The sequence below is a fragment of the Xyrauchen texanus genome, chromosome 44 (assembly GCF_025860055.1).
Source record: "Xyrauchen texanus isolate HMW12.3.18 chromosome 44, RBS_HiC_50CHRs, whole genome shotgun sequence".
Taxonomy (NCBI): Eukaryota; Metazoa; Chordata; class Actinopteri; order Cypriniformes; family Catostomidae; genus Xyrauchen; species Xyrauchen texanus.
In genome coordinates, this window is record NC_068319.1 from 17,613,277 (window position 1) to 18,766,709 (window position 1,153,433).

Here is a 1,153,433-nt window from a genome sequence, read left to right on the forward strand (position 1 = left end):
GGACTACGCCCCTCAATATCTCGCCGAGCTTTTAAAGCCCTATATCCCAACACGTAATCTTCGCTCTGCTGATGCCGGTCTTTTGCAAGTTCCGGTAACGAAGCTAAAAACAATGGGTGATAGGGCATTCTCCTCAGTCAGCCCCAAAGTTATGGAACTCCTTGCCTTCCGAAATCAGATCTGCACCATCTTTGAAAAGTTTTAAAACATCCCTTAAAACTCATTATTTTACTGGAAGCATTTGGGTAAAGGTAATATTGGTGGTTGTCAATGAGATGTATCTTATGGTCTTAATCTGTCTTGATATTTATTTATAATTTGTTTTTAGGTTTGTAATCCTGTGTGAAATATTTTGTATTGTGTGATCATGCCTTTTTATGTGTTTTTTATATTTTTTTTTTTTATTTATTTATTTTTTTTTTTGCTTATGTAAAGCGCTCTGAGAATTAACTTTTAAAAGCGCTATACAAAATAAAGTTATTATTATTATTATTATTATTAAGTACAATATCAATACCAATAACAATACTGATACTTCTATTTGTTTTTTGTTTTTTTTTGCTATTTCTTGGGATACATTTTTTTATTTTAAAATGGAAAATGTACATAATTCAAGTCATTATTATTTTTATTTATTTTTTTTACATTTGAAAGCCCTAATCCTTTTTTTCACTTTGAAGCTCATGATTATTGTTCATGTTCAAGATAGCCAAATAATAATCTCCCTAGTTTAAAAAAACAAAATGTTAGGATCGATATTTGTGTGTGAGGATTGATATTTTTGACATCAGTATCGGAAGTATTGATACTTTAGGATCAATCCACCTGTCCCTAAACGCCACTTGAAGTCGTAATTCCAATTTGGCAATTCCTGACGAAATTTTTAAATTTGATTTCTCCGAGATGCAGGTGCATGATGTCACACAATAATGTCGGCTCCCAGGAAGATATGCAAAATAAGTGATAAACATTCACTTATATTAAATAATATAAATAAATTTCTCAAAGTTCCTACATTACATGATATTAAAGCATGTTTCACAAACGTTAGCAGAGTAGCAGGAGTTCAAAACATGGGAAATTATAATCGCTTTTTATAATTGTACCCCTATAGCACAAATGTTAGCGTTGCAAATTGTTTATGAATTGGGTTGCTAGGAGACATCTCTGGTGACAGTCAAACACCTGCTATGCTAACAGGAGCAATGCAGTTTTGTTTCCTTAAATGTCATCTTCCGAGCATTTGGCAATGGAATGCATTTATGGTTTGAGATTGGAGATATCAAGTAGGAATATCCCACATCCGATTTTAATGGAACACAGCATAATAATAAAAAATTGGCATTTAATTTAGTTTTGATCCACTTCCGGTTTAACACCCAGTACAAAGACAGATACAGATAATTTTGTCATATGAACAGAAACAGATACAAATACAGATAATGGCTCCGCTGCACACCCCTAATCCTTCACATATGTATATATTTTGTTGTATCTGTTATACAATTTAGGAAGACCATGTGTCTTTGAATTGTAATTTGTATTATGCATCTTTCAGACCACTTTCATCCAATTGCATTTTGGGGGAATGTTACCGGCTGGAGGCTTCCGTGGCTGAGCAGAGGGTGATATCAGTTCATATGAAAAGCTCTTATCTCCACTTATTGTGTTATGACACTCAGCTATTTGCTGTAGATGGAGAGGCTTATTGTGACCACGGACTATATGAAACTTGAACCCGGTCGCAGACGTACCTGCAAAATGTTCTGTGCTTTCTCCAAGTGAGTGCTTGAGTATTTATTATGTGTATGCCTTTGCTCAGTAATCAGTTTTACAAATTGCTTTCACTGAGTACATGAGAGTCTCGCCTTGTCGGTGAAGTCACAAACCTCAGAGCAGCAGAAGTAATCCCTATTTCTGAGGGAGCGAATGAGCTTTGTTTTCTGAACATCTGCCTCAGCATTTTGGTTTAAAACTCTTCTAGGGAGAACACTACTACCTTGATGTAGCAGACAAATAATTTAGATGTTTATATTAATGTATCACTAAAATGTATTGTTGGATTAATACACATCCATCCATCCATCCATCCATCCATCCATCCATCCATCCATCCATCCATCCATCTATCTATCTATCTATCTATCTATCTATCTATCTATCTATCTATCTATCTATCTATCTATCTATCTATCTATCTATCTATCTATCTATCTATCTATCTATCTATCTATCATATATACAGGGTTGGGAGGTTTACTTTTGAAATGTATTCCACTACAGATTACAGAATACATGCCATAAAATTTAATTTGTAACATATTTTGTTAGATTACTCAAGGTCAGTAATGTATTCTAAATACGTTGGATTACTTCTTCAGCACTGGTACATTTTTGTAACTTGTTTTGACTATAAAAACTGTCAGTACAGGAAGACAAATTACACATGTTAAAAATACATTCTCTGAAAAACCAAAATATCTTATGTAGTGTTGTTTCTAAAACAAGATTAATCAAATGTATCTTGTTTTAAAGATTTTTAGATATTTTTACAGGAAAACAATACAAAAATTATTATCAAGAATATAATTTTTTGCCCTAATATCAAATGTCTTAATAGAAAAAAATTAATTATGTATAAAAAATTAAATGAAACAAATGACAATAAAATGTAATGTAATCTCTTCAGTAATAAAAATACTTTTTGAATGTAACTTTATTCTAATTACCAATGATTTCAATTGTAACTGTAGTGGAATGCAGTCATTTTTATTTTGTATATTAAATACGTATTCCTGTTACATGTATTCCATTACTCCCCAACACTAGTATATATATATACACACAAGCGGTCATGCACGTGCACACATAGACATCAAATAGGGCTTGAGCACCTGCCCTTTTTCTTCCTCGAGAGAATGTGCCCTTTTTTCTGAGGTGCTTTTTTCTTAAATAAATGATATATATATATATATATATATATATATATATATATATATATATATATATATATATATATATATATATATATATATATAAATTAAATATAAATATTTAATTATGATTAATTGCATATTTGTTTGTAGTTAATTGTGATAAAATAGCAGATTTTTAAATTTGACACTATATATACTTATTTTCTTGTTAAAATTTCATTTTAGGAAAGGAAAAACAATATGTAGCTGATATAATGCTTTCTTAACGTTTTACAAACAAAGTCTTCCATACATACAGTATATATATATATATATATATATATATATATATATATATATATATATATATATATATATATATATTTAGGCCTATATTCTATCCATATATATAAATATACAAATGCACTAATATAGCACCAATTCAAGTAACATTAAACATGGGAGTTTGACTAATTGAATGAACTAGTCTCCACATATGCTGCATATTCATTGCAATGGACATTAAATCTCTTATTCTCCACAATATGAATCTGCCGGTAGACTGTGGCTAAATACTTTGTTACAGCAATCGTGAAGCTGCGTTCATGATTCACATTAGAGCGTCAACACTTGCATTGTGCGCAGCTTTGAACTAACCATGAAAAGTGCTTGCAAACAAACATGCTTACAAAGGCTGAAAAATTCTTGATTTCTATCAAAAGTCCCATCTGGGATTGTTTTGTACATCAATTAACATCAAGAGTAATTCTTAAGAGATTCTAAGCGCTGTCAGAGATTCTTTTATTTATCGAGAAAAGAACCTCTGCAGCTCAATCATAGGAGAGTGTGTGATGGTCAAGTAGCGTGTTACAACCAAGGAACTCTAAAATATGTTACGACAGTACAGCCCATAGTTTGTCTATGGGACCACCACATTATGCTGTTTTAATCTAAGATTGTAGTCTCTCATCTTGGTACAGCTGTGGCGTGTATGTCAGTGTAATGACTCCAGGTGGACACATTACAATGGTTCCGCCCTTCACAGCAGTGTTTATGCTGTATTGATAATTAATGGGTTAATCGCGATTAAGAAAAATTTACGTGTTAAACTTTTATCGCATGCATTAATGCGTTAATTGTGACAGTTCCAATATATACATATTCAAAATTCTTCTGAAACTCTAGAGGAGACACATGTGAGATTACTATATTATTTTTCCTCCATTGGCTGTCTATTCAATTACATTGATGTTTTGGGAAAACAATTGAACCATAAAAGATTCAGATCTCATTTGTGATTTTTTTTTTTATTCGATACAACCATTCACTGGAGGACAGGAGTGTTTTCTCACATAAGTCTAAAAATATAGTCAACTCTATTGCCAACATCTCTTCTGTGAAACCTACAGCAGACTAGTGATCACATCACTGAGTGCCCACTCACCACATCTGCTGGCATAAACCCAGCAGCACAGAGCTCAGTTGAAAAATAAAACTTATAAGCAAAATATCTTTTTCCTCAGCTTTCCCTTCATGTTATGTCTTCGGTAAACCCACAGAGTGTGGAGGCGTTTGCTGTGCTTAACCAAGAGCCTGAGACCAGAAATGAGATGAGATATGAAATTAAGAGCGTTGGTGTTCACAGGCTGTTTTAAAGTGTAATCTCAGTAGATGATGCAGACACAGAAAGGGAAAGAACTTCTGTCATATCTCACAGAGCTCTAATATGAGTCTCTAAAATGCTGGGTGCGATATCGTTGTAGTGGACTGTAAAAATTATTGAAATAATGAGGCTAAAGAGTACATCACATCAAACATATTTTCTTGTTCCCCTTCTGTCGCTCTCTCCACGTTGTGTCCTTAAAAGGACGTGTCTTTTTCAAGATGCCTTTCCGCCCCTGTGTCGTTCCTGGATGCGGTAGAGTGCTCTCCGCTTCAGACGGCCACAGGCGCTGTCTCTTGTGTTTGGGCCGCGATCACACCGATGCGGCGTTTGTGGATGGTTCATGTTCTCACTGCGAGAACATGACCATGACCACGTTGCGGTCGCGGCTTGCTTTCAACAGAAAGCAACAGAAAGCAAGCCACCCCAGCTGCACCCCGCATTGCTCCTTCTTCCCACGGGATTAAGGACGGTGCGGTTGGCGCTGGGGGCGATTTGGGGGCAGCAGCGGGTGCAGTTTCGCCGGGTAACCCCCCTCGAACCTCCCGTTCCCCGAAACGCTCGCTGGTCTCCGTCCACGCTCGCGGCGATAGCGGCTCGCCTCACGGCCCGGCTGTCTATCCTCCCGAGTCCGAAGCAGATGAGCTCGCCGCTGCATCGAAGAGTGCGGTGTCTGATGCCGAGGACTCCCCTGGACTGCCGACTTCGGGTCAGCAGGCCCAGGCTGAGGCCGACGCTCAGATGTCCGACATGCTTGCCCGGGCCGCCTTGAGCGTGGGGTTGGACTGGAACCCTCCATCCTCCCCACAGCCTTCTCGGTTGGATGATTAGTTCCTGGGGCAGCGCGCGTTCGCGGCCTCGCATCCCCCGGTCCCTTTCTTCCCGGAGGTGCATGATGAGCTGACGTCTACGTGGAGCGCCCCGCTCTCCGCTCGTCTAGGTGCCACCCGCTCCACTCTCTCCACCCTCGACGGCGGAGAGCGCCACGGGTACGACGCGATTCCCCAGGTTGATAGGGCAGTTGCGCACCATCTATGCCCCGGTAGCCCTACCTCCTGGCAGGGTCGCCCCGTACTCCCATCCAAGCCCTGTAGGACAACATCCTCGCTTAACGCAAAGGCCTACACTACGGCTGGACGTGCTGTGTTTGGGCCGCGTGTGCTTGGGCCGCGATCACACCGATGCGGCGTTTGTGGATGGTTCATGTTCTCAGTCAAGAACCCTCCTCCTCAGTCAAGAACCCGCCCCCTGCCGGGCGCGCGGAGCAAGGTAAGTGATTTGAGTCTATTCTCAGCACCTCAGCCTCAGGCCGCAACGAAGCCGCCCGACGCTGCATTACCTGTTCCACCCCGCTGCGAGGCCCCGCCGGGTACGTCCAAAATACTTGTCCCTTTGGTGCCCCTAGTGCAGAGCTGGGAAGCGTGGATTTCGCTTCCCAACGCATCACGCTGGCTGCACCGGACCATTCGACTCGGTTACGCAATTCAGTTTGCCCGGCTCCCGCCCCCCTTCAGGCGCGTCCACTTTTCCGCAGTACACGGCGAGCATGCCAGTTCCCTGCGCATGGAAATCGCGACCCTCTTAGCCAAGGGCGCGGTAGAGCCCGTCCCTCCAACCGAAATGAGGAAGGGTTTCTACAGCCCTTACTTCATTGTACCCAAGAAAGGCGGCGGCTTACGACCAATCCTGGACGTGCGAGTTTTCAATCGGGCCTTGTTAAAACTCCCGTTCAAAATGCTTATGCAGAGAAATATTCTGGCTGGCGTTCAGCATCTAGATTGGTTCGCAGCGGTGGACCTGAAGTACGCGTACTTCCACGTCTCAATTCTGCCACGACACCGACCCTTCTTACGGTTCGCGTTCGACGGCCAGGCGTTTCAGTACAAAGTCCTCCCCTTCGGCCTGTCTCTGTCCCCTCGCGTCTTCACGAAAGTCGCAGAGGCGGCCCTTGCCCCGCTACGAGTAGCCGGCATCCGCGATTCTCAACTACCTCGACGACTGGCTCATCCTAGCACACTCTCGAGAGTTACTATGCACACACAGAGACCAGGTGCTCCGGCACCTCAGCCGCTTGGGGCTTCAGGTCAACTGGGAAAAGAGCAAGCTCACTCCGATTCAGAGCATCTCTTTTCTCGGGTTGGAGTTAGACTCAGTCTCAATGACAGCACGTCTCAGGAGCGAGCGTGCTCAGTCGGTGCTGGACTGCCTTGCTTCCTTCAAGCCAGGCACAGTGGTCCCTCTAAAACTTTTCCAGAGGCTCCTGGGGCATATGGCGTCCTCCGCGGCGGCTGCGCCGCTGGGGTTGATGCATATGAGACCACTCCAGCACTGGCTCCAGACTCGAGTCCCGAGACAAGCATGGCACCGCGGCACGCATCAGGTAAGGATCACCCCCGCCTGCCTCAAAACACTCTGACCTTGGACAGACCTCTGCTTTTTACGGGCAGGAGCGCCCCTGCAGCAGGTGTCCCGACGCGTCCTGGTCACAACCGACGCCTCCCGGTCCGGGTGGGGTGCCGTGTGCAGTGGGCACGCAGCAGCGGGCCATTGGAAAGGGGCCCCGCTGCGTTGGCACATCAATTGCCTGGAGTTGCTGACCGTCCTTCTTGCTCTCAGGAAGTTCCTCCCATTAGTTCGGGACAAACATGTCCTCGTGAGATCGGACAGCACCACGGTGGTGGTGTACATAAATTGCCAAGGCGGCGTACGCTCCCGCCACATGTCACAACTCGCCCGCCGTCTCCTCCTATGGAGCCAGTCACATCCCCGGCAAGCTCAACGTTGTAGCGGACACGCTATCACGACAATGCCTGCCCGGCGGGGAGTGGAGGCTTCACCCCCAGTCGGTCCAGCTGATTTGGGAACGGTTTGGCAAGGCCCAGGTAGACCTGTTCGCCGCCCAGGAAACCTCCCACTGCCCGCTCTGGTACGCCCTAACAGAGGCTCCCCTCGGGACAGGCAGCTGGCACACAGCTGGCCCTCGGGCTGCACAAGTACGCATTTCCCCAGTGAGCCTTCTTGCACCGGTGCTGTGCAAGGTCAGGGAGGACGAGGAGCAAGTCACGTTGGTGGCCCCCTACTGGCCCACTCGGACTTGGTTCTCGAACTCAGGCTCCTCGCGACAGCTCCTCCCTGGCGAATTCCCCTGAGAAAGGACCTCCTCTCTCAGGGACGGGGCACGCTCTGGCACCCGCGCCCAGACCTCTGGAACCTCCATGTCTGGTCCCTGGACGGGACGCGGAAGAGCTAGCCGGCTTACCGGCGATCGCTGTGAATACCATCAACCAAGCCAGAGCCCCTCTACCAGGCACCTTTACGCCCTAAAGTGGCGCTTGTTCGCAGATTGGTGTTCTTCCCGAGCCGAAGACCCACAGAGATGCGCGATTAGGTCATTGCTTCTGTTCCTACAGGAGAGGCTGGACAGGAGGCTGTCCCCGTCCACCCTCAAGGTGTATGTTGCCGCTATCGCCGCCCACCACGATCCTGTAGACGGCAAGTCTTTGGGTAAGCATGACCTGATCCTCAGGTTCCTGAGAGGCGCCCGGAGGTTGAATCCCTCCCGGCCAGGCCTAGTTCACTCCTGGGATCTCTCGGTAGTCTTGGCAGGACTCCAGAGACCTCCCTTCGAGCTGCTCGAATCAGTTGGACTCAGGGCTCTCTCTCTTAAGATGGCCCTGCTGATCGCGCTCACCTCCATTAAGAGGGTCGGGGACCTGCAAGCGTTCTCTGTCAGCGACACTTGCCTGGAGTTCGGTCCGGCAGATACGTCTGTGATCCTAAGACCGCGACCGGGCTATGTGCCCAAGGTTCCTACCACACCATTTCGAGATCAGGTAGTGAACCTGCAAGCGCTGCCCCGGGAGGAGGCAGACCCAGCCTTTTCGTTGCTGTGTCCAGTGCGCGCCCTGTGCATTTACCTGGACCGCACACAGAGCACCAGACGCTCTGAGCAGCTCTTTGTCTGCTTTGGGGGACGGCAGAAAGAGAATGCCGTCTCCAGGCAGAGGCTCGCCCACTGGGTTGTCGACACCATCACACTGGCTTATCACACCCAGGCCGTGCCCCTACCCTTGCGGGTCCGAGCTCACTCAACAAGGGGTGTTGCGTCCTCGTGGGCACTGGCCAAGGGCATCTCCCTAGCAGACATCTGTAGAGCCGCGGGTTGGGCAACACCCAACACCTTCGCGAGGTTTTACAACCTCCGCGTTGAGTCGGTTGCGTCTCGTGTTTTCTCAGGTCCGAGCGCGTAGAACTCGGTAACACGTAGACCGACCAGCCGGGTGGATCGCTTGCGCCCAGCGCCCTTTTGCTGACTTCAAGGTAAAGTAGTGCGCCTTCTTCCCAGGGCGCCCCACTCCGAGCCGGGCCCCTGGTCGATTCCTCCCCAGCCCTCCGGGTCCAGCGGTTCAGCGGAGGAACTCGCCGACCTAAGCCACTGCAGGTACCCTAATGGCTACCCTGTACTGGTATAGGTGCTCCACAGGTAAGGCCTCCTGCTCGGACTCCCCCTGTGTGTAATTCCATGGTTCTGTCCCCTTACGAGCGGACCCCCGTGTCTCCCTTAGGCAGTTACAGCTGCCTCGGTCGCCGTGCTGTAGCAACTCCCCCTTTCGAGGCTGGATCTACCACCGCACCATACTTTCCACACGAGCCCTAAGACGGCTGTGTGACGTGTCTACCACTTTTCCTCCCCAAGAAAAAGGGCAGGTGTGGTCTCCGCAGGGTCTGGGTAAGACCCCTTTCCCTATATGCGTGTAAGGGCCCCGGCCGTGATTGCTCTATGCGAGAAACATAGAGAGAAAAGAGGCCCAGCCAGGCTGGCCCGTTCCCATGTTGGCAAACATCGCCTTGTTCCCCTCCCAGGGTAACTAGAAGGACTCCGATGTTCTTATGGGGCATTGGGGAAGGGTACGTGCAGGCAGGTATAGACGATGCGTGGCACTGGATGAAATCCCTGCCCGCCTCTGTATCGGCTGTCCACGTACAAGGTTCAGCGCATGGCAAGATTGGAATGGGTCCCCTAGTGTCATCTCCGAAGAAGAACGTTTGGTTACGTATGTAACCTCCGTTCCCCGAGGGAGGGAACAACACGTTGTGTCTTTCCTCCGCCATGCCGCTGAACCGAGCCACTGTTGTGGCCGGACCATTTCCGGCTCCTCAGAAAAATCCTGAATGAACTCCCGGTTTGCCCCGCTTAAATACCCGTATGTCCGGGGGCGGGGTATGCAAATACTGACTGCCAACTCCCATTGGCCCTTTTCAATAAGATCAGAGGTGAATATCGGCGCTCAAGAGAGACCCCTAGTGTCGCTTCTCCGACACAACGTGTCGTTCCCTCCCTCGGGGAACGGAGGTTACATACGTAACCAAACGTTTTTTTATAATCTTTTTTTTATTATTATTTCAAGACACTTTTTACGCCTGTTCTTATAGTTACTGTACCTACATTTCTGCTTGATAACGTTTGTCTCTTTCTTTTCATCCTGTTCTTCACACAATGCTTTAGTATCATGCTATTTTATGACACTAAACACTTTTACTATAGTGCCTGACTTTAATGCAATACAATTTAATGTTTGCATTACACAACCAAATACATTTATAAGCATGCTTAAGTGATGCAAAAGACCAGGGTACGAGTCCTGAAGAGCATGCAAGTTGACACATGAGCCGAAAGTGTAATTGAAGCACCACAATACATGGTTGCTTCAGAAATTATCTTTCTATTACTCCATTGATTAAGTTTGTGTTTAAGGTTTATGCTTAGGGTAGGGACGTTTTTTTATTTTTAACTTGATAGAGCATTAACCTTCAAAACCCCATCTGTTTGGGAGAGCATTTAACTCGTTTTTAGTGCAACTCAGTGGACATTTCACCATGGAGCTGCCTCGATAGCCAAGTAATATAATTTTGCAAAAATGTCACCACAGTCACATAATTTTCAGGACATCAGGCTGGAAATTGCAAGCTTCATCTTGTTGCAAACTGTGCCTGAAATATATATATATTTTTAAATCAGCTAGCTGAAGTCATATCATTGCTATACAGAATTGTGTCTCCAACAAGTGCCACCATGAAATTCACGAATAGAGCAAATGAAGGATTGATGAAATCTTTGTCTAAGACTAATGCTGAGAGAAAGGTTCGTAATCCTGCTGCCAGGGCTGGCGAGGACAGGCTCCATAAGGTGAAAGGTGGTGTTGAGGGCATGGAGAGGTTGAGAGTGAAAGGCAGAACAGGGTACTCTCACAGCCATATGGGCCCCGTAACTATCGGACCCGACCTGCGGCCCTCCTCGGGATGGATAGCCAGCCAAGGAAAGGAACCATCTGTGCTCAATGCCCTCCATGCCGGAGGGTCATCATCTCAGACCGAGTGCATTGAAATGCCAAGAATGTATCCCTCTTTCTGTCTTTATCTCTCTCTCTCTCTCTCTCTCTCTCTCTCGTCCCCCTGTTTACTCTGTATTGGGGCAATGACGCAAACTTTGACCTGAACTTTAAGTCCTTGAAATGAATGGGAAGTGGTGTCAGAATCAGATCACTATGTAGATAATCTGACAATACCATAAATGAATGCAGAAAGCTTGCTTTGGTACCCCAGACCCACCTCTCTTTGTAGGACGAATATGGCAATTAAAATATAAGAGCAACAAAGTCACAAGCCACAGGTTCATTCTCACAAAACTGCCCTGATCACTCTCACAGATGGTGTGATGCCGAACATTCCCATGGGCCGCTTATTGTGCCATATATCAATGCTGTACTGAACAAGTTGTGCCCTACAAAGGTCTCTGGGATGAAGCCACTGAGTAGAGTCAGCAAAATCAAAAACTGCTTTACATGCTGCGTGCAAGCAGACAGGTCAGCAAAGGTGTCACAGAGGAAAGGACAGAAGCCATCTAGAAACCAGATAAAATTAAACATCATGACTCATCAGAGAGGTGTATAACAACATGAATAGTCTGATGTGGTCCAGAGCTCTTTGATGAAATGTAAATTTGTTGTTCAAAACAATGTTTGTATGGCTACCAGCAAAAATTACACGCAGGAGTTTCTTGCTAAAAGAAAACAAACACTGATTCACAGACACAATTAAAACATCCAAACAGCTTTATAATGAAATCCGGCAAGGAAATACTCCTACTACTCCTGCTACTAACTTAAAGGGATAATTCACCCAAAAATGAAAATTCTCTCATCATTTACTCACCCTCATGCCATCCCAGATGTGTATGACTTTCTTTCTTCAGCAGAACACAAACAGAGATTTTATATATATATATATACTGTATATATATCAGCTCTGTTGGTCCTTATTATGCAAGTGAATGGTGCTGGTCATAGGTGTGTGATATTATAGGAGTGGTTGAGAAACAGATCAATATTTAATTCCTTTTTTTATCATAAAACTCCACTTTCACTTTCAAAATGTTGAAGAAAGTGAAAGTGGAGATTTAGAGCAAATAAGGACTTATTAATCTGTTTCTAATCTACACCTATCATATCGCTTCTGAATATATGGATTTAACCACTGGAGTCTTATGGATTACTTTTATGTAACCTTTAGGACATTTTTGGAGTTTCAAATACCTGATCACCATTCTCTTACATTGTATGGACCTGCAGATCTGAGATATTCTTCTAAAAATATTAATTTGTGTTCATCATAAGAAAGAAAGACATACACATCTGGGATGGCATGAGGGTGAGTAAATGATGAGAGAATTTTTAATTTTGGTGAACTATTCCTTTAAATACATACGTTTGTTTTGGTAGTGTGATAGTGGTTAAGATAACATTACTGTAGCTTTTCTAGTAAAAAAAATACATTTACAATTGAATTTGAGTGCTTGTGAAGTATTTGTGGAACCTGTCTGAAAACAATCATTATCAGTTACATTTGGTGCCAATAGTGGTTCAGAAATGACAACTTGCACCTTTGACATTTTAACAGATGATTGACAGATAAAGGTACTGATCCTGTCAACGAAAACATAATTGCCTGAATGTGCAGCAATAAAAGGCAGAATGAACCCAGAAGTGACCTCAAAGTGAGAACTTATTCAAGAGACAGAGAGGAGAAGAGATCCCGGGATTGCTTGTGTTCTTATTAAATCTGCCCATGGCAAGCACACACAAGGAAGAATAGAAGCAGGCAAAGTCTTTTTGTCATCAGATAGATTGCTAACTAATTGGGTCCCTGGCGGTCTTGAAGATGCCTGATAATGGCTGCTGATAACGGGTCCAACTATAGTACACACACATAAACCTAACACAGCTGCACAATCATAATGCAAACAATTCAGCAATTGGATAAGGGATGGGCCCTTTCAGTCAGTGTTGCTAAGGAACCCTATATTGTTTTTTATGAGCCCAATAACCCAACAGACATAAATCTTCGCTTTTGCTCAAATTTATTCCTGCACCATAAGATTTTTATAAACTCCAGCTGTGTAATCAATAGTGCTGGGAAGTAACGGATTGTATTTCATGTGGATATCCTAAACCTTTTTTTTAATGAAAAATATGAATAAATAAACAAATGTTGTCATTTTCTTTTTTTATCTTAAGTTACACTTTTATGCACATTACATTTTAAGCACATTTTTATTTTAATCAGCAACTGGCAAATATCAAGTTTCCATTTGATTTTATGTTTACCCGTGTATAATGAAAGGAGTTTTAGTTGGTTCTTGATACATTTAAAATGAATAGTTCTACTTTCAACAAAATATGAAATGGGTAATCCAAAAGTAATCAGATTAGACTACCTAAAAGTGTAATGAGAAAGACTATTTTTTACCATTTAAATTGTGTAATGTGTAATCAGTAACCAATAACATTTCAGAAGTAATATACCCAGCACTGAAACAATTTTAAGAAAGGCACAATAGATGGTAATAAAGGATTGAGATAAACTCTGTATTTGCAGTTTCCTACTCCATTTGCTTTAAATGTAAGTGTATTGTTTTGCACAGAGGAAATATGCACCGCACAGCTTTATATTACATCGCTAAAGAAAAACTAATAAAAGGCTTGTGTTTGTTATTCGGGAGACAGAAATAATTTTTTGATTAGGGCTTTTTTCATAGACAAGTCTGAGACAGTGTCTGGCACACTCGCGGGGATGAAGCATCCAAATGAGAGAATAAGATTAGATGCTAATAAATATGTAAATGTTCCTGCCTCCCCACTCTCAGTTGGCTTTATCCAGGTGTGTAATTCTGTTTGATAGTAATGCTGACTAGTGTAAATGTCCAGTGTTTTATGAAAATAAGACCGATAAGACAAGTCCAGAGACAGTATACACTTCTTTATGTCTATATTTTTGCTTCTGAAAACTTCCTCCCATTGATAAAAATGGACTGCACTTTTCAGAAATACTTCTTGACAATTTCATATGGTGGCGATTTCATAAAATTGTATATCTTATTGCTACCACAAAGAGATGTAGCAAATGTACCTTTTAATGACAAACGACACAACCATTTTAATCTGTATAGTTGAAAAGCTTAAGGATATTTCCAACAAAAGATACAGTTTATTGAACACACAAACTTTTTGTCACATTATTGTTTATTGGCTATATTGCCACAGTGGGACCTGCCATTAAAAAGCCCATTATAGACATTTCAGCAAATATTAAACAGCAAAATAATACAAAACACAAACTGGTCACCTCTATATACATGAAATTTGAAAAGACATAAAAGGAGAAAAGGATTTGGAGACTAGTGTATTAGAGTTGACATATCACAGAGTTTCTCGCTGAGTTCAATAGTCAGGACAAACGGGGCGAACGCAGAGGTCAAATCTTTATCTGCCACAAAGCTCAGCTGGCTCCAGAGGCTTAAACTGTGATATTTATCCTAGAGGTCTTGAGGGAAGGGGAGGAAGTATGTGTAATTTCACAGTATCTTCAGGGAAAATTTGATCCCTGCCGGCTGACAGGCTGATAAATAGCAAAGAAGAAAACAGTGTCCTCCCGAAATGGAAAATAAGCTCCGCTTTCTACGTGTATGAATCCTGAGGAGGACAGGAACTCACAGTGGTTACAAAGCACTGCCTCCATGAGCGGTGTCTATGCCTGTGTTGGAAATTGAATACTAGCTTACTTCTTGCTGAATACTGAGTAGTATACACTATGCGTATATAAAAAAAAAAATTTAAAAAAACATTAAGCAGTATGCATTATTCCACAGGAAAGCTTTCGAAGAGTATATGCTACATTGTAATCACGTGACCTTACTTGACCTTTCTGTTATTCAGTAAGTGGTGGCCATTTACCAACTGAGAAATAAAAACAATTAGAGGCCATTCAGACCAAAGGCATTCTTGCATTAAAAAGCTAGATGCAGTGCAATTAATGGAACATACTGTTAAGCTGGTGTCAGAGACATTTTTTCAAAGTTAAAGTTCTTTTAAATTGACACACTGTCTTAAAAATATGGAGAGAAAAAAAGGGTGATGTGGCGCCAAGAGGTTAAAGAGGTCCATATAGCATGTTTACATTGAAAAACTATTAAAAAAAAGTGCTGATGGACATAAAATGCATTAAAATTTAGCAGTCTGCTCAAATAATAAGTCAGACAGAGATGTAAAAAATCCCTATTTTAATGCATACAGAAAATGTGCATACTGTGCACAGTATACATACAGCAGGAAGAGTGGAAGTATGCTGTTCCTAACGCCGCCTTTTAATTTTGTCTTCTGCGCTGTTGCTATGTGAACATAGACTATGCAATGTATTCCCAATACTATGTAGACCTGATTTCATGCATAAAAGCTCCTCATCTTTGTTCTATTTTAAGTTTATGGGCCAAGGTGCCCTCTTGCCAGATACATTATATTGCATTATTACATCACAGCCCCTGGAATGTTAGCTCCGTCTATGTGAATCTATATGGTGTATGAATTTAATGTAGTGAAAATACCTCAGCCAACCTCATTTATTTCTCTGGCAAATAGAAGACAGACTCTCCTATTCATGACCAAAATTTAATGACCACTCCACAAAAATTCAATTATTTTAATATTTCACGCAGAAGATTTAAGTGTTAAAACCATTCTCTGGGCATGGCTCTTCACAATTCACACTTCTCTAATGCAGTCTCTTATTAGCTAAAATATATTTAAAATCAGCCCCAGCAAAGATGTCTTTGATTCAATGTAAAATCCAAACAATTAGACTTTCCTGTCCATCACTTTCAGAGAGCAGAAGGAGCCTCTTTAAGTGCAAAAATATGTCACCTTCAGTGTGAAAAGACAGTTGTTGGCTTCAATGTTACAATGAACAGAACTTGCTTAAGGAAATTGCATCCTTAAAAGTGAGGGGTAAATCTTTTATGCTCAAACTATTACAAAGATAGTCTCTAAGACGCCGTGCACAAGTCCTGTCTGTGTGTCCTGTCAAGTGCTGCTTTCTGAGGAATATAGGGGGTTTGGCTAGGCTGATATTTTTGATATAGGTTGATTTAATTTACTGGCATGTAAATAAACAATAAGGTACGAGAGGCTGTACTTCATTGTCAATATAGTCATGGCTGAAACCTGCAACCCCTTCAGCAGTGACTATATTAACATAAAGATATAAAGATAAAAATGTTAATTGACTTCCTGAGACCCGAGCTTTACTGCTGTGTACATTTTCCATTTCCCTTTTTGATTTGAAACTAGGAGCATCTAATAAACATGCTAAAAAAAATAAAATAAAAAATTTCTAAAAATGAGGGTAACATATGTGGGCAGAGGCACTATGTTGTGAAATTTTAAATAATAACAAGCTATTGCTATGCTCCCTTGCTCCCTATTTAGTGAATGACAACCTCCAGTTCGAAATGCACCTTATTTTCCATATAAAGCCTCAAAAAGCCAAATTCTTCAGCTTTTGGATGAACGTATTGATTCTCACAGTACAGTAATTTACTGCAGTATTTAAAAGGAAAAAATGCGCTAAAGTACTCATTAGTGTACATTGTGTTTAGCAGTGTGCCGTTTCACGATAAATCATTAAAATTTTCAAAATGGCATGTCGGATGAAACTAGAGACTCATCTTTTGACAGGTTTTAATGGAAAAACGTAATTAGGTTTCTTACTAGAAGTAGTTTTGTAGGCCTTTCTCCCAAAGACAAACTCTGCTGTGGTCGGTGCCATGTTGTTTTGTCACATGACTCCATTAGTTGAAAGTTTAACCCTTTACTGACAGCACAGAGTCTCCTTAACTGAGATCGGTCGGTTGAAATTAATTTGAATTATGCGTTGCAGTAAATCCAAAATACAATGTTCACATGTGTACGAGTTTAAAGGAATATTCCGGGTTCAATACTAGTTAAGTTCAGTCGACAGTATTTATGGCATGTTAATTGCCACACCAAAAACATTTTGACGCGTCCCTCCTTTTCTTAGAATTTTTTTTAATAATAAACAAAAAACACACAAATAGAGGTTACAGTGGAGCACTTACAATGGAAGTGAATGGTGACAATCTGTAAAACTTTAAAACACTCACTTTTTCAAAAGTATAGCCACAAGATGTAAACAATATGCAGTCCCTCTATTATTTTGCAATCTTGCGATTCTTCTGTAGACATTTCACTTGGAAACTGGAGGTCACACATGCCCATAAATTCAAAAATGCTTCCTGCTTCAGCCACTGGGTGCAGTGGTTTGAATTTCAGTAACACAGAATGATTTCAGCTGAAGAACATTTAACCTACTGTTGCCAAATGAACAGTGAAATCAGTCTGATCATAGATATCAGATAAACAGAGTACAGCTTCCAGGTGGATGTATTCCTGTCTTTTATAGTTAGTTTGCCTGTTTTTGTGTGGTGCGTATGTGTTGGTGTCTAGTTCCTGGCATGGGTCCCAGCACAGAAAAGCCCTGGCTGGCATCTGTTAGCTGTTTGGCATGGGGCCACACAGAATCGTGCATGTGAGAACTAGAAGCGTATGCTGACCCATTCAGACCCAGAAAGGAAAATGACAAAGCTGTGAAAAGCATGAAAGCAGGTGTCCTCTGTCAGAGCTCTGAAGAGCAATGCCATTTGTTTCTACGTGCCCTCTGTAGTCATACAGACAAGGTGCCCCTCATGTCCTTTATTAACTCTGTGTTAAATGTCTGGAAGTTTAATATAGTAGGATAAACTGAAACAGAAGCTTATTTGAGAAGCTTATCTGAGACAGTAATGATGTTAATCATCACGCAAACCACAGTCGGACAAGTCCCCCCCCCCCAACAATCAGATATGATCAGACCCCCCCCCCACCAATATCCTCTTTGCTGTTCTGCTGCAGTTCATTATGCACAGCTGTTTAATTGTCATTAAGTTGTTGCAGGAATATTATAATGATTTTAAAAATGTTTTTAGTGTGCATAGTAGTCTAACACTGCTCTTCTGTGTCATTTGAGATAGCCAATCAAATCGATTGATGCAGGACTCAAATTTAAGGAGCTGAGCTGGAACCTCATGGATTATTCCAGCGCCATGCAGCACACACGAATCGGTGTCAGCAGCTCAGGTTAAGAGGGTTTGTGTCAGGTAAGATGTCAGTATCAATATTTGCTCACTATTTTATAATTGTAATGTTGTACAGACCAACAGTAATTTCCAATGTTGCAAACTATTCACCATTTGGCGAAATTTGCCGTTTTGAATTAAAAATGTGTCATGTACAGTATGTGTGATTCATATAAGTCTGTGGCAGGGCTGGAGGACTGTATCTGATCCGCCCGAATAGGCGCGGCTGTCATCCGATAGAGGGTGGAGGAGTGGCCGAGGAACAAGCTGCGGCGTATCGGAGAACTGGCGAGTAAGAGTTTTTTTTTTTTTTCATCTCTCTCTCCTCTCTCTCTCTCACTGTTGCTCAGCGTTGGCCTTTACCCTCTTTTAAATTTTACTGTGTTTTGGGGGGGTAGTACTACACTGTTACAGGAAGTACCCCCCATTTTAATTATTTCTGTTTCCTTCCCCTTGTCCCCTCCCTCATCCAGGTAGATGGGGATGACCTGCCAGCAGACAGTGCAGAAGGCGCGCCCTCCCCCAGGGAAAGGGGAGGGGGGGTGTACGTCAGGTCGGGGGCTCCCCAGCCTGAGAGAATGAGGGAGGAATGTGGCAGGGCGGAGGGCGGGGCCGGGTCAGGATCATACACACCCGGTCCCGTATTAGGCTATTCAAGCCTCTGAGGTATAAAGGTTGACGCAGAGGATCGTGCGGGAGAGAGAGATCGTTAGCGGATATGTCCGTCATGTGTGTGTTTATGTTGTCTTTTAAGTTTACTATTAAAATATGATTTACATCGTCAAGCCAGTTCTCGCCTCCTCCTTTCCATTGATCCCTTTACAAAGTCATTCATAATTTTAAATGAGAAACCATTAACTGAGCCATTTTCAGTATATCAGGCTTAAGATAAAGAGCGAATGTGTGTATATTGTAATGGAATTTAATGAGTTTGACTATATGTTAAGTTTCTGAAGTAGCTTTTTAGAAAATTCATTTGATATTGTCTTAGAAAATGATCTGTAACACAAAGTAGAGCGTTAACACCCTCAGATTAAAACTAGAAAATGGTAAGACCTGTGACTTGAGGTTTCAATTGAGTTTTTAGGTTGTAGCAAGGACAGACTAGTTTCATGTATTTTTAATGCAAATGTAAATGTAAAAAAGGTAATAATTCTAAATCAGTTTGATAAGAAGTAAATAATTTATTTATGTATTTAGTTAATTCTGAATTTTGTACTTCTTGTAAAAGTCTTCTTTTAAAAGAGAAGCCACCAGCTGAAGTAGTTTACCTAAAAATGAAAATTGACTTTTTCTCACTCATTTACTCACACTTATATTGTTCAAAACCCATATGCTCTTACTTTTCCTTGGAACATAAAAATTGATATTTTTAGCTCTATTCCATAAAATAACATTTTATAATGAACAGGAGCTGTCAGGCTTAAAAAAGGACAAATACTATGAAGCACTATTAAAAATTCAATATAGAGACATCATAACAGCTGTCCATATAACTTGTGCATTATATTCCAAGCTTTCACGACTAGAGAACATGTTTGTGTTATATGGACTACTTTTATGGTATATTAATATTATTTCTTTCTTTGGACCTTGACAGTAGTGCTCAATAAAAACTGTTTTTGTATGTAAAAGATCTGCGAACAAAATTTTGTGTTAAGATTCTACAAAGGGGGACAACTTGATGGCAGTAAATTATTTTGTGTATTTTCTTTTCGTTAGCTGACAGTCATGTCATTTTACAGATACATCAATGATGAAAAGAAATTCAAATTGTATTTGTCTTTTCTTTGATACAGCACAACAAAGAAATAAAAGATTACTAAAACAGGCAGATTGCTAGCAATTTAGACACAGTGGTAGTCTTGTACTGTGTGAACTTCTGTGTGAAAAAAAAACATGTATATTTTAAATGCCAAAATGATACAATTTTGGGCCTTTATCACATTTAAAGCCTTTATTCAGAAAATGATTGCATTCAGAGCCTTTACTTTTTTAAAGGACCAAAGAGGACAATTATATTTGTGACCTCAAAACTCGTGAACCCCCACCCCCAAAATGTCAATACAATGTTCAATACATGGTTACGGCCTTGCATTTGAATCCACAAGTTATCATACAAACTTTGCCCCTGTTGTGTACAATTTTTCAAGTGTCTATGTGACAAAACCACAGGACATTTACTTTTTACAGGAATAGTTTATCTCACTGTGTTTCCTATTCTCCTCTTTGACATCATGCATAATAGATTTCCTGCTCTCTGGTTTCCTGGAGCATTATTAACCTAAAAATATGTTCTCCTCATCATGACTTATTAAATTCAATTTATTCTCTTTTGATGTGGGTTAAGCTTGTAATCAAGGCTTACCTCAGTCATCTTGTTTCCTTGATTAAATTTGTATGGTAGCATAAATTATGCATTCTCATGTATAATGCAGCATTTAAACGCATGTTTTTAAATCTTATTTTGATCACCCCTTTAAAACTATTTCTAACTTTGTAACTCTACATTTGTTTCTTGATCCTGGGAGTGTACACACCAGACTCCTTCCAAGGACAACTTGAGAAGTTAATTATTGAATATAAACAACAGTTTTTCAGCAAATAATCAAAATGTTATTCCTGGCATGTACAGTAATAGTAAAGTTGCTGCATCTTATATCTGTATTGATAAATGCTATAGAAAGATTCTGAGAATTAACTCAGAATGAACTTTCAAAATTCCACTTCTAGTGTTCTATTTACCACCTGTGTAAGTTGTGCTGTACGAGAGCCAGTTTGAATGGTGGCCTGTAATGTACCACAGAAGCCCTGAGAGCGGAACTGCATCCAAATGAGCGATGCCCCTCATAAACATTTTTGCATGCCTCACTGAGGTACATAAGCATTGAGTATAGTCATGATCAGTATCATTCCAGTTATAATGTATCACCCATGCTTTATCTATGTACAAATTAATAAAGTAGCAAAATCCCTCTTGAACTTTTCAAAATGAAATTCTATGTAGGTGAGTATTCTCAGCTGAATTTGTTCAGAGGGGAACATTAAAATAACTTAATGAGAATGAATTACCCTAGAAAACTATTACATTTTCACACCTATTCCTTGAAAATGCAGAAATCCTTAAAGCAGCTTTTTGGTACCTTTCCACACTATTAAAGGTCAAACACTTCATATAAGCTTTAACACATCGTGACATATCACAAAATTCATCATTTCACATTTGCCGTCTGAACTTTCATAAAACACTTTTATTTCATTACAAAGTGCATGCTTTCTCAAGCCATTTGTTGGAGGCTTGCATGCTGACAGACCCCATGCTGGCCGACAGTGCTGTTTGTATGGATGACAAGTAGGAGGGGAGTAGAAACATGGATGGGCAGCTTGACATTTGTTGCTTGCGAGGAAGCAGTGGTGTGCTGGCCACTCTATGGGCCAGGTCTGGTGGGAGACCAAGCCCTCATGCTGCTCCACTCACCCCCTACAGGGCATCCTCCACCAGTCTCTCCATCTGGAGGACCAGAGGGGCTCTGATGGGGCTCTGATGGGGCTCTGCTGTCTCCTCCCAATGTACAATCACGCTGGCCACCAGTTGGGTGTTTCATTGGGGATTAATTAGGCACAGGGAAGCTGGCTGAAATGGAGCCACAAAAAAATATTTTTGGTGCAATATTGTTGTGCATGTGCATGTTCTCGGTTGCCATTGAGAAATTGTCAGAGAAGCATGTGATTTTTGTTTGAGAAATTTCCTTAAATATGGTGTCAGTGAAGATGATAAATAAGCTCAAAATACTGTCCTACAAATGCAAAATGCAGTAACTACAGAAACACTAAAAACAACTTCAACGTTATTTGTGTTGCTTTTATGTTTACTGCTATTTTCACACTGATTTTCGGTGAATCTGAGAATAATAGTTGAGCCAAACCCATCTGTCATAGGTAAGAACATAGTTTAATCGACACAATTTTGATCCTAACTAGGGCCAACTTTTACCAGTCAAATACAGGACACCACCACCCCTATAATATGATGTGCTAAAATAGTCTGTTATAGTTACAGTAAATAGTTAAGCGTTTGAACAAAACTGTTATTTAATTTTGTATTAAAAGTGCAACAGTTTTTCTCCAAGTCATTTGTCTCTTTAACTTCCAGAACAAACACTGACCTTATGGTGGGAAACATTTATCATGTTTTGAACACTATGTTTTAGACTAAATTATCCACCTTTTGTTAGAAAACACAACAGAAAGACATGCGCTGATCATCAATGACCTTACATGATCTTCCCCCCTCAGTTTCTGTCAAGTGTATCGTCCATTTAAAGCAATAGCCAATATCTCACACAACTCACACAAAAGGTGTCTGTTTCAGTTCCATTTCTCTTGATCTGTGAAATGTACTCAGCAGTTTTGATGTGAGATGCTAAAATACGGCGTTCCATATTGTGGCAGCAGGGACGTGGTCAAGCACCCGTCCGGGGGAGAAAGCTGTAAGGGCGCTTGCACCTGAGCTAAATTATGTCTAACACCTGTCTCTAATTTCAGTGAGCATGGGGAGACGGGCATAAAAGCAGCCCCGGAGCCTCCAGTCGAGAGAGAGAGTTTTGACAAAGCCATCTGAAAGAACTTTTAATTGTTGTGTTGTATTTGTAAACTGGTGAGAGAACGATAATTAAAGCCTTACCTGCAAATTTGAAGCCCTGTTCCCTTTGTCCTCCTTCCCTCCTTGGAGACGAGTCTTACACATTTCAATTCAATACAGTTTTTTATAGCAATTTTGTTTCCTTAAATATGAGACGATTTCGTATTATAAGGGACAGTTGTCCTAACTCAGTTTTAACAAAATGTGTAGTTACTGTGTTTTGCCTCTCCACAACAGAATAGGTCAGATCAAATGTAAACAGTGGTTCCATCCTACAAATTGAAATCAATTTGAAATGCTGTTTGCAACCCATTACTTCGCAAATCTGACATATTTCAGAGTGAAACAAGGTATTCAATTTAGAAAAAATTTAATGCAGGACTTTATTTTGTCCAACTGGAAATTGATTGGATTTTCAAAAATGGGCTTTGCATATCAAAATGGGGCCAGGCGGATGGAGGAGAGGGGTTAAAAGTAAGAGGGATTTGTGACATTAGCCGAAAAGAACAGTTGTTTGGTAAATTACATTTTTACATTTTGGTTAAAGATTAAAACCTTTTCTTTCTTTCTTTTTCTTTCTTTCTTTCTTTCTTACTTTAATTCCAAAAAAGACCAGGAAAGTGCATTAAAATATTACAGTAAGTTGACTTTTGGCTAAATATTGGTGGAAAACCCTGTATAGTGACCTGATAGATCAAATGGACCCCTTGGTCATCACTTGGATTGCCTAATGCCTCAGTTCACCTTAAAGGGAGTGTGAGGTTTTGTACAACTAAGTTACATTTAAAATGTAATGGTGCATGTTCGAAAATACCTCAGAATCTGCACATCCATGTTTTTGGAAATATATTTTCTGTGGAATAAACACTATATAGAGACACCTCAATACTTTGCAGTAGATTAAGTTGATAAGCCCAACATTTCTTGTGTTATTCTGATATCCTATCCAAACGGAAAGCAGAGCAGAAAATTGACTAAATGTTAATGTGGGATATATTTGCAGTTCTTTCTGTAATTAGGATCTTTATCACTCTTAGGAGGAAGCGGAGGATGGGGAATTTCAAACCAAAAAACGGTAATATTTATTTGTACACTCAAACAATGTGCTTTTCAGCGGAACACTCTTGTCATCACAAACACAGCACTGTAGGGTATGCAGGTCAGGTTTGGGGAAATGTATAATTAATTTCAATGATCGTAATCAATGATTAATCAGACGATTTGACCCGGATACCCATACACATTGTAAAAACGCCCCAAAAATGGGCTTATATAGTCCAGGAGTCTGCTTCAAATATATATAGATAATTAAACACCACAAATTATAATTAATTAGGAATATACATTATATGCAGACAGGCTATATTAATTTAATTAGACCCTCAATGGAATTGACCCGTGAGGCTACCATGAACCAGTCAGTTCGTCCAGCTGAACAGCTTTGCTAAATATTTCTGATCAATTCCCTTGAAGGTTTATTCTTAGTTATAAGCTTACTCATCAAAGCACGTTAACTTACTTTGATAATATCAGCTCAGTAGCTTAAAATCGCACATTAAAGAGGCTTTGTTTTATGATCAACACACACAGACAATCAAGCATATAATTGGGTTTAATACAAGGAACTAGAATATATCACTACACTTGACAAACAGACACTTAACATGTAACATAAAATAAACATAAAATAAACAGAGTAGAAGCAATAAGGAAAATAAAGAGATTATTAAAGATAGCAACTTATTACAACAGTTAACCCTTAAGAGCCAGCAAATGGAATTACACACTTTAACGCATTTGGATTTCAGATGAAATGATACTTGCAAAATGGGCCTATGTGCGGCTGAGCAAGGCTGCATGGATGTCGCGTCCTCGGGGCTTTCTTGAGGCGGAGGATTTCGGTTCGGTGTTTCCAGAGCGTGGAGTTGAGACTCACTTGAAGAGAGAGTTGAGGGGTTGTTCCAAGCAGTTGCAAATGTTCAGCAGAAGAGGAGAGAGAGGGGTGCCGGGGGAAGTCCAAGGAGAGATGAAGTAAGTTGGGAGTTGAAAGCAAGAGAGAGAGGAAGAAGATAAGAGCTTTCGAAGATAAGAGGAGATAAGGGAAGTAAGAGGAATAAGAGAGATAAGAGATAAGAGAGCGAAGGTCCGTTGTTGGTGCAATTTATGCCCTTAGAAAACGTGTCCCACCTCTCACTGGCTCGACCAATAAGAAGAGTGGAAGTTTCAGGCGGGAATTTGGTTTATGGCCCTTTGTTCTGAGAGGGGTGGTAGCCGATGAAGAAACTAGAAAATCTTCTTGTAATACTAATATGTTGTTGTTATCGACATATCATGTACACAGTCATTTCAATCTTCGAAATACCAAGTTATAGAGACCAAATATGCCACACATATGATTTCGGGTAACCATGGTATGCAAAGTCTGAAACATTAACCCATGAGAGTTTGCAAGAAACATAGACCAAACAACATTTAGGAAAATTATGAGATGGAACATAAGATACATGTCAATATTTTTATCACATGGATTATATATATATATATATATATATATATATATATATATATATATATATATAGGATTAAAAGGGTCATTTCTCCTTCTCAGTACGAATTTGGTGAGAATCAGCTCTGTCTGAGCATTCCTTTGGGGGTCGTAAAATTCTCCTTCCATTGGGGCAGGAGAATGATTCCTTTGTCAAGGCTCATTTGCATGTTTATGACCGGGTTTATGACAGTAAGAGATTTTGGGCTGAATGACTCAAAGGATGGTAAAACATAGTGTAATATCATTCTACGGAGATCTTATATTCAAATTCAGCTAGGACAAATCGTAAGGTTTAATTTGATACCAAGAAAAGTATATTTGGTACACTTAGACGTGGATATACACTGTTCGGCTATTAAATATAAGGCCTCTTATTAACTATAACAGGTTTTACTACACAAATGAACTACTTTCAACTAGTTTTGATCTATCATCAGACAAATAAACACACAGGGATTAAAACATATTTCATTAGACATACATTTCTAAGTTTAAACTGAAAAACACACACACCCACATTTTTACGTTCAAGATCTCACATGGTAAAGCACGCGGTGTGAGGCGAGTCATATGGGAAAGGGGGGGGCTTAGCAGTCACGAGGATTTCCTGTCAATAGTTCCTTGTCTCTTTGTCAATACATTTATTGTGCTCGTGGAGACTAGTCGGCGCTATTGCAGTAATTAGGGGAGTTGGAACAGTAAGTTCTTGTTTTCATGGACCTGCTGAGTTAATGATTATCCTTCATTGATTCCTCCAGACGCTACAGCACTGAAGATCGGCTCTCCCGCTCCTCCTCTGGTGTGGTCCCTCCTTTTATAGCTCTCCCCAGTGCTTACTGCAAACAGAAACAGGTGTTAGATTTTATAGCGCTCTGGGGCATGTTGAACCAGCAATACGTAAGTTACAACTTAGCCAAGTTGTGGCGTATATGGGCACCAAGTCACAATTTACACACTACTAAATATTTGAGTGTTGCTCCATTAAACTTAGGAAGGACGTAAACCTACGTATAAACTAAATATTTACGGAAGACTCCGACCAGGAGTAACGGATGGAATAAAAGAAGCAGACTGACATTTTATAACATCAGTGAGCTTGTGTTTTGCCTGACAGGCTTCAATCCGTACGACATGGAGTATGATGTTGACATTTACACTCGTAGTCAATTACGAGAGAGAGAAAAAACTTTTAAGCTGCTCTTCAGCATGAAACCGTTCTAACGTTGCAGTTTCCAGGATGCGGTATCAAGTTTCAACACGTTCAAAATATATATAGGATATTAAAATGAACAAATGAACAAATGTCTGATATACTGTAAACGGAAAAACTATGAAACTCAAATAAAAAAAAAATGACCATGAGTTGTTTTAGTTACTAAAATACTCAAATAATCTAAATATAATCTACAAATAATTGTAGATTGAAAACAAATGAAAATGTAATAAAATTGAAACGACTAAGAAATAAAATAAAATACAAACCATAAAAACCCTGGTGTGTCTGTGTTGACATTGATGTACCCAGACTGAAGAGGAAGGCAGTGATTCTGGCAGAAGGAGGGAGCGACAGTCTCGTCTGGCAGAGGAGACGAGAGCATGGATAAAATGGCAGATGGCTTGATGTGTTAGGGAAACTCATCTGCAAGCGGTTCAGGGGAGGTCCAACAGAGCCACACACACACACAGACACACACACTCATAGGGGGCAGTGGGTGGGAACAAATGAAAAGAAAGCAAAATAACTATGGAGATAGAAAGAGGAGAATGAAAAGATGGCCTGGGAAGTGGACCAAGAAGAACTTGCCTCAGGATATTTCAGTCAGAACTGAATAACGAGGGTAACCACCGAGGGGCTGACAAGAAGCGAGCAAAAATGAAAAGGAGGGGCACATAGACTGGAGGGGAGCACATCACAAAATTCATTCATTTACAAACAGCTGGGGTATTTCTATATTCATCTCAAGGCAGATGTCACATATTTTTCTACATAGCATGGATTTTTTCCCTCATGTTCTGTTGAGATTGGCTTTACATTCTTTATGTTTGGACTCCCAGAGACTATACATTTATGTTTCCTGAAAATACTCCCTGAAAATAATAAATTTGAAATAAACCTTCATTTCCACTGATATATTTTATCATGAAGTAGACACACACTTCTCAGAAACGTGACCATGCAATATAGCAACGTTCATGGTTCCCTTTCAAACAGCTACACTTATGATGCTGCGCTGAATTAGTGCTTTGGGAACAACTTTAGGTGTGACCGGCTGTGAATATGTGTGCAACACGTCAATAAAAATTTACCGGAATTTATAGCCTCTGCCGGTGACATCATAGGATGATATAAATAGATGCGTCAGAGGTGCATCGTCAGATCTTTTGTCTTCAGATCATTCTGTGTGTGTTGTGCTTCATGAGCCTGTCAGAATCTTTCTACTTTCATCTGTTAGGAGTTAGAAGTGTTCTTAAAAAAAAAAAAAAAAGAAGGAAAAGAATGACTGATAAACAAAGCAAGTGGTATGTGTTCTCATGTTTACGCTCTATGGCTGAAACGGACACACACCAGTTTTTCTTTGTGTGTTTGGGGGAAGAGCATGCTGCGCTTGTGTTGCGGCAGGGCGAGTGCAGGCATTGCGATCTGTTTACAGTCAAAATGCTTCACACTCGTCTCGCTTACTTCCAAGAGCCAGTGCCCACACTTTCATTGTGGGGCTCTCGCATAGATCTGGCTGAGGAGCGAGAGACAGGTCCGTCCATATTGCTTGCTCTCTCCCCAGATCCAGCTGATCCTTCTCGTAAGCCTGAAGCGCCAATCGGTTCACGAGGGGGACGCTGAACATCTGTACATTCCACGCACAATAATAAAGCGGCTGAGGAATTACTCGAGGTGGTTACTCCGGCTATGGCCAAACTATAGTGAGACTGGCCACGCAAACAAGAGATCCCCCACAAACGCTCTAAACTAGAAGACAGATTTCTGTCTGGTGGCCAAAATTAAAAAATTAATAAATAAAAATAAAAGGGGAAGGGGAAGGGGAAGGGGAAGGGAACAATATATCAGTCCCTTCCTTTCTTCTATGACCTCCATAACAAGTGTTCTCATTCATGGAGGAATACTTATACTTCCCGTGTCTTCGTGCCCTCGACATATTCGACTATCATGGGTGCTGAGGCTCGGGGGTATTCAGTGATGCAGAAGAGACACTTGCGGGTTATCTCTCGCCTGGCTCGGCATCATCGCTAAGGAGACCCACTCTCCCCAAAAAGCTGTGCAGGACCACCTCCATGCCTGTGGGGAAGGCTTATCAGGCAGCAGGTCAGGCTGGTGCTGCCATGCACACTATGGCAGTCTTACAGGCGTACTAGACTAATCTGTTGAAGTATTCGGTGATGCCGCCGGTAGAGGAAACACTTGCGGGTTATCTCTAGCCTGGCTAGGCATCATCGCTAAAGAGACCCACTCTTCCCACAAAGCTGTGCAGCGCCACCTCCTTGCTTGTGGGGAAGGCTTATCAGGCAGCAGGTCAGGCTGGTGCTGCGCTGCACACTATGGCAGTGTTACAGGCATACTAGGCTAATCTGTTGAAGGACCTGAGTGTGGGCACCACGGTCGACGAAGAGGCTTTCTCTGAGCTTCGTCGAGCCATGGATCTGTCTCCCTGCACGACCAAGCAGATGGCCTGTGCCATTGGCCGGTCTATGTCTGCTTTAGTCAGCACGGAGAGACACTTAGGGCTTAACCTAGCGGGCATCAGAGACAAGGACAAAACTTTCCTTCTCGATGCCCCTGTTTCGCCTTCTGGCTTATTTGGTGATGCTATGAATATAGTTATCACCAGGTTTCAGGAGGCAAAAAGTCACGAGGAAGCCTTCGGGCAATTCCTTCCTCACCACACTCAGGGGGAGGGGCCGTCGGCCACCCAGCCCCACCCCGGTCCTTCTAGACGGGAGGCTCAAAAACAAAGCGTGGCGAATCATGCTCCCCCTCGTAAAAACTGGGGGCCGGTTCGTCTCCCTCAGCAGCCCCCAAAGCAAGACCTCAGGGCAGTTATTTCTAAAAAGTTATTTCCTGATGGTTTTGCACCCAGCTTTGTGGGGGTAGCCCCCCCTTGGGAAGGGTCACGTGAAACATCCACCTGTACCCTCCCGATACCCCCATGAAACCACTCCATTCCCGCCACCTCTGGTGTTTCGGGAGTTATCGGTTTCCAGCTAAATGTTCCGTAGTCCAGGACACGGGACACTTGACATCCCCTCAACAGGAAGTGTCAGAATCGATACCCATCTCAGAGAACCTGGCAGCATGGAAACTACTTCCAGGTGGTTCTATGTGGGTCCTAAGAACAGTAGAAAAAGACTACAGAATTTAATTTGTTCGCCATCCTCCGCGTTTCAACGGCGTGGTTCCCACTACTGTGAAACCGGAGCAAGCATGTTTACTGTGGAAAGAACTGCAAAATATCTTGGTTAAAGGGGCCATAGAACATGTTCCCTTTCCAGAGAGAGAGTCAGGTTACTACAGCAGATACTTCCTGGTTCCCAAGAAGGATGGGGGGTTGTGTCCGATCTTTGACCTTCGAGACTTGAATCGCTCCGAGGGCGTTCAAGATGCTAACCGTCAAGACAGCCGTGTCTCAAATCCAACATTGCGATTGGTTGGTCACGATCAATCTCATGGACGTGTACTTTCATATAGAAAGTCTGCTACAACTCAGGAACTTCCTGAGTTTCGCTTTTGGGGCGAACCTTTCCAATATGGGGTCTTCCATTCGGTCTAGCCTTATCAACCTGCACATTCATGGATGCAGCACTGGCTCCTTGGCGACTCCGGGGCATCCACATTCTGAATTACATAGATGACTGGCTGATACTAGCACAGTTACAAGAACTGGAATTACAACACAGGGATATCATCTTAGCTCTTCTGGTTTCTCTGGGGTTGAGCCTCAACGCCAAGAAAAGCGTCCTCTCTCCCACTCAGAAAACGACGTATCTGGGGATCGTATGAAATTCGATACAATGTGGGCACAATTGTCTCCTGCTCTAATCGAGTCCATTCAGAACACCCTGAGCAAAGTCAGGCTAGGCCAAGGTTGCACTGTTCGTCAGTAACAACGACTACTAGGTTTCATGGCAACTGCGTCCTCGGTGATCCCTTTGGGCCTTTTTGCACTAAAGACCATTTTAGTTGTGGCTCAAAGCCAGGGGATTTCATCCAAGGCCATATCCCCTAGGCTGAAAAGGTTTACGCGCCGCGTGCTACGTACACTTTCTATGTGGTTCAGACCCCGGTTCCTCACTTTGGGTCCCACTCTAGGTACCCTCCCTGACGGGCTGGGTAGTGGTCTTAAGTGGTCGTCCAACTCAAGGGGAATGGGAGGGTCGTCAGCTCGATTGTCACATTAACTGTCTCGAGTTGATGGCTGTATTTCTGGCCCTGAAATACTTCCTCCAGAGGCTGCCATGTCTTGGTGCGGGTGGTCAACACAGCAGTAGTCTCTTACATAAACCATCAAGGAGGACTACGTTCACTCCAGCTGAACAGACTGGCATGGCAGATTCTCCTTTGGGCCCTGGGCAAGCTCCTGTTGATCAGAGTAGCTTGTATCCCTGGATGCCTGAATGGGAGCACCAAGGGTACCAACTGAGGGACACTGGGTTTTTCACCTGAGGTTATCGAGACCAATTTAAGTGCTAGGGCTCCCTCTACCAGAAGAATATACGCCAATAAATGGGGTGTCTTTGAAAGATGGTGCAGTGCACATAATGCAGATCCAGTTAACTGCCAGATTGCTTCAGTTCTGGACTTTCTGCAGGGAAAAATTGTCAGCAAAATATGCCCCTCCACTCTCAGGGTCTATGTGGCTGCCATTTCGGCTTGCCACGACTTGATGGACAGGGTGCCATTGGGGATACATCCTCTACTCGCTCGCTTCATTCGTGGAGCTATGCGACTGAGGCCTCCTGCTTGGACCAGGACCTCTTCATGGGACTTGGCAATAGTCCTTGAGGGTCTGGTTGAGACCCCCTTCAAACATCTAGAGTCAGCTTTTGATAAACTTCTGACTTCCAAGATGGTTTTTCTTATGGCGAATACCTCTCTAAAGAGAATTGGGGATCTACAGGCTCTGTCTGTCGTGCCAGCCTGCTTAGATTTTGCCCCAGGAATGACTAAAGCAATTTTGCACCCTCATCCTGACTACCTGCCTAAGGTGCCTTTCTCGACCTTACATCCGGTCATTCTCGAAGCCTTCTGCTCCCCGCCGTTTACAATGCCGGAGCAGGAAATTCTTCACAGACTTCTTCCAGTCCATGCCCTTCAGACTTATGTCCACCGCACTAGCCAGTGGCGTAAGTCAGGGCAACTATTTGTTTGCCATGGGGGCCGCAACAGGGGGGCGGCCGCACTGAGCAGACTATGTCGCATTGGGTGAGGGACGCTATTGCCCTGGCCTACAAGGCACGTGGTCAAGCTTCGCCAGTAGGTATCAGGGCTCACTCTACCAGAGGGGTCGCCCCCTCTAAAGCCTTGGCTAGAGGTGTCCCTCTGCAGCATGTTTGTGATGCGGCAGGCTGATCCTCTCCACAAACATTCATTAGATTTTATAGTTTGGATGTTCATGCCACTTCAGGCTCTTATGTCCTTAAATCGACATCACAAGCTCATGTCTGAGACATCTCGTGCTCTTTTGAGCACACTACACAACCATAAGGGGTCCGGACATCCACAGTGCGACAGCGTGGGTATTCTCGTTCCCAAAGCGCTAATTCAGCGCAGCATCATAAGTGTAGCTTTTTGAAAGGGAACGTCTCTGGTTACTTGACTGTAATCCTTGTTCCCTGATAAAAGCGGAACGAGATGCTGCACTTCATTGATGCACTGGGATGCCCCAGGACTGCTCTTCAGACAAAATACCTGACGATGCACCTGTGACACATCTATTTATAACCCTGCTACAGGTGCAATCAATGATGTCACCAGTAGAGGCCATAAATTCTAGTCAATTTCATTGAGGTATTGTGCACATTTTAACAGCTGGTCACTCCTAAATACGTTCCCAAAGCGCTAAATTAGTGCAGCATCTCGTTCCACTTTTATCAGGGAACAGGGGTTACAGTTAAGTAACCCAATACGTTCTATTTAATAATTTGTGGAGTTGGGGAATGTATTTTTAAAGTCTACTTACGTTATTGATGTTTCTGTATGAGAGTGGTCGAGTACGTCTGGCGAATACATACAGCACGTGCACAGGCGAGAGAGAGAGAAAGTACTTTGAAAGAGTGTGCGCTCTCAGCCAGAATAATCATAGGTAAGGACATATGTGTGAAAACTGATGTGCATTATCAAATACACAGTATGTATGATAGTACTAACCGTACAGAGCACATCAATAGGAAGACAAACCCAAATCCTGGACATTTAGATGTTGTTTTGCAATCCCGGCCGGACTCTTTTTTCACTTCTGAAAAAGAGGACATGTCAAGAGAAAAAAGAACATATGGTCACCCTTAGTTACGTTATTTGTTTTGTTTGTTTGTTTGCCTATGCCAAGAGTTTTATATTCATCAAATAAATGTCATCTTACATTTCACTCAAGTGTGAAGATTATGATCAATTCATTTTTATGTGACTATCTAAGGAACAGCCACAAAGTCTGATTCCCTTTTCTGGCCATTTGACCAGCAGATCTGATTATCTCATTTCATCAGGGAATTTATTTGAGGTTTGTCGCCAGTCAATTCCTACTGTAAATTGTATAGTTTAATCACTTCATAAATGTAGGTAAAATATATCAGTATAGTCTCATCATTACAGTGTACATCTGTCACAATAAAAAACCCTTAAGGAGGGTCTGCCTTCAATATCATTTACTATTTACTAAAATGTATTATTTAAATAGTGGCTGAAACAACAGAAACAGGATGTGACAACACATAAAACTGGCTCGTTTGACACACTGTCTTAAAGTATTCGTCATAAAGTCAACACAATCTGAGGTTCCTAGTAATAAATAAGTGATTAATGTTCATGTAATACTAATAATCAGTCCCATTACGGAAACTGCATTTTACAGATTATTTTGTATTGCATTGTGTATTGACCATATTACCATGGCTATGAGATGAGAATGTTTAAGCTGTTTCTTCTCAAGAAGTCCCAATTCACAAGGAGTCATTAGATATGACATGTATGACACTAGAATTGTCCATTGGAGAACAATTTTCTTTAAATCAAAACTAAACTGAAACATGACATCACTTTTAATGGAAATGTTGTATTTGCATGTTCAATCAAAAATATAGAATTGGTGTTGTGGGTGAATGCCATGACATTGCTATGCAGTTGCTAAGGTTTTCAGAGTGATTTTAAGCATGTTTCTAAGCCGTTTCTAGGGAATTCTGGACGGTTGCTAAGGCAATGCTAGGGGGTTGCTAGGGGGTTTTGGGTGGTTTATCACTAGTCCAAGTCAAAAGAGCCCATCCCCAAGTCTCCAGAATATGTTAGCATTTAGACATGGCTGATGTCCCTCCTTCTCTGTAAGTCTAGCAGTTTTTGTTTAAATTTTATCATCTGTGGAAATAGTAGGCTAAGTTTGATCGCTTACAAAAGTAATAGCAGACTTCTCAATTAAAATTATCTCATTAGTTCCTCACCCTTATGCCATCCCAGATGTGAATGATTTTCTTTATTCTGCTGAACACAAACAACGATTTTTAGAAGAATATTTAAGCTCTGTAGGTCTCTGAGGGTGAGCAAATGATGAGAGAATTTTCATTTTTGGGTGAACTATCCCTTTAACAAGCTCCACAAACAATGCAAGTTTGCACTGGAACTTAATCCTTAGGGTAAGGTTTAAAAAAAACTCTAATGCTGTAAGTATGAACAATAATAATACTAATTCTTGCCTTACCAAGGACTGCTAATAAACAAAAAAAATCTATCTATATGCTCCCATTGAAGAGGTCATTGAAAAGCAAATTATGCTTTTCAATGACCTCAGTATTTAAATATTGAGGATTCAGTATTTTGTAATTCATTACGCTGATTATGTAAGAGCGCGCTAGATCATTTATGAGGTTGACAGCTCTTGTCGCTAATGTACTCAATCAGTGCCAGAACGTTTAAAAAAAAATGCTTGAGGAAAAACGATTACCTTAAGTCATCTGTGGTGTTAAGCTCAATTAGGCCAGAAGTAATTTGAGTTAACATGTCTAATCGTGTTTTACAGAACGAGTGCATTTGAATGAGAACAAAACTGTCTGCTCAGTCTCATTGCACCCCAGGAGGAGCCTTCAAAACTTTGTAAACGAATCATTCAAAGCATATCAAATGATTCAACCAAAAGAATCAAACATCGCTACTTCTCTCATGAACTCTCATGAATGCTAGGGGATGTCAAGATTTTAGGTATACATTTCTATCTTATTCTCACACAAAGCTATTGTATGACTTCAGAAGACTAAAGCACATAACTGGTAATCAGAAGGTCGCTGGTTTGATCCCCACAGCCACCACCATTGTGTCCCTGAGCAAGACACTTTATCCAGGTTGCTCCGGGGGGGGGATTGTCCCTGTAATAAGTGCACTGTAAGTCGTTTTGAATAAAAGTGTCTGCCAAATGCATAAATGTAAATTTAAAAATAAATGGAATAAAGCTATGAACTATCCCTTTGTCGGAGCACATTTATCACAATCAGAAGTGTCCTATGTGCACCATTATCATTAATGAACCAATGAACAATACATTGGGCCTTCACAACATAACATGACACAAAATATATATATATATATATGTTTTTCAAGACACTGTGGGATTTGTATTGATTTTTGGAGTCAGGGCAAGAGTGAAGCTGGCAATTTTAATAATTATTGAAGGATAAAACAAAAACAAAAAAAAGTATTAAGAGTGAGAGAAAGAGAGGGGCCAGCATTGATTTTCAGAGTGCCTCACTTTCCCCATGGCACGTTTCACACTCTCGCTGCTTTGGGTACAGAAAATATGCAGCCAGTGACCAAAGGATGATGATGAGGAAGATTTTTATGGTGAACAAAACACAGTGGAATGAAAAGGAACAGTGGCTATCCGACAGAGAAGGCCCATATATTTATACACTTTATAATTTACTACTGTATATTGACAAGTGTTGGGTTGGTTATCAATACGATTACAATGCATTGTTAAGTATCAAGACTATTTTAAGAAATGAAGGACAGATCATATGTGTACAAGCATAATTATCAGTAAAAAATATATGATTATAAAACCAAATACTTTGTTCCAATGGTTTGATCATTGTTGATTTATATATATCAGCCTCACTGGAAAGGAAAGAGAGAAATGAGTGAGCCATAGAGAGAACTGGAGCACCTGCTGGGCTCCGGCTTTCAATTACTCCTCATAAGATTTACATTTAATAAGGTTAATTAGCCACTATAATAAGTTAAACCACTTTTTAGTGACAACTCACAGCTGTTAACTTGTGAAAACATCCATATTCGAGGTGCTTTTTTGGTTTGTTTCCACTGCTGCTGGGAATATCTATGTAATTCCCAGACAAAAGATAAATGGTCTGCTGTGTTGTGGAAGGCATTATGTTCCTTCAATACAGGGAGTCGCCACAGACACGAGTGATTATAATTTATAAAATAATATTACAGCCCTAGATGCAAGTAAATTACCAGTTGTATTTTCGAGTAGAAATTTTACTGGGGGCACTCACTGACACATACATGCAAACGATAGTTTGTTTACCACCCATGAACTCAATGTGTAAACATTGTTGGATTAAGAATACAGTAAACTACATACTGTATTTTTTACTTGTTGGTGGGCTGTTTGAATGAATAGTCGGTCTTAAGAAAGCCCTACTGTACATAACTAGGTTAGGTTAGTCTGCATGTGTACAAGAAATGTAGAACAAATTTTATAAGAATAATTTGTGTGTACAAGACATCTTTTTGTCTAACTGATGTGTGCGTCTTGGTGGAAATTTTATTTTTGCTGCCTCTACATTAGCTGACAGCAAAAGCTTGAAAATGTGCACATTTACCTTGAGGTCAGAACACAGTGTATTTTATCTGACACTCAAAAGTGAGGAACATTGTGTCGGGCTTTGGCACTCTCCTTGTGTGGAAGAAAATCTTTTTTTATGCTTCAGGGACCCTTCTTTGAGTGGTCCAGAGTCATGCTGAGTGCTTTGGTGACACATGCAGCAGAAATAGTTCTTATACACAAATACAGTATTTTTAAATCTTCTTGTATTTTGCCTTTGTTGTTATTTTGTACTTAACACTTGTCATTTCTGTACCATATTAAACCTTTCATGTCTGAAAAGAAAACTTTTAAAACATTTTAATTATATAGATTATGATAAATTCTGAGATTCTCAAGAAAATGCTGAAAATAAATATGAAAAAAATGTACTTTGTTTCTTATTTTTCTGATTTGACATTATAAATAATAGTGTTTAAACAAGGTAGCTCCGCAAATCTGCTTTTGTTTTTATTCTGTGTCATTTTAGCCATCGAGTCTGTGTCATGTACTTGGCGCCATCTCCTGGTGGCCATATGAAAATAGAATGAACAATCCTCTTTTCCCATATTTGGATGACTTCCACATCTGTTTCTGAATCTGAATCATAATACGATTGGTTTAGCGTTCCATGACGCTGGACAACGTACTACATAATTTCCAATGAAGTCATCTGATCCAGAGAAGCGAATGTATTTTTAGCCAGATAGAACATTATGTGCTGCTTGCACATTGTGCTTTGTGTGGATAATCTAATGATCTATGCATCCGATTATGTTGTGTGTGGGCTTGTTTAAAGATAATCACCACCTCAAAGTAACGGTATGTGATATTTTATGTTCCGTTTATTTTTCATGAAGTTTAAGCAAAAATGCAGCATATAAGCAACACCTGTTTACATGTAACATATATATCAAAGACGTGTGCTATTACTCACTATGTTTTTGTCTGTGTAAAAGTATTTAAAAAAACATTGATGCAGTTCTGCAGATCTCTATACACAGATTACGCAGTCTACAGTAACAGTACTATTTTTCTTCAAATGTGTTCTGCTGAAGAAAGGAAGTGATATGCATCTGCAATGGCATGAGAGTGAGTAAATAATGAAATCATTAACATTTTTGGGGGGCTATCCCTTTGAGAATTTACATATTAACATTGTTCACACATAGTTATACATTTAATTGGGGCTTAATTGAAATGATGACACATTAAATGCGAGGTACAGTAAAGACCACAATCCCAAATACAGAGCCATTGAGTGTTGAGCTGACGCCACAGTTAATAACAGTTTTGCTATTCAAAGTAATCTTTATATTTCCAAGAAAAGGCCCAAATAATGTGCAATACAATGAACAAAATCTCCCAGACTGACAACATAATAAAGCACAAAGATATTTAAGGAAATGTGAAATTAACTCAGTTATTGTGTGGGAGAAATTTTATTGCTCTCAACTTAAACCATTATCCAACGGTGACTATTGAGCAGCCTTACTGTATATGATTACCGCAGTGCAGGCTGGTTTTCATCTTATGGGATTACAGTGACAAATGTTAGCCTGCAGAGAATTGCAAGTTGGCCACAATACCTTTGTGATATTCGAACATGCAACAAAAGGCCGGCCACTGAGAACAGTACAAATCAATGAGGTTTCACCCCTCCCATCAAATGGTATTGAGCTTAACAATTGCCGCTTCCAATCCTCCTTCCGACCGCCTTCCAACTCTTTTCCGTCTCTACGACGTCAGTTTCACCAATGTCAGTTTTCAGTCTTTCCTTTGTTGTGGCTTAGTTCTCTCTTTGTGACCATTATTATGTTTGTATTTCTGATATAATAGCAAGAAGCTTTGCTGTCTTGGGGGATTGATGCTTCAATTGTTACCCACAAGCCTGAATGTGTAAAATGAATTCCTGTCAAAAACAGAAAAGGAAGAAAGAAAGGAGAGGGCAAATTCCTGGTTTTAAAGTCTGTTAAGTTGATACCTGACATTCACAGTTGACAGGTATGTACTCTGATACATACATTTTTGCCTTCAACAAAACCTGACAAAGTAAAAAGTATGCATCAATGAGAAGAAATTTGCATACAGTGAAGCCTTCTATTGAAGTGTTTACTTTGTAAACACGTTTCTTGTTCTAGGTAACATGCTAATGTTTTAACTTATTAACTTATACTTAATTACTCTCATTAATGAGGTCATTAAAGTCAAAAGAGGGTAAGAAATAGACTAATGCATTTATGTATTTATTATATAAATGTATTATTAGTATATATAAATATTTGTATATTACATATTTATAATATATTATATAATAATTAATGTTTAATAATTACATTAACAGTGCCCATTTTTAAATATATGATGAAACTAATCTTTATTGAATTAATTAATTAATCAATCAATCAATCTAATCAATCGATGAGAATGGCAATAAAACACACTGATCACAAGATAATCTTTTCTGGAGTTGAGAACAACCTTTCAAGGTCATGGCATGAGATATGTAATAACTCTGCAGGATTCCTATTCCCAAGGTCAGCAGAATATCAGCATAATTTGTTTTTCATGGCAAAAACTGGCATAAAGAAAATAAATAAATATCTCCCTGAATTCCAAATGCCATCTCATATAATGTTCACAGGCATTGCTGTTAAATCCCATCTCCCTTGGTCAACATTGAGTGGCTCATTAATACGAATCAGGATCTTAGGGGACTGATTGCTTTTGAAGTTTTGGCAAGGAATGGCGGACAGCTGACAGCTCCGCGTCGGACGAGCACTCTTTGGTGCTTGATAAAATTCATGTAGTCACATTATCTGAATCAAACTCCTTTTGGAATGTAACATTTATCATGTGACTAGTGTGTGTATAAGTGTGTGTGCTACAGCACAAAGTGGTTCAAATATCTTTTATACGTGCCTGCGCTCAGCGGCTCAAAGGGACCAAATGGACTGCATTTGTGTGCATGACATTTTGTGCCTCTCCCATGTGTGCATATTAATGACACGTGGTATTTCTGAAGCCCAATAAAATATGCCCCTTGATGGTGTCGTGTGGATGGTGTGGGACATGGCAGGGGGTTCGGAGGGGAAATGGGTTTCAAAGGCGACCTGCCTCTTGTTTGGTCTGGGAGAACAAGCGCAGTGTGATGGGGTGTGTGCCCTGAATAGCAGCAGACATCGCTGTGAATTAAACTCACAGAACATACACAGCCTGTGAGAGTTTCAACAGAGATTTTTATTGTTATTATTCAGAATCACAATAATAATTTGGAAGCCACCTGGAGTCTTTTGTTTTTGCATGATTTGTGGTTTTCTAGGCAGAGTTTTCAGGCATACTGTGCTCTCAGCAGGTGGATGATACATTTTATGGTGGACTTTATCTGAATTTGTAATTTGTTTATCCGAAGAATGCACTTTTAGAAGATCATTGAGGTTTTGAAATATTTAGTTACATTTTCTTTTTTTTTAAAAAAGCTTTGTTGTCACGTAAACTTTGGTTTAGCTGGGATTGTTTTTGTGATGTTTTTTTATTATAATAATGTTAAATTATTCTGAGATAAGGAGAGAGAGAGAGAAAGACAGAGCGAAAAACAAAAGATAGATAGATTAATAAACAGACAGACAGATGGACGGATGGATGGATGGATAGATATGAAAGAGAGAGAGAGAGAGAGAGAGAGAGAACAATAGACAGAGAGATAGACAGATAGATAGACAGATAGATAGATAGATAGACAGACAGACAGACAGACAGACAGACAGACAGACGGATATGAAGGAGAGAGAGAGAGAGAGTTCTATGTTGTGTCTCTGGCACCTGTAAATGAAAGGATACTTATTAGCAGCTGTTCCTGAAGGATAGAAACACACACACACTGTGTAAACTAACACGCAGCGGGTCAAACCACTCGTCTCTCTAACACTTCTCTCCATTTACTGATGCTTTTGCTTTTGACACTCATCCTTCTCATCCTTCTGCCATTTCTCTCACATCATTAAGAATGAGCTTTCTTCACTGTATGAAAAAGTACACACTTATCTGTCTCACTTTGAGGAGGAACGAGAGTCTAGCTGTCTCCAGAGGTATAAAAACAAGAGGGCACAGATGCCTTGTGAGGTCTTGCGTTCTCTTGAAGCAGCTAACAGAGCTAATTTATCTTTTATGGAGCTCAGTTGGATAAGTTTTTGAACAGCTTGCTCTATCTACAAAGTGAACTGAGTGACATTTGCAGGTTGACACGTGAAATTAAGCTATCCTTAGAAAATAGAAGAAGAATGGTTTCACATTCACTCACATTCAAATGCATCTGAACGCAGGAGACTGGAAATGCAACGTCATGTGAAGAAATTTGTATGACGCTGCATACCAAAGTTCAAACTTGGTGAACTCAGAACCGTAAATTCGTACGACGAGAGAACACATATGCAATAGAATATTGAAACATCACTCCCTGACCTCTTGGCTCATTTTAAAGCTGCACGTTTTATTGTTGCAGGAAAGTCAGAAGACAATATATTGTAAAATTTTTAATTTAAAATTATTCGATTTTTATGATGTAGTATTTACCTACACCAGAAGACCTGCCACGTGACATCATATCCTGATCCATTGCGGAAAACATTTGCGTGCTCAAAGCCTAGTGTGAATGCCCCTTTTGGCAATGTTCACACAGAAATATTTGGGATTCATAACTGTATTTACAAATTGTCATATACATACAGCAGCTTGTTGGAGCGTCTGAAATACTGTTTGTACATACAAATATCTGAAGTCAAGCTCTTTTTCTCGCAATAGCCTTGAAAAACACCTATAACTATACTGAAATGGGGTAGTAAAGATGGCAACTTCTGTAACACTGGAAAGTCTTATCACAATTGACACAATATTATTAACCAAGTCCAATTGAGGCGTAAGTTATAACAACATGATCACACAGGAAATCTACATGTTGCTTCCGAAAGTTCAATCTGACATTACTGCATCAATTCAAACATGAACACATTGCCCAATGCACCTCCAAGATATGGGTTCTGGACCCATGGGAACCAGGAAGTAATAGTGTTCAAATAAACAATGGTGAGCACGTTTTGGAGGTTGCATTTTTGCTCTGAAATTACAATTTTACTCCACCAAGAGTTTAAGGTTGGTGTTTGGTTTGGGGCAAGAGTTAATTAAATATGCATCCCTGTTAACTGTTTAACATCATTTGCAATTAAAAATAAAGCTAGTTTTTGGCATCACCCAATGGATATTTCACCCAGAAACTGGAGCTCACATATGCCCATTCGTTCATATGCCCACAACACATCCAGCTTCAGCCTCTGGGTCAGTGATTATAATTTTGGTAAGCACAGGCCAATTTCAGCAGCAGAACCTTTGACCTAGTGTTGCCAAATTCACAGTGAGATCAGCCTAGTTATAACACACAGCATATTTGTTACACTGAAATAACGTGATTTTTTTTATTTATTTTTTATGTGTGGATTCGGTTTATTTAAAATGTTACATTTAGAAAAAATGTAAGTGCAAATTTATTGATGAATCATGATTTTTGTGTGAACACAAGTTTCATGTATACCCATGTATGCTGGTGAATGTGACTGTGTGAATGTAACTTTATTTAGCACTCTAAAACAGAATGGACAACCATATTCTGCAGTTTTGTGAACATATACTTCATTTCAGTCCACCACTCTTTTCAGATTCATCCACACGTCCCAGCAGACATGACATTAATTGCTTCAGTGTACAAAGTAATTATTTCAGGTAATTAAGAGCCTATATAGACTAAGAACAGGAAGACTGTTGTCATTCCCAGGAGTGAATGAGAGTAAAATTATGTTCTTCAATGTGTTTTGAAAAGGAAGGGACCTTCGTTCTGAAAAACTCATGGGCAATGAGACATGCAGGGACTTTGGGGTTTTAAAGTCATGGCCACTATAATTATGCATCTGAAGCTTTTCATGTTAAGCACTTTGTGTGGGGGGTTCATAACAATCTGTAATCACAGGAGAGTTTCGGGAATGTAATTGAAAGACTGTAAGGCAAGCCTCGCACCTATACAAAATTGATAAATCCAAGGCCTTGTTTCTGATCAATACCTTCATTTCTTTATTATCCATTTTTTTAATGGTATAGAACCGTTTATAATTGCAACAATCAAATACTGAAAAAGTAATTAACCTGTTCATTAACTATGTTCAATCCTGTTAGCAGTGCCCTTTCTTTTGTAAAGTCATTTTAAAAATGACCGAAAGACTATTCAGACAAAGTGAACACATCATAAACTGTTCACATGCTTTTAAGGAGCAATTCATTTACTGTTATGACACATTATCTATTATGCGTGCAATAGCTACAGCTTGGCAAGGTGGGTGCAATCTGTTGATCTCTCTTGAGCTTACAGCCTGAATGTAATACAATCACCCTACCAATGGCAGATCAAACAACAATCTAGCATTTTGCCAATAAACTGGTCATTCTGTATTAGAGTACACAAATATCTTAGGTTATTAAAAATTCATGCACACCTTTGTGAAGAGACAACAAGTATTTACCAGTAAAAGATTCCATGAACATGCAACATCAGAGAGATATTGATTGACTTGATTAATAGCTCTGGCTGAGAAGTTTAAGACCTTATAAAATGAACTTTTAGCCTACAATGAAGGTCATCACCTGTGTTGCCAGGTATGTGGGACATAGACAACCCAACGACCAATCAAAAATATCCCAAAACCACCCCAATGACCAATAAAATCAGCCCACTATCAAAACTCAAAATAAAGCACTGAATTCAGATTTCTTATTATGCATTTTCAGACTTTCTTTCAATGGTAGGCCTATTGTATAAGCAGCAACGTTAAACATAAAAAATAAATAAGCTAAAAAGTTCAAAACCAATCGAGCCTGAACAAGTCAATGTCATCATTTCAAGTTCTATTACATTTTTTTATCAGTTCTCATGAAAAAAAAAAAGTGTCTGTGGTGACATTTTTGCAAAATGATATAATTTGGCTCCTAACACATATAGCAGCAGTTCCAGAATTAAATGGGTTCTAAAAGTGAGTTATAGAGAGGGGGCATGGGTTGATCAGTGAGCAATGACGCTGACTACCACCCCTGGAGTCGTGAGTTCAAATCCAGGGTGTGCGGAGTGACTCAAACCAGGCCTCCTAAGCAACCAAATTGGCCCAGTTGTTAGGGTCACATGGGTTATCCTCCTCGTGGTTGCAGTATAGTGGTTCTCTTCTTGCTCTCGTGGAAAGTTGTGTGCGTAGATTGCGGGGAATAGCACAAGCCTCCACAATCGCTGTGTCTCTGTGGTAGCGCGCCCAGCAAGCCACGTGATAAGATGCACGGGCTGATTGTCTCAGAAGCGGAGGCAACTGAGATTTGTCCTCTGCCACCCGGAACTGCGCCACCTTAAGGACAAAGTGAGCAATGGGAATTGGGCAAGCCAAAATGGAGTAGAAAAGGGGGGATAAAAAAAGACAAGTTACATTTTCTCCCAAACAGATAAAGTTTGTTAAGGTAAATGCTTTATCAAGTTTTAAATCAACTGGCCTCCATACCTTAAACATAAGCCTAACCGGTATGGTCAGAAAAAGCAAAAGTGAGATGAAAACAAATGACGTTTTTAAGGTTAATGCTCTATTGAGGTTTAAATCAACAAAACCAGCCTCCTACCCCAAACCTTAGACCTAAACCTAACCGATGGTGTCAGCAAAAGTGAATGTGAGATAAAAAAAAACGCTGAAGTAACCAGGTAATTTGTGGCGCTTATGTAACATTTTCTACTCTTATGCTGTTCAGAACTTGGACTCTGGTCCTGTGAAAACTTACCATGCAACAATATGAAGGCAAACAGGCTTTATGGGGTTACTTGGATAATATTCAGTCAATGTATACAGTACTGTCCAGCTTTTACTTCCTATGTAGGTGTAACAAGGTTAAAATGGTTTTATTTCACAATATTTTTCTGTTATTATACAGTTAAGGCTGTTCTACAATTGTTTAAACAAGTATTTATAAAAATACATTAAAAAGGGTCTGTAAGGAGGTGATGGTTCAATCTTTCCCCACCCCTCCTTTTACAACAAAGTGGTTCGGGCCAGGCAGCTATATCTGCCGTATTGCTCTTTTAGCGGCCTCTTTTTCCTGCCTTTCTCCCGAACGAAGAGTGTTACTGATGTGTGAGTTGAAGCTGGCGTGACGGCATGTTTATATAAAAATACATTCTCTATGCAGACCCAATCTGGCACTCTCCTGTCGTTCTTCTCTGATATCCAACACAACGCAGACTACAGAAGCATACGGTTACATAGGCCTATTACTTGTAGTTTCATTATCTCTCCCGTCACGTTCTGTCACCTGTAAATACATTCTATTGTCACCACAGTTGGCATTTCTATTACCATCAAAAACAGTATACATTTTACCTGTTTGAAGATTGGCAGCAGGATAATAAACATTCAAATTTAATTTGTGTAATATGTTAAGGCCTGTAACAAAATAAACCCATGGCAACAGTTTAAAAGTAGCCCTTTCTGTGGAAAAAACAAGGACTTGGCAACCCTGGCCATTATGATCCATTTCTCCTTAAGTAAATGGGACAAAAGAAAACATTTACAAATCCACTGCGTAAGACGAAAAATACCTGAGTCACCTTTTTCCGTCATTGATAAACAAAAGTTTAAGCATGAATGACTATGCTACTTTTTTATTCATGGTAGAAGAGCAAAGACCTTTAGTTGAAACACTTTTGACTCCCTTGACAGGTCAATGAATTTGCCCAGAAAATTCACAATAGGGCTATCTTGCCACGCTGCAGCAGAACTAAAAGCACACACATTAGAGTGCAAATACCCTCAACTCATAGCTTGTCCCAACAAAAGCCCCAATGCCTCTGGGGAGACCACTGTGATGCAGTGTCTCCGGTATGACATTGACTTTTATAATAGCTGTTTATCCAATCAGTGATGTCTCAGGCCAAAACAAAAGCCTCATAAGCGCTTGAGCAACTGTAATTATTTTCTGTACCCCTGAGATATCTGGCGGACGAGGCCATCGCACGTGGAGTATGACCGTGGGGTATAGAGCTTGTTCAATGCAGGGCACTGCAATGATATTCAACTGACATTGTTAAGCCAGGTATGTTCAGTTACAGGAAAAGTTTGTTTAAAATGAAACTAATTATTTTCTCACTCTCATATCGTTCAAAACCTGTAGGCATTTTTGCTCTCCTTGAAACACAAAAGACATTTTTGAAGAATCGTTACATAGTTCTGACCATACAACCACCATTCACAGTGACAACATAACAAAAAACAAAGTGATGGGGGGAGAGGGGGGAGACACACACACACACACACACACACACACACACACACACATGTTGTGTTTCCATGTTTTATGGGGACTTTCCATAGACATAATGGTTTTTATACTGTATAAACTTTATATTCTATCCCCTAAACCTAACCCTACCCCTAAACCTAACCCTCACAGAAAACTTTCTGCATTTTTACATTTTCAAAAAACATAATTTAGTATGATTTATAAGCTGTTTTCCTCATGGGGACCGACAAAATGTCCCCACAAGGTCAAAAATTTCGGGTTTTACTATCCTTATGGGGACATTTGGTCCCCACAAAGTGATAAATACACGCTCACACATGTACACACACACACACACACACACACACACACACACACACACACAAAACACTGTAAAAGTATGTTAAAAGTCGTTATATTCCAAGTTCTGTAGCAGTGTAATTAGTTTGTGTGAGGAATAGAGTAATGTTTGTTTTTATTCATGGAGGATCTTGCTCTGGCGAAGCTCGAGTCTAGCCCGTGTTTGATCCAAGATTAAGAAAATATGAGTTCAGTCCCTACACATGTGGGAAACAATACCATTTCAATTCTTTAAGAATTATACTTTTGTAATTCCATAGACAAAAATAACAGCATAGAAGTTTAGAATGACCAGAGGGTAAATCATTTGTTTTGGGTAAACAATTCCAAGGCAAAGATGACTGCGCATATTAATTCTTTTTCACAGGAAAGATTACATTTTGATATTGTCAACATTCTGGATCATTCTATTACAAGTATATGTGGACGCAAACATCTAAATGAAGTCACTAGTAGCTGATAGTGAATTATAAATGGCCCTACGCCATTCCTTCATAATGCAATGAGTACTCCCATCAAACAAGAAGCAATCTAGTCATTAATGGGATAGTTCACCGAACAATTAAAACAATCTTATTATTTGCTCACCATAATGCCATCCAAGATGTGTGCTGAATACAAACAAACATTTTAGAAGAATATTTCAACTAGGTCCTCACAATTCAAGGAACCAAAATTTTGAAGCTCCAAAAAGACAGAATAAAAGTATTACATATGACCCCAGTGGTAAAATCAATATCTTCAGAAGTGATATAATAGGTGTGGGTGAGAAACAGATCAATATTTAAGTCTTGCATTGCTATCAAAATCCACATTTTCACTTCTCACTTTTACATACTTCAGTTGCGATTAGGACTTTCCGTAAATATCACCATCTATTGGGCATGGAGGAAAGTGTATGGTAAATCTAAAACTAAAATATTGATCTGTTTCTCTCCCACACTTATCATATCACTTCTGAAAATATAGATTTAACCACTGGAGTCATATGCATTACTTTTATACTGCAGTTATGTGATTTTTGGGGCTAGAAATTGTTGGTACCCATTCACTTGCATTGTATGGACCTACAGAGCTGAAATTTTCTTCTAAAAATCTTTGCTTGTGTTCAGCAAATATAAGAAAGTCATACACATCTGGGATGGCATGAGGGTGAGTACACCTTACAAACATAAAACTAAAATAGATGTTTAAGTATTCACACTTCTTTCTGATATAAGTTTTTCAGTTGAATCTGCAAAACTTGAATTAGTAACTTGCTTTGAATCCATTAACAGACACAATGCTTAAATTTCAGAACTCAAAACTTCCTCCCCAGTCTAAAAAGTGCATTTATAGTTGCCGCCCTGCTGAAATGTCTAGTTTTGAAATCTATCTGTTTGTAACATCATGAAACATGCTCATTTGTATTTACACATCCCACAACATGCATCATTGCACCCAAGACCCAGCCCCTGTTATAGAGAAAGGAGGACTTGTGTGGCTATCTATATAACATAACACCCAAGGGGAGCCATCTGGACTGTTTTTTATTATTTTGTATGTAAACATGAACTACGCAGACTCTTTGACCGCTGCCATGTGTCTTGCTGCTTTTAAGAGATGCAGTGTCAAGTTACAACTCTGAAATTCTGGCCTTGTTAGGAGATAATCAGCATTATCCTCTTCACCTGTGACTGGTTGTAATGTTTTGGATCATCAGTGTTTGTAAACGTACTAAGATGGACACCTTTGACCGTTTTGATTTGTTTCCAGCGATGTGCGCCTCAGTGCAGGATGATTTTATATGTATGTGCGTCTAGTTTCACCGCTCTGGACTCTGGACTATGTGTTTGCAGGTGTTTTTGGCTCATGTCGGTGTGGATATTTTGTGAACCGGACATAATACGATTCAAGCTTTGCAAAAGAACTGTTATTGAAGGACGGGACAGATCAAAACATAAGTAAATCATTTCATTCATGAATATTTCAAATGTCATGAATGCTTGATATTTGATGGTGCTGAGTGATAACAACTGAGTTTGAGATGAACAGTTTAATATATTCGGATGCAATGTGTTGGATGTGCATTATGTGTCAACCGGTAGTGTAGACCTACCAAAAAAAGTGGTTTACTATTGCCCAGTCTTTGTTTGTCTGACCAGGCAGGGGGGTAGAAGTTGGGGTTGGGGTCTGTTACTATAGACTGCACAATCTGTGTATAGAGATCTGCAGAACAGCAACTCTGTACATATCGTAAATGGGTCATTCCTACAATTCAGCGACATTCCAGCTTTGACAAGTTTCTTCATGTTTCATCATCACAGGGACATATTCCAGATTGTATAAATCATACTGGTCAAGCTAAATTACTAAAAAAATTTAGATGTCTGTCCAGTTAAATGAACAGCTTTAGGGTGGACAATAACAGGGTGGATATTCAGTGTATATATGAGCCACTACATGGTCTCTGACTGATATCTAGGAAACATATTTGTAAACTAATATTTATGATTTGATTACTGTTAACATATATACTGTATATTGAAAATGTAATCTTCCCATTATAGGATGGACATTTATGAATCAAGGGACACACAAAAAAAACTTCACTACCAGATTTAATTGACCACAAATGAATACATAACACCAAACACTTAACTGTATGTGGGGGAAAAAATAGAAATTCAATGATTTAGCATTTATTTTGTCAAAGATATTTGACATGCAGTTTTTGGGTTCATGAGGAAGTGATTTAAATGATTTACGATTTTACTTTTAATCCCACAGAAGTGTGTAACATAAAAAGTGTTTATTCTTTTTAAAAAGTCTATCAAAATTGTAATCAGGTGAAATTAAACAATATAAATACCACGCACACTTGTAATGGGGACTTAAATGTCAAAGTATTGTAGGAATGACCCATATTTATAGGTGTTACTGAGCGAAACGCTGCTTAACATTGAAAAACAGTACAGACAGATGCAAAAACACGTTCAGTGTGAATGTCCCCTACTAAATTGAAATTAAAAATGCTTTAATACAATGACCAGGAAGAAGAGAGAAAGGGAGAGAAAAGGCTTAATATGAAATTAATGTATTTCTCCTTGGATTAGTCTCTTTGTTTTGGCAGTAAATAGTGTTTATCATAAGGGAAATGTAAGAAAATCATGTTAAGTGTTTTAACTAAACCTGTACTACTGCATGTTTATTTTGAATTATTTCAGTAATGCAGTTTTTCTTAAAAAGACATATGCCATAAAAAGTAATGACATGTCATGAACAGGTGTGTTTACTGGTGTTTTAAATTCCCAATGGTGGAAAACAATTAACATGCACTCGAACGCTATATGATTTTGATCTTGCTTCTGACAGAAAACACGCTGATTGTCACTGATCTTTTCTCCAGCCGTTTCTGTCAAGTGTAGCGTCCGTGTAAAGACACATCCGATATCTAACACAACTCATACGAAAGGTGTGTGTGTGTTTCAGGTCAATTTCTCTCAATTTGTGAAACACTGTCAGCATTTTGGGTGTGTGGCACTAAAATACGGGACAAACAGCATTTTCCCCTTAATTACGAGATGATTCCTTATTTTACAGGATGTTTGGAATATTTAGTTAATTAATTTTAAGGGTGACTCTCTCTCTCTCACTGACTGTCATAAATTCCCTCAGTCGATGATGGCAGTGATATTTCAGGGATGGGGAATGGTAGAATTAAATTGATAATGTAATGTGACTGTTTTGGTGCAAAAAAAACTTTCATAACATTATCAGTGGACCAAAATAAAGCACTTCATGACCCCTTTAAAGATGTCATATTCCCACCCTTTTTCCACCCTTTTTCTGACCCTTAGAATTAAACTGGCCATTCCCTGCTGTAGCTTTAAGATTTCCTGTAAATGACCTTCGGATGTAAAATGAGTAAAAGCGCTTTAATGCATTTACTCAAGATGGCTTTTAATTGTCACATTAAGTAACAATATGTTTGCAAAGCCTGCATTACATTTGACAATTTCATTAAACAATAATCTAATATAATCTGGAAGAATATACAGAGTAGCAGGTGCTACAAATAGTAATGAGCAGCACAAGGTTTGACAGACTTTATGACTTTTCTCCAAGTGTTTTGGGGAAAAAATAGGGTAAAAATGTATTTTGATGGTCCCAAGTAGACATTTATCTGACTATAAATGACTATTTAACTGACTATAATTGACTTATCAACTGACTTGCTATAGCTAGTAAACTGTGTTTCAACAAACATTCAGTAGACTTTCAGTAGCATGTATATACATTTTATTAATGACCTTTTAATAAACTGATGTTCTCAACAATAATTTAAATAGGTCATTAATGGGGATCTATATACAGGCTACTGAAAATCAACTGAATGTTGAAAGTCTACTGATGAGTCCACATTTTTAACTGGGTCAAGGCGGCCATTCCACAACTAAGAGAAATATAGAGACAGGGAGAGATGATGGGGTAGAGTAGAAATTATGGTTTATTATTGATAGGAACACTGAAGAAGGATCCAGTTCTGATATTTAAAGAAAAAAAGAGAGACTGTGTTTTGGGGGTTACTTAGACTATAGTTTGAGGACACATTTTAACCAAATGTGAGTTAATCCTAACAAATTTTTCCTCCTGGGAACTTATATATATATATTCAGGTGTGAGTGTGTGTGCGCTTGAGTGAATGCGTGCATGCATGTTTCTTTATTATTATGGCACACTGTAACCCAGATATTTTTTTTTGTTTTTTTAAAGAAATGGAGGGAATAGTCAAAATAACTATTTGTGGTAATCAACATTATGCCAAACATGATGTTGATTGATCTCAACTTGTATTAAACACAGAATATTCCTTTACGTTGAGCAAAATGTGTTAATCACATTGGAAGCATGAAAACACAATGATTGAAACTACAATCTGCTTCCAGTTAGTTCATCAGAAGAATGAAAATCACATTTTGAAAACCTTATTTTGTTCCAAATACATTTGAGTTTTCAGTCTCAGTTACCATTCAATATAATTTCGAAAACAAAATTATGCAATGAAAGAGGTTAACTCCTTCACTAAAGATCACTTTGGCAAAGCATGGCACTCCTTTCCTGTTCACTGACATCAGATGGAGGAGATGAATATATAAACGATTAATAATAGCTGTTCTAATGTGGAAACTTCTGCTGAGAATTCCAAAGAGAACTTGAACTTGCAGCGTTGCTATGGCAATCCCCCACCCTGTGGTTAAACATAGCCTCACTAAAACATGCAGGAGAGAGAGAGAGAGAGAGAGAGAGAGAGAGAGAGAGAGAGAGAGAGAGTGAGAGAGAGAGAGAAGGTGGGGGGTTGGAGTGAATTTTTGGCCACCAGCTGGGGTAACAAGCTCTTCAGAAAATCAGTTAAAGATCATAAGGAGATACAAACTGACACTCTCCTCCACTGTAGGTCTTGAATTGAAGCCAACATTAAAGCGTAAACATCAGAGAGGAAGTAGAAAGCACTTTGATGCTGTTTAAAGTGGCAACACATATGTGTTTATATAACTCTATCCCTTGGTAATATAATGTGCACAACGACAATGAAAATAAATGATGTTCATATGCAATATTTACCTTTATGAAAAAAAAAATCAGTCAAGGCCAGCTAAGCTGGTTTAACTACTTACTAGTTTAAATGACCAATTAAATATCATCTTATTGACCAATCTACAGTATGGTATGTATAGTCCGCTTTCATACTGGATTTGGTTGATCTCCTATAATGGCTTTGGAGGTCATGCTAGTCTACTTGCGACTACAAACACTGCAAGAAAACAAAAACCTCAAATGAGAACTCGTTTATATCTCAATTGTTTCTGAATTAATAAGAATACATGGAAAACAAAGGGAGATTTTTGCTTTCCTACCTCTTCAGAAAAAAGAAGCTATAGTATGTATCTCAAAATGAAACAAAATGTACTCAGATTTGCCAAGTTTCCAAAGTCTGTAATCAAAAGACAGAGATATTGATATTACCTCATAAATTTCTCATTAAATTCTTCTAAGACCAAGTTATCTAAGGTGGGTTATATGTATTAATTGTGTTGCTATACGTATACAATCACTATATATCACATTTGTCTAATTTGTGTCTGTATTTACTTTTATTTCTCCAACTCAGAGAAAACGTTGCTATATCACTGAAACAAAATGAAATACTCCATTAAAGGGATAGTTCACCCAAAAATGAAACTTATCTATAATTGCGATCCAAGATGTGTATAACTTTCTATCTTTTGATCAGTGGCGGATTTAGGCATGGGCACGGACAAGTGTACGCCCAGAACTTCACCAGCCATCTCATTTACAATCACTCATTCATATTGAGGAAAGCTCTACTTAATTTGTTAGGGTTAGGTTTAGCAGTTGGGTAATAGTTTTTCTGATCAATCAGGTAGTACCTTCCTGGTGAATATTACTGAATTGTCCAGGGGAGTGGAATTTCTGACCCATCCGTAGTCATGCACCACTAATCCTGCAACCCCTAGTGCATAGTCTATTTTGGTTTAAATTCAAGTCTCAAGGAAGTTGAATGGGCATGAATGTGCAGTTTGTAATATCAGCCTTCAGGCTAACTCACCTCTGAACATCTTTCCGGGGGTTGGAAATGCAGCAAAGATTTATCTCATTTAACCTTCCCGAACCGAAAGGACACCAGTAGCATGTCCTAAATGTGCATGACAAGTAGCTGGCTCCCGTCTCCAATTGCACATGCATGTGATATTTTTCCCCCCATAATGGATCGTGTCATGTCAAGAGTAAATGATAAGTCTGACATCAGTAGTATTATGTGCCAAATGATCAGAATATGACTGTTCGCTGGGGATGACCTTCTAGCCTGCGGCTTTCCATAGCTTTTATTTGTCACTTAATTAGCTACAGGATATTCTGGTCCCGCAGGCCAGTCAAAACAGCAGCTCTAGTATCTGTCTACCCATTTTGATAGCCACGGGGAAGGCAGACATTAGGCCACAGGTATGCTACCCCAGTCAACAAGTTTGATTGTGTTGCCTGAAGCAACGAGAGAGCAGCAAACATAAGCCACAAGTCACGTGATTGCCAAGAGAAACATTGAAAATATTGTGCATGAATCCACACATGGCATTTAAGCTCAGTACAGCCATGTTAGACCTGTTATTTTGCTTGTGAGATATGTTTGTGGTTTGTTGTGTGTTAAGGTTTAGTGAGCTAAATGTAAACAGGTTTATAGGGCCATACCCAGGAGACAACATTTTGCATTATAGGAAGACACATATATGATATTTTACAGGAGAAAAGACCTGTGATGTGGTAAAACAACAATGTTCCTTTTTTGAGTACATTGCCAGGAAAAAAGACATATCTTTTCTATCAATATGATGATATTGCTGAAGCCGGTTCTCAGTCATTTAATCATCACCTCCAAAAAGGTATTGCTTGTTTCTGTACCACAATATTGACTTGCATAAATAAGGGCAGTAGAATTGACTAATGTTTGTCTAGAGTTTTCAAGGAAATTAGATTAAACTACTGGTTTCCTTGGTTAGAATCAGTGGGTTAGAATTGGCTGTTTAGCATAACCCCTTTTCCCCCTGCTGGTAGATTCCAGAGCTACATTTTGCGGACCTAAAAAGTTTTTCCTTATTGACAGGCATTCACAAATAACCATCTATTCTGAAGAAATACTTTTTTTTTTTTATTATATATTTTAATTTCAAGTAATTAATTTAATAATAGCTGATGTTTTACCAGTTGCCGCCTGTTTGGAGGTATCTTAAAAGCGTAAAATGGATCATTTTCCTGCCATTGTCACGTGACACCTGGTGCCGGAACTGATTCTGACTAAACGTGCTTTTGGAATTATCCTATTTCCCACTTCTGAAGACATAATTACTAGTGTGTCACATTCAAGTGCTTTGTTTTTGGAAACATTGGTGATGCCAGGTTCATTCTTCCATATTTCTTAGGGAACTATTATTTTGACACTGTAATGTTAGTCAGATGGCTAACAAATATGACATTTTATACATGCTATTTTACTCTAAGTAAAATGTTACTAAATGCTTTAAATGGTTACTAATATACAGAAATGTATACTTTATGAATGGCCTTTCCTGTGCTTAAGTACCATGGGGCCCCCAGCAGCAGAGGTCCCCGAACTCCCACAGTCGTGGCACCCGCCACCAGACGTTCAAGGAAGGACTCATATGTAAATGCATTCAGTGGGAGACGCTGATGTAAACATGAAGTGCGCAACAGCTAAATTAATCAGTGTAGTGCATGATCATAGAGTAACAACGTTCCACCTCCGGCACAAACTTTTTGATGGGTCCTGCTCCAGCCGAGCAACTGACATTGAGATGAATAGGGATAGATATGGATTGCTCTCTCCAGGTCTGTTATTACTTCTTGGTTTTAATATTATATAGGAACATCCACCCTATATGAGAGGTCAGTTGAATGTCCTAGAGACTCATTATGTGATTATTACCTCTTTAATTGAAGACATTAATCCACATGTACTCCTCAGATCATTCATAGGCTATCACACTTTACTGATCCGAAACCTTTCTGAGGAGAAATCTTTTTGTTCAGGACGCTGCAAGATTTTTGCTTTGAACAACTTAGTTGTACTCCAGTCTTAAAGGTCAGAGTCCTTGCTGGGATGTCAGAAGTGGCTATTTTAGGAGCCTTGTTTCAGTGTAGTGTATATAATGGAGTCCCGTGTAAAGGTGCTTTAAAGTACTGATTTGGTGGTGCAGAGCTGCAGTAACAACAGAGTGTCAGAGCTACAGTTTCACTGCAATAATCCAAGGATCTACCCCCTGCTGTTGTGCTTTCTCTCTCTCATGCACACTATTATTCACTCTCAATTTTATAGGATTTCAAGACGTACCACTGGGAACTCACAAAGTTGTTGAAAGTTTTTGAAAAACCCCATGAAATCGCTTGACGGACACAGTTCTCTTTCGTGTGTTGACGTATTTCCTGTAGATACAGGAAGTTCAGGCCTGTACAATTCTGATTTCATGTGGCCTTTAACATAAGGCATATGCATTATGAATTACATAGACGACTGGCTGATACTAGCACAGTCACAAGAACTGGCAGTTCAGCACAGGGATATTGTCTTAGCTCATCTGGTTTCTCTGGGTCTGAGACTCAACGTCAAAAAGTGTATTCTCTCTCCCACTCAGGGAATTACCTATCTGGATGTTGTATGGAATTTGATCACGATGCAGGCACAATTGTCTCCCGCTCGAATCGTGTCCATTCAGAAAACCCTGAGCAAAGTCAGGCTAGGCCAAGGTTGCACTGTCCGTCAGTATCAACGAAAAAGAGGTCTCATGGCATCTGGGTCCTCGGAGATCCCTTTGGGCCTTCTGCACATGAGACTGTTTCAGTTGTGGCTCAAAGCCAGGGGATTTCATCCAAGGGCCAGTCCACTAAAGCTAATAAGGGTTACGCGCCATCTGCTTTGTACCCTTTCTATGTGGTTCAGACCCCCTTTCCTTACTTTGGGTCCCACTCTAGGTGTGTCTTGCTGTCGCAAGCTGCTAAAGACAGACACTTCCCTGATGGGCTGGGGTGCGGTCTTAAGTGGTTGTCCAGCTCAAAGGGAATGGGAGGGTCATCAGCTCGACTGGCACATCAACTGCCTCGAGTTGATGGCTGTATTTCTGGCCCTGAAATACTTCCTCCAGCATTTGAGAGGCTGCCATGTCCTGGTGCGGGTGGGCAACACAGCAGCAGTCTCTTACATAAATCATCAAGGAGGTCTACGTTTACGCCATCTGAACACTCTGGCATGTCAGATTCTCCTTTGGGCTGAGGGTAAGCTCCTGTCAGTCAGGGCAGTTTATATCCCTGGATGCCTGAATGTGGGAGCAGATTTGCTTACCAGACAGAAAATACCGATGGAGGAGTGGAAACTCCACCCCGAGGTAGTGGAACAAATCTCAACAGACAGCGCAATGTCCTCTCTACTTCTCTCTGAGTCACCCAGCCCCCCCCGGGTCTGGACGCGATGGCGCATACATGGCCCAGAATGCATCTGTATGCGTTTCTCCTGGTTTCTCTGCTCCCAGGAGTCTTGGCCAGAGTTCGCCAGCAAGGATCTTGCCTCTTACTGATAGTGCTGCGCTGGCCGAACAGGGTATGGTTCTTGGACATAATGTCTCTCCTCGACGGCTCGCCTTGGGCGATTCCGGACAGGAGGGACCTTCTTTCTCAGGCACAGGGGACAATTTCATCCCCGGCCCAAGCTGTGGAACCTTCATGTTTGGCCCCTGAAGGGTACCAACTGAGGGACACTGGGCTTTCACCTGAAGTTATCGAGACCATTCTAAGTGCTAGGGCTCCCTCTACTAGAAGAAGTTACGCCAATAAATGGGGTGTCTTTGAAAGATGGCAGTGGCGTGGCAAGCCGATAGAGCGGCCACGTAAACCCTGAGAGTGGCACTGCAGTGCACATAATGCAGTTCCAGTTAACTGCCAGATTGCTTCAGTTCTGGACTTTCTGCAGGAAAAATTGTCAGCAGGCACATGCCCCGCCACTATCAGGGTTTACGTGGCTGCTCTATTGGCTTGCCACACCTTGATCGACGGGGTGCCGTTGGAGAGACATCCTCTGCTCGCTCGCTTTGTTCATGGAGCCATGCGACTGAGACCTCCTGCTAGGACCAGGATCCCTTCATGGGACTTAGCAATAGTCCTTGAGGGTCATGTTGACCCCCTTCAAACTCTTCCCAGACTACTGTCGGTATTAACTTAGAACTGCTGACTAGTAGCGCCCCACAAGCCTTGCCATTTCAGAGATCCATTGACCCAGTCGTCAGGCCATAACAATTTGCACCTTGTCAAAGTCGTTCAGTTCTTTACTACTGCCCATTTCTACTGTATTCAACACATTGACTACGAGAACTGATTGATCAATGTTATTTGCTTCACCTGTGAGTGGTCTTAATGTCAAAATCGGTGTATGTGTAGATTATGTGTAGCTCAATATGTGTTTGACAGACATTTCTCATGAGAAGTTTCTAGAATTTGTTGCATAATCTTTTGAATAAATTATTAAAATATAATGATATCAAAACAGAACATAATATATTCTATTCTATTATTTGTATTTATTTTTTATGTTTTATGGATGGATGTGTCAAAAAAATTTGAATAACATTTATCATGAATAAAATACTATGGCGCTTTTCTTATTTAACACTAAAATGTATATTTACACATAGAAATGCATAGTTGCATCTTGTAATGAGTAATTCAAGAATAGTTAATTAATTGTCAAAATCGGTGTATGTGTAGATTATGTGTAGCTCAATATGTGCTTGACAGACATTTCTCATGAGAAGTTTCTATAATTTGTTGCATAATCTTTTGAATAATTTATAAAAAAAATTATATCAAAACATAACATAATATATTGTATTCTAATATTTTTATTTATTTTTTATGTTTTAAAAATTATATACTTTAATTATACATCTGGATGGATGGATGGATGGATGGATTTTTTTTTTTTTTTTGTCTTGGTTCATGAATAAAATACTGTGGCGCTTTGCTTATTAAACACTAAAATGTATATTTACACATAGAAATGCATGGTTGCATCTTATAATGAGTAATTCAAGAATAGTTAATTAATTTAGTCCTACATCAAAGCTCTATAGACAGCATTACCCCTGAATAAGCATAGAATGTAATCCAATGTTCAGCATCCATAAAAAAACAGCCTTACAAGTGTTGGTTCACAGAGGGTTCAGAGAAACTTTAAATAAATAGTTTACCCAAAAAATGAAAATTCTGTCATTATTGGTTTTCTGTCATCCTCATGTAATCCAATATGCTGACATTTCTTTCCATAAACACAAAAGGAGAAATTACACATCTTTGCCATACAAAGAAAGTTTATATAAACTACATCTATCAAGCTCCAAAAAAGAACCATAAAAGTCTTCTGAAGCCATCTTTGTGTGAAAATCAGGCTGACATTTAATTTGTTATTCGCTGATAGTCTTCTCCTCCAGTGAGCTGTTAATGTCATTATATGGAAAAGAGCTGAGCGAAAATTCCTCAAAATTCTCCTTTTGTGTTCGTCTGATAAATGAACAGCATATGATATGAGAATAGAACTATTCCTTTAATACTGCATTACAGGAGAGGACTTTTTTGTTTTACTTCCTCAACTGTACCTGAGAAGGTTTTAAGACACTTTAGGGAGCAGAAGAGTTATAAAGGACAGAGCATTGGTCACCTCGGTATCGATATTTTTATAGAAATTCTCCACAGGTTTGCTCCAGACAGCCTGTGCTCTCACCCCTAAAGCCTGCCTGAAGGGAATGTGTGTCTCTCAGCACATCCACAGGGTCGATGGGGACACTAATGTACTAATAATTATTTAGATCCTAGGCTTCCACTAATGGTGATTATGTGTGCAGGTCCAGCAGAGAAGAGATAGCATTATGATTGTGACTCTTGCAGATGTGTTATGATGTGAGGTAACATGGGATTAATGTGGATGGCCATGTTTAGTCTCTGCTGTTATCAGATTAATGAGGATTACACATGCTGTGTTCCTGTTTATTACCTTTTTCAGGTAAAACTCATTTTAAACCTACTGATCTCTGTTCGGAGACTCTGTGCTGTCAGTAAATGATACAACTTTCAATATTTATGTATTTACTTATTTATTATTTATTACTGTATTTTTATAAGGTGCTACTAGTTAAAAATCTAAATGGTAAATGGAAACTGCAAACAGCAGTCATGCTCGGATCTCAGGAGGTTAAAACTGAAGTGTCATTTTTGTGCCAATCTTCCAGTGCTGTTACAGATAATATCGGTACTCTTGGATCACTGCTTGTCCAATCAAATTAGAGCACTGGTAATGTTGTATAATTAGAATATGATATAATCAAACTGATCTAAATGATATCATTTAAAAATATACTATCAATAGATCACTATGATATTTAATATTACATAAATTAATCACTATACTCCATCTAATTGTAGGCATATTTCACACCATGCAGCACAGATTGAGATCCTCTAGGTTTGAATGAAAACATTAGTCTTTGTTTCCATGATTTCACTCCAGGAGGCCTCAGCAGCACTTTATTTACCTCACACTGTATGAAAACTCTATCTATGATCACTTATATATCTCTCTCTCTCAGTTACTGCCTGCTGTTCTTTTAGCAGGAAGGCTTGCACTATGTTTTGTATTTAAGTCAGCTGTAGGCTCCTGCACATTCTGCAGAAACCAGCAGGGGATTTTCAAAGTTAACTATGGATAGGCTGTTGACGGCATGCACTTTCTTCAAATCTTGCTCAGGTTTTTAAGTATGAAATAATGAAAATGAGATTTCAGTACACATTAACCACAATTTATACTGGACTTGCCTCTTTTTGTAAGAGAGAGACTGTAGAAAGTGACTACTGTTGGTGGGGTGGGAGGACACATAGCACGTCAGACTTAAATCTTAATCACCCTCATGAGCACCACAACTCAATGTCTTGGTTTGCTTAATTACAGCTGATTTGAAATGGGCCTGCTCAATACTGAAAGGCTATTATTATTTCTATTCATTAAAAATTCTAAATTGTTAGACTATTTTCTATAAACTATTTTTATTTTGCATCACAGAGGCACCATCAGATTAAAAACACTGGTAAGTCTGAGCTAAATCTTAATTTCCTATTACTGTAAGTTATGTTTGCATTATACTACATAGACTCTCTCCATCTGTCCTTTAATATACTTGAAAACAGACATTAAATGTAAAAGTGTCCTAGTGGGACCTTGATCTGTTTCTTTATGCTAAGATAGCAAAGGGAAAAAGCTCTCAAAGCTGCAAAAGAACATTTATTCCACTCTTTTAACTGACAGACCAATGGATCTCCTCACTGGGCTAAAGGGAATGAACAGCCCTCCTGCGATTTCAGAATTGATTGCCATGCAGTGTTCAAAATAAAAAGAGCAAAAGAGAGAAAGAAAGAGAGAACAGAGGGCACACAGAATAAATGATGAAGGAAAAAATGTCAGAAGGAGGGACAAAAAAAGGGCGAGAGAAAGTAAAAGAAATCTCACTAGTCAGATTACCAAGTAATGGAGAGATAGTTAGGATAGATAGTGGAAATGCAATTCCTAATGCGATAAGATGGTGGTGGTTGCAGCGACAGAGACCTCTGGAGAGGTTCAGGGGTCAATGTTTTGCACAACCAACATAAAACGATGATTCATGATTGAGAAATGGCAACAAACAAACAAGCAAATGAACAAACAATACACGCATCTACTTTAATCTCGTGAGACACAAGCGTCACTGCTGTGTGCATTTTTCAATTCCCTTTTTGATTTGTTACTAGTAGCACCTAAAAATGTATGTCCACATACTGTATGTGGACAGCTGTGAAGTTTTAAACAATACCAAGCTATTGAAACAGCTGACATTCAGCTGACATTCTCTGTAAAGCTGCTTTGGAATAATGTGTTTTGGTAAAAGCACATATAAAAAAAAACTACAAAAATAACAATTATTTGACTTGATTTGACTTTTATGTAACAGTGTTTTTTGTACTTTGGCAACAAAATCTCAATGTTTTCTGCACTATCAAACAAACGAGTGATAGCGAGAGCTGAAGCATTTTACCAATCAGAAATTAGCATAATTCATTCTGATACAATTAAAGGCCAGCATCACCCAATCACTGCCAACCATGTTAAAATAACATAAAATGATACATTATAAATTCTGAATTTAAATACTGATTACCAATGTGCCATATCTGCCAAACATTGGTTTAAACATCATCTGCAGCCTGAAACTGAACTTTTGAAAGGAGGTTTGCATTGAATGCACTTGACTTTGTTGGAACGCTTATACGATGCTCCTTTGCTCCCTATTTAGAGAATCACTTAACCTCCAGGGTGCTGTCTGTCTGCACTGGTTTCAGAACAGTTTGAAATATTTATTTTCACCACAAATCTATATAAAAGACTCTGAAAGCCAAAAAATGTAAATAAATAATAAAAATCAGTGTGAAATTGCAATGTAAATTTAGGATTTCTAATGAAAACCTTGTGCTGTTGTACACTACATTGTACATTGTGTTTAGTAGCATGGCATTTTGCTAAACAAAAAAAAATGTGCTTCTGTGCATTTTGTGTTTATTATTGTCAAGCAAATGTCAGACATTTATATAATGGCAAGAGTGGAGACTGTGTAAAAGCATCATGACAGGTCTTCAAGACAAACTGATGGCCAAGATCCACCTTGTCTGTAGAAATCAGTGGTCAATGTTTTTGTGGGTAGCATGGGCAGTTTCATTATATTTCTTCAAGCCACATAAAAACAGCAAAAATGTTTTGATTTTATGGAAGCTGTTTTATTTGTGCCTAATTGTTTGGAGAGCTCGAAAAATCCTAAAATTGACATAATTTTTTTTCCTGATGAAACCACATAATTGTGTGGTGCTTCTATGACACTAACATGAAAAAAACTAGGCATAGTAATATGATTCTTTGAAACCAAGTTAGAAAAAAAAGTAGCAGCATGCAGATTGTGTATTTCCCCATGTGTAAGCACCAGCCAAACAACTGCCATTGAGAAAAATAGAAATGCTAATGGGTAGTATATATTATAGACCTCCGTGGTACATTCTACCAGAGTCCTCAAAAAGAAGACTAGCAGAGATTTCAAGCATAATACTACAGTCTTTCTCTTTGTAAAACCTGCATTGTGGATCTCGTAAACAGGTATAGGAGAGTCGTGCCCTGTAACATTAACTAACTGTATTGAAATGTACTTGGGATTCATCAAGGTCTCTCCAGTGCTTCAGATGCGTGTACTTCACACATCGTTCATGCATGCCTCAGCTTTAACTAGCTCCAGGAGACTCGATCAAGCATGAGTGGCATAAAGTTGAACTCTCAATTCAAACATCATGTCTTGAAGTACAATGAGTCAAAGCAGTATTGACGTATAATGCTGAGCAAGTGTTTTTTTAATGAGTATATTGCTAATTAATCCAACGTACACCCATAACATTTAAAGGTATTTTACCGTAAAAATGTTTTTTCATCATCATTTACTCACCTTCATACCTTCCAAGATATGTATAACTTTCTTTTTTTCTGCTGAGAAAAAGCGATTTTTAGAATAATGTATTAATTAAAGATGCACCGATACCACTTTTTCTCTACCGATCCGATTCCAATATTGGAAATCTCAGTATCGGCTGATGCGATTCCGATACCAGTGTTGTTTTTAGCATAATCAGTTTAGAATATCTTTACAATATTGTGTGGAACTAATTGGGTGTGCTCTTTAATATGTAAAGAAACACAAACCTCTAGCTACACATTATTTCAATATAAATGTTTAGCTTATTAACCTGTTAGTAAGCATTTGTTCACACTCAGGAGTGACGTCACTCATTTAATATATAATTTACTGTCTATATATGTAATTAATGTTAACAAATTATACATCTTTTGAAAGGTCTTTCACTTTCTCATTCTTCTTTTTTTTGGTGATTTGCGTTCTTCATTCTTCTCGAAGATTACTTTGTGCATCTGGTTTACTTTTATGTTGCCTTTATGTGCATTTTGGAGTTTCAAAATGTTGGTTCCCATTCACATTTTGAGAACCTATAGAGCTGAAATATTCTTCAAATTTTTTTGGTGTGTATTCAGGGATTGAAAGAAAGTCATACACTGTCACATCACATCTGGTATGGCATGAGGGTGAGTAAATTATTTGCGAATTTTCCTTTTTGGGTGAACTATCACTTTAAAGTAAATGGAGAACTAGAGAATTAAACATACTTTTAGTTTTTTTTGGAAATGAATGGTATAACAAATATATTTCAATCCTGTGTCTGTATATGCCTACTTCCCTACTTCTGTATACATTGTATATAGTACTTTATAGCATGACAAAAGTAGTATGTCACATGAGTTGGATGTCTGGACTGCTTATAACAGTAGGAACAGTAGGAGGAAACGTTTAAAGGAAAACGATTCAATGAAAATGAATGGTGACTAAGGCTGTCAGTTCCTTACATTCTGCCTAACATATCCTTTTGTGTTCCACCATGGTAGGAAAAAAGTCATACTGGTTTGAAACATGAGGGTCAGTAAATTTCATTTTTGTCTGAACTACACCTTTAAATATAACATCTATTTCAGTAGTGCCACCGGGAAGGTGGACATGTTCAGTCCAGAGAAGCATTCACATTTTATATCAGAAACCCACGATTACAAGGTCATTTAAAGTCCAACACATCTCTGCGGGTAGATGGAGCAGAGCCATGGAAAGAAGACCAATTTTGCCCACTGTCCAAATTCTGCTTTCAGGTAGACAGAAGCAGTAGACTAGAACTGCAGTGTCATTGGGGTACAGAAAGCTCATTTAGGGGACGACATGGTGGAGAGTCTGGCATTTCAGCGACAGATAAAATAGGACTGAGAAAAGGCCACAGTGGCGAAACTGGACGAAACTTGTCAGGAATGTTTAACCGAGTGTAACATCCATGGTATATGTTGGGGAAATGAACGGAAAGTACCAATTTCAGTGGTCTTTCGCCTGAGCCCCAGCTGTGGACCGTCACGCTCGTATTTCCACACATCCCAGAAGTGCAAGCAGAGGAGAGCTCATTGCAACGTGCTATAGACCACAACAGACTTCATCTCTTACATTGTGCTGTTAACCCCATGAATCTGTACCTGATAACAAGCAGAACAGCGATCTTTTGCCATTTATCTGGGTTTATACACTGTGTTTAACAACCTTTAGTGAATCTTCTATAAATGTTTGAGTTCGTATAGCCTAAATGAAAAATCTGTTTAGTAGTTTTCAGCTAATCCATGGCACATTGGTGCTATTTACATATTGAGGATGGTATAGAGCAGGCTCACGGTGTCAGGAGAATTCATTAGCTTTGCCATTTGGTAAGAGATAACTTTTGGAGGGTTCAGTCATTCTAGCTTTGTTCCATCTGCTTGGCAAGGCACTTCTGCGCTGGGAAACACTGCTGGCTCGTTAAATATGGAGGACGGCGGGCCTCCCTCACCACAAATGGGTCATTTATCGTTCAGGCATACAGATGCGCTGCATCAGTTTTGGAGTCTAAAATATGGAATAAAGGAACAGATTGATCGCTTTAATTTTGGATGCAGATTTTTATATTTAGGAGGAGGAGCAACTCTATTAAATGGTGAACGGTTTTGACTCTGCAACAAGAAGCCTTTAAAGGGACAGTTCATAAAAAAAAAAAAATGCATCATTTACTCATCCCTATGTGAATCCAAACCCATATTACTTTTTTTCAATGGAACAGAAAATATGATTTTTTTGAGGAATATCCTGTGTACTCTTTTCTATCTTTCCCATTCTTAGTGCGATCCAATCCCTGTACGTCCAAAGCGAGAGCTGTGTCCAGGTCCTCGGAACAAAGTCGTGTTCGTTCCATGTGGGAGTTGGTCTCCACCAGGGCTGCGCTTTGTCACCAATCTGTTTTTGATATTCATAGAGACATAGTCTGGGTGGGGAAGGGGTGCGGTTTGGTGGGCTGGGGATCTCATCGCTGCTTTTTGCAGATGATGTGGTCTTCATGTCATCATAGGTCCTGTGACCTATGTGACCTTCAGCTGGTATGAGGATTAGCACCTCTAAATCTGAGGCCATGGTTCTCAGCAGGAAACCGATGGAGTGCATACTCCGGGTAGGGAAGGAGGAATTGCCCCAAGTGATGGAGTTCAAGTACCTCGGGGTCTTGTTCACGAGTGAGGGGACAATGGAGCAGGAGGTTGGCCGGAGAATCGGGGCAGCGGGGGCGGTGTTGCATTTGCTCTATCGCACTGTTGTCACGAAAAGAGAGCTGAGCCGGAAGGCAAAGCTCTTGATCTACCAGTCAATTTTCATTCCTACCCTCACCTATGGTCATGAAGGCCAGGTCATGACCGAAAGAACTAGGTCGTGAGTACAAGCGGCCGAAATGTGTTTCCTCAGAAGGGTGGCGGGCTTCTCCATTAGAGATAGGGTGAAGAGCTCAGTCATCCGTGAGGAGCTCGGGGTAGAGCCGCTGCTCATTTGCGTCGAAGGAGCCAGTTGAGGTGGTTTGGGCATCTGGTAAGGATGCCGCCTGGGCGTCTCCCTAGGGAGGTGTTTCAGGCACATCCAGCTGAGAGGAGGCCTCAGGGAAGACTCAGGACTAGGTGGAGAGATTACATCTCCACACTGGCCTGGGAACATCTCAGGGTCCCCCAGTCAGAGCTGGTTAATATGGCTTGGGATAGGGAAGTTTGGAGCCCCCTGCTGGAGCTTCTGCCCACGCGACCCGACTTCGGATAAGTGGTTGAAGATGGATGGACTCTTTTCTATGCAATGTAAATTTTTGTCTATTCCTCTCAAAAAGCTATCGTTTGACTATATCGTATGGAGCACTTTTATAATACTTTTAATATGATGCCTTTTTTGTCATTTTGGGTCTTGACAACCCCAGTGCTTATTCACTTTCAGTTTATATTGTGTTCAGGATATTCAAAAAATTCACCTTTTGTTTTTTATATATAAAGAAAGTCATATAGTTTTGAAAAAAAAAAAAAAAAAAAAACATGATGGTGAGTAAATTCTGACAGAATTTGTAATTAAAAGCTTAAAAGGATAGTATCTCTCATCTATCTCTCATTCTCTCATCTACTCACCCGCATGCCATCCCAGATGTGTATGACTTTCTTTCTGCTGCTGAACACAAACAAAGATTTTAAGAAGTATATTTCAGCTCTGTAGGTCTGCACAATTTCAACTGAATGGTTGCCAGAACTTTGAAGGACCAAAAAGCATACAAAGTCAGCTTAAAAGTAATACATACAACTCCAATGGACTCCATATCTTCAGAAGATATATGATAGGTGTGGGTTAGAAACACATCAACATATAAGTCCTTCTTACTATAAAATCTACTCTCAGACTAGTAGGTGGTGGTATGCACAAATAATGGAAGACTGTGGAAGTGAAAGAGGATGTTTAAAAAAAACACTTAAATATTGATCTATTTCTCACCCAAACCTATCATATTGCTTCAGAAGACATGGTTTAAAATTATGGAGTTTTATGGATTTCTTTTTTGCTGCCTTTATATGCTTTTTGGACCTTCAAATTTCTAACCCTTCACTTGCATTGTATGGTCCTACAGAGCTGAGATATTCTTCTAAAAATCAGTTTTTAGACATGTATCCATACAGAATCTTTTGCAATCATGCAATCAGGATTCTTTCTAGTTTTGTGGCAAAGTGTGTTAGCTGAATGTTACTATTTAAGACTCATAATTAGAAATAATGTCCACCTACTATATTTATGACATTTATTTCACTTTAAAGGGTGTCAACTTTGTAATATAATTTTTTTTTATATTAGACCATTACATAACAGTTGGACTAAATCGACATGGTAAGAGCATAATGAAGCCCATTCCACTTGTGAATAGAGATGTGTGTTCCTCACTATGTTCTTGTGCCACTGAGTGGCCACTTATGTACGTGAGAGCTGCCCAGATCAACCCGTTCCCTATTATACCCTTCACTCACCCTGCCATTCAGCATCTTTCATTTCCTCCACTTGTTCATCAGCAGTTTTTTTTTTTTTTGTAAGACCAATAATTTCACCTTCATCCATGTCCAGCACCTTTCTGCCAAATTGCATTGCCGAATTACCTCATGGCATTTAGCAGCGCTTTAAAACACTGTTAGAATGGCACAGTGAAAGGGATTAAAAGGGTGTGATTTCTTCATTCTTCATTTATATAGCTATTTGAAGAAAACTGATTTGAAACAAAGAGCGCAGATTATTGTTGAGTAACGTGGGTGTTTTGTGCAGCCCAGAGGGGGTGGTATGTACGTAATAATGACTTTTTGAGAGAAGTGGTTTTTCAAAGTCAGATTTGCTTGATTTACACTAATAAAATGAAAGGAAACAAAGATTGTGTTGTTACAGTTTTTTGGTCTTGTATTTTTGTCTGTTTTCATTTATCTTGTCTTTTTTCTCCATGTTGGACTTTTATTCTGATATACCATTTCTCGTATTTTAAAAGTCTTTTCTGATTCCTGTTTTGGCATTTCCCTTTTCTCATGTTCCGGTTAAATTTTTTTCAATCAGTACTTCTGCCCAGCCCTCTCATTGTACATATATTGTGTGTTTACCTATTTATCTTGGTGAGTTTTCCCAGCATTGTCATGTTTTTTCAAGTTTTGCTTAATATTCCGACCATGCTGTGTTAAACACTTACTGGGTACCATCTGTGTTAATATGGTTTTAGTTGGATCTCTGCTATGTATTGCTTCTGTTGTCTGTTCAGTTTGTGTTTTGTCATTTTAATAATCTTTACAAATTAATTCCCAGCAAAAATCCCTTTTTTTTACAGAGGACTGTGCCATTACAGAATTTAAAGAATAAACTAGAATTCACACATAGCCTTAACTAGAAAATATGTTGCCTTTCCTGTCCACTGCATTGAGTGACTAGTGCTTTTCCACTAAACTTCAGTAGCTTGTAGGCTGTGGAACTGATGCGAGTATACACTCACCTAAAGGATTATTAGGAACACCTGTTCAATTTCTCATTAATGCAATTATCTAATCAACCAATCACATGGCAGTTGCTTCGATGCATTTAGGGGTGTGGTCCTGGTCAAGACAATCTCCTGAACTCCAAACTGAATGTCAGAATGGGAAAGAAAGGTGATTTAAGCAATTTTGAGCGTGGCATGGTTGTTGGTGCCAGACGGGCCAGTCTGAGTATTTCACAATCTGCTCAGTTACTGGGATTTTCATGCACAACCATTTCTAGGGTTTACAAAGAATGGTGTGAAAAGGGAAAAACATCCAATATGCGGCATTCCTGTGGGCGAAAATGCCTTGTTGATGCTAGAGGTCAGAGGAGAATGGGCCGACTGATTCAAGCTGATAGAAGAGCAACTTTGCCTGAAATAACCACTCGTTACAACCGAGGTATGCAGCAAAGCATTTGTGAAGCCACAACACGCACAACCTTGAGGCGGATGGGCTACAACAGCAGAAGACCCCACTGGGTACCACTCATCTCCACTACAAATAGGAAAAAAGAGGCTACGATTTGCAAGAGCTCACCAAAATTGAACAGTTGAAGACTGGAAAAATGTTGCCTGGTCTGATGAGTCTCGATTTCTGTTGAGACATTCAGATGGTAGAGTCAGAATTTGGCGTAAACAGAATGAGAACATGGATCCATCATGCCTTGTTACCACTGTGCAGGCTGGTGGTGGTGGTGTAATGGTGTGGGGGATGTTTTCTTGCCACACTTTAGGCCCCTTAGTGCCAATTGGGCATCGTTTAAATGCCACGGCCTACCTGAGCATTGTTTCTGACCATGTCCATCCCTTTATGGCCACCATGTACCCATCCTCTGATGGCTACTTCCAGCAGGATAATGCACCATGTCACAAAGCTCGAATCATTTCAAATTGGTTTCTTGAACATGACAATGAGTTCACTGTACTAAAATGGCCCCCACAGTCACCAGATCTCAACCCAATAGAGCATCTTTGGGATGTGGTGGAACGGGAGCTTCGTGCCCTGGATGTGCATCCCACAAATCTCCATCAACTGCAAGATGCTATCCTATCAATATGGGCCAACATTTCTAAAGAATGCTTTCAGCACCTTATTGAATCAATGCCACATATAATTAAGGCAGTTCTGAAGGCGAAAGGGGGTCAAAGACAGTATTAGTATGGTGTTCCTAATAATCCCTTAGGTGAGTGTATGTATATAGTGCATTCAGACCGCTAACATTTTGTTATGTTGCAGCCTTCTGCAAAAATGCTTTAAATTATTTATTTACTCACATCAATCTACACTCCATACCCCATAATGACAAAGCAAAAGCCGGATTTGTTATAACTTTGCAAATTTATTAAAAAGAAAAAACTGAAATATCACATTGACAGAAGTATTCAGAACCTTAACTCAGTACTCAGTTAAAGCACCTTTGGCAGTGATTTGGCAGTCTATTGGGGTATGATGCAACAAGCTTTGAACACCTGGATTTGGGCATTTTCTGCCATTCTTCTCTGCAAATCCTCTCAAGCTCTGGACAGCAATTTTCAGGTCTCTCCAGAGATGTTTGATTGAGTTCAAGTCCGGGCTCTGGCTGGGCCACTGAAGGAGATTCACAGAGTTGTCTCTAAGCCACTCTTGCATTGTCTTGGCTGGGTGCTTAGGGTCATTGTCCTGTTGGAAGGTGAAACTTCGGCCCAGTCTGAGGTCCTGAGTGCTCTGGACCAGGTTTTCATTAAGGATATCTCTGTATTTTGCTGTGTTCAGCTTTCCTTCAACCCTGACCTGTCCCAAAAGTCCCTGCCACTGAAAAATACCCCCTTAGCATGATGCTACACCCACCATGCTTGACCTTTGGGACCTTTTTGGTGCCTTTCTCCAGATACAATGCTTGGAATTGAGGCCAAACAGTTCAAACTTCATTTCATACCAGAGAATCTTGTTTCTCTCAGTTTGAAAGTCATTTAGATTCTTTTTTTGCTAATTACAAGCTGGCTTTCATGTGTTTTGCACTGAGGAGAGGCTTCTGTTTAGCTAGTCTGCAATAAAGCCCAGATAGGTGGAGTGCTGCAGTGATGGTTGTCCTTCTGCAAGTTTCTCCAATCTCCACATATAATCTCAGGGGCTCAACCAGGGTGACCATCGGTTCTCGGTCACCTCTCTTACCAAGGCCCATCTCCACAGATTGCTCAGTTTGGCTGGGTGGCCAGATCTAGGTAGAGTCCTGGTTGTTCCAAACGTCTTCTATTTATGAATTATGGAGGCCACTCTGCTCTTGGGAACCTTCAATGCAGCCAGAATGTTTGTGGTTGTCTTCAGTCTGAGCTCTGCAGGCAGTTCCTTTGACCTCATGGTTTGGTTTTTGCTCTGATATTCATTTTCAGATACAATACCTTATATAAACAGGTGCTTGCGTTTCCAAATCATGTCCAATCATTTGAATTTGCCACAGGTGGACTCCAATGAAAGTGTAGATTCATCTCATAGATGATCCAGAGAAATTAGATGCACTTGAGCTAAATTTGAAGTGTCATAGCAAAGGGTCTGAATACTTATATCAATGTGATATTTCATCTTTTACTCTTTAATACATTTGCAAAAATCAGGTTTTTGCTTTGTCATTATGGGGTATGAAGTGTCTGTGCTGATTTTGGAGAAAATCTGTGTAAATCTGTGCAAACAAAAATGTGGTAATCAGACTACTATGCTCTTATTAGCTAAAAACATGATTGTCCAAGAAATATTTGATGAATGAACATGCAAGTAATGGGGGATGATGTATAGAACTTTGTAAATGATGAGTGTTCAAATTCTGTGAATATTTGTGGAGGGAAATTATATATAAACTTTTTCCCTATTTTTGATAACCTTGGCTTCCCAATTCATTTTCTATGTTCCTACAGTGTTCTACACTGTAAAGATTAAATATATTGAAATATTTAATGTAGTTTCTCAATTAATGAGGACATAAAAACAGGATACAAAATAGTTATTTAAAATGTAGCAAAATGCTATTTATAACAGTTGTACAGCTGTCACACCACTGGACAAGTCAACTTCACAAAACCCTCTCTCTTTTCCAGGTATTTGAAAATAAATTATGCAAAGATATGCTAAAATGCGAAGTCATTATTTATATCAATGACATCCTTATTTTCTCTGCATCAAAGATATGTATCTAATATACTGGTTCTCGCTCGCCTCCTGAAGAACATCTTGTATTTTAAGGCTGAGTGGGAGTTTTACATGTCCCAAATTGTGAATTAAGTGAGGTCTCCTGCCTCCTCACATTTCTATATACATCAAGGATTGTTAAAAATGTGTTTTACTGTGGACAGAGCAGGATAAATAGGCATTTTTATAGATTTTGTTTGAAGTACATTTAGAGTAAATTTAAGAACAATTTCGTTGCACAACTTCAGAACATCTATTCCTTGCCTGACCGATCTTGATCATGTTGTCCTTGCGCTGATCAGTCGCAAGTATCTTGAGAATGTTATGTTAGCAAAGTGCTTAAATTGTGGGTGCAATTTCACACACTTTGACTTAACATTGAGTACGTTTACATGCACAGTATTGTTTAATAAACCCATTGTAATTCACAAGATACAAGGTAAAATTGCTCCTCAAAATTTGGCTATACATGTAAAGACCTTTGCATTCTGCCAGTTTATTCTTTGCATGCATGTTTCGTGTGTCTGATTATGTATTGACGTCATAATGCCAAGGTGGTTCTCTTGCATTGTCGGTTTGTTAATTTGACATTTTGGCATATACTGAGCAGATTTTTGATAGCTATATATGAACACATAAATGCATTCATTAATTTATCTATTTTATGTTACACAGTATATCAAGGGATGTGTTACTTGCGACCAGTAATCAGTAAGTTTACTATCTTTTTCTAACAGAACAAAAGAGTAATGGGCTTGGAGAAATAAGAAAAAAGAAAAGTGAAAGTGAAAGAGTTTATAGAAGTGCAGAGAACTTCTCACCAAGTGGCCTCATCTAATTACTTGTATAGATGATTTATATATACAGTACAAATTGTGAGAGAACTGGCAAGCAACATCATAACTACAGGCAGAGTGAGACTTTATTAGATTTGTTAAATTATATTTATTTTCATGTTAAAAATGATACACAAATATTAGCTGTTGTAAAAGTTATTATGTATTATGTATTATGAACATAATATGTAATAATCATATTGAAGCATAATGACCTAATTGTGTCTGCACCGATATGATATCCAATTTAATTTACACTAATGGACAAGAATGTTGTGCTTCAGGGATGTTATTTTGATTAAGTCACTTTCATAGTTTGTTTGATTAGTAGGAGGTGAAAGTCAAAGAGCAGAATTATCTATTTATCTTTACAAATTGACCTCCAGAACACGTGTAATATGTACAAGACACATTCAGAGAGTTGATACGTTTTAGGACGAATTCTGGGCTGTGATCAGAATGTGCAACTTTTAAAAATCAAACGTATCTTCGCCTGCAGGAAGAGGAGTTATATTTTGAAAGTGAAATGAAATTGGATTCTCCTCAGCAGTTTTTTTTTTTTTTTTAGCCAAAGGTGTCTTTTCTGAGTTATTGCATTGAAAACACTGAGAAAAAAAAAATCCCACTTCGTTTTAACAGTCTCTCTTTCATATGAATGGTTGGTTAAATCATTATTTTCCTCTTTTAAGTTTTCCTCGGCTCAGTGGATAAGATAAACCTGCTGCCTGCGTGTGATGTAAAATATATTATATAATGTTACAATGTTAAAATCTGACATTTAATTTCCACTCAAGGGAGCATGTCTTGACAAGACCTACAATTATGGGTGTGTGTGTGTGTGTGTATGGTGTGCATGTGTGTAATGTACAGCCTATATATTACAATATATAACGTGTAATATTAGGATTATGTGTGAGATATCAAAAAATAAAGTACATTCTAATTAAACGGAGGTTTACTGCCTTCGATGGCCAACTCTGGTCAAGAGTAAGATTTTTTTTCTTTCTTAATTGATAATGTAGCCAAGGTTGACGAGTCAAGATGATCCACCTAGTGGTTTGTACCAGAAGTAATGCTGTGAGCACAGCCCAGTTAATTTGATCCCGATAAGAAGGTGCGCGCGCCATTAGATCCCATGGTTGCTGTCCATTCAGGACTAGGTTATGTTTTTAAAGCGCGCTTCCATCGGTGTAATGAAATCCACAAGAAAACGCGTCCTCGTCCAAGTGTCTAAATCATCATAAGTATACTTATCAGGATATATCATTAAGCAGCGCATTAAAACAAGCTTAGGGGACAATCAAAGCTATTGTGCGGACTCGCAACCTTAAATCATACGGACTGTGGGGTCGGGAACCAGTTAGTGCAGAGAATAATTCCAGTCGCGCGCTATTGGTTCCCCGTCCTCATCTGTCAATGTGCGTAGGCGGGACTCTGCCCGCTCGCGCTCCCAGGAGGCGATAGATGCGCGAGCTGCACTTTTCTAATGTTGTATGGAGCGCTGTGCACTTCTCGAGCTTAGTCAGAGTGTCAAGTGAACGCCGTGCGGAAAACGCAGTGGGACTTGAACCGAGGAGAAGTTATCGAAGGAGCCTGTAGTACTGAATGCAGCAGCCTGCACCTGTATAAGCCCCATCATCAGCACGCGGAGAAGCGCACGAGAAGAAAGTGTGTTTACTGGAATCACGCAGCTGTTCTAGAAGGAAGGCAATATGATGGTTAAGCAGCATATGCTGTTTACCCTGTACAGCATTTGCGGGATCGTCCTTAAAGGTAAGAGCGCTTCAAACTTTAAGCTCTCTATATACAGTGGTTTCGCAACAGTGCAAAGCGTGCGCGCGTTGCTAATTGGGGGCATTATATCTGGACGCAACTGAAACTGTCTCATCATCATTACGCACCATGTAGGAAAAGCATTAATGTGTGATGTTTTGCATTTGCATAATATGTCGAAAGGGCCTCGAGTGATTGCGGGGACTTGTTTTTGTTTATCCGTTGCCCGTTAGTCATCATTGCACTGAAGGAATTGTATGGTGCACGTTTGTCCAACATATAACCCACTGATACAGAATCTTATCACGGATAAGCCTGCACAGACTGCTGAACTAGAGCCCCGCTTTTATGGATTACCAGCCAAAATGTGTTTGAGATAAACTCACTACCATAGAGGGGATGCAATTTAAAGGATACGGCTTAATACATTTGTCCCGATAGGATACTTTGACTGATAAATGCATGGATTTCAATGCATTTTTACAACATTTATAGATAGGCATACGTACATTGGAATTATTTTGGGTTGAGACAAATACGATTTATTTATCTTAGCACTGCAAGTCTATACCATTTAATCCTAATTCAGTATGTTGTTTGAGATGTACTGTATGTGTTTTCAGACAATTATATGGCATTTTTAGTCATTCATAGCATTCTATTTTGCCCCTTTAACGTGGTCTTTTATGGTATTTTACCGTTTGTTCTGGCGAGAACAGACCTAGATTCCCCACGCGGAGTTTTAAGCTAATTGTTTACATTATTTTTAGCATTCCTCGTTTGTTTGGGGATTTTTGGGACTGGTTCTATGATTCCAGTCTCTGGGTTGTATGGTATTTGCGGCAATCCACATCTTGGGGTCGTAGTAGCATCAGCTTCTTTTTTTTTTTCCTATCAGAGAAAACATTTGCGGAGCAAGTACACCTGTCAACACACTGCAAAGTTGCCAATGTAATGTATTATTCGCCTAAACGAAAGTCAAATGTTCAAATGCTAACATCGCGCAGAGTAAATCAGAAGAGAAATGTCTGTATTTCTACTTTCATTGTTTTCTGAACCTTTGGGATCGTATGGTTTTTGCTGGTACTCATAATTCTCGCGCAACACTGTAAACAGGATCAGCAGGGCAAGGTCGCGCGCAGTGTTGGCGCGGGCCACCTTTAGTGTGACAGGAATATTTGATGAATACGTCAGCTGAACGTGTCCTATTTGCCGCACTGGAAAGGTAATGTTTGCTTTAAGATAGGATGTACGGATTAGTTTAAGTCTCAGTAAGAAGGACTCGTTGTGTGACCACTCAAGTGTAAGTATTTATGAGTTTTGTGTCTGTTAGGAGTAAGGTTAGGCAGCGCGTGTGGCTGTCGCCTGTCACGCCAACATCTCGTGAGCAGCAGCCACCGCCCGCTTTTATGCTAGGACCATGAAAGATAAATGAATCCTTACTTTGACAAGGATAACGCCAGGTACCAGCATAAATCATGTTACAATTTATTAGCATCACACAAACCTGTGTGTTCACCTCTTAATTTGTTCATTATGATTTTTTAAAGTACTCAAAACCGGTCTGGATATCAGTGAATCATGACCCACCGACCAGAGATGTTTACATCTCAAACAGACTGGCTTGCATACCTGTCAGTTTATCAATGTGCTGAATGAATGCAAGAGAGACAAAGGAGAGAGTATTTGCACACGCCTTTCTGCATGTATGCGTATGGCTTTCCTCTTCTGCCACATCTTTTGACAAAACACCCCTGTGCTGCTGTTGATAATCAGTCTGAGAGGTGGGTCATTAATAATCAAAGATAATTAAGCACATTCCTCAAGGCTTCACTTTTAATGAGTCGGCAGCAAGCGTGAGACTGAAGCAATGTATTGATTTTCCCCAACCTTCTCTCTCTCCATCCGTAAATCACAGTGCCTCTGTCTCTCAGCACCCAACAGCCCCACTGGCTGCAAGTGTCGCTGCCTCCTTCGGTTCTTTAACACACCTCTCAGACACTGTCAGAGCCAGGCTGCACCTGCTTGCCATGTGTGAGGCTTAACAGAGTGTGGTTGCACAGTGTTTTTGTTTGAGGTCAGTAGGTTCCGGTAGCCCTGTCAGATACTCAGTTTGTAATCATTAGATCTGATTATTGTCATTTCAGTGGTACGATTATTGATTATGAAAAATAAAATAAAAATGAAGAGTCACAAAACGAAGGACATACAAATATATCAAAACATTGATTTTGACAACAAATATGGTAATTGATTAATTGTAGGAATTTATGATTTAAAACACATGACAACCTGCGCAATAGAAATAGGCCAAAATGCCCAGACCTGGCATACATGAAAAATAACTTTGTCCTTAGAACATATTTAAACCTTTCGGTAGAAATGCACTTTGGAGGGTAGAATTCACACAAAAAAAAAAAATCGAATTTAGTAAGGCTTTAAAGTAGGTGTTTGAAACCAATATTTCAAACAACTGCTAGAGAAAACACACATTTGTTTAATTGGACTACTTGTAGATGTAGCCTTTGTGACAACTAGCCCCTGTCTCCACAATGTATAATTATTCTGGGATGCAGTGTCTCACCTTTCTGCTAGTCACCTTTTCTGGTGCTAATTTGTCTAAATTGTTTTGTATAAGTTTCTACATTTTTCTTATTAAAATCATTTGAAAGGGTTACTTTAGGCTGAAACACTCAAAAAAAGCTTTAAATACAACAAACAAATCAACTGAAAATATACATCTGGAACACTTGCCTTTTTGAACTTTCATTAGTTTGCATCCCTGATTAGTATACCTGCAGTTGTAATTAAATCCTATCAACACTTTGATTCATGACATCCACATGCATATTTTAGCCTAAAATCTTGACGTTAAAAAAGTTCTTGTCATGTTACTTGTCGACTACCAATAGGCAGCTTTGAACCTTGACTGAACTTTGCATTATAGACTGTATTACCAGTCTGCTGTGAGCAAAGAGTCCCAGCTGCCTTTTATTTGCTGGTCATTGACTATCCTTAAAGCCATGCCAGTCTTCCTCTGTGAGGTTAAATGCCTGCAACACAAGTGTGGGCACATCCCTGGCACATCTGAATGGAGGGAACACTGCATGCTGCCAGCAGCTGGGGGAGCATGGCTGTTATGCAAAGTGTGTTGCAGACAATACCACTCCTCCCTGTGTTTGGAGTACAAGTCCCTACAAAGTGCTGTTATGTGGAGGTCTGCTGTGAGTAATAGCAAAGCTTGGCTCCATCCTCTGAGACACCAGAACTGATTTGGAGGACTATGTGGTCTTGGTTCATTGAGAATGTATGCCTTTATACTCATTTCTATTTGTGGGTACATTCCCTCTTCATAGTCTTGTGTAAACAGAATGTTTTTTCAACGTTCTGTCTTTCTTGGCTCTATGAGCAATCCGTGCAATCCTTCCTTTGGGATCCTGACCAAATCTTCTCCTCAGCTTCTCTCATGCAAAGCATACCCAAATTCTGCTGTCAGCTCAGCCAGCTTCTGAAAACAAAAAAATAACGATTGTAGGAATGGCTCAAGCTAGGGCTGCACGATTATGACAAAAATCACAATTGCATATTATTTTCCTTGATATACACTCACTGAGCAATTTATTAGCAACACATGTACACCTACTTATTCATGTGATAATCTAATCAGCCAATCATGTGGCAGCAGTGCATTGCATAAAATCATTCAGATATGGGTCAGGAGCAGTTAATGTTCACATCAACCATCAGAATGGGGAACAAATTGATCTCTGTGATTTCGACAGTGGCATGATTGTTGGTGCGAAATGGGCTGGTTTGAGTATTTCTCTAACTGCTGATCTCCTGGGATTTTCACACTCAACAGTCTCTAGAGTTTACTCAGAATGGTGCCAAAACCAAAAAACATCCAGTGTGTGGAAGTTCTGCAGACGGAAATGCCTTTTTGTAGTGAGCAGAATAGCATGTCAGAATGCACAACATGTTGAACCTTGAGGTGGATGGTCTACAACAGCCGAAGTCCACATCAGGAACTTCATAAGACCATAGTGTTCCTAATAAAGAGCTCAGTGAGGTTAGCTAATAATTGTGATTATTATGTCACGATTATTATGTCAATTAAATACTTATTTGTTCTTCTTCATGTCATATTCTTTCTATAGGTTACACATCCAAAACAAACTGTTAAGCTGTTATTTATAATATGCTGACAAAAAGTATGACAAAAATGTACTTATTAAATTAATTGAATACGTTGTACACAGAAATTGAGCTAATACTTCTGTTATAAATATAGCTCTCTGCACAGTACAATAAATACGTTATTTACACAGTGTCTATGCTTACAAATTATAACGGGAGCATTCTAGTTTTGTTGTGTTGCTCGCTTGCAGTGTATTTACAGTCTACATTGCAAGCGAGTGTAATGTAACTTACAGGATTCAGTGGAAAGGAGGAGGTGGGAACCGGATGAAGCATCAAAGTATTGTTTTTAATAAACTTAAACACAAAGACACACAAACATAAATGCATACAGGGCAGCTGCCTGTAGCACTTATCCCTCGCCTCGGTTGATTAGCCCGATTGCCGGCCCTGCCCTCCTCCTTGTCACAGTAACTAATCCTAAACAATTCTAAATTATGACTGCTTTTCACTTTTATTCTAAAGCTTCTTTTTGAGCACAGGTGATGTTTCTTCAGCACTAATTTTTGTGTGCCACCTCAAACCGATTTGAAACAAATATGTGGGCATCAGACTGTTCCGCATTAGGATTAGTTGTCATTACTGATTCTGTAATGTAGGCATCGTTGTTTCTCAATTGCCATTTCATTGCTCAAGGGACATGTCTGGGATTTGCTAGAATACTCAACTGCTGCAAAAACACCTTTGACGCAACAGGAGTAAACTTAATAGGAATGTTGTAATCATACATTTTTACAATTAACCGATCAATGTTACAAAATTAAAACTAACTGCCTTATATTGTGTAGGTCCCCCTCATGCTGCCCAAACTGCGCCAACAATAGCATTCTGATGTGCTATTCTTCTCACCACAATTTTACAGAGCAGTTATCCGAGTTACCATAGACTTTGTCAGTTTGAACCAGTCTGGCCATTCTCTGTTAACCTCTCTCATTCAACAAGGCATTTCCATCTGCAGAAATGCAGCTCACTGGATGTTTTTTTGTTTTTGGGATCATTCTGAGGAAATTCTAGAGACTTGTGTGTGAAAATAGCAGGAGATCAGCAGTTACAGAAATACTCAAGCAGCCCATCTGGCACCAACAGTCATCCATGTGATTATCTAATCAGCCAGTTGTGATGCAGTAATACAGTGTATAAATCATGCAGATATGGATCAGGAGCTTCTGTTAATGTTCACATCAACCATCAGAATGGGGAAAAATATTATCTCTGTGATTTGGAGCATGTTTTGATTGTTGTTGCTAGACGGTCTGGTTTGAGTATTTCTGTAACTGCTGATCTCCTGGGATTTTCATGCAAGATGTGGGTTGGCACTGTTTTGGCGGCACGACGGGGACCTACACAATATTAGGCAGGTGGTTTTAATGTTGTGGCTGATCGGTGTAAGTTAATTGCTGGTGTCGCATTTGCAATCATGATTGCTTTTTCCATTAATTTTGCAGCCATAGTGCAATGTCAAAAGACATTATTTATGTCTCAAAATGCTCCTTTTGTGAAGATAACACTGAGCGGGAGGTTTTCCTTACTGAGGAGGCCACTGTGCTTTGAAAGAAGCTTCTGGCCCACTGCCTCTCAGCCAGCTTATCCCAGCAGAGTGACTCCTAGCTGGGAAATGCCCTTTCTGGACCAGACCTTTTATGGAAGTAGCATGGGAAAGTGTTCCTTTAGGAGAGGGGTGGCGTGCAGATGTGTGTGTGCTGAAAGGGGGGTTAATAGCCTTTTCCTTGTCTCTCTGTCTGTTGTCTTTGTCAGTCGTAGAGCGTGAAAAGCATCTGTGCAGGTGAGCGGTAGCACATGCAAATATGCTCAGACAAGTGAGAAATGGAGTCAGGCATAAACTGCCATTTCTGCTGACTAGATTAAGCATTTGTTTGGCATTAATTTAGCAGGGAATAAAGGTTGCACTATAGACTCTGTCCAGGCTGCAATACCTGGCTCTTCCTATGGCACATCCTGTCATGTGCGTTTGGTATCATTTCAGTCCAAGTCTATATCTTTCGTTTCTTCAGAGTGAAAAGAGGCTGAGAATGCCCCTCTTTCTTACTATATATGTTTATAAGGGTGTTTGTTTGGCTGGCTGATTGAATCAGGATGGAGAACAGGATTAGAGGCAAAAATCCACTGCCTCTTTGTATTTGTCCTGTTGTTGGGTTGCTGAAAGCCTTCTAAAAAAGTACTGTTCCTCTGTCTGTCTCACTTTCTCTTGTCTGTCTGCCTACAAGTATCTAGGCCTTCGAGCATTTCCCCCAGACTTAGAGGAGTATGGGATGGAGCTGAGCTCCTGAAGCCCCGTTGTAATCGTGAGGGATTTTCCATGATCAAAGGGCCTCTTTTGTTCTTCCAGGTGTTTGAAAAAGTTAAAACAAAAAGTGGGTGGAACTGTCAACTGTTTCACAGTACAGCTAGTGCCTGACATAACACTTCCTCTCTCCCAAGAGCACTGCAAAAAAGATGCCCTTTTGCAGTGATTTTGGATCAGCTTTCAAAACACCAACTCCCCGAATCATTGACGGAAATGGCACAAAGTCTTGGATCAGATGTCTACTGAAAAAAAAACCTTCCTCCTCATGGCATGTTTTATTTATGCCATGTAGCAGTTGTTTGAAAGCTGTCAAATCGGTCATTTAAAAAATAAAAAATAAACCCACTTTGCTGACCTTTGTCTTAATGATTTCTCCAAGATGAATTTCATTGCTAAATGACTGACAGACTCTATAATGGCTTTTCTTAGGGTTCTTCTATCCGATTAGCCTTTGTGTTGGCTAATTTAAATGATTTGCTTAAGCTCACAGTATGTCTGATAATCTTATTGAAGCTTATGCAAAGAGACACACAGAAGGAAATTCTTTGTGTAATTAGCACAAGATTAAGAGATGACCTGAGGTATAAGAAAATAAAAAGAACAAGTACAGGTCAAACAAGTCAGGAAAATATGATGCAAATTCTATTGCAATGGTTGATATGCTTTGACGATTATTTTGATTATGAAAAGATGCCATACTTACAAATGAAAAACAACTGCAAACAAAATTGAAACCACAGAGCACCGGAACCAAAAGAGAACACGTTTTGTCCTTGACACATAACTCCTCCATTTTGTCATGGTTCACTCTCTTGTTTTCATTCAGATTTTATCTCAACTGTTAGAGCATGGCGTAAGCAACTCAAAGATCATGGATTTGATTTCCAGGGAACACATAAAACTGATAAAATGTATAAAATATTAATGTATAAAAGCATCTGCTAAATGCATAAATATAAATGTAATGTAAAATGATAATTAGCTACCCTCTCTTGCAAATAATATCTGATTTTGCCAGAGTGTAACATGATCTTTCACAAGAGACTGCACCTGCCCTGGGCTTGCTCAGTGATTAGGTAATCAATCACCTTTATTGACAACGGTGGATGAAAGCGTTAGTTCAGTAAAATTGAATATCTGCAAACGGTGAGCTGGAGGCATCAAGGGTCAGTAAATCAAATGCTTTAAAATAGCAGCCTGCAGACTCTCCTATGAGAAATATTTGGCTTCCACCAAATGTCGCCTATCAATTAATCTGTCCTTAACTGATAGATGTGGCTTTGAGTGTCTCATTAGTGAGTTTTCACAATTACATTGTCTGGCTTTTGCATTTGAGCATACTTGGCAAAAAATGGTGGCTTAGTAAGAGAGTACATTAATTTCAGAGCAGGATTGACGAGATTAGTAATCGACACAATGTTCAAGCAAATCTGAATTCTTCCTCACACACTTGCTTGTTGGGGAGTTTATGGGTAATGCCTGCACTAGGCAGTCACAAAGCTTCATTTTATGTTTTTAACAGCCTCTGTATATCTGTTTAGATCAGCTCAAGCCATTTTTTGATAAACCTTCCATCTTATTGATTCAGTTCCTGGAATCGTATGTGTTTGGAGCTTAACAGTGCCACTTTTTCAACCATCTTGCTTCCAGAAATATTTTTCCTATACATTTTTTCCATTGGAATTTCATAAGAGTTCTAAACTTTGAACAAAATCAACCAGCAAATCACATCATTACAAAATTTTATTTGAAGCAAGAAATTATCAGTCAAAATGACATGAACTTGACGTCATCAATAGCCTATTTACCATCCACCTTTTGCGCTATTTTGTTATCGACAAAGTGAAAATGCATAAAATGAATTGCAGTAAATTTGTACAGTGATAAAAATGGTGTGCGTGATGATGTCATGCCTAAAAAAACACTTTGTCACATAAGTTTTGGTTTATCGCAAAAAAAATCTGCCCTTAAGCCTTTTCCATACAGAAATGTGTGTTTATTGCAAATCGCGATGGCCCTGTTCAAGCTGTCAACCTGCAACAACTAACGGGAAACTTTAAATCTTAGAATAAGAACCATCCATCGATGTGTATATGCTGTGCGCACAGTTATTAAAGAAAAAATTATGCAGTGTAATATCAGGGTTTACACATGATACATTTCTGATATTCAACAGGCTATTTTGAACAATCATCTAATCTAAAGCATCGCCATCACAACTGCATTATTTGCATATTTGCCCAGCAAATTTTAACGACCAACTGAACTTGATTGTCGTCTCAACTGTAAAATATTTAAACATTTTAAAATGTTCAAAAGCTCATTTTCTGAAAGTGAACTCAGCATTGGACAAATAATTCTGATAGTTTATTGTCTTGAAGAAAGTGTAGAACATTCTGAGTGTCATTCAGCTGACTTTTTTTGTCTACAGAACAGGGTAAAGCTAATTTAAGTTTGTGGAAAGAAAAGGCTTATATAGGTCTGAGATTATAATCTTTTTTTTTTAATTTGGTAATTTATATAATTTCATACAGGGAATTTTGCCCTGCATTTTTTAATAAGTAAACTAAACAATAATATAATAGAATTGGGCTGTAATTGTTCCAAAAAAGCACACTGATGTTTTTCTCCTAGTATTGTGTATTTATTTTTTATTTAAAACATCTTTGTGCACAGAAATAAGTTTTTTGTATTGTGGTCTATACCGTACCTGCCATATATTATTATGAATGGTATGTAAAAGCAACTTTAATAAATAAACGGATGGTGGCCATTCATTTGTTCTCCGTGCACTTGTCGTATACGAGATATTTGTGTTGGCACTCCTTGAAGTGTCATGTTTTCAGCATCGGATCTATATGCCATTAAGATCAATCTATTATCATGTACAATGAGCTTTGCTCATTTGGCACGCTTTGTTTGCTAATTCTCTAATTAGGGATCGTTTCCCTTCAGGATCATAGGTATTGTAGTTCTTCACCAGAAGTTATGCTATCAAACTCTATTTAAAAAAAAATTAAAGATGATATAACATGAACTGAATGCTTCAACAGAAGCATATACCATCAATGAACACCCTCAGAGCTCATGGTACAATATGCACCTGCTAATAGTGCACACATTCAAACACCCGCACACACACACGCTCCTCCTCCTTTTCACAGTCAGTAGCAGGCCATCAGCCCTTCAGCAGCCAACTGCATCTCAGCGCATCTCCATATTGGAAAGTAGTTTTTTTATTGCAGCCTGGGCATTTATGTAAACACATCAGTTTGTTATTACTGCATTTATTTAACCATACATTGAATTTTATGCAGTTTCAGCTATACTTGCTATACTGCTTGTAGCTATATTTGAGTTATGTCAAAGTCTTTCATTCGAATAATTCATTCTAATTTAAAGTGCTGTGAAAAAGTATTTGCTCATTCCTGATTTCTTCTATTTTTGTGCATTTGTCATACTAAATTGTTTAGATCTTCAAATCAAAGGCAACCTGAGTAAATACAGTTTTCAAATATATATATTTTTTTATTTTATTTTTTTTATTTAAGCAAAAAAGTTATTCAACACCTATATCACCCATGTGAAATACTAACTACCGCCTTAATTTTAATAGCCGGCTGTTCTACCTTTAGCATAAACAACTGCAACCAAACATTTCCGATAACTGGAGATCAGTCTTTCACAACACTGTGGTGGAATTTTGTCCCACTCTTCTTTGCATAACTGATTTAGTTCAGCAATATTTGAGGGTTTTCTAGCATGATTATTTCAATTTGGTTCAAGTCAGGACTTTGACTAGGCTTCTCCAAAACGTAATTTATTTTGAGCCATTCAGAGGTGGACTTACTCCTATGCTTTGGATCATTGTCTTTCTGAATAATCCAGTTGCTCTTGAGCTTCTACTCACGAACTGATGATTAGATGTTCTCCTTTAGGATTTTCTGGTAGAGAGCAGAATTCATGTTTCCCTCAATTATTGGTAGTTGCCCTGGCCCTGAAGTAGCAAAACATCCCCACACCATCACCATGCTTGACCTCAGGTATTATGTTCTTTTTTTGGAATTCTGTGTTTGATTTACCCAGACGTAACAAGACTCATGTCTTCCAAACAAATTCACTTTTGACTCATCGGTCTACAGAACATTCACCCAAAAGTTTTGAGAATCATCAAGGTGTGTTTTGGCAAAATTCAGATGAGCCTTAATGTTCTTCTAGCTTAGCAGTGGTTTTTGCCTCTCTTCTCTTCCATGGATGGCATTTTTGGCCAGTATCTTTCTGATTATGGAGTCATGAACAGTGACATTTATTGATGCGAGAGACGCCTGCAGTTCCTTGGATGTTGCCAACTTCATGTGGCCAAAAAAGTTCTATTTAGGTTGATTTGATTGAACAGGGCTGGCAGTAATCAGGACAGGGTGTGTCTAGTCCAGCTGAACTCCATTATAGATTTGGGGATTTAGTAACTAAAGGGGAAATTACTTTTTTCACACAGGCCCAGCTGGTATTGGAACTTTTTTGCTTCAATAAATAACATTATCGTTTAAAAACTGTATTTTGTGTTTATTCAGATTGCCTTTGTTTTATGTTAGATTTTGTTTGAATTTTTGAAACAATTTAGTATGAGATATACACAAAAAAGCTGAAGAAATCAGGATGGGGCAAATAGTTTTTCACAGCACTGTACCTGTACAACAAACAGTTAGTGCAGCCGTTTTATTGCAGGTGCTACGCTTAGTATTACAGGTATGTTATGAAAAGTATTACAGAACGATTATCAAGCTTGTTAGTTAATAGCAAAAGTTGATTTGTATATTTGCTGAAAAGCAAAATGTTTGATTGTTGCTTGCCTGAGCAAAATTCAAGTTCCCTTTACAAAAAGCTTCACTACGATGTTGCGCTGCTAAGCGCTATGGGGAACAGCTTTAGCTGTGAGCCGAGCTGAATAATGTGTGGAACACGTCAATGAACATTGACCGGAATTTATAGCCTCGGCTGATGTAATCATTAGATGTACCTGAGGCCAGGCTATAAATGGATACGTCACCAGGTGTCGTCAGAAACTCTTTTTTCAGAGCGATTCTGTTTCTGTGTGTTTCACAAACCCTGTCAAATCTTTCTTTCCTCTGTTAGAAGTTAGAATCAGTTAGGCAGTGTGCAGTGAACGTTGTTCTCTTCTGTTTAGAAAAAGAGAGAATGACTGAAAGCCGCAAACGGTGCGTGTTCCCCTCTTCTCGCTCTATAGCTGAAGAGGACACACATCAGTTTTTGCTCTGTTTGTTTGGGGGTAGAGCACGCTGCTCTCGCGTTGCAGCAGGGTGGGTGCGAGCACTGCGATTTGCTTTAACAGGCAGAGTGCGTCGTGCTCGCCTCGCTTGCTTCCAGGAGTCAGCACTCACGAAAAAATAAATAAATAAATAGTTCGTGGGGCTCTTGCATGGATTTGGCTGAGGAGCAAGAGACGGGTTGATCCCTTTCTCTCACTCTCTCCCGAAACCCAGCTGGTCCTTCACACATGATCTCGTCGCTCCTTCGGATCATGAGGTGGATCGCGATTCTCTTCCCGCCTCCGAGCTTTCCGTCCGCGATAAAAAAATCTAGGAATTGCTCGATGTTGTTACTCGTGCGGTTGCCAGATTGGACTGGCCACGCGAAAAAGAGACCCCCAAACGCTCCAAATTAGTGGATATATTTTATCTTCCAGTCTAAGAAAGGGAACGCCTCATGGGTCCCTTCCCTTTTTTGATAACCTCCATGAAGAGCTTTTTCGCTCATGGAGAACCCCTAAAAAAAAATATATATATATATATATATATATATATATATATTTTCTTCCCATGTTCGCATACCCTCGACGTCATTATATTCGACTATCGTGGGTGTTGAGGCACGGCGGTTTTCAGTGATGCCGCCGGTCGAAGAGACGCTTATGGGCTATCTCTCGCCGGGCTCGGCATCGTCACTTAAAGCCCTCTCTCCCTCAAAGCCTTGTAGGACAACCTCCACTTTAGTGGGAAGGGCTAATCAAGCAGCAGGTCAGGCTGGTGCTGCTCTGCACACTATGCTGTTTTACAGGCGTACCAGGCTGACCCCCTGGACGACCTGAGTGTGGGTTCTGCGCTTGACGAGCAAGCCGCAGACCCGCCTCGGTCCTGACTGAAGGGAGGCTCAAAAGCAAAGCGTGGCGAGTCGTGCTCCTCCTCCCAGGGATTGGGGACAGTCTCGCCGCCCTCGCCAGCCCCCGAAGCAAGACCCAAGAGAAAACCCCGATGGTCTTGCACCTAAATTAGGGGGTAGCTCCCCTCGGGACGGGGCGCGTGCTTCACTTCACCCCTCCCGGTACCCCCTCAAAGCCCCTCCATTCCCGCCACCTCTTGGTGTTTCGGGTTGCAGAGGCTTCCTTCAAAATTGGGCGTTTTCGCTGTTCCTGCATTTTATTCAGGACGCGAAACACCCGACAACCCCTCAACAGGAAGTGTTAAAATATAATACCCATCTCAGAGATCCTGGCAGCGTGGAAACTCCTGCCGGATATATTCTTTTCTGTGGGTCTTATTAGGGCGTCAGGACTTAATTCACTCGCCGCTTTTCCGTGTTTCAATGGCGTGTTCTCACTACCGTAAACCGGATTTCTTTTTTGTAAAAACAAAAGACTCAATCTCCTGGTTAAAGGGGCCATGGTATGTGTTCCCCTTCCAGAGAGAGAGTTAGGTTATTACACTAAATACTTCCCGTTACCCATGGAGGGTGAGGGGTGGCGTCTGGCTTAGATCTTAAAGCTTGAACTACCCGTGGGTGTTCAAGTCCAAGATGATGCCTGTCAAGATGGTCGTGTCTCAAGCCCTACAACTCGTTTGGCTGGTCACCATCGATCTTATGACGCACTTCTATACTTCATTTAGAAGTTCTGCCACAACATGGAAAGTTCCTGAGGTTCACTTCCGGGGGTGAAGCCTTCCAGGGTCAGGTTCTTTCACCCAGCCTAGCCCTTTTTACCCACACATTCACAATGCATGATGTAGCGCTGGCTCCTTGCGACTCTGGGGCATCTGCATTCTGAATTATGTAGACGACTGGCTGATCCAAGCGCAGTTCCAGGAACTGGCAGTTCAGCACAGGGACATCGTCTAACCTCATCTGTTTCTCTGGGTTTGAGTTCAATCACAATGCGGGCACAACTGTCTCCCGCTAGTATTGAGTCCATTCAGATCACCCTGAGCAAAGTCAGGCTAGGTCAAGGTTGCACTGTTATCAGTATCAACAATTTCCAGGTCTAAGGGCGAACGCGTCCACTGTGATCCCTCTGGACCTTCTGCTCATGAGACCGTTTTTGTTGTGGCCAAAAGCCAGGGGATTTCTTCCAAGGGCCAAACCCCTAGGCTAAATAGGTTTACGCGCCTCAGGCTTCGTTCCCTTTCTATGTGGTTCAGACCCCGGTTTTCTGCCTTAGGTCCCACTCTAGGTGCGTCTTGTTGTCGCAGACTGCTAACGACAGATGCCTCCCTGACGGGCGGGGTAGCAGCCTTAAGTGGTCGTCCAGCTTAAGGGGATAGGAGAGTCGTCAGCTCGGTTGTCACAGTCACTGTCTCGGGTTGATGGCTGTATTTCTGGCCCTGAAATACCTCCTCCTGAGGCTGCCATGTCTTGGTGCGGGTGGACAATACAGCGGTAGCCTCTTACATAAATCATCAAGGAGACCCACGTTCTTGTCAGCTGTATTTCTGACACGTCGGATTCTCCTTAGGGCCCAGGGTAAGCTCCTGTCACACAGGTCAGTTATATCCCTGGATGCCCGTATACGGGACCAGATTTACGGTCCAGACAGAAAATACCAACGGGGGAGTTAAGAATTCCACCCTAAGGTAGTAGTTGCCCAGAGTTCGCCAGCAAGGGTTTTTGCCTCTTACTGATAGCACTGTGCTGGCCGAACAGGGCTTGGTTCTCGGAGCTAATCTCTTCCCTCGACGGCTCGCCTTGGGCGATTCCGAACAGGAAGGATCTTATATCTCAGGCACAGGGCAATATTTCATCCCTGCCCCGAATTGTGGAATCTTTCATGTTTGGCCCCTAAGGGTACCAACTGAGGGACAAAGGGCTTTCTCCTGAGGTTATCGAGACCTTTTTTAAATGCCGGGCTTTTTCCACTTGGAACAAGTTTGGGTGAGATCTTAGGGCAGAAGAGGTCCGCTATGAATAGCGCAATGTCTCCTCTACTTCTCCCTGAAATCACCCAGCCCCCTTGGGTCTGGACGTTAAGACACATACATGACCCAGAGTGCATCTGTATGCATTTCTTTCCCCGGTTTCTCTGCTCCCAGGAGTCTTGGCCAATGTTCACCAGCAAGGGTCTTGCCTCCTACTTATGGCGCTGCGCTGGCCGAACAGGATATGGTTCTCAGAGTTATTATCTGTCCTCTACGGTTCGCCTTGGTCGATTCCGAACAGGGGGGACCTTCTTTCGCAGGCTCAGGGGACATATTCATCCCCGGCCCGAATTGTGAAACCTTTCATGCTTGGCCCCTGTAGGGTACCAACTGAGGTTCGCAGGGCTTTCTCCTGAGGTTATCGAGACCATTTCAAGTGCTAGGGCTCCCTCCACTTGGAACTGATCTGGGTAGATTTTACAGGGCAGAAGAGGACTTCTTCGCCTATGTTGATAGCGCAATGTCTCCTCTACTTCTCCCTGAGTCAATAACCCCCCCCCCAATAAGTTTCTAATAAGTTCATATTACAGAACCAGCTAACTGCCAGTTTGCTTCAGTTTTGGAGTCTCTGTAGAAAGAACTGTCAGCGGGCACTTGCCTCACCACTGCCAGGTTCTATGTGGCCTCCACTTCGGTTTGCCACGCCTCGGTGGGCGGGTGGGCATCCTTGCTAGGACCTCTTCATAGGGTAAGACCCCCCCTTTTTTAAAAACCTCTAGAGTCAGCGTTTGGTAGACTTCTGACTCTCAAGATGGTTTTTCATATGACAATTACGTCTCTAAGGAGACTTGGGTACCTACAGGCTCTGTCTCTTTTGCCGGCCTGTTTTGCGTTGCCCCAGGTAGGACCAAAATAATTCTTTGCACCCTCACCCTGACTACCTGCCCAAGGTGCCTTTCTCGACCCTTGGCCAGTCATTTTCTAAGCCTTCTGCTCCCTGCTGTTTGTAATGCCGGAGCAGCTAAAGACTACTCAGACTTTGTCCAGTCTGTGCCCTTCAGAATTATGTCCACCGCATTTGCTAGTGGCGTAAAGTCAGGGCAGCAGTTCTTCACTTTGAAGCCGTGACCGGGTTGTCACTTTGGGTGAGGGACCTTACTGCCCGGGCCTACGAGGCACGCGGTCAAGCTTCGCCAGTAGGTTTTAGGGCGCACTCTACCAGAGGGCTCTCCTCCTCTAAAGCCTTGGCTAGAGGTCTCCCTCTGCAGAAAGTTTATGGTGCGGCAGGTTGGTTCTCTCCACGCACATTCATTAAACTTTTATAGTTTGGATGTTCTTGCCACGCTGGGCTCTTACGCCCTTGAGTTGACACCGAACAAGTTTGTGGTGCGGCAGGTTGGTACTCTCCGCACACATTAATCAAATTTTATGGTTTAGATGCTTTGCTACTCTGGACTCTTATGTCCTTGAGTCGACATCTCAGCCCATGCCTAAACAAGTTTGTGATGCGGCAGGCTGGTCCTCTCCGCTCACATTCATCAGTTTTTATGACAAGTTTGTGTTGCGATAGGGTTCTCTCCGCACACATTAATCAAATTTTATGGTTTAGATGCTTTGCTACTCTGAGCTCTTATGCCCTTGAGTCGACATCTCAGCTCATGCCTGAACAAGTTTGTGATGTGGCAGGCTGGTCCTCTCCGCACACATTCATCAAAATTGAATGGTTTAGATGTTTATGCTACTCCGGGCACTTATGCCCTTGAGTCGACATTTGAAGCTCATGTCTGAGACCTCTCGCGTTTTTGTGAGTACACTGCACAACCGTAGGGGTCCGGACAGCCCCAAGTGCGGCGGTGTGGGTATTACGTTCCCTGTAGTGCTTAGCAGCGCAACATCGTAGTGAAGCTTTTTGTAAAGGGAACGTCTCGGGTTACATGTGTAACCCTTGTTCCCTGAAAAAAGCGGAACGAGATGTTGCGCTGCTTTGCCGCACTGGGACGTCCCAGGACTGCTCTTCAAAAAGAAGTATCTGACGACACCTGGTGACGTATCCATTTATAGCCTGGCCTCAGGTGCATCTAATGATTACATCAGCCGAAGCTATAAATTCTGGTCAATGTTCATTGACGTGTTCCACACATTATTCAGCTCGGCTCACAGCTAAAGCTGTTCCTCGTAGCGCTTAGCAGCGCAACATCTCGTTCCGCTTTTTTCAGGTAACAAGGGTTACACATGTAACCCGAGACGTTTTACGTATTTAAGTATTTCACTGCATATTTCTTGGTGGTTATTGGCCTATTGATGTTGTGATCCCTTAAAATTGCCCCTCTTTCAGCATCTATTTGATTTTTTTCTTCTATTTTACTTTTTGCCAGGCAACAATTGTACGGGACAAATGATGTACCGAAGTATAAGACACGCTGATCTGAGGTGAGGGATAAAAAAAAAAAAGAAGAAACAAATACAAACATGCAGCAGCCATTGATACAGCATAGGGCTATTTGCATTTCAGTGCCCCGTCCGCCTGTTCGGAGAAGGTCAGCGATCCTCCTTGGTATATAAAACACACAGCCTTTGTGTCTTGGCATGTGTTGGAGGAAGCTTACCATGTTTCACCTTTCACAGTGTTACGGATACAACAGGAAGTAGAGTATCCTTGTTTTTTGGACTGTCTAAACTGAATATAAATATGTCACTAAATATGTATCTCTGTGCTCTTTCAGATGTGCTGTTTCAGAGGGTGGGACATAGTTTTTAATAGCTGGTTCCAGTAGCACTATTTTGTTTCACTGTGCATTCACATGTTAAACATCTTTACCATTGTAAGGTTTCAAGCCCAAGATTTGTCATATTACAACTTTGAGATCTTCCAGCTAATATGTGGGTATTTGTTTCACTCTTGGTTAGTCTGATTCAGTCACTCAAAATATAACCTTCCATATTATGCTATTCTGTTGAAACCGACCGTAGAATTATACATGCATTTAGATGATGAACATGAATAATCCGGCATAAACCATGTCCCATGTTTCCAATGCGTTTGCTGCTGTGTAATCTAATTAGAGTTCATTGTGTCCTTAGAGAAATGTATTCAATGATCATTTTGAGGAACACTTTGGAAGGAGATGGTTTGTTGGAGATTATACAGACTACAACAGACTGCATGTTGTGATTTCTGATTGGCTGGCTCACTTGCTATTTGTGCAGATACAATCTACACTTTCTGTTTTTCTCTTTGTACTAACAGGGTGTTAGTTTTGTCGTTCAAGCATCAGTGGGCAAAATCAGTGTCAGCGATATTATCAGGTCATTGATTTTAAAGACGTTCACTCTCTTATGCTTGGTAGGGTAAATGGAACTCCTTTACAGATTCAGCTAACAGATTTCGGCAGGCACATTATTGTTCTTGCAGATCAGGGACTGTTTACAAACTGTTGTATATTAAATTGGATGTTGTTTGGGTTTAACTGCATCATTTGCTCCTTTGATCTGCTGATTCAGCTACACACCCAACTGCAGCTGTGTTGAGAATTAAATACACAACTCTAGGTGTTAACCTTACCATAACTGTAAATCCAGTTCAAGATAGATAGTCCTACTTAATGCTTTTGTCATGTGCTAATAAAAATAGGGCCATGTGGCCAGATGCTTGCACACTCAAACCGGACCACATTCTACTATAAGCAGGGTTCGACATTAACACTTGTCCGGGACAAGTGGATTTTTGCATGGGGAAGTCAAAATGAATTGTACTTGCATGTTGCTTGACTAAACCTTAATATTGATAAATACATTTGTGATTTTGCATGTGCCTGTATCACTTATTAAAAAAATTCTATCCTGCTGTTGAATATAATCTACATTGCATGAAATCTACAGTGCCTGAAAAATATATTTTGCACATCCCTCTCTACCTCTCCCTCTCTTGTGTAGCTGCGCTTGCTGAATTTGGTGTGACCACTTGAAGTGGACAGTTTTTTTCGACATGTGAATGTCATTGTACTGCGCTTGTGTTATGAGAGCAATTCGATAAAACTATTGCATCTATTTCTAAACAACAAAGCTGTCAACATTGCAAGTGCGTAACATTGGAGCAATCCAGGTTTTGCTGCCTTTCATATGGTGGCACTTCGTCAATAACTGCAAAAAATGCTTTGTGTAATGTTGCCTGCTGGAAGCAGGATGAAGAGAAACGTTTAAACACCTGTTACATCTCTCATCTACATCTCTATCAAGCTCTTTCTGACCTATACAGATATTCTCTGTCATGAGAATCAGTCAATTTTAATATGTAATAATATACAAACATTGAAATAAAATGACAATATAAACACTGTAATATTAACTATATACATAAAATGCAAATATATTACCTGTCTTTAAAATACATGGGTCAGTCAAAAATAAGGATCTCCATAATGAAAATGGAAAATCTACATAATCAAAAAAAAAAAAAAGAATGTTAGAACTCTAAACTATACTATATTTATATCGGTTTCATGTGGTTTTGAACATACCAAACATTTTGAACACATCAAAATTTGATACATTTTATAAAATGTCAGGTCATACAACCATCAAGTAAAAAGTAGTTTACATTTTTTTTAAATATTTTATTATTTAAATATAAAAATAAATAAAAAATTGTTGAGGTAAAATATATTTTAACAAATACTGTTCATTTTTATGTCATGTACATTATATTAGTTTTGGTGGGTTGCTCCATCTGACGTTTGATATCCTGATTAGAGGGCACAAGATTTCTAAACACATCCAACAATTTCAATGCCTCCTCCCTCTAATGAGTAAAGATAAGACAAGCTGATGGATCCTGGGAGGATTGGGGCCGGCTGATCTGTGATGGCAGCGTGCTTCATTACGACCCTGCACCCCAGCCCGGCTGCTCTGCGCCAGCTCACACTCAGCCTGCCATCTCTTGCAGATGCTTTGAACTGAAATGCCAGACAAGTCAGCAATCAGGATTTTCAGCTCTCTTCACTTTCAGCTGCCTCAGAGATGTGAGAGGCCTGCCAGCCGGGTCTCAGACTGAGAATGGTGTGCAAGTCTGGTCTAATCCTTTAGATAATGAACATTTTAATGCAGTGTGATTTTATAACGTATCAGGATTTATACCTGATAGTTGCCTGTAAATGTCATTTCATGGTGTGGCTTAGGGGTTAGGAGTGTGGGTTGGTACACCAAAGTTGTAAACCCCATCAAGAGAAGTCCATAACCTATAAACATTTGTCCCTTGAAAAGTTACTTAACTCAAAATTGTCTTATCGGCATTGTCCCTGTAATAAAAAATGTACTTTATGTTGATTGGATAAGAAAGTTTGTGATAAATTGCATGTAATGGAATGCTGGATTTTAATATTTATAAGTTGTTTAATATAATAAGTTGTTTCTGCAATGCATGTCTGTCAGGAAGTTCTGTTTTGATATACAATCATATATCAGTGAGTGCGTTTCACATTCTTACACAGATTGTGCTTAATAAGCCAACAACATGTGTGTTCGTGTAAATCCTTAAACAGCTTTCTTTTATCGCAATAAGGTCATTTCTATCGGGAAGACATACTTAAGTGAAATTTAAGATGACATTTATTTGATGAATATAAAACAGATAAGTAATGCCTCTCTTTGGGGTAGGCCCCGTCTTGTGGTCAGAAGAAGTTGTACTTGGAACCGTCATATCCTGCCGGAGACAGGAGGCAGGGGCTAGGAGCCTACCCCTGTGCAGGACGGGACTCAAATGGTGGTGGTGAGGTGGTGGAGGTTACCATGTTAGCACACTGAAACAGCAATGTGATAGATTGTGAGCAGACTTATAAAGCAATGGCTTACATGTGATTGGCTGGAAATTACCCAGCTAATGGTGCGATGATGTACAGCTGATAGTCTTCCCGCTAGAACTACACTGTGCTTACATAAACGGCTTAAGAATAAACTGATAGACACGTGTAGATTTTTGCCCATTACCCAGATTTGACATTGCATGTATTTTTTTTGGTTTGTCAGATTTTTATCTAAAAAAATGGTAAATGGTCTGCACTTATATAGCGCTTTTTTTCTAACCTCAGAGGTTACCAAAGCGCTTTACACTGTGTCCCAATCACCCATTCACACACACATTCATACACCAATGGCGGCAGAGCTGCCATGCAATGCGCTAGCCTACCATTGGGAGCAACTTGGGGTTCAGTGTCTTGCCCAAGGACACTTCGGCATGTGGAGTCGTGTGGGCCGGGATTCAAACCGCCAACCCCGCGATTAGCAGCCGACCCGCTCTACCACCTGAGCCACAGCCGCCGCCAATTATGTTAAAAAAAATCAGCGTAATGGTGTGTACGTAACGGCTCATTTTATATCTTGATTCTTTGTTCTTTTTTTTTCATGATAATGCATTGATTCTTTAGATCCTTGTATTAATATATTTAATTATGTATCCATTCATATCACTACCTACAGTTCAGTTAATAAAAAATCAGGTATAAATAAGAGCAAACCATGAGGTTTTATGCATAAATGATCTTACCTCACTTAATAAACCAACAACGTGTAAGTTTATAAGCACTCCGATCGGCACACATATATTTTTGCCCATTACCTGCCCATTATTCTGCCAATTTCGCGTTGCGTAAAAAACAAATGTGTGAAATTGCTGTGCACAGTTCGGTGAGTGAGTTATTAACCCAAAAGTGCTGGGCAGTTCATTAACTATTACCATTATATAGTAATGTGTTTGGTATCATGAGGTAGTTGGCAAAATCCAGCCCTGCTGTGAGGGCATGCACATGCTTTTGCATGTGTTTGGTGTTTGTAATGACAAGTTCTTTTGCGGATTTAATGTGATTCAGGGCCTTATACTTACTGCAGAATAGTTATCATTATCTACAAGCGAAATTATGATTTTTAGCCAGTGGTTAAGATTTAATGGCGATGTCAGAGTGATCGTATGTAATGAAGGCCTTCAATTTTAGAAAGTGCCCAGTTCTTTAGTGAATGAAGAATTGGAACATCAAACTCTACCGCCAGATCATCATTGAATGTTTTTATTTCTTTTCAGATGTTAGGACAGTCCAAAATGCTAACATTGTTGAATTTAAAGGAGACTTCTCTGCTCATCTAACGGAAGAAAAGCACTTTTTGATAATAAAAAAACAACAAACAAAAAACAGTACTGCAATTCGAGCAAAGAGATTTACAGTGGTTTGCATTTTCAAAATGGAATTATACTCTGTAAATTTTTATTATTGTAATGGTAAAAGACTGTAAAAATGCAACAGTTAAAAATTGTTAATTGGTTAAATGGTAGTTACCTTAAAATATATGTTAATCATTTGAATATATTTAAAAAGACAACACAAGTACAGTAGTTTTACAGTAAAATGTTGTACAAATTATAATTTTTTAATGTAAAATGTATGAAGAGAGTACATGTACTTTTTACGGTAAATTATTGTTAAAATTAAGGTAAAAAACAATAATCTGGCGTTCCCATAATTCCCTGCCTGACCCAGTTCATTTCATTATATTTTATGGGAATAGTTATGTTTCTTGTTGCTTATTGGTCATTGCTCCTGGAAGGGCTTCTATTGATGAAGTTCATGTCATCATTTTTCCTTTTGTAATTACTATGGTGATTAACAATACGTTATAAAATGAAAAGGAGATTTTTACAGTTTCAGAAGGTTAATATATCAAGTGTATTATTTAATAATAAAAACGACAGTAATGCACGCTAAAATACACAGGCATAAATATTACATCCCGTAAAGCCTGAAACGTGGTTACCATGTTTTATAAATTGAATTTCTGGCAACCACAGCTGCCAGTTTTTACCGTAAATTTAACAGGATTTTTTTTTTACAGTGGGGGAAGGATGAGAGCAAGTAGCAGAAAGAGGGGGATAACAACAGGCTTTTGTAAGCTGATAATGTGGAGTACAGTTTTCTTGCATTCTCTCCCTCTGCTCTGCATGGATCTGAGCGACAGCAGCGGCTCACTAGCTGTTTGAAACAAATGAAACTCATCTCCCTCTTTGTTCTTTATTCCTCATGCCGGCAATTTTCCAATGCCTTTATGATCCTCATGTCTACTGGTGCAGAAGAAACCCACTCACTACCTCCAAAAACATCCGAGATCTGCCACTTTGTGGGTGTGTCTGTATAACGTGTAGTTTGGCTGTCTTCAGGATCATCTATGCTTGGTTTCAATACACGGTCAATAAAGTTTTCATATACGCATGATAACCGTTTAGGATATTTTAACAATAAAATGTTCTATTAAACTTCCAAATAATGTGTGAATACGGTGTAAATATAATCTGAACTCTGAGACTGATCTCTGAGTTTAAATTCTTTAATAGTAGGCATTAACAGTAAATTTCTTCTGCTGAAATCGGGCTATTCTTATGGAAATTCGAACCACTGCACCCAGGTGCAGAAGCAGGAAGTGTTCTTGAACGAATGAGCACATGAGACCTCTTGTTTCGAGGTGAAATGTCCACAGGGTGGCACCAAAAGTGAGTTGTTTTTAGTTATAAATTATGTACAACAGTCAACAGGAATGCATTTTTAATTAACTATACGCTCTAACCCAAACCTCAACCCTAAACATAATTGTCAGTGGAGTGAAAATTTTATCTTGGAGCCAAAATTAAACCTCCGAATGGCACTAATAATTAATAATGTGAACATGATTACTTCCTGGTTTCCATGGGACTAGAAACTTTGTCTCTTAACCTGCTCGTGCAACACTCTACTAGTATAAATAAAATTTTAGCAAATATTCTGGGTCAGGGAACTAAAAGCTAATTTTAGATTGTACCTGAAGTAAAAATGCTCCAAGGTCAGTTTGATTTCATTTAGTTTTGGCAACAGTGTTCTGTTTTGGCAATTGTGGCAGCGGGGGCGTGGTCAAGCGCCTGTCCGGGAGAGAAAAGCGGTAAGGGCGCTTACACCTGAGCTAAATTATGTCTAACACCTGTGTCTAATTTCAGTAAGCATGGGGAGAGCGGCATAAAAGAGCAGCAGCGACAGAGCCTCAGAAAGAGAGAGAATGACAAGGGAACCCAGTGTTCCCACGAAAGACATCATTGTATACCCTGTAAAAAGAATAAAAACCCTGTTACCTGAAGAAGTTTTCCTGTGTTTTCCCTCTCTCAGAGCGAGAGCGTTCCACAGCAATTTTAAGACTTTATGTAATGAAATATATGATGTTATCTGATTGACAAGCTCTTATACCTTACAACAGTCATAACATTTTCACAGGGTTCATCAAGCATGATTGATTGCCAGGGCGGCACGGTATTTAAATAATGAAGACAGCAACTTCTTCTTTTTATTTTATATGAGCTCTTTTCCAAAGCTCTTGCAGAACAGGAAATTACACATGTATATATCCCTGCACATATCCCTGCCCTTGTAACTTCAAATACAAAGCCTTTTAATTAACATCTTATCAAGTACAAATGAAATACAGAAATATGAATCATGATAAAAATGGATAGAAAAGGGAATGCCTTTAGCCAGGGCTGCACAAGGACCTGACAAAGGAGAACTACATTTCTCTGCACTTATTAACAAGATCCTTAATTAATCCAGACCAGATTTATGTGTCACCAGCTCCTACATTTTAATGAAACCCTGTATCAAAGCAAAACATATATTTTTATAAATTGAAGTCTGTGGTGCTCCTTTTGTAACCTCTTAGATGCTCATCATCATCTAAGCCTCTCAGATGCTGAAATTGACTGCAACAGGAAAAGAACCAGAGAGAAAAACTGACATTGGGAGTATTCAAGTAGCGATAGATAAGGAAATTGTTTGCTGGTCAGCTGGATGGATTATAAGGGTCAAATTATGTCTGTCTGTGTCCACCGGTACACAACGACCAACTTCCTTTCCATTAGTGGCGGAAATGCTCTCAATGAAAAATCAGCTGAGTGCAATTCTCTCCATCCTGCTTTCTCATAACACTCAATTCTTAGTACCATGCCCAGTGTCTGCCATGTCAGCTGCAGTAATACCGGTCTGCTGGGCTAACCCTAATCTAATGAGGGTCAGCGCTTGTGCATCTTCCAGAGGTGAATAGAATGAGATGGACAGAGAGCATATTTATCAAGCTCTCATCTTTCCTCTAAGCAGCAGACTACATGCCTGCAAGCCTACCACCACAGCAGGCCTTTTGAGATTTAGTTATGGAGGTTGAGGGAAAAAAAGGACACATGGGGACAGAGAGAGCTAGAGAGAAATAGAAAGATGGAGAGAAAGTGCCTTACTGCCTTAATGGTTTGAGACCTGTGTCCAAAAGTTACTTCACATTGTTTATCTTAAACAAATTCAAAAGTGAGCTTTATAAAATAAATGAAACTTATTGGCTCAAGTGACAACAGTGACATGCGGCACAACGGTCAAAAACATCTGGCTACCGCATGTTTACATAGAAAAACAGTGCAGATTGATGCAAAAATATGTTTATTATGAATGACCCCTGTGACAAGGAGGGGGCCATTGCTGTAACGTTGAATGCCTGGTGCTGAATCAGCCCAATCAGTGGGAGAGGGATTAAGAGGAGAGAGAGAGAGACACTCACACGGCCGCGCTGTTTGTGTTTGTTTAATTTAATTTAATTGATGTAATTAAAGTTTTGTTGACTGCTCAGCCAGTTCCTGACTCCTCCTTGACTATCCTTTACCCGTTACATTGGGGCTATAACCCAAGAAGGAGGAGGGATGCGCTGTCATGGAGTCCTCGTGCTCGTGGAGTGGCAGAGGATCAGACGATGGTGTTTCTCTCTCTCTCTCTCTCCTTTCTCTCTGTCTCTCCCCCTTGCTCTTTCCCTCTTCCCTCTCCCTCCCCTTGTCTCTCACATGGCTCCAGAGAGGCGGGGAAGACCTGCCGGCAGTTGGACAGCTTAAAGGGCAACACTTCCCCTCCAGGAAGGAAGGGCAGGCGAGTACCTGAATCAGGCGGCAGAGGAGTGTGACAAGGAGGGGTCAGTAACGATGGATGCCAGGCGTTGAATCAGCCAAATCAGTGGGAGAGGGATTAAGAGGAGCCAGAGACACCATTTCGAGAGAGAAAGATGCACACGGCCACGCTGTGTTTGTGTTAATGTTTGGTTAAGTTAATTTATGTAATTAAAGTTTTGCTGAATGCTCACCCGGTTCCTGCCTCCTCCTTGCCCATTCTTTAACCGTTATAGTCCCTAAGCAGGTTTGCTGGTCTTAGCTGGTTTAAGCTGGCCTCTCAGTCTGGCCTAGGTGGAGATCAGCTGGTTTAGCTGGGCAACCAGCTGGTCTCCTGGCCCAAAACCACTCTAAAACCAGCAAACCTCACCAAAAACGATCTGATTCCAAACAGCCCAACAGAGCTTTAATATATACCCACTTTAATTATGAGTCATATGTTGAATTTGGTTTTGCAACAGTTGTTTTTATATAACCACATTCCTGTCTGCGCTTGTACTTTTCAAATTACATTGATGTACTGTGGCTCTCAACTGAAGTTAAATTTACTTTAAAGGTCATGGCTGGCATTCTTAAAGTCACTGATGAGCAGTTTTGATCAATAAGTCATTTAATAAATAATGAACAACTTCCTCCATCATCACTAAAATGTTTCACCACTCTGCCGTGATGCTAATGGATTTTAGCAGCGCTCAAAGATCTCCCTCTAGTAGACCAGCAAGGGTGAAACATGCTGCGTAGCTTTCTGGCTTCTTCAAATAAACATGCACTGCTTCATTTAAGAGCAAGGGATGTGAAATTGGGTCTGCCTACCTATAAATCATTCCCTCCCTTTAATGTTTAATATATTCTCATTAAGATAAATGTGTCTTATTCACCTCTACAATCAATTTTAAAATTTCAGATAGATTTAAAGGTTTAAATTGCTCTCTGTTGAATTAGAGAGTCTCTGTGTCCCTAAATAATTGAAAACGTGAAATGAACCTGATAGACAGGAACAGATAGGAGGAGGGTGCATACATATTTGAAATTATTGAATTCCTATTTAGATGTCTTCATATTTATTTCTCATTGAAACTCTTTCTTTCTCTCTCAATTTCTTGGTTCCTCTGAGCAATTAATTGTATAAACTGTACATTTTGTCCATTGTTATGAATATGTTGTTCTGGTGCAGCAGAGAAGGATCAAAGTTTTTTTGATGATTCTTCTGCACGTCAAGATTTTGTCCTATGGGCGTGTAAAGGACTAGTTTGGCTCCATTGTCTTTAGTTGTGTTCAAGAGCAACTGTACCTTGGTCTCATTACACAGAATTCATCTGCATTTTAAGGTCCCATTTAGCAAAACTTTGCATTTATGAGCAGACTTAATGTGTGCCTGAAATTCATATAACAGGCACCTTTTACAAGAGAAGACAATTTTTCAGAATAAAATATGCATGTTTTCTAATGACACTTGGTATGCAAAGAGGAGCTCATAACAGCATCAGCATATTACATTTCCTTCCTAATCCTAAAAGTTCTTAAAAGTTTTAGATGTGGAAAGTTGTTCTAATATTTCTCAGATTTATTACATTGTGTCTTTGGTTGCATTTTATTGTTTAAGATTCTATTTAATACACTTGCTCATACACAATTCACTTGGTTGATTCAAATCCTCTGACACAGAAAACTGTCACTTGACCACACTGTAATCCAGTGTTTTAAGTTTAGTTTTATAATTTTAAGAACTAACATCTAGGATCAACTCAAAAATAGGTTATGTCTTTATTCTAATGTTCAATTTTTCAGTGTATACTTTTCCAAGCTCTTTCAAAAGCAGAGAAGTCTTCCATTGCTGGAGTCCCCTCAACCATTTATGAATTCCCACCAGAAATCCTGACGCTTTTGAGGTGGTTTCCAGGCCAACGGAGAGCGAGCGTGTTGCCCCGTATTATGATGCTTCCATGCGTGAGTAAGCAGAGGCCCTCACTGCATCTCCATGAACTGTAGACTAGCGCTTTGAACTCTTGCCCCCCATTTACAGCTCACTCAGCCATCTACCATCATCTACCTTACTCTTTGACATCCACTTGAGACATTGAAGACTATGTATAAATTACCATATTTACGGAAATGATCATTTGAATGGGGCTTAATTAATAACCGTAACATATATTTTGAGTTCCATTGTCGAGTTGTAATTTATGACTGGTGACTTGTGCTCAGTGGGTGGAGATAACATATTTGAGGGTCTAACCATGGCACACGTTCAAATCAGTAGTTCCCCCAGAACCCTCTATTTTCAACAGCCGTCTGCTTAAACAATTAGTGTCAGTTCTCTTTCAAGAGAGATGTAGGGAGGGAAGAGAGAAAGCCTATCATGGAGATGATCTGGAATGTTGGGTATTGTTGCTGCTCACACATGCATATGGTTTATTACTTTAAGGGCTTATCACACGGTGCGATATCATGCACAACTTAACAATGTAATTTAACCACTATCTAAAAAGTTGAATTAGTTACGACTAGTTATGACAAGTACTGTAATTACACATTTGGATTTAAAAGAGAGCGTGAGTCTGTGTATTCACGTGTAAAGATTTATGATTTACCAAATTTTAGCATTTGGCCAATAGCTACATGTGGTGAAACATTGAACCATATAAAAAACTCTTTAGGTTTAAGTCTGGATTATTGACAGAAATAAATCCAAAAAATTGTTTGTGTAATAGATTACATTCCATTGAATAGTCAGATATATGAATCCTCTTTATATTCATCAAATCTTTTTGTCTTTTGGAACGGAAGTGGCTTGTGTAGTATACAAAAACTAGGTTCTTTAAAGCAGGAACCAAAGCTTATTTAGGCTTCTCATTAGATCTCATTTTGTATGCTCATTAATGGGACCTCTACATCTCTGAGAGCCCCAGCAGCATACAAAGGCAAGCCAAGGTCAAATGCAGAGAAAGAATACAGAATGAACTTGATATAAGTTGATACGGTGTCACTGTCACCCACTTATATAAAAATAGCACAGTTTGTTATTATAGAATTTCAGTCTGAGTTCTTGAATAAATGGTACTGACTGAATGTGTAAATTTGTGTGCGTTATACATTGTTTTTCATGACAAGCAGCCGGATATGTCAGTTGATATAAGTGAGGAGACTGACAACTAACGTCGTTAGTTAGCGTTAGATTAACATTAATTATCAATAATAATTTCTGCAGTAACGTTATCTGTTTGCTGTCGTACATTGATAATGATAAAATTGTGTTAGGACTAGTGGATAACTGCAGTGGATACTGTAACGTTAGTTAAGGTTACTTCACTCAAACGATGTTGTTTACTAAAAAATTTTTTTTGGACTGACTGACTGGGAGTGAGAGATGCTTTGCCAGCACAAAACACAATGCTAGATATCTTTTAGTTTATTATGAGAAGTCTAAAAATATTTTCTAGGTAATAGCAGTCTAGGTAATTAATGGGAAACAGTGAGGCATTTCTAAGACATGCCGAGCAATTTGGCATTTTCTCCTTGTTTACAATAAAACTCATTCCATTTATCATCAGGACAAATATTTTCTGTTCGTTCAGTGTTCAATCACAAAACCATTGTAGCACATCTCTGATTATATGTACTTTCAACATTTCTTTCTTTTTTAAATTCCTTTTAACCCTTTTACTCAATTTTTTTTTACAAACTCCTCTTGCTTTAAGAAACATTTCTCCTGTGTGTTGGCATCTGACATCAGTGTCACATGAAATCAGGGATAATCAAATCTACTTAAAGACAACACAGAGATGCTTTCTATCAATAAATCTGATGGAAAATGCATCCGCAAGGGCTGTGGGTATCATAATGGGTAAATCCACATCCTTTCTGTGGTGAAGAGCAGATTCATGTTGATGACAGTAGTAATTGGATTATATTCCCTTTTCACATCTCTGCCAACGACTGTCTTCCTGCTGATCGGAAGAGCCTGCTGTCCCCGCTGTATGAGTCACTGGCTCAAATGTTCCTGGATCATTCTATATATGGGCAATTCCACAGAAATGTCAAACATAGGTGTAACAATTTAAATTGTTCATGTAAGTCTGTATTTCACTGTATTGAAGTGCTATAATGTATATTTAAAAAGTAAATTGGAATGTTTACCCATCTCACATGAGGTGTGCAACAACACTAAAACAGCATTTTCTGCCAGCCATATTTCATGATTCCAAAAGATGGATTAAAATGGTCTTTATTTTCAATTTATGTTATCTAAAAGCATTCTTTGGACAGTCAACTCTTCATGCAGTTCATTGAATCTTTAACAATCGCTCCAAAATACCACCAACACATAAAGTTCAACACACGAGGGGACCGGGTTTTAGATCATTGTTACTCTCCTTTCCGGGATGGCTACAAATCCCTCCCCCGCCCCCCATTTGGCAAATCGGACCACACTTCCGTTCTGCTTTTGCCCGCTTACAGGCAGAAACTGAAACGGGAAGCACCCACCCTCAGTACGATCCAGTGCTGGTCGGACCAATCAGACTCTGCGCTACAAGACTGTTTTGATCACGCGGACTGGGAGATGTTCCGGTCTGCCTCTGATGACGACATCGAGGTTTACGCTGACAGCGTAACGTGTTTCATCAGGAAGTGCGTAGAGGACGTTTTTCCGACCAAAACAATACGGATATACCCCAACCAGAAACCATGGGTTAACGGCGATGTTCGCGCGGCACTCATTGCGCGGACCTCCGCTTTTAATTCTTCTAACACGGAGGAGCGTAAACAAGCCAGTTATGCTCTCCGTAACACTATCAGTGCAGCCAAACGCCAGTAAAGGCACAAGCTTGAAAGTCAGTTCAACACCACTGACTCCAGAAGTATGTGGCAGGGAATTAACACCATCACGGACTACAAACGGAATAAAGACTCTGCCATGAACACCGCTGCATCTCTCCCGGAAAACTTTTTATGCTTGTTTCGAGGACAATAACACCGCCCTCGCGGAGAGAGCACTCGCGGCTGACGCTACAGAGGTTGGTTTACTCTCCGTCTCTGTTGTGGATGTAACCCGATCCTTCCGACGGGTGAACATCCGTAAAGCCGCGGGTCCAGACGGCATTCCGGGCCGCGTCATCAGAGTGTGCGCGAATCAACTGGCTGGTGTTTTTACGGACGTTTTCAATCCGTCCCTCTCCCTGTCTGTATTCCCCACATGCTTCAAAACATCAACCATTGTGCCTGTACCGAAGCAAGCTATAATCACTTGCTTAAATGACTGGTGTCCTGTTGCTCTGACCCCCATCATCAGCAAATGCTTCGAGAGGTTAATCAGAGATTACATCTGCTCTGTTCTGCCCACCTCTTTGGACCCATTGCAGTTTGCCTACCGCAACAACCGCTCCACTGATGATGCCATTGCATCTACAATACACACTGCTCTCTCCCATCTGGAAAAAAGGAACACATATGTGAGAATGCTGTCTGTAGACTACAGCTCAGAATTCAACAATATAGTGCCCTCCAAGCTTGATGAGAAACTCCGGGCTCTGGGCTTAAACAGCTCGCTGAGCAGCTGGATCCTGGATTTCCTGTCAGGCAGACGTCAGGTGGTTAGAATGGGCAGCAACATCTCCTCATCACTGACCCTCAACACTGGAGCCCCACAGGGCTGTGTTCTCAGCCCACTCCTGTATTCCCTATACACACATGACTGTGTGGCAACACATAGCTCCAATACCATCATTAAGTTTGCTGACGATACGACGGTGGTAGGTCTGATCACTCACAATGATGAAAGAGCCTACAGAGAGGAGGTGCACACTCTGACACGCTGGTGTCAGGAGCACAACCTCTCCCTCAACGTCAGTAAAACCAAGGAGCTTGTAGTGGACTTCAGGAAGATAGACGGAGAACACAGCCCCATCACCATTAACGGAGCACCGGTAGAGAGAGTCAGCAGTTTCAAGTTCCTCGGTGTCCACATTACTGAGGAACTCACATGGTCTGTCCACACTGAGGCCGTTGTGAAGAAGGCACACCAGCGCCTCTTCTTTCTGAGACGGCTGAGGAAGTTTGGAATGAACCACCACATCCTCACACGGTTCTACACTAGTACTGTAGAGAGCATCCTGACTGGCTGCATCACCGCCTGGTACGGCAATAGCACCGCCCACAACTGCAAACCCCTGCAAAGGGTGGTGCGAACTGCCAGAAAAATCATCGGAGGTAAGCTTCCCTCCCTCCAGGACATATATACAAGGCGGTGTGTGAAAAAAGCTCGGAGGATCATCAGAGACTCCAGCCACCCGAGTCATGGTCTGTTCTCACTGCTACCATCAGGCAGGCGGTATCGCAGCATCAGGACCCGCACTGGCCGACTACATGACAGCTTCTTCCCCCAAGCAGTCAGACAGTTGAACACTTGATCTATCAGGATCAATAATTAGCACTGCACTTTATTCATCTATAATCTCACACTGGACTGTCAACATATTCTCCTCAATACAACTACTTATATATATATTTATTTCATATACTCTTTACTTATTGTATATTGTGTATTCTATATTGTGTGTATTGTCTACTGTACATTGTATATAATTATTGTGTTGTGTAAATATGTGTACATTTGATATGTAAATTGTGTTGTGCAAGTATGTTGTTTACTGTAATTGGTATATGTCTCGTCACTGTCATGACTGCTATGTTGCTCGGAACTGCACACAAGAATTTCACCTACTGTTGCACTTGTGTACATGGTAGTGTGACAATAAAGTGATATGAATTCAAGTTGATACAAAGTAGTATATTTCCATTTTTTTAGGAAAATTGACATCATGCTAGGTTCGGACGTGTGGACGGCGATTCCAGCGCACTTTGCTATTTTTAATACTGTTAATGTCATAAACTAGTCAGATTAGATTCAGTTTGTTCCATAACTGTTCTAGGAGGACAATATGTTAAAGAATTCAAAATCCTCAGACTCTGGAGACATTAAAAGACACGTACGTGCTCAAGCTAACACCCCAGAGCAGCAGGCCTTGAGACAGGGAGCCAATTTGGTTGGGGAAGAGTGGGAAATTTGGCGAGAAATGTTAAACATGTCGGCAGTGCTGAAGAAGGTTGTTGCTGACTTGGAGGATCTTACTGTAATATGTCAATCGATCACTGCTTTGAGACTTAATTCACTGAAATGGTTACAAGAGTGGAGGATGGCGAGAAACAGATTGATGGTGGATTTAGAGCATGTCTGGGAAAAGTTGGAGGACTTGGAGAACCGTAGCCAGTGGAATAACATCCATATTGTTTGAATTCCTGAGGCCGAAGAAGGTCAGGATATGGTGAAATTCCTGGATGGGCTCTTTCCGAGTCTGCTCGACATAACAGGCCTTAAGCTGGAAATCGAGCAAGCTCACAGGGTTCTGTCTCGGTGATCTGCTGACCTGGCCAAATTTCTCGAGATCATCCGATAAATATCTTGTGTTACGTGAGGCAAAGAGTAAAGGAAGGCTTTCTTGGAAGAACTACAGCATTTTCTTGTTCCAAGACTTTGCGAATTCGACAAAAGAGAAACATGATCAATTCAAGGAATGCAAGAAACTCTAACATCAGCAGAAGGTCGCTTTTGCATTGATGTTCCTGGCCAAATTGTAAATAGATTCTAAGGATGGCTGTAAAATATTCACATGCCCACAGCAAGTGATGTCCTTCATAAAGTCAATGGAGTAAGTTATTTTGTGGTACTTCCATTGCAGCCTAGTGGACCGACTCACTGAACATTCACTTTACTGTCCGAGGAAACCGAGCACCTTTTTAGTTTCTTTTTTTGCTGGTTCCTCCAAGCGGTTAGAGTTTGTTTTGTGAAGTAACACTCCTTCGGGACAGTTGTGTGGATGAATCTGCACGTTCTTTTTGCTTATGCCTCCTATTGGCTGGAGTTTGTTTTGTGGAGTATTTCTTACAAGTCATTGGAGTGATTAGGTCATTTGTTGGAGTCACGTAGCAGCCGATTGGGCGGGCTCACTGAACATTCATTTGACTGTCCGAGGTAACTGAGATGCTTCTTTTTTGTGCTGGTTACGCCTAGCAGCTGGAGTTTGCTTTGTGGAGAAACACACCTTCAGTAAAGTTATGTGGATGAATCTACACATTCTTTGTGTTTATTCCGCCCATTGGCTGGAGTTTGTTTTATAGATTATCTTTTGTTGTGTAATTGTGTCTCACAAAATTTGTATAGAAACACCAGACTTGAGCAATCCAATGGCAAAGTTGTTGTGGGGGCTCTCAAAGGCATAAATGGACTGTTTAAGTTTAGAGGGATGGACTCCAGTTGGCGCTGTCGTGTGCTGGCTAATATGCACGTTTTTCTTTTTTCTGTTTGTTTGGTTTGGGGTTTGATTGTTGCACTAATGTTAGAATGTAGTCTTTATTATTTTGTTTTTGACTCATAATATTTTTTCTATTTTGTCAAAATTTCAAATGTTAAATATGAGTGTATTGTGAATGGGTTGGGGACCCCATAAAAAGAAGGAAGATTATTTCTCTTCTTAAGGGTAATAAATATGATATAGTGTTTCTTCAAGAAACACATCTTTCCCTGCAGGAAGCTGAAAAATTTGGGAAGATATGGGGTGGACATGTTTACTTTAGTGCTGGCTGGAGTAAGAGCAGGGGAATCTTTACACTGTTAAGTAAGCATCTACAATATTCAAATGTCTCAAATAGATTAAAGATAACTTAGGAAGAGTAATTATTGTTTTAGCAGAAATTCAGGGGAAAAGTCATATTTTGGCTAATATTTACACACATAACTTTGATGATCAGAGCTTTTTTTATAGATTTGAAGGGATGTTGCAACCCCTCATGATATAATATTGGGATGAGATTGTAATCTTTTGATGGACTCAGTCCTTGGTCATAGTGAAGCAAAAGTGTGTAAGCCCCCTAGATCAGCATTGATGCTTCACAGGATGTGTTTAAATCTTGGTCTTACAGATATTTGGAGACTTTTGAACCCATCTGGTAGGGACTATATTTTTTTTTTCATCAGTCCATAAGATTTATTCTAGAATAGTTTTATATAAATATCTAAGTCCCTCATTTCATGTGTTGTTGATTGCTCAATGGGAAACATTTTAGTCTTAGATAACGCCCTGGTGAGTTTAGAGGTGTTGTCGTATATGGAGAAAAGGAAATCATATAGTTGGCGCTTTAATGTAACCAATGTATCCCTTTTGCAATATCCTGTATTCCAACAAATGTTAATGGCTGAAATCAATGTTTATTTGGAGACCAACTGGTCCTCAGTATCCTCTGTGGGCGGAGGCACTTAAGGTGGTTCTTAGGGGCCAGATCATACAGTATGCCTCATTCACCAAAAAATCCAAAGCAAAAGAAATTGTGGAGTTGGAAGGGAATATTAAAAGTGCCGAGGCAGAGCTGAAGTGCTGATTGCCGTCTGGTGGCCTCAGAGAATTGACCCAATTGCAATACAGGTATAATACTATTTTGTTGTGGAAAGTGGAGTTTTGGCTATTCAGGGAAAGACAGTTATACTTTGAGTCAGGGGACAAGGCAGGGAAACCTCTTGGTAGATATATATAACAGAGAGAGAGTCTTATTCTACCATTCCCTTAGTGAAATCTGCTGGTGGTGGAATACTTTACTGATGAGGATATTAGAAACATTTTGGAACCATTAGAACTTCCTAAAGCTGTTCTCATGAGTCTGAGATAACCTTAGAGGAGCTTGGCGAGGTAATTAAGGCCTTGCTTACAGGCAAGGTTCTGGGGCCAGATGGCTTTGCCACTGGATTTATTAGATCTTATGCTACAGAATTGGCTCCACATTTGCCAGAACTTTATTCAAAATCATTAAAGAATGGAAAGCCTGGATCAGTCTGATTCTTAAAAAGGACAAAGATTCAAGTGAGTGAGAGTTACCATCCAATTTCCCTTTCCAGCTAGACATTAAAATATTGTAAAAAAATTTGGCTATCCGATTAAGTAAAGTTGTGACATCTCTTATATCTCCTATTCTGTTGCAGTGTATAATGGGGTGAAGTATACCATCTCTCACCTTTCTGTTAACTTCAATCCATCTTTAGCTAACTAATCATTATTTAACTCACTAAAAACAAGCTCCCTCTTATTAATAAAGATGCATATTATGATTCAATAAGTCGCGAGCCATCACGTTACAATCTAACAGCATTAAGCGTCCGTGCTCGAGGGATGAGCATCCCCGCGACAGAGTGTGTATCAGCTGGGTGCAGTTTCAATCTCTCTCCCTTAGACCGGGACATTCGCGAAACTCATAGAAGAGGGGCTGACCACAGAGAAATGCCAGTTTTGGAGTTTGAAGTTATTTACATTATCTGCTGCCATATTATTTGAACTTTAATAAAGCTATAACGTATTAAATATAACAGTATTTAAGATGTAAGGCCTTGTTGTTTCTTGTAAAGAGCTCTGGCTCTGTTTATTCAAAGCCCTGGCTTTGTTACTTCTATAAAAAGTCATTTTGAATTATTGAAAATGTAAATATTGTCTACATGTGAAGATGTCAAATGTACATAAACAAATGGAATGACATATGTTTATAAAATAATCAGGGTTCAAATTATTTATTTATTTTCTTTTACATTTGACTTCTGTGATGACTAATGATTATTTGTAGTGAGATTGGGATGGGAATGCCAATGGTGAATTAAACTAGTACGTTCTCTGAGAAGTTGCATTTCACAGGAAATGTCAGGTCCGCAACACTGGAATGTCTCTTTTTTTGGCTTCAAACTCATGCATGTTTGCATGCTTTTCCTCACTTTCTTTCTTTTTTCCACTTTCTGTATATTGGATAATACTTGGATAATTGCCTTTCTCTTCATAATTCCATAAATCTCTCCATCCACCCCTGCTGACTATCTTTTTCCTTCCTTTCCTTTCCACATTCTCTTTCTCTTTTCTGGCTGGATCCCTATTTACCTAATAATAGGTAAAGGAGAAGCAGATGATCTGGGTGTGACTGTGTCATCTCTTCCCCTGGGGCGAGGAGGTTATCCCTAATCTGGACCAAATGAGCACCTTGCCTGGCTGCTGTGATCTTCATTGCTGTATTTGCAGCTGAAGCATGCAGCAGATTAGATATAATCACCACCCTGTGCCTATTGTCCTCATGTGAGTCACGTATGGCTAAATTAAACCAAGCAAGGCACTGAGCTAGTTGTGCTCTCTCTTGCTTTGCCCCACCAGAGCCCATCACTCAGCCAACATATTCGTGACCGCACTGACAGAGCTCTCTGCTCTGTCTTTCTTTTTCTATGTATCGCTCTCTTAGTGGTCGGTTTTCTTAGCCTCAGCATTACTTTTCATAGAACGATTAATTGAAATACCCTAAAGCACACTGTTACATTTTTAAGGTGTTGTGATGATTTATGTACTAAGCCCCTATAAGGAACACAGCACACACACACACAGCAGATCTTTTTTTAATGGGACAATAGCTTTTTTATCCTTTGCGCTGGGGGTTAGAGCTAAGACAACTCATGCAACACTTGATCCTTGTGCTGTGTGATCGCTTCTGTTTGGTTTAAAGCTCTAGGGTTTCATTGGAGAGTGTGAGGTTAGCTAATTTTTTTACATTTTAAAATGTAATGTCAAAGGGAAATGTCTTTTTCTTTTCTTTTTTTTTGTTTGAATGAAAGGAACAACAGTCCTTTTTGATGACTCTTGATACCCTTTCACAGTCCAATCCCCTCTGATACAATTATTTGATCTGTGTGATTGTGTTGCTCTTTCTCGCTTTGTCTCTCTCAAGAATACTGTTAAACCCAAGGACATGGAGAAGTCCTGTGAAAAAGAGCAGTAATATATTAATGATTCTTTTTAAACTGTCTCATTTGTTTTTCTGCCTGCTGACTCCTGCACTTCTGAATGCAGCCTGCCGAGAGCGAGTGTGAGGTTGTTTTTTTTTTAAAACTTCGGCAGAGCGTTTTCTGGGATGTAAAAAACTAAGTGATTGAAAAGGTCAGTCTTGTTCATGATGATTCTGTGTGAGGCCAGGTTTGCTCTTAATAGCTTTGGTTGTGTTTTTTTCTTCTGCATTATTTTTTTAAGCCGAACCTTCCCAATGTGCTCTCCACTCATTCTTATTTCAAAAGAGGATTAGCTTTCCATTTATTTATTTATTCAAGCATTCATCTTTTACCCACACTATCAGATGTACGCTTCTTTCACTCGGCCCTCACCCTCGCATATCCCTGAATCCTGTCAAAAAATGACTGTTCTTTTAATATTTACCAAAATATGCAAAGTATGTGAACCTTATCTTTTTGTCTTAATTAGCTAATATATCTTATTTCATATATCTGTCTTGCTCAATTTTTTTCAGTCTCTACCTGTCTCTCTCCATCCCTCCTTCTCTTGCCTGAATGCTCACAGAGAACGTTTCGGCTTTATCGGAGGCTAGATCGCTCTAGAATCTCAAGGTGAAGAGCTAATACCATTTCCCCTGTGACCTTTAGCTTTCCCCACTCTGAGCAGACCAGACTGTGACAGCACATCGGCCCGTCTTCAATTAATTTCCCCTCTTCAGAATCAATCCACTGACTCTATCTGCTCTGACTGAAGGCTCTGATAAAGACTGAATCCCTTTTACAATCTGCACGCTTGACAGTTTTTACCGGATAGGACTTCCTGCCCACTTACTTGCCACCCTCCCACAGTTAGGAACTTTCTTTTGGATCCAGAATTAGGTTGTTCAGATTTAGGACTCTTAACAAGGGCTGGGTGGTTTATTGAATATTCATGGTGTATTAGCTTTGATTTTGCTGGCAATGTACAAGAAGTATTGTGTATAGCGTTGATTTAATGTGCTTTTTAATTGGCCTTTAAGTTTCCTAAAGATTATGTTAATAGACTACTTTCACGGTCCTTCAGTCTTTTGTGAATATTCAAGGGTTAATTAGCTGTATCTGATTTAAATGTCAGAGGCAAAAACAGTGTGAATGTTGGTAATTGTGATTAAATTCAATTAGTTAAAATGAATCAGCTTAAACATTAAAAAAAATCGATTGATATGTCATGGAAGTCTCTGTATGGCATTTTTCATATATTATAATGTATTGGGAGGTAGGTAAATATTGCTGTTTATTAATATATTTTGTTATATCGGTGCATATAAATAAAAATTATTATTATTATTATTCTTTTTTATATTTAACCCCTTTTCTCCCAGTTTGGAATGCCCAATTCCCACTACTTAGTCTCATTTGCCTCCATTTCTGAGACAGTCAATCCACGCATCTTATCATGTGGCTTGTTGTGCATTACACCACGAAGACTCACAGCATGTGGAGGCTCATGCTACTCTCCACGATCCATGCACAACTTACCACACGCCCCATTGAGAGCTAGAACCACTAATCGTGACCACAAGGAGGTCACCCCATGTGACTCTACCCTCCCTAGCAACCGGACCAATTTGCTTGCTTAGGAGTCCTGGCTGGAGTGTAGAAATGTATTTGGCAACATTAGCTATTTGGTATTGATGGTTCCTCTAATTGAGGGAAATAAAACTCCATCATAACAACATGATCACACGGGAAGTTGGCATGTTGTTTCTGAGAGTTCTGGTACCCTAGGATTGGCCACATTATGCCAACTCACAGAGAAGCGCCATCTCCTATCAGACATTTTTGCATCAGCTCCAGAGTGTTCACCTTCCCCTGTGGAGCGATCGGAAGCGTGTTGAGTCAGCAGTTTGGGAGACCCGTGTTCTAAATCCACGTTGATACCAGGAAGTAATTGCATTTGCATAATCATTGATGAGCGTGATTCTGAGGTTGTTTTTTTCCCTCTAACATTAAATTTTTACTCCACTGATGCTTAGTGTATTACAGCCTGTGCAGCTGAAAATAACTCTCTTCACAACTGTCTTTTGGCGCACCTCCGTGGACATCTCACACAGAAAATGGAGCTCACACGTTCCCATACTCCCAACAACAGTTACCGCTTTGGCCACTGGGGGCAGTGTTTTGCATTGCAGTAAGCAAAGACCAATTTAATCTAAAGAAAACTCAACCAACTGTTTCCGATTTCACAGTGAGATCAGTATGCTAATAAAACATTAAGATACAAATACATAAATGTTGAGATGTATATTACATCACTTACTCCTACTCCTAAATTCACAGTAAAATTATCAGATATATTTCTTTTTCTATGTTGCCAACAGATTCTTAAAATATCTTTCTCTCTTTTTAATCATACTTTGTCTATGCTACAGTCTAATTAATTATTTTTATTTACTTGTTTTCCTACACATACCTTTCATGGTCCTACTAGCTGCTGTGGGTTAGTTTTGTATGAAAAATAAGGACAAAATTTTACAGACTGTTTTAATTCATGGAATGCAATATGTTGGGTTTGACAAAAGACTGTTCTGTGAAATCAAGTATCTAAAAACAAAGTTACACCCATTTTTAGGACGTTATAAACCTGAGGATAATTACACACATTCTGCACGATTCACAAATAAAATTGAAGAGTGTCTGTTCTCTGTCTGGAGTGGCTCATACAAACATAAAACCAAGGTTAAAAACACAGACAGGAGAGCAATTCAGCCAGGGAAAGAAAAGACAAAAAAGACATCGGAACTGTGAAATGGAGAGAAAATTATTTTATAAGTTTCACAGCCTGTATTTTGTTGCACAAACACAAATACACACTCACAACCCAAACACGCATACACACTGCTCATTCATTACATTCACCCATCTGCCATGGTTGGCAGCAGAGACAGTGTGATCGCACGCACTGGGGCCCATTACAAAATTCTCCGGAAGCTTCTCTATAATATGTGTCGCCTATGAAGGCAGTGCAAAACAGCTCTGGTTTATGTATGCATCGCTGAATTTTAAGAGAGAGACATGTGGACAGATCTCACTCAAGTTAATTCCTACTGCTATCTATGGTCATGGTGGAGTTCTGGGATGTGACACACCCTGCACGTTGCATCACAAGTGAACCTGTAGAGTGGTTTGCATAAGGATAAAGGTGTGCTGTGACTGCAGAGATGATGACGAGAAGAACCCAAGTGCAATTTTATTTACAAACATGATATCTAAACATTCGACTACATATGTGAACAAAAGACTTGACTAGACACAAAACATGAACTTGACTAAAACTTCACTTGAACAAAACATGAACTTGACTTGACTTGATTAAACATGACTAGACTATGAACTTAACACAACACTACACCAACAATACTCGACCCAGGACAATGGCAAACATGACGGCTTAATTACATGACATGAGTAACAAGTTAACAAGACCACCAATGAAAATGCAAGACTGAAAACAATATAACAAGTCAATGAAACATGAACCAATGAAATAACAGAACTGATAACAAGTTAACGAAACAATAAACCAATGAAAACAGGACACATGAACATGGAAGGAAAACAGGACATCACATGACTAGGGAAACTGGAACTAAAATGTTCATAATAAAAAACAGGAACCAACAGATTAAACATGACAGTGGCCAACCAATATTCAGTACTGCAGTGTGACAACTCTCATACCCATTATTACTAAAAATCTTTGTTCCTAAAATAGGCTTAATTTGAAAATGTATATATATATATATATATATAAAAATTATATATTTGGGGTTGAAATATTACCTGGACAGTTCTCCATGAGATTCATCCATATAATTTTATCTAATCTCTCGTTCATATGAATCCTTTAACAGCATGCACAAGTTCTCTTGGTAGAATATTGGTAGAATATAATATAAAATTGCAATCATTTCTGAACCTTGCAAATATAAACAAAAGAGGAATATCACAAGTTAACCTTAAATCATGTATAGTCAAAGAGGAACACTTTAACTTTATTTCTGTTTACCTCCCAATTTGCACTCAGATGATTTCTAGGGAGAATTCCTTGTCTATTTATGTCTGAGTGTCTGTGGCAGGCTATTTTTCTGCCCCAGTTGTTCTGCTCTCATTCTGTTTGTGTATGTGTGTGTTTGTGTGTGTGTGCCTGACACTCTGTATATTCCTCAAGAGCTGGACTCAGAGTGAGTCTGATGACCGTCTGGCTGTTTGGGTCTGTGAGCATTTCCATGAATCATGAACGGTGACGTTTGCTGACGATGGTAGCCAACAGCCGTGTAATACAAGAAATTAGTTTTCACTGGGGTGGTAAAGACCTGTGACTGACCGTTTGATTATTATTAATGGCACGTCTATCATGCACTGTAAATCAAAGACATATTCATTTAGCTTTATTTAATTATGTTGTGTCTCCCGGCAACTTCACAAAGAGGAAAAAGTCCACTAAAATGGAGGGCAATAGAGCACAACAGTCTGGTTCCGGAAGTAAAAACTATTCCCATAGACAAACTGATTTTCAATGATACAATAACTTATAAACCTTTGAAGACAGACCTAACTTGTGCAACAAGGTTGTTCATCGATGGTATATGCTTCCGTTGAAGCCATTGGTCTGAGTTTTCTCAACTTTATTGTTTAAAATCTTGTTTGATATTGTAATTAATGGTAAACAACTACATTACCAATCAAAGAACCACGGCCAAGAAATCTGCAAAACATGCCTCTGAGCAACCGCGCGCTCCCATGATGCATTATAAAGGACGTAATCGAGTCAGTCTCCCTTACCCTTAAACTACTTATTTATTTGTATATATCAGGATATTTTGCAATAAACTTAAAGAATATTGTTTCTATAATTATAAACAACAACCTAAAACCAATAGTTGTATATATATATATATATCCATAGTTATATATTCATTGACATCATTCGCAATGTTTCATGGGATTGTAGTTTGTGCCTTCATGAAAGACGGTAAGTACACAGCCTTGTACCTTTGTATCTATGTCCAAAAAAAATGCTTTTTTACCTCAAAACAATGTTTGTGATGTTGTTATTCACCTCGGAGCTGGTTGGTTTGGTTCATGGCTCCGAACTCTTTTATGAAGGATTTGAAGAAAAGAATGAGGAAAGTGCTTCCAGAATCCAGAGGGCTGAAAAAGTGGGCGGCCACTGTTGCGCTCTCTAGGCCCTAGTCATGAGCCAGCATTGGGTAATTAAATGACATTTAAAGCTTTTTCCCCCCTTTTACAATACTTTCTCCTATTTCAGCTTAACATGAAAAGACAGATGTAAGTAGCTTAAGCCATTTGTAGATTACATCCTCTGAAAGTATAAACAATGTGGCTCTGTGGCAATATCAAAACATTGCTCTGTTTGTTTGAGAATGTTGACTAACCTGACACAGCAACATTAGCACAACCAACCTGGGCTGTGTTTCCCAAAAGCATTGTAAGCTTAAGTTGATTGTAGAAACTATTGGTGCCAATGATTTCTATGATCTACTAGGCTTACAATGCTTTTGGGAAACACAGCTAAGTTCTCTTTTACCAAGAACACTGCACACAGATACAGTATGTGGGAATCTCATAGTCTGTTACTAAGCTGGCATTGTTGGCAGTGTTAGAGATTATGTTATCTGAAGCTAATCAACAACACTTTCATCTGGAATTATACTGTTCTGCCGGGTGTAGTGAGTGCTCTTTATTGCTGTGGGGTCAGAGTGTGACATCTTGATGAACTCTTTCAGGAAACTTATGTTTGTATGTGGGTGTCTAGGAGTGCTTTAGGTTAAAGAGAGATTTGTGGAGCTTAGAATTTGATTTATGTTTAGGAGTGAATGGTTAGGAGAAATGATTGCCACAATAGTTCACACAGACCCATCATTGAGTCATCAAATTAAAACTGACCCTGTTTGCTTTCTTAATAAACGTTCCTGGTGTTATTGTGCACAAGTTATGTGCTTATCATTGCAAATAATATTTTTTTTTTTTTTGGTCTTTAATGAAAATATAAAAACTTCTGAAACGGCAGAGTTCACACAATTTTTCCCTCTTATTTTTTATCCCCTATCCTCCAATCACCTGGCTCCAATCTGGTATGAAATGGCCACTATTCATGATTTGATTAACTTCCGATGGATTAAACCAAGCCCCAATTTACATTTTGTTTCACTCTGAAATAGGCTGCATCAGCTTATTGAAGTTGTTTGAGAACACTGTTTCATTTTGATTTCAAAGATATATATATATATATATATATATATATATATATATATATATATATATATATATATATACACTCACCTAAAGGATTATTAGGAACACCTGTTCAATTTCTCATTAATGCAATTATCTAATCAACCAATCACATGGCAGTTGCTTCAATGCATTTAGGGGTGTGGTCCTGGTCAAGACAATCTCCTGAACTCCAAACTGAATGTCAGAATGGGAAAGAAAGGTGATTTAAGCAATTTTGAGCGTGGCATGGTTGTTGGTGCCAGACGGGCCGGTATGAGTATTTCACAATCTGCTCAGTTACTGGGATTTTCACGCACAACCATTTCTAGGGTTTACAAAGAATGGTGTGAAAAGGGAAAAACATTCAGTATGCGGCAGTCCTGTGGGCGAAAATGCCTTGTTGATGCTAGAGGTCAGAGGAGAATGGGCCGACTGATTCAAGCTGATAGAAGAGCAACTTTGCCTGAAATAACCACTCATTACAACCGAGGTATGCAGCAAAGCCAACCTTGAGGCGGATGGGCTACAACAGCAGAAGACCCCACCGGGTACCACTCATCTCCACTACAAATAGGAAAACGAGGCTACAATTTGCAAGAGCTCACCAAAATTGACAGTTGAAGACTGGAAAAATGTTGCCTGGTCTGATGAGTCTCGATTTCTGTTGAGACATTCAGATGGTAGAGTCAGAATTTGGCGTAAACAGAATGAGAACATGAATGGATCCATCATGCCTTGTTACCACTGTGCAGGCTGGTGGTGGTGGTGTAATGGTGTGGGGGATGTTTTCTTGGCACACTTCAGGCCCCTTAGTGCCAATTGGGCATCGTTTAAATGCCACGGCCTACCTGAGCATTGTTTCTGACCATGAATCATTTCAAATTGGTTTCTTGAACATGACAATGAGTTCACTGTACTAAAATGGCCCCCACAGTCACCAGATCTCAACCCAATAGAGCTTCTTCTGTGGTGGAACGGGAGCTTCGTGCCCTGGATGTGCATCCCACAAATCTCATCAACTGCAAGATGCTATCCTATCAATATGGGCCAACATTTCTAAAGAATGCTTTCAGCACCTTGTTGAATCAATGTCACGTAGATTTAAGGCAGTTCTGAAGGCGAAAGGGGGTCAAACACAGTATTAGTATGGTGTTCCTAATAATCCTTTAGGTGAGTGTATATATATATATATATATATATATATATATATCAAGGTAAGGATATGACCAAATGTCTTATTTTAGGAGGTGTTTAAAGGGATAGTTTACCCCAAAATTATCGTTCTTTCAATATTTACTCACCGTTATGCTTTCTTGAACTTGGAATACTTTGTTCTCTGCATCAAAACAAAAATATTTTTATGGATATATGAAGTTTTTTTGTCCATTCAATACAAATCACTTAAAAGGACATAAAGGCAGCATAAAAGCATGTACACTTGCTGTGCAGTGCTCTGTGCATCCGTTAAGTGCAAAGAAGTGTGCATGAGCTTCTCTCATGAACGGGCCTGCTGATGTCAAGATTTATAGTGGAAAAGGGGTTACATTTTGGGTTTTTCTCACCGAAAACTGATCGTATTTCTCCAGAAGACATGGATTAAATCACTCGAGTCATATGGATTACCTTTATGATGTCTTTATGTTCTTTTTGGAGTTTGGACCTCATTTACGTAGTGTTTTGTTCTGTAGAAGAAAGAAAGTCATACAAGTTTGAGATGGCATTAGGCTGAGTAAATGATGAGAGAATAATAATTTAACTACTCTTTAAAAAAAGTGTTTAAACTAGTGTTTAAGACTGAAGTCCTTAGAATGTGAAAGGTTTGCCTCCAAAAGCGCAGTCACCTTATTTGAAAGAGTGTGTGTGTGGAAGGGTTGGACTGAAAGGGCACTAGCATGGTGAATGTCATAGCCACAGAGCTGCAGATGGCAGAGCTACACCCAAAGAGAATGCCCAGTAAAAAGGCATCTGTAACTGCCTTTGTCCAGGCACACAATGGCTGCCATGAGGGAGTCATTACGGCTCAATAGTTGGAACGTCTCTAGTGTGTGTCTCAGTGTGTGTGTATCCTTACACCCCCTTTTGTTTCCCTGCGGTTCAATCGCTCAAACTTTTAGATAAAAGGTCAGATGATCCTCTCTCCATGTCTGTCTTTATTGCAGGAGAGACCCTGAAATATGTCAGTCTTTTATATCCCTTATTTTTTTAATTATTTTTGTGAAATGTTGCCCATCTTCCCTAAAAGTATAGGATGACATTTTGACTTTCGATTTGCCGCACAATTGGCCGAGGTGCCTTGGTAGCTTATCTTTATAAGCTGAAACATATTGGCTTGCTAAAAGCAGTTATAACCCTTTTGTTCTTTTAAAATTCACATTAAAGAGACCCCAGTGCTGTACATTTTAAAAAAAATGTATATATTAAAGAAACTCACAGAAATTTTACCAATTTCTCCATGCACTTTTCAGAAATGTGACTGCTATCCAGTATAGTAGAAAAAGAACTCTTCGACAGAGTCACGAAGTTTGAAACAAGACCTTTGGGTGAGACATATGATTTCTATGATGTGAAAAATGCAGACAGAATGTAATAATAATAAAACAATAATAATAGCAAATAACTTGAACAAACCTTCCAAAAGGAGGCTTTTGTGTGTGGTAATTGCACCAAATGCAGGCTCACTTACACATTTATTTGTTATTCAATACAATATGGCATTTATTAATACAAATACAGTAAATGTATTTATATGATTATATAATATCATAATATCGCTGATATTTATTATTATATAGCAATTTTAAGAGTAGTTGTAATATATGTACTAAAGTGAAATCTGAATTTCCAACTGCAAATATCTTTAAGCTCGAGAGAGAAATAGGAGGCTGCACATTCCTCCTCGTTTTGCTGGAGCAACACACCTGTTTGGCTTACTGGTGCATTCGAGCCGCCAACTTCAATTGAGCACTGGAAAGAACAGGCAATATTTTGTAAGTTAAAAACAATGTTTAAAACATTGAAATAGGACATAATTTGGGGATACATTTGTACTAGTCTATTTATATTTTAGAGCAGTAAGAATCCAAAATAGGATCATTAGTATGTTTTCAGTTATGATTTCCTGGTCTAAAATAACCGTATACATTTTTATTTCATGAGAAATAATTCTAAAAATTTAAATAAATAAAAATGCATGCATTAATGCATGTCATCATTGGGTATTCGATGTATTCTCTGTTCTTAAAGTTGCTGTTTTGCCAAAATGACTGCTTGATGCATTCATTCGAAATAATTTGCTCTTGCAGTTCCGTTTCTAAGATGACTTTCAGGCTTGATAAATCCCTTTGCGGGTGCAATTTAACTCATTTGCATCGACACTGCCCATAATTTTAAGCATTTGGGAGCACATCTCTAAATTGCATATTCATTTCATGGAAACAAGCAAAACATTGCGAAGACGTGCTAATTTGTGCATCTGAAAGACCCAATCCTACGGTGGCCCAGTAGTGCACAACACAACGAAATTCAAAAAGCAAACATAAGTTCACAACACAACGGAAACAAGCCACAACACAACGAAATAGCCACAACACAACGAAATAGCCACAACACAATGAAATAGCCACAACACAACGGAATAGCCACAACACAACGGAAATGATCCCGACCACTAGGGGGCAGCGTCGGCACTAAAAAAGCCGATATTTCCTCAGGAGATTTTATTTTAAAATTATTATATAGGCCTAAAGGCGCACACATTCATTTTGACTGTCTGATCAGCCTCACGTTCTGTTCCTGTCAATCATACACAAGGTGTCAACCAATTATACGGCATGAGGGAGGGGCCGAGCCATCACACACTCACACACACACACACACACACACACACACACACACACACACACACACACACACAGCGTCAAACTTGGAGGAGAGGAGAGGAAAAACACATGTGAAAACAAAGCAAAAGCAGGAAAATGAGTCGGAAGCACAGCAGCATTTGGAACCACTTTAATGATGTGGACAATGTTAAAGCACAGTGTAGAATTTGCCAAAAAAAAATATTGCATAAAGAAGGTTCTACGCACAACCTACACCGGCATATGCGAACTGTGCACCCAACTGTGAAGCTAGCGGAGCTTCGAGAAACAGCTTTTTCTTTAATATGGGTTCTATTATGTTCAGATTGTATTTGTTTTGAATGTTGTTTCTATACATTAAAAAGTTCTAATGCAAATGCTTAATAGTATTATTTTTTCATAACAAATCAATGCATTTTTAAAGAAATTGTGAGACATTATGAGTATGATTTCATTTAATAATTGAATTAGAATTGTTTTCACACCTATCATAGAGAAAACATTTTTTTTTAAAGAGCCGTTTGTGAGCCAAAAGAGCCGGCTCTTTTCAGTGAGCTGAGTCAAACGAGCCGACTCACGAAAAAGAGCCGGATTGCCCATCACTAATCCAGACCGCCAGCGATAACGCATGGGAGATTGAAAGCAATTTACCGTTTCCGGAGACCACCTGTCCCCCTAGTGGTCGGGAGCATTTCCGTTGTGTTGTGGCTATTCCGTTGTGTTGTGGCTATTCCGTTGTGTTGTGGCTTGTTTCCGTTGTGTTGCGGCTTGTTTGCGTTGTGTTGCGGCTTTTTTGCGTTGTGTTGTGGCTTGTTTCCGTTGTGTTGTGAACTTATGTTTGCTTTTTGAATTTCGTTGTGTTGTGCACTACTGGGCCACCGTACAATCCTCAGGGAAAAAAAAGTTAGTAGATCAGCTCTGACCATTTTTGAGTGTTCTATCAAATTTGCAAATTTTTATACACGCAAATCGTTAGTAAATCAGGGCACGTTTAGTCCTCCAACACGTTTTAGTTCTCTGAGCAATAATGAAATCCATTATTCAAAGCTATGTATCAAAGAAGTTCCGTGTCTTTAAATGCTTTAAATGTCTATTCATGTTTAAAAGGCATTCATTCATTTCACACAGAGAAAGATGGAGCAGTGTATAATCAACTCAGAATGAAAAGATTTTGAAGGACAGAGATGGAGTGGAAAAAGTGGTCCTGTCTCTGTAGTTGGAGGTGTTTTTGAGAGGGATGTAGAGTCAGATATGGGACACAGAAAGTGATTGTGGCAGGTGAGGAGAGGCTCTCTCAGCCCATATCACAGTTTGAAGAGCCTCTGCCACATTCACTCAGCCCACCTGTCTGCTGCCAAGACGAGAGGAAAACAATGGTGACATCTCACAAACACATACATGCACACACGTGTGGCAGTGATTGAGTAAACATGGTGTGACTTCCTGATCTCAAACATACACATTTGTGTATAGAAAAGATCAGATCATTAAGATGTATTGATATCATATAGAATCACACACATACTTGTTTTCACACATTTTAGTAGATATTTGTGCACTGAAACATATGCTTCCGGCTAATGCTTTTAAAGGAATAGTTCACCCACAAATTAAAATTCGGTCATTTAAACATTGTTTGGTTTGAGATCGATGAGAACCATTGAGGTTTGATGTTAACGACCTAACTTCCATATTTAATTTAAGCGCTTTGGTTTATTAATATGATTTGATTTGAGAATAAATAACTTGCTCTATACCAACAGAACTATGTCATGATATCATTGGTTGCTATTTGTCATCATTACACAGGCTTGTTGACAGAAAAGTTGTTTCAGAGACAACGATATTTTAGGGAACTACTGTATTATCCATATGTTTACTTTTTTTGTTTCACCATCAGAATAACATGCATTGATGCATTTTAATAATGCACAATTAGATGCACAATTTTCATTTCATGTTGTCTTTAGTTTTCATTGGTATTTACTGTATATTGTTATGAAAAATATATTTTCGAGCAAGAAATTTGAGCTCTTGCTGAATTTCTGTTTGTAAACTGTCATCCTCCCTCACACGACATGGTAAGTGGTGTCATAAAATTAAAATTGGCATGTTTTCCCTTTTGCTCTCTGAAGATGCATGTGGAAACCCAGAGCCATTAATCTCCTCTGCAAGCTCCTGAGCTGGAGCACGCCCGAAACTCTTGTGTATCTAGTAATATAGTCAACAGTTTTATTGATGGAGTCAGTGCAGAGTAGGGATGTGCAAAACTACATACTGGATTTTCATACTGACTAGTCGTGGGTTGCCTTAATAACTTGTTAACTAAGTGGTCTTAAGGAAGCCCGGTATTATTAGGCTGGTATTGGGTTCACCTAAACCAGATCAGATACATTTTCTAGGGTCATTTATATAAGCGAGACTCAGATAGATGACTCTGAATGCTTTAATCATTTGCAAATAATATTTGAAATTAACACGGAGTCGTTTAAAATTTCACAGCTTTAAAACTTCTCTTCTGATTTAAAAGTCTGCCGTTTTGCCTTTGTCAGCAGCTTTGTTCTAGACGTGCTCTCCTGCATTTCTTTTGAATACACCAAAATAATAGAGAGACAGACAGCTCCACATATCTCACATCTCAATGAAATCCTCAAGGTTAGTTAGCATTGTGCAAGCATAGAGCAGGTGGATTCTGTCTGATTTAATCTATACTTGTAAATTAATGCACAAATTGAACTGTTCCCACTGTTCCTTACCACTCACATATGCTTTTATGGAGAAATGCAAGATCTTTTACAGGAAAGAGGCTTGTTTTTTTGTACAAATAATGCACTTTAATTGAATGTCCCCGTTGAGCCATTTTAAGCATATGAGAGAAAATTCAGCTCATTGAACCAGGATTCACTTATTTTGAGTTAGTTTTGTGTTTTGATTTTCAATTTCTTTTTTGTTAGTTTTATTTGCACATAAATGGTTTTATTTTTTGAAAATTGCTATTTTTTAATATAGTTTTAGTTTTTTATATCCATCTGCCTGTGATGACACTTGATCAGAAACATGTTTAAAAATAATACAGGCTAATTTTTATTAGTCAAATTCACAATAATTCTGTAGCACTTATATAACAAGAATGACATATGCTATAAATGTGCCATAGCCTATAGTAACTACTCTGACATCTCCACAGCAATTTTAGCAGCATGGACGGGAATCACACGGGCCTTGTGTCATCCCGCCCGCACCAAAAAACAACTAGTCGCTTATTTGCCAAAGTTCATGAAATTCTATGTTTTCAGAAGTTTTGTTTGAGGTCAATTAAAGATGTGCTTTTGTGGGGATTTTTACGATCAGATACGGCAGTGACATTGTTTGCTGTCACTGGTTGCCGTCCACAGATTTACATGCTTATTAACATCACATGTGCAGATGAAATTTGGTTAGCTGTTTTTACATGTCAATCCGACAGCTGCTCGATGGTTCTTACTCTAAGAAATCAGGCTTGAGAAATCGTTTAAATAAGATTATCAAATATAGTTTGAATATACCGACTGTACACAGATATGCACAAATGGAGCAGGTGACAATATATAGAAGTTACAAAATCAAAGTGTTGTGTACATGCTTGAATAAGATGAAGATAAGCTAAAAAAGTTCTTGTTTATATAACAAATTTGACTCACAGTATTGAACAGTCGAAGTCAAAGACAAGGTATCACGATATCTGTAGGGTTCAAGGTATTTGAAACCGCAGGTGTAGCGCTTTTCAGAGAGAAAGCCATTTAAAGTCAAAATATAAAAAAAGAAGTGTTTAATGAATAGGTCACATGACTAAATGTGATGTAAAACCCTGGCATTAATGCAGCCAGTAGTGCTTTATGAGAAACTGTGAACAGCTTTTATTCAAGCATAAAATGAGTGATGTGTATTTATAATCTTTTTATGGAATTACAGCAATGGATTACATTTGGTAGTAATTTCCTCTTTCTTCTGGTTTTTAAGCAGTAAGACTTCCAAGAATGAGCATCACTAATAGGCCAGTTTGACACAAACATTGACCAATTCTATTAAAGCTGTTGAGTGCACCTTTAACATTAAAAAAATACATGCTTAACATTTACAGTTTCGTTCAGCTTTACAACTTTGTAAATTTGAAAACTTTACAGCTTATTTTCATAACAGATATGTAATGATCTGTAGTCTTGTTTGAAATGATGTTGAGCATTACACGTGTGGCCTTTGCCAATCCACATTAATGTGGTTTCACAGACCACATTAATCCATCAATACAAGTCTTCATTCCAGACACGATGAAACTCTGCCACTGAACACTAATGTTGATCTTTATCCTGACTTTGTGTGTATGTGTGTGTGTGTGTGTGTGTGTGTGTGTAAACCTAAACTCATGGTAATCCATTATTCAGTGAGGTGTATTGACTACATGCCACCTGCCAGAGCCGTCAGGCCACCATCACACACCTGACTTTAAATGCAACAGAGTGAGGTGTTTCTAGGCATATGTTTCCCCTTCAAGTGTAAGTTGACCTATGTGTATGTATTACATGGGGGGGTACAGTGCATTTTTATTGTATACAGTCTTCTTATTTTGTGTATACTGTATATTGTATATTATTAGGTGTGTTGAGTAACAAGATATGTAATATGTGGTGTGTAAATCAGAGGTTTATTGTAATTGTCAAACTGCTATGTTGCTTGGAACTGCACCTAAGACTTTCATCTATGTTGCAGGTGTGTATATGGTTGAGTGAAAATAAAGGAATTGGATTAGTATGTGTGTGTTGTTCTTTTGGCCTTGGACACACAATTTATGTTTTTGTATATTCTTTGTGGGTTGTTATGAAGTGGCAGTTCATTTAAATTCATAAAGGGTGTTTGGTCACTTTCCTTTCATTAATTTTTGTTTCCAAATGACGAGTTTTTCCAAATAAGTTTCATTCTTTTTTAATATAAAAGCATATGCTTGAAGAATATTAATGCCTGTGTCAGACTAATTTACAGCATGCACTTAGCATATTTGCGCCAAAAGTCTGTGGATTTTTCTAACCACATTATATATTCATAGGCTTTCAGATAAACTGATTTTGTAGCAAATAGAGCAGATAGATATGTACAGAAAGATTGTTTCTGATCAAAGGTACATTTTGGTTTATTTCACATTACAGTGTCAAAGATATGTCGCAGCTGTTTAATGAGTCCTTCCCAGTTAACATTGCTTTTGATCATGATGTGATTTTAGTGAATTTAATCTCAGCGAGTATGTGAGCTCTGTAGTGCTCTATTTCAGTTTAATGTCTCGGTGTGTGTGAATTAAAAATGAAGCTCAAATTGAACAAACTATTACTATTATATGCTTTGGGTTAAGGATTTGAACAAACCTTGCACCGTATGCGCAACATATATGAATGATATCTCAAATCTTGTGGCTTATTGTGCTATTACTTTTCTAACCAATTAGACCTTTTGGATGATAAATAGGTGAAACTAACTCCCATTGACTTGCATTGAAAGAGGAATTCTCAGAATATCATAAAGAATTTTTTTTTGGGTGGGGGGGGTTCTTTGATTCATTATTATTATTATGGTCAAATACAGTGCTGGACAGTACAGCATCACAGTATTAATGAAAGCAGTGATTCAACACTAAAGATATTGCTTTTATATTATTCAGGGTTTTTCCAGCATAGAGAATTACTAGGCGGTTTACTATTGCTACTCCATCACTTTCTACAAATCTACAAAACTCTGGTGGGTGTCTTCATGGAAAACACTAACAAACGTTGCACTCGGTGGACTACAAATCTCGGCAATAATAATAAAATAACTCCATTGTTGAATAGTCGCTTGATGTCATTTAACATAACTTGAGATCATATAAACTACACTGATGACACGCCAGACGAGAAGAGCGCTTCAGCTCGAGTGTCTGATAGAAACGCAGAGCACAGCTTGGCGATTATATCTTCATTTCATCCTTAATTAATGTTCAAATAATACGGGAGCGAGAAATGTAAATAAGCACAAACTCTAAAACTGTCAGAGCTACTTCAACCAGTCGCGGAAGAGACCCAATCTGAGCGGGAGTCGAGACCGGGAAAGATTTAGAGTTCCACCAGCTGATGCGCACTCTAACACGTCTAGATGCTCGTCTCTCAACCCCGCTGTCTGCAGCTCACAACGTGTTGCATCATAGATGAGATCATCATGATAAGATCAATCCTATCTGAAAAATAACACTAAAATGACAACAATAAAATGTGTGTATATGTGCCTTTTAACATGTGCATGTAAAATGGCTGGAAATAGCATTTTAGCTTAGCGTAAAGCTGACAATTTACACAAGGTTTTATATCTGTGCTCCAAACTTTCTTCAAACGTAATTCTCTGTCTGCTCGTATGAAGAACATTATAAGAAAGTGTTTCACCGCTGTTCAAATGCACTTTGGATCACATCATTTATATGTATAAATGTTTTTCATCTGAAAGGATTAAATATTAAATGAAAGAAATGACAATAAAATGCAAAGTAATCTCTTCAGTAATCAAAATACTTTTTTGAATGTAACTATATTCTAAATACCAATGATATAAATTGTAACTGTAGTGAAATACAGTTACATATATTTTGTATTTTAAATATGTAATCCCGTTACATGTTATTTGTTACTCCCCAACCCTGCCTAGCAACCACAAAGCAATAAGCTAAGCATAGAAACACCTTAGCAACATCATAGGTGTGCCCTGGCATTTTGGTGGCAAGTTTTGCATGGGAAGCACCACTGAATTTTTCTCGAAAATCTACTTTGCACTATAATGTGAATTGTGAGAATTAATTTAGTTTGAGTTTAGGATTTATTTACCTGCGAATACAAAAATACACTCTTAACATCTCTCATAACACAACAAAAATTTAATTTTACACCACTCAAATAATGATGTCTCTCATTTATTTATCAAGGCAAGTCAAGGCAAGTTTATTTATATAGCACATTTCATACACAATGGCAATTCAAAGTGCTTTACATATACATTTTAAAGAAAATACAAGATACATAAAACATATAATAAAAGCCAACTAAGAAAATGAAATAAATATAAAAAGAAAAGAAAAATCAGGAGAACAGGTATAAAGAGCACGATTTCAGCTAATTGAAAAAGTAGAGAACATGAAATGATCCAAATCATTATTGAATTTCTTTTCCTTTAATTTTAGTCTCAAAGGCAGATCTCGGTGTACCCCTGATCATCCAATGCCTACACTCTGTATATAAAATAAGAAAATAAAGAAAAATGAATATCTAATCTGAACTAAAATCTGCTATTTATCTTTTTTTAAACTCGGGGCGCCAAGCACATTACAAAACATGACTGCTTGGCACAGGAAGTATGTTCCTGTAGGTCCCATCTATTACTTCTTCTCCAGTCCATGTTGCTTCCTCTTCTAGGATAACATGGCCTCTTTTTATATCAGTCAAACACTGAGCTTATTACAACAAACAACTTACCTGTCTCTGTCTTGCCAGTTCCCAATTGAGCTTTCATCAGCACAGTGATATACTTAGAGGCACACGTTGTATACTTGTTGGTGGGTGTGTGAATAAAACCCTGCTGCTGAGGTTTCAACTCAGACAGGCAAGTCCTGGAGGCAATCACAATGCACAAGGCTGAAAGAACAGAATGTCTACAAAGGTGTATACCAGACTCATCCTCATTCTGTTCAAATGATCGATTCATTGTTCTGTTTTTAGGTCAGCAACATACGTTTTGCTAGTACGAAAATGCAGATGCGAATGCTTGGCTACACATTGTAAGCATGTGATCTTATTTTACGTCCAGTGTTCCCATGATTATGGAAAAACATGGAAATACCAGAAATATATATTTGTTAATTTTATTAACTTTATAACTTTATATGCTTAACGTGCATGTAATATGAAGTTCATCCAAATCATAATGCATACCAGCCTAGCATTATGAATTGCATTCTGCCACATTTTGCAATGACGCATGCAACTGAGCATTTACGAACTTGCTTAGAGTATGTTTCGAGCCTAGGTTTGTATACTGCTGTATGCTTTAGAAATTAATTACAATAATTCAGAATAATCACAGTGGCCTTATTGTTTGTATACTGTATAATGCTTCCATCTGGGATACCAGACGCATTTTGTCCTGTTAATACACAGCGTACAGAATAGTGCACAGAAAACCAAAAAGCCGCAGCTTAACTTGAAGTAAGGCAACTGTAGTTAATTTAAAACGTGTGACCGTGTTTTGTGCTGAGCTTTCTGAGGCTCTGCAGACCCACCGCTAGGCTATCCCCAGGTTGCCCGCCTAGGAGATTAGAGGGCCTTATTCTCCATTTAGCCCTTTAACACCTGCTTTCTCTGGTAGGCAGAAACTCGCTTGTGAGAGGACAGCTGGGCTGAGCACTTTATTGAAAAAAATATGCTGGATAAATTGTTTTGGGAACTGCAGCTAAGCAGAAGCCTTATAAAGACCTTTTCAATTCCCCAGTGTCTAGGCTGGTGGCATTTTAGGACAAACAATCCTCAAAACATCCAAAGAAAGAACATTTCCTTTTCTGAGTCAGGATAGCTTTTTATTTAAAAAAATTTTTTTATGGACTATAACTGGGGATTGTTCATAGTTGACTAGGCCTAGTCATCAATCTACTACATCTACAATCTACTAAGCAGATCTTGTTTATTAAATTTTTTTACATTATTCAACTTGCTCAACTCATTATTCTAACACAAACGCAATATGTGGTGTCCTTGCATTATTTCACCTGAAGGTGGCACCCTAAGAACCTAATGTTGATTCTAAAATTCTAAATAAGAATGCTTTAGCCTAAAACGTTGACTTGTTGTAGATCAAAATCTAAATCAAATGTTATTTTATAATGTTCAATGTTGAAGAAAAACCACATGGAGAGGGAGAGAAACAGTTGCACTTTATTTTACAGTACTGTTCTACATTTACGTACTGTATAATCACAACAATTCTAGTAATTTGATTCCTTTACTCTCATTGTAACATGTACAACGAAATTTGGTGTGGAAAATGTGCCATTCAGGTACTAAACATACAGTACTTTAAGTACAATAAATACACATGCACCTATGTACACATATTATTGTACATACTATATACACATACATCCATTTTATAGACATACACTCACAAACATACATTCACCCACATACATACTTTCACTCATGTATACATGTACATTTTCTTTATGCAATTGATTTGAGGGAGGCTATAGCTCTAATATATATATATATATATATATATATATATATATATATATATATATATATATATATATATACACTCACCTAAAGGATTATTAGGAACACCTGTTCAATTTCTCATTAATGCAATTATCTAATCAACCAATCACATGGCAGTTGCTTCAATGCATTTAGGGGTGTGGTCCTGGTCAAGACAATCTCCTGAACTCCAAACTGAATGTCAGAATGGGAAAGAAAGGTGATTTAAGCAATTTTGAGCGTGGCATGGTTGTTGGTGCCAGACGGGCCGGTCTGAGTATTTCACAATCTGCTCAGTTACTGGGATTTTCACGCACAACCATTTCTAGGGTTTACAAAGAATGGTGTGAAAAGGAAAAACATCCAGTATGCGGCAGTCCTGTGGGCGAAAATGCCTTGTTGATGCTAGAGGTCAGAGGAGAATGGGCCGACTGATTCAAGCTGATAGAAGAGCAACTTTGCCTGAAATAACCACTCGTTACAACCGAGGTATGCAGCAAAGCATTTGTGAAGCCACAACACGCACAACCTTGAGGTGGATGGGCTACAACAGCAGAAGACCCCACTGGGTACCACTCATCTCCACTACAAATAGGAAAAAGAGGCTACAATTTGCAAGAGCTCACCAAAATTGGACAGTTGAAGGCTGGAAAAATGTTGCCTGGTCTGATGAGTCTCGATTTCTGTTGACACATTCAGATGGTAGAGTCAGAATTTGGCGTAAACAGAATGAGAACATGGATCCATCATGCCTTGTTACCACTGTGCAGGCTGCTGGTGGTGGTGTAATGGTGTGGGGGATGTTTTCTTGGCACACTTTAGGCCCCTTAGTGCCAATTGGGCATCGTTTAAATGCTACGGCCTACCTGAGCATTGTTTCTGACCATGTCCATCCCTTTATGGCCACCATGTACCCATCCTCTGATGGCTACTTCCAGCAGGATAATGCACCATGTCACAAATCTCGAATCATTTCAAATTGGTTTCTTGAACATGACAATGAGTTCACTGTACTAAAATGGCCCCCACAGTCACCAGATCTCAACCCAATAGAGCATCTTTGGGATGTGGTGGAATGGGAGCTTCGTGCCCTGGATGTGCATCCCACAAATCTCCATCAACTGCAAGATGCTATCCTATCAATATGGGCCAACATTTCTAAAGAATGCTTTCAGCACCTTGTTGAATCAATGCCACATAGAATGAAGGCAGTTCTGAAGGCGAAAGGGGGTCAAACACAGTATTAGTATGGTGTTCCTAATAATCCTTTAGGTGAGTGTATATATACATATATATATATATATATATATATATATATATATATATATATATATATATATATAGGGCTGTCAATCGATTAATCGCATATACAAATATTTGCTGAGAAAGCCCCTTATATAACAATAATTCAATATATAATGATTATACATATTTATATCAATATATAATTATACATAGTTATCTTTATATATTGAAAAAGTATATATATATATATATATATATATATATATATATATATATATATATATATATATATATACTTTTCAATATATAAAATGTATGAGGGAGCATCAAGAGTGAGCAACAAGATTGCTGTGAGGAGAATGAGACTTGCAGGACATTGCCGAAGGCATCGCGAGCTGCCAGCCAGCAAGATGGTGCTATGGGAACCAACACATAGCCATCGGTCAAGAGGACGTCCCACGCTAACATACGTGGACATACTCAAGAGGGATACAGGTGCCCAGAGCACCAGCGAACTGGCTGGATGCATGGAGAATCGGGATGCCTGGAGGCAACGATGGAAGGTTCGTCTGAGGACGACTTAGAGTATATATATATACATATATATAATTTATATATGTATAAATTACACACTGTTACACACACGTTCATCGATAGTGCTCGCCATGATAAGATCATTAAGAACATTTGGTGAACAAATATAGTACTCACCAAGTAGTCGACTTTGAAAATATGTAATTTTGCACAACACTAACATTTGATGTGTTTTAGGCGACAGCATGAATTCCTAAAATGAGGAAAGTGGATACTGGGGGCTGCTGCTTTTATCTTTCATGGATGATACTGGGCAGTGCTGAGCATCCGTCAGCAAAGCAAGAGCCTCCATGCTGCCTCTCCACATGACTTTAACTTGGCTCTTCATCTCGATCAGCTATGAATCACTCTTGGCAGTCTTTGCTTCTGCGATACAGATGCTGCCACTGTAATTCACATATCTTGCTGAGTGTGTTTACACATTTACATCTCATACGTTTAGAGATATGGAGGCCCCGTCGGCAAAGTGCCTCTCGATATAAAGAGGTTTGTAGGTTTGCTGTAGACTTAACATCGAGTTGTAAATGCCTTACTTTATTATATTTACTTTAACATCTCTGTGAGTTTTACACACCGATTCCCTAATGAATGTTGATTGCTCAGTAGATTTATTTTAAACTTTGCATAATTGTGTCTGTTGTCAATGTTGCAAATTTGCATAACAGAAAGGCAAAGAAAAAAGATCGAGACATCAGATACGTTTATGTGTAAACAGCTGAGTGACGTTAAATGTCTTCACAGACATTGTCTGATTTTGACACTCCATAACACACCATCTAATTTAATCATTATTTTACATCTTTCACAAACCACCAGCATGACAGCTAATCCCAGTTTACCTCATGAGATCATCAAGATTGTTGCATTCAGAGAGGAAAAGGCAGAAAGTGTCTCAGAATATGGACTTTGTTGGATAACTGGATATAGGCCTGTACATATGTTTATACAAACACATGGACACACACACACACACACACACTTGCAGGTTGAAACCAACGGCTCAGGGTTTTTCTACACCATTCCAAAAAGCATCTTCTCCATTGGCAGCCATTCAAAAGTTACCATGTATTCTGAAAAAAATATTTGTATATCACAAATATTTCATTATGTTATATTAGATGTTTTTCTAGGTCCCAAATTATTTTTGAGGACTCTTAAAAGCATGAGATGGACTTGTGCCAGCTGAGCATTTGACATTAAGATAAATATGGATGCTAACAGATAGCTCTCTCCAGGTATTATCGACCTCGGTATAAACTGATGCGTATGAGCTTGCACATATAGTCACTAGGGCAGTGCACCCTTTCCCTGGGGCTGAAGTATTGGCCATCTGCCACAGTGTTTGCTGACAGTTTAGTCACTATGGCTACGTTTACTTTACGTGCCTTAATGCTTAGGTCTGATATTTTGAGCCGATCCAATCTGTTTATCTTGACTATCCACATTCTTATTTAAAAGTTACCTATTTCAGTCATAATGCATCACCACTGTGAAAGGACATGTGCATTAACCACAGGTGCTATTGGCAACTACAAAAATGTAAAATAAGAAAAAGGATGAACAAGAGCCCATTGCAATGCTCTTTTATTTTTGTCCAAATAAGGCACCTCTGGCACTGTGTAATGATGACAGTGAACCAGGGCTGGATTGGTAATCTGGCATACTGGGCATTTTCCCGGTGGGCCGACACACTTTGGGGCCGATCAGGGGTGGACTGGCCATCGGCAGAACTTTGCCGGCCACGAAACGGTCCGAATGGGCCATTATAAGCTGAAATGAGCCGGCACGTTATGCAGAATGGGCCACAAAACGGTGCCCCAATATGCGGTAGGGGCAGCGATATGCAGAAAAGGACAGCGTCACCAATGGACATATTTTTATTAAAGAAATATACAGTCTGCATTTACTGTGCACTGCATGTAAAGATGTGAAGGAGCTCATATGCTTAAAACACCACATTGTATGAGCATCTATTCTTATTTTAGTAGATGACAGAGCGCTCATTCAATGCAGTATTATATTATGCAAACTATATATTATATAATAAAATCGCAGTATTTTCCACTGCGGTAATCACACTGGGTCATATAACCAACGTCTTAAGCAGAAATGTGAAAATAAGTTAATAAACAAAGAAACCAGAAAAGCTGTCACGTCAAAATAACATTTTATTCAAAATAAAAGCTTGACCCGTGAAATGTAAGATATTGCGACAGAAATACATACTACATTTTAGTGAAATGTATTTTTATTATTATAATTTTTTTCAACCTATATCTCACAAGCAAGAGTGTTTTATGGATAAAATCACACTATATTTTTACTCAATTTCAGGTTTGGGTCAGGTTCAGGCTTAAAATCTGACGTATCGTCCGGGCCGGGTAGGGTCAGGTTCGGGTTTCATTTTAAGGCCCGTGCAGACCTCTAATCAGGATACAGATACTGTAGGTATCAGTATCTCTCCTCTCTCTCTCTCTCTCTCCTCTCTCTCTCTCTCTCTCTCTCTATTTCTCTTTCCATCCTTTGCACTCTGTTTGAACAGAATCTAACTTGTTTGTGTGTATTTAAAGGTCTATATCCAAATATGGCTGTCCTTTTCCTGCCTTTCCTATGCTCATTAGGATCTACCACGTTGCCTTGTTTATCTTCTTTTACTCCCCTCTGTTACTTGTGCAAAAAGAGCAGATAATTGTATTAATATGGTGCATGAACCAATGCATCCATGTGAGAAATCATGGCAGGGGCTGCGTGCGGCTGCTGCAGAGCGCTACAGTCTGACTGCTGTCTGTGGAACAGTGCAAGCAGTGTCTCTTTTACTGAGCCGCTAAATATAATTCATCACTTTAGTCTATTTTCATCACACATTGGCTAATTGTTCTTTTCTAACTGACCTAGCGCTCTGTGACCTGGCGCTTTTTTTTCTGTTGCTAATCGATCCGTGCCATCATTTAAAATGCTGTGAGACTCAATTAGTGTGCTTGATGTGTTTGAACTGGATTGAGGCTTGGATCCTTGATCCCTTTTACCAAATCTTCTGCTTTTGAGAAATTTGCTACAATTATGGATTATGTATTTGAAATTAGGCTTTTGTACAAATTTGTGCAACCAAACTAATCAGTATCGTCATCAGTTTTGATTTTCGCTGGAGTATGGGGACAGCTTATTTTGACATGGGGACAGCTTATTTTGACATGCTTGAAACCATTAGGACACATTCAGATGACCTGTGCAATTGACTGTTACAATCAGAATCGAATCAGAAGCTAGTGAATCGGAAAGTAATCAAATTTGGAAATCTGTATCAATACCCTGCTCTGATTCTGTTTCTGTATGTTTTTTTATTCCTCTGTAGATTTTCAGTGTTTTATGTCTGACAAACATTGCTAAAAAATGTGTGTTGGGAATGTTTAACTCACAACACTTCTTTTAGCTTTCATTCAGTTCAACCTCTACAGAACACTTTCCTAAACAGGTGACACGGTCGAGAAGTTTGAATTTGAAAATAAGCATGCTGTCTGTCCATCACAAATGCATGGGATATGATATAATACACAGTGCGTTTTCCTAACCAGTAGCTCACATTGCAGAGTTATATGACATACATTTTTTTGACCAGTGTGGTTACCGAATTTCTTCCAGAAAGTGTTGTCAAATTTCACCAAGAATTTACATGTGCAGCAGACAAAACTCAGCCTCAATGTCAGTATACAAAGACACTCAGATGGCGAGATGTGTGTTTTGGGGTTTCCGGAGACAGGTGGTAAGACAAATGTGTTCGATAATGATTAAGTGATTTGAGTTGGGGAAGATTAGACCTCAAATATTTTCCCTGGAACAACTTTTAGAAAGGGGTCAGGTGGGGTTAGCGTAGGAACCGTTTCTTTTGGTCGAGACATTATTTTATCTAATTTATTATACATCATCAGGTGTTTTTAAACCTGCCTCAATGCTAAACATACCGTATCTGAAGAAGCAATATTTATTTCCAAATGAAGGTTCATAATCCAGAACTCTCTCATAATCTGTGGCTGTAATTGTTTTGTTACACCCATTATAAAGTAGTAATTGAGGGGCACTGGGATGAAGAATTTGTTGCTGTTTATATTTGTGCCGACTGACGAGCCCCGGACCATCACTTTTTACGTAACCCTTTGTCCCAGAAGCACAAGTGGAGACACCTACAGTATGAGTATGTGCATGTACTGTATGTTGTGCACAGTCAAGAACATGTACTGGTCCTATTATACTCAGCTTAATAGAAACAAGTAATATATTATATTTATGACGTGATGCAACTGAGATGGTCCAAAAGCATCCGTCTGACGCAAGTGTACATTGATACGTCCTTAGACAAGCCCTTATAATAAATCATACTGATTGACAAACTCAGTTGCAAAATTGATTGCTGTGAACTGTTGGCCAATGATAGGCTTATGTTCAGTAATAAGAAAATAAACAATATATTGCATTCTAAAGCCAGTTTTTATTGTCTTTTTTAATACTTGCCAATACAATTTAATTAATTTGAATTATCTATATTATTTTTTAAAGTGTATATACATATGTATGGGTGGAATTTGCATAATTGTCCTGAAAATAATATCTCTATAAAGATATATTTATTTATTTTTTTGTTTTTTTTACTGATTTGGGATTAAATATGCATTTTCTTTAAAGTTTTCATGAGAGTACCCTAATGATCCCAATACATCTTGGCAATATGCATACATAACTAAAGCTGTAGGTTGGTTGTTTGCTCTTCTCGGATCCCACAGTGCATTTACGTAACTTGTTTTCCTGTAAGCAGAAATAGGGTTTTGTGTCCCTGGCATACTGCACTGTTTTCCCATTTGAGTTCCATTGTGAACGAGAGCTTTCCATCCTAGATGGGCAGCACTGCCATTCTTGCAGGCAGCCACGCAAATTACACTACGGCCCTGCCAGCAAACTCATCAGCCAGCATTAGACAGGGTATAGCTGGACGAGACACACATACATACATACATACAATGCTGTTGTAAACCTCTACACTCAACACTCCACCAATTCATTTTGTGCTTTATTGGCTGCTTTCTGTTGCTGTGCTGAGTGATTGGTATTGTTCTCTTTCTTTCTTTCTGTCTCTCTCTCTCTCTCTCTCTCTCTCTCTCTCTCTCTCTCTCTCTCTCTCCTCTCTCTCTCTCTCATTCTTTCTCTCCAGTGTGTTTGTCTCTTGCCCTCCCTTCTCTTTTTCTGACAATCTGTGAGCAGAATACCAATGGCAGAATTGTAAGATGTCAGGGTCATTCTTCCCATCTTTAATCACTCTATCCAGACATAGACACCTCTTGCTGAATGGATTCTTCGGTCATTGGGGTGGGGGGGGGGGGGTTGCTATTTGGTAAAATGTTGAGTACCCAAGTTTACCGTGCCTTCCTGACTTTCAGGTCTGCTTGGTATCAGTCATCCCCTTTAGTGATTTTTTTTATATATATTTTCCCTCACTGTATATTTGTTCTGCCTCTCAGTTTTAGACTCTGCAGGGCAAGCAATAGCTCTAGAAATATTGTTTTGTGGTACAATTTATTTGGATAATCTTGTAAATGCACACTCAGGAAGTGTCATTCTGAATTCTCTTTGTGGCTCAACCAATAAAAATAAATTTTGGAATTTCTGAAGGAAATGTGAGTAGTGGTTGCCTGTTCAGAACTGTTCAATGATGCTAAGGTTTCAAGGGAGGTTGCCAGGGCTTTCCTGTGTGGTTTCTATGGTGCTCTAGGTAGTTATTTGCTGACCCAAGGCAAAAGAGTTCATCCCCAAGTCTCTTTACAATTTTTTTCCTTAGATATGAAACTGGTCCGTCCCTGATACATAGTGCTGGGTATTGATACAGCTTTCCATATTCATTCATTCCAATTCACAAGCTCTCAATTTGATTCCATTTGATTAAATATTGATTTATTGTTTATGAGTGCACATCTTCTTTAGCGTATCCGTGCTATGTGTGATTAGAATTACATTTTTTCTGACTGTAAAAAACAGAAAGGATATTAAAAGACACATTTTTAATGGAAAAGTGTTTGTGTGGACCTCGCCTTTGGACACATTACACAGAAAAAGTCAAACCAAATGTCGTGAAAGGATCTCGTGCTAAACTTCTTCGACACTTTGCAACTCATTCACTGGTTCGTTTTGAAAATGTACATGCCAGTGTCTATAATCACAGACATTTTCAGTTGCATATTGCTGAATTTGGTGGCATATTCACGTGATTTACTCACATTGTAGAGTGTTGTTGCATAGAGTAAAAGATTGTGAATAAAGAAAAAGGCCATTTATACATTATTAATACTTATTAACGTACACATACTTGCATACAGAAATTCATAGATTAAATATATCAATAAATAAATAATAAATGTAGCTAGACCATTAAATATAGATGGATAAACAAGATTATCTAAATTTTTTGGCTCACACGAGCTTCCATTTTCAAGGAGGAAAGCTGTGTTTATGTACGGCAGTCTGTTGGGAAGCAGACCTGCTCACTCTTTTAAGAGGCCCTGAAGCGTAAAGTGCTGCTAAATTACATATCATTTGCTCGTCTTTTCATTGGGCCTAAATGGCGTTGTAATGAACCTTTGCCGCCATCTCTTGATCTTTCAGTACCTTCTGATAGTGAGAATAGTCAGTGATTGTATGTATCTGTGTGTGTGTGTGTTTGGCACTGAAAATGGCCTGATATTGGCCTAATTTTGTCAGTCTGAAAGCTCGGAATAAGACGACTAATTTGCGCAAAACGTTTATTTAACGATACCAGACAGGTGCAAGCCTCTTTCTTATGTCTGGGGCAAACTGTGAATTTTTTTTGTCTTTTACTATTGATCAGTACATTGTGACCCCAATAACAACCAAAATGATTATATTGGAAATCGACATATTGCTTCTGAAAGTTCTTATACCCTGACATCAACACCATTAAGCCGAATTACTGACAAGTGCCATCCCCTATGAGACATTTTCATATCAATTTAAGTGTGACCACATTTCCATCTTGTGCTAATTATAGCGCATTTTGCTAGCAACCTCTGAGACATGGGTTTTGGTACTGTGGAAACCAGGAAGCTATACAGGTGAAACTCGAAAAATTAGAATATCGTGCAAAAGTTCATTAATTTCAGTAATTCAACTTAAAAGGTGAAACTAATATATTATATAGACTCATTACAAGCAAAGTAAGATATTTCAAGCCTTTATTTGATATAATTTTGATGATTATGGCTTACAGCTTATGAAAACCCCAAATTCAGAATCTCAGAAAATTAGAATATTGTGAAAAGTTTCAGTATTGTAGGCTCAAAGTGTCACACTCTAATCAGCTAAACACCTGCAAAGGGTTCCTGAGCCTTTAAATGGTCTCTCAGTCTGGTTCAGTTGAATTCACAATCATGGGGAAGACTGCTGACCTGACAGTTGTGCAGAAAACCATCATTGACACCCTCCACAAGGAGGGAAAGCCTCAAAAGGTAATTGCAAAAGAAGTTGGATGTTCTCAAAGTGCTGTATCAAAGCACATTAATAGAAAGTTAAGTGGAAGGGAAAAGTGTGGAAGAAAAAGGTGCACAAGCAGCAGGGATGACCGTAGCCTGGAGAGGATTGTCAGGAAAAGGCCATTCAAATGTGTGGGGAGCTTCAAAAGGAGTGGACTGAGGCTGGAGTTACTGCATCAAGAGCCACCACACACAGACGGGTCCTGGACATGGGCTTCAAATGTCAAACGTCTTACCTGGGCTAAAGAAAAAAAGAACTGGTCTGTTGCTCAGTGGTCCAAAGTCCTCTTTTCTGATGAGAGCAAATTTTGCATCTCATTTGGAAACCAAGGTCCCAGAGTCTGGAGGAAGAATGGAGAGGCACACAATCCAAGATGCTTGAAGTCCAGTGTGAAGTTTCCACAGTCTGTGTTGGTTTGGGGAGCCATGTCATCGGCTGGTGTTGGTCCACTGTGCTTTATTAAGTCCAGAGTCAATGCAGCCGTCTACCGGGACATTTTAGAGCACTTCATGCTTCCTTCAGCAGACAAGCTTTATGGAGATGCTGACTTCATTTTCCAGCAGGACTTGGCACCTGCCCACACTGCCAAAAGTACCAAAACCTGGTTCAATGACCATGGTATTACTGTGCTTGATTGGCCAGCAAACTCGCCTGACCTGAACCCCATAGAGAATCTATGGGGCATTGCTAAGAGAAAGATGAGAGACATGAGACCAAACAATGCAGAAGAGCTGAAGGCCGCTATTGAAGCATCTTGGTCTTCCATAACACCTCAGCAGTGCCACAGGCTGATAGCATCCATGCCACGCCGCATTGAGGCAGTAATTAATGCAAAAGGGGCCCAAACCAATTACTGAGTACATATGCATGATTATACTTTTCAGAGGGCTGCCATTTCTGTATTTAATATCCTTTTTTTTTATTGATTTCATGTAATATTCTAATTTTCTGAGATTCTGAATTTGGGGTTTTCATAAGCTGTAAGCCATAATCATCAAAATTATATCAAGTAAAGGCTTGAAATATCTTACTTTGCTTGTAATGAGTCTATATAATATATTAGTTTCACCTTTTAAGTTGAATTACTGAAATTAATGAACTTTTGCACGATATTCTAATTTTTTGAGTTTCACCTGAAGCATTCACATTAAACAATGGTGAGTGCAAATCGGAGGTTTCATGTTTAGCCGAAACATTTTTTTTTTACTCCCCTGACATATAGGTTTAAGTTTGGGGTTTTAATTAGGTTGTATAGTTAATAAAATATGCATTTCTGTTGTCTGTATACATCATTTACTACTCACTTTTGACGCCACTTTGTGGAAATTTCACACAGAAACCCATTTGTGCCAATACGTTCAATAATAATAGCCACTGAGGAGGCAGTGATGTTTTTACAGACTGATTTCAGCAGCAAAACTTTTGGTCATTGGTAAGCATGTAATACTGTGTAGCTTATCAAAGGCTGCCAATTTTGCACTTTGGTGATGACATTTTAACGATTCTTGAAATTAATTTCAGACATCACATTCATGGCCAATGTCCTGCAGTATGCAAAATTTGACATGCCAAAAAGAGCTTGAGAATTTTGTTTGTCTCTTTTGCAGTGTTAAAGTGTCTGATTGCCTCACATGAAGAGGTTTTTGGTCTACACACCCCCGCATAAGCGATTAAGCTTGTCGAGGGAACGGACTTTGATGTGTTTGTTTTTGAAGTGTTTATAGTCCAATAGGAATAACACACATAGCCCAAAAGGGTGGGCTAGAAAACACAAACTCAACACATGCAACACTCAATTATTCTGTCTTTGAGCAAAGGAGCAAACGATGCCAAGGAGTACATAAATCCAAAATGCATCAGCCTTTCTTTGTCAAAGTGAAACAAAGATTTGGTTGGAGTATGTGTTTGTTGTCTAATGTGATGGAGAGATTCAGTAATGTGATGGGTACATTAGGAGGCTTGTGGTTTCTGTAAGTGACCGTGATTGTTTGTTGTGAATGCATTGACAGAGAAAACTCTGGTGGAATAGACTGTAATTTAGCTCTACACTGTATATTTTAAGAATTATGCTAAAGACTATGTCTAAGGGGCAGCCGGAGACGCCGGTTCAAGAGAGAGAGACGCACGTGGCCACGTTGCATGTGTGTCTATGTCCTTATTTTTTATGTTGTTTTAAGTTCATTTATATCAGTAAAGTTTATGTTTACTGTTCAGCCAGTTCCCGCCTCCTCCTTTCCCGTCCTTGAACTGTTACAGTGGTGCAGAAACCCGGGAGGGAGGAGGGATGTGCTGTCGCGGAGTCCTCGACGGTGCCATCCACCAGGGGATCAGCCACGGCTGTCTTCCAGGGGATAGAGGGGATGCTGCCGGCCTGCCGAGAAGGGGAGGAGTGGTTCCCTCTACCAGGTGCCGTAGGACCCGCTGCCTTCTACCGCGGGAGGAGAAAGCTGGCGTCCACCAGAGGGCAGAGGATTGGTTGAGAACCGGGCGACATTGCGTCCGGGAGCCGACGAGCAAGTTCTTCTCTCTGTCCTCTCTTTCTCTCTCTCTCTGTGTCCCCTCGTCTCTCCCCCAGATTCACATGAGGCGGGGTGGGCCGCCTGCTGACAGAACGGCCGGATGGACAGCGTCTCCCCCCCAGAGATGTGGGAGGGGAGTTAGTCAGACCGATGATGTCCTGGCCTGAATCGGGCAGGGGAGGAGTGTGACAAGGAGGAGGGTGTCGCCGGCCATGATGGAGCAGGGCTGGCGCTGAATCAGCTGGTCAGTGGGAGAGCGAGATAACGGGCGACTGGTGGTGCCGGTTTGAGAGAGAGAGAGAGAGAGAGACGCACGCAACTGTGTTGGATGTGTTTCTGTTTGTGGAATGGTTTATGTTTGTTTTATGTTTAGATTTGCCTTAAAACTGTAAGTTGACAGTTCAGCTGGTTCCCACCTCCTCTTTGCCCATCCTTTAACTGTTACAGTACAGTACAGTACTACCAAGGTGTATGTCCAAAAACAACTTGGCATTTCTAAGGTGTCGTGTCAAAAAGAAGAAACAAAAAAGATTACTACCATGGCACTTTTTTGTTGGTTTTATGTTTAGATATTGTTTATTTGTGCCTCTTGCACCTTTTTTATCTTATGTGATAATTTTGGAGGCTTTATTTTGTTTTATACAAATAAAAGATACTAATATTTATTAACAGTATATCCATCAGGCAGATCAATCAGTTGTTTTGAGAGTATCTTATTCAGATAGTTATTATAAGTGATAACTGTGCCTTCTTGACTGAGTATCAGAAGTCTGAAAATCAGAAAACATATAATTAGATATTTAATTAGATAATTTGATATTTCTGAGTAAATATTGTGGTCAGTAAATGTTCATTACATTTCAGCAGTTCCCTTCCGAGGGAACTCGCACTGCGTCGTTGAAAACGACTCTTTGGGGAACGCTCCTTAGCGTGCGCCTCTGAAGTATGAATGAAACTATTCCAATCTTGATTGGTGTTGCGTCATGACGTAACATGTGACGGCATAACCGGATGCATAAAAGTGACGCCGGCACACATACACATTAGCTTTCGCTCTTCAGCAAGCGCTCTATGTTGAAATTGTTTGTCTTATTTGGTGTTGTTTGTCTGATTTAAAAGTATTATGGCCACCGAACAGTTCAAGAAGTGCGTGCACCCCTGCCCTCGTTTCATTACGGGTAGGGACACGCACGCTTTATGTGTGAACTGTTTGGGAGCGCAGCATCGCACAGGCAGCTCTCGAGGGATCTGCCTGTGAAAGTTGTGAAGCACTACCCATGAGAGTGCTGCGCTCCGGTTGGCGTGCTTTGATGAGCACGGTCAGGCTCGCGTTCCCCACGGTTTTGGTCCAGCGTCTGTTGAGGCAGCGGCGATTGAGATCGCGGGGTTCGCAGCGGATTTTGCAGATGAGAATGAGACTGCTGCGGCACTTTCTCATTCTTCGTTTGAGGATCCCGAGCCTACTGTGTGTGGTGCAGAAGCCAGCGTCGCGGCTTCTTCTGCCCATGATCAGGTCCCGATGCTTGAGCTCACTGCTTCGAGGAAGTGGATATGCTCAGCATCGATCGCGGACGACCGTGAGCCAAGCACGCCGGTTTTTGGCCAAGCTTATGAGGAGCTGATTGAGGTTATGACGCGTGCCGTGGCCAGACTGAATATCAGCTGGCCACAAAATGAGCAGGGAACGCAAGTTGAAAGCAAATTAGGCGTGCGTTTCCTGCGGCACAGATCACAACCTCAGCGCCGGGGTTTGCCGTTTTCCCGATCTCCACAGAACGAGATCGTGGGGTAAACCGCATTCGTCCCGTATCTCCAGCCCCAGTGTTTGATTACAGAACGATGTTTTGGGGGCACGGGATATGGGCTAAAACCCGGCGCTGCCTAGTAAGCCCTGCAGAGATACATCTGCTTTAATAAGTAGGGCTTACATGGCGGCACACTAGCGGTGTAGGTTTCCGCCGTCTCTGACGCTTCGGGCCACATCAATTTCCACCGAACGCACACTGTATGTTCGTGTCAAAAAAAAAAAAAAAAAACAACAAGCATCAATTGTGGTCACAAGAACCATATCGACTAAATCCTGCCGGTCTCTCGCTTCAGGAAGTCGAGAACAGTGCTTGAAAAACACCGGGAGGCTGGTTCCCTTAGTTGAAGCTCGGGAAAGAGGTCCTACCGAGGTGGTAGAACCTCGGAGGCCCCCCCACTGCAGAGCAACCGAGGAGTCCTCAGGAAATCGGTGTCGGTTCCGCCGTCTTTGACGCCGGGCCACATCAATTTCCAGCGAGCGCACACCGTGCCGTTACGTGTCAAAAAAAAAAAAACAAGCATTAATGGTGGTCACAAGAACCATATCGACTAAATCCTGCCGGTCTTTCGCTTCAGGAAGTCGAGAACAGTGCTTGAAAAACACCGAGACCAGCCTCGAGAGGCTGGTTCCCTTAGTAAAGCTCGGGAAAGAGGTTCTACCGAGGTGGTAGAACCTCGGAGGGCTGTCCCCAGCTGCAGAGCAACCGAGGTTGCTCTGCTAGCGGAGTCCTCAGGAAATCGGTGTCGGTTCCGCCGTCTCTGGCGCTCGGGCCACATCAATTTCCAGCGAGCGCACACCGTGCCGTTAGCGTCAAAAAATAAAAAACACACATCAATTGTGGTCACAAGAACTGTATCGACTAAACCCTGCCGGTATCTCGCTTCAGGAAGTCGAGAACAGTGCTCGAAAAACACCGAGATCAGCCTCGAGAGGCTGGTTCCCTTAGTAGATTTTGTTGAGGCATGGAATCATCTTCCCAACATATCTGCATGGGTCCTGCATATAATAAAATCAGGGTACAGACTGCAGTTCGGGCACCACCCCCCAAATTCTCTGGGGTGGTGCAGACTACAGTGGTTCGGAGCAGGCTCAGGTGATGGAACAAGAAGTGCAATCTCTGCTGCTGAAGGAGGCCATAGAGCGTGTTCCTCATTCAGACAAGGAGTCCGGTCTTTACAGCCGGTACTTTATAGTTCCAAAAAGGATGGGGGTTGAGGCCGATTTTAGATCTCAGAGTTTTGAACCGGCCTTTGAGGAGGTTCAGGTTCAAAATGCTTACCATTCCTGTCATCGTGAGTCAGATCAGATCCGAGGACTGATTTGTCACGATAGATCTAAAATACGCCTATTTTCATGTACCCATCCTTCCATGTCACAGGAGGTTCCTGAGGTTAAGCTTTGGGTGAAGCTTACCAATATCGGGTTCTTCCGTTCGGCCTAGCACTCTCTCCCGCACATTCACCAAATGTATGGATGCAGCTCCTGCTCCTCTGAGACTTCAGGGCATCCGCATACTGAATTATATCGATGACTGGCTCATTCTGGCCCAGTCTCGAGAAATGGCGATTCGGCATCGAGATGTAGATCCTTGGCCATATTCGAAGTTTGGGGTTGAGACTCAACACAAAAAGAGTGTGTTACAACCATCCCAGTGCACAACATTTCTGGGTGTTGTGTGGGACTCGGTTACGATGCAGGCACGCATGTCTCCTGCACGTGTCGAGTCCCTTATGGCGATGGTGTCTGGGTTAGAGCTAGGCCAGGCCATCACTGTAAAGCAATTTCAAAGACTGCTGGGCCTCATGGCAGCGGCATCCAACATTGTACCGTTGGGCCTTCTACACATGAGGCCCCTCCAGTGGTGGCCGAAAGCCAGGGGTTTTCCCCAGCGGGAATCCATTTCAGTATAATCAGAGTAACGCGCAGGTGCCTTCGTTCTCTGCTAATATGGAAGAAACCTTGGTTCCTGTCCCAAGGGCCAGTGTTGGGAGCGTCATGTCGCGGAAAACCGTTTCGACAGGCGCCTCCCTCACTGGCTGGAGCGCTGATCATGGACGGCAGCTTTGCCAGGGGTCTGTGGCAGGACCATCATCATTCTTGGCACATAAACTGTCTAGAGATGTTGGCTGTGTTCAGGGCTCTGAGGAGCTTCCTTCCAGACATCAAGGGTTACCATGTCCTAGTACGTTCGGACAATACATCAGTGGTAGCTTATCTGAACCGACAAGGAGGACTCAGATCGCGCCCTCTGTGCAGACTGGCGCATCAGATAATTCTTTGGTCCCAAGGGAAAATACTGTCTATCAGAGCAATGTATATTCCGGGGTTCAGAATCAGGGAGCAGACATCCTGTCGAGGCAGGGGCTGAGGCCGGGGAATGGAGACTTCATCCAGAGGTGGTGAAGTTGATATGGGACAAATTTGGACCATCAGAAGTGGATCTGTTCAGCGTCTCGAGGCGTCCCACTGTCCACTTTGGTTCTCCCTCTCACATCCAGCCCCACTGGGGTTGGGCGCCATGGTACAGGCTTGGCCGAGGCTTCGCCTGTACGCATTTCCCCGATCGCTCTGCTCCGGGAGTCCTGGAAAGGGTCCGCCAAGAGGGCATCAGTCTACTTCTGGTTGCCCCCATGTGGCCGGCCGAGTATGGTTCTCAGACATAATTTCACTCCTGATAGCTCCGCCATGGCAGATTCCTCTGAGGAGGGATCTGTTGTCTCAGGCGGGGGCACAGTCTTCCACCCTCGGTCCAGAGCTGTGGAAACTGTGGGTCTGGCCCCTGAGGGGGTTCAGTACCTAAATGCTGGTCTATCAGTGGGGTGGTTGAAACCATACTTAGCTCTAGGGCTCCGTCTACTAGGAGATTATATGGCCTCAAGTGGAATGTGTTCTCCACTTGGTGTAGAGAACATGAAGTAGATCCAGTTAACTGCCCGGTGGCTTCAGTTCTGGAGTTTCTTCAAGATCGTTTCTCTCGTGGTCTCTCCCTTCCACACTCAAGGTGTGCGTGGCTGCCATTTCGACGTTCCATGCACCACTGAGTGATGGGCCTCTGGGGAGGCACCAGCTGGTCATTCGTTTTCTCCGTGGTACATGGAGGATGAGACCGACAACCAGGTCCAGGGTTCCTGCCTGGGACCTGGCGGTGGTTCTCGAAGGGTTATCCCTGGCCCCCTTGAACCCCTTCAGTCGGCTTAGCCCAAGGACCTGGCGTTCAAGATGGCTTTTCTCTTAGCTATTACCTCTCTAAAGAGGGTGGGTGATCTTCAAGCCCTGGCAGTGACGCCAGCTTGCTTGGAGTTTGCCCCTGGCGGAGTTAAAGCCATTTTACACCGAGACCTGGCTATGTGCCTAAGGTGCCGTCTAACACGACACGGTCTACTGATCCTGCAGGCTTTTCATCCTCCACCTTATGTGTCGGCAGAAGAAGAGAGGCTCCATTTGCTCTGCCCTGTCAGAGCTTTGGCGTTACCTCGAGAGGTCCTCTTCTTGGAGGAGGTCGGACCAACTGTTAGTGTGTTTTGGGTCACCTAAGAAGGGGCTCCCTGCCTCAAAACAAACCATTAGTAATTGGATTGTTCAGGCTATTATCTCGGCCTACAAGGTGCGCAATTTGCCTTCACCTTTGGCCGTGAGGGCTCATTCAACTAGAGGCATGGCGTCCTCTAGGGCTCTCTTATCGGGAGTACCCCTCCAGGAGATCTGTGAGGCAGCCGGTTGGGCTACCCGCACACTTTCATCAGGTTTTTACAGTCTGCACCTCCCTAGTACGCCTGGCGCACGTGTGCTCTCGTCCTAGCTGAGTGCCTGAGTTCAGTTTCACCCTAGGGCAGGCCTTTTTTCGGTGCGTGGCCTAGTGGGCATTCGTTCCCCAAAGAGTGGTTTTCAACGGCGCAGTCGCGAGTTCCCTCGGAGGGAGCGTCTCGGGTTATGACTATAACCCTTGTTCCCTGAGAGGGAGCGAGACACTGCGTCGTCCTGCCACGCCCCTCAAGGCCTGAGAGCGGCTTGCTTCATCGCTAGGCTAATGTGTATGTGTGCCGGCGTCACTTTTATGCATCGGTTATGCCGTCACATGTTACGTCATGACGCAACACCAATCAAGATTGGAATAGTTTCATTCATACTTCAGAGGCGCACGCTAAGGAGCGTTCCCCAAAGAGTCGTTTTCAACGACGCAGTGTCTCGTTCCCTTCTCAGGGAACAAGGGTTATAGTCATAACCCGAGACGTTTTGTAAACATTTAATTCTATCATTTAATTATATTTTATAAATATATTAGCATTTTTTATATGTACATGGTAGAACCAGTGGTGTAAATTAACTAAGTACAACTTCTTTACTGTACTTAAATAGCCTCAGCGCATGCGCTCATGGAGTCTGTGTCAGACCAGCTCGGCACGTTTTATGAAGGACTTTATTGAATGAAAATAAGCCTAAACGCACTTCCAAACACACATATAAGATGGAATTTTCCCTAGCTGTGTACAAACCTATGGTCTAATGTATTCTATGCTTTATATAAGCCACAGAATACGAGGGACACAGAAACAATGGAGGACTCTTCTAACTTGTCCCGGTTTTTGGCCATATGAGCACTTGTTGTTTATGTGCACAGTATTCAAGAAGACTGATCAAACGTGCTCTACTAAACCTCTCTCTCATATGAATCTTTAGAAAGACCGATTTTTTTTAGTGAGTCGGTTCGTTTGGAGGATTCATTTACATGAGCCATATTAAAGAGTGATTCATTTGAGCTGCCACTGAGCAAAACCATGGTATTATTTAAAGGATGGTGGCGCAAAACTACCAATTTGAATAATTGACTTGTCGTTCTGTTATTTGATATAATAACTAGTCGCTGTTAAGCATAATGTATAGTTAGGCACCGTTATGTTCATTTGACAGTCACCGTTATGTTCACTTGATCCTGATCAGACATGTTTCACAGGGATATACGAACTTCAACATGGTAACAAAAGGATTTTCAATAAATAAATCAGCTAAATAACTATGTAAGGATATTTGGTATGCTAAATTTAGAAGGGAATATGTGAGCTATGAACTGAATTAAACTGTCCTTATTGTACATTATTAGGTAATAAAATGTATAATGAATTAGTCACGTTCGACAACCTTTATAAATTACATAAATGACAAATAACTAGATTATTTGTCTGAATAAATTCTCCACCATTAAAATCATAATACAACATCTTGTTGTATCGACTCACAATTTCTACTGTAAGGAATTAGCTTTAATAAGTTAATTATGATTAATTCAATTATTGGAGTGATATTATTCTCATGGCTTATTTAAAATAATATCACATATTTAGGTACAGCTTTGAAGCTAAATATTTTAGAGGCAGTGATGAGATTATTTATCAAAATATACCACAGTCATTCATCTTTGGATATAGACAAACGTTATTGTTATTCTAAACATAAATCTAATCTAACACATATATACATAAGAAAGGTTGATGAAAAGAGTGACAGCATGTGAAATAAATTATCAGTACTGTGACTTTATGGTGTCTGTTAACATTTAAACTTATTTGAGTCTACATCAATTTAAATAGATTATCCAAATTATTTTAACAATTACACCAGCACTTTGAGCACAATATTGGAGATGTACTTGCGTCTAGTGGTTTTCTTGCGTTCTTTGTGTTGCTTGGTTCTGTTTTGGACCTCTGAAGAGCCAGATGTTATTGTCTGTATGAATGCTGAGGTTTGCTTTGAAGCGGGGCCTTCTCATGGGTGGGTTAACCATAGAGAGTGACAAGCTTTCTCGGGATGACGAGTCCCGAACTTCCTTGGACCTCACATAGCATGAACCTGGTTCTGACGAGATCCCGAGAAGACCATGAGGGAAGAGTCAGAGCGAAGTCTGAGAAGTCAGCGGAGCAGGAGAGATGATGAGAGAGATGACAGAAGAGTAGAAGAGGAAGCGAGCGTGTTCTTCCTGTTTGGAAACATTTGAACTGAAAGAAGTGACATGGTCAACTGGGCTGTCTTTTCCGACAGTTGATTTATGGTCCTTTGTTTCAGATTTGTACAAATCACCTGCTCAAAAATAGAGCATATTTAATCATGAAATTTTATATCTTGAGAATGGTACAAGATACATGATATTCGTTGTCATTTGCTTTCTCTGCATATGCCAGCGAACGCTTACATAAAACATGAAATTGTTTTCATGGATATTATATGTGTAGGTAACAAAACATGAATATCATTGGTTACAAATCATACTCGTTAATTCCTTGGTTATACCACATGGATAAACATTATACACATTTTAAAGAGGTACATCAGGCTATAATCATTAATTTGTCGGTTATACAAGTTACCACAGTTCAAAGCAATTGTCAGAATTACCTAGCAAGTATTGGTATTGTATGTGGGTCCATCCGGTCTTGAATATTTTATATCATTGATTCAGCAAAGATGTTTCTGGATTAAGGAATGTCCTTTTAAGATGCTGTTTGCTGAATAATGATCACAATGTCAAGCAATCTGATGAGCCTAAGTGTAGCAAACTGGTTTATATTGGAGGACAGAATCTTGTGTGTTCTGAGTCTCTTGGGAACTCCAAGAGTGTGTGTTCTGTCTTATATTGCTTCAACCTTTGAACTTAGTGCCTGAACCCAGAATGCACGCTTCAATGTAACCGAAGATGTTCAGGACGATCCTCGCTGCGCATTCAAAAGCGCAGATATGCTAGAAAATTTTGCGAGGACACATCTAATTCATGACATCAAGCAGTTGAAACCTTTTTATTTTACTGCAACTATTTATTTAAGCAGTGTCAGACAGAATCAGAAAAAAATACTTTAATCTCTCCAAAACACAAATAAGGGAGTATTACTCACTGCAGAGTACTTTATAAATACTTTAAAGTACTTTATAAATACCATGGTTGATGAATAAGTTAATGATTCAGTAGCATAGTATACATTAACCTTTGCGACCCTGCGACGTTGTATTTCACTAATAAATATGATTTGGTAATTTCACTTTATTTTAATATGCATTTTGTTATATATATATATATATATATATATATATATATATATATATATATATATATATATATATTATCATTGTACAATATGGTTGTATTAATTTACATTAGTAAATGCATTCCTATAATTACTGTGCATTTTCATATAAAAAATCAATGTGTTCATCCAAAAGCTGAAAATGTTGCTTTCAGAGGCTTTATATGGAGTTAGGATGAAAATAAGGTGCATTTCAAACTGTTCTGAGACCAGTGCATACAGACAACACACTGGAGGTTAATTCATTGTCTAAATAGGGAGCTAGGAAGCATCCTATAGCTCTCTAAGTGGAGTCAATCCAAACTTCCTATTTAAAGTTAATTTACAGATGATGTTTGAACCACTCAACATGTTTGGCAGACATGGGACAATGGTAATCAGTACATAGATTCAGAATTGATTATATATAATTGTATTTTAACATGGATGGCAGTGATTGGATAATGCTGGCCATTACTTTGAATCAGAACTAATTATGCTAATTTCTGATGTAATGTCTGTAACATCTCATAAACACGAATAACCAACACTCCTGGAAACAAAACAATGTGATGTAAACAATCTGACTTTCTATAGATTTACAGTAGCTATATTATTTAAAAGGTAACATCTTAATCCCACTCAATTTATTTTAGAAAAAAAAACTTGATTTCTAGTTTATTAGGTTCAACTAGTTACAAATCAAAAATAGAAATGGAAAATGCACACAGCAGTGACACATCGGGTCTCAGGAATAGGTTAAAATATCATGGTTTTACCATTACTGTACCATGGTAACCACAGCAGCACATATGTTTAGGGTCCAACCTAAATGGTAGTGATTTTAAAGTTGATGATGTTTTGAGATTAACACATTGAGTCATAGTAGAACCTTTCAGGCCAATTAATATAAAAGGCAGCAGGAAGTCAAACTCTTTTTTTATTCTCTCTGTCTCTTTGTCTTTCCCTCAGTCTCTCTCTGTCTCTCAGATGTTGATAGTGATAGGGTGGACATGATGTAGCCCAGTGACAGATGAAGTCCGCTTGGCATGTGTAAAGCTGTTTGATTGGTATGATTGCAGGCTGGGAAACAGACTGACATCTGCTTTTGCTAAAGACAGACCGCAGTTATTTTCTACACAAGAACTCCAGAAATAGGTTAATACTATCCTTTTCAGTCCTTTATTATTGTTGAAAAGTCCACTCAGTCCACATAGATATATACAGTAATTCAGCATTAGCATGTGTGCTGCTCTGTGTTACCACTGCTGATCAACATGCTTACTGGTACAATTTAGTAGTACATACTGTACGTGTCAGCATGCTAGAATTATTATTAATATATAAACATAGATAAACTACTTGACCTCACTAATTTGTCAATTAGTTGGTAAGTGGACAATTAGTAGGGATGGGCATGAGTACTCGGTTACTCGGATGTGAAAATGATGATCGATGGTGATCATGCATGATGTGACTTTTCACCTAATTCAAAATTCAGTGACAATTACCTGACAACTAAACAAAAAACGTGTCAAAAAGGGAGCATATTTAAAAATTTTAAATTGATTATGTTGTGATTTTGAGGGGTACATTGATTTTCAGAGAAGTTTCATAGCAACCAAACTGATAAGCGACGTTGCAATGCTATCGTTACGATAATCTAAAAAAAGAGAGTGTAATTAACAGTGTTTTGAACACCTGTCTCTGCAAAACGTTTGCTAAACACATTTTATTATAATTTAATGTTATAACTTTGACTTGTTTATGGATATTATTTAATAAAAGTGAATGTTTGTCTCTGACTGTAAACCTCCCTGCCCTCGGTGCCGAAATGTTTGCGTGACGTAACACAGACCTGCATCTTGACCAAATGGGAGTTGAGGATTTCCGCAAGTTTCCAAGTTAGAAGTCCGACATAATGTGTCATTCCGTTGCACTTTCCCCAGTTGAAACGTGGAAATTCCAACTCTCCGAGTTGAATGGAATGCTTCATGAATCATCACATCAACAAAAATATAGAGCATCGCAGCTTTCCCAACAGGAGCAAACACTTGGACACACACACACACACACACACACACACACACACACACACACACACACACCAGGTATGTGGCAGTGGACACTGAACACACTGAAGCAGCACATATACAGCAGGCGAGTGTTTCAAACAGCTAGACAGAGCACAGCAAAATGGAACAGAATGCAGCATCTTCAAAACTGAACTACAACTTAACACGCATATTAAAAAGAAAATAGACGGTTCAGACAGTCACTATAAAGCTGGTGCATGCTTACTAAGATTACTACGTAACCTGAAGGAAGAACAGACAGACGTGCGTTGTGCACATTTTTTTATTGAGTTGTGCAGCGAATCTTCATATAATGACAAAATATGATGCATTATATTTTGATTATGCAATCTTTTGTACATTTTGTAACAGATTATTTTATAACAGCCTATAATTATGAAAAGACGATACACTGGAACAACAAGATGCAATCCAGCAGCCAAAGACTTTTGTCAGGCATGTTATTATATATACAGTTACATGTAAATGTCATTGCTTGTCGAGTACTCGACAAGTACTAGAGTAAATAGTCTGAATACTCGAGTAGACAAAATGACCAAAATGCCCATCCCTAACGATTAGTCAACTATCCTGACCCATCCTTAATGTATATATTCTCAGATTAGAGTTGTTGTACGTATTTTAGGCTTTGTGACATGTTGTAAATGAACATTTTGTTTTCTGCAGTCTCTAAATCCCCCTATGGCACCTTGCCCCATATTCAAACACCTCTGAAACTTTCATGTTAATAGGATATTGTCCGTAAGTGATGGGAGCAGCTGTGGCATGTTTGTCAGTTGACCCACTTTTGCCTGATTATGAATTAATATTTAATGATGGAGTCATAGAATGCTAATTAAAAATGCAAAGCCATGGTCAAGGTCGAGAGGCCAACCGCAGTGTTGCCTCTGGCCTCTTACAGCAAACCATAGTTCTTTCATAGCTAGCTTTATTCGACTCAACATTAAATGTTAATGAAGTGTCCTACCTAGGGTTGCCACGGTCTATGGTGTTACCAGTTTTACTCTGTACAAGGGACAACACCGGTGTGAAATTTTATCAAATTTATAAAAAGGGGGAAACATTATGAATGGAACTTCCAATATCAATACAATAGCCTAACGAATATAATAGCCTCAAATAAAGAACAGTTGCCTAATGAACCTAAATAACACAATGAAAGCCAGATGTTCTTTACCAATGTATCAAATTACACAGGCAGCAAAGTATGCACACTGACAGACGATGTTTAATTGCAGGTAGCAAATATAATGTGCATGGTGGGTAACTGTAGGAGGTCTCAGATGACACAAGAAATGCTGTTAGACACAAACACACTTAAAGAAACACACTTTATTATATTTTTAAGAACAGATGACAGAAAAGCTGTCTATTTGCATGTGTGATGCGCTGTTTGTTTGGAGGTGTGCAGTCTTGTGGAACAGGCATATGTAAAGTGCTCTCACTCTTTCTTTGTTTCAATCTTCTGAACATTTTTTGCAAGAATAGTATCATTTATGAGAATGCTGCAAATGACCTCAGATAATCTCAGCTCACGTGGTGTTCTGAGTTTAGTTCATTTCATTTCCACAGAGCAGTTCGCTGGGAGCGCAACTCTGTAGGATCACTTTAAATATATCCTATGCATCTGTGAATAATTCATAAAATAATACAAAAACACATTCACAACGAACCATGGTTTATATTTCAGTGATTATTATCATAATTATAATTATTATTTTTACATATTTTAATTGTTTTAAAATCTTAATTTGTATTAGTAATTTTCCGCCTGTTGTCAGACGGATAATCATGATGATGAATAATGAAAGAATTCCCATTATTAATAATAATAATAATAATAATAATGTAATATATGTTAAATGTGTATTATGTAATGGAATATAGGAGAGTTAACGTCCATTTTGTAATTTGCGAAAGTAAGGAGTTACTCACTACTTGAGTACTCTTTTAATTGGATACTCTCTTACTAAAGTAATTATTTATGTAAGTGCTTTACTTCTACTTGAGTAATAAATTTTTTGAAGTAATTGTACTTTTAGTTGAGTACAGTTTTTGGCTACTCTACCCACCTCTGTTCAGGTCAGTTAAGGGTCACTACTTTATGTGAAATGTCAGAATAACAGCAGAGAGAATGATATATTTAAGCTTTTATTTCTTTCAACATTTTCCCAGTGGGTCAGAAGTTTACATACACTTTGTTAGTATTTGGTAGCATTGCCTTTAAATTGTTTAACTTGGGTCAAACGTTTTGGGTAGACTTCCACAAGCTTCACACATTAAGTTTCTATCAGATTGAGGTAAGGGCTTTGTGATGGCCACTCCAATACCTTGACTTTGTTGTCCTTAAGCAATTTTACCACAACTTTGGAGGTATGCTTGCATTGTCCATTTGCAACCAAGCTATAACTTCATGGCTGATGTCTTGAGATGTTGCTTCAATATATCTACATAATTTTCCATCCTCATGATGCCATCTATTTTGTGAAGTGTATGAATGGCCTTAAAATACATCCACAGGTACACCTCCAATTAGCCATTTTGTCAGAAGGTAATTGCCTAAAGGCTTGACATTATATTCAGGAATTTTCCAAGCTGCTTAAAGGCACAATTAACTTAGTGTACATAAACCTCTGACCCACTGGAATTGTGATATAGTCAATTAAAAGTGAAACAATCTCTCTGTAAACAATTGTTGGAAAAATTACTCATGTCATGCACAAAGTAGATGTCCTAAATGACTTACAAAAAGTATAGTTTGTTAATATGAAAAAAATTGTGTTAATTGCTTTACCCTAAGTTTCTGTAAATGTCTGACTTCATCTGTACTTATTCATGTGATTATCTCATCAGCCAATAGTGTGGCAAGAGTGCAATGTATGAAATCACGCAGACACAGGTCAGTAGCTTCAGTTAATGTTCACCCATCAGAATGGAGAAAAACATTTGATCTCAGTGATTTCGACCATGGCGTGATTGTTGGTTCCAGCCAGGCTGGTTTGAGTATTTCCGTAACTGCGGATCTCCTGGGATTTTCATGCACAACAGTCTCTAGAATTTACTCAGAATGGTCGCAAAATCAAAAAAATAAAAAAAACAGTGAGCAGCAGTTCTATGGATGGAAGCGCCTTGTTGGTGAGAGAGATCAACGTAGGCAGAAATGCTACGGTAACTCAAATAACCACTCTGTACAAACGTTGTGAGCAGAATCTCAGAATGCACATTATGTCGAAACTTGGGACAGATGGGCTACAACAGCAGAAGTCCACGTCAGGCTGTTTATCAGGACCATAGTGTTCCTAATAAAGTGTTCACTGAGTGTAAGTCAACTTTGTTCCTGTTTGAATTGTTTATTTTTCTTAAATCATTAGCAAATAGTTTTTTCCCTAACATCTTCTCAGATTATTCTTAAGACAAGATTTTATTTATTATTTATTTATTTTTGTCATTTTGCATATCAAGTAAGTGAATCTTCTTTAAACAATATTTATATGTTTTTATTGGAAAACAATACAGATATGTTGAGGAAGAAAATTACTTTTTGCAGCGTGAAAATGCATAATAAATAAAGAAAGAAAAAATGGTAGGTAAGAAATATTCATTGCTTTCACATTTTCTCCATTCACCCACCATTGGCAGGCAAATAGTTAATTTAGGATCTTGTCTGTGGCCATACTAAATGGCCAAATTTAGGCTCTACAGTACAGATGGGGCGCTGAGGTAGGAGTTTAACGGCATATGGAATCAGCATGCGTGAGAGGAGACGCCTCCTCAGCAGCATTACTGCAGCGAGACACCGGCCTCAACCGCACCAGAATAACAATGCGATTTACCCAAGTCTAGGAAAAGAGTTTGAGTCATGAAGAATCATATCCTGTTGACCTTGTTGTAGGAGTTCTGATATGTTCTATCTACCATTGATTTTTCTGTCTTTTTGTGATGCTTTTTTACTACCAATCCTCTCGGACTATGTCTCTCTCTCTCTCTTCCTCTGTGTCTTCCCGTTCACAAAATGAATTTCATTTCAGCTTAGAAACGAAACTATAAGAATTTGGATTACACTTCTTCCAAAAGCAAGAGAAAGAGAACGAATGGAAGAAAGAAAGACTGATAAGCCTGAGAAGATTGATTCACAAGCAGTCCAAAGTTTGAAATTGAGTGAGAAAAGTGAGCACCGATGTGAAATCTGTTCACATTTTCTGTTCTTCTTCTAGTTCAAAGACACAATCATCCACTGTTCCAAAACCTAGTGGGCTGCCATACTGTCTACTGCCTACATAGGCAGCTTACTTCTAAGGCAGCATCGTTACTAGAAAGGAACCGCAGTGACTGATTTTGAATGCTCTGCATAGGCAGCAAATCTGTGTCATAAAATGGACAATTCTCAAACAATCGATTGATTTGAAAATAGTTTGGTCTCAGCATGTTGCTAACTTAGCAGCGCAGTACTGTAATTAGCATAAACATACATAAATATTTGGTGAAATAGTCCATTTTTAATCAAACTTTTTAGTTTTAGGTCAATACGTATATCAGCATTTCTCTCACTTCTTGGATTTACTTTTTCATTACATTTGTGGCAGTTAGAGTTTCTAAACTGTCCTGTATTTTAGCTGCAAAACGCTTGAGAGGGACCCAACACCCTGTTGCACTGTAAATCAGCATGTTTTGTATAGGCATCTTTTCCCATATTTAAGCCATGAAATGCTTGAGGGGGACCGCTATGCCCCCTCTGACAGCAGAATGCCCCTTATTGAAGCACTCAAAATGCTTAAGCGTCCCATATTCATGTGATGGAAAGTTGGCAACCCTAGTGGCAATGCCGTAGGTTCTACATGAAGAAAGAAACATGTTTTGCTGTCATGTATTTGGATAAAAGGAGATAGGAGTGTGCCTGTGAAGCTTTAAAATGCTAGTTTTGGAATGTTGTGGTCATCTGTACATTACTATAGCACCCCTACATGCACAATTTCATAGCAATATGTATTTATCAGGATGATGATACCCCATCTCTCAAATTCTCTATCTCTAAATAGTTTGATATGTATGAGGATCATGTGATGAAGGTTTATTCCAGGATTATTGCAGAGTTTAGCTGAAGTCCCTGTCAGTCTGACAGTGGTCACGACCCTGTCACCTTAAGAAGCTCTTCATATGGATAGGGAGTGTGCAAGTCTACAGCAAAGCCCAAGAGATCCAATGTGTCAGTCAGACACAGGATGGCTCAATGGCCTGGGGCCAGTGTGAGAGCATTCCAGGCCAATTGACTGAGCTGTCACTGCATTGTCACTTTGTTGGTTTTTTATCATACATGTGCTATTATGCCTTAGAAACTTAAACGTCTTGCTAAGGCTGAATGATTCGGACAAAGAAAATATAATTGCGATAATTTTTTTTTTTTTAAATATTGTTTTTTGAAATGTGATAGAAATTGTGATTAAAGTGATTCCTTTTAACTAAAATAAAACCATGTCTTGCCCATGCTGTAGTGCCGACAGTAAATACTGTGTAAAAAAAATTGTCCAAATTGTGAAAGGGTCACCTCACTTTTTATTGTTTCTTTTTTTAAAGTCAACATGAATATTATTAACTTGCTTGTGCATTGCTATGCAATCAGGTAAAACCCCCAGGCCTTTATTTTGGCAGAAAACTAAAGAAACTGACATTTTTCTTTGTTTGTAGTTGAGTTGACAGGCCTTTTAATTGAGTGAAATGCTCTCATCCCCCATTCTGTCCACGATAACCTGGTTTCATGGGGTTATTTTAGATTTGTATAGTAAATTGTAGCAGCCAGACGTATGGGAAATTATGCAAATGTGCAATTTTAGTAAATCTAGAAGGCATTAAATATAACTGAACCAAACTCAGAGCACATCTGTTACTTAGGGAAACCAAATTTGTTTGTATTGAGCACAGAACTGCTCTGAAACAACTGAAAACACAGGTGTAATACAGTATACTGACCCCGTTTACATGTATTTAAGAAAGCGCTACACACTACAGATCAGATAAAACAGCTGCACACATAAGCACAGCACAGCAGGAAGCATGTTTGGATAATTTATATATTTTATTAAATCACAGCCCTCACGGTTTGATAAGCACACTGGGTCATATCACGATTTGAATTTTATATTGATTATGAAATAAATTACGTCTTGCGAAAAAACTACGAAATGCTATGCTGGTTAACACAGATGAGGTTTTGTCACAATTGTGATAATGATTTATGATAGTCTTAGAAGTGTCAGTTAAAATGGTTTGAATATAATAAACTAATCAACGTTGCTATATAAAGTTTTTCCCCTATCCACATTCAGCAGAAAGAATCGTTCTCACCTTCAAACACTGACGCATATGTCTCGTTCACTGACTTCTCTCCCTTTCGAAGCCATTGAGCACTAGTTTGAAGCACGGTACGGTACGGTTTTGATGGCTGACTATATAGCGCAAGGAAGTAGCGTTCAAGTGTAAGGTGTAAAGGAGTATAACATTGCTTTGACTCACTGAACAAATACTACCCTTCACCCTTCAGGATCTCTTTACCGACTGTATAGGAGGAGATATGTTTCTTGTTTACTTCTGTAATCTTGTTCAACAAGGAAAGAAAGTGGCTTGATATATTATGAGTAAAAGTAAATGATGACATTACAATGACATCAGGACATAATTTAATTACTTAAAATAATTTTTATGCTAATATTGTTGTCTTTTTGTATAGTAATGAACAGCAGTCCAAGAAAACGGCATTGCGGGCCTGTATTTAAAAACAATTAAATCCTAGCTGAAACATTGCACGTGCCATATTTTTCCTGCGAAAGTGTGTTAATGAATTCTTAGATGTTATCGAGCTACATTAAATCTTATAAATTAAATACAGATCTTTTACAGTCAGAACTACTGGGCTGACATGGCAAGAAGAAAAATTATCTTTGTTGTTGAGCTGTGTTGAGGTCTGGTGGTTGTATTGGGTCTATGTTGTTGAGACAGATAAAGAGAGAGATGACAGCTGAAATGTTGCAGCAGCCCTGAATTAATATTCAAATCTTGTACCAAGTAGACAGAGTGACAGTTTGGTCATATTAGTTGTAGTCGTGCAGTCTGTGATAACAGGATTCATGATGTCTGGAATGGACTCTTAAAACACAACCTTTAGCTTTTGTCTTGAAATCGAGTGATTTGTCACATAGTCTATGATAGATAAGCTTAGTAACAGTTCCTCAGGTATTTGCAAGCTGTCAAGGACAGACAAGCCCTGAGGGAAGAGAAAAACGTCTGTTTGTTGCATAAAGCATTCTCTCATTTCTAGACTCTCATTATGCCCTTAATTTAGCCATTAACACTTTGCTTTGCTCATGCAATCACATGAATGTATCTGCAACCGACAGACTAATTACCAGTGTTTGGTTTTGTTTTTTTTGCTTTCAGATCCAATATTTATTTATTTTTGTAGGTGTTTTTTTTATGTAGATAAAAGTTTATGCAACATTGTGGCCTTTGTGTTCAGCCGTATTTGTCATTACCTTTTTCTTTTCTTCTAGTTTTGCTATGCACTTGGTTTTATGTATTCAATTATTATTAATAATAATAATAATAATAATAATAATAATAATAATATTATTATTATTATTATTAATATTATTATTATTAATAATAATAATCTCACCTATTGTTGGAAAAAAATAGGAGGTTTTTTCCCAGCAATTTAAGCTATGTTGAAGTCACCACCACCCACATGACAGAATACAAACAACACTTGTAAATCCTGCTTTGACTTTTTCGGAAGACAGAAAAAGTATATGAAAATGTCTGCAAATTTTCACCCTCAATTGCATTTCTAATTGAAGCATTCAAATAGCATAATTTCCAGGGCTTGCTGAGTGCTGTCAATTTTTAATATGTTATGCAAATGAGCAAATTAGCATTTTACTTGATGAATGCTACAGGCCTGCATTCTAAATCGATGCTATACACTGTCATCCATTGCAAGTTTTTATTGATGGGTCTGCTCACGACTCCCGCTGAAACCTTGGCAATGGTTAATGGTTCCTTAAATTCTGGGTACTTGGCAGGTCGTTGGTTTGTGGCAGGATGGGGGTGAAGTTGGCCAGAGATGGGGAACCTGGATGGAGAGAACAGAAAGAAAGAAGCAGTTTTCAATGAATTAATTGAGAGTAGTTCATATAAAAGTTTAGATTCCCCTTTTGATTCTAGGAAGCAACTACCACAGGGATTGACTGACCGTAACGAGACAGTTCCCTTTGCCTCCTCACTGATAAATCATGTGATTCCTCTATGTCAGAACTGGTCAGTGCTTTGTTGTTTCTACAGTTGCTTCTGCTAATGCTCAAGGGATTAAGATATCCCTTCCTATAGAGTCTGTTTGTATACTTTTGGTGGAACAAATTGGACCAATTGACCAAAAAATTGATGACTCATCATACACAGGAGCATATACAGTTTTATGTCCAATGAAATGCTGTCTAGAATGAGAACATCCCCTGCCCCTAACCACCTGCTACTGACTAACAATAGCAAGTAGGAAATCAATCTTTTCAATATGTCCCACCCCAACTTATTTTTTCAATAAGAAATATGTCAAGACATGAAAGAAATTTACAAACCATTTCAAGGGATCAATATATTTGATTTCAAATTAAATACAACAGTGAATCAGTTCCAGGATTCTGAATAGTGATCCAGCTAGATTATATTAATGCATGATTGATGTATCAGTTACAGACTATACGTAAAGAATAAGACAGACAGTTTTATATGGAATTTGTTTTATAAAACGCTATTTGTTTTTAAGTTGAAGTTCTGTTTCTTAATCAAAGCCTGCCAAATATGAATCAATAAGGCAATGTCCATGTTTCCTTTTTTGTAATGTTGACTTGCTTTCAAACCTAATTTTTAAAGGCTGATTTTGAGTCATGTTAATCAGCTGGCTGCCTTTGCATCATACTTTAAATACATCCCTCGGGCCTCATCAGTGACGTTCCTAACGGTAACTTGAAAATTAAATGCATATTGATCTTTGCAAAAAAGGACGGTGCCAAAACTCCCCCCAACCATGCTCTTTCTTTCTACTGAAAACCGACAAAACAATTATCAGGCAGACGCAGCAGCTCAGCACAATCAACACTTTCTAAAAATGGAACAATTACAGCTTGGTTTAGCAAATATGTGTGTGCATTTTAATGTACGTCAGCATTTTTGTCCTCTGTAATATATTTCCAACTCGGACTCATTTGGTATTTGTACTCATTTGTTACTAGTTATGCAGCTATGATAAATTGTACACATTTTTTTTTAAAACCAATTAACCTCCCTACAGCAGGGGGACTTTCTTTCCTCCTAGAGAAGGCAAACACATTTAGCAATAGAGTTTTTTTATTTTATTTCTAATTTTAAACAAGTAAGGTGCCATTCACATTAATAAATCTTTGCATTTGTAACTTCACGTTGTGTCCCATTAATAGTGGTAAAATCCTTGTAAGGCACAGCCTTGAGTGGCATATTACACATTAAGGGCCCTATTTTAAAAGCGATGATGCTAGCAAAATGCAAAATGCGCAAAGTCATTGGGCATGGGTCATGAAGTTTTTGTATTTTCGCGCAAGCATGTTCTAAGTCAGGCACAAGTGGGTTTGGTGAAATTGCATGTGCAAAGTGCTGATCACTTGCAAGTGTCAAGTGCAATTTAATTTTGAGATTATTCTCTGTACCAAAGACAGCACATTCATAAGAAGTTTGAATAGAAATATGGACTTATGTTCTTGTGTGCATTAACTGTGTCCTTGTTGAATATCAGGTGTATTTCTTTGACAGTGACATGGTCCTTTTATACACATGGAAAATGTAGTTCCCATCTGGATTTGGATGTAGGCTCAGTTAAAATAAAGAGAATTTAAATATTATTAATCATATTGATCAACAAATTATGGCTAGTATGAACATGGATTGTATCGGCCTTCCAGGTTAGGCTGTCGAGGTTTGCATGCACCTCAATTCTACTGGTCGATTTTGCTTAAAAATGTTTAATCATTTATTGAAACACAATCACAATAAAATAAACCAAAATTGTTTTGCTATTCAATGTACATTTGAAATTAAACTAAAATAAAATAAAAATAACGAATTGGTCAAAAAATCCTTTATATTCACCTCCCGTAAAATCTAAACATTTTACCCTCTCCAACTTCTTCCACCAGCCTCTTTTGCATTTTCCATTTCCCTTTTGATTTGTAAGTAGCTCCTAATAAACATGCAAAAAATATGTTTTTCTGCAGCAAATAGTTTTCCTAAAAATGTATGGCAACATATGTGCACTAAGTTTTGAAAATGTCACATGAGGTTGAAAATCACTCTACAACAACAGATGGAAACAGATCAATACAAATTAGATCGTAAATACGATTGTAAATAACAAATAATAATAATTAAAATGGAAAAATAAACCATAATTTTTTTTGAGAGTTTAACACAAATCTCAAAAATCCCAACAATGATCATCAGGGAAATATTTTGATGTTCCACTATAGTTTCAGAGTTTGGACATTAACTGTATTACCCCCTGCTGGTGGTCTCTCCAAACTGCAAATTCAGGAACTGATTTTAGACTTTTAGATGTTGTTCAAAACTCGACTCTGACAAAACTGGATATGAGCAAATAGCACTTTACACCACTTCATTAACTTGTAAAATACCCACAGTTTGCGCACATACACCCACAGATAGTGCAAACACTCACATTTGCACTTTGCGGTGGCATGACAATTGCGCTTAGAAAAGAAGGTGCACACAGTAGTCGTGTGTTGCGCTGCACCTTGTGCAGTCATAAAAAATAGAGCCCTAAACTGCAATATTTTAGAAACTTGAACTCCAAATTCATTGTTATTTCTTTCATGTCAAAACCTCTGATCAAGAGGTCCGAGGTTATTGTATGTTTACGTACTACTATAGACTAAACTGGATAGTTGTTTATGGTATATACAGGGATAGAACACAAAAAAAGAAATAATTTATGTGTACTGAAGCCACCTTTAACAAGCTTAAAATCAACTTTTCTTATTTATATTGCTGTTTTGATTTTAGCAGCAGCTCTTGATCAATGGAAATTAAATCACTCATCTAGCCAGACAGTCAATAGTCTCCAAACACCCTGCACTAAATGTCAGGTCCCCCTTCATATTTTCTGTGAATCAATGGAGAGTGTAAAAGAATGATGGAGTCCAAAATGGCACATCAGTTTATCTACAGGCAATCAGAGTTGCCTCTTGCTTTTGTGTAGGAGTTATCCTTTTCCTCTGATTCAGGGTCAGGATCAGCCCACTCAAAGTGTGCCAGTGATATGATACAGTATACACTACAACACTGCTTTCAGGTTAGTATTATAATGCTATTGCTTTGTTAATTTTAAAGAGTTTTAGGCCTAAATCAGAGCGTACAGCTGGTGCAGGTTCAGATCTGACCCCTCTATAATATCCTGTCTCTTTTTGTATTGTGAGGAAAAGCAAAATACAAGTTGTATGCCCTGTACATGGACCAGAAATGCTTCACTGCAAAAATGAATTTTCCTAATCTGTTTTTCTGTTGTTTTCTAGTAAAATTATATAAACATAATTTAAACAAGACCAAATTATTTAATAAGCAGAATTACATGAGATATTAAGACTAGTTTTGAAGAATATATCTTGAGCTTTTTACGCTGTTGTCAAATATTATTCTTGTTTTAAGCATAAATAAAAAAAACAAAAAAACTTTGTGAGGTTTAGCTTGTGTATAAACCCTTTTTCATTTTTTAAAAAGTGTTTTCATGTTTGCATTGGTCTTGTTTTAAGAAAATTTTTATATTTTTACTGGAAAACAAGACAAAAATACTGATTAAATCTTTTTTGAAGTGTTCCAACCAGGGGTTATACTGGGGCAGAACGGACCAGGGGTGGCCGACGCTCTAGGTCAGAGGAGGGAAAAACAACCCATGTAATAAAAATAAAATGTGATTTGATGACTCATCTTTTGCTTAGTTTTACTTGCAGCCTAAACCAAATTTGCTGTCGCTGTCAATTTTAGCTTTTTTAGAGGGTGTCCCAGTCATTAGTCAATGACTTAAGGCACAAGAGGAAGCCATTGCTTCTACTAAATGTGTCTTCAGAACAGCTTATTACATTGCCAAAAACAGTAGGCCTTATATTTACCACCTAAATCTTGTAGATTTGCAAAAGTCAAAGGGCGCACCAATGGGGCGAGTACTACGTTCTAATGTTTCTTGTGAGGAAATAATCAACTTTATCTCAAAGGAAATGCTCAATTGTTTGACTAAAGCATTAAATCTACTAGGCCTAAGATTACCAATCTCATCGATAAGAGCACGTCTCTGAGCAAGACATGCAGTTAACAATTCTGAACCAACTACTTTATTTCTTTACCTGTTAGAACTGTTGTCTACCAATGCTTAAGGGATCACTAAAGCTTTATTTAGCTGTTTACTCAGACATGGCTTTGATGATGCTTTCCTGAAGTAAGGTTTGGTTGGATTTTGTGCAGATGGAGCTTCAGTAATGCTAGGGAGGAAGGCTGGAAAATTTAAAATGATGTACCCTTGTCTCATTGGATGGCAATGTTTGAGTCATAGGCTTGAGCTGTATTTTGGGGATGTTTTAAAGATTTGCTTTGAAATGTATCATTTCACTAGTTTCATGGACAAATTATATTCCCTTTATCACCAGTCCCCAGAACTCAAATATTACTGGATTCAGCAGCCTCACAATTAGGCTTTAAGTTGAAAAAAATTGGACAAGTCCTTGGTGTTAGATGGATGGCATCATCATATAGAACAGTTAAAGCTATATGGACAATGCATGGTGCCTTATACAGTCACTTCTCGAATGCAAGCAAAAATACAGCACGCATTTCAAAAGAGAGATGGATGTTTGAGTGACTTGCAGCAAAGCTGTCCTTGGGAGACCTTACAAAGAATATTGACATTATGCTGGATGCCGTGGAGGAACTGAAAGATTTGTCCAAGAGTTTACAGTTAAGGGATGGGACATTGTCTTATGCTGTACATCTAATAAGGAGGCAAATAGATGTGTTTTTGTCAAGGAAAGATCATGCTGGACCATATTACATACAGGCAAATGAAGCAGTTTCAAGTGGATTTTTCAAAGGAGTCACAGTGCAAAATGACTCCAGACAGGGGGAAATTAATCCCACTAAATTGCATAAAGCCCTGGCTGGCAGTATTGGTACAAGAATGGTGACCAATGAGGAAATAGCATTATTTGACAAGATAAATATCCTTCAGCCTAGTTCAAAGCCAACTCTCTTTCCTGAGTTTTATGGAGAGGAGAGCTACAGAGTTTTCAAAGAGAACCCCTTTTAAGAGTGGCCTACTAAAACTGCAACAAAAAGTTAAAACACTTTCACTCTGTAGTGCCGATTGTGAAAGTTTTTTTCTGAAATGAAAAATGCCATTGAATCTTTACACACACGGCTAAAAACTGAGAATGTGTCTGCCTTAATGTTTATATCTTTGGTTTGGGCCACCACTTGAAGCCTGGAATCCAAAAACATATGTAAGAAAATGGCTTCTGAAAAGACAGTCTGCTGATTATTTGGCATGTAAAGAAAGGAGTTACTCGGTCCAAAGCTCTTCCTATACACCACTCTTCACGCTTTATTAAGGTAAGCTGCCGACCCTCTGCCCCCGTTTTAGGTCAAGAGTTCCCTCACCTACCAAATTCCAATTTAACCCTTGGTTCCATCCTTGCAAGAACATTCCCTCTGCAAGAACAATCAAGTGTGATTTATGATTCAGTGAACCGAAGGACTTTTTAGTAGCGGATGAATCAAATTTAGTCATAATCTGTAATATCAGTCAGTATTCTCACAACATATGTTTGTATGAAAGGTCATATAGACAATATGTTTTTGCTTTTAGTGCCCATATAAAAGATTTATTGGTGATATGAATCTTATGTTCTTTGTCTCAAATATATAGGGCTGTATTACCTTCCACTGTGCCTTTAAAACAGGTGTGATTAATACATGTCACTGTGACTGGACTAAGACTGCAAACTCATTGGCTGTCAATGAGATCTGTGTCAATGGCTTTTCAACGTGTTGACAGCATACATCATGTGACACTGATTCCATTATCTGTGCTACTTCCTTTCCCATGCATCATCTTGCAACCCCCCGCTATATGTCGTCCATGCCACCAACACTGATTACGATGGCCATTCTCATGAAAAATGACTAATCAATATCACAGTGGTGTTGAAACATTCCGACAGTGCAATCAGTAAGTGTTTACAGGTGGGCGTGGTGCCAGTGTTGAGCGCTGGTTCAGTTCAGAGTGATTTATCTTGGTGTATATCTGATCTGATGCTGCTCTGTATTCAGTCCCGTGCTCTTTAATGTGGCTTGATTTGCTCTGCAGGTGATAGATAAACTCTACATTCTGGAGAATTTATCAGAACTTCTCGTGTTTGTTGTCTATGCCTGATGTGTCTCTTTTCACACTGATGAGGTCCCTTACCTTAAAATTAAGAAAATATTTGCCTCCGATCTCCTGTTTCCACTCTTAAATTGTCCTTTTTTTTAAGATTTAAAAAGGAATAGTATGTCAGAATTGTATTATTTATTTTATTTGAAGTATACATTTAAAGTTACTTATCTAAAAATGACTGAGGTATATTAACCACACATGTACCTTAAGACATATGACAATTTAAATGGCAATTAACTGTGAAAGCCCTACAATAGACAATTAATCATCATAGCCTTTAAACAGACAATTAATCGTCATAATCGCAATTATTTGTTTGACAATTAATCGTCTGCCAAATTTCCTAATCCTGACAGCCCTACCTGCAGAGGACTTGGAATATAATGCACGAGTCACATGGACTACTTTTTTGATACTTTTGGGTCATTTTTTAAGCTTAAAATGAGTCACAACTGTCATTATATAAACAAGGTGAACAACAATATTGATTAAAACATCTACTTTTGTGTTCCGCTTAAGAAAGAACAGCAAATGTTTTTTTTTAAATATGGGGGTGAGTAAATTATGACAGAATTTACATTTGTAGGTGAAATATAACTTTAAATTCGTCATGCCTTTAAATGGGTCATAAGTACTAGGTGCTCACTATTAATTCTATACCTAAGTGATTGCATGATATACAGTTAATATTGCATCATCATTGATCTAGTTTTATTTTCCCTGAGGCTGTTAATATAGACTGGAAATTAGCTTTTAATTTGTCAATACACTTCACAGCAGAGGCTCAATTTTCACACTCCATTCATCATAAACAAATACTTGTGCATGTTTCGTTTCTGAACAACAGGAATATTTCCCGAGATCATTAAGGGTCTAAGACTGTCTCCTCTTATTGAGCCTCTGTTAAGGCTTCAGACTCTTGTCTAGATAGATTCCTACCCCATGGATTTGAAAATATCTCTAACCTTGAGCAACAATCATACTCTAGAGACTTTTTAAAGGCTCTTTTCTCTCATGAATCTTCTGAGCCCCGGCAATTTGCTGATATGTGATTCCTACAGACACTTTAGCCTGTAAAAGAACACAGTGTTGCACCTGCAGAAATGTTCTGAGTAATTTTTGTTTATTCATTCATTCATGTTTTCATTGTTTAACATGATGAAAATGATTCAAACAAGAAAAAAAGAAAAGAAAAGAATAAGAGGATTTTAGAAATGTTCTTGGCATTTTTCTAGAAATCACTCTGTTTTTAGGTAACAAACCTGCTATCTGTAAGTGAACCTGCTTATTATGTGGCTACTTGTGAAATAAATAAATGGGCATAAAATATTGATTTAAGTTGAAATTAGCAATTTGAATGAATACAACATTATGGCAATCTGAGCCAATAGCTTGACTATTGAGTTTTTAATATGTTTTTCCTTCTGCTTTGTATTAATAAAATACTTATTGAGTCTTGTTGATCATTTGGTGCAATATTTGAAAATAAACTACATTTGCATTTATGCATTTGGCAGACTCTTTTATCCAAAGTAACTTACAGTGCACTTATTACAGGGACAATCACCCGAAGTCCTTGCTCAAGGACACAATGGTGGTGGCTGTGGGGATCGAACCAGCGACCTTCTGATTAACAGTTATGTGCTTTAGCCCACTACGCCACCACCACTCTATGTATAGTTCCAATTAAAGAATGATTGTGGCACATGTCACTTTGGAATATCAGTAACGCTTTTTACATTCAGTCCGACAGTGTGCTCCAACTCGCTCTTATAGTTCTCGTTCTCTCTTCCATTTTGCGGCATAAATCGCAAGGGTTGTACGCCGTAAAAGAGAGAGAGAAAAAAACTGCAAGGAGGGAGAGAACATCTGACTTCACAGTGCACTGAGTTTTATGCCTCTATTTTCTGCTCCGTTGCTTCTGAGTGACCTGTGGCCCAAGTCTAGGCAGAAGAAGTGTTCACATAGTCCAGACTCCTTTTCTCTGAGAATGCAAAAGGTCAGCACACCCTCTGCTTGAGGGACAGACTCCCTGCTGATATGGCAGCTTGCTCGGCTGTCTTTTGCAGGTTATATACCCACTGGATTACTGGGTTCTGTCTCGGGGGGTCAGGGGTATAGGAAGGAGTATAAAGTAGATTTTCTTCTGTAGTGGAGATGAGATGGTCTTTACCTATCTTGATAGAACATAACAGCACAGTCAGTCTGAAAGTCTAAGGAATTTGTAAGGTGGAATGTAGGCTACTAGAGATGTGCAAAACGACATATTTTTTCAAATGAACTGGTCGTGGGTTGCTTGAACAATTTGCAGACTAATTGGTTTTAAGTTTATGACATTTTCTGATATTAAAATATTCCTTGTATCTCATATCGTTTAATATGCTTAGTCAAATATAAGCTAGCCATTTGTTGGTTGATTTCACCTAAAAGTGCAACACAATGGGAAACAAACTAAACAAAAATATATATGGTCATGTAGATAAATTAGTCAAACTAACTAAAGACTAACCCTAATTTGTGAAGTAGTGGAGACATCTGTTCATGTTAGTATAAAATAGGGACTTATTATTGAACTGTAGCACACCGGCATAAAAGAAGAATGAACTGTAAACAGACAAGTTTATTTTTTGCTATTGCTCTCTAAGGATATCACACAGTATAATGTTGGCATTAAATAGCTTCTCTTTGATGCGATGGTAGTTATGGATGACAGAATGGTCTGTTCATTTGAGTAAATTTCTCTGTTTGGCTGAAAACATGAATTACAGACCCTGGCCGTGTTGATGGATGACCTCTTGTACACTGTGCTATGATGTTTTAGAAACACCTTGCTGCAGTATTATATAAAATAAAAAATATAAAAGGGTCGTAAATTCAATGTTATATGGTGTACATCTATAGCAATGTGTACTTAGCCATTGTGGAAATGTATTCTCTTTTTAAAGTTTGTATTGACCTCTGACTACATACTGACCTTCTCATACATAGAAAGGTTGATTGAATTTTTTTATATTGAATATTGCATTTTTTGGTTATTTTATTGTCAACATTAAGAGGTAAAAGTGTATATATATATATATATATATATATATATATATATATATATATATATATATATATATATATATATATATACACACACACAGTATATACACACACACACACACACACACACACATATATATATAGTGGCCCCAAGGACTATATGGACATTTGAACAACACATAAAAAGGAATACAGTATATGCATTTTCAGCATATAACCATATTCAAAATAACACTCAAAATGATTTGAAATAATAACACAAATATTTGGGTAAAAAATTTAGGCACAAGTTATTTGGAAATGTTTTTGATTGTACAACGTTAGTGGAACGTGTCTATATTTAACATGTTACTCTGCTAGGACATATTTGTGAACTTTAGGGGAACTGACTTCATACAAATATCTGAAAATGACAGTTGGTTTGAAAAAAATATATATTTTTGTTCATATTTACTAATGCTATACAATTCATACTTTTCAAGTTTGACATAAGTGTCCAAAAGGTTACTTTTCAGGGTCATTGTATAGAGGAAAGTATAAACTTTAGCTACTGTGACAGGGCACAATATATTTTTGCACTGTTTTTATTCAACTTCTGCCTCCAGTTATTCAAGTTAAAGGGTCCTGAGGTGTCAAAATATTCACATGCACACAGTATGCAGTCTCTCAATTAATACACTGCATACCAAATTATTAAGCAAGTTAGTATTCTGATCGTATCATTATTTCCATGCACATTTTCCAACTCAAAACCATATAAATTTAAATGCTTATTGGATTCAATCATTTTCAGGTGGTAGGCATTTATGTAATAAGGGAGGGTGTGGCGAAAGTGACTAACACCTTATGTATATCAAGGTGTGCATAATTATTAGGCAGCTTCATTACTTCAGTTAAAATGGGCCAAAAAAGAGATTTTACTAACACTGAAAAGTCAAATATTGGAAAACGCCTTTTAGACGGATGCAACACTCTTGAATTAGCTAAACTATTGAGCCATGACCACCAAACAATCAAACATTTTGTTGCAAATAGTCAACTGCGGCGCAAAAAAAATGCATGGAGAAGAAAAGGCTCAAATTAACTGCAAAAGACTTGAGAATAATTTAACTTGAAGTTACCAGGAACCCATAATCCTCCAGTGCTACCACATCCCAGAACTGCAGCCTACCTGGATTGTCCAGAAGTACAAGGTGACAAGTGCTCAGAGACATGGTCAAGGTCAAGAAGGCTGAAACATGACTTGTTGAAGCGTCAAGTTTGGGCAAAGAAATACATGAAGACAGATTATGGACAGATGAAATGAGAGTGAATCTTGATGGACCAGATGGATGGGCCCATGGCTGGATCACTAATGGACACAGGGCACCACTTTGAGTCAGGTGCCAGTAAGGTGGAGGAGGGGTACTAGTACGGGCTGCTATCATTAAGGATGAGGTAGTTGGACCTTTTTAAGTTGAAGATGGATTGAAACTCAACTCTCAAACCTACTCCCGGTTTCTGGAAAGTACTTTCTTCAAGAAGTGGTACAGGAAGAAGTCCTCAGCATTCAAGAAGGCCATGATCTTTATGCAGGACAATGCTCTATCACATGCATACAAGTACTCCACTGCTTGGCTAGCCAGCAAGAGCCTCAAAGATGCTAAATAATGACTTGGCCCCCTTCCTCACGTGACTTAAATCCTACTGAGGACTTGTGGGCCCATCTCAAATGTGAGATTTACACTGAGGGAAGACAATACACCTCTTTGAATAGCATTTGTCAGCAAAAGTTGATCGTGAACAGATCAAGAAACTGACAGACTCCATGGATGAAAGGATCATGGCAGTTATTGAAAAGAAGGGTGGCTATATTGGTCACTGAATATTTTTGAAAGGCCAAAAATGTTATTTAATTGTCATTTTATGTTATTATTTGTTGCACCTACTCTAAAAAGTTTGAATAAACAGTTGAGTTAGGAGAAATTATTTTTGTAATTTAGTTGCCTAATAATTGTGCACACTTTTTCTTTGTTAAACATTCAAGTTTGAGGTTCAATGACATATTGGATTGACTGAGAGTATTGTGTTTGTTCAACAATAAAATTAATCCTGAGGGATACAATTCGCCTAATAATTGTGCACACACTGTACAAGGTCATTATGGCTGTATACATAATAATGATAAAGTAATTAGCAAAATTATGTCACACCGCATGACATCAACTTCCCAAAATGATTTAATGTTAACCTATAAACACACATAAACCCTCTCATGTGTAAAACATGTTTTGGCTCTACTGGTACATCATCTCACCTCAACATTTCCTCTAATCCCAGGGGTGGCAATCAAATTTTTGGGGAGAGGAAATTGCTTTTACTTCACGCAGATGAAGGATTTGATAATACAGTGAATTCATTCTTCACAACTCGCCTTTGATCCCCATGACGTCCCCGTATCAGGCCAGAAACACAGGAAGCACAGCACGCAGTGATTACTGACACACTTGTTGATGCATGTGACATCTTGGCTGGAAATTAAAAAGTCACAAAGAAAGAAAGAAGGATGGCAAGAATATACGGGGTTTATTATGCTACTTTCTATAAATAACGAACAGCATCCACATATATAATGACAATTTCATGTATATGAATATTATGTACACATTTTGAAAGTGTACTCTTAATTTGCCCTTAATAAAAAAGTTTTTGCCCTAAAACAATGATTAGTACAAAACAAAAACATAAATAAACACCTTAGACTCACCAGTAGCCCTAACAAAGCGGTTTTATTTTACATGGAGCTGAGCTGCCTCATTGGGACCACCTGGTAGTGATCAAATTACCTGCCGAATACTACTGATTTTACTATTATTGTATATTTTCACTCATGAAATAAATGAATCATTGCTGACTGTGAACATTGCATTTCTACCGATGACATCGGTAACCACAAATCCTTGCTTTGTGCAATGGTCTATCATTAAAATAGTAATTGTGACTTTTCAACAACACTTAAAAAAAAAAAAAGTTATTTTTTCTTACTGTTTTATCATTCGTTTTATTAGCTGTGTAATTTTGAATGGTTACGATGGCATTCTGGAATGTAATTTCGTTTTTATGGCATTCAAAATGACCAAAATTCAGATATCTACCTGATATGTCCCATTTTCTCAATTCTCTGTAATGTGTACTCATCTTTTACACTGCCATTTCTGCTTTATATTTGGTCAGAATATCAGAATATTAGCTATTATCAGCCCTTCACTTCTTGTAATAGTTTCAGCAATATGATGAAAGAGCTTCAGTTCATCTGAAAAGTCGTGTTCCCTTATTTCATTTTACACCATTTTCTAACAAACAGGAACTGTGGTATCAAATTGGACTTACCGATAAGGTAACCTTGGACAACAATTGGACCTGAGGTTAATTTACTACCAGTAGCATTAGCAGAACACCTTTCAGAAAGTTTCAATGTGTCACATTTTATAATTCATCTTCACTGCAGGTTTAATAGTTTCACAGCTTTTGTTCCAGCTGGAAAATGCAGCTTAAGCTGCTAAGTGTGTTTTTGAACATGGCAGATACACAGCTACCAGCAGGGCTAGACTGGGAAGAGAATTTGGCCTGGGATATTACATAGCAACAGGCCCAAAAGTTGTTGAGCGAGGGGGTTTGGGGTGTTCGCTTTCCTTTTCTGCATATCGCGGCACTGTTTTGTGGTCCGTTCTGCATTACGTGGCGGCTCATTTTAGCTTATCGCGGCACATTCGGCACATTGCGCGGCTGACACACTGGCCCGCTCGGTTCTCCCAATGGCCATTCCGCCCCTGATCGGCCCCAAAGTGCGTCGGCCCACAGGGAAAATGCCCGATATGCCATATTACCAGTCCAGCCCTGGCTACCATTTGAAAATAGTAATACCACACTTTAATGAAAACTCAAAAATTATTCACCCTCATGATGTTCCAAAACATGACTTATTTCTTCAGTGAAACACAAAAGTAGACCTTTTTTTTCTTACATGAAATTAAATCACATCTCCTTTTGTGTTCCACTGAAAATAAATAAGATATGGGTTTTGAACCTTGTGCCGTTAGTGAATAAATAAGATTGTGCAGTTATATATATTTTTTTCTTTATATGGGTCAATTTCTGAAGGTGAGTAAATAATGTCAGAATTTTCATTTTGTGTGAACTACAGTATATATACTTTTAATTTGAGTTTTCCAGTAAGAGTTCTCCTTAGGATATTCTACTGTGACTGATTTCTCCTTGCTAGTGTCAAAGTCCAGTCAGTTGCTGTGGTCCTTTGTGGCTTGTCAATCCATAACAGGATGCAGTGTAAATACTCTTCTGACCATATCTCTCTTGGTTGACCACCTGTCTGCTCATTTTGATTTCAGAGCTTCAGATCCCCACAGAGACATCTCGATCTGTCAGGTTACAGCACACGGGCCTCTCAGCTGCACATATATGTCCTTCTGTTTACGCACACTTCCAGATACCTGTATGTCAAATGCAAACGCCATGACAGTGTGCATGACAGTTGAAGCTTGTTCTTGTCACAGCCTGGAATTGTCCAGGATGTCTTCACACAACAATGTCCTGCCTTACAAAAGATGTTCCGGAACATCTCATGAACTGCAAAAGTTAGCCATTAAAGACACAGTTTACCCAAAAACGCGTTGTCATGTCGTTCCAAACCCATATGACTTTTTTTCTTATGTGAAACACAAAAAGAGGATGTTAGGCAGAAGGACAGTCTCAGTCACCATTCACTATAATTGCTTCTTTTTTCCATGCAATGACAGGCTTGGAATGACATGGGGGTGAGTCAATAGTTTTTGAGTGAACTATACCTTTAATAACTCTCAGGGATGGTGTTGCAGTTTGCCATTGGCTAATGAAAGGTGTAAATGAGGTGAAAAAAAAGTGAGGTGAGGTAGACATACTGTCAGGGCATCCAAAATAACTTCTCACGAGAAAGAAAAGCGAGCATTTTCCCTTGTCCAGAATGGCAATGATTGTGCACAGTGCTCACGTTTTGACTTCCTCAGGTGTGAACGAGTGCCACATAACACTATTTGTGTTTTTATATGGTTTCACTTTTACCTGAGGCAGCACCCTTTAAATAGCTCCCATTCATCAGCACCCCTCTGTGTGCTGGTGTAATGTCAGAGGCTTGTTGTGAAATGACTTTACATGCTGCAACAGCAAATGGAAAGCCAGAGGGCAGAGCTGCAATATTTAACAAGAGAGCACAGAAAAGCCGACTATTTACTGAAGTGTGTTGCACGAAGGCATTCCGTGGGTCTGCAGACAGACTTTAATTGGGGTGCGACATGTTGTGCGTTTGATGGCAGTTATATCTAATATGTCTTTTACAATGCATTTGTTTAATCAAAACATTTGTTTGTTAGTATTTATTTGTGTAGTATCGCAATTAAGAAAAAAAACGAGTTAAGCAATTAATGTTTAACATTGATTTTTCTTAATCGCGAAAAACACATTTACAGATTTTCACATTATATTCTAAAATGTAATTCCGCTCCATGCGATTAATTGTGTTAAGTGTTATTTAAAAAAATAAATAATCGCACTGAATTAACGTGTTAAATCACAGCTCTAATATATATATATATACGTATATATATATGGAATTTGCATGCCACTCCCCCGGACATATGGGTATAAAAGGAGCTGGCTCACGACCACTCATTCAGATTTGTTCTTCGGAGCCGAGCTATTGTGTTTCAGCTAGCTCATTTCCTCTGCCGGTCCATTCACCTCTGCATGCTGTTGGACTTACGCCGCATTACAGCGGTTTCTCCCCATCGTACACTGGTTGAGTGCAGAGAACGGCCCTGGGTGCCTAAAAGAGTATATATTCTTTCAAATAAAAGAGAATATTTTCTCTAAAAGAGTTCCTCTGATATAGAGCATCTTTTTAAAGATGCCTTTATATCTGTGTGTAATTCCTGGTTGCTGTCGTTACCACTCTGCTTCCACGATCACTGTCTCATGTGCATGGGCGCTGCCCACACGGAGACAGCGTTTATGAGCTGGTCATGTTCTCGCATGGCAACGTTGCAGTCGCGGCTTTCCTTCCTCAGTGGCTCCCTGCCTCAGTCTTTCTACCTACGGGTATGAGGCCACATTGGTTGGCACTGGGGGTGATTTGGGGACCCCAATGGGAGCCACTCGACTTGGTAACCCCCCACGGACATCCCATTCCCAGTATTGATGTTGTGATAATGCTGCTCGAGTAATTTAATAATATGTGGAAATCGCATGTGCATTTTAAAGCCTCATACACTTTAAGGCCAATTCACATGGCACCAACAAACTCCAACAACATTTGTTTGTGTTTGTTGGGGCAGTTTGAAAATGACAATGCTTCTCAAAATTCTAAATCCAGCTGCTAACTTTTTTCAATGTTGGATTTTGGGGTCTGACACACAGTTCTCCAATGTTGTTTTTGGCTCTTCAACTCCGGTGACAAAAGATACACTTTTTCTTATACTTATTAGGTACATTTTAACTTAAAATCTTTGTTAATGTCCATGTTATTTGTCAACTACACTTTTACAAGTGTAATATCAACACTTCTACCCACAATTCTAACCAGTGCTGCAGAGAACTTTCAGTATGTGAACAGCATCACTCCTGCACCCAGTATTAAAATATATTTGTACAAAGGCAAAGAGAGAGTGAAAGGAAGGTGTATTAAATGATTTATTCACCATCATGTCCTTCATCTTCTCCAGGGGCACATACGTGGCATTACTCACACAGGGCAAGAGCAGTGAAGGCTTAAGGAGAAAAGAGTGCCAGGCTATTTTCCACCCTTTCTCCCTCTACCATAGGGGTTGGCAACCTATGGCACTCTTGCCAGCATTGGCACGCGGAGGGGTAATCACTGGCATGCCAGCAACGGCGAGAGAGGAGTAGACTATTTTATTTATATTAAATTCTGCACCTGCATTCCAACCTACATCTTGATGTAATCCTTCCTCATGATCATGCAGTGTGTTTTCATGAGCTATATAGGAGTCTAAACAAAGTTAAAATGTTACAAGACTGCAGTATACCAAATAGACTTGTGCAGTGTGTGAAAGCCATTCGTGCATCAAGAGCCGGCAGCGCTTCACGTCCGGTTAATCGCAACCGCTTTGCTTCAGTCAGTCTGCGTGGATGACAGCCTACATTCCGTGTTTCATTTGTTTCTTTTAAGTTTCAGAACAACATGTGATGTTATAAGGAAAACAACACTAATCCTTGAGATTTACAACCCAGTCACACTCAAAATTACATTAAGCGATTAAAAGAGAAAACATAAACCCACATCGTGGGGTTCAAATATCTTATAAATAAATTAAACCTGAAAATAAAACTTTAGGATTATGCAGGTGCGATTCAACGGAATAGTTGGTCGGCTTGTTATGCGCAAATGGCTTTCGTCACACTTTAATAGTGTTTAGTTTCCCATTCAGCTGATGAAAACACACTCCGTGATCATGAGAAAGGATCCATTGAACACGAAAATTTTTTTAAAAAGGCACTCCGTGTCAAAAAGGTTGCCGACCCCTGCTCTAGCAGAATGTGATTCATTTAAAGTATTGTGTTAGGAGGGATGTGTGCTGCAGGTGACCTTGCCACAAAGATGAGCCATTTTCTCTCTTTCATTCATTGATCTGCTCATCACCTCCCGCCACCTCAACCAGCCTCGCTTTCAGACGGCCATGCTTCTCTGCTCTCTCTCTCACTCTGCCTCCCTCTCAATCTGAATGATCGACCCAGTGGAACAGATTGAATACTTTCAGACAGATGTTGGCTATACACCTGTGTATTGGTTTCATTCATCCATTTCTTTTTCTACCCATTATTATTGGCACACTCTTGTTCACTGTGGCTCTTGGCCCGCGTCGTTGGTCAAGGTCAGTTTCTTGAAAGTGTGACCTCCATCCCCCTACTCTCTCTCCTTTCTGTGTCTCATTTTCTAAGAAGATATTGAAGTGATTTAATAAAGCTGATGTAATGGCAGTATGTTGCTTACATGCCATAGTGAGTGTAGTCTCAGCCTCAGACAGATCATCTGATGCATATTGCACTCTCAAAAGGGCAAAAGCTGGCTTTAATTCCAGGTCCAAATTTAATTACACAGTTTCAAAGAGTCAGGGTGCATAGCAGGCCCTTCATCAGCACATTCTGTTGCCACTTCCTGATTACTGTATATGGTTATTATTTTATTGCCTGAATGAAAACACAACCGCATATAGTAGATGGAAGATCAAGTGATCTTTAGTGCACAATAAAACCTTTGGATTGTGTTTGAAACATTTGAGGAACAGCAAGAGTTTTGTTTCTTCAGCCACTCAAGGTGCAACAGAACTGTCCAAACTGTCATCCACAATCTTCCCTGTGTGAAATTTGTCGGACTTCACTCTGTGTGCGCTCAAGTGTGTGTTCGTCACCGTGGTGAGTCAGGGGTAGTCGTTCAGTAAACAGCCGGGGCTGAAGGCATAATTAGGGAGAGAGCTGAGGTCTATCACGGCAGGCACAGATAGGCAGACAGAGTGAGAATTAATTTAAATGCCACGGCTTGGATAAAAGGAAATAATTACTGAGCTTTCCATGTACAACTGGCTCAGACTGCAAGAAGCATCACCTCACTTGCCACCATTTTCTGTAACATAGTGAAATAAAGCTGGAGTCTCCAGGCACATTCCATATAAAGAAGATGTGTGGAGGGCAACTAAGGAGACAACCTGGCCCTTCTGCGCTTTCAAATTCGTGTGTGTACTTGTACTTTTTTGCTCACATTTACCTTGCATGCTCCCTTCTCTCATCTCTCTTCCTGCTGGTTTAAAAGGGCCCCATAATCTACGCTTGTGTAATGTTTTATATTTTACCTCAAGTCAACTTATAATGTTATTCATTGTTTCCTGTACCAAAAATGTGTTGTTTTTGTTTTTACTTTTACTAGACCATTTCCACCTTCTCTTGTACCATTAATCAATTAAACAGGATAGTTTTGCTTAAGTTCCTTTTCTAGGGGATATTTAAAGGTGTGTATCTTTTATAGAAAAATACTTTATCCCATCCCTTCTTATTATTCAGACATGAATATACAGTAAGTAAGCCATTCTTAGGTTGATTAGGTTTATAGTGTATCGTAATGCAGTGTGTATCAAATATGATTTGACAGCTCGTGTTTCTCTGTTCAAGGTCACGGGCCCTATTTTAGGCACGCAATCATAAAGCGCAGCACAGTGCCTTAACTCATAAGCGCAAAGTCAATGGCCATGAAGTGTTGGTATTTTCATGCAAGCGCCAGCGATTTAAAAAAGACAGTACATTCATAAGACGTTGGTAGTGTAATAGACTGTATGCAATGCATTAAAATAATAAAAATATAGATTTACATTATATAGGCGGTCCTTGTTAAATGGGACATGTTCCTTTTATGCAAATGCAAAAATGTGGTTCAGAATATGGATTTAGGCTCTGTTAAATTACAGAGAATGTAAGTATTATTAATCATTTTCATCTACTGACACACAAGCTTATTTTAAGTATTTAAAGTAAAGTAAAAGTGACAGTAATGGTATCTGATATTTTAAAATAAGTATTTGCTGAATATAATCAACTTGTGTTTGGTTAAAATGTTAAATATATATATTTGTAAACCCCCCTTTGAAATCCATGTATCAATATGATACATCAGGCTTTTGAGACATCTCTCTCAATCCATTCCATTCATGCCCACCACAATAAATAAAAAAATCATAGAGCTTTAGAAAATACTGATATACACATTCTGTGTATTTTCATTTATATTACAAACTATTATGATGTCATCTTACCATAAGTTCCTGAGACCCAGTGAAGAAAGTTTTACAATTTCCCTTTTATAAATGTCAATAAAGTGTTCGGTGCATAAAAGACATATGATAAAAAATTGTTTATTAAAAGAAATCATATTTTATACATATTGCATGTGATGTGCTGAATTGAACTGTGATCAATTTCCATCCATTTAAAGAACAAGAAGAGGAAGTTGTCATGGCCAAACCCTCAAACATTTGGTATCTGTGGAAAGCCCAGGGAGTCCTCTGATAATACCTCAAGATTTACAACTGCGGCATGTATGTGCTAAGAAAAACTTAAATGACAAATGTCCTACACAAAAATGACTTGCTAGGCCTCAGGAGGATAATGACCTCTAAAGCCAAATGTATAAAATATGATCTGTGTAAAACATGTTTTTAATAGTTTGTGTAATGGAACTAAAAAAAAAAAACAGTTTAATGTAAAAAAAAAAAAAATAATAATTTTCTGACAATTCTTTCACATGTCAGGCTTTAAAGGTGAACAAAACAGACATCCTTACCCTAAACCAACACCTAAACCTAACCGATGGTGTCCTTAAAAAAATGTGACATAAAAAGCAAATTTTCTAAAGCAACCACGTCATAATATGACACTTCTACGACACTTCCGTCTCACGTGTCAGCTTCCATGCTTGATTAGTCTGAAACTGCGGTCTTCCAAGTCAAAGTCCAACATTCTAATAGCTGAGCTACTGCACATGCTAATCACTTTGGAATAAGTGTATTGTAACATTGGCACATCCAAAAATACATTTATGTCCCTGTTTGGCCACCACTTCTGTAACGGTGGCAACCCCCAAATAAATGTAATAATATAAATTTGAATTAATACATTTGGGAGTAAGCCTGTCAAAGAGAATGTTTTAATCCAGAAAATTCAAAAAACCTGCGGTTCCAAAATGTAATTTTTTTTTTTTAAAGTATTTTCAAAGATTTCATGACAAGTTTCAAAATATATATTGTTCAAATCCAAACCAAATATTTCAGTAAACAAACAAACAATTATCCAAAAGTCTCACAAATAAGAGAAAACACCAAATGAGCAGTAATAGCAAATCATTATTTAACATAAAAAAAACAGAGCAATGAATCTTGTAATGCGTGTGAATGCATGTATGTGTGTTGGTGTAAATCTGTGAGGGGTAATGTGAAAGAGTTCATGTGTGTTAGGGAGTAGATTAATAGTGAACGCTGGTCAGAAGAGTTTGCTTGTACCTTCTTGTGTGTGGGGTAGTGCTACAGGAGCGCAGAGGGAGAATTAGACATGAGAAATCGTCACTTGGGCTGTGGAGCTCTTTGACGGGTCAGCAGATTGCTTGAAACTCCTTTAAAACCCAAAGCTTTCGACGACTCTTTGATGCAGGCTACACTTCAAATCACGTTCCTTTTTCACAACAAATACACAAAAAACTAACTTTCTTCTTAATCCCAGCTCGACTCACGACTCCCAGACTTCACCCACACATGTGTCAACTCAAGTCACACCTCTTTGTGGCACTATTTATCTTAGCACCGTTTGTTGTAGCACTGTTTTTCTCTTTTTTCTTGTGATGAACGGCCATTTTATACTCCCTCTCTCTCTCTCTCTGCGTAATTTGGTGGCCGAGGATCCTTAAAGCAACAGTGTGTAGTTTCGTTGCACCACAGTGTAAATGTAGGTGTCTATAATACAAGTATTAAAATTTTTAAATGATGCGTTATCATAGCAGTGTGTATATAAGTATAAGAGTGATATATAAATGTCAATTAAGTCATAATAAACTGTTGTACTTGTAATTTATGTGAAAGTGAATGAAACACAGTTGTTGTAGCACCACTATTTCATCAGGAAACTGCAGCGAAATGTAGAATGAGGCACATTGTCACGATTCCCTTGTTGTCTGCCCCGTGTTTTCTGTTTCACTCGTCACTGATCACATTCCATGTCACGTTTTCCTTGTTGTCTGCCCCGTGTTTCACGTGTCTGTCTAAAAACTACACTTCCCACAATTCCCTGATCTCATCACTGCCATCTTTGCATCATTGTTCTCACCTGTGTCTCGTTTTGTCATCATCATGTCTCCTGTGTATTTAAACCCTGCTGTTTCTTCATTCCCCTGTCGACTGTTGATGTGTATGGATGCTTGTTCTTCTCCTTGTTCAACCTGTTCTCACCGTTCGTGGTCCCTTGATGTTTTTGTGCTTTTATTTTTATTTTCCCATTGTGGATGTTTCGTTTGTTCCTGTTTTGTCCGTTTTCACGTTCAATAAAAAAAACAACTGCATTTAGATCCTCACCCTCGTCTGCCTTTACCTACTCATCGTAACAGAACAGTTGACCAACAATGGATCTAGAAGGGTTCCTCACGGAGCTGACACAGGCCGACTTGTCTGTCCGGGTGTTCTCCCACTTCTTCACCAGCGTGGCCAGGTACACCGGCTGGGATGACCACACTCTGAAGGTGGCGTACCGGTTCGGTGTTCCCAAACACCGGTGGTGGGAACTGCCGGAGACCGGAGACTGCACCTGGCGGGAGTATGTGGGACTCATCGTGGAGGAGTTCGCTGCCAGGGAGCCACCTCTCCTGATCCCGGCTCCCGCCTCTGGGCTTTCCTCGCCAGCCACGGTGAGTGAGCCAACCCCCACGCCTGCCGTGGTCAACGAACCAGCGCTGCCAACTTCATCCGCCCGGAGGAGGAGAAGAAAGGCCTCTGTTCTCCAGCCTCCGCTAACCACGGCCAACCAGCCAATGCCTGCAGCCCCGAACGTCAATGAGCCAGCACCTGTAGCCTCGAACGTCAGTGAGCCAGTGCCTGTAGCCTCGATCGTCTCCGAGCCAGTGCCTGTAGCCTCGATCGTCTCTGAGCCAGCGCCTGTAGCCTCGACCGTCCCAGAGCCAGCGCCTGTAGCCTCGACCGTCCCAGAGCCAGCGCCTGTAGCCTCGACCGTCCCAGAGCCAGCGCCTGTAGCCTCGACCGTCCCAGAGCCAGCGCCTGTAGCCTCGACCGTCCCAGAGCCAGCGCCTGTAGCCTCGACCGTCCCAGAGCCAGCGCCTGTAGCCTCGACCGTCCCAGAGCCAGCGCCTGTAGCCTCGACCGTCCCAGAGCCAGCGCCTGTAGCCTCGACCGTCCCAGAGCCAGCGCCTGTAGCCTCGACCGTCCCAGAGCCAGCGCCTGTAGCCTCGACCGTCCCAGAGCCAGCGCCTGTAGCCTCGACCGTCCCAGAGCCAGCACTTGTAGCCATGACCGTCCTAGAGCCAGCGCATCTCGAGCCTTCCAGGGCTCCGCCTCCCGAGCCTTCCAGGGCTCCGCCTCCCGAGCCTTCCAGGGCTCCGCCTCCCGAGTCTTCCAGGGCTCTGCCGCTTGAGCCTCCCAGGGCTCCTCCTCTCGAGCCTCCCAGGGCTCCTCCTCTCGAGCCTCCCAGGGCTCCTCCTCTCGAGCCTCCCAGGGCTCCGCCTCTCAAGTCTCCGCCTCTCAAGTCTCCGCCTTCCTCAGCTCCGCCTCCTGAGCCTTCCAGGGCTCCGCCTCTAAAGCCTCCTACGGCGCCGCCTTCCTCGGCTCCGCCTCCTGAGCCTTCCTCAACCCAGCCTCCTGAGTCTCACTCAGCTCCGCCTCCTAGGCCTTCCTCGGCCCCGCCTCCTGAGCCTCCAGAACCTCTCTCAGCTCCGCCTCCTGAGCCTCCAGAGCCTCTCTCAGCTCCGCCTCCTGAGCCTCCAGAGCCTCTCTCAGCTCCGACTCCTAAGCCTCCAGAACCTTCCTTAGTTCCGCCTCCAGAGCCTCCCTCAGCTCCGCCTACGGAGCCTTCTACGATGTGGTCTCCTGAGCAGTTCACGGCTCCGCCTACCTCGGGTATTTTTGCAGTTTTGTTTTCATGTAAATTTTATACTTTCATAGTAGATGAATTTATTCAAAATTGCCCATTTAATGTCTCGCTTTTAATGTAATGTTCAACATTATTCCACAAATACATCTCTTGACATCACATTGATGTCATGAAATATGATGTTATAGAATTTGTTGTCTTGTCATTTGTCAATAAAAGAAAGTCTCCTCGAGGACAAAAGAAGCCGTGAACGTGCAAGCAAACAAACATAATCATCTGTCATCTCATGTGTCCATCACTTTTTCCCTGGAGGTGCTGTGCTTATGTGCAAGAGGACACATGTGCATTCAGCCATGTGGATGGCTTTGTATGTGATTATTTTTTTTTTCTAGATTGTGTTGACCATGGCCGCAAGCAAACGCAAGAGAGACGAGTCTTCTGTTTCTAAAGTGATCTCTCAGTAGATGAGAAATATTTTCCAGTCATCAGCAGACTACATACCAAATTGCTTTCTTCATGGATGCTCTGCTTTAAAAATATGCTTTAGGATTAATTTTGACAACTTTACCTATTGTAATTCCTGCTACTTTAACATGGCAGCTATGATAAGATATGTAACAATAGACATTCCTAATGCAATAAGCCACGACAGGCCATACTTTACAGTGTTATTTAATTGTTAGAGGATGATTAAAATTGACCCGTGTGATGGTTGTCTTAGTGACTGGTTGATTAATCAGTCTTAAGGAAGTGCTGCATATTCAGCCAGATTTTAGGTTCACTTGACAATGATCTTATGCATTTTCTAGGGGGCACTCATATTATTTGCATTCCTGTATTCAAATATGCTTTTTCATCTCTAAAGAGCAATATACATCATAATATAAGCTGACAATCCGTCCATCTGATCATTCTACTATAGACGTTACGAGAAGTGAGCCTACGTGTTTTCACTCCTTCCCACTGGCCATCCCCTTGCCATGCACTTATGTGAGGAGGGTTATGAAGCCTTTCCAATATGCTAACTAGACTTCAAACAGCTAGGCTTCCTTTTGAAGAAGCAAGGATAGATACATACACTCCATGTCATTATGTGTGGAATCTTAGAAGAGAAAATAACTCCTTAAATTGAAAGCAACAAATATAGCATTTTATATCACTGTTGTTGTGCTCTAGAAAACATCAAAAAATTGTTTCAGGGACGCAATTATTTTAGATATATTTTGGTCTTGGGAAATTGTTTTTGTATTGCTTGCTGAGGTTGACATGAGAAGGCAGAGAATAGGGCATAAGGCATTGCACACTGCACAAAAACAAGCGGCACACACTTACACACACGCACAAAATATAGCTGTCGGAACAGGGCCTAGAGGAAAAATTGCTTAAATCAGATCTCTTTACACATTTTCCAGTGAGAATCCCTTATACGCACAAAAATGAATGATGTTTGATATTTCTCCTAAATCCTATCTCATATTTATATCCGTAAATACTTGATCTTTGCAAAGAAATGGCTGCCTTTGTTTTTGGAGGTTTCGGCTTTTCTAAAGCCACAAGTCTGATACTGTTCTATATCAAATGTGAGGATTTAATTCTGAGTTCTATGGGACATTTTCTAAGACCATGTCATGTGATCAAGTCCTTGTATAGCATTAGCACCATAAATGTAGGATGGTAAACATAACATTTTACACTCGGTTATAGCAATCATGTTATTATAGCTTCCTTTACTGATTTCGTTTGGATCCATTAATATAATGAGGCAAAAAGCTGATTATTCATAGAATATCTAGCGTGCAGTTGATAAATATACCTAAGATCACTTTAAAAAATATAGACAAACCACATTAAAAATATATATATTTTATAAAGCAAACGTATGAGAATCCATCAATATTTCACTTACACCATTTAATATGTATGTGCGTATTTATAACTTTTCATAACTATCGTTTTTATGTTTTTAATTTTGCAGTGCCAGATAGAAGCAAAGTGATGGGTAATCAACTTCAACCTTGAGCGAGAAGTTAGTTAATACAAATGGTCATATTGGCCAATCGGTGGCCTGGTAACCTCATGACTATAAGAAATCAGGTATCCGTAGAAAGAGCCAGAGTTTAGTGGTAGACTGATATATATCGGTCAGGCCAACTAATTGTGCTCTGTCTTGTGTCAGTTACTTAATTCAAAGTCAAATCATCAAATTTATCTTATTTGCCATCATTAAATTGTATGCTTATACAGTTAGCCCTAAAAAGTATTTAGACACTTCAGCCAACACTTAAAAATGTATAAATGCATTTGAAATATATAACAAAAGATAAAACTAAGTGGCTTGAAAGTAATATAAATTAATATAGTATAGCACAAATACAATTTTGTTCATTATATAAAACAATAGATAGATTTTTCAGAATTACGACAACTAATTTGGAGAATTTCTGGTTGTCAAACTTGGAACATGTCAATAGTTCATGTGATGAACTGCAGCTGTGGGTACTCTGCATGAAAAGTGAACTGACTTCATACAAAAATAAATAAATAAATAAATAAATACCCTGGGACCATTGGTTAAAATAGCCACAAAATATATCTAAACTAATTAAAGGTCTATCATCATTTGTGTGGCATCAGCTGCCACTTGGTTAGATTTTATCTAATGCAATGAATTCCATTATGTTTTTAAGTATGACTTGAGTTTCAAAAAACGTATTGGGTGTCACATATTTATTGGCATTATATCTGCCATCGGCCACCTTGATATAAAGGTTTTGCTACCTTCGCCATTTTAAAAACCCATATTTTGTTAACTACTGTATGGCACCACAGTTACTTACTCTCCTTCTCTCTCTCTCTCTCTCTCTCTCTCTCTCTCTCTCTTTCTCTTTCACTCTCTCCCTCTTTTCCTTTATCTAGTTCACAGCATTAAGTTTGCCAGGTTTGCTCTTCCAGCCTTGTGCACATTAGAAAGTCTTTCAATTTTTCTTAAGTAAGCACATTAATACATGTGCTGAGCATTAACCTTGAGTCCTCTTTGACCTGGGCAAACACATTAATGTCTCCGTTGCTGGGCAGTTTGTTGACACAATCCCCTAATTGTGTACAGCCTTCCATCGAGTGGAGGTCTGGCACATCCATCAATCTGAGCATTCAGGTCTTATTAACAGATCTGAATAAATTGTTGGCTAATGGAGGGAGCCTTGCTGTTTACCCACGAGCCTCGGCAGTGCCTGATAGCGGTCGTCATCACAGATTCCAACGGCACAATAATTTGCCCTCTACAGCATTTGGGAGAGGCAATGATATTGGTTTACCTACTCAATATGGACATTGACCTGTCATTTACTCATAGACATTAATGCAATTTTAAAACCCTAAAGGTCTCTGGGATTATAGGATAGGTTGCTGTGCATTGTCAATAGGGATGTGCAAAGGGACATATTTTCAAAATCGACTAGTTGGTCTGTTGCTTGAACAACTTTTCAAATAAGATGTCTTCTTGTGTTCAAAAACAGCTAAAAGAGTGCAACAGAATGAAACAGAATGCAGGGTCCTCAAGACTAATTTTCAAACTTTTTTTTTTTAGGGGCAGGGTTATTGAAGACGGCTCATACATAACAAAAGACTGGCATGGGAAAATAAATAATGTATATAATGGCGTGCGAGTCTTTGTGAGCGATTGCACAGAAAACACAGAGGAAAATAGCGGAAAATGTGTAGCGAGAGTAAGTACAGCACAGAACCTTATTACAGAGTATTTCACTGATATAACGAAGTAAACAAAGTAGAATATACAGCTCTGCTCATGGATATCTGCTTTAATTTCTGCAACATGCCTCAGACCAAACGCTGATGTGACTGACCTGCCAAAAATGGCCAACTTCAAAACCTCAAAAGCGCTCATTGTATCAACACGCAACCTTGTGAACCCGGACCAGCACAAACTAAGCTCTCGTAAATCCTGTTGAAGTCGGCCAGTCAGATTTGGTCTGACTGGACTGAGACAGTGTTTCCAATTGTGTGTGCTATAAGCATCAGATGGTTAGTACACAGACTGTGGGCCTGCCGTATGAGGCTAGCGGGGGTCCTGCTACACCCGCTGGCTGTGTAATGTCCAAACAGCAGGAAGACTGATCCTCAGCTTCACTTCAGCAGCTGTTCTGCCACAACACAATTAAAGCCCTTTGTGTTTTCCAGGCAACCAGCTGTAATTACATTTACTTGCGGGTCCACATGGTGGATCTGAGACAGTGTACTCTCTTTGTAGTGTCAATTTGTGTGTTTCAAAAGAACATTGAAGTTTGGTTAGCTCTGGTGTCTCTCTTTTCTTTCCTCTCAAGAGTTGGGTTCACACAGCAGCATACAGTTGCCAGTCCTTTTATAGAATGCCACTTCCACAGAGTGGCGCCAAAAGTGAGTTGTATTTTTAGGTGGCTAAATGATAACACAATATCAGTAGCACTAGAGGGAAATCAGTAGTACTAGCCAGCAGCATATCACCCTGCAGCTCTCGTCAGGATATCCACTGAAGCTAAGCCGGGTTGAGTCTGGCAAGTACCTGGATGGAAGAATTCCTGGGAAAACTGTGGTTGCTACTGGGAGAGGTATTAGGGAGGTAAGCAGGGGGTGCTCACCCAGCAGTCTATGTGAGTCTAAAAACACCAGTATAGTGATTGGAGACACAATAATGTAAATCGCTTCTTCCTTTGGATAAGATGTTAAACTGAGGTCCTGACTCTTTGTGGTTATTACAAATCTCCCATAGTATGTTATATAAATAAAGCATGTTAGCTTACATGTTAGCATAGCAATGTTATTAACGACTGAATGAAAAATAACATCAGTGCAATGCTGATTTCAAGGTACATTAACTTTCAGAAGCAACATTTCGATTTGTTCGAAAATGTTATTTTTTGAAGGTGCTGGAAGCCGTTGCATGAACAGGACAATTCACAAGTCATACTTGTAATAACAGTGAAAACAGTTGTTAATGCCATACACTGACTGTGCGAACTCAGCCAAGATAGAATAACAGAAAGAGAAAAAAACAAGGCCATTGTGGCATGGCTGTCTGAAAACAAGGCTGTCTGAGGTGACAGCAGATCAATGGACTATCTAGAGAAACAGGAGAGTTTGAGCCAGCAGTAGAAGCAGTAGTAGCAGTAGCACCTTAATCATGGAGTCACAAGGCCAGACTCTGCAGACTCTAATTTGGGCACTGCAATGAACTGTAGTTAGTGTGATCAGGACAGGTAGAGAGGTGTGACTGTTTGGTTGGTTAGCACATCACTACCATGGATTTGTGAAGCACAACAAGGGCCTTCTGGGAAATCACTTAACCAACAAAAGCGTCTTAATGTTAATTTTGTAATAGCAAGAAGAGCAGCACTTAAATTGAGCCCAAGAGCTCAAGACCATGAATCATGTTCTTAGAAAAATAAAGCAAATTTATATCTTATAGCAACATGGTAAAAGCCATTCAGTACAACTTAGCGCTTGCACAGCAACTTTCTAAAAAACCCTCAGAAAACTTTATTGACTGAATAGCAACATGTTAAAAATACTAAGAACACCTTAGCAACTGCACAGCAACATGCTAAAAAGAACCACTCTGAACATATTTGCGACTACAGAGCAACATGCCTAAACAAACAATCGGACAACCTTAGCGACTGCATAACAACATGATAAAAAAACACTTGGAATGCCTTAACGACTGCATAGCAACATGCTAAAAAACAGTCAAAATACCTTAACAAATGTGTAGCACACCCTGGCAACCACCCAAAACGTCTCGGGTTACATGTGTAACCCTTGTTCCCTGAAAAAGGCGGAACGAGATGTTGCGCTGCTAAGCGCTACGGGGAACAGCTTTAGCTGTGAGCCGAGCTGAATAATGTGTGGAACACGTCAATGAACATTGACCGGAATTTATAGCCTCGGCTGATGTAATCATTAGATGCACCTGAGGCCAGGCTATAAATGGATACGTCACCAGGTGTCGTCAGATACTTCTTTTTGAAGAGCAGTCCTGGGACGTCCCAGTGCGGCAAAGCAGCGCAACATCTCGTTCCGCCTTTTTCAGGGAACGTTCCCTTTACAAAAGGCTTCACTACGATGTTGCGCTGCTAAGCGCTACGGGGAACGCAATACCCACGCCGCCGCACTTGGGGCTGTCCGGACCCCTACGTTTGTGCAGTGTACTCACAAAAACGCGAGAGGTCTCAGACATGAGCTTCAGATGTCGACTCAAGGGCATAAGAGCCCGGAGTAGCATAAACATCTAAACCATTCAATTTTGATGAATGTGTGCGGAGAGGACCAGCCTACCACATCACAAACTTGTTCAGGCATGAGCTGAGATGTCGACTCAAGGGCATAAGAGCCCGGAGTAGCAAAGCATCTAACCCATAAAGTTCGATGAATGTGTGCGAAGAGAACCCTGTCGCAACACAAACTTGTCATAAAAACTGATGAATGTGAGCGGAGAGGACCAGCCTGACGCATCACAAACTTGTTTAGGCATGGGCTGAGATGCCGACTCAAGGGCATAAGAGCCCGGAGTAGCAAAGCATCTAGCCCATAAAGTTCGATGAATGTGTGCGAAGAGAACCCTATCGCAACACACACTTGTCATAAAAACTGATGAATGTGAGCGGAGAGGACAAGCCTGCCGCATCACAAACTTGTTCAGGCATGAGCTGAGATGTCGACTCAAGGGCATAAGAGCCCGGAGTAGCAAAGCATCTAACCCATAAAGTTCGATGAATGTGTGCGAAGAGAACCCTATTGCACCACAAACTTGTCATAAAAACTGATGACTGTGAGCGGAGAGGACCAGCCTGCCGCATCACAAACTTGTTCAGGTATGAGCTGAGATGTCGACTCAAGGGCTTAAGAGCCCGGAGTGCAGAACATCCAAACTAAAAAGGTCCAATGAATGTGTGCGGAGAGGACAACCTGCCGCATCACAAACTTGCTGCAGAGGGAGAACTCTAGCCAAGGTTTTAGAGGAGGAGAGCCCTCTGGTAGAGTGCGCCCTGAAACCTACTGGCGAAGCTTGACCGCGTGCCTCGTAGGCCCGGGCAATAATGAGGATGCCTCTTTGAGGGCACCCCGCCCACCAAGCCGTGGCAAACCGCAGTGGCCACATAGAACCTGGCAGTGGCGAGGCAAGTGCCCGCTGACAGTTCTTTCTACAGAAAATCCAGATCTGAAACAAACTGGCAGTTAGCTGGTTCTGTAATAGGAACTTTAGTAGAAGGAAACGCATGCAGGCGCATTTGCGTTACTATGTTCAGCCCCTCCCAAGGGGGAGGGGGGGGGGACTGGGCGACTCGGGGAGAAGTAGAGGAGACATTGCTCTATCAACAGAGGCGAAGAGGTCCTCTTCTGCCCTGTAAAATCTACCCAGATCAGTTCCAAGTGGAGGGAGCCCTAGCACTTGAAATGGTCTCGATAATCTCAAGAGAAAACCCTGTGAACCTCATTTGGTACCCTTAGGGGCCAGACATGAAAGGTTTCACAATTCGGGCCAAGGACGAGAAGGTCTTCCTTGTTCGGAATCGCCCAAGGCGAGCCGTCGAGGAGAGGAATTAGCTCCGAGAAACATATCCTGTCCGGCCAGCACGGCGCCATTAATAGGAGGCAAGACCCTTGCTGGTGAACATCGCCAAGACTCCCGGGAGCAGAGAAACCGGGGAAAGAAATACATACAGACGCATTCCGGGTCATGTATGTGCCGTAACGTCCAGACCCAAGGGGGCTGGGTGATTTTAGGGAGAAGTAGAGGAGACATTGCGCTATCCATAGAGGCGAAGAGGTCCTCTTCTGCCCTAAGATCTCACCCAAACTTGTTCCAAGTGGAAAAAACCTGGCATTTAAAAAGGTCTCGATAACCTCAGGAGAAAGCCCTGTGTCCCTCAGTTGGTACCCTTAGGGGCCAAACATGAAAGATTCCACAATTCGGGGCAGGGATGAAATATTGCCCTGTGCCTGAGATAGAAGATCCTTCCTCTTCGGAATCGCCCAAGGCGAGTCGTCGAGAGAAGAGATTAGCTCCGAGAACCAAGCCCTGTTCAGCCAGCGCGGTGCTATCAGTAAGAGGCAGAAACCCTTGCTGGCGAACTCTGGGCAAATACTACCTTAGGGTGGAGTTCTTAACTCCCACGTTGGTATTTCCTGTCTGGACCGTAAATCTGCTCCCGTAAACGGGCATCCAGGGATATAACTGACCTGAGTGACAGGAGCTTACCCTGGGCCCTAAGGAGAATCCGACGTGTCAGAAATACAGCTGACAAGAACGTGGGTCTCCTTGAAGATTTATGTAAGAGGTTACCGCTGCATTGTCCACCCGCACCAAGACATGGCAGCCTCAGGAGGAGGTATTTCAGGGCCAGAAATACAGCCATCAACCCGAGACAGTGACTGTGACAACCGAGCTGATGACCCGCCTATCCCCTTAAGCTGGACGACCACTTAAGGCCGCTACCCCGCCCGTCAGGGAGGCGTCTGTCGTTAGCAGTCTGCGACAACAAGACGCACCTAGAGTGGGACCCAAGGCAGAAAACTGGGGTCTGAACCACATAGAAAGGAAACGAAGCCTGAGGCGCGTAACCCTATTTAGCCCAGGGGTTTTGGCCCTTGGAAGAAATCCCCTGGCTTTTGGCCACAACAAAAACGGTCTCATGAGCAGAAGGTCCAGAGGGATCACCGTGGACGCGTTCGCCCTGAGACCTGGAAATCGTTGATACTGATAACAGTGCAACCTTGACCTAGCCTGACTTTGCTCAGGGTGATCTGGACTCAATTCTAGCGGGAGACAGTTGTGCCCGCATTGTGATTGAACTCCATACGATGCCCCGATAGACAGTGTTCTGAGTGGGAGAGAGGACGCTTTTCTTGGCGTTGAGCCTCAACCCCAGAGAGCTAAGACAATGTCCCTGTGCTGAACTGCCAGTTCCTGGAACTGCGCTAGGATCAGCCAGTCATCTACGTAATTCAGAATGCAGATGCCCCGGAGTCGCAAGGAGCCAGCGCTACATCATGCATTGTGAATGTGCGGGTAAAAAGGGCTAGGCTGAGTGAAAGAACCTGACCCTGGAAGACTTCGCCCCCAGAAGTGAACCTCAGGAACTTTCCATGTTGTGGCAGAACTTCTAAATGAAGTATAGAAGTGCGTCATAAGATCGATGGTGACCAGCCAAACGAGTTGTAGGGCTTGAGACACGACCGTCTTGACAGGCATCATCTTGGACTTGAACACCCACGGGTAGTTCAAGCTTTAAGATCTAAGCCAGATGCCACCCCTCACCCTCCATGGGAAACGGGAAGTATTTAGTGTAATAACCTAACTCTCTCTCTGGAAGGGGAACACATACCATGGCCCCTTTAACCAGGAGATTGAGTTTTGTTTTGTTTTGTTTTTTTACAAAAAAAAAGAATTCCGGTTTACGGTAGTGAGAACACGCCGTTGAAACACGGAAAAGCGGCGAGAGAATTAAATCCTGACGCCCTTATAAGACCCACAGAACAGAATATATCCGGCAGAAGTTTCCACGCTGCCAGGATCTCTTTGAGATGGGTATTATATTTTAACACTTCCTGTTGAGGGGTTGTCGGGTGTTTCGCGTCCTGAATAAAATGCAGGAACAGCGAAAACACCCAATTTTGATGGAAGCCTCTGCAACCTGAAACACCAGAGGTGGCGGGAATGGAGGGGCATCGAGGGGGTACCGGGAGGGGTGAAGTGAAGCACGCGCCCGTCCCGAGGGGAGCTACCCCCTAATCTAGGCACAAGACCGTCAAGGTTTTCTCTTACTAGAATTTATAGTCCTGAGGTCTTGCTTCGGGGGCTGGCGAGGGCGGCGAGACTGTCCCCAATCCCTGGGAGGAGGAGCACGACTCGCCACGCTTTGCTTTTGAGCCTCCCTTCAGTCAGGACCGAGGTGGGTCTGAGGCTTGCTCGTCAAGCACAGAACCCACACTCAGGTCGTCCAGGAGGTCAGCCTGGTACGCCTGAAAAACAGCATAGTGTGCAGAGCAGCACCAGCCTGACCTGCTGCTTGATAAGCCCTTCCCACTAAAGTGGAGGTTGTCCTACAAGGCTTTGAGGGGAGAGAGGGCTTCTTAAGTGACGATGCCGAGCCCGGCGAGAGATAGCCCGCAAGCGTCTCTTCGACCGGCGGCATCACTGAATACCCCCGTGCCTCAGCACCCACGATAGTCGAATAAAATGACGTCGAGGGTATGTGAACACGGGAAGAAAATATATATATATTTATTTATTTTTTTGGGGGGGGTTCTCCATGAGCGAAAAAGCTCTTCATGGAGGTTATCAAAGAAAGGGAAGGGACCCATGAAGCGTTCCCTTTCTTAGACTGGAAGATAAAATCTATCCCGTAATTGGTGCGTTTGGGGGTCTCTTTTTCGCGTGGCCAGTCCAATCTGGTAACCGCACTAGTAACAACATCGAGCAATTCCTCCGTAGATTTTTTATCGCGGACGGAAAGCTCGGAGGCGGGAAGAGAATAGCGATCCACCTCATGATCAGAAGAAGCGTCGGAACGCGCTTCGAGATCATGTGAAGGACCAGCTGGGTTTGGGGAGAGAGTGAGAGAAAGGGATCCACCCGTCTCTTGCTCCTCAGCCAAATCCATGCACGAGCCCCACGAACGATCTTTTCGTGAGTGCTGACTCCCGGAAGCAAGCGAGGCGAGCACGACGCACTCTGCCTGTTAAAGCAAATCGCAGTGCTCCCACCCGCCCTGCTGCAACGCGAGAGCAGCGTGCTCTACCCCCAAACAAACAGCAAAAACTGATGTGTGCCGTCTTCAGCTATAGAGCGAGAAGAGGGAACACGCACCATTTGCTTTCAGTCATTCTCTCTCTTTTTTTTTTTTTTTTTAGAAATATATATATATATATATATATATATATATATATATATAATATTTTCTAAACAGAAGAGAAAAATAGAACAACATTCACTGCACACTGCCTAACAGAATCTATCTCCTAACAGAGGAAAGAAAGTTTTGACAGGGTGTGTGAAACACACAGAAACAGAATCGCTCTGAAAAAAGAGTTTCTGACGACACCTGGTGACGTATCCATTTATAGCCTGGCCTCAGGTGCATCTAATGATTACATCAGCCGAGGCTATAAATTCCGGTCAATGTTCATTGACGTGTTCCACACATTATTCAGCTCGGCTCACAGCTAAAGCTGTTCCCCGTAGCGCTTAGCAGCGCAACATCGTAGTGAAGCCTTTTGTAAAGGGAAACAAGTTTTGCACAGCCAAGCAACACTAACATTTTCCTCAATAAATGTAAATGTAAAAACATATTTGGTGGTGTTGTTTTTGCAGTGGTATCTGTATTGGAAAATCATTGTATATGCAGTTGCTAATATCAGGCTGAATGATTTAACAGAGCATGAAGTACACAATTACTGCATTAATGAAAATCTCTTATATAACAAACCCCTCAGGGAGAAGAAAAGTCTTCTTTAAAAAGGTATTAGCAGTTTGTCAGTGCGAAGAAAGCAGACATTCAAAACACTTGACAGGGCTTTAGCATCCTGATGATGATCATTATTATGATGTCATAATACTGTGGTTTATGACACTCTCTGTTTCTGTTTTTTTTTTTTGTGTGTGTGTTTGATTTGATTTGATTAACGGTGTTTACTCAGAAAGTAGTGCACACTTCTGCCCAAAGCACAAACATCAATTCCTAATGGAAAGTTCTCTCGGTGGGGCCTTATTAAAGCAAATTGTTTCCCCTCCACCTTTATTCCTTTGTTGTCTGGGATATAACATTATACTCAAAGATTATTTATTTTCCATGTAGCCTTGGAGCTGTAGTTGTTACAGTGTTTGCAAGGCAGCACTGTATTGATATTCCTCAAACATTTAATTTGTAACTTTCTTATTCTTCTTCATTGTCTTCACTGTTTTCTGCAATTATTCAGATTGACATGTACATACTCCATTCAAACTTTGTAAATAATTCCTGCCTTAGGTGTTTTTGAAAACGTAATGCTATTTATTTAAATTGTATTTAATTTAAGATTCTCGCTAATAAATGATGGTGATATCTACTGTATATATTGGATCACTAACCCTGATATCTTTTTTCTTTTTTTTCTAGGTGAGTAAAAACTGAATGAAACATCATAACGCACCGCATGGAACCCTTTAGTGAGTTTTTCTTTCTTTCTTTTTTGTTTCTTTCTTTCTTTCTTGTTTTTGGGCTGTTTGAACTGCAAGATATATCAGGAGAGGGAGTTATTCTGTGACGATAATCTGCCCTTTTCCTGCTTATCAGTTTGCGCCCTGCTTACAGGGATGTTTATGTCAATTACTATGCCAATACATCATGCTGAAGCACGTAGGCTGAATGGGGAGGGGGGAGTTGAATTTTATGGCCCCAGTAAGTGCTTCTTTGTGTTAACTTGGTTCAGTTATGGACTGAACCATATGCTTAGTGAATTGTGTATTTGTGTGTACATGATGTGTGTTTGTTTCTGTGTGTGTGTATGGCAGGGTTAGCTAAAAGATCCTTAGTGTGAAACTCCAGCTATAATAAATCTTTGACACAGATAATCCTTATCAGTCCTATTGCAATGGCCTCTCTTCTGACCCTCCCCTGTGTCTCTTTTAAAAACATAAATAAATAAAAAATACCCACAATATCCTCTTCCTCCGAGCCTTCCTCCACAAACACTCTGCAAACCGAAAAACTCAGAACCAGTGGCAGGAAAATGTATTTATTTGTATTTGTTTTCACTTATTGTATTGAGTGATATCAGTGATTGACTCAGAGATTGCCTATTTATAAATGACATGCTGTTACTTGTGAATGAACATATTATTGTGCCATGAAGAACGTTACAGTGATGTTCAGATGAAACTGCTTGTGTCTTTAAAAGTCATCTAACCCTCTTGCCCCTCAGGGAGTAGAAACAGAAAAGAAATGAGGAAAGCAAGAGTTACCAGTGTGAAATGACTGCTAATGAAGTCAGCATAAGAGGGAATAATGAATTAAATTAAAGAAAACAAAGAGTTGACCTGGCCAAACTCATGCACATTCAGGATCATGGCTATTTATGCATTGCAAATGCAACACAACACCTTTATATATTAGATCCTCATCATTTTGATTGAAAGACACAAAATCACAAAAAAAAAAGTTATTTAAAGGTGCACTCAGTCATTTTTCTCCTAAAGAATAAAAAATAACTCCAAAAGACATGAATTGCAATTTTGCAATATATGTAGGAAATCATGACCGCTCACATTAAAATGAAGACTCCAGTCATATCAGTAACCTTATAAAAGCAGTTTTACTTACATTAATACACCATGAACATTGTGTTTATCATATACTTAATTACATAACAAATTAAAAACAGAAAGAAAAAAAAAAACAACAACAACAACAATGTACATTGTTGTATTAGGCTAGTTGTATTGAATACAATAGTAAACACATATGGTAACTACGAGTAGTGATGCAAACTCTAACTATTTTTCATATCATGTATGCATTTTAGGATTAAGGGATTAGTTTACCCCAAAATGTTGTTCCAAACCCATTACTTTTTTTTCAGCGAGACACAGAGATGTTAGGCAGAATGTTAACGTCAGTCAATATTCACTGTCATTGTCACATGAGGGGTGAGTAAATTTTCAAATTTTTGGGTGAACTATCCTTTTAAACAAGATACTTAACCCTTAGGTTTATCCTTTCTCTTAGGTTTTGGTAAAAAAAGTGTCTGTTGAGTAAATGCATCTAATTGTGTGCACCTACAATTTGCAAAGCCATCTTAGTTAGCGTAACGTTTTGTGCCAGAGCTGTAATGCACTTTTTAGAAAAGATTTCTATAACATTCTGGAGACCAAATATACATTTCCAGCAAAGTCTTGGAGATTGAAGGCTGAGCTTTTCTATTTTTATATCTCAAAACAGTCTGACTTAGTATGCTTTGGTTTGGACTAGATTTCTTTTCCATGAATGCTCCTCGACCACAAAGAGCTAATTTGGGGTAGGGGCCTGCAATGACATGGCAGGCTGAATTCTGATTTCTCTCTCTCTTCTACTTCCATGACCATACTCTAAATGCAGGGCCCCAATGCTCCAGCGATTGGCTGGCAAGTAAGCTCACATTACCCAGAGCTGAAGCTCCCTCAAGGGATTTCTTGTGGGCTCTAGGGCTGTTAAGAACCCGCAATAAGCTTTCATTTTATCTGGAACAGATCAGCCGTGCCTCTGGACGGCCTCAATCACAGAGGAATAGAACAACTTGATCCCCATCGTCTGTATTTGGTGGTGGAGTTTTAGAAGGCTTGAGGTTGTTACGCGCCAGGGGGCAGGAAGGGAAGGTACAGTCCTGGAGGTCTGTACGTTGTGAGTATGTTCTGCCCTTGTGGCTTCATTATAGTGCATGACTGGGATGGGGGTGTTGATGGATGATCAGACGAATGGTGCAACAAGGCAAACTCAAATCCCCTCACACACACACACACACACACATACACCAACAAATAACTTGCGAATTTGAGACTGCTAACCCTGTACCATGACCATCATTTTTTTCCCATACTTTATTTGAGGGACCAATAAAAATAGTGTAATTTTAATGGGCATTGTGTTGGAATCCATTCATGGAGGTCACATGGAAAACATGGTTTTGTGTTAGTATTGGCCTTTCAGTCTCTGGTTATATTCTTTGACAGAGTGATTGCTGTGGTATTTTTTTTCCTTTTATGCTTCTAATCAGCCCAGATTTAGAATTGTGGTGCAGAATGTGTTCTTTGGCGTGTGTATTTATCATGACCTAGCAGTTGTTGCATGTGGTCCTGATTATCCAGCGTTACCATAAAGAACATGTTGGTCAATCAGCTTCACTAGCTAATCGTATCAACTCAAAGTGTTCCAGTCAATCATAAATGTGAGATTGTGCAATAACTCAAGAAAATTGAGTGTTCAATATGACAATTATGCCAAAAGTTATGCTTGCATCACAAAATGCTGACATTTGTTTAAAAACATCATTTGATATTATATTATAATTATACTAAAGTTGCCTTAATTTACCAGAATGATGTAAAAATACATTAGCTGCCACCATCTTGGTAATTGCATCAAATTGAACTTTTCATCGATGTTGGGGGTTGATTGTTTTGGAGAATTCAGAGTTCTGAGTTGTTTGGAATGAACCGTAAGTTTTGCTGATAGATGGCATTGCTATGGTGGTTGACCAGCTAGACCAACACCAAACCAGCACTAACTAACATAAACCACCTTGCATCATCCTGGAAATTCAGCTGGAGTCTGGTTATTTTTGCAGGTATTCACATCCCATTTTTGAATAATTTTAATTCTGAAAAGATAGACTTGCTGTCACGTTCACTCACCGTTAGCTTGTTAGCACGCTTAACATGCTTGGTTAAAGTGACATCACAATGGTTGCTGGGCACGGTTGCTACCATGTCAAAAATTTCAGAACTGACCTTTTAGAGCAGCTTATTGCATCGGCATTGACCTGTGTAATATCAGTTGATGAATGAGGTGATAAAGGTCCCTATCAATCTGCGATTTGACTTATGATCCATCTTCTGTTATTTCTGTCCGCCTTTGTATAATATGGCTGATGCCATTGTCTCATTGACCTTGTTGATGTATACAGGGGCTTGATTCACACATGTAATTGCTGTGTGTAATTGTTCGAGCCCTCTTCATTTTATTGTGCTGAATGACACCACTTTGACTCTGCTAGCGCTTGCTAATTAGCAATGAGCAAAGGGCATGAATCAGGCTGTTAATAAGAATTAAAGACATGATCAATGTTGTCCACAGGGCAGATGGCTTTCTTGTAAGTCTGCCTCCCTCTGTAACTTGTGTGCTGTTGTTTAATTTGTTAATGGCTGGTTTAAGGTCTGAAAACCATGTTGTTTGTTTTTTTTTCCAGAATCATCAGGCTTCGTTCGGAAAAGCACTGGAGTGGTGGTGGTGTAGTGGACTAAAGCACATAACTGTTAATCAGAAGGTCTCTGGTTAGATCCCCACAGCCACCACCATTGTGTCCTTGAGCAAGGCACTCAATCCTCAAGGGGGATTGTCCCTGTAATAAGTGCACTGTAAGTCGCTTTGGATAAAAGCATCTGCCAAATGCATAAATGTAAAATGTAAATGTAAAAGCATAGTAAAGTCCAATTTATTGCATAATTCAGTGAATATTGCCTTATATGTTAAAAAAAAAATTTGAAACTGTATTCTTTATACAACAAACATTTCAATCAAAAGTAAAGTTGCATATCAACAGTTCCCTGTAACTTTTAAATATCTAGTTTAACAATAAAAAAGAAAATATCAATAAAACGAATATCATATATACCATCTGCTAATATGCACATATCTCGTTTAAACAGATCACCAACTTTACAACTTGAGCAGATCCAGCATCCTGTAGAACACTATTCCATCTTCCTCTGAAGCACATATTCTAACAGCCTCTACTCAGTAGTTCCCTGTCACATTTAACTTTATTTTCTAATGATAAAAGGCAAATATCAATAAAACTTCTATTATAAACCATTTGCAAATATGCAGATATCTCGTTTAAACAGATATAATTCACAAACCTCACGAAAATCCTGCGTATTTGTACATTCGAGCGTTCATCTAATATCTTCCTCTGAAACGTGCATTCTAGAATAAATAAAAACATCAATGTCAGGTTCAAAAGTTCCTCCGATTCACAAATCATGATGGTCAGTGGTCACAATCCAAGCAGGCGATCCAGGCTTTTTAAAAAGTCAGGAGATTGCTGCTGCTCGCTGGATTTGCACGAGTAACCAAAGTCTTTCTAACAAGTCAGTCCACTGTCGGCCATGTTTTGAATGCTCTCGGGAGGCTGTTACCTGTTATGACAGTGCAGCTCCTATCTATTTGAATGGGGAAAGACCAAAATCTCTAAAACAGTTGGTCAAGATTATGATCAAAGAACATATTTCAAATCAGCAGTAAAATCTGGCAACACTGGAATCATAAATGGTGCTTCCTTACCTCAGATTACGTTAAAAGCAATTTTCCTATCTTTTATAGCTAATGCACATGCCCGTTCCCGAGTTTATTGACAGGCGATGTCTGTATCTAAAAGGCGATTGGCTCTTCTTCCTTTAAAGTAGGACTTCCTATCTACATCCATTGACCGTTGGCTCCAGTTGGGTGTTCTAATTTCTCCCATTCATTTTAATAGCTGTGACCCGTCTCTGCTAAATAGTCTCTGGTGCAACTTCAACGTAAAATCGCTTTACATATGTGTTACGTTCCACGTGTGTTTGTGTTTTGCTTTCTGTTTTCTTTTGTGCTCTTTTTCTATTTGCGCTCCTGGGACGTGACTCATTGGCTGCTTGTCAGGCGTGACGTCATCGCGTTATGCATCACCTGTGACGTCCACCAATCCCTGGACGCTTCCGCTGATTTAAAAGCCCCATTGAAGAGAAGCGTGGGAGAGCAGCGCCAGATCTCAGCACACATCCATGCGTTGATTGTTGGTAGAATTAATGTTGATACCTACTTGTTGGTTCAGAGATGGTTAAACTTGGTTATGCATTTGTGAGTATGACTAATGACTGAAATTGAGCGCAGTTTATCTTGTTCTAAAACAGCGTTGTACGCAGTAGTCCAACTGTAGACCAATTAGAGTGAAGTTGGTATTGTGAGTTGTCTAATCCTCATTCTGTCTCTGCAATTAAGAAAGACCAAGGTAGATAGCAATCTAATTGTTAGTTTAGTCGGAGAGCGGTTGTCATTCATTGTTGTTTTGTTTGTTTAGTTAGTTAGTATAGTTTAGGTAAGGCGTCGACTACGCCGAAGATTGCGGGTTGTTTTCTGCATTTTCTTTTTGGTAGTTAGTTCTAGAGGTTTTGGGTTAAATAGATATGGGTGTTATGTTTTGATTATTTCGTTAATTTGACGACCCTCTTGTTTTTTTTTTTGGTTATTCATGTTTTCTTTTCTTTTACATTTAATATATGTTTTGTAACGTCCTCACTCTTCAGTGACTGGATAAACGTTTTCAACGTTAAGGACCTAGTTTCTATGATTGTTTTTCCCACCTGCTCATCTAGCCGCAGTACCTCACTTAATTGTTACGCAATATCCCGCTAACATCTTTTAAAAACGTAACATATGCTATATGTAAATGCCTTATTCACTATGTACTGTATGTACAATTTTAGGATTCTGTATTTTTTGAGTAAATGCGATTGCTAACATGGACATGCCATCCATGGTTGCTGGACTACTGTATGTTAGAGCTACACGATTAATCTTTAAAAGATCTCTATCTCGATGTAGACACCCATGCAATCTCATTTCTAAATAAAAACGATTCTGCAATGTATATTAACATTCCAGTGGCATGCATTTGTAAGGTGGTCAAATTTCAATTTGAAATTCACTTCAAGATGCATTTTTAAATGTTGATAAAATTGATGTGGCAGCTACAAAACACAGCGCTCCTGCACGAGATGCTGAATAAACTGAAATGCAAGGGCCAAAGATGTTTGTCCAGCACAGTGGTTTACAAACTGCAGGGTGCAGCCACGATTAGCTAGGAGTGTGACAGAATCTCTGTTCAGTTCAATATTTTAATATCCACCGATGCTAAAAAAAAATATAGCATTTACAAGATCTGACTAAATGCATGTGCTGTGCGCGGTTTGATTACAGCCTGCTGCTCTCAAATGCTCACATGCGTGTCTGCCCGTGCGCTTGCATGTGTCTCGTGATGAATGCAGGGCTCCTGCAAAAGACTCTGTGCTGTTTTTTTTTGTATCAAAATAGCCCTCTTTAGGCAATATTAATGTCAACACAGCTGTTAATGAGTTACGAGAGTTTAAACAGACAGGATTAAATCTGTGATGTCTTAACGAGATATTAAAGCAAATAAAGCTGTTAATGTATAAGAAGGCAGGACAAATTCTTCAAAATGTTATATTTGTGTGATGTCTAAATGTATATAAGCTGCATGCTGTCTATTATATGCATTCAGGCATTCTTATTGAATCAAATGAATATATATATATATATATATTCATTTATATATATATATAATATATATATATATATATATATATATATCACAGAGTAAAAAGTGACAAGTACTTTTTTTTGCATTAAATTACCTTTTTTAATGTTTTATATAATTATTTTTAAAATGTTTAATTTCAACCGTTTACTCTGTTCTCTATTTAATTACTGGCTGTTGAATAATTCCTTACAAACTTGCCTATCGGCCACCCTGCTCTCAGGATATCGGCATCAACCATAAAAAAACCCATATCGGTCAGCCACTAATGTAAATTATTATTTTATGAGACTCCCCCCCCCCCTCAATTAACCAATCAGGGTTCGCCGTCATTATTCCATATCTCCACATGGCTCAGGCAAAATTCTACTTATATAACACATTACATATAACACAGTCCTACACACATACACACGCATATTTGTTTTCCTATCATGTTGGGGACCTTCGATTGTTTTTTTGTTCAAGATTTTTGAAAACATTATTAAACATTATTTGTTATGCTTATTAAGCCATTTTCCCTTTGGGTCCACACAATATAGGTGAATTTTATTGTTTTAGTCTGACTGAAATTGTACATTCAGAGTGACAGGATCATTTCCAAAGCAAGTCTGTATGGTATCCTCCATACTTTTTAGCTCTTACTACAGAAAGTATGAGTTCCTAAACAGATAATCTCTATTATGTGCTGCTGATCCTCTCAGGGAATTCTGGCTATTTTCTGACACTCTGATTCATGGCTCTAAATTCTGACTGCTTTGCAATGGACACTGTGGCTCTTTTTAAACAATAGGCTTGTCTCTCTCTTGCAGTGGAGGCTGATGAAATGGCTGGGGAAAAATAATGTTTTCTCTCCATTTGATGAGCAAAAGTATTTTGCGGCTTCAATAAAGCCTTCAGTCCTCTCAGAGGAGAGAAAAGGATATAACTGCATTTCTTAAGATTTTCCTGGAATTTTATACATTAGTCTCTCCTTTCATTTCTCTTTGTGTTTCTGAATCAATATCTTAGTATATCATCTTCTAGGTAAACAGTAAACAGGCTTGCATCCATGCTGTACAGGAAGAGCAGTGTGTTCAATCTGTAGGAGGTGTTATATACTGTAATGAAGTATGTTTGACAGAGCAGCTAGAAGCCACCTTCATCTTTTCCACACATACACACAGAAAATGTAAGCCATAGCCCACACCACAAGGAATCGTTTGAAGTACTCAGTCATAACACTATTGAAGACCATGCTGCTATTCTCATACTGGTTTAGATGTTCCAGCTTATCTCCCTCCTACAGTATACGAGGAAAGAGGGGAATGAACAAAGATAAGAATGAAGACGAGAATGACAAAAACAAGTTGACAATGCAGGTTTGATGGTGTTTAGATTATTTTTCTCTTCCCGATCAATTCCTGTTAAATTATTTCAATGAATTTTCTTACCATTGCAACCATTTAAAAAATGTCTAGTCTAGTAACATTGTTACTTTAGTCATTCAGGGATGGAATTGCACAGTGTGCAATAACCAAGGCTATGTATATACAGGGTTGAAAGAAAGTAGTTTTAGCTTGTCTTATGCCCCCCAATCAACCCATGAAGTAAACAGTTTGCATAATTACTCTACATATTAATTTGATAAACATTTTTGATTTTTATTGTTTGTAAGTTTGGTCTATCATGTTTTTCCCCCTCTCCTCAATCAGAGTTTTAATTAGTCTCTGTCTCGAGTACTTGATTCTGATTGGTCAATTATAGCATTCTTCTGTGAAGTATTTTTTGTATAACAACCACTAAACTGCATAACAGTCTGTTGTCCCAGACAGCCTGGGGTTTTCTACAAAGCTGTGCTAGTTTCGTGTCTCTTTCTTTGCATATGATAAAACAATTTCAATGCAATTTAGATACAGATTTTCCAAATGTATTCAATTCCAAGTCATAAAGTAAGTTTCTCAGCTAATGCTGTTAATTACACAGGGAACCTTTGAACTTGGTACACTGTTAAAATATACATTTTATAAATTAACAACAGGATCCAAACATGTTCAATCACAATTTATATATTGGATATAATAATCAACACAACCAAAACTGTAGTAAAGATTTAAGTACAAGTAAAAGATCAATCTTGCCATTTTAAGATTCAATACCAGGATTAATTAAATGAAGATCACAATTAATAAGAACATTTATTTATCTTATATTTAGCCATGTAATGAATTGGAAAATGTAATGTACATCCATTGAAGTCTGTAGAATGTGCCTCACACTAACAAAGACATCCAATGAAGTCCTATATGTACCACGTTCTACGTACTTTATTAGATGTCAAGTTTTTTTTGCCTCAAATTATTTCTGATCATAAACAATGGTTTACAGGCAAGCACCTGACATTCTCTACTTAAATTCACCTAAAAACAATGCATCTATCATTCTTCCTGAAAATCAGATATTGGATAGATTTATTATGACTTCAGAAAGACCCTACCCATACAGGGAGGGTCTTATACCACTTATGATGCCAGTCTGTTTGCCCCCAGGGCTGCAGCATGGACCCTCCAAAAGAGGTCAGCATGTCCCATAGTCTTTCCCATAATCCCATTTTAGAGACAAATAACCATGATTATGCTAGGGCACACACCCCCACACACACACTGTGTTCAGTTTCTCAGAAGGCCACTTTCTCCAGTGTCTCATGGCTGTTAACTAGTAGTTCAGATGAGATTCACATCCCTAGCTCAAAATGCCACATTGAATAAAGATAACCACAGTATGTGTGTATTTATAGCTTTTTTTAAACTCCATTTTACAAGAACAAATAAAGCCACAGTCTCAGAGAGCAGGAGTGAAAACATTCGGTGGCTAGAGTTGCCACGTTTATGTGCTTGTATATTGCATTAATTTGTCCTTCAATCCATCTTTAAAGAGAACCAGATGTGAAACAGATGGAATTATAATGAAGATCAAAGCGAGTGTGGTTGAAGGCGATGGCGTAGTTGGTGTGGGGAGTCATTTGTTTTGGAGAGAGGGTACTCGCTGGTTGAAATTGGGGGAAATTGACCACAACTTTTAAATTTAAACAGGACATTTTTAGCTGATGCTGTTTAGGGATGATTTTTCCATTCAAGTGAAGTTTCATTTCTATGTATCAGGTTTTTCTTTTTTATTTACTTTGAATAACAGATAATCATACAAATTGGTCAGCTGAAGTTATTTGAGAAGTTATTTCCTGTTTAAAAAAGTGCACAGTGCTTTTTTTTATCTGCTTTATCAATTGTAATTCTTAAAGCTAAGTAAGAGATAATGTAGTCAGCCGCAAAGCAGAGGGGTCTTGTATTGTATGAAACATTGATTTGATTTAAAATTATTTTATTAGCTTACTTGTAGAGATCGCAAAGTGATAGGAGAAGCAGGAAAGATGGCTCAGATACCAAGATGAGTGGTCAGATATGTCGATGTGAGAAATATCAGATGGTTAGATGGAGCCATTGACCAGGCAGCTGTGTAATAAAGAGTTTTATTTCTGCGACACTATTGTTACCAAACAGAATTTCAAGAATAACAACTATTTTCAAAGAGGTTTCATGGATACTCCCCCTTGTCTTCCATTGGTCAAAAATACAGATAGTGCTGCCCCAAACTCATGCCATTAGTTGAGTCACTGTCGCTGTGCCAGGTCAGAGCCGCAGTGTTTACACTTTACTGGGACAATTTACCAACGATTGGCTAATTTGAAGTTGTCTCTTTATATTAAATATTAGGATATACAAGTATTAATCTTTTGAAAATAAAACAAGTCAATGTTCATTTTCAATAATCTGACCAACTTGGTTGGCCCTGCGTATTGATCAGTAAGGTGTAGAGTTCTGTACAGACACAACATTCATTAGTTCTCTAAGCCTCTAATTGTGCTTGTTCTGGGAGATGGCCATTTGACTTGGCCGAATTGCATCGTGGGGGAGGCTGCCAGTGCCCTTTAGCGGATCGATAAACCGGAATCAAGTCAGGAGGAATAATCATCAGCAAGAGAGTGAAATGGTGAGACAGGGTGGAAAGTCACAGACTGAAGGGTTACAGCAGAAATGAGATTGAAGCGGTTTCGTATTGATGTTGTAAAATCCAGATGTGCGCTGACCATTGACTGCGACCCATTAAAGGTGCCAAAACTAATTTAGGTGTTGCAGATTTTACCATGTGCACATAAACAAGTGAGTCCACCAAGTCATCCATTTCCAATAAACCATTCTAGTAAACCAGCACGGTTGCTGCTGTTGTTTCGAATTGGGGCTGGCCGATGTATAAAATATTCATAATGCATTTGCGATATATTTACAATATAACATTAATCAACATTGAGACTATGTACTGTATATACATACGTACTGTATTAATATTTTTTATATATATAATACTTCCTTGTGATAATTTTGTGATTTTTGCTGCATTATATTTTAATACATTCAACATTTTGAATCTAATTTACAACAATTGCTGTTTGATTAAAAGGCGTTGAAATATTAAGATACGTCTATTTTTTTAGCTATTGCCCCAGCCCTATTTCATAGTTGCTTCTATCTACTGATTTATGAAAAGTTAATTTCATTAAATGAGGAGTTTAGTCATTTTCAACAGATTTTACTCATGTTGTGGTCATGGATAAATATTTTAGTATTAACTTGAGGCACACTTTTTACCAAGAACACTGCCTTTCTAGAAGAGTTGCCCACATTTCTTTTAGCTTGAGGGAAAGCTGGACCTCGTGCTAATTTTCTGCTCTGGATACGTTTTTGCTGGGTTGAGAGACTCAGCGTAGCACCTTCATGGCTCAATAGAGAGCACTGCGAATCCATCTGTAAGTGAACATTATATTCAGTAGCATCACTTGTCCCTCTTACCACACTAGGGACACAGACTCAAGGACTTCCTCACTAGGAAACTTTTCAGAAGATGTGACTTGGTGGACAAATGAATGGATGGAAAGATTGAAAAGCTAAATTATCAACTAATTTTTGGATTCAAGTCTCATCACATATATTGATTTTTGATTATACAACAGTTTGTTCCAGTCCTCTAATCTGATTGTACAAATGGTTTTCCAAGAGTGCTTCTTGTTTCTGGAATTGTTGTATTAACGCAATTACACTTTTGTATTGAATCACCACACTGCAATTACATAGATTTATAGTAATAATAATGATTTTATTGAGGTCAGCTAAATATTTTACTTTTTGTTGATGACCTGCCAATCTTTATTGCTTCTGAGACTGAAACATAATTGGGTATTTTTCCCATTCTGGGAAGCTGGGATGGAAGTGATGAATCTAATGAGTTAACGGGCAGACAGAGAGAGTTGTTAATGCTAATCAGATGGATGAAGGATTTGATTAGCCTTCATTAGATGGACTGAGATGGTGATAAACAGTGAGTCTCAGGAGGAAGCCAGCAGGGCTTTAGATGGAGTTTGTGGTTTTGTTTTGTTGATGGCATGGTTTTGTTTGTTTGTTGGCTCATGTTCTGGAAGTTTTAATTGTGTTTTTAAAGAAACATTGCTGACTCAAAAGGTGACCAAAAAACGAATGTGAATGTGAATTAATTCAATTGTGAGCCTAAGTCTTAAAGGGATAGGTCATAATTAGAATTTTTACTCCCCAACGCTGCTTGTGCTTACCATTCTGAAGAAAAAAGAAAATGTAAAACTTCACCTTCAGCAAAAATCAACCGGTGGTTTGATATGAAGAAACTTGCGTCCACTGTCCATTGTCACCTGCAGTCTTTTAAAACTGGCTGATCATCACTACACATGGCAGTAACACAACATTGTTTTGCCACTTCTTACACTTTATCAAATGACATCTTGAGGCTGGATGAGGGACAACGGAACTTGTGAGTCCATCTATGTTTATAAAGCCAGCCTCAAGATGAGCTCTTTCCACTGAGGGCTCCTGTTGGTTAATCAAATCACTCATCAAACAAAACTTACTTAGTGGTCAAATAAACTTGGATACCTTTAGTATGAAAATAAAATGAGAGAGAGAGAGAGAGAGAGAGAGAGAGAGAGAGAGAGAATTTTGGTGCAGACAAAACAGCTTCATATGATTATATAAATATGTGTTTAATGCGCTGGAGATTAGAGTTAAGGGAAAATGTTTTACTTTGTGCTAATGTATACAAATACAATTTGTCTCCTTACTCCAATATGACAAACAAGAATGAATGCTAATATACCGCTAGCGTATGCATTATGCTTGTCTCACTCCATGCATCATGATCAAATACCTCAACCACAATGATGGATGGACTCTGTGTTTGTGTGTGTGTTCATGTTTAGCAATTTCCTGCATATCCTTCTTGAGGGGCAAAGTACTGCTGGGCAATAAAATAATCTCAATATTTTTTGGGGGGAAAAAAATCCCCCCAAAAATAAAAATTTTGATATTTAAAAAATTTTGATATTTAGCCTATGTTTACATCTAGACGATCAGGTGTGTCGCTAAAACACAAGCAGTTCGGCAAAGTTACCCTAGTAGCACACATACATCCCCCAGACGTCTATTTGATGTGTGTTTACATCTGGAAGACATATTTTTTACATTATTTGCTCATCTTCAATATAAGACAAATGTCATTATGTATGTATCGGATGTCAATAAAACATCCAGCAGATGTTTTTGAGACATTTGTTATTTAGAGTGTTTATACATCTGATCTTTTTAAGAAGTCTAGCTGATGTTAATTAGATTTAAATGCTTTTCAGTTGGAAATATGTAAAACAGACATCTCAGAGATGTGTGTGGGATATCTGGGTATTACACAGCTGCTAGCAATCTGAATCACAGAAATAAGCCAGTTATGAAGTATTAACTGGCTAGCGGTTACCTAGCTGGGTGACTTGTTTACCAGTAATAAGGCTATCTAGCTATCTGGGTAATTTGGTATCGTTGTGTGCCGAACAAGAGAGTAATGACAATGCAATACAGCTATCAAAGAAAGTTTTACAGTGGATGTAATGATATTTAGGCTACAGCTTCAGTTCCAGCTAATTTCTTAGGTTATGTCAGGGTTAGCGCCATGATTCAATTCAACCTTATATATATTGTGATAATATTTTTGGCCATATTGCCCAGCCCAAGGGCAAACCTGTTTGTAGAAGTAAATGGTAAAGACAGTGGAACAGAACTTCATTCAGCCCTGTCCTCGCACGTCTAACATGTTGGCTGTCTGTGGCAGCTAACATGCATTTGTGCTCCTTGGTCTGGGTGACAATGCAGTTACAGGGGTGGAAGAGGGTTATTCACACTCTCCGCCCAGAACAGATTGTCTTTTTCTGCCCTGCTGCGTCCCACACTTCTACATTGTGCATGGACACACATGGTCTTATGTGTGTGCATCTTGGACGAAATTTTCATTACTTCCTGTATCAACACTTACTTCATTGTGTTGAGTCTGTGTCAATTTCATTTCATTTTCTTTTTTTTTTTACACAAAATTTGCAGTCTCTATTGCAAACTCTATAGTGCCACCACCAGTTCAAAAATATACTTTTTAACAGCTAATATCTTTTGATCCATATGGCCTACAGTTTGTCTGCTCATGAACTTTTTAATGGATCCAACCACTCAAGTTCACTGGGTCATACGGAATATGATGATACCATTTTTTTCTTGATTATTAATATGGCCTGTCCACTATTTAGTAATTTGCAAATATCATTGGATTTTACCAACAGTTTGGCATATCAAAGTGAAACTTAGTAAATATTATTAGCACCATGCCCTGAAGTGCCATCCATTGTGTGATATTGCATGTCTGTCTGTCTGTTTGCAACTTGCTGAGCACAATAAAGGCTGATGCCATTTATCTATCGTATGTCTGTCTGTCTGTCACTCTCTCTCTCTCTCTCTCTCATATATACATATATATTTTGTGAACAGTATTTTTTCATATAAATTGTATAATTATCATTATGATTTGTCTTTTTCGTCTCGTCATTGTTAGCATTGACGTAATAAAAAAAAAAAACATCGGCAACAGACATTTTCAAAGCCATTTTTTGTACTGTAACTTTGAAATTTCTACATATAAATTACCTCTGTTATGATATACTTTCCTGCGATGGACTGGCGACCTGTCCAGGGTGTCCCCCGCCTTTCGCCCAATGTTAGCTGGGATAGGCTCCAGCCCCCCGCGACCCTGTACACAGGATAAGCGGTTGACGATGGATGGATGGATGGATGGATGATATACTTTCCCCGCCTTTTGCCCAATGTTAGCTGGGATAGGCTCCAGCCCCCCGCGACCCTGTACACAGGATAAGCGGTTGATGATGGATGGATGGATGGATGATATACTTTCATGTTAATAAATTTCAATAAAAGTAAAATACTAAAAATATGTTTTTTGGGTAAGGGTGGAGAGTTTAGTGAGCTTACTTTAAAGAACAAGAAGATTCTGTTTTCCATTGTGTCACTTTTAAATCACAGGGTCTAGTGTGTTCATTTCAAAAGCTAAGCACTCTTTTAGTAGGATTTATCCTTACCTTCATTCCTGCACAGCACTGTCCTTAGTTCACTTCAGACGCATTTAACATCAGTTTGCTGACCTTGAAATACTTGAAAGATGTCGTACCCAAGGACAGCCGCACTGGTTTCGCTCTTGAGATCAGGGAAACATGGGGTAATCTTTTTTTTTTTTTTTTTTACAAACATCAGCACCATGGACTCTCATGGTTCAGTTATCCTGATTGAGTTCCAATAAAGGATGGATGCTCACTTTAGCGTGTGTGAATTCGTAGTGTGCATCATGTAAGTGGATGCTGTGTGACTGTGTGTGTCTGTGTGGGATGTCAATTCATGGTTGAACGTGTGCAATGTGAGATGGCTGGTGATTTGTCAGCATGTAGAGAAAGAGTTTATTACCCCTTCGCAGGGAATGAGGGTTGGGGTCCAAACAGAGAGAGAAAGAAGAAATTGATCTTCATTTGAGCCTGACGGGAACAAGTCTTGTTGAAATGTTGAGCTGTTTTCCTTCTTTACACTGCATATGGGCAGTTCTATCAGAAAAATTGCAGGCTTGGTAAAGCTGACATTTTTTTGATGAATGATATTGAACCACAGAATATATTTTCTCTTTTGGTGTAAGCCCTGTCTGGCGATCTGATGAGAGTGCTATTCGAACCATCAGATCCTGCCGGAGATAGGAGGCAGGGGTAAGGAGCCTACAGTGGTGCAGGACGGGACTCAACTGGTGGTGGTGGGTAGGTGGAGGTTGCTGTGTTGGCATACTGAAACAGCAAAGAGGTTGATTGAAAGCAGACTTTTAAAGCAATGGCTGATGTATGATTGGCTAAGAGCTAACTATATAATGGCATGAGCTGCGAGACTCCAACTAGCACGACACTTTCGCTTACATTTCTATGTTTGAAGGGTCAGATGCTAAATGTGAACTAGTTTGCAGATATATAAACATGGAGGTTTGGGGGCAGGAGAAGCTGGAGATTATAGATTTTGTTATATATATAATATATATATAAACCATGTTCCTATACATTAGCCTCCAAGACCTACGGAGGGCATGCATCTGTGAAAAAGTATATGCCGTCTGAGGTTTTGTTTCATTATGGAAAAGGGAAATTCCTTTCCAGCGATTTAGTAATGGGGATGCTGTTACCAATAGATATATTGTCGGAGAGTTATCAATGGAATGGGCTAACGTGAGGAGGCGAGAGATGGAACGGCCTTGATGAATGATGCACATGGCGACATAAGGTGACCAATGGGACAGGATGTTGCAAATGGAAACTGAAACTGGCAGGAGGAAGGAAGTGCAAACTAATGATCTGCCTAATTTAAAGAGAGGTGGGGAATCTTAAGTCTTGTGGGAAATCGAGCGTGATGCCAGAAAATTTGAGAGACGTAAAGGGGTTTATTTTTTTGTTTTAACTGGAGAGGGAGTGCCCAGCTTGTGAAACAATTTGTTTAAACGTCCAGAGTGGAGCTGTGAGTGGCACGGAAATAGAGGAACAGAAAATTGGAGAGCATGCATACTGACGTGAGCTTAAAATATTGGAAGGATCCAACATAAGCCTTCCGAGAGAGAATTAAATGTTCGGACTACTTCTACACCATTTGTGAGCTTTATTGTGCTCTTTGGGTGGATGGCAGTGGCAAGGACTCCATGACGAGCATTCCTCCTCCTTCCCGGGTTTCGGCACCAATGTAACAAGGTTACTAGCTTCATGGGAAAGGAGGCTGGAGCCGGCTGAACTGTCAAAATAATGGTATAATGAAAACGTAAACAAAAAGACACAGAACACAAGTGCACACACTGCAGCTGTGTGTGGCTCTATCTCTCCCGAACTGCCGCATTTCGCTGCACTTATCCCTCTCCTCGGCTGATTAGCCCGATAGGGGGGCCAGCCCTGCCCTCCTCCTTTTCACACTGTTGTAGTTGTAAAGGGAGGAAATATTCCCTATTAATGCCAATGGTTTTGAAATGAACTGTTCAACAAGCACATTTGGTTGTGGTGTTCGGATGTCCACATATATTTGAACATACAGTATAGTGAAATAAATTATTTATTTGAAATGGTCAGTGATCATAATTAGTCGCTAGTCCAAAAACACCTGATTCTGTGGCCCCTCAGACTTCCTCAGATCAAGTTCAATTCAGGCCAGTTTAGGCTTACATTTTCTACCCAGGAAGATGTCCTTTGCAGGGTTAACTTGGGTTGAAAATTGCAGCATGAAAATGTTCGTCTTTTCAACCCCTGGGTGGTTTCAGGCTGAGAAATCCAGTGTGAAAATGGCCAAAATGATGACAGGCAGATCGAGAGAGTTTGAGGGAGGCACAGAATTGGCTGGCCTCTCCACATTTCCACTGGTTGACTTGATGGATCTGGTGCCTCAGATGATATAACTAATACTAATCTGGCTTTGTCAGGATGGTGTCTGCCTGGCCCTTCAAAATTGGATTTGTCAGAGGGTTTATTTTAATTGTTTATTTTGTTCTCTCATACCTCCACTTCATCATTCAGTCTTTTGCCTTTTCGAGAAATAATCTCTCACTGGTTAAATCAATATAGTAGTTTAAATTTTTTTTGTTATTAATGTGCATCTTGCAACTGCAAACATGAAAAATAATCAACTAACACAATGTGTTTTTGTGACTACATAATGTAAAATTGCTACTGTGAATACATGTTGTTCTCAGTAGCTCAGAGCTGAATACTTTGAACACTCGGTACGAAGAATAAATGATTTTCACACAACAAGTTCCATATTTGACCCTATACTATCCTCGTTTATAAGCAGTGTGCGGATGTTACGATCACTTCTCTCTGCTTCTTATTTTCAAATTTACATTTAGGTTTCAGGCATAAACTTGGATGAGACAGACAGAAAGAGAGAAATAAATAGAGATGGGAGAAGTTATTTTTAACTGGGGCTCAGTCTTGCTCGCCCAGTCAGATGGGTCTGTCATTTTTTTATTATCTATCTCTAGTCGCACACACAAACGCACTAACTCTGTTCCAAAACCTAGAGAGCTGCCTCGCTGCCTACTGCCTATATATTGCGCCTTCTAGAAAGCAGTATTCTAGTAATTCTAGAACCTTCATAAGTGATTGATTTGGAGCGATCTACAAAGGCAGCAATTACATGCGTAATACAAATATTGCACACAAGAGAATTGACTATTTATTTCAATACAGTCAAGGGAAAGGATGCAATGCTCTAATAAGCATAAATAGGTGATACTCTCTAGACCTTTCTAGAAAACCTCCTGGTCATATTTAATCCTACTTCATCAAATAAATAAATAAAAAGATATCCAAATTTGCATAGATAAAATGAAGCATACATTTAGGACCAATAAGATTGTCTAAATTTTTTTTATTATATTTTATGGAATTTTAAGCACATTTTACCCCCCAATTCTCATTACTGTAACACGTCGGTAGGTTTTACTTTACTATTCCCATTGTTTTCAATGATTATTCTCATTACTGCAATACAATAATTTGTTCTCTATATTACAGTAAAAAAAAGATGTTGCTTTACAATTATTTCAAAAAATATTTTATCAGAAAAAAAAAGATGAAAGACCATACCAAAGGAGTACTACTATGATGTACTTTTATAATGTATAAATACAATTTAACTTTTTATTTTCATATCGCCGTAATAAGAATAGCAAAATTACCATCTTTTTTTAAATTGCTGTAATGAGAATAAAAGGGTGGAACTGCCGTCCAAATAATGTCAAAATGTAAAAAATTATAATTAATCTTCCTAATAATAGGCTTAATTTTTATATGAAAAGTATAATTTCCTATTATTTTCTTTGATGGAGTAAAATTTTCTTCACTGTTTTCTTGAGAATAACCCAAATATGTGCGGACACATTTTTGATACAATAGCCAGTTAATAACCGTTTTATACATACCGTCACACATATGTGTTGGTTAATAACTGGCCCCCGCAGGGTAGCATCACACACATGTGTTTCTGCGACAGCAAAGCTACAAGTTGCAAGATTCAAAACAGCTTTTGCACCGAAACACAGAAATGCGCTGAACAAGCACCTGCCATTCATATCCTCACAAACATTGAATCATACATTCATTTCGAGAAAATAATAAGTTTAATTTATACACATACATCCAAATGGTCACCAAAGTAACACGATAAAAGGTTTACACCTCATCTACGCTCAGTCAACACATCAAACGCGATCATCTGATATGTGCGGCCATCTTTGTTTACATTAGTGGTTATGTGATTGTCATTCATCAAAAACAGCTACTCAGACAGTCTTTTCAAGCACATGATAAGTACATTTTATGTAACAGACAGCCAGATTATCACTAAAGTACCGCAATATCAGTTTACTCCAAGTCAACACAGTGCGGTCATTCCGTGTGTCCAGCCGTCTCCTTATTAGTAGGGGAATTTAGACCCTTCTCATGAAAATTTTAATTATTTTAACATTTTTATATATTTTTTCAGTATGGAATTAATTAAATGCTTACATGTCTTTATAATTTATATAATTTCCACCATCATTGCCATGCAGTTTGGGATTGGTCAAAATTAGGTATCTTATAGCAGGCAACATATTTATTTACCTACGTTTTGGAATAGCCTCTGCAGAATGTGCCCATGTACCCTTAAAATTCAGCCTCCGTAGGAAGCTCAGTAGGACATTGAACAGTACAACTCTCTCATGAGCACTTACAGATATCTCTTTCTGCTGCCAGTTTTCATAAGTCTACTCAAAGTGTGGCTTATTGACGCCTTTTTCTCCTTTTCACCATTTGTCCTCCCGTACTGCTTGCTGGATATATTTTTGATGAGACTTGTCTATTGCCTGTGGCTGTCTTTCTTTTTTTACGTGTGTTTCTTAGAAATTAAAGGCAGGCCTCACCTTCACTTAGTGAGGCAGCACCCATTGTCTGATGCGCTGATTTCCATTGTTATATCTCTAACAAACACCATAGTGAGACATGCGGACTAACCTAACACTCATAAATAAATATTTCTAAGAATTTTGCCAACACAGAATGGATAGGCCTACTCAGACTATGGATGTCCAACTCAAAAAAACAAAAGCTATGTCCGGAATGGAATGCTAGCACACTGGTTTCAGCATATATTACAAACAGCATACAGCCCATTAAGTATGCAACAATAAATGTTTTAATACAGTATATTGCTGTATTGTTGCATGTTGCAACATTTCAGCAAGTGGAGTCCAATTATAATCTGTGGAATAAATACAGTTTGTTTTTGATGCAAATTTTAGTTAGGAAAAAATTGTTTGTTATTACAATCACAAAAAGAGTCAAGAAAATTTGTCAAAATGTATACTAAATAGTGTAATGGTCATCTGTGTATTCCATGCATACACACTGCAGAAATAATCAACATATTCTCATGAGAATTCGTCACAATATTATGAGGAGGTAAAAATTTACCAATTCGTATGACTTAATTTGTATGAAATGTAGGATATTTGGTACTGATGAATTTAGAAAGGAACCATTAAAGTGCTCTCATTCTCACACCATTATATGTAAGGGAATTTAGGGTTTTGAAATATGTGAGCTATGAACTAAATTAAACTGTCCTTGTTGTACATTATTAGGTAATGAAATGTATAATGGAATTAGTCGCTTTAAACAATTATAAATTAGATACAACCATTATAAATTAGATAAATGACAAATAACTAGATTATTTGTCTGAATAAATTCTCCACCATTAAAATTGTAAAACAACATCTCGGTGTATCGACTCACAATTTCTACTGTAAGGAATTAGCTTTAATAAGTGAATCATGATTAATTCACTTATTGGAGTGATATTATTCTCATGGCTTATTGAAAATAATGTCACACGAATTTATGTACAGCTTTGAAGTGAAATCTTTTAGAAACAGGGATGAGATTATTTATCAAAATATACCACAGTCATTCATCTTTGAATATAGACAAATTTATTTATAATTTTATTGCTATTCTAAAAATAAAATCTAATCTAACACATATATACATGAGAAACTTTGGTGAAAAGAGTGATAGAATGTGAAATAAATTATCAATACAGTGAAAATGAACATTTATGGAGTCTGTTGACAATGCCTTAAGAACAATTTAACCTTATTTGAGACTACATCAATTTGCTATCGGATTACCCAATGTATTTAACAAATACACCAGCACTTTGAGCATAATATTGGAGATGTACTTGCATGTAGTGGTGTTTCATTTCGTTCTTTGTGTTGTTTGGTTCTTGGCTCTTGGTCGAAAGTTCGTTCCTTCTATGTTTTGGACCTCTGTAAGATCAGTTATTGTCTGTATGAATGATGAGGTTGGCTTTGAAGCGAGGCCTTCTCATGGACCATAGAGTGTGAGAGGCTTCCTTTGGACTTTGAGTCCCGAGCTTCCTTGGCCGCATCACCAAAGGTGTCCTGTGACAATCAGAAGTGACTTTTCAGAGTCACATGGTCAACTGGGCTGTCTTTTCCGACAGTTGATTTATGGGCCTTTTTTCAAATTCTTTTAAATCTCCCACTCAAAAATAGTGCATGTTTTAATCATTAACTCTTATATCTAGAGAATGGTACAAGAGGCATAACATTTGTTGTCATTAGCTTTATCTATGTAACCAAGCAAACCTTTACATACTAAACATGACATTTTTTCATGGATATTATACGTGTTGGTAACAAAATATGAAAATATCTGGTTACAAATCATACTGGTTAATTACTTGGTTATACAACATGGATAAAACATTACACACATTTTAAAGAGGCACATCAGGCTATAATCATACATTTTTAAGTTATACAAGTTACCACAGTTCAAAGCAATTGTCAGAATTACCTAGCAAGTCTTGGTATTGTGTGTGGGTCCATGCAGTCTTGTATATTTTATAGGATTGATTCAGCAAAGTATTGTGACTTTGTGTGAGATGTTTCTGGATTAAGGAATGTCCTTTTTAAGATGCTGTTTGCTGATCAATGATCACAATGTCATATGATCTGATGAGTCGAAGTGTAGCAAACTGGTTTATATCGGAGGACAGAATCTTGTGTGTCCCGAGTCTTTCGGGAACTCCAAGAGTGTGTGTTCTGTATTTTATTGCTTTGACCTTTGAACCTAGGCCCTCTTTGCAGAGAAGTTTTCAAGTCATATGGGATCTAGACAAGTCTCTTTGTTAGTTTTATTGGCCAGATGTGAGATTCACTGGCACCGAAGTCTTTCAATTAATGACGTTGTGGAGTTCCAGGATTAAGATTGGGTAAATCCTAGATTCAAATCATATGGCTTCATTTCTTCTGCATGTATAATACTACAGAAAGCATACAACTTATACATCAACCATTCACATACACTTCCGTATTACACATCAGGCTTCAAGTTAACATTAATATCATGATTATGTTTACGCTCCGGGTAGGGTAAGGTGTTACACTTTATGGTAAGGTTTAGAGATAGAGTTTGGTGTAGGGGCTAAATTTATAAAAAACGTTTTGGATTAACAAAGAACAAATCTCATTGGTGGTTGTGTAACTCTTACTATTTTGTATGAAATAACTCATACTATTGTGACAAATTCTCATGAGATTGGGTTGGAAATAGCATGAGTAGCAAGGCAGTATGCTATTCCATACCATAATTATGTGTGCACCTCTAACTTGATGTACTATACAAATATGTCAATTTAAATATCTCACCACAATTTATGAGAGCTGTGAGTTTGCGCTGCATTGTCTAGGGCTCATTGAAGGAACCCCCCCACCCCCACCCCCACCCATCACATACTTTCAGTCCACCCTCACAATACAGATCTGCCATTATCAGCGATTAGTGCCACATGATTGAAACTTGTGTCAGTCTACCTTGACATGGGTCTGACTGGCAGAGTCCCATGGGGCTTGCTTGGAGGAGAACCTCAGAGATCCATACTGGAGAAAGATTTACCTGAGCAGACAGTCAGACCATGTTTTACTATTACTAACACACACACACACACACACACACACACACACACACACACACACACACACACACACACACACAGAGAGATAGTCTTTTTCAACAAGTTTTAAGTAGGACAGGTAGAGTTGCACTTGGCTGTGTGCTGTACCACCCACTTACTGCTCCTGTCCATGCTGATGAGAAGTTTGTGAAGAGGATTCTGGTGGAGCTTAGAGAGTTTTAGCTAATACACCCACCACTCACTCACTCACTCACTCACTCACTCACTCACTCACTCACTCACTCACTCTCTCTCTTTCACACACACACACACACACACACACACACACACACACACACACACACACACACACACACACACACACACACACACAAACTAGCATAAGAGCCTATACAATGGATGCATTGGCAAGTAATTGCACACTTTAAAATTGTATACTTTGCAGACAAAATTTTTTTTTTTTTTTGCTGTTACAGTAAAATGTCAAGAGCAATTATAATTTAGATCATGTAATTGTATTTATGATATTCATTTACTGTAGTCTGGTAGTGATGCAGTGTACAGCTGCTGCACTTAAGCCACACTTAAAAAAAAAATATATGAATGTCATTGCATTAGTTAACAATATATCAAACCTAGTGGAATACATACAAATCAATCAATAAATAAACACACACACACAAAATTATGAGAAGTTTGTGAAGAGGATTCTGGTGGAGCTTAGAGAGTTTTAGCTAATACACCCACCACTCACTCACTCACTCACTCACTCTCTTTCTTTCACACACACACACACACACACACAAACTAGCATAAGAGCCTATACAATGGATGCATTGGCAAGTAATTGCACACTTTAAAATTGTATACTTTGCAGACAATATATATATATTTTTTTTTTTTTGCTGTTACAGTAAAATGTCAAGAGCAATTATAATTTAGATCATGTAATTGTATTTATGATATTCATTTACTGTAGTCTGGTAGTGATCCAGTGTACAGCTGCTGCACTTAAGCCACACTTGTCACATGTCATTGCATTATTTAACAATATATCAAACCTAGTGGCATACATACAAATCAATAAATAAATAAACACACACACACACACACACACAAAATGATCAAGCAAATGAATTCAATACATAAAGTTTTAATTTAAATTTTAAATGATAAACAAATAGAAATTCTAATTAACACAAACATAATTTGTCATTTTATGTTTGTCGACGTTAGTGGATTATATCTACAGTATAGTTTATGTACTGAACTACACCTGTGGTTTCTTTGCTAGAACACCTGTGTTAACTTGAGGAGAACTGACTTCATACATCCACTAAAAATGGCCTTGGGACCAGCTGGTGAAATGTTACTGCCAAAATGAATCACTGAAGCAAACTTTGCTATGAGAAAATGTTTGCAGTTGCAACTTCATGATCCATGCAATTCCTTCATTCATTATGTATCCAAATACTATTGGGGCTATCATAATATACTCTGACATATTTCTTTCATTAGAATACCTTGCTTGGATATGCTGTATGTGCTTATCTTTGTCCTTGTCAGTAACAACTTTTGTATTTCTGCTGTTTAATTCTATTGAGACATGTTTGCAGGAAAGAAGTTGGCTGACACTGAAATGTTTAAGAAATCAAATCTGTAAAAGTGAATAAACCAATATAGATGTGCAGGTTCAGAGAATATACACTCCGAATGTAGAGTGTGCTTGTAACTGATCACAAGCTACTGTAATAAAAACTTTTGATATCCTTCACATGGCTCTCATTTCTTTTCTGCCTGGTGATGAAAACCCAATCTTGAACAATCCAACAGATTGTTACAGTATACTACTGTAAACTGAAATAATCCTACCACCACATACTCATGTTCCATATCTGTTCTGATACCTCTTCAAACACCATCTCTGCTTGAGTAGACCATGATCAATAAAGCCAGGCACCTGTGGAATTATGATAGATTAAATACATCTCCCTCTCCACTCACTCTTCATCTATCCATCCATTTATCCCTTTACCTTTCCATTCATCCCTTGCTCGCCTACAGCTCTGTGAATGTATTGACACTGATGATAAAATGAGACGTTTCGTTTCACCTGGTTTCTGAGAGATCATTGAGTTAGAAAGTTGATCCTGAGTGAGAAGATGAAAGAAAGAGTGAAAAGAGAGTGAGACGTGGGCTCTGTACCAAAACACCATAGTAATCTGCCTACTGCCAGCATAGGTAGCAGATTTCAAAGGCAGCATCCTCATTTAAATGAAAACTCTGATTTGGATTTTAGGTAAAATAATGAACTTGGCTACCTTTTGAAACAGCCTTTGTTTTAGGATATTTTGGCTCCTACAATATGATGCCTTAAAATAATGCTCACGGAGGCATTTCACTTGGTTTTAGAACAGAGCGGAAGAGCTGAAAAAATGTGTAATTTAAAGATCCCACACATCTTATGAGGTATTGCGACACCTCATATAAGTGTTCAACTCGCAGATCCATCAAGGGAATTTACAGCTCAACTCGGTGATGAGGTAATTAGTGTTTGATAAGGTTATCTATATTCATCTCATGAAGAAATAGTGGGAGGTATTGAAAGCGAAAGACAGGCAGACTTAAACATTTCTCTTGAATGTCTCAATCAACTAATTCCAGGACATTTCATGAAAGATCTATGAACTTTCTCCACCTGCCTGCTTGCATTAAGTAGGAGTCCAAGCCTGTATTCTCACAGACCTTAAATCTACCAATCCACTCGATCATCTTGCACACAACGCTCCTTCATGCATTTTTATAGCTTATTTCTGTATATGAGATGTTTAATTAAGACTGATGTTCTTGGCAAGCGAATATTTATATATGTGGCTCTGGGCCATTATGTTTTTTATGGGAAGCACTGAGTGAAGATGTCAGCCTTTTTTCTCAATTTGCATTTGCAATATGTGTCAGTAAATCACTCATTTAGAGACGTCGGCTTGTTGCTTATTGGGTGAGGTATTAGTTGCGTGCATCTCAGGTCCCACTTGAATGAGTTCAGCCTTCATGTCAAGGTAATTATTCTGTTCTTCTGTCAGAGAGGAAATGAAAGATTATTCTTTCTAGCTCTGCTCTCTTTCTCACTCTCTCGACCCCTTCCCAGCTTCACGGTGAGCATCAAGTTCATGTCCATGCCTGATCTCTGACCCCTGCCGTCTGAATGTTAATTACTTATCATTGTTACTCTAGTGTTCCGTTTGGCTTTGTTAAGCTAATTGGTTTCCTTGATCCTTTAATTGGGACTTTATTTTTCAATTCCCAGAGGTCACGATTCAGAAAAGTATTTCATTTTTTGATGCTATTTGAACAAGGCTGTAATTACCGATCTTTTCATGTGTCTCATAGCATTTGGCAGTATGACAGTGACACTGTTAAATAGACTTGGGAAGGTTGAGGTTTTTCACTTTTGTTCTTTACATCCATTTGTCTCTTTTTGCTCTTTTCTTTACATTGTAGGCTCTCTTAAGAAGTGTATTGATTATATTGTAATCTCTATTACTGTTAAAGACCTCTCACTTACAAATTGACAACTTATCTTGACTCATGACAATGCTACCCAATGCATTGAAGTCCATGAAGCAAAGAGTGACCCTGGCACAGTGTTGCAAGCAGACTCGTGGTCTTCAGTAGGAGGTCCGTGGTGGCACAGCAGAAGTACTTGTATTGTTGTTTTCCATTAATACATACACTCACCTAAAGGATTATTAGGAACACCTGTTCAATTTCTCATTAATGCAATTATCTAAACAACCAATCACATGGCAGTTGCTTCAATGCATTTAGGGGTGTGGTCCTGATCAAGACAAACTCCTGAACTCCAAACTGAATGTCAGAATGGGAAAGAAAGGTGATTTAAGCAATTTTGAGCGTGGCATGGTTGTTGGTGCCAGACGGGCCGGTCTGAGTATTTCACAATCTGCTCAGTTACTGGGATTTTCATGCACAACCATTTCTAGGGTTTACAAAGAATGGTGTGAAAAGTGAAAAACATCCAGTATGCGGCAGTCCTGTGGGCGAAAATGCCTTGTTGATGCTAGAGGTCAGAGGAGAATGGGCCGAGTGATTCAAGCTGATAGAAGAGCAATTTTGCCTGAAATAACCACTCGTTACAACCGAGGTATGCAGCAAAGCATTTGTGAAGCCACAACACGCACAACCTTGAGGCGGACGGGCTCCAACAGCAGAAGACCCCACCGGGTACCACTCATCTCCATTACAAATAGGAAAAAGAGGCTATAATTTGCAAGAGCTCACCAAAATTGGACAGTTGAAGACTGGAAAAATGTTGCCTGGTCTGATGAGTCTCGATTTCTGTTGAGACATTCAGATGGTAGAGTCAGAATTTGGCGTAAACAGAATGAGAACATGGATCCATCATGCCTTGTTACCACTGTGCAGGCTGGTGGTGGTGGTGTAATGGTGTGGGGGATGTTTTCTTGGCACACTTTAGGCCCCTTAGTGCCAATTGGGCATCGTTTAAATGCCACGGCCTACCTGAGCATTGTTTCTGACCATGTCCATCCCTTTATGGCCACCATGTACCCATCCTCTGATGGCTACTTCCAGCAGGATAATGCACCATGTCACAAAGCTCGAATCATTTCAAATTGGTTTCTTGAACATGACAATGAGTTCACTGTACTAAAATGGCCCCCACAGTCACCAGATCTCAACCCAATAGAGCATCTTTGGGATGTGGTGGAACGGGAGCTTCGTGCCCTGGATGTGCATCCCACAAATCTCCATCAACTGCAAGATGCTATCCTATCAATATGGGCCAACATTTGTAAAGAATGCTTTCAGCACCTTGTTGAATCAATGCCACATATAATTAAGGCAGTTCTGAAGGCGAAAGGGGGTCAAACGCAGTATTAGTATGGTGTTCCTAATAATCCTTTAGGTGAGTGTATATATATATATATATATATATATCCATCCATCCATCCATCGTCAACCGCTTATCCTGTGTACAGGGTCGCGGTATATATATATATATATATATATATATTAAGCAAAAATATAATATTAAGTTAACAAAAAGGTTGTATTCCTTAACATTTGTTACTTAAATAAGTTAACATAAACTGACAATGAACAATACTTTTTAGCACTTACCAAGACTGTAAACCCTAATGCTGAAAACAATTAATTGTTTAACTAAACTTTTAAGTAGCATGAATTGCTTTATTGTTTTGAGTTTAATACAATTTTTAATTTACAGCTCAAATTTAACTGAAACTGGGCAGAAGGATTATATTTCCCAGCATGCCTTGCAAGGCACTAAACAAGGAGAGTAAATGTGAAAATAAAGTGTTATATAATGTGTCTTTGTTCATGATGAATCTAAAGGGGGAGACGTGTTGTGTTAAATGCTATTTAGAAGACTTTCTGTTATTTTAAAGTTTTTGAGGCTTACCATTACGGTGTATAGGAGAGCTTAAGCTTAGGTTGATTACAGGTACAATTCAAGAATGTTCTACAGTACTTTTTACTCATTGAGGAATTACTGTGATAATCAAAGCATAATTTTTTCAATTAGCATGCACTCAGCCTGCTAGCATTCTATGTACTAGCTAATAGCTAGTTCTAGCTAGTACTAGCTAGTTAAGTTCCCTCTAATTTAAGTATTTAAATTTAGTTTACATGGTTATTTTATATTTAGCCAAAAAGTTATGTTAAAAGTTAAGAGTTTTTTTTTAATGTATGACTTAGCTTAGTCAATATTTCAGGTTAAGAGCAATTAACATACAGGTAAAAATAAAATATAAAAAAAACTTGATTAACTTTTTATTTTTATTTTTTTATATTTAACTGATTGTCTTGCATTTTTTAGTTCTGTTAACTTATTATAGTTTAGAAATGAATCTTGTTTGATGTACATTTTTACTGACTTGTATAATATTTTTAAATAAAAAGTTGTATGTTAACATTTGTTAATGCATTATGAACTAACATGAACTAACAATGAACAAATCTATTTTTATACATTTATATAAACCTAGATTAATATATTCTGTAAAAAAAATGTTCACTGTTAGTTCATGATACTAATACATTAACAAATGTTAACAAATAGAACCTTATTACTAAGTGTTAGCAAGTTAACTTCAACCAAAGCTAAAGCTACATATTTCTTTGCCCCTCACACTAATTTTAATTTTAAGTTTAAAATGTAATTTAAAAGTTTTTCTTTGTACGCTAACATTGATTGTTGTTAAGCCTTTGCAATGTAAATATCATAACACATTCTGTAAATATATTCATATTTTCACATACCTATGTTATTATAGACCAGGCTTAACGCAGCACTGAGCTTTTATATTTTATGTAATTGGGGGCAACCAAAGGGCTCTTCGCGCAAATGAAGCTATGTAGTTCTCATTCAGCATTACATTTTCATATCATTAAAATGTTGGTCCTATTTGCCACTGTCCTTTCGAAGCACTGATTATTCGGTAATTTGTATGACATGCCGTTCTGAGGACGAAAAACCAAAATAAAATACATGTTTTGAGCTCGAATACATGTTGCCTCCTAAAATCACTCTTCAATGATGCTATCAAAGTAGTCAAAGTGGGGCATGACTCTTGCGTTGAGAGCTGCGTTGAAACCCTGTTGTGACTCATGTGTATATTTTTCTGTTTTGCTGAAAGCCAGTGCCTTGTCTGTCCTTCATTGCTCTGAGTTTGACACTATGTTACCCTCTCGTCTCATGTCCCTGTTTCAGTGTTTTAAGTAGAGTGCCATGTCAAACAGAAGAGCCATTGGACTTTCCAGTGGGACTCATAAAAGCTCAGTCCTGGCCCACACAAACACAAAGCACAGTTAAAGTGTGTTTGCAGAGAAGGGCTGCTTTAAATATTTAGCACACCAACCATGCCCTGTCTCCAATTTAGAGGCAGAAAAGCCTCTTAGTCCCTTCTCTTCTCACTTGACAACAAATATATATATATATATATATATATATATATATATATATATATATATATATACAGGGTTGGGAGGTTTACTTTTGAAATGTATTCCACTACAGATTACAGAATACATGCTGTAGAATGTAATTTGTAACGTATTCCATTAGATTACTCAAGGTCAGTAACGTATTCTAAATACTTTGGATTACTTCTTCAGCACAGGTAGATTTTTTCACTTGTTTTGACTATAAAAACTGTCAGTACAGTAAGACAAAATACACATGTTAAAAATGTGTTCTCTGAAAAAACTAAATATCTTATGCAGTGTTGTTTCTAAAACGAGATACATTTAATTTATCTTCAATTGATAATTTCAAGGATTTTAGATATTTTTACAGGAAAACAATGCAATCATTATTATCAAGAATATGATTTTTTCCCTAATATCAAGGTCTTACTAGAAGAAAATAAATTATGATCTAACGTCAATTTTCTTGATAAGAAAATATGACTAGGAATAACATTTTAACTTACAGTGGTGTAAAGCTGACAATTTACACAAGGTTTATTTCTATTTCTTCTGCTCCAAACTTAATTCAAACTTACTTCTCTGTCTGCTAGTATGACTGTAACACATCATGAGAAAGTGTTTCATTGCTGTTCAAATGCACTTTGGATCACATCATTTATATGTATAAATGTTTTCCATCTGAAAGGATTAAATATTAAATTAAACAAATGAAAATAAAATGCAAAGTAATCTTTTCAGTAATCAAAATACTTTTTGAATGTAACTATTCTAATTACCAATGATTTAAATTGTAACTGTAGTGGAATACAGTTACTTATATTTTTATTATTATCTGCTCTATGAAAAAAGGCCAATGAGAAGTTGGCGGACAGAATTTGCATGTCCCGCCCCCGGACATATGGGTATAAAGGTGGAGAAATGCGTCTGTTTCATTCCGAAATATTCTTCGGAGCCAATGGTCGTGCATGCAGTGACCTACAAGTCACACACACCTGTTCCTCTTACCTCTGGTCGATCTGCTGTTGGATTTAAGAGGCACCCAGTGGTTAAATCCCTCCTGGCCATGCCTGTTCCCCTCCTGGGATCACTCAGTGGTCCTCTCAGGCCTTCAGAGATCCCCCTTCTAGCCGCTAGAATCAGTTGGACTCAGGATCCTCTCTCTAAAGACGGCCCTGCTGATCGCGCCCGCCTCCATCAAGACGGTCGGGATCTGCAGGCGTTCTCTATCAGCGACACCTGCCTGGAGTTCGGTTCGGCAGACACACATGTGATCCTGCAACCGGGCTACGTGCCCAAGGTTCCTACCATGCCCGGCAGACCCATCCCCGTCGTTGCTGTGTCCGGTACGTGCTTTACGTATGTACTTGGACCGCATGCAGAGGCTCTGAGCAGTGCTTTGTCTGCTTCGGTGGACAGCGAAGAGGGAATGCTGTCTCCAAACAGAGGCTCTCCCATTGGGTGGTGGACGCCATTTCATTGGCCTATCGCACCCAGGCCGTGACACCCCATTGCGGGTCCTAGCACACTCGTCAAGGAGTGTTGCGTCCACGTGGGCATCTCGTGGGCATCTCCCTGGAAGACATATGTCGAATACCTTTGCGAGATTCTACAATCTCGCAAAGATTGTAGCCAGTAGAACTCCGTAACATAATGACGGATTGAATAGCTTGCACCTAGCGCCCTTTCCCTCGGCTGAGGTAATACCGTGCGCTTTTTCTCCCAGGAGAGCCCACTCACTCGGCTCCCTGGTTGACTCCTTCCTAGCCCTGTGGGTCCGCAATTCGGAGGAGGAATTCGCCGACCCAATCCACTACTACCCTGTACTGGAATAGGTGCTCCACAGGTTAGGGCTCCTACATGGACTTTCCTCCTGTGTTTATTTTCCGCGGTACGGTCTACTTACGAGTGGACCCGTGTCTCCCTTGGGCAGTTCCCGCTGCCCCCTGGTCGCCATGTCTGTAGCAACTCCTCCCTCCAAAGAGGCGGGATCTACCACCGTGTCACTTCCCACATGTGACCTAAAAGCCATGTGGTGTATTTTGCCACTTTTACCTTCCCCTTTCTGGGCGGGTGTTGTCTCCGCAGGGTCTTTTCCCCCTGAAAGAAAAGGAAACTGGGTAAGACCCCCTTTCCACGATGCGTGTAAGGGCCCCAGCCATTTTGCTCTATGCGACAAACATAGAGAGAAAAGAGGCCCGGCTAGGCTCGGAGCAAGCATTGCATTGTTCCCCTGTCTAGGGTAACTATAAGGGTTCTGACGACTTTATGGGGCATTGGGGAAGGGTACGTGCAGCCTGATACAGCTGGTCGTTTTGGCACGTCAAGAACCTGCCCGCTCCTGTGTCAGTAGTACACGTACACGGTTCAGCGCATGGTGTAATTTAAATTGGACCCCTAGTGTCGCTTTTTCGACACAACATCGAAGTGAGCGACAGAAGAGGAACGTCTAGGTTACGTATGGAACGTGTCGGTTACGTATGTAACCTCCGTTCCCTGATGGAGGGAATGAAACGTTGTGTCCTCCCTGCCACGTCGCTGAGCCGAGCCACTGTTGTGGCTGGACCATTTCCAGCTCCTCAGAAAAATAATGGATGAAAGAGACGCATTTCCCCGCCTTTATACCCGTATGTCTGGGGGCGGGACATGCAAATTCTGTCCGACAACTTCTCATTGGCCTTTTTTCATAGATCAGAGGTATATTTGGCAGTCAAGAGAGACTGCTTCTTCAACACAACATCTCGTTCCCTCCATCAGGGAACGGAGATTACATACGTAACCTAGACGTTTACATACACCTTAGCCAAATACATTTAAACTCAGTTTTTCACAATTCCTGACATTTAATCGTAGAAAACATTCCCTGTCTTATGTCAGTTAGGATCACTACTTTATTTTAAGAAAGAGAAATGTCAGAATAATAGCAGAGAGAATGATTTATTTCAGCTTTTATTTCTTTCATCACATTCTCAGTTAGTCAGACGTTTACATACAATTTCTTAGTATTTGGTAGCATTGCCTTTAAATTGTTTAACATTGGTTAAACATTTTGGGTAGCCTTCCACAAACGTCTCACAATAAGTTGCTGGAATTTTGGCCCATCCCTCCAGACAAAACTGGTGTAATGTTTTTGAGTCAAGTTTGTTGGCCTCATTGCTCGCACACGCTTTTTCAGTTCTGCCCTCAAATATTCTATCGGATTGAGGTCAGGACTTTGTGATGGCCACTCCAATACCTTGACTTTGTTGTCCTTAAGCAATTTTGCCACAACTTTGGAGGTATGCTTGCTGTTATTGTCCATTTGGCAGACCCATTTGCGATGAGCTTTAACTTCATGGATGATGTCTTGAGATGTTGCTTCAATATATATATACATTATTTTCCTTCCTCATGATGCCATCTCTTTTGTGAAGTGAACCATATATATATATATATATATATATATATATATATATATATATATATATATATATATATATATATATATATACTGTATATATAATTTAAATATAATTTCTTTCAAATTGTGTGTATCTGTTGTATTTATCCTTTTTTAAATATTTATTCATCATTAAAATTATATTAATATATTGTAAATTTTATTAAGATTATTTCAATAAATAAAACATGTCATAATATTAATGATCCTAAAATGGGCTTTATTTTTTTAATGATGTTTTTTGTATATTTGTATCTTTTGATTATGGGATGAAATGTGACCTGGGTATGTTTTTGTGACAATCTGCCATTTTTCAGATATTTTACGGCTTTGAACACAGATCATCCTATCATCCACAAATATAGAGCTGTGGAGTATCCATTTTATCATTAAAATTATTCCCATCATCTGAAATGCAGAAAGTCACTTTTCACTTAGCAATTCACAAAGTAAAAGTGGACCTGAGCGAAGCATTGAATTCTCCTGGGATTCTTCTCCCCATCAGAAAGTTGATAAAAAGTTTTACTTGTGTCCTGATTTGAGGAGGATATATATTCATGTGTATGTGTGTGTGTGTGTGTGTGCGCGCACGCTGTCAGGCTCCTCTCATTTAAAGCCCAGTTCTGAGGCAGACATTCTCTCTGCTCTTCCGTTTTGTCAGTCGTGTCAGAAAGGCGAAGCACTAGGTGTCAGAAATATGCATTGTCTGCCGTGAAAATATTCATCTTCCATCCTCTCTCCAGGCATGTCTGTGAAAGCCACACTCATCTGCAGCAGAGAAGAGACAGAGGCAGAGGCAGTGGCTCCTACACGTCTCTGATAAGAAAGCGCTGAGCAGTGGCTCTCTGACACAGCTCAGACACCGGCCATGAAAAATATAAAACCTTGTGGTTCCTCCATCAGAATCAGAATCTGTGTGTGTGTGTGTGTGTGTGTGTGTGTGTGTGTGTGTGTGTGTGTGTGTGTGTGTGTGTGTGTGTGTGAGAGGTGATATGAGTGTGGTGGAGTGAACTCAAGCCGGTGTCTGTGTATGTCATATCTGAGAGATGAAGGTTTTACACCTCCAAGCAAATTCAATAGATTCCATGGGCAGCTACATTTCGTGACCCATTATCTGCCTCCTCTCAGTACTACAATGGGGACTGAGCTAAAAAAAAACTAATTGTTTGACATTAAAATCTGTAAAGGGTTAGTTCTCCCCAAAATAAGACTTATATTGTCAGTTACTTACCCTTCAATCTTCAAATCTCAAAAGGGGCAATCCGTCAATCCATGCACTAGAACTCTGCTTGAAGTCAAATTTCCAACTTGGAAGCTCTCTCTGACGGCACCCAGGGAAAGCATAGGGAAATGTGATTATTTGTGACACAAATAATGTGAAAATCTTAATAAACCTAACAATATTAATAATTATCTTTATGCTAAATATAATTGCTTATCTTTTTCCCTTTTATTTTGGGGGGAAATTTGACCATTTATTTTGTGGAACGGTTTCTATTTCTGCGACCGCGCTGGGCTGTTGCGTTCAGTTATCAGATGGTTCTGTTTGTGATTGTTCTGCATTCTATTGTCAATTATCCTCATTTTAGTGTATGAATATTGTAGTGTTGTGTCACATCACATCTTGTGTGTACCGACAGATTGCTTGTCGCTGGAGTCTTGTCACGTCTGGTTAGGACAAGGTGTTGTACACTCACTGAACGTTTTATTAGGAACACAATGGTCCTAATAAAGTGTCCAATGTGGTCTTCAGCAGTTGTAGCCCATCCGCCTCAAGGTTTGATATTTTGTGCTTTCTGAGATACTATTCTGCTCACTACAAATGTACCGAGTGGTTATCTGAGTTACTGTAGACTTTGTTAGCTCAAACCAGTCTGGCCATTCTCCGTTGACCTCTCTCATCAACAAGGCATTCATAGTGGATGTTTTGGGTTTTTGGCACCATTCTGCGTAAACTCTAGAAACTGTTGTGCGTGAAAATCCCAGGAGATCAGCAGTTACAGAAATACTCAAACCTGGGAAAGTATGTATGTCTATACTCACTGCTTTGATGTCTCTATAGTATTTATTTATTTTTTCATTTAGAAGTAATTATTTTAGGCTGTTGAAATCACTCTACCTGTTCCCACAAGTCTCCGCCACAGAAATGAACATCTTATAGGAATCTTCGTCACCTAGCAGCTTCTAATCACATGACAGCTGACTCCCCGAAGATGAATGGTACACTGCCGTTTTCAACATTTATTTACTCACTTTATTTGCATTCATCTTAATTTACAGTATGTTATTTATTCAAGGCTATGACATTGCACCCGCGTAAATAATTATCTGGGAAAATAATTTGTTTTCTTCTTAGCGAAACACCACGCTAAGAGTTATTTGTGTGTTTATTGCATTTTTTCTTCGCACCTTGTTCTTTTTTCTCTCTCTCTCTTTGCTTTTCTCTTTGTCAATTTGATTGGGCTGAAAGCTTAGTGAAACTATCCATGCTGGTAATGAAATGTGTTTCTGTAATTACCTGCGGAGGCCAAACGTCTTTTGTTAGTGGCGCGGCTAAATCTCATTAAATAAAAACAGGAGTCCAACGGTTCTTATTTTGGTTGGAGCACGTATGTCGCTTTTAAATTTACACTTTCAATAGGGGTCTTTAATTTAGTCCCCTCACACACAAAGTTGGATAAAAGAGTGCGGTGGGCTTTGTAACTGTGGCTCTGTCATGGTCCCCTAAACAGTCACACGTGTATTACATGGAGGGCAGATCTGCCAGTACTCCCTAGGTGACATGAAATGAATCACGACAATTATCATACCGCTGTGCTCAGCAAATGGAGAATTAATTTCCTTTCATTTTGTTGTTTATTTTTTTCTAGATTGCCCCGTGGTTCCTTCAAGGTGTTTAAACCTCAGGTAGTAATGAATTAATTCAGACCCCAAATGCACCACCTTAACAAGTCCCCAAAGAGATAGCTGTAGCCATTGAAATGGCTGTATTACATGCTTAAAATCATCATTTACTGTGCTATTCAAAGATTTTGAGGTCAGAGCCATGGTCTAGTGGTTACAGCATGTGCTCAGGGCCAGTGATTCTCAACTGGTTTTGCTTCTGGACCTAAATATAATATTTGACATTAAGTGGCAACCCAACACAATACTATACATTTTTATCATTTAAAAGTAAACAAAAACGTTCAAAAAATCAAACATTGAAATATATTTAATTTCATATTTTCATTCTGGACTTGAACAGAGAAAAACAAAATATCACTTAAGATGCTTTTGAAGTAATTTTGGATTGATTATAGTATATGGTTTGTAGCAAGTGTAAAGAGATTACTATATGGGGCAGACATAGAGGTGATGATCTAGGGCAGTGGTTCTCTTCCTTTTTGACTCCGAGGCCCCTGTTGTCAGAGAAAATATTAGAAATCCCCCTATGTAAGCTATTAGATATTTATATTATAAGGTTATAAGATATTTCCTTAAAACTTGTGATTCCAGAAATATCTAGAACTGTATATTCTTCATAAAAAGCAAGCTATTGAAGGGAGTTATTACATTTTTAGCATTTTCAAGAAGTTGAATTATAATAATTATATAACAATTATAATAATCTATCATATTTTAAATAGTTTAAAGAGATCTTGAAGTCCCCCTGGAAGTGTGCTGAGGCCCCCTAGTGGGTCCTGACCCCCTGGTTGAGAACCACTGAACTAGGGGACAAAGATTCAGTCTTAGCATGTCTATACTAATGACCACTTAAATGTGAGTGGAAAGGGATCAGTGGAAAGGAGGAGGCGAGAACCGGCTTGACGATGTAAATCATATTTTAATAGTAAACTTAAAAGACAACATAAACACACACATGACGGACATGTCCGTAAACGATCTCTCTCTCCCGCATGATACTCTGCAGTTGACCTTTAAACCTCAAAGGCTTGATTAGCCTAATACGGGACCGGAGAGGATCATGACCCGGCCCCGCCCTCCGCCCTGCCACAGTGAGTTTTCAGCCTTTTTTGCTGAGTTCCTTGTCTGTCACTCACTCGACATTGTGTCGATCTAGTGACACTAGGGGTTCGCTCTTGAGAGCCCCAATCAGAAAAGTAAGAAAAGAAGCGGATGCTTCCCGACCCGACCCGTCTTGGGTTGAAACTCGGACCGATCAGCGAGCACCATGGCCATTCTGGATGTGGATATGGGAGCGTTTCCGCTGGCTCAATCCCTGTGGTCCTCACACCCACCAGTAAGCTCGTTCTGCATGGTAGAGTTTACGAGCGATGCAGGTTGTCCGCCTTAGGATGGATTTAATGTTTTGTTCAGGACTCGCGATGAGGATGAGTTATCGGTCACAGCATTGGACGGTGGGCTTCTGCTTTCGGAAGCGGACACATTTTCTGAGCTACTGCCCTCAGGCGGTAGAGCTCAGGATGAGGCGGATGCTAAGCTGGCAGCTGTGCTTGCCCGGGCGGCTGCGAGGTGAGTACCCTTGTAACATTGCCGGGTGCCTTCTGGGCCCTGGCACTCAATTTGTCAATAAAAGAGTAGTTATTCTCCATCGAAAGAAATCCGGCAAACAAGTAAGTGCTGGCCACCGTTGCAGGCTGATCTTCCTGGGCGTCTGCTCTGCTGCACCGCGAACCACCCTCCCTGGGTCTGATAAAACCAATCGTCCCCATTTGCCATTAGCGCAGAGTTTGGTAGCCTGGTTAGCTCTTTTCAGGCCGTCGTGATGGCCCATAAGGACGATATGTCTCGGCTACGTGATCCTGTTTGCCAGACGGCCACCCAGTTTCAGTGGCATCCTCTCCACTATGGTGCAAGGTGAGGAAGCCTCTGTCCTATGGGCGGAGGTCACCCACCCTTCAATATAGCCCGTTCACTTAGCCGAGTCACACAAGGGCTTTTACAGCACCTATTTTATTGTGCCCAAGGGGGAGGGGGGGGGGGGTCTGTGCCTTGAACAAAGCCTTCCATTCAAGATGTTGATGCAGAAGTGCATCCTGGCATCAGTACGACATCAGGATCGGTTCGTGGCCATCGACTTGAAGGACGTGTACTTTCACGTATTGATCCTTCCTTGACACAGACGCTTTCTTCGATTTGCCTTAGAAAAATACTAGTACAAGGTACAAGTACAAGGTCATTCCTTTCGGTCTGTCCCTGTCTCCTCGTGTCTTTACCAAAGTTGCAGAGGCTGCCCTGGCCCTGCTGAGGGAGAAGGGCATTCACATCCTCAATTATCTCGACGACTGGCTGATCCTAGCTTACTCGCGAGATCTATTGTGTTTGCACAGGGACCTTTTGCTTGAGCATCTCGACTGACTGGGGCATCAGGTCAACTGGGAAAAGAGCAGGCTTTCCCCTGCGCAGAGCATCTCTTTTCTCGGTATGGCGTTGGACTCGTTCACAATGATGGCATGCCTTACGAACGAGTGTGCACAGTCGGTGCTGGCCTGCCTGAAAACCTTCAGGTGCCATTGAAAGAATTTCAGAGGCTCCTGGGGCATATGGCATCCTCGGCAGCGGTACTCCCCCTCGGGTTTATGCATATGAGACCACCCTAGCACTGGCTACAGACTCGAGTCCCAAGGTGGGCATGGGGCCACTGCACCCAGCGTGTGACTATCATGTCACGGTCAGGACAGGGTCCCGTCTGCAATATCACATCAACTGCCTAGAGTTTCTGGAAGTATCGTTGGCCCTGTGGAGGCTTCGGCCATTGATTCAGGGCAAGCACATGTTGGTCCAGATGAACAACACAGCGACCGGGGTGTACATAAACCACCAGGCGGTGTACACTCACGGTGCATGTCACAACTACCCGCTGCCTCCTCCTTTGGAGTCAGAAGACATTGAAGTCTCTGTGAGCCACTCACCTCACGGGCATCCTCATCTGTGCAGCGGATTGGCTCTCTCGACAGATAACGCTCCGTGGAGAGTGGAGACTCCAACCCCATACAGTCCAGCAGATTTGGGAGAGATTCGGCGTGGATGCCTTGGCACACAGCTGGCCTCTGGGGCTGCGCAAGTACACATTTCCCCCAGTGAGCCTTGTTGCACAGACATTGTGGAAAGTCAGGGAGGATGGTCAGCAAGTCCTGATGATTGCGCCATACTGGCCCAACCGGTCTTGGTTCTCAGACCTGATGCTCCTAGCAGTTGCCCCTCCCTGGCACATTCCCCTGAGGCAGGACCTTCTCACTCAGGGCATGCTCCGGCCCCCACTGCCGAACCTCTGTAAACTCCATGTATTGCTCGGGATCAGGTGGTGAACCTGCAAGCGTTCCCTTCAGAGGAGGGAGACCCGAACTTCTCATTGCTGTGTCCAGTTCGTGCCCTGTGCATCTATCAGGACCGCATGCAGAGCTTTAGACAATCGTAGCAGCTCTTTGTCTGTTTTGTAGGACAGCGGAAGGGGAAAGCTGTCTCCAAACAGACGCTGGCCATTTTGGACCTGCTGTGCCCCTCGGGAGTCCGGGCACATACCACTAGAGGTATTGCACCCTCCTGCCCATTGGTGAGGGGTTTCTCTCTTACAGACATATGCAGAGCAGCGGGTTGGGCTACACCCAATGTTCTACAACCTCTGCATAGAACCCGACTGTTACGGGGAAACCATAGGTATGCCAGGCAGTCGGTCAGGTGTATCGCTTGGATTTGTGCCTTTCCCCTTTCAATGTGATTACAATGTCTTGTCCACAATAGTTCACTGTAATTGGTGAACACTGGACACCTCTTTAATTTCTTAAGCACTATTCGGTTACAAAATCGGTGGATGAGTAACACCGCCAGGTCCAGTACTCATGGTATGCCCCTTTTCAGGTGAGCCTGCATACTTGGCGTCATTGCTCTATATGTGGTGATTCCCCCTCGGTAATCCTGTATGATACTTTTCCACTGTTTGGTTTCCCCTCAGGTGAACCCTGTGTTTCCCCTTGACAGAGCTTTGCTCTGTCTCGGCCAATTTTGCTGTGTACCCTCTCCGTATATAGGGTCCTCCCAGTGGCTTTATTCCAAATGAACTTTCCCGTCGATAAATCCATGTGAGGTATTCTCCATATGTTAACCTCCCTCCGGTAAGATGTGGTCTCCGTAGTCCTCTCCCTCCTAGAGAGGGAAGAGCACCTATTTTTATCGGGCTTTTCTGATTAAAGCAAAGGTGATTGGGGCTCTCAAGTGCGAATCCCTAGTGTCACAACATCTTCACAACATCTTATTCCCACCATCAGGGAACAGACGTTTCCCTCTAATCAACCTCAAATCCAAATGTAATTAATTTAATAACTATTACATTCATCTCTTGAAACCTGCTCATTCATTCTCTGTTCTTTGGGGACTCCTGTCAGTATTCTCACCTTTGGCTAGTACCACTGTACAGCTGTAGGGAATGTGAAACAAGGTCTTCTTGAGAATCCATGGCTTTCGTTTCACTTAGGATAGCTGTTGCAGGTCCAACTGAAATATTGATAACTGGAATAAATTCACCAGCTGGCAATGCATGTAAAGCAGACTCAAACGCGCATATATTAAAGGAGAAATGTTTATTGTCTGTTGACACTAGCATTATCAAATTGAATTGCAAAAATAATGACTGTATTTCAGCAGGTTTCTTGAACATGCCCTCATCTTCCATTGGTCAAACAAGCAGATAGCAGAGACTATTTAGCAGAGACAGGCCACTTCTATTAAAATGAATGGGATAAATTGGAATGCCAACAGTCAAATGATGTATAAAGGATGTCCCACCTTTTACAAAAGAGCCAGTTACCTTTTAGATAAAGACATCACCTGTCAATCAACTTGAGAACGGGCATGCGCATTAGCTGTAAATGGACAATTTAGGACAATTTAGGCGGGACAATTTAGTTTTTTTGTGGAATCTGAGGTAAAGAAGCACCATTTATGATATCAGAGTTGTCAGATTTTACTGCTGATTTAAAATATGTTCCTTGTAATCTTGACAAACCACTTTGGAGGTTTCGGGCTTTCCCCATTCAAGTACATAGGAGCTGGACTTGTGTGCCTCTTGTTTGCATAGAAAATAGCTGCCCTATAGTGTTCCAAAGATGGCCGCCAGTGGTCTGACTTGGTAGAAAGATTTTGCAGATAGTCCCACTACAACCTCAAGCCATTGGCAGAGCCAATTTTATTGTGTCGGGCCGGTCTGGATGCTTCAAAATATAATAACTTTTTACAATCCAGTCAATTCTCAATGGATAAATATAATTTGCTCATGTGCTACCTTTTTTCTCTCCATTTGAAAATTTGATTTCACTCTAAATAAGTCACATTATGGAGGTAAAACGGGTTGATATACCGTTTCATGTAGCCCCTAACAAATATATTGTTTTTGCCTTGCATTTGAATCAAGCATTTCAATGGGAGAACTTGATTCCATTCTCGGCCTGCATGAACAATAAACAGCAATCAACAACAAAGGAATCATTAGGTTGATGTTTTTATCCAACTCCAAACTTCATTTTTTCCTCTCTCAGTCTCAGAGATTTCATGGTATATTCTTGTATTTTGATTTAATATCTTTGTCCTCCCCAAGTCTGCCATGTTTACTCATTTTACCTGTGTTAGTTCACATGACTGGGCAGCTTCAAAGCAGCTAATCCTCTCAATGTCTGGAGGTATTTGAGAGCACCAAAACTGATCCACATTCCTTCTCACTGAAGCACAGGTCTGGATCATAATGACAGGTTATGGTAATAAGTGGGTTTCTGAAGTAATTCTAATGTAATTTAACTCCCTTTGGGTATAGCTGTACTAAATTCTGTCGAAAAGCATTTGTTCTGTGTGAAATGAATGAACTACTTCAGAATTAGCCTCACTCACTCTCTCTTTTTCTCCATCTCATTTCTTTTTATACAGTATATTCTTACAAAGCTTTCAGTTGTACATGCACAGGACTTATGTTTTGCCATTGACCCCCCCAGTTAGTCAACATATTGTTCAGTGTTTTCTACAAAATTCTGTTTTTGCAGCCCCTGTAATTGGTCCAAACCACATACCAAAGAAAGCAATACTACTTATTGTATAAAATACTTTTAGAAACCAACAAAACTCTTTTGTAAATGCACATCTTTAAGTAGACATAGTTGCAAATAAATATCCAGTCAGTAATTGAATCAGATATTAGTTCAATAAATGCTCTGACAGGTTCAGTGAATTTTGAGTGATTTGTTAAAAAGAACCAAATAAAGCTAAATAAAATGATTCATTTGAGAATCGGACTACACTGGTTGCGCAGTACAGAATTTGAATTAGCACTGAATGTTTGTTTTTGCAGGCAGCCAGCAAAAACTGTGCAATAGAAAGGCATATTGTCTATATATTGTCTTAGTATTATTGTGCGGCCTTTTTAACTCATCACATTCAATCCAAACTTACTTCATACTCACAATATATAAAATAGTATTTATTTTGCATAGACCCACCGCTGAATAGGAGTGCAGGAAACATTAATATTGATTTCAATCACAGTTCACAAATATCTGAAAGGCACTGACAATTCTGCCATTTTCATTTTGTTTAAGAAAATATTTAAGCAGAGAGAGCCAGAATAAGAGAGAAACTATGTAAAAGGAGGCAGCAAAACATTCAGTATTGTCTAGAGCAAGGTCAGTAGTTTGGAGTTTGAGTATCTTGCTCTCCATGGGAAAGTGGGTGTGTTCTTGGTTTATGCCAATTACTCAGCACACTGTGTGAATGTAATGAACCAGGAAGAGAGGTTATCTTGTGACGTTTGAATTGAGCTTCTGTTTGTGTGCTGAGCATTCAGACTTGATTTGATTAGGACTTCCTGTTGGCTAGCGTTCAATGTTTTTTTCCCATGGAGGATATATCAGTGCAGTCTGATTTTACGAGTCGAGAGAAAGTGCTTAGGTGGATTTTAAGTTTGGCTGACTAACTGCAACACACAAAGCCAAGGACAGATTGCTCTTAAACACAAAAACACATTGAGAAATGCAAAGAAACAGTGAAAATAATGAGTTTGTCTAAAATGCACACTCCCTTTCTCCTTGTCTCATACACACAAACTTGGCCAAGAGGTAATTATAGTTATTATATGTAATCAAATTTAGATTTTTGGTTTTATTATATATATTTTATTTGCAATTTTAAATACATTTTGTATACTGATATCACTTAAATGTGATTAGCAGCCTTACATTTCTCAGTGGTTTAAAGTTGCCTGGTGTTATCGCTCTCTAGTGGCATTTTCAGAGATTTTAAATGTTTTAAATTTGTTGATATAAAATATATACCATATGTAGATTATATATTATATAAAAATAAAGAAAAAACATAAATGTGAGATTGTCACATCATAGCAAATACAAAATAATCAATGCACCATAATTACTATGCAGAAAAGCCACAGCTTTTTCTAGGCTTGGGTTGGGGCATAGCTGTGTACCACTGGATAGAGAATGTGTTTATAATGTGTTTGAACAAAACCCTTACCCTAAGTATTACACTTTGAGGCATACCTTTTCTCACACCTTTGTGCTACAGACTTGTTGAAGAGAGGTGTACATTTCGTTTGTATATGATCAGACTTACACTTTTCACCTGGTACAAAAGAGGCGTACAAATCTCATTGGTCATCATAGGATCATTGGTCAGGTTGTGAATCTGAAGGAAAATAAAGACCAAAGAGCATTCCACAGAAGTGTCAACTATGACACTTTAAGCAAAATTTGTACTCATATATGTCATTTTTACAAGTTATTAAACCAGTATGTACAAATGTGTGGAATCCACCAAGATGGCTGACGAACATCTTCTGTCTGCTTCTCTATTCACGAGATCTCACAATAAATGTAGTTGAGAATGTGATGTCGTTATCGAAATTACTCAACAAATGTTTTTAAGTTGAGGTGGTAAATACTCTTGTTTAGTCAACTTACAAACTAGTCGAGACAGTGAAAACCTAACATATTCAGATGACTGAAAAAATTCCAAGACTGCAAGTTGTATCAACTTACCTAAATAGTTTTTAAAACAACTAAACCTCAAAATACAGTGTAGCCAGACTGCATTAATACCAACTGTAAATCATACTAGAGTCTAAAAGAACTTTACCACAGACCCCAGTTTTCAAGCGGGCAAGCAAACAAACCGGTTTTGGGTCTGCACCCCTAGTGAGAAAGTACCCTGCAGAGAAAAATGTAACAGCTTAAATTAGTTAAACCAGACTAAGGTGGTTTGATGTGGTCTTGCTGGTCTCCCAACCTGGCCAAGCATCTGTTTAGCTGGGTTCTACATGTTCTCTCACCCTGACCAGCTGACAAGTCTCCAGAACCCCTTCAAAACAGACCAGCCTAACCAGCTTGGACAGACTGAATGGCCATCTATTAAATTTAGCCTGGTTTTAAGCTGAAATTTTAGCTGAGGAGAAAGTCTATTCAATGTGTGTGTGTGTGTGTGTGTGTGTGTGTGTGTGTGTGTGTGTATACCTTATTGTGCATTCACAAAGAGCAACATTTCAATTTTGTTCTTAGATCTCTGTAAGCTTTGCTGAAAGTTTATTTGTCACTATTTGTGAAATACAAACCCCTAGTCACCATAAATCGCCTGATGGCAAATAAATTGCTCTGTTTTTTCTTTTTTTTTTCTTTTTTTCTTGTGTCATGCTGATTCAGCCAACCAAAGTGGCCACCATGAGCCACAGCCATTATATCTATATATTTTAATTAGTGTCTGTAAACATCAGCACAAGGCCAGAACACTAATGCAGTTGACATGGTAACAGTGTCCAGGGAAACAAAAATGGCTGATTTGAGAGCTGTCAGGATATGGCCACTTTTTATCTCAGAGAAAAGCTTTTTTTAGAAAAAAAAAAAAAAAAGAAAGAAAGTGCAGTGCTTTTTGTTCTCCACACATAATTCATCTTACAAGGCTTCTTTTCCTGCCCTGCAGTGTTGAAGATGCTCTGAGGATCAGAGGCTGATTATTTCCCACCAAAATGGTGGGGTGGAGCAGAAAAGCCTATGTTGAGAGACTGTATTTGTTCAGCAGGGCCTGAGAAGGGGTTGACTCTTGTTGACTCCGGGGGGTTGACACACACTCACCTGTGATGGACATCAAACTAAGAGTTGTGTTGTCTGCACCAGATACTGTGATGGCTGTGACTTGAGAAAAATCTGTGTTTGAAGGATGATAACAGGCTAGTGGTTAAAGATCTGAGTTCATAATACAAAGGTTGCAGGTTCAATCATCTGGAGGATCCCTGAATTGGAGTGTCAACAACATTTTGTATTACCATTGTACCCATGAACCAAGCATTTTCTGTTTGCTCTAGACTGACTGTTCTTTGTCAGTTTGTGTATTCAGATTCACTTAGGTTCAGTAGCAACTGATAAATAAAATAAATAGCCTCATTAAGACCACATGAAATGAAAATTAGAGTTTGGTTGCTTTTAATCTATATGTGTTTTAGGTTGTGGACCTAATTGTTGACAAAATGCAGATACATTTAATGCTTAAAGTCTTTCTCTTCTGGGAAAACGGAGTAAAAATTTGAATGACTCATGTTGTACTGCAATGAATGAGAATGCCCCCCCCCTAATGCCACCAAATAGCAGATCATGTTTCATGCCTGTGATGTAACCAAAGCGAATTGCTCAAACTTCCTGTTTTAATATGAAATACTTGAAAATGAAACTTTTATTGTCTAGTAAATTCATAGGGTCTTTAAATGAATAGAGAGACTGAATTTGTAAGATTGTTTGATATTAAAAGTTAATCTTGAACTTTTAATTCCTGTTGAATTGTTTGCTCTAATTAGACAAAAGCACAGTTCGATAATTTTCAGTGGTCATCTCTGATATGAATGGGCGAGTCTAAACAATATTTTCTTAATTGGCTTTTTAGTATGGTACCAAAAGTATAAACACATTTGGAAATGCGATTAGCAAGATCACAGACATGAATCTAGATTTATTCAAGAGCTCTCATCTGCCTGTTGCAATGGTTTGATCAACAACTCAAAGCATTTATACAATTCATACAATTTATATGTATGTAGAATGGGCGGGGCAACCTAGCGCAATGCTGCATAAATGGAAAACAAGCAATTGGCAAAATGTCCTATAATTTTTTGCGATTGCAGATAGTTAGGACCAAAACATAGATTGGCGTGAAAGTGCTAGCTTTTATTACTTGTCACTTGTAGAGTTAAGGTTAAATGCCTACAGATTTGTCAGAAAGACTTTTCAGTACACACACATACAGACATCTTAGAGAAAACCCTGAGGAGGCTTAATTTGGCCTTTGGAGGCTAAAAGAGGGCCCTACTTAAGGGTCTCAGCCTAGGAGATGAAGTGACTTTGAGCTGCTCTAAAGTACCTGTGCAGAAACAGATCTGAAATCCCCACTGACAGAAGCAGGGGGCAGATAAGGTGCTCAGGGCTTTATAGGCGACACCATCACTGAACCTGAGGCAGGACTACAGATTATTATCAGAGAAACAGAGGGAAAGAAAGAAAGAAAAGGGGTATAAAAAAAATGGAAACAGAGCAGGGAATGTGGGTGCAGCAGAGAGAAGGAGATGGTGGAGGGGGTTTGAGGCTGTCACAGACCATTAAAGCTCCTTATGTGCACTCTCCTTCTCTCTCATCTCCACAGCTCAACACAAAGACTCTTTCAGCCCACGTTGTATCACACTGTCATTAAAATACATTTAAATTGCTTTCTAACACTTGAGTCAGAAATACACAGACCACAAACACACATTGGCTATACAGTACATACACTGTCAGCTTGCATTTGCTATTCCCTTATAGAGAGGGCAGGGTGCAAATAATGGGGGGCTTGAACCTCTCCATAGGAACGCTGATGATGCACAGCTTTATCAGCCATTGAAAGCAGGTGATTCTGTTCAACCTCACTTGGACTGACATTGAAGACATAAAAAAGTGGTTATCGAGTAACTTTCTCCAGCTAAACAATGATAAGACTGAAATGATTATTTTTGGTTCTGCTGAATCCAGAAGCACTCTTGCTAATAAGCTTGGCAAATACTTCCCCAATGCTAACTCGCATGTAAGAAATCTTGGTGTCATTATAGATTCTGACTTGGGCTTAGTCAGACAGATGAATTCAGTAGTGAAAAATAGATTTGATCAGTTATGAATGATTGCTAAATTTTTATCAGCTTTATCTTTTCAAGACCTGGAGACTGTTATACATGCCTTTATCAACTCTCTTTATTATGGTCTTCCTCAATCCCCTCTTTTCCGTGTTCAATTGGTTAAAAATTCTTGGGCCAGATTTTTGACATCTAGAAAATGTGACCAAATTACCCCAATCCTGGCCTCTCTGCACTGGCTTCCTGTTTATTTCAGGATACAATTTTAAATACTGTTGTTTTATATATGACCCCATCATATATTAGGGATTTAATACAGTCATACTTAGCTACTAGGTCCTTAAGATCTGCTGCCAAGTTTTATACATAAGAGTGATAGGGCCTTTGCAGTTGCTGGCCCTAGGCTATGAAATCAGCTACCACGTGACATTAGACAAATTCATCACTGTGTATTTTTAAATGCAGGCTTAAAACGCACTTGTATTTTCTAGCATTTTGCAGTATCAATTGAGATTGTCTTGTCACGTTTTATTGTATGTATTTATGGCAGGGCTTAGGTTGGGGCAGGGTCGTGATTCTGCACACCCGGCCCCTAATCACGCTAATTATCCCTCGAGAAGGATAAAGGCCAACTGAAGACGGCAGTGTGAGAGAGAAATTGTCGGAGCTGTCCGTAAATCTCTCTCACTCTCTCTCGCTCTCTCTCTCTCTCTCTCAGAATATGTGTAATCCTTTTTCAAACACACACACGCACACACACATACACACACACACACACACACACACACACACACACACACACACATATATACATGTTGGTGTGGCTATCCTAATTAGGAATCTCCATAGACATAATCTGCTTTCTGCTTTTTTACATTTATAAAATGGGACACTAGAAATGTCCTCATAAACCACATTTATAGCACAATACCCTTGTAATTACCAGTTTGTAACCTAAAAAAAATGTCCCCATAAACCACCCAAACCCGCCCACACACACACACACACACACGCACACACATATATTAAACCACATGCCAAATATTGTGTAGGTCCCCCTCGTGCCGCCAAAACAGCGCCTCAGAATAGCATTCTGATATTCTTCTCACCACAATTGTACAGAGCGGTTATTATTCAGCTCGAACCAGTCTTACAATTCTCTGTTGACATCTCTCATTAAAAATATATGTAAAAATGCATACAGGATATGTGTGTGTGTGTGTGTGTTTATATTTTCATAGATATATTTTTTTAAATACACATATTCATATACAGTATATATAAATCAAAATAAAAGATTGTGTATTATACAATTGTGCAGAGAAAGAGTTTGGACCAGTGAGATTTCACAGTGGGCAGAGCTACGCAGAGCATCTCTGCAGAAACAGAAATCACGTGGTCAACAAACTGTTTTCTCACTCATTGCTCAGGACAAAAACACAGATTTGGATGGAAGATATGTTTTTTTTTCTCGCTAGGAACTGACCATGGCAACTGCTTGATTGGTTTCCTTTGCCATTAGTACTGGGTGGGATAGATTGTATTGTCATCACTTTAATATATAATTACATATCACATTTATCCAAATATAAATTATCACATTTATACACTTTTATCCAAAGCGACTTACAGTGCAATTATTACAGGGACAGTCCCCCCGGAGCAACCTGGAGTTAAGTGTCTTGCTCAAGGACACAATGGTGGTGGCTGTGGGGTTAGAACCAGCAACCTTCTGATTAACAGCCTTGTGCTTTAGCCACTACGCCACCACCACCATATACATAACCTCATTAAAATAAATAATCAGATTACTCTCTAAAATAGCTATTTCTAACTAGTTTACTAGCATAGCTAGAATATATATATATATATATATATATATATATATATATATATATATATATATATATATATATATATATATATATTCCATAAAAATAATTCAATTTCCATAGGAATTATTCCTCTAAATGTCACTGAATAATTCACTTACAGTTTATGGGCTCTCTTTTAAAGTTTATATGCGATATTGTGATTTGGTTACAATCAAAATTCGGTGATGATCTGGGGGGCTTTTGCAAGGCTGGAATCTTGCAGATTCATCTTTGTGAAGGACGCATGTATCAAGCCATGTACAAGATTATCCTGGAAAAATACTCACTCCCTTCTGCTCTGACAATGTTCCCCAACTCCGAGGACAATGCACCATGCCACACAGCCAGGTCAATCAAGGTGTGGATGGAGGACCACCGGATCAAGACCCTCTCATGTATATCCTAATCTCCAGACTTGAACCCCATTGAAAACCTCTGGAATGTGATCAAGAGGAAGATGGAAAAGCCATCAAACCAAGCCGAGCTGCTTGAATTTTTGTGCCAGGAGTGGCATAAAGTCACCTAACAGCAATGTGAAAGACTAGTAGAGAGCATGTCAAGAAGCATGAAAGCTGTCATTGAATATCAAGGTTATTCCACCAAATATTGATTTCTGAACTATTCCTCTGTTAAAACATTAGTATTGTGTTGTTTAAAAATGAATATGATCTTCTTTGCATTGTTCGAGGTCTGAAAACACGGCATCTTTTTGTTATTTTGACCAGTTGTCATTTTCTGCAAACAAAAATTACAATATTTTATTTGGAATTTGGGAGAAATGTTGTCAGTACTTTATAGAATAATTAACACATAACTATTAATAGTAAATCCAGAAAAACTGATAATTTTGCAGTGGTATCTGTATATATATATATATGGCATAATTGTCATCTTTAGGTGAACAAACCTTCAAAACAACACATTTACTTCTGATGCAAAATTATACTCTATTAGAGAATACAGTATATTAATTAGACTTAATTAGACTTCAGAGAATGTATCATAAATTATGTTTCTTTTTCCTACACCATTGGCATTTTTATTTTCTTTAAGCAAAAACTTAATAAAGACTTATATGCTTAAAAGAAGGGAAAATCTATTTCTAATTGAGGTAAGAAAATATATTAATTAGGAACAAATCTTCTTAAACTTCTTAAAAAATGTAATAACTTGTGCAATTTTGCTTCTCAAGTAAATTTTCTTAATTTAAAGATGTTTCGAAATTTTTATTGGAAAACAAAACATTAAAAAAAGCGATTGGGTCATATGTTTTTGCAGTGAATATTTAGACACATTTGGCATTTGATGAGTTTATATTCCTCAAAAATGTCTATTAGAAAGTTATTTGAGAGAGTGTTATATGTAAATCGATCTCAGAGAATCAGTATTTTTTAGTCTTTTACCATTTTTGGAGGGAATACGTAATTTGGATTAGCTTTATGAGAAATAGGCTGACATTGCCAAGATAAATATATCTGATGACATATGCAACATATGCAAGATAAAGTCTTTGCTTTAATATTTGACGAGCTACTACCTAAACTTCACTACCATTGCTGCCTTTCAGCTCTTGATGTTTACCTCTCTTGCAGTCAAGTTAAAGTTCTGACTGGACATTACCATCTTTTATCACTGCGCTACATTTGTCCGGTGATAACGTTTTAGGGTGCATAAAGGCAACATCTGTGGCCCTCTTTAGAAAAGTATCATTTTTCTATGTGACCCTACTGAGGCAAATGGACCAGATGACATCAGTCATCCCTCTTGGAGACTTAGAAGCGAGTGGTTTTACAGACAATTCAAGCAGTGGTCCATCTATAATCGTCTACCAGAATTCCTGCAATGAACACGCACCAATGATGTGAATAGGAGAATGAGCTGAGAGACAGTCTTACACCCTGGAGAGGTTAATCACTTTACTTGAGACCTGCTACCTAGGAAGATGAGAACAATGTTTCGCTATTAGATATAAAAGGGAAGGTGAGCTAAGGATGCTTCAGACTGCACAGGCAGATACTCTCTAGAAATAAAATAATGTAGCAATGTTTTTACCAAATCATTCATCACCTGAACAGATTAGGAGGGTTTTGAAAATTAAAGGTGTGTGGGTGTTTCTGAAACTTTGGGCACTTTTGTGGACTTTGTGAAAGTTAAACTTCCTTTAAACACATTTCTCAAACTCAGTAGTTTATTAAAGTTGCATCCTTACACTGTCCAACTATGCATCAACATGAATTACATGAGAATTGCCTTTTTTCCTCTCTCTCCTTAAATGGTCATGAACAAATGTAATTTACTGCATATCTTAAATCCCCATTTATTTTGTGGAAATAATATTTTTGTAGTAAAAATGGCAGACTCATTTTTATTGTGTCTCTTGTCTGAAAAAAAAAGAAAAGAAATAAAAACTGTATTATGGGCAATTATGTGATGGGATGGTATATGCTCCAAAAGGGGAGTGCCTCAACAGGTTAAAAATTTCCAAAAATACTTTTCAAAATATATATCGGTGTATGTCTGTTTCACTCTTTGATATTAATATACAGTAATAGTTTTAAAGCTGATGTATTTGTTCATGTATTCATTTCACCTAAATTTGTAAGAGTCTGTTCAGGGAGCCCGGGTATCTCAGCAAGTAAAGACTCTGACTACCACACCTGGAGTGCAAGTTAAAATCCAGTCAGGCTTCTTAAGAAACCAATTGGCCTGGTTGCTAGGGTGGCTAGAGTCATGTTGGGTTAACAAAAACATGTGCCGCCTCTGTGCAAAACCCTGACAAACAGCAAGATACTTCACAACAGTCAAAGATGTCTAGAGCATGGTTACATGTACAGAAAAACTATTGAAAAACAGTGACAATCTTACATTGGCTCTATCAAAACATTCCTCTGTTTGTTGGAGCAACATATCTTGACTGACATGGCAACATTTTCTCAACCAGTGGTGTGACCTTGAATGCGGGATGATCTCTTTTTACTAAAAATGGAAGACAGTAGGTGTTTTCTGAAATCTGTTTAAAACAGTGGTTATTTTTGCTTAGGCATTACACACCTCAGCTTTAAAAAATATATTTATTAATATTAATATTTTTTAATACTATTAATATTTTATGATTAACTTTTATATTTTAAGGGACTTTGACAAGGCTAAAACAATAAAATAATTGTATTAAGGCATAAAAGTAGCACAAATAAATTAAGAAGGCATGGTAAAAAGTTTCCATAGTAAAATAAAGAAACATAATCTGTTTATTTTAATATCTGAAGAATAGTTGAAACACCTATGTATGTTTGTGGAAGTACATAATTAAATGTATCGAAACCATCTCTACTCTTCCTTTAAAGAAAACTTGCTGAGACTCCAAGCTTCATGTTGCCATCGCAGTCGTGTGGTCTCTATCTATCACTGGCGTTCAGCAGACCCTTACACTTCTCACCTCCAACTTAATCATGTCCCACCGTGCCTCTGTCCCCAACCTGCTGCCCCAGTGCATTCTACTTCACAGCTAGCGGACAGCCAAATCTCTTAAATCAGTCTTACTCAGCAGACATCTGTTGCTTCCCTCCACGTCACCGGCCCACCTGAGCTAGTGCTGAGACGTGACGAATGAGTATGAAATGGAGGAGTGACCTCTCTCATTCAGAGTGACTCAGGGGCCACTGCCTCTCAGAAGTCCACATTTATTAACACACCGTCACACTCCCGGTCAGGGAAATGATCAACGACATGAATTCATCTTTAATCTCTTTTTTTCTGCTGCATGTCAAACTGGTCTTTGGGATGATGAACTCCTAATTAGGAAGAGACAAACCATTTACTGTCTTGTTGAGTCTGGTTTCATTCGCCTCCATTGTCTTTTCTGTATAGCTGGAGTCTGGTATCTGAATTTCATTGACTCATCCTTTTCTTTATGCTTTCTCTCTTCTAGGTAAGAACTCTCCTGTGCTGAAATGCCCAATGGTCACAGTATGTAGTCTTTCATGTATGCATTTGCTTTGTCTTTGTGCTTGTAAAATGGATTCTAGCAAAACAAAGTTCCAGAGCTCATTCATTCTGGACAGCTTTGATTTATTGTCAAAATTAAGTCATATCATTACCAAACAATGTAAATTGTTAACACAAACTCTAGTTTCCAAGGTTGTCCAAGTTTTACCAATTTAGAGGACAACGCTTAAATAAAAATAGAATGATTGTCCTTTCAGAGTTTTTTGGCATCAGGCTAATGTTGAACTCTTGAACACTTTTGGACTCTGTAAACATCCGTTGGATCAGTTATACGTCTAATGCATTTTGGTGTGGAGAGGTTAAATCTTGCCAAGCTGTTGAGCTGTCAAACAAACTCAAGATCTGATTAACAGTTTTGACGTTGGTCAGTTAGCTTACAATGTTTGACCCTTGTCGCAACGTGTACGGAAAATTGTATTTTATTTTATACAAATTTTTCTGATGGTTGTACCACTGGAAATTTGAGTCATTACATCAACAATAATAATAATTCCTTACATTTGTATAGTGCTTTTCTAGGCATTAAAAGCACTTTACAAAGTATAGGGGGAATCTCCTCAACCACCACCAGTGTGCAGCATCCACCTGGAGCTGAACACCCACCACACACTAGCTGTTGGTGGTGAGGAGAGTAGAGTGATGTAGAAATCAAGCCACCCCAGCGGCTCCCCACATCAGTCCTTCTACCTACGGGTATGAGGCCAGTGCGGCTAGCACTGGTGGTGATTTGGGGACCTCAATGGGACCACCTCCACCGGGCATTCCCCCACACACCTCCCATTCCACAGCACACTCGTTTGCCCCGATCGGGCTTCCGGATGAGTCCGCAGGTCTCAAGCAGAGTTTGACCTCTTGTTTAGAGCCCACGAAGGTGATGAGCTCTTGAGCGCTGACTCGTCCAGTTGGACACGGAGGCCTCAGCTGGGCTTCCCCCCTCGGGTACAGTCGTTCAGTCACAGGCGGACGGCGAAATGATGGACATGCTTTCCCGGGCAGCCGCGAGCGTTGAACTAGAGTGGATCCCTCCACGCTCCCCTTAACCCTCATAGCTTGATGATTGGTTCCTGGACCCGCGGCGCCACTCATAGCCACGCCCCGCAGCAGTTCCTTTCTTCCCGGAAGTGCACGAGGAGCTGACAAGTTCGTGAGAGGCACCTTTTACTGCCCAGTCCCAATCTGTCAGCTCCCCCACCCTCACTACCCTTGATGGTGGGGCGGCCAAGAGCTATTCGGTGATTCCCCTGGTGGATAAGGCGCTTGCGGTGCACCTATGCCCTAAGCCCCCATCCAGGAACTGTAGGTTTACGTCGTCCCTGACGGCCGAAGTATACATTCCTGCTAGACAAGCCATCTCTGCCCTCCACGCCATGGCTCTCCTGCAAGGAACTGCACTCGGTGACCGACCTCACTCTCCGGGCGACGAAGTTCACGGGCGGGCGATGTCCACCTTAGTTGTCCAGGAGCGCCACCTTTGGCTCAACCTGGTCGAGATGAGAGAGGCTGACAAGGCACAGTTCCTTGATGCCCCCATTTCCCAGGTTAGCCGTAAAGGACTTTGCCCAGCGGTTCTTGGCAGTGAAGCAGTAGACGGAGGCTATCCAACACATCCTGCCCCGTCACGGCTCAAGATCCCGCACCACTTCAGATCCTCGCCAAGGACGTCCCCCTGACCTGGCTGACCCAGACCGTCTCACTCGGCTATGCGATTCAGTTCGCCAGGCATCCGCCCAGGTTCAGCAGTGTCCACTTCACCTCAGTCAAGGGTGAGAACTCCACTTCCTTGCACTCAGAAATTGCTACCCTCCTACGGAAGTGTGCGATAGAGCCTGTCCCTCCGGCCGAGATGAAGAAGGAGTTTTACAGCCCCTACTTCATTGTACCGAAGAAAGGCGGTGGGTTGCGGCCAATCTTGGACCTGTGGGTGCTGATCCGGGCTTTACAGACTCTTTTCAAAATACTGATGCAAAAACTTTTCTCGGCTTGGAGTTGGACTCAGTCTCGATGTCAGCGCGCTCAGTCGGTACTGACCTGTTTGAAGGCATTCAGACAGAAAACTGTGGTTCCACTGAAACTGTTTCAGAGGATCCTGGGGCATATGGCATCCTCAGTGGTGGCCACACCGTTCAGGTTGATGCATATGAGACTGCTTCAGTACTGGCTCCAGTCTCGAGTCCTGAGATGGGCATGGCACTGCAGGACATATTGTGAGGCCATCACGCTATGTCTGTCGCAGCTTCTTCAGCCCTTGGACTGATCTCACATTTCTACGGCTGGTGTTTACCTAGAGCAGGTCTCCAGATGCGTTGTGGTTACGACCGACGCCTCCAAGACGGGCTGGGGCACTGTATGCAATGGACACATCAACTGCCGGCAATAATGCTCGCCCTGCGGAGGTTCCGGCCATTCATCCAGGGCAAGAACGTGTTGGTTCGGACAGACAACACGGCACGGGGGCATACAGCAACCGTTATGGCGGTTTACGCTCCTGTTGTGTGTCACAACTCGCCCACCATCTCAAGTCGCTGCAAGCCACTCACATCCCGGGCAACCTCAACACTGCAGCAGATGCATTGTCACGACATGTTACCTGCAAGGGAGAGTGGAGACTGCACCCCCAGGTTGTCCAGCTGATTTGGAGTGGATTCTGGCAGGCACAGGTAGACCTCTTCGCTTCCCCAGAATCCTCCCACTGGTATTCCTTGACAGAGGCACCCCTCGGTATAGACGCGCTGGCACACAGCTGGCCCTCTGGACTAAAAAAATATGCATTTCCCCCAGTGACCCAACATGCACAGACCCTGTGCAAGGTCAGGGAGGACGAGGAGCAGGTCATCCTAGTAGCACCCTGCTGGCCCACCCAGACTTGGTTCTCAGACCTCTCTTTAAAGACTGCCCTCCTGACTGCACTCACTTCCATCAAGAGGGTAGGATACCTGCAAGCGTTCTCTGTCAGCGAAACGTGCCTGGAATTCAGTCCGGGCTACTCTCAGGTGATCTTGAGACCCTGAACAGGCTATTTAGGGATCAGGTTGTGAACCTGCGTGCGCCGCCCCAGGAGGAGGCAGACCCATCTTTGATGTCGCTGTGTCCGGTGCGTGCTTTACGCATCTATTTGGATCGCACGCAGAGCTTTTGAGTCTCTGATAAGCTCTTTGACTGCTTTGGTGGACAGGGGAAGGGAAGCGCTGTCTCCAAGCAGAGGATCGCTAACTGGGTCATTGACGCCATAGCGATGGCATATCGTGCCCAGCACGTGCCGTCTCCCACAGGCCAAGAGCCCATTCTACCAGGAGTGTGGCGGCCTTCCGGGGCCTTGACCAGTGGCGCCTCTCTAACAGACATTTGCAGAGCAGCAGGCTGGGCAATACCCAACACCTTTGCGAGTTTCTACAATCTCTGGGTGGAGCCGTTTTTTTCCTGTGTCTTGGCAGGAACAAACAGGTAAGTCCAGGAAAGTTGGCCAGGTGTATCGCTTCCGCATAGCGCCTTTCACCTCCCCTGAGCTGAAGACATGCACTGTTGACTCCCAGTAGTGTTCACAAATTGTGTTCCCTGGATGACTTCCTCCTAGCCCTGTGGCAGACGAGTTTGTGGAGAAACTCACTGCCGCCTCAGTACATGTGCTATCTAAGCCCTGCACTGGTGCTCCGCATGTGATGGTTTTCCATAGGTGACTCCATGCGACATATTTCTTCCGCCAAATCATTTCCCTGTTGGTAAACTGCACCTTCCTTGGGCAAAGACCCCTCCCCCTTGGGAGAGAAAAAAGAGGCATGACGGGGCTAGCCTGACTCTATTTTTTGGGCAGTCTACTTGTCCCCGAAGGGACCTGAATGAGCAGTTTGCGCGCCAACTTCTTTATACCCATACGTTCAGGGGAGTGTCAAGCAAATACCACTTGCCAATTCCCATTGGCCTTTTATCAAAGATCAGAGGTGTCTCGGGCTCCCAAGAGTGACCCCCTAGTATCACTACAATGTCTCATTCCCTCCATCACGGAACATGAGGTTACGAAAGTAACCAAGATGTTTTCCCCAGGAGGTCTACCATCCAGTTACTACCAAGGCTCAAGCCTGCTTAACTTTAGTGGGCAACAAGGCGAGAGCTGCAGGGTGATAAAGCTGCTGATGCAAATCAAGACCTTTGATGAACATTGTATACAAGTTCTTTGTTTTAAAAAAAGAAGAATGAAGCCAACATGAATGCAAATTATTCTAATAACTTGAAACTTGAAAAGTGTTTTAAACTCGTTTTTTTTTTTTAGATTTGGGGATACTTATTTGTCATTGACCCTTAATGGGATGTGTATAATTTCTGCACCACTAGCATGAATACTAAAAAATTATATCTGTTTTCAGACACTCCATTATTCGGTTTAACAGATAGTCCCACCCCAAAACTTAAACCATTATTTGAGCCAGTAGCTGGGTTTACATTGGAATGTTTAGCATTTTTAAGGTCATTTCTAAAATTTGACTAAATTTAAAATAAATTGTTTTGTGTTTCCATTCACTATGTCATGCACTTTATTTTGAGGAAAACTGTCTTGTCATGATGGAGAGCTGAATGACCTTATTTCTGAGTTTTATGTGCAGGATTGAAGCAATGGTACCTCGTTTTAATAAACGCTGCCAGGAGAAGCCGCAGAATACACCGATCAGCCACAACATTAAAACCACCTACCTAGTATTGTGAAGGTCCCCCCGTTCAACCAAAACAGCACCAACCCGCATCTCAGAATAGCATTCTTTTATTCTTCTCACCACAATTGTAAAGAGTGGTTATCTGAGTTACTGTGGACTTTGACATTTCAAACCAGTCTGGCCATTCTCTGTTGACTTCTCTCCTCATCAAGGTATTTCCGTCCACAGAACTGCTTCTCACTGGATGTTTTTTGTTTTTGGAACAATTCGGAGTAAATTCTAGAGACTGTTGTTTGTGAAAATCCCTGGAGATCAGCAGTTACAGAAATACTCAAACCATACCGTCTAGCACCAACGATCATCCATTCGATTATCTAATCAGCCAATTGTGTGGCAGCAGTGCAGTGTATAATATAATTCAGATACGGGTCAGGAACTTCAGTTAATTTTCACATCAGAATGGGGAAAAATCTTTATCTCAGTGATTTGGACCATGGCATGATTGTTAGTGCCAGACAGTGTTTCTGTAACTGTTGATCTCCTGGGATTTTCACACACAACCATCTCTATAATTTACTCCGAATGGTGCCAAAAACAAACAAACAAAAAAAAGATCCAGTGAGCGCCATTTCTTTAGATGAAAATGCATTGTTGACGAGAGAGGTCAACAGAGAATGGCCAGACTTGTTCAAACAGAGAAAGTCTACGGTAACTCAGATGACAGCTCTGTACAATTGTGGTGAGAAGAATAGAATCTCAGAATGCTATTCTTAAATGCGGGTTGGTGCTGTTTTGGTGGCACAATGGGAACCGACACAATTAGGCAGTTGGTTTTAATGTTGTGACTGATCGGTGTAACTGTAATCTCTGATATAATGAGGGCTGAAATAGGTTGTGATGTCCACATGCCGCCAGCCTCCGCATACCTGGGAGCACCCGCGCTCAAAACTGTTCTGGTAGATTGTGAAGACCCACTTTAAAGACCAGCTGTGGGTTAAACACTTACAAATGTCATGGGCTATGTTCGAAGAATTGTGTTCCAAGGTCTGACCTTTTGTTGAGCCAGTCACATAAAGCTATCAAATACTCCTAACACGTACACGATTGGTCAGAACACATCATAATTTTTATTATAAACTGATTCCATCACCTTAATGCACATTATAAGTAACGCAAATCTCTGGAAATCCAACTCCTCCTAGCGCATAACATTTAGCTAATTTTGAGAGTTTATTTGCATGCCAAGCATTTCCATTCAGTATTTTTCATGCATCATTTAAAAATGTGCATACAAATATTTGGATGTAAATCCAGCTATGTTAATCCTCAATGCTGCTACATTATGTCTGGATTTCTACCATTCATTAGACAAAACTGATAATAACTGAAAAACCCCAAACTACTACTTCCTCTTTCTGTTACTCTTGTGAAACCAGCAGATGATTGTCAGATCGAGTCACTATGAAAAATGTGTCCTCTGTCTGACCTGCTAGAATAGAAACAATTCTGTATCTCAAATGCCCATAAAGTGGCATGTTTTTTTTCTCCAAAGATATAGCGAGCAGAGCTTGATAAGTCAGGAGGGCTTTTAGAATGATAAAAGCAGAAGTAAGTGAGTTTGGTCATATTCAGGCAATTAAACTTAACATGGGACTGAATCAATGCCATTTTCATGAGTAGCCAAGAAAGTGCATACTTCCTCACAGAGTCGAAAATGACCTGGAGGCATCATAAATGCAAATGGGTAACCGTTTGAGGCTTATAGTAAAAAATAGGCCCTAAACTGCTTACCTGAAGCATTGCCTATTTTCCTGTCACTTCATTGCTTACTGAATATGTGTGTGTGTGTGTGTCTGTGTGTGTGTGTTTGTGTGTTTTTTTCTTTGTAAGCTAAGAATTTAGGTCATTTTAGCACATATAAATAATGTAATTGGATGCCGATTCTACCCCCAATTTGAAATCACAAGCGTTTCCTTACAGTTTTCCTCACAGCGATCGCACAGCCATGAAATGCTAATTCAGCTGGGCAGAGGGCTTCAAACAGCACACATTTGACAGACAAATGAATAATAATAACTAATGTATTTTAGAGAATTTCTTAACGGATCAAAAGACAATTCTCGCCCGCACTGCGTAATGACTCAGAGGGAGTCTAGTGACATAAAGGGGTCTCCGATAGCTTAATGCATTATTCACTAAGATGGTAACCCACTTAAAATTTTCCCAGAGAAAAAAAAAATATGCTTTTGAAGAGGAAAACGTTTTCTTGCAGTAAAATATTTTTTTTTAAAATGTCTCTTTTGGTGTTTACATGTCTTTCATAGGCTGGTTGGTAGAGTGATTGAACAATCCCCTGATGTTATAAATCTATTCAGGTTTATGGCCTCTTTTTAACATTAGTGCACTCAAACCTTCATTCTGAATAAAACATGGTCATTATTGTTTAATTATAAAAGGAATTGTTCAACAAAAATCAGTTTTTCTTTCATTATTTACTTTAGAAACCAATTTGACTTTCTTTCTTCTATGGAACACTGTGGCAAGGCGGAGGGCGGGGCCGGGTTGTGATGCTACACACCCGGCCCCTTATCAGGCTAATTAAGCCTCCGAGAGGGATAAAGGCTGACCGGACAAGGCAGCTGCCCATAAATCTCTCTCTTTGTCACACTGCCATCTCCGGTCGACCTTTCTCCCTCTTGAGGGCTAATTAGTCTGATTAGGGGCCGGGTTTGTAGCATCATGTCCTGGCCCCACCCTCCGCTCTCCGTCCTGCCACAAACACAAAAAGAGTTATTTATAGTAAAATGTCAACGCTGCTCTTACCATTCAGCATAAGTGTATGGTGACCATAACTGTCAAGCAAGATTTTCAGTGAATTACCATTTAATTTCAGTCTGCTCCTCACATTAAGATATTAAATGTTCTCAGGAGATTTGGAAGATTTTTGTAAGTTGTATTGACTACTCTTGTTCTTTTTAAAGATTGACAGCAGATCGTTGCATGTAAAGGGCAGCTAAGAATTTCTGCTTAAGTTCTCCTGTAGTGTTCCAAAGAAGAAACATATAAAGTCTTACAGAATGACGTTCTGTAAGTAAAAAAGGTTTAATTTGGGTGATTAATCCCATTAATAATATATCACTGCATAATTAATTAGGTTAACCAAAAAGGTTTTATTGTGAGGGTTATCCTAATTATATTTTCAAAAGATGGATAAACAGTTCAAATCATGCTTTGACATCATGCATTTGTTGATTTAATGCATGTCATTGCCGCTTAGCCTGAAAGAACTCAATTCCTCACCTTTTACAACTCTTTTGACTTTCTCTGCTGCAATATCATTGAATCACTCTTTCTCTCCCCATCTATGATGTGTCTGTCTTCCTCCTTGTTTTATCTATCCATTTATTCATTTATTCTTTCATTTATTTATTGTCAACACAAGAAGCATTTGGTTTGACAGATGCTTGCTCTGGGGCGACTGCCAATGCATAGACAGATTTTCTGGAAATCGGCACGACGGCACAAACTGAACGCAGCGGGCCAGGAAAAACACACTCCGCGAAAGTCAGATTTGTTAACAATTATCTGTGCTCAGCCCTTTCACCGTTGCTGCTTTTGAACACAAGGATAATTTCATCCCCATGTGCCAAATTACATCTGAATTATGGAACGGTTAGAGGTTAGGGTGTTGAGAGGGAAAGGGTGAATCTGTTTGTGCTTTTTGGGTAAAGTTACTGCCAGAGGGTAGGGGCATTTTAACCTCTATCTAGCCTCACAAACTGACCTCCCACACTGGTCTGCTCTTTTGAGGATTTTGCATGGTAATTAAGATAAATTATGCTTAACCCGTCTGCCCCATTTAATGGTGTTGATATATGAAAACTAGCTTTGTGGCAATTTGAGTTGATGTGGAATAGTTATTTGCTGCCATCAAGATGCAAATAAATAGATTGTGATGCCTTTCTGAACACAATGTTGGGCTATGGAAATGCGAGGGATGATGTAAAGTGTAATCAGCAACTCTGACAAAACAAATGATTTATTCAGGAGATAATTTAAAGGAATAGTTCACCAAAAATTTGAATTATGTCATAATTCTCTCACATTCATTTCATACCATACTTATATGACTTTCTTTCCAACCTGGTTTCGTAGAATCACATTACTATACCTACTGTACATTTTTTTGCATAGCTCATTTTCATCACAGCAGCTGTGAAATAAACATTAGATGCGCAACAATAACAATGACTTTTTTCACACGTCAAGATTAAGATTATCAGTTCATAAACACTTACATTTCACACTTTTACTGTAGTGCATGACTTGTTAGGCAATGCATTTTAACATTTGCATTATATAACCAACTATATTTAGAAGCTTCAACAATGGTGTTTCTCATCTCAAATGTATTTTTATGTCATTATTGATTCGTTTTTGGGTTTAAAGGTATAGTTCAAGCAAAAATGTTCATTCCCTCATCATTTACTTTCCCACATGCCATGCCACATACTTTTTTTCTGCTGAACACAAATTAAGATTTTTCCAAAATATTTCAGCTCTGTAGGCTCTCACAATGCAAGTTAATTGGTAACAAATCTTTGAAGCTCCAAAAATCACATAAATGCTGCATAAAAGTAATCTGGCACAAAATTAAGAGACCACCGCAAAATTATCAGTTTTGCTGGATATACTATTAATAGGTATGTGTTTGAGTAAAATTAACATTTTTGTTTTGTTCTTTAAAGTACTGACTACATTTCTCCCAAATTCCAAATACAAATATTGTAATTTAGAGCATTTATTTTCAGAAAATGCAACTGGCCAAAATAACAAAAAAAGATGCCGTGACCTCGAACAATGCAAAGAAAACAAGTTCATATTAATTTTTAAACAACACAATACTAATGTTTTAACTTAGGAAGAGTTCAGAAATCAATATTTGGTGGAATAACCGTGATTTTTCACAGCTTTCATGCGTCTTGACATGTCAGTCTTTCACATTGCTGTTGGGTGACATTATGCCACTCCTGGCGCAAACATTCAAGCAGCTTGGATTTGTTTGATGACTTGTGGCCATTCATCTTCCTCCTGATCACATTCCAGAGGTTTTCAATGGGGTTCAGGTCTGGAGATTAGGCTGGCCATGACAGGATCTTGATCCAGTGGTCCTCCATCTACACCTTTCCACTGGCAAAACCAATCCTTAGAGTTGGGGAACATTGTAAGAGCAGAAAGAAGCAAGTTTTCTTCCAGGAGAACCTTGTACGTGGCTTGATTCATGCATCCTTCACAAAGACAAATCTGCACGATTGCAGCCTTGCTGAAGCACCCCCAGATCGTCACCGATCCTTCACCAAATTTGTCAGTGGGTGTGAGACACTGTGGCTTGAAGGCCTCTCCATGTCTCTGTCTAAACTTTAGACAACCAGGTGGAGGATCAGTGATGATCTGAGGGTATTCAGCAAGGAAATATGTGGTTAATAATTTAAGCTGTAAAGACGCATATTGTATGTCTGTATTTTATTACGCATATTGTATTTCATTTTCATATGCCACATTTATCAGGCTTTTGAAGTGTGATAAACATGTGAGGATGTGTTCATCAACCTGTTACATGACCAACATAATTATACATTCTTATTGAATTTTGAAATTATATTTTCCCGATAATTCAGAAAGAACCTTCATAATTTATTCACTGTAAACTATAGATATCCTTTATAATAACTTGCATTAACATCAACAAACATTATATATTTTAAGCATTATATAATGCTTAAAAGAGTAATAAAACAGCAGCACTGCCCATATCCACCATTGAAATCTGCTGCTCAAATAAAACCTGTAAGCATGGTTACATGTGCTGTGACATCAATTTAAAACAAGTAATTTTATCTATAATGTATCTATAACATTACGTCATTGTGCAAAAATCCACAGTCAAATCATTTTCATGAGATCAGGCTGTTTCTTTCTTATGTGGAAGATGAAAGATGTTTTAGTCAATACTGTGCACTGTCTTTTCAATACAATGGCATTGGATAGCGCTTCACTTTAACGTTTAATAAAAAGATCCAGAAGTATCATACAAGTAGTCCAATCATGAGTTATGTGAGAGAAGCTTGTTCACTGTGACTCACGTATTGACAAGCATTTGTTCTAAATACTAGGCCATGGCTCTGACATTTTGCCTTTTTTATTTGTAGTGTTGTAGAAATAGGACAGGAAATTATGGACAAAGTGGGGAGAAGGGATTAGGAAATGGCACAACTTCGATTCAAACTTACATTGCCCATATGAGAAACACTGTTCTGTGTGTATGTGCTAACTGCTAGGCTGCAACTTTTTGGATTCGTTTTTTCAATAGTATAGTAAAAAGAGAACATGAAATGATTGTGAGAACAGGGGAAAGGAAATGTTGCATAGGTTCAACAGCTAGGTTCAACTTGACTTACAAAATGTAGATGGTTATCAGCCTCTTGGTCTTGGGATGTGGTTTAGGACTAGTTCTTGTCCTAACTAATTCCCCTCCTATCTAACTTTAAACCACGTTAGGTCAAGAGGTTTGCATGTCCCTTTGTAAGACCTATGTTTGAATAATGTTTATGGTTTATGAGTGTGAGGCATATTAATGCAGTGTGGGAATGCCTGTTTTACACGCAACAGGTTAGTGGGGGGACCCAACCTAGAAATAGCGCAAGTTAGACCCTTCAACACAGCTCGCCATTTGTTATAATTAGCTTTTGTCTATTAGGAAGAGTCTTTGTGTTGTTAGAGTGCCTATGATGCCTTAAAATGCAGCCTCTGTAGGCAGCTAACTTGGTTTTAGAGACAAGCTATCAAATTGCCCCCTCACCCCCAGTAAGGCTGGATAGAACACATGAACTTGGTGCCTGATTGGGCTTCCTGAATGAATCTTTTAACTCTACTTTAGATTTATTTAATAACTTCTGACTGGAATGCATAAGAAAGGGATGCCTGCCCTCACAGACATTTGCGGCGATTGTCTGCATTAAGCGACATCTCCACAAACAGACATGTTAATGCAAACTCCACATGCAGATACTCTCTCATGTGATGGTCTGTTATCCATACTCTTACACAAACACATATACCTACGACCATAATCTCTGAATCAGTTGCTGCAATCGACACTAAAGATAAAAAATAAAATAGTAAATGTGAGCAGCAATATGGCTGAGAAATTCTCCACAGAAATGGTTGACATCATTGTGTAATTGCCTTAATGGGATTATTACACCGTAATTACCAACTTAAGATCATAAAGCAATCCTCAATGAAACCTCCAACCATAAACTTTTTTCTTGAGCGTCAGCGAATAACGCCAGAATTTTGCCATGCTGTTGTTTTGACACGCCTACATCTGATGACAGTAATTTCTTCCTCTCTCACTCTCCATCTTCTCTCTCTCTCTCTCTCTCTCTCTCTCTCTCTCTCTCTCTCTCTCTCTCTCTCTCTCTCTCTCCTACCTTGATAGATAAGCATCATGCTGGGCTCTCGGTAGGACAAGTGGCTAATTACCAGCTAAAAATTCCACCCCCTTTGTAATAATTACAGCACATCTTTGTATAATGACTCATATTTCAAGTGGTGTGATGAGTGTGTATGTTCAGCAATGTGACAAGACAAGCCGTGACCTTGTAGGCCTCTCAGAATTGGAGAAAAGAGAGAGAGAGAGAGAGAGAGAGAGAGAGATGGATAGATGGAGGGTAAAAGCAGGATAGAATGGCACAGATGTGGTAGTTACATGCCAGCTACGATTTCCAGGGGACTGCGCTACTGTCGAAAATGACAGTAGAAAAAGATGTAGAAACTGTTAAAAAGGAGATTGTTTTTAAAACACAATTTTAGGTTTGGATGATTAGATGCTCAACTTCCTGAATAACAAGTGTTTAGGTTGTTTTTCAAATTGTTAGCCTATGGTTTGCTAGATTTAAAATGTATATTACATTTTTCTTTTTTTTTTTATCGTTTGTGAGTATTTCAGTTAAATGTATCTGTCTAATGCATGTTTACATTGAAAAATAATACAATAAAATAGTGCAGATGATGTAACATTGATGGGAGAGACGAGACGGGAGAGTGTGGATCCAAATGCAGACTATTATAATAATGTAACTCAGAAGATGAAGTCCATGAATAAGGGGAAAACAAAGGGCAATTTGTGACAGATGGGCACACTTACCTTCCTGTGTCAACAGCCCTTTAGTCTGACGTTTGTTTGATTATAAATTGTTAGTCGCTCTTGTTTGTTGGACAATGTGAAAAAGTAAACATGAGTAATGCCATATTCTACGCAATGGTAAACTCAAATATTTGACCAACATGTTGCAAGAGCTTGGTCCTGTTTTACATCACAATCAGCCTCACTACTAAAGATTGAGTGCTCATTGCCTTGAAATGTTGGAGAATACAAGATGTGCTTAAGTTGCACAATTAATTATGTTCTGAAACACTTCGGAAATATGTAGCTAGAAACATTTTCTCTCACACGTACTTGCATAAATTATGTTCCGGGCCTAAAAGAAAGAACCATCGAGTAATCTTTATTGGACTACCTATTGATACTAATGAACCCTATTTCCTAAATATTTCTAATGTCCTTTTGAAGGCATTGTTTGTTTTGCTGATACAGATGCTTGAAAAATGCTGTTTGCACATATATTGACATTTACTGTTATGGAGCTATGGAGTGCTCTGTTAATGGTTAAGTGGTCTGGTTTGAGTGTAAACAGTATATGAAGACAAAAATATAGATCTGGTCTTGTTAAGTTGCTCCTCTCATAGAGTGCTGGCTTCACCTCCTCTGTGGAACTGAGTGCGTTGGTTTTCACGATCAGAGAATGAGAGTGGGTGGCCAAATAAGACATTGTGGCTACCGCACAGGAAGTACAGTGCATGCTGATTTCTCTTCTCATTTCACTTGTTATCTACAAAAGGTTCATTATTGCTTACTTATAATTAACTGTCTCTTTGTGTGTGTTTGTGTGTGTGTGCATGCGTGCGTGTGTGTGTGTGTGTGTGTGTGTGTGTGTGTGTGTGTGTGTGTGTGTGTGTGTGTGTGTGTGCGTCCACACGCGGGCGCAGATAGGCGTACCTTAGTGCAAACAGGCTGAGCTGTTATTCCCAGGCAGACACCTACATGAAAGTGAAGAGCTCTCAGAAGTGAAAATCAGAACAGATGGGCTTTCAGAGAACTCTTGCAGCCTCATTGTGTAAATCCAGACTCTGACATTTGTGCTTTATTGAAAAGATAGACAGACAAACAAACAGACCGGCAAACTTAGCACATGGCCCTGTTTGCATGCTGTTTGTGTTTTCTTTATGTGGGTCTTACCAGCATAAAGACGGTGTTGCGATAATAATGATAACAAGCAACAACCTTGTTGCTACGAATTATAAAGCTGTTTATACCAATACTGTGCTGTGCACAACTTCTGTATTTGCTATCAGCCCCTTAATTGTGACCCAAACTATACTGAAAGCTGCAAAATAGTATAAACTAAATTAAAAAAAAAAAAACAAAAGAAAAGAAAATGTGAGGTACTTGTCCATGCTAAACACGCCATCACAGTGCTAGGGTGTTCTGGGTGGTGTCCAGTGTTTTGCTATGTTTCGAGTGTTTTTAGCACATTGCTAAGTGGTTGGTTGGACAATGGTTGGTCGTTTTTGGGATGTCAAAAGGGATTGGTCCAGATCAATGGGATTTTTTTCACCTGGAAATCTTAAGTCCAGTTGCATAGAAGAGTAAAAGCACTGCTATCTTCAACAAGTGGGTTTCTGTTTGCAGGGCATAGCAGTTTTCAATAAAGTTTTGTCATACACATAGTAAACACACATACACACAGGCATCCAAATTAGTATGTTCATATTAAAAGTATGTACTGTAAGTGCCTCTCCGGGAACCAGCACCTTATCGTGGTGGAGAGGTTTGTGTGCCCTTTTGATCCTGAGGGTTGTGTTGTCTGGAGCCATGTGCTCCTGGTAGGGTCTCCCAAGGCAAAGTGGTCTCAGGTGAGGGGCCAGACTAAGAATGGTTCACAAATGACTCATGGATAAAACGGCAAGAGGAGGAGTTACCCTGCCCGGAGGAAGCCCGGGGCCCCCGTCTGGAGCCAGGCCCAGGTGGAGGGCTCGTCGGCGAGCGCCTGGTGGCCGGGCTTGTCACAGAGCCCGGCCGGGCACAGCCCGAAGAAGTGACGTGGAACCCCCCTCTACATCCCTTGGGCCCACCACCCATTGGAGGAACCGCAGGAGTCGGGTGCGCTGTCATATGGGCGGCAGTGAAGGCCGTGGGCCGCGACGGACCAGACCCGGGCAGCAAAGGCTTGCTCTGGGGACGTGGAATGTCACCTCACTGGGGGGAAGGAGCCGGAACTAGTGAGGGAGGTGGAGCGTTACCAGTTGGATCTGGTGGGGCTTACATCGACACACAGTTTTGGCTCTGGATCCGTACTCCTGGATAGGGGATGGACTCTATTCTTCTCTGGAGTTTCCCAGGGTGTGAGGCGACGGGCGGGTGTGGGGATACTCACGAGTCCCCGGCTGAGCGCCACTACGTTGGAGTTTACCCCGGTGGACGAGAGGGTCGCCTTCCTATGCCTACGGGTTGTGGGGGGGAAAACTCTGACCGTTGTCTGTGCATATGCACCGAACAGCAGTTCAGAGTATTCGGCCTTCTTGGAGACCCTGAATGGAGTCCTGAATAGGGCCCCAGTAGGGGACTCCATAGTGATGCTGGGTGACTTCGACGCACACGTGGGAAATGACAGGGACACTTGGAAAGGCGTGATTGGGAGGAACGGCCTCCCTGATCTGAACTCAAGTGGATGTTTGTTATTAGACTTCTGTGCTAGTCATGGATTATCTATAACAAACACCATGTTCGAACATAATGATGCTCATAAGTGTACGTGGTACCAGAGCACCCTAGGCCGAAGGTCGATGATCGATTTTGTAATCGTGTCGTCGGATCTGAGGCCATATGTTTTGGACACTCGGGTAAAGAGAGGGGCAGAGCTGTCAACCGATCACCATCTGGTGGTGAGTTGGGTCAGGGGTGGGGAAAGACTCTGGAGAGACCTGGGAAGCCCAAGCGTAGTAGTGCGGTGAACTGGGAATGTTTGGAGGAGGTCCCTGTCCGCGAGATCTTTAACTCACACCTCTGGCAGAGCTTTTCAGGCATCCCTGCGGAGGTTGGGGACATTGAACCGGAGTGGGCAATGTTCAAAGCTTCCATTGCCGAAGCCGCGGTGGAAAGCTGCGGCCTCAAGGTTTTAGGTGCCGCAAGGGGTGGTAACCCTCGAACACCGTGGTGGACACTGGTCAGGGAAGCCGTCCGACTGAAGAAAAAGGCCTTCCGGGATTTGTTGTCCCGGAGGTCTCCGGAGGCAGTTGCAAGGTACCGACAGGCCCGAAGGGCTGCGGCCTCGGCCGTGAGGGAGGCAAAGCAGTGGGTGTGGGAAAAGTTCGGAGAAGCCATGGAGAAGGACTTTCGGTCCACACCAAAGTGCTTCTGGAAAACCGTCCGCCACCTTAGGAGGGGGAAACGGGGAACCATTCAAGCTGTATACAGCAAAGATGGGACGCTGTTGACCTCAACTGAGGAGGTTATTGGGCGGTGGAAGGAACACTTTGAAGAACTCCTAAATCCCAACACGCCCTCTATGGTAGAGGCAGAGCCAGAGGATGATGGGGATCAGATTCTATTTCCCTGGGGAGGTCACTGAGGTAGTCAAACAACTCCGCGAGTGGCAAAGCCCCGGGATTGATGAGATCCGACCAGAAATGCTGAAAGCTCTGGATGTGGAGGGGTGTCATGGATGACACGCCTCTTCAACATTGGCGTGGAAATCTGGGACAGTGCCTAAGGAGTGGCAGAACGGGGTGGTGGTTCCCCTCTTCAAAAGGGGGATCAGAGAGTGTGTGCCAACTACAGGGTTATCACACTTCTCAGCCTCCCTGGTAAAGTTTACTCCAAGGTGCTGGAGAGGAGGGTTCGGCCGATTGTCGAACCTCGGATTGAAGAGGAACAATGCGGTTTTCGTCCTGGCCATGGAACGACGGACCAGATCTTTACTCTCGCAAGGATCCTGGAGGGGGCCTGGGAGTATGCCCATCCGGTCTACATGTGTTTTGTGGATCTGGAGAAGGCGTATGACCGGGTCCCCGGGAGATACTGTGGGAGGTGCTGCGGGAGTACGGGGTGGGGGATCCCTTCTTAGGGCTGATCCAATCCCTGTACGTCCAAAGCGAGAGCTGTGTCCGGGTCCTCGCACGAAGTCGAGTTCATTCCATGTGGGGTTGGTCTCCGCCAAGGCTGCGCTTTGTCACCAATCCTGTTTGTGATATTCATGGACAGGATATCGAGGCGTAGTCGGGGTGGGGAAGGTGTGCGGTTCGGTGGGCTGGGGATCTCATCGCTGCTTTTTGCAGATGATGTTGTCTTCATGTCATCATCGGTCCGTGACCTTCAGCTGTCACTGGATCGCTTGGCAGTCGAGTGTGAAGCAGCTGGGATGAGGATTAGCACCTCTAAATCTGAGGCCATGGTTCTCAGCAGGAAACCGATGGAGTGCATACTCCAGGTAGGGAATGAGGTTTTGCCCCAAGTGAAGGAGTTCAAGTACCTCGGGTCTTGTTCACGAGTGAGGGGACAGTGGAGCGGAGGTTGGCCGGAGAATCGGGCAGCGGGGCGGTATTGCACTCGCTCTATCGCACCGTTAGTCACGAAAAGAGAGCTGAGCCGAAAGGCAAAGCTCTCGATCTACCGGTCAATTTTTGTTCCTACCCTCACCTATGGTCATGAAGGTTGGGTCATGACCGAAAGAACTAGGTCGTGAGTACAAGCGGCCGAAATGGGCTTCCTCAGAAGGGTGGCGGGCTTCTCCCTTAGAGATAGGGTGAGGAGCTCAGTCATCCGTGAGGAGCTCGGAGTAGAGCCGCTGCTCCTTTGCGTTGAAAGGAGTCAGTTGAGGTGGTTTGGGCATCTGGTAAGGGTGCCCCCTGGCCGCCTCCCTAGGGAGGTGTTTCAGGCATGTCCAGCTGGGAGGAGGCCTCGGGGAAGACCCAGGACTAGGTGGAGAGATTACATCTCCACACTGGCCTGGGAATGCCTCGGGGTCCCCCAGTCAGAGTTGGTTAATGTGGCTCGGGATAGGGAAGTTTGGGGCCCCCTGCTGGAGCAGCTGCCCCCGTGACCCGACTTCGGATAAGCGGTTGAAGATGGATGGATGGATGGATGTACTGTAAGTGTATTCTGAACATAACACACTATCTGTAATGAAGACTCATCTGTAATGAAGATTATGGTTGGGATCCATAAGCAGTCTTTTATTCAGAGACAGGGTTCAGGTCAAAACAGGCAAGGTTCAGTTTTAGGGCAGACAGGAATGTAATGGGCAATCGAGTTTGTGGTCAGACAGGCAGTGGATCGAGGCAGGCAGCAGGTATCGTAGACAGGTAGACAGGCGTTAAGGTAACAAGGGCAGGCGGCAGGTAATCGTGATCGTAGAACAGGCTAGGTAAATACACAGGAGATCTAGTAGAAGGTTAATTCGAGAACGCTCAGAAATGCAGCCAGGGCAAACAAGACTTCGCAAAGATGGCACAGGCAAGCGTGATTAAATAGAGTGGAGGTAATGGGGAACAGCTGCGGGCAATCGGACCAGGTATGTGGGCTTATGGGAAGTGTGGTTCAAGGTTAGAACACGGGTGAGTTAGATCTCCGGTGGCCGGTTGAGGAGGTGCCTTCTCCGGCGTTCGTGACACTATCAATATAAATAAGGGGGAAAAGTTATTTACTGTATTTGTTTTCACAATGTTCTAACATTCCTAAAACAACAAAAGCACAGGAGAAGAAAATAAAAACATTTGTGCTAGAAAAAAAAGGAAAAAAAGAGAAAAAACTTGCCTTCTTTGTGGGTCTGGCCATACGACTGTGACCTATATATAGTGCTCAAGCTCTGATTTGTAAGTGAACTCATTATCTAAAAGTGTTTTCACATGTAGAGACCAATGTTTAAAATGTTGCTAGAAGTGTGTTATTAAATTGCAAACTGAGTGTAATCAGTGAGTTGTTTACAGTTTTGCAAAAAGTGTGTTATCAAATTATAAACTGAGTGTAAAACTGATAACGTGCATTCAGTTTGGCACACTGAGTAAATGGGCTACAAGTGCATGGGCTACAAGTGTTAATAGTTTCAGAGAGAGATAGTGCTTCAAGAATAACTGTTTGTGTTTAAGCATTCCCAAAAAAAACGTCTCGGGTTATGACTATAACCCTTGTTCCCTGAGAAGGGAACGAGACACTGCGTCGTTGAAAACGACTCTTTGGGGAACGCTCCTTAGCGTGCGCCTCTGAAGTATGAATGAAACTATTCCAATCTTGATTGGTGTTGCGTCATGACGTAACATGTGACGGCATAACCGGATGCATAAAAGTGACGCCGCACACATACACATTAGCCTAGCGATGAAGCAAGCCGCTCTCAGGCCTTGAGGGCGTGGCAGGACGACGCAGTGTCTCGTTCCCTTCTCAGGGAACAAGGGTTATAGTCATAACCCGAGACGTTCCCTTCCGAGGGAACTTGCACTGCGTCGTTGAAAACGACTCTTTGGGGAACGAATGCCCACTAGGCCACGCACCGAAAAAAGGCCTGCCCTAGGGTGAAACTGAACTCAGGCACTCAGCTAGGACGAGAGCACACGTGCGCCAGGCGTACTAGGGAGGTGCAGACTGTAAAAACCTGATGAAAGTGTGCGGGGTAGCCCAACCGGCTGCCTCACAGATCTCCTGGAGGGGTACTCCCGATAAGAGAGCCCTAGAGGACGCCATGCCTCTAGTTGAATGAGCCCTCACGCCCAAAGGTGAAGGTAAATTAGCACCTTGTAGGCCGAGATAATAGCCTGAACAATACAATTACTAATGGTTTGTTTTGAGGCAGGGAGCCCCTTCTTAGGTGACCCAAAACACACTAACAGTTGGTCCGACCTCCTCCAAGAAGAGGACCTCTCGAGGTAACGCTCAAAGCTCTGACAGGGCAGAGCAAATGGAGCCTCTCTTCTTCTGCCGACACATAAGGTGGAGGATGAAAAGCCTGCAGGACCGTGAGACCGTGCCGTGTTAGACGGCACCTTAGGCACATAGCCAGGTCTCGGTGTAAAATGGCTTTAACTCTGCCAGGGGCAAACTCCAAGCAAGCTGGCGTCACTGCCAGGGCTTGAAGATCACCCACCCTCTTTAGAGAGGTAATAGCTAAGAGAAAAGCCATCTTGAACGTCAGGTCCTTGGGCTGAAGCCGACTGAAGGGGTTCGAAGGGGGCCAGGGATAACCCTTCGAGAACCACCGCCAGGTCCCAGGCAGGAACCCTGGACCTGGTTGTCGGTCTCATCCTCCATGTACCACGGAGAAAACGAATGACCAGCTGGTGCCTCCCCAGAGGCCCATCACTCAGTGGTGCATGGAACGCCGAAATGGCAGCCACGTACACCTTGAGTGTGGAAGGGAGAGACCGCAGAGAAACGATCTTGAAGAAACTCCAGAACTGAAGCCACCGGGCAGTTAACTGGATCTACTTCATGTTCTCTACACCAAGTGGAGAACACATTCCACTTGAGGCCATATAATCTCCTAGTAGACGGAGCCCTAGAGCTAAGTATGGTTTCAACCACCCCCACTGATAGACCAGCATTTAGGTACTGAACCCCCTCAGGGGCCAGACCCACAGTTTCCACAGCTCTGGGCGAGGGTGGAAGACTGTGCCCCCGCCTGAGACAACAGATCCCTCCTCAGAGGAATCTGCCATGGCGGAGCTATCAGGAGTGAAATTATGTCTGAGAACCATACTCGGGCCGGCCACATGGGGGCAACCAGAAGTAGACTGATGCCCTCTTGGCGGACCCTTTCCAGGACTCCCGGAGCAGAGCGATCGGGAAATGCGTACAGGCGAAGCCTCGGCCAAGCCTGTACCATGGCGTCCAACCCCAGTGGGGCTGGATGTGAGAGGGAGAACCAAAGTGGACAGTGGGACGTCTCTCGAGACGCGAACAGATCCACTTCTGATGGTCCAAATTTGTCCCATATCAACTTCACCACCTCTGGATGAAGTCTCCATTCCCGGGCCTCAGCCCCTGCCTCGACAGGATGTCTGCTCCTGATTCTGAACCCCGGAATATACATTGCTCTGATAGACAGTATTTTCCCTTGGGACCAAAGAATCATCTGATGCGCCAGTCTGCACAGAGGCGCGATCTGAGTCCTCCTTGTCGGTTCAGATAAGCTACCACTGATGTATTGTCCGAACGTACTAGGACATGGTAACCCTTGATGTCTGGAAGGAAGCTCCTCAGAGCCCTGAACACAGCCAACATCTCTAGACAGTTTATGTGCCAAGAATGATGATGGTCCTGCCACAGACCCCTGGCAAAGCGGCCGTCCATGACCGCGCCCCAGCCAGTGAGGGAGGCGTCTGTCGAAACGGTTTTCGGCGACATGACGCTCCCAACACTGGCCCTTGGGACAGGAACCAAGGTTTCTTCCATATTAGCAGAGAACGAAGGCACCTGCGCGTTACTCTGATTATACTGAAATGGATTCCCGCTGGGGAAAACCCTTGGCTTTCGGCCACCACTGGAGGGGCCTCATGTGTAGAAGGCCCAACGGTACAATGTTGGATGCCGCTGCCATGAGGCCCAGCAGTCTTTGAAATTGCTTTACAGTGATGGCCTGGCCTAGCTCTAACCCGGACACCATCGCCATAAGGGACTCGACACGCGCAGGAGACATGCGTGCCTGCATCGTAACCGAGTCCCACACAACACCCAGAAATGTTGTGCACTGGGATGGTTGTAACACACTCTTTTTGTGTTGAGTCTCAACCCCAAACTTCGAATATGGCCAAGGATCGACATCTCGATGCCGAACCGCCATTTCTCGAGACTGGGCCAGAATGAGCCAGTCATCGATATAATTCAGTATCGCGGATGCCCTGAAGTCTCAGAGGAGCAGGAGCTGCATCCATACATTTGGTGAATGTGCGGGAGAGAGTGCTAGGCGAACGGAAGAACCCGATATTGGTAAGCTTCACCCAAGCTGAACCTCAGGAACCTCCTGTGACATGGAAGGATGGGTACATGAAAATAGGCGTATTTTAGATCTATCTTGACAAATCAGTCCTCGGATCTGATCTGACTCACGATGACAGGAATGGTAAGCATTTTGAACCTGAACCTCCTCAAAGGCCGGTTCAAAACTCTGAGATCTAAAATCGGCCTCAACCCCCATCCTTTTTGGAACTATAAAGTACCGGCTGTAAAGACCGGACTCCTTGTCTGAATGAGGAACACGTTCTATGGCCTCCTTCAGCAGCAGAGATTGCACTTCTTGTTCCATCACCTGAGCCTGCTCGGAACCACTGTAGTCTGCACCACCCCAGAGAATTTGGGGGGTGGTGCCCGAACTGCAGTCTGTACCCTGATTTTATTATATGCAGGACCCATGCAGATATGTTGGGAAGATGATTCCATGCCTCAACAAAATCTACTAAGGGAACCAGCCTCTCGAGGCTGATCTCGGTGTTTTTCGAGCACTGTTCTCGACTTCCTGAAGCGAGATACCGGCAGGGTTTAGTCGATACAGTTCTTGTGACCACAATTGATGTGTGTTTTTTATTTTTTGACGCGAACGGCACGGTGTGCGTTCAGCTGGAAATTGATGTGGCCCGAGCGTCAGAGACGGCGGGAACCGACACCGATTTCCTGAGGACTCGCTGCGAGAGCAACCTCGGTTGCTCTGCAGCGGGGACAGCCCTCCGAGGTTCTACCACCTCGGTAGAACCTCTTTCCGAAGCTTCTACTAAGGGAACCAGCCTCTCGAGGCTGGTCTCGGGTGTTTTTCAAGCACTGTTCTCGACTTCCTGAAGCGAAAGACCGGCAGGATTTAGTCGATATGGTTCTTGTGACCACCATTAATGCTTGTTTTTTTTTTTTGACACGAACGGCACGGTGTGCGTTCGCTGGAAATTGATGTGGCCCGGCGTCAAAGACGGCGGGAACCGACACCGATTTCCTGAGGACTCGCTGCGAGAGCAACCTCGGTTGCTCTGCAGTGGGGGCAGCCCTCCGAGGTTCTACCACCTCGGTAGGACCTCTTTCCGAAGCTTCAACTAAGGGAACCAGCCTCCCGGTGTTTTTCAAGCACTGTTCTCGACTTCCTGAAGCGAGAGACCGGCAGGATTTAGTCGATATGGTTCTTGTGACCACAATTGATGCTTGTTGTTTTTTTTTTTATATATATTTTTTTTTTTTTGACACGAACATACAGTGTGCGTTCGGTGGAAATTGATGTGGCCCGGCGTCAGAGACGGCGGAAACCTACACCGCTTGTGTGCCGCCATGTAAGCCCTACTTATTAAAGCAGATGTATCTCTGCAGGGCTTACTAGGCAGCGCCGAGGTTTTAGCCCATATCCCGTGCCCCCAAAACATCGTTCTGTAATCAAACACTGGGGCTGGAGATACGGGATCGAATGCGGTTTACCCCACGATCTCGTTCTGTGGAGATCGGGAAAACGGCAAACCCGGCGCTGAGGTTGTGATCTGTGCCGCAGGAAGCGCACGTCTAATTTGCTTTCAACTTGCGTTCCCTGCTCATTTTGTGGCCAGCTGATATTCAGTCTGGCCACGGCACGCGTCATAACCTCAATCAGCTCCTCATAAGCTTGGCCAAAAACCGGCGTGCTTGGCTCACGGTCAGATCGCATCGATGCTGAGCATATCCACTTCCTCGGAAGCAGTGAGCTCAAGCATCGGGACCTGATCATGGGCAGAAGAAGCGCGACGCGGGCTTCTGCACCACACACAGTAGGCTCGGGATCCTCAAACGAAGAATGAGAAAGTGCCGCAGCAGTCTCATTCTCATCTGCAAAATCCCGCTGCGAACCCCGCGATCTCAATCGCGCGCTGCCTCAACAGACGCGGGACCAAAACCGTGGGGAACGCGAGCCTGACCGTGCTCATCAAAGCACGCCAACCGGAGCGCAGCACTCTCATGGGTAGTGCTTCACAACTTTCACAGGCAGATCCCTCGAGAGCTGCCTATGGCGTGCTAGCGCTCCCAAACAGTTCACACATAAAGCGTGCGTGTCCCTACCCGTAATGAAACGAGGGCAGGGGTGCACGCACTTCTTGAACTGTTCGGTGGCCATAATATTTTTAAATCAGACAAACAACACCAAATAAGACAAACAATTTCAACATAGAGCGCTTGCTGAAGAGCGAAAGCTAATGTGTATGTGTGCCGGCGTCACTTTTATGCATCCGGTTATGCCGTCACATGTTACGTCATGACGCAACACCAATCAAGATTGGAATAGTTTCATTCATACTTCAGAGGCGCACGCTAAGGAGCGTTCCCCAAAGAGTCGTTTTCAACGACGCAGTGCGAGTTCCCTCGGAAGGGAACTGTAATTATCAACACACTTGTAAAAACATTTTGAATTCAAATGCACAATCCATAAATAATGATAGAACATGTCATATTTAATCTATAATCATTCTCATTCTCTCATTGAGGAAAAAGCATTGTTACGTGACAGTTGTGAAAGCAGTACTTACTTATACATGATGAGGTAAAACCATCCAAAATGCTTTGAAACCAGCATATTTTACTTCTGAGACATTGGTATGTATCCATTAAGGCAGCACAATTAATTGAGTTAAGATTGAAATCGAAATATGGTCTTGTATGATTAATAAAGCTTGAAAGGATGTGTTTAAAAATAGACTGCAGTCAGTGCTTCAGTTCAGTCAGCGTTGGGCAAGCAAGTGAAACCCCCTTGTGGTCTGGATGCTATTTTTCACTATCCATTATACCACAAAAGGCAATTTTGTTCCTTTGGTAGCTTTTTATTTTTTCATATTGTGGTTGACATTTCAGCGGAATTGTCCAACAAATGCATAATATGCATTGGTATGCATATTGGTGCATCACTATTTTAGTCCATGTGTCTTACCTTTAGCTCTAGTAATTTGCTGTGCATGTTAATGTACTCCTAAAAGTTGTAACATTTAACAGATATGCACATTAAAAATGTACAATCTTTCTCTTCTGAGAAAACCGATAAGAATGTCCCAGCCCCAATACCACCTTCAACCAGGGCCATTCTTAAGGCAGTACAACCTGTAAGGTTGCTCTGCGTTCGACATTGCCATGGGCCACAGCCTATGCTTGGGACAGCCCTGCCTGCAACTGATTACCAAGAAGCAAATCATGGTTTGTGGCGGTGACATAACAGATGGCTATTGGCTGTTTATAAAAACAAATGTGACCTGTCACGGAAACCAGTGACACAAGTCGGCAGCACAACTTGTGAGCAAAATGAGAAACAAGTGTTTTTTTCCAAAATTGGTGATTTCCGCTTTTTTGCAGAATCTGTTAGTTGAGATCATGAAGAAGCCTCTCCATGTTTGAGATAACAGTATTGGTATATTTAAAAGCGTACATTTTGAGGTTGAAATCGGCTTGTTTTTCGGAGATTCTAGCATGCAGTAGGGGCGTATCATTGTCTGTGTGTATTTCCGTACTGAATAGCCGCCGGCGCTTTTGCCCCCGCCCCCAACAGCGTGGCTACTTATAATGCAGCGCTCTAGCCGGCTCTATCTGATATCAAAATTCAATGAAGATGGACGCAGCAAAGAATGTCGCAGACGAGCTGAACCGTGGCCGTTACAACGAAAATGTTTTGAAGTACTTCTTCGACAAGCCGGATGCTTATGAACAAGCGTTCACTGATTCTGAAGACGATCTGAGCGACGATGAAAGTGGAATGTCACTTTATCAACCAACCACCTGAATTTAGTTTTACATTCTTGTATGAAAAGCACTCAGTGTACATAAGAGTTGCCTATACAGTTTTATCGGTAGATGCTAAGAGACATTTATTTATTACCTGTTTGCAAACTTTTTTTTTCTTTGATGGCACATTTTCCTGACCTTTTGCTCCCCTGTGCTTTACAGGGGGAACTTTACAGGGGTATGGCTTATCTAAATGAGATGTAAATGAGCCCTATTGTCACTCCCAGCAGCAGAGAGAGGTGAGAACTGCACAATCTTTTGAGGCCGTTTTCTACCCTTTTAGCTTTTTTGAGTGCCCACCTTCAAATGGCCACAACTTCTCCAAATATTGTCAGATTTCCATGTGTTACAAATCGTTGGAAAGCTTGGAGACTACACTTTCAGAATATGTGAATAACTCAAAATGCCCCAAAACCGACTTGTGTCCCTACTTTCCGTGATCGGTCACAAATGCCCAATATGCCCCACCCCAATTAACTTTGTTCCTGCTTTAAATTGGAAATACGTCAACACAGGAAAGAAAATTATGCTCTTCAAGTGATTTCATGGGGTATTTAAGATGCCCTAAACCATTAGTGCGATACACTTCAAAGTGACCTTTGCACACATTCACAATTTTGCAGATTGGCTGACAGATTGTTGTTTCCTGTTCATTTGACTGCATAGCATACTTTTAAGGAAATCTTGTTTATGCACGCAGTTTAATTAATGAGGGGGAAGATATTTGACGTCTGATATCATGTGGAACGCCGCACCTTCAGGGTATAGCTCCTTGAAATTTGTACTTGTCATTTTTAACGTGACATCTACCACAGCAGGAAATACTCATTTCCATTTGATTATACCCCTGCTGTTTATTACAGTCTATAAACAATGCTCCATATTAAGACTTAATGACATCTTATCATATCTGCCAGAAAGGATCCGCCTTTTTTAAAAGCTTGTTCTCAGACCCGTGTCACATTCTGTCAGAGGTGATGGCTGGTTGGAGCCCCAGAGATTTAGTTGCTCTGTCACACTATGGTTATGTTTATATCACATTGAAATATAGAGATTCTGGCTTAGTAGCATAGTGTTATGTGTGAGAAAAGTGGCAGGGAGAGATGATTTGAATGTGTGTAATGCAGTTGATTGTGAGTGAGTAACAGCAACAGATAGAAAGGAAGGGGTAAAAGATCAAGCGATAGGAGTTGAATTTAACATAAGAGGTGTTCTGGGCAGGACATGTAATTTGTCTTGATTGACAGCTCTGTGGCATGTCATAATAGGAAATTGATGATATTTGCTAGCAGACACAGTTGGCTGATAATTGATTCGAGATCTTCTTGTCTGAGCATGATAACATATGCCCCAATGAACACTGAAGCCTTTAATCAGGGTGTGTGTTTGTGTTTGGGTGAGGAACCCTGCACTGTTTGCCTTCAGAGACTAGTGAGCTGACAAATTTGCATGCAACAAATTGGGTTACAAGTGTTCATGGTGGGAGCCTCTTTACAGATGTATTTACTCAGGTTATTATCATTAGAAAAAACGGATGGTACATCCTGCATTCAGTTATTTTTTTCACATTAAATATGAAGGCTGAAGTGTAAATTCTACGAGACTAGCATCACCAAACGGAATTGCTAAAATAAACATTATTTTCATAGCAAGCACCGTTATTTAATGATCTTGTTCTCATAATGAAGACCATGTTGGGATAGAGCGTGTGATGTAAGTCCAGGTCACAGGCGGGACTGAGATTGCTTTTGTTGGATTAGGGCAGACTGTAGCATGCTGTCCTGGGGGCCTGTTTCTGTCTTTGATGTGAATCAGGACACAGGTACATCACTTGAGGTGCACAGCAGGATATATTCTGCTTTCCAAGGTCCACATGAAATAGAGTGAGGCAAGAGCTGATACTATGGGCTGCAGAGTTTCCAATTCTAATTTCATTTAAAGCTTTACAATGCTTTTTAGGGCATTTATTCATTACTAGTTAGGGTTATAAGATTTTCAAAAACCCCTAAGCTTAATTATTAATTTTCAGATTGTATCTTGATCCACACAAACTATCTAAGCACATGAATGAAACCTCAAATCTTACAGCTTCTTTAAAGAGGTGTGCCATTCATTTTCATAGACTTCTTTCGTCTTCTGCTATGTGGATATTAAAACTGGCCAAAAAATCCCATAGGCTTACATTAATAGAGTGACCCAAGTAATTTTGAGGAACTAGAATATTATAGAGTCCCTAGGGACCACCCAGGACACCCTAGAAACCACATAGAAATGCAGTTATAACACTGGTTTTAGAGCAGATGTGGGCAAAAGCCATTAAGACCCATGTATGTTATGTTGTACAATTCCTCACCTCTTTAATGAAAAGAATTGTTTCAACAAAAATGGAATATTCAAGTTATTCATCATTTAGTCACTTTTATCCAAAGCAATTTACAGTACAACTCTTACAAGCACAGTTCCCCAGGAGCAACTTGCTCAAGTTCAGGTTTCCTCAGCCCCTGAGATTTAACCGCTATGCCACGCAACTCTCGAAAATGGCGTAGATTTCTCTTCAAAACATTCAGTTCTGATGACTCAGGCCAATCTAATTTAGAGTAGCTCTATTTGAAATGTCTCATGGTGGGAAGAGCTGGCTAAAACCTTGCAATGAGTCTGTACATAATGTTCCTTCTGACTGGTGACATTATGTACTTTTTGTTTGAATTTCACTTCCAACTTTGCCCATAACCAGTATTTGTCAAACTGGAGTGGGGGGAAATATATGCATCGAGATTCTTTATTAACAATTTTTGATCAATCCACAAAAATTAGATCAATCTAATTATTAATATTTGGTTATTGATAAAGTTATTAAAAAGCATACACAAGACAAAATATTACTATCATATAAACCACTAAAAGGTGCACTTTCAAGCCAAGTCAAGATTTTATTTATGTTGTGGTTCAGAGCATATATTTTTTTTGGTACACCTTAAAACAGAATCTTTACTCAGAATGTGGTAGCAAGTCTGCCTTAAAGGGTCAGGTAACCCAACTAGTTAAGTCCCAATTTTCACACCTCAGACTGAGAAACGCCATTGTGACAGTGTGCAACCATTAAAGGCGTCCTTGTAGTACTTGTTCAATGCATAGCAATCTTATCATGTCTGTTATCCAACACATGGAGAATACACGAATCCCTCATATACAGCGTGTTTAGAGCATTTCCAAAGTCATTTTCACAACTGAAGCAAAGAAATTCTCACAGTGGTTATGAACTGCGGTGCTTTTTGTGGAGTGATTTCAATCTAACCACTGCGTTTAGTGTAAAAGTCTGCTCTCATTTCTGTTCCCCGAGTGCTGTTGAAGTCTCGCGCATGCGGAACAGTGGTTAATTAAAGTGGTTAACAGTGGTTTTATGTCATGAGTTTGAAATCTCCGCTGTGGCAGTAATGTGAGGTCATAAATGTGGCAGCGCTGTGATTGGATGGAAGTTGCTATCAGTAGTGCTAGTGGGAATGGTGCTCACATTTGAATATATGCAAAATCGTCTGATGGGGGTGGCACTTTCTACAGAATTCGAGTCGATTTCAAGGTATATGAACTGTCGGAAGCAACATTTGAATTCCCCATATGATCATGTGATAATCCTTTTGGAACTTGATCATGACTCCTTCAATCAAAACTTTAATTGTAGTGTGGTATGCCTAAAGATTTCCATCCCTATTGAGAAACCAATTATGCAAAATGGATAATACAAAGCAGATAATGAAAAACATTTTCAGTTCAAAATGTCAGTTCTGTGTAAATAGGAATTCACTAAGAATATAGGGCGGGACAGGGTCGTGATTATACACACCCGGTCCCGTATTAGACTAATCAAGCCTCCGAGAGGGATAAAGGTCGACTGCAGATGATCGTGCGGGAGAGAGAGATCGTTTACGGATATGTCCTTCATAAGTGTGTGTTTGTCTTTTGTTTAAGTTGTTAATTAAAATATTATTTAAATTGTCAAGCCGGTTCTCGCCTCCTCCTTTCCATTGTAACCCCTTACAAATATATTGTATATAATGTAACCATTTTCTTTTATTTCAGAAAATAAATTGACAAGGCTTCTTCTAATATGCTCTTCATTATCAATGCTCTCCGTTGCACCATATAAGACGTCTTGACCAAACAGTCTACATTATGGCTGCCTAGATTAGCACGAGTATAAATGAAGCCTCAGTCTCGGCAGCAGCTGCTACTATGTCAGAGCTTGTTATAAAGAGTGTCAGAGAGACAGTGGTGTAGAACCATTACAGAGATACGCTCTAATTATAGACTCTGTCTTCGGAATATTATATAATGCTGTGATGTCTGATTAGAGAATTTGTCAGTGATGCTGAAGGCATCACTCTGCATGACCCATTTTATAAAAAGAATAGAAAAGCAGAACCATTCTTACATTTGGCTCAGGTTACATACACACTCCCTCTCTCACACTCTGATTACCACTATGTATTTTTGGTTAGCGAGATTCCCCCCAAAAATTATTTGGCACTTTCCATGAACATGGTACATAATTTGCCTGAAACTCATAAATAAAATATATATTATCTCTTTCAATAAATAGTTGGTGAAAAGAGGTGCTTAACTTTCCAAAATGTTGATCGTTTCATTTATAAGGTCAGACTACATAATATATGTGCTGTTTTATTTTCTGGATAATGTTTTATGAGGTTTGAAAGGTTTGCAACCCCAAATTGAGTATGTGTAACTACAGTTTAAAACCCTGATGTGTGTGATTTTGTCATTTTCTAGCAATATACATAAGATAAACTTCTACAGTAAAGAGGGATTTATAAAAGTTATTAATAAAATATAAAAATATTATATTATAAAATTAAATAAAATACATTCCTGAATGTATGTGAGCCATAGCTACTTTTTACTTTTAAGCTTGACTAATATTTTGTTTAACGATAGTTCAGTTATGACAACTAGGAAAGATGAAGCATGTTAATGTGGGTATTGTTCTTGGTGGACTAGATATGCTTAAGTACACAGATTTGCTACTGCTCAAACATACACAAACAAACTGAGTTAATCATGTTGATATGCTGCTACACAATTAGAAAAACACAAGGCATGTTGCATCAAGCATGTATGACATGCTGCTGGACAATTAGACATAAATACAATCCCCCAACAAAGCAAGGAAGCTGCACAAACACATTACACAACCCCCCAAACAAGCAGATCTACCACCAAGACTTGTGTACAGAGTGCTTGCAAAGTGTGCCTTAGCTTGCTTGGCTGATTGGCATAAACGACAATGATCTTACTCATAATATGTACCTGGACCTGGAAATACCAGAGCTTATTTAACTAGTGACTTATGGATTTTTTAAAACGAATGATTTAAGAACGCGATGCGTGTCAGTTTCTAATTTTACTACGGCGTACTTTGATAAAGACACACTTCTGTGTGTCATAGCCAAAAGCAGACTTTACTGTGCAAGCTGTTGGAATAAAGAGCCCCAGCAACCACCTGAGCAAATCAACTCCAATCCCTTTATTGTCACTCAACCATATACACAAGTGCAACAGTGGGTGAAAGTCTTGGGTGCAGTTCCGAGCAACATAGCAGTTATGCCAGTAATGAAACATATACCAATTTACAATAAACATAAGTTTTACACAACACAATAAACAAATAATAATATACAATGTACAGTATACAATACAAACAATATTGAACACACATACACAATACAAATAGAATAGTATATACACAATAAAAATAGTATATATAAAATATACAGTAGGTTGTATTATGCAGTATTGACATTCAGGCTGTCGGTTGATAGTCAGTTGCCAATGTGTTGTTAAAAGAGAATATAATTTATAACAGTCCAGTGTAAGATTAATATAGTGCAGTGCTGATGTATGTTGATCGTGAGAGATCAAGAGTTAAAAATTCTGATTGCTTGGTAGAAGAAGCTGTCATGGAGTTGGCTGGTGCAGGTCCTGATGTTGCGATTCCGCCTGCCTGATGGTAGCAGTGGGAGCAACCCATGGCTCAGGTGGCTGGAGCCTCTGATGATCTTCCAAGCTTTTTTGACACACCGCCTGGTATATATGTCCTGGAAGAAGGTAAGCTCACCTCCGATGATGTGTCTGGCAGTTCCCACCACCTTTTGCAGGGCTTTGCGGTTGAGAGTGCTGTTACCGTACCTGCCAGTACTGCAGCCAGTCAGGATGCTCTCTACAGTGCTGGTGTAGAACCGTGTGAGGATGTGGTGTTTCATTCCAAACTTCCTCAGCCGTCTAAAAAAGAAGAGGCACTAGTGAGCCTTCTTCACAATGGCCTCAGTGTGGACGGACTATGTGAACTCCTCAGTGATGTGGACACAGAGGAACTTGAAACTGCTGACTCTCTCCACATGTGCTCCATTGATGGTGATGGGACTGTGTTCTCTGTCTTTTCTCCTGAAGTCCACCACAAGCTCCTTGGTCTTGCTGACGTTGAGGGAGAGGTTGTGCTCCTGACACCAGCATGTCAGAGTGTGCATCTCCTCTCTGTAGGCTTTTTCATCATTGTCAGTGATCAAACCTACCACCGTCGTATCATCAGCAAACTTAATGATGGTATTGGAGCTTTGTGTTGCCATACAGTCATGTGTGTACAGGGAATACAAGAGTGGGCTGAGAACACAGCCCTGCAGGGCTCCAGTGTTGAGGGTCAGAGATGAGGAGATGTTGCTGCCCATTCTAACTACTTGGTGTGTGCTTGACAGGAAGTCCAGGATCCAGCTGCAAAGTGAGCTTTTTTAGCCCAGAGCCCTGAGTTTCTCATCAAGCTTAGAGGGCACTATGGTGTTGAATAATGAGCTGTAGTACACAAACAGCATTCTCACATATGTGTTCCTTTTTTCCAGGTGGGAGAGAGTAGTGTGTAGTTTAGATGCAATGGCATCATCAGTGGAGCGGTTGTTGTGGTAAGCAAACTGCAATGGGTCCAATGAGGTAGGCAGCACCGAGCAGATGTAATCTCTGATTAGTCTATCAAAGCATTTGCTGATGATGGGGTTCAGAGCAAGACTTTGTATTGCTTTGGTTCAGACACAATGGTGGATGTGTTAAAGCATGTGGGGACTACAGATAAAGAGAAGGAAGGGTTGAAAATGTCCATAAAAACACCATCCAGTTGGTTCGTGCACGCTCTGATGACGCGGCCAGGAATGAGGTCTGGACCCGCAGCTTTACGGATATTCACCTGTCAGAAGGATCAGGTTACAGCCGCTAAAGAACGGAGAGTGAACTAACCTCTGTAGCTTCTGCCGCAAGAGCTCTCTCTGCAGGGTTAGTGTTATTTCCCTCGAAACTTGCATAAAAAGTATTTATCTCATCCGGGTGAGAGGCAGTGGTGTTCATGGCGGAGTTTTTATTCCCTTTGAAGTCTGTGATGATATTAATACCCTGCCTCATGCTTCTAGAGTTGGTGATGCTGTTGGACTGTCGTTCAATCTTGTCCCTGTACTGGCGTTTGGCTGCTCTGATAGTTTTGCGGAGGGCATAATTGGCTTGTTTATGCTCCATCGTATTCCCAGAATTAAGAGCAAATTGTATTTTCAGAGTAACTCTCGTAGGCTTACTTGCAAACTGAGCAAATTTAAATGTTAGGCAAAGAGAGAGTACATAAGTTAATTGGCTGCCCGATTACACATCAAAGGATAAGATTACATCATGTGAGCCAATTGGCTTGACATATCGCATGTGAGCGAGCTGGCTGGCGAAAAGTTCAAAGAACATATCAGCTTGCGCCATTCAGAGCTTTGTGCCTGAACTTAGTCATTATACCTAAAATATCTTGTAGTCATCACAACATCATAGTGCCATATAATTAAATATTATTTTGTTGAGTTGGAACCAGACGGTGCTCCCAAATGCTATCATAATCTCTGTGATGTTCTCATCCATAACAACTAGTGACAGCCTGTCTGCACAAGGCCATACTCTCTACTCTGTCATTCTCAATACAAGGCGACAATGTGTTATCTCTGAAATGTATTCCCCAGACTCTTTAGAGCGACATTCATCAGAATTTAGAATGCATTGATGTCGATAATGTAAAGCTGCGATGACGGGCCATTATGCTTAATGAAAACACAATCTTATGTAAAATGTTAAGATTATATTCCGAGATTCATTTTCTTCATCTACTGCGCATCAAACAGTGACTGCGTTCTCGTTCCAGGTTTGATTACCACCTTGAATGCATATTATGTGGCATTCCTTTGGCAGGATCAAAAATGATGAAAGAAATGGGATTCCATTTGCTGGATAATTGAAACTACCGAATTTGATTGATGTCTACAGGCTGTGATAGTGTAGGAGCAGAATATGCATTTCAGGGTACAGTCAAAAAGAAAAATGACAAAAATGTTTTATTTCCCAAAATACATGGCCTAACCACACATTCACATCAATTAAAATTGTATATATACTGTATAAATATATAATATACTATATATAGTCTACTGCAGTGTTTCCCAACCACTAGTTCCACTAGGCACTAGTGTGCCATGAAAGATTGTCTGGTGTGCCGTGGAAAATTATAAATTCTACAAAATAAATAAATGCATGAAAAAAAAATATATAATTTCAGGGATCCAAACTCCTCACCTTTCAGAGAAATTTTCCATTTTGAAACCATAATCGGCCACTTTTGTGATTGTGAAGAGCAATGATTAATGTGCAAATGTGACTGATATTTATATGTGTTAGGGGTCTTTTACATGACTCGTGTCAGCGCAGCAGAATACATTGAAGTCTATGAAGTGACTTTACACCAAAGTGTTTTTCACACACACGTTTCATGTCTTTGAGAGTACTAAGCAACAAGAAATATAAAAACTGTCCAAATTTGTGAAGAGACATTTAATGTCTCATAACTTAAATATTACCTTATCGTTTACAAATATCAGAGACCCCAGTTACTGAACTAATTGAAATTCACATAGAAAATGCTTAAACCTAAACATAAACGAGTCATTTTATTACTTTCTGCCATCAAAGCAACTGCAAGCTTTTTTCTCTCCTCCAAATACATGTTTTCAATTGTTATTTTGCACACCTGCTTTTTTACATGGCAAACGCATAAAATCGCCCCTCTGTAACGCTTTCTGCAAATGTTGTCATGTGGAGGGCAAAGCGGTGCTCAATGTCTCGACTCAATTCATGTTAAATGCACTTTACAATGACGAAAGAACATTACTGAAACTCAAAAACATTATTATTTGTCTATTATTGAGGTCTTTTCTGATAAAAGCCATGCGCATTAGTTTAAATAGTCTACAGTAGGAAAATGAAACCATAGATCGGCTTTGTGTGTATAATTCTTATACTGAAGTCAGCAGATTTGTAGCCATGCAAGTTTTAATTAAGGAGAAGGTAAAGACATTATTGAAACTCATTATTATTAGACTATTATTTTTATTTTTTTTGGATGAAAAATAATGCTCAGACTGAAGGAAGACTATAGATCTGTTTTGTTCTTTTAATGCTTAAACACTATAAAATCTCTTGGTAGATTTCGGTCATGAACGATTCAGAATGATTCACTGACTCACTTATAGCACATAAGATGCTCATTTGTCGCTTCCTAGTGACATTTCCAGAAGGGGTCAGTGAACTAATCAGTTAATAAAACTGAACAAATTTGTGAAACAAAAGCAAGCTTCACCAAAATACTCTTTATTTTGCAGCCAATTCTGCACAATTGTAAACTTGAATAAACTTGAATCACTGAAATAGCTTATTCTTTAAAAAAAATTAAAATATGACCAGAAAATATGTTCGTGGACTAGTGATTGTCTTAACTTTTTCATCCCTCATCTTGCATTGCAAGAACAAGTCTACAAATTAGAAAGCAAGCACATTTTTTGTTTTTCATTACCCATTTAGCGCTCTTGCCACCTGTGACCTCACACAGCGCAGCCTACCTATGTGATGTTTTTTTTTGCATAGCCGAATTTTTTACATTTCAAGAAAACACGCTACTAAGATGGACAGAAAACATGGAAAAGTTCTTGAAAAGGAAAAATATTGATGATGATTAGCCTATGTGGGATAGTGGTGTGCCGTATAATTTTTTTAGTTGTAAAAAGTGTGCTGTGGTAGAAAAAAGGTTGGGAAACACTATTCTACTGTATTGAATAATTACTACTGAAGTAATTTGATCTACAGTAGAACACAGATCAAACATGTCAAAAAGTGCAAGAACAAATCGACTAGCTAGAGCAATATATACACTAATCAGAATCAGCATTAAAACCACTTGCCTTATATTGTGTAGGTCCCCTTTTTACACACATTACATGCATATAATATTTAGAAAAAAAATTATTTGTGAATTGGTTCAAGGCCATCGTGTTGAATAGTGCTTTTGTAGAGGGATATATTGTAAGTGCAAAAGTACTGAAAGCCACACTAGTGCCCTGCTTTCTTCATGACCAGCTTATTATTGTGAAGAGGCTCATGGCTTGTCCTCCAGGAGTGCTTGGAGCCAGCCATACCCTCTAAGAATTTTAGTGTGCCATGGAGGGTGCTCAAATCTGGGCAGTCTGGATATCTGGCTGCTGTGGTTATTGCACTCAGAGCTGTCTCTGGTGGCTTGGCAGTGTACTGGATCCACTGCTGCAGACCAAGATGTTCTCTTATTGTGTGTTCTTATCCCCAGAGAGCATGGGATAGTGCCTGGCACCAGGCCATACTGAGGCTGGAAAAAGTGATACATTTATGTTTTATGCTTCTTGTGCTAGTCTGTGCATGGCTGGATCCAGAGGGCAGCTGTCTCAAATTTAATAATAGTAACTTGGTGCAACATCTGAGGTTGTTACCCATCCTAACAACCACCAGAGGGAGCCCTCTCCCGAATACTGATCTTCACCCATTTCTTCAATGCTAATCTCCTGTTTACCACATGTATGTTGCCATGCAGTTTCATTGGTCATTACGAAGTATTGCCAGTTTACCCTGCATTACCGAGCGTTTTTCCATTGCCATTGTTTCTTGATTCATGTTATGACTATTGTCTGATTTTCTGGATATACTGCTTTTTGGAATACCCTTTGTTTTGTTTGCCTGGTTAGACTGTCTATTTGGCTTATTGGATTTATCTGCCTGCTTTACGACTACATCTCTCTGTCTGCTGTTTTGGATTGTTTGCTTGTGTCTCTTTTACTATACTTCCTGCACATGGATAACACCGTCTCCATGGCCAGTTCATTACAGAATTCTTCACCTACCATGGATCCAGCAGATGTCTCACAGCTCCAGGCTGCATTTGTACACCAGCGCAAGGTTTTAAAGGGTTATCAAGACCAGCTGAACAATCTACAAGCTGCCAACAAGTATTTGACTCACTACATTCACTCACTGCCAGCTCCCCATACTAAACCTGTAAGCTTTGCTCTTCCTGACAAGTTTGATGGTCCTGCTGCAAAAGGCACAAAAAAAATGTATGACCGTGTAAAGTCTATTTCTCTAACCAACCTGAATCATTTTATCGAGACGCCAAGAAATTTACCTTCCTGATGTCTCTGCTTACCGGTAAAGCACTCGATTCGGCCGCTGATGTTTGGGACCATGCCAGACCTTGTTTGATTACTTCGTTCAACAGATCCACAAAGTCTTTGAGTATCCAGTGGGTGGTTAAGATATCTCTGTTCTGCTGCTTAATTTTTGCCAGGGTCATCGATCTGCAGCAGACTACGCAATTCTGTTCAGCATGCTAGCGGCTGAAAGTGGGTGGAACGATGTCACTCTGAACACTGTTTTCCGTGAGGTGGTTCAACAAGAACTCAAGGCGGAACTGACATGCAAGGGTGAGGGTTCTACTCTGTCAGAATTCATTACCATGGCTATCAAGATGGATAACCTGCTTCGTACTGCTCCATGGCCCCAGTTTAACTCCGCTTCTAAGTCTACAGTCTCAGTACAAGCCCAAGCATCCACTGAATCACCCAAACCTATGCAAGTTTTTTACACCCACTTCAATTAAGTTTTTTAGGCTAAGAGTTATACTAAGCTCGATCTAAGAAGTGCTTATAACCTCATCACCACCAGGGGCCACTATGAATATCTGGTCATGCCGAATGGTCTTGCTAATGCCCCCTCTGTTTTCCAGTCTTTTGTCAATGAGATTTTCAGAGACCTATTGAATCAGTGTGTGGTAACAAATCCAGCATGTCAGGACAGTCCTATCACGTCTCCAGGAACACCAGCTATTTGTCAAGGCAGAAAAATTTGAGTTTCATATCTCCCATATCACGTTCCTATGTTAGGAACGTGATACAATAATAGCCACCAAGGTGTAGAAATGAATGTCTCTAAAATCACAGCATTTACCGAATGGCCTCAACCTTCCACAATCAAAGAACTACAGTGGTTTCTGGGCTTTGCCAATTTCTAATGCTGCTTCATCAGAAACTACAATAACATGGCAGCACCACTCACATCATTGCTCAAGGGAAACCCAACAAGTTGCCATGGAACGACGCCAAATACCAAGCCTTCGTCTCCCTCAAGGCAAGCTTCATGATCGCTCCGAACCCCAGGCAAGCTTTACCCTTGTGCATTTTTCTCCAGAAAGTTACATTCTGCTGAACGAAACTATGATGTGGGGAACAAGGAATTACTTTTCATAAATGCAGCACTTGAAGAGTGGCGCCACTGGTTAGAGGGGGCAGTCCACCCGTTCCAAGTTATCACTGATCACAAGAACCTTGAATACATCAAGGCAGCCAAGAGACTGAATCCACGTCAAACCCGACTGTCATTGTTCTTCACCAGGTTCAATATTACCTTCACTTACTCTCCTGTCAGCAAGAATAGTAAAACATATGCACTTTCATGCAGGTCTGATCCACCCCACATCCAACCTCATCCTGGATCAATCCTACCACCATCTGTCATTATTGCACCAATTAGTTGGGATATCATGGAAGAAATACAACGAGCACAACAGCATGAACTGTCACCACCTGACTGGTGCACCCCCAACCAAGCACTTTGTACCACAAGCTCTACATCTGAGAACTATCCAATGGGTCCACATTTTATTGAGCAAAGGACACCCATCCAAAGAACAATCACTCTGGTACGTAATTCCTTCTGGTGGCCATCTGTAATTCATGATGTTACTAACTATGTGAAGTCTTGTCAAGTGTGTGCACAATTTAAGACCACCAGGGAACTTCCCACGGGATTACTCCAACCACTGCCAATACCCCAAAGACCATGGTCCCACCTGTCCATTGATTTCATCACCAACATGCCAACCTGCAATGGATATACCACCATACTGGTAATTATCGACCGATTTTCAAAATCATGTAGATTTGTCCACCTTAAAGTTTTACCCACGCTATGGAAACTGCTAATGCTCTGTTCCACCAAGTATTGAGAGTCTATGAATTACCAGAAAACTGAGTGTCCGATCGAGGTTCACAGATCATGTCCCGAGTTTGGCTGGCATTCTGTAAGCAACTGGACATCAATGTGAGTCTCACCTCTGGCTATCATCCCCAAGCCAATGGACAGGTGGAATGTTTAAACCAGGAGATTGGCAGATTTTTTTTTGGAGCTACTGTAGCCATGAACAAGAGAAGTGGAGCAACTTCTTGCCCTGAGCCGAATACACACATAATTCCCTCACTCATACCACAATGGGCTAACCTCCTTCCAATGTGTGCTGGGATACCAACCCCCGATGTTCCCTTGGTAAGGAGAACGATCTACAGTGCCAGCAGTTGACGATTGGATTAGGCGGAACGAGAGGGTATGGGAAAGTGAATATGTCTGGAAACAACAAACAGTCTGAGTGCAACGCTTTCAGGCTGACCAGCAGAGATGCCCTCACCCCAACTATCACCCCGGACAGAGGGTCTGCTTATCCACAAGGGATCTCAAGCTGCAGTTACATTGCAGGAAGCTCAGTCCAAGGTATGTGGGTCCATTCCGAATTATTCATCAAATAAACCCAGTTACTTAATGATTAGAGCTTCCTGATAACTACCGCATCTCTACTTCATTTCATGTGTCCTTGCTGAAACCAGTCCGCCCGTCGTCTGGCCCTGGAATCATGAATCCCGAGCCACAACATCCATTTGAGGTTGATGGAGCACCAGAGTATATGGTAAGAGAGATCATGGACTCAAGGCGATGAGGGAGCCAGATGCAATACTTGGTGGACTGGGAAGGCTATGGACTGGAGGAGAGATCATGGGTAGCCACCAAGGACATACTGGACCCTTCCCTGATCCAAGAGTTCCACCAAGCCCATCCTAATCATCCTGCACCACGACCAAGGGACGTCTCAGCAGAAGAACACCAGGAGTTGTTCTGGAGTTGTAGAGGGGGGTCTTTAACATCTGAGGTTGTTACCCATCCTACCAACCTCCAGAGTGAGCCCTCTCCAAAATACAGATCTTCACCCATTTCTTCACTGCTCATTTCCTGTTTACCACATGTATGTATATATATATATATATATATATATATATATATATATATATATATATATATATATATATATATATATATATATATAGCCATGCAGTTCCAGTGTTCATAGCGAAGTATTGCCAGTTTACCCTGCCTTACTGAGCATTTTTCCGTTGACATTGTTTCTTGATTCATGTTATGTGTAAATGTTATTTACTGATTTTTGGATTACACTTTGTTTTGTTTGATTTGTTAGACTGCCTGATTTATGACTACATCTCTCTGCCTGGTTTTGGATTGTTTGCTTGTGTCTCTTTTAATAAACTTCCTGCACATGTGTCCTAACACTGTCTCCATGGCCAGTTCATTACACTTGGGTTTTTGTTTTGTTTGAAGAATTAGGGAATCTAGAATTTACACTGTTTTTACATAACAAATCCATACAAGTGTGATGGTGTGTCGCAAGGTCACAGAGGGAAGAAAAACGTAAATGTTTGTAAAAGTGACCCTCTGTGTGACCAGAAGTTGAGAAATTTGACATAGGCATCCATTGACCATCACTTTGTATATTTGTTTTTTTTTCTGTTGAACACAAAATAAGACATTTTGAGGAATGCTTGTGCTATTCTATTTACTTTGCAATGGAAGCAAAAAGTGTCCAGGGGCTGTCAAGCTCAGAAAAGAAACCTCAAATAACCATAAAAGTAGTCCATATGACTTTTGTGCAATATTCAAAGTCTCTTGAAATCTTTTAATAACTTTGTGTAAGGGACAGGCCCAAATTACATTTTTCTCATCTGCCATAGCACTCACATCTCATTTGCGCTTGAACCAAGATTGAATATACTGAAGCGTGAATGAGATTTGAGAATTCTGGGTGGACTAAAATGTCTCATATGCACTAACACATGGGATCATTTGTGTCCAACATTTCAGCCTATGTTTTTCAAATTGGCATGCTTTGTCAGAATGTAAAATATACTCAGTTTAACTAGGACAGTACACAATATCTGTTATTTTGTTCATCTCGGCTATCCCTGCTTGATATATCATGCTTTTGAAAAGCCCTGATTTGAGATCAACATAAAAAAGATAGAAAAAAATGCATAAACACTCACCTGCCCCGTACTGCATGAATTAACCAAATCAAAAGAGAAGACTGGGGACAGCCCACATTTGATTTGCCTACATTTTGTGTTGCTTGATGCTTGCTGATATAATCAGATTGTGTTTTGTATTGTTTGTATTTGAGTGTCTGTTTTTGAGATTGTGAATGTGATATTTAGAGGGGTTTGTGTGTGTGTAAGGTGAATAGCTATGGGGCGTAAATTTCTAGGAGGTCTGCTGATCTTTAAACCAGGTCAGGAAAGAAGCTCAGCGGTAAACAAAGACTTGAGCTCTGTGAGCAGTTTCACTGCCTCAAGCAATACTGATGCCTGACCAGAAGGCAATTACTAGAAAACATCTGATTTCACCTGAGAACTCATTCTGAAATGTCCATGTGTAAACTTTAATTGACCAAAATAAATGGTTGGTAAAAAAAAAAAAAAAATTCTAATAAAAAGTGAAATATAAGAACAAAAATAAATTGTTCATATAAAAATTAAAAGTCTGTAATAATTTACTCACCCTTATGCTTTTTACAAACCTGTAATACTTTCAGTATTTAATGGAATACCAAAGGAGATGTTAAGTTCAATCTCCAACATGTTCTTTACTGTAAAATAAAAGTGAGTGGGAGCAAAAATGGTCAAGCTCCAAAAATTAAGTATCATAAAATGTGTTCCCTATAACTAATGCATGATATTCAGAGTTTTCTGAAGCAATAAGATAGCTTTGTGTGAGGAACAGAATGAAATTGAAATCATTAGTTCACCCAAAATTCTGTAATATTTTACTTAAAGGTGCAGTATGTAAGATTCAGAAACCCTTGTTATTAATGACACCTGTGGCCGTTAAGTGAACTGCAGCCAGCTACCTGTTGCTCGTGCACACACTCCATATGGACGCGAGCATCGGCCAAAAGAATGATGTAATGAACAAAGAGACATCGTGATTCACCAGAATCATGCTGACAGATGAGGTAGCAAATATCAAATATAAATCTAACTTTACAGCACTCACAAATATGTGCTGTTAAAAATATTCAAAAATAAAAAACAATGACAGCAACGGTAAGAAACCTGCACCGAGCAAGCACAAACCAGCAAGTCAGAATATGAGTGCACTGGACGAGATGAGGTAAATGCATGACTGACGTCACAGATCCGGGAGCTAATTTTGTATTTCTTTGTAATGGAATTAGATATATTGTTTCTTTCAACAGCACAAACCGGCACAATTCGAGCACAAACAAATTTCACCAGTTTGGATTGATTTGGACGACATGGGGTGGAAAGGGACGTCACAGCCCCGAATCATATTTGTTATTTCTAAGGAATGGAAATAGATTGAAATAAAAGTGCTAATTTTAACGGCACAATCAGGCACAAATCGAGCACAAACTAATGACACCAGTTTGGAGCGATTCGGACGACATGGGGTGGAGAATGACATCACCAATCACGAAAACATTTGTGCTATATCTAAGGAAGGGAAGTAGTTACAACATTTGTTTTAACAGCACAAATTGGCACAAACCAAGCACAAACGACCAGGACTGTTTTGGATCGATTTGAGCGACATTGGGTGGAGAGTGATGTCACATAGCCCAAAAAAGAATGCTTAATATCTCAAACACCAAACCAGCACAAACGTAAATTTTTGCAGCACAAATCAACACAAACACAGCACAAACTAATGAAATAGTTTTGGTGATTATTTAATTATATGGGGTGCCAACTCCAACACCTACCACTGTAAACGAATGTTACAATAGTAACCGTGACGTTTACCTGGCTAAATAATTACAGATTAACATTGTTCATATTTCACATGCTTTGCAGTTATATAAGCTTACCTGTCCAATAAAAAGAATGCCAATTCAGGGTCTGTTTTGATCCCCAAAACTAAACGAAGGTCCCTCCAGGAATAAAATGCCCAGCCGATGTTCACTCTAGTTTTCGCTCGACCACGATCATGTTCACACTTTGCCAGACAGGATTCAGTAGGATTTTTTGAGGGGTTAACTCAGAGTTTGTGTAGGAGTCGGTGCTGTGCTGGGAGCCGGCCGTTTGCTGGACCTAGTGTTGTAGATGGTCTGTTGACATGGAAGAATAGCTAATACAGAGGCAAGGCTCTCAAGAGCGCACATAAACGTCACATCCTTTGGATTTTCCCGGCAAAAGCGACCCGCTCCCTTCGCATGAAAATCAGTCTACAGGCTTCAATAGGCAACCTAAGAAGTCCGGGAAGTGCTCATTTTTTAAGTTGCGTTACAAGCCGTTCACACATTGGCAAAAAAAAAAAAAAAGTCAAATATGACATAAAAATGCACCTTTAATAATGTAGTATGTTTTTACAAACGTATAGACTTTATTCCTTGCATGCAACAAAAAAGAAGAAATTTTGAATAATGTAATGGTCGCACTTTTGCATGAAATTACAATGAATGGAGACCAGAGCCTTCAAGCTTAAAAAAGAATGCCAAAGCACCAACAAATCTTGCCCTTCTCCATAGCTCTACAGTGAAATATGACATCTTTAGATGTGTCGTATCAGGTTAGATTTCCATGACTTTTGGTTACGAAAAACCTGAGAACCAATGATGTTTGACATAATTGATTAAAATTGGCATATTTGATTGGAGAGCTACAGCAGAGGGTTTTTTAATGAATGATAACATAACAGTAAGGACTTGATGTGATTTAAATTATTTCTGACTCAAATGAGTTTACAGTGTGCAAAGCAACAGATTTTACACCAACATTATCATGTGAGGAGTCGTTTGAAACTAATGGGGTTTATAATTAAGAAACAGGATGCCTGCAGACAAATCTGCTCAAGCTGCAAGACATATGTTAAGTTTTGATAAAGCTTGTCATTTGTAATTGAATTAAAATGTAAAGATGTCTCTCAAAGGCAATGTTAAATCATTCACAGTGCATGCAGACAGTTCTTTTTTTTTTAACTTACAATCATTTACCAAGCTTAAACACACACTCTTCTTCTAAAGTCTTTTAAACGAGTATTATTATTATTGCTGTGCACATTACTCAGCTAAACAAGCTGATTCACTTTATGGAATCCTCACTCAAATGGCTGATACAAAATACAAATATATGAATTAGTTGAAAACAACACGTAACAAGAGATACAAGAGATGTAATTAAAATAAAGAGGCCTTATTAGTGGGTTTTTGCTAAGGCTAACATAACTTTGTCCATTGCTCATGCTTAAGGTTATGGATTTAAACTTATCCAGCACCAATTATGCCATAAACATGAATGACACCTATAATTATGCAGCTTATTAGAGAGAGGTGTTTGATTACTTTTGGAAGCATTCTTACTTCAAAAACAAAAATCCCATAGACTGACATTGAAGGAGTGTAGCGAACACACACACACAATATGAGACAGTCACAATGTCAGATGAAACTGCTTTATTAATCGAAAGCAGTGCAGGCAAAAGTACAAAGGGCAAATCCAGTGAAGAGTAGTCGAGGGAAGCGTAGGGTCGAAAGCCGGGGAATCAAAGTATCGTAAGGGGCTAATCCGGGAGAGAGTGGTAAACGAGAGCGGGAGGTCGAAGCCGGGAAAACAGTTAACAATTAGGGCGAAGAACTAGACGGGACTAGCGGGATCAAAGACAGGGGAACAAGGGGAGCTGGCAAGCTAAGGGGTAAACAAGAGGAGGTCAGAACTAGACGAGACTAGCGGGAGGGTCAGAACTAGACGAGACTAGCGGGGGGCAAAGATACGGGAAACTAAACACAATAGCCAACCCCCGTGAAACGGATGTGCTGTGGTATTTATAGGGGAAGGTGCAGGTGTAAACAATGAAAGGTGATGAGACGAGTGCAGGTGAAACTAATGTGCAGGAGGATTGGAAGCGCGTGAGAAACTCGAGGAAGGGAGATAACCTACGAGCATGTGAGCGCAGTAGGAGCAAAGTGGGCGTGAGGGCTCGAGCGAGCAAAATGAGCGTGAAAAGCCTCGAGGGGCGGAGCGAGGGAGTGAGGTCGAGGGAGTGAGTGTGTGTGCGACGAAGCGGGGATGGGGCAGAGGAGCGGGGTTTGTGACAGTACTCCCCCCTCTGAATAGGACGGCTCCTGACGGCCGCGGGAGGCGGTGCAGGATGATCGGGGGACAGACAAAGGGAAGTGAGACAGTCCATGGGCAGTTCAAGGTAAGGTCAGGGGGAACATAGTGGACAGGCGGGTGGTCGGGAGATCTAGGGGGCAGCCATAAGGCAGAGACTGGGTCAGGGGGTCTGGAAGGTGACTGGAGGACAGGGACTGGGTCTGGGGGTCTGGAAGGTGACCACCGGACAGGAACAGGGTCAGGAGGCCAGGGAAGAGGCCACAGGACAGGGAGAGTGTCAGGGGGCCACCGGACAGGGTCAGGGGGCCAGGGAAGAGCCGTGAAAGGCGGAGCCGTGGAGGACTTGGGAGACGGAGCCTTGGAAGACGGAGCCGTGAGAGACTCGGCAGGCGGGGTACTGAGAGGCTGAGGAGGCGGCGCCATGGGGAGCCCAAGAGACAGGGCAGAGGGAGGTGGTGCCGCAGGAGGCTCTAGAGGCGGAGGCCTGGAAGGCTCTGGAGGTGGAGCCGAAGGAGGCTTTAGGGGCGAAGGCCTGGAAGGCTCAGGAGACGGAGCCAATGACAGTGGCGCCGTGGGCGGCTCTAGCGAGGTAGGCCTGGAAGGCTCTGGAGGTGGAGCCGAAGGAGGCTTTAGGGGCGAAGGCCTGGAAGGCTCAGGAGGTGGAGCCGATGACGGTGGCGCCATGGGAGGCTCTAGCGAAGTAGGCCTGGAAGGCTCTGGAGGTGGAGCCAAGGGAGGTGGCGCCGTGGGAGGTTCCCGAGGCGACGACCTGGCAGGCTCTGAAGTCTCGGGGGTAGAGCCGTAGCAGGCTCGAGGGGCGGAGCTCTAGAAAGCTCTGGGGTCTTTGGGATCAGAGCCGTGAGATGCTCGGGAGGTGGAGCCGTGGGAGGCTCTGGAGGGGGAGCCGTAGGAGGCCCGAGAGGCGGAGCCGTAGAAAGCTCTGGAGTCTTTGGGAGCAGAGCCGTGAGATGCTCGGGATGTGGAGCCGTGGGAGGCTCTGGAGGGGGAGCCGTAGGAGGCCCGGGAGGTGGAGCCGTAGGAGGCTCGGGAGGCGGAGCCGTAGGAGGCTCGAGAGGCGGAGCCGTAGGAGGCTCGGGAGGCGGAGCCGTAGGATGCTCGGTAGTCTCTGGGAGTAGAGCCATGAGAGGCTCGGGGAAAAAGGTTGTGGAAGACTCGAGAGGCTCTAGAGGTGGGGCCCTGGAAGGCTCAAGGGGGGGCCATGAAAGACTCGAGAGACGAAGCCCTGAGAGGCTTGGAAGGGGTGGAGCCCTGAAAGACTCGAGAGGAGAAGCCCTGAGAGACTCGAGAGGGGAAGCCCTGAGAGGCTTGAGAGGGGGAGGAGGCCTGAGAGACTCGAGAGGCGAAGCCATGAGAGGCTTGAGGGGTGGAGCCATAAAAGACTCGAGGGACGGAGCCCTGAGAGGCTCGAGGGTAGGAGGAGCCCTGAGAGGCTCGAGGGGAGGAGGAGCCCTGAAAGACTCGAGAGGGGAAGCCCTGAGAGGCTTGAGAGGGGGAGGAGCCCTGAGAGACTCGAGAGTCAAAGCGTGAGAGGCTTGAGGGGTGGAGCCATGAAAGACTCGTGAGGAGACGCCCTGGGAGGCTTGAGGGGAGGAGGAGCCCTGAAAGACTCGAGAGGGGAAGCCCTGAGAGGCTTGAGAGGGGGAGGAGCCCTGAGAGACTCGAGAGGCGAAGCCATGAGAGGTTTGAGGGGTGGAGCCATGAAAGACTCGTGAGGAGAAGCCCTAGGAGGCTTGAGAGGGGGAGGAGCCCTGAGAGACTCGAGAGGCGAAGCCGTGAGAGGCTTGAGGGGTGGAGCCATGAAAGACTCAAGGGGTGGAGCCCTGAGAGGCTCGAGGGGAGGAGGAGCCCTGAAAGACCCGAGAGACGAAGCCGTGAGAGGCTTGAGGGATGGAGCCATGAAAGACTCTAGAGGAGAAGCCCTGAGAGGCTTGGAAGGAGGGGGAGGAGCCCTGAGAGACTCGAGAGGCAAAGCCGTGAGAGGCTTGAGGGGTGGAGCCATGAAAGACTCGTGAGGCGAAGCCGTGAGAGGCTTGAGGGGGTGGAGCCATGAAAGACTCGAGGGGAGAAGCCCTGAGAGGCGGCGCTCTGGGAGGCTTGGGAGGAGGAGCCTTGGGAGACTCGAGAGGTGGAGGCCGTGAGGGCTCTGAGGGGCGAGCAGAGGCTGGCAGAGCCGTGGAAGACTCTGGAGGCGGAGCAGAACCCAGCAGAGCCGTGGAAGACTCTGGGGGTGGAGCAGAACCCGGCAGAGCCGTGGAAGACTCTGGGGGCGGAGCAGAGGTCGGTAGAGCTGTGGAAGACTATGAGGGAACCTCTGCGGTCTTGAGCACAAGACGAGACTGGGGAGAAGGGGCCCTCTTCCTTCTCTTACGTCTTCGGCCAACAGGGGACGTGGCCATGGGGACGGTCGAGGCTACAGGCGCTGGCTCTGGGGCGGTTGAGGCTACAGGCGCTGGCTCGCTGACCGTGGCGGACATGGGCGCTGGCTCGTTGGCCGTGGCGGGCATGGGCGTTGGCCGTGGCGGGCATGGGCGCTGGCTCGTGGGCGCTGGCTCGTTGGCCGTGGCAGGCATGGGCGTTGACTCACTGGCCGTGCCAGGCTTCGAGGCTGGGGCCGTGACAGGCCTCGGGACTGGGGCCGTGTCTGGCTTCAAGATGGGGGCCGTGTCAGGGAACGCTGGTTCAGTGTCTGCCTCCCCTACAGTAAACGAGGAACCAGCGTACAGTAGGGCGAGGTCAATAAACTGAGCCAGGTTAAGGGAGCAGCGACCACCAGGCATGAATGATGAGGCTGGCTCATTCAGTCCATGTTGAAAAATGGTTTTCAGAGCCACCTCATTAAAATTCACCTGGTTGGCCAGGGCACAAAAATCCACAACATAAACCTCCAAGGGTTGACTCCCCTGACGCAACCCCACGAGTCGGGCCGCTGGCTCCATATGTCGAGGGTGGGGTTATAAAAAACCCTTGGTCAGCGTCCAAAGAGCCACAAAACCTCTCCGGGGGTGGAGAGTGCACGGCGCTCAGAAATGCACTGGAGGCATAAACGGGCTCAGGGGCAGACACAGGTGAAATAGGGTGAAACAAATCAGAAATAGCATACCTGCTGCCCCTGGGCCGTGAGCGCATGGTCATCTCTCCACACTGTAGCTCCTCGCGCCGAATGTGATGTGCTTCTCTGCTCTAGTGAGCTGCGCGAATCCTTAGCGCGGGGCATTGTGACTGTCAACGGTGAGGTTGGTTATTCTGTAGCGAACACACACACACAAGATGAGACAGTCACAATGTCGGATGAAACTGCTTTATTAATCGAAAGCAGTGCAGGCAAAAGGACAAAGGGCAAATCCAGTGAAGAGTAGTCGAGGGAAGCGTAGGGTCGAAAGCCGGGGAATCAAAGTATCGTAAGGGGCTAATCCGGGAGAGAGTGGTAAACGAGAGCGGGAGGTCGAAGCCGGGAAAACAGTTAACAATTAGGGCGAAGAACTAGACGGGACTAGCGGGATCAAAGACAGGGGAACAAGGGGAGCTGGCAAGCTAAGGGGTAAACAAGAGGAGGTCAGAACTAGACGAGACTAGCGGAGGGGTCAGAACTAGACAAGACTAGCGGGGGGCAAAGATACGGGAAACTAAACACAATAACCAACCCCCGTGAAACGGATGTGCTGTGGTATTTATAGGGGAAGGTGCAGGTGTAAACAATGAAAGGTGATGAGACGAGTGCAGGTGAAACTAATGTGCAGGAGGATTGGAAGCGCGTGAGAAACTCGAGGAAGGGAGATAACCTACGAGCATGTGAGCGAGTAGGAGCAAAGTGGGCATGAGGGCTCGAGCGAGCAAAAAGAGCGTGAAAAGCTTGAGGGGGCGAGCGAGGGAGTGAGGTCGAGGGAGTGAGTGTGTATGCGATGAAGCGGGGATGGGGCAGAGGAGCGGGGTTCGTGACAAGGAGCAACCCAAGACAAATCTAGACACCAGAATTTCAGAGACTTGGGGGTGAACACTTTGGACTTGGACCAGTAAGTTACCACCTAGCAACGTCTTAGCAACCACATAGCACAAAAAATAAAAAACACTCCAAGCAAACTAGCAACCACATACAACACCATAGTGCTTTGCATTTTCTTTTCTTCGGAAAGTGCAAATATCTAGTTTAACTTATTATTTGTACATGGTATGTTCATTATATGACATGGTACCACCTTGTACGACAGGTGCACCATGGGTAGCGGAGGATACTCTCTCCCCCAGTCACAGATTCAATGCTACTTACACAAGCTTATTTGCAAATGTAAATTAATGCTGTTCAGAGCGGCTAAAAGGAAAGAACAGAATGCATTTTCTATTCCAATAATACCCCAGTATCTAGGGGTGCCAATGATGTGTGTTTGTGCACAAGTACATGTGTGTGTACCTGTGTGTGTAGCATCTCCGACCTGTGTGTGTGTCTGGGCAGATGAGTTCTGTGTCTGTAATTAGAAAAGCAAATGACCCTGATTAACCTTTGACACCAGCAGAATGGGGTCATCAGATAAAAGCTAGAGAATAAAGCTGTACGCAGAGTTCACGGCATCAAGGCACACTGAGGTTCTTTTATTATTTGTGGAAAGGGAAAAAAAAGTTTTCTAAAGCTCTCCATCCTCCTTTTATCTGATTGGCCCTCACTGGACGAATACTTAAAAGCCTGCTTTGTGTCATTATAGAGCGCGACAGTGACTTCTTTGGTTCTAGAAGCATTTTTCCCAGACATTTTCTCCATAGGGATTTCAAGACATCTTCAATAAAGAGTTCTTAATCATAAGCAATTTATAAAAAATATATATATATATATATATATATATATATATATATATATATATATATATATATATATACTGTATATATACAGGGTTGGGAGGTTTACTTTTGAAATGTATTAGACTACAGATTACAGAATACATGTTACTCAAGGTCAGTAACGTATTCTAAATACTTTGGATTACTTCTTCAGCACTGGTAGATTTTTTTTCACTTGTTTTGACTATAAAAACTATCAGTACAGTAAGACAAATTACACATGTTAAAATTACATTCTCTGGAAAACCTGAATATCTTATGCAGTGCTGTTTCTAAAACAAGATAAATCAAACTGATCTTGTTTTAAGGATTTTTTGATATTTTTACAGGAAAACAATACAAAAATTATTATCAAGGATATGATTTTTGCCCTAATATCAAAGGTCTTACTAGAAAAAAAAATATTATCCAACGTGAATTTTCTTGATAAAAAAATATGATCATGCCTTGTAACGTGTGCATGTAAAATGGCTGGAAATAACATTTTAGCTAATCTTAATGCTGACAATTTACACAAGATTTATTTCTGTTTCTTACTTCAAACTTACTTTTCTGTCTGCTAGTATGATTGTTATACATCATAAGTGTTTCACCGCTGTTCATATGCACTTTGGATCACATCATTTATATGTATAAATGTTTTCCATCTGAAAGGATGGAAATTAAACAAATGACAATAAAATGCAAAGTAATCTCTTCAGTAATCAAACTACTTTTTGAATGTGACTTTATTCTAATTACCAATGATTTAAATTGTAACTGCTGTGGAATATAATTACTTATATTTTGTATTTTAAATATGTATTCCCGTTGTGTATTCATTACTCCCCAACACTGAGTATACATATATATATATATATATATATATATTTGCATATCGCGGCACCATTTTGTGGTCCATTCTGCATGACGTGGCGGCTCATTTTAGCTTATCGCGGCCCATACTGCAGGTTTTGCAGCCGACCCACCGGCCTGCTTGGTTCTCCCGATGGCCAATCTGCCCCTGATCGTCCCCAAAGTGCATCGGCCCACCGGGAAAATGCCCGGTATGCCAGATTACCAGTCCAGTCCTGCGTGTACTTTGAAGTATTTTATGATGGAATTAACTGTAATCCCATGAAGCAAAATTACAAAGAAATATATTTTAAGGCTATTGCAAAATATTTATTTACAAGTACAGTATATAAGCAGTGGTGAATGCAGTGGGTGGCCACTGCAGAACAGTTTCCATTTCCATGATAACATCAACTTTTGAATTAAGGATAGTGTAGTTGTTCACTTGGAATTTGACTATTAAACATTTAATGAAATTTAAATCATACTGACTTGTTACTTTTACAAAAGTATGCATCATCACCTTACTGTTGGAGCTCATGGTAGGTCTCTCTAAAAGCAATTATTATATATTTTTTTTAAGTTATCATTAAATATCTATTTCTCTATGGGGAAAATGGATGGGATTTTTACTGCTGGAACCCAACTTACATTCTCTCTTTTAAACTTTCTCTTTAGCAAGAAGCCCCATGACAGGTTCTCTGATGCACCATCTTGTCTAGTTCTTTTTTTCTTACCCTATAATGAATTGGATAGAGGCTTGTTGTTTTGCTTGTAAATAAGCCAGTTACAAGAGTGTTGTGGAGAGAGATGGTGGGGTGGCTGTGCCACATGGCTCTGTAACTTGATCTGGATAGAATAAATTGCAGCAGAACAGGACAGATGACCTTTATATCGATGGCAGGAGAGAAATAGCTGTGAGAAATCTATATAACACACAAGAAGCCCCACACAGTAACAGGGCTCCAGACTGCGATTAGAATGGTCGCAAATGCGACCAAAACTTATTTATTGTTACAATAATTTAGTCGCCATTGTCGACAGTCGGTTGTGTGTGTTCATATGCAGTTTTGTCAGATATCATCTTGCGAGTTATTGAATACATCTTTAGAACACCATTCTCACCCGTTCTGTTTCTGACAAGCTCGCTGCACCGCACACAACAACAAACCCAGCGCGAGAGAGTCGTGACCAAATCATTCCTTTGAACAGGATCTTTTTCATGAATCACCCAAAAAGACCTGAGGGTTTGAACTCAGGAGCTTAGATTAGCAGTTTGAATCAGATTCACTTTCTCAGTAAATCAGTCATCAGTGAGCTCACAACTGGGAGTGCAGACATTTCAAAATAAAAGTGCCACATGTATTTTCGGGCTTCTTAATAATTAAAAGTCACGTATTGTGTCACTTTTTTTCCTCCTGGTAATTATTGATTGGTATTGGAGTAGCACAATAAACTGCATCTGGAATTTCATTCAATTTGCCCTTTTGTAGTCTCTGTGTCTCGGCCATCTGGTAACAGTAAATGACAATTTAACATAAATAAGCCCATAGGAAAATAATCTATATTTGTGCAAGTGTGCACTACTAGTCAAAGGTTGGACACACCTACTCATATGCAGGGTTGGGGAGTAATGGAATACATGTAATGGGAATACATATTTAAAATACAAATAAAAGTAACTGAATTCCACTACAGTTACAATTTAAATCATTGGTAATTAGAATACAGTTACATTCAAAAAGTATTTTGATTACTGAAGAGATTACTGTACATTTTAAGTAAGACTGGAGCAGAAGAGATAGAAATAAACCTTGTATAAATTGTCAGCTTTAAACTAAGCTAAAATGCTATTTCTAGCCATTTTACATGCAAATGTTACCAGATACGATCATATTTATTTATCAAGAAAATTCACGTTGGATCATAATTCATTTTTTTCTAGTAAGACCTTTGATATTAGGGCAAAAATCATATTCTTGATAATAATGTTTGTATTTTTTTTCCTGTAAAAATATCTAAAAATCCTTAAAACAAGATCAGTTTTATTTATTTTGTTTTAGAAACAACACTGCATAAGATATTTCGTTTTTTCAGTGAATGTATTTTTAACATGTGTAATTTGTCTTCCTGTACTGACAGTTTTTATAGTCAAAACAAGTTACAAAAATCTACCAGTGCTGAAGAAGTAATCCAAAGTATTTAGAATACATTACTGACCTTGAGTAATCTAACAAAATATGTTACAAATGACCATTTTACAGCATGAATTCTGTAATCTGCACTGGAATACATTTCAAACGTAACCCTCCCAACCCTGCTCATATGTAATAACACAAATGGATGCACAGAAATTATGTAGTGGCCAAATAATTTAATACTTCCTCCTCCTATCCCATGTTAAAATCCAGAGACAACAGCAAGTAAGCCATTGGTAATGATCCCCATTCCTGCACAACAATACATCAGTGACGAGTGTCTTCCTGTGAAATAGCTGCTGTATTGTATTAATTTAATTGTTATCTGTTTCAATCCCTTAATAAAAATAATAATACAAATATAAAATAAATAAATAAAACATGGGGATAACAGGTATATTACTCTCAATGTAACCAAGCAACATAAGTGTGTGATATGTGTTTTGGCACAGGGACAGTGCACTATAGCACATTGATTCACTCATTTTCGGCTTTGCAGACTCTCTGATATGCCTCCACCTGCTCTTTCAACATTAGCTTGAATACTAATCTCTCAGTGGCTGCTCATTACCTCAAATGTGCACATAACTATGTTAAATCAGTGCTAACCATCTTAACAATTTCAGTAGCCCTATTATTATTTCAATAGCCTTTAAGGTGGTTGAAGGAAGGCAGTATTTTTAAGACTTTATGTTGGATATACTTCCATAACTTTCAACAGTTCACAAGGCTATGATGATAAATCAGTTCTGCCCTGTAGTTTACTGTACCACAGATGAATGTAGATTGTATTAAAGTTGATCTGATATCAGCTGTGCTCCTCAGTGTAGGATTTTGGGACTTATAATTCCATTAATGTTCTTTATGTCTTGTTGTTGACTATCCATGGCTTTTCTGTATTGTTGAGGCTTACCGTATCTATAAAGTTATGTTCTTACCCATTAGCCCTCATCATTAGTGCTGTGTTGATCTCAATGTATTTTCCCTTTTAGATGCGAAGTTGTTAATTGCATTGATTTTTCGCAGCCTACGTGCTTTTCCCTTAGAGAGAGGTCACATTAAAAGATGCATAATTCCATATCTGCGTCTAAGTGAGTGTGTTATACTCATCATCGTGCATGTTGTGCTTTGACAGCTAAACAAAGAAAACAAAATCTATACTAAGTTGCCTAACAAAGAAACGTTATCCTTTTCAGTGCACCATGGTCCTTAGCAACACCGATGATAAATCACATAAAAAACACACAGGACTTCATTTGCATTCAGATTTCATCAGCTGTACAAATCCACAGATGGAGAAGCTAATTTATTTCCTTCTATGCAATCTCCTTTATTTTTCTTTTCTTTGTCTAGCACTCTCACCCAAACAACCCCCTTAACAGTCCACATAGATATGCATATGTGCATGCATTTGATTCAACGTGGCATGTGTCACCCTTCTTTCTCTGTCTGTTAAAACCATTTACTGATGAATTTTATTCTACTGAATGGAAATTCTTCAGGACGCAGGTCCCTGTTGCATTCGCTCAGTGCAGGAAGACAGATGGGCGTCTTGGCCAGTGCGACAGTGTGTTGAATGCAACAGTGAGTGTGCAGGCATTCACGGGCTGGCATGTGGGCAGTTTGCTGGGTGCCGTGTTGCACAGACTCTATAAAACCTCTGTACTGTTGCATTGTCCAGTGAATGCCTGTAGCTGTCAGACAAGCTGCTGTTCAGAGATCTCTGTGTGTGTGTGTGTGTGTGTGTGTGTGTGTGTGTGTGTGTGTGTGTGTGTGTGTGTGTGTGTGTGTGTGTGTAGAGAGAGAAGTGCTTTGGGACACGGCTGTGTACATTGGCTTCTGGACAGCTTGGCACAAAACCATATCCATCTTCCTCAGAATCATCACCTTGGACAGCTGTTTAAAATTGAACATGCACACCAAGGAGAAGAGAGCATACACACACATACACACACAAATAAATCACAAATATATACACAAAAAATCATGCACTGCAAGATTCATCATACAAACACATACAAACAAGCAAACATTCCTCAAAAGCTTAAACCAACCTTAGATGGTTTGCTTATGTCAGCTGGTTAAAGATGTTCAAGCTTGTTTTTATCTGGTCTAGCTAGTTTCCCAGTCTGACCATGCTGGTCTTCCAGTCTGGCCAAGCTGGTCTTAAGCTGGTCTAGCTCATCTACCAATCTTGTCTAGCTGGTCTCCCAGTCTCGCCAAGCTAGTCTTCAGCAGGTCTATCTGGTCTTCCAGCCTAGCCAAGCTGATTTTCAGCTGGTCTAGCTTGTCTACCCGACTGAGCAATCTGGTCTTCTGCTGATCTTGCTGGTCTCCCATCATGGTCATGCTAGTCTTTGGCTGGTCTTTTTGCTAACCCTGCCTGGCCAAGCTGGTCTCCAGCTTGTCTCTCAACCTGGCACAGCTGGTTTTTAACTGGTCTATTTGGTCTCCCAGCCTGGCCAACCTGGTTTTTATCTGGTCTAGCTGGTTTGCTGATGTTAGCTGATTGAAGTTGATATGATCTCCCAGCCAGTTCAAGCTGGTTTTAGCTGGTCTCCCAGCTTGGCCAAGCTGGTCTTCTGCTGGTCTAGCTCATCTCCCAGTCTGACCAAGGCAGTTTCCAGTTTATGACTAGGCTATTTTGCAACTGATCTAGCTTGTCTCCCTGCCTGGCTATGCTAGTCTTCAGCAGGTCTAGCTGGTTTTCCAGCTTAGCCAAGATGATTTTCAGCTGGTCTATCTTGTCTCCCTGACTGTCCGATCTGAACTACAGCTGATCTAGCTGGCCTCCCAACCTGGCCACGCTGGTCTTCGGCTTGTTTTATTTCTCTTCCAGCCTGGCCAAGCTGGTGTCCAACTGGTCTCTCAACCTGACACAGCAGGTTTTTATCAGGTCTATTTGGTCTTCCAGCCTGTCAAAGCTGGTTTTCAGTTGGTACAGCTTGTTTCTCAGGCTGCTCATGCTGGTTTTACTCTGGTCTAACTGGTCTATCTGCCTGGCCTAGCTGGATTTCAGCTGGTATAGCTGGTCTCCCAGTTTGGCCAAGTTGGTTTTCAGCTGGTCTTCAGCTGGTCTAGATGTTTTCCAGGCCTTATAAAGATGGTCTTTCTGGTTTAGCTTATTGGCCAGCTGTATTTTTATGCCTGATTTGCTGGTAGACCGGCTAAAACTGAGAAACCACCATAAACTGATTAAAGGTTTTTTGTTTTTTCAGCAGGGCACTAAGGTACACACACATTATCCTTTCCAATTATTCTTTCTGTCACACACCCACATACATCAACCTCACATGTAAATACAGGGCCAAACGTCTGTCACTTGTGTGACTGTATGCAAATGTTTTGATTCTCTCAGAGGATATTTATGTGTGTGTGCAAATTAGTGTTGTCACTGTAAAACAATTTCCGCAGTCGGTACCTACCGATACAGTGAAATTTCTATTTTCTCCAAAAATATGCTAATATGATAATGTACTATTGAACACACTCCTTTAGCATATTTAAAATTACATTTCAATGTAAATAATAAATTAAAATGTATGCATGTTTCCTTCAAGTGTTTCTATCTTGAGATTTTTTTGCCAAATCCTTTTTACTTTTTTATTATTTTTCCAGATTCCCTTGTTTTAAAATTTTATTTGATTTAAATAAAAAAATGGTCTAAAAAAATTCTTAAACTTAAAGTAAAAAATAGAACAATTGCTTATCAACATATTGCTTTTTTTCACAAACTTTTATTCAGTACAAAAGCACTCTTGCTTGTGATATATTATTACAATCATTATTCATTAATTATTATTATTATTTCTACAGCGAGGATTACATTTTTCTATACATATACTTCTGTTGTAATATACTTCTGTTGCAATTTCTTCAATTTCAGGCATTTAGCTTTTATTATGAATTGTGCTTTTATTTTGAAGTGTATTTTTGACAGAAGTTTAACTTAAACTGTTAGGGTTAGATGTCCCAGTGAGATCGGAGTGGATTATCTCTCATACAATTTGAACGTTTATCATAGTCTATGGAGTTTCCAGTGTGTGAGCGGTCTGCTTCACACATTCATTTAAAGCTCATACAGCTCAAATAACGTGAGCATTTTAAAGCAGTCGTGTGACATTAAGACGGTGTGCGGTGTACCGAATTAAGTTGGTGCTCGGTACTATCAATACTGTAGAATCACTGGTATCATTAAATCTTTTTGATTTTATTACCAACTTGGTACCGAAGTACCAGTATTTGTGACAACACTAGTGTAAATGCATGCCAAGGTTTTTAATCTGCTGTGTGAAAGTGCTATCTCAGCCAGGATTTCCCCTGGCATAGGGATGTGTCTCAGATTAGCCACAGCAGATACATCAGAAATAAGATGTTTAGTTTCTTCTACTAGCAGACTCAGGGCTGTCTCTGAACCATTCAACTTTGGGTTATGAACTGCAAAAAAAAAATTGCAGATATCTAAATATACACTAATGGATTATTATGTTTTTTTTTAAGGTAATTTTAAAGTACACTTTATTCCCGTATACATGCGGATCGATCAGTAAACAGCTTTCTCCACCTCAACAAAGAGTTCACTATTTTATTCTCCGTTGCGCTGCTTTATTTCCAGATATTCCAGAGTTGTATTGTTTTTGTTTCCTTAAAGGAATTGTTCACCCAAAAATGAAAATTTGCTGACAATTTACTCACCCTCAAGCCATTCTTGAGTTTCTTCCTTCATCAAAAAATAATTTAGGATTTTTAGGATTTCATTTCAGGCTTGCTCCTTTAAACAATGCCTGACAATGTTTGATGGCAGGAAGGCAGGAAGCGTGTCATTGTTTACAAGAGAAAGTTGCACAGACCGCAGACCAATTGCTGTTCACAAACCAAAACAGTCCAAAACTATTTCTAAACAATATAAAATAAAAAAATGTAATACAAGTAAATAAGCGTCCCATATTTCGGAGCAATGCCATTGCGCTTGTGCTTTTTCGTTAGCAGAAATAAATAGGCTATATGACTGTCAGTAATTCAAGCCACACAAGTTGTTGTTAGTGAAACCAAGTGCAAGAGCATTTACTGAGATTCACAGGATTTACAGGGTTTACACAGTGAGATCAATGGTACAGGTGATATCACAAAGAAAAGAAGCTTCACAAAAGTATTTATGCAGGCAGTGATGAGCGAGTGAATTGAATGCAGGTGCGGTGAATTAGAAATCGGGTAATGAGGAGCAGAGTGCTGAGGGAGGTGCAGAGCCCGAGGGAGGCGTGACAATGACAAAGGTTTCACACATACCTGAGTTCGCTGAAAAAACAGCACGGGCACAGCCGATGAATTCAGATATCAACCCTTTGTTTCTTTCAATAGTCTGAAATCCTCAGGGGTAAAATATTCACCTCACACATTTACATTTACATTTATGCATTTGGCAGACGCTTTTATCCAAAGCGACTTACAGTGCACTTATTATAAGGACAATCCCCCCCGGAGCAACTTGGAGTTAAGTGTCTTGCTCAAGGACACAATGGTGGTGGCTTTGGGGATCGAACCAGTGACCTGTTATGTGCTTTAGTCCACTACGCCACCACCACTCACCACTCACTGCCACCACACCCTATAATAATTGAGAGAATGTAGTGGTGTGCTGATATCCAGGTTCAGTTCTATAAGCCAGAGCTTCAATCGCTCATGATCATATATAAGTAATCGATGAAAGGTTTATATTTTTCCTGGTGTGCATTGTCTTTAGGGTTTCTGAAGGTTGAAGCATCCAGAATACACACACCAAACAACCATTTTGAACTGTTCACTTATACAAATACAAATCTACAGCAAAGACAATTAAACTTGTGTACAGCGCTCCTTCTCTTGTAAACAATGACACGTTTCTTGCCTCCTCCTCCACGTGACGCGTGACCTTACCAACGAGCTTATGTCATCCAGGGCTGGACTGGGAAGAGAAATCGGCCTGGGAATTTACATGGCAACTGGCCCAAAAGTTGTTGAGCGGGGGGTGGGTGTTGAGTTTGCTGTCCTTTTCTGCATATAGCAATGCCATTTTGTGCTCCGTTCTGCATTATGCAGCAGCTCATTTTTGCTTATCATGGCCCATTCGGCACGTTTCGCGCCCGACCCACCGACCAACTTGGTTCTCCCGCTGGCCAGTCCGCCTCTGAGCAGCCCCAAAGTGCGTCGGCCCACCAGGAAAATGCCCTGACATCGTCCCTCTCATGAGCGTGCTTTAAAAAGATGTATGGAAGCGAACATTTGTAGTTAAAAAGTATATAAGTATTGTTTTATTTCTAAAAATAATCAAACGTTTGGGTTCAGAAAAACTTTATTCGTGTGGATTATTTTGATGCACCTTAGATATGCATTTTGGACCGTCAAAAAAATTGTAGTACATGCACTTGAATTGTTTAGGGCACCTGCAATGAAATTCTAAAAATCTTAAATTCTGTTTTGATGAAGAAACTAATTCAGATACATTTTGGATGGCCTGAGGTGTGTAAATTATCAGAACATTTTCATTTTTGGGTGAACTATTCCTTTAACTTAAGAACTGCAACTTGCAGTGGAATTGCACTACAGTAGCGAGGTTCCCCTTTCATGTAAAACTCCAGGATTCCCCCAATGTAGGAGCGCATACACAAAAACGTGAGGCACCGTCTATATTTTATATTGGTTTGTATACATGGGTATAGTTTACAGTGTTTGTGCTTTTCCCTTGGTTTTCCAAAATATGTTGAATTCTTTCTGCTGTGTTGACTTGTTGTTGTGCTCCATCCTGTGACGTTTGTTATTTGCTCTGTTCAAGCTTGTGCACACTCTTCAAACATCCTTCATCATGCATTTACATGGCCTCAATAAGCCACATTCTTGAAGAAAAATCCGGATGTGTTAAACTTCTTTTCTTAATCCCTTAAATCAGCGTTCTCGTTTGCATGGCGTTTCAGAACACCGCTTTCTGCAAAAATCCTGGAATAAACCATTTTCTTAAGTGCCTGTATACATGGTCACTGCTGCAAAAGTGTTTTCAGTATTTGCTAGTTCATTTATGAGTGGTTGCTTAGTGGTTACTAAGTGATTTTCTTAGCAAGCAGGCTTACCACTAATTACCAAACTACAGTCCTCTCATCTTTGTCAATGTAATTTCATCATTTAAAATTCGTCCAATCAAATTTTTGATTATTCATCATTAAATATTAGGACAGTAGCTTTAAACAATATCAGTTCCTAACTGCAGACAATGCACACTAATTCTGTTTTGGATTTCTGCATGCTGTGGCATTATGGTGATAAGAGAATTAACAGAGTAGGACTGTGCCAAATTTGGATTGTGTCTGTAAGATTATCTGGGATTATGAATCTCCCAGATTAAAGAGATTATGTTTCATGCATTTACCTCTTCCATCCTGTTATGCAGCCACATCTTGTATTTGTAGGATAAAGCATTTAGTTTGACGTTATCAGCTGATGCAAATATTTATGTCTAGTCCGATATGTTGTGATATGTCTCGTATGTTTACCATGCCCTTTATATATATATATATATATATATATATTTGTGAAAATCACTGGCCTGAATGCAGTTCTCAAGAGTGTCTGATTACAGTGATGTCAGCATAGGCAAAACTTGTGGGTATCACCTTCACCCTGCTGTTAGAGGAAGAGCGATTTTGCACTTATATGTGTTCTTTAGACACTGATTGCTCTCTGGGGATTCTGCTGAAATTAATAGTGTAGGGAAGTCTGGAGTACAAGACACACTCATTATCTCCCTCTCGCTCTCTCTCTCTCTCTCTCTCGCTCTCTGTCTGTGTGTGTATTTAGCTATCTCTTTCTTAAACACTATTTTTCTACCATCCCTCTCTTTCTCACTTTCTTTTTTATAGTTTAGTTGCATTCAACCATCTGTGCTGTGATGAGCCCATAAATGATGGCTCGGACTGATATATTGCATGTGCTCAGCGTTCAGGATAAAGAAACTTAACCAGGGCTTCTGGTAAAATTCCACTGAAAGTGACAAAAATGCACCCGATTTTAAAAGTGCGGAAGCAAAAAAAATGTCCCTGTAATGATTTATGGAATCTAACATTTGTTATAGTTCATAATATTCTATTTTAGGCCTGTCTAGTTAGGATTTTAGTGCCTCTGCAGATATTGTAGTGTCCTTTATCTGTCAGATAGCCACTCAGATGGAGTGTTGTTGAATGTGTTGCATATATGAAGTGTTTTTTGATGAAAAAACCCATGAAACAGCTATTATATTAAAATCTGCTGTGACAATAGACAGTAGAGAGCTATATGATCTACAGGCATTGGACAGATATGATTATTTCTAGCAGTGTGTCAATAAATCTTCTAAAATATCCATTCTAGTTGGCAAATATTGAGTTAATTTCAGACATATTATATATATATATATATATATATATATATATATATATATATATATATATATATATATATATATATATATATATGTCAGTGGCGGCTGCTGGTCTTTCAAAGAGGGAAGCTCATTTTCGGCCTACATTATAAACTTATTTACCCTATTTTTTGCACTAAATCAATCTTAGGTGTTGATCTGCCCTGCTGTTTAATTCTAATTTTTTCCTCGTAAGGAAGACTTTCAAATGGCTTCGCCAAAATCAGGTCGACAATATTAGCACCGTCTGCCATCGTGCGCAGTTTCACCCGTACTGACGCTTAGCCTAGCCTACTGTATGAATGAATGAATGAACGAACGAACGCTCTAAAACATAATATATTAAACTTGGTAAAACTGAAACAAGGAATGTGGTGTATAATTGTGTGAAATGTATTATGCAAATTGACTAGCAATTTCGCCAAACAAATATAAAGAAATAGGTTGCAGCAGTTTGTCTTTCGACTACACTTGAGAAATCCGTGATGGGACTGAGCTGAAATAGCTTCAGTGACTTCTTATAGTACAGATTCACTGTCAATCAAAAGGAGATGCAGTCTTTCGACAGATCCTCCAATCATCACGCTGAAGCCCGGAGTCCGGGCCAGCCCACTCCTCATTCACCCCCAGAGACGCTGAGCGTCCGTGGGCGGGACATAATCGCAGCATTTATCCAATGACCGTCTATTTTCGGAGCACTGAAAAAAAACTGTTCAGAGCAGCCCCATTGAAGTCAATGGACGCTCGGCTTCAACAGGGAAATGCACTGACGCTACGGGAATGTATGAGAAGTAAATCGAGTCAGCCGACCTGCTATATGTAATGTAGCTGATTCTGAACGAACTCGTCTTCGAGATGAACGTGTTCTAACGCATTTTTAGTCAATAAACTGTTTACACAATAGTACATATTTGACCATTATTTTTTTGACATTATAGGGGAAGCTGAGCTTCCCTTGCAGTCTTAAAGAAATCCCCACTGATATATATACAGTGAGGAAAATAAGTATTTGAACACCCTGCTATTTTGCAAGTTCTCCCACTTGGAAATCATGGAGGGGTCTGAAATTGTCATCGTAGGTGCATGTCCACTGTGAGAGACATAATGTTAAAAAAAAATCCAGAAATCACAATATATTATTTTTTAACTATTTATTTGTATGATACAGCTGCAAATAAGTATTTGAACACCTGTCAATCAGCTAGAATTCTGACCCTCAAAGACCTGTTAGTCTGCCTTTAAAATGTCCACCTCCACTCCATTTATTATCCTAAATTATATGCACTTGTTTGAGGTCGTTAGCTGCATAAAGACACCTGTCCACCCCATACAATCAGTAAGAATCCAACTACTAACATGGCCAAGACCAAAGAGCTGTCCAAAGACACTATAGACAAAATTGTACACCTCCACAAGGCTGGAAAGGGCTACGGGAAATTGCCAAGCAGCTTGGTGAAAAAAGGTCCACTGTTGGAGCAATCATTAGAAAATGGAAGAAGCTAAACATGACTGTCAATCTCCCTCGGACTGGGGCTCCATGCAAGATCTCACCTCGTGGGGTCTCAATGATCCTAAGAAAGGTGAGAAATCAGCCCGGAACTACACGGGAGGAGCTGGTCAATGACCTGAAAAGAGCTGGGATCACCGTTTCCAAGGTTACTGTTGGTAATACACTAAGACGTCATGGTTTGAAATCATGCATGGCACAGAAGGTTCCCCTGCTTAAACCAGCACATGTCAAGGCCCGTCTTAAGTTTGCCAATGACCATTTGGATGATCCAGAGGAGTCATGGGAGAAAGTCATGTGGTCAGATGAGACCAAAATAGAACTTTTTGGTCATAATTCCACTAACCGTGTTTGGAGGAAGAAGAATACCATTCCAAGAACACCATCCCTACTGTGAAGCATGGGGGTGGTAGCATCATGCTTTGGGGGTGTTTTTCTGCACATGGGACAGGGAGACTGCACTGTATTAAGGAGAGGATGACCGGGGCCATGTATTGCGAGATTTTGGGGAACAACCTCCTTCCCTCAGTTAGAGCATTGAAGATGGGTCGAGGCTGGGTCTTCCAACATGACAATGACCCGAAGCACACAGCCAGGATAACCAAGGAGTGGCTCTGTAAGAAGCATATCAAGGTTCTGGCGTGGCCTAGCCAGTCTCCAGACCTAAACCCAATAGAGAATCTTTGGAGGGAGCTCAAACTCCGTGTTTCTCAGTGACAGCCCAGAAACCTGACTGATCTAGAGAAGATCTGTGTGGTGGAGTGGGCCAAAATCCCTCCTGCAGTGTGTGCAAACCTGGTGAAAAACTACAGGAAACGTTTGACCTCTGTAATTGCAAACAAAGGCTACTGTACCAAATATTAACATTGATTTTCTCAGGTGTTCAAATACTTATTTGCAGCTGTATCATACAAATAAATAGTTAAAAAATCATACATTGTGATTTCTGGATTTTTTTTTTTAGATTATGTCTCTCACAGTGGACATGCACCTACGATGACAATTTCAGACCCCTCCATGATTTCTAAGTGGGAGAACTTGCAAAATAGCAGGGTGTTCAAATACTTATTTTCCTCACTGTATATAGGGTTGACGAGGAGTAATGGAGATTAGGTTCAGAGTTGTTTTTCATGAACAATCTTGACAAATATATATATATTTGTCAAGATTGTTCATGAAAAACAACTCTGAACCTAATCTCCATTACTCCTCGTCAACCCCCCTAAAAAAGTATTGTAAGTGTGTATTTGAGACCCAGGTGTAGAGGCCACAGGTGCAGTCAGGGTGCCAGGACAGCTCTCTCCAGTAGTTATGTCTTAATGCTGTGTGTACAGCACTGCAGTGATTGAGAACAGTTAGCTGTTTTGTGTCTCAGGTGGTGAGGTTAAATTCGGCTATTGGAGATGAGGAAAGAGAGACTCACTTTCCACAAACTCACATTTTAATTATAGGAAATAATTACGTAGGATTGATTCCCTGTGGTATGTGTAAAACACAGTGTAGTATTTTGTGACTGTTAGGTGATTATTTCAGTAAAACTGGTTTCAGTGACATCAATTTTTCCCCATGGCCCTCATATCTGTGAATATCAGCAGGAGAAAGCAGTGGTGGTGAATGGAAAAACACACAATAAACAATATCAAGGAAAACATAAAAAATTGCTATTTTTTTATCCATGCCAAAGAAAAGTGTATATATATCTTTTTACTACAATGTGTTACAATTATGACATCTTTATATAGTCTAGGTGTTATGAATTTAAAATCATCATATGTGAATTTGCAGTTTGATTGTATCCGACTTGATTATGTTAAAATATTATTAACATGTCTACAGATAACTGACATATCTGAATAAATGAGCAAAAACCAACAAGTGTTATACCTGCTCTCTCCCTTTATCCCTGTTTGAATTTGGCAAAATTAATCTTTGTGACTTGAAAGAGATACATTTATTGAAAGAAAAATAAAATTTTGGTTCTTGTAAGAAACCAAGGTTTTTTTTTATTTTTTATAGAAACTAAAAATTCACCAGCTTTTGTGGCATCCTACATCACATCACACCGAAGGTACATGGAATTTTGGTCACAAAAATGATGGTGCGGTCATAGAGTCACATAGGTCAATATGTGGAATTATTTGTATAAAGCATGATATTAACATTCACTACTCAGAGATAAGTTCAGATAATAGACAAAAATGAGTGTGTAAACAAAGTTGTGTGTGTGTGGCAGCTGGAGAGGCCAGTCTTTTGTTAGATGTGCAGCACAGAAACATCAGAGGAAATTGAGAGGCCTCAGCAGGTCACAGATGAAAGAGACTGTCTTTAAACATGGATGAGAGGAGACAGGAAGTATCTCAGCTTTTTCAGCCATGTCTCATTCTGCCACACATCAGACTTTGTGCTCAATGGTATGCTTGTGTAGGCCCTACATGTTAATAAAGGAGAGGCTATTTCACCAAGAACGCTTGTAATGGAAGAGTGATGTGTCTTGTACCAAATATTATACTCATTCTCAATTTTGTCTTTTTTAACATCTGTTGAGTGTCACCACATAACACAAATAGAGCTGCTACTGTGCAGTGTTGGGTGTGAACCATCACATTAATAAGAATAGTTTATGTTCTGTTGTTACTTGCATTACAAATATGGTTTTAACCCTCTGGGGTCTGAGGTTGTCTGGAGAATTTTTGACATGCCTTGACGTTTGTGCTTTTTTCAGTTGCTTAAAACATATTAATGGCTGAAGTCTGATAACACTGTATTCAGTACAAACTGAGCTACAATAATATGTTAGCAACATGTATGTACAGGTTTGTATTTTTGAGAAAATAAAGTTTATGTGTGGTTTTTGAAACAACTACAATTGTAAGTCATTGAAATAAGGCCATATAACACATACTAAATATTTGTCCACAAGCCTTTTGATTTTGAATGATGTGAAAACCATCCTGATCACTCATTCATACAAAACAATATAGTAATTTAACTTTTGTAAGACACTTTTAGTGTTAGAAAGGTAATATGCGAGGAGGCGTGAACTATCATGAACATTGAGGTGATTCATGGGGCGGCTGTGGCTCAGTTGGTAGAGTGGGTCGGCCACTAGTCGCAGGGTTGGTGGTTCAAATCCTGGCTCACACTACACAAGACACTGAACCCCAAGTTGCTCCCAATGGCAGGCTAGTACCTCGCATAGCAGCTGTCCCGCCATTGATGTATGAATGTGTGTGTGAATGAATGAGTCACAGTGTAAAGTGCTTTGAATACCGTTAAAGTTAAAAAGGCGCTATATAAGTGCAGACCATTTACCATTCACACCTGAGGAGACAAAAGACCCCTCCCCTGGGCCTATCAATGAGGAATGTGACAGAAAGAGAATGAATGTGAGGAGACTTAATGATCAAAATCAAGTTTTAAGTTAAAAGAAGTAATCTGACTATACATTTTCTTTACATAGACATTACTTAATTTTAGACCTACCTAAGTTTTAGAAGAAGTCTCTTCTGCTCACCAAGACTGCATTTATTTGATCCAAAATACAGTAAAAACATTGTTGTGAACTATTTTTACAATTGAAAAGAACAGTTTTCTATTTGAATATATTGTAAAATGCAATTTGTGATCAAAGCTGAATTTTCAGCATCATTACTGCAGTCTTCAGTGTCACATGATCCTTCAGAAATCATTATAAGATGGTGATTTTCTAATATGGGCATATTTAAAGTGCATTTTACACATTTACACCTGAACAGATATTTGCAAGCACAAAGCATTGATGATAATGAGGCAGCATAAACACTAGATCAAATATATTCTAAACATTCATATCATTTTATATCATATTACGTATCATATTTATATGATACAGCATACAATTTAAATACCTGCTTTAGCCAAAACAGCATTTAAATGTAACTAAAACTTGCTTATTAGGACATATTTCAAATGTCAATACTCTGAATCCTGGCTGGCAATTCTATAAACAGTCCCACTAGTAAAATATGTACGTTTATATAAAATAGCATGTCAACTGTAGCGAATCAGCTCTATATTCTTCCACCATTAGGTAGCGAATCAGCTCTATGAAATATTAATAATCAATCATAACTTGTTATAATCGATTATGAATATTTGGATCAGTTAATCGGGTTAACTTGATGTAGCTACATTAACATTACAACCAAATACTCGGTTCATCCCGTGAACACTCAATATTGGTTATTAATTAATTAATTAATTAATAGAAAGGTACATTTCCGGGCATGGGAAATGTCTTTCTTACTAAGTATTAAGAGCAAGTAGTCAAAATCTATGATTAGTGACTTTAGATATGAGCTTGAGACACAGACAACTTTACATGTGACATGAACAAGACTTTATTAACTAGACTAAACATTTAAACTACTCTAACATACATATACATACATTCATACAGTTTACCAAGGGAAAGAGGGCTGAAGCAGAATACAGGAAGGCAAGAAGTTATAGCATTGTTTGAAGTTCAGCAGATCAACAGCCTGAGCAAACCATCATATTAGTTCTGACACGCCCTTTTAGAAAGGGGTTAAGGATACTTAATGTATCAAATAATGAGACTAAGTTTGATACTTGCATGTCCCATTTGAATTAAACTGTCCTGATGCAATTTGTTGAGGCTCCAGTTGATCTTTGATGATGTTGTCTTGATGAGAGAGAACCAGTGAGAGTCAGAGGATCTTGGTGAATGGGCAGTCGAGGCCGTAGCCTGGCACATGCTTGGGAGTCCTTGGGGCCTTTAGTTTGGCATCATTCAGCGAGAGAGTGAGAGAGCACGAGGCTCAGAGAACCAGAAAGGCAGGAAGCCGGAGGAGCATAACAGAGCGAAGAGATAAGAGAGAGAGGATAGAGCTAAGAAGAGAATAAGAGGATGAGAGGAAGTGGGCGCAGCAATTTTATACCCTCGGGAAACAGGTCCCACCTCTCATTGGCTCGACCAATGAGAAGGGTTTGGGTTCCAGGCGGGAATTTGGTTTATTGCTCTTTGTTGTAAAATTGCCCATTGCATGTGCAAGAAAGAAAATAGGAAATATACTTTTAATACTAATATGTTGTTGTTATCGACATATCATGTACACAGTCATTTCGATCTTCAAAATACCAAGTTATAGAGACCAAATATGCCACACATATGATTTTGGTTAACCCTAGTATGCAAAGTCTGAAACATTAACCCATTAGTTTGCAAGAAAACATAGATCAAGCACATTTAAGGGAAAATGTGAGATGGCACACTAGATATATGTCAATATTTATCACATGGATATATAGAATATATATATAGGATTAACAGGGTTCATTTCTCTTTCTCAGTAAGAGAATGAAGGGAGGGTCAGCACTTCTCTGAACATTCCTTTGGAGGTCGTAAAGGCCTCCATTACTCTGGGCAGGAGAATGATTCCTTTGTTCCGATCACGGCTCATTTGCATGTTTCTGGCTGGGTTTATGACGGTAAGAGATTTTGGGCTGAATGACTCAAAAGATGGCAAAACATAACGTAATATCATTCTACTGAAGATCTTATATTCGAATTTAGCTAGGCCAAATCGTAAGGTTTAATTTGATACCAAGAAAAGTATATTTAGTACACTTAGAAAGGGAATATACACTGAGGCTATTAAATATGAGGCCTCAGAGTTTAAAACACACACTGAAACAGTTCTAACTGAGTTTGATATACCTCAGAAATACACAACATACAGGGATTACACGTATTTCATTAGCAATATGCAGTTCTGTGTTTAACTGGAAAACACACACACACACACATTTTTACGTTCAAAGTTTCCCCCTTCCTGTCCACATGATAAGCACGTGGTGAGCATGCGGATGTCACATGCGGTTCTCTGTCAATAGTTCATTGTCTCTTTGTCAATACATTTATTGTGCTTGTGGAGGCTGGTTGGCGCTATTTCAGTAATTAGGGGGGGGTTTTTAACAGTAAGTTCTTGTTTGTTCGGGAATCTGTTAAGGCACTGATCCTCCGCCATACCTTACACAACTAATGAAAACTAAATGATTTACTCGTCCGAATATGTATCCTCGGCTGGATCAAGTCTCTCTTCAAAATACAAATGTTCATCGGAGTCCCGCTCTAATTCTGAGGAAAATGTTAACTCTTCCTTACTATCCTGTGTATCGTTACGCGCTCTGCTGGTGGGTGTGATCACATTAGCTATAATGATCTGAGCCAGTAAAAACTGTACATTGCTATGTTTCATAAAGATTACATTGCAGGAGAATATTTGTTTTAAATTTGAATTATTTTATTTAAAAGTAGAAATGTTAAGCTTTCTTTAAACATATGTTTCATGTTTGTGTGATTAGTATTCGCAGAGATTCAGTTCATTTTTGTGACGTGTTTCAGAAATATGCTTGTGGAGACAGACGTCTGACAGCTCACCATTTTTATTTTCTTTATTTTACAAAAGCACAAGGTTTTGTTGTTTTTGTGAGTGTACACAAATAAAAGTAGACCCTTTATAGTCTCTAATGATGTCTTACACTTATCTGTATATGCAAAAATGACGGAGTATTTTAAGCTGTTTCCACTGTAATGACGAAAATATCCAGCAGTACGTGCTGGATATTTTGTGCTCCCTTTAAATTTGGTGACGCACATGTGTAACCTGAGCCTGCGCAGTGCAGGCACAGATTAGCAAGTGTATTGAGTGCTCTCTCCTATGTCCTCACTCTCAAGTGGCACTGGGAAGCTGTGAATCATTTTTATTGTTTCAGTGAAATGTCAGAACAAACCAATTTGTTACAATTAATTCAATTCCAGGTGCTACAGAGGACATTCTTGGAGTGTGCTCGGCTCGCTCTCGAGTGGTTCCTCTGCAGAAATATGGAGTATTCCAAACTCCTGTTGAACTCTGACAGTGGATGAAGCTGGTGGTGACTGCATAGATAACGTTCTAGTGGAGACTTTAGTCTTTTTGTGTCTTCTAGTCTGTCGTCTCTTCTTGTGTTATTTTGTCTTCTCTCATTTTGTTGCCTCCAGGCTCTCGTCTCGTCTCAATTTTGTCTCCTTTCCTTTTGTTTCCTCTAGTCACTTATCTCGTCTTGTCTCTTCTTTTTGTTTCCTCTAGTCTCTTGTCTCATCTCAATTTTGTCACCTGTCTTTTGTTTCTTCTAGTCTCTTGTCTCATATCAGTTTTCTCTCCTTTTGTTTTCTTGTATTTTCTTGCTTCATCTTGTCTCTTCTCCTTTTGTTTCCTGTAGTGTCGTCTCATCTTCTCTTATTGCCCTTTAGTCTCTTGTCTCTTCTTTGCTGAATTTCATCACCTCTCCTTTGGTTTCCTCTAATCTCTTGTCTCGTGCCATCTCCTCTCCTTTTTTCCCCTCTCCAATCTCTTGTCTCATTTCAATTTTGTCTCCTCTCGTTTTGCTTCTTCTAGTCTCTAGTTTTATCTTTTCTCCTTTTCTATTTTTATCTAGTCTCGTCTTCCGTCAATTTCATCTCATTTCCTTTTGTTCCCTCTAATATCTTGTCTCTTCTTGTCTCATCTTCTCTCCTTTTGTTTTGTCTTCTCTCTTGTCTCGTTTCCTCTCCTCTCCTTTTGTTTCCCCTTGTGTCTTGTCTCATCTTGTATCCTTTCCTTCGGTTTCTTCTAGTCTCATCTTGTCTCAATTTGGTCTCTTCTTATTTGTTTCCTTTAGTCACTCTGGAGTGTTGTCTCTTCTCAATTTCATCTTCTATCCTTCTTTTCCTCTCTTTTCTTGTCTTGTCTTGTCTCTTCTCCTTTTGTGTCCTCTAGTCTCTTTTCTCACCTTGCCCCCTCTTATTACCTCTAGTTTCTTGTCTCTTCTCTTCTTGTCTTAATTGTGTCTCCTCTCCTTTTGTTGCCTCTAATTTCTTGTTTTGTCTCCTCTCCTTTTGGTTTATCTAGTCTCAGCTTGTCTCAATTCCATCTCCTCTCCTTTGGTTGCCGCTAATCTCATGTCTAATCTTGTCTCATCTTCTCTCTTTTTGTGTTCTCTAGTCTCTTGTAGCATATAGTCTCCTCTCCATTTGTTTCATATAGTGTCTTGTCTCATTTTGTCTCTGTTCCATCTGATTCATCTTGTCTCATCTTATCTCAATTTGGTCTCCTCTCATTTTGTTTCCTTAAGTTTTTTGTCTTGTCTCCTCTCCTATTGTTTCGTCTAGTCTCTTGTCTCATCTGAAATTCATATTCTCTTCTTTTGTTTTCTGTATTTTCTTGTCTCGTTTTCTCTCTTCTCCTTTTATTTCCTCTATTCTCTTGTCTCGTCTCAATTTTGTCTCCTCTCCTTTTGTTTCTTCTAGTCTCTTGTCTCATCTCAAGTTTGTCTTATTTTCTTTCTTTCCTCTAGACTCTTGTCTTGTCTCCTCTTATTGCCTCTAGTCTCTTCTCTTTTTGTCTCAATTTTGTCTACCCTCCTTTGGTTTCCTCTAATCTCGTCTTGTCTCATCTCGTCTCCTATCCTTTTTTCCCCTCCAGTCTATTGTCTCATTTATATTTTGTCTTCTCTCTTTTTGTCACTTTTCTTAACTTGTCTACTTTCCTTTTGTTTCATCTAGTCTCATCTTGTCTCAATTTCTTCTCTTATCCTTTTGTTGCCTCTAATCTTTTGTCTCATCAATTAATCAATCACATTTATTTCTATTCTATATTAAAAAACTACACATGTTGACCAAAGTGCTTAACATTAATAAAAAAAAGAAAGATTTAATACAGTCACATTTAAAACACATGGATAATATAGAACATAAACCCAAGAATAAATACAGTGCATCTAGACACAGTTATAGGCATTAGAGAAAAGATGAGCATTCAAATGAGATTTAAAAGACTCAGTTGTACCACAGGATCTAATGTGAAGTGTCAAACTATTCCAAAGGCGAGGGGCTGCAAAAGAGAAGGCACGATCCCCTATAGATTTTATACAAGACTTTGGGACACTCAAAAGTAGGCTCATTGAAGATCTTAATGGTCTAGAGGTTTGATATTGATGTTAAAGATCTGAAATGTAATAAGGTGCAAGCCCATGCAGACCATTAAAAACAATCAAAAGCACCTTAAATTGAACTCTATATTTAACTGGAAGGCAGTGTATAGAAGCCATCACAGGAAAAATACTAGTGTGCTTCCTGGTGCCAGTCAGGAGACTAGCTGCTGCATTTTGCACTAACTAGGCTCCTGACTGGCACCAGAAAGCACATCTCCTGTCTCATCTCCTGTTCTTTTTTTTCTTCAGTGTGTTGTCACGTCTTTTCTCCTGCTCTCCTTTTGTTTGCTCTAGTATCTTGTCTCATATTGTCTCCTTTCCTTCTGTTTCATCTAGTCTCATCTCAATTTGGTCTCCTTTCATTTTGTTTTCTTTAGTCTCTAATCTCGTCTCCTCTCCTTTTTATTTCCTCTAGACTTTTGTCTCAGTTTAATCTCTTCTCCTTTTGTTTCCTTTAGTCTCTTGTCTTGTCTCATCACCTCTACCTTTTTTTTCTCTAGTGCCTTGTCTCATGACATATCCTCTCTTCCCGATTACAGTTTGAATCTTGTTAATGACATGAATAACAAAGCGATAATATATATAAGCAAGAGTGCGATATGGCACTAAATCAGCACTGCTGTGATTCGGCCGTAGGTAATCACAGCAGTGCTGAGTTAGGGCCATATAGCACGATTGCAAGTGTGATATTGCTTATATACAATAGTTAATTGAACAAGTACTGTACATTTAAAAAAATAAGGACAAACTGAGGACGGTCATAAAAACGCATTTGTGCATGGAATCTTGTATGGAACTTCTTTCTTAAGCAACTTATCAGAATCTGCCATTGCTGGTTCAAAACAAATGATGTGTCCAAGCCTCCATTAGTAATTAAAAAATGTCACTTCAGAAATAGTGTCACGGTTTGTGCTGTTTCTACCAAGTTATTGGTTAAACAAGGATGGATGTGTGTGTGTGTGTGTGTGTGTGTGTGTGTGTGTGTGTGTGTGTGTGTGTGTGCGTGTTTTTGTGATTTACGAGGACAATTTTGTAAGTTACAAACTGGTAATTACAAGGTTATTATGCTATAAATGTGATTTATGAGGACATTTCTAGTGTCCCCATAATTCAAATCACTTAAAAATCATACTAAACAATGTTTTATTGAAAATGTAAAAATGCAGAATGTTTTCTGTGAGGGTTAGGTTTAGGGGTTGTGTTAGGTTTAGAGGATAGAATCTATAGTTTGTACAGTATAAAAGTCATTATGTCTATGGAAAGTCCTCATAATGATAGGTAGACCAACATGTGTGTGTGTGTGTGTGTGTGTGTGAGAGGGAGAGTGTGTGTGTGAGAGAGAGAGAGAGAGAGCGAGACAGAGCATGTGTGATCACCTGTTGACACACCCAAGCAGAGATGCTGTCAGCTATCTGGAGCCATCCAAGCGGGGGTAATTCTCCCTATTTCACGGTAGCTGGTGCACAAGAGTCTTTCACTATAGCAACCGCAATGTCCTCCGCCATTTTGAACAGCACTTTTTCTCCAGTGTGGAAACTCCAGTAAGAGGTAGTTGTGTAATAAATCTGTCTGTTGTGTCTCTCAGCTGTGATGAGCTGTAATGCTGAAGTTGTTTGTTTAAAGCTATTTTGTAGCTGTAGTTGTGTAGTAGTAATACGGGTGATCACTGAGCACTGTTGTATGTAAACAATTATTGACGGATTCACTTCACATCACCAACTGCTCATATTACACACAAAAAGTATCTTTTGTCTACACCTGCTGGCTAATATATGTAATGTCAAAAATAAATTATACAAAAATACATGTAAGAGACACTTAACACATATGCACTCTCCTCTCCTTACACTTTAGTTTAGAATGACACGAACACAAGAATAGAAGCCTTTATTTTGGTCACACATTATACATACATGTTTGCATATATACAGTGAAATTTATTTGTTTACACATATCCCAGCTTGTATATATATAAAAGTCAAAACATTTGAAACACTTGAAATACTGAAATTTTTGTCACAATCTTAAAATCTTTTGATCTGAAGGTGTATGCTTAAATGTTTGAAATTAGTATTGTAGACAAAAATATAATTGTGCCACCATATAAATCTATTTAATTATAAAAGTAAAATTGTAATAAATATATATATATATATATATATATATATATATATATATATATATATATATATATATATTAAAAAAAATGTATATATATATACCTGTATATATATTATTAAAAAAAAAATTGAATTGATGACTTGGACAAATAATAAAGAAAAGGAGCCAACAAGTGCCCAACATAGATGGGAACTCCTTCAATACTGTTTAAAAAGCATCCCAGGGTGATACCACAAGAAGTTGTTGAAGAAAATGCCAAGTGTGCATGTCTGCAAATTCTAGGCAAAGGGTGACTACTTTGAAGATGCTAAAATATAACAAAGTTTTGATTTATTTTGGATTTTGTTTAGTCACAACATAATTCCCATATTTCCATTTCTGTTATTCCATAGTATTAATGTGTAACCCATACACACACGCACAAGACGAGACAGTCACAATGTCGGAGGAAAAACTGCTTTATTAAACACAAAAGCGTGCAATGTACAAAAAGGGCAAATCCAGTGAAGAGTAGTCGAGGGAAGCGTGAGGTCAAAAGCCGGGGAATCAAGATAACAATAACAAGAGGGTTGAGGACGGGAAAACAGTTAACAACTAGGGACAAGTGGGAACGGAGACAGGGGAACAAGTTGGCAAGCTAAGAGGTAAAACAGTAGGGAGGTCAAAACTAGACGAGACTAGCAGGGCAACGATACGGGAACTAAATACATACAATAACCAACCCGAAGTGAAACGAAAGGGTTGTGATATATATAGGGAAGGTGCAGGTGTGAACAATGAAGGTGACGAGACGAGTGCAGGTGAATCTAATCTGTGGGGATAGGATGCGCGTGAGTGTAGGTGGTCATAATGTAGGGGTGATTGAGAAAGTGCCGGTGGTCATAATGTTCTGGCCACCGGAGCGCATGCTGAACATGAGTCAGAGGGGAGAGAGTTACGAGCGAGAGCTCGTGAATTGCATAAAGAGCGTGAGTGCTCGAGGGAGGAAAAAAGAGCCGCACGAGCTCAAGGGGCGGAGCGAGGGAGCGGAAGTGAGCACGCCACGGAGTGGCAAGCGTGAGCGCCGAGGAAGTGGGGATGGGGCAGAGGAGAGGGGTTCGTGACAGTACTCCCTCTGAATAGGACGGCTCCTGACGGCCGCTGCCGGCTGCGAGGAGCGCGAGGGGAACAGAACGAGCGCAGTGAGCTCGTGGAGGACAGAACGAGCGTGAGAGCTCGTGGGGACAGAACGAGCGTGAGAGCTCGAGGGACAGAACGAGCCTGAGCTCATGGGGAGCAGAACGAAGCGCGTGAGCTCAAGGGGCAGAAGGCACAAAAGGGAGATGAAACAGTCCATGGGGGTCAATGGGCAGTTCAAGGCAAGGTCAAGGGGAACATAGTGGACAGGCGGGTTGTCGGGAGGTCTAGGGGCAGCCATAGGGCAGAGACTGGGTCAGGAGGTCTGGAAGGCGACTGGAGGTCAGGGACTGGGTCCGGGGTCTGGAAGGTGACCACCGGACAGGAATAGGGTCCGGAGGCCAGGGAAGAGGCCACAGGACAGGTAGAGGAACGGTAACAAGGGGAGCAGGCAAGACCCAGTGAGGAGAGGTTTCAGGGGCGGAGCCGTGAAAGGCGGAGTCGTGGAGGACTTGGGAGACTGAGCCTTGGAAGGCGGAGCCGTGAGAGACTCGGCAGGCGGGAATTGAGAGACAGAAGAGGCGGCGCCGAGGGAGGCTCGGGGGCTCCGGAGGCAGAGCCGAGGAAGGCTCAGGAGACGGAGCCGAGGGAGGTGGAGTCGCAGGAGGCCCCAGGGGCGCAGGCCCTGGTGGGCTCTGGAGGTGGAGCCGAAGGAGGCTTTAGGGGCTAAGGCCTGGAAGGCTCAGGAAGTGGAGCCCATGGAGGTGGCGCCGAGGAGGCTCCAGAGGTGAAGCCCTGGAAGGCTCTGGAGGCAGAGCCGAGGGAGGTGACGCCGTGGGAGGTGGCGCTGTAGAAGGCTCCAGGAGTGAAGCCCTGGTAGGCTCTGGAGGCAGAGCCGGGGAGGTGGCGCCAGAGGAGGCTCCAGAGGTGAAGCCCTGGAAGGCTCTGGAGGTGGAGCCAAGGGAGGCTTTAGAGGCGGAGCCAGCAGGAGGCTCCAGAGGCTAATCTCTAGAAGGCTCTGGAGTCTTAGGGAGCAGAGCCGTAGGAGGCTCGGGTGGTGGAGCCGTGGAAGGCTCGAGAGGCGGAGCCGTAGGAGGCCTCGAGAGGCTAATCTCTAGAAGGCTCTGGAGTCTTAGGGAGCAGAGCTGTAGGAGGCTCGGGTGGTGGAGCCGTGGAAGGCTCAAGAGGCGGAGCCCTAGGAAGCTCTGGAGTCTTTGGGAGCAGAGCCATGAGAGGCTCGGGAGGTGGAGCCGTAGGGAGGCTCTGGAGGGGGAGCCATAGGAGGCTCGGGAGGCAGAGCCATAGGAGCCTCTAGTGGCCGCAGCCCTGGGAGGCTCGGGAGGTGGAGCCGGAGGGAGGCTCTGGGAGGCAGAGCCAGGAGCTCTAGTGGCCGAGCCCTGGGAGGCTCGAGAGGCTTGAGGGGGAGCCTTGAAAGACTCGAGAGACGAAGCCCTGAGAGGCTTGAGAGGAGGAGGAGCCCTGAAAGACTCGAGAGGGGAGCCCTGAGAGGCTTGAGAGGGGAGGAGCCCTGAGAGACTCGGAGGGGTGGAGCCCTGAGAGGCGGAGGAGCCCTGAGAGACTCGGGAGAGGCTAAGCCGTGAGAGGCTTGAGGGGTGGAGCCATGAAAGACTCGAGAGGGGACGCCCTGAGAGGCGGAGGAGCCCTGAGAGACTCGAGAGGCTGGCCGTGAGAGGCTTGAGGGGTGGAGCCATGAAAGACTCGAGGGATGGAGCCCTGAAAGACTCGGGAGAGGCTGGCCGTGAGAGGCTTGAGGGGTGGAGCCATGAAAGACTCGAGGGATGGAGCCCTGAGAGACTCGAGAGGCTGAGCCGTGAGAGGCTTGAGGGATGGAGCCCTGAGAGACTCGGAGAGGCGAAGCCGTGAGAGGCTTGAGGGGTGGAGCCATGAAAGACTCGAGGGATGGAGCCCTGAGAGACTCGAGAGGCGAGCCGTGAGAGGCTTGAGGGGTGGAGCCATGAAAGACTCGAGGGATGGAGCCTTGAGAGACTCGAGAGGCTGGCCGTGAGAGGCTTGAGGGGTGGAGCCATGAAAGACTCGAGGGATGGAGCCCTGAGAGACTCGAGAGGCGAGCCGTGAGAGGCTTGAGGGGTGGAGCCCTGAGGGACTTGAGGGGTAGAGCTCTGGGAGGCTCGTGGAGGAGGAGCCCTAGGAGGCTCGTGGAGGGGCCCTTGGAGACTCGGGAGGCGGAGCCCGGGAGGGCTCAGAGGGGCGTAGCAGAACCCGGCAGAGCCGTGGGAGACTCTGAGGGCGGAGCAGAACCTCGCAGAGCCGTGGGAGACTCTGAGGGCGGAGCAGAACCCTGCAGAGCCGTGGGAGACTCTGAGGGCGGAGCAGAGGTCTGCAGAGCCGTGGGAGACTCTGAGGGCGGAGCAGAGGTCTGCAGAGCCGTGGGAGACTCTGAGGGCGGAGCAGAGGTCTGCAGAGCCGTGGGAGACTCTGAGGGCGGAGCAGAGGTCTTGAGCACCAGACGAGACTGGGGAGAAGGGGCCCTCTTCCTTCTCTACGCCTTCGGCCAACAGGGACGTGGCCATGGGGACGGTCGAGGCTACAGGCGCTGGCTCAGGGGGTCGAGGCTACAGGCGCTGGCTCGCTGACCGTGGCAGACATGGGCGCTGGCTCACCGGCCGTGGCAGGCTGGCTCGCTGGTCGTGGCGGGCATGGGCGCTGGCTCGCTGGTCGTGGCGGGCATGGGCGCTGGCTCGCTGGTCGTGGCGGGCATGGGCGCTGGCTCGCTGGTCGTGGCGGCATGGGCGCCGCTCGCTGGTCGTGGCGGCATGGGCACCGCTCGCTGGCTGTGCCAGGCTTCGAGGCTGGGGCCGTGACAGGCCTCGGACTGGGGCCGTGTCAGGCTTAGGGACTGGGGCCGTGACAGGCCTCGGACTGGGGCCGTGACAGGCCTCGGACTGGGGCCGTGGTAGGCTTCGAGACGGGGGCCGTGGTAGGCTTCGAGACGGGGTCTTGGTGTGGAGCGCTGGTTCAGTGTCTGCCTCCCCACAGTGAACGAGGAACCAGAGTACAGTAGGGCGAGGTCAATAAACTGAGCCAGGTTAAGGGGCAGCGACCACCAGGCATTAATGATGAGGTTGGCTCATTCAGACCACATTGAAAAATGGTCTTCAGAGCCACCTCATTAAAATTCACCTGGTACGCCAGGACACAAAAATCCATAATATAAGCCTCCACGGTTTGGCTCCCTGACGCAAACCCACGAAGTTGGGCCGCTGGGTCCATAATGCCGAGGGCGGTGTTATGGGTTACACAACCGCTGCCTCGCGATAAAAACCCCTTGGTCAGCGCCTGAAGAGCCGTAAAACCTCTCCGGGGTGGAGAGCTTACGGCGCCAAAAACGCATGGGAAGCATAAACGGGCTCAGGGGCAGACACAGGTGACGCAGGGTGACAAAAATCAAAAATCGCGACGCACCTGCTGGCCCTGGGCTGTGAGCGCCGATCATGCTTCCACACCGTAGCTCCTCGCGCTGAATGTGACGTGTTCCTCCGCTCTAGTGAGCCGCGCAATCCTCAGCGCGACGCATTGTGACTGTCTTCGTGAGGTTGGTTATTCTGTAATCCGCATACACACACACACAAGACGAGACAGTCACAATGTCGGAGGAAAAACTGCTTTATTAAACACAAAAGCGTGCAATGTACAAAAAGGGCAAATCCAGTGAAGAGTAGTCGAGGGAAGCGTGAGGTCAAAAGCCGGGAATCAAGATAACAATAACAAGAGGGTCGAGGACGGAAAACAGTTAACAACTAGGGACAAGTGGGAACGGAGACAGGGGAACAAGTTGGCAAGCTAAGAGGTAAAAACAGTAGGGAGGTCAAAACTAGACGAGACTAGCAGGGCAACGATACGGGAACTAAATACATACAATAACCAACCCGAGTGAAACGAAAGGGTTGTGATATATATAGGGGAAGGTGCAGGTGTGAACAATGAAGGTGACGAGACGAGTGCAGGTGAATCTAATGTGTGGGGATAGGATGCGCGTGAGTGTAGGTGGTCATAATGTAGGGGTGATTGAGAAAGTGCCGGTGGTCATAATGTTCTGGCCACCGGAGCGCGCATGCTAACATGAGTCAGAGGGGAGAGAGTTACGAGCGCAGAGCTCGTAATTGCATAAAGAGCGTGAGTGCTCGAGGGAGGAAAAAAGAGCGCACGAGCTCAAGGGGCGGAGCGAGGGAGCGGAAGTGAGCACGCCATGAGTGGCAAGCGTGAGCCTGAGGAAGCAGGGATGGGGCAGAGGAGAGGGGTTCCTGACATAATGACTTTCCTAATATCCAAAAATGTAAAACAAAAAAGAAAAAAAGATTATTAGGTGACATAGGTTTTATGTTGCGAAATATATATATATATATATATATATCCTCTTCCCAATCCTGTAAAATTAGCCTAAAACGCCTAATCAAGGCATACCCAAAGTAAATTTAAAGCTGTTCTTGAACCGTTTGGAGTACATGCATGGTTTTGGTCACATTTGAAAGGGGACACTCTGAAGTTTTTTCTCCAGCAGTCAGAATTACTGTAAGTGCTACTGATTTTGAGTAATAGAAGTTTGAACACAATGAAATAGAATTTTCTTTTTCCTCACCTGAAATTTTTTTTTTGCATACAGATGCCTGCAGATGACTATAACTTGTAGCTATTAGCTTGAGAACACAATGGGATCACAGCATGAATCCTTACCTAGTCCAGGTTCAAATGTTATAACAATATCATAAAAAAATGAATATTTTACACATGTTTTTCTAAGGGTACACCCAGGTGTTTTATAAAAGTGCCTTTTGGATACTCCAAAAGGTCACTTTGGAAACCTAGGACAAAAAGGCTGCAACTTTTGAACGCTTCAACGTACAGTCATAATTGTGGGCTCTAATGAAAGATGACACTTAGAGCTATCATATTCCATATCCAGATCCACTATTAGTTTTGCTGACACAGAGTAACTGATGCATAAACACATTAGAGTGCCTTTTCCTTCTTGAAACTAAATGTTGTGCATATAAAAGAGTCAAAACTAGTGCTATGGTGGACAATTTGTTTATATAAAAAATACACAACAAACTATTTACATTAATTTTTACATAAAGTATTTACAAACCATTATAAAATTGTACATGTTTCTAGCAACATGCCAGTCATTGTAGCAGTCACATTTGTGTACAAAGCACATAGGCACAACACAGGAGAGTACTTCACTGGTGTCTTTGCATGACACTGCCTGCACTTCAGACCCACCAGCGTGCAAGATTTGGTGATGTGCAACAGCCTGTGATGTGCTCTTCGTGGAGCAGGAGATACGGGTCTGGCTGTGGATTGAGACCCCAACTCTGCCATGCTCCTCAGCAAGGGTCTCTCTGAAAGCCCTCCTCTCTTGATGAGGTGCTGTCCTGCTGCTCCACTTTATGTGGCCGCTTGCTGAGTGGGGAGAATAAATAAATGTAATTTACAAAGCTAGACACAACTTCTCCATCTTTTCTGTATTCTATATATATATATATATATATATATATATATATATATATATATATATATATTAGTTTTTCTTTTCGAAGTGTGTAAAAATGTATTATTGTATGTATATTTACTGTAAATACTGTATACTTTGCCAATGTACTATGGAACAAAGAGATGGGCCTACACCTCCCCATGAATTCAGCACTGTAACAAATAGATGGCCCTACACCTCCCCCACCTCCCTCAAGATTGTAACAAATAGACTCTCAAACACAACATATATTCTTATTTTCAACTTATATTTATTGATTTATTTACTATATATATATATATATATATATATATATATATATATATATATATATATATATATATATATATATATTTTACAGTAAATATACAAAACATCTATATATCATGTCAATAGATCTGAAACAAACAATGAACTAAAAACACGCACAAACGGTTCAAACACTCACTGAGGAAACACAGGACAAAGGGTAATTACAAAATGTGTATTCATTATTCAAACTAAAGCTTATTTATGCGAATATACAGTAATATATGTTATAAACACAAGAAAACACTTACTTGTCCAGAGCCGTGTCTCATCTCTCCATCTGCCTCTGAATCATCTGTATTGTTTTCAGAAATTTCATCTCCAAACTCAGAATTTTGACAATGAATGCCTTCTTATATCACATCCTGGGGTGAAAATCCTGTTTTTCAAGGCCCTGCTTTCACCATATTTAAATCGCCAAATGTGTAAACAGTTCCAAAGCAGCTCTGCATGCATTTACGCATCGGAGGCTATTAGCAGGGGGTAAACTCGAGGAAACTTTATGCGACAGGAATAACAGAGCCGCCATCTAATAGTTCCACTAAAGCCGCGATATCACTGTTTTCAGAATTTCATTGGCTATACGATGCGCCAGTCATTTCCACTCTTCAATGTAATTGGTTTGATCAGTAAACAAAGGAAAGTGGGTATGCCCTTACACTCGACTACAGATGGTGGTTGGGTATTGAAGGCTGTGGACAGGACATGGAAGCTCCTATTGGGTCAAATGAGGTGTCAATCGAAAGGCCAGAGTGCGTGCTTCCATTTTGATACCGGATATAGGAAATGTTTACATCTGAACTGAAGTTATTACCGGTAATATGTGAAAGATTAGGCACAGCTGCCAGGTGCTTTGAAATGATGCAACAAGAGTCTGTGGATATTTATTGATGTAATACTGTGATTTGGACTAAACATTTTACTTGATTTGATCATTTGGACATTTGACAATGAAACAACACCGCTTTTGTCGGGAAGTTATGGCTCAGTGTACAACTATGAGGCATCATAGGTGAGTTGCCTAAATTTTGTTATTGGTTGTTTATATGTTGGTGGTCTGACAAAGATATAGATTGTACCTGCTGTTGTGATTGTATCTTAAAATGGTTTATATCAATAGAAAATCAAGAAATGTAGCTTTCCAAAGATATGTGGCATGTGTACCAATGTAACACACAGCTGTTTTGTTTATCGTGATACTTTTATTTTGTATATTTAAGGGCCCGGCCCATGGGCCTAGATTTCCATGGTGTTAAATATATATATATATATATATATATATATATATATATATATATATATATATATATATAAAACTGAAATATCTTGCTTGTATAAGTATTCAACCCCTGTGCTGTGGAAGCTGCCAGGTTACTTAGCGGTAGTTACTTTACCGTTGACATCCACCTGTCAATCATTACAGTTGCAATCACATTTTCTGGAGAAAAGACAAATTATAATTATTGAAGGATCATTGGTCAGGCTGTGAATATGAAGGAAAATAAAGACCAAAGAGCATTCCACTGAAGTTAGAGATAAAGTAATACAAATGTATAGATTAGGGAAAGGGTACAAAATAATTTCCAAATGTTTGGATATCCAAGTGGGCACAGTTAGATCAATAATCAGGATGTGGAAGCTGCACCACACCACCCAGGCACTGCCAAGAAAAGGCCATCCCTGAAAACTCAGCGCTCTAACAAAAAGGAAACTTGTGAGAGAAGCCACAGAGAGGCCAACAATCACTTTGAAGGAGCTACACAGTTCAGTGGCTGGGAGTGGAGTAATGGTGCACCAGTCAACCATATCAAGATCACTGCATAACACTGGCCTGTATAGGAGGGTGGCAAGAAAGAAGCTTTTACTTACAAACAACCATCTGAATGCACGTCTGGAGTTTGCCTGAAAGCATGTGAGTGACCCAGCTGAGATGTGGAAGAAGGTTTTGTGGTCAGATGAGACCAAGATAGAGCTTTTTGGCCAAAACACAAAGCGCTATGTGACGTGCAAACCTAACACTATGCCTCAAGACACACCATCCCTGCAGTGAAGTAAAGTGGTGGCAGCATCATGCTGTGGTATCTTGTTAGAATTGAAGGAAGAATGGATGGAGCCAAATATAGGGAAATTCTGCAAGGGAATCTGGTTCAGTCGGCTAAAAAACTGAAGCTTGTGAGGAAAATCTTTCAGCATAACAATGATCCCAAGCACAAGGCCAAAGCATCATTGGAGTGGCTCAAGAACAAAAAGATAAATGTCCTACAGTGGCCCAGTCAAATACCTGATCTCAATCCTATTGTGGCACTATTTGAAAATTGTCCACAAGCATCACCCAACCAATCTGAAGAACCTGGAGCAAATCTGCCGAGAAGAATGGGGCAAAATCACTTTGACTTTGTGTGAAAATACTTAAAGCAGTTATTGCAAAGGTGGCTTGACCAAATATTAATATGTGGGGGTTGAATAATTATGCAAGCAAGATATTTCAGTTTTTTTATTTTTCATATAAATACATAGAATTGATTTGGAGTTTCAGTGTTTTAAAATAAATTATACCACGGGATGTTTATATACTCGATTCTGATTGGCTGGAAGGTGCGCAGTAAAACCGTTTAATGCACAGGTATTACCAGTCAGTTTGATTACAGTTCGAAATTAATCCGCTACTATAATCATTGGTAACCATAGTAACACAGTTACACTTGCAAACAGAGTGAGAGAAACATATGAAAACGTTTATTTAGGTAGGCTAAATGGATGATTTTTGCATATCGTTTAATTTGTATGGTGAATATGGCAATTTTGAGAAATGGGCCCAGGCACAAGACGAAATAGAAGACTTGGAGAAGACGTTGAATGACAAAAAGCAGCACAAAGAATTAACACCGACAGAGCTAGACACACACACACACACTTTAAACTTTGTTCACTGTTGTTGTCTGAATGGATGGCAGTGAACTTATTTAAAACACAGTCTTTGTTCAGTGGCTTGATGATTTGCCACCAAGAACAAATCCAGTCTCCCCCGGCTAAGCTGATTGGTTAGTTGTGAAACCCGTGGAGTTTGGAAAAAGGTTTGGGAATACCTGGGGAGGTTGTGCCTCAGATTAAACTTTATTCCTGTAAAATGTATGCCAAAATGTGTGTGAGTGTGTGAGGAGTGGTGTGTCAGGACCATGCAAATGTGTTATCACTTAGAACAGGTGCAAAAATTAGCTACGTTCATAACACCTCTCCAATCTCACAAGCTCTCTTTTCAAACATCTCCCACTACACACACACACATTCTCCTTTACTCTTCATCTCCACCATTGCTATGGCAACCACATCTGCAGAAATCCACACACACAAAAAGAAAACTTGCAATGAAATATCTGAGCTCAAGAGACAGGCAAAACCATTTCACACCCTTATCTCCTCTGTATGAAAGGGATACAGTAGTCAAAACCATCTATTACTTTCCTCTCTTTATCTTTATCCCTCTCTCTAAGGATTGAGGTGAAAGAGAGGAGTTCATTAGGGTGTGGGGTTTGTGATAAGAGAGAATGATTATTTTTATCTTTACAGAAAAATCGCCTGGCCCTTGCCAGCAGATACACTGTGTATCTCTTGTTTGAGTTCGAGGTGCTTTCCTTGTTTTAGATAAACTTAAACATAAACTGTTGTAATGGTCTCCATTCAAAATCGTAGCTACCATTGATGTCATTGTAATAGTTGCATAATGAACTGCCATTGGCATTCTTTCTTGCATTTATGGGCATGCTGAATTGTAATTGGTCTTTATTACACAACATTTTGCAAGTAAATCTATTCTTGCAAATCTAGTTTTACTAAAGCTATAAAATCTAAACCTTAAAAAGTGTCTACATTAACAATTTTGATGGTAACAAACATATGAAGTAAGCATCATACATTAGCAAAATATCTCTTGGAGCCATATGTTCTAGCATTCGCATTAAACCTCATCATTCATCTGAATATCTACCTCATGGGACTTGCATGCATAAATACTGGACATGACAAATGGCACTGGTCACTGAGGTCAAATGGGTCGCAAATGCCAGATTGGTTGCTGAATCTGGGTCAGACCAGATAGTGATGTCATAAAAGTTACTTGGCTCACTTGTGTCTGTTACTGGATGACTTTGAACATGACTGAACTGCCTTCTCTGGGTTTCACTTAAACCTGGCCCATATATAAGATCCTTTTTTATCCAACCCAACCTGACATAACCTTAAAACTGAACCTGATGAGACCTAGCAATTGCTGGTCAACAGTTTGCAAAAATCTGTTCATGTGCATATAAAATTTGATTTATGAGAATTAAATCACAAAATATTTAGTTATAATATATATATATATAATATTATTATTATCATTATTATTATTATTAATTTTTTCATTAATTACAAATCTAAACCAGATGCAAACCAATTCAAGTTATACATTATAAACTGGCTTTGAAAGCATTTTATCAGATCCATTATAGCTCAGTTTGGGATTGGGGATAAAATTGGGCATAAAAGTACATAAATCTAATCCAGTCATAAAATAGAGGAGAGTTAAGATAACCTTTTTTTTGCTCTTTTATGGCTTTAGGGTTAAACACACACCCACACTTGTGGTGTTCTCTCCACTAGAAGTAGCATATTACCGTTGTTGATTTCTGGCCGGTTGGATCACCTCTGTGATTATAGCTGCGAGACTTCTTCACGTTGATGATAATTATTTTTCGAACTATTTTCTTTGAGTCCTCTCTTATAAGAGAGTGATTTCAGAATGTCCTTCACTCAAAACCTCATAGTCATATCTGTCTCTTAGGGATTCACTGATAAAGTGCGCTAATACCAAAGGCTTTTACACATCAGGGCAGGCACATAGCAAGTGATCTCCTTTGGCTCATCGCCTAGTGTACTTTGTCTGCATGTTAATTTTATGCAACACCCACGCTGAGCCGCAGGTGGCGATGTAGAGTGACAAGCACCCTAGTAGTTCACATGCTAGTGTTGTGATTATATAGGGCCCAAAATGGATTTGGACACTTAAACCAAAGGTACAAATGTGTATAACATCTTTTTGCATTGCAGATAACAAAATATCAAACATTTGACACTTTGTGGTTGTCAAACTACGTGGAACATGTCAATAGTTACTGTACTAAACTACTATTAGGACTGATAATCTGTACAAAATCCACATCATGTTCACAAAATCCATATTGATAGTGAGTGTGACAGCAAAGAAAGACTAAAAAGGATCTTAACCAAAAACACAGAAAGACATGCACACACACTTTTACACTTGCAGCACAGCTAGATTTGATTTAATGGCACATCTAGAAGTCACCCAAGTATCAAGTTATCAGCTGCACAGATCCTCGGCTTATTACTGTCACTGTCTTCATTCAGCCTTTCAGAACCTTTCACACTGGCAGAGAGAGAGAAAGGGTTTGAAAAGGCCACATCATCTATATAAGCTCAGAGCAAGAATGTCCTGCTGTGTCATTCTACCAGCATGCTGCACTGTGGGGCCCCTGGTGACAACTTAATTATCTGTCTCGACCAATCAGAGGGGAAGCCTATTCCAAGCCATTCTTCAGGGTACATTGTTGGGGGGTGGTGTAATCTTTAATGAGGGACTCTTTAACAAAGGTTGACTTTAGACCCACCCCCATTTGTCCTCATTTGCTCATAAACACTGATGAATTGGCCACTTTGGACTCAAGTAACTGTCCCTCCTGTGAGGTCTTATGGGGCTTTTCCATTGCACGGTACAACTTGGTTCGACTCAGCTTTTTTGGTGTTTTCCACTGTGGATAGTACCTGGTATCTGGTACTTTTTTTAGTACCACCTCGGTCGAGGTTCCAAGCAAGCCGAGCCGATACTAAATGGGATGATAAAACCCTGCAGATCACTGATTGGTCATAGAGAATCGTCACTACCAGCGGCACTGGATTTTCGACACGGGACGCGCTAGTTTTAAAGTTATCTACAGCGGTAGCAGTATCATTTGTTCATGCGACTTTCGAATTTTAAAAAGAAATGGCTGTACGCAAAACCACGCCATGGTCAATAAACAAGGTGCAGACGTTCCTCTCGTTAGCGACGAACGAAATGAAAATGTATTTCAGGAAGTGTCTCAGCGGTTGGCCGCACAGCAGAGACACGGCTACCACTGAGCCTACCAACAGTGTAGGGAAAAGTTAAAAATAAAATCAAAAGTGACTACAGGACCATCAAGGAAAAGTCGAAGTGGTTCGACCAAATGGACGTTATCTAAACCGGCGAGCAATGGGAGGGAGAGTGCCCTGGAATGGTATTGATCCACAATGGAGGATGGTATGTTTTGTTATGTTAACTCTATACTCTACTTGAAAGCTTCACTTTATTTAGTTGACCAGCTACTGGAAAGCTTGCTTCTAAAACAACCAGGCCAATATAACTGTTACACTTGTGTAAAATCATTATACAACAACTGCTTTATTAAGCACAATGAGCTAGTAGATAACAGCTAGCATTTGTGTTAATGTTTATTGTTTTGTGTCACGTTTTAAGATGACATCACGGCAGTAGAGGCAGTGCAACTATGACGATCAGCCTATAATCTCACCCACGTTGAGGTGGCACTAAACTGCAGTGGAAATGTAAGCTCACGAAAAGCAAAGCGAGTAGAGTTGAGGCAAGTTGAGTCGAACCATAATGTGCAGTGGAAAAGTGCCATTAGCAAGAGTCCAAACAGTGCATGGAGGCTGAGGATTAAAGTGGAATGTTTTTGAAAAAATATGTCATACAAAAAAGGTTGGCAGATATAGTACTTTTATTCATACACACCTTAACTCAAACCTGTACATAGCACAGTCTCTTTACAGAGGTGTGTACACTGTACATCTGTTTGTTGTTTTTAAAGGGAATGTTTTTCCAAAAAATAGAATTATGTCATAATTTACTCACCTTTGTGTCATTCCAAATCACAACTTTCTTCCTGCCATATAACACAAAAGTAGTAGTTCAGAAGAATGTTCACACTGCAATGAAAGTAAGTTGTAACTTGTTTTGCTGAGCTCAAGAAATGATAAAAATTGTTGTAAAAGAATCATAAAGGTGATCCATATGACTCATGAACTTCATTCCAAATCTTCTGAAGTCCAGTAGCTTTGTGTAAAAAAGCACCTTAAAATTCAAAGGAATGTTCCATGTTTAATACAAATTATGCTTAATCAACAGTTTTAATGAAAAGGTGGAACGAGTCGAAACTAATTTTTGTGGTAATCAAAATTATGCCATAAATGCTGTCGATTTAGCTTATCTTTTATTGAACCTGGAGCATTCCTTTAATTAAGATTAATGAGCTTAATCTTAATCTTGTTATCCCCTGAAAACCTTGCCCTCCATTGTAACTCTCGAATTCCATTTAAATATGTCATTTGAAGACGCACCACACAAGATTTTTTGATGTGTTTCTCACACAAAGCTATATTATGGCTTCAGAACACTTACATACCACAAATATTGTATATAGCACACAACAACACTTGTCCACATTTGAAAAGAACAGACAGAATGTTCTGCTACAAGTCAAATAGAGTTTGGAACAACATGTGTAAAGTAAATGAGGACATCAGTTGTGCTTATGGGTGATTTTTTTTTTCTTTTGTTTTGATACAAAAATTAGAACATGGCATCTCTGAGGTTTAGGCTTCTTGTCTGAATGTTTTCACTTGATTTTGCTGCAATACTTATGTAGCCTTTGAAAATAATTGCCAAAATTTGTATCATAACTTCATAAGTGCTATCATGTTTGTGCGCATGAACCTGTGCGCTAGGGTTGCGTTCTTTCTCCACTGCTCTTCTTCCTGTAAACGAATGACTGCACTGCAAAAGACAACTGTCAAGCTCCTAAAGTTTGCAGATGAAACCATGGTCATCTGCCTCATCTGCGATGGTGACGAGTCTGCATTCAGACAGGAGGTTGATCAGCTGACTGTCTTGTGCTGTCACAACAACCTTGAGCTGAAAATGCTCTGTGGAGATAATAGTGGACTTCAGGAGAAATCCCCCCACACTCCCCATCCTGAACAACACTGTGACAGCAGTGCAGTCATGGACATCCAGGTACAAGAACAGTTTTACCCTCAGGCCATTTTCCTCATGAACAATTAAACTGGCTCAGGACTCCCCCATAGTTCAATAATGTAAATACATTTATCATGTACATATGTAAATTCATATTTCATTCAATAACTGTACATACCCATACCTTGTACATAAATTACTACTTGCACATGTACATAGGTCATTCTGTTATATGTCCTATTATTTGTATGTCTATTTAAAACATTACCTTGTTATATATTCTGTGTCTCACTTTAATGTTCTGTGTGCATTTGTTTCTCCTATCACCAAAAAAAAAAAAAAACACAAATAAAGTTAGTTTTTAGCAGAAACCCCAATCCAGAGTGACTTAAAGATTGCTTTAGCATCACATATATGGCAAGCATGCAATTCCGAACGCTATCTGCTAGGAAAGAAGTGCTTTTTGTACTAATACAAACAAATGATACTAGTACAATCAAAAGTCCAAAAAAACTGTTGTACTTTACATTGTTGTATATCACGGCGAGCACATTTAATATGAGTGTTTAAAATGTGTTGAAATGTTATCTTGGCTGGTCATGTATTCAAACTTAAATTAATAATTTGGACTGGTGGAAGAGCTTTGCAATTGTTACAGTATGTCTTAAATAGTGCTTCAGACTCTTTCATTTCATATGAAAATGTTTTCTATATATTCCCATTAATGGTTTTCTGTTTGTGTAATTTACACATCATCACACATATTGCAGTCAATAAAGAAATAAATCATATTAACTGGCAAGTGCATAAGTAATGGCGTGCAGGCTACCTCTTTTCATATTTGGTGTTGCTTTATGGATTATTTTAAAACAGTTTTTCCAGCACAGGAATGGTAGGTAGGACTATAAATCAAGCCCCGACCCTCTCCGCGGCTTTGTGTGGCAGTTATGAGAGCATTAAAAATGCATGCCATATGTGTCCTAGCAATCCGGTGGTTCCCTGCAAGCTGGCATGTCAAATCCTGATAAGTGTCAGTAACATTTTCTTGTGAAGCTTTAATTTGATGTAACATACACATACTGTGTGTGTGTGTGTGTGTGTGTGTGTATATGCATATACTGTATATATGTATAATAGATTAGACAATGTGATCTCATCTTCATCACAAGTATAGGCAAACACAGTGTGCTTAAGCTAACAACACACAAACAACTATAATATTTCATGTCTTTATAGAACACATCCCATTAAACATTCACTGTGCTTTGGAAAAAGTAAGTGAACCCTTGGATTTAATAACTGGTCCATCTTCATTTGGCAGCAATAACCTCAACCAAGCCTTTCCGGTAGCTGCGGATTAGACCTCTGCAATGTTCAGAAATAATTTTGGACCATTCTTCCGTACAGAACTGCTTCAGTTCAGCCATATTCTTAGGATGTCTGGTGTGAACAGCTCTCTTGATGTCATTCCACAGCATCTCTATTGGGTTAAGGTCTGGGCTCTGACTGGGCCACTCTAAAAGGTGGATTTTCTTTTCTTTTTTTTTTCTTGAAACCAATTTGTAGTGGATGTTTAGGGTCATTGTCCTGCTGCATCACTCAACTTCTACTGAGCTTCAGCTAGCACACAGCCTTCCTTATATTATCCTGTAGGATATCTTGATAAACTTGGGAATTCTTTTTTCCCTCGATGATGGCAAGCAGTTCAGGCCCCAAAGCAGCAAATCAGCCCCAAATCATGATGCTCCCTCCACTGTACTTTTCTGTTGGGATGATGTTTTCATGTTGGTATGCAGTGCCCTTTTTATGACATAAGTAGTGCTATGTTGTTCCCAAACAATTTAATGTTATTTACATCAGTCCACAAAACATTTTCCCAGTAGAATTTTGAAATGTCAACGTGGTCTTTGGCAAACTTCAGGCTTGCATCAATGTTTTTTTTGGAAAGCAGCGGCTTCCTTGGTGGTGGACACCATGCCTGTTTAATATTTTCAGTACAGTAGACTCATGAACAGAGATTAACCAGTTCCAATGATTCCTTCAAGTGTTTAGCTGTCACTTATTCAAGTCTTTTGTTTTACCTCATTGAGCATTCTGTGTGCCCTTTGAGTCATCTTGGCTGGAGGGCCACTTCAAGGACGAGTAGCCAGAGTAATAAATCGTCTCCATTTATAGAAAATTTGTCTAACTGTGGACAGATGAATATACAAGATAATTACAAGATAATTTACTGTCTACAAGACATGGTGCAATGCCTCATAACTAAAATTCCTTACCTGTGTATCGCAGTGTACTTCCTAAAGCTGTGTCATTGTTATCACAGCAAAATTATGCTTGAACGATGATAATAATAAGACAGTAACTTAGTTATTGTTGTTAGAATGCCGGTGCTATCAAAACTGTGATGGTTTGTGTATTACAAAGTTTTTTTATTATTTATTTTTAATGTTGTACCATTATTCTTTATTTTGTTCTGTCAAATTCTTCAATTTCTTATCCTGCTTGAAAAAATAAAAGAGAAAAAGAAGCCTCATCTGGTTTGCTGGTCTTAGCTGGTTTCCCAGCCTGGTCAGGCTGGTCTGGTTTGCTGGTTTTAAAGGACACTTTTCAGCTGCTTAAGCACATAGACCAGCTAGACTAGTTGGGCCATGCTGAAATGCCTAGACCAGCTTTAACCATCTAAGACCATCAAATCAGCTTTGGCTGGTTTATGATGTTTTTTCTTCTTCTTTTTTTTAACAGGGCATACTGATTTGAACACCATTGCTATGATAAAAATGCCCTCTATATGTGTAATGCTGCATATTTTTGCTTATTATTATGTTGTTTTAATATTATTATAAATATGTTTATATGTTTTTGTTATTATGATGTTATAACATACTTATAAGTATGTTGCATATGTGTTATAACCATACATGCTTGCTTCTTGAGGTATTATGTCTCTGACTGTGAATCTGAATTTTCTTTTTTGTCGTTTCTCTTTTGTCTTGGCAGGTAAGAGCTCTTGTTATTGACCTGCCGGGGCTTATTTTTGAGCGCTGGAGAGCTGATTCAGAGGTCCTGGTTTAGCTTTAACAGCAGTGATACTCTGCTGGTGAGGATTCTTATACAGGGAACAGCTGCAGTTGAGGGTGAATCACTTCACCAGATAAGCACCATCTTCCTTTTGATCCAACATTGAAACTATGGCAAATGCACCAAAACATACACACATACATACACACATTAAAAAATAGATACATACTTCTAAAACATATCTCTCTTTCCCTCTGTCTCAATCTCTGTAAGTGTATCATTTATTAGCTTGTGGTGTATGGTGAGATGTAGTAAAAATTTTATTTTGCATCAATGTGATCTGTGGGCAGAACGCCAACTCTAAGATTCGCAATACATGATAATCATAAATTCAGAAGGGAAGCACCTAGATAACACCTAGAATTTCTTTTTCACACATTTTTAACTTTAAAATTAGTTGTTAATCATGATGTGCCATGTGATATGGTGTCGAAGAGGTGTGTGTTAATGGAAGGGACAGGGAAAGAGATTGAAAGATTGAAGATCTCACTCATGAATCCTTCAATGAGGCAGATGTTGCTCTTTCTCCTCGGGAAGTCATTTGCAAGGTGGGACATTCTGAATATGTGTTTGAATGAAAGAATGTAATGTTCAGAGTCTGATACACATTGTGTACAATAGTTACTACCTCTTGCTTTAATAGTGGTGCTTGTTAGTAGCCTACTGTTTGTCAAACTTTGTTCAAATCCTTAACTCTAAGTATTAAACTTCAGTATCATGTCCTTCAGCTTTCTGGTGAAATGTGTGCTAATAATTTTCTAAGCAATCAGATGTATTAATTTTGCCTGAAAGATAATAAAACGGATGGAAACAAAAACAATTTTCAGGAATGTATACAAAATATTGTCATCCTGTTGAAAATCAAGGCCTTTTTAGAGTCCTGTTTGATTTGTTTGCGAATTTGGTCATGGACATTCAATAGCATCGCATACAGTATACTTGCCACCTGTTTCTAGGCTTGAAACGGTATACAGTGTAACCAGTACTACTCGGTACATAGGATGACACCGGTGCAAAATGTTATACCGGTAAAATGGGTAAACATTATGAAAGAAACTTACTGAATGACAACAGTTCCTATATCAATTGCCAAACAAATATGTGTACCTAAATAAATTTGCCTAACTAGTTTGCAACTCATAAATAAACCTAAATGAACAGATTGAAATCCAGATGTTCTTTATCAACATTTAAAAATTACTGTGTCACGTACCACTTACAGAAGACGTTACTTTTAATTGACAGCAACAACTGTATGAGGCTGGAAGCAGTTTGCCCCATATTTTAGTGACTGGCACACACCCAAACTGCACCAGAACGTGTTGCATGTTTATCATAATGGCAAGTCTACCCGTTTCCAAAATAGTTTTGGAGGAACACATGACACTAAAAAAAGGCAGTTTTGACCTCAAAAACTAATGTCGAAAAGAAACATATCAGAGCAGCTAACTGCATAGAAACTTATGGTAATTCAGGTCTCTTTCTCTTAATTCTAAGGCTGAGCTCACAAAAGAAAGACAAATGCATATGTTGACTAAATATGAACCACTAGCAGCCTGTGCCAAATTTTCATACAGCCCATCTCTTCTCCATCGCCGAACTTAGGATGAATGGCATGCCTGTGGGTGTATTTGTTCATCATTTTGTCATTTATGTTTCTTATTTCTATTTATTTAGCCTCTTTATGTACATACTGTAGTTTCATACCTTGCAGATGTACTCTGCCTTCGTAACAGCTGAAATCAGTTGTAAATTTTGAGATTACCTCTCGTTCATTATGAAGACTGGTGGCCGTGTCATAATGGATGATTTGTCTGATTCATGCCACATGCTCTATTGTGCTATTGATTCTGAGCTTGCCTGTCTTCAATTACCCCCATTACAACACACATCACTCAAAGGAAAAGCTACTAAAATTACATTAGTTCTATCTTTTTTTCCTTCCTTCTATCTCTTCTTGTCACCTTTAATTCATCACTGCATCTAAACCCATTTGAAAACATTACCGCAGAGTTAAAGAAAATAGCAGACACTGAATTTTGTTTGTTTTTAAGTGCTGAAGCAGGCAACGCAGCCAATTATGAATCTGCTTTTTCCTGTTTACACTAACGATGTGTCACCGCACCCTCACTATATGTAACTTAATGTGTTATTTGTATACTGTAAAAAATGTTCTAAAAAAAAAAGATGGTTGCAGTGGTAACCAGAATTCAACAATTAACCCTTTAGGCTCTGAAGGTGTTTTTAAAGATTTCCTGTTTCAGTCATATACCTAAAATAAAAGGCCTATAACTCAACCAAAAAAAACAAAAACAAGTGTTTGTTATCATTGTAAAGAAGTCATTATTATATATAACTCATATTTCTTAATGATATAGATTATGTTAAATTTGGAAACTCTCTGCCTAAGAAACTGCTGAAAATCGTTAAAACATATTTATTTCTGATTTGACATTATATATGTATGGTGTAATTATGGTGGCTCCGGGTGCAAAAAAGTTTTTTTGGTTCCCAATCATGTCAACTGTAACAGAGTAAAATGTTGTGTTGATTCAACAACTCAATCAAAAGTTATAACATTACACAAATAATTTACCCTAAATTACATCTCCATGAGTCCAGAATCCTCTCCAAACAAATAAAACATAAAAATATACATAATAACTAATTGCACATGCAAACACAACAATGATTAAAGGTATGCCGACATGATTTTATTATTGAGATTTCACAGAATGTGTGCCATTTTTAAATGATTCTGCATTGAGTCTATGACATGTATTTGCGCCATCTCCTGGTGGCCATATGTAACAGTCACCAATCAAATGCTTTTCTGACCAAATATGGATGATTTTTGCACCGATCTGTTCACAATTCATTTGGTATAGCATTCCATGCTGCTACATAATTTCTGATGACGTCATCTGATACAGGAAAACTTCAGCTGTTTGGAAACTAGGGCTGCAACTAACGATTATTTTGATAATCGATAAATGTAACAATTATTAGAACTATTATTCGACTATTTTACGATTATTGCAACTATTTTTTAATTATTGTACTTTGCGATCTAGATCACCTGAAGCTGTTTGGAAATTTAGAGTGCATATTCTTTCTCTATTCAGTCAGGCACGAACTGCAGTGCTTAATGTGCTTAATGAGTTTAATGTGATCCCATGTTACGTTAAATGAGATCAAACGACTTTGACAATGACAATTTTTGGCAACGCGCAGTTTATACGGTGAACAAAACAACCCTTCAGCAGGCAGGACAAAACAAATATGCATTACGTTCTTCCGTTCAAAACACTTGATGGAGCGCAAATTCGAACTAAGGGATCTCAAGATGTATTCAAAGTATTAAACTATATTTAGCTTGACACAGTGAAAATATTATGTTTATGATACAACGCACCCAAGATGCTACACAAGCATGTCTGAGGCAGGTGTAAATTGACGTGTCCTTAAATAAGCCCTCATAATAAATCTCGAACTGATTGACAAATTCACTTGTGAAATGGATTGCTGTGAACTGTATGCCAATGACTGACTCATGTTCAATAATATGGTAATAAACAATACATTGGATTCTAAAGCCGCTTTTTGTATCATCTTATCAATGATTAGCTGTTCTGCCACAAGAATGTAATGCATTTTAATTATCTGAATCTATATATATATATATACACTCACCTAAAGGATTATTAGGAACACCATACTAATACAGTGTTTGACCCCTTTCAGCCTTCAGAACTGCCTTAATTCTACGTGGCATTGATTCAGCAAGGTGCTGAAAGCATTCTTTAGAAATGTTGGCCCATATTGATAGGATAGCATCTTGCAGTTGATGGAGATTTGTGGGATGCACATCCAGGGCACGAAGCTCCGTTCCACCACATCCCAATGATGCTCTATTGGGTTGAGATCTGGTGACTGTGGGGGCCATTTTAGTACAGTGAACTCATTGTCATGTTCAAGAAACCAATTTGAAATGATTCGAGCTTTGTGACATGGTGCATTATCCTGCTGGAAGTAGCCATCAGAGAATGGGTACATGGTGGCCATAAAGGGATGGACATGGTCAGAAACAATGCTCAGGTTGGCCGTGGCATTTAAACGATGCCCAATTGGCACTAAGGGGCCTAAAGTGTGCCAAGAAAACATCCCCCACACCATTAAACCACCACCACCAGCCTGCACAGTGGTAACAAGGCATGATGGATCCATGTTCTCATTCTGTTTACGCCAAATTCTGACTCTACCATCTGAATGTCTCAACAGAAATCGAGACTCATCAGACCAGGCAACATTTTTTCAGTCTTCAACTGTCCAATTTTGGTGAGCTCTTGCAAATTGTAGCCTCTTTTTCCTATTTGTAGTGGAGATGAGTGGTACCCGGTGGGGTCTTCTGCTGTTGTAGCCCATCCACCTCAAGGTTGTGCGTGTTGTGGCTTCACAAATGCTTTGCTGCATACCTCGGTTGTAACGAGTGGTTATTTCAGGCAAAGTTGCTCTTCTATCAGCTTGAATCAGTCGGCCCATTCTCCTCTGACCTCTAGCATCAACAAGGCATTTTTAGCCCACAGGACTGCCGCATACTGGATGTTTTTCCTTTTCACACCATTCTTTGTAAACCCTAGAAATGGTTGTGCGTGAAAATCCCAGTAACTGAGCAGATTGTGAAATACTCAGACCGTCCCGTCTGGCATCAACAACCATGCCACGCTCAAAATTGCTTAAATCACCTTTCTTTCCCATTCTGACATTCAGTTTGGAGTTCAGGAGATTGTCTTGACCAGGACCACACCCCTAAATGCATTGAAGCAACTGCCATGTGATTGGTTGATTAGATAATTGCATTAATGAGAAATTGAACAGGTGTTCCTAATAATCCTTTAGGTGAGTGTATATATATATATATATATATATATATATATATATATATATATATATATATATATATTTTTATATTTAACTCTTTCTTCGCCAAACACAGAATTTTCCGTGTTTTATGAAAAACGCTTCCCGCCAAACACAGAATTTTCCGGGTTTCCGTGTTTTAGGTGTTATCACGGTAAGGAAGACCCCTCCGCATGTTTTGAAAGAGTACGCAACTCTTTGATCAAAGAAACAGACTGCGATCGTCTCAAACATGAAGAAGTGGAGTATTGAGAAGCTCAAAATATCAGACATAAACATGCCTTTTTATCAGCTTTTTGTCTGAAATGTTGTTTTTTGACAAAACCGACCTCTGTTCAAGTTGCAATAAAAAAAGAACAAATGAAGATAAAATAAAATAGTTTTTCTTTGCCTAAAAGCAGAGGCTCAGATCTTTATTGTGATATATAGCATCTTCATATATTCATGGAACAAAATATTCTGCGGGCCATTAAAATTTAGCGAAAATCGTCAAAAACCCTGGCGGTGGCTGGCAACTTTTTTTTAAAAACGCTGGCGGGGAAAGAGTTAACGATAACTATGTATAATTATTTAATCATTATATATTGAATTATTGTTATATGAGGGGCTTTCTCAGCAAATATTTGTATGCAATTAATTGCAATTAATTAATCAGGACACCAAGTAATTAATTAAATACAATTTTTAATCGATTGACAGCCCTAATATATATATTCCAAATAACAAAAATCCTAGTTCTGACATTTTTTTACAGTAAATTTACACATATTACCTTCTGAAATTCTTAACTGTAAATTGTACAATGATTTCAAGAGTAAAAACTGTATTAATACAGCCACATTAATACGCCGCTGGCCAAATTAATGTCCAGTGTTCCAGGTGGTGTGGGGTGGGGGGGGGGACTGGTTCACGTAATATGAGCGTGAAGTGATTATCTGTGTTCCGCAACTGCTTTCGGGTACTTGAATAAAATATAACGTGCGAGTAAGGTTCGACAGCTGGTGGACTTTCTGGTGCCGTCCTAGGGTAAGATGGTGCCCCCTAGGGAGCTGGTGCCCTATGCAGTCAGCTTATAGGGAGCAGCAGTTCTGGATACAGCACCAACATATTTATCTAAATCATATATCTGCTCTTGTGCAGTTCAATAGTGAGAAAACCCATGTATTCTAAAACATACCCCACTTTATGTGGTGATGTTTCATTAATTACACACTATTACACAAAGTATGCTTAAAACTTATTACATGTAAATTGTACTGCAACCAGCTTTGTTCAAACAATGTTTAATTATCTTACTGTACTTATTTAATTATTTTCAAAGGGGAATGCTTCCATATCAGACATTGCCAGGGGGGAACTATGTGAAATGGGCACTTCAGCATCATTAATTGCTCCAGAATTCCATTCATCCGGTTTATTACGGATCAGTGTGATCTGAAGTGCCGGTTGTCATTAACTAATCTCTCAAATACTCCACTAAGCCCAGTCTCCTTATGAATTTTAATAGCCATTTAATGAGACTTCACCCAATCGTCTAAACATCGGCAGAGATCTGTTTCAATTTCCTTAACAAAGCTCAAATGCAATCATATCCACCATTACTGTATTAAAGCAATGTCAATGTTTGAGATCAGTCATAAAATAATGAATATAAAATATCTTGACATTTTCAGGCTAGCCGTATAGTGTATGTATTTTGCTCATCACTAGTGTTTTGATTGCGATTTTTGTATTTTAATTGTTGGGTCCACGCAGCACGACTTATGTTCTCCATTAGTCACACTACATCCCCTACAGCCATTATGCATTATTGCATTTTCAACTAATATGAAGGAAAGGAACAACTTGAATATTAATCATCATCTTTTTTTTTTCAATTGAGTGTTTGACCTATCACATCCTCATTTAACTCCTGTGGCTTTGTTTCTTTCTAATTATTTCATGATGATGCATTGATTTCCATTTCCATTAATTTATGTTGTCTTTAGAGACATGGCATATGGGAATAAGGAGATTTGTTATGTTAAATAAATAAAAATGGTATGGTTGAACATTTGATTTTACTCAAATACAGAGTACAAACACATTAGCTATGTTTACACAGTCAGTGTTTGGGATTAACAATCGATTCATAACCGTATATCTGACTTTAGGGAGTCAGTCCAGTTATAGAATTAACTTGCCACTGTCATTTTGTGAATTTAACTGTATTTAGCACTCTAAAATAATACCGAGAAACTAATCCTACTGTTGTGTGAGTAGCCATTGAGAAAAATGTATTTCTTATCCAACTTTTTAAGTCTCCTTTTTTCTTCCGCTCTGTATGTGTTAGCTATGCTTAGCGGTGTTACTGAAAGGTGTTGCGTCGGCTTATCAAAGTATTCATCTTTGGCCTTTGACTTTTATAAGCACCGTCCCCGACTCCAAAAGAGCAAACGTATTTGCTTTTTTTGTTTTCTCCTGAAGAAATCCTGAGGGACAATGCCAGTTTTTTCTCCTAAGCCTGAAGAAGAGGCACAGAGCCATGTTGAAACTGTAGCAACAGATGAGCTGTCTCTATGGAAATAAAGCCTCGGTTGCCTGACGAGTTCTTCTATCCAATTACAGAGAATCCTTGTCGCTGACCCTGGACTGACACATTTACATCGAGGAGCTTTCAGTCAGCTCCATTTTTGATTCAGTCAAAGACTGGTATTAGACAACAAAGGCTTTGATTGAGTTTTATCTCCCTGCAGTCCTCACCGGCAGTTGAAAGTGCCTCAGACAAACATGGATTTTTGACTAAATGTGTAACCCAGCATGCTATTCAACACAACACAAGCAGCTGTTTGTGCTTGTGTGTTATGGATGTCGGCCTGACCGTAGGTGTATGTGTGCATATACCTGACCTTTCTTTTTGACCATTTATTTTGGTTTGCGATGGAATTATCAGCGTGTTGTGAGAGATTTACAGTGGGTATCCATCCAGAGTAAGCTTTCTGCCGCCATGCTCACCGCGTTAATGAGTCATTAGCAGATTTTAACCACTAAGGGTGCTAAAACCATAGTATTTCAACAGACTAGAACTGAACGCCTCAAAGCTGTTTCTCGCAAACGTCACAACTATTCAGTTTGAGGCAGTAATGCTTGTTTTGCCAACCGACATAAAATAGAAAAAGAAGAAACCAGTAGAACAAAACCGATTTGCTGGAGGGACACAGTAAAGAAGACCATGATAAACACTTTCCTGCAACATTTAGCATTCATGACAACACCTACGAATCGGGACTTATTTGTTTCCATTTATTCATTCGCATTTCATTATTTGTGAGTATTTTTATACATATACACCGACTTCATGAGCGAGCATCATTAGGCAGCATATTCAAACAGTAACTTCCGAAAACTGTCAAGACGCTTAGCCTGTGCTTTAATTAATGTGCCGATAGGCTAGCCCATATTTTCTATTTTTAAACAGGATTATCAAATATTAATTAATGAATTTATATGTATATCATTGGATCATATGTTATATTATCCTGGCAATAAAAACATAAGGCAAGTGAACTGAATTATTCTTTATGGAAGCATCATGTGAAATAAAATTATTTTAATAAGAATTTCAATTTGCTATTACATGAAGAATGCTGGAAGTATTGCGACCATATCATTTTAATAATTTATCAATATGCCTTTTGAGTTTTATGCTACATGTAATAACCAGAAAAGTTATTTTCACAAAACACTAAACAAAAAACAAAAAAATCTGTTCTTTGTTATTATCTGTCTGTTATTTTATTAGTAGTTCATATTTGCTTTTGATGTTGCCCAAAAGCTCAATGTTATTTTTATGGAGTGACTAATTGCACCCCCGCCTAAATAATACCTGCAAACAGAGCATTGACAAAACAAACCGTGACTGGCCATTGACATGTCTCAGTCACTTCACATGCAAGCAGGCGATTCTCTGAGCCCTCAAGAAGCAAATCAGCCAAACAGGAATATGTATCGGCCAATGCCGATAAATAAAAAAAAACTACCAATTTATTGGCCTCTGTGATATATCGGTTGACCACTACTCATAACAAGTGCACGAATGGTCATTGTTTTGCGTTTCCATCACCTTAATGTACATTTTAACTAATGCAAAATCCACCTCCTCCTAGTGCATTACATTTTAAGCTAATTTTGAGAATTTATTTGCATATCAAGCATTTCCATTAAGGATTTCTTATGTGCAAATTCAAAATCAGCCACATTGCAAAATGTGTTTATATGAATCTCCTGGATATACTTTTTATATATTCATGAGATAACTAAGCTATAACTTTAATGCTGTAATTAATTTTGCCCTGTTAAATCACATTCTACACATCAAAATGTAAAAAAAAAACACACAATACAAATAATAATATTAACAATTTTAATCATAATTATTCGCACTTTCTTAACACTACTAAGCGATTGTGACAATTGTGTCCCTTTGTGTCTCCTGGGGTTGATTTTGTGAATGAGTCAAAGGTCAAAATTAAGCTTTATCAACAGCATTTGTGAATTATGTTGATTATAATTTATCAATTAATTATGACTAGTTTCAAAAATAATAATAATGAAACACATTGGGGTTAGAGTATGGGGCAGGGCAATATGTGATAAGATACACCCTGTTTCAAAAGTATAGCCTCACGACTAAAACATAATACTGTATAATAATACATAATCAATGTTGATAACCTTGAATTTGTAAAGTTATAGCATATATCTTTCAACTTAATGTCATGACCATGTAAAGCCAGTAAAGATCATAAACCCGGCAACTTTCACATAATACGTGCATGGACACCATCCAAAGTGCAACACTCCCTTAGTTAAGCTACAGTGCAATGTGATCACTCTCGAACAAGCTTGTACTGTAAATGTAGTTGGTTGTGTAATGCAAGCTTTAAAATGTATCACCTGCACTACAGTATAAGTCCTGCACTAGAGTAAAAGTGTTTTGATGTCATAAGATAACATTATGTAAGGAACAGGGAGAAAAGTAAGTGTTTATGAACTGGTAATCTGCCATTTTGCTCATGCTTTGTGCCAAAGGGAATAAAAGCAATGTTGTTGTAGTGACTCTTGTGTTCATTTCAGCAGGAAAGTATCATGATCAACCAGACACAAAAATGTAGGTATAGTAACGTGATTCTATGCAACCAGTTTTTTTTCTTAAAAAATTGATTAATCCAAATGTTTTTATGTGGTAATCAACGTTATGCCACAAATGTGCTCTAGAGCTTAACTTGTATTGAACCCGGCACAATCCTTTAAACATATATTTTATTAATTTCTTATATAGGGCCTTACATTTACTTTTACAAAGTTAACATATACTCGCGCTGGACTCTCTGTGTTCATAAAGCTCTTGTAATCTCCTTGCAAGAACATTACACACAAGTCTAAGGCTGATTGTGTGTCGCCTTCCTGGAACTACCATTTGGACACTAATAAGTTAGACTCCCAGTGGGACCCAGATATAAGAATAGGTTCATTTGAGGTCAGCGGAGACCTGCAGATTATCTGACAAGCATTGAGCAGCGCTCAAGAAGTAGATCAGCCTGGTCTCCATGCACCAGGTTTCAGCCAAGTGCCAGAATCACATGTTCATTAGGACAAAATAAGATCTACAGTGGAGTGTCTAGGGAGACAGCTATACCCAGTAAACCTTACAGCATGCCATCATCTCTTGGTTCACACCTTGGCTAATTTACTCATTAAAGGAACAGTTCACCCAAAAATTGCCATCAGTTACTCATTTTGTCATCATTTACTCAGCCTCATGTTACGACAAATGAAGACCGTAGGCAGAATGTCAGAGAGGCTATTTTCTAGACAACGAAAGTGGACAGTGATTTTAAAAACCAAGCTTCAAAAAGGCTCCAAAAAAGGACCCTGAAAGTATCAAAGTATAGGTTCCAAGTCTTTTGAAGCCATATGATAGGTGTGTGTAAGGAATGTATTATTCACTGATAATCTTCCTGTAACACAGTTCAATGGAAAGGAGGAGATGAGAACTGGCGGTCGGTTAGGAGCCCCTCCTCCCCTCGCGGTTGGCGGCCGCCCCTCTGTTCTATGGCGGCCAGGCTCCTCTGTCCCCCGGCGGATGGCCACGGCTGTTCCATTGGGGTTGATGGTAGTGGCGAGGACTCTACTGTGGTGCATCCCTCCTCCTTCCCGGGTTTCGGCACCAGTGTAACACAGTTCAATGGAAAGGAGGTGTCGAGAACCGGCTTGACAATATAAATGATAATTTCATGATAAACTTAACCAAAAATACACATACACACAGGTATCAGACAGCTGCCTGTAACTCTCTCTCTGTCGCACTGCCGTCTTCGGTCGCCTTTATTGCTCTCGGACTTCATCAGCCTAATTAGGCTAATATCAGCCTTATTACTCCCTCCGCCCTGTCACACTTCCCCTTTGTGATTGTTTTATAATTTCATTACGATTTGTATGTTCAATTAACAAATTGCTACTTTGGACACGCTGCTCCAGGTTTGACACCACTGGTTTTCACATGTCATTTGACTGATGTTTAAAAACATGAGGGGCACATTTTACATTTTGTCTTATTTCTCACACAAAGCTATTGCACAGCTTCAGGAGACTTACAATACAAAAAAGCAAAATATTTGTCATTGGAGACTTGAAATATTTGAATAATTTATATTTTTGTGGAGTTTGGCATGAAAAATAATTCTTCTGTTAAATTGAAAATTGCTGTTTAGACATTGTAAGATCTCCTTTTGTGCTTCACAGAAGAAAAGAAAATGATACTGGGACAAAATTGTCATTTTTGGGTGAACAATCCCTTTAACGCAGCTAGTGGAGATAATAAAAAGATGTAGATTAGAATTATTTTTTGTATCATTCTTCTCTTTTAGTTGGGATTTACCTCAGATTAGAATTTACAAATAGTTTGTCCCTGATGTTGTGATTGCACAGTGTTTATCTATTAAATGACCCACCATGAGAGGCAGCTTGTCCCTGGGAACAGGGCTGAAGGTGAGACGTGTGAAAGGAATATGAAAAGACAAATAAATGGCTGTATGATTCCTACAAAACAGGGCTCTGAATATTGCCAAACATTGGCTGTGCTCACCCCTTTGTCATTTTCCACTGTCTCGTCAAGTCAATAATGTAATTCAGCCAGTGGTACCTTTTTGACAGTGAGGGTGAAAAGAATCAGTGTAAAAATGTGTTGTATTCTCTATCACAGTAGACTGTAAGATGGAACTCAATCTAAAAGTGCCATTCTGAAAGTCTCCTGTACAATGTTTTTGCCTCTTTAAAAAAAATTAAGAAGCACATTTTAAGTATTAAATACTTAATATATTATTATTTTAATGTTAAATTGTTATTATTATATTGTTATACAATTTATAAGTTTTTTTACATTTAAAATGTATATTTGTATTTTATTTTTATGTTTGTTTTTACAATCGCACATGCCAGCTGAGGAGTTGTTACCTAGGTTACTGTTGTTAAAATTAGGGGTGCACCGATCCGATACATGGATCGTACCTTCATCGATACTGAATCTTTTAGACGGATCGGTTATCGGTCCGACGAGCCCGATCCAAATCTGATACTGTGTGTTAGTCATGTTTGTTACTGTCAAGCTCCAAAAATGACATAAAAGAACCATAAAAACACCATTAAAACAATTCCTATCACTCGTGCATTTTATTCAAAGCCACTTGAAGATGTGTGATAGCTCTGTGAATCACAAAAGGCTGTTTAATAAGTAAATATATAAAATGCATGCGCAGCTCCAGCACGTTATGGAATGATGCTGCTCTTTTTACACACACACTATTTTTAGCCTTCATGCGGTATGCAATATTTGAACTCTACTCAAGAACAACATCTCAGATATAGATGCTCAATAGCTCGGTTCACTTATAATATGCAATAAGAACGGTACTGGAGGTGCATTTTACCAGAATTTGAATAAGAATCTTAAGTGTGAACTACTGTGAACATGCCTACAAACAGACACTTACAGGACTTCCTGGAGAGTTCAGAATGTCAAAATAAAAGCATGAGGATTTAGAAGTTAAAGGTTCACAATTGACATATAATACTATAAATTACTATTATAATATATTATTATTTGTTTACAAATGATAATAATATTTAAGTTGAATGGGTTCCAAAAAATAACTGTGAATGAAAAGTGAGTGGATATCTTACAACTAAATTGAACAAAAAAGAGATCTGAATCCTTTAAAGTTCAGATACAAGTTGAATTTGTTTTTCCAAAAAAATGGCTTCTTTCCTACTGATGACTTATACTGGAATTACTGTTAATTTTGCTGCTACAGTATCTAGTATACTAGTTAATAATAAAGTGTTTCTTAAAAAGCTATACATTTATAGTGAAATAATGTGTATTTAGAGGTTTGTGTTTCTTTATATATTAAAGAGCACACACAATTAGTTCCACACAATAATGTAAAGATATTCTAAACTGATTATGCAAAAAAAAAAAACAACAACACTGGTATCGGATCGGGATCGGTATCGGCCAATACTGAGATTTCCGATATTGGAATTGGATTGGAAGAGAAAAGTGGTATCGGTGCATCACTAGTTAAAATGGATAACTTTGGAGCCCGTCTCTCAGAGATTGTGTGGAAGTATACTTTTTTTACATGATTTGCAACACAAACTCTACAAAGACAGCGCTACCATGACAAATTAATGGAGAGAGATTGGAGTTTTTAAAAGTGGGCTGTGACAATTTTAACTAAGCAAAGAAGCAAAACAGTACTAAAAGTGTTTGTCCACAGAGAGAAAAACCTGCATTATTGGCTTTATTTGTTGCTGGAATAGTAAGTTAAACACTGTGACATCACCCTAAACTAACTAATTGTAAAACGACTGGCACTTAAGTATAAATGCCAGCTTCGTCCACCAACGGTGCATTTGTTCGCTCAAGCGAATAAGTTTGGCTTCTTCCAATGTATAAACCAGGTTTAAGTGTATATAACAGAAAGAGAGTTAGAGAGTGGGCAATGTTATCTTGTTTCCTCCTGATGAATAGAGCTCAATATAGAGTTAAAAATGAAAAGGGCTGGAGAAGTGAGCTCTGACCTGTCTGCTCTCACAGCGTCTCAAGTGTTATGGCTGTGAGCTGTGTGAGAGAGAAAGATGTATTATTGATAAACATCAGAACTTTGTGAGTTTGGAAATAGAAAAGATTGTATATTTCATGAACATAAGTACACAGTCAATTTAGATTACGAAGAAGTGAACATATTTACATCATGATGGCATAAGTGTGCATTTGTGAGTCAGGTTTTGCCTACATTGTGAGAACCAAATGTACATATGTCCTCACAAAGGATAGTGAAACCTACAAAAAGCTACATTGTGGTGATCGATTTAGAAACATGCTAATTAAAGTCTTGATGAAAATGTAAAAATGCACAAAGGTTTGGGAGAGGGTTAGGTTTAGGGGTTGAGTTAGGGCATAGAACATTGTATTAGCTCAATATAAAAACAACAGAAGTCAAGGAAAAAAAGAGTAAAGTCTCAACCATCAAAACAAACCTTTGTGTGAGAAAGAACATTGTCTTATTTCATTTAAAATTTCTTCATCTTGTCTACAACATTTACCCATTTGGAATTTCAATATCATTATGAACTCATCTTACAGTATGCATTTTATTATCATTTTGACTTCGCATTAAGTTATATTTTCCAAATCTAAAAATGTCTTCACCTGGCTGATTCATTACAATATTATTATGACTTTGTGAGGGGACTATACATTAAAAATGTATAGTCCTCTCATGACGCAATAATAATAATCAAATGTAAAGCCCCCAATCAGGCCATAATGATGCCTTATTGAGGGCCAATATCAGTATGGCTTCATTGCATTGACTATGCATACTGTTATTATGACTTAAACCATGGTATTGCTTAATCCTTTAATATGATTTATTGACACGTTCCAAGGGTTCCAAGTGTTGATTACTTTTCTGCATGGCTATGAAGTAGTTCCAGGTTTTTTGACCATCAAGACACTGTAAGTGATTTTTGAATTTTTATGAAATGAAATGCAGAAAACACCCCTATTACCGTGTAGATATCACTGAAATAGATGCCATGAAATATATCTCACCTGTCTTTGTAACAGCCCTAGGCTCAGTAAACAGCGGGTGGAAAAGATGTCCGGGGGCCGAAGTCAGATTATTTTTAACCAATCAGAAGACATACTGCCTGTCAATCATTGTGCACATTCACAGGGCAGTCCATTTATGCTTGTCTAAATGCCAGTGTTGTTGTCCTGCTCCCGTGAAATGCTCGTGGTTGAACAATGAAACAAGGCCTCTAGTGTCTTTGTGCAGGGGCAGACTGACTGTCGGGAGCACCGGGATATTCCCCTGTCCTTGGCCGGGTATGCCCCATCCTTGACTGTTTCTCAATGTGCATTTTGTGTTCTTACGTTCTCGTAGACTCATTTGACGTCATCATCCAATACTGAAGTTTAATTCCAATACTCAAAATCGCAAGTACAGAGACTGTATAAATTACCACGAGATGTTCTTGATCAGGCCGAATATCGAGGATATCGAGGATATCACAGCAGTGCTGATGTAGGGCCATATCTCACTCTTGCTCGTGCGTATATATATATATATATATATATATATATATATATATATATATATTATTCAAACAGAACGTTGAGGAAGTACATCTGGAATTTACCAAAAAAGCATAATAGTGACCAAAATGTGGGAACATTAAGACATTCTCCATACCACATTCAAGTGTTAAAATTAAGCTTCAAAAAGAATATCACAGAAATAATTTCAGTGTGGGATATATAATTTAATAAAATCAGATACAGTAATTGGCTTAGGGAATGAATACTCCTGTTAAGCACTTCATATATCTATACCCATGGAGAGCTACTCGCGGACCACTCATCTGCATGTGTGAGTGTTATTATAGAGTAAGGATCCATGCATATGGGTGACAATGCTCCAGCCCAGTGCTTAATACTGTTAATGGAGATAATGGCACTCCATGCAGAGAGGCGTCAGCGAGGAGGAACCGAGAGGTTTGTCCTCTTCATGCCCTTGCTGAGCTGAAACACTTTAATCTCACATTAATTCCTGCAATTACACACCTATCATAACAACAGGCAGTTTAACCAGGCCTGGGGAAAGATGAAGCTTCATCACAATATTTCAAAGCACAATTGTATTTTTCTTCTGCTATAGCGCAACTAAAAAAAGTTTACTAAACAAAATGTTTATTTTCAGGACCGATTCGAAACTGCAGCTCAATGTGTGCTCAATTTTCTAAGTTTTGGCCTTTCATCCACACTGACACAGCATTATTCACAGAGAAAACTATGCTTTTTGAAAATGCTCTCCCAGTTAGATACATTTGAAAATGCTGTCTTTGGGTGAACAGAGAAAACAGAGATATCTGAAAACCGAAGTATTTGTTGTCATGTGATGCTGTCATGTGACCCTGTGACAGGGCAGGGCCGGGTCGTGATTCTACACACCCGGTCCCTTATCAGGCTAATCAAGCCTCTGAGAGAGATAAAGGTCGTCTCCGGATCGTGGTGCGAGAGAGAGAGAGAGAGAGAGAGAGAGAGAGCGCGTTTACGGGCGACTGCCCTTGGTGTGTTTGTGTTTGTGTGTGTGTGTGTGTGTGTGTGTCTTTTTGTTTCAGTTCTTCATTAAAATATTATTTATATTGTCAAGCCGGTTCTCGCCTCCTCCTTTCCATTGAACTGCTTTACAGACCCATTCAACCCAAACTATCAAGATGGCTGCCCATGTTGTAGCGGCGTTATTGTTCCTGCTATTCACTTTGATACCGTTTGTTAAAGATAAATGTTACATTGTACAACCTTCACATTGCATTCCTTCAATGGTGACATGAAGTTCCAGTGTGGACAAGAAACTTTTGTAAAACACTTGAAAAGGCAATGTGGACAGAGAGCATTTCGAAAACAAAAATGCTGTTTTCAAATGTATCTGGATTAATGTGGATGTAGCCTTAAAATCAGTTTTGTTTTAGTTTAGAAACTGAATATATATATATAGCAAAGAATCCTGCCAAGGACCTAAACATAAAGTAAAAACACATTTATGTCATACTATGTCAAACATTACATTTTATATTATCTCCTTTAATAATAATAGTTGTTAAATAACTGTATTTGTCAGCATATAGTTTAGTAAGCAAAAGACTTGAACATTTGTGGGCAGTTTTCATGAACTAAAATTAGCCCCAGTCCTAGACTGAATTGCATTTTCAACTGTGAGCCACTACTGGAACACTTTTGAGTCCAAAGCTAGTCCTGACATGTCCAGGAGAGAGTGGAAAATAAATAAATAAATAAATGAATAAATAAAAAGAAGTGAGAGTGCCTTTGCTAACTGACAATGGAATAAAAAGTAGTGCAAAAGTAACATTTGTGCTACTTTCCATAAAATACTAACAATGTAACATAATGATTTACTTGTATTGGGTAGCAACACAATAATGCAACATATTACTTTCAAAAGTAAAGTTTCCTAACACTGGAAGTGATGGAAGAAAAAACAATCCTTCACTGCTGTCTGATTTATCATGGTGTGTTTTTAAAAATGCTGGTCATCTTAGAGCTAATGACCAACAGCAGATGCTCGCTGCCTCATTATAAAGAAACATTCAGTAAGAGCACAAGCTGAACCCAGGCTCTTTTTTAAAAATAGATATGAAGAGATCTTAAGACACACTGACCTAAACTAATTAGCTGCCATATTACAACCCTCTTGTAGTGCCATTATTTTTTTGCCATTAAGTTACTCTAACAAGACAAGGGAAACTACATTGAGGTGTTAATGGGCTTGCATCGAACATATAATGTTAATGAACATGTAAAGTGCACTCCTGGAATGCTGCCATAGAACTGAAATTGAAATGATTTCTTGCTCTATAATTATACCCACAAGAGTTATATTGCTGCTTGTATTGTGATAATTTCATCTTGACAGTTTTTGAAAGGGGGTAAACTAGTTGAAAAAAAAATTATGGATATATATGTATATATATATATATATATATATATATATATATATATATATATATATATATATTATCATGTGCTTATATGCACCTAATACTATATTGTTGTTAAAAAAATTACATTGTAAAACTTTTTTGCTGGGTCTCAGGAGGTTATAGTAAGATGACATTATAATGGCTTGCAGTGTAAAACAAATAATCTTAATAATGACTGTTCAGGCTGCATATACTGTTTATAAATACACATAAATATCAGTTCCCACTTAAAATGCTTTATATCTAATACAAAAATATGTCATTATTTTCATTATTTAGTGGTGGGCATGACTGGAATTGAATGACAATTGAGAGAGGTACCTCAAAATCATGTTGTATCATATATGCATTTCAACGTGATTTGTTTTCTAAGTATCAGTAACAATTTAAATGTTTTTGAAACTTTAGTAAAATATGTATCAATTTACAAAAATAATAATTTTTTTAATTATATTTCAAGAGCTTCTACTTCCAGAAGAGCACTGAAACATTCACCAGGAGGTAGTATACATCTACAGTACTATATATACAGTACTGTAGATGTATACTGTACACCCCCCAGAGGGAGGTACAGAGAGGTTATCTGAGTTACCATAGACTTTGTTAGTTCGAACCAGTCTGACCATTCTCCATTGACGTCTCTCAACAAGGCATTTCTGTCCACAGAACTGCCACTCACTGGATGTTTTTTGTTTTTGGCAACATTCTGAGTAAATTCTAGAGACTGTTGTGTGTGAAAATCCCAGGAGATCAGCAGTTACAGAAATACTCAAACTTGGGGCCTAGGTAGCTCAGCGAGTATTGATGCTGACTACCCCCCCAGGAGTCATGAGTTTGAGCCCAGGGTGTGCTGAGTGACTCCAGCCAGGTCTCCTATGCAACCAAATTGACCCGGTTGCTAGGGAGGATAGAGTCACGTGGGGTAACCTCCTCGTGGTCACGATTAGTGGTTCTCGCCCTCAATGGGGCATGTGGCTATTTGTGATGGCCACTCCAATACCTTGACTTTGTTGTCCTTAATCCATTTTTCCACAACTTTGGAGGTATTCTTGGGGTCATTGTCCATTTGGAAGACCCATTTGCGACTGAGCTTTAACTTTCTGACTGATATCTTGAAATGTTGCTTTAATATATCAACATATTTTTCCTTCCTCATGATGCCATTTCTTTTGTGAAGTGCACCAGTCCCTTCAGCAGCAAACCACCCCCAAAACATGATGCTGCCACCCCCATGCTTCACAGATGGGATGGTGTTCTTCGGTTAGCAAGCCTCACCCTTTTTCCTGCAAACATATTGATGGTCATTATGGCCAACTAGTTAGTTTTTAGTTTAATCAGACCAGAGGACATATCTCCAAAAAGTATGATTTTTGTCCCCATGTGCACTTGTAAACTTTAGTCTGTTTATTTTATTTTTTATTATTATTATTTTTATGGCAGTTTTGGGGCAGTGGCTTCTACCTTGCTGAGCAGCCTTTTAGGTTATGTCAATATAAGAATCGTTTTACTGTGGATGCTTCTCCTTCCTGAGTGGTATGATGGCTGCTTGGCGCCATGGTGTTTATACTTGCGTACTATTGTTTGTACAGATGAATGTGGTACATTCAGGAATTTGGAAATTGCTCCGGAGGATAAACAAGACTTTTGGAGGTCCATAGTTATTTTTCTGAGGTCTTGGCTCATTTCTTTTGATTGTCTCATGATGTCAAGCAAAGAGGCACTGAGTTTGAAGGTAGGCCTTAAAATACATCCACAGGTACACATCCAATTGATTCCAATTAGCCTAATAAAAGCTAAATTAATCTAGACATAAGTTTCTGGAATTTTCCAAGCTGCTTAAAGGTACAGTAAACTTCTGACCAACTGGAATTGTGATATTGTCAATTAAAAGTGAAACAATCTGTCTGTAAACAATTGTTGGAAAAACAATTACAGTTGTTTTATAGTTTTTTAGTTTTAAAATTATAGTTTGCTAATATTAAGTGTTTGGATTGGTTAAAAAAATTAGATTTAATGTGTGTGTGTGTGTGTGTGTGTGTGTGTGTGTGTGTGTGTGTGTGTGTGTGTGTGTGTGTGTGTGTGTGTGTGTGTGTGTGTGTGTGTGTGTGCAAGAGAAAGAGTGTTTCGACAATTTCTCCAAAGACGGCGAGTATATACAGTGTTCAATTGTGAAATGATAATCTTTTGTTCCAAATTGTGGGTTCTTTCATTTTTTGTTAACCACAGATCTTTGAAGTCACATTCAGCATAAACCACAAAACTTAGTTTTGAAGCAAGAAAGTGAAGTAAAATGTGGTTTTGTGGAAAAAAGTGAAGAAAAAAAGGTTTTCTAATTTGGTTAATGTGGTTAGACTGTTCCTGTTTCCCTTCACTTTATCAACTACAGTGGTTAAGAAATAAAACACAGATATATTTTTTATATTGAATATTACACTTTATAATTTGCTTCCTATCTCTTTTTTTAATAAACGACACAAGGTTCCTCAGCTTCCAAAATCATGTTATGTTCTTCAAAGCAGAACTGGGTTGCTTCGGTCAAGGGGTGCTACTTTCACAATTGTTTATTTGTCTAGCTCAAACCCAGAGCTGTAACATATAGTAATATTGGCTGAGGAACTTTAGTGTATTCAAGTCAGCAGAGAGGGGACTGTAATTAGGGGCTCTGCAATTCAGCCCTGGTGTACCACAGATATAAATCACAACCCAAACCACATAGGGATGTACTTTTCTAGTAGTCCATACACTATAATGGTCAAAGTAGCATTGTGTGCTCACTGGGGTTTTAAATACAATTATTATTTAATTATAAATGTTTTATACAAAATTTACATTCGTATTTAATCAAACTACATAATGATCACTCTAAAGATATTACAGTTTCATTTTTTGTTAATGCATGGTTTTGGTTGTCCAAAAAAACACATAGTGACAAATGAAACTGAGTGGTCGATGGAATGGGAGGGAGATATTGTCACAAAAACTCTAATAGTGGTGGTGTAGCTGTTCTGTTCCGAAAAAATAATTTAACACCAAAAACACATGATGTAGAACATTTTTGTTGAAGGGCAACTCATGAATGTACAAGCAAAATGTAAAAATGTCTTTGTGGTTTATATAATGTATATGCTTCTGTTTTAGAGTGTTGTTTTTGGATAAAGTTTGTAATAATTTGTCAAATTATAATCCAGAGGAATATTTATTTGTTGGAGGGGGTATTAACTGCACTGACATCGAAAAGCTTTATAGAAATCATAGGGAGCCTCATGCAGCTTCACAACGTGTAGTGACACAGATTGTTGCAAAACATGAATTGTATGATGTATGGAGAATGTCATGGTTACTGTTGTTGTAAGTGACACAAGGGGTCTTCCTGGGATGCCAAACGTACCTGTCATGTTCACTGTTGTCTTTTGTTTTGTGCTTTTATGTTGAAGTTTAGTTAAGTTCCTGTTTCCTGTTTTGGTTTTTGTAGTCCTTTTGTAGTTTCTTTTATTCTGTCATGTTCACTGTTGTCTTTTGTTTTTGTGCTGTTATTTTGAAGTTTAGTTTAGTTCCTGTTTCCTGTTTGGTTTTTGTAGTCCTCTGTAGTTTCTTTTTATTATTGGTCCTTCCCTGATTGTTTCCTCCAGGTGTCCCTCATTCCCTTGTTTGTTCCTTCCTGTATTTAAACCTGGTTCTTTGTTCAGTCATTGTCGATCGTTGATGAATGTGGATGTTTGGATGTAGCTGTCTTTGTGTGTTTACCCAGTTTGTCTAGATTACCTTTGCCCACCGTGGATGTTTCTTCAGCCTGTGTTCCCTTTGGATGTTTTCGTGTTTTGTTTTGTATTCCCATCGTGGACGTTTCCTTTGTTCCAGTCTTGTTTGTTTTCACTTTGTTTTCAATAAAACCCGCACTTGGATCCTCACCCCTCGTCTGCCTCCTCCTGCCTTCATTACAGTACCTCTGAACCTGAGAAAAGGCCAATGTCAAGTTGGCAGACAGAATTTGCATGCCCTGCCCCGGACATACGGTATAAAGGGAAGTGGGGCAGCTAGTGCCAGTCAGGATTTTGCACAGAGGAGCCGAAAATAAGGTACGGACGTTTACTGTGGTAGGTCTAGTGCTGTGGCAGGAGGGACACAACTTCTCGTTCCTTCCCTCGGGGAATGGAGGTTACAACAGTAACCATGATGTTCCCCTTCTGTCACTCACTCGACGTTGTGTCAAATGAAGTGACACAAGGGGTCCCATATAAAAACGGCACAAACTGACCGTGTTATGTGAACTGCCGAGACGGGTGCAAGCAGTCTACATCGTGCTAGAGGCAACTGTGTCAGCTGCTCGTAGCCCTCCCCAGCGCCCCCAAAGAGGTGTCACATAGAGACCTTAGGTTCCCCACATCCCTGAGGGAGGGAACAGGCGCTGCTTGACTAGCCTGGGAGCAAGCCCAGGTCCGCTGACAGGGGGACCATACCACGGGAAATACATCATGGGAAGTTTGCCTGAAAAGGGAACTAAGCCCGACCCCAGTACAGAGCACTTGTGACTCGTAGTGGGTCTGGCCACGAATTGCTCTGCTGAATTCGCCGGCCAGAAGGCAAGGGAGGAGAACATCCAGGGAGCGACGCTTAGTGGCTAACCTGGGATAGAAGGCACACTGGATCAACTTGGTGAAGGGCGCTGTGTGCAAGTGGAGCAACCGGTCGGTTGTGCCACATTACCGAGTTCTACCGGCTCGGACCTAAAAAAAACACGGGACGAGACTGATTCAACCCTGAGATTGTAAAATCTGGCAAAGGTATTGGGTGTTGCAAGAACCACTTTAGGGTGTAAAGTTGCCTGGTTGAGGGAGCTCTGGTGTGGTTGATCATGTCTATGACTGCAGGTGATAGATCCACTAAATCTTCCAGGGGCCAGACATGGAGGTTCCAGAGGTCTTGGTGCGGGTGCCAGAGGGTGCCCCGTCCATGAGAAAGAAGGTCCTTCCTCAGGGAAATTTTCCAGGGAGGTGCTGTTGCGAGGAACGTAAAATCCCGTTGATCGTGCCCGTTGCACACAGCGCCCCATCCCTGTCAAGAGGTGTCTGTGGTCACCATGACACGTCTGATTCTCGTATTTGGCTTAGGCTACCTGTTCATTATTTTCAACAATGTACTGACTGTTATGTACTGGATGGTAAATAATGTCTACTTTTTGAATTTCATTTAGAACAGGCTGGGTTGCTGTATTGATCCTACACTATTCATTCAATTATTTTCAACAAATATGCCTGTTAAATATTCCTAATGTTTATTCAGTGAATGCGTGTCATGTTCTATATTTAATATACAATGATCATAATGCAAGGCGAGCAAGTTGCTGATACATGCCCCTTTTCAGTGGAATTTAGTGTCGGATTTGGAATAGTTTAAAACATTTTAATGGGTCACATAAACACATTATTTTTACTGTTTTCTGAAGTTTGGTGTCTTTTTAGGCTAATCGACTTCAAAATTTCCATTTAAATGTCAGTGAAGTTAATCGTTCTGCACTTCGCTGGTGTTATTCCGTCTGTTGGTTTTTCAGACCATTGTTTAGTTACTTGCAGCATTTATTTTGCTAATTTAAAGCCTAAAAGTGCATATTGTAATTTTAATACTGCTCTATTACCTGATGCTTTTATAAAGGAGGCATATTGTTTTTAAGAATTCAGGTCAAGAAAATCCCATTTTTGCTCTCTTTAGCAATTGTAGGAATGTGGAAAAATAGAAATACAACAATTGTATCTAGGGATATTGCCGGATCAGTTATAGATCTAGAGATTGAGATAGTGCAACTAGAGAATTTAAGTTGAGTCCACAGGATATCAAGGACGTATTAAGGTTTAAAAAAAAAAAAAAAAAAGGTTCTGGACGATTTGTTAGGCATTAAAGCACAAGGGCCGCTGGTCCGCTCATGTTTTCCGAATGCTTCACAGATGGATGTCCCGAATAAATTTTTCTTTCGCCTTGAAAGAAAAAAATTGTCAAAGCTGAAACATCCATTTTTTGTTTTTAGAATCAGGGCTAGAACCTATGGAGCCCAATGAATTAAGGAAGAGAGCTGTGATGTTTTGCTCAGAGCTATGCAGAATTGAAAACACTTATATTATAGAGTTTGCAAGTGATTTATTTATTTTTTTTACTTTGCCTTAAGTGTCTAAGTATTATAAGTATTATATTAGGCTGCAAAATAATTGCATATTGCTCTTCAGAGAATGGAATGTGGCAAGGCTCCAGGAATAGATGGAATTCCTGTGGAGTTTTATAAGGATTTTTGGGCAATAATTGGGATGACTTTCTTAAAGTACTTAATGATGGTTTGGCTGGAGGGTCTCAGAAGGACAGTCATTACCCTCTTACTAAAAAAAAAGGAGACCTCAAAGACATAAAAAACTTTTGACCTGTCTCTCTGTTGTGCTCTGATTTAAAACTCCTCTCTAAGGCTTTGGCAGGTGATTGGTTGGGCCATTCATATTTAACAGGTCCAATCTAGATAATATTTATTTAATTTGTGATATTTTGTACATCTCTAAATTACTGGATTTAGATACTGGTTTTATTTGAATAGACCAGAAAAAGGTATTTGACAGGGTTGATCACAGTTATCTCTGGCACACGCTAGGGAAATTTGGGTTCAGCTCTTGTTTTATTGCCATGATTAGGGTTCTGTACCTGGACATTAAAAGTGTACTAACAATTAACAGTTGGCTAAGTGCTCCCTTTAAAATCAAGAGGGATATTAGACAAGGTTGTGCTTTATTGGGAGTGCTGTATGCATTATCCATTGAACCTCTATTGGCTAAAATAAGAGCAAACATTAAGGGATGGTTCTAACCACAGTCTGGAGATCATTCTAAATGATCTGCCTATGCTGATGACATTATTGTCATGGTCAAAGGTCAAAAAGATATAGACTTTTTACAGTCAATTATTAGGAATTTTCTTCAGTTAAGGTCAAATGGATAAAGAGTGAAGTTCATATTTGTGATCAATAGAAAATGAAAGTGGTTGTTGCCAAAAATGTCATACAGAGGATGAGTCATACTCATCAAAAATGTTGTAGCATCAACTCTCTGGCTTGTGTTGATCCACCCATTTTAGTGGACTTTTTTCTGTAACAGATTCCATTGGGTGCCCCAGAGTATACTGTTTCTCCCAAGGGAAGAGGGTGGGTAAGGGCTGATAAATCTGACCAGGAGGGGAGCAACGATTCATCTTCAGTTTATCCAAAGATATCTAACAGGACCAGGATATCTTGTCTGGAGACAAGTTGCTAATTTTATTTTAAGGCAAGCTGGCTAGCAGGGGAGCAACGATTCATCTTCAGTTCATCCAACGATATCTAACAGGACCAGAAGAGCTTCTTTGGAGACAAGTTGTTAATTTTATTTTAAGGCAAGCTGGTGGGTTAGGTCTGGACTTTGCTCTATTTTTAATGGATTCAAACAAGCTGCAAGTGAATGGGACTAACACGATTCTATAAAGGAAAGTTCAGTCGAAAATTAAGTATGGGGTTTATTCAGAAAGAAAATAACTGAGTAAAATGTATCATTGCACTTGTTGTTAGAAGAGCCTCTAGTTCATGGGGCTCATTTTGATGTGAACTTTGAAGTCACACCTGGACTTACTAATGCTTTTTGTATCACAAGAAACGTGAAGTTAAATCAAATAGTGACTTTTAGTGGTCCTGATCTAAACAATCGTCAAGCAGTAGCTTTACATCTTGGAATCAAATCTGTACGAACAGTCAACAGAGTACAGGACCTTTTAAAACAAAGATTAACAACAGAGGAGAAACTTCTTCTTACAGATTATTTTAATAGAAACATTCTTCTAAATAACAGAGATTTATTTTCCCTAAAATGTGTGTTACTCCTGATTTTTAGGGATTGAATGGGCAATTACTGGATGTATAGGGTTTGGAAGTCCTAAATTTATGTGAAGTTTTGTATGAGTGTTTTGTAAAGGTTTTAAATAGAACAACATTAAAAAGTAAAGATGATAAAGTATGGAGAGAGAAATTGGGTTTGGATCATGAAATAAGACCTGTATGGAGAATTTGATATAAGCCAGCCACCTTTAGGAAAAAAGTAGGTAACCATCAGTGGAGGATTTTGCACGGCACAGTTGCTGTGAATGCATTTGTGAATGTTATTGATCCGAGTGTTCTGAATATATGTCCTTTTTGTGGAATGAGGGAAACAATCTTTCACTCTTTCTTAGAGTGCACAAGCTTATTTGATATCTCTGGTGCTCTAAAGAATCTTTTTGGATAGTTCAGAGAGGCTTTTACTTTTTTATTTTCTTGTTTGTATCTCAGTATAAGGCTGCTCATAGAAAAGTCAACTGTTACATTTTATCATAGGACAGGCTAAGCTCGCAATTTAAATAAGTCGAAAAATAAAGTTCTGGGGAAAGAAGGACAGGGGTTGGTATCTGTTTTTAAAACATTGGTCAAAAGATGAGTATTAAATTATTTATTATAAAACATTTTTTATTAAATTATTAAGTTTTATTTTTAAATAATTAGTGATCAGTGGGGATATAATGAAGTAATCTGCTCAGTGTCTGATGGGATTTTATGCTTCTTTAGTTAGAGTGAAATGTTAATTCTTTAAATTGACAATGGAATGATGTTGTATTTATAAAGATTTTTATAGATTTTTGTGTTATCCCAAGTGTTATGATTTAATAAAGGTATTCTAAAATAATAAAAACAAAATATATATATATATATCTTTCTCTCTCTCTTTTTTTTCTCTCTCTCTTAAACACATATGAGACATCAGCAGGTGGCCTGGAAGAGGATGCTGGGAAGTCATTTTCCACAGCGTGCTCTTGGTTTATCTCAGTGTGAAAGCAGATATAGCAGTTTGATTTCCAAACCCAAAGACTGCTTTCTTGCTTTCTTTCACTTTTTTCCAGTTTTAAATGTGACACAAAAGCAAGCCAGTTTTTTAAAAGATTATCTATTATATTTCTACAGTTATAGAAAAGGTATCAACAGTCATAGAACAAAAACATACAGTAATAATAACGATATTTTGTTAAAATCAATTAAAGAAATAAAACTAGATAAAAAAATGTAAGTGATGATGAGGCATTTAAAATGCAATGCAACACAAAAATAATACATTTTTGATAACAAGTTAAATTATGGACATCAACTTTTGAATGAAACATCAAATTGAACGTAAGATCCTTGCCATTTTTGGGGATTTCCGCCTGGATTTGGCCTACCCAAATTAAAAAGCTTCCCATTCCCACATACTTTGGCCTAAATACACAGTTTTGGTGTCATTTTACAGGAAACCCTTTGAAGTTGCATAAAACACTGCTAAAAATTAAATAAAAATTAAATATATGTTGTCTGAACAGTAATAACCCTCCTAAAAAAAGAGGCTTTTTGATTTTTTTTAATATAAATTCATTTTTGAAAGTGTATAACTCAAGCCCTGTAAACCCTAGCAGCAAGCAGACAGTTTTGGCTGTTTCCACTAGATGTCAGCAAATACCTGAAAAAGGAATTTTGTCTGTATCATGTTTTATTTAATATCTATTTCAATTTATTTGAAGGGAGGAATATTACCTTTTTTGGTGTACTTTCCACCTACCCAAATCTAAAGTCTCCCCATACCCATATACAGTGCTATAAATGCAAAATCCCAGTGTAATTTTACAGAAAACCCTTTGTCATTACATAAAACACTGTTGAAAGTGGTAAATATGCGCTCTGGTGTCTGGTGAGACGCGTCTGTGTGTTTTGGGCACGTAACCTACCCAGTGATCACTTCACAGTCTGGATGCAATATCACAGCCCCTGATTGGTCTATTTGATCTTGAGAGACATTGCCGGAAAGCGGAGGTTCTATGCTTTACGGCAATATATGCTTTATCCGGATCGGATGTTTACATATTTTCCTGGATTGTTGAATATCATATAACATTACTTTGTGGTGTTTCTGCACTCGAGGGATTACTTGGGCACACAACCACAGAAAACACTGAAAAACGGCTCATTTTGCAGAGAATAACCTAAGGTAAAGGATTATGTAGCATTTGTGGCTAACTGTGCTGTCTAGTCGCGAGTAGCACGGCAAATATTCAATAATTTCACTTGTATGTTTACAAATGTTGATTGTATACTTCATGATTCATTCGAAGTGTATTAGATATGTGATTATACCTCAATAAAAAGACTTATTGGAACATCTTACTGGCAATGAGAGCTTTCATTTGATACATGGTTTGTACATGTACGTCATATTTGAGCGATATGAGAAATATGCGTATTCAAAAACGCACATAATTATGACACGACTTTTGATGGGTGGAACTATGTAATTTATTGTAAATAAGTTACTTAGTGTAAAACAAATGCCAAAGTGATGCATATCTCAAGAAAGTAGACATTCTAAGCTTTCAAATGGTACCAGATATGAGTTCATAACTCCTCCGCATACATTTAAAATTGGAAGTACATTATTACTGACGTGATTTTAAATCCCGGAACCGGGATCGTGGATTTTAACTGGTTAACATAAATGTCAAACTTTCCTAGTATTTGGTATGTCCCTCTTTTGCTTTCATTTTTATCATGAACTTAAGCTGTATTTAATATTTAGAAAAATATTTTTTCTTAAATTCATTTCAGGTTTCAATTAGATTTTGAATTCCAGATTTCAAATGTGGATTTAAATCTTTAAAGCCACAGTACGATTTGTCTGATTCAAGATCTTTTTGTTGTTGTTGATGTAGAAAGCTGCAGATGTGATTATTTCTAATGTTTATTCAAGAGGCATGCAGATCCAAAATTACTCACTGTAAAAAATGCCTGTTTTATCACAAGAAAATTGAATGCAGCACTCTAGTGTTTGCAGACGCCTTAACAAATGGATAAAAGGCTTTTCATGAGTCAAACTGTGTGGCCTAATTACCATAGTTTGTGAATCATTCAGTGAAAGATGAGTAAAATGACAATCAAAACTCATGAATCATATAATGTTGGTGATTGGATGAGATTAGAGAGCATGTGATGACATGCTAGCTTTTTCTGCACTGTTCTCGTAACAGTGTTTATTGCTTCATAATGGAGTAGCTCAGTGCTGGGAATAAAATCACATTTGCAATAGACTCTCTTGTTCCAAACCACATTTTAAATCATGTTTAAATGTGGTTTTGGTTTGTGAGAAAAACACTCATCAAGGGAATATAAGAGAAACTCTAAGAAGCCTGTCAAAACAAAAACATTTAAAACGTGGAATTCTGTTCATAGCTTTCAAGTTGTTCTTTGTTTCATTTGCCACATAAATGTGTGTACAGTAATTTATAAAAAAGATAGTTCTGGTTCAACATTTTTCTAAGTGTTTAGACACTGTTGCATTGGTTTTCTCCAAAATATTGTGCATTATTCTTGGCAGATAGTCAATGTTCTCTCTGTGTATGCTTCTCATTATTTGAAAGAGAGCCAAGAGTCATCCACAACCATATTTCACTGTTATGAACTGTATATGGTCATGTATGTGGTGAGAAATGTACAGCCAGACATCTTCACAGGGCTTCCAAGAAGAATATAAATACAGCCTTGTGTTGACAAGCGGTTCTGGTTTTGCAGTGATCCCCTGCTTAACTGGGATTCCATAGAAAATCCCTTCATGCCTCTATTCATCATTTTGATTACTAACATGAGCTATTACCAACATTTCTCTACTGTGTGAGGCAACATAAACAAAGATTTTTCTTTATGTATCATACCTGGTCTGCTGATTTATAAGAAGTTACTAGCTTTATTTCAGTGTTATGACCCTATCAACGTATCTCATCCTACATCCCTGCCATTAGATCATCATGCTTTTGTTTCATAAGCTGAGTTCCGGATAATTCAGTCATCAGGAAAATTAGCTTGAAACAAAAGTTTGAACTGGGTATTTTTTTTATTATTATTATTATTTTTTATTATTGTATTTGTATTTATTTAATTTTTTTAAGATGTTCAAAGGAACATTTTAAGTCCCACAGAGCAAAGAAAGTCATACAGGTTTGGAACAACATGAGCATGTACATGATAATTTTGGGGTGAACTGTCCCTTTAAGAACTCATTTAAAAGAGCTCAGCATAGATGACTCCAGCTTGCAGTGGGAGAAGACCATCCTGCCCTGCCATTCTCTGGCTGAAGAATATGAAAGCGATGGAAGTTGTTGAGAGCATCAGGGGACTCAGGAGCCCAAGCTGTGAATTTATGATTAAAGCAAGGTAAATTAGTCCATTAGAGGTTGAATAGCCCTGGAGACATGACAGGAGTAAATCATTGTAGCTAATTTCCTTCCCTCAAGGACACACCAGAGAGAGAAAAATGAGACAGAAAGGGAGAGAAATAGCAGTTTGAGGAGGCGATGGAGCTGAAGGCCCTTTCTGAAAGGGAAAAGAAAGCCACAGCCATTCTGGCATTTGGTATTTCATAAACTCATTTAGATTCGGCAATTCCAAAGTTTAGATGTGTCTGGTCTGGGGCTTCTTTTGTCTCTCAGTGTCACTGTAATTAATCAGCATCAGGGCATAATGAAGACATTGGGTCTCATTCAATAACCGTGCATATGCCTGTGTTTGTGAATGAAAATGAATGTTTTAATGCAGAATTTGTATTTATCTTGTATTTATCATTGGTTGGTTGAATGGCTGGCTGGCTGGTTGGTTGGTTAGTTTGCTTGTATTTATCATTGGTTGGTTGAATGGCTGGCTGGTTGGTTGGTTAGTTTGCTTGTATTTTACATTGGTTCACTGGCTGGCTGGCTGGATGGTTGGTTGGTTGGTTGTTGTTGTTTTTTTTTTTGGTTAATTTGTTGGTTGGTTGTTGGCTGGTTTGTTCAATGGTTAGTTTTTTCGTTGGTTGGCTGGCTGGCTGGCTGGTTGGTTGGTTAGTTTGCTTGTATTTTTCGTTGGTTGGTTGGTTGAATGGCTGGCTGGTTAGTTTGCTTGTATTTTACGTTGGTTTGCTGGCTGGCTGGCTGGCTGGATGGTTGGTTGGTTGTTTGGATGGTTGTTTGGTTGGTTGGTAAGTTCTTTGTTTGGTTGGTTTGTATATTGGTTAATTGATTAGATGGTTTGTTCTTTAGTTGGTTGGTTCGTTGGTTTGTTCATTCCCCATATAATACTGAGCTATGAGAAGCTCAGCTTGAAGCAAACATCAGCATATCTGACAGTGCTGGCAAATTGGCACAGGTGTCCATTGACCCAACATCCACATTAATTTCATTTTGACATATGCAAAAGCCAGCACGTGAAAATTAACATGATCATATCAAAAGATGGATCCCCCATAAGTGTAAATGCTCCATGTGTCCCAGTGGTAGGTGGACCTGGCAGCATCCCCAGCAAATCTCTCTGGTCTCCTCTGCCATGTCCGTCTGTTCCCCTGGCACCCTCTCCTCGCCATTTTCAAACATGCACATATGTATTTACGCATACACACAGGTGTAGGCAGAGGCATACAATGGCAAAAGAAGGATATTTTAAGCTGGATTATTTGGTTAATATAATGAGGAGTTATTGCAACTTTAATTGTCTTACAGCACATTGGTCTGTTTAGTTTTTGTGAGCTGTGCCTAACATTTACATTAATTACTTTTATATTAATAGATAACAATTTGTACTGAAAAAAGTGCAAGGTGTTAAGCAGATTCAAATCTGATTCAGCCAGATCTGACCTTTAAAATAGATTTCATTGTTGTAGCTTAATGTAGTCAGGTTTATTTCAACCTAGTCTCATACAATGAATGTTAAAAATTTTTTTTAGCAATCTAACTTTTATTTGGTGCGTTCCACCTTTTCCTGTTTCAGTGCAGTTTCCTATTGAAGTTAACTCTAGAGACGCTACAACAACTGTTCATTTTATTCCCTTTCACACAAATCATGAGTAAAACGGCTGAATGTTATACATTTGCACTATTACACACTGCTATGTTGTGATATAAAGTTTTAAGGTAGGGAGGTATGTTTTAATCAGAAAACCTCCATATAATATTCACCTTAAAAACCGTGTCTGATTACGGCACCATTTAACATGATTTGTTTTGCGCCCCCCACTGGATATTTCACTGGCAAACTTCAGCCAATTTAGTTTTGCTAAAGTGTTAACCCAGTTTCATGTACCAGTCATTTTTACTTAATTTTTTTAATTTATTTTTTTATATATAACAAGCTAATATAGACTTTACAACATGAATTACGTTTTTTTGGAATATGATACAAAAATATTTTGTATATTTCACCGCATGTCCTGTGACCTTTGAATATACAGTAGAAATGTAACTACAGTATTTTCACTGAACACAATAGCTTGATACTTCAGTTAATAAATAGAAAAAAATAACTTCAATAATTATTGTTTGTTTATTTGTTTCTGGTTTGTTTGTTGTTTTATTTAATGTGTTTTTTACATTTATGCGATTGCACAGTGGAGAGCAAAAGGACTGTGACATATAGTGGAGCCTGCACATGTGTTAACTGCTTAGCCAAAATTTTTTTATGAAATAGTTTGAATAGCAATATTGCTTGTGTATGTGTTGAACAGACCTTTATGCACTGCTGTAACACCTGCTGAGTTGAGTACTGGAGTGCTGATCCAGGCTGACAGTGAGACTCTGAAGTTTAGACAACAGGTCCAATCTACTAAAGCAGGGGTGTACTAAGCTGTGCGAGGAAAAAAAAAAAAAACAACACCCAAAACAAGAACAGCATGAGTTTTTGTCCTGCTATTCTCCTGTTTCTCTCTGGCAACAGCCTGTCTAGTGTGATCTGTTGGTTTAAGATCTTCCTGGATCTCTGTTCATCTAATTTTTCATTATTGCTCTTACACAACTGCCGTGGATTTATCCAACAGAGGAAGACAAGTTTAAAGCATGGTCTCCAGACATCTTGCGGAAATGTTGTTTTGATCACCACTAATGTGCAATGTCGTGCTCGATGCGGCCCGAAAAGTAATATCCTCCACCTCGTCCCAGCCCAACCGCGCAGCACTAATAGAATACAGAGATTAGACACCCATGATGGAAAAGTAGCTCTTCAGTAAATACAATTAAAACGAGTATGTTTAAACACCAAATAACTATTTAATCTCAGGCCTCTAAAGTTGATTTTAAAGTATGTTTGTATTTAGTGCAATTTAGATTATCAGAACATAAATCTGAGCCCCCTCTTTGTCTTTTTTTAGTTCTTGTAATCTTTTAACAAATAGAGATTTGCTTTCTCATCTGCTTGCTAGTCTGTTTGTTGTTCAGTAACTTATCATGTAATTCCTCATTTGTGATGTAGTTCACAAAACCCATTAAATATCTGAAAGGTAGAGAGTCAATTATGCGACTCAACTCTTTGCTAAATCATTTTTTGCTGTGATAAGAAGAGGACATCGGTCTTCTTCTTTGAAGTGAACACAGATTTAGTTTTGGTTGGCAAACTAGACATTTTGATAGATCATTTGCACAGCTGTTGTAGGTCAGAAAAACAGTTAGGTCAATTAAGATTCTACAATAATAATTAATTATTATTATTATTATTATTATTGTGGAAAGTGTATTTATCAGGTTCAGGAAGTGTGCAGATAACCTAATGTGATTTATTTGTTTATTTAAAAACTAGGTTTTTGTGTTTTTAGTGCTTTGTAATAGTCTCTGCACATTAAACTAGGATAGGAGAAAGTATTTAACATTGAACAAATGACACAATTCACCTTTAAAGGACAAATCTTTCGCTTCCTGTAAAGTTGGGTCATTAAACTCATTAACATAAGTGGAAATGATAGTTCCAGTCATCTTGTTTGTGATTGTGTGTAACCTTAATTAGTGCTATTATGAATAATGTCAGGAATCTGCAGCTGTATGTTACTGTGTCCTTGGCCTTGTGAAATGTGAACAATGACATTGCGACTTAATTATCATAAAGCTGGGTCATTTAGAGCGATTACGTAACAACCCTCTATGGACACATTGGAGAAAGAATTGCCAGTGGCTAGTACATTTTTGTTGGCTTCTAGACTTTTGATGTAAGCATAATGCAACAAAAAATATATTAGACAAACTGGGAAAGGGGCATCTTCACATAAATGTAGTATTCATATTTTGCTTATCATAATTTTAATCACATTGTAGCTTTTTAAAAATGTACAAATGTAATATTCTATAAATGTATATGATGTCATGAAAGTGCATTTATAATAATGATACAAGCTGTTGTCACTGTTAGAAAGTTCATACACATTTTAACACAAAACATTCACAAGGCTGGAACCTAATAATGCAAATAGAATTCCTCATGACATGTAAGTGCTACTATATCAAAAGTATCATGTACAAAAAAATATATATATATATGTATATATATATATATTTGTTAAATTATTTAATATTTACATTGTTTGTTGAAGTTAACTTTTTCATTATATATAATTTCCCCTTTAAATATTTATATGTATTACACATGTATTACACTTACTGATCACTTCATTTTTGTTACATGTTTGCTTATATACATAATTGCAACTATTTACAAGTTTTCACATTAAGTTGACATTGATATGTATATCAAATGCAAAAATGGTACTGTCTCTTTAAGAGTACGGGCAGTTCAACAAGTAAGTGTTTACAGTTGGGCACACATTGAGAGAAGCTGCACAGTTGTTTTTACCTCATCTGTTCAATGTGTGATTAGAAATGTATATATATATATATATATATATATATATATATATATATATATATATATATATATATATATTACATTTTATAAACAACTGACTCTAAAGAACAGAAAGTATATTAAACAAGACATATGAAATTAAAATTTAGCGCATGGATCTCATCTTTGGACACACATAACCTGGAACAGGTCAAAGCAGACTTCTCGCATAATGTGTATTGATTTATGTGTACAAATATTTATTGGACAAGTTCTCAAATTTAAATCAAATCAAATCACAAATTTAAATAATAAATCTACAAGCTCTTGAGTTTTTCTGTAATCATGTTGTAAAAAGGAGAATATTGTGAAAACAGGCCATGGAAAACTTTATCGACATCATTGAATGCAATGTAAATGTAACAATGGCATTTTTTGGCTCAACTAAAGCAATGGTGGCACTGCAATAGACAACAACCCAGGAACTACTGTAGCCAAATAAGATACATTTTCTTGAGACACAACACACAGTAAAGAGATATCGGTGCTAAAATTCTTCTTCGCCACTACACAACTCAATCACTGGCGAGGGTACACTCTTAGAAAAAAATGATTAATTAGGGTTTTATATAGAACCTTAGGGTTATTTACTCAGCTCTGAAGAACTCTTTATCCCAAAAAGGTTCTATTTACAAAGATTTACAGGGAAAAAAAGCCTTTTTGCACAAATGGGTTGACAATTGCTTAATGTGAGTATGTATTTGAGTATATATGTATGCATAAATTACATACGTTTTGAACACTACACGACTACTTTTGCAATTGCATTTCATATTGCAGAAGAGTAAAACTTTACAATGTACTTCTAGCTTTTGGTTGGATTAAAAAAGGATAAATGACAGATGATCAGCTCCAATGTCCTTTCACTTATAGACGACAGGTTTATCTTAGTATTAATATACATTCTATGGTATAGTCTATTCTTGACTGATGATTCAACCAAAGATGCAAAAAATTGTTTATCATAAACAGCAAACAACTTGAGCATGTAGCTTGACAAGTTTTATTTTATTTGCATCTAGAAAACATGGGAAAAACTAAGCAAGTGTCCAGGAGCACATAACAGCACTGCATTAAGCCAACTGCACTGATAGAAAGAGATGAATTAAGCTCTATTAAGAGTGATATGTCAAATGTCCAAAGTCAAAGAGAGGAAGTGATAGAAATGTTTCATTTTCTCAACTTTTGAGCATTTGGTGTTTGAAGTTTTATTGTCATGTAGCCTTCAAAAGTATTATAATTAAGTATCTTTTTATTGAAGATGTCATATTAATTTCACATGGGTTTTAGCCAAGTTGTTCTGTCATTAACATCATCAGAGCCATGACAAGTGGAAGTCAAAGGGGATATTTGACTTCAAAACAATGACAAAAACAATGCCATTGTCACGTTCCCCTGTTGTCTGCCCTGTGTTCTGTGTCTCACCAGTCTATTGTTTAGAACTACATTTCCCACAATCCACCTGCCGTCATCACTGCCATTTTGTGTCATTGTTCACACCTGTTTATCATTTGTAATCATCCTGTCCTTGTGTATTTATACCCTGGTTCTTTGTTCTGTCTTTGTCAATCGTTGAAATGTTGTTAGCCTTGTGTGTTTCCCCTGCCCGTGCTTTTCTAGTTTTATGTTTGTTTCCCTATTGAGGGTTTTTCCTTTGTGTTTGTTTGTTTAGCTTATCAATGAAGTAAGCCTGCATTTGGATCCGCTCTCCTCGTCTGCCTTCGCTGCCTTCATTATGTAACAGAACGATTGACTGCAACATGGATCCAGCAGCTTTACGTGCAAGCTGCAAGCTGCTAAGCCTCAAGCAGGGAAACCGTTCGGTGGAGGACTACACCCGCGATTTCCTCTTGATTGCGGGTGCCACTGACTTCCCTGACTCTGACCTGGTGGCGTTTTTCCGGGCCAACCTGAGTTGTACGCTCCAGGAACGGTTGCCACCGACGACGTATGGTTGGAAGCTCCAGGACTTCGTTGAGGAGACTCTGCTGGTCTGCGCTTCACCATACACTGTGGATGTCATCGAGCCCTGCCACTCCTCCCACAGTGTTGGTACTCCATTCGCCCGTGGTTCGTCGCTTCATGTTGTAAAAAGGAGAATATTGTGAAAACAGGCCATGGAAAACTTTATTTAAAATCAGAGTCGACATCATCACTGCCACGGCCAGCGAGCCAGTACGGCTCACTTCGTCTGCCCGGAGCCGGAGGGGGAGGAGAAGACAGGCTTTCGCCTCCCGGCTCACGCCTGTCACGGTGAGCGAGCCAGAGCCCACGCATATCACTGTGAGCGAGCCAGTGCCCACGCATATCACTGTGAGCGAGCCAGTGCCCACGCATATCACTGTGAGCGAGCCAGTGCCCACGCATATCACTGTGAGCGAGCCAGTGCCCACGCATATCACTGTGAGCGAGCCAGTGCCCACGCATATCACTGTGAGCGAGCCAGTGCCCACGCATGTCACGGTGAGCGAGCCTGTCGTCCCAGAGGTCAGTGAGCCAGTGCCTGTAGCCTCGACCGCCCCTGAGCCAGCGCCTGTAGCCTCGACCGCCCCTGAGCCAGCGCCTGTAGCCTCGACCGCCCCTGAGCCAGCGCCTGTAGCCTCGACCGCCCCTGAGCCAGCGCCTGTAGCCTCGAGCCAGCCCCTGAGCCAGCGCCTGTAGCCTCGACCGCCCCTGAGCCAGCGCCTGTAGCCTCGACCGCCCCTGAGCCAGCGCCTGTAGCCTCGACCAGCCCCTGAGCCAGCCTGTAGCCTCGACCGCCCCTGAGCCAGCCTGTAGCCTCGACCGCCCCTGAGCCAGCGCCTGTAGCCTCGACCGCCCCTGAGCCAGCGCCTGTAGCCTCGACCGCCCCTGAGCCAGCGCCTGTAGCCTCGACCGCCCCTGAGCCAGCGCCTGTAGCCTCGACCGTCCCTGAGCCAGCACCTGTGGTCTTGTCCGTCCCAGTGCCAGTAGCCGTGTCCGTCCAAGAGCCAGTGCCAGTAGCCGTGTCCGTCCAAGAGCCAGTGCCAGTACCCGAGCTTTCCAGAGCTCCGCCTTCCGAGCTTCCCGAGCTTCCCAGAGCTCCGCCTTCCGAGCTTCCCAGAGCTCCGCCTTCCGAGCTTCCCAGAGCTCCGCCTTCCGAGCTTCCCAGAGCTCCGCCTCCCGAGCTTCCTAGAGCTCCGCCTCCCGAGCTTCCTAGAGCTCCGCTTTCCAGAGCTCCGCCTCCCGAGCTTTCCAGAGCTCCGCCTCCCGAGCTTTCCAGAGCTCCGCCTCCCGAGCTTTCCAGAGCTCCGCCTCCCAGGCTTCCTAGAGCTCGGCCTCTCGAGCCTTCCGGGGCTCCGCCTCTCAAGCCTCTCGAGCCTCCCAGGGCTCCGCCTCTCAAGCCTCTCGAGCCTTCCAGGGCTCCGCCTCTCAGGTCCCCCAAACCTATCTTCCTGCCTGCCCTCTGTGCCCCCTTGGACTTCCTGCCTGCCCTCTGTGCCCCCTTGGACTCCCTGTCTGCCCCTCGTTGCCCTCCGGACTGCCTATCTGCCCCTCGTTGCCCCCTGGACTGCCTGTCTGCCCTTTGTTGCCCCCTTGGTCTGTCTGCCCACTTCCAGCTTCCCCCTCTCTCCTTGGATGATTTTTTTTGCCTTTTTTCTGAGGAGCGTCTGGAAGCCGCTCCTTTGAGGGGGGGCTATGTCACATTCCCCTGTTGTCTGCCCTGTGTTCTGTGTCTCACCAGTCTATTGTTTAGAACTACATTTCCCACAATCCACCTGCCGTCATCACTGCCATTTTGAGTCATTGTTCGCACCTGTTTATCATTTGTAATCATCCTGTCCTTGTGTATTTATACCCTGCCCGTGCTTTTCTAGTTTTATGTTTGTTTCCCTATTGAGGGTTTTTCCTTTGTGTTAGTTTGTTTAGCTTATCAATAAAGTAAGCCTGCATTTGGATCCGCTCTCCTCGTCTGCCTTCGCTGCCTACATTTTGTAACAGCCATAAAAGGTACATAGTCTTTTTCTATTATTTCTCATTAACTTTCATAATTAACTTTTAGCTAATTACAAACCTGTGGATTTATCAAGTCAATACTCATAACTATTGCATTATGAATTGTGTTACTTGTTGCTTGTGTTGTTGTAAAACTATAAAAAATGATTTACTTAATTATACTTAAATGTATTTTATATGGTTATTTAATTTTCTTAGTGATATCGTACTGAATATGAACTATTCAATTTGCATATACATTAAACATTCTTCTGGTAATAAAACAAAACGGTAATTTAAAAACTAAACAAAAACCAAATTATACAATTGCATTTTGGGAACCCCTAAAAGGTTCTATATAGAACCTTTCCACCTGGCTCACAGAACCCTTTAGGGTTCTATATGGAACCTTTTCTTCTGAGAGTGTCATCTGAATATTTACTGAGCTAGTGACAGACATTTTTCAGTCATATAGCACATAATTTGGTCACACATGCGTGTAATTTCTTCACAATGTAGAAGGCTGCATTACTCTGTTCTTGAAGCAATCGCTCTGATGCCAATGTCTGCCAAAAGGCATACAGACCTAGAAATCTCAGTTTGTTTTTATTTTTAAAGCTGCAATTAAGTAATTATCACATGCTGGATAATGCCATTGCTTCTCGCAGCTTCAAGTGTAATTATTTATTTCTGAATAGCTAAATTATGGTTCATCCTTGTATGATTTAAAAACTGTGATTCATAGTCGAACAACAAAATTTTCAAACAACCCTTGAAAATGTATTTGAAAGTGTGCAATGGCTGTTTACACAATCTGTGAAGTTGTGGAAACAGTCAGCTTGAATATCAGTCTTTGTAATCATATGATGCACCAGTACATCAATGAGTCATGGTGTCAAGAGCTCGGGGAGAAACTGCAGATGGGCTGCTTTAATATTTCACAGGATCTTACAGGAGATATCAGTTAACCCTTCTATTAACACTCCCTGGTCTGGCACTCTGCCTCTTAAGCAGTTGTCTAATATATTTAAGTTATGAGGCTTCAGGTTACATGATTGCTCTGAGGCCTGTTGAGTTTCAGGGGATTGTATTATACAATGTTATGTAGTGCATTTAAAGAAAGTCTTGTTTAATAGATCTAGGGCTTGACATTAACATCCGCCCACCCGGCAAATACGGGTAGAAATAGGCAGAACTTCGTCACTCTTACTACCCTCTTTGGCAAGTGACATTTTCAGGGTTCTTACTGCATTGATGGCCTGCAATGAATGTCAGGCCATCGCTTCACGCATGTCACAGCGGAGACCACAAAACTTGTGTGACCCATTTTAATTCTACAGAGAATGTTCTACTTTAAATCGTTATATGGAGGAAAAGTCAAACCTATCAAACTGCTTGACAGCCTAGACATTATAAATAAAACTGACAAGTTAAATGGGAGATAAACATCAAATACAAGGCTTTTTAAAATATATTATCATCCTTTCTAAAGTGTACCATGTTTTTACTGCAGTAACACTAACTAGTAAATGGTATAGATTCATATTAAATCTATTTGGGCAAATCTAAAAGACTAGTAAAAAGTTCTAGTTAAAGATTTCTAAATATGTTTAACCAATTATTATTATCATTATTATTATTATCATCATAAATACATAAGTTTAGACTACAATAGTTTAGAAAGTCTATCTACATTTACCTAACCTGTGTAATGAGGAGCCATCTATGGCCTTACCTGTGGTTTTGGCCATATTGTTATAAATGCCACTGTCAAACAATGGAAGAATACTTGTAAACATTCATAAAGGAAAGTACAATTTAGTACTTAGAATGATGGGTTTAAAAACGTCTAGGTTACTGTTGTAACCTCCGTTCCCTGATGGAGGGAACGAGACATTGTGTCGAATGAAGCGACATTAGGGGAATTTCTTGAAGGCCTCAGTTACCTCTGAACTTGAGAATAGGCCAATGAGAAATTGGCAGACAGAATTTGCATGAAAAAAAATAACTGGCCGTTGTTCAAAAGCAAATCACACTCGCAATCGTTCTGCGTGGCACTAAATCATTCGAATCACAGGCGTGCTGATGTAGGGCCATACAGCACTTTTGCTCGTTTCATGTTTCTTTAATATACAATAAGAATTTTGTAAAAATTAAAATAAAAAATACTTTTTTCCCCATAGTTTTAGAATTCTTGATTTAAAGAATTACATATGCTGATTATCACTTATTATCGGAGTATACATATTCTTGCACACTGCTGTCTTCTTAGAAATGCATCAATGTATCTACTCAGCAGCTGTGATGGATCTCCAGCCTCAAAGGTCACCCCATGCCCTGCTGTGCCTTCATGCAGTGGCCAGCAAGTGCTGTGTTCTATGGGACTGAGCCTCGCTCCATTTTCCTCTGTAACCCTGGACTCCAGTGGACCCCATTTGGCGCCAGTTCGACACATTTTGCATTGCCGGTGGTGCCAGCTTGTGGTGGGAAATGGGCAGTTTAGCCTCGCCCTCTCAAAATCACTGCTGATCTTGATGAAAGGTTCGGTGCCAGCAAAAAACTACTGTTGCTACTGCCAATGCAATGTAATGGCTCTGTCAATTGGAATGATGGGGAGCCAGGGATGATTGGAAAGGAGAAAGAAAAAGTAAGAGAGATTCATGTGGTTTAATGGAGCGCCAATTGATATGGCTCGATTTCACCCATGTGGATCAACATTAGGTAGAGTTATGAAAACAGTCACACAGTGAACAGGTCAATTTTGAAATGCCCTTCCAGAGGTTCTTTTAATAAATCAAGAACCAGTTCTACAGACCATGTGGATGGAACACTGTTCTAAAAATAAACCACCTATGTAACTCCAATTAAAATGACTGTTCACACTGGAACTATGTACAGTATTGTATATGTATTTTTTCATATGTAAAGTAATCTTGGTTTATGCTAATAAATGTTGTAAACACACACACTTAAAACCACCTGCGAAATATTGTGTAGGTCCTCCTCGTGCCACCAAATAAGCACCGTTATATGAGTTACCATAGACTTTGTCAGTTCGTACCATCACATTATCTGTGTTTCGCAACTGCTTTCGGTCTTTGACTAACGTATAACGTGCGATTAAGGGCAGTGTGGCATGGGGGGGCGTGGTCGTGTGTCGGTCTGCGGGAGAGAGAGAGAGAGAGCTGTAAGGCTTGTCACCTGGTTTGTAATTATCTCTAACACCTGTGTCTTGTTGTAGTGATATGGAGAGAGACATAGATACAGCAACAATTAAATATTATTTTGTAGGTCTATATATTTATATGAGCACTCTCTCTTTCTGGACACTCTCTCTCTCTCCCTCTCGACACTTGGCGTCCCTATAAATGTCTCTCTCAGTATCACTACAACAAGACACAGGTGTTAGAGATAATTACAAACCAGGTGACAAGCCTTACCGCACTCTCTCTCTCTCTCTCTCTCTCTCTCTCTCTCCCGCAGACCGACACACGACCACGCCCCCCCATGCCACAGGCAGCTACTGGACTTTCTGGTGCCCCCCCTAGGGAGTTGGTGCACTACCCAGACTGTGTAGTCTGCTTATAGGGAGCACCGAAACTGTTTGCACTGGTTATAAGCCATTCACTAATTGGTTTCATCATTAGAAACAAGTGCTAACAATTATGAGTTGTTGTGTTTAAATGATGACATCTGTGTTGAAATTGTGTTTAACTTTTGCAGCCTGTGTTTATCATTTTGCATCACAAATGCATCTCCATGCAAAAATAGCTTTAAAGTATGAGAATGTGCTTAGAGTTTTGAAAAAAGTGTTTCTGAGTTCTGCAAATTGTGTCTAAGTAGGCCAACATGGTTTAATGTTTTCCTTGATTCAGCAAATGGGTTCAAGTTATTGACGGTTTGGTTCTGAGAATGGTTTCAGATCTGGATTCAGCTTGTCCAGGCACAAATGAAGCACTGGTGCTCACATGCACTTAAGTGCATTCAAATCACAAGATTAAGAAAAAGCACCTTGGCCGGATATTCATTTTTTTTGGTTCTTGTTTTCCTCTCTTTTTCTCTGTCCCAATATATTACCACTTTTCGATTTCCCTTTTTCCTAGTGAACATAATGTGTACCATCAGCATTGTGCAGAAAACAATCACTGTGCCAGAGAGCTCTGTAGTGTTTAGAAATGTGAAAAAGAGAGAGAGAGAGAGAGAGAGAGAGAGAGAGAGAGAGTAAATGTGTCTGTATTTGTGTGTGCGATGGTGTGTGGTGAGAGGTGCTCCATTGAAGGGCGTCTAATCCTTTGGAATCCATATTGATTCAGAACTGAGCCCTACTCAGATATTTTGTTATGAATCAGTGTAGACAGAGCTAACTATTCTACAATAGTTTGGGAGGGGTGGTATGGTTACTTTGGGAGCATGAGCGTAACTAATATTTCTCATTGTGATAATGGGGTTTGTAGATCGTCTTTGATTGTCAGTCTTTCAGTGAGCAGTGTACTGAAATGAGACTATATAAAACAGTTTATGCAAAATTTCTCTTTCATCAGCTCTACAACACTGACAAGGCAGCAAAGGATTTTGGGTAAAAATGAAAATAATTCTCACTGGGTTGCTGTGCAGATGCAAAATAATGCCAGATTGTCTGAATAATTGCAAAGTAGGGCTGAATTATATGTTGAATATTCACAATATATTTACAGTTAATTTGCTGGTGATAAAATTAAGGAACATGCATGCCACAAATCTATGTTTTTATTTATTTTTATTTTTTGGCCAAAGTTTCCTAAAGACTCTCAGTATAGTCTCATGATTTGTGAATTTGAGAGCGTATCTGATTTAAGCTTAATTTGAAAAACAAAAACAGCACTAGAGTTTGTAAGTTTGATTAATTTTCATGGATCACATTCAATACAGCTATCACTCATGTTCATGGAAGTCTCTGTATATTTGATATGTAGTAAAATGTTTTATTGAAAAACAAGTAGGGAAATATTTGTTTGTTACTATGCATTGTAAAATTGGTGCACATAAATGTTTTTTACTTAAAAACTACGGAGCCCCCGAAGTGACCTGTGCAAAAAAAAACATTTAAGAGACTTTCGCATGCGCACGAGAAACTGGTGTTTATTATTAATATAACAGATTCATTTATTCGTGGATTTTGATTCCAGTGAAAAAACTTGCTGTACACAAAGCGAGGCACGCACCTTCCGGGGCAGTCTAGCAGCTAATATATAATATATATAGGCCTATGTATTTGTATAGTCTAGCACTATTATATATTACAAAAAAAGATCGAATTATGTTTGGTGCTCCATTTGATCCATATTATTCTATTTTATTCAATACATTTTTAGGGTGATGACGATATAAAATATGACGACAGACATTAGAAGCTTCATTCTAAAACCTCAATAGAAGTTTCGAATGTAAATATGACATGACATTTGGTACAGTCTAGTATGAACGGTCAGAATGACCGCTATGGCCATTCTAGTAGTTCTAGAATTCCGGTAGTTCTAGTGTTAAATGCAAGTACAAGTCTATTGCTTGATTAGTGTCCTTTGGAAGATCAAAGCGTGTCTCAGCCATGACAGTATTACAAATGTCATAGACAGTAATGTCTTTGTATTGAAGGCCAAGTTTAAAATATATCTCTATAAATTCATGCGCATCCATGCTCTCAGTATCTTTGAGTAAATGAATGATGGCAATGACACAATCGGAAAAGAGCTATACACACACCGGAAACTGTAACGCGTGCGCACGCGATAGTTTCTCACCCGTGCGCACGCCAAAATCTCTTAGATTTTTTTTTTTTTTTTGCACAGGTCACTTCGGGAGCTCCGTAAAAAACAGTGTGAGTAATGCATCATTAATTATTTTAGACTAGAATATTACTTTGTTGTAATTATTAATTGGCAGTTGGCAACAATGGCTGTTTAATAGAGTTAGTAGTTTCTCTAATTCAACAACATCACCATTTAAGCCTGAATATGCAATAAATTAAATATAAAGTTGTAAATCCTGAATATATAGTTGTAAATTCAAATATATGGTTATAAATCCTGTTACATAGCTTTTAATCTGAATAGTTGTAATATAATAATAAAGTAGATGTTCAGATATGTTTGTGTTTAAAAATAAATATTGAGATTTACTACTAGCTATATATTCAGATTTACAATTATTTATTCAGACTTATAACAATATATATATATATATATATATATATATACACACCGGTCAGCCACAACATTAAAACCACCTGCCTAATATTGTGTTGGTCCCCCTCGTGCTGCCAAAACAGCGCCAACCCGCATCTCAGAATAACATTCTGAAATGATATTCTTCTCACCACAATTGTACAGAGTGGTTATCTGAGGTACTGTAGACTTTGTCAGTTTGAACCAGTCTGTTCAATCTCTGTTGATCTCTCTCTTCAACAAGGCATTTGCGTCCACAGAACTGTCGCTCACTGTATGTTTTTTGGTTTTGGCACCATTCTGAGTAAATTGTAGAGACTGTTGTGTGTGAAAATCCCTGTAGATCAGCAGTTACAGAAATACTCAAACCAGCCCATCTGGCACCAACAATCATGCCACAGTCCAAATCACTGAGATCACATTTTTTCCCCCATTCTGATGGTTGATATGAACATTAACTGAAGCTCCTGACCCATATCTGCATGATTTTATGCACTGCACGGCTGCCACACGATTGGCTGATTAGATAATTGCATGGATGTTTGTTGGTACCAGACGGGCTGATTTGAGTATTTCTGTAACTGCTGATCTCCTGGGATTTTCCCACACGACAGTCTCAAGAATTTACTCCAAATGGTGCCAAAAACAAAAAACCAGTGAGCGGCAGTTCTGGGGATGGAAACACCTCGCTGACGAGAGAGGTCAACAGAGAATGGCCAGACTGGTTCAAACTGACAAATTCTACAGTAACTCAGATAACCACTCTGTACAATTGTGGTGAGAAGAATAGAATCTCAGAATGCTATTCTGAGATGCTGGTTGGTGCTGTATTGGCGGCACGAGGGAGATATAAACAATATTAGGCAGGTGGATTTTATTATTGCAAATTCAATAAAGAGAGAATGTGGATAGCTACAATTCTTTAGATTCAATTTATTATGTATCATAATGCTTTTTCTAGTGAGTTCACTTCATGTCAGTTACACCATTCTCTGTCTCTCTCTATACTTTAGTGGTCGACCGATGTGTTTTTTTAATGGCCTATATTCATGCTGATATTCAGAGAGCAGGGTGGCAGATAGGCCGATATAATTCTATATACATTACATTCAAATAATAATAATAATTCACTTTTATTTATTCAAAATGTCACACATATCTTTATCTTTGAGAAAAGGAAAAAAAAAGAGAATGAAAATAAACTGCTTTTGGATTGGTTATGATCCATTTGTATCTTTGCCAATGTCCCTGGAAATTTTTGAGAGGTTTTGTCCGATTTCCCACACATCTGGGGACAATTGTATCCACAATAGAAAGTTCAGTTACTATGCACTCCCACAACCCATCTACCCCTTAAAACATCTTGCATTTTTTCAACATTTATGTAGAAATAAAAAAAGACTGCTCTCCAGGAAATAATGTATAATTTAAATAAATTAAGTATCCACCAAGACTGCTTGTCCACAGATGCATGGATAACTGGGAACAATCTTCCTGTTGTAGTTTGTTTCTTGGAAATAGAATGAAGCCCTATTTCTTGTCATCAGAGGATAATGAATGTATTTTTGTAATGTCACTGCAGTTGTTTTACAGTTCTCATCCCAGGAATGCTGACCACCTAGAAAAGGGTTTTTAATGGCTAGTTAATTACATTTAATGGTGATTAAATCTAATGGCAATAATCATTTGGGTTTGATTGATTCCACCAGTTATAATCAGTCTCTCTCTCTCTCTCTCTCTCTCTCTCTCGCTCTCTCTCTCTGCATGTGCTGTTTGGCTGATCAGATATTCTCGCCGTTTCAGGTAAGCACAATTAAAGATTCTCTCTTTTGACCTGAAATCGCTTGGATTAATGTATTGTATTTTGTTTGAACTGGTTCTAAATGTCCACAGAGTTTTTTGTTTTTATTTTATTATTATGTATTTTTTTACAAACACTATTATGCCACTGTGGAAGGCACAAGAAGTCAAGCACTAATCTGATAATGCCCTTTTCAAAGATGAGGAACATGGGATGCGAGCAATAAGTTTATATTCGTAATTGGAATTGCTAACAATGAGTGTAGGCTCCGGCAAGCTCACAGCTGTGTGACGGACGTTACAGCCTTGAGATGAGATGTGAACGGATCATTCGCTGTTCCGCTTAGACCTATCAGAGCGTCAGCTAATGAGCTCGCTCAGAATTCAGACTGATTATTTACAGGGTCTGAATTCTATCTTCTAGGAGATTATTGTGGGTATGCGTACAGGTTTGTGCAAGCTTGTGTAACTATGTTTTTGTGTGTGTGATTTGCTCCAATTATTAAAGGGGCTTGGAGACCACTGGGTCTCAAGGAGTCTTGAAACTTCTAAGGGCAGGTAATCCTCCACAAATATCAATTAAAGCTGCCAATGTAAAGTGCTCCATTTCTGTAGATCTATTCTAAATAGTTCTGTGTGACCTGAAACCAGTCAGCCAAATCCAAAATTTACATTAAAGGTGAAGTGTGTGATTTATGTGCCTCTAGTGACAGCAAATGGAATTGCAAAAATAATTACTATTTTCAAACAGGTTTCGCAACCCTGTCTTCCATTTGTGAGCAAATAGGTAGTCCCAACCTAAACTCGTGCCATTGTTCAAGTCATTATTGATTTATCTGGCTGGTCAGGATGTTCAAAGACACTTTTTGAGGAAATCAACCTCTAAAGGTGTGTTAATTGTAATTGTAATTCAACTGGAATGAGATTAGTTTAACGTTGAGAATAACACTACTTTACCTATATATATATATATATATATATATATATATATATAATGTTTTGAAACTATCAGAGTGAAAACTGATACTGATTATTTATAGATGTGTGCATTAACCATGTGATTTTAATTTGAGATTAATACCATTTTAATAATATTACAGGGAGTGATGCTCAGAAAAATATATTTTTAGTTCACAATTGTGTAATGTGCTGATGGTTGCATGCAGTTAGGGAAGGATATGCCTTGGTGAATGAGGCTCTGGGAGGAGTGGGAGCATTGGTGACTGGTTTCGAGGATGGGATTTTCTTAGAGGTTACAGTTGGCACTATTGATTGGTTTTGACATTTTTTATTTTTTGGGGGAGTTTGGCCACCAATGGATTTTGTATGCTATGTAACAGTATCCCTCAACAATGTGACCCTATTTTGATGAGTGAATGGCAAACTGTTGAAAACACTTTCCAGAAAGTTCGCTTGACCAAGGTCGTTGTCAAGTGAACAGCCAGGAACGTTGCGCTGCAATAAGGCCCAGTTAGGATCCGCCCTAAAATGTTGTCCAGGGCCATTGAAATTTAAGTGACAACCCTCAATCAAACATCACAGAGAGTACAAGAATTTCTTTATTTACTATCAGATCCCAAGACCTGCTGTCAGCCTAATTACAAACATTAATTGCTTTACACTCAGAGCAACAAATATAATCCTGTGTAACCTATTAATGTTTCTGATTTGATAATTTTCTGGATGACAAGTGGGCTGCAGGTTATCATAAATTGTGTTTTATCCATGCATACAAAGCTAATTGTATTTTTAAATATGTCTGAAAATACAATTAATGTAAACAAATGTATATGTGTTGCATATATGCACGTGCTTACACTGTAAGAGAATATTAAAGGGAGTGTCTCTAAAGGAAAATATAATCTTAAAGAATGTTCCAGGTTCACTACAAGTAAAGTTCAGTTGACAGCATTTGTGGCAAAATGTTGATTACCACAAAAATTAATTCAACTCATCCCTCCATTTCATAAAATAAATAAATAAAATAAAATCATTCATACAGTGGGGCACGTACAATCCAAGTGAATCGGTACAGTATTTAAAAGGTTTAAAAGAGAGTAGGCATGTCATAAAATATTTATCAATATATTATTGAGGCATCGATATAATAAAATTAGCCGACATTTCAATTCGAAGCCAAATCTGCGTGGTTTGCAATGCATTGTCAGTTGGCGTAATAGCATTGAGAGACGACAAGATGGTGATATAGTATTTACTGAATCAGGTCGCAAGGCACTGGTGTCACAAAACAGGACAGGTATTTTAGAGCTCTTAGTACAGGACACATACACACAAAAGTTAAGGAAGTTATTCTACTTTTTCAAGAATGAAAGTGACCGGGTTTGCAGATTAGTGTATTACACTTATTTAACTATGCAAACTGAATGATTTGAAATTATTACAACTGTTCTGTATGTATCTTTGTAGAGGTTTCATTCAAGCTGTCAAACCACAAAAAGACTCGGAACTGAAAATTAATTGTGTAGGCTATGTATATGAAATATACTTATATCATTACACAATACATCATCCAGTGATGGCTAAAGTAAATAATCGTTGTCCTTTTGATAATGATCTGGGTCGTGCTCCGTGGCGCTACTGATTTTTAAGCAGTCTCTGGAGATGATTCTACCTTCATAGAAAATAATTGTTTTGAATTTTAGAACGTGCCATGTCGTCCGCCAGTATACACTGCTAACTATTCATAGGATATCTGCAAAAACACCAATTATTAATCATCTGGAAAATCTTCCAATTAGCGATGTGTGAAAAAGTCATCGATCCCAAGCCTAAAAGGCAGACATTTGAAGCTTATCATTTTATAAAAGCACTTACATTAATTCTACTGTTAACACCTATGTATTATTTGAGTTGTAAGTTCTTTAAATTGTCATTTTATGGTCATTTTAGGGTTATTAATCGGCCAGTAGACTGTGGCTATCCGCTTTCCAACAGCAATCATAAAGACGTTTGGTTACGTATGTAACCTCCGTTCCCCGAGGGAGGGAACGACACGTTGTGTCGGAGAAGCGACACTAGGGGTCTCTCTTGAGCGCTGATATCCACCTCTGATCTATGAAAAAAGGCCAATGAGAGTTGGCAGCCAGTATTTGCATGTCCCGCCCCCGGTCATACGGGTATTTAAGCGGCGCAAATACGGGAGTTCATTCAGGATTTTTCTGAGGAGCCGGAAATGGTCCGGCCACAACAGTGGCTCGGTTCAGCGACATGGCGGAGGAAAGACACAACGTGTCGTTCCCTCCCTCGGGGAACGGAGGTTACATACGTAACCAAACGTTCCCCTTCTGTCGCTCTCTCCACGTTGTGTCGGAGAAGCAACACTAGGAGACCCATTCCAAACTTGCCATGCGCTGAACCGTGTACGTGAACCGCCGATACAGAGGTGGGCAGGGATTTCATCCAGTGCCGCGCATCGTCTGTACCTGGCAGCACGTACCCTTCCCCAATGCCCCATAAGAACATCGGAATCCTTCTAGTTACCCTGGGAGGGGAACAAGGCGATGTTTGCCAACATGGGAACGGGCCAGCCTGGCTGGGCCTCTTTTCTCTCTATGTTTCTCGCATAGAGCAATAACGGCCGGGGCCCTTACACGCATATAGGGAAGGGGTCTTACCCAGACCCTCGCGGAGACCACACCTGCCCTTTTTCTTGGGGAGGAAAAGTGGTAGACACGTCACGCGGCCGTCTTAGGGCTCGTGTGGAAAGTATGGTGCGGTGGTAGATCCAGCCTCGAAAGGGGAGTTGCTACAGCACGGCGACGGGGCAGCTGTAACTGCCTAAGGGAGACACGGGGTCCGCTCGTAAGGGGACAGAACCGTGGAATTACACACAGGGGAGTCCGTGCAGGAGGCCTTTCCTGTGGAGCACCTATACCAGTACAGGGTAGCCATCAGGGTACCCGCGGTGGCTGGGTCAGCGAGTTCCTCCGCTGAACCGCGGACCCGGAGGGCTGGGGAGGAATTGACCAGGGGCCCGACTTCGGAGTGGAGCGCCCTGGGAAGAAGGCGCACTACTTTACCTTGATGTCAGGAAAAGAGGCTGAGCACAGCGATCCACCCGGCCGGTCGGTCTACGTGTTACCGAGTTCTACGGGCTCGGACCTGAGAAAACACGAGACGCAACCAACTCAATGCGGAGGTTGTAAAACCTCGCGAAGGTGTTGGGTGTTGCCCAACCCGCGGCTCTACAGATGTCTGCTAGGGAGGTGGCCTTGGCCAGTGCCCACGAGGACGCAACACCCCTTGTTGAGTGAGCTCGGACCCGCAAGAGCTCGGACCCGCAAGGATAGGGGCACGGCATGGGTGTGAGAAGCCAATGTGATGGCGTCGACAACCCAGTGGGCGAGCCTCTGTTTGGAGACGACATTCCCTTTCTGCCGTCCACCAAAGCAGACAAAGAGCTGCTCAGAGCGTCTGGTGCTCTGTGTGCAGTCCAGGTAAATGCGCAGGGCGCGCACTGGACATAGCAACAAAAGGGCTGGGTCTGCCTCCTCCCGGGGCAGCGCTTGGAGGTTCACTACCTGATCTCGGAAGGGTGTGGTAGGAACCTTGGGCACATAGCCCGGTCGCGGTCTTAGGATCACAGACGTATCTGCCGGACCGAACTCCAGGCAAGTGTCAGCTGACAGAGAGCAGCTTGCAGGTCCCTGACCCTCTTGATAGAGGCGGCGCGATCAGCAGGGCCGTCTTGAGAGAGAGGGCCCTGAGTCCAATTGATTCAAGCGGCTCGAAGGGAGGTCTCTGGAGTCCTGCCAAGACTACCGAGAGATCCCAGGAGGGAACTAGGCCTGGCGGGGAGGGATTCAACCTCCGAGGCCTCTCAGGAACCTGAGGATCAGGTCGTGCTTACCCAAAGACTTGCCATCTACAGGATCATGGTGGGCGGCAATGGCGGCAACATACACCTTGAGGGTGGGCCGGGACAGCCTCCTGTCCAGCCTCTTCTGTAGGAACAGGAGCACTGACTTGATCGGCGCATCTCTGCGGGTCTTCAGTTCGGGAAGAACACCAATCTGCGAACAAAGCGCCACTTTAGAGCGTAAAGGTGCCTGGTAGAGGGGCTCTGGCTTGGTTGATTGCATTCTAGCGGTCGCCGGTAAGCCGGCTAGCTCTTCCGCATCCCATCCAGGGACCAGGCGTGGAGGTTCCAGAGGTCTGGGCGCGGGTGCCAGAGCGTGCCCGTCCCTGAGAGAGGAGGTCCTTTCTCAGGGGAATTTGCCAGGGAGGAGCTGTCGCGAGAAGTCTGAGTTCTGAGAACCAAGTCCGAGTGGGCCAGTAGGGGGCCACTGACATGACTTGCTCCTTGTCCTCCTGACCTTGCACAGCACCGGTGCAAGAAGGCTCACTGGGGAAATGCGTGCTTGCGCGGCCCGAGGGCCAGCTGTGTGCCAGCGCGTCTGTCCGAGGGAGCTTCTGTTAGAGGCGTACCAGAGCGGGCAGTGGAAGGTTTCCTGGGTGGCGAACAGGTCTACCTGGGCCTTGCCAAACCGTTCCCAAATCAGCTGGACCGACTGGGGGTGAAGCCTCCACTCCCGCCGGGCAGGCGTTGTCGTGATAAGCGGCGTCCGCTACTGACGTTGAGCTTGCCGGGGATGTGAGTGGCTGCTGGCTCCATAGGAGGAGACGGCGGGCGAGTTGTGACATGTGGCGGGAGCGTCGCCGCCTTGGCGATTATGTACGCCACCACCGTGGTGCTGTCCGATCTCACGAGGACATGTTTGTCCCGAACTAACGGGAGGAACTTCCTGAGAGCAAGAAGGACGTTCAGCAACTCCAGGCAATTGATGTGCCAACGCAGCGGGGCCCCTTTCCAATGGCTCGCTGCTGCGTGCCCGCTGTACACGGCACCCCACCCGGACCGGGAGGCGTCGGTTGTGACCAGAACGCGTCGGGACACCTGCTGCAGGGGCACTCCTGCCCGTAAAAAGCAGAGGTCTGTCCAGGGTCGGAGTGTTTTGAGGCAGGCTTGGGTGATCCTTACCCGATGCATGCCGTGGTGCCATGCTTCTCTCGGGACTCGAGTCTGGAGCCAGTGCTGGAGTGGTCTCATATGCATCAACCCCAGTGGCGCGACCGCCGCGGAGGACGCTATATGCCCCAGGAGCCTCTGGAAAAGTTTTAGAGGGACCACTGTGCCTGGCTTGAAGGAAGCGAGGCAGTCCAGCACCGACTGAGCACGCTCGCTCGTGAGACGTGCTGTCATTGAGACTGAGTCTAACTCCAACCCGAGAAAGAGATGCTCTGAACGGAGTGAGCTTGCTCTTTTCCCAGTTGACCTGAAGCCCCAAGCGGCTGAGGTGCCGGAGCACCTGGTCTCTGTGCGGATGCCGGCTACTGCGTAGTGGGGCAAGGGCGCGCCTCTGCGACCTTCGTGAAGACGCGAGGGACAGAGACAGGCCGAAGGGGAGGACTTTGTACTGAAACGCCTGGCCGTCAGCGAACCGTAAGAAGGGTCGGTGTCGTGGCAGAATTGAGGCGTGGAAGTACGCGTCCTTCAGGTCTACCGCTGCGAACCAATCTAGATGCTGAGCGCCAGCCAGAATATTTCTCTGCGTGAGCATTTTGAGCGGGAGTTTTAACAAGGCCCGATTGAAAACTTCGCAGGTCCAGGATTGGTAAGTAAGCCGCCGCCTTTCTTGGGTACAATGAAGTAAGGGCTGTAGAAACCCTTCCTCATTTCGGTTGGAGGGACGGGCTTTACCGCGCCCTTGGCTAAGAGGGTCGCGATTTCTGTGCGCAGGGAACTGGCATGCTCGCCGTGTACTGCGGAAGCGGGCGCCCTGAAAGGGGTGGGAGCGGGCAAACTGAATTGCGTAACCGAGTCGAATGGTCGGTGCAGCCAGCGTGATGCGTTGGGAAGCGAAAGCCACGCTTCCCAGCTCTGCGCTAGGGGCACCAAAGGGACGAGTAATTTGGACGTACCCGGCGGGGCCTCGCAGCGGGGCGGAACAGGTGGTGCAGCGTCGGGCAGCTTCGTTGCGGCCTGAGGCTGAGGTGCTGAGAATAGACTCAAAGCACTTACCTTGCTCCGCGCACCTGGCAGGGGGCGGGTTCGTGACTGAGGAGGAGGTCGTCCTCTGGACTCGTCTGAACCGGCCAGCCGGGGGACAGTCGTGGGCAGGCGGAAGGCGGGATCGCCGCGTCCAGTGTACCGGGACTGTCGTAATCTGAAAGCAGATTGCCGTGAGAACGGCATTTGCGGGCCAGGTGACCCAGAGGCAAAGGAAATAGCTCTTTTATTGAGAATGTGGGTACCACAGCCCCGTCAGGGGTGTGGCAAATGAAAAAACAAAGGATTCTCCTCCGGCCCTCCACCGGGGGCGGAGCGGTCTTACCACCTCCGGAGCTAGCGTCTTGGCTCTGGGTCGGCTGTCTCAGGAGCGGCTTGGGAGCCTTCCGGGTCCTAGAGGGGTTCGTGAGACAGGGGCATCTTGCCGCCTGCGGGTGCTCAGCGCTGGGGCTGAGAGCTGGGCCCGGGTTGAGGTGGAGCAGGAGCTGGTTTCTTCGCAGGGGGACGCCCTCGGCGGGCAGACGGGGCGGAGCCCATAGCGGCAGGTCTGCGGCAGGGCATGATGTGACTGATGGCCTCCGTCTGCTTCTTCACCGCGGAGAACTGTTGGCCGAAGTCCTCGACGGTGTCGCCGAAAAGGCCAATCTGGGAGACAGGTGCGTCCAGGAAGCGGTTCTTATCTCGACCAGATTGAGCCAGAGATGGCGTTCCTGGACCACTAGGGTGGCCATCGCCTTTCCTAGTGCCTGCGCTGTGGCCTTCGTCGCTCTCAGGGCGAGGTCGGTCGCTGAGCGCAGTTCCTGCAGCACATCAGGATCAGGTCCACCCCGTGTGTTTCTGAGTGCTTTGGCCTGGTGGACTTGCAGGAGGGCCATTGCATGCAGCAGCGGAGGCAGCGCGTCCAGCCGCACTGTAGGCCTTCGCGTTGAGCGAGGATGTTGTCCTACAGGGCTTGGATGGGAGTACGGGGCAGCCACGCCAGGAGGTAGGGCTACCGGGGCATAGATGGTACGCAACTGCCCTATCGACCTGGGGAATCGCCCCATATCCGTGGCGCTCTCCGCCGTCGAGGGTGGTGAGAGTGGAGCCGGTGGCACCTAGACGAGCGGAGAGCGGGGCTCTCCACGTAGACGTCAGCTAGCTCGTCATGCACCTCCGGGAAAAACGGAACGGGGGGATGCGTGGCGTGAGCGCACGCTGCCCCCAGGAACCAGTCATCCAACCGTGAAGGCTGTGGGGAGGATGGAGGGTTCCAATCCAACCCCACGCTCACGGCGGCCGGAAAGCATGTCAGACATCTGAGCTCGGCCTCAGCCTGGGCCTGCTGGCCCGAGGCGGCAGTCCAGGGAGTCCTCGGCATCAGACATCACACTCTCCGATGCAGCGGCGAGCTCATCTGCTCGGGCTCGGGAGGATAGACAGCCAGGCCGTGAGGCGAGCCGCTATCGCCCTGGCGTGGGCGGGGACCAGCGGCGTGTCGGGAGCAGGAGGTTCGCGGGGGCTACCGGCGAAACTGCATCGCTGCCGCCCCAGCGCCAACCACATCGTCCTCAATCCCGTGGGAAGAAGGAGCAATGCGAGGTGCAGCTGGGGTGGCTTGCTCTCTGTTGAAAGCAAGCCGCGACCGCTAGCGTGGTCATGGTCATGTTCTCGCAGTGAGAACATGAGCCATCCATAAACGCCGCCTCGGTGTGATCGCGGCCCAAACACACGAGACAGCGCCTGTGGCCGTCTGAAGCGGAGAGCACTCTACCGCATCCAGGAACAACACAGGGCGGAAGGGCATCTTGAAAAGAGCGGCGTCCTGAAAAGGGCGTTCAACGCCGCTGTGTTTTGCTCTTTTAGAGAAATTCACTCTTTTAAGGAAATAACTCTTTTAATACACAGTATGTGTGTGTGTCTGCGCTGTCGAGCGCTCAGGGACAACAATGCATGCCGTGCAAAGTAGGAGAAAGCAGCTGTTGTGCGCCATCAAATCCAACAGCATGCAGATCGTCAGAGGAACAGGAGCGTAATAGTGGTGTGTAAACTCGCAGCAAACTGCAGACAGACCATCGGCTCGAAGAAATTTTCTGAATGAACTCCCGTATTTGCGCCGCTTAAATACCCGTATGTCCGGGGCGGGACATGCAAATACTGGCTGCCAACTCTCATTGGCCTTTTTTCATAGATCAGAGGTGGATATCGGCGCTCAAGAGAGACCCCTAGTGTCGCTTCTCCGACACAACGTGGAGAGAGCGACAGAAGGGGAATTCATGATAAGAGCTCCTTTCTCCATCATTCTACATCACTGTCAGAGATTATTTTATTTAATGAAATAACGATCTCTGCAGATTTATCATACAGTCAGATAGCTTGTTCCGCCCATAGAATGTCTACAGAAATGTCACATTATGCTGTTTTATGCTAAGCTTGTAGGCTCACTTTGGTAGAAGGGCTCTGACGCTGTCGCTTGTGTGTTAGTGTAATGACTCCAGGCGGGCACATTACAAAGTTTCCGCCCTTCACAACAGTGTTTATGCTGTATTAACGTCAAATGCATTCATTGCGATTAAGAAAAATGTATGTGTTAAACTTTTTTAATTAATTGCATGCGTTAACGCGTTAATTTTGACAGCTCTAGATTTTATCACACCAAAATCTTGTTAACATGCAAATTGTTTACATCTTGTGGCTATACTTCTGAAATTGTGAGCATTTACATTTTTATGAACTGGCCCCATTCACTTCCATTTAATTAACTTCCTGTAACCCAGATTTTTGCCTCATTTTTTAAGAAAATGAGCAGCAAATCAAAATTAATTTTTGTGGTAATCAACCTAATGCTGCCAAAAGTGCTTTCGATTGAGCTTAACTTATATTGAACCTGAAATATTTATTTAGAGTTAACATGAAATTTAAATGTACCCTAGTTACAAAAAAGCAATGACCACAATTTGACATATGGGAATTGATTGTAAAATGTTTGACAGAGCATTGTTTGATAGTACAATTAAGTTTGTATATGTTTTGTGTACTTTTGATGAAGACTAGTCTTGTGACAAAACTACATATAATTTATCTGTGGCAGTATGAGAATAAAAAATCCATGTAGAAAGCATCAGTCAAACACCTAATGTGCATCATTTGCTCTGCATTTTGTTGTACTAGAGCTAAAACGCTTTCTGTCAATCTGCCATTATATATATATTATATGTTTAATCTGATCAAAATGGATTCAACACACATTGCATTGTTATCTCTCTCTCTCTCTCTCTCTCTCTCATACAATTTCCCTTGTGTATTTTTCATCTAAGAAAGCCACTTTTTACATTCTTAACATCTTCCTTATAAACTCATCATGTCTTGGACAGTTCTTTGTTTGGATAGAGAAAATGTAATGTAAAAAAGTAAAGAAAAAATGGCAGCACTGAGGGATGATCACAAATAAAGTTGCATTGGTGTAGCCTGGGGCGATTTAAGTGTATTCTTTACAAAGATTCATGGTAAAGGTCACCTGGGGCTAGCTGAGTGGCCACATCAATTAAATTAGGTAGAAGCAGAGGTCCTGCACCCCCTGACTGCATCCTGTTTACCGGCAGTCCCTGCAGAACCACTCTGCTCCGCTCTGCTGTGTACAGTAATTGCATTTAGGAGACTGACGCCTAGCAGAATATTCTAGAGAAAGCCGGCGAATGAGCAAAATATACACCTGAGAGGGAAGGCAAGACAGGCTCTTCAGTATTACAAGCATGGACTACATTTCTCGTGGGGCCATGCTACTAGGACATATTGGAGGGGAGTGAATGCTTGTTCAGTTGTTTACAGGAGCATCAAAAGTTCATGCCAAAAAGTTCAACAAAGAAGCTTCTAATTACATGGATGCTTTGATATTCATGTCTGTGGGGACATAAAAACGGGAGTGCAATTATATCTCAAAATTTGGATGAGATGTTTGATACGGTTTCTTATTCTTTTTAATATAGCCAATGAGGCTTTTTAGCACAAGGAACGTATCGAATTATTTGGATATAATATTACAGGAGTACAAATGCACATATCGACTGTGGGAAGGTTATTAATAGAAAGTGCCTGTGTTAGGTTACTTTACAATGAGCTACTCTTGACACAGACTGAGGGATATAACTAAAAATCTATATCTTTTTTTATCCTTTTGATATTCAATATTTTTTAATATTAATGTATTTAAATATAGTTTAAAACAATATATATATATATATATATATATATATATATATATATATATATATATATATAGTGACAAATTATACAGGCAGGTTCTCTGCCATTATTTATATATATATAATTAACACAAGGAAGAATTTGTCAATGAATGCAGAGGCAGGAACCAAAAGCAGAGTTAAAAATGTGCAGCTGTGTTCGCGAGAGACAGACATAAACTATTGACATGAGTGCATGCTGCCAAGATGACATAAGTGTGATGCACTCACGTCAATAATAGACAGACATGGGGCATGAGTGTCCGGATCCCTACACAGACTGAAACCGAACCAGACAGGAAGTCAGAACCCAGACACCTTACTCTACTTGAAACAAGACTGAAGAGCACACCGCAGGGAATACAACCGAAACAGACAACGAAACACAAGACAGACATGGGGCGATAATGCCACAGTCCTGCCAGACCAAAACCCAGAGTGACAGAGTGACAGGACCATGACCGAATTGCATTAATAATTTTCATTTATAATCACCAATGTATGAATCCATAGTAATAAACAACATTTACTTATTTGGCCTACATTTTTTTGCTTAAACATTTTATGTATGAAAAAGCAAAGCAGAGAGTTTTTAGTGATTACCTAAATTAAATATTAAATTAGAGTTTTGAATCAATTAACTGGAACAGTTTGAACCGAATCACAAAAATGTACCTAGTCACTATTAGAAAACTCTGTGGCCAAATAAAAAGTGCATTAAAACCATTGCTATATTAACAATGTTAATAAATTTTATATCACCAACAAAATTGTTGTGCATAGTCAATATATTGCCAAGTCCTACTGTTGACTGGACCAAATCATATCCTTTATTGACAGTATGCAAACTTTTTCCATGAATTGAATACTCCACTGTGAGACAGGTACTGTTCCTGTGACAAGCTGTTGGGGTTTGACGCGTCCAACAGTTTTGTCAGACATCCACAACATGGTGTTTGACATTCTTTGGAGACGGTGTGATTAAAGACCTCTTTTCTGTGATCAAAAAACCCTCTGCTTCTGTCAGGACAGAGCAGTCATTGCCAAGTTTCTTTTGGCCCATAAAGGACCACATAGACAGGTTAATTAAACTTAAATAATTAAAAAAGTGCTTGTAATGACCTGTGATTTGGAAGGGCAAAAACATATGGCAGTAGACAACTTCCTATCTTTTCGCTGCCAGTCTGGGGTGACGCCCTGCCTTTGCTTGCTTTGATGATGTCAGCCAATGGTTTGGCGAGCTGCCAGGGTGGCATTAGGTATGCTGGACAGGTGGCACAGAGAGAGAGGGACACTAGCATGACACCATAATGAGAGGCAGGCCAACTGTTTCTCCGTCTGCCGCTGGGAACAGCTTTCTGGACCGTTAAATCACTTGCATAAAGTGTGAGGCATTCTAACAATCTAGGTTACTGAATTAATTTATGTGTGGTAATTTCTTCCTCCAGTCACTAGAGGGTTTAAAAAGTGCTTAAAAGTCTGTTGAGAAGCACAGGGTAAGAGAAGAAATGAGAGGCAGCCATTTTAAATTTGAGCTGCATCCTAGGGTGTGTTCCATTCCGAAGTGCTCATTCTTATGCCACAATCCCTTCAGAGGGTTGAAGGGTTTAGGGCTCAGAAATATCAGTAATTCAGAACACACTTTAATGTCATCTATCCAAGCCAAAGGATCCGCTGCCGTCACATAAAGGCTCTCACTAATGAACATAATCAGACATATTTACACATGATTTTGCATCACTAACTGATTTCAAATATTTATCAAATATTATTTAAAAAAATGACTTTATGAAAACAATTATGTTTCAAAATGTGTGTTTTAATTATTTTAATACAAACAAAACTAATAAACAAATGTAGAGTTCATTTATTAAATAAATATTATGGCACTTTTGTATTATTATTTATTATTATTAATATTATGATTATTATTTAAACTCCTTTAGAATAACTTATTCAGCGAATTTGGATTGTAATAACTCAAGCATTAACCAGATTCAAACAAAAAGCCAGGGGAATAAAATCTTTATAATAATTAAAAGCTTTTATAGATTATGGAGATGAAGGAATGTCACGTGTTTTTGTTTATAGGAACAGATCGCAGTTGCAGCTGGGGTAATTATTTCTTCAATTCAAAAAGAAAAAGAGTGTAATGATAAACACACACATCCCTATTGCATTATTTGAGACACAGGTTGAGTTCTGAATGGCAAACTACCATACCTACTCTTACTGTTTCTGAAATAAAGTTATGGCAGAAATAGTAAGTGTAGTATAGTAGGATCATGCTCTGAACTCAGACTCAGTGTTGGTTTGTTATGTGTGCAGTAATAAAAGTGTTGAGCAGTAAACAGTGGCTTCAGAATCAAATAATACCATACTACTCATACTAGTTCTCCTGTGTATTGCTATGGCAGAAATAGTAAGATTAGTATGTCATTCTTTCTCAAAAATTACCCTGCATACCAGTCCGGACCCTCTCCACCCTAAACATTACCCAAGATTAGAATTAGGATGCCCCAAAACATGGTATGTGGAAATTAGTGTGCCAAAGTTGTCTGGATGGATTACTATTTCTGGTAAATTTCCGAAATGTGGATCCGTGAAAACTCTTTCGGCTAATATTGCCCACAATGGCTTGCTCTACGGAAAAGTAGTTTGACCATTCTCTTCAGAACTACAATTGTCATACTTGAGAAACCTTTTCTCTTCATCGTGTTTTTTTACAACATAAAACAACATTAAACAATACAGAAGTTTGGTTGAACGCTGTGAAGTGAAACTACTTTGTTCTCACTGTCAGACGAAGACGCTGATCGTCTCATTAAATTGAGAATGATTAAGTGGCTCCATTTAAATTGATTAGAAAGGGGTATAAATGATTAATAATCCTTAATATGTCATCATTCATTCTTTTATGTCCATCTACTGCATTTGTACTGCTTATGGTGGATGCTCTTTTGTGTTTTTAAGAGCTTCTTGAAAATAATATTTAAGGAAAAGTGTTAGCACATCATAATAATTATAAACGGGTATATCACAGAATTTAACACAAATTGGGCAGATTCACTAAACAGTTGTGCCACTTTGAGCATTGTATTTCAGCACAAATATCCTCATCTTATTCACTAACTGCCTCAATGAAGTTTAGCAAGTGCAATCAGTGCTGAAATTGTGCTACGTCTTCAATATTTAAATGAAGACATTGTCATTCTAAGTGAAACTGCACCAGTTGTCTGTTCTCATTTTATTTTTGTCATTTCATATATCACTAAAATATAGCAGAGGTCAGATTCTCTTTCAAGAGACTGTTGTAATGATGTTAACAGTTGTAATACTGCCAAAGAAATAACAATAAAAGTTGTATTCAGGTGTTCTGTCTGTCCGACCTGGTATAACATTAAAGTTTTTTTTACTAAAACAGTCACAATTTAGTAATATATGATCATTTTCCACTCTGTTTTTTGGCCCTCTGCCTGTCACTGTTATGATAGGCTAATATCATGCAGCCACTCAAATTCAGCAAAATCTATCGGAAGAGAATGAACCTCAACATTATAAAACAAATTGTATGGGTTACACACAATACACATCCAACACATTGCATCTGAATATATTAAATTGTTCATCTCTAGCACAACTGTTAACACAGGGCACCATCAACTATCAAACAGTCATGACATTTGAAATATTCATGAATGAAACTGTTTACTTAAGTTTTTCAATAACAATCCCATTCTTCAATAACAGTTCCTTTGCAAAGCTGGAATCGCATTTTGCCTGTTCAAAAAAAATCCATGCCGAATAAGTTGGACAAAAAAATTGACATGCTGTACATAGTGCAAATAACGGTGAAAACACACTGAGGCAGAAACACACCAAAACGGTCAAAGACGTCCATCATCCATCGTAAAAGACATCTATCATCAAAGACGTCCTACGTTAACATAGACCAACAATTAAAAATAGCACAGATGGGTGAAAGAACGCATCCATGACAGAGGCAGCAGCTGAATGAGAGAATTGCTTTTCCTTTAATAAGTTGTAACTTGACACTGCATCTTTTAAAAGCGGTGAGATATATGGAAGCGGTCAAAGAGTCTGTGTAGTTCATGTTTATATTCAAAATATTTAAAAATATTCCAGATGGGTCACCTTTGGTGTTAAACAAGGGCTGCCTTCTGGACTTGAATTGTGCTTCAGTGGGCGGGGCCAAGGGTACTATGACACATGTTGTGGGATGTGTAAATACAAATGATGTATGTGTTGTGATGCCAATAACACAGGTATTTCAAAACGATGCTAACGATAAATGCTCTTTTTAGACTGGTGAGGAATTTGTGAGTTCTGAAATTTGCAGTATGTTTTTATAGAGCAGTTATCTCTTATACTGTATGTCTAAATATCAAGGAAAATGCGATTCTCCATTCTATGATCCCTTTAAAGTCAAGTAAATATTCCAAGATTTTTACTTTAGTTTATTATGAATCATCAGATCATAAGAAATGTTATATTTTATCTGCAAAACATTGTAAACATCACACATTAAAAAGAATAAGAATAGGAAAAAAGATAAGTTTGATTTGTAATAACTGCACATTACTACATATATCATCAAAACATTAGCAGATCTCCACACAAAACACCCTTCATCCCTTGATCTTCAGCGGTGCTTTGGTTACTCTCCAATAAGGTAGGACACATTGTAGGGTATCGTAAATGAAATGCAATGAAGAATAATTAATGAATGACTGTAAAAATGAAATGAGGAGCGTGCGGGTCTTGATAACTGTATCAGGAAGATTGACAGCTCAGTGTACGGTGACAGGATGCGTACAACGATGTTACTGAAGTGTCTCTGGTTTCAAGACGCAATTTTATGACATGATAGTAAATCCTAATACTTGCACACTTTGTTGATACACCCTAAAAATAGACTTTAAGGGCATAGTATAAATAGGGGAATTGGGACGCAGCATCAATTTTCATGGCCACACCAAACTTTTCCATAGCCTTTACAAAATGGCTCCCATTAATTACTTCTCTTACCCTCCAATTCTCTACTGACAGCACTTATTAAACCCCTAGTGGTTAGAGTATAAAATTACCACCCAAAATGCACTCAGTAACCAAGGATGGTTAAAGCGTTTCCTCTTTCTTTTTGCTCAGCCTGCATCATGCTATCATTCTCACACCCTTATTTATATGAGTGCCTCTTTCTCTAATTTTTTCTATTGTCTCTTTCTCTCTTTCACTCTCTTTACCACCTTTACATTGAATACATTTATCTCTTGTCACACTGATAGTATCAGATTTTTTCTTTGAGTAGCATAGCTCCCCTTTCTTTTCTTCGTGTTTCTGTACCTCCATTTCTTCCTTAGCCATTCCCGTGCCTTCTCACTCTAAGCTTGACAGTTACTAAATGACACAAAGTGACCAGGCCCCTTTAAAATCATGAGGTGTTATGCGGAATGATTTGGTAAGAGGATTTCCTGTTGTCAGGCTGTGATTTAGTTGTCAGTAATTGTCAAAGAGTATTGTGAAGGATGATAGCAGAAAGCTGCTCTGACCATGAGGTCTTAATATGGAGGGACCAAAGGACCCAGGGCCGGTGTGAGAGACAGTTTTGTTGATCTTATTACTGTTTTTTTTTTTTTATAAATAAAGTTTTGAACATTGTGGATACAAACATAAACATTAAAAAACTGCATTACCAAAAACCCTTATTATCTGCAGTGGAAATGTTAGCAAGGCAAGAGGAAATTAGAGGTAATGACCTGACCGGTTCAGCTGAACAAAATCCTTACTGTTAAGCCATGCCTTCTCATGGAGTTACTTGGTCAGTGTATCCTTCTTTCCTCTGTCAAACTCGAGCTTACCTAAAAGGCATCTATATGTATCCATCTGTATCTTTATCTCACCATCTTCCTCTCTATCTTTCTTAATTCATTCTCTACAGTCCATCTCAAGTAGAAACAGTGTGACATCTTATCATAGCAGGTACATATTTAATCAGGATGCAAATACAGATAATTAGAGTGATTATGAGTCAGCCTGATCAGATCTAATTGTTTTTGATAAACAGCTTCCTCTCTGGACTGAATTGCAATTCATTACAGCTGCAAGCGAAAGTTATCTGACCCGCCTGACGGAATGTGGCCTTGTCAGCGTTAATAGTGGACGACGGCCATAATTAACCCAACACACTCTGTCACCATAGCTACAATCTCATACAAACAAAGCCACTGCGGTGCCTTCCAATGTGTGTTTGTATTTAACTCAGATTAGGTTGGAGAGTCATGCAATCACATTTGAATAAATGTCTCATTATCTCTAATAGTGTTGGCTTATGGTCGAATGTTATTGTCGGAAATGGTAACAGGTTAAGACGATTGCACAGACATGGAATGCAGGAGGATTGTATATCCTAATTGCAGCGACCTTGTGTTTCTTTCATTGATCATATTAATAGTGTGGGGAAGCAAAAAAAAAATTTACATTTAAAAAAATTAAAAATGATTAACATGTTGCCACCTGGCCACCATAACAGATCCCTTCTTTGGTCAGAATTAGATGACAACAATACGGAAGTGTTTACTTCATAATGTTAAGATGCTTGTTAAGTAGCACTTTGTAGAGATGATTGAGTATATTGTGAGCTATCTGAGTCTGACATGTTAATTTATTTTAAATCAGGAGATCACTGCACTATGAGGTGCTGAAGAATCAACTCCAAAGAATCCAAAACCTTCATTGGAGGAAAGGGAGTGTTTTGATGATACGTGTTCCACTAAAGGCATTTCAAAATTTGTTGTTGTGGAATTGTGAGCTTTTAAAAAATGTATTAAAGGTGAAGTGTGTTTTTTTCTGTACTATTAGAGGCACCAAATGGAATTACAAAAATAAAGTATGTTTTCAAACAACCTTCGCTAACACCCCTTAGACTCATCATGGCCTTTCGCACTCTCTGATTCCCTATGGAACAAATGGGTCATACTAAATAAAAGGTGGTAAACGTTTAATGTTACACGCAAGGCCACTATAACATAAACACACGTGGGAAAGCATGGCAGAGGAATTTGGTCATCCAATAACATTGCCAGATTGAACATCAGCTAGGTGTGCTGAGGAGACGGCACATGATGTAGGATGATTCTTCTGGTAATTAGCAGGAGTGGAAAAGTACTGAAAAATCATACTCATCAAGTAGAATTACTGTTAATTCCCAAAATATTTTGTGTGAGTATAGTAAATGTAGGTGTCCTAAAAACTACTCAAGTAAGTAAAAGAGTAACTCATTTAAAATTACTCATGAGTAGTGAGTATTGAGTACTGAGTTGCAAAATCTATGTCCCATTATAATGAACAATGTATGCTGCAATTTCAAAATGTAGCACACATACCGTAATTTTCCTTTTATGGATGTTTGCCAGAAAGTATAAAAAATGTGTTTGCTACAGGTGCCACATCAGGCTTTAAAAGAATAATTCACCCACAAATTAAAATGTTCTCATCATTTACTCACCCTCATGCCATCCCAGATGTGTATGACTTTCTTTCATCAGCAGAACACAAGTTTAGATTTTTAGAAGAATATTTCAGCTCTTTTGCTCCATAAAATGAAAGTGAATCGGTGCCAAAATTTTGGCCAAAAAAGTCAGCATAAATGTAGTCTAATCCATGTGTCTCCTGTGGTTTAATCGATGTCTTCAGAAGAGATCTGATAGGTCATGTGAGAAACAGATCAATATTGACTTCCTTTTTACTATTAATTCTCCTCCCTGCTCAGTCCTCCCTCTCCACATAAATTTTCATAGTGTTCTTCTTGTGTTTTTGGTGATTCACATTCTTCATGCATATCCCATCTACAGAGCAGAGAGAAGAATTTCTCGCAAAAATGGACATCAATTTATATATGTTTGTCACCCACACCTGTCATATTACTTTTAAACAATTTGAGTCTTATTAATTACTTTTATGCTGCATTTATATGCTTTTTTGGAGAATCAAAATTTAATCTTTGGGTGAATTTTTCCTTTAATTAGTACATGGGGTGCCACACTGAACTCCTTTTGAGATACAATATTCTACATTGATTTAGTTCTTGTATCTTGTAAGCCGAGAAATAGTTGTGTTCTCATTCTAATGCATTATGCACAATTTTCTGTTTGTGACTTGTGGAATATTCTGCCTGAATTATTGCTCTACAAGTGTTGATACTTTTTGTTTTTATAAAGGCTAAGCGTAATTATACATTATTTTATCATCTATACTTTCCTGGTAATTTCTTATACCAATTAACCCACTCTCTACATCAGGGCTTAGTACTGTAAAAAAACGAACAATATTTAAAAAATCAAACAATGCCATGGTTTAATTATATTACATGAATACTTTTAAATTTACTAAAGTTATTCAGCCAAAAACAGTGAGTGGTTCTCTCGTTATTGGTGTTTGATTATTAGCCTCTTAAACATGGACGCAGTAAAAGTACAGTTAAAGCACTTAAAATGTATTCACTTAAAAGTATGCCATTTTTAAACTACTTAAAAAAGTAAAATTCTTTGGAAAAACTACTTAATTACAGTAGTGTGAGTATTTGTATGTTGTTACTATATACCCCTGTTAATTAGTAAGCCGTTTTGGCACCCTAGGTCGGGATTGCTGTTTTAATGACTTGTGCGGTGATCTCGTTATTGCTGCTCTAGTTTGCCTGAGCGATCTCATCATTGGCCGAGGTATGTGTGTGGGTGTGTCCTTCACCTTGTAAATGTGACGCCAGTGTTCACTCTGGTTTTACTCTGTTCTTTGTATCTTTTAGCATGCCTTCGAATTTTGGAAAAGCTAATTTTCTTTTCCTGTGTACACATCTGCGATGGATGTTCATATTCCCCCATCCAAACAAATAGCCACACCCCAAACTCACGCTATAGGTTGAGCTAGAAAGGAATGGGTGGAGCTGAGTGGGCTGCTCAAAATATAAACATCATTATTTTTATAGTGCCTATAATAATAATTCAATCAGTCAATCAAAGTTTATTTCTATAGCACTCTTAAAAACAACAAATGTTGACCAAAGTGCTGTACAAAACTGACCAACATGTAATAAATAGTATAAATAAAATAAAATAACACTATAAGATGACAGTGCACAATATATTACAATGACTCATAAGCAAGGGAGAACAGGTGGGTCTTTAGATTAGACTTAAAAAGATCTAAGGTTGGACAAGATCAATATTGGCAAATCATTCCAGAAGCGAGGGCCCATGACAGCAAAAGAATGATCACCCATAGTTTTAAGACGAGTCCTTGGAACATACAACAGTAGACTTTGAGACGATCTTAAAGTCCTTGGAGTTTGATATTGATGGAGAAGTTTGGAAATATAAAGTTGTGCCAGCCTGTGGAGGCCCTTAAATACCAACAATAAAACCTTAAACTGAATCCTGTATGAGACAGGTAACCAGTGCAGAGAAGCCAGGACTGGAGAAACACTGTCATATTTCCTAGTTCCAGTCAGGAGCCTTGCAGCTGCATTTTGCAAAGTCTGAAGATTAGATAGTGATGCTTGAGATATACCTATATACAGTGCATTACAATAATCCAGTCTAGAATAAATAAAAGCATGGATTACAATCTCCATATACTTTTAAAGATAAAAATAAAAAAATAAAGTTTTAATTTTGATATTTGTCGGAGTTGGAAAAAACACCTCTAAACACAGCCTTTATTTGTTTATCAAATTTTAAATGAGAGTCAAAAATTACACCAAGGTTGCATTGCTCTGTATGAAGAATAGAGGCCAAAGGCCCTAAATGACTAGTCAAATTATTAAAAGGATCAGTTTTTCCAAAAAATAAAACTTCTGTCTTAGAATCATTTACTTGGAGGAAATTAGACGCCATCCATCTTTTAATATCTTTAAGACAACCCATCAAAGATTCTATTGCTGAATTATCAGTGGATAATGCTTTTCAAAGGCAGAAAGCACTGATTATCATCTGCATAACAATGATAATCTATTTTATAGTTACAAAAGATAGACTGTAATGGTAATATTTATAATGAGAATAAAAGTGGTCCCAAAATCGAGCCTTGAGGTACACCACAGGTGATAGAAGCAGTGGCAGAAGAATGATTCCCAATCTCAACTGAAAATGATCTCACTTTAAGATAAGATGTGATCCACTCAAGGGCAGTGTGTTGAAGGCCCACCCAATTTCTTAATCGGTCTAAAAGAATATTGTGATCAATGGTGTCAAAGGCTGCACTGAGATCCAGGAGAATTAGAATGACACTTTTACCTGAATCAACCGCCAGCAACAGATACATTTTTCACTTTGAGCTACAACGTCCAGAATCTCAGTGCATACAGAGTTGAACGAGGAGACCAATTTTTCAATGCCCATGCCTGGAGCTGGAGACTCAATGGTTCAAAAGAAAGGAGAAGAACGATGAGCAGTTGAAAATTGTCTAGATGAGGTAGATTTGATAGAACGAACACAGCAAACTGATGATTTATGATTAGAGGCAATACCAGAAACAGTAATATCGAACATAATAGGCTTGTGGTCTGAAGGACAAACGTCTTCATTAACCACATTTGAAACTGGAAAGCCTGATGACAAAATCAGATCCAATGTATGACCTTGCCTATGTGTGGATCTTAAAACAGACTGAATAAAATTAAATTACTCAATATACAAATTATTTAACCAGGGGCTTACTCGGGCAGCAAACATGAATATTTAAATCACCAAGGATTAAGAGACAGTCAGAATGAGGCACAATAAAAGATAAAAAATCTGAAAATTCAGCAATAAAATCCTTAGTGTACTTAGGAGGTGTATATATAAGAGCACAAAGAACTGGACTACACAGGTCCACTTTAAACAGCTGAACCTCAAAAGTAGAATATTGATTTGCCGATATCAAATGGAAATTTAAATAATTTCTAAAAATTGATGCTACACCTCCACCTCGACCTGTGTTCCTTGGATAGCTCATAAATTCACAGAGACCAGGGGATGCTTCTGCTAAAGGACTCAAATCACCAACACTTCACCAAGTCTCAGTCATAAAGAGAAAGTCAAGCTTATGGGCTGACATAAAGTCATTGATTAAGAAAGTCTTGTGAAGGAGAGATCTTACATTTAATAAAGCCATCTTCAGAGTGGTAGAATCGTTTGAAGGGAAACCACGAGTTTGAGATAACAACAGCGGGACATAACCCAGTGAATGGTGATTGGTGAAACTCACCCCTCTCCTACTACAACTGTAAAATCTCTCTGATTTGGACTTTAGTGTCTGTTCCAAAGCTCTGGATTAACAGGAACAAGACAAACGTTTCTCACAGCAAAAGCGAGGTGCGATCTCCTCAAACGAACCAAGACACCACCACATTTCCCTCGTCTGATTTTTCGTTTCCTTTTATGCAATGAGCAGTCTGGATTGCAGCAGATATCCGCCTGCAGCAATGTCAAAACCAGAGCATTTTGGCCTCCAGAATTCCAACTGCAGAGATCTGTCGTAGAGTGTTGAATATTGAGAAGGAACTCGCGATCATAAACTAAAAGCGAGGTCATTCCTTGTGCAAACAGACAAAGTAAAAGAGCAACTATAAACAATACATGAAACGTAAACACAGGACGGCTGCCTGCTGACAAGCACAATGGCGCCATCTTGGATTTGAATTAAGCTGGGATATAATGTATTTTGACATAAAAAAGTTACATACATACCTTTAAGCAATGACTGTTGTGAATGTTTGTGTTTTCTCAGGGAAAAGACCAATGGTGTAGCAACCATTACTTACCCAACCAATCACAGAGATAATTATTATATTTTAAGTGTTTCATTTTACTTGGCCTTAGTGAAAAGTAATATAAATTGAAGACCAAGCACAAGCCTTTGTGGTAATCCGATTATAGCTAGGGTATATATATATCAACATCTACCTTATCAGCAAATCAGTTAGGACCATAGACCAAACATCACATCCTTAAATTAATATTCTTTAGCAAAGCTGATAAGTGTTCTATTTTGTCCACCCAATTTTCAGATCATTCTTACAACCTTGTGAAAGATATTGCATTGGACAACTGACCCCAATGAACCAAACAAACCAATTTAGACAGTCCTGGTACAGTATCTGTAAGTTTAGCTAGAGAAGAAGCTGGATATTTTCTCCTCTAAGCATCCTTTAGAATCAAGGGATAAATGCCTTAATTCATTTCACCTCTATCTTTTACCAACCTTAGACACGACCCTGTTTTGCCCCAAAACCCCAAATCTGTGAACACCTCTCTTCTGAATGTCTCCTGGCTCAGGCCCAGGGTAAATACCCAATAATTGTAACAAAGTGGGAAATCAATGAAGGTTACTGAAGGGCTGGAAAAGGTTGTAAATTGATTAAGTGGTGAAGTGAGAGCCTCACAGGGCATTTACATGGTACAGAATACTCGGTGCCTTGCTCTTATCACCTTTCCACTTGATTGGCTTTTGACATTAGATGTGTGTGTGTCCACAGTATATTCCCCCAATGAGTTCACCTGATGAGTTTCAAATGAATTAAGAGCATGTTTTCCTTCATTTTCATACAGTACAGGGGTCCCAAGGAGCATTTGGATACTTTAACTAAACACTTAATATGTATGAATTTAATTGCAATAAATAATGCTAGAGCTTTTCTCAAAACTAACAACACTTTTCTGAGCTACAGTATTGGGCCAAATTTGTAGACACTTGTGAACATGTTGCATAGTGAGGAATTTTTCAAAAATAATGCCATAAATAGTTTTCATTTAACAATTAAAGTCATACTATTATATTTGGTATGACCACCTTTGCCTTCAAAACCACACCAATTCTCTAAGGTACACCTGGACAGATAGAATAGTCCAAGCTTTGTGGATAATTTTCCACAGTTTTTCTATCTATTTAGGCTGTCTCAATTGCTTCTGTCTCTTAATTTAATCCCAGACTGACTCGATATTCAGTGGAGGCTCTGTGTGGACCAAACCTTTGGGTCTCCAAAGGTTTGGGAGTCTCACATGTATGTTTTCTATTGACACACTAAAGCTGAAGATGTAAATTACCATCTTTAGGTAAAGGTTTTTTGTGAAACAACTTATGTGCCTATAACTTTTGCACAGTATATTTGCAAAGACTGTCTCAAGGTGATTTTTAGTGGATGCATAAAGTCTTCCTCTCAAGTTCATATTGGTGTCCTAGCAGAGTTACACTTATCTTTTAGTCATTTCAATCCTAACAAATATCTTCTGTGAAATGTTATGCTTGAAAATTGTGTTTATGGTGTCGTACTTAAAAAAAAAAAAATTTAATAATAAAATGTTGCACTTGGTTTGATTTTTGTTGTATAATGCATTAAAACATTTATACATTTCTCAACACACATGCACATACCCTCTTGTGCTGGCTGTTGATGCCAAACAAGGATATATTGCCATCAGGCTGGTCTCAAATGCCTCTTTATACTTCCATGCACAATGAAAGGTTTCTGTTCAAAATGTTCTGTTTATTGCTGAACTGTTGCACTTGTTGGTGGATAACACTTGGATGAGAACTGAATGGATCTCTTAGGAGATGAAATTTGAACGCCAAATTTGGTGTCAGGTGGTTGGGTTGTAGCACGTGTGTGAAGAGGCATATGGAGCATTAAACTGTCCAAAAGGATTTTGTCCCCAACCAGTCTACATTAGAATGTCCTCCATCCAAACAGAGGCATGGAAGAGACAGATAAGGTTCAGCAAGATGCTAGTGCCCAGTCATAATTTCCTTTCCATGGATTTTTCCATGCATGTGTGTATTAAAATGCTTGTATGCAGCCTGAATTCATTCTGATACACTTTATCATCACCTTATTTCCAGAGCTTAAAGTAATAACTTTTAATGTTGGAAACATAATATCACCTGCAGTTGCTATGAGACACAAGCCTTTTTGAGCTGGTTAAAGCAACTCCTTATTGCATGTTCTCTGCTCTAATGATCTTAAAATGTCAGATGTAATTTCTTGATCTGTCTCTGACTGCCCACCTCCAAAGAGAAGAGAACTGTGCTGAGTATCAGGTTTATGTTTTGTTTTTGTTTTTTCAGTTAAAATGAATACAGCGTTTGTACAGTATCTTCAGCGGAAACATGTTGCTTAAAGCTACTGTATTATTAGTTGATTTTATATTGCCATGACATTAATTTTGCATAATGCACAACAGATTTACTTCTGCTGTGCTCCAAATATGAATTTCTGCTTTGAGTGAGTGCTGAAGTCACAACTCACTATAAAGTGCCATTTTCAGTGCAAAAACCAGCATCTTAATCACAAACCATCCACAATACAACTCAACAAGATGCTCTGATAGCACAACTTTTTGAGTATATAACAGTCATTGACATTCTTTTCAGCACAGACACTCTCCCATTCTGTGTAAATTAGGCATATAATAGACTGCACCTAACGCAATGTATTACCTCCTATGGAAAGTAGACAATACATTTTTAATGGTGTAAAATTAAAAGGAATGCTTTACCCAAAAATAAAATATTATTTACTCCATCTTATGTTGTTCCAAATGCATATTACCACAGAAGAAGGAGTAAAATGTGACTAAGGGTAACATTCTGTCTAAAAGCGACAACTGTTATTAAACACTACAGGTTTGAGAAACTTTGAGAGACATCATGAGTTATACAGATACAGTATATTACTAAATGACAGCAGAGTTCCCCTCCGAACCTGAAACAACATCAGCATTAGATCTTAGATCAGGGCTCCAGACTAAATAAATAACTTAGGAGCCATTGGCTCCTTAACGCAAACATTAAGGAGTCAAATGTCTGTTTTTAGTCACCAAATCATTTATTTTAATTGCTCGATTTAGGTTATTTTTCAGCAGCCCGTTCTCATTCCCTAAGTGCCCAATTTTGACGCTTGGGCAGAAGCGTCAAAAGTCTGCATCTGCATGATGATGGCAAAGGTGTCCCCTGGCATCGTCTAACTGATGTGGTGAGAAACCCCATTGTTATACATAATTGTATATACATTACACTATAGATATTCTTAAGCACCCAACTGCACATTTATGCCTAAACCTAACCAATTCTCAACAATAGAAAAGACGTAACAAGCAGATGAAGTACAGTCATGATAATTTATTTCCAAAAATGCACTATAATAATATTCCAAATCATACAATGACATTGTTTGAGTAGCAGAGTGAAACTAAAGGTTATAATCGGTAAAAATATTCCCCCTCCTTGAAGGCATCCTGATCTTGTGTCATCCTGATTCTACCGGCAGGTCCATTAAAAAAATACATGTACATACAAACTTGAGGTCATTGTAATCGGTCACAGGACACACGAAGAACCAATGGTAAAATCCCTGAGTTGTTGACGTCAATCTGTGTCATTATGCTTAAGGCAGCAATTTTTTTATTTTTGAAATACACATGGGACACCTATTTTGAAATATCTGCACTCCCAGTTGTGAACTCACTGTAAGATGATTCGCTGGAAAGTGACTCATATTCAAACTGCTAACATGAGCTCCTGAGTTCACACCCTCAGTTCTTTTCGTGTGATTCATTCAAAAGAGTAATTTGGTCATGATTCTCTCGCTTTTTCGTTTGTTGTGGGCAGTGCAGCAAGCTCGTCAGAAACGGAACAGGTGAAACGTCGAGACTCACTGGTTGTGCGTGCTCTAAAGATGTACTCAATAGCTCACAAGAGCATACACACTGTCTTTCACTCACTTGTTCCTCTGTGTTGTTTATGATCATCAGATCTGCTCCTCTCTCTTTACAGTATCGTCTGCAATTCAGTAAAAACTGAATTGATAGTAAATCCATCCATCTGGAAACACAGCCAGTTCAGCTATTAGCTAAATTAATTTATTTATAACCAATAGTTCCCGTAAGTTATAGCCTATACTGTTTTTAAGATTACTTTTAGTACATTTCCACATTTCCTGTTTCTTCTAATTGAACTGTTCACTTTATTTAGTTAGGTTGTGATTCTCTTTTGTTAATCCATTCCTCTCTTTTGTAAAGTTGATGTTCTTGTTGTGTAGCTGGTCTTTCTCTTTTGTGAGGTTTTTCCACTCGATGAGACACTTGTGAATATTTGTATTGTGTTGGACACACTGCACTATGACTGTGGTTAGCTGAAGAACACACTGCAGCCCCAAGCTCTGCAGTTTCTGTTCCTCACACTCGTTAAATGTTAGATAATAAATGTTAATACTCATACTGCTGAAAATAGTTTGTGTGCGTGTGTGTGTGTGTGTGTGCGTGTGGGTGTGGGTGTGTGTGGTGTGTGTGGTGTTTGTTTGCGTTTGTACCTATGCATGATATTGGGACAGAGTTTGACACAAATAGAGAGCAAACTTTTTTGCTGTCAGCTATTTATTTATAAAAGACTCTACATGGAAAGATATTGTACATTGTATCTTACAATCAGACACGGTCTTACTTTTAATGCCAATGGAGAAACTTTTTATTTTTAAGTTCTGCATATAAAGTTTTATTTTATCTATACAATCACACTTTTCAATCATTCCCATCCTTGGAATCTCTCAGTTTTGTGATGTGTTTTTGAACTTTTTTAGCTGAAGCAGCCACCATAGCCTCCCAAATGTCATTCAAAGATGTGGATTGTTTTCTCTCACATTTTAGAATAGCACAAAAGTTCTCAATTGGGTTAAATTCAGGTAAGGAAGAAGCCCAGGTCATTATTCAGTCATCTTTCAAACATTTTCTTGCTTGCACTTGGACACATGTGATTGTGAAGGAGTCTTATCCTGCATGGAGAGCATAGTTGTCTTGAATACTATCGAATTCTTCATATATCAGAGTTCAAATAAAGGCTCCTCTGGAAACTGCTTGTAGTTTTTTTAGAGTGGATTTGCAACCCATCTGGAACCCGAAAAGATCCAACAAGCTCATTAATGAGCACATTTACATGCGTGTTCTTACACTGATTATGCTTAATAAGCCAACAATGTGTGTGGTCATCTAAACGCATTATGCAGATTTCCTTTATCAGTGTAATATCATTGCTGCTTAAGAATAAACCAATCAACACGGGTACATTTTTTAAAATGATCACGATTCCGCAGTTTCATGTAAACACTTTTTCCTGCATGCTTAACGCCCACGGGTACACAGAGTCCCCCAGGTGGACAGAGCGGTTGCGATCCACCTCTGCCTAGAGAACGCCGCCACCTAGTGGGATTGCCCAGTACACCCCTCCAAGGCCTGTAGGATGACGTCGTTGCTGACCCCTTACTCTGATGAGAACGGTGGCTCTTTTTCCCATATTCCTTCTGCGTTTCTAGTCAAAGGGCTCCGCTGGCGTGTTTATAAACAGCGGGTCGGCATTGAGGAATTTGAAGTCCGGTTTACAGTGTGTAGTTGTAGAACCAGTGTCCAAAAGCGTTTGTCTGTCATATACAATAAGTTACTGTCAGTCAGTCCACTCCTGATATTATCGTTGGTAATCTTTCTAACAAAGTCCTAAAATAATGAACAATAAAACATTTATAGTTTAATATGTTCTTTGCTAAAGAGATACTGTATACACACAGACATTTACAAATGTTCTCTGTCTCTCTCTTTCTTTTCACAACACTCTGTTGTTAATGATCATCAGATCTGCTCCTCTCTCTTTACAGTTATTTCTGCTCTCATTCCAGCTCTTTCTCTCGATGAAATGTAGTAAAAACCGAATTTATAGTAAAACCATCCACCTGTTAACACAACAAGTTTTCCCAATCAACTACATAATAAACTACATAATATACTGTATTTTTATAACAGTTTGTACCTACATTTACATTTATTAATTTGGCAGACACTTTTACCCAAAGCGACTTACCGCCAATGTATACTCTATATTCTCTATATTTTCTCTATATTTTCATATTGAATCTTTGTCTAGTGTTTTTATTTCTTTAGGACTGTAATTCAAGATTACCATTAAGAAGTTTATATATTCCAGTATTATCTCGACTGCACTGTTCACTTTGTTTAATCAGGTTGTTATTCTTGATTAATAGTTCATTTGTCTCGTTTTGTAGGACTGTGGTCTTGTTTTGTATCTGGTCTCTCTCTTTGTTAAACTGTTCTGTCTTTCTAAAGAGTTGGACACACAGCACTATGACTGCGGTCAGCAGAAGAACACACAGCAGCCCCAAACACACTGTAGCTGTTCTGAAGTTTCTGTTCCTCATGCACTCACTTCCTGGGAAAACATGAAGATAGATATTTCTTAACCATTATACAGCTGAAAATGTGTGCACGAGTGTGTTTATTACAATAATTAATTGAGTCTTAGTACCTGTACGTTGAGGTGTTTTGTGTCTTTTTGTGTCCTCTGTCTCTGTCCTGACATGATGACGGCTTATAATGTCTGCATTATCATAGACATACATCTCATCTCCATATTCTCTGTTTTTCTTAGCTATGTTACTATAATAAGAGGTACCCTGAGACATCTTTATCTCAGCAATATCATCATTATAAGAAATACCCCTGGTCATCTTTGGTCTTGTAGAGTCCATTGTATAAATGCTCTTGTTAGTTGCTTGTGTGTCTGTTCAGGTGGACTGAAGTGGTCTGAATTATTCAGATTTTTGATGTGCTGCCTATAGCCTCTGAGGTTAACAGTATGGCTTATCTTGTCTGCCAGTACAACATGATTTGCAAGCTGATAAGTAATTTCTTCTTTTTTCCTTCCTCATTTGATCTTTTGCTCTGAAGGCATCTAGAATAATCCTGACATGTAGTGAATCCACTGAGGTTAACAGTATGGCATATATTGTCTTCCAAGAAAACTTGTTTTGCCTGCTGATCAAAACTTTCTTCTTCTTTTTTTTTTACTTCCTCAAGTAGTCATTTGTTCCCCTTCTGTCGCTCTCTCCACGTTGTGTCAGAGAAGCGACACTAGGGGTCTCTCTTGAGCGCCGATATTCACCTCTGGACGATGAAAAAAGGCCAATGAGAGTTGGCAACCAGTATTTGCATGTCCCGCCCCCGGACATACGGGTATTTAAGCGGCGCAAATACGGGAGTTCATTCAGAAAATTTCTTCGGAGCCGATGGTCGTGTCTGCAACTGCTGCGTGTACACACTGAGTTCCTGTTATCCCTCTGCTGCATGCTGTTGGATTCTACGGCGCACCACCTGCGCCCCGACACGCTCGTTGATTCCCGTCCGTGCTCGAGGTAGCGGTGACTCGCCTCACAGCCAGTCGGCCGACCCTCTTGCGATGGAAGCCGATGAGCTCGCCGCGGCATCGGAGGGCGGGTTATCTGATGCTGAGGACTCCCCTGGGCTGCCGCTTTCGGGCCTGCACGCCCAGGCTGAGGCCGACGCACAGATGACAAACATGCTTTCCCGGGCAGCCGACAGCGTGGGCTTGGATTGGAACCCTCCATCCTCCCCACAACCATCACGGCTCGATGACTGGTTCCTGGGGTCTGGGCGCCGCTGACAGCCTCGCCCCGGTCCCGTTTTTCCCGGAAGTGCATGACGAGCTGACGTCTTCGTGGAGAGCACCCCTCTCCGCTCGTCACATCGCCACAGGCTCGTCCGCCCTCGCCACCCTTGATGGCGGAGCGCGCCAAGGGTACGAGGCGATTCCCCAGGTGGATAGGGCGGTTGCGATCCATCTATGCCCTGGTACCCCTACCACCTGGCGAGGTCGCCCCGTTCTCCCTTTCTGGACCTGTAGAGCAACCTCCTGGCTGACAGCAAGGCCTACAACGCCACCAGACGCGCCGCTTCCGCCCTGCATGCCATGGCTCTCCTGCAGGTCCACCAAGCCAAGGCACTTCATGACATGCACAGGGGTGGCCTTGATCCCGACACGCTGCAGGAACTGCGCTCAGCGACCGACCTCACCCTGAGAGTGACGAAGGTCACAGCGCAAGCACTCGGGCAGGCGATGGCCACGCTAGTGGTCCAGGAACGTCAACTGTGGCTGAACATGGTCGAGATGCGTGAAGCTGACAAGACTCGCTTCCTCAACGCCCCTGTCTCCCAGTTCGGCCTCTTCGGCAACACCGTCGAGGACTTTGCCCAGCAGTTCTCCATGGTGAAGAAGCAGACGGAGGCCATCTCTCACATCATGCCTCGCCGGCCCATGCCCCGTCTGCTCGCCGAGGGCGTCCTTCCGCGGCCAGAAGGCAAGCCCCTTCTCCGCCTCAACCCGAGCCAAGCTCTCAGCCCCAGCGTCGAGCAAACAAGTTTACACCCCCTGTCTCACGGACCCCCTCGAGGACCCGGAAGGCTCCCAGGCGCTCCTGAGACAACGCACCCAGAGCCCAAGACGTTACCTCCGGAGGTGGTAAGACCGCTCCGTCCCCCGGTGGAGGGCCGGGAGGAGAATCCTTTGTTTTTCTCATTTGCCGCACCCCCTAACACGGGCCGTGGTACCCAAATTGTCAATAAAAGAGCTATTTCCTTTGTCTCTGGGGCACATGGCCCGCAAATGCCGTTCTCACGGCACTCTGCTTTCAGGCCTCAACAGTCCCGGCTCCATGGACGCGGTGTCCCCGCCTTCAGCACCACGACTGTTCCCCGGCTGGTTCAGACGAGTCCAGAGGACGGCAACATCAGACCTCCTCAGTCATGAACCCGCCCCCTGCCGGGTGCGGAGCAAGGTAAGTGCTTTGAGTTCATTATCAGCACCAGAGCCTTGGGACGCCACGTTGCCTCCCGACGCCGCGTTACCTGTTCCGCACCGCTGCGAAGCCCCCGCCGGGTACGTCCAAAAAAACCCGTCCCCTTGGTGCCCCTAGCACGGAGTTTAGAGGCGTGGCTTTCACTGCCCAACCTGTCACGCTGGCTGCACCGGACCATTCGACTCGTTTACGCAATTCAGTTTGCCAGGTCTAAGCCCCCCTTCGTGGGCGTACATTTTTCAGCAGTACACGGCCACCATGCCCTCATCCTGCGCGAAGAAATTGCCTGCCTTCTATTAAAGGACGCGATAGAGCCTGTCCCTCCAACCGAAACGAAGAAGGGTTTCTACAGCCCTTACTTCGTTGTACCCAAGAAAGGCGGCGGCTTATGACTGATCTTAGACCTGCGAGTTCTCAATCGGACCTTGTCCAAACTCCCGTTCAAAATGCTCACCCAGAAACAAATTCTATCTGGCGTCCGGCATCTAGATTGGTTCGCAGCGATAGACCTGAAGGACGCGTACTTCCACGTCTCAATTCGCCCTCGACACCGCCCCTTCCTCCCCTTCGGCCTGTCTCTGTCCCCTCGCGTCTTCACGAAAGTCGCAGAGGCAGCTCTTGCTCCGCTCCGAGAAGCCGGCATACGCATACTCAATTACCTCGAGGACTGGCTCATACTGGCCCACTCCCGAGAGTTACTATGCGCACACAGAGACCAGGTGCTCAGCCACCTCAGCCGTTTGGGGTTTCAGGTCAACTGGGAAAAAAGCAAGCTCTCCCCGGTCCAGAGCATCTCTTTTCTCGGTCTGGAGTTAGACTCAGTCCCAATGACAGCACGTCTCTCCAACGAGCGTGCTCAGTCAGTGCTGAAATGCCTCGCTTCCTTCAAGCCAGGCACCATGGTCCCGCTAAAACATTTCCAACAGCTCCTGGGGCATATGGCATCCTCCGCGGCGGCCGCGCCACTGGGGTTGATGCATATGAGACCACTTTAGCACTGGCTCTGGACTCGAGTCGAGGCGAGCATGGCGCCGCAGCATTCACAACATAAAGTTACCTCTGCCTGCCGCCAAACCTTCAAACCCTGGACAGACCTCTGCTTCCTAAGGGCAGGAGTTCCCTTGCAGCAGGTGTCCCGGCGCATTCTGGTCACAACCGGCGCCTCAAATTGGGTTGGGCGCGTATGCAACGGCGCGCAGCTGCAGGCCGGTGGAACTGAGGCCGCTGCGCTGGCACATCAACTGCCTAGAGCTGCTGGCTGTTTTCTGGCCCTGCAGAAGTTTCTCGCGTTAATTGAACAAACACGTCCTAGTCAGGACAGACAGCACCACGGTCGTAGCCTACATAAACCGCCAAGGCGGATGCGCTCCCTCCACATGTCACAGCTCGCCCGTCGTCTCCTCCTTTGGAGTCAGCAGCGACTCAAGTCACTGCGCGCCACTCACATCCCCGGCAACCTCAATGTGACAGCGGACGCGCTGTCAAGACAAAGCTTGCCCGGCGGAGAGTGGAGGCTCCACCCCCAGTCGGTCTAGCTGATTTGGGACTGGTTCGGCAAGGCTCAGGTAGACCTGTTTGCCTCCCAAGAAACCTCCCACTGCCCGCTCTGGTATGCCCGGACAGAGGCTCCCCTCGGGGCAGATGCGTTGGCACACAGCTGGCCTGCGGGGCTGCGCAAGTACGCATTCCCCCCAGTGAGCCTTCTTGCACAGGTGCTATGCAAGGTCAGGGAGGATGAGGAGCAAGTCATTCTGGTAGCCCCTTACTGGCCTACCCGTACTTGGTTTTCGGACCTCACGCTCCTCACGACAGCCCCTCCCTGGCGGATTCCCCTGAGGAAGGACCTTCTTTCTCAGGGACGGAGCACGCTCTGGCACCCGCACCCCAACCTCTGGAACCTCCACGTCTGGCCCTTGGACGGGATGCGGAATATCTAGCCGGCCTACCACCGACCGTCATAGATACAATCAGTCAAGCCAGAGCCCCCTCTACCAGGCATCTCTACGCTCTAAAGTGGCGTCTGTTCGCGGACTGGTGTTCTTCCCGAGCCGAAGACCCGCAGAAGTGCGCAGTTAGGTCAGTGCTTGTGTTTCTTCAGGAGAGGCTGGAGAGGAGGCTGTCCCCCTCCACCCTCAAGGTGTATGTCGCCACTATCGCGGCCCACCACGACACGGTAGACGGCAAGTCTCTTGGTAAGCACGACTTAATCGTCAGGTTCCTAAAAGGTGCCCAGAGGATAACTCCCTCCCGGCCTAACCTGTTCCCCTCCTGGGATCTCTCGGTCGTCCTTATGGGCCTCCAGAGACCCCCCTTCGAGCCGCTTGACTCAGCTGGACTCAGGGCCCTCTCTCTCAAGACTGCCCTGCTGATCGCGCTCGCTTCCATCAAGAGGGTCGGGGACCTGCATGCGTTCTCTGTTAGCGACGCTTGCCTGGAGTTCGGTCCGGCAGATACTTTCGTGATCCTAAGACTGCGACCGGGCTATGTGCCCAAGGTTCCTACCACGCCCTTCAGGGATCAGGTAGTGAACCTGCAAGCACTACCCCGGGAGGAGGCAGACCCAGCCCTTTCACTGCTGTGTCCAGTACATGCTTTACGTATTTATCTGGACCGCACACAGAGCACCAGACGCTCTGAGCAGCTCTTCGTCTGCTTTGGGGGACAGCAGAAAGGGAATGCTGTCTCCAAGCAGAGACTCGCCCACTGGGTTGTCGATGCCATTTCTCTGGCTTATCACACCCAGGCCGTGCCCCCCCCCTTGCGGGTCCGAGCTCACTCCACCAGGAGTGTTGCGTCCTCATGGGCACTGGCTAGGGGCACTGCCCTAGCAGACATTTGTAGAGCAGCGGGCTGGGCAACACCTAACACTTTTGCGAGATTCTACAATCTCCGAGTTGAGTCAGTATCGTCCCGTGTTCTCTCAGGTACCGAGCCCGTAGAACTCGGTGGCACGCCCACGATCTGACCAGGTGCTTGCACCTAGCGCCCTTCCCCCTAACCAGGGGAAACAGTGCACCTTCATTCCCAGGAGATCTCAGGTTTGGGACACTGGTCGATTCCTCCCTAGCCCTCGTTGGTCGCCAGTTCAGCGGAGGAACTCGCTGACCCAAGCCACTGCGGGTACCGTAAGCTACCCTGTACTGGTATATGTGCTCCACAGGTAAGGCCTCCTTCGGACTCCCCCTGTGTGTAACACCACGGTTCTGTCCCCTTTGGCGAGCTGACTCCCGTGTTTCCCTTAGGCAGTCATGGCTGCCTCGGCTGCCGTGCTGTATGTTCCCCCCTCTATAGGCTGGATCCACCACCGCACCGACTTTTCCACATAGGCCCTAAGCAGGCCTCTGATGGTTTTGCCACTTAAACTTGCCTCCCCTCTCGGGTAGGCGTGGCCTCCGCAGGGTCTTCTCCGCCCTGAATAAGGGCTAAGACCCCCTTCCCTCAATGCGTGTAAGGGCCCGGCCTAAGTTGCTCTATGCAGGAAACTTAGAGAGAAAAGAGGCCCGGCCAGGCTTGGCCCGTTCCCAGGTTGGCAGCCAGCACCTTGTTCCCCTCCAGGGTAACGATAAGGAATCCTGATGGCTTAAATGGGGCATTGGGGAAGGGTACGTGCAGCCTGATACAGTTGGTCATCCTGCACGTAAGAATACCTGCTCACTCCTGTATCAGCAGTTCACGTACACGGCTCAGCGCATGGCGCTTTTATAAGTGGACCCCTAGTGTCGCTTCTCTGACACAACGTGGAGAGAGCGACAGAAGGGGAAGGTCTAGGTTACGTATGTAACCTCCGTTCCCTGATGGAGGGAACGAGACGTTGTGTCTCCCCTGCCACGTCGCTGAGCCGAGCCACTGTTGTGGCCGGACCATTTCGGCTCCTCAGAAAAATCCTGAATGAACTCCCGTATTTGCGCCGCTTAAATACCCGTATGTCCGAGGGCGGGACATGCAAATACTGGTTGCCAACTCTCATTGGCCTTTTTTCATAGTCCAGAGGTGAATATCGGCGCTCAAGAGAGACCCCTAGTGTCGCTTCTCTGACACAACGTCTCGTTCCCTCCATCAGGGAACGGAGGTTACATACATAACCTAGACGTTCTACTGTCACCTCACAGCAAGAAGGACCCAGGAATTTGTGACCAGATCCACTTTGAGCCACAAGTGTTCTGTACTGGGGTAGGGCTCCACAGGCCTAATTCCCTCTTAAGGCAGGACCCGCATCTCTCTTGGGCAGTCCCTCTGCTCCCGGTCATTGAGTTTGTACAGCTCCTCCCTCATCAGGTAGGACCTGCCACCACGCCACTTCCACATGTGGCTTGACAACCCATGTGGAGTATTGGCCACATATCGCCTCCCCCTAGTCTGGGCAGGATGTGGTCTCCACAGGGTCTTTTCCCCCTGAAAGAATAGGATCGGGAAAGATTGCCTTCCCTGATGCATTTCATAGCGTTAGGATAGCCCCAGCCGCTTTATGCTCTATGCCAGAAATATGGAGATAGAGAAGGCCACGGCTGGCTGAAGGCCATGAAGGCCACGAAGTTCTCAGGAAGGCCATGGCTGGCTGGCTTGATCCCATTATGGTCGTGTAGAGCCTGTTCCCCCCTTAGGGGTGCTGGGAACGTATGGTCTGTATATGACACCTTTTTCTGCGGGCACTTGGGAGGGTTAAGTGCGGCCGATACAGTTTCTTCTAGCACGCAGCATCCTGCTTGCACCTGTGTCAGCAGTTCACGTTACATGGTCTAGTGCATGGCGCTTTTAAATGGGACCCCTTGTGTCACTACATTAGACAAAACGTCGAGTGAGTGACTGAAGGGGAACATCATGGTTACTGTTGTAACCTCTGTTCCCTGATGGAGGGAATGAGACGTTGTGTTCCCCTTGCCACGACACTAGACCTATCCAAACAAACAAACCAGGAATACTTATTATAATATAGCAAGATTTATTATAATCAAACAGTAATGAACACTGCCAATACTAAATGAATATAACACAAAAACATAAGGTGGAAATCCTAACTAAATGGTGGAGTTATATGCTAGTGTATGTGTGTGTGTGTGTCTCGAGTCGGTAACCAAGACACAAAATGGCTGACTAAACTCCTCGTGAGGAACTAGTCAAAATGGAGGGCTAGGCCGTAAAGGGCGGAGCCAACGATTTTGTGAAGGTGTAGGGAAAGCAAGATGGCTGGATCAGATCCAGCACAACAGAGCTAATACCATGTGTTGGTGGTAATGAGCAGACACACAAAGGAACTGAACGAAACAGGCGGGAGAATTTGAAAAACACCGGCCTGATTCACACATAAACCGCGGTGCTGCTCGCTCCGTGAATTTCAATGTGTGTGTGTGAGAGAGGGAGAGAGAGAGAGCGAACAAACAGGGGTTCATGCAATTTAACAGAGACACGCTGGTAAAAGCGCGATTGAATCGTTGATTCAGATCACTTAATAAATTAACATTTCCCCAAAAATGACGATCTCATAACTCCAAACAGCAATCAGTGATCGTAGTTAAATGTACAGTTGTAAACAAAACATTAAACATTCAGCAATCAAATATATATGATTTAGGTTTATAATAAAAGTCACAGTTTCTAAACTAAATCTGCCCAGATATCAAGCCTTACTTGTGAAATCCTGTGTGATTTCAGCAGGGTTGTCTGTTGGATTCCTGTTGCATTGAGCGGTCAGGAGAAACAATCTGGATTCGGTCCTTGGTCTCACGCTCGTCAGCGAAAATATGCCTCTCTGCGTTGGTTCTCAGGTCCGGTGATCGCGAGATACGCAAGAGGTAGTCAACGTTGTGAGAAAACGATTGAGAAGGGAAGCTGGTCGCCTTTTCCATTTTCTATATAAATTCACTGTTGTTTCACAGTGAAGATTAAATGAACCAGTTGTACACTACACGACTGGAACAAAGCTAAGTTAATCTTACTCTACCATGGCCAAATGGTGAGGTTTAGAAAAACGTGGTCTTTCTTTGTCCAGAAGGAGGGAAATTCCTTGGTGTAGATGTCTCTTTAGAGCACAGCGAAGCGGTAGGTGTAACAGTCAAGCTGGATGCAGAGAGAGAGCGAGCTCAAATGTGCGCGCTGGTTTTGTTAAGATGACGTCATCGGCCACCGGCCGCTTTTGACCAATGACGTCTGAGATTGAGTCCATGGGCGGGACTTCCGTCCGGTTGCGATGCATTCTGGGAAATGGAGTTCAATGTCTCACCTTTGATCATAGAACAAAGGGCCATGCTGTCTCTGCATCAGACTCTCTCATCAACTCTCATCACTTCTGTTCATAAAACCTAAATCAGCCTTCTGGTATTTCCAGGCACAATCTTGATGCTTCAGCTTGTGACACATTTTAATTTGAGGACACGTTTCAGCCTTAATTTACTTTAGCAAATATTCTAAGAACCAGGCACCTTGCACTTCTGAATACTGGTGTATGTTACAGCTCTGGAAATTTGTGCTGCTCAAGGGTTACTGGTGTTTTCGCATTTATACCTTTTGTAGTTTTTGCTGCTCCCCTGACTATTATTAGAATTTTCTGGTAGTCACATCTCAATAGATTCAAACTCAATAGAGTTTGAAGAACTGTCAAAAAATGGTCACTGCTATATCTGCACAATGGAGCCACATGATTATTTGACAATTTACACGTTAAGAGTATATGTGGATGTGAGTGAAAACGTCTCGGGTCACATGTGTAACCCTTGTTCCCTGAAAAAAGCGGAACGAGATGCTGCGCTTTGCTAAGCGCTTTTGGGAACAATCCTGCATTGTGACCAGCTGTGAATATGTGTGTAACACGTCAATGAACATTGACCAGAATTTCAGCATCCCGTTCCGCTTTTTTCAGGGAACAAGGATTACACATGTAACCCGAGACGTTCCCTTTACAAAAAGCTTCACTATGATGCTGCACTTTGCTAAGCACTTTTGGGAACGCGATACCCATGCCGCCGCACTGGGGCTGTCCGGACCCCTACGGTTGTGAAATGTGCTCACAAGAACGCAAGTGGTCTCAGACATGAGCTTGAGATGTCGACTCTAGGACGTAAGAGTCTGGAGTAGCATGAACATCCAAACTATAAAATCTGATGAATGTGTGCGGAGAGGACCAGCCTGCCGCATCACAAACCTGCTGCAGAGGGACCCCTCTAGCCAAGGCTTTAGAGGAGGTGACCCCTCTGGTGGAGTGAGCACTGACACCTACTGGCGAAGCTTGACCGTGCGCCTCATAGGCCAGGGCAATAGCATCCCTCACCCAATGTTACAGTCTGCTTGGTAGCGGCCACCGCCCTGTTGCGGCCCCCATAGCAGACAAATAATTGACCTGACTTACGCCACTGGCTAGTGTGGTGGACATAAGTCTGAAGGGCACGGACTGGGCAGAGTCCGTGAAGTCTTTAAAAACGGCGGGGAGCAGAAGGCTTCCAGAGTGACAGGACGTAGTGTAGAAAAAGGCACCTTAGGAAGGTAGTCAGGATGAGGATGCAGAATAGCTTTGGCCATACCTGGGGCAAATTCTAAACAGGCCGTCAAAACAGACAGAGCCTGTAGATCCCCAATCCACTTAAGAGAGGTAATCGCCATAAGAAAGACCATCTTGAGAGTCAGAAGTCTGTCAGACGCTGACTCTAGAGGTTCAAAAGGGGGTCTCAACCAGACCCTCCAGGACTATTGCTAAGTCCCATGAAGGAGTTCTGGTCCTAACAGGAGGCCTCAGTCGCATGGCTCCACGAATGAAGCGAGCGAGTAGAGGATCCCTCCCCAAAGGCACCCTGTCCATCAAGGCATGGCAAGCCGAAATGGCGGCCACATAAACCCTGAGAGTAGTGGGGCATATGCCTGCTGACAGTTTTTCCTGCAGAAAGTCCAGAACTGAAACAATTTAACTGGATCTGCACCATGTGAACTGCAGCACTTTTCGAAGACACCCCATTTATTGGTTTAGATTCTTCTGGTAGAGGCAATTGTAATGTTGGATCTGAGACACGACCATCTTGACAGTTAGCATCTTGAACTTGAACACCCTGACCGAGCGGTTCAAGCCTCAAAGATCTCAAATTGTGAGGGTATCGGGAGGGCCGAAGTGGATGGTACATGTGCCCCGTCCCAAGAGGAACCACCCCCACAAGGCTGGGTACAAGACCGTCAGGGTTTCTTTCTTTTAGAAATCACGACACTGAGGTCCTGCTTCGGGGGCTGCTGAGGGTGACGAGCCTGTCCCCAGTCTTTACGAGGGGGAGCACGACTCGCCACGCTCTGCCTAGAAGAGTCGGGGCGGGACTGGGTGGCCGACGGGCCCGCCCCCCGAGTGCGGCGAGGAAAAAACTGCCCGAAGGCTTCCTCGTGGCTTTTCGCCTCCTGGAATCTGGAGATAACCGTATTCATGGCATCTCCGAAGAGAATGGAAGGCGAAACCGGGGCATCGAGTGGGATAACTCTGTCCTTATCCTTGATGCCCGAAAGGTTAAGCCATATATGCCTCTCTGTGCTGACTAAAGCGGACATAGACTGACCAATGGCACGGGCTGTCTGCTTGGTCGCACGGAGAGATAAATCTGTGGCCCGACGAAGTTCAGAAAAGGCTTCTTCATCGAGCGTTGCACCCGCACTCAGGTCTTTCAGTAGGTCAGCCTGGTATATCTGTAACATGGCCATGGTGTACAGCGCAGCACCAGCCTGACCTGCCGCTTGATAAGCCCTCACCACTAGCATGGAGGTAGTCCTGTATGGCTCAGTGGGGAGAGAGGGGTTTCTTGAGTGATGATGCCGAACCCGGTGAGAGATGGCCCGCAAGCGTCTCTTTGACCGGCGGCATCATTGAGTACCCCCATGTCTCAGCACCCACGATAGTCAAGTATAAAGACGTTGAGGGTACGTGAACACGGGAAGTATATGGGTCCCTCCATGAGTGAGAAAGCTCATCATGGTGGTCATCAAATAAAGGAAGGGACTAATATAGTGTTCCCTTTTTCTTTTCTTTTTTTATTATTATATTATTTATTTTTTTGGCCACCAGACAGAAATCTGTCTTAAAGTTTGGAGCATTTGGGGGGGGGGGGGGTCTCTTGTTCGCGTGGCCAGTCTAGCTGTAGTCTGGCCACAGCCCGAGTAACCACCTCGAGTAATTTCTCAGCCGCTTTATTATTATGCGTGAAATGTACAGAGGTTCAGCGCCCCCCTCGTGAAATGAAGAGGCGCCAAGGCGCACTTCAGATTACGAGAAGGATCAGCTGGATCTGGGGAGAGAGCGAGTGATAGGGACGGACCCGTCTCTCGCTCCTCAGCCAAATATATGCGAGAGCCCCACGATGAAAGAGTGGGTGCTGACTCCCGGAAGTAAGCGAGGCGAGCGCGAAGCATTTCGCCCGAAAGTAGGTCGCAATGCGCGCACTCGCCCTGCCCCAACGCGAGAGCAGCATGCTCTTCCCCCAAACAAACAAAACAAAATTGATGCATGTCCCTGACAGTCATAGAAAGTTTTCTTTGCTTCTCTGACATTTTTCCACCTTTTTCTTTTCTATTTATATATATATATATATATATATATATATATATATATATATATATAGAAAGAGGGAAAGGAAAAAAGGTTCACTGCGCACTGCCTAACAAATTCTAAATCATAGCAGAGGAAAGAAAGTTTCTGACAGGCTTGTGAGACACATAGCACAGTTTGCTCTGAAGAAAACGGATCTGACGACGCTCTGGTGACACGTCTATTTATAGCCTCGCCACAAGTGCATCTAATGATCTCACCAGCCGAGGCTATAAATTGACGTGTTACACACATATTCACAGCTGGTCACAATGCAGGATTGTTCCCAAAAGCGCTTAGCAAAGCGCAGCATAATAGTGAAACTTTTTGTAAAGGGAACACTAGAGAACGGAAACTGAAAATATGGAACACTTCGACGTTCAGTAAAAAGGTGGATTGAAACGGAAAGTCAGGGCAGGACATATTAAAAGGCTTGTCCTTTTTTCTTAAATAGCCAATAAACTTTAGTTTGTGTTACAACCATGAACTATGATTTGCTGCACAGCTGCTCTGAAGCTTCTATTATTCACAGTCCAGAAGACCATAGATATGAGGATACAGTAAATGTTTCTTTTTCCATTTCTTAATTTGTTTTTCCTTATTTCCTCATTTCTCATACTTCTGAAAATAGATTTGTGTTTATATTTGTACCTGTGTGTTGAGGTGTTTGGTATCTCTTTGAGTCCTCTGCCATGACATCTTGACTGTTTATCCTGTGGATGCTCATTGACCCCACCCATTGGTTTGACTTTACTTTGCTTAAATTAGTTCACATTTACTATATTGTGTGCTGTTCAAAATTGTTCATAATGCTGACAAATTATACATGCACGTGATCTTTTTTATTTATTTTTATTTATTTTATTTTCAGTGTCAGAGTCAGGACATATCGTTGGGCTTGCCAATCGTTTGTTTCATTGCATGAACCATGATTAGTTTCTTGCTATTGCTGGTCAGAAGCAGATTCCCATTATAGTGAGCATAACTGATCGATACAGTACAGTGCAATTAAACTTTATAAATCACCTCTCTGCATTTTGACTGGATAAAGATTTTGAAGTGCTGTATTATCACCAAAGTCATTCGGATTTCAAAACTGTATTCCCCAAAGAGAATGTTTATTTTGTGTATATCTGTTGAAGGTTTTGTCAACATTCAGGAATAACAGACATAAACTAAGAGCCTCAAAACTCAAAATGTTATTTACATTTACATTTACATTATTGTATGAGGTAAACAATATCTTGAGAATGTTAAAGAGTTAGTTCACCCAAAAATTTTTATTATACCATAATTTACTCACCCTTAAGCCATCATAGGTGTATATGACTTTCTTCTTTCAACCAAACACAATCAGAGTTATATAAAAAAATATCCTTGCTCTTCCAAGCTTTATAATGGGAGTGAATGGTACCTTAGATTTTGAAGGCCAAAAAAGTGCATCCATCCATCAAAAAAGTAATCCATACGCCTCCAGGTGGTTAATAAAGACCTTCTGAAGTGAAGCGATGCGTTTTTGTAAGAAAAATATCCATATTTATAACTTTATAAACTATAATCACTGGCTTCCGGTAATAGCCGTCCGTGCGTTCACAAGAGAGTTGTGTTCCGGCGTATGATGTAGGCTTAGCGTAAGCTTCAGTGAGAAGTGATGAACGCGGAAGCACAGAGGATAGAGCAAAACAAAATGTCAGTCACAAATTAGAAGACAACAATGAGGATTTCGATATAAGAGAAGAGGAGATTGAGTTTTTTGCCCAGCTCTATTTGTTTGAACCGGAGTACACTAATCAGGAACTTCAGGAAATGGAGGAGGCTGCAGCAGCGGCACAAACAAAAGAATCTGGTAGATGAAGAGTACGGGAGACGTAGTGGTGCTCATGCAGGAAATGTGAGGTAATGCCAACAAAGGCTGAGAGTGTTTGTTGCCATGAATGGACAATTGGAATGACTGGATAGATGCACAAACGCACCATTTAAGACTAATTTCAAAATCTAAGGTATCGTTCACATTATAAAGCTTGGAAGAGCAATGATATTGTTTAATATAACTCTGATTTTGTTTGGCTGAAAGAAAAATGTAATATACACCTAGGATGGCTTGAGGGTGAGTAAGTTATAGGATAATTTTCATTTTTGGGTGAACTAACCCTTTAACCTATAAAATGTATCCAGCACTAATATTGACACGTTTCAATGTAACACCTCTTGCGTGGAAGAAAAATGCACACAATACACACACACACACACACACACACACACACACACACACACACATGTTGGTCTACCTATCATTATGAGGACTTTCCATAGACATAATGGTTTTTATACTGTATAAACTATAGATTATATCCTCTAAACCTAACACAACCCCTAAACCTAACCCTCACAGAAAACATTCAGCATTTTTACATTTTCAATAAAACATTGTTTAGTATGATTTTTAAGCGATTTGAATTATGGGGACACTAGAAATGTCCTCATAAATCACATTTATAGCATAATAACCTTGTAATTACCAGTTTGTAACTTACAAAATTGTCCTCGTAAATCACAAAAACACGCACACACACACACACACAAATACACACACACATGAAAACATGAAAGCAAAAACTGAACTGTTTTAATGTTTTAATAATGATGTATTACAATGAATATGTATAGAAAAAAACAATTGTTAATACAACAGAAAATGAAACAGAAGTGTTAAGTGAAACAACCATCTATATATCGTAAGTATATCGTTTAAAGACACAAATATTTTGTCACACTACAAACATTGGTTTTTGTACAATGCTTTTCTCACACACCCATTTAAAAGCAGTACCACATGGATAATCATTCCACCCTGATGACATGGACAAAGCACAGTCCTCTTCACCTGCATAACTATTGGGCTGTCCAACCATCCAGAACCTGAAACAACAGATCAGCATTAGATCTTCAGTGCTGCTTTCTGTGTGATATGATACTGATTGTGAGAATCATTTATTGGATAAAAATCTGTTAATTCAGTGCTTTCTTACCCAGAGGTCAGTGTGCTGCCATCGACCCATATCCATGTGCCCTCTTTCTCACTGTCAGTCAGTCCAATCCAGATATTATCGTTGGTAATCTTTCTAACAAAGTCCTAAAATAATGAACCATAAAAAATTTATAGTTTAATATGTTCTTTGCTAAAGAGATACTGTATACACACAGACATTTACAAATGTTCTCTGTCTCTCTTTGTTTTCACACACTTGTTCCTCTCTGTTGTTAATGATCACCAGATCTGCTCCTCTCTCTTTACAGTTATTTCTGCTCTCATTCCAGCTCTTTATCTCAGATGAAATGTAGTAAAAACTGAATTTATAGCATATCCATCCATCTGCAAACACAACAAGTTCAGCTGTCAGCTATTTTTTTTTTCCCAATCAACACTCAACTACATAATAAACTACATAATATACTGTATTTTTATAACAGTTTGTACCTACATTTACATTTATACATTTAGCAGACACTTTTACCCAAAGCGACTTACCGCCAATGTATACTCTATATTCTCTATATTTTCATATTGAATCTTTGTCTAGTGTTTTTATTTCTTTAGGACTGTAATTCAAGATTACCATTAAGAAGTTTATATATTCCAGTATTATCTCGACTGCACTGTTCACTTTGTTTAATCAGGTTGTTATTCTTGATTAATAGTTCATTTGTCTCGTTTTGTAGGACTGTGGTCTTGTTTTGTATCTGGTCTCTCTCTTTGTTAAACTGGTCTGTCTTTCTAAAGAGTTGGACACACAGCACTATGACTGCGGTCAGGAGAAGAACACACAGCAGCCCCAAACACACTGTAGCTGTTCTGAAGTTTCTGTTCCTCACACACTCACTTCCTGGGAAAACATGAAGATAAATATTTCTTAACCATTATACAGCTGAAAATGTGTGCACGAGTGTGTTTATTACAATAATTAATTGAGTCTCAGTACCTGTACGTTGAGGTGTTTTGTGTCTTTTTGTGTCCTCTGTCTCTGTCCTGACATGATGACGGCTTATAATGTCTGCATTATTATAGACATACATCTCATCTCCATATTCTCTGTGGAGATGAGATGTATTCTCAGCAATATCATCATTATAAGAAATACCCCTGGTCATCTTTGGTCTTGTAGAGTCCATGGTATAAATGCTCTTGTTAGTTGCTTGTGTGTCTGTTCAGGTGGACTGAACTGGTCTGAATTATTCTGATTTTTGATGTGCTGCCTATAGCCTCTGAGGTTAACAGTACAACATGTTTTGCAAGCTGATAAATACTTTCTTTTTTTTTTTACTTCCTCATGTAGTCATTTTCTGTGTGGAGTTTGCATGTTCTTTCCTTGTTTGCAAGGGTTTCTTCCGGGTGATCCGATTTCCCCCACAAGTTCATAAACATGAAGGTTAAGTGAATTGGAGACTCTTAATTGCCCCCAGTCACTTGGCATTGCATCAGAAAGGGCTTCTGGCGTAAAACCTTTGCCATGGCAAATATGCGGATCATGAATGGTTTGAAAGCCAAAAGTAGAAGAAGAAGTAGTCATTTGTTTTGAAGGCAACTTTAATTTGAATGTAAATTATTTGACTAATTATTTAGAATTATTAAACTTACACATAAAAATGTTTTTATAATGCAATTATACTGGGGCAGTTACTCTATTTTAAAATGCCTGCTGTTAGCAATTCTGCTATTATAATTTGTTACTGTTTTATAACAGGATACAGGATTCTTTTTTTTTTTTTTTTAAATAACTGCTTCATGAATCATACAGCATTATAGTTCTGCATGATTCTGATTCTGAAACCAGTTAAAATAACAAAACCTTATATGTTCAATGTGTGAAATCTGATATCAGGAGTTTAAAACTGCTTATAGAGTTTTGCAAGTCTGTGATTATAACTGCATTGCATGTGTGAAGCTGCAGACCGTGATTCGCTAGTCTGGATATCTCGGCTGTCAAGCACCGTCGAAGGCTGTCAAGTACCCTTGGAAGGTAGCCTTGTTTCACAGCCTTCATTTGCCATATTTTGGAGGATGCATCTTTATGGCATTCAGTCACCCACAATCCATTGCACATGTACCAGATATTTTTTTTTAAATGACGGAAAACAAGGCCACAGATAATGAAACCTTTATGACGCAGCCATGCACACTTACTTTTTTTTCTCTCTTCAGGTTTTTATTTGCATTTACAGCAATGAGACAATGTAAAAAAAATAAGAAAGGGCAAGTAGTTTAGGCAATACAAAACATTTGATGATACAAAGCACAAAAAAAAGAAATAAATGAGACAATTCCATGAATTTGTCTAGGGTTTCACATTTTCATATTCTAAAAGGTTTCAACATACATTCTAAGCTCGGTGTTGAAAATTGTAGTATATAAAGGCTTTTTGAGTGACTATATCTTTGTGAATAAAGAAATATTGCAAAAATAATTTAGAGATTAATGACACAATTCTTGTTTTCTGAAGTAAATGGGTTTTATAAACAAAATAAAATATCACATGGTTCTAAGCATATGGTTTGCCATGCACATTTACTAGACCGTTCCATTCTAATGTTGAATGCTGAGGAGAAGCCTAGCCTAAAGTCTCAGAAGGACTTGTGTAAGAAGGACACATCCTAACTAGGCTGCTGCCTTCCAATTGAGAAGGAACTATGGGGAGACTAGTTCTTTCAATTAGTCAAACTCCCACTTAGACTTTGGGAAATGTTTAATGTTACGTGCATCAGTGCTAATTTAGTACTGTAACGGGTAAAGGATGGGCAAGGAAGAGGCAGGAAAGGACTGAGTAGTCAACAAACTTTCAATTATAGAAATAAACTTAAAACAGAGAGAGAGAGAGAGAGAGAGAGAGAGAGAGAGAGAGAGAGAGAGAGAGTGAGAGAGACACAGCGGCCACATGTGTCTCTCTCACTCTCGAACTGGCATCTCCGACTCCCCTGTATCTCTCTCTCCCACTGATTAGTTGACTTCGCACCAGCCTTGCACCCTCACAGTCCAGCCTTGCTCTCCTCCTCATTACAAGTTCATTCCTATCTTTACACTGTGGAAGGCTTTGTTTGTAAAATTTTAATAAAGTATTATATTCTTACATATTGTTTTTTTTTTATTATTTCCTAAGATGGAAATAAATGCATTTTGACTTTAAATAATTACACACACTGAGCACTTTATTTTGCAACACCTGTACACCTACTCATTTATGCGATTATCTAATTAGCCAATCGTTGGCAGCAGTGAAATGCATAAAATATCAGAATGGGTTAAAAGTGTGATCTCAGTGATTTCGACTATGGCATGATTTGTGGTGCTATACGGGCTGGTTTGAGTATTTCTGTAACTACTGATCTCCTAAGATATTCATGCACAACTGTTTCTAATTTATACTCAGAATAGTGCCAAAAAAAACATTCAGTGAGCGGCAGTTCTGCGGACGGAAACGCCTTGTTGATGAAAGCTGTCAATGGAGAATGGCCAGACTGGTTTGAGCTGACAGAATTGCTACAGTAACTCAGATAATCACTCAATTTGTACAATTTTAGTGAGCAGAATAGCATCTCAGAAAGCACAAAATATCGAATCTTGAGACGGATGGGCTACAACAGCAGAAGATCATGTTTAGAACTTTATTAGGACCAAAAAGTGCTTAGTGAGTGTATATATAAGGTCAAATAGCAGTACTTTCAAAATCTGTGATTAATCACTATGTGAATAATTGCGATTAAAAGTATGAATAAAAATAAAAAAGTTTAAGAGAAAATATATGTATATTTTTTAAAGTAGACACAATTACTTAACTTATTTTGACCTACCATCCATAATCTGTTAACATTACCAGTTCAGTAGTTAGCTCTTTATTCACATCCACATTCAACTACACAATATAAATGTAACACGTTTTACCTAAAATGTGTTGTCTATATTTTTGTAATGAATATTTGTTCAATTGAATTATTGTTTGACTGCATGTACTGTCAAACCTCTGCAACTAATCCAGATCACAGCTATACGGTTGGTCTTCAACAAGCCCAAGAAAGCGCACTTCACACCTCTTTTCATCAATCTGCACTGGTTGCCAATGGTTGCTCGCATAAAAATCAAGGCATTGATCTTCACTCACTACTTAAAGTCTATGTGCCTTGCAGAAGCTTAGGATCAGTGGGTGAGTGGTGCATCATGGCACCATCTCACAGAGGCACTTTCACTTTAGCTATTTCTTGCTGGTGGAATGACCTTCCAAACCCCAACCGAGCATCGGATTCTCTAGCCACCTTCAAGATACATCTAAAGCTGGATCTATTGATGCAATCCTTCTAATACAAAACTATTCATGGTTCACGCAATGAAACAAACAAAACCCTTCTTTTCTACAAAAAATTAAATAATAAACATTCGAAACGAATTGTTCTCCACTATCTCTAACTTTCCTATCTACTTGTGCCTTCCTAAGCAGTTTGCAACTTTGTATTACAGCACTTCTCTTATTACTGCCTCCTTAGGATGAATCGCTTCTTTTGTACTCATTTGTAAGGCGCTCTGGATAAAAGTGTCTGCTAAATGAATACATGTAAATGTGTAAATGTAAATATTCGTCTAGTGTTTTTAGTTCTGTTGGAATGTAATTCAAGATTAACATAAAACATTTTATGTAAAGGGGTTAAAGGGAAATGAGGAGGCGAGAACCGGCTTGATAATATAAATAATAGTTTAATATAAAACTGAACCAAAAAGATAAACACACACAGGTTTTGAACAGCTGCCCGTAAATCTCTCTCTCTCTCTCTCTCTCTCTCTCTCTCTCTCTCTCTCTGTTGCACTGCCGTCTCCTGTCGGCCCTTATCCGTCTTGGGCTAATCAGCACAAATAGGGGCCGGGTGTTCGGAATCATGATCAGGCCCCGCCCTCCGCTCTGCCACAGTGTATATATTGTATTTTTCTCTCGACTGCACTGTTCACTTTGTTTAATCGGGTTGTTCTTCTTGTTAATATTTCATTCCTCTCGTTTGCCAGATTTAGGTTTTTAATTATAAGTTGTCTCTCGTTTTGTTGGGCTGCGATCTTGGTTAATAGTCCATCCCTCTTATTTGCCAGATTTAGTTTTTTAATTATTAAGTTGTCTCTCTCGTTTTGCAGAGCTGTGGTCCTGGTTTATTAGTTCATCCCTCTCATTTGCCAAGTTAATGTTTTGAATTATTAAATAGTCTTTCTCATTTTCTAGGGCTACGGTTTTGGTTAGTACCTCGTCTCTCACGTCTGTGAGTTTGTATACCTAGTTTGTAACTGGTCTCGCTCTTCAAATATGTTTTTATTCTTGGTGTTAAACTGGTCTGTCTTTCTAAAGAGTTGGACACACAGCACTATGACTGCGGTCAGCAGAAGAACACACAGCAGCCCCAAACACACTGTAGCTGTTCTGAAGTTTCTGTTCCTCACACACTCACTTCCTGGGAAAACATGAAGGTAAATATTTCTTAATCATTATACAGCTGAAAAATATGTGTATGAGTGTGTTAATAATTATTATAATTAAATGAGTTTCAGTACCTGCACGTTGAGGTGTTTGGTGTTCTCTGTCTCCGTCCTGACTGCTTATAGTGTCTGGATCATCATAGACATACATCTCCTCTCCATATACTGTTTATCTCAGCAATATCATCATTATAAGAAATACCCCTGGAAATCTTTGGTCTTGTAGAGTCCATGGTATAAATGCTCTTGTTAGTTGCTTGTGTGTCTGTTCAGGTGGACTGAAGTGGTCTGAATTATTCAGATTTTTGATATAGCCTTTGAGGTTAACAGTATGGCTTATCTTGTCTGCCAGTACAACATGTTTTGCAAGCTGATAAATAATTTCTTCTTTTTTCCTTCCTCATGTGGTCATTTGTTCTAAAGGCAACTAGAATAATCCTGACATATAGTGAATCTTTTGACTAAAAATCATTTTTAAATTCATTAGAATTTTCTACTTTAACCTGTGTCTGTTCAGTAACTGTTTTTATTCATTAATACTTTTTTTCAGTTTTCTTCACTCATGTAGTTATTTTTTTCTAGTAGTTTAGGCACAATACACACGATTGAACTTCTTATCCGTATACATTCCTGTGAAGATCTCAGAACTATTTCTAAATGTTGTTTCTGTTAGTGATGGGTCAGGATGGTCGACTAGATGTCCAACAACCAACTAATCGATTAGTGAGTGTGCTGTGCTTTAGTATGCTGTTTGACTGTCTGCCCAATAAACTCGCTCCGAGATATTGCTCCTCTAAATGCACCCCCCCCCCCCCTTTTTAAGTGCCGCTTCTATCAGCTACTTTAGCAGCAATTGTGCAGCTTATACACTGCCTTCAACAGTAAATTTTGAGGCAATTATAGTGGGGCAATTACTGTGTTTCAAATCACCTGCACTGAGCAATGTTCCTATTATTATGTATTCCAGTTGTATAACATAATAATATTTTTGTGAGAACTATAGTTTTACAAAATAAAATTGTCTTAGATATTAAAATGTTTTTAGGTGTTAGTAGTTTATTTATTTATTTAAATTTTACTCTATACATACTGTTTACTGATGTTTTTGGCCAGGGCAGTCTGTCACGGAGGTGTCACTATGTATTTAGGATTGTTTTGTTTAGTTTTTCGTAAAGTGTTGCTGTTGATTTATATACCCAATAATGCTGTAGATTGGATAATGCTGCAGACAGGTCTCCTAAGCAATCAAATTGACCTGGTTGCTAGGGATGGTAGAGTCATGTTGGGTTAACCTCCTTGTGGTCGCTATAATGTGGTTTGCTCTCAGTTGGGCGTGTGGTGAGTTGTGCGTGGATGCGGCGGAGAATAGCATGAAGCCTCCATACACGCTATGACTCTGCAGTAACCCGCTCAACAAGCCACGTAATAAGATGTACGGATTGACGGTCTCAGACACGGAGGCAACTGAGATTCGTCCTACACCTCCCAGATTGAGGCGAGTCACTACGCCACCACTAGGACTTAGAGTGCATTGGGAATTCGGCATTCCAATTTGTGGAGAAAAAAATGAGGAGAAAAAACATTTGAAGATTACTTAAGCAAATTAAGATGGATTACTTCAATTTCCACAACCATAGTGGAATTTTCATGAAATGTATATTCAATTTTTTTCCATCCATTTAAAAATGCCCTCAGTATAATGTAAGCAAGAATACTTAAAGGTGCACTCAGTAAGTTTTTAGCTGGCCGTTATTATTGATCTAAATTAATTCATTCACTCCTCACTAGTTAAGAAGTTTTGACTTTGAAGTTTGGAATATTATCATAAACCAGACTTACACACGTGTTTATATGCCTAAAACAAATCAACCGGCTTTGAAATTAATTACTTTAAAATATTTAATGCCAATAAAAAAATTTTTTTAAATCAAAATAATAGCCAACAAAACTCTGCTTAACATCTTTAATGAGGGAATGATCTTTTTGCTTCTCATCATTGCGAATGATCAAAATCCAGACATTATAAAATAAAAAAATTCAACAGCCCTGCATAAAAATCTCAGCCTACATAACTACAGTATGATCACAACTTCTTCAGTTCTTCCTCCATAGTCAAGTTCATTGACAACATTAGATGCTGTCATGGAATCCAGTTCCACAATCCACCCCACGTCTTCCAGTTCCCACACTCGCTCTCAATCCCCTGAGTATTAGTTTCACCTGCGCTGTTTTTTGGACTCTTACCTTGCCAGTTCACCTTTAGTTTATAGTTTAAACTCTTGTAGTTTATCTGTCCATTCTTTCTCATGTTTGTTTTTCCCTGCCCTGTTCCGCCTGTTTGTTTATTCACCTGATCTCCTGGCTTTTGACCTGTATTCTGTGTTACGACGCTTCTCTGGATTTGCCCTCTGTGTTTTTGGAAGTTTGTTATTAAATATATTTCTGCATTTTAATCCATCTCATCCTGATTCATCAGATGCAAACATTCAAACACAGGACAGAATAATGAAAAAAAAAATATTGAGTGTATTTATCGAAAACTTTAATAAACCATCCATCCATCCATCGTCAACCGCTTATCCTGTGTACAGGGTCGCGGGGGCTGGAGCCTATCCCAGCTAACATTGGGCGAAAGGCGGGGGACACCCTGGACAGGTCGCCAGTACTTTAATAAACGTATTATTCAATTTAAAACTGAAGTTTTGATGTATAATTAAATAGCATTTAATAGATATGTTGCACATACAGTATATATATTTTTTTTTTTTTTTTGCCTTGTTACAGTTGTGGTTCCATGTTGTACTTTCGATTGTCTTGAATCACTTATCATAATGCCTGGTCCTCATGAATGACAATCAATTCTGGATATTCACAGTTTACAAAATAAACATGTATTTGATGTCATGACATTTCTAAATGTTCTTCTCACAAATCCATTTAAAGGCATCATTACATGGATAATCATGCCACTCTGACGATATAATTAAAGCACAGTTCTCTGTTCTTTGACCATTGGGCTGTCCAGCCATCCAGAACCTGAAACAAGAGATCAGCATTAGATCTTCATCGCTGCTTTTTGTGTGATATGATGCTGAATGTAAGAATCCTTCATTACATAATTATTACATTAATATAGTGGTTTCTCACCCAGAGTTCAGTGTTTTGCCATTCACCCATTTCCACGTGCCTTCATTCTCACTGTCAGTCAGACCAATCCAGATTTCTTCACCAGAATGTTTCTTAAGAAAATTCTGAGAAGAGGAAACAACAACACATTTATATCATAAACTTATTTACAAATGCCAAGTGACCCTTCCTCCTCTCAGCAAAACACACACACACATGTTGGTGCAGCTGTCATTATGAGGACTCTCCATAGACATAACAATTTTTATACTGTACAAACTATAGATTATATCCCCTAAACCTAACCCTCACAAAAACTGTTTTTACAATTTCAAAAAAACATTAGATAGTATGTTTTTTAAAGCAATTTCAATTATGAGGACGATAGAAATGTCCCCTTAAACCACATTTATATCAAATACTTTTTGTAACCTAAAAAAGTCCTTGCAAACCATTTAAACCTGCCCACAAACACACACACACACACACACACACACACACACACACACACACACACACAAACTACTGCCCCCCCACACACAAACACAAACAAACAAACACACATGCACACAAACAACCCCCCCGCACATAAACACACACACAAATACACACACTCACACACAAACACCCCACCCCCACAAACACACACACACAAAAACCCACACACAAAAAAACGACACACACACACAGACACACACTCACTTGTTCCTCTATGTTGTTAATGATCACCAGATCTGCTCCTCTCTCTGTACAGTATCTTCTGCTTTTACTCCAGCTCTTCTTCTCAGAGGAAATGTAGTAAAAACTCGATTGATAGTAAATCCATCCATCTGCAAACACAACCAGTTCAGCTATTAGCCATTATTCATAACCAAACTGAATTGATTATCGATAATGTTTAGATTACCCAGTTCACGAAGAGTCTTCTGCAGTTCATTCTTCTCCTGATTTAAGTTTTTATTGTTGTTGAGTAGCTCGTCTCTCTCTTCTGTGAGTTTGGTATTCCTGGTAAGAAGCTGGTCTCTCTCTGTAATGAGGTTGTTGTTATTGGTGAGTAGCTCGTCTCTCTCTTCTGTGAGATTGGAATTCCAGGTAAGATGCTGGTCTCTCTCTTCAAATATGTTTTTATTGTTGGTGTTAAACTGGTCTGTCTTTCTAAAGAGTTGGACACACAGCACTATGACTGCGGTCAGCAGAAGAACACACAGCAGCCCCAAACACACTGTAGCTGTTCTGAAGTTTCTGTTCCTCACACACTCACTTCCTGGGAAAACATGAAGATAAATATTTCTTAATCATTATACAGCTGAAAATGTGTGTATGAGTGTGTTTATTATTATAATTTAATGAGTCTCAGTACCTGTACATTGAGGTGTTTGGTGTCTCTTTGTGTCCTCTGTCTCTGTCCTGACATGATGATGGCTTATGTTGTCTGCATTGGCATATATATTCATCTCCTGACTATCTTGTCTCTTCATCTCCTCTGCCAAATCAATGTCTATATTGTCATAAACACTCTCTGCTGTATGTATCTGAGCTCTTTGGTTTGTGAAGTAGCCTGTATATGGTGTGGCTGGTGTGATGATTCTCATCTAGTTTCCTGTGAGGGCAGAGATATATCTGTCACCCTTTTGACGACAGGACATACAGAACTTGCACATCCCCAAAAAGCAGAAGTTATTTAAGCCTAATGCATGCAGGGTCGTCACTAAAATTCATCGGGCCCAGGAAATTATTTGGGGTGAGCCCTCTCTAACCCAAGGACAGTAAGTGGACTCTGTAAGTTTTGTATGGTGTATCAAGCTCCCGAAGACATACTGTTTAAGCCCACATCCCTAACTAATCTCTTTATTCAAAATAGCTTTTTTTCAACCTCCTATTTTAACAGGTCCTTTTCATTTGAGGCCACACAGATATCATCAGTTGCTGTATAAGTCACTTTCACGCATACAGCCTTTTCAAAAATAATTTACATAATTTTTTTATTTTAGAGGCCATGTATGAACCCTGCCCCTTTGAAAATACAGGTAAACTTAGCAATGGCTATTTCCCTGATTGAGAAGTTGTAACTACTTCAAAAATAAAGTTTTTATGTTATGGCGTAAGATTACTGTAACTATTTGAGCATGTACAAGTTCAGGACGCGGTGATATAAGACAGAGATGATTCAGTTTCTATGGAATCAAAAAATATCATCAAATAGAACTGATAGTGAAATTATACAATTTAGTTTGAGGATGTAAAAAATATTTAATATTTTAGAGCCAACTGTAGAGGAATACTTACATGATGCTCTACGTCTCAAATTAGGGCAATGAAACACGATGGCATTATATTTTTAAAGCATCCTTTATTAAAGTTCAAATAATAAGGAAGCAGATAATGAAAATAAACTCTGAAACAGTCATTTCTCTGTGTGGTCAGTGCCGCGTCTATGAGTTGTGTGAAGTGACTGGGGAAGAGATTGAATCTTCTACCGGCTGATGCACACTCTGGCACGGTGATGCTTGTCACTTGCGCGTGTTTGCTGCTGCTATATTATAACATAGTGAATCATATTTGTCATATTCACTGTGTGTATTTTATCATGTCTATTAAAAAGATCATTATTTTTTTGTTTTTGTGTTGAAGTTGGATCGAAGTGAACGTAAAGGTGAGAGTTTAGACTTGGCCCATTATACTCTAAAACAAAATGTGATTTTGATTAGTCTTTTTTGGCTTGTTTCCTAAAATAATATCTAAAACTCCTTTAAAACAACATACATTTTTTTTAGCTATACTGCAGCAGAAAAACATTTTATCTGAGAATGTTGAATACAATATTTAATCGGGCTCAACATTAACGCTTGTCTGCTTGTCTGGGACAAATAGATTTTTGAAGGGGCAAGTGAAAGAGTATTTTACGTGCAAGCAGACCGATTTAAACGTCAATAACGGATAAATAACAGCTATATTTTTGATAGCTTAGGCCTGTATCACTTATTAGAAAGTTCATATTCTTATTCTGCTATAGAAACTAACCTGTATAATGTAAGCAAGAATACTTAAAGGTGCACTTAGTAAGTTTTTAGCTGGCTGTTATTATTGATCTAAATTCATTCATTCACTCCTCACTAGTTAATAAGTTTTGACTTTGAAGTTTGGAGTATTATCATAACTTACACACGTGTTTATATGCCTAAAAACAAATCAACCAGCTTTGAAATTAATTTCTTTAAAATATTTAAATTTGAAAATTATTTGAAGGATAGGCCCTTGAGATGTACCATCTCGTTTTCGAGGGGGTCCTAGGAACAAACATGAATACAGACAACGGGTTACATTATATATCACATAATACTTCACATTCATACCAACATTTAGCTCTCCATAACTATCTCCTCACATGCAAGCCCTCTAAGTACATTGATACATTAAGTATACAATTATCACACATAACATAGCATGCAGGTTCAGTACCATAGAAAATAATGAAGTTCACATGATAATTGGAGATGGGTGTACTCAAAAGCAAGAGCATATATTCTGCAAATGATCATGTAGTAATGGCCTAAAGAAATTAAACAAGGTAATGGATCTAAGTACACTTGGTAAATTATTCCAATCTGAAGGAGCTTTAAATTTGAATGCCCGACGTACTTCTTTATTAATTTTAGGACCATAAAAATATAATTGATCGGTGTGCCTTAAATTATGTGAAGAGCGAAATGGAATTAGATATTGTTTTAAATACAAAGGATAATTTAAGTAATAACATTTAAAAATAAACTGAAACCAGTGAAAATGCCTTCTTGACTTTAAAGATAGCCAATTTAATAGTTCAAACATTTTGCAATGGTGCGTTTTGTATGGACACCTCAGTACAAATCTACAAAGATTATTATAAACAACATTAAGAGGACGAAGATTTGTAACGGAGGTGTTTTGGTAAATTATATCAGCATAGTCAAGGATTGGAAGTATTAACTGAGTAATAATTATTTTTCTAACCTGACGGGTAAAACAATTAATAGAGAAATAAAGTATTCTAGTTCGATATGATATTTTCTTAATAACTAAGTCAATATGTGATCTAAATGACAATTGAGAATCAAGCAGAAGACCTAAATATTTAAACTCATCAACTTTTAACACTGGAGTTCCGTCTGTAAAATTAATTAAGTAGTCAGTTTGTGGTGAGATTTGTTTTGTATTAAACAACATATAATAAGACTTCTTTTAATTTAGCAAAAGTTTGTTATAAGTAAACCAATTTTGAACTACGTCAAAGTCAGACTGAATTGATCGCTGAATATAAGAAATATCAGAGCTAGAAAAGTAAATAACAGTATCATCCGCATATAACTGAATTTGACAATTAGAACAAACTTGTGGAAGGTTATTTATAAAAATAGAAAACAATAGCGGTCCGAGAGATGAGCCCTGAGGTACTCCTCTATCAATAGTTTTAAAATCCGAACAACTTCCCTAATACAAAACGCATTGTTGTCTATAGTGTAAGTATGAATTAAACCAAAGTAAAGAAGATCTTGAAAGGCCAATATCATACAGTTTATCTAGAAGAAGATAATGGTCTACTAAATCAAAAGCTTTGGTTAAATCAATAAATAAGGCACCAGTTAAATTATTAGAATCAAAAGAAGATGTAATATCGTTAGTAATTTTTAGAAGAGCACTTGTTGTAGAGAAATTTGGTCGGAAGCCGGACTGAAAAGGTGATATAATATTGGAATCATTAAAATATTTTGATAATTGAAAGAAAATTATTTTTTCAATTATTTTCACCACGCTATTAATTATTGAAATTGGTCTATAATTATTAATGTCATGTTGATCACCGTTTTTATACAATGGAGTAACTCTAGTACGTTAATGGGGTAGTACATGTTGTCAATGATAGATTAAATAAATCAGACAAATGATAAGCCAGGACATGTGAGGCCATTTTCAGGAACTTCATTTCCAACCCATCTGGACCTGCACTGCTATCTGAGTCTAAACTGTCGATAACTTGATTTATTAAATCACCATTTATCCAAGGTAGATGTCTTCCCTTAACTTTCATTATTTTCCAAGGTGCGTGTTTATCAATAATTTTGGTAACTTCTGAATAAAAATAGTTCCATGCATCTTCAACAAATGGGATTAACTGAAATCTATCCCAGTTAATGTTAGTCATGTCTTGGATAAAGTGTTCAGAAATAATATTTTTTGATTGTCTGACCCTAATTAATTTTGGAGGTAGTCGAGGTATGTTTATTTTCCAGACACAGTAGATCATAGAATGATCTATGATTTAATTCCAATAAAAAAATATTTTTCAATCAAAATAATAGCCAACTAACATCTTTAATGAGGGAATGATCTTTGTGCTTCTCATCATTGCGAATGATCAAAATCCAGACATTATAAAATGTAAGAATTCAACAGCCCTGCATAAAAATCCCAGCCTGCTTAACTACATTATGATCACAACTTCTTCAGTTCTTCCTCCATTGTCAAGTTCATTGACAACATTAGATGCAAACATTCAAACACAGGACATATTGAGTGTATTTAATGAAAACTTTAATGAACGTATTATTCAATTTAAAACAGAAGTTTTTATGTATAGTTAAATAGCATTTGCTTTTTTACAGTTGTGGTTCCATGTTGTACTTTCGATTGTCTTGAATCACTTATCATAATGCCTGGTCCTCATGAATGACAATCAATTCTGGATATTCACAGTTTACAAAATAAACATGTATTTGATGTCATGACATTTCTAAATGTTCTTCTCACAAATCCATTTAAAGGCATCATTACATGGATAATCATGCCACTCTGACGATATAATTAAAGCACAGTTCTCTGTTCTTTGACCATTGGGCTGTCCAGCCATCCAGAACCTGAAACAAGAGATCAGCATTAGATCTTCATCGCTGCTTTTTGTGTGATATGATGCTGAATGTAAGAATCCTTCATTACATAATTATTACATTAATATAGTGGTTTCTCACCCAGAGTTCAGTGTTTTGCCATTCACCCATTTCCACGTGCCTTCATTCTCACTGTCAGTCAGACCAATCCAGATTTCTTCACCAGAATGTTTCTTAAGAAAATTCTGAGAAGAGGAAACAACAACACATTCCTCTCAGCAAAACACACACACACATGTTGGTGCAGCTGTCATTATGAGGACTCTCCATAGACATAACAATTTTTATACTGTACAAACTATAGATTATATCCCCTAAACCTAACCCTCACAAAAACTTTAGTTAGTATGTTTTTTAAAGCAATTTCAATTATGAGGACAATAGAAATGTCCCCTTAAACCACATTTATATCATAATACTTTTGTAATTACCATTTTTTAATCTAAAAAACATACACACAAACAGACCCCCCACACACAAACAAACAAACACACATGCACACAAACAACCCCCCACACACACATAAACATACACACAAATACACACAAACACCCCACCCCCACAAACACACACACAAAAAAACGACACACACACACAGACACACACTCACTTGTTCCTCTATGTTGTTAATGATCACCAGATCTGCTCCTCTCTCTGTACAGTATCTTCTGCTTTCACTCCAGCTCTTCTTCTCAGAGGAAATGTAGTAAAAACTCGATTGATAGTAAATCCATCCATCTGCAAACACAACCAGTTCAGCTATTAGCCATTATTCATAACCAAACTGAATTGATTATCGATAATGTTTAGATTACCCATTTCACGAAGAGTCTTCTGCAGTTCATTCTTCTCCTGATTTAAGTTTTTATTGTTGTTGAGTAGCTCGTCTCTCTCTTCTGTGAGTTTGGTATTCCTGGTAAGAAGCTGGTTTCTCTCTTCAAATATGTTTTTATTGTTGGTGTTAAACTGGTCTGTCTTTCTAAAGAGTTGGACACACAGCACTATGACTGCGGTCAGCAGAAGAACACACAGCAGCCCCAAACACACTGTAGCTGTTCTGAAGTTTCTGTTCCTCACACACTCACTTCCTGGGAAAACATGAAGTTAAATATTTCTTAATCATTATACAGCTGAAAATGTGTGTATGAGTGTGTTTATTATTATAATTTAATGAGTCTCAGTACCTGTACGTTGAGGTGTTTGGTGTCTCTTTGTGTCCTCTGTCTCTGTCCTGACATGATGATGGCTTATGTTGTCTGCATTGGCATAAATAGTCATCTCCTGACCATCTTGTCTCTTCATCTCCTCTGCCAAATCAATGTCTATAGTGTCATAAACACTCTCTGCTGTTTGTATCTGAGACATCTCCGTTGTATGTATCTGAGCTCTTTGGTTTGTGAGGTTTTAATAAAGTAGCTGGTAAATGGTGTGGCTGGTCTGAGGTTTCTCATCTAATTTCCTATGAGATCAGAGATATTTTTATCACCCCTTATAAGACATGACATGCAGAACTTGGACATCCCCAAAAGCAGAAGTAATTTAAAGGAGACCTGTTATGCCCCTTTTTACAAGATGTAATATAAGTCTCAGGTGTCCCCAGAATGTGTCTATGAAGTTTTGTTGTAAATGTATGTTGTAAATGTCTCTTTTTGGGTGGAATCAACGTCACATGGTTTTCGTGTGTGTGTCTCTTTAAATGCAAATGAGCTGCTGCTCCCCGCCCCCCTTTCAGGAAGAGGGCTTTTGTCTTTACAGCTCATCAACAGCATCAAAAAAATAAATAAATGTCTGCTCTCTACTTCACATTACTTGAGGCGGATTTTTCACGAGCGACAAAATAAGCGGGAAAAAAAAGTGCCAAAAAACATTTATATAAAACGAAGAGTCTTGCCAATGACGGTCACTACAGCATACTACATACACTGCAGCAACAACAAATCAGAACCAATTGACTGACAGCCATATATGTTTGAACCAGAGTCAGACACTGATGAAGTAGAGACTCCGGTAGAAGTCACAAGAGTTAGAAAGAACCAGAACATTTCTGAATGTTTAATTGACACTACACAGCTGTGGCGAGTCAGTCTGGCAATCAACATCAATCGTGGTACTGATATATTGTGCAGATGTGCTGGCCTTTGCAAGTAAAATTCCACTTTTACAACTCTCTTATGTTCACAGAATAGGTACATCATTTTCAAAAAGGCAATCACCTTACTGTATTGTTCATAATAAAAGTGTGGTTATGAATTATACAGACAGTAAGCTAAAAAATAAAGACATAGCTCTGGTCTCAGTGAATACAATTAGAGACAATGGTAACTCTAGCTGGAACATGAACAGTTGCTACTGATCCATGCTTGAGAATATTTTTTTATTGACACTTATTCACAAATCAGTCCGGTGTAAAATGATTTGAACAAACATACACAAATTTTAGTATGTTTTGGGGCACATTTCCTTCAAAAACAAAACTTGTCCACTGCGTCTTCAGTGGCTCTGATGCCGGGAGTACACGAAGACTCTTATGTTCACTTTTACAGCAAACAACAGAACACTTATGACACTTACAAAGCTGATCCATTATTCTTCTCACTGTATCTGCTCCATCGCAGAAAAAATGGAAGACTGTGTTTAGATCACTCAGGGGAGGATCTATGGTAATAGGGTGGAGTCCGTCACCATTCATTTTGACACACTGTTTTTGATTAATACACACACTGCCGACACACATTTATGCACAAACATCATGTTAAAGTGAATTTTGCATAATAGGTCCACTTAAAGCCTAATGCATGCAGGGTCGTCATTAAAATTCATAGGGCCCAGGAAATTATTTTGGGTGAGCCCCTTCTAACCCAAGGACAGTAAGTGGACTCTGTAAGTGTTGTATGGTGTATCAAGCTCCCGAAGACATACTGTTTAAGCCCACATCCCTAACTAATCTCTTTATTAAAGAGAATTTTACTTGCCCTCCCGGACAAGCAGACTGATGAAAATGTCAATAACGAAAAAATAATTTTGCTATTTTTTCAGTTGCAAGAATCAAAGTATCACTTACAAGAATTTTTTACAAAAAGTTCATTGTCATGAAAATGGCAAAGTTTATGATGGCTCCTCACGTAAGCTCCAGCGCACAACAAATCCACCACTGCAAATGATGAGTACAACTGGATTCCACCAAAGCGTACAGATTTACATTCCTTTACCAGAATGTTTAGCAGTTTTTAAAACATAAATCTCAGGGTGGGATAAAAGAAGACTTGTTGTGCTCTGCCAGTCACTGATAAGCATGGCTCAAACTCTCTAGAACTACAATACCCATCATGCACACACACACTTCAACTTCATTGTACATCGCTGATAAGCAAGCCTCCCACTCTCTTGAACTACAATGACTATCATGCACTACGCCCCCTTCCCAAAGTTTGCACACTTTCACTCCAATACAGGGACAGTAGAGGTGTACAAAAGCAATGCGTTTCTTATTTTAAAAAGTAACTTGGATATTATGGTCTAGAATAAAAAAAGTTTGTGTTACTTTACCTGTTACTCGAAAAGTAATCTGATTACGTAACAAGCGTTAATTTTAATGCGTTACCGGCAACACTGGTCACTTTGGAATATGTGTTTATAAGAATGTGGCATGTAGGAGACATATTAATTTGAATGATTTTTTTATATAACATTATTATGAGTTCAGATGAAGTTTAGTGTATTTATACATATAAGGGACTTTCTCAGATATAACATTTACTACATTGTTGCATTTCTTTCTTTTTTATTTTTTATTTTACACTGAATGTTTCAGTGATTTCAAAGGAACTAAAGGCATGACTTAAGCCTATGATTGATCAAAACAAGACTTTGTGACAATTATTTCAAATCATATTACTCTTAGCAACATACAACAAAACATCTGGACAAACACTACTTCTATCTATGCAAATTAGGCTTATTATACTGTAAATTGTCCTTTATTCACAAATTCACCATCGATACACCCCACGACACTGCAGCGACACTGGGGAGTGCAGTTTGTCTTCAATTTCTGTGTTTCTTCCAGATTATTGGAGTGCAAATAGCTGCACTGGGTGGCATGTGCTATTGATATCTAGTGCAACTATTCACACCAAAAACAGATTATTCATTATATGAGCTTTCAGGGATAAAACAAATCTAACAGCCAGATGAAGAGTAAGAGATATTCCAGAGATATTCTCAAACTAAAACAGCATGAAGCAAAGAATTCTCAGTGTCCATGGCAGAAAGCAAGCTCTTCTCAGTTAACTTTTAAAGATAGCTAAAGTCGTGGTCAAATGTGCTTTCGCATGGCAAAATATTAGACATAAGTTCAATGAATGTCTAAAAATGAATATATGAATATGAGTAAATGATTGTATATGGATTATGATTACACAAACAGTTTAATAATGAAAATATTTTTTCAGTGTGAAACATTGCTTTAACCCAGAGTTAAAAGTGGGTGGTATAAAGACGATAACCCAGGGGTAAGCGCAGTGTGAAAAGTCCCAATTTAAATTTTCTTCTCACAAACACCAACAAAAGTAAAATGGCACGGATAATCAGCCCATCCTGATAATCTTAACACAGTACAGTCCTCATCACCAACCATGCTGTTGGGTTCTCCATTGGACCAGGACCTAAAGCAACACATTAGCATTAAAATATTTGTCTTTTTTGTGTGTGATTTGATAACTAGCTGTGAAGATAACTTTTTTCTTATGAAAAGGTCAGTTTCCTTCCATTGACCCATTTCCATGTGCCCTCTTTCTCGCTGTCAGTCAGACCAATCCAGACTACGTTTCCACTGGTAATCTTGTTAATATAAATCTGAAAAGATAAAATATAAAATTATTATTTACAACACAAACAAAACCATAAAACAGCAATTTTGTGAAATCAAACTTGCACACACACATGCACGCACACACGCACTTTTTCCTCTGTGTTGTCTATGATCAGCAGATCTGCTCCTCTCTTCAAACAGTCTTGTCTGCTCTCCTTCCAGGTTTTCCACATAGAGAGAATTAAGTAGGAACTGATTCCATTATTTATACATTCATTTTGATCTGTGGGAGGTACAAATCTGATTAAATATTTATGATTTATTAACAATATATACATTTTTTATTGTTCAGCAAAAGCTACACACACGCGCACTCCCTCGACCTCACTCCCTCGCTCCGCCCCCTCAAGCTTTTCACGCTCTTTTCGCTCGCTCGAGCCCTCACGCCCACTTTGCTCCCACTCGCTCACACGCTCGTAGGCAATCTCCCTTCCTCGAGTTTCTCACGCGCTTCCAATCCCCCAGAACATTATGACCACTGCACTCGCGTCATCTGCACTCCTGCACATTAGTTTCACCTGCAATCGTCTCATCACCTGTCATTGTTTACACCTGCACTCGCCCCTATATATATCACTACCCTTTCGTCTCACGGTTGTTGGTTATTGTATTTAGATTCCCGTGTCTTTGCCCCCGCTAGTCTCATCTAGTTTTGCCCCCTGCTAGTCTCGTCTAGTTTTGACCTCCCTACTGTTTGAGTACCCCTTAGCTTGCCAGCTCTCTCGTTCCCCTGTTTTTGTTCCCGCTAGTCTCGTGTAGTTCATCGCCCTAATTGTTAACTGTTTTCCCGGCTTCGACCTCCCGCTATCGTTCACCACTCTCTTCCGGATTTGCCCCTTTTCAGTACTTTGTTTCCCCGGCTTTTGACCCTACGCTTCCCTCGACGACTCTCCTTCTGGATTTTCCCCACTGTACCTTTGCCTGCTCTTACCATTAAAAGCAGTTTTGATTGACATTGTGACTGTCTCATCTTGTGTGTGTGTGTACGGGTTACATTCAGCTCCATATTAAACCTATTAAGGGGAATCTATTTAGAAATTAGTTTAATATTAAAAATCTTTGATGTAATTATTTTTTATTTATTTATTTTTTTCAAAACAAATGCTATAGTTTCTTTTTTTTAGAAAGTCTAGCTACATTGACTTAACCAAAGTAATAAGGAGCCATCCATTGTGATTATGGTCATTTTATTTTATTACATGGCAGGCTCAACATTCATAGGCAAGAACAATGTAGAATGAAGTATGGACCTCTTTTGAATTTTGGGCGATTTGAGTTTTTCTCCTGTTCTAATGATGTATGATAAACAGATAAACTGATCATTTTTTTTACTAGAACCACTGTCCCAGCTCAGTAAGTGGTCTACTCATAGATATAGTCAGAATATTATAACTAGCTCAATAAAATAAGGTGTTATTTAAATTAAGTTAGTTTAGTTGATAGTAAATCCATCCAGCTGCAAACACAACCAGTTCAGCTATTAGCCATTATTCATAACCAAATGAATTGATTATTGATATTATATAGATTACCCATTTCACGAAGAGTCTTCTGCAGTTCATTCTTCTCCTGATTTAAGTTTTTATTGTTGTTGAGTAGCTCGTCTCTCTCTTCTGTGAGTTTGGTATTCTTGGTAAGAAGCTGGTCTCTCTCTGTAATGAGGTTGTTGTTATTGGTGAGTAACTGGTCTCTCTCTTCAAATATGTTTTTATTGTTGGAGTTAAACTGGTCTGTCTTTCTAAAGAGTTGGACACACAGCACTATGACTGCGGTCAGCAGAAGAACACACAGCAGCCCCAAACACACTGTAGCTGTTCTGAAGTTTCTGTTCCTCACACACTCACTTCCTGGGAAAACATGAAGATAAATATTTCTTAATCATTATACAGCTGAAAATGTGTGTATGAGTGTGTTTATTATTATAATTTAATGAGTCTCAGTACCTGTACGTTGAGGTGTTTTGTGTCTCTTTGTGTCCTCTGTCTCTGTCCTGACATTATGACGGCTTTTGTTGTCTGCATTGGCATAAATAGTCATCTGCTGACCATCTTGTCTCTTCATCTCCTCTGCCAAATCAATGTCTATAGTGTCATAAACACTCTCTGCTGTATGTATCTGAGACATCTCCGCTGTATGTATCTGAGCTCTTTGGTTTGTGAGGTTTTAATAAAGTAGCTGGTAAATGGTGTGGCTGGTCTGAGGTTTCTCATCTAATTTCCTATGAGATCAGAGATATTTTTATCACCCCTTATAAGACATGACATGCAGAACTTGGACATCCCCAAAAGCAGAAGTAATTTAAAGGAGACCTGTTATGCCCCTTTTTACAAGATGTAATATAAGTCTCAGGTGTCCCCAGAATGTGTCTATGAAGTTTTGTTGTAAATGTATGTTGTAAATGTCTCTTTTTGGGTGGAATCAACATCACGTGGTTTTCGTGTGTGTGTCTCTTTAAATGCAAATGAGCTGCTGCTCCCCGCCCCCCTTTCAGGAAGAGATCTTTTGTCTTTACAGCTCATCAGCAGCATCAAAAAAATAAATAAATGTCTGCTCTCTACCTCACATTACTTCAGGCGGATTTTTCACGAGCGACAAAATAAGCGGAAAAAAAGTGCCAAAAAACATTTATATAAAACGAAGAGGCTTGCCAATGACGGTCACTACAGCATACTACATACACTGCATCAACAACAAATCAGAACCAATTGACTGACAGCCATATATGTTTGAACCAGAGTCAGACACTGATGAAGTAGAGACTCCGGTAGAAGTCACAAGAGTTAGAAAGAACCAGAAAATTTCTGAATGTTTAATTGACACTACACAGCTGTGGCGAGTCAGTCTGGCAATCAACATCAATCGTGGTACTGATATATTGTGCAGATGTGCTGGCCTTTGCAAGTAAAATTCCACTTTTACAACTCTCTTATGTTCACAGAATAGGTACATCGTTTTCAAAAAGGCAATCACCTTACTGTATTGTTCATAATAAAAGTGTGGTTATGAATTATACAGACAGTAAGCTAAAAAATAAAGACATAGCTCTGGTCTCAGTGAATACAATTAGAGACAATGGTAACTCTAGCTGGAACATGAACAGTTGCTACTGATCCATGCTTGAGAATATTTTTTTATTGATACTTATTCACAAATCAGTCCGGTGTAAAATGATTTGAACAAACATACACAAATTTTTGTATGTTTTGGGGCACATTTCCTTCAAAAACAAAACTTGTCTATTGCGTCTTCAGTGGCTCTGATGCCGGGAGTACATGAAGACTCTTATGTTCACTTTTACAGCCAACAACAGAACACTTATGACACTTACAAAGCTGATCCATTATTCTTCTCACTGTATCTGCTCCATCGCAGAAAAAATGGCAGACTGTGTTTAGATCACTCAGTGGAGGATCTATGATAATAGGGTGGAGTCCGTCACCATTCATTTTGACACACTGTTTTTAATTAATAGAAATATGAGAAAGAGGAATGGGTGGACTTTTAACATTGTAGGGTGGTTGTGTACACACACTACCGACATACATTTATGCACAAACATCATGTTAAAGTGAATTAAGAGATATTCCAGAGATATTCTAAAACTAAAACAGCATGAAGCAAAGAATTCCGTGGCCATGGCAGAAAGCAAGCTCTTCTCAGTTAACTTTTAAAGATAGCTAAAGTCGTGGTCAAATGTGCTTTCGCATGGCAAAATGTTAGACATAAGTTCAATGAATGTCTAAAAATGAATATATGAATATGAGTAAATGTTTGTATATGGATTATAATTACACAAACAGTTTAATAATGAAAATAATTTTTCAGTGTGAAACATTGCTTTAACCCAGAGTTAAAAGTGGGTGGTATAAAGACGATAACCCAGGGGTAAGCGCAGTGTGAAAAGTCCCAATTTAATTATAGGTGTTTTGAAATTGAGAATGGCAGGTTAATTTGCACAAGTGAGCACAGAAAAAAGAGGATAAGTTAAAGTTTCTGTGAGCGATTTCACTGTTCAAAATTACTTGTTAAGTTTTTGCTCTTGAAGCGACAGTGCTGAATGTTTTTATTGAGTTGGACACACAGCACTATGACTGCAGTCAGCAGAAGAACACCCTGCAGCCCCAAACACACTGTAGCTGCTGTATGTATCTGAGCTCTTTGGTTTGTTAGGTTAATAAAGTCACTTGTAGTGTGGTCTGGTGGTTCTCTGCCACTCTCTTTCATTTCCTGTAAAAAGACAGTGACGTTTTATCAGCCATCAGTAAAATTGAGGCCGCCGTCTTTCTTGGGGACAAGAAAACACATAAGGCTGGTCGTGTGATAGAGCGGCCAGAGAATGGGCGCGCGCACGGATTCGTGGGTGCGTTTATTAACCCTAACACTCGAGCGGTTCGTAACCGCTTTATGTGAGTGTGCCGTGATAGGGCCACGGGATGTGTAATGCTTGTGTGTAGGGGTGAACACTGGATTGTGGGCACATTTTCTACACATAAGACATGTTTGCTCTCTGGTATGGACACGGGATGTGTAATGCTTGTGTGTAGAGGTGAACACTGGGTTGTGGGCACATTTTCTACACATATGGCATGCTTGCTCTTTACCAGATTTATTTGGGTCGCCGTGAAAACGGCGTTTGAGCGCAGGCAAGCGGGCGTTAACACCGGCTTGTTGGCTGCTGAATCTACCACTGTAGTAGCCTGAAGGAAGGGGACTGACAGGGCGCGAAGCTTTGACGGTGGTCCGGCCGCAGCGGGACTGATCCGTCGTTTTGTCAATAAAGCTAGGAGGACTTCGGTTGTTCAGGTTTCAGCGCAATTTTAGTCCGAGGCCCACGGGGGGGCGGCGGTCTGCGGCGGATGTCTGAGCGTGATCGAGGGCGGCCGCCCTGTCGAGGCTGAGAAGTCTGGCTTTGTTGAGCTGGGCGCTGTGAAGAGGCTCGTGCAGGAGGCTCACGTGGGCGGCCTGCAGAGGAGCTAGCGCGACGAGGCAGAAAGAGATTCATGGCTTGTGTGGCTTTTTGGACCTCTGAAAACCGGTCAATGATACCACTCACCGCAGAGCCGAAGAGACCGGATGGAGAGAGCGGTGCGTTGAGGAACGTAGAGCGCTCTGCTTCTCCCATGTCGGCTAGCGTTAGCCACAGATGTCTCTCGGTCACAGTCAGCGGCCATGCACTTCCCTATAGCTTGGGCTGCAGCTTTGGTAGTCGGAGGGCGAGGTCCGTAGCACTCCGTATGTCTGCAACCGCCTCTGGATGCCTGCTTTCCTCATCCCACTCCCGCAGAAGGTCCGCTTGGAGGATCTGTAGGACGGCCATAGAGTGCAGAGCAGATGCAGCTTGGCCGGCGGCGGAATAGGCGCGCCAACACAGGCGGAAGTTGTTCTGCAGGCCTTAGACGGGAGCACTGGTTTAGACCGCCATCTCGCGGAGGGCGGGCAAATGTGTGCTGCTACCGCATCCTCGACCGGAGGGAGGGAAGCGTAGCCCTTCTCAGTGGTGCCGTCCACCGAAGCAAGAGAGGTGGAGGCGTGGGATCGGACCCTGGCGAGAAAGGCGTTCCATGATTTGGAAAGCTCGGCGTGGAGTTCCGGCAGGAAGGGAGTGGCCGGGTAGCGGGTGCTGCGTGGCGGCGGCTCTGTAGAAAGCAGCCGTCAAGTCTGTTGGGTGCCTGCTCAAGGGCGGTGACCACTCGAGCCCGAGGTGGTCGGCGGCCTGTGTGAGGAGGCGTGTTAGTTCCCCTCGACTCGGCGCGGGTCCTGCTGGATTCCTGGGCCGAGGAGGAGGCGTGTGAGCCTGACCACTCCTCGCTGTCCGAAGCCATGATGGAACAGCCCTTATCCTCCGCTTCTTCGTCCGAGATGGCAGCAGAGCAGCCGCTCGGCGGCAACTGCTGGCGTCCGGGTGGGCGGGAGGGTGAAGGCGATGCTCGAGGGATGGGCTCCGGCGAGGCAATCGCTTCTACCACTGTTTCCGGCAGCCTTTGAGAGCGGCGCTTTTTCTGCGCTGCTGAACGGAAGGCGCGGCGGCTTCGGTCCTGAGCACTTCGAGTCGAGCCCGCAGGGTCGACATCGGCAGCTCCTCGCAGAGATCGCATCCGCCGGCGAGGGCGAGCTCTGCATGCCCCAGTCCCAGGCAGAGGCGCCAGATGATGTGGCGGTCTCCGGTGCTGAGAGGAGCGCAGCATGAGGCACAAGTGGAGCGAGGCATCTTAAAAAGACACTCGTACTCTTTTGTGAAGTTCTTTAAGAACTAGCTTGCTTTTAAAAGGATACGTCGCCGGATGGCGTGGGTCGCAGGACGGCTGAAGGTGGCGAAGACGGCCGGCTTCTTCGAGCGCTGTCCACGCTTGCTTGATGCCCCTCGAACGGCGACGCGGCTTCGGTTCAGTGATGCGAAGAGCTTCGCTGAAGAGATGAAAATCAGGGTTCCAGCCTACGAACTACGCTTATATGCACTCTGGTCACGCCCTTTTTGGCGGGCTTTGATGCAGTGAGCGCGCGGACGCCTCTCATTGGATGCGAGTTCGCCCAAGCTTGTCTATAGGCTTCAGCAGTTGCCGCAGAGCAACCAATGAGCTCGCTAGCTAGCCCGCTCAAGGTCTGCAGCTGCCGCACTGCGTTGACAATGGATACAAAATTAAGGATAATTTTTTTGGCTTCAATATCTCAGAAAAGATGAATCTTTCCCGTAGCGTAAGCTAGCTTACGCAATATGAGAGAACCTCTCGTAAGAGAACAAAGACTTTACAATGTCAGTGGTAGGGAGAAAGTCCTTATCAACTAACATTTGAACATCATATAGACACTCAAGGAATTGAAGATTGGATTTATATCCATTTGGCGAAGACACATTTATGAGGCCATGTGTAAATACCTCCTTATTTATTAATCTCCTCTGAGAAGCTTGTTGAGTAGTGGTAGTTCTGTCAGAAAGACTCGCAGTAGTAGTCATACACCATTCATTCAATTCTATATGCAAGTCAAAGATTTAATATAGAAACTTGCATTATCTATTAACTTTTAAAATAAATACTAAATGTAACAAGACAAATTGACTCTTTAAGCTATCCTGGTATTAAGAGAGAAAGCTATATATATATATATACAGGGCCGGCCCAAGCCTTTATGGGGCCCTAAGCAGAATTTGATTTGGGGGCCCCTCGGTGCCGCCAATATGATTGAATATTGTCAATGCTTGATTATTCGCACACTATAATTCTAACACACCCCTTATCAATTTTATTAGTTGTAGCTGTGTTGCTTACAACATACCAATGTCTGTCTGGCATGATTTTACCCTTCTACAGTTTTAATTGTAACAGTAGCACACCTATATTTACCCAATCTTGTTGTCCCTCTGTTACCAGTTTTGTGGACTTCCTAGAGAACAATTTGCAGCAGAAGCAGTAGACTGCATCATTTCTTTTTGAATAAGTGAGCAGCTCACGCTACATCATGCTTAAAAGGAATAATTCACCAAAAATGAAAATTCTCTCATCATTTACTCACCCTCATGTCATCCCAGATGTGTATGACTTTCTTTCTTCTGCAGAACACAAATTTAGATTTTTAGAAATATATTTCAGCTCTTTTGGTCCATACAATGAAAGTGAATCGGTGCTAAAATATTGAATATTTATATAATCACATAAATCAGCATAAAAGTATTCTAATTCATGTGCCAGTGATTTATTCCATGTCTTCAGAAGCGATATGATAGATGTAGTGAGAAACAGATCAATATTTTTAATACGGAGCGGTGGTGTTGGCGTAGTGGGCAAAAGCACATAACTGTTAATCAGAAGGTTGCTGGTTCGATCCCCACAGCCACCACCATTGTGTCCTTGAGCAAGACACTTAACTCCAGGATGCTCCGGGGTGATTGTTCCTGTAATAAGTGCACTGTAAGTCGCTTTGAATAAAAGCATCTTCCAAATGCATAAATGTAAATGTATTGTGTTTTTGGTGATTCACATTCTTCATGCATATTGCCTCCTGCTGGGCAGAGAGAAGAATTTCTAGCAAAGATTTACTTAAATATTTATCTGTTTCTCACCTGCACCTGTCATATAAATTCTGAAGTTATGGATTAAACCACTGGAGTTGTATGTATTACTTTTATACTGCTTTTATGTGCTTTTTTGCATCAAAAGTTTGGCTCCCCTTCACTTTCATTGAATGGACCTACAGAGCTGAAATATTCTTCTAAAAAAAATTATTTGTGTTCTGAAGAAAGAAAGTCATAGACAGATGGCATGAGAGTGAGTAAATGATGTGAGAATTTAAATTTTTGCGTGAATTGTGTCTTTAAGTAGCACATGGGGGGCCACATTGTCCTTCTTTTTGAGATACAATGTTCCACATTGATTTAGTCTAGATTTAGTCTGTGTTCTCATTCTCATGCATGATGCACAATGTTCTGAAGTTTGTGACTGGTGGAAAGTTCTGCCGAATTATTGCTCTACAAATGTTGATCTTTATAAAGGCTAAGCATAATTATAAATAATTTTATCATCTCTACTTTCCTGGTATTTATTATACCAATTAACTCACTCTCTACATCAGGGGTCAGTATTATTAAAATACTAACATTATTTTCAAAAAATATTATTATTAAAAATGTCACTTTTTTTTCTATTACATTAATACTTTTAAATCTGCTCAAGTTATTCAGCCAAATGTAGTGAGTGGTTATCTCATTTCCTTGTTATTTTTGTTTGATTAATAACCTTTATATGACATACAGTAGCCTACTAGACAGTGCTAAATTCAGTTACATGTACACTTCAAGTTCAACATTTTGATACAAATACGCTTTTTGTCCCACTGTTTAAATTCACTTTAGACATAAACAACTGCATTTACATTAAATCCTCACCAAGATGGGCATTGGTGGAATTATAAAGTGTATTTGATCATTTAGGCGCAAACGCAATAGCTCTCAAATATTAGCCGCTGTGACCCGCACAAGAAGAGACAGTCACAATGTCGAAGTCAAACAGCTTTATTAGAACAAAAGCGTGCAAAGTACACAAAAAGGGCAAATCCAGTGAAGAGTAGTCAAAGGGAGCGTGAGGTCGAAGCCGGGGAATCAGTAGATGAAAATGACGAGACTAGTGGGAGCAAAAGACAGGGGAACAAGGGGAGCTGGCAAGCTAAGAGGAAGACAAGAGGAGATCAAAACTAGACGAGACTAGCGGGGGGCAAAGACACGGGAAACTAAATACAATAACCAACAAGCGGGAGACGAATGTGCTGTGATATTTATAGAGACGAGTGCAGGTGTAAACAATGACAGGTGATAGGGACGAGTGCAGGTGTATGCAATGAACAGGAGTGCAGATGACGCGAGTGCAGGTGTACATAATGTTCTGGCGAATGGGAGCGGGCATGTGAGCCCGAGGGGGGAGATAGTGTACGAGCATGTGAGCTCGTAGGAGCAAAAACGAGCGTGCAAGCTCGAGCGAGCAAAACGGGCGTGGAAGCCCGAGGGAGCAAAACGAGTGAGGAAGCTCGAGGGGGCGGAGCGAGGGAGCGGGAAGCGAGCGAGTACGCTCGCGGAGTGCGTGTGTGTGCTCGGTGAAGCCGAGCGTGCGCGTGAGCTGGACGAAGGGGAGCGCGTGTGTGTGCTCGAGGAAGCGGGGATGGGGCAGAGGAGCGGGGTTCGTGACAGCCGCCTGTCAATCAAACAGTGCGCAGCTACAGACGTCAGGAAATAAAAAGTAAATCTTTTATATATCATCTAGATCAACCAAACAGTGGTGCTCTTGCTATCATGATTGATGTAATGAACACCCCTGTTCTAGATGTAGAATGTAGGCTAAATATAGAAAACTACTCAAAAGTTTGATCGAGGACATCTCTATTTTTTCAGATAAACATCTAGATATTTTTATTGCCCAGCCCTGTTGATAACATTGCATTAATCTCTCACAGCAGCCAAATAATCTCAGTGATAGATAGATAAATTACAGCTAGTATTATTAAGCAGAAATATGAAATTTACCTTGATATATTTATTCAAATTAGAGACTGGATTAATGCTGATATCTGACTTGAGGAAGTTTAACTCACATGACACAGTCAAGCAATTGGCCTTTTTCACAGTGAAAAACCCTTTCAGGTGTGGCCAGTTATGTTCAGCTGTAAACTGTGCTTGAGGAATTCTCCACAGTTGGCGCCGATCTGCAGCTGCCATTTTTTTTGTGATTCGGTTTGATTGAAGTCACGAGACTCTCCCAAGCCAATCATGTTAATAGATGAAAATAAAATCAGGACAGGAAAGTAGCGAACACAGATGGTGGGAAAATAGCTCAGTAAAATTACAGTTAAAGCACTTAAAATATACACAAGTAAAAGTATAAAAAATTTAAACTACTTAAAAAAGTATAATTCTTGGGGACAAGTAGTTAATTACAGTAACGTGAGTATTTGTAATTCGTTACTTTACACCCTTGCTCCTGAACTTATCTGTGTACATGGCCATATAGAACTTCTGACAGTTTGACTTACTCAAACCTTATATGTCATCTGAAACCAAATAAATCACAGTTTTGAGTTGATTTATCTAGACATTATGTAAGTAGAGTTTTTTTAAATGTACATTGCTTTTTTGATTATAGTATATAACTTTTTCAGTGTTAAAATGCATCCTTCTATCCCAACTTTTTTATCTTTTTTTCCCAACGTTTTATGCAGAGACAACTATTAGTAAGCCGTTCATATGTTAATTTTCTCAAAACTGTGTCTCTGTGGCACTATCCTGTGTTTATTTTGAGCGACCCGCAGCTACGAGCTGCTTTAAAAAGAAATAACTGTCCTATCGGAAAACTTGAAGAAAATGGCTAAATACACATACACAAGAACTGCACAGATCTTCTATAGTGTGTCTTATATCAACATGTAGTCAAACTGATGACAAGCACAGGCATGAGAGTACATTTTCTATCCATTCATAAAGAAAGATGTATTTTATGTAATGAGCTCTTTTGCAAAGCTCTTCTCACAGATCCATTTATCATACTCAGAATCACATGGATAGTCAGCCCACTTTGATGAATCAATAAGAGCACAGTTCTCTCCAGAATTGCCACCGGGCTCCGTATCCCTCCAGAACCTGAAACAACAGATCTGCATAAGATCTCCAGTGCTGCTTTCTGTGTGATATGAAACTGACTGTGAGAATAATTTATAGGATAATAATCAGATTAATGTAGTGGTTTCTCACACAGAGGTCGGTATGCTGCCATCGACCCATTTCCATGTGCCCTCTTCATCAATGTCAGTCAGACCAATCCAGATTTTGCTACCAACAGTAATGTTCACAACAAACTCCTTGAAGAATGAACCAGGAACAAATGAAAATTATCTTCAATGCTGAACAAACATACACTCACACATTACAGACTCTTCAGGCTTTCTCTGTCTCTCTTTTTTTCACTTACTTGTTCCTTTGTGTTGTTAATGATCACCAGATCTGCTCCTCTCTCTGTACAGTATCTTCTGCTTTCACTCCAATTCTTCTCCTCAGAGGAAATGTAGTAAAAACTGGATTGATAGTAAATCCATCCATCTGGAAACACAGCCAGTTCAGCTATTAGCCCTTTTTTACTATCCACACTGAATTAAACTTATTTGTATCACATTGTGCATATGTTTTAAAATTGAACATTTTTGTAGATCAAGAATAGCCTTTTCAAAAAGACATCCACTGCTATCTTTATTTAATAATTCATCCCTTAATTAATTTATTATTTTCAATTTGTGTTACTTGAGTTAAGAAACTTACCCACTTTACCAAGACTCTTCTGGAATTCATTTTTCTGTCGTTTAAGCTGGTCTCGCTCTTTAGTCAGATTGTCATTCTTGAGTGTATACATGACACACAGCACTATGATTGCAGTCAGCAGAAGAACACACAGCAGCCCCAAACACACTGTAGCTGCTTTGGAGCTCCTCTTCTTGACAGGGTCACTTCCTAAGGGTAACAAACCTTAATACAATGGCCCTGACCCAAATGGCACACTTGATGTGGACTTGCGGTCTAGTGGCCTTCATTTGCGCTTTATCGCAAAGTCCACAAGACTGTAGAGTGTCCCATTTGAAAATTTAGTTCGCATCTGTGCAGGCTCCACAGCAGTCTTTTACCCAACAGTCACCCCTACTGATCCTCTCAACCAATCACAGCGGACTGGAGTTTCCGAGCTGGAGGAAAAACATGGTGGACGAGGCGGTCAATCGCGGATTAATAGATGTTAATAATCTTTTTTTTTTTTTACTGGTTGTCCACGGCCAACTTGCTTATCGTGTGTATATAGTATCACTTAAGTCTGATGTGTAGAACTGGTTCAAAACTTTGTTTTATTTAATTTTCAAGAGATATGGATTTACTCCTGTTCAGTTTATTGAATAGTTTTACTTGGGGAAGTTTTAAATTCATAAAAGTAAGTAACCTAACATTAAAGGAATAGTTCACCCAAAAATGAAAATATGCTGATAATTTACTTATGCTCAGGCCATCCAAGATGTATCTTTTTTTCTTCATCAAAACAGAATTTAAGATTTTTAGGATTTCATTTCAGGCCTCCTCCTTTAAACAATTAAAGTGAATGTGCTCCATTTGTTTTTTGACGGTCCAAAATGCATATCTAAGGTGCATCAAAATAATCCATATGACTCCATATGATTATTTTTAGAAATAAAACAATACTTGTATACTTGTTCGCTTCCATACATCTCTATGAGGCACGCTCATGAGAGGGATGATGTAAGCTCATTGGTAAGGTTAAATTCTGCTTTGATGAAGAATGAAACGACTCGGTTACTAACGTAACCTCGGTTCCCTGAGAGGAGGGAACGACTATTGCGTAAGTAGCTTACGCTATGGGAAAACTCAGTTTCTCGAGAAATATTGAAGTCTTTATGTAAAACGCATTGCAGCTGCACAGCAGACAGTGATGAGCGAGGCAGCTCGGTCATTGGCTGTGCTGCGGCAACTGCTCGAACCAGTGACGGGCGACTTAGAACGCGCGACCAATGGGGGCGCGTCCGCATTCAGCGCCCAGAGCCTGCTGAAATTAGAATATGAGGGCTATATAATGAACGTCCCGTCATGCCAGTTCTTTTAGGTTCAATCGACTGAAGCGAACTGACCAAGCACAGACACGGCAGCTTACGCAATAGTCGTTCCCTCCTCTCAGGGAACCGAGGTTACGTTAGTAACCGAGTCGTTCCCTATCGAGAGGTCTCTCCTATTGCGTAAGTAGCTTACGCTTTGGGAACACCATGTAAAACGCCATGCGTGCTGACTTCGCTCTATAAAGCCAGAGGCAGGTGCCTGAGCCTTAAAGCAAAGTGATATTCCACGAGCCGGCCAGCGGCGAGCTATATAGTGGGGTATGACAGGGCGCCCTTGCCTTCAAGGTGGGGTGCTCCTTGTACAAACACAAGCACATATCTCATGTACTGAGCTTTTGTGTACTGGTACGCATAATAAACCCTCTAAGTCGGTCAGAGACGGACCTTATAAGGGAGGAGATGATGCCCAGCATATACATACTCCAGTTCATTCCACAGTCAGACTGATAGAATGTTGGAATGCAGTGAGGGGACCTGTAGGTTATAAAACCTGATAAATGTTGAAGGCGAGGCCCAGCCTGCCGCCGCACAAATATCTTCAATGGGTATCCCAATCGACCATGCCCACTATGAGGCCATGTTCCTCATAGAGTGAGCTCTGACGCCTAAGGGGCATTGAAGGCCCTTGGCTCCTTAAGCTAGCGCTATAGCATCCACTATCCAGTGCGATATTCGTTGCTTTGAGACAGCGAGACCCTTAGTTTGCATACGAATAATTGTTCCGTCTGTCTGAACAGGGCAGAACGTTCCAAATATACTCTGAGCGCCCTGACCGGGCAGAGTAAATTTGCATCACCTTTGTCTGCTGAGGACGATAGTGCTGCCAGAGATATCACCTGTGCTCTGAAGGGTGTAGAGAGCACCTTAGGAATATACCCGTGCTTTGGCCTAAGGACAACTCTGCAGTCGTTAGGTCCAAATTCCAGGCAAGCAGCGCTTGATGACAGCGTGTGCAGGTCGCTCACTCTTTTAACTGAAGTGAGTGCCAGCAAGAGCGTGGTTTTGAGCGAGACCTGCTTGAGGTGCACGGTTCGGAGAGGTTCGAACGGGGCACCTTTGAGTGCGTCCAGGACCGTGGCCAGGTCCCAGATCGGCACCGAAGGTGGGCGAGGAGGGTTCATCCTCCTAGCGCCTCTTAGGAAACGAACGATCAGATCGGTTTTTTTTAATGAATGTCCTTTATCAGGATTGTGTGACGCCGCTATGGCAGCCACATAGACTTTGAGCGTGGAGGGTGTGCGGCCCGCCTCCAGCAGCTCCTGCAAAAAGGCGAGTACACTTGGTATCTCGCGACGCTTTGGGGTTCAAGCTCTTGGTATCACACCAGTCACTGAACACTTTCCACTTTTGGGCATACAAGCGCTCGTAGAGGGGCTCGCGCCTCAGTAATGGTTTTCAGAACTCCACTGGGGAGGTTCTCGGAACCCGTTGAGGGGCCATGCATGGAGGGCCCACAGATCGGGCGGGGATGAAGAATCATCCCGCTGGCCTGTCCGAGGAGGTCTTGCCTCAGCGGAATCGGCCATGGGGCAGATTGCATCATCTGTACCAGCTCTGGAAACCACGTCTGGTTTTTCCAGAGTGGGGCTACCAGGAGCACTGCACATTTCACCTCCCTGATCCGACTGATGACCTGAGGCAGCATCGCGATCGGGGGAAAAGCATACAAGGGGCGGCTCGGCCAAACTTGGGCGAGCGCGTCCATGCTTTTTGAGAAGAAGAGAGGGCAGTGCGCGTTTTCCTTGGAGGCGAAGATGTCGACTTCTGCCTCGCCAAAGGTTCGCCATAACCACTGAACCGTCAGAGGGTGGAGAGACTATTCTCCTGGGAGAACTTTGTCTCTGGATAGCATGTCCGCTCCTTGGTTCAGGACGCCTGGCACGTGCGCTGCCCTTAGCGAGCGCAGGTGGTGTTGTGACCATAGGATGAGCTCCCTGGCCATAGAGTGCAGTCCATCTTGGCGATTTATATACGAAACTACCATCATGTTGTCCGTTCGGACCAGGACGTGTTCGTTTTGCAGGTACGGAAGCAGGGCTCTGAGAGCCAAGGCGACCGCTTTCATTTCCATACAATTTATGTGTAGGCGCTTTTCCGGGTTTGACCAAAAGCCGGAAACAGGCCTGCCCTCGTAAAGGGCCCCCCATCCTATTTTGGAGGCATCTGTCATGATCATTTTTCTCTGCGTATTCACGCCCAGACTCACGCCGGTTTGATACCAGTTTATGGCTTTCAAGGGCGTCAGGGCTTTTATACAGCCGTGATTCGCTCTGATCAAAAAGTGGCCCGAGCGTCACTGGAGAGGACGCATGTGCAACAATTCTAGCTGGAGTACAGCTGATGCCGAGGCCATGAGACAGAGCATTCTCTGAAATCGTTTGACGGGGGCGTGCGCGCCCGTTCTGAACGATGTTGCAAGGCGTCGAATAGAGAGCGCGCGCTCTGATGAGAGGCGTGCTGTCATCTGCACTGAGTCTAGCACTATTCCCAGAAAATAAATATTCTGGCTGGGGGATAGCACGCTCTTTGCAAAATTTATTCTCAGACCCAGGCATTGTAAATGGCTGATAGTCCAAGATCTGTGTGTCATTAACTGAACCTCTGATTGTGCTATGATTAGCCAATCGTCGAGGTAATTCAGTATCCGCACTCCCGCTGTCTCAGGGGAAAGTGCCGCGTCCATACATTTCGTGAATGTACGGGGGCCAATGATAGGCCGAATGGTAGTACTGTGTACTGGTATGACTGTCCCTCAAAGCGAATCTCAGAAAGGGCCTGTGGTGAGGCGCTATCGGGATGTGAAAGTAAGCGTCTTTCAAATCCACTGATAGAAACCAATCCCCGGGCGAACTTGCGCGAGGATATGTTTGGTTGTTAACATTTTGAACGAGCGAATCATTAACGCTTTGTTCAGATGTCTGAGATCCAGGATGGGGCGAAGGCCACCGTCCTTTTTCGGGACGAGAAAATAGTGGCTGTAAAAACCCGCCTCGCTCAAACAGGGAGGAACAGTTTCTATAGCGCCCTTCTCTATCAGTTTGAGCACCTCGGTGCGTAGAACATGTGACACATCTTTCCTCACTTTCGTCTCGACCACCGCTGAAAAGCGGGGTGGTCTGCGAGCGAATTGAAGTGAGTATCCGTGTTTTATTATGTTCAAAACCCATTTCGGCATGTCGGGGATTTTTTCCCAGGCTTCTGCTCGCACAGATATGGGCTGAATGCCGGCTGGGGGCATGTCGCAGTGACGTATGGGCCCCGCCGGCAAATCGCTTTGTGCTAACACAGAATCTACGGCTCTCAGAGGCGCAGGTGCGCGCTGAGCAGCCGTATTGAGTGCCGAGTGCAGAGGTGCGTGTGAGAGTACAGGCACATGCGCTATTTCGAAATGCTCACAGCATGAGTCGGAGAGGTGCTTGAAACTGTATGAACAGTGTTTTGAAGTGGGGTGCATTCATCATTATGGGCACGCCGCACCACATTCATCAAGCTTTCCGCGATTTAGCGGGGAGTTTCTTAGCTCGCGCATTGCATCTGTGATGTTTGCGGCATAGCTGTTTGAAACTGTGTGGGTAGCTGTGTGTAGGGGTGCGTGCAATACGGCAGGCACACACGCTACACTTATAGCACTTCCCGTTTTTACTGGGGAAGTGTTTATAACTGTGGGAACAGTGCTTGTGTGTAGTGGTGCATACATGACAATAGGCACACAATCTACATTTTTGAGACATCCAGCCTGAGCTGGGGAGGTGTTTGGCACTGTTTGGACAGTATTGATATGTGGGAATGCGCACTTTAGTGTGGACATGTGAACCCTTAGTGACACAGGCAGAAAATGACTCTTTTGGTGATTTCTGTGTGTCGCCGTGAAAACGGCGTTTGATTGCAGGTGAGCGAGTTTTATGACTGGCCCATTGACTGCTGTATAGACATTTCCAGCCGCCTGTAAGGGGACTGGGTAATGTTTTAAATGTTTGCGAGGGAGCGGTCCGGCATTTGCGAGATGCGTACTCCCTCTCTTTCTTCCTGCTGCTAGGAAGACTTACGAGGCTCTGTGTTCAGGGTGATTCTGGGTCGAGGGCCTCGTTGCTCCTGCGGCTTTCTTCGGCCAGCGGAACGCGAGCGGCGTCGAGCGTCCTTTTCAGGTCTGCTCTTCGGCTGGGAGACGGGCGGCTCTGCCCTGCCTCGCTGCTGCTGCTGGGGCGGTTTTTGTGATGCATAGCTTGCGAATCCTTCCGCGCCTCAGTGAAGCGCTCCGTGAAATCTCTCACCGTAGGTCCGAACAGGCCGCTCGGAGTGACAGGTGCGTCAAGGAAGGGTGCCTTATCCGCGTCCTTCATCTCCGTTAGCGTTAGCCACAGATGGCGCTCAAGGAAAATCAAATTAGCCATGGCCCGGCCAATGGATTGAGCAGTGGCCTTTGTGGCTCGCAGAGCTACGTCCGTCACGGCCGTCCACTGAGGAGAGCGAAGAAGAGAAAGAAGGCTTTAGGCGAGCCGAGTGCGGGGCTTTCCACGACTTTGTGAGCTCGTCGTGCACCTCAGGGAAGAAAGGAGAGGGTCTCTGTGGGGGCCTGCCGGCGCCCCTGCAGGAACCACTCATCCAGCCGGCTGCGGGCGGGTTCTTCAGGAGAAGACCAGTCGAGCCCGAGGTCTTCCACGGCCTTAGACAGGATACGGACAATCTCCGAGTCCATGCTGGTGCCCGCGCTCGTGTCCGCTGATGCCGATGGCGCGGGGTCGAACGAGCCCGACCAGTCGTCGGATGCAGCGTCAAGAGAGAGGCTGTCATCCTTTCCGTCGTCGTCCCCTGATGTGCCGAACGAGACGAGACCCACCGCTTTGTTGGAGGGGTGCAGGTCCGCTCGCGAAATGGACCGGGCGGCGGGAGACATCTGGTAGCGGTGATGCCCGCGGGGACTGAGCCGGCATGACATCACCGGAGTCGGGGGTGCTCTGGCAGCCTCTGTGAGCGGCGCTTTTTCTTGCGCGGCTCGAACAGAGGTGGCAGCACGGGGGCAGCCGGCTCGCTTGCGGTGAAAACGGCAAAGCGAGTGCGCAGCTCAGCATCCGCCCTGAATGAGTGCAGCTTCTGCGTGGTCCAGACCCAGGCAGCGAGTGCAGATGGTGTGCCGATCTCCGTCGGAAAGAGGGCCTCTGCACGAGGTGCAGGCTGAAGGCATTTGAAACAATGCCTGGAAAATAAATCTTTTACTCTTAAAAGCGTCGCAGGGCGAACGCTTGTTCAGTAAAGGATATGCGATGCGCGCCGGATGGCGTAGCAGAAGGCTTCGAAGGCGGCTGAAGATGCCGGCGTCCTCTCAGCATTCCCGCTTTAAGCTTGTCCACGGCGGCGAAAGACTCCAAAAATCCGGAGGATCCAGCGAAGAGAAGGTCTTCGCTGAAGGAGATTAAATCTAAAAGAACTGGCATGACGGGACGTTCATTATATAGCCCTCATATGCTAATTTCAGCAGGCTCTGAGCGCGCGAATGCGGACGCCGCCCCATTGGTCGCTGCGTTCTAAGTCGCCCGTCACTGGTTCGAGCAGTTGCCGCAGCACAGCCAATGACCGAGCTGCCTCGCTCATCACTGTCTGCTGTGCAGCTGCAATGCGTTTTACATAAAGACTTCAATATTTCTCGAGAAATGAAGTTGTCCCATAGCGTAAGCTACTTACGCAATAGGAGAGACCTCTCGATAGGGAACTCACAATTTTTGGATGAACTATTTCTTTAAACCTTTGCTATTGTTGTTTCAAACAGGATTTTATAATTATTGTCTTTAAAATACCAAGACAGGAGAGAATAATTTAATGCACATGGCTGTAGCTTGTAAGATTGCTTATATTTACTGATAAACAAGCAGTTAAATTTTTTACTCGCAGAAGTGTGGCTGTGTATATTTTAATACTATTTTTGCAATATATGGTGGTGTGTGCTTTCTATACATTTTACTGTGTTCTAAGCACCTGCCTGTAACCATCCATGTCTCCAAATAATGTTGTGTGTTCTCAAAAGATTTCAAACTATGGGGTTTTATTGCTGTAGTTCTATTTGCACTTTGTTTTTTAGAGGTTCTTGATTAAATGATCTAATGCTTTATTGTCAGTGTGCTGCTTGAAATTATTTAATAAAAACAAATATTGAATAGTGAGTTAAATATGTTCCTTACCCTATCTATCAATGCCATGACTTTTCCTCATTATAATTTGTAAACTATTTTTTTTAAAACAAAATGTAAAATATTTGTCCTCTGATTGAAGTCTTGAAGTTTATCCCAAATCCACACTTTCATCTCTCATGCACCCTCATGGACTTGCTGACTAGAGCCCCATAAGTCTGCACACACTTACGTCACCAAAGTCTGCACTCTGGACAAGAGCGGAGGGTGCCATTTGGGACAGGACCAATCACTTTCCTTCATCATTTAGGACACTCGATCAACCAAAAAAACCTTCCAAAATGTGGCAATTATGGTGCCTTCATATGCTCATTATTCTAATTGTTGCTATTATGTTTTATGAGGAACATTTTTAAATTAAACTCAGTACCTGTTTGTTGAGGTGATTGGATGGTTGTTGTTTTAGTGTCCTCCTTCTCTTTCTTGTGTTTTAAATCTCTTACAGTCTCAGCAGTGACATAGATATCAGCAATACTCTCGATTGTGTCTTCTGTGTCCATTGTACATTCATATATAGTATTATCCACATATCCAGACATGTCCAGCGCAGCCGAGATGGTAACAACCATGTAACTTTATAGTGTAAATGTAAAGTGTTCATAAAAGTTATAACTTACACCTAACTACCAAATACTGTAGCTCTCCTGTGGTGGACTTTGTTGTACTCTTGATGAGTGTCTATGCAGCAAGGTTTCAAGTATTTATGCAAAAAGGAACTTCTTTGTGGAACGTTATGAATAAAGGAACTTACTACATAAAGGAACTCAACATAGAATGTCAAAATGTCTTTGTTCTTTTTTTCTTTTTTTTTTATCCCTTTTCCTCCCAAGTTGGAATGCCCAATTCCCACTACTTAGTAGGTCCTCGTGATGGCGCGGTTACTCACCTCAGTCTTGGTGGCGGAGGACAAGTCTCAGTTGCCTCCGCTTCTTTAGCCCACTACGCCACCACCAATCTCAGAACATTTATAGTAATGTGATATGATGCTCATAGTCTGACTTAGCAGAATATAATATATAGTGATTTCAGTGGCACCAAATTACAAAAACCTTAAAAAAAATCACCAGAGGAAACTAACATCTATTGGACTGCATACAGGGTCTGAAATGGGTTAACGTGATTACCTAGAAGAACCCCATAATATACTCTCTGAAAACTGTCACTCCCTTAAAAAATAGTACTTTGCCAACTTCACAGCTTCTTTTTTCACTATCAAATGCAAATAATCTTGCAGAGAATACTGATTACCTCAGAAGATTATTTTGGGGAAGCAAATGCAGTTCATTCCTCTTTTATTTCTGTGCCCAATAGCATGTAAGCTTCATTGAAGTCAAACAGATATCAAATGTAGTTATTGTATTATAATACAGTGTATATTAAGATTGTTTAATATTAAAGGGATAGTTCACATTATTTGCTTATTTGCTTACACTTCCTCACGCTTTTAGGCACTCTGCGCATGTGCCATGTGCAATCGAGCGTCTCTCAGAAGCGTGTCAATGAGACTGCTGATGTCAAGATTAATAGAAGAAGTAAAGAAGGTTAGTCTGTTTCTCACCCAAAATGGATTGCATCCCTTTAGAAGACATGGATTAAACCACTTTGGTTGTGTGGATTACCTTTATGTTCTTTTTGGAGCTTGAACGTTTTAGACCCCATTGGCTTGCATTGTATGGATATATTCACATTATATCTCCATCAGAAAATCATTGTTTGTGTTCTGCAGAATTAAGCAAATAATACGAGTTTAAGACTGCATAAGAGTGAGTCATGAGAGAATTCTCATCTTTGGGTGAACTGTTTCTTTAAAGCTGTTAAATTACAAGGTATTACCAAAAATTATTAAAAAAATATCCATCCAAACTAAAACAGGCAAAATAACAAAACACTAAACTTGATGTTTATCAGGTCTATTAAGATGTTCATAATGTACTATGGTTAAGCAATAAGGAGAGGCTATGCTCTACTGTGAATATAGCCACAGCTAAAGGATGTTGTTAGGCACAATGCGCAGCTTTATTTGGCAAATTTAAAAAGTGCCATCATTCCACAAGAACAATTACTCCCATCCGGATGTAAGCAAGCAAGTTTCAGGGGGTACTTGATTTGCTATGTCAAACCTAACAAGAAATATGTCTGGATATGGGAAGGGTAAATATATTGATTTATCAATGAATCTGCGATCTTCATTTGAACAATCCCGATGTTGATCTTTCACTCTATGCAAAGTTAGTCATCGAGATATTTTAACTAATTTGTAATTGAATAATGTCTCTTTTAATACCCTTTCTGTTCTTCACACTCACTCTAAAACATTCATTCTAAACACATAACACGGATGCGCTAAAGAAACTGTGCACGTTATCTCTCATTAATATGCACTCACTGGCTGAACTGCCTGTAGTCTTAAAGAGACAGTAACGACTTAGCACTTGCTCTATCAGTGCAAATACCTGTAAACATGTAATAAAACATATAAATATGAAATAGGATATATGCAATTTCAAGACATCATTTTTAATGATGAAATACATTTGTACAGTTTTAGAGAGACAAAATGTAACCAATATGATGAATAATATAGTTTGTAGAATTAATATTTCATAATGCAAGATGTTAGAAGGTCCCCTGTATAATTAGCTGAAAGAGAATGTTTCATCTGTTAGAAGAATTGACATTATTACTGAAATACATTCATATTAATCCGAATTGAATCAAAATCAAATCTAATCGAGAGCTTACAATCAAGGTTAAATTATATTTAGTCTTTGGTACACATCTCTTTTTGTTTTTGTTTTTTTTTTGTTTGTTTTTTTATCCTGAGAAGATGAAACAATACCACATTTATATCATAACATATAATAGGACAATTCCAGCAAAATCTGTGCACACATGCATATGCGCGCACACACACACACACTCACACACACAATACATTTACCCAAAAAAATTAAGTTAAACCAATGAAAGGTTACATTAACTTTTCTCATTGAGGAAATGTAGCCTAGTACAAACTGAATTGATAATACATTCATCCATCTGTGAACACAAGTTCAGCTATTAGCTATTTTAACTAACAGATTATTTATAACAGCTAGTTATAACAAATAGGCCTACTGCTTTTTTTTCCAAGCATAAAAATATATGAATGCATAAAAAGCATGAATGTGTTAACTGTGACACTATCACTAATGATTACAAATGTGACACTAACACAAAGGCTTTTCAGTTTGTGTAGATCCAGGAAATGGAAGCCTAAGTGATAGTTCTAGCAGGAAGACTCGAAGTAAGCATTAAGTCATTACTGTTAAGTCATTCGAATGTTCAGTTTTTATACTTTAATGAGAACATTTTATGAGAACAATGAGTTATCATGTATTTAAAAACTTACAAGTTCTGTACAGAATGAGGGACCACAGGGCTCTTCTGTGTCACTGTATGTTATTAACACTGCATGATGCTAATGCTGCAATATCTGATACCTGTGACACTCTGATGTCTTGAGCACCTTTGTGTATAGCTCCCTGTTTATGCCATCTGTTTGTGCTCTTTCTTCCATCGGTTACTTTTTGTACCTATACTACTGCTTTATCTAGGCTCAGAATAGCCTGTTGAAGAAAGCTAGATTCACAGGACTCACCAGCTGTAAGCTAAGGGGTTCCATGGTGACACTCTCCTGTATGTTCATTCAGGGGTGGCAGAACCGCAAGTAACTTTGTTTCAAGAACTGCAATCTTTTGTAGAAGCAACTCAACCATGGCTGGAGTTCACGATGGAGGATGGTACATTTTGTTATGTTAACTCTATACTCTGCTTGAAAGCTTAACTTTATTTAGTTGACCAGCTACTGGAAAGCTTGCTTCTAAAACAACCAGGCCAATATAACTGCAACACATGTAACAGTTGTAAAATCACCATGCAACAACTGATTTATGCAGCACAATGAGCTAATAGCTAAAAGCTTGCGGTCATGTTATTGTTTATTGTTTTGTGTCGCATTTAAAATGATGTCATGGCAGTAGAGGAGGTGCAACTAAACTATAGACAATCAGCCTATAATTCCACCAACGTTGAGGTGGCACTAAACAAAATGCAAGCTCAGAAAAGTAAAGTGAGTAGAAAATTCCTAAAATAATGAACCATAAAAAATGAATAGTTTAATATGTTCTTTGCTAAACAGATACTGTAAACACACACAGACATTTACAAATGTTCTCTGTCTCTCTTTGTTTTCACACACTTGTTCCTCTCTGTTGTTAATGATCACCAGATCTGCTCCTCTCTCTTTACAGTTATTTCTGCTCTCATTCCAGCTCTTTATCTCAGATGAAAAGTAGTAAAAACTGAACTGATATTAAATCCATCCATCTGTTAACACAGCACAAGACTTCAGTATTTTATCAGACTGGCCTCTCTGCTTGTCAGGATCTGATGGTTCAAACGAGAATCTGAGTGCTGAATCATAGGACAGGGTTTATGCAAATGTAAACAATTCTATCCCCATTTCATGATTATTCTCATTATTCTGAGTCTTTATGGTAGAAAAGGAGTACTCAGATGCTTCACTATTTGAATCACTCTGCTTGTGTTTGCGGCATTCTAAACTAAAGTGTAAGAGCAGCACAGATGTGTGAAAGAGCTAGATATGTGTCTTTTCATTTTTCCCTGTGGCATTAAAGATTATAGCCAGCAGGATGTGACAAAAGAAAATGTTTATGTGTTATGAGCGAGTTGAACAGACGTTCATTTCAGTCAGCATTGCCAGTCAGCAAACAGTTTCTCTGAAGTCATCGACAATTGCCTCTCACTCCATGATCGCTCGGAATACTACAAGACTGCAGCTGGGAAATACTGCCTAAGAATTAAGGTTTATCACAGCTGAGAGACACAACAGATGAAGTTATCACACATTCTCAAGTTGCTTAACTACCAAAGTTTCTGCGTTGGGAGCAGAATTCAGATGTAAACATTCAACATGTCTAGGAGAGAAACGAGCTAGCTACAACAAAATACTCAAGGAAGATCCCACAAGGATGTCTGTTTTATATATAAAACATTGTATTCCATGTAATGTATTATTTTACACATCTATTCTCACAGATCCCTTTAAACTTATTATTGCATGGATAATCATATCATACTGATGAATAAGATACAGCACAGTTCTCTCTTGTGGGGCCATCAGGCTCCCCAGACCTCAAAACCTGAAAACCTGAAACCACAGATCAGCATTAGATCTTCAGTGCTGCTTTCTGTGTAATATTATAGTGATGAGATGATGATAATAATCAGTTAAATGTAGTGATTTGTCATCCAGAGGTCAGTGTGAAGCCATTGACCCATTAATATGTGCCCTCTCATCACTGTCAGTCATACCAATTCAGGCACTGTCCTTACCAGAAAGTTTTCCTCTGTCTGTACATTATCTTCTGCTCTCTCTCTCTGTATCTCTCTCTCTCTCCAGCTCTTCCAGTATCTTCTGCTCTCTCTCTCTCTCTCTCTCCATCTCTTCCAGTATCTTCTGCTCTCTCTCTCTCTCTCTCTCTCTCTCTCTCCAGCTCTTCCAATATCGTCTGCTCTCTGTCTCTCTCCATCTCTTCCAGTATCTTCTGCTCTTTCTCTCTCCAGCTCTTCCAGTATATTCTGCTCTCTCTCTCTCTCTCTCTCTCTCTCTCTCTCTCTCTCTCTCTCGCTCTCTCTCTCTCTCTCTCTCTCTCTCTCTCTCCAGCTCTTCCAATAACACTTATTTGATAGTAAATCCATCCATCTGTTAATACAACCAGTTCAGCTATTATAACATGATAATATAATCATGTTATAATACCATAACAGCTATTTATAACAGATTTCACACAGAAGATTATACAGAATATCTCTTTAAAATTGAATTTCTATGTAGTTTTAGGATCATTTAAGATTACCACGAAGAAGTTTCCACAGTTCATCGCTCTCCTGATTTAACTGCTCACTTTGTTTAGTTCGATTCTCATTCTCGATTAGTAGCTGGTCTCTCTCTTGTGTGAGGTTGGTATTCTTAGATAGCAACTGGTCTCTATCTTGTGTGAAGGTTTTGCTCTCGATGTAAAAGTAGATGATCTGGAGACACAGCACTATGAATGCAGCCAGCGGAACACACAGCTGCCCCAAACACACTGTAGCTGCTCTGGGGCTTCTGTTCCTCACACACTCACTTCTCTCTGCTCCTTCCTTATTTCTTCCAACATGGTTAAAAAATAAATGAGCATGCATTTCAACTTTATTTCATGTTAGCTAATAAAGTAATTAAGTTATCTGTGTATTGAAGTGGTTGTTGTGTTTGTATACTGGAGTCTGTCTCTGTCCTGAAATCATGATCTCTCAAAAAATCTCTGCTGTCATAGATATCCACCATCATCTCCACTCTTTCTTTGTCCATTCCCCGAGACTTATGCCTCATCATGGTGACATAAATGGCATTAGACATTCCTGGCATAATAACATGCCCTTCTTTGTTCTTTTGTTTTGTTTTTTTTGGATCTGATCATATAGGTAGCTCACTTTTTCTTTTTAACACCAGTAGGCGCAACAATATCATTTGTGGTCATTGTGTGAACACGAAGATTATGTGACATCAAAACCTAAAGAGTGCTAAGCTGCTTAGGTGTAAATGTTTATTATTATTATTATTATTATTATTAATGCTACTAATAATAATAATATGTCACACATAAAAGTTCCCGTTTACCCTGTTACAAATATCATGGATATAATCTGTTGAAATACATTACACATGTCACCGTCTTAGTCCAAAGCTTTTTTAAAAACAACAAAAATGTGATGTGTGAGGTGATTTTAACCAATCCATCATTTTGTGAATTTGCATGTAGAAAGCAGGAAGCTCAGTCTTGCATGTTTTTCTTTCTTTCTTCTTTACACTCAGCAAAAAAAGAAACATCCCTTTTTCAGGACACTGTATTTTAAAAGATAATTTTGTCAAAATGCAAATAACTTTAGAGATCTTTATTATAAAGGGTTTAAACAATTTTCCCATGGTTGTTCAATGAACCATAAACAATTATTGAATATGCACCTGTGGAACGGTCATTAAGTCACTAACAGCTTACAGATGGTAGGCAATTAAGGTCACAGTTATGAAAACTTATGCAATAAAGAGACCTTTCTACTGACTCTGAAAAACACCAAAAGAAAGATGTCCAGGGTCCCTCCTCATCTGCATGAACGTGCCTTAGGCATGCTGCATGGAGGCATGAGGACTGTGGATGTGGCCAGGTCAACAAATTGCATACTGTCTGTACTGTTGAACCCAAATAAATCACAGTTTTGAGTTGATTTATCTAGATATTATGTAAGTAGAGTTTTTTTAAGTACATTGCATTTTGGCTTAAAGTATATAACTTTTTCAATGTTAAAATGCATCCTTCTATCCCAACTTTTTTATCTTTTATCCCAACGTTTTACGCAGAGACAACTATTAGTAGGCCGTTCATAAGTTAATTTTCTCAAAACTGTGTCTCTGTGGCGCTATCCTGTGTTTATTTTGAGCGACCCGCAGCTACGAGCTGCTGTAAAAGGAAATAACCATCCTATTGGAAAACATCGGAAAATTGTTGGTAAATACACAAACACAAGAACTGCGCAAATTTTCTATAGTGTTTCTTATACCAACATGTAGTCAAACTGATGATAAGCACACACACAAGAGTAAATTATCTATCCATTCATAAATGTGAAGAAAGATGTATTTTATGTAATGGGCTCTTTTGCAAAGCTCTTCTCACAGATCCATTTAATCTCAGAATCACATGAATAGTCAGCCCACTTTGGTGAATCAATAAGAGCACAGTTCTCTCCAGAATTGCCACCGGGCTCCGTATCCCTCCAGAACCTGAAACAACAGATCTGCATAAGATCTCCAGTGCTGCTTTCTGTGTGATATGAAACTGACTGTGAGAATAATTTATAGGATAATAATCAGATTAATGTAGTGGTTTCTCACACAGAGGTCGGTATGCTGCCATCGACCCATTTCCATGTGCCCTCTTCATCACTGTCAGTCAGACCAATCCAGATAATGATACCAACAGTAATGTTCACAACAAACTCCTTGAAGAATGAACCAGGAACAAATGAAAATTATCTTCAATGCTGAACAAACATACACTCACACATTACAGACTCTTCAGGCTTTCTCTGTCTCTCTCATTGTTTTTTTCACTCACTTGTTCCTCTCTGTTGTTAATGATCACCAGATATGCTCCTCTCTCTATACAGTCTATTTTGCTTTCACTCCAACTTTTCTTCTCAGAGGAAATGTAGTAAAAACTGGATTGATAGTAAATCCATCCATCTGCAAACACAACCAGTTCCCTATCAAAAAGCTACACTTTGATGCTCTGCTGATTTAGCGCTTTGGGAACATCTTTAGGAGAAACCAGCTGTGAATATGTGTGCAACATGTCAATGAAATTGACTAGAATTTATAGCCTCTGCTGGTGACATCATTGGATGCACCTGTAGCAGGGCTATAAATAGATATGCCACAGGTGCATCGTCAGGTCTTTTGTCTTCAGACCACTCTGTGTGTGTTGTGCTTCTCAAGCTGTCATAACTTTCTTTTCCTCTCTTAGGAGAATTTGTTAGGCAGTGTGCAGAAAACCTTTTCTCCTTTCCAAGAATGAGAGTGAAGTAAAGCAAGCAGTGTGTGTTCCCGTGTTTACGCTCTATGGCTGAAACGGACACACACCAGTTTTGCTTTGTTTGTTCGGTGGAAGAGAATGCTGCATTAGGGCGGGGTGGGTGCCAGCATTGCAATCTGTTTCAGTATAAATGCTTCGCACTCGTCTCGTTTACTTCCAAGAGCCAGCGCCCACTCTTTCATCATGGGGCTCTTGCATGGATCTGGCTGAGGAGCGAGAGACGGGTCTGTCCCCATCGCTCGCTCTCTCCCCAGATCCAGCTGGTCCTTCTCGTGAGCCTGAAGCACACTTCGGTGCCTCTTCGGTTCATGAAGGGGACACTGAATCTCTTGAGTCTGCGGACTTTGAGCTACCCACCTCTGAACAATCCACGCACAAGTTCCCCCTCGATGTTCCGGGTTTCGCCTTTTGGCCTATTTGGTGATGCCATGAACACGGGTATCATCAGGTTCCAGGAGGCGAAAAGCCATGGGGAAGCCTTCGGGCAATTCCTCCCTTGCCGCACTCAGGGGGAGGGGTAGCCGGTCAAAGGGGCTATAGAACATGTTTGCCTTCCAGAGAGAGAGTCAGGTTACTACAGTGATACTTCCTGTTCCCCAAGAAGGATGGAGAGTTGTGTCCGATTTTAGACCTTTGAGGCTTGAATTGCCTTGAGGGCGTTCAAGTTCAAGATGCTAACCATTAAGACGGTCATGTCTCAAATCAAACATCGCGATTGGTGGGTCACGATCGGTCTCATGGACGCGCACATTCATATAGAAATTCTGCCACAACAGAGGAAGTTCCTGAGGTTTGCTTTTGGGGGCGAAGCTTTTCAATATCGGGTTCTTCCATTCGGTCTAGACTTATCACCCCGGACATTCACGGAATGCATGGATACGGCACTGGCTCCTTTGCGACTCCGGGGCATCCACATTCTGAATTACATAGACGACTGACTGATACCAGCACTGTCACAAGAACTGGCATTAAAGCACAGGGATATCGTCTTAGCTCATTTGGTTTCTCTGGGGTTGAGGCTCAATGCCAAGAAAAGCGTCCTCTCTCCCACTCAGAAAACTACCTATCTGGGGATCATATGGAATTCGATCACAATTCGGGCAAAATTGTCTCCCGCTCGAATCGTGTCATTTCAGAAAACCCTGAGCAAAGTCAGGCAAGGCCAAGGTTGCACTGTTCATAAGTATCAACAAATACTAATGGCATTTGTGTCCTCAGTGATCCCTTTGGGCCTCTCTCAGGTGTCCCTCTGCAACATGTTTGTAACGGCGGGCTGGATCCTCTCCGCAGATTCTATAGTTTGGATGTGTATGCCACTTCGGGCTCTCACGTCCTTGAGTCAACATCACAACTACACAACCGTAAGGGGTCCGGACACCCACAGTGCGGCTGCGTGGGTATTCTCGTTCCCAAAGCTTATAAATCAGCGCAGCATCAAAGTGTAGCTTTTCAATAGGGAACGTATTGGGTTACTTAACTGTAACCCCTGTTCCCTGATAAAAGTGGAACGAGATGCTGTGCTTCATTGCTGCACCGAGGATGCCCCAGGACTACTCTTCAGACAAAATACCTGACAATGAAAGCCCTGCTACAGGTGATTTCACCAGCAGAGGCTATAAATTCTAGTCAATTTCATTGATGTGTTGCGCACATATTCACAGCTGGTCACTCCTAAAGATGTTCCCAAAGCGCTAAATCAGCGCAGCATCTCGTTCCGCTTTTAACAGGGAACAGGGGTTAACCTAGGGGGTAACCCGAGACGTTCATCAATTAGCCCTTTTTTACCATCCACACTGAATTACATCACATTGTGCATATGTATTAAAATTTAACATTTTTGTAGATCAAGAATAGCCTTTTCAAAAAGACATCCACTGTTATCTTTATTTAATAATTCATCCCTTAATTAATTTATTATTTTCAAGTTTGTGTTACTGGGTAAGAAGCTTGTCTCTCTCTTCATATTGTTTTCATGTGAAACAATCTCTGTATTGAGTAAACTTACCCACTTTACCAAGAGTCATCTGGAATTCATTTGTCTCTCGTTTAAGCTGGTCTCGCTCTTTAGTCAGATTATCATTGTTAAATATGAACTGCTCTCTCTCTTGAGTGTGCTTGACACACAGCACTATGACTACAGTCAGCAGAAGAACACACAGCAGCCCCAAACACACTGTAGCTGTCCTGAAGCTTCTGTTCTTCACACACTCAGATCCTTAGGGCAACAAACATGATGTTATTCTCTATTTAGCACCATGGACATCAACTTGAATAATGCAAAATCTGCAAACATTTGTGCCTTTAAGCTATTGTTAATACAATTTGTGCCATTATGTTTTCTAAAGAAAAAGTACCTTTTTGTTTCGATGACTGGATTCTTGCTGTGTTAGAGTCTGCAATCTTGTTACTGAGTTGACTTCTTATTGCTTGAGCATTGGCATAGATGTCATAATTCCTGTTTTTGCTTTCTTCTCCATCCATTTTCAGAATCTTAACCTGATCTATGCTTTCATTCACACTTTAACACAAGTGGTCAAGATGGTAATACCTATGCAGTGAACTACTGGAATAGTAGCTCTCGTGAAGCTTCCTTATTTGCGTGGGAAGTAGTTAGACAAAAAGGAACTTCTTTGTGGAAGTGTGTTAGGAATTTATGCATAAAGGAACTTAAATTCACTGCAAATTTCCACAGGTTCAGTGCCGGTCCTCCCAATTGACCTGTTTCAGTGACGTCACTTTTTACTTGCATATACCATGTTTGTGACTATCAGTGGGAGAAAGCAATGAATCAAGAAACAATATCAAGAAAAACATAAAAAAGTTGCTTTTGATCCATCCCAATTACTAGTAAATGTGTATACATGTCTGAATCTTGTCCTATGTGCATTTCCAGTTTAATTGTATCTGACTTGATTATGTGCACAGATAACTGACATGTCTGAATTAATTAGCAAAAACCAAAAAGTGTTTTATCCCCCTTCATCACTGCTTAACTTTAGCGGAATTAAGCCTTGTCACTTGAAATATATAATTTCAATAAAAGAAAAATAGCATTTTGGCTATGGCAAGTAAACAGCAGTATCACGGTTTTACGGTGATATCACATGAAACAAGTCAATAATCAAGTTGCGTAGGGCCCCCGATCTTTCAGGGGGCCCCCACGCTGTCAAGAACATTATAAGTAGACTAGTACTATTATTTCTCATCAAGCAAACATAACCATAACAGTAAAAAATATTTTATATATTAAAAAATAAAATATTGTTGCACGAGATGTTTCTGGGAAGAAATTACCAGGTAGAGGATCAGCCAAAACAAGTCTTTATTCTACAAATAATAATTACCACACTCACAAACTGCACTAGCCATTAGTAGGAGAACTTGATCCTGACTTGAATGGGATTACAAGTTATTTAAAGGAACAATAATTTCACCAACAGTAACATAAAATACATTCTTGTCAAAACATAAAATTGCATCATTAACATTAAATGGAATTTGAAAGATACCTATGACCCCCAATTACTTTTAGATTTGTATTAATAGCAGTCCAAAAATCTGCAAATACGTATTTCATTATTTATGCAAATACAACAGCCAATAGCAAGTCCCCAAGCATAAGCAACAAAAGACATTATAATATTTAACATGCAATTATAAATGTAATGTCAACTGTAGATTAGTCAGGGGGGGACTACTACTTATAATTTATCAAATAATTCGTTTATTTCCATTTTGGATCAAGTATCAAGTAATTAGATATGTAACAAATTAAAGGGATATTGCTTTGGTTTTAGGTCCTTTCCCACTGCAGGGACTAAAAACCATTTTAGGTACTTTTCCGCAGAACTAGTACTTTTCGTCGTTTTCGCACCTAAGGAACTATAGTTCATCAGAAACATTTTAGGGGGATTTCAAGCTCATAGTTGGGGGCATATAGGGACTATGCCAGACTGTGGGAGTTGCTGCAGCCTGTGATTGTTCAAAAACCTATGACACACAAAGCATTGAGAAAGAAGAATAGTCCAGAACCACCATTTTTAAACAGCTAGCCGCTAACCTGCTACTCAGAGGATTGCACTAATTGTACAATTCCCTTACTAGAAATAAAATAATCACCTGTTTCGCATGTGTGTGTGTGCATGTGTGTGTGTTTGTGTGTGTGTGTGTGTGTGTGTGTGTGGGTGCGTGCGTGTGTGCGTGTGTGCGTGCGTGTGTGTGTGTGTGTGCGTGTGTGTGTGTGTGCGTGCGTGTGTGTGCGTGCGTGTGTGTGTGTGTGTGTGCGTGTATGTGTGTGTGTGTGTGTGTGTGTGTATGTGTGTGTGTGTGTGTGTGTGTGTATGTGTGTGTGTGTATGTGTGCGTGTGTGTGTGTGTATGTGTGTGTATGTGTGTGTGCGTGTATGTGTGTGTGTGTGTATGTGTGTGTGTGTGTGCGCGTGTGTGAGTGTGTATTTATCACTTTGTGGGGACCAAATGTCCCCATAAGGATAGTAAAACCCGAAATGTTTGACCTTGTGGGGACATTTTGTCGGTCCCCATGAGGAAAACAGCTTATAAATCATACAAAATTGTGTTTTTTGAAAATGTAAAAATGCAGAAAGTTGTCTGTGAGGGTTAGGTTTAGGGGTAGGGTTAGGTTTAGAGGATAGAATCTATAGTTTGTACAGTATAAAAACCATTATGTCTATGGAAAGTCCCCATAAAACATGGAAACACAACTGTGTGTGTGTGTGTGTGTATGTGTGTGTGTGTGTGTGTGTGTGTGTGTGCGGTAGACACACTGTAAAAAAACATTTACTGTAAAATGTACAGGAATTACCTGGAAAAATATGATAATAATGTACTGTAAGAATGTTGTTAAATGCTGTAAAACAAATTACAGCATAATACTGGAAAGCAAATTACAGCTAATTTTTGTTTGAGAAATGCAGTAGTTTATACATTTTTTTACAGTAATATTGAGTTAAACTTGTAATCTACTTTTCAGTTATTTTTCACAATTATACTGAATTACAGTAGTTACATGACAACTAGAGTTTCCAATGCAATCCTGTAAATACCCAAAAGGCCAAGATTTTGCTGTAAAATAGTTTTACAGTAAAATGTATGGAAAACATGATCAATTACAATGGATACTACTGTAATATATTACAACTGTAATATATTGTTTGCCACATTTTTTGGGGTAAATTCATTAACTTTTTTTAGAATAAACTGTATTTTAATTTCTTTTCAAATCAATAAAACCAAATTCAAAGCTGCTGCTGCAAGTAAAACATTTAGTAAAACCGTCAGCATATTTGATCATAACACAGTGACATCATTTCACCTTAATGCAAATTCCTATCCAAATCATATTTGGTTAGGTATTACAGAATACATGTGGATGTGTAAACAAACAACTCATAATTAACTCATAAACATGTTGAAAAAAGAGATTTAGTTATGTTGAAAAGTGCCTTTCGATAGAAGTGTCCTGGTTTAAACACATTTGAAACTACTGTGCTTGCTTAATTATTCAATCCATTAACCTTTTGAAAAGAGTACTCACATTTGGGTTGACTGTGTTGTTCCTCTTCTCTGAAACCTTTCAGATTCTTTTGCCATTTGTTTTGGTGCCAGTGGGTGGGTTGATTGAAAAAAAAAACCTCTACACAAAAATCAATCACAAAAACACAAGCAGAAGCTTTAGGATGCAATGTGCAGAATTGAATGAAACAAGTTCTATAAAAAAAATATCAGTAACACTTTAAAATAAGGTTGCATTTGTTAATACATCTTTTTTTTAACATACAGTAAGTATACTACTAGCACATTTTTTATCATTAAAAGGTGTATGTGATAACAGTCTTTTAATGCATTAGTGAACGTCTCAAACTCATAAGACATTCTTCTGCTGAACACAAATATATTTTGATGGAGATATAAAATCTGTTTGTCCAAACTGTGCAAGTCAGTGGGGTCCAACACTTCCAAGTTTTAAAGGATTAGTTCACCCAAAAATGAAAATCCTCTCATAATTTACTTACCTTTAAACCATCTCAGATGTGTATGACTTTCCTTCTTCAGCACAACCAAAGTGAATATTTTTAAGCACATTTCAGCTTTGTTTGTCCATTCAATGCAAGTATACAGATGCCATCAGTCTGCTGACTATTTGATGGTCCAAATGTCATATTTAGGCAGCATAAAAGTAATCCACATGACTCCAGTTCCTAGCAACATATCAGTCATGACAGTGATGAGACGTATACCAATTTACAATAAACATCAGATTTACACAACACAATTTACATATCTAATATACACATACTTACACACAACACAATATACAAATATAATAAACAATGTACAGTATACAATACACACAATATAGAACACACATACACAATCAAATATTCATTAGTATATATTCAATAAAAATAGTATATAAAATATACAGTAAGTTGTATTGTGCTGTATTGACATTCAGGCTGTCAGTGTGACTCCTAGATGATATCTCACCATGGGATGCAGGTTTCGGAGGAAGATGGTTTTGAAGTCAAATTCTTCTTCCATCTCAGGTTTGTTCCGAGACTGGAAGTAGTCTTGACGTAGTCTACGGTAGTAGGCATTTATGGTTTCTTTTCGTCCCTGTTTGGTGTTCAGGGCCAGACTCTGGGTCTGAAAATTCTTTAACCAGGGGCTCTCTCGGATGTTGGTATTCAGACTTTGTTCTGGTTTGACTGTCTGTCAAGAAAACTTTTTACCTCATGGCAGGATGTTATCCAGAGTAGGTATAAAGTGTCTCTGTTAGTCATCTGAGGCATTTAGGTGAAAGTCTATGTCAGGCAGGTAAGCATGGACCTTGTGACCCTCAGCAGGATCTGGTGTGAACTTGTTAATGTTCCTTGCCAGCTTGCTGAGGTCCTTAAGATCCATTCCACGTGCTTCAGTGTTCGTTGGGATGTTTACCATTTCACTGCGGTTGTAGAGGGGTTCTTGGAAGAGAGCCACTGAGGTTTTGTGCTGTGGGCCTTCGTGTCGCTCATCTTGTGGAAGCTGTTGGATGTAGGATGCTGCTTTGTAGACCAGGGGTGCTGCTGTGGGATGCCAGTCCATCTTAAACTCGTAAGAGTGTTTCAATTCACCTCTGACCATGTCGAGCTCATCTTGGGTGAGGTCAAGTTGCTGGGTCAGGGTTTCAATTTCAGTTCTGGACATGTCCCGATGGCTTTCCAAGGCCTTGTTTCGAGAGTTCATCTTTTCCAAATCAAACATGTCCTTTCTCAGTTGCGACTCGGTGTGCTAGAGTTTCTTTTCCATGTCCTCTTGGGCGGCTTTAGCCTGCTGCTTTCTGTGCTTGGCAGCTGTCAGGGCTTCCTGGAGCCATTCAATTTCTCTCGTTGACACTTGTTTGGACACCTTACGTTGTTCTTGGGCTTCAGCTTGTGTTAGCACCTTTTGGGTCTGTTTAGACTGCAGCTTTAGGTTGTTTACTTCCTTTGTCAGATGGGAGGCATCGATCTGATTAATCTGGTCAATGAGGTTTTGGGCCAGGTAGTGACTTTTCCCAGCATGTCACTCAATATCACCTTCAATCTTTCCAGTGGTCCATGAGGTCAGTTTTCAGCCATATGTTGACACACTGTAGTGGACGACTAGGGAGAGAGAACTGACACAGATCTACACAGGGTTAAAGGCCTAAGTGTGGTGTTACAGCTAGATGTTGGCTTCAATATGTTAGGACACAAATCCCCAAAAGTGTCCTGCGCCAATCAGAAGTGACTTTTCAGAGTCACATGGTCAAATGATCTTTTCCGACAGTTGATTTATGGTCCTTTGTTTCAGATTCTTACAAATCTAACGCTCAAAAATAGTGCATATTTAATCATGAACTTTTATATCTTGAGAATGGTAAAAGAGACATGATAATCGTTGTCATCAGCTTCCTCCATGTAACTAAGCGAGCATTTGTATACGTGTAGGTAACAAAACATGAAAATCCCTGGTTACGAATCATACTGGTTAATTCCTTGGTTATACAACATGGATAAAACTTTACACACATTTTAAAGAGGTACATCAGGCTTTGCATGATTCTGTACATTTTAGAAGGTTAAATCGGTAAAGTATTGTGACTTTGAGTAGATTGTTCCTGGATTAAGATGCAATGTGTTCGTATTCGAGTCATGCATATCTGAAGGTCTTTTGGAAACCTTTCAAACAGAAGTCTGCTTTAACTCTGTGTGGATGTTCAGAAGGTCGTGCAGAGACGAGCACGAGCAATGTTGATGCCTGGGCTGTCTAATTTATGACGTTGTGGAATTCCAGGACTAAGATTATGTAAATCCTAGATTCAAATCATGTCGCTTCTGCATGTGTAATCCAACAGTGTTGTTAAGAGAGAATATAATTTATGACAGTCCAGTGTAATATTAATAAAGTGCAGTGCTGATGTATTTTGATCGTGAGAGATCAAGTGTTCAAAAGTCTAATTGCTTGGAGGGAAAAGAAGGACATGATTGCCAGATCACTACTTCATAGCCTCAGACTAACCAGAAACAATGACATAGTACCAACATTTTTTTGTTAAACTAGATGTTTAAAAAAAATCTAGCCTGTCAAATAGCGTGACTGAAGGAAAGAGTAATCATTTTGGTAAGCATGCTTACCATGGCCATTTGTAGTAGCAGGCGTGATTAAATTTGAATGAACGTACAGTGTTGAATGAAAGGGCCGTAAACAATGCTTTGAATCAGAGAAAGCATAACATAAAGTGATTATACCTGAAGTTGGTGCTAAGCCAATAATGAATAACTGTCTGTGCTGCTCAACTGAGATGAAAGATGACAAATTTGAGCAAAATTTTCATTTATATTAACAATTATATTTAAATATTTCACATTTCTTCAGCTCATTATTCAAACACAAACCTGCTGACACAATATGTGGTGTCCTTGCATTATTCCAAGGCTGCACCCTTGAACATAATGTTGGTACTAATAATGCAATTAAGAAGGCTTTATCTAAAAATATTGACTTGTTATAGATCAAAATCTAAATCAAATGTTGTTAAAGAACCCCATGGAGGAGACGGAGTGAAACAAACCTATCTACATGCCAATTACACATTTTCAAAGTACTGTAAAAGTAAATGCTTTATAATGATAATACATTTTTAAATCACAGTAAATAAAAAAAGTATTTTTGACATACAATTTGTCATCATACAAAATACACAATGTCTCACCTACCATTATCTTTTGATTGCCAAACTATTTATGTCTGACCAAGGACCAAGATGTCTGATGGTCAGTTTATCTTCAATTTGCAATGGAAACGACATGCTGTTACACACACATTCATCGATAGTGAATGCTGGCATGCGCTGCTGCCATGCACTAATACTAAAGTTACCATTGGTTTGGCTCTATGTTTATGGGCAGATTAATTTCTGCCCCAGTAGGTCTCAATGAGGGATAGTTGCAGTATCATATTTGACCACAGATTTCCATTGGGAAAATTAAGGGGCGCTGTGGAGTTCAGGAGAGCAGCAGATTCTATGCCACACATGCTTGAATAACTATATCAAACACAGTGTAATGGAGATTTCAGATACTTCACGACTTAGAAATAGGATAAAAACTTATACTAGGCCTGCTTTTAAATACATATGTCAGCCTTTTGAATACATTTACAGGCAAACAAATTACATTTTTGGCAGTTTATAGCATGGATCTATGTTTGCAAGTGGATAAATATTTAGGTGGGGCTCTTTTCTACCAGCCCATAAAGACGAGCTTTGGCTGGTGCCATCCGAACAAAGCAAGATTTTTCAGATTCTTTTTGAATGTTCATAATATAGATATAGTATACACAAATATTTATTGCATGAGTCAATGTAAAATGGTCTTCTCACATATCCAGTTATAACTAGCGTTACATGGACAATCAGTCAACTCTGATTAAGAAAGCAGACTACAGTTTTCACTTGTGCTGCCACTGGACTCTCTATTCCTCCAGACCCTGAAACAACAGATCTGCATAAGAGCTTCAGTGCTGTTTTCTGTGTGATATGATACTGATTGTGAGAATCATTTATTGGATAAAAATCTGTTAAATTCAGTGCTTCCTTACCCAGAGGCCCGTGTACTGCCATCGACCCATTTCCATATGCCCTTTTTCTCAATGTCAGTCAAACCAATCCATATACAGTATTATTGCTGTAATCTTTCTAATAAAGTCCTAAAAAATGTACCATCTTTGCTTCGTTCTTTGCTAAACAGATACTTTATACACACAGATACATTTACAAACGTTCTCTGTCTCTCTCTCTTTCTTTTCACACACTTGTTCCTCTCTGTTGTTAATGATCACCAGATCTGCTCCTCTCTCTTTACAGTTATTTCTGCTCTCATTCCAGCTCTTTATCTCAGATGAAAAGTAGTAAAAACTGAACTGATATTAAATCCATCCATCTGTTAACACAGCACAAGACTTCAGTATTTTATCAGACTGGCCTCTCTGCTTGTCAGGATCTGATGGTTCAAACGAGAATCTGAGTGCTGAATCATAGGACAGGGTTTATGCAAATGTAAACAATTCTATCCCCATTTCATGATTATTCTCATTATTCTGAGTCTTTATGGTAGAAAAGGAGTACTCAGATGCTTCACTATTTGAATCACTCTGCTTGTGTTTGCGGCATTCTAAACTAAAGTGTAAGAGCAGCACAGATGTGTGAAAGAGCTAGATATGTGTCTTTTCATTTTTCCCTGTGGCATTAAAGATTATAGCCAGCGGGACGTGACAAAAGAAAATGTTTATGTGTTATGAGCGAGTTGAACAGACGTTCATTTCAGTCAGCATTGCCAGTCAGCAAACAGTTTCTCTTAAGTCATCGACAATTGCGCTCGGAATACTACAAGACTGCAGCTGGGAAATTATGAATTCAGAATTTTCTATATTTTCACAAACAAGATAATTGTGTTCATTAAGATTTCTCAGAAGAAAGAATCATTGATGCTGATGACCAACTTATTTTCCCTTTTAACTTCAGCAATGCAGCACAATAACACCAGAATAACTCTTTATACTCACTGTAGCTGTTCTGTGGCTTCAGAAGTCAACAGAGAATGGCCAGACTGGTTTGAACTGACAAAGTCTACGGTAACTCAAATGAACGCTCTGGACAATTGTAGTGAGAAGAATAGAATGGTTGGCATTGTTTTGGCGGCATGACGATGACTTACACAATATTAGGTGTGTGGTTTTAATGTTGTGGCTGATCGGTAAATACACCGTACAGTTGTGCTGCTGAAGACCTGCATAATGGATAAATGGGGGAAAATCCCACTTTCTAAACTTAGCAAACTTTTCTCCAGTGCCCAAATGTTTAACAAGTGTTATTAAAAGAAATGGGGATGTTTCACAGTGGTAAACACTCAACTGCCTTTCTGTGTGATATGAAACTAACTGTGAGAATAATCTATAGGATAATAATCAGATTAATGTAGTGGTTTCTCACACAGAGGTCGGTATGCTGCCATCGACCCATTTCCATGTGTCCTCTTCATCACTGTCAGTCAGACCAATCCAGATAATGCTACCAACAGTAATGTTCGCAACAAACTCCTTGAAGAATGAACCAGGAACAAATGAAAATGATCTTCAATGCTGAACAAACATACACTCACACATTACAGACTCTTCAGGCTTTCTCTGTCTCTCTCTCTCTCTTTTTTTCACTTACTTGTTCCTTTGTGTTATTAATGATAATCAGATCTGCTCCTCTCTCTGTACAGTTATTTCTGCTCTCATTCTAACTCTTTTTCATAGAGGAAATGTAGTAAAAACTGAATTTATAGTAACTCCATCCATCTGTTAACACAACAAGTTCAGCTATTTGTCCTTTACAAAGAAATAGATATCCTGTGAAAGTAAGCTTATATAGATACAGTGTGAACTTTTTTTTTTTTGCTTTTGCAATTTTGGCACCAAAAAAAAATTGTGGTAAAAAAAGATTGAGGAATACTATAGAGATATGGGCACAACTCAAAACAAAAATAGTACAAGGTGTGAAATGAGGTCCCAAGTCACTAAAGACCCTAGGTATCCGTTTTATGATTAAAACAACAATCACTGATATGGTTTGTCTGTGATATTCACTGGTGGCCATACGTTTGGAATAATGTACAGATTTTGCTTTTATTGAAAGAAACTGATCATTTTATTTAACAAGGTGACATTCAACTGATCACAATGTTTAGTCAGGACATTAATATCGTGAAAAGTTACTGTTACAATAAAAAAATAAAAAATAATTCACAACTTCTTAAACTTCAAAGAGTTCTCATCACAAAAATCCTCCACGTGCAGTAATAACAGCTTTGCGGATCCATGGCATTCTAGCTGTCAGTTTGACCAGATACTCAGGTGGCTGTCTTGTCGGGCATTGTGCGAAATCTTCAGTTTTTTGGCAATTTCAAGCATAGTTTAGCCTTTATTCATGATTGACTGACACGTTTAAAGAGAAAGCTGTTTATTTTTTTATTTATGTTTAAAATTTTTGCCCTAATATTGACCTTAAGACATGCCAGTCTATTGCATACAGTGGTACCTCAAAAACAAACACAAAGACAATGTTAAACTTCATTTAATGAACCAAATATCTTTCAACTGTGTTTGATATAATGGCAAGTGATTTTCTAGTTCACTCAAGGATAAGGTGTTGGAGTGATGGCTGCTGGAAATGGGGCCTGTTTAGATTCATTCAAAAATGACTTTTTTTTCAAATAGTGATGGTGCTGTTTTTACATCAGTAATGTCCTGACTATACTTTGTGATCAGTTGAATGCCACTTTGGTGAAGTACCAATTTCCTTCCGAAACAGCTAAATCTGTATATTATTCCAAACTTTTGGCCACCAATGGATATGCAGTATTTAATAAATGGGTATATATAATATTATTATTATTATTATTATTATTATCAGTTACTACTAGATACAAATCAAAAAGGTAATGGAAAATGGACACAGCAGTCACACTTGGGTCTCAGGGTGTTAATAAAATACTATTTAAGTCTTAGTCATAAGCATATTTCCATTTTTTTAATATAACTAATGAAAAGAAAACTAAAAAAAATAAAAACTTACATTTCACCCCCTCATTCAAATTATAGGTACAGTTGTATCAGCTCACTCATTTTGGGCATGTTCGAAAGACACAGTTCTCAGTTCAGTGTACTGTTACTTGAGAACTGTTGTGATCAAGTCTATTGACCTGAGAAAAACTGATGTGATGTGATCATCATACATTGATAAAACAGTAATACACTCAAGTCATAAACATTTTTTCAGTACATTTTATTTGTTGTAATTTTTTCTAGTTGTTAAAGACATAAGTTACAAACTTTTTGCCCCCCAGTCAAACCTTGGTACATGAATACTCATAGTATCAGCAGCTCACTCATCGCTTCTTGGCATTTCTAGCATGTCCAAGAGAGACGATTCTCAGTTCAGTGTACTGTTAACTTGAGTTATGCGAACTGATCATTCAGTTCTTTTTGCAAACTAGTCAGAGCAGTCTATTGCATACAAGAGAATGCAAAAGCAGACATCACTAGTTCTACCTTCACATTACTCCTGGTTTTGAAGTCTGAGTGTTGGACACATCGAAGAGACTGATGAAGAAGAAATAATTTGTTCACCTAACCCTAACTGCAAAATCACCAATAGTCCACACCAGTGTGAGCTTGGCAAAAAACATAGACGATGCATGCTTACCATACCACTCTGATTCATGATTTGTGAAACACAAAAGATGATGTTGAGCAGAATGCTAGACACCATTGACTAAGGCTAACAATCTGCTTAACATCTTGTTTAGTTTTCTATGCATGAAAGAAAGTTTTAAGGGTTTTGAACAACATGAGGGTGAATCAGTGATGTCTGAATTTTCATTCTTGAGTAAACATTTAATTTATAGCATGTTACTAAATAGACCAAAGAAACTTACACAATTTAGCAAGTCTCTTCTGAAATTCTTTCAACTGGTCTCTCTCTAAAGTCAAGATTATTAACTTTGATTATTAGCTTATCTCTCTCATTGGTCACATTTTTATTTTTAAAAATTAAACAGTCTCACTGTTCTGTGAGGTTGGTATTCTTGGTTAGTAACTGATCTCTCTCTTCTGTGAATTTTTTGCTCTTGATGTTAAACTCGTTAGTTTTGTATTGTGTTGGACACACTGCACTTTGATTGCAGTCAGCAGAAGAACACACAGCAGCCCCAAACACACTGTAGCTGCTCTGAAGCTGCTCTTCTTTACAGGGTCGCTTTCTGAGAACAACAAACATATACAGATTACTCAGATTTCCCTTTTAGAATCGTTAAACATGTAAACAGGTAATGGTGGTATTTTTACATTTTTATTAATATATATATATACTGTACATATTATTCCATTATGTTTTTAGATAGTTTTAGATAGAGATAGTCCTCTATCTCTTTATTGTGCTTAATATCGCTTACAGTCTCAGCAGTGACATAGATATCAAAAATCCTCTCGATTGTGTCTTCTGTGTCCATTGTACATTCATATATAGTATTATCCACATATTCAGTCATTTCAAGAGCCACCAAGATGTTAATAACTAACACCTAACTAACTATTACCTCTCCTGTGGTGGACTTAGTTGTACTTTAGATGAGTGTCTATGCAGCAAGGTATTAGCAATTTATGCAAAAAGGAACTTCTGTGTGGAATCATTATGCATAAAGGAACTTACTACATGCAGGATGTCAAAATGTCTTCGTTATTACAGAAACTGACGATGTCTGAAATGGTCTCTTTATCGTTACTCAAATGTTGCTATCACCAGCCTTTCCAAAAGTGCCATTATGTTTGTTTACAAGACCATAGGATAGGTCTTATATATACTTCACCTCAAAATCCCCTCCTTTGATCACTTTTAATGATTATTAAAGGTGATTAACTAGAACCATAACCATAAAAAAAAACATAAAATCCCTTAAAATATATTTACTTCGCAGACTATCTCAGATAATTGTTTTTGAGACGGAAATGCTATTAATTCCTCTTCCTTTGTACAATGGCATGTGACTCTAAGTTTTATTTAAATCAAACAAATATTGAATGCATGCAGGCTCAGGCATTATTCTACATTCTAGAACTATTAGCTGTCAAGGTGGTTCATCAAGGTTGCTTTGTTCTCTAGTTTTAGAAATTCCAATCGCAGCAGGCAAGCCAGCTAAAAATATTATGCTGCTAAATTGTCAGACAACTTTTCCTTTCCCTCTGTAGTTGCCTCTCCCTTCATTTCTCCATAGCAATTTCTCCCACCTGAGATTTTAATTGTTGGAGCAACTGAAGCGACGTGACAGAAGTCATTATGTGGTCCATTATGTTTGTATGCAAAAGACAGGCCCAACAATTAGCATGTCACTGAATGCATTGTTCCACACTTCCCAGTCTTTAAAGGTAATCTTCCTGAAAAAATACACTCTTTGCTTTAGTTATCTTCATATGAGAGACAGGGTTAAAAGACTTTTATAGAGCTACACTGGAAAAAAATCCATGTTCCTAGTCAGTATCTTTGTCTTGTTTCTCAACCCCACAAAGCAACAACAAATATATATATATATATATATATATATATATATATATATATATATATATATATATATATATACTGTATATACTATGCATAAACCTGACATTTTCTTATTTATTTTCAGTATATACAACATTTATTTTATAGTCCTGCTTTGTTCAACCTTTTTCTAGCAAATTCACAAAATGGTTGCGCCACATTTGCATGTGGTATTTCAGTGAAAATCTTGTTTTATTCACTTACTGCCAACATTATAATTCAAGAAGGCACAATCAGTGCTAAAATAGTGCTGCATCTTGAGTATTTAAATTAAGTATTTCCATTCCTTTCTGCACAAATGCACCTACTTTATATTAAAATAAGCCTCATTATAGATTGTGCTTTATTTACAAAGCTCTGTGCTACTGGCCCGCCACAATAAACATTGCACTATTACTGCCAGAGCAAAGCAGATGGAATACTGAGTTTTATTTAAAAGAGATGCTTATGGATGTATTCTGTTGATAATGTCAGAAGTATACTTTATAATACAAAGTGATCAGATGTGTAATTTTGTCTTTTGCCTAGTATGGTATGACTCTCATCTGGAGAATAGTCAGGTCACAGGTCTGTTCTGATGGGGTTGTGGGAAGGCGTAAAAATTATACTAAATGTGTTGTGTTCAGTCGTTATGTGTGCTGTTCTCCTTATGGCCACTTGGTGGTAATGTGGTGATGTAAGTTTATGTACACAAGCAAAGAAGAGATCAGAAGAAGAGGAATAATGGAAGCATGAGGTTCTCTGCGTTAAACTAATAAAACTTGTAAATTCGTACATTCTTAGTTGCTACACTTGCTAACTACAACACTACAAAATGCAAATAACCAAAGCCAACTAACCATATAATTATGTATATAGAATAGCTAAATAAGTAGACTTGACACCTGGGAGGAGAAAATGCTTCAAATATCTACTGTTGTTGATGTCAAAGGCCTTAATTCCAATCAAAATGGATAGTCTTTTGGTGCAAATTCATCTTGCACACGATAGAAACTAGTCAAATTAGGCAGACTGATATATGCCATCATCCTTGAAAACCATGAAAAACAATATGCAAGGCATTGTGTTGGGTCACCTTTTGATGACCAATGTAAAATCTGCGTCCTGATGCAAAGTCGGTTGAACTGCAGACTGTAGAAGAAGTTAGTGATTGAAAAAGTTTGTGATGTAAATATTATAGGTAATTCAGTACCAAGTCAATACTAAAATAAAAAAGATGTAACAATACCATTGTTTCTGAAGGTCAAATGATCTCACGCTCATTTAAGCATGACTCCTTAACACTGAAATGGACAATTAATCCAATTCAAATTGTGATATGTCTTAGTGTGATTATTAAACCATAAATGGATGAGATAAATAAGTATACAGTCTGCATGTGGTGCGTGGTGCAATGCGATGCCACTCATAAATTCAAAGCACCACATTTTGTGAGCATCTGTGGTTATTGTAGTAGAGGACCAAGCTCTCATTTATTGTGATGCATGAAGCGCCTGCAGACTATATATTTCATTAATTAAATTGCAGCATTTTGCGCTTCAATAATCACACTGGTTCATATAACCAATGCCTTGTTTGGCAGTGTGAATCTAACATCAAAACACAGAACCGTAAAGGCCTCATGTCAAAATAAAGTTTGAATCAAAATAAAAGCTTGGTGTGTGAAATTTCAGAAATTGTGCCAGAAATATATTATTAGTGTTTAGTAAAATTTATTTTATTATTATTATTATTATTATTATAATCAAGAGACATGTTGTACTGAATATAAGTTTACAGCAATGTTTTCATTTATAAAGTGATGATCTGTTGTGCAGCACATTATATGACAAAAATAATACCAATGTTGTGTTTTAGATTATGCTGTGAGTGTCTTTACAGGAAGCATTTTATTTTTTTTTTTGATAAAGAAAATAGCAATGTTATGTTGAAAAGTATTTTTTCAAATTTTTCTAAAGTTTTGATGATGAAACTGAATTTAACTTTAAAACATATAATGTTCACTTAATTGAGAAACACTCGAAGGAAATGTGCTATTGTTTTAATGTATTATTTATATTGACATTTGAATAGGCTGAAGGAGTGTGTTCAATTGCATAAGACCTATTTTTTCTGTGGTATTGAAATTGGAATCGAGAATGATGAAATTGTTCTGTATCATTACCAACTACAGAAATTTTTGTATCTTGACCACAATAGTCAAATTACTGTCTACCATAGACCAAATGTTTGAGTGTTGTGTCTCTCTGTTCTCAAAAAGTATATTATTCCATTGAAAAAATCCGCTTAAAGTTTCTGTTTACTGCAAAAGAGACGGTATAATGGCACAACCTACCATTCGTTTTATTTTCAGAATTATACATTCACTGTCCTTTGCCAACGATTCTCACTGTCAGTCAATCTCAAAAGCTGTCTATACAGGGAGGAAATTTAAAATGGCCCCTGCTTATTTTCTAACCATTTGATTGGCTTCTACTGCATAGCGTGCATCAGGTCTTTGTCTGGGTTGACAAGAAGTCAGGCATGAAGGATATGACATCGTAATGAGTCACCGTTATCGCAGCCGTTAGAAGGCCTGCACGCCAAAGTTTGAGTGACTGGTGTAAGGAGGAAGACACTAACAGTTCGCTCAGATCCATCAAGCGAATGCCATTGTTCGCTCGCATTAGAGGGGCAGCTTTCTAATGGTAATTGAGTTTGTTTCGTTTGGAGAAAGCAGGAAAAATGCCACCAGCTCCAATGATGAGGGTCCTTGATTAGGCCTTGGCTTTATTTTCCATTCTTTTTACAGAACTGAAGCGAATGCTCCACATAAATGATGAGACAGGCTCTCTTCAGCACGGCCCGTGAGAGGCTCTCGCAGTCCCGCGGGTCCCTTGTACGCACGCATATACGCTCTCAAACTGCCGTAATGTAGAAGCTTTATGCTGATGTGAAATGCCAAGGGTGCAAGCAGCCATCCATCATTGTTACAGCTGTGCTTTCTGTTTGCACTCTCTAACTGAATACAGGAGACAAATCTTATTCCCTTTATTAATTTTTTTCCAGCACACATTGCAACTTTTGTTTACTTTTGTCTCTCTCTCTCTCTCTCTCTCTCGCTCTCTCTCTCTCTCTCAATCAGTGTTTCTCAGATCTTTCTGGAATACATTTTATTTGTATTGTTTATTTTGCATCAATTAGTTCCAGCACTCTCATTTGATAGGCCGAGTGGTGTTACGAGCGTGCTGAAGATTCACTGTTTTACCACTCCACATTTGTGCATTTGTAGCTTCCAGTCCATAGTATGTGAGTGGTGCAGATTGAAAATGGAGTTGTGTGAATTTGCATGGGTTTTTTAAAAGTCAGACCATCAATGTTTTCTCTCTCGTGGAAAATGGAAAGCCCGATGTGGAGCTCGAGTGAAGTGATTACAGAAAACTTTGAAAATGATTCTTCTTAACTGCTAAAAAACAGCATTGCACTCACAATCCTTCTATTTTGCTGAACATCAGCATTGCTGTGATTAACTGACCGAATCACAGCTGTGTTGATATTCAGTACAACAACATAATTGCAGGTGTGATGTTGTTTAAATGGCCTCTTCAGGTCACATTCCTCTTATAAGTTCAGTGAAGCACGTTTTAGGGGGTAGCACTGTGTGTTTACTGTGTGTTTAAACAGATGGCATAACCCCTTCCCAAGATATTAGAGCCTAATTATCTGTGTCCAATCTGTGCCTCAATAAACCAATAATTACTAGAGGAGCAGCAACACAGGCATTATAGGAATGACAGATCATAAGGGAACGTGAAGAAAGGAGCGTAACAACGGTGGATGTGGCACAGGGCATGGTCTATTGGATTCAGATCTCATAGTAGTAAACATCAAGTCAGTGATGAGTAAACGCAGTGTTCCATGAGATTAAGAGGTCAAGAGGTCAAATCATCTGGTAAACAAAACCTGTCAAAGTGGACAGTAAACGGATAAGCATGGTGTTCTGTAGCACCAGCCAAAAGGTCACTGAATGATCATGCTGAAGAATAGATGAAGGTTGATTTGTACTATTCTTTCTGATTTGAAATATCTGAAGCAGTGAACTTTGTCTATGAATATAAATTAGTACTTGTTCATAAATGTCAGATCGGTAGTAATACACAAACCAATAACATTAATCTTTCAGGAAGACTCGCAGACTTGAGTGAAATTTAAGCTGACATTTATTTGATGAATATAAAACAGAAAAGTAATGTCTCTCTTTGGCGTAGGCCCCGTATGGCGGTCCAAAGAATTGCACTCAGAACCGTCATATAGGCAGGGGCGAGAAGCCTACCCTCGTTCAGGGCGGGACTCAACTGTTGGTGGTGGGGTGGTGGAGGTTGCCATCTTGTCAATCTTTGAAATTATTGACGAAAACGTTTGTTGGCGAAGGATTTTTTTCGGTAGCGATAGACAAAAAAAGATTAATTATGTACTTAAACTTCAAATATGTGAATAAATATTTTATAATTATAATTATATGATTTTAATTATATTATAAAAAATATTCTAATTTTTTTTTAAATTATATATTAATACAACTTTCTGTTCATGACAATACTATGATAAATTATTCTAGGAGCTCAGATTTTCAAAACAAGAATTTTTTTCACATGTTGACAAATCTGTCTTATGCTTGATTGACTTTTTAAATAAAAAAAATATAAAAATAAAAATTAATGTGTAAAATTTCATCCGTTAAAGTTTTGATACATTTTTGCCATTTTCAAAAATTGGCATTCACTAAAATTGTATTTCTATTGACTAAAATTATGTCATTTATGTGTAAAATTTACTAGATTTTATAAACTTAATGACAAAATATTGACTTGAAGGACAATTTGGTCAAAAGGTAAAAACAATGACTAAATCAAATTATAGTGCATAAATTAACATATATTACCATTAATGAGAGGATTAATGAAATTAAGTATGAAACCGTATATTAGCTACTTTGTTATGAGGTGTGTAATTATGGGGCACTTCACTTCCCCTTAAGTCTGATATAATCAAAGATTATATTTCACAAAGGTCCAATAATTTGCTCCAAGACTCAATATAATTTGTACTGTACATGCAGGGTTACTGCTCCAAAAGCTCAGAGGGGCAGGGGTAATTTAAATATATTGATTTTTATGTATTCGTTTTTTATTCCAATAATACCAGTGTTAGATATAAAGGAAGCTTGCAGGGTAACTCACACTGGGATAGCTTACTCAGTAGTGCTGTCCTAGCCAAATTTCATTAGAGGCACATAGTTGAAAGCAATATTAGATGCCAGCGAAATAGCGGTGCCCCATAGACCAGACTGATTACTGAAACTGCAGGCTCTAAAAGAGCAAATCAAGTCTGAGACTGAGTCTTATCTGCTTTCAACTATTAAAAGTCCCCCAGTACTGTTCGCAGATACCCACCTTTACACAAAAATACAGTACGTCAGCATTTCTAGACACCCTGCTCTATATGTAATTATAGATCATTTTTCTCTGATGATAGAATATTAGAAAACTGAAAATAGAAAACTTAGACAGAGCCCTACAGGAACCAATAAAAAAATATATGAACTTTCATTGTCATTCTGAGAAAGTGAGCCATGTGGTCTCTGCTCATTTGTTAAGTGTTTGGCAGGGTGCGTACAGTAAGTAATGGTCTCCAAACTCTCTGTGCGCCTTGATAAATATCTCATTCTTAACGGTTGAGTAAGTTCTGAATAATGCAGAATCAGAGGGGTCTGTTTTTGCTTGTAGCGTCCCTGCATGTGGTTACAGAACGACTAGAGATGTTTCTCCTGACCTGGATTCCAGGCTTGTGCCGAAATCCAAGGTGGCTTTGTGCTGTCAGATGCACTTGAAATTGCTTTATCGAGTGTTCCCTTAGGTATTTATGACTGCTTGGATTCCCCCTTGGATTTGTGTGGATTGCGTGCCGTGAAAGAGGGACAGTGCTTCTGTGAAGTAAATGAATAATAGACAGAGTGGAAGGAAAATATGGACAAGTTATACAAGCAGGCGTGGATAACTTCTCCTTTATCCCTCTTCTGACAAACTCCCCTAGTGAGTCACAAAGCATGTTGGTTTGTTCAACACAGATGGTTTCTTATGGAAAGAGACATATGGAAGAAAATATATAGAGGAGTTGAAAGCTAGAGAAATCTTCATGTGTCTTTATACTTACTATCTAAAAAACGCTGTCATGTTCTTAGGAATGCTTCTCTCCTAAGATGGACCTTCTTCTTTCTCTTTCTCTTTCCATCTCCATCTTTCCCTTTAAGGGTTTCTCATGCTTCTTATTACAGCAAAGCCGATACAGAGATGCACAGCTTCACTATCTGCATCGATTTCCCCGGTCATTGATGAAGAGTCTTCCCTGAGGAGTCGTCAAATTTCAAAACTCTGCTCAGAAGTCTTTGTTAGCGAGTTTCAACCATGTGACATAGTGAAAAAACATAAAAGTAGTTTGAAAAATAGAGGCCAGGTCTTGAAATATTGAAAGTCTGACATTTGCTCTGTATGGTCTATGTTTTCTTTCTATCTTCCATTCCTCTTTAGATCTGAAGTGGCAAATATGCCACACTTCCCCTTGTCTATTACTCACATCAGTATGTGCTAACACACCAACTTATGTATTTTTATATTTATAGAAACTATTTTGAGTCTTAAAGGGGTAGTTCAACCTAAAATGAAAAGTGACAAGACATAAAATAACTTTCTTTCGTGCAACACAAAAAGAGATGCTAGACAGGAGGGTCTTTTCGTTTGTTTTTTTAAATAATAGTAAATGATGCAAAAATGCTTTAATTGTTTTTTTTTTCCACATCAATCTACACTCCATACCCCATAATGACAAAGCAAAAATATATCGCATTGACAGAAGTATTTAGACCCTTGACTCAGTACTTAGTTGAAGTACCTTTGGCAGCAAATACTTTTACTTTTTGGGATATGATGCAACAAGCTTTGCACACCTGGATTTTGGGATTTTCTGCCATTCAAGCTCTGTCAGGTTGGATGGGGACCATCTGTGGACTGCCATTTTCAGGTCTATCCAGAGATGTTTGATTGGGTTCAAGTCCGGGCTCTGGCTGGGCCACTCATCAGACCAGAGAATCTTGTTTCTCACAGTCTGAGTGTCATTTATTTGCTTTTTGTGTGTGTCTTGCACTGAGGAGAGGCTTCCGTCTGGCCACTCTGCCATAAAGCTCAGTTAGGTGGAGTGTTGCAGTGATGGTTGTCATTCTGCAAGTTTCTTCCATCTCCACACATGATCAACCTCAACCATCAGTTCTTGGTCACCTCTCTTACCAAGGCCCATATCCCTTGATTGCTCAGTTTGGCTGGGCGGCCAGCTCTAGGAATTGTCCTGGTTGCTCCAAACTTCTTCCATTTAAGAATTATGGAGACCATTGTGCTCTTGGGAACCTTCAATGCAGCTGAAATTTTTTGCAGCCTTTCGCAGATCTGTGCCTCGACACAATTCTGTCTCTGAGCGCTGCAGACAGTTCCTGTGCAAACACATGCTTTGTGACCTCATGGCTTGATTTTTGCTCTGATATTCATTTTCAGCTTAAGGTCTTATATTGTTACGAATGCAGACAGCGAAGGCAGACGAGGAGAGCGGATCTAAGTGCAAGCTTTACTTTATTGAAACACAAAAACACAAAGGAAAACCCTCAATGGGGAAATAAACATAACACAGAAACCACAGGCAGGGAACACACACCGGGCTAACAACATTCAACGAAAGACAAGGACTGAACCAAAAACCAGGATATAAATACACAAGGACAGGATGAATACAAATGATACACAGGTGAGATCAATGAACAAAATGGCAGTGATGATGACAGGTGGATACTAGGAAGTGTAGTTCTTTTAAACAATAGACTAGTGAGACAGTGGAGCTAAACAAGGGACAAAAGTGAAAACTACGGAAAACAAAAGGGACAAAAATGGAAACCAAAGGGGCAACGGTAAAACAAGACAAGGTAACCCTAACATATATAGACATGTGTGTGCCTTTCCAAATCATGTCCAATTATTTGAATTTGCCACAGGTGGACTCCAATCAAAGTGTAGAAACTTTGAAAAACTCAGGAACTGTATCAAAGATGATTCAGAGAAATGGGATGCACCTGAGCTAAATGTCAAGTGTCAAGTCAATGTGATATTTCAGTTCTCTATTTTTAATTAATTTGCAAACTTGTCAAAAATATGTTCATTATGGGGTATGGAGTGCAGATTGATGTGAAAAATCCATAAATAATTAAAAGCATTTCAGCATAAAGCTGCAACATAACAAAATGTGAAGAAAAAAATTTATGGGGTTTGAATACTTTCCAAATTCTGTTTAATTTCTCAATTTCTGTTCCACAGAAGAAGAAAAAAATCATATGGGTTTTGGAATCTCTTGGTAGAATTCAGATTTTTGGGTGAACTGTTCCTTTAAGATAGATATTATTTAATCAGTGTTTAAGTTTGAACATTTGAACGATCATTCTTTGAGGCAAATAGTTTAAACCTTTTTTAATTTGTCACTATTTCATTACTCTGTGTTTGAAGATTTCTCCTCCATTCACCTCTTCTTTGATATGCAGAAAAATGATTTTTTTTTTTTGGGGCCTTTGTGTTGGCTGCGGCATGGAAACAATTGTTTCACCCTCCATCCATCGATCACAAGATACGATTTTTCTCTAAACTATTCATTTAAAGAAACAGTGTGAACTGCGAGAAGAAGAAAAAAATGTGTTTGAGTAATGGGCATGCCCGAGCTGTCTGTCATTCTTAGCAGTACCTGTTTGACTCCACTTGTTTGAAAGATTCATGATATCTATATCCTTCAGCTTACTGGAAATTGGAAAATGTAGCACAAGCACATAAGGGATTTTTTATTTTTTATGTCCAAATTGTCAGTGTTTTATAGAGCTGCAGACTGCACCAGTAGCTGCAGGGGTCCAGGGTTTTACTGAACACAAGGCCTCGGGTGACAGCCAGAACATTTAGGGATCAAAATTCTGTTCTTTTTACTCTGCCTTTTAAGAAAAATATGGCAGAATGTATGATTGAGGCATTTGTACATTGTGACAGGCTGAATTATTGTAGTTTTCTTATTATGGTGCAGTTGTAAATTTTATTTGTAGATTTTCAATTCAGAAAAAAATAACGTGTCATTTTTCAGGTGAGGATATGGCCCAGGATCTCCTTTTTTACATTTTGGCTTCATCACATAGATTCAGCGATTAATAACAATGTAATTACAATGTAATAACATTGCATTTCACTATATCTAGTCATCTGCAGTTTTTCTGCATGCATACAAGTTCATTACACAAGATATTGTTGCATACTGTAATATTCACTATGCACATGCACATGAATCAGAAAGAACACATTACAAACTTACTGTATCAAATTGGGGAAGGCAACAGTCTGTAAATTTAGTATTTAGTGGGAAGTGGGCCTTGTTGTACTACTTGTTTCTTATATATGCTTCAACCTGGCAATGATAATGATGTTATTATAAAACTATTTAAAAAAAGAAAATAATAATTAATATATACCCTTCTAAAATAAATGCGTAATCCAGCCTAAGGTGGCTGGTCTTAGCTTGTTTTAACTGGTCTAGCTGGTCCCTTAGTCTGGCCAATGTTATCTGGTTGGCTAGCTAGTCTAACAGCTTGACCAGCTAAAAAACTACAACCATCAAAACAGACCTGTCTAATCAGCTTGGCCACACTGGGTTGTTTTTGTTTTGTTTTGTCCAGCAGGGTAATTATTGGAAATAGAGTAGAAATGTTTCTTTCTTAGGTAGGAAAATAAATAACTGAATATCCTTATAGAGGCAAGAGCATCTGAAACACATCTCAAACACATCTGAAGTACATTGAATGGAATGAGAAGAAAGTTATAAATGTATTAACAGATGTAATAAGCAGACATGACCTTTCCCAAGTAGACAGCACTAATTTAAGAACATGCAGGTGGTCTTAACTGAAAAAGTCATCATTAGACTATTGTTGCAAGTAAGCCCCTTCATCCCCACTACCAGTTAACATTGTTTGATTTGATTATGGTCCCACCATTTACTTCACTGCCTGCTCTGAAGTAGCCATGTCTGTGTCTTTAGATATAGCTCATCTATTTTATTTGTAGGGTCATAGAAAACTTCCCGCATTCATCCAGGAGAATTTTTGTATAGCATCTCCCACAGTCATGTATTGTGTGTGGAGGTAATTGTGTTTACCACTCAGCTGGGCCTTTTTGTTTATTTAACTGATGAGCAGGTTGGTGCAGAGGAATACCAGTGTAATCATTTTAAGCAGCACAAATAAAATATTCCAGATTAAATGAAAACAAACACAAACAGTGCCTCTTTGTAAAATGAGAAAACAAAGGTACACTTAAATTAGTGCCCCTAATTAGAGGTAAGCATTTCATTTAAATAAAGTTTATGTTTAAAAAACAAAAGTAAAAACTAAACTTTATGTATTTAAATTTCACTACCACAATGTGAATGTAAGCAATCTAAGGATAATCTGATTAAAATACATAGGTTCTAGATTGCTGCACTAAACTTGAAAAGCGTTCAGTGCACATGCGCTACAGCAGAAAGTGAGTGACGCAAGCGAGCCATTTTGGACAGTTCAGCTTGAAAGTTTTCCAGGTAAGAAGCTTTATAATATAACAACTTTTGTATATTGTACAGAAAAAGATTTATGATATAACTAAGTTTAGTCATTGTGTTAGATTTGATGTGACTGCATGCTAACATTTTGATGTTCTTATTTTTGACATGATAAAGTGAATTAGCTTAGCTTAATCGTTTTACTACTATTTTCGCAAATATAAAAACTGCACAATGTTTGTACTTTACAATTAATAATGGAGCTAACTTAAGATATGGCTAGGTGTATATATATATATATATATATATATATATATATACAGGTGCAAATGTTTTTGCTAGTCTAATTAGTTAAAGAATCATATATTTGTCACGTGTCTGAATGCTTGCTGTTTTTAGCTAAAATGTTCAATGAAAAAAAAAATAGATCAACTGGAAATGAGTGGAAAATCCATATGTTGTATGTTGGTTTGTAATCATAAAAAAAAAACATAAAATCCAATTAATATGTCACCATTAATATTTCAGAGACGATACCAGTGTGACATTCTCCTAATTGATGACGTCAGTTGTACATTTGGGGCAATCTCCTTGTTACAGTAAGTATGTGCTTTATATTAATTATTAATACTATTTAACAAGAGGCATGCTGTCTTTGTACTTCTTAACAAACATGTGGATAATTCTATGTCCCCAGTAAAGCAGAAGTAAATCTCCTCCCTTGCCTTGAACAGAGAGAGACAACAGAAAGCCTGGAGAAGAAATTACATGCTGTCTTCTTGACTGAAGTGAAAATAAATGTAAAGAGGTAGTGGAAAAGTGGTAAAAGCACGTTACCTTATTATATAAGTGACACAAATTGATCCAGGACTCGTCAATGGTTTCACAATTTCAAAACAGGTGGCTTCCCTATTCATGGTAAGTAAAGTAAGTGTTGTTGATATGTAAAGCTGTATGAATACATACAAATGTATGTCATTATTAACTCACCAAAGATTTCAAAGCAAGAGCAGTTGATATCAATTTCCGTTAAAGCTTAAATTAAAATAAGCACACAAAAGTGTCAAATGTAGTCCATAGGACACATGTGCCAAATTCCAAGTCTTCTGCCAGCATATGATCACTTTGTGTGATGACCAAAACAAAATTAAAGTTATCCACAAAATTAATTGATCAACTCAGGACACAGATCTCAAATCAAATACGTCAGCATAAAACCTCACTGGTCCTCTGGCATCTCATGACCAAACATCATGACTTAATTAACAAAGAGGTTTGAAGTTATTGACTGATTGCTGTGTAAAAAGTTAAATGGGTTTGTAAAGACATGAGGTGGATCAAATAATGCTGTAAGTTTTGGGCGGGACTGTACGGTTGTTTGATGGCAGATCGGGGGAGTATTTGGGCAAGCCGTTTGAAAATAATGTTTATTTTTTTCAATTTCATTTTGTAGCACAGAAATTACACATACAAACATTTCTGTTTTAAGAACACCTGACAGAACAGTGTTGCATCTCTATCTCTAAAGCATCCTTTTCTTGTTCTTTCCTTCTCAGAATTCAAGTGGATAACGATGTTGCCCCTACAGTCTAAATTTCTAGCACATCTGAACAGACATATTGATAATCTAATAAAGGTTTCAGCAACAAAGGAGGTGCTGCTGGACAGAATAAATCATGCATAATGGCGCTTGTTGCCAAGGTGTGTGCTAATTTCTTCAGTATTGATTCTAATCTTTCTCTAAAATATAAGTGCTATAATCTAATATCATATTGAGAGGTAGATGATGACACAGACCACCTTGGGGTAATCCACAAGGAGCCGGAGGACATTAAAGGGATGACTGATAGTGTGGACTGCTTAGCAACCTGTCAAGCATTTCCTTTGGATGTGTACAGACTGATTTATACCCTCAACTCAAACTACCTTGTAGTCTCAACTTCAGATTTTTCCAGAAGGTACTGACGAACTCAAATGAGCAGGACATTCATTGTACACTGTAAAGGGATTAATGGAAAGGAGAAGGCGAAAACCGGCTTGACAATATAAATAATATTTTAATTATAAACTTAACCAAAAAGACAAACACACACACAGGTGTCGGAAAGCTGTCCGTAAATCTCTCTCTGTCACACTGCCGTCTTCGGTCGGCCTTTATCCCTCTCGAGGGCTAATTAGCCTGATTACGGGCCGGGTGTGCGTAATCACGACCCGGCCATGCCCTCTGCCCTACCACATTCTTCCCTCGTTCTCTCAGTCCGGGGAGCCCCCGGCATGACGTACATCCCCCCCCCTTTCCCTGGGGGGTGCCTTCCGCCCTGCCCTGTCTGCCAGCAGGTCATCCCCGTCTACCTGGATCCAGGCGGTCGGCTAGGAGCCCCTTCTCCCTTCACGGTCCGCAGCCATTCATCCGCTCTCAGGTGGCCGGGCTCCTCCGTCCCCCTGCAGATGGCCGTGGCTGCTCCGTTGGCACAATATTGAGAATAAGAAGTGTTTGTTGAATGGTAGTATGAGTGATGGCTAATTAGCCCATTATGTGAAAAATAAACTTTGTTTGATTCCTTGTTAACTGTGATTGTGAAAAATCTCTCTGTGTAATTCCATTTTAAGCATCTAGCGGTTTTCTTTCTTTCTATCTTTAAAACTATCTTAGGTTACAAGAAAAAAAATATTGGTGTTACAGTACAATGTATTGGATTGGATGTTACAGTTTGAAGAGGCACAAAATTTAGAATATTCATTTAACTCTAGTATTGCATTTGTGCAAAACAGCAATTTTGTTACTGTGTCATTTTTTGTCAGCTTACATGCTTGGTATGTCTCATCTGAAACAATTGGAACATAATAAATGTTTGTAAACCTGTGAAAAATGTGTGAAAGTCCAGTTATTTGATAGATTTGAATACAGCAGGTAGCAATTAGTAATTTGATGACATATAGATCTCAGTTTCCATCAATTATAGGATTTATTTAATTCATTAATGTAAAATGAATGTAAATTGAAAACATAATAGTAATGTTAACTCTTATGTGATTTATTTGAATGGAAAATGTACATACATAAGTAAAATACATTAATACATAAGTTTTATTTTTTGGGCTAAAATAATTTTCTGGAGTGTATATCTGAGGAGATGTAATAAAGATGACTTGTAAAAAGCTTGTTTAAGTGGCCGTGATTAGATTCATTTGCCCATTTTCATGACGGCCACAGTTCACTTCTCGAACATCAACTTGCATGGATTAGCAGACAGGAACGTAGAAATACCCAATTGAAATAATTTCCAGTCCAATGTATGTGCTATCACTAGATGTAATTATTTTTCCACAGCTGCCACGCATTTACCTTATATTTAGGTCTGTGCTAACATACCAGTGAAATTTGTGACCGGAAGTTGAGTGTAGATTAGGGCCACAGGAAAGACCAATTCCAGAATTCTCTTTCGTTCCCTAGAGTTGTAAATGAGGCTGACAGGGTGTTTTGGCTGGATAGTGCCCAGACTTCAATGACAAAATGACAAACTACGCATTAAGATTTTATGAGATTATGCATAAAGTGTGATTTGTGGTAGCCCATTGGCAAAATATACATAAAACCCCCTGCTAGGCATTTTCACACTTGGGTTCTCTTTAAAAGAACCAAACTCCGACCTCTTTAAATGGACAAAGAAGTGAACAGAGTGAAAAAGCACTAGCTTTGCATTCACACTATATTCATGACCATGAAAGTGGACTCAGATCTCTTTTTGGTCGACTTCATCTGTTACAGTATCTCAGTCCATTTTATATTCACACTGTTGTTTTTGTGGAACCCAGATCACCTTTTAAAAGACAAAAATTATGATAATTATTATTATTATGGCTATATTAATTGTAAGAGTATAATTATCTCTACATATTAACTTATGAGATTGTTTAACATGTTTAATACCTTTAAAATGAATAATTAGCAATATTACAGGTGTCTTTGTTCATTAAAACATTTTATTGACCTGCATCAAAAAAGAACCGTAAAACATAGTGTAAATATATAACATCATGTTTTTGTAAATTAAGAGCAAAAATCAGTGCATTAAACTGGATGCATTGTATTTTTATAGTAATAATACTGTATTTAGAAGCAAAATTCAAGAAATTAAATATTGGATTATGGTAGAGTAGTCTTATTGCCAGTAAAAAATGCGATTGATCATTGTTTTATCTATTAACAGAGTCAGGCATCATCCATCCACTGAAAACAATAGTAAAATATTTGTATGGTAATCTCTTATCTGTCACGTGCCATTCCAATTTGGTCCGGTTAAACCCTGGAGTCTTAATTTGCACAGAACACTGAAGAAAGATTTTTGAGTTTGTTGAGGAGTTTAAATAGTTTTCATCAGCAACTTACTCCGTCATCTCCATAGAAACAAAATAACCACCTCATCGCGTCTCTTCTCTGCTAGTCATCATTACTGGTGTACGGTAACCTGTCAGGGTCAAACATGTTTGGAATTTCATTAAAAGGGAAAATCAAGCGAGCCCATAGCGCTTTGTGTTCAAAATGCACGTTATTAGCAAACCAAACTGCTGGCTGCATTTGAACATACTCAGACCACCTCCCGAGATCGTTTGGATTGTTCATATATGGGCCAAAAATCCCACAAACCACACTGACACCTGAAACAGACCAAGTGTGAAAACACCCTAATATTGCTCTCTGCAGTAGCAACTGACACACACGCAAATACAGAGATTTTTTAAATGTGTGTATATTCTGTGAATTTATTACCTGTTAGTCTTTATAAATTCCATAAGAGGCCACACATGCATGAACTGTATCAACTTGATATTTTATGCATCTTGAAAAGGTTTAGAACAATTTAATTATTAAAAAACAATATATATATTTAAATATGTAAATCTGTGGAATTATTTGAGCAATTCAGTTCCTTTAGTAATAAATCAGGTGTCCCAGGTGGGTGGATGCCATGGATGGTGCCAAGAAATTGGCTAACAGTCGGGGGTGTTTGTAACAGAGTCAACCTGCTCAGACTCAGCTGTTAGTTTTATTTATGTCCAATTATGCTAATTGCTACTCCTCAAACTAAAGATTAAAAAAGATATGTGGCAGTTTTGAAAGGAATTAAACATTAATATGGTTGCAGTTAAACATTCTTTCACAACATAACACCACCAACATGCACTAAATTGCTAGATGTTATAAACAACTGATTGAACCTTTTCAGGAGTAGGGTCTAAATTCCCCTGCAGCGCCCCCTGGAGTGAGTTATTTTTGCATGCGACACTGCATACTGCATGTGCACTGAATACTGTATATAATATAGTAAACATGTGAACAAATTCTGTTATGTTATAATTCTGCTGTACTGTATTTATTTATTTGTAATTATTTTGTAATTTTTATATATGTAAAAAAACTAAATAACAAATAACACCAGCAGTCCGGTTTGCCTAAATTCACTGTGTGTGCATGTGCGGGGAGGGTTAAAACCGGCAAGTTTTAAACTGATATCGTGGTGCTTTTGTGAGAATTTTGGCTGAGAATGTGTGGCTGCTTGCATAGGAAGATCATGTTTAGATATGATGGCTGTGCTTATACAAGCTGTGAACTGTTATCGTGGTACTTTGGTGACAATTAGGCTGTTTGTTGCATAAAATAAACATTATGTGCTTGAAAAGACTCTTTGAGTAGTATGACAACTGCTACTAATGTAAACAAATGGCATCACGCATTGGAGGAAGATTGAATTTGATGTATTGACTGTGCATATAAGAGCTGTAAACTTTTTATCATGGTACTTTGGTGATGAGTTGGATGTATGTATAGAAAATAAACGTATTCTGTGGTTTAAAATACTGTATGAGTAACTGTTTGAGTGAATATAAATTACAGACGCTTAACCTTGGCCTGTGTCGGTGCCAAAGCCGATTTGTATAAGCTTGTAACGTAACTGGCTGTTGCAGAAACACATATGTTTGTCACTACTCTGCGTGGCCCAGTTATTAACTGTCACATATTTGTGATGGTATGTATGAAAGGGTTAAAGAGCCAACAGCATTTTACATTAAATCACTGATTATTTAGCTGGCCTTCATATATATAATCACATGAATAATTGTATGAATACACAGCCCCTTGCAAGGTGTTATTTACAAAGAATCACTCTGAAAATAATGGATGTGAACAGGCAGTCATAAATTAAATTAGACAAGAATTTTTATAATCCACAGTAAAGCTAAATAACAGCCTGTGCCTGCCTGTAATTTTAACATTTTCCATTGTTTTTTCAGGCGTGTTAAACCATTACAAAAACACAATAAAATCTAATTAGGAATGTTTAGTGGTTTGTGCAGCACATTTCTTTTTCTTTGGTGCTACTGTGGCTGACCCTTTGCTTGATTACAAAATTAATATAACATTTGATTTTACATCTGGCCTTTAAACAGTTGGTTGCTGCCTGGAAATTACAATCTTTTCTGGTAGAAAGCAGGAAAAATACATTTTGTGCTCTAGCTCACTTGTATAGTTCCTTGCTGTTTGTCAGCGCTGGAAATATTGTTGAATGAATGGGCTCTTGTGAGCTCCAGTTTCCACAAGGAGGTGTAGCTGTTTTGGGCTCCCAAAAAAGGGCGGGGTTACTCCAGAATGGGGCGGGCTTACTCCAATCTGTGGTTGCGCCAGTGTGCAAAATGGTAGTGTTGTGAGGCAGAAATAGCAGCAGTAAGCTTAACAGTCACCTCTCCCAGCCGACACTGAGCGTGACATGGACAGCAAGATGATCATAAGTATGAGTCATAACTATCAAAAAAAATCTTAAGAAACCGGTGATTATGCTTTTAACTTAGAAATGTAAACAGCTTTGAGAACAACACCTTAAAGTTTATGTATATCATAAAACTAGAGGTCAGGTTCCTCTCAGTTTCAGACAACAAAGCATGATTTTCTAGAAAGCTGCTTTGAAACAATATGTATTGTGAAAAGTGCTATACAACTATAAATGACTAGAGTGTAGACAAACTTATTTTCTCAAGAAAAACATGAAAATTGTGATGTCATATTAGTTTTTCTTAGCAATCAAACAAAATAAGTGCAGTGTTGCTGTTTAAGTTAATTGGAGCTCTTTCAGACACTTTTGTGGCATTTAATATTTAAAAGACATTTATGTCGAAACCTTGAATAAATTTGAGCGAAACATTTGTGGGTGCTCATATAATTTTGTATTGTATTGTGAGTCTGTGCATCATATCACAGTTTGAAAGTTGTGTATCGTTGCATGTCTATTGTAAATGATTTAAAAGTCAACAGGAATGTGGGTTTTGTTAACTCTGTCCTCTAACTCAAACCCCAACTCTAAACCTAACTGTCAGTGGAGTAAAAGTTTAATTTTAGAGTGAAAACAAAATTCCTGGATTCCATAGGGCAAGAACCTCCGTGGTGCTTGTAATTCAGTAGAATGGAGTGGATTTCAGGGTACATTAATATGTTAACCAATAGTCAAATAGCTATTTAGGCATTTTTTTTTAGCAAACTTACATTCAGGTCTGGCTCCATTCTGGTTTGTAAGAGCCACGTTTCACTTTTTAAAATGTTTTTCTGATTGAATATCAGTTGAATATACATCACATTATGAAATTAAAGTGGGCTGGACTTTAATGAAGATTTGTTAGCTTTAAGAAATTTGCAAGAGACCCTTGTGTGACATTTATAATGTGACTGGGATTAACCTGGCTTAGGTTTATTCACTGTATGTGAAAAACACTTCTCTCTTTTGATTAGGAGTGTGAACTATGGAACTAGGAACTGTGTGTGTGTGTGTGTGAGTGTGTGTGTGTGTGTGTGTGTGTGTGTGTGTGTGTGTGTGTGTGTGTGTGTGTGAGAGAGAGAGAGAGAGAGAGAAAATAGAGAGAGAGAGAGAGCTGGGTGATGGGTGAGATCAGACAATGTGCCACTAACATGAGCAGATAAAAAATAAATAAAGGCATCCAAAAATTACATTTTTTCCACAAGAATATAAAAATATTCATATTCAGTACCACTATTAATACTATTACAGACTTTATTATAATAGTACTATAACATATTTTATATTAAATCTATAATATAATATATTAGAAAAGGTTTATCTCTTTTTTAAAACAAGAACTCTACAACTTGAACTCTAAGAATGACCCTGTCAATTTCTGTGTGGAAAATCCAAGGATAAAAATCAATAGGCTTTAGGCTAAAGAGATTAAACACTGAATTCCACAAAAGCATCAAGGACATGGAGATAATAATTTTACAGGAGACATGGAGCAAGTTATACACCATCACCTACTGTCCCCCTAATTAAAAAGAAATAATTTAAAAATCACAGAATCTCAGCACAGTTTGGCAAGGCAGAGACTCAGCTGGACATATAGTTTGGTACAACTCTATTCTAACTTTATTGACTCTGTAAAAATTGGCAAATACCATATCTGGTTTAAACTCTGAAACAAACGTCTTCTGTCACAAAAATACACATTCCTGTGTGCCGTATACATCCCACAATCGGATGTTTTACTCATTAAAAAAAGAGACATGCCATTTCCAGGCCCAGGGAAATGTACTTATTTTTAGGGACCTTAATGCAAGAACAGGACAACAGACTGAATTCACAGACACACAGGAGAGTAAATATATTAACCAAAAATTGACCTGTATAAACACATTTTATCATCTTCACAGAAATAACCACGACCATATTGTCAATAAGAATGGGGAAGACCTCCTGCAGCTCTGTCGAAGTCTGAGTTGGTACATCGTCAACGGTAGGATACGAGGGGGCACTTTAGGGAGATTTTTATTTTGCTCACCTCTTGGGAAGAGCACAGTAGATTATATGATAACAGACTTGGATCCTTCATCTCTCAGAGCATTCACTGTAAGAGAACTAACCCCTCTGTCCAATCAAAGCCAATTGTGTATCTCAAAAGAACAAGGACTAACATTAATAACACACAGCCCAACAAGATGTACAATATCAGAAAACCATACAGATGGGCACAGAGGTGTACCAGTAAGCAATAAGCAGCCAAACAATACAACTGCTCTTAGATAACTGCTCTTAGATTCCACCTATATTCACACTAAAGGAGGTGTTAATCTGGCTGTGAAAGTAATAAATTATATAATTGAGAAATCAGCAAAACTGTCAAAATTGAATACAAAAAACTGAACAAAATTACATATCTAAAAATGACAAAAATTGGTTTGATCAAGATTGTCAGGAAATTCTTAAAAAACTCACAAAGCTGTCTAATCAAAAGCATATAGATCCAAATACACATAGATTTATGTGAAACATGAAAAAAATTCACACATACACCAAACCAAAAAAGCACAATACACCCAAAAGCAACTGACAATAATCGAGAAGTCACTCACAAACCATTTTTGGCACAATTGGAACAACCTGAAAAAACAAAATGACCAGGAAGAATTGGCCATCCAAAATGGAGAAATATGGGAATCTCATTTCCAAACATTATTTAATAAAGTAGAAACAGGCACAAATTGTAAGCAAAATCAAACAACTAAACAATTGGAAGTACTAGAATTAGCAACTAAGATAATAAAATCCAAGTAGACTTTCCTATTGCTGAAAAATAAATTAAAGACCAAATTAAAACTCTAAATCCCAAAAAAGCATCTAGACCTGATGGGATATTGCATGAAATGATCAAATATACCAGCACTAAATTCCAATCAGCTTTTCTAAAATTATTCAATTTGATTCTGACTGAAGGTTACTTACATGTCATCTGTAATCAAGAACTGGTAACACACATCTTTAAATATGGAGATAAATTTGACCTGAATAATTACAGGGGCATTTGTGTATGTAGCAACCTGGGGGAAATATTTAATAAATATTAAATTTTATATTCAAGACTTTTGAACTTCATCACAACACAGAATGGCTTGAGCAGAAGTCAAATTGGATTTTTACCAAATTACCGTACATTTGACCAAATATATACACTACCCACCTTAACTAAAAAATAAAAAAAAATGTTTTATTGACTATACAAAAGCTTTTGATTCGATCTGTCACAATGGATTATTTTACAAACTTATTGAAGGTGGCACAGGAGGTTGTGACGAGGAGGAGGGTGCTATGAGGGTGCATGGCCAGCAATAAGTCAAATGATCAGTAAGAGAACGAGATAGAGGGGAGACGGAGATGCCAGTTTGATAGAGATAGAGATAGAGACGTATGCGGCCGCTGAAAGTTTGGCATTAAAAATGTTGTTGACTGCCTGGCCGGTTCACGCCTCCTCCTTGCCCATCCTTCATCTGTTACACTCTCAATAATCATAAACTTCTCGAAATAATAAAGTTCTCGCAACTCAGAGACATGAAGCACACAGAAGACATGCCAGCACTGAACTCTCGTATCGATCTCGCTCTCTCGAACTGGTGTCTCCGGCTCCCCTTTATCTCGATCAGTTGAATCAGCGCTGACCGTGCATACTCACAGCCTGGCCACGACCTCCTCCTCGTCAGGAGTATAGAACGACTCAGAAATCAAATGCCTGCTGTATGTAGATGACCTGGTTCTGTTGTCTCCCACTGAACAGGGTCTACAGCAGAACCTGGACCTGCTAGAGTAATACTGTCAGACCTGAGCCCTGACAGTAAACCTCAATAAAACTAAAATCATGACCTTGCAGAAAAGATCCAGGTCCTAGGGAACGCAATGAATATTCACATTAGGAAATAACCAAATAACACACTCATCGCACTACAATTATCTAGGACTTAAAATCACTTCCACTGGAAACCTTAACCCTGCAGTGAATTAACTGAGAGATAAAGCTCACAGGGCCTTATATGCCATAAAAGGCCTGGACTAGAACAATACTGCTAAACTAATTAGATACAGCCAAATTACAGCACAAATAAGCATAATTATATCACTTATTGGGAAACTCACAACAGCAGAATAAAATGCAATGCTATCTGACCCTAAAAAGAGAACACACTCTGGCACATCTGTACACAGTGACAGACAAAAAACTGAGAGCCACCATGACAAGATACAGACTCAGTGGACACAACCTCACTATAGAAATGGGCAGACACAGGAAAACATGGCTGCCACAGGAAGAAAGGTTGTGTCCACGCTGTGATCAAATTGAAATCGAGACAACAGAATGCACACAACACGCAGCCATCCAGGAACATTTTTATCACAAAATTAAATAAACATAGTCACAGCACATTTTACAATTTAGCAAACAATAACATAACTGCCTCTTATTAGGTGACTATAAGGACTACTGTGCGATAGAAGCACAATATGTGTCTGTCTGCCACAGAATGAGGAACAGGGAGTGAACTGACCCGAGTCTGCATCCCCAACAACAGGAGTTACTACAAACAGAATGTAACCTAAGAACATCAGATATGTGTACAGTGAGTAAAAAAACATGTATCGTATCAAATGGTTTTCCTGCTACTTTACCAATGTATCCTATCAGAACTTGGAATGGGAAGCATGGATATTTTCTTGCTCCCTTTTAAATGTCTCAGTACTCAGCTCGCCTATTGCAGGAAGTGCAAAGGCTAAGTGTAGTAACTACATATTATGTCTTATATGATCGGTTTTCTTATATGATCTGTCCTTTGTGGTTATTGAGCCTGTTTTTGGCAAGAATCTTTGTTTTGTGTCTCTGTTTGATATTCTGCAAGACAGTACTTTGTTTTTCTCTCTCTCTCTCTCTCTCTCTCTCTCTCTCTCTCTCTCTCTCTCTCGCTCTCGTTTTATATATTGTACAGTAATATTAATGAAATTGCTATATCCTGGTCCTGTGAAGAATTGCTAGTAGGTAACATCACTCATGGCTGAAACAATAGCTTTGTGAGGGAGATAATGTATTAGCTCATAGTCTCACTCTGAGAAAAACAGCGGTTCTTTAAAGACAGTGTGTGTGTGTGACACTAGTGCTATTTTGCCTCATTTACGTTTCGCCAGAACCCTCGGCAGGAGTGGAAAAGTAATGAGCCCTAAACGCTGGCTCTTCATAATTTTATTTCATTTGATTTTATGCTATTTATTTCTCCCTCTCCACGGGGCGATACAGCACAGCGAGTTCTTGAGGCTACGCTAAATTGCCAAATTACAATTCTGAAACAGCACAAACAGGGTTTTAGCAATCAGGAGCTATTGCCACGCCGCCACCTCTCGAGCGCTTGAAAGGGTACTTCCGCTTGTGATTTGTACCACATGTGGCATGACTCTATGTAAAAGGACCTCAGTTTGAATATTTTAAGAGCCTGAAAAGAAACAAGAGGATGGTGGATCAAAGCAGATCTGCAGTCACCAAAGAGTGAAAGAAAGAGAGAGATTATGTCATCAAGAGCAGCATTTTCAATGGACCCTACTAATTAAACTCCTTCCAGAATTCAGAGAACACTCTGATATAAACCTGCATTTTATGTATGTATTAAGTTAATAAATAAGATTTTTAGAGACCCCATGAGATCATAATTGGGGTTTTGCTTTTAGTCCATGTCTATTAGCTTTGAGAGCATCAATAGTCAATGTGTGTTTATACTGTGTGGGTGCTACAGTGTTTACACCTTTTGGGGGAATAATCCTATGAATTACTCACTTATAGTTGTCCCTGCATACCAAGCTCGGCTAGGAAAAAGTATTTTAAAATAAAAAGTACACATCACATTTAAAGCATGAAGCACACGTGAGACTTAATTCACTATGTCTGAGTTTGGTGTTAGCATGTTGCTAAGCTAACAACAAATTTGGCATTGTCTTCTCCGCAAAGTATATATGCAGTTCTGTATTAGAATTTGGCCACGGTATCCTAAAGGAATATTGTTGCCTATCAAAGAAGCCTTTGCTTCAGAGCATACATTTGATGGCTTAAAATGGTGTCTTTGGCAGCTACCGAGCACTTCCTACCTATTGCAGCTTAAACTTTGCACAAACAGATAAATCATTTTGTACTCCCTGTTTCTGCTTTACTCTCCATGTTAAATCAGTGCTGTCACCCTAAAATGTATCTCAGATCAGCATTAATGGCTTCAAAATGGTACCAAAGTGTAGTTCTCCAAAATAACAGACCATTACGCATTAACTGATCCGTATTCCAAGACAGATGCCTGTAATTCCAGTGCAATCTGTACCACATTTAACTTCCTTTAAGGAAAGTTGTAGAGTGTCCTTTGAGGAATGAGTGTGCTGAAATGGCTCAGTTCCATTGTCCACCAACAGTGACTGATTTCTCCAATGTGGCTAAATAAAGTCTATTTGTTTCTCCACTTGTTTAGGTTGTTCAGTCACTGTAATGGTTTTACGGACAGAAGAATGTACTGCTTTGATTCAGCGGAGGTCTTTCCCACTAAAAACAATGTTTAGGGCTTACAACCAAGTCAATAAATAATTCCCACCCCAACCAGTCCAACAGGGGCATTCTTCATCATTTGTTTGTGTGTGTGTGTGTGTGTGTGTGTGTGTGTGTGTGTGTGTGTGTGTGTGTGTGTGTGTGTGTTGTTTATTGTGCAGGACTGATATTTTCTCAGCTACAAGTTCTCATCCGTGGTACCGAAGGTTTCGCCCTCTTGATCTAAGTATTCCCAGCATTAATAATGCAGGTCTGTTGAATTATTCAGTGAGACCCAGAAATTTTCAAATGGCATTGTGGGATTTTTGTCACCTCTCTGGCTGCAGGAGACTGGCGTACCAATCGTTCCCTCTCACCTCCCTTTCCTTTCCTCACAGTTTCTTCTCTTATATAGTTAGCTCCGCAGCCAGACTTGGGTAAAATATCCCTGGAGAATGATGTTTAGTCCCTGTCACTCAAAACCGAGGTCTAAAAAGACTGAAATATTCAACCAATGTTACGAGGAGGAAGATAGTCAGCAAATCTCCTAAATGGAGGGTCACATTCCCACTTTTTACCAGCTTCCTTTCTTTTTATGACAGTTTGGTTTGTAAATGTAAATATTTGGACCAGAACTAGACCAAATATTTATTTAACCCTAACCTAACCCTAACCCATGATGCAAAGCAATTGTATGACTTAAGAAGACTTGTAATATACAAGTCATAAGGACTACTTTTACTGTGCTTTTTCAAATTATTTGGATCTTGACAGACCCTGGACTAAGTATGCTTTTATTGTATGGGAAAGAGCAGCATCTACATTGTGCTAAACATTTTCTTTTTGCGTTCCACTGAAGAAAGAAAGTCATATGGGTTCGGGACAACATCAGATTGAATAAATAGTGATAGAGGTTTCATTTTAAAAATTCTATGACAAGACTTTTGAGGATATCTGTGATGATAATAGTGCATTATTTCACAAACCTTCTCTTTTATTCTACCTTCTGGTAAACAAGTAGAACCAATGAATGATTAATGGATGTATTTATATGCCTCTGAAGCACTGACAAATTATTCACAGTTCACTCTAAGTTGAATTTTATGAAAGTGCGCACACTTTGATTCTTCTCAGATAGTAAAACTGAAAGTTTTGTGATGTTTACTCTCCTCTTGAGTTTTTCCATCTTACACTTTTAACACACAGTTGTTAAAGTGTTATTATGTGTTACACGGCTTACCATGCCAATCCAATTTCAAAAAATTTTGGCATGATTATCAGGATACCCCCTAACCCCACCAGACACCATCGGTGTGTCAGACCTATAGGAACATGCATTACATTTATAGAAGCACAAATCACTGCCAGTTTCTTTGTCATTTTGCAATCGTTATCAGTGGAAAGTGTTATATAAAACATTTAAGAGCCACTTTCCACATCCACCTTTGCTTCAGTCTATAGTTTTGTCTGTTTTTATAGTTTGTATACAATAATTGGGCATTGTATGCCCTCAGCTTTAATGACATATAAATGGATAGCTTTGTTAGAATGGATGCTTCTGGTGCACAAACACACTAGAAGAGGGGCAGAATTAGGACTTTTTGTTTGTTCAGTCATTTATTGGGCATGGATGGGTTGTTGTGTCTAGCTAATTGGGAGTCTGTAGCAGAGTGCTCTTTGGTCTAATCAATAGCTATTCATGAAGCAATAACATAATAGAGAATTGAGGCTCGACTGAGACAGACCAACACGAATTCCGCAAACCCATCTAACCCAGGCCTTTTACTTGTGCGCAGAACAAAGTTTGTTATGTTTGGTAGGTTTGGCACTCAACTGCAAAAACTTTACATTAGATTAAAAAAAAACATTAAGCAAATGTAATTTAGTTAATGCTAATGTTTTAACTTCGAAATACCTGTAAATACATGTATTTATTTTTTCTTTCTAAAAATGTCACATAGACCCCCTAGCGCCTCCTTGTGGCCCCTAGTTTGAAAACCCCTGTCAGGGGACATAAATGTGTTATTAACATAGGCCTTGAGTCACATATGTAACAGGGTGTGAATATGCTCTTATGATACAATACTTACCAAAGCCATTTGTGTGGTATTATTAGAAAAGCAGTGTATGCCAGCATGGAGCCACTGGCCTGTCTGTGATGTAGAATTGTATCACTCTTATTGTGAACCTATCTAGTGGATCGTGTTTGCAAACAATGAGTACTCTTGAATGGTTTTTCAGTTTCAAGTGGCTCTTTGTTGGGAATTAGATAGATATGAATGAGATGTTCACAACAGGTGGATTAGTATGCTAGTGTGACACCCTCTTGAAACTGGTGTGTTCTAATCAAATGTTTTCTCCTCCTCTGTCCTTCTCTCTTCCCTCCCTCCAATCCTGTCTTTTCACCCCTCCCTATCTTCCGTCCCTCCATCCTCCTCATCCCTCCCTCCTCATTACGCTCCGCGATTCCAGTGGCGGCCACGAAAAACAAAGTGAGAGGTGAGTTGGATCCTCCATCTTCCCTGCTGCTTCATAAATGGGGAGACACCATTCCCAATAAGCTAAGCTGAGATAGGTGCCTTATCACTGCTACGAGGCAGGCAGACGGGGGTTCAGACCATTATTTTTGCTATTTACTGCCCTTCTCTATTTCTTTATCCCCAATCCTCCTCCAACCACTCCCTCCCTTTGCTTTACTTCCTATGCCATCTTTTCTACCTGTATTTCCTGTAAACTTTTTGAACTAACACCAAAGCTTCTGAGCAATGCTGCACCGAACTTAGTAGCATAGTGGACAAAATATTCTGACTATAGTATGAAAATCTAACACAAATCTAATGATATAACCTAAAAACTATTCAATAAAGCTGACATGTGTAATTTCTTGATGTTCAATTCATTTTTTGTAAAAGAGGCTGAAATGCTAAATTATCTATAAGTACACCATTTTTAGGTTGATTTCACATAAACGTGTAGCAATGTGGCTCTGTAAAACATCCCTCTGTTTGTTTGAGCATCTTGGCCTGCCTGACACAGCAACAATGGCTCGACCATTGGTGTGAGTTGGGGCGGGACTACCTGCTTGAACAGCCAATGGAAATTGCACAGTGATTGTTTTTGCTAATTAAATTATTACACAGTTCAACTTTAAGAAATGCCTCTGTAATGGTTTCTTTCGGTGTGTTTCAGGTCTGTTTACATTATGTAAGACTACTATGTGCCATAGAAGTCTTGCAAAAACAAGAGCTACTTATAACTAAACATGGAAGACAAAAAGTGTAACAGAGAAAATGTCAGAAAATCTTATATAGCAGTGCTTAAGACATTTTTTCAAAGCCTTAAGTAATAATGTGCATAATTTGTCCTGTACCATTTGTGCAAAGAACTGCAATTACACCTCAAATTGGGCAGCTTACTGAGGGAAGGTGTTCTAATATTTTAAGTGATTGGCCAATTACTGACTGTTTCCGATAAAATAAACAAAAATCCCAAAGATTTACTTTGAAAGAGGGACTTATCTAGGGACCAGAATATCATAGAAACTCAGGACTGGACATTTTTAAAGAGTTCACCCAAAAATGAAAATTCTCATTGTGTTCTTATTTCATCCCAAATGTGTATGAATTTCTTTCTTCTGCAAAACACAAACTAACATTTTAGAAGAATATCTCTGCTATTTAGGTCCATACAATGCAAGTGAATGGTGACCAAAATGTTTAAACTCCAAAAAGCACACAAAGGTAGCATAAAAGTAATCCATAAAACTCCAGTGGTTTAATCCATGTCTTCTGAAGTGATCCAGTCGGATTTGGGTGAGAACAGACCAAAATGTAACAAAATTTTCACTATAAACTTTGACATCTCCAGTCTCCTTGGCAATCATGATTTTAAGCTTGATTACAATTTCCAGCGCCATCAAGTCACCATTCTCTTGCATTGTTTAGACCCACAGAGTTGAGATATTCTTCTAAAAATCTTTGTTTGCGTTCTGCAGAAGAAAGAAAGTCATTCATATCCGAGATGGCATGAGGGTGATTAAATTTTCCCTTAAATTTGGAACAGTAAGCAACTACCTAAGAACACCCCATACCGAACCTTTTTGCACAGCAGAACATTTCAATATATATATTTAATTAGTAAAACTGCCACATAGATCAGAGAGTGGTAATTGTTATGAAAAATATATTATATTTACAGTACATTATGACCAAAATTAAGGATACTTCTTACAGTATAATTCTTATTAACGAAAAGTATGAACATTTATTTTTCAATGAATCTCATGGCATCAACAGGCAAGAATATTTGTGGCCTCACAAAAATATTTCATATTTTTGACATTTAAAAGCTTCATCATTAAATATATTACTATATAATCATTGATGTGGAGCCCAATCTTTCATGTATCATATATGATTCTAAACTACTTGTGTCAACATGCAATTGTTTAGTAATCAGAGGGCAACCGCAAAAATCGTGAGTAAACCATTTCATTCATGAATATTTCATATGCTTTGACTGTATGATTGTTTATGGTGCTGACATCCTGTTTACACCGGGCGCGTCTGTTGACGTGACTTAACACAATGGTTTGAGGATGTCTACACTGGGTGCGTCGACACAAACTTTCGAAACCGTTTATTTGTGCTGTTGGCAATAGTAGCGCCACTGTGTACAGAGCATTATCATTTATTACAAAATTCAGTTTTTATGCTAAAAACATAAAAAGTGTTAGTGAACATTATCAGTATGCCTTAAGGAAGATAATGAAACTATATAAAAAGAGCATTTCATGACCCCTTTAAACACTGTTAAAAAATATTTTTACCAGATTTCACTTGCATTATGTCAGAGCTCAAATCAGAGTGTTTACTGTTTGCAGAGCCGTATTCATTTCACTTTATTGTGACACTGCATCCTTCAGACCATAGCTGTATAATTTCATGGTTGCTGTTTGCCATGTAGTTAAATTTAAGAGATATTTCTGCTTAAGTGTTTCAGAGAGAGTCATTGAAATATTTACAAGCGGACATTCACAGAGGTCATGTATAACTTGGTTAGCCACAGGGAAGTGATCTTAGATTACCCACAAATAAAGAACAAAAACCCAGTAACTACACATTTTGTCAATTGAGTTATGACCAAAATCAGGCCTCTTAGACTGTGATCTGTCCTGTGACAGATGGATTTGGCTCAACTATGCTCAGATTCAGAGAAAATGTGAGTATAAAATCTGCATTTACTACAAAATTTGCACTTAAATCAAGTAACTTGAAGCCATTTTTCTTAGTTCATTATATGTTTGCCTTTGTAGGGGAACATGGATTGTCATTGTTGTTTGTTTGGGGGTGTGTATATATATATATATATATATATATATATATATATAGATATATTTATATATATATATAGATATATATGCGTGTACTAAAGTTTAATCCAAACCCTAGCTTAAAATACCATATCTATGTATATTTTATCAATCGTCTTTTCAATTGAGGATGTCCGGAGGTGTGTCAGATTTCGCTAACTTCTGGGAAAGTCCTCAAACTACATCTAAGTACACCAAAACACTTAGACACACACAGTCAAAAAGTTCCAACAAGTGTATTCAGCTCCATAGTAGCTAGTTGATTTATTCATTATTTTAAAAAGTGAAAATCTTTCCTATGCTGTAGCTCTGAATTTGACATTTGTTGATGAATTTGACATTTGTAGATGAAATAAGGCCTATGTGTACAGAATGAACGGTACACGCTATCAGTGACTGAGTTCTTCAAACCAGCTGCTCACCTCATGAATAATGCACAATTCGTACTATACACACACTCACCTCAGATGGCAATTTTACTGACTGCCATCTGCCTGCTGTGGGACCCTTCCCCGTTTCGTGCGTGGCCTTGTCTCGGTATGCGTATATGCACGCATAGCAAGTAACAGAGTTGTTTGCTTTTTGTTTGTTTTTTGTCAACAGTACTTTTATAGGAAAACTTGATCCACTCAGAGGCATAGTTTCCTTTTGTCACAGTAAATTACAGTATTAAAAAGCGAGAAAAAACATTCGCTACAATTAAGAAACTGTGATTGGGATGTTTGTTTACAATGGCAAGAGCAGCTGCACACTGGTCTAATTGTGCAAATGAAAGTGGAACCACTGAGGCCAGTTCATTTGTTGTCTGCTAATTGATTACATTTCTCTAAATCAGAAATTACACTGTCTTGAAAAATTCTTGTCCTGTGTCTGGAGGGATTGGTGTCCGTGTTTTCTGCATTTAATCACTTTTATTTAGAGGACGGTCACAGCCAACTCATTAGACACCTTGCAATTAGTGCTATGACAGATTAAGAAGAAGGTTTAGTAACGTGATTTTTAAGACCAGCTTAAGGAAAATCTGGTTTTATCCCCATTAAAATTCCATTCGATATAAAAAAATAAAATAAAAAATTGTAGGGATTTAATGTCTGGAATTAAATAAATTATGTTTAGAGTTTGTGTCCTTATCAAATCTTACCAATGTTTTTCTTTCCAAAATTCCAAAATAAAAAGACACGGAGGCATTTGTAAGAGCAGTAATCTGATGGCAGTTAACGAGAAAGGCGATATACACTGTGAGGGTGTATTAAAATCAGCTGGGCAATGCTTTAAATTTCTAATCACTATTATATATCTTTCATCCTCTTCAGCTCAGTACCAAACCTTTGTAGAGTGTCCCAAAGCTCTAATTAACCCTTCAAACATTATTCACAGCCCAAAGGAAGACTGAGTGCTGAATAAAAATATTATCGAGGATATACACCTCCATTTTCAACAGGGCCCCTACTGGTGTCCATTGGGAGTAAGCAGTAAAACCCCACCCACAGCAATGAGAAGACCAGCTATTAATCTCAAACTGACTCACAGACTGGTTGTAACCACAGATGTCTCATAAGAATGTGCAAAGTATGATCACTGGTATCACTAGTTTTCAGATCTGTGTTCAAATCCGAAAAAAAGAGTGATGATGGCACATTTGCGCTGAAAAGTGTGGTCCTCTTGTATTCTGTCAGCATGGTCATGGCTAAAGGTCAAGGGTATGACTACATCCAGGCTAGGCTCAGCATCTCAGAGAATGTGAACAGACCTTCTAAAGGTCATCTTGTTATAGTTCTCTGCCAAAAGGTTAGATAGATACAGTATGTGGGCTTAGAGTCAAGACAGATCACTCATGCATGTTTCATTTTGAGTATCATCTCAAGTGTTGTGAGAAGTCTTTAAACTGCAGCACACTATTAGTGAGAAAGTGTAAAAATGGACAACAGCTGGTAAGTATCAGTCGTGTGACTTAAATTATGTTTATATCGAAATATGAGCAACATGTATGGCAGTTGGATCTTAACACAAAAAAGGCAGATGTTGTCTGTTTTAATAGATGTTTTTTTTTTGTACTAATAAAATGACACTACTGTCTGCAAGTTTTCAGGGATAGTTCACCCAAAAAGGAAAATTCTGTCATCATTTACATGTCATTCCAAACCCCTATTATTTTCTTTCTTATATGGAGCACTACATTTGTTTTGTACAATTAAAGCATGCAGTGACCACCACCTTTTGAGCTCCTAAAAGGACAAATAATTGTTGGAGTTTTAAATTACATTAAATACAAATAAAATAAACACCATACAACTTTGTTTGTGGAACAGACTGAAATGTAAGTCTCTATTCACTGATAATATTCCCCTCCTTCTAAAATCTCATTCATATACATACAAATCTGCCATGTAAAAAGAAAAATGATGACAGGTTTGACGTCAATGTTGCTGAACTCCATTGGTTTTCAGGTGTTTGATTATACAGAAGTGCAAATTACATTTGAAAGCTATGGTGGAAGGAAAGATTATCACTGAATAATGACTTAAAATGTGGTCTGTTCCTCACACAAATCTATCGGATGGCTTCAGACAACTTGGAATATAGCACAAGAGTCCTATTGACTACTTTTATAGTGCTGTTTTTTGTCCTTTTAGGAGAGATAGTCACTGTAGCATTCTTTAAGATTTCTTCTTTTGTGTACAGATGATAGTAAGTCGTACAGGTTTGGGACAACGTGATGTTAAGTAAATGATGACAAGTATTTATATTTTGGGGTAAACTATTCCTTTAAGATTTCACTTTATAAACAAGTTTAATGATATTTAGACAAAGAAAATCTTCTAAATATGCCATATGTCACTATATCAGTTCCTTTGATACATGGGCTTCCTGTACCACTCCATTTTTCTCCCTCTTTGTTTTCACTGAGAGTGGGACAGTCCTTGAGGACATTTAGGAGAGAGCAGAGCTAATTTTATATTTGTTCGTTGATCTTAGCGAGAGGGAGGGCCTTACACAGAGGAAGGAGAAACAGAGGGTAAAAGGAGAGTAGAAGGGGGGAGGCAATGAGAGAGAGATCAGCCCAGATCAGACAGGGCGATCCCGGGAGAGATCCATTTGAATCAGACAGCTCTGACCAGAGGGAAAGGTGGCTGGACTTACCTCACTGCTCAATTAAGTTGACGCAGGAGCATGCCAGGGTTGATCAAATCATCACAACACACAAAGTGTCCCAAGAGCAGCATCACTGAACAAAAGGAAACAAAAGATGAATGCAAATCCCCTCCCTCTTAGACAAACCTTCTAGTAGACCAACATAAGCCCGCAGAAAAAAGGAAACTTTTGTATGTTTTTGAATTTTTGTATGTTTTTACATGTGCAGTTTCTATGATAAGATCAATGATTGGCTCATGTAAAAAATGACACAAAATCACAGACTCCAGACTGTGACTGTTTTGACAATTCGATAATAGCTCGATATGTAAGTGTGTAAAAGTTTTTGATGGTAAAAAAACTGGAGTGGTGGTGGTGGAGTGGTCTAAGCACATAACTGGTAATCTGGTAATCAGAAGGATGCTGGTTTGAGCCCCACAGCCACCACCATTGTGTCCTTGAGCAAGGCACTTAACTCCAGGTTGCTCCAGGGGGATTGTCCCTGTAATAAGTGCTCTGTAATTCACTTTGGATAAAAGTATCAGCCAAATGCATAAATGTGAATGTAAATAATTTCTCGTCGTATACCGTATTGTTACTGTATATGCAGTCAACTACTGTATAAGTAAGACATCTGTAGGTTGATTCCATCTAAAATTGTAACACTGAGTCTCTGTGGCACTAGCATAGCATTTATCTATTTGTTTGAGCGGCTCGTCTAGCCCGACAAAGCAGCATTGGCTCGACCAATGGTGTGAGTTTGGGGCAGGACTATCTGTTAAATGGATCAATGGCAGACTTCATGGTGCCAGAAACCAGGCCTTTAAGACTGTCAGTCAGCTAAATACAATTTTCATAAGCAGCATTTATATTAAAATGAGCATGTAAAATCTGGTCTAAACCAAATTAATTATACAATAATTAACATTGTATATGTGCAAATTTTATCCTCTTTTTATTTGTTTATTTTATTTGATGGTGGTTAAAATGGAATAATGAGTGTTTTTTTGTACTGTACAGTACTTTAGATTCCAGACTACATTAAATTAATGCAATGTGGTAAAAAGTTTCATTGTTTTTATGTCTGGAATAACTGGATATGACCACTGGATTTTTGCAGTGTAAAATTCTTCTTCATTATTGCAGGCTATGGCAGAATAGATTATCCTGAATGCTAAAAAGCCAGTTGAAACACCTTAATGATGAAACAGACAATTTATTATTAAATAGCCACACAAAACAGAATATTATTTCAATATTAAAAAACCTTCCTCCTTTAAAGGCTATACCACATACAAACTGAATTGGTTTTAAATCTTAGGACCAGAAAAAAAAAAAAAAGTTGGCTAGCGGTAAAATATTGTTTCCATTGATTAATTTTTATCATAATTAGTTAATTGTTTAATATGTTTAGTTCACTCAGGTGAGAGGAGAAGCCACAGGATGTGGGCAGAAGTATTTTTAATTGGATATCAGCTTCGTTTTCTGGCTTGACCTTTCAAATTCTTGTTGTCGTATTACCATACTGTCAGCATTTCCATTTAAGAAGTATTTCTCATTATGCCAGACACAGCTGAAGCCAATTGTTTTTTCTTAATTAATTAATTTATTAATTTCCTTTACTTTTTAACATTTTAGAGTTTCATAACTAACTCACCCTCAGATGTTCAGAGCATTTTTTGGTGGATTGACTCCATTTGGACCTTTATGAGGCCTTTATTCTAGAGGTAAAAAACATTGTGTTACCATTCAGTGCTGTTTATTTGGCATTGTGAGTATTTTTAGGTGTCTCTCAGCAGCTGTTTGTTTTTCATAAGTGCTCTTAGCAGGGAATATGCAAAATAAGATTAATTTCAGAATAACTGGAAGCAAAGGCTCGGAAGTCACCAGGTATTTCAAATTTACTCTCAGCTTTAATGTTACAAACTGTCCACATTCACAGTATGACTGTTGGAAACTATACAGGAAAAACTCTGAACAACCTCTTTAATGCCTTTATTTCAGATTCTCCTGTACAGCTGAATGTTTTTCAAAATGATTAACAAACAATTCATTTTCATATTTTATCATTATTATTTACCAAGCTTATATTAATTATTAATGGATAAAGTTTTTAATTTTTGAACCACTAGTGGCACCAATCAGAATTGTAAAAATAAGGATTTTTTCTAAATAGGATTGGACAAACAAGCAGCCCCACTCCCAAACTCACGTTATTGGTTCATCCAGAAATTGACATTAACAAGTGTTTACAGTCAGTTGTCATATTGCTTACTTATGGTTGCCTCTGTGCAGGGGTGGACTGGGAAGAGAAATCGTCCTGGAAATTTACATAGAAACTGGCCCAAAAATGGTGGGTGGGTGGTGGGTGTCGCTGTCCTTTTCTGCATATTGCTTCCCCCTTCTGCATATCGCAGAGCAATTTTGTGGCCCGTTCTGCATAACACAGTAGTTTATTGCAGCCCTTTCGGCCCATTTTGCGGCTGGCCCGGTTCTAACGATGACCAGCCCGCCCCTGATTGGGCAGAAAGTGTATCGGGCCACCGGGAAAATGCCTGGTATACCAGGCAACCAATCCAGCCCTGCCTCTGCGTACAGTATTTTCAGTAGGAGAAAGTATTTTATCATATAAAATAAGACTAGATTTACACCTACAGTTATGACTGATTTCCCATTCACAGACCATGACCCTTTTACCTGATTATAGAGTGAAGAGTAAGAAAGCAATGACAAAATGATGGAAGAAAGAGATGGGTTTGGAGATCAAGGAAGCACTGAAAGTCTGACATGCCATGTGTCATGCTAAACCCAGATGAATAATGTATTCTACCTACCTAGAGTATTATGAATCAATTTCTCATCTCTTTCTACCTCCACCTCTAAGGCAGTAGACGCAGTGGACCTTAATCAGGGTAGTAACTTCCTCTCGTCTCTTGTCTGACTCCTGAGCCGTAAAGAGGAGCAGCCATCAGCTCATCAGACTCAGACACTCAGGTGTTGTGAGCAGAAATCGGTTGCCATCCTGGGTTAACCAGTCTTTATGTAGTGTGGTCTGTCAAGGGATATGTCGCCAGAAGGTTTTGTCTCACCAACCTGTGGTATCTCTTTTTAGACTGGTGTCCAAAGAGCTGTATGTTGTCTGTTGTGTACTCAAAACTTCCACTGGCCATCTTGGTGAATTAATGTCTCCAGTCTAAAAAAAATATAGTAGCAAATGTTCGGCGAATATTGCATAAACTCAACCAGAAGCTCAAATTTGCACATGCAAATGAGCATTAACATATACAGTAGTGCAACTGCAAGTTTCTTTCAGATAAATAGCCAGAGTGGGATTAAGGTGCCATCTTTAGCATTATGGGACTAAGATAAATTTGTTACTGATTTTGTAAATCAGGATTATAGATGTGCAGGTGTCTCTGTCTCACTAAAACAAGAAAGGAACTTAAATAAATCCCAAATCGACACCTCTTCATTATGTTTGTGTGTGAGAGTGTGTGTGCTATGTGCCTGCCAGAGGCACGGAAAAGAAATAAGCACCACAGCTGGCCGATGTACTCTTCAGTCAGGCAGCCTGTGGAGAGGCCCTTAGCAAGTTCTCTCTCGCTGTCTCTCTCCTGCTTTCTCTCTTTCCCTTTTTTATCCTTTTAGTTTTCTTGTGAAAGCTACACCATGGCTGAGGACAGGCTCTCAAATCAGGCTAATTGTGATACACAGCAATTTGCTGTAAACAGAAAAAGACAAAAATGTTGCAGTTGCATCAAACCAAAGGTCTGTCTATCACTCTCTCTCATCAGCCACACAACTCTTTCATCCAAATCATGTAGATACCTTTGAAGGTATGCAATGTGTAGGTTGTACAAAGACCCTACCAAAGTGGGTAGCAGGCACAACAACCTTGGCCGCCATATTGATTGTTTTGGGTTGAATGGATCACATGGCTGCATCACATGTTAACAAATACATCATACTTTTCAGATATCTCAATTTACCTTGTCCACACTATAATGGATAGATGACATTTTCAAATTTGTCCACTTTGGAGAGCGTTTTGGAAAAGGAACTTAAATTAATATTTGCTAGACAAAAATGCTGTCTCAGTGTGGACGTAAGGCCGAAACGTAGTGAGAAAGTTGAGTTTTCAAACAATAATGTATTAGTGTGGATGTGGCCTTATTTGCATGATTTCCTTTTTTGTTGAATCGCAATGGGTAGTCCCAACCCAAACAAATGTATAATCAAGGTGCAAAAATTACACAGTTAACCTTTGACGAGCCCATCAAATCGCTTGACAAGCACAGATTTCTGTCCTCTGTTAAAATATACTTGTTGGGGCATATTGAAGGATCCTTCCCATTTTTAAATAGCCAATAGGCTTTTGTTAATGCATAGCCACCACCCATTATTTGCTACTTGCTGGTCGATTGCAGGGGGAGGGGATATTCTCATTCTTTAGAGTACTTGACTGGATACAAATTTGTGTTGTGCAAGATGAGTCATCAGAATTTTTGGTCCATTTCCCAGAAGAGAAAATCAAAAATTTCTCTACAAAAACACATACATCACCCAGACGTCTATTTGATGTGTGTGTTTACATCTGAAAGACGTATTTGTTACATTGTTTGCTCATCTGCAATACTTATGGCAATGTTTTGATGTCAATGAGATATTCAGCAGATGTCTTTGAGACTATTATAATTTAGAATGTTTGTAAATCTGATCTTTTTAAGATGTTCAGCAGACGTTAATTAGATTGTGATGTTCTCCAGATGAAAAGATAAAAAACGGATATCACAGATTAGCATAGAGATAGCCTCAAAGCTAACGCATATGGATTAAAAGGGTTCAAACTCAAATTGTTATATCACTGGGTCTTTAAACATCAAATATTCTCTGATTTTGTCCCTTCATGCAACATTTACAACATGGTCTCTTGACAAGTCACAATAATTAGTACGTCTGAAATCATACAAGTTGGCTCATAAAAATGTGTGCAGCTTTTACTCCCATAGATAAAAATAAAGGAACCAACAAACAATGTAATTATGATTTTTCTTAAGTTTAACCACAAACCCATCTCGAAACCTAACCATGATTTGAATAGGAGAATAACTTTTGTATACCACAGAACAAAGGAAACATTGGGGTTTGGACCAAGATGAGGGAATCGTATTGCAGGTAATTGACATTCTGTAAGTCAGTCATTTGTATTGCAAAAATAAATATGGAATAAGGAATGAAATTGTTTGCAAATGTTTCCTTTCTTAAAGTGTTTGATAGAAGGCTAGTTAAATTATGATGCCTGTATTGTATCAATTTGAAATTCTGTTAGTTGATTGGTTGGTCTCTATGAAAATAAAAGTTGTACCATTCTGTGCAAGTGAAGTCATATGGTATATTAAGATTTTGCCATCTCATACGACTTATTTCCACAAGTACCATGTCATCATGAGACTATGTTGGCATTTTGCTTTCAGTGAGGATTTTAAAATTACTTCCTTCGTCAAATTGTCCTTCTACTTTACCCATTACATCAAATCCTGACATTTTTCATCCATACTGATGTCCCATTGGCTGGCAGCTGTAGCACTGGAGACGTTGACCTCTGGTGTGAGGGCCATCACTTCTTCACTTTAAATAAATACAGATTATTCATCTATCATGTCCTCTCCAGGGCTGTCTTTATACCCTATATATACTGTACGTGTTTGTGTGTGTGTGTGTGTGTGTGCGCGCACGCACCATTTTCATTAGCTCCCCTATGAGTCCCTTCCCAGCACAAGGTGATCTGTTATTGCCTGTCTAACCCTGGGGTGCCATGATGGATGTCAGTTTGTGAGTTATTTCTCACTGTGCTAAACCTTTATTCAGTCTTCTGTTGAGATCCTGGTGAGCAAGGGCTCATGAGTGACCCTTATATGTTGTCTTTAGCTGCTTAGGGGACATCTTTAGTAGGTGGAGATGTTCACTGAATGTAAGCACAAGTCCCTTAAAAGTCTTGGTAATGCTTCTGGGCAGCTACTATTGATGTAGGTAACACGCAATGTAAGTTCAGTTCCTATCTACTTGTATGGGACCAAAAAAAAACAGCCTGATCTTGTGAAAATTCTGTATATGCAAAATTATGTTGCATGGTTCATTAGATGTATTGTGGCAGTTCAAAGTTAAAATGTCAACCCTGTGGGACTAACAGCGATTTAAAAGTTCTTTCAAACAGATTGAGTATTAACGTTTAATACAACAAACCAACCCTACCCTAAACATAAACTTAAACCTACCCCACATAAAAAGTGTCATAAAAAGCAAACACGATTTGATTTGCAATATGAATTTCACCATCAAAAACATTTACACACATATTGAGCTACTATGGAAGTGTCACAAATCACAGAGCCTGTGATTTGGTGTCATTTTTGACATGAGCCAATCATTGATCTTATCACGGAAACCACACATGTAAAAACATTTAAAAAAAAATTGTAAATCAAGTTGGTTATGTAACGCAAATGTTAAAATTAGGGCTGTCAATCAATTAAAAATTTACAATTTTTACATTAAAAATAGAAATGAATCCCATATATACTGTCAATATTTCTTGAGAAAGCTGCTCAAATAATAATAATTAAATAATTATAGTTCATTTAAATTATATTGGATTAAATATATATCATAAAACTAAATTATTCACATAATTAAAATGCATCATATCATTGTGGCAGACAAGTAAAGCATTGATTAGACAATACAAAAATTGGCTGTAGAATCCAATGTATTGTTTATTTTCATATTTTTGAACATAAGCCTATCATTGGCCAACAGTTCACAGCAATCCGTTTTTGTAACTGAATTTGTCAGTAGTCCGAGATTTATTTTAAGGGCTTGTCTAAAGGCACGTCAATATATACCTGCATCAGGTGGACACTTTTGGAGCATCTTATTTTGGTAATGCCACGTCATAAACATACCATTTTTAGGTTGCTGTGTCAAGTTAAACGTAGTTTAAAACTTAAAACACGTCTTGAGATCCAAGTGTTCGGATTTGCGCTCCATCAAGCTGTTTTTGAACACAAGAATGTGTTCTTATCGTGTGCTATCGCTAGTGTCAAGCAAGCCTGAGTGTGTTTTTTTCTCTAGGAGCTGCATGTTGCCTATACAGCTGGGATTACGCTTACTGCCCCCTGGAGAAAACAGATGGTACTTCAAGCTTGAATTGCTCCTGTGGTTGGAATTTTCCATATTACGGTCCGGAGACATGATCACTTGTGTTATTGTTTTTTTAACAGCCCAAGTTAAAATGTTCCGCACTTATACTTAGTCATGCATTATAGTAAAAGTTATTAGATGTCATTAAATAGCATTGTGTGAGTAACTGATAATCTGCCGTTTAACTTGTGATTTGTGTCAAAGGGAATAAAAGTCATTGTTGTTGTAACGCCTCTGGTGTTCATTTGTTTGTTTGTTTATTAGTTTATTTGACAGGGACAATGTACATTAATTAGCATTACTGCAAATGCACCAGAATTAGCCAAAAGGCTATTTTTCATCCGTTGTCCCTGGACAGATCGTAATATTGTCTACCTTAAAAAGAAAACAGCTTTAAAACATTACAAGGAAAATACAAAATATAAAAACTATAAAACAATATAACTCGTTAAATCCTTTAAATTAATACAGTGTACAAATTCACTATATTTTCAACATTAGGTTAAAATTAAATATAATAATGTTGAACACAGTTACCCAACAGGGACACAGATGACAGTACGATCGGGTAGAGGGAAATTGTAGCCTATATACTTATTAGTGTTGACATGACTGGTGTAATATGAACCAGTTTTTTAGTTGCTTTTTAAACAAAGTGTATGTAGTGAGTTCTCTAATATTCTGTGGAACAGAATTCCAATTCTGTGCTGCTGAGACTGAAAAAGCATGCTGGCTGAATGCAGTTTTCCGCAAAGGAACAACACAGTCTCCTCGGGCTGACCCCCGTGTTATTCGCTGTGAGGAGTTTCTGATGTTTACAAATTTACTGAGTGGGAGAGATGACAGACCATAAATTATTTTATATAACAGACATAAGTTAGAATACTTGATAGCATTTTCCCAGCTTAAGAGTTTATGCTTTTGTAATATGGTGAGATCTAAATGATTTTTTATCCAAAATTTTGATTGTTTGCTTATAAAGTGACTCTAATGGTTTTAACGTTGTTTTCTTTGTTTGTGACCATGTTGTAAGGCAATAAGTGATGTGGGGCAAAACCATACTATACATAAACATTTTGGCGGCCTCAGTTGATAGGTGTGATCTAATAAAACGGAAATTTGCGATATTAAATTTAACTTCGATTACAAACCAGTTTTATCTGTGATTTAAAGGTTAGTTTAGAGTCTATTACGATGCCTAGATATTAAAATTCTGACACAACTTTTATTTTTTCCCCTGACACATAAATATCATGCTGATTGTTTGTAGTGTTAGATTTCGAAAAGTACATTGAAACTGTTTTATTTACATTAAGTTTTAAACAAGATTGATTTAACCATTCAGAAACTTGAACCATTGACTGTGTAAGCTTTTCAGCAACTTGTCTCCTGTTTTTACCATGGGTATAAATAACTGTATCGTCAGCATACATTTGAATAAAGACGTCTGGACAACATGACGGTAGGTCGTTTATATAAAGCGAAAATAACAGTGGTCCCAAAATAGAACCCTGAGGAACCCCGTTGACGTAACAAGAGGCGGTGAGTGGCAGTCACTAATCCTGACTGACTGTGGGCGATTCGAAAGATATGATTTTATCCATTTTACTGCATCTGATGAAAAATTGTATTTATTTAATTTGTTTAATAATATTTTATGATTTACAGTATCGAAAGCCTTTTTTAGATCGAGAAACACAGCTCCAACCACACCACCTTTATCCATTAGATGTTTAATATTTTCCATAAAAAACAATTTGCAGTTTCCATGGAATATTGAGTTCTAAAACCAAATTGCATAGAGTGAAGGGAAAATGTAGAAGTATTTAGATGTGTTATTATTTGTTGGGAAATTCATTTCTCTGCAACTTTTGATACTGTAGGTAAGATGCTGATTGGTCTATAATTATCCACTAACAATGGATCTCCATTTTTAAAAACTGGTACAACACGCAGCGGACTTCCACACCCTAGGAAATACTGCCTCAATAAAGGAGAGATTAATAATTTTAGTTACCGGTGTTAACAATGTGGAACTGAGTTCTTTCAGCATGCACATATCTATACCAAATATGTCTCTAGTTCTGGAAGCTTTTAATGTTCTAATTGTCTGTAAGACTTCAGATTCTGTCACTGTCCTTAAATCGAAAATAGGCTCTGAATTATTTATCGGGCAAATTTTTTCATTATTAGATGAAAAACTTTGAGCAATAGTTGATACAGATTCAATAAAAAAATTATTGAAAGCATCTGCAACTTTGTTTGTGTTATTTATAATTTGTCCATCTATCTTAATTTCTACAAGTTTTTTCTTTTTTGTGTCCACCAGGAAACTGCTGCAATACTGCGAGCCATGTAAATATAATTGAGTGAAAGTTTAGGCATAGTACTGTGATTCTATGAGAACAGGTTTTGAAAAAATTGCTGGAAGATATATTTCAATGACACATTTCAAATCAGAAATAAAAGCTGGCAACAAATGTATTACTAATTTTCCTTCTTTAGCCAAAGTTACACAAAACAGGAATTTTTTGTTTGTTTGTCCATTTCTAGAGTAAAATAACAAAAATGTTATTGGCTCCTTTAACTGAAAGGTGGGATTTCCACTCCCACAGATGCAATATTGAAAGTTACAATTTGTTCAATCCATTTTTCTACGAGTGGCCCATCTCCTCCATTTAAACTGTTTTTGGATTAAGCTAGTGGCAGATCCATTTTTCTCTTTTGTGGTCAATTTTATCAGTTACAAGATTTCGGCACTAATATGGATGTTTTGTTTTTATTATTAAATTTTCTCTTTGAGGGCTTAGCATTTCCAGGTTTATATTGCAGTGCCTTTTTTACACATTTTACTTGTTACTATTATAATTTACAATAGTAAAAACAATAAATAAATATGTAAGTAACAGCACCTCAACATAATAATTACACAGTAATTACATGTAGCTCATTAGTATTACATAGTAATTTCCTGTAGAAGTACACAGTAACATGAACATTGTAAAATAAAGTGTGACCCACTTCCAAAAGGACTAGTTGCCTTTTAAAATATAGACATGGATCTTAAATCAGCGATCTTACAGTACATGTCTAAAATCAAGAGTTTAGCTGTAGCCTGCTCTCCTCATGTGTATGTGACTCAGTTATGATTTAGTTTTGAATGACGCAAGTAACTTTCATCAACTTCTGTACTTTTCACTCATGTTATCCGTGAATAGCGCTCTTCCTCTCTGTTGTACTGTAACATTTCTTCCGTGAAACAAACAAGATGATTTGAGCTTCAGCAGAACACATATTGAGCGCAAAGGCTGAAGGTTGAATGCAGCTCCATATGTTGCTGTTGTCGTAGCTGTCTTTCAACCCCTTTCTGTCTGTGTCTTGCAGGAGCTCAAGGTCAGTTCCCCATCGTCCATAACATGACCGTGACAGAAGGATGGATAGCTAACCTGACCTGTCGTGTGGAACACAATGACAACACCTCCCTCCAGTGGTCAAACCCGGCACAGCAGACACTCTTCTTTGGGGACAAGAAAGGTGAGTACACAAGTAAAACAACAAAACTCACATAGCTTCCAGTCTTGTGTGTTACTAAGTGGGCTAGAGAACTCTGAATACTAATTCATATTTAACAGATGAACTTTTAAGACAACATGAAATTTAAATTGACCCTGTATAACTTCTTAATACATGTTCTTGGCCTCTGAAATTACATTCTTTGTCAGCTGATGTCTTCAGTCCATCTTATTTATTAAACTACCTCATTCCAGTCGAGTATGTAAAAGCCACTTTTCATAATCCAATCAATTCTTAAAGGATAAAATCAAGTCCTCCCCAACATTATTCTCATTGAACGTCTTGTTTCACTTCGAAATATGTCAAATTACAGAGGTAAAATGGGTTGCAAATACCATTTCATGTTGACTTTAAGATTCATATGGAATGTCCTCAGCTCTTTTATTACCTTTTTGTTGACTTGTGATTGCAATTTCAGTAAGATCTAGTAAGAACTGCTATAAAGTCCCTTGGAGTTGCATTTGGATGTACAAACGCATGCAACTGTATCTCATTGACTGAGTCAAGGGTCTGGATTTTATCCCACACTGGGCTGGATGTAGTAAGATGGATTTGTGCTCACCTGTTGCATGATTGGTTTCCTATAAATTTTGAGAGAATCAATATTGGTCCGAGCAGGCTTTATAAGACACACTTTTACCCATGTATGCCTTTAATCAAGAGCCAATGCAAAATCAACAACTAGACAATCTCTTTCGCTCTTTTGCACTCCCGCACGCACAATCATGAATACATGCACACACATACTCAAGAAAGTGGGACAGCGGGTTGATTAATGTTGTGGAATACAAACAGATTACATTTGATAAATGAGGAATGGAAGGTGAGCCATTTAAAGGACTCACCAGTCAAAGAATGCAACGTTAAAGATATCTACTGTTTGCAGATCAGATCGATACAGAGCAGGAGCTTTATCACAGCCACTGCAAATGGCCCGTTCATTATGTCAGCAGAGCTTTTCATGTGGAAGTAATCATGGGACATATTCAATATACACTGGATTTTATTATGATATTGTGACGCTCAATATCTGAGAATGCCCAGGTTGTTATATATGGAGATAATAAATGTCCTTTGGTTTTTAAAAAGATCTATTTGTCAAAGACCTACCTTGGTGTATGCTTGCACATAGAGCTAACGTGTATTGCATGATCAAAGGAGAATACATTGAATCAGAATATCAATTAGCTTTGAATGGCTGATTATTGTTTCTGTGTGGCGTCTTTCAAGGGTAGCACTGGCTTCCATCTGTACATAAAGTTGCTTTATGTTACTAGAAATTGTCCTGGCAATCAGCAACAAGAAATAGAAACTAGAGAAAAAATTATTCTCAAAGCGTTGATGTTGGCTTGACATAACCTTGTCCAAAAGTTTAAAAAGCCTTGAAGTTGTAGGCCTTATGTACTTGATTGTTTGATGATTGATTTTGTCCTAGATGATTTAACATTTTTAAAGTGGTGATGTAGTGGTTACATATCAGGGTTGGTAACTGAAAGATTATAGGACGGGGTTGTGCACAGTGTTTGGAGATTTAAACTGTGTGTTCCATGAGCTGATGAGTCATTGAAAGATAAGGGTTTCCAAGGTGATACAAATTCAAAATCTATTGATAATGTTGTTGTAAAGCAGTCAATGGAAAGGAGGAGGTGAGAAATGGCTTTTCAACAAAAATAATAGTTTAATAATAAACTAAAACAGAAGACACAAACACACACACATGACGGACATGTCCGTAAACTATCTCTCTCTCCCGCACAGTCCTCCGCAGTCGGCCTTTATCCCTCTCGGAGGCTTGATTAGCCTGATAAGGGACCGGGTGTGTATGATCACGACCCGGCCCCGCCCTCCGCCCTGCCACAGTAGTTTAAAATACACGTCAAATTCATACAAATATATTTTTTTTTCCATGTGGGTTTCATAAAATCTATAAAATATGTATAGCATTTTTTACCTAAAAAAAAAAATACAAAATATCTATATATTAGTCCTAGTCTAGATTGGGAAAACCATTACAAGAAGGTTGTGATTCCCCTCTCCCATCCCAGCGTTCAGAAATATGTCAAGATTTTTTATTGCAAAGCAAGGTATTTATTTGATGAAACGAGAAAGGTAGGCGAAAGGCTTCAGGAGGGGGCAAAGGCCAATGTAACAAAAAGTTAACAAATTCCCAAAGGGGGGGGGCAATTACCTTACCTAGAATTTTTTTCTATATAAACGTAACATAAAGGTACCCTAACTCCCTCTCTGCCCAGAAACAAGAGAAAGCAGATATTAAGCAAAATGGCACCCAACTCCCTAAAAATGCTCCCAAAGTAATCCTTCCCAGGAATACTTGACTTTGGACCATACCTACTAACACCTTTTAACAATAGCTCGCTCGCTCGCTCGCTCACTATACAACAACTCTCAATAGAGTATAACAACGCATCTGAGCCAGGAAAGGGGAGACGGGGAATGAAGCTTTCGAGCAGCTTTTATCATCCTGCAGCTCACAGCCAGACCAATCAGGAGATCTCTTCGTTAGTGCTCTCACCTGGTAGTGATTAGAGTGAGAGGGAGAGAAAGAGAGAGGGGGGGGGTAACTCAGATAACTGCTCTGTTCAGTTGTTGTGAGAAGAATAGCAACTCAGAATATATATATATTATTTAAAAATATATATATTTTTAAAACAAAATGTTTCATCTTTTGCATTCACGGGTCAATCGTGACTCAGGCATCATTTGTGGCTTTACACATGACATTTACACATAAATCTATAATTTAAATTTTTACTTATTAACACTTCACTTACATTTTGCCTCTTTCCCATACTCTCTCACACATTTTTTTTCTCACTTGGACTGCATATTGTTTACAAACATGCACACACACATTCCTTGTACATTTTGTATAAAACAGACATAACAGATGTAATAGACAAAACAAATAAACTAAATTAAATTTACTACTGTCTAAAAGGGGTGTGGCGAGAGCAAAAGTTCATGCACACATCAGTCTAAATAGGGCTTGGAAAAGGAAACTGTCCACATTTTACTTTGCAGCCATCTGATGCCGAACCAGCTTGCAGCATACACACATATCAAGATTTGGCAGTTCATGCAAGTAAATAGATTTTAAACAGACAAACAGATTTTGCTGAAAAACATAGTATAGAAGTATTAATGGTGTATACTTGAATTTTACAGTTGTTTTGATGAAGTTTAGTTGTATTTAGTTGAAGTTAATTATGTTGATTTCATAATTTTTGACCACCAAGATATATTGAGCAGTTATGAGTGAGAGGAAAATTATTCACATTATTAGTAATTCTCATATTACAATTATATATTATATTACATTATGTAATATTTAGATAACGTTTCACAGAAATTTTGATTACAAAACATGTAATTACATGTATCACACTGGTTTTGCTGTATTTAATGTTTATTTTAAAATGTCAAAACATTTCTACATTATATAAATTAGATATTAATTAATAACTTTTATTTTTGTCATTTAACATGCCAAATCTTTTTACATGTATGAACAGTTAATAACTTATTAATTACTTACAATATAGTTTTGGATGAAAACCATTGGGTTATGATTTATTTCTAAGGCTGAATTCCACCACGTCAAAACTGACCAGCGAATGCAAAAGGTGAATGCAGATTATGAACGCAATAGGAGGGTTAAGTAAAAATGTATTAAAATACTTTCATTGCACCTTGAACACATGAGAACAATCACAAATGTATCATTCATTTCATAAAAGTTTTCAAACATATTTTTCAAATTATTATAATTTTTTTACCTACATCATAAAAAATTCAGTCAAGAATATCAAGAGGTTTTCTCAGTGTTACTCCATATGACCTGAACATAATGTGACTTTTCATGAAATTGTCAAAATATCTAAATTTCTTTAAACTTCACACACAGTAATGAGGGTCTAAAGGGGTACCTTGCATGAGCGCTTTGGGACAGTTTGGCATCAGTCTTGAGGATGGAAACCATAAAGCTGGCTCCTAGATATGATCATGTGTGTTTTTTTAATTAGTTGTTTGTAACAGTTAAAGGACGGGCAAGGAGGTGGCGGGAACCGGCTGAACAGTAAACGTAACTTTTAATGATATAAATGAACTTAAAACAACATAAAACATAAGGACACACAGATACGCGTGTCTCTCTCTCTCTCTCTCTCTCTCTCTCTCTCTCTCTCATGCTCTCCCACTGATCAAATGATTCAGCGCCAGCCGTGTGGCATCACAGCCTGGCCCAGGACTGGACTGGGAAGAGAAATCAGCCCGGGATGTTACATGTTCGCTGTACATTTCTGCATATCTTGGCGCCGTTTTGAGATCCGTTCTGCATAACGCATTATGTTGCGCATTATTTTGAATAAATGTTGCTTATCGCGGCCCATTCGGCACGCTTCATGGCCGAACTACTGGCCCGCTCGGTTCTCCCGATTGACATTCCGCCCCTGATCAGCCCAAAACTGCGTCGGCCCACCGGGAAAATGCCCAGTATGCCAGATTACCAGTCCAGCCCTGGCCTGGCCACGCCCTCCGCCTCGTCACATTGTTATAATTATTAAACGCTTGAATATTTTGTGTCATACATAATATAACAGCATGTTCCACGGCTCTGTAATTTAACCCAGCTTGGCTCACCACTCGCCTGCCTGTTTTTTAAACCGGTCGAAAGTAATTTCAGTCAGATCTGCTCTCACGCTGTGCTCACACAGCATTTCTCGCAATTACATCCTCCTAAAGCAAATTCAAAGGGAGCAAGATGTGATTGGTCAAGCAGCACCTGCTAAGACATTCATATGTGTTTTTCTGTGTTTGTAAGAGACAGGAAGATTGTCTGGATGTGCTGTGTTGACTGCAGTAAGATTTGCAGGCGTGTATAGACTGAATCACTCAACCATTTAAGCATCGAGACAGATCGCTCTTTATGCCAGAGCAATGGTTTAATTATTAACACTGCGAGCTTCAGATCCGACCGCAGAGTTTCACATTTGGTAAACAGCGAAATAAGAAGCATGTCAAGAGCGAAGAAGAGGAAGCGATAAAGTGAGGTTGTGAAATCTGCCTGCCAGGGATGGTGTCTGATTTGATTTAGAGTTCGGTGCAATCCAGCTGAACACAGAGGAAGTGTCTCTGCAAGCTCCAGTTTGTAGCAGGGAGCTGCTTGAATAGTTTATCCTCACAAGTTGTCTTGTCCTCACAATCTTATCTCAGACTTGACAGAAAACATCAATCACTTAGTTACTCACAAATTTAATTGCCTGTTACACCACATTGATCAACCACTGGTCCATTGTGTTTCAGTGTTGGTCCTTACCAGTGTCAGAAATTTTAGGAAATTGTTAGTTGCATAGGTTTAAGTATTTGACCCCTAATTCGAAATATTAATGGGATAGTTCACACAATAAACATTCTGTGACTTGACTATTTACTCACCCTATGTCGCTCTAAACATGTTGGACTTTCTTTCTACCGTGGAACACAAAAGATACATTTTTAAAATAAAATGTAAGGGTTTATTTGCCAAAATGACAAATTGATAGTGACTTTCATGCTTTAAAAAGGACACACAAAAAAAGAAGCATTAAACCACAGAGGTTATCTATACCACTCATGCACTATTTTCCAAGTCTTCTGAAGACATACAAAAACTTTGTGCAATGAACTGAATGAAATTTATGTTGGAATTCATTCTCAAATCGAATAATTATTTATGTGCATTAATCAAATATGGCTGCTATGTAAAAACCCTTATTGCTTCTCATTGCATCTTGTGACCAAACGTCATGACATCGTGTCACATGGTTGGTAACAAAACGCGATAAGAACCAGTGAGGTATCGATTTTTTATATGAGCTATGTTTGATGTTAAGAATGTTCGATGTTACTACCATAGCCAACATCACCCGAAACTGCAAATTATAAAAAGAAAAGTTGAATTTTTGAAAAATATCCTGGCCACTTTTTTCCAAACAATGTAAATACAAGAGCAATGTCTGTCAAACTCTAAATTTACTTATAAAGTACCATTAAAGTATCATAAAAGTAGTCCATTCAAATTGTGTAGTATATTCCAAGTCTTCTGAGGCGTTAGCGTTGTCTGAGGAACAGACAGAAATTTAAGCTATTATTCACTCCTGACATCTACCCTAGCTCTCCATGGCATGCTCATGAGAGAAGTGGCCAGTAATGAGTAAGTTACAAAATAAAATGTGTTCCTCCCTCATGTCACATGATGACAAGTATGTGATGTGTAAGTGTGATTGTGGGATAAGTGCTCCATTGTGCTGTTTTTAACAGGTTTTGGATCGTTTTTGCAGCCTACAGGAAAGTGAAAATGAGTCAAGGGAGAAAGGGAGATTGCAGACACGCGCTTGGCCAAAGGGGGGGTGTAGGAAATATTTACAGCTGTTATTTTATTTGTTTTTTATCATCTGTCATTGAAGTCCCTTAGAGCACACGCACAGGTGCAGATGTGCATTCTCACCGAATGGCACTCGTGCTAATCACTGTAGTACCTTAATTATGTGTATGTTCTGCACATGTGAGGTTGTGTGCCATTGCACTCCTCTCCTGCCAAAGACTCAAAACTGATGTTGAAGGACACAGTGCCCGTAGAAAGGAATGTAATTACTAGAGTAGAGACCACGAGCCTTCACTCCCTCCTCCTCCTCCTTATTCGATCCCTTGGCGCTGATTCTTGCCACACTCTCAAACAGACACAGCAGAGAGAAAATGATTAGGAAATGATTCCTCTCGACTTCTACAGGTGCTCCATTACTCTCACATTACTAAGTCACTTTATTATGCCTGCCATCCCCTCTTCGCTCTGTCTTTGTCTTTCTGCTCCAATTTTTAATTGATTGGTGTGTGTCTTTGTTTTTTTTTTTGTGTGTGTGTGTGTGTGTGTGTGTGTGTGTGTGTGTGTGTGTGTGCGTGTTTTTGTGATTTACGAGGACAATTTTGTAAGTTACAAACTGGTAATTACAAGGTTATTATGCTATAAATGTGATTTATGAGGACATTTCTAGTGTCCCCATAATTCAAATCGCTTAAAAATCATACTAAACAATGTTTTATTGAAAACGTAAAAATGCAGAAAGTTTTCTGTGAGGGTTAGGTTTAGGGGTTGTGTTAGGTTTAGAGGATAGAATCTATAGTTTATACAGTATAAAAGTCATTATGTCTATGGAAAGTCCTCATAATGATAGGTAGACCAACATGTGTGTGTGTGTGTGTGTGTGTGTGTGTGTGTGTGTGTGTGTGTGTGTGTGTGTGTGCGGCTCTTTGTGGCAAACCTTGTTTGCAATTGAATGCACAAAGGTGATGGCTACACTTAAGTTGTTTGTTGCATGTCTGCAGGCCTTGCTGGAAAAAACCAGATGATACCAATTTAAGGGGGAGAAAGCAAGAAGTTCAAGCTGTGTTTTGAAATATAGTTAACCAGCTCAAAAATGTCTAAGAGGTCTACAAGCTCTAACCAGGTTGACCAACTATCATCCAACTGATCAACCGCACAGTTAGCTTGAATCAGCTTGAAACCATGTAAAATCAGCTACCATTTAGTGGCATTTTTAGCAGGTATTTAGCTGTTTAGTGTTGAAGTTTGAAGTTGGATTAATTTATAACATTCTAACATTATAGTAATACAAATTTGAAATGTTTGCATTATGATTTTGAAAATTGGGGCGAAACTGTGCTTGATTGTCATGAAATGTCAAAAAATGTCACAATGCAAATAAATACAATTTAATAAATGTATTTATTTTTATTTTTTATGTACACTACACTTCACTGAAATGTTTCTCATGATCTTAAAAATCTTTTGTCTTTCTTCTCGTCCCAGCTCTCTCTCCCTCTCAATTACGCTCTTGCTCTCTCTCTCTCTCTCTCTCTCTCTCTACCATATCTTTTTTTTTTTGGCCCTATGAATAAAATTAGCCTTTCTATCAATATGAAATGCCTTCAGTTTCCACTCCACTAAAAGAGACCTATAGAAATTGAGAGTATGAAAGTGTGTGTGGAGAGCAAGTGTGCCATCTTTCTGTTAATCTATTTATCTGGCCCTTCCTGGCCTCGTCAGGCTACCACTGCTTAACACTGTGTGTAATGGTGCGTCATCAGCCAAATCCTTTTCTATTTAAAAAGACAATTTTATGGCTCTACAGCATCTGTTTATTACAAATATGGGTTTATTATGAGCCGAGACCCCATTTATTTTCAGCCTGACTCATGTCATTGCATACCACCATCCTTGCTCTATGTCTCTCGCTCTCTCTCTCTCTGTCTCTCACTTTTCTCCTCTCGTCTATACCCTGAAATTGATTGACTGTTTAATTTGACGTTTAACAGCTCACAGAGAGTGCAGCTCTTTATAGTTCTCTCAAGGGCTCCTGCAGTTTTCCGCTGCTCAATATTTCTTCGTGCTGAAAGCACGTCGATACCCACAATTCCTCCTGCTCTCCTCACCTTTGAGTCCGTGCAGTCTGACCACTCATGAATTACACCTTAACGGATTTGTGTGCTCACCAGACCAACAAATTAACTCATTTAGAATAACTGTTATGGCATATTACACAGAAATAATGCACAGAATTCCTATTACCCATGAGAGTGTCTGCTCTTATTTAAATGTGAATCTTATCCACCTTGTCCTTCCCATCAACCGCTGCAGAAGCATCAGGACCATTCAAACAGAAGGGACGCATTCTCCCTTAGATTTTTAAGGCAAGTGCATTTTCAATGAAAGAAAAGAAAAATAAATAAAGTTAGTTGTTGCATGATTATTTTAGGTGTTTGTCTAAAACTCTCTGGCAGAATTTACTTATTTAACATCTATCATACTTTTTGTCTTGTTTTCCAGTCAAATTATCTGAACATGATCTTAAAAAAGATACAGTTACTTCAGAAGCAAAGTGACATTTTTAGAGAAATGTATCAAACCTTAGTGAGGATTTAGCTTAAAACAAGGCAAAATGAATCACAATTTTGCTTGCTTTATACTAATGCAAGCTTAAAGTACATGTAACTTTGTGTTTTTTATTAGTCGCATCAGCAGGGGGCAGACAGTGCACCTCAACACACCCCACAAGCAGTGAAGCCACAGAATGAAATCTGGTCACACAGGACAAGTTCTTGACAGCTGGATGAAGCAAACAGAATGCAGGGATCTCGAGACGTGATTTTCAAAGTTTCAACTATACTTTGAACTTGACATAGTGTCCTAAAATGCTGCATTTATAACCTGAAAAATACTGAGGTGCTCCAAAAGCTCAATTATCGTCAGTTAAAAATAGTGCAGATGGAATGCAAGAACTTGTCAAAACAGGACACACATATATATATATATAGGGCTGTCGATTTAACGTGTTAATTCAGTGTGATTAATTTTATAAAAAATTAAAGCAATTAATCACAATGCCCCCTACCGTAATAAAAAAGATCCCTGAGAAATGCAAGCTTGTAGTACCACCTGTTTACTCCAGAGGGCAGTAAGTGAAACTTCAGCTGTATGGCAACGCGTAATTTATACTGTGAACAAAACAACCCTTCAGCACAGCACAAACATGCGTTATGTTCTTGCATCCTTAGCGCTCGATGGATCGCAAATTCAAACTAAGGGATATCAAGATGTGTTCTAATAAACTATATTTAACTTGACATAGTGACTTAAAAATTTTGTTTTTATGACGCAACGCACCCGAGATGCTACACAAGCATGTCTGACGCAGGTGTAAATTGACGGGCTCTTAAACAAGCCCTCATAATAAATCTCCAACTGATTGACAAATTCACTACTGAAATGGATTTCTGTGAACTGTATGCCAATGATTGACTAATGATCAATAATATGGTAGTAAACAATATACAGATATACAGAAATGTATATATTGGCTTACAGGACTCATGTTTTACTAATGGACTCACCTCTACTTGCCTATCAAGTGTCTGAGTTTGTGTATGTGATTGGTCTGCTGGTGTAGGAGCGATTCCTCTCCTGTTGGTGAGTTTTAGGTGTTTGTTGCAGTTATTCTTCACAGTTGGAAAAACAGATCGATGGGAGAAAAGTGGCTCCCTCATTTTATGCTGGGATGAACTGTGTTAGCCTAGTGATAACAGCAACACGATGATCTCCTCAAGCTTTTAGCATCAAAATGTGATGGGTTGAAAGCGAATGATATTATTTTATTATTCTTTGGCATTGCAGGAAGTGATTTAAAAGACTTTGATTTAAATGGGATGTATCATTAAAAATTATGATGCCGTATAGAAATCTTCATGGTTGTGCAATCAGAACCATCATGTCTATCCACATTTACATCAGATTCATTGTTCAGAAACTTCAACCGAGGAGGTAATTTACATACTGTATAATCAACTTAAAATCAAAAGTGACTCTATTTAAAAAAAAAAAATTTGAATGATTATTTGATGCACATTATTCCAATTAATTTTTTATTAAAATTTTTTTATCTTCTTACATTGAAATGTTACAACTTGCTCTGCCTCTGAAATGACCCATTTTACACAAATATAAAATAAATTTAAATACAATAAAGATAAAATAAAGTTCTGCTCGCCAGGATTTTTTTCATTATATATCCAGTTTCAGAAATATGTCACATCACAGAAGTCAAATGGATTTTGAATGCCGTTTCATGTTGACTTCAAAGGTACAGAGGAAAACACACAAAAAGAGGATGAGAAATTCTCATGTAAAACTAAATTATAGTTGTTTGTTCAATAAACCTTGGCTGATACTTTAAGTGGACTTCAGGGACAAAAATAAAAAAAAAACATGTTGAATATGGCCCCTTTGAGACTTTGAAGTACAGTTCTGGTTTATGAATCTTACAATATTGTGAGTACACATTGTTGACCTCAGAGCTTGAGTGTGGGGAAAGTTATTCCTTAAACGAGGGGCATAAAAACCTTGCTTCTCTCTTATTCACCAAGAAGACAATACGGCCTGAAAATGATTGAGAGGAATGTCTTGTTACACAAGCCTGAGTCACAGGTAGCTTATTAAAGAAGTGACCCGTCAGCTCACCATATCACTGTGAGACAGACTCAGGCAAACAGAGACAGGAATATTTGGAATTCATTATTTTCTTCCAGTGTGTGCCAAGCTATCACAACTGGTTCCTCAATTACCGGAGCCTAAACTAGCACACATCTCAGTTCAGAAATACTTTCCCATACGCAAACATATTCAGACAACATTATCTGCCTTCTTATTAAGTCATCATCACCCAGTGTTACTCATTGGTGTTGTCAGTAATGAAGTAAAGTGATGAGGGGAGAGCATTGTTTGGAAGAGTTTAGAGAATACATTATTTAAACAGATTCAGCAACAGTTGCTGCATGGATTCTGTTTCCTGTCACACTAAACTGACTTCCATTGTTAAAAATTCAGTAGTTCATCTGTAACGGCAGTCTGCTGCCCTGTCCTAAATGGTACACTTGATGTCTTACATAGAGTACTTGCAAAGACCGCCGCTTGCATGTGTCTATGAAGTCCTCCTTGATTAATATAATGGAATTTTATGTTGAAAATGAACTGTTCTATTTTCATTTGATTAAAGATTTAAGGAAATCATTTGTAGACACCCTTTTAATGATAAAATTGAATGAAACTATCGAATACGGAATTCAGAAAAAAATATAACTGAGGAGGCAGGCAAGGAATGAGGATCTGAATGCAGCTTTTAAATTAAACAAAAGCTAAACAAAGAACTCAGAATAAAACAAAACAAAAGGGAACCAGGCATAGTACATGACAACACATGTGAAGACTGACAAAAAAAAAAACAGGGCTTAAATACACAAGGGCAAACAAGGGAGGAGGAACACCTGATGAAAACAATCAGGGGAAACAAACATGAAAAAGAAAAACTACAAAGGACTACAAAAATAACAGGAACAGGGAACTAAACAAAAATTTCAAAATAAAAGTCTTGGTAAAAACAGGGCATATGTGACACAAGGCCCTTTAAGAAGACACAAAAAATGTCCATGGGATGTGAGGGGAAGGGGAAACAGGCAATTCAAGGGGGCAGAAGGGGAGCAGAGGAACAAGGCATAGTCAGGGAGGCTTGAGACCAAGGCTGAGCTGGTGGGATGGAGAGCGAGGTTGACACTGCAGGCATTGAGGACCAAGATGGAGCCAGATATTCAGAGGCGGCGCTGGATACAAAACAGGCCAGAGCAGGTCAGGTGGACGGCCAGGTCAGGTCAGGTCAGGTCAGGTCAGGTCAGGTCAGGTCAGGAACAAAAGATAAACAAAGGCCTCAGAATAAAACTAAACACAGGGAACCAGGCACAGAACACAACCAGGGAAACAAGGGCTTAAATACACAAGGGCAAACAAGGGACCGAGGAACACCTGAGGAAAACAATCAGGGGAAAACCAATCATGAAAGGAATCTACAATCAGGAAACAGGAACAGGGAACTAAACAAGAATTTCAAAATAAAAGTCTGGCAAAAACAGGGCGTATGTGACACTAACACTAACCGAATTTTTTAACAAATAAAAAAATCTAATTTTCATTTGTGTCAAATTAAATATGGCATCTACCCTAACTAATATCCACTGGACTGACATGATAAAATGAGCTTAAATGAATGGCTTTGCTTTGACATCTCAGAGTCTAGACTGTGTGGTTGTGATTTAAGTCAGTTCCAATCAGTTGAATAACTTATTTTCTCCTGACTCTTGTCAAAACATTTCCGTTACTCTCTTGCTCTTTTTCTCTGTATCGCTTGGTTAATTAATATTGCATTGTTATTGTTATCTTCAGTTTATACTTAACCAAAGTGTATGACTTCTGCAACACTAGTGTCACCAAACAGAATTGCAAAAATATTGACAAACGTGTTTCCTCCCATCTACCATTGGTCAGGCAAATATATATTATTCCAGCCTGAAAGCCATACCATTGTTTGAGGCAATGTTGCCCTGTCGGGCTGGTTGGGATGCTCAAACAAACAGAGCAATGTTTTGATTACTTTTCTGAAAAACCAACTTACAAATGGCTTTCTTATAGTGGAACACCTTTACTGAGGTGGAAGCCAAAGTCATTGTCACTATATGCCAAATTAGCCATTAGCCGTTCCTTATTCTAATATCTCCAAAGCCATTTCAGTGCTCTTAAATTCCCTCAAGTTAAGACAGTGGCCTGTGGAAAACATTTTTGGATAATGCTTAAAGTTCAATATAATACATTTTGACATGACGAAATTTATTGACTAAATAAATTTACTGACTATGCAGTATACTGTAAGTAAAGACAAATGATGTGGGGAAATAGTACTAATGAAGCATGAGTTGGTGTGTTCAGATTTTGATTAGTAGTGTTTATATACACTGATGAGACAAAACATTATGACCACTCACAGGTGAAGCAAATAACATTGATCATCTCCTAACAAGGCCACATGTCAAGGTCTGGGTAGATTAGATGGTAAGTGAACAATCAGTTCTCGTAGTCAAAGTGACTTTGACAAGGGCCAAATTGTTATGGCCAGATGACTGGGTCAGAGCATCTCTGAGCATCCACTGACAGTGGTCCGAGGAAGGACAAACCACAAACCGGTGACAGGGTGTTGGCCACCAAAGGCTCATCGATGTGCAGAGGCAACCAAGACTATCCCATCTTGTCCAAACCGACAGAAGGTCTACTGTGGCAAACGTCACAGAACATTTTAATTACAGTTATGGGTGGAAGGTGTCATAGCACACAGTGCATCGCACACTGCTGCATATGGGGCTGCATAGCCGCAGACCGGTCCATGATGACCCCTCACCACTGTCGAATACGCCTACAATGAGCATGCAAGCGTTGGAACTGGACCTTGGAGCAATGGAAGAAGGTCGCCTGGTCCAATGAGTCCCATTATCTTTTACATCATATGATGCTCTGGGCAATGTTCTTCTGGGAAACCCTTGGTCTGGCCATTGATGTGGACATCAATTTGACACGTGCCACCTACCTAAATATCGTTGCAGACCAGGTACACACCTTCATGGCAATGATATTCCCTGGTGGCAGTGGCCTCTTTCAGCAGGATAATGCGCCCTGCCACCGTGCACACATTGTTGGGGAATGGTTTGAGGAACATGATGAAGAGTTCAAGGTGTTGCTCTGGCCTCCAAATTCCCCAGATCTCAATCCGGTTGAGCATCTGAGGCATGTGCTTGAGCATCAAGTCCGATCCATGGCGGCTCCACCTTGCAACTTCCAAGATTTGAAGGATCTGCTGCTAATGTCTTGGTGCCAGATACCACAGGACACCTTCAGGGGCCTTGTAGAGGCCATGCCTCAGCAGGTCGCTGCTGTTTTGAGGCACACGGAGGACAAACAGCATATGGTCAAGTGGTCATAATATTTTGGCTCATCTGTGTATATTCTCCAGCTCCCAGTGAGAACTACATTTACATTTGTTCCTATAATTGAACAGTGGGTCATATAAAACAATAGTTTTGCTGTATGGCTTTGGCACTATAAAAAAAAAAGTTTATCCACCTCACCCACCCTCTCCCAGATGTATCTGTTTACCATGAAAAAACGAAAACATCTCCATGTTTGGCATACCCACCTTAAAATGTATCAGATAATAAGCCAGCTTGCATTGTATTAGTTTAATGTAAATTCTTATGAATCACCGTGGCCCATAACTGTCTGAATAAACAGCTCTGGGAATTTATTCATGTGAATTTTATTATGGTGTTGTGTTTGAAATGAGTTACAGCTGTTTGCCCAAGTCTTTCCATGGATGTTTTTAGTTTAATTGAAATGTGGTCATCTCCATTTAGGGGTGGATTGATTGTCCTGGTCATTCCAACACATAGAGCCAGAGCCAATCATAAGCTTATATTACTGAGGAGAGAAAGATTATCAGAGTAATTTGAATAACAACATGAATTGTGGTCTGTTTGTCATGCAAAGCTATTGTACATCTTCAGATGACTTGGAAAATAGCACACAAGTCGTATGGACTACTTTTGTGGTACTTTTTGTCCTTTTTGGATCTTTACAGATCATCATATCACCATGAACACTCATTGTAAGGAATAGAGCTAAACATTTTCACATGAGTTTTGTGAGCGACTTGTGTGTGAGTAAATATACATTTTCCTTTAAATACCCTTAGAGTAGAGTATCTTCTGAGCTGTTTAGTGTTTTCTCTCACTGATTGAGTCTCTTGGGATCAGTGAACTTGCAAATATTGAGTTGAGGGTGCGCAAAACAAAAAACCATATGCACCTTTTCAGGCATATTGTTCAGGAAAAGCGACTACAAAAAGAAAACCTTTTTCCTATGTTTTGCCTGAATGTCAATTACCAATGCTGAAGAAGAGACCAGAGGATTGTGTATATACCGTGCCTGACACACAGAGGAAGATAATGAAAAGTTTTCCGGTCTTTTCCATTACCCTAGCAAAGAGAGAGCGAAAATGAGATACGCACTTTCGTGACATCCAAATGTTATACTGAGTGAAATACGGACTGTAGCCAGGTGATGGAATTTATAATGTTTTTCTTTGTAAGAGTGTGTGTGTGTGTGTGTGTGTGTGTGTGTGTGTGTGTGTGTGTGTGTGTGTGTGTGTGCGCGTGTGTGTGTTGAGAGAGAGAGAGAGAGAGAGAGAGAGAGTATATCAGGTGGCAGATGATGTACTGAGATAACAGAGGTATGAAAATCTCTTTTGGCTTTGTTCAGATATGCTGTGAAGTTAGACTCTCTCTAGTCACTTGTAAGATACACCGAGGCCCCAAATGTCATCATATCGCTCTTCCCTCTGAGTCACATTCTGAAAGAACAGAGTGAAATACTGCAGCATTTAATGTCTGTCAGCTAAGTTAAAAAGTGTAAGTATGGGATTCCACAGTTGGTGACTGGGGAATGGCGCTGATGAAGAGTGTACAACAGAAGAGATTTGACAATAAAGCCCTATTCATGAAAAGTGACAGTCATAGGCTCCAACACACAAAGGGAAAGGAGGCTGTTCTACCCCCTGTCAATTATATTCAGTAATAACAGAGATGGCCCCAGTCAAGCCTGATTCCCTGGTAGAGTACGACGAGTGTTGAGACAATCAGAGGGGCGTCGACCTAATGTTTTTGAGCAATTACAAGGATACGGCTGTATTCTGCTCTAAGCACAGGAAAGTGCATTTGTTTATTTGTTTTGTTGTTGTGTGTGTAGGGATGGAGGGGTGTTACATGTCTGGGCTGCACTGACTATAGTCTCTCATGAGCACCACAGTTCAGTATGTTAAAGCACTGCTCTGACAAGCAAACTTGCAGGGAAAAAATTATGTCTGTAATATTTTACAGTTAGATTGTATTAGTTACCATTAGTTAATTATTTAGGTATCATGCAATTATTCATCTTCTAATTTAATGTTTTAAAAATACTGTTGTTCATTGTTTGTTCATGCTAGTATACACTGTTAACGTATACCATTTTTTTAGGTTTTTTTTGTTGCTATATTTAGAAACTAACATTATCCAAATTATTAAATTCTGTAAAGGTGTTGTATATGGTTAGTAGTATAGTGTGTTAACGAATGCATTCTTTTTGTAATGTGTTACCACAATCTATTTATGTAAAATAAAACAAAACCCTAACCCCAAAACAAACTAAACAAAACAGGACAGGACAGGATAAGTCAGGTCAGGACAACCAATACGGAAGAGGTTTTCTGTTCTAGTTGGTTTTACTGAATCATTAATGCTCAGAGTATCAGAACTTAATATGTACTGCTAAATGTAGCCGCAATGACAAATGTAAAGCTCATTACAATGGCAACGTTTACATGTACTCCAATACACTCATTATTGCAATAATCAGAGTATAAGGAATAATTAGATTAAGATATTTACATGATTTGGACCAACCACTTCAATCCCATTTACATGCTACTTGCTATTACTCTATTTGCTTTGAAATGTGATATTTTAATGCTTTTTAATGAATGAATATTTACTACAAAAAACAACTTGTAGCAAATATGTCTCTTTTAATACAGCTTGGCATAAGAAACATTTTTCAGTCAGTTTGTGAGTCATTTTGAATGATATAGTAAAAGAACCACTTCATAAGAGTCATTTTTGACTTCACTGGATGCGCTGTCTGTTTTGACTCACTAAAAAGAATTCATAAGAGTCATTTGTGTGTGAATTGGATGTTGTTGTGTTTCTCTGGCGAGCACAAAAGACGTGTTTCCTTCCCATTATGTTGCGGCATATGGTCTTTTTATCTGACCTACATTCAATTCAGACTGCAAACGGACATTCACAATTCGGGAAAATATGTTTTCTTTTGCCATGTGGCTGTAGATGAGGGAGAACCACTACTGGAAAAGGTGCATGGAACTGCCGTTTTACATGAAGCATAAAAGTAAGCACACCTGTGTTCAGGGGTGGATCTAGTGGATGGGCCACAGGGGCAATAGCCCCAGCTGATTGGCCCCTTCAGTGCCCCAGTCCTGAAAAAGACTTCGTAAAAAAAATAAAATCCTCATTTGCATACTGGTGTCACTAGCGCAAAGCCCGAATGTCCTAACAACATCATGTCTCCATGTACAGCATACTGTTTTGACCAAAACATTTGTGTGAATTACAGTAGATCTTGCGCCAGAAGTGCTATGTTAAAGGAAGTTCAACTTGTATGTCTCAAAATATGTATGTGTAAAGACCCCTGTGTATTGCTTCCTGTTTCTCGCCACAAGCAAAAGCATCAACATGCAGTGATACAGAAGAGAAGCACACATCTGAAGCACAGTTAAACAGGGACTGCACTAAAATGTTGTGTTTGTGCTTAGATTAAATATCAACTGTATATGAGAGAAACAGCATGCCTGTTTTCATCATGCTTTCTTTATTATGGTTTAATATTATGCAGTAACACACTGGCTTAGTGATTGATCGATCGATTGATCGATTGATCGATTGATTGATTGATTGATTGATTGATTTATTGATTGATTGATTGACGTATGTCCTCATGACAACTCCCCTTGATATCCAAACACAAGTGATAACAGGAGACACATTTGAGCAGCCAGGTTTCACAGACACGTCAGACACAGTGCAGTTAGTTGACTACGTGGGGTTGACTGCTTCTTTGACGCACGCAACACGCTGAACTCAACAAAAGCACTTTGAAATGCACTCGAAACCTATTTATCAACACAGCTATTTGCAAAATGGGTGTTAATAAAACAACGGAAAACATGTAGTTAAATGTGTTTCCATCAAAGTTTATGTGCGAACGATCGTAAAAGTTTTTGATGCTTATTTTGGAGATTTTATTGGCATCTTGGTGTTTCCATTCAGCCGTTTTCATGGAATATCCCAAAATGTGAATACAAATACGTTGATGGAAACCCAGCTAGTGACAGACACCCAAAACACTAATTTTGTTCTGTAAATCTGACTTAATCCAGACAATATAAGAAGTTTATATTCTGGAAATTGTGGTTTGGGTTCTGTTCTATGTTAATTATGCCTTTTGAATGTAAACGTGGGTTCCTCCTCATGCAAAATAGACTTAATGATGGTTAAGTTTGAAATAGTCTGCAATGCATCACTCCATTGTATAATGTATGGCTGTTATCACAGAAAAACTCAATGTAGTTTCTTTTACTGTACAGAACTGCAGCTCTGTTATGCTGTCAGTCTACGTGAGCCTGTTGGCTGCTCTCTCCCCACAGACACAGAATGATACAGGTTTTACTGATGGAGTAGTCAGTGTCTGTCAGCTGAAATTATATTTTACTTTTACAATATAGATATCTGCATTAAGTATCTAATAGCTTAAAAAGGAAAGTTCACCCAAAAATGAAAATTCTCTCATCATTACTCACCCTCATACCTTCCCAGATGTGTACGACTTTTTTTCGATGAATACATTTTTTAGAAGAATATCTCCGCTCTGTAGGGCCATACAATGCAATTGAATGGTGATCAGAACTTTGAATCTCCAAAAATCACATTAATGCAGCATGAAAGTAATCCATATGACTCCAGTGGTTACATCTATATCTTTAGAAGCAATATAATAGGTGAGAAAAAGTCATTTTATTTACCATAAATCTCCACTTTTACATCTGAAAGACACATGTGCTGCCTGTTTAGTTTCACTTCTGCATCTGAAAGTGAAAGTTAAGTGGAGATTTACAGTAAAATGGATTCAAATATGGAACTGTTTGTCACCCACATCTGTCATATCACTTCTGAAGACATGGATTTAACCACTGGAGTCTTATGGATTACTTTTATGTTGCCTTTATGTTGTTTTTTGAGCTAAAAATCTTTGTTCATGTTCTGCAGAAGAAAGAAAGTCATACACATCTGGGATGGCATGAAGGTGAGTAAATGATGAGATAATTTTTGGTTAAACTATCCCTTTAAGTCTAATGAACGCATTTAACCAAACGTGACTGGCACACAGGCTGCCAGTTTTAAATCTTACATAATACATGCAATACTAAACTATTTTTAGTTTATGTAAGATTTGTATATCTAGATTTATATTTAGTTTATATTTTGCAATCTGATGTTTGTGTTCTGTTCTGTGTAAATGTATTAAAAATTTGATGTAAGTGTGCTCCTTCTCATGAAAATTACATTTCATGATAACTATGTTTTCAATTGATATCAAAGAACCGCTCCAGATAACTTTAGTAGAATTTATGGTTATTAAATGTATTGATCAGAATATGTAAAAGTATGCAATTATTGATAGTTTTTTTGCATTCCTTGTGTATTAGGTCATGTGTTCAGATTTCAAGAGCATAGACTCATGTTGACGTGTTATTAATTTGATCCCTATCTGCATACTGTGCCCCCCCCCCCCCATTTCTAGATCTGCCCATGCCTGTGCTTGAGTGGAGCATGATCTTTTCTGCAGCTCTGGTGTGGGCACAATTGGGTCAGAAGAAATGTGATTAAAGTGTCTGCACACCAGCATAAAACATTAAAATAGGAGTACTCCACATATCTTATTTTCAAAGCTATGATAACCCTGTGCTTTAGGCAGGAAAGCACAGTCTTTCAGTCCGTCGATGCAGGCTGAAGATTCTTTTTCAGAATAAAAAATGACCCCAGTTGCCGTCATTGCGTGCTAATGTTATAGGATGAGTCTCTTTTATACTCTATTGTCCAAGACGGTATTGATTACAGCTTAGCTCTGCCTGCAGTCTGCTGATGTGCCTAATAGGGGTTGGTTTAAAAGATATATTTTTATGAGCAGGCTAAAGAGACAATTGTGTGTGACATCGTTTTTATAGCAGGTTATTTGAGAAATTTGCCTCCATTTTGTATGTTTGATGTTGGTAGTGAGGTTTGCGTTTGAAATGCTTGCTCAAGAGGAAAATTATTTTTTCTCACTAGTGCTGCTGTTACGGCACAAAGGTTGTATGAATTTCAAGTAAGGCTTCCCTACAGTATATGATGCTGTCCTTATTCTATCAATCAGAAATGTGGAAATTTAGTGTTCATACGAAATGCTAAAGTGCACTGGGCTCAAGAGATTTCTTTTTAAAAATCAAAGTCACCTTACAAATGTCCACATGTTATTCTTCTTACAGGGATATTTTATGTTATTTGTTGTCACTCTTATTCATATTTGATTGTTAAATGTTAAGGTCCATGTACATCTGGATGGAACAAGCAATGCACTCACTTTTCCCCAAATCCAAGCAACATGTTGCATTGTGATAAATCTAAATTTGTCGTGTTTATTGAATAATATGGGACCGATATTTTCTCCCATTAAAATAGTTTTCCATCCATGCTGTTGATGCCACTCTGAGATGAAACACTCTAAACTGAATTACCTTTTAATAGTGAAATACTGTGACATTGGCAGCCTGTGATTGGTACTTTTCTAGCCATTAGCTCACAGTAACGTCCTCAATCTCCTCTCATATTACCCTCTATCATGCCATCTAAATTACATATCTTGATCATTTTATGAGCAGCATGTAAACAGCGTTTTACAGGTAGCATAAAGGCCAGTTAGCACAGCCCCAACAAACACCAACATCCAACAGTTGTTGGGTTTTGTCGCTTCAGTGTGTTCACCATTCTTTGGCGTCTGTGTTCACAGATTCATCATGTTCAATAGGTGTTTGTCTGGTCTCTGAATGTTTGAGCAATGTGGTATGATTTTGCAACAATCCCAGCAGACTTTGACGTAATCTTACTTCAGTGCGAACCCTTGCCATGACAATGAGGTAAATGACCCTGTCAGCTCATAGAAAATGAATGCACGTGGCCACAACTGGAGGAACGGCGTCAGTCACGATGAATTTTGTAGCGAACTTGTTCGAGCTTTCCATCCCCTTCTAAATAAAAGAAAACAAAATTATATGGGTTCGGAAGTTTGTGTTGATGACACTCGTGAGGAAATAGGTACAAATAGGCAAGACACGTCTGCGTCTCAGACAAAGATTGATAGGTTTGCGTTGAAGCGTTCTTCTCACGCTCATGAAGTTTCTTTATTCCTCAAATACACCGATCTCACTGCTGATCTTCAATAATTAAAAATATCAACTTTCCGCACATTTTTTGGACATAATCTCATGTGTAAGATATTGTTTTCCTCAGACAGATCTTTCAGAATGAATAAGTTCCCAGCAAATACAAAAAGTTTTTACAACATAGGTGTGTTTACTTGGTTATTGCCTAAAGTAACTACATGATAAACGTGTTTAATCAATAATATTAATAGCGCATAATATGTATGTGTTAAATTGTGCATGTTTGGCTTCATCCGCAACCACTTCCTTGTCAATTATCTTCTTCAAAGGCAAACAATGACATGACAAATTTGTTGGTATTTTTAGGATTAGTGTGAACACAACAGATTTATTTCTCAACATTCTAAATACAACAGCCAACTTTAGAATATTGAAGTGTTGCCGTCTGGTGGAACCTGTGGGGCATTGTGAACTGGCCTTAATAAACACTAGTAAAATACAGATTTTATTTTTTTTTTTTTTATCTCTGTTCCCTACATTACTAATTTATTTATTTTATTATTTGTTATTGTTTATACTGTAAGCATTTTAATGTGTTGTTGTCTGTGTTAGCATCTGCCATTCACCTGCAATAGGGCAAGTTACCATCTACAGTTGTGCCATAATTAGCATTTTAAAAAGGAAAATGCCATCACACACCTAATTGCTTCTGTAATGTGTTAATTAAAAATGCTCAACAGAGCACGATATTGAAAAAATAATTGCATAGGTTAGCGTGAGCATTTGTTATCAGTAGTGTTAGCAGCATTGAATCATTTGCGTTATTTTCTCTTGAAATGTAGCCATCTAGATGCAATATGTGTGCCCCTCACCCATAAACAAGCGCAGGTAAACAAGCCAGTCTGTGGGAAATGTTGGCTCTCATGTAGTGTCCTGCTCTGCCTGAGATAATTAGTCATTAAATCATGGTACATTGGCCTGTGTTTGCTTTGTCTGTTCATCTGTTCCTTTATTGCGTTAAAATTGGACATTGTTACGTGGCCTTCATGTTGGAAAAGGTTTCGTAAATTTGTCTCTGATTATAGGCCTATGCATCAAACGTCTAGTGTAAAGTTGTTACATTTTGTTTTGTTTGGTTTTGAAAAAATATGTTGTAAACATAGGGATGAATAGGTTTAAGTGGTTTATGAGGACGTTTTTTAACTACAAGGTAATTACAAGGTATTATGATATAAATGGGGTTTATGAGGATATTTCTAGTGTCCTCATAATTGAAATTGCTTAAAAAACAGTAAACAGTGTGTGACCTTCTGCAACTTTGACCAAATCGAGGCTTAAAGGTTCTTGACTACGCCACCTGGTGCCTCTCACACCAAGATATACTTTCCTGCTAAATACCTAATCTAAGGCAAGCAGGTTCATAGAAATACACCCAAGATAGACTAGACAGAGACATGCTTCCAAAAAATAACAATACTTTATTAATCAAATATATAATTAAAAGAGCCACACAGTCATGATGGCGGCACGATAGGTGCAAACAAAAAGGCTTGGCCTAAAGGAAAAGACCAAGACTGGTATTGGCTGCTACCAGAGACAATATAATTGACAATACACAACAAGGCAATACTGACTCACTGTCAAGGTAGGCTACCGGTCCGGGATAAATGTGAAGTTCACCAACCGTGCTCTGAACTCTGGTGCCTACAAATCAAATACATATACACCCAGCACACACACACACATAGGCACCGCCACTACAAGCAAGTGATTCAATCAATACTGTGAGGTGCGGTTTTACCACTACAATACGCGGTGCAGTGCGTGAAGACGGACCCAGGAACCTCTCCTGTGAGCAGCTACCCTAGTACTCTAGAGGAGAGAGACAGGGACGAAAAAAGTTGTTATCTCGAGCAGGGTGGATAGAAGATACAGCTGGACAAAATCTTAACAGGACTATGTAAAATACTGGAACAGCCAATACCACTTCAGTCAGACGAGGCTCTAGGCGAAGGCCACGGCAACATAACCAAACAAAATATAAAAGAAAGGCAAAACTATTGATATTGATAGTTTAAGTGTATTTACACTTAACAAGAGGCAAGGCAAAGCAGCAGGAGCAATCTCAATGTGACATAAAATGACACAGTGGAGAAACAGCCCTTGCGCTGGTCTTCACAATCCTTTTAGATGTTGCGTCGTAATCGCGATACAGCTACCCGGCGGGTGCCTTGCCCAAGACCTTCGGTAGTACACAGCACGACTACCCGGAAGCGTCTGGCAATCGATCGGACACCTTGGTTGCACAACGGAACCACGTATCGAAACAGTACAAGATTGTAACTTTATCTGGACACCAGGGAATCTCTCTTAGCCCGTTGTAAAAACGGTTTTATAGAAACTGGCCTAGCTGCAAATGAATTGTTAGCCACTCAGCGGCTAGCTGAGCACAGTGACGTCAGGGGGCTACCGTAGCTGCAGAGGGACAAACTTCACCCAGACAGTGTCTACTCTGCCGGTTACAAGTGTTTTACTTCAAATTAAAAAATGCAGAAAGTTTTTGTGAGGGTTATTCCTTTGCCAAAATGTTTAAGCTCCAAAAAGCACATAAAGGCAGCATAAAATGAATACATACGATTCCAGTGTTTTAATCCATATTTTCAGAAGTTATATGATCGGTGAGGACAGAATCTATAGTTTGTACAGTATAAAAATTATTATGTCTATGGAGAATCCTCATAATGATAGATGCAACAACGCTGTGTGTGTGTGTGTGTGTGTGTGTGTGTGTGTGTGTGTGTGTGTGTGTGCGTGCATGCGTGTGTGCATGCATGTGTGTGTGTGTTAGTCCAGTCTCTGAGTATTGAGGAGTCTGATGGCTTGGGGGAAGAAACTGTTACACAGTCTGGCCGTGAGGGCCCGAATGCTTCTCTACCTTTTGCCAGATGGCAGGAGGGTAAAGAGTTTTGGGTCATCCACAATGCTGGTGGCTTTGCGGTTGCAGCGTGTGGTGGAAATGTCCATGATGGAGGGAAGAGAGACCCCGATGATCTTCTCAGCTGTCCTCATTATCCTCTGCAGGGTCTTGTGAATAAATATGGTAAACAGGTGTTTTGCATCATAGTTGTTATCATGAATTTTATACCATGGCTGAAACTTTGTATTGACCAATCAGTATCCATGACCAGAAATGTGCATTTTATAATTCATTTAAAGTTGTTCTTTTATCTTAATTCACAAGACTATTTGGATTTGTTCACTGAAGGTTATAGAAGATCAATGGGATCCTTCATTTTTGGTGGTGTGGTCAAAAGTGGCCTTTCGGTTAAAGAAGAAAAGATCTATTGACATTTATAATACTTTTATAATAAGTTTTATTGACTTCTAAAGACTTACAAGATCCTCTATGGCCCATGTTACAGTGACCTGATAAAAATACTTTTTTTCTGGTTCACAGGCATGTTTATGTTATATTTCTTACTCTGTGTCGCCAAGCATGACTGACCTTCAAAGCTATATTGGAGAGGTGTGAAAGAGAGAGATTGGAATGGAAAGAATGAAAGAGCAGAACACTGTTTACCTTCCTGCTTGAACTTCTATCCTTCCCTGTCAGGGGTAGCAGATCAGTGAGGCTTGAATCCTCCAGGGTATCCCCTATCTGGCTAATTACCCATAAGGCCTTTTGCTCAGGACTGTGATGTATTTCTGTGACCATGGCAACTGTGGTTGAAAAGTTGTGTTGGATGACGCAAAAGCAGAACTGTGTGTGTAGGTTTCTCTCAAAGACTTAAGTGCATGAAATATGAATTATCCAAATAATTGCATATACATGTTGCCAAACCTTCATGAGATTGTTTATTTTTTGTGCTTTTTGGGGGGTTCTTTTTTGTTATGTTGGTTTTTTCTTTATTTTCCTTGCATCCTATCTTTTATTTTTGTTCTTTGTTTTTCTGCAGTATACGTTTAAGTTGTTAGCAACATTATGAAACCATTTTTTTGTTTTTTGAACTGTCACAGTTTGAGCCAAGGATTTTATGACCGCAATAGCGACTCCCACCCCATTGAGACTTCTTCAAATCAGAACCTGCCTCTAGATAATATAGAATTTCCATTTGTGCACTATATACAGATGCATCAAATCTTCACACTACTCAAGCAATCTCTAGGATATAAAGCTGTAAACAGCAGACTGGCTGTGTAAGAGCTTGTCCTATTTATTTTATGCCCATGAATTTTTCGAACAAAAGGATTCATTGTTTTGATGAATATTTTTTTCATGAGTTCAATGTTTTTTATGAATAATGTATTGAACTTGAAATATGAGCCATTATAGTTCATGTTTAATACTAATGGTGTACGAGAGATATGTGCTATCAATGTGATTTGTTTACACAATTGCCTGTAAGCACTTCACAGGAAGGTTTGGAATTCATGAATTCTGAGTGATTCAGAGAGAGCGGATCACACTCTCCATCTCTTTTCCTCTGTATGCACACAACATTGTTTATTGAAAAACAATTGCTCGGTTGCTGTAAGTGTAGCCTCTTTGAGTGGCATGTAATTTCTCAGTTTTCTGCATGCATGAGCAGATGAAAATGCTCAGTTTTCCAAAAGAGTGGGCTGCGTTGCGGTACTCTTGTCTATATCTGGTTTACAGTACCTGTGAATGTTTATCTTAAAGAAATGTAGCAAGGTATAAACAATGTACCTCTGTGTCATAAAACATGCCTGACAGTGAGTGTATAGATATTTTCAGATTATTCAGATGCAGTTAAGATTAAAGATTAAACAACAAAATACATGCAATATACACAAACCTAGAAATGCTATTATTATATTACCAACTAATTATTCGTTGTTAACCGCAGTCTAAAGACTTGATCCACTCTCTTTTTTAAAGGAATATGCCGGGTTCAATACAAGTTAAGCTCAGTCAACAGCATTTGTGATGTTTTGTGGTTGATTACCACAAACAAATATTTAGACTCGTCCTTTCTTTTCTTTATAAAAATGCTTTTGATTGAGCTTAACTTGTATTGAACCCACAATATTCCTTTAAGGGATAGTTCACCCAAAAATTTAAATTAATGATAATTAATTTACTCACCCTCATGCCATCCCAGATGTGTACGACTTTCTGTCTTCTGCAGAACACAAATTAAGATTTTTAGAAGAATATCTCAGCTCTTTTAGGTCCATACAATGCAACTGAATGGGTGCCAAAATGTTTAAGCTCCAAAAAGCACATAAAGACAGCATAAAATTAATACATACGATTCCAGTGTTTTAATCCATATTTTCAGAAGTTATATGATGAGTTATATGTGTGGGTGAGAAACGGATCAATATTTAAGATTTTTTTTTTCTAGAAATTATTTTCCTTGCCCAGTAGATGGTGTATGCATGAAGAATATGAATAACTAAAAACATTAGAAGAAGAATGTGAAAGTTAGAGTGGAGATCGTCTGAGCAGGGAGGAAAATATATAGTAAAAATGACTGAAATATTAATCTATTTCTCACCCACACCTCAAATTGCTTCTGAATCCACTGGATTGCTTTTATGTTGTTTTATGTGATTTTAGGATTCACTTACATTGTATGGAGCAAAAGGGCTGAGATGTTCTTCAAAAAAATCGTCATTTGTGTTCTGCTGAAGAAAGTCATTCACATCCGGGATGGCATAAGGATGAGTAACTGATAAGAGAATTTTCATTTATGGGTGAACTATTACTTAAAGTCCCTAAAGTCTTTTGTGATTTCAAAAGTCTGCAGCTATTGTGCAAATTACTGGAACTACAGCTCCAGTCATACATCAATAAACTTCTGCAAGTTTTTTTATTCCAGTGCAGTAAAACAGATTTAACACTTCAGTGCTTGGTTCAGTTGTAAACTGGTTGCAGTTGGTGCAATTTACATGGTGTGGTTTTTAAATTGTGATGAGAACAATCACAATAAATGTAACTTTTTTTACAGAGTTTGTGATAAAAATATTTCTGCATTGTGCAGCTACATTCCTTTACTCTCATGTGATGAGGTTTTATTCAAAGATACATTTGGAGATAGAGCCTTGGCTGTCTTGAGCCTCTGCAAGTCTTTTAAGATTGAAGTATTGAAATATTTCATGGTATATTTCTCACAACTGGACCATCGAAATTTGAGTTATAGATGACCAGTGAGAGATGCAGTCAAGCCACTGCTCAAATGTAATCACAAAGCAGTCCTCTGAATATGAAACTCTTCAGAAAGCTAATATATTATTCAACTGTATCAATCTCCCTGTGCTGCAGCTCTCTGCTTTTTGAATCCTACTCAGAAATCTATTAGTCAAGCCGTTGATGCATTGAAAAAATTTGCTGTGCCTGAAAAGAGTTGGAGAGAAGCCCTTAAAAGTTTTGAAACTTTGGAAAATCTTTTTTCGGCAATTGCAATATTTTCTGCATTAAGCAACATTGTGTGTGCTGTGCAATCTCTGTACGAACTTACAGTAGCCCTAAAAAGTATTTGTACATTAAGCTACAAGCAAAATATCAACCCAAGTGACTTGTTTTATAGAAAAAATTACAAGCACACTTTTCAAGTAAAGCATATCACAAAAAAGATTTAAAGATTTATAAGATTTCAAATTAAAGTATAAAACAAAATATTTACTGTTCACTTTGTATTTGGAACTTTAACATGATGGACTATATTTGAGGTTTCTCTGCTAGGGTACCTGTGGGAATTTGAGGGATCTGACATTATACATCTATTGAATTTTCCTTGGGACCGCTGGAGTTTTGCAAGTCATTACAAAAATGTGAAGTGGAGTTAGTTCTGAGAAAATATTTAGCATCATTTGTTTGATGCCACTTAGTTTGATACTTTGTATCTAATGCAATGACATGCAGAAATATTTGAGTATTACTTTTTTTTATAGTATTTTTCAGTATGACTGAATACATTAGTTTTTTTTTTGGGGAGCCACTGTACATTTTTAACTTTCTTAATGGTGGTTTTAAAAAGACTTAGGCTATGTCTCAGACTCTGCTTGCTGGAATTTGCCTACATTAGTCTTGTTATAAACTCCTAGAATATCAAATAAGCCCTCCTCTCACCCAGAGTTGTAAAATAGTCAGATCCTGCTCTGCGGAAAGGGTGGAGGGAAAAGATAAATTAAAAGAATTAAAGGGCCATTTTATGGCAGTACCTCAACTGCTTTGCACCAATGTATGAAGGACATAAGACAAGGAGAAAAACTTTTTCTCTCCTCTTCACTATCTCTTTTTTTGTAAGAGTCAGCTAAATGGACAATATGGTTGTTACCGTACTGTAAGTCGAGCAGCTCAGCCCTATAGAGCTTCAAGTGTATCACAGGTTAGGGTAATAAGGATTTGTATTAGCATAATGTGACGGCAGTAAGAGCTTACTCTCTGTTCTCCTTGACTTTTTGTCAGTGTTGTATGGCTCTGCAATAGACACGGTTACAGACAGGGCCTCATTAACTCTCAGCACTGGCTGAACACCGCTCAGAAAAGAGGCCCTGGCTCCATATAGACACTGCATACTGCTGGGAAATCTCTCGCTTACTATCTCTCTCTTACTCCCCAAGGCAAATATAGACTTGGTAAGTTAGTTGGGGCATTTTTAGACTTTGAGAAAAGTTGCAATTCAGGGATGACTTTCCTCCGACCCGCATTGAATTTTTCCCCCATGCAGCTTTCACTTTATGGGCTCCTTACAGAATAGAATATGCAACTTGAGGAGCCTTTGCCAGAGTGTGTCCTCTCGTACGAAGCAGGGATTTAAGGACTGGGAAATAATAGTGTTTCTTTTAAAGGTCAACTCTGGGCCACAGGGCAACTGCTGGTTATGTGTAAGTTACAGCTTTCTGACTATGACCAATAAAAAAGGGTTTTCAGGTACAGTCAGGTCCATAAATATTGGGACATCGACACAATTCTAATCTTTTTTGGCTCTATACACCACCACAATGGATTTGTGCTTTAACTGCAGTCTTTAAGCTTTAATTTGAGGGTATTTACATCCAAATCAGGTGAACGGTATAGGAATTACAACAGTTTGTATATGTGCCTCCCACTTTCCTTAGTTGAAATTTTTTTTATGAGATTTGTGTTAAACTTGTGTTTGAGGTTATGGTTTATTATTTCAATTATTATTATTAATATTATTATAATTGTTATTTTTATGTGTTTATTATTTTTCTATATTTTTATTTGTATTTATGATTTAATTTTAACTAGACATTTTCCACCTGTCATTGTAGAGTGATTTTGAAGTTGGAGAGAGTAAAATGTTTGGATTTAGTATGATTTTTTGACCACTTCATTATTATTTATTATAATTTCATTTAGTTTGAAGTGTAATTTGAATTTATATATGTTTTTAGTTTTTTCATGTTTCAAAAAATGTATAAACAATTTTCAAAATTGACTTGTAGAAGTGAAGTGCAGGCCGATTCAATCACTGCTATGATTTATGTGTAAGTAGATGAAAATTATTGAAGTGTAATGGTTTTTCAAATATTACCTTTCATGTAGTGTGTTATATAGCTGTTTGTGAATGTAAAAAAGTCAAAAATCAAAGTGCATGACAAATGGAGTTATTAACTCCCAAAAGAAAGAACTGAATCTGAACACCTGAAATGACTCGTTAGTAATTCTAGACTTACTTCCTGTACTAACCTACGTAATTTGGTAACAAAAACCCACCTCTAGTCTGATTACATGTATAGCCAGTTAGCCTCTTCTAACTGGCTAACTCTCATTATTGTCAAACTACTTACAAACTTACCTCTGAGAAATGTCCTGTTCTCGTCATGCTTGCGATAGTGGACTCAGGCTCAAATTGATAAGGTAAAACAGAATTTTTTTCAGATGGAGCCGAAACTCGGTAGTGGGCATTTCCTTTCTGACACGTACTATAAGCGGTAGACCAATCACAACAGACTGGGACATCTGACCAATCAGAGCAGAGTAGGCTCTCTGAAAGGTGGAGTTTAGAATTAATCTGTGGTAGGGCGGTGGGCAGGGCCAATTCGTGATTCCGCACACCCGGCCCCTAATCAGGCTAATTAGCCCTTGAGAGGGATAAAGGCCGACCGAAGACGGCAGTGAGTTTGAGAGAGAGAGAGATTTACGGACAGCTGTCCGACACCTGTGTGTGTGTTTGTCTTTTAGGTAAAGTTTAGAATTAAACTATTATTTACATCATCAAGCCAGTTTTCGCCTCCTCCTTTCCCTGAACCCCCTTTACAGAATCCTTTAGAACGGATCATTGAACGAGTCGGTTTTGACATTGGGAAAAATAGGTAATGCTACAATTTAATTTACAGTATAAGCAAATTAAAGTGTTTTTTGGCCTTGGATGCATGTAAATCTATTGCATGAGACCTTTTAAACAAAATTAGGCATGTTTAAAAACCATAATAGGTACACTTTAATATTAAATACTTACTTTAACGGAGCATACATCCAAATTCTGATGAGAATAACATTTTCCATACATATAAATGGAGCGTGTCGCTGTCAAAGAAATATTCATCAAGGACGCAGTTAATGCACAAAAGAACATAATTTTCAATTCTTTTAACTCATTGCATACAGACCATTTACACTATCAACTTTTTATGAATGGGCTGTCTTTCTTTAAATCTGTGGTGCTTGAAGGAATGACTATATGTTAGGATGCAGATGATGAAATAACTGTAATCTCAGAATTAAATTTACCTTGACCCATCCAATGCACGTTGCACTGGCGATTTTGCCACATTCATCCACAAAAACACCAAAACTTTATGGCCATGCCCATAGACTTTAAACTTATCACAAGGCATTGCCCTGCACGTAACACTTCCACTGTTATAATATGGCCCTTAGCCATTTAACAGATGCTTTTATCCAAAGTGACTTACAAAAGAGGAACATATGCATCGGCTTATGAGATAAACCCACCCCTACATGGCATGTAAAACCAAAATTAACTGTTGTTTATTCCAAAATGGACTGTTTCTTATTTAAACAATCCTTTCCTGTCTGAGGGGATAGCTCTTGGGAAAATTAGGTGCAAAGTGGACCAGCCTTCTTGCTGTTTGTCAAAAGTTATGCACGATTATGGGCAATCCAACAAGCATTTCAACTTATAAATGCCAAATAAAGCCTTTCTGTTATCTTAATAAACAACCACTCTCCATATGTTGCACAACGACATCTTTGTGTTATACCCATGTAAGATTAATCCACAGCTTAACTCTCAGGTGAGGAAAATGAGCGGCATGGCAACTGATCTGACGGCAAACATAATTTATTAACAACAGAGTACTTTGTAAGGATATGCTGTACAATCTGCTCTCTGCCATGTTGGGTTTTATTAATAAGAGTTAAACTCTTCACCTCATCCCCATGATCAGGATGCATTACAGGCAAGAGTTTCACCTAGTACGGCTATGTGGTTAACTAAGCATGCCTGGTGGCGAAGACGGGATCACAGAGCTAGCAAACTGCACAAACGACTAAACATCAAACAAGTTATTTAAACGACACTCGAATAGAACAGCGCAGTGGCCTGGAAAAGTGACTATTACTTGGAGCTCCTCGGATATATGAAATGTAATTTTAAAATACAAACTCTCAGAAGTCTCCCAACTTGTGGAGCATATCATATTTCTGTCCCCCTACACACTGAATTCTCTGTCTTTAGTGGATAATAAGCCATAGAGACACAGGCGGAATATCTAGAGATCCTAATGGGCCAATGTATTGTCAGATTTTATGACCCGAGGCCTATGTGGAGCTCAATGTTTTGGTTGTCTTCTCAAGGCTAATCCTGAAAGGCTCTAACAAAGCCTGCTCTTTGAATGACACCCAAATCCCACAGTGACACCCTATCACTATGGCCAATGGCGCAGTAAATTTTCCTGCCAGCATGACTCAACCGAGCAAGGTATCAGCCACAACAGCTGCTGTCTTCCCTGGCCGCTGGATCTATCATGCGCAGGGGTGTGTTTGAGGTCAGGCTGCTTTGTGTATGGAGCATGTGCACGATGATGGAAAGTGCGTGTAACAACATTACCTCTCGGTCGTTTGGCAGGCGTGTTCAACTGGGGAGATGTTTGCAGCATCGGGCTGCTCTAGGGCAATTCACGTAACACGCCACTTAATGCGTCTAGAATACAAATCACCATTAAGCAATGCTAAGTGCTAGTTCAGCAATGCTAACATAATTTACTGCAACAATAATAGCCACAATCTCCATTGCCCCTGAGAGATTGATTTAATATAAACTATTAGCTGGTAATTTTCAGAGAGATGTGTTGGCACAGATTGAGAATGCAAAGTTGTGCAGAATTTTACCCGTTGGCGTAAAAACCTGCTAACAGGCAGGAGCATGTAGACGCTAACTGTAATGCTTTAAAAAGCTGTTACTGTAGTTGGCACCTCTTTTTTTTTGGATAAACTTGACTGAATTCTCTCATGAATTTAAAACACTTTTTATCTACATAATCACATTTCCATCCAATTAAATTGAGGAATTTTTAACAACAACAAAAATGAAATATCTATTGCAAGATAAAATTGAAATGTTTAAATCTTAAAAATTTGCTAAAATATTTGTTTTAAGTGCAGGATTATGCATAAATACTTAAAATGAGTTTTGCAAACAAGTATAAATTGTGCTTATGTATTCATTTCTTTGCAAAAATTTAAGTTTTATTTCATTTTGGGCTGTTTGTGAAGGAAAGGCAAACATTGCAAGGTAACACTTCAAATGTATTATTGCAGCAAGTAAACACTGCTTGGTAACAATTCCATATTGATTGGAGAAGGAATATGAATGCATAGCATTCAAAAATATCTGCTATATCCTTATGAATGACTGGACACATAAAGACATGCATTAAAACTGGATGCAAGCCTCTAAAAGTTTCAACTTGACTGGAGAAGGACAGATGAACTGTGTTACCTATATAATATCAAATGAGCACTAATATGCAGGCCTGAGCATACACTTCTACATCTTGTTCTGTACTGTAGAACACAAGTGGCTGGACATTCCTGTCCCTCATTAAACTTAAATCAGTTCTTACATAACACAAAGAACAAGCACCTGTTCAATGTTTCCTTTGTATTATTGGTGACAAAGGAGAATGAAACCACGTTAGGCTTTTGTGTTGTATTTCATCAAACTTGAAAAGGTTTGGTCTAACCTATATTGACCCCTTGACTGTGGATGCATGGTGCATTTCTTTATATTCCAAGCTGGTTTTTCATTTTATTTAACCTGAGTTTTATTTCACTGTGGCCCAACGTGAGAAGCACCTGTTGGGTGAACTGGAATGTGTTCTTTATAGACTTGGGGTAGCTGAGATGAAGTGCGTATGCAAGTCTAAACAGAATGCACATAGCTTTTGGCAAGTCTTGATTGTTGTCCATCGTGATGTATATGAAGATTGATGATCTTCAATGAGTCTGGACTGAGATGGAGGAAAGATGAGAGCATAACACCTTTATGCTCAACAAGGAGGATCCCAATGTCAAGGTGGAGGAATGAGTCATCGTCATCAGTCCTAACAACATAAGAGCACAATCATGACATTTCTCATTAAATAACCATCAGTGATGTTAAGCAATATAGTCTAGTCCTTGGTTATGACTGCTGGAGTACATTGAACAAACAGATCACCCAAAGAGGTTGGAAAGAGCTGTTGTTATTAAGTTTTCCTCGTTTAAATGTTTAACAGTTTGAGCTCCACAAAAGGAAACCTATTCAGCCTCATTGTATTGGGGTGCTGGGAGATAGGGGAGATTTTTTTGTGTGGCTATTTTATGCCTTTATTCAACAGTGAAAGTGGAGAGAGACAAGGAGAGTAGGGGAATGACATGTAGCAAATGGTCTGGCCAGCTGGGAATCTAACCAGGGACTCGATGCTCAGGACATTTGCTCCCATGTGGTATGCGTCCTAACCACTCAGCTATCTCGGTTATTTTTTTATTATTTTTTTTTGGTCACAAGAAAATGTGCATTATTTAATTTGAGTTGTTTAATTGTTTTTAAGACTTTACAATTATTCAAAACTTTGGACAATAGTAATATTAAAGAATAATTTGGTCACTCCAAGCTTTTCACTGGTAGTGTATTTTATGTCAATACAGATTTCTTGTGTGAAAAAAAATCAATTTACCTTTTTCCTGTTTGTTTTGGGACAACAAGAGAATATTATCCACTAACATGCCATGTATGGATTGTCATCCAGGCATAAGAGGAAGAGAGGAAGCTGGAATGACAGACCCCAAGAGAGTCGAATAAGGCAGAAATAGAGTAGAGCAAGAAAGGGGCACTACTTGTGTTTTGTTGTTTGGTCTGGCAGACTCATAAAAACAGTCGCTCTGAAGCCTGGTGTTTTTCCCCTTTGGAGGGCTGCTGAGATGTCAGGGAGAGTTACTGAGATGTGACAGCCTTGGGAAGAATCCTGTCAGATGAGATTTAGAAGCAGAGTTGACCAGGGAGAGCCAAGAAGGTCAGAGTAGTGAATTCATTTTGTGATGTGGCACTGGGAGAAAAGGAAACCATGGGGGATACCTTTAGGCTTCCATAGGCTTCTTTTGCTCTCATTTTTAATATCACTCAGCACAATGCAGTAGCAATTTATTTTTCATATATTGTCCAGACACAGATGCATTTCATTTAATTATATCTCTATTTATGTGTATTTACAAGCTGCATATCAACATTAAGTTCATGTCGTTTTTAAGTATTACTTAGTGCGTAATTGTGTAATTACATTGTAATGATATAATAATTATAAAGTAATTACAGCATTGAGCACTAAGCAATGCACATAAACTATATTAATTGAATATGGAATTGACCATTGCAAAATAAAATGTGTCCAAAATGCTGTGTAATTATTTTTGTGTGTGATTCACATGCTAAGTTGTTGATGTGTCATAATCTCTTTAAGACAACAATTTGCACCAAGTAGAGCCTCAAATTAAAACAGCAAAATGTGAAAGTGCTTTTTAAGGCACCAGGATCATGCTGACTATGCAGTATGTGCTGGAAATTGTGGTTGTGCATCTGGGTTGTCCACTTCTCACTCTGTCCCACTTAGATCAAGTTTGTTTTATGAGTTGACACTAGGGGTCACTCCTGTGGAGCCCAGACATCTCTGATCTTGAGAAAAGGCCAATGAGAATTGGCGTGTGCAATTTGCATACAACTCCCCTGGACATACAGGTATAAAAGGAGTGACGCTCCACATCAGGTATCGGCCAGAGGAACCGAGCCAAAGACCCGGTGTTTTCAGCGGATGGTTCAGTGTTGTGGCCGGAGGGACACATCATCTCGTTCCCTCTATCAGAGAATGGAGGTTACATCAGTAACCGAGACGTTCCCCATCTGTCACTCACTCGACGTTGTGTCGATGAGTTGACACTAGGGGTCCCCATGGAAAATAAATAAGTATTCTCCACCTGCCCCTCCGGCAGGGGAGGGAGTGGTCTGCTTACCAGCTCCCATAGTGCAGTTTCCTGAGTCCCAGGGCTGCCCGTCTCAGGGGCGCTTCGAAGCCTTCTTGGGGTTCTTGGTGGCCAGCCACGAGGCAGGGTGCATCGCCGTTCTGCGGGTAACTCCGTGTCGGGGCCAGCCCCGAGGGGCGTGCTGTGGCGGGGCTGGTTTTGGTGCTGGCACCGCAGGGGGAATGCGCTGGGCGACGAGCAGACGGGGTGCAGGGTCTGTGGCTCCGCCTGGGCAGGATGTGCTGTATAGCCTCCATCTGCTTCCTCACCATTGAGAACTGCCGGGTTAAGTCTCCAACGGTGTCGCCAAACAGCCCAACCTGGGAGATGGGGGCGTCAAGGAAACGTACCTTGACAACCTCTCGCGACTCGACGATGTTGAGCCAGAGGTGGCGCTCCTGGACCACCAAGGTGGACATCGCCTGCCCGAGAGCCCGCGCCGTGACCTTCATTGCCAGGAGGGCGAAGTCGGTCACCGAGCGCAGCTCCTGCATTAGACCGGGTCAGGACTACCCTTGTGTAGTTCTCCGAGCGTCAGACATGACGAACCCGCTCTCCGATGCCCTCATCGTCGTCAGGCGCTCCGAACGAGATCGCGGGTCCGCCATGAAGCGAACCGGCAACCCCGCTCCAGCACTCGGTTGGAGCATACGAGCCGGAGAGGCTCCCACTGAGGTCCCCCACCCCCACATTTCCAGCCCTGTGTATAGTGTATTTTAGATGCATACAAAAGTCTTCCAGTGCAAAATTAGGGATTCGTGATTTATTTGTTCTTAGTAGAACATTTCTTATCAAAATAAATTTACAATAAATTGAAAATAAGTGGTAATTAGGAGGATGGGTAGCTGAGATTACTTAACACAAGCTAGTGGCAGATTGTAGCAGCCGGGGATTTAAAGGCCTGAGATTTACAGATTTATTATGAGAAAGATGTCACTCACACAGCCCAGAAAATATATGAGATGCAAAGTTAAAGAAGCTACCTCCTCTATTTGTCTTCCAATTTCCTCCTGCGCATGACTGTGCTGTAGTTAAATCTTGCATGGTGTGGGATGGATTTCCACTGAAAGAGGTTTGAGACAGTGAGATGTAATGAAAGACCTCATTAGTGATTCTGAGTATGGTATTATTTATCAATCATGCTCTGATTTATGATATAATTAAACATGATAATTAGATGGTTGTTCAGTCACTGTTGAATGGATGGCACTATTTTTCTAACGAACATCATTTGTTAATGAGGGGAAAGAAAGGGTGTAACTTTATGATAACGGCTTGTCAGACTCCATACAATTTCCTCTGCCATTATTGCACAGTGACAAAATTCTTCCACATTTCTGCCACATGAATCTGAACTTGAATATATGATGTTATTAGCACTTTTTTAATGCAAAAGGTTTTTTCTTAGCTGAGAAAAAGAAACAAAAACCCCACCAAACTTTAGCAACCATAAAAAGCCCATTTTTAGTTATGCAGTTCCAAAGAAAGGGATATCAAGCACAGTCATCTGCCTTTAGTAATTATGTCTAGTTGATCTGTGCAGACTCTGCCTTTGACGAGAGGTTGTGTAAATGAAAAACGTGGTTGTACAGTGTCCTTGTTATGCTCAGAGATTGTATTATCAATAATAAAAGACATTCTTCAACTTGTGTTATTTTTCTTCTGCTCTTGACCTCCCCAAGCAATTTGAGGAGACGTGTCATTAATTAATGGCTTTGGTGCAACAAAATTAGCACTTTAGAAACTCCACAGGAAACTTAATCAAAGTGTGAAATCCACCGGAGGGCAATCTGACACCATTTCCCTTTTGGTTTGGGAATATCTGTGCCTTAATCAAAGGGCAGCTCAGTTTTCTCTCATACATCAAGATCTTTGGCCAAACCTGTAGTGTGTTAGTGAACGATTATGCATCTGTAAGTGTGCTGGTTGTATATTTCTTGTAAATATTTAAAGGTCGAGTACATCATCCACAAGGAATTGGAAATATACCTAGATATGTAAAGTTTGTCAAAGCAAACTTTGAAGTTGGAACTTTGAAGCCTTGTCTGAAAGTTTAAACTAGTGTTCAAATGTGTTTAGTTTGACAGACAGATAGATAGATAGATAGATAGATAGATAGATAGATAGATAGATAGATAGACAGATAGACAGACAGACAGACAGACAGACATACAGACAGACAGACAGACAGACAGACAGACAGATAGATGCTAAAACAAAAGAGCAATATTGTCATATTGCCACAGTGTTTACACTCTTAAGGAGAATCAACCTTCAAATGCTTTACTTGTTGTCTCTGCATATTAATCTGAGATAGGAGAATGTATTTTGACATAAAAAAGTCTTTAACCTCATGAGATCTGAGAGTGATAGTTGTGTGCATTTTCCATATTCCCTTTTAGTTGCACCTAATAAACATGCCAAAAAAAATAATATTTTAGAGCAAAACGTTTCCTAAAAATGTATGTCCACATACACCGATCAGCCACAACACAAAAACCACCAGCCTAATATTGTGTAGGTCCCCCTCATGCCACCAAAACAGTGCCAACCATTCTATTCTTCTCACCACAATTGTACAGAGCGCTTATCTGAGTTACCGTAGATTTTGTCAGTTTGAATCAGTCTGGCCATTCTCTGTTGACCTCTCTCATCAGCAAGGCATTTTCATCCTCAGAACTGCCACTCACTGGAAATGCCTTGTTGATGATAGAAGGGTCAACAGAGAATGGCCAGACTGGTTTGAACAAAGTCTACGGTAACTCAGACAACCACTCTGTACAATTGTGGTGAGAAAAATATTATCTCAGAATGCTATTCTGAGATGCGGGTTGGCACTGTTTTGGCAGCATGTGGGGTACCTACACAATATTAGGCAGGTGGTTTTAATGTTGTGGCTGATCAGTGTTTGTGGACAGTGGGAATAGCTTGTGAAATTTTTAATAATAAGCTATAAAAAATCTTATTTTATTCATCAAATTGTTTATTATGTTTCCAGTAGTGCTGGTAATTCATTAGTAATTACTAATGTAAATGAATACAACCATATTGTACAGTGATAACAAAATAAATTATAACAAGATGTACATTAAAATGAAGCGAAAATTATGTTAAAGTTATTCAAAGTAACTAGCAGGTTTTTTCAAGTTTTGTGGGAATAATGTCCCACAATACATGTATGTGTACTTCATGTTTATCAGCATGCTGACATGGGATAAATTAACTTAAAGTGGCATATCAAACAAAACTAGATACGCTGCTCTTTACACCCAAACAGGTTTAAATTTTCAATGAAAAAGGTTCCTTCAGAGGCACTTTTGTTGGCTCTGTGCAATTGAAGCGCTTCACGGAAATCAACACCATGCTTTTTGTCACGTGCATCAGATTTATAGCCCTTAAATGAGTCTAAAGAGTTGTGAACAACATTCAGTCATTTTAAATTAAATTATGCATTGCATATAGAGAAGCCAAAATACTGTACTCTGGGTCACACAAGGTTAAATAAAACTGCTGTTTTAAAATCTGAACTGCCAAGTTAACAGTCTCAGCTAATTAGACTGATATCTCCCTCAAGATATCGAACATGAACATCTGTGAGTTCATAAAACACATATCATGTCTAATACTGTCATTCTGGGTGGAAGAAAGCATGCATGCATTATATTTTGATAAATAAGCATCATCACAGATTCATGCTTGTTACTGATTTGCTGAACTGGGCTTCAGGTTCAACAGTATAATCCATGTCACCCCTTGACCTAAAATCGTTGTTTTAAAGGAAATTTGCTGAGCACGTTCATATCCGATTCCTACAGTGCAAATGGTTGTCTCTCCATGTTAGCTTGGATCTCTAAACAAGAAATGTGCATGGAATATTTAACACACAATAAATAACTTATTAGAAAGTCATCACTTTTTAACTAAATAGGCCTTATAGAATCTAAAACAGAGTGTTATATGTTTCACCATACAATCAGCTACAACGTGGACTTTATCCTGATAGTAAAAATGATGCTGATATGCCTTTGTGAAACTACTGCAGTACTTCACAGCTTTAGTTCAAGATGGATATACATCCCTCTTTTGCTGTTCTCTTTGAAAAAAAAAATGTGTTTTGCTTTTCTAGAACTGACAGAGGTTACTGGCATTTTTTTAAGCTTCTTAGTTTTGTTCACCATTTAGATTCAGGCTGTGGGTTTGGGCTTAGGGGCCAAGAATAAGCAGTATAGCTGCCAGATATTCCTGTCAGTAACAATAGTCATCTTACCGTGTGTACATTTCAGTCGAGTCTGTTCAATATGTATGTGTATTCCCAGCAAAACCTTTGTTCCACAGAATACTTGTGATTCATTAGATTCAGTAGAGAGAGCATCGACACCTCAACTTTTGAAGAGTCAAATATCACAGTCGGCAAGGTTAGAATTTTAAAGCGTGTACAAGTGTGTTTGTATGTAGGAGTGTGAGTCTTTTTGTGTCTTTGAATGTGCAGCTACATCAGATGCATACGGAGTCTTGTGTTGCGTCAAAACTAGAACCAATGGAGCTGTTTACATTGGAATTGCCTATTGTGGCATATGGCACATTGCATTTCATGGACCTTAAGTTGCTTAAATTCAAAGACCCCATGATAGCATTTTATGGGTGGACCCCCTACACCCCTGGGCCTACTGAGCAGGCTGTACAACATAGGACATTAATGGGCCCCTTTGTCACAGGTTAATATTACTCCATGTTAAAATTTCTGCAACTTCATGTGGTTTTTAGTTTTGTTTATCTGTAGCTGAAGTGTAGGCTTGATTTCACAGCTGATTGGACTGCAGTTAGTGAACATTCTTGTAAACATGCAGCTTTGGCAATTTCAGTTTGTCGCATCTAGTCTACTGCAGGCACGGTGTAAGGTAGATATCGCCTCTATACTGTGGTCACATTACATAAATGCACATCATGTGGGAAAGAGGACAGGAAAGCATAAATATACGTGTGTACCTCAGGTCCTTTTTCATTACAGTGTTGGCTCGCCTCCCTTCCTGTAATGAACCTCATTATGTTCAATTACCTCAGAGATGCTGCTGTCCAAAGGGAGCTGAACTCAGGCCTCTGGAGAGATGCGTCTGAAATGCACAGTCAACACACAACATCAGTTAGGCTGTTTCATTAAAGGCATGAGAGCCTGTGAACATCGCAGGTGTGTGGGTGGGTTGTGGAATGTTTGTTTGGCTGCCCGGAGTGTTTCTGCATGGTTCCACTTTATGGTTCCTTTAAAGTTCTCTTAACATCGTAATTGGTGTGTTTTGTTGTGTCTCTTACTGGGAGGTTTAACCTGCTGTGATGGTGTTAAGAAATTCATTTTGCTTCTTTTTAAGCAATTATGACCGTATTCCAGTGTTGGGGAGTAAATAACTGAAAGTAGTGATGCTACTAACTGAAAGTAATATTCTGGATTTAATACAAGTTAAAGGGTTAGTTCAACCAAAAATGAAAATTATCCCATAATTTACTCACCCTCAAGCCATCCTAGGTGTAAATGACTTTCTTCTTTCAGCCAAACGCAATCTGAGTTATATTAAAAAATATCCTCTCTCTTCCAAGCTTTATAATGGGAGTGAACGGTACCTTAGATTTTGAAGGCCAAAAAAGCGCATCTATCAATCAAAAAAGTAATACATATGGCATTTTTGTAAGAAAAATATCCATATATATAACTTTATAAACTAAAATCACTGGCTTCTGGTAACGGCTGTCCGCATTCACAAGAGAGTTGAGTTCCGGTGTATGACGTAGGCGTAGCGCAAGCTCCGGTGAGAAGTGACAAACGTTGTTTACAGCAAAGGAAAATGGAGAAAAGATGTGTTGTCTTAGCTATAATGAGGATTTGTATTAGTCTTTAAATGGTGCGTTCGCGCATCTATCCAGTCATTCTAATAGTCCATTCGTGGCAGCAAAGACTCTCAGCCTCTGTTGGCATTACCTTTTGTTTCCTGCATGAGCACCACCACGTCGCCCGTACTCTCCGTCTACAACATTCTTTTATTTGTGCCACTCCTGCAGCCTCCTCCATTTCCTGAAGTTCCTGGTTGGTGTACTCCAGTTCAAACAAATAGGGCTGGGCAAAAAACTCAATCTCCTCTTCTCTTATATTAAAATCCTCTGACATTTTTCTTTAAACATCCTAGTTGTTGTCTTCTAATTTGTGACCGCCATTTTGTTTTGCTCTATCCTCTGCGCCTCCGCGTTCATCACTTCTCATTGAAGCTTACGCTACGCCTACGTCATATGCTGGAACTCGACTTTCTTGTGAACACGCGGACGGCTATTACCAGAAGCCAGTGATTATAGTTTATAAAGTTATTTATATGGATATTTTTCTTACAAAAACACATCGCTTCACTTCAGAAGGCCTTTATTAACACCCTGGAGCCGTATAGATTGCTTTTTTGATGGATGGATGCGCTTTTTTGCCTTCAAAATCTAAGGTACCATTCACTCCCATTATAAAGCTTGGAAGACCCAGGATATTTTTTATTATAGCTCCGATCATGTTTGGCTGAAAGAAGAAAGTCATATACACCTAGGATGTCTTGAGGGTGAGTAAATTATGGGATAATTTTTGGGTGAACTAACCCTTTAAGCTCAATCGACAGCATTTTTTCCATAATGTTGATTACCACAAAAAAACTTTTAGTCCCTAATTTTCCTGAAAAATAAAAGCAAAAATCAAGTTTACAATGAGGAATTTACAATGGAAGTGTTTGGGGCCAATTTTTGGAGGGTATAAAGGCAGAAATGTGAAGTTTATCATTTTTATAAAAGCACACATGAATTCTTTTGTTAAAACTTTTGCATTATTTGAGCTGTAAAATGTGGAGTGCAATGAGTGAATGTCTGATTAATTTAAGTGAGCAGTTTTGTTCTGACAGTTCATGTATTTAAAATATAATAATAAATAAATGCTGCTGTTCATCACTATATTTTGGAATTAATTATGTTTTTTTAGAGTTATCCATTATATTTAGTGTAGATTAATCTGTTTAAATGCTGTTAATGCTATCACCCTAATTGAGATCCTGATTGTTTTTATGCCAGTGAAATACTGTTCACAGTGCAAAAATAATTGTTGCCATCAGATATATATTTAAAAAGACATTTCCCCTTAAATAGCCTCAATGTAGTTTAATGTGAAAGGTTTGTACTTTTTCTGCTTCTTATGCAAAAGGGCCACTTGACTGTAGCTTTACTATTTTAATTAATCAGTTTCTTGTAGCTAGGGATACAAGAGTTTCAAAGTATGCTCAACAACACTGCTGTATTCAATTTCAAGTTTTCAGGTGTTCTGACAAGGGTAATGACTAAAGCATTGACCATTTTTTTATTGAGAGTGTTGCGAAAGGTCACACCAATGATTGACCATGAGGATGTGTTCTTTCTATTCTCCCTAGGAAAAAAGATCCATAAAGCTTATATGTGAATATTTCAGCAGGTTGTTACAGAGCGTCAATGAGGCTCGAAATGTCTGAGTGAGTTTTATGGAAAGCAGAAGGTTATGACTAGTGACCTTGTCTCTGCCGATTAAACTCTGCATCCACATGGCGAATATCTCATGATGTGTGATCATTTTAACTTGTGTGGCCATTATCATTAAAAAAACATGTTTCTTATGCCTCAGGATTTATATGCCCCATCTCTGCTGTTAACCTTTGACCTTTGCATTAGCACTTTTACCTTTTCTTATGGTCTGTGTGGTGATGGGTACTTAAAGGTGTAATAACTAATAATGTATCCTTAGGGGACTTTCTCATAGGTCAGAATCATAATAAGTTTGAACTTTACTTTTATACATACTCAACTGGGTACAGAACTTGCAAGTGATATAAATACCGACTAGCCAATCTTTTTCTTCTTCTTCTTCTTCTTTTTTGTAGTATAAATGAGTGGTGGAGAGCTTAAGCATGTCTTTCAGATCAATGAATACTCATTCTGAACACTCTACTAACTGATGTGATGTTGAATTTGAATTCTGACTGATCCATATTACATTTGCCCTCTGACTGTAAGCCATCACAAAATAATTTTTCCCTGTAGTAATGGAATTGATCTTCATCCACAGCACAGTGTGTGAACGCAATCATAGAATGACTTGCACTCTTTTTTTGCCCATTAAAATGTAATATTTTTCAATATTACAGAACAGTTAAAAAGCTATTTTAAATGCATGGTTCAATGCTCAGTCACACTGTAAAAAAGAGAACTCTCATATTAAAACATGTTTAGTGACTGGTTGCAAAATGTCTGGTTGACTTCGAAGAAGTTCTGCAAAGTAATGAATCTGCACCACAATCTTCTAAGGAAATCTAAAAGTTGTAATGTATGTCTATCCAGGACCATCTAAACATCACTTTTGTAACATACTGTATATCTAATGTCACTTTGGTGCCATATTTAACCATACTTAACCCAAACGTTATCTTTAAAATGTTAAAATGTTTAAAATGAATGAAAATTCTCATTATTTTATCGTTTAATTTTTAAGCTGATGTTTAGAAAATGACAAAACCACCATAAAATTATCATAAAAGTATGCTATGACTCGTGCACTATATTCCAAGTCTTTAGAAGCCATATGATGGCTTTGTGTGAAGACCAGGCCTGATTTTAAGTCTGTTCACTGATAATCATCCCTGTTCACCATAACACTCAAATCTTTTAGTCATTTCAACATTCAAAACTTGCAATATCTTGAAGCATTACGACAGGTTTGACTTCATTGAAGAATTAATCTGTAAACAGTATTTATAATAAACTGAATATAGCTTTATTAGTTAAAGGGATAGTTCATCCAAAAATAAACATTCTCTAATCATTTACACACCCTCATGCATCTAGATGTGTTTGACATTCTCCTGCAGAACATAAATACATTTTTAGATGAATATTTCAGCTCTGTTGGTCTATACAATGCAAGTGAATGGTGACCAGTGCTTTGAAGTTTCAAAATGCATATAAAAGCAGCATAAAAGTAATACATACGACTCCAGTGGTTAAATCCGTATGTTCAGAAGCAATAGGATAGGCATTGGTTAGAAACAGATCCATATCTAATTCCTTTTTTAACATAAATCTCCACATTCACTTTCACATTTTTCTTCTTTTGTATTTGGAGATTTGCATTCTTTGTGCATATTGACACCTACTGGGCAGGGAGGATTATTTATAGTAAAAAAATAACTTAAATATTGATCTGTTTCTCACCCAAATCTATCATATCGCTTCTGAAGATAAGGATTTTATCACTGGAGACTTTTATGTGACTTTATGTGCTTTTTGGACCTTCAAAGTTCTGGCCACCATTCACTTGCATTGTAAGGACCTACAGAGCCGAGATATTCTTCTGAAAATCTATGTTTGTTTTATGCAGAAGAAAGAAAGTCATACACATCTGAGATGGCATATGAGTGAGTAAATGATTTTTGGGGTGAACTATCCCTTTAAGTGGCAATAATTAACCATCATATTAATTAATTTTCCTATTTTGGGACAACTATTTCCCTGTATTATATAGTGCCAACATCTCTTTCTGAATAAATACTGTTTCTCAGAGAGGTTTAGTCTGCGAATAAAAATATTTTATGGCAGGTTGGGAATAGTATGTCACAGAGATTCTTCCACATGTATCATGCACATGCTAATGAAGGTGTCATAATTAATCGTGCTACCTTGATTTTTTGATCCTGCAGCGCTGAGGGATAACCGGATTGAGCTGGTCCGAGCCACTTCGCAAGAGTTGACGATCAGCATCAGTGAGGTCACGCTGGCAGACGAGGGCCTGTACACCTGCTCCCTCTTTACCTTTCCTGTCAAAACAGCCAAGGCCTTCCTCACCGTCCTCGGTAAGAGTTAATTTCACACAAGATCTGGGTAGGATTTCATCCTGATTCAGCCAGGTTAAGTGATAAATTAAATTGTTTAGTAAAGACCTGTTATTTCACATACTTTTTTGATTTACTGTAGTTCATTTCAGTCCTCATTGGTATTATGATTAGCAGTGTATATGTTCTTCAAACATAAGCTTCAGTAGCTTGATGCTTAAAAGAAGTCACTTCTAAGATCTTAATAATTAATTTTTTAATATCCACATTTAGCCATGTGGAGCATTTAGATATTGCTGTGTTGTTACTAAATGGGTGTGACTGGTCTAAATTGGATTTGAATGAGATTGAGAAAGGAGTTGCATAGAACCATTAACAACTCGAAAGAAAATAGCAAAAATTTGTCGTCTCCTGAAAGTAGATAGATAATTAGAATTTTACCTCAGATTGCGGTGGGGGCGTTAAAAATCTAACTTTGGCCGGGATCAGGATATAATTAAATGGATTCACCCGGATGCCTTCAACAAAGACACAGATGATCACAGAGCAGTGTAAAGAAATGACACAGAAAGAAGTTTAATTAGTTCTCTCTCTCAACTTTTCTTAATTTTGTCAATCAGAAGTCAAACACACTTTGTATCAAGTCCCAAACATTACAGAGTTAATGTCAGCTGTGACAGCCCCCAAACATTGCTTAATGCCATATTCTTGCATTAATTAGGAGCCCAATTAGCTAATCTAATTTTAATTAGTTGCTGTACACCATTAAAAGTGTACAGAGCTGTACACTCTTTGTCAACAAGACTGCATTAATGTTTTGCTCATTGTGAATACATGGATGGATTTCATTAATTTGCATGTTGTAATTATTATCTAGGAAAATATGCAATAATATGTAACCATTAGATGTTTAATTACATATGTTATGAATATTATCTTTTTGATTGTAACATACTGTATAGTATTGATATTATAGGTGATAACACAAAGTCATCCTTTGCTCGTGTTGATGATGATGATACCAGACATGCTTTTAAGAGAACAACTAAATGGCATCTTAGAAACTCACCACTCATGTCACGAGATGCTGAAAATACAGCAAGATGCGATACCACCACCAAAGGCATCAATTATATATACTGTATGTATAAAATGTATAAATGTAATATATATATATATATATATTATGGCTGTCAAACGATTATTTTTTTTAATCGCAATTAATCGCAGAAGCTTCATAGTTAACTGCGATTAATCGCGGTTTGTATTGCATGTGTAAAATTCTGTTATTTTGCATATCAAGGCAGTTCTAAGCCCATAATGTAGTATATCTTACCAGTGTTTTCATTGGGAATCAAAAGAACACATACAATTTCCTTTTTGACCTTTTTTTATTAAAAAAAAAAGTGCAATGTAGACCAACTTCCAAATATTAGGAGGAATAAAGTAACGCAGTGCTTACTTTGAGAGATTACATTTATCAGGCCACTCTGTGTTTCAAGCTTTTCGATCTTCTCCAGTTGCATTTACATTTATGCATTTGGCAGACGCTTTTATCCAAAGCGACTTACAGTGCCCTTATTACAGGGACAATCCACCCGGAGCAACCTGGAGTTAAGTGCCTTGCTCAAGGACACAATGGTGGTGGCTGTGGGGCTCGAACCAGCATCCTTCTGATTACCAGATTACCAGTTATGTGCTTAGACCACCACACCACACCACAGTTCTGCATTAGTCAGCATGGCTGGTGTGCCTCTTTGTTGATGGAGTTCAAGTGTAGCCTTGACAAGGTCCTTGTTTCTCAGAAGCCGGGTGATCATGCTGAGAGTGGAGTTCCACCTGGTGGAAACATCTTGGATGAGGGGCTCCTGTGGCTGTCCCAACTCCTTTTGTTGTGCTCGCAATTCAGCTGCATTTGCTGGACTATGCTTAAAATGTCCAACCAATTTGTGGCGTTTTGCCAAGACATTCTCAAGACCACTGTCACGGAGTGACATTGTGATCGATCTCTGTAAACTGTGCGCAACGCACGGCATGTGCTCGTATGGCAGGAGTCTTGCTGCTGCTGCTGTCATATTACGGGCACTGTCGGTGCCAATTGTTGTCATCTTCCCCGCAATTTCCCACTGCTCTGCAACTTCAGAAAATTGTTCGGCACATGTTTCTGCAAAGTGCCGTTCTTCTGAGTGTTTAACCGTTAAAGCAAACGAATGCAACTTCCAGTCAGCGTCTATATGGTGTGCAGTAATTCCAAGATAATTCTGGTTTCTTACTGATGTCCAATGATCCCCGGTTAATGCCACAGCATTTGCATTTCGCAGGAGATTGATTTTAGATTGTTTCTCAGCTTCATAAAGCTCCTCTATGCGAGCAACAATTGTTCCCCGCGATGGTAACGTGTAAGCCGGTTCAGAACTTGCCAACCTGATTACATCCCTGAGACCCGAATCTTCAACAATGTTGACTGGTCTGCAATCAGTTGCCACCCATCTGGCGATCGCTGTGGTTAACTTATTTTCATCCAAGGGTCTGCTGCGACGCCCGCACTCAGGAATAGTTCTTTGGCGAGGCTGCGGCTTGCTTGGCGGGGAGGTGTCAGGTGAAAAACACCGGGGTGTTTCGCCTGGAGGTGGTAACTTAGACTTGACGTGCTCCGATGGTAGCTGAACTCCTTGAAACAAATGCTGCATTGTACCTTAGTGTTGTCAACGGAACCGTCTGATTTTTTTTTAAAGTTAAACAGGCTGTTTAAAAATCCGGTCGTACTTTTTCTATCCATCACCTTTTACCGCTTCACAAACCAAAGGGGCTGACTACGGGCAAGTCAAAGGGACAAAAAGGCGTTCCTTGAAATGCGATTAAAAAAAATAATGCGTTATGGATTGTTTTTAACTAATCGCGATTAATACATTAACGCTGACAGCCCTAATATATATATATATATATATAAAACGGTATATGCAATTCAAGATTAACAGCAACATTAATCGATTAACAGCCCAAATATGTTATATAAAACCTATTCTGATTTCATTTTATAAAACAGATTTTTGTTAAATATCAAGAAACAAATAAACCAGAAGCTTCAGAAAAGTGGCTTGGTGTCTTCTAGACCTATTCTTTGGACAATATTAACAAACTGCACAGGGTCCAGTGGAGGTTATAGGTCAAACTGCTGCGGAATGACTGATGTATTTACTCTGTTGCTTTTTAATGCATAGTGCATTGTGGTTGTTTTTGCTTTGATTTATTTTGTAGGAATGTGATTAAGGCTTCAAACTCAGGGGAGCAATAGGGCCTGTGAACAGAATGCCAAACGTCTGATCTCATCTTCAATCAAAGCAAACCCAATATCTAATTTTCCTGACTAATGTTCCCTATTGATTTTCTTTTGTCTCAGCCTGCTACCTCAGAGAGGAAGCACATGACACAGTAATGTATTAGTAGGCCAAAGAATTTCCTGTGTGCTTCAAATATTTCATCAGATTGAAATACTGATTGCTCTTGTAGATGGATTAAAAAAAATATGGCATCATCACAAACGTTTGAGGTTCAACGTCTTTTCTCAGATAGCATTGTAAGGATAAGTTGTAACTGTTTTTGAAAGCACTTGAAAAGAAGTTTGTCTGATACATTTTAAGTTAAATAAAGTCAAATGAATCTGACATATGTTATATCCTCAATTTTATTAAAGATATACTCTTACTTTAAAACTCTGTGATAATATGATTTAATAACCATTCTGAGTAAAGGGTCTAAATTCAAATTAACCTCTATGAATGATAAAGCCCCAGGCAAAATAAAAGACTGGAATAGGCAATAAATAAAATATATCTTATCTATTTCCATTAGACTCTCACTAACCTACTGGTCTTTTGGAAAAACATACAGAATAAAGTAATAATCCCTCTATCTACACTCTCTCTGTAAATTCAGGTGTGCCTAAGAAACCACAGATCAACGGACTCACCAAGCCTGCAATGGAAGGTGATCACATCACTCTGACTTGTGTGACCTCTGGCAGCAAACCTGCAGCTGATGTCCGATGGTTCAGGAATGAGAAGGAGATCAAAGGTGAGGGGCATTGGTGAAAAGACCAATACCCTTATGATGTCACAGAGCACAATAATGATGTTCTGCATGCACAGTATTTGAGTACATGCAGTACAGGAGAGATCCAAAATCTGAGACCGTATTGAAAATCTGGGATTTCAAATTCAAGTTCTAGAGTTTTGAAGGAAACTATGTACTTAAAATGAAGAAATTTAAGAAAACAATTCTGTACTAGTTAATTCTATAAAATGTGTTACATTAACCATGTTAAAGGGACAGTGCACCCAAAAATGAAAATTCTCTCATCATTTACTCATCTTCATCCCAGATTTTCTGACTTTCTTTATTGTGCTCAACTCAAACAAAGACTTTTAGAAGAAACTCTCAGCTTGTTGGTCCATACAATGCACGTGAATGGCGGCCAGAACTTTTTTTTTTTACTATAAATTTCCAATTTCATTTTCACACTCTTTCAAATTTTTTAAATGAAAGTCTAGATTTACGGTAAAAAAGGTCTTATTATTACTAAATTAAATATTAATTTATTTCCCATCCATACTTATCATATCACTTCTGAAGACATGGATTTAACAACTGGAGTAGAATGAATTGTTTTTATGTTTTCTTTATGTGATCTTTGAAGCTTCAAATGTCTGGTCACCATTGTAAGGACCAACAGAGCTGAAATATTCTTCTAAAAATCTTTGTTTATGTTCTGCAGAAGAAGGAAAGTCATACACATGGGACAGTATGCTGGTGAATAAATGATGAAAGAATTTTCATTTTGGGGTGAACTGTCCCTTTAACTTCTTTACAGAAGCTCAGAGTTCTTTACTTCCATCAAAGCACAAAAGATGCTCTTTGGAACATTCTCAGATCATACTGGGATAATAAGGACCATCATGTTTTGCACAAATTATGATGCCCATACTAGCTTGAATTCTTCCTGTCATTATAGCAAATGAGGGGCATACCAAATACTAAGACACTCTGAAATGCATGTACATTTTCACTCAAATTGTTATGCTAATAAAATAATTGTTAATGGAAAAACCTATTAAATAGAAAGCATTCAACAAGTGCTAACAGACTTCTTGTTTCAACTATATATACTCAGTGTATGTCAAATACAACTCAAATTGACATTTTAAGCAGATAAATCACATTTTCAGTTGATTTTAGGTCAAATCAATTTAGTTAAAGGTTATAGGTAAATGTAGTTTCTCCATAGCATCTTCTCTACAGATCCATCAGTATTGATGTCCCCTCCAAGTCAGGCAGGAAGACACAGTAGGAAAGCAAAGGATTTCTCTAGGTAGCCTAGTCTAGCTCTCTGTCTCTCTCTCTCACACACACACACAATCTCTCTCTTTCTCTCTCTTTGCTCTGCATAGCTTGCAGATGGCATTGAGTGCCTTTGTCATATGTTTTCTGCTCTTCTAAAAATTCAGCGGTTCTAATTAGTGATGAGACAAAGTTTCCCACGCTGACTGATAATTGTGTCTCTGGTGGATGGAACCTTGGGGAGAGGCATCTACTGTGAGAAAGGAGTGAACCCCAGAGAAACAAGCAGAACTAAACAGTGCTTCTGTGTCTTTCTTATGACTTTGTAAATTTCTGTTTTGCTAATTGCAGTAAATTCAGTTAAAACACACATTAAATGAGGTTGCTCTTCAAGCCAACAGTTTGTATTTAACTAAAATGTTATAAGCTCTTTCAATAACCATTGTTATAAAGGAACAGTTCACTCAAAAATGAACATTTCTCCAAGCATTTACTTACCATCATGTTATTACAAACTTCATGACCTTCTCGCTATCAAGAGCATAAAAACACCACTATAAAGAATCTTATAATACTACTTTAAGGTAGCATTCTTGTTAGCGGATATTTATTGATTCGTCAGGGCACTCTTAAAAGCTTTTCATAATTCTGCGTTCAGCAAAATCCATCAAATCAGAGGTTTAATCTGTTATCAAAAGAAAAGAAATAACAGGAGTACCTCAAGCCTGAGCAAGAAAGTTTAGCCCCTTATCAGTTTCTAGTCAAGGGTTCTCATAATTTTTACTCTGAACAGGGATGCTGATTTGGTGTCTTATCAGATATTATGTCCACAGTCAATCCCTCTAGTCATTTGATAAACAGGCTGAATTTCTGAGTAGGTGGGGATTTTCAGAGCTTATTTCATTTCATTAAGGGATCAGTGATGTCTCAGATGAGAATGATGAAAAAGTAAGCTGCTTTGTTTAAGATTCTTTAAAGAAACGGATCTCCTTACGTGCAACTCTGTTTTGCTGTAGTTGCAGATTACTGATACGATCATCATATTCATTAACAATCACAGTCTTCAGGTTGTGTTGTTGTATTCTTTAATTAACAGTGATTATTTTAAGCCTGGCAACAAAAACAAAAATAAAATATGCATTTAACCTTGATGGATGTGAGAAAAGTGTTGATGATTTTAACATCTAAACAACTTTTAAATTATCCTTATACTTATTTCCTCTCTATTTCTTCAGAATGTCATAGTTTTCTTTCTTGTAATTAATGAAAAAGTGTTCTCAAGCAGTAAACTTACCTGATTAATTCAGCTACAGTATATTTTGTCTCCAGTAGTGAGGCCAGGAACTAATATGACCATTAACATTGAAAGTTTCACTTCCACTCTGACTCTGAAACCCCACTGCAGCCCTTTTGTGTTTTTTAATGAAGGTGCACGTTTTTATTTCTAATATAGGCTCAAGTTATTAGGGGCAAGTTATTATTTGCTTATCTGACATAGAAGCCAGCTGCTTCTGAAGGCAGTAGGCAGCGAGGCAGCTACAGTAACTCACTTATAGGACAGAGCCATAGTCTGCGACCAAACAAAATATGACACATTTCATCAATCAAAAATGCAAGAGCAGTATTACCTCACATGAATTTGTGAGCAGATGGTATGAACAAGAAAATAGCATGTGGTAAATATATTTAGATAATGCAGTATGTAGCCTGTACTGTGAACTCAGGAGGGGTTTGCTAAGATTTCTCTAAGCCCTGTCAGTCTACAGTCTTGCATACCGAAAAATTTATGGGCTCTCAGTTGATTGTGAAGTGTCAGTCTTCGGATATTTTCATCATGAATGTGTACAGTGATGGATGGACACAATAACACTCAGATTTCAAGGATGCATGAAAGAGAGGGGCCCCGAAAGAGATGGAACACATACTGTACACACACAATGTTTATCGTTAAAGACCCCATGAAATCAAAAAGTATTTTTATGGTTTTTAGTCCATGTTTTTTAGCTTTAAGGCCATCTATATGCTGGTGTCCCACCTATTTCAATAGGACATATGTTAACACAGAACCCAAAACAGTGCTTCTTGAGTAGTTTTGTGGGGTCATTTAGTAGACAAAGGAAACAGAGGTCAATTTTGAGCTATGCCAGTCACTCTGGTACTATTTGATTTGTCTGGTTGTCTTGGTTTCATGGCCAAGAGGTGCAAGTAAACTAAAGGATATTGCTTTTTTAGCCCTGATGAATCCAATTGGTCGATCTGTTGTTTTCTTGTTGTGTAGCGCAGGGCTGTTCTTTGAGATTGTAGGGCAGTTATTTGAGAGTGTAGGGTTGTTCTTCATGAGAGTAGGGTGATTCTTTGAGTGTGTAGTGTGGTTATTTGAGAGTGCAGGGTGGTTCTTCATGAGAGTAAGGTGATTCTTTGAGTGTGTAGTGTGGTTAATTGAGAGCGTAGGGCTGTTCTTTGAGATTTTAGGGCACTTTTTGGGAGCATAAGGTGGTTCTTCAAGAGAGTAGGGTGATTATTTGAGAGAGTATGGTGTTTTTTGAGAGTGTAGGGCTGTGCTTTGAGATATTAGGGCAGTTCTTTGACAATGTAGGGTGGTTCTTCAAAAGAGTAGGGTGTTTTTTGAGAGTGTGGGGCTGTACTTTGAGATATTAGGGCAGTTCTTTGAGAGTGTAGGGTGGTTCTTCATGAGAGTAGGATGATTCTTTCAGTGTGTAGTGCAGTTATTTGAGAGCATAGGGCTGTTCTTTGAGATTTTAGGGCACTTTTTTGGGAGCATAAGGTGGTTCTTCAAGAAAGTATCGTGATTCTTTGAGAGAGTAGGGTGTTTTTTGAGAGTGTATGGCTGTGCTTTGAGATATTAGGGCAGTTCTTTGAGAATGTAGGGTGGTTCTTCAAGAGAGTAGGGTGTTTTTTGAGAGTGTGGGGCTGTGCTTTGAGATATTAGGGCAGTTCTTTGAGAATGTAGGGGGGTTCTTCAAGAGAGTAGGGTGTTTTTTGAGAGTGTAGGGCTGTGCTTTGAGATATTAGGGCAGTTCTTTGAGAATGTAGGGTGGTTCTTCAAGAGAGTAGGGTGTTTTTTGAGAGTGTAGGGCTGTGCTTTGAGATATTAGGGCAGTTCTTTGAGAGTGTAGGGTGGTTCTTCAAGAGAGTAGGGCAATTCTTTGAGAGCATAGGACTGTGTTTTAAGATTGTAGGGTGGTTCTTTGAGAGCATAGGGCTGTTCTTTGAGATTGTATTGCAGCTCTTCAAGAGAGTAGGGCGATTCTTTGAGAGTGTAGGACAGTTCTTTAAAAGTGTGGGATGGTTCTTTGAGAGTTTATAGCAGTTCTTTGAGATTGTATGGTGGTTCTTTGAGAGTGTATGGCAGTTATTGTTTAGTGTATGGAGAATGTAGGGTGATTTTTTAAGAGTGAAATCCAGTTTTTTTTAGACCCCATTTACACCTGGTAATATGATGGTCAGGTAAGAGACATCGCTGATTACACCTGGTCGCTTAAATCGTGTCTCCTGTGTGCACATGTGTTCGGATATGGAGGGGAGGGTCTGTGTTTCATGAAGACATTCTTCAATCACTATGTCATTGTTTTACAGCATGATTTAAAGTCAGAAATGACAAAGAAAGAACGTAAAAAATGGTGCATTATTTCTCCCAGATGTGGTTGAAATTTAATCTAAGCTCTTTGAGTGTAGAGTGTTTTATTTTTTGACAGTTTAGAGCAGTTCTTTGAGACTGTAGTGTGGTTCTTTGAGAATATAGGGCAGTTCTTTGAGAGTGTAGGTCGATATTTTAAGAGTGTAGGCATCACATTTTTCCCCATTCTGATGGTAGATGTGAACATTAACTGAAGCTCCTTACCCATATCTGTATTATTTTATGCACTGCACTGCTGCCACATGATTATCTGATTAGATAATCACATGGATAAGCAGGTGTACAGGTGTTCCTAATAAAGTGCTGAGTGGGTGTTCTTTGAGAATAAAGAGTATAGGGCATTTCTTTGAGAGTGAATGGTGTTTTTTGATAGTGTAGGGTGTTTTTTTTTTAGAGTGAAGGATGGTAATTTGAAAGTGTATGGAAGTTTTTTAAAAGTGTTGGGCAGTACTGTGAAAGTGTATGATGGTTCTCTGAGATTGTAAGGTGGTTCTTTGTGAGAGAAAGGGAAATCTTAAGAGTATAGTACAGTTCATTGAGATTGCAGGGAAGTTCTTATGGTAGTGTATTTAAAACCATGCAGGAATTCACAATGTCATGAATCTTTTCATCATGAATGTGTTCAGTGATTGATGGATCCAATAAGATTTTTCAAGGATGCAAGAGTGTGAACCTACCACACAACATACACACATGCACACACATACACATACACACACAATGTTTAAGATTAAATGGGCTTCTAATAAAATATTTACAACAAAAGGAAGCAAAGGTGGACATTCAACCATGTCAATCACTCTGATTCTATTGGGTTTGTCTGGTTGTCGTGGTTTCTTTGTCTTGGTTTCCTGACAGAGAGGTATAAGTAAACTAAAGGATATTGCTTTTCAGCCCTGCTCAATCCAATTCCTCGGTCTGTTGTTTTCATGTAGTGCTTCTGCCTGTGTTTGCTGTGATTCTGTCGCTGTTTTTGCGAGCAGTGGCAGCTGTTGTCATCACCATTTTCAGCAGTTCCTCAACGCCGTGTGTGGCTGAACTGCAATAAATGCATTTATTTTGAAAGCTTGGCCTGGGAATGGCAGTCGCATTATTGTGGAATCTCTGGGACTGTAGCAACATTCAGCATGGTATTACATTTGTGCTGGTCTTCAGAAAGCAGGACATCCCACACTTTCTCCCCCCAAGAGTATGCAAAGCCCAAGATAGTGTGTGTGTGAAATTGTCAGCTGTAGCAGAATCCAATATCACCACGCCTCAATGTGCTTGCTCTCTCTCTTTTTCTCTCTCCCTCTCTCTCTCGCTCTCTCTCTCTACTCTCTCTCTCTCTCTCTCTCTCTCTCTCTCTCTCTCATATTTATAATGTATTATTGTTTTAATCTTGTTTTAACTTCAGGTTTACTTAATGTTCAGTAATTATCATTATCTTTTGATTTGCGTCCATAAAATTATTTAAAAAATTAAATAATTCCTTTTCATTTTTAAATTATTTCAATAATAGAAAACAGACATTCTTAGTATGTCATAAAAAAAAAAAAAAAATATTTTTGGGTTGAATTGTAAGCAAAAATAAATAAATGTTTTTTATGATAAAGATCGTTACAGTGATATAAAATTAGATTTTGGTCAGACCGCCCACAAGTGTGAACCAGTACAGGTATTTGCACATAGCCTTCTTACCCCCACAGCTTCCTCTTCATCATTTCAAGAGAAATCATTCAGTAGTCATTAAAAATTTAATTCTAAAATGCCTTCTGTGTCTTGACAGATACATGAATAAAACATGGACTGTAATGACATTTTCCATCAGCCCTCATCCCAAAACTCTATGACAACGACCCTGTTCCCTGTCTCAGAGTGTATTTTGAGTTTATGTGTACATATCAAGATATAAATAAGCCTTTTACAGAACTTTTCAATGTTTGTAATAATTCTGTTGTGTGGGTTGTGGAGTCTCAGTGAGTGAGAATGTTTCACTGGATCCTCCTTGAGGATGATAAGGGTGCATATCCATTCCTAGACCTCCTTCAGGGAGAAGAACTGCCCCGCGGAGAACTATGAGAACATGTAACAGATTAGCCGACAGGAAAATCCCCATAGTAGATAAAAGAAAGAAAGCTTGTCCTCCGGGGTTCCTCTGAAAATTTCTCATTCTAACTGTTTGAATATAAAATGGCAGAGTAAGTAAGCATGTAATGTTGATTTAATGATTTTATTGTCATATGTACACACAATTGTTGAAACACAAGGTGTATAAATAGTAAATATATATATAAAAAAATCTTGCTCTTTTAATATAGCAATATTTTAATGTGCTGCAGTATGTAAGCATACTCTAACACAGAGATTTGTAACTAGTGGGTTGCAGGTCTTTTCTGATTGGGTCACACACAGCAGGGGAATAATAGTGCTAAATGCAAATAATAAAATGCAACTACCCATATAATCATGAATAGTTAAAACAGCTAAATAAATAGGCTCATCTACTTTTTTTAAAGTAGGGAAAAACGCTTTGCTCTGTCTTTTGTTGCTGAAATAAAAGGTTGTCCAATCAATTTCTACACTATTTTTGGCACATATTCATCTGTCACTTGGTAGAAACCCACTAAATTAGGCAGAAGGCAACAGACAGGTTGTGTGACCTCCAAAATTATGACCAAAACTATGCAAAGTAATAGCAAATACAGACTACATTGAATATGGCTTCACTTGCCCCAAGAACATGGTTTGTGCCACCAACAATGTTTTGTGGAGTGATTTATTGGCTACCAAGTGTATGAATCCATTGAAATGCTGTTTTGTACAATGAACATTTTGACATTAGGATGAGTAGCCACTTGATATCCAAAAAAATCTTTAGTGTCCTATAAAAAGGTTACTGAAGTTAAATACCACTGCCCTAACATTCACAATGCAAAGCTCCCTTCCCTATACACTCAGACTATTTAGTGAATCTTTGCTGCACAAACAGCAGTTACAATGTCACAAGAGTACATTAACATATGACTGGACACATAGGTTATGTTCCCACAGGCAGAAAATCAGATTTTTTTTGGCCAATCTGACTCAAATCCGTTTAGGTTTTTGTCAACTGAACAGGACAAAAGCACAAAAAAAATCAGATTTTTACCAGCCTGTTCCAAACCACGTTTGTCTGAATGGTCAGATCGGAATTCATGTGTTTTTTTCCGTCATTCGTTGTGTGCGGCGAGTTTTTTCATCAGGTGTTGTGATGAGAAGACATGTTCTGCATTCCAAACATCATAAACAATGCCTTCACTGGACTTTTCGAAGAGAAAAATATATTGATGTAGGATCGTTTCAAGATCGTTTTCATTTTTCAATCAAATTGACTAAAAAGTTAGTTCAGAATGACAGTGGAAGGTGAAGTATGAGAATCTCTTCTGATTGGAACGTACACATATGTCACATATACTGTATGTTACAGGGCAGCAAAGCAGTGCAAACCTCTTTTAAAATAATACAGACATTGACTTGACTCACCCAAAGCGAGCCACTACAGCACGATGAGGCTGATTGTTTCACGCGAATACGGGACGCTTGAGCATTTTGAGTGCTTTAATACAGGACAGGGGTCCTCATCAAAAGTCTCACTGTCCAACCCTTTCATGATTTAATATGGGACATAAAGCCTTCAAAACGGGACATTTCGCTATGCGCTACAGTAATAGGCACGTCCCTATTGGAGTAAAATACAGGACGTCTGGCAAAAACGGGACAGTTGTAAACCCTAGCAGCAATAAACATTGCAGATGCCACCACTCCCGTTTTTTAAGCCATTTTCTGTGAAGAATGTTAATATTTGGAGGCCCTCATGAAAAACATCCATTGATAAAAACTCACTCATGGTGAAGATTCGCAAGTTTGCATTGTTACAGTGATGACTAATGTAGAAGCAGGGGTGTAAAGTAATTTAGTAAAACTACCTAAGTATTATACTTAAGTATAATTTTTGGGGGGATATGCACTTTACTCGAGTACAATTTAAACTGAAGTCTTAATTACATTTCTAAAGAAAAATATTACTTTTGACTTTTTACAATTTTATTTAATTTTGAAATTACTCATTACATTTTTGAAAATAATTTCCAAATGGAGTGTTGCACAGTGGCTGTGTGGAGTTCCGACCATCTGCAGAGGCAGAATTTTGGATCTGATTTGAGCTTCGGATACGTTGAAAATTTTGTGTGACTAGACCACATGTGATCAGCCGACTGAATGTGATGTATTCACTCAAATCTATGAGCACGAAATGAGAAACTCTGGCAGTTTTTGTCCTATCCTTTATTCTAAACGACTGCTACTTCTACAGATTGGACAGTTATTAAGTCAAAAATGATCGTTTGTGTTGCAAATATATATAAAAAAAAGGCTTTTTATCTATGAATTTCTACTTCATAATTGCTGAATTGTTGTTGTTGTTGTTGTTGTTGTTGTTAGGCAACTATTAATTCATATAATAACTATAAAACCAACAATGTTAATCGTAATTTGTTAGTCCCTTCTCCCATGCAACGAACACTGCATGACTGTGCCAACGTTTTTGCAAAATACAATTATGTGCTTCATGGCTACTGTGAAATGGTCTCCTGAACAGATGAGGTAAAGGTTAATGTTCTTTATAGATTTAAATCAACAAAATCTCCCAACCCTAAGCCTTAAACATTAAACCTAAACCTAACCGATAGTGTCATAAAAAGCCAATGTGAGATGAAAAACACAACCACATCATTTTGTGGTGTCTCTCTGAAACTTTAGCTCACATGAGGACTCACTGCTGTTCAGGGCTCATAATCCTGACCTTTGTATCGCAAATGCAACAATTTAGGTTGAGTTACCAGCCAATTTGATCACACTTAAACAAGCTTATAAATGTAGATAAATGCAAAATGCAAAGATTAAAATGAGTCATGCGCTATAGAAAATGTGTTTTTATGCCATAAGATAGCACTATGTGAGAAACAGAGTGAAAAGTAAGTGTTTATGAACTGATAATCTGCCGTTTTACTCATGATTTTGATTGAAAGTTGATAAAAGTAATCTTGTTGTAGCACCTCTGGTGTTCATTCCACCAGGAAACTGTCGTGATATGTACAACAGGCCACGTAATAATCATATTGCAAAAATGTAGTTATTGTAAAATCATACTATGACCAGGTTGCGAATGCCACTGGTGGAGAAATATGAGAGTTACATATGAATTTTTCAATACTGATGTACAATTTAACGTGAATACTTTTACTTTCACTCAAGTATGATTTGGGCTAGATACTTGTACTTTTAATTGTGTAAAATTTTCACTCAGTATCCATCCTTTAACTTAAGTATAATAGTACATTTGACACCCCTGGAGATGTGCAAGCTAAAGCGACTGCAGTCTGAATAGCAAATAATCTGATCTGTCCACATGTAACCTGCAGTTAGATCAATCAGTCTAAAGATTCGGATTTGAGAACAAATCAGATTTTTCCTGCAGTGTGAACAAAGTCCTATAAACATCGATTTGAATGTTCAACCCTATTGTTAATTAGTCACATGCAATTTTCCCAATCAGTTTGCCTGTCCTAAGAGAGTTTATTTACATAAGTGTTAGGGTGGGGGTTAGGGTTAGCATAGTGGCAAAAACAGCCTGTAAGGGCCAGAGAGAGGGTGGAAAATTATAATTTAAAATTAAATTACAACTATTGTCTGGCTAATGACTAACATTAAAAGTGGACTTGAGGGGAAAAAATAAAGTGCTACAAAAGTTTAGAAAATGTCTTCTTTTTTGTGAATAGAATGGCGAAAAATTGAGAATCTTTGTCTGGCTCTTGTGTGTTTCACAGTGGTCAGTGCCTCTAGGACCAGGCTACACACATCCAACCACCAGCAGAAACCATCTGCTCAGACCTGGCTGATAAAAAAAAACAAACAGACAGGTGTCTAGATAAAAGCTAACATCCCAACAAGAGAGAGAGGGTGATGAAGAGAAAAAGTTCTTACAGCCACTAATGGTGGCAGGGAGACCAGCGACAACCGCTGAGTCTAAACACACAGCGTTTTTTGCCGTTTAAGCTTCCTCTTTCATCCTGGCTGTGGGGGCCAAGAATTAGAGTCCAACTTCTCAGTGGTGGACAAACTCGCTAATCTCTAACATGTGAAGAAAGAAAGGTTATTCAGATGGTAGATTCTTTCTTGTTTGCATGTATTCAATCTACACAACTCAGCCAGAAATCGACTGAATCAGAAACAGCAAGATATTCAGATGATGGGTGACTGTAGAGTGATTAGAAATATGTTACAGACAGGAAAGTGGTTTGAAATGTTTTCATTGGTTAGTTTATATATACATTTATGAATTTAGCAGATGCTTTTATCCAAAAAGGTGTATTTAATATATAAATTTTTTCAGTTTGTGTATTCCCTGGGAATCAAACCCCTTATCTTGCTGGAGTTAGTGCCATGCTATATCAGTTACAGCTACAGCAAGATTGAAAAACTGAGTTTTTGACAGATTACTCAGCAGGGCTTCAGACCTTTTACTGGGAGGGGCTTTAGACAGATAATTATGGGTGGGGCTTCAAACCGATTATTGTGGATGGAGTTTCTGACCTTTTACTGGGATGGGCTTTATACAGATTATTATGGGTGGGTCTTCAGACAGATTACTGGGCGGGCTTCAAACTGATTATAGTGGATGGAGTTTCTGACCTTTTACTGGGAGGGGCTTTAGATGGATTATTGTGGGTGGGGCTTCTCACAAATTACTTGGCTGTGCTTACTGTGTGGGGCTTCAGACAGATTAATGCAGATGGGGCTTTGTACCTTTTTGCTGGGAGGTAAAAGTTTAGGTTACCTAAACATAAACTAATCTAACAAATAAAACATGAAACAGGTTGGTGAGAAAAGAGACAGAATGATCAATACAGTGAAAAGGAACTCTATGGAGTCTGTTGACAATGCCTTAAGAACCATTTATCCTTCTTTGAGTCTAAATCGATTTGCAATCGGATTACCCAAAGTATTTAACTAATGCACCAGCACTTTTGGAGATTTACTTGTGTGTCGTTGCGTTTCCTTGCGTTGCATTCTTTGTGTTGCTTGGTTCTTTGGCTCTTTGTCGAAAGTTTGTTCTGTCGATGTTTCAGACTCTGTTATGATCACAGATTGTTATTGTCTGGATGAAGCAAGGCCTTCTGCAAGGAGGACTTGTGACTCCTGTTGGGTGTGTGAACCATAGAGCAGAGAGTGAGAGGCTTCCTTGGGACTTTGTGTGTCCCGAGTTTTCCTTGGACTCTACATGGCACGGAGGATCGTGAAGCAGCCAGATAGCCAAAGAGGAGAGATCAAGCGATGGTTCAAACGAGAGCTTTGCAAGAGAGGAGTTCAGCAGAAGAGAAGAGAGAGCGGACGTTCTTCCTTGGGTAGGAAAGTTTTGAACTGAAATTGGCCACCCCCCAAAGGTGTCCTGAGCCAATTAGAAGTGGCTTTTCAGAGTCACATGGCCAACTGGTCTGTCCATTTCCTAAGCAGATTTACGATCCTTTGTGGAGGATTCTTCAAACTCCTGCTCAAAAATAGTGCATGTTTAATCATGAACAATTATATCTTGACAACAGTGCAAGAGACATGACATCCGTTGTCTTCAACATTCTCTGCGTAAACAAGCAAGCATTTACATACTAAATATGACATTCTTTCATGAATATTATATGTGTAAGTAACAAAAAATGTAAACACTTTCTGTACATTTTAGAGGGTTAACTCAGCGAAATACAACATCCATGGATTCCTATTTAGCTGCTGTTTGCAGGATAATAATCACAATGTCTCATGATCTGATGCATCTAAGTGTAGCAAATTGGTTTATATCGAAGGAAAAAACAGAGTGTATTCTGAGTCTTTCTTGGGAATTCAGGGAGTGTGTTCTCTGTCTTTTATTGCTTGTGACCCCTGCACCTAGGGGCCTCTTTGCAGAGATGGACTTAATAGCAGTTTAGGCACCATGGATGAGTTTTTATGACTCTCTAATGGCTCGGTGGGGGATCTCTCTGATCTGTGGAATGTGTTGTTGTGTTCATTTGATGGCTTTGTTCATGGATAATCCTACACAAATTACTTGGCAGGGCTTCAGATGTTTTACTTGGTGAGGCTTCAGACAGATAAATGCAGGCTGGGCATCTGACCTTTTACTGATTACTTTGGGCAGACTTCGTACCAAGTACTGGTGAGGCTTTTGACAGATAACAGTAGGTGGATTTCTGACACATTACAATGGGCAAGGCTTTTAATAGATGACTGGACATCTGATTGACTACTGGGTGGAGCTTCTGACAGATCACTGTGATTGGGGCATTCGACAGATTACTGGGTATGACGTTTTTCAGATTGCTGTGGGTCTAGCTTTTGGGTGTGGCAATTGAAAGATTGCTGTGGGTCTAGCTTTTTAATGTAAGTGTGTCTATATCAACTGTAGAGAGTCTGTAGTAATGGCACTGATAAAACAGCTTATCCTGTGATTCAGTTGCACTCTGGCTGAGGTGATATGATCACACTGTCAGCAGCCAGACAGTGTGCTGGTTGACATTTGTGTGTGTGTAAGTGTATGTGCATCTAAACAAGATCATTAATTCCAAACAGGCACAGACAATCGCATCAACAAATCCCATCTCAGCCTGCTGTATTTGACCCTAGTGAGAGAACTGGCAGTGGGGAGACTGTTTGTGTGGATTAGAGAGATAAAATCGCATTCACCAGGCAGAGCTTCCACACTGAAACCCACAATGACCAGTTATAAGGGATATTTGAACAGATAGAGGGCCACGGGGGTGGGGGAAGGGGTGTGCTGCTAGTAACTTATATTCATAGTGATTTTGGAGGGAAATGGGGGGCGTTGTTGAAATAAAATAGTTGTTGTTAGTTTTCATGTCTCTGGGACATTAGGATTAGCGTTAGGTAGATGATACTGCCATTGAGTCACTGCAGAGCTCACTCACTTCTGGAGAAACTAAGAGTCTCCCACTACAGGCAGGAGATTGTGGTGCATAAATAAACACAAACTGACAATTTCTGTGTGGAAATTAAAAACTGCTTCCTCAAATTTAAGATCTCACAATGCAAATGCACAGCCAACTTCTGACAAATACACACATAAAAATCAATTCACCATGAATGACCACTGTGTTTACCTTGAGAGCAATTCACGGTTATCAGATAAAGAACATTTTGCTGTCTCCCTCTCTCTCCACTTTCTGATTCTCTCTTTTTTATATCCTGCTCACTCTCTCTAATGGGCTTGCAAAATGGGAGTAGAGGCAGCAGAGATGAGCTGCACACCTTTGTGTCTCCTGTTGTTCTAAATACCTCTTCTATCAGGTAGAAATTGCATTTAAATTCAGAACTGCGCACAGCTGAAATGAAATGCAAATCTTTCCTCACGTTTTATTCTTTCCTGTTCTCAGTTGCTCTCTGGGCACACTATATGCCGCAGCTATCGCAGAGTTCCAGCAAAGCATTCTAATTCTAAAAAAAGAGCGCAACTCATAGCTTTAAAACCCAAAATTTGCGCTATTCAGGGAATTCCGATTCATCTTAAATTGCGTCCAACTATGTACGTAATTACTCATGCCTGTGTGTGTGTACTGTAGATTAGAAACCATTTTAGCACTTTTGTGTCTGTTAAATGTGGGCATGTGTGTATATGTGTGAGTGTGAGTCAGTGATAATGTTTCTATTATTGTTTTGCATTCATAAATATTAATGTAAAACATGCTGACCTTAATTTGAATTCTGTCTGCTGGCAAATCTCTCCCCTCTCACACACACTGCTAACTAACTGTGGTAGACAATAGAAATAGGCAGTGCTGACAAGCTCTCATTATGCTGTTTTTCCTCCTGGATGGATGGACGCACGGAAGGATAGACGAGCAGGGACAGACAGACAGATAGAATGAAATACGTCATAATTTCTACTGTTACATGGTACATACCATCATACCATCAAGCCCTAATGTGCATAATTTATTTAAGCAATCAAAAGATGCTGGAAAGTAGTGGACATTATTTGTTAATTATACTAACTGTAACATGATAGTAAGAAAACGTTAAAAGCATGCTACGAATCTTCACAAGCTCTAACCGTGGGATGGAACCATCTTCCCACTTCCACATCTAAATGTGGGGAGTGTATCTCTGCTCTCAAGTAAAGCTTTCACACTGTTCACAGCCATAGAAAGTGTTATTCATCTGAATGCTCATATGAACACACTAATAGTCTGGGCTTTTTTTGTTTGTTTGTTTGTTTTATATCCGGAATTAAAAACGGAAACCCCAACCTCTTAAATGCATCTTATAAGCATCCCTAGAGTAAGAATTCCCATAAAACTTTACCTTTTCTTGTATGTGTGTGTGTGTGTGTGTGTGTGTGTGTGTGTGTGTGTGTGTGTGTGTGTGTGTGTGTGTGTGTGTTCAGTTTTATAAATGATATCTTTTGCATGCTCAGATGCTCCTGGGCGTGTGGCGACACCCCCAGAGGATCCTAATTGACAGCTTGGCAGTGATAGCAAGAGCGGTGCTGGGAGCAGCAAAAGCAGAGGAGAGCAAATGGAGGGAGAGAGAGAGAGAGAGAGAGCGACAGAGAGAGAGAGAGAGAGAGAGAGACTTGAAAGAGGATGATTCATATAGGCAAGAGTTGTAGGGATTCATACTTTTCAGTTGGACCTGAATCTAAAGGTTTGTAAGGAGTGAAATCCTTTATGTGGCTTCAGTCTTAGATTATGCAGACTCTGCTGTCACATTAAGCAATTCAATAAGACATGTTTCGCATTGTGCACTAATTCAGTTGCAGCAATTTAGTTGTAGCGAATATATGGGGAATCTCTCTAAATTCTGGGTTTTCAACCAGGGGGTCTGCAGGTAATATAATGTACAGTATTAATCTTAGTTTATGTTTTCTTGATGCAAGTTAATATAAACTGTGATTCAATGTAAAGAGTATCTTGATAAATATTGCAGTTTAAATTTTCCCTGCTGATGCACATTATATTCTCTGGTCCCTAAATTCATTAGAACCCCTATCCAACAAAAGTAAAAATGGTTATTTACTATGCTTTCTTACAGAGGCACTAATACCCTTTTGATGAGAAATGTGAATTATTTATTAAGCTTTTAGAGATGCTGTAAATTAATTGCCCTGGATTTGTATTGTAAATGTTACTAGACAGCAGCATAAGCTTAGAAACTTATAAGTCATTATAATGTTAAAAAAAAAACAATAGAACGAAACAAAACAAAATCTGTTGTTCAACTAATGGAGTTTTCAAGCATTAATAGGAGTACAGGGAACTCGTTTAGGCTGATAAATGTGTCATACTATACATCAGAACTAATGCTATGGGATAAAATGTATTGAATTAACATATTTTATGAGAATTTCCTTGTCAAACAGCATAACATATAGCAGCTTGGTTAGAAAACATTCAATAAAATAATTCCTGCTTTATTTGCCATTGGAAAAAACATGAGGGTGAGCAAATGATGACAGAATTTTAATTTTGGGGTAAATGTATCTCTTTAAAGGAATATTTCGGGTTCAATACATGTTGAGCTCAATCGTCAACATATGTGGCATTATATTACCACAGAAAGTCATTTTGACTCGTCAGTCCTTTTCTTTAAAAAAAATAAAAGGCAAAAATTGAGGTTACTGTGAGGCACTTACAACGGAAGTGAATGAGGCGAGTTGTTGGAGGGTTTAAAGGCAGAAATGTGAAGCTTATAATTTTATAAAAGCACTTACGTTAATTCTTCTGTTAAATTTGATGTATTATTTGAACTGTAAAGTTGTTTAAATAGTCATTTTAAGGGTTTAGTGTTTACGGAGTTATGTCGTCATGGTAACGAAGTTGTAAAATTGGATATAGCTTTCAACAGCAAAGATTAGTAAGTGATTTTATCACACTTATATCATGTTAACACACATTGTGTACATCTTGTGGCTATACTTTTGAAACCATACCAATTATGGATTGGCCCCATTCACTTCCATTTTTAGTGCCTCACTACATCTAGATTTTTATTTTTTTTTTAAGAAAAGGGGGCATTAGTCGAAATTTATTATTTTGGGCATCAGCATTGTGCCACAAATGCTGTCGATTGAGCTTAACTTGAATTGAGCTTGTGTATTCCTTTAAGTGCAATAAAACAAGAATCAGATCAATTATTTTTTTCTTCATGAAACCTTACAAGAATCAGAGGTTTACTTTTATAAGTTCGATCCTATTTTGAATGTGAGAAATAGAGGCTGAATTCAAGAATGTTCCAACCACAGTGATGTGTGTCAGTGCATTAAAATAATGAATGCAACTCAACACTGTCTTCACTTCTGCTAAAGTATCTATTAAAGCATTAAAAAAAAGTGGTGCATCTTTCATCTTTTCCTGCACACAACAATACTTCGAATGTATACGAAGCTCAGATGAAACCCACATGACAAACAAGTTTCAAACATAAAACACCTTTGACAAACATCTTTGTTATGACATAGATGTAAAAACCTTTCTCGTCTGCCTTTCTTAGGTGCCAAAGAGGTGAATGCCAGTGGCAAGACGTTCACTGTGAAGAGTTCCCTAAGGCTCCAGGTGGATCGGAATGATGATGGTGTGGCCTACACTTGTCGAGTTGACCATGTGGCCCTGACTGCTACCCCACAGCAGACCACTGAGGTGTTGGAGGTCCACTGTGAGTATAGCTGTGCCGCAACTCAAGCTAACATCCTGTTATGCATATATTCTATACTACAAGCCCGTTTTGTACTACAGAAATTACACTCTGAAACAGCATTATTAAATATTTTACAAAGTAATAACATAGTAATAGTTTACAAAGTAAGATAACACTTCAGAATAGCTTCAGTTGAGAACATATTTTTATTGGACTATATAATGCTTAACAGATCATTAGTTAATGAACATCCAAATAGTTCATTAAACTTTGATTCATATTTTACAATTTTTCTCAATCGCTTTGGCTAATTTTTTGAAACAGTCTTAACATTCTCTAAATTGTAAGTACAACTGTCCCATTTTTACACATTTCTTACATGTAAAGTCATGTATAGTGAACAGAACATTTCCACAAAAATAGATATTTTCATTCGAGAATTGAGACAAAGCGATTGAGAAAAAACGTAATTGTCTAAATATTCACATTTTAACATGCATGAACTACTGATCTGTTAAGCATATAATAATTTTTGTGAATGATTTAATAATGAAAGTGTAAACATTTTACAATAAGGATCTATATGTAAACAATAGTTATTGCATTAGTAATCATGAAACAATGAATACATTTTATAACATTTATTAATCTTAATTTAAGTTAATTTAAACAAATAACATTTTTCATTGTTATTTTAAGTTAATAATGTATTAACTAATGTTAACATATGTAACGTTTAATGTTCAAATGTATTCGTGTATGTTGAAATTAACATTAAAGGGATAGTTCACCCAAAATTCTCTCATCATTTACTCACCCTCATGCCATCCCAGATGTGTATGAATTTCTGTCTTCAGCAGAACAGAAACAAAGTTTTTTAGAAGAATATCTCAGCTCTGTAGGTCCATACAATGCAAGTGAATGGTGACCAGAAAGGCAGCATAAAAGTAATCCATAAGACAAGACTTCTTTTTTATCATAAATCTCCACTTTCACTTTCACATTCTGAAAGTTACTTAAATATGTATTTGTTTCTCACCCAAACCTTGCTTCTGAAGATGATTTAACCTCTAGAGTCTTATGGATATATAGATATATATATACATAATAAACAAAAGGATTTAAATATTGATTTGTTTCTCACCCAAATATTTCATCGCTTTAGAAGACATACATAATATTAAAACACTGTCATATGTATTACTTTTATCAGGCCTTTATGTGATTTTTGGACCTTCAAAGGTCTGGTCAGCATTCACTTGCATTGTATGGACCTACAGAGCTGAAATATTATTCTGAAAATCTTTGTTTGTGCTCTGTAGAAGAAAGAAAGTCAAACACATCTGGGATGGTATGAAGGTGAGTAAATGATGAGAGAATAAAAATTTTGGGGTGAAATATCCCTTTAAGCATGATTAATAAATGCTGTTAAAGTATTGTTCATGCTTATTATAATGTTAACTATGGCACTAACTAATGTTAATGTTTACAACATTACAGAAATCTGATATATGGCAATATATGTAAAATACATACAGTATATGATGTGTACAGTATATTTGTACAAATGCAACATATATTTCAAAATAATACAAAAAAGGCGTTTTACATATGCAACATATATTCTCCCAAGTCATAGTGGAATTTGAATATGTACATACAGTATATGCCCAAATATATATAAACATATTTTATATATTATTGTATATGGCCATAAATCAGATTTCTGAATATATTGCAATACAAGTTTTTATTTTGTGTGTTCTAAAGTCATTTCTGGCACTTCTTAAATTATGGAATATGGTGACCTGGTGCAAACAATATTCACAAAGATCAACCTTACAGACAGAATTAATTTACCGGTTATGGTTTTACTTAAAGCTGAGATTTAGTCAATCTATTGAAATGCAATGGAGCTTTTGAGCCTGAACATTACGTTTCACATCACTTTCCTTTTGATCTCCGTATAGTGTCAGTCATCTGCTTAGATGCTGTTGTCTAAAACAATATTTCATTGTTTGTCTCTCTTTGTCTCTGTCCAAGATGCTCCCCGTGTAGAGATCAAACACTCTTTAAACATCCCACAGGAGGGGCAGTACCTCAAACTGGAATGTGTATCTAAAGGAAACCCCTCGTAAGCATCACCAATTTATCAGCATCTCACTGAATTATAACGTTAGCAGAGAGCTTTGGGAAAATGCGTTGCATATCTGTAATGCACCTAGTGGAAATTGCCCTGTGGGCAGGCCTACAGCTAGCGACTTCTTTCCACTTGCTTATATTAACGTGATGATCTAAAATGTAAAATTAAATAGCTATGAATATATAACCATAAATTCACATTGACGATGAGTTAAAGAAGACCTTAGCTGCTGGAACAATTTTACTTAAAAATACATACTTGGTAATATTTAAAATTGTTGTAAATTGAAATGGATTAAAGCCTGAGTTTGAAATTACTATACAGTACATTCTTAATGTTCCTGGTCTTATTTTGCACAATTCATCAGTGTTTCATGCAGAAATACATTATGCAAGTAAAATGGTTTAAAAACATTATTCATATTTTGCAAATACATAGCTATAGATTTATGTCAGTGCTGTCTTTTCATTTATATTAATATTAGGGGTAAAGCAACTTTGAAATGTGTACTTTATTAGAAGCTAAAAGTCAGTGTTGTTTCATCAGGCCAGACCCAGTGCTTTGGACTAAAGATGGCGGAGAACTACCAGACCTAGACCGCATGATTGTTGAAGGAAGAGAACTCACCTTCACGTCACTTAACAAAACAGACAACGGCACCTACCGCTGCGAAGCCACCAATCACTTGGGCACCAATCACGCTGAATATGTGCTGTTTGTTTATGGTGAGTGACAGATGGATTACATTAACATATCTGGTATGCTAACAGAGCCCTTGCTGCTGTCTCAGACTGCATCTGCATATTTGCTAATCAAATCTACATTTCTACCCTGCCATTTCATTTTGATGCCTTTGAAATCTGCAACACCTTGCAATATTTGTTGGCTCAAAACATTAAAAAAAATCTAGCTTAAAGTTACACTCAGTAATTTTTTTTTTTTTTAAGTATTTTGCAGTATGGCTTACACTGACACCTAGTGGCTTGGATGCCGCATCATGCAAACACAGTTGTTTTCAGTTACCAAATGCCAATGTAGACATTCACTATGCACAGTAAGCCAGGATTCATTTAATTCATGAATGAAAGTCTCCAATAACAGGGCAGTTACTGTGATTAAGTCAGTAGTCTAACATGGCTGCCCCCATGAGTCGCCCCTGCTCCATCTAGAATAAAAGAGCTTTTATAAGGTTATTGATGTGACTGAACTCTTCATCTCACATGGGTGGTCATCATTTTACACATATGGATCAAAATTACTATTAATTTCTTTAGGGAGAAGAAATTAATTTTTTAGAAGAAAAAAATGACTGGGAGCACCTTTAATTATTGGTGCTTTTTAAGGTAAGCATCTCTATTATTATTGGTCATACTTAGAGTTAGGGATTTGTTATAAACCCATTCCTAAACTCTGGCACCTTTTGTGCTGCAGATATGAATGATACCTCAAACCATATGGCTTGTTGATGAGAGGTGTGCTATTACTTTTCTAAGCAATCAGACTTGTGATTTTCAAAATAAGATGGGGAAAAGTTCCCATAGACTTACACTGAAGGAAGGGCCTGAACCATATCTAAGCCCCAGAATATCATAGACTTAAAGCCCAGATATACTTCATATGAAATCAAAGGACGAATGGGTATGACATCATTTAGAACATTATCTGGCCAAAAAGGTGTTTTTGCATTCGTTTCACTGATTTGAAACAGCTCGCTTGGACAACCATTTCTGGAAGACTTCTAAACAGCTGCTAAACACCTTCTTACCGCCATTTATCCATGTTATCGACCTGACCTGAGGCTCCACCTACTACTTTGTTTACATTTTTCAGTCAGTATTCAATGTGAACACACTGGCTTGAAAGAGCTTGTCATGTGTTTTTTTAATTAAATTTTTTTTTATTTAAATAATCTACAAAAGGAATCAAATCTACTCAAATACTCTCAAGAGCCCATTCACTCATGTGACATCTGCAGTGAAAGCCATTCACACATCTGCCCAAAGTAAGATATGCCTCTCTCATGATCATTCTTTTGTCTGTATTTTGCCCATTATTACTATTTTATACATTCATCTTTGCAGTTGTATTAGTAGTCGCATTCACACATACAGCCTTTTCCAGAAAATTACCTACAATTTCCAGTTTATGGGTCATGTGTGAACATGACCCTTTTGAAAATACTGGTCAATTTTGCTCTGGCAAGTTTACTTAATGCTAAGTTGTATCATTACCTATACATTTCCGTATTGATGGGATGTGTGAACGGCACATTTGGTACATTTTCCAGAAAAGGCAACCCAACAATTTTCCTGTAATTTACCTGGTTGCATGTGTGAACGGGGCTAATGTCATCATAAATTAAAAGAACATATATCATGGTCGTGTAGAGCATGTTAGCGCATTAGCATCATGAATTAATTATGTAAACAAGGTACATTAAACATTTGCTACTGCATATACAGTGTTTCCCCTTTTTTCAGCAGCAGTGCTGTTGTGCATACGTCTACAAGCCCGCAACGCCGGACCCATATTAACGCGTGTTGGTCGAAGAATAGCTTAAAACAGGGGTGTCAAACTAAATTTCAGTCCGAGCCACATTAGGGTTTTTTTTGTGCCCTCAAAGGGCCCATTGAAAATGTTGTACCAGCACCTGCTTTGGTAGCACCCATGCAATTACTAGGAATGGCACTGATCCGATACTGACGTTGTAACCCAGATCGGGTTGGCTATTGAAAATTTTATATTTTAATTTAATTCTGCACAAATGAACAAAATTACTTGAATAAAGATTTGTTCATTTTGCTGAACGAGACTCAAAGATCCAAGTCAGTAAAATCATCCGATCTTCCCATCACTACTTTACTGAAGAAGCACCGCTCTGCCGACACACATAAATGCACAGAGGCTCATGATTGCTCAGCGCAATATGTGGTCGATCCACACAAACTCTGTCTCAGATGTAGATGATCAATAGTTCGGTCCACCTATAACATATATTGAGAACGGCACCAGACAAGCATTTTACCAGATGTTGAATGAGAAGCCTACAGCTGTGGCCAAAATTATTGCCGTATATTTTGTGTTTCACAAGTTTTCTGATTCAGTTGTTGTGGTGTTGATTCACATTGTTTCTAGATTACTGTGCAGAGTGATCATATGCATTTTAAGCTTCACTGGCCAAAAACATTTACTTTATCACAAAAACCCAAATTAAATTTTTTTTTTGGCCTGGCAAAAAATGACTAGCTAACATCATTTCACTAATCATTTCAGCAGCACCTGGGAAAGTGTGAACGAATACTAGTCAGGTGAAATCACTCTATCATTCTGATTGGATTATAAGAGCAGACTGATTGCTATAAAAGGAGGGAAGAAGTGCTTCCAATCATTGTGTTCTTGTTAGCAATGGTTACCTCTAAAGAAGGACGTGCAGCCATCATCGCTTTGCATCAAAATGGCCTCACATGCAAGGAAAATGCTGCAAAGAATATTGCACCTGAAAGAACCATTTACCGGATCATCAAGAACTTCAAGGAGAGAGATTCAACTGCAGTGAAGAAGGCTTCAGGACGTCCCAGAGACTCCAGCAAGTGCCAGGACTGTCTCCTCCTGAGGAGTCAGCTACGGAATCGTGTCACCACCAGTGCAGAGCTTGCTCAATATTGGCAGCAGGTTGGTGTGAGTGCCTCTGCATGCACAGTGAGATGAAGACTTTTGGAAAATGGCCTGGTGTCAAGAAGGGCAGCAAAGAAGCCACTTCTCTCCAAGAAAAACAGGAAATCAAGGACAGACTGAAATTCTGCAGGAAGTACAAGGATTGGACAGCAGAAGACTGGAGCAAAGTTATTTTCTCTGATGTAGCCCCCTTCCGACTGTTTGGGACATCTGGAAAATTTATATTCCGGAGAAGAAAAGGTAAACGTTATCATGAGTCCTGGGTCGTGCCAACAGTGAAGCATATACTTCTCCGCAAGTATATCGGGACCTTTAAGGGTGGGCTCTTTTTAGTTGGGCCAGTTAGAAACCACTCTGAACACCCTAGCAACCACATATCATGGGATAATTACCTCTGCGGCACAAATATTATGCAAAACATGTGCAAAGATGCAGCAAGCCACAGATCCTCTCTGTGTCCTTCAATGACTTCATTTAAAGTGAATGAGTTCCACTCCCCACTTAACACAACAGCAAAGCATGAGCCTATCCACACCCTGAGGTTTAGAGGCTACGCTGCATCCACATCTGCTATCTCTGTCATCAACGGCAGCTGTGCGGATACGCTCACAGGCTCACAACGGATATGACTGTGAGCATCAAGCGGAAGAAGCCGACAGCATCTCGCAAACCCCCACCCCCTGTGACTCTGCCTTCTTGACTTAAAACCCCTCCAGGCTCCAAAAAGCTCTCTATGGGTTCCAAAAGTTTCTTTGCTTTCTCTCTCATATCCTTATCTCTTCCAAGCTCGACTTTTGTCACTTCTCGCAGGTCATCTCAAGAAGATTTAATTAGCCATTATGGTGCAATGTAGGGGTCCAGTCATTGGCTCATTGAAATGTCAAGACACTATAACAACAAGGTGAACCTAAGCTCTTAATGATGTTGATGCTATAAAATTGACACCTTCTCTGTAGGAATAAAAAGCTAATTGGGCGTTACAAATATAAAGCACCTTGTCTGAAATCATTACTGTCTTTTTTAAATAGCAAAACATTATACTGTCTTTCCATTAGTGATTAGCACAAAAATCAGGACAATACAATGGTCTCTGTCTTTTACTGTGTCGATTAGAAAGCAATGATTCTTCTTGTTCAATATGCAGCCCATCACTTGGTATTCCAGGCAGGGGCCTCCATGTCAGTGAGGTAGGCTTCTTAAGAGAGAGGATAGAGAATATATACATATATATATATATATATATATATATATATATATATATATATATATATATGTAAATCTCACCCTTAATTAAAACTGGTCCATGACATTTAAATAAAACATTAGAGCAGGCCAATAGTATCTAGCCTATTTGAACAGGTAATAGCACTAATGTATCACCATATCTCTCCCAACCTGCTGAATAGTTCCATAAGATGTCATTTTAAAAGGAAAGTAATTTCTATGTTTATATCTAAATATCTATATATATTTCGGGTTTTCTAACATATGTACTGTATATGTTTAACATATGTTCATAGCTGATAATTTTGCCAAAGCATGGGATTTTGCATGAGATTGTATTATTATGAAGATTTGAGAAAAGTTTTGAATAATTTCCAGACAGATGGCAGGGTTGCAAACATATTTTACTTGAGCTTTGAGCTGCTGTTTATTAACATATGCTACTGGAACCTGCGGTCTGTCTAATTTTTAGATAGCCAGAGCTGCTGGCCGCTGTAAAATTCTGAGCTATCAGCTGGATTACTCTGCTTGTCTGCTTGAGTCCATTAGTGCAATGGCAGACTGGTGATGTAGCTTATCAAATTGAGTCCAACTCTCCTCTCCTGTCCTTATCACTGCACTAAACGTGCTTTATGCATGCAAAACGGCTGCCAGTCTTAAGCTGATTGTGGAACCAAAGTTGTGATTAAGAGGCTTGAATGATAGCTGGCATTTTTAAAAGCATAAATCACTCAATTTGAATTGCGCCTTGAAGTTATAGATTTTGTGGATTGGTGTGAACTTTGCTTTTGCTAAAGAAGATTTTTGAAGTTAATGACCTTGCATCTTGAAAAGTTACAATACAGGTAACAATACAATACATCTGTGCACTTTTACATTTTTAAAGATGCACTCGAAAATATAATATTGTGCATCAGTGCAATATATACAGTGTTGAGTAAGTTACTTAAAAATAATAATGCACTACAAATTAATAATCAGTTTTCTAAAATTGTAATCAGATTACATTACAAATTACTTAATTGAAAAAGTAATCACATTACCAATTACTTTACTTTTAAATTACTTTCTAAAACACTTTTCCACTCAACAAATTCAAAATTCTGTCTTTATTTCCTCCTTGTTCATTGTGACACGCAAGTTATACACTCATGACCTCACATTTCTCCTTCACAATGACTCATAAAACCATAATTCATGTATTCTACATAAATATTGTATTAGAAATAAGAATAACCCTATAATGTACTTAAAATTAATTTAATTAATTAAAAATCAGTATCTGTAATCTGATTACAAGAATTTAAAATGTACTGTATTACACTTGTTTTTTGACTAAAAGTAATTAGATTACAGTAACTAATTACATTGTAATTGTATTACACCCAACACTACAGTATATATATATACACACACACACACACACATTTCTTAATAAGTGTTTTTGTCTTATGTTCCAGTAAGTTAAAGGGATATTCCGGGTTCAATACATGTTAAGCTCATTCGACAGCATAATATTGGTTGTTACCACAAGAAATTGACTTCATAAAAAATAAATACTTAAAGTGGAAGTGAATGAGGCCAATTTTTGTTGGGTTTACCAAGAATTCTGTCACATTCATGTGTTTTGTTTTCATTGGTTCTTTGGTTGATTACTTTGTTATTAGTCTTGTCTTTTCATTGGTTTAAGTTAATTTAGTCTTGTTATCTTGTTTATAGTTTAGTCTTGTGATTCATAGGCAACCTCTGTGGTCGTGAACATGGGCAGAGAAAGACTTTTGTTTCCCTGTCTCTGCCCATGTACACGACCACAGAGGTCATTCCCGAGACTCAGTCCATGCCCACAACCACAGAGGTCGCTCCCGAGACTCTGTTCATTTTTACGACCACTGAGGTATTTTTCCAATCACAAGACTAAACTATAAACAAGATAACAGGACTAAATGAACATAAACCAATGAAAAGACAAGACTAATAACAAAGTAATCAACCAAAGAACCAAAGAAATCAACACACATGAACGTGACAAATGCGAAGCTTGTAATTTTATAAAAGCACTTACATTAATTCTCTGTTAAAACACATGTATTATTTGAGCTGTGAAGTTGCTTAAATTGTCTTTTTTAGTCGTTTTAGGATTTGCGGTGTTACATCGTCATGGTAACAATGTTGTAAATGTGGATATACAGTTACTTTACACACTGCCTTGATGCTATAATTGGCTATATGGATTTCCCCCATTCACTTCCATTAAAAGTGCCTCACTGTAATCCATATATTTGCTTTTTTTAAAGAAAATGGGGAAAATTTGTTTTTGTCGAAATTAGAGGTGTTTTTGTAATAATAAGCATTAATGCTGTCAATTAAGCTTAACTTGTAGTAAACCCTGAATATACCTTTAAAAATGTAAATGAACTTAATTCAAGATATGTTATCTGAAAAAAATCTTATTATGTTATACAATTCTCTTTCTCAAGTACATTTATCTTGTTTTAAGGATGTTTAGATATTGTTATTGGAAAGAAGTATTGTTTCTACTCAAGAAGAAAAGGCTTGTTACGGTGATTGTGTTCCCCACATTTTCTCCAGCATGTCGGCTTTACTGACTGCCTTTGATGGTTCATCAAATATTTATGCTTTTCTCAATGCATGTGGCTTGACTTTTCAACCATTTTCTGTGCAAAACTGTCACTTTGCTGTCATTTTGAACAGTTTGATATAGACTATTGTACATAAACCAAACTCCCATTATCAGTAAACATCGGAAACCAAAACATACATTTCTTGAGTGTCAGGTGAACTATATGTAGTGTTGTTTATTTCAAGTTTATTCATGTTTACATTGTTGAATTAAACCATTCAGTTTTTATTTGCTTGTGATGTCTGCATACAACTATTGTTTCATTTGTTCCATTGTTGTTAATGTTTTCTTCCCCCTTGTCATCGTTGTTTTGTCTTTTTGTTTGTCCCTTTCTGTTTATGTGTTTGTCCTCATTGTTGTTTGTTACGTATGACAGATGCCCCCACCACACCGTCACCATCCACAACTCCCCCTGCACCCACCCACCCAGACACTACAGGTCCCTTAGCCTCCAAGAACCTCAATGCTGCTGTCACCGATAAGAGAGGTACTGTACAACCTCACTTCCCTTCCTCCATTTCCTCCTCATCTCTCTCAAACACCTCCCTCTATCTCTTCTTCTTTCACCCTAAGACTTTATTCACTCTCTGAGGTCTACTGCTCCAAGGACATATCCAGGCTACATCTGGATAGCAACGTTTTAGTACCCTACGGTCACTCTTCACCTTTGTGTCTCCTTGTTTAGGTCCTATCTCTTCCTTCCCCCATAAATCCCTTTACGTGTGTTCTTTATCATCTTACTCATGTCCATTTACCTTTGGCATGACAGTTTGAGCTCTGTCTGCTTCTTTTAATTCCACACTTCCATATAAAAGGAATTGTCCACCCAAAAATGAAACCTCTGTCATAATTTACTCACCCTCATATAATTCCAAACCCATATGCTGCTATTTGTTTCTTTGGAGACCAAAAATTTGTTTTAAAAGGACATTTGTGCAGCTGTTTTCAATACAACGACAGTTCCAGAAAGTGCAAAAAAAGTCATTTTGTGTTCCCCTGTAAAATAAATAACATAACATAAGGGGCTGTTCACAACAAACACACTTTTTGTGTCTGTCTGCCCTGTTTTCTTTTTTCAATTATTTATCTATGTTAACGCAATAAAAGTAGATGGATGTCTTTGACCATTGCAGCATTACGTATTACTTTTTTCAGAGTCTCGTACAGGAGTGGCATTTTTAAGATGTCATGTCACTTTACAAGAAATTGAGCTTTTTAAAATGTTCCTCAAGACACCTGCGTTCCATTTGTTGCATCTAGCTTTTTTGTTTTGTTTTTTTGTACAAGAAAGCATTTGATATGAATGGCCCTTAAGGGTTTAAACAGCTTAAGAGTAAATAACGTAAGAATTTTCATTCTTAGGTGACCTTCTGCTTTAATGAGCCAGGTGAGACGTTCATTTTTATGTTTTAGATGGAATTATGGTTGGTCACCTCGATCATTCTCTATCCTTGGGTGATGGTAGTGCATCTTTAGAGGGATTTCACGACAATTCCTCTCAGTTAAGTTCCACTTTTTCACTGGAAGTGTCATAATACCCTAGCATATCTGTGACGTGACAGTTCTTTAGATCCTTACCGTGCAAATTAGTCTCAGTGGTATCAGGGTTTTATTTGTTGTTTATGAATGCCTTAGTTAAATATAGACAATGTGATTTATAAGGTGTAACTAATATTCACACTCCCTATAGATTCACCATAAGGTCATTGGAATGTCAATCTATTTTTGTGCCACATGTCATGGGTACAGCCCTGCTTGGTGCAACTGTGAGGGCTTAATGGGTTTACATTTATTCTTTTGGCAGAATAAATATATAGGTTTATCTATATTATATCTGTATTATTAGCTCAGACAGAAGTCTAAATTTTCATAATTCATGTATTCTTTAAAATTTCTTTAAAGACCCAATGAAATTGCTTGAAGAGCACAGTTGTCGTTCCTGTGTTGATGCATTTCCTATCAAAACAGGAAGTTTGGTCAGGAAATATTGAACAGCTTATCACTTTTTATGTTTAAAAAGCCAATAAGCTGTATTTACGTAATAGCAATAAACCATATTTGCTATTTAGTGGCTGGTGGTATTTTGAGGAGGGACATTCTCATTTTAGAGAGCATTTAATTTGACCAAAATCTGTTGTGCAAAAGTCATCAAAACTTTTGGTTTGTTTTGGATGAGAAAGTCTATTTTTTCAACTTTTTGGAGTATGCTAGCATACCTGAACAGAAAATATAGATTGAATGGGGTCTTTAAATGTGGATTAGAGGGTTAGCCGCATACATTTCAGTATAATTTAACATAAACATGGGATACTGAGGTAAAGATTAAAGTTGATCCAGCATGTTGACAGTCTCTGACTATTTCAGTAGTTCCCTGGTTTATGATCTTGTAACATATAACTTTAGATGTTTTACAGTATGTATAAACAAAATCTGTTTCAACCGCTTAATGCAGTCAGCTTTTGTAAAAAAAACTCTACTGCACGTCTGGCCTCCATTGATGAGAATTTCTCTTTGAGCTTGTAGTGCTCTAAGTCTACGGTGTTAACAGAGCTTATTTCTCTAAATGCATTAGCAGCTCATCCTCCTGCCTGCAATCAATGGGGGCGTACCAGCGGCAAATTTCTGGCCTCGCCATTCTGCCAGGCTTAATGGGAATAATAACTCTTCCCCAAAGAAGCACGGGGCCCAGACGATGTCATCAGAGTGTCTCTCGTTCCTGTTAAATCTGCCAAATGCATTTTTATGGCTTGCAAATTAGCTGTGACCTTATGAGGCTGAAAGGTTGACTAAAGTACTAGGGATGCTGAGAATTTTAAAATATTTATAGCTCACTTTTCATAATCAGCATGAAAGTGCCCCCACCACTGCCCCCCGCGCCGTTATCATCCCACCGAGACACTTTTACAGGGATAATGATTGATCGTGCCTTTTGTTTCTAGACAGGGAGAGGAGAGTGTAGAAATTCATCTGTTTTTGGGAGGGTCCGGATTTGGGTTCATTAGCCAAGGCCAGAAATTAAAGGGAGGGAAGCAAAGCGCAGCAATTTTGCTAAATTATAGCAAATCTTTCCCAACTTGTTCAGCATCTGCCAAGAATTACCCAACTTAATTGGATTTATTCTTAAGACATAAACACAGGGAGGGGAAATTTGTTTAAGGATTCAAGTTTTCAGGTCTTTGAAGTGTGTTGGTTGAGAAAAAAAAAACTATTATTTCAAATTATGTCCCATTATTTCCACTCTAGGTCACTGTGAATTCCTCCAAGAGTCTTTGTCAAATAAGTCACATTAAACATGGCCGGTAGTTACTGTAGCCTCCTGCTAGGAATCTCACGGTGTGGAGCGGAACATATGTTTCTTGAAGCGTTGACCAGAAACCCAGCAATTACTCAACATGGCCACACCACAGGAGCATAATGAGCAGACATGGCCTGTCTATCATGGGTTGGATACAGCCTCGGTCATGGATTTTAGTCCCAGTAAGAAGCAAACAAATGAGCAATCCACAGAGAGTCATTTTCATTTTTCAACACTTTGTTCCTGGTCCACTAGCAATATTTTGCCTTGGAAGGCTTTGGTGATCCAATTAGTTTTTATTAGAAGTTCAGAGCTCTGTTTAGTTTCCTCGAGTTAGTCAGGTGAATATTTGTAGCTCTGTTTTGGTAAAAGATGGTAAACCTTGTTCTGCAAAACATGCAGCATTCGAATTTGCTGCTACCAAGGTCAGGGTTAAGGGTAGGATTAGGGGTTAGGTTAGGGCAGAACAAAGGTTACCATCAAGGTTCTTTAAAAGAGCAGCTAGCTATTGTGATTAGCAGAAACTCCAAGTTTTAATTTAGAAGTGTTACGTAAAAAGTTAATGAAATACAGGCTGGTCTTCGATCATAAATTCTGCTGCACATATGTCCAAAAGTATGTGGACACCCGAAACACCACACCCATATATTGAACGTTTAATTTTAATACCATGGGCATTATTAAGGATTTGCTGCTATGTCAGCTTCCACTCTTCTGGGAAGGCTTTCCACTAGATGTTGGAATATGGCCACATGATGAGGCCTGAAATAGCCAAGCCCATTCATTAGAAAGAGGTGTACACGTACTTTTGAACATGTAGTTTATTTATCCTCAATAATTTTTAAGTACATATCAACAAACATTGCAGGATTATTGATTTTACTCCACAAATAAGGTGCTAAAAGATACACTCAGATGAAAAAGCACTACCTCTGAGGGTCTGCCAGAGGACATCAGCAAAAACTTGCTCTGTTTAAATGGATAAAGCCAAATTTTCAGCTGCCGTGTCCCTGGAGGGTCAGTTAAATATTGAGACAGCAGTCCCGACTGCTTGCCTACCTCTCCTTTCTGAAAGTGACGGAACACAGGAGGAATTAAAATGTAATGCAAAGGTCTTTTTCCTCAGTCAGGCAGCGTGGTTATTGATGATCTGTCACATTAAGTCATGTCGAGGGCAGACTTATGGTAACAATTTAAAAGAAAAGAAAAAATACAAAATCATTAAACTCTGCCACTGAATATGAATTACGAAGAACAGTTGCCTTATTCATTTTGTTGCCAAGGAAGGAGACACTTTAAGTAATCCTCTGGAAGCCTCAAGCTGCTCTAATTTGCCCGAATGAACACTCTTTTTGTTCTCAACATTCATTGCAGATCAAGTTTAAAGTATGATGGCCTAATTATGAATGTTACCATGTAATATCTCAGTGGACACTGACCCTCTCCGCAATACACTATCCAAATCATTTTAATAATTTGCTTATGCCTCTCAGTGGATATCACCTGTATTTGTTTTCTTTTTCACCCTATTTGGGTTCAATCATTGTGTCTCTCATCAGACCTACCTTTTTAACCACAATTAGAAGCTGTAATTTGTTTTGAAAATCTAATTAAACCGTGCTGACCAAGTCAGCGGTCCCTTGTGCCCCCGTTTGGCTTAAGATCAACTATCAATTACATCCGGTATGTAAATCACTCTTCTGAATGCTTGCAGGGCATTTCAGAGGCTGCTGTGCTGTGAAAAGGGATGTGGATAGGGAAAATTGCTATTTTATTTCTTTGTATTTGAATAAAGACTGAATTAGAGTTAGGGGGGAAATTGATTATTCAAATTATAGCAATATTTTACCTCACCTCACAACACTGTATCGATATTCTGCCAAGAATTGATATTATTAGTTTCATTTTCACAAAAATATTTTTGGGATAAAGTAGCTTTATAGTCTAAACCAACCATCCCATTCACTCTAAGAGTGTTCACCTCCTAGAGTGAATGGGATGGTTGGTTTAGACTATTAATGGCTATAGACCTTATTCACAGTAGTGCCATATTAGATTTTTGGCGTGAATGAAAATGAGGCTGTGAGGGATAGACTTATGTAGAAGTCTTTTTAATGGCATCTACTGTTTAAAGCTGTACAGTATAAAGATCCTAATTCACATCTAATTTCCCACAATTCTCGGTTAGAGGTTTTTAAAATTTTTCATCAGCAGAACAATCAAATACCCTCCAAACAACAGTACAACCCATTGAAGAAACAGTCTGTCCCTCATAGCCTCATTGTCATTCCCATCTAAAATTGAAGCTGGCGCTACTGTGAATAAAGTCCTTGGACATATAGACATATGGGCCCAAACATGTGGACCCATGACACCAACTGCTTCTGTTTCTGACTGGTAAAAGTTCCGCTTTTCCATTAGAAACAAATTGTCACATGTTATGTCTCAGCAGAAAATGTGGAATAATTGACTTATTAAACAGTACATTAAGCCAGTATGTATCTTTATTTAGTTATTTACATAGTCATAGAGACCATAATATGATTTAATTGGATGGCTTCTGTTGAGAGGTACAGAGAGAGAACAGGAACTATAAAGTCTTCATGCCGATGCTGAACAGTCGTATGCCCTCTCGGATAGAAAGGACATTAAAAAATCCATTAACTGGGAAAGTAGCCAACACTGGTTGAGACCATGGTTTAGACTGTTTGATAGAGACAGTAAAACACTCGTAAAACCTTCTTGGAATGTTTTATTAACCTGTTTGGGGGGCTTGTAGGTATGTCTATCTGTGCAATGGAAATTTTGCAATAAAAAACAAATTAGGCAAATTGGCTTTTATATGAAGTTATATGATATGTATGCATGAATCTACAGTATATATATATATATATATATATATATATATATATATATATATATATATAGGTTTTGGGGGTCTAATATGAGTCATTGTTTTATTCCATTTGTTGATGCTAGTGGCATTATTTGTAAACCTTATTGTGTGCCTTGAATTTGCTAGAAATTTGAGGAATGCTTATTTTCTATCAGACATAGAGAAATTAGAAATCAGAGTCTCAGACTAATGTTGATGTATCTTTGGTAAACAGCTTAATTTTCAGATGAGTTTCTAATCAAGTCTAATGAGCTCACACTTAAACTCATAATTTGGTTAATAACGGCATCTTTCCATTCCACTGCGTTTAACAATTTATGCGTAATTTGGTTTGCTTCCAGTTGATTGTGTTGGAACATTTTAATCCGCGAGTCTGCGCAAATCATGCATACAGCAATCAAATGATAAATACCATTGAATAGCATGTGCAGGAATTTCATATTAGGCCATTTATAAAGAGGTTTCCATTCAATGTGCCTTCTGCATAGACTTTTTCTCAGAACGAGTGTGGTGTTTTGATATGTTGTAATTCTTTTAGAAGGCCAACCGTCTTTCTGCACCTTTCGATTTGGAAGCACATCACCAGTCGCCCTGTAAATGTTAATTTTCACTGTTTGATTGTACCATGAAGGTGAAGCTTTCCAGTTCAGCACTTTCTCTGTTGCTGTCCTTCAATAGCTCACCAATGTAAATAAGATCACTGAAGCATTCACATTTACTTTCCTACATCCATTTTGCACTCAGCCCACGCTCACCATCAGCCTTTAAGGCATTTATACAAATATCTCCAAGATTACGGTAACAATACGTTAACAAGTCTCAAGGGCTCGAGTCAGCATGTGGAGGTAATAGGAATGCTCACCTTGAAATGTTATCCTTACAAGAGAGCAATATGGCCAAGCCTGCTGTTCCTGCCCCCTTGAGGCCTCTTCATAACCCCTCCTGCCATGTGGATTTGTCAAGAGACTGTTTCCGACATGTTTCTCCTCTCAAAGTGTTCCTTTAAGAATTCATGTGACTGCAGGGTTTGCGTGTGCTGTTGCCGTTTTCAGCCTTGTTTAGCCACAGCTGGTTTGAAAGCCCCTTCTCAGATGTGCCTTCGGTGAGTTTTACCCCACACTATCAGAGTTGTGCAGTTTCACTGCCATTCATTTGTTAAATTTGCCAGAGACACACAATGCTGGGGCCGGGGAAAGAAATTATAAATATTAAAATAGGAATTTGCGTGCAGTTCTGCAATATTAAATCGTGAAGCAAGGACTGTCGCAAGCCTTATTAAAAGATAATGTGTGCAAGGGGAACGGTAACATATCACTTCTCTGCTAGTGGATCCCACTCCGTTAAACCCAGAGTATATATATATGGACAAAAAGCTCAGATGAGTTTAGTTGGTGTAGAGTTACAGACGAAGCAGAGAGAAATAAATGAGAAATGATGAAAGAGAAAAAGATAAAGGGGAATGGGAATGGGACAGTACACTCCTATATGAGCCCAGCTTTATTCGTGGGCTTTGACTAATGAAATAGCCCAAATAACTCCATTTCTCTAATTGTTTAAGTTATGCTTCTTATAGTTAGAAATTACCAGACCCCACACAGTGCCAATGGACTTGACCTAGGAAAGCTCTTAACATGGCAACCCCATTGCACAATGATAAAAATAGAGCTAAAACCGATGAGGGCTAATTATCACAACACAGAAGGATGTACTTGGGATTTAAGGCCTAATATTCAGGGACAACATTGTCTGAACAAGCACAAGTTCAGATATTCTGAAAGGCAATGCCTGGAATTTGTTTTGACCATATCCCTTTTCCACCAATATGGTGCTGGTGCCAAAGCTGGTTCATCACTGGTGCTCAGTTTGGGAATCTGCAAACCTCTCTCAGAACCTTCCCTTTTTGTGACTGACTTGAGAGCCAAACAATGATGTCACTGACTGCTTGCTGCATAGCCTGCCCACAAACAAAAATGCCTTTGGAGTCTTATTCTTGGTTTTGAACTGCCTTGCTGTCTATTGTATACATAGGGAGCTGCCTTCAAGTTGTATTTTTAGTTGTAAATTATGTAAGTCAACAGCAACCCATATCTCTTAAACATATGCCCTAATCCTAAATCTAAACATCATTAGAGTAAAAAATTGACATTTTAATCATTAATTATGTGAACTCAATTACTTCCTGGTTTCCACAGGTCCAGAACCTGTGTCTCTGAGGTTGCTCGTGCAATACGCTATCAGTAGTGCCACAGAAAAACATACACAACATAACTGAATTGATGCAAACATTTTAAATGGGAGATGGCACTTGTCAGTAACATGGTAGAATGGGGTCCATTTCAGGTTGCAGAAACGATTTCTCGTGTGATCGTGTTGTATACCGCCCCCAACCTCTGACGTTTGACATTCCAGGTTCGAAGCCAGCATGCTTAAGGTGCCAGTGCAGAGAGTTTTTCTGGCCCATAACAAACTTTTCTGTGGTGGGAACACATGTGGAATGGCTTCAGATTGGGCACCAGGAGCCTTTTGGTCAAAAAGAGGTAAAATACAGGCTGTTTGATGGCTGAACTAAAATCAGCCGCACCTGCAGTGAGGTACTTCTTGCGGCTTAAGTTTGATTTATCGATGTCCAAAAAATTTAGAGAATTTAATACCGCAGCCTTTCACTGTTGGAAATTCAGAAACATGTGCCTGTCAGATACAAGCAGCCATTCCACATTTCATATTTCAGCGAGCCGATAAAAGGGTGATAGAGATCTGCACAAATTTTGTTTTTTATTGTGATTGATTGTCACTGGGAAGTCAGATGCAGCGTGTAGGTTTTATAGTCCTTCTGTAAACACAACAAAGGGAAGAAATGATATTATTGAGAGAGGGAGGGAGAGAGAGAGAGAGCATCTATGAGATGTCAATCAAAGGGATGGAACAGATACTGTGGCTCCCAGACGAGGCTGATCCGAAGTGGGATTCTCCATCACTGAAATGAGAGCTGATGGATTGTTTGAATGACTCTCCGGCCCTGAGTTTATCCCAGCTTTATGCGCCTGATACAGTAATTGCAGGCAGTTATTAGGAAGCTCCTGCAGCACAAAGCACAGCCCGGATTAAACACAAATGCCATGGCAGATGCAATACATGCTGTCAATTATAATATACCTCTCCAAATAGCACTAAGCAGGGAGATAATAAAGAACCACAGCTAGGAGAGAGAAATAAGACCAGGCTTGTATTCTACATTTGCAATATGCTTGAAGGTTCTACAGAGATTTCTGGTCATTGATTTCATTGTTTGTAGTTGTGGTCAGCTGTGGATGTGATGAGGTCAGCCAGAAGCCAATTTGGAGAGCAGGTTTTGTATCATGTAACGCCCTGGTCAAAGCCTCAAGTGTCTTGTTTTTGATTGACTGTTTTTTGTTAATTATGGGTAGCTGAGAACAGGGGAAACAGTTGCTTTTTTCCCAAACTTAGTGAACTGCCTTGCTGACTACTGCACTCATAGGGAGCTGCCTTCAAAGGTTGCATGCTAACTGAAGTGGAACCCCATAAGTGACCGGTTTGGTATACTCTACATAAGCCACAGCTCAGTGTGTCATACAGAAAATGCATGGGAGACTCGACTTCTAATTTTTTTAAGAAAGTTTGGCGTTAGCATGTTGCTATGCTAATGACAGTACTACACATTACATGAAATACATGGCACACAAATATTTGGGTAAAATAGTCAATTTTTATTTAGGTATTTTTATTGTGTGAAAGAATTATGAATACATTTATAATCTCAATTTCTCTTGCTTCGTCCGCCATTGTGGTTGATCTTACTGCAGTGCATTCTGCAATTGACTTCCTTGCAATTGATGCATGCAATGCAGCCTTATGACTTGAGAAAAACACAGAGCACCTTTACACACCTAACAAGCCTTAATACTCAAGGCAGCTCATTAGGTTTAGGTACAAAGCCAGTATGTATTTGTGGGGCTGCTGTCTTTCTCTGTACTTTCTATCTGGCATGCATGGATCCCTGTCAAACCACCATCTGGCTCAACCGGTCTTTAGGACACTTCTGGACCAGCTCTAAGATCAGATGAACAAACAGAGGAGAAAGAGGAGACAATTGTTGTACTTAAAACTAAATAAACTGTAGTCAACCTTCTGTGTATAGAAGAAGTAGGGCTGTCAATCAATGAAAAATTATAATTTAATTAATTGCATATGATTGTTAAATTGTATTCATCACAATTAAAAACGTCATTATTTGCAGAAAAAGGCCCCAAATACAGATAATTCTATATAAATATGTAATAATTTAAATAATATTATTTATATATATATATATATACATATTTCAATATTGTGCATATCATAAAAAAAACGTATTACAGGCAGCCTGGGTAGCTCAGCCACTAAAGATGCTGTCTACCACACCTGGAGTCGCAAGTTTGAATCCAGGGCGTGGTGAGTGACTCCAGTCAGGCTTCCTAAGAAAACCAATTGGCCCGGTTGCTAGAGTGGGTAGAGTCACATTGGGTTAACCTTCTCGTGGTCGCTATAATGTTGTTCTCGCTCTCAGTAGGGCTCGTGGTGAGTTGTGCGTGGACACCGCGGAGAATAGCGTGAAGCCTCCACATGCGCTACGTCTGTGTTTACACGCTCAACAAGCCACGTGATAAGATGCGTGGATTGACGGTCTTAGACGCTGAGGCAAATGAGACTCGTCCTCAGCCACCCAGATTGAGGCGAGTCACTATGCCACCACGAGGACTTAGAGTGCATTGGGAATTGGGCAATGTTACATGTATTTCAAGTTTGAATTGCTGTAATGGTAGGAAATTACGGAATATACACATGGGTCAGGAGGCATGATTAACTGTAAAAAATTAAATCTGCATTATTTTTTAGATAATTAATCGCGTTAAATTAACACATTAATTCGGTAGCCCTACATAGAAGGTAACAAAATACGATGAAATGACAAAGTGTATGTTGCCAACTAAGTTTTTTTCTTTCTCTCTTTCTCTCGCCATGTCCCTTTTTACAGATCCTAATGCCCTGGAGCAACGTGGGCCAGATCATGCTCTGATTGGAGGAGTAGTTGCTGTCGTCGTTTTCGTTACTTTGTGCTTAATTGTTGTATTGGGACGCTATCTGGCCCGGCATAAAGGTGAGTTTTTCCTTCACTTTCACTAAAACTCTGTTTATTTTACAGGTAATCTCAGATATATATGAAGATATTGTAAATACAAGAAAGTAAAAAAAATAACATCTACTGTAAACATACTGTAGTGTGCATGGATTGAGTTGACCAAGGCAGAACAAAATAATATGATTGTGTATGTGTAGTTGACCAAGGCAATGCAAATATTTTGTTTTAAGTTTCTGGATATTGTGTTCTGTAGGCAGATGCTACATATTCTACATATTCAAGAAAACACAATATGTTATACAATGTTATATATGCATATTATAGTTTAAATGTGTTACTTAAAGAGACATCACAAGTTAAATAGCATTTCTTATACTAGTAATATGCTCAAAATAGTACTTATCCAACACAGACTTGCCATTTTGAGTTTCTGCCACTTTGTCCTTGATAATGTTTCCTTTTATACGGAACGCATAAATAGATATCAAAGTTTCAGTGAAATCATGTTGGTTTTTCAATCAAGACCTTGTGTTTTGTTCAGGCACGTATTTGACAAATGAGGCCAAAGGAGCGGACGACGCCCCGGACGCAGATACAGCCATCATTAATGCTGACGGCAACCATGCACATGCAGAAGAGAAGAAAGAGTATTTCATTTAGACTGCAAGTGGCACTCTGCTCCCCCTCGTTCTTATCTCATTCCTCCCCTGCTTCCCTGCACCATGTAGGAACTCCTTCAGAGAGCAGAGGAAGCTTCTTTTCACACTTTTACTTTCCTTTGTTGTTGTTTTATTTGTTTTTTTTCCGATAACAGCTCTCCAATCTCATCTGCTACTTTTTACAAGTGACTTATTTGCTGAAGATGTCACCTTTTATAATCATTACATAGCTGTAAGACACCCAAAAATAGTGTAAAAATTCCTAAATCTCCAAATGTTAAACATCCGAAAAAGAAAAATAATCTGCAGCCATCTTTCAGTAAAGGACTCATTCCCGCATTCTCTTTCAGTGCCTAAATACACACGTCTGTTGAATATCAGTCAATGCCTTCATGTTTTTCTGTAGACCTCTGATTGGTTGCTTGCTTTTTATCTTCAGCGTTATGATTTTTGAAAATAGTTTTTACATTTTCTTTTTTATTCTTTTTTTTTTGTGTGTGTGTGTGTGTGATTCATGCTAAAACCATTTATTGTGATATTTCTCCAAAAAAAAAAAAAAGTGATGTACAGTAGTAAAAATATACTCAGACTTAGTGAGGGAGGTTCCGTTTTTAACTCTGCTGATTTTTAGGTGTTAATATTGTTATCGGTACGTATAGATGCTCCATTCTCCAAATTACCATTAAATGATGTGAAACTGACAGCTCACACTATTGCTAAAATCAGTATTTTGTACTTGAAATGTAGAGATTGGTAAGTAAATGAATAGTTCCACAGAAGGTCTTAGTGTATACCACAGAGCATTCACCTTGTATTTAAGCTTAACTTACTCTGGTTAACAAATAGACTAAAGTGGTTCGGTTAGCATCCACGCAAGCAAAGAACAGCCCAATCGTGTCGATGTACTATGATGATGTATCTCCACTCTTCGCTTGGGTCTCATGAAACTTGGTTCTGCACCAGTCTGAATATTCCCACACTGAATGGCCCCGTGCTCAGAGTTTTGTCATAACAACAGATTCATGGGCGATGAAAGAGGCGGGAAACATACAATATTTCATCCTTTCAGCTATTTACACAACCGTTGTTCCAAAGATGAGAAATCTCATAACAGCAGAAGAGATGACAAAGTAAAAAGAAAAAGAAAAAAGTTGTTTGAAACAAACTTTCAGTGCTCTTAAGGCTACGTCTCATTGGTCAAATCAATTAACAGGCCATCAGCGATCCAAAACAACATTTTATCCAAACCTCAACATTTTACATACACTGCCTGGCCAAAAAATTATAATAAAAATACTCTACATACTCTAATATTTCGTTGGACGCCTTTAGTTTTGATTATGGCACGCATTCGTTGACAACCTTATGCAATGTCAGAAAATGTATTTCCATCCAGAGCTGCATTAATTTTTGGCCGAGATCTTGTATTGATGACGGGAGAGTTGAACTTCTCCGTAAAGTCTTCTACAGCACATCCCCAAGACTTTTAATTGGGATAAGGTCAGGAGTCTGTGGTGGCCAATTCATGTGTGAAAATTATTCTTCATGCTCCCTGAATCACTCTTTCACAATTTGAGCCTGATGAATCTTGGCATTGTTGTCCTGGAATATGCACGTGCCGTCAGGGAAGAAAAAATCCATTGCTGGGATAACCTGGTCATTCAGTACATTCAGGTAGTCAGCTGACTTCATTTTATTGCTGCAAAACATTTATGAGCCTTGACCTGATCAACTGAAGCAACCCCAGATCATTACACTGCCTCCAGAGGCTTGTTCTGACATGGTTGTTTAAGAAATGAGAAGATACACACTGCATCAGTTAGGGTTAAAAGAATTGTTGCCAGCTGAAATATATTAATGACTACAATAATGATCCAATCATAGGCTCTTAAGTATCTGCTTATTTCAATCCAAACAAAGACTTTTTTTTTTGGCCAGGCAGTGTAAATTATTATTACAATGACCAAAAACAAGCTAAATGTTTGTCGCCCACCTGCTTGATCCACAGCGTGAGGTTTAGGCTAAGGGAAAAACAAGCACGTCTCACTGCAGGTCGACTCAACGTGTAGAACAGCAGCATTAAAGGGATAGTTCACCCAAAAATATTCCTTTTAATTTACAGACCCTGATGTCATTTCATACTCAAATTACTTTAGCAGCAAGAGAAGCTCTTCACAGAGGCATACGTTGTGTTTTAGCACCGTGAACGAGCAATGGACATCAAGTTTTTCCAATCAAAAAATGACTTAAATTTTGGGTTGTTTCTCACTAAAAGCTATCGTATGTCTTCGCAAGACTTGGGATATGATGCAGGAGTCGTATGGACTACTTTTATGATGTTTTGGGTCCTTTTTTAAGTTTTAAAGTGAATCACTATCCACTGCTAATGTATAGAAAAGACAAACTGAGATATTCATTATAACACCTTTTTTGTTTCACAGTAATGAATGTCATACGGGTTTGAAACGACGTAAACTTTGACTGAATTTTTCATTGTTGGGTGAACTATTCCTTTAACGCCAATTCATAATGAGGTCTGATGTGATGGAACACCTTGATGATTTTCACAAGACAAAAGTAACTGAAATTTCCATTTTTATTTCTGAAAAACATCAATACATATTTTACGGTCACCAAATTTTCATTATATTGATGAATGGTTGGAAGTGTTTTTGAGAATACAGTATCATTATTTCTGTTCTTTTGTTGATTTCTACAATGAATAGACAACCTTGCTAAGGCTGTATAATATATCTGCTAAATGTGGTAACTAGTGAAAATTGTTGTTAGACTTTGGAATCCCTAAATCCATCAAGTTTGTATATTAGCTGATCTAAATATTGGTGGAACAAAAAAAAAAGAAGACATCATTTTTTGTCAATCATGTTTGTCCATTTAAGATTCTTAACTTCATAACATTTCCTTTTCGCTCAAGGCATGTATATACTGTATAAGTATCACATTTTGGTAAAAAAACAAAAAAACAAACAAAAACAATTTGTTCTACTTACAGTGTAAATTATTAATCATTTTACTTCTTAATTGGAACCACTCAATAAGAATGACGGCATTTGTGAGAGTAATGGGATATACTTAAAACTGCAATGTTTCGTATTTGTTGAATGGGAGAATTCTAGCATTTAAAACACCTTTACCTGATGTTCGCTATAAATGATGAAAATTAATGTTCATACGTGGCTACCAGCATTTACTGTTAAGTTGTTTTCACAGTCTGTCGTATTCACGTAGGAAAGATATCACTGAACCAATAGATACTCAAGCTTTACATTTTCACAGTAGAATCTACTAATCATGTTTTTATTTTAGTCATAATGCATGACAGTAACACATAATCACTTCCATATACAAGTATTTAACTCAAATGTAATTGTCTTGTCACATATATCCCTAATATGTGTGAATATATTAATGGTTAAGAATATGGTATCGCTGGGAGTCGCTGGGCTGTGTGTTACTGGATTACTTACTCATTAAGGCCAAAACGTTTATCAGTGCACAGTCACACAATGCAATCAATTAATTTAAGCCTTATGAAATGAAACATAATCACTGATGTGTTTTGATACTACTGCTGAAGCCAAGATTCCCTTTATTTATTTATCTTTTCCTCCTTTATGTAGATTGGCTCGATACTGTCTATCTGCATAATGATTGCTTACAATTTTGGTACTTGTCTGTCTGATTGTGACACGGACCTTAACGCTGCCTTTGTGGTCGGTAAATCACATGCTATTATCAAGACAATATATCCATTTGCAAAGGAATTTTAAGTGTTCATAGCTAAAACTATGCCACAAAACATCACAATATACATGAAATCAAAACTGACATTTTTACTTTATAAATACACATGCCTGGTCTTTTTGTGAATGATTCATCGGTTCATCTTCTCACAAAGAAATACAATTTTGCCTTTGGTATTGAATGCCCACTTTTCTCCATCCATTCAATTCATAACCTCCTGAGACCCAAGCGTGACTGCTTTGTTAATCTTCCATTTCCCTTTTTGATTTATAATTAGTAGCACCTAATAAACGTGCAGAAAATATTTTATTAGAGCAAACATATGTGGACAGTGGGACTAAGTTGTGAAATTTTATAGTCAGATTTTATGTTTATGTTAATTATGTTTCTAGAAGTGTTGGTATTCAGGTTTTTGAGACGTTACAGACATTACATCAGAAATTAGCATTCATAATTCTGATTCAAAGTAATGGCCAGCATCATCCAATCACTGCCAACCATGTTTAAATAAAATTATACATAATCAATTCTGAATCCATGTACTGATAATTATTGTCCCATGTCTGCCAAAACATTTTGAGAATCCCAAACATCATCTGCAGCCTGAAATTGGACTTTTGATAGGAAGTTTGGGTTTAATGTACTTTGCTGCATAGAGAACTATAGGATGCTCCCTTGCTCCCTATTTAGTGAATGACTTAACCTCCAGTGTTGTTTGTCTGCACTGGTCTCAGAATAGTTCGAAATGCACCTTATATTCATCAAAATGTTTTTAGCTTTTGGATGAACCCATTGAGAATCAGTGTGATAATGCACAGTAAATATAGGATTTCGAAGGAAAACATTTTATCAAATTTTATAAATGGCATATCGGATGAAACTAGCGACTTTAATCTTTTGACTCAAACAGGTTTCAATGTATAAACTTAATTAGGTTTCTTACCAGATGTAGTTTTGTTAGCATTTCTCCCAAAAAATGAATCCCGCTGTGGTCGGCGCCATGTTGTTTTGTCACATCACTCTGTGCGTTGAAGTTTAATCCTTTTCTGAAAACACAGTCTTCTTAACTTCTTAACTGATTAACTGATACGGTTTAAATTATGCGTAGTGTATAGCAAAATACAACGTCATGGAGATTGATCTTTGAATGTAATCTGGGCCATAAATCAGTCTCTACTTTCAGACTTTATGCTGCCCGCAGTGGCCAAAGCTGGAACTACAGTTGAATTCATGCGTAACTTTGCGCAACACACTGATCAAGTGCAATAGATGCGCAAACATTATCTGAAACATAAAACTAGGAATTATATTCAAATATTTCTAATCCTAACACTACTGAGACCAAAACTACATTATTTCACTTTGCAAATAAATTTACTCACTAGCCAGAATTAAAAGGGATGTGACATTAAAGGCACAGCGGGATCATTTTCGGGGCATGAACATTCGCTGCATGGTGCATTGTGTCAAATTCGGCACAGCTAGCCAAATTTGGAGGCGAGATTGTGATCCATTATCCAATTATGGAAGTAAAATGGGTTGTGAATGCCATTTCATGTTGACATTTTTGGTCCACCCTCCAGACCTAAAGCATTTCTAGATTGTTAATTATCAGACCACCTGTATATTTGCCTTGTAATTTGTGGATTGTTTGCCATTGTACATCCAGTATATTTACTGAAGCTGATCACAAGAGATACAAGAAGCAACTTTACAAATATCGACCATATTTTCTGAGTGCGCAAGTATGACTTATTTTGTGCTGTCTTCTGGACTAAAAAAAATAATATTCCAGATGCTCACATAAAAGACACATGGCTCATATCTCCTCCTGACAGACTTAACTCACCAAGTAGCAGCTGCATTTTTTATTCTGTAAAAGATATAGAATGAAGATGTACTGTATTACCCATCCATCTACTTTACAATGCACCATTGTGACTTGCACAATCATGGTGATATGTTAAAATGCTACAATAAATAGTTTTCTTTCTTTTCATTTACTGAAAAGGGATTGTGGTTATTATATTTCATACATAAAATACAGTCTATATGTGAAAGGATTTATGTACAGCATAATACTTCTGGAAAATAAGCTGTAACAGCATCAGTTAGTCTGTATGCAAATCAAAAAACACCAATTCAACCATTTATATCACCTAATTATATAATTTACATATCAGGAATTAATCCGTTTTTTGTCTTTTTTTATTCTAACTTGACGTACACATACACATATAAGTATACCTCATACCAGTTAATTTTTTTATTGGCGGAATCTCTTTACACTGCTGCATTTTTAAATATTTGGTGTCACTTAATATTAGGTGTCTTTAACTAGTATGTATTAACATTCAAATACATACAATAAAATGTACTAATTGTTTAACTACATGTTGTTCTGAAAAACTTTCACAAGATTCACATTTGCTGCTACTGAGGTTGAGGTACGGCTGAGTTTAGGAGTAGGGTAAGGGTTGGGCTAGTGTTAGACACTAAGCTATCTATCTATCTATCTGTTAACCCTAACCTTGAGTACACAGTAGTTAAAGACACTTAATATAAAGTGGGTCCAAATATTTCATTACAATCACACTCAATTCAATAATCTCATTATTTATTTAATACCATTTTCATCGGATATTGAAAGTCAAAAATATGTCTCTTTTTTTCTCCTTGCCACTTTGTATATGTGTATTTCTTCACATATCTCCAGTGTACACCAACCCTGTAAACAGACAAGCTGAATATTATTTTAACATATTTCTGCTAAATAAAGCAACACTGTTCAGTTGCTATAAAGAGCTATTGCAAACTTTAGACCAGAAGAAGAGACTCACACATTTAGCTTGTAATGTGTTACACTAAGAGGGCAGTTGTCATAGTAAGGACTGGCTACATGTAGGTCAAGATCAAATAGTTTGAAGGAGACCCTGTTCTCACCATTTCTTTCACTTGACCTTGCTAGAATTAGCAACTGTACCAAAAACACAAAGCGCACTGTTCCAGAAACTGTAGATGAACTGTACAAGATAAACTTTCTAAAGCTGTTTTTTTTTTTTAAATGTGCTACTTCAAATTCATTGCAGCACACCATGTTCCTCTCATGTCACAAACATATTCAGAGTGCTGGTGAAGCAGATGTAGTGCGTAGCATTTTGTGCACTGGTAGATCGAGTACCTGGTTATTAGCAAAACGGCCTCCCTTGCAATTGAAAAGATAGTGGCATCAGAACAGGAAGGGATTTGTGCTTCTTGTAGCAAGCTGAAATGAAAACTCCTCATTTGGTTTCTTTTCATTTTTTATGTGTTCCTTGGTGTATTTAGTTGGTTCGAAATTCAATTTTAAGCCTAATTCACATGTATGGAATGAAATTGTTAAATAAAGAAATACCAAAAATGTCCTTTTTCTTACTGTCTAAATACAACAATTTTCTCTGGATTACCTCCATTAAATTTGCTCCTGTGTCCGAGTGCTTCATTATAATGTACATAAAACTCATTTTAAAGTTTTCTTCTTCTATGTCAGTGTATGGTCATTCACTTGTCTTGCCCTTAACAGACTGCACAGGAGATATCAAACCAAAAGTTCTCAAAATAGGAGTTAAAGGAATAGGAATTCATGACACAGGAATAATTGTCTTATGCAAGTATGGGTTTCTAAACCTAACTATACTGTTATTTTTTCTATTGGACACAATAGGAGAATCTTGAAGCAGCTGTTTTCCACACAACAACAGTTCTGTCAAGCTTGCAAAAAGACCATCATAAAAGTAGTCCATTCGATTTGTGCTCTATTTTACCAATCTTTAAGCTATACGATACCTTTGTGTGACAAACAGACTGAAATATGACATTTGGTCATGAGACATGCAAGAACCAATGACAATTAAAGTTACTGTTGACTTGAAATACAAAAACAGCTGTGTGACGATTATTCAAAATTCTCCTTTTGTGTTCCACAGAAAATACATTACAGCATACAAAGTTAATGATGATAGAATTTAGTTTTTCTTTACTGTCCCATTAATTACACTCAGTAATTCAGCTTAAAAAATTAATTAAAAAAAAGAATGATCAGCCCACTCTTTGCTCCTGTGCTGGAGAATGTGCTGGTGGGTAATATAATGCAGTTATTATGGATGCTATTGTGGAGACAGATAGAACTATGAAAGATAAAGCAAGCAGCAGACCCCTGAGGGGAAGTAAGACAGCAGCCCTTAGGGCATGAAGCTTCGATCACTGTGAAATCACCACAGGGGACATGTCTTCGCTCCCACACACACTCACAACAAGGTCAACAACACCACAAAAACAATCTCTTTCATTTCAATTTTTGCCTTTTAAGACTAGGCGGATAAAGATGGAACAGAACAGGTACCTGATAAAATTATACTTGGCTGAATAGAGAAACATATTAGGGCAGTTTAATGTCGAAGTGTAATAAGACTAGTGTGATAAAATTGTGTACTAATCATGTCTGTGCAAAGCTATACCCAATGTTTCAACTCCTGTCATGACAAAGTGAGGTCGATAAACTTGATGCCTTTCACATGATGCATGCTTAGATACCATAAAGGGACTGTTTGTATAAAGAAAACTCTAGGCCTTGCCCAATAGACTTCTGTTGTAAGACAGAAAACATGATTTTTGTTTGTTTTTGCAAACTGGGATGAGTCAAAATGATAATCAACAGCATGCCGTAGATGCTGTCAATAGAGCTTAACTGGTTTTTGAACCCAAAACATTCTGTTAATAATCACCATAAACCAGAGAGAGAATCAACTACTTTTTAATTAAGCAAGTTGAATGAACTCAGTTACTTAAATTAATTGGCGTAAGTGAATTTAAAGCATAATCAGTATGTCATTAAGTCTCTGGAAATCAATAGCGTAGAATTAAACTAAACTCAATGTAATCATGATGGGAGTTTAACTTCTGGAAATAAAACAACTTCCTGACAACATAAAAGCTTTTAATTTGACCTAGTCTCCTCGAATGTGCATTACTATGACAAAATTTTTGCAAACTGACTGTGACGTTTCGAAATCTACGTTTTGCTGTTGCTTCCTGATGAAGGCATTACAACAACTGTGCATTTTAGTTACTTTCACACAAGTCATGACTACAATTGGTGATTATGACTTTATAAAACACTCAGTGTGCTCTTTACTCACACACTACTATGTTATATTGAAACACCTTTACTATAATGCATCATTTGAAAAATGACACATTTTAACGCTTGTATACATTCCCACCAACATTTAAACATGTATTCCATTGTGATTAGCTTTCGCAGTAGCTCACCTGATGGAGTGTTGGACTTTGGACTTACAGGATGGAGACGCAAGACCAGTCAAGAACACAAGCTGAAACGTGAGATAAAAGTGTCATAGAATGGACCCAAAATGCAACACTATCATTAATTTTAGGTGTTGATTTCAGGTAAGGATGTCTGGTTAGATTTAGGTTAAAGTTTTAGGTTAGGGAGGTATGTTTCACTCATTAAAACCTCTGACTAATATTCACTTTAAAAACCTCATCTGATTCACTTACTTTTGGCACCCCCTGCTGGATGTTTCAATAGGAGACTGCAGCTAAATGTGTATTGAAGCACGTTATTTCATAATGCACAAATGTTGCCACAGTCACAGTGTTCAGGCTTTCTTTATTGCCTTATATTCATTATACAACAGTTTGTTCGGTCCTCAAATCTCATTGTCCAAGAAGCATTCAAAGAGTATTGATATTTATTGTAACAACACTGGGATGCATAACTATTTGTATAAGATATCAGCATTTCTGTGATTTAGGCTTTCCATCTAGTGCTGGGAATTTTGAATCATTGTTCATTTTGGTTTCATCCATTGACTCATTGAGGGAATGAGAACAATTCATTCACTTAAAATATATGCCCAAAAACATCACTATATTAAACCAGAGTGGAAGAGTCCACCTGGCTTACTATGAAACTAAATTGGAGGCATTTATGAAATCTAGGTAAATACTTTATCCTGTACATCCCTGTTCTTTGAACAGTTCCACAATGCTAAATATAAAGCATTTGTGTAATGTGTTTTTTGTCAGAAGTGAGAGAAATTAATGATCCCAGGGGTGAGAGTTTCACTTTTTCCATCAATCATTCCCTGGACATGTGACCTTCTCATCTGGTATTTTAGAGTGATGTGAATGCCATCCATGTCGAGAAACCTTTTGAGGGGGTTTAAGACACCCACAGTCTTTCAGAGGGTTGTAGTCAGGGTCCAAAATTAACAATTTGCCACCCCTGCCAATGGTGGGTGAATTTACAGGCCTTAAATATTTTTTACCTGCAAAAACAGTATATTATTACATTTTTATTTGGGGACCTTTCTCTGCAAATACTGATTAAAAAAAAGTATTTGTTTAGCTGGAATTGTTTTGGTGTATGATTGTATCTGCACTACAAATGTGAAACTTGATTTTGTCCCTTTAAATTTTCATTTTGGTGTCTTAAATACAAGACCTATTCCATATTATATATAATTCTGGAGGGGAGAAAAACACTTTAGTATTCTGGAAAAACTTCTGATGGCAAAATGTCCACTAGGGTAAAAGTTGATAGTAGCCACACTAGTTGGGACAGATATGTAGAAGCAAGTTTGTATGTGTTTTATTTAAATCGCTCATGTTGCTTACATTAGCAAAGTATAGACCATTATTCTTACATACTGACTTGATCCATGTAACTTAAGCCAACCCAACTTTGAACTAATCCATCATTCAAGGGGGACAATCTAGTTTAATCAATCTTTGACTCCACTACCTGTTGAATCTGAATGGCCTTCTGCGAGTCTATACATTTTTACAGTTTCTTGTCATTTACACTTTATATCTGTGGGAGTGGTGGTGGTGGTAGTGGCTAAAGCACAGGGCTGTTAATCAGAAGGTCGCAGGTTCTAACCCATGGCCGCCACCATTGTGTCCTTGAGCAAGGCACTTAACTCCAGGTTGCTCCGGGGGGATTGTCCCTGTAATAATTGCACTGTAAGTCGCTTTGAATAAAAGCGTCTGCCAAATGCATAAATGTAAATGTAAATATCTCCCAGGGACCATTCACATTGGAGAAATCCATGCTATTCAGGGGCACAATGGTGATAGAGATCTCTCAATATCTCTCTAATTCATGAGTTAACACTGACTCCTTTTAACCACAAATACTTCTGCCACTATTCTGTAACTAAAGCTACCAATCAAACTACAGTTTGATACAGTTCCTTCTCCACAGAAATATTTTATAGCACAGTTAATTTTTTAACTTAAAATTAAATATGGTGTCAACACCATATTTAATTTTAAGTTAAAAAATTATCTGTGCTGACAGACAACGGAACAGACAACGGAAAACATCATTCTAAAACCCAAATAAGGATGTATGCATTGATTTAATAAATGTGTCTGCCATAGCATGTGAAGGATGACCTGATACTTAATGTATGAGAAAAGCTTTTGATTGAAACACTGTATTTTTTATCTGGATTTAAAAATGAAGCATTGAATTCACAATGCAGAAATAAACATGCATCCAGCGGTTCACAACTGGACCCAACAATGTGTTGTACATCTGTTCTTATAGGGTCATCAGGGAAAAAGCATGGCTAAATACAAAATAAATAGGCTTTTCAACTTTTAAAAGCGACAAGAAATCACTATATTTTGCTTTTGACATCAAAGGAGTCCAATTAAACTCCAATTAAAATTTTGGTGCAAATTAATCTGTCACTTTGTAGACACAAGCTAAATTAGGCTGATGACAACATTGACAAGTTGCTTGACATCCACTCATCCCTGAAAACCATTAACAAAACTTTGAAAAGTTAATAATTTTGTATATGGCCCTGTGTAGTTTATGGCAATATTAACAATTTTCACTGTTTGATTGTAAGGCCTTTTTTATGTGGGACTTGATGTCCAACATAAATATTGATAACAAGGCACACACGTTCATGAAAAAGGCACAGAAAATATTTTCAAATGCAATGGTTCCAGCAGACTATATTCATTTTCATGCATTTTGCCACAGTAGCGGGTTGGAGATTGCTGCGTGTTTTCTCGTGGCATATCTGCCTGCCTCTGCACTCTGTTAATGTACACATGCATCTGCCAGTATTTCTGCCTCAACTGAGCTTAAAGCAACAACCAGTGCTTTACATGCACTTACATAGACAAATACAAACATAGGAGATAGACACTCCCTTGATACAAGCAAAAGTTTGCTCAGAATAGGTATGAGAATCAGCAGGTACCTAGCAAGACAACATTGTATCTGAGCCATGAAATGTGGAAAGTGGAAATCTTTTCCCAGATACACAACCACACAAACAAGACACATTTAACATAAGTCTATATAGCCATTCGATTCTAAAACTCCATGGGAAGTGCTACAGTTAAACAGAAAAGCATTTACATAAATCTCTTTACCCTCTCATTTGACTGACACCATCTTGACAGAGTCACAGTCATTACCCTCTAAAGGGCAGAGATGTAACCATTAATATTAAAATAGTACAACTCCATCGAGCTTGTGTCTACCTCATTCACCTTGGGCTTGTCTAGGGAGCCGTTGTCTTATTTTACATTTTTATGTATGGCGTGTCACACATGAGCAGATGGTATCTGTATGAATATGGGCGGCTTGTCACCCTTTCTTATCACCCCACACCTTTACCTGACGAATATCACTTCCTGAAACAAGACCCCCTGCAGAAAGTATTGGCAGGGGTTGAGTTGTCAGCCCGCTCGCGGTTGGATGCTACCAACCCAGACATGACCTTCAGCGCAAAACTCTCAACTCTGCCATTATCAGGATGCTAGCAACTCCTTGGCTATGTTTGGAATAGCATATTACCTTACTATAATACTACAGTATTTATGAACAGTATACTGTGCAAGGTATACACATTTTCTGTATGCATTGAGTACCCAGATAATCTACTACATAGGCCAAAATGAGCAATGTAATGTGCTCAACCTGAGCTTCCATTTCCAGTGTGATGACTGAACCTCACAGAATGAACATTACTATAACTAAAGTTTTATGAGCCGCTTTATTGTTTTTTTACCAGGAAACTGCAGCAAATCTTAGAGACGTTATAACAACTGTGCATTTTAATAATTTCACAGAAATCACAGGTACTATGACAGATTATGACTTTAACACTTATTATTCGCTCCATTACTCACACCTTGCTATATTATAATCAGGGGTGTAAATTAACGAATTACAAATACTCATGTTACTGTAAGTAGGTTTTCTAAGGAATTGTACTTCAAGTCGCTTTAAAATTGTATACTTTTACTTGCGTAAAAGATTGTGAAAAGATGTAGAGATTGTGTTAATTGGTATAATAAATTACCTGTGAAGTAGAGATGATAAAATAATTTATAATTATGCTTAGCCTTTATAAAGATCAACATTTGCAGAGCAATACTTCAGGCAGAATATTCTACCAGTCACAAACAGAAAATTGTGCATCATGCATTAGAATGAGAACACAACTATTTCTCGGCTTAAAAGATATAAGAACTAAATCAATGTGGAACATTGTGGTATCATTGTATCTTAAAATTGTATCTCCCCCCAAGCAACTTAAAGAATTAGTTCACTCAAAAATGATCTTATAATTTACTGACCCTCATGCCATCCCAAATGTGTGTGACTCTCTTTCATCAGAACACAAATTAAGATTTTCAGAAGAATATTTCAGCTCTGTAGGTCCATACAATACAAGTGAATGGATGCCAAAATGTTGACGCTCCAAAACGCACATAAAGGCAGCTCAAAAGTAATCCATATGACTCCAGTGGTTTAATCCATGACTTCAGAAGTGATATGACAGGTGTGGGTGAGAAAAAAGGTAAAGAAAAAAAGAAATTTTTTTAACTCAGAGACCGAGCTTGGAGCTCAGCCAAGGACGCTCAAAACGAAAGTGAAAGAGAAGCAGAACTGCCTTAGAAGCTAAATGACATGATTGCTTCAGTAAATGTGCTTTTCATTTTGACTTTGCTTTTAAAACACCATCGGTTAGGTGTCGATTTAAACTTTAGGGTAAGGATGTCTTTTTTGTTCAACTCTCATTTATCTTTTTGAGCACTATTGCTTAGGTTTAGGTTAAAGTTTTATGTTAAGGAGGTACGTTTTACTCATTGAAACCTCCATCTAATATTCACCTTAAAAACCTCGTCTGATAACATCTTACTCGCTTTTGGTGCCCCCCGCTGGAAATTTCACTGGGAAATAAAAATGTTGGTTTTGCTAATATTTTGCTATTGTCATGTAAATTTAATAAGATCAGGCTGGAAAGTAATATTTTATCTGCGATTTTTAACATCTCTATCCTGGCTCATTATTTAATTGGACTGCCAAATCTTAAGACATTTTTAAACAAAATGTTATTAAAAATGTAAAATAACCATGTCTTTACCAGAAAATAACTAGGCAGAACTTGTTGAATTAAACCAAAGCCATGTGGCATAAAAGTAGAAGAAAAATAGTGAAAGACTGAAATCTCCAAAACTGTAAAATGTTAAATCATCTGAAAAATCTGACAACAATGGTATCTGTGGCAGGGTAGAGGGTGGGGCCGGGTTGTGATGATACACACCCGGTCTCTTAACAGGCTAATTAAGCCTCAGAGAGGGATAAAGGCCAATGGCAGACGGTGGTGCGACGAGAGAGAGATAGTTTATGTCCGTCATGTGTGTATTTGTCTTTTGGTTTAAGTTATTCATTAAAATATTATTTATATTGCCAAGCCGGTTCTCGCCTCCTCCTTCCCATTGAACCTCTTTACACTGGTGCCGAAACCCGGGAAGGAGGAGGGATACGCTGAGTAGAGTTCTCGCCACTACCGTCCACCCCAAAAGGAGCAGATGTGGCCATCTGCCGGGGGACGAGGTGCCCGGCCGCCTGGAAGCAGCGACGGCCGCTAACCGCGAGGGGAGAAGGGGCTCCTAACCGACCGCCTGGAGCGGTCAGGGCCGCTGCCAGGGGCGGAGGAGTCCCCTACCAGCCGCTGAAATAAGGTGGGGTCTGAGATCACCGACCGCGTGCGGGGAGGGGCTCACTGCCGACCGCCTGGAATGGGAGAACTGCTGCCAGGGGCGGGTGAGACCCCTTCTGTTCCCCAAGAACGCGGCGGGGCATTCCGTCCGCCAGGGGCTGGAGGTCTGCCTCCGATCCGCCCGGAGAGGTGCGGCTGTCGTCCGTTAGAGGGCGGAGGAGTGACCGAGGAACAAGCTGCGGCGTATCGGAGAACTGGTAAGTGTTTTTTTTTATCTCTCTCTCCTCTCTCTCTCTCACTGTCGCTCCGTGTTGGCCTTTTCCCTCTCATTTAACTTTTACAGTGTTATTTGGGGGGGTACTACACTGTTACAGGAAGAACCCCACCCAATATAATTATTTCTGTTTCCCTTCCCTTGTCCCATCCCTCATCCAGGTAGACGGGGATGAACTGCCGGCAGACGGGGCAAAAGGCACGCCCCTCCCCAGGGAAAGAGGGGGTGATGTACGTCATGCTGGGGGCTCCCCTGCCTGAGAGAACGAGGGAGGAATGTGGTAGGGCGGAGGGCGAGGCCGGGTCGTGATTATACACACCCGGTCCCTTATCAGGCTAATCAAGCCTCCGAGAGGGATAAAGGCCAACTGCGGAGGATTGTGCGGGAGAGATAGTTAACGGACATGTCCGTCATGTGTGTGTGTTTGTGTCTTCTGTTAAGTTTATTATTAAAGTATTATTTGTATTGACAAGCCGGTTCTCGCCTCCTCCTCTCCATTGACTTCGTTTCACTGGTGCCGAAGCCCGGGAAGGAGGAGGGATGCCCGTCGCGGACTCCCCAACCGCCTGGAGTGATGGAGTCAATGCCAGGGGCGGAGGAGAGCCCTGCCATCCCCCAGAAACTCGGAGGGGTCGGAGGAAGACCGCCGTCCGCTAGGGGAGGAGGGAAGTATTCCCCGACCGACTGGAGCGGTAGGGCCGCTGCCAGGGGCGGAGGAGTATCCCCACGAGTCGCCGATAACACGGAGGGGCGTTCTGGCCACCGGGGGTTGTGAGTCTGACTCCGGTCCGCCCGGGGAGAAGTGGCTGTCATCCGCCTGAGAGGGTGGAGGAGTGATCGAGGACCAAGCGACGGTGTATCGGAGAACCGGCGATTTTTTTCATCTCTCTCACCTCTCTCTCTCTCACTGCCGCTCTGCGTTGGCCTTTTCCCTCTTCTTTAAATTGTAGTGTTTTTTGGGGGTGTACTACACTGTTACAGGAAGTATCCCCTCATTTTAATTATTTCTGTTTCCCTCCCCTTGTCCCCTCCCTCGTCCAGGTAGATGGGGGTGACCTGCCGGCAGACCAGGCTTAAATATGGCAGGGCCATATTGTGATGATACACACCCGGTCCTTTATCAGGCTAATTAAGCCTCCAAGAGGGATAAAAGCCGATGGCAGATGGTGGTGCGACGAGAGAGAGATGTCCGTCATGTGTGTGTTTGTCTTTTGGTTTAAGTTATTCATTAAAATATTATTTATATTGCCAAGCCGGTTCTCGCCTCCTCCTTCCCATTGAACCTCTTTAAAGTATCATTATTTGCATTTCTTTGACTTGGATCACAATAAATAAAAAAAAAGCTATTTTTTAGCTGGTCCGGCAAATGTGCATGTGTACTCTCGAGTTCTCAGATTAATCTATCAAAAAGGTGACTGGCTCTTTTACCTTTTAAGGCAGGACTTCCCTATATCTGCCATATTGGGTGCATTTTAATACAAGTGGTCCATCTCCAGCTAAACAATCTCTGATTAAACATACTACATTATTGTGTAGAAACAATGTAGCACACTAATGTTTAAAATTTTTTTATTTATATATATAGTATACAGTGTCTACTGTGCAGTATTCACCAAGTAGTAAGCTAGTTGTCCATTCTGAACATGCTTCATATCTGGATGGTTTAGCATTCAGGATTGTATTCAGTCAAATTACCACAGAGTTGCTTTAATGCTTGTTAACCTTCTTTACCACCGGTGTCCAATCGAAAGCAATTTCAACAACCATTTACCCATTTTATACCATACTGAAAATATGCCAATAACTGCTGTTGATTCAACATCGATCTAAACAGTTTTTCGCCAGGAGGAAAAGAGCAAAGTCACTTCTAAGTTGTTCTTTAGTAAACAGCTGCTGAAGATAGGGAAAGTGCTGGTTAAATTGTGCTACAATCTGTGAAACTGAAACTAGTATCTCTGGTTGTAGCATTCAACATACATCATGTTTTTGCGCTCTTTCATGTCTGTCTCTTTTTGGGTCTTTTAAGGTTTGGTTACACTAGACTTTGTGCTTCATTCATATGCATGTGAATGCAGTAGAGCGGAAACACAAGCAAATGTGTTGCTTACCAAAGTTCAAGTTCAGTAAACTCTGACCTGAAATTCATATGAAAAGACACAGATCAATAGGGAGTCTAATCATCACACACTGACCTCTTGACGTAGTATGCAGTGTTTTAACATTTTGACATAATTTTATTATTATGTATAATTTATAATTTATTAAAAAACAGAACTCCTAGAGAATGACATCATGTCCTTTAGCACACATTTCTTGGAGCAGGGGTGTCACTTTGGTGGGGAAGTTGAGGGGGTGAATGCACAGCTGAACTTGAAAAAGTTGTGTAGATGTGTAACTCACATTATGAATAAACCAGTGCCTTAACAATGCCCTATGTAGCACATAATGAAAAGTCTATCAAAAAGGGAAACATTTATTCATGCCATTTTGTTGCACCAGAGAACATCGCCGCCCTCTGCCACTCAATGCAATGAGCAAACATTTATAACACTTATTATAATACACAAACTAAATGGAAACTCCTGCTCCAGAATTTGAGATTTTTCTTATGCATTTGACACTTACCTGATGAATATGTACTTAAAAAAGTGGTGGGGACAAAATTGCAAAGGCAAAAAGTGGTAAGGACATGTCCACCTGTTCCAGCCGTAAATGATGCCTACAACTTGGAGTGTCTAAAAGATTTTTGCATGCTCAAAGTGTGACTGCACCTTAAACGTGAAACTTCCTCCTCTCCCTATTCTACACTTTAATGTTGCTAATCAAAGCATTGACACTGACTCATGGGAGGGCAGCTAGAATTATGCAAGCTCCGAATTTGATCGATCCTCTCACTTGATATTCCATTTTTAATTCCTAATGTCTACAAGATTAAGAACTTCCATCCCCTTGTCTCTATATTTAAACTATTCTCTAGCTCTTCCTAATTCATCATGTGGTTGCAAGTTCCTCATTGGGAACTAATGGCTTTTGTGTAAAGTAAATTTTTAACAACCAAATATGTGAGTTGATATAGATAGATGTATCTCTATCTAGGCAACAAAAAAACACTAACATGTAAATAAACATAAATATGAATGTTATGTTAAGGTTACACTCATCAAATTCTCCAGAAATCAATCCATTTGAATGTGGAACGTCCCTTTTCCCTCCTGTGTGTAATTACATTGCTTGTAGAGAAATGACGGCTCTTTGAATCCTCAAGTGCAAAGCATGGAGGGTTGGGACAGCAATTTTAAAAGAAATAAGCGACTAATTTGACATAACATAGCTCTTTTACACAAACCATTAGGAATGTCTCCTTATTTGCCTGTCAGTACAGACTTGTGGTAAGTTACTGCCATCTATGGATAGAAATGCTCTTTTCAATTAAGGACTTTCTTTTATTAAAAAATACATGGACTGATCATGTCTATATTTTTAGACTGCATTTCTGAAGAAATATTCTTTGGTGAAAGTTTGATGAATGCAAGTGATTCATGGCTCAGAAAAATTCTGAAAGCAATATGGGTCAATTATGCTTTTGAAGTAAATGTAAATCCTACAAAGAAACCATACTGTTGCACCATGTCTTAACAGAAAAGAAAATGCATTCATGACTGCTTCTGACATGCTAAGAGTAACTTCCCTACCACAATCATTCTTCCTGTATGTAAATATGCTTATCATGATAGAAAGGACAACAGTTTAAAAAAAAAAATAATCACCATTTGGCCTATTTCTGACAACGTTCAACACATGAAATTGCATAGAGTGTGGTTTTCTTTCCTGTGTTGACATATTTCCGATTCAAACAGGAAGTTTAAGTGGGACATATATATATATATATATATATATATATATATATATATATATATATATATATATATATAGCCAGTAAGCTTTAGTACATTACTAAATTACATGCTACTTGCTAGTGGGTTACAGGTGGCATTAGAGGGGGTCATTCTCATTCTAGAGAGCATTTGATTGGACAAAAATCTACAGTATGCAGTGCAAGATAAGTCGTCAATATGGTGCATTTTCCCGGAAGAGTAAGACTGTAAATTGTAAACATGTATATAGCCTAAACGTGAGTTGTATCAATGTTTAGGAATACACAAACATATAGATGGCATTTACCTCCTGAGACCAGAGTGTGACTAATGTGTGCATTTTCCATTTCCTTTTTTGATTTGTAACTTGTGGCATCTAGTAAAAAGATGCAAAAAAATAATAATTAAAATAAATCTAGAGCAAATAGTTTTCCTAAAAATTGATGGCAACATATGTGGACAGCTGGCCTAAGTTTTGACAATGTGATAATTCACAGTAAATATAGGATTTCTAAGGAGAAAATGTGCTATGCTACACAGTGTACAATGTATTCAGCAGTGAGGCGTTTCGTAATAAATCACTCAAATTTAAAAAATGGCATATCAGATAAAACTAAAGACTCAAACAGGGTTCAATGTAAAAAAGTAATTGGGTTTCTTAGCAGATCTAGTTTTATTGCCGTTTCTCCCAAAGACAAACACCACTGTGGCCTGTTTTGACACACAAATGTAACCCTTTACTGACAGCACTGACAGAGTCTCCTGAACCAAGATCACTTGGATTAAATTAATTTGTGTTGCATATGGCGAAGCCAAAATACAATTTCCACACATGTGTACGCAGGGGTCACACGAGGTTAAAGCAAACAGAAGAGGATTAAAAGCCACAAAACTCATATTATGATTTCAATGTTTAAAAACGTTCTCTACCACAAGGCTATAATTTCACAATCCTCTAAATCTTTCCCAAGCCTAGTATACAAGAATCCTAGGCTGGTCTTTTGTGGCTTTTGTCATATTTTTCCCCTTCTCAAGTGTCTACAACAGTTATCTGAATTAGAATGAGTGGCACACAATTGCGATCGGCTTCATTCTAAATTTTCTGTGTCCACCTGCCTAATTTCAGAGGCAGGGGTATCTATCACACTTCGATAACATCTACATCCAGCAGGCATTTATTCTGTCGCTACCACTCTGCAAGCTAATGAATATGGGGTGGACCAAACTCTACAAAGAGATCCTATCAGGGCCTATCAGAGTGAACACAAGAAAAATGTATGCAGCCTTTTATTACGAGACAACCCAGCGGGGTGATGGATGGCCCAAATTTAGCCTTAGCAAACTTCACTGAGCCTCTGTTGATACAGGCTGATTAATGACCGTGTGATTCTTTCAACAAAAGGGAGGAAGGTGGAGGAAGAGGAGAAGAGATGAGATTGAAGGAAATGTCTCCAATATTACATTTTATTGACTAAAGCACACCACTAACCATGAGCTCTGGAATGCGAAGGAGTTGGATTTTATGGTTAGATGAAATAATTCAGTAGTGTTGTTTGTTGTATTTATTTAGCTTTATGCCTGTCCAGGAAAATGGGCAGCCAGGATAGTTCTCCAAAGAACATCCAGAAATGTTCACAAAAGACCTCCCATGGAAGTGTCCAAAAATGTTCAAACTCTTGGCTGCCCACAACAGTCACGTTCCCTCTACGAATGACATCACGGCATCTGCACTGACCAACAAATGTCCATTCTTCTTCATGGTCTACTAACTATTCAGATCCATCAGCATGTTTTAAAGGGTAGTGGAGTCATCTGAAAGTAATGTTTCTTTAAAAGCCTCCCAATGGCACTTGTAAATATTTATAGAAGATCCTATTAAGATCGTGTATGGGGCCCTAGACCTAGATAAACTGTAAACAACTTTTGTTTAACCTCAACAATTGGGTTTCAAGCTTAAGAGGCTGGAGTTGAACTAGGCAATCTGAGTTCTGCATGGTGGCCCAATCTTTTTATTGAAGATCAACCAATCAATTTGGTTTCATTTCATCTGATCCAGTCACATTTTCAAACCAAACCAACCATTTTCCCTAATGTGCCCCATCAAGCAAATCAGCCGGTGGTTTTCTGGGAGTCAGATGCTTTTCAACTGCAAAGTTCATAATTGAAAAACTGCTGAAACTTATACAGTTTGATTGTTATGCTGTTGATCTCACCAAGCTTGAATTCATCAGCTCTCAACATCAGATTCCCATCATGTGTTTGGAATTATTGCCACTGGTTTATTCATTTAAAGTACCACAGAACTTCCTGATTGGTTATGGGCAATCTTGATGTGCAGTATTGATCTACTGTACCTAGAGCTGTAAAACAAAAATGGGGGAGGTCTTGGTAAGATTAAAAGAATTCATCTGGTCTCCAGTTTTTTTCAAAATCTGTTGCTTATAGCCTATTCTATTACAGGGTTTAGTTATTTCATGTCAAACGTAGATTAATTATTTTGTTATTTGGGTAGTTAAAAAAGCTTTTCTGTAATGAAGTCACAATGTCAAGTTTAAATCATGACCATTTAGAGGTAGCTGCTACATGAAGTATTTAAACTACTGCCAAATAAGTTATTATAGAAATTAGGACAACATTAATGAAGAGCATATAAAGGGTTTTAAAAGAGAGTGGCCAGGCACTTAAAAATGTTGAGTTACAAAATACATATTTGTTGCTATTGTGATTGTGAAGATAAACCCCATCTAAAGCTCTAACATTTAATGAAGGTCTGAGTTATATGTAAAATAGTTGTGAAAGCACCACATTTTTTATCTTCTTGGCCCAGTGACATCACTACCTGTTTCTGTTGCTGACGGCACGCTGTACAAGTGTTGGTAGCTTGCTAGCATTGCTTATTCTTATACATTCATCATTTTGTCCTTTTCCATTTTACAACATGCTTCGGGTTTATCCGCTTTTCTACCGTTTCATCTGTGTGTATTATACCGCGCGCACCCGTTTCTCTCCAGTGTTTTCTCAACTGTTTTACACACAGATTATTGCATCAATCTCAAACATCTGCTGATTAGGAACCACATCGATCTCAAACCCTCGCCGCTCAAGAACAACCATAACAACAACAACAACAACCAATTGCAGTAAGTCACGGCATCGTCTCATGTTATTTTTTCCTGCCAAATGTTTACTATAGCTTCCTCCGTCAGCAGTGAGGGATTCACATATGATAAATAGAATTAATTAGTCAGGCTGACGGAGAAGGTTAATGAGCTAGAGACACATATCCAAATGCTAGTGGAGGTCAGTGAGAAAGAGAAGCCGTTAGATACTGTTTCGGATCCGAGTAGAACAGCGAGCAACACACACTCTTTAGTTCCGGCTCTAGAGCCCCCGCAGTAGTGCTTTTTGGGAGATGTCTCAGTGGCATATTTGCTCAGTAAAGCGACACCACTCTCCCGTTCCTGTTAGGGTTTCCAATCAATTCTCCCCACTCAGTGATGCACCCACTGAGAATCATGTTGAAAGAGCCCTAATAATTGGTGATTCTATTGTAAGGAATGTGGAAATAGAGACTACAGCCAGCATTGTTAAATGCATTTAGGGGGCTCGGGCATCTGACATCAGATCAAATTTACAAGTGCTGGCTATTGCTAAACATAGATTTTCTAAAATTGTTATTCATGTCGGCACTAATGATGTCTGGATTCACCAGTCGGAGATCACTAGAGATAATGTTAAAGAGGTGTGTGAACTTGCAAAAACTATATCAGACACTGTAATATGCTCTGGCCCCCTCCCTACTCATCATAGTGATGAGGTTTGTAGTAGATTAGAGTCACTGAATGGCTGGATGTCTGAGAGGTGTCTGAAGAATACCATAGGTTTTATAGACAATTGGAAGAGTTTTGGTGTAGAACTGACCTGCTAAAGAGAGAGACGGACTCCCTACCTCCAGGGAAGGTGCCACTCTCCTCTCTAGTAATTTGGCTCATAGTCTTAATAATGATAGTATTTGATTAACTGTGGCCCAGGTCAGGAAGCAGGAAGCAAAGCTGCTAGCTGCCTTGCCTCTCAATAATTAATTTAGAAACAATTTGATTAAGGTCAAACTTGAAAAAAACTAAAAATTAAGATAAACATCATATAAAAAAAGTAGGGCTACTAAACATTAGATCTCTTTCTACCAAAGCACTATTTGAAAATGAAATTGCAGATAATAGTTTGGATGCACTCCATTTGACTGAAATCTGGCTTAAACCAGATGAATATATTAGTTTAAATGAATCTATCCTCTCAGATTATTGTTTTAAACATGAGGCTAGTCTGAAAGGTTGAAGAGGAGGTGTTGTTACAATTTACAGTGACGTTTTTTGTATTACTCCGAGGACAGGATATAAGTTTAAGTCTTTTGAATTAGTAATGCTTAATATGGCACGGTCAGATATACAATTTAAAAATCTCTATCGTCTTTTGCTCTTGCTACAGTACAAATCACCAGGGCCTTACTCTGGTTTCCATATGATCTAGTAGGTAAATGTAGATAGAGCTTTAATTGTTGGTGACTTCAACATTGACATAGGTAATGAAAATGACACATTGGGATTAGCATTTATTGATATTCTCAACTCTCTTGGAGTCAGACAAAATGTGACAGGAACAACTCATCGTCATAATCATATGCTAGATTAAATTCTGTAGAATATAGTTGATATTTATACAATAGAAATTCTACAGCAGAGCGATGACATCTCAGATAATTACCTCATCTCTTGTTTGTTGCGATCAGCTAATGTCACTCAATCTACACAACACTGTTGTTCAGGTAGAACTATTCTTTCAACCACTAAATAATCTTCCTGAATTGTCTCACATATTCTGTAAGCCAAAAAGTCTAGAAAAACTTGATGAAATAACAGAAACTATAAATACAGTCTTCTCTAGCACGCGATAGTGTCGCCCTCCTTCGATTAAAGAAAAAAAGCCTTGCACTGTGGTACAATGATCACACTCAGCTCGGAAAATGGAGCGCAAGCGGAAGAATACAAAATTCTAAATATTTTGCGGTGCATTGAAGGAAAGTGTCTGTAGCTACAGCATATAATAGCAAACTCATAGAAAATAACCACAACAATCCTAGGTGTTTATTCAGTAATTTGGCTAAGATTAATTTCTTTACTGATATAATTGAAATAAACAGAAATCAAATTGGAACTATGCAATCAACTGTCACAGCACCTCAGAAAACAGTGTCTCATAATTTTGCTCACGGGCGACTTCAATCCTTTGCTATCATAGGTCATGAAGAGCTAACAATAATCTAAAAAATCAAAAGCCACAACATGTATGTTAGATCCAATACCAAATAAACTCTTAAGAGGTATTCCCAGTAATCTCGGTACCTCTTCTAAATATGTTTAACTCCTTGCTATCCTTAGGACATGTCCCAAAAAACTTTTAAATGGCAGTTATCGAACCGCTTAAGAAGTCACAGCTTGATCATAGAGAATTGGTGTAATGACGAGTCAGGCTGGTTAGGATCCATCTGCGGTTTATTCAACAGAGGCAACTCAGATCGTACAGGCACGGTCAAGAATGGGCAAACAGAGAGTTGAAGATAGAGAGGAACGTAAACAAGGACGGGCAATAGGTCAGGGCAGGCAGCATACAAACGTGGTAAGTAACAGGCACGGGGTCAACAAGGCTGGCGGCAGAGCTATCGTAGTCAAGGAAACAGGCTAGGTTGATACACAGGAAATCAAGGAGTAAACAGAGTAAATACGCTTGGTGATGTCGCCAGGGCAAACAAGACTTCGCAATGAAGAAATACACAGGCATGTTTAAATAGACAGAGACAACGAGGGACAGCTGCGGAACAATCAGACCTAGGCATGTGGGTTATGGGAAATGTAGTCTGAGCAATCAATACTCGGGCGAGTGCGATCTCCGAAGGCCGGAGGAGAAGGCGCCCTCACCGGTGTTGGTGACAGAGCCCCCCTCCTGTGAGCAGCTCCTGACGCGAAGACGAGACCTGCGCCGAGGTCTTCCCCGAGGTCGAGGGGCGGTCTCTCCGGATGGGCCTGATGGAACTCGGCGATGAGGTTGGGGTCGAGGATGTCGTTGGTGCTGATCCAAGACCTCTCCTCTGGGCCGTACCCCTCCCAGTCCACTAGGTACTGGAGCTGACCTCGGTGACGTCTGGAGTCAAGCAAACTTCGCACCAGGAAGGCCTCCTCGCTGCCCACCACCAGGGGAGGAGGGTCGTGGGTCGCCTCCTCCTGAGCCCTCGGAGCCTCGGCCGGTTTCAGCAGGGAAACATGGAAAGTGGGAGAAACACGGTAATTAGTGGGGAGTTGCAGACGAAAGGAGACTGAGTTAACCTTTCTTAGGATCTTAAAGGGGCCCACATACCTAGGACTGAGTTTCTTGCAGGGGAGGCGGAGGCGAAGATCTCGGGTGGACAGCCAGACCCATTGGCCCAGGGCGTAGCTGGGGCCGGGTCGGCGATGACAGTCAGCTTGGGCCTTGGAGCGGTTCATGGCCCGCTGTAGGTGGACGTGAGCCTGGTCCCACACTGCCTCACTGTGTTGGAGCCAGTCGTTCACTGCAGGGACCTCAGAGGGTTCACCGGACCAGGGAAAGAGCGGGGGCTGGTACCCGAGGATGCACTGGAAGGGAGTCAGGTTAGTGGATGGCTTGAGCAGGGAATTCTGGGCGTATTCGGCCCATGGGAGGAACCAACTCCAGTCCGACTGGTTGTGATGGCAGTATGTGCGTAGGAACCTGGTGATCTCCTGGTTAAGCCGCTCTGTCTGGCCATTGGACTGAGGGTGGTACCCTGACGAGAGACTGAGGTTAATGTTAAGGAGGCGGAAGAAGGCTTTCCAAACCCTGGAGGTGAACTGGGACCCCCGGTCCGAGACAATGTCCTCGGACAGTCCGTAGAGGCGGAACACATATTGAAATAAGTGTTCGGCGGTTTCGAGGGTGGTGGGTAGTTTGGGTAGGGGGATCAGGCGACATGCCTTGGAGAATCGGTCTACGACGGAGAGTATAGTGGTGTGTCCCTGGGAACTGGGCAGGTCCGTGACAAAGTCCACGGCGATGTGAGACCAAGGGCGCTGAGGTATGGGCAGAGGTTGAAGAAGTCCAGCCGGTGGTTGCTTGGGGGACTTCGTTAGGTTGCAAGCTCAACACCCCTTCACGAAGTCGGCGGTGTCTTCGGGTAGCATCTGCCACCAGAAGCGGTTCCTTAAGAGGCGCGTGGTTGCAGTGACGCCGGGGTGTCCAGAGTTCGAGGCGTCATGTACCCAGCGGAGTACCCTCTCCTGGAGATCGGTGGGCACAAATGTCCGGTCAGGTGGACACTCAGGTGGACGTGGAGCAGAGGCATGGGCCTGGGTTATGTCAGTCATAAGATCCCACTGGACGGGAGCTAGGATGAGCGCTGGGGGAACGATGGGGTTGGCTGTAGGACCTTGGGATGCGGCTTTGTACAGCCGTGAGAGCGAGTCGGCCTTGGTGTTCTTGGATCCTGGGAGGTAGGAGATTGTAAAATCGAAGCGGGTGAAGAACAGGGCCCACCTGGCTTGTCTGGAGTTGAGACGTCTGGCTGAGCGGAGGTATTCGAGATTGCAGTGGTCCTTGAGGACCAGGAACAGGTGTCTGGCCCCCTCCAGCCAGTGTCGCCACTCCTCCAGGGCCGCTTTCATGGCCAAGAGCTCGCGGTTGCCCACATCGTAGTTCTGTTCGGCGGCGGTGAGCTTACGGGAGTAGAAGGCACAGGGGAAAAGTTTCGGAGGATTGCCCTGACGCTGAGAAAGTACGGCGCCTATGCCGGTGTTTGAAGCGTCCACCTCTAGCACGAAAGGGATGTCAGGGTTGGGGTGATGCAGGATGGGTGCAGTAGAGAAGCGCTCCTTCAGCTGAGCAAAGGCCTGGACGGCTTCGGCGGGCCAGTGAAGCTTAGTTCTTCCCCTTTTTACCATGGCGGTGAGAGGAGAGGCGACGGTGCTGAAGTTTCTTATGAACCTGCGGTAAAAGTTGGAAAACCCCAGGAAACGCTGAAGCTCCTTCACCGTGGCGGGCAGAGGCCACTCCAGGACGGCCCGTACCTTGTTGTCGTCCATGGCCACCCCCTCGGGGCTAATGATGTACCTCAGAAAGTCCACCGACCTCAGGTGGAACTCACATTTCTTGGCCTTGGCGTACAGCTGATGCTTGATCAGACGTGTGAGCACCGTTCTGACCTGACGGATGTGTTTCTCGCGTGAGTTGGAGTAGACCAGGATGTCGTCTATGTAGACTATCAGGCACCGGTTGAGGAGATCTCTGAACACATCATTAATAAAGGACTGAAACACTGACAGGCTGTTGGACAAGCCGAACGGCATAACCAGATATTCGTAGTGGCCGCTGACCATCATCGCCGACCCGGCCCCAGCTACGCCCCGGGCCAATGGGTCTGGCTCTCCACCCGAGATCTTCGCCTCCGCCTCCCCTGCAAGAAACTCAGTCCTAGGTATGTGGGCCCCTTTAAGATCCTAAGAAAGGTTAACTCAGTCTCCTTTCGTCTGCAACTCCCCACTAATTACCGTGTTTCTCCCACTTTCCATGTTTCCCTGCTGAAACCGGCCGAGGCTCCGAGGGCTCAGGAGGAGGCGACCCACGACCCTCCTCCCCTGGTGGTGGGCGGCGAGGAGGCCTTCCTGGTGTGAAGTTTGCTTGACTCCAGACGTCACCGAGGTCAGCTCCAGTACCTAGTGGACTGGGAGGGGTACGGCCTGGAGGAGAGGTCTTGGATCAGCACCAACGACATCCTCGACCCCAACCTCATCGCCGAGTTCCATCAGGCCCATCCGGAGAGACCGGCCCCTCGACCTCGGGGAAGACCTCGGCGCAGGTCTCGTCTTCGCGTCAGGAGCTGCTCACAGGAGGGGGGTCCTGTTGTATAGCCTGTTGTACTGTCCTGTACTTTTTGCACATGTTTGCACGTGCACTTTATATAGGTATATGTAGGTTTTTTTTATATATATATATATATATTGGTATTTTATTTCGTTGTGTTGTCTCATGTGGTCCTATGTTGGTCCTTTGTTGTTTCTATGTAGCACCATGGTCCTGGAGGAACGTTGTCTCGTTTTGCTGTGTACTGTACTAACTGTATATGGTTGAAACGACAATAAAAACCACTTGACTTGACTTGGTGGAGAAGGCGGTCTTCCACTCGTCCCCCTCCCGGATGCGGATCAAGTTGTAAGCACACCGTAGATCTAGCTTGGTGTAGAACTTCGCGGTTCTTAGCTGTTCCAGTGCCGTGGGTACAAGAGGGAGGGGATACCGGAATTTGACGGTAACGTCGTTCAGGCCTCGGTAGTCGATACAGGGGCGGAGGGAGCCATCTTTCTTGCCCACGAAGAAGAATCCGGCTGCCGCCGGGGAAGTGGAAGGTCGGATGAACCCCTTGGCTAGCTCCTCCTCGATGTAGGCCTTCATGGCGAGGGACTCGGGTTCGGACAGGGGGAAGATGCGTTCTCAGGCCGGCGCAGCTCCTGGCTTGAGCTCGATGGCACAGTCGCTCGGTGGGGCGGAAGAAGAGAGGCTCTGGCCTTGCTGAAGTCTTCGGTCAGGTCGGCGTATTCTGGAGGTATCGGAGGGGAGATGTCAGACACCCTCTGAACCTTGGTGGCCCCCAGGGTGGAGGGAAGAACGGTTCTGAGACATCGTGTCGTGCAGTCGGTGCCCCACTGCATGATTTGACCATCTCGCCAGGCGATCCGTGGGTCGTGGAGTCGGAGCCAGGGAAGACCGAGAACTATGGGATGGTGAGGGGAGGTGACGACGTTCAGGCGCGCGGTCTCAGTGTGCAACACGCCCACCTGCAGGAGGACGTTGGAGGTGGTATAATTCACTAGACCGGTGCCCAGGGGACGGCCATCTAGTGCTGCCACTGTTAAGGGAGGATGACAAGCCATCAGAGGAATGTTATGCTGTCTGCAAAAACTTTCATCAATGAAGTTACCCGCCGCCCCGGAATCTATCATAGCGTGAGTGTCAATGCTGGATGAGAGATACCTGAGTTTGACGGGCACTTTAAGGCAGGCCCCGGTGTGAGTGGAAGAGAGTGATAAACTCACCCTGGGTAGTTGTGGTTCAGGCGGCCGCGTTGAGCAGTTGGCGCGGAGGTGACCGGCTAGACCACAATACGTGGGTGCCGGTGGAGGTTGAAGCGATGCCTGCATGGTGCGCATTATTTCTTCAACGGCTGAGGTGAGGCGCCCGAGCTGATGTTGTTGTGCCGATAACATGTTTGCTTGCATGGAGAGTTCTTCAGTCATGCGAGAGACCACCGCTGGATCGATGTGCGGCGAAGTCTTCTGTAATGACGAGTCAGGCTGGTTAGAATCCATCTGCGGTTTATTCAACAGAGGCAACTCAGATCGTACAGGCAGGGTCAAGAACGGGCAAACAGAGAGTTGAAGATAGAGAGGAGCGTAAACAAGGACGGGCAATAGGTCAGGGCAGGCAGCATACAAACGTGGTAAGTAACAGGCATGGAGTCAACAAGGCTGGCGGCAGAGCTATCGTAGTCAAGGAAACAGGCTAGGTTGATACACAGGAAATCAAGGAGTAAACAGAGTAAATACGCTTGGTGATGTCGCCGGGGCAAACAAGACTTCGCAATGAAGAAATACACAGGCATGTTTAAATAGACAGAGACAACGAGGGACAGCTGCGGAACAATCAGACCTAGGCATGTGGGTTATGGGAAATGTAGTCTGAGCAGTCAATACTCGGGCGAGTGCGATCTCCGAAGGCCGGAGGAGAAGGTGCCCTCACCGGTGTTCGTGACAGTTGGTTAGTTACAGACCAATTTCAAATCTACCATTTATGTCAAAAATACTAGAAAAGGTAGTTTCCTCCCAACCATGTTCATTTCTAAAGGGAAATATATGAACAATTTCATTCAGGATTTAGGCCCCATCATACTACAGAGACTGCACTAATCAGAGTCACAAATTACTTGCTCTTATTATCTGATCGCAGCTGCATTTCTCTTCTAGTGCTTTTAGACCTTAGTGCTGCATTCTACACGATAGACCACAACATTCTCTTGAATAGGCTGGAGAATTATGTTGCCATTAGTAGACTTGCATTAACATGGTTTAGGTCCTATATATCAGGCTGCTACAACTTTGTATGTGTAAACACAGAATTGTCAAATCAAACAAAAGTCAAGTATGGAGTGCCGCAGGGATCAGTTTCTCCTAATGCATGTTTCCCTGGGAGATATTATCAAGAATCATGGAATAAGTTTCCACTGCTATGCAGAAGATACCCAACTTTATATTTCTTCTAAACCCAATGAAAATTCACAATTCTCCAAATTAGCCATGTGTATCAATGAAATCAAAGATTGGATGGCCAGAAATGTCCTTCTACTCAATTGGCAAAACAGAGGTACTAATGATTGGACCAAAAACCTCTAAAATAAGACGCTAATTTATAATTTGACTCTGTTATGTCATCTTCTTCTGCAAAGAACTTAGGTGTTATTTGATACCAATCTGTCCAATGAAAATCAAATTTCCAATGTTTGTAGAACAGCATTCTTCCACCTGAGAAATATTGCTAAATTACGGCACATGCTCTCTGTTGCTGATGCTGAAAAATGAATGCGTTCATGACCTCAAGACTAGATTATTGTAATGCATTTCTGAGAGGATGTCCAGCAAGTTCAATAAATAAACTTCAATTGGTTCAAAATACAGCTGCCAGAGTTCTGACTAGAACCAAGAAATATGATCATTTTAGCCCAATTTTATTGTCATTACATAGGCTACCTGTTAAATTTCAAATTTTAGAACCAGGTCCATTCCTGTTTGATGTTGGACTCCACTGCTACATGTCACTGAGAGATGATGACAAACTACAGCCAGTGCTAGCCAGACATCATTTCAGTTTTTTTACTTCAGAGGATGAACTTAAACCACTTCCAACTGTAAGATATCGAATACTTCATATGCCACTGCCTGAACGTTGGATTTAGGATGGACCCCACCAAACCTCACCGAAATGACCTGCAGGTTGAACTGCGATGCACCTCATCATTTATCTCTGCCTGCATCACCTTTGTCTATTGATGGACTACACTCTTGAAATGGAATAAATAGACAATCATTTATTTGCCAAACAAAAGCCTTCATCAGCCAACTAACAAAGGACAATTCATCTATATAAACTTCTGCAGTTAATCCAGGATGGACTTCAAATGACTTTAGTCATTAATCTTAGTTCTTAAAATATTTTATTTTTATGTTTAAAACACTGGACCTTAACGCTTACTTCCTTTACAAATTTAAAACCATGACTTGCACTGCATACAAATAACTAATATTGGAATTATATTCATGTTGTTTTGCCAGAGGGGAACTGGCTCCCACAGTGAGCCTGGTTTCTCCAAAGGTTATTTTTCTTCATTAACCAACATCTTATTGTGTTCCTTGCCACAGTCGCATTCAGCTTGCTCACAGCGGTTTTAAATGCAATTATTATTTAATTTCAATAAACATTTTACAATCAAATTTAATCAAACTACACAATGATCACTATTATTATCATGATTTTTTTTTATAGAAATCCACCTTTTTACAGTTAACCTGTCAAATAAGCTGTAGCACTGGCCTCTGTATATGCACTACTCAGCTTTCATAAAGTCCACTCACAGCTCCTGTCCCTATTCTGAATACTGTAGATATGGTTGTGTGGGTTTGACTTACTGTAACCATCAAGGCCATCACTGCCACAACAGGTACAATAACCAGGTCTTCCACTGACTGTTGACAATTTTCTTGAACAATTAAAGCACACTCTGAGATTCATGTACTCTTTTCTAGGTTAGTAAGAGGGCTGTGTTCCAGCTGAAGCCTCTCCCTCCAGGTATGCTCAAACCTGCTATGGAGCATGTCAGGCAACGGAAGCCCATGGGAGACCATTAAGCTGCAGCCTTTCTCCCCACCGAGTGGAACAGCAGGTGGGGGTAAAAATAGTGCACCATCTGTTAAAGCAAGAGAGTTGGAATATCATTCCCAAGACTCAGCAGGGACTCAATTAAAATGTGAATTTTCCTAAGTGGCTAAGGGGAGAAACGTGGCCACCCCAACCCATGCAGGCTCAGATATGGCAGGGTTTGGGTAATGCTAAAGGTCCCCCAGTCTGAACGGGGTCCACATTTACAGCTCGGATGACAGAGCCACAGAGAATGGAGTGTTTTGCTCCTTTAAGCCAATGTCTCTCTGTTCTACTTCCCAGTCTTTAGAGCTTCAAAAGACATTACAGCTTTTGTAAAATGGTTAAGTGAAAATGCTTCTAGAAAAGACTAGTGGCACCTGCAGTTTCACAGTGTCTCTTTAGATCTGTATGTGTTGGAATAGAGTGGCCCTAAAAACTATTTGGACACTTAAGCCACACTTTTAAATGTATGAATGTCATTGCATTCGATAACAAAATATCCAGAATGATCACTACAGGTTCATTCAAATGTAAGTTGAAAGTTCTGCTGTTTGAAATCAGTCTGTACTCACTCAAAATGTCATTACTGCCCCCAGTGGCTGAAGCTGGAGGTGTTTTTAAATGTATTGGCACATGTGAGCTCCAGTTTCTGAAGGAAATGTCCACAGAGGGGCACCAAAAGAGAGTTGTAATTTAGTTTTAAATTATGTAATATTTAACAGGAATGCATCTTTTATTAACTTTACCCCCAACCCAAACCCTAATTCTAACTGTCAGTGGAGTATACATTTTATTTTAAGGGTGAAATTGCAACCTAGTCCTGTAACTAACCTCAGTATAAAATCAAAGATGCCTGCAATAGAGAAACTTTACTGTGACAGTTCCACTTAATAACAAGCTTTAAAATTCCATAACAGCCTGTAAAATCTGGGTAATGGTGTTCACATGCCCTAGTTTGCCATGGTTAAGGGATGTGGATTCATCATAATATGCTTAATCACATTTGCATGTATGCAGAGAAAAGTACTCGGTGGAAATCAAAGCAGGTGCAGGACTCTGGTGTGCACATGCGTCGTTGCAAATGCACTGCAAGGGGCTAACCATTACCCACTCCAAATTCTGAGCCAAATTAGTTTGGATGCTCTGGGTAGAGGCACAAGTACCACCTGGCATATGGAACAATCAAAGTAGTTAGATCTTTAGTCAAGAGACCACCTGCCAACCAATCATCTCCAAACTAAATTCTTCTTCGTCATTTAGTCATTAATCAAACGACAATGGCCCAAACAAGAGCCGAAAGGTGGTTCAACATGTTGGTAACAGTAAAGAATAAAGAACGACATTAGGTAATGTTGAATAAAGTTGAATTTATATATATATATATATATATATATATATATATATATATATATATATATATATATATATATATATATATATATATATATATATATATATATATATATATATATATATATATATATATATATATATATATATATATATATATATATATATATATAGGGTATCCAGGTCAGGTTTGGGGAATGTACAATTAATTTTAAATGATCGTAATCAATGATTAATCATACGGGTTGACCCAGATAACAACACATACAAAAACGCCCCAAAAAGGGCTTATATAGTCCAAGAGTCTGCTTCAAATATATATAGATAATTAAACACAACGAATTATAATCAATTAGGAATATACATTATATACAGACAGGCTATATTAATTTTAATAAACCCTCAATGGAATTGACCCGTAGGCTAAATACTCTTGATCAATTCTCCAGAAGGTTTATTCTTAGTTATAAGCTTACTCATCAAAGCACGTTAACTTACTTTGATAATATCAGCTCATAGCTTAAAATCGCACATTAAAGAGGCTTTGTTTTATGACCAACAACCACAGACAATCAAGCGTATAATTGATTTTAATACAAGGCACTATGATATATCACTACACTTACAAACAGACATTTAACATAGAATAAACATAAAATAAGCAAAGTAAACAATAAGGAAAATAGATGGATTATTATAAGGATAGCCAACTTATTACAACAATCAACCCTTAAGAGCCAGCAAATGGAATTACACACTTCAACGTGTTTGAATTTCAGGTGAAATAATACTTGCACACTGGATCTTTGCGTTGCTGAGCAAGGCTGCGTGTATGCCGTGTCCTAGTGGCGTTCTTGAGACGGATTTCGGTTCGGTGTTTCCAGAGCCTGGAGTTGAAACTCACTTGAAGAGAGAGTTGAAGGGTTGTTCCGAGAAGTTCGAAGCATCTTAGAGGGTAGCTGTTGAATAGTTGACGAGTGTTCCGGAGAGTTGCAGAAGATCGGGGGGGAGAAGTGAGAGATGGTTTGAAGTGATCCAGAAGAAGTCCAAGGGGAAGAGGTAAGAGATAAGAGAGAGAGTTGGGAGCGATTTCAATGCCGGTCCTGACTTTTAAAGGTAGGGAGGTCACACCTCCTTTGGGAGAAGTGACCCAATGAGACCCCTCCGTTTAGGGCGCGAGTTTGCTCCCTTTGTCCGGTCAAGGCTCATTTGCATACTTTATGATTCGGTCAGGACTTTGCGTTGACTCACTCAAAAGGCAGTAAAAACCTAGCAGAATACAATTCTAAGGTGATCTTATATTTATATTCAGCTAGGACAAGTCGTAAGGTTTAATTTGATACCAAGAAACGTGTATTTGGTACACTTAAAAGTGGATATACTCTTAGGCTATTAAATATACGGCCTCAGAGTTTTACTACACAACTAAACAAATTTCAACTAGTTTTGATCTATCATCAGAAATACACAACGTACAGGGATTACACATATTTCCTTAAGAATAAACATTTCTAGGTTTTAACTGAAAGACACACACACACACACATTTTTACGTTCAAAGTCTCACATGGCTTTTCTCACATGGTAAAGCACGCGGTGTGAGGCGAGTCACATGGAAAAAGGGGGGGGCTTGTCAATAGTTGGAGTGTCTCTTTGTCAATAGCGCATTGTGCTGTGGAGACTAGTTGGCGCTATTTCAGTGATTAGGGGAGTTTAACAGTGGGTTCTTTGTTATTCAGAATGATTAGTCCATTGATTCCTCCAGACGCTACATATATAAGGTGGAAAATATCAAATAAAGCTTAGTAATTTGTCACTCTGGAAATAAAAAGCCAGCTTAAACACGTTGTATTGTTGGATACAGTATTTCTCAAAGGCTGGTACTTGCAGGGCCAGCCCAAGCCTTTATGGGGCCCTAAGCAGAATTTGATTTGGGGGCCCCTCGTTGCCGCCAATATGATTGACTATTGTCAATGCTTGATTATTCGCACACTATAAATCTAACACACCCATTATCAATTTTTTTAGTTATAGTTGTGTTGCTTACAACATACCAATGTCTGTCTGGCATGATTTTACCCTTCTACGGTTTTTAATTGTAACAATAACACACCTATATTGACTATATATATATATATCCTGTTGTCCCTCTGTTACCAGTTTTGTGGACTTCCTGGAGAACAATTTGCAGCAGAAGCAGTAGACTGCATCATTTCTTTTTGAATAAGTGAGCCAGCTCTGCTTGATTTTTTCCCCCATTAATTAATTGTCTGTAGGTGTAGTAGTAGTGGAAGCTTCGGCCATCATGTTTTTCAGGGAATGTGAAGTTTTCCTTTATAGGCAGTGGCCCTCTGCTTACCAGATCAGTCCTTTCTGAGTCGGACAGGATAGATGACCACTCAGCTGGGTCAAATGGAGGAGCTGCTGAACCATGGTGTAGGCTGGAAGTTGCTAAGGGACTAGATGTGACATCGATCCCAATGCCCACAGAAGTAGAAGGAAATATAAGGAAATACATTAATAATTATAATTAGAAATATTAATCTCAGGATATTCTACAGTAAACTGAGCAAACATGAAGGCTGCTGTGCTATTAGCTTACCTGCCAAATCTGCTGAGGTTGAAACAGACATGGAAGGAACAGTAGGATCAGTAGATGCAGGTGCTGGTAAGTGCTCCTCGTCTGCAGAGGATGGACCTGAAGAAAGATGAAAATAATAATAATAATAATTATTATTATTATTATTATTATAAAAGCTAGCCATGTTAGATGTCAGATTAGTAGGTAATGCAACTGTCTGTCAAAAACAAAAATAGATCTCACAAAAGGCATGGTTTACCATATAAATATATTGATCTGGGATTGTTGAAAACTCACCTGCTTTATCATCATCAGCTGTAGCACTGGCACTTGGGGCAGGTGGCATTGGTTGTGCACCACCTCCAAAATATTTCAACAGTGCTCCCAGGGAATTTTCATAAGAGTAAATAGTTGATAACATAAATTATTATACACAGCAGCAAGCCATCTGTACACCTAAAACAACCACTCTTAATCTATAACTAGCTAACTGAGGCATAATGATATTGGAATATAATAGCAAAGACCCCAAAATGGTATTCTAATGTAAATAATGTTAAGCTGTTATCAGTACCAAATCTATGGAACAGAAGCTTATTTTTATTACAGAAATATATACCCAGGATGGATAAGTTATTTTTACCCAGAAGACAAAAACTTTCATGTAAAACTAGCAAAGTAATAATAATATATTAAGATGTCAAGGCCATTTACGGATGTTTAATAAAAAGTGAACTTTCCTTAAAAAAGCGACCTAGGCTATGTTAACTAACTAGCCAGCAAACATTAGCTTGTAACATTGCCTAGCTATGCCTAACATACCTTTATCTTGCTGTTTTTTTTATCTTCCTTTGTTTTCTTCTTTTTCTCTGCACCAGAGGGATATGTCCTTTTTTGTGACATTGCAGTTTAGCTGCAATGCTGCTGCCTCTTTAATCAACTAACTGTCTGACTGTGCTTGCATTCTGCAGCCCGTTAACACAATATTGCATTTTTGTATAATTACCATTGTCCATTGACATAATATATCACAAAAAATATATTATAATTAATTAATTAATTAAGCTGTCATTCCATGTGCTCTTGGGGGCCCCCTGGTGGACACAGGAGTCCTAAGCATCCGCTTAGTTCGCTTATGCCTTGGGCTGGCTCTGGGTTCTGTAGTTGTAGTATGATTGTATGCCATTCTGAACTCAGCCAGTATATTCAGAATAGCATACTATCATACTGTTTTTACCATTTCAGACATATTCTGCAGGTATAGTGAGAGTAGTATGCTATTACGAACATAGCCTCTAAGAACATTGACGATATTGGAGCTTCATTTGATTTTCTGTGATTGGCCTGACCACCAACAAAAGACCATTGATATGTAATGTTGACAACGTAACCCTGATTTTTGCTTCTTTCTTTAAGAAAAGGAGGGATAAGTGAAACTAATTTTTTTGGTTATCAACAATATGCCACAAATGCTGTCAATTGAGCTTAACTTGCATTAAACCTGGAATATTCATTTGATTGAAATTTGTAAAAATCTCTCTCTTGTAAAAAAAAAAAAAAAAAAAAAAAAAGACTTCGGCAGTTAAGGGTGATGGAAATGGCCGATCATGTCGAGAGCATTGTATAATGGGATAAAGCATTTCACATGGTATGCTTGTTGCGTACATTTTGGCAAATGTAGTACACTCAAAAAAAGAATTTTTCCAGGTTGTTCAGTTTGCTTAATTGAAAAAGCAATAAATTTCTATAACATTTTGTCACAACTTGATTTCATTATGTTCTACCCAGATACATTTGTAAAAATGAATTTTACTTAATCCATTTGAGTTTGGACTACAATAATATGTATGTAGCACTAACGGGACGGCATGGGATTTCCATTTCTTAGCAGGCTTTGCATGGGACTGAATGGGGTGAACAAATGTTGAAATTAAGTGTTATTTTATGGTATTTAAAAAGAGTGTCTGTTAAGGTGTAACTATTGTGGTGAAGTTGGAGGATGAACTTTCACTTTCAAGTGATTGCTGATTCTAGTGCTATTTAGCTCTATAAGCAGTTGCTATCAAATTGACAGTGCAACAGTTTCACTGTCCTTACACTTGCTCTCCTGGCATTTTGTTTAATGATGAAAAAACAAAATTTTGAACAAGGTAAGAAAATTTAAATTAAACAGAAAATGTAGTTTGACAAACCTCATAAAGTGGAGTTAAAACTACTCTAGTACACCGATTTGACCTAATCCAACTAAATTGAGAACCAATCATTGCATCTCAATTAGCATCAGTATTGTTAATTTTTTCAGTTCTCTCAAGCTAGCAATTAAGTCAACGTATCAGATGTAGAATAGGCACATCATGACTTTGTTCAATACTTCCAAAGCAGTTTTGTAAGGAGACAGTATCTGTTCAACCCTGTGCCCACACTAACCTTCATCATAACAGATTGCTCTGATGATACTTTTTCACTCCACTGAGCAAATTATTTACTGCATTCACACCATATGGGGTGTGAATTTCATGCCCATCCCTGAGGTTAAGAGACTTTAAATGCTTGACAGCACAGGCATGTGAGAACTGTGTCTGCCATTGGCATCTACTAAAGACAGCACAATAAACTTACTATGATCAAAATGGTCCAGGCCGCATCACATCAGCCTCAAGAGATGAGAAACAGTAGCCTGTGACATTATGAATTCACATCACAGCTGATGCCCTGCTAAAATGGAAGTGCCTGGAGCTGATGTGTTTGTGTCAACTGTAAATCAATGCAAGAGAGAAAATCCCTTTTCAATAATGACCACCAATAAACAAGGTAACTGGCACATTCTTATTCGGTAGAGTCCTGTACCTGTCTAGCTTCCATCAATCTCAAAGTTACCACCTCATCCTTTCTCTGAAAAACACAGCAGAGATTCTGAGCTCAGTGAGATTTCCCAAAGAAATACTGGACTGGCAATAAAAGGGAGACTTTTATGGAAAGTTGTCTCTAGTTGAAGTGGCACTTGCTTACGCTCTTCCTACTAGGGTTGTCACAACACCAGAAATTCAGTTCAGAAATTCAGAAGCTCGAAACCAGAAAGACATACTGCCTTTATTTACTAACCCAATTAAATACATATTAGCCACGTTTCCACTATCTGGCCCAATGAGGGTGTGCTAGTGCATGTCAGGGCCAATTGCGTTCCCAATGTAACTTCCAAGGATTCATCGTCCCTCCTCCGGGCTTCCTCGGGGACAACGTCCTTTGGCCCGCGATTACTCTTGGCCCAAAAAAGGCAAACTGGGGATTGAGACGGGGTCAGTGTCAAAAGCAGAGTTTCGCTGAGTCAGGTCAAGGGTTTCAGCACCAAGATACTAATTTCCCAAGCGTTCATATCTAGCCTCCAGCTTACCTAAACAGATCAACAGAGAATCTTCAGTACTGTTTAATAGACAAAATCAAGCCTCTGCACATTTTCATCAGCCCAAATATTCAGCAAAGTCAGATTGATGGTGTCTGACAAGTAAAAATATGATTAAGTATACTGCAGCCAAACTTGCCAAGTTTTGTATCCAGCGCACAAATCCGTGCTCATTTTGAGGGCTAGCTAGTCTCCAGACAGAGTCTGATTCCTCAGCTTGAATTTCCATCTTGCTTGTGAAATGTGGGAGTGTGTGATGTTGGCACCAGGGTGGTGTATTAAGGGTGGGTTTTAGGGCAACACTGCGGGACTCTTGACCCAATAGTGGGAACGCAGATCGATTTTGATCTTGTGGTTTAAGGCCGAGGCTATTGGCCCTGGCTGAGCAGTTGATAGCCCTGCCATGCACTGGCCCGATAGTGAAAAAGTGGCCATTGTTGTACATTATACCACAAGAACTTGTGCTATTTAGCCCTATAAAAAAACAACTTGATGCAGGATATGATGCAGGACAGGCATGGACTACTTTTATGATACTTTTGGTTCTTTTTTTTTAGCTTTAAAGTGAGTCACCATCCACTGCCATTGTATTACAAAGATGCAAAATGTTCTTCATTAAAATATCATTTGTGTTTACTTAATAAATTCATTCTGGTTTGGAATGACCAAGCATCACCAAACCTTTGAAAGCACAGGCCTGTCTGTCAGAAAGCATGCAGATGGCAAATTTAATCAGTACTCTGTTCTACCAATACTTTAGAAAGACGTATAGTTATCAACATGGTACTGAGTTATCTTTTGAAATCCCTACTTTCTGCCAACTTTATAACTTGCGCGTCGGTCTTTGTACACCTCAGGCTGGCTTTCTTCTTGAACACAGAGGCCAGCTACCTGGGGTTTTAATTACTGTTTTTCAATTAGTGTGTAATTCCAACCACCTGCAGGTGGGTTCACTCTGCCATGGCATAACAGCTCTCCGTTAAAACTAATTAAGACCTGGGGAGAGGGACGTACCTGGGCAAGGAAACAATTGTCAGGATTCTATGTTCAGGTGTGGGCCAAAGTATGCAGGTCCTGTTGATTGGACTAAAGTGATGAGACAATAGCAGATAGACAATAGATCAAGAGGATAAGAAAATGACTACTCCTGTAGGTTAGGCATAGAAACAGAGGCCTGATTCTTTGTTCCATGTGTTGTGTAGACACATGGAAGAAAGGTAAAATAAATACGAAAAGCTTATCTTGGACCCAAAGCAAAACTACTAATTTGGCACCACCAAGTCTTGAACCAAGCAGAAAGTATATTGTGAAGTTTTGTATTGTTGTGCCCCATAGATCTTGTTCGAGCAGATGAAACATAGTTGGAAATTCCCCATTGAGCAACTGTATTACTACTTTTTATTTAAACAGGACTGGCATTAAAAACATCACACATTGAATTTGACAACAGCAGGTCGAAAGTTCTGCTGCTGAAATTGGTCTGCTCCTACCAAATATCAAATCACTGACCCCTAATGGCCAAAGCTGGAAGTGTTGTTGATTGTATGGGCAATTTTAGTTCCAGTTTCCAGGTGAAATATCCACAGAGTTGCTCCAAAAGCGAGTATTTTTGTTGTACATTGTACAATATGGTAAACAGGGTAAATATCTACCTCCAGGGCTGGACTGGTAATCTGGCATACCGGGCATTTTCCCGTTGGTCCGATGCACTTTGGGGCCGATCAGGGGTGGACTGGCCATCGGGAGAACCGAGCGGTCCGGTGGGTCGGACGTGAAAAATGAGCCACCGCGTTATGCAGAACGGACCACAAAATGGCATTGCGGTATGCATAAAAGGACAGCGACCCCCCTCCCCCCTCCAGTTGCCATGTAAAATCCCGGGCCCATTTTTCTTCCCAGTCCAGCCCCCTAACCCAAACCTAACCATCAGTGAAATAAAAATTACATTTTACAGCAAAATGAAACCTCAGTCATTGTTTATGTGAACATCATTACTTCCTGGTTCCCATGTGACCAGAACACAACATGCAATCAGTAGCGATTAATGGAAATCTGTTTACGCTTGAATTAATGCAAAAATGTCTGATGGGGGATTACGCTTGTCAGTAATTGGGCTGAATGGAGTTGATTTCAGGGTACATGAATCTTCGTAAACAATTTAGAGTTTGTAATGTTTTTGTATTTTTAATCCTAGCATTATTGTACTTTAAAGTACAGCATTCTAACATAGAGAATGAAAGAAAGAATGGAAGATAGAGAGGGAGAAATGGACAGATATCTTACAGCTTGAAGGTTTTTCAGCCAGTCATATATCAGCAGAATGAGTTGGCCTGTGACAGAGCTTGAAGCACCTTGGATATCAAACCAGCAATTGGCGTCCAGATTTCCTGGGCTGCTCACACACTAAGCATTCCAATAAGCCATTGAGAAATGCTGTTTGCTTCAGGCGGCAACATATCACTGTACGGCCTTGCCACTTGTTGACAACTGTGACCTTGTTAGAATCTATAAGTGAGACATCCACTTTTGAGTCGTAAAAAACGCAAAGCCTTATTACAATTTGTTTCCCCTGGTTCGATCCTTGAAGATAGCCATATAAAAAGATGAAACAACCCCAATCCCATCATCATAGACGTGTCTGACAACCCAAAACATCCATATTTGCAGGGACTCAATTTGTATAGTTTTTTCTTTATTTAGGGGAAGCAATCTAGTGTAATCAATATTCAAATAGTATTCTTGTCATGTTATCAGTTTAGTTTGACTGTTTAAGAGATTTCAGTTCCTCTAATTTTGGATTATGCATAATTATTTATATGTCTGAAAGGTATTATCTTTTTGATTGTGTCTAATCAGTATTTTATTTGATACTGACGGGAAGTTGCATCCTCTACATTCGGAACAAGTGCATGTCTATCTCCCCACAAAGCCCTTACACTTACTTATAGAATCTGCTTAATTAAATTAGTCCACACCTAAACGATTTGACATATAGTATTTTGTTTTAGAAATAGAGAGAGATGTTTAGCACCAACTTAACAAACCCAAATAGACACCACGACACTCATTCTTTTTCAAGAAAGCAATTATTATGGTCAATTACCAATGCACCGTTAAATTAACTCTCTAAGAGAATTTCAGATTATAAATCAAGGTAATTGGCCATTAGGATTTGCTTAATGGTATAGAGAACAAAAACAAAGTTACTTAGATTACCCTAATAATTCTCGTTTCAGAATAAAAAAAGGACCCCCCCCAGCAGATTCTTTGACTTTGATTTTAGCATCTCATCCAGTTTATTCAGCCATCTCGACAGGAAACAGCCTTTCTGCCACCGAGCATGTCATAAACAGGGCCTTATAAGAATTGTTTTCAGCATTACTGTCATGTAAGACACTCTCCCCCTTCAGCTTCCCGCGTGGCGGCCGCCTCAGGCTCCAGCTCAACGCTGAGGCTCTCTGATCTCAAGACCTAGAGGCTATGACCTCATTAGCATACTGACGTAAACAGACTACGCTTTCCATAAACAACAGCCTCGCACCGCATGAACAAAGGATGATGTGGGCAGAGGTCGTTCTCTCCTGCTGATCCACGAGCAGCAATGGAATTTCGATTGTAATGAATAAAGGTCCGAATAAGGGGACCATGGCTGGTCTGGGGCCAGCGCTGGCATACAAACTCTGCTCTGTTTACAAATCTGACACATACGAATGCAAATTTACATTACAGCCTATCCACTCTAGCCTGTGGCAGTTTCGTGTGGTGGTGTTTCACTGTGGTGTAGGTTCAGGGGTTAATTTGGGCCAGTGTCGTGCAATATTCAGAATTGGTATTCTCCTCTGTGCTTGAATAAATCATCTCACAAATTCACTTTATGGCAATGAATGTCTTCCATTAATATTATTAAATTATATATTATAATATTATTATACATATAATATCATATGTTACCAAAGCTATATGAATACGTATCGTTTTTCAGCTAACTGCATAAGGTTGGTCCAAAATCGCATACTTCTGCACTATTCTATACCATTTTTTTAGTGTAAATGTTGTACAGGCTTGGGGAGTAACAAAATACTTGTAACGGTGTTACATAATCAGGATACAAGAAATACGTAACTGTAATCTTGTTACAGTTACATAAAAACCCAACGTATTCAGATTAAAGTTACATAAATAAACAAAAGATCCTCCTGATATAAAACGATAAAGGCCGCTGCTTGCTTTATAGAGGTACAGATATGATAAGATTTGTGCTGGAGATCTCTTCTGGTTCTCTGTCGCCACTTACTATCGCATACCCAAATAACATCTGTCTCACATCAAAACTGTGCTCTCAAGGCAAATGTGGTCAAACCATTAAAAGTTATGTTTCGGGGCCTGGGTAGCTCAGCGAGGACTGACGATGACTACCGCCCCTGGAGTCATGAGTTCGAATCCAGGGTGTGCTTAGTGACTCCAGCCAGGTCTCCTAAGCAATCAAATTGGCCCGGTTGCTAGAGAGGGTAGAGCCAAATGGAGTAACCTCCTCGTGGTTGCGATTAGGGGTTCTTAATCTCAATGGGGTGCCTGGTAAACTATGCGTGGATCACGGAGAGTAGCATGAGCCTCCACATGATATGAGTCTCCGTGGTGTCATGCACATCAAGCCACATGATAAGGGATCCGCCACCCAGACTGAGGTGAGTAACCACACCACCACAAGGACCTAGTAAGCAGTGGGAATTGGGCATTCCAAATTTGGGGAGAAAAGAATCATCGCAATAACCACTGGACTATTATAATTTTTGTGGAAATTCCGACATTCTTGTCTCTTCATTGGAGAAAGGGGAAACAACATTAGTTCATTGCAATTTACCTTCAAGCTGTGAAGATACAGTGATTTTCCATATCATTTAAAGAAGAATTTAAAGGTAAGACCCACTTGAAAATAATGTTAGCAAAGATAGCGAAAAGTAGTCATAAGTGTTCCTTAATTTCGCCGTCTGACCGTCTATCAATCGTTTTCACGGGAGCAGGAATAGAAACGGAGAAAAGACCACTCCCCCGGCAAACCGCCCTTATTCTGGTACATAGGAACCCTACTGTCAAATCTTTAGTGTGACTTCACATTTCCATCTTAACTTCAGTTGAAACTCTAAAATTGTTCTTAGAAATGCATTCATGTCGTAATGACAACAGTAATAGGGACAGCATTTCTTTTTTTCTTCGTTAAAAAAATCTGGATTGTACACATGAACACTGAAAATATTTATTGTTAAGAACAGTTCAAAAGTATGGGTGAGGGAGAAATACTGGCAAATGTAAAAAAATATATCATAGAAAGTTGGAATAAGTAAATCAAGACACATTAAAAAGGTATAAATATATTTTGATATTTTTTTTAAAACAAGATAATAATAATAATAATAATAATAATAATAATGATGATGATGAAGATAGCATGTAGTCTACCTATTAGAGTTGGAAGTTAATGTATGGTCAGTGCCAGTTAGTCTATAATAATAGCTACATCACTCATAACATTATTCAAACACGGTTTGTTTGCATTCAGAAGGCAAGATTAAAACATTGTTCTTCTCTTGACTTTATTCACAAATTCGATCTTGAGGTAATCAAAAAAATAAATAAAATTAATCTGATTACATTAATTGAGGTAATTGGATTACGTTACTGATTACATTTTACTAAGTAATCTCTATTTGTAATGGATTGTGTTTAAAAAGTAACTCTCCCAACCCTGCATAAAGCAGTTATTACATGGTGATTTTACACAAGTGTAACAGTTAAATTGGCCTGGCTGTTTTAGAAGCAAGCTTCCAGTAGCTGGTCAACTAAATAAAGTGAAGCTTTCAAGTAGAGTATAGAGTTAACATAACAAAATGTACCATCCTCCAGCGTGGCTGAGTTCAGGGCACTCTCCCTCCCATTGCTAGCCGGTTTAGATAGCGTCCATTTGGTCGAACCACTTCCACTTTTCCTTGATGGTTCTGTAGTCACTTTTAAGCTTTTTTAACTTTTCCCTACACTGTTGGTAGCCGTGTGCGGCCAACAGCTGAAACACTTCCTGAGAGACTTTTTCATTTCGATCATCGCTAACGAGAGGAACGTCTGCACCTCGCTTTATTGACCACGGCTTGTTCACAATTCCAAAGTCGCGTGAACAAATGATACTGTTATCGCTATTGCTAACTTTAAAATCCTGCAGTGATCTGCAGGATTTTTGACGTCACATTTAGTATCGGCTCGCCTCGCTTGGAACCTCGACCGAGGTGGTACTAAAAAAAGTATCAGGTACCAGGTGCTATCCACAGTGGAAAACTCCAAAAAAGTAAGCTGAGTCGAGTTGAGTCGAGTTGTACTGTGCAGTGGAAAAGCCCCTTTTATGCACTCAGCGATCGCTGCTTGCCCTATGTAGCAGAAGGTGTGGGGTTACCTAGCCGCGATGCTGGTCTGACAAAATAATCATAATTAATTGTGATTATGCAAACTAGTGAAACTTATGTGAAGACGTCAAATGACCTGATGCTTTACCATCATTTCACACTGTGTGAATTTATACTCTATTTGAGTTAAAAGTGTTGGACTGAGGTTGGCTAACATGATAAAGCTAGTGGCAACACATCGGATGCATTTGAAACATCACTCATGTCATCGAAAAACTGTGAATTTCTCTTTGTAATAAAAAAATGTAAACACAGTTTTGAAAATTCATAAAGGCTACTAGATGGCTTAGTGCATAGTGTAAGTGCACAGTGTTGTGTATCATTTGGGACATAGCTTGTTTTTCAGCAAACTACTTAAGATATTGTCTTACTGTCTTTGCATACCTCTATCCAATTGGCATGCAAGCTTAGCATATTGCTAGCAGATTAACCTGCCATATTAGCATGGCTTACTGATTAGCCTGCTAACCTAGCATATACTCTATGCAGGTTACTTCACTAACAATTTTGTCAACTAGTTAATATTTGTAGCTATCGCTGATTGCCCAAGAAGCATATGGGCACTTGCAACATACTGTAACAAAATATTAATCCAAGTAACAGTTATTTTAAAGAAATATAGCAGAAACATTCCTTTCAAGCTAAATATTTCACCACAAATACTGTAGTTGTATACGTTTTCAAACTGTAAAACAAAAGTAATGTTGTTAAAGCTACACTATGTATGATTTTATTGTTAGAAATAAACTAAATTTAAGTACAACAACAATACATCTTCCAAACCATGTTTTTCCTTACCCTGACTCACTGTGGTAAGACTATAATAATGATTTATATTTTAGAGCTGTCAGGACGGATTTGGCAGGAAATTGCACACTTCCGTCATTCGCCAGTGTGTGTTTACATCATATCCGTAAATAAAGAAAATAAGGTCCAACTACTACAGCCACTGCATGTGCATTGATAGGTGTGGTAGTAGTTTGAGGCTGAAAGCTTGTAGCCACAGCAAAGGGGCAACATTGACAATGGATGATTAAAAAAGGCAACCCTCTGGGGAATCACAGTTTTTACAATAAAGAAACCTATTAAAGGATCTTAAATGATTTAAAACTAACCCAGTGAAGTTTTGCTTGCTGGATAGGTCATATATTTTATTTGAGCTATAGTTAGCCCGGTAGCTCTTTTAGCACGGTAGTTCTTTAAATAGCAATATGGTGGCTCAGTGGTTTGCACTGTCGCCTAACATCAAGAAGGTCCTGGGTTCGAGTCCTGGCTCAACTAGGGCCTTTCTGTGTGGAGTTTGTGTGGAGGTGCTCTGCTTTCCCCCCCACAAGTCCAAAAATATGCAGGTTAAGTGAATTGGAGACTCTATATTGCCCCGTGTGAGTGAGAGTTCCCCCCCAAAAATATATTCGCAGACTATTGCGAAGTAGAAAGAGAGTTCGTTAGATAGCATTAGCCACTCTTATGGGGCATTTTATTATGGACTGTGATACTGCAGTGCTTTCAATTTCATTTTCAAGGAAGGAAGGAAAGGACTATGGAAAAAATGTACTTTTATGCTGGTACAAATGCCAGTAACTAAGCCAGTTACTATCTTGGTCTATTTACCTGCTGTCTTAAGTCATTTTTGCCGTATTTTTGTAATGCTTTTTGTTTTAAAACAATGTTTTGTTTTGTTTTTTTGAGGGAAGTGGGTGAGTTTTGTCGTTGTGAGTGACATTCACAAGATGATCACCTGTAACCATGGTTACCACTCCTCCAACCATCAGATTAATTTGCATAGAAGAGCAGAGTCGAAGCAGTTTTATGCTTCAACCACTAAAGGGCCAAAAGTTACATATTGTAGCTTTGATTGAAGACTTTCTGGTTGTCAAACTTTGTGAAACATGTCCATATTTAATGTGACGAACTACTCCTGTGGTTACTCTGCTAGGATACCTGTTTGAATATGAGGGGAACATTAAATACATTTATAAAAAAATTGCCTTTTAGGATCAGTTGGATAGAAGTAATTGAAATGTGAATTGTGAGTAGAGGACTAGCTTTGTTTCATTGCAGATGGCACTTGGTTTGATATTTTGTTATCTATGCAATGAAATTCATACATGTTTAAATGTGACTAAAGAGTCCAAAAAGAATTTGGGCCGACTATAAGTTTGTAGTACTGACACAGGGTTCCTCTATCTCAAAAATCGCAATTTAATCCATGTGTACGGTCCCATGTAGTGGAGGACTGCAGAGGCCTGACGCTAATGGCCCCCCTCTTAAGAGGCTCTTTAGCCGAGTTGCAGTGCTTAGCCTCTCCCTGGGCTCTCCATTTGTTCTACCTCTGCAGCACAGTCACAGCAAATAAACAACTTAAAGCATGGAGAATGGCAGCTCCTCTCTTCTCTCATCTCTAATTTAGATATCCCGGCTTCACAGCTGAGGGAGATTAAAGAGTGTGGCACATGGGAGTCGGCCTACAGCCACAGCAAGAAGCCATCTGGGTACATATCACAGACTTTTCTCCACCCCACTCCCTCCTGCCAACCAGAAAATGGAGACGGACAGCATGAGCTGACAAAAATGGTAGATTAGATGGCTCCAATGAGGGGTGAGTGAGTTAGTAGAATGTATTTGGAAAGCAAAGACAACTACACCGCCTGGCCAAAAAAAAGTCACATACTCTAATATTTAATTGGACCGCCTTTAGCTTTGATTACGGCGTGCATTCGTATTGGCATTGTTTCGACAGCCTTATGCAAAGTCACAACAGTTATTTCAGTCCAGAGTTGCATTAATTTTTGGCAGAGATCTTATATTGATGACGGGAGAGTCGAACACCTCCATAAAGTCTTCTCCAGCACATCCTAAAGACTTTCAATGGGGTTAAGGTCAGGACTCTGTGGTGGCCAATTCATGTTTGAAAATGATTCCTCATGCTCCCTGAATCACTCTTTCAATTTCCTAAGTTGTTTTCTTTGCTTGATTTTGCCCCTTCTGAAACACAGTAACATCTTTTCCATGACCATGGGATACATCTTCCAACATGGTTAAGAAATGAGAAGATACACACTGCATCAGTAAGGGTATAAAGAATTGTTGCCAGCTGAAACAAATTAATGACTGCAATAATGATCCAATCATAGGCTCGTATGTGCTTATTTAAAGGGGTCATGACATGAGAAACCAAATTTGCCTTGATCTTTTGGTATATAAGAGGTCTTTGTATCATTAAAACGTCCTGCAAGTTTAATATTTTAAGACGTCCACCCCATTCTAAACGAATCATTTATTTAATCAAACTCAAAATACAGCTCGTTCTGGATTCATGGTTAGAAGTGACGTGTCGGTTAGAAGTGACGTAACAGCGTTTGCATATGACCGCCTCCAGCACAAGATAACTACGCTTTAAGCGCAAGACAGCTACGCTCATTTCGTATCGCCGTGCGCCTCACAAGTGTTCAGTCGATGGACAGCGAGCTCTGACAGAGACTACTTGTGCACAGGAAAATTACGATGCCACACAGATGTGCTGTTCCTGGCTGTGGTCAAACAAAACCTCTGAATAAGCTGCCGAAAGATCCAGACGTCAGGGAAAAATGGATGCAGTTTATTTTTTGCGGACGTCCCAGTCACGGCAGTGTTAACTTAAGCGTTTGTTCTGTACATTTTAAGGATGACTGTTTTGAGAACAAATCTCAATATGATGCTGGCTTTGCCAGAAAACTGTTGCTCAAAGATAAGTCCGTGCCGACTATTCTGGGAACAACGACGACGCAAACTGTAAGTAATCTATTTTAAACTTTAAACTACTTTTTAAAGCGCAATTTCATTCATTATGAATAATCAGTGTTTTTACTTAGTTTACTTGCATATTGTTCTGGCTGGGGCGTCAATAATTGATACATAGGCACTGACGTTAGCCAATCATAACAGTGGGCGTTAACACTGAAGTCTTAAATGGAAAACGCCCCCAAAACAGACTGTTTGAATCAGAGGATGAGAAACAGGGTGGGAAAAGGTCATAAATCACTAGATTTTAAAAGTTTTTCTTAAAAAAAAAAAACATTAATACTATAATTGCACCTAAGGGAACATAATAATACAATAAAAAAAACCATGTCATGACCCCTTTAAATAATAATTATCCAAACAGCAACTTTTTTTGGCCGGGCAGTGTATGTTTAAGTATGAGAGTGTTACAGTGATTTTACCATGGTTAAGTGGTCAAGTATGATACAAACCATTTAAACTCTCATTTTAGCAGAAAAAACAATAGGGGCATGATGCCCATTTTTTTTCCAGATCAATGAAATTATTCAAAAATACATTTCATGCGATTTGCACCAAACAATTATTGGAGTACTGTACACCTTTTCTATGATAAACATGTTTTCAAGTGCTGAGTTTTTTTAATGTTTTCTGGGACTCAAAGAAAAATATTCATGTGTGAACATTAGAGCTGTCATATGCTGTTAATTTAAAAGGTTTACCACATACATTTTAATAATAAAACGAATTTACTGTTTATACGTACAATTTTCTTAATCGTTATTAATGCTTTTACAGTTCCAAACAAGGCTTTGTTTGGGAAATATTAATAACGCATTATATTATTACATATTATATTTTTTTCTTTCCTAAAAAGGAAATAAATGCATTTTGACAGGATTATGTGTCAAATTTAAGCACTTTTCAAATCTGTGATTAATCACGATTAAAAAAAAATAGCGGCTGACAACACTAGCGTGGATACAAGTGTATCCTGGGTCATTGATAGAGCATTATTAAGGTCAACTGGATGGGCGCTAGGTAGTTATGGCCAATTAATGTGTGGTCACAAGTTTACTCATATCAGTGTAAGACTTCCAGAGCTGGAACCATCCATTGCTGAAAGTTTTTCGTCTAACATTACGTTTTTTTGTATAGGGTCTAAACCCTCTGATCTGCTACAAATTGTTTCCACGATGCATTAGAAACAAACATACAGTACATACTATACATTTATTGTGAGATGACCATCTTTTAACTTGTAACTCTTGTTCAGTCAATGTCATAACAACAGAACTCCAAGATGAAATTGGATAAATTCCCATCTTTCACCTTCTGCTAATAGGCACAAAACACACACACACACACAAACACACACACAAAAGCCTATGAGAGTGGAAAAGTGACCTCATCAAACAAGGGCATTTCCATATATAGCAAAGTGGAGCACTACACAAAAAATGAAAGGCAGAACAGTGAAGCCCATCTCTCTCCACTAGGGGTCAGCCAAACCACTGGCCATACAAATTGGCTATTTTAATGTCAATAATGAAAGTGGAGAGAAGGCAGGGGAGAAGAGAGAAGAGCTGGCCTGGTTTCATTTTACTGGCAGAGCAGCAGTGACATGTTGGTATTTAGAGAGCTGAAAAGAAGCCTACATCGCTGAACTGAGGCGTGACAAATCTGGAAGTACCAGCAGTCTTCAAATGGGTCAGGATGGACTGAATATTTACTAGGCCCCGCACACTAGTTCCTGCTGCAGCAGCATTATGCTGAAAATTTAACATGCAGCTCTGGCCCTGCCTACGCTTTTCTCTCTACACACACACACACACACACACACACACACACACACACACACACACACACACACACACACACACACACACACAACTGGTAGGAAAAACACTGATTGCATTAAGATTTTAAGAATTTCTGTGGAGATGCCGAGAATGTTCTGAGACCTTGTGGCCTTTGGTTTAAGTGAGTGGGTTGATCCATAATGCAGCACTAGGAAACATTATACAACAAACAAGAGCCTCCATACAAATTCATAAAGAGTGTTGAGGTCAGTATTGAGATGAATGGTTGGGGTATTGAGCTTTACAACATTCTGGAGTTAAATTCAGGTCCAAACTCCATAATAGACAACTTGAATGCAAAATAAAATGCTTTATGTTTCAATGGTTTTATTATAAATAGACATGAGAATAGCACTAGGTTGATCACAAAGTTGACAGACAGACAGACATTATTGTAAAAAGGGGAGAAAAAGTGAACTGTACTCAGGGGCATGTACCGATGTCTCGCTCAAGCAATCAATTGGTAAGGCTTCAGAAAATTTAACAAGTATCAAGTGCTCAGACATGCTTCTCAAAGCATTGAAGCCTTAATTAATTATTTATGTTGATCCAATACTTAATCATTTACCAAATAATTTGGTTCAATTGGACTCAAAATGGCGCAGAGTATGGCTGCTGCGTTGCAAGCTCCGACACAACACTGCAGTTTATTGTTTGTTTTGTTTACAGTTTTTTGTTTTTTTGTCTTGGATGTTGTCTGCCTTACTGTATACGACAGACAAACTCTTTTGGAAATTGGTTCAGTTTGCTGACGATACGACGGTGGTAGGTCTGGTCACTGACAATGATGAAACGCTGGTGTCAGGAGCACAACCTCTCCCTCAATGTCAGTAAAACCAAGGAGCTTGTAGTGGACTTCAGGAGGAAAGACAGAGAACACAGCCCCATCACCATTAATGGAGCACCGGTGGAGAGAGTCAGCAGTTTCAAGTTCCTATGTGTCCACATCACTGAGGAGTTCACATGGTCCGTCCACACTGAGGCCGTTGTGAAGAAGGCACACGAGCGCCTCTTCTTCCTGAGACGGCTGAGGAAGCTTGGAATGAACCACCACATCCTCACACGGTTCTACACCAGCACTGTAGAGAGCATCCTGACTGGCCGCATCACCGCCTGGTATGGCAATAGCACCGCCCACAACCGCAAAGACCTGCAAAGGGTGGTGCGAACTGCCAGACACATCATTGGAGGTGAACTTCCCTCCCTCCAGGACATCTATAACATCCTAGCCATGGGCTGCTCTCACTGCTACCATCAGGCAGGTGGTATCGCAGCATCAGGACCCGCACCTGCCGATTACGTGACAGCTTCTTCCCCCAAGCAATCAGAATTTTGAACACTTGATCTCTCACGATCAATAATTAGCACTGCACTTTATTAATCTTATTATCTCACACTGGACTGACTTAACTATATTCTCCAAAATACATCTACTGTATATATATTTTTTATATACTCTTATTTTTATTGTATGTGTATTCTATTTTGTGCGTATTTTTTACTGTATTGTATATTATTATTGTGTTGTGTAAGTATGTGTACATTTGATATGTAAATTGTGTTGTGTAAGTATGTTGTTTATTGTAATTGGTATATGTCTCATCACTGTCATGACTGCTATGTTGCTCCGAACTGCACACAAGACTTTCACCTACCGTTGCGCTTGTGTACATGGTAGTGTCACAATAAAGTTATTTGATTTGATTTGATTCAGGTCTCCAGTAGGCTTTACATTAGCCATTTTTGCCAGTGGAATCAGTATCACATCTACCTCAAAGGAACACTATCTCACCCTGGGTAACTAATAAATAAACTTATGTATACAAACCTCTTTTTGACAGAGTGAATTCATAAAAACCTCCCGAAAAATGAATAAATAAGGCTTTCAAAGAGTACAGATCCCATGCGCATGCCATCCAAACTTGCAATAACAGAATACAATGCTGCTGCCTAGTGGTTCAAATTGCTCTGTAGCTTTGTTGAAAATGTGTCCTTTTTTTCAAAGTTTAAATACTTTCATTAAATCAGCTTAATATGCAGAGACAAATATAAGTAATTGGGGGAACATGTTTGCCATTTTGTTTAGTGCAGAAATTACACACTTCACCTTTAAATATAATTATATTATATAAAATATAATTGAGGACGGAATTCCACACTTGAAGCTTATGAACAAAGAATGGCCAGTTTTAAATATATTGGGGTCCTTAAAAACCATGTCTGCTCAGGCCAGGCCAGTAAATACATGTCATGTTTAATTTGCTAACGACTTCCAAACAAGCAAGTAGTGAAAACAAAGCTTCCATTAGAACAACAAATGACTCGAATGGCGACGAGAGAGACCTGATAACCACTGCCATTTCGGCGCCAACAGCAGCCTTCTAATTGGTCGGGTTTCCAAGAACTAGCGTCAAAGTTGTTAGCATTTTACAGTTACACTGAAATTATTATTGGCATTCCAGGCCTAATAAATCAGATAAAAGACTTGAGGAAATAAGGAGATTGTTGTGTCAGAGTGCTTGTTATACGTGTGAACTCTGCAAAACTTCCCCGGGCAAATTCTAGAAGGTTGACCCTCTTATTGCGGACTTCCCCCTTTTTTTCTTAACTGACTTCTCTTTCCCTTATCGCAAAATTTAAGTTCAGCCAAACATTTAAATTGTCATTATTTATTTACCCTCATGTTGTTCCAAACCCAGGACTTTCTTTTGTGAAACACAAAAGGAGAATGTTCACGCTGCTTTTTTCAAAACAATGAAAGCGGATGGGGAACAGGGGTGGTCAATCTCCATAAAGGACAAAAAAGCACAATAAAAGTGTCAGAAAAGCAGTCCTTAATACTTGTGTGCTATTTTCCAAGTCTTCTAAAGTCATGTGATAGTTTTGTGGAAGAAAAATACCTAAATAGAAGCTGTTATTACTAAAAATCTTGACATCTGCCCTAGCTCTCCTCTCACTTTTTTCTCAAACAGATGCAGTTTTTAAGGTTAATGCTTTATCAAGCTTTAAATCAACAAAGCCTACCTCCCTACCTTAAACCTAAACATAACCGATAGTGTCAAAAGCAAATGTAAGATGAAAAATGTAATTACTGAAGAAACCACATCATTTTGTGGTGCTTTTTTTACACTTTCGGCACACGTATCACAACTGCAATTGGATGGAACAGAGCAACTACTTCATTGGTTTCAGCTTTTGTGTTTCATGGGTTTTGAAAGACATGATGGTGAGTAAATGATGGCAGGTGTAATTATTGGAACAAAACTCCCTTTAGGGCTGTCCTATTAGTCAGGAAGCAGGACAAGAATGTATAAGTTTCCCCTCGCATAATATATCCCAAACTTCACAATCCTGTCTCCCCGATGCTCATTGTAGTCTTTACCGCTATTGATTTTTTCATCATAGATAAGGCAGCTAAATCTCCTAGAAAGCACCCAATCTCCACCCTGAAGCATAAGCTTCCTCCACATGCAACGGCAAATGATCTTTTCTTTCTGGTTTTGTTGGACCTCTTCCCAGTCCCCTCTCAAGAGATAAGCTTCTGTCATGCCATATAGAGTAGGAGAGAGAGCAACCAGACTGAATAAGGGTGACTGAAAACAGCAAGTACAGGCTTTGCATCTGTCATCATTTACTCACCCTCATGTTGTTCCAGACCCATATGACTTGGAGATTTTATGCAGAATGTTGGTGTCAGTCACCATTAGGGCTGTCACATTTATGAAATTTGGCTAATGATTAATTGTCCAAAAATGAATAATAGTAAATATGATAAATTGTCTGTTTTGAGGGCTTTTGCCATTAATTGGCATACAAACTGTTATACTTCTTAAGGTGTACGTGCTTCATGTTATTTATTCATATTTAACAGGGAATGATATAATACAAGTTTGATAAATGATTTTCTTTAAGGCTTTAATACTTATAAATGACATGAAAACAATATTGTAATACCTTAAAATAATCCAAATAAATAAACGTCTCTTTTACATTTACACTGTTGTTTTCAGAACCCAGCCAACCTGAATATCTATTATATTATATTATGCAATAGTAAAATATATCTGTCCTAAATTATTCACTTTCACACATTATTTTAAGGCTCTCCTATTAAATCCACGAGTCCTTATTTCGCATGAAGGAAGACTTTTAATATTCTTCATTCTATTATCTCCACAGAAACACAGAATAAGTAGGCATCTCCTGTCACTGTGTCTCATTAACACTGCGTGTATAAACCCCATCGACCAAGAACTTTTGACATTAAGCAAACATTAGATTAAAAAAAAAAGTGAAACCGGAGCACTTTGCGTTCACTATTAAACTCATCGTGGGAGTTTGGCGTGAACCTCCACAGACAGCATATGCACCTCAACACTTCTGAAGCGGTTAATCTTCCGAGTTCATTCAATTTCATTGCATTTTTATTTCAAACAAGTTAAAGTGAGTGGTGACCGAGACTGCCAGTCTTCCAAACATCTCTTTAAGCATTGGTTTAGAAAAGAATTCAACATGTAATATTTGTTACAATGTAATAACTGCATTATAAAAACCAAATTCTTTATCTCTACAGTATTCTATCTGATTGTTTAAGTGAATGAGTTTCGGACCGTAACACTGCCAGTAAATCAAATTCAAATGTGTCAAAGCCATCTTCATGGCTATATGGTGGTTTGACAGAAAATTCTGTACGGTAAACCCATACATGTACTCTGTAAATACTGAGAGTTATCTCAAACTAATATATATATATATATAAAAAGAAAAAGAAAAAGTTTACTCTATTTTTAAGTTTTTACTATTTTTAATACCATTACTCTCTAAATTCTAAAGTTGTCATGAATAAAAAACATTTAAGCTTACTTGTAACTAGTTAACGTTACTTAAATTAAGTTCCGTTTATTTGAGCCAAATCAGTATATTTACTTTGAAAAAGCATGCAAACCGATTGCATTGAAAAATCTAAGTAAGGTCAACTAATTCGATTTTACAGTGTATGGGAATGAAGATCATAGGCATTTTCTGTCTCACCTGTCAGATACCACATAAGTTACAAAAGCTTAAATAAAATGAACTGGGTTTAAATATTAAAGAGACATCATAGATTTGTTCATATTTGTTTCAGGGAGTGTCTAAATCATGCAATACATTTGGCACTTCAGTGGAAATCTCTATCAAATATTAACAGCTGAGCAACAGATGGATTTAGATGTCCTTTGATCATGTTTGAAAAATGACTCTTCAATGCGTGTCTTCCTTATACCGATGCAAATTGTAGCTTTTCCAGTGAACACCACAAGCTTCTACAAATTGCAAAAATTGAGGACATGCATTCACAACCATGCAGAATATGTAGGAAAAAACATATGATAAACTATTATAAACATCTGTATTTAAGGGGCACAAATTGTGTTTTTACAGTCCATGACAACTAAAGATCAAAGCAAGCACAAATTACTGCTGCATACAGCATTTCAAAAGAGCATTATGTGTCATTATACAGAGTATCATCAAGCTGAGATTAAAAGCCAAAACTCAGTCCTTTATTTCTACACAGGTTGTTGGTATGTTCCCACATTTATCACAGCAAAATACATTTTTTCCATTTAAATTGAAGTTGTAAACAGCTTAATTACAAGCCAAATATCTGTAACCAGATGTGTGGTAAACCATTTTGCCATCTAGGATATTTTTTATTGAATTTAAAGGGATAATTAACCCAAAAAATAAACAATGTCATAATTTGCTCACCATCTTATTGCTCCAAACACATTTGACTTTCCCTATTGCATGGAAATCAAAAGGAGTTATCTAGTCCAAGCTGCTCTTCTACATACAAATGAAAGTAAATGGTAACCACGACTGTCCCTGGTCCCTGTCGACTTGCATTATATGGAAAAGAGCAGCTTGGACATTCTGCTAAATATCTTTTATTGTGTTCCACATAAGACCGTTAGTTATAGCATGAGGGCAAGTAAATAATGACAGATTTAAAATTTTTGGGTGAACCAACCATATATTATAAATCCATAAATTCAGTCTAAAGAGGCACACCAGCTAAAACTTATTCAGCCTTCATTGTACTGTTCAGTTTCTTGTCTTTAATCCAATTCGGTGCTGTATTCCAGCATTTTGACTCTTTGTTCAGTAGTTCCTCTGTTTTATACAGAGGTTATTGGGTGCATCTTCGGAATCAGAAACTAAAAATATGTACAAACATACGAACAGAACATTTCTCTCTGACTCAGCTATTCGTAGAGGACGTCATTCATCAGTTACTTGCGTCCATGGAGTCAGCGCTTAGAAGAAAGTCTCTCGGCACAGAGGACACGTAGATTTGTTGCTAGATGTGAACCACTTATACTGTGAAATGAAAGGAAATGGAAACAACCAATCAGTGAGAAGCAAAAGTGTTCCGGAACATTCAAGGCTGCAGTTTATGTTGATTCTGAAATATGTGCAGAAGATTTGAAGTAATAAACAGTGATAGATTCACAATTGAGGACCTCAGAATAAAAATACATAATAAATCACATGACAGCAGTGCTGACCGTCTAATGGGTTTTGACGTGAATAAGATACATTGTCATACAACCAAAAATAGCCTATTTCCCTAGCTAAATCTAACCTAAGCTGGTTTAAACTGGTCTGGTAGAAGCTGGACTCTCAGCCTGACAAGCTAAAAAATATAATCAAAACCTGTCAAAACAAACCAGCCTGACCTTGGAAGACCAGCTCAAACCAACTAACCAGTTTAGACTGGTTTTAGCTGGGGGGGTTTTAAGCAGGACAGATGAATATATTACAGATACGGTTGTAAATTCACATAGTAACATATAAACACTCAAAATGACACTCACTAATCACAATGTTTAAGACACCAAATGGAACTGCAAAAATAATGATTGTTTTTGAACAGGTTTTGCTCCAAACTCATGTAATGTTGCAGTGTTGGGCCGGTTGAGATGCTCAAACAAACAAAAATGTAAAAATAACTACAATGGACGCAGTTGGAAGAGTTTGTGTGGCACTCACCAGACAGGCGGAGTGGAACTTCTTTTTGCAAGTACGGCAGGCTTTCTTTGGCAGCGAGTAATTGGATCCGTGTATGACAGAGAAGCAGATCATACAGTCCTCTACCCCCTCAAAACGCTTGTCAACATTATTCTTCCACAGTGACAGACCCTCCAGGATACTGCCATTCTGCTCACAGCCAAAACACAAACATCTTTAAATTGGTTTTAAGTGGTTTCAGTTATCCATTATACACTTAGCGCTTAATAAAAAATGACTTGGGCCAATTTCAGCCTAAATGGAGGCATTTATTTAGGCTTTCCTTTCTAACACTTCTTTTTAAAATAAAAATTTTATATGTAACATTTTTTTGTTTATAATTTATTGCTTTTTATTAGTTTTAATTGCCCTTTAAGGTTCAAAGTAATCACAAAGGGGGAAAAATGACTACAAATTAAAAGGAATATTCCGGGTTCAATACTAAACTCAATCAACAGCATTTGTGGCATAATGTTGATTATCACAAAAATTATTTTGACAAGTCCATCATTTTCTTTAAAAAAGCAAAAATCATGGGCCTAGTTCACTAGTTCGAATCCCAGGGTGTGCTGAGTGACTCCAGCCAGGTCTCCTAAGCAACCAAATTGGCCCGGTTGCTAGTGTCACATGGGGTAACCTCCTCGTGATCACTATAATGTGGTTCGTTCTTGGTGGGGCGCATGGCGAGTTGAGTGTGGATGCCGCAGCGTGAAGCCTCCACACCCGCGATGTCTCCGTGGCAACGCACTCAACAAGCCATGTCATAAGATGCGCAGGGTTAACGGTCTCATATGCGGAGGCAGCTGGGATTCGTCCTCCGCCACCCAGATTGAGGTGAATCACTACACGACCAAGGACTTAAAAGCACATTGGGAACTGGGCATTTTCCCCGAAAAGGGGAGAAAAAATAAATAAAAAAGCAAAAATCTAAGCTGCAGTGAGGCACTTAAAATGGAAGTGAATGGGACCCATTTGGAGGTTTAAAGACAGAAATGTGAAGCTTATAATTTTATAAATGAATGCATTAATTCTTCTGTTGAAACTCATGTATTATTTCAGCTGTAAAGTTGTTTAAATTGTCTTTACAGTCATTGTAGGGTTTGTTGCCATTGCATCGTCATTGCAGCAAAGTTGTACAATTAACTTTACACAGAAAAGGTGAGAAAGTGCTTTAATTACACTATAATCATGTTAAGATGTGCATTGTTTATTTCTTGTGGCTATACTTTTGAAATCGTGAGTATTTTGACGTTTAAGTTTTCGTATTGGCTCCATTCACTTACATTTTAAGTGCTTCACTGGAACCCAGATTATAGCTTTTTTTAAAGAAATGAAGGGACAAGTTCAAATTAATATTTGTGGTATTCAATATTATGCCACAAATGCTGTTGATTGAGCATACCTTGTATTGAACCCGGAATATTCCTTTAAGTGCGGCAGCTTGTTTTGGTTTATTTGCATGTGCTACTGCATTGTTTTGGCGCCCAATTCACTAAAGGAAAAATCATGGTAATTTTTTTATGGCCAATGTGCCCAAAAGATTTGTGCTGAATGCAGTGTGTATGTGTATGCCCAAAATCCCCATCTTGCAGTTGGTTCTGACAATCACTGTGATCCAGACACCTGAACGGATTCTTTAAAAGGCCAAAAGTGTGCTCCACTACACAGCGTATCTGGATATATTCCAGATATAAACACTCTTCTAAATAATTCGGTCATAATTTGATGAATTCCTGCTGCAACGAACAATGCAATATGTACACAAACATCCCTTTTATCCCGCTTTCTGGGGGCGTTAACAACACAACATTAATTGCACTAAACAAACAGCACCGAGTTCTGTGAATATATATAATAAGACTAATTAACATAGAAAGAAGCTGCGTTTGCACCTCAATGCTCACTACTTATTGCACAGTGCTATTTGAGCTTATTTTATTACACTTAAACTGGATTGAATTTGAGAATTTGTGAAAGTGAAGATGACGCAGCATTTAGTACAAAAATACCACACATCAAAGTGGCTCAAATGAATTCACTTCTTGTACCTGGTGTGTGAGGTAGGTGCTGAGCTGAAGCATCCAATTGCGCCACTGCTGGACAGCCACGCCCACTCTCCGCCCACTCTCCACTAAGATGGAACCAAGGGGGTAGTTTTGAGGCAGCTGAATCACTAATTCGATGAAAATATCATCTACGGAGTATGTAGCGATCACCTCCCGAGTGGCAGAACGTGCTTTCACCTGAGAATACAAAACACATATAAATCAGATCACACAGACCAAAATCACTGAACACCTTCTTCAGTTCTCTAACAAAACTAATCAGCCTGAATTCAATTTCCACTGCTGCTCACCGTCATGTTCTCAAAAGTCAGGGTGCTGGAATGCACAGAAACGATCTCCTGCGCAGACAATACGCTGCTGACATACTTGCTAGTGAATTTATCTACTGTGCTGAAGACACGTTTCTCCTGGCTGTTCCACCAAAGACGCACCATCGCAGGTAAGTCCTTCAATGCACCATAGTATACTGAGCATGCCAGATGAGGCACCTCAAACTGCAGACCTTCAGTTTCTACAAAATGCAGACACTCTGTGAGACAAGAACTTTCTGAAAGACAATAGTTGAGCTTCAGAGTACTGAAGGACTGTAATATAACATACTGCGGGGGGAGAGAGAGAGGTTCTCAATGAAGAAGGTCTTGGGTTCTTTGCTCGAGGGTTCTGCAGGCTGGCCGGGCAGTGAGGGGTTCTCAGGCATCAGACGGAACAGGTGTAGCAGAAGTTTATGGAGAGAACGAGTCTTCTTCAAGTGGAGAGAGTATTGAGCTCGCAGCTGAAAGACATAAACAGATGAGTTTGAAACATCCTCCAAGTCTCATAGAATGAACGTTACTATAACAATTTTTGCAAACTGACTTTTACATGAAGCGTTCTACATTTCGTTGCAGTTTCCTGGTGAAATTAACACTACAACAACATTGCGTTTTATTCAGTTTTATCCAAATTAATAAAAGTAATGATGCACGTCATTTCGTTTTGCAAACATTTAGCTAAGGTCACGTAATGTTCATGAGACAAAACAATTCAAACCCAGTTTCAAGATACACTTTGCTCAAATACAACTGCCAAGGTCTAAAAGATTTGTGAACCGGATTAAACGATTCAATAAAAAGATTCAACATTTGGTCTGTGCCTCAAAGCCATTTAAGACTTAAAAACAAAATTGGTATATGGACAAAATTGACTTTGTTTTAGTAATTTTTAAAGCACAAACTCATGTTCACATTCATTGTAACTGAACGGAAAAGAACAACATTCTTAAAAATTCCTCATATTGTGATACACAAATGGTTTTGGAATGACATGACGTAATTTTCATTTTATTAATTAACTGTCCCTATTAAAATGGTGTACACTGGTACCATACAGTAACAACTGCCAAAACCTCTTCACATTGATTCAGGATCAAAGGGTTGTGGTGATGAAAACTGCAGGTATTATGACTCAATATTGCTGTCAGATTATATGGATGCGTCTGACAGATCATTCAACCTCTTAACATGTCTCTGTTAAGAGTATATCAGAGAGGATGAGGCAATGACTGACAGCTTTCCAAAGCATTATGACTGATATTTCACTCACATTTGATGAAGAGGCCTTGAAGAAGGTGAGGAGGAGTTTCCAGGCCAGCAGATATCCCAGAATGCAGCAGTGCTCCACACTGAGAGGCTGAACCACAGCAAACTCACCCACTTGCACGCCACCTAAAATATTCTCCAACAGCTCCTCTGTGGCAGACAAGATGCTCATTAACGCTGCTGGAGGAGACCTACGGAGAGTGCACACAGAGTAAACATTACATTATATTTATATTATAATATAATATATAGAACTCAATGGAGTGATTGAGCAATACAGAATAATACATTAAAGGAATTTTGTCCTCGTCACCCAGGACTTCTACAACTTGGAATGGCATTTGCAACCCATTTTACTTTCATAATGTGAGTGAAATAGGATGGTCAATAAGGGGGGAAAAATTAGGACAGGGCGTGTTTATAGTGATCAGAAAAGGTCTCTGTAGAACGTGCGGTGACAATGCAGGTGGGGCAAAATAATGTTAACCAATAATCATTAGTCCAACAGATACAATCAAGCACCGCCCTACATTATTTAACACAAAATGTTCTATTTCACTTGGAAATACACCATGTTACAGAAGTTAATGTGTTGCAAATGGCATTTCATGTTTTATTTAATGCACATGCTTTTAATACACACTTTTCTTAAACGTTTCTTTAAAAGATGGCTGCTGGTCCAGAAAGCAGTCTAGACAAATTTAAGCAGAAATGATTCCAACTGTTAGTGTTGTTACAGGTATATGTGATTGTAGGAGTCTTACAAGCACGGTTCTTCTCCATCTTCATCCTCAGATTTAGTGCTGGAACTCTCACCATCACTCTCCGGCAATAGTGGCATCACCCTGCAGAGTAATAAACTTAGATTTCTGTCTTACACTCCGCACACACTTTTCCTGAGAGGACCTGACGTCAATATCGAGACTTAGATATTGGCTTGTAATAGACAGAACATTTAATCAACCGCACAAAGATCTCAGCTAACCCTGTGGAATAGAAAACTGCTTCTCACACAGAGGCTTGTGCCCTCAATGAAGCATATTTTATTCAGTCGAATGTGAAATGCATTGTAGATTAAACTTCTTCAGTGCAATATGACCTTAAGGCTGAACAAAAACTGTCCGTCCCTTAGAGTATTCATTTCCATTACATAAGCAATTATGTTCTCGACAGTAACTTTCCTACAGAAGCAACTTACAGGAATGTCAATTACAGCACTATTGCAGACAATGCAGAAAATAAATATAATGTCTGTGGTCTTAAGAAACTCAGACTTCAATGCTGACTAGGACCATATTTTGTTTTGTAGAATTTCTTTTTTTCACTTTAATCAAAGTTTCTTATACTAAAAAGAGTTCAGTTTAGTTTCCTAAAGTCTAAAACCATTTCTACCCTCTCTCTGACACTTACAATTAAACTTAAGACTTATGTATGTAAATAACCTCTAATTTAACAGTGAATCTCAAGTTGCCAAATACTGAAAAAGCGTTGCTATGTTAACGTAGGCAGTCAAATGTTAAAGAAATAGTTCACCAAAAACTGAAAAGTCTCTCATCAGTAACTCACCCACATTCCATTCCAGATGTAAATGACTTTCCTTCTTCTGCAGAACACAAACGAAGATTTATAGAAGAAAAGCTCTGAAGGTCCATAAAATGCAAGTGAATGGTCACCTACATTCTGAAGCTTCAAAAGCACATAAATGTTATACGAATTACTCCAGTGGTTAAACAATGTTTTCAGAAGTGATATGATAGGTGTGAGTGAGAAACAGATCAATATTTAAGTTCTTTTTTACTGTCAATCTCTCCTTTCACAATCTTATCCTTTTGTTTTTGCCGATTCCCATTATTCGTGCATATTGCCAACTACTGGGCAGGGAGGATAATTTATAGTAAAAAAGGACAAAAATATTGATCTGTTTCTAACCCACACCTATCACGTCGCTCCTGAAGATAGAGTTTAAACCACTGGAGTCATATGCATATCTTTAAACCTTTATATTAATTTTGGAGCTTAAAAATGTTGGTACCCATTCACTTGGATTGTGAGGACCTACAGAGCTGAAATATCCTTCTAAAAATCTTTGTAAGTGTTCATCAGAAGAAAGTCGCATCTGGGATGGCATGAGGGAGAGTAAAAAATTTAATAATTGTCATTTTTGGGTAAAAAATCCATTTTATGTAACTATTTTTGGCTTGTCAGCAACTACATAGCAGAAAGAATTATTTCAAAAGAGCAAGGAAAATTCTGTTTTGAATGATATGGCCCCTTTATATGTCTATATTTTAGAAACACAGGTGTAAATAAGTAAAAGAGAAAAAAATATAGAGCTGGGTTTTACTTGTGCAGAATGTGGTAGACGGCAAGCTGTAGCGGGCGAGCTTTGAACAGCAGCAGGGGTGAGAGGGTGTTCAGCAGGGTCTGCAGGGGCTCTGGCAGGACGCTTCTCTGATCGGCTACAAACCGAGGAGGTAGTTTATTCTGTGTGAGCAGCTCCACTGGGATGTAAGTGAGAGCCTCCCCCACCGCCCTCAACACCGGCAGGGGGAACAATGGATCATCTGGCTCTTTAAATTCCACTGAGAACAAAAGTTTGACATGTTAGCAATAGTGAAGTCACAATGATTGACTAGTTGATAAGGCATCCAACAACCAACAAGTTGATATGTGAGGTTGACTTATTTAATTAGACTCTTTTTATTTTTTTTGTGTGCCGTGCTGTGCTGTAGCTGTTCGACAGTTCACAATGTAAAACCCTTTTGGAATAGTTGCGTCTTTAAATTCAACATCTTTGGTTTGCATTGCGTCTCTCACTGTTCTTTGGTTGTCCCTGCACAAGCTTCACATTTAGTTTTTAAAAAAGAACATCTCAAAACCCCTACATTTTGTTGTGTTCATCTGGCTGTTTTTGATGTGGATGTGCAGGTTGTTAAGGTGTTTGATGAGAGGGAGAATAAGATATGATGGCATCTGTGTTTTCAAGCAAAGCCAAGTGTGGATATACTTGAAATATTTAGATTCTTATTGAATTATAATCTATTGGTATTCAAGTTATTTTACTTCCTGAACAAGTTTGGACCAGAGTACATGTTGCGTTCACAATCAAATGAACCGTGCCACAGTTCAATTGCAACCGAGCTCAAACCACCTCCTACAGACCGTCTCAGACTCAGAACCACAGTCAGCTCCCCGCTCTACAAAACAGCGTTCATATTACCAATTTCTTATTCATGTGGTCAGTTTCAGATTAAACTGCCAGTGTGAAAGCCCCGAAAGAGTTCACATGAGTTTGTGGAAGAGACTCCATCCTCAATATGCTTCTTCGCAAAATTGACCGCCTTCTAACAGACTTCCAGACCATCGACTCAAAGAACCAAAGACTACAGAGCCAAAGAACTTCCCTCCCAATGAATCATGGAAACACAAGGACATGGTCTGCGAAATTCCATATATTGCCATAAGATCAGCATTCTAGTGATGCACCGAAATTTAAATATTTGGCCGAAACCGAACATTCTGGAGACACTGGTACAAAAACCCAAAACTAAAAATGTTTTATACTGAATATACAGTGCCTTTCAAAAGTATTCAGACCTAGGGCTGGGTATCGTTCAAAATGTAGATATCGATACAGATACCGATAAAACAATCTCTACAGGGAAACGACGAACAGTGGTATTACTGCTGGTTGGACGCTAGGTGGTACTATGGGATCATTTTCATTAAACAGGGTTAGGGTTAAGCTTACACAATAAAGCAAGACACCTTGATTTCAAACTTTGAACTTTTTTTTTAATTATTTTAACAAAAATTTCCAATGAAACTGGAAAAATAATAAGTACATTTAAAATGTGTTGAAAGAGGACTTTACAACAGTTGTGAACATCTCTCTGGCAAAGAAGCTTCATCCGTGCATTCTCTACACGTTGGGTATTTCGTTATCCAGGAAAATATATAATGTGTGTGAATAAATTTGTTTAGTTCCCTCCTTCACGATATATATATCCAATTACATCGGAAACCTCGGGGCTGAAGGATTAGTGAATATTCTTGCTTTATTGATTTTGCATTGAAAATTAAATAATTTATTTAAAAATGAAAAACTTAAAAATCAAATACATTTCTAATAAATTTCAAATTGCACTCCAAACGAAACGAAATAGCAAATAAGTAAATAAATAATAAAGTGATAAAATTATATATATATACACATACATACACAGGCACACACACACACACACACACACACACGTAACCTTTACATTTACCATCAGTCAAGAATCCATCTAAACATGCAGGCAGAAAATTATTTTAGAAAATTAAGACATAAAAACAATTATAAATGTAAAAATAATAATTATAATGATGATAATAATCACTGAAATATAAATCATGGTTTGAGGTGAACGTGTTTTTGTATTATTTTATATAGTTTGTATTATTTTACAGGCTGCAGAGTTGTGGTCACAATAAACTGCTCTGTGGATATAAAGTGAATTGAACTCAAAGCACCTCCTGAACTGAGATGTCTGGGGTCATTTGCAGCACTCATAAAAAATACATATCGGAGGCAGAAACAAAGTGTGAGATCCTTAGATGCATGTGTTCCACGGGACTACACGCCTCTTTATCAGCGCGTCATATATGCCCATGTACTGCTTTTCTGTCATCTGTACTTAATAATATAATAAATAGTGTTTCTTCAAACACGTGTTTTTGTGTCTACGGGCAAATTATTTGTTATATTAATTTGATAATAATAATAATAGTCTAATAATAATAATAATAATAATGTAATAGATTAATGGGAAAACGAGCCAAATATCGTCATGACATGGTCAAAGGCATCAGCTATTGGTGATCACTCTGACAATCATTGATCCCGAGATCATCGTCTGTTTGCTCAACCCGAATGTGCATTTCTCCTAACTAAATGTTCAGACAGTCTCTTTGCTGGTTTTTCCCGACACATTCAGGTTCATTACCGCTATTCCCGTTGTCGCTGTGTGCTTGTGCTTGTAAAATGTATATTTTAAAGGCTCATTATTACGGTTTAGTATTTCTTTGTAACGGAGAAGGGTGTTAGCAATGTTACTTATAACATTCTTTCTCAGCCCTGGAACTAAAACAATTTTCTGATACTAGTGTTTTTCCAATCACCTGCACTTTTAGATTTGGGCACATCTAGCATGCTACATGCTTATCATTGATGTTGACAAGATTAACCCCTTGGGTATCGAAATTTGGTACCAAACGACAAGACATTTTTCAAAACTCAATTGTTTGGAGGCAATTCGAACTCGATACCAAGCCCTATTCAGACCCCAGACAAATTATCTCATATTACTGAATTACAAATGGTGCAATGAAATTTCATAAAACTGAAACTGAAATATCTTTCTTGCATAAGTATTCAACCCCTATGCAGTGGAAGCTGCCAGGTTACACCAATGAAAGAAATTGCCCTAACGAGGACACAATTACTTTACCATTGGCATCCACCTGTGAATCATTAAAGTTGCAATCACATTTTCTGGATAAAAGCTCATTGAAGAAGGATCACTTGTCAGGCTGTGAATCTGAAGGAAAATAAAGACCAAAGAGCATGCCACAGGAGTTGCATAGATTAGGGAAAGGGTGCAAAATAATATCCAAATGTTTGGATATCCCAGTGAGCACAGTTGGATCAATAATCAGGAAGTGGAACCTGGCACCCAGGCACTGCCAAGAAAAGGCCGTCCCTCAAAACTTAGCGCTCTAACAAAAAGGAGACTTGTGAAAGAAGCCACAGAGAGGCCAACAATCACTTTGAAGGATCTACAGAGTTCAGTGGAGTAATGGTGCACCAGTCAACCATAATCAAGATCACTGCATAACGCTGGCCTGTATGGGAGGGTGGCAAGAAAGAAGCCGTTACTCAAAAAGTACCATCTGTATGCACATCTGGAGTTTGCCAGAAAGCATGCGAGTGACCCAGCTGTGTTGTGGGAGAAGGTTTTGTGGTCAGATGAGACTCAAAACTCAAAGCATTATGCTGCAAACCTAACATTTCCTATGCCTCAAGACACACCATCCATACAGTGAAGTAAAGTGGTGGCAGTATCATGCTGTGGGGATGCTTCTCATCAGCAGGGACTGGGCATCTTGTTAGAATTGAAGGAAGAATGGATGGAGTCAAATATAGCGAAATACTGCAAGAGAACCTGCTTCAATCCGCTAAAAAAACTGAAGCTTGTGAGGAAAATCACCTTTCAGCATGACAATGATCCCAAGCACAAGGCCAAAGCAACATTGGAGTGGCTCAAGAACAAAAAGATAAATGTCCTACAGTGGCCCAGTCAAAGTCCTGATCTCAATCCTATTGAGAATCTGTGGCACTAATTGAAAATTGCAGTCCATAAGCATCACCCAACCAATCTGAAGAACCTGGAGCAAATCTGCCGAGAAGAATGGGGCAAAATTACTTTGACTGTGTGCAAAGCTAGTACATAAATACCCCAAAAGACTTAAAGCAGTTATTGCAGCAAAAGGTGGCTTGGCCAAATATTAATGTGTGTGGGTTGAAAGATATTTCATTTTTTTTATTTTCATAAAAAAATTCCCCAACAAAAAAACAATGTCATCTTACAATAACTGATTTTGAGTTTGTGTTTTAAAATAAAATATCAATCAGAATGAAATTTCAGTGTACCATTTGTAATTTGGTTTGTAATCTAAACAGGCCCCATTTCCAGCAGCCATCACTCCAACACCTTATCCTTGAGTAATCATGATAAATTGGTACTAGAAAAATCACTTGCTATTATATCAAACACAGTTGAAAGATATTTGGTTCATTAAATGAAGTTTAACATTGTCTTTGTGTTTGTTTTTGAGTTGTCACAGTATACAATAGGCCGGCATGTCTTAAGGTCAATATTAGGTCAAAAATGACAAAAAAAGAAACTGCTTTCTCTAGAAACTTGTCAGTCAATCATTGTTTTGAGGATTAAAGGCTATACAATGCTTGAAATTCCAAAAAACTGAAGAGTGTAGTGTACCCCTTTGTGTGAAATCTTCAAAAGACAAAAGGTCTGGCTCTAACAATGACAGAAAGAGATGTGGAAGTCAGATGTACAACTAAACAAGAGGATAAGTACATCAGAGTCTGTAGTTTGAGAAATAGACGCCTCACATGTCCTCAGCTGACAGCTTCATTGAATTCTACCTGCTCAACACCAGTTTCATGTACAACTTGTATACTATTCTGATGATAGTGAAACTTTGTAATATGGCACTTTTTGTACCACTGTCTCCCTAAGATGATTCGCTGATGTTTTTCCTCTTTTGTAAGTCGCTTTGGATAAAAGCGTCTGCCAAATGAATAAATGTAAATGTAAATGTACAACAGTAAAGAGAAGACTCAGGGGTGCAGGCCTTATGGGAAGAATTGCAAAGAAAAAGCCACTTTTGAAACAGAAAAACAAGAGTGGGGAAAGAAACAGACATTGGACAACAGATAATTGGAACAGAGTATTATGGATCTTAAACCCATTGAGCTTTTGTGAGATCAGCTAGACTGTAAGGTGCTTGAGAAGTACCCAACAAGACAGCTGCATCTATGGCAAGTGCTACAGGAAGCATGGGGTGAAATGTCTCTGGACAAACTTACAGCTAGAATGTCATGGATCTGCAAATATTTACCCTACAAAGTGATAATAAATGTAGCCTTCTCATGAATGCACAACAAAAGGACAAAAGCATACCTTCCTATTCTATGTTTTTCTTATATCTGTCCATCATCCATATTGTCAATACTGTTGTAGTTTATCTGTGACTGTTATTCACTGAACCAGCTTCAGACACCGCTGATTTTGAGTGCGACTTGGTTTGAATGATATGTGATGGTGGCTCAAGCTAAACGCCATCACAGCCTTTGAATACGCACAGAAAAACACTCTTTATTAATGCGCTGACATTCAAGAGAGTGATTTCTTCATTACTTTTGGGGGGTGTAGACTTTAATAGGCAACTAGGTAACGCAAATACCAACAGAATGTGCATTTGCATTTTAAATATCACCAGTGTGCTTTCATAATCTCCTTTGAAAGCTTTTGTGCTGTTGCACTTGTTTGTGTGGACACATGCATACAGTGTAAAAGGAAAAACATTAAAAAAAAAGTTTTTAAAAAGCAGATACATAAACAATCACAAGTGATGGTGAAGAGTGCTGACAGGATCTTTAGTGTGTCTGATATCAACACAGATGAGAAGCGTGAATATCTGAAGCTCCTTTAATACAGGTAATCCACTAAAATTATGGATAATTCTGCTCGAAATGTTGCATTTGTGCTTAATTACATTTCAACCACATCTGGGAGAAACAGCCCACCATTTTTTCATGCATTTTTTGTCTTTTCTGATTATGTTGCATTTTAATATCACGTAGTAACACAGTGATTGAAGTCTGTCTTCATGAAATATACTAACAAAATCTGAACACAAGTGGTCACAGGAGATCCATTTAGGCGACCGGGTCTCACCTGACAACATGTGACCTGACCACATGTCTCACCTGACAACATGTCTCACTTGACCACGTCTCACCTGACCACATGTCTCAACTGACCACACGTCTCACCTGAAAACATGTGACCTGACCACATGTCTCACCTGAAAACATGTGACCTGACCACATGTCTCACCTGAAAACATGTGACCTGACCACATGTCTCACCTGAAAACATGTGATAGGATAACCTAAGACGCATCCTAATACCAGGTGTAAACAAGGTCTGTATGTACTAACCGGTGTGAATGTCTGTGTGTGTCCTTTTTGTGTAGTAGCTGTAGATTAGTACAATAAAGTTTGTCAATATTAAAAAACAATGTTTCTTGTGATTCGTGCTCAAAATGTAATTTATTGACATTAAATTGCCTGATCCTTGCTACTTTGCTAATAGTGTTTTTCACTATATTTAGGATATTATTGTTGGGGCCCACGAGACTAATATCCCCTCTAGGGTTAACAGATGTGCTTATTTCAATTTATCACTGGGCTATAAGGTTGATCAGTCGTAAACATTAATGCTATCAATATTCCCTTTTTGAAATTTTCCTTACACATAATAGCAGTAATCTAACAACACAAATCTCTGCTTTATAAGAAATATTCACTCATGTACAAAAAGTAATTCAAGAAAAAAACTATTTGAAGAGCACCTTGCCCTAAAAATGCTTTTGTTTTCCACTCATCAAAAAAAAGGGAGTAAACTTCATTTTAAAACATTATTTAAATTAATAAAAGTAATTTGAGTGTTGTAAGGAATTGTTTAAATGCATTTGTTGCCTTGAAGCAACATTGTGGGACAGTAGAGGAACTAAAGAGAATATTGCAGTTGTCATAGGTTGGTTTTATTTAGACTTTTTTGTCTATTATATTAATATTTAGTATCGTTTTTTTAACAGCATTGCTATTTTTTTTACAGTTTTATTTGTGCCCAATTCCCAATGCCCTATAAGTCCCAAATGTTGCTAAACTAAACTCTTCTAAAAATCTTCTAAACTTCTTTTTTTTATTTTAGTAATGATGTGCATTTTATGCCAGATAAGTTAATTAAACATCTTTATACATAGATTTTTTTATGCATTCAATTGTGGTTAAGGTGTACTCACCAGGTATCTTAACAAGCAGAGGAAGCAAAAGATTGTGAATTCCCTCTAAGAAAAACTCATTCCACTCTGAGGTCAGTTCTGGAGGCAGTTGCTCAACCACACCAGCAGGGGGTGATGTGAAGAACTCACTCAGCCTTACAATCAGCTCACAGATCTCACAGACAAATAGCTGTACCCAAGGGTTCCAGAACACTCCTCTGTTCTCACAGGCAGTCTGCAAGACAAAGTCACATGTCGTACTGATTAGAAATGACATCTGTTTAGATATTGCCTGCATGCACTGTGGTTTTTCGAGTAGGTGTTATTATTTATTAGATCAGCCATATGCGTAAAGCATCTCAGAGCTCATTTACACCTTGTATTAAAATGTGATCTGTTTAAAATGCAGATTTGATTGGGCACTGAGGTGGAAATGTCTGGAAGTCACAGGAAAAGTGTTGCAGTGAATCGCTCTGCTGCATATTAACAGTATGAATGAAGATGAAAGGAGAAATCTCACCTCGAGCCATGCCAGCATTGAGCAAAGCAAGAGATCCCAGTGCGTGTTGTCCAAAACTGTTGGAGAATGATCCACCAGCCAGACCAGGAAACGCATAATCTCGACAGCCAATGACAGTGCTTGACTGGTCACTTTTCCCAGGTCACTACAAACGGACAAAGAGAAAATACAATAGATTATTTGCCCCTTTGCCAATTTCAATGAACAGAAATAAAATAATTCTGTAAAAACAATGAGCTTTATTTTTTAGTTGATTTTTTTGACAATGTTATTTTCTGAAACAGTTTTAGGTTTGAGTTCAGTTTTTTTATAAATATAATTTCAAATTAATTCATGTTTTTGCATTATTTTTACAGTAATATTTTATTATAGATACAGTAGGCTTCAAGAGTCCACTTGTAAATTTTTTGATGTTTTGCAATTTTAATACTTTAACATTTATATCACAAAATGAATTAGAAACATTACAAACTGAGTGAAATATTTAATTTAAAAAAAAAGTACGTTCATTTAGAATTTCTTAGTATTTGTTGTTTATTTTAAAAATACAGTAGATAGAGGATGTTAAATATTGTGAGTGTGTGTGGGGGGGATTGGCTCTTGAAACAGGACAGATTTGAACCAGTCACTCACATGAGAGCTAAAACACACGCACCTGTTGAATAGGAACCATTCCTCTCTGCTGCTCCTCCATTCAGCAATCGTTGCTACAAAAGCCAATAAGATCTCGTCCTCCACGGCCGTATTGGCCTGTAGACAGCAGAGCAGGACTGCCAGACAAGCACGCACACCTATACACACACAATGTTATTACTAAACAACATTCAGCCTATGTGTGCACACATGTGCTCTCTGTATGTGTATTTATCTCACTGTCAGTGCAGTTCTGTTCTCGGTCCTGCCAGTTAAGGAGTTCAGCGACACACAAGGCTATGAGTAATTCTCTCTCCTCATTGGATAGAAATGGACACAGCACCTGCACTGTGTTCACACTGTGTTCTGAGAGCGGGAAGAAACTGACACAAACAAACCACAGAATTAGCTAAAACATTCCCATAGTGTGTTTTTAGACTGACATTTCTAAAAATATAACACTGCTGTTTTCCTGACGTGGAACAAGTAATGATCATGAGCACATTGTGTGTGTGTGTGTGCGTGTGTATAATATGTCAGCAAACAGGTTGAAGATAACACATCCACACAATACTTCCTATATGCCATTTACCACATACTATTGCTACAACAACTGTCTAGAGAAATGCCTACTGGAAATCTATAAGAGGTTAGAAGAATATTTCAGCTCCATCCAATGCAAGTGAATGGTGAAAAGACCTTTCAAGTTTCAAAAAGCACAAAGGCAGCATAGAAGTATTCCATACGACTCCAGTGGTTAAATCCATATCATCAAAAACAACATAATAGGAGTGGGTGAGAAACATAAATATTTAAGTCCTTTTTTACTATATTGATGTATTGAAATATTGATCTCATCCTTATGCCATCCCAGATGTGTATGACTATTTCTTCAGTAGAACACAAATTAAGATTTTTAGAAGAATTTATAAGCTCTTTCGATCCATACAATGCAAGGTAAATAGGTGCCAAATTTTTTAAGCTCCAAAAATCACATAGGTCAGTATAAAAGTAATCCATAAGACTCCAGTGGTTAAATTAATGTCTTCAGAATCGATTTGATAGATGTGGGTGAGAAACAGATATTATATTTAAGTCTATTTTTACTATAAACTCTCCTTCCTGCTCAGTCAATCTCCAATTTAACTTTCACATTCTTCTTCTAATGTTTTTAGTTATTCATATTATTCATGCATATGCCACCTACAGGGCAGGGAGAAGAATTTCTAGCAAAAAGGGATTTCAATATTGATCTATTTCTCACCCACACCTATCATATCACTTCTGAATATATGGATTTAACCAGAGTCTTATGGATTCATTTTATACTGCCTCTATATGCTTTTTGGGGGGTCAAAATGTTTGCACCAATTCACTTGCATTGTATGGACCAAAAGAAGTGGAGATATTCTTCTTAAAATCTTAATGTGTTCTTCTGAAGAAAGTCGTGCACATATGGGATGGCATGAGGGTGAGTAAATGATGAGAGAATCTTTACCTTTCCACATTGTTGTATAAGCTCTTGATGTCACTTGGATCTATTTTGCTGGTCTGGATGTATTTTGCCAGAGAAAGTGACCAGAGGGAACCTTCTTCCCTTGACCTGCAATTAAAAAGGGTGAAACCCAAGGTTAATTCATTCTGCCTATTAAAAGCTTATTAAAGACATTTCACATAAGACTGGTACTTTATGTGGGTACCAAAAAGTGATTAAGGACAGACTGATAAAGAAAAAAATTAATTTCTTAAAAGGACCATATGAATGAGTTTACCTTGTGAAAAGTGTGTCTGTAACATCGGTTCTGATCATGACGTTGTTGTGGATTCTCTCCTCTAAGCTCCAGGACTGCAGTAGTTTATGATATTCAGACACGATGAGAGGGGAGAGCTCCATTTCATCACACCACTGTAGGGCATAGAGAATCTCTGAAACTACAAAAGACACAATATATATTGTTAAAAATAGGCAACTATTTTCAATCAATGTTATTATTCAAAATGATGATATCAAATTAAAACATGGAAAGAGGAATAATCATCTGGCCCAAATCTGCTGCTTAATGTTTTGAAATAGATTTTAAAATGTTAGGAAAAATATCATTTCCACATTAATGAGTAATCACACAGTTTATGTTTTGTTTTAATTTTGGGAATTTGTAACTTTATTGGATAGATACACTAAATATAGGACAGGAATTTATTGGATAAAGAAATGGGGAACAGGATGGGGACACGTCACAGGGTGGACTAGAACTTGCATCACCTAAATGTATAGAGCAAATCCCTTATAGAGATATTTCACCCAAAAATTACTTTCTTCTGCAAAACACAATAGATGATGTTAGACAGAATGTTAGCCTTAGTCACTATTCACTTTCATCGTATGGAAAAACAAATATGTAATGAAAGTTAATGGTGACTGAAGCTAACATCCTGCTGAACATCATCTTTTGTGTTTCACAGAAGGGAGTCATACGGGTTTGCAACAACATGAGGATGAGTAAATAATGACAGAATTTTCATTTTTGGGTGAACCACCCCTTTATTATCTGCTCCATGTGTCTGAGAGCAGATGCTTTCACTTACACTTTATTCTGCATGTGTAAAGCAAGTGTGCATCTGTTTTTGAGGATGTTTTCACCTATGTGTTTGATATCAGGAATTTCAGGGAAGTCTGGCTCCACCAGCTGGTCATCAGCTGACACTGCAGTAAGAATGATTTTGCCCAGTACTGCACTGAAACACAGGTGGGCAGGCAGCCTGTTGGATGCCTTAAATTTCCACACATCCATACTGGGATAGTCACCCGTCACTCGGAGATGGCCACACAGTAGAGGGTGTTTCACCCACTGCAGAGATACATAGTGAAAGCTGATTTGTTTAACAGGTATACTGGAATTTATTCACAGAAAACCAACATAAATGCGTAAATAAACACGGCAGATTGCTTGCACCAAAAAAAAGCTGGTATGAATCCATGATTAAACTCTAAAATCATTAGCACTGCATTTGGCAAGTTTGCTTTATTCAAGTGTCATTTGTGATTGGTTGAGAACCTGTGGAGGCATGGCCTGTCTGATGCGGCGCCACTCCTCTTCAGTAGGGGTCAGACAGCAGATGAACTGAGACAAGAGATGGCTGCTCTTCTGGGCTGAGCTGATAGTCTGGACCAGACTCTCCACAGCCTGCACAAGAACCTGGAGACTGTGATATACAACAGACTAAACTGAATCTAGGTGAAAAATATGGGTTTGGAGGATCTAAAGCCCCCTTGTTTTTTTACATTTTCAGCACACACAAAAACAAAAAAAAAGTCATGTATAGCGCTATAACACACATCATTTCAAAGAAGCTTTACAGAAAAAACTGTAATTACAGTTATGTCTTTGAGTCATAATAGCATGGTTAAAAAAAAAGACATGATTGTAAATTGTGCCTTAAAATAAATAATAGAAAATAATTATATTTATATTTAGACACCCAGTGAGCAAGCTGAAGGCGATTGTGGCAAGGAACACAAAACTCCATAAGATGTTGGTTAATAGAGAAAAATAACCTTAGGGGAAACCAGACTCACTGTGGCTAAACAGCATGAATATAATACTAATATTAGTTATTTATGTGTAGTACAAGTTAAGATTTGATATTAGCAAACCAAGTAAGTGTTAAGGGCCATTGTTTAAACAAAGAGATATTGTATTAACTGTAAGATTAATGACTTAAATCTTAGAATTTACATTAAGAATGTAAATTCTAACATTGCAACTCTATAAACACATACTGCAATGATGTATTGTTTTTTTTTTTACTGTCCACAAGCCAAACAATTAAAGTATAAACAATTTTTTTAACAAAACATATGGTTAAAGAGTTAAGTTGCCATTTATTTGGGATGTTTATGTGTTTAGCATTTGAAACTGCAAGTTGTACTATTTTCACACAAAAAAATTAATACAAAAATATATAATCATTTATCTTGAGACTACTGTTAAAAGAGGCCAAACCTTTTGACTGTCAGAGGCGCGGTGAGCAGCTGACCTTTAACCCAGACTGCAACACTGTGGAGGAGGGTGCCCTTCGTGACTCCTGCACCCAAGTGAGTGATCAACGAATGAACTCCAGCTGCGTAGGCGTGTTTCAGCTTCAGGAGGAGAGCATCTATTGAGCAGCCAAGAAACACACACACCACAGCAGACATCCTTTTAACTTAAATGCTTTAGCAAACACAGTTAGTAACATTTAAATGTGATAGTGTATAATATGGTTTTCACTCATTTTAGGTGTTTAGAATGTGTTTAACTATGGTACCAGTGGAGAGTAATATTTCAAGAGCGATGGATGGATGGATGGATGGATGGATGGATGGATGGATGGATGGATGGATGGATGGATGGATGGATGGATGGATGGATGGATGGATGGATGGATGGATGGATGGATGGATGTGTACCAAGTATAGCGGGGGTGGGGGACACAATTTCTGGGGGAAATTCTGGAACTATTTCAAAAGACTGCAGTATTTACCTGAGAGGTGAGTGATGGTTTGGTTCTGGGCACACAGCTGGAAAACAGTAATAAGCAGCTCCTCAGCAGATGCCAGCAGCAGGCAGCTCTTAACTGAAGAGAAGAAGGTGGCAGCCACATCAGAGATGAAAGAGACCAGCGGCTCCATGTTCCCAGCGTCTGACATGCCCTTCGCTTCCGACAGGGTGGCGTGGAGCTTGTCAATAATCTGTTCCACATACATCTTGCCTATGAGAGGCTCTGGCGAGTGATAAAATTGCAGGAAAACACCATTTACTGTGTAATTTAGACAAAGGCATGGCTTACTTTCTTAAAGAGATCCATACTCTGTGAATATTTCAAATGAAAACATTTTGCACAAAACTGAATCATTAAAAATTAAATACTGACATTCCAAAGTTTACATAAAAAAATATTCAGTTATATTTAAATTTCACCTTTATTATTGGCCAAGTAATATGTGGTCCATAATATATCACAAATTCTCCTCTAAAATTTCAGTGGTCCAAATTCGGTAGGAAATTTAACCTTGTACATCCTGGCATTGCAGGAAAGCAGTAGAGCGCCGATGCACAATCTTCACTTGCTGCTACAAGGCTTCACCACTAGGTGAAGATCAAGAGCAACCAGGAGAGTGTACAATTCAGGGTGCTCAATGACATTTGTCATTTAAATATTTTTATATGGTGGGGCTTAAATTGCACATATCTGGATTTGTCTGAATTGAAACATATCAGGCTTTTATATTATTGGTTAATTTCATCTGATTGTATGCAGAAATTTGCCTCACCATTATTGTGCTGCTGTGACAAGGCGAGGCTGATAAGAGGCCATCCGTGATGGGAAGACAGAAGAGAGGAGGAGGATTCAAGAAGACCCACTGCACACAGCTCTCCAGCCAAACCCACCAACCTCTCCCCTAACACTGGGCCCCTCAGCCAGCCAGCACACACCTCCACACGGACAGGATCTGCACAAGCCTGGAAAAGAAAGAAAATATTTAGTTAGCGCAAAGAGTACTCAAACAAATACAACGTGATTGAAAAGAAGTCGTAAAAATAACAGGTACCTTTTCGATAAGTTGAAGAGTCACAGCCCAATTCCAATCCCTCTGTTATAAAGAGACAAAAAAAAATAAAAAAATCAGTCATTTGATTATTATTGTTGTTGTTCTCCATATAAATAGACAGATTAATGTTTCACATAGTGCAATACCTAGCCAGTTAAATATCTTGAAGCAGGGCAAAAAAAATTATATTCACTATAGAAATACTATTTCATGACTTCTAAGATTTTATGACTTTTCAAGGCCTGGAAATCACAGATTTTATAATTCCCTGATACTTCCAGTATTTACATGACTGTGGGAATCCTGAGTGGTAAAATCATTCTAACACATGGCCTCTCATGGTTTTTGCTTCAATATATCACTTTCTTACGCTGATGTGGTTGAGGATCACCGTCTTTTCCGCACTGGAGCTGCAGCACCGCAGAGAACTGAACACCATGTCCACCAGAAAGTCTGTGTCGCTCCTGCCTTCCTGTCTCAGCCACACAGCCACTCTCTGTAGGAGGAAGTGGACAGCTGGGCTCTCAGCAAGCGGCCCAAGCTCCAACCCCATTTCAGGCTTCATTTCCTCCAGCTTCAACAGCACCTGGAACACCTGAGGGCTTGGAAATGCCCCAAGCAGCTGAGACAAAAACCGCAGGTGTCTTTCCGAGTCTCGTTCGCTCACGTACACCATGTTGAGCTTGGCCAACTGGCACACCAAATCCAACAGGTGTCCGGTTCTCAAGGGACAGTCTTGTTTCTCTTGCCCATCCGTGGACTCCACCACTGGAGTTGCCATTTGAGGTTCCTCCCCTTGGCTTCTTTCTTCTTGGTCCGTGAAGCAGATTTTCACAGCTTTCTTCTTCTTGTTCTGTTTAATGGTACAGCTGTTTGGGTTCTGCATAATTTGAAGGAGTAACGCAATGCCCTCCAAAGCGGTTTGATCAGCTTCTTCACAGTCAACGTAGCATGTACACAGTCGACTCAAACCCTTCCAGAAGTCTGAGAGCAGCCTTTGGAAGGTGGCAGCTTCTTTCCCAGCCGCACGCTTCTCCCATGACAGCAGCATATCGGAGACCTGAAGGAACAAAGGGCCAGCCTGCAGCGATGGGTTCCCCAAAGCTCTGTCAATCAATGGCAGGAGCTGTGAAGCGAGAGAAAGACATATGAGGCTCAAACCTATATATATAAACACACACACACACACAATAAATACATCTTTTGCTGTTTCAAGAGCTGTAAAATGTAAAGTTATGTCGGTGAAATAATCAGCACTTATATTTGGATGGACAGATATTTTGAAGTCTACACACATTTTCTAAAATATTCTTCAATGTTGCCTGTATAACCTACTCTGGACACTGCTATGCCATTATTTGAATGAGTTATTTCCATTCCAGTATATTATGGTGGTATCATAGATTTCAAATTAATACGCCCAGAAATGTCACATAATTCATGGTGGTTGGTGGCATTAAATGTCAATCAGACAAGCTCTTGCAGTCAAAGTTGTCTGTTGTTGAATAAGCTGTGAAGTGGAACAGACTTTAAGCCCATTGTCCAAGTTAAACTCTGAGAGACTACTCTCCTCATGACCAACAGACCTGTTCTGAGATGAGCATGATCTGTATGCTTTTCTGCTCCTGCTCATCTCCAGCATTCTGCAGCATGATAAAACGCAAGCACTCCATCGTAGCAAAAATGATGGCAGCACACTCTGAGGGACTGGACATGGCACGCTCACTGGACAATCTGGATCATACATGAATGTACAAATTTAAGTGTACAAAGTTCAGAAATGTTAATGAAAGATATAAACGTATTATAAATTATAGATTCATTAATTATAATAAAATATAAATGAATAAGCTATCAATTAATAAAAGAGGTTTGGTTTTTCATTCCTAAGTAATTAACTGTATAAAAATGTAAATTTTGAATTCACAACTTCAGTGGGGCTCCCTATTTGCCCAACGAAGTTATAAATTAAAATGTAAATGAAAGTTAAAAAATATTAAATAAATGATAGAATAAGTATTAATTGTAAATATCAATGAATAAGTTATACATTAATAAAAGCAGGGTTTGTTTTTACATTCTCCAAGTAATTAATTGTAAAATATTAATGAATTACATTTATAAATGTATTATAAATTATAGATACATTATTAATAATAAAATACCAATTAATAAGTTATACATTAATAAGAGGTTTGTGTGTACATTCTATAAGTAATTAGTTTGTTTATATATTATGTATAATATAATATCAATTAAAATGTTATAAATTAATAATTCATTTAAATTATTTAAATGATTATACATTTGAATGTATATTAAAATATAAATACAAAATGTATAGATTAACTAGAAAAAGTTCGTCGAGACAAACTTTAAGTTGGCTTGTGAAAGTTTGGACCAGAAAGTTTGAAGTTTAAAGTAGTTTGAAGTTTAAATTAGTTTATAGTTTAAATTAGTTTAAAGTTTAAATTAGTCTAAAGTTTAAATTAGTTTGAATTTTAAAGTAGTTTATAGTTTAAAGTAGTTTGAAGTTTAAAGTAGTTTATAGTTTAAATGAGTTTAAAGTTTAAATTAGTTTGAAGTTTAAAGTAGTTTGTAGTTTAAAGTAGTTTATAGTTTAAATGAGTTTAAAGTTTAAATTAGTTTAAAATTTAAAGTAGTTTGTAGTTTAAAGTAGTTAAAAGTTTAACTTAGTTGCTAGATAGATAGATAGATACTAGATAGATAGATAGATAGATAGATAGATATTTACACTCAGATAGATAGAGAGATAGATAGATAGATATTTACCCTCAGATAGATAGATAGATATAGATAGATAGATATTTACCCTCAGATAGATAGATAGATAGATAGATAGATATTGACCCTCAAATATATAGATAGATAGATAGATAGATAGATAGATAGATAGATATTGACCCTCAGATAGATAGACAGACAGATAGATGCTAGCACGTTTTTAGCATCTTTTAGCACTTCGCTTGGCGATGCTAGCATGTGTTAGCATGATGCTAGCACGTTTTTAGCATGTTTTAACACTTCGCTAGGCGATGCTAACATGTGTTAGCATGATGCTAGCATGTTTTTAGCATGTTTTAGCACTTCGCTAGGCGATGCTAGCATGTGTTAGCATGATGCTAACACGTTTTTAGCATGTTTTAGCACTTTGCTAGGCGATGCTAACATGTGTTAGCATGATGCTAGCACGTTTTTAGCATGTTTTAGCACTTCGCTAGGCGATGCTAGCATGTGTTAGCATGATGCTAGCACGTTTTTAGCATGTTTTAGCACTTCGCTAGGCGATGCTTAGCATGTGTTACCAGTGTAGACTGATTCCTAAACAAATGACTCTAATGAGCGGTTCTTTTGAATCTACAGTATGAAACATACAGTGTGACCAGTGTAGTCTGATTACAACATTAATGACTCTAATGAGCGGTTCTTTTGAATCTACAGTGTGAAACATAGCATGTGTGACCAGTGTAGTCTGATTCCCAAATTAGCATGACTCTAATGAGCCGGTTCTTTAGAATCTACAGTGTGAAACATACAGTGTGACCAGTGTAGACTGATTCCCAAACAAATGACTCTAATGAGCCGGTTCTTTTGAATCTACAGTATGAAACATACAGTGTGACCAGTGTAGTCTGATTACAACATTAATGACTCTAATGAGCCGGTTCTTTTGAATCTACAGTGTGAAACATACAGTGTGGCCAGTGTAGTCTGATTCCCAAATTAATGACTCTAATGAGCCGGTTCTTTTGAATCTAGTGTGAAACATACAGTGTGACCAGTGTAGTCTGATTCCCAAATTAATGACTCTAATGAGCCAGTTCTTTTGAATCTAAAATGTGAAACATACAGTGTGACCAGTGTAGTCTGATTCCCAAATTAATGACTCTAATGAGCCAGTTCTACAGTGTAGTGTTAAAAAAGTTTAACTTAGTTGCTAAATAGATAGACAGATAGATAGATATTTACCCTTAGATATATAGAGAGATAGATATAGATAGAGAGAGAGAGAGAGATATTTACCCTCAGATAGATAGATAGATAGATAGATAGATATTGACCCTCAGATAGATGCTAGCACGTTTTTAGCATGTTTTAGCATGTGGCTATGAAGATTTTAGGTCATTACTTTTTGGCTGCTTGATAAAATAAATCCTCTGAGGGAGAGAGAGAGGGAGAGATGCAGGGCTGACAGGCCCTTTTTGTCTGTGTGTGTGAAAATGTCAGTTGGGATTTAAATTTCTGAACATTCCGCAATGTTAAGTCAATGGGAGTTTTTTCGAGTTTGATCGTCATTTTTAGGAAAACCGTAAGTCCGATCAGTTAGAAAAGATATAGCACACTATTCGGGATTAGTCTGAAGGTCTGTGCCGAGTTTGGTGCCTGTAGCTTAAAAGCTCTAGGAGGAGTTAGATACCGAAATTTCACCGCTAAGAAGAATAAGAAGAAGAATCGGTATAATAATAAGTTTAAGTAGGATTTCAGTAAGTTGGCTCTCACAAGCCAACTTAATAAAAAAGGAGGTTTGGTTTTTCATTCTCCAAGTAATTAACTGTACAAAAATGTACAAACAAAACAACAAACACATTTAGAATTCACAAAACTTTACCCCTGAATGACTGATGTGAGGAAAGTTCTAGCAAAGTCCAGTTCAGGCTGGGTGACCTCTGCTGGAAGTTTGCTGATGAAAGGGAGCAAATTTGGGTGCAAACTTGTCGCCAAACCTCGACCTCCCTCTTTAAGAAGCACCCAGAGCTTTGGCATCACACCTTTTCTGGCACTAACATGTGTCCAACAGTTCTGCATGAAATCAGAAAAGTTCTGGTTAGTCAATGTGATAAGAGTGAGTTTGAACAGCACTAACAATAGGATAAATAAAGGTGCAATAATGTACAGTATAATTATAATGCAAAACAATATGGGATGCATTTTACAGTCATCTGTATAATAAACAATCAGTCTTACCTCAACACAGGAGAGAATATGGAGTACCGCCTCCCACAGAGGTGGCAACACCACTGGGTCGGTGTCGTCAATTGACAGCAGCACAGCAGAACACACTCGAGCTGCCTCTGCTTGGATCAGCTGGGGCGTGTGCACGCACATCGTGGCTATCACCTCAAAGAACGCCCCTCGAATCTAGAAAATAAAAGAGCCAACATAGTATCAATAAAAACACCTGATGTGACTCCTTAAGATAAAATAAATTATACTGGCAAAAATTTGGAAACGTTTCATATTAAGGGCTGATAAGGCCATATCTTAACAAGGCACCAGACAAAAAGTTTCCAGGGTCAAGCAATTGTTCTGCCCTTGTTGAAAGTAAAATACTTTGTGAAGCAACACAAATCAATGCTAATGTTTGTTGAGCATATTTGTTGCATTTTGGGCCAATGAGATTTCACACTTAACAATGGTAGCACTTTACACAAAGTGAATATCTGGCTTACCTGTGGAGTCTGGTGTTTGCTGTACTTCCAGAACTTGCCCTGTGTGGTGAGCTGAGTCAGCCGCTCCTTTAGCACCTCTCTGTCCTGTTCAGGTAAAACACTAAGCAGTCTCTTGAGGGCCAACAGAGAGCTGGTCAGCAGACGGATATACTTAGCCTCTCTTTCCTCTTCTGGCACACTCCTACACAAAGAAACATTAAAAGTAGGGCAATATATCAAAGTTTGCAAGGCATAAATAAAAAGATATGTATGATCAATGAAGGTCTGATCAAACTGATGACGCAGCACTGTCCCGAAAGAGCAAGTGATAGCTCTATCAAGTGGGCCATCCTGGCCCCAGGCCATCCTTATTTTTTGAGCCCTGCAAATGACCATCAAGTTCATTCTGTACATAACACACACTTACTGTGGGTCACTAAGAGTGTCAGCTGTTTCTTTTAGCAGACTGTCTTGAAGAACCTGAGGATCACAAAAGATATGAACTCATTTGTCTCTGCAATGTTAAAGTCAGTTTTTAAACCAAAAATGTTGTGGGCAGTGAGTGTTGCTTTAGTGAGTGATATAATTTAGTCTCACTGTACACAAACGCTTTATCTTACATTTAGAACTTCATCTTTACAGAAGCTGATGGCCTCAGCCTGTTTGTTAAGGGGAAAGGAGGCCTGGAAAGCAGCGCTGGCGGCCGATGCTGCAGGAGAGTATGTGTCACACTGAGCGATAAGCCAGTGACCCATGATGCTCTTCAGGTAGGGGGCCAGATTCCTCTTCACTTTTAAAATCAGCTGCTCAAAGGCCTGCTGTGTGGCCTCTCGCACACGACGGTCATGGTCCTGATAAAAAAAGAAAAACAGTACATTTAAAAAATGGAAATGTGCTACTGTTTATAGTTACAAATACACAACTGTGCTGCTATAAAGAAAAGCAATCATGTAATATTAATATTATTTTCTCACCACTGATATTCGGCAGTATATCCGGGGCCAGTACGGGAGGACACCTTTCACAACATCAGACTGGCGCTCTTGACACATCACTCCAAACTCCTGCACTGCCTGAAATACACATTAAAGGGATAGTTCACCCAAAATGTTTAATGATCTCATCATTCACTCACCCTCATACTCACCCAGATGTCTATGACTATCTTTCTTATGTTGAACACAAAGATTTTTAGAAGAATGTCTCCGCTCTGTAGGTCCATACAATGCAACTGAACAAAACTATGAAGCTCCAAAAGCACATAAATGCTGCATAAAATAATCCATAAGATTCCAGCTGTTTAATCCATGTCTTCTGAAGCGATCCAAATGGTTTTTGTTGTGACCAGACCAAAACAAATTTTCACTATAAACCTTGACATCTGCAGTCTCCTTGGCAATCATGATTACAAGCTCGATTACACTTGCTAGCACAGTCTAGCATCCTGATCCTTCAGAAGACATGGATTAAATCACTGGAGCCTTATGGATTTATTTTATGCTGAGTTAATGTGCTTTTTGGAGCTTCAAAGTTTTGGTTATCATTCACTTGCGTTATATGGAACTACAGAGCTGAGATATTCTTCAAAAAATCTTTTTATAGATGTATAAATTATATTCGTTTTTGTACAATATTGTAATGTTTTCCTGTTTAAAAATATGAAATGGCAGATATCGCTCCATGGTCTTTCTTCTCACATAATAACACCATTAAAAGTAATTCCACTTTCTGTAAGGGTCCTCATCACTCTGGCAGGAGTTATTTTGTAACATCCATCATGTCAGACCAAACCAATACTTATGGCCTTCTCTAGAGGACATTCACTGGTACCAACAAAATCCCCGGCTGAGAAAAAGGATACTGCTCATTAACAAGTTCACAAAATAAATTCATATGGAAGCCAATGTGTTTAGACTAGTAGACACTCTTCCATACCAACAAAATGTGTGCTTACCAGAGATTACACTGACATTGCTCACTCATCAAACATTTAAATTGTCCTAAAAATAAACGCTCATGCATAAACTGTGGACACTGAGATGGAGTTCAGATTGCAGCAAAACATACCTTTAATTTAGTAACTGTATCTCTCTTAGACAACTTCCGCAAGACCAGGCGAAAGTCTGCATCAACTAGATTGTCTATCTCTTCAGCTCCTTGGACCGCAGGTACATATCCTGGGTCACTGGAGGTCGAAACACCAAATCCAATAAACCCAGGTACGACACCACTCTCCCTGGCCAACAGATCAGCTGCCCTGCCACTGCTGGATGGCTGAAAGAGAGAAACAGATGTTATTATTACACATCCATCTCATCTTTATACATTTAAACCCACACTTCCTGTAGCACTTGCCATAGATGTGGCTGTCCTGAATGTCCTGTAGAATGTCCTGACTAGGGCTGCCCCCAATCAAAAAATGTCCTAGTTAAATAGTAGGCTTTAATTTAAGCCATTAGTTTAGTCGCACATTTATGATATTTATTGAATTACTTATATATTGGGGGCATTAGAAAATGGTTTGAGTTCCAGGTTATAAGTAACATTGCTAACACTGTTCTACATTACAGCGAAATACTAAACTGTAATAATGAGCCTTTAAAATATATATTTTACAAGCACACGCACAGAGCGAGTTAAAGCGACACCAGCATTGATGATTCTGAATGTGTCAGAAAAACCAGCAAGGAGACAGTCTGAACATTTTGTTAATTTATAGAGAGAAATGCACTTTAGGGTTGTGCCCACAGACAATGTTTTTTTGCAAGAGCAGTATCGTCTATGAGTGCTGCAAATGACCTCAGACATCTCAGCACAGGAGGCGCTGTGAGATCAGTTCTCTTTATTTCCACAGAGCAGTTCACTGTGACCACAACTCTGCAGCCTATACATCTGTGATTAAAACATAAAATAATTAAAAAACATTCATGTCGGACTATGATTTATATTTCAGTGATTATCATCATTATAATTATTATTTTTACATTTAAAATAGTTTTTATGTCTTCAATTGTATTAGTAATTTTCCACCTGCATGTTTAGACGGATACTTGCCTGATGGTAAATGGAAGGTTACTTATATTCTTTTTTTGATAACTTCATTATTTTAATTGCTTTTTCATTCGTTTGGAGTACAATTTTATGAATTAATTTCATTTTCAATGCAAAATCACTAAAGCAAGAATATTCACCGATCCATCAGCCCAAGGGTTGCCAATGTAATTGGATATTGCAATATATATATACATATAAATATATCGTGAAGGAGGGAACAATATGAATTTATTCACATACATGATGTATTTTCGCAGATAACGGAATACCCCTCTGGTAGAGAATGCACAGATGAAGTAGGTTCTTTGCCCTTTAAAACTTTTGTAAAGCCATCTTTCAAAACTAACAACACATTAATTGCACTTAATTTTTTACTAGTTTCATTTGAATTTTTAGTTTAAATAAATAAATTAATTTCAAAGTTTGAAATCAAGGTGTCTTTCTTGATTGTGTAGGCTTAACCCAAACCCTGCTTATCAATAATTACCCCATAGTACCACCTAGCGTCCGACCAGCGGTAATACCGGTGTTCGTCGGTTTCCTATGGAAGTTTTTTTCTGCGACCAACCGACCAATCAAAACTTCGTCGACCAAGACTCTTCTCATCGACTACATTATTCCAAACTTTTGGCCGCCAGTGTGTATATTCAGGTTACTGAACTTATGCACTTTCAGCCTGATTGCGCAACAAACACGTGACGTCACGAATCAAAGAAGACAGATAGCAAACGTGTGACGTAAACAAAACAGCTTGACTAGGATCCACTGTCCCACAAACGATAAAACAAACGTACTTTTAAAATAAATGAGAGTGAATACATCTATATTATTCTGTATCGTATAGTTTATCATTTTATCAACACAACACGAGCAGCCATTTATAAAGTCAAGTGTTCATCTCACTAATGTATTATTTAATTGTTTGTCCTGTAGCTATAATATAGCTATAACCCGGCTACAATCCAAGAAACGTTCATTTGTCTTACCCGAACATTTCCTTTCGTTCTTTGTTTATTTTTGCCACCCATGCTGGAGTCGGAAAATCGTTTTCTTTTCCGACTTCTGATAGTGCAGTCACACTAATGGCGCACAATTTTTACGTCACTCACGCATGCATTTGTGTGCGCCCCAGTACTGTACGTTACATGCGTGGACCACCTGCTTTGATCAGTAAAGTAAGGCATTTTCGTTTTTCTATGCTATTTGTCTCTTTTTTTGTACAAATGTAACATTCTTGTTTATTTCTTCAGTTTGTAATATTTTTGTTTACTGACAGATAATTATTTCACTGAAATAATTGAAACTGACTTGGCTTGCAGCTCGTGTTTTCCCCAAGTTGTTTATGCCTCACGCGCTGTTGTCAAAATGTACATTTCTATCTTTAAAGGGAAGAATGAGCGGCGACGTGGAACGTGTGTTGATCCAGCTCCAGGATGAGAGCGGTGAGATACTCGGATCTCCTTTTGATGTGCCACTGGACATCAGCCCGGATAAACTGCAGCTGGTCTGCAATGCACTCTTAGAGAAGGTAGGGATATAAGGACAGGAATTATGTTATTTATCCAGCTGTCAGATCCCATGATGTTCTGGACTATATGCAGTTTGGGTGCCAAGAAGTCTTAAAATATTAGTCTAAAAATGAATATGCATGTATATGCTTACAAAGTTATTTTGAATAGCCTATATTTAATAACAGATCCCTGACTGTTATGTATAAAGCTAATTCTTATTTTTTTATAATTTTACATGAATTTATATATTATTAATCTTTCTATTTTTGTCTGGATATAGGAGGAACCTGTGCCATTCCTGTTCTTTGTGAAGGATGCAGAGGTGGTGTCGTCTTTGGGTACTTGTGTGCAGAGTCTGGGGCTGGAGACAGAGCAGGTGCTTCCTGTGGTGTACCAGCCGCAGGCTGTGTTCCGAGTGCGGGCAGTAGCTCGATGCACCAGCTCTTTAGAGGGCCACACAGAGGCTGTTATCTCTGTAGCTTTCAGCCCGACGGGGAAGTGAGTTGCTCACTGAACACTTGCTTACAAATTGCTTTATAGGCATAAATATTGGGTTTAGGCAACAGTTTTGGGGACTAAAAACTGTTTAAGGAACGAAAAATGAAAACAAATTTTTTTTAACAGAACTTAACCGAAAAGTGGAACAAAAGGATTTTCAATTGTTATTGTTAAAACATTATTTTTAAATGCTGGTAACCTGTTATAACTGATCCACTTTTTTCTGATAATTTTTCCATGAATCTAAAGGCCAAAAGGAACTTTTGGAACTGCTCCACTTCTGGCCGAAAACAATTGCTTGTTTCTCTTGCGAGATCTGGCAACACTACAATTGGTTTTCACCCACCTCTTAGAGAATAGAACTGTCATTTTAAAAAGAATGTTATTAACAGTACTTTTATTTTGTTCTAACCGGTAACCTTTTGGAAAGGAAGGCTGCGGGACTTCTGAACTGGAACAAAAAAATACAGTTTTTGCGCAGAATGAACCAAATTGAAAAACATTTCGTTTTTAGTCCCTGAACAGAATGCCAGAATTTTATGTTTTTGTGTGTGGTGTTGTTTCTCAGATATCTGGCCAGTGGATCTGGGGACACAACTGTGAGGTTTTGGGATCTGTGTACAGAAACACCACACCACACTGCTAGAGGTCAGTTCACTGCACATTTTCTAAGAGGTATCCAATAGTGTGTCTTTTCTTTAAACTATGTACCTGACATTCTGTTAAACATGTTGTTGTCAAGGCCACACACACTGGGTTTTATCCATTGCCTGGTCTCCAGATGGCAAGAAGTTAGCATCAGGGTGCAAAAATAGTCAGGTGAGCATAGCATATTGTGTTCATTAGAAGTCACTGGCATTCCAGTATGCTGTCAGGAGGGTCTGTAGGTCTAATATGTTGTTTTATATCTGCTGTGATCTCTCTAGATCTTCCTGTGGGATCCAGTCACAGGAAGTCAGACAGGGAAGACTTTGATGGGACATACAAAGTGGATCACCTGGCTGTGCTGGGAACCTCTGCACATGTGAGCTTTGAAAAATATGAAATCTTTTCTTTGCTGTGTAGATCAGGCCTTGTAATCAAAGTCTTAATGCTTGTTTTTTGTTCATTACATGCTACAGTGAGTTTTCAGTAAAAGTGTTTATAGCATAAAGGTTGTTCATCTAAATTCTCTCTCCATCACAGGAACCCAGAGTGTCGGTATTTGGCTAGCTCCTCTAAAGACGGCTCAGTTCGGATATGGGACACGGTTTTGGGTCGCTGTGACAAGATCCTGACAGGCCACATGCAGTCTGTGACGTGTGTGAAATGGGGAGGAGATGGACTCCTCTACACCTCATCTCAGGACAGAACCATTAAAGTCTGGAGAGCCAAAGATGTAAGGGATTAATTTGACAATTTTTCCCTCATGAATGTGAAAATGAATCAAAGCATGTTTGTTTATGAACCAGAAAGGTAAAGTTTGTCAAGACAATCTTTGATGTTGCTTGACAAAGCCTTGTCTGAAAGTTTAAACAAGTTTTAAAATGTTGAAGATTGATTGTACAGACATTACGGTAAGATAAACCGGCAGATATATGAAGAGAGCACAACTTAAAGCAGATCAAAGGCCCTTTTGGTTTGTTTACATTTGAATATTTTGACAGTTGGAGTTTTGAATTAATGAGCATTCCGTTGGCCTGTTTGAACAATCCATCAAACCGAGTCTATGAAATTCAATTTTTAATCATCCGCTGTGCGAAAGCCATAAGTCAGATCAGTTAGAAAATAAATGGCACACTATTCCAGAAGAGTCTGAAGGTCTTGGTTTGGTGGATGTAGCTTAAAAGCTCTAGGAGTAGTTAGTGTTAGAAATGTTGGTTTCGGTTTAGGGATTTTGAAAAAAAACCCAAACCAAGTTTGTAGAATAAAGGCGGTCGCACAAGGAATGAGAAGTGCCACGTCACAGGTAGAACACGGCACAGGTATCATACACGAGGCACGTCGATGCGTTTCAGGTGGCAGACAATACACAAAGTTACAATGGTTTTTACCTTCTTCAAGGGTGAACAGATTGACGTTGATGAGTTTGAAGGTTAGTGATCCAAACTCGTGTAACTGCTCATACTGAACGATTAGAAATGGCAACATTAATTATGCAATATTCTATTTGTAGCATTGAATGGGCTTCGTTCGAGCTGTCAGACCACAAAACAACATACTTGTAACTGAAAATACATTGTGTAAGCTATATGAAAGGACATACATAAACATAAACACGATATAGCATCACTGGATGATGAGTAAATAATCTTTGTCCTTTGATAATGATTTGGGTCGAATTTAATGGACAATAATCCAGTTGCGCTCCGTGGCACGGCAGAAATTTGAGCAGCCTCCGGAGTGGTAGCTGGGCACCGCTGACAGACAAGCGGCGGTGGGACTGTGCAAACATTCATACCTTTTTTGTTTTTCAAATTTTAGAATGAACCATGTCGTCTGCCAGACACGTCCGATGTGTGACGCCCTTAACAGTTTGTTGGCTTTGTCAAGCCATCATAATTATGCACAAAATGCACTGAAACCTTTGATATTTACTTGGTAGTAGTATTCATATTTACATAGCAAATTTACTTTCACTTGCTAATTAAGTAGAGGCCTGCTTATTTATTTGTCAGCTGTTACTATACTGTGTATTGTAGCACGGCTGGAATGCCCAATTGACCAATCCAGACTAGGAACTATCCATTTTATAAAAGTGAATGCATCACCCTGTATAGTTCTTATTGTAAAAATATAAAAACTTTAACTTAAATAGGAGATTTTCTTGTTCATGCTATAGGGAGTTCAGTGCCGTACTCTGCAAGGTCACGCTCACTGGGTCAACACGTTGGCCCTCAGCACCGACTATGTTCTGCGCACTGGAGCGTTTGAGCCAGCGACTGCCACCATAAATCCTCAGGATCTCAGCGGCCCTTGTAAGATCACACTCTTCACACAAAAGCCGCTATTTTTTTACCTACACAAACAGATTGATTTATCATTTGTCTTTTAGCAATGTTACGTGGATATTTTTGTCAATGTGAATTTTGGTTTTTGGCTCCTACAGTGGAAGAAATTAAGGAGAAAGCTTTAAAGCGCTACAACAACGTTAGAGTGAGTGTGACCTGTTTGTATACAGTATCAACCTGTAGAAGATGGGATTTACTGTATGTATAGAACTGAATATAAAATTATTGTCTAATGAAAGAGAAACATATGAATGCCATTTTTTTTAAATCTCTTTAGGGTGAGAGTCATGAGAGGCTGGTGTCCGGATCAGACGACTTCACAATGTTTTTATGGAACCCAGCAGAGGAGAAGAAGCCAGTGGCCCGTTTGACGGGTCATCAAGCGCTGGTCAACGAGGTGCTTTTCTCGCCGGACACAAGACTGATAGCCAGTGCTTCATTCGATAAATCAATCAAGATCTGGGATGGAAAGACTGGAAAGTAAGAAAGTGGTCACACATAACACATTTATTTTGTGACTTTTTTGTAAAATTATTTGTTACTTTGCCTCTGTTTGGTATAGAATACTGAAATAATACTCTTGCCAATTATGCAGTATATAGTAAGGATACGATACGTAGTATGCAAGTTTTTTTGTATTCATAAAATACTTGGACGACCTAGTATAGGTGCATAGAGGTCGACCGATATGTTGCGTCCGGTGCTGAGCAGCTGGGAAGGGTCCGCTATCATTATACAGTATGAGAGCGGCCTCTAGAGGCAAAATAAACCACTTCACTGGTGCCTTGTGGTGTTTGTTTTGACACGTGAGACTACACTCGGCATGGAGCTGAACACTTCAGATGCAGATTTAAAACATCAACAACGAAAAGGTATACCGGTATATACAATACACATTGTAATATCATTTGTTGACTAGATGCTGCATTAGTAGAGAACAGCAGTATGTTTGCCGGCAAGGCTGAGAGGACGCTAATATTAAAGTTAACCTCAAGCGGTTAGAACAATGTGACAAAAATACACGCAAGCCTACCCAAATGTTTAAATGTCTTGATTGTTGCCATCTATTTGCATTAGTTTATGTCCAGCTGGTCACGTTTATGTATTTGTTAGCCAGCTTAGTTGTATATTTAAAGCTAGTGACATGAGGAAGCAAATTATATCTTCATGCAGCTGAGAGAAACATATAAACAAATCAGAAACGCATCTGATTTCAATAATAACAAAAATGCATCCTCATTGTAATACGATGACACACAGTGCAACAAATACAGTTTAACAGAAGGCAGGTGAAGACATTCTTCTAGCGCACATTTACATAGAAAAACAAATGGATGGTTGCAAAAGTGTTCGGTGTGAACAGCCCCTTACAGTTGAGGTCTTTGGCCGTTGCGTCTTGCTCTCTTATAAGCGTTTCTCAGATTAAGCAATGAGTTATTTAAATGCTTTCACAGGAAAGATGTTCAACTTGGAAATGTGTGTCTCGAGATCATTGTTTTCAGTTCCAGTTTGTTGTGTTCTGTCTGTTTGAACAGAACCCTGGCCTGTGCACATGGTCTGAGCCGCTTCAACTGAGCAGCTGTCTGTGAATATTGCTACTCTACATACAACTTTACTGAATAGAAAACAATGTGGTATTTCGCTGTTAAGATGAAGCTTGAATCTGGAGTAGTAGGAATCAGTGCTAGTGTAACACGACCACGTGAACTGTCCATTGAAGCGTTTTCCCCCTCATTTTAATTTTGATTTAATATTTGAGAATATGGGCTGACTAAAACATTTTTATTAGTTTATTTTATGCACATTAGTTGAAAATGAAATGCTGTTTTTAACAGACAGGATAGGAATGTTCTATGCAATAATATAATGGTGATGAATGGCTTATGTATTTATTGCGCCCTCTTGCAGAGTAAGGAAACAACGTCAATTTAAAAATCAGACTTTAAAATTCAAATATTAATTCATATATAAATATTTCTATATTTATTTCATTCAAAAAAGTACCATACATTTTCATGATTCAGTCAGTACTGTTTTATTTTTTACTTTATTTTTTCATTCAATAGTATCAATTTTAAAAACTATCGGTTGATTAATCGGTTATCGACAGGTACTAACCAACTTAGTTATTGGTATCAGTAAAATCCACTATAAGTCTCTAGCATACTGTGCTGGATACTGTATCCAACAATGCAATGCACTTCACTGTCCATTTCTTGTCTTATAAATTAATTGGAAGTGATCTCAACCACAGTGTTGTTTTTTCCTCTCTCTCTTCTTGACTCATTATTTAATTGGCCTGCCAAAAGACTTAAAAATGCAAAATGGCTTTATTTATTCCGAGATAACTGTATGCCATTTAACACATTAAACGCACATCAAAAAACAAAACACAATGGAGTATACTACTGCATAATGTTTTGCATACTTTTTAAGAAAATAGTAGGCCATAAGTATAAACTTGGAAGTATGCAGCAAGCAGTAGTATTCAGTATTCCATTATGAAAAAAACTTAGGTCTCATGATTAGATGGAACCCTCATTAGTACACATACTGTATTTCCAGTAGTACACACTGGGGGGCACTCAAGTAATATCAGCATTGGCATGTTTTATGTATTGTCACATGGCCTTTTCTTGAACAGAAAAAACAACCCATAAAAACTAAACTTAACATGTAAACATATTATGTTTTTTTTTTCTAGACCAGTAAATTTGTATAAGAGCTTTAAGATCCTGATCTTTTTTGTTGTCCAGGTATCTGACATCATTGCGCGGTCATGTCGGGCCAGTGTACCAGGTGGCTTGGTCGGCAGACAGCCGTCTGCTGGTGAGTGGCAGCAGTGATAGTACACTGAAGGTGTGGGACATCAAGACAGGCAAACTGAACGTTGATCTGCCAGGCCATGCCGATGAGGTAAGACACACTGTGAATTTAGTTCAGAGGTTACAGCCATGTATTCAGTATACCTTCTTACAAATTTGAACGTATTTAATGCTTATCTGTGTTCCCAGCTTTATAAATAGTAGTGGGGATTTTAAATCCTTGTTCATTATGATATAATTCACAGATCCGTTTTTGAGATATTATTTATGCCAGTAGGTGGCGACAAATTCGCTCCTATGTTTTGAGTGAGTCTTTGCATCATTTACTCAATTGATTCATTAAAACATTAATCTGTTGGTCGTTTGCCACCAAAAAAATGGAAGAGAATGAATGAAATGGGGATTAAAAACTGTTCAAGGAGTGAAAACTAACTAAATGTATTGCAGATTGTAATCGTCAAAAAAAGTTCCTTTCAATAGTTCCGGAGTGAAAATATAATTTTTTAATGCTAGTAACTGGTTAATGACTGGTTTATTTCATTCTGTTAATTTTTTCATGAAACCAAAGACCAAAGGATTTATCCCAGGAAATATTTGGAATTAGATCACTTGCTGTTCCCTGAAAAAAATGTGGGTTGCTCTTGTGAGATCTGGCAACACTGAAACTGGTATAAGGCTGATTTATGTGCAGTATTTAGCACAGCATACTGCCATATTAAAAAGAATGTTATGAACCATTCTTTTATTTCATTCTAACCAGTTACCATTTTGAAAAGAGGCTGAGGAGTTTTTGTCTGAGATGCAATTTAATCAATATTAACTTGTTTGTTGAACTGTTGTATAAAGCAAAGCAGCACCCTGACCTGCATGCAATGATTTTTTGCACAAGCACAACTTTCATTATTTTCCAGAACATATAAAAATCTAGTTATCTGGTATTGTTCAGGTTTTTGCAGTTGACTGGAGTCCTGATGGGCAGAGAGTGGCCAGCGGTGGGAAGGACAAGTGTTTAAGAATGTAAGTGACCCTATCCACCACACAGATATTATTTATTTCGACCCCACACAAACAATGTGGTATGTCACGCCACCTGGTCGAAACACCTGGCATGTCTTCTAATCTTTTTCCCCTTTAGATGGAGGAGGTAACAGCAGAAACCAGCAGCCCCTGGCTCTGCATGCAAAAGCCAATCAGGTGTCTCAATGCAACTGACGGCCCACACCATTGGACAATGGACGGCTACATCAGAGCAAGAAGCCTGAACCTCCTCGCTCAATGAAACGGCTTGGACAGCTTCACAATAGCTGATATATATAGAGCTTTCTGATGTTGCCGGGGTAGATGGAGAGAATACAATAATATGGCGACTTCCCTTTATTTGTCTGATGAAATGTAGTGTCACCCACTCAAATGAGCAATTGCCTTGTGGAATTTGCAGCCAAGCTGACCCAGTCTAATCTCTGTAATCTTTCTTACACACACTCTCTTTGTAATTAACTTAATCCCTAATGCTGTGATACAGGCGCCGTTAACCGGGTCTGTTCCAGCACTGAGCGATAACCAGCATTGTCACAATGGATCGCACTACATCAGCAGAGACATTTTCTCATTAACAAAGCAGTATAAAAGTTATTTTATGGGGCCTATGGTTTGTGTGTGGTTTTCTTATCTTGAATTAAGGACTGTAGACCATCAAAGACTGTCGTTATCACACAACACATTTAGCCACATCTGTGACGTTAACGTTCAGAGTCTTAGAGCAGAATTCAAAGTGTTCAGATCAATTTATCAATACTAGCCTCACTCGTCAAGGTCAAAAGAACAGGAAATCCACTAATAAAAGGTCACAGAGACAGAAAATTTTACCTATTTAGTTTACTGAATTTCAGTATTCAGCAACCTGTTTGAGTTGTTTTGAAGAAGCACAGGTTACATATCTGACACAAACAATAGCATTACTGGCATGAGTTGCTTTGGCAGAATGGGCAACCTTTAGGAGACACTCAGGTTAATGACATAAAAAAAGTTCAATATAAAAACAGTGCAACTAAAAGCAGCTTCCATCTTAAAAAAGTTTTTTTTTTTTTTTAATATGACATATAGCAAAAAGCAGCAATGGTTCAGCTGTTCTAACTTTGGCATGTTTCAGTGACTTCAGTAATTGAATTAGACAGATGATTTTAGAAGGCTTGAATGGCCTGGAATTGTATGTGACAATACCAGAAAATATAATTCAAGCATGCAAGTTTTTTCAATACGAATGTCTGGGCTTTAACCAGTTTTGTGTTGCATGAAAATATCAAGATCCATTAAAATTTTTACAAAGCCACAAAATGCATTTAAACTATTTTCTGTACTATTTTTAGTGTAAATAAAGAATTAACTGTACATGTAAACTGGGCAAAGGAAAATGTGTATTACTTAGATAATACTAATGTGCATAACATTAGATAATGCATTGGGTATCATGAACTAACCCTGAACAATGTTGCTTCACTTGTTAATGTTCATTTCTAAATGGGCTATTGTTTATTGTTAGTTCAGAATGCACTGACTTTTAATGTAGGAAATGTTTTTAGTATGTAGAAATTACCACATTAATAAATGCTTTACTTTTCATTCATGACATTTCTCTCATCATTTACTCACCCTCATGCTATCCCAGATGTGTATACATTTCTTCTGCTGATTACAAATTAATATTTTTAGAATATTTCAATTATGTAGGTCCATACAATGCAAGTGAATTGTGATCAGACCTTTGAAGCTCTAAAAAGAATCTTAAAAGTAATCCATAAGACTCCAGTTAAGCACTCTTCTCCCCTAAGAGTTCTTCTGGTTCATTCTTCATGCATATCACCACCTATTGGCAGGGAGGAGAATTATTAGAAAAAAGGACTTTGAATATTGACCTGTTTCTCACCCACATCTATCAAATCACTTCTGAAGACATAAATTTAACCACTGGAGTCATTTGGATAACTTTTGTTGCCTATGTGATTTTTGGAGTTTCAAAGGTCTAGTCATCATTCACGTGCATTGTATGGACCTACAGAGCTGAGATATTCTTCTAAAATAATTTCTGTTCTGCAGTAGAAAGTCATAGACATCTGGGATGGCATGAAGGTGAGTAAATGAGAGAATTTTTCATTTTTGGGTGAACTATCCCTTTACCTATTGCGTTAACATACACAACCTTATTTTAACGCGTTACCAATATGTTTGTGTACCTTAAACTTGTTTGTGCCATTACATTTTTCATGCCACGTAAGTTGTTTGTCTCGCACCACTCTATAAAAGCATGATGAAGAAAAGACACTTGCATGACTTTACAGAAGTGAAGAGTGTAAATTAATGATACACTTTTCATTGTGCGTAATACAAACTAGAGTTTCCTTCCCAGGACTCAAGCTCCAGTCTTCAACATCTCCTGCTGAACTGTACAGACACAGATGGCTAGTTTAATCCATTCCGCAGGGGCAGAAGTCACAGTTGGAGTCAGGATCATTCAGCTTGATTGACGTGGCCAGCTGTGTTTGGATATTCCATGCTGTCTCATTCTAAATCAGTTCTGTGCATACTTTGGCCTAGTCCATCTTCAGTCTGTTCTCCAGATTTTGTTCAGTAGCTTCACAATCTCCTCGTAGAGAACAAAGACAATGGCTACGTCCAGACACACCCGGCCCAGTCGTGGGACTGTGCCTTTGTAGAACCTATAATCCAAAACAAGTGAAGGAAAAGATTTAGGTAAAAGAAAAGAAAATGAACAGCTTTTGAAACAAATATTATAATTATGGAGGAATTATATTATAATTATATAATACTAATAATACATTTTTGAACATACGCTTGAGGGCCCTCGTTCTTCAGAATCTGGAAAGCGCAGTCCATTGTGCTCTTGTAGCGATGAGCCTCCAAACCCTAAAATATATAAATAATATTAAATCTATATATGGGAATTATTAAAAATATTTTCTAAAATATAAATGAGCATTAAGCCTTTATTAGTTAGTGTCTAAGTGAGCTTGATGATCATGGATCAAGTTATATACTTTTGTCTAGCAAAATATAAAACAGTAATAGAAACATTCACATTGGAAAATTGTGACATTCTGCAGTCATAAATACGCTCTATCACCTGAGCCACAGCTGCCCCAATATATGCAGATGAATGCAGCTCTAAATGACAATGGCCGCATTCTAGAAGACTTAATGCAAGGACGGATTAAACAAAAACAGACGTGCACCACATAGGAAGTTGTCAACATAGTGTAAATGTAAAATTATTTTAATTTGAAATTATTAAAATAACCCAGATGTTCAGAAATAATATAAGGATAAAAATAAGAAAACTGCAAAATACCTTTTAGCCAATATAGGTATTTTTATCTAAAACAATTCTATCTAGAAAGAACTCATTGTATATCAAACAATTTGTATGTATAATCAAAATGCACAAAAAAAAATCTAAATGTTGTGAGAATAAGCAGGGACAGATTATTGACCGGGCCAATGGGGGCAGTGCCCAGGGGTCCTGGGCTTCAAGGTTGCATGATCTAGTTTTTTGATCATCCCACTCGAAAACCCTTTTGAGCATGAACAACGAACACCCAACCTCCCGCTCAACAACTTTTGGGTGGAGGGGGGCCCTTGGAGATAATTGGCCCCAGGGCCTTTCCAAGTCATAATATGTCCCTGAGAATAAGACACTTAAATAATATGATATATTCTAGATATAGTAAAATATATTCTCTTGAGTATTAATATAGTTTAAGGATGTTTAGATATTTTTATACTAAAACAAGACAATTATAGGGAATTATAAAGGAAGGTTAGCACAGGTTCTGACATATGTATGTTTTATAAATCTAAAACTTTGTGCAATCAACAACAAAAATGAACATAAATGTTAAAATACACACGCTTTCAAAAGTATTGCCACAAAATGTAAACATTATACATGTTAACATGATTGTGTGAAAAAAAAAAAAGTTTTTTGTAACCTCTGAAGTTATATCCAAAGTTACAATAACAACATACACACTTAAACCCCTCTAAGCAATTTCATCACACCAAAATAATTTAGAACAGAGATGTAATAAGACTAAAATCATGCAAGCATCTTGTGGCTTTACTTTTGAAACATTTTGTATTTTAATGTTAATAAAGTTAATGTAATTGCTATACTGTAACTGTTATTTTTGCGCTTTTATTTTAGATAAACAAGGGATAAGTTGAAAATATTGTCCGTGATAATCAACATTATGCAACAAATGCCATGAATTGAGCTTAACTTGTTCTGAACATTTCTTTCATTTTGACAAGTTTGTTAATTTTTTGCCTCTGCTAACCTGCATTCTAGTCTTCACCACATCAAGCGGCGTGTTCCCAAAAACACTCGCTGCCCCGGCTGTTGCACCAAACAATGCTGTAACCAATGGATGCATGTCACGAGCAGGATCATCACCTGAAAATAAAGCCAAGATGAACAGATGTCTATAATATTTTTTTCATTCAATCTTTTTGAATTCACAAATGTATTCGTTTATTATTATAGTAAAGTGATGCGATCTCATCCACACCTTTGTACCAGTTGCGCAACAAGTTCATTACATAAAATCGTATAGCCTGGTTGCTACCCTGTTTCAGAAGTGTAGCAGTCAGTCCTTGATATGTTCCTCGAAAACCTGCAAACACAGAGTTGACATTGAGACTTCAGTTTCAAAAGCTGTTTACATGCAATACATTTGTGAGTGTCTAATATGGATGGGAATCTTAAACACAGCACGAAATTAAATTGGAGGTCGTGGGGAATAACGCGAGCCTCCACACGTGCCAAGTCTCCGCAGTAACGGCCCCAGCAAGCCACGTGATAAGATGTCTCAAAAGCAGAGGCAACTGAGATTTGCCCTCCGCTGCAACTGCGCCACCACGAGGACCTAGTGAGCATTGGGAATTGGACATGATAAAATCCCCCCCCAAAAAGCAAAATAGCTTTCAATAATTTTGGTGCTCCTGTATTACAACGAATATCATGGTTAAAATGTGGTTTCTTTAGTAAAATCATGGTAAATTTATTACGAGGTAACGCAAACCTACTTTCCTCTAAGGGGCTCTGTAATATACTACTGTATGTATAACAAAGCTGACAAAATGAACTTTTAGCAGATAAACAGATTTAAACTTTACAGTATTACTCTTCCAAGAAAAAAAAGACCAAAAATCCTGATGACTTGTTTTGCACCACACAGATTTTTAGCCAATCAAATGAGAATGTCCCTCCTACTAATACCACCTGCATCAAATCATGGTTTACGACTGTGATGTAACTAAAGCCTATTGTCTGTTAAAAAAAGTTATGACCCCTTTGATATGTGCTCTATTGTAATAGGACATATGTCAAACACAGGAAGTAAAACTTTAAGCTGTTTCATGTGATCTTTAAGGAATTTTTTCCGGTTCCTGTTAATTAACAATCTTTTAAGTAATTTTGGGAAAGAAAGAATTCCCAACCCCAGTGTGTAGTTCCAGTACCTTGATCTCTGATCATTTCTCGCACACCATGGAAGAACCCTCTGTAGCGTGGCCTCAGAGAGCACTGGTCATGAATGAACTTTACCTAAAATATAACAGTCAGCAAAGTTTAAAGGATAGTTCACCCTAAAATGAAAATTCTCACATCATTTACTCACCCTCATGCCTTCCCAGATGTGTAAGTCTTTCTTGCTTCTGCTGAACACAAACAAAGATTTTAAGAAGAATATCTCAGCTCTGTTGGTCCATAACATGCAAGTGAATGGTGACTAGACCATTGTAGCTTCAAAAAACACATACAGGCAACATAAAAGTAATCCTTCCAACTGCAAAGGTTAAATCCACATCATCAGAAGCGATATGATAGATGTGGGTGAGCAACAGATCAATATTTAAGTCATTTTTTTACTCTAAATCTCCACCTTTTAAATCTGAAAGCCACATGTTGTGCCTGTTTAGTTTAGTTTCACATCTGAACGTGAAAGTGGAGGTTAATAGTAAAAAAGGATTATATATTGATCTGTTTCTCACCCACACCTATCATATCGCTTCGGCAGATATAGATTTAACCAATTGAGTCGTTTGGACCACTTTTATGTTTCCTTTATGTGATTTATGTTTCCTTGATGTGATTTTTGAAGCTACAAAGATCTCTCCACCATTCACTTGTATTGTAAAGACCTAAAGAGCTGAGATATTCTTCAGAAAATCTTTGTTAGAAAGAAGGTCATACATATCTTGGATGGCCTGAGGAGTACATTATCAGCAAATGTTTATTTTGGGTGAATTATTCTTTTAAGCAAAACATTTGTCATGTTCAGAGACCAGAATGTCCTATTTGTTCTCAGTTACATGCTGTATGAAGCAAAAATAACTGTTAACAGTCCAACCTTCACTGTCTCCATCGGGCAGACCACTAAAACTGCCTCAGCTATTCCTGCTCCGAGCCCACATAGCAAACTTCCTTTATTGTCCAGTCGACCCGTGGCATCTCTCATTGGGTTACTAAGGACCTCAAACATTCCAAACCTGCCGTTATATCCAAAACTAAACAGTGAGACACATTGAGGACACCATGAACATGGCCTAAAGATGTGAAACCCTACGTTTCTTACCGTACTGCCGATTTCGGGATGGATCCATAGAGCAATGAGCTAAGCCCTCTGTAAAGACCTCTCAATCCATGATCTTGCACTGTCAGCTTCACACAGTCTCCTACAAAAAGAACCAGGTTTAAATGCATTAATCTCACATAACATTAGGGCTGGTCAACAATGCAGCTTTTTTTTGGCCAAAAAGCAACCACATAGTCTGTTAACTCTTCCTTAAAAGCCCTTATTGCATCAAGGTACCTTGCAAACACAACTTTTGTTTCCTGACAAACTGATTAATAAAACTCCTAACTCCAGGGTACCCTACCTATGCCTCTATACCGAGGAGGGTTTGCTCTTTCATCTAGTTGTAGCTGGGTCTTTACGTACTCTGTAGGGAAGGTGATGCAGATCTCAATGCCACCTGCAATGCCACCTGGGTAAAAATAATATCACCAGTGAAAATTATTGCGAAACAGGGTGTCTAAATAACATTAGGTGACATCAGCAGCTATCTATGTGATTCCATTAAGCGCACAGCTGTCTTACTTCAATCAAGGGCAAGTTAGTTTCATACAAGGTCATTTTATTTTTAACACCAACCAATTCCAAACAACACTGCAACAAAATTGGTGTTGTTGTCAAAGAAACAATGGTAGAATATATATATATATATATATATATATATATATATATATATATATAAAGGGAATTTATGTTAGTAAATCACATTGCATTGTGCGTTAATATGCGAGTTGTGGCCGTGCATAAGGGAAGCTACCATTTGGCTGACCCACCAGAAACATGCAGGTCATAGTCAGCTCAAACAGTACATATTGGCAGAAGCCACAATGTGCTATGGGACTTGGAATGGTTATGGAAAGGGACGTGCATGTAAATGCGTGCATAGGGCTCCTCTAGACATCTGATCCATGGTCACGCATGACTGTTGTTGTGCGCTCGCGCATAATAGGGTATCGCGTGATTCACCAACACATTAACGCATGTCTGGTTCTAACACAATGTGACATTTTACCTGCCAAGATAGCTTTCCAGGGATGCGTATTTTTTCTCCCTCCGATGGCGGCGGCCGCTAAATTTCTTTGACCTGGATAAATATTGGGAACTGGGGTAAAAGTCGAGCCCCATCCAGCTCCATAACATGGTTCGGAGGGAATCCGGGTCAACGCCGCGTGATGCGGTTGCGGTGTGCATCCTCGTTTCAAAACAGCATCTTTACACGGCCACTCCGAAACAGAAAACGGTTTGTATAACGACGACATATTCTATTGATATTTTACCCGTGAATAAATCAGATTCATGAACATGTGTCCTTTTTGCCCAGTACAGTATGACGACACGTCTGCGCAATAAGACGGAGCCAACACAATCACAGGCAAACCACTCTGAGGCGTGGAGGTGCGGGATTCATGAATATTAATGTTGAAGTCACGCACCGAGCCCATTGGTCCGTTATATTATTTGGTTAATTATATTACGCTATTCATCTAATTTAATATTAATAAGATTAAAGAGCCAATTGTATTATCGTGTGACAACCACAACCATATTTCTAGGGTTATTACTTAACATAATTTTTAATGTTTGATGAAAAGTGGTTTCCTAGAAAACAAGGCTTAAAGCCTGAGACCACACCGAAAATCTGTTTTATTTTTTTATTTTGTTCTTATTATTTAAAAAATTGAGATAAATATTTAAGGATTCAAAACTAAAATAAAGAAAAGTTAAGATGTTAAATAGAAGAAGAAATATTTTTGAATCTGTTTAATTGTTTAGTCTCTTATATTCCCATGTTAGTAAATTTCCTTTATTAAGAAAATCTAAGAATTTCTGAAATTCGTGTAAAAATTTTCAATTAATCTTTTAGCTACAGTTTTTTATTCTGGAAATATTTGTCATTAATTTGAAGTATTAAATGAGACAATAATGCAAAATAGAAGCATTTTACTAGTGTTCCCACACTTTTGGACCCCACTGAAATTCCAATACGTTGACTTAATTCAATTGATTGAGTAAACGTGTTCCTTCAAATGGAATTGAGTAATGGCATCCAAAACTTCTGTAATTAAGTTATCTTAACATGGTGTTCATATAGACTGAACTTAACTATTTAAGTTAAGGCAACTTTATGCAAGTAGACTTAACTCAGATTTGCTTCATTGGTGGCCAAATGTTTGGAATAATGTACAGATTTTGCTCTTATGGAAAGAAATTGGTACTTTTATTCACCAAAGTGGCATTCAACTGATCACATTGTAGAGTCAGGACATTAATAGCATAAAAAATTATCATTACAATAAAAAAACTACTTCAAAGAGTTCTCATCAATAAATCCTCTACATGCTGCAATGACAGCTTTGCAGATCTTTGACATTCTAGCTGTCATTTTGTCCAGATACTCACTTGACATTTCACCCCACGCTTCCTTTAGCACTTGCCATAGATGCAGCTGCCTTGTCGGGCACTTCTCACTCACCTTACAGTCTAGCTGATCCCTCTGATCAGTCTAGGCTCTAGCTGAGTCTTCTCTTTGCTGTTGCACATGAAACTGGAGTTGAGCGGGTAGAATTGAATGAAGCTGTCAGCTGAGGACATGTGAGGCGTCTATTTCTCAAACTAGAGACTCTGATGTACTTATCCTCTTGTTTAGTTGTACATCTGACTTCCACATTCTTTCTGTTCTTGTTAGAGACAATTGTCCTTTGTCTTTGAGACTGTAGTGTACACCTTTGTATGAAATGTTCAGTTTTTGGCAATTTCAAGCCTTCATTCCTCAAAACAATGATTAGATTTTTTTTTCCATTTTTGACCTAATATTCACCTTAAGACATGCCAGTCTACGGCATACTGTGGCAACTCAAAACAAGCACAAAGACAATGTTAAACTTAATTTAATGATCCAAATATCTTTCAACTGTGTTTGATATAATGGCAAGTGATTTTCTAGTACTCAAGTCTAAGGTGTTGGAGTGATGGCTGCTGGTCTTGATTTGATCAAAAATTACATTTTTTAAATAGTGATGGTGGTGTTTTTTACATCAGTAATGTCCTGACTATACTTTGTGATCAGTTGAATGCCACTTTGTGAATTAAAGTACCAATTTCCTTCCGAAACAGCTAAATCTGTATATTATTCCAAACATTTGGCAGCCAATGTATTTAAATACTATTGTATCTACTTTATTATTTTAATTGAATGGACACAAATTAAGGTCATTCAACATACAAAGTAAATAAAGAAGATTATAACTGATGGTCAGTCACTTATTTCTCCACAGACATGCATAGAAACATGTACTTCAGTTGCACATGCACAAAGAGTTAACTGGGTCCAATTTGACCAAAAGTAAAATCACATGAAACAACTATTAGCAATAAAACAACATAAATAATACTACTGTCACGTATTCCCTGATTGTTTTTTTTTTTTGTTCAAAATGTGAGTTTGCTATTCACAAGATGCATCTGCTAAAGTGGACCATGCCTCGCAAAAAAGAGATTAAAAAAAGAATTGTTGCTTTTCATAAAGCTGGAAAGGGTTTCTTTAAGAGCTTAGATATTTATCTGTTCACTAGTTATACAATAAATGGAGATGATTTACTGTGGCTACTCTCACAAGAAGTATAGGTAAAAAAGAGCCCTAGAGTGACAGCTGAAGATTTGAAGGAATCATTGGAACTGGTTAACATCTCTGTACATGAGTCTACTATATGGAAAACATTAAACAGTTTTTAATGGTACTGTCCATGGCAGGACACCACAAAGGAAGCTGCTGCTTTCCAACAAAAAACATTGCTGCATGCCTGAAGTTTGCTAGAGACCACCTTGACACTTACAACGCTACTGGGAAAATGTTTTGTGGAGCGATGAGACTAAGGTTGAATTTTTTGGGAAGAACACACAGTACTAGGTATGGCATAAAATAGGCCCCACATACCAACATGAAAACATCCCAGCGGTGAAATACGGTGGAGGGAGCATTGTGATTTGGTGCTGCTTCGTGGGCCTGGACCACTTGCCATCATTGAGAGGAAAATTAATTCCCAAGTTTATCAAGATATTCTACAGGATAATGTCAGGGTTGCTTTGTGCCAGCTGAAGCTCAGTAGAAGTTGGGTAAAGCAACAGGACAGTGACACTAAACATTATTTATTAAATGTATGCTAAAGGCAATTTGTTTCTGTTTTTTAATTAGAAAACCAGTTAATTGTTTTTAAGTTTTTTGGCACTCTTTTCTTGACGTATAAGCCAATAGTTTATGATCAACCTGGATTCACAATGTTTCTGGACTGAACTATGTTGAAAATTCGTTCCTCGTACATGAACTCTCAGCTTGATGCAGCTTTGAATCAGCCAGATTTTGGCTGCCTCAGATAACACCTGCAAGTGAGGTTTGTGCTTGTGGAATTCTAAAAAGATATGCACCTCTCCAGCTTCTGCTCTTTGATGGCCTGTGATCAAGAAAACAAAACTGTCAAATTAACCAAGTTCCAAAGCATCTGCAAATAACTATAGCTAAACACCAGCTTGATTGTGTTGATTATGGAAGTCACATTCAGAAGTTTCATCCCCAAAAAATGACTTAACATAGAAAACCTTCCAGACTCCACTTCACAGTGTTACAGACACATAATCTGGTCCAGGTTGGTCTAGCTCCATGTGACTAAGTGAAACAAAGCAGAGGATTTTAGGGCCAACTGCAGAGGACATGCCATCAAATCTCCACCATAACCTCTAACATAAACTCAACCTGGCAGTGTTCACTGGTGCAGTGGTTGGAAAGACATGGACTGTTAGAGACTTCATATGACAGATGACACCCCAAAGAGGTCTGCCAATGCTTTTTGTACATCACTTACTAAAAAAATAGACAAAAACACTCCAATGAACCACAAGCTTCATGTCTGAGAATCACGGTGATCATGAAATTTATGTCATAACAAGAATTATATGATTCATTTTCAAATATATTTCCTTTATTTCTCAAAGGGACACTTGGAAACGTATAGAAAACACAAGGATATTATAAGAATACTAGAACATAAGAATGTTAAAATTAGTCATAGCACAAATTCTCCAGTTCACTGTGTGTTAAAACCAGACATTTTGCCACCAAAAACACCACAAATAAAGTAATTAATATGTTCATTCATATGATATAATGGCTATTGTTGCATTACCTTAAACTAAGTTTTTACAACATATTACAATATATTAACACTAACTGTGTACAATTTTGAAATAATGAAGGCAATTTGAATCTATAATTTTCAATATGTTTTGACACTCCTGATTTCCCCCACAGTAAATGCTATTTGACAACATTGCACATAATACATTAGTGTCATATCAAGTTTATAATTAAATTAATAAAAGAAGCACTATAGTGAATACCAAGAACAAAAAAAGCTATCCATGATTCTTGGATTATTAGTATAAAATTCAGTGCTTGCAGAAAGGTATTTTTGAAAGGTTCATTTTCCTCACCACAGACAAATGAAAAGCATGAAATTCAACTTATGAAAAATTGTCTGTTTCTCTGAAACAATAATCGGATTTAGCTTGCTAACAGAAAAGCAGTTAAGTGCTGCCTTGAACTCAAAGAGTAGTAATACTGTATTATTGAAAGAGAACTATTCTGTCACAGTCCAATTCCTAAACTGTTCACAAGTATATATCTTAAAAATATCTTAGCTACTTGTTTTCCAAAAATATATTATTCTGGTAAAATAAGTTTGTTATAGTTAGAAAAAATATATGAACAAATCTACAGTTGTTGTTTTTTTTAACATGGTCATCAGTTGTTATATGGACAGTTGTCTAGTGATTTTCTGAACTGTTTCTCAGTCCATCAAATAACAGACACTTTGCCTGCACACACAAACAAAATAGAGAGAGAGAAAAATCAAACAATATAAATCAAGGTCAACAATACAAATACTTAAAAGAATAGTTCACCCAAAAATTTTAATTATCTCATCATTTACTCACCCTCATGCCATCAGAGATGTGTATGACTTTCCTTCTCAGCAGAACACAAATTAAGATTTTTAGAAGAATATCTCAGCTCTATAAGTCCATGCAATGAAAGTGAATGGTGACCAGAAATTTGAAGATCTAAAAAAACACATAAAGGCAGCATAAAAGTTATCCATAAGACTCCAGTGGATTTTGCCACACAAAACTGATTGGATCACTTCAGAAGACATGGAATAAATCACCCGAGTTTTGTGGATTTATTTTATGCTGCCTTTATGTGTTTTTTAGAGCTTCAAAGTTCTGGTCACCATTCACTTGCATTTTACCATTCACTGCCGAGCTGAAATATTCTTCTAAAAATCTTGATTAGAGGATTATTGGGTGAACTATTCCTTTAATATTTAAAATACATTTTGGTATTATTTTGTTTTTTATTATTTTAGATGTGTTTTAATAAAATAAAGTAATGAGTGTGTGTGTTCACCTCATGCCAGTGCAGTGTGTCACGTGCCAGCCCAAGATAGCAGTGAGGACAACAGCTGTCTGAATCCACGCCCTCATCCTCCTCCCGCTTCATCGCTCTCAGCCGATCACTGTCCCACAGGGGGAAAGATACAGAGCGAGAGGAGTGGGCTACTCCAAAATGAGGCCTGGGGTCTCGCTGGTAATTTAAACGCTCTCCACTAGAGAGCAGCGTTAAATCTTCACTCTCCACCTGCAGTTGAGACGAAACATTTACTGAACTGCTCTATCTAGTTGACAGATACTGGAATGACATCTAATATTTTGCAACGCTAAACTCAGCTACATAATTTACAACCAGCTGAAATGGTTGCAACAAGACACTGAATGCATGCCAGGTCAATGAAACCCAACCTGAGAGGCAGTCTGTTGCAGACAAAATAGATCATTAATCTACTACAGCATGCCCTATATTTGATAGCATGTACCTTAGGAATGAACAACAGTCACAAACTGTACCTGAGGTATGTTAAGCTCCTCGATAGAGAGAGATTTCAAGCAATACCAACACAGTTCAAGAGCGACTCCTATAGTAATCAGACAAGATGTCAGTCTCAATACAAATATTGCACTCTCAATAAAAACTAGAAGTTTACATTTTCTGAAGAAATTGTGAGTGGTGCTTGCTTGAAATAAAGTCTATGCCACAAGCTATGGTGTTGTGGGTGGTTGCTAAGGTCTAATGAGTGTTACAGTTGCTAAACTGTTCTGAGTGGTTTTAAGCGTGTTGCTACACAGTTACTAAACTGTTCTGAGTGGTTTTAAGCGTGTTGCTACACAGTTGCTAAACTGTTCTAAGTGGTTTTAAGCATGTTGCTACACAGTTGCTAAACTGTTCTGGGTGGTTTTAAGCGTGTTGCTACACAGTTACTAAACTGTTCTGGGTGGCTTTAAGCGTGTTGCTACACAGTTGCTAAACTGTTCTGAGTGGTTTTAAGCGTGTTGCTACACAGTTGCTAAACTGTTCTGAGTGGTTTTAAGCGTGTTGCTACACAGTTGCTAAACTGTTCTGAGTGGTTTTAAGCGTGTTGCTACACGGTTGCTAAACTGTTCTAAGTGGTTTTAAGCGTGTTGCTACACGGTTGCTAAACTGTTCTGGGTGGTTTTAAGCGTGTTGCTACACAGTTGCTAAACTGTTCTGGGTGGCTTTAAGCGTGTTGCTACACAGTTGCTAAACTGTTCTGGGTGGCTTTAAGCGTGTTGCTACACAGTTGCTAAACTGTTCTGGGTGGCTTTAAGCGTGTTGCTACATTTATATTTACATTTATTCATTTGGCAGACACTTTTATCCAAAGCGACTTACAAAAGAGGAAAACATAAGCGAATCATCTTAAGGAGACAGTGGTACGAAAAGTGCCATACTACAAAGTTTCACTATCATCAGAATAGTATACCAAACAGATTTAAGTGCAAAAAGAAATGTAAATAATAATTTTTTTTTTTTTTTTGTGACCGGTTAAGTGCTTTTGGAAAATATGTGTTTTTAGCCGTTTTTTGAAGATAGAGAGTGAGTTAGCTTCCCGGATTGAGTTGGGAAGGTCATTCCACCACCGTGGTATGATGAAACTGAAAGTGCGGGAAAGTGTTTTGGTGCCTCTTTGTTTTGGTACGACAAAGCGACGTTCCTTAGCCGACCGCAGGCTTCTGGTTGGAACGTTGCTCTGCATAAATGTTTTTAGCTATGCTGGAGCAGACCCAGTGACTGTTTTGTATGCCAGCATCAGGGCCTTGAATTTAGTACGTGTATGAACCGGCAGCCAGTGGAGAGAGACAAAGAGTGGTGTAACATGTGCTCTCTTAGGCTCATTAAAGACCAGACGTGCTGCTGCATTCTGGATCATTTGGAGAGGTCTAATAGCACATGCAGGAAGGCCTGCAATGAGAGCATTACAGTAGTCCAGTCTAGTGTTGCTATACAGTTGCTAAACTGTTCTGAGTGGTTTTACGCATATTGCTACACAGTTGCTAAACTGTTCTAAGTGATTTTTAGGGCCTTACTATAGTTGCTAGGTGGTTGCTTACTGGACAAAAGAGTCCACCCCTAGTCTCTATGATATTTTGGTTCCTCGATATTGCTTGTTCCCTCCTTCAATCTAAGTTTTAGATTTTACTTACCAAATTTGTCATGAAATCTAAATTTTCATAAGGGAAAATATACACTGTCAAAAGTATAGCCACAAAATGTAAACACTATACATGTTATGATTATTTTAGTGGTATAAAATCACTTACCATATCAGTGTTAAATTAATCCAGTATTAATCCAACATGATGATGAACCCGGTAAGTGATTATATCACACTAAAATCAGGTTAAAAATATATTGTTTACATTTTGTGGGTATACGTTTGACTTTGTTTATAAATTAACGCAATGGATCTCATCTGGTAGGTCGCGAACCAAATATGGGTTGCAGGTCTGTTCTGATAGGGTCACAGACAACAGGAGAATAGGAGAATGCTAAACGCAAAAAATGAATTTCAACTAACCATATAATCGTACGTACATAGTAAATTTGGATAGGGAATTTGATAGACAAGTCAACTTTTAAAAGGGAGTAGAAAACATTTCCGATGACTTTTGGGATTATTTTTACTTTATTTCACAGTGACCTTGTTATACATATTATATGTACCGTACTGACTAAAGTAATGACAATAAATTATGCACAATCACAAGCAACTAACCCTAAATCTATAGTAAGTACTTTTGTTACTATTACTCAGTACTTACTTGTGTAATTACACTGTAACAAGAACACTAAAATAAAGTGTAACCGTCTTTTGTTGTTAATGTTAAAGGTCATACATTTAAACACACTTTGTCACTTGGTGGAAGCTTGCCAAGTTAGACAGGTTGTGTAACATCCCCTAATCCTTGAAAACTATAAACAAAATTGCACAAGATACAACCCAGACTACATTTAATACATTTGGTACGGTGTTGGGTCACCGCTTGATGTCCAATGTAAAATCTGGGTCCTGAAGCAAAACCAGTTGAAAATACTATGAAAGATTCAAAATAATTTTCTGTATTTATCAACATAATGCTACAAATGCTGTCCATGGTATTGAGCACTCCGAGCACCAATTTCCTGTGCAGACAGGAAGTGTTAGGGTTTTAAATTACATTCTATTTCCCAGAAAATAATTAGTTTCGACAGTGTTTTATATTTAAGTGGGCAAATGGCCAAAAATACCCAAGTGAATTGTATGTTGGCCATTGTTTCCAATGTGCTACCTGAGTAAACAGCATTTGGAATTTAGTGCTGCAAATTTGTTCAGTGTAAAATTACTAAGCACATTTAATTTATGTTATCTCTGTGTGAGAGTTGGTCAGCTGGGTAACCGTATGTACTCTGTGTTTGTAGAGGTGCTGCTGCCAAGGCTTGTGTAATGTTTATGGTCGGCGTGGATTCAGCACTAACACAACAGCTCTCCTCCTCACATGGATCACCCTGTATAGATTTTAATAGAATAGAATAGAATAGAATAGAATAGAACAGAACAGAACAGAATAGAATAGAAGAGAATAGAATATAATTATTAATGCTGCATTCATGTTGTGTCAAGGAATAACTGTTATAAGGAGATGATAGCTTGGAGATTCTACTTGGAGGAGTTCACCTCCTCGGACAGAGGAATTATTTGTTTTTCTTTGGCAATGCAAATAATGCCAATATGGATCCATGTGTTGCTTTGTAAAACATTAATCACAATATGAATTAACTAATTCACTATGAATTAATATAGATATGTGTTACAATAATTTTTGCCATAAAAGAAGGGGAATTCAGAGTGATACGAGAGACATGAAACTAGCTAGGAAATTGCTTGCCTGGGACAATGGTTTATACAGATTAGTGGTCATTATACAAAAATATTTGACTGCAGAATGCCACAATTGATCAATTAGGATCAAGTATTCTAGAGTGCCATGCAGTAAAGAGAAGACATTACCTGCTGTCTGCTAAATACATCTAAAGTGACATAATTTTTAAAAGGGATAGTTCACCCAAAAATGAATATTCTCTAAATATTTACTCACCCTCATGCCATCTTAGATGAGATGACTTTCTTTCTTCTGCTGAACACAATCAATGTCTTTTAGAAGAATATCTCAGCTGTGTAGGTCCATAAAACACAGGTAATGACCAAAACTTTGATACTCCAAAAAGGACATAAAGGCAACATAAAATAATCAATAAGACTCTAGTAGTTGAATTTGTCTTCTGAAATCCAACCGATTTTTGGTAAGAACAGACCAAAACTTAAATACATTTTATCTATAAATCTTGACATCTACAGTCTCCTTGGTGATCATGATTTCAAGCTCGATTACACTTCCTAGCGATCTGCAGTTGCGTCAAGCACTAGGAAGTGCAATCAAGCTTGAAATCATGATTGTGCCTAGAGACTGCAATGTCAAGATTTATAGAGAAAAAGGAGTTACATTTTTGTCTGTTGATAGGATCACTTCAGAAGACATGGATAAAACCACTGAAGTCGTATGGATTACTTACGTAGCCTTTATGTGCTTTTTGGAGCTTCATATTTTTGGACCCCATTCACTTGCATTGTATGGAACTACAGAGCTGAAACGTTTTTCTAAAAATCTTAATTCGTGTTCTGCAGAAGAAAGCAAGTGATACACATCTGGAATGACAAAAGGGTGAGTAACATTTTTAACTATTTCTTCCTTCTCAGTGCTAGTAGAAAGTGGTTAATAGAGAGCAACTCTGACCTGTTTCTGTTGGTCCTGGGAGGTGTTCTGGCCCACGTTACCCTGGTCAGTTGGTCTCACTCTGTGTTTGTGTAAGTGAAAGTGTGTAAATCTGAGTTAGGGCACTGTATGTGTCTTTTTTTTGTAGGAAAAGAGAATACAATTTATCTAAAATTGATTTACTCATCTAACACTAAATAATCTCCCAGTCGTGTGATATTCCTGACACTTGGCATTGCCTCTCCTTTGACAGTGCCTAGACTGTCCATCTCAATTTATGCAGTTTACCCCTCCAAGAGAGGTTATCAATTAATCCATCTGCCTCCAAATTACACACAGAGTGACTTGAGTGTCCCCTACCAAGACCTTTTCATGCACTCCAAAGCTAGCCAGAATCCTCCACAAAAAAGACTTGTGTTCATGGAGAGCTCACTTACCCCGCTTGGGCTGCTTGGCCATCGTTTACCGTCCCCGCCATCTCACTGACCTCCTGTTTCCGTTGGAGCAACCTCTTTTTGTTTTATCCTCTCTTTTGCTCTCTTGCTCTACCTCTCTCAACCCTTCTACCCACGAAACGGAAACTCTGGCCACTCAATATTTGATGAATCTCAATGGCTCACAAGCAGATTTGCTGTAAAGAGTGACAGCACTGGAGCTCAGGTGTCAGGCCTCATCTGCCACAGTCAGTCAGCAGTCTGGACCTCCCAGCTGAGGATAAACAGCCCTGAGGGATATTTTACCCCATCTGCCACAATAGCAGTCATGTAAACATCAAATGGATTATGCCCTTGAGACAAGAGGGCTGTTTACACACTCAATGTAGACCTAATATAGCAGTTGTTCTCAAGTGGTTTTGCCTCAGGACCCAGAGTTTGCATTGAATCAAGTGGTGCCCGAAGACAAGACCCCCATCAGACATTTCTTGAATCAATTCAAATACAAACACATTTTCCTCTTGCGCTATACCGATAGCGTGTTATGCGAGCAACCTCCAAGCCATGGGGTTTGGTCCCGTGGATTCCAAGAAGTAATCGTGTTCACATAAACACTGGTGTCGGCTATGCAGAGGTTGCATTTTAACCCTAAAATTTCATTTTTTCTCCTGTGATGGTTAGCCAACCCTGCTCTTGGAGAGCTACCTTCCTGCAGAGATCAGCTCCAACACACCTGCCTGCAATTTTCAAGTTATCTTGAAGACTTTGATTAGCTGGTTCAGATGTTTTTTGATTAGGTTTGGATCTAAACTCTGCAGGAAGGTAGTTGTGTGTGTTTTGCAGCAATATCTATTTATATCTGTGTGTTCTGTGCTGTAGAGGAGCCAGGCAATGAGCTCTTTACTCTGAAGGTGATCTGCCACTTTACTGAGCTACTGGATAAGTACTTATAGAGGGTGAGTCATTCAGCCCATCACCTTTGTTCTCTCTGTTTCACTTGCTCCCTCCATTCTTTCTGACTCCATCAGCTCCTCGCCCTCTTCACCTCCCCTCTCTTCTTTTTTAAATGCGGCACCGACCCAAACAGCAGATGAATGAGGTGCTGATGTTGTTTTCCACTCGCTGCGGTTCCAACTGTTAACCTTCTGCAGGTGTTTCAGCGGAACTGATCGTGATCAACACTTTTCAGGAAGAATTGGCAAGCGGGAGTACTGTTAGAGGCTACTTGTGTGTGTGTGTGTGTGTGTGTGTGTGTGTGTGTGTGTGTGTGTGTGTGTGTGTGTGTGTGTGTGTGTGTGTGTGCGTGTGTGCGTGTGTGTGTGTGTGTGTTACACTGTTTATAAGAGAAAGATTGAGGAATACTAAAGAGGTGAGGGCACAACTCCAAAAAATGGATGAAGTACAGGGGGTGGAATGAGGTCCCATGTTATTAAGGACCTGAGGTATGCGTTTAAGGGTTAATGAAAATATCATAATGACCATCTATTTTGCATTGCGGTAATGAGAATTGGGGGGTAAAATGTGCGTAACTGTCATAAAATATAAAACAGTTTATTGGCCTAAAATAGGACCAGGAAATGGTCTTAACAAGTTTTGTGAGAATCACCCTTATATGAAAACAATAAAGTCTATGGTGTATCCTCATTTAGATAGCAAAGTAGATACATGTGTGTGTATAGGTTTGGGTATACTTTTGAGGGCCACATTTTTAAAAATGTCTTAAAAAATGTAGTGAAACATGTCGAAAACGAACATGTGAAGACATCTGAAGCAAAACACATTTTCTGTGGGTTAGGTTTATGAATTGTCCATAGTAAATATAATTATATTAGTATGAAAACCATTGTGTTTTTGAGAGGTCCATACTAATATAGCCTCAGACTTACACGTAGAACACACCATATTTCTAAGCTAGTAAGATTAATCGGACATTCTATGCAGTTATTGCATCCCTTTTGTATCAGTATCTGAGTATTCAAAGTTCTTTAAAGGAAACATGACTGTTGATGCATGCTGAGAGCAGAGAGCCCAACGCCAGTGCTGTCAAAGAGCATTCTCCCCCCAGCTGGTGAAATGGAACATTTTGAACTGATTCAGAAAGAAAATCATTTCACACAGTCTTGAATGTGAAACCTTCAGTACGTGACATATTAAAGCTGTATACCACATATGCGTTGGTATACAGGTAGGCCTACATTTGAAAAGCTGTTAGACAGTGAAAAACGATACAAGTGTAAAAACATTCTGCGAGAATCAGCTCTTTATGGACACACTGACAGCTCTTACGGGAAGAGCAGAGGGTATAATTGAATGGTAATTACATGGTAATTATCATCATGCATAAAGGTTTGGCATCCAAAAAAGGATCAGGGGAAAGATCATTTTGATTTTATTATTTTTTTAACAACCTCGCTGAGATTTAAATGATTCTGTTCAGTTATGCCTAATCTCTGGGGCTGTCTTTCTACAAAGGCACTTTGAAGCACCTCAGAGCGCGTGTGTCACTGAGAAAGTTTTAGCCAAGAGTGTTTATCCCGTGGCCTGTTATTTGGTTGGCTCGGCAGAATGCACCATTAGAGCTGCCTCTGAGTCATAGTCATTATCAGGCACTTTTTTACCTCTGAAGTACTGGCGCCTCTGTCATCTCTGTTTTTGCAGGCGTGTGTGCGTGTGATCACACGTATGAGCGACAGATGGAGAACATGGGGCACATTAATGACTCTGAACATTTTTTGTGTGAAGTTTTTGAACAGTCAGGCGTCCATTTACAGTAATTACCGGCGTAACTTAACAGACTCTTTGTATATTTCTATGAAACTGTTCAAAATGGAGGTTGAGGGAGAATGTAAGTGGCCATGACTCACCAACCTCCGCTGGCAGCGCCGTGAGACTTCTCCACCCTTGCGCTCGTTCACGGCCCTCTGCGTTTCCACACAAAAGCAGAAAGAAAAGAAGAGAAAGAAATACATCAGAGGCTCATAAATGACTGTCCCCATAGCCCCTGTACTCTGGTCACTAATGGAAAATGTTCCAGCAGCCGTCTGCAGTTGAAATGCTTAATTTGCAGTGGCATCGACCACTTAGGCCGATTGCATCGAAAGCCGTAGACGTTTAGAGTGCATTGGCATGACAATAAACGTATGTTTGAGGTTAAACACACACACTAATAATGTCCAATCTGAGATCGCAGTGGTGTGTCTTCAACAAATATACGTGTAATCTAAATTGGAGAGCAGGGCCTCGTGGCAATAGGTGGGTAGATGTGTGTTTGTGCATTTGTTTGTGTTTGCATGTGTGGCAGTTCCTTAATGCAGGTGTTTTTGTGCATAATTGAGCTCTGCATTGTGTCCAAAGTCAGGGTGTGGGGGAGTGGGCTGGTGTTTGTGCCAATGCGTGTATGTGTGTGTGTGGGTGTGTGGGTGTGTGCGTGTGTGGGTGTATGTGTGTGTGTGTGAGAGAGAGAGAGAGAGAGAGAGAGAGAGAGAGGGTATAAGTGTTCCAGGTTCTGCAGTGGTGCATGGCAGTTGATGACTCACCCGTCAATCATGTGACTCATTAATCACTGCAGCTTTCTCTCTCTCCCCACCCCTCTCTTTCATTTGGTTTCAGTGTGTCTCCATGTCTGTACCATTCACATTACAGTCTTTTTATTGCAAGTCCTTTCATCTACCACTGTCTAAGTGAATGCCATCATTTCCATTAGATTGAAAACATGCATTTAAATTTTGTGATGCATTTAGAACACATCAATTTTAATTTCTTCTTTATTTTTTGCCTGTAAGTCTCTATTTGAATAACTGTTTTGTTCTGATGTTTGGCAAATATGTTGTTGCCCTGTTTTACCTTATTAATCGCAATTAAACTTGTTTATGTAAATAATGATACATTAGTATGTTTGTCACAGAACAGGATCTCATGAGTAATAGTCATTAGGGTTTTTATGGAGTGTAGAACTGCGTATCTACCAATTTAATGCTGTTACTAATTTTTCATAGATTTTGTCAGGTACTGCTTGGGTTCAACAGTAACTGGCACAAAAATTTGTCTTTGAACTCTATGCCACCTAATGTGCGTTTCAGTGTCCTGTTTTAATTCAGCATGACAATGGCTCATGGAAAAAATCAAAGATGTACTGGGCATGCTGGTTCAAACTCTCTGTGAAGTCAAATGCAATTTCTGTTACAGAGGAAATAAGAAATGCCATATAGTCTTGGCGAGAAACCTTTGTGGTACAGAAATTAATTAATTACAGAGCATTCTGCTCAGAATCTGTTCAAAGACTTTCCAATAAGACATTTTTTAAAAACTGACTTTAATAAAATAATTGATTTTATTTTTCGTCATATAGCAAAACTAGTAATCAACATGCTGTTATTTACACATTGCACACACATTTGTTTATTTGACACTGTACAACTTACAATCTGGAAGTTGACAACAACAAATTCCTTTCACAAGACAGTTCACTGATGAAAACACTTGCTATAGTAATTAAGAGTTCTCTTTCTTTTTTTTTTTTTCTTTTTTTTTTTCAATAATCACAGTTTGATCAAACAGGCGATTTTCCCCAAATTTTTAAGTGTTTTTTTTTTTTTAAGATGCAAATACAGATAGACGTGCAAACTTTTTACCCTCATATTATTCCTCACAAATTTCAGACATTTTAAAACTGTTTAAGGAACAAACATGACTATACAGCATTCTGTTGGCTCTCGAGACAAAAAAATCCTGTACTCAGTGGTCGAACGTTGGCGCTTACCCACAATAACGGGCGTTTTTCAAAATTTGCTGAAAATTTTGGCAGGATGTGACGTTTACATAAATCACATGTGTACAGGTAAATTCCACCAAGCCATTTGACAGGGCACTCACCTAGCAAAGATATTCACCAATTTGCATTTCTGTGAATAAAATGGAAGATTTAATTTCAAGCGTTGTTTACAGCGTGCATGACAATTCTTTTTAGTGGTGCAAGACCTGCATGCACATGAATGAGTTAAAACAGTGATCATTATAAGGCAATAGGAACATTGATCAAAACATTCCAACAGACCCTCAGGAAAAGCCTGTAATAATTTGACTGTTACTTGTTTTTGTAACTAGTACCATAGCAATTATTACTGTGCCCTGCAGCGTCAACAATTCATCCCTTTGCTTTTCAATTAATCAAGTGTTTCCTAAAGAAAATAAATATTTGTGTAAACATGGGTCTCTTGCAATTGGCACCTAAAAAGTTTAGTTGTTGTTTGGTTGTTCATTTTACCTTTTTTTTCTTCCTTCTTTGACATGCAAGAGAATCAAAAACACACCTGTATGAAACCTTTCAAATTCACCTGCATATTCTCTCACCAAATTAAAATGTAAACTGCGAGAGAAACCAAATGAGTGCACGCTGAGAGGTTCTGATTACAGCAACCGTCTCTTCCATTCCTAATTTGGAATGTATCAAAAAACAAGAGTGGAGAAGAAACACCTAACTGTCTTTTCACAGCCCTGTCGCTCAAAAGCTCTATGTTTTTGCCCAGCATTCTCCTCACTCTTTCATCGCTAGTTTCATCGCTTTAGAATAAAACTCCTGAACTCTCACAGACTAAAATAATCTACGGTTGTAATAAATCTTCTCAATGAAGTTCTCCAGTTCTTCATCATTGTCGTGTGGAGACTCCGGCTCATCGTACACATAGTCTGGTGGGTAGATGTAAGAAGGTGCTCTCCCACTGGGAGGAGAGCGCGGTTTGGGCATGGGAAGAGTCTGGTAAGTTCGAGGATGGGGGAGAATGTAATTAGGAATGACAGTGTCTGGTTGTGGATATGGGCTCTGGGAGCGTTGTGGGGCTTGTGCCCATTTCCAGTCCCTTGCTTTTGCCCTGTCTCTGTAATTACGGTTGGGAGGTTTGATGCCATACCCCATGGAGCCCCCAAAGTTGTAGTCAAAGGAAAGAGCAGGATTGGTATAGAACCGCGGCTTAGGGGGAGGGAAGAAGACTGGGTAATATGCTCGATATGGCTTCTGATAATAGGGGAATGAGGGATAGGCCAGAAACTGCTTCTGTGGCTTAAACCAGTAGTCCTGCTTGCTGAGCTTGGCTTTGTTTTTCTCCTTGTACCATTTCTTATAAGGATTGACTGTATAAGAGGATTGCTTAGGTGACTTAGGATATTGATATGCCTGAGGCCTCGGTTTGGCTTTGAGAGGAACCAGAGGGCGGAAACGAGGGGTGTTAGTTTGTGGTAAATCCTTCCTTTTTTTCTTTTTCTCCTGAACGTCACTGATTATTTCGACCACATCATCGGCAGGCAGGTGCAGCTTGCTTGAGATTTCGATCAGCTTGTCAATCGTCTGAGGATCCATCTCATCATCATCATCACTGTCTTCCACCTCATTAGAGCGCTTGTCCTCGGCCACATTGTTTAGAAGCGCCGCCTTCTTCATGTCTCTCATGTAGGAGGATACTTTCGGCTTTCTGCCCATGTAGTCCAGTAGCATGTCAGAGGCTATGTCGGCCAATCTCTGCTCCTCCTCACGTGCCTCCTGCGCCTCTGCCTCCTGCCGTCTCACCTCCTCCTGCTCTGCCCGTGCCCGTGCCTCCTCCTCCTTGCGAGTTAGAATCTCCTCCTCTTCTTCCACAAAATCGAAATCGTCCATGAAATTTCTCTCGAGCTGGGATGGGTTTCTAGTTCGCTCCTCTTGCCACTTAAGCTTTTTGGTCGCCTGGGCTAGCTGCTGGTTATAGGCTTTGTAGCCTTTTAAAGGAGGGAGAATCTCATTGTCTTGCAGTCCGAGGTCAATGTTTTGGAAATAGCCCCTGGATTTGCGCTGAAGGGGGGTGGCCATAATAGACCGGTTCTGCACTTCAGTCACATTCGTCTCATTCTCCGTTTGTTCTCCTTTTGCCTTTTCTTGTCCCCCAACTGATGATTTCTCTGTGTCCTCCTCATTTTCTCTGTTCTGCTTAAGGTCTTTGCTGGTTCCCTGATTTCCCTCTTCAGAATCCCCTTTAATGGTCATCTTCTCTCTGGCTGGGTGGTCAAGAGCCTCAAGCAGAACAGAAGCTAGAGCTCTGGCAGAGTTCATATCTGAGACATGTTCCTGTCCCAAAGGTTTCTGGAGTTGGTTCTCCACATTCCTATGTGTCCAAGCAGGTCCTTCTGCTGCCCCCGGGTCCTCTTTTGCCAAGTTGAGAGCCTCATTGATACTGCTGCTGACTGAGAGTCTCTGCTGAAGTGCAGGTGTAGCAAGGGCCAGCAGGGGGGTAAGGCTGAGGAGGACTATCAGGAGAGATGAGGTTCTGGAGGGGTAGCAACAGCAGAACATGACCATGCAGAGAGGACAGGATGGGGTGAGGGGGAGAGGGAAGCACCTTATAAAGACAAAGAAAAAAAGAACGATTCATATTTTTTTTTTTTTAGCATTAACATTTTAGCTACAGTTTGTTTACACTCAAATTTTTAATGTTTGTCAATTAGAGGAGCGCGTAACGATCGTGCGCTGACATCTGTTTAACGTAATACTCAAACAATAAAACATGCGCTTTTAAATTACAGATGGGGTGTCCGTCACTATATTTGGTCATTTTTTAAACTCTCTTTTTTAACACCAGTGTGAGGTCTCATTTGATTTTGTTTCTTCAACTAAACTGAGTCCAAAAAAACTACATAGTTCCACAAAAAGGCAGTTTTTGTTGAGTTGCTGTAGAACGAATTCCCTGGAATCACTTATCAAGTCGGATCAACATAGCGGCATATGCTTTAAACTATATAAAATCAAGACTTCACAGGGTAATATAGGCTACTTGTACAATATAAAGAGAATACTGATGTTTGTGAAGTGACAAGAAAAACTATGATTATGTTGTGATAAACAGGCGTAACGCATGTTATAATATGAATCACTCCGTGCAATTAGTATTTTCTATTAATTAATTCATAAAAACGCCGAATTTGAACGTTCTCTTTCCACTGTTCGTTTGTTTTCAAAGCATGAACTTCCAGCGAACTAATCTTTATCAGACAGACTTAAGATTTAATCAAATTCCTCATTCTTGTGCACACAATCACCAAATATTATTCAGTGCACAAATTAAAAGCGCTATCTATATTCTGATTATCAAAGTTAATAAGAGACATGAATTATCAAGTTTGCCATTCACAGAAAAAAAACATATTGCGCCTAATACTGTAGTATGTAATAATAAAACATAGATATTGTTAGAAGAAGAAGAAAAAAGCGCTTGTTGATATCTTCTTAGATGACTTGCACTGAAATTCAACTCCATGCAATCTAATTATAAAAATCAACGGTTAATGTCTTATTTAAACTTATTTATTCCTGTCCTGTATAACATATCTTTGTTTTTATAGAGCAGCCTATATATATAAACTATTTCAAGGGTGTATTAAATTAGGAAATGGCAATGCACTACTCACCTGATTTCCCGAATAAATTAGCTGGAACTCAAACCCGAGTGTGTCTTGGTCCTTAACAGATGAGGTTTGGAAACAATCGCAATCCTTAAGCTCATTTAAAACTTGAATAAATTAAATTTTGTTCCCACAACAATTATTTGGAACACAATTCGATCTGTCTTGTACTGTTGAAAGATGTCATTTGCTCACTACACATGGATGCAGTGCGTGATTTTTTTCAGGACCACGGACAGCGCAACTCCAATTTGTATAGACGCGTCTGAACACGTGATCCACGAGTCATCGCGCCGCTGTTGACGTCAGACTCTCCATTGATAAGAATTTCGTGTCTCGTTTGAACTCAGAGGGTACGCTACGGTGCTTTGATGAATGAACAGAGATTGCATGAATGAAACAGTCTCTCCATTAAGAACGGAGCACTGTGGTACACATCGAAAGTACCTCTGATAAAATAACTCAAACAGATCTCGAATTGAATTGTATCGGAGGTGATTCAACACTGTTTGGAACATTATGAATTTTAAGGTTTACTCTCTGGTCATTCACGATTCCTGTGTTTAGGGGAGATATGATGCCTCCTGTTCTCACCAGTCTAATTGGACGCTGTCAGCTACTTAGAAGCTCCTTTCATCTCGCGTTTCCCCTTTTGGCCTGTTGATTGTTTGTGAGGTGCCTTTAATCAGAGCTGTAGAGACACCGAAATGCTGCACCCACCATGGCGCAGGCGGTTCAGCTCCACTGCTCTACTTCCGCTCAATTTCCCAAGCTCGTTCAATTTTCCGCTCTTTGTCTCCTGTCGCCCCTGACTTTCATCCATCTGTCTCTAACGTCATTCTCAATTTGGTTCACATTATCATGTATTTGTTTAATTACATGAATGCACAGGTAAGCTCCAGTTGGCTCCCTTGACCTACAAACAATACAGGGAAAAAAAGTCAAGGCGTTTCATGAAGATGTAGATGATATGGTGGTACTTGAGTGCAACCCATCCTTATTCTCGCTCTCGCTCTCTCTCTCTCTCTCTCTCTCTCGCTCTCTCTCTCTCATGCAATTATCCTATTAGAGAGAATAATTCCCCCTGACGTGGTTTAGAACCTTTACATGAATACAGTAGGTTTTAGAAATAGGCCTAATTGGAAAAAGCTCGTGTGGCATTGGAGCCAACAGCAATCCCGCCAATCACAGTTTATGATTTGTGTTAACTGGATTAGTTGCAGTGCGGATATTGAAGTCCCACGAGTCACACTCGAAATGGCAGCATCAAAGCTGTATCGCTATGAGTGGGAACCTTATTTCGATATTTTTAAAGGTTGCATCCAATATACCAGTGTTTGTGAACTGCCATGAAACTTTAAGACCCCTTTATTTGTCTTTAAATTAGCCTAATTGTTTCCAAGTTTCCAAGTACTTGATCCGGTTGGTGGGAATTTTATGCTCCAGAAAGGAAATCAATCACGCCCTGATGCTATAAATATTTTCAACAGACCAATAGCCTAGCTATTATCCCAAGAAATAACCTTTTTTATTTGTTAAAGTTGGTGAGGAAATGACCTTTAAATGGAAAATGTAACATGCAGCCAAAGGGGACAAAGAAAAGCGTGCGTAGAGACTATGAGTAGCCTATGAATGCGCGTCCTTTTCGACCTCGGTGGCGAATAGTTTAAGAGCTCTACAGGTCAAGGGTCAGATTTTGATACGGCTTGGCATTATCGACTGCCACTCAGTATTAGCGCAGTTGCGAACCTTTACCAGCGCTCTCCATCCCCCGCGCTGACTCACCTCCTCCCAAACTGCCCATGTACTCCATAATGGACCCAAAATGCCCACAGAGCATTTCACTCAAGAACAGAATGAATACATTATCTGTTAAAACTGAAGTAAAACAAAGAGAAACTGCCAAAATAGTGGATAAAGGTGCTTTTGAAGTTTTGAGGCCCTCGATGAGAATTATTGTTCACACCCACATTTCCACCCCCACAAGTAAGGAAGAGATTCGTCAGGGTTTTGAGGGTACTGTAGACATATTGGCTGCAATTATGAAAATGTATGTTGAAATACACTCCAAAAAAGTCCACCGCATCAAGTGCAAAAGCGCCTAATGGAAGTGACATAACACGCTCCTCATGAATAAAAGAATTTCTACTCCCACGAGATTGGGAAAAAAACCGTCGTCCTGGGATCGATTAATTCTCCCATTTCACATTTTACTCAGCTGCGGCTCAAGCTTAATGGTGTGTAACCTGCCACAAGCCTTGCGCCCACACACGAGCACCGCGTCTGTTTTGATGGCAAATTCACGTAAGCGACCGCTCTCTTGAGGCAATAAACACTGATTTTTTACAAAAATGTCTGACTGAAAGGTGTCACACCGCGTAAAAGCCCCGTTTTGCATATAAACCGGTCACATATTTAGTCACTTGCATGCCGACAATTCAAACCGAATAATAATGGTGTGCTAATATTACACGTAAATGTTGACAATGAAGCCCCGTCCCCACCGAGAGAGTTCATTGTGTCAGCACGAGCACTTTGACCAGTGCCACTGGACCAACTTGCAGGTAGCCGTAATCTGTTGTTTGTTTTATTAAATCTGCGCGACGCCCCGGTTTCACAAATTTCTACACAAGGGAGCAAAGGTGTATGCGAGCATGTCTGACCCTGGAATATCTCAATATTTACAGTTTGAACACTGGAAACAAAACGTGCTGCGTCCTTGCGTTCGTCGTCATTCATAAGAGCTGTGCACGCGCGCCCTGAAGACTCGCTCACCAAAAGTGTTTAGCTTTGTATTTCCGCGTTTTTACTTCATGCTTCTGCCATTTCGAAATATTTAAATAATAAATTGATAGATGAAAACACCAACGTTTCATTTAAATTGTGTTTCTGACAGCGATATTTACACTGAAATTTTTGCCTACACATTTGTGCAAAAAAAAAAAAAAAAAGCCGGTTAGTTATTGAAAAGATAAATCATATTAATTCTGAACTAAATTTTGGTTCCTTTCCCCCAAAAAATTCAAGTAATTAAATACAAAAATAATACAAATAGGCTAATAATAATAAAAACAATGCAGTTGTTCCCATTCAGCATGTCATGCCTTTTGTTTAGAAAACAGACCAGCGCGCCTTTTCACCAAAATATGCGATGAAAACCTTTGGTCGGTGACATATTACGTCGGAGGTTGGATTCGTATATGGAGTTAATGAGCCGATTGATATCAGCGAGAGTCATCGGTTCCCTGCCATCAATCTCTCGTTCTTTCAAGGGGAGAGGGATGGATAAGCTCGCCCATTGCATTTGGACTTGGTGCAAGCACCTTTCAAATAAAATATCAATATACATTTGTTTAATTATTACGAAGAGTGATGTATCCACAGTTTATGAGGGAAAAGGCTAATGAGTAATACGCACAGAAAAGCTTTACATTCATTTCGCGCATTTAGCCACCTTTACAAAATACAGTAAATACCGTGTCCAACCTATAATAGCCTTATATGATTTGACTATTAGAACAGATTTAATTTTGGATGATGTCAATCTTTTAAAAAAATATGTAGGCTATTATGCTGTGCACGGTTTTTACATATTTTCGGCATAATGGTAATTTTAATCCCTTGAAGTGAATAATAAGTGCAGTCCACCAAATCATATTATATAAAGCCCCATTTTTTTAAATACCACAAAAGAAAGAAAATGTACCATAAACACGTAGAAAAACCCGCTAATATGAATTAGACCTGCTTAAAAATAAGTGGCCTTGAGGCAATCACATGAATTTAAAAGGACAATAGTGTATATACTTGTGTTTTGTCACATTAAGAGTGAGGAGCATTTGGCCCAATTTGTAGGTTGACCATGCATAGGTTTACTAACCAATTTCACACCTTTTTCCTTTCTTTGTTCCTTTAATTTTTTTCCCACACAAATACCAATCCAAAATACTGATTTTTTTATTTAATGTTACAGTGAAAATTTTATTCAGCACTATACAGATATAATTTCTAATTTTACCTGCATTTTTTTTTTTTTTTTTTGTGTTATTTGGATCGTTTTAAAGACCAACAGACATAAAAGTATAGTAAATCTAATGTATAATTTAGAGGATTTAATAAATTGTTTAGGGTTGTCACAGTAATTTATATTTTTAAACAAAGTTAAATCCAGGAGAGGGCGCTGTCATTACGTGATACCCGGTTGTGCGAATTACGATTCCCCTGAGAAGTTGCCCATTTCACATTTAAAGTTGACATCAAGGCAAATTTTAGGAAAAGAGAGAGAAGATAATTTATCAAACTTTTTGTTTCATCACCGACAGATTTCAGAAAGATATGGTATGGAGCTTCTCTAAAAAAAAAATTTTTTTTAAAAGCGCCTTTGAAGATTAAATAGCCTATTGGATGCATTAATAAACGGGCAAATGAAGTAGGCTATAATAAAGATGAAGCCAGGATAGATCAACTGCTGTATAAACTGTCAACAGGAAAAAGAAAATGCAGCCTTTAGAAAGGCAGGGGGGAAGCCTTAAAGTAATACTAATAACGAATTGTTTACAAGACTAAACCTTTTCTCTTTTTTTCGCAGAGACGAAGTGTAGCGTACTGACGCCTTCAATTAGCCCAATTTAGATTCGATAGAGTTCAACTGAGTCATGAAATACATTTACAAACCAGTTCATGTCAGAGTCACAAAGTGGAACACGTCTGAGATCTTCACCAGTTCATCATTCGTGTTTTTCTGTCACATTTTCCACAATTGTTGGTGTTTACACAAACGTGCGCATGCGCAACTCAACGGAACACACATATTTTTCGCGCCATAAACACGCGTGTCCTCCAAAACTCCTTGTAGGAACGAAAACTGTTATCGGTTATCAGCACGGTACCCGACTGAAAGGGAAGTAATTTGAAATATGCTTTAAACTGGGTAAATTGCTGATATGACTCATCCAAGACACCCACAAGCCTCTGATCCATCGAATGGGAGGGAGGGGAACGAATTTGTGTATGTGTGAGGGAGGGAGGGTGAGGGAGATAAAAAAAAAAAAAAACGCAAAAAGATGAATGGAAGCAGACTGAGTATGCGCTATGTTCCACAAGCCAAAAAATAAAAGAGAAATGTTTGTAACTGCGCAGAAAGTCATGTTCTCTTAAAATACCATGCGAGTAGAAAGCAGGTCTAGACAGATGTTATCTATTCGTTCTAGTCACCATATGTCAAAAACGTAGTGGCATGAACACTAGGGCTGTTCAAATCCATTAATGTAGGAATCAATTCCGATTTAAGATTTTCTGATATGATGTAATTGATTGCAAAAGTTAATTCCAGGTTCATTTACTCAATGTCTTAGGGAGAAAAATTTTGTTAGGTTAAATTTCACAGTAAATATTGCAATATAAGCATGCTGCAAAGTATTTGTGATTAAAAGTGTGTATGACAAAAGAGCATTGGGTGTTTCTCAATGCAAAGAATGTAGAGAACAAACGTATGTTCTTAAGAAGACCTGTCTTGCCAAGGCACCTTGGAAGAATGAACTTGGAAGGACAGGAGGACCAGATACTGCAGAGACGAGTCACTTCAATTAAAATTAATAGGAGAAATTGGAACTGTCAATGGTTGTAGAAAGTGTCATGATACAGGAGAAAGGAAGTCCTGCCTTACAGGTAAAAGAGCCAATCAACCTTTAGATACAGACATCTCAGGTCAGTCAACACGAGAACGCACATGCGCATTAGCTGAACAATCCTGGAAAATCTATTTTTTTGTGTGTAATTTGAGGTAAAGAAGCATTGCATATTTGAAATATGTTCTTTGATCGGTATCGTGACGAACCGTTTTAGAAATTTTAGTAGAAAGGAGCTGCACTTTCATGAGTGGAAATAGCTTCCCGAGAGCGTTCCAAAGATGGCCACCAGTGGACTGACTTGCTAGAAAGAATTTGAGGAGGATGTAGACTGCATCTATTGTGAGCTTTGAGATGTGCTGCGATTTTCCTCTTGCGCAATTAGCCGTCACAGCACATTTGAAGCCAGTGAGAGAACTATTGGCATTATCATCACACCACTTTATTATCATCACTGTGAGGTTTTGCAGGACTAGTGATATGTTAAAATAATCAAGTCTGTAAAAATGTTTTTCCTTCATGTGTTTATTACTACTCTCACTGAGCACTTTATTAGGAACACTATTGTCCTAAATAGTGCCTGACGTGGTCTTCTGCCTTTGTAGCCCGTCTGCTTCAAGGTTTGACATGTTTGACATTCTGAGATGATATTTTGCTCACTACTGTTGTACAGAGTGGTTATCTGAGTTGCCGTAACCTTTCTGTCAGCTCAAACCAGTCTGGCCATTCTCCGTTGAACTTTCTCATCAACAAAGCGGTTCCATCAGCAGAACTGCCATTCACTGTCTGTTTTTTGTTTGGTTTTCTTTGGCAACATTCTGAGTAAATTCTAGACACAGTTGTTCGTGAAAATCCTATAATATCAGCAGTTACAGAAATACTCAGACCAGCCCATCTGGCACCAACAATCATGCCACAGTCAAAATCACTGAGATCACATTTTTCCCCATTCTGATGGTTGATGTGAACATTAACTGAAGCTCCTAACCCATATCTGCATGATTTTATGCACTGCACTGCTGCTATACGATTGGCTGATTACAATCGCATGAATATGCAGGTGTACATGTGTTCCTAATAAAGTGCTCAGTGAGTGTATATTAAAATGATGGCCAACAAATGTTGACGGATGCAGCCTTTTGCTGTCTTATAGTGGGAAAGTCTATATATCTTTGGGTAAAACTGTCCTTCTTCTGCCACCGGGAACCCCCATTGGGTTCTTGTCCACAAGACACCATCTGTTGCATCTTCGATATTCGGCCTGATCAAGAACACTTCTGGGTAATTTTATGCATTATGATCAATGCTTGCATTCTTGAGTATTGGAATTGATCTTTGGCAGTGGATGATGATGTCAAACGAGTCCATGAGAACATAAGAACACAAAAGAACACATTGAGAATCAGCCCATGACACGCCCTTAGAGGAATCGATCCCCTTGAGTGAAGACAACTTTCTATTGCCAAAGGAATCGACTCCCAGCCCTAATGAACACAAGAATATGGATATATGACTTCATTAGCCATTTTTCCACCATCGAGACAAACGGTTCTGAGCACGGTGCGGAACGGTTCCAGGTGCATCTTCACTTGAGCATGTTTCGGCACTGCATGATTACAAACCGTTCTCTGCTCGGATTTCTCGGCACAGCTAACTAACCATTCCTAACCATGTTCAGTTGTGCTGGTAGAACGACTTTAGTGCATGGTGACTCATGATTGTCAATTTTCCAACAACAAGCTAATTAATTTTTTTCTAGGTAGCTGGCAAAGTTTGCTATGGTGAGGTTAATAAATTGTAATTAAAAATAGTGTATGTTTGGTGTATCTTCATGATTTTATGATGATGTTTTAACTAGTAGGTTTGTAGTGCATATTTTTCTACATGCCTTTTTCATCAGGGAGGTAGATTAGCTAGCTCATTAAATCTCATACTGTCTAATATGTAATTATATTACTCGTATTATATTGTATCAATAAATGTACTTTTTATCTAGTCTGGGAACTTTCACCTTTCTGTGTTTGTGTCCGGTGGCATACACAACCCCTCATCAAATGTTAAACCTCTCGCCTTTTTCTCTATGCTTTCCTTTTTGCGACATAGGACATGTATTTCCTGTGGTTTAGCAGAGGAAAAGGCAGTCTTAAAAACTGGAATATGCAATTATCCTCCATAGCGCATTCGTCCAATGTTTACCTCTTACACCAACTGACGTTTTGTACATTCAAGCACCACAGTGGAAAAAGAAATGTGGCCCAGATCGGCACAGTATTGCAACGATAACTGTTTGGCCCAATGGTGGAAAAGTGTCTACTGAAACATCTGTCATTCAATCTCTGTACTAGCTTGTACCTTCCAGCCAACTTTGCAACTTTGTTTTGTGCCACATCTCAAGTTAGTGTCTCCTTATGATGAATTGCTTGTGTTGTACAACTCCTCTCTTGCAAGTGACTTTATTAAATTAACAAATGTAAAATATACTTGTGTGGGTTACAAGAGTCAGCAATGACATTAAAGGTATATTAATAATGTTAAGGAACTCTAAGCAGAGGAGTAGGAGCAAGCTGTTTGTTCCCTTTTAGACTTTGTGTAACAGCATATGTGGAGTCGATTTAATCAGATCATGAGGACGGCACCACATTAACATTACCATTATCTGTTTTTGTGTCATTTGACATCGGTTTGTGAGTGTACATGAGTGAGTGTCCTCGCCCAATGCTGATTGCGTGTGCGTCTACAGGCGAGGAGAGTGATAACATCTGTGTAATTTCAACATGATGACGGGCCCCATGGGAGCCAGCACAGGAGATGATCTGAGTTGAGCTAAGTACTATTAATCGTTTAATTACCACTGGCTGATTCAGTCCATCAAAGCCCTCTCTGCATCACCTCATACAAATTCATCCATTATGAGGTCATTCATGCCCTCGTCAATCAAATTGCCCCACCCTTCAACCAGCTGTCATACCAGCTTGTGTTTTACAGTGTGGTATGACTAGGTGACAAGAAAGGAACTGTAGCTCTTGTCCTATTCAGTGCCACATTCAGTGAGCCAGATGGCTGTGTTGGTTTACAGCAATATGTTTAATAATGAGGCCTATTATGACTGGAGATTAGCACATAAGCCTCAGCACAGGACAGAAGATTCACTGAGAATATTCAGATGAAACAGACGGAGGGCAATTTCTGTGAGGATAAAAGAATGTGGTTGTTGTTGCCTTTGTGTCTCATCTGTTGACTGAGTATCTCCTGTCACTGTGGAAGAGCCACATTACAAAACATTAATGATGTTCCATCTGCATTCATTTTAGCAATATTGCCTCTCAGTTTGTAATGGCTTTATTCTCCACAATCCAAAGGTATTGCAATCTCCTTTATTATTTTATGTCATGCTGTGAAGGGGAGCTCATTCATTCATAGGATTTGTAAACATATGTTCCAAATGAAAATGTTTCAAATATTCTCCCTGTTCCACTTACTTGTTTCTCAATAAATTTAGCAGATTACTTACTACACAACTTTCCTTACAGGATCTGCAGACACTACTCATTAATGTGCCATAACAGAAGGATGACATTAAGGTAAGCAAATGATACATGTTATAGTAGATCGTATTTCTGTGACCATTGACTAATATAATAGATTTTAGCAAGTATGTTTGTATGGACCTTAGTCAGGGTGGACGCCATACACACAGTGTGGTGCACTGTTTTGTACATTGGTGTTGATCGTTCAGCTGTTGAAACACTGACAATACCTCTTTTCAGTCAACAAAAACATGGGCTGTGAAAATGTAATCTATGACTTTAAAGAAATAATAAAGCAGCAATAAAGGTAATCTGTGTGACTCCATGTCTTCTGAAGCGATCCGATCAGTTTTGTGTGAGAACAGACCAAAATGTAAATCCTTTTTCACAATGTGAAACCGTATGTGCGATTTGTGCATGAGTCAAGCACGAGGAAGGGTAATTGACCTTGAAATTATGATCACGCCTGTGAGACTGAAAATGTCAAGATTTATAGTGAAAAGGGAGTAACTGCTCTGTACTCACCCAAAATCGATTGGTTTGGTTCAGAAGACATGGATTGTTGTCAGCCTTTGTGTTTTGTTGATTGCCTTGCTTTCATTCGTGTTAAATTAAATATTGTATCTACCCTAAATAAAGGGCTCTATTAATAAGGCTTTGATATTTCAACTATTCAAAATGGTTCCTATTATATATTTGATGTTTTTATGTGCTATGACAGTGTATATATATATATACTGTAGTGTAATTTTAGAATTTTGTGTCCATTCTCTTTTACAGGCCTTATGCCGAATCAACCTACAGTAAGCTGCTGGATTGTCGCTTTAAGCTGCATCTTGGTGGGTGGTTTTTAATAGTGTTTTCTGAGTACAGAAAGGACCAGGCCATGTCCTCTAGAGCAACAACCTTGTTGTCCAAGATAATGTTTTGATAAGGACATACCCGCTTCCCTGCATCCCACCATCTCCTCCTCCAAGTCGCCCACGCTGCCTCTCATTTCCAAGCCACCAGATTTCCCAACCACACAATAGTCATTAATTAATAGATCAGAGCCTACACCTTTCTAGCTAGGTTTCATTAAGCTTGCACTAATTCAATAATTGAAGTAATTAAGTGTACAAATGGCTCGCTGTTTATTATATAAATGTATTATTATAATACCTATAACAAGTATATACTTGTGTACAGCTCTAAAACTGCTTGTTAATTACAATTCATAAAAAAAGCTTCAATACGATACAAATCAGTGCAAAATTATATTTATTTTACATAGTAAATGTTACTATTAGCTAATATAGTAAATCAATTCAGGCGTATTAGTGAAAGAAGGTACAGTTTGGGAAGCAAAGTGTTTGTGACTCTTTTGCTAGTCATCGCACAGCTGCAATGTCTGAGCAAACTGAGTGAGTCAGAGCTGTAACCGTTTAAAGAATCTGAAAAGTTGAATTTCTGGATTTACATAGGTACCTGGCTCCCCAGTCAGCCATTATTCTTTGGCCACTTTCATTTTTACAAAAGAATAGATTCCATTATATAGTGTGATTCAGCAGAACTCTGTAAGCGCTTTGAGAGCGTTAAAATGGTTACTGACATCAGTATGTTGCTACACATGCATATTCTAGTTTTAGATGAAGCTAATTGGATAACCATGGCAAGTTAGGTGCTAAATTGCATTTCAAGGTGATGAACATCATTTTATAGGGCAGTGCTAACAATTACATGACTCATGGATGTGCTCTTCCATCTTCCCACTACATTCAAAAATTCCTAAAGGACAGAATTAGAGCACATGACCTCAGAAGAGTACTATAATTTAAGCATCATCAAAGCTTCAAGCATGTAACAACAGCTCTGATCGATCTTAAGTTACTATATGGCTGGTTTCTGCTTGCACAATAGATTGTACACGTTCCTATAAAAACACCTTGCTTGTTTTAGTTGCAACTATCGACATTTGACACGTTGCATGTTTTTCAAACGTAGTGATTAATAATGAGTCATATGTTGAGTCAAGGTTTTGTTTGGCTCGTATGTTAAATCCCAGATGTTTATGACTTTCTTTCTTCTGCAGAACACAAACAAAGATTCTTAGAAGAATATCTCTGCTCTTTAAGTCCATACAATGCAAGTGAATGATGGCCAGACATTTGAAGCTCCAAAGATCACATAATGGCAGCATAAAATAATCCATATGACACCAGTGGTTAAATCCATACCTTCAGAAGCAATATGATAGGTGTGGGTGAGAAACAAATCAGATGCTTCCCTGCATTCCACCATCTACTCCTCCAAGTCGCCCACACTGACTCTCATTTACAAGCCACCAGATTTCACAACCACACAATAGTCATACATTAATAGATCAGAGGTTACACCTTGCTAACTAGGTTGCATAAAGCTTGCGCTAATTAAATATTTGAAGTAATTAAGTGTACAAATGGCTCGCTGTTTATTAAAATATCAATTTATTATTATAATACCTATAACAAATATATACTTGTGTACCTTGACTATACTTTATTTTACATAGTATATGTTTCTATTAGCTAATATAGGAAATAAACGTTCATTAGTAAAAGAAGGTACAATTTGGGAAGCAAAGTGTTTATAGTGTGACTCTTTTGCTAGTCATCGCACAGTTGCAATGTCAGAGCAAACTGAATGAGTTAGAGCTGTAACTTTTAATGAATCTGAAAAGTTGAATTTCTGGATTTACATAGGTACCAAGGTGTTAGAAACAGCTAAATCTGTACATTATTCCAAACCTTTGGCCGCCAGTGTAAATGTTGATTTGTTTCTCACTCACACCTATAATATCACTTCTAAAGATATGGATTTAACCACTGGAGTCATATGGATTACTGTTATGCTGCCATTATGTGATCTTTGGAGCTTCAAAGGTTTGGCCACCATTCACTTGCATTATGAGGACTTACAGAGCTGAGATATTCTTCTAAAAATTGTTTGTGTTCTGCAGAAGAAAGTAACCCTTAACCCAAACCTTCCGTGATTATAATTGGAAAATAACTTTAGTGTACCACGGAAGATAGAATACATCAGGGTTTGGAACGAGTTTAAGCCATTTAGTACAAAAAAATTGTCGTCATAAGATTATGTTGAAATATTGTTTTGTCATGTTTTGATGGTTATTTCAGCAAGTAGTATAAATACACATAACGTACTCTCTTTAATTTTCTTTATTTCTTTAACTTTATATTTAAACTTCTCTGCCCTTTCTGTCATCTAACATATCAGTTTGACTTTTCAAAATATGTCATAGCAACGAAATGGAAGAAAGATGGCAAAACATAATAGGGACTGCTAGAATGATATGTCTGAAAAAGATGGAAGATGAGAATAGCGAAAAAGTAGGAATATTTTGTAGCAGACAGAGAGAGACAAATGCAGAGGGACTCACATTCGGGGGGAATCGGTCAAGAAGTGAAAACCATGTGACTGGATAAATCAGGTGGGGGGGGGGGGGGGGGGGTAGAAAGGGGATGGAGTGGCAGGGAGTGAATGGAGGGAGGGTAAGTGAGAAACAGAGGTACTATAAGGGGGGACTGCGGAAGAGGGGGGGGTACAGAGATAGAGGGAGGGTTGGCGATCCTCAGGGCTGGATGACTCACTTTGCTGCAGCCGCTTGTGCGTCACTGGCGCAGAGCTGGAGGAGGAGATAGTGGAGAGGTCTGCACATTTAATTACAACCTGCCAATTTATATACAGTGTACACACACATTCTGTCTCCTCCTTTCTCTCTCTAGCCAATCTGTCCCCATAATGCCAACATATGATAACACAAACAATCAAATACCCTCAGATCTAGACATGTGGTAGTAATTCAGGCCAACAAAACCTCTACATTTGCATTTAACACAACCACTGATCAATGCAAATATAGATTTGGGCGCTTGGCATATTGTTATTAGAGAAACATATGTAGAGAGAGAGAGTGTTTTGTATATATTTACGTAAACCTCTCCGCTTTCAGGCTAAATTGAAGGAATCTAGTGTCTACGAATGGAAAAGAAACAAAAACAAATCACAGTTCTCGCTTTAAAGACGTATCTTTTGAGATAGCATAAAACAACATCTGACAAAGTCAATCTCTTCAAGTGGAATGAAACCTCAAAGATCATCACATTAACAGCCTTTGATGAAGCAGACCACTGTCAGAACATTTCTATCTGGCTCATATCGCATTCAAGCAAGGCAAAGGCACACATTACTGTGAGAAATGGGACTTCAGCTTGTAAGCCGAATAGTTGCTTTGGGAAAATGGTATAAATCCCTTCTCATTTGTCTTTTTTCCGCTTTGAAATGATGCCCTTCACTGAATACTGTGTGTCTTTCATGAAAATAATGGGAGTGTACTGTATGTTAGTATAGCTCAGTTTGAGAGTCCCTCGGGGTATTTTTACTGACTAGAGAGCGTTCTTGCGGAAATTATCATAAATTATAACGTGAACCTTTTTGACATCATTGTAGTCTCCTTCCTCATCCTCCTTACAAACACACACTTGCTCTTGCACACATTCAGAGCCCGCCTCCTTGAGCGCCAATTACTCCGTGAGTGCCCATGAGCCACACTCGCTAGACAATAGCCACAATCAGCTGCCCTTTCTCGAGCCGTGCGCAGTGTTCCGGCTTTCTTGTGCACTAAGAGAGCAATTTAAGCAAACAACAGCATTCTAAAGAAATCACAAAGAAGGGAGAGACTGCATACTGCACAAATGATTGGGCAATGCGGCTGCAAGCTCTCAAAGAACACGAGAGCAAAACATAACACCACCGTTTAATTTCAGCTCTAATATGGCAGCTGATGATTACACTGAAGGGATTGTTGTGCTATAGTATAAATACCACAATGGAGAGACCTCAGAAAGCGAGACTCTAGTCATTGTTCAATCAGAAACGGGTGAGTCGAGTACATGCCATTGGCTCGTCTCTCAAAACATGGCATACAAATGTCAAGCAGGTTTTGCTCTGAATTGTTGGGGGGGAAAATTACTGTTTAATTGCCGAAACAAGCTGCTATCTCAAAAGAGATCTGTGCTGCCAGGCCCACATGCAATTTCAAAAGATACAGAATAGGAACCTACAGAATGAGACAGGGTTTAGGTGACATCATAAACAGCTTGCCATTTCCACGCCTGAGCTGCGCTCATTTTCAATCAAATGGCTTTGAAATGCTTCAGCAGTCACCTCTGGCTGTGAAATAAAGGCATTTTCTCTCCTTTTAAAATAATTTCTGATAGACCACCAAAAGGTTGAGTAGCACGCAAGTATAATAAAGCCAATTACAGACCCGCGCAGAGCCACAGTCCTTACTTGTCTGACAGTTTAATTCCTGTGTACCACTTGGCTTTATGATGTATGTTCATTTTTGAACTCTTCAACTTCCTTGTTGTTTCAGGCACCAGTGTTTTCATAAAAAATATAAAAATAACACCACAGCAAGCTGTTGTAAGCCTGGAGTGTTTTAATGCTGTCAGATCACAAATGAACAATAACAATCAATGGAAAAGTGGGGATGAACAGACTGATAAGGAAAGAAGGAGAAGCTGAGTAGAAGACAGATAGAGAGATAGATGGCAGGGAACAGATGAGGGGGGCAAGAGTAAAGTGATGATTGATACGAATGTGACATTTAATGGAAAAGAGGGTGGAGTGAAAAAAGAACTGGGCGACACTCACAATAAATCTCCAATTTAAGCTGATGCTCCACACTGCCGTGTGCCCACTCGCTACGCAACATGCTTACACGCTCTACACACCCCTGTGACATCATCATGACAGAGTGAGGGGTGATGATGTGGATTGTTCAGTGATTGGATGGCAGGTATTCTGATGCTAAACACGCATGTGAAATTGTGTCTTCTCACATTAGTAAGTGACCTACTGGGGGCGTGCTCTCTTTTTACATTTAGAGAGAGGTATGGAGACAGACAAAACAGATACAGAGAGAGAGACGGGGACACAAAGAAAGAGACAAAGAAATATGTATGAAGCAGGTGAGTCACCATCGAACAACAGTCAAAACAACACAAAGTGTGGATTCATTTTTGATGACAAACATTCATCATCACAGCACTGGCACACTTTATAATGACATTGAACAAAATAATCTTTATTAACTGTTCTCCCCTCCCATTTTAAGAGTTTGTTCACCCACAAAAACAAAACTATGTTATTTGCTTACCCTCATATTGTTCCAAACATGACAACATTTGATGTTGATGCTGTTCTTTCCCAGACAATGAAAGTAAATGTGGGGAAATCTGACATTCTTCATAACATATCAGAATCAGGATGAGCTTTATTGCCAAGTATGCTTACACAAAAGAATTTGTCATGTGTCAGAAGCTTCCAGTGCATATGCAACCGTATATACATACATACAAACATATACATTTAAACATATAAACATATAGTGACTTAAATATAAAAAAATAAGATATAACAAATGAAAAAAATAAATAATAATAATATATATATATATATACACACACACACACACACACACACACACACACACACACACACACACACAATAGAGCAATAATATTGTTATACTGTTATGTAATGTATTGAAGAAGAGGTAGGCTACTTTAAAGAATATATATGAAATGTGGATATAAGTAGGAATGGATGGACTGAATATTGCACATGGTTGTACTGACTAAAAAAGTATTGAAAGTATTTGGGGGCAGTTTTAACTGTTCATAATGTGGATGGCCTGAGGGAAAATACAGTTCCTGTGCCTGGCTGTTTTGGTGCTCAGTGCTCTGTAGCGCCGGCCAGAGGGCAACAGTTCAAGAAGGAAGTGTGCTGGGTGATTGGGGTCAAGAGTGATTTTACCAGCACTTTTCATCACTCTGGATGTGTACAGTTCTAGCAGGGTGAGTAGAGGATTCAGCATTCCTAACTATCATTTGAAGTCTTCTGACTTGGTAGCTGAATCAAACCAGACAGCTATAAAAGTGCAGAGGACAGACTCAGTGACTGCTGAGTAACACTGTATCAGTAGCACCTGTGGCAAGTTGAACTTCCACAGCTGGCGAAGGAAGTATTGCTGGGCCTTTTTCAAAATTTAGTCTATGTGGGTCTCTTACTTCAGGTCCTGTGAGATGGTAGTGCCCAGGAACCTGAATGACTCCACTGCTGCCACAGTGCTGTTTAGAATGGTGAGCTGGGTCAGTGTTGGGGTGTTCCTCCTAAAGTCTATCCTGTCTGTGTTCCACAGAAGTTGTCAGACAGGTTTTTTTAAAGAAATTTAAGATTTATAGTAGAAAAGGATTTAAATATTGATCTGTTTCTCACCCACACCTATACTGCCTCTTCTGAAAGCATGGATTTATCCACTGGAGTCTTATGGATTACGTTTACGCTACCTTTATACTGTATGCTTTTTGAGACTTCACAGCTCTGGTCGCCATTCACTTGCATTGTGCAGACCTAAAGAGCTGAAATATACTTCAAAAATCTCAGAAAAAATTCAAAAAGAAAGTCAAACACATCTGGGATGGCATGAGGGTGAGTAAAAGATGAGAGAATTTTCATTTTTGAGACAACTATTCCTTTAAAAATGTATTGTACACATACATATAAGCACACACACAGACGAGCAAGCATATTTTCCCTTTTGATCTGAGCCTCTTTGATATAAAGGATTAAAATGTGGAGGTTGAACAGGTTTGAAGAATAAAAAGAGATGCCACACACACATACACATATATAAACACTGTTATACACACACACACACACACACACACACACACACATACATACACAGTAAGGTTATCATAAGTTAAGAGCCATATAATCAAAACCAGGATTAAAGCATGCAAAGCCATTACTCTGCTACAAAACACACACGCAGGCCTCTGAAAAATACACACACACACACACATTCCTATCAGGCAGAGCACATAAAAGGGACCAATGTCAAAGTAGTTTAATGGAAGAAAATGTTCTATCATAAAGAACCACAATAAAGGAATAATCACACAGTCCAACCTAACTAACATAAGATAACATAAAGAGACTAAAACACAAAAACATTACAGTATAAACTAAGACATACACTTAAGCAGTCAGCCATTTGGCAAATCCTGGCATTCACAAAGGTTTTATTTTCTCGTCTCCCCCTCGTTGAATGGCTAATGTGTGGTGTGTATGGTGGCGTGACACAGCTGCAGTGTGCTGGTCTGTCATCTCTGCAGGTTATTGTGTCTGCGATTAGCCTCTACCATTCTGCCTAAAACCCTAAGGGCACTGGAGCCGAGACGATGGCCGTTATCAGACGCACACACAGTCTTTATCTGGGTAGCCAGGATTGCGAGTAAGTGCTGTCACACACATGTTTGGCTGCTCAGGTGCCCGTTTGGGATGAGCCCATGTGAGAAGCATGTGCTTATGGGTAGTGGAATAGAATTATGATTGATTTTATTTTTTTGAGTAATTATTCAGAGGTGTTTAAATATGGCCAGACTGTATATGGCCTTTATCTATTGCAATAATTTTTGCCTTAATGTTCCAATAAAATAGTATGTGTTTGTGTTAGTTTGTGCAAAACTTATGTAATATGAGTCCAATTTGTCTTACGTATGATGTGCCCCTTTACCAGCCTGATGTCATGCAAATTATTTGACTTATTTAACATTAAACATACTGCTACAGTTCAGAGGTGAAACGTCCACTATGTGGCGATAAAAGCATGTTAGATTTCCTCCCAAACAGATGAGGTTAATGCTCTATCGAGTTATAAATCCTTGCTACTCTACACCTTAATGCAAATGTGAGATAAAAAAACACAATTGCTGAAGCAACCTCATCTTTTTATGGTACATCTATCACACTTTCAGCTCACGTGTCAAAACGCATGCTCTTCAGGATTCGTACCCCATTTTTTTTTGCGTCACAAGTGCAAAGCTTTATTAGTTGAGATAATGTGAAATTTAATCACAGCTTTAACATTCTGATAAAAATGTCTTTATTGGTGTTACAGTGCATTGTACATATTATGTGCCATATGTGCACAACTATTGCAATTAATGTTACCAAATTGTAAAAACATCCTTCGGTTGACTTTGTGTATGAGAAGAGTACATAATATGCACCCTATATAACTTAAATATGTGAAATATGAGTCATATTACTTATGTGTTAGGTGTCCAACCATTGCAATAATTTTTACAGTAATGTTCTGACAAAATCTTGTGTTGTGGTATTACTGTCTGAGCAGAGTGTTCGTAGACCTTCAGCATTTTCAAAAATAGCACAGTAAAGCAGACAATTGTAATCCTTCAGAACAAAGGTGCATAAATTAGAATTGTCCCACTGGGCAGATGTTTATCAAAATGGGCAATGTGACTCCGTTGAGACACGGATGTAATGAAACACTCGCACATGTTTAAAAGATGCTTAAAAGCAGCTGAAGGCAGGGCAATCATGATAAACATCTTTAATTTGCAGAGCATCTTATTCCTAAATGTTTGACTCATACATTTAATTTGGCTGGGGCATCATTACTCACCATTTCCAAACTGATGGAGCCCCTACCCCCATCCAAACCCCATTTTTTTCTCCTCCCCCTCTCCGTTTCTTTCTTTTTCCTCTCCATCACTCCATCACACACACAGCCCTTACTGAAAATTAGCCCAATTTAGCACATCGCTAATGGCCTCGTGCCCCCCGCCCTAAAACTAATGGCACTAGGTCTTTTCCTTCATTTATGACCAGTAATTAAGTCTCTGTTGTTTCAAAGCAAATTTGCACACTAAGAGCTCCAATTTTTAACAATTAATTCCATTGTGCTCGTACAACGTGTCTTTTAATTACTGAACAAAAAAGCAAGCACCTAGGACTCCAGCATCCTCAGTGACTTATGATGGAGGCAGGTTCAGAAATACACATGTACTTCAAAATGTGCATGCTTGCGTCCTTTATCTGGATACTGGTTGTTTTGTGTGAAACACTTTAGACTTGCCGTCTAGAAACTGATTTCGGTTGAGTGAAACGTGATTGATTCATGTGTTAATACACACTGCATTAAAAAATTCAGTAATCACATTTAGGCAGAGGAATTATAAGACTAGTCTTCCACTGGCCATGATATGATACACAGGGTGAAATACTCACTCAATTCACTGACTTATGCAGCCGAACTGCTCCGTGATACAGCTCCCCTTAACTGGGAGAATGGGATGAAAAAAGCTGACTCTGGATCAGCAGCTGCGAGCAACGTACAACATGGTTTGTGTATGCAGAGAAAATGTCTTAAAATATTCAACATTTTTCTTCTATAATAATCAAGTAATGTGATTTGTGAAACATACAGGTTTTTTGGTAGCATTAAAAACGATTCCATACAAGATGTATCAACATGCGCATTTGCTGGAGGCTGTCCTCAGTACACACCTTGGATCAACTCAAAACAAGCGTGCACTGAGATTATTTAAGTGTGATTTATTCATCAGACTTATTCCTTGAAAATATTAGGCTGGCATTCCCCACTTAATTATATCCTGACTTCTGAAAAACATCTTAATTTGACACAGCACATGATGATATATATGATGTAGGTTCAAATGTTGGACTTTGCTGCTTTAGGTAAGACAGGGGTTATTCTTCATTATTCATGTTGGCTGTCATGTCGATGGAAAAACAAATCATGCATATGTCATCATGTTATTGAGTCTTTATTATAAATATGAAGTGAACACCTACTGATTGTAGACTTTCTAAATATCTGTTTGTTTAGTATATTTTTTGACATCAGTATTGTACAGTAGCTAGCATGACCTGTAATGAGAGTGGCAGTGAGAATAAGGCAACGCAAAATTAACGTAACGCTTTGCTTTCCATAAAAAGTATTTTTTTAATTAATTTAGTTAATTTTAGGTTTAATTTAGTTTTAAGGAGTACCGCAATGAAAATTAATGAGTTACTTTTAAAAGTAACGTTTCTGAGGCTTATTACATTTCTTGATTTCTGTTGCTCCTGTCAGTAAACTGGTATATGCAGGTATAAATAAAGATTCTTAAGGGTGGACAAGGGTTACCATTTTCTTATGATTGATTTGTCCATTAAAAAGACAGAATTAACCAATTAAGACATAAGAAATGAAGAAGAAGAGGACATGGAACCTTACTTAAAAGTTATTTAGAAATACAGGCTACAAGATCTTTGAGAAATTGTGGACATTTACTGGACACTTTTATCCAAAGCAGCTTACAGTGCATTCATGCTATACATTTTTATAACTTGTGTGTTTTCTGGGAATCAAACCCATGTTCTTGCCGTTGCTAGCACCATGCTCTACCAGTTGAGCTACAGGAAGCTTGTTTTTTTAGTTTGTGTGAGTAAAATTAATATTGGACTTCTCCACAGACTTTTGGCCTTATGCACTTTATAACTACAAAGAAACATAGAATAGAGCATACATGATATAATATAATATTTTTTTGCATCAAACCTTACAATGATGTAAATCTAAATCCCAAAACCTTTTTTGTCAGGTCTCAGGGGGTAATGTTACAGCTGGATTCTGACCACATTAACTCCAATTTCTGTAGTACACCTGTTTGGGAATCTTGGCAGCTAAGTACTAACTAAAAGTAAAATCTGCTTAATTACATATTGAAAGAAGACTAATTATGAAGTCAACAACCATACCACGAAATGCCAACATGCAACCTGTGTTGGTGTGTTGTTTACTGGCAGCATTTTTAGACACTATTCTTGGAAATCAAAGCTTAACTTCCATTTAATTGACTTAATTGCTTATACTCATACCTCAAAATGAGTATGCTCTCAGAGCAAAAGTCATTTTAGTGCATTTATGTGAGTACAAATGAAGGATGTCATTTTTAGTTTCTCTACTGAGTCAGAGTGTCTAAGTCATCAGCATATGAGGCATGACATGAATACCGGTGAAAGAGTAGCACGGCAATAAAGTACCCATGAGTCAGACTCAAAACAAACCAAAAAAATCAGAGCATACAGAAGCTGGAAGACCAACAATCCTTTGGACGGTCAATAACACAGCCACTAGTGGACCTCAAACAAGACACCAAAGAATGTGGTTATTTTTGATCACATGTCACAAGGTATGTATGTGTGTGTATGTGTGTGTGTGTGTGTGTGTGTGTGTGTGTGTGTGTGTGTTAGTTGGAGGAAAATGATCAGCTGTATAATCTGAAAGATTTTATGAAATTCTGCCTAGAGCCTCCTACTGTATTATCAACACAAGGAAGATTAATTAATTAAAACAATTGTATTTACAAAAAGATAAACAAGAAAAACTAACAACTACAAAATGCTAAATGATACTACAAATGAATAAGAACAGGTGAAGATGGAAAGGATGTGCACAGGAAGAAAGATGCAAGTGTTTAGAGTTGGATGTGGTTATGGCAGAATATGTTTATTGTTATCTTATGGAATGAAAAAATGCTATTTCTCTTTTATGTTTTATTTATTGATTTTCTCCCAAATTTGGAATGCCCAATTCCCAATGTGTTCAAGTCCTCGTGGTGGCATAGTGACTCGCATCAATCCAGGTGACGGAGGATGAATCTCAGTTGCATCCGTGTCTGAGACCAGCAATCCACACATCCTATCACGTGGCTTGTTGAGTGTGTTAACATGAAGAAGTAGCACATGTGGAGGCCCACGCTATTCTCCGTGGCATCCACACACAACTCCAAGAGTGAGAACCACACATTATATCAACCACAAGGAGGTTACCCCATGTGACTCTACTCTCCCTAGCAACTGGACCAACTTGGTTGTTTAAGAGACCTTGCTCGAGTCACTCAGCACACCCTGGATTCAAAGTCACTACTTCAGGTGTAGCAGTCAGCGTAAATACTCGCTGAGCTACCCAGGCCCCCCTGCTGTTTCTCTGTTAACTAGTAAGGTAAAGATCTTATCTCTAATTAAACATATTGTTGAAAGCTTATTTGCAAGACATTTGACACACAGGTAATGCAATCTAAAGAACATCATACACTGGTAGTCAGTGTTGATCTTGTCAACGAAATCACTGACAAAAACGTTAGTTGATTAAGGTTTTTTTTATTGCGTCAACGATTATGAAAACGAGACAAAAAGGCACATCATGATTATAATTAAATGATTTTAATTAAGCATACTGTTGACGAAAATATGTACAGATAAAAATTATACTACAAGAAGAATCTTCATCTAGGAGAATCTGTATATAGAAGATATTAAATGGATATATCTACTCCATTAATCCAGTATGCTGGGGATTTCTCCACTTGAGCTGCATGAGTTGCAAGCACTAACACCAGCTAAAACAAATTGCTTCAACACGGGGTAAATACCTAATTCATACACATCCTAATTATATATAAGTTTAAGCAATACATCCACAACATATGTGTAATATGACACCATACATCTGCACAGTGAAGCAAATGAACAGGTGAACTTGAACTTAACGCTATAAAGTGCATTTGTTTCAAATATGAAACACCATGTTTGACGGATCCTCTCACTCTCTGTTCAATATAACGAGCCAAATAAACTATGATATGTAAGTTTCACAGGTTTATGGCACCATCTTATAGATATTTGTGAAAAGAAAAGTGGTTTCAATGTTTATATCGATCTATTTAAAATAGCTGCAGGCTTGCACAAAGTGACTCTTATGTTGGGAAAAATTATAGCTTATTTTAATAAAGTAACAGTAATTATTTTATTGTTACTGATATTTTAAAATGAGTATTTGCTAAATATAAGCAACTTGTGTTTGGTTAAAATGTTAAATATATATATTTGTAAACCCCCCTTTGAAATCCATGTATCAAATATGATACATCAGGCTTTTGAGACATCTCTCTCAATCCATTCCATTCATGCCCACCACAATAAATAAACAAATCTTTTTTTTTTAAGCTTTAAAAAATACTGGCATACACATTTTATAAAATTTATATCTAATGTGTGAACTAATATTTATGTGTATTTTCATATACAGGTATGCAACCTGCTCTGTCATTATAAAGATCTAAATATTTAACATTACAAACTATTATGATGTCATCTTACCATAAATTCCTCAGACCCAGTGAAGAAAGTTTTACAATTTCCCTTTTATAAATGTCAATAAAGTGTTTGGTGCATAAAATACATATGATAAAAAATAGTTTATTAAAAGAAATCATATTTTATACATATTGCATGTGATGTGCTGAATTGAACTGTGATCAATTTCAATCCATATTTAAAGACCAAGAAGAGGAAGTTGTCATGGCCAAACCCTCAAACATTTGGTATCTGTGGAAAGCCCATGGAGTCCTCTGATAATACCTCAAGATTTACCACTGCAGCAGGAAAGGGCTAAGAAAAACTTACACAAAAATGAATTGCTGGGCCTCAGGAGGATAATGACCTCTAAAGCCTAATGTATCAAATATTATACATTAAAAAGAAAAGTGCAAATTTTATTTATAGATTGTCTTATGGTCCTAAAAAGAGTTTAATGTCAAAAAATTCACAAAACAATTTCTGACAATTCTTTCACACGTCAGGCTTCACAGGGTTAAAGCCTGAATATGCATAATTTACTATGTGTAACTTGCATTGTGTATACTGTTTCAATAAGAAACATGCTACACCCATTGTAATCCTTTCACAGATAAATCTCTAAAGCATGCAGTAGGCTAACTTCTAAAAAAGTAGCTGATACTTCAATCTATCTATTATAATTACAGAAACTTTCACAACAAGGACAGTATGTACACTACCGTTCAAAAGTTTAGGGTCACTTACACATTCTAACCAACGTTTTTGGCCATTTTGCACATCATCATCATCAACCAAACAATATAATATTTGTTGACTAAAATTAATTGTATGACGATGAAATATTGACCAATTTTAAAGGACATTGTCGTCAAAAGACTAAAACTATGACTAAAACAAAAAAACGGTGAAATTATATAGATTAATATAGATTAATGCCGAGGTCTCTGGGAAGAGGTTTGGATAGTGATATTTACATTCCCCTTGCTCGGTGATAGTGACGTCTTCCACTGGTTTTGCTGGGGTGCTATGCAGTGGGAAAGGAGATGAATTCCATTTCAGCAGCCTTGAACATGATGCGCTGAGGAATGCTGATCTCCTGGAGCAACAAGAGGGTACTTACAATCTGGAATGAAGCCCTGATGTCAGGGCAGAATTTCCATAATCTGAAAGACGCAGATGCAGGAAACTTGAAGGGAGTGTTTGCTTGCGAGTGCTTAACCATGTCGTTGGTATTTCTGTTGATGTCTCACTGGTGTGGGGGTTCCGAATTTTGTTGTATCTGTTGTTCCTTGCATCTTGGAGCTAGAAACTCAGAACTTGGATGATCTATTACTTTCTCTCTCTCTCTCTCTCTCTCTCTCTCTCTCTGGGAGAGAGACTCTTGGTTTGTGTATTTTTCTCTATGGGAGTAAAAGTCATACGTTTTTATATGAGGCAACTCGTACAACTTTGTACTATTATTACAACTTTTAATGAGACCAGGTTGGACTTGAAATACGTGACACGCTCTATCATTTTGAGTCAGAAGTCGCAATAGACTGTTAATGTAGAAATGTGATAATAGGCCAAAAACTCAAATGGCAAGGGTTTATGACAAACAATATTGAAATGATAATGTCTCTGCAACGATTTGAAGTAGAAACATAATAACTTTTATAAGAAAGACGAGATTTTCATTTTTACTTCAGTACATAAAACTAACAATGTACTTTGGTTCAAATGAATTCTAAATGATGGCAAAGCTGGACATTTTGAAAGTTAATTATTTTTGGTGAGAAGAATGAGAGCAGCTAGTAGGAAACAAGGTCAAATATGCAGTTTACTGGTAAATATAAAAAAATGTTTGGCTTGAATTTGGCTTATCAAGTTATAAGTGCCAATCAAAATTCAATAATATTACAACTGTATTAAGATAATTGTAGACATGTGTAAAAAGTTTAAATGTAGGCCTATTCATGGTTTCCGTTCCATTTGTCCTTGATGTCAATATGAGAATTGTATTTTCTGTTAAATGGAAAGCACACCAGGGCCTACAGTAGAATGAAAATATGCTCTTTGCACCACATAGAAGCAATATTGTCTCTCCTTTAGACGCACAGGTGCACCTGAAGGAACTCTGAAGGTGGGGAGGGTGAGTGGGTAACTGCCCTCTCCTGACCACCATCAGAAATCATATGTCAGTACAGGGCTTACAGCTGAATGGGCCACCAAGATGAGTGTAATCAACAGGAACTAGAGGGAGGGAGACGGATTTAAGGGCATCACTACATAAACACTCACAAACATGCATGCAAGCACAAATACACACACGAACGCACGCACACACACGCGCTACAGGGTACTGCCGCATCTCCACCGCAGTGTGTCAAAGCGTCTGATAATCCTAACACGTAAGCAGCTGGCAGGATGAGAGCGACATGGGAAGTTGGTTATTACTGTTATCATCATAACTATTATCATTATCAGCCCGAACAGCAGCAGGTCCCCTTCATCTGGGAGCGGTGCGTCATACGGCTGGGTCGAAACCATGAAGTGCCAGGAAGCGACCTGCGTTGAATTTAAAATACAAAGACGGGGGAAAATAGGGTTGATTCACTCCATTCCTTCCATTTATTTGCCTCTCCCTATTTCTGACTCTCTCCTTCTCCCCCTCCTCCTCTCTTTGCTTTGCCCTTCTTCTCAATTTTATGTTATTCTTGCTCTAGTATAGATCCACTGCTGTGCTTTTTAAAAGGGATAGTTCACCCCAAAATGAAAACGACATTTCTGTCATAAATTACTCACACTCCAAACACTTATGACTTTCTATCAATTGACAAAAGATTACTGAGATTAACGTCTCTTTTGTTTTTCACTGAAGAAATAGTCATATGGGTTTGGAACAACAGGAGTAAAATCTTCATTTTGGGGTGAACTATCCCTGTTTCCTCTGTTTTTGGAACACTTTGAAATAATGAAAACACCTACATGTCCTTTCATACATGATTAGATTTTCTATACAGAATCCCACACCTCTATATATATATATATATATATATATATATATATATATATATATATATATATATATATATATATATATATATATATATATATATATATATATATATATATATATATATATATATATATATATATATGTATCACAGTAAGGCCATGCCACTGTACTGTGGCACAGCAACACTGCCACATAAAATACGACTGGTGGGCTGAATGCTTTTGCCTGTCTGAGACAAAGAACCGCCAGCTGTCCTCTCTCTCTAAAACACTCTCTCCTTGCCTCCCCCACTGGACATCATTCGAACCCCCGCAAGAGTTTATTCTTTTTTATTGGAGACTAGCATCTATTCTCTTATCTCTAATTGTGTGTTGTTGATTTTTTGGATGTCTCCCACTCTTACAACCCACAGCCTGCCGTTGTACACATCACACACAATGCCAATCATCATGCCTTAGGACACCAAACCTGAGAGGCTGACTTATTGCTGCCATCAAGTGGCCTCCTGGGAAAATTGTGACCTGTTGCTTTGGATGTTTCATAGTGAGGCATGAACCTGTGTTGTTATGTTCTCCATATGCCCTACAATTGTGAAAGTACAGAATGGCATCTGCATTAACAGGGACTGAAGGTGTGTCCCCATTGCGCCCCTGTGCATGACTGTAATATGATTAAAGATTACAGTATGAATATGAAAAAAAAATGCTACATTACACAACTTAATTGGTACACAACCTTACCAGACCATAACAAGACCATACATGTAATACATGTAATTTTACTGTAAATTATTTTATTAACATATGCCTAAAAACTGGCATATGTTTCCCCACGCTTCCCCTCATCTATCCCCCAGGTTCCCAGGAGGCAGGGTGGACCACCAGCTGACAGAAAGGCCGGAAGGGCAGCATCTCCCCTCCAGATATGGGCGGGGAGTGTGACAAGGAGGAGGGTGAGGCCCTCCATGAGGTTGCACGGAAGGCACTGAATCAGCTGATCATCGAGAAAGCGAGATAAAGGGGAGCCGGAGACAGCAGTTAGAGAGAGAGACGTGCGCGCTGCATGTGTGTCTGTGTTCCTTTATGTTGTTTTAAGTTAATTTATAAAATTAAACTTTACGTTTATTGTTCAGACATTTCCCGCCACCTCCTTGCTCACCTTAAAATGTTACACAACACTAACTAATTTTCATAAATTACATGAGGTTTAATTTCCTCATGCAATTAGGTTGTATGATAAAAATATCTTATGCTAAAATAGACAAATAAGAATTTCACTCACCATTTACAAGCACCCAAAAGTTGCCACTTCTTTGATCAAAAGTAAGGCAAGAATCCCTTCTATAACCTCTCTTCCAGTACAAGTAAACACACTCTCCTACGGTGGGGTAGGCAGTCTGTAAATAACATTAATGATTATGGATGTCAAGTACATAATTGACTGAGGAGGTGGACGCAGGAGGTTTATCTTTCCCAGCTGGGTTAATCAGGTTAAGTACAATGTTGTCATGTGTGCTTGACGCTAATCCTGACTAATCTGAGGACATTATCTAGATACATATCAATAAAGTGGAAAGATTAATGCTTAGGAACAGAAGGCATACCAGAGATGTGATGAGAATGTGTTATCTGGATTAAAAATAATTTCGTGTTCTCTGCCCACGTGCCTTTGGGATAGGACATTTCATCCTCCTGGGCTGCTTTATACTGCATCAGATTTGACTGTTTAACAACCCCTGAAACAAAAGTTCCCATGTTGAATGAATGTGCAATGTAATGTATCTGTGCTGCTGCATGCTTCTTTCTATCTCTCAATATATTTACCTTTTGCACAAGAGAAACTAACGTGCAGCCATTTAAAAAAAATTGTCTTTGATATTCTATATATAATGCACTATATATAAGTGCATTATATATAGATATCTATGGTGTTGATTAAGTGTAATTAGCTAGCGAAGAGGATTTATAGGTTGTAGAGTTGCCGAAAGTTATCATGAGTATTTTAAAGTGTTCATGGGATGCCAAAACAACTGTAAGCAGAGAAGGGAGATTTTAAAACAAGGGTGCCTTCATTCATAAATACACAAAATCCTACCTTCACGCTGTTGATCTACTGATATTCCTCTGTGCTTACGAAACTCCAAGAGACAAAATAATGTCATTAAAATATCACTGTAAGACACGTCTTACCATCTTCTTATGTCATTCACTCATTGTGTTATTGTTTGTATGTTTGTATGTTTATATGTTTATATGTTTATATGTTTATATATATATATATATATATATATATATATACACACACACACAGTGCTTGCATAAGTATTGAACCCCTATGCAGTGGAAGCTGCCAGGTTATACCAATGAAAGAAATTGCCCTAACGAGGACACAATTACTTTACAATTGGCATCCACCTGTGAATCATTAAAAGTTGCAATCACATTTTCAGGCTAAAAAACCCTTTGTTGAAGGATCATTGGTCAGGCTGTGAATCTGAAGGAAATTTTAGACCAAAGAGCATTCCACAGAAGTTGCATAGATTAGGGAAAGGTTACAAAAAATATCCAAATGTTTGGATATCCCAGTGAGCACAGTTGGATCAATAATCAGGAAGTGGAAGCTGGCACCCAGGCACTGCCAAGAAAAGGCCATCCCTCAAAACTCAGCACTCTAACAAAAAGGAGACTTGCGAGAGAAAGAATGCGAGTGACCCAGCTGCGATGTGGGAGAAGGATTGGTGGTCTGTTGAGACCATGATAGAGCTTTTTGGCCAAAAACTCAAAGCGCTATGTGAGGTGCAAACCTAACATTATGCCTCAAGACACACCATCCCTGCAGTGAAGTAAAGTGGTGGCAGCATCATGCTGTGGGGATGCTTCTCATCAGCAGGGACTGGGCATCTTGTTAGAATTGAAGGAAGAATGGATGGAGTCAAATATAGGGAAATACTGCAAGAGAACCTGCTTCAATCCGCTAAAAAACTGAAGCTTGAGAGGAAAATCACCCTTCAGCATGACAATGATCCCAAGCACAAGGCCAAAGCAACATTGGAGTGGCTCAAGAACAAAAACATAAATGTCCTACAGTGGCCCAGTCAAAGACCTGATCTCAATCCTATTTAGGTTTTGATTTTGAGCTTCAGTGTTTTAAAATAAAATATCAATCAGAATGAAATTTCAGTGTACCATTTGTAATTCGGAGAGAATTGGCCAGGGGTCTGAATACTTTTGCAAGGCACTGTATATATGTACATTTTATTTTATATTCCATTGACAACTGTTTTAATCACATAAAAAAAAATATTTAAAAAAAGTACAAATAATTGTCTTTAGAGTCATGAACTTGCATGCAAAATAATACAAGCATGTCAACTACACATTGAAACCCTTAAACATTTTGCAGAATTACATGTATAACAATGAAATGCTTATATTATGAAAAAGTGCAGTGTGTCATAGCTGTCTGAATGTGATCAGCTAGGTCCAATTTACCTTTGCATTTTCACGTAGTAAAGGGGTGATGTAAGCTCACACCATCAACTCTTGATGAAAAACAATTTCAGTCAATTACACGTAATTGATTTAGATCGACTCTTCTCAGTAGCTTAAATACAAACAGGAAGTTAGATGAATTTGGAAGAGAAGAATATTTCAGCTCTGCAGGTCCTCACAGGCCTCCAGTGGTATAACCCAGGTAAAAGAGCCAATCACCTTTACAGACTTCGCCTTTCAGTCAACTTGTGAACATGCATGTGCATTAGCTGGATGAGCATGAAAAACTGCGTTTTTAGCTAGATCAAAAAAAGAAGTACAATTCATCAACTATTGTTTTCAGATTTGTATGTGTTGGGAGCATTCCAAAGATGGCCACTGAGTGGACTGACTTGCCTTGAAAGACTCTTTGATCATTTCCTTGCTAAAGCATGGTTCTTTCAGAACTTTTCCCTTTTGTAGGGTAAAAATGTTTTACGCTACATTTTTTACAGGTCAGGTTTTTAAGACAATTAAAGTGACAGTTCACCCAAACTCTCTCATCATTTACTCACCCTCATGCCATCTCAGAGGTGCTTGACTTTCTTTCTTCTTCTGAACACAAAGAAATATTTTTAGAAGAATATTTCAGCTCTGTAGGTCCTCACAATGCAAGTGAATGGTGGACAGAACTCTGAAGCTTCAAAAGCACATAAAGGCAGCATAAAAATGATCCATAAGACTCCAGTGATTTAATCCATATCTTCAGAAGCAATATGATAGATGTGAGTGAGAAACAGATCAATATTTAAGTCTTTTTTTACTATCAATCTCCACTTTCACTTCAACAAGCTGCTTCTTTAGTTCTTGCTTCTTTTCTTCATGCAGATTGCCACCTACTGAGCAGGGATGGAAATTTATGATAAAAACAAGCTTACAAATTGATCTCTTTCTCACCCACACCTATCATATCGCTTCTGAAGATATGGATTTAGCCACTGGAGTTTTAGGATTACTTTCATGCTGCCTTTATGTGATTTTTGGAGATTCAAAGGCCTGGTCACCATTCATTGCATTGTAAGTACTTGTTCTAAAAATCATCTTGGATGGTATGAGGGTGAGTAAATGATGAGAGAATTTTCATGTATTGTGTGAACTATCCCTTTGACCTAAATATTCATAGTCTATGTAGGTTTTTTATACAGTTCTAGGTACCATAGCCAAATCCATGTGCGAAATTCACTTAACTTGGTGCCTTTTATGGGTTTTTTCTTGGCCCTTTCCTAGAATTTAATAATTTACATCAGAAATGGTTGTAGCGAGCATGTTATAATACAGGTCTAATATAGCCTACACAAATACAGTGAGTGGCAGGCCGTGCATTTTAAGTCTAGGCCTTCAGTGTGATTCATGCCATTAAGAAAACACAGTTTCACAATGAATAAGACACTGTATGCATTTGGGCATCATGCATTATGACACAGCTAACTAATAATACCAATTGACATTTTAAAAACAAAAAGCCCGAACTTGAAAAGACAATTAATTCTCAAGCAAGCCTAAAAATCATAATTTTTCATTTGAATCTACCAAGGAGGTCTATAACGCCTGGAAAAATCTATCAAATAGTATTTACTTGCATGTTGCTTGCAATAAATTTAGTTTCTTCAGGGTACAAGGTTATGCTGTGTTCCATTAAAGTTGGGTGTGGGATAATCCTACTTTGTATCTCTGACCATAAATGCATTCCATTCCCCGATATTCTGAAGATGACATTTAAGGAAACAAAACTGCAACATTCCGTTAGCTTAGCAGGGGTTTGACTCTCATTAGAGATGTCTCCTAGCAACCCAACTGATAAACAATGCTGCAGCACTACCACTTTGTTGATCACTAACAAAAAATACCTAGATAATACCATGTTTTTGTACACGTACCATGGTATTCGTTGGAGTTCCTTAATGTGTCATTAAATAATTATGATACATAAATATCATTCAGTACCTTTGTAAATATATAACTACCATTATATGACCATAACTGTACCATAGAACCTCCACAGTTTTTTTTTTTTTTTTTTTTGTAATGGGTTTGACAAATCATTTTAACTTCACATCAAACAATATCAACCTATCTTCATAGTTCATTTAGCCCATGAAATTGTAACTGGCCCTTTCATATTTCACACCTGCAGATAGCTTTTAGGTAATGTTAAGGTAGCTTTATCATAGTTTTCAAAATAACTGAATGCAAGAGGGTTTGTACCTTTATTATGAATTTATTACACGGTCGTTATATCTTCCGTCCCCTTTTATAGCCAGTCAGATCATTTCCTGGTAAAAGAAAAGAGGGGAAATGTACTAGGAACGGTGAAACTTTTAAAGAACTGGTAGTGAGTGTATCGTTACTGATAAGAGCTGACAGTTATAAAGTGCTCTCGTCGGAAGATTTTCCTTTCAGCCAATACAGCCATCCCACGGCAAACAACAGAGGAGGAATCTATATTGATTGGAGGAGACGCCTGAATCATGACCAAAGTTCACATTAGTGACACATTGTTCAACTGTTGTGGAGACCAAGCATTTATTTTAAGACAGCATTCAAAATGAGGGATCATGCTCGCTAAATCTCCGCAGCAAACAGCTTTGTGTGAACTGTGTAGCCTAGTGTGTGTGAGTAGTGATTACCGGCGGTGAGTTTTCGGATCCTGAACAGGTAATAGGTTCTGACTCATAAAAGACCTGCAGCTGGACTTATAAACAAGTACAGTGCGCATGCGCATTTGCCTTCGAGCGATTTACCTGTTTTATATATATTACATACACCTCATTATATTAAAATTACTAACAATTATATCGTTTGGGTTCGTTATTTTCGTTTAGGGGCCGTTCAGACTGAACGTGTTCTTGTGCTGAAAGCTATAGACGCTGCGCAGCTATTTGAACAGAATATGTCTACAGACCACTGATATTGCTCCAGACGCATTTTGAAAAGTTTAAAGCTGAAGTAGGCCTATGTTACTTTTTTGTGTCAAAATTCTTTCTTCTATTCCTAATTAATATGCAAAGACTATTAGTAAGCCCTTCATAGGTGCATTTTCTCGAAAACTGTAATCACTGTGTTTCTTTCTGTTGCGCTATGAAACTTGTTTGTTTTATGAGATTCGGTTAGACCCGCCCCAACAACGTTACTCAACCAATGGTGTGAGTTGGGGGCGGGGTTATCTCTTTGTTTGACCAATGGTAGACGGGGGTGTATTCAGACATCTGTTTTGAAAACCAGAAATCACATATTTCCGCTTAAGCTCAATTATCATCATTTGTGTTAATTACAACAAAAAATTATTTAGACTTGTTTTAAATATTTTTGTTATTTAAAGCAAAACCTGGGTAACAGTGAGGCACAATGGAAGTGAATATGTTGGGCGAATCCATAAAGTTAACATATTGACCGTTTTTTAAAGGATAGCCACAATACGTAAACAATATGCATGTTAACATTTAGTGTGATAAAATCGTATACCAACATTTCTGTGTAAAGTTGTATCCAATTTTTTATTTAACTTATTATGGCAACATAATGCTAAATCTTAAGACGAACATAAAAACAAGGATTTAAACAACTTAACAGCTCAAATAATAAATGAGTTTTAACATAATAATTCATGTTTGTGCTTTTATAAAATGATAATCTTCACATTTCTTCCTTTAAACCCTCCAGAAATTGGCCCCATCACTTCCATTGTAAATGCCTCACTGTAACCTCGATTTTATTGGGGGGTTTTTTAAGAAAAGGAGGAACGACAGCGAGTAAGGATGCTGACTACCACCCCTGGAGTCGCAAGTTCGAATCCAGGGCATGCTGAATGACTCCAGCCAGGTCTCCTAAGCAACCAAATTGGCCTGGTTGCTAGGGAGGGTAGAGTCACATGGGGTAATCTCCTTGTGGTCACTTTAATGTGGTTCGCTCTCAGTGGGGCGCACGGTGAGTTGTGCGTGAAGCCTCCTCCTCCACCACCCTGATTGAGGCGAGTCACTACGCCACGACAAGGACTTTGGTATTGGGCATTCCAAATTGGGGATAAAAGGGGAGAATATAAAAAAGAACAAAAAAAGGGAAAGGAGGAACGAGTCGAAATGGTAATCAACATTATGCCACAAATGCTGTCTAATGAGCTTAACTTCTACTGTACCCAGAAAATTCCTTAAAAAACCTTTAACTTGACACAGCATCTAAAAAACGCTACAACAAGACATTGGAAAAACAGTGAGACGTGGCGCAACGGTCGAAGATGTGCATCTCTAGTGCATGTTTGTGTAGAAAAACAATGAAAAAACAGAGCAGACAGATTAAAAAAAAAACGTGTTCTGTGTGAACCGGCCCTTACATTTTATATAGTCATGTCTGTTTATGTAGCTGGTTCATTTTCCAAATAGATCTGAATGGAGCGGAGGGGAAGAGTTTGTGTAGCTGTGATAGGGGCCGGGGCCGCAGGCCTCTGTGCCGCTCGACACATCTTGTCTCACCCAGAGACTTTTGATCCACCTGTTGTGTACGAAATCACCGAGCATGTGGGCGGCACCTGGTTCTATGAGGAAAGAGTGGGAACTTATGACAGTGGATACCCCATCCACAGTAGTATGTATAGGGACCTTAGGTAAATAACAGTAAGTGTAACCATGTTTTTCCATGCAGTTCACTTTGATTCCATTTGATCTGTGTCCAATTATGTAACTTAGCTATGAAATCTTATGTCTGATTTCAGGACCAATTTGCCTAAGGAGGTTATGATGTTTCCTGATTTGCCTTTTGATGAGCACCTACCATCTTTTTTGCACCACACAGCAGTTCAGGAGTATTTGGAAAAATATTGTGAGAGGCATGATATTGCTCCTTGTATTAAGGTATCTGTTTGTTCCAGTATCTATGACCATTAAACAAGACCATATAAGCAAACCGAACTGCCGAACTGTGCATTTGTCTCAAAGCAAATGATGCAAGAATGGGATGACAATATTGTTTACTTTATTAAATTTTACAACACAATTGCTAAACTGCATCATAGGTTTCCCAGTCCATCTGAGGGCATACTGTACGTGAAAATCTGCATTGAACATACTATACAAGTAAACAAAGAAACCTAATTGTCAATTATTGTTCAAAGGCATTTGTTGTTGTACAGCCATTACTGGTCAAACATGATGAAGCTTCTTTGTTCAGGGGTGTAAGGCCACTGACCCCTGCTTGTCAATCAAAGACTTGAGCATCACAGCATACAATTTTGAGAAGCTTGAGAGAAACTTTCACAGTATTAGAAAGTAGTTTTCTTACCAACGGACACAAAAATATTGCTTATGACAGACTGCTTTGTCCCTCACAGTTCAACACTGTGGTGGAAAAGGTGAAGCCTGTCTCCATGGAGACAGAGAAGGGGGGAGCTGTGACGTGGGAGGTAATTTCGTGCAACACATGTGGAGACCGTAACACACAGACGTTCGACTCTGTGTTTGTCTGCAGTGGGTAAGGAGGAATGCATCTAAAGTGTCCTTTTATTTCCCAGACATGCTCAAATGGACACAACTGCATCTAATCTCAGACTGTGCCTTTCTGGTTATGTTCGAAATGCATAGCATTATTCAGATAGTGGGATGTTCATTTATCCCATAATGCACCCAGTCACTTTTTCTTTCGAAAGGGAGGATGAGAATTCTCTCAGATGCGATGTGAATGAGTATTATGTTATGTGTTCGTGTGGCATTTCTGTGAGGGAATTCAGAAGACCACAGGAGTCCTCTAGCATCTCCGCGCTGACTCATATTTCTTTCCTCTTTCTGCAGGCATTACTCCGACCCCCACCTGCCCCACATTCCTGGAATAGAGCATTTTAAAGGTACAACAAATGATCACTGATCACTACAAATGCATAACCCTGAAAGCCCTAACCATTAGTCTCATTACACCCCTGCATTTCCCGTTTTATTTTTCTGTCTCTCATCTTCCTACATTAATCTTTGCCTTCCGCTGCTGTTTTGCAGGGAAAGTGTTACACAGTCACTCATACCGCTATCCAGAGCATTTCGCAAACAAGTCAGTGGTGGTTTTGGGGGCCGGAGCATCTGGTGTGGACATTTCCATTGAGTTAGCCCAAGCCGGTGCTCAGGTTTGTGATTTAGATCCTTCTCACAATTAGAGGTCAACCGATATATCGGTTTTACAGATTTATCGTGCTGATAGTTGATTTTTAGAACTCAATGCCAATAGTTGCCAATAGTTTTAATTCCTCCATGAAGTTGAGTATCATGGACTGGTGGCTTCAACAGATGCATATCCTATTGATTAACAACATTAAAGCTCATCGTAGGTCTGTCTTTGAAAGTTTACAGTATAAGTTGTTGTTAATCATCAATAGAGCTGTTCAGTCAATTTGTACGCAAACCCGGAAGTCAAATTTGCCATGGATTCAATCAGGATTTTCCTATAGGTTTTTATAATGGGTTTTTTCAATTTAAGAGTAAAATAAGTTATGTGGTAAACATTACTTGACAATACATGGACGTTTTATTCTACAATGTGAATTTTGAAGGCATCGTATGTTTTTACAAAAAGTATGTAATTCAATACAACTTCAGAATTCACGTTTGAGGTATGACAGTGTGTAATTTATGTTTGTAAAGCAGTTAATGGAAAGGAGGAGGCGAGAACCGGCTTGTCAATATAAATAATATTTTAATAATAAACTGAAACATAAGACACAAACACACACACATGACAGACATGTCCGTAAACTATCTCTCTCTCACGCACAATCCTCCGCAGTCTGCCTTTATCCCTCGCGGAGGCTTGATTAGCCTGATAAGGGACCGGGTGTGTATGATCATGACCTGGCCCCGCCCTCCGCCCTGCCACAGTGTTGTAGAACAAAACGTCCACATATCTTCAAGCAATGTTTACCACAGACCTTATTTTTCTCATAAGTTGAAAACTCCCATTATAAAAACTCATAGGAAAATACAGAGGGAACCCATGGCTAATTCTCTTCCAGGTTTTTGGACTAAAACCTGAACAGCTGAAATCCCCTATGGAAGAAATTAATGGGATTTTTACTTTGGTAACTACAGACTGTAACGCTTTATAGGAAATACAAAAAACACATTAAAGAAAGTTGCATTTGTCATTTAATGGGATATTTAAAGGGGTCATGACATGAAAATATTTTTCTTTAGGTTCTCTTTTCACATTAGTAAAGTTTTTCTGCACAAAAAAACATTCATATATTTGTAAAACATGATCATTGTCCACCCTCATTCAGTCCCTCGGTTTTGGTGCTGTTTCTACTTTAAGAATTGACAGTACACGCCCACTGTTATGACTGGTTCTCTGATCTTGACTGACCTGCTCTTACTACTTGCCATCTCACTGCTCACCACTACTGGGCAGGCTACGAAAGTGATAAGGTAAAGTAGGCATTGATGGGTTGTTGTGAAGGCAGTCAGATGCAGATGTCTAACACAGTGTGACATCACAATGTGGAGGAAGTAGAGAACAAGTCATTTTGGCAGCTTGGTTTCAACAAATTCTCTTTTTGTACTGAGGAGGAAGTTTTGAGCTCTGAAACTTACAGTATGTTTTTATAGTACAATGACCTTTTATTTGTCAAAAGATCAGGGAAAATTTGATTCTTCATTTCATGACCTCTTTAAGAAGTGCAAAGTTTTATTTCTCTCATTCACACCTATGTCCTCCATCTTTATCTCTAGGTGATTCTCAGTCATAACAAACCATCTCTGCCCTTCTCTCTGCCTTTGGGTGTCCACCAGGCTACCCCTGTTGGTAGGGTTTTGGAAGATGGGTCTTTACAGTTCAAGGATGGATCAGTGACCCAGGCTGATGTTCTTCTGCTCTGTACAGGATACAATTTTAACTTCCCATTCCTCTGTCCATCAGAACTGGGCCTGGAAATACAGGATCATATTATGTTTCCGCTATACAAGTTCTTGCTGCCCCCTGCCTTCCCTTCCATTTTTTTTGTTGGCATTTGCAAAATTATTTGCCCTTTTATACACTTCAACTACCAGGTAAGCAGAGAGCAGCTTAAAGATATAGTTCAACAAGAAATACAAATTCTAACATAATGTATTCACCCTTTTCTTGTTTCAAACCCACATTAATTAATTTTTTCTCTGGAACACAAAAGGAGATGTTGGGCTAATAGCATATATTTTTTTCCATACAATGAAAGTAAATTATGACTGAAGCTAACATTCTGCAAAAAGATTCCTTTTGTGTTCCATGGAAGCATTTTCATATGTGTTTTGAACAACATGAGGTGACATTTTTTCTCTTTATTAATGTAAAATTCAATGGTTTGAATATTGAATATGAATTCTTTATCAACTCTTACTCTTTTTCTCAATGAATCATATATATCCTTAGGTTCAATTCGCCCTGGCTGTCCTTGAAGGTTCAGTCAAGTTGCCTACCCTGGAGGAGATGGAGAAGGAAATACAGGGTGATATGAAAAGAAAACAGGAGTCAGGTGTGCAGGTGAAGCATCTGCTCCATTTGGACTCTGGTCAATGGGGTTATTACTTGGATCTGGCCAGAGCGGGTCAATTCACACCTCCACAGCCAGTCATTCAGAGCCTGTATGAGGAGGTGGGCAGACAGAGGCGAAAACACCCACAGAAATACAGACAGATGAACTACAGGCTCATTGATGCCACACAGTGGGAGCTTTTGGAAGGCCAACCTGAACAAACAAAAAGTTTAGTGTAAAGACAAATGTATGAGATTTTCACTGTTTACCTATCATCAGGGTTCCCACATCTTTTGAAGAACAAATCTGTATTACTTTTCCAGTCATTTGTGAGTACTAGACAATAAATGTTAAAAATAATTTAATAGATTTGCACTCACAAAGATCAATATCTAGCCAAGGAAATGTTTTAGAGCTTAACATAACTAGAAAAATGAACTTTTTAAGAAAATTCAGAAAAATGTACACTTTCTTTTTTTTTTTTATCTTAACGACTAAATGTAGGTAACATTTTTACAGTAATTGTTTTTATTGATTGTCACCATATATGGTGAAAAAATAAAATCACAATACATGTCTTTTTACTGTAAAATATTGTCATTTATTTTGTTTTAAGTAAAAAGTATTAAATATCTTGGTAACACTTTACAATAAGGTTCCATGTTAAAATTAGTAAACAATATTAGTTAACATGAATTAAAAATGTCAAATATTTGTACAGCATTTATTAATATTAGTTAATGTTAATTACAATATATACTAATACATGTTTTAAATTAAAAGTTGTTTTGGTTAACATTAATTAATGCACTATGAACTAACAGTGAACAATTTTATTTTATTTACTAACATTAACAAAGATTAATATATGTTGTAAACAATATATTGTTAATTGTTTGTTCATGATACCTAATGTATAAGTAATATTAATGAATGAAGCCTTATTATAAAGTGTTTCCAATATCTACTAGTTTATTGTAAAGTGTGTGTTAAGACAATGCATGTACTTTTATGGTGCACTATTTTTAAAATTAATTTCCAAGAAGTCTCTGTGTGACCCATCACATTTGATTATATTTTATTGAAATAATTATGTTTCTTCTTATTTTTCATATCAGTTTTGTACATTGGGGTGTTTTATGCTCCTCCACTCTTGATAAACTTTAATTCATCATGCATCCTTCTTTTTTACAACCTGTGTTAATATTGTGGTTAACAGTAGTACATTTAAAAGTGTGAAGCGTGTAGGTCCATGAGGTTGGTATATTAAAGGAATAGTTTACCCAAAAATTAAAATTCACTTTCATGCCACTCCAGATGTGTATGTCTTTCTTTCTTCAGCTGAACACAAATTAAGATTTTTAGAAGAATATCTCAGCTCGGTAGGTTGTTTCAGCGGAAGTCAATGTTGGCCAGACCTTTGAAGCTCCAGAAATTGCATAAAGGCAGCATAATTTAGAGATGTGGAAAATGGAGATTTATAGTGAAAAAAAGGACTTAAATATTGATCTTTTTCTCCCCCACACCTTTCCTATTTCTTCTGAAGACAAGGATTAAACCAATGGAGTTGTATGGATTACTTTTATGCTGCCTTTATGTGATTTTTGGTGCTTGAAAGGCAATGAAGAGACCATTTTCAATTTTGAGTGAACTGTCCCTTTACCAGTATATCATTTAATGTTATGATGTAGGGTTGTGAACTGTACATTATACAAGCACCAAAACATCCTGTGATTCCTGGCAGTTTTAAGGAACATTTCTGGCAACTGCAACTGCCAGTATTTTACTGGGAATTTAACAGTGTATGTGCAATGATTTGTCAGTTAAGTTTCCTGGTAAAGTACCGAGATTTTCCCTATTTTTAATGAGCAATGTGTGTCGACATATTTCCGTTACATTAGTACACTACTTTAAAATGAAGATAGCAGCAAATCAGTAACCTCGAGCTCCCATCTGGCATGCATTTAAATATATAATGTTGCGATTTGAAGTTTATGTTACAGCTTAGGGAGATGTGATTTTCCCACCGGCTTTTCTACATTATTGAAGCATTGCATCACAGCTTTCATCAACAGAGTGAACAACACGACACTGTCCCGCAAACTTCTCCCGTCTGCTTCGAGTCGTCATCGTGAAATCGGACACCTACTTTCTCGAGCTTTCCCAAACAGACTTATCTGCACTTTCCAGCTGTTCCTACAAAAGTATACCAAACATTCACGCAAAATCCAAACTTTTAACACGAGCAACTCCCCTCAGAAGAAGATCGATATCTACAAAAGTCGCCACAAACAATCAATCTGCTCACAGTTATTTTTAAGAAAACATCGGGAGAAGAAACACACAGGGCGGGAGGAAAGGGAACGCCAAAGGGGTGTTTCCTCTCCAACAAGAAGGATTGAAGTGGTAATTCATTAAACAGCGTGATTTTCTAAATGCATTGAAGTTAATGGTCGGAGGTGATCGTCGCGATGTCAGGTTTAGTTTGTCGATAAAGAGGTGAGTGAATTGTAATCTTCTTGACCTCCTTCTTGAGAAAAAAACAGGAACGGGAGGGGCTCAGTCATGATACAAACCAACTTTGTCACTTCTAAAATTAAGTATATAGTGTAAGATTGAATAAAGAGAACATTTTGCCACTCACGTTGGTCTTCACGAGGTTTATGGAGTCATTTGTTGTGCGTCACGAAGCTAACTGTAAAGAACCTGAACTTAAGTGAGATTGGGCAACTGACAGTTCTGTAGTTGTTTTCTCTTAAAGTAGTCATTTTAATGCAGAAGGGAACCACTTTAAAGTCCTTTAATCATATGCAACTTTCTAGTCCTTTACATATTGCAAGTTATTTCAAGTCTAGTCAAAGCAATCTTTTTTTATACTGATACAAAACCATTTGGAAATTATCAAACGAAGTCTGAAGTGTGCATGTGTTCTGTTAAGAACTTTTTATATGTATGTAATCATTGTTTATATCCTGTCTATGCTGGATTAGCATTACTCTCCATCACGGATGGAGGAGAAGCCTGATAGTGGGCAGCGTGAGAGGATCACTGATGACCCCTTGACCTCTGACCAGAAGGTCAAACTGCAGGGTGCAGATTCCCCCCAGGGTGATCAACACCTACCTATCATGCACTGGGAGGATTTAAGCTTGCGAATTGCAGAGCTAGAGAGGCAGGAAGAGCAAAGAAGGGAAAAAGCAGCGGTATGAACATAATCGGATATTTAGCCCAATGCCGTAAATCTCAAAATGACCAAATATTGGACGATATATTGGTCTATCACAAGTGGAAAAAGTTGTACTTCCTTAAAGGAATAGTTCACCCAAAAATTAAAATTCCCTACAACATCTACCTATGTCGACTTTTTCTTTTACATAACACAAAAAATATATTTTGATGGAGATGTTGTCTGTTTGTCAATACAATGCAAGTGAGTGGTGACCAAGTTGTCAAGCTCCAAAAAGGACATAAATACAGAATAAAAGTAATCCAAAAGACTCCAGTGGTTTAATCAATGTCTTCTGAAGGGATCTAGTTGGTTTTGAACAGATTCACTTGCATTGTATTGACAAACAGACATCATATCTCCATCAAAATATCTTTGTGTTCCACTGAAGAAAGTAATTCATTTGAGTTTGAGATGACAGAAGGGTTTTTGGGTGAAATAGTCTTTTAAGGTACAACTGCCATAGTCACTTTTTACAGTGAATATCCAAAATGTTTTCCTGAAAACCACCTCCTTATAATGAAGTTTGGCACATCCAGCAATGATTGTACTGTAAATAGTTAAACTACAGTAAATACCGCCTGTTGTTTTAGAGCCTGGGATTACCGGAGCGAGACAGAATTCTTGGTTGCTGGACAGAGTCGAAACACCATTCACTCCATAGGGAGCCATGGACAGATGAGGAAGACTATAGTCCCTGCCGTGTCCCTGTCGTAATGTCACGGTATTTCACATATGCAGGTCCATAATGTACAGAAAATGAGTTCTGATGTTTTTATTGAACTGTCCATTATGTGTTTCCATCATGCAGGTTTAATAATGCTAAAAATCTTCAGCTCTGCTTCATCAATAACAGTGAGAGTGAGGGGGAGGATGACGAAGGGGCATCAAGCAAAGAGGTAGGCACAGAGATTTGTGAAAGTACTTTCACTGTTTTTCGATTTATGAGTCGTATCTCGGGTCATGATTTATATGGTTCCAAAAGGCATTAAGCTATTTCATCATCAGAGCTCATGTGAGGCAGAGGTACGTAGGAGTTGCTCTCCAGGGCTTAAACAGGAAGTGAGAGCAGCACTAAGGGCTCTTCGAGACAAGTTATGGGCCGAACAGAAAGAGAAGGAGGTGAGAGGTTTGCAGATTTGTGAGAATATTGTGTTATTTGAACTTGAAAGGATAGTTCACACAAAAAGGTACAAATACTCTCATAATTTGCTCACTATGATACCGTCCCAGATGTGTATGACATTCTTCTGCGGAACACAAACATTGATTTTTAGATCTGTTGGATGGCATGAGGGTGAGTAAATGATGAGAGAATTTTAATTTGTGGGTGAACTACAAAAGATGTTATGCAGTATTTTAATCTCAGTCACCATTTACTTTCATTGCATATTTTTTCCATACACTGAAGGTGATTGGTGACTGAGTCATTCTGCCTAACATCTCCTTTTGTGTTCTATGGAAGAGAAAAAATGAATATGTATTTGGAACAACATGAGGGTGTGTAAATAATGACAACATTTACATTTTGGGGTGAACTATACCTTTAATCCAGTTTGCTGTTTTTTTTTTTTGTTTTTTTTTGTGACTGTTTTGAGCTGGGTTCACTGTACGATTTTGGCATAATTTCAGGGATTGTAAAGGATTTCTCTCTTAGTACAGCAAAATTGTCCATCTTATACTTAGTAACACTTAGTGTGACATGTTCATTGACAGCCGATTTAATGAATCTTAGCCTCCGACAAAGTTCTTGCAGTATCAGAAATTTTGTGTCACAGTCGTGCAGTGGGACACCCAAAACACCCAATCGAGACGATTGGGACAAAGTCTTGACTACGGTGTGCATCAAACATCTGACATAATGGCGCACAGTGTGTCATTGCTTTTACCCAAGATCTTTCTAGGTTTATATCGTATAGTCGGACAAGCAACGTTCATAAAGGACCATCAAAATCGTATAGTGTTGACTCAGCTTTAGCTGTCTTTTCTCTGATAATTTTGCATATTTTTGTTCTTTTTTTAGGAACCAACGTACAGTAACATGAACATAAGGAGAACAATTCTTAGTCTTAGTGATCTGCAAACTTGCTCTTTGCTACAGCTAAATGCGCTCAGGACCTCACTGATTGAAGACATTCAGGGTATGTTTTTCTTCAAGGGTACAATCATTAAAGTCATTGTAAACACTGTTAACAGTAATCATAAAACGGCTGCAACATTTTCAATCAATAATACAACAACTTAAGTTATCATTTTAATCAGTATAACAAAACAAAATAAGACAAAAACTGTCAAAAGTTTGGATACACCGATTCATTCTATATTATTACTATTTTCCACACTTTAGAATAATACTGATGGGTTTCCATGTATGCTGGACACTCTGCTTTTCACTTACTATCTGGTCCAAGTCATCCATTTCAACACTATTATTTTCATTAAAATTTTAATTTCATAAAGAAATTCATATGCAGTGTATTTTTTGTTTTTGTGTTTTGACATGCATGTCACATTAATTAGATTGATTTTACTCATACACTAATTTGAATTGTTGTTTTAGATTTGAGCTCAGAACTGGTGAAACATCTTGTAATTCGGGACCATCTTCGGACTCAACAAGATGCCTTGCTCCTGGATGTACAGGATATGACATCTTTGTGAATGACGCATGTTTGCAACTCTGCTTAAACTGCAGTTTAACGTTGGCACTTTCTGAAAGCAGTATAATGTACTGTTACTCACCCTGTGGACTAACAAATGCCAGAATGTCCTGTTCACCTTGAAGAAATGTAATGCTCACAGAAATGCAAGTAACATTGTTTAGAGTCACAAGTTTTATTGTGAACAACTTGGCCTTAATAACAAACCCTAATGTCTCATCACTTATGGGTTAACATTGCTTCTATACATAGTGAATATTATAAGCTGCTGTCAAAGCCATATGTGATCAATTACTGTGATGTATATTAATCATCAGTTACTTTAAGCATTCCTTTGATATACAGTATATGTAACTGTCATGGGAATACAAACAGCATGAATAATGCTGTCTGTCATGAATATGCTTTTTTTTTAACTCTCATTTGTATCATACTTATATGTGAGAAAGAAGTATATCTCAATGCTAAATATTCACAATAATTTAATAAATCAGTAATTTTATATTACATACGCAGTTCTCTGCCTTTTTATTTTAAAGAGCCCATATTATGCTAATTTACAGTTTCATGATTTTAATTTTGGGGGTCTACTAGAATAGGTTTACATGCTTTAAGGTTCTAAAAACACATAATTTTTTCTCATAGTGTACATTTCTGCCAAACCTATTTTCATCCTCTGGCTCAAACACTCTGATTTAAGTCTGGTCTCTTTTAAACCCCCTTTCCGAAAAGCTCAGTCTACTCTGATTGGTCAGCTGGCCTAATCTGTTTTGATTGGTCAACTGAATAGAGCATGTGTTGGAAATGTAACAACCCTTACCATAATCAAGTTTCAGGCTTCCCAGGCTTAACTATGGTAACAAAAGTGTCGGTTCTTTGCCGTACCAATTTGAGTCCGATAATAAAAGTTTGAAAGAACAAGCTGATCGACCCAAACCACCTTCACAAGCACAACACATAGTGCATTAAAGTTAGTCATCTTTAGCTGGAATGAGTGTAGCTGAACTTTTTTCGCCCGAGCTATGAATGGAGAACAGAGGCTTACTCCTTCATTACTGGGTGTATTAGAGAGTTAGTGAACAAGTTAGCCATGGACTACCGATAGTGGCCGTAACATAACAGCTTGTAATTCAATAAGATTCTTGAGATCGACCATTTTGTTACACAGTTTTAGGTCAAAGCTGCCCCACATCTGAATAATAAACCCTTACCAAATCAATAACGTTACATAGCAAGTTAGCCGAGCACTACCGTGGATTGCAGATGTAAAATTAATGTTTGTAAAAAAGAAATCCATCTCCACACTTGATCACTATTCATGATAGTAAGAACGACAAACAATCTGCATAATTCTACACAGTTGTAGGTAAAAGTGGACCCACAGCTGATTAGCAAATTTATTTCAACACAATAACATTAGCTAGCAGGTTAGCAGAGGACTACAGCTGTGCACTGGGTTTACACCGTAGCTACAACACGAAACTCCGATTTTGAACTCTCTGTAGCAGATAAATCCACAAATAATCAAACATACTTTCAGGTTATGATCCTGAAGTGCCAGATTTTCCCAGCAAAGTGGAAATTGCACCATCTTTCGGGAGTAACCGTCTTGAAAATCCAGCATTGGTTGTGGTTGTGGTTGTACTGCTGAGGAATAGTGGTCAAAATAATTTGTAACCAGTGATTCTTCAAGTTGTCTGTCTTTGGAAGTCCAAACAATGAGATTTTGCATTTGCAGTGAAGAAAACAGCATCTTTGGACGTGGCAACAACACTAACCCAACTCATCCTGGCCTCTGCTATAACTATGTTTGTTTGAGGGCTACTTTAGCCCTAAGGTGAGCATTATGCAAAGTGTAACATAGTGGCATAGATTCTTTACGGAAGAAACGGATGGACTACAATCCAGCCGTTTCTTGTAGTTCTTGAGCAGTGCTGTCTGTGGGAGAGAATAACTCCCTTTTACATGAACTTTGTGCTTTGTAACTTTGCAGACATTTTACATGCACAAAGAGCTGTTACAAACTAAAGGAAAGGTAAAATCCCAAAAAGTATAATAGGGCCTCTTTAATGCAAAAGCAGAGCTGATGTCTGGGTCATATTTCACACACAAAAAAAAAAATATATATATATATATATATATATATATATATATATATATATATATATATACAGTGAGGAAAATAAGTATTTGAACACCCTGCTATTTGCAGTTCTCCACTTAGAAATCATGGAGGGGTCTGAAATTGTCATCGTAGGTGCATGTCCACTGTGAGAGACATAATCTAAAAAAAATATCCAGAAATCACAATGTATGATTTTTTAACTATTTATTTGTATGATACAGCTGCAAATAAGTATTTGAACACCTGTCTATCAGCTAGAATTCTGACCCTCAAAGACCTTTTAGTCTGCCTTTAAAATGTTCACCTCCACTCCATTTATTATCCTAAATTAGATGCACCTCTTTGAGGTCGTTAGCTGCATAAAGACACCTGTCCACCCCATACAATCAGTAAGAATCCAACTACTAACATGGCCAAGACCAAAGAGCTGTCCAAAGACACTAGAGACAAAATTGTACACCTCCAAAAGGCTGGAAAGGGCTACGGGGAAATTGCCAAGCAGCTTGGTGAAAAAAGGTCCACTGTTGGAGCAATCATTAGAAAATGGAAGAAGCTAAACATGACTGTCAATCTCCCTCGGACTGGGGCTCCATGCAAGATCTCACCTCGTGGGGTCTCAATGATCCTAAGAAAGGTGAGAAATCAGCCCAGAACTACACGGGAGGAGCTGGTCAATGACCTGAAAAGAGCTGGGACCACCATTTCCAAGGTTACTGTTGGTAATACACTAAGACGTCATGGTTTGAAATCATGCATGGCACGGAAGGTTCCCCTGCTTAAACCAGCACATGTCAAGGCCCGTCTTAAGTTTGCCAATGACCATTTGGATGATCCAGAGGAGTCATGGGAGAAAGTCATGTGGTCAGATGAGACCAAAATATAACTTTTTGGTCATAATTCCACTAACCGTGTTTGGAGGAAGAAGAATACCATCCCAAGAACACCATCCCTACTGTGAAGCATGGGGGTGGTAGCATCATGCTTTGGGGGTGTTTTTCTGCACATGGGACAGGGCGACTGCACTGCATTAAGGAGAGGATGACCGGGGCCATGTATTGCGAGATTTTGGGGAACAACCTCCTTCCCTCAGTTAGAGCATTGAAGATGGGTCGAGGCTGGGTCTTCCAACATGACAATGACCCGAAGCACACAGCCAGGATAACCAAGGAGTGGCTCTGTAAGAAGCATATCAAGGTTCTGGCGTGGCCTAGCCAGTCTCCAGACCTAAACCCAATAGAGAATCTTTGGAGGGAGCTCAAACTCCGTGTTTCTCAGCGACAGCCCAGAAACCTGACTGATCTAGAGAAGATCTGTGTGGAGGAGTGGGCCAAAATCCCTCCTGCAGTGTGTGCAAACGTTTGACCTCTGTAATTGCAAACAAAGGCTACTGTACCAAATATTAACATTGATTTTCTCAGGTGTTCAAATACTTATTTGCAGCTGTATCATACAAATAAATAGTTAAAAAATCATACATTGTGATTTCTGGATTTTTTTTTAGATTATGTCTCTCACAGTGGACATGCACCTACGATGACAATTTCAGACCCCTCCATGATTTCTAAGTGGGAGAACTTGCAAAATAACAGGGTGTTCAAATACTTATTTTCCTCACTGTATATATATATATATATATATATTTTTTTTTTTTTAAGGTACATTTGTAAGGTTTGTTGTATTGCATTTTATTTATGCTGATTTTATTTAATTAAATATATCTGTATAAAAAATATGTATTACAGTAATTAAAATGACATTTTCCTCAATACATTTAGAGAATGAAAAATGTAGGCGAAATGGGCTAAATTGTCACCATGCATAAAATAATGGTCCAAAAAAGCAGGGCTACATATAGTGACTTTTTAAAATTCAGACAATTGTTTCTATCCCAAACAGCGTTATATTATTTGTGCTGACTTGTACGTTTTTCATCATTCACAGCCACCTGTATGTTTCTGTGAGGTTGCTGAATATAAATGTACTGAACTGCATGCACCTCAGCTGACTGACCATTCATGCACAGTTGACACGGAGAGAGAGAAGGCAGAGAGACAAGAAAAGTCAGGGAGAAAGGAGGAAAGCACACATCATTACTGACTGAAAAAGTAATTAGCTCAATCTAGCAAGATAATTGATTGATAAAGTTATTTGTATACAGATATGTGCAGTTGCTAGGGAAAAAGAAACATGTATGAAACTTATATGCCACTGAACTTTTTGTCTTGACATTTTATTAAATGCATGAAGGTATTAATAAATGTTGCCTGCATTTTGGAGTTATCTTTTTTGCTGACCTTTGAAACAGGTAAGATATTTCATATAGATCTATTTTCTGTGGTTCATGTGAAACAGAACGCTTTGCTTTTATATTTGGAAATAAATAATGAACAATAGATATACCTGAATAAACATTATTTCCTTTTAAAGTCCTTTTTTCTAGCAATATTTTCACTTTTTCTAAACGAGTATTAACACAGTAAAAATCTTGGTGTTTATAACTAATATGCACAGTTTTGTATTGTACTGTACATGGCATTGGGTTTCCAATCAGCATTTCTGTCTGAATGAAAGGGTATTAATTATTTACCGGAACCTGGCAGCACACATGGTGTTGTAATACCAAAGCTGCCTTTTAGAAACAAGCTTGACTATTCCATGAATCAAACAAACATAGCATTAGGGCTGTATGTGATGTAGGTAATGTGCATATAGATGAATGCATCAGCCATGTCCAAACATAAATTAGGCATCTCAGAGCACACGCTTTCCACAGTTGTCATTGCCGTCAGGGTCAGCTAGGTCGGGAAATGATGTGTGTGTTGATCATACTTGTAATATGCAAAGAAAAACATTTCAGTTAAAGAAAAAAACAGCTAATTTGTAGAATTGGTATCCCAAGAAAAATGCATTTAGACTCATACCTCCTTTTCTTTAAAAAAGCAAAAATCTGGGTTACAGTGAAGCACTTACAATGGATGTGAATGGGCTGATCTGTAAATGTTAAAATGCTCACTTTTTCAAATGTATAGCCAAAAGACTATACATGCCTATTATGCATGTTAACACGATTTTAGCGTAATAAAATCGCTTACTAAACTTTCCTGTGTAAAGTCACAGTATATCTAATTTTACAACTTTGTTGCCATGATGACATATCACCCCCTGTTATCCCGGGACTTTATAGCTCAAATAATGAAGCAGAATCAATGTAAGAGCTAAAATGATAAGTTTCACAATTCTGAGTCAATGTTCATTTTTGTTGTAATCTACATTAAACCTCAAATGCTATCGAATGAGCTTAATTTGTTTTGAACCCAGAATATTACTTTAAATGGGAGCAAAAATGGGGGATGGAGAGATGAATGAAGGGATTTAAGGAATCGCTTGTTACTTATTGATGGGGTAATGGAGCAGAAGAGGCTGAATCAGCACTACATGCAGATAAAGTTGAATGGCTGAGTCATTGGTCAACTTGCACTTTGCTTGGAAATATACTATAGGACACACTGTCAAATCGAAAGCAGATTTACAATGAATTAAAGGTGTTATTTTTAGATATTGGACCAACTATTGGATAAAATAAAAATGTAATGTTCACCTTTTTTCACCATTTTTATGGAGTTATGTACTCACAGGAGACAATTTAATGAGAAAGCTCTGAAGTTTGGGCCTTTTAGATTGAAGTGGGGAGATCTCTAAGGAGTTGCGGGATGAAGACAATGATGTGGCTCAGTGGTTAAAAGATACACAACAGATGATCATGAAGACCATGGCTTCTCCCCACACAATCTCCAACGCACTGGTGCTGTTGGCCACCAACGCTTCAGATGTTCAAAATCACACTGCACCACACAGCTGCAGCATTGACGAGTCCTACAAGTACTTCATCTTACCTCTCTGCTACTCCTTGACCTTCTTGCTCAGCCTCGTCTTGAACTCCACAGTTCTTCTGCGTTCCTACCGCTCTAGGGGCGGCTGCCAGTGGAACACTTCGCTGATCTACATGGTCAATCTGGCATCTACAGATCTGATGTACAGCTTCTCTCTCCCGTTCCTCGTAGCCAGCTACGTGATGCGTGATCATTGGGTGTTTGGAGACTTCATGTGCAGGCTGGTGCGCTTCCTATTTTACTTCAACCTCTACTGCAGCATCTTCTTTCTCACCTGTATATCCATCCATCGCTACATGGGCATCTGCCATCCAATCAGAACCATCGCCCTGGAGAGCAAGCGGGTGGTTAGAGGCATTTGTACTACCGTATGGGTAGTAGTGTTCATTCTTACCTGCCCAATTGTCCGTTTTGCCAAAACTGGGGATGTAATGAAGATGTTAGGGGATGGGATGAACAAAGTGGGCAATCCTTTGTCCACAGGTAGCACAAACTCTACAGTTGAAGTATACCGGAACTGTTGGGATGACGCCATAGACAGTGAGTTCTCAGAGTACGTACCCTACGGAATTGTTCTTCATCTGCTGTGCTTTTTTTTCCCATTCATCGTCATTGCTTGGTGTTACTCACAAGTGGTACGTACCATCTTCCAATCACTACCGTCCCAGCCCCATATTCAGGAGGAGGGGGGGATGTGTAGTGGGGTTGAAGGGGTCAAAGACAGAACATCCATGTCCATCTCTGGTTCCCAGCACGCTACGTACATCAGCAGGCGTCGGAAGTCCATCAAAACCATCATCACCATAACGCTCTTGTTTGCGTTGTGCTTTCTTCCCTTCCATATCACACGGACTCTCTTCCTCATCCTCAAAGAAACAAAGGCAGTCGAGTGCCAAACCATGCGGATGGTCTCCATTTGCTACAAGATCACTCGGCCCCTGGCATCCTGCAATTCGTGGCTCAATGCACTACTTTATTTCTTAACAGGGGACAAAAGTGTAGCCTGCTGTGGACAGAGTGTTGTAAGTCATCAAACATACCTTCTCTGGCCTTTAAAGTTTCTTGGAGGACAAAAAGAGGTAGAGAATAAAGAGCAGAGGAATTCACCTAAAGCAGATGAAGGTCATGAGATTGACTCAAATCATCAGGAATAACATAGTTGACTACTGCAGGTCAGGTATGCATGGGAGGATATCTCAGTGGGTGTGTTCGGATTGCATGCTTCATACTATTATCTGATCTAGCAGTTATATCCACCCACCTCTTATAAATATAAATGTTCTTTTTTGTTTGCTTTTGATGAGTACAAATTGTACAAACCTTTAAGTATGAATAAAATAGGAGTTTATTAAATAATAACCAAACTTATATAAAGTTGTTACAAGTTGTTGACTGACAAGAAACAGTTAACTAAAGAATATACACAAGAAACAGGAAGCAAAAAGTTACTAATTTACATATTTAGCTCTAAATTATTAGGCATGATGTGCCCTATATCTTGTTGAGATCCTACAACTGTGGTTAAGTTGCACATCCTTAGTTTTTACAATTTAACAAAGACTTGAAGAACTAAACGCACTCTGTAATTAATAAAGCAGTGCTTTTGTAATGTTTCTGAAAGATAAAAGCACACACTATTTCTGTATGGTGTCTTATAAGCACCTGGTTATCTCAGGTCTTATTAACATGTAGGAACTTCCCCATCCAGACAGTCAAAGTCACACACTTTCAGACTACTATCGTAAATTATTATGCTTGATTTATGCTTGAATGTGTGAACGTATAATTCTTGAGCATTCACCATTTCCTTACCAACATTAGACTTTTGTTATATGACATATTGGTATTCATATTGATGATTTTTAATTAGTTACATCTTTGTTAGAAATAAAACATTTCATATTCATGCAGTAATAAAAGCACTTCTGATTCATGCACTACTAATTTGTGACTGTCATGCACATCCCAATGTGACTCTTCTGCCTTAAAGGGATAGTTCACCCAAAAATTAGGATTATCTCATTATTTACTCACCCTCATGCCATCCCAGATATGTATGACTTTATTTCTTCTTCAGAACACAAGTCAAAATTTTAGGAAAATATATCAGCTCTGTAGGTCCATACGATGCAAGTGAAAGGTGGACAGAACTTTGAAGCTTCAAAAAGGCAGCATAAAAGTAATCCATACGACTCCAGTTGTTTAATCAATGTCTCGTAAAGTGATATGATATATGAGGGTGAGAAAAAATATAATATTTAAGTCATTTTTTACAATAAATCTCCACTTTCACATATTTCTTCTTTTGAATTTGGCGATTTGCATTATTCATGCATATTGCCACCAACTGGGAGGAGAATCTGAAGACATGGATTTAAACACTATAGTCGTATGTATTACATTTATGCTGCTTTTTTTGTGTTCTGGTCACCATTTACTTGCATTGTATGTACTTACAGAGCTGAGATATTGTTCTAAAAATGTCTGTTTGTGTTCTGCAGAAGAAAGAAAGCCATGCACATCTGGGAAGATATGAGGTGGGTGAATGAATAGAGAATTTTCTTTTTTCTTTTCTTTTTTGGTTAACTTCACCTTTAATCTACAAAGAAAATTATCTTAAATATATATTTTTTTCCTTTTCGTTGATCTCATTCATTTAAATTAATTAACATTAAGATGAAAAGAAAATAGCTTAATTTATATTGAAATAAGGTTAAGAATAATGGGCAAAAAAGTATGCAGAAGAATTTTTTAATTGACATGTTCTCTTTGAAGCCCTTGCAATGCATCCGTTTATTTCTATGTGCAATTCTTTAGTCAACCAGAGCGAGGCGCTGTTGTACAAGGAGCTGCACAATCTCTATTTGGTTGCGGGAAATATTTTTTATTTTCTAAATTAAGAAATGAACGGAAAACTTTTATGTATCCCGTGTTTCAGACTGTATCAGTAGACACTTTCAGAAGAGGATGCCTCCACCGACAGACCCGAGGATCACATGTTTGATCAGGATTGTGTTATGTCATTTTTCCGACAGCTTTACAAACTAGCAGGTAAACTTGAAAAAATAAGCCGTGCCAGAAAGATTCACCTTTATCACGACATTTGACCGAAAAGACTTGAAAACGTATATCCGATCACTTTCATTTATGCTAATTCGCCTGAAGACTATTAGATCTTTTAGTTGTTTTTATTTTGCACTGTTTTTAAGTTGGTTTGGATTAAAAAGCCAAAGGACCTTGTCGAGTTTGAGACTTTCCATGGGAAGTAATGCAGAATATATATGATTTATAATCTAAATGCTAAGACAATTTCCTTAATGCAAATAAATAACTGTATTCTGTTCGCGTTTACGGCGACGAAAGCAACCTGAGGAGTTTAAACGAAGTTTGTGCGCGAGCTGATAAACCAGCTGGAGCGCGAGCTCATTAGTATTAACTGAATTATTGGATCAGATCGACACGATATTCCTTTAAACATTGAATGAAATGCGATAAACAGATACAATCCGACGGGAAAACGGGAAAGCAGTCCCAGGGAGTGAAATTGGGTCTGGTGTTTAGGCGAGAGGCCTGCTGGTCGGGCTTTTGCCGGGGGATATTTCGGGTACAGGCAGCGTCAGAGCGCGTTCAGCCCGGCTGTGAGTGACGCGCAGACTCGGTGGTAGAGGACGAGCTATGGAGAGGATGGAGGTGGACCAGTGCGCAGGCGCAGGAGGAGCCCTCCGAAGGTCGAACAGCGCCCCCATGATCAACGTCAGGTAAGAGAACTGCACGTACAGCACAGAGAACAGAATACAGCCGTGGCCAAAAATATTGTCAGTGACATAAATTTTGTGTTTTGCAAATTTGCTGCTTCAGTATTTGTAGATATTTTGTTTCACATGTTTCTATGGTATACTGGAAAACAGTGATAAGTGTTTTCTAAGTTTTAAAGGCTTTTATTGGTAAAAACACTCAATTTATGCAAAGAGTCAATATTTACAGTGTTGACCCTTGTTCTTCATAACCTCTGCAATTTGCTCTGGCATGCTGGATATCAGCTTCTGGGTCAAATCCTGACTGATGGCGATCCATTTTTGACTTATTAGTGCTCTGATTTGATCACAATTTGTGGGCTTCTGCTTGTCCACTCGCCTTTTGAGGATTGACCACAGTTTCTCAATTGGATTAAGATCCGGGGAGTTGCCTGGCCACGGATCCAAAATCTCAATGTAATGATCTCCGAGCCACTTCATTATCACTCTTGCCTTGTGACATGGTGCTCCATCATGCTGGAAAATGCACAGATCATCACCAAATTGCTCCTGGATCATTGGGAGAAGTTGTTCTTGCAAGACGTTTTGATACCATTCTTTTTTTCATGGCTGTGTTTTTGGGCAGAATTGTGAGAGAGCCCACTCCTTTGGATGAACAGCAACCCCAAACATGGATGGTCTCAGGAGGCTTCACTGTTGGCACGACACAGGACTCATGGTAGCGTTCACCTTTTCTTCTCCGGACTATCGATTTTCCAGATGTCCCAAACAGTCGGAAGGGGGCTTCAGAGAAAATATCTTTGCACAAGTCTTCTGCTGTCCAATCCTTGAACTTCCAGCAGAATTTCAGTCTGTCCTTGATGTTTTTCCTGGAGAGAAGTGGCTTCTTTGCTGCCCTTCTTGACACCAGGCCATTCTCCATAAGTCTTCGCCTCACTGTGCGTGCAGATGCACTCACACCAACCTGCTGCCACGGTCCTGGCACTTGCTGGACACTCTGGGATGTCCTGAAGCCTTCTTCACTGCAGTTAAACCTCTCTTCTCGAAGTTCTTGATGATCTGTTAAATGGTTCTTTCAGGTGCAATATTCTTTGCAGCAATTTCATTGCATGTGAGGCCATTTTGATGCAAATCGATGATGGCTGAACATCTTTCTTTAGAGGTAACCATTACTAACAAGAACACAATGATTGGAAGCACTTCTTCCTTCCTTTTATAGTAATCAGTCTGCTCTTATAATCCAATCAGAATGATAAAGTGATTTCACCTGACTAGAACTTTTTCACACTTTCCCAGTTGCTGCTAATATGATTAGTGAAATGATCTTAGCTGGTCATTTTGTGCCAGGGCCAAAAAATCTGTGAAATTAGTTTTTTTGGCCAATGAAGCTTTTTGCAATTATTTAAAATGCATCTGATCACTCTTGCACAATAATCTAGAAACAATGTGAATCAACACCACTACAACTGAAGCAGAAAACTTTGCGAAACACAAAATTTATGTCACTGGCAATACTTTTGGCCATGGCTGTAGAATAGAATAGAAAAGAACATTTTCCAAGAGAAGTAATACATCCATAGAGATAAAACTCTTCAATCCCTGTTATTGTGTCATTCTTTTAGTATTCTGTTCATTTATGCATCTTTGTGTCTTGCAGTCACAACAGTGAAGGAATGACAGTATTCAGCTCTAATAGTTCGGCTCGGTATCGTCGGAGCAGTGTGTCTGTAAATCCAAGCCTTCCTGCACGGGTGAGTGTGCAGATTGTGTATATATCAGTGTGGGGCTTTTGCTTTGAAGTCGTTAATAATACATTGCCTTTGTGCTGCAGACCCTCCCTCTGTCCCCATTCTCCCTCTCATGTGAGAGATCCGAACACAAGAGACAGGTGAGAGCTAAAGACTCGATCAGGAATGCCAGGTCTTGTGGATGGAAATGCCCGTTGTTGTCTCTTTAACTTGTGTGTTAACCTTTAAATCTCTGAGGGTGTTTTTAAAGTGGCATACCCAAAATTAAAGGCTTATAAACTCGAGAGAGAAAAAAATTAAAAAGAAAAAACCACACACACACACACACACACAAGGAGGGTCAAGTGTCAAATTCTCCAAAACTTTTCAAACATTTTAATGATATAGATTGTAAAACATTCTGAGACTCTCAGTCTATGAAACTGATGAAAAGTCCCAAAAAGACCTGAGCCATAAATGTACCTTTTTCTCATTTTTTATTTTATTTGGCATTATATATCTCAAGGTGTAAATATGGTAGCTCAGAAAAATTGCTTTTGTTTTGTTCCCAATCATGTTGACTGAGAGAATATTTGTGTTGATACAACAAAGCAATCAAAGGTTCTAGAATTACAAATATTATGTATCCTAGTGTCCAAAATCCTCTCCAAACATAATTATTGTAGAACTAATTACACAACAATGTTTAAATATATGCTGTCTCTCCAAAGCATGCATGCATGAGAAACAAGATCTCGTTTAGAGTGAACTGGAGTGAACGATCCTCTCTGCCCATATTTGGATGACTTCCAACTCTGGTTACAGTGATCTGATCCTGAATCTAGTGGATTATCTAATTAGCAATGCACCCAATTTCTTTGTGTGTTGGCTCGATTTAAAAATAATCAAGTAATGTTATGTGATTTTTTTTGTGAAATTATAAGTGAAAATACTGCATATAAACAACACCTGTTTACATGTAACATGTATGTCAAAGATATATATACTTAGCTATTACTCGCTATACTTTTGTCTGTGAGTAAAACACAGGCATAGTGAGTAAAACGCATGGTTTTATTCTACTCTTTGAGAGCTTTCCAACAACATATGATATGTGGCTATTTGGTCCGTTTTATGTTTTTACCGATTACAATAATATGTGCAGTGCAAAATTATTAATAAATTATCAAAACAGAAAACTTCAGATTTGTCTACAAATTTCAAAGCACTTGTTCAGTTTTGGTCATTATGCCAGCATGCATTGTAAAGGACAACTTTTAAGCTTTAAAACGATACCTATTTTGTGTTGGTCAAGACTATAGTTGTTAATATTTAGATAATAATTATTTTTCATGGCGGCCCCATCCAAGCTTAAAGGGTTAAATACATATAGACATTCCATTCGATTTCTATTTTGACGTATTTGAGACAGCCTGGTAGACTCCCGTTGATACACTGCCATTGTTTAGGTGACAATGGCATCTTTACTAACATGACTGTTTCTCTCCCAGATAGAGAATATGGAGCTCACTCTGAGAGGGAGACTAAGGTAACCAGACTACTACTCACAAATGCTAAGCACATTTTTGCACAAAAAGTGTATGATATCATAGCCAAAGTACTTATTGATTTGTTTTTGTGTTTTTCCCCTCCTGTTAGTGCCTCTCCTGCCTTTCCCATCCCTCCTGCAAGTCATTGGCATGACCATCTATCTCCAGTGAGTATTTATCTTTCTTAAGGTTTAATCAGGTTTCAGGTCATCAGTTCTTTGATTTCAATCCACTGTTGTAATTTTTATTCATCTGCCTCTCTGTATGTCCCAAACAGGGATTCTATTCCCAGGACAGTGGTGTAACTCCTAATTCCTCACCCAGTCCAACTCGAAGATTTCGTGGGTACGTTTCTGAAAAACACAACAGTATTTCTGTCATTATTTGATGACTTTGTTTATCAGTAACTGTCGAAGATTATCTGAATATACTGTATATACACTGAAAGATCTGAAATTCTCAGATTTACTCAATCATATTATTTTTGATCAACTGTGCAAAAGTCTCAGGCACATAAGATGTTTCACAAAAACATTTTTCATAAGATGGTTATTTATATCTTCAGTGTGTCAACAGGAAATGTACATTTTAAACTCCCGAACATTAATTTTCGCAAATACAGCTGTGGCCAAAAGTATTGGCAGTAACATAAATGTTGTGTTTCGCATTTTATCATTCTGATTGGATTATAAGAGCAGACTGATTACTATAAAAGGAAGGAAGAAGTGCTTCCAATCATTGTGTTCTTGTTAGTAATGGTTACCTCTAAAGAAAGATGTTCAGCCATCATCGATTTGCATCAAAATGGCCTCACATGCAAGGAAATTGCTGCAAAGAATATTGCACCTGAAAGAACCATTTAACGGATCATCAAGAACTTCGAGAAGAGAGGTTTAACTGCAGTGAAGAAGGCTTCAGGACATCCCAGAGTGTCCAGCAAGTGCCAGGACCGTCTCCTCCTGAGGAGTCAACGGTGGTATCGTGTCAGCACCAGTGCAGAGCTTGCTCAATATTGGCAGCAGGTTGGTGTGAGTGCATCTGCACGCACAGTGAGGCGAAGACTTATGGAGAATGGCCTGGTGTCAAGAAGGGCAGCAAAGAAGCCACTTCTCTCCAAGAAAAACATCAAGGACAGACTGAAATTCTGCTGGAAGTTCAAGGATTGGACAGCAGAAGACTTGTGCAAAGTTATTTTCTCTGAAGCCCCCTTCCGACTGTTTGGGACATCTGGAAAATCGATAGTCTGGAGAAGAAAAGGTGAACACTACCATGAGTCCTGTGTCGTGCCAACACTGAAGCATCCTGAGACCATCCATTGTGGGGTTGCTGTTCATCCAAGGGAGTAGGCTCTCACACAATTCTGCCCAAAAACACTGCCATGAATAAAAATTGTTATCAAAACATCCTGCAAGATCAACTTCTCCCAACGATCCAGGAGCAATTTGGTGATGATCCGTGCATTTTCCAGCATGATGGAGCACCATGTCACAAGGCAAGAGTGATAATGAAGTGGCTCGGAGATCATTACATAGAAATTTTGGATCCGTTGCCAGGCAACTCCACAGAACTTAATCCCATTGAGAACCTGTGGTCAATCCTCAAAAGGCGAGTGGACAAGCAGAAGCCCACAAATTGTGATCAAATCCGAGCACTAATAAGGATCTCCATCAGTCAGGATTTGACCCAGAAGCTGATATCCAGCATGCAAGAGCAAATTACAGAGGTTATGAAGAACAAGGGTCAATACTTTAAATATTGACTCTTTGCATATATTGAATATTTTGTGCATCTGCAAATAAAAGCCTTTAAAACTCATGAAATGCTTATCATTGTAGTATACCATAGAAACAGTGAAAAAATTATCTACAAATACTGAAGCAGCAAAATTTGCAAAACACAAAATTTATGTCACTGCCAATGCTTTTGGCAACGGCTGTAGAATAGAAAAGAAGAACAGGGATCCCTGCAACAGATGTCATAGCCCCCACAGAGCAACCCACTGAACATCGAGTCAGTCTGGGATTACATAAAGAGACAGAAGTAATTGAGACGGTCTAAATAGATAGAAAAACTGTGGTGAATTCTCCTTTCTGCCAACAACCAAGAAAAACTGTGTCCAGGAGTACGTAGGAGAATTGGTGCTGTTTTAAAGGCAAAGGTGGTCACACCAAATATTGATGTAGCTTTTTTTTGTTTTTTTTTTATTGGCCTTTGTATGACTTTAATTGATAAATGAAAACTTTTTATGGCATTATTTTTGAAGACATCCTCACTATGCAACATTTTTCACAAGTGCCTAAAACGTTTGCACAGTACTGTATAAGAATAGAGAGAGACTTATTAGTGTTAAATGTTGTTATTTTGAGATTTCAGAACAATTCTGATATGCTAGGTTACCATTTTGGTGAAGAGTGGAGCTTTTGTTATTGTTGAGGAGGGGTACACAAACAGCATTGCTGTAATCAAGTAGCATTTTGCATGCTTATGCTGTAGCTAGCTAAAAGTTCACTAATTAGCATAACTTTATAACAAATCGGTAATGTGTAAAACTGAAGAAATGAACCATGTTTGGGACACATATAAGATAACTTTGAGGCTACTTAATTGAGTCATTTTAAAATAACTTTATTCCATTATGTGAACAAATTATGTGTTCTGACAAAGAATTAATGAGCTAAACCAAGAGGAAAAAATATGTTGATGTAACTTAATTGATTCGTGTCGGAACGATGTACATGTATTTTTTTCAGTGTAGGATATTAATTCATCTTTCAGATTTCCAGACTAACAGGTTTGGATTTCAGAAAATAAGCTTTTCGTGCGATGATGTGATAAAACGTTTTATGTGCTTTTAATCAAACAGAGGATCTGTAAGCTCTGGAGTGAGATTGCCATCAACTGTACCTTTGAAAAGGAAAGGTAAGTGATGTTGTGCATTTAACTTTCATATGTGCAGTCTTTATGGGCCTGTTTTAAAACCATTCTTGTTTAAATTGTTGCATTCAATTCAATGGGACATTTCTGCACAAATCGACACAAGCAAAATGTGTTCTGCACGTGTACCCTGTGTACTTGTAAATATATTATTAAAATAATAATAAAAAAAAAACAGACATAAAAACAGGATTAAAATAAAAGTTAAAAATAATCAAATAAAATGTATTAAAATAAAAATGCAAAGTAATAAAATGAAATATCAAATAAACAATATTACATTTTTAAATTATAAAAATAAAATCTTATTTGGATATTACTAATGTATTTTTCTTCTCATCTCAGGTGGAGTGGAATCAGATGGACCACCCAAAAAACTCTTTATTGCTGGAGTCACCGACCCTGCTCACATAACCAGTTACACAGTCAGGTGAGGATGTTGTAATACTGCTGAGACCATAAATATGTGCCTTATTAGTATTAGTTCAGATCCAGTTAATCACTTATAATGAGTCTGTTTACTTCATTCACATAGTGTTTCACAGTCAGTGGACTCTTCCTCTGGAGCTGCACCTGTATGTTCCAACGCCCAGGCCAGCCCTCTCTCCCTCTCCCCTCCACCAGCTTTTACCTCTCACCACCCCAGCATTTAGACATCAGACACCTTCTTATATGAAGACCAATTATCGGTCCGAATTCGGTCCGGTTCTTTCCGATGATCTGTTCTCCTGCTTTTCAGTTTGTTGTTTTGATAATACTCTATGCATTTCAATCATTTCTGAAGGAAATTCATCCAAGTCGTGTCGTCAGTTGAGAAGAAATGAAGACGTAATATGAAAAGCCAAAGGCAAGAGTGGTAGAAGCATCTAAAATGACAACAGAAGTTGAGTGCTGCAGGCTATCGTATGTAAATTGTGAATAATTCTGTTCTGACAGATTGGTGCCTATGGTCTAGTACCTTGTATTTCTGATATATTATCTGCAATAATAGTTTGCAACTGAGTGTTCAAGCGATAACAGCCTGATGCAGTGAATTAACTTCAGTGTTCAGTCTGAAGAGAAAGACCAGTTGCGGCAAAACATTATTGTATTTTGGTACATCATCAGCTTCCATTTATAGGGGTCCAAATATCTGGTTAAAAATCCAGATTCAGCAAAAAAAAAAAAAAAAAAAAACATAATAGGGGAAAATAGTGTTAAATTCGGTGGGCTTTAGCATCCACATTTTTGTTAATATGTGAATAGTTTATAAATATGTGAATAATCAAATATTATTTTGGTAGGTGTTTGTCCTACATTTCTCTTGTTTTTATTCCAGGGGTCTGATATCTGTAAATATGTTTATTTTTCCATATAGCTTTTAGTTTGGGCTGAACATTTTTAAAGTTTGAAATATATTTAAATAATTGGAAATAAAACCAGAGCACTCAGGCAATTTCCGCATTTGGATTAGATTATTGTTCCGATTTATTAAAATGAGTACTGTAAATAGCAGACATCTCGCTCTGCGTCTACACTCCGCGTAATCGATGAAACAAAACTAAAATGCAATTGGATGAATCCAAATATGGGACGCTAATTTGCTTAATAATCATGTAAATAATGTCGCCGTGCAAAAAATAAATCTCAATGGTCCTAAAATAGACTTGCAAAGTGATATCATTGATTTGTTTTGATTTTGAGTGAAATATGACTTGGACATGTTCTTCACAGGTTTTGTGAGATTCACCCAATGCAAGCACGCAACTTTGTTATAGACAATGAAGACATGTTCATCTATTATAACGGGACCGTTTTAGTTTTGTCACGTCACGCTGCTTGCTCTTAGTGTAGAGAGGAGGTGTCGGTTATACGCCAAGCACTTTCATTTGAAATTCCATGCCAAAAACTGACCTAAAATGTCTATAATGAGAATGTAACCGATCTCACGCAAGCTGCTTTATTCAGTACTGCCACAGTCAGTGTGAAAAGCATTTGTCTTACTGTTTTTCCCTTAACAAAATACTGCATTTGCACATCAAAACCCTCGAGACCCTTACCTTGTGAATTATGTACAAAAGTCAAGGAATTTTGCAAGGGATGGGATATTGTGTAAATGGTTTATACAAATGTAATAACACATAGGCAATTTTTACATTCATACAAACACGGTTTGTGGATATCATGTTTTCTTCTTGTACATTTTGCACAGTGTTAGACAATGTTAATCAATGCAAACATGAGTGGGATCATATTCACTAATGTTGTAACAGTTTTTGTTTGTTTAAATTGTTTTACTTGAGAAATGTTTTGATTTTGTCAGTGAGCCGTATCTCATTTAAAAGTTCCAAACCTACATGACTTTGTTTTTTCGATGAAACACAAAAGGAGATGTTATGTAACGGTGATGGTGACTTACATACTGCCTAACACCATCTTTTGTTTTCCACTGAAGCAAGAAAGTCATATGGGTTTGGAACAACGTGAGGTTAAGCAAAATATGACAATTTTCAATTTGGAGTGAACTAGCAATTTAATGTGCACGGCATAAGATAGAAGACAGTGACAATCAGTCAAATCTATCTTTTTGTTTGATGAACTTTTAACTTCAAAGACGCAGTTTTGGATTATGGCTTTAATTCAGATATTTGAAAGCTGAATTATATGTATCAGGGTCAAAAGCACCGAGGCACACTGAAAATGATGATGATGCATTATATTAACATGCCACATTGTCCTTGAGCAAACAAAACTGGAAGCCATTCACAAACATATTATTTGGCATGGTGTTGCATTATTAATGGAATTACGCATGTTGACTGGCTCTTGTACAGTTGCATATGTGAAGTCTGGTTACAAATAATTACGGATGCACCTGTACTTTAATATAGTATATGGTATATGTTAGCATTCATGGTTTCCCTAAGTTTTTATCATTTCTGACTGCTTTACAGTTTCTAGAGCTGCATACATGTGAAGCTATTCCTCGGTTTCCGTTGTTAAAGGGATAGTAAAAGCAAGAATGACAATTGTCATCATTTACTCACTCTCGTGTTGTTCCAAAAACATGACTCTGTCACCATTTTTTGCATTGCAAAGAAATATGCAATGAAAGTCAATGGTGACTGAGCACAACAGTGAGTAAATTATGACAGAATTGTAATTTTTGGGGGAACTGTCCCTTTAAATATCAGGAGGAATATGTTCTTTAATACGATGTCATTGCCTTTCATTTTCATGCATTTATTTTTAAAGTCACAGAAATGTGAGGAAAATGCCTTACCGATTTTGAATAGTTTTATTTTTAAGTTTGTATTCCAAAGTTACTTGCACTGGCTGCCATTTGCAGTTTCCAGTTGTCGAGGTCCTTGAGCTTTTCAGAGATTAATACCAATGTTTATGGGTCTTCGAAAGGATTTAGAATGTGCAATATGCATTTAATTAAATTTAAGTTGCTGGAATTAGTATTTGTCATGTTCATCAGGACAAGTTCCATTTATTTATCAAGAATCTGAATGGAAAACTTGGGATGAGATCGGAATGATCTGTTGTATTGTGTAAAATCAGTTTTATTATTAATTTCCCTACCGTCAACTTGTCATTTCTTTTTCAAACCTGCCATACACTTATCTGTGATAGGATCAGTTATATCTGTGGGCAGGAGGTAAGAATACATAGATAGATGGTCTTTATTGTTTTCACCAGTCTGCCCCACGAAAGAAAAAGAATGAAGATCTTGTTTCTTTTACAAACGTTCACTTTAAAGGAAGAGTGCCGTTACTAAGTGATTTGTGAAGTGTAACAGTCAGTGTAAGAGTTAAACTGTTTTCTGGATTGAGGATTGCAAGCATACAGAAAACATTCTAATGAAATGCCAAAGGCAATTGCTTTCTGCCTATCAAATGTTGTCTAGAAGTCTAGAAGCCAGAAAACTAAAATTGAAAGATGGATATTTAGTTTGACATGTTGGTAGCAAAAGTCAATTTATTCCCTGTGAATCACACAAGATGAATAGCTTATTATCAGAGAAGAAACGTCATTCTTCATCAAATATGTATATTATACCATATATATTCTTTATGAACAAGATCATAATAAAAACTTGTTTTATTGATTCCTATGCTGATTTATGTTTTTTTTTCCTCTGATCTTTTGACATATAAAAGGTCATTACAGTATAAAAACATACTGTAAGTTTCAGAACTCAAAACTTCCTCTTCACTGCAAAAACCAAGCTGCCAAAACGACTTCTCTACTTTCTCCACATTGTCAAGTCACATATGCAGGGATGGAGGGCCAGTGCCCAGGGACCCTTGACTGGGGTCCAGACTTATTATGATCTATTGGGGGCTGGGCTTTAAAGTTGTGCGATCCATTTTGGCAATCCCCCCATTTGAAAACCCATAAAAACGCACAACGCCCCTGGTCAGCAACCTTTGGAGGAGGGCCCTTGGAGATAATTGAACCCGGGGCCTTTGCAAGTTATAATCCGTCTTTGCACATGTGGTGAACATTTGCATCTGACCACCTCCACAACAACACCTACTTTACCTTTAATCACTTCAGTAGTGGTGAGCAGAGCAGGTCAGTCAAGAGCAGAGTGCAAATCATAACAGTGAGCGTTTACTGTCAAGTCTTAAAGGAGAAGCAGCAACTGAACCAAGCGTTTCTGACCAAGGGTCAGAATGAGGGTGGAAAATTATAATTTTTTTCAAATATATGACTCACTTTTAGTGCAAAAAACTAGACTAATATCATAAGTGAACCTCGAGTAACATATTTAAATGATAAAAAAAAGCATGTCATGACCCCTTTAAAAATGATATGTAATTTAACTAAAACAAGAGGCAAGTTTGTGTGTTTTCAGATGAAAATACCTGTTTAATAGTCAGCAATGTTAAAAATAATATATATGTGTATATATATATATATATATATATACACACACACACACACACACACACACACACACACACACACACATCGTCCTATTTACTACATCCATTAGAAGCTGCACTTGGCGTCAAGTGGCGGTTAAAAAAAATAACGTCATTTCTTTCCCCTAAATATTTTTGCTTGCATTTTGCTATATTTCCCTACAATTAGCAACTCTTTACCAAGAAGTTAACTTTTATCTAAAAGGGCCGGTTAAAATACAAAAAAGGCAAAGGTAAAAAACTAATTTACAAGTACAGGAGGAGTATGTCTGTTTGACCACTGCACCACGATCCTGCAAATCTTTTTTCAACTGTGGGAATATACTGCATTATATTAACCATTTTTTCCCCATAGGTTCTAATTTTTGACTTTTATGGTCCGATTTTATCATAAGAGCTAAATAAATTAATTCATAGATTAAAAGTATATTTCAGCCGTTTTAGTGATCTAGCACAGGTTTGGTCTGGTGCTCTTTGGACCCACAGTGGAAAAGCGGCACAGGTGCCAACAGCAACATTTACAGCTCCATAAAAAGCATTTTTACAAGCATATGATAAAACTGTTGCTTCTTCACACGAGCTGTCCTTGATAATCTTTTGATGTCCCTATACCATAACCTCAACATGACTGACAGCTGTTGGTCAGCGTGACAGGAGGGGCAGATCACTGGAGTTCATTATCAGACTGGAGTCCAGATTCAAGCTCTCTGTCAGAAAAAAAGGAGAAGAACATTTTCATCAACATACATTAACCCTTGTGTTGTGTTCATTTGTGCTAACACTCTTTGTGTTCCAAAATGACTAAGATTGTTACTAAATCTCTCATATTGCATATTAGGGCTGGGTGATATGACGATATATATAGTGGCAACGATATAAAGTGACAACTGATTAGAGTTTTGCTATATCATGTATATCGCAATATGTAAATATCCATGTGCGCAGGAGCCATGATAATGCAGCAGTCCACCGTGATCTGACACACACTTGTTTCCAGACACCAGAGTCATCTCTTTAACATGCCGAGGTTCGCTGCACTACACTGCACATCAGTACTTCTCCATCATTTAATGAATTATTGCTGATATAATCAATAGAAAAGTCAAGAAAATGAAGGGGAGCTAGTTGTAAAAACAGGTGTGACATCTGTGGTGTAGGTTCACAAAAACCGACACGGATTAGAAAAATTTAATCTGCAAACTGTATCGAATGAAGATAATCACTTGTGTTAATATAAACAATCTGTTTTACCACCTCAAAATGAAGCCGCTAAAGAATCTAATGAAAGCCAAAAGATGCACTCCGCATTAATTCCTATTTCTTTCTTTTTTGCAAGAAATGTTTATAAATATTTTTGAAATATTTTCTTCAAGATGTGTTTTTTCGTTATGTAATTTTTACTAAAATGATGTCATATTTAAGTAGTTTTCACTTAAAAAGTAAAACCAATAAAACTTTATGAAAATGATCTTTATTCCAACTGGATGAAATTAACTACAGATTTCAGAAGAAAAATAAAGTTAATCTGTCAGTTTGGACCAGAACACAATATAAGGGTTCAATTAATTTATATTATTCAAACTTTAAAGGAAAATTCACAAATACTGAATTAGAACAACATGAGGGTGAGTAAATGATGATAAGATTTTATATTTGGTTGAACTAACCCTTTAGATGCTAATAAAGAGGATGGACACTCACCCTGGTCAAAGTTAGTTTTTTTTGTGGCGCCCTCTCCAAGCCCTTCAATATCCACCAAATCGCTGTTCACATCAGAGTCGTTCAGAGCACTCAGAGTCACATCTGATGATAAAGAGCCAGACAGAGCACACAGACAAAGAACTTGAGCACATTTACAGGCAAATATTGAAATCCAAAATAAACTGAAAAACACAACTTACATTGAGGCAAGAATTTTTCTTAATGATTGCAATTTTGCAAATAACACTCTAAACTCCCTTCCACTCTAAATAAGTCTTAAAAGTGAGTCACCTGCTGGTTTAGGGTTCTTAATCGCCGGGGGTAATGATGGAGCACTCTGCAATCCTGTTGTCACGACAACCTGAGAAGTTGGCACAGTGATAACCGTGGGGGCCACTGATGCTGGAGTAGGTGGTAGCGTTACAGTGGTTTTCTTCATTGTTTTTTTAGGGGACTCTGAAATGAGTGGGACCCTGCTGTCCTCATACAGCTTCCTTTTGACTGTCGTCTTAATTTGGGCACTACAAGATTATGAGAAAAACAAAAAAAGATATTTATGCAGTGCATCTCAATACTCATATATACAGGGAGGTTAAAATCTGCTATTATAATTTTTAAACTGTAAAAACAGAGAAAAGATTTATATAAATGTATGAGGGAATGTGTGTGTTTGTGGTGTCGTGATTGGTCACCGTTTTCATAATTAATCACCTTTTTTTTTTTTTGCAGTTCATTTAAATGGTGAAATAGTGAGTGGTGAACTGCACAACAAAATATATGAATGCGTAAGTGAATATATATATATATATATACAGTGAGGAAAATAAGTATTTGAACACCCTGCTATTTTGCAAGTTCTCCCACTTAGAAATCATGGAGGGGTCTGAAATTGTCATCGTAGGTGCATGTCCACTGTGAGAGACAAAATCTAAAAAAAAAACTATTTATTTGTATGATACAGCTGCAAATAAGTATTTGAACACCTGAGAAAATCAATGTTAATATTTGGTACAGTAGCCTTTGTTTGCAATTACAGAGGTCAAACGTTTCCTGTAGTTTTTCACCAGGTTTGCACACACTGCAGGAGGGATTTTGGCCCACTCCACCACACAGATCTTCTTTAGATCAGTCAGGTTTCTGGGCTGTCGCTGAGAAACACGGAGTTTGAGCTCCCTCCAAAGATTCTCTATTGGGTTTAGGTCTAGAGACTGGCTAGGCCACGCCAGAACCTTGATATGCTTCTTACAGAGCCACTCCTTGGTTATCCTGGCTGTGTGCTTTGGGTCATTGTCATGTTGGAAGACCCAGCCTCGACCCATCTTCAATGCTCTAACTGAGGGAAGGAGGTTGTTCCCCAAAATCACGCAATACATGGCCCCGGTCATCCTCTCCTTAATACAGTGCAGTCGCCCTGTCCCATGTGCAGAAAAACACCCCCAAAGCATGATGCTACCACCCCCATGCTTCACAGTAGGGATGGTGTTCTTGGGATGGTACTCATCATTCTTCTTCCTCCAAACACGGTTAGTGGAATTATGACCAAAAAGTTCTATTTTGGTCTCATCTGACCACATGACTTTCTCCCAAGACTCCTCTGGATCATCCAAATGGTCACTGGCAAACTTAAGACGGGCCTTGACATGTGCTGGTTTAAGCAGGGGTACCTTCCGTGCCATGCATGATTTCAAACCATGACGTCTTAGTGTATTACCAACAGTAACCTTGGAAACGGTGATCCCAGCTCTTTTCAGGTCATTGACCAGCTCCTCCCGTGTAGTTCCGGGCTGATTTCTCACCTTTCTTAGGATCATTGAGACCCCACGAGGTGAGATCTTGCATGGAGCCCCAGTCCGAGGGAGATTGACAGTCATGTTTAGCTTCTTCCATTTTCTAATGATTACTCCAACAGTGGACCTTTTTTCACCAAGCTGCTTGGCAATTTCCCGTAGCCCTTTCCAGCCTTGTGGAGGTGTACAATTTTGTCTCTAGTGTCTTTGGACAGCTCTTTGGTCTTGGCCATGTTAGTAGTTGGATTCTTACTGATTGTATGGGGTGGACAGGTGTCTTTATGCAGCTAATCGACCTCAAACAGGTGCATTAATTTAGGATAATAAATGGAGTGGAGGTGGACATTTTAAAGGCAGACTAACAGGTCTTTGAGGGTCAGAATTCTAGCTGATAGACAGGTGTTCAAATACTTATTTGCAGCTGTATCATACAAATAAATAGTTAAAAAATCATATATTGTGATTTCTGGATTTTTTTTTTTGATTATGTCTCTCACAGTGGACATGCACCTACGATGACAATTTCAGACCCCTCCATGATTTCCAAGTGGGAGAACTTGCAAAATAGCAGGGTGTTCAAATACTTATTTTCCTCACTGTGTATATATATATATATATATATATATATATATATATATATATATATATATATATATATATATAGGAGGGAAAGTAAATATTTTTGGTGCTATGACTGATATATATAAATTAATAAATTATATACCAGTATATATATTTATAAAAACAATTCATAATTAATCACCTTGATTTTACTGAAACAATGAACTGCACGTTAAATGTATGTAAGATAAAATGTAAATGTATATATAAGTGAAAATAAGGGAAAGTGTATATTTGTGGTGCTATGACTGTTGTATGTATGTATGTATATCTATATATATATATACACACACACACACACACACACACACACACACACACACACACACACACACACTGATGAGCCAAAACATTATGACCACTTGCCTAAAATGCTGTTTGTGTACCGACAAAACAGCGCCGACCCAAAGAGGCATGGACTCTACAAGACCCCTGAAGGTGTCCTGTGGTATTTGGCACCAAGATATTAGCAACAGATCCTTGAAGTCCTGTACTTTGCATGTGGAGCCTCAGTGGATTAGACTGGTTTGTCCAGCACATCGCACAGCTGCTCAATTGGATTGAGATCTGAAGAATTTGGAGGCCAGGGCAACACCTTGAACTCTTCATTATGTTCCTCAAACAATTCCCGAACAATGTGTGCAGTGTGGCAGGGCACATTATCCTGCTGAAAGAGGCCACTGACATTAGGGAATACCATTGGCATGAAGGTGTGTACCTGGACTGCAACAATGTTTAGGTAGTTTGCACGTGTCAAATTAACGTCCACATGAATGGCCGGACCCAGTGTTTCCCAGCAGAACATTGCCCAGAGTATCACACTTCCTTCACCGGCTTGTCATCTTCTTACAGTGCATCCTGGTGCCATCACTTTCCCGGGTAAACGGCGTACCCGTACAAGGCCGTCCGTGTAATGTAAAAGAAAACGGGACTCATCAGACCAGGTGACCTTCTTCCACTGCTCCAAAGTTCAGTTCTGACATTCACCTACATTGTAGGTGCTTTATTTTTACAGAGGTACTGTAGTGCCCATTTATAGGGTGCGATGCACAGTGTGTTGTGACACATTCCTCCCGTAACCATCATTAAAAGTTTCTGTGACATTTGTCACAGTAGACCTTCTGTCGGTTCTGACCAGACAGGATATCCTTCGTTGCCCTCGCGCATCAATGAGCCTTGGGCACCTAACAACTTGTTACCGGTTTGTCTCTCCTTGGACTACTAACAGTAGGTACTCACCACTGCTGAGCGGGAGCACCCCACAAGCCTTGCCGTTTCAGAGATGCTTTGACTCAGTCATCTGGACATAACAATTTGGTCCTTGTCAGAGTCGCTCAGGTCTTTACTCCTGCCCATTTCTCCTGCATTCAACACTTTGACTATGAGAACTGATTGTTGTCTTACCATCTAATCTACCCAGACTTGACATGTGGCCTTGTTAGGAGATAATCAAGGTTTGCCCTTCACCTGTCATAATATTTTGGCTCATTGTGTGTGTGTGTGTGTGTATATATACACTCACCTAAAGGATTATTAGGAACACCTGTTCAATTTCTCATTAATGCAATTATCTAATCAACCAATCACATGGCAGTTGCATCAATGCATTTAGGGGTGTGGTCCTGGTCAAGACAATCTCCTGAACTCCAAACTGAATGTCAGAATGGGAAAGAAAGGTGATTTAAGCAATTTTGAGCATGGCATGGTTGTTGGTGCCAGACGGGCCGGTCTGAGTATTTCACAATCTGCTCAGTTACTGGGATTTTCACGCACAACCATTTCTAGGGTTTACAAAGAATGGTGTGAAAAGGAAAAACATCCAGTATGCGGCAGTCCTGTGGGCTGAAAATGCCTTGTTGATGCTAGAGGTCAGAGGAGAATGGGCCGACTGATTCAAGCTGATAGAAGAGCAACTTTGACTGAAATAACCACTCGTTACAACCGAGGTATGCAGCAAAGCATTTGTGAAGCCACAACATGCACAACCTTGAGGCGGATGGGCTACAACAGCAGAAGACCCCACCGGTACCACTCATCTCCACTACAAATAGGAAAAAGAGGCTACAATTTGCAAGAGCTCACCAAAATTGGACAGTTGAAGACTGGAAAAATGTTGCCTGGTCTGATGAGTCTCGATTTCTGTTGAGACATTCAGATGGTACAGTCAGAATTTGGCGTACACAGAATGAGAACATGGATCCATCATGCCTTGTTACCACTGTGCAGGCTGGTGGTGGTGGTGTAATGGTGTGGGGGATGTTTTCTTGGCACACTTTAGGCCCCTTAGTGCCAATTGGGCATCGTTTAAATGCCACGGCCTACCTGAGCATTGTTTCTGACCATGTCCATCCCTTTATGGCCACCATGTACCCATCCTCTGATGGCTACATCCAGCAGGATAATGCACCATGTCACAAAGCTCGAATCATTTCAAATTGGTTTCTTGAACATGACAATGAGTTCACTGTACTAAAATGGCCCCCACAGTCACCAGATCTCAACCCAATAGAGCATCATTGGGATGTGGTGGAACGGGAGCTTCGTGCCCTGGATGTGCATCCCACAAATCTCCATCAACTGCAAGATGCTATCCTATCAATATGGGCCAACATTTCTAAAGAATGCTTTCAGCACCTTGTTGAATCAATGCCACGTAGAATTAAGGCAGTTCTGAAGGAGAAAGGGGGTCAAACACAGTATTAGTATGGTGTTCCTTATAATCCTTTAGGTGAGTGTATATATATAATATTTAAAAAACATTAATCATAATTTATCACCTTTTAGTTTTTATTTTTGCCGTTCAATTAAATGGTGAAATAGTGAATGGTAAATTGCAAAACAAAATATTTGAATGTGTAAGAGAAAGTGTATATGTTTGGCGCTACGACAGGTTAATATAAATAAATGAATAATGTTTTTTCATCACATTTTATCTGCATTTAGCTTTTTTGCAGTTCACTTAAATAGTTTTGTGGTGTAACAAATCTTTCTTTTTTTTTTTTGTATTATCAATGAAGTACAATATGGCACTTCTGTCACTGCATCAAATTTCATGTTAACTACCCAAGACCTGATGTAAAATTGAAGGTGGAGGTCTTCAGGCTCTTACACAGTACGCTCCTTTATGACTGAGCTGATGCTGTTCAAGTCATCACCAAAGCGCCGAACTGCAGAACGCAGCATCTCGATCTCGGTGTCGGTCCATTTGGCACTGAGAGGTAGTAAGGAGATGAATGCACAGGGAAAAGGACTCGGTTAAACAACACTGACCTTCCTCCTCTTGCTTGTGTAAGCATATGTTTTGGTAATCATCTTAATCATTCTTAATAAACAAATAGCAGATAATTCACAAGCAAATATCAAAGGTGAGAGGACCACAACTAAGATTCTGTATCCATATGTTAGAGTCCTCTTACCCTGCTGGAGAAGAGTCTGCCACTGGATGCAGCTGCATGGTCAGTTCGCCCAGTTTAGTGAATGCAGCACCTGCAGCCGAGAAAATCTCGCCCACCTGACGGACATTCATATATCTAGTTCATTTATTGGTTACATAATTATTTTTCTGATTAAAAGAATAGATAAAGCGAATCTTTTACCTTCGTGGAAGCCGAGGTCATGCTGGAATGATGAGACCAAAATAACAGAAATGACACAAATAAAAAACAATCTAGTCGAGTTTCAATCAGGCTGCCTCTATGTATGGCTGATAATTTTCAAAACAGGTGTAATATTATTGTTGGAGTCATGCACTGATTTACTGTATAAATAATGGATGCGATATTTCTTATGTATAAATAATACAAGTTCCTTGTAATCGGCATGCACGCAACATAATAGTTCGAACTAAAAATTCCCAGAGTACAATGCGAGTCCAAGACAAGGCGTGTCCGCACTGAGCCAATCAAATGATCGCACACAACCTTCGCAACTTCCATACGAAAACATCCGAGTAGCCGATGAAACACGAGTGCAAACGAAATACCAGAGCCCTGCTATTAAGAGGAACCTGCAAGGTCAGCATCATTTTAGAGCTCCGTGGTTAGCTTAGCAATGCATCAAACGGCGGTCAAATTGACATTCTATTGGTGCGGTCGAGTACTCTTGGGAAGTTAGTACTTAAGAGAAAACGAACAACATGTTTAGCAGAACGTAATCGAAAAGTGGAACAAAGTGATTTTCAATTGTTCCGGAGTGAAAACATTATTTTTAAACGCTGGTAACCTGTTATAACTGATTAATTTTGCTCTGATAATTTTTTTCATGAAACTAAAGTTTCTTTTGGAACTGCTCCGCTTCATGTTTCAAATTAAAAGTGCTTTGATCTTAAAGTAAACGGCACATTTCTTTGCCTAATTACCCATTGTGGATGAAGCAGTGTCTGAATGAAGACCTTTTATCAACTATCCTATACATACACGGCTAATCCAGATACAAGCAAAACATTATTAGAGGTAAAAACGACTCGGTTACTAACGTAACCTCGGTTCCCTGAGAGGAGGGAACGAGTATTGCGTAAGTAGCTTACGCTATGGGAAAACTCCGTTTCTCGAGAAATATTGAAGTCTTTATGTAAAACGCATTGCAGCTGCACAGCAGACAGCAATGAGCGAGGCAGCTCGGTCATTGGCTGTGCTGCGGCAACTTGCTCGAACCAATGACGGGGCGACTCTGAACGCGCGACCAATGAGCGTGCTTCACGCCCGCGCGCTCAGAGCCCGCCAAGATTGCCGTGGCTAAGGCTATATATTAGGCGCCCCGTCATGAGAGTTCTTTAGGTTCAATCGACTGAAGCGACTGACCAAGCACAAGCACGGCAACTTACGCAATACTCGTTCCCTCCTCTCAGACCTCTCGTTCCCTCTCGAGAGGTCTCTCCTATTGCGTAAGTAGCTTACGCTATGGGAACACCATGCAAAACGCCGTGCGTGCTGATTTCGCTCTATAAAGCCAGAGGCAGATGCCTGAGCCTTAAAGCAAAGTGATTATTCAACGAGCCGTCCAACGGCGAGCTATATAATGGGACAATACAGAGCGCCTTTGCCCCAAGGTGGCCCATGGTGGGGCGCTCATTGTAAAAACACAAGCACATATCTTATGTACTGATTTTTCTATTTACTGATATGCATAAAAAACCCTCTAAGGCAGTCAGAGACGGACCTTATAAGGGAGGAGATAATGCTCAGCATATACGTACTCCAGTCCATACTACAGTCAGGCTGATAGAATGTTGGAATGCAATGAGGGGACTTGTAGGTTATAAAACCTGATAAATGTCGAAGGCGAGGCCCAGCCTGCCGCCGCACAAATATCCTCAATGGGTATCCCACTCGACCACGCCCACGAGGAGGCCATGCTCCTCGTAGAGTGAGCTCTGACGCCTAAGGGGCATTGAAGGCCCTTGGCTTCATAAGCCAGCGCTATAGCATCTACTATCCAGCGCGATATTCTTTGCTTTGAAACTGCGAGACCTTTAGTGCGGCCGCCAAAGCATACGAATAATTGTTCCGTCTGTCTGAACGGGGCAGAACGTTCCAAGTATACTCTGAGCGCCCTGACCGGGCAGAGTAAATTAGCGTCGCTTTCATCTGCGGCCCGCCTCCAGCAGTTCTTGCAAAAAGGCGAGTACACTTGGTATCTCGCACGATTTGGGGTTCAAGCTCTTGGTATCACACCAGTCACTGAACACTTTCCACTTTTGGGCATATAAGCGCCTCGTAGAGGGCGCTCGCGCCTCAGTGATGGTTCTCAACACTCCGCTGGGGAGGTTCTCTGGAACCCGTTGAGGGGTCATGCATGAAGGGCCCACAGATCGGGGCGGGGATGAAGAATCATCCCGTTGGCCTGCCTGAGGAGGTCCAGCCTCAACGGAATCGGCCATGGGGCAGATTGCATCATCTGCATTAGTTCTGGAAAACACGTCTGGTTCTTCCAGATTGGGGCTACCAGGAGCACTGCACATTTCACCTCCCTGATCCGACTGTTGACCTGAGGTAGCATCGCGATCGGGGGAAAAGCATACAGACTTGGGCGAGCGCGTCCGTGCTCTTTGAGAAGAAAAGAGGGCAGTGCGCATTTTCCCTGGAGGCGAAGAGGTCGACCTCTGCCTCGCCAAAGGCTTGCCATAACCACTGAACCGTCAGGGGGTGGAGAGACCATTCTCCTGGGAGAACTTTGTCTCTGGACAGCATGTCCGCTCCCTGGTTCAGGACGCCTGGCACATGCGCTGCTCTCAGCGAGCGCAGGTTGTGCTGTGACCATAAAATGAGCTCCCTGGCCATAGAGTGCAGGGAGCCCTGCCGATTTATATACGATACTACCGTCATGTTGTCCGTTCGGACCAGGACGTGTTCGTTTTTCAGGTACGGAAGCAGGGCTCTGAGAGCCAAGGCGACCGCTTTCATTTCCAGACAGTTTATATGTAGGCGCTTTTCCGGGTTTGACCAAAAACCGGAGACAGGCCTGCCCTCGTAAAGGGCCCCCCATCCTATTTTGGAGGCATCTGTCGTGATAATTTTTCTCCATGTGTTCACGCCCAGACTCACGCTGGTTTGATACCAGTCGACGGCCTTCCAGGGCGTCAGGGCTTTTATACAGCCGTGATTCGCTCTGATTAAAAAGTGGCCCGAGCGCCACACGTGAGTGGGGACACGGCACTTGAGCTAGCCTTGGACAGGACGCATGTGCAACAATCCTAGCTGGAGTACAGCTGATGCCGAGGCCATGAGACCGAGCATCCTTTGAAATCGTTCGACGGGGGCGCGCGCGCCCGCTCTGAATGATGTTGCAAGGCGCCGAATAGCGAGCGTGCTCTGATGAGAGGCGCGCCGTCATCTGCACTGAGTCTAGCACTATTCCCAGAAAAGAGATATTCTGGCTGGGGGATAGCACGCTCTTTACAAAATTGATTCTCAGACCCAGGCATTCTAGATGGCTGATAATCCAAGATCTGTGCGTCGTTAACTGACTCTCTGATTGTGCTAGGATTAGCCAATCGTCGAGGTAATTCAATATTCGCACTCCCGCTGTCTCAGGGGGAAAGTGCTGCGTCCATACATTTCGTGAATGTACGGGGGCCAATGATAGGTCGAATGGTAGTACTGTGTACTGGTATGACTGTCCCTCAAAGCTGAATCTCAGAAATGGCCTGTGATGAGGCACAATCGAATGTGAAAGTAAGCGTCTTTCAAATCCACTGATAGAAACCAATCCCCGGGCTGAACTTGCGCGAGGATATGTTTGGTCGTTAACATTCTGAACGAGCTGAATCATTAAAGCTTTGTTCAGATGTCTGAGATCTAGGATGGGGCGGAGGCCACCGTCCTTTTCCGGGACGAGAAAGTAGCGGCTGTAAAAACCCGCCTCGCTCATAGAGGGAGGAACAGTTTCTATAGCGCCCTTCTCTATCAGTTTGAGCACCTCGGTGCGTAGAACATGTGAAACATCTTTCCTCACTTTCATCGCGACCACCGCTGAAAAGCGGGGTGGTCCGCGAGCGAATTGAAGCGAGTAACTGTGTTTTATTATGTTCAAAACCCATTTCGGCATGTCGGGGATTTTTTCCCAGGCTTTTGCTCGCACAGATATGGGCTGAATGCTGGCTAGGGGCGTGTCGCAGTGATGTATGGGCCCTGCCGGCGAATTGCCTTGTGCTAACACTGAGCTTACAGCTCTCAGAGGCGCGGGAGCGCGCTGAGCAGCTTTGTTGAGTGCCGAGTGCAGGGGTGCGTGTGAGATTACAGGCATGCGCGCTATCTCCGTAATGCTCACAGCATGAGCTGGAGAAATGTTTTAAACTTTATAGATAGTGTTTACGGTGGGGGTGCATACATTGTAATAGGCACGCGCGCCACTTTCATAAAGCTTCCCGTTCTTAGCGGGGAGTTTCTTGGCTCGCGCGTCGCATCTGTGATGCTCGTGGCATGAGCCAGAGAACTGTTTGAAACTGTATGGGCAGCGCTTATGGGTGGGGGTGCATATACCGTAGTAGGCACGCGCGCCATTTTCATAAAAATGTTTTTGGGCATGCATACAGTGTTTGTGTGTAGGGGTGCATGCATGACAGCAGGCACGCGCGCTACTTTTATAGTATTTCCCGCTTTTACTGGGGAAGTGTTTATAACTGTGGGAACAGTGCTTGTGTGTAGTGGTGCATACATGACAACAGGCACACGATCCACATTTATGGGGCGTCCAGCTTGAGCTGGGGAATTATTTGGCACTGTTTGGACAGTATTGATATGTGGGAATGCGCACTTTAGTGTGGACACATGACCCCTTAGTGACACAGGCAGAAAATTACTCTTTTTGTGATTTCTGTGTGTTGCCGTTAAAATGGCGTTTGATTGCAGGTGAGCGAGTTCTGTGACTGGCCCATTGACTGCTGTACAGACATTTCCAGCCGCCTGTAAGGGGACTGGGTAATGCCTTGCAGGAACCACTCGTCCAGCCGGCTGCGGGCGGGTTCTTCCGGAGGTCTTCCACAGCTTTGGACAGGATGCGGACGATCTCTGAGTCCATGCTGGTGCCCGTGCTCGTGTCCGCTAATGTCGACGGCGCGGGGTCAAAGGCCGAGCCCGGCCAGTCGTCGGATGCAGCGTCAATGGAAAGGCTGTCATCCTTTTCATCGTCGTCCCCTGAAGCGCCGAACAAGACGAGACCCACCGCTCCGGAGGGGTGCTGGTCTGCCTGCGTGAATTGAACTGGCGGCAGGGATTCCTCGGGTGGTGGTGAAGCACGCGGGTACTGGCCCGGCGTGACGTCACTGAAGTCCGCGTGCTCTGGTGGCCTCCGTGAGCGCCGCTTTTTCTTGCGCGGCTCGAACAGAGGGGATGGCAGCACGGTGGTAGCAGGCTCGTTCGCGGCGAAGGCGGCAAAGCGAGCGCGCAGCTCGGTGAGGCAAACGGAGTCACATTCGGGGCATCCGCCTCGAGTGAGAGCAGCTTCTGCGTGGTCAGGTCCCAGGCAGCGAGCGCAGAAAATGTGACGGTCCCCGTCAGGAAGAGGGCCTCTGCACGAGGCGCAGGTCAAAGGCATTTGAAACAACGCCTCGAATTTGCTCTTTTACTAAATGACAAAAAAGCGTTGCAGAGGCGAACACTTGCAAAGTAGCTTAGTAAAAGGATATCAAGGTGATGCGCGCCGGATGGCGTAGCAGAAGGCTTTGAAGGCGGCTGAAGGCGCCGGCGTCCTCGTAGCAGTCCTGCTGTAGGCTTGTCGACGGCGGGAGGATCCAGCGAAGAGAAGATCTTTGCTGAAGGAGATTAAATCTAAAGAACTCTCATGACGGGGCGCCTAATATATAGCTTTAGCCACGCCAATCTTGGCGGGCTCTGATCGTGCGGGCGTGAAGCGTGCTCATTGGTCGCGCGTTCAGAGTCGCCCCGTCATTGGTTCGAGCAAGTTGCCGCAGCACAGCCAATGACCGAGCTGCCTCGCTCATTGCTGTCTGCTGTGCAGCTGCAATGCGTTTTACATAAAGACTTCAATATTTCTCGAGAAACTGAGTTTTCCCATAGCGTAAGCTACTTACGCAATAGGAGAGACCTCTCGAGAGGGAACTAAATTTTTCAGATGTTTCCAAGTCTTCACTGAATTATTGTTAGATGTGATGCATTAATACAGATTTGGTGCTACCAGGTTTTGTCTCAGAAGCAGATCTGTAAATATAATTATACTTAACTGTTACTTAACTGTAGGCTTGATATGATTTCTATGCTGATAAATAAACCAGCACACAGGAAAAAAAATATTGCTTTTGGTGATTGTGGATTAGTGGATTATATTGGGCTTGTTTTTCCAGACCATGTTGTTGATCTGGCAACACTAAAATTGGTTTTCACCCACCTCTTAGAGAAGAGAACCGTCATTTTTAAAAGAACGTTATTAACCGTACTTTTATTCATACCGGTAACCTTTTGGAAAGGAGGCTGCAGAACTTCTGAACTGGAACGAAAAAATACAGTTTTACGAACCAAATTGAAAAACATTTAGTTTTTAGTCACTATTTACAAGGTTGGAAATTTCCCGTTTTGCAATTTCATATTTCTTTCTCTCCTTTTTAGTACCAATGCAACAAAATGAAGACAAAGCCATCACGCATTAAGTGTGAAATTAATGCTTTATCTACCTATTTTATCATTGACCACATATAATGATGGGAAATGCAGTTTTGTTGCTAACGCTTGTCACTGCATAAACCAGCTAAATTAATCTGGCAATTTTTTATCCTTATTCTTCATTATCAGTATAAAAATGCTGGCAAACTAAACTGTCAAAATCCTCAAGGACAACTGAATTATAACCAATAACAATTTGCTTTCACCATGATTCTTAAATCAACACACCCCCAACTTGGAAAGTCTGGGCTTGAAGAAATAGTGCATTTGTAATGATCATATTTTCAAGTTAAAGGGATAGTTCACCCAAAAATTTAAATTCTCTCATTCACTTACCCTGTTGTTGCCCTGTTACAGATGTGTAACACTGTCTCTCTTCAGCAGAACACAAATTAATTTTAGAAGAAGATAGAGCTCTGTCAGGTCCTTATAATGGAAGTACATGGGTGCCAGCACTTTGACGGTCCAAAAGTCATATTTAGGCTGTATAAAAGTAATCCATGCGACTCCAATTGATCCATGCGACTCCAATCGATCAACGAATGACTTCAGAAGTGAATCAATAGGTTTATGTAAAGGAACAAGTTGATAATTAAAAAGTTTTTAAATTTAACTTTTGAAATCGCCAAACTCTTGTGTGACATTCATTCTTCTGTAGTAAATAAGCAACACTTCTGAATTCTTGTGAACTCGGCGACGCTCTTACAACCGCGTGATGCGTTAGCTGCTGGCAGAAAGCACTTTTTTTTAATCATCGATTTATTTTTTACACAAACTTAGCGATTTGCTTCAGAAGACATTCATTGATCAACTGCGTGTGGATTACTTTTATTTAAATATGACTTTTGGACCGTTAACGTGCTGGCACCCGTGTACCTCCATTATAAGGACCTGACAGAGCTCTATCTTCTTCTAAAATTAAATTGTGTTCTGCTGAAGACAGAAAGTCATACACATCTGGGATGGCATCAGGGTACATAAATAATGAGAGAATTACAATTTTTAGGGTGAACTATCCCTTAAGCGCACATAAACAACACCACAAAGTCCTTATTACGATTGGGAAATTCTGGGTTTTCTTTGAGCCCTGAATTTCCGAGTTGGTGGCGTGTCAATTTAAGTATCACGGTGGAAACAAATTGTTTTTGGTAATAATTCAGTTTAAATTATTTTAGAGTATTTTGACTGTGCAGTTTAGATTGCAAGCATTTTTTTTTATATTGTTGATGAAGAATGGCGATAAAACCTCCCAGAAAATAAGACTAATTTAGCTGGTTTATTCAACAAAAAGTGTTTTCAACTAAACTAAATTTCCTATCAATAAATGTGGTTGCACAAGTATGATAGGAATTTACAGCATTAAATGCGCACCTTTTGTGCTTGATTTGTTTATATATTTTTTTGTAATTGGTGAAAAAAAGATTCCTGCCTATGCTAGTATGTGAAAAAGAGAGAAAGAAATATTACAATTGCTAAATGGGTCGGTTCAATTTTCTGGCTAAAATCGCTTGAATGCACATCACATCGTATTTACGATTTAACGACCTCGTATAGTACGAACTTCCCGGGAGGACTTCAACGCGCCAATCATCTAGTTTCCACTCATATTTAGGACATTTTGCGCCTAGCTAGTAAAAGTCATATTTCCGACAGGACTTGAAATCTTGGTCTTTTTTTATGGATGTCAACGAAGGAGATGCTTGAGGATGCTGAATAAACTGCTTTTGTGAGAAAACAGCTCATCACTTAATTAATTGGCCGCCTGTCCGCTAATCTTCAATGTTTTACACTAAACAATCCTTTTGGAGTCAACTCTGTGTTGAGTTTACTACGATGTATTTGCTATTTTATAAAAGAAAACACTGTTACTTTTGCGACAGGTAGGTGTCAGTTTACGGCTCTCCCTATTGATTTGTATGGTGTCTGCAAATGGTGACTTACTGTCGTAACACGCTTGTTTTCTTTTTTTATTGAAAATATCAAAATTTACAAACAAACATAGCTGCATAAAATCCGTTTTTTCAAAATAGGATACAGAGAAATATAGCCAGAGGGATCGTAACACGCTTGTTGACCGTTGCTCTCTCAACTATGGTAAAAGGTGGGAGGTGATGCGTCGTAACAATATCCACACGAAAATAGCCGAGTATTATGGAATATCCTTGCGGAAATAGCCGAATTAACACGAGTGCAGCCGAAAAATGACGATTAGGTAGAAAAGGCAAGAGGCAGACTGTCACATCGACTGAATGTAGCATCTTTTTCTCCCCAATTGTTGTGAGGAAGAATCGGTGGGCGATCTCGGATAAAATGCCATCGCTTTTATTCTGTGGGCCCAAACTGGCCGCCTGTGGCATCGTGTTGAGCATATGGGGAGTCATTATGCTGGTAAGAATTATAATTTTAGTTACATTGCTTGCTAGCTGTAGCTAATGGGATTATTTTCCAACGGCAGGAATTTTATTTCACCAATATAATTATCGCAAATATTTGTACATTTGGATTTTCATTGATTAAATACATGGATATGTTACAAATATGCAAAAATAGATATGTTATAGATATGTAACTACCTTTTTATAAGCAGCCTGTCATAGGGAACATAACAGCAGGTGTCGGAACTATAGCATGTGAAGGCCTTTTAAATACATAATTATCCCCACCTTGATTTGACCATATAACAACATTAATTTAATGTAAACATACAGTATAACCATTATAATTATATTATAATTAGGGGTGTAACGATACATCGATCCAATGATATCGATACAACGCGTAAATATCGATATAGACCCTTTTTAAGATTTATCTTTATTTTAATACTCTCATGTCAGCCTCGTTCGTACGCATTTCCGTCAGGTGATGAAGCAACCTTATTACATTAATTTAATTTTATGAGCGCTAAATACACTTTTCATTTGGCACATGGATGTGCCCAAATTAAAGCCAATCTGCGCTCTGCTATCAGTGCTGCGTGGTAAACTGCCAGCTCTTGTGACAAACGCAGAGCGTCTCACATGCGCGAGTAATTCGGGCTTCTATTGATATCGTTGCGCATGCGACCCATTTTAATTTTACATGAGAATTAGCCTTTTTAAAGGACCATGGAGCAGTTCAACCATGTGAAACATCTTGACAACACCGACATTCTGAACAGCACTAATGAGGGAAATAGAAATCAGCTGCTGCCCAGCATTAGTTATAAGACTTCACACATCTAAACATCAACACCCTTACTAACATTTATCCCAGTTAACTGTAACAGAATTTTTCATTACAACTGTGGAAGTTGTAGCCAAGAAAAACACAGATAGCACGGATAGATGGAAACAATTCATGGGTACATATGTATTTTGAATTGGACTAAACTGAAAAATTAGCTGTCATCAAACGATATTATTTATCTGTATATGTTTTTTTTCTTCAACATCTGAAGTACCTTATTTGGTTGTTGTGGATGTCCCAATGTGTAGAATAAAGAGAGCTGAATAAAATAATCCAATTATATTTTGGTAATTTGGTAATTGATTGTGTAAAATAAGAATATAATATCGGAATATCCATCGCAGGCCCCTGAATCCAATCGTATTCAATGATTTCTGTTAGATCCACCCATGTGACATTACCTGTATGATGTAAACACGTAATATTAATGTTGTACAGTTTACGGAGTTGAAACCAAGCCATCTACTAATGAACCCGGGCCGTCTACTAATGAACTCGGGCCGTTTTCTAATGAACCCGGGCCGTCTGCTAATGAACCCGGGCCGTCTGGCATTGAACCACTGGCATCAACTTCAAATGACACGGGGAAACCTGCAACGGGATTGTCTTCACTGGATGAGCCACCCATGCAGCCTAATTTGCAAAGATTTCCATTTACTATAATATCAGGAAAACACCGCAGTTTTTTCTCGTGGTGGTATAAGAAATTCAGCTGGTTGGCGTACAGCACTGCGGGTGATGCGATTTTTTTGTAAAGCCTATGGGCATTTTCTAGATCAAAGCGAGATCAAATTTTCACGTGATGGATTTAGAGACTGGAAACCTCTAAGTCAAACCTGCATGAAGTATCAGGTTAGTAAAGGGCACCTAAATTCACAAGCTAAACTGGCTGCTTACAGACAAAGTCATCAACCCGAGGGCAGAGGTAATGTAATGGATCAGCTAAACAGAGACCGGATAAATGTGTCTTTTGTGGAAAGAAATCGGGAACACATTGGCATTGTGCTTGATATTGTTCTGTTTTGTGCAGACGAATGTAAAGATTTATTGAAAAGAGTACTTGTTGCAGTGTGCATTCGCTATTTGGAAAGTGTCTTGTAAAAGTAAGGGCCATTGGATTTCTGGATACGTATGACACGACGGTTGATGGAATTTCAGAGAAAATCCTTCAACTGTTGGCGCCACAAAACCTGGATCCCCAGATTGTTTTGACTGCACTTATGTGATGTCAGGAGTAAAAGGGGGAGTGCAAGTCATCCTTAAATGCACCTTTCCTCAGGCTGTCTACGTACACTGTAGTTAAAACCTTCTTAATCTTGCTCTGTGCATTTTTGCAAAGTTATCTTTGTGACAAGTGAGTACATTCTTTGAAACACTGAATACTGTTCACAGCTTTATGACTAGTTGTCATGCATGATTCATGGAAATTCAAAAGGAGTTACATCCAGATCGGCATTGTTTGGAGTTGGAGAGGTCAGTTGGCACAAGATGGGGCTCCAAATCAGGCTCAATCACTAAGATCCTAATACTACTTGATGCGGTTTTAGAAACACTCACTGGGTATTCTGAAACCAGCAGTGGCCTAACTAAACTAGAAGAATCTCTTTTGCAACAAATGCCAACAAAAAAAGTTCTTGTTTCTTTTAGTGACTTTTGGAAAATTCTTTGAGATGAGCTTTTGCAACCAAAGGACTCCAGTCACCTGCTGTATCGGTCACAGACTTCATTCATTTAAACAAGGGACTGAAATTAAATCTATTAGAGTTCAGGGGCAATACAAAACATGATTTTGAGAAAGTGCTCCAGCTCTAACACAAGACTTGATGGAAAAACATGGCATTGACAAATGGGATGTCACGTCACTCCAAGAAAGGAAACTTCCAGCAAAATTGGCTCCATCAGTTATCACAAGCACACTTGGGAAATGTGCCAGCATTTAAAACAATCTTTGGAATGAGGCGTTAGATCGTCAATTAATGGAGCTGAACAGCTGTTTTCATACAGACACTTATGGCTTTATGCGTGCTGCTGTAGACGGTTTACCTGGTTCAAACACTTTTGGAGACCAAGACTCTCTAACAACCTCATGCGGCAACTAAAAAGGAAGACGTATGCTGGACAGGGGCTCCCATCACTCATTGAGGAGTTGGATAACATTCTGAGGACATCTTTCTAAACATGAACAAAATTATATGAGCACTTACAGAACTGTGCAAAGTTTTTAAGCACTTGTGAAACATTTTGCATTATGAGGATGTCTTCAAAAATAATGCCATAAAAAGTTTTCATTTATCAATTAACATCATACAAAGTCCATTAAACCAAAAAATCTAAATCAATATTTGGTGTGACCACCTTTGTCTTCAGAACAGCACCATTTCTTGTAGGTACACCCGGATACAGTTTTTTTGTTTTGTTTACTGGACTTTGACAGCTTTATTTGGTTTACTGGACTTTGTATGATGTTAATTGATAAATGAACACTTTTAGGATGTTCCAGGCTTCTTGTAGAATTTGCCACAGTTCTTCTATCTATTTAGGCTGTCTTAATTGCTTCTGCCTCTTCATGTAATCTCAGACTGACTCGATGTTCAGTGGGGGCCATTCCATCTGTTGTAGGGCTTCCTGTTCTTCTTTTCTATGCAATTCTGTTTGCAAAAAGAATGTTTGGGTGTCTAACATGTATATTTCCTACTGACACACCAAAGATGAAGTTATAAATATCCATCTTAAGACTTTTTCACATTTCTGTATTACTCTTCCAATGATATCATGGAGTGTTGAAAGGCTATTCTCCACAACAAATCACATAAAAACATTTCTACGGTCCTCTATGCTTACTGTCTGCCTAAGCAATTTATCTCAGCTCTCCTTGGAACGTGAACTGACAGAGACACTCGACTGTGGTTAGATCATCTCTGTGTTTAACCAAAAGCCCAGTCATCTCAGACTGATAATGTAGGATATCTCCTATGGTAAGTACAAACATTTTCTCAATATTTAGTTTAAAAATGTTAAACTGTAATTGTGGTTGTGTTCATATTTATTTTGCTTGCTTGTTCAAGTTTTTTTGTAGTAGCAGCCTACAGTGGCTGATGGGAATTTTGCTTGCAATTCTCAAATAATGCGATTTACCCACTTTGCTTTATCAAAGCCCATTCCCTCTATAATTTCTGGCCTCACCCCTGTGTCAGGCTAATAAGGGAAGCGCATAATGCCCACTGTACAAGCCACTGGAGGCAGTGTAATGATCTGGAGTTGCTTCAGTTTGTCAGGTCTAGGCTCAGCAACGTTATGTGCAATAAAATGAAGTCACCTTACTACCTGAATGACCAGGTTATCCTATCAATGGATTTTCCAGGACGACAATGTCAAGATTCATCAGGCTCAAATTGTGAAAGAGGGATTCAGGGAGCATGAAGAAATATTTTCACACATGAATTGGCAGAATCACGACAGAGTCCTGATCTTAACCTCATTGAAAGTCTTTGGGATGTGCTGGAGAAGACTTTAAGAAGTGGTTCGACTCTCCCGTCATCAATAGAAGATCTTGGCCAAAAATGAATGCAACCCTGGACTGAAATAAATGTGAAGTTGCATAAGGGTGTCGAAACTATGCCACAATGAATGTGTGCCATAATCAAAGGCAGTCCAACAAAATATTAGAGTATGCAACTTTTCTTTTTTGCCCAGGCAGTGTAATAACTTCTTAGGCTCTTTTTATCTTTTATACTGTATTCTGATAGACATATATGGGGTGTCCTTTCATAATTTTACATTAAAGATTCACAACAAACCTCTGTTGTTCTCCCCTCTTTTTCAGTCCATGTTGGGGATCTTCTTCTGTGCAAAATCAGCTGTTCTGATTGAAGATGTTCCCTTCACTGAGGAAGACATCCGTGAAGAGTGAGTTCCTCCTCTGTCATGTTTTAATTAAGAACAATCTGATCAAATATCTCTTAGGACTGTTGACTTATGTATAGTCTATATATTATACATGTATATATGAATCCAACTCTTAATTACATTCAGAGTGAGAACTTTTGCACTGATTGGACATTTCCTCATGCAAATGTTAACTAAGAATTGGTTTGCCCATTATCTTCAACAGCAAGAATCCGCCTCAGACAATTTATGGACTCTACAACCAAGTTGGAATCAACTGCTTCATTGCTGCTGCCATATACGTAGGTGTTGGGGCAGTATCATTGTGTCAAGTTCGCCTTAACAAGCGCCAGGAGTATATGGTCACATAAACCCAGACAACTTGATCATTCCTACTTATTTATTTTTTAAAATATTTGTTAAATCTCAGAAATCTAGGAGACTTTGTTTTGTTTACTGAATTGGTCCACTTGGCAGTTCAGCTCCTGCTATATTGAAAATATTTAATTATATAATTAATAAAAGTTTCATTAATAATTTAAAGATATCATCAAGATGACAATTACAAGCTGTATATGCATGTTATATGAAGCAACTTATTACTTATGAATTTCTTGTACAATTGAGAATATTAAATAACTTTCTGTACTTTCCATGTCAAGTAAAAAAACAACAGTAGAAAAAAATGGTACCATGAACCTAAGATTTAGCAGGCAAATGGTCATCCTCTGATAAATACCTAAATGTCACTATATGGATCCATATAATAGTAACTGATGTTTGTGTAGAATGGATGCGTGTATGATGAATATTTATATTTTAACTGTTTTCGTGGTAATAATTGATATCGTCTCCCATGTTAAGTGTAACCTTTAAACCTTTTGCTGTATAATTGGCATGATCACAACATGATGAACAAGACAACAAAATGATTATGGAGAATCTATGTTCCCTTCAATAAAATATTGTGGAAAAAAAAAAAAAAAAAGTAATTTTTTAATTTTGACAAAACTTTTCAAGAGTAATAACAGGAAAAATAAGTAAATATGTAACCTTTTTATAGACAAACGCTTTGGTGCAATTTTACAACAATGGATGTTTTCCAGTAAATCACTGGGTTGTTGTCAGAGTTTCCCTTACATAATGGCTAGGAGACAGTCTCCAAAAAGATCATGAAACAAGCCGTTCGACCTTAACCATCAGGTCTGCTGCCAGATATTACAAAGCAAAAGGTCCCTTCAGTACAAGTTTATGTCTGTGGATCAAGCATTATCTCACAGGTTCGTCCCAGCTCTCCCAGTTTAACACGGGCATATTCTGCACGGTTAAGGGCCATCTGACAGTCTTTTCTGGCGGAGTATGTTGACCCCTCATGAGGCTGACCTGTTGCCACCTTTACTCAAAGAATAGAAAAGAGAAAGTTAGTACAATACAGCAACAGATCATTTAACAAATTAGATTTCTTCCACCAAGGGTCTCTATAGTGTCAGTCAAACAGCAGAAAGTTCAAAGATCTCAGACTGTTCAAAACAGTGCTGCCTCTTCCTTATATAAATCTCCTCGTATACAGTTACTACATTGTATACCAGTGTGAGGGCACGTGGACACACACCTGTGTCAGATATCGGATCTGTGAACTGAGTTCACTTTCCACCCTGTTAATGGAGGTCTGGAACTGATTCAGTTGTCGGTCTAATAAACTTGCATTGGACTTCTCTTTTGAAAGCTCTAGCACGATAGTTCCTGAAAGACAGATTTTAATAATAGAAATTCCAGAAATATCAGTACAATATATTTTATCCTTTTTAATGACTTATGTACAAATTTATTACGCCAAGACTTTGTAATAGAATTAAAACAAAATACAAGGTCAGAAGTTGATAAAGAACTAGAACTTATGGGTCATTTACTAAATAAGGTTGGAGGTGATAAAAGGAGCAAACATTTAGTTTGAAATGCATGTGTGAAGTGTGTAGAAACGTAATCTATCATCCAATTTGTTTTCTTTAATCTTTTAAAAACATTTAACTTTTTCTACAATAATAAAAAAAAAAATTAAGAATTTAACAATAATTTAGTTGCACCTTAAATGTGTGCGTACACAACAATCATTCATTTTAAAAAAATATTCATGTAAAATTTTTGAGTCAAGAATATCAAGAGGTTCTCAGGGTTATTTCATATGACCTTTTGGTCAGATGACAAAAACTGGCAACCTACATGTTGGTTACGCCAGATGACTTGGATTTGATGGACTAAAGTTTTTAAAATATGAAAAAGTTTCAATGCTTATTTATAAAAGATCATTCTGTTTCATGCAAAAACATTTTATTCAAGAATTTTAGCTTTTGATAAGACACACAAGTTTGGAATGATGTACAGATTTTGCGGTTTCGGAAGGAAGTGGCATTCAATTGATCAAAAAGTATAGTCAGGACACTACTGATGTAAAAAAAACAGCACATCAACATTTCGCAGAGTAGCTTCTTTTAGCCACTCTGATTTCCTTATTCAGTGTGTTCCTGGCCTGATTATACAAGACTTTATCCCCACCCCTGTAAGCATCCTCTTGTGGAATGTGAATGGGTTAAAAAAACGATAAAAAGGTTATTTCTTATATACACACACACGTCCATCATTACATCTGTTGTAGATTGCTCAATTGGAAACATCTTCGTCTCAGATCACGCCCTGGTGAGTTTAGAGGTGTTGCCACATATGAAGAAAAAGAAATCATATAGTTGGTGCTTTAATGTATCCTTTTATGCAAAATCCTGAATTCCAACAAATGTTAATGGCCATTAATATGTTTATATGAAGACCAACTGGTCCTCAGAACCCTCTGTGAGCATGACATGGTAGGACCTTAAGGGGATTTTTAGGGGCCGGATCATACAGTACGCCTCAATCGTCAAAAAAATCCCAAATCATGAGAATTCGTTGAGTTGGGAGGGAATATTAAAAGTGCAGTTGGGAGGGAATATTAAAAGTGCAGTTGGGAGGGAATATTAAAAGTGCAGAGGCAGAGCTGACTTGCCAAATGTCATCTAATGGCCTCAGAGAATGTAGAGAAGCTTTTAGCTAGATATATAAAACAGATTCTTTTTCTACCATTCCCTCAGTGAAATCTACTGGCGGTGAAATATTTACCTCGGCCATTGATATAACGCTTTTAAAGAATTGTATCTTGATCTCTATGGCTCCACGTCTTCGTCTACTGATGAAAATATTAGAAAAGGTGTGGAACCATTAAAACTCCCTTAACTGACAACTGAGCAATTCTCTTGATTTGGAGATAATCTTGGGAGGAGCTAGGCAAGGTATTTAAAGCCTTGCCTACAGGCAAGGCTCTGGGGCCAGATGGTTTTGTTGCTGAATTTTTTAGATCTTATGCTACACAACTGGCTCCACTTTTGTTATAAGTTTATACAGAATCATTAAAGTATAGAAAGCTCCCCCCAACCATGACACAAGCCCGGATCAGTCTGATTCTTAAAGCACAAAGATCCAAGCGAGTGCAAGACAATAATGTCAATAATCCTGGCTAACCGATTAAGTTATGACACTATACATATAGATCAGGTGGGGTTTTTTTCGAGGCCGCAGCTCTTCTGATAACATTTGGCATTTCATCATTACCATGCGGTCAGTGGTGAATGATCAGACTCCGGTTGCTGCCATCTCAATTGATGCCAAAAAGGCCTTTGATATGGTAGAATGCGAAAATCTTTTAAGATTTTGGAAATATATGGGTTAGGGAGCACTTTTATTGGATGGATTAAGTTACTTTATAAACATCCTGTAGCGGCTGTACAAACAAATTGATTATTTTCAGATTATTTGACTCTGGATAGGGACACCCGGCAGGATTGCCCTCTTTTCCCATTATTGTTCCGTCTTGCCCTGGATCCATTAGCAGCAGTGATAAGAAAGGAGGATGATTTTCCAGGGGTGGTGGTGGAAGGTATGGCGCATAAGATTTTGATTTACGCAGATTATATTTTATTATTCGTCTCCGACCCCGCTAGATCTATGCTTTGCCTCCACTGAATTATTAATACCCTTTCTAAGTTACTAGAGAGTCAATTGGTCTAAATCCATAGCTTTGGCTCTGACAAAATACTGCCCAGTAACGGCATTCCAGCCAAGTGCCTTACAGTGTCCCAAACAGTGCATTACATTTTTTTGGCCATTTTATTCCCAACAAATTGGTGTAATTTAGTTAGTTAGTTAATTTTGACCCCTTAAAGAGCAACATGCAGGTTGGACACCCCTATATAGCATAGTGTATGTTGATGATAAAACAACTAGAATTTCTGAACTGGAGTAATATATATTTAGCCATTAACAATATTTTGAGATAAATTGTGATAAAATAACTTCCGCGTCTATAAAGCACTAACCGGAAGTGACGATGGCCGAGGGAGTCTGGTCAAGCTCAGAGCCATATAGAGAGAGAGTTGCGACAACTCCATTGACTCCAATGGAACGTTTTTTTTACAGCAACGGTTCCCGGAAGCAGCAGCAAACACATGCCGCGCCGTAGAGACAAACCGTTTGCGACACACTTTTAAAAGGTGAGACGTTTAAAGAATAATATTATCTTATTCTGTATATTATCAGTACATCTAAATAAAAATAACTTGTAAATTAAAACCTTATAGTTGATTATTACTCATTAAATTAGGAGATAAGGGATGTTATCGGATAACTAACAGATTAGGCAAGGACTGGAGCTGGATAAAGTTAGTAACGAACACCCTATTAATTGTAAAATCTTTGCAAATACCTTACACATTTTTTTGTTGTTGTAATTTTTATTTATATTTAGATTGCTCCTGCTGACTTGAGCCAACCATTTTTTCTCCTCTCCATGTCAGTGGGGAAGCCATACATTCAGCACACCTTTCTCTGAGCTGATTGGAGCATCCCCATGCAGCACAGCAAACCATGGTGAAGACTATGCCATGACAACATGAAAGAAAGGACACATACAAAATGCTTGGCATGCTATTTAATTTATTAGAAATGTATTCATGAATTGCTGTAAATAGTTATTGCATTTATTTGAATACAAATACAAAAAAAAAAGTAATATCGTAATATGTTATTACAATTTAAAATAACTGTTTTCTATTTTAATGTATTTTAAAATGTAATTTACTCCTGTGATGCCAAGCTGAATTTTCAGCCTCATTACTTTTGAACGGCAGTTTATATACGACATGCTTAAGTTGTTTTAAAGCTGAATATATTGTGTATATGAATAAGTATTGTAAGAATTATACATTAGATATATAATATTTATAATACATAAATAATGATATTACTATATATAGATTTGTAAGAATTGTAAGAACAATAAGCTTCATTTCACTAAATTTTACATCTACGTAACTGCTGCTAACAGTTAATAGTTAATTGACCCATTGTGCGGTGCGAGCTGGAAATCACCTGTCACCAGCCTGTCTCTGTACTATCTGAAAAGTCATAAATATGACATTAGTTACCATGAGATTAGTGAAAACAATGAACTTGAGGTAACATAAAAAGGCAACAGAAACCCTAGCCTGAAATAAGCTGAGGCAAATAACGGTAAGCGAACACTAATCCTCAAATATTAGCTGATTTGATCTTTAAAAAACAACATCGCTGTAACAACATACTCATGCTACATACATATGTCGGTGTGTTACATAAATATATAAAATAAATGCATTTATTGACTACTAATTACCAGAAATCGCAGTTCTGTCACTCTACTCTAACAGTTTGGAATGACCGCAAAAGCACTTCCTGGAACTATCTGAAGTCTACGTGACTCACGTGACGATCAAGCATTTAGAACTTCCGTTGTCGCAACTCTCTCTTTATATGGCTCTGGTCAAGCTCAAGCTCAGGTTACAATGGATGCGAATGAAGAAACCGAGTTCTCCGGTGTGGACGAACATGCCTATGATGGCCCACAGGCCTATAATAATTTGGTCCTTGAAATTTACTGGAGAGCATAACGTTAGCCTACGGGGATACAAAATCAGACGGGAGGGCAGCGGAGAACAGTTTGAATTGAAATGCGGGGAAACGGGAGAGTTGGGCTAGCTTCCTGCCAATAGCTATAGCATTGTGCAAACTACTAAATTCATTTCAGAAGGCAGACAATTACGCTACGACAACCTGTCCTAAAGCTCAGTCTCTCTCCTCTCTCTGTATTATTATACTAAATAAATATTAAATATTTAAAATTATAAAAAATATATAAAAATATTATACTATTATTATTACTGAAATTACACAAATTAAGAGTTAAAATAATTAAAAGTAAGACTTACTCTGCTAAGTGCTCGTTTCGTTGCACAGAATGTCTGCTAACGTTAGCACTTGGTCCTCCAGTCCCGCCCGTGCCAAAATCCGGTGTAAACTTTGACGGTGGACTTGATTCCATCGAGTGCACCGAGGGAACAGCATCAGTAATCAGCCTCACGTGGTCCTTACTCCGAAATCCCATCCGAGACTCCAACAAATCTCCAGGTCGATAATTCTCGGAGTGAAATGTGCACCACAAACGACCGAGTGTGTGGTAACAGACGCGGCAGTGAAGTCTGCTCTCTTCACCTGCACAAAACGCACCCAAGACCGAAAAGCCTTGTTTTTCCTAGAAGGAAAATGATGGACACGATGTCCTGACAGGCTGGAATTCGTGCAACCAGCACAAACACAATAATTTACCATTATGGCTTCTCTAAAACTCGATCTAAAACTTTCTGTCTCTCACTACTGCTCTAACTACATCAACACCCAACAATAGAGAGCTGACCGCGAGCGCTTTTATTTGCCTCGCCCTACGTCATATGACGCGTTGCTATAGCGGGAAAGGCGTATTCCAGAGCCTAGCACATTTTCATTAAAATCTCTACATCAAATGAGATTTTATTAGTAATGTGTTTTTAAAAGACCTCTGCAGACAATATAAAGTATTAATTCAGTTATAAATTCAACCTGCATGTTGCTCTTTAATAAAAAGGTTTTCAAATGATGTGAGCAGGTGGGTTACATTACATTTATCGATGATTTGGGAGGTTAAAAGTTATTAAAATAAATTGTATCCCAAAATTCAACTACATTCTCTCTCTGTAAATGTCCCACTCTCTTATTTCAAGCAATTTGATAGCATAGTGAAGTCCTTCATTTGGAATGCTAAGCAATAAATGGTAATTTCATTTTAATAATTTGCAAAGGCCGATAGACAAAGGTGGGCTAGGCCAACCCAAAATTGTTTTATTATGCATTCGGTCTTAGACATTTGGCTCATTGGTCGCTTCTATCTGAGAGAGCCCCTCCCTGGTTTTGTATTGAACAGGAAGTTCTTGCCCCTATTTCGCCATTGCAAAGCCTATCAATCTAATTAGAGAAGTTAAGTTACACCCCATGCACTCGGTATGGACCAAAGTGTGCAGAATGTTTAAATCGGACATTTATTTATATGTTGTCTCTAGTATAAACTAGAAAACTAAATTATATGTTGACAAGTCTGATGGGCAGAGTGTATTGTGAGGGGGCGAGGGGGGGGTTACTACACTCGGTAACCTATAGGAGTAACCTTTTTTTTTGTGGTATTTACAGCTGTGCCACCTGCTCTGTACTATATTTGGGAGTAGCATATACACATTTGTAATAGTAACTTTTCATGTTATAAATGTCCCGACTATACAATGTGATCAGTTGAATGCAACTTTGGTGAATAAAAGTGCAAATATCTTTCCATAATGGCAAAATCTGTACATTATTCCAAACTTTTGGCCACCAGTGTGTGTACATATATATATAATTTTTTTAACTATTATTATTATTATTATTTTTAACATCTCTGGGTGGTTACACCATAGGGCATTTTTTAAGCCCCAGAATAAAATATCGAAATTACTTTGAACTCCGTAAAACATGCTTGTCATAGTAGAGGTGAAGTAATTGTATTTTTTATGCATTTCTGAATAATTAATAGATCCACACCAAAAAATTACAAAATGACTTTTTTGACTAAATGTTAAAACGACAACAAAAAGTGGTGGGTAAACACACCATTGTCATAAAAACAGTACTTTCATAAATATCCTAAAAATCTTGATCTTAATCTTTCAGAAAAATATCCTATATTCACTTATTTTGGCGAAATAATTTAATTTGGTAAATATTTTGCCATTCACTTTAATAACAAATTGTCTCAGTCTGAATTCACGATAGCAGTTTGGTGGTAACTATCATAGTAAATATTTGACCCCAGACCTGCACTCTGTAGCACTAAAGCGATCTCTTTCTCCACATCCTCCAGTGCTCTCAATCTGTCATTAGCCATTCCGACCACACAACCTACAAAGAGAGCAAATAAAGACAGAGAAAATCTCATATCGACGTAGCAACTGCTGCACAGCATGACAATTTGATAAACACGCGTGAGATAACAAGTTAGCTATGAAATCAGGGAATTTAACAGTCGATAAACTAAAAAGAAACACACTATTTAAACGCATATGTTCGTAAAGTAATTTAAAGTTACTTACATTTACGACTAAGGCCAGAGCGCTAAATTTGATCAAATATCCCACTGGCAATACAACACTGTTGTACACAAAGCAGTTTCAGAGCTAGAGTACGGCAGCCGCAGAAGGTCAAAATATAATTTTTATGTCAAACGCGAATCCTGACGCCTGCCACAGAAAACGGAACATGGCTGATGTTTAATCAATAGTTATTGCGATTTTCGCATCATCTGGAGGAAAAGTCTGGCAATAATGAATTGATTAGAGCTAAACTCAATATTCACAATAAAAACAGTCGGATAATAGATTATAATAGACTAGAGTGTGTAATTAGGTAGTTTGGGCTCCAAACAAGAGCATGGAGTCTTGGAAAAGTCTTGTGCGGGCAGAGTTGTTTCACAGGGACTGCAGACAGAAAGATCCTTTTTCTGGACTCGTCATGGACAAGTGTGATTTATATTATAGCTGCTGTCAGTTTTATACAAACAAGCAAAAATCTGGGTTAATATGTATTACATAACCTTGGTTCCCTGAGACGAAGGGAACGAAACTTTGTGTTCTGCTAACGCAAATAGTGAGTGTCCTTCCACAGGACCTAGTTGAAACCTCTCTACATTAACGCCAATATTCTAATATTCTCAGAATTTTCTGACTTAATTATCTTGCAGTATCATGTTCCATTTGTCTCAGGGACCCGAGGTTATGTATATAACCAAGACTTCCCTTATGACTCAGTACACTTGACATTGTGTTCTGCTGCATATGGGGAACAGAATCCCATCAGCCACACTACAGGACATAACCTCCCAGAGAGGAAACATGACACCGCAGTCTCGCGGGACGGCGACCGACATGAGTATGCCGCAGTGAGTGACCCTCATGTTGGACCAGGAGGGAGTTTAAATAATGGCAAATGCTTGTGACTTTATGATAAATTACAATGGCCTGAATACAGGCGTTTGTGCAAAATGATGAGGAACCCATAAAGGAGAGGCATAAGTATATGTTTGGCAAACAGACAGGACTTGTTAAGAGATAGATGTTACGTCTAGGTTGTAAGACCATCCTGCAGCAAAACATATGTCTTGTAAAGACACCCCGTCCGTCCATTCCCATGAGGAGGCCATGCCTCTAGTTGAGTGTGCTTTAACACCAATTGGGCAAATCTTACCCTGTGACTCGTAAGCCAGGGCAATTGATGAATCAATGATCCAGTGAGAAAGTCTTTGCTTGGAGACGGACATTCCTTTCGTGCATCCTCCATAGTACACAAAGAGCTGATCAGACAGTCTGAACTGGCAGGTACACTTAACGTATGCGTGTAGCGCCCGCACAGGGCATAAGAAATGCAAGGATTGTTCCTCATCCAAATTAAATGGAGGAGGGAAGAAGGCTTGAAGGTGAACCACCTGTGCTCTGAAGGGATCGGTTAGAACCATAGGCACATTGCCTTTTCTGGGTTTGACAGTGGCTTTTGAAAGACCGGGGCCAAACTCCAGACATGAAAAGTCAATTGATAATGCATGTAATTCACTGAATCATTTTACTGAGGCCAGAGCCAGCAGTAGTGCAGTTTTAATGGAGAGCATCTGCAAGTCCAAAGGCGTTGAAGGGGGCCCTGCAAGCACTTTTAGGACCAAAGTTAGGTCCCATGTCGGGACTGTGGCCGGCAGAGGTGGATTTAATCATCTTGCTCCTTTAAGGAACTTTATGATTAAATCATGTTAGCCTATAGTGGCGCCGGCTCCAGGTGGGTGATATGCAGATCACCACATAAACTTTGAGCATTGACGGAGTGAGCCCTGCGCATAATCGCTCTTGAAGGAATATCAGAATTTCTTTTATGGGGCAGTTTACTGGGTCTTTGTCTTGTGAGAGGCACCAATCAGTGAACACCTTCCATTTTAGCTCATAGAGGCATTTTGTGGACGGCACTCTGGCCTGTAAAATGGTGTTCTTGACTGAATGCGTAGTTCTGGTGCTTTGTTCAGGGGCCACACGTGCAGGTGTACAGTTGTACACTTTTATTGTGTAGCATAACCGCTTTCTTCCATTCATATCAAATCAAATCAATCAAATCAAATCACTTTATTGTCACACTACCATGTACACAAGTGCAACAGTAGGTGAAATTCTTGTGTGCAGTTCCGAGCAACATAGCAGTCATGACAGTGATGAGACATATACCAATTACAATAAACAACATACTTACACAAAACAATTTACATATCAAATGTACACATACTTACACAAAACAATTTACAAATCAGATGTACACATACTTACACAACACAATAATTATATACAATGCAGAATATAGAACAGAATATACAATACAATACAATAAGTGGGAGTATATGAAATATATATGTGTATATATATATATATAGCAGTTGTATTGAGGAGAATAGGTTGACAGTCCAGTGTGAGATTATAGCTGAATAAAGTGCAGTGCTAATTATTGATCCTGATAGATCAAGAGTTCAACAGTCTGATTGCTTGGGGAAAAAGCTATCATGTAGTCGGCTGGTGCGGGTCCTGATGCTGCGATACCGCCTGCCTGATGGTAGCAGTGAGAACAGCCCATGACTTGGGTGACTGGAGTCTCTGATGATCCTCCGAGCTTTTTTCACACACCGCCTGGTGTATATGTCCTGGAGGGAGGGAAGCTCACCTCCGATGATGTTCCTGGCAGTTCGCACCACACTTTGCAGGGCTTTGCAGTTGTGCGCGGTGCTATTGCCGTACCAGGCGGTGATGCAGCCAGTCAGGATGCTCTCTACAGTGCTGGTGTAGAACCGTGTGAGGATGTGGTGGTTCATTCCAAACTTCCTCAGCCGTCTCAGGAAGAAGAGGCGCTGGTGAGCCTTCTTCACAACGGCCTCAGTGTGGACGGACCATGTGAGTTCCTCAGTAATGTGGACACCGAGGAACTTGAAGCTGCTGACTCTCTCCACCGGTGCTCCATTGATGGTGATGGGGCTGTGTTCTCCGTCTTTCTTCCTGAAGTCCACAACAAGCTCCTTGGTTTTACTGACGTTGAGGGAGAGGTTGTGCTCCTGACACCAGCGTGTCAGAGTGTGCACCTCCTCTCTGTAGGCTCTTTCATCATTGTCAGTGATCAGACCTACCACCGTCGTATCGTCAGCAAACTTAATGATGGCATTGAGCTATGTGTTGCCACACAGTCATGTGTGTACAGGGAATACAGGAGTGGGCTGAGAACACAGCTCTGCGGGGCTCCAGTGTTGAGGGTCAGTGATGAGGAGGTGTTGCTGCCCATTCTAACCACCTGACGTCTGCCTGACAGGAAATCCAGGATCCAGCTGCACAGCGAGCTGTTTAAGCCCAGAGCCCGGAGTTTCTCATCAAGCTTGAGGGCACTATGGTGTTGAATGCTGAGCTGTAGTCTACAAACAGCATTCTCACATATGTGTTCCTTTTTCCAGGTGGGAGAGAGCAGTGTGTATTGTAGATGCAATGGCATCATCAGTGGAGCGGTTGTTGCTGTAGGCAAACTGCAATGGGTCCAAAGAGGGGGCAGAACAGAGCAGATGTGATCTCTGATTAACCTCTCGAAGCATTTGCTGATGATGGGGGTCAGAGCAACAGGACGCCAGTCATTTAAGCATGTGATTATAGCTTGCTTCGGTACAGGCACAATGGTTGATGTTTTGAAGCATGTGGGGACTACAGACAGGGAGAGGGACAGATTGAAAATGTCCGTAAAAACACCAGCCAGTTGATTCGCAAGACGCTTCTGATGATGCGGCCCGGAATGCCGTCTGGACCCGCGGCTTTACGGATGTTCACCCGTCGGAATGATCGGGTTACATCCACAACAGAGACGGAGAGTGAATCAACCTCTGTAGCGCCAGTCGCGAGTGCACTCTCCGCGAGGGCGGTGTTACTGACCTCAAAACGAGCATAAAATGTATTAAGTTCGTCCGGAGAGATGCAGCGGTGTTCATGGCGGAGACTTTATTCCGCTTGTAGTCCGTGATTGTGTTAATTCCCTGCCACATACTTCTGGAGTCAGTGGTGTTGAACTGACTTTCAAGTTTGTGCCTGTACTGGCGCTTAGCTGCACTGATAGTGTTACGGAGGGCATAACTGGCTTGTTTACGCTCCTCCGTGTTAGGAGAATTAAAGCGGAGGTCCGCGCAGTGAGTGCCGCGCGAACATCGCCGTTAACCCATGGTTTCTGGTTGGGGTATATCCGTATAGTTTTGGTCGGAACAACGCCCTCTACGCACTTCCTGATGAAACACGCTACGCTGTCAGCGTAAACCTCGATGTCGCCATCAGAGGCGGACCGAACATCTCCCAGTCCGCGTGATCAAAACAGTCTTGTAGCGCAGAGTCTGATTGGTCCGACCAGCACTGGATCGTTCTGAGGGTGGGTGCTTCCTGTTTCAGTTTCTGCCTGTAAGCGGGCAGAAGCAGAACGGAAGAATGGTCCGATTTGCCAAATGGGGGCGGGGAGGGATTTGTAGCCTTCCGGAAGGGAGAGTAACAATGATCCAAAACCCGGTCCCCTCGTGTGTTGAACTTTATGTGTTGGTGGTATTTTGGGGCGATTGCTTTGAAGTTGGCTTTGTTAAAGTCCCCGGCAACAATGAACGCAGCCTCAGGGTGCGCGGTTTCCTGCTCACTTATACACCCATACAGTTCCCTGAGTGCCCGGTCTGTGTCGGCTTGCGGGGATGTACACAGCTGTGATGATAACCGCTGTGAATTCCCTCGGCAGCCAGAATGGTCGACACAGAAGCATGAGATATTCCAGATCAGGAGAGCAAAAGACTTGATGAAATGTACGTTCCTCTGATCACACCATGATTTGTTGATCATAAAACATACACCACCACCTCTGCTTTTACCAGAGAGGTCTTTCGCTCTGTCCGCTCGGTGCACGGAAAAGCCCGTGATTTCGATGGCCGAAGTCTGGAATCTCCGTAGACAGCCAGGTTTCTGTAAGGCACATAACGCAGCAGTCCCTCGCCTCTCGTTGGAAAGAGATCCGCGCCTCAGCTCGCAGAGTTTGTTGTCCAGAGACTGAACATTTGCCAGTAGTATACTGGGTAGCGGGGTCGATTTGCATGACGCCTTACTCTGATGAGAACGCCGGCTCGTTTTCCTCTTTTCCTTCTGCGCTTCAGCGCCGAGCAGCACAGACAAAGGGCTCCACCGGCGTGTTTGTAAACAGCGGGTCGGCATTAAGGAATTTGAAGTCTGGATTTCGATGTGTGATTGTAGAACTAATGTCCAAAAGCGTTTGTCTGTCGTAAACAATAAGGCAGACAACATCCAAGACAAAAAAACAAAGAACTGTAAACAAAACAAACAATAAACCGCAGTGTTGTAACGGAGCTCGCAACGCAGCAGCCATACTCGGCGCCATCTTGAGTCCAACTTATTGGACTGATACTGAGGATACTGAGTACTGAGTATCCTGTCTGTCTAATATGACCTACAGAGCTGAGAAATTCTTCTAAAACTCTTAATTTGTGTTAATCAGAACACATCTGGGATGGCATGAGGGTGAGTAAATTATGAGAATTTTCATTTTCGGGTGAACTAAAGGGATAAAACGGCAATATATCGTCTGAGTATCCTGTCTGTCTAATAAGTTGGTCTATCACTACTACTAACCATGCAATATACCTTCCAAGACAACTGTGTGTTGGTAATTTTCTCCTCTAGCTAAAGCAGAGAGTCTCAGCTGACCAGCAGTCTACACCTGAAGGAGGCGGAGTTACAATATAGTCACTCACAGATGAAATTCGATAGAATTGAACCTACTACGTGATTGAAATACTTTTAAATCAGTATCCAGTTTGTGCCCACTTGATGGCAGCGTTTAGCTGGTCGACTGAAGAGGCGTCGCCGTGGCGGGTCTCGTCCAACACACGCGCCCAATTTTACCAGATATCAAACCCACCGATGTTAAAGATCAGCACCCTCGTCCTTAAGAATTACTTTTACATACATTTTCTTGGAAATTACATTTCATACTGTTTTCGAAGATCCCAACATTCAAAGGAGTTGATTTAGGATAAGCATGTCCAAAATGAAATAAAAAGGCCACTTTGGATTTCCTTTTAAAACGTTAAGAAAAGCTCATTTTTAAAAAGGTAGTAAATCCAAAAATTTAAATCCTGTCTTCTTTTACTCACCCTCATATTGTTCAAAATTCTGAATCACTTTTTCTTCCATGAAACAGAAAATAAGGTATTAGGTAGGAATCCCTCAGTCACCATTCACTTTCATTGCATTTTTTACATACAATGAAAGTGAATGGTGACTGAGGCTAACATTCTGCCTTATATCTAGAAAAATAACAACAATACAACAGAATTTTCACTCAATGACAGTCATGATATTTTTCTATGTTTTTATTTTAAAAATTAAATAAAAATACTTATTAAAAGAAAAAAAAAAATACAATGGCAAACAGTGTATCCTGTGATTATGAACGTCATAATATTGTTTTTCCTTTCTCCTGAGGGATGTTAAATCTCTACACATCCATTAATTAAAGTTTTCTTTTTTTAAACAAACGCAGCAGTCCAACAGATCTAAAGCAGCACTTTCATATATTTACAACCTTAAGGAATAGCTTGTTCAAACACATACCATCCAAACAGCAGCACTGAGAAACATGCACATCCCATGACACTGAAACCGTACATCATAGTGTAATGCACAGGGAGCTATTTTACACAAATCACAGGAATAGCATGACTGTCTTTGAAAAGTAATAAATACAGAGGCTTTTAAAAATTAAAACTGATTTACCATACTTAAAGGGTTAGTTCACCCAAAAAATGAAAATTGTGTCATTATTTACTCACTCTCATGTTAGTCCAAACCCATAAGACTTCATATCTTCCAAAAAAGGAGATGTTAGGCAGAATGTTAGCATCAGTCACCCTTCACTTTCATTGTATGGAAAAAAGATGCAGTTAAAGTGAATGGTGACAGTGTCTAGCATTCTTCCTAACATCTTCTTTGCTCCATGGAATAAAGACTAATATTGTTTTGGAACAACATGGGTAAGAAAATTATGACAGAATAACAGTTGGCACAATACGAGAGATATAGTTATCACATGCCTATGCAAAAATGAATGTAATTCCCTGGGATCTCCTCCCTGATTATCTTACTTCAGCACCTTTTTAAAGATATATGTACTTTTCTCCACTTTTCCGTAAAATATGTATAAATACTGCGTCAGCCTCAATGAGATGAGAAGAATTATTTCATTGTTATGGCCATAGAGAGACTATTCATTCTGGGCACCATGTGATGTTCATTGAGATGTGAAGAGCTTCTGTTCTTCATGAACAAGATGTTAAAAAGGGCACAGGGAGCGTTCAGCAGTCCTCCTTGTCAATTACTCCTTTTAACCGCAAGCGAGCAAAGTCCTCGAAAACAATGTCATCATCTGGGGTTAAACTGCTGTTAGAAAGAGTAACATGGAAAGCTAATCTTAAAATAGGAGAGAAATACCGGGATACTCTATTTATGAACATATTATGACACATTTTAACTCATGATATTAAACATCTGTCTCACTCACTTTGTGTCAAACTCTATCAAGTTAGTGTCAATCGGTGGATCCAACACTGGAGCAGCTGTTAAAATAAAAAAAGAGTAAAGTATTAAGAGACCTTTTTAAAGGCTAAACATTGTATATTTTAGCTAATCATCTGAAACACTCAGCTTATAATGAATTCATCATCTTGTAACATTTTGTTGACAAAGATTATAGATATAGATTATAGAAGATACAGTTCCATACATATTCATGCAGACGCTTCATTTTGCCCAAGGACTGCTCTTTTGACAGTTACATGTATGCAAGAGTGATAAATGATGTAGTTTGTGATTTTTCATCTGCATGCAAATACCAGAGGTTGAATGGGAAAGGGTGAAGTCTGTGGGTTTAGGATGCATTAAGACAAACGGCAGTTCCACTGAGACATCCCTGAAAAAGAGAAAAACAAAAACAAAACTACCATCATTTTAAATACTTGAGGGTAGCTTTAGCTCAGACTTTGGGTTCATAATGAACAGGCCACATACGAATTGCAGCTAAATATGGTTGTCATTCCTCTTCTAAGTGCTTAATCATTTTCTGTATACACAGAGTTCAGTTATTTACAGGATTGACAACTGCTTTCTACTAGGGTTGGGCGATAAAACGATCTCGATATGTATCGGGGAAAAAAATCCTTAATTTCAATGATAAACCTTTAAGTAATTTTCTATATTTAGCTATGTCCAACATCTAGATGATCAGGTGTGTCGTTAAAAACACAACCAGATCAGCAAATTTATACTAGCAACTAGCTAACTGAATCACAGTCATGAAATCAGTTGGTAAGGAAGAATTAGCAGGCCCTGATGTCATGTAAACCAGCAATGAGGCCAGGTAGCTGCTAGCTAGCTATCTGGCTATTATGGTATCGTATACTGAATAAGACAGCACTGACAATCAATTCAGCTGAACACAACAGCAACTCTGACATTAACACCATTGCTGTTTATTTGTGTACTATTTAGTTAAACCATTTTTCATGATCCATAGCACGGTCACGTTCACTATTTTTTATTATTAGCAATTACATCACGTACAGGTTATGTAGCTGACACACATGAAAGAACAAAAAAAGTTGGAAACTTAAAGCTGAAGTATGTAACTTTTTCTGTGTTCAAATACTTTCTCCTATCTCAGCTTAAGATGCAGAGACAATCATTAGTTAATATTCTGTAAAACTGAAAACACTATAAAAAAGAAAATGGCGCTAAAAACAACTCTGACCTTTGTTTTGAGTGACCCACTTAGACTCATCCCAAGTTACTCAACTATTGGCATGAGTTGGGGCGGGACTATCTGACTGTTTGAACAACTGCAGGTGAGGGGCATATTCAGAACGCTGTTTTGAAAGCATTGTTTATTTTTGCAATTTCGTTCAGTTGCACTAGCGTCAAAGGAATTACACCAAACAGGTCTGTTCACAGCTGCGAGATGTTAAGCTTTACTATGGTTATTACTGTGTAAATTAATAACATTTCTTGAGTAACTCTGTATCCATACACACAAGCCGCAAATCTGCATTTAAATAAGGTCGTCAATCCTAAAACTCTGCAATGTGTATATGGCCATAAAATGTTTGTATTGAGGTTAGTGCTCTAACACTAGGAGTTAGCAGACAAGAAACATAAGGGTAAAGATAAGCAGAGAATTGAACACCATGCAAAACTCCATTGTAATGTAAGCATAGAGAGCGACAATACAGCAAGCCACCAGAATGCGCATTGGATGTATTTACCTCTCCAGCAAACTGCTTAAAAGCCTGATGCAACAGACAAATATGTAGGGGAAGGAAACAGACACAGAGAAAGAGAGAGATAAAACAATGGGAGAGTGGCCAAATGATTTGACAACTTGAACATAGCTGCACAGAGAGATGAGGTTTTAGGGAGGGAATCTAAAATGCAAGGCTCTCACAGCATCCTGCAAAGCCAAATCTACACCCCTTCAAGAGATAATTCACCCACAAATTAAACAATTCTGTCATATACTTACCCTAATGTCATTCTAAACATGTATGACTTTCTTTCTTCCATGGAAAACAAAAAACAAATATCAAAAGAATTGTAATGGTCTTTTTTTTTTTCTCCATAGAATTATAATGCATGATGACTGAGGTTTGCAAACCAAAAAAAGTATGCAAGTCATACGGGTGCAAAATGACATGAGGGTTTTTTTTTCTTCTTCTTCACTTTAATCCCTTTAACTACCCCACTTCCACAGATAATTTGCACAGGTTACACACAAAGCGTAGACAGGTGAATCCCAGTTTGATATTGCATGTGACTGTTGTGTTTGTGTATGTAGACACAGACACAATGAACTACATGTGACAATCATATTGATTAGTATACGTTCTAAATCAGCAAGTCCTGACAATCATTAATATATGTTGAAGATTACACACCAATCACAAATGTTTCTATATGCGTGACTTTAGGAGAAAGCAGGTGTGACAGAACATATAACTCACCCTCCACGGGAGACCACCAGCTTGACTTTGACCCGATATGACACCAGGACCCCCAGAACCTCTTTATTACTCACATCCTTCACGCTGCACATCCCAAACAAACAAACACAAAATTATTGATTCTACTACCATAACGCCTCTTGTCTAGTCAACATGAAATGACATTTGCAATCCAATTTACTTCCGTAATGTGACGCATTTCCGAATTAAACAGGAAATAAAATGAAAATTGCTTTTACCCATTAGGAATAAATAGTATTGTGACAAGGTGTCTATATATGACAGTAGTTTGTTGGAGTTGGAGGGGTTGAAAAGTAAGGGCTTGGTAACATCAGTCGAAAAGAAAAGTCGTTTCAGAGGCAGAATATGTTTGAAGCGTTTTCTTTTGGATAACGTGCAGTAATGAATCATGCGCAATAAGAGCATGAACTTACATCTTTTATATTTTATTATTAAGAAAGTGAAAAGTGTCCATGTTGATTTCATGCTGACTTTAAAGCTAAACACTAACATTGTGCTAGACGCCAAGTTGGTGTCCTCATGTTTGAGTTTTCCATCCAGTGCTAGGCCTCTCTTCTCCTGATTGTTATTGAGGGTGGGCGTGAGTGTGTACACTTTACAAAACGTTGAGCTTGATGCCACCTGATCACTGCAGAGAACAGACAGATCAGAGGAGGTTACGCATACATCATTACAAAGTCACTAAAAAGACTGGAGAGGGCAAATATGATCAAGTTTGCTCTATAAATGACCACATTTGAGCATGTTTGTTTTTCCAAACCCTATTGTATTCTTATATACAATCTAGATCTGTAGACCTTAAAGGGATAGTTCACCCAAAAATGAAAGTGGTGTCAACCTTTACTCCCACTCATGGTGTTTCAAACCCATTTGACTTGCTTTTGTCCATCCTTCCACACAAAATGTTAGAGACTGACAACCTCGGTCACCATTCCTTTTCATTATGTCATTTTTTCCATACAATGAAACTGAATAATCACAGTGGCTGTCAGTCTCTAACATTCTGCCTAAATCTCCTTTCATCTTCCACGGATGAAAGAAACTCATATAGGTTTCTAACAACACCAGGGGTGAGTAAATGATAACAGATTTGTCATTTTGTGTGAACTATTCCTTTAATTGTGCATCCTAAATTATAAAGATTCAAGTATAGATAGACAAACCAAAATATTCCCAAAGAGCATTTGTTTGAGCCACTCCAAAAATACAGTGAAAGAAACTTACTCTGCCTCTATCTGAGCCACTGTACATTTGTACTGCGCTGTGCTGAAGAGACAGATATAAGCATACTGTCGTACTATAGAGAAAGACAGAGAGAAATGTAAATAGTACAGTGCTACCATCTAAACAGACTATAGAGGATATGAGAGTCATGTACTTCAATTAGTCATAGATGGCAATCTCTCACCTGATATTTTAACCCTTTTGACAGTCTTGGTTGAGTTATTGGTGACATGGACGTTAACACTGATGGGTTCTCCATGGTAATACAGCTGTAAGGAGATCAAACATTTCTTATAACGTGTCATTACATATGTGAGCACTGATCTGTGCTTTAACCCTTAAACACACAGCTCAGGTGTTTAGTGACCCAGGACCTCATTATACATCCTGTACTTTCTCCATTTTTTGGAGTTGTGCCCACTCCTCTTTAGTATTCCTCTTTCTCTTATAAATAATGTAACAAAAAAAATTCCAAAATTGCAACAAAGTTTTTGACTTAAATACCAAAAGTGTAAACGGTCATTAGAGACCCTAGGTATGTAATAATGTGTATTTTTTTTTTCATTCTTTCTTTTTTATTTTGCGCTTCTATAAATAGTAAATAATAATTTTATGATTATTTAATGTCTATATAAGTTTACTATCATAGGATATATATTTCTTTGTTTATTTCAAGAGAAATTAGTACTCTATTCATACAAATAATTACTATAGCATGTTGATTTTCTGTGCAACAATGGTGAATTCAGTTCCAATATATTATACATGCTATTTGTTACTCAAGCTGGCGCTGTTGTTTCAGTGATTGACTTGATTTCCATTTGACACGGTTATGTGATGAAGAAGCAAAATGTAAAAAAAAGTAAACTATAGCAAGTGCAACACATGAACAGTATAATTTGGCTATTGTCATTTGAGAATACTACTGAAATTATTTAAGTTGTGTGTCAATTTAAACTCAGAAAATGCCTGTGAATGTGACATGTAGTTTATGTGTTTGATGGCTAATTGCGTCTCATGAAATTTCAGTCTGAAAGTAATACATCCTGTTCTAGATTTTTTGCATCATCTCTTTGATATATACAAAATAAAACATCAACATTCTGCCGTTGAACATAAAAGGAGATGTTCGGCAGTATTTTAGAGTGAGTTACCTTTTGGTTTCATTGCATGTTTTTTACATAGAAGGTGAGTAAATGATGACAGAATATTCATTTAATCTCTTGAACAGCATCATACCTCTTTATCTAGTGAAGCTTCCAGGTGTAGAGAGCGGTCTGACATTAGGAAACTCCTCGTAGTCTCCACCATTGGCTGTGGGCCGGGTTTCTCAGGGGCATACTGGACCTTACGTATAATTAGCCGTACTGAATTCCTGCAGCAGAAAAAATAAGATTCACACAGGGTATAAATTCTCAAAGCAGCCTTAATAACATATTTTACATTTGAAACACAATGGTAGAAAGGTTAAAAGAATAAAACCTTTTGTGATTCTTCTCTTCCATTGATTTGGCACAAAAAGCCCTGACCTCAAAATCCACCCCACAGGCCTGGAGTGAAACAGAAAATGAGACAAGACAATATTAGCAAGATTAGGCGAAAAAGCTGACGGTGTGAGATTGTGTTTGTTGTGTTAAGAGTGTGTGTGTGATTGTTAATACCTTTCCTGTGTCCTCAGGCCCGGGTTGCAAGGTAACTGAACATGGCAAGTTTTGTGGGATCTGAGACACAGATGAACATTCCTACATCAATTTACACTAATGTCTGGTTGAGTTCTGACCAGATACTAAACAGACATATATATGTGTTTCTTCAACTTCAACAGGGGTTAATTTTCATCAAAACAAACAGATTTCAACTTTTTTGTTTTTGTTCTATGAGGGTTATTAAATAATTAAAACTGAATTGGAAAACGTTTTCCAAATGCCTTACATGTATAGATTTAGCTGTTTTAGCCTTGACCCAGACTTTCTATATTAAACTGTGAATATCAATGATAAAAATAAAATTATTACATGTTTAAAACTATGATAATCAAAACAAAAACAAACCATTTAAATATTTAATGTGTGAAAATGATTTCTATCAACTTTTCATTTTGACCACAGCAGACAACTGTGGGCCTAATTAAGTTTTTACAAAAGTTAGTGTACTTGTTACAGAAGTATCAGTGAAGAGTATGAGATGAAAAATCAGACAGGTGGTGTTTGAAGAAAACAAAGAAAATTCAAGGTAAATATGAATTTTGTGTAGAATATTTTTAATCTGCGTCATTTTCTATATTATTTAATTGTGTATTTAGTATACATAGGAATGTTAGCTGTGAAAAACATTAAAAATGTCATTTTCATCACCATCAATTCCTATTTCTATTTCATTTCGAAATGTTATTAAACACAATCCAGAATTTCAGACGTGGTGGATATGACATTGTAGTGGAAATGTTCATGACTTTCAGAATAAAATAATGGTGATGTTTGTTTAACAAAGCCTTGTCACAAAGATTAAAAGAGTTGTACATGTTTGAAGTTTGATGGTTACACAGACATTACAGTAAGACAAACAGCCAGCAAGCAAGATAGATGTTCAGACAGAGTGTCACATAGATAGTCAGATAAACAATATCTATGAAACTGGAAGATCAAAGGCCTTTTGTGGGTTTGTTTACATTTAAATTTTTTGACAGTAGGAGTTTGAATTAACAAGCATACGGTTGGCCAATTTGAACATTCCATCAATTAAGTGTTAAGAGTTAACCACTTACTAGTACACCCTGGGATGCTTTTTAAACAGTATTGAAGGAGTTCCCATCTATGTTGGGCACTTATTGGCTGCTTTTCTTTATTATTTGTTCCAAGTCATCAATTTTTTTTAATTATTATTACATTTTAGTTTTGTAATGAAATATATTAATATGGTGGCACAATTATATTTTTGTCTACAAAACTAATTTCAAACATTTAAGTATACACCTTCAGATCAAAAGATTTGACACCGCAGACTCGTGGGCCATTTACCAACATGAGTATGCCGCAGTGAGTGACCCTAAGAACAAATATATGAACTATAGTCATATAGTATGAATTAACTCCTTCATGAAACCAGTCGAGAAGGGAATTTATATATAATGTAAGCATTTGTGACTTATGGTAAATTACAATGGCCAAATGCAGGCGGTTGTGTAGAAGATGGGGAGCTCATCCTAAAAGGGTGGAGCATAAGTATATATATTTGGACAATGGATAGCAAGCACCCTAAACAGAGATTAATTGTGAAGAGTCTTTGTCTAGGTTGTAAAACCTTGCGAACGTGTTTTGCGAGGACCATCCTGCTGCAAAGCATATCTTGTGAGGACACACCCATGAGGAGGCCATGCCTATATTTGAGTGTGCTTTAACACCAAATGGGCAAGCCTTACCCTGCAACTCATAAGCCAGGGCAATTGCATTGACAATCCAGTGAGAAAGTCTTTGCTTGGAGACCACTTTCCTTTTGTGCGTCCTCCATAGCATTCAAAGAGCTGATCAGACAGTCTGAACTGGCGTTTACTCTCAATGTATGCGTATAGTGCCCGCATAAGGCATAACAAATGCAATGACTGTTCCTCATCCGAATTAAATTGAGGAGGGAAGAAGGCCTGAAGGTGAACCACCTGCACTCTGAAGGGCATGGTTAGGACCTTAGGCACATAGACTTTTCTGGGTTTGACAGTGGCTCTTGAAAGACTGGGGCGTTTTACTGAGGCCAGAGCCAGCAGTAGTGCAGTCTTAACAGAGAGTATGCGCAAATCTCCAAAGGCTCCATGGGGGCCCTGCGAGAGCTTTTAGAACTAAATATATGTCCCAATTCAGGACTTAGATACGCAGATATAGTTGTCACATACACTTTGAAGTCCTGAGTCCTGAGTCTAATCGCTCTTGAAGAAATATGAGAATTTCATGTATGGGGCAGTTTACTGGGTCTTTGTCATGTGAGAGACACCAATCAGTGAACACCTTCCACTACCACGTAGAGGTGTCTCGTGGACGATGCTCTGGCCTGTAAAATGATGTTCATGAATGAATGTGTCAGTTCTGGTGCATTTAGGACCCTCAGTTCAGGGGCCATACATGCAGGTTCCACAGCTGGGATGCAAGATTGTACCTTGTGCCTAAGAGAGGACATCCCTCCTCAGCTGTATTTCCCATGGCGAGCTGTACAGCATCTTTATCATTTCCAGAAACCATGACTGGTTGGGCCTTTTCGGCACAACCAATAGAATCGTTTCCTCGTCCTCTGCATATGACATATAATCAGGCATACCAGAGGAAACGCATGTTTGTGATTCACCGGCAATTTGTGTGCCACTGCTTCCACTCCCAGCGGGGCTTGTGACTTAAGAGTACCAGAGGGGATAGTTGGTATTCCACACTGAGGAAAACAGAATGATTTCTGCTTTGCCGAATATTTCCCAAATCCTCAATACAGTTGGAGTATGAAGTCTCCATTCACCAGTCAGTATTACCCCTTGGCATGACAGTAGGTCCGCACCGCAATTCAGGCGGCCTCAGACATATGTCTCTCTCAAGGAGATGTGATGACGGTCGCTCCATAGGAGTCTAAACAGTGGCAGTGAATGAATTCCGCATTGCCGGTTTATATATGTCACAACTGTCATGTTGTCTGAGCAAATCAGGACATTTCGCTATTTCTGACTGAAAAGCTTCTAATGCAAGAAATACAGCTGATAGCTCCCATCATGTGCATCCATCGCACACCGCCCCCAACATGTGTTGGAAGCGTCCGTAGTCACCACTTTCCACATTTGTCCCAGCATGACAATTTGCTGATAAAATGCAGGAGCCATCCACGGTGCTAAAGTAGCTATACAGCGTCTTTGCTTGTTTGCCAAGCTTTTTGTGGCACATGGCGTTTGAGCCAGCACTGAAGAATTCTCCTGTGTAAGAGACCATGAACAATGCTTTCTGAAATAGCTTCAGTGGAAGTGCTCTCCCCAGTTAGAACTGAGACAGACACTGTAGAATGGCCTGAACGTGATCACTTCTGAGATGTGTGCCTGCTCGAGGCCGGGCAGACTCCCAAAAAGGAGATTTGTTGGCTGGGGAGAGTGTGCTCTTCGCCCAGTTCACATTGAGGCCAAAGCTGTTTAGATGCTGAAGCTGTAAGTCTCTGTGCTGGCATAACAGAGCCTCTGATTGCTGCAGTAACAGGCAATCATCAAGGTAGTTCAAGATGCGCATGTCTCAGTGGGGCAAGAAATACATCTATGCACTTTGTGAATGTGCGAGGAGCAAGAGATGGTCCGAAGGGCAGGGCTTTAAATTGATAAGCTGTTCCCTCGAATGCTAATCTCAAAAACATCCAGTGATGTCGTACTATTTGGATATAGTACGCATCCTTCAGATCTATCGATGCAAACCAATTGTGTGGGCGTACATGCGATATGATCAGTTTCTGAGTAATCATTTTGATCGGGCGCTTTGTGAGTGCACGATTTAAATATCTCAGATCCAGGATCGGTCAATGCCTGCTGTCTTACTTTGGGACAAGAATATAATGGCTCTAAAGCCCTTTTTGGGCTTGACAATTTGGCACAATCTCTATTACACTTTTCACAAGGAGATTGTGTATTTCAGATTGTAACACTGGCGCGTCTTCAGACGAAACAGTGGAAGACAGAACGGAATTGAAACGGGGTGGCTGGCATGTAATTGGGATCATATAACCTTAGGGCTCACCATGAGTCTGCGTAACGGGACAGAGGGCAGTTTGGTTTGCTTACCATATGATATAATGCCTCGCTCACTATAGGGAAGTGGTTGCGCATAACGTGTGTGCTTTGAAGAGGAAAAGGGCTCTTTATTGAGAATGTGTGAGCATCTCATGCATTTGCAATTAATGCTGTATTCGTTTTTGCACTTATTGCATTTTTTATTGGATTTATTTGCAAGACACAGAAACAACATTTCGAACAATATTGTGAACAACAAAATTCCTTTCCCAACAAACAGTAGTGGGGGGATGAGGAACAGTGTTTTGTGTCTCCAATCATGCCTTTTTTGGAGCAGACCCAGAGGGAACAGCGGGCTCTGCATTCCGCTTCAAAGGGTTGTGCCTGTCGGGAGCACTTTAGCTGCGCATGCTGATACACGGATACTGGTGAGGCAGGAGGTATTGGGCTTACAGAGCTAGGGTGAACCGGCTGTGATGTACTTTGTTTGGGCATAAAGTGTTTCATAGCCTGTGACTGCTGCTGAGTCGCAATGTAATGCTCAGCAAACTTATTCTCAGAGCTGCCAAAGAGGTTGGCTGAAGACACTGAATCATCCAACAGAGTGGCTTTTTCCTCTCACTAATTTCTGTGAGGGTTAGCCATATATGTCGATCCAGAACTACCAGATTGTCCATGGACTTGCCAATGGGCTGCGCAGTGACTTTCTTGGCATGCAGCGTGAAGTCTGTAGCAGTGCGGAGCTCTTTGAATGTCTCTGGATCTAAGCTGTGCTCGTCCATTTACTTGAGGAGCCTGGCTTGAAATACCTGGAGCACAGCCATTGCATGGAGTGCTGATCCACCTTGTCCTGGGGCTGAGTAAGCTTTTCCAACCAGTGCGTACATTTATCGACACGGTTTGGAAGGATGTATGGGATGTAATTTCCACGGCATGTTACTCACTGGGCAGAGTTGTGCCTCTACTGACTCATCCACAGGGAGTAGTTGGGCATAACCGTTTTCCTCCCCGTGATCCACATAAGAGAGGAAGGTGTAACTGTGCAGTGCGCTAAGAAGGGCGGGCTTCGGGGAAGAATGGGGCAGATTTGCGGGACGCTGCCATTTGATGTCGTCCGAACAGCAGGAACCATTCATCGAGGCGAGACTGTTCAGGTTCTTATGGGGGAGACCACTCAAAGTGAAGCTCTTTGACCGCCCTAGTAAGGATGCGAAGCATCTCTGTCAGTGCCGCATGCACGTTCCTAGCCCTTGCTGGGCTGCATCATCCACTGACCACTCGCCTTATGCAGCGAGAGACTTTATCCCTAGCATTAGAACTGCTGAACAAGACGAAGCCACCTGCTCTTTCTGAAGGCCAGAGCTTGTCTTGCATAGCATATAGGAAACATGTTCTTTGAAGAGATTGGGGGGCTCGTGGGGCGTGTGCCGCCATGAGGACCACCTCAAAGTCATCCTGCTCGACCTCGGAACCCCGCTGTGTCTTCTCGTGTGAATCCTCGGGTATCAGAACATGAGTGATTCACGAGCAAAGCATCTTGAGACTCATGCCCTGTCTCCATGAGAGCTGTCTCTGTGTGGGTGCGGACCAGACAGTATACACAGCTCTTATGCTGATCTGATCTATGCCTCTCGTACAAGGAACACATCTCTACATCTTTAAAAAGTGATTATTTTATATATATATATATATTTATTTATTTCTATCACACAATATACATACAATTGTTTTGTAAGGATACACAAACCCTGCCAAATTGCTGTGGGAATTGGGTGCTGAGGCAAGTTCACCAGCGAAGCATCAAGCGGCGAGGCGCTTTTATGGTTGCCGGAGCACTGCAGGGGAGCGGAATGTCTTCCCGCGAAGATTTCCCCCATTGACTCATGTATATCGATGGTCATGGTAAAGGGCTTCTAGACTAAAGTTGAGTGCCATCTTGAAGGAAGAAATTCTAAGGAAATGGTGTTGTGCACATGCTTTTATACCAGACAGCTTTGCGCCAAAATGGCAGGAGCTCAAATACCATAGCCAATATTAGAATATTGCCATTATTGTAGAGAGGTTTCAACTAGGTCGTGTGGAAGGCACTCCCCATTTGCGTTAATAAATGCAATGTCAAGTGTACGGAGTCGTAAGAGAACTGGATTGCTCATGACGTCATAACAGTGAAGGCACTGCGCCACCATATTGCTATGCCCAAACATTCCTATGTCCCTATTGACTTAATAGGAAATCATCTTGTTTCAGCAAGTAAACATTAGTCATTCATTCACAGATTTTATATCTGTAATCTGCATGTGCATCCCTACAATGTAAATGTCTTACGCATGTAATTATTTAAAGTCATGAATTTTTTCTGTTTCTTGAAAGCCGAGCGAGTTATGTATATCTGTATCAAACAGTATCCACCACTAACAAACTTCATCAGCGAACAGATCAGCTGAATGTAAAAAAAGTTCACTGAAACTGAGGTAAGATACAAACAGACATTTTCAGACTTATTTATAGTGATCATCGAAATGTTTGTTCAGAGTTACTTGAAATATGTTTTTATCAAAAAGTGCCTTTTTCTCACGGTCAATTGAATATGAGTGTGTGCTCTCTCTCTCTCTCTCCCTCTCTCTCTCTCCCTCGTGTGCAGCGCCTGAGGGAGACATGCAAAGCAAAGCTGGTTCAAATTAAACTGATACACTAGATTTAAATAGCAAACTAACACGTATTTATGACACGTATCCATGTAAGTATACATCGAGCACTTCAATATGAAAACAAGCACATCTCGGGCATTTTAGGCGATTTAGAAATCCTGGTCTTACCTTTTTAAAGTCCCTTTCGGGGGTAAGGTTGTGTTATCACTCTAAACAAGCAGATATTACAGTTTTTCATACTTTCATTACAACTTGTGGACAGTTTTGAGAACACCGGGGCAGGTGAATGCTCTGACATCGCGATTCACATATATCTTTCCCCTCGTAAATAATATTTTCCATAATGAGAAAATTAAACATTAAACATGATTTTCACTGGAGGATAAAATGCAACTGTCGTTTCTGCAGGTTGGAGAAGGTGAAACGGGGGCTTTTTTGCATGTCAGTCATTGATGCTCTATGACAGTTTGGGCATACCAAGATGGCCGCTTGAACACTTCCGGTGGCTTCAACTCCTACTTCAAAGAGTTCTCATCAAAAAAAATCCTCCACATGCAGCAATGACAGCTTGGCAGATCCTTGGCTGTCAGTTTGTCCAAATACTCAGGTGACATTTCACCCCACACTTCCTGTAGCACTTGCCATAGATGTGAATGTCTTGCTGGGCTTTCCTCACAAATCTTACAGTCTAGCTGATCCAACAAAAGCTCAATGGGTTTAAGAGCCATTTCCAGTTATCTGTTCTTCTCTTTACTGTTGTACATGAAACTGGTGTTGAGCAGGTAGAATTCAATGAAGCTGTCAGCTGAGGACATGTGAGTTGTCTATTTATCAAACTAGAGACTCTGATGTACTTATCCTCTTGTTTAGTTGTATCTTGCCTTCCACATCTCTTTCTGTCCTTGTTAGAGCCAGTTGTCCTTTGTCAACACACAATTCCACATGCCGAACTGTCCTTGGGCAAGACACTGAACCCCAAGTTGCTCCCAATGGCAGGCTAGTGCCTTACATGGCAGCTCTGCCGTAACTGCTGTGTGAGTGTGTGAATGGGTTCACAGTGTAAAGCGCTTTGAAAACCACTAAGGTTAAAAAAGTGCTATATAAGTGCAGACTATTAATACATTTCCAATTACAGATAATCGGACACATAAAATACCTCACATTCTTCATTGAAGATGCCCATTTTTACATTTGTTTATGCTATTTTGTCCTTTTTTTTCTATATTTAGCATGGCGGTCTTTAATCGTTGCGGCAGGTATCACTACCTTTTCAGGGTCTCGTTTGTGAGTGCAATGTTCTTAAGACATCCGTCATTTACCATATTTAAAAACATTGTAGGATCATTCAGATACTGTCCATCATTTTGACAGATTAAAAACAAGCAAGTTTACTCCCTTTCGGTCTCTGCGTGCAGGTGAGAAAGAAAGGGAGAAAGAGAATGTGAGTTTTTATTCTGATGGTACTATATACAGTGAGTTAATAAGTTCAGGTGTCAGATGTTACTCGCATCGGTGTGGCCAATAATTTTCCACATTCGCATGCAGTCACGCTCAGACTGTAGAGCACTGGTTTCCCGTCAAGACCAAAGTATACTTCGGGCTTAAGTGTTAGAAATTTTTGTTTTGGTTAAGGGATTTTGAAAAAACCTTGAGTTTGTAAAATAACATTCTTTGTCACACCAACATAATGACAAAAAATACACTTTTGGACATTTTTAGTAGATAAATAAATAAAAAATATTGAGTGTGAAAAATGTTTTAATGATCCTTAAACTTACTTTCTAGAAATCTAAGTTGAAGAAGCACCCCTATATATTGCAGCATATGCATCGGTTTTAGAAGCTAGCAGAAACTGTTTTCACTCACAGTAAAATGGAAAGGATAAGCATGCTGGCCCAGTTTCTTCAAAAGTCTCTCCTGCAGACGACTGCTGGGCTTGGATTCCTCTGGAATGGGAGGATAGGCTTGGAAAGTCGAGATGTAAAGATCTTTTCGAAAGGAAAGCCCAAGAACATCAAGGTCCTCGCGGCCATACCGAAATGCACAGGTTAAAGTGACAAATACTGGAAGGCATAATGAGTTAAGAACACAGGATTAAAACCAGAATTACATATGTGGGATTCTGGGAACACCATTTAATTTGGGGCAAAATGACAAAAGTAAAGAAAACATCAAAACAATCTATGCAACAGACAGCAAAGTCAAATATGCTTTCTGGCTCACCTTTTCTATCTTTGAGATATTCAGAGTCCACCAGGATCACACCATCTGTAGAAGAAGTATAAGATCTTCCATGTCAGAACCTTCCACTACAAGACTTTCAGTTCTCCTTTGGCTTTCAATTAAAAACATTTGGTCTGATTGTATAAAGGAACTCACCAACAGGGTCCACATGATCTAGGTGATCCACAAAATCTCTTTTTCCCAGGTATACTGCAAGCTATGAAAACAGACAGTAAATTTAAGGCTGTAACTATAAATTATGCTTGTGGACACCAAAAATGATTCTGATAGTTATTTTAAAGAAGTTATTGAAAAAAAAACTTTTTACCTTGCAGTTGGGACTGGACTTCTTGAACACCCTTTAAAAGGATGCAAATCAGTCAGTGTTTGAATCATCACAGAAAATATCAGAGCCAAAAAGCACAATGCAAAAAGAAAACCTAGTTGATCATGTGTAAAACTAGATGGGATGATAGTTTATACTATGTAGCAGATGGTGCAGAAGTTGCAAAGTCAAGAAAATTGTGAAAATCAACAAATTGCATGCTAAGAGATCGAGTTTGTTCCGTAAAGTACAGAATTAGTAAGAGGGAATGCTTGATAATAATACTAATAATACTAACACTGTGTCTAAAGTGGTTAGAAGAAGCCATAAAATACATTTGCATTGTTTCTGCATGGGCAGCAGCTGTTGTTAGCTGGCAGGCTATCCGACATGCGTGCTAAGACATTAATTATCTTCTAATCAAGCCTTAGAAAATGCTTTTAAGATATTTCAAACAACACCTTAAAAATAAAATATTTCACTATAATAAACGTGCATGCAAAGTGCCGTTTCTCCATCATACTAAGATAATTCAGCCACGAACAGCTAATATTAGCTTTCTTGCTGTTTGCTTTATAATAATAATAATGATAACGAACAGAATTTATGTAAATCTAAATCCATAAAAACACTAACCGGGTACCCGCCTTGTCCCCCATAATGAGGGAGAATTTGGCTGTGGGAATTTGTGCAGGAAATTACAGCGCTATGGCATACAGTGTAAACACAACAGCTCCAGTCGCTCCCTGGCAGCTGGAGGTGGGCGGGGCTATGGGTGTCACGTGACATGAGTAGCTGTTTAAAGAAACCAAGGTTTTTATCTAAACAAATACATAAATCATTTTGAATATATATTTTTAGCTATTTAAATTAAGTAATTATGTCGTGCAAATGTAATTAATTATTCATAGTGTATTAAAGCTGAAGTTTGAACATTTTCTGGTCAAGCAGGGTCAAATATAATTTAGTCATTTGTAAGTAAATTTATTCGAAAACTGTAAACTGTCTCTTTGGCGCTATACATTTTTCTCTTTTTGTTTTGAGAGACCTGTGAGTTGGAGGCGAGGTTATCTCTTTTGTTTGATCAACAGCAGACGGGAAAGCCGTTTTGAAAACGAAGTATATTTGTGCAATTCCGTTCGGTGGCGCTGGTAGTGCAGAAATTACATAATTCAGCTTTAAAGGATTGGTTCACCCAAAAATGAAAATCTCCTCATGATTTACGTACCTTTAAGCCATCCCAGATGTGTATGACTTTCCTTCTTCAGCAGAACCGAAGTGAAGATTTTTACAAGCATATTTCAGCTCTTTTTTTCCATGCAATGAAAGTATACAGATGCCATCAGTCTGCTGGCTATTTGACGATCCAAAAGTCATATTTAGGCAGCATAAAAGTAATCCACACAACTCCAGTTGGTCATTTAATGTCTTCTGATGCAAACGGATAGGTTTCTGATAGGTTTGTATCCTGCCAGTTGTCCACGGTGCAAGAAACAAGTTTAATATAAGAAAGTAAGGTACCAGATCTCACATTTACATTTATTTAATCCATAACAGCAATATGGAATGACATCAAAGCAGACCTGTTTCAGTGACCTCACTTTTCCCCATATTTGTGACCAGCAGAGGGAGGAAACAAAGGCGGTAAATGGAAAAACAAGAGAAACCTCAAAAAAACCTTTTGATCTATGCCAAATTCCATTAAAGTTTCCAGTAAATATTGCCAAATTTGACTTTCGTGGACAAAATCTGTGATTTATGCCAGAGTCTGATCTTTGATCGGCAAGTACACACGTCTACCGTGACCATCATCGTAAACTTCTCTCATTCAGAAATGTATTATTATTAGTATTATTTCGACAACCTTTTGCAACATCACAACATTTATTTCCATCCAGGGTTGCATTCATATTTGTCAGAGATCTTGTATTGATGACAGGAGAGTCGAACTACTCTGTAAAGTCTTCTCCAGCACATCCCAAAGACTTTCAATGGGGTTAAGGTCAGGGCTCTGTCGTGATTCTGCCAATTCATGTTTGAAAATGATTCTTCATGCTCCCTGAACCAATCTTTCACAATTTGAGCCTGATGAATCTTGACATTGTCATCCTGGAATATGTCTGTGCTGTCAGGGAAGAAAAAAATCCATTGATGGGATAACCTGGTCATTCAGTACATTCAGGTAGTCAGCTGACTTCATTTTATTGCTGCAAAACATTGATGAGACTTGACCTGATCAACTGAAGCAACCCCAGATCATTACACTGCCTCCAGAGGCTTGTACAGTGGGCATTATGCATAACAGGTGCATCACTTCATGAGCTTCCCTTCTTACCCTGACGCGCCCATCACTTTGGTATATAGTAAATCTGGACTCATCAGACCACATGACCATTTTCCATTGCTCCACAGTCCAATCTTTATGCTCCCTAGCAAATTGAAGTTGTTTATTCTGATTAGCTTCACTAACAAGTGTCTTTCTTGTGGCCACACAGCAGTTTAGTCCCAATCATGTAAGTTCTCGCTGCATTGTGCATGTGGAAATGCTTTTAATTTCACTATTAAACATAGAGGTGAGTTCTACTGTCGATTTTTCACAAGATGACTTCAAGTATTTTAGTGATCTCCAAAAGTGATCAATCAATAAAAGTTCTTTACCCAATTCCAGTGATTTCAGCACTTAGTTGTTTTCTTTGGTTGATGCAGGCCAATAATTTGCCCATTCTGAAACACAGTAACATCTTTTCCAGGACCATGAGATACACATCTTCCAACGTGGTTGTTTAAGAAATGAGAAGCTACACACTGCATCAGTTAGGGTTCAAACTTTTGCCATCTGAAACATAATAATCACTGAAATAATGATCCAATCATAGGCTCTTAAGTATCTGCTTATATAAATCCATATTTTTGGCCAGGCAGTGTATGTATACATTGTAGTCTGATGGTGTGAATAAAATATGCACATCATGATCTTATGATGTGTTGTTTATTTAGAATTTTTTCTAATTCAGAGACAAATTAAGAGATTCACCCAAATTAAAACAAATACAAATAATTACATTTACAAATATGTATGTTAGGAGTTTCACCAAAATAAAATGAATTAACAAATAAATTAAATGAGATTTGCAAATAAAAAAATATTAAAAAATATATTGTTTAACTCACACAAATCTGTCCAGCATTCATTTGTGAATCATGGACATTTATTTGTTGCTGTGCATTTGTGGATGGCAGCTCACATTTGTGAATTCTGAAACATTTCTTGCATGAGAGCTGCGTGCAATCCACAAATAGGTGTACAGATAAGCCAACCAGATAATGGCCACATACTCGGACCAATTGTAGCAAGTTCTATTTTCAACCAATCAGGCTTTGTTTACTATCGGGAGACCAGAGTGAAAGCACTCTCATGAGCATGGAATCAAGCACTTACATATATGCTTCAAGGCCGCAAACTTTTGGAGGATGCCATCAGAGAATACTGTGATTTAAGGTTTGTATCATGTAGTGTCTTGTTAAATGTCGACAGTTGAAAATTGCCCATTTGTAGTGTCCTGATCATTAGCTTTATAGCTAACCTGTAGCTAAATAAAGTTACTCCTAGCAACATAATGAAAAATGTATGTATGTGTCGTCAAACCCTGTACTCTTAATGTTACATGGTAGATCCAAACAGGCACACTACTAGACACTACAAAAGATCTGAAGTACAGATAGTGCTTTTATAAAACATGAATCATATTACATGGTCTTAGGAGCACAAACCATAAATTAATAATACCCTATATTACACATAACACATTTTTGCCTCTCTCAAATTCAAAACACAAAAAGAAAAGAACCAAACCTGATAATTAGTTTGTATTTAATTTCAACACTTATAAAACAATCACTCTTAGGATTGGTGAGTGTCAAAAAGCAGTTTCTTCATGTTCGACCCATCTGTTAGAGTCAGATCCGAATGGTGTAGGAATCAGAATGAGTGACATATCGAACCCAACGTTGTGACAGTCCTGTCTGAGTTGGAGAGAGCCTGAGGAAGCGGATCTGAAGGCCAGTGCATGTTTGTTTGGGCAGTTCGAATGACATACTGACAGGACCGACCTCCAGCAAAGAGGCGGAGCTTAGACCTGGAACATCAACCTGTAGGTTCAATTTAATATTTGATCAGTGACCAGAACACGACAGCACAATGGATCATAATTTGGACCAAGTATTATAACGATGTAACAACATCACCTTGAACAGTCCTGAGAGCTGCGCTCCCCCTGGGAAGCGTGGGATCTCCCAGTGCAGGGCTTTGTTCTTAGGCTGCAGCTCAGCGGTTTGGTCAGGACTACTGAGCTCCTGAGACATACTATACAGGATGGAATGAGAGAGACAAAGAGCGTAAATAATAAATATTATTATTAATAAATAATAATAATAATTTATATATTGCTGTTATTTATATATTACTAATAATTATATACCGTCCAAGTTATTGGACAAAAAGTATTTTGCATTTATTCTATTTTATTTATTCTATATGATGCTTTGGCAACATTGTTTTTGAAACTTTCATGCAAAGCCCATTGAATTGAATTGACAAAGAGATATAGACTGTCTATAACATTAAATAATACTATCAGTAATGCAGGCGATGTATAAAATCTGACCTTATGGAGCCTTTTGGCACAGGCACAGTGATGGAAACATTCAGGGCAGCACTGCAGCAAAAATCAAATTCATCACTTTTTATGTAACTGCATTCATATTTGCATTTTGATGTCTCAATTCACTCTCAGTCAGTACTTGGCTCAATGAATACAGTATGTACACTGACCTTTTAGGTGGAAGATCACATCGAAGTTTAAGGAAGATCAACACCCTGCAAAAAAAATCTATTAACGTAAAATACCAAAAGATGCCATTACAGTGATTTTACCACAGTCAATCGGTGTTCTTGGGAAAAGATACGGCCACCAAAGTTCGATAAAAGTTACTATTCTTATTATTAGTACTATAATATTAATAATAATCAGAATAAACTCAGAACAAAATCCATTCGTTAAACTGTAGGCAGTTCACATAGCAACCCGTTTAATTAATAGGTGATTAAACTTATGTGCAGTATTTTGCATAGGTGTGTATAATGTTATTTTACAACAGACCTATCTTATATATAAAAGGAAAAACTGTAGGAAAAAACACGCAGGAATCAGATACAAACCTGTTCACATAATCTTTCTCTACAGAGGGGAATAACTGAAACGGTGGTGCACAAGGCAACTCGTCACAAAGCTGATACTGCATCACTGTTTGCTGAAAGAAAAAAATTAAGATTTATTGTTTTATTTTATTACCAAGTTCAAATGTAAAAATGATTCACATTTGTAACTTTGCAAGTGAAATTCTGTGCGTGCGTTGGAAAGTACCTCTCCTTGGCTGGGACAAACTTTTAATATTCTGAAATTATCAAACTCATCCAGTTTAACAGCCTGGTGGAATCTGCATTCATCTACACGCACAGCTGAACTATAACCTGAGGAAGAGAAAGGCTTTTTGATGTTAGGCATATCTTAAACTGAAGTGCAGAATAGGCTAAATAGCTTAAAATTGGACAGTAAACAATAACAAAAGCATGAACAAATCAAAGTATGACAAGCTGAGCTGTTTTGGGAACAGTTTGATCAATCTTACATGAGGTGAAACTTAACTTGAATATCTTACTAAAACTGAATTCTAGGAATTATAAGGTCTGGAAAATTGACATTGCTTCAAGTGGAGGACTCTTTTAAATGGAGAATAAAGCATTTATTTGAAATAGAAATAGGATATTTAAATCACAATACATGTTTTTACTGTAATTTTTTATTAGTTTAACCAAAACTTTCTGAATAAAGTATACTGAAAGAAATGATTTTGTTAAGTAAATGTAGCAGAAAAAATTAAGTACTTTTTACATTGAAAAATTTAGTTTAAGCGTGAACTTGAAATTATTAAGTAAATTCTACATTTGTACTCAAGCATGTAAAAAATAATGCTTTAGCTTATAAGTAAATATTATTTATGATTATTTGTTGTCTTTACCATGCGTAATCATACAATCCTAAAGTTAAACACTGTCATATTTACTTGCTTATTTGAGTACATTTCACTGTTAAATAAAATAAGTACACTATACTTAACTTTTGAAGCTGGTGTTCCTGGCATGCATCGAGCTTGAATATTTAATGAGCTTGCATGGTTTATTTACACCGTTTTTATTGTTGATTTTGTTGTTATGTTTGGTAACTTATTGTTTTGTAAAGTTTGAAGTTTATTTTCTACTCAAAATAAACTGTTCATGAAAAAAATAAAATATGTTTATTGTTAACGTCATCGTGTTTTGTGCACCAAGTATTAAGGTCTATGTGTGCAGCTCTTGTTTCTATGGCCAGTAATGCATGGTGACGTTGTTCAATAGACTAGGCTGGAAGGCTTCCTTGTGTCAGGTGGTACATGATTAAACGTGATAATAAGGAAAATTCCTATGTGAAATGTTCATATAAAATGTTATTTTACATTTTTCTGAGAAACATTAGTGTGTGTATAGCCATGAATATCAAAACCCACCTTTTAGCTGGGACTTTCCTATAGTGAGCTCCTCATTCAAGCCAATCCGCATCTCTACAGGACGAATAGAAACAGGAAAAATATGATCACATTGAGAAGGGATCTTTTCACCATCTACATCTGCATAAAGTTTGGCCAACTCACCAGAACAGATTGGGAGAAAGCATTTTATTGTGATCTCTCCCTGAATATCTGATTTCATTATAACTCCCTTTAAAAAGAGCACAAGGTGTAAAAGAGAAAAGATATAAGCAGTTTTATTTCAAAGAGAGATTATGTATAATAACAAATGAGATTTCCCCTCACATTGGAGCCAATAACCACAGACAGCCTCTCAATCACATCCACAAAGACCTCATTTTTTCCACCCTGCAGCCAGAGAGATGACAGTTATGATACTTATTTAGACATTTAGACTAGAGATTTGCTAATTTCTTTACTAGCAATGTTTCAAAGAAAAGACTCTCTAAAAACACTCACTTGCTCTCCTCGACTGGACATTATAGGACGACTCGCTGCAGCACTAGGAGCCACTTTACTCTGTTGTGTCTCTGCTCCAAACTAAGCACATGTTACAAACCCTTAAAGGAATAGTTCTCCCAAAAATGAAAATTGTCTTATCATTTACTCACCCTCATGCCATCTAGGATGTGTATGACTTTCTTTCTTCTGCTGAACACGAAAATTTTTAGAAGAATATTTCAGCTCTGTAGGTCCATAAAATGCAAGTAGATAGGTCATTTTGAAGCTCCAAAATGCAAATAAAGGCAGCATAAAAGTAATCCATAAGACTCCACTGGTTAAATCTATATCTTTAGAAGTGATATGATACATGTGGGTGAGAAACAGATCAATATTTAAGTTATTTTAACTATAAATCTCCACTTTCACATTCTTCTTCTTTTGTTTTTGGTGATTCACATTATTTGTGCATATCGCCACCAACTGGGCAGAGAGGAGAATTTATGGTAAAAGAACACGTAATTATTGATCTGTTTCTCACCCACACCTGTCATAACGCTCTTGAAGACATGAATTTAACTACTGGAATTGTATGGATTACTTTTATGCTGCATTTACATGCTTTTTGGAGCTACAAAGTTCTGACCACCATTTTCTTTCATTGTAAGGACCTACAGAACTGAAATATTCTTCTAAAAATCTTCGGTTTGAGTTCAGCAGAAGAAAGAAAGTCATACACATCTGGGATTGAATGAGAGTGAGTAAAAGATTAGAGAATTTTCTCTTTTGGGTAAACTATCCCTATAAAAAGTGTAATCAGTTAGATTCAGTAAGATTTATATTATTAATAAGGCCAAATTGTTTCAAGTTATTTGCAAAACACTTAATACAATACAAATTACAGAAGTGGCTATAGCAATAAAATGGCAGGTTAAAGAAAAAAAATAATAGGCAGATGGCAAAAAGGCCACGAGAACAGTAACAATAACTTACAAGACCAACATTACTGAGGTCAAACAGACTGAAGGGTTTGGATGTTACAGCCTCTGTTTGAATGAAATTTTTCAGTATGTCAGTTGAGGTCGTCTGTATGTAGCCATAGTCCTGAAGAACAGAGTTATAGACAAACTAAGGAAAGAATACAGATAGTGGATGCAGCTTTATGCATCATATTGTGATGTGTAATGTGTAAGAGAATAAAACTGAAAGAAGCCTACCACCATCTCATCTAGTAGCTCGTATATAAGGGCAAAATTCATTCGCACAGATTTCTCTGACAAACTGCCACAGTAGTCCTTTGTGAGAGCTGCTAATCTATGATACATAAAGCAGTTGACACATTAGACACAGTGTTTATCTTTAACACCACTATGCTATTATCTACATATAAGCTGTAATAATAAATAACATTATTACTTTATTGATAATGGGAAGGTTTGTTAACCTGTTAAGGAACTCAATTATGGTGAAGGGAGATGGGTTTGTCTTGGTGGACACAACCCAGTAAAGTCCACCTTGCCTTACATGGATGAAATTAAGGTCTTTGTGTGTCTGGAAAAACAGAAAAGTACTTCCATTTCAAATCCATTGCCTTTACCTCTGTTGGATGACAAAAACGGTGTATCTTACAGAACAATTCTCAAACACATCTATTCATCTACCATGACAACCGGAGGCTGATCACCACTCAGAGCTGTGACCATTTCATAGAAGACATTGACGGAGTCTTTACTGGTGTCTCCCCGGACTGATATGCACGATTAAGCCAAATAAATAAACATAGAGTACACACTAAAAGTAGAAAACATAATCTAATAGTAACACGTCATATCTCACAAATGTAAGTCAGTGGAAAGGATACAGTCTTTATATATGAGATGATCTCCCTTTGATGATAAGATGAAAATTTGACTTATCATTTTCCTCAGCACACACGGGGGGGGGAAATTTTATATTATAAATCAACTTGCATCGTTTCCCGCTGTAATTAAAACTCTAATATTGGAGAATAAACCCGTTAAGATTTATCTTAATTTTGTTACTGCGGCTTTCATGAGGGTAAACATCCGGTTTCACTTCTTCATGAGCATTGAGAGATTCACTGTAGCATTTACTGCCAACTAGTGAGCTGGAATATGAACTGCTCTCTGCCATTTTGTAGACGGATTGTCGCTTAAATAAATAACCCTGATGCTCCAGGTGCCCATGAAAGCAGGGGCGTCGCTAGACCCCATTTACTGTAAAGTTCTTCTATCCCCAGGTAAAAATTTCCAGATAAATACACTTGACATTTAGTTTATTAACACATGTGGAGTGCCTTCTTACAAGACCTAGTTGAAAGCTCTCTACAAAAATGGCAATATTCTAATATTGGCTATGGTGTTTGAGCCTCATCTGTTCTGGCGCAAAACTGTCCCCTTTAAAAACAAGAGCACAAACACCATTTCCTCAGAATATCAATGAATCAGCAGGCGGAATGTTCACAGGAAGACTTTCAATTCCCCTGCATTGCTCAGAAGAACATCACACCGCCTCGCCGCTTGACGCTTCGCTGGTGAATGGGCCTCAGCATCCTGATTCCCCACAGCGCTTCGGCAGGGTTTGTGTATCCTTTCAAAGCAATTGTATGTATATTGTGTGATATTTATATATCTAAAAGAGAAACTTGTCATTCCGTAAGTTTTCCTTGTGAGAGGGGCACATCCCGCCGTCAGATAAGCATGAGAACTGCATTTACTGTCTCCCCTCAGCGAGGATGAGGAACGTGCATACACCACTGATAGGGAGAAGCTTCATGTCCTTACAAGGGAAGTCGAAGAGCTTCATGTTCAATGGTCTCCCCCAGAGGAACCTGAACAATCTTGATGAATGGTTCTTGCAGTCCAGATGCCATCAAACGGCAGCATCCCACAAATCTGCCCCATTCTTCACTGAAGTACATAACGTACTGTCTAAGTCCTGGCGAGCGTCCTTCTCGGTGCTCGCACAGTGATGCCATCCTCTCTAATGCGGTTCACGGGGAAGAAAACGGTTATACCCAACTACTGTGGAGGATGCGGTAGCTGTACACCTCTGCCCAGCGAGTAACAGTATGTGGAATTCACGCCCCATACATTCTTCTAAACTGTGTCGACAAATGTCTGCACTGGCGGAAAAAGCTTACTCAGTGGCAGGACAAGCTGGATGGTGCTCCAGGTATTTCAAGCCAAGCTCCTCAAGCAAATGGACGAGCACGGCTTCGATCCAGAGACTTTCAAAGAGCTTGCAACGCTAAAGAATTAGCGCTGCATGCCACGAAAGTCACTGCGCAGGCCATTGGCAAGACCATGGGCAATCTGGCATTTCTGGATTGACATGTATGGCTGACCCTTACAGAAATTAGTGATAAGGAAAAAGACACTCTGTTGGATGCTCCAGTGTCTCCTGCCGGCCTCTTTGGCGGCTCTGTAAATAAGTTTGCTGAGCGTTACATCACAACGCAGCAGCAGTCACAGGCAATAAGACACTTTATGCCCAAACGGAATATATCACAGCCGGTTCGCCCTCGCTCTGTTTCGAGCCAGCACTCAACTAAATGCCCCATACCTGCTGCCTCACCGGTACCTGCGTATTAGTACGTGCAGCAAAAGCGCTCCTGACAGACACAACCCTTTTATGCGGATCCGCGATTCCCTCTGGGTCTGCTCCAAAAAAAGCTCGATTGGAGACACAAAACACTTTTACCCATCATGCTTCCTTTCTGGGAGGCTATGTCGTGTAGTGTGGCGTGATGGGTTCTGTTCAACCATATGCATTAATAAACGCGATGTCAAGTGTACTGAGTCATAAGGGAACGTCCGGTTACGAGACATTGTGAACACTAGCAGCACTGCAGATTTGAAAATTTTTGAAGGCAAACAACACTGAGTGCTGCAGCCATGGAAGCCAGCTAACGAACTGGATCAGAGATAACACATTCCACCAGACCTAAAAAGCCTCGGCATCTGTCTAAAAACCACCATGACCAGAGGCGTAGTAAAACAAGGATAAATATTGGAGATGCCTTTGGAAGATGGAGACAGCTTAAAGCCCTCTTTTAAAACAAATGCTGAGTTGGCTAATTTGCATGTCAACATTCTGGCAACCCACATGAGATTCAAGTAAATGTGTATATGGTTTAGAAAACACTAATGTTAGAGAGCAATAGTATGTAGAAATGACAATCACTTGCCTTTAGATAAAATTTTCAGAACTGAAATATGAAACCTTGCCTTGCTTTGCCTTGAAGAGTTACAGAACAAGTCGACCACATTATCATTGGATGAAAGAGTTAATGCAAGTAAGAGTGGACAGATGAACAGAACAATATACTAAGTGGACACCTGAATACATGAAAGGATGAGTGAATATAGGGTGCAGTTGTGACAGGATAATTTTTCATTATTTATCATTAGTATGGAAGAGCGAAGAAGCTGGAACCAGTGCAAAAACACCTTGATGCTGAGTCCTGCTCTTGTTTGATAATTATCATCAGCTACCTGCATATCTCAGATACCATCTTTGCTTGATTACACCTGTTTCACAAACCACTCACTAGTCTGCTCCGCCTTCAAGTATTCTCACCCGTCTTTTCTCCTGCAGCTGCACGTGCAACATAATCCTAAATGCAACTAGAAATAAAACTAGATAGGTACATTTCCTGAAGAAAATGTGAGTGGTGCTTGCCGTGGCAAAACTCGTCAAATAGCCTGCTTGAAAAGAACAGAAATTGTGGTCATAAATAAATCAACCCAGAAGTCTGTATAATGTTCTGGTGCAGAAATATGTGATTTGTTAGTAGGTTGCTAGGGTAACCCCATGTGGTTGCTAGGCAGTTACCATAGTGATACTAATCAAGTGTCCTTGCCATCCTGATTGAAATAAGTCAAACCGGAAGTCTATATGTTTTTGTGATGCAGAGATATGTGATTTGTTACTCGGTTGCTAGGGTAAGCCCATCTGGTTGCTAGGCAGTTACCATAGTGATACTAATGAAGTCTCCTTTCCATCCTGATTGAAATAAGTCAACCCGGAAGTCTCTACGTTTTCTGATGCAGAGATATGTGATTTGTTACTCGGTTGCTAGGGTAACCCCATCTGGTTGCTAGGCAGTTACCATAGTGATACTAATCAAGTGTCCTTGCCATCCTGATTGAAATAAATCAACCCAGAAGTCTCTCTGATTTTCTGGTGCAGAGATATAGTTACTGCTAAGCGGTTGCTAGGGTACTCTGTTTAGTTGCTAGGGAGTGGCTTGGCAGCTGCCAATCATGAATCTCCAAAGGCTGCTTGTCAGTATGAATGATATAAACCAACTCCCATGCCTCTGTGACATTCAGAATGGAAGATATCCCTCTATGGATTTTGGTTGTTAAGGTGCTCGACAATGGTTGCTAGGGAGGGGCTAGGAAGTGTTGATTTGATGCATGATTGGCTGTTTGCTGTCCGAGTAAAGCAGAGACCACCCTTGTGTTTCTATGACACTTCTATCCGGAGATATCCCTTTGATCTGTTTCAATAGAAGTCTATGGGACTTGTTGCTAAGGTGCTCTTAATGGTTGCTAGGGCGTGGCTTGATAGCTTCACAATGATCCTGAGAGACTGATTGGTCGTCTGAGTAAAATGAGCCCACCCCTCGTCTCTATGACACTGTGATCCAGAGCTATGTTCAATACAAATCCCTATGCCTTTTCATTTCAGGGGCCGTCCTACACCATTATAAGTCAATTGGGGCATTTTTGGGCAGCTCCTGCCCCCCAGGGGTGCAGCTTTTACCCCATATTGAGGTATGCTCTTACAGAGCCTGCCAGCCTCTTCAAATGTGGCAAATCACACGTTTCTACGAAATCCTCAGCTTGGAGCTGTGACGCGTCAAAGTTTGTCTCAATGTTAAGTCTATGGGATTTTTCGGCTGCTTTTTTGCCCCTGGGGCAAGTACCGTACCCGATACGCTTATAAAAGTCATAGCACACGTGTCCTCAATAGGCCGTTCGATTTGACACCTCATTCGTGGGTGTACGCCAAGCGGTGCTGGGACGAGTTAGGTGCCGAAGTTTTGTTAAGAGATATAAAAATAAGAAAAATAAAAATAACTAGATAGGTACATTTCCTGAAGAAAATGTGAGTGGTGCTTGCCGTGGCAAAACTCGATCAAACAGCATGTTGTAACTTGAAAAGAAAAAAATTACGGTCATAAATAAATCAGCCCAGAAGTCTGTACGATTTTCTGGTGCAGAAATATGTGATTTTTTACTCGGTTGCTAGGGTAAGCCCATGTGGTTGCTATGCAGTTACCAAGGTAATACAATACATGGGTCCTTTCCATCCTGAGTGAAATAAGTCAACCCGGAAGTCTGTAGTGTTTTCTGGTGCAGAGATATGTGATTTGTTACTCGGTTGCTAGGGTAACCCCATCTGGTTGCTAGGCAGTTACCATATTGATACTAATGAAGTGTCCTTGCCATCCTGGTTGAAATAAATCAACCCGGAAGTCTGTACTCTTTTCTGGTGCCGAGATATGTGATTTGTTTCTCGGTTGCTAGGGTAACCCCATCTGGTTGCTAGGCAGTTACCATAGTGATAGTAATCAAGTGTCCTTGCGATCCTGAGTGAAATAAATCAACCCGGAAGTCTGTACTCTTTTCTGGTGCCGAGATATGTGATTTGTTTCTCGGTTGCTAGGGTAACCCCATCTGGTTGCTAGGCAGTTACCATAGTGATAGTAATCAAGTGTCCTTGCGATCCTGAGTGAAATAAATCAACCCGGAAGTCAGTACTATTTTGTGGTGCAGAGATATGTGATTTGTTACTCGGTTGCTAGGGTAACCCCATCTGGTTGCTAGGCAGTTACCATAGTGATAGTAATCAAGTGTCCTTGCCATCCTGATTGAAATAAGTCAACCCGGAAGTCTGTACGTTTTTCTGATGCAGAGATATGTGATTTGTTACTCGGTTGCTAGGGTAAGCTCATGTGGTTGCTAGGCAGTTACCATAGTGATACTAATGAAGTGTCCTTGCCATCCTGATTGAAATAAGTCAACCCGGAAGTCTCTACGTTTTTCTGATGCAGAGATATGTGATTTGTTACTCGGTTGCTAGGGTAACCCCATCTGGTTGCTAGGAAGTTAACATAGTGATACTTATCAAGTGTCCTTGCCATCCTGATTGAAATAAGTCAACCCGGAAGTCTCTATGTTTTTGTGATGCAGAGATATGTGATTTGTTACTCGGTTGCTAGGGTAAGCCCATCTGGTTGCTAGGCAGTTACCATAGTGATACTAATGAAGTGTCCTTGCCATCCTGATTGAAATAAGTGAACCCGGAAGTCTCTACGTTTTTCTGATGCAGAGATATGTGATTTGTTACTCGGTTGCTAGGGTAACCCCATCTGGTTGCTAGGCAGTTAACATAGTGATACTTATCAAGTCTCCTTGCCATCCTGATTGAAATAAATCAACCCAGAAGTCTCTCTGATTTTCTGGTGCAGAGATATAGTTACTGCTAAACGGTTGCTAGGGTACTCTGTGTAGTTGCTAGGGAGTGGCTTGGCAGCTGCCAATCATGAATCTCCAAAGGCTGCTTGTCAGTATGAATGATATAAACCAACTCCCATGCCTCTGTGACATTCAGAATGGAAGATATCCCTCTATGGATTTTGGTTGTTAAGGTGCTCGACAATGGTTGCTAGGGAGGGGCAAGGAAGTGTTGAAGTGATGCATGATTGGCTGTTTGCTGTCCCGAGTCAAACGAGACCACCCTTGTGTTTCTATGACACTTCTATCCGGAGATATCCCTTTGATCTTTTTCAATAGAAGTCTATGGGACTTGTTGCTAAGGTGCTCTTAATGGTTGCTAGGGCGTGGCTTGATAGCTTCACAATGATCCAGAGAGACTGATTGGTTGTCTGAGTAAAATGAGCCCACCCCCTCGTCTCTATGACACTGTGATCCAGAGCTATGTTCAATACAAATCCCTATGCCTTTTCATTTCATGGGCCGTCCTACACCATTATAAGTCAATTGGGGCATTTTTGGGCAGCTCCTGCCCCCAGGGGTGCAACTTTTACCCCATATTGAGGTATGCTCTTACAGAGCCTGCCAGCCTCTTCAAATGTGGCAAATCACACGTTTCTACGAAATCCTCGCTTGGAGCTGTGACGCGTCAAAGTTTGTCTCAATGTTAAGTCTATGGGATTTTTCGGCCGCTTTTTTGCCCCTGGGGCAAATACCGTACCCCGATCGCTTATAAAAGTCATAGCACATGTGTCCTCAATAGGCCGTTCGATTTGACACCTCATTCGTGGGTCTACGCCAAACGGTGCGGGACGAGTTAGGTGCCGAAGTTTTGTTAAGAGATATAAAAATAAAAATAAAAATAAAAATAAAAAGTATAATAATAAGTATGTGAGATTACAATAGTGATGCTTTGCAAGCACCACTAATAAAAAGTATAATAAGTATGTGAGATTACAATAGTGATGCTTTGCAAGCACCACTAAAAATAAAAAGTATAATAAGTATGTGAGATTACAATAGTGATGCTTTGCAAGCACCACTAATAATAAGTATGTGAGATTACAATAGTGATGCTTTGCAAGCACCACTAATAATAAGTATGTGAGATTACAATAGTGATGCTTTGCAAGCACCACTAATAAGTATGTGAGATTACAATAGTGATGCTTTGCAAGCACCACTAATAAGTATGTGAGATTACAATAGTGATGCTTTGCAAGCACCACTAATAAGTATGTGAGATTACAATAGTGATGCTTTGCAAGCACCACTAATAAGTATGTGAGATTACAATAGTGATGCTTTGCAAGCACCACTAATAAGTATGTGAGATTACAATAGTGATGCTTTGCAAGCACCACTAATAAGTATGTGAGATTACAATAGTGATGCTTTGCAAGCACCACTAATAAAAATCTCTTTCAAAATGAAAAATTACATGAATCCTTTTGAATTCTGATTGGTTGCATTCTTTGCATTTTAGGTCATTAAACTATCCATGCAAGTGCATAAAATTTGGGTCAAGATGTGTTTTTGTAGAACAACTTTAGTCAGAGTTCCAGCTGTTTTTGTTGCAGTAAAGGTTTAGTTGTGTGCCGTGTTCTGTAAAGACGGGGGTGCTTATGTTATCATCAACCGAACAGTACATTTTTTAAACCAGAGAGTGAAGATGTCAAAATGCAGGGCTGAAGCAATGACTTCCCGACCCTGTCCCAAAAGCATGCCTGCGGGATTAGATTTACAACATGTCATAAACATTGTAGTTACTTTAATGTTGTGATTTAATGCCATAATATCAATCAAATTAAAAGTAGAGAAATGTGTTCTAACTTGCATAAGCTTATTTAGGTCACTGAATCTAAGGAATAATGCTACTCAATATATACTATATGAGGCGCACACTTGTATTTTATGCTCTCTGCGGAAGTGTAGCTATACATTACAAGCATGCTATCTCTCTATTTACATGAGATTTCTATTATTTTAAGCCCCCAAATGAGGTGGAATTGTATTTTAAATCAAACAAATTGGTGAGGGGTGAGCAATCACCTATAGGGTGAGCAATCTTGAGATAAATTTTATTATCTTGAGATAAAAGTCATTGTCACTTTCACAAGTCACTACATTGTAAATATCAATGAATTAATTTATTATTATTACTTATTATTAAGAGAGAAAACAATATAAGACTTATAAGACTCAGGAAGGAACTGACACAATTGTGGTGTCCCCCACCATGCTGTTCAAGGCTTCCGTAAACGTTCAATACATGATTATTTCTAGTTAATCAATTGCTTACGCTTCCTTAGTTCTAAGTAGGTACAACTGCAGGCCGGAGACGTCACAATGGTGGCGGAATCACCAAAAGAGGGCTGGGTTGCTCCAAAAGGGGTTGCGCAAACTCTAAAAGGGGCATCACTTCCAGTCACAGTTAAGGTTTGTGAAAGTGTTAGATAAGGTGCTTGCTCTCTATATCTTTAATGGTGGTTTGGAGCTCCCACCACTTTTCAGAGCACTGCCTGCAGCTATATCCTTACCTTAGTTTATGTATTTCCATATATTCGTGAATAACGTACAAATCGTATGCTGCAGTTCTGAATGGTGTCATCTCGGCCAGCAGATATGGGGTAGCGTGGCCGAGCGGTCTAAGGCGCTGGATTTAGGCTCCAGTCTCTCTGGAGGCGTGGGTTCGAATCCCACCGCTGCCAACTTTTTTTTCTTTTTTTGCAAAACTGTCATTTTTATACATCGTTGATGTTTTTTTTTCTGTACTTCAGAATTTGTACTCTGCCTGTGACCGCTAATGTTTTCAACAAACGCATTGTTCATACTACTACGTCATCAAGAAACAAACGCCACTTGTTTTTAAAAGGCACCGCTGGAATTTGAACCCAGGATCTCCTGTTTACTAGACAGGCGCTTTAACCAACTAAGCCACGGCGCCTACAAGAACAAAGTGATAAGATTTTGTTCAATAGCCACATTCACCCATTATCATTTTAAATGTGGACAATTTGAGTGATTATCAATCTTAAAAGGAATGCGACGAGGATGGGATTCGAACCCACGCGTGCAGAGCACAATGGATTAGCAGTCCATCGCCTTAACCACTCGGCCACCTCGTCCCAAGAGCTCAGTTTCAGAAAATGTTCATATATTTAAAGGGAAATGAAAATGCAGGAAAAGTGGGTAGACTCCGGCGGGGATAGAGGGAACGAACCGAGTGCGGGGCTGGGGGGGGGGAGGGAACGAACCGAGTGCGGGGCTGGGGGGGGGGGCACCTGAGACTCGTAGTGACGGATTAATTGACAGCTGCTGTCAGACTCTATGTTATTATTATTCCTCACACGGTCGCAAGACGACTAGGGTGACCAGACGTCCCGAAAAATTCGGGACAGTCCCGAAATCCAAGCAGTTGTCCCGAATCCTGCCCTAATTGTCCCGAAAATTAGAACAAAGTCTCAAGAGCAGACTCTCGAGTAGTTATAGTGTGATAGAATATTAAAAATTGCTCATTGCCGTCCTGCAGCCAGCTCCTGTCGGCTGCTCATTGCAACCATAGACAGTAAAAGAACGTAGAGAGCTGCAGTAGGCTACGTAGACTACGTAGGCGGCAAGGCGCGAATTTCATGCTCAAAAAAGTCACAAGGAGTGATTTGATTGGATGTTGCTGATGTTAAAGCGCAGTGTTTGTTTTATTTGTTTCATGATGACACTTGAGTTCAATGTTTTTTTTTATTTGTATTTCCGTGTTTACATGACAGACAGTCATTTCATTCAGAATTCCTCAATAAATAATTTTGCCCAGATTTTTGAAATTCATTAACCCCACGACCCCACGACCCCACGGGGGGTATGTACATGAATCTGGCGTGGTGAGCTGGAACCTGCTTACATCAGCTGTCACCGCTTACGTCACGAAGTACCGCAACAGCCAATAGGAAAATTCAACTGCAGTAGCCACCGTTCAACCTGAAGAGGGCAGCACTCAGACGTTTTTACGCCATATATTGTAGAATTAAAACACTTTATACACAAATGTCAAAAACATTACTTGAACCAATGACCAGTACTAACTTAAGCTCCATGCTTACAGATCATTAACTAACAAAAGCTGGTTTAGAATTTAGTTATCTTTTAAAATGTTAACAACGACTTTTATTTACCAAGTCTAAAATCGGAGTCAGACAGGATTCATTATGGGGTTGCATTCCCATAAAAAATACGGAACATAATCACATATTCATAGAATCCAATCATCATGTTCTGAAACCTTATCTCTAAGGTAACAGGTAAGGATATACCTCACTGATACCATAATGGGAGATTTCGAAAACATTTATAAACAACGCATCCATTCTCAATCATGGTGATTCAAACTCTCTTAAAGAACAATACGAACAAGATATGTATTTTTCAACACATTTAAAAGCAAAGATTACAGAATTGCTCTGGAAGTAAAATATAGACGTTGAATTCCGTTTCTTTGAGCTCCAGCATTAACATGCTGGCGATTACTGCGATTCCATTGGTGGGTTTCGAAACCGACAGTCTTTTCAACATTCATTTGAGTATAGCTTTATTCAAGCCTAAAATAATTAAATTATTACATATGGATTAATCATTACATAAAATATTGTTTTTATAAAAATCATAAATATAAGTTTATTTAGGTAAAAAAGGAACGGTTGATATAATGGGGAGGGGCTAAGGGAAGTGATTTCTGCTCACAAACGGAAGCAGAGCGCCTTCTGTGACAACAAGTGGTCTCATTACTTCTTTGCGTACCGTAGCGTGATTGTTGTAATTTCGAACATAATGTGTTCATAGCGGAGCGTGATTGCTGTACATAAAACATTTGAGTATTATCAGGAACATAGATTATCTTAAATTTATTTTTTTTCGGCATTTTTTAAATTTATTTTTTTCGGCAAATTAATTACCGAACAACAACACAAGCATCATCCTTAACGGTAGCGTGGCCGAGCGGTCTAAGGCGCTGGATTAAGGCTCCAGTCTCTTCGGGGGCGTGGGTTCAAATCCCACCGCTGCCAAGTTTGTTTTTGATATTTTAACATAACTATTTTATTTTTTGCTATGCACACAAGCCGCGTTAAGACAAAAATCACTCTGAACGCAACATTTACAAATTCGACAGTACTTATTATGAAATTTATTATAATACTTTAATGCTGTTCAATTGATCTTTCTGTATTGTTTATCTTTTCATCTACAGGGTAAAAACAACGGGTGCACTCCACTGAGCGTACGCAGCTAGTTGCTCATTCAACCTTTCCTAGACCGCCATTTTGTTCATGTTTTAGCAATCCGTCCTTATAAATAAATGGACCACGAGGAATGTGGTAGCTACAAAAGCAATCCAAGAACCAGTGTTTCCATGTCTTCTTACATTTACAGTTGCTGGCCAACGGGTAGCCCAAATGTGTCTGATCCCGGTTATTCATACTTTGACAACAAGCAAAGCATCCTCCATCTCCTGTCTCTCATGGTCACTGCTTCCAACCTACAGCTTCCCGGATGACGAGTGACGTCAGCGAGCCATCTTTGTTCCCCTAATCCGAGCATCTACTTTTAAGTGTACACAGTGACAGAAGCGAATAGCGGTGGTGCGCCCTTATTATAAAAGGCATAATAACCAGACGCGACACACAATTAAGGCGCACATCACATACTGGTGGAAAATAATTATATATAAAATACTTCAAAAACGCAGGGATTACCACATCACTGGAATAACCTGGAGAGTGTATTATTTATCCCGGAGAGGAGAGAAACGCCTGAAGCAGCGCGCCCATCCAAATCTTGTAGACGCATACAAAGCCCGGTACAAAATGTGAGTACGATTTATTTGTCTTAAATTTCAGCGTCTAGAATTGTTAGTTTGGATTTGTATGGCGTTCTAGAACCCGTTTCTTTGCTTGATTATTAAAGAGCACGTTCTACTTTGCCAATAAATGATTGTATACAAAACTGATGAAAATGTTAATAGTCCACGTCGTTGTAAACTCAAATATGTTTGTGTATACACATAATTCTACATCTATTGCGTTATTTCACGAGACCACTGGATTCTGACGAGAGCACTTGGTCTTAGCTAATAACACAGTCTATAAATAGGCTACTAATGGCCAATGTTTTTTCATTCAGTTACCGCTATTGGATCACTACCTTTTCCGCTGTCATTATTAATTTAATTATAACATACAGAAATTCCGTCTTTATTCTGGTGTTTGTAATGGAGCGACAATTACTAGAATTACTAGAATCGACGCCTAAACACCGGATTGGACTGGATTGGCTGGAATTACTTGCACTCTTTTAGAAATAAGCGGTCTATTATAGAATTGGCTATATTTATTGCATTATATATTGGTTATGTCTCCACCCACGTCGTTGTCATGTTGCGAAATTCGGTGTCATTTAAAAACAAAACACACGATAATATGTCTCAAATAGCCCAAGGCCCACTATACTGCTTACATGGCCTGTGATAAATTGTCGCAAATGACATTTTAATTAAGAAGAAAAGTATACCACATTTGTAAGGCAACGAGCTCAAACATGCTGGAAAATCAAGGCGTTATTCCACGCGTATCGTGGGGGTTGGCAAGCGCGCGGTAAGATGCTCGCGGGCGCCTCGAAGGCAACGAAATGTGTTACATTTTAATTGATCTTATTCTATCAAAAGTTAATTCTGCATCCTTCTGCGCATTTTGACATAAACTATACTATTAATTGACGTTTGGTTAGGTTTGTAGTCAAGTGGTCGCAGAAAGGGCGCAGGTGTTTCTCTGAATGAAAAGATGGCCGAGGTGTATATCCTATTTTGTGCTCTTTTCTAGACACACTCGTTCAACTGGTTTAAATTGAGACTGAAATGTTGCACGGACTCAATATTATATTAATGTTCCGTGCCCTGTTGGCTACTCTTAAAACGGCATCAGTGGGACTGCTGTAGCTTACGATATAACATTTCGGGTTAATACTGTTGTTTTAATGTTCCAACGTGTTTCTACCTTTAGTAAAATGACGTTTTTCTCTTTATGGAACGTGTTTTAATGTAGAATGTTGTGACTCAACGATCACAGAGGCGCGCACGCGCCTAATGAAGCTCTCGTGTGGGGGTGGGGACGTTGTCCCCATCAAATATGACCCTTTCCAGTCGAGTAAAAATCCTTGTGTAAGTGTTTATATCGTGGAATGACAGCAAATAGACAAGGATCCACCCTCGCACTCGCATTGTGTCTGTATATTTGTCAGTGGGCATATGAAAAATGGCCTTGTATAACCAGGCTGGCAGCTGTCAGGGCACAATACTGTGTGTGCATTTGTTTGTTTTGCTGTCTTGTATCATTCAGTTCAGTCATAATGCATTTGTGCGTTTTAGATTAGAAATCTTGTAATTTATTTAATTATCCAATTATCTTAGTCCCCTGCACCCAGCATTTTCCTATGACTTTGATTAATTCGGTTGTTTACAGACGCTTTGCTCTTTTCAGACCCTTAAATATGTCCCTTGAACAATTGTTTATGCTTCTAAATATAAAGAGAGATAAAGAAATAAATAGATCTTAATGTTTACTAATACATAATCCCTGATTTTTAAATTGAATTGTTTATCTTAAAGTTAATCCGAATTATGTATCATGTTAACCCTTAAATGCATGTGAATTTCACTAAACATTCTTACATATTTGGGTCTTTATAGATCCGGCACCTGGTAAATCCATAATAAATAAATCTACAAAATGCCCAGATAGTCAGATTTTCCAAAAAATTTCAGGACGATTAGAAAATAATTGAATAAAATATATTTTGATGGGTTTTTTTTGTTGTCAAAAATTAGGACAAATCTAGAACAGGATTCATTACTTTCACACTGAAATATCATAATACGCAACTGGCTATCAAACACATATTGAGCTACACATAACACATACACTACACATAAGCTACACACATGTGTATTTTCTTGAGTCTAAATAGATGCACAATTTACATCATTTCAGTAGGTCACCCAAATGACAATAGTCATATCATACTGTTCATGTGTTTTACTTGCTGTAGTTTACTTCCACATTGTTTCTTCTTCAAATAATAATGTTGAATGTAAATAGCATGTATAATATGTATGTTTACATTCAAATGGGACACTGATAATTCACCAATGTTGCACAGAAAATCATGTGATAGTAAACTTATATAGAAATAAAATAATTGATGACACCTATTCATTTTTGGTACTTAAGCCATTCTGAAAAATTTGCTTACACTATTTATAAGTGAAAAAAATGAGGAAAACTGAAGAGGTGTGGGCACAACTAAAAAAGAAACGGATGAGGTACAAGGGGTGGAAAGAGGTCCCGGGTCACTAGGCCTATTGTATGTATTTAAGGATTAATGGATTTTAGACATTAAGTTATTCGGATAATAATCTGAGTTGCCTGAATGTTACAGTTATGTTCTTACCAGCACTATTACACTAATGAGAAAGTGAGGAGTTTGGATGGTAAGCAAGAATATAAATATAGTCAGTTCTATTCACAACTCATTCACCTCCTTTTTATATTTAAGAAAAAATAAATTCTGTATGTGATCTCACTGCAAGAGAAACCCCCTGCTACTAAGGATTAGATTCAGGGAGCTTTCAGAGGTGACCTTTATACAGAGTTTTGTCTTCCTCTGGTGGCTAAAAGTGGCCTTAGCAAGATACTTTTAGCCACAGTAGGAAAACTGTAGGATCAATTCCATGCCACATATATTTGCAAAAATATAAAGTATTGCAAAATAAAATAAAGTTTTGCAAAAGAAAAAAAGTATTGAGCAAACAAAAAAAAAAAAAATGTAAAACAAAAATGAAGTATCACAAACGTAAAATAAAGAATTGCAAAATATAAATAAAATATAGCAAAACCCAATATATAATTAATTGCAAAAATCAATGACTGTTGTAAAAGAAACTAAATAACTTTTATCAGGGCGTGTGTAAAAGGGCGTGTGGTAAGTTGTGCATGGATGCCGTGGAGAATAGCGTGAAGCCTCCACATCAGCCACATGATAAGATGCACGGATTGATGGTCTCAGACACGGAGGCAACTGAGATTCGTCCTTCACCACGAGTCACTACGCCACCACAAGTACTTATAGCGCATTGGGAATTGGGCATTCCAAATTGGGGAGAAAAATTGAGAAAAATGGTAATCGTATTGTGCAAATGGTATAATTTGCACAATATGATTTATGTCTTATGTCATCCCATATACAGTATGTGCTATACAGATATAAATTCATAAATACATCATATTAACCTCAGCCATCCTGCCATTTACACACTTTTAAGTCAAGAGTTCTGTGGAGGAGATGGTGGGTTTTCGGTCACCCGTTTAGTCATGCTGTCATGCAACTTTTGCCCATGTGTAGTGTTTTCACAAGAAGGATCTTTTCACAAAGATTTATCATAAATTGGTTGTGATGTGTAATAAACAGTAGGTAGATATTAGGCACTGTAAGTTGCTTTGGATAAAAGCGTCTGCCAAATGCATAAATGTAAATATAACATGAAATCAGACAACCCAAACAATACCAACACTGACTGATATACAAAAACAAAAATACCTGTATGGTCCAGAATTTAGACTTTTAACAGGTGTTTTATGAGGATGAAATGAAGTAGACTGTTTCAAATACACATCTTCAATTTGCAGCTGAACAGCTCTGATAACAATAGCCTAATAGCCACAGTGATCTTGCTTCTTTTCATAAATCGACATGATAATGGTATTTGAAAATATTTACATTTTGAAACATTACCTAATTAAATGTATACTTACGGGGATGTGCGGGGATACTTAAAATGTCGGAAATTCATTCATTGGGTTTTTTCCAGCTATTTTCTACACATTGGTAATAGCTGCTGCTAAGACACTTGGAAAGAGCGCTCGGTGACTGCACGATCTTCTGCGTGCACGCTACTGTGCCTTGGTGTGTCCAGTATATTATGCATTTGCGCATTTTTAAGAGATAAATATACTTGTGCTCGATCCTCGGTTAGAAGACTTTGTTCGCTCCTTGTAAATTTGTGCTCTCTCGCTTGTTGTTTGCTTGCACTAATATTATAAATGCAACACTGGCCCGATCGGGCAAGTGACAGCTTTAGCAACTGGCCCGAATCTCTCACATAGGGCAGTCCTTATTGTCGAGCCCTGTATGGATTATAGGGTTAAGGCCATAACAAGCCTCTTCTATTTCTCATTTTAAGTCTACCTAATCTATATCATTGTACCACTGAATTCAAAAGGAATATTATTTACCATAGCAATATTTCAGTACTGATGAGTGACTGTATGTTTGACTTGCAGGTCTGCCCCAGCTCCTGCCGGTGGTCCTGCCCCAGAGGGAGGTAACCAGCCTCCCAACCTTACCAGCAACCGTCGCTTACAGCAGACACAGGCTCAGGTGGACGAGGTGAGCAAACCCCAACCTTTTTGAAAAATCTTCATCATCTTCACCTTCTTTCAAAGAAATGTGCATCAGAAGAAGTTTCAATTGTCAGACGAGACATACATGTATCCTATGACATGGTTTACTAACTAAAAGTCACCTCTGTCATTTCCCAGGTGGTGGACATTATGCGTGTGAACGTAGACAAGGTTCTGGAGAGGGACCAGAAGCTGTCAGAACTGGATGATCGGGCTGATGCCCTGCAGGCTGGAGCCTCACAGTTCGAGACCAGTGCCGCCAAGCTTAAGAATAAATACTGGTGGAAGAATGCCAAGGTAAAACACACACAAAGTGTCTCAAGTACATATAAAGACAGAACAATTATAACATATCAAAGTGAAGTGACCAGTAGACAACAAAACTCAAATCACTGTCCTGTTTTGAAATAGAAGTCCTTAATCGCTTGAATGAATTCTGTATAAAAACAGGGCTATCGTTATGTAAGAGCAGGCCATTATTTGGTATCTGTATCTATTTGTATCTATGCTGGCAAAAAACATCATAATAGCAGTGTATTGGCACCAATACCATTAAAACTAATGCATTTGACAGATGCTATTATCCAAAGAAACTTATAAAGGAACCTTTTAAATTTATAAGGGCATATGTTTTCTAATGTGTAAAGAAAAAAATAAATCTGAGGCTACGTCCACATTAATCCTGATACATTTAAAAATAGCGTTTTCATTTTCGAAATGCTCTCCATCCACACTGCCATTTTCAAGTTTTTTTTCCCAAAAGTTTCTTATTCACACTAAAACGTATAAAACTCTTAAATCCCCTTACTGTGCATTCCAAAAATTGTCGCTCTTTTTCCGAGTAAACTTTCCCGTTGCCTTTGATGAAATGCAATGTGAAGGCTGTACAAATAAACATTTAACTTTAACAACGCTATCAAAGTTGATACCAGGCTCAAAAACACTGCTACAACATGGGCCGCCATCTTGATTGTTCTGGGTTGAATGGATCACATGACTTTGTCACATGACAATAAATATGTCATCTTTTTTTTTAGATATCTCCATTTTCCAAATACTGTCTCGGTGTGGATGGAAGGCCAAAACGTAGAGAAAAAGAATTAGTCAAACAAAAACGAATTAATTTGGGCGTGACCTGAATAATAAAATCTTATATTTTATGCATAATATGTATGCCTCACATTTTTAATTGATGACTCCGTTTTCGATCCAGCTCTATATATACAGCTCTGGAAAAAATTAAGAGATACATTTATATTGAAATAATGTGTATTTAGAGGTTTGTGTTTCTTTACATATGAAAGAGTACTCCCAATTAGTTCCACACAATAATGTAAAGATATTCTAAACTTATTATGCAAAAAAACAACACTGGTATTGGCTTGGGATTGGTATCGGCTGATACTGAGATATCTGCTATCGGATCGGAAGAGTAAAAGTCGTATCGGTGCATCCCTAGTTTTCAGTGGGGTTCAGGTCTGGAGATTGGGCTGGCCATGACAGGGTCTTGATCCGGTGGTCCTCCATCCACACCTTGATTGACCTGGCTTTGTTGTATGGAGCATTGTCCTGCTGGAACAAACCATCCTCAGAGTTGGGGAACATTGTCAGTGCAGAAGAAAGGAAGTTTTCTCCCAGGATAACCTTGTACGTGGCTTGATTTGTGCGTCCTTCACAAAAACAAATCTGCCTGATTCTAGCCTTGCTGAAGCACCCCTAGATCATCACTGATCCTCCACCTGGTTGTCTTACGGTTAGACGGAGACCAGTGTCTCACACCCACTGTGAAGGAAAACAAACCGATAAACTGATAATTTTGCTGTGGTCTCTTAATTTTTTTCCAGAGCTGTATATTTAAAAATAAACCCATTGCTTATATCACATTACTTGTAATGACATTTAAAGAAACAGTACCTCATAATGACAATTTATTAAAAATCAAATGCATAAATGTTTGGTTTTAACAGTTGTGCTTACTATTTACCTCACTTTCCCTCTCTTTGCCTCATTCTTTTAGATGATGATTATCTTGGGGGTGATATGCGCGATTGTCCTCATTATTATCATTGGTAAGCAAAGAAAACCTCCTTTTAAAGAGATAATTTACAAAAAAAAAATTATTCTGTCATCATTTACTCACAGCCATGTTGTTCCAAATCCACATGAGACATTTTTTTAAGTTAGGGGAGAATGTGGGGCCTGGGTAGCTCAGCGAGTATTGACGCTGACTACCACCCCTGGAGTTGCGAATTTGAATCCAGGGTGTGCTGAGTGACTCCAGCCAGGTCTGCTAAGCAACCAAATTGGTCTGGTTGCTAGGGAGGTTAGAGTCACATGGGGTATCCTCCTCGTGTTTGCGATTAGTGGTTCTCGCTCACAATGAGGTATGTGGTAAGTTGTGCGTGGATTGCGGATGGTAGCATGAGCCTCCACCTGCTGTCAGTCTCCGTGGTGTCATGCACAGTGAGCCACATGATAAGATGCGTGGATTGACTCTCTCAGAAGCAGGGTTAACTGAGACTTGTCCTCGACCACCCAAACTGAGGTGAGTAACCGCACTACCATGAGGACCTACTAAGGTCCTCATGGAGTTGGGCATTCCAAATTGGGAGAAAAAGGGGATAAAAAAACATTATAAAATGTTAGGGCAGAATGTTATCCTCAGACACCATTCACTTTCATAAGAGGTCAATCAATGAGGAAATTATGACAGAATATGCATTTTTGTGTGAACATGCCTTTTAAGACTGATGACATCCATTCAGTGGCTTGCAGGGACTATTTTATCAATATTGAGCTGCTAATTCCATTGAAATCGTAAATAATATTTTAGTGCTTTTCAAGTGTTGACAATAAATATTGTTTGCTTCTTTTAACAGTGTACTTCAGCACCTAAATTGCGATGTTCCTACCCCAGTCTGAGCTCATGAACGTCGAGTCCAAGGCACAGAGAAATCCCTTTCAAAAAAGATGAGAAAAATGACTTCTCACAACAACCTGTTTTTTGCCCTAGAAGAGTCTAAATATGCCCCTTCCCCGAGTCCCTTTGCCCCCTGCCTCCACTGCCTCATAGCTGGGCCCCTGTCACTCCTCGTTTGTTCTGTCCGTGACTGTGTGGCCATGTCTCCTCTGTAAATACCTTCGGCTTTTCTGAAATACTGTTCATACTCTAAACTCCTGATTACTTGTGACAACAACAACCAAAAAAAGATCACAACACATGCAACTACTTAGAATATGATAAGATTATACAGTGTATATATATATATATATATATATATATATATATATATATATATATATATATATTTAAAATGTTCTTTGTAGAGTTTTATTCTGATATGATGGTTTTTGTAGTTTGTATGTGAGTGTGAAGTTTTTTTATTTTGCTTCAGGTTGAAACTACTGCCTCTTAATCTGGGTGTTTGTAACTTGCACGCTGTATTTCACTCTTTCGATGTCTTTCTCAGTCTTGCTCACTGAGTATCTGTGTATATTTGCACACTGATAGACTCCCTAAACTGCGGTACTAAATCAAACGTTTTTCCACCTTTTTCCCCCTATCACATTCACTCTATCTCTGACCAACTCCATTCCCCCTCAACCCCTTTCTTTCTTTCTTTTTCTCTCTTTCCAACAGTACTTACTCTATTAGTGTACTTACTCTATTAGTGTACTGCCACAACAGATTTGGACCAATGACCATCATTTGATGTCTTTAGTGTCTTATCTCTTAAACATTCCTTAAAAGCAGTGTAGAATTATGCTGTCTATAAAAAAACAGTGTAAAGTAAGCATATTTATCTTAGAATTACAAGTAAGTCTTAAAAAGTACTAGGCATAACATTTACTGTTGCACAAAAATCACTTGAATTTGTAAACAGTTCATTGCGCTGTATGTTAAGTGAATGCTGATGTTTAAAAGTGCTCAGTGCTAGTCTAACCCAAATTTCACTATAATTCTGCTGGTAAAGATTTTCAAGGCCAGATAATCTCCATAGAGAGGGGAAATATCATGCACAAAAAGCTTGTTTTCTATGGCGGTTTTTAACTGGTTAGACTGCAAGTGCGACTGGGAGAGAACCATGCGCTGTTACTTTCTCACACCATATCAGCCTCTGTTAAAAGTACTGCCAAACCAATACATTACCCACAAATAAGTTCATCCGTCTAAAAGCACACTGGTTTATCCTACTACTTTATAACGTGAGCTAGTTAGAACAGCTCTGGTTCTCTCTCTTATATCTAGATACTGCCTTTTGAGTTTTTATTTATTCTTTCTATATAGATTATATTTGTATTTTATAGTTTTATGTGAAAATTAGGCAGAAAAGGGATCAGATCTTTCAGGGCTTGATTGCATGCAACAAGCACCTTTGTGTCCCTCGCTATTGTCCATTTCTCTGTGTGCCTGTTTGTAGAGTTCAGCTGTAGTTTACACACTGCCAAGCACCTGAGTGGACTTTTTCTTTTCTTTTTTTTTTTCATTCCCTTCCTGGATTGCTCTAAAACTTATATAAGCCATCATCACTATCCGACCAATCTGTTGACAAAAAGAGAGCCAGGCATGAAATGTGCATCTGCACGTGATCACACCCCCTCAGATTTTCTGTAACTTTGCATCCAGCTCCCCTTCGCTGTTATCACAGTAGAGTTTGCGTGTGTGGACTTAATTTAGGAGCTCTGGTTAGTTGTGGAGTTTTCCTGATTTATCCTGACATATTAGGCTGCTTAGCTGTTCCCATGGTAACCTGCAGGGTTGGATCAGATTAGCTGATTAATTGTGACAGGAGGCGGGGCCAAGGTTTAAGGGGGCGGGGCTAGAGTAAAAATTCCACTGGTGTGTATTCTGTATGAAAAAGCTTTAGTGAACAACTATGATTCAGATTTCTTCATAATGATAATCAGCTTGCTTTTTTAATTCTTTCATTTGTTTATCCATCAGCGTTTTTCTTCTTTAAGAGGAGATAAGTAGCCTTAGTACATTTCATTTGTTTCCATCCGAGCACTCTCATTCGCTCCTTTGTCCCACTCATGTTATGCTACTTTAAATGGAAATTGACCAAAGACATATTATATCTTGCTTATACTGCCAACTGCCATCAAAAACAAGTTAAGGGACAAAACATTTCCCCTTGTTCTTTGACAGATCTCTGGTTTTTCAAAAGCTCACATCCAGCAAAATAATGGAAAAGAAGTCACATATTTTTCTGGTCTACATCTATTTTACTTGAATATTTAGTATGAGTTAACAAGTGGTGATGATTGCTAACAGGAAAAGAAATTTAGAATCATAATCCGACTGTTGAATCCCCTGTTGAATTCGAACCAACAATGATAGCACAACTCCTCCTTTAGGTATTTATAATGCTGAGTATGAAACATAACATTTCTTTGTAACTGTTTAAAGAAAAAAATACAAAAAAAATAAAATAAATCTGTATTGTTTCATATTGTAGTGTGGGGTTCACCTAGGGAAAGGGGGTCCTGTTCTTTTCTGGACATTTTTCATTTAAGAAACAAAAACAATCAGTATGCTGACAATATCAAAATAGAGAAACTTTCAGGCAAAACTATGTATACATATATATATTAGGCAAATACAAAGATTATTCTCCCAGGGGTTGTCAATATTTTTAAGGGATGGAACTTATTCAAAAGCATGCATTGGGGTAGGACTCAAACATGATAAATTAATCAAAGCATTTAAGAATAATTCACAAATTTAAAGAATTGGGGATTAATAAAAACAATGTATATTCTTTTCTTTGTGTTTGTGTGTGTGTGTGTGTGTGTGTGTGTGTGTGTGTGTGTGTGTGTGTGTGTGTGTGTGTGTGTGTGTGTGTGTGTGTGTGTGTGTGTGATGACATTTTCTCCTTGTCTTGGCACTTATGTTTTGTCCACAAATGTGTGGTTGGAGTGCAATGCCAGCATGTTAAAGATGTTGTGTCTTCTTTATTGGAGGGAACCAATGAAGACACAGGACTTTACCAGACTGGCTCAAAAGCCACAGTGATTTCTCCATGACACACGTCATACAGTTGTTTACTTTATTTTGAGCAGGAATTAGTTACGGCTTCAGAGTGGTGCTCTGAGGCACAGCTTCATTGTGCTTAGTCAAGAGATTTTAGTTAAAGATAAGAATGGTGACCTAAGATATCAAAGTAATACTGGAAACTGAACCCTGCCTTATTAAAGGTTAGCAGGGTTTTTTTTTCAGAAAGCTTGTACAGAGTGTGACTGAAATACGAACTTGGTTATATGGAAAACTATGGCGTTGTGATTCACTGGTTTGTTGAAGTGTTTGGGACTGAATAGAGAATGCATACAAGCATTGCAGTGCAGGTCTACTAGAAATGCATTGAACCCAAAGCCAAGTTGCTGTACTGATACAACAATTTGTATTTAATTTGTTTATTTATTGGATTTATGGAGGTTTTTTTGGAGGAGGAAAGGTTTTAGATGAGTATTACCCCTGGTTGTCTGGCCTCTTTGGAGGGACTAGGCTTGAGGATCACGGGCAATGCGATCTTCACAATCTGATTTTATGTTTCCTTTATTTATTGTGTCATAAGTGTATTATTGCATATTAAACAGAATGATGTACATTGTAACAGGGAACCATTAGGTGACCGGACATACATAAAATCAATTGTAGAGTAAATCTGTCAATGTCTATTATATGGATGAACATCTTGGGTATATATATATATATATATATATATATATATATATATATATATATATATATATATATATATATATATATATGCAAAAAAAGGACAGTTATGATGACTAGTGTTTATTGTTCGAAGTTAGAGATTAAAATGTGTGTGTGTTTGAAAACAATGACAACATAAAAAATAAATATATTATAAAAACGGGTCTGTGTTTTTTATATATATATATATCAATGCAATTAATTGTCTCTTTGTATGTGTTTATGTATTTAAAGGGATAGTTCACCCAAAAATGAAAATTATGTTTTCATTAACACACCCTGTTGTTCAAAACCCGAGTAATGTTTTTCACATTTCACTTTTGAACCACTATATACCTCATACCTTACCATGTCTCTGCACTACAATGTCCATCTGCACTAGTCTACATATCTACTTCATTCGCAACTGCACTATACCGGCATTTATTCTTTATAATATATTACCATTTGCACTTCTGGTAGGATTCTAACAGCATTTCATTGGCTTTGTACTTGTACAGTGCACAATGACAATAAAGTTTAATATAATCTAAATGACGACAGAATTTTCATTTTTGGGTGAACTATCACTTTAAGATGTGAAACTCTTGTTTAAATGTTCTGTAAGTGATATTTTTATAAAACGACAAGCAGAAAATCTCCCTATTACCTAAAATATATTATTGAATTAGTTGCCATGATATATCACACCTGTCACAGTGACAACATCTCTGTAAACAGAAAATATTCATAATTGGCCACGGTCAGTTTGACGATTGTCAGATTGAGAAGGCTAATTTGCTACTGTTGCTTTTTGCTATGTGAAAAAAGCAATTTTAATGATACTACATTGATGGAAGAACATCAATACTGCCAAACGATCACTAAAAGTGAAACACCTCTTGATTCTGAGAGGATGTTTACATTGCTTCTTATTTGCGGTCCCTTAAGTCTATAGTTGGGGGGGCTTTGTTCTTCGAGGATGCATTAAATTGATTAATTGAAAATATTTGACAAATTTTTAAAAGGCATTTATAATGTTAGAATTGACTATTTCTTTTAAAATAAATTCAAACTTTCTGTTCATCCAAGAATCCTCTACTTGCAGTAGTATACTGTTTGGATATACTGTTAAAGTTAAATTAAATGTGCTAGTTTAGGACCTGTGAGGATTCTGTTTCTCAAATTAGAGACTTTGATGTATACTTGTCTTCTTGTTGTTGTGTATCTATAAGTTGTCCACTTCCCTCTCTGTCCCGCTTAGATTAAGTTTGTTATATTCTTTCAAAACAGAGGTTCATGGAATATCTCTAAAAAGTACAACTGATTGATGAATTGAGGAGAAATGTGTTTCTTTTTGGTTATTTCTAAAACTGAAAATTGACTTGCAAGTGTAAAGTAACCTATTTAAAAAAAATGCAAGTGTACTCAAAACCTCTGAAAAAAGACACATAATGAAACTCCAAAAGTGGGCGGGGTAACTACAGGAGGAGGTACAACCCCAAATATGTATACCATGATCAATGGACACATGTAAATACTTCATTTTGTTTGGTACATTGTCAGCATGCATATGTGTCCCACACCCACATGTTAGTGCCAAGTAGGCCTAACTTGCTGACACAAGGAGCAACGCATTCGACTTCGGTAGACTGTTGATATCGAAATACCATCATCACACTTGTAGTAAAAACATTCAGTCAGTGAACCGAATAATTAATACATTGCAAATATCAGAAATATCCACAGTCGCTAACGTTAATGAATGAATATGATACAACAGGTGTATTGTTTTATTCACAGACTAAAGGCTGTTCACAGAGTTACAGATGTTAGGAACAGATGAGGCTTACTTGTCACTTGTCTCTGATGAACATAAACATAATATGAGAAACTATTACACGCTTATTAATATAAGCAAATTCTAGTGTTTGAAACAATTAGAGTACAAAGTATATCTAAGGGACTGCAATCTTCCAAAAAGCGCGTTTGGAATCTGCTCCCGGATCCCAGTGCCTGCAGGATATAGGCTAACCTCTGTCAGTAACACAGAGATGCGACTTATACTGTGTGTTGTTGTTTTTTCTCTCAACAACGCGATTTTGATAGTTAGTTGCGACTTTATTTCCGGAAAATACGGTAAATAAATAAATTACATATATATTTAAGCAATATCACAGGAGCAAGAATGTGATATGGCCCTACATCAGCACTGCTGTGATACGGCCGCATGTTGTGAAAATTGCCTATGCTGTGCCTTAGACGTCAAATCACAGATACTACATTTTCAAAGAAGTAAAACAAAACAAAATTTTTTAGTTGTAATTACATTAATATACTCATAACCCAAACCCTAAACCTAACCTTTAACTTCTTTAAAAATGAAGCATTTATGAAGGAGTTGCCATCATCAACATGCATAAAAAGGTTGACTTTCAGGCAGTGCCTCATAGTGAGCCACTTTCCCTCACGTTATAAATGTTAATAATACTTATTAAACATAATCTGTGAAAATGTGGACACCTGTGAAGCGATTATTAAGGAGTTGCCAACATTAGAAACCTGTAAAGGTTTTCCTGAAAAGTGTTTTTGCAGTAGACTTTAGGTATCTGGGACCAGGTAAGACCCTTCTTTTTACATGAACATGACAAGGGACTAGACAACACAAGTGAGACAAGACATTGTAGTAATTAATAAAATCACAAAACAGACTGTGGCAAAATGACATTTTCCCATCTTTTAATCTCACATTACTAGTCTATGTTTGCTCAATTGTAACATAAATCATGAATTAGGGCATTTTATATCCCATATATATATATATATATATATATATATATATATATATATATATATATATATAGGCCTATATATATATATATATATATATATATATATATATATATATAATTGAAAACTATCATAGTACTGTGCTGATTTAGGGGCATATAGCAGTTCAATGAACAAGTACATTTAAAACAATTAGGAAAAACCGAGTACAGTCGCATTTGTGCATGGAAATACTTTCTTACGTGACAGGTCAGAATCTGCCATTGCTGGTTCAAAACAAATGATGCGTGCAAGCCTTCATTAGTAATTCAAAAATGTCACTTCAGAAATAGTATCATGGCATGTGTTGTTTCTAACAAGTCATTGGATAAACAAGGATAGATGGATGGATGTGTGTGTGTGTTTGTGTGAGAGAGAGAGAGAGAGAGAGAGAGAGAGAGAGAGAGAGAGAGAGAGAGAGAGAGAGTAGCCCTATTTTGCAGTAGCTGGTGCGCAAGAGTCATTCACTATAGAAACAGCGATGTCCTCTGCCATTTTAAACAGTATGTATCCAATGTGGAAACTGGAAACACCGATAAAAGGTAAGCACCTTGAGTTCTGTAATAAATCAGTTGTGTCTCTCAGGTGTGATGAGCCTTAATCCTGAAGATGGCTGTTTAAAGCTGTTTAAAGCCATTTCCTAGCTTTGGTAATGCATTTGTAATACCAGCGATCATGGAGACAATGACTAACGGATTCACTTTATGTCACCAACTGGCTCACATTACACACCAAAATTATCTTTTACCACCACCTGCTGGCTAACATATGTAATTTCAAAAATAAGGACTAACTCCTAACAGATCTGCACTGCTCTTACACTTTACGCCCCTTTCACACATTCTCCGTGTGCAGTGCGTATGCGGTACAGGAGCAGCACGCGCTAAATTGCTTTCACATATGCTGCGTTTGCAGTGCGCTACTGATCCGCAGTTTCTGTGTGCCACAAAATCAAAAATGTGTAAGGAATTTTGATTTTAAACCCAAACGTTAACTTTGAGATTGTTTAAGGTATTGAAACAGTATGAAAATTCATTTTAATCATTGTGATTCTTTGTTTTATATGTCGTTCGAGTTGTTGACAGAAGAAAAGCTATCGCGCTATATCTGTTGCTAATCTGTTGCTTTTTAGGGTAAAAAAATCATATATGATGGCATTTTGCAACTTTTGGGACTATAATCATACTTTTTTGTTTTTCTTGATCCTGTAATTTAGAAACTGTAGAACACATTAACTGTAATTATGCGTATATGATGAAATTATTACAGTTTCTTGACAATCTATGTATATTTTAATGTGAACAATGCGCTGCCACTTTAATTCAGTTCGGTGCAGCACAGCAAAAATAGACTCGGTCCGTAAACCATCGCTGCACTGCTGTATACGCACCGCAACTGGAACGGATTGACGGACTGCATCCGCGTGCAGTGTAAAAGCTCTAACCTGTTAACATAGGTACGTAAAAAAATACACACCGCATATGCACTGCAAACGGAGTATGTTTGAAACGGGCGTTAGTTTATAACAGCATGAACACAAACGGAGTGATACACACAGTGAAGTGTCCAAGTGCTGATGGTGTCAGACCATCAGTGCTCATGGAATATCTCTCGTCCAATCAGATTCGAGGACTAGAACTAACTGTGGTATATATATATACACACACACACATACACACACACACACACACACACACACTGGAGGCCAAAAGTTTGGAATAATGTACAGATTTTGCTCTTATGGAAAGAAATTGGTACTTTTATTCACCAAAGTGGCATTCAACTGATCACAATGTATAGTCAGGACATTAATAATGTGAAAAATTACAATTACAATTAAAAAAAAAAAACAACTTAAACAACTTCAAAAAGTTCTCATCAGTACACCCGGATCCTTAACTGTTCTAAGAAGACAATATGTAAAAAAAATTATCGGGCTCTGGCGACATTAAAAGACACTTACGTGCTCAAGCTGATGCCACTGAGCAGCAGGCCGCAAGCCAAGAAGCCGATTTGTCCGGAGAAGTGAGGGAAATTTGGCGAAAATTGTTGAAGATGTATAGTATCCTCTGTGGGCGTGGCTTGGGAGGCACTTAAGGTGGTTCTTAGGGGTCGGATCATGCCTCATACACCAAAAAAATCCAAAGCACGATAACTCGTAGAGTTGGAAGGGAATATTAAAAGTGCAGACGCAGAGCTGAAGTGCCGAATGTCATCTAATGGCCACAGAAAATTGACGCTATTGAAATACAGATATAATACTATTTTGTTGCGGTAGGTGGAGTTTTGGATATTCAGGGCAAGACAGTCATTCTTTGAGTCAGGTGGTAAAGCAGGGAAGCTTTAGGCTAGATATATAAAGCAGAGTCTTTTTCTGCCATTCCCTCACTGAAATCTGCAGGTGGTAAAATATTTACCTTCGGTCATTGATATTAATAATGCTTTTAAAGAATTCTATCTTGATCTCTATAGTTCCACATCTTCATCTACTGATGAAGATATTAGAAACTTTGTGGAACCATTAAAACTCCCTTAACTGACGGCTGAGCAAAACAATTATCTTGATTCTGAGATAACCTTGCAGGAGCTTGGCAAGGTAATCTCAAGGTAAGCCCTTGACTACAGGCAAGGCTCTGGAGCCAGATGGCTTTGCTGCTGAATTTCATACTTCACCACTAGAGAGCACATGTCTTTCACATTACTGATTCCTATACACCTTTCCCTTTAAGACTATGTGCTTTATACATCGCACAAGCTGGTCTACTGTGAGCATATAATCTTTAACGCTGTGTCCGTTCGTGAAGAAAAGAACACACACCTATACACACATACACTTTTCACCACTATACATTATAAACCCAATTGCTCACAGTTGTGACCTGTATCCATGTACCCAGCTTATCATTACATTTTTGTGGATGTAACTGTCCGAGCCCTTGCTCTCTTACCGGAGTCACCCGTTTTCAAGAACTATCTGAACATACCAGGCACCACCTCTACATATAGATCAGGTGGGGTTTATTATGGGCCACAGCTTTTCTGATAACATTAGGCATTTCATCAATATCATGTGGTCAGTGGCGAATGATCAGACTTGGTCACTGCCATCTCACTTGATGCTGAAAAGGCGCTTTATATGGTAGAATGGGATTATCTTTTTAAGATTTTAGAAATATATGGGTTTGGAAATACTTTTATTGGATGAATTAAGTTACTTTATAGACACCCGGTAGCAGCGGTACAAACAATTGGATTAATTTCAGATTATTTGACTCTGGATGGGGCACCCGGCATAGCCCTCTTTCCCCATTATTGCTCTGTCTTGCCCTGGAACCATTAGCAGCCGTGATAAGAAAAGAAGATGATTTTCCAGGGGTGGTGGTGGGAGGTATGGCGCATAAGCTTCTGCTTTACGCAGATTATATTTTATTATTCGTCTCCGACCCCGCTAGATCTATGCCTGGCCTCCACTGAATTATTAATTATTTTTCTAAGTTCTAAGTCAATTGGTCTAAATCCAAAGCTTTGGCTCTGACAGCGTACTGCCCAGTAACAGATTTTCAGCCGGGCACCTTCCAGTGGCCAAAACAGGGCATTAAATATTTGGGCATTTTAATCCCAACAAATTTGTGTGATTTAGTTAGAGTTAATTTTGACCCCTTTATTAAAAGGTTTTGGAGCGATGTGAGCTTCATTACTTTGATCTATTATTGGGAAGGTTAAAGATATTAAAATGAATTGTTTTCTAAAATTCAATTACCTGCTACAATCTCTCCCTGTAGATGTCCCCCTCTCTTATTTCAAGCAATTTGATAGCCTAGCGAAGTCCTTCAATTGGAATGTTAAGCATCCCAGATTACATTTCAATATTTCAAAATTTACATATGCGATTGACAAAGGTGGGCTAGGCCTACCCAAAATTTTGTTTTATTATTATGTCTTAGACATTTGGCTCATTGGTCGCTTCCACCTGAGAGACCCTCCCTGGTTTTGTATTGAACTGGAAGTTCTTGGCCCTATTTCGCCATTGCAAATCCTTTCTATCAAACTAATCGGAGAAGTTAATTCACACCCCATTATCTCAAATTTGCACTCAGTATGGACAAAAGTGTCCAGTGTGTTTAATTCAGACATTTATTTAAATGTTGCCTCGAGCATATGGCTGAACCCAAAATTATGTAGTAATAAATCTCCTTTCTTTTTTAGGCGATGGGGCGGTCATCAGTACAGGGATATACTGATGTAACACATAAAAAATTGGATCCTGACCAGTGCTATAATAGGCAGACAGATAGTTTTAAGGGGATGGAATTTGGCCGGACTGCCCTCATTTCGAGAGTGGTGCGCAGAGATGGGGAGGGTGGCAGCTTTTGAGGAGCTGTCATGTCGAAGGCTGGGGATCTGGGATTCGTTTGATGGGAAATGGGGCAGTTATTTGGCATTGTTGTTGGACTCTCGGGGAGGGGCTATGTAGAGAGAAGCATAGTTTTAAATGTGTAGGTTATTATATATGGTATGTGGTGGTGGTGTAGTGGTCTAAACCACATAACTGGTAAACTGGTAATCAGAAGGTTGCAGGTTTGATCCCTACAGCCGTCACCATTGTGTCCTTGAGCAAGGCACTTAACTCCAGGTTGCTCCGGGGGGATTGTCCCTGTAATAAAGGCTCTGTAAGTCGCTTTGGATAAAAGTGTCTGCCAAATGCATAAATGTAAATATATATATATATTTTTTGTGTATACATATATGTGACCACAGGGATGTTCGTTGACGGTCAGGGTGAGGTTGGTGTTTGGGGAGGGGTAATAGTGGGTGTTAAATGTTGATTTAGTGTATATATGTTTTGTTTTTCTTTGCTATCTGTACAAATCAATAAAATAATTTAATCTTAAAAAAATCCTCCACGTGCAGCAATGACAGCTTTGCAGATCTTTGGCAATCTAGCTGTCAGTTTGTCCAGATACTCAGGTGACATTTCACACCACGCTTCCTGTAGCACTTGCCATAGATGTGAATGTCTTGTGTTGGGCACTTCTTACGCACCTTACAGTCAGGCTGATCCCACAAAAGCTCAATGGGGATATATGAGGTTCCAATTATATGTTGTCCAATGTCTGTGTTTCTTTGTCTACTCTAACCTTTTCTTTTTGTTTTTCTGTTTCAAAAGTGACTTTTTCTTTGCAATTCTTCCCATGAGGCCTGCACCCCTGAGTCTTCTCTTTACTGTTGTACATGAAACTGTTGAGCGGGTAGAATTCAATGAAGCTGTCAGCTGAGGGCATGTGACAGAACGGGCATGTGAGGCGTCTATTTCTCAAACCAGAGACGCTGATGTACTTATCCTCTTGTTTAGTTGTACATCTGGCCTTCCACATCTCGTTCTGTCCTTGTTAGTGCCAGTTGTCCTTTGTCTTTGAAGACTGTAGTGTACACTTTGTATGAAATCTTCAGGTCTTTGGCAATTTCAAGCATTTTATAGCCTTCATTCCTCAAAACAATAATTGATTGATGAGTTTCTAGAGAAACCAGTTTTGTTTTTTTTGTTGCCATTTTTTAACCTATATTGACCTTAAGACAGACATGGCAGTCTATTGCATACTGTGGCAACTGTGTGTGTATGTGTGTGTGTGTGTGTGTGTGTGTGTGTGTATATATATATATTTGCTGTGGCATTGGAAGAATTCATTTGGAATTGGAAAATATGTAAATATGTTGTTTTTTCATTACCCAATTAGTGCTCTAGTCACCTGTGACCTTATTATACAGCGTACCTATGTGACTTGTGTTTTTTGCATAGCCGAATTTCAAACATTACAAGTAATCACGCTGGTAAGACAGACAGAAAACTATCGATGATGGTTATGTGGGATAGTGGTGTGTCGTGGGATATTTTAATCGTAAAAAGTGTGCCACGGCAGAAAAAAGGATTGAAAACATTGCATTAGGGGCCCATCCTTCCCTCACATCTACACTTCAGAGGGAAGAATATGGAGGAACAAATGCGACAATATTAAAAAGAAATAAACAAATAAATATGCCTGCAAAGAAATTAAAATAAAATGAATATATAAATAAATAACAAATCTGAGATAAATGAGGATTTGCACTTTTATTTCCTTATTTATGTATTATTGTAATTTATTTATTTCTACATTTATTTATTCCAACATGTATCTTCCTCGTTTATTTATTTGTATATGTTTATATTTCCATATTGTAAAATGTACCTGTGAGTAGAGCAATTCGAATAGGAAATGAATTAGCTCTATTGAATGAACGACTTTGGGCAAAATGACCAAAATCTTTCATCACTGTTTAAAGGTGGGGTATGTGATTTTCTTTTTTGACCATTTTTTCAAAATAACTTGAAATCCTGTTCCTAACCCACTTACTGGCTGTAAATTAGAAGCACTGAAATGAAAATTAAGCAATTTAATCATCTGTGGAACGGGCAGGACTCGAAAAACTCCAGCCAATCATTTTCAAGACCATCTAGAATCATTGGACAGAAAATGTGTCAATCAAACGGTTGTACCATGCCCCGCTCCCCCCACCACCCTGGCGCGCGTGTCCCGTTCGTGCGCATACTCAAAGCTCGTGACCCAGTAACAGGAAGCGATTGTATTTATGTATGGAGAATAGAGCTTTTATAGTGCTAGTGGGGTTGTTCCACATTTCTATGAATCCTGTTTTGAATAGAAGTCCGCTGTACAGACGCCAGGGCTGGCGATGTTCTTTTTTTTTTTTTACAGTTATGAGAAAATCAGCTCTACACCTTTCAAGAGTGGTATGCGACCCCCTCCTCCTGCTGTGTCAACAATTTGCTCTGAAAAATTGTCTGACAGGTGAATGCACTGTTTGACTAGTGAGTCTAGAACACTGCTAGAACACTGCGCATCTGAGTTTTCGCTCGTGCATGATTGCGCGTCCATGTTTTTCGAATGGGTGGAGTCAGGGCCAGCGTTGGAGGAGAGAAGGTAGGACCTTAGAGTTGTGTATTTTCAAAATCTGCCGGCCGTTTTGCAAATCACATACCCCACCTTTAAGTAATTTTATATATCTGTAACAGCCTATTTACCAAAATGTCCGAGACTTGGCAGACAATCTGAACAGAAACGGCAACGTCAACAGATCTAATAACCTGTACATATAATTAGCCAAACAAGGCAGCTCAGGGAGACCTGCGTGAAGTTGGCCCGAGAGAGAGAGAGAGCGAGGGAGAGAGATGCACGGCTATTCAAACGATATATTTCATATTATTATATATTTTTTTCCAACCACAAGATGTCACTGTGGCCTCTAAGCTAAACTCTAGAGCACGCTGAGCTTGATTGTTATACCTGAAGTAGAAAGCACGCCCCCTCATTACCATATGAACACAGAAATGTGGACATACATAAACGTGGATATAAAGAAATGTGGAAATATATAAATGTGGAAATTAATAAATATGGAAATATAAACATATATAAATAAATACATTTAGAAATAAATAAATTAGGGAATAAATACATGGGTAAATAAATAAATACAATAATACATAAATAAAGTAACAAAAGTGCAAATACTCATTTATGTCAGATTTAAAAATTAGTTTATTCACTATAATATACTCACTATTATTAATTTGTTACGTTTCTTTGCAAATAATTTTCTTTATTTATTCTTTATATTTTCATTGTTGGCCCTACATAGAAGTACTGCTACAACGTGACAAAGGAACACTGTTCCCACAAGCCCCGCCTATACGTCCAATAAGAGCGTTAATTTTGTGTTATTGGGCGGGGTTTATGTATTTGTATAGGTGGATGATTCGTCGGCTGGTAGCCAATGCGAGTGGTCTAGGGAGCGGTCTGGAGACACGTGAAATTTGTTCCCAAACTTTGACTATGGAGATGCGCGCTCACGGGCCGTCAGCGGTGGAAAACGGGAGGAACATTAAAGGACCATTGTGCTACACAGGCGTCTGTTCGTATACCTGGTCTGAAAACTTCACTTTGGATTTAACTGAAATACATTTATAAGGTAAGGAAAGCTGTAGATTGTCATTATCATTTTATTTAATGTGTTCATTGTCTTGCATCCTTCGTATAAGTGTCTAAATAGTCATGGGCTTGTCAAATAATGTTTTTTTTTAACACGTAAACATTACGTCTTTCTTTATTATTGTCATTGCATGATGACAATACCAGCTCTTGGCATGCCTAACATAACGTTTGTTGTAAAATAAACCTAAGAGCATGCTCTAATAGGATGACACGTTTTATGGCTGTGTTAAAAGTTGCATGATCAAATGACTTCATTATAACTCACTATTTTTAAGCATGTTTGTTTGTTTAAAATGTGTATTGTGCATGAGTTTGATAACTATAAAAAAAAAATTTGATTTTGATTTAGCAAGTGATTATAAGGTGACCACAAGTTTACAGATATATGGCACTCGTTCAAATGTATCTTTTTTTTTACTGCTGGTCCATTAAACAGATTCTTTCATCCGCAGATCATAGTTACAGTACAGTTTAGGACAAGACTAATTAAAAGATAATAACAAAATATTTATACATTTTTAATAGTTACTGACTTTTTATTACACATATCAAATTTTAATTGATGCATTGATGTAATAAATAATTATTTAAAGGGGTTTTCTAAAACCCAATGCATGATGCACAGAAGAAACAGAAATTTGTTAGGGTAAGGTAAAACATGTAAAAAAAAGAAAAGCATTTCATGAGGTAATCCTACCAAAATAAAAAATAAATAAATAACAAATAATACAGCTGTCATATGCTCATCTTCCTGCTTCCTTCTTCATCTTGTGCATTAAGTTACACATAAAATCATGTGGTAACTGTAGGTTTTTAAAGCGATAGTCAACCAAAAATGAAAATTCTGTCATCATTTAATTGCCCTCATGTTGTTCCAAACCTGTATGACTTTATTTTTTTTCGTCAGTGGAACACTAAAGGAGATGTTAGGCTGAATATTGGGAACTGAAAGCCTCAGTCCCCATTTACTTTCTTTGGTAAATAAAAAAATATAGAGCAAAAGAGATTCACATTCTTCATACATATCAGCACCTGTTGGGCAGGGATCGTAAAAAAGGACTGAATAGGACTATTGGTCTGTTTCTCACCCACACCTATAATATCACTTCTGAATATATAGATTTAACCACTAGAGTCGTATGGATTACTTTTATGCGGCCTTTATGTGCTTTTTGGATCTTAAACGTTCTGGTCTCCATTCACTTGCATTGTATAAACCTACAGAACTGAAACACACATCTAAAAATCTTTGTTTGTGTTCAGTAGAAAAAAGTATATCATACAAAGGGTGAGTAATTGATGAGAGAATTTTTATTTTTGGGTGAACTATCCCTTGAACACAATTAGGGTAGCTGCAGCCCGAAGATCTCCAAATAGGGGGCCGGAAACTACAAAAGTGGGCGGGGTAACTCCAAGAGGTGGTTGGTACACTTTCACAGGAACGCCTTTGCTCATTAAAATGTACCGATAAAGATGTCTGTCAATCATCCTTTTATCCTTTAACAATGTACTCTCAATTGAACGATGCAAACTGTCTGCATTAATTAAGAGTCGTTACTAAATGTATAAAGTCCTCTTTTTAATGAATACACTATTTCCACAAACAATATAATCAGATAAGATTGTAAAGACAAATAAGTACCATGTTTGAATACCATGCTAATGCCTTTGCCTTTACTGTAGGCCTACAATGTGACCACCACAGTACATTTTTGTAAGGGATTTCAAAGTTGTAGTTACCCCAAACAGACTGCTCTTTGAATTAATCTTTTATTTTTACTAATAATTACATTCACTCGCTGTTTTGGCATTCTTAACCATTGAATTAAATTATTTGATAATCCCATAGATAAATAGCGTACTCAGCACTTCTTGTTTCCACATGTTTGGCTGGCACATTGTCCAAATGCATATCTGTGTATTTTTAGTAAAGAATAGGAAGTACAGTCATGAGACAGAGATGTTTTTTTTTTGCACAATAATAGCTGGCAGCGCCTTCACACACACAAATACACACCCACATGTGCAGAGCCGGATTATCCATAAGGGCACTTGGGCCAGTGCCCAGGGGCACCAACCATTCACAACCACTAGGGGGCACCACATGACACAAGCTTTAAAAATATTTTTCGTAAATTGTTATATTATTAACTTGAAATTCTTGAAAGACCATACATAACTTGTTTATGAACACTAATTTAACAATAATAATAATAATAATAAATTATAAATAAATGAAGATTACATGACCACTATCACTCCCCCCCTCCCCAATCTGTCACAGTTGAGTTGGTCCACAACAATTACGCGCAAATGTGTCATTTTTTTAACGGCTACTACAGAAAATGAATCAAAATCCAAAATGGACAGACGGCAATTGAGTGGTTTCGCAAAAAGAAGATTAAAGAAAGAGAAGGATGCTAGACGTTTAGCTACAATAAAAAATGTTCCAGGGATCGACAAATTTTTTGTTAAATCACTAGTTTTTTTGGGAGAACACGGGAATTGCAGACACCAGCAGCACTAAGTCTGACACCGCTGGCGCTGCTAGCGGGGGAGATGCAGCAGCTGCTAATGTTAGTCAGGGCGTCGGCGATGACCGCCAGGCGAATGAGGATATTCTCCTTGTCCTTGGGGGAGACAGGAGCGAGGAAGACTCGGGTGAGGAAGAGGACATTAATGAAGATAAATATTAGGGGTGGGACGGTACATGTAAGTTATTCGTATTGAACCGAAACGGTACGGGCGTCACGTCTCGGTGCACGAATTTACACGGAGAATACACGGTATAAAAATAAATAAAACTAAATAGCGATACATATCGCTCTATTTCGCATAATGAACAGTCTGATCAAGATTGCAATGCAATGTGTGTGTGTGTTTGTGTGTGCGCGCGCGCGCGTGATCGAACTTTTTTTTTTGGGGGGGGCCTTTTGAGGTATAGTGCCCAGGGGCACCACACTGTCTTGATACGGCCCTGCACATGTGTTAGTGTCAGGTGAACAGACACATCAAGTACACGCTGACACAAGTAACGCATTCGACTTCGGTAGACTGTGTTGATATCGTAATTACTATAAATATCGCGCAATTACAAAAGAGTACAACGAGTACGCCCACCAATGAATGCCTAACAATATCTAATAAGTTATACAGAATCATTCGTCTATTTTAAGTCGTTTTATTGACTGTCATAATAGGAAAATTATTGAAAAACAGCAAAAACGCATTATTGTCCTAAAAAGCTAGACGCAGTACTATGAATATAACAGAACACGTCTCGAGACGTTATTTTTAACTGACACGGCGTCTAAAACACGCTGCGCTCCTCCGGTTTACAGAGAAAAAAAACAATGGTAAAAGAGCACAGACAGACACAAAAAAGGCGTTCTGAGTGAACTGCTCTTAATGCGTCTCTACAGCAGTTAATATTGTTATGTTAGTTCCATTAGACTAGAGCCTTGTCCTTGCCTCACGTCTACACTTCTGAGGGAAGTACTGCTACAACGTGACAAAGGAACACTGTTCCCACAAGCCCATACGCCCAATAAGAGCGTTAGTTTTGTGTTATTGGGCGGGGTTTATGTATAATAGGCGGATGATTCGTCGGCTGGTAGCCAATGCGAGTGGTCTAGGGAGCGGTCTGGAGACACGTGAAATTTGTTCCCAAAGTTGAACGATGTTGATGCGCGCACACGGGCTGTCAGCGGTGGAAAACGGAAGGTACAGTAAAGAACCATTGTGCTACACAGGCGTTTGTTCGTATACCTGGTCTGAAAACGAAATTAAACTTCACTTTGGATTTAACTGAAATACATTTATAAGGTAAGGTAGATTGTCATCATAATTGTATTTAATGTGTACATTGTCTTGCATCCTTAGTATAAGTGGCTAATAAGTCATGAACTTGTCAAAAATGTTTTTTTTTTAACACGTAAACATTACGTCTTTCTTTATTATTGTCATTGCCTGGTGACAATACCAGCTGTTGGCATGCCTAACATAACGTTTGTTGTAAAATAAACCTAAGAGCATGCTCTAATAGGATGACACGTTTTATGGCTGTGTTAAAAGTTGCATGATCAAATGACTTCATTATAACTCACTATTTTTAAGCATGTTTTTTTGTTTAAAATGTGTATTGTGCATGAGTTTGATAACTATAAAAAAATATCTGATTTTGCTTTAGCAAGTGATTATAAGGTGTCAGTCAGTAGTTCAACAAGTTTAAAGACAGATGGCACTCATTCAAGTTCCCTTACGACTCAGTCCAATTGACACTGCGTTTATTAACGCTTAAGGTGCGTACACACTGCCAGCGACTTTATCGCTGCAGGTCTCCAGTGGCTGGCGGTGAAGTCGCTAGTGGGTGTTCCCACTACTGGTCGCCTAGTAACGTTTATAAATGACATTCACGGATGCCACTCCATTGCTGTTGACAGCGAATCTCTTTTCTTGCCACTAAAAACAAACATTTTGGAGGGAAAAGACTAAATATAAATGGAATCAGTACATAAAATGCTTTATATCAAAGATGAATGAGAAACAAGGCGTGTTGTTTGCCATAGCGGCTGTTTATCTGCGGCGAAAATGCAAACGCCGGTCTGCCTGGGTCCATAAAATCCCCGCGATCTCAGATACACCTTTCCACGCAGTATTTTTCTTAAAAATGTCCTTGAACGTGGGAAGAGACATATAGAGCACTGGAAAATTGCTAACAGCAAGAATTAGCCTTTCATCCACCTTTCCGTTACTGCAGGAGCTGAGAGAGAGAGAAAGGATCACGTGAGCTCTCCCGTCGTCTCTCCTATTGGCTGTCGCTTCCTTTAGTCGCTCCAAAGTTGAACTTTTCTCAACTTTGTCGCGTCGCTGGACACGCCCACATCTAGCGGCAACGGTCGTGACAGCTCGTGTCGCCGGAAGTCGCTGTGCTCGCATTGAAAATGAATGGTATTGAGTCGCTGTCGCGCGCGATGTCGCTGGCAGTGTGTACGCACCTTTATGGGGAGTGCCTTCATACAAGACCTATTTGAAACATTTCTACAATAACGCCAATATTCTAATATTGGCTATGGTGTTTGAGCCCCGCCTGTTTTGGCTCGAAACTGACCACTGTAAAAACTGGTGCACAGACAAAATTTCCACAGAATTTCTACCTTCAAGACAGCGATCATCTTTTGTCTCGAAGCAATCTACCTTTCGCCATCGATACACACGAGTCAGCGGACAGAATATTCACAGCAGCGAGAAGACTCTCCGCTCCCCTGTAGTGCTCCTGTGAAAATCTTTCCACCTCGCCGCCCAGCGAGGGCGAGGAATGTTCAGGCACTACTGACAGGGAGATGCTCCGTGTCCTTACAAGGGCGGTCAAAGAGCTTCACCCTGACTGGTCTCCCCCAGAGGAACCTGAACAGTCGCACCTCAAGTTGAGATTGGCGTTCGAGGGAACAGCGTATCAATTCAAAGTCCTGCCATTCGGACTGTCTTTGTCTCCTCGCACATTCATAAAGTGCATCGGTGCAGTTCTCGCCCCTCTGAGACTGAATGGCATGCGCATCATGAACTACCTCGCCAATTGGCTGTTACTGCCATAATCAGAGGCTTTGTTATACCAGCCAGACTTACTGCTTCAGCCATTCTTTTGTGTCCGTCTCAGTTCAAACTGGAGAGAACATTTCCACTGTAACTTGTTACAGAAAACATTGGGATTTGTGGTGGCGGTCATTCCATTAGGTCTCTTACAAATTAGATCCCTTCAGTGCTGGCTGAAGCGCCTTGTGCCGCGACGTGCTTGGCGCCAAGGACGCATGCGCATCATTATATCCCACCACTGTATAGCTGCTTAGCACTACGGACAGCTCCTGCATTTTACCAGCATTCTTGCCTTAAAGGCTTTTCAGTCAGAAATATCAAACTGTCATGTCCTGGTTCGCTCAGACGACATGACAGTTGTGGCATATATAAACCGCCAAGGCAGAATTCAGGAGACTTCACCCTCAAACTGTATTGAGGATTTGGGAAATATCTGGCAAAGCAGAAATCAATCTATTTGCCTCAGTGGAGAATACGCACTGTCCCCTCTGGTACTCGAAGTCTCAAGTTGTCAGGCAGAAAGTGGTGACGACGGATGCTTCCAACACAGGTTAGGGGACAGTGTGTAATGGACGGCCAACTTTTGGCACCTGGACAGGTGCGATGAGGGCATGGCACATCAACCACTTAGAGCTATCGGCTGTAATTCTAGCCTTAAAGGCTTTCAGTCAGAAATAGTGAGCTGTCATGTTGGTTCTATTTGTTGCACAGAAATGGCCAACCAGCTATGGTTTCCGGAAATTATGGAGATCCTGTACAGCTCACCATGGGAAATACCACTGAGGAGGGATCTCCTCTCTCTGGCGCATGGCACAATCTGGCATCCCCAGCCCCAGCTGTGGAACCTGCATGTGTGGCACCTGAACGGAGCGCACTGCACATGCCAGAACTGACGCGTTCAGTCATGAATGCCATTTTACAAGCCAGAGCACCATCCACAAGACACACTAAAATGGAAGGTGTTCACTGATTGGTGTCTCTCACACAGCAAAGACCCAGTAAACTGACCCATACTTGAAATTCTAATATTTCTTCAAGAGCAATTAGGCGCAGGACTCACCCCATCAATGCTCAAAGTGTATATGTGGCAACTATATCTGCGTATCACGCACATGAAACCTGTGCCTCTATAGATAAGCATGATTTAATCATAAAGTTCCTTAAAGGAGCAAGATGATTAAACCCACCTCGGCCGGCTACAGTCCCGACTTCTTCGCAGTGCTCCCCTTCAAGCATTTGGACTACTGCTGGCTCCAGTCTCAGTAAAACAGGTATGTGACATGCATGCATTATCAGTCGACAATTCATGTTGAGTTTGGCCCGGTCTTTCAAGAGCCACTGTCAAACCCAGGAAAGGCTATGTACCCAAGGTCCTGACCACACCCTTCAAAGCGGCATACTCATGTCGGTCGCCGTCCCATAAGACTGCGGCGCCATGTTTCCTCTCTGGGAAGTTATGTTGTGTAGTGCGGCGTGATGGGAATCTGTTCCCCATATGTGCTAATAAACGCAATGTCAAGTGGACCGAGTCGCAAGGGAACGTCTCGGTTATGTACGTATCATCAGTTCCCTGAGACAAAGGGAACGAGACATTGCGAACACTAGCCACACTACAAGTCTCAAGAGTTCTTGAGGCACGAGAGATGTGCTCCTGGTTCTCAGTCAGAAATTCTGAGGAAATGGTGTCTGTGACCCTGTTTTATTGGCAGTTAGTTTCGAGCCAGGAGATCCAGAAATCACATAAAGTTCAGCTTAAAAAGCTTAAAAGTAATCCATACGACTCCAGTGGTTAAATCTATATATTCAGAAGCGATATGATAGGTGTGGTTGAGAAACAGATAAATATTTAAGTCCTTTTTACTATAAATCTCCACTTTCACTTTCACATTATTCTTTTGTTCTCCATTTACTGCTTATCTCCTCTGACTGATACTACCTGATGAATATATTATTGGATGGAAACCTAATTACAAATTCAAATGAAATGGAAAATACTGTAAGAATTGATCTGTGAATGATCTGTGTAACTTTACTTTATGATTCTCTGCATACATTTTATAGGCAATGACTTGAAATTGCAAAGGAATTCTTATCTCTTCATATCTCTCTTTTTCCTGAGGTACCAAGCCTCAGATATGTCCTTAGCATCTCTGTCTCTTGCAGATGTTAGTATTGTGTGCTGATGTTGCCTGAAAATATTTAGAAACATTTTGTTTATTCTTTTGTCCCACCAGATGGTGTAGAACGCCAGTTTCCTCAGTCTAAGGACTATTAAGTGGATGAATCTACAAAAAATAAGGAGTGAAATCACTACAATTTAGAAATTGTACGGAGGATTTCTCATGCATGACCCCTTGGTCTCAGACACTCCTTGCTTTAATTATTCCATTATGAGTAATGACAACTTCCAAACACCTGTGAGCAGTGGTACGAGAACGGGGAAGGAAATAATGCACGAGGATGAAGGGTTTAGCCAAAGGAATTCATCTGCCGAAATGAGCGACAGTTCCTTAGACAATCACAGCCAGCTTGTCTGTCCCAGGCTGGACATCTCTACAGAGCCTCAGCCATCACATTCTGATGAAAGAGATGCCCACTCGAGTGGGAATGACTCAACTGGGAGGGAGAGCGAAGGGCAAATGGGAAGGGGAGCATCCACCTTCAGGTCTCACAATGGAAAGGGTTCAACCACAGAGACTACAGAAAACAAGAGGTAGCCAAATGGAAATTGGTCTTTTAAAGGGCTAGTTCACCCAGAAACAAAAATTCTCAGTCATCATTTACTCAACCCTAATATTCCAAACCATATGACTTTATTTGTTTAGTGGAACTCGAAAGGAGGTATCTTGCTCTTTTCCATACAATGAAAGTGAATGCTGACTACAAATGTCATTGGTCCCCATCCACTTTTATTGTATGGAAAAGAGTAGCTTGGGCATTTGGCATAGTGCTTAATATTAAATATCTCCTTTTGTGACATGCATCTACAACTTAAATAGCTGTAAATAATGCTCCTGATGGAATATAATAGTAAAATAATACACAAATATGTTAAACCTGTTCACTTTCCATACAATGAAAGTGAATGGTGACTGAGGCTAACATTCTGCCTAACATCTCCATTTGTGTTCCATGGAAGAAAGTCTTATGGGTTTGGAACAACATGAGGGTGAGTGAATGATAGCAGACTTTTTATTTTCGGGTGGCCTATCCTTTTAACATAATTATGCTTCAATCTGTGTAGACTTAAATTATTTGTTATTTTTATGTGCAAAAATCTCCTCAGCTCAAATGGAAACAGTCCCTCCCCACCAAGCAGCTCGGTTTCGTATAGTCTTTTGAGTGGCAGCTCAGAGCGGAACCACCCAAACTCCCAGCAACCCAAAGGTTGCAGCAATGAACAGCCAGCCCGGTTGCAGACTCAGCGAGAGCTGCTGAAGGCCCTACGCGAGCTCAAGATTCGCATGCCAAAGGAACGACGTGGAAAGGGTCAATCTAGCACTCTGGCCTCCCTCCAGTATGCTCTAAGCTGCGTCAAACAAGTCCGGGGTAAGTTAAGCCAATGAAATGCAAGAGTTTCTAAGGCTATATTCGCTCAATCAGTATTTGGGATTGGCAACTGTACTATCATGTATAACTCTCAAATTGTCCTGTTCATACAGCAGTATACTGTCTGAAATTTGTAAATATTTCGATATTCAAACACATTCTTGCGCTAAAAAATGCTAGATGTAGCACAACGAATAGAACACATATGTGTCTCAAGATGCATTTTTAAAATTGGAAATAATTGTTGTAATCTTGTAAAAATGTAGCACTCCTGTACAAGATGATAACAAAACAGTGAGCACAGCGGTCAAAAACATCCTTCTAGCACATTTTTACGTAGAAAAACAAATGGAAAAAAGCACAGATGGATGCAAAAACACTTTGGGTGAGAACGGCCCCTAAAACAGGACTGATAGACATATTCTGCTACTTTGTGAGTGTAGACTTGGAAACTAGATTGAAATACATAATTAAAATGTTTTATTCCAAAGTTTTACTTCCTAAAGTAAAAGTGAATCTCAATTTGGGTGTCTCCATGTTCTGTTATGTGTGCTTGCAAAGTTGCTAATGAATGGATGTGATCTATTCTGTTGCAGCTAATCAAGAGTATTACCATCAGTGGAGTATAGAAGAGAGTCATGGGTGTTGTTTGGACCTGTCGTCATATACTATTGAAGAGCTAGACAACATTACATCAGAGTACACCCTTCAAAACACGGTATGACCGGACAGGATACCTCATACACATCAGGCCTTGAGTCTTCAGAAAAATGTTTTTCAACAATACATGTTCAATAATATTTTTTCTATCTTTCATCTTAGGACACGTTCTCTGTGGCAGTTTCTTTCCTCTCTGGTAAAGTGGTTTACATTTCATCCCAGGCAGCCTCTCTGCTGCGCTGTACACCCGAGAGGCTACAGGGGGCGCTGTTTTCTGAGCTGCTTGCGCCACAGGATGTCAGCACCTTTTACAGCAGCACCGCTCCCTGCCGTCTGCCGCCATGGGCGTCCTGTGCTGGAACCAGTATGTGGGAGTTTCTTTTACTGTGCATACATAGTAAACAAATGTTATATATATATGTTATAATTGCCAAATACACAGGGTTCGTAGAAAGTGCTTGAAGTACTTGCATTTGGCATTTTCAAACTCCTGGAAAATCCTTGAGAATAGCAATTTTTACCAAGAGGTGCTTAAAAAGTTCTTGAATTATAGAAAATCATAAAATATGTTGTTTAAATCATTTAATAAATGAATTATATTTTTGGAAAAACATGACGACAGACCACTTCTGAAGCAGACAGCACATAGACGGCACTGTCACATGACACCTGTTACTTTTGGCAGCGCTGTTAAGAATGGACCAATCACAATCAAGTTTTACTGGAGGATTTAAAAAAATATATATTTTATAGATACTGCTGTGGCAGATTTACCAAGTATGAATCCTTACAACTATCAGTTTTAAATAAAAAATACTCTCCAGAGTGAAAAAATTAGATGAGATGTAAAATGTTCTGAGATTTGAATGCAGATCAATGGAGGATTCAGTTTTGTGAGCCGTCTAGCGCCCCCTTCTGTAAAGGCAGCTTTGTGTCTCACAAAATAGATTTTGTCTGACAACATTTGGGTCAATATCAAAATATGTTGACAAACATGTCTCTTTACTTTTTTAGTCATGAAAAAGGTTTCAAATAGCAAATAAATAAAATGTATCATTCTATAACCTAATCTTTAATGATATGAAATGGCTCGACACAGTTTTGCAAATTGTTTAGAAAATATATTTGAAATTGTCAATTGCTTGAAAAAAATCCTTGTCCCCTTCAGCTGGTACACACCACTTCTATGACATGTAATGTTATTTATGTATTTATTTTGTAATTGTTTTTAATATAAGTATTAGTGCAAGGCCGAACATGTGTATAAAAAGCAAAACAACATTATTATTAATAATTTAAATAATAAAAAAAAATGGGGCCTGAGTATTGATGCTGACTACAACTCCTGGAGTCGCGAGTTCGATTGAAGGGTGTGCTGAGTGACTCCAGCCAGGTCTCCAAAGCAACCAAATTGACCCGGTTGCTAGGGAGGGTAGAGTTACATGGGGTAACCTCCTCGAGGTCGCGATTAGGGGTTCTCGCTCTCAGTGGGGCACGTGGTAAGTTGTGTGTGGATCGCAGAGAGTAGCATGAGCCTCCACATGCTGTGAGTTTCCACAGTGTCGAGCCATGTGATAAAATGTGCAGATTGACTGTCTCAGAAGCGGAGGCACCACCCGGATTGAGTTGATTAACCGCACCACCATGAGGACCTACTAAGTATTGGAAATTGGTCATTCCAAAATTGGGGAGAAAAGGGGAGAAAAAAAGGGGAGAAAAAAATTGAAAAGTAATGTTTGTCCCTTATTTCATGGCATTGGTGTTATCAAAGTTTAAGTTTTTTAAAATATAAAAAGTTGTGGAAAATAATTAAGGTCAAAGTTCAGAGGTGTAAGTGCCCTTACCGCTTCTCTCTCTCTCCGGATGGGCACTTGACCACGCCCCTGCTGCCACAGTTATTCACATTTTAACAAATATTTGATGTTGTACCCCATTGAACCCTCAAAATGTGGTGTTGTAACCCATTTAACCGTCATTAGTGTTAACTTCATTCATGAAAAAAAAATTCATAAAAGAAAGAACGACTGCCAAGTTGTCCTTTATGAATAAAAATTAATGTCAACATGTCGTGAAATGTTTACCTTCAGCGTTTATAGGCAAAAACTGAACTGAATAGAAAATGTCAATATTTTGTAAGTTGGAAAGTCAAAATTTTTTGAGAATGACCCTGTGGAACGCTCTCGCTTCGAGAGAGGAAAAACACAGGAAAAAGGGTTGTGATAACGACTCGGTTACTAACGTAACCTCGGTTCCCTGAGAGGAGGGAACGAGTATTGCGTAAGTAGCTTACGCTATGGGAAAACTCAGTTTCTCGAGAAATATTGAAGTCTTTATGTAAAACGCATTGCAGCTGCACAGCAGACAGCAATGAGCGAGGCAGCTCGGTCATTGGCTGTGCTGCGGCAACTTGCTCGAACCAATGACGGGGCGACTCTGAACGCGCGACCAATGAGCGCGCCACCGCCGTGTGCTCAGAGCCAGCCAAGATTAGCATGGTTAAGGCTATATATTAGGCGCCCCGTCATGAGAGTTCTTTAGGTTCAATCGACTGAAGCGAACTGACCAAGCACAAGCACGGCAGCTTAAGCAATACTCGTTCCCTCCTCTCAGGGAACCGAGGTTACGTTAGTAACCGAGTCGTTCCCTATCGAGAGGTCTCTCCTATTGCGTAAGTAGCTTACGCTATGGGAACACCATGCAAAACGCTGTGCGTGCTGACTTCGCTCTGTAAAGCCAGAGGCAGATGCCTGAGCCTTAAAGCAAAGTGATTATTCCACGAGCCGGCCAACGGCAAGCTACATAATGGGATAGTATAGAGCGCCTTCCAAGGTGGTCCATGGTGGGGCGCTCATAGTACAAACACAAGCACATATCTTATGTACTGAGTTTTCTATGTACTGATATGCATAAAAAATCCTTTAAGTCAGTCAGAGACGGACCTATAAGGGAGGAGATAATGCTCAGCATATACATACTCCAGTCCATTCTATAATCAGGCTGATAGAATGTTGGAATGCAATGAGGGGACCTGTAGGTTATAAAACCTGATAAATGTCGAAGGTGAGGCCCAGCCTGCCGCCGCACAAATATCTTCAATGGGTATCCCACTCGACCACGCCCACGAGGAGGCCATGCTCCTCGTAGAGTGAGCTCTGACGCCTATAAGGGGCATTGAAGGCCCTTGGCTTCATAAGCCAGCGCTATAGCATCCACTATCCAGCACGATACTCTTTGCTTTGAAACTGCGAGACCTTTAGTGCGGCCGCCAAAGCATACGAATAATTGTTCCGTCTGTCTGAACAGGGCAGAACGTTCCAAATATACTCTGAGCGCCCTGACCGGGCAGAGTAAATTAGCGTCGCTTTCGTCTGCTGGGGACGATAGCGCTGCCAGAGATATCACCTGTACTCTGAAGGGTGTGGAGAGCACTTTAGGAATATACCCGTGCTTTGGCCTAAGGACAACTCTGCAGTCGTTAGGTCCAAATTCCAGGCAAGCAGCGCTTGATGACAGCGCATGCAGGTCGCCCACTCTCTTGACTGAGGCGAGCGCCAGCAAGAGCACAGTTTTGAGCGAGAGCTGTTTAAGGTGCATGGTTCGGAGAGGTTCGAACGGGGCACTCTTGAGTGCGTCCAGGACCGTGGCCAGGTCCCAGATCGGCACCGAGGGGGGGCGAGGAGGGTTCATCCTCCTAGCGCCTCTTAGGAAAGAATGATTAGGTCGCTTTTCCCTAATGAACGTCCTTTATCAGGATTGTGTGACGCCACTATGGCAGCCACATAGACTTTGAGCGTGGAGGGTGTGCGGCCTGCCTCCAGCAGCTCTTGCAAAAAAGGCGAGTACACTTGGTATCCCGCACGATTTGGGGTTCAAGCTCTTGGTATCACACCAGTCACTGAACACTTTCCACTTTTGGGCATATAAGCGCCTTGTAGAGGGCGCTCGCGCCTCAGTGATGGTTCTCAAAACTCCACTGGGGAGGTTCTCGGGAACCCGTTGAGGGGCCATGCATGGAGGGCCCATAGATCGGGGCGGGGATGAAGAATCATCCCGTTGGCCTGCCTGAGGAGGTCTAGCCTCAACGGAATCGGCCATGGGGCAGATTGCATCATCTGCATCAGTTCTGGAAACCACGTCTGGTTTTTCCAGAGTGGGGCTACCAGGAGCACTGCACATTTCACTTCCCTGATCCGACTGATGACCTGAGGTAGCATCGCGATCGGGGGAAAAGCATACAAGGGGCGGCTCGGCCAGACTTGGGCGAGCGCGTCCATGCTCTTTGAGAAGAAAAGGGGCAAAGAGGTCGACCTCTGCCTCGCCAAAGGTTTGCCATAACCACTGAACCGTCAGGGGGTGGAGAGACCATTCTCCTGGGAGAACCTTGTCTCTGGACAGCATGTCCGCTCCCTGGTTCAGGGCGCCTGGCACATGCGCTGCTCTCAGCGAGCGCAGGTGGTGCTGTGACCATAAGATGAGCTCCCTGGCCATAGAGTGCAGGGAGCTCGACCTGAGTCCACCCTGGCGATTTATATACTGAAACTACCGTCATGTTGTCCGTTCGGACCAGGACGTGTTCGCTTTTCAGGTACGGAAGCAGGGCTCTGAGAGCCAAGGCGACCGCTTTCAGTTCCAGACAGTTTATATGTAGGCGCTTTTCCGGGTTTGACCAAAAGCCGGAGACAGGCCTGCCCTCGTAAAGGGCCCCCCATCCTATTTTGGAGGCATCTGTCGTGATCATTTTTCTCCGCGTATTTACGCCCAGACTCACGCCGGTTTGATACCAGTTGACGGCTTTCCAGGGCGTCAGGGCTTTTATACAGCCGTGATTCGCGCTGATCAAAAAGTGTCCCGAGCGCCACGCGTGAGTGGGGACACGGCTCTTGAGCCAGCGCTGGAGAGGACGCATGTGCAACAATCCTAGCTGGAGTACAGCTGATGCCGAGGCCATGAGACCGAGCATTCTTTGAAATCGTTTGACGGGGGCGCGCGCGCCCGTTCTGAATGATGTTGAAAGGCGTTGAATAGAGAGCGCGCGCTCTGATGAGAGGCACGCTGTCATCTGCACTGAGTCTAGCACTATTCCCAGAAAAGAGATATTCTGGCTGGGGGATAGCACGCTCTTTGCAAAATTGATTCTCAGACCCAGGCATTCTAGATGGCTGATAATCCAAGATCTGTGCGTCGTTAACTGACCCTCTGATTGTGCTATGATTAGCCAATCGTCGAGGTAATTCAGTATTCGCACTCCCCGCTGTCTCAGGGGAAAGTGCCGCGTCCATACATTTCGTGAATGTACGGGGGCCAATGATAGGCCGAATGGTAGTACTGTGTACTGGTATGACTGACCCTCGAAGCTGAATCTCAGAAAAGGCCTGTGATGAGGCGCTATCGGAATGTGAACGTAAGCGTCTTTCAAATCCACTGATAGAAACCAATCCCCGGGGCGAACTTGCGCGAGGATATGTTTGGTTGTTAACATTCTGAAGGAGCGAATCATTAAAGCTTTGTTCAGATGTCTGAGATCTAGGATGGGGCGGAGGCCACTGTCCTTTTTCGGGACGAGAAAATAGCGGCTGTAAAAACCCGCCTCGCTCATAGAGGGAGGAACAGTTTCTATAGCGCCCTTCTCTATCAGTTTGAGCACCTCGGTGCGTAGAACATGTGACACATCTTTCCTCACTTTCGTCTCGACCACCGCTGAAAAGCGGGAATTGAAGTGAGTAACCGTGTTTTATTATGTTCAAAAACCCATTTCGGCATGTCGGGGATTTTTTCCCAGGCTTTTGCTCGCACAGATATGGGCTGAATGCTGGCTGGGGGCATGTCGCAGTGACGTATGGGCCCCACCGGCAAATTGCCTTGTGCTAACACTGAGTTTACAGCTCTCAGAGGCGCAGGTGCGTGCTGAGCAGCCGTGTTGAGTGCCGAGTGCAGGGGTGCGTGTGAGAGTACAGGCACGCGCGCTATCTCCGGAATGCTTGCAGCATGAGTCGGAGAAATGCTTGAAACTGTATGGACAGAGTATTCGGGTGGGGGTGCATACATCATAATAGGCACGCGCCACTTTCATAAAGCTTCCTGCTCTTAGCGGGGAGTTTCTTGGCTCGCGTGTCGCATCTGTGATGCTCGTGGCATGAGCTAGAGAACTGTCTGGAACTGTATGGGCAGTGCTTATGGGTGGGGGTGCATATACTGTAGTAGGCACGCGCCACTTTCATAAAGCCTCCCGCTCGCGGCGGGGTTTTTGGCCATGCATACAGTGTTTGTGTGTAGGGGTGCATGCATCACAGCAGGCACGCTCGCTACCTTTATAGTATTTCCCACTTTTACTGGGGAAGTGTGTATAACTGTGGGAACAGTGCTTGTGTGTAGTGGTGCATACATGACAATAGGCACACGATCTACATTTATGGGGCGTCCAGCTCGAGCTGGGGAAGTATTTGGCACTGTTTGGACAGTATTGATATGTGGGAATGCGCACTTTAGTGTGGACACGTGACCCCTTAGTGACACAGGCAGAAAATGTGATTTCTGTGTGTTGCTGTTAAAACGGCGTTTGATTGCAGGTGAGCGAGTTCTGTGACTGGCCCATTGACTGCTGTACAGACATTTCCAGCCACCTGTAAGGGGACTGGGTAATGTTTTACATGTTTTGGAGATGGGAGGCGCCGCCCTGGCTCATTATAAAACGGTGTTTTATAAAAAATAAGTTAACTGAATGGATAAAATATTTTTATTTAAAATTAACAAAAAAAGAATTCGTTTTACTGATATCTAATTAAATGAAATACATTTTTGTGGTAATCAATATTATTCCACAAATACTGTCGACTGAGCTTAATTTGAATTGAACTCAAAATATTTATTTAACGTTCATGAAAGTGCTGGGTAAGAATAGCGATTTCTGATTCATCGCAATCTTCGTTTGAACTACCTCGATATCAATTATTAAATTCCAATATCTTTTACTCTAATTAATACATGGATCCATATGTCTTTGAATAGTGTATCTTTTAATACACTTTCAGTTTTTTACATTCAGTTGTTGATAAAAAATCCCATTTAATTCTAATCACACATGGATGCACTAAAGAAACCACGCACGTTTTCTCTCATTATATGTGCTAACTGGCTGATGCCGCTAGTTTTAAAGAGACGGTAAAGATTAACCTTGTGTTCTACATATCAATGTAAATACTTGAACATTTTACAAAATATATATGCAACACTATTTATGCAATTTCAAAACATTAATTGATGGAATAGACTGAATTTGAAAAAAAAATTAAAAGCTAAAATGTGACCATTTTTATATAAAAACGAATGATAAAATATAATTTGTAAAATTTATATTTTTGATTTGTTGTTAGACGGGTTGCTTAGAAGGTTCCTTTATAATTAATACCATAAGCTTAGACAAAATTTCTTTCATTTGTAAGCAAAATGGACATTGCAACAGAAATGCACCCAAATCAAATCCAGTTGAGATCGAGATTGAATCAAGAGCTTGTGAATCGGAATCGAATCAGGTATTCTGTATCAATAACCAGCCCTAGTACACAAGTCCTCATAATACTTTACAATAAATGTATCAAAGTAATTGCCTAGATATTTTTCTTTTCTCCAAATACATGTTTGCAATGTTTACTGTTCTTTATTTGCCGGATAAAAAAAAATAACCCCTCCATTACGCTATCTGCAAGGCTTTTCATGTGGAGGTCAAAGCGGTGCTTGGCGCTGGTGTTTTAGTGGTGTGTTGACACCCGACACAAATCATGTGAAAGCTCCTTTATTCTCCAAACTCATCTATGCTCAAAACTTCAAGCACACCTTGTTAGGATGAGGCATAATGTTGCTACAAGTAGTTCTTAAAAAAGCAACAACAAAGAAAATATTCTTTATAAGTGCCCAATCTGTCCAAAGCAAGCTGGGTAAAGTGAAAATGTGCTTGATGTGTGTGCAGCCTCACAGGTGGACTGTGCCGAGGAGAAGTCAATGTTTTGTCGGATTAGCAGAGGTAAAGACAGTGACGGAGAGATGAAGTATTACCCCTTCAGACTTACACCGTATCAGCTGACCCTAAGAGACTCTGACACATCTCACCCTGAACCCTGCTGCCTCCTCATTGCAGAGAGAGTTCACTCCGGTTATGAGGGTAAGGCAAGACAGTGTCCATGTCAAACACATAACAGGACACTAGAATACATTCACAGAATACCGCCATTAATTGTATGGATGTCAAAGTCAATACATTAACACATGAAAGTTGTTTTGTTATTGACTTATTGCATGAGTTCCATGTGTGCATTTCAATGAGTTTCATCCACAAAAATTGACAAACCTAATAATTACATAGGCCTTTTATTTAGGTGTCTTGGAACTGAATAGGTTAATTGAGTAAAATTATGACATCACAATTAAATATTTTTATAGATTGACAAGCCTACTTTATAAGTGTAATATTTATACTTAAATAATCACACATGACTTGTTTTGTTGTTATCTGTTCTCATCTTGTGTTCTTATTTTGACAAAACAGCTCCTCGTATCCCAGCAGACAAGAGAATCTTCACCACCAGTCACACCCCAAACTGTCTCTTCCAAGAAGTTGATGAGAGGTTAGCACTTTTGCCTTAAGATGTCTCTCACTCTTAAAGTACACTTTTTTAGTTGAATAATCCTCCTTCTCACTCATTTGCAGGGCTGTGCCTTTATTGGGTTACCTTCCTCAGGACTTGGTTGGAAAACCAGTGCTGATTTACCTTCATCCAGATGACAGACTCCTCATGGTTGCCATACACAAGAAAAGTGAGTCTGGCATTCTGGATACAGACCAGGGCTTGGTGATATAGTTAAATCTAAAACATATTGCAAATATTTGATATTTATCACCCTGGCCTAAATCTGATATGATTCAAAAGGGGAGTATTTGCAGCAGATTTTATTAAACTAGTTATCTTTCTCTCTCCATCAGTTCTCCAGTTTGCAGGAAAGCCGTTTGAACATTCTCCCCTGCGCATGCGTGCACGGAGCGGGGAGTACCTGACCCTCGACACCAGCTGGTCCTCCTTCATCAACCCCTGGAGCAGAAAGGTGGCTTTTATAGTGGGGCGCCACAAGGTTCGAACGTAAGTTGCTGCTCAGTTTTTTTATTTCATATAATAAAGCAACAAACTGTCAGAAATGGAAACTGTTGTGAAATTATAAATATATGAAGAACATCATTCTGTCATCAACACGAGTAAATGATGACAGTACTTCCATTAAAGTAGTCTCACCAAGCTTGTCCTCCATCATTCCCCTGCAGGAGTCCCCTAAACGAAGATGTGTTCACTGCCCCTGAGGTTGGGGAAGTAAAGACCGTGTCCCCAGAGGTGCTGCAGCTGAATGAACTGATCCACAGATACCTGGTGCAGCCCATTCACAGCGGCAGCTCTCAGGGTTACGGCAGCCTGGGCAGCAGCGGCTCCCACGAGCTCCAGCGAAGTGCCACCTCCTCCTCTGAAAGTAACGGACATGCTTCCGAGGACCAGATGAAACTCAGGAAACCAGTGAGAGCATTAATGTTTATAGATCTACATAACCGCATTTGAACTTGCATAACAAAATGTGCACACATACAGTATGTTGCCACATTGGTATCACAAATGTACTTGAGTAATCGAGTACTTAGAAGCGATCATGAATACAGTAGTTATGTTAATTCTTCATGATTTGCTTGACTGAAGAATATGTTTAAAATAAGATCTACACTTACATGAGATGAAGTCTCTAGTATCTTTTCATCTAATAAAGTTCTGAGACTTATAGTCTGAAGCAACTTATTTACAAAAACACAAACACACCAAAAGAAAAATGCTCACACAAACAGATGAAAACATGTCATAGAGACAATAGTAGTGTTTTAAAGAAGCCTATACAGAGAGCAATTGCCTTTACAATGTAATTTATGTCACTAGTTTAAATATTTTGTTCCATCATAACACTATTTTTCTAACAAATGCTAGATGCTACCAAACGCAACTCCTCACATGTCCACAAAATAATGTTTCATCACAATCATAGTAACAGCAGTAGGGATGCCATAAAATATAGATTTATTGATTGGAACATTATTTTATCAATATATGTGTGTGGCATCGCTGTATTCAAAGTAGCTGACATTTAAATTACAAGCCAAATTTGGATGCTTTCAATTCACTCAGTTGGCCTTCTGTTTAACAGTCTGCATGATAGCGCTGGGAGACCACAAGAGGGTGATATAACATGTACTGAAGCCAGTCGCGATAAGGAAAAAAAACGGTGCGGTAGCCCAGTCGTAGGCTGATGCGGAGCTGGCTGCCATGCATGAGCGGGCAGCCGCCAGTGTCGGGCTGGAGTGGAACCCTCCGTTCCCCCCGAGTGCCGCTCATGGCCATGCTCCGCCCTCTTCCTTTCTTCCCGGAGGTGCACGAGGAGCTTGCACGGTCGTGGCAGACATCACCCTCGACGGTGGGGCGGCAAGTGCGATTCCTCAGGTGGATCAGGCGGTCGTGGTGCACTTGTGCCCGCAGAGAGCCGCCACCTGGCGGAGTTGTCTGAGGCTCCCGTCCAGGGCCTGTAGGCTTTCATCGTCATTGGCAGCTAAGGCCTATGGCACTGCTGGACGCGCCGCCTCCGCCCTGCATGCCATGGCACTCCTGCAGGTGCACCAATCCAAGGCACTTTAAGAACTGCATAAGGGTAGTCCTGACCCGGGATTAATGCAGGACGGCGACCGATCTCACCCTCCGGGCGATGAAGGTCACAGCACAGTCTCTCAGGCAGGCGATGTCCACCCTGGTGGTCCAAGAACACCACCTTTGCGACCTGGTCAAGTCGAGAGAGGCTGACAAGGTTCAATTCCTTGATGCCCCCATCTCCAAGGTTGGCCTGTTTGGCGACACCATCGGAGACTTCACCTGGCAGTTTTCGACGGTAATGAAGCAGATGGAGGCTATTCAGCACATCCTGCCCCGGCATGGCTCAAGACCCTACACCCCGTCTGCTCGTCGCCAAGGGCGTCCCCCTGCAGAGGTAACACCGGTTCCACCACTGCCCACCCCAGTGGGCCGGCCTTGGTGTGGATCCACCCGCAGGAAGCAGACGCCACCCGTCTCACGGTCGGCTGCCAAGAACCCAAGGCACCCCTGAGACGGGCAGCCCAGGGAACCTGCACTTCAGGAGCTGGTGAGAAGACCACTCCTTCCCCTGGTGGAGAATCCTTATTTCCCTTTTCTTTTGATTTCACAGCATGCCCAATGGGCACAGTTATCACGACTGCCCGGCACTGTTTCTCTCTGGCTTGTTCAGCACCCCAGATGCAGCTTTCTTCCTCTCCCATCACAGGCTGTTCCAGGAGTGGTCACAAGCAGCCAGGTAAGTTCTTTGAATTTGCGAATTCCCCTGAGGAAGGACCTTCTTTCTCAGGGATGGGGCACCATCTGGAACCCGTGACCAGACCTCTTGAATCTCCACGTCTGACCTTTGGACGGGACACGGAAGACTTAATTGGCCCACCAGCTGCAGTGGTAGACACAATCACTCAGGCCAGGGCCCCCTCGACGAGGCACCTGACCTGATGTGTCATCTGTTCGCTAAGTGGTGTTCTTCCTGATGTGAAGACCCCCAGAAATGCGCAGTCGGATCGGTTCTTTCCTTTCTGTTAGAGAGGATTGAGGGACTGCTGTCCCCCTCCACCTGGCATGTAGCTGCTATATCAGTACATCACGATGATACTTCAATCGCACGCAAGCTCCGAGCAGCACTTTGTCTGCTTTGGTGGACAACAGAAAGGAAGCACTGTCTCCAAACTGAGAATCGCCCACTGGGTCATTGACGCCATCACTATGTCACATCACGCACCTAACGTGCCACCCACCGTGGGGCTGCGCACCCATTCTACCAGTGGTGTAGCGGCCTCCTGGGCTTTGACCAACGGCACCTCTCTAGCAGACATTTGTCTTGCAACACCTAACACAAGGCTCTAAAACCTCCGGGTAGGGCCGGTTTCGTCCCATCTGTTGTCAGGTTCAAACAAGTAAGTCTCGGGACAGCTGGCCGGGTGTACCACTTGCATATAGCGCCTTTCCCCTCCCTTGAGGCGAAGACGTGCACTCCTTCTCCCAGTCGCGTTCACAAAAGTGTGGACCCTGGATGTTCTTCCTCCTTAGCCCTGTGGCTTGTGTGTTTTCGGAGAAAACAGTAGGGGAGCGGAGTGACAGTAGGGGAATGTCTTGGTTGCTAACATAACCTGTGTTCCCTGATGGAGGGAACGAGACATTGTGTTCCTCCTGCCACAACACTGAACTTATATTTATATTAATATTTTATATTTATGCATTTGGCAGACACTTTTATCCAAAGCAACTTACGGTGCACTTATAACAGGGACAACCTGGAGTTACGTGGCTTGTTCAAGGACACAATGGTGGTGGCCGTGGGGTTACAACCTGTGACCTTTTGATTAACAGCCCTGTGCTTTAGCCACTACGCCACCACCACTCACTACCCACTGAATCGGCCGGGGCCTTGTCTCAGCTCCTCAGTGCGAAACCTGAATGAGTGTTTGCATTCCAGCTCCTTATATACAAGTATGTCCAGGGGAGTGGCATGCAAATTCCACTCGCCAATTTTCATTGGCCTTTTCTCAAAGATCAGAGATGTCTGGGGGAACACTGATATAGAGATGCGACTTATCTGTGTTTTTTCTCTCAACAATGCAATTTTGACCACGTGCAACTTTATTTTCGGAACATACAGGTACTCGTTTTATCTAGGTAATCCCCCTCGTGAAATACATTTATCATGTTTGACTGTGGATAAGCACATTTTTTAAATGACTTCAGCGACTTCTGTTTTTGCGTAATGCCCCATCTACACCACTAGGCATCAGGGCAACATAATATGAAATGTACAAAATTTGCAGTGCTTCAATTAATAAATTAATTATTTTCTCCTTTAGATGACGTTTGAGAAGATTTGTCAAGATGTGCATATGGTGAAGGCTAGCGGACAGCAGGTCTTCATGGAATCCCGAAACCGGCCTTCACCCCCACCTCTCAAACAGGGCAGCTTAGGTAACATCGCCAACATGTCAATAATATAACAACTGACAACCTTTTTAGCCAGAGATTATGGTCTTATCACATTTTTAGTGACATGATGGCTATGATTTGTTTAGAAGCATTGGTGAAGGCAGCAGGAACAGCAGAGGCCTCTGCAAGAGAAAGACTGGCAAGTTTAGCTCTGTCCAGTCCACCCAGGAAAGAGCTGCCCATCATTTATTCATACCAGCAGATCAACTGTCTGGACAGCATCATACGGTTAGTGTCTCACTAGTGTGTTTGTCGGTGCCATAGATATACATTTTTATATCTCCTATTGGAATTTTCGTTTTTGTAAATGTCTTATGTCTCTTACTGTGTTCTTCAGATATCTAGAGAGCTTTAATGTCCCTGGCACAGTGAAGAGGAAGTGTGGCTCATCTTCCTGCACAACCTCTTCCACCTCTGATGATGACAAACAAAGGGAAACCGGAGCAACCGAAGGTCAGTTAAGGATAACTAACAGATAAATGGTTATTCAACCAACACATTCTTTCCTAAATGTTGAAAGTCTTCACAAAGTTTATTTGACATAAAATGAAGCTCCTAAACTGACCAAAAATAAAAGCATAAAACCACAGTAAAATTAACCAATATGACAGAATTTACATTTTTGAGTGAACTAACTCTACATATTCAGAAAGTCAGGGACTCATACAAGCAAACACTAACTATTCTATAGTTCACAGCATTGATTTAAGTCTACATGTGTAATCTGTGTAAATGTACATACATTTGCTTCACTCTTCCCTTTAGGCATAGCAGAGACTCTTGTGGGGACTGAGGGGTCACAGGTTGTCCCTGCGGCACCAGCACACCCTCTGACTCCACTCGCTCTGCATTGTAAAGCAGAGAGTGTCGTCTCGGTCACTTCTCAGTGCAGTTTCAGCAGCACCATCGTACACGTTGGGGACAAAAAACCACCAGAATCAGGTCTGAATTATTTTTCAGGCAAACTCTTTTCTTTTCTACAGCAGTGGTTCTCAATTGGTTTTGCTTTAGGACCCAGATTTTACATTGTACATCATATGCCGACTCAATATAGTACCAAAAATGTGTTTGTTCAAAAGTAAACAGAAATAGGCCCAACAGTATCCAAAGTTATTAACATAACATAGGCTGAATAAGAATTTAACTTTTATGTTTAAAGGAATAGTTCTCCCAAAAATTTTTAACTAACCCTCATGCCATCCCAGTGTATTACTTTCCTTCTTCTGCTAAACACAAACTTACATTTTTTGTGGAATTTTTCTGCTCTTTTGGTACATGCAATGCAAGTAAATGGTGGTCAGAACTTTGAAGGTCCAAAAAGCATGTAAAGGCAGCAAACACTTGCTTAAACTTTTAAAAACTAATCTTGAGACAACTGCATTCTGTTCTATTTGTTAACATCTAGCTTTTTAAATTCAAGAACACATTCATTCTGAGCAGCCTTAACTGTGCATGAATATATTGTTATATGAACATATGTGTGTATATATATATATATATATATATATATATATATATATATATATATATATATGATTTTTATTTATTAGTATTATTTTTTTGTGCTGTTTGCGACCCTATCAGAACAGGCCTGTGACCCATTTGGATTGTGATGCACTTTTTGGATTTGAGAACCACTGTGCTACTGTATGCTTTAATTTAATATGGTCTGCAATGATTCTATGTAATGTTCCTCATCTTCCTCCACCCTATCTGATCTACATCCAGACATTGTTATGATGGACGAGCTGCCAACCACCCCAACACCTTCCATCCCAGCTCCACCCACCTCTATCACCTCTCCAATCCCCATGAACTCACAACCAACCTCGTTCCCCACCACTGCTGCCCCTGAGAAAGACAAGGAGAAGGAGAGAAGAGGAGGAGGAGAAAGCACAGGAAAGGGCCTCACAAAGGCAGTGCTGTCAGCACACACCCAGCAAGAGGAGCAGGCCTTCCTCAACCGCTTCAGAGATGTCAGCCAGCTGCGGATGGCCCAACCCAATGGGCCACCACAGCGCAAACATACGTCTTCACCTGGTAAAAAAGGTAATAACAGAATTTTATAGTTGTAAATATCCTTAACATCACTGAATGTTAGTATTACAGTAGTTTTATATAACTAGACTTTTTAACTGAGGCATTGCAGCTTATTCTGGATTCTAGAATAGGAATTTTTCTGTAATACGGCTCCAGAACCCAGTTTAATTCTTGCTTTTTCCTGCTGTCTGCCTGATTTTTTTTATATGCGCCCTCATTATTCTTTATCTGCCATCTAGGAGTAAACAGCTCGCAGAACTATCCTTCTGGTGGCGGCAGCGGTCGTTGGCATGGCAGAGGTGGGAAGAGACGAAAACACCAAGTAGACAGAAACATTCCTGAGACGCCCTCGGGCTCTGGATCTGGCCCCTACAGGGCCCCTAGACCTGCATCAGCACGACCCAACTTCCCCTCTATCCAGCACTCTTCCAACTCTTGGCCATCATCGGTGGGATCCCAGACTAGTGGAGCTCCTGTTATGTCTTCCTTTCCTCCAGGCTACATGCCCATGTACCCCATTTCGCCCCCTTTCTCAATGTCCCCAATGGCCACGGATACTTCCTTGCAAACAGGAGGACCTAGGTTCTCCATGCAGGGTTCTCAAATGTTTCCTCCAGTGATGCCACCACCAGTTATGACCTTCATGTTGCCCAATTATATGTTTCCACAGCTCGGGAACCCAGGACCACAACTTAACCCGACCAACATGCTGCTCAATGGGCAACTGCCCCCCCAGATGAACCCCTTGGGCCAGTTCCCTTCTACTTTTGCTCAAATAAACCCTGGTGTACCATCTTTTAATCCTGCAGTGGCACAGTTCAATCCTCTGGGCTCCCAGATTAATCCTGCCATGCCAGCAATGATTCCCCAACCGTTCTACAACCCAAACCCACAGTTCACTTTCCCCAACTCTTCATCAATGCCAGCAGGAAATGTAGCCCCTACGCTGCATGGACAGTCTCGCTCCAGCACACCCCAGTCAACAGGGCAGCAGGCTGGCGAGAGGGAAGGGGCTGGATCTCCTCTCTTTCAATCCCGATGCTCCTCACCACTCAATCTGCTGCAACTTGAAGAATTGCCGAGCAACCGCACGGATGCTATGCAACAGACTCCACCCCCAGGGGGAGTAGCAGCTCAAGGGTGTGGAACTGGAGTGCAGAACTCTAACAATCGCATCAACACCAAAGATCCCAAACTAAATGAAAATGTAAGTTAAATAGAGTATATTTGTGTGTGTTTGGATCACTGTCAGAAAACCAATTAGGTTAGTTTTCTCTTAAACTGTAAACACTGTGTATCTGTGGTCCTTTAGAAATTCTTCTTGACGACATATCACAAGTAGCGTATATCCTCATTAAATATTTTAATATATTATTATATAATATTATATAAACCATATTATCCACCTCATCAACTCACCTGGCACACCAACAATTTCAAACACCTTTGTCCACACATCGTTTTTTAAATTTAATTTATATCCCTGTATGCAAACAGGGACAGATCAAATATTACGGGAAAACCCGCCACGGCAATAATCAGTTACTCCTCCATTTTGTCTTTGGAACTATTGTTTGGTGGGAACCAAAGTTTAAACGGTTGTGTTCTCTAGACTTCGCTAGAGCGGAGCACTTCTATATTCCAATAGGTTGCCGCTGAACCGTGTCAAAGCTCATTACCATAATGTTGGCTGCACTTGAACTTTCCTCTGATACCCACACCGCCCAAGACTCGCCGCGTTGCTTCTCGACGCCGAGAGACGCTGGCTGTCATAGAAAATGAATGACTTCCGGTCGATTTGACGCTCTCGGCGCCTATGGTCTGAACGCACGGTTATGATGTGTTACATACATATGAGCAGACAGAGAAGTTTGAAGTAAGTTTGGTGCAGAAGAAATAGAAATAAACCTAAGATAAAATGCTATCTGTCATTTTACATGCACATGTTACCAGGCACGATCATATTTATTTATCAAGAAAATTCACATTAGATCATAATTTAATTTTTTCCTAGTAAGATCTTTGATATTAGGGCAAAAATCTTGAGTCTCTGGACCCCCACGTCCTCATCCGTGCCCAGTTTTGAAGAGACTATTTTGACTGTTTAAGATACATTTTTTATTTCTTTACAAAGTACTATTGATGCCAACATGGCAAGTTATAAAAACTATTCAAAAATGTATGTTATATAACTTCATAGCCATATGACTACTGACACCATGAAAGCTATGTATTATTATCCGGACCTTTGCTGGGAAAGAAATGAGGAGACCGGACCTCTTGGAACTTTAATTGAATACTTCTGCTATACATCATAAATAAAATAAAATCAAAATGAAAGTAAACCTTAAATTAGAATATTAAAATAATGTTATTAATATTATTAACCTCCTGAGACCCGAGCATGACTGCTGTGTGCATTTTCTATTTCCCTTTTTTATTTCCCTTTATTTTATAAACATGCAAAAAAAAAAAAAAAAAATCTTGAGCAAATAGTTGGTCGGATTTTAGGACCGAATGCACTTAGGTAAATGGAGAGCTATAGGATGCTCCCTTGCTCCCTATTTAGTGAAAGAGTTAATCTCCAGTGTGCTGTCTGTCTGCACTGGTCTCAGAAACGTTCAAAATGCACTTTATTTTCATCCTAACTCCATATAAATCCTCAAACAAAATCTTTCAACTTTTGGATGAACCCATTGATTCTCAATGTGTAATGCACAGTAAATATTGGAATGCATTTGCTAATGTTAATGCATAGAACTGTGTTTTACAGTAATAACATAAAATATAAAACCATTTATATTAAAATTAAGCAAAGTGACCACAGATGTGTTAATGTTGAATGTGTTTTTTTTTTTTTTACTTTATATCATGTTTATAAGCATGCTCATGTATGGAAAATTAATGCATTTTTTAAAGCGGCATATCAAACTAAACTAGTGCCCAGTGGCACTTTTGTTGGCTCTGCCCCTGTAGAAGTGCTTCACAGAAATTGAGGTTATGTTGTTGTGTCACATGATTCAGTTCAGCAGAAGTTTAACCCTTAAATGACGGTCTAGAGTCTTGTGAACGGTATTCTTTCAGTTTAAATAAATTTAAATTATGTGTTGCATATTGCAAAGCCAAAATACAATGTCCACACATGTAGATGCAGGGTCGCAAGAATAAGTTCCATTAATGGGCAATATTTTTTGACAGTTGTTTTTCAGGGACATTTTCCTTTTTACCTATATAAGCACATATTTCCAAACCATACAAAAATATACTTTCACCCTTTTAAATATTAATCCTTTAATATATATATATATATATATATATATATATATATATATATATATATATACTGTCATATAACAATCATACAACAAACTGGCATTTAATGAGTTTGTTAAAATAATCTAAGTCTGAACAATTCAATATGATATTACATAAATGTATAGGTAATAGTTTAAGTCAACAAATTTTTGGGCATATTGTGTATAACTAGGCCTAAAATAGAATATTAATTAATGTATTAGATTAATTTATTAGAAACAATTTTTGAACACAGATTTTACATTTCGGGGGCATTTTTGTAAATTTCAGGGTAATTTTTGCCCTGAGCCCTGTACATTTCTGTCCCAGGTTTGTTTTTGATGTTTGAAATTTACCATGTTTCCTGTTAAACTTGGTTACTTTAGACTGAAGTCAATGAGGCCAACCAGGATGCCATGTCAACCTCCAGTGACATGCTGGACCTACTTCTGCAGGAGGACTCTCGCTCGGGCACTGGCTCAGCCGCCTCAGGCTCTGGGTCAACAGGGTCGAGGTCTGGGTCTTCTGCCTCTGGGTCAAATGGCTGCAGCACTTCAGGAAGTGGCACTAGTAAGTTATTTACTTATACAGCCTTGTAATTCTTTGCAATTGTAGAAAGAATCATACTTTTATTCTACAGACTTGGTTTAGGGTTTTTCCAAAATCCTTAAACCAAGACCAAAATTTCCGACTGTTACTCGTCCTAGAGCTTTCAAGCTACATCCACCAAACTTAGCACAGACCTTCAGGCTGTTCTAACTCTGCTTGCTATGACTTTTCCAACTGATCAGAAAAATTCTAATGAATGGTGACTGAGGCTAAGGCTAAAATCTCATTGTTTTTCCTTTTGATCTCAGGAAGCAGTAATACCAGCAAGTATTTTGGAAGCATTGACTCGTCAGAGAACGATCACTCTCATAAACCAGCATCAGGAGATCTAGGAGGTGAACAGTTCATTAAGTTTGTCCTGCAGGACCCCATCTGGCTCCTCATGGCCAACACCGATGACAAGGTTATGATGACGTACCAGATCCCAGTCAGGTAAGACCATTTTACCAAAGGCCAGGTTTGTTGTGTTTAGTTCCAACTCTCAAATGACTTCCAAAGTTTTTGATTAGCTGGTTTTGGTGTGTTCGTTGGAGTTGAAACTAAAGCCCAAATTTTGACGCAAACTCTTAGCGTCTGCGCACAGTCGAATGCTAGCCTTTCAAAGCATACTTCATTTGACTGTGCTTGCATACACTGGCACTTCAACTGCTATAAGAGACTGGTATATTTATCTTCAGTCATTTAGACACATAAAGATGTGTTTATATTACTTCATACTCAAGTTAAACAAATACAGGTATCTCCTGACCTCCCCAAGTCCGTGCTTGTGACGAGCACATCCACTGTTGTTGTTATCACCTTTGTCTCCTGATGTTTAGCGGCGATAACAACTTCTTGCGCTTCTTCATGACAGTAATGGCTCAAATGTGAGTGTTGCCACCTTGTGGGCCCACTAATTAGTGCTAATAATTCCAGGCACACGTGCATACTGCGTGAAAAATTAGGCTGCATGCATACAGTGCTTGAGCACTCTGCTGATGCCGAAATTTGCGTCACCTGTCCTGTACACAGATGCCTAGATTTGGCTTCTGACTGAAGTTTACTTTGGGCTTAATGGTGAATTCCAAATGGAATTTTTGGGCCCATTTTGGTCCATTAACCAAGGCCTCTTTCATAAGGACATGCACTTAATTAGGAACACAATGGTCCTAATAAAGTTCCCAACGTGTTCTTCTGCTGTTGTAGACCATCTGTCTCACGGTTTAATGTGTTGTGCATTCTGAGATGCTATTCTGCTCACTACAATTTTACAGAGTGGTTATCTGAATTACGGTAGCCTTTCTGTCAGCTGCAACCAGTCTGGTTTGAAATGTTTAAAAAATAAGACCATTTTTTAAAACTGAATTAAAGAGACAAACAGACAGTATTTTACAGAAAAGTTTTAGCTGCTATAAAGATGAATTTTAATTACATGTTGAATGGAATTTGTCCTAAACTTAGATTTAGTCATTTAGATTTAGTTTAATTTCATTCCAGTGATGTGGATTCATTCATTTGTATGTGTTTGTACAGAGACAGAGATTCCGTACTTAAAGAAGACAGAGATGCCTTGAAAGCCGTTCTGAAGCATCAGCCTCACTTTACTGAAGAGCAGAAGAAAGAGTTAACTCAGGTCCACCCATGGATCCAAACCGGCTGCCTTCCCAAAGCCATCAACATTACAGTGAGTAGCTTTTCACAAAAGCTCTTTTCCAAAAACTAGGAAGACGCCTACCTAGACAGCATTTTAGGGAAGTATAGGCATGCCCCCGATAAGGAGGCATGTTATTTTTAATTGTCCATGAAATTGGATTGCTAATTATTGTAATTCCTTTTCTTAACAGTCATGCACAGGGTGCGGATCTCCCACAGACTCCTTGGCTCTTCCTCCATTTGAGTTAGACTTTCACGAGATGGATCTCAGCATGGTTTTGAGAGAAGACATGGTTGCAGAAACAGCCTTTCCCTTGAGTCCTCCAATATCTGATACTGAGCAGAAAGATACTGTGGCCAATGCGATCACTGCAAGCAAGTGACATCACTAGATGATAAGTGGGACTGAAGACTGCTGGACAGTGATTGGTCATCTCGCTGGCTGCCACTGTGTGATTGGCATAAATCAATCGGAAGTGCACTCTAGTCAGACTTGACAGCTGATGATTGTTTTCATTAAGACTTGCATTAACAGTTACTATACACAAAAAGTGATCAACAGATGAGACAAATCTGGACCAATTTCAAAGGGTGAGGTTTATTTTGATCTTTAATCATCTGGGGCAATGTCAGTTCAGTTGTTCTGTAATATTATGGATATCTCTGATATAACCAATGCTCCAAACAGTTAAACAAAAAAGGGAATGAAAGACTTCATTTCATTTTCATAGTTTGATGTAAACTGATATGTACGTGTTGCACAAGATGGATGTTAGCATCCATTATTTTTTAATTATAAGAGGGAAGTTGTTTATTAAGGGATTTTATTTGCACTTTTCTTCTTTTGGGCTCTCATAATATTCATGAGCTTGCGTGGCCTTATCCTATGATCGATGCTGTCTCATAATATTTCATGACACCTCATGAGCTTCTTATTACACAGACTTCTTTTAACGGTGAGTTGCTTTTGAATTATGAACAGGTGGACAAACGAGTCATCTTCAAAAACACCATTTGTTCTTACTGTGAGTCTGTTAACAGATCAGCCCATTAATATTAGTAAATCGACGTTACTGAACTCATGAAAAAGGGCATTCACGCCTGTTTGAATCTGCGCACTTTCGTACAGAGCTCTACATTTATTTGTGCATGAAATTATAGATATAAATGGCTTGTATATGTACATTTTGTATTTGTGAGCTTATAAAACATGGTATAAAAAGGTGCATTTACATCTAAAAGCCTTGTAACGTCTTTGGTTTCTTATATGGTCCATAGAAACATAAGGAAACACTTGCAGCCTGTGTACTCTGTTTAGCATCCGGTGTCTTGTTCAGTTTCACAACATATATGAGACGTTAAATCTCACGGGATATAAGCTTTGTCAATAATACAAAGCAAGACTAAAAATTATCCCTGGTTTACCCTTTAGATTAAATTGGGAAGGTATAAGTAAGCATGTCTGCGAACACAGACAAGCCCAATCGGTTTAAATGCAGTACACTGTTCTGTTAAAAACCTGAATGTGTAAATTTATAAACAAAATGTATTTAAAACATATGAACGTATGCATTTGTTTCTTTGACCCTTAATAAAGAAGTATATTTTTGTGTACTTTTACTCGACTTCTGTGAATAATGTTTTTCTCTATTTTATGAATGATCAGATTTTGCCTTTATTGCCACTAGAGGGCGTAACATACCTGACAACATCCACATTTACCCTGACACTACTTTAGAATGTATTTGCTTAAAAAATATGACTAAGACTTTTTACTTATATTTTATGTTCCAAAGGTCTTAAACCATATAATTCACATCCCAAGTTGTTCAAAGGAATGAGTGTGTGTGTGTTTGAGCAAAAGAGACAGATTCTTTGAATTATCCATAGCCTACTCCATTATTTTCCATAGTTTAAATCTGTAGTTTTCCTCAGCTCAAGAATGCCGAGAGATCAGACTCAGTCTCGTGGCCCTCGTCTCGATATTTCAAACTGTCTAGATCAGTAAAGCAAGAGGTTTCTGTAAACTCTTCTCGTAGGCTAAATGTCACTGTGAAAATTTACAAGGACCTCTTTGAAGAGGCATAGCGATAGGAAGGAGAAGAGCAAAGCTGTTTGTTGTTGACATTGTGTGAAAGAGGGGTTCTTATGCTAACCGTAATGAAAGATCAGACGATTTTAGTGGCCTGTTTCATCCTGACAAACTGTTTGGGTGATGCGTGACTGCGGTTTTGTATCAGATTTCATTCGTATCCTCAGCATATAAAACTATCTTTGCTATTTTTCATTGTCACATTTTGAAGTGATTTTCATTTTAAATGATGATTATCATCAGGTAAAAAAAAAAATCTTATCATCATTTACTCACCCTCATATTGTTCCAGATAGGCCTATGTGTGATCGTGTATCTTCTGTAGATCAAAAAACTAACAAACGTGAACATACATGAAATTCGACAGATCGTGCAAATAACACTAAATGGCATTGATTCTTGAGTGCAACGAACGCCAAATGGCAAGTATGTGAAATATGATTTGAAAGCTACTGCAGAGGGCACATTTTTCATTGAATCACAATTTAAATTTAAGTCTGTTCCTCAAAAAAAAAAAAGGTATTGTATGGCTTAAAGGTTTAGTTAACCCAAAAATGAAAATGACCTCATCATTTACTCACCCTCATGCCATCCAGATGCGAATTACTTTCTACAGCTGGTGCAACCCTACACTGGACACCATTTACTTGCAATGAAAGGACCTACAGAGCTGAAATATTCTTCTAAATATCTTCATTTGTGTTCAGCAGAATAAAGAAAGTCATACACATCTGGGATGGCATTAGGGTGAGTAAATGATGAGAGCATTTTAATTTTTGGGTGAACTATTCCTTTAGAAAAACTTGTTTTGTAGCACACAATTCATACCACCTCTATGATGCTTTTATCATTTTTTCTGTCCATTTTGGAGCTCAACTGCAACAGTCCCTATTCACTTAAATCTATGGAAAAGAGAAGCGTGTACATTCTTTAAAATGTCTTCTTTCGTGTTCCACAAAATAAATAAAGTCATATGTTTTTGAAACTACATGAGGTTGAGTAACAATAACAGAAGTTTTATTTTAAAACCAACTCCTACCAAATGTAATTGTGAAATTCTGTAATTTATTGCAGAAAAATTTACATCTCAAAAAACTAGTTGTTTTCCCCCCCACTTCAAGACCTCCCCGAATACATCCCCCACAAAGTATGTTAGCATGTTAGGCACTCCCTAATTCTGCTCTGTCCCTTCGCCAAGAATACATAGGCTATTGATGGATTGTTTTTGCTGCCATACTCAAACCCTTGACCTTCCTCCAGGTGTTCTAGCCATTGTTGACCCAACACCACCCACTCCTCCCTCCCCATACATCCGTCAGCCAGACTTCATGCTCCCCCCACCCCCCAGCAAAGTCCCACGTCACCACATTCTTGTGCTTGCCTGTCATCACAGCTCCAATCACATCCCAGAGAGTGCAAACACAACCAGATGCCAAACACAGCACACAGTGAGCAGCATCTACAATGGATTAACACATTGCAGCTTGAATAATGCACTTTCTCTCATTGCATATTTTCCTGTGTAAAGCAAAAGCAAGAGATGCCTGAGTTACAAAGCCTAGCTTTAGATCTTATCACTTTTTTATTTTTAAAAAACTGATGACTTCACATCCTCATATACTATCCTTCTTTGTGGTTGGCCTGGCATGAGAGGACTATAATCTGTTGTGATCTTTCATGAGCAGTGAATCTGTACCTTAAATTTCTTGTGAAAGGTTTATGTGGTTTCCCTTTGCAGGCCCCTGCAATCCCGGTCAAAAAGCCAGAACTGCAATAGAACACCATTAGGGGCAAATTCTTTAAAAAAGGGACTCATTCTCCTATTCTGAACAGACACAGATAACATGAATGTGTTCTGAATGTGAGACTGTTTCTCACCCCAAGTATAACCAAATGTGCCTTTTAATCTTAAATAAATATTCTGGGTTCAATACAAGTTAAGCTCAATCAACATCATTTATGGCACAACACTGATTTCCTCGTCCCTCCTTTTATTTAAGATAAGCACACAAAACAAATCGATGTTACAGTGAGGGGTGAAGGGGGCCAATGTTTAGACAGTTTAAAGGCAGAAATGTGAAGCTTATTATTTTATAAAAACACTTACATTCATTCTTCAGCCAAAACTTGTGTATTATTTGAGCTATAATTTTGTTAAATCATAAATTGTATAATATTTGTAGGGTTTTAGGGTTTACGCCATTACACTGTCATGGCAACACAGTTGTAAAATTGGATTTAACTTGACACAGAAAAGGTTAGTATGTGATTTTATCACACTTAAATCATGTTAATAAACATATTGTTTATGTCTTGTGGCTATACTTTTGAAACAGTGAGTATTTTAACGTTTTCGGATTGGCCCCTTTCACTAATTCCATTGTAAGAGTCTCAATGTATCACATTTGTTTTTAATAAAAAGAGGGACAAATCAAAATACATTTTTATAGTAGTCAACATTAGGCCACAAATGCTGTCGATTGATCTTAACTTGAACCCAGTATATTCCTTTAAGCTCTATAGACAGCACGTGTGACATATGGGCTTCACAATTTAGATTTTAATATCCAAGCCTCCAAGACATCTATTGTAAGTGCATTAACGTAAAGATTATTTTTTTTTTTTACTGCGGTAATCGAAAGCATGCTGTCTATAGAGCTTAACTTGTTTTGAAACCGAAACATTCCTTGTGTTTCTGGTCTTATGCATCTAACACAGTTGTGAGGCTATGTGTGGCTGTCCTTAGTGGCAATTATTGGAAGATTTTACCAGTTTTTAGACAATAAAACAAGCTTTTTGATTAGATCAATGTTGCATTGAAATGCTCAGGCCTATGTAAACACAACCCTGGGATCCCTGGGACAGTGAGAAGAGCCATAAAACTTTGACCCCACAGGCACTTCCTGATTGCACATGGACAGAGACTATTTAGCAGAGATAGGCTACTTCTATAAAAAATTATGGGAGGAATTGTAACATACGGATGTCAATGGATGTAAAAAGGAAGTCTTACAGATAAAAGAGCTAATCACTTTTTTGATACTGACATCACCTGTCAATCAACTTGAGAATATGCATGCGCATTAGCTATACAGGCAGCAATACAAGCATTAGCTATATATTTGTTTTTTTTAGCAAAATCTGAGGTTAAAAAAAAAAAGCACAATTTATGATTTCAGTGTTGTCAGATTTTACTGCTAATTTGAAATATGTTATTTGATTGTAATCTTGACCAACTGTTTTGGAGATTTCAGTCTTTCCCGATTCAAGTAAAACTGGAAATAGCTTCCCGACAGTCCTCCATAGTTGGCTGACAGTGGACTGACATGCTAGAAAAACTCTGACATTCCAACACACCTGAAACCCAACAGCCTGTGCAGCGTGGTGAGTTTCTCTCCAAAAGACTGAGTGATTGATTAAACCTTCTTTAAACTCTAATTCTCTTGTAAATTCCAGTAGCTCAACTGATAGAGCATGGCACTAGCAATACAAAGGTCATGGGTTAAATTCCCAGGATCACACTGATAAAATAAATAACTTAAATGCACTGTAAGTCACTTTGGAATTGTATTATATCCTATGAGTTTTTACAAGTTAAAAAGAGTTAATTCAGACAATTCCTGGGCTCACAGACACCTCCCAAACAGTTTGCTTTGTATTTGATTCATTTGCTTTGTCATCCCTTTCTTTTTTGTTGATGCAGTCTTTCTTTTAGCCAAAGTAAGTCTTATAGTCCACCCAAAACTAACATCTGGCTCTAATTAAAACATCTCCTTACCCCTCCCATAGTTCCACGCACAGCGTCACTATAGCACTCACACAACTCCTTCCTCAGCATCCCTCCCTCCACTCCTCCTCCTCTGTCCCTCCTACCCTCTCTTCGTGTCATGTGTCCTTTGGCCTCGTCTGTGCGCGGATCTCAATGCCGGGAGAAATGGAGCATTTGACTGGTGTGTGGAGTTTGGGGCTGCTGCTGTGCCTTAGTTTTGGAGGAGCGTTGAGTCAGACAACCAACTACACCAGGTGTGTTGTAGAGTTTTGGGTGGAGATGAACCGATAATGCATGTCAAGACAGCTCACTGTAGCTATAAGTATCAATTTAAGAGCTGCAATGGGGGGCTTGTTTAAATTTGCCTTCTTAAACTTTCTTTCATCTTTTCTGTTTTTATATCTGGTAGTAAGTCTAATTTTTGTCTCTTCAGATATCAGAGAGTCTGTGACCAGTTTTCTCAGTAATTATGCACAGTTTGGTCAGCATGTATTGATTATAGAGGGAGATAAAGGGTCGCAGATGCAAGTTTGCAAGTCAGTTTGGCTTGCTTCAAACCAAGTTCTGCCTTTTACTGAGAAGAACAAACAGACCTTTTCTTGAATAATGACATAGACTGAACAATCAACTGGCTGATAATCTTATGGGCAGGAATTTGGGAAAGGTTCTGAAGCTTTTTGGCCTTTTACAGCTAATGATATGGTTCGTATTTCAAGGTTTAGTGGTTTAAAACCTGTATAATTTTCTTTCTTCCGTGGAACAGAAAAGTAAATATTTTGGAGAATGTCCAAGCTTCCTTCAAATAAACAACAATGAGCATGATTCTGAGTTTGCTTTCTCCTCAAAGATTAAATTTTTTACTCCATTGACAGTTAGGTTTAGGGTTGGGGTTTGGGTTAGGGGTAGAGTTAATAAAATATGCATTCCTGTTGACTATTAAAAAATGTACATCTAAAAATAAAATTTGTGGTGCCATTCTGTGGCATTTCACCCACTCATATGTTCAATTATATTTCCAGCTTCAGCCACTGGGGGCAGTGATTCCAATTTCAGTAAGCACAGACCAATTCAGTAGAAGAAATTTCAACTTACTAGTGCCAAATAGTCTGAAATAACTACTTAAATTTTAGTCTGTTGTGCTCACAAAGCTATTGTATGGCTTCAGTAGACTTGGAATAAAGCACACAAGCCACATGGACTACTTTTGTTATATATTTATGGTCAATTTTGTTGTACGTAAACCCCTATGTCCAGGGGCAGGGTATGCAAATACTGTCTGCCTAATTCCCATTGGCCTTTTTTCATAGATCAGAGGCATATTCAGTGCTCAAGAGAGACCCCTAGTGTCGCTTCTTCAACACAACATCGAAGTGAGCGACAGACGGGGAACAGAATTTGGCATTTTTTATTTTTGGGTGAAAAGTTGCATAATTTCTAAAACTGTTATCTCTTATTGTATTTCTTCTTCTTAAGAAATGCATCCAGTCTCATTTATAAGCAGCCATATTTATGGCAAACAAGCTTGAAGCTTCATTTACTTATGTTAACACTCTTATTTTAATATTTGAAAACTTTACTGAAAATATAACATGCAGTAAACATCCCCATAAGTGAATGTTGAGAAACTGTTTTTAATAACCAGTATTTTGGTATGCATAAGTTTCCTGGCTCAGCCTGATGCACAACTACATAAAACAGCTCTGTTTTATTTTGGATGTCATAGGCTAAAATCTATAAACAGATGTCACAACAGACGCCAGTGAGTATGATCAGAAAAACAGGAGAGGACTGCAGAAGAGGGTTCAGCAAATCTGAGCTGTCAAATATCATAGTGTTGGCATGTGATGTTGTAAACACTTAATAACAGTGTTTACCTCTGTGACACATTGTATACATATAAAAAGCAGAACTGAAGCCAGAAACTTGCGGATGGGGAGGTGGTAGTTTTTCGAGGTATTCTGGGACTTTGCTTCTTGTCCAGGTTATATAAGATAGTGTCATGCGCATAGAATGACCAATGGATGCCTCCTCACTGGTCTCCATCCTGTCTGTCCTAATTGTCAGCATAGCCTTGCAATATACTGCAGCAGTAAACGGTGTCTCTGTGTGTAAGTGTAACAGAAAGGTCATATTATTAGTTCTTAGTAGGTTCATGTTTGTGTTCAAGTTTGTGAGATCATGGGCCTTAAAACATTTGTCTTGTATAAGCTTTAGACTGTGAAACCTCACAATATAAACACACTATGTTAATGCTGTCTTTATACAATAGGGCAATATAAACATGAAAATATTTTACAATACTTACTGATTCACTTTCTTTCACTCTGTCTCACCTCTCTTAGGCCTGAGTTTAATTGTGGGGGTGAACTGGTTAGAGATTCAGGTTTTGTGGGCAGTGAAGGATTTCCATCATTCTACAAACCAAACAGCAAATGTACCTGGTCCATCACAGTGAGTTAACATTAACACTTAACACTAGGAGAGTAATATATGGCTGGCATTTACAGTGGTGGGTAGTAACAGAATAAATGTAATCTGGATTACACAAGTAAGTACTTGTAACTATATTACATTTTACAATACTCATAATAAGATTACAGTTGCTTTTTATGGATTGGTAGAATTGCACGTACAGACCTGTTACTAACCACCAGCCATAAGTACACAGAAGATAGAGAGGTAATCCACACATAAATGCAGAACCGATTGCATTAGTATGGTAAAGGTAAGTTTAGTTTGCAAATTGCTTTTGCCCAAAGTTACGTAGTGCAGCTTCAAGATTTACACATTTCAATTTCATAACAAAATTCCATAATTGAATATTTATTTTTGTATTTTTTTTTTATAAAAAATTACCCAATTCAATTTGATGAAATTTTGTTATGAAATAGAAATGCTAAAATCTTTAAATGATTTTTTTTTTAGTGTATCTGTAACATTTTGCAATAAGGTTGTGTATAACAATAAATAAATACATTTATTTTGTTCTCCTTTTAAAATTCCTTTTAAATCTCTGCTAGTGTTCATTTCTACATATACTATTAACATTTTAATATAAAAACACATGTAACATTTAAAATGACAAACCAACCACCATAACAATGAATAGTATATTTATAAATAAAAATGAACCAAGATGAACAAATGTGTGAAAAAAATAATACATGACATTTTACACGTGTTTATTTTACCTATAACAAAATCACAATCCCCGCACTCTGTCCATTGTGTAATTTGCACCCTATGTGCAAAGCAACTTTCAAAGCTACAAGTGAGAAACACTACTTATCTTAGGGTAAAACCTGGCTTCAACCTAGTGTTAAAACAGATATTAACCCAGGGTTAAAGGTGGCCTCAACCTTGTATTAAAACAGATATTAACCCAGGGTTAATAGTGGCCCCAACCTAGAGTTAAAACAGATAGAACCCCAGGGTTAAAAGTGGCCTCAACCTAGTGTTAAAACAGATATTCACCCTGGGTTAAAAGTGGCCTCAACATAGTGTTAAAACAGATATTAACCTAGGGTTAATAGTGGTCTCAACATAGTGTTAAAATGTATATTCACCCAGGGTGAAAAGTGGCCTTTACCTCGGTTTAAAACAGATATTCGCCCAGGGTTAAAAGTGGCCTCAACCTAGTGTTAAAACAGATATTCACACAGAGTTAAAAGTGACCTCAACCTAGTGTTAAAACAGATATTAACCCAGGGTTAAAAGTGGCCTCAACCTAGTGTTAAAACAGATATTAACCCAGTGTTAAAAGAGGCCTTAACCTCGGTTTAAAACAGTTATTCACCCAGGGTTAAAAGTGGCCTCAACCTAGTGTTAAAACAGATTTTTACCCAGGGTTAAAAGTGGCCTCAACATAGTGTTAAAACAGATATTATCCCAGGGTGAAAAGTCACCTCAACCTAGTGTTAAAACAGATATTAACCCAGGGTTAAAGGTGGCCTCATCCTAGTGTTAAAATTTATATTCACCCAGGGTTAAAAGAGGCCTTAACCTCAGTTTAAAACAGTTATTCACCCAGGGTTAAAAGTGGCCTCAACCTAGTGTTAAAACAGATTTTCACCCAGGGTTAAAAGTGGCCTCAACCTAGTGTTAAAACAGATTTTCACCCAGGGTTAAAAGTTGCCTCAACATAGTGTTAAAACAGATATTATCCCAGGGTGAAAAGTCCCCTCAACCTAGTGTTAAAACAGATATTGACCCAAGGTTAAGCGTATCTTTCACTGCACTTTTTCTTTTTACTCTTTTCACTTTCTCTTTTTCTCTTTTCACAAGGTACCAGAAGGGAATGTGGTCATGCTCACCTTTAGGATTTTTGATCTGGAGGCCGACCCCCTCTGCCGTTATGACTATCTGGATGTTTATAATGGACACTCTAACATGGTGCAGAAGCTCGGGCGTTTCTGCGGAACATTTCGGCCCGGAGCTCTCATCTCCACATCCAACACCATGATGATAGAGATGGTTTCAGATTCAGAAACAGGAGGAAGAGGGTTCCTGGCCTACTTCAGTGGAGGAAAGCCACATGTGGATGGTGAAATCAATCTGTCCAATATACATTTTGTTCATTTAAAACCATCCTGACATTATCCTAACCAGGAGTTACATCCTGCTTTCTCCAATCTGATCTCTTGCTATCTCTGGGTTTTTTTCCTTACCAGCCGTGAGAGTAACAAATGACATTTAGTGGGATGTTTGGTTTGTATCTCTGAGGTGTGGTGCTGGGTAGCCCCACCCATAGTGAAATGTTACTGGTCCAAAATCATGTTTGTTATATATTTTAAACATCAAATATGTTCTAATTGGCTAAATGGGCCAATCAAGGAAATGCGCCACTGAGTCAAAGTTTTACACTTTGCTTTCAGAGTACACATTTTTGCTTTCAGTGTGCATACTGTACAAATTACATACTACTGAAACTTGCCTGGCTAGGACACATTTCCTTTTGCTATCTTTAACTTATAATTAATCCATTTGTTGTAGATATATTTTTGCATTTTGATGATCTTTTTCTGAAATTAAATTGTGATTTTTATTTTTTTTTTTTCATTCAGAGCACCAGTTCTGTGGAGGGAAGCTCACAAAATCTCAGGGCTCAGTCAAAACTCCCAACTGGCCAGAGAAAAATTACCCACCTGGCATCAGCTGTTCTTGGCTTATCACAGTGGAGCCAGAAATGGTCAGGAAAAACATAATCCTACAATTCTGATTGTTTGCAATTAATATTTCAGCACTGAATGAGTGGCTGCATGCCACACATTTTCTGCAGTCTGTTTGTCAAATGATAAGAAGAAACAGGCTTGTTGGGAAACACACTTTTAAACTTTTGTTGCCTTAATCTGGGATGATTTCCAATATATTATATTATGTTATATTATAACAGCGTTTTCCCCCAAAAATGCGTATATTTTTACTGTTGACGTTTTTGACAATACTTCATATTTTGCAATGTCGTTGTTTGTTGATTATAATTACTGATTAATGATTATAATTATTTGTGTTTCAGGTGATTGAGGTGAAGTTTGATAAGTTTGATTTGGAGTCTGACACCTACTGCCGTTTTGACTATGTAGCATTCTTTAATGGAGGAGAAAAAGACAACTCAAGACGCATCGGAAAATTCTGCGGAGACACTGCTCCCCAGTGAGTTCTTTTATTGTGATTAAAGACCCCATGAAGTAAAAATTTTAGTTTTGTACCTTTAAATCCATCTTTGTTAGCTTTGAGGTCATCTGTATGCTTGTCAGTGTTGGGAAAATTACTTAAAAGTAGTAATCCACTTCAAATGTCTAACTATTTCTCTAAAATTGTAATCAGATTACTTTACTAATTACCTTATTGAAAAAGTAATCACATTTCTAATTACTTTACTTCTGTATCAAGGTAAAAGGGAAAGGAGGAGGAGAGAACCGGCTTGACAATATAAATAATATTGTAATTATAAACTTAAAAGACACAAACACACACATGACGGACATGTCCGTAAACAATCTCTCTCTCCTGCACAATCCTCCGCAGTCGGCCTTTATCCCTCTTGGAGGCTTATTTAGCCTGATTAGGAGTCCCACCCTCCAACCTACCACTTTCCTCCCTCATACTCTCATGTCGGGGAGCCCCCGGCAAGACGTACACAACCCCCCCCCCCCACCCCCCACTTCCGGCTAGACTATTTTAACAAAGGGGACAAGCCCTTCAATATGTCCCGCCCAAACGTCCTGTTTCAACAGGATATTGGTCAACACAGGAAAAAACTGTGCTCGTCATGCAAATACACATGATTTTTAATATCAAAAGTTTGAGATGATCTAAATAGATTACAATTGCATTCACCCTTATGTTTTTATGTCCCCTCTAGAAACATTGTAACCAATAGTAATGTGCTATTGGTGCAGTTTGTGTCTGACCTTAGCGTTACTTCAGATGGATTCATGGCTACATACAACAGCATTCCTCGTGGCCAGCACACTCCAACTGTAAGAGGTGAAGTTGCGTCCGGACCTAGAGTGCAATCTACACCCACAAAGCCCCTTTTCACCCCAGTTAAACAAGTGAGACCTGTTGCCATGACAACAGAAAGACCCACTACATCCACAACAACAACTACAACCACTACTACAGAGAAGCCACGACCCACCCCCTTTAAATTAAGTAAACCTGTAAGACCTCCAGTCCGCAAACCAGTACCTGATGGGCCAAAACCAGGTGAGGAAGAGATAAGAGTTTCAGATAATGGTAGTTATTGAACTGACATTTTTTGATGTTGTTTAATGTCATTTTCAGCCCCAGCAGTAAATCCAGTGTGTTTAAAGACATGCAAGAGGGATGGAACCATCAAGACCAGCTTCTGTACTAGTGAGTTTGGTAAGTGACCTCCTGCAATAAATATTAAATATATATATACACTGCTGGTCAAACGTTTTGAAACACTCATTCTTTATTTAAATCTTTTTTTTCTTTACATTTTAGAATAATAGTAAAGTCATTATTTTTTGGTTTAGTTTTATAATGGAATAAATTAATATGTCGGCAAAAATATATTTTGTCTACAAAACTAATTTCAAACGATCAAAAGATTTTTAAGATCATGAGAAACATTTCAATCAAGTGTTTCAAAATGTTTGACCGGTAGTGAGTGAGTGAGTGAGTGAGTGTGTGTGTGTGTGTGTGTGTGTGTGTGTGTGTGTGTGTGTGTGTGTGTGTGTGTGTGTGTGTGAGCGTGTATTTATCACTTTGTGGGTACCAAATGTCCCCATAAGGATAGTAAAACCCGAAAGTTTTGACCTTGTGAGGACATTTTGTTGGTCCCCATGAGGAAAACAGCTTATAAATCATACTAAATTATGTTTTTTGAAAATGTAAAAATGCAGAATGTTTTCTGTGAGGTTTAGGTTTAGGGGTAGGGTTAGGTTTAGGGGATAGAATATAAAGTTTGTACAGTATAAAAACCATTATGTTTATGGAAAGTCCCCATAAAACATGGAAACACAACGTGTGTGTGTGTGTGTGTGTGTTTGTGTGTGTGTGTGTGTGTGTGTGTGTGTGTGTGTGTGTGTGTGTGTGTGTGTGTGTGTGTGTAAGCAATAGAGACAGATTCTTTGAATTCTGCATACTCCTTATTTTCCATAGCTTAAATCTCAAAAAAATTATTTGGGGTGAACTATTCCTTTAATAGTGATTTGTCTTGAAATCCTCTCGACTACTCAATCTATCTCTCTCCCTCTCACAGTGATCACTGGTAAGCTGACGGCATTGACCACTGGACCTAAAGGAAGCCTGCAAGCTACAGTGTCCTTAATCAAAGCATATAAGACTGGTAGTCTTACAATCACCCAAGCTGGAGAGACCATGTCTGTCAAACTTGTGATACCCTGTAAAAAATGTCCATTGCTGCGCAGAGGTATGGCCACATATACAAAACACACACCTGGGATATGGAAATGTTCCTTGATCTTTTTTCCTTATTTTCTTTATTGATCAGCTATCTTTTTATTAAAATAAAACCCCCTCTTTCTGCCAGGTCAAAACTACATCCTGATGGGTCAGGTGGATGAGGAAGGACGTGGCACTCTCAATCCTGGTAGTTTTACCACCTTGTACAAAGCTCCTCATCAGAAGATGCTGACCGCCATCAACAAACAGCCATGCTGATCACTCATATCTGTGTTAGCACTAGCACTAATGACACAAGATAAAAGCTATTCCCAAGTAGAGTGGCCAAAAACATTAAACCAGTCTGGATATTACTGTAAGAGATAATGCTCAGGAAGTTATATTCTCACGTAATATTTTGGACTGTTTTAATTAATCAATGGAGCATTAAAAACAGCTAAGAACTGAATTCTATAGAGTTCTAAAGTGAATGTTTGTTATAAAGTCAATTTCCCACATATAGATGTCACAAAATATATTTGTAATTTATGATGATGTCTAAAACAGGATTTATACAACAAAACTTATGCATTGCATTTTAGACTTTGTTTTATTGGAATGGGGTTTCTTCCTTTTGCTGAAAGTTTGGCCCAGAATACACCTATGACAGTTATTTTAAACATGAACATATACTAAACTGGTGATGTGTTAAAAATATAGTTTACACTTCTCTTTTTCTGCTTCACTCCCTAATCTCTCTCTCTCTCTCTCTCTCTCTCTGGCTATGTTTGGAATACCACACTACTCTTAATATTTCTGCAGTATGCTGTCAGTATGCACATTTTCTGTATGCATGGAATAACCAGATGAACTGTACATTTGACAAAATGTGAAGTATAAAACTAGAGGACACTGCATACTGCACACTATGTGATGAACGACTTGGAAATAATATCAGCTGCAATATTTAATATCTGTAACTTACAGTTTTTCTGGTTTTGTTCAGCACTTTGAGATCAACATTATTTCGATTAGATTACCATAAGTTAAATTTAACACTGGATAAAAAATAACCACTTCTTTTCCCAAGATTACCAAGTACTGAACGCCACTTGCTTAAGGAATATTCCAGGTTCAACACAAGTTAATCTCACTCAACAACATTTGTGGCATAATGTTGATTACCACAAAAAAATTATTTCAACTATTCTAAGCAAAAATCTGTGTTCCAGTGAGGCAATGGAAGTGAATGGGGTCCAATCTTTCTTAACCTTTTTTAAAGGTGCAGTATGTAAGATTCAGAAACCCTTGTCATTAATGACACCTGTGGCCATTAAGTAAACTGCAGACAGATACCTGTTGCTCGTGCACACACTCCATAGGGATGCGAGCGTAATGTACAAAGAGAATGAACATGATTCACTGGCATCATGCTGACAGATGAAGTAGCATAGTTCAAATTACTCAGTTATGATTGTTTTACTAAAGATTTTGAGATTCAACTAAAACTACATATCAGATAACATAGTATACTGATACACACATACAGCTACATACTACCGAACTATAGGCTACCAGACAGTTTACTGTTGCACTGCAGTTATGTTACATTATTGTATGTTTTGTATGTCATATGTTGTACTATGAATAAGAAACCAGCATATTTACTTAAATGTATCCTGTACACCTGACTTTTAGTATAAAGAGAAGATTGTTGAAATTATTTGAAAGTTACGAAGCAAGGTATCTTGCAATTTGTCAGCGTTAGTAGCATGATCAAGTTATTTAAAATTACACAGATCAATCCTATGGCACTATATTTCACATGCTTTGCAGTTATGTAAGATTACCTGTCCAATAAGAAGAACGGCAATTCAGGTTCTGTTTTGATCCCCAAAACCGAACGAAGTTCCCTCCAGGAAAAAAATGCCCTGCTGATGTTCACTCTAGTTTTTGTGCGACCACGATCACATTCCCGCTTAGCCAGACGGGATTCAGTAGATAAATGTTTTTTGTTTTTTTTGGCTTAATCTGAGTTGTGCTGGGAGTCAGTGTTGTGCTGGGAGCTGGCCGTTTGCTGGATTCCATCTCTAAGGTAACGTTTCCTTGAGTTGCAATGTTATAGCTGTTGAATAGTGGAAGAGAAGCTATTACAGAGGCAAGGCTCTCAGGGGCCCACATGAATGTCACATCCTTTGGATTTTCCCGGCAAAACCGACCCGTTCCCTTCACATGAAAATCAGTCTACAGGGTTTAATATGCAACTTAGGAAGTCCGGGAAGGTCAAATTTTTTAAGTTGTGTCACAAGCCGTTCACACATTGACAAAAAAAAATTTAATATTGCATGAAAAAGTTTACATGCTGCACCTTTAAAGAAAAGGAGGGATGAGTCGAAATACATTTTTGTGGTAATCAACATTATGCCGCAAATGCTTTCTACTGAACCCAGAATATTCCTTTAATTAAACATGCAATGTAATGAGGTCATGTGGCAACAATGTAACCCTTTTCCATGTTAGCAGTAAATGGAAGACCACAGACAATTTTATTTTTCGTTTCCATTTGCTCCAACTGCAAAATATTAAATCAAATATGAAACAAAAGAGTAAAATGGATTCCAGTCAGATGAGAATAAAGCATCTGCATTTGAACCCCCACCGCAGTAGTGTTGCACGCAGTAGTGTTTTTAACGAAGGCCAGTGTAAATTAACACAAATAATAGTCTTAGAAATTTGCACCTTATATAAGAAGGTGTGCTACATTTACGTTTCTAAATAAGGCACATTGTAAAATGCGCAGTAAGCAGTAATCAGTTTCCCAGCTCTACTGTCTCTCTCAAACGTCATAATCGTGTACAATCATGAATGTATAGCGGCACCTACTGGCCAACATATTTACAGCGATTCGATACTCGAAACCTCAAGAGTGCATCTCGCTACTGCTGCTCTACTCCTCTGTTTTACATTAAAATATCACCATAGTGTAACATCGCCAGCTTCATATTTGAAAAAAGAAAAATATCAGAAACAAGGAAAGCTCTTAGATCATCGCACACATTAGACTCTTGAGAGACTCTTGCCATCGACGTCAACATCTAAAGCGGATAATGCTTTGCAAAGTCACAATGGTGCTTATTCTCATCCTGTGTCTGGCAGCCTGGGCATTTATATCCAGCTTTGCCCTCTCAATGTCCTCTATGAACTCAATGTAATAAGGGTTGTGTTGACTCGGGGAAACTGAAAAATATCGAGTGGTCAAACATTAATTGTATATTTAGTTCTCGAAGACACCGAGTCATTTATGCTTTGCGGTTTGATAGAGAGACCAGCAGAGACTAGTGTTGGTCATGTATCGTTGTCTTATGAGTTTTTATTTCCCATTATTCTCAATGGAGATTCTCATTACTGTAATACAGTCATTTTCAGTGTATAACAGTAACAATGACTGTAATACAATGATTTTAGAAACCAGCATAAGCTAAAGGCAGTACAGTAAATACTCTGAAAAGACGTCACCTACAATTGTCACCTCTGAAATTATTTCTACTTTGTTCAACCCATAAAATTTAATTTTGTTGGTTTAACTTAATTTGTAGGGTTGAATTAGTTAGATTAAATACTATTTTTGACTCGAATAAAACCAGGTCATTTAGGATGTTGCCTAATGAAGCATATATTTTTTTAATTACGTTACAAAAAAAAATTAAAAAGAATTCCCAAAAATGAAAATTCTTTCATCATTTACTCACCCTCATGTCATCCCAGATGTGCATGACTTTCTTTCTTCTGGTGAACACAAGCAAATATTTTTTTTTGTAGAATATTTCAGCTCAGTAGGCCCATACAGTGCAACTGAATGTTGTCCAAAACATTGAAGCTCCAAAAAGCATAAAAATGCAGCATAAAAGTAATCCATAAGACTTCAGTGGTTAAATCCATGTCTTCTGAAGCTATGCAGTATGGCAAGTGTGGATGAGAAACATATAATTATTTAAGTCTTTATTTTTTTACTATAAATCTCCGCTTTCACTTTCAAAATGTGAAAGAAAGTGAAAATGAAAGTGGGGATTTATAGTAATAAGTTATTTTTAGGTCTTTTTTGCTATTCATATTCCTTTAAAATGTATTTGTATTATAGTGATGAGAGTGAGATTGTTCTGCATTATGGCGAGGAAAATGTTAATTGCTTGCTTCACTGTCATGAAAATAATCTCATGATGCAAAAAATAGGCTTCATTTTCTTTAAGTTAAATAAGTCATATTTTCTTCTTTTGAAAGAAAATTATATTTTGCATCAATATATAAACAATTAAGCCTATTTTTGTAAAATTACTGTTATTTGCATCATGCCATTTAAAAAAAAAAAAAAATAAGTTTGCATTTGACAGAGACCAACGAACAGATTTTCAACAGAAATATATTTTACCATAAAAAATTTAATTCAAGACTCCAACTTCTTTGACAGAATTACAGAACAAGAAACAAAACATCATCACATAATCCAAAATCTACATGTATATTAATTTGATATGATCAGCCCCGTGATTAGTACAAAATATTCTCTTTTGCCTGAATGTTATCATGAATCTCTGAAAAACCAAGCATGTCTTGGTGACAATGAAAAAACAACAGGAAATCATTCATCCAGGATCACATATGCATGACAAACATACAATGCATTTTTATTTACAACACTAGGTGTCCACTTCAGTCCATGTATTTTTCCACTCTGTGTCAATACAAGTACGAAGAAGACAAGTGAACCCCAGTTCTGGCAAGAGGTCAAAGGAACTATAGGATAACAATTTACTATAGGATGACATTTTCACCAAATACAAAAGATTTTGTTTAATTACACTAGACAGAACTGTCTAGTAGGCTTCTAGTATTCCTCAATATTGTGTTCTGGAAACCTACAGGCAGGTAAAAGGCAAGATATTCTGGGAAGTGAGCCCAGAGGTCAGCAGGTGGCGTCAATAATATTGTCGTCCATCTGGTGGCGATAAGCTACTCGCGCTTTATGGGAAAAATACACAGGACGCACAGCGTTTTCCTCTCCATCATAACCCCAGGAGACTGTCGGAGAGAATCCAGGCTGCACCTCAACAGATGGAACTACAGTATGAGAGCAAAGAGAGAGAAAATTATCCCTTTGAAAAGAGTTCAGAAAGACAATTTAACTTTAATAATAAGATATCAGGACAACTTACCAGCCGGAGGAGGGCACAGCCTGCCTTTACCCCTGTCTTTACAACGTTTGTACCAGGGAAAACACTGCAAGACCTTCTTACCCATGGCTGTGTGTGGAATACCAGATCTAGGGAGAGAACATAAAGTTATTGAGTGATGAACGTGTTGTTCCACTGGCATTGCCGTGCAATTGTGTTTGATCCTTCAAGCTTATCTCACTACTCAGACCGGAACATTAGCAGAAAGGTGAAAGTGGGAGATTGTTAATAATGGCACAGAGAAAGAAAGACCTCATTCATCCTGAAAGGGTTCATTCTCAATTGTGTATCCAGGCAGTAAAAGTACTATATTGAATGAGGCACATATTTGTGTTCTCTGACCCACTTTAGAAGGCTGGAACACCTGATTGAAAGCAAACAGCTCTGAGACCACAATCAGTCGAAAATGATATTCATAAATCTTACCTAAAAGAAGGAAAATGTTAAATAACAACAGACCACTTTTTGACTTTGCAGAATGGGACTATAACAGATTTTGTTGTCTAATAGCATTAAAACAGTCTATAATGAATTTAATGAACGAAAGAATGAATAATATTAATTAATTTTAAAGTTTAACAATATTCAAAATATTTTAATTTAGGCTTCATTTATTAATTTAGCCAATGCTTTTATCCAAAGCAATTACAAATGTGGAATACTACAACAAAAGTGAGATGTAGATGCCACATTCAACATTTTGAATTATATTTAGATTCTATGTGTGGTCTACATATTTGTTTTTATCCCTCAAACATAAAAAAGTAAAACATATTTAATTTGAAACCTTAAATGTTCATTTAGTAGAAAATGTATTTTACATAAGCGCCTAACCAGCAAACACAGAGTGTTCCCTCTAATGCTAGCATATGGTTAACTAATGGTTATTTTTAGGTTTCATTTTTATAACCATAAACTAACCTTCCTAGAACATTGCCGGGAGGTTTTGTGGGACCATCTACAAATAACGTATATAGAACCTTCTCTAAAGGTTAATTTTAGGTTTTATATTTATAACCATGAAGTAACATTTCCAGAATGTTGCAGGGAGGTTTTTGAGTATCATCCTGATAAGAACACACTTTACACTTTATTGAGCACCACAGATGGATGGCTGTTCAGGAATGAACGACTGATGTACAAATCCCTTGAGACTGAGAGGTTTTGTTGTTCATTGAAAAGTATCTTACATAAAACGCTTCCAAGCGGAGGTTAATCCATTATTTAAGAAAATCAAACTAGAGTGACTTACACGGCGCTGTCCAGACCAACACTCATGACGGAGATCAAATTAGATAAACGTGTGTTTACAGCATCAAAGAGAAAACACTTGGCAAGGCTGTACCATGACGTATCATTACATCAAAAACTGATATAACAAACTATAAAACTACAATAAACAACATTAAGATGTACATGCCATGGTCTTTGTGTTTTAATTGTCAGTTCGTCTTCTAACTTATCCTACAAGCAAGGGTGTAGCCAGGAAATTACTTTTTGGTGGGCCTCAATAAAAATGGATGGGCCAAATTTTTACCTAAATGTTTTTTATTTTATTTTTTTACCAGTTTTCCTTAATAACAGAAAAGTGGTGCATTCAAAAAGTTCTTTCACACTTTCAGAAATCAGAATTTATGCATTTTTAAAACTATTTTATCAATATATATTTGAAGTCAAAGAATAATCAGTCATATTCTGGGTGGGCCTTGGTCTAATTTGGGTGCCCCATGCCCACCCCCGCCCACACTTGGCTACACCACTGCTTACAAGTAGGTTAATAAAACAGATTAGGCTATGTCAATTTACACTCAACATTCTTGCATACTAATGACCCCACAGATAGAGACAGCGATGCAAATATTAATTCAGAAGTTTATTTTCTTGCCCAAACTATGACAACTTCCTTTATATGCCTAATTGACCGTTGGCTATCATGCACGCACCTTTCTGACACTTTAAAAACCATCTTACATTTGTTTTAAAACGTACCTGTTGAGGATCAAAACGGTCCGTTTCTTATCCAGTAATCGGTAGGACGTGCAACGTCTGAAACTGTGGCTCCATGAGGTTGTTTTCTCGCCGGTCCCTAGAGAGATCGTGTCGGGGCAGCGAGCAGCGGATACTGATGCTGTAATCGACTCTACACCGTATTAAAGCTTTGATTGAGCGTGCGCGGAACGGCATGGAAAATTTCCACCGGCTGAAGCTTTAAATAACTAATCCTGCAAGCCACAACAAAGCTTCAAACCTCAGATGTGACTTAGTACATTTTTTAAAGATAATATTTATGTATTTATTTATATCCAGAAAGTCTAAAGTGCACTAAATAAAGAGTGCCAACATTGCTTTAATGGCAATTAAAGCTGGGGAAAATTGTTGTCCCCACTTTCAGGCAGATAGCCAATCAGTGAAATAGGTGTTCTGAGAAATCACTCTGGTCACTGTGACAGCCCGATTGCTGTAACAACAAAAATAAATAAACTGACAGACAATCAAAAGCCTGATGGAGGATAAAACGAGTGAAAAATTCCCATTAAACAAGGGCATTGGGCAGGGCCATAGCAAGGGATTCTGGCCCACATGACTGTATATTGCTCTGTTGCCCCAACTATTAAAGAAATACAGTTTCGAATTTGTTTTGGGCCCCCTGTACCTATGGGCCCCTATAATCGTTACCACCTTTTTCACCCCACTATAGCTAAGGCTTTGGCATTGGGTCATATTAAAGGCCCAGGATCGTATTCAAGAAAATCTTAATAAATGAAATGAAGAAAATGTTATAAATAAGAAAGTTCTTAGGATAAATTAGAAGGTAAGAAGGTATCTAGTTATGCTGACAGTTTAAGAAAAACATAACATTATTTTTGGGAATACAAAATATTCATAACTTTTTTCTTAAAGAAACATTCCAGGTTCAACACAAGTTAAGCTCAATCAACAGCATTTGTGGCATAACGCTGATTACCACAAATAATAATTTCGACTTCCTCTTCTTTAAAAAAAGAGACAAAAAATAAAGGTTACATGGAGACACTTAAAAAGAAAGTGCATGGGGCCAATTTGAATTAAGGCAGAAGTCAAAACTGATTGAGGTTAACTTGAATTGAACCCGAAATATTCCATTAAGTCAGATAATAAGAAGAAATGACAGTTATTTAAAGGGACAGTTCACCCAAAAATGAAAATTCTCTCATCATTTACACACCCTCATGCCATCCCAGATGTGTTGAGTTTCTTTCTTCAGAAGAACACAAATTAAGATTTTTAGAAGAAAATTCAGTTTTTTTCAATGCAAGTGAATAGTGACCAGAAATGTAAAGATCCAATAATCCCATAAATGCAGCACAAAATATCCCATTAGACTCCAGTGGTTAAATCTGTATCTTCAGAAGTGATATGATACATGTGGGTGAAAACAGATTGATATTTAAGTAATTTTTTTACAATAAATCTCCACTTTCAAAAATGTTGAAAGTGGAGATTTATAGTAAAAACAGACATAAATATTGCTTTGAATGTAACTACAGAGCTGAAAATTCTTCTAAAAATCTTTGTATCTGTTCTGCTGAAGACAGAATTTCATACACATCTATCCCTTTAAGAAGAATTGTATTCTTCAAAAAGTTTTGTGAATACAACCCCAGAATTTCATGGAGACATTTGACTTAATAAGCAACCACCTGATAGCGTTTCCACCCAGAACTTCAAGCAACCACTTAGCAACCACCCAAAACATCCTGCCAACTCATATGAATGACCAGCTTGCCACACATTAACCTTTTAATTTTTGATAATCCATGGAAATATGACAGGAATGTTTTATTCATTGTAAGATTAGTAACAGGTTTATACAATAAAAAGAACATTTTAGAAATTTTAAGAAGGTTTCTTAATGTACAGACAGTACTAAAAATGCAAAAACATGTTACAAAGGAACAACGTTAAAATAGTTCATTGATAAAATATTGGTAAAATGATTAATTAGTAAAAAATAAAAAAAGTTTCCCCCTTTTTACACCACGCTATAGATCCAGTTAAAAAAGGCCAGAATATTTGCACAAATTAAAAAGAAAGCAACTTTGAATAAATGAGAACTTTTTTTTAAGTTTAACAAAACTGCAGAGAATGTGGCTTTTATTTTACTCATGATTTGTCTTGGCATTAGGCCTATACATTTTCTGTACATGTATGTAATTAATGCTATTTCTATTCACAGTAAATTCAGCAGGCACTTTCTTTAGTAATTTGTATTTTAAACCCACACACTACCCTTTCTCTCACTGTCTCCTGCCCCCTGCTGGCAGCAGCCCCCTAGGCCCCGATGACGTGATGCTGGCAGGTTCTTGTAGACAGCACGGCTGTAGGGAATGAAGCACAAACCCAACTGGAGGTGGTGTGCCATCCTGCAGTATGCAGCCAGGGCCAGAACCAGCAGTGGAGCCAGCAGTAGGAAACCCACTACCAGCAAAGCCACACAGCCTCCATCATCCAAGAGATCTGAACAGTAGACGTTAGTGCCATGGCGCTGAACCTTTGGAATGGGCAAAGAGAGGCACGATTTGAGAAGAGAAGGAGGGAGGAGACTGAAAAGTACAATAAAATTATATATTCATTCTTCCATGAAACACAAATGGAGATTTTTGGCTGAATGACAGTTCATCCACCATTCATGTTCATTTTATGGTGACCGAGACTAAAGCCCAAAGTATACTTCGGTCAGATGCGAACGCTGAGCGTTCCCACAAATCTCATCATCAGCACTGAACTGTCTTGTGCCTGGAGTTACTTGCACTAACTAGTGGTTGACAAAGTGGCAACACTCACATTTGAGCCATTGTTGTCACGAAGAAGCACTAGAAGAAGATATAATTGCCACGAAACATCAGGAGCTGAAGGTAAAAACAACAACAGTGGATGTACAAGTCAAGAGCACCTTTGAGGAGGTCTGGACTCTGGAGATACCTGCATTTGTATTACTCAATTCTGAAGGAATATAAAGACATCGTTATGTGTCTTAATCCCTGGAGAGAATGTCCAGTGTCTCACAGGGGTCATAATGCACATGTGGCAACCGCCTGTGTATGCGCACAGTTATATGAAGTATACTTTGACAGGCGTTCGACTGCACACAGACACTGAGTGTTCACGTCAAACCCGAAGTATACTTTGTCTGCCTCTCTGTCTATCTATCTTTCTGTATGTCTGTCTGTCTGACAGATCTATCTATCTGTCTGTCTGTCTATCTATCTATCTTGTCTGTCGGTCGGTCGGTTTGTCTGTCTGTCTGTCTATCTATCTGTCTGTCTGTCTGTCTGACAGATCTATCTATCTATATATCTGTCTATCTATCTATCTAATCTGTCTTCTTCTGTCTGTCTGTCTGTCTGCATATCTGTCTGTCTGTCTGACAGATCTATCTATCTTGTCTGTCGGTCGGTTGGTTTGTCTGTCTGTCTATCTCTCTGTCTGTCTGTCTGTCTGCCTGACATATCTATCTATCTTGTCTGTCTATCTATCTATCTCTTCTGTCTGTCTGTCTGTCTGACATATCTATCTATCTATCTATCTATCTATCTATCTATCTATCTATCTATCTATCTATCTATCTATCTATCTATCTATCTATCTATCGGTCGGTCTGTCAATCTATCTATCTAATCTGTCTGCCTGTCTGTCTGTCTGTCTGTCTGTCTATCTGTCTGGCTGTTCTTCTGTCTGTCTGTCTGTCTATCTATCTATCTAATCTGTCTGTCTGTCTGTCTGTCTGTCTGTCTGTCTAATCTGTCTGTCTGTTCTTCTGTCCATCCATCCAATACATTCCAATTTTGCTTAGTGTTAAATAGACGTACGCATGTTTCCTCTGTTTGCATTTGTGACTCAAGTGGTTGTCTCAAGTAGTTTCAGAGGTGGAGCACGTTACATTTTGAAAAAATTATTAAGATGAATTTACATTTTTATTTTATTTGGAATAATGTGCACAGGTGAACCATGCAAAATAACAGGAATGTGCAATGTAAATGTAATGATTTCATGTTGACTAAGACAATGTTGTGTATAAATTAGAAACTAGACAATGTATCAGTCTCACTCCACACTTACTGTTGAATGGCAAAGAAAGCCAAAAACGACCATGACAAGTGACGGCAAGAGAATGAGGCCAAAGATAATTGCAGCAAGACCCAAGTTGAGAGTGGCAATGATCAGATTCTGTGCTGTCACCAGAACAGAACAGGCCCAACAGTCCAAAGAGCCCCTCAACTCCATAGGAGGATCATTCACTGCACTGCCTGCTATTGAGTATGGAGGAGGAACCACAACCCCTGAGCTGGACACATTTGCTGGTGTGCTCGAGGAGATGGAGCCAGTGTGATGGAGATGGTGCTGAGGTAGTTCAGACTCCCCCTGCTCAGTATAAGGCTGGAGGGAGACAGGTTTCTCCAGGGTGCCATTACGGGAAAGACTCATCTTGCCATTCATCAGTCTGCGGGGTGTGATAGTCCAGTTTTTGGCTGGTAAAAAAAAAAGGGGGGTTAAAATGCTAAACATCTTACTTTGTTAGGAGTAGCTATAATGAATACAGTGAGACTGATGGCCACAAAGAGCAACAAATCCTAAAATAGCCTTTAAGTCATGTCCAACAGCAATAAAATAACCATAAAGACATATTTAATTAGAGGAAACTTTTAACACTCATTTTTGGTCCTGAGAGACCCCAGGGCCATTTAATAATCCAAAATGAATCCTTAAATTTGAAATATCTGGTTGATACTATACAGTTAAAATTCCTAATTCTATGAGAACTGATTTTAAACAACATTTTAACTTGAAAACGTATCGGTTACCTAACGTAACCTCGGTTCTCTCTAGATGAGGGAACGAGTATTGCGTAAGCTAGCTTACTCTACGGGAAAGATTAATCTTTTCTGAGATATTGAAGCCAAAAAATTATCCTTAATTTTGTATCATTTGTCAACGCAGTGCAGCAACTGCAGACCTTGAGCGGGCTAGCTAGCGAGCTCATTGGTTGCTCTGCGGCAACTGCTGCAGCCTATAGACGAACTTGGGCGAACTCGCGTCCAATGAGAGGCGTCCGCGCGCTTACTGCATCAAAGCCCACCAAAATGGGCGTGGCTAGAGTGCATATAAGCGTAGTTCGTAGGCTGGAACCCTGGTTTTCATTGAATGAAGCAAAGTCGCTCGTGGCGCGAGCACGGCCGGCTACGCAATACTCGTTCCCTCATCTAGAGAGAACCGAGGTTACGTTAGGTAACCGATACGTTCTCTTACGAGAGGTTCTTTCGTATTGCGTAAGCTAGCTTACGCTACGGGAACCCATTGTCAACGCCGTGCGCGCCAAGCATCCACTGCATGAGCCCCGGGGGTGGGGGGACCTGGGGGAGCCCTTGTGAGTGGGGAAATAATATTTGGCCGGCAAGAGTGCGGGCCAGTGTGTGTGTAATACATGAGCACATAGTGGGAAGGGAACGACAGAGCGGCGGTGCCGGTCTGTGTGGAATGAGTCCCATCAGTGCAGCTCACCAGGGGAGCTGTAGCGTATTAGTTTTGCCTGCAGGGCGGGCACTTCCAGATTGTAAAATCTGACAAAGGTGGAGGGGGAAGCCCAGCCCGCTGCCACACATATGTCGTGAATGGAAATCCCGCTGGACCATGCCCACGATGAGGCCATGCCTCTAGTGGAGTGAGCCCTAATGCCCAACGGGCATGGCAGGTCTTTTGACGCGTATGCGGCAGCAATAGCGTCCACTATCCATCTAGACAGTGTCTGTTTCGAGGCGGCGAGACCTTTGGTGCGCCCTCCGAACGAAACGAAAAGCTGCTCAGAGCATCTGAAAGAGGCGGAGTGCGCAGTATACAATCTATCGGATGCTGGCAGCGCCGATAGGGAAATGACCTGTGCTCTGATAGGAGTACCGATCACCTTGGGAACATAGCCGTGTCTAGGCTTTAAAATGACCTTTGAGTCACTTGGTCCAAACTCAAGACACGCAGCGCTGACAGACAGCGCGTGAAGGTCTCCCACACGTTTGACTGATGACAGGGCAGTCAGAAAAACGGTTTTGAGTGAAAGGTATTTCAAATCCACGTATTGAAGTGGTTCGAAAGGGGGGGCTTTCATAGTTTCGAGAACTATAGAAAGATCCCAGATAGGAACCGATGGGGGGCGCGGGGGGGGGTTCATCCTTCTAGCTCCCTTGAGGAAGCGGATGACCAGCTCGTTTTTTCCCAGTGACTGGCCATGCAGGGGTTCAGCGAACGCCGCGACGGCCGCCACATACACTTTGAGCATGGATGGGGATCTGCCCTTATCCAGCAGCTCTTGTAAAAACACGAGCAGCGACGACACCCCACATGTCCGTGGGTCCAGGTCTCTGTCGGTGCACTATTTTGAAAACACAGACCATTTTGACGCATAGAGTCTTCTCGTGGAAGGGGCTCTAGCGTGTATGATGGTGTTTATCACCCCTTCTGGCAGAGCGACGGGTAGTCGTTGATCACCCACGCGTGCAGCGCCCAGTGCTCTGGGTGGGGATGCCAGATCGTGCCGCGAGCTTGAGAGAGGAGATCTGCTCTCACTGGGATGGGCCACGGCGCTGTCAGTGACAGCTGCGTAAGCTCTGGGAACCATGTCTGATTCTCCCAACGCGGGGCTATGAGGAGCACCGAGTGACGCGTTTCCCTGATCCTCTGCATTACCTGTGGCAATAGCGAGACGGGAGGGAAGGCGTAAAGCGGGCGGTTGGGCCAGTCCTGGGCCAGCGCGTCCTCGCTTTTCGAGAAAAATATTGGGCAGTGAGAGTTCTCTTCTGACGCAAGAGGTCTATCTCTGCTCTGCCGAATATGCGCCATAACTTCTGGACTGTTTGAGCGTGCAGGGACCATTCCCCTGGAGGAATATTGTCTCTGGACAGTCTGTCTGGGCCGTCGTTCAGGTGGCCTGGCACGTGCGTCGCCCTCAGCGAGCGCAGGTGGCACTGGGACCAACTCAGTATGCGTTTCGTCAGATGGAAGAGGTTCCTGGATCTGACACCGCCCTGACGGTTTAGGTAGGATACCACAGATCTGTTGTCCGAACGGACCAGGACGTGGTGACCCTGAATGACCGGGAGAAAGCGCACAAGCGCGTACTCGACCGCTATCATTTCCAGACAATTTATGTGAAGGAGCTTTTCCTGAACTGACCATAGGCCAAAAACCGGAGAGCCCTCGCAGACCGCGCCCCAACCCGTGTTGGACGCGTCTGTCGAGATGACTTTTCGGCGAGATACAGCTCCCATCGTCACTCTCCGCTGATACTATTCGGCCACTGTCCAGGGCTGCAGAGCTGAAATACAGGTCTGAGTCACCTTGATCGGCTGGCGGCCTGTGGCCCAAGCCCGGCGAAACGCGCAGGTGTTTAGCCAATGCTGAAGCGAGCGCATGCGCAGTAAACCCAGCTGAAGTACTGCTGCGGCTGAGGCCATGTAACCTAGCACTCTCTGAAATTTTTTCAGAGGCGTGAGGCTGTTCATCTGAAAGGACGCGGCTAGTCGCTGAACACAGCACGCGCGCTGTGTAGATAAGCGAGCCGTCATTGCCACGGAGTCTAGTTCTATTCCAAGGAAGGAAATTGCCTGACTGGGCTGTAGTGAGCTCTTGGTCCAATTGACTGCAAGACCCAAACTGTTCAGATGGCTGAGGAGAACTGTTCTGTGAGACAGAAGCTCCGTATGTGACTGTGCCATAATCAGCCAGTCGTCCAAATAGTTCAGAATTCGCAAGCCCTGACTCCGCAGGGGTGCGAGCGCCGCATCCATGCACTTCGTGAAAGTACGGGGTGCTAAAGACAGGCCGAACGGAAGGACGGTGTATTGATAAACCTGGCCGTCGAAGGTGAATCTCAAGAATGGCCTGTGACGGGGATTTATCTGAATCTGAAAGTAGGCATCTTTCAGATCGAGAGAGATAAACCAGTCCCCCTGGCGCGTATGCGCGAGGAGTTTCCTGATTGTAAGCATTTTGAACGGTCTTTTTGCAAGCACCTTGTTCAAACCCCTGAGATCTAATATTGGTCTGAGGCCGCCGTCTTTCTTGGGAACAAGAAAATAACGGCTGTAAAACCCCGACTTGCTCAGCGAAGGCGGCACTTTCTTTATGGCCCTTTTGCACAGAAGGTTTGCTATTTCTGAACGAAGCATGCAGGCTGCTTCCGTGTTCACAATAGTTTCGAGCCGCGCTCTGAAGTGGGGAGGGCGGCGATCGAACTGTAGCAAATAGCCCTGTTTTATTGTGCTTAACACCCATTTGGATATCCCTGGGATAGCTTCCCACGCTTTGAAGCGTAACGCTAGAGGGTGAATGGCCAAATCGCCCTGATTGCCGCACACAGCGCGCTGAACAGAATGTGTGAGCGCGCTTACTGTGCTTATGCATGACTGCTCGCAGACAGCAGGGACAGGCTGTTCTGTGAGTGACTTCCCGATTGAGGTGAATGGGGAAAGAGTCACATCTGTTAAGTGACGCGCGAGCATAGTCATGGGCATGGGACTTACATACAGAGAAGTGTTTGCTGGCCGTGTGACAGAGCGGGCAGAGAATGGGCGCGCGCACGTATTCGTGAGCGCGTTTATTGACTCTAACACTCGAGCGGGTTGTGTCCGCTTTATGTGAGTGGGCTCTGATCGGGACACGGGAAGTGTAATGCTTGTGTGTAGAGGTGAACACTGGATTGTGGGCACATTTTCTACACATAAGGCTGGTCGTGTGACAGAGCGGCCAGAGAAGGGGCGCGCGCACGGATTCGTGGGCGCGTTTATTGACTCTAACACTCGAGCGGGCTGTGTCCGCTTTATGTGAGTGGGCTCTGATAGGAACACGGGAAGTGTAATGCTTGTGTGTAGGGGTGAACACTGGATTGTGGGCACATTTTCTACACATAAGGCACGTTTGCTCTTTACAAGATTTCTTTGGGTCGCCGTGAAAACGGCATTTGAGTGCAGGCAAGCGGGCAGTATCACCGGCTTGTTGGCTGCTGAATCCACCACTGTAGTAGCCTGAGAGAGGGGGACTGACAGGGGGCGAAGCTTTGACGGTGGTCCTGAGCCGTCGTTTTTTATCAACAAGGCTAGGAGGACTTCGGTTGCTCAGGTTTCAGCGCAACCTTAGACCGAGGCCCGCGGGGGGCAGCAGTCTGCGGCGGCTGTCTGAGCGCGATCGAGGGCGGCCGCCCTGTCGACGCTGAGAAGTCTGACTTTGTTGAGCTGGGCGCTGTGAAGAGGCTCGTTGCAGGAGGCTGGTCACGTGGGCGGCCTGCAGAGGAGCTAGCGCGACGCGGCAGGAAGAGGTTCATGGCTTGGGTGGCTTTCTGGACTTCTGAAAAGCGGTCAACAATGCCACTCACCGCGGAGCCGGAGAGACCGGTCGGAGAGAGCGGTGCGTTGAGGAACGTGGAGCGCTCTGCTTCTCCCATGTCGGCTAGCGTTAGCCACAGATGTCTCTCGGTCACAGTCAGCGAGGCCATGTACTTCCCTAGAGCTTGGGCTGCAGCTTTGGTGGCACGAAGGGCGAGGTCCGTCGCGCTTCTTAGATCTGTAACAGCCTCTGGGTGCCTGCCTTTCTCATCCCACTCCCGAAGAAGGTCCACTTGGAGGATCTGTAAGATGGCCATGGAGTGCAGAGCAGATGCGGCTTGGCCGGCGGCGGAATAGGCGCGGCCAACATAGGCGGAAGTCGCTCTGCAGGCCTTAGACGGGAGCACTGGCTTAGACCGCCATCTCGTGGAGGGCGGGCAAAGGTGTGCTGCTACCGAATCCTCGACCGGGGGGATGGAGGAGTAGCCCTTGAGTGTGGAGTTCCTGCAGGAAGGGAGCGGGCCGGGCCGCGGGTGTTGCGCGGCGACGGCTCTGAAGAAAGCAGCCGTCGAGTCTGTTGGGAGCCTGCTCAGGGGGCGGTGACCACTCGAGCCCGAGGCGGTCGACGGCCTGTGTGAGGAGGCGTGTTAGTTCCCCTTCGACTCCGGCGCGGGTCCTGCTGGATTCCTGGGCCGAGGAGGAGGCGTGGGAGCCTGACCACTCCTCGCTGTCCGAAGCCATGATGGAACAGCCCTTTTCCTCCGCCTCGTCCTCCGAGATGGCAGCAGTGCGGCCGCTGGGCGGCAACTGCGCGTCCCGGGGGGGCGGGGAGGGTGAGAGCGATGCTCGAGGGAGAGGCTCCGGCGAGGCAGTCGCTTCTATCACCGGTTCTGGGAGCCTTTGGGAGCGGCGCTTTTTCCTGCGCGGCGGAACGGAAGCTCCTCGCAGAGGTCGCATCCGCCTTCAGCGAGGGCGAGCTCTGCATGCCCCAGTCCCAGGCAGAGAGCGCAGATGATGTGGCGGTCTCCGGCGCTGAGAGGGGCGCGGCATGAAGCGCAAGTGGTGCGAGGCATCTTAAAAAAGACGCTCGTTACTCTTTTGTGAAGTTCGTTAAGAACTAGCTTGCTCTAAAAAAAGGATACGTCGCCGGATGGCGTAGCTCGCAGGATGGCTGAAGGTGGCGGAGACGGCCGGCTTCTTCGAGCGCTGTCCAAGCTTGCTAGATGCCCCTCGAACGGCGACGCGGCTTCCAGTTCAGAGATGCGAAGAGCTTCGCTGAAGAGATGAAAATCAGGGTTCCAGCCTACGAACTACGCTTATATGCACTCTAGCCACGCCCATTTTGGCGGGCTTTGATGCAGTAAGCGCGCGGACGCCTCTCATTGGACGCGAGTTCGCCCAAGTTCGTCTATAGGCTGCAGCAGTTGCCGCAGAGCAACCAATGAGCTCGCTAGCTAGCCCGCTCAAGGTCTGCAGTTGCTGCACTGCGTTGACAAATGATACAAAATTAAGGATAATTTTTTGGCTTCAATATCTCAGAAAAGATTAATCTTTCCCGTAGCGTAAGCTAGCTTACGCAATACGAAAAGAACCTCTCGTAAGAGAACACACATCCTCAATGAAACATGTTACATTTCTTATACATTTGGGGTCTCAAAGACCTCAGATATAAAACATGAATATATTCAGTGAATTTTCTCAATGTTACTATGTTGAAAAACCTATAAAGCCTATAAAACTGTTGCCTTAAGAGCCAGACCTAACCTCAAATTAGTTTTCTTTGTGTAACATAATGTAGTCAGGTTGATTCCATGTTAAACAGACTTCGATCAAACCAGCTAATTTAGATGTTACCACTTGAAGTACACTTTTTATGTTAATTGTTTTTCTCAGTGTAATTTGTGGCAAAACAGAGGGAAAACTTCAATAATATCTGCCTGCTGGGTTTTAGCCCAGACAAAGTTATTAAACGAATATTCTGCCTTCTATAAGTTAAGCATTTGTGTCATAATGTTGATTACCACAAAAATGAATTTTGACTCATCTATCCTTTTCTTTAAAATGAGCAAAAAATCTAAGTTACCGTGAGGCACTTACAATGGAAGTGAATTGGGCCAATTTATGAAAGGTTTAAAGGCAGAAATGTTAAGATTTTCATTTATAAAATAACTTGCATTCATTCTTCTATTAAAATTTGTGTATTATTTGAGCTGTAAAGTTGTTTAAATCATTATTTTACTGTTAATACGTCTTCATTGCAATGAAGTTGTAAAATTGTCTCTAACTTTAAACAGAAAAGGTTATTAAGCAATTTTATCACACTAAAACTATTTTGACATGCATGTTGTTTACGTCTTGTGGCTATACTTTTGAAACAGTGAGTATTTTAATGTTACAGATTGCCCCCATTCACTTCCATTGTAAGTGCCTCACTGTAACTCACTGTAACTTTTATTTTAACAAAAAGTGAGTCAAAATGTATTTTTGTGGTAATCAATTTTATGCCACAAACTTCTATTGAATTGAATATTACTTGAAAAGAATTTTTCAGAAACGTGAAGATAAGTGGGTAATCTTGTAGCTACAACTATTATTTTTACACATAAATCTCTGGGACCCCAAAGATAACACAGTAAGGTCAGTCTCAACAGAACATGTTTATTTTTCCCTAAATTCCTGGTGAAAGGTAAGGAAAGTAAACAGAGATAACTAACAGTGAAGAGTAGGAAATGAAGCCCCCAACCCCCCATCTTCAACCCCACCCGATCTCCAGGATGAGTTAAAAAAACAAAACAATAACAGCACTCTCAGGAAACCCAGTGTGCTGACCAGAGCACATATAATAACTGCGGAACCTCAAAAGAGCAACGTCCTCAAAACACTCATAAATAGCCCATAACAGCTTGTTACAGATTAACAGTGAACATTTAGACAAAAGATTATCAGGAAAAAGTTTGTTTGGCCTTAATTTATGCTGTTAAGTCACTGACAGAAAGGACTCATAGTCACTTTGATCAAAAATATATAAAGAACTAGTAACAGCGAGGACAGATGTTACAGCAAAAATGCTGTATGTTCTCACAGAAATCTTTCAATAAATATTTTCACTATTTCTGCTTTGATTGCACTTCACTTTAAATCTCTAACAGAGCTGGGTGGTCACATGGGTGCTCATCCTTTCTTGGAACAAGTCTTTTGTGTAACCTTGGTTTTTTATGTGAGTAAATAGGATGTCAACCTGCCATGAATAGTTCAGATGTTATCAAGAGCTTGATTTAAAAACATTTCCCACATAATATAGGAGCAATTTGTGGTGACCTTGAGGTCCATCTTCAATGGACTACAGTCCTTAAGTGCCTCAATGTTATTTAATAAGAGGCTGTAATTACCAAAAACTCTACATTGAATTTTTTTTTTCTTCATTTTTTCATTGAGCAAACGCTTTTATACAGACTCTCATGATGCTGGTTCATGAGTAAAGAGACAGAGTCTAAGATACTTCAACTCATAAATATCAGTTTAAAGTTTACAGCTCAACTAACAAAGCTAAAAAAGTGAACAAAGTATACTTAGTTTATGTATAAAGTACAGCTTCATTTGACCTATATATGCACTCAAATATAAGTGATATCAGCTCTTTAGGTCCTAGAATCAATTTACAGTGCTATTTACAAAAATTCAAACACAATGCAAAGCCCAAAATAATCCATACTTACTTTAGAGCAATCAAATTGACTGTTCGCTCCCTTCAAATGCACCTTTCCTCCTGTTGAAAACTTTTTTTTATTTTCCTTCACCCGTGCAAATCCCTTTCATCAAAGAAGTCTATAAATCTATACTTTTCTCCAAAGAGATTTATATGAGTTTTATTCAACAAGTTCTCATGTGTTAAATCCAGTTGTCTACCTGCAGTAATTCCACACACTCTCTCTGTGTGAAACTGAACACTTTGGAACAGTCAGTCTTCTATTTCAACTCTTTCTCTTCCTCCTTTCCTGCTCTGCTCTTTCCTTCCTTTGACGAAGATCTCCTGCCTTGGCAACTTGGATTTATCTCTCCACTCCCCCTTCTCTCTAAGCCTCTCACTGCTCTGACTGGGGTATTTAAGATTGAGGGGTGTTGGGTTGTGGGGGAACGTTATCTGGGCCAGGGTAGATATTTTGCTTTCCTGAGGAATACTATCAAAGGGTCATGACCTGTACTCCCTTCAGTCTCCATAAAAGAGTGTGTGCATACCAATATGGACCAGTGCTAACTGATCAAATAGCAAAAAGTGGTGCTTATAAATGCACTGAACATGCTGAATCATGAAACGGTCTGTAACAAAAAGTTAACACTTTTAATACAGTTCTAGGCAAGTTTATTTACAGCACATATCATACACAATGGCAATTTAAAGCACTTTACAAGAAAAATAAAAGACATGTAAAACTCAATTTAAATCATATAAGGACAAATAACAAAAAGTCCTTAAAAGGATAGTTCACCCAAAAATGAAGGGTTTTTTTTACCCAATAGGTGGAGATATGCTCAAAGAATGTGATTCGCCAAAAACAAAAGAAGAATGTGAATCTGAATTTGGAGATTGATAGATTGATAGTTTCTCACACACACCCATTATATCGCTTCTAAAGATGCATTTAACAACTGGATTCTTATGGATTACTTTTATGCTGCTTTTATGTGCTTTTTGGACCTTCAAAGTTTTGGTCACCATTCACTTGCATTGTATGAACCTACAGAGCTGAAATGTTCTTCTAAAAATCTTTGTTTGGGTTCTGCAGAAGAAAGTCATACACATATGGGATGGCATGGGAGTGATGAGAGAATTTTCATTTTTTGGTGAACTATCCCTTTAAAGTTTAATTTAAAAATAGATTCAAATTAATATAAATGTGACTAATATATTTTCAGCATTTTTAATCTTGGTTAACATTCATTTATAAATATACTTTTGGTCACTATAGTTCTTGTTAGTTCATAAAATAGTCAAATAACACCTTTAAATGTTAAAAATGTGTTAATGTATATATGGAGAAATTAACATCTAAAAGATACAACAATAATATTAAAAAAATTAATATAAAATTTTGATATAACATTATTATGATATTATATTAAAAATCGTATTTTTTTATAAAAAAGTATTTTAAAAACACGAAGTATTATTAGTTAATGCATTAAGAGTTAACGGATTCTAACATACACCTATTATTAATCCGATTTATGATAGTTTAAAAAAAACCTTGTTGACTTTTAGAATATAAAAAAATATTTAATTTTTTTAATGAAATAATCAACAAATGGACTTGGATTATTGAATGGGTTCACTTGTCATTGTACTGAACCATAGGAACAACCCAAACAATAGAGGGCGCTATGTACCTCAGAAGAAAACAGCGCCACATCCCATCCACCAGTAACCAAAAGAAGAAGAATTATTTGTTTTTCACTGTACACGCGCGTTCGGTAGTAACGGACTACTATACATTTATTATGGATTACGTAATCGGATTACAAAAACCAGGTAGGTAGAGAAGGATACATTTTTAGATGAATTACTCAATTATATATTAACCAGGCAAGGTAATTAACATGGTGTGTTTGTTTACAGCCGAGCCTCGTATTGAGATGGAGCGGCCGCCAGCGTTTGACCATTGGATGTTTAAACATCATTTCACTTTCAAAGAGACAAGAGGGAGAAACATTACTGTTCAATGCAACCTCTGCCTTCCAAAGGTCAACATCTTATCCACTGCAAGAGACTCCACATCTAACCTAAAAAAGCACTTGGAGGTACGTTAGCATGTTAGCAGCTTAACACCCAACTATTGGATTTTTGGACACTGTATTTATAGGGAATATAAAATTACACTCATACCATGATCAGGCATAACAATAGTTTTACTATCTTTGTCTATTACTTAGCCGTTTGCCCCATTTGTGTAACTGATGTGTAATATGTATGTGCGCACATTTGCAGGCCTAGATGTTGTTTGAAAGTTCACAATGTACTAAACAAAAATGTCTTTTTTAAACCAAACTCTGTTACCATGTAGCAAAAAACCCATGTAAATGTGTTGTAATGGTCAAAACATGGAGTCGTGGATGTCATCCTGTTATTCACGTTTTTATGTATATTTGCTAAAAGGGCTGTGATTGGTTTTTGGTTTGCCCTAGAAAAAAAACAAAACATGAGGGATGAAGGGGATGGGTTTAAGAAAACAATAAATAGCTGATTTTGTTAAAGTATGTACTGATTCTTTTAAATTCGATTGATGAAACTGATTTGTTTTAGCAAATTTTGGAGTGTTCTGATCACGATTTTCACTGATTCTTTTTGTTTTTATTGAAGATTAAAAGTCATAACCAGTAACTTTGGGGGCATTATATCATTACAGACAGAGATCAGATTGTAAAAACATGAGACATAAAAATTAAATAAAAAAAAACACAAAGGGAAATTTTATGGTCCACATTATGGAAAACGTCTCCGTTACGTATGTAACCTCGGATACCTGAGACAAGGGGAACGAGACTGGCGGTGGGGGCGTGGTCGAGTCTTCATCCGGAGAAAGTGGTAAGGGTGCATACACCTGAGCCAGATAATGACTAACCCCTGTTTCCAATTGCAGTAAGCTTGGGGAGAGTGGTATAGGGAGAGAGCTACTAGTCTGAAAGAGACTGTGCTGCTTTGAAGTTAAAGAGTGCTTGTGCTGAAAAGCCCCATTTGATTTAATTGATTAAAGCTTACCTTGAGTTGAAGAGTCTAGTTCCCTGTGTCCTCCTTTCCCTCCATACTTTAAGTGATTTACAGAGACATTGCGTCACTAAGCTGACGCTATGGGGGGAGTGTCCTTCTATATGACCTAGTTGAAACCTTTCTACAATAACGGCAATTCTGTCTGTCTGAGGGAAAAGGAGCGCATTGCTTGCGTTTGAAAGAACTCTGAGTCTTGTAGTGCGGCCAGCTTACGCAATGTCTCGTTCCCCTCGTCTCAGGGAACCGAGGTTACATACGTTACCGAGACGTTTCCTTATGATTCAGTTAATTGGAATTGCATCACTAAGCTGACGTTATGGGGAACAGAGTCTAATCACGCCGCACTACACAACGTAACCTTCCAGAGAGGAAACATGAAGCCGCAGTCCCGCGGGACGGCTACTGACATGAGTATGCCGCAAGTGAATGACCCTCATGGTGAGTCAGGAGGGGAAAACTCAGAATGGATATATTAGCTGAGATGTTCCGGTCCACCTCTGATGATGACATCGAGGTTTATGCTGATAGCGTAACGTGTTTCATCAGGAAGTGCGTAGAGGACGTTGTTTCTGACCAAAACAATACGGATCTACCCCAACCAGAAACCATAGGTTAACGCCGATGTTCGCGCGGTACTTAATGCGCGGACCTCCTCTTTTAATTCCGGGAATGCGGAGGAGCATAAACAAGCCAGTTATGCCCTCCGTAACTCTATCAGAGCAGCCAAACTCCAGTACAGGCACAAAATTGAAGGACAGTTCAACACCACCGACTCTAGAAGTATGTGGCAGGGAATTAACATCATCACGGACTACAAAGGGAATAAAAACTCTGCCGTGAACACCGCTGCCTCTCTCCCGGATGAGCTTTTTATGCTCGTTTCGAGGACAATAACACCGCCCTCGTGGAGAGAGCACTCGCGGCAGACGCTACAGAGGTTGGTTCACTCTCCGTTTCTGTTGCGGATGTAACACGATCCTTCCGACGGGTGAACGTACGTAAAGCCGTGGGTCCAGAGAGTATTCCAGGCCGTGTCATCAGAGCGTGCACGAACCAACTGGCTTGTGTTTTTACAGATATTTTCAACCTGTCCCTCTCCCTGTCTGTAGTTTCCACATGCTTCAAAACGTCCACCATTGTGCCTGTACAAAAGCAATTAAAAATCACTTGTTTAAATGACTGGCGTCCTGTTGCTCTGACCCCCATCATCAGCAAATGCTTTGAGAGGCTAATCAGAGATCACATCTGCTCTGTGCTGCCCACCTCTCTTTACCCATTGCAGTTTGCCTACCGCAACAACCGCTCCACTGATGATGCCATTGCATCTACAATACACACTGCTCTCTCCCACCTGGAAAAAAGGAACACATATGTGAGAATGCTGTTTGTAGACTACAGCTCAGCATTCAACACCATAGTGCCCTCCAAGCTTGATGTGAAACTCTGGGCTTTGGGCTTAAACAGCTCGCTGTGCAGCTGGATCCTGGACTTCCTACCAGGCAGACGTCAGGTGGTTAGAAAAGGGCAGCAACATCACAAGTGATTTGATTTGAGCTATAGTCATACACCAATCAGCCACAACGCGCATCAGAATCAGAACCCGCATCTCAGAATAGCATTCTGTGATGCTATACTTCTCACCACAATTGTACAGTTCGGTTATCGGAGTTACTGTAGACTTTGTCAGTTCGAACCAGTCTGGCCATTCTCTGTTGACCTCTCTCATCAACAAGGCATTTCCATCCATAGAACTGAAGCTCACTGGATTTGTCACCATTCAGAGTAAATTCTAGAGACTGTTGTGCGTGAAAATCCCAGGAGATCATCAGTTACAGAAATACTCAAATCAACTCTAGTTGACTGTGCTTTAACGCCAATTGGACAATTTGCACCCTGCGACTCGTAAGCCAGGGTGATCGCATCAACGATCAAGTGAGATAGTCTTTGCTTGGAGATGGACATTGCTTTCGTGCATCCTCCATAGCACACAATGAGCTGATCAGACAGTCTGAATTGGCGTGTGTGCTCAACGTAAGTGTGTATTGCTCGCAAAGGGCATAAATTCAAGGACTGTCCCTCATCATAATTAAATGGAGGAGGGAACAAGGCTTGAAGGTGAACCACCTGCCCTCTGAAAACCACCTGCCCTCTGAAGGGTGTGGTTAGAACCTTATGCACATTGCCTTTTCTGGGTTTGACAGAGGTTTTTCAAATACCCAGACCAAACTCCAGATATGAATTGTCAACTGACAGAACTTGCAAATCACCAACCTGTTTTACTGAGGTCAAAGCCAGCAGTTATGTGGCCTTAAGAGAAAGCACACACAATTCAGCATAATCCAGAGGCTCGATGGGAGGCCCCGCAAGCACTTTTAGGACCAAAGTTAGGTCTCAAGTCAGGACTGTAGCCCGAGGTGGATTTTTGCTGCCCCACCCCCTTAAGGAATTATGATTAAATTAGGTTTGCCAATAGAGATGCCGGCTTTAGGTGCATGCCACATAAACTTTGAGCATTTTCGGCCTGAGACCTGCTGCATCCAATCACCCTTAAAGTAATGTATAAATTTAAAGTATGGGGCAGTTCACTGGGACAATTAATAGGACTGTTTTCATGTCCACTCTGACTTTGCTGATGATAAAATGAAGTAGGCGCACCAGGTAAAATGCATGCGTTTGCTGTCCATATGTGTGTCAGCGCGTCCTGGTGAATTATATACTCCACTACTGTTGTGTTGGCCGAACAAATCAAAATGTGGTGATTCACGATGCCAGAATGAAAAGCTCTCAAAGCGGCTCTAGGCAGTTGACATGCTGCATCCGTTTCACACCTGTCCAGGTGACTAAATTCAGGTGTCCATTTTACACCGTGCCCCAACCTGTGGTGGATGCATCTGTGGTCAGCACTTGAAAATTTGACCCAGCATAACACCCTGTTGGTAGAAGGCCAGCACTGTCCATGGTGCTAGAGCAGTCTGACCGCTGTGAGTCAGTGCAATGCGCATGTGCCCGAGGCAAGATGGAACATCACTTGAGTCAGTACTGGAAGGGTCTCATGTGTAACAGACCAAATGGTATGACAGCAGATGCTGCTGCCATGAAACCCAGCATTCTCTGTAATGACGTCAGTGGCTTTTCCAGTTTGAACTTAGACAGACACGAAGAACGGTCTGCACACGCTCGTTTGTGAGGTGTGCATGCATTCTCACAGTGTCGAGATGAACTCTTAAAAAGGAGATTTATTGGCCGGGGAAAAGTGTGCTGTTCACCCAGATGACATTAGACCAGATTTTCCATATGTCAAAGCAGTAAGTCTTTTTGTTTGCTCAGTATTGCCTCTGATTGGCTAGTAATAACCAGTTGCTAAGATAATTCAAAACACACACATCATTAATTTTCAATGGGGTGAGCGCCACATCGATACATTCCGGGAATGTGCGGGGGAGCCAGAGCAGATAGAAATTAAGGAATGTGTTGATACACACTTCCCTCGAACGTAAATCTAAAAAGCCACCTGTAACACGGTGCAATTGATACATGAAGTATGCATCCTTCAGATCTATTGACACACACCAGTACTAAGGACGGATGTGTGATGAGATGTGTTTCTGAGTTAACATTTTGAATGGGTGCTTCGCGAGAGCCCGATTCAAGCATCTCAGAACTAGAATGTACCGAAGCCTGCTGTCCTTCTACAGAATGAGGAAATAATGGCTGTAAATCCAGCTGTGTGTGTGGCGCGTTATTTGCAACACAGCACATGTGGTTGTGTTCCAAAAAAAACACTGATTCTTTTCTCCTAGTATTGTGTATTTATTTTTTTTAACTTAAAACATCTTTGTGCATGGAAATTATATGTTTTTTGGTATTATGGGCTAATTCCATGACTTCCATCTATTATTTTGAAAGGTGTGGAAAAGAAACTTTAATAAATAAACAGATGGATTAAATTAATTGCAAAGAGTGGCCATTTAATTTGTTCTCTGTGCACTTGTCGATATATTTGAAAAATTTGTGTTTGCACTCCTGGAAGTGTCAGTTTGCAGCGTCGGATCTGTGCTATGCCATTAAGATCAATCCATAATCACGTACAATAAATTGGCTTGCAAGGATGTATACCTTGTCTTCAGGATTAACACAGGCTTATGATTTGGTTCAATTCTGTCATGTGACACTATATTTTTGCGTTAATGCCAGTTTTCTTGACAAAGTGTGTTTCCAAACCAGTTTTTCGCAACATTTATGGACACCAGTATCGACATAGAGCTTATGAGCCAGAGTTAAATGGAAAAATATGATGTCGACGCTTGTGAAATGTTTGCAATTATTTGCGTTTCCATCGTTTTCGTTTTATTTCGATGCGCTAAAACATTTTTCACGAAAAAACTATTGGATGGAAACTTAGTTACAGTGAGGGCAGTCAGTCTCTATGAAAGCTGTCTCTGCGTGGGCACGGCCCAGACAGTGAATGCAGCTCTCATGCTGATCTGACAGCTGGATATGTCCCTCGCATAATGAACACTTTTGAAGATGCGAACACGTAAGGGGCTCTTTTAGTTTATATATATATACACACACACACACACACACAATATCAAAATGGCTAATAATGATACAAAACTCCTGCTAAAGTGCTGCGGGGAATCAGGATGCTGAAGCGGCCCATTCGCCACCAAAGCATCAAGTGGCGAGGTGGAGTAAATGTTCGCCGGAACACTGCAGGGCAGCGGAGAGTCTTCTCGTTGCCGTGAAGATCCCGCCCGCTGACTCGTGTATGTCGACGGCGAAGTAGTAGAAGGATAGACGTGAGATGAATCGCGGTCTTGAAGGAAGAAAATTCTGAGGAATTGTTTTTGCACCCACTTTTATACCGGACAGCTTTGTGCCTAAAAGTGTGGGGCTTAAACACCATAGCCAATTTTGAATTGCTGTTATTGTAGAAGGGGTTCAACTAGGTTGTATAGAAGGACATTTCCCTCATAGTGTCAGCATAGTGATGCAATGTCAAGTGTACTGAGTAGTAAGGGAACCATATTAGTTACAGTTATACAAGGTATTGGCTTAAAGAGATAGTTCATCCAAAAATGAAGATTCTCATAATTTACTCACCCTTATGCCATCCGAGATGTATATGATTGACTTTCTTCATGAATAGTGAATGGTGACCAGAACATTGAAGGTCCAAAATGCATATAAAGGCAGCATAAAAGAAATCCATAAGACACTAGGACTTTCAAATCTTAATTTTTAAAACATGCAGTTGAGCCAGTGTTTTTAAAAATCTCCATTTATGAATAAATAAATTTAAAAAAGCATTAAATTATTTAAAACAAGTAAAAAAAAAATTCCCTCAATTATTAGACCAAATTTTAGGGCTATCAATCGATTAAAATGTTTTATTGAATTAATTAGGCTACATGATATGCTGATAAATTAATTGAATAAATAAATATTTTATGAGAAAGGCCCACAAATAACAATTAAATATATAATTATTAAATAATTATAAATTGGTATATTAGTTATGTTACTTTGATAATTATTATAATTAAAACAATCAAAATGCATTACATTATTGTGGCAGACGATTAAAGCATATATACAATATGCATAATACACACAATACAAAAAGTGGCTTTAGAATCCAGTGTATTGTTGAAAATAAATAATTGGCCAACAGTTCATAGCAATCCATTTTTCAATTCAATTCTTTAATCTGTCTAAATAAATTCAATAAAGGGGCTTTTCTAAGGACACGTCAATGTACGCATGCATCAAGCGGATGCTTTTGGAGCGTCTCACTTTGGTTGCATCACTTCAAACACAGTGTGTTTAGGTCGCTGTGTCAAGTTAAACGTAGTTTGACATTTAGAAAAACACGTTACGAGATCCCTGCGTTCGGTATTGCACTCTGTCCAACTGTGTTTGAATGCAAAAATACTTCATCTTCTGCTGTCACTAGTGTCAAGCAAGCAGGTTTGTTGTCTGTACTGCTGTGCTTTGCCTATACAGCTTAAGTTTCGCTTACTGCCCCCTGCTGAAAACAGGTGGTATTTCAAGCTTTAATTGCTCTGACGGTAGGAATTCCAGGTTATGTTCCTGGGACATGATTAATTGTGTTTTGGCACGTTATTTTTTTATAGAATTGATCGCACTTAATTAACACGTTACATCGATACCCATGCAATTTTACAATATCGCAAGAAACAATAACAAGTGAAGGATTTTGTTTTTAACCATATGCATCAGGCCATTAGATCTGCACCAAATTGCAATAAAAAGATAATAATAATAAAAAAAAAAGTTTAATTGGCATATGTTTCCACTAAACAAAGTAGATGGGTAATTGTGTATCTGTAATCGCTGTGCCAATTGCATTTGTACTTGCCTTTTTAAAATGCTTCTTGGACATGAATGTTTCATTTCAGTTTAAGCACAGTACATTTTCAATAAATTTTCTTTGTCTTCCAGAGAAAGCATGCCGAGCATTATAGGAAGAGCCCAAGTAGAGATGGACCAAGCGATTCGGGACATGAAGTTGAAGGACCATCAGAAAAAAAACATGCTAAGATGGATCACGCCATTAATAATTACACAACACAATCAAAATTAAACGCCCTGGTTTTTAATTTTATTGTGGAGGATGTGCAACCCATTTCAATTCTAGAGCAACCTGGGTTCAGGAAGTTAATCGAAGTGTTAAGCAGAGGCAAAAAGGTCATGAGTCGCAAGACTTTTGATTGCAGGCTTGAAGCAGCATATGATAAAATGAAAGAGGAGCTGAAAAAGAAACTTGACACAGTGCAGTCACTGTGTACAACTGCTGATATATGGACCGTGAACAACCGAAGCTATTTCGGAATGACTTGTCACTGGCTTGAGGACAATCTTGAAAGGAGGTCTGCCGCTCTTGCCTGTACAAGAATCTATGGCAGGCACGCTTGCGAAACGGTTATAGCGAAAATTCAAGAAATCCATTCTTCCTATAACATCGAAAGCAAAATTCGGGCAACTGTCACCAATAATGTTAGTCATTTTGTGAAAGCCAAAGAGTTCTCATCTGAAGATGACTGCGAAGTGGATGAAAGTCACTTTGAGGATTTGGGTAGTATTCTTAGTGAGGGAGAAATGGGCGAAGACTTCTTTCTAAGTTATTTCTTACCACCCCACCAACGTTGTGCTGCTCAAACATTGAACTTGATTGCATCGAAGGATCTAGCGGATGCCATCTCAAATGGGCCGACACATAAAGTGCACGATAGTTCAACAGCAAAATGTGCAGCAATATGGCACAAGGCACGAGGTTGCTCTACTGTAGTTGCTGATGCAATGGAATCCATTGCAAACATGCAATTCACAGTTCCCTGCATGAATCAGTGGAGTTCAAAATACTTTGCTGTTCACAAGTTAATGTCACTTACTGATACACAGCTCACAGAACTGACCGACTTATTGGACGTCCCAAATTTTATGCCTGAAGAAATAGCATATCTGAAAGAATATGCAGATGTTTTCAAAGCAGTCGCTGTGGCTTTTGACCTTTTGCAGGGTGAAGAAAACTGTTTCATTGGCATTGTGATACCAACGTTGTTAACCCTCAAAAGAAAGCTCCAGGAGAAGGTGGCAAAAACACGCTTTTTCTCGGAGGTCATTGACCAAATCATCAAGGCAATTGACTCTCGCTTCAAGCAGGTCTTTGATAGTCCTGATGCCAGATTAGCCACAACCACCATGCCACAATTTAGGTTGTGGTGGTTACCAGAAGGCGAAAGAGAAGTGTTACGAGTGCAGTTAGTAACTGAGGTTTCACAGTTTGTCCTTGTGCCTGAAACAGCCAACACTAATGTAGGCTCTGGTAATGAGGATGAATTCTTTTCATATGGACCTGGAAGTTCTGGGAGAGATGGAAACAGGGGAGCAGCCGAAGAGGTACGGATGTACCTGGAGGGCACAAACAAAGATCTGAAATGCCTCGATGAATTCCCACGTGTCAAAAAAGTCTTCATCAAATTCAACACAACTCTGCCTTCAAGTGCTCCAGTCGAACGGCTCTTCAGCCATGAGGGAAATATTATAACCCCAAAAAGAAATCAACTTGCAGATGAACATTTTGAGCGCGTGCTGCTCCTCCGTTACAACAGCAAAATATGCTCCATGGCTTTGGAATAATGCATGAACTGGAACATTGACAATGTTTACTGCACACAAGCTTAATGGTTAGAATGATTTTTGTCAATGAAGGTGTATTTAATGGAGTTGAATGATCTGAGTTTCTTAAAAGCAACCTGTGTGTGTCCAGCTGCAAGAAAGTTTTTATTTCTTTAATTAATTTTGATTCATATCATACATTTACTAATTTATTCTAATTTTATGTACAGCCTTGGCCATAAGTATTGGCAGTGACAAATTTTGTGTTTTGCAAAGTTTGCTGTTTCAGTATTTGTAGATTATTTTTTCACATGTTTCTGTGGTATACTGGAAAACAATGATAAGTGTTTCATAAGTTTTAAAGGCTTTTATTGGCAAAAACATTCAATATATGCAAAGAGTCAATATTTACAGTGTTGACCCTTGTTCTTCATAACCTCTGCAATTCGCTCTGGCATGCTGGATATCAGCTTCTGGGTCAAATCCTGACTGATGGTGATCCATTCTTGCCTTATTAGCACTAGAAGTTAATCACAATTTGTGGGCTTCTGTTTGTCCACTCGCCTTTTGAGGATTGACCACAGGTTCTCAATGGGATTAAGCTCCGGGGAGTTGCCTGGCCACGGATCCAAAATTTCAATGTAATGATCTCCGAGCCACTTCATTATCACTCTTGTCTTGTGACATGATGCTCCATCATGCTGGAAAATGCACGGATCATCACCAGATTGCTCCTGGTTTGTTGGGAGAAGTTGCTCTTGCAGGACGTTTTGATACCATTCTTTAGTCATGGCAGTGTTTTTGGGCAGAATTGTGAGAGAGCCCACCCCCTTGAATGAAAAGCAACCCCACACATGGATGGTCTCAGGATGCTTCACTGTTGGCACTACACAGGACTCATGGTAGCGTTCACCTTTTCTTCTCAGGAAAATCGATTTTCCAGATGTCCCAAACAGTCGGAATGGTGCTTCATCAGAGAAAATATCTTTGCACCAGTCTTCTGCTGTCCAATCCTTGTACTTCCAGCAGAATTTCAGTCTGTCCTTGATGTTTTTCCTGGAGAGAAGTGGCTTCTTTACTGCTCTTCTTGACACCAGGCCATTGTCCATAAGTCTTCACCTCACTGTGCGTGCAGATGCACTCACACCAACCTGCTGCCAATATTGAGCAAGCTCTGCACTGGTGCTGACACGATTTCATAGCTGACTCCTCAGGAGGAGACGGTCCTGGCACTTGCCGGACACTCTGGGACATCCTGAAGCCTTCTTCACTGCAGTTGAACCTCTATGCTTGAAGTCCTTGATGATCCGGTAAATGGTTCTTTCAGGTGCAATATTCTTTGCAGCAATTTCCTTGCATGTGAGGCCATTTTGCTGCAAAGTGATGATGGCTGCACGTTTTTATTTAGAGGTAACCATTGTAAACAAGAACACAATGATTGGAAGCACTTCTTCCCTCCTTTTATAGCAATCAGTCTGCTCTTATAAGCCAATCAGAATGATAGAGTGATTTCACCTGACTAGAACTCGTTCACAGTTTCCCAGGTGCTGCTAATATGATTAGTGAAATGATGTTAGCTGGTCATTTTGTGCCAGGACCCAAAAAACATTGAAACTTGGGTTTTTGTGATAAAGAAAAAAAATTTGACCAGTGAAGCTTTTTGCAATTATTTAAAATGCATCTGATCACTCTGCACAATAATCCAGAAACAATGTGAATCAACACCACTACAACTGAAGCAGAAAACTTTGCGAAACACAACATTTATGTCACTGCCAATACTTTTGGCCACCGCTGTAGGCCTAGTAATTCTAAGGTATTACGTCCATTTTATATTGTTCTCAGTATGTATAGCAATTGTAGTATAATGTTATGTTGTGTTCTGTGTTGTCTTGAGGTCTCAAGACCTTGTTAAAAACATTTGTCGAACAACTGTTGAATCTGTTGTTTTTCCTATTTTCTCCAAAAAATATTTGTAGGTTGTTTTGCAAAAATAACATGCATTACATTTGAAACATTATGCCAAATATTTTTTAATCAAAAACATTGTTACTTTAATTTTTTTTTTTTTTACTTCTAGTCATATGATTTGTTATCTCCACATTAAGTTTCATAATGAACCCAGCATGATTGGTCATGAAGTAATCTAGATTTATAAAAAACTAGATTTACCTCTAAATTTTCTTATCCCCAAAAGTCACATTCAGAGCTATTCAAAATGTTGATATGTTGCTGCTATTTTATACCAGTTTATATACTCAAAGCCATGTTCTCGAGTCTACCTGTGATGAAATGGCTGTAACACTTAGTTTTGAATGGCTTATTGATTTATGTAACTAGTTCTTTTGGGAAAGAGCACATGCTTTACATTGAGAGTGTTCTGTGTTCAATACATGTTAAGCCTAATCAACAGCATTTGTGGCATAATATTGATTACCACAAAAAGTAATTTTTGACTCTGCCCTCATTTATTAAAAGAAAAATTGCAGTTACAGTACAGCATTTACAACGGAAGTGAATGTGCTGGTTCATAAACAAAAATACACACAAAGTATAGTCACAAGATGCAAACATGTGTTAACAGGAATAAGGTGGGATAAAACAGGGATTTACCAGTGTAACTTTGTGACTACCTTTAAATCAAATCTCTAAAAATCGTTAGTTATATAGTTTATCTAGTAAATTAAAGGAATAGTTAACTCAAATCATTTTCTCATCATTTACTCGTCCCAGATGTGTATGACTTTCCTCTGCTGAACACAAATTAAAAATGTTAGAGGAATATTTCAAAACTGTAGGTCCATACAATGCAAGTGAACAGGGGCCAGAACTGTGATGGTCAACAAAGCACATAAAGGAAGCATAAAATTAATCCATAAGTCTCCAGTGGTTAAATCCATATCTTAAGAAGCGATATAATAGGTGTCAGTGAGAATCAGATCAATATTTAAGGCCTTATTTACTATAAATCTAAACTTTTACCAGCCCTCCTGTGCATTCACAAGAGGAACAAGTATATGCACATTCTTTGGCACTTACTGGGCAAGGAGGAGAAATAAAAAAGGGAGGGATAAAGCAAAGGAAAAGAATAAATATATATTTGCAAAACATCCCAGCAAGTGGCCAAATGCACGAAGAATGTGAATCGTTAAAAGACATGAATGTGCGTTGGAGAGCTGTTTGATAGTAGATTTATAGTAAAAAAGGATCTGTTACTCACCTACACCTATTGTATCACTTCTGAATACATGGATGTAATCACTTGAGTTGTTTGGATTACTTTTATGCTGTCTTTATGTGATTTCTGGAGCTTCAAAGTTCTGGACACCATTCACTTGCATTAAAAGGACCAAAACTTTTGAAATATTCTTTTAAAAATCTTGTTTGTTCTGCAGAAGAAATAAAGTAATACACATCTGGGATGGCATGAGGGTGAGTAAATGATGAGAGAATTTTCATTTTTGTGTGAACTATCCCTTTAAGATTTAGATGGACAAAACTCTGCCTATTATATAATCCTGGTTCTTACATCACAACCTCTGCATTCCAGCCAGGACAGTCTGAGTAAGATAAACCTTCTCGATCTCCAGCGAGAAAGAACAAGAAGCTTATCAAAAACTCTGAAATCTGTAAGAGATCAAAGAAACTACAGGAAAAAACAATGGAGGTGCTTCTTCACCTCAGGATGTAAATGTATTTATATTAAATTAATTTTAATTATATTATATAAAAGTTCTGGATCTGTGCCTTTGAGGGGTTCTCCAAAACATTCCACAGCTTATTTCACAGTGTAATGTTTCCCCTCCTCACCTCTGCTTGGCTGCGTATACATCTGGGGGAGTTCACGTCTGTTTAATATCTGTCTGGACATGTCCAAGCTATCACTGGGGGCTCTGTAATGATGTTTTCTGTAGAACTGAACAGAGGGCATGCAGATGGCTGTTTTTGTGTGTGATAAAAGTCAGCTGGACCACAAAACTGATAAGAGACTGATTTCAAAGTGGTGAAAACAGGATGAGGACTTTTTCTGCCTCTTTTTGTGTTTATTTACTTATTTTCAGTATAAAGATGGATTTTCAGGAAGGAGATAAGGATAGAAAGAGGGTGGTAAAAAATGCTGGTACTAACCCTTGTGCCATCTCATATGTGTATGACTTTATTCTGCAGAACACAAATTAAAATTTTTAGGACAATATCTCTGCTCTGTTGGTCCATACAATGCAAGTGAATGATGACCAGACCTTTGAAGCTCCAAAAAGGAGATAAAATCAGCATAAAAGTAATCCATACAACTCAAGTGTTTTAATCAATGACTTCTGAAGTGATCCAGTTGGTTTTGGGTGAGAACAAACTTTACATCTTGACAGCAGTCTCCTTGGCGTTCATGATTTAATTCTCAATTACACTTCCTAATGCTTGACGCACACGCAGAGCTCTGGTGGTGCTGTTGGAAGTGTAATCAAGCTTGAAATAATGACCGTCAAGATGTATTGTGCAAAAGGATTTATATTTTGGCCTGTTCTCACCCACAATCAACTGGTTCCCCAGATAGCAAGAAGATCTGGGCCAAATCTGGCATTTGCCAAATCTAACATTTCTGGTTTGGTTCTGGCAGTGAAATTTTAACACCTTTGTGTGAAATAGCATTTGGCTGAAGTCTGGTGTGAGTCCGGTCAACTAAAAGAAACAAAGCAAAGACAGACATTAATTAGGCTGAACATTGGCTTGAGTCTGGTCAACCAAAATCGACTGAGATCTGGGCTGAGTCTGGTTGGCCAAATGAAGAAAAAGACCTGCGATGCATAGATAAAATAATATTGGAGAAAATGCGCTGTAACAAAAGCGGACCAGTTACAGCTGTTGTGGTCTGCGTCGACACGACGTATAGTTGCATATTTGAAGATCTGCACGCAGCTACTTGTAACCTATGGCGTAGGTTTGGTTTGATGCAGAATTAGAAAACGGCCATAAGTGCCATGATCTAAACAGGACTTCATACTTGTCTTGATGTTGACTAGCATGCTTGTTAGTGCTGATGAGTTTGTAGCCTATACTGTATTGCTGTTCTCATAGTTGGATTTCTACCCATTCAAGAGCTAGAAGAATGACAATTCTGTAGTGAACTGATGGTCAGCTGCCCATTTTGTGATTAACTTTAAACTGTGGGATAAAAACAGCAGCCACTGTACATCCAGAATCTGGGTCTTTTGAACCATCTGTATATATCTACATATATTGTTGAACCAATATTTCTAGAAAGGCATCTTATAAAAGTCATCAGTGACTGTGCCACATTGTATGTGGACTCGAGTCGGGGTTTTTTGGGTTCTTTTGAGCATCTGCTGTTTTTAATACTCCGTTTCAAGAAAAAGCAAAAACTCGACTAAAGACACATCTGTTTACAATTTATAATCTCTGTGCTTTTTTCTCTGGTATTTTACGCCATATATATTGTATGTGAGTAAAACGATACTTATCGTATCCCACAATATGTAGCCTATGATGTTTTGACCATATGTTTGACAAAGACTCATTTAATGACATCAATGAGCTCATGTGTTGCCTGACAGCCTTCAATCCTTTCGACATAGTATGATGTTGACATTTACACTCGTTGTCATTTACGAGAGAGAGAAAAATGCTGTTAAGCAGGTCTTCAGCATGAAACCGTTCAGTCGGTGCAGTTTTCAGGACGCGTCGTCCGGTGTCAAGTTTCAACATTACAAATAGCATATTGAATTTTTTTTCCCCAGCCAGTTGTATTAATATTTATTCATCACCCATTATTTATTGTATATATTGTTATTTACACAGGGTAAATATACTATTCATCAAATCTGCTTTTATTACGCATTGTATTTTAATGGGGACACCCGATCCCGAAAATGATCGCTCATAAGCAAAGATGGCAGCCTCCATTTCGCTCGTCCTCTGGGAAAGCTGCGCTAGCTGAGCACAGTCATAGCGGGGATGCTAAAGGATAGCTCTCTCTCTCTCTATGGTTTTTATAGCTCCATGGTTAAAACTAATCCCAGCTAACCTCAAATTGGGTCGCATGTCTATAGACATACATTATGTTCGGTGCACTCTTTCACGCGGTTGCGCTGGCCGTCACTGTTGAATGCCTCATATCAGGCGACAGAAATTGATAATTGGTCAGAGTGACCATCATTGTTTTTAAAGACGAAGCTGATCTCTGCTTGTAAATGAACAGAACACTGAAACACTAAAAACATTTACCACAAAAGGTCTTTCCCAGCGCTACGTAAGATTGTCCTACACAAGTTTGAACGCTTTTGCCACTCACGGATTGTCATTTAACTCAAGCGTTTATTTTTCTGATAAGACTGTTAGTGTTAGTATTTTTTTTTTTTTTTAACAGACCGTGTTTTAATTACTTAGACTGGGTCTCATGGGCAGAGTCAATGTGAAGGACACATTTGTGGTGTCCACCCTTCTCCATTTGAAATATTAAAAAGTATTTGCAGGTTTTAAGCAGAAAAGATGTACCTGGTGTTTGGATGAAGGATGGTGTGTGCTTCTGGTCTCCATATAAAAGTGAAGCAATGAAGCAATTCAGAGGGCAACAAAGACTTTAGTAACAAGTCCAACTCTCTTGAGGTTGCTTAAGTCACATGTAAATGTAGGTAAATGCCAGTAAAGTACATATAAATATACTTTTCATAATCAAATGACTTGAACCTATGTTAATAGTAACAATAAACATTAGTAAATGAAATCAAACAAATCAAAGCATGTATGTATTTAATTTTTTAATTCTGTCATTCAGAATAACAACAGAAGCTTCCTCTGATCTGTAGACTGATCTTCAGTCTGAAGCAGAGATGGATTCGTTGATGACTCTAAAAAGGAGAAACAAGTAAGATTGTGTATGAGTTAATTAGACACATTACAAATTAAGGGCATACACATTTCTCAGCGATTTGTAAAGTTTTTTGTTGAGGCATCACAAGTCAAGTCAAGTCAATTTTATTTGTATAGCGCCTTTCACAACACACATCGTTTCAAAGCAGCTTTACAGAATATCAGCATTAACAGATGATAAAACTGTAATGTCTATAAAGTCGATTAATCATCATTGTGTAATTTAGATAAAATACGACTTTTAATAGTGTTTAAAAATAATTAAATGATAATTGTATTAATAACCCCAGTGAGCAAGCTGTAGGCGACTCACAACATAAGAGATGTTTATTGCCCGTAGATTAGAACTAAAATATTCACAATTAATGTACATGAGCAAAATTGATCTTTTGTATCTTAAACTGCAGCTATTGGTATTGTATGTGTTCAATAAGGCTTTTTTTAATAACTTGTTTTGCGTGTTTACTTTCCCAAAGATGAAGCTTGCACTTGCTTGATGATTATGAGTGTGATGGGGAGGTCTACGTTCCACATAAGTGTTAACTCCCTTAAATAACACAAGCATTCAAAAGAAGTGCTCCTTTGCCGTTTGACGGATCACAACACAACAGCTCATCTGTCTCCAGAAGTAGTTCTGCAGTGAGCTGAGTTCCTGCTAAGACCTGATGCATCCTCAAGATGTAAGTTTGTTTTGGCTATTTTCATAACATTCAATCAATTGCCATCATATTTTCAGAATAACTCATATACAAGAAACAGTGATATATTAACCTTATTACAGTGTAAATAACGTAAATAACGATGGAGCAAAGGAAGAACCAAATAACATCACAGAGATCACAGCTGTTAATCATTTGGAGCAAAGCGTCTTGCCATTGAGGACTTTATTTTGATACAGTCCAGAAACAAGAACGGTGGTGGGTGATTTCCTTTTGAATTTTTGATTAACTATCAAATCTGGAAAGTTTTGTGCTAGTGCTAGGCATGCACTAGTATTATTGGCTTAATATTGACTGCATGTTTTTACAAAAAAATCAGGTACTTGGAGTAAGGTCGTTGAGTGGCCTTGACACACACTCTGAAGAATAAGGAAGCAGACCATTAAAAAGATTTAGCAAAAATTGTCAACTGGAGAGGTGTGAAAAGGAAGAAGCCTGGATCTTAAGAGGGGTGTGATTGGTAAGTGCATTTGTTGTAAATATTTCTGGAATTAACCTTAAATATAGAACGTTCTTGACATGAGCTTGTTGAAATAGAAAGTTCTAGACTTTTGTTATGAGGGACGACCAGTCCTTGGAATGTGCTAAAGACTTTCTTCATTCAGAGTTAGATTTCATGCTGTACAAATAAATGTATCTGTATTTTCACTAATCTTGTAGCCTATGCTCTTCTCCTAGGCTGTTAGAAGAAATCCAAAGTTGAGCCATCTCACAGAGGCACAAAATCACTTTTTCGGACTTTGTCTTCCACTTTTCCACGCTGGTGGAAAGATGTTCCGAGCTCCACCCAAGGCAGCTGTTTCTCTAGCTACTTTCAAGAAACATCTGAAGACGCATCTCTTTCGTGACCACATGACCCAATCCTACTAATGCACTAACTGTTTTGCTTCTACCTAAAAAACACTGTCTCTCTCCTTCCTCCTTACTTGTCATTTTGAAAGATAGCTTACAAACTTGTTTCTTTTATTTTTAGATTGCTTTTATTTTTAACAGATCAGGTTAACATTTATTTTTTACAAACTATTTTATTTATAATTTTTACATGTACTTTTTTTTTCAGTTCAGTTGTTTTGCATCTTATTTGATTGTTCATCATTTGTGTGTTTATTGCTTGCTTTTGTAATATTATTGTATCCAATACATAGTTTACATTTGTATATTTTACTATTTTCTCTAGATATTGTTTTATTTTTTTAATGCTGAACTATTTTTTACATTTATTGCTTGCTTTTGTTATATTGTCTTTCTGCAGCTTTTGTATTTTTTTTTTATCCTTTACAAATTTTCACACTTATGTAAAGATTGAGTATGTGCATTTTTCCCAGGAGGGTTGCAGTTATGTTGGCAATTGTATGACATCTGAGTGCTTTAATGTTGAATTATATATATATATATATATATATATATATATATATATATATGTTTTTTTATCTACACCTTTGCTTTTTACCACTTATTTGACAAAATATGAAAATATTGCATTACATATGGGGCTTGCCCCATATGTAATGCAATATGAAAATATTGCATTACATATGGGGCTTGCCCGCGACCCTGTACACAGGATAAGCGGTTGACGATGGATGGATGGATGGATATGGGGCTTGGTAATGTTAAGGCTGTTTTCTGGCTGACATCTGAGGATTTTGGCATAACTGGTTTAATTATGGCTGCTTTCTGGGGATTTACAGGATATGTTGCGGCTGAGTTCTGGTGTGGCAACGGCAGTTTTTTAGCTGTTTTCTGGCTGATGTCTGGGGATTCTGGCACAGTAGTTAGTAGTCCATTTACGGTTGCATACTGGGGGAACAGGATAAGTGTGGCTGGGGAGGAAACTTCTTACATTCGGTAAGTGGCTTTTAGGGTTTTTAGACTGTAATTCCACACGGAATGTGGGCCAAACTCACAGGCAGAATGCAGCCAGGTCTGGGCCAAGAACATTTTGCTATCCACGTCGCTTCACAAGATATTGATTAAACCTTAGATGGCCTGAGGGTGAGTAAATTATGACAGAATTTTCATTTTTGGATGAAATAACCCTTTAAGCCAGACATGCATGAATGCATTTGGCATTTATTTGAAAGAAAATACCATGCACTTTTTTAAGCAATACATTTCACAAAAATATAGATATTAAGTGTTCAAAAGTGTCTAAATACTTTTTGGGGCCACTGTATGGGTTAAGTTGTAGTGTGGATGGATGGTGAAAAACGAGAGCTATCCCGAGAGTCATAAAAGAGGAAAACCTGTCTTCCTGTCCTTGGAGCCAGGATTTCCGCAGTTAAGTCTGCAGAGAAAGCTGGTGTGTGACTAAAATATCACATCTGTCCCATGATCTCCAAAGCCCACAACTTCCACTTCACAGACAGACAGGAGACATTACAGTCAGGGGGAAATCTCAGTGAATCTGTACATTTCCTCTAATACGCTTCTGCACACAACCTCCAATCCAGAAATAACTCACAAGTAAACAAAGATGTCAATTTATCATAGTTTATTTTTTTATAGGTATAATTATATCAGTTATAACACACAAAATCACAAAATGTTTTAGACAGGTCTGGCTCAGTTCCTTAATATTTTTTCATTTATTTATTTTTTCTATTTTATCATTTTTTTTAAAATTATTTTTGTACAGTAAAACAAACAAAAATGGCAATGAACCTGAAAGAGAACTTGAGAGGTATTGATGGAACACAAATCTGAAACCTCTCACTGAAATTGACCATTAATGATACAAATGGGAAAGGTCATTATAATCATAACAGCTAGAATGACTGGAATCATACACATGTCACAATATCCTGTACCTCATGTAAAATAGAGCAAACAAATTTAATGTGTTAAATATACAGTACAAAGACATTCTGTTCATAAAAGTGTACTGACTCTGTTCTAAGCACCAACTTGTGAGATTTACTTATATTCATGTTTTCAAGCCTACAGATCATTATACAGACAGAGAGACCCAGGAGGAAGGGGGATCAGCACCATTTTCAATCAGACGTCCCCCCCGTAAGCCTCAACACATCAGCACAACAGAAAGATTTTCAAAATACGTATGTTTTAGAGAATAGGAGCACCACAAACAATCAATAAATACAAAATAAAAAGACAACTGAATAAATAAAAAACAAAACAAAGAATAATTAGAATATTTAAATGATTAAAAAAATTCTGGAATTTGAATTCCAAAGCCAAAAAAATCTGAGAAATGCTTTAAAAGCCACAAGTTTAAGTTTCAGGAATGATTTTTTTTTTATTGTACAAAAACTATCACGTAACACACAAGGTTTTCCAGACAAATGCAATCAAATAAGTTTTAGATTAAACCCGTATTTTTTGAATAACTGTTACATATACTGTATTACACATGATATTTTTAATGCTCTGAGTTTACTTAATCAAATATTATGAACTCACCTTTTGTCTAAATGTAAAATCACAAGGCCAAAATGGTGTTAGTCTAGACTGTTAAAAAGTTTATTTTTCTGAAAAACCTTTGACAAATAGCACCCAGTCAATTATGCAAATACCATTTACAAAGATCGGAATTGTAGTACTGTAAATATGACATGACCAAAACAACAGAATAAAACTTAATGCCAATGCAATGGTCAACAGCTCCATGAGAAATGAATAAATCCCCAGCTGCTTATACATTGTATCAAAGCACCACTTACTCAGATAAACCAAAGACGAAGAATAATGGGACTGGTGAAATCGTCTTCCATTTGCATAAAAATTAAACTCCATCAGTACCTGAATTAATGCACATGTTCGGCAAGTTGACAATAAAAAAAACAAACAAAAAAAAAAAGTTTCACAGCAGTTATCCATTGTGGATGAATGACCTGATAGCCAAGTTACACTTTATTAACTTGAGCACCACTCTAGTCATTCTATAATCAGAGACGTTATACGAAGGTACACGATTACATCAGATGTCTTATCGGTAGCTGGCTGAGGGGAAGACGACTGAGCTGGAGAGACATCTGTGGATAATATTGTAAACAATGTGATGTAAACAGCGATATGATTGGCTGTTTCATATGTTTGCAGTAGTGGTTTTGGTAAAAAAAAAGGAGAACAAAAGGTTTGTGCTGCTGCTTTGGGGTGGAAGATTTGGTTATGGCTGTGTAGTTTCAGACATCAAGCTCACCGAGAGCATGGAATTGGAGACTGAGAAAAAACAAAAACAAAACATATTCAGTAAATGCTAAATGTGTGGATATATGTGGCTGTTTCATTGTGAAATTGATCATTAATAATAGGGAAATATATCATAGAAAAAGAAAGACAAAATAAAAATTCAATTATCAATCACCTTATAATTGCATACTATACATATTTTCAATTTTATCATACACTCACAAATATTTTTAAAATTTTTACGTTTTATGCATTTCAATTTTAATAATAAAGTTTCATCAAATTAAATTGCGTTATTTTTAACAAAAGCTGATTGTGCACTGAAAAAAAGATTTTGTGATGTAGTGAAGATAGCAGAAAAGACATTGAAGACATTGAATGAGTTAGTTTGAGCATGAACTTGAAGATATTAAGAAAATTCTTCATTCAAACTTGTAATATAATAATAATGCTCTAACTTGCGAGTAAATATTATTTATGATTGTTTGTTATTTTTTTTAAATGTGTCATATTAATCCTAAACTAGAAAACCCTGTCATATTTATTTGCTAATGAGAAAATTTCACAGGTAAATACATGTCAAATAAGTACATTTTTCTCAACTTTTGGAAGCTGGTGTTCCCAGCAGTTTATATGGTTTCACTGTTTGCAAGTTTACATCATTTTATTGTTCATTTTGTTGTAACGTTTGGTAACTTCTTGTTTTGTGCAATCTTAAATTCATTTTCTACTCAAAATTAAAGGGGACGTTTAAATTTTTTTTTTAGTGTGTAGTTAATTTCTCAATTTCTCAAATGATTGAGTGCCATTAGTGAGCCCCGTTTACTAAAGAAAAAATATTTAAAACTACTAAAAGAATTGACTTGGTTCATCTGTCAAGTGCAGTGTTGGGTAATTTACAAAAAAAGGAATCTTCAACAAATTATTAACTACTCCTCTAAAATTATAATCAGATTACTTTAGTAATGTGATTACTTTCATTGAAGTGATCAGTAATTACTTTACTTTTAAGTTACTTTCTAAAACACAAGTATTTTGTTTTTCCGCTGAACAAATTCAAAATAATGTCTATTTTCTCCTTGTTCATTGTCGCACACCCTTCAGCTGTCAGAGAAATGCAAACAGACATTATGAACATATGAATTCACATTTTAATTGTATTATACATAAAATGTTTTTTAGATATATTTTTAACCCAAGTAATGTACTTAAAAGAAATTATTCCATTCAAAGTCAATAACTGTACTCTGATTACAAGAATATAAAATGTAATGCACTACACTACTTTTTGTCCCTAAAAGTTATTACAATACAGTAACTAATTATTTTGTAATGCAATTACACCCAACACTGGTCAAGCGGGCAGAGTGTCATAGGCATAGGCCTATATTTGCAATTTTGAGATTAGCGCCTAATGTTTACAACAGGGGTGCCCAATACGTTGATCGCGATCTACCAGTCGATCGCAAAGGCAATGCTGGTAGATCGCACAAAATTTACTCCTTTTAGTTTGTGTCTTGACCAGGCGAGGTTTTGTTTATTCAGTTGCCATGCCAACTAGGTTTGCGTATACGCGCCTTCCAAGGACTTCTGAGGACAGAGCGTGAAATTGCGACGCTACTGCCCGGATTAGGCAAAACTGTCTGATTCCATTCAGTGCAAGTCATCAGAATAAGGTAAATGCCCTGGCTATTGTAATCTATTGTGCTGTAGGTGTTTTGGGTTTAGTTTTAAAACTGAAGGATATCAACATTGAACATTATTATATATTTTTTTATTAATTAGAAGATGAATTCCATGTAAGGATACATGCAGTAGTCCCAACAAGCATTTTCTTATTTGAAATGAAACTGTGTTTTTTTAGTTGGTATTTCTTATTGAGTCATTTAAAAGTAGATCATCACACAAAACAGTGTGGGCACCCCTGGTTTACAATATACAAAGTTAGGAATGGTGTGTTGACTGTCCTACAAGCTATGTAAGCCTGTTTTTTGTTGCATATTACTGTGTTTGTGAGAGTCTCACCAGGGTGAAGTTATCGTATGTGTTCATGAGCTCTTCTATGCGGTACTGCTCCAATACCACCACCCTTGACAGACTGGGGTTCTGTCCCCGAGCACAATGCTCACAGTAAACTACATATGTCTTCCTAGTGCTGTTCTCACTGGTTACAAACAGCAGGTCAAACACCTCAACCTGTTCACACAGTCACAAAAATGTAAAGAACAAGCAACGTGTCATGATAGGACATTATTTAACATTGATGTATTTTCTAGTGACGTGTTTGTGGTTCTCACATCACACTCGTTGCAGTAGTACGCTGGTTCATCCTTCACTCTGCTCTGATAGGAGATCTTCTTTCCTGAAGACACCAGCTGGTCCCTCAAAATCTGAATGTGTTTGATGGACTGGAGGAGACAATGTCTGAGAGAGGAGACACGGAGGAGACTGAACTATGATATGGTTTGAACAAGAATGAAGTAGGTCTCAATTTCTTAAATAAAGTGCCTGTCAAGGTTGAGCAAGATCCAGAATTTAAGAATTGGTTACTTTTTAAGTCATGAGTTGGAATTTGAATTAAATCGAATACGCTTCACAGGATGTTGAATTTGAATGACAAAAAAATTATTCAACAAATATTTCAAGAATAAATAATTTCTTAGTTGTTGGGTTTCCATTTTGTAAGTTTGCATCATGTTTGGCTACATTTGAAATATTTGGGGTAAATTAGAGCAGAGTATTCTTCCGCCATGGTCCATAAAATGAAAGTGAAATCATTTACTCACCCTCATGACATCCTAGATATGTATGACTTTCTTACAACTGCTGAACACAAACAAAGATTTTTTAAATAATACCTCAGCTCTGCAGGTCCTTAGAATGCAAGTGAATGATGACTAGACATTTGAAATGCCGAAAACTACATCAAGGTTGCATAAAAGTTAAATCCATGTCTTCTAAAGTGATATAATGGGTGTGGGTGAGAAACAGATCAATATGTAAGATTTTTTACTATAAATCTCCACTTTCACTTTCACATTTGAAGTAAAAGTGAAGATTAATAGTAAAAAAGGATTTATATATTGATCTGTTTCTCACCCACACCCATTATACCCATTATACCCATTATAGGTATTGGATTGCTTCAGAAGACATACAGTATATTAAACCACTGGAGTCTAAAATATATGGTCACAGTTCACTTATATTGTGAGAACCAACAGAGCTGAAATATTCTTCTAAAATTCAGCAGAAGGAAGAAAGACAATGCATCTGGGATGTTATCAGTTTAAGTAAATAATGAGAGAATTTGAGTTTTTTTGGTGAATTATACCTTTAATTTCATAAATGAAAAAAATACAAATTTATATAGGTGGCATTTCAAACATTGATTATTAATGTCATCTAATATTTGTGGACAGACCCTTTATGCTGTGTGTATTATAATATGTTTATGGGAGATTCATACTCTAAATTAAGAATGTATTATTATTATTATTATTATTATTAAAAACTACTTGCATCAGTTTTTCATTTAGGTGAATTTCATTCCAATGTAATTCTACTTCCTTTAATTAAAATGAATTACACTTCTGTATCTTTTACGCTGCATAAATTCAAATTTAATACAAAATGTGGAATTTATTTAGAATTGTAAAGGTATTCTCAATTAAATATCAGGGTTCCCACACTTTTTGACCAAGAATTTCTATGACTTTTCCACAAGATTTCCAGTCATTTGTGAATACTGGATCAGGATTTTTTGATTTTATTTTTTTGATTCAGACAAATTTCCTTTTTGCCAGGCATTTACAGGCCTGGCAAACACAATTGAAAAATTCCCTCATTTATTAACATTTTCCATGACTGTGGGAACCCTGAATTCAGAACTACACAACCCTGGTTCCTCTACACAAATATCTTAAAACCGCCCTCACTTAATCATCTTGAATGTGTCTGGGTCTGTGATCTTGATTGTGCGGGCGACGTTCCAGGACACATGAATCATAGGAACAATAGATTTGACTTTCTTGATGTCATTCCACTCAAAGCGCTCAAGAGCCAGCTGGTATTGATAGGCTGGGAAGACAATGGACACATAATGAAAGCAAAGATTAGTAAGTCATGATATGAAATATGTGCGAAATATATTTACACTTTGCCTGTTGGGCAGTCTTTGGCTCCCTCTACCGTCATGAACAGGCTCACCATTTAAAGGACCCACGTTCCATGCAATGTTATTGCACCAGCCCACGGCCTGAACCCAGTGAACTGTGCCAGCGTTTATCCACACCAGGTCTCCAGGTCTCTGAATGAAGCGATACACTGGGATGTTTGAACGATAAAGGTCCTCAAGGACAGGCCACCATGAGCCAGTCAGATAGTCCACACCATGCCTAACACATGAAAGCATGTTTCTCTTCAGCGATACATTTCTAAATGATCCAGTATCAATGACATTAAGATGAAGACCAGTAGTCAACTTTCTACATCTAGTGTGCAACCAATGACATAGCATATATCTATAAAAAAATATTCTAACCTACATTTTAATTTAACTTAAATTTTGTGCAAAGCCATAAAAATAACTAAAATATAAGGGGTTTATGTGATCCAAGACTCACTTTTCACAGAAGTCACTGATGGCTTTCCAGTAGTGTTCATGGACCGAAAACCACTCGCAGTCTCCAGGGCCAATATTGATGTTCACTGAACAGAAATTATTATTTTCCTGATGTCCTAGAGAGAAGAAGGCAGACTTTAAGTTTTTAAAAAGCTCTATGACCATATTTTGTGTGGGGCAGAATATGGTTGGTTTTACTATTCTCGTAGAGACCACAGTTCTGAAGCAGTCCTATAAATATATAAATGTATAAAATCATGTCTTGTTTCACATTAAAAAACACTAAAATATTTATTTTGGGTTAGGGTTAAAAAAAGATTAGCTCCCAAAAAGTTAATAATACAAACACATATATGTTTGCACACGTATGTACACTGACCTGGAGTGCGGCTGCCAGGGACTTTCATGTAAAGCTGGACTGTGTTCATGCCCAGTATAGTGTGGCCAACTTGACTCAGCATGTTCCCGCTGGAGGACACACGCATGAACGCAGGTAACTTCAACAGCTCCTGCAGCTGTGGCTTCCACCTGCACAGAAGTAACCACAGTCCTCTAACTCACACTACTGCAAGTTAAAATGACACCCATATAAACGAGATTTGAGAAAGAAATTCTTCACATCTTGTGTCATCTTATGTACCAGTCCTATAAGAGTGAATGTCTCACCTCTTTGGGTCAGACAAGTCAATGTTGGTTCCAAATTTTATGATTTTTCCAACAGCTTTCTGCTCTGAGCTGTAAAAAAAAAAAAGAATATTTCAGAGACAACAATTATTAATAGCTTTTTCACCTTTTCCATAGCATCTTGCAATGCACTGAAGCTATACAGTCTATCAGTACCATTTTATCAGCATTTCCTGAGAATCGAATTGTATGTTTGACCGTACCTGTCTATGGCGGTGGTGGTTGTTGAAGACCCAATGTTGACTTGTGGGCTGGATTCTGTCACATCTTTGTTCTCTGATTTGTCTTCCTCATCCTCATCTTCACTGTCTTTTTCTTCCTAAAATATAGACAGAGAACAACATTTTAGATTTAAGGAACTTAGTTTGTGGGTGGATTTATGACAAGTGCTTGTTTGTACCTAGCCTCCATTCCCAGGCGATTGCCTGGACCCTCAGCAACATCAAACTTCTATGCCCTTCCCCTGAGGTGAGGACAAGGGACATTGCAAATAATAATTTGTCAATAATTCTTAATATGACTTCACTGGGTGAGGTGGTGACGTGAAAGATTTAGTCTGCCCGTAGAATCCAGTCCCCCTTAGACCACAAGGAATAGCCGCTTGTAGTGATCAAATTACACTGAATATTACTACGATTAAGTGTAGTAACTTGTGTTGGGTATGCTTGGAGAGCAGGAAAATCAGTTAGCACTAAGCTAACAGGCTATCCAGTTAGTGCTATGCTAGCAGGGTAGCTAGTTAGCCTTATGCTAAGCTAAGTAGGTTAATCAGATAGAAGAGCAGGATAATCAGATAGCCTTAAGCTATAAGGCTGGGGGGGGGACTGAATTAGGGTTGCCAACCGTCCCGTATAACACAGAATCATCCCATATTTGATGGAACAAAATTGCGTTCCATATGAAATTCATACGGGATGCCGTTTGTCCTGTATTTTAGCGTCTTAAACCAAACTGCTGAGAATGTTTCACAAACCGAGAGAAATGTACCTGAAACACACACGCAGGAGTTGTGTGAGATATCGCCTGTTAAACGAGGGGCTGGTGGAAAGATAAATGACAATCAGCACATGTTTTCTGATGTGTTTTCAGTCAGAAGCTGGAGAATTTTGTCAAACATAGAGCATTCAAGTGCATGATAATTGTTTCTCACCATTGTGATTCCAAGTAATTTATGGCATGACATCGCATTGCATATGTCAGTGCTCTTTCAGGAAGAGAGACTCTGCTAAATGACGGTGAGAAAAACTGCTGCATTTTAAGTACAAATGTACAATAGGGTACATGTTTAGTTAAAATGCTTTTGTTTGATTTTCTTGTTTCCTTGAATTTCCCTTGTGATAAACCCTATTTACTGCCAAACCAATGACACCGTAATCCAAGGAGAAATACACTATTTCATGTTAACAATCTCCCATTGAAATCCACTGTAATGCATGGTTGCTAAAAACAATGTACCGAGACAATGGCCCAAATTTTTGTGATATGCATATATTATTTTTAACACATAAGTCATGTACTACAAACTGATGACCCCAGTTTTAAACAGAAAGCCGGTTCATTGAGTTTTAACCTCATGCGACCCCACGTCCACATGAGTGGACATTGTATTTTGGCTTCCCTATACACAACGCATAATTTAAATGAAAAAAAAAAAACCCGACTGAATACTGTTCACAAGACTCTAGACTGTCATTTAAAGGGTTAAGTTCTGTCGCACCAAGTCACGTGACACAACAGCATGCCGTCGATTTCCTTGAAGTCCTCCTACGGACGCAACGGCAACAAAAGTGCCTCTGGTAAGAAATCTCTGGTAAGATATGCTGCTTTAAAAAATCCATAAATTTTTCATGCGTATGCACCCTGATAAACATGATGTCCACATACAAGGATTTTGGGACATTAAAAGTAGAAAAGATATTATTGCGTTATTTCAAATAACTTTCAACATTAACACATCTGTGGGTCATTTGTAACATTTGGACCACTTAACATGTTTGGCAGACATGGGACAATGGTAATCAGTACATAGATTCAGAATTTAATAATGCAACATTTTATTTTAACATGGTTGGCAGTGATTGGATGAAAATCAGCTGTGATGTCTGTAACGTCTCAAAAACATGAATAACCAACACAGCTGGAAACATAATAAACAATTTGATAAAAAAAAGTATTTCTATAGTTTTCTATAGTGTTATTTAAAATTTCACAATGTTGTCCCACTGTCATTCATTTTTAGGAAATTCATTTTTAGGACATTCATTTTTAGGAAAATTCATTTAGACATTCATTTTTAGGAAAAACTTTTTTTTATTTTGTGCTTGTTTATAAGGGTGCTACTAGTTACAAATCAAAAAGGAAACGCACACAGCACTCATGCTTGGGTCTCAGGAGGTTAAAAATGTAAAAGGTTTAAGCTTAATTATGGGAAGAAAATGCTTTAAAAGAAAAATATTGTTATTCTCCATTGATTGCAGCTTCGTTCTTTTGGCAAAATGTAGTGTTTATTAAAAGTGAAGATTGATAGAAATTTGGTTCTTCGTGGTCTATTTGTTTTCCTATGTAAACAAGATCTAGGTGGACCCCTTTAACAGTTGTGCTAGCGGAGCCTAGCTGAAAGAAAAAGTCCCGTATTTAAAGCTGGAAAGTCCCGTATTTGGATGGTAGAAAGTTGGCAACCCCATCGGAACGTTATGATGGCATCCTAATTTTTTTTCCCCCATCAAGAATTCTCGATACTTAACAGATTGTACTCCACTCAAGGGTGTTTTTTTTCTTCCGTTACCGTTCAGGCACTCTTGGTAACGGCTTTTACCTGTAAGCTCTCCTGGAAGCTGGATGCTTGGTACTGTGCATATTTTGCAATGGTGGTGTGAGATCTGCTGCTCTCGCAGGGCCAGGTCTGGGCGGATCCCGAGTGGTTCCAGTTCTCATCTGCTGGCTGCTGAACCTGAGTCCTTACTTCCACTGCATGCTCTGCATTAGCCTCCACCAGCGACTTAGTGGAGAACAGACCCAGATCTAATGAGAATAGAACATTTAATTTTTGTTTTATTATGTTTACATACAATATTTTACAGAAAATTGACTGGAATTTTCAAGACAGAGGTCATGTGTGAACATGACCATTTTGAAATACTGGTAAATTTTGCCCTGGAAGTGTTACTTAATAAGAAGTTGTATCATTAGTACCTATAAATGTCAGTTATGATGATACGTGTGAACAGCACATGTGGTACATTTACCAGTAAATGCAACCCAACAATTTTCCTGTAATTTACCTGGTTGCATGTGTGAAAGGGTCTATACTGATAAGCTGCCATCAGACCTCTTTTAAATTCACTAATTCCTGTTTTGTTTTTCTAAATGACTAAAGTTCAGCCATGTAACTTTATGTGGCACAAGATAATAGAATCTTCGAACTTGCTATCTGTTAGCCAATTATCTCGCTTACATGTGACCTGTTAAGCCAATCGGCTCGCATGGTGTAAGATGATTGGTTCTTTGACATATAATCGGGTAGCCAATCAACTTGAGTCTGTTTCTGTGTCTAACATGTAAATAGCTCAGTTTTGCAGATCAGCCAGTTTCACTGCAGCACGCTGTGAGATTTCTTGTCTCTGAAACCCAGCTCCACCCCAGCTTCACTGGTCTAGATCTGTGCAGCAGCATTTCCTACATGCTCGATGCAGTGTGTCTTGCAGTTTGTGTAATTGTGCAGCAGCAGCAGCATGTCAACATGCCTAACTCAGTATGTCTGTGTATGTTCTAGCAGTTGCAAGTCTCCGTACTTGCTCTGCAGCAGCAGATCTAGTCTGCCAAGACCAATATCCTATCAATATGTCATACCCACATTAACATGCTAAATGTTCCTTAGAATTTACATGACTTAACTGTTTTTGGTCTGTGACTGTGTGCAACTGTGTTAACTCACTGAGACGGAGGGATCCGGCGAGTCCTCTGATGACTGTAACGGCATTTTTAGGGTCTGTACAAAATTGCAGTAGTACAGGAGAGAATGCATCTCTCTTACTCTCCAGCTAGGAATACACACACACACACACACACACACACACACACACACACACACACACACACACACACACACACACACACACACACACACACACACACACACACACACACACACACAAACAAACAAAACAACTTAAATTGTTAGCCTTAATTCACTGATCCACATGTAATAGATATCTGCTACCAGAATCTTGTTTATGGTCCATGTTTGTGCTTCAATTTAATGTCCATACAGACAAATTACATTAATATATTATACTTTTACTTGTATTTGCTTGCACTCACATATATGCTTGGTGTTGGAGGGTTAAGCTTCTCTCTGGGAATGGGGGTCTCACTGTACAGAACAGGCTTCACTGAGAATGCAGGCAGCAGGTAAGACTCCTGAAACTTGCTCTTGATGTTCGCCCCTCTGTCACAGAAATGGAGAGTGTCTGTGTTAATGCAATGGCATGAAAAAAGTAAAAGTTGGCACTGTTATGGTTTCTTTTTCACTGTGGTGCTGCGAAATCAGGTTTAGAATGAACTGACTGGGCAAGTGACCAATCATGTGTCGCCATGTACTAAAGGCATTCTGCCAATACGATTGAGTATGGTTAGATAACCATGGTGAGGACTGTTTGTAATTTTATCGTACCAAACTTTGCTCAAATGCAAACGCTAATGGAACTGTTACTCACTATGCTCAAAACCATTCGGCTTGATGGTGGAAAAGTAGCTATGGTTCATATTTTTCAAAAAAGGCACACTCATAACGAATCCAATCTAAAATACTTTGAGGCCAAAAGGTCAGATGTGAACTTACTTGCAGGCTTGTATGACCTCAGTGGCAGTGTTTCTGATGTTGATGGTTTTGAGAGGCACACTCCTCTGCTCAATCTCTGAGGCAATGAAGGTCTGCCGATCTCCACTCTCAACCTTGATCAACCGAATCTTCAGCTCTTTCAGTGGAATATTAGACAAAGCCTGTAACTTTAGGAGATTGACCCGGTCCAGTAGTGGAGGTCTGCCAGAGGCACTGAGAGTACAGGAGGTTTGAGTGTCCATTGCAATAGATGTAGTTGATGGTGTGGAGGTTGCCATGGTGCTAGTTGTTCCCACTTTTACTGTGTCTTCTTTGATACTCTCGTTTTTAACATTTATCCCCTTTTCTTTCTCTAATTCTTTAGGTTCTGCTACTAAATCTTTCTTGTAGTTTTGATGGTCTAAAATGACCTGTTTGGTTCTAAACTCCATCAGTTGCTTATCTGAACCATCAGAGGGTGATGATATTAGGGGTGAGTTCAGAGATGAAGCTTCACTCTTTGTCTCTACCTCATTCATCACCTTTTGCTTTTTATTGTCTCTTGTGTTGGTCTTTTCCTGACCTTTCACAGTCTTACCAACTTTCCTCTTTTGATTCCTCACTTGATCTTTCCGTCTGACTGGTTCCAATTTTTTCTCAGTGGACTTGGGCATGCTTACTTTTATGGCCTTTGACACAGGGCTGGAGATTTGATTTAATAGTAGCTCACAGCTATGTGCTAGTTTAGCTTGCAGGGTGGCAGCAGACATCAGATGCTCCTTCTCTAGTGACGTGCGGGTTGAGATGGGTTCAGATGATTCAAATCCTCTGATCTTCATTTGTTCATCCACTTTCTGGACCTCTCGGTCTTCCTTTTCTATTTTCTCTCTTTCTTCCTTGTTTGCCTTTGTAACTTCTCTTTCTTCCTTGGTTTCTCTCTTTTTGTCTTCCTCTGAGGTCTGGATAAGTGGTGGTGTGACCTGATCTGGGATATCGTGAGTTGGAGATGTAGAAGGTGGACTGTGCTGACATGGAGGATGGATCTCTGGACCCAATGACAGAGATGAGGAGTATTTCACACCCACTAAAGCACTAGGGGGAGGCCGACCAAATGGCCCACCCCTGTATGTGTACCTATGGCTACCCATTGCTGAGTTTGGCGACTTGAATGTGTCCATTTGGTGCAGGTGTGGTTTGTTGGGCTGAGAGTTTGATGCTTCAGGACTACTATCTTTTTGCTCACCCTCTTGCTTTTCATTGTCCTCTTCCTCGGCCTCCATTGCTTTTGAGGTCTCTGGGAGGCCATATAGCTTGGCCAGGTCACTGTGACAATAGTCAACCCCAGTGTTGATCTCCATTGTTTCTAGTAGTGGTGATGAATGTGTTGGACTGGGCTGTAGCACTGGCCTCCTTAGTACTCCAATCATATCTTCCTCTTTGCCATCTTCATCATCATCATCCAAATATGACACAGGTGAGCCCTGCCAGCTCAGAACAGGGGGGCTTGTTGGTGGATCCAACCGAAGAAGCTCCTCGCTATAGCTGCAGTGAGCTGGGAGGAGGTCTGGAGCATGATGGACCACTGTTTCCCTAAGAATTCCCTCCTTGTTATTGATGGGTTTTTCTCCACCAACCTTTGGCTTATCAGAAACAGTGGGTTTGGATACATCAATGTCATGGATTTCCTGTATCTCTACATTGTCATAATCACTAGTGTCTACATGGTCAGGCTCTAAAACCAAGTCTGATTTGTCATCAAGCTCTAAGGCTTTAGTATTGGCTGCAAGGGTTGGTTGGCATGAAGAACAATGGTTATTATTGATGGGAGGAGATGTAGAGGTTGGTATTAATCCTGAGGTATGTTGAGAGAACTCTTCCTCTTCTCTGAGTTGGAAATAAAGTGATGGTGGGTCATTCAGGAGAGACTCAGAATCATCAGGATCAAAAGTTCCTAAATAAGGTTTCCTCTCTGCTTTATTTTCCTCTTTTGCTCTTCTTTTCTTCAGTCCTAACTTCTTCCCATTTTGATGCATGTTTTTCTTGTCATGTCCCTTTCTTCCTTCCCTCATTTTTTTCTTTTTCCTTTCCTCCAGTCTTTTCTCCATCCGTTCTGTTGCATCCATCAGTTCTCCCTCCTCCTTTCTCTCCTTCCTCTTTACATGTTCCCTGTGCCTCCTCTTGGCCTGAATGTGTTTTAAGAGTTCAATATCCAGCTTGCTAAGGGGGCTCTTGTGGGTGGATTCAAATCCAGGCTGGTGTTTAGAGTGCCTGCTCTTCTTCATTTCTGACCTCTCTGATCTTTTTGCCCTTTGACCCCTGTCTGAGGTCTGAGAGGCAGGCTCAGAGGAAGGGTCTATGTCTCTCTGATTGTGTTTCTTTAACCCGGTCTCTGGACACCTCCATTCGGTACAATCTCTCCCAGTATGAACACTCATCCTACCCTCTGTGCTACTGTGTGGCTCGATGGGACTGCGTTGACGGCTACTGTGTTTGGTTGCGCTTGGTCGTTTTTTCTCCACGCCCAAAGACTCCTGGAACTCCAAGCCAGAGGCGTTATGCACTGTCTCCTGTACAGAAAAACAAATAATGCCAAAATATTCAATCTGAAATAAAACACAAATGCATGCAAACGTGTGATTGTCTTTTTGAAATGTAATCTTTTCTGCTTTTACTTTTAGCTTGATATTGATTTCGTTCTTTGATAATCTAGGGTATCCACACATTGGTAACCAACTATTGGTATAAAGACTAGTCCACTTTCAAGTTTACTCTGGCCAAGAATTTCCACTTAGTCCATAGGCATGTTGTGTGAGGCCAACACTAGTTCTTTGAAAACTGGGAATACATTTTAAAGGGACAATTTATTCAGCCTCATATCAAAAAGGGAGCAATTTAGCTTTGTTTAAAATTTTTATGTAGAACAGATATTTTTTATGTTTTACATACAATGTAAAATTAAGGGGTAGGCTACCTGGGCTGTTGTGTTTCAAAAATGGTAAGTACATTGAAATATAACGTCTCAAGATGCATTAAGGCAGGTTTGAAGTGAATAGCAAGAAATGCAAGAAACAATAATTTTTTATGTCACTGTCATTAAACCTGTTGTGATGCATGAGGTGCCATTTAAATGTACGCAAATGCATCATTTTTGTAACTCAACACTCCCCATCAAATGCCTGTCCTGCCGAAAGCATGGAGAGAGAACCAATCACACTGAGTAAATTACCTCAGGAATGATTAAATAACACCTTTGTCAACCATGTATTTAAATCTAGTATATAGTCTCCAAAAAGCTTCCCATTATCCAAATGAAGGCCAAATCCAAAGCAAATATGGATGGAGGGGTTTGCTTGAGAATCAAAACAAACACTTATGTTAAACTTAAAAGAGAGACACCCGTTTTTTTTGTTTGTTTTTTTGCATGGATTAACAAACCACAAAGAGTAGAATACAAGATTTTAAGATGAAATATTATGTAACCAATTAGTTATCTACTGTTAAAGTTGTCTATTTGCAATGGACTAGCAGATTTACCATTGCTTTGGACATTGTTTAACTTGTCTAACTAAAATATTAACTTTTGAATAATTATTCATAAAAAAATGTATGTTGTGATACATTTAATTATCGACCAAAACTTTCTAAAAATATTGTGATCTAAAATTTTGCTTAAATCGGCCACTCATAATCCTTAGATATTTACACTATTGTCATGTTTTCCAGATCGGCTCTGTGTTTTCCAGCCAGGCTGTGCTGTGTTGAATCTGGGTTGAGGTACTGAGGTGACTGGGCTTCTGGAGGAGCCGGTGTGCCTCTGTGAAGAAGGGAGCTGGTGCTGCTGACTGTAAGGCACACTGGTGAGGTTTGCTGGTGATGGTAAATCACAGCCCCCTTTGGCCCCACGTGGATGGGGGCCTGAATTTTGCACCGGATGATGGGATGGCCCCTGCTTAGTGGGTTTCTTGCTGTGGTAGCCTTGATTGGGGCTACTGTTAGGCGGTGAGAGGAAGGAATGGGGTCTGAAGGTGTGATCTTTTATGCCTGAATGACTGGACTCCTTTTAAAGAAGAGAAAGATAAAACAAATTATGACCATTACTGTGTAAACTTTGTAAATCATAAATACATTTTGGGTTGGGAACAACAAAAATGGAGAAAAAAAAGAGACTGTGACCCTGATAATGAAAAATAAAAGTAAGAGAGGCAGACAGAGATATGGAGTGTCTTAAAACTAAAGTGAGTAATTTTTCTTTCATGAAAAAAAGAGTCAGTAGAAAGGTCTCTTTAGTGTCCTAAGTTTTTCTGTACCATCTGTAAGCTGTTAGTGTCTTAAAGAATGTTCCACAGGTAAATGTTCATTAATTGTTTATGGTTCATTGTACAACCATGGAAAACAATAAAGATCTGTAAAGTTATTTGGATTTTTACAAAATTATCTTTAAAATACAGTGCCGTGAAAAAGGGACATTTCTTTTTTGTTAAGTTTACATGCATTTATTTAGTCTCACCAAGATAATTGCAACTTTAAATGAACATACTTTAGCACAGCTACAATCAGTGCAAAACACTGCAGCTAATTTTTTAATATGAACTAGGTTTAAATCATATTTCTACAGATTTAACTTCTTTAACAATTCACCTTATGGTTGATTTTAAGGTTTTATTAATTACATTTAAGGCATGGGTTGGCACCAAGGTTATAATAGTTTTGAGTTTTTAATTTTGTTTTTTTATTTAGTTTTCCATTTCAAATTGTTATTTAGTTTAGTTTCAGTTATTTTACCAACTGTGTTTGTTAGTTTTAGGTTTAGTTTTTCAATTAATTTTAGTTCCCCTTCTGTCACTCACTCACTCAACATTGTGTTGATGCAGTGACGCTAGGGTCCCTCTTGGGATCCCCAAACACCTCTGATCATTGAGAAAAGGCCAATGAGAATTGGTGACTGGAATTTAAATGCCACTCCCCCTGACATACGGGTATAAAAGGAGCTGGCTCGCAACCACTAATTCAGATTAATTCTTCGGAGCGGTTGTGTGTCATCGAGCTGAATTCCACTGCCGGTCCATTCAACTCGAAAGAAGCATATGTTGATGGATATACGGTGCATTCCAGCGCCTTTCTCTCCTTCTGCACGACCAGTGCAGAGTACGCCCCTGGGCACTTCGACAGTGCTATAATAGTGTACGTTCCTTCTAAAGAGTATATTTTCTCTAATCGATCAAACACATTGACATGAACGTCTTTTTAAAGATGCTTTTCTGTCTCTGTGTAATTCCTGGATGCGGTCGTTATCTCTCTGCCTGCGACGGCCACAGGCGCTGCCTCACGTGTCTGGGCCGTAATCACACTGAGGCAGCATTCGCGGATGGTTCATGTTCTCATTGCTAGAACCTGACCATGGCAACGTTGTGGTTGCGGCCAAACTGGGCCTTCTACCTATGGGTACGAGGCTGGCCCAGCTGGCGCTGGAGGAGATTTGGGGACTCCTATGGGCGCAGCACTGCCGGGTAAATCCCCGCAGTCCTCCCATTACCCAGGACCTCGTTTGCCCCCGTCGAGTTCCGAGATGAGACCAACTCGCTTCATGGCCAGCTTAACGACTCTTTCAGAGCTCATGAGCAGGATGAGTTCTTGATCACTGCATTGGAGAGCTCACTGGCGATGTCGGACACCGAGGACCCAACTGGGCTGCCACCTTCGGGTCTACCCACCAGTCTGAGGCTGATGCAGAGCTGACCGCCTTGCTTTCCCGGGCCGCCGCAAGTATGGGGCTGGACAGGAACCCTCCACCCTCCCCTGAGCCCTTGCGACTAGATGACTGGTTCCTGCAACCCCCCCCCGACACTTTCCTCCTATGAAGTGCACGACGAACTGATGAGGTCGTGGAGGATACCTTTCTCTGCCCTATCCCGACTTCTGGTTCATCCGCTCTCACTACCCTTGATGGTGGGGCGGCCCATGGGTACACGGACATCCATGTGGATGAGGAAGTTACGGTGCACCTGTGCCCGAAAAACGCCGCCACCTGGCGGGAACGTCCAGCACTCCCCTCAAGGGCCTGTAGGACTATGTCGTCTCTGGTGACCAGGCCACCTCCGCTCTGCATGCCATGGCCCTCCTGCAAGTCCACCAGGCCAAGGCACTAAAAAAGCTAAGTAGTCCTGATCCCGATGTGATGCAGGAGATGTGCTCGGTGACCGACCTCACCCTCCGGGCGACGAAGGTCACAGCACGAGCACTTGGGCAGGCGATGTCCACTTTGGTGATCCAGGAGCGCCACCTGTGGCTGAATCTGGTCGATATGTTTGCTTTCTCAACGTGCCCATCTCCCAGATCGACCTATTCGGCGACACCATTGAGGACTTTGCCCAGCAGTTCTCAGCAGTGAAGAAGCAGATGGAGGCAACACAGCACATCTTGCCCCGGCGTGGTTCAAGATCCTATACCTCGTCTGCTTGCCAAGGGCGTTCACCTAAGGCAGCAAAGACCCAGGCGGCTCTGCCACAGCCCCAGCTTAGTCCTCGGCCCCAGCGTAGAGCCCCCCACTGGAAGCGGATGCCCCCACCTCAAGGCCTGGCACTAGGACAAAGAGAAAGGCTCTTAAGCACCCCTGAGACATCCGCTGGAACCCTGGAGCTGGTATCCAGACCACTCCATCCCCCGGTGGAGGGCCGGGAGGTAAACCTTGTGTTCCCCTTTGTTTTGTGTTTGCCGCACCCCGCACATCTTCAAAAAAAAGAGCAGTTTCCACACTCCTTGGGTCAAACAGCTGGTGTTTATGACCACCATTATTACCGAGCACCTGCGACTTGGACGCTGCGAACGCAGGACTCCTGCCTACAGGTGGCCGACCTTTAGTTGTGACGAGCTACAAGGACGGTCAAAAATGACCTTCTCCCCATCGCCCTCCCCCATCGCCGACCCCCCCCGACACAGGTACATGGAGCAAGGTAAATGCTTCGAGGGCCCCTTCAGCGCAGCCATGAGTTCAAGATGAAGCAAGGCTCTGCGACGTGGCAGACTCATTCTCATTGGCCTTTTCTCAAAGATCAGAGGTGTTTGGGGCTTCCAAGAGTGACTGCTAGTGTCACTACATCAACACAAAGTCTCATTTCCTCCATCAGGGATGGAGGTTACGACAGTAACCGAGACGTTTTAGTTTTTGTGTATTCAATTATATTTATATAGTTTTTCTAGTTTATATTTTGGAATTTAATTTCAGTTTTAGTTTCAGTTAACTATAATAATCTTGGTTGGCACCAGAATATTTAGCAGAACTTTTAAGAGCTTATAAAACTGTTAGACCTTTTAGATCTTCTTGTCGTAAACTGTTGGTTGTTGAGCTGTTTCAAGATTCAGATGTAAAACTAAAGGTGATAGAGCTTTTTTAGTGAAGGCCACACATTCATGGAATAGCATGCCATGGGATATTAAATCTGCTGAATTTGTCTGTTTTTAAGTCTCTTCTAAAAACACTTTTCATATTCTCGCTTTTACTACTATGTGAATGTGTTGTGTTGTGTTTTATTAAGCGTGTTTTGATTTTATGTTTTGTGAAGCACTTTGTGCTCAATTGCTAAAAGGTGCTCTAGACCTTATTCACAGTAGTGCCACATTTGACTTTTAATAGGAATGACAACAAGGCTGTGAGGAAAGACTTACCATCTCTTCAATGGCATGCACAGCATAAAGCTGTAAAATGCTACTAGTGAAAATGCTTTCAACAACTCATGTTTTTTTGTCTTCTGAATGTTCTTGAAAAGGTGTTTTTCCAATGTTTTTTGGAATGATCCAAAAACACTTTAAACTGCAGTACAGCTCATTGAGGAGACTGTACGTGTCTCCCTCACATCCTCATTGTCGTTCCCATCAAAAATCAAAGATGGCGCTGCTGTGAATAAGGTAGATATTGTTGCAGAAATCACACACTTCAATAAGTTTAATTTTGTGAGCCTATATATATATATATATATATATATATATATATATATATATATATATATTACAGTATTTTTTTATTTTATTTTCTTACAGCAGTGTATAGAAAATCAATAGCACAAAAATCCAGCTGAGAAAGAGTGAGTGAATTTGCGGATGTACCTGAAAGTGAGAGGGGGAGAACCTCTTCTCAGACGGGCTCCAGGACATTGAGCTTTTGTATGTTGGGCTCCAGGGCCGAGGTGGATGGGATGGAGGTGGACGGTTGATGTAATATTTCTCCCTTGGGTGGAAATTCTGCAGAATAAATAAGGAGTGTTTCATCACAAGGTTGTTTTTTACTCTGACCAGCAGATGGTGCTGTAAACTACTACAAATACTAGGAATACTTCAATCAGGTTGTATGCCCTAGGTGGTCTTGAACTACTGCTCCTTTGCAGATAAAACTAATAATATTAAATAAAGGACTAATTTTCAAACACACATTTTATTGAATAAAGGATACATAATATAGAGAAAATGACGCAGGTATAGACAAGGGTGTAGATCCCGGAAGTCTATTCCCTTGGGTGTAGTTGTGTAAGAGATCAAGGTTAAATATTATGTCTCCTGACCTGGTGCGAGGGCCTACTCCTTTTTCCAGAACAGTCGTCACGGGAAGGAGATGGGTCATGGAGGGGGGATGACATATTGTGAGGAGGTGCTACACGTTTGAAAGAGGGCCCTTGGAAAGTCCTCGAATGAGTCGACTGTGTCCATTTCTCTCCCTGGGACTGTGGGGGACACCCAGTGGAACGCTGCTGCTGGTGCGGACCCCCATACTGAGACAGAAAGATTTAGAATTCAGAGACTAGGGACCAAACATCGAATAAAGACATTTTGTATCTGGCTCATTTTTGTAGGCACTGTAACTTAAATAAATTAGGATGCAAGATGCTCACCCTGTGTGGCTGGCTGGCATGATTGTTGCTGCTGGAGGAGTGACCTCCACACCCTGAGCTGTAGTTGTTTATGGTGGAGCGTTCAGGGTTATGGTGCTGGTTCTGTGGTGGTCCGCAGCCCCTCAGGGGCCTCTGCTCCTTTCCAATATCTCTGTCTCTGGGGTGAGTGTTGGGCCTTTCCCTGCTGAAACCTGGAGGTCTGTTTGTGAAAATTGCACATGAATGTCACACAAGATTATGACTGCATCCATGTTTAACTTTTCATACTATGTTTAATGTATGCCAGTAAAGTTCATACCAAATCACAGTACATTTGAAAACATTACATTTAAGAGACCTGGACATCCTGTTTCATTGATTTTTGAAGTATGCATGCCTTTTGGGTTAATATTGCCAACAAACCCTTGCGCAATGTTCGGTATGCAGATATTTCACGTATACAACGAAGGAGTCTGTGCAATTGTATGATGTGGTAGAATGTCACAATACTTGTTTATTGGCTTACTACATACTATGCTACTCAGTCTAATTTACTAAGTCAAAGATTTAGTTGTCAAATGCGCAACAACACAGAAAACAGCAATACTTATTGACAGTGAAATGGATATCTCTACAAGCTCCCATTCATAAAAAAAAAAAAAAAAACCTTTAAAAGAGCAAGTAGTAGTAGCTAAAATGGATAGTTTACCCAAAAATTTTATTCTCTCATCATTTACTCACCCTCATTCTATCCCAGATGTGTATGACTTTCTTTCTTCTGCAGAACATAAACAAGATTTTTAGAAGAATATCTCTGTAGCTACATACAATGCAAGTGAATGGTGATCAGTCCGTTGAAGCTCCAAAAAGCAGATAAAGTCAGCATAACAGTAATCCATATGACATTTGTGGTTTAATCAATATCACCTGAAGCAATCCAGTTGGTTACGGGTGAGAACAGACCAAAATATAACTGCTCTTTCACTGTACAACTTGACAGCAGTCTCCTTGGCGATCATGATTTCAATCTCTATTACACTTACATAGCGATATCTTTCACACTTTGCATGCGTCAAGCACTAGGAAGTGTAATTGAGATTGAAATCATGATCGCCAAGGAGACTGCTGTCATATAGTGAAAAAGGAGTTATATTTTGGCACACCCACAACCAACAGGATCGCTTCAGGTGACATTAATTAAACCACCAAAGTCATAAGGATTACTTTTATGCTGCCTTTATCTGCTTTTTGGAGCTTCAACGGCATGACCACCATTCACTTGTATTGTATGGACCTTCAGAACTGAAATATTCTCCTAAAAATCTTTGTTTATGTTCTGCAAAAGAAAGATACACACATCTGGTAAGAAATGAGAGTGAGTAAATTATGTGAGAATTTCATTTTTGGGAGAACTATAAAAGATTAATATGTGGTAATAATAATATAATGATATAGTATGCACTATAAAACTATACATACTATACACTATAAAATTAAGTCTACTCAATGTGAGTAGTATTTCTGAATATACACAACCATTTTAGAGCTATGTGTTGTAAATAAGTGATTGGTGCTGTTGCACTGGAATATGCAAATTAGGATTCATCCTAGATTTTAGAATACAAGCACATACTGACCTGTTGTTAAAAGCTTTGTTTGGGTAGCTTCTTCCTGCTGTGTAGTTTTGGGATGGGGATTGATAGTTCCCTCCACTGCACCTGAAAATTAAAGAACCTATAATTTAATAAAAAAGTGTAATACTCATTTAGCATTTAAGTAAAGTTAAGAAGTAGACAGCAGGCTTTCAAATGTGTGTATTACAGACCTGGAAGGGGGAGCCCAGTGCCGGTTGTTGCCTGGGGTCCATGATGCTCGGTTCAGTCCAGCAGAGGGAAAAGAATCCCACGAGTTGCGCCCAGAATACTGCTCTGCTATGTGATACATTCAGCCTGAGGAGATACAAACACAAAAATGCACGCACTCGCACGCACGCACGCACACACACATACAAAAGCAATTATTGTAGCAAAGAACACTCGTAGTAGACCTTGCTTTAGTGAGAAGAAAGTGTCTGTGAATACTCACCACACTGATGTGTCTTTGAAAGCCTCCACTGCAGATCTCAACAGAGATCACTACACTGTCCTTCCCTTTCAGTTTGAGCTTTTCAGGAAAGAGAGAGCTAGAAAATGAAATAAGAAGAGATGAGATGAATAATACAAATAAATACATCCTTTTATGATTTGACATGATAACAGTAGATTCTTTTGACATTTTCAGAAGAAAATGTGATTAGTGCTTTTCAATACCACTACCACAATGCTAGGTTGTTCTTGGTTCTTGCTATACAGTTCCTAGGGAGTTCTGGTTTGTTGTAAGGGCATTGCTAGGGTTTTCTCAATTGTTGGCTAGGTGGTTGCTTACTGGCCAAAGTCGAATTATATTATGGGGCCATATTCATGAAAATCTTAAAAGGATAGTTCACCCAAAAATTAGCATTCTCTCATTATTTACTTGCCCTCATGCCATAACGATGTGCATGGCTTTCTTTCTTCTGCTGAACACAATTGAAAAGAATATCTCAGCTCTGTGAATTGTGAACAGATATTTCAAGCTCCAAAAATCAAATAAAGGCAGCATAAAAGTAATCCATAAGACTCAAGTGGTTGAATACATGTCTTCAGAAGCGATACAATAGGTGCAGGTGAAAAACAAATAAATATTTAAGTCCTTTTTAACTATAAATGTCTACTTTCACATTCAAAGGCATATATTAAACCACTTGAGTCTTATGGATTAGTTCTATGCCTTTATGTGATTTTTGGTGCTTGAAATGTCTGGTCACCATTCAATTGTATTGTATGGGCCAACAGTGTGGAGATTTTTTGGGTGAACTCTCCCTTTAAGCTAAAAATAGAGCAATGTTTTGATTGCACCACAGAGCCACAGTAGGTTCATTTTTGTGGAAGTCACCCAACATATTGTTTACTTACTATTAGGGCTGTCGATTTTTTTGACAAAACATAACTAAGCTTGTAGTACCACCTGTTTACTCCAGAGGGCAGTAAGTGAAATTTCAGCTGTATGAGCAACACGCAGTTTATACAGTGAAGAAAACACTTCAGTAGGCAGAACAACACAAGCATGCGTTACATTCTTGCATTCAAAACACCTGAAGGAATGCAAATGCGATCTAAGGGATCTCAAGATGTGTTTAAAGATTGAGTATTAAACTATATTTAACTTGAAACAGTGAACTAAGCATTTTATGTTTATGACGCAACGCACCAGAGACTCTACACAAGCATGTCTGACACAGGTGTACATTGACGGACTCTTAAACAAGCCCTCATAATAAATCTACAACTGATTGACAAATTCACTTTTGAAATGGATTGCTGTGAACTGTGTGCCTTATGTTCAATAATATGGTAGTAAACAATACATTGTATTCTAAAGCCTCTTTTTGTATTGTCTTATCAATTATTAACTCTTCTGCTACAAGAATGTAATGCATTGTAATTATCTGAATATTTTTTATTATATATAAATATATATATATATTTTTTATATTTAAAGATAACTATATATAATTATATATTGATATAAATATGGATAATCTTTATATATTGAATTATTGTTATATGAGGGGCTTTCTCAGAAAATATTTGTAAATGCGATTAATCACGATTAATTAATCGGGACACCATGTAATTAATTAGATAAAAAAATGTAATCGATTGACAACACCTACTTAACTATTATTACTGCCTGCAAATTAAGATGGATAGGAGAAAGTAATTTAACACTTAAAAAATTATCTTTAACAAGTCACTCGATTTTAGGCATCGTTCATGTCCGTAGCACAAATGATGCAGATATGGGTGGGCAGTTTAATACCTAGGTTTACGAGTTTAATACTGTTTGAGCTATGAAGTAAAGATCACTATAAACAGGAAGCCAGAGACAAAGAGAAAGATGGAAAGCAAGAGAGGGCTGGGAAAAGAGAGGAAATCTTTAGGATGTGCTCTGGTAAATGATGGCCAGTATCAGTTTCCTGAGAGAAAAGACAGCATGGCTCCATGGTAGCCACAAACACAGGCTCTATACCTTCATTTACTGATCTCCATGAAAGAGTGAGATACACATATCCACACAACTGACATCCCTTTGAAGATTTTTTTTAGTAAAACCATACTGATACTTCCTCTATACTTGATGGAACAACAACAGATCAAGCATGCAACAATGGAACATTGAGTTCCACCTGAAACGTGCCCAGTAATTTTATCTTTTATCTATGTCTCCCAAGCTCCACCCCACCAACTGCCCTTTATCATAGGAAGAAGCGTAACATGAAGATGTCAGGGTCAGTGAGGTTAAAGGAGGGCATCCATGCTGTTTCTTGACTTTGTATAGCTTGGCCAACATACTGTAAAACTCGTTCAGTTGTTTATGCTGGTTCAGATCAGGACAGATCAACTGCAGGCTCTTTGTGTTTACTAAAGTGTATTTTATCTTTGTACATATCTGCAGATCATAATGACACACAACTGCCTGAACTTTTCCTCATTTGCTGTATTTATTATAAATGTAAAGCATTCTTTCTCTCTTACACAAACAACACATTTATCTATCATGGTGTGGACTTTACACTGACTTCTTTTGTTGTTATCCTAGCTAATGCTATTTTCTATTCCTTATCCCTACACCTAAACCTCACAAAAACCTTTCTACATTTTACATTTTCATCAAGACATAATATAATATGCTTAATAATTCATTTTTCAATGTAGGGAACATCTGAGACTGAGAATTAAATCCCCAGAGTTATTAAAGAGCAACTTCTGGGCATTTATATTGTGCTCATGTGAGCATCATATCCCACTCTAATCAAATTTTAAGCAGATCAACAATGCATTGTCAGACAGGTTGAGTTATATCAGATTACACAAACCTTTTCATGTCTATTACACCTGTTCACTCCAAAACAGATACCCACCCTATCCCTTCACCAGTGAGAATACTTAACACAATGATGCAAGACTGACACGCAAAGGGTGGCTTTTAAATGCCAAATGCATGTTTTTATGGCATGTTAACGTTGGTAGGCATAGAAACCCACTGAACTGTTCCGTTGGAAAGGAAGTGGTTCTAACTTCCTGTGGAAATGTGACTTTAATGCAGCTGTGGTAATGACCTTACACACAGTGCTGAAAAATATAATGCGTCTACAAACACGTGTGAAATGTAAGAGATTTCCACACAATTTTTTTAAAAGCGGATCTTGATAGTCGCGGTTATCAGGCCTCATTGGGATGCTGCATTGGGTGAAGTTACTTGCATCTCACGCACGTGTACAGCTTTTTTGCATCACATTCAAATGAAGTGTGATTCAGACAGATAGTTCTATAATCATCTGAAGAGCTTCTCACACACAGTCATGTTTCTTCCTCTCACAGTCAGGTGTTTTGAGTCTACTCACTACTCTGTGGTTAGTTTCATACACACAAACAAACACACACACACACTTATGCACTTTAGGATTAAAATGAAATCACATTACAAAGTAATGGCCCTAAGCCTGTGCAGCACTGCTGATCTTACATTTCTATTCCCCCCATGTCTTTCTCTCCATAATCTAATATGAGTCCATCAGTTGCCACAGTAAGTCTGCTACTATGAACTGCATTACAAGTTGGAAAAATGTTTTAAAGGGATCATACATTTTTTTTTTTTTTGGTCAATTTATTTCTTCTCTGTGGTCCACTTATAATGTTAGTCAAGGTTTTTTTTGCCTAATTTTACTTTTTCATGAACATTTTCCACCCTCTCTCTGACCATTTCTAATGAAATGCCCTTCTGTGCCCAGAGCTTTGCTGCATTTACTCATAGGCTGCGTGCGGGTTTACTGCTGGTTCCAGTATACAGTAGTTTGCACTGGCCCATCCTTCAATATCAGCCTCTTTGCAAAGCCTGCATTATACATTTATTGAGATTAGGTTATGAAAACACTGTTTGGGTTAACATGCACTGTTAGCGGAGTACTCATTACCTCATATACGTGTGGCTCGGTCAGTAAGCAGCTTTCTCAACAGCATGCAATTTTCCTGCGATTCTTGTGTAAATGGTGAACATGGCATTCAAGGAAGACTTCGCTATTTTTTGTTCGCTGTTGCTTCTCATTATTTCCAAACGTCCCCTTGTTGCTGCCACGTTTGTTTAATTAACTTTTCATTGCGACTTGTGCTGCATTGGACTGCAATAGAATTTTTCTCTTGCATCATAATCCGGGATTCCCCCGGCGTATTTGAGGTCAAACGCGAATGCTAAGGACAATAGTTATAGACAATAGCAAATTTTAAACATGTGTGTTCTAGTTGATTGTGTGTATACGTGTTTGTGATTTTTTCTTTCCCACTGTACTCCCCAGAAATGTTGAATTTGTGCCATTTGACTTGTTTGTAGGATGCAGCAATACATCCGGTTACATTACGTAAGTTATCTGGGCTTTTCCATGTGCAAAAATCTGAATGCTGGTTATGCGTTTACATGACCACATAAGCCGCGTTCTCCAGGAGAGAACTTGGTGTGTTAAACCGCTCTCTCTTAATCCCTTTAATGGAGTAAGGAAATTGCAATTCGCATTTACACGATGTTTCAAAAGGCCGCTTTATGCAAAACCCTGGAATAAATACATTTTCTTAAGTGAATGTAAACTGGGTCATTTTGACAGGTTCACAAACAATTTGCACACAAATGTGCAGCACAAACTGTTAAAGCCCAAAGTATACTTTGATTTTGACACTAATGATCAGTGTCTGCATACAGTCAAACGCAAGCCTGTCAAAGTATACTCCATATTAGTGTGCGTGCATACAGAGGTGCTACGACTGCTATGAAACACCAGAATATTTAACTTCAGGAGTTTAGACTCATTAAGGTGTCTTTATAGTGCTTTCAGACTCAAGTTATACAAATGCAGATCTCCTCACACAAGCGCTCTTGACGTGCACATCTACTATTGTTATTTTTTAATGTTTACTGGTGATTACATCTTCTCCTAACTCTTTTTTATTTCAAAAGATCAAGGAAAACAATTTCTTATGATATGACCCATTTAAAACCACAAAACGATCCATTCCAGAGTTTTACAGCATCTACTCGGTCTAGAATCTACATGTCTACACATGGGGGGGGGGGGGGTGGGGGGGGACCACAGCAGAAATAAAAAAGCCTGAAAGAAAAAGCGAGAGAGGGGGAGGGGAACAAGATATGGGTGCCAATGCAGTTGGGAGCGGTGAGATTGTGTTACTGTCTGATATGTTAGAATTCTTGATATTCACTGAAAAAACTTCATGCCCACTACAGACATAAACAAAAACAGCTAGGGCTGAGTGCATCACGAGTGGGTTTTTCTTGTATAAGCAACTGAATCAGATTTGCTGTCTTTTTTTTAATTTAAAGTGCAGATGGCGCCACATTGATGAGTGAGTTCTCAAGGATAGATTACAATAACGTAAAACTCTTTGTTGCATTTGTTGTCTCTTTGATACTTTTCGAAATGTTTTGAAATGTCAAGTTTATATTTGGTAATGATGGAAATGAGAAGTGACAGGTAAGCACATCTGTGCTAGGATAGAATAGTGAGGGTTTAAAGATTTTGAGGGATTTCAGGTCTCGTAAAAGTGAGAAATGTAATTACCATCACACACATACAATAATAATAATAATATGAATAAAAATAAATAAATAAATCACACATTATACCAAAATCCATTTGAAGGCAAGGCCATTCATTTCATGGGCATGATGTCAAAAGTGCCCTTAACTGTAGAATCACCCTTACACAGACATCAGTCTAAAATGGCATAGCATTTTCATGTTCAGTATATATCATGTCTGTATGAATATGTCTGTGTATAGCGGAACTGTAAGAATTTGAGGTTTTCTTGATTTGTTTCGGTTTCAGATGCAGAATTTTGTAATAGTTTCGAAATCAGAATCACAAAGACTCCTTTTATTGTCGTATTGTATGTGACTCAGGACTTTGTTGTGGAGAAAACTCAGACAATGTTTGTGGGGACCCTTGGCATCACCACATCATCGTGATTCTCTACTATGCGGTCGAATAATCAGCTATGTTTTCTACGTTGCAAGCAATTCTCACAGGCTCACTGTCTAGGTAGTGGTGCCACTAACGCTGACAAGTCTTTAAAACCCAACGTGCTATTGCAGCTGTTGTAGTCACAGTCGGTGAGTGTCAATCTGAGAGGCAGATATTGACTTGTACACACATCTCTTATTACTCTAAATAAACAAAGACACAGATCAGAGAAACAGATCTCACACATGAAGAATTATATCAGATCAAGTGTGTGTGTGGAGAGTGTTTTAACAGGCGGGACACATTTGAGAGCGGATTTAGGTCATTAAATACAGGGCAGCCGGGGACAAACTAATTTGATTGAAAAGACTGTTGAAGTAAGTTAAGCCTAACAAAAACATGCAAACCCACATACTCTTGTAGTGAGGTCTTACATTACACTGACTAGGCAACAGGTTACTACACAATTGGTTCAAAACAATCAATGGCGAAATTGAAGCAAAACTTAGCTTGACGATATTTTAGATATTTTGCACCAGGTTTGATGTCAGTGCTGTTAAATATAGTTGGTTCTCGTGTGTCTTGTAACTTATTGCAACATGATGCATTTGAATTTGGGCTGGCAATCAATACATTTTTTTTATCAAATTAAGTGACGTGATATGATGAATAATTAATTACAAATAATCACGTATCAATATTTGCTAACATATTTGCCCAAAATGAAGATAATTTAGTATACAATAATCGAAACTATTACAATATAATATACTAATTATAGTAATTCAGCTAATTCACAGACATTACAGTAATGTGGAAGATGAGTAAAGCATTGATTAGACAATATTCAAAGTGGCTTTAGAAGTCAACATATTGTTTGTTTTATTTCCATGTCATTGAACAAACACCTGTCACTGGCCTATAGTCCACATTGTTCCATTTTACAATTGAGTAAATCGATCTGTCTGAGGTAGACCTAAGGGCTATAGATGTAGTTTAAAAATGTTAAAAACACATCTCGAGACCCCTGCACCTTGCTTAGTCCAGCTGACTTTGAACAGCTGTCAGTTTGTTGTCTGGAGTTGTGCGGACTGGCCTCTGCTTATTGAGACTCACAAAAAACATGGCATTTTAAGTCTGACACCTCAGAGAGGAGACACTTCAAGTTTGAATTGCTCCATTGGTAGAAACCTTCCCTTATTAGAGTGGCATGATTAATTGCATTAACATTTTTTAACCCTTAAATTCATGGGCCAAACATTATTACATTCTCTGATCTTTAGAGACCCGGCACGTATATCTATCACAATTGGATCTACAAAATGCCCAGATAATGTAATAAAATAAAATTTAAGACAATTAGAAAATAATAGAATATAATATATTATGATGCTTTTTGATATTTTATGTTTCATACTGTATATCAAAGAGTTAATGCAACAAATGTCATTATTTCCACAATTAAATTTTAATGAGACACAACTAGCTGTCAAACACAAATTAAGCTACACATATTTATTTTCTCAGGCACTTTGAGACTAAACAGACACACAACTTACATAATTTCAGTGATATACCCAAATGATAATAGCCATATCATTCTGTTCATGTGTTACACTTGCTATAGTTTACTTCTGCATTACTTTATTGTAAAATGTAAATCAAGTAAATTACAGACACATCAGCAACAGATGCCCCCCCCCTCCCTTCATGAGGTTGTGTACATGATGAAGAGTATACATTTTTGGACGAACTATTCCTTTAAACAAGAAACTCAGTGTAGTACTTTTTAAGTTTAAGTAGAGCATAAAGGTAAGATTTGATGTCATTGAAATATGATTTTATCACTTGCAGGTGCTGTTAATGAATTGGACCAATAGGGACAACAGGTGACTGAGGAGCCCCAAAGGAGGGTAACATAATCGCTAACCTGCATATGCCTGTGTGTGTCTGTTTTCTATGGCAGATAACAAACCAAGGAAATCTCTCTCATACAGAGCAAGTTATTGGTGATACCGCTCATGGGGAGGTGGTCTGACAAAGTTCACTGGTGACATACAAACACAGAGACAGTGTCTATTATTAGATCTATGCTGAGGCGTAATGGCAGAGATCATAACCACACTTCCTGCAAAAATGTATTCACTATAGAGCCAAGCTTGCAATTATATTACACTATCACACACAGACACACATAATTGCATTGCGTACAGAAGGATCTCTTCTGTAGCCTACTTCACAATTTAATTAGAGCTGTAGAGACTTGCATGAGAATCGAAGATTCATTGCAAAACATTCACAATCAGTCACGTTACTGCACAAAAAAGGAATGTTAGAGAGACACCACATGGCAAACAAAGACTGTGAAAGTAAGCCAGAGGGGCCGGTATTTAAGTGGCTCAGAGAGGAGAGATGAGTGTTTCTCTCCCGTGATCCAGAAAGGTTCTTACCTTGCAGGTCAAAGAGGCAGAGAAGGTCATCGTTTCCTGTTTGCCAAACCTACCAAGAATACCTTTCATTTTTTTACCTTAACATTTAAAAGCACCAGATGACAGCTCAGGCATAATGTGCACACACACACCCTCAAACACAAACACACACATAAAAAGAGAGAGGACTTACTCACGAGACGCCAATGACAGATAGGAAGCGAGCTTCTATTGTCAAGAAGGCGAGTGTGTCTAGTCCATTCTGTCTTCTCCTTTCTTAACACACACACACACACACGCACGCGCGCGCGCACTCTATCTCTCTCTCTCTTTTTTTTCTTACATTTGCACCCTCCTCTCTTGCCTTTCCCCTTCGTTAGACAGACAAAGAAAGGAAAGGAATGTTCTGGTAGGAGAAAGCAGGAAGAGGGAGAGAAAAAGGGAGAGAGAGAGAGAGTAGTGTTGAGAGAAGATAGCCCAACCCCCTTCTAACAGCCAGTCCGCTTTCTTTTTTTTTGTGCTTTCCATATACAGCCCCTCCCCCACCCTCTGTCACCTCTCTCTCTCCTTTCCTTCATCCTCATATCCCCTCTCTTTCTTCATGCCTAAAGTGTACAGTATGTGTTTCCTAGGCAACCACTCATCAACTCTGTTTATTGCACACTAGCTCAATCCAACCGGAGTTGTTCTTAGCTCAAAACAATCTCACCTGACTGACAGTAGAAAAAACACACTTAGTAAACAATTTTTCCTTAGTGCACTTGAGAAATATGCATGGCTACCACTAAAATAGATTTGTCTGTTTGATGACATTTACATTTATGCATTTGGCAGATGCTTTTATCCAAAGCGACTTACAGTGCACTTATTACAGGGACAATCCCCCCGGAGCAACCTGGATTAAGTGTCTTGCTCAAGGACACAATGGTGGTGGCTGTGGGGATCGAACCAGCGACCTTCTGATTACCAGTTATGTGCTTTAGTCCACTACGCCACCACCACTGATTGGTCTGCATCATCTACAGCTAACAGTTAATTAAGCTGTTTGTGACTGCAAATGTGCTGATGTGCGAGTTGTTTAGATTGTTTTCCTACTTCTGCAAGTAATGTGCAAAAAACATCATACTTAGTCTCTGTCCTCCCAGAAAAAAAATCACCAAAACTCCCAAAGCTGCAAGTGCTAACAAAGGATGTCTTTTATTTGTTACTGACATGGAAATGTTGCATGTGTTCTGATTGAAATAGTACACCTTTGGCCATCAAACACACTGTACACATTACGCAAGTTTGTGAACATAAACTCTTCAAACGTCCATTGCATTTCGGAATGTGTCCGAAGTTAATTAATAATGCAACGAAAGAACATGTTGCATTTACGGTGTTGTCACAAGGTGCATTATAGCAGGCATTAGCATTAACTGTCTTCTACGGTTAGTATTCTCCTTTAATTCAAGTACTGTCATGGCAGAGTAACAGATTAAAGAGAATCTTGTAACTTTAACTAATCTTGAAAGTTGGTAAAAGTAAATTAAACATCAGAATTTGTATTGCTAGTAAGCTGGCTAGCTGGATAATAACAGATTCTGTTTTATAGCACAAATATTTGAAGGTAAGTCTGTAACCCCATAATTACTGAGGTTTGTGACAAACAAAGTAACACATTAAGATGTAAAATGGTAATATACTTGTTGTGTTTCTATCCTATTTATAATAATTTACTGCTTTTCTCTTATGTCCAGCTATAATAATTGTAACCTAAATTTCAATGCTGACCTGGATAAATACCTCCACAGACATACAACTGTCACTAAATTGACCTAAAATTATGAAAAAGAAAGGCCTTTAGAGATTCTTTGAGATGGTCTTTAACTTCTTTTGAGAAGTTTGAGATCAGACTATTGAGATCAAACTATTTAGATTAGATGTCTGAGAATAGACTGTTATGATTAGCGGTTGGGGATCAGACTTTTAATATTACAGGATTGAGATCAGACTGATGAAATCACATGTTGGAGATAAGACTGTTGAGACAAGTTGGCAACCAGACAGTTGAAATGAGATGTATGAGATCAGACTGTTGAGACCAGAAGTTGGAGGTAAGACTTTTGAGACCAGAAGTCTAAGAATAGATTGTGGCTATAAAAAGTTGGCGACCAGACTGTTGAAATCAGAAGGTGGAGATCAGATTGTTGATATCAAAAGATGTAGAAAAGACGGTTGAGACCAGAATTCTAAGAACATTCTGTTCTGGTAAAAAGTGGGGATCAGACTGTAGAAATCAGATTTTTGAGATCAGACTGTTGAGATCAGAAGATGGAGATCAGATTTTTTAGATCAGACAGTTGAAATCAGATTTTTGAGATCAGAAGCTGGAGATCAGACTGTTGAGACCCGAAGATGGAGATCAGATTTTTGAGATCAGAAGTTGGAGATCAGACTGTTGAGATCAGATTTTTGAGTTCATAAGTTGGAGATCAGACTGCTGAGATCAGATTTTTGAGATCATAAGTTGGAGATCAGACTGTTGAGATCAGAAAATGGAGATCAGATTTTTGAGATCAGAAGTTGGAGATCAGACTGTTGAGATCAGAAGATGGAGATCAGATTTTTGAGATCAGAAGTTGGAGATCAGACTGTTGAGATCAGAAGATGGAGATCAGATTTTTGAGATCAGACTGTTGAGACCAGAAGTCTGACAAAAGTCTTTTACGATACGTTTTTGGGAATCAGGCTGTTGAATTCTGAGAATAGACAGTTGAGAAAAGAAGTTGGAGAGCCGACTTTTGAGATGAGACTATTGAGATCTGAAGCTTGATCAAAACAGCTTTAAGGTAAATCAGTTCTGCACTAGCAACTTTCTCTAACGTCTTTGCCTGAATTGCAGAAATTTAACAGACATTATGGATTCATTAATTTACACTCTACCAAATGACTCGGTAGGGAGGAGTCTATTTCTGGAGGGATATTTTAGGAGCTCATGGATGTCTGCCTGTGTTAAAGCTCCAGTGAATGTAGGTCAGTATGTGGAGATAACCACCGCACGTGTGCCATTAAAGCCCCCTGCAGGCCTGTGCAAACAATAGCTGTCCAATGCTCATTTTCATGGAAAGATTTACAGTATAAAGTAAAACTTCTTTTTTTTTTTTTAATAAACAGTGCTTTTCAGAGCAGCAGGCCCTGTATTGGTCAACAGGCATTACAGAGGATGCCTTTTAAAAATAATTATCGATGTACTGTATGGAACCCCTTACGTGACAGTCCGTTAAAAGCCCAAACCAGGAAGGACATGAGGTTCGTAATCTCATTTTGGCATTTATTTAATTGCACAAAACAAGAGAGCCAGTGTAAGCGATACCAGTATCTAAAATTGCCGGCCACGGTGTAAAATAATGCATTTGTAATGCATCCACACACACACTGCTGTCACAATAATTAATGACTGCTTTACTCCCAATGAACGAGCACATAATACGCACACATACAAACACACAAGCCATTTAAACATACAGAAACATACAGTTCGCATACAAAAAAAATAGCCCACATGACAATAATGAGAAGTTTTTAATAATGGTCGATTTGTTCAAAACCTTTTCCTACCTCTTCACCTCTTTTCTCTCCCTTTTTCCTTCAATGTTATTTCAAACCTCTCCTTCCCGAATCAATCCTGTCGCCTCTGTTCCCCACTTCTCTCCACCCTCTTTCCCCGCTCCTTTCCACTTTTTTGATGCTCAGATGTTTGCAGTAGACTTATTCACTTGCAGTCCCTGGGGGCGGAGCCACTGCTAGTGGCTTCAGCACTCAGCTTTGTCAATCAACTATCTTCAGCCAATCAGAAGAGAGCAGCCTATGTCAATCAAAGGAAACCAACTAATGTGAGCCCTCGAGATGGGAATTGTATGAAAAAAGAGGGAGAGAGAGTGTGTCTGCGGTGTATGTGTGTGTGTGCGTGTGTGTGTTTTGGAACAAGGCCAACACACTATGCTATTTTTAAACCTCACTGTAGGGTGGCGAAAGACTCCATTTTCTAAAAGAATCGGCTGTATTTCAAAGCCAAAAAATATCTGTATGCTCAAACTAATGACTATTTTGATGACAAAATATGAAATTAATGTCTCTGTTGGTATTTTGAAGTAACTAACTGTCCATGCGGCAGTGACTATGGCTGCTACAGAGTTTTTCACAGAGTAAAAGGCTCTACTGATACCTATTTAACAATCGATTTGAATTCAAATATATCAAGGAAAGTTATTTACTTATAAAGGAAATCTTAACAGATCAATCAAACAAAACAAAACTGGATTTTTTGCATTTTCCAAAGAAAATGGTTGCCAAGTCATTGTTATGCAGTTGCTAGGGTATTGTGAATGGTTGCCAGGATATTGCGATGTGGTTGCTAGGGTGTTCAAGGTGGGTACTTACTGGCCAAAGTCAAAAGAGTTTCTATGAAGTTGCTAGGGTATAGTGGGTTGCTATGCGTTAGGGCACTGAAATGTGGTCACTAGGGCATTCTGGGTGGTTGCTAGGTGGATACTTCCTGGCCCAAGTAACAAGAGAGTTGCTATGCAATTGCTAGGGTATTGTGGGTGGTTGGAAAAGCATGTGGTTACTAGGGTGTTCTGGGTGTTGCTTGTTGGTCAAAATCAAAAGAGTTGCTATGCAGTTGCAAAGGTAATGTGGATGGTTGCCAGGGCATTGCCATGTAGTTCCTAGGGAGTTATGGATGGTTGATAGGTGGTAACTTACAGGCCCAATTAAAAAAGAGAGTTTCTTTGCAGTTGCTAGGGTATTGTATCAGGGTTTTGCTATGTTGTTGCTAGAGAAATATAGGTGGTTGTCAGGTTGTTGTTAAGTGGTTGGTAGGAGATTCTGGTTGATTGCTTACTGGACCAAGTAAAAAAAGTTGCTATGTGTTTGCTAAGGTATAGTGGGTGGTTGCCAGGGTGCTTCAATGTGGCCTCTAGAGGGTTCAGGGTGGTTGCTAGATGGATACTTACTGGCCCAAGAACAAAGAGAATGGTTGCCAGGGCATTTCTTGGGGTTGCTAGGGTATTGTAGGTGGTTGTCAGGGAATTGCTATGTGGTTGCTAGGGTATTGTTGGTGGTTGTCAGTGTGTTACTATGTGGTTGCTAGGGAGTTCTGGTTGGTTGCTTACTGGCTCAAGTCAAAAAAGTTGCCATGTGTTTGCTTGGGTTTTGTGAGTTGTTGCCAGGGCATACGGTTGCTAGGGTATTGTAGTTGGTTGTCAGGGTGTTGTTATTTGGTTGTTAGTTGTTCTGTGTGGTTGCTAGGTTTTTGCTAACTGGTCCAAATAAAAAAAGTTGCTATGCAGTTGCAACATATTGTGAATGCTTGCCAGGACACACCTCTGTGGTTAAATACTTACTCGCCCAAGTCAAAAAAGTTGCTATGCATTTGCTAGGGTTTTGTAGGTGGTTGTCAGTGAATTGTTTTAAGATTGCTAGGGCATTGTTGGTGGTTGTCAGGGTGTTGCTATGTGGTTGCTATGTGTTCTGTGTGGTTGCTAACTGGTCCAAATCAAAAGAGTTACTGTGCAGTTAAAACAATGTTTGCCAGTCCACTGCAATGTGGTTGCTAGGGGGTTCAGGGTGGTTGCTAGTTGGATACATACTGGCCCAAGTAAAAAGAGAACTGCTATGCAGTTGCTAGAGTTTTTCAGGTGGTTGTCAGGGTTTTTCTATGTGGTGGCTAGGGTATTGTAGGTGGTTGTCAGGGTGTTGTTATGCGATTGCTATTGTATTGTATGTGGTTCCCAGGGTGTTGCTATGTGTTTGCTAGGGTTTTGTGGATGGTTGCCAGTGCATTGCTATGCGGTTGTTAGGGTATTATAGGTGGTTGTCAGGGTGTTGCTAGTTGGTTGCTAGGGCATTCTGGTTGGTTGTTTACTGGCCCAAGTAAAAAAAGTTGCTATGTGTTTGCTAGGGTTTTGTGGGTGGTTGCCAGGGCCTTGCTATGTGTTTGCTAGTGTATTGTAGTTGGTTTTCAGGGTGTTGCTATGTGGTTGCTAGGGTTTTGTGGGTGGTTGCCAGGGCCTTGCTCTGTGGTTGCTAGAGTATTATAGGTGGTTGTCAGGATGTTGCTATGTGGTTGCTAGGGCATTCTGGTTGGTTGTTTACTGGCCCATGTCAAAAAATGTGCCATGTGTTTGCTAGGGTTTTGTGGGTGGTTGCCAGGGTATTGATATGCGGTTGCTAGTGTATTGTAGTTGGTTTTCAGGGTGTTGCTATGTGGTTGTTAAGGTGTTCTGTGTGGTTGCTAGGTGTTAAAGTTTACAGGTTCTCTCATTGAAGGAGGAAGCGGGAGCTGGATAAACAATTTAACGTGAGTCTTTATTTCCCACACTTTTGAGAGTAACACACACACTCCTGGCTTTTCAACCCCAACGATCATTGCTCTCTCTCTCCCCTCCGGCGGTCTGGATTCCCTTTTTATCCCTCTCCAGCTCTCACTGTAACACAGAATAGCTGTTAGAGATAATTTCCCAAATGTGTCAATCCTTACCATTCTTCCTCTCCCGTCCTCGCTCTCCACAGACGTCGCTCCGCCACGCCCACATCAGCACACTAGGTTTTTGGTAACTGGTCCAAATCAAAGAGTTGCTATGCAATTGCAACAGTATTGTGAATGTTTGCCAGGGCACTGCAATGCGGTCGCTAGGGGGTTCAGGGTGGTTGCTGGGTGGATACTTACTGGCCCAAGTAAAAAGAGAATTGCTATGCAGTTGCTAGGGCATTGCAGGTGGTTGTCAGGGTGTTGCAGTGTGGTTGTTAGGGTGTTCTGGTTGCTTACTGGCCCAAGTAAAAGAAGTTGCTATACAGTTGCTAAGGTTTTGTGGGTTGTTGCTAGGTGGTTGCATACTGGTCCAAATCAAAAGAGTTGCTATGCGGTTGCAAAGGTATTGTTGATGGTTGCCATGGCATTGCTATATGGTTGCTAGGGTTTTGTGGGTTGTTGTCATGTTGTTGCTATTCGGTTTGTAAGGTGTTCTGGGTGGTTGATAGCTGATTGCTTACTGGCTTAAGCCCAAAGAGGACACCCCCAAGTCTCTATGATATCCTGGCTATAAATATGGCTCAAGAAATGTAATAGCACAATTATCTGCAACAATCTGCGTGATTTGAGGTATTTGCAGAAATTCCATGTAACAAGCAACATTAACTATTTTAATACTTAAGGTTAGGGATAGAATCCTTGCTTTAACAAGCACCATTAACAAAACCCATAAGCAGCATTCAAAATAATTTGTTGGATTAATGTCTGTTATGATCGATACGGTACAGCAGGTGAGCTGAGAAGAATAGAAGATAGGATGGGATGGGAGAGAAGAGAAGAGCCGATGAGAGGATAAAAGATTATGTAGAAAAAGAGACCTGAAAATGTCTATGCTTTCCTGTCACTGTTTGGTCACAGATGACTAGAGCCACAGCCTCTAACTGAGACTGAGCCAGTGGGTCAGTGGGTGAGAGAGGAGGGGTCCTGCCTACGTGACTTTCTGTGCATACCACCTATGTGTCCCCTCTGTCCTAACAAAAATGGAGAGAAGAGAGTGTTCATGGTGAGTGCAATCACTATCGACAGACAGTCAGACAGTGCATAATACAAACACACAGACCATAAGAAATTAGACAGATTCCTGTCTGACTGCCCATAGCAACAGCTCCAGTGCTGCTCAGTCTCCATTGGGCAAGTGAGCCGGCTACATGATATACCGATGTTGGCACACAAGCCAATCAGAGGCTCTGTCTGGCTGAGCAGGATTCCATGCTCACCATGGCAACAGAACTACACACTTCAGTTATTCAAACATGGAGTCCTGACATTCATGCACCACATGTACAAAGAAAATGAGCAGAAGATGTCATAAATCAACACTGTTTGTGTGTTTGTTTTTGTGAAATAGGACTTACAGAAGACTCAGTGTCTGTCAAGTGATGTATGAAATAGCTTATTGGAATTGAATTGGTGCTACAGATACATAAAATATCCATATAGTTTTGAGTGAAAACATGACATGCTTAATATCTCTCAATCTAAATTATAATTCCAACTAGATTTTTAAATGTTTTGAAGAATATGTGAGTGGTACATGCTTGTGCAAAAGTTGCTGTAGTTGATTGACAGGGAGTTGCTGTGTGGTTGCAAAGATGTTCTGAGTATGTTGCCAAGCAGTTGCTAGGGTGTTCTGAGTGGGTGCAAGATGGTTGCATGGTTGTCATTGTGGTGCTTATAGTAGATAAGTCTATGGGTCAATATAAGTATGAGCAATAGCAATGCTTGCTTTAGCAAAAATAAAAAATAAATATATATATATTATAAAACATGTGTTACGATCAAACAATCTGTAAGATCTTAAATGAAAAATTAGATCAGAAAAAAAATATATAACCAATTAATCAATACAATTCAAAATGCCAGCTTCTTTTAGGAACAACATTGCATGATCATGCAACACACATGAATGTGATCGTCAGGATCATCATCTTGTAACACTGATGAAAGCATGATTATTGGTCCAGAAGGAGTTTGAAGACCCACCTCTTCTCCATGATGATTGGCTATTCCAGCTGTTCATCTCTCACAACACCATCAGGAAGAATCTGCTGAAAAACTAGTAGCATTGTTGGCACATTTCTACTGGCTGCAGATGCATCAGCATCAGTGACATCACTTTACATCCCACTGCAGGGATGATGGAAAAAAACTCACAGCTGCTGGACATCTGTTGGAGAGAGAGAGAGAGAGAGAGAGAGAGAGAGAGAGAGAGAGAGAGAGAGAGAGAGAGAGAGAGAGAGAGAGAGAGAGAGAGAGAGAGCACATGGCAGATTTTATATGCAAAGTCAAGGCTAAAAATGGTGCCAGCATTTCATGACCATATCACAAGCACTAAACAAAAATATTTTATTTCAATACAATACAATTTTAAAAAGACACTACTAATTAATAAATAATAATACTGGCAAAGATATAAATAATATATAAACTATCTCCAGAGAATAATGATGTAAAAGAATATCGACAGACCATAAACCATCCTAGGAAATATAATCTCTTAAAATGCAGGAAAATCCTTAAAATAATGCATTACAGTTTTTTACTTCACTTTGGTACATTTCTCGAATCATCCTTAACATTTGCAATCTAGTAAGTGTATTTCTCGAAACAATTCATTCAAACAACACCACACAATGGATTACCTGCAAAAGCCTGTAACTTACTCAAAATCCTTAGTTCATCTCTCAAAAGAAAATATTGATGTCAATGAATATAGTGCCATCAGAAGGACAAGTCCTTGTGTCATTGTTCACACACAAGAAAGTCTAAATACTTAGCCATGTTGTGAATATAACAGTGTACGCTGTCAGTATTTCCTGATGTAAACTATGGCTACAGTTTGGATGACAATGATTGAAAATTCACAAGGTTGCACTTTTTCTGTATGACATATATCAGTTTCAACTGTACAAAGTTACACATTACTGTATGTGGGATATTGATTGCAAGAGATTGGACAGGTTTCACTTTTATGCTTTTACTGTTGGTCTGTCAACAAATTAAAGTACAATGTAACTGTGATACAGAAAAGAAAAATGTGATGCATTCCTGAGATGCACCTCTGAGCTTTTTTAGCAAACTGGTTGATCATTAGTTGATCTAACGCTTCACACATTCCTCTTCATTAATGAAAGTCAAGATTCACATGAGAGCATCAATTCAGGACACATTTACAAAAAATCGAATACAAATGTAAAATATGCTTGACAGATTATGACAACTGTTCAACCATATTGTATTTAATGACATATGCAATTAATTAATACCTAGATGTTTTGGGGATAAGACTATTCAACAGAGAACCAGTATAATATATTTTGATCAATATGACTTAAGCAATTGATAATGTAGGAAACAGCAGACAACTGTGCATAATCAATTGCATGAATGTACCACAGCATTGGCAATTTTTTCCAAAGAAGTTTTCAAAAGAGAAATTGCTTTTATGATGTGCACAATAACTAGACGATGTGGATGTTGAACAAGTAGTTTCGAGAATTTCAATTGTGATATAAGAAATGTACCTATATAAAAAAAAAAAAACTGTAACGGAGACAAACGTATATTTTTAGGTGATCAAATACTGTCATCTGGTGGTCGGTTTTAGGAATAACCAAACGTTAAGAGGCGCGAAGTAACGCAGCGCAAAACACTTTAAAACACAAACGTATAAGTCTAAAATGTAACATAACTTGTCAGTTCTCATCCCATCATTATTTAAATATATTCATCATCCTACCTGAGGGATGCGCTAAAAATGATATTATCCGGGTCTACGTGATAATGAAGAAGTATCGTCTGCGCAGTTTAAATTCCTTAAACCCCCTCCCCAGCTTTTCTCCATCCGTATTACAGCCATTTGTATATTTGTCGTCCATCAGAGCTTAATTAATGATGAGCCGAGACTAGATAAAATGTTCCTTAGGGCTGCGCTACTTTTTCTAGAGATGAGAAGGTTGAGTCACTCAATGACGTCAGCGCGATTAATCCCACGCGCTAAAGTGTCACTTGAGAGAGAGAGAGAGAGAGAGAGAGAGAGAGAGTACGTCGCACTTTGTAATTCAGCTTGCTCTAATAAATAAATAAATAAATAAATCAATATATAAGCATGTTTTTTTACTTTAAATGTTGTGTTCATTTACTGTACGTAAGCATATTTATCACTGCATAGTTTTATATAAGTTTATTTGTATTATTTTACTGGCTGTTACTTAAATCTCTTAGCATATACATGTTATCAGGGGCGCCTGCAGAATTTAATTTGTGGTTACATACAGTAACCTTACGAAGTAAAGAAGTGCACACTTACAGTCTAGGGGGGTCTGGGGGCATGCACTCCAGGAGACATTTTTTTGCAAAAACAACACCAAAGCGTTAAATTCTGGTGACTTTGAGAAGCATCTTTATATTTTGTTCAGTATGTACTAACATTTATGTTTCTCAAAGTTACCTCTCAACTGATTGTTAATGAATATCCACTTTATATCCAGCGCTCTGTTTGATCTCTGTGCTCTTAATTATCCAGAAACCGTTTTACTGCGTGAGAAAATATCTCAGCTAAATCTCACTGGTGTCTACTTTTCTCAATTCTTACCTCTAGTTTATTCAGATGAAATTATTTTATAATATACAGCCTTGTCCCTTCTTAATTCACACCAGCAAGACATATAAGTCACATATGACTTACATTTATATTGTTGTTCTCGGCAGATACCTTTAACAAAAAAACAAACAAACAAAAAAAAAAAAAAAAACATAAACAGGTAGTTAAAAATGTAGTTCACCCTATTTTTTATTATTTCTGTCATCATTACTCAACCTCGTGTTGTTTCTGGGAATTCTGACGATGGCGACTATGCGTCAGATATTTTCCTAGGAAAAAAATATATTGCCGATTTTAAAGGCAAAAATTATGGTTCGACTAAGATGGTACTACTTTCTTTGGCTTATATCAACATCGTTGAAGTATTTCCTTAAAAAACAAAAAACTAATTTATATGACATGTAAAGTTGTCCAATCATAATTTTTGTGGTAGCTGTTCTTTCAACAGTTCTTTCAACAAAATGTTGAAGATTATTACGCAGGTGGTCAATTCATTATGTGACAAGCTGCATCCTCACAAATGCCATTTATTCAGCACACAGAAGAATATCCTCCATAGAAATCCAATAAAAGAATGGCCTCTTATGCATTGTGTTGCTTACCTTGTAGTTTTAGATTGGGGCTTTGGGGATCACAACCTGGCATTAGGTATCAATGATGACAACAAAGTCGAAATAACTTAGAGTCAGACTAAGGTTTATAAGTGGTTTTATCACACCGGATTCATGAAACAGTGTGTATTTTAAAGTTTTATGCAGAATGTCACACAACATGTGTATATAGAAGCACAAATTTGACATTTGACAGCTGTGCAAAGATATAGAAAAAAGCTTGGAGGATCATCAGACTACAGCCATCCTAGCCATGGGCTGCTCTCACTGCTACCATCAGGCAGGTGGTATCGCAGCATCAGGACCCTCACCAGCCATCTTCATGACAGCTTCTTCCCCCAAGCAATCAGACTTTGAACTCTTGATTGCTCACGATACATATATCAGCACTGCACTTTATTAGCCTCAGACTGGACTCACATTTTATACTTCTTAATAACACACTGGACTATCAACCGTCAGCTGAATGTCAACACAACACAACACTTCATACTTATTTCCACTGATTAAATTTTTTTAGTGCACACAGTCTTCTTATTTTGTGTATATTGTGTTGTGTAACAAGATGTGTAAAATTGTGTTATGTACAAATCAGATGTCTATTGTAACAGTCATACTGTTTTGTTGCTTGGAATTGCATCCAAGACTTTCACCCACTGTTGCACTTATGGTTGAGTGACAATAAAGGGATTTGATTTGATAAAGCCTATATTCAGTGAATAACGACTACCCAATTTCAGTCTTCCTCACACAAAGCTATAATATGACTTGCAAAGACTGGGAATACCACACAAGTCATGTTAACCACTAGTATTAGTCTATTGTTCTTCTAAGGATTATTAGGGCCCAAGTACTGAAAGTGTGGAGGGTCTCTAGTGCCACCTAGAAGATGGGCATGTTTGGGGGGCTCTGTAACACATCCTTTTTGAGCTACAGCCACCAAACTTTGTACACATACATCTCGTCGAGCCAGACAAATTTCATGCTGACAGTCATAAGCTCCTCCCAACAAGAAGTCGGCCATTTGGATTGTTAGAAAAATGTATGCTCTGGAATTTGAAATACTCTTCCTAGGGGGTTCATGTTACAGGAACCAAATGTTGGCGACATCATGTCAAGACATTGGCAATGCTAAATGTGAACAGATTTTTGATATATCGAACAGTGTTGCCATGGCGACCTGTCTCATATCTTCTGCGTGCATCGTGTGATTTACATCAAAATTGAGCCATATGTTAAAAGTTAACACATGGGCATGGTTGGGGAGCTATGTAGTGCCACCTTTTGAAAAAAGTGGTGGGGTCAGCTTCTTCTATGGTCACCAAACATGCTACGTATATTGTTCTCCTCATGCCGGAAAACATATATATAAAAATATGTTAAAAATAACAGTCGTTAGCTCCACCCAACAGGAAGTTGGCAATTTTGGAAAGAATGTGGATTTTTTTTTAAATGGCAGACCCTTAAATTTAAAATACTCCATCTAGGGGATTCATGTGATTCTCACCAAATTTAGGCAATATTATGCCAAGACATTAAAAATGCTAAATTGCGAACAGATTTTTGACACATTGAATGGTGTTGCCATGTGAGGCAATAAATTAAGGCCAAAAATGTGAAACAGGAAGTTTCTTATATTTTCTGTGTGTATTGTATGATTATGATGGAAATTCAGCTTTATGTTTGGTAATGGGGCTGATCACATTTATGAGGCTATTATAGGTCATGGTCATAGCACCACTAACTTAAGGTGACCGGGAGGGGACATGTTCGGTTCACTTGGTTTTGTCATGGCCAGGACATATTAACTTGTGTGAACGTGATAATAAGTCGTGGCCTCGAGAACTTATGTTGAGGGAACGACATCCGTCACTGTAACCATATGCTACAGCAGTCGGCATGAGATGGAGAAGTCTAATGAAAAACATTTTACTTTGAATATAAAGATATAGTGCAGTCTCTGGCATTAAGACATGGGTCATAAGTAGAGATGGGCAGATCGAGGCTTCGTGAAGCAATGAAACAGTCGAAGCAAATGTGCCATTTTGTTTCGAGGCTTCGAATCAATCCGAAACCCGTCTCCACGGTGACACCTAGTGGTCACTTGCAGGTGTTGATCTGAAACAACCTTTACAAAGAGCTAATAAAAAAATGTGTTGGTTTTTTTTTTTATTGTATTTTTGTAATATATGAAGCTTGTAACCTGTAGTCTCTTCACATTGCATAATGTGATTTTGGTCATGAAAAATGAATATTAATAAAAATAAATCAAGCCACAATGTCTCCCTTTCTTATAGATTTTTATTCAAAAATATTAATTTCTCTGCTGTTGAAGGACTCAGCCTACTTCTTTTTACAGATAATTTCTCCAGCCTTTGAAAAATTCTCTCACAAGGGACACTTGTTGCTGGCATACAAAGATATTTTTTAGCTAGGACATACAAATGAGGAAAGATTACTGCTCTCTCTTTCCAGTAAGTTAGAGGATCATGAGTTCTGGGCAAAACGCATCGCTGAGGTATTTTTTCACTTCCACTGTGGCATCAGCTGTAGGATTGTGTATCATCTGGGTCTCACGGATACGATTGTCAAAATGTTCCCATAAACTGTCTTGTGTTTCAACTGGTGTTGATGATGGGCCTGATGTTGACATTTGTGGTTCTGAATTAAAAGAAAACGGCAATTAGTAACAAATCATAAACTGACAACACATATGAAGTATAAATTTCATGAATCACATTACATAAGATAACATAGACTGAAACTCACCAGGAGTTGTGTTTGAACGCATCAGTGAAGCACACTCCAGTGTGATGTGCTTTTCAGCATCCAGGGCTTTGGCAGGATTTCCAAAAGCCACATTTTTAAACCTTGGGTCCAGCAGTGTAGCCAGTGCCAAGGCTCTAAAAGTCTCGTACCCTCCACATCTGGAGTGCAGACCTTCTTGTAGATGTGAGCCTATGAGCCAACACAAGAGAAAACCATATTAATTAAAATAATGACAACAATATGAGAGTTATGGCCAATTACACGTATGGTCATAGTGTCCTACCTAATTGTACAGTTGATTCCTGCGTTGCATTTCCTTTTTCTGTGCAAGCTTGTGCTGCAACATCCTGTACAATGGTATGAGCTTTGAAGCAGACACTCTCTGTTCCTCTGACATCTCTGTTGTTGCTAGTTTGAATGGTTGAAGAAGTGTCAATGACTGTTGAATAATGTCATACTCAAGACTTGTCAGGGGAGCAGTATCACTGTTTAAATTGGCAAGTGCAGCAGCCACTGGCTCACGTTGCTCATACAAGCGTTGTAGCATGTCGAATGTGCTGTTCCATCTCGTTTCAACCTCCTGTATCATTTTCAGACTTGGTCTGCCCATCAAGCTCTGCATCTCCACAAGCTTGTCCTTTGCTTTGCAGCTGGATCTGAACAACCCCACTATCTTTCTGGCTTTCTGGCGAATTTCATTGATGACTGGGGTTTGATCCAGGGCCTTTTTCACTATCAAATTCAAATTATGAGCAAAACATGGGACATGGCGAAGGTTGAGTAGCTGGGCACTTAGGATCATGTTGGATGCATTGTCAGTCACCATGCAGTGAACTTTGGAGGTTATTCCCCACTCAGCCATTAGCAAGGCTTTAGCCTCCATGAGATGCTGGGCTGTGTGGGTTTGGTAAAACCTCCTTACACCCAGTAAAACAGTTGCCATTGTTGCCTCTGGTGTTATGTAATGGCATGTTACACCAAGATATCCATCCATATTAATGGAAGACCACATGTCAGCCGTAAGGCTAACAAATTCCGCCTTTTGTAGGTCCTCCATTGTCTTCTCCTTGGTTGTGTTGTACCTTTCGCTGACCATTGTTTTAAGCACCTTCCGGGATGGGAGGACATAGCTTGGATCAAGCTTGTTCACAAAGGCCCTGAAACCCTCATCCTCCACGATGGTGAAGGGCTGCAGATCCTTCACCACCATGTTCAGAAGAGCCTCATCCAATTCCCTCTGTCTGCCTTTTAAAAGAGAAGATAAAACATACTTTCAGACAAATATATTGGAAAAATAGTAGCCTACCGTGAAAGTAGTCTACTGGTTCATTTGGAAACCTTCCTAAACAAAGTTATGTTATGAATATTTATGCTCAGTGTGCAGAGAAAGATAAAGTGCATTATAGAAATACAACAATTACAAAAAAACAAAATGATGTCTTGGCTGTAGATTGGGTACTCATATGTAGACATATAAAATGTATATTCACAAAGTATAATATTATATTGACAACATTTGTTTTTAAAGTGATTGGCAGTTGTGATTGGGATGTTAGGCATGTCTTAGTCCATGGCCTTTCTAAACAATGGCCCAACACTTAGTTATTATATTTCACTTATAATTAGCCTATATTTCAAACAATGCATACCTTGCTTAGATGGCCCAGCAGTGTCAGTAGCAGGCCTTGGTACAGGGGAACACTACCATCCTCTGCACCCTGCAGAATGGCAGGATGAATGCTCCTCAAATGGCGCATCATGGATGATGTATTGTTGCAGTAGGCGAGCTGCCGATCACAATACACACATCTCACTTTATTTGGGGTTTCCAAATGGAAATGCTCCCACACCACAGATGTACGGCATCTCTTCTGTGGAGCCTCCATTTCTTTCTTTCTTTCTTTCTTTCTATCTATCTATCTATCTATCTATCTATCTATCTATCTATCTATCTATCTATCTATCTATCTATCTATCTATCTATCTATCTATCTATCTATCTATCTATCTATCTATCTATCTATCTATCTATCTATCTATCTATCTATCTATCTATCTTTTTATATGTAGCCTATCTATCTAATAATCTATATGTATCTGTAATATATGTATCTATCTATTAATCTATATATATATATATATATATATATATATATATGTATATTTCTATCAATGCATCTATTCATGTGTCACTATATGTACTCTGTGTGTCTCTAAGTCAATGTGTAAATGTAAATTAAATCCTAAATATAACTAAACAAATCGCACTATAAATGTCACTATATCACCAAAAATCCACTATCTCAAAACCAAACTCCTCTCACAAAAACCCACGATATGAAAATGCGTTGACAAAACTTTTATACTGTGTGATTGTGTGATTTGTTCCCGAACCGACCAATCAATGAAACCCTGATTCGGCGGAGCACTCCACCTGATGAAACACTTAGACGCTTCATTTAGCCGTTGTCACGTGACGTGGGTGTTTTGAATCACGCTTCGGATCAGTGTTTCGAATCATCTTTGCTTCGGGATCTCGCAAAGCTTCGGAACGTCTGTTTCGCGCCAGCCATCCTTAGTCATAAGTGAAAGCAGTGGCAGAACTACAGTTTTATATTTGGGGTGGCCAGGGGGTAGCCACTGCTACTTTCAGGGGTCCACACACACACACACACACACACTGTTTTCCATGTTTTATGGGGAATTTCCATAATGATTTTTATACTGTACAAACTGTATTATCTATCCCCTAAACCTATCCATCACCTAAATATTTAAATGTAAAAAAATGTGGTATGTATGATTTATACGCTGTTTTTTTGGTATTGATAGTAATAACACACACAGTACTCACACAGAGGAAAGTATTGGGTCACTCTGTTTGTTCTACAAGTGTAGAACATCCTAAATATTTTCAGAAAATAAAGCTTAAGTACCAAGGAGACAAGATACAGTAGCATGTGTCTGTTACATTAAATGCAGAGTTTATTTACAAAAAACCTCACATTTACAAAAAAATACATAAAATAATTTCACACAGTACTCACAGAGAGCAAAGAATTTACAAGTGTGTATAAGTGTTGAACATCTCCTGGCAGCTCTGGCTCACTGTCTTTCTCAGAACAAAAGGTCTCTGTGTCATCCCTTGATACATCTTTTTATAACACAAGAACAATTTGTGTATAATCACAATATAAATGCCACCGCCATCAACAAGAACACACATGAGCCAACATTTTAAACATCCAAACCTGTGTGACTGACTTTCTTCTGCTGAACAGTTTTGGGTCCCATCAACTTCCATAGTATAGAAAAAAAAAATACAATGGAAGTCAATGGGAACCCAAAACTATTTGGTTACCAATATGCTTCAATATCTTCTTTTGTGTTCTGCAGAATAAGTTTATACAGGTTTGAAATGGCATGAGGGAGAGTAAATGATGACTGAAATTTCATTTTTGGGTGAACTATCCTTTTAATCTGACAAAATCATCTCAACGTAAAATCCTGAACTTGGCATGTGACTGACTGAATGTGTCTGGTAGATGCTCTGACCTGCTGGTGGTCCTGAAGTTTGACCACACTGATTCTGACTAGCCTCAGCTAGGAAGCTGCTCTGGGGTCCAGTGGTGATGCAAGGGCTGGGGTCTGTTTGTACCTGATCTGCCAGTTTGTGCTTCTTTAAAAAGAACTCTCCCTTTAAAAATATATCTCTCCCATTCTTTTCATGTTTAATTGATCCTGTGCAAAAATATGCCAACCTATGGTTACATCTAATAATCCAATTACCAACATTTTTATCTTAATTACAAATCCTCATTTTCATAACTGTACATTAAAATCAACTACCAGTCTAAGTTACCAGTTTGATTATTGCTAGCCCTCCTCTGAACTGAAGTAACTGAACTAGCTAATCAACTTCAAACTGCTAAATGTTTACTCACTGAAGCTGTATCCTACTTCCCCATATTAGCTAAACATTTGTGTACTGTAACTTACATACTGCACGATATATGCATGTATTACTAGCGCAGATGTATTCGTAAGAATTGTTATTAAATAAATATAGTGGTGTAAATTTTTTAAATATTATAATTCCATTAAACTCAATGACCGTGTGACCTAGAGACATGAAACCAACTGTAAAACACTGGAATGGTATTCTTTATATAGCACAAGACTTGTTTTTGGGATTAAATATGCATTACTTTTTATACAGATTCAGTTATCCCTATAAATCTATAAAAGTCAATGACCGTTTGACCTAGAGACTATTTCTGCCACATACAAACCAACCGAACAGTTTTGAACAAGTTGAACAAGGCTTTTTTTCTCCACAGTTACATAAACTTCGATCACCATGTTGCCATTGCATTCTTATTTAACAAAACACATTCTGGACTATTGTAATTGTATCATAGAAAAATCCTGATTACCACTTATGGATTCATTTCAATTAGACACATCATTTGATAATATAGTTATTTGATTCAGCCTCAGATATGTGGTTACAATAGGATCAATTGATTTGATTTGTTTGTGTTTTGCTTCTATTTCTTTTGTATTCCTATAACACATTCATTTAAATATTTAGAGCAGCATTTGTGGGTGGGTGCTGGCTGGTTAAACAGAGAGCTCTCCCTCATTCTGTCTGTTGTGATGTCGTTGTCATGGTACTGCATGAAGAAGAGATGTACAAGCGCTTCAGGAAATGAGAGAGAGCCTCTTCAAAGGACATGCAAGCTCTTGAACAAATGACAATACAATCTCTCTCTCTCTCTCTCTCTCTCTCTGTTTCTCACTCTCTATCTCTCTCTCTCACACACACACAAACACACACGTTGGGTATCCACTATTTATGGGGACTTTCCATAGACATGATGGTTTTTATACTGTACAAACTTATATTCTATCCCCAACACTAACCCTACCCCTAAACCTAACCCTCACAGGGCGTGAACAAAAAAACATAATTTAGTATGATTTATAAGCTGTTTTCCTCATGGGGACCGACAAATTGATCACACAACTTCAAACATTTGAATGGACTTTATACTGTAACCCTAACATTCAGCATTTTTTATTTAAAAAAATATATATATATATATAGTTTAGTATGTTTTTTTTAAGTGATTTGAATTATGGTAACACTACACACACACTAAATGTTACTACTCCAAGGAACTTCAAACAAATCTACAGACATGTAGTAATGGATCATGAATATTTTTGATGCCTTGTGCATCTGTTAGATTTCTACAACATTCACATCATGTATAGGAAGTTATATTAATTTATAGTACAATAGCATTGTTAAAGCAATGTCTTTTTGTTATTAAACCATTCAGTAGAAATTCAGTAGTCCTAAATTTCTATAAAAACTTCGGCCTGTTCCTCACATAAAGCTGTCATATGACTTAAAGTAAATTTACAAGACTTACGTATTTCAGTACTTTTATGGTACATTTATTTTGTATTTTATTTATTTATTTTTGTATTTTATTAATTTGAACTTTTATTACTTGTCCTTTTTGGAGATTCGGTTTTCTAAACATTTATTGATCCACCAAAGAAAGAAAATCAGAAAACAGATTTGGAATGACACAATGGCGAGTAAATGATGACAATATTTACATGTTTTAAAGAACAATTCCTTTACATGGATTTCAAATGTTCCCTTAAATTTGTCACTAGGGGGTGCTATGATTCTGTCCCTCAATATATCTCTCAATCTCTTAATATATTCATTTAATTGCACTGAAAACCGAATTCATGTTATACAGATTAAAGTACTGTAAATTTAACACTCATCTAAGATCTGCTGGTGTTACAAATTGATGATTTAACTGGGTTTATTTATTGCAAAATGTTCAAAAGTAGAAAAAGCAGTCTAGCACTTCAAATTTCAGTAGGTTATCTTTTGCATCTTCGGACTAATGTACTTTTAAACAATATGTATGGAATTGGTTTTGAATAATTTGAAGAAATACTGAGTGGGCGACAGGAAACTTTATAGCCCAGAACCAAATTACCAAAAATGCAGTCAACAGGAAACACATGGCCACTTTATGTAGACAGTGTAATGCTATCTATCAATTTGAACTAAGGTCAGTTATGGTTTTAGGATGAGACCAGGAAGCTACACACCAGATCAATGAGGATTGCTGTTATATCATTGGACATGTCATCATCCACAACCTTGAACTGGTATTACCATTTCATAATGCCTTTATTACAGATTTATTGTGCTGTACTCTGCTTTCATAATGGCTTTATTCAAAACAAATTGTGCTGCACTATGCATTTTATAATGACTCCAATATAGATCATTTGAGAGACACTATGCATTTAATAATGGATTTATTATAGATTTGATGTAGACATGCATGGTTTATTATTTGAGTTCATAATTAATTTTTAATGAAACGTATTTCCATAAATGGTTACCAACAGCATAATTTATCAACCTAATTATAATATCAAGAAACGCATTTAACCGCCATTAAATACTGTCACAATTAATGTCTGTATATATTTGAGTATGAGTTGCATGATAGAACATGAAAAAACAGAACAAGCTCTATTTCTAAACATTTGACAGGCGCACCATATGTTTGTTAATTATGATGGTGTTATGAAAGCACATCAGCTTTGATTTTTTTTTGCTGCTGGTCATATAGCTCACATCAGGGTTTTGGACACAGCTGGCTGAGGTCCTCTCTCTCTCTCTCTCTCTCTCTCTCTCTCTCTCTCGACAGAAAGTTTCTGAGTTGACACATAAGGGTCGTGTTGTGATGGTAATATTTGGCAATATTTTGTCACCTGTTTCCAACAGTTCTGTGGTAGTGTTATTGGACAGAAATTTCTTTTGCTGTTTCAAAACAAATTCAGCTCTATTGACAGCATCTGTGGCACACTGTAAAGTGGAAATATGCTATTGTTTTCTTAAGGATATATTAAATATTAATATTAATAATATTATAATATTAATATATTAAAATAGAACACAAACATTGAAATATCAAAACAATGCTTGATTACCTAAAAATGTACAAACATCTGGTTGTATCATACGTAAAATAGCACAATCCTTATGGACCGCAAATACAAATTTACACAGATCACCAAATCTCACCATTTGCCCAAAATAGAGGCTACGGCTTCAGTTATTGAAGTGAAGTCACAAAAAAAAAAAAAAAAAAAAAGGTTTGGAACCATTAAAATGTTGATGGTAGGGGGCTAGTTCAAGATCAGCTTCTCTGGAGGCTCAATGAGAGAGACCTGATCCAACTTTAATAATTATGGTAAAATGTTATAATAAGGTTAATTTCATTAACATTTGTTAATGCATTTGGTATCATGAACAGACAATTAACAATATATTGTTTTATACATAATTTATTAATCTTTGTTAATAAAAACACTATTGTTAATTGTTAGTTCATGTGTGTTCATAGTGCATTTACTAATGTCCAAAAATTTAATTTCTGATTTGAAAAATGTATTACAATAGGTTGAAATAATCATTAACTTAGGTTAATAAATGCTTATTAATATTGTTCATTGTTAGTTCATGTTAACTAATGTTAACAAATGGAAACTTATTGTTAAGTGTAACCAAAATACTTTTGTTGACATAAATTAGTTTAGTTGGGTTGATTCGGTCATATTAAATTATATTTCTTACTTGAGTAAAAACAGTTTAATCAAATTTAAATGTTACCACATGAAGCATATTTTAAAATTTCCATGCCAATTGTTTGCTGTTGATTACCTGCTAAAATCTTTTGACTACAAAACAGTTTGTAAAAACAGGTACAATGGAATTCTATAGGGCAAGGCATTCCAAAGAGTTTCAAAACAGAAATGTGCAGTTCATATTTTTGTTAAAGCACCATACTTTCATAGAAAAATATGTTATTTGAGCTCTAAAATGGTCTAAACTGTCCTTTTACTGATAGGACTACTGTTCTATGTCGATTAACGTCTTGTTATGCTTTACCGATATAACTCCTGTGGGTGGATTTTACTTAAACAGTCCCAGGGGGAACCATCGGGAAAACTGGGACTTTTTCCAAAGGGCCGGCCGCAAAACAGGGCCGAATGTGCCCTGTTTATAAGCTGAAATGGGCCGTCACGTAATGCAGAACGGGCCACAAACTGGCGCCGCGATATGCCAAAGGGGTCAGCGAAATGCGGATTTCATTGCATCTTCACTGTCTAAAATGTATTTTTGTGTTCCACAGAAGAAATTGAGTCATACAGGTTTGGAACAACGTGAAGATGAATAAATTATGACATCATTTTCATTTTTCAGCAAACAATCCCTTTAACTTGTATTGAACCCAGAACAAAAACTGTGACATCAATACCAACATAATGATATTCTTACCTAACCCGATCCCACCACTAATAAGTAACCTATTGATATTAAAGAGCGATGAGCGGCTCTGTTAAAAGGTATATGAAAAATAGTAAACATTAGACTGTTGTGTATCTCTCAGGTCATCTTGACTGCAACCTACAACTCTCAGTCACTAACACTGAGACTTGTGTTATTTTAAGAGCACACTTGAGGGAAGGAGAGAACAATATGTCAACCATCACTTCTCATTAGAGCCGAAATAATCACAACATGTTGCAGTCCCTCGGCCACTTGTTCTATTCCTCTAAAACCCTATCCGCCTTTTAGTGTTTCCAACTGGCATCTAACTCAGCAGTTTGAGCAGTAGCCATCCCTGTGATTGTTAGCTTAGTTTTTCTTTGACTTTTTGAGGTGCTCATTTGTCTGCATTCCACATGACAGGAGCCATTTGGATCTGACTGACTGATTTAATCCATCTTAAATACAGGCCTGAAGATTTCAGAGAAGACCTGTTACACACGGGGAATGTGTGATTGATCTTTGCGTATGTATGTGTGTGGCCACTGCCTTGAAATTCTGTCTTGAAGGAATCTGACAAATCCTTATTATTGAAAGCTCAGCCAATTTAAACCCACTCGCTGAAAAGCGAATGATGAGAGGGACGTAAGGGGACAGGAGTGTTGTCTGAGACGTTGGTCGTCTTTGGGGGTCTCATAGACAAACATGCTGAGTGGTAGCAAACAAACACCAAGATAAACAGAAACCAGGAGTTTTAAATCAGACAATAGAGAAATGAAGAGACAGACAATAGATATAGATATATAAACAGAGACAGCACTGCTATTGATTTTTACCACAGGACTGAATTCTCAGGAAACTCTATGAGAAAATATTGTGAGTCAGACACTTCGTATAAGGTTCTGCGGAGACCGAAGCTTTCTCTTCCCAACAGCTGCAGAATCCCATCACTGTCTTGCTGCAGTCGGTCGTGTCAGATTAGCCTGAGCTTGTTTCGAGGTACAGCTAAATGTGTGATTATATTGGGACTAATTTTAGACTTTGATATAAAAAAAATTCCAACAACTTTGGATGAGTACAGTGGGATCCAAAAGTCCACATTAAAAATGTTGGATTCAAAATTTTATTTAAACCCAGAAATAAACAATGTTTGAATGAATAAGAAATATGATTCTGCACGTTTCTAGGTCACTAAACAAATAAGCAGAGTTCTAATATTGACCATATTAATTTCTTTGTATGAAAGGTCAGATTTTCTTGTTTCTTGAAAGTCTGGGATTCAAAATCTAATTTAAACCTGGAAATAAAGTCATTTTTAGGCTACGTCACTGGAGCACTCGTGTAAATTTGGCCATTCATCAACACCAGACTAGAAGCAATCTTTTATTGATAAAAAGTCCTTAAATATTGTTATTTTTTGCACAGTTATTGATTTGCTTTTGAAGACATTAATGTCACCGCTGGAGACAGGAGGTATTACTTCAATGCTGACTTTCTGTGCTTTTTGGACCTACAAATATCTAATCACCATCCTCTCATATTCTTAGGACCTGCTGAGCGTGGATCTTTTTCTACAAATCTTAAAATCTTAAAAAACGGATTGCTTTAATAATCTGATGCAGAAGAAAGAAACTGTTTAATGCCATGAACTACATGTCGTGCACTCACAATAATCTTACATTTACACTTTTGAAGCACTCTGGTTACATCAGCACATCACTGAGTTTGGGATGCACTGAACTTTTTTTTGTGTGTGTGTGTTTATCAGTTTTCTTATTATAGGGCTTCCCTTAGCATCCGCATAACTCCCAGAAATACGTCCACTTAGACATTTTGACAATTGTTAAGTTATATACATATTTTTAGCATCAGTGCTGTTGCTTAATAAACACATTTGCAAATAATTTTAAAACTGGTTAACCATGATTTTTTCTAACCCTCAACTCACAAAGTGGCATCCTTACATTGAAAATACTTGATTTATTTATATTATTTATCCTAATTAGTAACATTAAACACTAATTTCATGCATCCATTAAAAATTACATTGAGACCAGTTGGTTAAATGTAATTACAAAAATGACCTAGAATGGTTAATTCTGAGAAAAGTTCTAAAAGCACCATTGTTTGCAGTTTCCACTGGGTTTAATATTTTATAAGGACTACCAAATGTATAAATTAAAAAAAAAATTATTACTTTTTGGGGCGACTGTATTTGGGTATGTGTGTGGATTTGTATATGGAAGAGAGAGAAAAGTGTTTGAGAGATATGTTCATTTGACTGAGGAAAGGTTGAAGAGAGATGGAAAGAGAGAGAGAGAAGGTTGGTCAGGTACAATTTACATTTTAAATTTAAAAGCAGAGAGAATTTAAATGTCAAGGTCAACAGGTGTATTATAAATTTTGATTAACAGATTAAAGGAGGGATGATGGAGGAATGGATAAAGGATGATGGACAGTAGCGGATGCTGGCATAGGCGACAGCACAGTTGCCTAGGGTGGCAACACTATCTGGGCCACCAGGACAGGGTACCTGAAAGGTTGTGACTCACTCGACATTGTGTCGATGTAGTGACACTAGGGGTCACTCTTGGGAGCCCCAAAACACATCAGATCTTTGAGAAAAGGCAGATGAAAATTGGTGAGTGGAATTTGTATGCCACTCCCACAGACATATGGTATAAAAGGAAAAGGAATAGCCACTCTAATTAGATTTATTCTTTGGAGCCGAGCGGTTGTGTATCAGCGAGCAGGATGAGTTCTCGATCACTGCATCGGAGAGCGCACTGGCGATGTCAGATGACGAGGACTCGACAAGGCTGCCAACTTCGGGTCTGCCCGCCCAGTCTGAAGATGACGCAGAGCTGACCGCTATGCTTGCTCGGGCACCTGTTACTGCCCAAAACTGACTTCCAGGTTCATCCGCTCTCACTACCCTCGACGGCGGGACGGCCCACGGGTACACGGAGGTCCCTCAGGTGGATAAGGCGGTCGCGGTGCACCTGTGCCCGCAAAATGCCGGCACCTGGCAGGATCATCCGGCACTCCCCTCCAGGCCCTGTAGGACGATATTGTCTCTGGCGACCAATGCAAACAGTGCTGCTGGACAGGCCACCTCCGCCCTGCATGCCATGCAACGCTTTCCAACCAGTTGCGGTGGCTGGCCAGGATCATCCGACCCGGATCAGCGGCATCCGCTTCAGTGCAGGGCGAGAACATCACCAGCCTTCGTGCAGGGATTGCGACCCTTCTTCGCAAGGGCGCGATAGAGCCTGTCCCTCCAGCCGAGATGAGGAAAGGGTTTTACAGCCCTTACTTCATCATGCCAAAGAAAGGCTGTGTGTTGCAGCCAATCTTGGACCTACGAGTTCTGAACTGGGCCTTACACAGACTCCCGTTCAAGATGCTGATGCAGAAACACATTTTGACATGCGTCCGGCATCAAGACTGGTTCATGGCGGTATCAGTACAAGGTACTCCCCTTCGGCCTGTCCCCGTCCTCTCACATCTTCACGAAAGTCACAGAGGCAGCTCTTGTCGCAACTTGCATCTCCTCTTCTGCAGTATCTGAGGTCGCTGCGGGCCACTCAGACCCCGGGCAGCCTCAACGCCACAACGGACATGCTGAACCCCCCCTAGACCACACCTCTTTCCCTTATGGGACCTCTCCGTGGTCCTGTTGGGCCTTCGGAGAGCTCTGTCCAAGACCCTAGAGTCGAGTTAAAGGCCATCTCATTAAAGACCGCCCTCCTGACAGCGCTCACTTCAATCAAGAGTGTCCGGGACCTGCAAGCTGTCAGCGAAACGTGCCTGGAGATCTTTGAAGCTCCAAAAAGCACATAAAGGCAGCATAAAAGCAATACATAAGACTCAAGTGGTTAAATCTATGTCTTCAGAAGCGACATGATAGATGTGGGTGAGAAACAGATCAAAATTTGAGTCCCTTTTTACTCTAAATCTCCACTTTCAGTTTCAGACGTGAAAGTGAAACTAAACAGGCATCAAATGTGAATTTCAGAGGTGAAAGTGAAGATTTAGAGTATAAAAGGACCTATATATTTATCTGTTTCTCATGTTGTTGCTGTTGATATAAAGGGGGCGCCATGTCGAATCTCGCTTAGGGCACCAAGAAAGCCAGAACCGCCACTGATGATGGATAGTGAAGGTAGAGCCGGTGAAAGACAAGTGAAGCTTATCTGCATGGTAAAATAAAGACGATTTATAGAGCAAGACAGCATCTGTCATCAAATTATAGAACACACATTGAATTCTGGATAGTCCAAACAATTGGCTTTTTACTTCTCTTTTTTTCCCCAATGTAAATTTAATTTAGAGAAAATGTTGATTTAATCTCTGCTTAGAACAGCATGACAAAGCAATAATGAAAAGATCAAATAAAGAAAGTAACATGAAAAAAGGAAGGGAATTTATAAACCATTTTGTTCCTTATCTATCTGCATGATTGTCATTTATGTGGGTTATGACATACATCCATATAAACTGTTTTATTTTTAAATCGCATGATTAAAAGATTGTGCATCATCAGAATTCCCACCTTTTAGACTTAGAGATAATAACACATAATTAGGGAAAATTTCTGTTTACCAGCTAATTCTATCACATTCAAGGAATGTAGGTCACCTTTCACAACACACACCCTCACACAGTTGCTCCTGTGCAATGCTGCAAAGCCTATGAGAGAAACTGGTGATCTCAGGACACTGTGAGTAACCTGCAATTTTGGTGCAGACCAGAGTCCCGAAGGCCAACACCAAGAAATCTTCAACAATGAGCTGCTACACTGTGAATTTGCAGGGGGAAATTTGGGGAGAGGAGAAACACTTTTTTTATAGTATGCAATTTCTTTGCTGCTTGCAGCACCAAAATAACTAGATTTCAAATGTTTCTTTTTTGATTTCCTCTTTGATTTCCAGGGCATTGCAGTATTGTTGCCAGGTGGTAGCTTGCTGGCCCAAGTCAAATGACCCCACCCCATGCTAAATAAACAGCTTAAACCAGCCTAAGGTGGTTTGATGTTCTAGTCTGGTTTACACGGGTCTCCCTGTCTGTTCAACTTTTGATTTGCTGGTCTAGCTGTTTTTCCATTCTAGCCAAACTGGTGTTTAGCTGATCAGCCAGCTGGTCTCTAATACTGACTGTGGCAGGGCGGAGGGCGGGGCCGGGTCGTGATACTACGCACCCTGTCCCATATTAGGCTAATCAAGCCTCTGAGGTATAAAGGTCGACTGCAGGGTGTCGTGCGGTAGAGAGAGATCGTTAGCGGACATGTCCGTCATGTGTGTGTTTATGTTGTCTTTTAAGTTTCTCATTAAACTATTATTTACGTTGAAAAGCCGGTCCTCACCTCCTCCTTTCCATTGATCATGTTACACTGACCCACTGATAAGTGCCCAAAATCTGGGACCAGGTTGGGAGACCAACTAACCATCTTAGGCTAGTCTTCTTGTCACCAAGCCTTGACAAGCTGGTGTTTAGCTTGTCGGCCAGCCAACCAGCTAACATGTGCCCAAAATCTCTCTAATACCATTAAAACAGACTAGCCTAACCGGCTTTTCCAATCTCCTGTAAACCAGCTAACCACCTTAAGCTAGTTTAAGCTAGACGTCTTGTTATCAAGCCTGGGCAAACGTGTTTAGCTGGTCGGCCAGCTGATCTCCCAGCCTGACCAGCTGGCAAGTGCCCAAAATTCCACTAAAGACAGAGACCAGCCTAAACAGCTTTGCCAGGCTGGGAGACCAACTAACCACCTTAGGCTGGTTTAAGATGGTCTTCTTGTCTCCCAGCCTGGCCAAACTGTTCACACACATGACTCTAGCTCAACAATTATAGCCAATTTGTTTCAATTCAATTGCTGAATCTCACTCGATTCACCTCAGATGGCTGTTTTTGCCAAGACGTGTTATCCAATTATCAAGTGGAGGTCGACAGGCGAGGCAGAAATCATGTTTTCAGAACATCAGAGATAAAAAAAAAAAACATGGTTTACAGTCATGTTTCGTAACCTTCCTTGTTTTGGGAGCATTAGAGGCTTAAACCCAGATCTCTCCAAATTCTGCTACTTTAGCAAACACATATTGTCTCTTTAATCCAGGCATTGAGAGGTCTAACAAACTAGTGCTTTAGATGGATTTTGTGAATTTAACAAATGCCAGGAGTTGTTTTACTATGACAATAGACTATCTTCAACAGGTTTTCCAAAAGTAAAATTAACTAAATGTTAATTTCAATAGTTTTTCGCAATGAACAGTAAAAACATGTTGCAGCTGAAACCGTTAATTGAAAACAATGCACTGGTTAACTCTGAGATTAAAAATGCCTAATCTACTTGCAGGGTCCCTTCTCTCAACCTAACAATGTGAAACTTCATCAATTACAGGACTGTGCAGCGGCACAGAGATGACATTGATCCAGCACATTCAGCTAACTGCATTTGTTGTCATGTCCTCAGATGTTCACTTATACCTCACGTTGCTCATTCAAAGTGCTCAGAAGAAGAGCCTGCTGCAACAGATGTGTAACATACTCATAATTGATCCTTTACTGAGAAGCTGTATAACAATATTGACTTTCAGTGATATAGCATTTTAATAAGCAGTCTTGATGACTGTGATGGGGACGTAAACAGAGAGGGTGTGAGAGAAAATTTGACTTCTTATAAAATTGATTTAAAGAGTTAGTTCATACAAAAATGAAAATGTTGTCATTTACTCACCCTTTATGTCATTCTAAACCCATATGACTTTTTTTTTATGTCAAACACAAAATGAGTTATTTCTTGCAGAATGTCTAAGATGCTCTTTCAATACAACACAAGTAAATGAGACCATGGCTATCAGGAATTTCAGTGAGTGTGAGTGGCTTTGAGTCATATAGAACTGAAAAAGTAGATCAGCACACTGTTATGTTATTACCATCAATTGATTTAAAAAGAACAGCAATAATATGACCAAAATGCTCTTTGTCAGGCACACATAAATAGGCAGCAGATAATCAAATACCTTTGTTACAACCAAACACATTATTATTTCCACCTGTTAATAATCATTGTTAATTATATCATGATCACAGGTCAATGTCAAACAAATATAAATACAGATACAAAGGTAAATGTTATCCCAAAATACCACTAAGTCACAATAATGAAAGGATATCAGAATCCAAGTTAAGACCTATATGATACACATTAGTTCACACACACATTCACACTCATGGCAGCAGAGCTGCCATGCAAGGCGCAAGCCTGCCATTGGGAGCAACCTGGGGTTCAGTGTCTTGCCCAAGGACACTTCGGCATGTGGAGTCATGTGGGCCAGGAATCGAACCGCCAATCCTTCGATTAGCGGCTGACCTGCTCTACCACCTGAGCCACAGTCGCATGTCTCAAGACAAGATTACGAATATTAGGGGGATGTTTATACACAAATCTAGACGACTCTCTAAAACCATCATGAAGAACGTCTCTTCACTTAAAATTTACCAGTTTTTGTTGACAGTTTTCTTTAAGTTTCTTTAAGGAGAATTGAAAAGAGTTATATTATCTTCAGATTTAATAATTTTTGTGGTTAGGCATGCCTCCCCTAACAGGGAATTGTATCCAGTTTTCATTATAAACTCTCTCTCTAAATCAGTTTGAGTCATGTGGACACGTTTCTTTTTGTTGCTTTTATGGTGTTTTTGGTCTTTCATTGTATGGAAGAGGGCAGCTCAGACATTTTGCTGAACTTCTCATTTGGCATCATACAGGTTTGAAATGACATGAGGATGAGTAAATGATGACAGAATTTTTATTTTTATGTCCAATTTCCCTCTCATACACATATAGTAACTAGGATGATTAGCAAATGAAAAAAATTGAATGTGGATGGAAAAAAGCAGAATGAAACAAATCTACTGTGATATCTTTTCCTATCTGCTTCATTATGTGAACTTACCCAATTTTCTCTCTTCTTTCCTGCATTAGTCAGGAGACAAATAGACAAATATGTCAGCTCTCTCGGTTGGCCGTGAGAGCTGACATAATTATTTCTCAGGTCTTTTTTCCCTTCACATTTTGTCTCATTGTTCAGCAGAAGTTCAAGTCCTTGTCTCTCGCCACCATCCGGGCATAGAACACTCAGAGGGCATAGCTCAGTGTCCCCCGCTGTAGCACTTGGTGGGTAAGCAGGTGCCCCTTTAATCTGCCAACTGCAGGCTCTTTAGTCATAATGGGTTTACAACAGTCATTTGGGATGAGACGATTGGATGAGGGATGTCACATATGTGACCTGATATCCATGAAGAATGAACCATCTGCTGACAACACCAAAGGAATGGGATACTGGAGAGAGGAACACACAAGATGTTTGTCTAGCAAAAAAAAAAAATAAATATATGTTGCGCCTTTTTATATTGTGGTTTATTATTCCTCATTTATGGATGAACTTTATGAAACCTGCAAAGAAAATGTCCAGGAGATGTTTCACCTCAAGATAGAAAATGAAGACTAATTTTGAAGCAAAAGATTTACAGTATATATATATATATATATATATATATATATATATATATATATAAATTCACATTACTGTATGATAATTTTCTTTAAAAAAGGGGATGTTCTTTACTATCATAGAAAATAATGTCTCAAAGAATAAATTAAAAAAAATCTTTGTTATCATAAGGGCTTCTTTTTTTTATTTTATAGTATTTGTTCTTAACGATGTTGACAAAACAGGCAGAGACAAAGATGATGAAGTTTAGATGAACCCAAGTGCAGTTTATTCTCAAACGTGGAAACCAGTATCCCAAACTATAAAAGTGAATGAAACAAAAACAAGAAACCAAGGACCTAACTAAACATGACAAAACTAGACTTGACTACGAGTAAGACTAGAGCAAACAAAACCACGAGGTTACAAGTACACTGACTTGACTAAACAACAAGGTTACATGTACAGTGGCTAGACTAAACTTAGGCAAAACAACAAGGTTACATGAACAATACCTGACAACCGACAAAGGCAAACATGAGGGTTTAAATACACAAGACATGGGTAACAAAGGCCAGTGAACAAACAGAACTCTAAAACAAGATAACAAGAAAATTAACTACGACCAATGACAAACTAGAACTGAATCAAAGTAATCAAACAATGAAACCCAGACACATAAACATGGAGGGAAAACAGGACATATGAACACGACTGGGGAACAGGAACTTTAACAAGAATTTCAAAATAAAAGTACACAAACAAAAGTCAACTGAGAATATATCACAGGAGCTTGACGCCTCCTTGTCCTTTTCCACTTCATTGTATGGAAGCGAGTAGATGGGACATTCTGCTGAACTTGATAAAATGATAAATGATAAAATGATTTAATGATAAAACTTCGGCAACTAAAATATATATATTTTTTTTACAAAGCATTCATAATTCATGTTGGTACAGCACAATTACCTTGGTGTCACAGGAATATTTAGTTTAGAAGATAATATCACATTAATTTGTCACCCACTGTGGAAACAGTTGTTAAAGCGGCATATAATTAACAAAAACAAGAAATGCCAAAGGTGATAACAGGTGATGACATTTTCAAAATGAAGCTGTTGGCCCTGTTTTCTTACCGAGCTTTGAGGAATTAACATTTTAGCAAAGAGGTGGGCGAAAAGAGATACGATAAGACAGGAGGGAGGGAATGGGATTGAGTGTTCTGTATTTAATTGCTTTTATTCAGTTCATCAGATGGGTGAACTATGTGACAACTGTACAGTAGATGTGTAATTAGATAGGAGGAGCAGAGGAGGAGAGGAGCAGAGAGAAGTTAGCGGTGCAAACATACATCAATGCATGATGATGATGATTCATTAAGGTAGTAATTAGAATCACTGTCTCTCATGTCCCTTAGAACAAATGAAGTGAAAATGACCAAACTGAAATCACATCTCTCTCTCTCTCTCTTTCTCTCTCTCTCTCCCTCTCTCTCGCTTTGTTGTTGCAGTGTATGCTAGGTCTAATCTCAAATTGTAATCCTTTATACTGCATCTGTTCCTCAGCTGCTGCTACACCCTCTCACCAAATACCCCACCTGACCTGCTATGTGTATTCATGTTTGCGTAGCATAGCTTTAGGGAGAAAGTGCAGTGTGTGCCAATGTTTGGGATACTAGTGTACTGCTGACTGCATACTACATAGTAAATACACTGAAACAAATATTATGTGGTGAAATAAATATAGCAGAAAGGATTAAATACTGTCTGCATTGAATAATTTAGATTAAGTGTTAACTTAAAAATATTAAGTAAATTATACATTTGTGCTCAGTTAAATTATGTTAAAATTTATGTTCTAGCTTACAGGTGTGAACTTGAAAATATTAAGTAAATTCATTATTTGTACTCAATTCAATCATGTCAAAATGAATGCTCTAGCTTACAAGTGTGAACTTAAAAATATTAAGTAAATTCTACATTTTTGCTCAATTAAATTATGTAAAAATTGATGTTCTAGCTTACAGGTGTGAACTTGAAAATATTAAGTAAATTCTTTATTTGTACTCAATTCAATCATGCAAAAATTTATGTTATAGCATAGTAAATATTATTTATGATTGTATGCGTCATCATGTTATATTTTAAAGTAGAAACTCTTGTCATATTTATTTGCTAATTTGAGTTAATTTCACAGGAAATTGAAATTGTAAAATGTACTTAACTTTTCTATGCTGGTGTTCCCAGCACACGCCAGGTTTGAGTAAGTAATTGAGCTTGTATGGTTTTATTGTTTGCAAGTTCATTTACACAGTTTCTATTGTTAGTTTTGTTGTTCAGTTTAGCAACTTCTTGTTTTGTGCAGTCTGAAGTTCATTTTCTACAGAAAAGTACCAGTTTATGATAAAAAAAAATTACCTGTTGATTTAACAGTCATTGTGTTTTGTGCACCAAGTGCTCAGGTCTGCATGCACAGCTCTGGATTTTGCCAACAAAGCAAGATGATGTTGTCTAATAGACTAAATAATGTGCATTATCATCTGTCACATTTCTGTTCATGTCTTTTATTTTAAAGTTTAGTTCCTGTACCTCTTCAGGTCATATTGATTCATGTCATGTTATTTCCTGTTTCCATGCCATGTTTGTTCCTGTTTCCTTGGTCATGTGATTTCTTGTTTCCCTGCAAGTTCATGTGTCATGTTTTCATTGGTTTATTGTCTTGTTACCTTGTTATCAGTTCTGTCTCGTCATTGGTTATCATTGTCATTTTTCTTCCTTGTCCATGTATTTTAGCCTCATTTGCCATTGCCCTTTGTCAGGTATTGTAAGTGTAAAATATTTGGATTGGTCAAGTCAAGTCAAGTCAAGTCAAGTCAAGTCAAGTCAAGTCAAGTTTATGTTTTGTTTCATGTTTGGATTTACGGTTGTTGGATTTCACTTATGTAAATAAACTCCACCTGGGTTCTAACTTCTTCATCATCTTCGTCAGCCTGTCTTTGCCAGCAACGTTACATCATCCCAGAGGAAGGCTTTAATGAGTCATGTGGTACATGACTATGTTAAAAAAATGATTGAAATGCTAGTACACTTTTAAAAGCATGGCTAATTCAGTACTAAATTGCTTGAGTAAAATGTACAAAGAGTGAGCAAAATTGACTTGAAATAGAGTATTGCAAAGTAAAATTTATGTGAGAATCTCTAATTAAAGCAACCAAGAATTGTGTGTAGTCTTTACTTGAAAAAATGATCTGTTAAATTTATTAGCAATTTCTGCATGGAAATTGCTTCCTGGTTTTTTTAAATAAACCTCACAATTTTCGTGTATACTATTGTTTTATAAAAAGTATGTGAAACTGTATAGTACAGTATGCAAAGTTTCAAATAATAGTAAGCTACAGTGGCTGAATTTCCATCCACAAATTTTTATGCTAATTTTGGGATATCGCATAAAAATGCTATGTGAATACATTTCCCGAAATGCGAATACAAAACTTGTACGCTTGCTCAAGGTGGATAAATGTTTTATTCAGTAAGATGACATGCAAATAAACTAAGATGGAAACAGATTTACAGAATATATTCCTATAATCCCGAATTTACTGTATATAGGAATATAGATGTGCAAGGTCACGTGACTTTGCCTCAACAAGCCATGTGAATACATAATTCGCTCAGAGAATATCAAGAGCATCTCAAATGTTGCTCTGGTTTTTCTGAAATGCCGGAGCCAACTATCTGACATGCTTTTGCTCCAAGACAATAGGAAAGTTTGTTAGAGCGTTTTGTCGGCGCACTCGAAACTGCAAGGAAGAACCACTGTTGCTTCAACTTCCTTTTTTAGTTCTATTTTGTGGCAATTTTCCCAGAAGTGACGGTTTTGTTTGGATAAAAACATATCTATTGTTGTTGTATGACATCACCACGTTTAATGTTTAATTAAAGTTGCAACCAATTATCATCTTGTAACTAAATAGGTTTCATTTGCATTTTGAAGGAGATGTTAATGTTGTAGTGTGTAGTTTCTGCAACAAAAGCTGCACTAAATGGAATTGCAATCTTTTTGTTTATATTTGCTGCCAATTGATGTAGAATATGGCAGCTTAAAAAGCATGGTTCATTTTACATCCAGTTCCAGTTACACTGAATATGGACGGTCAAGTGCATTGTGTTGAGGGACAGTACAGTATCCCACAAGGAAGTAGTGGAACTGTATCTACATGCAGATTTCACCACACTCTAAAGTGCAAAAAAACGGAGAGGGCCTGAGTATCATCACATATGAGGAACTCCATTCATCAAGCAAATTAATTTACCCACGATGCCACTGCAGGATAAACCTCAACAAGTCAAAAGAGATGCTGCCTCCATGAACACTACTCAAATATACTGTGACATGTTTACATATTGCCAATTAATAATCCAAAGAAAGACTGCAGACACTTGTTTGCAGATTGCACAGTGCTTGGTTTACAGATACAAAAGATTCATAATGATGAGGCTCAGTGTCAAGTGAAGACTGAAGACAGATGAATGTTCCTCTGCTTGAGATGTGAGGAAAGAGAGACAGGAAATGAGAAAGCAGAGAGAACTGTTCTGCTATCAGGCGTCCAATGGCTGATCGATACCGATGACAGAAGAGGCTTCGGGATTGCTGAAGTATTTCTGCCAAAAACAGCAGCAGATGTTTGTGAGCACCAGCGCAGTCTGGATGCTTGTACTCCACCTGACCTTCAACACACACCAAGTCTCTGGACAGACACATAAAGCCCAGGTGTAAAAGGGCTCCAGTTGACCACAAATCAACCCCGGTGGAGGAGGTCACAGTGTCTCAGTGGGGGCTGTCAGTGAGTGGTGAGTCCCTGCTTGACTCTCCGACCTTTGCTTTTTATAAGGTCAAAAGCACCTTTGCGATATAACTGTATGGTTCTGCTTTCCAGAGAAAAAAAAATACCCACTCGTCCAAGTCATGGTCACTCTCCAAAATAATAAAATGTTTAAGAGCACTAAAAAAAGGAATAATCCAACAAAAAACAACACACTTGTTGGCAAATATGAGAGCTGTGTGTTTATTTATGAGCATTATTGCCACTTCCTGAGGGCATCTGCCAACATTTAGTCTGTGTCTGCGTGAATCTCTCACAAACAAATATATCAGGGATGTATTTTACCAAATCAAATGAATAAGTAAATAAATATCATCCAGAAAATAAAGAAATTAATTAAGCAATGTTTTTAAACAAATTTAACAAATTAAGCACATTTCTTCACTTAATTCTCATTACTGTAATGCAAAAATAAATAATATAATATAATATAATATCTCATTACTGTAATACACTGTCCGGTCACAAAAATATAAATTTTTTAAATAATAATTAACAGTTGTGCTTTACAATTTTAATACTGCATTTTTTGCATTATAGTAATGAGATAATTTGCTCACATTTTAGTAAGCTACTAAGAATTTGTGGAGGTTAATTGTCATGAAAATAATGTCTCAATGCAAAAGAAATAAATATTTAAAAAAATTACGTTCCTTAAATAGACTTTTTATTTTATGCTAAATATAATTTGAAATATGATCCAAACATTTCTTGACGGTTTTTGTGAGATTCCCCGTCAAGATAACTTCAACACTTTCAAAAGAGCAATCAAAAGTTGATTTATGACTTTGAATATTTCTGTCTACAAATCACAGCAGCCAAGAAAACAAAACCAAACTGAAGTTTTGAGAAAAAAAACATGTGATAGTTCCCAAGGACTATTCTCTCAGTCAGGTGAGTTGGCCTCAAGGGGGTTAACTGCCCTTACAACCAAAAATACATTTCTAATGTGTAAGGTAAGCTATTTCAGTTATTTACCCCTCTGACCTGCCCTTTTTGTCAAAACCCTGCTAACGCTTTGTTAGTTTTGTATTCTACACCAATGGCTTTGAGCCAAAATTTGACATTTACTCAGAGATTCTGAGTCTTTCATTTTGATTGCTGTTACAGAACTGATGTTAATATGGCATAAACACAAAGGCAGAACTTTTGTAATGTATCATCACACTCATCACACTGATGCACACTTCTCAAACAAACACAGCGCCAGAGCCCTTCTATCAAGATAAGCTTACAAACTTGGCATAAAATAGCATAACTCGGCAGTCCCTAGAAGCTGTAAAATTTTATAAATCGTAATTTCACAGTCATTTTAGGGTTTTAGGTTTTGTTGACAGTACAACATCATGGCAACAAAGTTGTAAAATTGGCTATAACTTTACACAGAAAAGGTTATTCAGTTATTAATTCACACTAAAATCATATTAACATGCATATTTTTTATTTCTTTTTTTAATGTTTACGGATTGGCCTGATTCACTTCCATTGTAAGAGTCTCACACTAACCCAGATTTCTGCTTTTTTTTTTTTTTTTTTTTACTAAAATGAGAGGCAAGTCAAAATTAACTTTTGTGGTAATAAATATTATGCCACAAATGCTGTTGATTAAGTTGAACTTGTGTTGAAACCTAAATATTCCTTTAAGAATGTCCAGGACTTAAACTATATGTTTATAGTATGGTTTCTGAAAGATTAACAAAAAGCTTTTGTCGACTACAGTGGACATGTCCTAAAGAACATATATTAGTAGTGGATTAATTTATATCCACCTCCCCATTCATTTAACCCCCAATCTAATCCAACCTATAATGAATGATGTCTCTCTCATCTCATCATGTCTGGCGGATGTGTGTCGTCTGCTTTCAGGAGTCCATACGGCTCATTTCTAATGGGATCTGCACTGGTACTGTATCAGATGTTCTATCCTGCATTACTTATTGTTTCTCATTTTGCATCCTCCACTTTTCTCATCTATTCTTCCATCAAGCCAGCCAGGGCCTTTTCTATTTCAAAGTCCATTTGAAGCTGACTTTCATCTCAATTTTTTCCCAGAATATGGACTGAGAGAGAGAGAGAGAGATGAGGAACAGCTCATCTGGAGAATGCAGACAATATGCCCTTCATTCTCAAGAACCATCAGCTTTCTGCATGCACAAACATCTTTACCACACCAAGCACTCTATCACATATGACACATCTCACTCTTATGCTCAGCACCCCCCCTCTCTCACTTTCTCTTGCTTTTTTACTCTGTTCTAGAAGATGAAAGGCAGATGAAATGTTCATAGCCTTCATGAAGTGCTCATGGCCCAGACAACATCACCTTATCAGTTCATCATAAACACACATCTTAGTAAGTAACTTTCAAAAAGAGAAATGTGTAACTTACATCATATGGTTTCGAGAAATTTAAATCTGAGAAACTTTCTTCTATTTTTATTTATTGGTCCTGGGTGAATGATTGCTGTGACAGCAACTCTAAATAATTCATTTTTTATGAAGGCCCATGATGTTGAAAGATGGAAGGTTCTGACAAAAACAACACAGCTTAAGAAATAGAAAAGGTGTGTATGTTGTTCTGCTGTTACCAGCGACCTTCAGTGTACTAATAAAAATAATAGTCACAGCACTTTCGAAAAAATAACATTTATATACTCTTGATAGCAGGACTGTTTATTGATACAGATTTTTCAATTCCAGATTTTTCAATTCACAAGCTTTCGATTCAATTCCGATTTGTGTTTTGATTCCGTTTCACAAGGCTTCAAATCAGTTATGATTCACAAGCTCTCAATTAGATTCCATTTCACAAGCTCTCGATTCTGTTCCGATTCACAAGCTCTAGATCAAGTTCCGACTCACAAGCTCTCGATTCAGTTCCAATTCACAAGCTCTTGATTAGACTCTGATTCACAAGCTCTTGATTCAGTTCCGATTCACAAGCTCTCAATTTGATTGTGATTCACAAGCTCTCAATTCGATTCTGATTCACAAGCTCTTGATTCAGTTCCGATTCACATGCTCTCGATTCAGTTCCGATTCACAAGCTCTAGATTTAGTTCCGATTCACAAGCTCTCGATTCGATTCTGATTCACAAGCTCTTGATTCAGTTCAATTCACAAGCTCTTGATTCAGTTCCGATTCACATGCTCTCGATTCAGTTCCGATTCACAAGCTCTCGATTTAGTTCCGATTCACATGCTCTTGATTCAGTTCTGAATCACAAGCTCTCTATTCGATTCTGATTCACAAGCTCTCGATTCGATTCTGATTCACAAGCTCTTGATTAAGTTCCAATTCTCAAGCTCTTGATTAAATTCTGATTCACAAGCTCTTGATTCAGTTTTGATTTGATTCAATATCGATTCATATGGGTATATTTTGGTTACAATGTCCATTTTTTTAATATGAAAGACATTCTCTCTCAGTTAATGCTGTTAATTATACAGGGACACTTCTAACCTTCTACAGTAGGTTATGGATCCAGATACATGACAAAAATACATATTGCATTTGACATTTTAATTTTAGACATGGCATTTACATTTTTTTTTTATTGATTTTGCAGTGCATTTTATAGATTTGTATTTTTAAAAAGCAGATTTTGTGTTCTGAATTTTTAGAGGTTAAATTAGCTGTAAATATTCAGATTATAAAATTACATCTGAAGAAGAAATTCAATATTAAAAATTAAATATAGAATTCAATATTCTAAAATTCAAAACACAGAAATTCAGACCTTACAGAAAGTAGGCCAGAGAGGTCAAGCTTCCAGGTTTCACAGGGAAAAGTAGAGGGTTTCAGAAAAGTCGAACGGAGCATTTTGGCCAGTCACAGAGCAGCTACAGGTTTCTGACCTCTGTGAAGCTGGCACCCCAATAAATCATTAGCAAACTATACCATTTGTTTGAGCTTATTTGTGCAGCAAAAACAAACATTTGTGCTGGCGTGGTATTTGCGATATTTGACATTCTTTTTTTGGCTGTATGATGTCACTTTCCACCCAATGTCGTCCAAATTGCTCCAAACTTAAGAGTTTGTGCTTGATTTTTGCCAGTTTGTGTCATTAAAATGAACATTGTATCTATGTCCCCTACTTAGAAATGACTAAGATTATTTGGAAATAACTATTTGTGAACGGTGACTTCGCTCTTTGTATTATTAATCCAAACCCCAACCCTAATCACATTGAATCTAATACAAGAAGGACATGTCCAATGCATATCCACTTAAGTACACTTTCTACAGTAAAAGTGGAAAAGTGGAAATATTTGGCATTGCATCGATTTAAGGATGTTCACAGTGAAAGCGTCACAACACTAATTCGAATCCACAGGCCAGTCATCAACAACAGTACAGTGGTGGGTATCTAAAATAGAATTGGGTCATCCATCAAATGAAGATTCTTTGCAGTGCAACCTTGCTGATTATGATAGGAGCTATTTAGTTAAAGGTGCATTCAGTATTATTGGGCTAATTTGAAAAGTTTTACACATTAATTGTGTTTTTGTGAAGAGTGATCTGAATGGTGTACAGTCACAAGAAATGAAGACTGTACTCATAATAGTTTTCTATAAAAAGTGTTTCTAGTATACATGGTGTGGGTCAACTCATTCAATGATTTTCACCAATTTGAAATGACATGGTCTGCTGTGTTTCACTAAACGTCGAAAAAGAGTATCCACGCGCTAATTGGCTGCCACCTATGTAAATACGCTTGGTTATGCTTAGCGCAGTGTTGTTTGGTGATGTGAAGAGTGAAAAGAACACAATTAACATTCTTATTATTGTGCTTAAGAAGCGGAGACAGCGGGAGATTCAGTAGCTGTACTGCCGAAGAAGCAGAAACAGACCGGTAAAGGCAAAAATCTAGAGTAACCAAACCTCAGCACAACATGAAGACAGCTCGTGACCTGGGCACGAGTGCATGCTGCCAAGATGACACAAGCGCGATGCACCCACGTTAATAACAGACAGGCATGGAGCACGAGTGTCCGGATACCGACACGCACCGAAAACACACATGGCAGGAAGTCAGAATCAAGACACCGTGGTGCCGACATGAAACAAAGACAGACCAAAGAACGCACGGCAGGGAATACAACCGAAATTGTGTGCTCATACAAAGACAGACAATGAAACACAAGACAAACATGGTACGATGATGCCACAGTCCTGTCAGACAAAAATCCGGACTGACAGAGCGACAGGACCTTGACACAAAACAAGACGTTCTCTGCAACTCTTTTAACGTGGAGTTTAAAGCAGTGCAAATTATATGAAGGCGGCTTCACGACTGCTGTAGCAAAGTGGATTGCCACACTCTGTCGGCAGACTAAATTGTAAAGAATGAGGGTTAAAGAGATTTAATGCCTATTGCCTAGTTCTCTCATTTTTTATCCTCCCACATAGACTTTGGGAAGCATTAAATCAAATGTTACTTGAATTGGTGCTATTTTAGTGCATTCCTATCTGTATACTGTGGAATGCTGTGTTTGGAAAATGTTAATAAATCATTATTGTTACACAATATATTGATTTATTTTATGAAAAGAAGTATATATTGTGTCAAATTGCAGCAGTTTCAAAATTTTGGTTAATCGCTATTATAAAAAAATCATGCAATTAACTGTGATTACAAATTTTAATTGAGTGACAGCTCTAATTATCATATATCAAATTAGATAAGCTTTTTGCCATTTTGTTCTCTAGATTGTCATTGGCCATTGAGAAACCCATATTGGCCAACCACTATACCACAAAGGGATCTTGACTGATTGGTCAACATGTATTATGAATGTATCATAATACTTTTGAGGTGTGGTTTGTTATAGGCTGAGATGATAAATATGACATTTGTTATTTTAGCTGTATGGTCTCTCTCTGACTCTCTTTCTCTCCTTACATTCTCCTGGTGTTTCAGGCATCTTTTGGGACCTGACATATTTGAACACTGTGACAAGGTGGATTGTGTACATAATCGACAGCAGCTGGACCTATTGGAGCTGGTAGACAGGGACAGGTACACAGGTTTGCAAATCAGACAGCTGCAACGTTGTGATCAAATAAGGTTTTTGTTTAGCTAATGCTATTAAGCTGATCTAAGCAATAACTTTGGAAACATTTAAATGCATTAAAATGCCAAGTCAAACAGTCCTCACAACAGTTTTATCTGTTGTCAGGGTGGAAAGGTGACAGTGGCTTCAGTTTGTGTTGTCACCGCAATTCAAACCAGACAATCTGTCTTGCATCAAGCCCAGGGGTGGAGCTAGAGGGGGCAGGTGGGCTGTGGCCGCTGGACAGAAGCCTGTCCACTGACAGAAGCCCAGGTGTCACTGTATTCACTCCCCTCCACTTTTGTATCCAGTTGGACGATATAACACTCGTGGCATCCCCCCCCGGTTCGATTGAATTTCTTGACCACCACAGACTGATCGCTGGCCCTGGCAGGCCACCCCTGTGAAAAAATCCTGGCACCACCTCTGATAAAACCTACCTGATGTTAGACAAGCTGACAAGATGACAAATCCTTAATCCAATCCAGGTGATAAATTAGCATGAAATTGATCTTAATGTTTTGATCTCACCAACAGACCCTGGAGAAAAGAAAAGACCTCTGGAGCCACACCATGCTTCAAAAAGATGTTTGTATGTTGTACACACTGATATCTCTCAAACCCAAAGAGTAATTAACTCCTGGCAAACATGAAATGACCTAGCAATGATGTCTTTTAACACAAAAAACATCCCATTACGTTCTTTTTGTCCTAATGCTGCTTCCAGTAGAACTGTCACCAAGAAATCTGAACAAGAACAAAATATAAAAAAAGTTAATTAGAGAGAGATAAAGAATCTCTATATTTCTACAATAAGCTTCTCTAAAGGAATACATTATTACAGCGAAATGGACCAAGGGCAGTTTGAGGTTCTGTTCCCTCTGATTTTTGCGCAGTCTTAATAGTTTACATCAAACTAATTAAAAACACAATCATTACAAGTGCTGCCCTGGGCTCCTGTATAGATGAAAATAAATAGAGTTGTGTTTGGGAAACTGTGCCTACCGTTGTGTGTTAAAAGTGAAAGTGCTTTTGTGTGCAGTTGAGTGTGTCGGGAGATTCAGATGAATAAGTGTTTTATTTGAGCAGATGAGATAGCCATGACTGTCAGAGCACTTGTACTTCAGAAAGTATCTCTCTTTTCACCACTTGAGCTCTCTTTCTCACACACACCTTTTTCTCTTATGCCCAAACTATCCTTCTGTCACAGACTCTGTAATTTGTATTTGCTTATATACCAAAAAATGTAAATATATATATATATATTAATGTTGGAGTAGTGCATGTGCTTATAACATGTAAATGCTGTTTTGCTCATAGGGTGATCATTTCAGGGACATCTTAACTGTGTAGCACATTTCAGCACAGATTGTTTTGTGATCCTGTCACATAATGCAAACTTTGCAAAGAGAATGCTTTTGAAGGATGTACAGTAGCAGCACAAACTATATTGGACCTAACAACAAACCCGCAGCCTGTGTAAGCACTGTGACTCATTTCACATGCATAGAGGCACAACAGCAGAAATAATGGCCTATTTAAATCTGAAGTATGTAATTTCTTGGTTGATTAACGTTGTTGGGGCAGGTCTACACGGGCCTCTCAAAAGAAACACAGGAATTTGTATAGCACCACAGAAACATAGTGTTTACAGTATTTGAGAAAATTAACCTATGGCTTTCTTATTGTTGTCTATGCATATTAATCTGGGATAGAAAAAAAGTTATTTGTCCTATTTGGGGTCATAGGTAGTGCTGTAGCCCATCCCAGCTGTCTCAAGGTGAAGGCAGGAAACACCCTGGACTGGTGGCCAGTCCATCACAGGGCAGTCGGAGTCATAACTTGTTATTTTCATGTTGATATTATGTTGTTTGTTAAAACATTTTTAACTTAGATATTATTTGCTTCGAGGAAGATAAACAGCACTCTTATTTATGTATTTTACTATGCTTATTCAAATGTTTTATCCACTACACATAAATGTTTGTATTGTCCTATACATATACATTTAAGAGATGAAACTCGTGATATGGATGATATAAGTAAAATTAGGATGAACAAGCTTATTTTTATATAACATTCTACAGCCCTAGTGGACAGTGCAAGTCAACTGTAATACTTCAGTAGTTGGTCTATGCACAGCAAACAATAAGACTGTTATAAGACTGAATGTTAAAAACACAAAAAGAGGGAGTTACGTGGTGCCATGCTGGGATCGGACGCCCTGCACACTTTGCTAGTTTTTTAATCTTTTTGAGTCTTAAACCGGTGAGTTTCGATACACCCTTTTACATAACTCCATGTTCTAACATATGTGCGAAAAAGGGTCGCGATCTCCGCACACATGGTTGCGGTGTTCTCGCCGTGCACTGAAGTGAAGCGGACGCCGCTGAACCGGGGCAGGCGCCTGGCGAATTGATTCACGTAGACAAGTCGGATGGTCCTGGCCAGCCACCTTGACGGGTTGGAGAGCATTAGCCACGCGTACAAGGTCTGGGCGAAGGGCACTAAGGGGATGATTGTGTCTGACGTACCTGGGGGTGGGGCCATGGCATGCAGGGTGGAGGCGGCCTGTCCAGCAGCACTGTAGGCTTTGGTCGCCAGAGAAAACATAGTCCTACAGGCCCTGGAGGCGAGTGCCGGATGATCCCATCAGGTGGTGGCGTTTTGCGGGCATAGGTGCAACGGGACCACCTAATCCACCTGAGGGACCTCCGCGTACCCGTGGGCCGCCCCGTCGTCAAGGGTAGTGAGAGCGGACGAACCTGGAAGTCGGTTTGGGCAGCAAAAGGTGCCCTCCATGACTTGGTCAGTTCGTCGTGCAATTCCAGGAAGAAAGGGATCAGGGGGGGTTGGGGCGTGGCAGTGAGCAGAGCCCTGGATCCTGGAACCAATCATCTAGCCACGAGGGCTCAGGGGAGGACGGAGGGGTCCAGTCCAACCCGATAGTCGCAGCGGCCCGGGCAAGCATAGCGGTCAGCTCTGCATGGAACTCCCCAAATCGCCTCCAGCGGCAGCCGGGCCGACCTCGTACACGTAGGTAGAAGGCACAGCAGGCTGGAGGGCGACAGTTACATTGCCATGGTCATATTCTCGCAATGAGAACATGAACCATCCACAAAAGCTGCCTAGACATGTGAGGGAGCACCCGTGGCCAACTATAAACCCTAAAACGTCTGCAAAAATGTTTATTAAAACTAATTTATAGCTCAAATAATACACAAGTTTTAATAGAAGAATTAACATAAGTGCTTTTATAAAATTATAAACTTCACATTCCTGCCTTTAAACCCTAAAATTGGCCCCATTCACTTCTAATGTAAGTGTCGCACTGTAATCTAGATTTTTGCTTTTTGTAAGGAAAAGGCGGGACGAGTCAAAAAAATATTTTGTGGTAGTCAATATTATGCCACAAATGCTGATGATTGAGCTTAACTTTTATTGAACCCTGAATGTTCCTTTAAAGATACACTACGAATATTTGGCCTCTCAATTGACATCTGTGGTTGAAACAAAAAATGGCAAGTTAGTTGCATATCCGCCACAGCACCTCCATTTGTTTTTTTACAGACATGACATGCGTGGATGAATGAGGGAAGCTTGAAATTGTTCATCACATTTGACCCTACAGCTTAGTATTTAGTTAATTTCTAATAAACATTTTTCTGTACTGTACCTTGAAGTGTAATCCTAAACTGCAAGAAAATGTCAAAAGTTACATTTTGTAATCAGCTTGTAATCCATTTTTCATACAATATACTTTATACATAGTTGGCAAGTTCCTCTCATGGGTCTGGCTTTGTGTGTGTGTGAGCATGTCTATTTAGGCAGACCCAGAAGGTTTGTAGTTTATTGACTTCATCAGTCTGCCAGGGAATTACTTTCTGATGTGTGTGAGTGTGTTGTTGTACGTGTGTGTCGGTACAGAAGAGCAAATATTGACATTCATTTCTCTGGCTACATTTTTCCCGGGTGCCACTTTAATTGGCCTGGAGAAAGTCCCCATAAATAAATGAAAGCTGACTCTCTAAAAGCTTGCGCTAAATGAAATATTTTTTTCTCCTCATTGTTCCCTCCAACTTCTCACGCCTTCCCACCTCCCTCCCTCCGTGAGAAATCTCGATCCTTTTCCTCTGAGGTAAATAATGACTTAATACAGCCAGATAAAGGAAGAGAAATAATGAAATAGCAAATTGCCATTTGTTTCTATTTAACACACCATTCTGTTTGACTTGAATAGTTCAGGGGTTAGAGAGTTGCTCACTGTTGCTGCAGAGTACACACCGTGAGTTTGTCCCTGTCAGGTTTTATCACTGTTTTAACATTAGTAAAGATGCAGACATGAATGCATCTAAGCTTTAAAACAAGAACCAGGCAACAGAGACAGAGTCAGCTGGTAACTCAGTTACTGAGACAGATGCAAGCTCCTCAGCTCACAGAGAGAGGAGAGAGAGAGCGAGAGAGAGAGAGAGAGACTGAGAGAGAGAGAGAGAGAGAGAGAGAGAGAGAGAGAGAGAGAGAGAGAGAGAGATAGCAGTCTGTCCAAAACTATGAATGTATAGCCAGCATGTATGTACACAAGCTTTGACTTTACACAAACTGTTGCTCACAAGATCTCAATTGCTCAGATTAAAGCACATTTAATCTCTAAGCACTGGTCTCAGATTTAAAGGTTAAGGCTATTTTACTGTTAATGCATTTCTGAATTTTTTGAGAACAAAGAGACTAAAACTGACAGATAAACTTTTCATACAGAATGGGGAATCATGAATTTCTCACAGAATGGAGAACCATGAAGGATGACTGGAATACCATTTAGTAGTTCAAAGTCTATTGTGAACTTCTAGTGATTAAGTATGCTTCAATCTGTCAAGTTAGGAGCTTGAAGCCTACAGTGTGAAGTGAGAGCCCAAAATAAGGCATGTGTGGTTATACATTCATGTGTACCTGATTTACAGACCGATTTAAAGTAAGTGGGTGTTGTTTTAAGGGTCTTTTATTTTAAAAGGAATAGTTCACCCAAAAATAATCATTCTCTCTTCATTTACTCACCCTTATGCAGTGTCAAACTCATATCTTCGAGACTGCATGAGGGTGAGTAATTTTTTTGATTAAATGATCTACACTGTTTGAGCCAAAACATTATTACCACCTGCCAAATATTCCGTTTGTCCTCTGAGTGCCGCCAAAATAGCACCAATCCTCCAAAGCATGGACTCTTCAAGACCCCTGAAGGTATCCTGTGGTATCTGGCACCAAGAATCCTTCAAGTCCTGTACTTTGCATGTGGAGCCGCTGTGGATCGGACTTGTTTGTACAGCACATCCCAAAGATTCTCAATCGGATTAAGATCTGAATTTGGAGGCAAGGGCAACACCTTGAACTCTTCATCATGTTCCTCAAACCATTTCTGAACAATGTGTGTGGTGTGACAGGGCACATTATCCTGGTGAAAGAGGCCACTGCCATCAGGCACTACCATTACCATGAAGAGGTGTGCCTAGTCTGCAACGGTGTTTAGGTGTCAAATTGACATCTGCATGAATGGCCGGACCTGGGGTTTCACAGCAGAACATTGCCCAGAGCATCACACTTCCTCCAGCTTGTCATCTTCCCACAATGCAGCCTGGTGCCATCACTTCCCCAGGTAAATAACGTACATGGCAGTCCACATGATGTAAAAGAAAACAGAACTCATTGGACTAGGCGACCTTCTTCAGATGCTTGCGAGCCCATTGTAGGCGCTTTTGACCTTTGGACAGGGGTCATCATGGGCTCTCTGGCCAGTCTGTGGCTACACCTAACACCCTGTCAATGGTTTGTGGTTTGTCCCTCCTCGGACAACTGTTGGTAGGTACTCACCACTGCTGACCGGGTGCTCCCCACAAGCCTTTTCAATTCAGAGATGTTCTGACTTAGTTGTTTCAACATAACAATTTGACCCTTGTCGGAGTCGTTCAGGTCTTTACTCTTGCCCATTTCTCCTGCATTCAACACACTGACTAGGTTACTATTGTAACCTCCATTCCCTGATGGAGGGAATGTCTCGATCGCTGATGGAGGGAACAAGACATTGTGGCGATGTAGTGACACTAGGGGTCAAACTTGGGAGCCGCAAACTCCTCTGATATTTGAGAAAAGCCAGTGAGAATTGGCGAGTGGAATTTGCATGCCACTTCCCCGGACATACAGGTATAACAGGAGATGGCTTGCAACCACCCCTAGTGTCACTACATCGACACGACATCAAGTGAGTGACAGATAGGGAAATTATTATTAATTTACCATCTAATCTACCCAGACCTTGACATGTTAGGAGAAGATCAGCGTTATTTGCTTCACCTGTGAGTGGTCATAATGGTCTGCACTTATATAGCGCTTTTGTTTAACCTTAGAGGTTACCAAAGTGCTTTACACTGTGTCCCATTCACACATTCACACACACATGGCAGCAGAGCTGACATGCAAGGTGCTAGCCTGCTGTTGGGAGCAACTTGGGGTTCAGTGTCTTGCCCAAGGACACTTCGCCATGTGCAGTCATGTGGGCTGAGAATCGAACAACCAACACTACAATTAGCAGCCGACCCTCTCTACCACCTGAGCTACAGCCGCCCCATAATGTTTTGGCTCATTGGTGTATACCAATACAATGCAAGTAAATGGGATCCCAACTTTTAAGCTATAAAAAGGACATATAGGCAGCATAAAGATAATCCATATGACTCCAGTGATTTAAAACATGTCTTCTAAAGGGATCCAAATGGTTTTGGGTGAGAACAGACCAAAATGTAACTCCTTTTTTATTGTCTCATTGCCGATCATGATTTCAAGTTTGATTACACTTCCTCACGCTTGACCCATGCAGTCGTTGGTCTCTTTCTATGTTTCAAGAATTAGAGAGAGGCAAAGTAAGGTATGGATAATGCCAGAAATAGTTAAGAGCAATGAGGGACTTTCTTGCCTAATCCTCTGACACAAACCCTCTGCTCTTGAGATCATTCGTCATTAGAAGAACTCCAAACAATACACCGTTCCAACAGATATTTGAACAGCTTCTAATTTAGTAGTCAACAGATTTGGAGGTCAGTCTGAACTCTTTGTTCAGCTGGTCTCTTTGACAAGATTCACTAGTAAACATTGACCTCTTTATGGAAATCAAAGGCAGACATGTTGCTTATAGGTTTGGAGAGATTGTGATCTTCTAAGAACATGAGAACAGCTCCTCTTGGGGATGTTTTGAGATCAGGAAATTAAGTTTTCGCAGACAAGAATTTGGCACACATTTTTAAAGGATCTCAAAGAGAGAATCATATTAACACAAACAAAAGAGAAAATGCTCCAGACCTCATTCTGAAAGTTTTAACCATATGCAATAAAACAATTTTATAGCAACAAGTCCTGTAAGTCTGTCCATAGGATAGCTCACTCAAAAAATACATTTTTGTTCTAATTTACTTACTATCATGTCATTCCAATCCTGTAAAACTTTCTTTCTTTCTACTCGTGAGCCACTGTGAAAGAGCTTCTCTGATGCCCCATGAATGTGCAACGAACATCAGATTTTCACTCAAAAATTTTGCAATTTCAGGTAGTTTCTCACCAAAATCTGTCATATGCCTTGAGAAAACTTAAAATATGGCACGAGTTGTGTGGACAACTTTCATGATACTTTAGATCCTTTTCAAAGCTTCACTATCAACTGCCATTGTATTGAAAAGTCTGCAATATAGATTAAAATATCTCCTTTTGTGTTCAGCAGATAAAAGAAAGTCATACAACATGATTTGGGTTTGGAACAACATGAGGGTGAGTAAATTATGACAATTGAGTGAACTAGTCCTTTAATATACATGTGTAGCTCTCAGTAAAATGACCAATGAGATTTCACTGTTTTGGACCAATGAGACATCCCTTCGGCTGGACTGCCCAGCACAACACCACAGAAACAGAAACCAAGCAACCTACAAAAATGCCCAGTGGCTTGTCACGGCTGGTGACAACTCTGATTCACATGTAAGAAATGTGAATTATTCGCTTGCCACTTTATTGCATCACACCTGGTTAGGACATGGTGACAGGATATATACATTTGAGCCATTTTTTCTGTGTGCATGTTCCAAAGACTAGAACAAATTTGGGTTAATGGTGTCCGACAGTGGAGATTAAATAATTTATCTGAATTATTTGATATTTAATCACACCCTAAATTGGGAAAACTCCTTAAAACAGGATGCAATATGAAGTGATTCTTGTAAATTCCATTTTTTTATTAGCATAATGCTAATGCTTGTATAGGATTCTACTGAGTAATGCTGCGTTCCATTCAAATCAGAAAGTCGTAATTTCCAACTTCCTACTAGAAAAAGTGCAGTGAAGTTGGACTTTCAGCTTCAATCTTCAACTCCAATTTCGCCAAGGTGCAGCTGCTTGACGTCACGCAAACATGTTGGCATGCAGGGAGAATTTGCATTTATTAAAGAATATCCATCAATGCATCAAGGTTCCTACATTAAGTCATAATAAAGCCTTCTTAACAAATAGGGTAAATTATACTATCTTTTGATAATCGAACATCTGTACATCATTTATCAGGTTGGTTGCCTGACATCTCTGGTGACAGTTGAGCAACTGCTAAGCTAATGGGAGCAAAGCAGTTTTGTTTGCTTATACATTTTCCGAGCATTGGGCAATGAAATGCATTTATTGGCAGAGATCAGAGATATGAAGTTGGAAAGTTGTAATTTTACACATCCGACTTTAAATAGGATTAGTCCAAGGCAAGTCAGTCGACTCGGCTGTCATATTTGGAACGCTTCTGGGCAGCTATTATCTGTGGATACGAGTGTCATAAAAGTACAGTTCCAATTGACTTGAATGGAGAAAGACCAAAATCTCCAAAACACTTAATTAAGATTACAGTCAAAGAACATATTTCAAATCAGCTGTAAAATCTGACAACACTGGAATCATAAACTATGCTTCTTTAGCTCAGATCACGCTAAAAAAAATTCAGGCTGGTCCAGCTAATGCAAATGCTCATTCTAAAGTTGACTGACAGGCGATGTCTGTATCTAAAAGGTGATTATCTCTTTCTTTTCTACAGCCACTATATATGGTGTTACAGTTTCTCCCATTTATTTTAATACAAGTGCTCCGTCTCAGGCAAAATAGTCTCCAGATAGCCAGAAGCTAGCTTGGGACTCTCATAAAAACAGACAGAACTGAGGCATGAAGACTGGAAATAAAGTGTTGTTTGCTTTGCAGGGGCTCAAACATTTACTGAGAGTACTTATAAAATATTTTGTAAGCCTGCTGATCATTAACCCTTAAAAGGGCAAGAACATAAAAATACCTCATAAAATTATTTATGATGAACTCACACACACTACTACCACCACTAACCAATTTTTTCTCTCAAGAGTCAGACAGACACATTTGGTTTCCACGGTAACCTAGCTTTTGTCTATCTCGTTGCCAGGTGACTGGTTGTCATAGTATCCAGACAGATATACATTTAGTATTTGATATGAATTTCCAATCGTACCCCTCTCTCTTTCTTTTCTCTGTCAATCAGCCTCTCTTTCTCTATATTTCTCCTTCTGTGTGCACATTTCAGATATTGATCACTTTGAAATCTATTGTTACTTTGAAGGACTTCAAAACAAAAAATATAAAAAAAATAAAAGTGCATTCTTCTACCAACAAGTGCAGGAGCTTTGGAACAAATAACTGGATGGATTGACGGACAGACAAACAGACAGACAGACAGACAGACAGACAGACAGACAGACAGACAGACAGACAGACAGATAGATAGATAGATAGATAGATAGATAGATAGATAGATAGATAGATAGATAGATAGATAGATAGATAGATAGATAGATAGATAGGGATTTGAAGTTGTGTGTTTGCGAAGGCATGTTGAAATATCTGGATGGATGGATAGACATGTATGGATGGACGGATGGGCGGACGGAAGGACAGACAAACAGACAGATAGTGATTTGGAGTTGTGTTTGTGAAGGCATGTCCAAATAACATGATAGATGGATGGATTATGGAGACGGACGGATGGACAGACAGACAGACAGACAGACAGACAGACAGATGATAAAGAGCGTGAGTGATTTAGATATGGAGTTGTGTGTTTGTGAACGCATGTCTGCCCTTCAACTGACACAGTTTAGATGTAGCTGAGAGTAGTTGGGTAAATTTGGCTAATTCTGCCGATGAGCCGGGGGAGAAAACACACACGAGCTGACTGATCTGGGTTACTATTAAATGTAGGGCAAAGTTCCTATAAATTGTGCAGGGAAACAGTTGGTGTCTTTTGTGTTTTACCTTAATATTTTACTTACCTGGCTGGTGGCGTAGTGGCTAAAGCACAGGGCTGTTAATCAGAGGGTCCCTGGTTCAAACCCCACAGCCACCACCATTGTGCCCTTGAGCAAGGCACTTAACTCCAGGTTGTTCTGGGGGGATTGTCCCTGTAATAATTGCACTTTAAGTCGCTTTGGATAAAAGCGTCTGCCAAATGCGTAAATGTAATAATACTGCTTAATAATGTCACTTGTACGTATTTCTATGTTTCAGACAGACGTTCAGTGCCTTAGCCTTGTTTCATTTGCTTCATGCTTCAGAAGGTTCGTTTTTAGACAATAACATTTTTTGCATTGTTGAAACTATTCATCTGCATTCTTTTGTTTTTTTGAGAGATAGCCTTTGCAGTAAATCCACCCCAAAAAGGCTCAAATGCAGAAGACAGTGGTATTCTTTTTGAATATGGTATTGTATTGCCAAATATCTCAAGATAATGTTTTATATACTGTAGGGTGGAGTTAAAATAGAATAACCTGTTATTTCTTTATAATTCTAAAATTTACATTCATAGGACTTGATTTTATTATGGAATGACCCACTGTCTGTAAAAATGTATTTTACCTTCAGGGAGGAACTCCTCAACAGAGCCACATCACAGCACATCACTGAATGGTAAAGACTTTCTCATCATTGATTACAACTTTCCACCATTGCAAGCGAAATTCAAACGTCAATGAAAATAAATGTTTAAATAAACTACTCCAGAAAAAAGGTACTTATAAAATATTATGTACGCCTGCTGATCATTAACCCTTAAAAGGGCAAGAACATAAAAATACCCCATAAATTAATTTATGAATTAAAATATGGATTTTAATGAATTTTTTTTCAGCAACATATTTCTTTTACTGACAATTTTGCAGCATGTAGGCTATTTTTCACGAAAACATCATGCAAAAGGCAGGAACATTTATTGTGAGGTCAGTGGATTTCTCACAATGCTGCCATGTTACTTTAAATTAAGATTGTGAATTGATGCCTGAGTTTTAATACAAAGTCACATGACCTCAGTATTTGCAGGGACTCTATTTTCAATAATTTTCACAGAAATGTGGCCAACTTACTCACCGCTCCTCGCTTCAGCCTCTCAAATGCTGTATCTCCCATGATACAAAAACCTTTATAGGGTTTTAAAGGCATCATAAGAGTTGTTATAGTATTGGGAATACTCCTGTGACCAGATAAGATTTGATACTGAAGTGGGTAATATGGCAATATTTGAATTGCATTGTTTTTTTTGTTTGAGCCCCAGTTGAAGACCGAGAACTTACAGATGTTGCCCTTAACCTGTGTCAATCTGGACAGACATCTATTCCAGTCCTCCCAAAACCACACAAGACTTTTTTCTGCTTTTACATGGATGGCTGTCTATTTTATTTTAAAATTAGATGTATTTGCAAGAGCAAAGAACTTGATCCAGTTGCAGATAATCCCTTGAATTAAAGGGATATTTCACCCAAAAATGAAAATTCTCTCATCATTTACTCACCTTCATGCCATCCCAGATGTGTATGACTTTCTTTCTTATGCAGAACACAAATTTATTTTTCTAAATATCTCTGCAACTCTGTAGGTCCATAAATGCAAGTGAATGGTGACCAGAACTGTGAAGCTCCAAAATGCAGACTCAGGCAGCATAAAAGAAACCCATATGACACAAGTAATAACATAACATAATAAAATCAATGTCTTCTGAAGTGATCCAGTCAGTTTTGGGTGAGAACAGACCAAAATGTAACTCAGTTTACACATTACATTTTGCCATTGCAGTCTCTAGGCACAATAAGGATTTCTAGTTCGATTACACATACTAGTTCTTGACGCATGCATGAGTGCTAGATGGCGCTAAGAAGTGTAATCGGTCCTTGGCAATCAATCATGATTGCCAAGGACGCTGCTGATGTGATTTATAATGAAAAATGGATTGGTTTTTGGAGCTTCAAAGTTTTGGTCACCATTCACTTGCATTGTATGGACCTACAGAGCTGAGATATTCTACAAATGTTCCTTTAAGTTCTGCAGATAAAGGAAAGTCATACACATCTGGGATGAATTGAGGGTGATAAATTATAAGATAGTAAATAATTTTGGGGTGAACTAACCCAAAAACGTAACCCAGCGGTTAAATGAATGTCTTCTAAAGTGATACGATAACTTTCGTTACGAAAAAATAAATATTTAATTACTTTGTAACTCTGCACCATCGCTTTCATCAGCAGCCCTAGACGCATTCACAAGAGTGGTGCGTACATATCTCTCATGTGATGAATTTGCGTTAGCATGTTACAAGCATAATCTCACGTTTTTCTCTCAGTTGAGACTTCCAGGATAAGCACAGAAACGCACCATTGTGAGTAAACGAACACATAAATACAGATCTAAACCAAAATCAACTAAGCATCTGAACAGTGTAAACAGCGCTGCTCTTCCACGTGTCACACGTTCGTTGGTTCTTGCAATGAGATTACATGCGCTTACTGCTGCTGACCGGAAGCGAAGATTTAGAGTTAAAAAATATTTACATATTGATCTTTTTCACACCAAAAGCAATTGTGTCGTTTTAGAAGACATTCATTTAACCACTGGAGTCATATGTATGACGTTGATGCTGACTGTCTGTGATTACCAGCCACATAAGGACCTACTGAGCTAAAATATTTTACTCTTTTTCTTCAAATGTGTTCAGCAGAAGAAAGAAAGTCATACACATCTGGGATGGCATGAGCGTGAGTAAATGATGAGATAATTTTCATTTTTGGGTGAACTGTCACTTTATTATTGCTCCCTCGCAGTAAATAACCATGTTTTTACTTTAGTAAAATTGTAGAAAACATGACTTTAGTAACCATGGTAAATCATGTAGTAATAGTTATCAAATACCATTGTTAAACAATTTAGATTTTTAGGTTTCTGTAGTTAAACAAGGTGTAATTTTCATAACGGTTAAATGTTTTTTGTTTTTTGCAGTAACAATAGTTAATTAAGTTAATTAAGGTAGTAAAACCAGCGGAACCATCCATCCATCCATCCATCCATCGTCAACCGCTTATCCTGTGTACAGGGTCGCGGGGGGCTGGAGCCTATCCCAGCTAACATTGGGCGAAAGGCGGGGGACACCCTGGACAGGTCGCCAGTCCATCGCAGAACCAGCGGAACCATCCATCCATCCATCCATCCATCGTCAACCGCTTATCCTGTGTACAGGGTCGCGGGGGGCTGGAGCCTATCCCAGCTAACATTGGGCGAAAGGCGGGGGACACCCTGGACAGGTCGCCAGTCCATCGCAGAACCAGCGGAACCATAAAATTAAAAATGTGTTACCATAATTTTCATTGTCCTGACTTATTTCAATGGTTTCACTACAAGTACCATGGTTAAAATATGGTTCCTACTAAAACCCTGGCAAGTTTTGTGGTTAGGGATTTACTACAAATACCATTTTTTGTCTGGGAATGCAAAACAATTGCCTCTTAAGGGTCTCTGTATGTTTCAAATATGTATGTTATTCTTTTGTCAAATTAAGATATTGCAATATTGAATTTCATTCAACCACTCACATAAATAGAAAATAAATATGCAATGAAAGAAATGATGACTGGGAATGTCAGTCTTATTTCTGCCTTATGTCCTTTTGTGTTTCATAGATTAAAAAGGTCCAGAACACCATAAGGGTGTGCATATGATGACAGCATTTCAACTTTATGGATGAACTAACTTTAAAATCTGTAAAACTGACACTACCTTTAAATTACCCTGTAATTTGTTATTATACATCCATTTGTGAATGTAAAAGTTTGAAGGCATTTTTTCTATAAATGGCTGTTAAGTATAAAGATTTATATACAGTAGAAAAAGTTAACTCCAAATAATTTTATAATTTTGTATTTGTAAATGTATATTTTGAATAAATAAAACAAGGAATATCTGAATGTACTGTGTGTTTAATAAAGAGTATATATTCAGGCTTTTTAAATATTTGGGATTTTAAAAACAAAAGTAGAAAATACGTTAATGGTATAACATTGTTTCACCCAACTGAAATCAACGTCAATTCAACATCAGGTAAGCAAACCAATTAGATTGATTTTATGTTTGTTTTCAGTGGCGCGAATGATGTAGATTCAATGTGACTTCGATAGGCAAAAATGCAGAATCAACTTCGATGCTGCAAGAGACGTCGATTCTATGTTGATTCTATGTCGGTTTGCTATCTGGGATTCAGATGCAGAACTTTCGACCTCCTGTCTCTGAATTCACAGTGCGATCACAGCACATCCTTGAGTGCCTTATTGGTTTTATAAACCATATCTTTTTGCTTAAGACATACAGTAGCTGCATCATTTTTGTGTAAATTGCAGAAGGGATATTCAATCTGTTTAATGTTGATCCATAGAGATGGGCACTGTGAGACAAGAACAGCAAAAAGATTAGAAGCAGGGGACGCCGAGGAGACAGGGGACCGTAAAACGATGACAAAACTGAAGAGACAAGGTCCAGCTAAGAGATAGTGGTCTCCAGAGGGACATCCAGCCCCCTGGACCAATTATAAAAGCAGACAGGGTTAATGTCACACAGAGCGTGATTTGTTCTCTATGCTTATGGGAGATTCTGACCTTTCTGAGAGAATGAGAGAATGAAAGGGGAGAAAGAGAGAGAGAGAGTGAGAACTTGTGTGTGTGGCTCACGTAGAGCTGTATAGTGAGTCGATGACAGCTGTAGGGTCCTTTGAACAGCTCAAATACAGGCAGTAGGGGTTAGAGTGGACAGAGTCAGCAGATACCTTAGTGTATGTGTCCCTGTGTCCAATGTATGTCTAGGGGTTAAGTTACGCCACATCTCATCTGTTGTGGGCGGAAAACATGCCTGCGTGTAGGGCAGGGGTTCAATTGGGCTGAACGATCCAGAACGGCATTGGTGTTAGGGGTCCTCCTCCTCAAAAATCCCAATGTAATCCCTGGTGTAGGGTGTCTGCTCTTTACCCCGCTATAAGACCAGTTTAGACCAGCATTAATTCTCATGCTGGTTTATGTCTCACACACTCCTCCGAACTTTCAACTTCAAAGCAGTAGTTCATCAGAAAATGTAATATATTGCAGCATCTTTGCCATTTTATCTTTTTTTTTTTTATAAACAACTTTACGGATCTTAAGTGTACCAAATATTGTGACTTGCAGTGCACTCTGTATACTGTACATGTTTTTGTATGGATGTGTCTTTGTATAACATATATGTGTTAATGTTGGTTGGAATTTTTTTTTATTGTGTGAATAAACAGAATATGTTGAGATACATATAATCAATATTGTTCCAATTGATAACATGTTTACCTGTTTATATTAGTTTTTACACTCCTCTAGTCACCCCTCAGTATGTGTATACATGATAATACTGCCAGTCAACAGCTGAAAGTTGCTACTGAACCAGGGTAAAATTGACTGTGGATTAGCCCCACCCATTGCAAAGGTGTAAATTTGCTAACGACGATCATTCGCCTGGCTGTTCTTGTTAAAGGGACATTCATCAGTGATTCGTTTTGCATTATGGTGTCACATTAACTGCATACAGGCCTTTAGGCTGAATGTTTACACTGCTCTTTTTCATACAATAAAACTGAACGGAGACTGTCAAGCTCCAAGAACTACATAAAATAAACACCTTAAAAGTACCATGAAGTTTTCCATACAACTTGTGCACTAAATTACAAGTCTTCTGAAGACCATATTTAAGAATATGTGAACATGAATCAGATTTGAGAGCCAGTGTTGGGCAAGTTACAAAAAAGTAATCCATTACAAATTAATTACATATCTAAATTGTAACCAGATTACTTTACTGCTTACTTCATTGAACAAGTTATCACATTACTTATTACTTGTTAATGTTAACACATTACTTATTACTTGGCCATCTATCTTGCTCTTGATCACATTCCAGAGGTTTTCAATGGGGTTCAGGTCTGGAGATTGGGCTGGCCATGGCAGGGTCTTGATCCGGTGGTCCTCCATCCACACCTTGATTGACCTGGCTGCGTGGCATGGTGCACTGTCCTCAGAGTTGGGGAACATTGTCAGAGCAGAAGGAAGCAAGTTTTCTTCCACAATAATCATGTACGTGGCTTCATTCATGCATCCTTCACAAAGACAAATCTGCCCGATTCCAGCCTTGCTGAAGCACCCCCCAGATCATCACTGATCCTCCAACAAATTTCACAGTGGGTGCGAGACACTGTGACTTGAAGTCTCTGTCTACCTCTGGAATGTGATCAAGAGGAAGATGGATGGCCAAAAGCCATCAACAAAGCTGCGCCAGGAGTGGCATATTGTCACCCAACAGACCAGTTGATATTTTCTGCAAATACATTTTTATTTGCAATTTGGGAGAAATATTTAATATGTTACTTAGTAACTGTAGAAGGGATGTTTACTTTTCTTTTAAAGGTTAAATTTAAAGGGATATTTCACCCAAAAATTCTCTCTCTCATTTACTCACCCTCATGCCATCCCAGATTTGTATGACTTTCTGCAAGTGAATGGTGGACAAAATGTTGAAGGTCCAAAAAGCACATAAAGGCAGCATAAAAGTAATCCATACGACTCTAGTGGTAAAATCCATATATTTAGGAGTGATATGATAGTTGTGGATGAGAAACAGGTCAACATTTAAGTCCTTTTGTACTACCAATCTCCACTTTCTCTTTCACCTTCTTTTATTTTTGGTGATTCACATTCTTCATGCATGTCGCCACCTTCTGGGTAGGGAGGATCATTTATAGTTAAAAAGGACTTAAATATTGATCTGTTTCTCACCCATATCTATCATATTGCTTTGGAAGACATGGATTTAACCACTGGAGTCTTATGGATTACTTTTATGCTGCCTTTATGTGCTTTTTGGACCTTCAAAATTTTGGTACCCATTCACTTTTATTGTTAGGACCTACAGCTGAGATATTCTAAATATCTCTGTTTGTTTTCTGCAGAAGAAAGAGTAAATTTTTGGGTGAACTATCCCTTAAATACTTTTAAAGTAATTTTCGAAGCTTGACAGCAACCCATTCACTGTCATTGTATGTACAAGAGCATAAAGTCACCAATTACTTTGATCTTTTTTGTCATACAAAGAAAATTAATAGTGACTCAAGCTAACATTCTGCCTAACATCTGCATTTGTATTCAACAAGAGAAAGAAAGCCAGAATGTATTTGGAACGACACGAGAGTGAGCCAAAGATGATTTTTGGGGGTAAACTAACCCTTTAACCAGATTTAAAACCTAATCCTCTCTTCAACTCTTTCTTTCTTTTTCTTTTTTCAGTCATTTTTTTAACCACTGAAACAATTGAGGTCCTAACCTCTCTCAGCGACATCGTGTATAATCCTGAGCTTATGTTCCTTCTCAGACTTCAGAAAACAAGGGTTGTGAGACACTTCGGAAGTCAGAGTCTGTGTTTTAATGTGTGTGAGAAGAGTTATGCAAGTTCATTGGTCATTAATAGTTTCTGCTTCCCCTAATACCTCCCTACACTTCTCCAAATCTAAACATTCACAAGTATTACCTTCATAAATTCCTACTCTTTCTGCCACAAACTCCCCCTTTTAAAAACAAATGTTCTCTCTCACTGTCACACGCATATACTCACACCCAGACATGGCCACGGTTCAGTGGCTCTGTGCACAGCTTTCCCTGTATCTTTTTGTCTGAGGGCTGCCAGGTTTTGTTTTGCGGAGAGAAATAACAAAGAGCGACCCCCTATTCCATGACCCGCACCACCTTTCCACCCACTCTAAAACCCCTCACACGCATTCCACACAGTGCCTGGGTCAAAGGCCACGACAAGCACAATAACGATTTAAAAAGGGAAAGGGACGAACGGTGTGAAGTTCATTCACATCTCAAATCCTGCTCAACAGAGAAAGAGGGAAATAGAGAGGGTTTTGGGGAAGAATGTGCTTTGGGGGACTGTATTTTTGTCTAAGTTAGCTGAAGGATACTAATCATGTGCATTTGAAAAGAATTCACTGGACCTTTGGAGATCTATGGCAGCAATAGCTGATTGTGAGTCTGAGAGTATACACTGTAAAAGTGATTGTCCACGTTTTCATGGCCTGTGTTCTGGAAGTGTTTTTCTGATTCTTTTTCAATATAGGCATTTAAAATAAATTCTTATGGGATTCTAAGCATATATTGACTATGTTTGATATGAAGCAAATGTATTTGAAAAGGTATTTTATAGACATTTGTAGTACAATTTCCAGTAAATTGATTTTATCTGCAAAGTTTCCAGGCTTTTTCTGGTGCTGTTAAAGGTTATATCATTTTTTTACTGTCTATAAAACACCTGGTAAATATAACCCTTAGGTCTGTTAGTTGTAAATATGAACAAATCTACTGTGAGAAAGGAAATTCTCTAGTATTTTCATACTGATTTGAAGGTGCACACCTAGGGGTGTGGATGAGGCATCGTTCAAACACAACAGTATTCAGTTACTGATAGTTATTCACTATTCACAGTCAGCCATGATTCATTTAATTCAACAGTGCAAGTGTCCAATAGCAGGTCTCTAAAGATTAAGACAGTAGTATGTAAATCGCCATGCGATTCTAACATGGCAGCCCAAACAGCTTTTTTAAGGTTTCTGATGTGATTAGAGTCTTCATCTCAATTGAGTGCTCATGATTTATATATGTTTCAAAATTGCTATTTGTGTCTTTTGTAGTAAAAAAATGTTTAATGAGGAAAAAATTACTCAGATCACCTTTAAGTTTGGAGGCTCTCCTCTGAATGCTTTTTTTTTTTTTTTGCCTTCTACCTTAAGTGTGGTAGTATTGGTTGATGACGCAGAGTCTGGAAATGCAATACGAAAGCACAAACCTCTTCGTAAGGCTTGTGGCAACTTTAGGTAAGATTTATTCTGAAGTAGCTAGTCTAGCATATGCATATCTCAATACATAAATTACCCATAATGCTTATATTTAACAAAGTAATTGCTGAAAATGTATTTTCAAGCCATTTGACATGTTTTGACATGACAACAATGCATAAATGGCACAGACACACCCATCTTATCAATTTCTACAGACATTGCTTGTGCAAAGTGGCAAATATCACAGACGTCTGCAGTAACAATCAGTTCACAGACATGTGTCTAGAAAACAAATCCTGTCTGAATAGGGCTTCTCTAAAAGTAAAAAAAATAAATAAATCACATGACATGGTCAAGGAAAATGTCTCTACATGAACGATTGCACACATGCAGTAAGGTTTGCACCAGCTTGGCAACTCAGCACTTTAGTGTGTTCATGTTGACTGATCTTGACTGAGTGACGAAATCAGCCAGAAAAGACGTTAGCATCAAAGTTAGTGGAGCACTGGGTCACACCAACTGATGACATATGAAATATTCTGGGTTCAATACAAGCTCAGTTGACAGCATTTGTGGTATAATGTTCATTACCACAAAAATGTATTACGGCTCTTCCCTTCTTTAAAAAGAGAAGAACAAATCTGGGTAACAGTGAGGCACTTGGAATTGAATGGGGCAAATTAGTAAACATTAATACACACTGTTTCAAAAGTATAGCCACATGACATATGCTGCTATTTTTTGCATCAGGGTCCTGATCACCCTGTTGGGATTCATTTTGTGATAACAACCAGCTGACTGTACATTATCCATTACTCAGACATCTCAGAGCTCACATGAGGTCCGTCTTGGAAGGTTTATTTAGTGCCTGGCCAAAAAATTTCGCTAATTGGATTGAAATAAGCAGATTCTTAAGAGCCTATGATTGGATCATTATTGCAGTGATTAATATGTTTCAGCTGACAACAATTCTTTGAACCCTAACTGATGCAGTGTGTATGTAGCTTCTCATTTCTTAAACAACATGTCAGAAGATGTATCCCGTGGTTGTGGAAAAAGATGTTACTGTGTTTCAGAAGGGGAAATTATTGGCCTGCATCAAGCAAAGAAAACAACTAAGGAGATTGCTGAAATCACTGGAACTGGGCGAAGAACTGCCCAACGCATTATTAAAACCTGGAAGGATAGTGGTAAACCATCAGCTTTGTGGAAGAAATGTGGTCAGAAAATAATCTTGAATGACGTGATCGGAGATCACTAAAATGCTTGGTGAAGTCACATCGTAAAAAATCTACTGTAGACTTTACAGCTATGTTTAATAGTGAAAGTAAAAGCATTTCCACACACACAATGTGACGAGAACTTAAAGGAATTGGACTGAAAAACCACTTGTTAGTGAGGCTAATCGAAAAAACTTCAATTTGCTAGGGAGCAAAAAGATTGGACTGTGGAGCAATGGATAAACGTGGTCTGATGAGTCCAGATTTACTATATTCCAAAGTGATGGGCGCGTCAGGGTAAGAAGGGAAGCTCATGAAGTGATGCACCCGTCATGCATAATGCCCACTGTACAAGCCTCTGGAGGCAGTGTAATGATCTGGGGTTGCTTCAGTTGATCAGGTCAAGGCTCATCAATGTTTTGCAGCAATAAAATGAAGTCAGCTGACTACCTGAATGTACTGAATGACCAGGTTATTCCAGCAATGGATTTTTTCTTCCCTGACAGCAATGGCATATTTCAGGACAACAATATCAAGATTCATCAGGCTCAAATTGTGAAAAATTGATTCAGGGAGCATGAGAAATAATTTTCACCCCATTAAAAATGAATAAGACATTATGGAGGTATTCAACTCTCCTGTCTTCAATACAAGATCTCGGACAAACATTAATGCAACTCTGGATGGAAGTAAATGTTGTGACGTTGCATAAGGTTGTCGAATGATGATTACATGCCGTAATCAAAGCTAAGGTGGTCCAATGAAATTTTAGAGTATGTGACTTTTTTCTTGGCCGGGCAGTGTACATAATCACTAAAAATCAATTTCCCTTTGAAGATTTTAAATGGGATTTTGTTACCAGAACCCCACTGTTGCACTCTATTGTCTGTTTTGTGTGTGAGGGCACTTGTGTAAGGCAGTGTATACTTAATAAAATGAGTGTCTGAGAGAAAGTAAGATAATTAAAAGCTGTTGTGGTCTCTGCACAGAGCGTGTCTCCAGAGGAAGATGCTAATCTTTTTGAGCGTGTATGTGTGTCTTTGTGTGTGTGTGTGTGTGTGTTACCTGTGTCTCTCAGGGAGGATGCCTTTTCTGATGGAATGCTGACCTAGAAACCAGAGCACGGATAATCCTGACAAGATCACAAATCTCATTCTGTCACCAAATGGATGATGTGTGTACATTTGCAGTTCTGTGGGACAATAAAGAAGATTACACTTTATGTGTGTGTATGGTGCAAAATCACCCACAATTGCCCCATATATACGATATTAAGTGTGTGCGCTGGTATTTGTGCATGTGTGTGTGAGTGTATGTGATACATTGCACGCAGATGGTGTGAAATTTGTGCATGCAAGTTAAAAACAACAGATACTCCAGGTATGTGTCAGAATATCAATAAAACTTTACAGCAGTGTTGCATCAGTGTGTATTGGGTGTTGACATTCATACAGATACTAAAGGGAAGTGAGTTAGTGATTAATGTAGGACTAGTTCAAGTGTAAGTATGGGTCAATAAACAAAAGAATTTGAAGGAATGCACATCATACATGCAAGCTTAAAGATTCAATGCCAACCTCTAGCCTTCAGACAGCCCACTTTAATTCAATGGTGAGCTCTCTGCACACACACAAACAGGCAAACGAAAACAAACAAGGGCGCACACACTTCTGCTATCTATGAGGCCCAGACGGACCCTCTTCCCTCAGGCAGCCATTAGCCAGGCGGAGGTGAGTTTCAGAGGAAGAGGAGAATTCATACACACTGTACGATACAACCTGTCAATCATACACACAGCCAAAGAAGAGTCTTGGAAAATTTTCCTGCATTTAAATTTGACTATAATGTCACATTGTGTGGGTACTGCTTTAATAAATTTCAGGTTAATACATCTGTCAGCTTAGATGGGTACAGTTTTAAAATGTTATTTGGACTATATGGATTTGTTTATACTCTGGGCGAATCATTGTTATTATCCTTAAAGGGGTCATGGCATGCCCATTTTTTTATTATTTAAATATTTTCCTTGAGGTATAATTACAACATTAGTACAGTTTTTTTTAACACATAACATTCTTTTCAGAAACTCTCGGATTTGGTGCTGCTTCTCATTTAAGACTTGACAGTACACACCCACTTTTATGATTGACTCTCTGCTCTTGACTGACCTGCTCTCACTATTTGCCATCTCACTACTCACCACTACTGGGTGGAAGTGATACAACGGAAGTGATTAAAGGTAAAGTAGGCATTGATGTGTTGTTGTGGAGGTGATGAGATGCAACTGTCTATCACAGTATAACATCACAATGGAGGAAGTAGAGAATTAATCATTTAGGCAGCTTGGTTTCAACAAATGCTTTTTTTTGTAATGAGGAAGAAGTTTTGAGTTCTGAAACTATGTATTTATAGTACAATGACCTATTAAATGTCAGTAGATCAAGGAAAATGTAATGACCACTTAAAAGAAAACTAACACAAAAATTAAAGTGACATTTTTTTTGCTAACTGAAATAAAAAACTAAACTAAACAGAACACATGTCTCGAGCAGTGTTGGGTGAAACTGATTACAAAATAATTTGTTACTGTAATATATTTAGGCATTTAATTTAATTAAAAATTCTTGTAACCAAATTAGTTACTGACTTTCAATTGTTAATTTCAATTAACTTTCCTTAAGTACATTCATTGGCTTACACATATTCTAAAATATTATGTTTGCAGAATACAATTAAAAAATGAATTATGTTTATATTCACTACTGTGTACGTTCCCGTGACAGCTTAACATGTGTATGACTTGCGTGTGACAATGAACAAGGAGGGAAAATAGAAATTTTTCTGCAAAAGTGTTTTATGAAAGTAATTTAAAAGTTTGATTTAATTGAAAGTAATTAGTAGTTTGATTTCTTTTCAATGAATTCATCCGTAAAGTAATCTGATTACAATGTTAGATATGTAATTTACAATTTAGGGTGGATTATGTTTTGGAGTACTTGACCAGTGTTGGGTGTAACCCAGTTACAAAGTAATTAGTGTACCGTTGGCTGGCAACGGGTAGACGCAGAGACCAGTGCGATGATACCAAGTGCAGTTTATTAACAAAAGTGATATCCAATAAACCCTAACTCCAAACGTGACAACAAAATATAAACATGAACGACTTAACTAAACTTGACTTGACATGACTTGACTATAGACTTGACATAAACATGACTTCACTTGATCATGGCACCAAACAATACTTGACAATGGCAAACATGAGTGTTAAATACTTGGACTAGACAGAACACATGACAATGATAAACAATGAACACTTAGAACTCTAAACAAGGTAACAAAACTGACAACAACCCAATGAAACAATGAACCAATGGAGACAAGACACAAGAACATTGGAAACACATGTCAAAATCACATGATAAGGAACTAGGAACAAACTTGCCATTGAACTATTTACCAAAATAAAAGACATGAACAAAAACACATACAATCCTGACATATCCCCAAGCCCCAAAACAAAAACACGTGGGTGTGGCGACTTGATGTGGTTACGTGGCAGAACATGGAAACATGGTGAAACAAGGTGTGGGGCTTGGTCTGCTGAAAACATGGCGTTGAGCATGAGACCAGGACGGAGCCAGTGGGGGGTGGAGCCATTAGAGGCTCGAGGGGCGGACTCGAGAGGTTGAGGGGTGAAACCATGGAGAACTGGATACCCAGAGAGTAGCCGAAGACTCGAAGTGCCAGGGTGAAGCCGGAGGCAGGGAGGACCAAGGTGGCTCCGGAGGTTCGGAGAAGCAAGGCGGAACTGGGGGATCGAAAAACTGAGGTGGAGCCAGTGGGGCTGAGGACCAAGGTGGAGCCGTAGGGATGGAGGTCCTGGGTGGAGATGAAGGATCGGAGAGACGAGGTGTAGCCAGAGGATTGGAGAGACAAGGCGGAGCCAGGTGACCGACAGACCAAGGAGGAGCTGGAGGGACGAGGAACCCTGGTAAAACCAATAGGCTGAAGGACCGCGGTGGAACCGAGGGAACGTAAAACCGAGGTGATGTTGAGGGATCGACAGGCCAAGGAGGAGTCCAGATCTCGGATTGTCTAGGCGGAGTCTGAGGTTCAAAAGTTCTCCATGTATGGAATATCTCAGAGGGCGATGATCGAGCCGGTGGCTTGGGGGGAATCAGCTGATCAGGAGAACTCAGGGTGGAGCAGTCTCAGGTATGGCTGTAACTTAGCATGGAGTAGACTCTGGCTTGGCGTCCACCTCCCCCATAGTGAACGATGAACCACATATTAGTAGGGCAAGGTCGATATACTGAGCCAGGCTGTGGGTACTCTGACCGCCTAGCATCAGGGAAGAGATTGGCTCATTCAGTCCAAAGCGAAAACTGTCCTTGAGGGCAATCTCATTAAAATCAACCCTGCTGGCCAAAGCACAAAGGTTCTCCACATATTCCTCAATGGAAAAGTTGTCTTGGCATAGGCGAAGAAGTTGAACTGCTGGGTTCGTCTTGGTTGGTCGAGTATTCTGTAATGTTGGCTGGCAACAGGTAGACCCAGAGATGATCACGAAGTGCGATGTTCCCAAGTGCAGTTTATTAACAAAATTGATATCCAATAAACCCTAACTCCAAACATGACTACAAAACATAAACAACATACCTAAACTTGACTTGACATGACTATAGACTCAACATAAACATGACTTGACTTGACCATGGAAACAACCATTGTGCAAACAATACTCGACAATGGCAAACAGGAGGGTTAAATACTTGGACTAGGGAAAATACATGAAAATGAACACTTAAACAAGGTAACAAAACTGTTAACAACCCAATGAAACAATGAACCAATGCAGACAAGAGACAAGAACATGGGAAATACATGACAAGGTCACATGACAAGGAACCAGGAACAAACATGGCATTGAACTATTTACCAAAATAAAAGACATGAACAAAAACACATACAATCCTGACAATTAGTTACTGTAATCAAATAACTTTTTTAGTAAAAAACAAAAGTAGTGTCATTCATAACATTTAAATTTGTTGTTATCAGATTACAGATACATTACTTTAATTGCATTACAGGGTTATGCTTATGTCTATTATCTTATTCATGTAGAATACATTAATTATGGGCCGGTAAAGAGTGATTGTGAAGGAGAAATTTGAGGTACTGAGTGTATGACTGGGCGGCACGGTGGTGCAGCGGTTAGCACTGTCGCCTCACAGCAAGAAGGTCATGGGTTGCCCCGGCCTTTCTGTGTGGAGTTTGCATGTTCTCCCCGTGTCTGCGTGGGTTCTCTCCGGGTACTCCGGCTTCCTCCCACCATCCAAAAGACATGCAGGCTAGGTTAATTGGTGTCTCCAAAAAAAATTGCCCTAGGTGTGGGTGTGGGTGTGGAGGTGGAGGTGAGTGTGAGTGTATGTCTGTCTATGTGTGGCCCTGCGATGGACTGGCGACCTGTCCAGGGTGTCCCCCGCCTTTCGCCCAATGTTAGCTGGGATAGGCTCCAGCGCGACCCTGTACACAGGATAAGCGGTTGACGATGGATGGATGGATGGAGTGTATGACTTGTGTGTAACAATGAACAAGAAAGAAATATAGACATTATTGCATTGCATTTGCTGAGCAAAGTGTTTTAGAAACTTTTAGCAGTTTTTAGCAACTTAAAAGTAATTAGTACTGTGATTACTTTTCAATAAAGTAATCTAATTACAATTGTAGATAAATAATTAGCCATTTGCAGTAGACTACTATTTTAAAGTTACTTACCCAACACTGTACTTGAAACAGCATCTAAAAAAACGTTTGGGAAAAACAGTGCAGATGGATGCAAAAGCATGTTCGGCGTGAATGCCCCTAAACCCTAAAATTATCACTAGATAGCATTAACATGACAGTCCTGAGACATTTAACAGCGTAAAACATATCTAAATTAAATCACAACAAATATTCAAATAAATTGAAAGGACAATTCAAATTTAACACAATCAGAATAAAAATTACATTAAAAATCAAAAACTGCATTAACCATGGCACAAATTAACTGAAAAAAAAAAGAATGCTTATGAAACCTATAATATAACTTATAAAATATATATATATATATATATATATATATATATATATATATATATATATATATATATATATATATATATATATATTATTAATTATATAAAAATATATATCTAACGGCCAAATTGTTGCTGTGTGAAATGCGCTTGTCCGCGTGCTCTTGCGCCTGTCTTAACAGTCTTGTCTCTGGCAGCTTGTCAATGCGCTGCTGGGGTAGATATTATTGGACTAAAAAACAACTCAATCACACATTGCCAGAGGATGCGTCCCTCGCAAAGTCTGTGCTCGGCTGGAAGAACAAACACACTCACTCAAACACAGCAGCCGTGGGTTCTTACAAATGTACTGTGAAGGGTCATGTGGGGTTTTAGCATTAAGGGGCTTTTCAGTGTCTGTCAAAATGCCCATTTGATTTACTGTTTGGACTTGACTGCGGCAACACATCAAACACTGATATAGAGATGAACCAAGAGGGAAGATGGAAAGAATGAAATAGGGAGGAAGGGAGTGATTGTGCCATTACAATGCCAGTGATGTCATCCAGCACTTATTGCGAACCAGCAGCGAACCATATCGAGACCGTCTACGAAAAACTGAGCAACAACAGAGATGGAATGTGGGAAGATGGAGAGCGAGCGGGTGAGAGGGAATTAGGAAAAACAAGAAAGAATGAGGAAAACAAAACCATGGATGGATAGATCTCATTAAAACTTTACCAGGTCATTTCACCCCAAATAATAATAAAAAAGGGTAACACTTTACAATAACGTTCCATTTGTTACATTAGTTAACATAAACTAACAATAAATAATACTTATTAAGCATTTATTAACCTTAGTTAATGTCAATATCAACATTTACTAATAAATGTTTAAAAATCAAAAGTTGTATTTGTTAACATTAGTTAATGCACTATGAAATAACAATGAACAATTGCATTTTTATTAACTAACATTAACAAAGATTAATAAAATGTGTAACAAATATATTGTAAATTGTTAGTTCATGATACCTAATGCATGAATTAATGGAACCTTATTGTAAAGTGTTACAAAATATACATACATATATACACACACACACATATATATATATATATAGGTAATTGAGACTGGTAAAAAAAAGTTTTGACCAATTAGGATATTGATACGATTCACTATTTGTAAATGAACTAGGATGGGGAAGACAGAGAAATGGACATAAACACACTAGAGGAGAATGATAAATGTGATAAACCACAGGTAGAATTATTGGCAACAAATTCTAAAATTTTATCAGTGCGTTTTACTGCATGGAATGTAATCTTTATTTGATTGAGTGTCAGGACTGGAAAGAGAGAAATAAAGAGATAGTGTCAGGACTGGAAAGAGAGAAGAGAGAGAGAGAGGGCCAGTAAAAGAACAGGTGCACCAAAACATTATCCTAATGCATTGTCTCAACATCTTTAACATATTAACATTTATTTAACATTGCCTCAGTGTTTTTAACATCTCAGCATTATTTGAACATTTCATCAGTATTCGTTTCAAGTCCCGTCCAGTCCATCTGAACATTTAAAACACTGATTTAGCAGTGCTCCTCTTGCCCCATGAAATCAGCACTGGTTGTAAAAAAATACTGTTGAAGGTTAGTTAGAAACGCAACAGTCTTAATCACACTTCAGTTTCAAGGCATCTCAAATTATGATTGTTTGTTGATTTTTTTTTTTACATAACCAAATAAATCTAAAACACAGTTTTAAAATGATTAAACCAAAAAACACCCCAGCTGATGAAAAATGCAGAAACAGGGTTTGGTGTCCTTGTGTGGTTGGTATTGGAATTTTTAGCCATAGGTATTGAAATGCTTTTGGTGGCTTAGGTCAAATCTAATCAGGTCAAAAGGCTCTTCTTTGCTCAACAGAGATGCTGATCATGACAAAGAAAAAAATTCCTAGCCGAGGAAGTGCTTTACATCTTTAGGATTTAGGCAGTAGTCTCCCACATAATGCTGGTGTGAGCGAGAAATTATCCCTTGATAGAGAGAAGCTAAAACAACTAAAATCATAAATAGTCCTGATCTTTGCCCTTCTTGACTTCATAGAAGGTGTCTCCAGGCCAGCAGAGGGCAACAGTTCGGGAATACTGTGGTCACCATGTTACTGAGGTTGATGGCAAGACATGGAAAGGAAGTTTGCAATCACTAAATCCCTTTTGCATTGCAAAACATCACTTCTGCTTTGGTCTCCACATGGATAGGTGGTTATGGTTAGATGGTAACTCTCGTTTTGTGACAATTTTCATACGTGCAGGTTTAGGGTAGGGTTGGTAATGAGCAACAAATGCTTCTTCTCATTTCTTTTGGACTCCAAATGGCAAGTGTATGAATATCGAATGTAAATCTTAGCAAAATGAGGGTTGTCATCTAGCCACGACCAGGGCAGGTTAAATCCAAGTGTTTTCTTTCATTCAGACAACTCTCATTTGCTCAATGTAAAGTCGGGTCCAAAAGCCTGAGACCAAACTGAAAATATGGGATTTTTTTTTTTTTAATCATATGATTATGAAAATATATATTGTTATGTCTGAAAACGTTCAGTATTGTTTCCTGTTGGACTCAGTTATGTTATGCACTGCGAGTGACAGGTTACGGTGCCTTTAAGGCTTACGGCAGTGATTTACGACAAGGGTCAACAAATGTAATGTTTTTGCGACAGTTCAGTAAACACAACACGAACAGAGCTACACGGTGTGGTTATTGAGTCTTACACAAACACAACATTTGGCGAACGAGGATGTCTGAATTCTTCTTACCACCACCGCCACCTTTCCTACCTGTTCCCGGTGATCCAGCTGTTCCTTGGGATCGCTGGCTGACGTCGTTTGAGGATTATCTGCCAGCTTTGGGACACTCGGACCTAGCGGAGGCGAGGAAGTGTGCGCTCCTGCGCCATTGTCTCGGGCAGGAGGGACAGCGAATCTTCGCTACGCTCACCTTATCGGATGATAAGTACATCACAGCCATGACCGCCTTGAAGGCCCACTTCAGCTCCAGAAGAAGCCGGCGGATGCACCGTTTTGAGTTCCGTCAGAGAACGCAAAAGCCGGGTGAGACCGTTGTCCACTATGTATCAGCATTACGTGAGCTGGCTAGACTTTGTGATTTTGGGGCTTTGGAGGATGGACTTATAGTTGAACAGTTAATAGAGAAAACATCATGTAACCAACTGAGGGAGAGACTTTTACTAGAGCCAGACTCCACGACACTAGCGGATGCTTTAGTAATTGGAAAGCAGTTGGAAACGGCCCTAATGGAGGCGCGCAAATTCGGCCACGCTGCGCACGAGCCTGTGACATCATCACCACCGTCAGTTCAGCACACAGAGACTGCAGAGGCGGCTGACTGGGTGAGTGACCGTTTGGATGTACAGAGAGTGGACAGGGGGCCTAGGGAGAGTGGGCACAAGAGCTGTAGTAACTGTGGCTCCCCTAAACATGCGACCAGAGATCAGTCATGCCCTGCCCAAGGGAAATGTTGTCGTAACTGCAACAAGTTGAACCATTTTGCACGCTGCTGTCGCTCTTCCCCTGCTTGCCATGATACTGCAGCTGTCCCCATAAACACTGTACAGACCTCACAGCCTTCGTTCAAGCTCTGCACATGCCGTGTGGGCACAGCTCTCATTCCACTCCTCGTGGACACAGGGGCGAAAGTGTCAATTCTAAACAAATGCACATATGATCGCTTTTTCAGTCGCGTGCCTCTGGAAGCAGTGGCTAAACCCCTGTTAGGCTACGGCCATTCTCCCATCTCCACTCTGGGTGTGGCCCGCCTGCCTGTCAGGTATGATCAACAATGTGCGCCTGCCACCAAGTTCTGCATCACCCGGAAGGGAGCTAACATTATGGGCCTAGACTTGTTCCTTGCCCTGGGTTTTAGTGTGAGTGATGCTAGGGGCCTGCATGTCCTGCAAGTTGCCACCTCCTGGCCTGACCGCTACCCACAACTGTTCAACGGGCTGGGCCACATAACTGGTTTTGTACACCAGCCCACTGTAAAACCATCAGTCCGCCCTGTTATCCAGCCCCTACGGCGCATTCCCCTGGCCCTCCGTGACGCGGTGGAGGCCGAACTGCATCGCCTTGTGGAGGCGGACGTCATAGAGCCTGTTGACGCCTCGCCGTGGGTGTCTAACCTGGTGATAGCCAAGAAAAGGGGGGGCGGACTGCGGCTCTGTGTCGACCTCACAGATGTCAACAAAGCCATCATCCCTGATAAGTATCCCCTACCTACGGCTGAGGAGCTCACTAGCCATTTCCACGGCTCCATTGTTTTCAGTAAGATGGACTTACGAAACGGCTACCTCCAGGTCCCTCTGGCACCGGCCAGCATGGATCTTACGCGTTTGTCACGCACGTGGGGACTTTCAGGTTTAAACGTATGGCATTTGGACTTTCATCAGCCCCGAGCTGTTTTCAGAAGATAATGTCACTCATTATGCTGGTATCCAGGGTGTCTCCATCTACCTGGATGACGTGGTGGTGCATGTGCCCTCCACCGCACTGCATGACGATCGCCTGGAGCAGGTTTTTCAGCGTTTCGAACAGCATGGGGTCACACTGAACTCTGAGAAATGCATGTTCGGGGTTGAGGAGTTCGAGTTCCTGGGCTTCAGGCTCTCGAAGGAGGGCATCGCCCCAATAATGTCCCACACTGAGGCCATTCTGTCCCTGCCAGACCCGCATTCACCATCCCAGCTGTCTTCCTTCCTGGGGATGGCCGCTTACTACCTCAGATTCATGCCACACTACTCTGACTCAACGGCCCCCTCCACCAGTTTCTCAGGAAGGATGTTCCGTGGGACTGGACCCCGGCCTGCCACGAAGCCGTGTGCATCCTCAAACGGCAGCTCATGTCCCCACCCACACTGTCCCATTTTAGCCTGACCGCGCCCACTATGGTCACCTGCAACGCTTCCGGGGTGGCGCTAGGCGCTGTGCTCTCACAGATTCAAGAGGGGGTGGAACGCCCGGTGGCTTTCGCCTCACAGGCACTTACTCCAGCAGAACAGAAGTATTCGGTGGGGGAGAGGGAAGCCCTGGCCTGCCTGTGGGCGTGCGAACGCTGGCATGTTTACCTATACGGGAGGCCTTTCACCATCCGCACGGACCACCAAGCGCTGACGGCACTGCTGGCAACTAAAGGCTCAGGGCACAGGCCCATGAGACTGCTGCGGTGGGCTGACAGGCTGAACCAGTATAACTTCAGTCTGAAGTTTATGCCTGGGTGGGCCAACACGGTGGCCGACCTCCTGTCTAGAGCTGTGTCTGTGACGAAGGAGACGGCCGAGGTGACACCAGACACAGAGAGTGACGAAGACTGGGTCCACATCCTGCACGGCCCCCTCAGTTCAGTAGTCACTCTGGCGGAGCTGCAGCAGGCCTCAGCTACAGACGAGGCCCTCACAACTCTTCGTAACTACGTCCAGGACGGCTGGCCGGCCAAAGTGGATGACAGGTTGCTTCCATATTACCGCTTCCGCAACGAGCTCTCCTGCTGGGGGGCAGTGTGTCTGGCCCGTGGCCACCGTGCGGTCGTTCCGGAGATTCTCAGGTCCAGAGTACTAAACATGGTGAATGAGGGGCACCTGGGGGTGGTCAAGGTGAAGCAGCGCTGCCGTGACACAGTGTGGTGGCCCCACATAGACTCTGATGTTGAGGATCTGGTGCGTAACTGCGCCTGCTGCCTCCTGAGTGGGAAAACTGGTCAGCCTGCCACAGCCCCTCTCACCCCGACCCCTTGGCCATCTTCACCCTGGGAACATATTCAGGTCGACCTCTGTGGAGAACTTCACGGGGCACCTGCTCACGCTCGCTACCTGCTGGTTGTGCACGATCTTCATTCGAAATGGCCAGAGGTTTTCCAGCTGAGCTCCATCACTGCACACTCCATCATCGACCGCCTGGACAACCTATTTGGGCGCTGGGGCCTCCCCAGTGTTGTCACAACGGATAACGGGCCCCAATTTGCTTCGGCAGAGTTCACTGAGTTTCTAACTATACGGTCCATCAAGCACATCAGGACGGCAGTGTATCACCCAGAGAGTAATGGGGGTGGAAAGACTGAATAAAACTCTTAAAAATGGAATCCGAGCTTGTCTGGAGGAAGGGAAAACCTTCAGCAACGCACTCGACCAAACTCTCCTGACCATCCGGGCATCCAAACATTCCACCACTGGAGTGTCACCTGCATTGCTCATGATTGGGCGCGAACTAAAGCAACCACTGGACTGTTTGAGAGCTGAGCCAGCTCCTACACGTGGAAGCCCAGTGCTCCAGAAAGCTAGAGCTCAGGGCTCAGGTGAAACGTTCGCAGGCTCGGATGAAAGCGAGATTTGATGTCACGCACAGAGTGCAAAACCCCTCACTTTCTGCAGGGGTTTGGGTCAGGATCAAACACCTCCACCGCCAAAATAAGCTGCAGTCGTACTGGTCAGAGCCCCTGCGGCTGACTAAGCAGTTGGGTCCTGCCACTTACAGACTGGAGACTGGGACTCGTTGGCACTCAAACCGCCTGCACAGAGTCGCAGCCCCCACAGCACCGATATCACCTCCGTCCCCAGCAGTGGCTCTAGGTCCCGCCCGTCTGGCATGGGGACTATGTGACAGGGTGATTGTGACACTGGGGAATGGGGGCTGAATGTTATGTTTCAGTTTCCGGGGAATGTTATGTCTGAAAACGTTCAGTATTGTTTCCTGTTGGACTCAGTTATGTTATGCACTGCGAGTGACAGGTTACGGTGCCTTTAAGGCTTACGGCAGTGATTTAAGACAAGGGTCAACAAATGTAATGTTTTTGCGACAGTTCAGTAAACGCAACACGAACAGAGCTACACGGTGTGGTTATTGAGTCTTACACAAACACAACATATATATATATATTTTATTTTAACCTGGAAATAATAAGAATGTTTTATAATTTAGAAATGATTTCTAGGTCACTAATCAAATGTAAGAAACTTGTGACATTCACCATGATAAATGCTCTGTGCAAAAGATTTAACTCAAAAATATTTTTACGCATTCTAAATCTATGATAAATTGCCATCAAACTGAACCGAGTAATGTTTAAATAATGTGCATATTGTGTATTTAATTAAACTTAATGTGGATGAACATTTAAAAATTAGTAAACAAAAATTTTAATTGACTAAATTTAAATTTGGCAAAGTAAAGCATATTTAAATAATTTTGACTTATGGAGTCCATGCCAGCTCAAACGCCTGTACAAAAATGTATGTACAATTTTAAATGACACTTTCCTCAAATTATGCTAACAATGTGATTTTAAATTAAATATTTGTATTACATAAAAAATAATGCAAAAAAAAAAAAAAAAAGACTTTCACTAGTAGTCTCAGACTTTTGGACCAAACTGTATTAATAAATCAACACTGCTGAAATTAGCAAACTGTGAAGAGGAAGAGGAGAAAAAAAAAATCTTAAAAACAGTTCATATAACAGAAAGATAAAGCACCATTTCTGCCATGTCCTGTGTTTGTGGTAATGACAGCAAGATTACATCCTTAAATCAGCATGGACATCGAAAACTGTTCTATTTGAAACAAGAAGCTCAGATCACTCCAGCCAGCAGGACACGGTTTCTTGTCATGTCTTGGTGATGATGTCATGTCTCGTCAAGTGAAATAACTCAGGTGAACTGTGGACCAGAAGCCTCTGGATAGCATGGGGAGATAATATCAGAAATGGTCTGGATACATTAGCCCGATGGTGATAATGGGCGACAAGACTAGATTGTAACATAGCAACTGATAAGAGGACATGGACATGATTAAGTTAATTTAGACACACAGTGGTGTAGTCTGTCTTAATCTTGCTTTCTTTGACCTTCTGATTAACAACAATCACAATGCTTTGAAATCCATTCAAACACACAGCTGGTGTCCATCTGTTGGGGTTAACACATGAAAACACAAACTGCTGTAATGTTTATGTGTGTTAAGTGTAAAAGTCTGGGAATGCGCATCTATAGTAAGCAGTTCGTCATGGCATACATAGAACTTCAAAAGCTCAGGAAAAGAGAGAACCCTTCAAATCATCTTGAGTGGACAACTCCTATGCAGTTTTGATGGGTTTGCCATGACCTTTTTTCTTCACCTCCAACCTATTGGAAATCTCACAAGTCCCCACATTTGAAACAGTCCAGTATCAGTCTTCACCTCCTCCACAAGCACTTCCTTCTCCTCACATAAAGATGCTTAAAAAAACCTCAGAAACCAAAAACTGGGAGCCGAGGAGCCATGATGGAATGCCAATGGAGTGTAGGGGATGATAAGTGATATTGTGCATCAAATCAGGCTGAGGTCTGGGTTCAGAAACTCTCAAAAAAGACAAACATTCACATTCAGAAGAAATCAGAAAACAAATTACAGAAAGTGTATGAAGCATTTATATTATTTATACAGCATATTTTCTAAAGGTATGAATCGTCTTGCTTTCTAGTGTTTGGATTTTGAGGAAAAGCACATTACCTACCTGATTTCATACATTAGCACAGTCATATCAACTCATTAGTACATACATTCACTTGCACCCAGGGTCCGAAATTAATTTTTGGCAACACCTGCCAATGGTGACTTGAGAAAGCTTCCCAGCCACAAATGCTTCTTATATGCCATTAAACCTTATTTTATCTTAATGTTGAAAACGAAAAGTGAAAATGGGATTATTTAGCAGTTTATATCTAACATTAATGACAAATGCGCACATCGTTGTGTCCTAGTGACATAATCGAGCTAGTCTCCATTTCTCAGAGAAACTAATAGACTAAACTAATTGAATAGACTTCCTTAAACTTCCCCTGAGGTAAAAGTTGTTAGAAGATTGGATAGTTGAGACAGATGTTTACTGTCAATTGCTCACATTGCTCTCATCTGTAAAGGTCAGACCATCATTCTTAAAATTCGAATTAAACTATGTTTTATAGCAGCTCCTTATAAAGTTAAGTTATTTGGCGGCCACTGGAGAGAAACTTTTTTTTTACTCATTTGGTGCTTGGCGAGTGTTAATTTTGGACCCTGCTTGCACCTGAGCATGTATGTGTAACCTTTGCACACCCACAAATACACACGTGTAAACAAACGCAAATACATTGCAATAATATAAACCCTAGATTTCTCCCGCTTCCAGCCGGTAAGATAGTGAAACAGTCGACAAGCTTAACTTCAAGTCCAGTTTCTATTAACAGCGTGTGTTATAAGATCAAAGCTCGAAATATAGAGTCACTTGGACACACACTATCACACAGCAAATGTGTGTGAGGGACTTGAAAGTAAAGTCAGAACGGATTATCTGTGTGCGTTCGGAAGATTTGATGTCTCATACTTTATAATAAATATTGGCAGGGCTCTGGGGAGGCATTTCCTGCACAATATAGACTTGGTGTCCGTAATCGCCACTAACTTTCTCATAGTGTGGGCAGTATGCTGTATCCGAGGACCGCAGGGGGATGATGATGTCACTGGGCTCTGAGCCATTATTGTTGCCTCTGCCAGACCCAGTCCCTGCACCACAAGAGCTGCCTCTCTTTGGGGTAAGAGAAGAGAGGGAAAGGGCAGGATGATGGGTCTCAGAGTGCTTGGATTTCCGTCTGCGGTAACACACCACGCCGATCACTACCGCGATCAGGAGAAGGAAGGCGGCTCCACCAGCCCCGCTGGCGATAAGGGCGATGTTTGAGATGGACACGGCCCCACTGTCACCCCCTTTAGAGCCGTCATCTTTGTCCAGATCTGGGAGAGAAGAGAGAATACTGATTTCTTGGATGGACCACCCATCTGCAGGACTTCCTTATGAGCTTTATCATCACCAAACCTACTGCAAACATCCTGACAGTATGCAGAGAGTTTTAATGCACAACCAGCTTTGATTTCAGCCAGCAGACTACAAAAATGCCTCATGTATGGCTTCAACACTGTTGGTTCACTAAATGTTTATCTTTTGGAGATCAACAAAGTCAGTACAGTCTAAGCCTCGAAGAAATTAGAAGAATGAATTTCAAAGAACTTGTTTAGATATGTCTCTGCAATTGTATTCACTAGATTGTGAAAAATTCATATTCCTAAAAGGAAATGTAGGTATATGATTGATTAAATGTCCTGCATTATTTGTGGTTGTTACCTGGGGTTCTGGTGTTAGGCTGGCCAGAATCAGGTTTGGGCTTAGGGGGAAGGCCATATGCAGCTATGGGAGCAAAGAAAGGGATTCAACACATGAAATTAAATCACCTCTATAATAAACACGAGACAGAATAATGTATAAAAGTGAATCTCACAAAAAGTGTTAAGGAATGTCCAAGTCATCTTTCACCTCAAAATCAAAAGAAAGAAAAAAGAAAATTATGTGAAATTATGTTTTACATCAAAAAAATAAAGGACCATCGATATTTGTTGCATTGACATCATTTTCACTTTTTTTTTAAACATTAATTTCATGAAAATTAAGAACATTTAAACCCCTACCTCTCAATGTCTTACTGTAATGTGAAAAACCTCATTCAAAAAATAATGATATATTATTTAAATGATAAAGTGCATTTGTGAAGTACAAGAGTAGGCATATATCTAAGAGCTATTTATTGTACTGAATTTAATTTATTCCGATACTAATTAAAAAAAGTAATTGTGATGATTTTTATTAGAGTATTGCAATTTCATTGTCATGACAATAAAGTCACAACAAGGCAAAAAATCTTAAGGGTCAAATATAGAATTAATATTATGAAAAATATTTATTTGATTCTCTTATATATATATATATATATATATATATATATATATATATATATATATATATATATATATTTTTTAATTATTATTATTATTTTTTTATTTTATTTTATTATTATTTTATTTATTTATTTATTATTTTGGGGTGAAATATGACCCAGACATTTCTTCATGAAATTTATCCACTGATTTTTTTGGAAGTCTCCCTCAGTGGATAGGTTGATTCATAAATATGCACATGGTGATGATGATGAAGATGGTACTTACTCCGTCCCACTTTGAGGACCAGCTTCATCCCTCGTGTCACACAGACACCTCCTCTCATGCTGTCAATCCCCTCTTTTGTACCATCAGAGGTTGCTTTAAGGAAAAGGGAAAAATACCAGAAACAATTTAATATGACGATTTCCTGTTAGTAGAGACAAATTACATTTTATTTCAGAGGGTTTGTAATGATGTAGAGGCTCTTGACTGGTACCCTGTGACTTTAAGTAATAAAATATACTGATGCTCCATCACATAAGAGCACTCATTGTGTGGCCACTTGAATAATTTAAGGGACTAGCCAACATGTAATAATTTCCGAAATGTTCTTATATTAAAATCATTAAGTGTGTTACAACCAATAAATCATCATAGAATATTGTTTTGATCTTAATGTTTGCATCAGCTGCATTTCATTTAGATCACAGCTACTGTTTATACATTTATGGTCAAACTGCAATGGTGCTTATAAAGATTTACAAAAAGAGACAAAAATCAAAGTCTAGAATCAATGATGAAATTTTAGAATGGCAGAAGACCATTCTAACAAAAGTGGTAGTTTCACACCTCAAAAGTGTTGAAATCGAAAAGCGATTTATAAAAGCTTCTTGACAAGCTAAGGTGGTCACAATATTTTTTATGGTTTTACTGGCTCTTATTTTTTTAGGCAATTAGATATACAGGCCTATTTTATTTGTCTGAACTGACCATAATTATATAGGCCCTATTTATTATATTTGTTCATTTATTTATTTTTTATTTTATTCCATGCTTGTTAAAATGTAATAAAATAAGATACACATAACACAAAAACACATAACAGTTAAAGACATTCAAAACATGCTTGGTGGGGTTGTACAGCATTGTTTCTTGCCTATTCAGTACTTAGTTGTCTTTGTGCTGCTTTGTATATAAGAAATTGTCAACAGAGACTCGACCACAACTGCGATGCCTTGTAACAATATATACAATCATCCCTCAACACACACACACACACACACACACACACACACGGCTATCATTATGAGGAAGCTCCATAGACATAATGATTTTTATACTGTACGAACTTCAGATTCTATCCCCTAAACCTAACCCTCACAAAAAACTTTCTGCATTTTAATATTTTCAAAAAAACATAGTTTAGTATGTTTTTTAAGCTATTTGAATTATGGGGACACTAGGAATATCCACATAAACCACATTTATAGCATAATACCATTGTAATTACCAGTTTGTAACCTAAAAAATGTCCTCATAAACCACCCAAACCCGCCCACACACACAAAGTCTCTGAATCACACAGTCAACGCATCCTCCAGCCTTCGCATTACTAAATATTTCATAGCTGAGGCGCCTCTATGTACTTTACCCATGTAACTCTGAATAACTCACCACCCCTCTCCTGAATACTGCATTCAAACACTGTTTAAGTTCCCTCCCTGTGGTACAAAGAGCTTCTTCTTCAAACTTATTTCCCTTTCCAAAAATAAAACACACTCATAATGCTGATATTGAATTCTACATTGCAGAAATACTCTGTATTCGATCCATTCAATATTTTATTGAACCTCAGAATTACATGGCGTAGCTAATCTGCAGTGCTCGGAAACTGCGGTGCTCGAACACAAAGTCTTTTCCCATTCAAAGCATCTCATGATTAATATGTTCTTAGGAAAACATTATCACAGACGGCTGAGGGGCTCATGCCAAGTTTTGTCGACTAGGGGTGCCAGTAAACATTCAACAGCTATTCTGCCAGAGGGTAACAGTTTTCTTTTACATGCAGCTTGATCTCAGGGTAGGACCCAGAGAATAAAGTCTGAGGTGAGCCTCAAATTTGCCTTTTAGCTAATGAAAAGTTCTGGTTCAAAGCATAGTGTGATGTTTGTTCTCAGATTTATCATTTGTGAAGACCCTCTAGTGCTTACTTTTTGTTAAACAAAATTTTATGGAATGTTTTGTGTTTATTGCAAGTCAAATTCTATCAGGACATGTTACACGATCAACAAAGAAAATATTTTCTTTCATCCCTCAGTTTGTAAAACTTAATTTTTACCAGCACCTTTCTGGTATCCTTGCACATATCATGTAAACTTACCTGGTGTACTGGCTTTACATGCATGACAGGAGTTGAAAAAATTGATACAACTTTGCACCGACAAGTTTGGTAAATTATTTAAGTGGCTGTACCATTGAAACAGTGTAGTCGATACGACTCATGCACTATATTCCAAGTCTTCTGAAATGATACAATCACTTCTAGTGATTAACAGGATGGAATTAAAGTAATTATTCTGTCTCAAATATTAAGCACAAATAAAATATGACCACTACATGGGTAACGTCAAACCTCATTGGTTCTCATTGCATCTAGTAACCAAACGTCATGACATAATGAGGTTTTGAGAACCAATGAGGTTTTATGTTATCGACAACCACATTTGATTTTAGAACTTTATTAATGATTTGATTTAAAAGTGAACGACAAAAATGTTGTTCTGTTAATCACAAAAAGTAATCATATCACTTCAGAAGACTTAGAATAAACCACAGGAGCCACTATTTTCTGTCATTATATGACAAATAAGCCCTGTGAAGACTAAATTCACCTTATGTGGAAGAAAAAAATGTCCTATGAGTTTGGAGAGACATTAGACTTCCATTGTTAGTACATTACTGTAAACACGATTTACTTTCTTTTACGAATTGAGAAATTGAGTCGGTAATCGACAGCATGCCACAGAAAATGTGAAAAGATCTGAACTTGTATTAAACCCAGAACACTCTATATAAATTCATGATTTTCAAAACTTCAAAATACACCTCTCATAAGGGTCAAAAACATTAAAATACAGATGAATTCTTAATCTTCAAATACACAACTACCAAAATAAACTTGAATTTCATCCAAAGAGCTTCCTACCCATATTGCCAAATATTATCCACACAAAACTGACTTATATATGGAATAATCTTTAGAGAATATGCTGCCTATAACAGCATCACCTGTTAAACTCACACACAAATACACGAAATCACACATTCAAGGACTGAATAAAAAAACACGACCTTTTTTACAGCTCACGGCAGTCATTAGTCAACACACTGGAGGTGTAGAAAAAAATTATTCATCACCTAATGGCTTTCATTGTGTTCCTCACCTCCCTCACCACCTCTCTCTCTCTCTTTTCTCCCTGTAGGGGTGCAGGGATATTCAGAGAGAAAGGTGTTAAAGCTAAACTTAATCAGGAGAAGGAGAAAGAAAAAAGAGAAAATGAAGAACTTATGAGAAAGGAGGGGGAACAGGGTGAGAGGAAGGTTAAAATGTGTTTAGAGGGCGAGTGGGTGGAGAAAAAATGAAGTTTTTAACATCTTGATGATGGTTGTGGAAGACAAGAGGCCTTGAGCTTAAAAAGAAGATGAAAAACTGATATGACACACATAGGAATTCAGACTTTACTGTCTACATGTACTCCCGAGCAGTCTAAAATCACAGACAAAGCTGGAGAGAGACGGCAAGGGAGACCAATGGATGAGCGCAGTAATTGAGATGATCTGCGGTGATGGAGGAACGACCAAAAATGGAAAAATTGTCCGAAGAGACGAACTGCTCCCCCCCCAAGGAGAGCCCAGTCTGAGGAAAGGGGATTGACCCATGATGACCATTGTAGGGAGCAACAACAGCTCGAAAAGATAGTTTTAACCCCCAACAAATAAGGCCAGCAGCCAAGTCAACCTTTTCAGCCCACTAGGAATTAGCACAATCTGTTTGGGCTTCACAAACCCAGAGTAATTTTCTTGAGTAAGCTCAAGTTCCTGCTGGCAAGAAGGCCTTCATGACCTCATTACCCTGCAGCTGTGCCAGGGCAGACCTAAAGGAGGCACCACGCAATATGAGACATCCACATACACTTGTGTGTGTGTGTGTGTATGAGATTATCTGGGAATACATTCCTACATACAGAAGAAGCCTTTCACTAGAAAGTTATCTCTAATAATACAATGCCAGGGTAGAATTTTCCAAGGACAGCTCAGGAAAGCTCACTGCACCTTGAATATGAGGATTATATTTCATGTCTTTATAGAAGTAAATAATGTTAAATTTGTATTCGTCAGAGAATCTGTGTGTAGCATAATCAAGGACACACACACACACAGGTTTACAAAAGTGATGCTGTATCATGCGACCAAATTTTGCTTCAATCTTACATGCAATTCAAAAGTTTGATTTCTGTCAGACTAAAACAATTTGTCATTTTAAAATGTAATGTAAATGCTTTAGTCAAATTGAAATCGAAAGTTTTTTTGCGAAGTCGGACTAAGAGATATAATGTAATTGTAGCTTGGCTTCGTCAGGCATGTACAGTTGAAGTCAGACATTCACATACACCTTAGCCAAATACATTTAAACTCAGTCTTTCACAATTTCAGACATTTATTCATAGGAAACATTCCCTGTCTTAGGTCAGTTAGGATCATTTTTATTTTATTTTATTTGTGAAATGTCAGAATAATAGTAAAGAGAATGATTTATTTCAGCTTTTATATCTTTCATCACATTCCCAGTGGGTCAGAAGTTTACATACACTTTGTTAGTATTTGGTAGTGTTGCCTTTAAATTGTTTAACTTGGGTCAAACGGTTTGGGTAGCCTTTCACAAGCTTCTCACAATAAGTTGCTGGAATTTTGGCCCATTCCTCCAGACAGAACTGGTGTAACTGAGTCAGGTTTGTAGGCCTCCTTGCCCACACAAGCTTTTTCAGTTTTGCCCACAAATCTTATTCAGTTGGGTGGATCCAGCTTTACATTCGGATATCCAATTTGCTGTATTCCTGCTAGATTTCATACTGATCCAGGACTTTCCACACCCTCAAAACTGAACTCAGAGCTTTTTCCTGAACTGGTGTAACTGAGTCAGGTTTGTAGACCTCCTTGCCCACACACGCTTTTTCAGTTTTCCCCACAAATCGGATTTAGGTCAGGGCTTTGTGACGGCCACTCAAATACCTTGACTTTGTTGTCCTTAACCCATTTTGCCACAACTTTGGAGGTATGTTTGCGGTCATTGTCCAGTTGGAAGACTCATTTGTGACCAAGCTTTAACTTCCTGGCTTATGTCTGAGATGTTGCTCCAATATATCCACATACATTTCCTTCCTCATGATGCCATCTATTTTGTGAAGTGCACCAGTCCCTCCTGCAGCAAAGCACCCCCACAACATGATGTTGCCACCTCCATGCTTCACGGTTGGGATGGTGATCTTCGGCTTGCAAGCCTCACCCTATTTCCTCCAAACATAGCGATGGTCATTATGGCCAAACAGTTACATTTTTGTTTCATTAGACCAGAGGACATTTCTTCAAATGATCTTTGTCCCCAAGTGCACTTGCAAACTGTAGTCTTGCTTTTTTATGGCTGTTTTGGTGCAGTGGCTTCTTCCTTGCTGAGCAGAATTTCAGGTTATGTCGATATAGGACTCATTTTACTGTAGATATAGATACTTGTCTACCTGTTTCCTTCAGCATCTTCACAAGCTCTTTTGCTGTTGTTCTGGGATTGATTTGTACTTTTTGCTCCAAACTATGTTCATCTCTAGGAGAAAGAATGCATCTCCTTCCTGAGCGGTATGATGGCTGAGTGGTCTCATGGTGTTTATACTTGCATACTATTGTTTGTACAGATGAATGTTGTACCTTCAGGCATTTAGAAATTGCTCCCAAGGATGAACCAGACATGTGGAGGTCCACATTATAAGGTCGTGGCTGATTTCATTTGATTTTCCCATGATGTCAAGCAAAGAGGCACTGAGTTTGAAGGTAGGCCTTAAACATCCACATGTACACCTCCAATTCAGTACACCTCCTATCAGAAGCTAATTGGCTAAAGGCTTTTCCAAGCTGCTTAAAGGCACAGTTAACATAGTGTATGTACATTTCTGACCCACTGGAATTGTGATATAGTCAATTAAAATTGAAACAATCTGTCTGTAAACAATTGTTGGATAAAATTACTTGTGTCATGCACGAAATAAATGTCCTAAACGATTTACCAAACTATAGTTTGCTAATATTACATTTGTGGACTGGTTAAAAAATTAGTTTTAAATGACTTCAACCAAAATGTATGTAATCTTCTGACTTCAACAGTATCCATGTCAACTGGACCACAGTTGGTCTCCGCATTGTGCTCACGTATGCTCCGAGATGCAGATGTATATTTAACTCAGCATATTAGACAGCCTTCAAATTTTCGATTACGCATTTTGTCATGTATACTAGGACGGATAGATTAAGACTGTAGCTAAACTACATAAAAATCTGTTGTAAATTAATTCTAACTGAGCATGTAACCGTAATGACTTATAATTTGGAATTTCAGTTCGGTGGATCCAGCTTTACATTCGGATATCCAATTTGCTGTATTCCTGCTAGATTTCATACTGATCCAGGTCTTTCCACACCCTCAAAACTGAAATTAGAGCTTTTTCCAGTGCGTAAGTATCCTAAGACTGAAGGGATATAAACACTTTTCTTGATGCTGAAACCTCAGTTATTAGTAGCTAACATAATTTTATTCACTGGTAGAAATGATTGGACATAAAACAACATTGACTGTGGGAATGGGATGCACTTTGCGCTGGAGTTCAATTGTGTTCAAGCATTTGTTCTGATGCTGTGATCTGTAACATATAAAGTCCTTTCATGTGTGACTCAAGTGTATTGTGGTTAAACAAGTCTCTTTCATCTGCCGCTACACAGATGTGTTACACCAACTAAGTGTGTTTATGTATTTCTATGAGTAGCAGGTGTTCCACTGCTTCACTGAGCTGTGCACATATTGGATGGATGGCTTAAGTGAGCACTTCACCTGGTAACAGCCTCTCTTTCTGTTATGATGTCACTGAATGGCTGTTGCTGCCTGGGAAGTCTTCCAGGGAAGTTCCTATTTATGAGTTTGGAAGTCAAAATTATGATGTCAAGTGTTCAAGTGATTTTAGTTGGAATAACATGAACATATTGGGCAATTTTATATAATTTTTCTCTTTTTCACTTCTCGACAAAGACGGGAGGATTTTTAGCATTTTGTTCATAAAACAAAACGAAGAACATACAGTAGAATGTGCATTAGATGCAATTATTTTTTATCTTACATTTTATCATGCTCATGCTGCTAAAAGAATGACATGAAATGTACAATAGTATTACTAAGAAGTACTTGAAGTACTGAGTAGGAAAAATGTGTATTTTCTGGCAATCTTTATGGCTGTTCTTTATTAAAAGTACGCACAATTCATACAAATTGGACTGTCAACGTTCAAAAACTATAGTGGTCATATCATGATTAATCAAATTATGGTAACACTTTATTTTACAGTGTCCTTGTTACACATATTACATGTACTGACTATAGTAATAAGTCAATTATGCATAATTACAAGCAACTAACTCTAAACCAAACCCTTACCCTAATCCTATAGTAATTACATGTTGATAATTAGTAATAATCAGTAATAACTTGTGTAATTACACTGTAACAAGGACACTAAAATAAAGCGTAACACAAATTTCCATTGACCTTTTGGGATAAAAGAGCATGAGGTACTATAAAAACATAATGTGACTTCAAGAACTCAAAACATCCTTCCCGGTGCAAAAAGAGCATTTATTAAAAATAAACTGTGCAATGACTGAAGTGATTTGTTCTGAACTTCCGCAACTTTCTGATGTCAGACAGATGAGGCAGTAAAAACTATGGATCCAACAGCAAACACACAGCATTTATCTTTGCAGATCAAGTGCTGTCGCTCATTGTAGTCGAGTGGGTTGTTTCCTAAAGTCACAGCAGCAAAAATAAATAAATAAAATAAATTTAAATAATCAAATTTTTTCATAAATAAAATATAATAATAATGAATGATATGACCACTTTAAAACTTAGGTAAAGGTAAAGTTTTACTTTTAAAATTTTTAAAAGACTTTAAAAGACATTTTATTTGTAATTATCTTTCATCAATAATGTGCATGAAAGGAAAACAATCCTGCACACATTTAAGCAGAAGACTAAAAAGATTCAAAAGATGCCCCTTTTTATTATTATATTATTAATAATGTATGATATGACCACTTTAAAAGTGCTTTATGACCAAAACAAATTTGCTTCTGCTATGATTCCCTAATTGATGCCCCATCTCAGAAAGTCTGGTCTCAAAGAAAATCTGTAAGTCTCATAAATTGTATTTACAAGCTATGCATTCATCTCGTAAATACAATCATTCTGACATGACTTAAATGCAGCTGACTAACACTGCCCGTGAACATGCATGAAGGCAGCTGCCCATGTAACTCCATGACACACACAGTAAGTGACAACAGGACCAGTCCCTATGGTAACTGGGCTAAAATCCTACAGCTGTAATCTTAAATGTCATCTTTGGTGAGCAATTGACAGGTATTAACAGCTAATCCTGTCTGACATCCTTTCAACAAGCACGCACACATGCACGTGTGCACGTGTACGCGCGCACGCACGCACGCACGCACGCACGCACGCACGCACGCACACACGCACACACGCACACACACACACACACACACACACTTTCCTGCTTTAATGACTGACCCTCCAACAGCTCAGTGCAAAAACGACCAGACAGTGCACAAATCTGCCACCCCTGCAGTGCACAGAAGAACCAAACAGTGACACAGACATAATTCAGACTCTTCTACGACCACAACAACAAAATACCAAACTATTACTTTAACAAGGTCATAAATTCACAGCCGGAGTAATAAATTCAGACCCAACTAATGAAACAAGACATAACTCCTAGTTAACTGAGCTGTCCAGGCCTGCTGCACCCTGCAGAGAGAATCAGAAAAAAATAGAACAGTTGCGTCTCATTCCACTTTGTAGTTCCCCATGACGTGAATCAGTACATTGTGAACACAAATTCAGGGCCCTATACAGTGGGACGCTGATTAATAAATTACCTGCGACATCATTATGAGGTAATGCATTAAAATGTTGTTGGTATTTATAAAAAATATAGCAGTATAACACTCCATCTTTGCCAACAGTGTCCTGTAATATTTTTGATTAAGCAAAACAGTTAACATTCACACAAAATCCTATTCAGACATTAACCTCGTGCGAACCCGCATACACATGCGTGGATGTTGTATTTTGGCTTCACTATATGCAACATATACTTTAAATTAATTTAAACTGATCTCCACTCAGGAGACTCTTGGCCGTCAGTAAAGGGTAAAACATTTGAAGTACGAGACCGAGACGAGTCATGTGACAAAATAACATGTGCCAATTACAGCAGAGTTTGTCTTTGGGAGAAACGCTAACAAAACTACATCTGGTAAGAAACCTAATTAAGTTTTTACACTTAATCCTGTTTGTGTCAAATGAATAGAGTCTCTAGTTTCATCCGATATGACATTTTTTTCATTTGAGCGATTTATCGACAATGTCTTACAAAGATCCTGAATGCGAACATAGGATGATTGACAATATCAGGAAATGGCAAAATAATGGATCTGGGAAGTCGCCAAATAAATTAAACAGTATGTGAAAACTAGCACCTGCCACCCGCCAAATGTGATGAGGCGGAAACCAGATCGCAAGCTGATCATCCAAATATATTTCATGGGCTTGTAATTTTGGTCATCTAGGTTAGTCACAAAGACATGCGCTTGAAGAAACACACTTTATGATATTTTTAAGAACAAACAAAAGAAAAGATGTCAATGAGTGTGTCTGATTCACTGTTTGTTCAGATGCTTGCAGCACGAGCCTGTTATGTGGAACAAGCAAATGTAAAGAGTTTTCACTCTTTTTTCTCAGTTTCATTCATCTGAAAACTGTTTGCAAGAATAATGTCATATGTGAGTATGCTGCAATTTATCTTCGATCATCTCTGGAGGTGCTGTGAGTTTAATACGCTTTATTTCCACATGGATGTCATGCATTGTGAACACAACTCTGCAGGTTCAGTAATATAAATCTTTGTATTAAATAAAGAAAGATGAATGTGATTAAATCATAAAGTAATGCAAGACACGTTCACCTTGAATCTAAAATTTAGTTTTTATTTTCTTTTCTTATGGTTTTAAATTCGATAAGAACACACATTTGGCAGCATTATTTTGGGAACACAAGGGAATTTATTAGGCTTATTTATTAAGATTAATATTGTGTTAACATTTAGAATCTTTAGTCCTTAATCTGTAGACTATCAGTCATTTTCCATCTGTGTTGACGGATGCTTGCATGATGGTAAATGTTTGGATTTGGTTTGGAGGTGGTTAAATAAGATTTTTTGATCACTTCGTTACTTTGTTGCTTTATTCGTTTAGTTTAAAGTGCAATTTGAATTTAGAAATGTCTTGTTTATGTTTTTCATGTTTCAATAAATGAACTAGATTTTTAAAGCAAAAGCAATAAATCAAAAACATTCAAAGACCCTTGGCAGGGAGGTTGAGGTTGACGATGTAATCGGATATCACGATACTTTTTAAGGCAATTATCGCAAAGTTTTGCACATATCGCCCAGCCCTCTGCTAAACGCAATATACACTAATGTGTACAATAGCAAAAGGCTTTCATTAGAAATCCTGTATTTACAGTGCATTTTCACATTGAGAATAAATCAAAATTTTTATCTAAAAGCTGAAAAAGGCTGCTTTCAGAGGATTGAACTGTTCTGAGACCAGTACAGACAGACAACACACTGGAAGTTAAGCCATTCACTAAATAGGGAGCAAAGGAGAATCCTATAGCTCTCTATGCAGCTAAGTGCATTCACTCCTAAAATCTGACCAAAAGTACAGTAAACCAGATGATGTTTGGACCACTCAACATGTTTTGGCAGTCATGGGACAATGGTAATCAGTACATAGATTCAGAATTAATAATGTATAATTTTATTTTAACATGGATCGCAGTGATTGGATGATAATGGACGTTAATTTGAATCAGAATTATGAATGCTAATTTCTAATGTAATGTCTGTAACGTCTCAAAAACCTGAATAACCAACACTTCTGGAACATAATGAAAAATCTGATGAACAAAAAAAAAGCAAGGCTTCGTCTTCATACATTTACACTTGCACTCATCCTTGGACAACCTGAAAAACTGTTTACATTTTCGGTATATGAATGCAGTGAGCAGCTGATGATTTTGCAGTGCTTTCTGGGAATTTCTCGAGAGTGAACACTACAGCACACAGGAATAATTTAGACAATGTGACAGCCCTTGAAATGACTGACTCCCTGGCCAGTGCACTGACTACTGAAATAGGGAATGGATTGAGACACCCAGAGAGACCACAAATCCACTAATATGGCTGAGGTTCTCTCAGCATCTTGTAAGCATGGCTAAATAATTACAAAAAACTAGTCCTATTTTCAAGTGAATCCCTGTGTTTTTTACTTTCAGGGCTGCCTTTAATGGACATTTTCATGAGGGAAACATTAAGAATGAATGATCTAAATGGATTCAGATAATAGAGGAAGAGCAATAGAGAATGAGAGAGAGAGAGGGGGTGGAGTTGAGATGACTGAAAGACAGAACAGAACAGGGGAGTGAAGGATAAGTGAGGTGAGAGGCCACAGTCTAAATTAAGAGAGGTTTAATATGAGGGGAAATAAAAGAGAGAGTAGGTAGGTGAAACATTGAACAATTCTTTTTGCAGTAATGCATCCAAACCTTGTGCTTTTTAGTTGTTTTATATATATATATATATAAATATACTTTATATAATTATCATTATGCCTAATGGTACTTCTTCTTACATTCTCATTATTATTGTGAAAAATATTGGATGTTTTGTTTTGATTTATATTAACATACATTAAAGGCAGTATAACACTACCATGATTTAGAAATGCTTTACAATTTAAATAATATAGGGGAGAACGGGGCAAGTTGTCACACATTTTACAATACACCGCCTGGGCCAAAAAAAAGTTGCATACTCTAATATTTAATTGGACCGTCTTTAGCTTTGATTATGGTGAACATTCATTGTGGCATTGTTTCGACAACCTTATGCAACATCACAGCATTTATTTGCATCCAGAGTTCAATTAATTTTTGGCAGAGATCTTGTAATGACGGGAGAGTCGAACTACTCTGTAAAGTCTTCTCCAGCACATTCCAAAGACTTTCAATGGGGTTAAGATCAGGACTCTGTCGTGATTCTGCCAATTCATGTTTGAAAATGATTCTTCATGCTCCCTGAACCAATCTTTCACAATTTGAGCCTGATGAATCTTGACATTGTCATCCTGGAATATGTCTGTGCGGTCAGGGAAGAAAAAATCCATTGATGGGATAACCTGGTCATTCAGTACATTCAGGTAGTCAGCTGACATTTTATTGCTGCAAAACATTGCTGAGCCTAGACCTGACACACTGAAGCAACCCCAGATCATTACACTGCCTCCAGAGGCTTATACAGTGGGCATTATGCATGACGGTTGCATCACTTCATGAGCTTCCCTTCTTACCCTGACGCGCCCATCACTTTGGAATATTGTAAATCTGGACTCATCAGACCACATGACCATTTTCCATTGCTCCACAGTCCAATCTTTATGCTCCCTAACAAACTGAAGTTGTTTATTCTGTTTAGCTTCACTAACAAGTGTCTTTCTTGTGGTCACACAGCTGTTTAGTCCCAATCCTGTAAATTCTCGTTGCATTGAAGGTATGGAAATGCTTTTACTTTTACTATTAAATATAGCTGTGAGTTCTACTGTCGATTTTTTAAGATGCGACTTCACCAGCATTTTAGTGATCTCTGATCACAATCATTCAAGATTTTTTTCCGACTACATTTCTTACGTGAAGCTGGTGGTAACCAGTGGTGTAGGTTTCATGTGATCATTGGGGGGACACCCATCACACCAACATCACAATCATCAAAACAAAATCTACACCTTTCTTTAAATCTACATCTGCATTAAACAGCCTAAAAAGGCTTTTAAACTTAATGTAAACAGTAATGCAATTCTAAAGTAGAAAATGTTTCATGGTAAAAATCTCATCAAATTTAGTTTAATGGGTAAAACTCAAAACATTTTATGAATTATTTAAGAGGTTTGAACTGTGAATTTAAAACCAACATACAAAAACCTCTGCAAGATAAATAAATTTGCACAATTGGACTTTTGACTCCAAATATGTGAAATATGATCCAGACATGTTCTTGACAAGTTTCATAAGATTCGGGTAGAGAGAAGTTGAGAAAGATTGAGAGTGTCAGGCAGAGAGGAACAATCTGAGTGAAACAAGAGTGAGATGATAAAGGTTTTTCTAGGTCATGTTCATGTCGGTAATGTTTGGTGAAGATGGCGAGATGAGAAGGCGGGGAGGAAGGCGGAAAACAGATCTACTGTTGCTCTAACAGCTTTTAAAGCGGTCACACGCCCTGTCAATCAGCTCATTACAGCCACCAAATGCACACACACCACTTGCCTAGCACAAATAAGTGCCTTTTAACTCAGATCTACACTTACTGAAAGTATATCGGCACACTTTCAGACAAAAACACGCAAAGTTCATCCAAACTGCATATTCAGCAGAGTGAAATATCTGTCCCTGTGTTGGAGGTGAGTATTTGATGCAGGTTTGAAGAGGTGTGGAGAGGCATTAACCAAACGAGAGCTCGTTATTGCGACGCAATGCCTCCTCCCTCATCCCAATCCCAAAGGGGCCCCCAGCACCAAACCCCCACGCCACAAAGAGCCCAAATAAAGACACATTATTGAGAGTCAGCCTGCCGAAATAACACACTCTGACATCTGAGTCAGCCCGCAGCCAGCAATGTGGAGGTGGGGACGCAGGAGAACAGTTAAAGAGGAGGGAGAGCAGAGAGAGAGAAACTATGCACTCCATGTCTTTGCTGATGGATCTTCCTACAGCTTAGAATAATACATGATATAATCGCAATGATTTTGCTCAGGATATAAAATTCATCAATATTGCGATGATTTAAAGTAGCCTTTTATTTGGCCATTACATTTCATAGAGTTCATCGGTAGACTAATTTCACAATCTTTCAGGGCTGCATAATTAATCAAAATAACATCATAATGGTGATATAATCACATGTGATTATTTAACTGCCAAAAGCTGCAATTAAAGATGGATAAACATGGTCTGTGTGTGCTTCAGATTACACCGGTGACACACTGATCTGCGCACAAGCGGGGGTGGCTCCTGTTTTTAGCGCAGTTCACCTGCAGTGTAAAGTACTGCAGGTTCAAGCATTTGCACAATTTCAAACATTAGTAACCTCTATAAAGTTATTATACAAATCTTTTAAGTTTGTAAGTTTGACAGCGGTTCACAAGATGCGAAACTCATACTGTCAAACAAACACTGCTTTTTCCGTTTCATACAAGCAAAGCTTTAATAATAAAAATGGTAAAGGCGAAATAAATAGGACTGCATGCAGTGTAAAAATAATAAAAATAACTGTTTAGGGTGAAGTAAATATATACATTTATCTTTAACAAATCTTGAAAAACCTGAAAATAATAATAATTCTGTATTATAAATATATAATAATAAACTTGACTGGGTTCCACAGTAACAATTTAGTATGCAATATTCATCTGGTTTCCAAAAAATAAGTGAAGTAGTTTTTGCACACCTTGTTTATTCACAAATAAAAAATGTTTTAGTAAAAATAGATGAAGGTAAATAAGATTTTGTTAAGCTTCCATATATGATTGTATGTTATATATAAGTATAAACGTGCAAATCAATGAAAACGATTACATTTTACTCTCCCTTTTGTTAATTTAGTGGAAAAACTGTGGGAAACATGTCTTCATCATTTTAAAATAGATTTTTATTTAATGCCTTTGAAATACTCATTCTACATGGCTACAATGGCTGTTTGGCTGAAAGTATTCCTCTGAGAAAAAAAAACTATTTGATGTTATTTAGAGCAAAAACATAATTATCGAGATATATATTGAATATCTTCATTTTATAGAAAATATCGAGATATCATTTCTGAAGCCATATCATGCAGCCCTACTACAGCTTGATGTGGACTAAAGTATTATACATTAATGTCATAAAAAATGCATATTTCAGACAGCATTGGTCCTTATTCATCAGCAACTGTCAGCAAACATGGTTTTGAAAGTGTATTCATAATTAATGAATGCGTTATCATTTTTTTCAAGGTTGATCTTTTGATCTTGATTAAAGCTTAAAAATTTCCCACCGGCTTAGTGTTAAAATGTTAACCATTCAAAATCGAAATGATGGTGATAATGTCATTGCAATATTTGCATAGTGCGCTGCAATTGGTCTTCTTTTGTGCAATTATTTGCCAACTGAATCTTGACCGGTCTTTTCTTTCATCTATACTTTTATCCATCTTATTATCTATAGCTAGGGCAGGGCGAATATGACTTCATATTTATATCTTGATATTTTTCAGCAAATTGACAATATTCAATATATAGCTCAATAAATATGTTTTTGCTCTGAAATAGCATAAAAGTGTCTGAATTTTTTTAATCAGAGGAACCATCATTTCATCCAAACAGCCATTGTAGCCATGTAGAATTAGTATTTCAAAGGCAATAAATAAAAATCTATTTAAAATGGCATGTTTCCCACAGTATTTCAATAAATTAATACAAGGGAGAGTAAAATGTAATCATTTTCATTGATTTGCACATTTATACTTAATATTTAACATACAATACTTATACATACATACAACTTAATAAAAATCTTATTTACCTTCATATATTTCTTCTTAATCATTTTTCTTTGTGAATGAACAAGATGTGCAAAAACTACTTCACTTATTTTGGAAACCAGATGAATATTGCTTCGCCAGTCCTATCTGCAGCCACATTACACTGTGAAGACCAACCCGTTCTCATGAGAAGTCGAAATAATAGTTTAAGATAGCAAAATCATACGAGTTGGCTAAGGCTACAATGTACAACTATTAATCCCAAAGAAAAAAATAAATAAACCAACTAACAATATTATTGTGATTTTTACCAAGTTGAATCCCTAACCCAAATCTAAACTTAACCATGATGTCCTACTGAAAACATTGAGGTTTGGAATGAGAAGAGGGAGGTATATTACAGGTTACTGACAGACATCAGTCAATTGTGTTGCATAAATAAATATAGAATGAGGAACCAAATTTGTTCACTGACATTCATTAATAAAGTGTTGGATAGGAGGCTAGTGAAAATGTGATGCCTGTAATGTAATGTTTGCTGATTGGTTGGTCTATATGACAATAAAATTCCTACCTTTTTGAACGAGCCAAGTCGTATGATATATGATGATTTCGCCATCTCTTATGAATTAATAGTACGAGTGTTCATGAGACTTTTCATATATGGGGCGTTGGGGAGGATATATGATATGTCGGCGAAGACGTATCGCATTACAGAGCAGACAAAAAACAAAATGGCCGTTGAGTGTCTTGATGAAACCTGTCATTATAATTACGTTATCGACATATCGTATGACATATTGACATGACCTTGATCATTTTTGCTGACCTCGATATTGCCCATTGTGTTTATATGCATGCTTGTTTACATAAGAGTGAATGTCATCAACGTCTGTCCTCTCGTCTGCTCTGTGTCAAAGGCGGGGGTCAGGCAGCTCCTCCACACACACACAGAGCAGACAGCGACAGGTGAAGATTATGTGTTACTCAAGGCTAAAAGGTGTTTTAATAGGTATTTTTCATAATGACTGCATAATTCCAGCCAGAAAGTTTGGAAGAATAAGTCCAAATGGACTTGGTTTCAAAGCCACATTCCACAGCTCTGGTGTGGGAACATTTTGGCTTTAAGCCGAATGAGAGAGAAGAGCCCATTACTGTGAACAAGCCGTTGTATTGACTTTGTTTAAAAACAGTGGCAACAAAAGGTGTCAATACAACTAACCTAAAAGCTCATCTAAAACAAAACCATTTCATCCAGTTTTCCGAGTTGATAACAAAAACCGCAGTTGGAGATGGAGAGGGGCCTTCTCGACTCTAATTTAACATTCCAATTCCAATGTCTGAATATTCTTAAGAATTAAAAGTTCCTTGCTCTTTGAAGGGGTGTACTTGCATTATTATGCTATTATATTATCATTATATCATTGGCATAAAATGGCCTAAACATAACAATAATATCCTTTATCGCAATTATTTCTAGGACAATATGTCATCAAACAAAACAAATGATCATGACATGCCTAGTCTGACAATGCCAAAGGGGCTCTGATGCGCCATTTAATTTAACCACAATTTAAAACATAAGCTTACCTAAAACTATAACATATAACATAATGCACTAGTTTTTATAAAAAAAAAAGAAACATGCCATGTCCCTACATTTTAATAATATGTGAGCTACCTTCAGTTTTTCAGCACACTGAAACAGGTTCTCCTGCAGTGTTTCCCTGTATTTTGGCACAATTCTTTCCTCACTCTATTTTGACAAGTTGCACAGTCCCTGCTGGTCAAAAATGGCCCACAGCATGATGCTATACAACCATACTTCACTGCAGGTATGGTGTTTCTGAGGTATATGCAGGGTGAGATCTGCACCACATACACTGTGTTGCTTTGAATTCAGGTCAAACTCTCTACCTGACCACAAAATCTATTCGCATATCACAACAGGGTCACATTATTCTTGTTTGGCACACTCAAGGTGTGCCTTCACAAGGTTCTTGCTGATTGACGGCTTCTTTTGTACAACAACTCCACATAGTCCAGTCTAATGCAGAGCTCTTCATATGGTTGAATTTATACTCTATTCTAAGATACTGAACTGTGGCTCCTTCAAATTGATTGTCGGCATATGTGTACCATGTGTCATACAGGTTTGGAAAGACAAGAGGGTATGTAAATGATAACAGAATTAACATTTTTGGGTGAACTATTTCTTCAAGGGTGTGCATTTCAACATGAATACTTAGCAAGGCTCTGCATTTAAGAGGAGGCTCTCATTCTTTTCTCTGTCTTGTTTCCTCTGAGGTAATTATCTTAATGGGTTGACTAATAGCATCTCTTAGAAGTATGTCAATTGTCTGGGAGGGATGGAAAGAACGAGAGTGGAAATAGAACCTGACAACACACACAGGGGCCTTCGAACCAAAGTCTCAACCCAACATGACATACCTTACAAAAATAAACAGTCCGAATAAGGTCAAAAAGCTAATGCTAATTAAAACTGTAACCCTGATTTTAGTGACTGTGGTAATTGTAAGATTTGGGGAATTTGGGAGATTTTTTTTTTTTGCTCTAGGGAATTCTTATTTCTGGAAAAAGCCAGTGAAATGTTAATAAATCCCACCTTGAGTTTTGACACAAACAAACACAAACCCAAAGTATGACTGTCATGTATTTGAATGTATCATCTAGTTATGATGGCTCCTTCTTTGTCAAGTGCTGAGAAACAAGGCTCTTTAGCCATCCCTGATTTATGTGAGCCCATTCTTCTGCCTTCTCGAAAGACTGCTCACCCATAACAAATAAGTGTCTTGTAGCTTATTCCAGTCAAGAGCCGCCCACTTAGACAAGAAAAGTCTAAAGAAGACACTGTCTGTAAGACTTTATGATAAGGTTGTGTTTGTTAACATTAGTACACTTCATTAGTTAACAAAAACTTATAATGAACAGTACTATACAGCATACATTTACCGATATATTTTAAACATATAAAGTTGTATAATTTAACATTAGTAAATGCAATGTGAACTAACTTGAACTAACAATGATTGTACTTTCATAAATTAACATTAACCGAGATTAATAAATGCTGAAAAATATATTGTTCACGGTTTGTTTATGACACCTAATGCAATAGTTAATGTTAACAAATACTGTAGGACCTTACTGTAAAAGTGTCACAGTTTGCATTTTTGTATGTGGAATATAAGGGCAAAGAAAAAAGATATAACTAAAAGAAACAAAAGGAGAAACCTTTATAATTTAGTTCCTTATATGAAAGGACAACTTACAAAGTTTTTCACGTCTTTAATCCACAACAAATATTTGGTTGTCTCCACACTAGCTTTTACTCTCTCTTATCAAGTAAAATAAAATAGTGTTAAATAAAGTTTGTTGCAAAAAATTACAATTTCTCTCAGATTTAACAATAAAATCTGCTAAATTTAACAGGTTTACCTAATTCAGCATTTTAAAAGTGCATTTATTTCCCATGTCATTATGTATGTAAAATAAATATAAAAAAAATGAATACATTTAAAACTGTTTAAATGTGAATCGTAAATAAAACCAAAATCCAAAATAACACTCCACAAATCTTAATTTTATTCTGACTGCTATAGGTCAATAAACACTGAATATTTTGGGTTCAATACAAGTTAAGTTTAATCAACAGAATTCGTGGCATTATGTTAACAGCAACAAAAATTATTTCAACTTGTCCCTCCTTTTCTTAAAAAAAAAAAAAAAAAAAGCAAAAATGTCTCGGTTACTATTATTCATTCATATTATTTTATTGCTCCATGGTAAAACACAAAACATTTCATTTTCTTCTTTACATAATTTAAATTCCCATGTGCAAAAGGGAGCAGAAAGAAGATAAAATCTTATAATATCTGTCCCCTATTCCAAAATACAAAATAAAAAATAAAAAATAAAATATTGTAACCTCTGTTCCCTGATGGAGGGAACGAAACGTTGTGTCGATGTAGTGACACTTATCTTTGAGAAAAGGCCATTTGGCGAGCAGAATTTGCATGCCACTCCCCTGGACATACGGTTATAAAAGGAGTGAAGCGTGCGACTGTTCAGACAGGTTTTGAGATGAGGAGCCGAGTAAGGTCCCTGCCATTTCAGCGGCTTAGTACAGTGGTGTGTCAAGAGGGACACAACGTCTCGTTCCCTCCATCAGGGAACGGAGGTTACGACAGTAACCGAGACATTCCCCTTCTGTCACTCACTCGACGTTGTGTCGATGTAGAGCCACTAGGGGTCCCTATCTAAAAACGCCTGGTAAGCATAGCAGACAGCTCTGTATCGGCCTCAGACTGGGCCGGCACCCATAGGCGCTAGCTCAGTCGAGTCCTCAGCATGGGAGTCCGCCAAGGCGCTCTCCGATGCAGCAGTGAAACTCTCATCCAGCTAGGGGGCTCCGAAACGGACATCAGAGCTGGTATTATCTCGGAACCGGACGGGGGAAAACGAGCGTGCTGGGGAAGGTCCGCGGGGATTTACCCAGCGAAACCGCGCCCGTTAAGTTCCCAAAATCGCCGCTAGAGTGGCTTTCCCTTGAAAGGAGAGCCATGACCGCAACGGTGCCACGGTTATGTTCTCGCAGTGAGTGACACAAAGACGGAAAGGCATCAAGAAAAAGACACGTCTTTAAAAAGACGTTCAACGTCAATGTGATTACTCTTTTAGAGAAATATATACTCTTTTAGAGGGCTTTCGATTTACTCCATGTTTCCAACAGCGTATGCTCTTTAGAGGTGAGTGGAACAGCAGTGGGTTTTACTCAGCTCACTGAAACACAACCGCTCAGCTCCGAAGAAGAAATCTGTCTGAACAGATGCACACTTCCCTCCTTTTATACCCATATGTCCGGGGGAGGGGCATGCAAATTCTGTTCACCAATTCTCATTGGCCTTTTCTCAAAGATAAGAGGTAAACGAGGCTCTTAAGAGAGACCCCTAGTGTTACTACATTGACACAAAGTTGAGTGAGTGACAGATGGGGAATACAGGTTACAGTGAGGCACTTACCGAATGGGGCCAGTTTTGGAGGGTTTAAAGGTAAAAATTTGAAGCATAATTCTTCTGTTAATACACGTGTATTCTTTGATCTGTAAAGCTGCTTAAATTGTTTTATGGTTTTACGGCAATGAAATTGTAAAACTGGATATAAATTTACACAGAAAAGGAAAGCAAGCAATTTTATCACACTACATTTTAACACAATTTTTGTTTATGTTTTGTGGTTATACTTTTGAAACAAATAGTATTTTAACGTTTACAGATTGGCCCCAATCATTTCCATTGTAAGCGTCTCACTGTAACCCAGATTTTTATTTTTATTTGTTTAATTTTTGAAAAGTCAAAATACAGTTTTTGTGCTAATCAATATTATGTCACAGATGCTGTCTATTGAGATTAAATTGTATAGAACCTGGAATATTCCTTTAATATGGTGAATTCTTGCTTTATAATTGCATTTTGGGTTGTTAACATGTGTTTTGCTTGTGAGCAGTTCCAGAGCAATCTCAGGGCAAGAGAAAATGCTGATGTTGGACAAAAATTGCTCCTTGCTACAGGCAAAATTCACACAGCTCCACTCCACTTTCACTCTGTACAGGCATATACCGTTCTCTGATTGGCACATGCCGCATTATGATCAGAGGCCGGATTCACGAAACGTTCTTAAGAAGAATTTTTTTCTTAAATATCTTTTCATTTAACTTAAGAAAAAAGTTAAGAATATATTGTATTCCCGAAAAAAAAAAAATTCTTAAGAAAGTTCTTATCTTTTTTCTTAAGAAACTAATAGAAACTTAAGAAGCATTACATTTCTCTAATTTGTTTTTCTTAAAAATCATCGTAAATAACATCTTAAAGTTAGTATAACCTCACACTTCTAAAATTCTAAAAGGTAAGATTTACTGGATTGTTCATGTTGAGTCTGAAGTCGCAATGGGCTGTTTATGTAGAAATGGGATTTTAGACCAAACATCTTTTTGACTGTTTTGTGTTTAATGATATTTTAAGTTTCAGCTTTCAAACCATGTAAATGTTTAGAGTTCATAGAAACATTATAATTATAATGATACAAAGCTGAGACTCTTTTTCACCTCCAATCCACATCCCTATCGGAGTCGGCCACAGCGGAGACAGCTTCCACCACTCATTCCCATTTACCTGCCTCTTATTTTCCGATGTGATATTATCATCAAGCTTCCCAAGGAGAACTTTTTCCTTGCAGTAATTTCCTTAACCAGAAACTCTTGTCTAAAAAAGTTTTTGTTTCTTTTATATTCCTCCATGTCAAATTAATATATATATATATCAAATGGTTAGCAGCAAGTAAATTCTCCTATGATGGGCCGTGTTGTTAAACTAACACATCTCACGCACATTACATTCAAAATAATTATTGCGAGGTGTTTGCTATTTGAAAACGAAAAAGTTAAAAAGATAAATTTATTGTTACAGTTTACCAGTGTTGAAGTATTGAAACTGTTGTAGGCAATTTAGACAAGGCAAGCCCATGAGCAGGCTAATCAGACAATGTCAAAGCCTGTCTTTTTCTTCTTAAGAAAAAAATTAAGATGTTCTTAAGAAAATATTTTAGAAATTCTTAAGAATTTTTCAAGAATTGCAATTAGTAAAATTGACAAAATTCTTATAATTTATCCTTAGAACTTTTTTCTTAAAACATTTTCATGAATCTTCCCCCTGATCTTTTTTAAATATGCCACAACTGTACAGATCTAAGCTCCAGCCATCACCCACAAATCCCACTGAAACCACAATGCAAAGCCGTTAAGAGTTCTGCAGTGTGTGTATGTGTGTGTATATATGTGGTACAGATACTCAGAGGAGGAAGCAGGAATATGTGAAGGAATACAAAAGAAGTAGACACAAAATAACCTACAGTCTTGGCTAGACACTGGACATGTGAAGGAGATGTTTGTGTTCAATAATATTTCCACATCTACTCCTCAAAGCCTTCTTCAAGATAAACATACAATTTCTCCACATGGGGCTTCAACACTATTCTCTCCATCCCCCTCTTCCTCTGTCCATACATCCCTTCATCTTCTCTCGGTCTCTAGTGAACAGCTGGTGAGGAGAATTCCCACAATCCCTCACACGGTAATCTCCCTCCCTCTGCTCACACGTCCATCCATCAAAAGAGTCTTTATTCACCCCTGCTGCTGCATGTGTATGTGTGAGTGCTTGTTTATGTCACTCTGAGCATTATTGTTCCCCGTGTGGAAACTTTAGCAACATGCAATCAAATTAAATGTTCATGTGATGAAATACAACGGTAACAGTGTGTCTTTGTGTGCACTTGTCTATGCAAGTCCATAGGGTATTTATCAAGATCATATGTTTGTAATACTCGCTTTCCTTCTATATGTGCACAATTCCAGTTTGTGTGTTCTTATGTTCATGTGTGCATGTTTGTGTGTATAATGACTTTATGAACAGTTGTGGATACCAGAAGGTTAATGAATCATTGTGTTAAACCTTGTTTATCCCGTTAACCTGAGACCTACAGCATTATCTTTATCTGGGACGTATATAAGCACACACACGGCTAAGATCAGATGGGCCGACACATGCAGAAATAGGAATATAGCTGGAAACTCAGACGGACACAGTCACAGGGTAAACACAGACTCAAAGCTTTGACACACACATGGCTACACATACACGTTTACACACCAACCGTAGTGTTGTGTGGGGCTATGATTGCTGACCTAATTTGGGAGGGACCTGTCACTACTCATAGCCATCAAAATGCAAACTTACTGGCTCAGCATGTCAGACATACAAACACACACAGAAATACCCACACACAAACATACACACACACGCACTGAACATTGCAACTAAGAGATCAGCTTGAGGTCTGTGTAAAATGTAATTGTATATGTTTACATTATGACTTGGCTTTATACTGTACAGTCAGGTATGCTAAATGTTACCGCCGAGATAAAAATATGTAAATGTAATAGCATGCGATATTGGCGATTTTTGAAATCTTTTTTTTTTTCAGAATCTATATAATTCATATTTAATTGCTTTATTTTAGTCTTTGCTTATAGACGAGGTGGAGAGGAGTTACTGATTTTATTCCAGCAGTAACTCATCGAGCACTCATCGAGTACTCAAGGTGCAATTACATGTTAATAACTGTATATATAATAACATGTCTTACAAATGTCTATGGCTGCTGCATTGCATCTTGTTGTTCCACTGAATCGTCTATTCATTATTATAGGCTGTTATAAAATAGTGTTACAAAATGTACAGAAGATTGCATAATGCATCATATTTTGTCATTATGTGAAGATTCGCTGCCCAATTCTGAAAGAATGTGCACAACGCGCGCCTGTCTGTTCTTCCTTCAGGTTACCATAGTAATCTTAGTAAGTGCACACCAGTTATTTTAGTGACTCTCTGAACCGTCTATTTTCAAATAACAGGAGATGCCATAACCACTGCATTTTAATATGCGTGTTGAGTTGAAGTTTAGTTTTGAAGATGCTGCATTGTGTTCCCCAAATGTTCGCTCTTGTGAGGAAAGCCGCGATGCGCTGTATTGTTGTTGCAGTGATTCATGAAGCGTTCCACTCAACTCGGAGAGTCTGAATTTCCACATTTCAACTGAGGAAAGTGCAACGGAATGACACTATATCGAATATCTAACTTGGAAACTCAAGTGGAAATCTTCATTAATTTCGTCGAGATGCAGGTGTGTGTTACGTCACGCAGGGCAGGGAGGTTTAGTCAGTGACAATCACTTTTATTAAATAATATCCATTAACGAGCCAAAGTTCTTAAATAAAATGATAATAAAGCATGTTTATTGTAACGATAGCATTGCAGCGTCATATCAGTTTGTTTGCCATGAGAAGTCTCTGATAATCAATGTACCCCTCAAAGTCACAACATAATAAATCTCAAAATGAAGCTCCCTCTTTGACACGTTTGTGTTTAGTTGTCAGGTAATTGTCACTGAGTGAATTAAGTAAAAAGTCACATAATGCTTGATCACTATCAATCATCTGTTTCATCGAGTCCTTGAGTACTCCTGCCCTACCCAAGTAAAGAGAACACCACTTATATACAGTGCATGTAAACGGAAATGGCAATAAACCGCTTTATCGCAATAAGCCGCTTTATGGTGTCCATGTAAACGTAGTCACTGTGCTGCTCACTTGCAGTATTACACGGTTACATCAAAATGGGTGGAACACACACACACACACACACACACACACACACACACACAAACAGGGTAGGATTGGAGTAGGGTTCATCTCTAATATTTCAGCTTAACCTTGATAAATAAACCAACAAGACCCCTTCAATAATTAACAAACCCTCACCACAAGTCTAATCCAGCGTGACACAAACACACATACATGCACACACAGATATTCAAAGGGGAAATACAGAAAAATCGCAGAAAAACTTTAGGCTGAGCAAACAATGCCAAACGCATATGCACATGGTAAATGCACCCTTAATCTTACCTTTAACATTTAAAAATTATCTCCCAGCAATGATTCGTGCATACACACACACACACAACACGCATGCGCCCCTCCTACTGTGAACTATTGACTGAGAGTGTGTGTTTGGCAGAACATGATGGCAGAGGGGAGGTTTTAGAGTGGGATTCTAATGCAGTGGGTTTTTTGAGCAGTTTTAAGGGTAAAGTGCTCCCCTGGGAACTGAGTTAGTGCCCAGTGATCAAAGTTTTGACAAAAAAACCTCCGAGCGTTTGATACACACTCAGCAAGGAGAAGATCTCTGCTTCAAACAGTCTGGATCACAGGGGAAACAAGCACCAGCTAAAAGCACCCCTCTCAGCCACACACACCAAAACAAAGCCACAAAGGCTTTCTCAAACTAACTGTGCTTTTATCGTATATTAATACCAGGGATTATGAATGAAATGTTTTCCATTTTGGTTTGTTCTAAGCAGAGACTGTATTTTTAGAGCATTGTTCTGGTTCCAGCTCTGGTGTTTCATGGCCTCATTTACAAATGGTAATCAGTTAGAACTAAATGAAAGAATAATGACATTAAAGACATTCTATTTTAAAATTAGAGAGTACAATGTGCTGATAAGATAAGAAATGAAACAATGATATTAAATAAATCAATGCTGAATTTATATAGAAACCGATGAATGAATTTATTCTATGTGTATTAAATTTTTTTGTCTACAGTACCTTGATGAAAAGAACTAGAGCAGTACTAATACAGTACATTATTAGTTTAGTTGTACCTAGATTACCAAGAAAACAAAAAAAAGGCTACACACCATCTGTCAATACAGTGCATTCAGAAAGTGTTCAGACCCCTTCCTTTATTTTCCACATTTTATGTTGCATCCTTGTGCTAAAATGCTTTAAATAATTGTTTTTCTTTACATCAATCTACACTCCATATCCCATAATAACAAAACAAAAATCTTATTTTTTATATCTTTGCAAGTTTATTAAAAAGAAAAAACTGAAATAAGTATTCAGACCCTTTGCTGTGACATTTAGCTCAGGTCCATCCCATTTCACTGGATCATCTTTAGGATGTTTTTACACATTGATTGGAGTCCACCTGTGGCAAATTCAATTAATTGGACATGATTCGGAAAGGCACACACCTGTCTATATAAGTTCTCACAGCTGAAAATGCATATCAAAGCAAAAACCAAGCCATGAGGTCAAAGGAACCGCCTGCAGAGCTCAGAGACAGGATTGTGTGCTGAGAACATACAACATGTGAGAAAAGGCTACAAAACATATCTGCTGCATTGAAGGTTCCCAAAAGCACAGTGGCCTCCATAATTCTTAAGTACCCCCGGACATACAGGAATAAAAGGAGCTGGCTTGCAACCACTCATTCAGATTTTTTCTTCGGAGCCGAGTGGTTGTGTTCAGCAAACTGAATTCTTCTGCCAAATCCATTCACCTCTGAAAGTAAGCTGTTGGATATACAGCACATTACAGCTGTTTCTCCCCCTCTTGCACTGGTGGTGTGCAGAGATCACCCATGGGAGCTTCAGCAAAAAAAAAAAGCATATATTCTTCCTAATAAAAGAGTATATTTTCCTACTAAAAGAGTGGCACTGTCAGAGCATATTTTTTAAAATGCCTTTCCGTCTGTGTATTATTCCTGGTTACGGTCGCTTCCTCTCCGCTTCTGACGGCCACGATCGGGGTCTCACATGCTTGGATGCTGCCCACGCGGAGACATCTTTCGTGGATGGGTCATGTCCTCATTGCAAGAACATGACCATGGCAACTTTGTGGTCACGGCTTTCCTTCATCAGAGGGAAATCCACCCGAGCTGCTCCCCGCCTCTGTCCTTATACCTACAGGTATGAGGCTGCGGCGGTTAGCACTGGGGGTGATTTGGGGACCTCAATGGAAGCTTCTCTGATGGGAAACCCCCCACGGACCTCCCATTCCCCAGTACGCTCGTGTGACCCGGTTGAGTTCTGGGATGAGACCGCCAGCTCGTCTCAGGGCGAGTTCGCGATCTCGTTCGGTGCTCGCGAAGAGGATGAGCTCTCGATCACAACTTCGGAAAACGGGCTTGTCCAGACTGATGCCGAGGATTCAGCTGGATTCGACGTTGTGCGGTCACCCAGTTGCAGGCTGGCACAGAGCTGGTGGCCATGCTTGCCCTGCGAGCGTCGGGCTGGAGTGGAGCCCTCCACTCCCCCCTGAACCCTCCTGGCTCGACGATTGGTTCCAGGGCCCAGAGCCGCGCCCTGCCCCGGTTCCTTTTTCCCCCGGAGGTGAATGATGAGTGCACGAGATCATGGCGGGCACCTTTCACTGCTTGGATCCATTTCATGGGCTCCTCTGCTCTCAATATCCTGCACCTCGTCTGCTCGTGGCCTAGGGCATCCCCCTGCGGCGACAACACCGGCTCCACCACAGCCCGCCCCAGTAGGCCGGCCCTTGCGTGGAGCCACCCGCTGGAAGCAGATGCAGACGGCGCTGAACTGTATGAAGGTGTTCAGGCAGAGAACGGCGGTTCCACTGAAACAATTTCAGAGGCTCCTGGGGCATATGGCGTCCTCGGCGGTGGTCACGCCATTCGGATTGATGCATATGAGACCGCTTCAGCACTGGCTTCAGACTCGAGGCCCGAGATGAGCATGGTGCCATGTAGCACATCGCTTGCTCGTCACGTCGGTCTGCCACCATCTGCTCAGCCCTTGGACAGACCTGGCCTTTCTATGGGCAGGGGTTCCCCTACAGCAGGTCTCCAGGTGCACTGCTGTCACAATAGACACCTCCAAGTTGGGCAGGGGCACCATGTGCAATGGGCACGCAGCCGCCTGTTCCTAGACTGGCCCACAACTGCGTTGGCACATCAACTGCCTCGAGTTGCTGGCAGTATTGCTCGCCCAGAAGAGGCTTTGGCCGTTGATCCAGGGCAAGCAGGTGTTGTAATGGATAACACAACGATGGTAGCATACATCAACCGCCAAGGTAGCATGAGCTCCCGTCGCATGTCGCAACTTGCCCACCATCTCCGGTGTTCTCCCCTTGGGAGTGACACCCCCCTGATGAGCAGAGACTATATGACCCCCAGCTGAACCATTTTTATTCCTTTTGAGGAGAAAAAAAGAGAAGAGGTCACGGCTAGGGCAGCCGGTCCACATTTTTGGGCAGCCGGTCAACATTTTTGGGCAGTCGACTTGTCACTGAGGTGCAGGGGACCGTACGATGCCCGTAAGAGCATTGGGGGAGGTTACGTGATGGCCGGGTGCGCTGGCTACGTGGCACACCATGGTCTGCCCGTCTCGCACCGCCAGTCCACGTAACACAGTTCAGCTAGTCGTGGCATTTTGTATAGGGACCCCTAGTGTCACTACATCGACACAGCATCAAGTGAATGACAGATAGGGAACATCCTGGTTACTTTCGTGAACTCCGTTCCCAGTTGGAGGGAACGAGATATTGTGTCCCTCCCGCAACAACACTGAACTACCCACTGAAATGGCCTGGACCTTGTCTACAAACAGGAGACTGGAACAGACTATGCAGTTTTGAGGTAAACCAGACCCAACACATGTGAGCCGGCACGTGATAACTGTCAAACACTACAACATAAACCTACATTGTTCTCACTTATCGTTTCAGTCATCTACTTTTACGTATATCAGTAACCATTTGATGTTGTAATTTTTTTACACAGAAAATAGCATATGTTTGCGCAAAATTAAAATATCGTCAGCACGGAAATTTGACTAACTTGATAAACATGACTAACTAGATGAGAACTACAATACTGTTTATAAAGCATCCCAGTGTGATACCTCAAGAAGTTGGTTGAGAAAATGTCAAGAGTACATTTCTGCAAATTCTAGGCAAAGGGTGACTACTTTGAAGATGCTAAAATATAACACAGTTTTTATTTATTTTGGATTTTAGTTTGATGTTTAGTCACAACATAATTCCCATAGTTCCATTTATTCTGTTCCATAGTGTTGATGACTTTTTTTTTTCTAAATTGTGAAAAAAAATTCAATAATGATATATATATAAAAACACACGTGTGCCTAAGGTTATGTTGCATGTGTGTTTGTTGTTGGTTGGGCAGTAGTGTCTTGCTCCTCTTAAATGCCCTTGAGCCTTATAGGCCCTTTACAGCCAATTAAGATCCACATAATCATGAGCGTGAGCAAATCCGCACAGCAACCAACGCAACCAACGTCTTTCCCTTTCTCATTACAGGCATATTGTCGCTGCCATAATAGGTTAATTAAAAGTGATTTCTCTAGGGAAAAAAACAGCAAAACACATATTCTCTGTTTTATCTATGAATTTATCTTTTGGTGGAACAAATATGAGGTAAATGTGATGGGACAGAACCCCTGTGGGTATACTTTACTTTGGTAATTAGCAAATATTCCTAAAATCCTTGTCCATTCCAATAATTTTTATAGTGGAAATTATGACTTTATTAACAATCTTATTTTTGGGCTTTCATCTCTTTTTTTAATTACATACTCAAAGTAAAGAGTGAAAAGAAATTACAGGACAGAGTAGGGAAACGTAAAAGGTAGAACTCGAACCTGCATTATCTGCATGAGCACCATGGCTGAAGCACACATTCAAACAATACATTACAGTCCAGATAGAGACAGTGGTTTATAAAAAATTCCTGAATGTTTTTAATTCTTCAGTCGCTAATATTTGTTTAGTTAAAAATAGGAGGAGCAACTACTGTTTTCCATACACACAAGTGAGAAAGTGAAAACACACTGCAACATGGTCAGAACATATGATGTTTACTATATTAAATGAAGCTGTATTTTGGACCAATGAGATTTTGCAGTGCGTGGGCAACCCAGTGCAACATTACAGAATACCAACAAATCTCGTCAAGTCAAGGTCTGGGTTGGTTAGGACTCAGATTTACATGAAGAAAGAAAAAGTGCTTTTATTGCTTGTTGCATCCGTTTAAAGGTAGGGCAGTGGTTCTGTTTAATATTTAATATTTTAATAGCCATCTGTTAAAAATATGTATCGTCATAAATGCAACTGCACGCGTGAACATTTCAGTGCGTTGCTTAATTGAAATGCCCATATTGATGTGATTCATGTAAACACAGTAATTAATGTATTACGTAATGCAGCATAATAGACCTGTTATAGAGCTGTTATAAGCCTATCTTTAATATTAATTAAAACGGTAATATTGACAAGAAAAAGAAAAAAGCACTCACAGTCCATGGCTGGACAAATTTAAGCCCATGATGAATTTCAGTGACATGTAAGCTTTTCAGTGATATTCTGACTGCATTGAATCTGTATTAATGTACTATAAATCTAATAGTCACACAGTAAGATTGTTAATAATTTAAGTAGTTATATTTATAGTTTTTATTTCACCATTTTAATGTTTAATTGCTGCGGTTACTAAAAAACTTAAAGCACTGTTTACTCTGTTCTCTATTTTATTACTCTATAGCTTTTGATTTATTATTTTAAAAACTTGAAGCACTGTTTAGGAAAAACATTTGAAGACTACATTCTTTTATTTTAATTTGATTCAGGCAAAATATCAGTGCTGGTATTACTAGATCTCAGTGCTGCCTTTGAGAATATTGACCACAATAAACTTCTAGACAGAATAAAATACTGGGTAGGGCTCTCTAGGACAGTCTCAGATGGTTCAGGTCATATTAAGGGAGAGGTTACTATATGAACATAGGCAACTATAAATCTGAGTGGACATCCACTACGTGAGGAGTCCCACAAGACTAGTCATGTCAGCTTACTATCATCTAAAAAATATAGCAAGAATTAGAGGTTTTGTATGTAGTCAAGACTTCACTTTCATTACCAGTAGGGTGGAATACTCAGTAACGCCGCTCCCTATATGCATATTGTGCATTCTGTCTAGGGCACCAACTCCCTAGGGGGAACCATCTGACCCTAGAGGGGCACCAGAAACTCACCTCGAAAACACTATAAAAGGGGTGCCGTAGTTTATAAAAGTACCCCCTCCAGTGAAAATCAAGTTTTTAACCTTGTTTGCATGTCCATATGATATTCTTTATATGCTAGAAGACATAACATGAGTGAAATCAGCAGTCAACACCATGTCTGAGCATTTTCGCCTTGGAACTGCACTGTACCAAAGAACCAATCCCGTCAACTTGCGGGGTGGGGCTTTCCATATCAATAGCATATGCTACTGTAAAGTAAGGGGTATGAGGAGAAGCCAGGTTAAACTACATATCTGTATTTTGCAAGTCATTTTCTGTTTTCGGATGCAAAGTTGTGAAAGGACAAATGGTGAGCTTTCATGAGCTTTTTATAGGATCTGAAAATCTGAGATTTTCAGATCTCAGCCTCACTGAGAGGGTGCAGTTTGTTTGGAAAAATCTTTATGTCCCAACAAAACTTCCAGAGAAAACTTTGGTTTGAAGAAGTCATTTTACAGAGAACTGTTTTGAAAATTTTACCTAAAAACAGATGGGTTTTGCCACTAAACTTGTATTGAAGCACAACGCGGTTCCATCAATTTATCCTGGGGACACAGAGAGTACAAGCCAACATGTTGGTCAACCGGTAAGTTTCATTTTCTTGTGTCCAACAAATCTGAAGTGTGATCGATAAATTTAGCCAAAGTTAGCATATCAAGTTACATGATGATTCATGTCAAATGCTGACAGGAAATGTTATATGGCTTTGGTATGTTGATGAAGAAAGTTACGGTAAACGTTACTCAATACAGATACATATTGTATATTACAATATTAGTTATGATGAACTATATGCCTTTCTCCACAGACTTTCAGTGGTGTTCAAAGAATTGTTCCCAATGGCACATCTGGATATTTATCTTTACAAGGTAGCTAACTTGTCAGAGGTGCCGAAGCAACACATTAGCAACACATTATTAGCTGCTTCATAAGGTAGTCAAATCGAAGGATCATGTTATCTATTCCATTACATAACTTACGTTTCTAAGGTTGTAGAAACCGATACATAAAATGCATTACCATTGTGATACAGCAACTTGTAGGCGACCCTGTACAATTCGCTTTTCTTCTTCAGAATAAGTTTCCGGTTCAAACATATATGGCTGAATTACTCCAATATTACCATTTGCCTGAGCAGGTAGCCGGAGCTGCAGATGAGCAGTGCAGGGGTGAGTGGAGATGGAGGTGGGGACTAATTTGCCTATTCATAGATCTGTGCATATTAAATTAAATATCTAAGCCATTTTAAGCCATGAAGGGATTATTTTCATGGAAAAAACCTAAATATGTAATTTTGATTAACAAGGATGTAGGGGTGAAACCAGTGACTGGAGAGGGACTTTAAGGTGTTAGGGCACATACACACATATATACACTTACCTATTATGTAGTAGTCTTGTAAGTTCTTGAACTCATAACCCCACAGGTTGGGTGAATACTCCTGAAACTTGATGGTAAACCTCATATCGCTGTTGGGTTTGTCGCAGGTGAGCAAAAGGTTTGGAGCACCCATCACCTCACACTTATCAGCCTGCTCACGTGAAGACACCAAGTACAGTTTATAATACTCGTACTCTTGAGGGGAGTTTGGTCCCAGGGGACTTGTGGCAGGACACACCAGATCCAAACGGTCTCCTATTTGAGGGTACAGAATATACCCTCTCTCATCTCCAAACCTGCAAAATCAGAGAGAGAGAAAGATGAAAAATGATTGAGAAAAGAACGAGTAATGATTGTCTCTTTGGAAACTGAGATTGACAGTATGAAATTTGCTTGCATGTAGGTGCATGTGAGGCCGCCAGTACTATTCGATGCTGAAACTGCCCATTTTTTTCATTACTCAAAATGTAAATCAGTGTTATTATAGTTTTGGATTTTTTTTCTCGTTTTTATTTAATGTGGATTGTAAATGTTGCAAAATGTATAATATAGGGTGATATGGGTAAAGTGACGAAGGACATTTAAACATGATCCACATTGTTCCCACATGTATTTCCTTAAATTATTATAAATCATTACTAAACTAATCTTTGGGGAGTAAACAATTGAAGGGATAGTTCACCCAAAAATGAAACGTCTCTCATCATTTACCCACACACATGCCATTCCAGATGTGTTTGACTTTCCTTCTTCTGCAGAACACAAACACATTTTTAGAAGAATATCTCAGCTCTGTAGGGCCATACAATGCAAGTGAATGGTGTCCAAAAAAGTAGTCCATATGACTCCAGTGGTTTAATCCATGTGTTTCAGTGCCAGTGCCATGTAGCACTCTGTGAACACTACTAGTAAGTGTAATCAAGCTTGAAATCATGATTGTTCCTCTAGACTGCATTTGCAAGATGTACAATGGAAAAAGAGTTACATTTTCTTCCAGACTCTTATTTTAAATTTGCCTTCTGTACTACACTTCCCAAGAAGCCCAGTCATCATCCTCACCTGTCCCCATCATTGTGTTCAGCTGTTTTGCGTTTGCCTTCATTTGTGCCCCTATTTATACCTTCGTGTTTAATTGTTCCTGGTCTAGTCTTGTCCATAGTAGCAGTGAAGCTAAATAGTTCCTTTTTTTTTTTTTCCAAACCTTGTGTTATTTGTATTTTTTTTTCTTCTTCATTAAAACACTGCATTTGGGTTCAACCAGCAGCTCTCTCCTGATTCATTGCGTCACATCTTGTTAAGGTTATAAAAAAGTAAAGGTTAACTTAATGTTATGATGTAAATGTGTATAAGTATATATAAAACAAAATATAAATGTAGACATTTTCTGGAATAATTTTCCCTCTGTCCCACTTTACCAGTACTGCTTTAAAAAAGAAATCTGGTCAATAGAGGGTCTTCAAAGTTTGTACTCCCAGTATTTCATTTTTGCTTTTGACTAAGGTAGAAGACATCCTAAGCTTTCTTAATTCAAAGTGTCAAGTAAAATTTCCAAAAGTGTCCCACTTTGCCCATATTCACCCTAGAATATCAAAAACGAAAAGGTATTCAAGATCATTTTTATTTTATTTTAAGGCGGGTGCACACTGTATGATTTTGGCCACGATTCTGCCATCTGAGACAAATTTCAGGCATGCTAAAGGATTTCTCTCATCGCAGGGAAAAATCAGGCAGTGTCTGAAAAATAGCATCAAAACCATATAGTGTGACTGATATTAAGACGGGATGAGATATTCCGCTCCTCTCTCGCACCCTAATTCACTTGGAAATAAATCTGCTCTGCATCTGCACCACCATAGCAACATTTGTGCCCAGTTATCACTCTACTCAAGCATTTTCAATGTTTTAATAAATAAATAAGCAGAAAATACTTTGAGAAAAGTGTAACATGTCAGCAATATGAAAGCATTATTCTATGAATTAAATAAATATCTTACAAAACGAAAATAAATAAATGATTGCATTTTCTCGTTTTTTTCTTTACATTTATCATGCTTTTTCTTTACAACGTTATTTTAATTGCTATTTTACTTTTAATAAGTGTACTTTAAACACCTGTAAACATCTTTAGTTAAGATTCACAACACTCCAATTTTATTTACAGTATATATAAATAAATAAAATAAAAAGATTGAACAATTTATACTATTAAGTATTTAAGGGACGTTTTAATCCAAATCAGCAAATACAGTTGGATACAATTATAGAACTCTACATCATGTTAGTGCATTATCCATAGGGAATTTGCAAGCGTGATATATTATCAGCCTTTATGAATTTTCGAAATTTTGCGTGGCCGTACTTTTTTTATTTCTCCAATGTGCACGGAGAAGTTTGTAAATTTTTGTTTTATTTCCAAAATGTATATTTGCTTGTGGTAACTCATTATTACTCTAGGCTGCCTCCCGCACTCACGTTCATTCTCAACATCTGTAATTTTCTGTGTTTGTGATCAGGCTGTCTTATTGTAGGCCTGTTTGACAAAATCCATCTTTCTTGTAAATGTTAGCCTATGCTCGTGATATCTGTTAATCAGTTGGGTTGCTGGGATACATCTCTGGTAACAGTCGAACTCCTGTAAAGCGAACAGGAGCATTGCAGGTTTTTTTTCTTAAATGTCATCTTCCAAATATCGGGCCATGAAACGCATTTATGGTCAGAGATCGGAGATATCCAGTAGGAATATCCCACATCTGACCTCAGTGGAATGCAGCATAAATATCCTTAATGAAATTATGAAAATGCAAAAAGGTTTCTGTTTAGGGAAAAAGTTAGGGGACATAAAATTCAATATAAAGTCAACAGAAGTCTAAGGAGGGTCCTCATAATGTACAATAGTCTGTAAATGAAGAGATTATATCCATGTGCAAACGTGTCAACCATTTTGAAAATGCAACTTTGATCCCAACATAAACAAAATTACTCAGTATTTCATAGCGCTTTTTCAGTCAATCTGAGGCCAAATGCTCAGACACAGCACTTAAACTGGCTCTTTTACCTCAATGAATAAAGAAAGACATTTGGCATTTACCAGACTGACATTTCAGCTGTACTCAGACATAAAGCCTTTTTCAGAAGTAGAAAATTTACCTCACAAATAACCCTGCTGCAGATAAAGCCATTTCGCAGAGCCCTCTCTCTCCCCGTTAAGTGTCTAATGCTTAGAGAACAGCGTGACATTTCTATCAGGCTGAGACATGCAAGCAAAAGTCCAATTAACAACACCATAGTTTGTAAGACACCATTACATAGCGAGAGAGAGAGAGAGAGAGAAATAGACAGATAGATAGACAGACATACAGACAGACAGGTGACCAAAGAGCAATGTAAGTCAATGTGATATTGGGCTGTTAATAAGCTGTTAACAACCAAGGCCAAATATCGTAATCTGATAATAAACCTTTTAAAATACCAAACAAAAGTTGTGAAAAACACAGCACAGCTATACTGGTACACCAGCTAGATTAGCACCAAATCAGGACTAACCAGTATGGACCCAAATGGAAATTCATGCTGGGGTTTTTAGCAGGGTAGCCCTATGGTTTATACTGTGGTATTCATCCAGCCAAGCGATTTGCCAGAGGTTGTGAATTATGATGACCACACACACACACATATACACACACACACCTCATCAGCAAATGCTCTCTGACCATATAAGATGAACTCAGTTCATCAGACTCTCTGTGTATGTTTAGTTATTTATAGAGGTTTGTTTAATCCTTTTGTCTGCATGATATATTTACCTAATTGTGTGTCTCTGTGTGTGTCTGTGTGATTTAAGTCAGCCATACAAAATGAAGTGACATGGGTAGGGGACTATCTCGACACACTGTTTAAATAAAGGTCAGAGGTGGACAGCTAGATTAAACGATGCGACCCTGGGGTGGATGGGGTTGCTGGTTGCTATACTGATGTGCGTGGGAGTATGTGTGATGGAGTGAGTGTGTGTGTCTGTGAGATGGGACTTTGTTTGATTCCCAGGACTCCTTTACACTTGCACTGCAGAGATGGAGTGACTTTGGGCTGCCCTTGAGTTTCTAAGGCCGTCAGAAGCTTTGAATATACACAGTTTTTTCCCTTTAATTCAACAACAAACCTCCACTTCACTCAGATCAACAAAACATTGTCCCATGAGCCCATGCTGGGCTTCCCAAAATTAGTTTCCAGCTAGATAATAAGAGACACTGAATAGGAGTTATGACTGCACTGTATTAAAAAAACACATCGTAATCATAATCCCAAATCCATGCATAATCTTTCATGGCAAGTATTATGTTATTTGACAAAAGAGGATGAGGGTATTCCTACTTTGTTTTACATAATCATATAAAATCACATTCTGACCAATGCATCTTCAAATTTAAAAACACAAATATTGTGAGATATACATATTTCCAGTTGAGAATTGTTATTAAATCTCAGTTTTTAGTTTCCTAATGCCATCGTTATTTTCCATAGTAATTGGTAATGGAGTTTTTTCTGATACACTCCATTTTCGATGGAGGAAAATGATGTTCTAGTGTGGATGAGAGGCATAAACTAGGGCTGAGTACAAATAGTGATTTTCCAATTAATGGCGACCTTCATTTGAATGGTCACGATATCCGTTCTTAAACTCGCTTTAACTTTAAATTTAACTTCAGTTTTGTTTGTTTTGATTATTATAGCTGTTAAATAAATAGCAATTGAACTGGCTCAGTTGGTAGAGCGGGTTGGCCACTAATCACAGAGTTGGTGGTTTGAATCCCAGCCCACATGACTCCACATGCCGAAGTGTCCTTGGGCAAGACACTGAACCCCAAGTTGCTCCCAATGGCTGGCTAGCAACTTGCATGGCAGCTCTGCCACCATTGGTGTATGCATGTGTGTGTGAATGGGTGAATGAGTCACAGTGTAAAGCGCTTTGAATACTGTTAAGGTTAAAAAGGCACTATATAAGTGCAGACCATTTCCATTACATAGTTTTGCCCTGTTCTTAATTTTTTTAATTAATGTTTTCATAAAGTACCAAGTTAGAAGGTTCCCTGTACATTTTACAAGATTAGCTGAGAAAGAATTTCTTTCCTATGTAAGCAAAATGGATCTTATACCTGAAATATACCCAAACGAAAAACAGTTGAATCAAATCTTAATGAAATCGGGATGGAATTGAGAACTTGTAAATCGGAGCCAGTCAGCCCTCGTGTAAATGTAGCAAAATCCATGCATTTTCAAATGGAAACATGTGGATGTGGTTATTACCCTATAATGCCATACATATCATATTTGATATATGGTTTTCAACACCATCTACATCATCAACATGATCAATACTTTGCTGAAAAACCTGTTGTATGCAATGTGACAACCATGTGTACATTAACATGGGAACACCCAGGTTTAACTGCCTGGATACAAAAATCTGTTGAGAATTTTGTTACCAACATATTCATTAAAATTACAATAGCAGCCCGTTAATCTTCAAGGACAGAGAGAGAGTGGAAAACGGTCATATAAAACTAAACTTTTGGTGCAAGTAACCTTGAATAACATTATAAGTGGACTTTGGGAAAAATAATCCAGTAGAATGTGGAAAATGGCCCCATTAATTTTGCAACAGAGGACAATGTCCAATTTTAGCTTACTTCTGTTTTCCTAATGCTCAAGCAAATGGATATGTTAAACTCCTGCAGATCTCAACTGTTTTTCTTCAGTCCTAAAGGAAGACATTTCCATCAGAGCGTTGTCAAACCCCTGCTGAGGTAGTGGCACGAAGCATTGGTACTCTTAGTAAGACCACCACAGGATAAAGGACAAAAATCAAATCTCAGCATAATAACATTTACTTATGGAGGCAAATGTAATGTGCTGCATCTGTTTCTGACTACAATACACAGATTTTTCAAAGGCTTTTGTGCATGTCAAACATTTTTGTGATGTGATCACCAATTGACAAGCTAGATGTTTTCTCTTCCCACTAAAAAAAATAAATGTATCTTGTTAAAGGAACTGACAAGCTTTGTTCATGGTTCAATCAGTTGTATTGTGCATGCTTTGCCATGGTTATCAGGCCTATTTCCTCCCAGACTCAGACTAAATTTCCTCCCAGGTTTGTGGATTTTTCTATAAAGAGCCATTATAGAGAGTTACAGACATATTTATTCATAGAAAAGGTGATTTTAACAAGAGATGGTTTAAATTTGAGTCAGATCAAACATCCTTTCATATAGAAGAAAACAGGCAATCAAAGAGAGAAATGTGTCCATATGTTCTGGAGCTCTTTCCATGAGCTCTATAAACTCTAAATTTAATACACCTCTGAAACTTATCTTTTTATATACAGTTGAAGTCAGAAGTTTATATACACAATAGCCAAATACATTTAAACTCAGTTTTACACAATTCCTGACATTTAATTGTAGAAAACTTTCCCTGTCTTAGGTCTGTTAGAATCTCTACTTTATTTTAATAAAGTAAAATGTCAGAATAATAGCAGAGAGAATTATTTATTTCAGCTTTTATTTCTTTCATCATATTCCCAACTCCCAGTAGTTTACATACACTTTGTTAGTATTTGATAGCATTGCCTTTAAATTATTTAACTTGGGTCAAACATTTTAGGTAGCCTTCCACAAGCTTCTCACATTCCTCCAGAAAGAACTGGTGTAACTGAGTCAGGTTTGTAGGGCTCCTTGCTTGCACATGCATTTTCAGTTCTGCCCACAAATTTTCTATCGGATTGAGGTCAGGGCTTTGTGATGGCCACTCCAATAACATGATTTTGTTGTCCTTGAGCCATGTTGCCACAAGTTTGCTGGTAATTATCCATTTGGCAGACCCATTTGCATCCAAGCTTTAACTTCCTGGCTGATGTCTTGAGATGTTGCTTCAATATGTCCACATAATTTTCATTCCTCATGATGCCATCTATTTTGTGAAGTGCACCAGTACCTCCTGCAGCAATGCACCCCCATAACATAATGCTGCCACCCCCATGCTTCACGGTTGGGATGGGGTTCTTTGGCTTGCAAGCCTCACCCTTTTTCCTCCAAACACAACAATGGTCATTATGGCCAATCAGTTCAATATTTGTTTCATCAGACCAGAGGACATATCTCCAAAAAGTAAGATCTTTGTCCCATGTGCACTTGCAAACTGTAGTCGTGCTTCTTTTTTTATGGCTGTTTTGGAGCAGTGGATCTTCCTTGCTAAGCAGCCTTTCAGGTTATGTCAATATAGGACTTGTTTTACTGTGGATATAGATACTTGTCTACCTGATTCCTCCAGTATCTTCACAAGGTCCTTTGCTATTGTTCTGGGATTAATTTGATCTTCACGCCAAATTACCTTCATCTCTAGGAGACAGACTGCGTCCCCATCCTGAGTGGTATGATGGCTGCGTGGTCCCATGGTGTTTATACTTGCGTACTATTGTTTGTACAGATGAAAGTGGTACCTTCAGGCTTTTGGAAATTGATCCCAAGGATGAACCAGACTTGTGGAAATCCACAATAATTTTTCTGAGGTCTTAGCTGATTACTTTTGATTTTCTACGACGTCAAGCAAAGAGGCTAGTTTGAAGATATGCCTTAAAATACATCATCGGGTACACCTCCAATTGACTCCATTTGGCCTATCAGAAGCTAATTGACTAATTGCCTAAAGGTTTGACATCATTTTCAGGACTTTTCCAAGCTGCTTAAAGGCACAGTTAACTTGGTGTATGTAAACTTCTGACCCACTGGATTTGTGATATAGTCAATTAAAAGTGAAACAATCTGTCTGTAAACAATTGTTGGAAAAATGACTTGTGTCATGCCCAAAGTATATGTCCTAAATGACTTGCCAAAACTTTAGTTTGCTAATATGAAATATGCGGATTGGTTCAAATATATGTTTTAATGACTTTATCTTAATTTTTGCAGAAATTTAAGACAGGCAGAAATAGCATTTTTACATGGAAAATGGATCTCTAAAACTTAGACATAAAGCCTTACAGTGATTAAGCACTTTAATGTAAATGTCACAGGACAGGATCAGAATTAACAAGTGTTCAGTCATTATCGATTCGCCACTGCGGAATCATGGGTATAAATGTTTCATCATGCCATAGCGGGCCACAATAAAGCAACAAAAGTCCAATGGAGACCCTTGATTACACTTCACCTGACTGCAGCAATGTGGGAAATCAACTCTATTTAGAGTATTTGCATATAATAAGATTTCATTATATTTTTTTAAAGTGTGGATATTTCCATTCCCTTTCCTTGGTTCTGTAAGTATGTGTTTGTGTGTGCTTAGGTGTATTTTGGGGACAAAATGCTCCCTTTGTGATTGTAAAATTATTTTTAAATAAAGTAAATAATGTTTTTTTAAAGTCTAAAAATGAAAAAGTTGTCTTACAGAGGTAAGGATAGTCTTTAGTTATCAGCTTAATTTAGTCTATGGTTTGTCCTCACTTAGCTAGGTAAATTATTTTGTGTGTCAAGTTTCACCAACAATTTCGGGCCCAAATGTCCCCACAATGATAGTAAAACCTAAAAATCTCCTGTGTCTGTGTGTGTGGCGTCTATGAACGTCGAGGCCCACTGAGTGCACTCAGATTATCATAAGGGCTCAGAAAGTGTTGTTTCATGTTCTTATCAGTGCTATTTAATTAGCTAAGGGCTGGAGATAACTTACACATTCCTGAACTCTGACGGACTGAAACTCTCTTGCCACACGGCTGAGAATGACATGCCCAAAGCGCAGAAAGGCTCAGATATATGTAAACACACACACACACACACACACACACACACACACACACACACACACACACACACACACACACACACACACACACACACACACACACACACACACACACACATATGTTGTGTTTCCATGTTTTATGGGGACTTTCCATAGACATAATGGTTTTTATACTGTACAAACTTTATATTCTATCCCCTAAACCTAACCCAACCCCTAAACCTAACCCTCACAGAAAACTTTCTGCATTTTTACATTTTCAAAAAACATAATTTAGTATGATTTATAAGCTGTTTTCCTCATGGGGACCGACAAAATGTCCCCACAAGGTCAAAAATTTCAGGTTTTACTATCCTTATGGGGACATTTGGTCCCCACAAAGTGATAAATACACGCTCACACACACACACACACACACACACACACACAGCCTTAAACTTTCTGAAAAATTCTGTTCTCCACACGGACGGGAGCATTTGAGATCCTGGTGAGGGAAGTGGTGGTCAGACAGAGGAGCTCCAGGGAGCACATAGGCCCAGAGGCCACTGACTTCTCAGCCCAAGTTGAAAAGACTCCTCAAGCTCCAAACACTCGGATGATTAAAAATGAGTCACCAAAAATAACCTTCCCTTTGTTTGGAAGAGAGGGAGGAGAGGGCACAGAGAGAGAGAGAGAGAGAGAGCATAACTCCCAACTCACTTTTCATGTGTTCTTCCTTTTTCTGAACCGAGCCACGGGGGAATTAACCAATTCTCATTCTTTCCAAAGTTTGTGGATCAAATGTTAGGCAGTCAGTTCAGATTGTGCACATCTTTGTGAGAGCAGATCGCATACTTTTGTGTTTATGTGTGTGTGTTTTTTTTTGTTAAGGGGTTACTTGGAGAAGTTCTACAAGCAGACACTGGTCAGCAAAGCTAAAGAGTAAAACTTGGTCTCATAGAATCGAGTTTTCTATGCCTATATTGTCGCAAAATTAGTTTTACTAGGGATGCACCGATCCGATACCTGGATCGGTATCTGTTCCGATACTGACGTTTTTAAACAGATTGGTTCCAGATCAAAATCCGTTACTGTGTGTTAGTCATGTTCGTTACTGTCAAGCTCCAAAAATTACAAAAAAGAACCATAAAAACACCAATAAAGTTGTTCATATGGCTCGTGCATTTTATTCAAAGGAACTTGAAGATATGCAATAGATCTGTGAATCGCAATAGGCTGTGTTTAGTAAATAGTATTTTATATTTTATAGTAATATAGTATGCATGCGCCATGCTAGCACGTTAGTGAGTGGAGCTCCTCACACATAAGCACACGCAGCCCTGGGTGATTCACTAGAAGATTATTTTTAGCCTTCACATAGTGGCCAATATTTGAGCGCTACTCACAAACAACATCTCAGATGTAGATGCTCAATAGTTCGGTTCACTTATAATATGCATTTGGAACGGCACCGGAGGTGCATTTTACCAGAATTTGAATAAGAAGCTAATTAAACTACTGTGAACTTTCCTACAAACACACACATACAGGACTTCCTGGAGAGTTTAGAATGTCAAAATAAAAGCGTGAGGGTTTAAAAAGTGCATGATTAAAATAAATTACTATTGTATTTTAAATTAAAAGTCAATAATAATAATATTAATAATAATGTATTATTAATAATATTACTATTGTCATAATTAGTATTTGTTTACAATTTATAACAATATTTAAGTTGAATGGGTTCCAAAAAAAACAACTGTGTGAATGAAAAGTGGACTGATGTCTTACAACAAAACTTAACAAAAAAGAGATCTGAATCCTTTAAAGTCCAGATGCAAGTTGAAACATTTTTGGAAAAAGAAAAAAAGGCAAAAATAAAACACTGGTTTCTTTTCTACTGAAGACTGGAATTACTGTTAAATTTCTGCTACATTATCCAGTATACTAATTAATAATAAAGTGTTTCTTAATAAGATATACATTTATAGTGAAATAATGTGTAGTTAGAGGTTTGTGTTTCTTTATATATTAAAGAGCACACCAAATTAGTTCCACACAATAATGTAAAGATATTCTAAACTGATTATGCAAAAAACAACACTGGTATTGGCTTGGGATTGTTATCAGCCGATACTGAGATTTCCAATATTGGAATCGGAAGAGAAAAAGTGGTATCAGTGATCCCTAATTTTTATGTGGTTCGTTGTACGTATCGTGACACTTTCCTTGCACTGCAACAACGACTTTTATTCCCTTTCTCACAAATCATGAGTAAATTTCTTCTGAATTATAAAAACTTACTTTTCACCCTGTTCCTCACAAAATTCTATCTTATGACATCTAAACATTGTTATTATAGTGCATGATACATTTTAATGATTGCATTACATGACCAACTACATTTACAAGCTTATTTGCAAATGTACATGTGCAAACAAATTGCGCCATAGCTCAACTGATAGTGTATTGCACTTGCGATGCAATGGACTAGAGTACTTGTCCTGAAACACATGCAAGTCAAGCATTATCAAATAAAAAACAACAAAGGAGTTTCTAACTTTCTGAATGCTGAAGTTTCCAGTTCTGCGAAAATCTGCAGAGCTTTCTGCAGAGTTCTGTGAGCACACATTCCATGTGGGCCTGTAAATGACACATCAACGACTTGGAAACATGGATACACGTGACCACGATGCAGCTAGTCTGCAAAAACAAATGCATGTTCTTATCTCTGTTTACTTTTCATCATCGTGTTTCTTGGAAATGCTATTGTTCATAAATCACCATATAAAGCAGTCCAATTACCTACATTCTTCCTTCAAAAACATAACAAAAGCATAACTGACCTTCATAAGCATGAATAAACAAGACACATATGAAAGAAGAGAGAGAGAGAAAGCAAGATTGAATAAATTGGATAACATTACAACCCTAATCTTATGTAGCCATATTCCATGGATGACATACAGCAGAAAAGTGAAAAACAACAGCTCTAGAAATAATACACGAAAAAGAAACAATCACTGTCAACATAATCGTTGTGTTTAACAGGGGTGCTGATGTTTACAGCTGAAGTATAGCAGGCAATCTTTGTCTCTGTAGTATGCTGTAATACCACCCCCACCCCCCTGCATTCAGAACCATCATCGGAGTAATCTTAACACTGTAATTACGCTTTCCACACACAGCACAGTGTCATGCCAGTGCTTTGAAGCCATGCCAGAGACGCACCGTTGAAACCA

At 39.4% G+C, this 1,153,433-nt stretch overlaps 25 protein-coding genes, 2 long non-coding RNA genes and 5 other non-coding genes across 53 annotated transcripts in view; 14 read left to right on the plus strand and 18 right to left on the minus strand.

The window, feature by feature from the left end:
- The first annotated feature begins 73,179 nt into the window (after window positions 1-73,179).
- LOC127636505 (cell adhesion molecule 2-like) lies at window positions 73,180-629,896 on the plus strand. 3 transcript variants are annotated; one of them, XM_052117020.1, is made up of 11 exons: window positions 73,180-73,433; window positions 389,350-389,367; window positions 540,051-540,200; window positions 585,995-586,147; window positions 590,063-590,200; window positions 607,698-607,859; window positions 609,885-609,975; window positions 610,531-610,709; window positions 617,901-618,011; window positions 628,748-628,870; window positions 629,394-629,896. In XM_052117020.1, the coding sequence occupies exons 1-11, from the start codon at window positions 73,373-73,375 to the stop codon at window positions 629,510-629,512; spliced, it is 1,305 nt and encodes a 434-aa protein (XP_051972980.1). In that variant the 5' UTR covers window positions 73,180-73,372; the 3' UTR covers window positions 629,513-629,896. The 3 variants fall into 3 exon arrangements, with proteins under 3 accessions (XP_051972980.1, XP_051972983.1, XP_051972981.1); XM_052117023.1 differs by lacking the exon at window positions 617,901-618,011; XM_052117021.1 differs by lacking the exons at window positions 73,180-73,433; window positions 389,350-389,367 and adding an exon at window positions 509,222-509,290.
- On the minus strand, window positions 433,600-455,845 carry LOC127636506 (CD209 antigen-like protein E). Of its 10 annotated transcripts, XM_052117024.1 has the most exons (6): window positions 444,772-444,790; window positions 443,846-444,085; window positions 443,393-443,749; window positions 443,188-443,315; window positions 442,507-442,610; window positions 441,315-442,395 (listed from the first exon to the last, which is right to left on the minus strand). In XM_052117024.1, the coding sequence occupies exons 2-6, from the start codon at window positions 444,075-444,077 to the stop codon at window positions 442,272-442,274; spliced, it is 945 nt and encodes a 314-aa protein (XP_051972984.1). In that variant the 5' UTR covers window positions 444,078-444,085; window positions 444,772-444,790; the 3' UTR covers window positions 441,315-442,271. The 10 variants fall into 10 exon arrangements, with proteins under 10 accessions (XP_051972990.1, XP_051972987.1, XP_051972989.1 ...); XM_052117030.1 differs by lacking the exons at window positions 441,315-442,395; window positions 442,507-442,610; window positions 443,188-443,315; ... (1 more) ...; window positions 443,846-444,085; window positions 444,772-444,790 and adding exons at window positions 433,600-433,778; window positions 433,889-433,992; window positions 434,105-434,232; window positions 434,477-434,743; window positions 449,591-450,130; XM_052117027.1 differs by lacking the exons at window positions 441,315-442,395; window positions 442,507-442,610; window positions 443,188-443,315; window positions 443,393-443,749 and adding exons at window positions 433,600-433,778; window positions 433,889-433,992; window positions 434,105-434,232; window positions 434,477-434,743 and having other exon boundaries at window positions 443,846-444,800.
- LOC127636507 (CD209 antigen-like protein E) lies at window positions 462,275-473,270 on the minus strand. The gene is made up of 5 exons (XM_052117035.1): window positions 472,966-473,270; window positions 465,065-465,253; window positions 464,721-464,848; window positions 464,504-464,610; window positions 462,275-464,392 (listed from the first exon to the last, which is right to left on the minus strand). The coding sequence occupies exons 1-5, from the start codon at window positions 473,162-473,164 to the stop codon at window positions 464,248-464,250; spliced, it is 768 nt and encodes a 255-aa protein (XP_051972995.1). The 5' UTR covers window positions 473,165-473,270; the 3' UTR covers window positions 462,275-464,247.
- On the minus strand, window positions 479,589-487,604 carry LOC127636508 (CD209 antigen-like protein E). The gene is made up of 5 exons (XM_052117036.1): window positions 483,646-487,604; window positions 483,297-483,506; window positions 480,815-480,942; window positions 480,592-480,698; window positions 479,589-480,480 (listed from the first exon to the last, which is right to left on the minus strand). Exons 1-5 carry the CDS (start codon window positions 483,770-483,772, stop codon window positions 480,339-480,341), a joined length of 714 nt encoding a protein of 237 aa, XP_051972996.1. The 5' UTR covers window positions 483,773-487,604; the 3' UTR covers window positions 479,589-480,338.
- A 54,892-nt stretch (window positions 629,897-684,788) lies between the features above and the next one.
- Window positions 684,789-717,549, minus strand: ltn1 (listerin E3 ubiquitin protein ligase 1). The gene is made up of 30 exons (XM_052117735.1): window positions 717,448-717,549; window positions 715,475-715,681; window positions 714,382-714,480; window positions 714,028-714,258; window positions 713,835-713,887; window positions 713,429-713,609; window positions 712,944-713,117; window positions 712,588-712,778; window positions 709,544-709,691; window positions 708,328-709,083; window positions 707,958-707,999; window positions 707,679-707,868; window positions 706,889-707,128; window positions 706,369-706,522; window positions 705,421-705,568; window positions 705,006-705,213; window positions 704,137-704,296; window positions 703,863-703,967; window positions 702,605-702,747; window positions 702,387-702,522; window positions 701,732-701,876; window positions 701,233-701,446; window positions 693,920-694,157; window positions 692,340-692,420; window positions 691,580-691,766; window positions 690,599-690,770; window positions 690,289-690,509; window positions 689,981-690,175; window positions 687,915-688,082; window positions 684,789-687,242 (listed from the first exon to the last, which is right to left on the minus strand). The coding sequence occupies exons 1-30, from the start codon at window positions 717,487-717,489 to the stop codon at window positions 687,180-687,182; spliced, it is 5,292 nt and encodes a 1,763-aa protein (XP_051973695.1). The 5' UTR covers window positions 717,490-717,549; the 3' UTR covers window positions 684,789-687,179.
- Window positions 717,550-717,581: 32 nt separating this feature from the next.
- LOC127636953 (notchless protein homolog 1-like) lies at window positions 717,582-725,567 on the plus strand. The gene is made up of 13 exons (XM_052117758.1): window positions 717,582-717,636; window positions 717,849-717,989; window positions 718,253-718,470; window positions 719,039-719,118; window positions 719,213-719,289; window positions 719,397-719,494; window positions 719,656-719,848; window positions 721,292-721,427; window positions 721,559-721,605; window positions 721,738-721,940; window positions 724,217-724,376; window positions 725,232-725,302; window positions 725,421-725,567. Exons 1-13 carry the CDS (start codon window positions 717,607-717,609, stop codon window positions 725,431-725,433), a joined length of 1,467 nt encoding a protein of 488 aa, XP_051973718.1. The 5' UTR covers window positions 717,582-717,606; the 3' UTR covers window positions 725,434-725,567.
- Window positions 725,568-727,849: 2,282 nt separating this feature from the next.
- On the minus strand, window positions 727,850-733,310 carry LOC127636954 (tricarboxylate transport protein A, mitochondrial-like). Of its 3 annotated transcripts, none has more exons than XM_052117761.1 (9): window positions 732,947-733,310; window positions 732,239-732,346; window positions 731,935-732,034; window positions 730,978-731,014; window positions 730,820-730,904; window positions 729,868-729,972; window positions 729,637-729,752; window positions 728,133-728,206; window positions 727,850-727,998 (listed from the first exon to the last, which is right to left on the minus strand). In XM_052117761.1, exons 1-9 carry the CDS (start codon window positions 733,191-733,193, stop codon window positions 727,884-727,886), a joined length of 987 nt encoding a protein of 328 aa, XP_051973721.1. In that variant the 5' UTR covers window positions 733,194-733,310; the 3' UTR covers window positions 727,850-727,883. The 3 variants fall into 3 exon arrangements, with proteins under 3 accessions (XP_051973721.1, XP_051973719.1, XP_051973720.1); XM_052117759.1 differs by lacking the exon at window positions 730,978-731,014 and adding an exon at window positions 731,710-731,848; XM_052117760.1 differs by lacking the exon at window positions 730,978-731,014 and adding an exon at window positions 731,710-731,848 and having other exon boundaries at window positions 727,855-727,998; window positions 728,119-728,206.
- A 14,669-nt stretch (window positions 733,311-747,979) lies between these two features.
- Window positions 747,980-752,208, minus strand: LOC127637047 (uncharacterized). The gene is made up of 2 exons (XM_052117895.1): window positions 752,016-752,208; window positions 747,980-750,949 (listed from the first exon to the last, which is right to left on the minus strand). The coding sequence occupies exon 2, from the start codon at window positions 750,907-750,909 to the stop codon at window positions 749,179-749,181; it is 1,731 nt and encodes a 576-aa protein (XP_051973855.1). The 5' UTR covers window positions 750,910-750,949; window positions 752,016-752,208; the 3' UTR covers window positions 747,980-749,178.
- Window positions 752,209-784,032: 31,824 nt separating this feature from the next.
- Window positions 784,033-790,872, plus strand: LOC127637017 (uncharacterized). Of its 2 annotated transcripts, XM_052117858.1 has the most exons (8): window positions 784,033-784,407; window positions 786,129-786,349; window positions 786,458-786,596; window positions 787,073-787,212; window positions 787,530-787,582; window positions 787,728-787,852; window positions 789,450-789,767; window positions 790,126-790,872. In XM_052117858.1, exons 2-8 carry the CDS (start codon window positions 786,135-786,137, stop codon window positions 790,465-790,467), a joined length of 1,332 nt encoding a protein of 443 aa, XP_051973818.1. In that variant the 5' UTR covers window positions 784,033-784,407; window positions 786,129-786,134; the 3' UTR covers window positions 790,468-790,872. The 2 variants fall into 2 exon arrangements, with proteins under 2 accessions (XP_051973818.1, XP_051973820.1); XM_052117860.1 differs by lacking the exon at window positions 784,033-784,407 and having other exon boundaries at window positions 786,227-786,359.
- A 1,477-nt stretch (window positions 790,873-792,349) lies between these two features.
- On the plus strand, window positions 792,350-796,602 carry LOC127636852 (schwannomin-interacting protein 1-like). Its single transcript, XM_052117624.1, has 7 exons — window positions 792,350-792,727; window positions 793,219-793,431; window positions 794,048-794,178; window positions 794,266-794,353; window positions 794,463-794,576; window positions 795,478-795,595; window positions 796,015-796,602. The coding sequence occupies exons 2-7, from the start codon at window positions 793,237-793,239 to the stop codon at window positions 796,113-796,115; spliced, it is 747 nt and encodes a 248-aa protein (XP_051973584.1). The 5' UTR covers window positions 792,350-792,727; window positions 793,219-793,236; the 3' UTR covers window positions 796,116-796,602.
- A 5,397-nt stretch (window positions 796,603-801,999) lies between these two features.
- Window positions 802,000-803,288, plus strand: LOC127636380 (P2Y purinoceptor 3). Its single transcript, XM_052116828.1, is given in 2 exon segments — window positions 802,000-803,263; window positions 803,266-803,288. Coding segments are annotated over 2 exon segments (1,287 nt in total).
- A 1,681-nt stretch (window positions 803,289-804,969) lies between these two features.
- Window positions 804,970-816,156, plus strand: LOC127636635 (P2R1A-PPP2R2A-interacting phosphatase regulator 1-like). Its single transcript, XM_052117292.1, has 9 exons — window positions 804,970-805,887; window positions 807,542-807,635; window positions 807,716-807,772; window positions 809,123-809,160; window positions 809,271-809,328; window positions 809,439-809,506; window positions 812,025-812,080; window positions 812,441-812,525; window positions 812,631-816,156. The coding sequence occupies exons 1-9, from the start codon at window positions 805,805-805,807 to the stop codon at window positions 812,746-812,748; spliced, it is 657 nt and encodes a 218-aa protein (XP_051973252.1). The 5' UTR covers window positions 804,970-805,804; the 3' UTR covers window positions 812,749-816,156.
- A 799-nt stretch (window positions 816,157-816,955) lies between these two features.
- c44h17orf49 (chromosome 44 C17orf49 homolog) lies at window positions 816,956-824,968 on the minus strand. Its single transcript, XM_052117684.1, has 6 exons — window positions 824,717-824,968; window positions 824,537-824,631; window positions 824,230-824,331; window positions 819,004-819,233; window positions 818,713-818,814; window positions 816,956-817,718 (listed from the first exon to the last, which is right to left on the minus strand). The coding sequence occupies exons 1-6, from the start codon at window positions 824,735-824,737 to the stop codon at window positions 817,654-817,656; spliced, it is 615 nt and encodes a 204-aa protein (XP_051973644.1). The 5' UTR covers window positions 824,738-824,968; the 3' UTR covers window positions 816,956-817,653.
- Window positions 824,969-833,424: 8,456 nt separating this feature from the next.
- Window positions 833,425-839,350, plus strand: LOC127636275 (ribonuclease kappa-B-like). The gene is made up of 3 exons (XM_052116729.1): window positions 833,425-833,623; window positions 838,287-838,369; window positions 838,575-839,350. Exons 1-3 carry the CDS (start codon window positions 833,546-833,548, stop codon window positions 838,717-838,719), a joined length of 306 nt encoding a protein of 101 aa, XP_051972689.1. The 5' UTR covers window positions 833,425-833,545; the 3' UTR covers window positions 838,720-839,350.
- A 39-nt stretch (window positions 839,351-839,389) lies between these two features.
- med11 (mediator complex subunit 11) lies at window positions 839,390-846,999 on the minus strand. The gene is made up of 4 exons (XM_052116728.1): window positions 846,904-846,999; window positions 846,629-846,712; window positions 839,961-840,091; window positions 839,390-839,741 (listed from the first exon to the last, which is right to left on the minus strand). The coding sequence occupies exons 2-4, from the start codon at window positions 846,696-846,698 to the stop codon at window positions 839,598-839,600; spliced, it is 345 nt and encodes a 114-aa protein (XP_051972688.1). The 5' UTR covers window positions 846,699-846,712; window positions 846,904-846,999; the 3' UTR covers window positions 839,390-839,597.
- Window positions 847,000-853,332: 6,333 nt separating this feature from the next.
- On the minus strand, window positions 853,333-869,891 carry arrb2a (arrestin, beta 2a). 6 transcript variants are annotated; one of them, XM_052117773.1, is made up of 16 exons: window positions 869,764-869,891; window positions 869,131-869,161; window positions 868,959-869,019; window positions 868,803-868,847; window positions 868,446-868,642; window positions 859,862-859,921; window positions 859,683-859,750; window positions 859,440-859,575; window positions 858,385-858,469; window positions 858,201-858,273; window positions 857,467-857,604; window positions 856,956-857,039; window positions 856,221-856,244; window positions 854,796-854,872; window positions 854,465-854,519; window positions 853,333-854,340 (listed from the first exon to the last, which is right to left on the minus strand). In XM_052117773.1, exons 1-16 carry the CDS (start codon window positions 869,784-869,786, stop codon window positions 854,259-854,261), a joined length of 1,239 nt encoding a protein of 412 aa, XP_051973733.1. In that variant the 5' UTR covers window positions 869,787-869,891; the 3' UTR covers window positions 853,333-854,258. The 6 variants fall into 6 exon arrangements, 4 of the variants coding, with proteins under 4 accessions (XP_051973733.1, XP_051973732.1, XP_051973735.1 ...); XM_052117772.1 differs by having other exon boundaries at window positions 853,333-854,343; XR_007969653.1 differs by having other exon boundaries at window positions 854,293-854,343; window positions 854,687-854,872.
- A 2,624-nt stretch (window positions 869,892-872,515) lies between these two features.
- Window positions 872,516-878,268, minus strand: ap4m1 (adaptor related protein complex 4 subunit mu 1). The gene is made up of 15 exons (XM_052117627.1): window positions 878,054-878,268; window positions 877,854-877,939; window positions 877,637-877,743; window positions 877,410-877,506; window positions 877,186-877,296; window positions 876,211-876,291; window positions 876,037-876,099; window positions 875,875-875,941; window positions 875,731-875,784; window positions 874,551-874,657; window positions 874,346-874,437; window positions 873,959-874,003; window positions 873,792-873,842; window positions 873,373-873,490; window positions 872,516-873,276 (listed from the first exon to the last, which is right to left on the minus strand). The coding sequence occupies exons 1-15, from the start codon at window positions 878,109-878,111 to the stop codon at window positions 873,085-873,087; spliced, it is 1,329 nt and encodes a 442-aa protein (XP_051973587.1). The 5' UTR covers window positions 878,112-878,268; the 3' UTR covers window positions 872,516-873,084.
- An 8,082-nt stretch (window positions 878,269-886,350) lies between these two features.
- trnal-uag (transfer RNA leucine (anticodon UAG)) lies at window positions 886,351-886,432 on the plus strand. The gene has a single exon. It is a non-coding gene; the product is annotated as a tRNA-Leu (tRNA).
- Window positions 886,433-886,594: 162 nt separating this feature from the next.
- On the minus strand, window positions 886,595-886,668 carry trnat-agu (transfer RNA threonine (anticodon AGU)). Its single transcript has one exon. It is a non-coding gene; the product is annotated as a tRNA-Thr (tRNA).
- A 99-nt stretch (window positions 886,669-886,767) lies between these two features.
- trnas-gcu (transfer RNA serine (anticodon GCU)) lies at window positions 886,768-886,849 on the minus strand. The gene has a single exon. It is a non-coding gene; the product is annotated as a tRNA-Ser (tRNA).
- A 1,057-nt stretch (window positions 886,850-887,906) lies between these two features.
- On the minus strand, window positions 887,907-888,039 carry LOC127637144 (U8 small nucleolar RNA). Its single transcript, XR_007969676.1, has one exon. It is a non-coding gene; the product is annotated as a U8 small nucleolar RNA (small nucleolar RNA).
- A 474-nt stretch (window positions 888,040-888,513) lies between these two features.
- On the plus strand, window positions 888,514-900,974 carry vamp2 (vesicle-associated membrane protein 2). The gene is made up of 5 exons (XM_052117992.1): window positions 888,514-889,578; window positions 894,104-894,209; window positions 894,362-894,520; window positions 896,241-896,292; window positions 897,103-900,974. Coding segments are annotated over exons 1-5 (336 nt in total). The 5' UTR covers window positions 888,514-889,576; the 3' UTR covers window positions 897,120-900,974.
- trnal-aag (transfer RNA leucine (anticodon AAG)) lies at window positions 888,697-888,778 on the plus strand. Its single transcript has one exon. It is a non-coding gene; the product is annotated as a tRNA-Leu (tRNA).
- A 10,634-nt stretch (window positions 900,975-911,608) lies between the features above and the next one.
- On the plus strand, window positions 911,609-943,911 carry per1a (period circadian clock 1a). 2 transcript variants are annotated; one of them, XM_052117120.1, is made up of 20 exons: window positions 911,609-911,777; window positions 919,627-920,105; window positions 920,679-920,941; window positions 921,538-921,659; window positions 921,764-921,965; window positions 929,565-929,756; window positions 930,141-930,219; window positions 930,303-930,409; window positions 930,576-930,729; window positions 930,909-931,152; window positions 934,584-934,698; window positions 934,803-934,944; window positions 935,054-935,169; window positions 935,482-935,658; window positions 936,445-936,765; window positions 936,996-937,963; window positions 940,437-940,620; window positions 940,908-941,091; window positions 942,172-942,322; window positions 942,483-943,911. In XM_052117120.1, exons 2-20 carry the CDS (start codon window positions 919,735-919,737, stop codon window positions 942,672-942,674), a joined length of 4,284 nt encoding a protein of 1,427 aa, XP_051973080.1. In that variant the 5' UTR covers window positions 911,609-911,777; window positions 919,627-919,734; the 3' UTR covers window positions 942,675-943,911. The 2 variants fall into 2 exon arrangements, with proteins under 2 accessions (XP_051973080.1, XP_051973081.1); XM_052117121.1 differs by lacking the exon at window positions 911,609-911,777 and adding an exon at window positions 915,473-915,625.
- A 4,327-nt stretch (window positions 943,912-948,238) lies between these two features.
- On the plus strand, window positions 948,239-956,947 carry pcolcea (procollagen C-endopeptidase enhancer a). Its single transcript, XM_052117771.1, has 9 exons — window positions 948,239-948,406; window positions 950,495-950,603; window positions 952,437-952,695; window positions 953,216-953,340; window positions 953,668-953,804; window positions 954,517-954,863; window positions 954,942-955,022; window positions 955,888-956,058; window positions 956,179-956,947. Exons 1-9 carry the CDS (start codon window positions 948,306-948,308, stop codon window positions 956,307-956,309), a joined length of 1,461 nt encoding a protein of 486 aa, XP_051973731.1. The 5' UTR covers window positions 948,239-948,305; the 3' UTR covers window positions 956,310-956,947.
- Window positions 956,948-960,478: 3,531 nt separating this feature from the next.
- tmem88a (transmembrane protein 88 a) lies at window positions 960,479-976,611 on the minus strand. Its single transcript, XM_052117538.1, has 5 exons — window positions 976,323-976,611; window positions 967,358-967,767; window positions 965,528-965,789; window positions 961,241-961,347; window positions 960,479-961,145 (listed from the first exon to the last, which is right to left on the minus strand). Exons 2-5 carry the CDS (start codon window positions 967,733-967,735, stop codon window positions 961,038-961,040), a joined length of 855 nt encoding a protein of 284 aa, XP_051973498.1. The 5' UTR covers window positions 967,736-967,767; window positions 976,323-976,611; the 3' UTR covers window positions 960,479-961,037.
- Window positions 976,612-978,019: 1,408 nt separating this feature from the next.
- On the plus strand, window positions 978,020-990,238 carry LOC127636618 (zinc finger BED domain-containing protein 4-like). Its single transcript, XM_052117264.1, has 3 exons — window positions 978,020-978,133; window positions 978,221-978,402; window positions 985,838-990,238. Exons 1-3 carry the CDS (start codon window positions 978,103-978,105, stop codon window positions 987,533-987,535), a joined length of 1,911 nt encoding a protein of 636 aa, XP_051973224.1. The 5' UTR covers window positions 978,020-978,102; the 3' UTR covers window positions 987,536-990,238.
- A 4,668-nt stretch (window positions 990,239-994,906) lies between these two features.
- On the plus strand, window positions 994,907-996,103 carry LOC127636279 (uncharacterized). The gene is made up of 4 exons (XR_007969568.1): window positions 994,907-995,079; window positions 995,181-995,316; window positions 995,438-995,578; window positions 995,797-996,103. It is a non-coding gene; the product is annotated as an uncharacterized LOC127636279 (long non-coding RNA).
- Window positions 996,104-997,597: 1,494 nt separating this feature from the next.
- LOC127636514 (uncharacterized) lies at window positions 997,598-1,032,518 on the minus strand. Of its 2 annotated transcripts, none has more exons than XM_052117051.1 (21): window positions 1,032,392-1,032,518; window positions 1,020,341-1,020,437; window positions 1,020,081-1,020,204; window positions 1,019,893-1,019,973; window positions 1,018,277-1,018,475; window positions 1,017,950-1,018,156; window positions 1,017,498-1,017,632; window positions 1,013,101-1,013,454; window positions 1,009,419-1,011,964; window positions 1,008,899-1,009,025; window positions 1,008,513-1,008,618; window positions 1,007,394-1,007,599; window positions 1,004,782-1,004,897; window positions 1,004,561-1,004,629; window positions 1,004,274-1,004,422; window positions 1,003,896-1,004,010; window positions 1,003,480-1,003,667; window positions 1,003,209-1,003,350; window positions 1,001,568-1,001,694; window positions 1,001,296-1,001,466; window positions 997,598-999,300 (listed from the first exon to the last, which is right to left on the minus strand). In XM_052117051.1, exons 3-21 carry the CDS (start codon window positions 1,020,197-1,020,199, stop codon window positions 999,277-999,279), a joined length of 5,181 nt encoding a protein of 1,726 aa, XP_051973011.1. In that variant the 5' UTR covers window positions 1,020,200-1,020,204; window positions 1,020,341-1,020,437; window positions 1,032,392-1,032,518; the 3' UTR covers window positions 997,598-999,276. The 2 variants fall into 2 exon arrangements, with proteins under 2 accessions (XP_051973011.1, XP_051973009.1); XM_052117049.1 differs by lacking the exon at window positions 1,032,392-1,032,518 and adding an exon at window positions 1,028,985-1,029,182.
- A 2,651-nt stretch (window positions 1,032,519-1,035,169) lies between these two features.
- LOC127637098 (uncharacterized) lies at window positions 1,035,170-1,039,238 on the minus strand. Its single transcript, XR_007969667.1, has 3 exons — window positions 1,039,105-1,039,238; window positions 1,037,349-1,037,532; window positions 1,035,170-1,036,331 (listed from the first exon to the last, which is right to left on the minus strand). It is a non-coding gene; the product is annotated as an uncharacterized LOC127637098 (long non-coding RNA).
- A 3,856-nt stretch (window positions 1,039,239-1,043,094) lies between these two features.
- Window positions 1,043,095-1,045,037, minus strand: LOC127637027 (zinc finger BED domain-containing protein 4-like). Its single transcript, XM_052117871.1, has 4 exons — window positions 1,044,998-1,045,037; window positions 1,043,632-1,044,593; window positions 1,043,349-1,043,537; window positions 1,043,095-1,043,240 (listed from the first exon to the last, which is right to left on the minus strand). The coding sequence occupies exon 2, from the start codon at window positions 1,044,556-1,044,558 to the stop codon at window positions 1,043,632-1,043,634; it is 927 nt and encodes a 308-aa protein (XP_051973831.1). The 5' UTR covers window positions 1,044,559-1,044,593; window positions 1,044,998-1,045,037; the 3' UTR covers window positions 1,043,095-1,043,240; window positions 1,043,349-1,043,537.
- Window positions 1,045,038-1,106,085: 61,048 nt separating this feature from the next.
- LOC127636587 (ephrin-B3-like) overlaps window positions 1,106,086-1,153,433 on the minus strand; it is a 51,817-nt gene continuing 4,469 nt past the window's right edge. The window contains exons 2-5 of the mRNA XM_052117209.1: window positions 1,141,420-1,141,715; window positions 1,108,769-1,108,861; window positions 1,107,894-1,107,956; window positions 1,106,086-1,107,505 (exon numbers count right to left, since the gene is read on the minus strand). Of these exons, the coding sequence (XP_051973169.1) occupies window positions 1,107,093-1,107,505; window positions 1,107,894-1,107,956; window positions 1,108,769-1,108,861; window positions 1,141,420-1,141,715 (865 nt within the window). The 3' untranslated portion in view covers window positions 1,106,086-1,107,092. The remainder of the gene's footprint in view (window positions 1,107,506-1,107,893; window positions 1,107,957-1,108,768; window positions 1,108,862-1,141,419; window positions 1,141,716-1,153,433) is intronic.

Bases quoted from the DNA above. Each gene is read 5' to 3' on its own strand.
- per1a (XM_052117120.1), top strand. From the start codon at position 919,735: ATGCATGACCCCTTGGTCTCAGACACTCCTTGCTTTAATTATTCCATT. The intron at 940,621-940,907 runs GTAAGTTATTTA...TTTTGATCTCAG, and splicing joins CACTTCAGGAAGTGGCACTA to GAAGCAGTAATACCAGCAAG. The intron at 941,092-942,171 runs GTAAGACCATTT...GTGTTTGTACAG, and splicing joins ACGTACCAGATCCCAGTCAG to AGACAGAGATTCCGTACTTA.
- LOC127636514 (XM_052117051.1), bottom strand. From the start codon at position 1,020,199: ATGTATCACATAGCAGAGCAGTATTCTGGGCGCAACTCGTGGGATTCT. The intron at 1,019,974-1,020,080 runs GTCTGTAATACA...TTTAATTTTCAG, and splicing joins CACTGGGCTCCCCCTTCCAG to GTGCAGTGGAGGGAACTATC. The intron at 1,017,633-1,017,949 runs GTCAGGAGACAT...TTTATTCTGCAG, and splicing joins GGAGTAGGCCCTCGCACCAG to AATTTCCACCCAAGGGAGAA.
- LOC127636954 (XM_052117759.1), bottom strand. From the start codon at position 733,193: ATGTCGTCGTTATACAAACCGTTTTCTGTTTCGGAGTGGCCGTGTAAA. The intron at 729,973-730,819 runs GTACTGGAACTA...CTGTGTTTGCAG, and splicing joins AGAAATGATCAGAGATCAAG to GTTTTCGAGGAACATATCAA. The intron at 728,207-729,636 runs GTTAGCAGAGGC...TATATATTTTAG, and splicing joins TGGTGAAGACTAGAATGCAG to GGTTTGGAGGCTCATCGCTA.
- LOC127637017 (XM_052117858.1), top strand. From the start codon at position 786,135: ATGGAGCGGAGGGGAAGAGTTTGTGTAGCTGTGATAGGGGCCGGGGCC. The intron at 787,213-787,529 runs GTAAGGAGGAAT...CTCTTTCTGCAG, and splicing joins TCTGTGTTTGTCTGCAGTGG to GCATTACTCCGACCCCCACC. The intron at 787,853-789,449 runs GTTTGTGATTTA...CTTTATCTCTAG, and splicing joins TAGCCCAAGCCGGTGCTCAG to GTGATTCTCAGTCATAACAA.
- LOC127636507 (XM_052117035.1), bottom strand. From the start codon at position 473,164: ATGGTTGTTACCATCTCGGCTGCGCTGGACATGTCTGGATATGTGGAT. The intron at 464,611-464,720 runs GTAAGTGAAAAA...TCATTCTTCAAG, and splicing joins TTAACAACACAAAGGAACAA to GAGTTTGTTGTGAACATTAC. The intron at 464,393-464,503 runs GTGAGAAACCAC...CTGTTGTTTCAG, and splicing joins GGCAGCATACCGACCTCTGT to GTTCTGGAGGGATACGGAGC.
- LOC127637027 (XM_052117871.1), bottom strand. From the start codon at position 1,044,558: ATGGTGGTGAAGGATCTGCAGCCCTTCACCATCGTGGAGGATGAGGGT.
- LOC127636508 (XM_052117036.1), bottom strand. From the start codon at position 483,772: ATGGATGGAGAAGAAAGCAAAAACAGGAATTATGACATCTATGCCAAT. The intron at 483,507-483,645 runs GTACTTTTTCTT...TGTTGCCCTAAG, and splicing joins CCAGTCATCGAAACAAAAAG to GATCTGAGTGTGTGAAGAAC. The intron at 480,943-483,296 runs GTAAGTTTACTC...TTGTGTTTGCAG, and splicing joins GATGACTCTTGGTAAAGTGG to ATGGATGGATTTACTATCAA.
- LOC127636852 (XM_052117624.1), top strand. From the start codon at position 793,237: ATGGAGGAGAAGCCTGATAGTGGGCAGCGTGAGAGGATCACTGATGAC. The intron at 793,432-794,047 runs GTATGAACATAA...CTGTTGTTTTAG, and splicing joins AAAGAAGGGAAAAAGCAGCG to AGCCTGGGATTACCGGAGCG. The intron at 795,596-796,014 runs GTATGTTTTTCT...TTGTTGTTTTAG, and splicing joins ACTGATTGAAGACATTCAGG to ATTTGAGCTCAGAACTGGTG.
- LOC127636505 (XM_052117020.1), top strand. From the start codon at position 73,373: ATGATGGTTAAGCAGCATATGCTGTTTACCCTGTACAGCATTTGCGGG. The intron at 609,976-610,530 runs GTAAGCATCACC...TTGTTTCATCAG, and splicing joins GTATCTAAAGGAAACCCCTC to GCCAGACCCAGTGCTTTGGA. The intron at 618,012-628,747 runs GTACTGTACAAC...CCCTTTTTACAG, and splicing joins TGCTGTCACCGATAAGAGAG to ATCCTAATGCCCTGGAGCAA.
- ltn1 (XM_052117735.1), bottom strand. From the start codon at position 717,489: ATGGGTGGCAAAAATAAACAAAGAACGAAAGGAAATGTTCGG. The intron at 702,748-703,862 runs GTAAAGATTCTC...TGTTTGTGTCAG, and splicing joins TTATACAACAATGTGGAAAG to TTTCTTCCCGCTCTCAGAAC. The intron at 690,510-690,598 runs GTATGTTATATT...TGCATTTTGTAG, and splicing joins CCTCTCTCTCTCCCCCCGCA to AAACTGAAGGTCTGCAGTTT.
- c44h17orf49 (XM_052117684.1), bottom strand. From the start codon at position 824,737: ATGACCTCGGCTTCCACGAAG. The intron at 824,632-824,716 runs GTAAAAGATTCG...AATGTCCGTCAG, and splicing joins TGACCTCGGCTTCCACGAAG to GTGGGCGAGATTTTCTCGGC. The intron at 818,815-819,003 runs GTGACTCACTTT...CTTTATCATCAG, and splicing joins TAAGAACCCTAAACCAGCAG to ATGTGACTCTGAGTGCTCTG.
- LOC127636275 (XM_052116729.1), top strand. From the start codon at position 833,546: ATGCCATCGCTTTTATTCTGTGGGCCCAAACTGGCCGCCTGTGGCATC. The intron at 833,624-838,286 runs GTAAGAATTATA...CCTCTTTTTCAG, and splicing joins TATGGGGAGTCATTATGCTG to TCCATGTTGGGGATCTTCTT. The intron at 838,370-838,574 runs GTGAGTTCCTCC...TATCTTCAACAG, and splicing joins GAGGAAGACATCCGTGAAGA to CAAGAATCCGCCTCAGACAA.
- arrb2a (XM_052117772.1), bottom strand. From the start codon at position 869,786: ATGGGGGACAAGGCGGGTACCCG. The intron at 869,020-869,130 runs GTAAAAAGTTTT...CTGTTTTCATAG, and splicing joins AGTCCAGTCCCAACTGCAAG to CTTGCAGTATACCTGGGAAA. The intron at 858,470-859,439 runs GTATGATGCTGT...ATCTCCTTACAG, and splicing joins AAGCTTCACTAGATAAAGAG to CTGTATTACCATGGAGAACC.
- pcolcea (XM_052117771.1), top strand. From the start codon at position 948,306: ATGCCGGGAGAAATGGAGCATTTGACTGGTGTGTGGAGTTTGGGGCTG. The intron at 953,805-954,516 runs GTGAGTTCTTTT...TGTCCCCTCTAG, and splicing joins TGCGGAGACACTGCTCCCCA to AAACATTGTAACCAATAGTA. The intron at 954,864-954,941 runs GTGAGGAAGAGA...TGTCATTTTCAG, and splicing joins ACCTGATGGGCCAAAACCAG to CCCCAGCAGTAAATCCAGTG.
- LOC127637047 (XM_052117895.1), bottom strand. From the start codon at position 750,909: ATGGTCATGTTCTGCTGTTGCTACCCCTCCAGAACCTCATCTCTCCTG.
- LOC127636506 (XM_052117024.1), bottom strand. From the start codon at position 444,077: ATGAGAATCATCACACCAGCCACACCATATACAGGCTACTTCACAAAC. The intron at 443,750-443,845 runs GTACTGAGACTC...ATGTTTTCCCAG, and splicing joins CCAAACACCTCAATGTACAG to GAAGTGAGTGTGTGAGGAAC. The intron at 443,316-443,392 runs GTAATCTAAACA...TTGTGTTTGCAG, and splicing joins GAAGACTCTTCGTGAACTGG to ATGGATGGATTTACTATCAA.
- ap4m1 (XM_052117627.1), bottom strand. From the start codon at position 878,111: ATGATAAGTCAAATTTTCATCTTATCATCAAAGGGAGATCATCTCATA. The intron at 875,785-875,874 runs GTGAGTTGGCCA...TTCGTCCTGTAG, and splicing joins CTTTCTCCCAATCTGTTCTG to AGATGCGGATTGGCTTGAAT. The intron at 873,843-873,958 runs GTCAGTGTACAT...TTTTTGCTGCAG, and splicing joins TGTGATCTTCCACCTAAAAG to TGCTGCCCTGAATGTTTCCA.
- med11 (XM_052116728.1), bottom strand. From the start codon at position 846,698: ATGGCTAATGACAGATTGAGAGCACTGGAGGATGTGGAGAAAGAGATC. The intron at 840,092-846,628 runs GTCTGGGGTCAA...TCTGTCTTTCAG, and splicing joins TTTAGTGCTACAGAGTGCAG to GAACTATCGTGCTAGAGCTT. The intron at 839,742-839,960 runs GTGTGTGTCCAC...CTTTGAGTAAAG, and splicing joins AGATCCGATATCTGACACAG to GTGGCAACAGGTCAGCCTCA.
- LOC127636618 (XM_052117264.1), top strand. From the start codon at position 978,103: ATGGATTACGTAATCGGATTACAAAAACCAG. The intron at 978,134-978,220 runs GTAGGTAGAGAA...GTTTGTTTACAG, and splicing joins AATCGGATTACAAAAACCAG to CCGAGCCTCGTATTGAGATG. The intron at 978,403-985,837 runs GTACGTTAGCAT...TTTGTCTTCCAG, and splicing joins ACCTAAAAAAGCACTTGGAG to AGAAAGCATGCCGAGCATTA.
- tmem88a (XM_052117538.1), bottom strand. From the start codon at position 967,735: ATGAATGGCAAGATGAGTCTTTCCCGTAATGGCACCCTGGAGAAACCT. The intron at 961,348-965,527 runs GTAGTGTGTGGG...TTCTCTCCCTAG, and splicing joins AGGAGACAGTGAGAGAAAGG to ATCTGGTATTCCACACACAG. The intron at 961,146-961,240 runs GTAAGTTGTCCT...CTCATACTGTAG, and splicing joins GCTGTGCCCTCCTCCGGCTG to TTCCATCTGTTGAGGTGCAG.
- vamp2 (XM_052117992.1), top strand. The intron at 894,210-894,361 runs GTGAGCAAACCC...GTCATTTCCCAG, and splicing joins CACAGGCTCAGGTGGACGAG to GTGGTGGACATTATGCGTGT. The intron at 894,521-896,240 runs GTAAAACACACA...TCATTCTTTTAG, and splicing joins ACTGGTGGAAGAATGCCAAG to ATGATGATTATCTTGGGGGT.
- LOC127636953 (XM_052117758.1), top strand. From the start codon at position 717,607: ATGCGTGGACCACCTGCTTTGATCAGTAAA. The intron at 717,637-717,848 runs GTAAGGCATTTT...CTATCTTTAAAG, and splicing joins CACCTGCTTTGATCAGTAAA to GGAAGAATGAGCGGCGACGT. The intron at 719,849-721,291 runs GTAAGGGATTAA...TTCATGCTATAG, and splicing joins AAGTCTGGAGAGCCAAAGAT to GGAGTTCAGTGCCGTACTCT.
- LOC127636635 (XM_052117292.1), top strand. From the start codon at position 805,805: ATGGAGAGGATGGAGGTGGACCAGTGCGCAGGCGCAGGAGGAGCCCTC. The intron at 807,636-807,715 runs GTGAGTGTGCAG...TTTGTGCTGCAG, and splicing joins ATCCAAGCCTTCCTGCACGG to ACCCTCCCTCTGTCCCCATT. The intron at 807,773-809,122 runs GTGAGAGCTAAA...TTTCTCTCCCAG, and splicing joins GATCCGAACACAAGAGACAG to ATAGAGAATATGGAGCTCAC.